The 1053915-nt window shown below is 43.2% G+C and overlaps 3 protein-coding genes across 20 annotated transcripts; 2 read left to right on the forward strand and 1 right to left on the reverse strand.

Annotated features, from left to right (window-relative positions):
• Positions 1-299149: 299149 nt before the first annotated feature.
• On the forward strand, positions 299150-930945 carry NCOA1 (nuclear receptor coactivator 1). Of its 17 annotated transcripts, none has more exons than XR_004538963.1 (23): positions 299150-299715; positions 334998-335082; positions 396559-396664; positions 419368-419534; positions 463112-463215; positions 483480-483657; positions 515228-515407; positions 537397-537492; positions 558844-558984; positions 583150-583297; positions 599662-601108; positions 655801-655984; positions 684741-684926; positions 688284-688410; positions 732269-732437; positions 745733-746047; positions 751019-751120; positions 766124-766523; positions 792021-792195; positions 798531-798714; positions 820405-820494; positions 842684-842830; positions 875529-875579. XR_004538963.1 is itself a non-coding variant. In XM_033939867.1 (23 exons), exons 4-23 carry the CDS (start codon positions 396576-396578, stop codon positions 929427-929429), a joined length of 4647 nt encoding a protein of 1548 aa, XP_033795758.1. In that variant the 5' UTR covers positions 299150-299715; positions 304028-304209; positions 334998-335082; positions 396559-396575. The 17 variants fall into 17 exon arrangements, 13 of the variants coding, with proteins under 13 accessions (XP_033795758.1, XP_033795755.1, XP_033795753.1 ...); XR_004538966.1 differs by having other exon boundaries at positions 842687-842830; XR_004538965.1 differs by lacking the exon at positions 875529-875579 and adding an exon at positions 873246-873264.
• A 38145-nt stretch (positions 930946-969090) lies between these two features.
• PTRHD1 (peptidyl-tRNA hydrolase domain containing 1) lies at positions 969091-974845 on the reverse strand. Its single transcript, XM_033939297.1, has 2 exons — positions 974552-974845; positions 969091-969703 (listed from the first exon to the last, which is right to left on the reverse strand). Exons 1-2 carry the CDS (start codon positions 974831-974833, stop codon positions 969533-969535), a joined length of 453 nt encoding a protein of 150 aa, XP_033795188.1. The 5' UTR covers positions 974834-974845; the 3' UTR covers positions 969091-969532.
• Positions 974846-974855: 10 nt separating this feature from the next.
• Positions 974856-1049298, forward strand: CENPO (centromere protein O). 2 transcript variants are annotated; one of them, XM_033939295.1, is made up of 8 exons: positions 974856-974990; positions 984175-984332; positions 985966-986030; positions 993827-993996; positions 1009005-1009134; positions 1018306-1018565; positions 1042007-1042178; positions 1048100-1049298. In XM_033939295.1, exons 3-8 carry the CDS (start codon positions 985991-985993, stop codon positions 1048252-1048254), a joined length of 927 nt encoding a protein of 308 aa, XP_033795186.1. In that variant the 5' UTR covers positions 974856-974990; positions 984175-984332; positions 985966-985990; the 3' UTR covers positions 1048255-1049298. The 2 variants fall into 2 exon arrangements, with proteins under 2 accessions (XP_033795186.1, XP_033795187.1); XM_033939296.1 differs by lacking the exon at positions 985966-986030.
• The last annotated feature ends 4617 nt before the right edge of the window (positions 1049299-1053915 follow it).

The raw sequence follows: 1053915 nt of genomic DNA on the forward strand, positions 1-1053915 counted from the left end.
AGTTAAGCTCTGGAAGACATTGCCAGAGAATGTGGTAAGAGCAGATACCGTAGCTGGTTTTAAGAAAGGTTTGGACAATTTCCTGGAGGAAAAGTCCATAGTGTGTTATTGAGAAAGACATAACCCAACATCCAACACTCTATAAACCCTTAGTACTCTCTAATTTTTCTAGTTACCAAACATTATCTAAAACCCATAATTCTCCCTTAAAATTTTATCTCATCGTTTAATTTATTACTTCAAAGTTGAAATGTAATTCTTGTTTTAGTTTGGATGTAATCCGCTTTGAACCGCAAGGTAATGGCGGAATAGAAATCACTAATGTAATGTAATGTAATAGGGGAAGACACTGCTTGCCCTGAATCGGTAGCATGGAATATTGCTATTATTTAGGTTTTTGCCAGGTACTTGTGACTTGAATTGGCCTCTGTGAAGATGGGAAATTGGGCTAGATGAACCATTGGTCTGACCCAGTAAGGCTATTCTTATTCCAGATTGCATCTCTTCATGTTCAAATACTGGCACGACAAACAAGGCAGTCAACTATTTTCCACAGTGCCAGGCACATAGAGATAGTTACATTTGATGTAATCTCAGAAGAGTAGTGTTATCATTTTGGCTGCAGTAAAGTCACATTCATTCTTAATATTTGATAAAAACCCAATATAACAATGTTGCGGAGAACATTTTACTCAGTAACATGAAGAGTGTATTCCTCTGGGATACACTCATAGCATATGATATGATGTGATATGTAATATGCATACGTGACCTATCTTGTCATTTTTAGGACATAAATCATAGAAGTCTGACTGGCACTAGCCTTATTTTCCAAATACTAAAGTCATCATGTAAGCACTGCTTAGTCTTGGTTTTTATCCCATTCTCTTGAACTTTTTGGGATTGGGGATAATTTATGCTTCCACTGCATTGAATCCATTTTGGACTCAGAATCTTTGTGATAGACCCAAGTCTCATCTCCAGTCACCAAATGATGAAAATAATTCATTTGGTCTTCATGGAGTATCTCCAGGTTCTCCTGACAGCACCGGCGCCTTGTGGCCTTCTCATTTAGCGTCAGCATTTTTGGAACCCATCTTGCTCTAACCTTAGATATGCCTAACTTTTAATGAATTATTTTCCAAACTGTACCTATCAAGCTATTCAGGAAACCTTAATTCATTTGTTTGACAAAATTAAATCCTTGATTTTCTTGCACATTTCTGTGGAAGTTGCTTTCACAGGCTGTCCACTGTGAGGGTCACCTTTAGTAGACTCTCTATCCCCTTACACTGCTTTCTCCAAAATTTAACTTTGTCTCACCATAAACTGCAGTCATGTTTTCATGGATCTCCTTTGGCTTTTTCCCTTCTTTTGTGAGAAATTTTATCATTGAAAAGTGCTCCAAACCTAGCAGTTTCTTACTTGATTTGCATGAGGACTCTCCTGACATCCTGTCTCTTGGAATGTTAAACTTGTACTGAGCCACAACTGTGAATGATTAACCTTGAGACATGTCACAACATGTACAGATTTATTTCAACACACTTGCTACTTTCTTTCACACTAAGGTAGATAAATTATTAAACACCCCTCATAGATGCCTATATTACAGCATTCTTAGAAAATGGCCACACAGACATTCATACAGAGCAAAGGACCAGCTTAGTGGTTAGTGCAGTAGATATATAAATTTTTTTAATGTGAGCTCTCCAAGATCAGAAAATTCACATAAGGTTACAAAACCTGCATGGGCATCCCATTATTTCATCCAGGGATTCCTTTCTAGAGGCATTGTCAATGTTTGTAGGGGCAGAAGGGGAAATTTGCAGCATTTAGAACATATTCTTTGAGTTTCACTGGTTTTCACTCTTTTTTTTAGGTAAAGTGATCTTTTCCCTGACATAGCATACAGTGAAACACTGGCCGGCCATCGTCGATTGGATTGAAAAGACACAAGCAACAGGAGTAGTGGCTAGTTAATAACACAAATGGCCGAAGTTTACATATAACTGAAGTTTATATACAACCTAACACAACAGATAAGCACTTTATTCACTATCCTATATAATAAAACCCTAGAGCGCTTGAAACTTCGTGATCCCTGCCGCTGTGATTCCTGATCCGTGGCCGCGTTCCATTTTAGAACGCGGAGGCAGGGATCACTCTAGCCACACCCCTCCTCCCGCCCTCACTCACCAATCGCTGGAGGAAGCGCAGGCAAGCTCTCTCCCTGCCCGCGTCCTCGCCGTCCCGATTGGTGCTGGCGGCGGCTGCCAGGAGGAGGGCTTTGTGGAGCGCCGCTGCACGCCAACACCTTCACAGTCTCCTGAGCGTCCTCGCCACCCTGATTACCGCTTCCGCGACGCAGGCGGGGATAGGAAAGGATAAGGGAGCTGAGTCAGCGGGGGTTGGGCTGGGAGGGAAGAGAAGCGGTCTGCCTCGGGTTTTTCAAGGCCTGGCTTCTTTGGGCAGCAGCAGCGTTTACAATTCGCTGCTGTTGCTGGCTTCAGGCCTTCCTCTCTGGCGGGTCCTGCCTACTTTCTGTTTCAGGAAGATGACCCGACAGAGAGGAAGACCTGAAGCCGGTAACAGCAATGAATTGTGAATGCTGCTGCTGCTGCCCGATGAAGTTCAAGGAGGAAAGGGAGCAGAGGGGGAGAGAATGGCTTGGAGGGAAGAAGAGATGGCAGGGCAAGGAGGGAAGGAGGAATGTATGCCAGACCAAGGGAAAAGGAAAGGGGATGCCATATGGAACAGAGAGAGAGAGGGCGGACACTGGATGGAAAGAGAAGAGAGGGCAGTGAATGGAAGGGGCAAGACAGAGGGTGAACAGTAGATAGAAGGGGTAGAGAGAGGGAGACAGACGCTGAATGGAAGTGTGGGGGAGAGGAGGGACAGCCACTGAATGGAAGTCTCAGGGACAGGGAGAGCAGACGTTGGAAGGAAGTGGGGAGGAGAAGAAAAAAGGGCACATGCAGGTTTGAGGGAAGAGGATAGAGTTAGAAATAAAGATAGACAGACAGGGGGCCAGGGAGAGACAGACAGAAAGAATGACAGACAGACAACATCCAAGGACAGAGAGACAAATAAAAAAAAACAGACAGACATGTACTCTAGCACCTGTTAATGTAACGGGCTTAAACACTAGTAAGAAATAATTTGCTTGAATGAATTTGAACTGTTTGAATTGTTTGAAATTTGGTAACACAAGTAGCGTTTGAGAGGATGGAGGAGATTTTTCAGCCAATGAAGTTCTTTCCCTTTCAAGTCTGGTCTGCATGAAGATGTTGGCAGCAGACAGGGATCTGAGGCTTTTCCTCCTTTAATAATATATACTTACCCTTTTGATATTTTTCTAGAGTTATATTTTGAACTGGATTTAATTCCCATTACAGCTCCTTGTGACTCTGGGTTAGTCAAATAACCCTCCAGTGCCCCGAGTACAATAACTTAGGCCTCCTTATATCAAACCACATTAGGGTTTTTTTTAAATTGCCAGCTGCTGCAGTAAAAGCTCTGGCGCTCATGAGCATCAGCGCTTTTACCGTAGCGGCCGGCGATAAAAATCCCTAATGTGACTTGATAAAAGGGACTGCTAATGAAAAATCAATGGAACAGACCTCAATGGTTATGAATCACAATGAAACAACAGGTCTTTCAAACACAATTATCTGCACATAATGCTTGATTCATAGAGAAGAAAAGATCTAGATGCCTGCGCTGATATATAAATCAGCCACTAGCAAGTCAAGATATCTTTCATTGACCTAAAATGCCCGTCAACACTACTATCACCTATTGTTTCATTGTGATTGATAAAAGGGGGCCTTAGATTGTAAGCCCATTGTATATTACAAATGTAAACCACTTTGTGCCTCAGCAAAGCAGTATATCAAACCCTGTCGGCCTCCTTGAAATTTTGAATTGATCCTTTGGCTCTTTTTTTTTCCACCCTGCTAATATACACCAAAATTATTTTTCGCTGATCCATTTTCTACTCAAAATTTTGCATTCCCTCCCCTCCCCCCCAGTTGGCAGCTTATATACATTCCATACTGCCTATTTAGATCTATGCAACAAAACCATCCAGTTTTACTATACAGAGATTTTCTAATTTGTTCCTGTAGAAAATTACCCAAACTGTTTAATAATGCATATCCATTCCACACCTTTCTTACTGGCGAGCACCGCTTCTGCCATTGACTGCATTGCCCTTATTTTTCACCACCCCAAGTTAAAATGGTTGTGTTTATTCACATTATCTGAATTTTCTTTCAGGCTGACAATGAGACCTGTAAATAATATTCAAACACAAATGAAGTACACAGATGCACTATGGATTGTTTAAGACTGCAAGAGTTAGGTAATAATTCAAGCATATAATTTATGAATACAAAGGGTAACAGACTGCAAGCCTAGGCAAGTGTTTGTGTGTATTTAACAATCTACAGAATGCCTTTTGCTCAGTGCATTCAGACTTCCTTTCTGTGTTATCAGAGTTCGCAGAAATGAACCCTTGAGCCCAGATCCTTAAGTGGGTTCTCAATCCCCCTTGAACAGGGGTAGCCAATTCCGGTTCTTGAGAGCCACAGGCAGGTCAGGTTTTCAGGATATCCACAATGAATATGTATAAGATGGATTTGCGTGCACTGCCTCCTTGAGATGCAAATCTATCTCATGCATGTTTATTGCACGGATATCTTGAAAACCTGACCTGCCTGTGGCTCTCGAGGACCGGAATTGCCTACCCCTGCCTTTGAAAATTGCATGAGAAAAGATATGCATGTCATGAACAGGACTTGTACTTGTAGTCATCCACATAAAAGGACAGAAGGAAGTCAGGGGAGGAAAGGTACACATGGGGCTTTAAAACAGATGCAAATATACACACACAAACAGGCACCCCATTCAGAAGACAGTCACATTTTCAAAGAGAAGCTACCCAGCAGCTACTCTGAAAATTGCTCCCTAAAACACATTTTGAATGATAAGGTCATTATGTAAGATTAGGATCTTCAGTGCAGAGACACGTTCCTCCCATAAGTGCCAGCTCTATGGGTGCTAGAGCTACGGTTACCGTATGTCCCGGAAAACCCAGATAGGTCCCCCATGTAGAGGACTGTCTGGGCACCTGGAGAGATTTCCAACACCCAGCAGTATGTCCAGGTTTTTCTAAATCCTGAGCGCGGAGGCCGTGTCTGGAAGCCTTTGCACATGCATGGCCTTCACCAAGATGATGTCATATGCACGCACGCACGCATGCATGTGATGTCATTGTATCGACATCCACACATGCACGAAGGCTTCCAAATGTGGCCTTCGAGCTCGGGGAGGCTCATGGAGGGGCAGGGCTGAGGGAAGAACAGGGCGGAGCTGGAGGCAGAATGGGGCGGGGCCAGGCATCCTCTTTTTTTCAAAGAGGAAATCTGGCAACCCTAGCTAGAGCACCCTCAATATTCTTTCCAGCACTATCCAGACATCAGAGCTACAGCGTCTGCTCCCCCTCTCCCTCACACTTCCATTCAGTGTCTGTCCCTCTCTCTACCCCTTCCATCTACTGTTCACTTTTTGTCTCACCCCTTCCAGTCACTGCCCTCTCTGCCTTTTCCATCCAATGTCTGCCTTCTCTCTCTTCCATACAACATCTTCCTTCCTTCTATGCTCCTTTCATAACTATCTATTCTGTGCCCCTTCTCTCCTTTGTACATGATTGATTTCAGCTCTGCCACCTCTCCATTTTTTTCTCTCTGTCACCAACCCATCCCCTATGCCAGGGGTAGGAAACTCCGGTCCTCGAGAGCCGTATTCCAGTCAGGTTTTCAGGATTTCCCCAATGAATATGCATTGAAAGCAGTGCATGCAAATAGATCTCATGCATATCCATTGGGGAAATCCTGAAAACCTGACTGGAATACGACTCTCGAGGACCGGAGTTCCCTACCCCTGCCCTATGCTCTGGCATCTCTCTCTTCTCCTTTCTTTCCTTCGCACCCCACAGTCTGGTATCTTCCGTTCCCTGATTCTCTGGCATCTCTCTCCTTTTCTTCCATCTTTCCCTCCCCCTCCATGCTCTGACATCTCCCTCTTCCTTTTCCCTTATTCTGGCATACCTTCCTCTTTCCCTCCAAGCCCTGGTATCTTCTTTCATTCCCTCCCTCATCTTCCTTCTCCCTCCAGCTGGGTACAGTTAAATTCTCCCCTGAAGCTCTGGACTTCCCCACACCTGCTCCCCGCAAATTGCCAATGCTTTGGTTACTCTTCTTTCTTCCTCCCTCCCCCCCCCCCACACAGAACCCTGCGGCATCATCAGCTCTTAGCCCCTCTAACGCTGGCCCTGCAGCTCCGGACTTCCCCACACCTGTTCTCCCCCCCCCGATCGCTATTATTTGAAATGTTATGGCAGCCGCAGCGCTGTATCCATCGGAGGAGACTTCTAACCTCGGCCTGCCCCGGAACTCTTCCTGCAGCCGCCGCCCGCCTAGGCAGGAACAGGAATCGCTGTTGCAGGAAGAGTTCCGGGCCAGGCCGAGTTTAGAAGTCTCCTCTGATGGATATAGCGCCGTGGCTGCCATAACATTTAAAATAATAGCGATCCAGGGGGGGGGGGGGGAGCATGTGTGGTGAAGTCCGGAGCTGCAGGGCTGGCATTAGAGGCAGTGAGAACAGGACAGCTAAGTGTGCCGGTCCAACGTCACCTTCAAAACCGGCTGGCTGTGCACCCCCCCAAGGTGCACCCGGGGCGGACCTCTCCCCCCCCACTTGGTACGCCACTGGAACAGTTCCAAGTGGGTGTTGAGACAAACTAGACTAATTTTTGTTTTATTTTTGTATGCACGGATGAAAAAGCAGGTGTTATCCAGGGACAGCAGGCAGATATTCTCACACATGGGTGACATCACAGACGGAGCCCCGGTACGGACCACTTTAAAAGTGCACTTTAAGACTTCAGAAAGTTTGTGATAGCCCGAACTGCGCATGCTCGTGTGCCTTCCCGCCTGACGTAGGGTGCGCGGTCCCTCAGTTAAAATAAGCCAGCTAAGAAGCCAACCCGGGGAGGTGGGTGGGTTGTGAGAATATCTGCCTGCTGTCCCTGGATAACACCTGTTATGGTAAGTAACTGTGCTTTATCCCAGGACAAGCAGGCAGCATATTCTCACACATGGGTGACCTCCAAGCTAACAGAAATGGGATAGTGAAAGTGTTGGCCTCTAGGAAAATAAATTTTGTAATACAGATTGGCCGAAGTGCCCATCCCATCTGGAGAATGACTCCAGGCAGTAGTAAGAAGTGAAGGTATAAAGTGAGGACCAGGTGGCAGCTTTACAGATTTCCTCAATGGGAGTAGATCTCAGGAAAGCCACAGAAGCTGCCATAGCTCAAATTTTGTGGGTTGTGACACGACTCTCCAGTGCAGTCTAGTCTGAGCATAACAGAACGAGATGCAGGCAGCCAGCCAGTTGGCAATCGTTCTCTTGGAAACAGGATGCTCCAATTTGTTTGGATCAAAAGAGATGAAAAGTTGGGGAGATGTTCGTTGTGGCTTTGTCCGGTCAATGTAATAGGCCAAAGCTCGTTTACTGTTCAAAGTATGTAGAGTGGTTTCTCCCGCATGAAAATGAGGCTTAGGAGAAAACACTGGCAGAACAATCAATTGATTGAGATGAAATTCAGTGACAACTTTTGGAAGAAACTTTGGATGTGTGTGTAGAACCACCTTGTCATGATGAAAAACTGTGAAGGGTGGATCTGCTACTAAGGCTTGTAACTCACTGACCCTCCTGGCAGAGGTGAGAGCAATAAGAAAGACCATTTTCTAGGTGAGAAACTTAAGATGAGCTGTGGCCATTGGTTCAAATGGTGGTTTCATCAAACTAGAAAGAACCACATTAAGGTCCCAGATGACAGGTGGAGGCTTGAGAGGTGGTTTAACATTGAAAAGTCCTTTCATGCATAGGAAATGTTCAGCTGTATTTAATTTTATTTCTGCTGATCCTTGTATCAAGTTACTAAGGCTGTATAAGGACAATCGAATTTTATTAGACACATGGTAGACATTAAAATTTATTAGTAATTTAACACCAATTCTGATTTATAAATCCACGTATCAGTCCCTTTGGCATTTTGGAATAGCCTCTTGCCAAACCAGTCCATGGTCTTGCCCTCTCTGCCAGGAGGGAGAGAGGCATACACACTAGCCCCCGAGGATTTCTTTAAGGTAGATTCAACCAGGAGAGACTCATGAGGAAGTTGGGCTTTATCAAAACCTGGAATAGGGTCTACCCTATACAAAGAGTCCAACTTATGAGGAACCACTGGAATGGTAAGTGGTGTTTCTAAATTTTTGTAAATGGTCTCCCGTAGAACATCATGAATAGGGAGCCTGAGGAGTTCCTTAGGTGGCTGATCATAATCTAAAGCAGCCAGAAACTCAGACCATTTGGAGTCAGCTTGAAGAGGAATAGACATGGTTTCAAACATTTATCTCAAAAATTTTGAAAACGAAGATTTCTCAGTTAAAACAGGGAACTCTTGAGAAGATTGGTGAAGAGAATCCTCCTCTGAAGAACCGTCATGGTCAGATAGAACAGGTTCTTGATCTGAATCTTCCAAAAATCTGAATCTTGTGTTGTCTGAAGTCGATGTCGAGTAACCGGTACCGAGGGTTCAAGATGTTTCAACTTATGCAATACTTTTCCAGACCTCACTGGCGTCGAGTCAGGTGATGTCTGAGTTGAAAAAGACAGTGATTGGGAGGTGTCAGTTTCTGGACAAGAAGTGGTGGCACCGATGGAGACTCCACGTCTGGCGCAACCGGTGTTGAAGGCTCAGACCGGGCTGACACCGGTGGAGTCAATGTCGACATGGGAAAAACTTGAGTCCGTAGCAGCATTTGTAGCTGCTCCCGTAACTCTTCCCTAAGCAACTCCTGAATCTGTTGCTTCAAAGTATGCACCGGTACCTCTGGCTTCTTTGCCAGTACCGTCGGTTCGGCTCAACACTCCGGCGATGAGAAGGCCAATGTCGAGGCACTCACTGAAATCGGGAGTGGAACATTTTCGGGGGTTTCCTTGAGGTCAGCAGGACTTGGCTCACTGCTGCTTTGACCAGAGGCCCAGAGGGGGTAGGGGAAAGCTTCTTAGCCGGCTTACCCATTGTGAGTTGTGACACTGGAGTCAACGTTAGGGGATCCACCCTCGGCGTCATCTTGGTCTGTGTGGTCTTGGTCAGCGCAGACGGTGTCGGAGATGAACTGGGCTCCGTGCCCATTGCGGCGCCGAACAATAGCCTGTGCTGAAGTAACCAGTTTTTTAGGGTGCGATTCTGAAGGGATGAGCAGCGGGAGCAAGAGTCGGCACGGTGCTCGGGTCCCAGACACTGCAAGCACCAGCGGTGAGGGTTGGTTATAAAAATGGCCCGAGCACAGCGACCGCACTTTTTGAAACCTGTTGATGGGTGGGACCTGGACGGAAAGACAGCCATTGATAAATCGAACTCTATGGCGAAAAGAGTCCATAAGGCCCTGGTGGGCCAAAGCCCACAGCAGGAAAATAAAATAAAATAGACTGTCTTTTTTTGTGGGGAGGAAAGAAAATACTACACTTCTCCCTCCATATTTGTTGTTTTGGCACTCGTGATTTTTTGCATGTTGACTCCGACCCCCCCCAAAAAAAAATTACATCATGAGTAACGTTCCTTTTCTTATACTGTACCAATAAAAAAGTTTAGCGCTTACCAACATTCACCCTGAAAATCGGTGCTTCCTAGCTTCCCAGTGTGCACAGAAAAAAATGCTGCTTCCCAGCATCCATAGAGAGAAACGCTGCTTCCCAGCATGCATGGAGAAAATCGCTATTACTGTACCCTGAAAATCGCTGGGGATCACTGGAAATCACTGTTTGCCTGCCATAAGCCCAAAAATCTTTGGGAATCGCTGCTTACCTGCCATAGGCCCAAAACTTATCTGGGAATCGCTGTTTTCCTGCTGTAAGGCTTAAAATCACTGGTGATTGCTGGGAATCGCTGTTTGCCTGCCCTAAACCCAAATGGGAATCACTGCTTGCCTGCCATAAGCCCTATAAGGCTTAAAATCGCTGGGAATCGCTGCTTGCCTTCCCTAAGCCCTAAAATAGCTGGGATATTTCCTCTCCTTCAGGAACAGGTCAGGTCTCCCACCATGGCTACAAAGCGCAAGAGTTCAAGTGCTACAGAAAGTGCTCCCAAAAGGGGGAAAAAAAAAAAGTGAAAACCTTACAAGAAAAGGTAGAATTATTGGATATGCTTCAGAAACTAAAATCATCCTCCACTGTTGCTCGACATTATAGCATTAATGAGTGAACCATTAGGGACATAAAAAAGAATGAAAAACAAATCTGTGAAGCTGTTGCGGCAGCTGCGCCAGCAGGTGCGAAGACATTACATGTTGTGCAAGATGCCAATCTCTCTTGTACGGAAGCTGCAACATTTCTCTGGGTGCAAGATTTCTACAAAAAGAAAATACCGATAGACTCTATGATGATAAGAGGAAAGGCAAAGTCTTTGTATGATAACTTGAAAAGCAGGGAAGGTGGAATGTCACAATCCACCGACTTTCTGGCCAGTAAAGGGTGGTTTGATAAATTCCATCACAGGTACGGCCTGCCTAATGTGAGAGTGACAGGAGAAGCAGCATCTGCCAACCAAGAGGCAGCTAGAGAGTTTCCTGCTACCTTTAAGGAAATTATTGAAGAGAAGGGATATGAACCTGAGCAGGCATTCAATGCTGATGAAACTGCTCTGTTTTGGAAGAAAATACCACAGAGGACTTTCATTAGCAAAGAGGATAAGCAAGCACCAGGTTTCAAGGCTGCAAGGGATAGATTAACCATGCTGCTTTGTGCAAATGCAGTAGGCCATATGATAAAGCCAACACTGATTTATAAAGCCGCAAACCCCCGAGCCTTGAAGAGAAAAGATAAGTTCCAGCTGCCTGTTTACTGGATGAGCAACAAGAAGGCTTGGACAACCAGAGCTCTGTTCCTAGAGTGGTTTCATCAGTGTTTTGTGCCAGAAGTAAGAAACTACCTGGCCAATAAAGGAATTGAATTTAAGGTTCTTTTGGTATTGGACAATGCACCTGGACACCCAGACACACATGAGTTCCACACTGAGGGTGTTGAGATCGTGTACATGCCCCCCAACACAACATCTCTCATCCAGCCTCTCGACCAGGTGGAAATAAGCACACTACACATGGTATTCATTGGAGAGGATTGTCCATGCTATGGATGAAGGCCCCAACATGGAGAACATCATGAAAAATTGGAAGGAATTCACTATTGCAGATGCCATCAATATTATTGAAAGAGCGGTGAAAGCTGTCAAGCCAGAGACAGTGAACTTGTGCTGGAAGAATCTTTGGCCTGAATGTGTAAAAAGGATAACACTGCCAATATCACAGAGCCAGGCCAAGAAATTATGGAAGACATCATTGACTTGGCAAAGCAGGTGGGTGGGGAAGGCTTTGAAAATATGGATATGGAGGATATTCAAGACTTAATAGACACCAGAGCAAATGAACTAACGGAAGATGTTAGACCTGAAAGCAGACCTGACTGCTCCTGAAGGAGAGGCAATACCAGATGAAGAGGAGGAAGGAGGAGTAGAAGAAGAAGTGCTAGAAGACAAGTTTACATTGGATAATATTGCAGAGGGCATACACAGGTTCAACTGTGCGATTGACTTTTTCTATGACATCGACCCATCCATGTTAAGTGCGTTAAAGATGAGGGAGTTAGCAGAAGCAGCGATTTCTACATACAAAAATATATATAAAGAAATGATGAAGCAGAAGAGCCAGACGGAAATCACAATGTATTTCCAAAAGATACCGAGAGTGACTGCTTCTCAATCCACTGCCTCACAATCCACCTCTTCCATCCATGATGAGGCATCCCCTTCGCCTCTTCGTCTTCCTCCTACTGAAAACCCACTTCCACTGCCTGAGGAGGCCACTGGTGCTCACTTATCCTCTTTGTCTCCTCCTCCTGCAGTACTTGTACAGGACGATGCCTGTGTACAGTATTGAACATTTCTTTTTTTCCTTGTTGAGAAAACAGTATTGAACTTTTTTTGTACCCTGAGAGTATTACTGTACTGTACGTACATTGTTTTGCAATAAATATTGTTATTCCCCCAAAATTGTAAATTTCAATAGTAATAATAGTGGCTGTTTCCCAAAACCATGAATAACTGTTGAAACGTTATTCGCGGTTTCAATACTAAAAACGCTTTTACAAAAAACCGCAAAAAACATATAAAAAGTTATTTGCAGTTTTCCCATATTCGCGGCAATGTTCCGCCCGCATCCACCACGAATATAGAGGAAGAAGTGTATAGAAAAAGAAAAAATTATGACAAAAAAAGTCACAATCTGCGAGAGCAGGAAGGCAAGCAAAGAAAAAGAAACTTCAACAGAAGCTGAAGCGCGTCTTACTAGCTCCGCGGAAACTAGAAAACTGAGGGACCGCGCGCCCTACGTTGGGCGGGAAGGCACTTGTGCATGCTCGGTTCGGGCTATCGCAAACTTTCTGAAGTCTTAAAGTGGCGATGCACTTTTAAAGGGGTCCATACTGGGGCTCCGTCGGTGATGTCACCCATGTGTGAGAATATGCTGCCTGCTTGTCCTGGGTTAAAATAAGTTACAAGCATTTGTGGATTACAAAATTGAACTCTTTTGGGGTCAAGTTCCTGATGGTGTTGAAGTGCATGCTGGAGCCAGATATCCTGCTGCTGTGATCCAGAGTATGGAGTCAATCAAGGAACCAGAAGGTATGGCTGAGGGCATGGAGAGGTTGCTGCTGGAGGGAGCGAGTCAGCAGGTCAACCGGAGATTGATGGTAGGGCCTTACTCACAAGCGGAGACTCACCAGTAATGCAGGCAAAGGGTATCCTGGGTTGCTGCTGAGAATAAGTGGTAAGGTGGGCTCCTTGCTTGGTTCGATAGTTCCGGCCAGCACGCATAAAAGGAATCACACTTGGGTTTTTCTTACAGATGGAGCCAGCCCAATTTACCACCTGGTGGGAGGTGGAAAAACAGAAGTCGGCATAAGTCACAAAGGAGGCGCTAGTTGCGCAAATGGAAATGTGGTGTTTGGATCAAAGGTGCAACAGGAGCGACGCAGTGAGTTGGTGCATCTACTTGAGGACCAAATCCAAGCTGTGATGAATTTGGTGCAAAGACCATGTACTACCATGGGGAACCCAGAGCAGTCATTGTTGGACACAATAGGCGCTCCCATTGTGGAGCCAATCAAATTGCATAAATTTAACTCTAGAGGATGACTTAGAAGACTTCCTCCTAGCATTTGAGCAGGTGGCAGTGGCTGTGCACTGACCGATAGAATAGTGGACTATGAAGTTAATAGCTTGCCTCTCTAGTAGGGTACTGGAAGCTTACAGTTTGAAACATTTACTAGGGAGAACCTCATAATCACCAAACCAGGTGATTTTTGTTTTATGCTTATTTAGTTTGAGAAAATAGTCTATATCCCAGGTATCTACTACTCCAATAGCCTTAGATAGAGATTCAAGTGTATTAGAGTATGAGTTTAGTGCTAGGCATAACAGGAAGATGTTGTTAGCATATGACAGTAGAGTTAGGCCTATGGAATCCTAATGATCTTAGGTAAATGTTGAATAGTACAGGAGAGAGGTGAGCCATTTAGAACTCCACATTCTGGTTGCCAAAGGTCAAAAATATACCTTTCTTCTGTACTCTGTATGATCGTTTGCATAGAAATTCAGCCAACCATGCCAGACAGTTCCTGAAATACCTAACTCATTTAGCTTGAAAATCATGATACAGTGATCTATAGTGTCAAAAGCAGCAGAAATATTAAATTGTACAAGGACTATATTCTGTCTTTTGATAAGGGAGGTTCTAATTTCTGCAATCAAAGTTAACAATAGTGTTTCCGTACTATGGAGAGTACAAAAGCCATACTGGCTAAGATGCAGGACATTATAATTTATTACATACTTAGATGTACATACTTACATAATTTATTACATATTGCATGTTGGCTAAGATGCAGAACATCATAATTTATTACATACTAAGATAGTTGTTCATAAACTTCAAGCTCCAATAGTTTAGCAAGCTAAGGAATACCAGCTATAGGCTGAAAATTGTCAACTTCTAGAACTGCAGATTTGGGAATGGGAGTAAGAGCAGTCTCAGAGATATCCTCAGGGTAGTACCCTGCATCTAGTGTCAAATTTATGAAAGAAGCTAAATAAGAAATGTCATTGGCTGAAATAGTTTTTAACAGGTATAAGAATTGCCACACTGGGACAGACCAAAGGTCCATGACCTTGGAAATGAAAAGCTCAAAATGTGATGATGGTGCTGCGACTGTCACATTTGCACCATCATGCATGCATGTGTCACGCATATGTTTATTAATATGGGGGAATGCAGGGAGTTTTAGGCAGCCTGAATTTTGGTTTATTTATAAATAAAATGTTTACTAATGGGTGTATAGCTTTAGGAAATGTGGTGTTAAGGTCCTGAGAGGTTGCTTATGTGGGCCATAGGGTTCAATTACGCCCAATTTTATATAAAGTCCTCAAAGGCTAAAAAGTCACATTTTGGAATTTGAGGGCCTATAACAGTGGGGCTTTCTGCTGAATTTAGATTAGCACCTGTTGGAGATCTGAACTGAGGTGTTTTAATTCATAAACAAAGGTTAACGATAAGAATAGCCTTACTGGGTCAGATCAATGGTCCTTCTAGCCCAGTATCCTGTCTTCGTGGAGGCCAATCCCAGTCACAAGTACCTGGCAAAACCCCAAATAGCAGCATTCCATGCTACCATCCCATGTCTGTCTCAACAGCAGACTATGGACTTTTCCTTCAGGATCTTGTTCAAACCTTTATTTAAAACCAGCTACATTAACTGCTCTTACCACATCTTCTAGCAACGTGTTCCAGAGCTTAACAATTCTCTGACTGAAAAAATATTTCCTCCTATTGGTTTTAAAAGCATTACTCTGTAACATCATCGAGTGTCTTCTAGTCTTTGTAAACCTTGATGCAGTAAAAAAATCGATCCACTTGTACCCGTTCTACACCATGCAGGATTTTGTAGACTTCAATCATATCTCCCCTTAGCTGTCTCTCAATCATGTTACCCCGCTATAAATACATGAGCTATAGAATCCCATGCATATTTTTAGCTGGGATGAGGGTGGGAAATTTTTTAGACTGCCCTTTTACAAGGATAAATTGCTTATGAAAATTCTCCTTCCAATGTACAGAATGCTAGTTTCCATATAAGGACCTTGAAATCAGTGCAGACATTGGGCCCGATATTCAGACTGCAGGAGGCAGCCTGGCTACCTTTTGCAGTCAGTGGCAAACCTGGAAATTCAATGTTGGGGCCTTATCTGTCCATCAGTGTTGAATTTCCAGGCTACGTTCAGCAGCACTTAACATAGATAGCTAAGCCAATATTCATCAGCCAGCTGACTAAATCATGGCAACCAAAGACAGACCTGCTGAATACTGATAATAACATAAGAACATAAGCAATGCCTCTGCTGGGTCAGACCTGAGGTCTATCGTGCCCAGCAGCCCGCTCACGCGGCAGCCCAACAGGTAATTTCATCAGTCTCTGTTTGCACTTTATTCTTCTGACTGTGCATCCAATATTGCTTCCCTTATTTCTGCCTCCTGTATGCTTCCTCTCCTCCAGACCTCATTTCCTCCCCCAATGTTTTCTTTGTTTCATCCTGCCCCTTTCTTTCTTTCTCTCTCTATGCCCCCTTTCTTTCTGTATGTCTGTCTTTCTCTCTCTCCGTGCCCCATTTCTTTCTTTCACCCTGCCCCCTTCTTTCTTTCTCTCTCCATCCCCCCTTTCTTTCTCTATGTCTGTCTTTCTCTCTCTCCGTGCCCCATTTCTTTCTTTCTTTCACCCTGCCCCCTTCTTTCTTTCTCTCTCTATGCCCCCTTTCTTTCTCTATGTCTGTCTTTCTCTCTCTCTCCGTGCCCCATTTCTTTCATCCTGGGAAAGGTTTAGTGACCATTGTTAAAGGCAGGGTGGGTTTTGAAAATCTTCCCCTAAGTGACTTGCCCAAGATCACAAAGAGCAGCAGTGGTGTTTGAGTCTCTACTCACTGCTACAACCATTTTAGGCTATCCCTCCCTCCTGAAATGAATAGACAATATCTCAAAACACAATTGTTCGTTAATGCTTTTTTATAGGTTCTGACTTTTCCTGATTGTAGATTAACTATGAATTAAAATTCTGATGTTTTGTCTCTTTTTTACTGCTTTCAAGTATTATGTATGTGGATATATTGTAAACCGCCTAGGACTTAGACGGTATAGAAATTTAATTAATAAATAAAACTAGCAGAATGCCTCTGGATCAGTCGATGGTGTAATCATATCTTAGAAACATGATGACAGATAAAAGCCAAATGGCCCATCTAATCTGCCCATCCGCAGTAACCATTATCGCTTTCTCTCTCTGAAAGATCCCACATGTCTATCCCAGGCCCTCTTGAATTCAGACACAGTTTCTGTCTCCACCACCTCTCCCGGGAGACTGTTCCACTCATCTACCACCCTTTCTGTAACAAAGTATTTCCTCAGATTACTCCGGAGCCTATCACCTCTTAATTTCATCTTGAACATTGTGTGAGGTTATGGCAGCCCCATCTCAATAGCAGAACTGGAAAAAGCCCAAAGAAGTGCAACAAAATTAAAAAGGACCTAGAGCACCTCCCTTATGTGGAATGCTTTAGCTTGGGGAAGAGAGAAGATAAAGAAGCTTATAAAATCATGAGTTAGGGTTGAGCAATTTTACATGGGAACTGTTATCTAATTTTTCAGATAGAAACAGAACAAGGGAACTCCCCATGAAACTAAGTGGTGGCAGATTTAAGGCAAATTTAAGAAAGTAGTTCTTTTAAGTCAATGCATGATTAATCAGTAAAATTTATTGCCAGAGGATATGGCTGATATCAGAGCTGGGTATACAAAAGGGTCAGACTAGAGGGGGATGGGATTTGATATACAGTACTCCCCCGATATTTGCGGGGGTTCCATTCCAGGAACTTCCGCGAATATTGAAAAACCGTGAATATGGTTTTTCGCCTGGGGAGGCAGGAGAGGGCAGCTGGAGCGCCGGTGAGTGAAGGAAATCATTCGCAGTATGCTCCAACCGCCTCTTCCTGCACTAAAGTCAGGCTTCACCAGTCAGGAGCTGCTTTGACATGCAGTTCCTGATTGGTGAAGCCCGACTTTAGCACAGGATGTCCCGGTCGGAGAATACCTCAAATGACCAGGGGAACACTGTATTACCTATCTGTGGTTACAAAGTAGTTTATATACAGTATAAGTACTGTAAAACCATGGTTTGCAAGCATAATTCGTTCCGAAACCATGCTTGTAATCCAAAACACTCATATATCAAAGCGAATTTCCCCATAATAATGGAAATTCAGACGATTCGTTCCACAACCCAAAAACTTTAATACAAAATGCTGTACGTACTTACCGCAAGACCAATTTTCAAAAAAGGATCGAGAGGAGAACCGGGCAATTATAGACCTGTGAGTCTTACGTCTGTCCCAGGCAAGATGATTGAATCACTGATCAAGGATAGCATAGTTCAGCACTTGGACACACACGACTTGATGAAACCCAGTCAACATGGATTCAGGAAAGGGAAATCGTGTTTGACGAATTTACTCCAATTCTTTGAGACCGTGAACGAGCAAATTGATAGTGGAAAGCCGGTGGACATAATATACTTGGACTTCCAGAAAGCGTTCGACAAAGTTCCACACGAAAGACTTCTCAGGAAACTACAAAGCCATGGCATAGAGGGAGATATACAAAGATGGATAGGCAAATGGCTGGATAACAGGAAGCAGAGAGTGGGCATTAATGGGAAGTTCTCCGACTGGGAGATAGTGACTAGTGGTGTACCCCAGGGCTCAGTACTTGGACCGATCCTTTTTAATATTTATATCAATGACTTGGAAAACGGAACATCCAGTGAGATCATCAAGTTTGCAGATGACACAAAACTCTGCCGGGCAATCAGATCGCAGGAGGATAGTGAGGAACTCCAGAGCGATTTGTGTCGGTTAGAAAAATGGGCGGAGAAATGGCAGATGAAGTTCAACGTGGAGAAATGCAAGGTAATGCATTTAGGCAGTAAGAATAAGGAATACGAGTACAGAATGTCAGGTGCAAGTCTGGGAAAAAGTGTACAAGAAAGGGATCTGGGTGTACTGATAGATAGGACCCTGAAGCCGTCAGCACAATGCGCGGCAGCGGCAAAGAAGGCAAATAGAATGTTGGGCATGATAAAGAAAGGAATCTCGAGTAGATCGGAGAAAGTTATAATGCCGCTTTATAGGGCAATGGTCAGACCCCACTTGGAATACTGCGTCCAACATTGGTCTCCCTACCTAAAGAAGGATATAAAACTGCTGGAGAGGGTGCAGAGACGAGCAACCAAACTAGTGAAGGGTATGGAGAAACTGGTATATGAGGATCGACTTAAAACACTGGGATTGTTCTCCCTTGAGAAAAGGAGACTGCGTGGGGATATGATCGAGACCTTCAAAATACTGAAAGGAATCGACAAAATAGAGCAGAGAAGATTATTTACATTGTCCAATTTGACACGGACAAGAGGACATGAAATGAAGCTAAGGGGGGACAAGTTCAGGACTAATGTCAGAAAGTTCTGCTTCACACAGAGAGTGGTTGGCATCTGGAATACTCTCCCAGGGGAGATTATTGCAGAATCGACAGTCCTAGGCTTCAAAAGCAAACTAGATGCATATCTCCTTGAGAGAGGCATATAAAGTATGGTTGGCTATAAAATAAACCAGGTGTATACCTGACAGGGCCTCTGCGTGTGCGGATCGCCGGACTTGATGGACCGAAGGTCTGATCCGGAGATGGCGCTTCTTATGTTCTTATGTTCTCTCTCGTTTAGAACAGTCACTACACTCCCGCAGCGTCAGAGAGAGAAGAACCATCGGCTCAGTTGTGATGTGTGTATACTGTATATACTTGTATTGCAAGACATTGCTTGTTTATCAAGTTAAAATTTAATAAAATGTTTTGCTTGTCTTGCAAAACACTTGCAAACCAAGTTACTTGCGATCCAAGGTTTTACTGTACTTATTTTGTATCTGGAGTAACAGGGGGCTAAATGACTTGCCCAGAGTCACAAGGAGCTGTACCGGGAATTGAACCTAGTTCCCCAGATTCTTAGAGTGCTACTCTGCCACTCCTTGGTTCTGGAGGATGGGTCCATTACTAAGCAGTATCCATGTTGATTTGAGTATTACCACTTCTTGGAATGAAGCTCCTTATTACTAACCCTCTTTTCCAGGTACTATAAAGAGAACCAGATTGGCCACTGCTAGATACAGACCAGTGGTGCATAGGTTACAGTCATTCAGGGCTTCAATTAGGTCAGTTTTTTTTTATTTTTTTTTTAGATATCTATCATGAATATCCATGCCAGAGACCTGAGACCTGCATGTATACTGCTGCCAGTGAGTGCAAATCGGTCTCATACACTCCTACAACAGACTATTTTTTTATTCTTATTCTTTATTGATTTTCTAGACTTAAAAAGTGCAATACACAAATAAGTTAATAAAAACACATTCAACTTACAAATATGCAAAACCAACCATTTTCTCCCCCGCCCAATGATTATTCAATAAAACACAGAAACATAAACTATCCCAATAACCTTACCCTCTTTAGATTAAAAATATCCTCCCACCCCAGGTGGACATACTCAAAAGTCAAATTAGGACAGAAATAGCCCCCCACCCATCCACCCTTTCCTACAACAGACTATATTAATCTAACCCAGCACTTCAAATCATGTTTTCATGATTTGGTAAATTTCCCCAACTTTCATAGGTACCATCAGGCTTATATAATGCGCTAGGGAATGTATTGGATCCTCCCCGAGCTCATGGAGCATCTCCCAGATTGGCTGTACCTAGAATGGAAAATTCATGATCTTAGGTTGAACATTCAGCTTATCTTTGAAGAATTGCATTCACTAGAAAATCACCTTTTTGGTATTAAGTGCACACCAATCTTCTACTGTTATTTTATATATGTAGGGAGCAGTATGGTACACTTGAGTGAAGAGCTAAAGTTATACAGCATACGCTGTACAGATAAAGTTCCACTGTTTCATCTGAATACTTTGGCACTGATCACATTTCTGAGGATCTGGAGCCATTTGGTACAATAATTTCATTTGGAAACAGTGGAAAATTATGACCGTCTAATGTCTGCTCGGTGACCTATATTAACCGAATTAGTAATCTCCTTCAACAGTGAGCACATAGTGAATGGACATGAAGACCAAAGTGTGTTCGTGTGTCCTCTGCAGTATTCCTTGGCAGAACAGCATTAAAGTAAGTTGGGGAAAGTTAGTGGTGGGGGGGGATATTTTTGAAGAAGTTTTCACCTCTGCAGCGCTTCGGTGATGGAAAGATCTTGTACTATACTTCCCCCTGCTTGTTCATCTGGCATCTTTACAAGTTCTACAGTTCACTTAGCCTACAAAAATGCACTTGGCAGTTTCAAAAGGGCAGGGCGTAGAAAAAAAAAGTAAAAATCTTGGCTTCATAATGGTATACATTATCTCTTACAGTAGATGGTAGCCAACTTGCTGTGATTTATGGCCACTGAAACAAAGCTTAATTATTTGGAAATGTTTAGTGGTTTTCCAGGCTGAAGTATTGTAGATATCATACAGGACATTTTTATACTGTGTTAGACTATTACTACTAATCGTCTCTATAGTGCTACTAGATGTATGCAGCACTGTACATCATGTATGCAGGTACTTTTGCTGTCCCTGGCAGGCTTACGATCTAAGGTTTGGTATTTTGTGTGTACCTAGGGCAGTGGAGGGTTAAATGATTTGCTCACAGAGAGCTGTGGAGAGAATTGAAGCCAGTTCCCTAAGATTGCAGTCTATTGCAATCTCTATTAGGTAACTCCTCCACCACCCCCAAAAAAAAAAACCAAGACCCCCCCAAAGAAACCCAAGACCTCCACATTAAAACGTTTTGTGGTATGTTGCGTGTTTGTGCACACTTTTTTTTCAAAGATAGCATGTTGATATTAGCATGGACTAACTGGTTAACGCAGAGTTAGTACAGGAACACTGGAGGTGGTAAGGGCTTCGTCATTAATTTTTTTTTTTTTTTTTTTTTGCAAGTCCAACATGCTAATTAATGGAATAGTAAGGGGGGGCATGTTGGTGGTGGTGCAAACAATCGTCAAATTCAAGGAAGTGCTGCAAGTGATCTGGGGCAGCCTGTCACAGGAACAAATTGACAAGGCTATTAGGAACTTCCCAAAGAGACTAAAGGCCTGAATCATTTGAATGAAGCTTTTTTACTGTGTTTTTGCTCTAGAACTTTGTTTCCTGTGAGAAAGACCATTTAGAACTTTTCTTTTTGGAAGTATAGAATTGTCACTGAAACCGTACTCAACTACACATCAGCCGATGCCGTAACAGATTCCCTCTTCTCATGACTTCGATGTCATCCTTTTAAATTGCTTGTAAATTTGCTCCTTTAATGTGCCACCAGCAGACCAACTGTACAGTACCTCCTCAGTACTAAATGGTCTTTCTCACAGGAAACAAAGTCCTAGAGGAAATTGAGGCCTTCTGACAGGTCTTAGTTGCTCAGTCCTCTTGCTATGGATAGGAAGGAGGGACAAAAATTTCCTTTCAAAACAAAATTGTAAGAGAAATGAGACACTAGCAACTGGCTATGAGCATGTTGCAAATCCCTCACCCAAAGCCACTCTCCTCTTCCTCCTCCCAGACCAGCAATATCTGATTTAAGTAATCCCAAGACCTTAATTGACTCTTAGTGCATCCTTGTGTCGTAATGTCTCCTCAGATCTCAGTAATGTAATGTCTTAAATATAATGCCCACAAAATTCCATTGCAACACCCTCCTTAGATTTCTGTAATGATCTAAACTGTTCTCCATTTCCCGCTGTAAATCGCCTTAAACCTTTGTAGGTATAATGCGACGCACAAATTACAGATTAGATTAGATTTAATTTTTTTTTTTTTTTCTTTCTTTCTCTTCTTTTTCCTCTCTCTTTCAATTTTTACTTTGTCCTATTTCACTTTCTATTGTCATACATCACCACAAACAAATCCAATACTCTGAGCTTTTCTTAATAATATGGGCCTTTATAAATAACTATATATTAATGCAAAATGTTATACTACTTTTATGCATTTGAATTGCTCCTTGTATTTTTTAAAATACTGAATAAAAATTTATTGAATTAAAAAAAAAAAAAAAAAGATTAGATTAGAATTCTAATGTCATGAGATTGTTCTGATGTTTCTGGAAACTTTCTGGTCACCAGTGTGTCACTTATCCTCAGAAGACCATCTCTCAAAAGAGGAGGAGAAAGAGTGCCAGGTGCCATATTAGGGCAAAGAAAAGAGAGAAGAGCTTACAACCTAAATCTTAACAGACAATTAAATTGGTGCCATTTTTGTACAAAAGAGGAGAATAGGAGTGAACTGGAAACATCAAGATCAAGGGGTGTTATCTCAGATACATTGGGGGAATATTTAACCGCATAGGGGAAATCTTGTCTACTCTTACAGGACATCAATTCATTACAACTGTGGGGACAGAACATATGTCCCTATCAATGTGAACAGGAATAACTAATCAGACTGAATAGATGAAAGTCTTTTTCTGTCATCATCTGCTACATTACTATGGAGCTCATTTTCAAAAAAGAAAAATGTCCAAAAAGTGGCATATTTTCAAAACCCATGTTCTAAATCAGAGGTAGGCAATTCCGGTCCTCGAGAGCCACAGGCAGGTCAGGTTTTCAGGATATCCACAATGAATATATATGAGATGGGTTTGCCTGCACTGCCTCCTTGAGATGCAAATTATCGCATACATATTTATTGTGGCTATCCTAAAAATCTGACCTGCCTGTGGCTCTCAAGGACCAGAATTGCCTACCCCTGGTCTAGATGGATATACAGAGGTACCTTGGTTTACGAGCATAATTCGTTCCAGAAGCATGTTCGTAAACCAAAATACTCGTATATTAAAGTGTTTCCCCATATGAACTAAGGAAAACTCACTTGATATGTTCCCACCCACCCCCCGAGGCCAGCGGCGCTGCTCTACCCCCCCCTGAGAACCGGCATTGCTCCCCCCCGAAGGCCCCCCCGCGTGATCCGCCACCCTCCCCCCCCCCCGCGATCCGGCACCCCCCACGATCCAGCATCCCACGCTTGCATCGCCACCCCCCCCCTCCATCGCGACTTGAAATCCCCCAGCACCCACCCGAACACACTGCTTACCCCCATCTGGCCACCGGCACCGGCACCAACGCACAGGATATGCCGGTGCCCGAAGATCTGCGTCCTCTTCTTTGCTGGGCCTTGAGCATCTGCGCATGCTCAAGGCCTGCGAGTTCACGCTCTCTCCAAGGACAGTTAGGTATCGAATGCATCTTGAAACAGGAATGTTTTTAGTTTTGTTTTAAAATGAAGCAGAGATAATTCCAAATCGATGGCACGGTTACTGCAAAGTTGTTTAATCTTATCGTGTTAATATACTGCAGGAAGGTTTTGTGTCATAGAACGAAGTGTTTTAGATGGACAATAGGGAATTAGTAAGCTATTGATAAATTCAGGTTGGTTACTTTGGCGTGTTTTGAATGTAAGTAATAGAATTTTATAACTAATCCTGTGTTCAACAGGCAACCAATGTGCTTTGCACAAGAGGGGGAAAACATGGTCATATTTTTTAGCGTTACATATAATTTATATTGTGGTGTTTTGCACAATTTGGAGGCATCTTAGTTCTTTTTATGTTATGCCTTTATAAAGGGCATTGCAATAATCAATACATGACATCACTAGGGAATGGATTAGTATGTTTATAGAGGAAGGTTTCAACAGTTTAGCAAGAGATCTGATCATTCGCAGTCTATGAAAACAACGCTGAACTACTGTACTATTGTGAAGATGATAGGTAAATTTAATATAGAAGGTGATCCCTAGTAATTTTAAGGAATTTACCATTTTAATGGTCGAGGAGTTGAGTTTAAGAGGGGCCTGGATCGTCAAACTTTCTTTGATGGGGACGATCATTCATTTGGACTTTTCCACGTTAAGAGCTAGCATGTTTTGAATCTAGTCATAGTTTGATTTTCTCCAGTTTCTGATTAATGAGTATTACTTCGTCTGGGTCATTAAGGTTAATTGGGTGAATCAATGGCACATTGTCCGCGTATGCAAATATTGTAAAACCAATGGATTGGCCGGGAGTTAAGAGTGGTGCCATAAAGATATTAAAGAGCAGAGGGGATAAGATGGACCCTTGTGGGAAAACCTCCCCCCTAGGGTGCCCCACTGCTCTGCTAGGATGTCTATGTGGCCAGTCTATTAAAAATATTGGCCCCTTCTACATCCCAAACAGTTTGTTTTGTGTGAGATTTTTTTGGGACAGTTTGTGTGTTTTGTGTTTTTTTTAATGGTTCAAAAAGGTAGACACATCGAGAACAGGCACATCTGAGAAATGGCCATTTTTGAAACAAAAAGATGTTTTTTCTGTTTTGAAAATGATCACGTTCGCTATTGGATGTTTGCGCGGGTTCCACAAAATGTCCAAACCTGGATTTGGATGCCATATCAGAAATGCCCCTCCATCGGAGCCATATTTGATTTGCAAGCTGATAGAGCATTTCTTACAGGACAGGTGTGTGTGTGGGGGGGTGGGGGGGGTGGGGGGGAGTGAGAGAGACATCAAATCAGGCTGTGATTATAGATTTTTTTTCAATGAGTAATACTATAACATGCAGACCAGCTTTTTTCTGGGTCACATATTTTTAACTCGTTCCATAATCATTACTTATGCAGTATTTTAGCTAATATGATCTCAGGCCTCTGAAACAAAGTCCACAGTTAAAGAAAAGAAAAGCTTACTTTGCAAAGAAAGAGCAAGAGCCCCTGCCCTGCTTCCTTGAGGTATACTGCTTATTGCTCACAGGCCTTCAGATTGTGCTGCTGGTCTTCCGGTTGCTTCTGTCATACCTCGGATGGTTTGTGGTTAACAGATCACTGTTTATATTGGCAATAGAATCTCAAAAGCCATCTGATTGAGTAACATACAAACTGGGCCCAACAGTGATGCAACCATGATTAAAACAAACAAACAAAAAAAACCCTAAAATCCCCTTGCTACTCTACTCCAGTGGCAATTGTCTTGCTTCAGGTCCTCACAGGTTCAAACAAAGTTATTTAACTTTAATTGTACATGAAACATTTCATTACTGGTTCAAACGATCAAGAGGAAACAAGAATACTATAAATGTTCTGCTCTTCAGAAAGCAAAGGTTATTTAGCAAAGTTTTGTTTACAAGAAAATAAGTCTACAAAATCCTAAGTGGAGTAGAAGGGGTAAAAGTGGATCTATTTTTCACTCCGTCAAAAATTACAAAGACTAGGGAGGATACTCGATTAAATTGCAGGGAAATACTTTTAAACCCAATAGGAGGAAATATTTTTTCACATAGAGAATAGTTAGCTCTGGAACACGTTGCCAGAGGTTGTGGTAAAAACAAATAGCGTAGCTAGTTTTAAGAATAGTTTGGACAAATTCCTGGAGGAAAAGTCCATAGTCTGTTATTAAGACATGGGGGAAGCCTCTGCTTGCCCTGGATCGGTAGTATGGAATGTTGCTACTCCTTGGGTTTTAGCCAGGTACTAGGGACCTGGATTGGCCACCATGAGAATGGGCTACTGAGCTTGATGGACCTTTGGTCTGACCCAGTAAGGCTATTCTTATGTTCTAAGTTAGATATGTGTAGATCTGGATTCCAGTCACACCACACCAAACAGAAATCTGTGATCTAGGACCAGACCCACCCCATGATTTGCAATTAGCAGGTCACTTCATAGGGGAGGTATTGGGAGCAAAACATTTGCAAGAGTGCTCTTTCAAGAAACTGAGTTAAGAAAACCTCTAGGTCACTCTCCGCACACATGCTGGCATCTGTCCACCATATGTTTTAGCCTTGAAGCTTGCAATCCTTGCCACATACAGGGCTCAGTTGCTTCAAATTTGTTTCTTTTTTTCTCCGAGGGTTAAATAAGTTTTTATGAAATAGTATGTAAAATATTAAAATGTTTTTATAACATGAACAAAGATATTTGTTTCAAACATTAGGAGAAATTATAGATACGAGCCTTGTCCTCTATCAACAAATGCCTGTACAATCTAGTATATATCGACCTTCAGACATGAATATATTTAATTCTATATCAAGCTGATGTTAATCTGGCTCTGGGAATCTCAATAGTCACTAGCTCTTATGGGATAATTTTAGATGGCTACACTCTCCTAACAGTAGCCCACATTGATAACTATACCCATAAATTCATTTCATTTAGGAGCAACATAAAAAAATAAAAAGTCTGTCTGTTTTGGGTCTAGGGCACTAGTCACCCAAAGTCCATTCTCGAAAAATGCATCCAAAATATATATTTTTTTCAAGAATCGTCTAATTCTACGTCCAGCCGTTTGATCGTCCACAGTCAAGTCGTCTATCTTTATACTGCATTTACGTCCAAAAAATCATCCAAGTCCAAAATGCCTAGAACAAGACATTTTGGATGTGGGAGGGGTCAGCAAAGTGATGGACTGGCCACCAAGACATGACAACAGAGTAGTGGGGCACCTTACAAGGCACTGCTGCGAACTCCACAAAAAGGGTGCCACATAAACATCTTACCGCAACTCCCTTGCAGGTCATGGTGAGCCCCCCCAAACACTCCCCAAACCTATTATACCCACCTATCTACCACCCTTATGCCTGTAGGTAGCACCTATATGGTAGTACAGTAGGGCTTTTTGGGGGGATTGGTGGGTTCACATTTTTCACCATGAATGTAGTGGTTAGAGTAGCTATGGTTCACTAGCCCCCCCCCCCACCCCCACCCCCACCCCCAGACTACTTAAGCCACCTCTGTGCAGCTTTAACAGGCTTTCCTATGCCAGGTGCTGATGTTCTGAAGGCAGGTATGTATGTTTTTATTCCAATTTTTATGATCACTGGGGAGAGTGTGTGGGGGTCTGTACTTTGTCCCTGCAGTGGTTATCTAGTCACTTTGGATACCTTCTGGGCACTTATACCTGTTTTTAGATTGCTAAGTCACAACGTATAAGTTCCATCTAGGCAGTCTCGTCAATCTTTTGATTATCATTGCAGGACGACTAAGTTTGGTTGGCACACATCCTGCCCACCTCCCGCCCTAACCACTCCTCGAAAAATGCCCCTTTTCACTCTGGACACACAGCGGCAGTAAAAAGGCCTAAGATGCCTCTAGATACGATATCGATACTTGAACGACTTGTCTTTTAGGTTGTCATGTGCCGATATAGGCAGGTCTTTAGATGTATTTTTATTTTGTTTATGTACCTCATAGTTATTAATGTGGGCTACCATTAAGATGTGCTATTTTAGCACATGTTCCGTTATATGCAAAGAAGCAAAAAAGTCCTTATATAAAATCATGATCTGAAATGGTTGTACCACAAGACTGCCACTGGCAACATTTTAGATCCCAGGGCTGGCACGGGCATGCCTACACTTGGGGAGGTGCTGGACTTCTGGGTAGGTGCACATTTTGGGGGGTGCCTTTTGGGTTGGGGGAATGGTTGAGGTACACTATTGTGAAGGGCATGCAACAAGTAATTAGCTCCTTTATAACCAGCTTGGTTAAAAGATAGAAAACAGAGAGTAGGGCTAAATGGGCAGTTTTCTAAGTAGAAGAAAGTGAATAGTGGGGTGCCACAGGGATCAATGTTCTTTAAACATACAGCATTTATAATAAGGAAATGGGAATGATGAGTGAGGTGATCATATTTACAGATGACAGAAAACTATGGTATTCAAAGATGTTAAATTGGATGTGGATTGTGAGAAACTGAAGGAGTTCCTTAGGAGATTGGAAGACTGTGGGGTGTATTTTACTAACGTGTGTTATGTTTTGCAGTTAGCGCGCCTTTACAGCAAAACTTAAGTGCGCTAAGTGCAAATACTATGTGGTAATTGTTGGGAGTGTGCCCAGCATGTCCACAGCAATTATCGAAACTGCACTAAGGTGCGTACACCTGGTGCAATTAGCGCAGCTGTACCTAGCGCCCCCTACTGATGAGGTAATATAATGAACTAAATGTAAAAGTAATGGTTAGCTCACAGTAAGTACAACATGCTGTGGTCTGCAGTCTACACCCATTCTCCACCCATGACTCACCAAGTTCCTCCAACTAATATGCAGTTGATGTGCAAATTAGTGTGTGCACAAACTGCCATGCCACCGCAGTAGCAGCTGGCGCACAAGTGCAGATGTTGTTAAGGTGTGCTAATTTGCACATTAGCTGCTTCTTGCACTATAGTAAAAGACTCTCTCTCTCTGCCCATCATCAGTGATGTCGTCAGTGACATGGCAGAGGGAAGGCCCTGGTGGGCTACAAGAAACCTGTTCACTGCCACCGCTGCTGCTGCTTTAGAAGGCAGGCCCAGAGGTATATGAGTTCTCTCTTTGTTGGCAGCCTTAACTCGCTGCTCCGCTGACATCAGGCCTTCCTCTCTGCCAGTTCTGCCTACTTCCTGCTTCCGCGAAGGCAGGACCCAGCAGAGAGGAAGGTCTGACATTGGCAGAGCAGCGAACCCTGGGAGACACCGACCCTGGGAGCACTCCCTCAAGGTCTGCACCCCGGGCGGACCACCCCACCCCCCTCCGCTTTCCTGGTATGCCACTGACAAAAGGATTATATTTCTGAAATATGATGACAACTTAATGCCAAGGGAGATTAAATATTGGTTAGCCACTTTTGTGCTTAGTGAATTTTGGGTTATTGGAAGGGTTTTCCCTTTTATGTCTAAGAAATTTTGTTTGAACTCCTACATATCTCAAAAGCTGAGGGAGGTGACTTCTTTATGCCATCAAATTTTAGATCATTAGCAAGCATTCTTTGGATGATTAGAATCCTTAAAGATGCTTTGATTCTCTTCCTATCATGAGTCATTTGATTGTTTAAACTCAGATTTCATATTAGGCTCCAGCTTGACTTTGGAACCGCAGTTAAATCACTTAGAGCTGCTTCTACTAAACTATGGTAAGCATTAGTGTGTGATTTTCACATCTTAAAAGGATTTACTGCAGGACATGAAATTGTGATTACAGAGCAGACTGGATGGTCCATTCAGGTCTTTATCTGCCATCATTTACTATGATACTATATTAAAATCATAGCTTTATATCAATCCTTTTATTTTTTATTGCATAGAGAATATTGGACACCCCTTAAACTCTCCAAAATAAATAGATCACAGGGTGATTTGTGTTGGTCCTGTAAACTCACAACTGGATCTTTAAAACACATGTTATATGATTGCCCTCTACTACGCGGGAGCAAATCTGGTCTTTTATAAAGTCAATTGTTAATATCTCTGTACCACTTTCCTACCAATTGCTCTTAATCAGTATAATTGACCCTCATTTATTTTTACTGACTGAATTGTTAAATTTGGTACAACTACCAATGTTAATAGCTAAGGGGCTCATAACCCCCCCCCCCAAAAAAAAGAAATCTAAAAAGTGGCCTAAATGGGTACTTGGACAATCAAAAAGCAGGGGGTCATGGAGTTGGCAGGTGGGGGGCTGATTGGGGGTTTGGGGGGCCCTTGTGGGAGGGGGGTGCACCGAAGGCAGGAGGGCCTGGGATCCTTCCTGGCCTGATCATTGTTAGGGTGGGGGTGTCGGCCTTCACCTGGCCAGGAGGGCTTGGGCTCCCTCCTGGCCCAATCGTTGCTGGGGTGAGGGGATTCTGTAACCAGTGTTGTTTTTGACAGACACCAGTTACAGAATCCAGCTTTTAGGCGAAGGACTGGCCCCTCCTTTGCCTAAAAGCCCTTGTTTTGGGCGTTTGGGACTTAAGCTTTTTTTAGGTTGATTATATGGTGTAAGTTTAGATGAAGTAGTGGTCTAGGCGTTTAAACAGCTGAATGTAGAGGCAGGCCATTATTTTAAAAAAACCTCCTTTTGGACGTTTTTTATAATAATGGACATTTTCCCTGCTTCTACTTCCAATGTTTCGGGTCTTAGGCCAAAAGGGGACTTAGACGTTTTTTTTAAATTATGCCGCTCCACACGTATAATACTGTCTAACTTCTCCAGTATTACCTATACTGAATGGTGGAACACGGTTTGCCTATATGCTGAACGGAAGAACTCACTCAGACGGTTTGAGAAAATGTGGACTCCCTTACTCACTAGATTATTTCCCTCTTAATTGTATTGTACTCTCAGTGATTGTAAAAAACTAATTTATACTGCCTTGTAATTGACCAATTACTATAGTATATTGTATGAGTGGTATTTGCTCATGTCACTTAATGCTCTGTAGGTGGAACTTATGTCAGATACTACCTGTCCTACTCCTTAACTTCTCTAGAAATCACCAATTGATCTTCCATTGTAACCCTCCGTTTATTACTCTTTTGTAATCCGCCTTGAACCGCAAGGTAATGGCGGAATAGAAATCTCTAATGTAATGTAATTATTAATTATACATCGTACTGCTTTATAATACTCACTTTTATCTTGGTTCATGGTTACTGATTTTCTTTTATACTGTTACTGGCCGTTGAATTTACATTTCTGTACTATGTTCACTTTTGGGCAGATGGCCAATGTATTATTATTACTATTAGTTTTGTTATTTTTGTAAGTTTTGAAGACAATAAAGATTATTGAACTAAAAAATAAAAATATAGCCATGCTATGTTGTGAACTGTTTAGTTCTTTAAACTGTATAGAAAACTTTTAAATAAATAAATAAATACTACAGCCTTAGCAAGAGCTCTGCTTTTGAAGTCTTCTCTGTTAAAGGCTTACCAATTACATACTGAGTGAGGCATCCTTGGATTTCACATTGTCTGACAGGAAAGGCCTTGCATGTGCCAGTAATCCTTTTTTACATAGCTCCGCTGATAGCAAGGCAGAGCCTGCAAAGAAGTTTGAAACCTTCTCTTTTTGCATGCATGCAAACCTTCCTTAACCTCTATAACATTCAGTTTTATTGTCCACATAATTTTCCTCCAAAAGTGAAATATTTCTGTTTGATTCCTATGGAGATGGACTTTTCACAGGCATAACAAACATGCAAGCTAATAAGGAATTTAGGCAATATTTAACCAGAGGCATCTGATAAGGACATATGTCCCATCATTTGCCAAGAGTAACAGCAATCTTTCAATCAGTCATGGAGCAAATTTTGCTAGGATGTTTTTTTTTCCCCTTGATGCGATTGAGAGGGAAGTTCTACAAGGAGTCACATAGATTTAGGCTCCTAGCCAGCATGTAAGAGGAATCTATTCTACAAAGGTAGTGTGACCATATGGCTTCAGAAAAAAGGAGACGGATTGAGACATCCGGGTTTTACTTCCATTGAAAGCAACCAAGATGTCTCAATCTGTTCTCCTTACTTCCATTGCTTTCAATGGAAGCAAAACCCGGATGTCTTAATCCGTCCCCTTTTTTCTGGAGCCATATGGTCACACTATGAGGAAACGAGGCACTTTCTTTCCTTTATAGAATACTAGCATGGTCAGTGTATGTGCGAATACAATTGGGCACGAGTACTGACCCCTGCTGTAGGGTTGGTGTCAATGAATGCATGTGCCTATTTGCTGGAGACACACATGTGAAGGGGCATTTTTGATAGGACATCTAAGTCTAGGGTTACCAGATATCCGGGAAAACAGAACATGTTCTTTTTATAGAGCACTGCCCAAGCGCCTGGATGGACTTTCCAAAACCCTGCAGTTTTTCTGGGTTTTGGACAGCCCCGACAAGCTCCGGCCGCATCTGAAAGGCCTCTGAGCATGTGCAGATGATGTCACACATATCCGCACATGCTCCAGGCCCTTAAGATGTGGCAGGATTTCATCGGGGAAGAAGAGAGGAGTTTTGTGGGGGCGGGGCCAGGGATATTGTTTATTGTTTATTCAGTTTTTTGATTAAACGCTTTTTCGATACTACAAAGTGTTGTACAAGGTTTAAAATAACATTTAAACAAAAATATAACAATTAAAACATACTTTTCTATGAAAACTACAAGACTGACAGCAATTACATACTAGGTAAATACGGACCAACAGGCCCATGGACACAAATAGAGAAAGGGGGGGAAATACAATTGATGTAGAAAATGTGAGGAACATTTAAGGTAAACACAAAAGGGACTGGGAAAGTAAATGTAAAAAAAAAACAAGTATAGGTTAATCTCTAAAATACAATAGATCAGTTAAAAGCATCTTTAAAAAGAAAGCACTTTAAATTGCTTTTAAAATTTTTAAAGTTTTTTTCCATTTTTAGGTATAAAGGAAGAGCATTCCAGATCATAGGGGCTGTCACAGAAAAAGTGGAGGTGTGACGTGTGCCAATAATTTTTAAAGAAGGAATGTTAAGATTGTATTGAGAAATAGATCTTAAAGATCTCGGAGGGTCATATGGAATCAAAAGTCTGTCTATGAATGCTGGTGTATTGGTCTGCAAAGTTTTGAATGTCAGAAGGGCGATTTTATAAGTTACCCTGTGTGGGACAGGCAACCAGTGGGCATTTTGAAGCAAAGGGGTAACATGATCAAATTTCTTTGCGCCCGAGATTATCTTAATGGCCGTGTTTTGAATAAGCTGCAAGCGTTTTAAGTCTTTATGATAGATCCCTTTTAATAATGAGTTACAATAGTCCATTTTTGATATTACAAGTGCATGGATCAGAACGTTCAGGGAACTAATATCAAGAAGAGGGGCCAATGATCGAATCATTCTTAATTTTTAACCAATGCACTAATTTGTGGTCGAAATGTTAGCTTATTGTCTATAAGGACACCTAAGATTTTAGTAGTTGTGATTGGTGGAAGTGGAATGTTTTCGATGATGACTGGAGAAATTAATTGTGCTCCCTCTTTCCCGGGGAAGAGGAGAGTATTAGTTTTTGAAATGTTTAGAGAAAGCTTATTAGTATTTAACCAGTCATGGACTTTACTTAATTTATGATTAATTGACTGAATCTCAGTTTGGCTATTTGGATCAATGGTGTGTAATAATTGAAGATCATCGGCATAGGTGTAAACAGTAAACCCTATTGATTGACAGAGGGTCAGAAGAGGGGCCAAATAGATATTAAATAAAAGAGGTGATAAAATGGAGCCTTGTGGAATACCAAAGTTAGAATGATAGGATTTTGAATCTGAGTTATTGAAATGTACTGTAGATGCTCTATCAGAAAAATAAGATCGAAACCATTCAAGGGCTTGATCGGCTACACCTATAGAAGAAAGGCGTTGCAATAAGAGATGATGATTGATGGTGTCGAATAGAATAGTGCGGGGCTGGGGCAGAATGGGGAAGGGCCAGAGGTGGAACAGGGAAGGGCCATGTGTCTGGGGTTTTGCGGCCCAAAATATGGTAACCCATATCTAAGTCCAACTTTAGATATTTTGAGAAAAACATCCAAAATCTGGTAGAATAAATGTCTATTTTCAAACCCATAAGACATCTATCTTTTTTTTTTTTTAAATGGCCCAGCTAGATATTTTGTCCAGCTAGATATCTTTTTTTTTTTTTTGCCTTTATAAAAACAAAGTCCAAAATTTAAAATATCCAAAACAAGCTATTTGCATATAGGAGGGGCCAGCATGTTTAATGGACTGGCCACACAGACATGTCAGCAGAGCAGTGGTCGCTCTTCTTTGAACCTATTCTAGTGCTGCTATATCTTTCTTGAGATAAGGAGACCAGAACTGAATGCAATACTCCAGGTGAGGTCACACCATGGAGCGTTACAGAGGCATTATAACATTCTTAGGGCTCCTTATACTAAGGTGCGTTAGGGCCTTAATGCGCGGAATAGTGTGCGTAAAATTGCTGCACGTGCTAGACCTTAATGCCAGCATTGAGCTGGTGTTATTCTAGAAGCGTACCATGCAGTGTAGCGCGCGGTAATTTTGTGCATGCGCTAAAAACGCTAGTGCACTTTCGGAAAAGGAGCCTTAGTCTTTTTAACTATTCCTTTTTTAATAATTCCTAGCATATTGTTTGCTTTTTTAGCCACCACCACACTTTGGGTGAAAGATTTCATCGCATTGTCTACAATGACACCCAGGGCAGGATTAACCAATAGGCCATGTAGGCACGTACCTAGGGCCCGAAATGGTCAGGGGGGCCCAATGAAGGAGGGCATCAACATTGTTTTTTCCATACGGCGATGGGCCCCTCCAGCATCGATCGGCAATGTGCCCCCCCCCCTCCGATCGGCAACACGGGTCCCACCCTGATCGGCAATGCACCCCCCATTGACGGAAAGTAAGACAAGCAACGCGGGTAAGAAAGGCAATGGGAACTGTAATTGTGCAAGCGGTTGTGGTTGCCCAAAGCTTCCCTCTGACACAGCTTCCTGTTTCTGCCTAGGCGCATGGTGGGATGGGGTGGGGCAGGGGACCCAGTGTACTTGTGTGCCTCTGGGCCCTCGCCAAATTAATCCTGCCCTGATGACACCCAGATCCTTTTCTTGGGCGCTAACCCCCATGGTGGACCCTCTTCTCAATGTACATCACTTTGCATTTGTCCACATTAAATTTCATCTGCCACTTGGACGCCCAGTTTTCCAATTTCCTGAGGTCTGCTTGCAATTTTTTTACAATCTGCATGCTTTATAACAACTTTGTCATCTGCAAATTTAATCACCTCACTCCTCAATCCAATTTCCAGATCATTTATAAACAAGTTAAATAGCACCATCCCCAGTACAGATCCCTGAGGCACTCCACTGTTTACTCTCCTCCATTTAGAGCACGAGATAGATGTGGTATTGAAGGGTTTTGGGCAGTCTTAAGGGCAGGCTAGGTATGGACGTTCTGTAGTGATAATCAAATATTTCACAAAACATCCTGGACTGAACTTATACGTTTGGAACTAGACCTGTTTTAGAAGGGTCTAAGTGCCAAACTGACCAGATGACCACTGCATACATCAAGGTAAGAGATCCCCACACTCCCCCAGTGCTCATGGATCCCTTCACACCCACATACCTGTCTCCACAACATCAACACCTGGTATAGGAAAGCCTAGTAGAGCTGCACACATGTGTCTTAAGTGGTGGGTGTGCTAGTGAACCATAGAGAGGAGTAGCAAGTCCCATAAGCCACTCTAACCACTACATTCATAGTGGAAAATGTGAGCCTCCCCCTCAAACCTCTCCCCCCAACCTTACTCTACTGCTAAATAGGTGCCACTTGCAGCCATAAGAGCTATTGGGATTGTAGACAAGTGAGTATAGTGGATTTTGGAGGGGTTTTTTTTTTTGGGGGGGAGCTCACCATAACCTATTTGGGAGTTATGTTGAGATGTTTATCTGGCACCCTTTATGTGAAGTTCACAGCAGTGCCCTCTAAGAAGCCCCACTGCTCTGTTGCCATGCCAGGGTGGCCAGTCCATTATAGGTCTGGCCCCTCTCACATCCAAATGTTCTTGTTCTGGGCATTTGGGACTTGGGACAAAATTTTGGCTGAAAATGTGGTATAAAGATAGATCTTTTGGTGGTCTGGGCATCCCAATAGCCTGGACGTCCAGATAGATGATTTAAAAATATATATTTCTAGATGTGTGGTGTTTTGCCTTTTGAAAATAGGCATTTTCTTATTGCTGACTTTGGATGTCTAACGCCATATGTCCAATGGTTATCTAACAGAGAGTGGGAGTTGAAAACAGCTTCAAAAAGTGGGCTTTTAGCGACCTGAACCCCAGTTCCTCAAATAATATCATATGGGCCATGAAATGGTCATCAGACGCTTGATTCTGAGTAAGTAGTTTAAGATTCTGTATCCCTTTGCCAAGCTATTTATTTATTTATTCAGTTTTCTATACCTTTCTCCCAGGGGAGCTCAGAACTGCTGAACTATTCAAATCTCTAAACTGAAAATATTTATTTAAAATATTTCACACAATTGGGTGGAGCTGATCAAAATGAGCAGAGTTTACATAAGCTGTTTAGCTGTCTGCAAATATATTTCTGGCTTTGAATTCCTTAGCTCTGGAGCAAATCCACAGGCTGGCCTTTGACTGATAAGATGGCGGTGAAAGCTGTCATTGCGACATACAACTTTATGAAAAGCCGTCCTATAGTGCAGATTGTGCAGGATATACTGACGTTTATCAAGTTCACCAAGAGCTACTACAACATATCAAAACTTGCAGCAAGCAATTACAGAGAAGGCACTTCTAGAATTATGGAACTCACAGTGGTAAAATGCAACTTTTTCGTTACCTGTTCCCTGTGGTCATATACAGTATCCCGTGTTTACTCTTCAATTTCCCTCTTATTGATCTATGTGACAATGGATTCCTAGGCTGAATATCCCCTCGCCCTTTGCCCTTCATGCTTGCCAAGACTCTGTCAGACAACTTCATGCAGCTGTATTTAAAAATTCTAGTTCCCATTTAAGGTTACCACTGCACAAAAAAGCATAGGAGGCTGCATTTGCACGTTCCTCTATCTGCAGTTGATGATTAACAGGCAAATGCCATTTTTTTCAATGCCATGTGGGACTGAATCAAGTACACAAGTAGGTGATATCGTCTGACGGCGCCGAGATGGAACTGCTTTCCCATAGCCCAGAACTTTGTGAAACGTTCTCCGCATGCACAGTCCTTTTTGCATATAGCAGTCTCCTCCATTTTGTTTCTTGCAGTCTGCTAGACAGATGTGTGACAAAGCTCTCTCCCCCAATTCTTTCCATATTAAATTACATTTTCAGTTTGACCATTAAAGTTCTTCAATGTTATTATTTTTGAAATAAGGTGACTAAGTTTTTCCATTCTAGAACATCTTCTTTTCGCCTGTTCCCAATTTATTTGGCTTGGTTTATTTATAATCCGCCTTATACAAGGCAAAGTACATCAACAGATTCATAAATACACATAAATAACATTTCAATTATTTTACAAAGATAAAAAATGACAAAGCCAAATTACATAATCAGATATAACATTAACATCATCAAACAACCCTAACTTACCTGCCATCCCAAAAGGATCAATTCAATGAGCAAACATGTATTAGTCATACTGCGTATTTCATACAACAGAACAAATGACGCTTTAACCATTTCTTTAAAGCCTGGAAACTTTCTTGCTGCTTAATGAAAGAAGGGAGCGTATTCCACTCATCTGGCCCACTACATGAAAACATCTTTTCTCTCACTGTCAACAGACTTAACTCCTTTCTAGATTTGGTAATCTCCTTTTTGAACAACTTGTATCTGTTCTGCCTAGGCTGGAGGAATTCCAGATATAACATCAATAACTGCGTGTTCTGCTTGGTAATATCTAAGGTTTGAAAAAAATAATAGAATTGAACATTTTTGTCATCATTGCGACCACCTCTGAGACTTTCTGTCTGTGGTGGTAATACACTAGAGACTATCCTCAGGTCAATATATCTATCTGGCACTCCACTTGGAGTCCCACTTCAGGCAATCAACTCCCACCTTCACAGAAGCATGGTAGGTCCAGATGCAGAGGAGCATTATATAGAGGCAAGTCATTCTTGCTCTTCTCAATTGGAGGTTGTGGATTCATTTGAAGTTCCCCTCAGTAGATGGTTTCTTCTGCATAATTCATTTCATCATGCCCTGCACATCAGTGGCACACTGATCTTGTACATGGACATAGCCGTCTTTATGCACTCATTGATGCCGCAATTACACAACATTTCCTTTTGTGCAGAATTCCAGGCATGCTTCTACTGTAGAGTTTTGGGAAGACCCTATTCCTTCCTCTACACAACACTAGAAGAATGCCCATTGTGTGGCGATGATGCTAGTGCAGGACATGGTGTTATTCTGTGAAAGTGGTTCCTTAAATGAGGAGCCTCCTTTCTACAGCAATATAAAATTGTATTTCTGGATTTAGGTAGATCTGTTCTTATATTTATTGGAGTTCTTTTCTATTTATATGATGTATTTTTTTTTTTTAAATTATAAACCGCTGTGAGCAGTTGTATGCTATGGTGGTACTGTATATCAAATTTTAATAAACATAAACATACCTGTAACGCTAGTCATTATGTAAATCTTAGATGTGGGTTCCATGACTTCTTTGTTCTCTAGTCCATATATATGTCTCTATTTTTGTCGGTCACTTTGCTGCACATAATATATTACACCTATCTCTAAATTCCTTATAAACAGTCATTGGCACGCTTTATTTGAATGTTTTTACCTGAGCTCTGTGAATTCATTTGATTGTGCCTCAGGGGAGTACAATTTAAAATTTCTCCTTCTGGTTAGTAAGAAGGTGATAACGATGGGTTTAGGGGGCTTCGTTGACTGACTGTTCTTTTAATTTTGGTATACCCTCCATTCCTCTTCTGTTTAGGAACTGGGATTATAGGCATGCTTTTAATCTAAGGCATATTGATACAGGAGTTCCACTACATCTTCATTATATTCTAATGTTTCTTGACCGGATTTGGGTTTGAGTAACAGAGTGATATAAATAATTTTGTTTTGTCTATTGGTAGCTTTAGTTTAACTTTGGAATAGTGTTCTTTGATAGTTAGAATATACCTCCCTTATTATTGTTGGGAACTGAGTAAACTGCAGACCAATTTTAGTGACTGAGATCTGTAGAAAATGAAGAGAACAGAACCTCTGAAGTAGGGATTTTAGCCAACATGCCTTGAGTCTCCTGAGAGTCTGAAGATTTCATACTTCCAGGCTACCCAGAAATAAGTTTTGTCTATAACTACTTGCCTACAGCCTACTTTTATTGTCTAGGATGTGACTCACCAGCAAGAAACAAATTTAGTGTTTTTTATTTTTTATTTTTGTGAATTAAATTAATAACATAAGAGCATAAGAATTGCCGCTGCTGGGTCAGACCAGTGGTCCATCGTGCCCAGCAGTCTGCTCACGCGATGGCCCTCTGGTCAAAGTCCAGCGCCCTAACTGAGACTTTCCCTACCTGTGTACATTCTGGTTCAGCAGGAACTTGTCTAACTTTGTCTTGAATCCCTGGAGGGTGTGTTCCCCCATGACAGACTCAAGAAGAGCGTTCCAGTTTTCTACCACTCTCTAGATGAAGAAGAACTTCATTATGTTTGTATGGAATCTATCCCCTTTTAACTTTAGAGAGTGCCCTCTCGTTCTCTCCACCTTGGAGAGGGTGAACAACCTGTCCTTATCAACTAAGTCTATTCCCTTCATTACGTTGAATGTTTCAATCATGTTCCCTCTCAATCTCCTCTGTTCGAGGGAGAAAAGGCCCAGTTTCTCTAATCTTTCACTGTATGGCAACTCCTCCAGCCCCTTAACCATCTTAGTCGCTCTTCTCTGGGCCCTTTCGAGTAGTACCGTGTCCTCCTTCATGTACAGCGAACTGCTGCCATTCCATGGAGGTTCCTGACAAGTCCTGTACAGTGAGCGAGTCACCTCTGTAGTCTAATACATCGAATTGAGTGTTTCCCAAGTCGGTCCCTGAAGCAACTCCTTACCAGTCAGGTTTTCAGAATATCCACAATAAATATGCATGAAAGAGATTTGCATACAATGGAGGCAAGAGAAGATAAATTTAATACCTTAAGAGTTCAATAATAGTTTATAAAAAAAAAAAAGTAAATTCTGTTAAGAATGATTTAATTTCCCTTCATCACATTTAACTGCAGTAAAATGATATTTGAACTCTTTTTTTCTTTTCAGCCACATATTATCATGTTCAGTTTGTCATGAACACGGAACACAATCTGTTAGGTGTGTCACAACAGAAGTGAGCGGCACCCAGGGGGGGTGGCGCCCCTTTTCCGCCCCCTGCTGCACGTGCGCGCTCCCTTTCCCGCACCTTTTTTATCTTAAGTGTGAGCAGCCACCAAGTGGCTCCTCGCATCAGCTTCAGTGCTCTCTCTGACGTTACTTCCTAGGCAAGGGTCCCAGGAGTGACATTAGAGAGACGGCCAAAGCTGACACGAGCAGCAACTTTGTGGCTGCTCAGTACACCATTAGTAGCGCACAGGACAATAGTGCCAGACAAATCCACTCTGAAAAAATGCACGCATCTACAACTACACGCATGACGGGAGCTGGTGGTGGGCACTGGAAGATTAAGTGACTTGCCCAGGGTCACAAGGAGCAGCACCAGGATTTGATCTCACAACCTCTAGGAGCAGAGGCAGTAGCTCTACCAATGAGCCACACTAGAAAAAGAACCTAGAAGATTAAAAACTAGAGTGACATAGAAGCAATATTAGAGGAAATAATTTACAGGCTCCATTAGTTCAACATTGCACACAGTTTAATCATTCATTTGAAGATTTGAAGTTCTTTGCTTTTTTTAAAATGCAAAAAGCCATGGAGAGGTGAAAATGTAAAGCAGATGCTAATATGTAGGTTCATAGACAACTCGGCGAAAGACAAAGGCGCGCGCCGACAACTGAGCGCAAGACGGAGGTGCGCGCCGAAGAAAATTACAGTTTTTAGGGGCTCCAACGGGGGGTTTTGTTGGGGAGCCCCCCCCAGTTTACTTAATAGAGATCGCGCCGGCGTTGTGGGGGGGTTTGGAGGGTTGTACCCTCCACATTTTACTATAAACTTAACTTTTTCCCTAAAAACAGGGAAAAAGTGAAGTTTTCAGTAAAATGTGGGGGGTTACAACCCCCCACACCCCCCACAACACCCCCACAACGCAGCGCGATCTCTATTAAGTAAAGTGGGGGGGTTGCCCCCCCAATGCGCCCCCCACGCGCCCCCCCCCCATCGGAGCCGTAAAAACAGTAATTTTCTGTGGTGTGCGCCTCCGCGCTGCGCTCAATTGTCTGTGCGCGCCTTTGTCCCGGCGCACTTTTGACCTGACACCAATATGTAAGGAGCAACATCTCATTTTCAATTGGGATACAGTACATCCAGTGTGTTTGAATAAAGAAATTGATTATACAGTATTTTTATAACATAGAGACGTGTGATACATTTTTATAAATATGTCATTTTTTTCTCATTACTGTTTATAATGAGTCAGATAATGTTTTCAATTTCATCTCAATAATGTTAAGTTTTAAGATTCAGTTATTAATTCAGTAACTCATTTATGTTGAAATCTCATTCATTTAGTCAGCTATCTCCAATGGAAATACTTTAGTCTCATCACGTTAATTAATTATGTTTTTGGTCACACAATACAATATCTGATAATATATGTTAGAGATTTAATTAGATTCAATTCATCTATGCATAAGCATTCATTAAAGATGTTGGGTCAATACGTTTACCTTTTCTGCATTACTATTTTTATATCTACATAAACGAAATGAAAGCACTAGAGCTAATTTATATTGAATGGGAGAGACCACTTTAAATGTTTACAGGATGATGTCATCTTTATGCTTCACCAGCCAAACAGATTGAAAAGGTGACGGTGAAAGCTATAAGGATGCTAGGGTGCTTAGGAGAAATGGCCAGTAGGAAAAAGGAAGTATTGATGCCCCTGTATAAAACTGAGCAGCACAGTGAGCGCTAAGAAGAAGCGCGGAGAGAGTGAGTCCCTTGCCCTGATGCAGCCATATGACGAAACACTAGCTATCTAAACATAGTAACATAGTAGATGACGGCAGATAAAGACCCGAATGGTCCATCCAGTCTGCCCAACCTGATTCAATTTAAATTTTTTTTTTTTTTTTCTTCTTAGCTATTTCTGGGCAAGAATCCAAAGCTTTACCCGGTACTGTGCTTGGGTTCCAACTGCCGAAATCTCTGTTAAGACTTACTCCAGCCCATCTACACCCTCCCAGCCATTGAAGCCCTCCCCTGCCCATCCTCCACCAAACGGCCAAACACAGACACAGACCGTGCAAGTCTGCCCAGTAACTGGCCTAGTTCAATATTTAATATTATTTTCTGATTCTAAATCTTCTGTGTTCATCCCACGCTTCTTTGAACTCAGTCACAGTCTATTGTCAGCAGTGGACCGGGGTACAGCAGAGACAGCACGCAGTGAATGGAGTGACTGCCACAGACAACTTGAGCAAGATAAGTTGGGTTTTTTTTTTTTGTTATTATTTAGTTATGCTACAGCCAACAGCGACAGCACACTGAGAATGAATTGAGAAAGTAATGAATAATTGGCACAGATAACTTCTTGTGCAAGATTAGTTAGCTATTGTGTGCTGCTGTTAAAGTGTTTTGAAAAGCCTATTTATACACCAACATTTGCTCACGTAGGAGGTTTTTTATCCAATGATGTGGTTTCCCTCTCTAGTATGCTTGCTCAGTTTTGTACTTGCAGCATACGGGGATCTGAGGCTTTTTCCTCCTTTAATAGCTTGACGTATCTGAAACAGTTTCAGTGAAGTAAAAAGGTTCTTCATATTTCTGAGCTGATTTATAGATTATAGTATTCTATAAGAGAGGTATAATTGGTGGATATTATTGTTTCTCTCTTATTCCTGCATACAAATTCCTGCATACAATATTTGGTGATATTTAAACCCCCTCCCGGGTGTGAAAGACTCTCTAATTTGCGGAGAAGCCTGGAGTGCTGTGTTCCCAACTAACCCAGCCTTCTGCCTAGTAAAATGGGTTTCTTTACCTATATTTTCTTTCTGTTTGCTGCTTTTAGGGTTGCCTGAAGCTTCTTGAGCTATTATCAGTTTGCCAGCAGCTTGATTAGAGAAAGATAAATAAGCATTAGTTTCACCCACTTCTTATTTTAGAGGCATTCCTGGGTTTGACAGAGCTATCTTTCTGGGTCTAGGTTTTGGCACTGGCTTATTATTGTCTTGTGATACTGGGGCAGGCTTTACTTCATTTGTATTTTTCAGTTCTATCAGTAATCTGAGATGCATACAGTACCATCCGTTCCAGGCCATTTGCTACTCTTCATTTTGTCAAATTGTCCCATTATATCTTCCAGTGTTGCAGAGATTTGTTAAAATTTTTCTGACTCATTAGCACTGATTATCATTTCTGGTACTGGGATCAATCCCACGTCTTCCTTGGTGAAGACCAAAGTAAAGAATTAAATTTAAATTCTCCGCTATGGATTTGTTATTCCACTAATGGCTATACATTAATGTTGGTTCTGTGTCCAACATTGGCCTCACAACCTAAAGAAGGATATAAAACTGCTGGAGAGGGTGCAGAGACGAGCAACAAAGCTAATAAAAGGTATGGAGAACTTGGAATACGAGGAACGACTTAAGAGACTGGGATTGTTCTCCCTTGAAAAAGGAGACTGCGAGGGGATATGATCGAGACTTTCAAAATACTGAAAGGAATCGACAAAATAGAGCAGGAAAAAATTTTTTTTTGCAATGTCCAATGTGACATGGACAAGAGGACATGGACTGAAGCTAAAGGGGGAACAAGTCCAGGACATATATCAGGAAGTTCTGTTTCACGCAACGAGTGGTGGACACCTGGAATGCTCTCCCAGAGGAGGTTATTGCGGAATCCACTGTTCTAGGATTTAAAAGCAAACTAGATGCACATCTCTTTACGAGAGGCATAGAGAGATATGGGTGACTAAAATTACGCCAGGTGTACACCTGGCTGGGCTTCCGCATGTGCGGATCACCAGACTTGATGGACCGAAGGTCTGATCCAGAATTGGCAGTTCTTATGTTCTCACCGTAGTTCCAATTGCTTGATTCAACACTGGAATCTTAATGTCTGTTCATAAACTTCTATTTCTAAATATATATGTTTACAGACTTAATGAAACCAAATTTTTTGTCTGGACCTTTGGAGTAAAATCGGAAACTACAGACTTACCATTGTCTATTTTTGTAGGCAATGAAGGTTCTTGCATTATATGTGTACTAATCAGGCCCAGATTCATGAACCGGTGCCATTATCGGTGGCCACCTTAAAAGCAGCTGATGATTGCATGTCAATCACTCATTGGTGCTGGTTTCGGAATCGCGCCTACACAAAAGATAGGCACCGGGGAAATGTAGGCCGAGGTTTTCCAGGCCTATATTTCCAGTGCTTCTTTTTATGAGAATGGTGCCCTTGAAGGCACTTTAGGCCTCCTAACGCGACTTCTGGCATTGGCCATGCCTACTTTGGCTTTTGGCAGCCTAAAGCGCCTACAGAGGTACAATTCTGGTGCTGATTTTCTAGATGCCGATACGCACCTCAAATTTCAGTTAAAAATGCTGTTTGGATTACATTTTTAATGGAGGTGTGGGTGCCTGATGCCTACAAATCGGCGCCAATTTGAGAATCCAGGCCTTGGTGCACTAACTGGTTAGTGCAGGAATGCCCACTCTGCCCCTGACACACACTCCTAAAAAATTCCAAAATATGACTCCTTAGTAGTAGTGCAAAACTACTAGTAGAGGTGCAGTTTTGACAGGCAGAGCTAGGTAGAAATGGCTGGGAATCACTCATGTCCTGGGACCAGTAGACCACCATCCCAGTCAGGTATGAGTATAGGGTGGAGCGGGAGGAATTATGGAGAGTGGGGGCTTTATTGGGGGGGGGCTTGATTTGGGGTCCAAAATCTGTACTATGTTCCCTTTAAGCTCCCAGCATGGTAAAATAACCACAGCTTCTGTCTGGGATCATTTTACTGTCATTTTCCCTGCCTATAACACGATTTGCGGTATATCATCGCAAGTCGTGTTATGGCATTTGCATACTAATGAGATGCAAAACAGCCCTAATGCAGCTTGTCTTAAACTGCTGTACCAATATTTAAGTTGCCATGGGTTACATTGTATGATGATGAAACATAGTTTAGACTTTACAGTTCTGAATGTTTTGCTATTGATCAGGTGTTTGAAGCTTGCTGTTGAGATGATAATGAGGGGCGACTGATACAATGTGAACAGCAGGAGATTGGATCTCTTTTTTTTATAAATTGATGGTGTGGTGAGTGTTGATTGGCTCTTGTTAAGATCAGTTTTGATTGTTTCTTTATATCAGTGAGACACCATTTTCCTGTCATGAAAAAGCAGATTGTATACTGAATTGGCATGCTTACTCTAGTGAGTACTAGTTCATCGTTACAGAAGATTGGGTAAAAACTCTTTGAGATATTTTTTTTACTGTGCTTTATGTTGGGTCTTTTTCAGCTTGTATTTTGCAGATACAGGCAAGCCATGAATTCCCTGATGAAGCCATAGTGAAAAAGATTCCTGTTAGAATCGCCTGTTCAAAGTTAAGTGCTACGCCTGTATTTCTACAAGTTTTATTTGCTATTTTTGAGCTGTCACTTAATTAAGTCACTATTAAAATTTTGGGAGGTTTTTGCGCTATGATGTATGTTCGCACTAATGAGCTTTGAATTTTTGAGCCTTTGAAGTTGGGAGAAAGAGCTCAGGCATCTGAGGTCTTTTCCTCCTCATTTTTCAGAACATTGAGTTTGCCTTTTACAATTCACCAGTTTTTTTGTATTTATAAAATGACCCCCCTTTATACACAATGATAGTGCCACAAATTGTCATATGCCAGTGTGCCTTCACTTTAAATAGGTGCCACCAACCAAATAGAAGTGTTCAAGAACCCCCCTCCCCCAAACTTAGCATGTTTGCACCATTAGGGCTTTCTTATTGTTTCTTTTAGTGTATCCTATTGGTATCCTAAAGGAATATCAGACTTTCTCTAGCAATTTTGGTTATTGGTGACCAGAAATGTCAAGTGATTGTCCGATTTCCCTTTATTTTTTCCTGCGGCCATTTGATCTCTTCATATTCTTCAAGTCACATTCTTTTTTTGTTCCCTCTTCTTTCTGCCATTTTTTTTTCACCTTCCCTTTCTCATTCCCCTTCTTTCTTCCATAATAATAATAATAATTTATTTCTTATATACCGCTATACCGTGAAGTTCGAAGCGGTTTACAATAAAGATACATTTGACAATGCATGGGATAGAAGTGGTTTAGTCAGATACGTTTAGTCAGTACATGGGATGCAAGTGGTTACAATACAAGTGGTTTACTATCAAGGTGCATTTTGTCAGTGTATGGGATACAGGTGGGTTACCATAAAGATACATTTAGTCAGTACATGGGTTACAATAAAGATACGTTTTGTCAGTACATGGGGTGCAGGTTAGGTACAATAAAGATACATTATATCAGTACATGAGATTCAAGGTGGAAAGTATAATTAGTTTCGGGCCTTGGAATTAGGGGGCGAGGTGGAAGGGTCATTGCGAGGAAGAGTTGGGTATGGGAATTTAGAATTTGTTAAACAGTTGAGTTTTCAGGGATTTTCTAAAGACTGCGTATGTAGTGGCCTCAAGTATGGGCTTTCCAAGCCATGTGTTCAGCCTAGCTGCCTGGAATGATAACATTCTATCTAGAAACTTTTTGTATTGGTAAGATTTCAAGGAGGGGTAATTAAATAGGTTTGTTCTGCGAGTGCTCTTGTTGGACTCGTTGGGGGAGAACTGGGAGATTAGGTAAGCTGGAAGAATCCCAAAGACAGCTTTGTAGCAAAAAACAAGCAAACTTGAACAGGACTCTGGATTCTGTGGGTAACCAGTGGAGTTTCTGATAATAAGAGGAAATGTGTTCCCATTTTTTTTAAACCGTGGATGCCTCAATATACATGTAGGGACTTATTTTCAAAGCACTTAGACACACAAAATACCATAGGCAGTCAGCCAATGCCAGCGCCTCTTTTCCTCACCTGCGCCTCTCCTTCTCTCGAACACACATCCCCTCCCCCCCCCCCCCACCGGCATTGTAATAGCAAGTTCAGGGCCTTGTCTGGAGGGCCTCCGCACAGGCGTGGAGATCAGCGTGATGGCATCACACATGCACATAACACCATCACCATGCCCTCCAGACGCATCCCCGAATTTAGTGTGCTGCAGCTTCAAAAAGTTTGCGAGATACTAGTCTAAGGCAGTGGTTCCCAACCCTGTCCTGGAGGACCACCAGGCTAGCCCTAATGAATATGTATGAGAGAGATTTGCATATAATGGAAGTGACAGGCTTGCAAATCTGCTCCATGCATATTCATTAGGGCTAGCCTGAAAACCCGATTGGCCTGATGGTCTAAGGGGATTCATTCATGCAGATGATATACAGCTTGCAGTTCCAGTTATGCCAAGTGCACTCCCTGGATTTATGTGCTGTAGTAACATCAATTGTTGATGTTTGCTTGGGAATAAATTGTTGCTTAACATAGATAAGACAGAAACTTTACTTGTATAAGAATTTTATGAGTTGCTTGCACAGTTGTAAAAGATATAGCTCTGTCTTTAGGGTTTAGAGATCTAATGGTTAGATTTGATTCAGACTTTACCTTGGAATCCCATGTTAATATGATAGTACGGAATGCGTTTTTGAAGATGTGTCTGATTAGACCAGTGGTTCCCAAACCCTGTCCTGGGGGACCTCCAACCACTCGGGTTTTCAAGATATCCTTTTTTTTTTTTTTTTTTTTTTTTAAATCTTTATTCATTTTATTTCTTTCAACAAGTGTACAATATTATTACAAATGATTCACATAACTCACTTGACATTCTTAAACAACGTTATTATACATATTTTAATTTCCCCCACCCACCTCCCATCCCTCCCCATATCCACAAAATAATCTATCCAAACATATACATACCTAGACATCTCTCTTCTATATTACAATTAATCTTACATTAACCTATCCCTCCCCCCACCCTTTCTTCCTCAAACTCTTTGTTCATTGTATTATATAAATTAAATGCACAACAAATATAACTCATCATATTACATATATCCCCTAAAATTCCATAGCAATATATTTCCAATATATTTACCCCCTTTCCTTTTCTGTTCATACATATATACCATATTTCTTAATGCATTAATCAGTTAAAATATACTGCTATTTAATTAGAATATCCTATCCCCCCCCACCCCACCCCCCATTTCTCCAAATTATCCCATAAGGAAAAAGAATAAACCTTAATCATTATAATATTCAATTAATGGCATCCACACCTCCTGAAATCTTTTAAAATGACCCTTCTGTACTGCATATGCATATGCATGAGAGAGATTTGCATACCTGTCACTTCCATTATATGCAAATCTCTCTCATGCATATTCATTAGGGATATCTTGAAAACCCGACTGGCTGGGGGTCCCCCAGGACAGGGTTTGGGAACGACTGGATTAGACAATTGCAGCCATACTTGGACTGGGCACTTTTTATATGATAGTCTAAGGCAGGGGTAGGGAACTCCGGTCCTCGAGAGCCGTATTCCAGTCGGGTTTTCAGGATTTCCCCAATGAAGATGCATTGAAAGCAGTGCATGCAAATAGATCTCCTGCATATTCATTGGGGAAATCCTGAAAACCCGACTGGAATACGGCTCTCGAGGACCGGAGTTCCCTACCCCTGGTCTAAGGGCTGCTTTTACCATGCTGCGATAGTGTTTTTAGTGCACGCAGGATTTTAGCGCGTGCTAAAATCCTGCGCTATGCAGCTAGAACTAACGCCAGCTCAATGCTGGCGTTAAGGTCTAGCGCGTGCGGCAATTCAGCGTGCGCTAAAACCGCTATCGCAGCTTAGTAAAAGGAGCCCTAAGCTTTCATTATTTTGAACAGTGGAGCACTCACCCGACGGAGGTGGTGGAGAAGACTGTATCTGAATTCAAAAGGGAGTGAGATAAGGATATGGGAACTTTGAGGGAGAGGAAGGGATAGCAGATGGTGTGGATGGACAGACTGGATAGGCCATGTGGTCCTTATCTGCCATCATTTTCTATGTTTTTATAACAAAACATAGAAAAGAAGAGGGGTTAAGGCTACAAACCACAAAGGAACACACCAAAAAAGCACAAAGGGCCTTCAAGTTCCGGATAATTCTGCTTTAATGATGGACCCAACATGGGCAGTGTTTTGGCATCTCCGCCTGCGTTAGGGCTCAGAAGGTCTTATAGTTTTGTATAAAAGATCAAAATACTGAAGTCACAATGAAAAAACTTTGCCCATACTGGTGGAAAAGAAGCACGCTCAGACTAACAGTTAAGCTACACGCACTGAAATGTGTTGGTTGCTGATGTTCGCCTGAATAAAATTTAAGGTCATTATGCTTCCATTCCATGTTTCTTGAGAACGTGGCCCAACTTACCTTTGCACAATAGCAGTGGTGTAGTGAGGGTGAGAAGTGCCTGGAGCAGTGGCGCCTCTTTCCTGCCCTTTTCTCCACCCTCCATGCTCCTTCCCCCTCCCCTTGCTGCACACACACACCCCTTCCCTACCCCGTCCCTCACAACTTCCCTGGCACAAGCAGCATCGCCAACTTGCTGCCTGCATTGGCTCTCTCTATGACATCACTTCCTAGGTGCAGGACCCAGAAGTGACATCAGAGGGAGAGCCGATGCTGATACGAGCAGCAGGTTGGAGTTGCTGCTAACACCAATGAAGAGATAGGGGTACGGTAGGGGGGAGGGAGTGAAGGTGGCTTCACATCATTCTCTTCTTGGTTGGGCTGAGAACTTTTCAGTGGCCCCCTCATATTAGAGAGAAGTGAGCTACATATTTTTCAAGAAGAAATTAAATTCTTGTATGTTTCTGGGTGAATGGATAGAAGATTGGCAATACAATTCAGAGTGAAGTGGAAAAAGTAGATGTGAATCGATTGTTTACTCTTTCTAGGACTAGGGGGCTTATGATGGAACTACTAAGTAGTAGATTTAGAACAAAAAAGAAAAAATATTTCTTTATTCAATATGTAGCTAAACTCTGGAATTCATTGCCAGAGAAAGTAGTGAAAGCAGTTAGCTTAGCAGGGTTTAAAAAAAATGTTTGGCTAATTTCCTAAAAGAGAAGTCCATTACAATGCTAATTCAATGTCTGTCTAATAATAAGCTTTGAAATGTAATTCCCTGGAAATGTCCAGATACCTCTCATTGTAATCCGCCAAGAATTGAAAAGTTAAGGCAGAATAGAAGTCAATAAATGTAATGTAATGTAATTATTGAGATGGCTTAGGGAAATCCACTGCTTATTCCTAGAATAAGCAGCATAAAATCTGTTTTTCTCCTTGGGATATTGCCAGGTACCTGTTACCTTGGTTGGCCGCTGTTGGAACAGGATACTAGGTCTGATGGACCTTCAGTCTGTCCCAGAATGGCAACTCTTATTTCCTATGTTTTTATATAACCGAAGATTACAGTTGATTCAGAGTACCACTCCAAAGCTGATTTTTGGAAAAAAACAAATTTGACCATTGCTGTTGAGCCTTCATTGGTTTATCTCAGGATTCAATTTAAATGTGCTTGCATTGCCTTCAAAATTTTACTTGGTATTTTTACTCCTCTTGTCCCTCTGCTAAGGAACATTTATAGATTTTCCTATGCTAGAGGTGCTCAACAATTCAAACTTTGTCTTCCATCTAGAAAAGAAATTAAAGGAATCAAGAGCTTCAGCCTTTCTTTGGCTTTTAAATTTTCTCAATTATGGAATGAACTCCTTTTAACTTTGAGAAGCCCTAGCCCTTTCCTATTCTTTCGTAAATATTTTAAAACTTTTTTATTCATTTAACACTTAGAAAATTAATCCTCTTTTAATTCTTGTTGTTTTCTTTTAGTGTATCTTTTTTTTAATTACTGTTAACCGAGTCGAGCTTCCTCTGGTTGATGACCCGGTATATAAAGCTAAGTTTTAGTTTTAGTTTAGTTTGCGCTATAAGAATAGGTGGGGATGGAGCCAACGACGAACGTGGTGCACAGCATCAGGCAAGAGGAGTAGAAGCAGCAAGGGAGAAAAGCAGTTTTAGAAGCAAAAACGAGCAGAGGAGGGAGACAGAGGAGAGCAGGAGGCTAGGGGCTGGGTGAGAGTTAGCTCCGCCCACCCCCACCGCGTCAGAAGAGTCAGCACCCGAACCCCCCCATAAAAGGGGGCGGAGCCAACGGCGCACAGCCGTTAGGCGCGCGGCGAAGGCGAGCGGTAAAGGCGCTCGCCTTAGCGAGAGCGCCTTTGCGAAGGGCCTTTGCGAAGGGCCAAGTCACTACACCCAAGAGCACAGGGAAGGACTGAAAGGTAAGGAAGCGGCAAGCAGCGCAGAAGAGACGAACACACAAGCAGCAGTAAGGTAAGGAAGAGAAAAGACAGCACACACAAGAAAGCAGCAAGGCAAGAAGCAGATACAGAAGGAACAACCACACACAAGCAAAAGTTAGGCAAGGTTGTGCAAAGGCACCAGGCACAGAAAGAACAATCACACAAACAAAAGTAAGGAAAGGTAGAGCGTAGGCAGTCCATACAAAGGCAGAAGGCAGTAAAGCAAGAAGCAGGTGCAGAAGGAAGCAGGCACCGAAGGAACACGTAAACTTATCTGTTTTCTTAAAGTAGTAACCCCAATGGAAGCAGAAGGTAACCAGAAGATGAGCTTTCCAGTGTTCTGCGCGGACTGTCATATGTATGACTACCTCCCCTCTGGGAGACAGTCATACGTATGCAGTCGGTGTCAGGAGCTGAAAAGCTTGAAGAAAGAAGTCAAGCGACTTGAGGACAAGATACAGGAGCTAGAAGGACTTTACACCACGGAGGACCCTACCAGGGCATTTGAAGACTTCAGGAGTGAGAAACACATCGAGAAGGAAGTCAGGGAACTCGAGGAATTCATTGAGGAAGCATACAGGAGGAGGGTGGAAGAGAACGAACTCCAGATGAGAGATGATGCAACACCAACATGGAAGGGGGAGCAAGAAGCAGATGACCTCAAAGAAGACACCCACAGAAGAATACCACACGAGGGGGAAGAATTGGCTAGTCGATGCCCAGAAGAAGAGAGAGCTAAGCACACCGAGGACATTGACCTGAGACCGATAAGAAAATTGAAGAAGGGAAAGTCAGCGATCCTGGTGGGAGACTCGATATTGAGGCATGTGGACAGCCACATAGCAGGAGGAAGAGAGGATCGACTGGTGACCTGCCTCCCAGGAGCGAGAACCAAGGACATCGTGGACAAAATTGGGAAGGTCCTGGAAGGAGCGGAGACGGAAGAGACCGCAGTAATGATCCACATCGGGACGAATGATGTCAGCAGGAGAGACTACAGAAGAGGCACGCTGATAGAACAGTTCAAGATTCTAGGAAGGAAACTGAAGATGAGGACCCAGAAGATAGCATTCTCAGAGATCCTACCGGTACCAAGGGCAGATGTGAAAAGGCAGGAAGAACTACAATCAATAAATGAGGAGGTGGTGTGAGGAAGAAGGGTTCCACTTCGTGAGGAACTGGACAACGTTCTGGGGCAAGAGCAAGCTCTACAGGAGAGATGGACTGCACCTGAGCGTGGCGGGAACAAGACTTCTAGCAAACAACGTCAAGAGAGGAATAGAACAGGCTTTAAACTAAGAGGAAGGGGAAAGCCGACAGTCGACCTAGCGTCGACGATTCGGAAGATGGTATCCCATGAAGATACTAAGGGGAAAAAAGGCTGGGAAGAAACAAGGGACAAATTACAGGAGTCGACTAACCCAGAAGTGGAGGTTAGAAAGATTGTAGCAAAAGAGAAGACACCAAAGACCGAAGCACAGGGAAAGGAAATGAGAAGGACGAAATGCCAGGATCTAAATTGCATATATGCTAATGCAAGGAGCCTAAGAAACAAAATGGAGGAACTAGAAGCCATGACCAATGCAGAGGACATAGACATCATTGGAATCTCTGAAACGTGGTGGAATGAGGAAAACAAATGGGATACTGCACTGCCGGGATACAAGCTCTATCGCCAGGACAGGTCAGGACAGAAAGGAGGAGGAATAGCCCTATACGTAAAAGAAAGCATACAATCGACAAGAATGGACACAGCGGAGACGACCAACAAACTGGAATCGCTATGGGTTAAAATACCGGGTAGGAAAGGGCATGAAATAAAGATGGGCTTATACTATCGTCCACCCGGGCAAACCAGAGATATTGATAAAGAAATGGATGCCGAGATGAAGCGAGAATGCAAAAGAGGTTACACGGTTGTTATGGGAGACTTCAACTACCCCGGGATAGACTGGAGTCTTGGAAGCTCAAGATGCGCCAGGGAGACAGAATTCCTGGAGGCTATACAAGATTGCTTCATGGAGCAGCTTGTTAGAGAACCGACGAGAGGAAATGCAACTTTGGATCTAATCCTAAATGGGCTAATGGGACCTGCAAAGGAAGTGGAAGTAGTGGGACCGTTGGGAAATAGCGATCATAATATGATCAAGTTCAAGGTTGAAGTAGGAATACCGAACGGAAAGAGAACCATAGCGACAACTTTCAACTTCAGGAAAGGAAACTATGAAGCAATGAGGGAAATGGTAAGGAAGAAAATTAGGAACACTTCCAAGAAATGGCAAACGGTAGAACATGCCTGGTCTTTTTTCAAGGACACGGTGAGCGAGGCACAAAATCTGTACATCCCCAGATTCAGAAAGGGGTGCAAAAAGAGTCGAACAAAAGACCCGGTATGGATGACTAAAATAGTGAAGGAAGCGATAGCCAATAAGAAAAATTCATTCAGGAAATGGAAGAAGGACAAAACTGAGGAGAACTGGAAAGAGCATAGGAAGTATCAAAAAGAATGTCACAGTGTGGTTCGAAAAGCCAAAAGAGAGTACGAAGAGAGGCTAGCCAGGGAGGCACAAAATTTCAAACCGTTCTTCAGATATGTTAAAGGGAAACAGCCAGCTAGGGAGGAGGTGGGACCGCTGGACGAAGGAGACAGGAAGGGAGCGGTGAAGGAGGAGAAAGAAGTCGCGGAAAGACTTAACATGTTCTTTTCGTCTGTATTTACAAACGAAGACACAACCAACATACCGGAACCTGAGCAAATCTTCAATGGAAATCAAGCAGAAAAATTAACATCCATGGAAGTGAGCCTTGATGATGTACACAAGCAGATAGAAAAACTTAAAACTGACAAATCCCCTGGTCCGGATGGAATCCATCCAAGGGTTTTGAAAGAATTAAAGGAGGAGATAGCTGAACTACTGCAGCAAATTTGCAACCTATCCTTGAAAACAGGCATGATCCCGGAGGATTGGAAGATAGCCAACGTCACGCCCATCTTTAAAAAGGGATCAAGAGGTGACCCGGGAAACTACAGACCGGTGAGTCTGACCTCGGTTCCGGGGAAAATGGCGGAAGCACTGATAAAAGAAAACATCGATGAACATTTGGATAGAAACGAACTTCTGAAAACAAGCCAACATGGTTTCTGCAGGGGGAGATCGTGCCTAACTAACTTATTGCACTTCTTCGAAGGAATTAACAAAAGGATGGACAGGGGAGACCCCATAGACATCATATACCTTGATTTCCAAAAAGCCTTTGACAAGGTGCCTCACGAACGTCTACTCCGGAAACTGAAGAATCATGGGGTGGATGGAGACGTACATAGATGGATCAGAAACTGGTTGGCAGGTAGGAAACAGAGGGTAGGAGTGAAGGGCCACTACTCGGACTGGATGAGGGTCACGAGTGGTGTTCCGCAGGGCTCGGTGCTCGGGCCGCTGCTATTTAATATATTCATAAATGATCTAGAAACAGGGACGAAATGTGAGATAATAAAATTTGCGGGCGATACAAAAATATTTAGTGGAGCTGGAACTAAAGAGGAATGTGAAGAATTGCAAAGGGACTTGAACAAACTGGGGGAATGGGCGGCGAGATGGCAGATGAAGTTCAACGTTGAGAAATGTAAAGTATTGCATGTGGGAAGCAGAAACCCAAGGTACAACTATACGATGGGAGGGATGTTATTGAATGAGAGTACCCAAGAAAGGGACTTGGGGGTAATGGTGGACATGACAATGAAGCCGACGGCACAGTGCGCAGCAGCCGCTAAGAAAGCAAATAGAATTCTAGGTATAATCAAGAAGGGTATTACAACCAGGACAAAAGAAGTTATTCTGCCGTTGTATCGGGCGATGGTGCGCCCACATCTGGAATACTGCGTCCAATATTGGTCGCCGTACCTTAAGAAGGATATGGCGTTACTCGAGAGGGTTCAGAGGAGAGCGACACGTCTGATAAAAGGGATGGAAAACCTTTCATACGCTGAGAGATTGGAGAAACTGGGTCTCTTTTCCCTGGAGAAGAGGAGACTTAGAGGGGATATGATAGAGACTTATAAGATCATGAAGGGCATAGAGAGAGTAGAGAGGGACAGATTCTTCAAACTTTCTAAAAATAAAAGAACAAGAGGGCACTCGGAAAAGTTGAAAGGGGACAGATTCAAAACGAATGCTAGGAAGTTCTTCTTTACCCAACGATTGGTGGACTACTGGAATGCGCTTCCAGAGGGCGTAATAGGGCAGAGTACAGTACTGGGGTTTAAGAAAGGATTGGACAATTTCCTGCTGGAAAAGGGGATAGAAGGGTATAAATAGAGGATTACTGCACAGGTCCTGGACCTGTTGTGCCGCCGCGTGAGCGGACTTCTGGGCATGATGGACCTCAGGTCTGACCCAGGAGAGGCATTGCTTATGTTCTTATGGAGGGGTGATTTTTTTTTTGGCTAGTGTTGAGGGTGGAGGTCTGAGGATGGTTGATGTGACTATGAAGCCCGATGTCTTCTTCTGTATATGTTGTATTCTGGTATTTCTGTGTTGGATTGCTTTTAGTCTGTGGTTTTAATGACATATACACCACTTTGGGCAGGTCCATTATTAGTTCCCAGGAAGGTGGCCTATAAATAACTATTAAAAGAAATGAAATGAATAATATTTGTGTTTTTAAGCCACTTGTCTATGGACATGTGCATACTGTATTGCATAATTTCACGAACAGTAGCAGTTTGCACTGTGTGGAACATCCTGTCTGTTTCTTTCAACATTGGTGTTAACTTATAAAGCTGTCAACACTCCTCTTTGGCAGTGTGGCTTTCAGCAGAGCAAGGTAAAACCTGACTCACTATTTTATAGGCTTGTGCAGCCAGGAAGTGATTTACCCGAGAGATTTGTTTAAGAAGTCCACACAAACATTCTGAAGACAGCGAGTGAAAGAAACAAGTGTTAGTGTAATACCGCATATGGAATGAATTACAATTGATCAAGATGAATGAAATGCTTGAACGAGTAGAACGTGTTCTAGTAACTAAAACACAATTATGATGACAGCAGGACAGAGTGAGCGCGGTGCATAGAAACATTTGATATTCTTCTAGCCTGGAGAGAGTCTGCCTATACTGTAAAGTCAAGTAGTTCTAGCATCAATGACAAAATTTTGAGATAAGTCATTTAAAACACTTAAGTAAAATTGGAGTCTTAGCAGGCATTGATGCCTTTGAGAGTTATTCCAAGGAGCAATATATCAGATTGTAATAAATTTGAAACTTTTCAAGAACCACAGATACATGCAATATTTCCCAGTCAAATCACATATAAATTAGTAAGGGGTTGAAAGACTTTAGTATACGAGTATATAGCCTCTTTGGCTGTGTCTCACAAACTTTTTTCACCATGGCACAATAAACTTGGGGTCTCATCTAGAGGGCCCCAGAGCATGTGTGGATGTCGACTGATGACATCACATGCATGTGGGTGATGTCATCATGTTGATGTCCGTGCATGCTCAGAGGCCTTCCAGATGCAGCCCTGCACTCAGGGGCTTCTAAAACCTAAGAAAACCTTTAATTATTAATTATCCAACTTTCAAAAACATAGAACTAATTATGTCTAATTAAATTTTCAAAATAATAAGACAAAAGTCATGTTGCCCCCTGAAGAAGGTAACTTTGTTTGCCGAAACCCGGATCCTAGTTGGGCTTTTCCTAGGATCCCATTCATCTGGGACTTTAACTGGTCTTTTTAAAGACCTATGACTTCTATTCCTTTTATATATTTATATTTGTATATTGGTTTAAGTAAATGGAACTTTCGGCTGGTTTAGACATTCTAGATTACAATAATATAAGTATAGAAGAAGAATGTAAACTGAGTCGAGCACCTTTTTGGTTTAAGACTCGGTATAAAATTAAGCTTTAGTTTAGTTTATCTCTCTTGCCTCTTTGTTGCTCTTTTGTCAAATTTAATTAGACATAATTAGTTCTATGTTTTTGAAAGTTGGATAATTAATAATTTGCAAGTTTTTACACACAAGTCATAAATAAGAAATTATATATAAAAAGAACAAAAAGTTAACAATTAAAGGATTTCTTAGGATCTATGATAGATACCATCATCCAAACATTACCATTTGACACTTATCTGCCATGTGGTGTGACATCTGAAATCCTTTGTTTCCTTTTCAAAAATACTTTGGGCATGCATTGTTCACTGAGTTACCGTAGTTTCTTTGGTAGGAACTTTGTATGACTGACTAGCTCACATTTTTGCTTATTGGTACATTCTTTAACACAGGAGAACAATGAAAAAAGCAAGATGTACCTGTCAGCACTGGAGCCGTTGCTTTCTGTGCCACAGCTACTGGGTTTTTTTAGCGTTTTGGTGTGCCTGTCAGTAGGCCATTACAATAGTCGAAGAAACGAATCGCTGCACTCTGCACTGCCCGCCTAAAAGTCAACAACAAATACCTACTAACTTTAAGAAGCCTTCTATTGCACTTAACATTTTTTATTACCACATAATAAATATATTTATATCGCACTGATTTAAATAACATAATACCAAACCACACTCTCTGTGAACAAATCACACTACACAACTGTTTTCTTTATAAAAATAGCTCAACGGGAATACCCCATTGGGCCAGAAAACCTGGACTGGAACAAAGCCTTTTCTGTTTCAGTTCCTTTCAAAACCACATTGTCCCGTTTTTGTTTTTTTTTGTTTTTAAATTATCACACGTTCTCTTGCAAATTGTTATCACAATCTCATGTTGCTCAACCACAATGATATCACCATTGGACTCTACAATCATGTTGCTCAGTTGGCCCAACACAGGGCTATGTTTCGCTGGATCAGCGTCTTCAGGAGCCGCGACTGCTTCAGGTTTTCACTGAGTTATTTCACCTCTTATCATAGTTCATTTTATCATATAACAACAGCAGCAGCATGAGGTTCAAAACCTCTGTAGCAACTCTCTCCTCCTCCAAACTAAAGCCCTGTTTGTACTAATTGGTGACCCACCGAAAACTGGGATAGGTCAGGGGATCTTTTAACTGTCTAACCAGTTTTCATTTTGCAAAAACAAGACTATTTTCTGAATTTGATACCTGTACTTCATTCTAAGTGCTGAGTCTGATATCGCCCCTAAATCTCAAATCTTTTTTTTTAAGTTCATGAAATGTTTATTGAATATCTAAATCATACAGAAAAAAGTATACACAAGATGCCCACATTAGGTATGACAGTGATAACAGCTGATTAATGACACCGGATGACAACATCAGCAATCATGAAATTCATCGGGATGTCAGGGGAAGGGTAGCCAAATAATAACAATCTGCATCTTATTCATGTCTAGCTTTAGGTGGTTTGCTCTCAACCACCGATTTATCATGCTTAAGCAAAGAAGTAAAAATCTGAATACCTCTTCTATTGGTTTATCAGTATTCAATAAAAATTAATGACATCTGCATAATTGAGGCAACCAAGTTTTCTACATAAAAGGAGCAAGAAAATATTAAACAACATGGTTAATGCACAGGATCCCTGCAGTTCTTCAGTCAATATATCAAATCAGAAGACTTTTCAGTTTTTGACTATACGGTATTTCCTCCCTCTTAAAAAAGATGAAAACCAATCAAGGTGGCGTAGTAAGGGGGAGCAGACCACCCTATGTGCTGACTCAGTGGGGGCGATGACACCTCTCTGCCCCCCCATGCCACACTTACACCTTCACTTACCTGCTACTCTCCCCCCCCCATACCTCTTTAAAATCTTCACCGGTACGAGCAACTACTCTAACCTGTTGCTCGCGCAGGCCTGGCTCCCTCTGAAATCACTTCCGGGTCGCGGGGCAAGGATGTGACATCGGAGGAAAATCCAGCATGAGCAGCAAGTGGAGAAGCTGCTCGTACTGGTGAAGATTTAGAGGTACGAAGGTGGGAAGGGATGGTACGAATGTGGTGTGGGGGCATGGAAGGACCAGGAGGGCAGAGAGGAGGGCACAAGGTTGCCACTGTCCCGGGCTAGGGGTCCGGATTTTCCGAAAGGCTTAGTAACTACTGGGGGAGCATATGGGGATCATGCCTTCATCCCTTCAGTTGTCACCTGGTCAGTTTGGCCACCATTTTGACACATATTTGTTGTTAAATGCTGATTATGCTGTTTGAAAGCAGCATTTGGTTATGTGAACATTTGACCATCACTTTGAGAAGCACTTTAAAATGTCAGCACTTTAAGCATTCAGCAATGAACTTTTGAATGTAATTTTGACTGCAGTAACAAATGCAGCTCTTTAAAATGGTGTCATCTCCTGACATTGTTGACCATGTCCATGACTTAGTTTTGGCAGATTGGCAAATATCAGCTAAACAATTGCTGAGACACTACAGATATCCAGGGAATGTGTTGGGTGTATAATCCATGAGCAGCTGGGTATGCAGAAGCTGTCAGCCAAGTGGGTGTCCAAATGTTTGAATGCTGATGAGAAACAACGTTGAGTGGACACTTCCAAGTTGGTTTTGCAGCATTTTCAGCGAGCTGGTGCCAACTTTTTGAAATGACTAGTTACTGGTTACAGCACTATGATCCTGAGACAAAACAACAGTCCATGTGATGCAACACTCAGGTTCTCCAAGGTCAAGAAAATTCAAGATCCAAAAGTCAACAGGAAAAATTATGGCCACAGTGTTTTGAGATTAGGAAGGTGTTGTAATGACTATCTTCCAAGAGGCCAAACAGTTAATTCAGAATACTACTGAAACTTGATGTGTCGATTAAAGGAGGCATTGAAATAAAAAAGGAGAGGGAAGTTGCGGAAAGGAGTTCTCTTTTTGCAAGACAATGCACCTGCTCACAAGGTTGGTAAAATGATGGATGTCTGTTTCCAAACCTTAAAAAAAGTATGAAAGGGCGCCAATTTTCAAGTGATTTGAAGGTGATTGAAGCTGCGGAGCACCATTTCAGTGACCAAACATTAGAATATTTTTTGGAAGGGTTACAGAAACTTCAGATACGATGTGCCAAGTGTGTTGAACATAGGGGTGAATATGTGGAATAACTTGTAAGTTTCATGGCGCCATGTCATTCCGTTCGTGGTTGGGCTGAGAATTTTTTAGCACACCCTCGTAATTCATCTGGCATACATACCAGAGCCCAACTTTGAGTGTGGAAATTGGCTATATGAGCTAGTCTATGAATGGCACTCAACTTGAAGCACTGTTTATAGAATAGCTTTCTGTGTCGATTTTCTTCTGTCCTGATTTTTCATAGTAACATAGTAAATGATGGCAGATAAGGACCTGAATGGTCCATCCAGTCTGCTCTATAATCACAATTTCATGATTAAATTAAAATGTCTTTTTTTCTTTGTTGTTTCTGGACCATAGACCTTAGAAGTCTACTTGGTATTGTCCTTAGTTTCCAACTACTGGAGTTGCCATTGAATCTCACTCCAGCCTATCCAAACCATCTCCTTTGCAGGATTCAGACCGTCACACAGTCTATTCATACTCTAATTAGCAATCCTCTGTGTTCATCCCACACCTTTTTGAATTCCTTCACAGTTTTCCTCTCCTGTCCTTGGGAGGGCATTCCTAAACCTACCACCTCTTAACCTCCATTTATGTCTTCTAGTTCTACCAATTTCCCTTCTCTCTCTGGAAAAGATTTGGCCCTATATTAATACCTGTCAAATATTTAAATTGTCTGTATCATATCACCCCTGTCTTTTCGCTCCTCCAGATTATACATGCTGAAGTCCTCTAGTCTCTTCTCGTACTTCTTTTGGTGCAAACCCCCTACCATTTTTGTTGTTTTCGTCTGGACTGTTTCAGTCTCTTTATATCCTTGGCCAGATATGGCCTCCAAAACTGAACACAATACTCCAGCACCATGTATAGTATTTACCCCTAATATGTGCAGGTTAGGATAAAAACCCTAGTATATGTCGAGTTAGGATAAAAACTTGTACTGTAATTATGGCAAATTGTAATCTGTATATTATGTATGTTGACCTGAAACTCGTCCTGGGCTCTTTGGGGAGGATGCGATAGAAAGTTAATTAAATAAATGTGTGGTTATCTGGCATTTATGCGTGCACATTTATGCCAACTCTATGGCTGGTGTAAGTTTGTGCACCTAAATTATAGGCACATATCTAACATGTTAAGCTAGTATCTATCTATATAGGAAATAAAACACTAACATTTATTTAAAGAACAGGTTCCTTTGGCGCACAATTATAGAATTCAGAAAATCTAATAGTTTATGTTTTATAATATATCCATACTAATATGCATAATAATCATAATATCAACACAAAACCAACAGTACCAACATACACAATATATGAACAAATAATTCCTTTTTATGGGGACATCCTAAAACCATTTGCAAATAGTTGCCTTTGTCAGGAGCCTGCACAGGACTAGAAGAACAGGTTACCTTTGCATAGAATTATAGCACTGTATACACTCCAACAGGGTTATTAAGAAGTAGTTATTTTGCAAAAGAGATACAGCCTTAAGGAGCTTTATTGCATATCAACATTCTGCATATAATTTCACATGGGAGCTGCATTTTCGGCCCTCGGCCCTGGGGCAGCTTCAAGTGTGAGAAGCAGATAATGTTATGCAATGCTATAAACACAAATATAATTTCTCACCAAATGAAGAGGCAAGAAGATAGGCATGCTAGAACTGTTGAGGTTATCTACCAAGTGCTGTGGTTGGGGTAGTCTGTGATCAGTACTGGAAATACAGAGCATCATGTATGGAGCATCACTAAATTAAACTAAACTAAACCTTAAGTTTGTATACCGCATCATCTCCATAAAGATAGAGCTCGGCACGGTTTACAGGTAATTCAATAAATGAGGGAAGGACATAATAAGAAATTAGAGGTTAAGAAGAGGATAGCTAGCTTTACATTTTAAATAGATAGCTTTGGATACCAGGAAGTTCTGGAGTCTGGAAGAAGTCCCTGCAATGACAAGGAGGAACAAGGCCAGGAGCTGACCACAGATGAACTGTTGTATCTGCATCACGTGCAACAACAAGAGGTTATAGAGGAGATCTCATCTGAGGAGGAGGAGAAAAAGACGGAGGAATATTTCACTTCAAATGAGATTAGGCAGATGTTTAAAATGTGGGAAAGAGTGCAAAATTTTGTAGAAAAGCACCACCCAAGTAAGGCTGTAGCGATGCGAGCGATGAATCTGTTTAACGACAATGCAATGTCACATTTCCGCGAAATCCTCAAAAGGAGGCAGAAGCAACTGTCATTCGATAGGTTCCTTGTTAAAGTCACACAGAAAGAAACAGATTTCCAGTGAGCCAAGAGATAACAATGATTCTGTTAGTTATAGTGAAAGTCATCCTACATAATAACCCTCATCCTTTCTTCTCTCTTGTCTCCCTCACACCAGCCATGATTCTTTTCAAAAGTAAAGTGCAGGTTATTTGTTTTACTTTATACAATACAGTACATGTATTTTGTATTAAAGTTTTTGGGTTGTGGAACGAACTGTCTGAGTTTCCATTATTTCCCATGGTGAAATTTGCTTTGATATACGAGTGCTTTGGATTACAAGCATGTTTCTGGAACAAATTATGCTCGCAAACCAAGGTTTTATTGTATATATAAATGATCTGGAAATTGGAACTACAAGTGAGGTAATTAAATTTGAAAATGTTCAAGGCTGTTAAAATACATGCGGATTATGAAAAACTGCAGGAACACCTTAGGAACTTGGAAGACTGGGCATCCAAAAGGCAGATGAAATTTAATGTGGACAAATGCAAAATGATGCACATTGGGGAGAATAATCCAAATCATAGTTACCAGACGCTAGGGTCCACCTTAGGGGTCAGTGCCCAAGAAAATGATCTGGGTGTCATTGTAGACAATACGCTGAAACTTTCTGCCCAATGTGCGGCATCAGCCAATAAAGCTAACAAGATGATAGGAATTATTAGAAAAGGGATGGTAAACAAGACTAAGAATGTTATAATGCCTCTGTATCACTCTATGGTGCAACCTCACCTCGAGTGTTGTGTTCAATTCTGTTCGCCTTATCTCATAAAAGATATAGCGGATAATGTTTACAATGTTGTGACAGGGGTTTTTGAATGTTTGGGAGAAACTTACTTGGAGCCAGTTCTTTTTTTCTGTTTTTTTGTAGTTTGATGACCTTTCTATGAATGTTATATCTGTTGTTCTTTGCTTTGAATTGTATGATATGATCTGTGTATTTGTATAGACATGCACGTATGTTTTATAGTATGACTCGCTTAGAATGGTAGAATGCAGAGAGTAATACATTTTTAAAATAAATAAATAAATTAGAAGTTGCTCAATAAAACGTGCTTTTTTTAAACCAGGTCTTTAACAGTCATTTTCAAGTTTCAAGTTTAATAGGTTTTTGATTAATCGCTTAATCATACTTCTAAGCGATGTACAGTTTAAAATTACATTTGTTGGGTGACAATACAATAAATAAAAGTACTTAAAAAAATACAAAATTACAATCAATTTAACATACTCATAACATTAGGTAAGGAGGAATGAAATACAAATCTTTAAAGCAAAGAGAAAACATTAAGGGAAAAATACAGAAGGTTAACAAAATAACAAAATATAATAAGATAAAATTTAATGGGGTTGTAGGATATTAAAATTAGTTTTCAAAGGCATCCTTGAAAAGAAATGTTTTAAAATTTTCCTTAATCCCATGTAGTATATTTCCACCTCCGAAATGAAACCATGTTAAAATTGTGGCTTTAGAGGCACTTAGATGCATCTACAATCCAAAGGGCAGCTACCTTTTTATAAAGTGTAAGGGGACAGATTTAAAGATCTCAATATATATACTTTGGAAGAAAAGTATGAGAGGAGAAATATGTTAGAGATGTTTAAATATAATCAGCAAAAAATTGTTATTAGCCTAGTGGTGGAGAAACCCCATGAAAGTACATTTATAATAGGTGGAGAAAAAGCCTCAACTTATCAACAATATATAGACGGCAACCCAATGAGTTCTTAAGCCAGTCCTGCTCTGTATCATAGGCAAAAAAACTCCACACGTTTCAAAATGTAACTTTTCAAAACGTGACATCCAGTTCCTTGTCTTTTGTCAGCGTAAGAAGTGCTATAGCAGGAAGATCTACTCGCTGCTGTTGTTGCAATCGTCAGAAGATAAGTGAACTGTTTTGTTCTTTTTCTGGCTCCCTGTGCACAGTGGTGGCTTTGGTCCCATTTTGAAAAGTTACATTTTGAAACGTGTGGAGTTTTTTGCCTATGATACAGAGCAGGACTGGCTTAAGAACTCATTGGATTGCCGTCTATATATTGTTGATAAGTTGAGGCTTTTTCTCCACCTATTATAAATGTACTTTCATGGGGTTTCTCCACCACTAGGCTAATAACAATTTTTTGCTGATTGTATTTATATTTTGTTATTGCGATTTGGATTCTTGAGAGATGTTGAAATACCTCTGCAGCATAAATACACAGGAGATGAGTCTCTTTCAATTGAGAGAAAGCTCTGTAACAGGGGTGTGGCAACAGGTGGGTCTGGGCCCACCCAGCAGTGGTGCACTTTGACAGTTTGATAATTGTAAATCATTTACTGTATTTTTCACTCCATAAGACGCACCTGACCATATGATGCACCCTAGATTTAGAGGATGAAAACAAGAAAAAAACCATTCTGAACCAAATTCTCCCTGTCAGGCTCTGCACCCAACTCCACACTCCTTGCCAGGTTCTGCACCCTGTCCCCCCTTCTTGCCAGGCTCTGCACCCTGTCCTCCTCCCTGTCAGGCTTTGTATCCTGTCCCCCCTTCTGGTGGTCTAGTGGTAGGCTGGGACAGGGCACAGGGTGGGCAGGGACAGGGCACAGAGCAGGCAGGCCTAGTGGCAGGCAGGCAGGCATGCCCCATCCCCCCATGTACCCCCCAGCACTGTAAATCATCCCCCATCCCCCCAGTACCTTACATCATCTCCCCACGTACCCCCAGTACCTTTTTAAATCATCCCCCATACCTTTAATCATACCCCCTTTTGTACCTTTTTAATCATGCCCCTTGTACCTTTAATCATAGCCCCCCTTGTATCTTTTTATTCATACCCCCTTGTACCTTTTTAATCATAGCCCCCCCCTTGTATCTTTTTAATCATATCTCCCCCTTTGTACCTTTTTTTTAAAACCCGTACCTTTATTAATTCTTCCCTCCCTCCCTCGACAGCTTCATACTATTTCTGGGCAACAGGCATACAAGTCAGGAGTGCGGAGGTCAGGCATAAGCTTTCCGCATTCCCGCCTAGCCCTGCGCCATTTTCTGAATGGCTGCCAGCAGTTCTCATGAGTCCTACGAGAACTGCCGCAAGCTATATAGAAAGCAGCAAGGGCCCAAGCAGGAGCGTGTATAGCTTGGGCCTGACTGCCGCGCTCCTGACTCGTGCACCTGCTGCCAGGAAATAATACATAACCGTCAAGTGAGGAATATATGCTGGACCACCAGGCTTGAAAAAGGTACGGCGGCAATGACAGCAGCGGCGGTGGGGGGGGGGTTGTTTTAAAAATGGGGTACGGCTGAAAGGTGGTGCGGCTATGGCGGGGGCGAAGTTTAAAAAGGTGGTGCAGCTGAAAGGTGGTACGGCCATGGGGAGAGGGTTGCAATTGTAGGGGGGGGGGAACAGCGGGTGGTGTTTAAAAAGCTGGTGCGCGGGAGGGGTGCAGCTGTGTGATGGATTCAAATTTTGCACCTTTGCTTCATAAGACGCACCGAGTTTTCCACCCATTTTTGAGTGGAAAAAAAGTGTGTCTTATGAAGCGAAAAATACGGTAGGTATGTTTTGATAAACGTTATATCAAAGATTAAATAAACTTGGAAACTTGGATGGAAAGAATGGGCTGAGCTCCCACAGTCATGTCATAAATGAGTCAGTAGCAGCAATTTCCACAAGCTGCTTGCTACTGACCAGGACCAATTGAAGCAAGAGGAGAGTTGTGGGTAGAGTGGGTAAAGGGAGGGAAGGTTTATGGTACTGCATCTTAGCTCTGATGCTGACTGAGCAGGTGGACCAAAACACAAAGGAACTGTCAGGCCCAATAAATAAAATATAAAGACATGAGTCCAAGTTCAACCTTCTTCAGGCTACCCCCTTCATCTTTACAATCATTCAGATGATTCAGAATGAGGCAAGAGATCCTACAGCCTTTCAGTCAACTGTCTTTTCCAAACTAAAAATTCCCTCATAACCCCAAATTAGGAAACTGTACAAAATCAATAGTGCAGTATCTACCAACTAAAACAGAGATTCTTAAACTCTGGTCCTTGAAGGTTGGTTTCCAGGTCAACCAAGTTTTATAGATCATCCCTGTTCTTAGTATGTATGAAAATGGAGAAGGCCAAAAAAATGTATACACACTTCAACATGAAAAATATCTGCATAAAAGCTTTATGACTCTTCTAATAACCACCATGGTGGCTTTAGCAATCATGCAACATTGCCACCATAATTCAATGTGGATTTTGAAAAAAGGCATAGATAACCACTATTGAAGTGTGCATACATTTTTGGGGCCTCTCTGTACATCTAGCAATAGCCAAACCCGCCCCGCCTACAACCTTCTCTGCAAACTCTAAATGAGCTCTTCATCTCATTTGATTGATGTACAAAACCTTTAAATATCTAGGAACTCATCCAACTTAATATAAACATGTTTACTGACACTACTGTTGACTTTATTGGTTTATTATATAAATGACCAATGGAAGAGGGCGAAGAGAGGGCGTGTAATTTTCCAAACATTTCAGTGGGTAAACAGTTTTCTACTCAGAGAAATGGGTCTTAATAAGTTTGCCAGAGAATACGTGGGCAAACCTATGTACAGGTTTGTATAGGTATAAGGTTACCAATAACAAACAGAGGTGTGGGTGAGTTCACAGAGAGATTCCATTTATGTAAATTAGTTTGAAAGTTCAACCATACATGAATCGAGAAAATGTATGGGTGCTAAAGAGCAGCTGCGTAATTACAAAATTACTCCAAAAGCCCTAATAATATCAGCATTTCAATGCAACTAACCACTAGTCAGCTATGGTAAATGCCTTTGGCCTCTCTTCCCTTTTGAGAGACTTTCTGTAACACTTAGGAGCCCTTTTACTAAAGCTTCGTATGCACTAACAGAATTATCATGCACTAAGGGGAGTGTGTGGCGCAGTGGTTAAAGCTACAGCCTCAGGACCCTGAGGTTGTTGATTCAAACCCACGCTGTTCCTTGTGACCCTGGGCAAGTCACTTAATCCCCCCATTGCCCCAGGTACATTAGGTAGATTGTGAGCCCGCCGGGACAGACAGGGAAATGTGCTTGAGTACCTGAATAAATTCATGTAAACTGTTCTGAACTCCCCTGGGAGAACGGTATAGAAAAGTGACTAAATAAAAAAATAAGGGCTCCTTTTACTAAGCTGCGATAGTGGTTTTAGCGCACTCTAGACCTTAACGCCAGCATTGAGCTGGCGTTAGTTCTAGCCGCGTAGCGCGGGTATAGCGTGCGCTAAAAACGCTATCGCAGCTTAGTAAAGGAGCCCTAAATGTTAAGAAGCTCATTTTAATCCTATGGACTTCACAGTTTTTAGCTCACACTAATTCTGTTAGTGTGCGGTAAACTTTAGTAAAAGGGCCCCTGTGTTCTTTATAATGTCCGTGATTTTGTTCTGAGTGTTATGAGGTCAGCTTGGGTTTTGGCTGTTGTTGGGTCCGTTGAGGAATGCAGCCTTAACAACACCTAACAATTTCTACTTTATACTACCTTGAACATTATAGAAAAACGCTCTTTTTTCAAAACATATACAGTGGTGCCTCACACAACGAACTTAATTCGTTCCAGGAGCAAGTTTGTTATGCGAAAAGTTCGTTATGTGAAACGCGTTTTCCCATAACAATACATGTTAAAAAAAATTATTCGTTCTGCAGCATAAAATATGCTAAGATGACATAAAAAAAGATAAATTTGTCAAAATGGTGAAAATGGTGGTCTTGCTGAGGCCAAACTCTTTGACGAGGTCACACTGTTTTACCCCACATTCACTCCTTCTAATTATTTCCCGTTTCATTTCAACAGAAATCACCTTCCTGCTTTTTTTAGAAGCCATGATATACAGTATATAAAAAATATTGAGTTTATCTTAAAAGGACGACTGTATACAGTGAGAGAGGGCAGAGTCTCAGCGGCAAAAACTGGGATTTAACTTTTCTTTTTTTTTTTTTTTCTAGCATCGGGGAAGCGGCGAGAGTAGCTCCGCCCCCCCCCAACGCATCAGCAGTAGGCGCCGGGCCCCTCCATAAAAGGAGGCGAGCTGACGGTCCGCCACTGCACAGGGAGCCAGGCGAAGGGCTGTGAGAGAGGGCAGTTAAGCGCAGTGACTAACGACTGCCTGCAGTGCCTGCGCGGAAGGATGCAATACATCGGCAGCTCGGGCGACTTCGTTGTGTGAAACGAAGTTCGTTGTATGAATCAAGACATGAAGTTCGTTGTGTGCAGCGTTCGCTGTGCGAGGCGTTCGTTGTGTGAGGCACCACTGTATTAAGGTCAACACTTGTTGAAATGTTGCTCTGAGTATGTTATCACTCAGTAGACTATTAGGGGCATTTTCAAAACTCTAAGATGGATCATCTGTTATATTGATACTTAATTTGATGCTTAATTTCTGGAAATCAATTTGGAGACAAATTAATCTTATTCTTGATTCAGTAATTCCCCTAACATATGAAGCCATAATTTGTGCTACGCTTTTACATGTCAAGCCTTCTTTGGACAAATATAAATGTCATCATTTTATGATAATGACGGAAATAGCTATTCAATTGATTATACACAATTGGAAAAGGTATGACAGACTAAATTATACGTTTTGGTGGACAAATGTTTGTACCACGTATAAATATGGGAAAATGAATGCAGAGTGTTTGGGGTTTATTATGATGTTATAAATATTGACTATATTTGTAACATCATAATAATTGTAATGTATTTATCTATTTTTTTGTGGTTGGTGGAATTCCTTACACATCCAGGGGAGGGTGGGGGGTGGGAAAGGTATTTTGATTATTAAAATTACTTGATGATAATATTATAACTACATAATTTGACTTATTGTATTAAATCTGGGAAGAGGGGGGAGAAAATGATTGTTATAAGTATAAATTGTTTGTTTAATAATGCATTTTATGAAATATTTATGTTCTGATAACTATATTGCATTGTTTAAGTTTTGAAAAATCAATAAAGATTAATAAAAATAAAAAAAAAAAACACAAAACTCTAAGATGTCCAAAAATGGCATAAATTGGCACTTGGATGTCCTAATCGCCAGGATGTCCAAGTGCCGATTTTCAAAACCATCTTTCTGGAAGTCTTGCAAGCCGTTCTATCCATTGTGCATCCAAGAGAAAAGGGGACATGTTGGAAACATGCTCTGGGTAGGCTTAGACTCTGATGTCTTGCGGCAATAATCGAACCTTTCCCAGAATGCCCTGGATGGAACATAGACATTCTGGGATAGACCCATTTTTAAGAGCGTCTAAGTGCCAAAAAGGTCTAAATCTGTATACTTTGGAGGAAAGGTGGGAGAGGGGAGATATGATAGAGACGTTTAAATACCTATGTGGCGTAAATGCTCATGAGTCGAGTCTCTTTCATTTACTACCCTATTGGCATTCTGAAGATCTCTTTAGACAGTGATGTTGCTGTAGTATTGCCTTTGTTCTGGGAAGATTGCTTGTTTGTGATTAATTGCAAAGCCATTACAACTAGTTAGGAGTGAAAGTCAGAATTAGACTTCCTATCGAAAATGGCCCTCTATGTACTGTACAAGAATAGTATGTTTTGGACATAAGTTCTCTCAATGAGTATATCTTCTCCTTTAACACTGCCTGATCAGCACCAAAGTAAATAACAAAGCATGAATGAAAAACACCCAAAATCAATTATGGGGTAGATTTTCATAAGAGTCTAGCCTGCTAATTTCAGGAGTTAGCCACTTACCCCCAAGCTTTAGAAAATGTACCCCTCTGATGGCTAAAAATAACTTCCTATGTTCAACACTTGAAATATGGGCATATACAGTATAGAGGCAGGGTCAAATGCGTGCATTTTTCCTGCTTATATCCATCTGCAGAATTAGCTAGTGTTAGTACCCACATAAGAATATCGTGACAGACCAAAGGTCTATCAAGCTCAGTATCCTGCTTCCAACAATGGCCAATCCAGCTCATAAATACCTGCCAAGATCCCAAAACAGTAAAACATATTTAATGTGGCTTATCCTAGAAATAAGCAGTGGATTTTCCCAAGTCTATCTTGATAATGGCTTATGGACTTTTAGGAAATTATCCAAACCTTTTTAAAAATCCTGCTATGCTAATCATTTTCATCCCAGTCTCTGGCAATGAATTCCAGAGTTTAGTTAAATGTATGAATAAATATTTTCTCTGGTTTGTTTTAAATCAACTACTTAGTAGCTTCATTGCATAGCCCTAGTTCTAGTATTTTCTATCCCTCTCCCTGATCCAGTTTCTTCTGCAGCTTCGCATTATTTATGGCAATTTTTCAAAGAGAAACTACCCAGGTAGTTTTTTTGCCAAATTTATATGAGTACAAAAGTACCCGTGTATCTCACTGTTAAGTGACTTACTATTTGTGCTATATTTTTTTAATTACATGTTCCATAATTACTTTTTTAATGTCTTCTACAGAATCTCTGTGGTTAATAATATGCATATCATATACACTATTTATCATATACATGTCAACCACTTTACCATTTGGAAAGCAAACAGAAAGAAACTTGGCTTGGTTTTAACAGTTCTGTTACTGACAGTCAAAGACTTCAAAGGCCACAGCTCATGTGTCAGTACTGCTTCCAAGAATTAACAGTGCAATCTTCCATGGCAAGTAGCAGCATGCAAGTTTCTTCCGACGTGCAAAGATCCGCATGTGTGTTTGTGTGTGTATATGTGATGTAAGATTCTCAGGCTGGCGTGTGGTATAGTCTGAGTCAAAATGAGTAGTAGTAGTAGTTACCGTGAGCAAGCAAGCAATTTACCCCATACGAAAGTTTATACATTAAAGAAAAAGATTCTATGTTGATTGTAACTCAGAAAAAAATTGTGGCCACTGCATTGTCCCAGATTCACAATGAACAATGAGGGGGAAAAAGCTCCAGACATGACTTATGCCAAGATGATGGGAAATTTTTTTTAGATTAAAAGCATTCCTTTCAGATCAGATCCTTCAGTAGGAAATAGATGGAATGGACAAGAGGGGGAACTATTTTAGATTTAGTCCTTAGAGGAACGCAGGGCATAGTACGAGAGGTAATGGTGTTGGGTTCGCTGGTAACAGTAATCATAACATGATCAAATTTGAGCTGATATCTGGAGTGACATCGCTAAAAAAAATCTACTGTAGCGGTATTCAATTTTCGAAAGGGCAACTATGATAAAATAAAAAAGTGGTTAAAAAGAAGCTAAAAGGATCAGATATTTTCAGTGTATTAACAAAGGTGGAAAGAAGAGCAAACTAGAATCAGCATGGTTAAAAGGTGAAGTGAAAGAGGTTATTAGAGCCAAAATAACATCCTTCAAAGAATGGAAAAAGGATCCAAATGAAGAAAATAAGAAGCAATATAGGCACTGGCAAGTTAGATGCATAGAATTGATAAAGAAGGCTAAAAGAGAATATGAAGAAAAACTTGCCAAAGAGGCAAAATCTCAATAACCTTTACAGGTATATCAAAAGTAGAATGCCTGTGAGATAATCTGTGAGACAGTTGGATTATCAAGGAGCAAAAGGGGCATTTAGAGAGAATGAAGCCATAGCAGAGAGACTAAATGAATTCTCTGCTTTGGTCTTTACGGAAATGGTTATCAAGGGTGACGATGTGGAGGAAATGAAAGAAATCTTGGTGAACCTGGAAGACTTACTGAGCCAAATCGACAGGTTAAAGAGTGATAAAGACAGGCAAAAATATCTGGAAAAGTTAAGAGAGGCTGGTCAAGTAGTCAGGAAAACAAAGATACAAATAGAAGAAAAAATAGCAGACATATTAGTGATAGGAAGAAGAGCAAAAGTGGCATTGTGAGACTGAAAGGTGAAGAGGAGAAATATGTCGAAGCTGATAACAATAAGGCTGAATTGCTTAACAAATATTTCTGTTCTGTGTTCACAGCTGAAGATCTGGGAGCAGGACTGCAAAAGATAAACGTAAATATGGATGGAGGTGTGGTAGACCCTGATTGATTTTCAGAGGACTATGTTCATGAGAGGCTAGCTAAACTAAAGGCTAGATGGACCATTGGTCTAAACTAAACTAAAACTAAACCATTAGGTTTGTATACCGCACCATCTCCGCATGCGCAGAGCTTGGTACGGTTTACAGAGGTTAAGAGGAAAGGAATTACAAAGAAGGGATATAGGAGAGGGACTGAGAGGATAGAAAGGGGCAGGGTACTAGAGAACGGGAGGAGAATTAGATTTTTGAGAAGAGCCAAGTTTTCAAGCGTTTACGGAAGGATTGGAAGGAGCTAGAATTTCTGAGCAGGGATGAGAGGTTGTTCCAGAGTTCAGTGGTTCTAAAGGGGAGGGATGTTCCAAGTTTTCCTGCGCGGGATATACCTTTTATAGATGGGAAAGATAGTTTCAGTTTTTGGGAGGGTCTAGAAGAGAGCGGGTTTGATGAATTCCAGAAGAGTGGGATAACGGGAGGAAGGACGCCATGTAGAATCTTGAAGGCTAAGCAGGCACATTTATAGAGGACTCTGGAGTATACTGGGAGCCAGTGAAGCTTGGAGAGGAGTGGGGAAACGTGATCAAACTTGCCTTTTGCGAAAATAAGCTTGGCAGCGGCGTTCTGAATTAGCTGAAGTCTATGGAGGTTTTTCTTAGTTAGGCTTATATAGATGGAGTTGCAGTAGTCTAGTCTAGAGAGGATGGTGGATTGGACGAGGATGGCGAAATGAGAATGATGAAAGCAAGATCTTACTTTTCTTAACATATGGAGGCTAAAGAAGCATTTTTTTACCAGGGAGTTGAGGTGATCGTTGAAGGAGAGAGAGGAGTCTAAGATGATGCCTAGGACTTTGCTTGAAAACTCAAGATGAAGAGTGGGGCCGGAAGGTAGAGGGATGGAGGTGGGTAAATGATCTGAAATTGGGCCGAGCCAAAGGAGTTTGGTTTTGGACTCATTCAGTTTCATTTGTACAGATTGGGCCCAGGATTGGAGGTTCGTAATACATGTGGAGATGTTCTCAGTGAGGTTCGAGAGGTTCGCGTTGGTTTCGAGGAGGATGAGGATGTCGTCAGCATAGGAGTAGAGTTTCTAGGGGGGATAGATGAAGGAGTTTCAGAGAGGACATGTAGATGTTGAAAAGAATAGGAGAGAGGGGTGAGCCTTGCGGGACTCCACATTTCGGCTTCCAGGTGGGGGATGAGGAACCGTTTGTGTTTACGGTGTAGGAGCGGAAGCGTAGGAATTTCGAGAACCAATCAAGGACTGTGGAGCTTATGCCTATTTCGGAGAGTTGGAAGATAAGGATGTCGTGGTGAACGACATCGAAGGCTGCGGAGAGGTCGAATTGAAGAAGAACAGCGAATTTGTTTCGAGAATGGAGTTGTTGCACCTTAGAGATTAGTGAGGCCAAGAGGGATTCGGTGCTGAAGTTGGGTCTGAAGCCGAATTGGTGGGGTAGGAGGATAGAGAAACGTTCTAGGTAGGATGAGAGTTGGGTGGATATGATGGATTCTAATAACTTGGTTAGGAGAGGGATATTTGCTATAGGACGGTAGTTAGATGGAATGGTGAGATCAAGGTCAGCCTTTTTCAGTAGAGGGGACAGTGAAATGTGTCCCATGTCGGGGAAGAAAAGGCCCGATGTTAGGGCAGAGTTTATGAGGTCAATGAGGGAAGCGATGGCCTGTGTAGGGATATTATCGAATAGATAGGAGGGGAAAGGATCCAAAATGCACTTGCAAGTTTTTAGTTTGTGGCAGAGTTTGGAGACTTGCGGTTCAGAGACAGGCTCGAAGGCGGTCCAGGATCTGTCGGCAGGAATGGGGGTGGATACAGGTGAGGTAGGATTGAGATCAATAGAGGTCAGGGAATTGTAGGAGACTGTGGGAGGGAAGGAGCATCTTAGAGTGGTAACCTTTTCATTAAAGAAATTTGCAAGGGCATCAGCTGATAGGGATGGTGGAAGTGAAGGTGGGTCTTTTTTTGTAGTTAGGGAGCGCCAGATGTTGAACAGCGCACTGATTTGGTTATTGGATCTAGAGATCTTATCTCCAAAGAAATTTTTCCTGGCTTTTTTTAGTGTTGAATTGTAAAATTTAATGTTAGCCCTCCAGGTCTGTCTATCAGAGGGGGATTTAGATTTTTTCCATTTGCGCTCCAAAGCGCGACATTTCTGTATCAATTCTCTGTGAAGAGGTAGGTACCAGGGGGCCTTTCGGTGGTAGGAGATGGTTTTGGTGGTTAATGGAGCAAGGGAGTGGTAGGTGGACTCGGAGAGGGTGGTCCAGTTGTGCCAATGTGATTCGGGGTCTATAGGTCTAGGGTTGGAGGAGAGTTTGTTGAGGAGTTTGTTGAGAGTTTGTTGAGGTCTGACCCAATAAGACTTTTCTTATGTTCTTATGTCATGGACCATTTTACAAGATATGCTCAGACTTATCCAGCTAAGGATCAGAAAGCTCACACAGTTGCAAAAGTGTTGTGGGAAAAGTTCTTTGTAAATTATGGTCTCCCGGCATGCATTCACAGTGATCAGGGAAGAGACTTTAAAAGCGGACTCATCTTCAGGAAGAAACTTAAGACCCACCTTTTCTCCTTGGACCTATAACGAAATCTCAGGAGCCTACCTCCTGTCCTACATTCAATGTTCATGTCCTCAGTTCGTAGTCTTGTTGTAAACCACGTTAAATTCTTGATGAAATTTGTGGTATAGAAGATAAATGTTTGGGATGGTATAAAGGAAATGCTTCAGGTGGCTGGGATAAGGAAATCACACCACTCCTTATCATCCTCAGAAAGATCCTCAACCTGAAAAATTTAACAGGATACTTCTAAACATGTTGAGTACACTACAGACCATGCAAAAGAGAGAGTAGAGTCAGTATGTGTGTTATTTTGTGCATACATGTAATGATGCTACTGGATATTCACCATACTTTCTGATGTTTGGGAGGGAAGCTAGGCTGCCTATTGATTTATGTTTTGGTGTTGCATCCGATGGTTCATTGCCTCAGACATTCAAAGGGTATGTGCAAATGCTAAAAGTGCAGCTGGGAGAGGCATACAGATTAGCTGCAGGGATTAAAAATGCTGACCTAGATAAAGGTGACAGAGTATTACTAGAGAACTGGGGAGTACTTGGTAAGCATAAACTTGCTAACAGATTGAAGTCTACTCCATATGTCCATATGTTATAGAAGAGAAGTTAAAAGATTTGCCTGTGTATCGCATAAGACCAGAATGAGGAGAAGATAGATTGTATTTTCACCAGAAAACACTCAGCGAAATTGGAGAACACGCAGACACAGACAGGAGTTAGATAGACCTGAAACACTGGTGTCAGAAGACGGTTCAGGGTCAGAAGAAATCCCAGAATGTCAGCAAGGTGTATCACAAGTAAACACTGACATTGAGGATTCAAAAAAGGAGTATATGGGAGAGCACAATGTATATGATTGGGATGATAGAGATGTGGAGCATGTCACACACACCAGAGCAGATGGGCAGACTGGATGGGCCATTTGGCCTTTATCTGCCATTATGTTTCTATGCACATAAGATCTCTTATAGAGAGGAAGAGATAATGGTTACTGTGGATGGGCAGACTGGATGAACCATTTTGGCCTGTATTTCTTTTACAGTACTATTTTTACTGACCCCAACCTACCTCTCTTCCCACTTCGAATTTTATAAGTCAAATAAGAACACATGTAGAGCTTATTGGTTTATGTTTCCATCTGCAAAAGCATGTCGTTACAAGAGATTTTTAGGAAAAACTTTTGTATTTCAGGCTACGCAATGAATTATTGCTGGAATATTCTTATTCCCCAAGCTCAGTCTTACCATTCATTTAGAAAATTTTTGAAAACTTACCTGTTTGACAAATATGTGACTTGACTGCCATTTTGTATTTTCCGAGAGATATTTGACATGTTTATGTATGTGATTCACTGATTGTACAGCTTTTTCTTGTTGTAAACCGCCTTGAACTAATGTTTTGGCGGTCTATAAGAATAAATTATTATTATTTATCTGTCATCATATTTCTATGTTTCTAAAGCACTGGCTCTCAGACATCCAGGAGATTATAACAGGCCTGGGAGACCGGCCATCACCTACCCCTGGAAACTCATGTAGAGGGAGAGACATTGGGGATTGGGTGAGGATGGATCTGATAGGAGAAGAGGGACTTAGACATATAGCCACACATTAGGGAGAATATTGCAGCTGCAAAAGTGACAGCCAGAAGTTAAAGGTTTAATATAAAAAAGGATCAGAAGAAGACTATTGAGGCTTAGAGGGTCAAAAGACTCTGAAATGATGGGACTAAATGTCTGGACTATAGACTAAGGGGCTCATAATCGAAAGAGAAAAACGTCCAAAAACCGGCTAAGGCGGCACTTGGATGATCATAAACGAAAGACGTCCAAGTGCCAATAATCAAACCGGGTTTTGGACGTATTTCTAAACGACCTAGGCCTTCATAGTGCCGCTGAACGACCATAGCTAAACAGGGCGTTACAGGAGGAGTGTCGAGGGCATGATTTGGGCGGGATGTGGGCAGGCTTAGACTTAGTCGTACAGCATGTATAACCAAAAGTTTTACAACAGAGCCTAGACGGAACTTGGACGTTGTGACTTAGACCATTTAAAACATGGTCTAAGTCACAAAAACCCACCTAAAGTCACCAGATAAGCACTGCAGACACATAATACAGACCCCCACAAACTACCCCAGTGATCACCGACCCCCCCAACCCCATAAAAATCATAATCACACCTTTAAAATTCAGCCTCCAGACCATCATCACCTGGCAGCCTGGCATAGGAAAGCCTAGTCGTCCAGCACAGAGGCTGCTTAAGCCGTCTTGGGGATGGGTTAGGGACTCATGGAGAGGAGGACCCATGCCCATAAGCCCCTGTAATCACTGCATTGATACTTAAACATGTGCACTACTCTATACCCCCAAAACCCTTTTTTAATAATAATAATAATAATAGTTTATATAACGCAGGACCGTAAAGTTCTATGCGGTTTACAAAAATTAAAAGATAGTACAAATTGATTGAACTTAACAGACTGGCATATAAGTGGCTCCTGCAGCCATAAGGGCTATTAGGGTGGTAGATAAGTGGGTCTAGGGGATTATGGAGGTGGTTTGGGGGCTCACCATGACCTATAAAGGAGATGTAGTGAGGAGAAGACATGGCACCCTTTTTGTGAAGTTCACAGCAGTGCTCTGTAAGGTACTCCACTATTTAGGTGCCATGTCTGGGTGTACAGTCCATCACTTTGCAGACCCCTCCCACATCCAACAGGGCTTATTCTAGGTGTTTTTGACTTGGACAAAAATTTGGACGAAAATGTGATATAAAGGTAGATGATTTAGCGGCTTGGACGATCAGATCAGCAGGACGTATAGTTAGACGATTTTCGAAACAAAAAATATTTTGGACATATTTTTCGAAAATTTGTCCTAGGCTATTTTTTTACTTTGGACGACTTCCGGCTTAGACGAAAACGGACTTAGACGTTCCTTTCGATTATGCCCCTCCACAGTTGCATGGGTTAATCACATAAGTATTGGTTCAAGGCAAGCACAAGAGAAGTTAAGCTGTTGAACGTGGTTTATAGTAAATGAGAAGGCCAATGTACATAATTCAAATAAACCTATTTAATTAGCCAATCTTGTTCACAGACCTTTTTGGGGTTTTCCTGGGGGAGAAGAGGGTGATCCTACCCACTAACACTTCTTTTACCCAGGTGGAGGCACCGAGCGCCAACCAAGTGAGGGACCAATGGAGACTGCCTTCAGGGGACTCCAGCCAGGTCAGGCCTCAGACCCACAGCCACCCTGAAGGGGGTGTGACAACATTAAGCTTGGTAATTCTTATGGTGCTTATAGCAAGATTCATAGGAGTCAACTTTTGAAAATGATTGGGGGTGCTGAACTCAAAACACACAACAAATTTCCCCTCACTCAGCAAATAAAACCAAAAGTGAATGACCAGCCTGACAGATTGGAAATGCTGGGGCTATTCTCCCTGGAAAAGCGGAGACTTAGAGGAGACATGATAGAAACTTTCAAAATCATGAAGGGCATAGAGAAGGTAGACAGGGACAAATTCTTCAGGCTGTGGGGAGCCACAAGTACAAGGGGGCACTCGGAGAAATTGAAAAAGGACAGGTTTAGAACAAATGCTAGGAAGTTCTTTTTCACTCAGAGGGTGGTGGACACATGGAACACGCTCCTGGAGGCTGTGATAGGCCAGAGCACGCTACAGGGGTTCAAGGAGGGTCTAGATAGGTTCCTAAAAGAAAAGGGGATTGAGGGTTACAGATAGAAGTATAGGTAGGTTATAGGAATAGTCAGGGACTACTTCACAGGTCATGGACCTGATGGGCCGCCGCGGGAGCGGACCGCTGGGCACGATGGACCTCTGGTCTGACCCATTGGAGGCAACTTCTTATGTTCTTATGTATCTAAATGTCAAGAGGAGGGCAGGTATTGTGGGTAAATCAAAAGCTAAGGTCCTGCCGCTCTCTCCTCGCTCTCACAGTCTGTCAGCATCATACTCTCTCTCTCACCATTCAGGCCATCTATAGCACTTTTCTCCAACCAGTCCCAGAGCCCATCATCACCACCACACTTCTTGTCCTCTTTCCCTCCCCTCCTACTCCCTCTACACTTTTTAATTTGTTCTCCTTTTGCACGGGCAGGGAGTTTAATAGCTCTCTTTTTGATCCACTTTCTAAATCTTTTTTACCCTGTTCTTCTCATTTCCCCTTGACCCAGACTTCTATTTCTCTACACTCCTTAGCAAACTCCAATGCACTTTTCCCTAACCAGTTGCTGTTCGATGCAGGTTTAGCGCACCCATTCCTACACTGATTTCCACGTCTCACTCTTCTCTACAGGTGAGACTTCCTTTCCTTGGTAGGTTTAACTCATCTTCAGTTTGTGACTCTCCATTGACCTTAGACATGGATCATTTCCCTGCTTGGCTCCAGGCACATTCCTGTGTAGTACCCTCTAGTGGTGATGTAATGCAATCACAATTTAATTACTACAATCAAATGTGGGGGTCTTTTACTAAGGCACACTAGCCAATATCAGCCAGTGTATTTTTAGATGCATAAGTGGTCCATAAATCTGCATAGCCATATATAGTACATATATGTACATATAGTTGAACAGAATATCTGTATTTATTGAAATGTGTGGCAGGCATTTAAATGGATACGGTGACCATCACCACTGAATGGCATCCCCTTTCTGTTTCTGTAAATGAATTAAAAATCCTCAAAACTATTTCAACTTCAAGTCTGCGTAAATATGTATAAAGACTTTTTGGGTTTAGCCTATTGCTAACTATAAGACCTTGGTTTAATTTTATATATATATACATATATGTTACATAATTATTTTGCAATAGTAGAAAGCACTCTGCCACTGTGCAGTTAGAAGCATGAAAACACTTCTTGGGTGGGTGAAGGCCTCGTGACTCACAACTTCTCCTGCAATTTGCAATAATGGTCTATCAATGCTGGAACGAAATGTGAGCAATGAAGAAAAATATTCATTTTGCTATAGAAGTCTGAAACTCTGTAGTAAGAAAAGGCAATGTTTTGCTCTATTGATCACAGCAGAAACGAGTGGGTGGCTACAGGGCCCAGCGAGGCAGAGATAATAAGCACTTAATAAAGTCAGCAAACAAAGGCTGAATCTTCTTTCACAAGGGGGTATTGAGTTGCATTTACTTTTCGGTTTGCAAAATTGCTTGGTTTACAACCATGGCACGATACATTATTACCATTACAGTATATTATGGCAGTTAATAAAAAAAATTACAGTATATTATGGCAGTTATTTTTTTTTTAAGTGCTTTGTAATACATCATTTCCACAGTGAATTAATCTGTGAAATCCATGATTAATCATAGGTGTTTTTTGGGATTTTTTTTTTTTTTTTTGCTTTAATGGGAAGAAATACAATTCCTAACAAAGCATATTCACAATAAGAACATAACATAAGAACATAAGCAGTGCCTCTGCTGGGTCAGACCAGAGGTCCATCACGCCCAGCAGTCCGTTCACACGGCGGCCCATCAGGTCCAGGACCTGTATAGTAATCCTCTATCTATCCCCTTTTCCTTCAGGAAATTATCTAATCCCTTTTTGAACACCAAAACAGTACTCTGTCCTATCACACCCTCTGGAAGCACATTCCAGGTTTCCACCACCCTTTGGTTGAAGAAGAACTTCCTAGCATTGGTTCTGAATTTGTCCCCTCTTAATTTTTCCAAATGCCCTCTCATTCTTGTAGTTTTCGAACATTTGAAGAATCTGTCCCTCTCCACTTTCTCCATGCCCTTCATGATCTTGTCTCTATCATGTCCCCTCTAAGTCTCCACTTCTCCAGGGAAAAGAGCCCCAGTTTCCCTAATCTTTCAGCATAGGTTTTCCATACCTTTTATCAATCATGTCGCTTTTTTCTGAAACCTCTCGAGTATCACCATATCCTTCTTAAGGTACGGTGACCAATATTGGATGCAGTACTCCAGATGCGGGCGCACCATTGACCGATACAACAGCAGGATAACTTCTTTTGTTCTGGTTGTAATACCTGTCTTGATAGTACCCAGCATTCTATTCACCTTCTTAGAGGCCGCTGCGCACTCTGCTGACGACTTCATTGTGTTGTCCACTATTACCCCCAAGTCCTTTTCTTGGGTACTTTCACCTATTACCAGCCCTCCCATCGTATAGCTGTACTTTGGGTTTCTGTTTCCTACATGCAAGACTTTACATTTCTCTACATTAAACTTCATCTGCCATCTCGTCGCCCACTCTTCTAGTTTGTTCAGGTCTCTTTGTAAATCCTCACAGTCCTCTTTAATCCCAACTCCACTAAATAGTTTGGTGTTGTCTGCAAATTTTATTACTTCGCACTTCGTCCGTTTCTAGATAATTTATAAATACATTGAACAGCAGCGGTCTGAGTACCGACCCCTGCGGAACACCATTTGTGACCCTCCAGTCCAAGTAGTGGCCCTTCACTCCTACCCTTTGCTTTCTACCCGCCAACCAATTTTTGATCCATCTATGTACGTCTCCTTCCACCCCAATGGTTCTTCAGTTTCCGTAGTAGGCGTTCATGGGGTACCTTGTCAAAGGCTTTTTGGAAATCTAAGTATATGATGTCTATGGGGTCCCCATTGTCCATCCGTTTGTTAATTCCTTCGAAGAAGTGCATTAAGTTCGTTAGGCACGATCTTCCCTTGCAGAAGCCATGTTGGCTTGTTTTCATCAGTTTATTCCTTTCTAGATGCTCGTCGATGCTGTCTTTTATCAGCGCTTCCGCCATCTTCCTCGGAACCGAAGTCAAACTTACCAGTCTGTAGTTCCCCGGGTCACCTCTCGATCCTTTTTTAAAGATGGGTGTAACATTAGCTATCTTCCAATCTTCTGGGATCACGCCTGTTTTCAGGGATAGATTACAAACCTGCTGTAGTAGTTCTGCTATTTCCTCCTTTAGTTCTTTCAATACCCTAGGGTGGATTCCGTCCGGACCCAGAGATTTGTCAGTTTTTAATCTATCTATCTGCTTGTGTATGTCTTCAAGGCTTACCTCCATGGATGTTAATTTTTCTGCTTGATCTCCTTTGAAGATATTTTCAGGTTCCGGCATATTGGATGTGTCCTCTTTTGTAAATATTGACGAAAAGAACATGTTTAGTCTATCCGCCACTTCTTTTTCCTCCTTCACCACTCCTTTCCTATCTCTGTCATCCAGCGGTCCCACCTCCTCCCTAGCCGGCTGCTTCCCTTTAACATATCTGAAGAACGGTTTGAAATTTCGTGCTTCCCTGGCTAGCCTCTCTTCATATTCTCTTTTTTGCTTTTCTAACCACGAGGTGACATTCTTTTTGATACTTCCTGTGTTCTTTCCAGTTCCCCTCAGTTTTATCCTTTTTCCATTTCCGGAATGAATTCTTCTTATCTCCTATCGCTTTCTTTACTTCCTTGGTTATCCATGCCGGGTCTTTTCTTCGGCTCTTTTTACATCCTTTTCTAAATCTGGGGATATACAGATTTTGCGCCTCGCTCACCGTGTCCTTGAATAAAGACCAGGCTTGCTCTACAGTAAATATGGAATGTTGCTACTCCTTGGGTTTTGGCCAGGTACTGGTGACCTGGATTGGCCACCTTGGGAACGGGCTACTGAGCTTGATGGACTATTGGTCTGACCCAGTAAGGATATTATTATTATTTATTTATTTTTTTTTTAATTCTTTATTCATTTTCAAATTTACTATAAGTGTAACAATATATTCAAACAAATTAACAATAATTATATCACTTAATAATCATCAATGGTACAAATGATATGTTCTTAACTCCCACCCTTTCTACCCTTTCTTATCATATAATCAATACCTTATACAATATGTAACATAAATTCCCTCCCCCCTCACAATCGAACTTGTAAATTTAAGGGGAAAAAAAAAAAAGTAAATAAAGAAATAAATAAAATGCCATCTAATCAGTACAATACTTTGTAAATGGCTCCCACACATCCTGAAATTTCCTGAAAAGTAAGGGTATTTTTATGTTCTTAGATTCAGAGAAAATGATAGCAGATAGACCCTATATTCTATCTACCCAGCCGTACCAATTAATAAGCTTTGTGCAGTGCTGTGTGCATCTGGTAGCGCTATAAAAATAATTAATAGTAGTACCAGTAGTAGTAGTAGTACTATCCCTTCTTCCCTCTCCCTTAGAAATCCACTTTGCCGGGCCCGTTCTTTCTTGACTTTAGTACAGTCCTTATCTCTATCACCTCCACTGGGTGGAGGTTGTTCCATGCACCCATTTCCCTTTTTACATATCATTGGACTTACATAAAATAGATTCTTTTATGTCATTTAGAAACCAGCCTAAAACATACCTGCTTGAGAAGGATTTTTCTACTTGATTTTGCTCATTTTTGGTACATGTGTGTAACTGCTCTAAGAAAATAAGAACATAAGCAGTGCCTCCGCCGGGTCAGACCATAGGTCCATCCTGCCCAGCAGTCCGCTCCCGCGGCGGCCCAACAGGTCATGACCTGTCTGAATCACCAGAAGAGGCCCCCTTGCCACCTTGATTTCCCATTGAGTCCTATCTTCCCATCGAAGTCCTAACCCTCCGGTCCTGCACATGCATGACCTGGTTGGGTTTCTCCCAGCACCTCTCTCAGTATCCCACGATCCCTTTATCCCTCAGGAATCCGTCCAATCCCTGTTTGAATCCTTGTACCGTACTCTGCCTGATCACTTCCTCCGGTAGCGCATTCCAAGTGTCCACGACCCTTTGTGTGAAAAAAAAACTTCCTTGATGATAACATTAAGAATTGGCTGTTGTTTTATGTCATTGTTTTATTGTACTGTTATTATGTGTATTTTGTTTGCAATTGTAATCCTCCATGTGCAATAAACATAACATATATATCTACTAAATAAATAAAAAGATGTATTTTTTTATTTGTATACTATTTACACTATATATCCCCAAGAGTGATCCTAAGTGGTTTCCATTAAATAGTCAGGTACTCTTAAGTACTTTCCCTATCTGTACCAGTAGGCTCACAATCTACCTAGGGTACCTGGGGCAATGGAGGGTTACGTAACTTGCCCAGAGTTGCAAGAGTAGCGCTAGGAGTGAACCTGCAACCTCAGGGTGCTAAGGCAGCAGCTCCATCCACTAGGTCACTCTTTCTTATCACTCTATCCTTTCACCTTTATCCAATGCTCCCTGGTTCTAGATTTTTCTTTCAGCTGAAAGCAGCCCCCTTCCTGTGCTTTTATGGCAAAGAGGTATTTAACTATTTTTTTTAATATTTCCCTTCTATTAAAGGTGTTGGACAGGATATTGAAATGTAATACAAAAGAGCAAAATATTTATAAGTTCTTTCTTTAACTTCAATAAAGTTATTTTTCTCCAAGGGCATGCACCTGAGCAGTTGGTTACCTGCCGATATGTATTGAAAAACCTGTCAAATTAAAATCTTCTAAATCCAACTTCATCTGTGTGCCTTTCTACCAATTTTAAGGCTTGATGATTGATATTTTCTAAAACAAAAGAATTTGTCTTACACACAGTTCCTAATGAAATACACAAACTGAATGGTATAAAATATGATCAGCCACTATCACAAGTCCATTCAAAACAAGCCCTGAAAAAAAATTGGCTATAAAAAAATTAACTCATAATAATTAATCACCTTTTAGTATTCTTAAACAATAATGCACCATTGCATTTGTGAATGTGAATGTAAATGTGAAAAGCTCAGACCCAACAACCAACCTCTAGTGATAAACATGGAGCAGGTTGTTAATGAGACCATCATAGCTGATCACCATATTAAACCACCGCATAGAGTAATAGATCTTAAACGCTGAAATAATCAGCCTGTACTTATCTTGAACGGTGGAGAAACTGTGACCAGTCACAACTGCTCTGTTCTTGTTGCTATGTGATACCAATTGCTATAGCTGTCTCATATATCCCTCGACCCCCCAACTCGAGTTTCTCTTAAGGAGGGGACACCGTTTGCGGGGGGCTCCCTCACCCGAACAAATCGACAGTACTGTGTGTGTTATTGTTTAAGAATACTAAAAGGTGATTATTTATTATGAGTTGATATATCATCACCTTATTGAATTTTTGTTTTTCCTTATATTTTTGAGTTATAAAAAAAATTAAGCCACCAAAAAATGCCAGTTATGGTTTTTTATTACATGACTTTTTGAATTAGCCTATAGGAAGTCACAATTGCAGACAGGGAGCCATTTTTGAATTTAGATTTTTGGCAGTAGTAAGTTTTTTGATTAAAATTTTTCTTTTAGATTTTAGTGAACCTCAGTTTGAATTCCCCCCTTTTTTCTTACAGTAAAAGCAATATCCCTTAGTCAGCTGAACGAAACAGAGGCTCTTGTTGGATCCAAAAGACTGTTTATAATGGCAGCAAAATACCGTGAACTCAAGGGAATTGACTGATTACAGCAGAAGCATGAAGATGCTGTAGATTTAAATCGCTGGAACATATCAACATATCAACAAAGTTACTGGTAGTTCAACTGCTGCTATTTTGGTGTGATGGTTATATAGATGGACAGCCTTGAGCATGCATTTACCAAATGATAAGTACTTTGTACTTTTTCATTATTATTTTTACACTTCTTGGTGTTTCCTAAAGCTGGAGTTGTAATCCAATATATAAAAATATGTTTGAGAGCATAAATTTGAGAGGGATGGGTAGAGTTTTCAACCTATGATGGCTTGTACCCTATTGGCAGCAGTTTGAAAAATCACCTGATAGAGTTGTATTATTATGGGCAACTGAGGTCATGTGTCCACCTTTAGTGATAACTGGCATGTTTTTTGTGGTTTAATTTTTCTGATACCTTTTTTTTTTTTGCAGAGTTTGTTTTGAATAGACTTGTGGTGATGGCCGGTATATAGTCCCAACAGCTAGAACTTACTGTTCTAAGTAGTTCACAGTACAGAAGTTAAAACCAATTAAAAACATTACAAAGCAATTTATAATCACGATCCCTTTTCTTCCAACTCAGCATCCTACCACCCCACTCTTTTTCAACTCACTACTGATGCTATTTAATATCTACGCTTCTAATTCAAATCAGAACAAATTCTTTAAAAAAAAAAAACTCCAGCAAATAATTCTATCATTGGCTGCATCCAACTTAATTGTAGTCGGAGATTTCAATGCTGTCATGGATCCATTATTGGATAAACAACCTAGTAAACAGATGAAATCACTAGGTCTAGACAATCTTGTGCAAGCCTGTGGATTGAAAGATATATGGTGGATTCTTCATTTTAATGCTCCTGAATTTTCTTTTTGCTCACATGTTCATAAATCGTTTTCAAGAATAGATTACATTTTTGATTCAGATCTTTTAATCCAACAGGTTATAAAAGCCAGCCTTTTGATAAATCATGCTGGAATTTGGATAGAGTTTCAATTTGCTGAAGAAGATTCTGTTAGACCTATTTGGAGATTCAATAATGCATTGCTTGCAGATTCAAACTTTCTTGAGGAAATTCAAATTAAAATGAATGAGTATTTTCCAGCTCAACACCTCAGAGGAAATCTCTTTGGAAATTTTATGGGATGCTTTTAAGGCTACAATGAGAGGGCAAATAATTTCATATTCGGCGCACATTAGGAAACAACTAAAATTTGAATTATTTTTAATTTGGAACAAAATATTTTGACTTTAGAGTCACAATTGGCCTTGAAATGGGAACAAAATACTTTGCAGGCCCTGTTGAAAGCTAAATATAAATATAATGAGATTTCCTCACAATTGGCTAGGAAAGATTTGTTTTCTCTGCAAGCTCTGTATTATGGAAACTCGAATAAAGTGGGAAGATTATTGGCTAATTATCTCAAAGCTAAAAAAAGAAAAGTAAAGATTGGAGCCCTTAAAGATGAGAAAGGTAAAATTCATACTCAGATTGGAAATGTTTTGAAACAATTTTTAGGCTATTACAAAACTTTATATTCTTCTGAGCTTTATTCAAATAAAGAAATTGAGGGATTAGAATTTTTAAAGTTAATTCAAGGGCCAAAAATTCCCGAGCATATAAAAGAAAATCTTGAAGAGCCTATATCGCTTCAGGAACTCCAGGCAGCGTTGAAGTCCCTCAGAGTTGGATCCACTTTCTTTCTTGACTTTAGTACAGTCCTAAAACACTCCGGGTAGTGATGGATTCACTGTGGAGTTTTTCAAATCATTTCAAATTACACTTTTACCTCATCTTCTAAATTTATATCAATCACAGCTAACTAAAGGTTGTATTTCAGGTACTATGGCAGAATCTTTAACCATTGTTTTGCCAAAGCCAAATATAGATCCCATGTTGGTTTCAAACTACAGGCTTATTTCTTTAATTAATGTGGATGGAAAACTCCTGGCTAAGTTATTGGCTCTAAGATTAGACAAGGCTCTCCCTTATATGATCAGTATGCACCAAACGGATTTTGTTGCTCAAAGACATTCTTCCAATAACATCAGACTGGCATTTCATATGCTAAGTTTATCAAAAACAATGAATGATCCGGCTTTCTCTGTCTCTTTGGATGCAGAGAAGGCCTTTGATCATGTGGAGTGGACTTTCATGTATCAAACAATGGATTGGTTTGGTATAGGATCCGGATGTATTCAAATGATTCAAACCTTGTATAGTTCCTCTTCTGCCAGGCTATATATTAATGATACATTTTCTGAGTGTTTTTGTCTGGGGAGAGGAGTTAGACAAGGATGTCCCTTATCTCCTTTGCTTTTTTTATATTGTTTTGGAACCCTTGTTGTTGGCTATACAGCAGGCAAAGGAGATACAGGGGATTCCTTATGCAGGTCGGGAATATAAGATCTCTGCTTATGCAGATGATATCTTGTTGCATTTGAAGAATCCTGAATCTACCATCCTGCATTTACTAGAATTGATAGATCAATTTGGATAATTTTCTGAATATAAAATAAATTGGAGCAAATCGGAGGTTCTTGCATTAAATGAGCATTGTGCGAAAGGATTATTTGATTCATTCCCTTTCCTTTGGAAGGAAGAGGGTATAAAATATTTGGGTACTATGGTTCAGAGAACATTGGAAGACACAATGACAGTAAATGAAAAATCTTTATTGCTGAAAGTCAAAGAAATGTGTGAGCATTGGAACCTATTACATCTTTCTTGGTGGGGGAGAGTCCAAACCATTAAAATGATGATTTTGCCTGTAGTTTGCTATCAAATGAGTATGCTGCCGGTTTATTTTCAAGGGTCCTTTTATAAAAAATGAAATGGTATTCTTACTAAATATATTTGGCTGGGTAAAACTGCTAGAATTGCTTTAGTATCTTTGCAAAAAACAATTGCGGCGGGTGGGGTTAATTTTCCAAATTTCTATAGATACCATCACGCTTTTATAATGCGGCAGGGTATATATTGTATCCTTCCTGAAGTCTTGGAGCATCTTCCAGATTGGTTAATATTAAAATGGCAACTCCTGTCCCCATTGCGATTGTGTCATATTTTAAGTATCAAGTTACCTCAGCTTTATAAGGACAATAGAATTTTATTTTCCACATGGCAAACTTTAAAATATATTAATAATTTAATACCTATTCCGATTCATCAATCCACATGTCAGTCCTTATGGTTGAACTCCAAGATTCAAATTGGCGAGTCTAAGGTCCTCTGGAAGCATTGGCTGCAGGCAGGCATATGTACACTAGATGATGTATTATCAAATGGGAAAATGCTTGATTTTTCACAACTGCAACAATCATTCAGTATTTCAAAGTCTCAAGCATATAAGTGGTTGCCATTGAAGCAGGCCATTCAGAAGGGGTTCCCTGAGTGGTGAAATTTTAAAAATCAGTATAGCATGCCGGGCCTTTGCTTCCAGACAGATTTGTTAGGGCATCAGGCAGCCAAGTGGTATAAATTAATATCTGAGCATCTGAATAAAAAAACCTAAAACTAGTCTAAAAGACATTTGGAGCATAAAAGACATTTGGAGCATTGAGATAAAGCATCATATTTCTGCTATTCAATGGCCACGGATTTGGTCTTGGAGAATGAAATGTACAGCGTCAGCATCTATGAGACAGACTTGTTTTTTTCTGTTATATATAATTTTCTGGACCCCTGTTCATTTGCAAAAGTTAAATAGTTCTAAGTCTAATAGATGCTGGCATTGTCATCTGGATATAGGGTCACTGGATCATCTACTGTTTTATTATCCCTTGATACTTAAATTTTAGAGATCCATATGGAGTCAAATCAATATGATATTGGGAGTCCCATGATCATTGTCATATGATGTAGTGTTGTTTGGAACATTATTAATCCCCAAGAGTCCAATCAATGCAAATCAGAATAGACTGCTTCTCATCATGATAGGTGCAGCTTATCACGAAAAACTGGAAAAATTGGGATAGGTTAAATTATAACTTTTGGTGGGAAACCTTATGTCACATTTATAAGTTTGAACATATGAATTCGATACAATTGGGACACTATAATAAATTCAAAGAAAGTTGGGATCCATTAACAAAATTTTGTACAACTTGATCATTAGTATTTCCTTTTGATTTCTGATCTAATGTTATACATATCCAGGAAGGGGGTGGGTGGTATGCACTTATTTTATTATTTGATTGTAACGAGTGCTGTTTATTGTAAAAACTCAATACTACTCCAACCCAATCAAACTTCAGGACAACACCCTCTCTTTCCCCACCCATCCATTTCAATACACTTTCCCCTCCCCATTCGTGGTTTCCGCACTTGCGATTTCACATAATCGTGATTTTTTGGGGGGAGGGGGAAAAAACCAAACCCATATTTTTGCCTTCCCCCCGGCATCCCGGCCTTACCTGGTGGTCTAGCGGGCTTTCGGGGAAGGAGCGATCTTCCTATGCTCCTGCCCCATGTAGATCGCCAATAGGAAATGGCTGTGGGGAGTTCTCGTCGTAGTCTCGAGAGACTACGGGAACTCACAGCAGCCATTTCCTATTGGCGATCTGCACGGGGCAGGAGCGTAGGAAGATCGCTCCTGCCCCGAAAGCCCGCTAGACCACCAGGTAAGGCTGGGATGCCGGGGGAAGGCGGGAGGGAGGCGAGGGTGGGTCAGAGCCAGATATTCGCGGTATTTCCCTATTCGCGGTCCAGCTCTGCCCCTATCCCCCGCGAATAACGAAGGAGATGTGTAACTCTTTCTATTGAATATCTTTTGGGAATCTATGCCAAAACTCTGAGCATATAATCAAAAATGCCTGTGTTCTACAAATTATGATTCATGTTATTATTTTTGTTGGCACATCCAGATGCGCTGCTTAATTTAATCTTAAACAGCACTGGGGTTGATACCATCCAAATTTATTCCATGGGTGGATATTCAGCTTGTATACTTTTTGATTCAAAATACTAACACCTTACATATCCCTTGCTCCCAAACTGTCAGGCCAGGTAAACTATGCAATAACGGTTTTACACTTTGTCTTCTTGTACACTCAAAAATTGCACATGCCGCCATATTCTAAAGGAGCTGTTTCACAGATTTTCTTGGCAACCTGACATATAGATTAGTTCCGTAATCCAGAATTTGCAAAATAGCCATCTGGACCATAATCTGGAATAAAGATGTATTCAAATATGGTCACAATCTTCTCACTTGTGGGAACTTAACAAAAAAAGCTTAATTCATCACTATGGAAATCTGGGCATTCAAATCATATTCCAATCCAGATTTCTTCCACTGCTCCCATTTTTACATTATTAACTTGGCATTAAAACAATTTGTCTCATTCTAGAAAACATAACAGTTCACTCTGCTTCATTTAGAACCAAATTGTTACCCTCAATTTAACGTTATCTCCCTCAGACTACCTTCAGATGATCTGTTGACTTAGAAATATTTCCCCACCAATTGGATGTCATCCACATACATATAACCCATTGGACTCAAGAAGTGATGTAAATTCTTGTGCCTAAAGTAGGTGTGGATCTGTCATATTCTATAACACTGTGGGCAAATTACAGGAATGCCCCTGTCCCAGTGGCTTGTGGTCAGGGCTTTCAGGGAATTCACCCAGACCCCTGAAGGCCCTGAGGGCACTGCTCTGAATTTGATTGGTTGAGCAGCTTCTGCCCACTGCCTGCTCGACCAATCAAATTCTGTCAAGGCCTTCAGGGGGTTGGGTGAATCCCTAGCCCTGGAGCCCTTTTTTTGTTTACTTTTTGCTTGATGCATTTTAACTGGTTGAGCAGGCTGCATGCTCAACAAATCAAACAGCATCAAGCAAAATGTAAATAACAACAAAAAAGCAGAGCTGTAAAGCTGGGAATTCACTGAATCACCTGAAAGTTCTGAGTGCACACCACTGCTATGCCCCCTTTTTGGATCCATGCTTAAAAATTTATGCGCTTATTTTATAGAATTCTGACTAGGAATATGCATATGTAAAAGCAATCTGTTGCCAATTAGTGTCAATAATTGATTGTTTTCAGCCAATTATTAGCGCAAACTAGCTTGTTTTTCAATTAAATTGTGCATGCAACTGGGGTGCATGTTCAAATTTGCAAGACACGATTTTGAGAGCCATTTATAAAATTGGAGGGAGAATATTAGGAGCTAGAAAAAGAATGAAGAACAAAATGGAGAATATTACAATGCTTGTGTGCAATTCCGGTCACCAAATCTAAAAAAAGATATAACGGAATTAGAAAAGGTAAAGAGAAGGGAGATGAAAGTTATAAAGGGTATGGGATGATTTCCGTATGAATAAAAGCTAAAGAGACTGCTGAGTGGAGATATGATAGAGGTCTGCAAAATACTGAGTAGAGTGGAATGGATAGACATGAATCACATGTTTACTCTTTCCAAAAATACAAAGGCTAGGGGCATGCAACAAAGCTAATAAGTATTCAAATTTAAAGCAAATCAGAGAAAATGTTTCTTCACTCAGTATGTAATTAAACTGGAATTCATTGCCAGAGAATATGGTAAAAGCAATTAGCTTAGCAAGGTTTAAAAATGATTTGGCCAATTTCTTTAAAAAAGTTCATAAGCTATTACTAGCTTATGAAGCTATGGCTTTGGAAAATCCATGCCAGAACACACCAGCATATGCACAACAAAGAAACACAGTGGCCTGAAGAAAGGGGACCAAAATATTCTTTATTGGATGACCCACCACAGCCCTTGTTTCAGCAAAACGCCTGTGTCAGGGTTCTTTAGAGTACCATATATACTCAAATATAAACCAATCCAAATATAAACCGAAGTAACTTTTTTCCCCAAAAAAAGGAGGAAAAAAAGTTGACTCAAATAGAAACCAAGGTTAGAAATTTGGGTATGGGAGTGTCATTTGGCATCCCCACCAGAACACCTAGCCTCAATCACACAATTTCTTGAATATTTGGAACATGTGACCCCAATATATCATTCCAGTCCACCATTTCCCAAACAACAATCTATTTTTTGGATTTAGAATTGACACTAAGGGCAGGGCAGTTTATCACCTCAATTTATTGAAAAGAGACGGACCAAAACACTGTCCTTCATTATAACAGCTATCACCCACAGAGGTTGAGAGACAGTGTTCTGGTTGGGCAGTTTTTGCAATTAAAAAGAACATAAGAACATAAGAATTTCTGCTGCTGGGTCAGACCAGTGGTCCATCATGCCCAGCAGTCCACTCACACGGCGGCCCTCTGGACTAAGACCAGCGCCCTAACTGAGACTAGCCCTATCAGCGTATGTCCTTGTTCAGCAGGAACTTGTCTAACTTTGTCTTGAATCCCTGGAGGGTGTTTTCCCTTATGACAGACCCCGGAAGATTGTTCCAGTCTTCTACCACTAAATGTTTTGATCATGTCCCCTCTCAATCTCCTCTGTTCAAGGGAAAAGAGGCCCAGTTTCTCCAATCTTTCACTGTACGGCAGTTCCTCCAACCCCTTAACCATCTTAGTTGCTCTTCTCTGGACCCTTTCGAGTAGTACCATGTCCTTTTTCATGTATGACGACCAGTGCTGGATGCAGTTCTCCAGGTGGCCCAGTACAGCGGCATGATAACCTTCTCCAATTTGTTTGTGATCCTCTTCTTTATCATTCCTAGCATTCTGTTTGCCCTTTTTGCTTCCGCCGCACATTACGTGGACGGCTTCATCGATTTGTCGATGAGAACTCCCAAGTCCCTTTCCTGGGAGGTCTCTCCAAGTACCGCCCCGGATGGAGTTTTGCTGATGGGCGGATGAAATGAGTGTAAGATTTTCTCAGCGGGGATATCCCCATAGAGTGATTCAGAGAGCCCGTAAGCGAGCTACGTATGCTGACAGGTGATGGTTATTGACGTGAAAGGACCAGACGCGATGTGCGCAGCCGGTCACGTGTGTGCTACCACACTCTTATCAGGCACAGGAACTAAGGAAAAGTATACAGAAATTATGGCCGCTTCTTCACTTTCATCCCCGACAAGTGGAAATGCCCAGGTTTGCCTACACTAGGGGTAGGAATTTGAAGGAATTATTTTCTAGTCCTGCAGTGACAGTGAGTGGGGCTGCAATACAACTGGGGCATTTTAAATGTACAGGGTGTGTAAATTGCCAGTTTGCCTTGGTAACTGACAGGATTGTGGTCCCTGGGAGTGCTCGTGAATTTTTCTTAAGAGCACACACGGACTGTGACACTAAGCCGGTTGTGTACGGTATAGTTTGCCCATATGATAAATGGTATCTGGGGCAAACGCGACGAAAGATCAAATTTAGAGTGGCTCAACATCTTAGTAATCTCAGATTGGGTAAGGAGGAAACCCCGCTTGTTTTGCATTGGCAAACAAATGCTCATAAGGTAGAGGATATGCGGTTTGTGGTTTTGATTCAAGTGTCTTTACCAAGTGGTGGTAATATTTCTGAGGTACTGCTTAGAAGGGAACAGAGATTAATTTATGAGTGGAATACGGTTGAGCCTTATGGACTTAACAAAGAAGTGGAATGGAATCTGTTGTAACAGGAATGGGGGCTGAATATGGTTGTATTCAACAAAGAGGTGGACTGGAAATTGTTATAACTGGAACAGGACTTGTTTGAACAGGGATATAAGGTTTATGGAGAAGAAGTGAAGTCATGCAGTTTGATTTCCTGGTAGAAGGTGTGTTTCCTGCTTGTCAGCTGATCCCAGCTTGTGCTGAACCCTGGGTCCCTGCTCGAGTCATACTTAGTTTACTAGTAGGTAAAAGATGTTTTAAAGATTTTGGTGAGGTTTTAGTATGAATGAAAGGGAATGTATGTGAATTATTTTGTAGTGTAGGTGAAGTTGTGGTGTTGGTGAGCCTTGCAAACACAGCTCATGAAGACGCCAGGTGGCGAAACACAATCTTGTGTAGAGCTGAATGCTTTTTGAATTGAAGAACAGGACCATCATGAGGACAGAGAGGCCTGCCGATTGTGTTTAAGAAACTGTGATTTTCTTGTGCTAGTCTGTTATGCAACTCTCAGTTTGAAGCCTCTATGACTAGATTAGATCAGGGGTGTCCAACCTTTTGGCTTTCCTGGGCCGCATTGGCAAAAAAAAAATGTTTCTGGGGCCGCGCAAACACTGCAGCAAGACAGAGGAGGGAGCCAGCAAGACGGTAAATACCCAGGGGCAGCAGAGGAAAACACTGCATCGTCCTCGACTGGGGCCGCACAAAATACTTCACGGGGCCGCATGCGGTCCTCGGGCCGCAGGTTGGACACCCCTGGACTAGATGATCATGGACTAATAAACTAACCAAGATTCAGTTTTGGATAAAAGTAATCACAATGACTGTAGTATGTATGTGAAAGTTGGGAAGTGAGTGTGAGTGATGGGGATTAGGTTCACTGACTAAATTATTCTGATATTTGTTAATAAATTAAGTATTGGTAAGTTGTAAAAATACTGTAATGAAATGAACTGTGGGAGATAAGATTAAAATTGAATTGATTCAGATAATACTTGTTTGTATTAAATATTTAATAGCTGGTTTTAAAAATTTGAGTTATTTAATATATGAAAGGTAGAAAAGTCTCACAAGAAATCCCAATTCTTGAAAATAAAGGCAAGTAAGTAACGATTGATATGCTCTACTCCTCTTGTTCAACACTTTCTATTATTCCTTTCTTTTTGTTATCTTCAGAAACTCCATTACATATTCTGAGAAAAGCACTATAAAATCTTTTGTGATCTTGCCTGGTACTTGGACCAGGCTTTGCTACTGTTGGAACCAGGATACTGGGCTTGATGGGATTTCGGTTTGTCCCAGTATAGCGATGCTTTGCTCCTATGTTCTTGTATTCTTAATGGGACTTTGGAGAAAAATGCAAATGGAAGATGAGATACCATGCCAAAGCTTCTTAATACAGAGGAATTAAACATGGCCAAGATCCCTGTTCTTCCCAAGTTGCTCCAAGATCCATGGATTGAACTCAAGAATGAATCTTGGAGACTGGCAGCTTCCCAAATGGAGTAGAGCTGAATGTGTCATCCAATGTTAGGTGTGATAAGCCTATGTCAGTCTTGCTATTATGAGCATGGTGGAACTGAAAAGAGATGCTTAAATGAGAGAGAGAAAAAATACAACAGAATGAAGTTGGATCGCACATACAATGGGGCTCATAATAATTTTTTTTAAATCCAAGTCGGCACTTGTACGATCAAAAAGACAGATTGTCCAAGAACCAACAAACCTAGTTTTAGACGTATCTAAAACTAGCGTAGGCCTTTACCCAAGTCCCCTGGTGGAAGCGGGTGTTGGCGAGCCTGGAAGGCGCTTTCTTTTAGTGGCCTTAGGAATCACAAAGAAACTAATTCTTCGCTACTGGATTGGCACCACGCAGCCAACAGTCCAACAGTGGCGGGCCAATATGTCTTTGATGGCTGGTTGGGAGCGACAGCACCGCCGGGGTGTTACGAGCTGGAAATCTAGGATCTATTTGGATTATTGGAGTTCCTTTTAGTGCTGGTTAGAGATCATGGGTGCTGGGGGTGGGGGGGGGGGTTGGAAGGGGTGGGTTTCACTTAAAATTGGATCTGCATGGGAGCTGATATGTTGTGGATTTGTCTATGTTTATTTCCTTTTTACATGTACCTTTGACTTTTGTACATGATGTCTTACTTTGATGGTTGCATCTTGTATTTTCTCGTATGCATTGATCCTTTAATAAACACATTTTCAAAAAAAACAAACAAAAACCTCCACAGACTCCAACGGATTCAGAATGCCGCGGCCAAGCTCATCTTCGCTAAAAGTAAATTTGACCATGTCTCCCCGCTCCTGGCCAAGCTCCACTGGCTTCCGATAATCGCCAGGGTCCACTATAAATGCGCCTGTTTAACTTTCAAAATCCTATATGGTATCCTCCCTCCCTTTATCCCTCTTTCTTTCAATTCTTCAAACCCTAATACCACCAGATCCTCCCACAAATTAAAACTATCCTTCCCCTCGCTAAAAGGCATTTCCCACACAGGAAAGCTAGGGACTTCCCTCCACTTCAAAATCACTGAGCTCTGGAACAACCTTACCTCCCCTCTTCGGAACTTGAGCTCTCTCCAAGTTTTCCACAAACATCTGAAAACCTGGCTTTTCTCAAAAAATGTAAGTCTCCCTCCAACTTAGGAATCAAGGAAACTCTTATATCTTGGCATCCCAAGTCCTCTAAATTTTCTTCACACTTCTACCTCTAACTCTCTGTTGTAGTTCCTTCCTATTTCTCCTACTGTAAACCGCGTCGAGCTCTACGAACGTGGAGATGATGCGGTATACAAACCTAAGGATTAGATTAGATTAGATTAGATTAGAGCAATAAGGGGCATTTTTTAAGGAGTGGATTGAGCGGGAGGTGGGCCGACATAGACTTAGTTGTCTGGTAGACATAACCAAAAAGGTTTGATAGGTTGCTAGACAGAACTTATACGTTTTGACTTAGACCAAGTCAAAGCAGGTATAAGTTCTGAATCGGGCCTCTGAGCTGATCGTGGTTGCTGTGATCAGCTTAGCAGCCGAGGTAACTCTTCCCCCCGCACTGGTAACGATCGCAACAGGAGAAATGCCTAATCTCTCTTACCATGATCCCCCTCCCCCCATGAACCTCCCCAGCAGGAGAGATGCCCAATCTCTCCTGCTGAACACCCTCCCACACACATACACTAATTATCGGCAGGAGAGACACCCAATCTCTCCTGCCAAACATCCCCCCCCCCCGCAACATTTAATAAATCACATACTAGTGGAACACCTTAGTCTGATCGCATTTTTCAGAATGGGAATGGAATGTCTTGTTTAGGATACCCTATGAAAATATCTGGCTATGAGTTTGGATATCCCATCATTTATGAAAGAATGGTGTGATTGAATCGTGAATTATACAGATTGGTGGCATACAGATTGCAGAGCATCAAAGACTGGTATTCCACCTCCACATGAGCAATAATATAGCGCCCCTCTGGATCAATTATACATGCTTTCCTTCCATAGCTAGGCTTTTATGAAATAACATAATTGACCCCCATCATGTTTTGCCAACACTAAAGCATCAAAATAATCCCTCACCCAGTGTGTGTTGGGGTTTTTTTTGTAGCTTTCTATGATCCTCTCCACCTAGATGTATCTCAAGCAGCATTGCTATGGAAACATGCTTTCTATTTAAAGCTTGCAATATTTTCTGACACTGAATAGGGGATTAGATCCCTCCCACACACCAAGAAATAACTCTCAGCTTCATTTAAGTAATCCTCCTACAGTATCAGGGCATAAAGAAAGAACTATCATAGGCCCCAAGAGGAAGTCATCCTGGCCTCTGACCTCCACCTTATCCCACAATATTGAACCAAAGCAAGAGAGAAGCCAACCTGTCATTTTCAATTAACAGTCCTTACCCCCTCCTGTACCACAAATATACCCTCCCAGCCACGAATGACCCTACCCATCCCACCTATCAACCCTTCTCCCAACCCCTCTGCTTGCCACATATATAAGAGCATAAGAATTGCCGCTGCTGGGTCAGACCGATGGTCCATCCTGCCCAGCAGTCCACTCACGCGGCAGCCCCAAGGTCAAGACCAGTGCTCCAAATGAGTCCAGTCTCACCAGTTTAGCATGAACTTGTCCAACTTTGTCTTGAAACCCTGGAGGGTGTTTTCCCCTATAACAGACTCCGGAAGAGCGTTCCAGTTTTCTATCACTCTCTGGGTGAAGAAGAATTTCCTTACATTTGTACGGAATCTATCCCCTTTCAACTTTAGAGAGTTCCCTGTCATTCTCCCTACCTTGGAGAGGGTGAACAGTCTATCTTTCTCTACTAAGTCTAGTCCCTTCAGTATTTTGAATGTTTCGATCATGTCCCCTCGCAGTCTCCTCTTTTCAAGGGAGAAGAGGCCCAGCTTTTCCAATCTCTCACTGTACGGCAACTCCTCCATCCCCTTAACCATTTTAGTCACTCTTCTGTGGGCCCTTACGAGTAGTACCGTGTCCTTCTTCATGTACGGCAACCAGTGCTGGACGCAGTACTCCAGGTGAGGGCACACCATGGCCCGGTACAGCGGCATGATAACCTTCTATGATCTGTTCGTGATCCCCCTTCTTGATCATTCCTAGCATTCTGTTCGCCCTTTTCGCTGCCACAGCACATTGTGCAGATGGCTTAATCGAGTTGTCGATCAGAACTCCCAAGTCCCTTTCCTGGGAGATTTCTCCAAATACCTCCCCAGGCATCTTGTATTCGTGCATGAGATTTTTGTTCCCAACATGCATCACTTTGCACTTATCCACATTGAACTTCATCTGCCATGTCGATGCCCATTTCTTGAGCTTGATTATGTCACTTTGCAGATCTTCGCAATCCCCCTGTGTCTTCACTACTCTGTATAACTTCCTATCTTCTGCAAATTTAATCACCTCACTCGTTGTACCAATGTCCAGATCATTTATAAAGATGTTGAAAAGCACAGGTCCAAGCACCGAGCCCTGCGGCACCCCGCTGGTGACGCTCTTCCAGTCTGAGAATTGTCCATTTATCCCCACTCTCTGTTTCCTATGCTCCAGCCAGTTTTTAATCCACGTGAGTATTTCACCCTTAATTCCATGGCATGCAATTTTCCAAAGTAGTCGTTCATGTGGAACTTTGTCGAATGTCTTCTGAAAATCCAGATATACAATGTCGACCGGGTCACCCTTGTCTATCCGCCTGTTTACTCCCTTGAAGAAGTGCAGCAAGTTCATCAGGCAAGATCTGCCTTTACTGAAACCATGCAGGCTGGTCCTCAGATCGTGTCCGTCAAGGTGATCAATGATGCAGTCCTTTATCAGCGCCTCTACCATCTTTCCCAGTACCGAGGTAAGACTCACTGGTCTGTAGTTTCCCAGATCTCCCCTCAAACCTTTTTGGAAGATCAGCGTAACATTCGCCACCTTCCAGTCTTCCGGAATCATTCCCGATTTGATCGACAGATTGGCTATTAGCTGAATCAGTTCAGCTATAGTCCCTTTCAGTTCCTTGATGACCCTCAGATGGATGCCATCCAGTCCTGGGGATTTTTTGCTCTTAAGCCTATCAATCTCCTTGCAATTGATACAATTGATATCCCAGCATTCACCCAGCCCAGGCCCCCTAATAATCTATACCAACCAATTCCAGATATTCACCAATTCCAGATATTCACCTGCCCTCTCCCTTCCCCCTTCCCTTAACAGGAACATACATTCTATCAACAAATTAAATGGTGTCTGTAAAGCTGGTTTTGAAAAAAAAAGGTCAGGCTTTAAAACCATTGTACTTGCACAGAGAGTACAGAACACTGGTGAGATTAGACTCCATGCTTGAACTGCAAAAGCAGGTAGGGGCACAGTAAAATTATCCCAGTAAATGAGTACTGCAGATGTTATCAAGCATTACCATCCTGTGTTCATCACTTCTGTATTGCCGAGCCTTGGCAAGGGTCCCCCCAGCTCCAGCTTGTGAATAACTAATGCTTCACTTAAAAGTGGAAAAAACATGTTACCTGAAGACTTTGATGGGCCACATGACAGAGTATCACATTTAGCCCCCTGCCATGAAACCATCTAACAACCATCAAAACCAGAAATCATCCAAGCAACTGTATAAATCCAATCAGGCTGCATAGATCGAGCTATATTGCCCAACACAAGCGTGTTGTCTCACAATTACAGGAACTTTTCAAGGAATGCATGCTGTTCCTCTGCAGTAGTAAGGGTTAGAGAATGACACCGGGACAAATTTGTCCCTGTAGGAACTCAATTTCCCTGTCCCATCCCTGCGCGTTTTGTCACTGTCCCTGTTCCCCATTCCTGTAATCTCTACCTTAACCGCACAAGCCTTGAACACTTATGATTTTAAAGTGTTTGAGGCTTGTGCAGATGAAAACAGAGCTTGCAGGAATGGGGCAGGGACAGGAAAAGAACTCATAGGGACAGGAAAATTAGTTCCTGCAGGGATGGGGAAAAATCTGTCCCCTAAATCATTCTCTAGTAAGGGTGAAGGAGAAATTGTCATGGGCCACTCTTACCTTGGCTAGATATTACAGCATGAATCACTGTTATTGTGCAGCCGAATACAATATCGTGCTAAGGTTCTTAGCTGAGCCAGTATCCTCACAGAGAAGTCTTGAAAGAGCAAAATTTTTGCACCTTTGCAAACCAGGTTTCCAAGCCGCATGTAGGAGTCCATGAGTTTGCTTTTCTTGAAATAACACCTGCCTAGATCTGCACTAAACTTCACGCAGAATGCCAATGTGGTGTACTTCTTCCACATGTAGGGTGCCATTCGCCGTCTGTAGCCTCCGCATTTTAGGGAGCCTTTGTTCTGCTATCTCCTTTTCCTTCACAGATTCCAGGACTCCAATAAGCTGGATATTATTGCACCGCTTTGATTTTCTTGATCCTCTCCTTACATTATCATTCGAAAGCTTGGATCCTCAATTCTGTCACCGCCACCCAATCTTCGTGGCTGTCTATGCATTCCTCCACCTGCTGCAGTCACATAGCTTGTCCTTCATGTCCTCAATACATGCATACAGCTTCACTAGTTTATCATCTACCATTTGGGATGTGTGCCTCATAAATACCTATGTGGCTTAAATGTGCATGAGTCAAGTCTCTTTCATCTGAAAGGAAGCTCTGGATTGAAAAGGCATAGGATGAAGTTAAGAGGTGATAAGCTCAGGAGTAATCTAAGGAAATACGTTTTTTGCAGAAAGGGTGGTAGATGCGTGGAACAGTCTCCCGGAAGAGGTGGTGGAGACAGAGACTGAACTCAAGAAAGCCTGGGATAGGCACGTGGGATCTCTTAAAGAGAGGAAGAGATAATGGGCAGACTGGATGGGCTATTTGACCTTTATCTGCTATCATGTTTCTATGTTTCTGTGTTTCTTGTGCAGCATTACTGCTAGAAGAGGTGAAGGGCTCACCACCGTTTCGCCAAGCATGTTTGCAGCTTTCCCTTTTCTCAATTTAGGAGGTTTTACCAGCATTCCAGCATGCGTAAAAACTTCAATTTCTGCAGTTCAGGTGATAAGCACTTCCAATGCTTCTCATGCACTATAATTTAAACTGCTTAGGATTCCTGTGGGACACATAAGCGGTATACTCGTATATGTAAATACCTTAAAAAAAAAAAATAATTATGATTCTGTTTAAAATAGCACTGTTATTTTTAAGTTGCATGGTTTTGTAAAGGAAAATAGAAGTGGAGCCAGATTTGAGTTATCCATTGAGACTGCATCTAACACATGATCCCCTAAGAAGTATATCAAGTTAATAAGTCAAATTTTTAAATAAATAAATTTACTCGCTATATCCTATAGTTCTGTGTGAGTTACACAATTACATTCACAGTTAAAATTTCTACACTAAAAACAAGACTTATAAAACAATGAATACATAGACATCAAATCAGTTTCGTACAGAGCACAGTGCAAAAGACAATCATTCTGAGAAATATCGCACAAACAAGTCAGTTTTTAACATTTTCCTAAAGCTTAATAATGTTACATGAGAATATAAGAATAGCCTTACTTGGTCAGACCAATGGTCCATCAAGCCCAGTAGCCCATTCTCATGGTGACCAATCCATGTCACTTGTACGTGGCCAAAACTCAAGGTGTAGCAATATTCCATGTTAACGCTTTCTTTGCTTCAACTAGTAAGGTATTCCACAAGACCGCACCTCAATGAGGGCAATTCCATGCAGTGTTGTTCCTTGGATTGCAACTTCCTAGTTGATTGATACATATTAAAGAGATGACTAACTACTTTTGGTTGTTGCATATGTACCAACTTATAGATCAAACAAAGCACTTTAAAATGTTTAATGTGTGTTAAAAATTTTAATGCATATTAATGCAAGCCCCCTTACCTCCTCGGCTCCACCCTGCTGCCACTGGTGCAGCCTGCCACAGTCTACTATATCCCCTCCCTCCTTCTCTCTAACTAACCTTTCACAGTCTGCCAGCAGTGCTAGCAATTAAAGCAGAGCACTGCCAGCAGGCTAGCTGGCTCCAGTCTCTTCAATCCCTGCTATAACAGAACAGGAAGCTGCATCAGCTGTTCCAATGTATCAGGGACTGAAGAGACCACAAGAGGCTGTGCAGCCGGCTAGCCTGCTGGCAGTGCTCTACTTTAACCACTAACACTGCCAGTAGGCTATGAAGGGTTAGAGGGAAGGAGGAGAGAGAGACCTGACCACATCGGGATGGAGGGAGGGAGGGAAAGTGAGAGACCTGACCAGACCACAGGGAAGGAGAGAGAGAGAGAGACCCAACCACAAAGGGAAGGAGGAAGGAAATAAGGAGGGAGAGAGTCTTGATCACGAGAGGAGGGAGGGAGGGCGGGAGGAAGGAAGGAAGGAAGGAGAGAGAGAGAGAGAGATACCCAATCATGGGGAGGAAGGGAGAGAGTGAAGAGAGACAGAGATACTCAACCATGGGAGGAAGGGAGGAGAGAGAGAAATACCCAACCATGGGGGAGTAGGAAGGGAGGAAGAGATACCCAACCATGGGAGAGAGAGGGAGGGGAAGGGAGGAAAGGGATAAAGATGCTCAATCACAGGGGAGGAAGGGAGGGCAGAGAGAGAGACCCGACTACAGAGGGAGAGAAGGAGGGAGAAAGGAAGGAAGGAATGAAAGAGAGAGAGAGAGATCCATCATAGGGGGAGGAATGAAGGGAGGAAGGAGAGAGAGAGAGAGAGAGAGTAATAACCATGAGGGAGGGAGGAAGGAAAGAGAGATACCCAAACATAGGGGGAGGGAGTATAAAAGGGAAGAAGGAGAAAGAGATACTCAACCATGGGAGAGGGAGGGAGGAGAGAGAGAGAGATAATCAAGCACAGGGGAAGGAGGGAGGAGAGAGAAAGAGATATCCAAGCTCTGTTCACATATATACATTCTTTCTAAAATGGGAGCCTTTATAAAATAGCAACTAAGTTGATGCCTAATTGGCCTCATAACCTAGGTGCTTTGTTATAAAATTACCCTCATACTGCTGCTGCAATTCACAGATAGAGGATGTATATTGTATGTTTATCAGCCATTTAATGGGCACTTATAAGAAAACATAGCACCTACTTTTTGATATATGCATAGGCATTCCTGAAGAATGAATAGCATGGTGGAATTGGCATTAATGTATCATTGTATAATATACATGCCTAAGTACATAATCGCACAAACTTACACCTAAATTAAAGCACCTATGAACCTTTTCTGCCTAGGTGCTCTGCTGAAAAATTACACTCTAGGTTCTTCAATCAAATTAAATTATTCAAATTCTTTAGGGCCGATATTCAGATGCAGGAGACATCTGGCTATCTCTCACGATTGGTGGTGAAACCGGAAATTCAATGCCAGTGCCACATCCAGTGACCAGCATTGAATTTCTGAAGTTTCTTTGGCTACCTGAGACATAATCAGCTAAGCTGATATTCATCGGCCAGCTTGCTGGCTAAGTCCTAGTGGCCAAAGGTAGACCTTTTTAGGCAGTATCTGTTATTTGGGTGTTTGGATTAATTACTAATTGTCATTAATCAGCAGATTTCCACCCTTGTCTGTTTTTCTGGTTCGGCATTCTCTTAGGAATTTGTGGGACTTTGATTCACTGCATATTGATATTTTTGTGTTTCTCATTTCTAAGTTGAACTATTGTAATCCTGTTTACGCGGGACTTCCCCTATCTCAGGTCAAATGGCTTCAAACCATACAGAACTGTGCTGCACATTTTCTCTTCAGGACTTCAAAATACAACATGTCTCTTCTGTCTTCACTGGCTACCTGTCCGTTATAGGGTTAAATTTAAGATTTTTCTGCTTGCACACAAGGCTTTTCACTCAGGTGGGATTGTGAAGATCTGCAACGTGACATAATCAGGCTCGAGGAATGGGCATCGACATGGCAGATGAAGTTCAACATGGATAAGTGTAAAGTGATGCATGTCGGTAACAAAAATCTCATGCACGAATACAGGATGTCTGGGGTAGTACTTGGAGAGACCTCCCAGGAAAGAGACTTGGGAGTTCTGATTGACAAGTCAATGAAGCCATCCACGCAATGTGCAGCAGTGGCGAAAAGGGCAAACAGAATGTTAGGAATGATAAAGAAGGGGATCACGAACAGATCAAAGAAGGTTATCATGCCGCTGTACCGGGCCATGGTACACCCTCACCTGGAGTACTGCATCCAGCACTGGTCATCGTACATGAAGAAGGACACAGTACTACTCAAAAGGGTCCAGAGAAGAGTGACTAAGATGGTTAAGGGGCTGGAGGAGTTGTCGTACAGTGAAAGATTAGAGAAACTGGGCCTTTTCTCCCTCGATCAGATGAGATTGAGAGGGGACATGATTGAAATATTCAAGGTACTGAAGGTAATAAACTTAGTAGATAAGGACAGGTTGTTCACCCTCTCCAAGGTAGGGAGAACAAGAGGGCACTCTCTAAAATTGAAAAGGGATAGATTCCGTACGAACGTAAGGAAGTTCTTCTTCACCCAGAGAGTGGTAGAAAACTGGAACGCTCTTCCGGAGTCTGTCATAGGGGAAAACAGCCTCAAGGGATTCAAGACAAAGTTAGACAAGCTCCTGCTGAACCGGAACGTACGCAGGTAGGGCTTAGTCTCAATTAGGGCGCTGGTCTTTGACCAGAGGGCCGCCATGTGAGCACTAGACACGATGGACCACTGGTCTGAACCAGCAGCGGCAATTCTTATGTTTTTATGTAGGTATCCCTCATATCTTTCTTCATCCACTGTACCCTATACACTGTCTCGTTCTTTACATTCACTTGTCTCAAATAGGATGGTTCTCCCTGGTCCAAGATAAGCACATATGGAATCTAAGAGAAACATAGCTCTCTACTTTTTGGCACCCTCCCTATAGAATTCTCTTCCTAATCACATTAGGTCGGAACAATCTTTCTGCTGCTTCAAGGTTCTTATGAAAACTTTTTTTTCTCTTGCTTTTCAACTGGGCTAGTAGACACTTGGGGGTGAGATGGTGTGGGGATGGCAGAAAGGTAGTGATTCACTAATAAGGAATATTTTGTGTGATGTGTGAGCACTTGGATATGAATTGTTTCATTCCTTTTGGCTAATGGAGTTCCTTTTTGATTTTCTTATCTTTGTTTTTAACTGCAAACCACTTAGATCCTTTGTTGGCACAGGCAGTATAACAAACCAATAAATAATAATACCTGTTAATTGGTAATTATCGGTGCTGATTAGTTTGTTAACCAATTAAGTGGCGTGCGGAAATCTGCAATGCGCATAGATTTGCACATACTACTTTGGGCGAAGTATATAGAATCAGGGGTAAGTCTAAATTTGGAAATTCAAATTTACAGAATTAGGGGAACAGAGGGCAAGTTCATGAAATCTTTTTGTGCATAAAGCACTGTTTTGCACATGTAAATAACATCTCATAAAATTAGGTCACACCTAAAAGTATGCACAGTGAAAGTCGGCCCCTGCTATCTGGAGAAATACCACTGATTGCGGCCAATCATTGATTTTCAGCAGAAAGGTTTTGCAGACCTTCCGTAACTATCTGATGGTCTGTAGTTGGAGTGAGGGTGGTCCTCAGAGCGATCTAAGCCATCTCATCTAACCAGAGCCATCTTTTATCTGGTTAGTTATCTGGATAGTGGGCTGCTATCCAGTTAGTGCCAGTGGCGTTCAACACTAGCCATTATCCAGATATGAGCATTGAATACCCAGATTTATGGTGGTTGATGTTTAAAAAAATAACAATGAGCATTTGCACTCTCAAAGTGGATTCCACAGCCCATGTTGCTGGATGCTCAGTTATGGTCTGTGGAAAAGTTTTGCCTGCCTAAATGCCTCATTACCAGAGCCAGTTAAAGAGTAGTGGGCTCCCTAACTGAACCTTTAACCTTATACAGTACCTCCCCACAATTAACTTTCAGGCCGCCAGCCTGTGCCCCTCCACCCCCACAAGATTTTGACAATTAAACCCAACTATCAAGATCATCACACAAACATCCTATAAAAATGCAGGTTAAAGAAAGTGGTGATGGTTCTTTGACTTTACATAGTTTTGACTGCAGCTGCTGTTTGCAGCTCCCAAGAATCTGCTGCCCTAGGGGACCACCTAGTCTTGCCTAACAACTGGGCCAGCCCTGCCTGTTACAAAATTGCTTTCCATGAGACTAATGTGCAGCCTGCTACACTAGAAAGGCTGCCAATAATAAAAGTTGGCTTTTGTCCATCAACCTCTGGACCAGTATGTGTCTCTTGCTCCACTCTGCTTTGCAATCAAAGGCAAAATAAGGAGTAATGAGGGCCTTTCATAATTTGTTTAATAAAAAGATAATATATTGCATAATGCCAAGTAGGGATCAATCTAAAAACTCATGAACTGTGTTTTATTCTGCCATGCAGAGATGATCTGAACAGTGATTATGTTTACTCTACCAAGGGGGATTTTTAGATTAGCACTTGCTCGTATTTGTTCAAAGGCCTATGGGAATAAAATGGGTCCTGTAGCAGATACCATGTGCTAATCTATAGAAAAAGACCCCCGCCCAGGTTGGTAAAAGAAATGTTGGCACCTATATTTTCCTAATCTCAAATTAGGGTGAGTCAAGCCCTACCGTTTCACTATATATGAAGCAACCATATAATGATGCGATTTATACAGAAGAAACATTAAAAGCCTCTCTTTAAGAGAACAACTTTTAATAAACCAGAGTGCGAGACAAAAGTGGCAGATAAAAAGCAGCTCTGTGGAGGAAACAAGTACTTTTTTTTTTTATCCTTTCCATTGACAGAGACTAGACAAAGAGCAGACAAAGGCCGCAAAGTCGTTAACCTCAAGTTCACCGGTGGTTAAAGTTTCTTTGCCGTTATCACTGTGTCATAACCTCATGGCACTTCTGATGTTGTAGCAATGCTATTGTGGTCCGGAAGAGTTTCCTTTTCTACAGCAGATTCATGTTCCCCCACAGGCACCAGTGGTGCCAGGCTCTTTAATTCAACAAAGCCAGAAAATTTGATTACTAAGGGCAACACAAGAAAGGCAACAATAACTATAGCTTAAAAAGCAAACAAACCACCAATTCTGACTGCAGTGCAAATCTGATAAACACTTTCCCTGTATATATCTTTTATATATTCTTATAGTTTGGCAGGCTATTAACACAGGGGCCCTTATACTAAGCTGCATTAGGTGCTAACACGCTCCTAAACACAGCAAAAAAAATGTGGGATGCACTATAGCTTCACTACATAGCATAACATAAAATCGGATTTCTAGACTGCATAACCTTGAAGTTCAATGGGGTTTACAAAAAATGAAGTAATAACAAAGGAAGAAAACCGTGAAGATCTAATCAACCAAATATTTTGAAAAAAAAAGATAAGTTTTCAATTGTTTTCTAAAATGTACATAAAATTTCAAGTTTATTAAAAGTTTGTTGTACACGCAATATCAAATACTTCAATGCATATAACAATTTAAAATTAGGAGACAAAAATAAAACAATTTATACAAATAAACATACAATGTATGTACACAAGTAATTAGCGATATAAAAGGGAAGAAGGGTGAACTACAATCTTTGAGGACAGTAAGAGTACATTTAAGGAAAAAAACAACATCAGGAGGGTGATGAAGAATGTTTATAAATATGGCTAAGCCTAAAAAGAGGATAGGGGAGGTTGTGACCTATACATAAGGTCTGGTTAAAATTAGGTATTTGAGCCTGGGATTAATGATAGATGAATTATCCTATCATTTACTCAAATGCGTCTTTGTACAGGTAGCATTTTAATGTGCTTTTAAATTTTTCTAATGATGTTTCTCCAGGTAGATAGATTGGTAAGTTGTTACCAAGCTGGGGTGCTATGACTGAAAAATTGTAGATCTTCTGGTACCTATTATTTTTAGAGAAGGGATAGTCAGCAAATGCTGTTCCGTTGATCTAAGTGTCCTGGCTGGAGAATATGGCATCAAAAAATGATCTAGAAATATTGGTGCATTGGTTTGTTGGATTTTGAAGGTTATCAGTGCAATTTTATAGATTATTCTGTGCGAAATTGGTAACCAGTGTGCTTTTTGTAGAAGAGGTGTGACATGATCATATTTCTTGGAGTTAGTAATAATTTTTATTGCTGTATTTTGTATAATTTGTAGCCTTCTTATTTCTTTCTAGGTTATGCCGTGATACAATATGCTGCAGTAATCTAGCCTAGAAATAACCAAAGAATGAATGAAAATGTTAAAAGCTTCTGATTTTAAAACTTCGGATAAAGATCTAATGATATGTAACTTATAGAAACAGTTTTTAACTACTGAACTAATATAGTCAATGGAGAGCCTTGATGATTGTACATGCCTCTTTGGAGAGGAGACAGGTTGGCGATCTGGACCATGGTCTGGGCCGCCGCTTCTGTCAGACTTGGGAATATTTTTGGATGGACCTTACTCCCCATGCTCGAAGTAGATTATTGAATTTGTGAAGATGACCACATGCTTCCTCAGATGTAACTGGACTCTATTGCTATACATGTGTGTGTGTGTGGGGGGGGGGGGGGGGGGTTGGGGGGGAATGGTTTGTGCACATGTGGGAGATTTTGATGAACATTTCTGTATATTTTCTTGCACTTTGTTGGAAATTTAATAAAAAATATTTAAACATAACTACTGAACTAATCTGATCATGAAAAAAATGTTCTTGGTCTAATAATACTCCTAATATTTTTGTTGTTACTTTTTGTAGTGGGAAATTATCTAAGTGTATTTGTGATGAAAATGTAAGATCCTTATTCCATGGAAAAAACATTATTGAAGATTTGGTTGCGTTCAGGGCCAACATGTTGACTTATTTGTTTTAACTTATTCTTTATATTTATTATCTCATTGGAATCAGCTATATTTAATGGATACAAAAGCTGAATGAGATGTAAACAATGAGTGTCGAAAATCCTTATCATAGAAAGCTGCCTAAAATGAGAGTATGATCATGATATTTCTTACTTTTCCAACCCGTGACAGAATGAAATACGAAAAGGGCATGGGATCTTCTATTGTTCCTTTGAATGTGCAGACTAATCGCACATTAAATGATTTGGGGAAATTTTCTTGAGGAGTGGAAAGTGGGCATTCCTGCACTAACCAAGTAGCACATCTACATTACCATGAGCTAACTGGTTAGTACGTCGATAATATAGCAGCCCTTATCACCTACAAAATAGGCGTAAGTAAGTGCTCCTACAGCTATTTAATAAAATGGCTTCGTGCTAGTGGCAACATTAGCACATGGCCATTAATGGAAATTTTTTTAAAAAAAAATCTGGGTTTTTATGGCCACTGTAAAATTGGCCTTAGTTCGTGAGAAAGATCAGAGTAAGGGCACACTAAGGCCTACTTTTACCGCAGCTTAGTAAAAGGACCCCCTGCGTAGAGGAGTGGCCTAGTGTTTAGAGCAGCTGCTTCAGCATTCTGAAGTTCTGAGTTCAGCTCCTTGTGACTCTGGGCAAATCATTTAACACTTCATTGCCCCAAATACAAAATAAGTACCTGTCTAAAATATGTAAACCAAACAGAAAAAGTAGTGTATCAAGTCCCATTCCCCTTTAGAACAGTGGTCCATCATGCCCAGCAATCCGCTCACGCGGCGGCTTCTAGGTCAAAGACCAGTGCTCTAAATGAGCTGAGCCTTACCTGCATACTTTCCAGTTGAGCAGGAACTTGTCCAACTTTGTCTTGAATCCCTGGAGGGTGTTTTCCCCTACGACAGACTCCAGGAGAGCGTTCCAGTTTTCTACCACTCTCTGGGTGAAGAAGAACTTTATTATGTTCATATGGAATCTATCCCCTTTCAATTTTAGAGAGTGGCCTCTCGTTCTCCCTATCTTGGAGAGGGTGAACAACCTGTCTTTATCTACTAAGTCTATTCCCTTCAGTATCTTGAATGTTTCGATCATGTCCCATCTCAATTTCCTCTGTTCAAGGGAGAAGAGGCCCAGTTTCTCTAATCTTTCACTGTACGGCAGTTCCTCCAACCCCTTAACCATCTTAGTCGCTCTTCTCTGGACCCTTTCGAGTCATGTACGGTGACCAGTGCTGGACGCAGTACTGCAGGTGAGGGCACACCATGGCCCGGTACAGCGGCATGATAACCTTCTTTGATCTGTTCATGATCCCCTTCTTTATCATTCCTAACATTCTGTTTGCCCTTTTCGCCACTGCTGCACATTGCCAAGAATGGTATATTGGCTATGGGCCTGTAGTTTGATTTGTCCTTTGAGCTGTTTTTATGATTAATGCTTTTAGCGTTCTATGCCTTGGAACCTGATTGGGACTAGACTTAGAAAGTATTCTTTTATCAGAAAAAAAAGATTTGTTTTGAGTCAAAAATTCTAGTTATTCCAGACATTTCTAGAAGTATCCAGCCTATGAGGAATTATTATTTTTTGTATGTGTGCCAGGAATAGGTGTGAAATTATATTTACATTTTCCCTGTCAATTTATATTGAGGTCTGCAAATGAAAGATTTATCTTGATAAATTCCAAACAGCCAAGAAGCTTTCTGAATAAGTCTGAAGACTAGCTCTTTTGGACAAGATAGATTGTTATGTCAGTCCAATGTAACAGGCAGAACAAAAATACATTTAAAGCACTTACAGGGGAGAGGCAAGAGGAAAATGCTGAAAGCTGCTCAGAGGCTGGGAGCTGCAGGGAGATCAAAAGGATAAGAAGCAGGAAGCTTGGGAGAAGCTGAACTTAATAGCAGCTGTCCATTAAGAACCCCAGGACCATTACTGTGAGCTATAGGAGAGCAGAGAGTTTAAGGTAAGACAAGGAATTGGTAAGGAAATGGTGTGTGGCTGCTGAGTGAAAATTTCTCTGTCAGCTTTGGAATTTGTATGGGTGCAGAAGGAGTGAATATTTTTGAAATAATATAAGAACATAAGAACTGCCACTGCTGGGTCATACCAGTGGTCCATCGTGCCCAGCAGTCCGCTCACGCGGTGGCCCTCTGGTCAAAGACCAGCGCCTTAACTAAGACTAGCCCTACCTGCATTCGTTCCGGTTCAGCAGGAACTTGTTTAACTTTGTCTTGAATCCCTGGAGGGTGTTCTCCCCTATGACAGACTCCGGAAGAGTGTTCCAGTTTTCTACCACTCTCTGGTTTGATTTCATTAGAAATGCTGCAAATGAAACCTGATTATGGGCTGTTGAGCTGAGGTGTGTAATGAGAAGGCTATGAAGGAGGATACAGCTGAGTTTGTTTGAGTTGTGGGTCAAGAATTTAACTGATGCCCGCTGGTCTCATGATTTATTGAGATTTCTAAATTAAGTTTAGAGTTATATTTCAAAGGAAAATTCATAAGTACTTTTAAAGTGTGTTTCAGAATTTTTTTTGACTTCTGTTGCTAAAAAGAAGTATTAAGTACTGGGAAATAAAGAAGTTTAATCCTTTCACCATAAGACCACAGATTCAACTCAGATTGTCTAATATTATTGGTGTTCACAGCAAATGTTTTGTATGTAATTTAGTATTCAGCTCTTTTTCTCGTTCCTGCACATGGCTCACGGCTGATCCAGAAGCCTTCCCTCACATCAGAGGGAAAGCTTCATGGTCAGCCGCGAGCCGCGTGCAGGAACCAGCGACTGTGGCTTTGCAAAAAGAAGTGTGACTGGGAGGAGAGAGATGGTCAGAGGAGGTAAACACCCACAGAAGGCACAAATTTGGAATGCAGAATGGAGGGAAAGATGAGGGACGCGTTGGGACACGCAAGGAAGGAGTCAAGGCAAACCCAAAATTACTCATGCATACAATTCATTGAAGAATGCCTACCCACCACCAGCTACATCAAACCCTCTACCAACATTATAATACCCTCCACACTCAACATGAACCCCACTACCAGCAACACAACCACACTCAGAGGAACATCTAGAAGCACAGTGACGGAGATGGAAAGCAGGGGGATAGAGAAGGGAAGAGGACAGATGAGATAGAAAACATTTTATTACAGTTTAAAAAAATAAGAAAGAGAAAGGGCAAAGGACAAAGAAGTATGAAGAGCAACACAAACTATCCGTTAATTCTCGAGAAAACCAGCCAGTTTTCCAATATTCTATGCACCAGTTTCCACAAGGTCCTGCTATATTGTTAGGTATTATATATATATAGCTTGTGTATATGTTTAACATAGGCACATACTTAAGTTTTAAAATATGTGAGTACATACCGAATTGTGCATCCCACTCAATATGTTCTCCTTCCCCATCCAGAGCATGCCTCTTTCATAGGCACAGACATTTCTATATGCAGCCCAATGCATATGCCTTATACCCCCTTAATAAAATGACACACATCCCATCCTCGGTGTTCCTGTGCAGTATATATGCCATTTCTATGCATATACTTGATATGTAGACTTTACAAAAGTAAATCCATAGCCCACTGTTTAGTGCATGGAAATGACTTTGAAAATTAACCCTTTAATATCTGTCTGCCTACTTAACAGTTGAGTAACTAGGTTTTAGAGATATGTCTTCTCATTCATTCTGTACCCAAATGCACACATAGTGTCAGGAAAACTAGAATAAACTACAGTATTTAGCAAACAAAGCAATGATTGAAAGGCATGTGACTGGAACAGTGTCTTTCTCATACCTACAGCTAAGAGCCATCCCATGATCCTCTTGAATCATATGACTGCGTACTGCAGTTGAGGAAAATGTTAATCTTGCCTCTTTTGGCTTTTTTTTTTTTTTTTTTTTTACCCCAGATGTGGTCTGTGTTCTTTATTTTCTAATTCTGAAATGAGGTGATCAAATAAGATTTTTTTTAATTATTATATTGTGGGCGACATTGAACACTTATACTGTATATTGAATGTATTTTGACACCAATAAGATACTTTTTTTAGTTTGCATTTGCATATGTTTTAAGTATTGTTTATTTCACTCATTAAGATATATGGAGGAGTGAAATGATATGAACAGTTAGTGACATTGAAATCGTTTTGGCTCCTAGTTGTCATTCTAATCAGTGATTCACTGACACCTCCTCTCTTTAAAAAAAATAATTATTAAATATCTTATAGGGTTATATTGAGTTGGTATCTTCTTGAGGTCAGAATATATTACAGCCTTGAGGAGTTATCATTTCTTCATCAAGGTAGCCACTGGATTTTAATCTCCCTATTGGCCTTTACTAGTCCAATCCTTCTGATCCACTGAAGCATCATTTCCAAAATTAAAAATAGGCTAAACACATGCCTTTTGATTCTATAATAAGTCATCTAAAGTTAGGTGCTAATTATTACATTACATTACATTAGTGATTTCTTTTCCGCCTTTACCTTGTGGTTCAAGGCGGATTACATAAGAATCTTAAGAAATACATATTAAGAAGTATTTGAGGAATAGTTTGAACATTTTCTAATTTGCTAAGGAGTAGATTGGTAATGCAGGAGGAATTTGGAACATTATTGGTTGTGTTATATTGGTTTTATGTATTTTTTGAAGAGTAGGGTTTTTGTTTCTTTTTTGAAAGTTTTGTAGTCTGTGGTTGAAGTCAGCAAATTGGTGAGTTGTCGGTCCAGTTTTGCTGCTCTGGTGGCCAGTAGGTTGTCATATATTGTTTTTTGTTTAACATTTTTGGTTGGTGAGTGTGTGAATATTGTGTGGGTTCTCCTGTGTCTGTTTGAGGTGGAATGAGTTAGTCGATTGTTCCAAAAGGTAGGGCTGTTTCCATTTATAGCTTTGAATAGTAGGTAATGGAATTTGAAGTGTATTCTGGCTTGTATTGGGAGCCAGTGTGAGTCGTGGTATGCCTCTGTGATGTGGTCGTATTTTTTCAATGAATAGATAAGTCTTAGGGCTGTGTTTTTTATTGTTTGAAATTGTTTCATCTTTGTTGCTGGGCAGGGGAGATATAGTATGTTGCAGTAGCCTATTAGGCCTAGGATTAGTGATTGAACCATGAGTTGGAATTGTTTTCTGTTGAAGAATTTTCGAACTTGTCTTAAGTTTCTCATAGTGGCAAATGATGTTTTTATAATTTTGTTGATTTGTGGTTGCATGGTACAACCTCTGTCTATCAGCACTCCAAGGAGTTTTAGCGTGGGTTGAATGGGGTATTCAAATAAGCTATAGAATAGTAGAACTTACATAAGGCTGCCAACTGGATCCAGATTCACAGGACACAGTTGATCCAGTTCTGGATTTAGTCCAGTGCATGCTGGGACTTTGCTTTTCTTAAGGAAATCAGAACTACAAGTCTTTGCATGCAATGAGGTAAACCCAGGACTAGATCAGTCCTGTCCTGCAAATCTGGATGCAGTTGGCAGACTTATATTTTACATGTTTGACTGTTACACTTGCATGCATACTGTAAGTGCTAACTGCATGCTCAGTGGCATTCTATAATATACATGCACAACACTTAGTGTGTAAATGCAAGGAAACATTCACAGAGGGAGAGGTGGGAGCAGGGTATAGGCATATCCAACATTTACACATGTAACTTACAGAATACTGTAAATCAGTGTCCTGCAATGCAAGATCAGGGGGCCAATGGCGGTCCTTAGAGATCTCTAGGATAGTACCCATCATCATTCTGGCTTTTTTTTCAGCTACTTTCTACCCCTCTACCCAAGTTCACAACAGAAAGGGGGATGTGAATGAGGGGAAGAGTGGTATACTTGAAAGACAAGGGCATAATTTGAGGTTGAAGGGTGGTAGACTCAAGAGTAATGTTAGGAAATTCTTCTTTACGGAGAGGGTGATTGATGCCTGGAATGCACTCCCAAGGGAGGTGGTGGAGAAGAAAATGGTAACAGAGTTCAAACAAGCGTGGGATGAACACAGAGGATCTCCAATCAGAAAATAATGGGTATATATATTGAAGGAACTAAAGCCAGTACTGGGCAGACTTGCACAATCTGTGTCCCGTATATGGACATTCAGTTGAGGACAGGCTGGGGAGGGCTTCGATGGCTAGGATGCTTTAGATGGGCTGGAGTGAGCTTGATAGACACTCCAGTAGATAGAACCTAAGCACATTACCGGGCAGAGCTCTGGGTTTCTGGACCAGAAATATCTAAGAAAAAGGACCATTTAAATTAAATGATAAATTTAAAGAGCGTGTATGGTTGGGCAGGCTTGGTGGACCATTTGGGTCTTTATCTGCCATCATTTACTATGTTAGATGAAGAAAATGCATTTGGAAATGCTCACCTCTTTGTTGATATACCCAATAAAATGTTTGCAGGCAGGCCGATGGGGTGGATGTCATTGACACACACTTTTAGCAGTCTTGTGGCCTTGCATGGGAAGATATTTGGTAGCTCTCCTTCGGCTCATTTGTATCCAAAGTGGCTCTGACTTAAAAATTAGTGAAGACTACTTCTGTAAGTAATACGCTAAAGTGCTGCATTTAGGTATGTGCATTTACTACTGCCATTTGCACGGCATAAGTTAGTTAGGTGCCATCCACTCGGGTTCGAGGCCTAGCGACTTGATGAATTACAGATGTAAAAAGAAATGTAGTGCATAGATGCTGACTGACCCTAATATTCTAGAAGAACACTTCCATGTGTAAGTGCTCTCACAGAAAAGGCTCACAGCTCATGTAATTTAGGCACCTAAATGATACGGTAGTACCTAGCTATAGAAAAGCCCTCCATGGTTCTTTTATTAAGCAAATGAGCTCTGAGTCTTAGCTGGGACATGTATCTTTATTCTTCCATATTCTAATACAGTATTTGTTTTTCCAGCTCTTACTTTAGCTTGATAGCATTGTAAACTGCTTTGGTGTAAAAGGCAGTGAAGCAAGTGCGGTAAAATAAAATAAGCATACAAATTCCTCTACTTAAAATAACCTCCAAGCTAACTCTGACATATTAGGTCCTTGTTCACAAACTAATATTTATATTCAAAGCATCAAAAGGTTTGTGCTACTATCTTCAAATGCTTTGATTACTTAAAATCTGCAAACATATGCACAAATATGGGCACGTTCGAGGTCTTCTAGGTCAGATAACTGTACCTCATCCGTGCCTCAACTACTCTGTCCATGTTTGTCAAGTGCCGATCTTATTGGCCCAGCTCAGTCGCATGAGAGTAACTGCATGACAGACACATCCAGAAATGCCTGCAGAAGTAATGCAACCTCAGAATAATGCATGGAAAATGCTAGTAATGAATGCACAATGTGGTTGTACAAAGATGAACCAAGTCGAGGAAATATAAAGTCAAATAATTTGTTGCAATTCGAGCTGGGTTGAAGCTGTCTCTGACTATCCTATCAAATCATGTTTTCAGACAGAAGCCAAGGTTTGAACCAGGTCGGAAAATGTTCACACATTTCTAGTTTCTTTGCCTGGCCATGAAGTAGACTTAAATTCAATATTCAGCCAACATGGTCAGAATATTTTTTAAACGCTAGTGCCCCTATCCAAATAATGGCCAGTGCTGAATATCCGGATCATTCGGTCAGTGCCAGAATTTATCTGAGCACTTATCTGGATAACTTAGGACAGCCTTTTTCTTCATTCATTCATCTTATATTGTCAACATATAAAATTTCATAACTTACATAATCAAAGAATATACAATTTAAAAAATTAGATTCTCCCTATCCATTACAACCGTAAACCGTCAGATTTTACACTTTCTCTGAAATCATGCTATATCAGTAAGCTTTCTGTAATTCCCCAAGCAATTTTTGAAAGAGTAAAAAGATCGATTCACTTTTACACATTCTATACCACTCTGGGTTTTGTAGATCTCAATCATATCCTTCCCCAACCATCTCTTTTCCAAGCTGAAGAGCCCTAACCTCTTTAGCCTTTCCTCACATGAGAGGAGCTCCATCCCTTTTAGCATTTTGGTCGCTCTTCGAAGCTTTTCCAATTCCGCTATATCTTTTTTGAGATACGGCTTCTAGAATTGAACTCAATACATCATGATGTATGGTAAAGACTGTGACACACTTTAAAAAGTATGATGCTATTATTTTACTAATTTAAAAAACTGGAAGTATTGGAAAACGCTGATGTGAAAGAACACCAGGAGAAAAAAAAGATTCTAAACATCTTCTTGTGAAGATTTCCTTTGAAAATTTTAGAGCCACCGTGGGTGCTTTATTGGAATGGGACATTTTTATTTTGTATCATTTCCTGGGAATATTTGTTTTGTTCATTTTCTTTTAGCCATTTTTTGTCATGGGAGCAAAGTCATTCAGGAAAGGAGAGACAGGGGAGATATGATTCAGACGTTCAAATACTTGAAGGGTATTAACGTAGAACAAAATCTTTTCCAGAGAAAGGAAAATGGTAAAACCAGAGGACATAATTTGAGGTTGAGAGGTGGTAGATTCAGGGGCAATGTTAGGAAATTCTACTTTACGGAGAGGGTAGTCGATGCCTGGAATGCGCTCCCGAAAGAGGTGATGGAGAGTAAAACTGTGACTGAGTTTAAAGAAGCGTGGGATGAACACAGAAGATTTAGAATCAGAAAATAATATTAAATATTGAACTAGGCCAGTTACTGGGCAGACTTGCACGGTCTGTGTCTGTGTATGGCCATTTGGTGGAGGATGGGCAGGGGAGGGCTTCCATGGCTGGGAGGGTGTAGATGGGCTGGAGTAAGTCTTAACAGAGATTTCGGCAGTTGGAACCCAAGCACAGTACCGGGTAAAGCTTTGGATTCTTGCCCAGAAATAGCTAAGAAGAAAAAATTTAAATTAAAAAAAAAAAAAAAAAAGTAAATTGAATCAGGTTGGGCAGACTGGATGGACCATTCGGGTCTTTATTTGCCGTCATCTACTATGTTACTATGTCACTCTTTTGAAAGAGGGAGCACATGCACAATAGTTTGTGCAGTCAAATGGGTGACCTCCTTGCAAATAACGCATACCCTCTCAAAAGAGTGCACACATTTATTGGCAAACAATACTTGTAAAATATTCATTTTCATATTTTTTTCTGCACATTTTCATTTGATAATGACATGCAACCACCTGGAATGTGTCGTTGACATTTCCCATATCATTTCAAATGAATGCCCATCCTAGTAATTTAACATAACATAAAATCGTACTTCTTTACTGCGTAACCATAAGTTCTACATGGTTTACAAAAGATTATGAACTAAGGACAATTTTAAAAAAAAAATTTTATTCAATTTTTAAACTAGAGAAGTGCACAATTATTAATACATTTACATATAATATTAAAATTAAAGCACATTAACTTACAAAAATGTATAAAAAGGAAAATTAATTCCCCCCACCCTTCCACCTATTAATCAATAAATAAATACCTTCAGGAACAATCAATACATACCCCTGAAACCAATTCCAAAACGTACCCTCCCACCCTGGATGTGTATGTTAAAGGGACAACTAAAGAAATCAATCCTTACGGTATTTAGTTAAAGATCCTACGTTGGTTTCAAATTACAGGACAATTTGAGGATGACAAAAGAAAAATTATTTGACCATGTATTTTGAGAAGAGATGAGTTTTCAATTGAGTTCTGAAATGTTTATAAGAACAGGCTCCAAGCAATAACAATCGAAATTCTCTATCATGTGAAGCCTCTTGGAATGCTAAAGTTTGGTCGAGAAATTTATTGCATTTCTTGATTTTGTAGATACACTAAGAACATAAGAATAGCCATACTGGGTCAGGCCAGTAGTCAACATAGCTCAATTTCCTGTTTCCAAAAGTACCTGGCAGAAACCCAAATAGTAGCACATTCCATGCTATCAATCCAGGGAAAGCAGTGTTTTCCCTCTCTTCTGTCTCAGTATGAGTAGCAAGCCATAGACTTTTCCTCCAGGAACATGCCCAAACCTTTCTTAAACCCAGCTTCGCTAACCACTGTAACTACCTCCTCTAACAACGAGTTCCAGAGCTTAAGTTTAAGTTTCAAGTTTATTTAAAATTTATTATACCGCCCACTCGAGCGGTGCACAAAAATGCCATAACAATATACCAATTAAAATATAATTTAATCTAAAACAAGCCAAGGGAAAAAACGATTTAAGGACACAGACGAAAAGGAACAGAAGGGACGAAGGGATTGGAACTACAATTGATAGAAAGAAAAGAAAACACTTAAGGGGAAGAACAAAAGGTTGGGGAACTGAAAGTAGAAATATTTCTTAAAACTAAGTTGTCCTCAAAAGGACAGTTTAGGTTACAAAGGCATTCTTTGAGTAAAAAAAATAATTTCCTCTTATTTGTTTTAAAAGTATTCACATGTACATGTAATTTCATCAGTGTCCCCTGGTTTTTGTACATTTAAAAAGGGTAATAAATGAATTCACTTTTACCCATTCTACACCACTCAGGATTTTGCAGGGATTTCAAAATGAAATCCTAGCACATTCCTTGCTGGCTCCACCCTTTTGTAGCATGGGTAAAAGTAGGGTTACCATATTTTACAAATGAAAACCCCAGACACATAACACCGCCCAGTTCTGCCTCCAGCCCCTCCCTGTTCTACCTCCAGCCCCACCCAGTTCTGCCTCCAGCCCCTCCCTGTTCCACCTCCAGCCCCTCCCCATTCTACCTCCATCCCCTCCCCGTTCCACCCCAGCCCTGGCCGATTCTGTCTCCAGTCCCACCCAGTTCTGCCTCCAGCCCCTCCCTGTTCTACCTCCAGCCCCACCCTGTTCCGCCCCAGCCCCAGCTGATTCTGTCTCCAGCCCCACCCAGTTCTGCCTCCAGCCTCTCCCCATTATACCTCCAGCCCCTCCCCATTCCACCTCCAGCCCCACCCTGTTCCGCCCCAGCCCCAGCTGATTCTGTCTCCAGCCCCACCCAGTTCTGCCTCCAGTCCCACCCTGTTCCGCCCCAGCCTTGCCCCCAGAAAGCCTCCTCTCTTCTGCGACGAGCTCCGGTTGTGTCAGGAGGGCCTGGACCATGGGCGGATGTGTGTGATATCATCCGCACATGCTCAGAGGCCCTCCATATGCGGCCGGAGTTCATATGGGCTTTCCAAAACCCGGACAAATGCCAGGATTTGAAAAGCCCGTCCGGGAGCCTAAACAGTCCTCTAAAAAGAGGACATATCTGGGTTTTCCAGGACGTCTGTTAACCCTAGGTAAAAGTAGCGTAGTGATTTTACCACAGTTTCCTGCACATGCCTTTCAGGATGTTCTTTCCATTTCAGTTCTTCATGCCCCCCCCCCCCCCCCCCTTATCACTTCACTCCAACCCCATTAAAAAAAAGTGACACAGGGCTGAACCACAGACAAAAACAAAAACGAGAGGTGAACAGAAGCAGCCAAGGCAAAAGAATAAATATTCCTTTCGTAAATAGTACTGGAAGGAAAGTGTGACTTGTTCCACAGTTGCTGTTAAAGCTACAGGAATAAAAATGCATAGCACAATATTGCAAAAATAGCAATTGACAGAGGAGTCATGAAATTAGCCCAAGGTAGAAACTCATGAGCAGTAGCACCTTTTTAATTAATTTAAATCCAGTTTTTCCAAATGTAGCGAGATGAATTACTCCTGATATTGCCTCTCTTCGCCTGCCTGTACAGTATGAACAGTGAAATCATGAGGAAAGAAGAAAGGGGTGTACTTTCATTCCATTTAGATATGTGAAGAAAGAAAGTAGATACATGTCAATGTATGTGCCAGGAGGCCATCTGTACTGCAAGAGGCTGCTGCCACCTACTGTATAGGAAAGTATTGAACTTATTTGGTATTAAATTAGATTATATGTACTGCAGACCAAAGTACCCTGGTTTTTAGAGGTGTTTGTTCTTTTCTGACTTCATATGGGTGGGGGAATTACTGTTTGTTGTGTAAGAGTGTAATTAAAATACCCACAGTGCGGCAAATGCCAACACACAACGCTGATCTATTGCCTCAGGCACAAACCTGTACCTTCGGGACCCCGGGGTAGAGCCTGGGAAGGCAAGAGAGGAGAAACTACCCAGGCTGAGAAGAGCAGAGTACTACATCTGGCGCCTGGTGTGGAACCTATGGAGGTTGTGGTACCCTTATGTGCCTTTACATGTGATGGTGGTTGTGGAGGCGCAGGCCTGGGTGAAGGAGATCTCTAACCACATGAGGCTTGATCCCAACTACAGGAGTTCTAGTCTGGATGCCAGCTACCAGGGAAAGGTGAAATCCCAGTGGAGAGACTGGCAGATTTGGAGGAGCATCCGGAAACACTTTGTAGAGGTGATGGACAGATAACACCAAAGAAAATTCTACAGTGTGAACTGTGCCCTTCTGGGTGGGGCGGTGGTAAGGAAGTTTTATTTTGCTGGTTTTAACTTTATTTTGTTTCTTTCATCTACTTTACTTATAGTTGTATGTTGTTCTGTTCATTTTACTTTTAATTTTTACCCTGGGCGAGTCAGAAAATCACTAACATCTTTGAATGTAGGAGTTTGACAGTTATAGAACCTAAAGGCCTTGAACTGTTAATCTTTAGCCAAGGCCTTTCCTACCTATGGCCTCAATACCAGTGATCAGGATTGGAGTTCTTTTGTGGAGTATCCATATTCGTTTATCTGGTGGGGTCGGAGAGTTGCCGAGGTGATGGAGGTCAGCTGTAGGAAGATCGATATTTGGCTAGCCAGGGTAAGAGTGGCGCACTGTGAGCGTTGTCGGAGGAGGCAGCATGCAAGGGCATCCTACGTGCTAGTATTCCTGTTAAAAGCTGTGGAGACAAACAATGATGGAGCCGGAGACAGGTATTACGGAAGCCCCTGCTGGTGCAGCATACAGCCGGCGAATCAGCCCTGTCAGAGGCGGCAGACTGAAGAGTCCTCCTTCTCTCCTCAACCTGCTGCCTTCGGCCATTGGGCCCCTCCTGCCTCTGTGAACTTCTTCAGTTATCCTGCCTTCAGCTGCTCCTGGACCTGGGCAGTGGCGCCTTCCCTTGCCGTCCTGATTGCAGAAGTTGTCTTGCTGTGGAGACCAAGCTGCGGTCAGGTTGATTTTTGAGTTGAATAAGTCCGATCACATAACTCCTTCCTACCGACTCCTGCACTGGTTGCCGATGGAGACATGTGCGAAGTTTAAGCTGGGATGTTTTTGCTTTATGGTACTATCCGGTTTAGCCCCTAAATATATAATTGACCTCTTCTCCTTCTCAACCAATAGACATAAGAGAAGCTCACACCTGAAGTTCGTCTCCCCACCGGTTAGAGGATGTAAATTTAAAAGAAACCATCAACATCTTCTCTCTTATCAAGCAGCATTATGGGACACACTGGTGAGGAGGAGAGTCATCCACGCCGGCTGCCTGCCTTCAGGACGTGCCTCTCATGGTGAGAGGCATGTCCTGTAGGAAGTCAACCGGTGTCTCTTCTCCTCTCCCCGCATCTCCTGGGTCCTTCCATCGGCGGGACGCAGCCAGATGGGCCTCCATGCACATGCAGCTGTCGACGCGATGACATCACGCATGCGCACTTCCGGGTGCCTTCCGGCTGGGGCACTGGATTTAGTGTGCCACCGGCCCGAAAGTTTGTGAGACACTGCTCTAGGGAGAGGAAGAGTCAGTAAAAATGTAATGTGACAGAATGGGAGTATGGTCCAAGTTTTCTTAAAGGGAAGGGAACCTGCGAGAAGTGAAATAAGAGAAGTGACAATGAAATCTGGTTAACGTCTGAGTATGACAAATAAAGATATTAATGAAAATGTATACTAAAAGAGAAAAAAACATGTAAAAACAACAATGTGGATGTGACATGTGTTATACCCCGGTTGTGTATAAAAGAAGGGGGTATAAGATGGTACCCTCTGAGAGCAGAGGTTCTTTAGAAGGGGGATGAGTGTGACCTCTGTGAAAAATGCCTCTACTATAAAAGCAGTGATGGAGGATTTTTCAGGTGTTGAGATGCTTAGGAAATATCTGTTGGAAACTCTAGGTGTACCTAAGGAAGCCTTTCCACCCCTTTCCAGAGCTGACTTCTTACCAACGAAAAAGCGACAACTATCGAGACAAGAGGAGCTATCTATGGATAGCCTGAATTTGACACAGTTCCTGGAGACATCAATGGAAGAAGAGTGTGAGAGATCCACTCTTTTAGTGACTTTTGTCTTTGAGTCCGATAAGGACTCAGTGTTAAGACAATATTTTCAAAATCAGAATAAGCTGTTTATAGGAGGGAAGGTATGGACTTTTCCTGATTTGTGCATTGAGACACAAGAAAAAAAGAAAACAGTTCTTATTGCTTTGCCCCCAGGTTTTATCTCTGGGGGCCCAGTTTTTTTTACATTTCCCATGTAAATGTTTAACTTCTTTTGAAACAAATAGATATCTTTTCTATGACCCGAAACAGATCAAGGCCTTTTTGGAAAATAAACGAATAGTAATGGTCTCAAGTGCGGACATGAGGGAATTGGGTGTAGACTAGTGCTGCCAGATCAGGAATAAAATTTCAATTCGATTAAGCCTATTGAATTGGTTTTTCAATTCGATTTTCCTGCCCAATTGGATGTTTGTTTGTTTTCTTTCAAACATCCTGGTGGGTTTATTTTATAGCCTCTTCACCCCCTTTGCCTTCTCCTAACCACACTGGTGTAAACAAAATAAACAAATAAAAAATACTTTTCCCCTCTCTGTTAAATCCTAGCTCACATTTGCGGTCTAACACCAATTCTGGCAGGATACACGTTTCAAATCTGACATATTGTAATCACAAACAGAAAATAAAATTAGTTTGACTACCTTTTGTTGTCTGGTCATTATTCAAATCTTGTTGGTCCCAGGCTCTGGTTGTCTTCTGATAACTTGCTTGCCAGGGTCTCCTTCTTTCTTCTTTCTCCATGCTAACCATCCATCTGCCATTTCTGTCCTCCCCTTCCGTTTCCCTTCCCTCCCCAGGCGGTCTGGCATCTTTCCTTTTTTCGTCTCCCTCCACAGATCCACCTTTTCTTAACTACCCTTTCATCCAGCATATCTCCCTCCTTTCCCACCACCCCAGGGTCCACCATCTCTCCCTTTCTTTTCCCAACGACCCTTCTATCCAGTATCTCTATCCCCCCTCCACACCATCCCTTGTGTCCAACTTCTCTCCCTTTCTGTTCCTTCCCTCCCTAAATCCCATTGTCTATCATATCTCTTCCTCTCCTCTATTTTTAGACCCATTATTTCTCCCCCCCAAAGTCCGGCATATGCACGTCTCTTTGAACACCCCCCCCTTCCACAACCAATTAGTGACGAACAAAACCTAGACAAATTTAAGAAAAACTTAAAAACTTTCTTATTTCGAGATGCATTCTCTTCCACTTAATATCTATCCTCTCAATTTCTTTTCTATCTAATTTTGCTCTTTTAAACATTCAATATATCTTATCCCCATCCAACATGTTTCTTCCTAATCCCTCTTTCTCCTTTTCTTACTTACAATGTAACTTTACCCATCCATTCCCTCTCTCCTCACTGTCAAGTCTGTCTTGTTATTGTCGTTAATGTTCACTATACATTATTTAATTTATTTAATATCTTTTGTTTTTTATTTTTTCTCAATTGTTTCTACTCTTATCTGTAAATTTTTTAAATCCAATGTAAACCGTCCAGATATTTGCTTGATGGTCGGTATATTAAAATCTAATAAACTTGAAACTTGAATAAACTTCCCTCCCTCCCTCCGTGTACTTCTACACCAGGGCCCCCTCTCCTGAAGGTATGTCCCCCCCAAAGGCCTGCACCTCCCCCTGAAGGCCTGCACCCCACCCCTAAAGGCCTGTCTGTTCCACCTGAAGGCCTGTGCCATCATCCCTGAAGACCTGTTTCCCCCTTGAAGGCCTGTCTCCCCCCTTAAAGGCCTGTCCCCCCTTAAAGGTCTGCATTCCACCCCTGAAGGCCTGTCTATCCACCATGAAGGCCTGTCTTCCCCCTTGAAGGCCTGCTTCCCCCCTTGAAGGCCTTCCTGCCTTTCGCCCCTGAAGGCCTGTCCCCCCCCCCCTTTAAGGCCTGTCTCCCCCCTTGAGAGCTTGTCTCCCCCTTAAAGGCCTGCATCCAACCCCTGAAGACCTGCCTGTCCCCCCCTTGAAGGCCTGTCCCCCCCATTGAAGGCCTGCATCCCCTTGAAGGCCTGCCTGCATGTCGACCTTGAAGGCCTGTCCCCCCCCCTTGAAGGCCTGTCTCCCCCCTTGAAAGCTTGTCCCCCCCTTAAAGGCCTGCCTCCCACCCCTGAAGGCCTGCCTGTTCCCCCTGAAGGCCTGTCCCCCTTTTGAAGGCCTGCATCCCCCTGAAGGCCTGCCTGCCTGTCGCCCCTGAAGACCTGTTCCCAAGGCCTGTCCCCCCCTTGAAGGCCTATCTCCCCCCTTGAAAACCTGTCCCCCACTTAAAGGCCTGCATCCCACCCCTGAAGGCCTGCCTGTCCCCCCTGAAGGCCTGTCCCCCCCTTGAAGGCCTGCCCCCCCTTTAAAGGCCTTCATCCCCCCTGAAGGCCTGCCTGCCTGTCCCCCCTGAAAGCCTGTCCCACCCCCACCCCGGAAGGCCTGTGTGTTCCCCCTGGCCTCCCACTGGTGTCCGGCTTCCCCCCTGGCCTCCCCACACCATTTATCTTATAGGAGCAGCCTGCAGAGAAGATCATGGTGCTAGCGATCTTTGCAAACTGCTTCGGAGCTGTTTCCTCTGCTGCGGTCCCGCCCCTCCTCTGACGTCAGAGGCAGGATTGCGGTGGAGGAAACAGCTCTGAAGCAGTTTGCAAAGATCTCTAGCACCGCGATCTTCTCTGCAGGCTGCTCCTATAAGGTAAAAGGTGCGGGGAGGCCAGGGGAGAAGCCGGACACCAGGGGGGGAAGCTGGACAGCAGCACTTTCCAATTGACCCTCCCCCCTTGCCCTCTAAAGCAGGTGCGGCAGCGGCCGGCCCGCAAGAGCAGCGCTGCCGCTCCTGCTTTAGGGGGCGAGGGGGGAGGGTCAGCCGAATCGGGAAGCTGATTTTTTTTTTTTTTTTTTAATATAATCGATTCAAATCGATTCACCCGAAGTGAATCAGTGAACTGATTCGAATCGTGAATCGGACAGCACTAGTGTAGACACTTAGATGTCTGTAAGTTTTAACAAGGGAAGATGATATATTTTGTTATTGTTATTCTATGTTCAATTGATGCCTATTTTCCTTAAATTTCCTCCCATTGTATAGTGGGCTTATAGGGAATTCTTTTGTTAACAATTTGATTCAGATTATATCTGAACAATTTTTTTTCCTTTCCTTTTGGGATAATTTAATTATTTGATGCAATTGAATTCTATTTCCTGATGCATGTATGTGCTGCTTAATTTGAAAATATGATAAATAAAGATTTTTTTAGAAATGTGATGTATTTTACTGTATTTTTCAACTAATTGGCACTTTTCTTTAGTTAGGTCGCGTATGGAGCAATGAGCACTTCACAGGAGAAGAAGTGCTCATTTTGCTCCAGACTAGAGAGCTGCACGGGAACGGGGATGACGGGAATCCCGCGGGTTCCCCCTTTGGGTCCCGGGGATCCTGTGGGGACTCCCCCTAGGGTCACGGGGATCCCGTGGGGACGCCCCCTAGGGTCGCGGGGTTCCCGTGGGGACGCCTCCGAGGGTCGCGGGGTTCCTGCGGGGTTGGATCGCAGTGCACTCGAGCCGCGAGGGTAGTCTCCTTCTCCTTACCTGCCCTGTCGCAGCACACAGCCGACCGGTAATCTTCCCGATGTCAGCGCTGACGTCGGAGGGAGGGCTTAAGCAAAGCCCTCCCTTCCTCCGACGTCAGCGCTGACATCAGGAAGACTTCCAGGCGGCAGGGCAGGTAGGAAGAAGGCAATGGCGTACGAAAGAGGGGGGAAGGGGCGGTCCGCCCCGGAGAATGTGCACAGCCGGTCAGGTCCCCCGATCGACCGACAACAGGCCCGGCCGACAAATCTCCCTGCCCTGTAGCCGCGAATCTAAATTACCTCTTACAGCAGCTTACTACTCCAGCTGCTGTAAGAAGGTAATTTAGATTCGCGGCTACAGGACAGGGAGATTTGTCCGACCGGGCCTGTTCTGTTGTCGGTTGGGTGCAAAAGCGCCACAAAGGTGGAGGCAATGAGGGAGGAAAGGTGGAGTGGAGAAGAAAAGACGCTTAAGGGGGGAGAAGGCCGCTGAAAGCACTGGGGAAGACAAAGGGGTGGAAAGAACGCTGAAAGGACATGGGGTAAACGGGAGGAGGGGGGGGAAGGACCCTGAAAGCACTGGGGAAGACAAAGGGGTGGAGAATGCCACTGAAAGGACATGGGGAAAACAGGGATGGAGAAGGCCGCTGAAAGGACATGGGGAAGACAGAGGGGGGAGAAGGACGCTGAAAGGACATGGGGAAGGCAGAGGGGGGAGAAGGATGCTGCCTGACAGGACATGGGGAAGATGGTGGGGGAGAAGGACACTGAAAGGAAATGGGGAAGAGGGAATGGGAAGAAGACGCTGGCAGGGAAGAAGACAGAGGTGCCAGACTATGGGGGGAGCGGAGGGAAAAAGATGGGTGCCAGACCAATTTGGGAGGGGGGAGAAAGGGAGAGGCACAGTAACAGAGCAAATGGAAGACACAGAGAGAAGAGAGGCAGTGGATGGAAGGAATTGAATGAGAACATGAAGAAAGCAGAAACCAGGCAATAAAGGTAGGAAAAACATTATTTTTTTTTTTTTTTTTTTTTGCTTAAGGATAAAGTAGTATATTAGTTGTGTTGATAAAAATTTGTAAACATTAGAGGCTCTGGTAGAAACCCGTTTACAAAGTATGTATTCTTCCCAATTAATATTTCCAAATTAATAAAGTCTTTTTGCTTATTTTTAAATGGGTTTCTACCAGAGCCTTTAATTCAGTAGCATAATTAAATGAAATAACTATTTCTGTAGTTTATAGGGACGGACGGGGACATAGGGGATTCCTCGCGGGGACGTAGGGGATTCCTCGCGGGGACGTAGGGGATTCCTCGCGGGGACAGGCGGGGACGGAGGGGATTCCTCGCGGGGACGGGTGGGGACGGAGGGATTCCTTGCAGGGACGGGTGTGGACGGGTGGGAGTCCTCACGGGGACGGGTGGGACTTTGGCGGGGACGGGTGGGATTTCTGTCCCCGTGCAACTCTCTACTCCAGACACGAGGCACTCGCGGCCGGCCTATGTAAATGCTGCACGGGTCAAAGCGGTGGAGGAGCCTCGTCGGCAGCTTCCCATCGAAAGTGCCTTGCAAGTTGGCAGCTGACAGTGGGGAGGCCCAGTCTTCCCCAGCCGCCCACGAAAGGATTTCCTCAGCCACCAACGGTGAGAGTAAAAAGGATCCCCTTACTGCCGAAGTGGCTGGGGATTCCCTCACAGCTTTTTCTCTCACAGCTAATGCTGGCTTGCCTGCTTTAGCTGCTGGGACAGTTCAGGCTTCCCAGCTGCTACAGGCCCAAGAAGGGTTATTTTCAGCTGCAACTTCACCATTTTTGGCGGGAAGACCTCCAGTTTCTCTGCAGCCTCAGGTGACCTTCCCCCTGTCTTTCAAAAACAGGGGCAGGTTTTAGATGGGTCCCCTTCTGTGGCAGGGAGTCCCATGGGGCTGCCAGGGAATTTTTCCCCAGATTTATTTTTTTTACTTTAAACAGAGCTTATTTTCAGGCAGCCAGGGATTCTGTGTTTGCCTCGGGGGTATCAGGGGGGAGGGTTCCTCCGCACCCCCTGCGGCTTTGCCCCCTCTACTTTACCACCCCCTCCACCTCCTCCCTCGTCCAAGCATCCGCGTGTTGCTTGGGACGAAGACTTGTAGTCTGAGGAATAGGTTAACTTCGGTGAAGACCTAGACCCTTGGGGAGACCTCCAGAATCCTCTTGAGGGGACGGCCGCTGGTACCGAGGATTCAGTTTTTCCATCTACCAGCGAGGAGGCGTCTGTCATGCTCCTTTTTCAGAGAGACGAGCTCCCAGTTCTAATTCAGCAGATCTCCGTGTTGCGATTTGAGGATGCGCCACCTGAGACCCCCGCATGTGGAGGATCCTCTTCTTAAGGGGATCCACTCTGCATCCCGTTCTTTTCCTAATCATCAGGATGTTAAGGATGTTATCCAGGCATAGTGGAATATGCCGGAGGCGCCGTTTCGGTTTACATGCTCCATGACTCATTTGTATCCCCTCCCGGAGGGGATAGGACTACCTTGAAGATGGCAGTGGTAGATGCAGTAGTCTCAGCTATTGCTAAGTGGCATACTGTGCCCGTGGAGGGTGGTTCTGCTTTACAGAACTCTGAGGAGCTTAAGTTGGAGACCATTCGTAAGCAGAAATTTAAGGTCTCTGCCTTGGGAGTCCAGGCAGCTATTTGGGGGGGGGGGGGGGGCTCGTAGCTCAGGCCATTTTTCGGTGGGCTGAGTGTGTCCTTGACCGTGAGTCTGATGACTGGTCCTTGGTGGATCAGAAGGTGGCAAAGATTGAGATGGCAGCCTCTTTCCTCTCAGAAGCCTCTATGACTTGGTGCGGACGTCCGCCAAGTCTATGGCTTTTGCGGTGACCGCTCATCGCACCTTGTGACTTTGCACTTGGTCGGTGGATGCAGCGTCCAAGACTAAATTTACTAAATTTCCCTTTATTGGGTCTTTTTTGTTTGGAGAGGATTTGGATAAGTTAGTTCAGATTCTCACGGACTCTAAAGTGCCCCACCTGCCTGAAGACCATGCTCGCCTGGCTGTTAGGGGTGGCTCTGCAGATATCAACCTGGGCGTGGGACTGCTCCCTTCTCCTCTTCTGGGTTTTCCAGGGGACATTTCTTTCAGCGCATGCAGACCTTTCAGGGGGGCCCATCGAGGAGCTGGGAATCCCTCTGCTGCTGCCCCCACGCCCTGTCCTGCTCAATGACCTCTTGCCAACACCCCCTCTGATTCTGGTGGGTGCCCAGCTGCACAATTTTTCTCCAAAATGGGCAGAAATCACATCCGATCAGTGGGTCTTGGAGGTGATTCAGGACGGTTATGCCCTGGAGTTTGCTCACTCCCTGCCAGATCTTTTTCTAGCTTCGCCTTGTCAAGTATCGTGGAAGAAACAGGCTTTTCGCCAGACCAAAGATTGTTAGATCTCAAAGCAGCAGTTCCAGTCCCTCCTCAGGAGTGTTTCTCCGTCAGGTACTCAATTTACTTTGTGGTGCCCAAAAAATAGGGGACTTATCAACCCATTGTAGATTTGAAAGGGGTCAACAGGGCTCTCAAGGTTCCTTCTTTTCGCATGAAGACACTGACGTCGGTGATTCTGGTGGTTCAGGCGGGGGAGTTTCTGACCTCTCTCGATTTGGCAGAGGCTTACTTGCATGTTCCAATCAGGGCCTCCCATCAGCGTTTCCTTCGCTTTGCGATCTTGGGTCAGCACTTTCAGTTCTGTGCGCTTCCTTTCATTCTGGCCACGGCTCCACAGACATTCACCAAGGTTATAGTGATAGTTGTGTCGACATCATGCAAAGAGGGCATTCTAGCTCATCCCTACCTGGACACTGGTTGATTCAAGTAAAGTTGTTGCAGGAGAGCACTCGGGTCACGGTTTGGGTGGTGGAGTTCCTGCAGTCGCTGGGTTGGGTTTTCAACCTTTCCAAAAGTCAGTTGACCCCCCCATCTCAGCGCCTTATATTAGTATTTATATTGAGCACTCATAAATGGAAATCCACTCGTATTTCCAAAAACACTGAATTTGATGTGTGGCATAATAAAAGGATAATGACACACTGTAACATGAAGGACTATAGCTCTGAAAAATGGGCAGACATTGATTGCTAGCAAGTATTAGGGGACACCCCTCTTGTATCTTTTTTAGAGTACTCATAACTAAAAATCGATTCTCTTAAAGTGCACTTTAGAAGACTGCAGTTTTTCCCCTAACTCTAAAAAACAAATAGTCATTAGTAAAGGGGGAGCAACTTGGAGTTCTGTTCGACATCTCCTTGGGCACCGTCGGATAGAGTGATGGAAGGATCTAAAATCTCCTGTGTGGACATGGCTACCACATTTAAATGATGGCCTTTCTTCATGTGTTTGTGTGGGTGAAGGGAGATTATAATTAAGCAAAGATAGAACGTTTTAAAATCTTTCGCATCTGGATTGTCCTCTTCGTCTAAATGTAGGTTTATGTCTCCTGCAATAATATTATATGAAGGAGTAATTGAATTGTGTAGAACAAATTCGCAGAAGTCCTCTCTAGCTTTTGTCCAACTTTTCGGTGGGAAATAAAATAGTATGCAAGCGAGGGATTCTTCAAGTTCCTTATTGCTAATTTTACAGGCTAGTATTTCTAACTTTAGCACATATGATCTTCGAATGCCCATATATTAATATTTTCTGGCAAAAGATATGGTCGGCTATCCAAAAATTTCTGAAGATCGATAATTCGATTTCACTATCCATCATCATCTTACGTTCAGCACATCCTTTTTACAATTAGATGATATACAACAATCTTTATTTGATATACCGTATTTTCGCGGATATAACGCGCGCGTTATACGTGATTTTACGTACCGCGCATACCCCTCGCGCGTTATATGCCTGAGCGCGGTATAGAAAAGTTTTTAAACATAGTTCCCACCCCGCCCGACGCCCGATTCACCCCCCCAGCAGGACCGCTCGCACCCCCCACCCCGAACGACCCGCTCGCACGCGCTCCCACCCGCACCCGCATCCACGATCGGAGCAAGAGGGAGCCCAAGCCCTCTTGCCCGGCCGCCCCCCCGACGTCCGATACATCCCCCCCCCCCCCGGCAGGACCACTCGCACCCCCACCCCGAAGGACCGCCGACTTCCCGACAATATCGGGCCAGGAGGGAGCCCAAACCCTCCTGGCCACGGCGACCCCCTACCCCCACCCCGCACTACATTACGGGCAGGAGGGATCCCAGGCCCTCCTGCCCTCGACGCAAACCCCCTCCCCCCAACGACCGCCCCCCCCCAAGAACCTCCGCCCGTCCCCCAGCCGACCCGCGACCCCCCTGGCCGACCCCCACGACACCCCCACCCGCCTTCCCCGTACCTTTGTGTAGTTGGGCCAGAAGGGAGCCCAAACCCTCCTGGCCACGACGACCCCCTAACCCCACCCCGCACTACATTACGGGCAGGAGGGATCCCAGGCCCTCCTGCCCTCGACGCAAACCCCCCTCCCTCCAACGACCGCCCGCCCCCAAGAACCTCCGACCGCCCCCCCAGCCGACCCGCGACCCCCCTGGCCGACCCCCACGACCCCCCCACCCCCCTTCCCCGTACCTTTGGAAGTTGGCCGGACAGACGGGAGCCAAACCCGCCTGTCCGGCAGGCAGCCAACGAAGAAATGAGGCCGGATTGGCCCATCCGTCCTAAAGCTCCGCCTACTGGTGGGGCCTAAGGCGCGTGGGCCAATCAGAATAGGCCCTGGAGCCTTAGGTCCCACCTGGGGGCGCGGCCTGAGACACATGGTCGGGTTTGGCCCATGTGCCTCAGGCCGCGCCCCCAGGTGGGACCTAAGGCTCCAGGGCCTATTCTGATTGGCCCACGCGCCTTAGGCCCCACCAGTAGGCGGAGCTTTAGGACGGATGGGCCAATCCGGCCTCATTTCTTCGTTGGCTGCCTGCCGGACAGGCGGGTTTGGCTCCCGTCTGTCCGGCCAACTTCCAAAGGTACGGGGAAGGGGGGGGGGGGGGGTCGTGGGGGTCGGCCAGGGGGGTCGCGGGTCGGCTGGGGGACGGGCGGAGGTTCTTGGGGGGGGGCGGTCGTTGGGGGGAGGGGGTTTGCGTCGAGGGCAGGAGGGCCTGGGATCCCTCCTGCCCGTAATGTAGTGCGGGGTGGGGTTAGGGGGTCGCCGTGGCCAGGAGGGTTTGGGCTCCCTCCTGGCCCGATATTGTTGGGGAGTCGGCGGTCCTTCGGGGTGAGGGTGCGAGTGGTCCTGCCGGGGGGGGGATGTATCGGACGTCGGGGGGGGGGCATCAGGCTTTCAGAATGGGGACAGACCTTCAAGGGGGACAGGACTTCAAGGGGGGACAGTGCACGGAAAGTCAGGGGGGGTGAACGGAGAGTCGGGACAGCGCACGGAAAGTCAGGGCGGGCGAAAGGAGCGTCGGGCATCATGCGCGTTATATGCCTGAGCGCGGTATAGAAAAGTTTTGGTACATATCATCGTGATTTCTGCGCGCTATACCCCTGTGCGCGTTTTACACAGGTGCGCGTTATATCCGCGAAAATACGGTATTAATAGCACTTGCAATCCAAATGATTCTTGGCTGTTGGAAGACTGCCACAAATCTGAATATCTTTTGGTGGCATACAATTTGTCTTATCTATAAATATGAACTTAAGGATGCAGAAAAAACCGATACCATAAAATTTGGAAACCTCTTGAAACTTATCTTTCAAAGATTTAATATACTATCTTATCAATGGGCATTATGATTGTGTTTCTATTAATTATAAACTGATAATAATTGTAGTATTTCTTCCCTTCTGACAATAACAATATCGCTATGGTTACTTTGTATGTTATATTTTATATAGTTCTCATTCTCATTTTGCCTTTTATAAAAATTTAATAAAATGTTTGAACTACAACAAAAAAAGGAATATTCTTCCATGTTACGAATCCTGATAAAACAACTTTCTATCAGACTTAAACCAGACTATATAATTTTAGAATTAGGTTCTCCTTTACAGATCTGTTTCCTGAAACCTACCTCTGTTTCCATACTCTCCTAGGCAGCTTAGAGCCAGCTTTAATTAAGGATATGCAACATCTGCATTCCACCCTATACCTATCTCCCAGGCAGATGATTGATTTTCTGGGGTTTCAACTGGCTTATTCAAGGGATTGGATTACATACTCCATCACAGAGAAATAAATGTTCTGTTCCAGACCAGGATGAAAGGAGCCCCCATTTCCTAAGTCACTAACAAACTGATGGTGTAGCTTAATGGCATCAATCCACAAATTGATAGGGATTCAGGATGTAGTTTTTCTGCATAATAGCAAAGAGAGATCTACTCTCCACAATGCAGCATTCTTGCCTGGCCCTTAAGCCCAGTGCTGCTTTATCAGTGCACACTTTGTATGCTGCACACATGGAATAATGCTGAGGCTGTGGTTTTGGTCCATGTTCAGAACTTGCTTTCAGAGCGAGTTAATGCAGCTCTGGTAATAATGTTCTGCAAAATTTCCTGTGGTTTTTCCAATTTCATTGTGCTGAAGGGTCATATTTTAAAAAAATCTGAACTATGGCCTAGAACTTTCTCCTAGTCCAAGTGAGAACACAACTCCTTGAGGTTCCTGTTAAGTTAATGAGCATTAAAAATCAGCATTATTCTGTGCTAATTCTACAGAGGAAACTGGATATTATCACAGGGTCCCTTTACCTGCTGACCTGTACATATGTCATTTGTTTCATGTTCTACTTGCCAGACACAGAGCATGAAGGAACAGATGGATCTATTCTAGGTTTAGAACGCTAACTTAAAGTTTTTCATTGTGAGAAGCTTCTAGAATGCTTTGAACAGGAGATGAGGCAAAGTTAATCAACCAAATTGCATTTGATACCTTTAGTTAGAGGCATTTTGTGATAAATTTTCAGGAACTGCATGTACACAGTGAGGTATTATACAAGTAGAAATGCAAAAGCAGATTAGTAGATTTTCAGTCACCTGAAAATATGCTGTACTTTCACAGTGTGGTAATGTTTAACCATATTAAAAGATAGAAGTTGTAGGGCTAAACCCTGTAGACTAGAAACCTGTTTGTACAAATTCATGCATTTGATAAAATCAACTTCTTTTTCAGTCCCACTGTTGCATCTGTAAGGAAGCACAGACAAATAACATGCAATATAAGCGAACAATAATATACATGGCTTTCATCCTTGAGCTCCTCAAAACCATATGATAGAACTTTGCCAGTATGGTAACAATTACTGCACTTATATACTAATGATGCACGCTAGTTTGCAAGTCAACTGCTTAATGCACTTTAGTAAAAGGAGCTTGTAATGTCTGTTTTCTCCTTCAAAGATAAAATATCAGATACCAGTAAGCAGCCTCAGGCTCCCGTCCTTTTAGCTTCCTGGATTCTATTCCCAGGAGTTTCTCTGACTCCTTACTCCATCTTGATTGTCATAAGAGCTCCAGGTTCCAGGTTCCCAAGTCCCCACTCAATCTTGTAGCCCTCTTCAGACCGAATCCTCCAAGCCCTTGCAGTTTCTCTCCCTCCAGTCCCTGAGTTCCTAATCTCAAGCCAAAATGGATTTGGTGTTAAAACCAAACTAAAATATTGCTTTCTAACTTCCTATGAAGTAACATCTAATATATATTTGCTTCCCTAGACTCATCTTTTATTTCTGTGATGAATGGTGTTACTTTAGTTCAGAACCATTTTTTCTATTTTAAAATAACCCCCGAATTATGTTTCTGTCAGAATAGCAGTTACTTGAAACTCTCCCATAGGATTTAATGATGCCTGGCTAACTCATTAAAATATCTTAAAATTCAGACTTTACTAAACTAAGCCAAACATAAGGTAAGGGTTCTTAAGGTCTCATTGCCTCTAGTAGGGACTTTCCAGAAAACAAAACATTTTAAGCCCATAAAATTATCACTGGGTTTTACTAAACCGTGAAAGAGCTTCTTACCACAGGCCAGCGAGGTAAGCGCTCCAGTGCTCATAGGAATAGAATGAGCTTTGGAGCATTTACCTCGCCGGCCCGTGGTAAAAAGCTCTTCCGCAGTTTAGTAAAAGGAGCCCTATATTGGAAGTCTGAAATGGATCATCAAAGTCTATGGGCTCCTCTAGAAATGAAAATACGTGAAGGGAATAAAATATTTTAAGATATTAAGAAGTTGAAAAGTTTACACTATAGGCATTGTACAAGCATTGTATTAGTAATTGAGGGACTAAAAGTTGTAGCAGAGGTGAATGATTGGATGGAGGGATTATTTATTTATATATTAGGCTTAATCACCTTTTTGAAGGAGTTCACGCAAGGAACTGTACAGCAAGAATAAGTCAAACATGAGCAATAGACAATTACAGCAGTAAAAAAAAAAAAAAAATCAGATTACAATACAAAGTATGACATAGTATGTTACATGACAATGTCAGTAATAGAAACAACAATGTAGTAGCTCACGGCAGCTGTGATCAAAAGTCCACTGCATACATGTTGCCAAACAGCTTGTTTGCATACAAGAGTTCAAAAAAGAGACCTCAGAAAAAGAATATGCTCCTACTTTTCAGTGCATCAAGTCCTGCAATGGAGCTAGCACAGTCATTGGTCTCTCAATAAACTCCACAAAAATAAACCAACTCTTTTCAATATCTTCAATAATGATAATAAATATGCAGTCATGCACTTATCTTCATAGTTGCCGAGGATGATCAGTCATGGCACAAAGTAAATTCTGTTGCTGATCTCCACTCCATAGACAGGCAGACCAAATATTCAGACAGACCCAACAGCGGCCCTGTTTCGCAAAAATGCTATATCAAGGGCTCTGTCCAATACTTCTTCCAAAAAACAGCAACAATAGCATGTCAAAAGAGTCTTCTATTCTCTACAGCCTGATTATTTGCATTCTTTTCTAATCCCCTATTCACCATCAAGAACCCTGAGATCTATTCAAGACAATACATTGAGAATACGTTCTGTTCATAGAGCTAGGTGGGAGTCTACATGAAATAAAGTGTTCTAAACTAAACTAAACCTTAAGTTTATATACCGCATCATTTCCACGGATGTTGTGGATCTCGGCACGGTTTACAAGAACTTAAAATATAGGAAGAGAAGGGAAAAAAAGGTTTAAATGAACTTATATATAGAAGAGAAGAGTAAGGGGGGATAGAATTACATTTTAGTGAAAAGCCAGGTTTTCAGTTGCTTGCGGAATAATTGGAGGGAGCCCAGGTTCCGCAGCGGGGCAGTAAGGTCTTTCCAAAGACCTGTGATTCTGAAGAGAAGGGATAGTTCTATTTTGCGGTTCCAAATTTATGGAAACATATGCCGCGAGAGTTAAGATTAGAGGCAAAATTTTAAATCTTTTTAAATTATGTTAAAAACTTTGCTGCTGTGCTGCTACTGGGTGGACCTGGAAAATCCGGACCCCTAGACCCTCCCTCATGCCTGCCCAGTTCCATCCACCCCTTCCCTGTCACGCCCTGATCCCACCCCCAATCCTGCCCTGGTCCTGTCCCAGCCCCGCCTCCAATCCCACCCCAGTCCTGCCCCCTGCTGCCTGATCTCTTTGGGCAGGACATCCACGCATGGACGGATGCGTCTCAATGATGTCACGCGCACGTAACATCATCGCGTCGTATCCACACGTGAGTGGATGCTCTACTACGCGAAGGAAAGCTTTTCAAAACCAGGGCAAAGTGCCAGGTTTTGAAAAGCCACCGGACCCCCGGACATGTCCTCAAAAGGAGGACATGTCCGGAAAAATCTGGACATCTGGTAACCCTACCTGAATCTAAAATGGGTGAGCCAATGCCTGCTCTTGGACTTTAGAGAATGACACGGTGACAAAATTCATCACCGTTCCCTTCCCTGCGGATAACCACGGGAAACCATCTTCATGTCATTCTTTAAGGAGAGAGGGAAGAATCAGAGTATGAATGGTCACAACCACTGACCCACAAGCTTTGCTTTGAAGAATGCTGGTGTAGAAGGATTGAAGTTGAGATAGACACTATCTGCTTCTATTCCTTTCTCTCCTCTCTTCTACCTTCCAAAGTATTTAGATCAATGCTGTCTTGTTAAAATGTTTATTTTATTTTTATTTTTCCTCTAACTCTACTTTTCACTTCTCTATTACCCTCCAGGTACTTTAGTTAGATTGTGAGCCTTCGGGACAGTAAGGGAATTTTTCAAGTACCTTTCTTATTTCTAATCTTAATGTATATTTTCTGTAAACCGCTTAGAACCTAACGGATGTAGCGGTATATAAGAAATAAATTACATTACATTACATTACACTACAGAATGACAGTCTCTGGTATCCAGAGCAGATATTGTGATGTCATAATGCCTCATTCCACCAGTGCCTAAGAGCCAATCACATCAGTCATGTCACAATGGCTTCATTATCCTTGGCTCACATAAGAATCAGAGTATGAATGGCCACAGCCACTGACCCACAAGCTTTGCTTTGAAGAATGCTGGTGTAGTAGGATTGAGATTGAAATAGACACTAGAAAATGACACGGGATTATTTCCCGCAGTTATCCACAGGGACAGGAACGGTGATGAATTTTGTCACCGTGTCATTCTCTACTCTTGGTTATGCCATTGCTACAAAGCTGCTTCAGTGGTCACATATGATAGTTAGAAGAGGGATCCAGCCTATCCCCACAGAGGAAATAATGAAAAAAAACAAGCCTGCAGAAACAAGAGGGGGGCTGAGGTGAGTTCCTAAAGATCTGCAAGGACAAAAATCCCCAGTTACTGGGTTCTTACTGTGGACAGGACCACATAACTAAGAGTTCTGCACTAAAAGGTTCAGTTTAAACTGAAAGAGAATAACATAATATATTCCCTCTGAAAGAGGGGCCCAGAGAGAGGAAAGCTGTGAAAGGATTTTTGCCAAGAGAGTTTCCATAAGGAAACCTGACAGAGACTGTATATAGTTGCTATTAAGCATTGTCACATGTTTTTGCCTGAAGAATCTAAGTATCAGTAAAACCTTTGATTCCAAACTCATGTAATTCTTGCCTAGACTGTCATAATGAGGGAAAGAAGAGTGCTGAGCAGATTACTGTGCCAGGTGGTTCTAGCCCTGATTTCCTTACAAACTATAAAAATTAACATATGGTAACCCACCTTCTTGCCATTACTTTACCAATGCTCACCTGGGCAAAATAAGGATTACATGGGTAAAACAGTCCGAAAACACTGCTGCTCTGCCTAGTTTCATTATCTTGTCCTAAACAAAATCTAAACTGTGGACATTAAGGCTGTCAATCAAGTCCTTGTTTTTCAAGCGCCATTTCATGTAACCTTTGTCTAGAGTGGGTCTAGATCAGGACCAGTTCAACTGAGAGTGGGGGGAACGCTATTGGCAAACTCATCCATACTCTCCACTCTTTAACAGCACTCAATAACTCCAGGCCAGGAATGGGGTTCAGAGCCAATCTTCAAGGAAAAAGGACAAACTTTAGAATATTAGCAATAGTAAAGGCAGAGGACAAAAAAATATCACACATTTACAGTTACTAAATTCTCCCAGGACTCTTCCATCTCCAAGAGACTCCTCTTTCTCTCTTATCTCTTGGATACCTCTCAGAGCTGGAGTTACCGTAACTCAGATGTGATCATAGGCAGTGGAACACTTTTTTGTTTGTTGGGTGGGGGGAGGGAGTCAAAAGCTCCACCTAGCTCCAGCAGAATCCTGTGGTAGGGCAACTCCCCTAACCACCTTCCCCAGTTGCTTTAATTCTAAATCTTTGGAGAGCTGCCACACAGCGTCAATGAGCAGGCCTGCCTCGGAAGTCTTGCATGCTGCATGGCGGCTGCCCGCAGATTTAAAATTACAGTGGCTTAGTTAGAAGAGCCCTCCCTTTGTTCTGGAGTCTAAGAGGATATATACAAGTCACTGACAACAATACTTTAGTAGAGCTACTAGGGAGCTGGAGGAGTTTGCTACCTGTCTTTGGAGCCAGAGGAGTACTGGAAGTGAGTCAGCTGCTCAGCATGGTTTGGTGGTTTGGCTTGTTCCTATATTTAAAAAAAAACAAAAACCAAGTAGGGCTAGATTCAATAAGCCCACCAATCAAGTCCTGACTACTTAGTGATCCAATTTCCCACCGACCTGATTTAGTAACCTCGTGGCTGATCATCCTCAAATCTGATCCACGCATGAACATCTCAGTATCAAGGACTTCAAACGAAGTTTCAGTTTTAGTAAGTACAGTTGATATTCTGGGAAAGAAATTGGATGGGACTAAAGTAGAATTTTCTCAAGAATTAAAAAAGGTCCCAGACAAGACTGAGAAACTTGAAGATTTAACATCCGGGATGCTAAAAGAAAGACTTGCTCTTAATAGGAAGATTGAACAAATAGAAAATTTTAATCGCAGATTGAATATAAGAATTCTCAATTTTCCTAAATCTCTGGTGATGATACCCATTGACTTATTGAAAAAATATATGACTGAAATACTGAGTTTTTACTCTGACAATATTCCACCAGTAAACCGTATTTACTGTTTGCCAAAGAAAATAGGAATGGGATCTGATCCAGCGAATTTACAATTAAGTCCAGCTAATGCTCCTTTAAATGTTACAAACTTATTGGAATCTACTATTACTGAGAATACTGAAAGAGCAACTTTATTGGTCTCTTTTGTGTTTGAACAGGTCATTAATGCTATCTTTAAAATGTTCTTTAGAAATTCTCAGGTACCATTTTGTGGTAAAAAAAAAACTCTGGATATTTCCAGATGTTACCAGACAAACTCAAGAACGAAAGAAATTATTCCTTGTCATGAGACCTAAAGTGGATTCCTTGGGTGCCTCATTTCTGCTCTCCTATCCTTGTAAACGCATGATAAAATATTTAGGGATAAAATATGTGGTTTTTTCCCCAGAACAACTAAGGGCATTTATTGATATGAAGAAATTGGTTACTGGGAATGCTTAGTGTTATTGAACAGTTTAATTTGAATTGTGGGACAACTGTTAAGCCATGCCTTAATAATTATTTTCTAAGATAGAAGAATCTCCTCTTTAATTTCACTTGGATTTCTTGACTCTTGCTCTGATTGGGGTCTAAGAAAGATTTATAGATTATGTAATTTTTTGTTCAATTTCCTGTTTGTACAATTCTTTCTGTATTTCTTAAACAAGTATGTTCTTGGATATAATTTTCAAATCCTTAAAAAAAAAAAAATCCGATCCGCGCATGCAAATGAGGGGAAATGGCATGTAAAGTAGGCAGGCAGCGATTCACTAACAGAAAACTGCAACACTGACTGGGCTGGCCAATCAACAAACAAGCGACTGCTGGGGACCGGTCGCTCAAGTTGTTTCCAACTGCATCTCCTGCTCTCTGCTCCAACTTTCCTGCTGTCTGCCCTGGCTTTCCTGCTCTCTGCCCTGAGCACCGCCCTGCTTCTGCCCCGACTCTCCTGCTCTCTCTGCCCCTGAATCTCCTGCTCTCTCTGCCCCAACTCAACAAAATCTTAAGAATGATAGCCTAGGAGATACATTCTGCTTTTCCCTAAAATTTGCAAGTATATTGCTAAGACAGAGAGAAGGAAGGAATATCTGGCATTGAATCTGGCTTGTGTTTGCACAGAGGTGTCCCGTGCCTGCTGCCTGCCTCCTGCCTCAGAGGTCAACTCATCTGCTTCTATCAGGGAGGGTGTAAACCTTCAGCATAGTCCAGCTCTCTGCCCCTGACTCTCCTGCTTTTTGCCCTGAGCGCTACCCTGCATCTGCCCTGGCCTTCCCCCGCAGTACGAGCCCGTGGTTTTAACCTATGGGTTTAAAGCGGGTTAAAACCACAGACTTGCTATAAAAAGGTTAAAAAAAAAAAGGTTGCTGCTCTTAAAGCATGCAGAGACCATCTAAAGATGGTCTGCGCATGTGTTGGGATTGCTATTCAGCAATCCAAGCTGTCGGTTGGGGGCGTGATTCCGATCGCCCTCATTTGCATGAGGGTGATTCATGAATTAGCCTCCCGACCACAGATCAGATTGGATCGCTCACAGATCAGATCCGATCCGTGGCATTAGTGAATCTAGCCCAAAGTAGCCACAGTGCCTAGCCCATGGTCGAATGCTTATAGTCACATGCCTAAAGACTTCATGCCCCTTCAGAGCCATTGGGAAGCATATTAAATGGTGACAGAGATTTTACTACTGGATGTTCTTCAGATCCTCTAGTTTTTGTTTTGTATTTTATTATGGGCAAACAGAAAGCTAAACTAGTGTCAACTAGATCTGTACAAGGTCCTATGGACTTTTTTGTAGTGCAAGCTAAAGATATGGACAAGATGGCAGCCTTAGCTCCTATTATTAGCTCTTCTGGAGATAATATTGAAGCTCCTTGATTGAACCTGGATCATCACTTGCCAGTCACCTTGTCCTCCAGCTGCTGTTTGGAGTGATCCTCCTAGTGTTTTAAACAGTGAGGATTTACAGGAGGCATCTGCTATGGTTGCAATAAAAAAATATCAAGGAACTGATTTATTTGACTACCGTTTCAACTCCTTGTAGTACCATTAATGACTATATCTGCATGATCTTTTAATCCTCAAACTTCTCCAATATTGAATAATGAATCAGTGTCTTTTTCAATTGCAAGTTCATCCTTGTAACCTGTGGACTTTTCTACTTCTGGTTTGGATTGTTCATTATCTATCCTTATTATCATAAGGAGGTTACCAATTTAAGAGCCCTTTTATTAAACCTTAACTTACACTATGGGCTGGATTATGTAACTGGCACCGATATCAGCCTCTGCTTTAAAAGCAGTCGCCGATCACATGTCAATCACACAACAGCACCTGTTTCAGAATCACACCTATAGGAAAGATAGATGCTGGAAATGTAGGCCAGAGTTTTCCAGGCCTTCATTTCTGGCGCCTGTTTTTCTATGAATCACATCTATGTAGGTGCTTTAGGCCTCCTAACACCATTTTTGGCATTGCCCATGTGTGGTGCAGTGGTTAGAGCTACAGCTTCAGCACCCTGAGGTTGTGAGTTCAAATTCTGTGATACTGGGAAAGTCACTTAATCCCCCATTGCCCTAGGTACATTAGACAGAGTGTTCTATGGTACAGCAAGAACTAGTCATGGACCATCTTTGTTACACTAAACTGGAAGATTGGTCTCATTCGAAGCTGGAGATGCATTGGTTAGAAATTAATCCTCTTAAATCATCTGAGTTATAGGAAGGACTCAAATGCTGACTTGCACCCTTGTTATTTTGGGCTACTGTGGCCCTGATTCTATAAATGGTGCCTAACTCATAAGTGCTGCTGAGTGTAATTATCAATCATCCACTAGGACCATTTATAGAATTGTGCCGAGTGGTGCCTAAGTGGTTATAGGTGCTGGTAGGCATTTAAACCTTAGGCACACTCCCAGTTAGGCCAGGGTTTTCTTAGCCTAAATAAGTGCGTCTAAGTCAAACCATGTCCAAAATCTGCCCAGAATCTGCCCCTAACCACACCTACTTTCTGGTAGGTGCCTTGGTGCAGACGCCTATCAGATAACGAATTTTTTTAAATTGTTTTTAATGACTTCAATGAAGCTAATTAAGAAAATTAATACTGTGTTTTACTAAACTGTGGAAGAACTTGTTCGGTGATGTAAATGCTCCAACGCTCACAGGATCTGAATGAGCGTTGGAGCATTTACCTAGCTGGCCCATGGTAAAAAAGTCTTCTGCAATTTAGTAAAAGGAGCCCTAAGTTAGGTGCCTAGATTGGCTGGGCAAACTGATCTAGGAAGTCTAACTTCAGACATCATTTATAGAATCTGGGCCTTAATGTCATTAGTTACATCAGTCAGAATTCTTGATTTCTCTTTGATAGTCATCTTTCCTTTCAGTAGGTCGTGTTTTCATATCCTTCAGTCCATTAAGGCTATTAGGCCTTTTCTTCAGAAGTCTGCATTGTTTACATTAGTTTTTACTCTATTAAAATTAGTAGGTTGAATTTGGGTTATGTTATGTTATGGAGTACATGATACCTCAGCCCAGCTCTGCTCACTCTTCTTGCAGCCCAATTATAAGAGTGAGAATGGTGCACCGTTGTTTTGTAAGAGTGACAAATGGCAATGTCCTCAGGAATATTTGCAAGCAGCCTAGGGACATGCCTAAGATATTAAATTATGAAGGTGCCCTAAATCAGAAACTTTCTGCTGCTACCACAGTACTACAAATCATTTCTATAGTGCTACTAGACATATGCAGTGCTGTACATCAAAACATAAAAGAGACAGCCCCTTCTCAAAAGAACGTACAGTCTAGTCAAGACAGACAGACTAGACAAGAAGGTGCATCAATACACAATGCTTAGGTGGGGGAATTACAGAGGGAATAATAAGACAGATATTGGTGCTTAGAAGGTAGGTTGGAGTTTGTAACTGAAAGCATGGTCCTGGAGCAAACCATTCCCTAGCCTCCCCCTTCCTCAGTGTATAAGGCCATAACCTTAAACCCTGCTGAATAAGTAATTTCAAAGTGCACAACTTGACAGACATACCTTGAGCTGCTCCAGTGTTCTTCAATGCAAGGCCCATGCACCTCTCTAGAGCTCCCCTCCCCCAGCAGGAACCAGTCCTTGCTTACCTAAGGTGACCATACATCCCGTTTTGAATGGGACTGTCCCATTTTTGGATACCATGTCCCGTTGTCCCCACACACAGCTTCGGGACGCTGAAATGTCCCGCTTTTAGGGACAGCATCCCGAAGCTGTGTGCGGGGACAACGGGACAGGCAACTGCTTCTCCTCCCTGCCGCGCCAAAGCTAGCCTCCCTCCAGCGCCCAACTCAACCCCCTCCCTGGTCTGCCACTGCTGCTGCTTACCAGCCTCCCTCCAGCGCCGATTCAAACCACCACCACCCCTCATGTCGGAGAGGAAGTTCCGGGCCAGCCAGGCAGTGATTGGCTGGCCCGGAACTTCCTCTTCAATGTCAGAATTGACTTTGGGGAGGGGAGGCCGACAAGAAAACTTGTAGGCCTGGTGCTTGTGCAGTGCAGTCGCTGCACGCGCCTTGATGTTTCTGGGTCAGGGAAGCAAGATGCATGGGGGCAGGGGAAGCAGGCTGGCTTGGCTTTTGAGGGGCAGGGGAAGCAGGCTGCATCAGGGAAACAGGGTGGCTTGGCTAGGGTGCGTTGGGGAAGCAGTCTGGCTTGGCAAGGGTGTGTCGGGGGCAGGGGAAGTAGGCTGCGTCGAGGAAGCAGGGTGGCTCGGCTTGGGGGCAGGGGAAGCAGGGTGGCTTGGCTTATGGGGGGCAGGGGAAGCAGGGTGCATCAGAGAAGCAGGGTGGCTTGGCTTGTCGGGGGGCAGGGGAAGCAGGCTGCGTTGGGGAAGCAGGGGGGCAGGGAGACAGAAAGAAAAAAAGAGAAAGAAAGAAAGAAATGAAAGAGAGGATGCACAATCAGAAAGAAGTGCAACCAGAGAGTCATAAAATCACCAGATAAAGGTAGGAAAAATGATTTTATTTTAAATTTAGTGATCAAAATGTGTCACTTTTGAGAATTTATATCTGCTGTCTATATTTTGCACTATATTTAATGGGATCCGAGGGGGGGGGGAGGGAGAATGGATCCGGGGGTCCTGTCCCATTTTGAAGAAAAAAATAATGGTCACGTTACGCTTACCCTTCTTATTCCCCAACAGTGCTGCACCCAGGGCTGCATGAGTTAAGCAAATATGCTGCCTTTTGGCAGCCTCAGAAGATTTCCTTCTATTACAGCTTCCTGCCTACATAGGGACAGCAAGCTATAGCAGAGGGAAAGTTTGTGGGGCTGCTGAAGGTAGAGTTTTTACTTCACTCACACTGCCAGCAGCCCAAAGAATGAAAATGCAGTTTTATTGGGAAAGAAGAAGGGTGAGCAAGGACCGTATCCCACTGGGGGGGAGGAGGAGTTCCGGACAGGTGCGTAAGCCACCCAAGAGGTCTCCGTGGGCTGCCATTGGCACGCAGGTCTTGCATTGAAGACCACTATCTTTGATGTTGTTAACTGAACATGATTAGTGATTCCCCAATCAGTGGTACCATCAGGTGTAGAAACATTCGGTATTTAAGTGTGCAGGTTTGTCTTTGATGTTGTACAGGTATTGGTCTGGGTTTTGTAACCCACTTTGTCTGCTGCAGTTTTTATGTTATTCATAATGTGATAATTTAAATTTACTCCAATGACATTTGGTTATATTAAATATATTCTAAATATATTTAAAGAGAATTGAACTAGATTTGACTCTGTTGTTATAGGAAGGATAAGTTTGTTCCTGAGAATCTCATGTGTGGTTCTCTACTCCTGAAGATGCTGTTTAGCGAAGCACAGACTGGTATTGAGAGATGATTTGAGAGAGACTTTCCATGTTCTTGATAGAACTCATTAATAGAAGAAAATGTTTTTTTGTGATCAGCATAACATCAGAGGATTACAAAGAATTTAAGACTATATCTTTTGAACAGGAATTCAAGGCTGTGATAAACCACTTGCATTTGGGATAAGGGGTATTCTCTGTTCATTGGGTATATGTATTTATGAGTAGCAGCAATGATTGTAATATGTTAATTATTATATAAATATACACATATTAAAGTATCACTATTTAAAATTTTGTGAGTTTATTGTAGATTGTTATTGATACTTAACAAACTCTTTTTCATGAACACCACTATTTAAAGAACATAATTACATAAGAACATAAGAATTGCCATCTCCGGATCAGACCCTGGGTCCAACAAGTCCGGTGATCCGCACACGTGGAGGCCCCACCAGGTGTACCCTGGCCTAATTTTAGTCCCCATATCACCGTATGCTTCTCAAGGGAGATGTGCATCTAGTTTACCCTTAAATCCTAGAACGGTGGATTCTGCAATTACTTCCTCTGGGAGAGCATTCCAGGTGTCCACCACTCGCTGCGTGAAACAGAACTTCCTGATATTCGTCCTGGACCTGTCCCCCCTCAGCTTCAGTTTATGTCCTCTTGTCCATGTCACATCGGACATTGTAAATAACTGCTTCCCCTGTTCTATTTTGTCGAATCCTTTCAGTATTTTGAAAGTCTCGATCAGATCTCCTCTTCTCAAGGGAGAACAACCCCAGTCTCCTAAGTCATTCCTCATAGTCCAGGTTCTCCATACCTTTCACTTCCAATTCCTTATTGTGTTAAGGTCAAGATTTTGGTGTTGGTACATTTGACCTTTTACAAAGGAATCCCTAGTTATCTATCTAATTTTTTGATACCATACTCCCCATTTAGGGCTCTGCAGTCACATACTCAAAACCTATTTGTAATGTTTTTTTTTCAGCAAAGACACTTGGATGGTGTCAGGTCAAAAGCGCGCCGGGACAAAGGCGCGCGCAAACAATTGAGCGCAGCGCGGAGGCGCACGCCACAGAAAATTAGTTTTTAGGGGCTCCGACGGGGGCTTTTGTTGGGGAGCCCCCCCAGTTTACTTAATAGAGATCATGCCGCGTTGTGGGGGCGGTGTAGGGGGTTGTAACCCCCCACATTTTACTGTAAAATGTGGAGGGTTACAACCCCCCCAAACCTCCCACAACGCCGGTGCGATCTCTATTAAGTAAACTGGGGGGGCTCACCAACAAAAGCCCCTAAAAACTGTAATTTTCTTCGGCGCGCGCCTCCATCTTGCGCTCAGTTGTCGGCGCGCGCCTTTGTCTTTCGCGGGGTTGTCTATGAACCCACTTGGATTGTACATGAGAGACAGCATTCTTGCATTTAGCAACAGAATGGTGGAATATGCTACCCCAATATCTTCAGATTAAAACCAGTTTTAAAACTGGGTTGAAGGCTTATTCTTTTTCTTTGGTCTTTAAAAGTTTGTGGGGGGCGCTGCTGAGCCCGCGACAAATGGCAGCTTGATCGCAGAGCTCCTGCCCCAGATTTTTGAATCGCAGTCACCGTGTGTTCCTCAGCGCTCAAATAATCTTAAACTAGATCGCAGTCAGCTCGCCGAAACTCCCTGAATAATTTCATCGGGCGATCGCGCTGCACTAACAGCATGGCTGATAAAAAAATTGGAAAGCGGCACAAACCCGACCCGCCCTCACCTTCGAAGGTCCCACTTCCTGCATCGGACGGAGACATCAGTGCGAAGGAAATCCTGGCTGAATTAAAGGTACTAAAAGAAATAGTTACTGATACCAAAACCACCACGGATGAAATTAATGATAAGATTATAACGTTATCTGCAGATTTCTCCGTGCTGCAAACACGTGTTACCACTCTTGAAGAAAAAATGGCCGCGACTTCTACATCAGTCAAGGAACTGCACAAACAAACGGTCAGAATCTCTACACTAGAGAAAGACCATGAAGATAGCGGGAACCGCTCATGGAGGTGCAACATACGCATCTTAGGTCTTAAAGAAGGGCCGCATGAACGTGACTTAGCCAAATATTTAGAAAACCTCATCCCCAAATTGCTAGACATCACGTTCACACGAGAATTTGAAATTGAAAGGGCCCACCGGGTCCCATCTTACCGCAATGCAAATGACCGCTTTCCCAGACCGGTAGTCTTTAAATCCCTCCGGTATCAACACGTTATAGAAATAATGCAACGTGCAAAAATACGCTCGCCTGTGAAGCATGAAGACACCACTCTATTGTTTGTTCCTGATCTGAATAAATCCACTGCACTTCGTCGTAAGCAACTGCTCTCATACAGGCCACAGCTTAAACAACTGTCAGCTAAATTCGGCATGATGTATCCTGCACGTATGAGAGTCACCCTGCACAACCAAACTAAAGATTTCACCTCACCTGAGGAACTGGCAGCTTACATCGAGCAACAATCTCCTACTCCAATACATCAAGTTTGACTGTGTATCCTCTGCTGCTGCACTTCTATGACTGCACTATACTGTTCCCACCAACATGGCTGGGATTGAATACTTCGGATGTCTTCAACTGTGAGCTGAGGACTGTTCACATATTAATGATTTGTTATGTTAGAATGGTGACTGTTTTCTGGTTTGGACTTTGTTCACACTTAGTCCTGTTTATTAAGGGGTCTCTGTTTTTCACTCCTGCTGTTTTAGCCTCTCTGCTGCACTCATAGGTTTTCATATGGCTTTCTTGCCTGATGCTTTTATGCCTGTTCATGAGTTATCAGCTATTTCTTTTATCATGAAGCTTTGTCATATATCATATATTTGTTTAATCCTGGAAATATATAGGAATGTACTTCTTTTCTTCTCAATAGGATGGTGTTTTACTCTCAGACAAACAATCAAGATAGCCACTCTCACTTATGTAAATGTCACTTAATATCATATCACTGAATGCAAAGGGTCTTAATAATCAGATTAAATTAAAAAAGATATTGACTCATCTTGACCAAAACAACCCAGATATCATTATGATACAAGAAACTCATCTAAACCAATCTGCCTCCAGCAAAATACGTTTGCCTTGGTCCCTACCTGCCTACTTCTCTGCTGCCATTGATAAAAAAGGGGGTGTACTTACTCTGATCAGAAACAAACCAGGTCTGAAGATTTTATCTTCCACCTCTGACCTTATGGGCAGATGGATAAAGGTAATATTGCAGTATGCAGGTCAAACTATCACCATACTCAACATATATGGGCCTAATTCTGATTGCCCTGACTTCTTCCGTTCACTGGCTGCCACTGTGCTTGCAGATCCTAACTCCCAAATCATACTGGGAGGGGACTTCAACATGATTCTAAACCCTACAGTTGATAGAAAATCAAGTTGTGCATACAAGAAATCCAGATCTTGGTTTGCGTTACAGGATCTCATTCGAGTTTTACATCTTTCTGACATATGGCGTTGTATGCATTCGGCTGAAGAAGCATTTACTTTTTTCTCCAATCCCCACCATACTTATTCTCGCATAGACTTTTTCTTATTGAGTGATTCCTTATGTTCCTTGGCCACTGACTCCATAATTTCTCCAATCACGGTCTCAGATCATGCCTCGATAACACTTAAACTTACTTTCCCACAACAGCCTGTTCGACAAAAACATTGGCGTTTCAACTCTGCTCTGCTGCAAGACTCCAAATTTAAAGACATCATTAGAGAAGCCATCAGAGAATACTTCAAAATTAACTCCCCGGAGCATACATCCTGGCCCAACTGCTGGGATGCGTTTAAGGCATCAATAAGGGGCACAATAATTTCGTACTCAGCTTACCAACACAAATTGCATAGAGAAAAAATACACAACTATGAATCCGAAATCAGTGCTATGGAGTCCAGACATCAACAAGATCCCTCTAATATTGATAATCTACTTCAACTAACCAAGCTCAGATTTCTTTATAACACAGTTCTCCGTAAACAAGCCTCCCAAGAAGTATTTAAACAATCTACCACCTACTTCTCAGAAAGTAATAAAGGAGGCCACCTCTTGGCTACTTATTTAAAGAAACGGGCTGACAAATCCAACATCACCAATATCATATCAAATGATGGAACCTCAATAACTGACACTGGTGAAATTTCTCAAGCTTTTAAGAACTTTTACGAAAAATTATATACATCAGAATTGCCTCCCGCTTGTTCTGGCTCTTCATCTAAGTTTATGGATACTCTTGATCGTCCCTGCCTGAAAGATGATGATAACTCATTGCTCGACTCGCCCATCTCATCCACTGAAATATCCAAGATCATCAATTCTATGTCACTACGGAAGGCTCCAGGACCTGACAGCCTGACCGTAGAATTCTACAAAGAATTCCAAGATGTTCTTATATCGCCATATCTTCAATTCATCGAACATCTCATCAACACGGGTAGAGCCACAGGCACATTCACTGAAGCTCACATTATCGTCCTCCCTAAACCGGATAAGGATCCCAGACATATATCTAATTATAGACCTTTATCAATGATAAACGTTGATGCGAAAATATATGCCAAACTCCTGGCTAATCGTCTACAATCGGTGATTACCAAACTTATAACTCCTGATCAATGTGGCTTTATTACAGGAAGATACTCTAATGATAATACCCGCACCTTCGTACATGTCATTAACCAAGCTCAACAATGCAAACAAGATCTCATAGCTGTGGGGCTAGATGCTGAGAAGGCTTTTGACCGTGTTGAATGGCCCTATATGTTTTCTGTTTTGAGATGGTTTGGAATCTCTCAGACCTTCATTGATAAAGTTCGAATCCTTTACTCCTCCCCCTCCACCAGGACACTCATAAATGGCTCACTATCATCATCCTTCCGACCGACTAGGGGAACCAGACAAGGCTCCCTTGCTCTTCAACTTGGCTCTCGAACCACTACTCATAGCCATTCGCTCGTCTCCTGAAATTGATGGGTTCAAAATTCATGATTTAGAAATCAAAACGTCAGCTTATGCAGATGATGTCTTACTATACATGACTCCTACCTCGCTACCCCCCCTCTTTCAATTAATCAGTGACTTCTCCCTGGAATCAGGATACAAACTTAACACTGGCAAGACGGAGGTACTGCCTCTCAACTGTCCTTCTGTGGAATCTGAAGTGAAATCTCTAGGTGTTACCTGGACAAGTACAAAAATGAAATACCTGGGAGTATTGTTTGGTCCCTCGCTGGAGGAGACTGCCCAACTCAACTCTGAATATCTTCTCAACATTGCTAAATCCACCACGAGCAAATGGTCACCTTTACAACTATCCTGGTGGGGCAGATTAGAGACCATCCGCATGATGATTACACCTAAAATCAATTACGTATTGAGCATGCTCCCTTTTCTTCTACCTTCTTCATTCTATAAAAATGTTGAATCCATCCTATCCAATTTTTTGTGGAAAAATAAACAACCATGAAAAGCACTGCTCAAATTAAAGGCAGACAGGTCTTGTGGGGGAGTCAACTTTCCTGATTTCTTCCACTATCACTGTGCATTTCTACTTCGCCAGTGGACTCATCACCAACTACCTTTACAATCACACGAAACTCCACACTGGCTTCTCCTGGAGAATCTCAAATATGGGGAGAATCGAATACAGTTGCTGATAGGATCTCAACTATCCCGAATGGACAAAACAGACCAAATTCTTACCTCTTACTTGTCTGCTCTACGTAAGGTTGACTCACAACTTGAGATTGGTTGGGACAAATCTCGACTCATTCCCATCTGGAACAACGCAAGATTTCAGATACAAGGCTCGCCAGTTTCTTGGCAACATTGGCAACAATGTGGTATCCATACAATCAAAGACCTAATTCAAGAAGACACTTGGATGTCTTTTCCTGATCTCTCTCATAAATGGAATCTTCCAAATAACCAACAATACCAATGGATCCAGCTCTTACACTGCATCAGGAAAGCGATACCGAATCCCCGTACTTTAATCTCACGTCCAAGTCTGGAATCTCTACTTTTCAAATTCTCAGCATTGCAATATAGAGCCTCGCTATGGTACAAATGGCTGCAAAAATCTTACTTCGGTATTCCTAAGTATTCAACACTTAAATGGAATGAGGATTTAAGCCTACCTTCAGACGCAATAGATTGGTCAGTCGTTTGGCTCCAATTGTTCAAATCCATCAAATCTGCCTCTTTGTTACAATCAATGTACTTTGTACTTCACAGAGCCCTATGGACCCCTATTCTGGCCAACAAGATAGACTCGACAAAACCCACTACCTGCTGGTCCTGCCTAACACATACTGGCTCCTTGAGGCATCTTCTATTTACATGTAAACACCTGTCGATATATTGGGAGAAGGTTTGGCATACAATATGTTCAGTGTTACACATACAAGAATCTCTCACATTTAACATTATTATTTTGAACTCAAGTGCTACCTCCTCTTATCTAGATTCATTTGAACGTAAATTGTTAACAATAATGCTGTCTCTAGCTATTCAAAATGTTCTTTGTTGCTGGAAAGATTTGTCACAGATTGATTATTATACTTGGTGGAATAATCTATGTCTAATTAGTAAGTATGAGAAAGCCTTAGCTGAAAGAACTGCTTCCCTTTGCAAATTCAATAATATTTGGTCTCCCTTAATAGCTTATTGCTCTGAGCCTAACACCGTACTCTAAATATTAGTGAATTACATCTTATTTACTATCTTTACAGATGTTCTATTCTCATTCCTTGGATTTCTGTATATCACCACTCCTTTCACTGTTATGCATATAACATATTCATGCCGTTTTACCTCATGAACAATCTGTCAACATTGTTATCTTTTGTCTTTACTGCTTATTTTTCACATAAACCTTAATAAAAATATTTGAACTAAAAAAAAAAGTTTGTGATTACAGCATGTTAAGTAAAAGTAAACTGGTGAGTGATAGTGAAGGACCTACATATTAATGGGAATATTTTCTTTTCTTTTTTTCTCCTCTCTTTTCTTGCTTTTCTTTATATTATTGTTCAGTTTATTTTGTATTATTGTAAACCACTCAGATTTTTCTTGAATTGTATAATAAGTATATCATAAGAACATAAGAATAGCCTTATTGGGTCAGACCAATGGTCCATCTAGCCCAGAAGCCTGTCCTTACGGTGGCCAATCCAAGTCATTAGTACCTGGCTAAAACCTAAATAGTAGCAACGTTCCATTGCTACTGATCCAGGGCAAGCAGTGGCTTCTCCCTTGTCTGTCTCATTAACAGACTATGGACTTTTTCTCCAGGAAATTGTCCAAACCTTTCTTAAAACCAGCTATGTTAACCGCTCTTACCACACCCTCTGGCAACGTGTTCCACAGCAGTGTATATTAATGAACATCAATATATAAGGAACAAAGGTGTGAGGGAGAAGTAAACGTCCGTATTGTATCAGAGAAGTTTGGAAACTATATGATTGCTTTTCTATAAAGATGGCAGGTGTTTAAAATAATGAATTCAGACTTTGCATTGCATTGGTCCTGTAGGTGGTGATTTTTCCTATGATGCAGTCATGTTAAAGTAGCATAACTCACCTCAGAAAATTCAAGGTAAGAGTGATTGTCAGCAACAAGATCGTTGATTTAAAATAGACATAGGGCTCCTTTTACTAAGCTGCGCTAGCGGTTTTAGCACGTGCACTAGACGCTAACGCCTCCATTGAGCTGGCATTAGTTTTTCTGCATAGCGCGGGGGTTAGCGCATGCTAAAAATGCTAGCGCAGCTTAGTAAAAGGAGCCCATAATTTCACAGCAGATAAAGACCCACTGATCTCCCCATTTTCATTCCTGGTGCAATGCCATAAACCCTCCAGTCCATCTCTGGCTTTCTCTTCATGCATTCCTAACTAGGAATCCTCTGTGCTTTCTGTACTTTTCCCATGATTTTTTAAATTATTTTTTCTCCATCCCTTCATTCTGAGGCCATGTCATACATATACTAACTACCCTTTTCATTAAAATATTTTCTGATTTTGCTCTTTGAGCTTTATACTGTGACCTCTTATTCTAGAATAATCTTCTTTCTGAAAAACATCTGTTTCTTGTACATTTAGATCTATGAGGTATTTTAATGTCTTCTTGTATTCCCCTTCCTCCTTCGCTCCTCTTTTCTAGGGTGCACAGTCTACTAACAACTACTTTTTATGCAATGTGAACTCTCTACTCTGTCTTGTCTATTGCTCAAGCAGTTTTGAGCCCCGTTGAATAGACTGAAATCTACCCCCAAGCAGCTCAAGTTTTAGCCTCTATTTGACGGTATACTGTATTACATCCAATATACTCAATGATCTAATCTCTTGGTCACTCAAGCAAAGAAATTTAATCAAATTTGTCTGGCATGATTTCCTCCTCCCCCCCCAAAAAAAAAAAAAAAAAAAAAAGAAAGCACATTTAACCTGAGATCAATTAAATTCACTGAAATCAACAAGCAAGAATGTTATTCTTCTAATGCAAGGTCGGAACATTAAATTGATCAGAATATGCATCTGATGTTGAATTCAAAAACAAAATACTTGTTATAGTTCCAGCATATAGTCTCAATTGCATCTCATTCAACATGTTCATAGGAAACATAACATTAGCCTTACTGTGTCAGACCAATGGTCCATCAAGCCCAGTAGCCTATTCTCCCGGTGACCAATCCAGTTCACTAGTACCTGGCCAAAACCCAAAGAGTATCAGTGGAAGCATGGGTGTCAGAATGGGGGAGGCCACAGGGGTCATGACCTCCCCAAAGATTGGTGGTCACTGGTAGGTTTCCACTCACCCATCCCGCTCCCTGGCGCTGTAGTCAGGGCCAGATTAAAGGATAGGCCCAGTAGGCATGGGCCTAGGGCCCGAAATGATCAGTGGGGCCCGCCGGTGCTGTGCTGTAAGGCCGTTTCGGCATCTCCCTCACCCTCGCTGGATTCATAGCAGAGTCATCATCCTGGGACCCCCCCCCCCCAGTGTCATCGCCTCGGGCCCTCCCCGCAGACCCTCCCACCGCAAGAAGACCGACAAACCTTCATCCTGCACTCGTCAGCAGCCACAGCACTCTAAACAGGCTGCTTCGCAGTTTGCGGCCTTCTGCTGGTGATTCCCGGTGCTGCGTCACTGATGATGTGATTAGTGAAACGGCAGAAGGAATCACCAGCAGAAGGCCGCGAACTATGAAGCAGCATGTTTAGAGTGCTGCGGCTGCCGACGAGTGCTGGAGAGAGTTTTGTTGGTCGTCTCGCGGTGGGAGGGTCAGCAGGGTTCGCTGACCTGTCAGAGGCCCTCTGAAAAGGAATATTTTGGATATGGGGGGGAGAAGTGGTCTGCCTTGGGTGCTCCAAGGGCAGCAACAGTGTTTACAATTAGCTGCTGTTGTCGGCTTCGGGCCTTCTGCTCTCCTGAGTCCTACCTACTTCCTGTTTCCATGAAGGCAGGACCCGACAGAGAAGAAGGCCCGAAGCCGGCAACAGCAGCAAATTGTGAATGCTGCTGCTGTCCGAATAAGTTCATGACGCCAGGCCTTGGAGCAGCCGCTTAGGGGCTGCACTGCCGACCGGGGACGTGGTGACAGAAGGAGGAAAGGGAGCAGAAGGGGAGGGAATTGCTGCACCCAACTGGAGGGAAAGGAAGGAATGAAAGGAGATGCCAGGGCTTGGAGGGAAGGGAGAGAGGAAGAGATGCCAGGGTATGGGGGGAAGAGAGGAAGGAATGCCAGACCAAGGGAAAAAGAAGGAGGAGATATCATAGCATGGAGGGGGATGGGGAGATGGAAGAAAAGGAAAGGAGAGAGATGCCAGGAAAGGAGACCGAGATGCCAGACCGTGGGGTGGGAAGGAAAGAAAGGCGAAGAGAGAGATGCCAGAGCATAGGAGAGGGGGTGATGACAGAGAGAGAAAAATGAAGAGGTGGCAGAGCTGAAATCAATCGTACAAAGAAGAGAGGGGGCACAGGATAGACAGTTTATGGAAGGAGCATAGAAAGAGAGAAGATGCCATATGGAATGGGGAAGGGTGGACAGTAGATGGTAGGGGCTGATGCTGCATGGAAGACAGAGAGAGGACAGTTGCTGGCTAGAAAAAAGAGAGTGAAGACAAGATGATTAAAGCAGAAATGCCATTGTAGTTGTATTGATAAAACTTTTATTATCAGAAAATAAGGTAATCTTTTTATTGGACTAATTTTAATACATTTTTTTACTAACTTTTGGCGACCAAAACCGCCTTTCTCAGGTCAGGACAGTATAATGTAACAGCAGTATACTAAATTGACCTGAAGAAGGAGGCTATGGCCTCTGAAAGTTAATTGAAAAATGGATTAGTCCAATGAAATGGTATATTCTTTTCAATTTTTGTTTTATTTCTATTTGTTAATTTATAAAGTGGCGATTGTTTGTCAATTTCTTCAAATTTACATCTGCTATATTTATATTTTGCAGAGTATTAGGGGGCTATGTATCATTGTTTCTGTGGTGTTTCACTGTATGCAGTTTGTCTTCTTGGTGGTTCAGTTTAACCTTTAGCTACATATTTCTATTTTTAGTTTGTGATTACTTATTCCATATTGGGTGAGGGTGTATCTGTGTTCTGTGTGTATGAAAGACCTGGTTTTCTGTTAGCGTTAACTAGCCTTGTTTGGCAAAATACATTGGGCATGGTTCTTGGGAGCACCTTGAATAAACCTGATTTGAATCTCCTTATTTTCTGCCGATCTTCTTTTGTTTCATATTGGATTCTTTTGTGGACTGCTTGCCTTGTTGTTTTGTTGCAAGTTAACATACATGGAGTGGAACGTACCAGAGGAGTTACAGATTTGGTTGTTTATACATACATGTGGGTTACAGTTGGTTGATATAGAGTGAGGCAGTTAGGCGTTGTAAACTTGGTTATTAATATAGACTTATATTTCGGATAGTATTACTGCTTTACAATATATTTGAACACTGTTATATATATATGGAAAGGGTTCAGAGTTAAAGTCCTGGGTAAGTAGGTGGGAAGGGAAGGAAGGGGGATTTGTTCAGAGATGTTTGGGGGTTGCATAGAAGAAAAACTATGCACTGGTATGCTAATCTTTGTTTTGAATAATAATAATAAAAAAATACAAGGGGAAATAAAGAATTAAATAAGAAAACAGATAAAGGAGGACATGGGTGGGGTGGGGCAGGGCAGGGCCAGGGAGGGCTCAACGTACTTGTGTGCCTAGGGGCCCTCGAAGAATTAATCCTGTCCTGGCTGTAGTTTTAAATCTTTGGGCAGCCACCATGTAGCATCAATGAGCAGGCTTGCCCCGGAACCTTTTATTCTACTTCCTGGGGCAGGCCTGCTCAAAGTTCTCAGCCCAACTGACCAACTTCCTAAATTCTGAGCGTTATTTTGCCACTGTAGCTGAAGAGTGTTATCTTTTTTTTGTTAAGTGCCAATTTGAACGCACCTTGATAGCTACTTCCTACATGTGTCTTTATATATCTGGCACACACCCTCTATTATATTCAGTGTGACTCAGTCTTTATATATCTGGCTCCATTTCATTAGTTTCTTTTATTCCGCCAATACCTTGCGGTTCTAGGTGGATTACAAAAGGAAGAGATTCTGGTCATTTCCAGAAGATTTGGTTGGAACATTTGGAGTCTGGTGATAGAGTGAGGATAATGGTTGTATCAGGAGTTTAGCTTGACATATTTCTTGAACAACCTGGTTTTTATTTCCCTCCTGAAGGTTCTGTAGTTTGGTGCTGAGATCAGTAAACTGGAGATGTGGCTGTCTAGTTTCACTGCTTGTGTGGCGAGTAGTCCGTCATGTATTTTTTTTAAGCTGAATGCCTTTGATTGGGGGTTGGTGAAGGGTGTTTCGGTTCTCCTTGGTCTGGAAGAGTTGTTCCGAGTTAGGCACGTGGTCAAGTAGGATGGTCCATTGCCATGTAAGGTTTTGAAGAGCATGCAGTAGAATTTAAAAAGTATTCTTGCTTGTACAGGTAGCCAGTGTGTGCCGAGTTATAAATTACCCTCTATGAGAACAACATTCAGGTGCTACTCCTAACCAGGAAGAAGTTCTCGTATATTAACTAACAATAAAGCGAATGCTTGTATATTTGAGTAGCACAAACCGGGCATGTGTTGGGACATGCAACATAAAGATTCTAACCCTCCCATTCTATAAAGGAGTAGTTCCCAAGCCTGTCCTTGGGGAACCCCCAGGCAGCCAGATTATCAGAATACCCACAATGAATATTCATGAGTTCGATTTGCGTGCAATGGAAGCACTGCATGCAAATCGAACTCATGAATGTTTACTGCAGATTTCCTGAAAACCTGACTGGCTGACCAGGACTGGTTTGGGAACCACAGGTATAAGGCTTATGTAAGGCCAGTTTTGGAGAATAGGGATCAGTGCTTTGGTATCCACTTTCAAGTGGATATAGAAAAAGTACAGAAATGGCTACTCAATTAAGTTAGGGTCTACAAAAGATTGTGTATGCTGAAAGTGTTTCTTTTTCATTAGAAAACATGAGGGGTTACAGAATGTTGTCTTCCTTTGTGAAATAGCTGTTTTCTAAAAATCTATTATTGCTGTCTGTTTTTTTCCTGAGAATACTGGTCATTTAAATGCTCAAGCTCAGTTTATAAGAATGTGTGCATGAAAAAATAATGCCTATTGAAATGTAGCTGAAACACAAGTTATGATGAATAAAAATACATATAATACCATGACTTTCCAAAGTGTTTTGCTTGCTTGTTTTGCAAACATGATGTATGTGTTTCCACGGCAACAATATTGCAGAAGGATGGCAGCCAGAAGGTAGACACTGGAAAGGAAAATGAGCTCACGCTGGTTACCATGGAATGAAACATTCATCCTTTATCTCAGTATCAATCCATTCAGATGAATTTAATCACACTCCACTACACCACAGGAAATAATAAAAAAACAAAACAAAATATGGGTACTGTGCTAACTTTTTCTCCCTGTATACCTTATCATAATCAGATAGTCACATATGTTCCACAAGTGCATACACACACTAGCAGTGGAAACCTTTTAAAGAGGTAGATTTGATTAGGGGCACAAGGAAATATTTAAGGATGAAGGCTGCTTTTATTGAAATGCTTTGGAGCGGGAGAAATTTGGGAAAGGATGCTGGAAAATTTACAACAGTCTTGTACAAGCCATTACTTTGCTTGACAATTACGTACCTGAATGTAATTTAATGTCCACTGGATATCAAAGAGCACATGAAGTCACAGTTTAGAAATAGGCAAAAAGTCTACCAGGTTAAGTCCTGGATAATAGTATCATCATCGTGATCTTTTACACGTACTAAAGGTATAAAACATTCTGCCAACCTTAAACAGATTATCTACTTTTATTGATGATCATAGTCATTTCATTGTATTAAAGGATTTGGGGTCCTCTTTTACAAAGGCGCGCTAAGCGTTTTAGCGCGGCTTTAGTGCACGGTAAATCAACATGTGTACAAACCGCTAATGTTTAGCGCATGTTTAGCACGCGCTAATATTTAGCGTGTGCTAAAAAGCTTAGCGCATCTTTGTAAAAGAGGGGGTTATTTATTATTTTGTATGATAGTGTGTCAAATCTATGTATTCTTTTATAATTAATCTGATGTATTTACCTTTTTTTATCTGTAAATCACTTAGCAAATTAAATTAAGCGATTCAATAAGTCAAAAATAAACTTGAAACTAGTTTATCAAACCAATCGGAAGAAAATATGCAACCTTGTGTTGCTTTCATGTATTCCCTAGGTATGTTGCAAACAGTAAATATTAAGGGTCAATCTTTTGAATTTTTTTTCTTCCAGAAAATGAGTTGGATAATTAGAATTAAAGCAGTCTTAATGTTATGCAACCACCATTTTCTGGAATAATAACAATAACCTCCAGATACTGCAGTAATACTCTGTGCACATCCAACAAGTTCTGCACTTTATCCCTCTTCCTCAATCCTGAGGGAGTGAAGGCAGGCAATTGTACTTCTTGACTGATATAGAAACTGGAAACCACTTTTAGTAAGAAAGATGGGACTGCGCACAAGACCACGCCTGAATCTGAAACTCTGAGGAAGGATATCTCTGCTTGACAATGCCTGCAATTCCGACACTCGTTAGGCTGAGGTAACTGCCACCAAAAACACTGTTTTGAATGTAAGATCCATCAGAGAATCTTGCTCTAGAGGTTTATAGGGTGCTCTTACTAGTGCCCATAGGACCAGATTAAGACTCCATGCTGGAAAAAGCTGTTGCACAGGAGGACAGAGGCACCAAGCACCCTTCAAAAACCTGGCCACATCTGGATGTATGGCTATAGTAACCTTATTAACCTTAGGCCCAAAACACAAAAGTCCCGCAATCTAAACAGTCAGCCAACTACTAGGCCTTTCCCCATCCTCCCTGCAGGAAGGTGAGCATCACTGAAATCTGTGCCAAGTTCAGGTCCTCATTCCTCTGAGTGCACCAAGCTTGGAAATATTTCCAGGCTTTGACATACATGTATAGTTGCTTTCTTTCTACATCTTAGAAGGGTAGACACCACTTCATCCAAATAGCCTTTGCACGCTAGTGCTGTGGGCCCTGCATGAGCAGTCGCAGATGACATGGAAGTTTGAGACCTTGGTCCCTTTCCAGACAGACCAGGTCTGCATACCATGATTGCCTCATCCAATCTGGTGCTACTAGAATCACCAGACCTTGGTGCATCATGTTCTTGAGCAGAAATCTGCCTATCATGGGCCACGGAGGGAAGACATAAAGAAGTGCTGTCCTTGGCCAAGGTTGCACCAGGGTATCCAGACCCTGGTTCGTATCTTCAACTTGAAGAACTGAGCTACCTTCTTGTTGGTCACTGATGCCATCAGATTAAATGTCAACTCACAATGCAGGTGAAGGCTTTCTGAAACAGTGACCACTCCACGAAATCTAGAGCAGTGGTCTCAAACTCAAGCCCTTTGCAGGGCCACATTTTGGATTTGTAGGAACTTGAAGGGCCTCAGAAAAAATAGTTAATGTCTTATTAAAGAAATGACAATTTTGCATGAGATAAAACTCTTTATAGTTTATAAATCTTTCCTTTTGGCTAAGTCTTAATAATAATATTGTAATTTATAGCTAAATAATAATAATAATAACTTTATTCTTCTATACCATCATAATCGTGTGACTTCTAGGCGGTTCACAACTGAAGAGAGCTGGTCAATCAGCGAGTTACAATATGCAGAGAGTCAGTGAAATTACAGTATACAGAATCTTAAAATTGCAGAAACATATGATCAAGAAACTGTTTTATTTTACTTTTGTGATTATGATAAACATACCGAGGGCCTCAAAATAGTACCTGGTGGGCCGCATGTAGCCACGAGTTTGAGGCCACTGATCTAGGATCTTCCGGCTGAGGAAAACCGCTTGTACATTTCCCACTCCTGCCACATGTGTCGCTGAGAGCACCAAGAGATGGGCCTCGACCCATCGAAAAATCACCTGGGCTTCCAAGCATAGAGTAGCACTCTTGGCGCACCCCGCTGGTGATTGACATAGGCTACTGCTGTTGCATTGTCTAAGAACTCATATTGCTTTGCTCTGCAGCGAACTCCCAAATGCCTGAAGCACCAAGTAGATGATTCAAAGTTCCAAATAGTTGAATGACCACTTCCTCTAAGAAAGGTACCAGCGTCCCTGCACCGGTCACCCTTCGCAATACGGACCTCAGCCGAATAGGTGCCTCTCCTCTTTGCACCAGATTTTATAGTTTCATCCAAATACTAGAAACCAGCTCCTACTACTGGTATAGTCAGGTGTAGCATAACTGCCATTACATCACTTACTACCACATACACATCTCTGGAGCAAGGACCCATAATGTAAGACACATTATGCATCCTTTTATATCATTAAAGATGTGATTTCCCCCCCCCTTCCCTTTTCTTGAGGGTAGGGATCTCTGGTACTTTCCTGTGGATTTCTTCTTCTACCCTCTCTCTCCTAGGACACAGCAAATATTAGTTTTCTTTATTGTACAAATATGGTCCGATGTTCACCTTCTATTTTCAAGTGTTCTAGAAATGATAAACATATAAGTGTTTGTCACAATAAATCAACTCACTAATTTCTTTCCATCCTTGCTCCTTTCCTTTTTTTTAACTAATGTATCTATCTATTGTTTAATAAGTGGGTGCGATTGTCAAAAATTCATTCAAAGTGTTTTTGGGATTTGAAAGCTGTAGTAGCTCAGAGCATAATTATCAGATTCACAGCATTCCCAACATAAACACTACAAAAAAGAAAATTATTTAAGAATTAAACAGCATTTTAGGCATCCTCATACATTTTTAAAGAATGTGTTCTTGTTCTGAAGGCATAATATCAAGAAGACAGGCTGTCTATAAAATATAAAACTGTAATTTGAATATACAGTCCATAGAACTCCACTTTCTCTTACATTGAACACACAAAGATAATTTGGATATATTCTTGAAAGAAGAAGTTATTGAGGGATATAGATAGGGAAGATATAGGATGAAGAAGGGTACAGTTAGAAGGATATAGATAAGGTAGAAAAAAAAAAAAAAAGATTGAAGGGATAGAGGGGTACATATAGAAGACTACTATGCAGGTCCTAGACCTGATGGGCCACCGCACGAGCGGACTGCTGGGCACGATGGACCTCTGGTCTGACCCAGCAGAGGCACTTCTTATGTTCTTATGTTCTAGGACTCTGGTTCTGTGTGAAAACTCATGTGAAGAATTTTGTTTTCTCTGCTTTTTGCACTTTATTACCAGCAATTCTGTGAATAAAGGCACTCTAGGAAAATGATATGCACATTTGGATTGAATATGTCTTTCCTTTCTCATCCTGTCAGTTACCTACAACCCAACCAAAACCTGAGAGTATAGTACAGGGCTGCCCAAGTCTGGTCCTCAAGATCTACTGGCAGGCCAGGTTTTTAGGCTATCTACCATGAATATGCACGAGAGAGAGATTTGCATACCAAGAAGGCAGTGCAGGAAAATCTCTCTCATGCATATTCATTGTGGATATCCTGAAAACCTGGCCTGACAGTAGATCTCGAGGACCGGACTTGGGCAGCCCTGGTATAGTAGATTTCAAGATGGAAAAAATGTAATTGTCTAATTGAGTAGAACAAGTTAATTAAGGGGCAGAAAAAAGCTCAGGGAAGGGCAAGTAAGAGAAAAAGAGAAAAGAAGATGTGAGAGAAAGACAAAGAAGAAAAGAAAGAGAGGGAGTAAGTAATAGAGACTTGGTGGTCAGAAAGATGTAGGGTAGAAAGAAGAAGAAACCCAGAGGAAAACAAGGAGACAGCTATAGTATATATGAAACACCTAGCACTTACCAAAGGGAGAGGTAAGTTTCTTGTACCACTTGAATATAGAGGTCATTAGCATCCTGTAAAAGAAGTTGAAAACCTGACATTTATCCTCAGCAAGGTCTCACACCATACCTAAGCCTTTCAATACAATATCTCACCTCTGTTTTCAAAACCCCATTGGTGCAATTTCTCCAGATGTGTCCACAAGGTATTGCTAACCATGCTTAGAAGATGTTTATTCAATATCCCAATCTGAGGCAACAATGGTTGAAGTTCTATAGGAGTTGCTAAAACATCACTACTGATCTGATATGTTGGGTACAATGAATTATATACATGTAGCATATATACCACCTCATGGAAAAAAAGGGATGTATCAGAACAAGAAAACATTTTATTTCCTGAATGTGCCTATGATGTGAGGTGTATATAAAAATATTGAATATAGTTGTCAGATATTCTGATCCTGCCATGACACCTATATCCTGCACTATTCTATCCAATTCTGGTAATTCAAAGAGCATAATTACAGAAGAAGATCACTTCTGGATAACTACCCAATTCTTAAAAAGGTTTCCAGGCAGATCAAGAGGTCAAGAAAGCAAAGAGAGAATATGAGGAAAGACTGGCAGGAGAAGAAAGAAACTTCAAACCCTTCTTCAGGTATGTGAAAGGGAAACAACCAGCCAGAGAGGAAGTGGGACCACTGGACGACGGAGACAGGAAAGGAGCGATAAAGGAGGAAAAAGAGATAGCTGACAGGTTAAACGATTTCTTCTCGTCAGTCTTCACCAGAGAGGACACATCCAATATCCCAGAACCCTAGGTGATTATAAACGGAGAACACGACGAAAGGCTGATACAACTAGAGGTAAGTAAAGAGGATGTCCTCAGACAGATAGACAGACTAAAGAGTGACAAATCACCGGGCCCGGACAGCATCCACCCAAGGGTACTAAAAGAACTGAGAAACAAAATAGCAGAGACACTTCGCCAAATACGTAACCTCTCCCTAAAAACTGGGGAGATCCCAGAGGACTGGAAAATAGCAAATGTCACGCCCATCTTCAAGAAGGGATCAAGGGGTGACCCGGGAAACTACAGGCCTGTGAGCTTGACCTCAGTTCCGGGAAAGATGATGGAAGCAATGGTAAAGGACGCAATCTGCGAACACATAGAAAACAATGGACAGCTGAAGGCGAGCCAGCATGGCTTCTGCAAGGGAAGGTCGTGCCTCACGAACTTGCTGTACTTCTTTGAGGGAATAAACAGCCAGATGGATAAGGGGGAATCCATAGCCATCATTTACCTTGACTTCCAAAAAGCCTTCGACAAGGTACCTCACGAACTGCTACTTAAAAAGCTGTGGAACCACGGGGTGCAAGGGGATATCTACCGATGGATCAAACACTGGTTGGCAGGCAGGAAACAGAGGGTTGGAGTAAAAGGCCAATACTCAGACTGGCAATGGGTCACGAGCGGAGTTCCACAGGGGTCGGTGCTGGGACCTCTACTGTTCAATATATTTATTAATGATCTAGAGACGGGGACAAAATGTGAGGTTATCAAATTTGCTGATGACACCAAACTCTGCAGCAGGGTTAGAAACACGGAAGACTGTGAAGACCTGCAAAGGGACCTAACGAGACTGGAAGACTGGGCAAAAAAGTGGCAAATGAGTTTTAACGTAGAGAAATGCAAGGTCATGCATGTAGGGAAAAAGAACCCGATGTTCAGCTACAAAATGGGGGGAACACTGCTAGGGGTGAGTAACCTGGAAAGGGACCTGGGGGTGATGGTCGACACATCACTGAAACCATCGGCGCAATGTGCGACAGCCTCAAAGAGAGCAAACAGAATGCTGGGCATCATCAAAAAGGGTATCACAACCCGGACGAAGGAAGTCATCATGCCGCTGTATCGTGCAATGGTGCGCCCACACCTGGAGTACTGTGTTCAATACTGGTCGCCGTACCTCAAGAAGGACATGGCGGTACTCGAGGGAGTGCAGAGGAAGGCGACTAAACTGATAAAAGGTATGGAAAATTTTTCATACGCCGACAGGTTAAAAATGCTGGGGCTGTTCTCCCTGGAGAAGAGGAGACTTAGAGGGGACATGATAGAAACCTTCAAAATCCTAAAGGGCATAGAGAAAGTGAATAAGGACAGATTCGCACCCTAAATGATACCTGCACCCAACATCCCCACTCCATTGACCAGGCAGCCTCCACATGGCACTCCAACATCCAATCCCTCTATAATAGCCTCGCCCAGACAAAAACAACCCAAATAATCACCAACAAAGCACCTGCTCCCTGGTACACCAGTGACCTCCGATCCATAAAACGATCGCTGAGGAAAGCAGAAAGGATCTGGGTCAAACACCCGAACTCGGAAACCAAAGCCCACTGGAATAACATATCCATCACCTACAAAGCTGCCATCCTAGAAGCAAAAAAGACCTACTACTCTCGCCTCCTACAACTAGCCCCTTCTAGATCCAAACAATTGTTCACCCTCACAAACCAACTCTTCACCAGCGCCCAAAGAAAAAGTCACAACAACCAAACAGAACTTGATAGCGAGACTCTCTCGGACTTCTTCCAGTCCAAAGTACAAACCATCCGAGATAATCTTGACACCAACACCAAACCCACTCCTATTCAACCCCAACCGATTCCAAATACCCCACCCTCCGCCGCTCTCTCCCAATTTCATATGGCCACTCATGCCGAGGTTCTCGAAACCCTGAGAGAACTCAAACCCTCCAACACCATCCTCGATCCCTGCCCATCCAGCCTCCTGCTGTCCACAGAAGACGCCATGGCAGAATCCATCCTCCCCATCATTAACACCTCTCTAACCACTGGGACTGTGCCCCTCAGCTGGAAGTCAGCTATTATCAAGCCCACTCTCAAAAAACCCACTCTTGATCCTAACGAACCCGGCAACTATCGCCCAGTCTCCAACCTCCCATTTGTCTCCAAACTCCTTGAACGAATTGTGCTCCACCGACTTCACCCCTTCATTGAAGAACAAGCTGCTCTATCCCCTGCCCAATCCGGCTTCCGAAAAGGCCACAGCACAGAGTCAGTACTCCTTGACATCATTGATGACAGCTGGGCAATACTCGACAAAGGCAGTGATGCCCTACTAGTCCTACTTGACCTCAGCGCTGCCTTTGACACAGTCGACCACCACCTCCTCACATCCAGACTCTATGACCTCGGAATCAAGGACACAGCCCTCCAATGGATCACCTCCTTCCTCCATCAAAGGACCCAGACTGTCCTACTAGGAACTCACAAATCTCGCCCCAAGCCTATAAAATATGGTGTTCCTCAAGGCGCCCTTCTATCCCCCCTCCTATTCAACCTCTACATCAGGCCTGTCATTGATATAGCGCAGAAATATAGCATTAAAATCCACTCTTATGCAGATGACATCCAGCTGCTCCTCCCACTAGGCGAGAACCGATCGTCCCAAATTACTAACCTCCAACATTGCCTCTCTGATATGAAAACTTGGATGTCAAACAACAAACTTCAACTAAACGCCACTAAAACAGAACTCTTATGGATCAGAAAAAAAAGCACCAAATTCACACGTCCTACCCTAGCATGGGACTCCACTCTACTAACGGCAACAGATCAGGTACGCAGCCTAGGAGTAACCTTAGATGGACACCTATCCCTATCTGCCCACATATCCCAAGTAATCTCCACCTCCTTCTACTACCTCCGCCAACTGAAAAAGATCAAACCCTACATCTCCACACCTGACCTCGCCCAACTCCTCTACGCATATGTCCTCTCCAGAATGGACTACTGTAACTCCCTATTCAATGGACTAACCAAAAATAATCTCAAACGCCTCCAACGTGTCCAAAATGCAGCTATCCGCCTCCTACACAACCTCAACTACCATGATCCCGTCTCCCCAGCACTCTGCGCTGAACACTGGCTCCCAATTAGCCAGCGCTGTGCTTTCAAGGCCCTAGCAGTAGCCCACAAGAGAATTTATGCCACCACCCCCTCCTACATAAAATCTAAGCTTCCCATCTACACCCCCACTCGCACCCTCCGCTCAAAATCGGAAATACGCCTATGCATTCCCCCTGGAAGGTCCCTCCTCTCAGAAACTGCCCGCAAACGATCCTACAGCCACTTCATCCCACATCTCTGGAATAAACTCCCCCCCCAACTCAGGCAACAGAACTCTTTATTGACATTCCGTAAAATGGTAAAGACCCTCCTCTTCAACTAAAGGTCTCCCTCAGTCTACACCCCCCCTTAAACCCCACCTCTCTCTTCTCTCCCCTATTTAACTTCTCCTAAATTTCAGTATAGTCCTCTCTTAGTCTGTACTCTGATAAATTGTCTGTACTCTGAAAAATTGTCTGTAACCCGATAAATACTGCACAATCTTGTATGTCCAAGCATCTAAACCTATTGCACATTTATTTGCCTAACTACTTCTACTGTGTATGTTTACTTGTAGACCGTTCTGAGCTACTGGGAGAACGGGATATAAATCTAAATAAATAAATAAATAAAATAAAATAAATAAACTGTGGGGAGCCACAAGCACTAGGGGTCACTCGAAGAAATTGAAAGGGGACAGGTTTAGAACAAATGCTAGGAAGTTCTTTTTTACCCAGAGGGTGGTGGACACATGAAACGCGCTTCCGGAGGATGTGATAGGCCAGAACTCTGTACAAGGGTTCAAGGAGGGTTTGGATAGGTTCCTGGAGGATAAGGGGATAGAGGGGTACAGATAGAACTTGAGGTAGGTTATAAAAGTGGTCAGAAACCACTTCACAGGTCGCGGACCTGATGGGCCGCCGCGGGAGCAGACCGCTGGGCGAGATGGACCTCTGGTCTGACCCAGTGGAGGCAACTTCTTATGTTCTTCTTATGTTCTTAGATCCGGGAAATTACAGACCAGTAAGCCTGACTTCGGTGCTGGGAAAAATGGTGGAAATAATTATAAAAAATAAAATTGTAGAATATGTAGACAAACATGATTTAATGAGACAGTCAGCATGGGTTCAGCCGAAGGAGATCGTGCCTCACCAATTTGCTTGACTTCTTTGAAGGTGTGAGTAAACATGTGGATAAAGATGGACCGGTTGATGTAGTGTATCTAGATTTTCAGAAAGCTTTTGATAAAGTTCCTCATGAGAGGCTCCTGAGAAAATTAAAGAGTCATGGGATAGGTGGCAAAGTTCAGTTGTGGATTAGGAACTGGTTATCGGATAGAAAACAGAGGGTAGGGTTAAATGGTCATTTTTCTCAATGGAGGAGAGTAAACAGTGGAGTGCTACAGGGATCTATACTGGCACCGATGCTATTTAACTTATTTATAAATGATCTGGAAATTGGAACAATGAGTGAGGTGATTAAATATGCAGATAACACTAAACTGTTCAAAGTTGTTAAAACTCATGCAGATTGTGAAAAATTGCAGGCAGACCTTAGGAAATTGGAAGACTGGGTGTCCGAGTGGCAGATGAAATTTAATGTGGACAAATGCAAAGTGATGCGCATTGGGAAGAATAACCCAAATCACAGTTACTGGATGCTGGGAATTATTTAAAAAGGGATGGTTAACAAGACTAAGAATGTTACAATGCCCCTGTTTCACTCCATGGTGTGACCTCATCTGGAGTACTGCATTCAATTGTGGTCTCCTTATCTCAAGAAAAATATAGCGTTGCTAGAAAAGGTTCAATGAAAAGTGACCAAAATGATAAAGAGGATGGAACTCCTCTTGTATGAGGAAAAACTAAAAAGGCTAGGGCTATTCAGCTTGGAAAAGAGACAGCTGAAGGGAGATATAATTGCATGGAGTAGAACGGGTACAAGTGAATCAATTTTTCACTCTGTCAAAAATTACAAAGACTGGGGGACACTTAATGAAGTTACAGGGAAATACTTTTAAAAACCAATAGGAGAAAGTATTTTTTCACTCAGAGAATAGTTAAGCTCTGGAACGCATTGCCAGAGGTTGTAGTAAGAATGGATAGTGTAGATGGTTTTAACAAAGGTTTGGACAATTTCCTGGAGGAAAAGTCCATAGTCTGTTATTGAGAAAGACATGGGGGACGCCACTGCTTGCCATGGATCAGTAGCATGGAATGTTGCTACTCCCTGAGTCTGACATGAAGTACAGCAATGGGTCCAAATGTCCATCAGCAATCATAGTCAGCAACTATGTACAGTAATTTACGCATTTAGTTTTGTTGGACTCTTTCAGATCCTGCACATATGTTATTCGATACGGTTTGAGATTCAGAGATTTCAGCACTCACCAACACGTTATTCGTGATACACCAACTTGCTGAGAGAGTCTTCAAGTTGATTTTCGGGGGCTAATTGCAATCCACTGCTGAATATCATGGACAACTTTGGGCATCCAGACTGATGGAGGCCTCAATTTCTTCATGTTTGCGACAGAGCCAATTTGACAACGTTTCTGAACCAGACTCTGAATACAATGTTTAGCTGGTAGTTTTGTTACTGGATACCTATTGGTGAAGGCCTCTTGCGTTTCCTTAATTCCTTGATTAATTGATCCGCTTCACACATAGTCTTCCACAATCACTATTTGCTGTTCCAGGGAGAATGCTATCTTTCTGGCACTGGTATTAGAGGCGGGCTACTTTTCCAGGGCCCACCCTGTATATTATAACTCTCACATGCATATCCCTTAATGTTAAGAGAATAATCCCAACAAAATGAAAAAAAGTTAGCTTATGCATCTACATTTCATCCAGATAAGAACATAATAGCCTTACTGGGTCAGACCAATTGTCCATGAAGACCAGTAGCCCGTTCTCATGGTGGCCAATCCAGGTACTAGTACCTTGCCAAAACCCAATATTCCATGCTACTGATCCAGAGCAAGCAGGGCTTCCCCCATGTCTTTCTCAATAACAGACTATGGACTTTTCCTCCAGGAACATTCAAAACCTTTCTTAAAACCAGCACTTAAGCTGAAGACAAAATTATCTATTTCTGCTATTTTCTCTCAGCAATCAATAAAAAATGGAGTAATCACATTAATTCATAATAGATCTGATATATGTATTTTATTCTAATGATTTCCTAGGAAGATGGGTTAAAACATCTATAAACATATATGGCCAACTACCAACCATTGTTAATTTATATGTTCCAAATTTTGTTGAACCTGAATTTTTCTGTGAAATAACTGACATTATTGTGGCAGAAGTCAAGAACCCTTGTAATTATAGAGGGTGACTTTAATTTGGTATTAGAGTCTTGTGTAGATAGGAAAACCAATGTTATTTTTATAGGGAGACCAAGGTGTGGTGTATGTTTCATGATATAATATTACAACTAAATCTAATAGATCCATGAAGGACATGGAGAGGATGAATATACATTATTTTCTGCTCCTCATCCCTCAACTTCATGTATAGATTTTTTTAGGCCCCCTTTTATCAAGCCGCATTAGGGGTTTTTTTTAAATCACCGACCGCTGTGGTAAAAGCTCCAAAACTCATAGGAATTCTATGAGCGTCAGAGCTTTTACTGCGACGGCTGGCGATTATAAGGTCTCTGCATATGCAGATGATATTTTGCTTCATTTGAGGAATCCTGAAACTACCATTCCACATTTACTAGATTTGATTTGATAGATTTGGGAAATTTTCTGTATATAAAATAAATTGGAGTAAATCAGAGGTTCTTCTACTAAATATACATTGTCCAAAAGGATTATTTGATTAATTCCCTTTTCTTTGGAAGGAAGAGGGTATAAAATTTTTAGGAATTTGGATTTATAAAACGCTGGAAGAAACGATGAAAGTAAATGAAAAATCTTTATTGCTAAAGGTCACAGAAATGTGTGAGCAATGGAACCCCTTCCATCTGTCTTGGTAAGAGAGAGTTCAAACGGTTAAGATGATGATTTTGCCTATGGTTTGCTACCAAATGGGTATGTTACCAGTGTTTTTTCAGGGGTCCTTTTACAAGAAATTAAATGGTATTCTTACTAAATTTGGGGTATTCTTACTAATGCTGGGGAAAGCAGCAAGAATTGCTTTAGTATCTTTACAAAAAACAATTGCGGGGGGGGGATACATTTTCCCAATTTTTATAGGTACCATCAAGCCTATATTATGCGTCAGGGTATGTATTGGATCCTCCCTGAGCTCACAGAAAATCTTCCAGACTGGTTATGGTTGGAATAGCAACTCCTGTCTCCATTGAGATTGGGTCACATTTTGAGTATCAAGTTACCTAGGTTGTATAAGGACAATAGAATTTTATTAGATACCTGGGAGACATTAAAATTTATTAATAATTTAACACCTATTCCAAGTCATAAATACGGCTGTCAGTCCCTTTGGCTGAATTCCAAGATTCAAATTGGCGGGTTTAAGATCATCTGGAAGCATTGGATGAAGGCAGACATACGTACTCTAGATGATGTAATATCTGATGGAAAGCTGCTTGACTTTTCACGACTGCAACAAACATTTGGTATTGCTAAGTCTCAAAGTTATAAGTGGTTGCTGTTGAAGCAAGCTATTCATAAGGGGTTCCCTGATTGGCAAAATCTTAAAAATCAGTATAGTTTGCTGGTCCTATGCTTCCAGGCGGATTTTCTGGGACACCAGGCTGCTCAGTGGTACAAATTAATATCTGAATTTTTGAATAAGAAACCAAAGACTGCATCTCAATGGCCACAAATCTGGACTTGGAGGATGAGATGTACGGTGTCTGCATCTATGAGACAAACATGATTTTTCTTGTTACATAGAGCATTTTGGACCCCTGTTTGATTACAGAAATTAGATAGTTCCAAGTCTAATAGATGCTGGTACTGTCATCTCTAAGTTGGGACATTGGATCATCTATTGTACTATTGTCCCTTGATACTTAAATTTTGGAGATCCATCTAGGATCAAGTGAGCAAAATATTGGAAAATCTAGTGGTATTGACATACGATACCATCCTATTTGATACATTAATGAGGGCTAAAAGCCAAATATCTGCTCGGAATAACAAACTTCTCTTTATAATGACAGGGGTTGCCATACAACTTATTTTGAGAAACTGGAAAAACTAGGATCGGTTAAATTATACTTTTTGGTGGGAATCTCTATGTCACACTTTTAAAATGGAAGGTATGATGGCCATAAAACAGGGACATTATAAGAAGTTTATGGATATTTGGGAGCCATTGAGAAAATTCTGTAAAGAGTGATTGTTGATTTTGCCCTTTGATAATACATGTCCAGGGTGGATGGGAATATATTTTTTAATTTTGAGTGCAATTTTTGGATATGTAGATGGGGGGGAGGTGATATATGTTTTTGTCATAGAATATAATTTTGATTGAATTTAAGTGTATAATGACTGTATAATATGTTGTGCTTATTTCTGGCTTTAAAATGAATAAAGATTTTTTTTTTAACCCTAACGCTGCTTGATAAATGGGGGGCCTTAGTTAGTAAATCATTACTTAAAATGTCATTCATACTGATATAAAAGAAATTGTGGTTTCTGACCATGCTCTTATTAGCATGAAATGGGACAACATTGGGAAGATCAGCAAAAGCTCCAACTGGCATTTTAATGCATCACTCATGGTTGAACATGGTTTTAGTGATCATATAACAAATACCATTAAAGATTTTCTATTTAAATAAAATAGAGGGCACAAGCTGGACTTGTACAGGGCATGCCCTTAAGCCATATATAAGAGGCATTAAATCTTTTTCAGTCAATATGCAAAACAAAAACTCAATATAGAAATTAATGCTTTAGATCAATGCATCAAAAATTTGAAACACAGTCATCAGACTGATAAGCATACATTTCATTGGCTAGAAAAAGTTAGACATACATTTCATTGGCTAGAAAAAGTTAGATTTGCATATAATAATTTTCTTAGCAAAAGTGCCACCAAATCGCTTTCCATGCAGTGTGCTACTTATGCTGAAAATAACAAAAGTGGTCATTTGCTTGCCAACTATTTGGGGAAAAAAATCTGAAAAAGCATATGTTACAGCAATCAAAAATGAACATGACATAAATGTGACTAAAGACAATGACATTTTAAATTGCTTTCATAGATTTTACAATAGTACACTTCAGAATATGACAACTCGTGTACTAATATTAACTTTCTAGAGAAAATACCACATTCAACTTTCTCATAAAGATAATAGCCACCTATCAAAGTGTATTATGGATTAAGAAATTGCTTTCCCTTTCAAACATATGGTTAAACACAAACCCCTGAATCCTATAAAAAGCACTAAAAATTGCATGTGGAAATTTGGGCACCCAATTTAATTGAATAACAAGCCAATTAGTGCAAATAATTGGAATTGTAATAAACTCAAGAAAAAGATCTGGGTATCATCGTGGAGAATACATTGAAATCTTCCATCTAATGTGCGACAGAGGCCAAGAAAGCATAAGAACATAAGTAATGCCTCTGCTGGGTCAGACCAAAAGTCTATCATGCCCAGAAGTCCGCTCACGCGGCGGCCCATCAGGTCCAGGACCTGTATAGTAATCCTCTATCTATACCCTTCTATCCCCTTTTCCTTCAGGAAATCATCCAATCTCTTCTTGAATCCCAAAACTGTACTCTGTCCTATCACGCCCTCTGGAAGCGCATTCCAGGTGTTCACCACCCTCTGGGTGAAGAAGAACTTCCTAGCAAACAAGACGGTAGGAATTATTAGAAAAGGGATGGTAAACAAGACTAAGAATGTTAAAATGCCCCTATATCGCTCCATGAGGTGACCTCATCTGGAGTATTGCGTTCAATTCTGTTCTCCTTATCTCAAGAAAGAAAGTGGTGCTAGAAAGATTCAAAGAAGAGTGACCAAGATGATAAAGGGGATGGAACTTCTCTCGTATGAGGAAGACTGAAAAGGTTAGGGCTCTTCAGCTTGGAAAAGAGACAGCTGAGGGGAGATAAAATCCTGAGTAGAGTAGAATGGGTACATTTGGATTGATTTTTCAGTTTGTCAAAAATTACAAAGACCAGGGGACACTCGCTGAAACTGCAGGGAAATACTTTTAAAACCAATTGGAGGAAATATTTTTTCACTCAGAGAATAGTTAAGCTCTGGAATGTGTTGCCAGAGGATATGGTAAGAGTGGTTAATGTAGCTGAACTGTATACCTTTTGTTAATATCTGCTTAATATATTGGTCATTGTTGCCTTCCTGCTTTGTATATGTTGAAAACTTTCAATAAAGATGATTGAACTAAAAAAAAAAACTAAAAAAAACCCCAACGGTTTGGACAAGTTCCTGGAAGAAAAGTCCATAAACTGCTGTTGACAGACAAGGGAGAAGCCACTGCTTGCCCTAGATCGGTGAAATGGAATGCTGCTACTATTTGGGTTTTTGCCAGGTATTTGTGACTTGGATTGGCCTCCGTGAAGATGGGATACTGGGCTAGATCGACCATTGGTCTGATCTAATAAGGCTATTCTTATGTTCTTAACTATTGTTGCTAATTTTTAATTTTAAAAATTCATGCATAAATTTAGATGCAGGATGTGCACCTAAATTTTAAGGGTGAGTCAAAAAGGGGGTGCAGAGAAATGGGAGGGGTATAGGCAGATAAGGGGCATTTCTTCAAGTTACGTGTGTAATTATAGAAAAAGGGAGATCCACACCTAAGGTTTTGCAGCAAGTTTTAGTTGGTGTAAACGGACATGCCCAAAGTTAAACATTCTATAAACCAGGCCTAACTTTAAGCACTGTTTATAGAATAGCATTCAGTGGGGGGAGGGAGGGGAGACACGGTAACTTGGTCCAGATGTCCTAACAGTAGAATTTTTCTGGCTTTTCAATCTTTATTGATTCCTAAGTTGAAATCCTTTTACACCTATCTTATTGAACCTGGTAGCATTACTGGCTCATTTACTGAAACCATGATAATTATTTTACCTTAAGTAGGAAAGGATTTCTTGTATGTGAATAATTACAGACAATTAATTAATGTTGATGCAAAAATTTATGCTGAGATTTGTTTATTTATTCAATTTTATATATCATTCTCCCAAGAGCGCTCGGAACAGTTTACATGAAATTATTCAGGTACTCAAGTATTTTTTCCTCTTCTCATCTTGACTGTAATTGGTCTTACCGTGTACTATATCCAGAGATCAAATAAGATTCATGCATGGTTATCTAGTGATAATACATTATTTATTAATGTTCTAATTCAAACATTTAATGCTGAAAAGTCCTTTGATTGTGTTGAATGTTCTTTTCTATTTCATACAGTGCAGTGGTTTGGTTTTCAGCTAGATAAATAATATACTACTGTGTTTTCCTAAAAATAAGACACTGTCATATTAATTTTGGGCACAAAAAAGGCACTAAGTCTTATTTTCGGGGAGGTCTTATTTTTTTTCATGTACAATAATTATCTCCCTTCCTTTCCTCCACCCCAATTCTTCCTATTTCTTTTCTCTCCCCCACATGTGCAGCATCTTTCCTCCCCTCTCACTCATCCCCTTGTGCAGTATCTTTCTATCCCTCCCCCTCTCTCCCATCCCCCTGTGCAGCAGAACCCTTGCAGCCTATATCCCTCCCTCCCCTTGTGTAGCAGAACCCTTGCAGCTTCTATCCCTCCCTCCATACCATCCCTTGTGCAGCAGAACCCTTGCAGCTTATATCCCTCCCTTCCTAACCATCCCCCCATGGAGCATTTTTTAATCCCTCCCATCCCCCCTCCACCGCCGCAGCACACACCCCCTCTCCCTGCTGACCCTTTCATCTCTCCCTTCCATCCGAACCCCGACCGCGAGACCGAAATACAGTCCCTTATAACAAACCTCATCCTCAGCAGCAGAGGCCCCATCATGGCTTTCTCATGCCCGGGTGTTCCTCTGCCGCGTTGCTGATGGAATATTCAACCACCTTGCATAGTTCTTAAAAGGCTGAATGGGCTTTTTCAGTGCTCCTTGAGATTATGCAACTGTGGTGGCGGTGTGGAACCAAGATCTTTCTCCTTCAGACCATGCTACTGGTGATGGACTTTGCCTTCTTATGAAACATCTTCCCCGCCTGACTTGATCCATTGTTTTGCAAGAATAGCAGTATAAATTTCTCCTTCGACTTTATGTTTCGCCCTACCGGGCGTATGTCTCAGGGTATGTTGCTCATGCTCGGTGTCCTAAGTGCCAATCCATCCCTGCTGGTTTACTTCATATGTTGTGGTCCTGTGTTGTTGGACTTTATTTGCAGACTGTTCTGCATAGGCGGATTCCTTTGAGGGCGGATGTTCTGCTCTTCTCGCAGGTCACCTCTTTGGGATTACCCATAGAGGGAAATCTGTTGCTGCAGAAAGCTTCTCTATGGGCTAGAAAATGTATTCTTTCCTTGTGGCGCCAGGAGCATGTGCCCAACATTACTATGTGGAGAAATGAAATGCTTATTTTGCTTAAATTTGAATATATGGATATCAAGAGGGCCGGGCCGGGTCAATGGCAGAAATTTAAGGCTACCTGGGCTCCTGTTTGGGAGGGCTTGTCCCACCAGGCTAGAAGTTCTTTACTGAACTTCTGACACTAGAGTGCAGGGAGGTTGGGATGGAGGGGGGGGAGGGTTGGGGGAGAATAGGTTTTTTTCTGACTTTGTATGGACCTTTTAGGGCTTCGTGAAGGACGAACACAGATGATCTTATTTTGTCATGTTTGGTTGTATTGTTGTGTTTTGTATGTTCTGCTGTTACTATAAAGAACTTTAAAATGAAAAAAAAGGCTGAAAAGTTGCAAAGAAAACAAAGGTATCAATATTTCAATAGTCCAATTTGGAATAATACCTAATTTATCCCTTCCCTCTCCTCCATTTTACAAAACCACGAAAGCTCTAGGAGCATCGGGAGCTGTGCAGAGCATTCAGCGCACCAGCCTGTGCTAAAAACCGCTTTCACGGTTTTGTAAAAGGGGGGTTAAAATACAAAATAAGACCATAAAATGGAATAATAGGCTAAAAGTTGGGATTTGGTACATGGGGTGATTGATAGATGTAGTATCCTGGATTATGGATTTCTTTATGTGATGAGTATAAATTACCACCAAAATACTATTATCAATGGATACAGCTTCATCACTGCCTATCCTCAACTATAAAAGACACATCTATTCTTTTTTTTTTTTTAGTTCAAAATTTATATTGGAGTTTTTAAGAATAATACAAACAACATTCAGAAATCCTAGAAAAGTACAGTCAATATATCCAGAACCTAGCTATATGACCTTATGGAAGTAGATTGTTGACCTTCCTATGTTAAAGTAAATTAGCACTAGGCTATTTTCTTCTCTATGTGGACAATTATCTTTCAACAATGCTTTTTCCCCAAAGGTCAGTTTTCATCTTAAAGTTAATGTTAGGAAGCTGTTCCTAGATCCAGGAAATCATCTTTCACAAACAATACTTCCCCACATATGACAAAGGAAAACAGGAGTGAATTTGGAATAATTAAATTAGTTTTTTTATAAGAATTAATTCAGTAAATTACAAAGGAAAAGAAAAAACTTAGTACAGATGGTTAATATATAACTGGAGACAAACAGATATATTTGCTAAGTCTGATCACCTCCTCTGAAAACCTCCTCTGAACCTACTAGCTCTTCAATCTTATTATTCTATGTCCTCCTAACTTAAAAAACACATTAGTTCCTCAGTGTTTATATCTGTAACTAATGACTATAAATTAAGTGAAAGAAAATATATTACCCAAGTGTCATTCTCTATATAGAAACGTGCTCCCAGAGGAAGGAAACAAAACCATGCCCCCGTAATCACCTCTGAATATTCTTTTATCCATAAAGTTTATACCATGTGACCACATGGAAAGTCCCAAAGTTTCATGCATACGTGTCCTAAGGCACAAGTCATCATTGCATAGGCCTTTGTTCTGTGCTTTACCTCCCTTCAGCATCTGATACGTTGTTGAATGTACATACCTCATTCCCCTTTCCCAGAATCTCTTTCAGGCATGGGTCAACATGCACCTCACATCTAGGCATGTCATGTCATTCAGATAATCATAGTAGTTTATTTAATCAAAGTAGTTTATTTAAGGTTACAAGAGATTTAGCATTGATTTAAGATAGAGGTATAAGAGTGCTGTAGTTATTAATTTGTTTTTCCCAAACATTTAAGATAAGATTCAGATAATCCTGTCTTCAGCCCCTTTTCTTCTAGCATGAATCAACTAGATTGGGTCCAATTTAAACAAGTGGTCATGCCAATTATCAGATAATAGGCCAAAGAGCATCTGCTAGTCTGAAAAACAGCTGAATTATGCCAAGCAAAAAGTCTGTCAGCCATCTTAGAGAGAAACCACTTCCCTTGTTATCCATTTTAAAATTAGCATCTGTCTCACTAATCCTGTTATCCCCAATTCATAATGATAAAATAATATAATTTTAAAATTTGTTCCTAACACTCCACCTCTAAATACATTTGTACTGAAGTAGCACTGACAGCAGCCATTCAGGGAGCGGTGCGGGACCAGGCAGGAGTGCGAAAAGCTCATGCCTGCCTTGTGTGCCACTCTGCCACAAGAGAAGGAGGCAGTCATCCAGTAAGGGAGGGGCAGGAGCGCGGAAAGCTCCTGCCGATACAGCGCTGGACCACCAGAATGTATAAAAGGTACCATGGGGGAGGGGCTACCTACCACTACACCTGCCCTGTCCCCTGTCCCGGCCTACCACTAGATCACCAGAGGGGGGACAGGGGACAGGGCAGGGCGTTGGGACAAGGTACATCATTTGGTTCAGAAATTTTTTCTCTTGGTTTTTCCTCCTCTACACATAAGTGCGTCTTATGGTCAGGTGCATCTTATAGAGCGAAAAATACAGTTACTATATAGAACTACTTCCATAATACTCTTGGATCATTGCACTAATAATATATCTAGCAAAACATAAGCCCTCTTTTACTAAGGTGCACTAACCGATTAGCGTGCGCTAATAGATTTAGCACACGCTAAACGCTAACGCTTGCATGTTAGTCTATGGATGCATTAGCATTTACTGTGTGCTAATTCGATTAGTGTGCACTAATCGGTTAGCGCACCTTAGTAAAAGAGGGGACTAGTGTCAACAAAGAATAATGCATACTTTGTTATAATGTGAATATATATGTGCATAAGTATGTATGTATTTTTAAGTGTTTCCTTACCATTCCTATGCATTCTAATAGATACCATTGAATATAAATTCTATTCATCTCTCATCACCTCTTATCATTATCCTAAACAAACTACTTGTTCTAATAACAATCTAAAGAGTATACTGTGTTAGAAACTTCTAACAAGGTTTTTTTCTCAATTTCCTTTCATATCTTCTGTGCTGAACCACTTTTCCACAACTTGAGTGTATCTATTTGTATTTGCATCCTATTGATCTGTTTATCCAATCTCACTGACAAACACTTTATCACAATCAGTAAGATGAGAATAATAATTAATACCACTACTTGCATAACACACATAAATATTACAGGACGTTTTAGTGTGTTTTAAGAAATTATGTGCTTTGGGAGAATATGCAAAATAGATTCCCACCATGAAAACTATTGCTTCCTTATTGTGATCTATCACTTCATGAACTGTATTTCCCATAATGTGCATTGAGAGGTTAAACTGTTCTTTGGAAAATTGCAGCCTTGTCAATGCATCCCTAATACTTGTAGTCAAATTTGAAGTAAATGTGCCCAGAATGGTATAAGAAAATTCAGCAACCAAAATGTACAAGATCTTCTGGTGCAGAGTCAGCCTGGGAACTGGATTTTGACTTTTCATTAACATCTGCACAATGGTTTTGATATCTGGACTATTATTACTAAAATCTTAAGATCTGCAACCATAGCTCAACATTATTTTTCCTCTTGCATAAGGCACTTTGGACCCCATATAAGTTTTCAAAAATATCTACTGTTAAACCTCAAAAATATTGGTCTTGTGATAAATACATAGGAACTTTGTCACAAACATTGTGAACATTTAAAGATTTGTTGGAAAAATCTTTGGAATATTATTGAGCATATACTTAATATTAAAGAATCATTAACATATTTTATTTTATTTTGATTTTTTGATCTATTGGGTTACAGCCTGGAATTAATACTGCTACGGTGAAATTACTGATAGTGTTATTTGTTCTAGCAATCAAGACCATTTTACAGTGCTGGAAATATTTGTCTAAAGTTGGAACACAGTTTGAATAACTGCTAAATAATGAACATCTGGTTGCTGAAAAAATATAATTCTATTAGATCATTTGAAAAAGTATGGAGGAGAGTGTGGTGCAGTGGTTAGAGCTACAACCTCAGCACCCTGAGATTGTGGGTTCAAACCCCACACTGCTTCTTGTGACCCTGGGTAAGTCACTTAATCCTCCACCGCCCCAAGTACATTAGATAAACTGTGAGCCTACCGGGACAGATAGGAAAAATGCTTGAAGTACCTGTATGTAAAACCTCTTTGAGTGTGGTTTTAAAACTATAAAAGGGTGGTATAAAAGTCCCCACATATATTGGAGAGTAAAGTAAGTACAAAATAATCAAAAATCCTTCCTTTATGAAAAAAGGAACAGAAGAAAATCACTCTCACAGGACACTAATCCTCTTATTGCACACACAAAAAAGAAGCTACAACCAAGCTCTAACAATCCCAACATTGGGAGAAAAAGGCCTCAGTTAAGCTTCATAAGGCCAAAAAAAAAACCCTCCCAAGTTATATTCAGGCAAGAGCATGGAACACACAGGTATAAAAAAAAAAAAACCTCCTGTGCATAATTTGAAAAGAAATCCTTCTGTTAAAAATTGGCAAGTAATGACAAAGCAAACCAAAGATACTTAGCTGATATTGTAGACTGAGCTGTTCTCCGTGCTCACTGCAACGGCGGCGTTTTTTTCATGCGCTCCGCCTACTATCAATTGATTAAAGAGATCTCTACAATTGATAATAGGCAGAGCAGGAGGTTTTTCTTGATAGTTGTGTATTCCAAGCTCTTGCATGAATTTAACTTGGGAGGGTTTTTTTTGGCCATATGAAGCTTAACTGAGGCCTTTTTTCATAAAGTAATGATTTTTGATTATTTTGGTATATAAGTCCTAATCCCTATTCTCCCACCCCTCCATCACCTATGGGACTTCTTTGCAGGTTACTGTCAATTACATTAGGGCTCCTTTTATCAAGCTATACTAAAGGTTTTTAGCGCGGGATGAAGAAATTCTATGAACATTGGAGTAGTTACCACACCACTAATGCAGCTTGAAAAAAGGGGAAATTAGTTTATCATTCATCTCCTGTGCAAAACTTTTATTTTATATCAATACGTCAACAACTAACTGTTCAAATGGCATCCTTATTTTGTACTTTAAAGGATTTTTGAACCTTTTGCAAACAGCCCAGTTGTTTTTATTATAGAATACAAAATACATTCAGTAGATATGTTTTATTTGTATATTATACTATGTGTTATACTTTTTATGTATAAAATTGGATTAAAAGTATTGAACAATAAGATCAGTAGCTAAAACACATCAAATCTCCCCAAACCTTTCACAATGAATTGTTGGATATGCGGGATATACATGTTTAAATAAATAAATAAAGTTAGGCAGCGGAAGGGGCCCTATCGCCACCTAACTTATGGCGCTGTTTATAGAATCAGGCCCTAAGTGGCTATATTGTGCGACATAGCCAGCTAGGAATGGATATTCAGCACTAAACCGGTTATACTTAGTGGCTAAAATAGGTCGCATAAATAGAAGGCCTATCTTTAACTGCGAAGCACTTAAATGGTTAGCGCTGAATATCAGCATAACTGGTTAAGTTGTCACGGCAAAAAATAAAAACAGATATTGAAGGTTGGCGGTGGACAGCAAAAGCACTGCCATCCACTGGCTGAATATCAGGTCCTCAGTGGTCCAAGCTCTCTGGGATGCCAGCTAAATGAGCCCACTTTGGCTTTCTCAGTCCTTTCTTGCTCAACCAGAAGGCCAGGAGATTAATTGGACCAAAAATCTAGATTCAACCTTATCAAGAAGAAAACACAAATTATCAAGTAAAGTCACTAATGCAGTCTTCATACTATAATTGGGGCAGAAGCCAGATATGACCAACAAATCATATTGGTCAGATATGACCAATCATATTGGTCAGATATGACCAATATGACCAACAAATCATATTGGTTAGTTTCCCTGAAGTCTAAGACCCTCGCTAAAATGTGATCAATCCTGGATTCTTCCAATAAACTTCAGTATGTCTTGAAAAAGGAAGGGGTTTGTGCAATGGCCTCCAGCCAACTCTATTTCTGAAACATGGCAACTCAGGATCTATGGCTTCCTCCAACTTCAGTGGTAGATAGTACACCAGAGCAAATTCCTGCTCAGGCACTGATTGAGGGAGTCTTTGACGCTCTTAAACCCATGAGACAATGTTATACAACTAACAGGTAGAAGATTTAAAATAAATTGGAGAAAGCATTTTTCACTTTACAAATAAACAAGCTGTGGGGACCTCACTCAGCACCTAAGTGCGAGTTTCCTCTGCCATACCACCCACAGCTGAAGGCTGGAGGAAACCATTGATCTTGATCATTAAGAGGTTAATGTTTAAGGACTAATTTGTTGTACCTTTAATTTGTTTGGAATGTCCAGGTCTAAAATGTAATAACTGTTGAAACTTGTCTGAGAGGATAAGCACTTTACTAAAGAGAGATTAGCACATAAGTTAAACATATTTTGTACAATGGAGGGAAAGCTTATGACAATGATTAGTCAAAACAGTTTTAAAGGAAAATTATTATGCTTTTTCAACTAGTTATATATGACTATTAAGCCCAGTCCTCTTATTGATACAGAGTAAACTTGTTCTGGCATACTCAAGAACAAATTCAGCAGGAATCCAAGACAGAACCTTATTTCACTTTATTTTACATACCCTTTTTTCGATCAGAAAGTGGTTTGCAATGGATTTAAGAATGTAGTTACAGTGCCTCTAATATGATCAAATTCATTTCCTATTAAGGTTTTAGATAAATTTAATTAAACAAAGTGTTGAGCAGGTGGGCAGTAAGTGAAAAATGATGAAGTAGAGGCAAAATTTATGATAATGTGTTGAACGGAAAATGAAGAACCCAGTGAAAATATCATTATTCATCCATGCAGTATTCATCCAATCTCTTAGACTTTCTTCTTTTTTTTAAGTTCAAGAAATAATAATATTCTGTTGCATATACTTGTACTTATTGTAATTAGACCATCTGCTGTGTATCTCTTTCTCTCTCTCTCATACACCCCCATGTCCAACAACTCTCTCCCTCCCTTGCGGCCTAGGTCCAACTTCTCTCTCTTCCTCCCTTGTACCCTTGGTCCAGCATTTCTCTTTGTCTTCCCCAATGCAGCATTCTCTCCCTTTCTCTGCCATGTCCATCATTTCTGCCTCTCCCCTCAATATCTACCATCTCTATCCCCCTCCCTTGTACCCTGGGTCAATCATCTCTCCCTTCCATAATAATAACACATGTCCAACTTGATTTTCAAGTTGATGAAATGCGATGGGCTGCCAGTATTATCTTCTTTGTTGCAGTTTTATCAACTGACATGAGCTTTACAGTCTACAGACAGGCTGTGTTTGGCCATGCCATCTTTGACCATGGTGAGGCTTTCTAGCCATCGTAATACTTTGCTGATGGTACGAGGGCCAATATGTTAGATTTCGTTGCCCTATGAAAAGACAAGTGGTGGGCTTGTTGCAGTTCAGGGAAATGGTGAAACTGTTTTATGTGAATGAACAATTTGTTCATAATCTGTTTTTAGTTTTGCTTTACATTTATTATTTGTTTTTGAGCATTTTAGCTATTAGTTTTAATGTGAACTTGCAGGGTTGTGCTAAGTTTTAGGTTTTTATTATTGTAAGGTTTTTTATGTTGTATGTTTAGAAAATTTGTATGTTTTTTTGTTACCCACTAGAATTGTGGGATAAGCGGAATATAAATTGTTTAAATAAATGTAGTAATGGGTAGTAGATTAAAGATGAAAAGGAACAGAGGGTTGAGGAAGGAGTGAGATGGGGAATGGGAGAGCTGGTGGGTGAAACAAGATGGAAATTTGAAAATGAGAATTAAAAGGAGAAGGGTGAGAAAGAGACATAAAACAGCTAAAATGAATGATCAATACCTCAGAGACAGGTGTTGTGAAGGAATAGACAGGAGAGAGGAGTCACTTGAAGAAGAATTAGCAGACAGATAGGACAACAGAAAAGAGAAACTGGAACCAGCATGATGGCAAAATAAAATGTACAGAAAACAAAGGTAGAAAAAAAAGCATTGTGAATGTTTTAAATGAACAAGTTCCAAAGGATGTGGTAACAGTAGTTAGCATAGCTGGTTTTAAACAAGGGTTGGACAAATTCCAGGAGGAAAAGTCCATAGTCTGCTATTGAGAAAGACATGGCAGAAGCTACTGCTTGCTATTGAGACAGACATGGGAGAACCCTTTTGTAGCATGAAATGTTGTTATTATTTGGGTTTTTGCCAGTACTTGTGACCTGGATTGACCACTGTGGAAACAGGATACTAGGCTAGATAGACCATTGGTCTGACTGAGTATGACTATTCTTATGTGGAATATGTTAGCTTTGGGAAATGTGCATAGCAAATGTCTTTGTACTGTGTTCAGTAAAAAATGAAATACTTTTCTGTTTTTATGTCTTCAGTTTTGCAGTGCATGCTAAGTTTAATTTCTTAGGATTCCCAGTTCCATTTTTGACTACATATTTTTATTTCTAATTTGTGATACCTTGTCCTATATTTGGTGAAGTTCTGTAATAGTAATGGCAGGTGGGGAAATTAGAGGGAAAGACAGGAAGCAGAGGGGATCAGGGAGGAGAGCCCTCCTTTATTTTCTGACCTGGGCTCTAGCAAGTCTAACACCAGTTTTGACCTTTGTTGGTAGAGATCCCCAGGCATCCCCAGCAGAGGACTTTTTCCAAAGATGGCCGGAACATTGCTATTTCCTGCCAAGCTTGGTGAAAGGGAGTACAGGCCTCCTTCAGAGAATGTCTTCAGCTGACAGAGCTTGGGGGATCCTCATTAGCTAAAGTATTTCTATTTTGAGATGGGTGGGGCAGAGAAAATTTTGTGCCTACCCACTTTGGGATCAGGCCTGCCCAAAATTGGCTGTCTGGGTATGCCACTGGTCTGAGTTCTCCTACTAATTACTTTCCTGTCAATGCTTGAGCTAGTATTTTAGAATAGAATTTGCTGACTTGAAGCCTGTTCTAAAATACAGGGAAAATAAATGCAATAAAAAATCAACTGGTTCAAAGCTAGCACATAACTGGTTATCTTTGTGATCTTTGAAAACATAACTGGTTATTCTGAAACTGTCACAGTAAGTGATTTATTTTGCTAGTTTGGCATGGGGGTGATGACAAAAACCACCGAGAGGTGAAGGAGAAACCCCCTAATCCCTCCAATGGATCAATAATACCTGTTTACCAAATCCTAAACATGCTTGGCAGTAGGTTTATGGTGTAACTCCTCACGTAGATCTTTTAGGTAGGGTTACTATATGGTTCCAGAAAAAGGAGCATTTGTAAATCCTAGTAATCAATCTTCACCAAAGGAAATCCGGCTTATATAACAATCATTCCCTATTATACCACATAATAAAGCTTCAACCTTCAAGGATCATCAGACCACTGAAAAGGATTCAGGTCCCAATTCCTGCCCCATACTTTCTCTGTCTCTGTCATTTGTAAGTCAGGTACCTGGGGACACATCTTAAAGACCAGAAATCGTCTTCCGAAACATGTCCAAAGTTTATTGTGAGTTTCACATCTTTTATACGAATCAGGTTTGCCAGCATGTGTCAGCATGTGACGTAAATACAAACCATATATGGAAGGTCACATGAAACTTTAAACACATCAGCATTTCTTCTATCTGGAGATTGAAGTCCACAGAGGGTCAGAAAAAGCCTTAACCAGCAGAGACCCTAATCTAAATCTGTCTGTAAATACGGCTTAACAAAACAATTGAATTCACTTCACAACATCTCTGTTTAAACATTCATGTCAAAGAAAGAAAGATAAACATAGATGTCCTTGTACCATCTTCAAAGAAGGGAAAGATAAACAGGGCCTACCTTTGCATCTTTAAACAACATATGCCTAAGGACACTTACTAAAGTTCTGATACGTGTCCGTTCAATTCCCCTCTTACGTCATGTAAATGACGTCACAAATACACAGCATGAGCTGGAAGGGAGTGATACTCTAGATATGTCTCTCAAGGAGGGGTTTTTTAGGAGCTGTAATACGAATAACACAGTACATGAGCAGTCAAGATAAGAGTGCAAATAATAAGAGATTATAACAATAAAAAGGTTTTTTTTTCCAACCCTTCATTCAACTAAAGTGCTGATCCCAAGAATTAGATAAATCAGAGTTACATTTGAACTCAGCAAAGAGGTCTGCTAATTTCTGAATGTCCATAGGAGGACCTATATTGTCAAAAAGAAAAGTACAACAGCATAAAATACTGAGGAGAATTTAACAGAATTCTCAGCTAGAATCATATCTGGGGCCATATGATTTTGAGAACCATCTGAGAAGTGGAGCCTAATTGATCAGTAATACCTTGCAAGGCGTCCCTAGAATAGTTCACAAAGCGTTGCTGATTATAATAATTTTAACTAATCCGATCAACATTCTTATTAATAGTAATAAAGGGAATAAGGGACTCAAACCCAGCCTTAACCTGAGCTCGGGCCTTAAAGTCATCTGGGACCCCTCTTGGGACCTCTATAGCATCTATGTATACATGCGATCAGATTTATATCAAGACAAATAAAAGGAAAAACCATGTGAATAGGAAGGATGCCTTTCAGAAAGATATGCAGAAGCATGGTAACCTTAACTAAAGTGCACTGGCCTATCCACTGGCTGGGTAGCTTAACAGGGAGCCAAAAGTCTCCATAAAGCCAGTAAATATCAAATCTGATGCAGCAAAAATGGGGCATACCTATGAGCCAAGACAGAACAATAACCTGGGGGTAAATTACCTACAAAACTACCCTGTGTCAGATTAGAAACATGACATGTGTAATTGCCCTTATAGATGGTAACGGCAATATCAAGCTTTTGCTGTCCTGGCAACAAAGGGTATTTAGAACACTGCAGTGCACAAAGGGGATAGGTAAAATTAGAGGAGATATTGGTAAATAACCCAAAAAAGCATGGTTGGATACCAGGAGGGAGGTCCAGAAGTACGGTTCCTAGATGGGGTCTAGCTTGAGCACATATGTAACAATTACTCTTATTATGTTGATCAGCAGTGAATTTCATCCATTCTAACCAAAGGTTAGGTTCTGAAAACCCTACCTCAACAGCCACAATATCTTCAAAAGTGGGATTGGCAATAGCCATCATGTCAGTAAGTTTATTGAATGTAGGGGCCAGTGGGTTAGTATTTTTTGGGGCCCCCACAAAATGGCGGGAGAGGATGAGTGGAGGTAGATAGATCCCATAAGAAAACTGATGGGTCGGATAGCTAGACCCACCCTTAAACCACATGTCCATAATGTACATACCTTCATCAGTAGGTCTAGGGTTGTCAATAGTAAGAGAAAGCTTAATAATTTGTGCAAGAACACTTTTCCTATAACAGTGTCCAACCTTATGAAGGGTCATACAAGTAAGCAGTGATTTACCATTTTGGTTCACTGTTTTTCAGAGTATTTTCTAGTTTATAAGCCCAGTCAGTATTAACATTCCACCCTACCACTCCCCAGAATGCACACTTAACCCCCCAACGTGAGTCAGTAACATATATATATATGTCTTTAGTTTTAGGAATTTCTGAGGACCAATGGCACAGCCTTGGGATATCAATTGATGAACAGTCCACAATGTCACAATACTCAAAGGAGAAGGTGGCAACTTGCACACTGCTGGAATTATACCATAAGGTAGCATACTAGCGGTCTTTTCTGGATTCCAATTGAAGGACAGCCTTTGCGAGGGAGTAGTCCAGCTTGACGTCGTGTTCGCAAAGAGGTGTCGGGGGTGTTGTTTACAGCAGGAGTGTCATTTACAGATGGGTATGGGCAGAAAGTGTCGTGGACCCAAAACACATCATCCCTGTAGACCCAGTTAGAAATGATCCATACAGGGAGAAAACCTAGCAGCAGCGGTGCCAGTAAGAGAATGATAAAGTTGGTAGAATGCTGCAATGAGATCATCATGTTGTTCCACTGGAGGAGGTGAAATCTGCGCAGGGAAGACTTGCTTCTGGGGTTTTAGGTTAACCCTCTTCAAGCGACTTGCGTGGATCCAAACAGGAAACTCCTCAGTGAGTGCAGCGGGCCTGGGCACAGCGATCACAGTAGTGGGAAGGCCAAAGGGGAAATCCGTCTGCTTCTGATCCTTGGAAAGCTGCTGGATAATCACCAGGCTGGAAAAAATGGGTAGGAATCTGTGGAGAGAAAGGAGAAGTGCAAGACACGTTTCTTTGAACAAGCCCTAATATTTCAATTAGCTTTTAGACGTATTCCTCCTGTATCAAGGGAAAATCTACCCATGGGGCGGGGAAAGGTCATCCCGTGAGAATCTCAAAGGGAGAGCAGCCAGATGTCTGTGCATACAGAAAGAGATACTTGAAAAGAGATGCTTGAAAAGCATTCCAAATATCATTCAGCAGCTGTACTCCAATGTGATCCAAATAAGAGATAGAAAACAAGAGAAACCATGTTGCCTGTACTGAATGTGGCAACATGTAACAATACCAATTCATTCACTTAGCATAGCCATGGCAAAAGAGAGACAATACTCACTTACTTAAGGTTCTTAATTGAACAATCCAAAAGGATATGTTTTTGTGTGCTGCATATAACTATTATGCACCTCAGAGAGACCATACTGATGTACTGAATGTATTCAGAAATGTATGGATCATATGTAGGGAACACCACGAAATAAACGCTGCATAAAGTAAAACTTTTTCTTATAACCCCTAACTAAACTATATTCAGAATATAAAAGCTAAAAGTAAAAGAACATTGCGCAGTTAGGCTAGTAAGAAGTGGAAAAAGAGCTCTAAAAATGGCCAATATTATGTATCCTGGGGTACCCACTAAACTAAAACAAGTAGACATGACACAGACAAAACATAAAGTTTTTAAGCGTGGAGCTATTACTCCATCTGTCAAGTGTGCAGGGCTGAATTTAACTCTGCAAATAAACACATTGATATAAAAAAACCAAAACTACAAATAATGTATATCATAACCATCTCATATTTGAAAAAAGGCATAAAGCTAATGTCTCTTTGGAGCGTCTCTATCTCTGCAGTGATAAAGAGGACCCATGGAAAACATTAGAAATATCTGTGCCAAAACGGATCTGGGATGGCTATGTATAAATCCGGAAAAAACATTTTAAATTAGCAACATCCTAATTTCAGCTAAAACAATAAAAAGGAATTGTATTTTCCAATTTATTTTCAATTCACAACCGTGCCAGCTGTAATTATTGAACTATATATATCTCTGTATCAAGGAGCAAAAGGTCAAGAATGAAAATATCACTAGCAAGAAGTTAAAATGTCGAGCGAGCACTACGATAACCAATACCATGATATTGGGCAATGAATAAGGGAGAGCTAGCAGCTGGTATCCAGGGTTTCCCCTCTTTGCACCAAAGTCCGTCTAAAAGGGCGGCTTTGGGCACCTGCCAAATGCCAGGCATCAAATTCAGAGGAAGCTGTGAAAAAAGAGAGGAAGAGAATCCTGTTCACCCGTGAGACCCAAAAGCCCATTTAAAAGAAGGGCTTGTACATCGTGAAAAGTATGAAGGGTAATGGGGTGACCTAGGGTCAGAGAAATAACCATCTCTACCACCATAGCACAAGCAGCCAGGGCTTTCTTGAACATGAGTGACTATAAAAAAAAGGCAACAGAGCGTAACTTACCGCCATGTTCTCCCTTCATGGTGTTACAATAGTCCCAAACAAAGAGATAAAACATGTGGGCATAAGCAGGAAAACCCAAACTTGAGCTAGAAACCAAAGCACATCTTAAATGTCCAACATTTCATAAGTCCATCTGATAAGAGCAGTCATTTCAGAAACCAGGGTCTGTCTCAAAATCTGGTCATAGAAGGAACAAGCAGAGATCCATTGGCAGCAGTGACCAATCATAGCAAGAAAAGTAAGCATGTCTTTCTTGGTAGCTGGGCGGGGCAGACCCAGAATAGCAGCAATGCAGAAAGTGCAGATTTTCCTCTGACCATGAGACAGGACAAAACCCAGGTATTTCACTTCAGATGTACACCAGTGCAGTTTATTTCATGACACCTTGTGACCACACACAGACAACCATTATAAAAGGTGAAAACTATCAATCGGACAGGTCTCCTGAATTATGGAACACAAAAAGTTGTACAAAATGAGAATAGGACCATGAAGGGCAGTGCATGACTTTGTAGAATAGCCTGAAGGGCAATTCTACACTAGGTATACTGTTGCTTAAAGGTGAAAGCAGCCTCACCAAAGGGACTAAAAATAAAACATTCTTTAGGAAAATGACAGAAAAAAAAATAATTGGCTGCCGGTGGAATGGTGGAAGAAACATAAGTGCAATGAGAATTACCAAAACACTAACAGCCCTAAATCTAGGACGAAACAGGGAATGCCATCAGCTTTGACAACAAGAGCGATGGGCGTATTATAAGAAGAGATGGTGGTTTTGATAATGCCGGAGAAAAGTCAAGAGACAAGCAGTGGAATCTCACCTTACTGCTTGATAAAACCAAGAATGAGTAACTTCAAAGAAGCACTATAGGGGGTCAGTGGAAGCCCAAACAGAGAAGTCTGGGGGAAGGGACAAAAACATTCATACACGGATCCTGATAATGAAAGCAAAGAACAGATTAGCTTTGCTCTGCACAAGAAAGAAAACCTCTAAAACGGAATTTTTTAAACGCACAAAATTAGTCAGGATTAAAAGGAAGACAAGAAATAGTGCTTGTGTACAAACTACAAGGGAAAGATCTTAGACTGATTCAACCAGCGCTTTCAATTCATTCCACATAACAGCATGTCCTACCTCAGTATTAAACATTGGTGACACAGAAAGATGGGAGCTGAAGCAAAAAATGTCATACACACACACAGCCGTACAAGTCTCATTTGTCTAGGAGTAAGTGCCTTTATGACTCATTACAAAGCCAATATAACAATGCAAAAATATTCGCTTATCTTACCTTATAAGCGAGGTACAGTAATAAGAGACAATAAAATCTTATACTCTATAAAAGTTTTAACCTTACAAATGACAGAGTGGGCAGGGGGGTTCTATAAATAATTTCATTCTTCCCGAAAGAATGGCAGCTGCTTATATATATGAGGGGCGCTTACCGAAAGTACCCCGAGATTTTTCCCAAAAAAAACTCCATAATAGAACCCAAAGCTTGAACTTAAAATAAAGGGTGGGTACAGGTCACCACTACCCAGTGAGTATTAAAGAACAGAAAAAATTCAGAAATACTCACAAAATACCGGTGATATCATCTGCCCATCCCGGACGAGCCCCCAACTGAAAAGGATTCAGGTCCCAATTCCTGCCCCATACTTTCTCTGTCTCTGTCATTTGTAAGTCAGGTACCTGGGGACACATCTTAAAGACCAGAAATCGTCTTCCGAAACATGTCCAAAGTTTATTGTGAGTTTCACATCTTTTATACGAATCAGGTTTGCCAGCATGTGTCAGCATGTGACGTAAATACAAACCATATATGGAAGGTCACATGAAACTTTAAACACATCAGCATTTCTTCTATCTGGAGATTGAAGTCCACAGAGGGTCAGAAAAAGCCTTAACCAGCAGAGACCCTAATCTAAATCTGTCTGTAAATACGGCTTAACAAAACAATTGAATTCACTTCACAACATCTCTGTTTAAACATTCATGTCAAAGAAAGAAAGATAAACATAGATGTCCTTGTACCATCTTCAAAGAAGGGAAAGATAAACAGGGCCTACCTTTGCATCTTTAAACAACATATGCCTAAGGACACTTACTAAAGTTCTGATACGTGTCCGTTCAACCACCACCAAGTAGCATAGCTTCAAGTGGGTTACATCCTCATTGATCCTGTTAAAGTTGGTTTAATCTTTTATTCATTTGTGTAGTGATTAACTTAACTTGTTTTTACCTTATTTTATCATAAGATATAGCAGTACTTAGCTTAGGTAAATCTCAATTCCCATTGCTGCCAAAGCATTTCGCTGAACTTTTTCAAGGCGGGGAGATGCTATAAAAAAGAGAAAACCTTATATTAAACCTTACAAAGCAAGGCTAAAAAACAATAAGCTACTCAATATATTAAGTCCCTCAATAGGTAGAAAATTCTTACCATAACAAAGTTACTTGCAAGGTATATTATAGCTATCGCAGCTGTGCCAAGATGGCCGCAGCGTTTTTCAAACTAAATAGGGTTCCCCCTGTGACGTCACTCCCTATGTGCAGCACACATAGAGCAATATAAGCCCTACCGAGCCCGCCCCTTTACAGCATACTTTTCCATCAGGGGGAGCTGGGACAAAAAAATTAAAGCAGAAAACATGAACAAATCTAGATAAAAATAAAGATAAAAAGAAGCATGAATTATTCAGCCAGAATTATCCAATCGGAAGTCAAATTAAGACCTTCAAGTTGCATCGAATTAAGCTCGAACATCCAACGGAGTTCTTTTGTGTTCAAAACACGTTCAATATTGCCACCCTCTCACCCAATATTTACTGATTCAAGCACCCTCCATTTTAAATCCTTAAGAGTGTGCTTAAATAGCATCCAATGCCTGACGAGGGGCGCATTCTCACTTTGGGTATTGACTCTTGACTTGTGTTCAGTCAATTAAAATAATGATTAAAAAAAAAAAAATTAAAGATCAGCAGGAGAGATGCTCACTCTCTCCTGCCAAATCACACAATCACTTGACACTGTTAAGCCCCCCATATGCAAATTAAAATAAAATAAGATAAAATGAAAAAAAAAAAACACAAATTGAAGTTCAGCAGGAGAAATGCCCACACTCTCCTGCCATGTCGCCAACACTAATAACATCCCCCCCCCCCCCCATAGCGGGAGATATGCCCATTGTCTCCTATCGCCAAGCAACACACACACCCAACACCCCTTCGGCAGCAGAGACTTATATGAAAAAATGAAGAATCTATCTGTAAAGTTATTCTCATCTCTTTGATATCTCTGACACATCCTTGAGCAACTCATTGGAGCTGCTGACAAGACTGATGAAAGTAACCTGAATTGTTCTGAGAGAGTTGTAAAGTTTAAGAAGTTGCAAGATAAGAATTTAGAAAAAGCTTCTATTACGAAGGGGCCTTTTTTTTGCACGTTGTGCCTTTTTTGTCCTGGTGAACTAATTTATATCTTTCAGGTGCTGGGAGGAACCAGTCAAGGGCATTAGTTATGATTAATGTTTTAAAAATTATGGACATTTGGACTTTTTTTAATTGGGTAAAGGGTCTGTGAAATAGATGCTCTAATTTAAAGGAGTAAAGCACAAAGGCCTAGATTCTATAAATGGCACGGGATCGGTAGCTGCCCACAAAACATCACTGATCGCATGTCAATCACAAGATGGCGTCATTTATAGAATCACAGCCATGTCACAGAGAGGTGCTGGATATGTAGGCCAGGATTTTCAGGGCCTACATTTCCAGCGCCTATCTGTGACAAGAATCGTGACTACAGAGTTGCCTACCAATGCCTAGGGTACTTCCAATAATAATAATAATAATAATAATAATTTATTCTTATATACTGCCAGACAACAAATAGTTCTAGGTGGTTTACAGCAGATAAAGTTGAACATCCAGCAAATATACAGTTCAAAAAGATACATCAATTTCTAGAATGTACACGCATTAGGAAGCTTGGGTTACAAATTTGTAAAATAGTTGTGTCTTTAATAGTTTTCTTTTTTTAAAAAAATTCTTTATTCATTTTATAACTTACATCAAGTATATCAGTATTGATATTAACATTGTAAAATAGATAATTCACTTGAGATTTTACAATTGATCTTTATCAAATTAAATTTATCCCCCTCCCTCCCTTCATTATATATTTCATAAAATCATTGTCTTCGATAATAAAATCCCCCCTCCCCTGCCCTATTTTTCATTTATTCTTAACAGGGAAGAAAAATATATACTTATTCTTTACAAAATTCTGATAATAGTTTTCTTAAAAAAAAAATAATAGGATGAGACTCCTGGCATGATTTTGCCAAACCAGGCATTCATTTTGGCTGCCTGGAAAGAGAGTTCTCTTGAGAAATCTCTTCAAACGACATGATTTGTAGGATATGTGAATAATTGGACTCTACGTGTGGGCTTATTGGAGTGATTTAAAGAGAAATGGGAAACGAGATAACCTGGAGACATACCGAAGATTGATTCGAAGCAAATACATGCGAATTTGAATAGAACTCGAGCCTCAATTGGTAGCCAGTGTAATTTTTGGTAATAAGGAGTAACATGCTCCCATTTTTTCAGACTGAAAATCAGTCGGACAGCAGTGTTTTGAACCACTCTTAGGGCTCCTTTCACAAAGGTGTGCTAGCGTTTTTAGTGCATGCACCGGATTAGAGCATGCTATAGCGTGTGCTAGCTGAAAAATTACCGCCTGCTTAAAAGGAGGCAGTAGCGGCTAGCATGCGCAGCATTTTAGCGCACACTAAGCGTGCACTAAAACCACTAGCGTACCTTTGTAAAAGGAGCCCTTAGTTTTTTGAAGATTTTTCCCTTAGGCGCTGGTAGGCACCTCTGTAGTTGCAGTTTGTGGAAGCATCTTATTTTTTTTTTTAAATAACAGTTTAATTGCTTTTAAATGATGCAATCTGGCCAAAGACTTCAAGGACAGTCCCGCAATGTGCATTTGGTTACACTTGCGTGCCATTTTGACATTAATTTTGCATTGAATCTGTTTTTAGAGAAACAGTTACAGCAAGATATTATTTTGCTTCAATGCAAATTTTGGGAATGTTGAAAAATATATCTAAAAAGTATAAAAACATAAAATTTATGGTTCCAAAACCATTCATTCTCTCTCTTTGTCCTCCAAATTCTTTACTCTATCCCCCAAATTCTATACATGGCGCATAAAGAAATTGGCATTGATCAGAACGGCACTTAGTATGATTCTGTTAAAGGTTCTCATTATATATAGAATTGTACTTGGGGGGGAAATCATCAAAGGGCACTAACCAATTTACCACGCACTAAATGATGACACCCACATAGGTGTTTTAGCATTTAGAGCACGCTAATTGTTAGTGTGCACTAACCCCCTAAATACATAGGTTGCAGAGGGAGTAAAATCTCTTCGAGAACTCATCTCTCATATTCTATTTTGAATAGATTCCTTCATTGCTGAGAGCGTGCAATGTCATGAAAGATTTCAATCGGAGGGGGTTCGGCTCCTGAAGAAGGCAGCGAAACAGAGCTCTGTCAGGCAAACCACAGACTTTCTTTTCAACACAGATAAGTTTAAATTCTTCATGTGTTGAATTTTCATGCATGTAGACTTTTTACCTATTTTTACATTGTGCTGTGATATTTTCATTGGATGTTACAGAATTTTGCGGACTTACTTGTGAGAGAGGGAGATGAATGCATCTAATTCACATATTTTTTCACTGTTTTCGTTTGGATTTTGATTTTTTGTTTCACACTATCACTTAAAGAGAGACATTGTGATATATCGGGTGAATTTGTTCGGGCTTTAAATAGTCCTTACCAGAGTTGTTGGCCCGGGAAAAAACTCGGCCCGGAGTTGTCGGCCCAGGGGACAAGGTCCTATAAATATATTACAGTTCCCTGATACTGAAATCTCTTTCACATTTATGGTAATTGAGTGAAATAGAGCCAGTATAAGTATTAGATTTTTTATTCATTCCCTCTCTCCCGAGTTTATGGTAAGAGGTGTCTTCCTCTTTCCATATTATTTGCTGATTTGTTTAGTTTTCATTTAAGTCTTCGGCAATTTTAGGTTTTTTTTGCTCTTATATTTTATATTGCCCATCATATAATGCTCTATCCTACCAAGTCGCCTCTGGTAGTATAATAAATAATATCCACTGTGCAATATCCCTCCATTCTATGTAGTATGTCTGGCATGCCATGTTTTGTCATACAATGTTTTAACACACCTTGCATTACTGTCACCTTTTTTCTGTATATTATACGTCATATCTTCCACACTATACTTGTCATACTGTGTCTACTATGCTACCAACAGATGACCGACCAGGGCTCCAGGCAAGGGAAGGAGCATGAGAAGCCGCCATCTTGCTCCCTCCTTCCCCCACCGATCATTATTCCAGTGCTGAGGATCGCTGAGGCCCCGCCCACCTGACTACAGCTGACCTGCAAGCCCTCTTAAGGGCTGACCTGCAGGCCCCCGCCGAGACCAACAGACAACCGACCAGGGCTCCAGGCAGGGGAAGGAGCAAGAGAAGCCTCCATCTTGCTCCCTCCTTCCCCGCTGATCATCACAGCTGACCTACAAGCCCTTTTAAGGGCTGACTTCCAGGCGGGCCCTGCCGAAAGGCTTGCATGGACCAAAGCCCAAACCGGCCCAAACCTGCCCCACCACTCACCCCAGCGAAACTACAAATTAGATATCCCCCTCACTCACAACAATCCTCAAATTACTGCCAATCCCCATACAATCTCTACCAATCCCCATACATTCACCATAATACACCAAAGAGGGCCGCCGCATAAGCGGACTGCTGGGCATGATAGACCGATGGTCTGACCCAGCAGCGGCAATTCTTATGTTCTTATGTTAACATCCACCCAGTCAGGCCCATATCCCCATTCCCAGCCAGCCCACCTTGGACAACTCCCACACAGTGGCATCCCCCAAATGACCACCTCCACACTCCAGTCAACCCAGCTCTATTCGCTACTATCTGCTTCATTATTCCAGTCATCATAGGCCATGACAAATACGGTGGCCTAAAACCCCAACAAAAAAATCACTGTACCAGAAATCCCCTAAATCTTATACCCATCCCACTCGCCACCCCTACCACAAAAGTTGACCCACCCACACTGGCCCTCATCAACGCTAGATCAGCCACCAACAAAACCATTATCTTCCATGACCTCCTACATGACAATAGATGGGACATTCTCATGATCACAGAGACCTGGCTCCACGACAATAGTGGGGTAGCGCTGGGTGAACTATGCCCCCAGACTACCAAGCCTTAGCCTGCTCCCGCACCTCTGGCAAGGGAGGCAGAGCAGCAGCCATCATCAAGACCATCACCTCCCCCAAACTAATAGACACCATGACCCTCCCCACACTAGAAGCCCTTGCCTTCATGATCAACCCCAAAAAAGAAATCACTCTCATCCTGCTGTACAGAGTACCCCACTCCCCTGCAGATGCTCTGGAAACCCTCTTCAGATTCATCACTAAACCTTTCCTCTCCCACAGCCGCCTAGTCATCCTAGGTGACTTCAATTTCCCAGACTACCCCAACACCACTGGCATGAGCAATGACTTCTGCTCTTCTCTGGCTGACCTAGGACTTATCCAGATTATATCCACCCCTACACATGCAGCAGACAATACCTTAGACTTAGTCTTTGTACACAAAGACCTCATCACTGATTCACAACATCCTAACTGCACCACCACTCCATCCCATGGTCAGACCACTACCTCATCACGTTCCAGCTCCCAAATGAAACCACCCCAGCCCCCTCACGAAGCCCGAATCCTACCACTCACACTCATATCACAGACTCAGTCAACCCACAAGACCTGGCTTCTGGCATCCAGAAGATCGGCAAAACCTGCAGCCTACACCTACACTCCATTGACTCAGCTACCTCCAGCTGGCACTAAAGGATCCAGTCCCTCTACAACAACCTTGCCAAGAAAAGAATCACAAGGGTTCCCACCAACAAATCCCCAGCCCCCTGGTTTATGAGTGACCTGCGCTCCCTGAAAATAACTCTGAGGAGATCCAAAAGAAAATGTGTTAAATACCCAAATGAAAAGTCAAAGGTATACTGGAAGTACCTACTAGCTTCCTGCAAGACCTCCATCTTGGAGGTGAAGAAAACCTACTACTCTCAACTCCTACAAAAAGTCCCCAATCAGTCCAGACACTTGTTTGCCCTGACAAACCACCTCTTCTCTGTGGCCCAAGGATGCAATCCCAACAACCCCACAGACCTAAACAGTGAGACCCTCTCTAGCTTCTTCCAAAACAAAATAGACACCATCCGCAACAAGCTGGCAACACCCCCAACAACGGTCCCCCCTCAATCCAGTCCTCATCAAGATCCAACTAGCCCAACATTCAGATCACTATCCCAACTCCCATCAGCTACACACAATGAATTCCTAGAAACTCTGAAGGAACTCAAACCTTCCAACACTATCCTTGACCCTTGCCCTTCCAGCCTCCTCCTATCCTGGACTACTGCAACATCGTCTATCTGGGTATCCCCCAAAAAAACAGTACAAAAATTAAGAATAGTGCAAAACAATGCAGTTCGCTTAATCTTCAGACTGAGGAAAAAAGACCATATTAGCCCCTACTACAAAAAATTGCACTGGTTGCCAATGGAGGCGCAAATACTATTCAAATTTGCATGTATCTGTTTCAAACAAGTCTGGGGACTAGCACCTTCCTACCTGCTACCACACTTCATGCTACACAATCCCACACGAACAACCAGAAACAGAAACATCTATACATACCCAAAGATCACAGGCTGCAAATACAAATCCTTCCTGGACAGAACCTTCATGTTCCAAGCAAGCAGACAGCAATCCTGGCTGGGAAACTACATAAACAGAGCCAGACAGACCTAAGGCGTACACCAAAAATTAATTAAAACCGTTCTATTTGACAAATTCATCGCCTAAACAAATGACCTTCTCTCACTATGATATTTCCCTTCACAAATCTTATGTAATTTCTCATGTAACTCCAATACCTCATGTAACACTTCTCATATAACCCCAATTTTTATGTAACATTTCTCCTCTTGCATTCTGTAATTCACTGATTATCCAGCCTTCTTTCAATGTGAACTATCTAGAAGTCTTTCGACTATGGCGGTATAGAAAAATAAAGTTATTATTATTATCCACCACTGACGCCTTAGCTGAATCCCTCCTTCCCATCATAAACACCTCCCTAACAACAGGTAAGATCCCACTCAGTTGGAAAATGGCTATTATCAAACCCACTCTCAAGAAACCCACCCTTCACCCAAACGACCCGAACAACTTCCGCCCAGTCTTCAACCTCCCATTTGTATCCAAAATCCTGGAAAGAACAGTACTCCACCGACTTCTCCCAATCCAGCTTCCGAGCAGGCCACAGCACTGAAGCAGTTCTTTTAGATATCATCGAAAACAGGTAGCACTTCCCTGCTAATTCTACAAGACCTATGCGCTTCCTTTGACACTATTGACCACCAACTCCTATTGCACAGGCTCACTGACCTAGGAATCAAAGACTCTGCACTTCACTGGTTCACTTCCTTCCTTCAACAGAGAACTCAATCAGTACTACTAGGCCCAAACAAATCAGAAACCAAACCCATTAAATATGGAGTCCCCCCAGGGTGCCCTGCTGGCCCCGCTCCTCTTCAATCTATACATCAGACCGGTGATCGACATTGCCCAAAAATACAAAATCAAAATCCACTCCTATGCAGACAATATTTAGCTTCTCCTTCCGCTAGGTCAAGACCGAGCAACCCAACTCACCAACCTTTAACACTGCCTCAGCGACATGAAGAATTGGATGACAGAAACAAACTAGCTAAATGCTTCCAAAACTGAACTACTATGGATCAGAAAGAAGAACACTATTTTCACCTGCCCAACGCTATCTTGGGACTCCACACTCTTGTCAGCAAAAGACCAAGTGCGTAGTCTTGGGGTGATACTAGATGGCCACCTGTCCCTTTCAGCCCATATCTTTCAAGTGGTCTCTGTCTCCTTCTACTACCTGCGCCAGCTAAAAAAGATCAAACTGTATATCATTAAACCTGACCTAGCCCAACTCCTCTAAGCTTATGTTCTCTCCAGAATGGACTATTGTAACTCCATCTTCAATGGAATCACCGCCAAATAACTCAAACGCCTCCAGCATGTCCAGAATTCTGTGATCCGCCTCCTACATGTCCTGGATTACCACGACTCCATCTCCCCAGCTCTCCATGCAGAGCACTGGCTACCAGTTAACAAATGCTATGTTTTCAAAGTCCTCATGATGGCCTATAAGAGATTCTACCTGCCTACATCACATCAAAATTACCTCAATACACTCCTGCCCGCCCACTCCGCTCTGAGGCTGAGAAACAACTATGCATCCCTGCAGGAAGATCCCTTCAAATGGAAACATCACGCAGATGCTCATACAGCCACTTCGTCCCCTGTCTTTGGAACCAATTGCTTGCTCAGATAAGATCACAAGATTCGCTGATGACCTTCTGGAAAACACTGAAGACTCACTTCTTCAAGTGAACAGCTCCCTCAGACTGCCTTCTCCTTGCTCCTAGCTCCCCTTCCTAACTCCCACCCCCCTGCTCTCCCCCTCTCCCTCCCTCTTTGCTCCCCTCCCCCTCCTTCCCTACATCTCCCCTCCTGTCTTTCTATGACCGCCTATAAACTTTGTCCTATAATTTTATTGTGAATGTCAATTATAACCCGATTTGAGCTCCCAGGAGAATGGGATAGAAATTTAAATAAATAAATATGATTTCTCATGCTATGTCTGCTACACCATGTTTGCCATTCCATGTCTACTGTGCTAGGGTCTATCACGCTACATGTCATACTAGGTTAGCCATGCTTGCAATACTATGGGCTCCTTTTACGAAGGTACGCTAAGCGTTTTAGCGCACGCACCGGATTAGCGTGCACTAGCTGAAAATCTACTGCCTGCTCAAAAGGAGGCGGTAGTGGCTAGCGCGCACTATTCCGCGCGTTAAGGCCTTAGTGCGGCTTTGTAAAAGGAGCCCTATGTTTTGCCATACTATGCTCACCATACCATGTTTGTCATATTATATTTTACCATGCTTTGTTAACTATGTTTTTTGCCATCTTTGTCAATGTCCTGCCATGCCATGTCTGCTATCACTTTGTATAAATATATTTTATTATGTATGTAAACTTGTAACCCATTCTGAACTCTTCTGGGAGGACAGGATATAAAACCAAATAAATAAAAAGTCTCCAACCTTATTTCTGTTCCTTTCCTCCCCTCTTCTTCTCTCCCTTTCTCATGCGCTCTGTTGAATGCCTGCTCAGTCCCCAACAAGCTTACATACATCCACAACTTCTTTATCTCTCGCTCTCTTCATCTGCTTGCACTAACTGAGACTTGAAGATTCTGCTTCAGTTGCTGCCCAATGTCATGGAGGTTACCTCTTCTCCCATACGCCTCACCCAGTTCATCACAGAGGTGGTGTTGGGCTGTTACTCTCACCTTCTAGTAGATTTCTACCTCTTCTCCCACCTCATAGCTTTTCTTCCTTCAAAATCCACTCCATCCATCTATCTGCTCCCCTACCTCTCCAAGTAGCGATCATTTATTGACCCCCCTGATAAGTCCCTTTCTTCCTTTCTCACTGACTTTGACTCCTGGCTTTCCTTCTTTCTGGAATATTCATCTCCTTCCCTCATTTTTGGAAATTTTAACATTCATACTAATAACTCCTTTGATTCTTATATCTCTAGGTTCCTTGCTTTAATATCCTTGTTCAGCCTTCAGCTATGCTCCACCTTCCCTACACACCAGAGTGGTCACTCCCTTGATCTTGTCTTCTCCAACTTCTCAATTTCTAATTTCTCCACCTCAGTTCTTCCCATCTCTGATCATCGTTTGATAACCTTCACTATTAATCACCTCCCCCCCCCCCACAGATCCACCAAATCTTCACCAATATATTTAGGGATCTTCAGGCTATTGACCCTTGCACTCTCTCATCATCCTTCCTCTCAAACACTATGCTATGCAAGTCTGTCAATAGGTCTGTCTCTTCCTATAATACTATTCTTTCCTCCGCTCTAGAGACCCTCACCCCTCCCATCGCATGTTCTGTGAGGCATACTAAACCTTGCCTTTGTAACTCCTGTTTTGAACGTAAATTACACTTTTTACTGATTCATGCGTATTACTATTATTATTTGAAATTCTTATAAGTTGATTGTGTTTGACTCTAGCTTTATGTGCAAACATATAGTATTGCCTTTTGCTTGTTAATCAAATATATCATATAAATAGAATCATGTAATACCACCCCTTCTCCTCCATCCACACATACATATATCTTTAAATATGCTCCAGCTGCCATATTCTTTTTCAGAAAGCAACTTAGTGAAGAAAAAGTGCATTCTTCAATGGGAGGTGTCAACTGATAGCCCTTTTTTTTGACAATGGAGGAACCAGTTACATTCCCTCATGATGTGAGAAGCTAAAGAAGCAAATCTTACTTTAAAGCGCAGACAACGCTTTTTGGCTATTTGGTCAGCATATATCCATTCATTGTCTTTGAGAGTATAGAGTTTAATCTTGAATCACAGTGACACGTTTAAATGAGAACTTTAATTTGCTTGGGGATGGGTTGCAGTAGAGGAGGGAGGGAAAGAGGAAGTAATTGTAATGATGGAGTTCAGATGATGGTTGGATGTAGGGTGGGAGGCTATAAGAAACAAGGCCACTGGCTCAAGTTTTGAATAAGCTACAAGCTGAGTGCTTAACGTGCTTAGCAATCTATATGTTAATGTTTTATCCAGCTTTTGTTATGTGATATGTACTTCAATAAAAATGATTTCAAGTAAATATGCTCCAGTTGATGTTCAGCTGGTGGCAATCAGCATTTTTATGCCTGCCATCTGCTATATTCTGGATATTCATTGCCGGGCCATGTTCAGGCACCAGCATTAAAAATCCGGTTGTATATCAGTCGCTAAAACTTATGCAGTTAACATAAGAACATAAGAATTGCCGTTGCTGGGTCAGACCAGTGGTCCATCGTGCCCAGCAGTCTGCTCATATGGCAGCCCTCTGGTCAAAGACCAGCGCCCTAACTGAAACTAGCCCTACCTGAGTACATTCTGGTTCAGCAGAATGTACTAACTTGACTAACTTTGTCTTGAATCCCTGGAGGGTGTTTTCCCCTATGACAGACTCCGGAAGAGTGTTCCGGTTTTCTACCACTCTCTGGGTGAAGAAGAACTTCCTTACGTTCGTACGGAATCTATCCCCTTTCAACTTTAGAGAGTGCCCTCTCATTCTCCCTACCTTGGAGAGGGTGAACAACCTGCCCTTATCTACTAAGTCTATTCCCTTCAGTACCTTGAATGTTTCGATCATGTCCCCTCTCAATCTCCTCTGTTCGAGGGAGAAGAGGTACAGTTTCTCTAATCTTTCGCTGTATGGCAGCTCCTCCAACCCCTTAACCATCTTAGTCGCTCTTCTCTGGACCCTTTCGAGTAGTACCGTGTCCTTCTTCATGTACGGCGACCAGTGCTAGACGCAGTACTCCAGGTGAGGGTGCACAATGGCCCGGTACAGAGGCATGATAAGCTTCTCCGATTGTTTGTGATCCTCTTCTTTATCATTCCTAGCATTCTGTTTGCCCTTTTCGCTGCTGCCGCAAATTACATGGATGGCTTCATCGACTTGTCGATCAGAACTCCCAAGTCCTTTTCCTGGGAGGTCTCTCCAAGTACCGCCCCGGACATCCTGTATTTATGCATGAGATTTTTTGTTACCGACATACAGTTGTGAAATATCCAGCCCTTAACTATATAAGATGAATCGCATGAGATAGGATTGCTTTTTATGAGGCCCAGTTTTTGTGGTTGACAGCTGATATTGGCACTTAATCACATAAGTGCCACTTCCACTCCTGAAACACCATTAAGTTAGCTGGTTTCAGCTCAAGCACTAAATGGTTAAGTGCCTCTGAATAGTCACAGTTAGCCAGGGACAAGTGATTTAAATGACCAGGAGCTCTCCAGGCAGTTTAAATCACCTTGAATATTGGGCGTGCTCTGACTTCTGGTCTTATACATATCTATTTTCCCTTTAACATATAGTATATTTCCTTCTCTCTGCTTGCTATTTTCAATTTTTATTGTTGATAATATTATTTAAAGTCAGATTTTCTCTGGCTCTTGGCTTCCCTCCTTTTAATCTGGTTTCTGTCCAAGTCCATGATCCATTGCACATTGCTGTTTGGATAATATTCAATGAATCCCTAGCCTTTTCCCTCACATGGAGCACATCTGTAAGGGGTGAGTGGTGACTAATGTATATATTGGTTAAATAAGTAAGAACGTGACTTGTGACTAAATAATTCTTTTTTCTTCCATTGCCAGTCTCTAATCCTGCTGAGCCAACATGTTTGTTTAATATTTTCTAAAAGGTGCTCGTTTTAATGGTAAACATAATGAGAGCAGTAAAATGATACAGTGGAATTCGGAGAAGGGGTAGGCAATGCAGGAAAAAAGGCCAGAGGCAAATATTTTCAGTGTACCCAGTTGGAACCGCTGCTGCCAACACAGAGTTAAGCTAGTTAAGGTAGACTGAACTCAATTAAAAGTCTAAAGCCCAGTTGTACTTAGGGAGTTTAGGTTGGAAATTGAATGTTCAAGTTAGGATGTTCACAATTTCCACTTTATTTTACCAAAAGGACCACAGAAAGCAGAGTCTTTTGTGAAAGACATACAGTATAAACCAGGGACAGTATATGTGTAGTTTCCTAAACTTGCAAAGCATTGTAAGAAAATACATACATACAAAGAACTGCATCACTTACTGCCTTACATGTGTAAATACTGAACTGATATGTTTAGGTAACACTTTTCAATAGTTACATGTACTGGAATTTATACATTTAGGAGGGAATTCTGTAAATGGTGATTAAAATTTGGTGATGGAAAAAAATCAGCAGTAAGCATGATTCTATAAGGTGGCTGAGCCCTTTATAGAATTGCACTTAATGCTGATTTCTGCACCTAACTTCAAATTGATTGATTTATTTGATTTGATTTCTATCTAGTCCTCCTGGGAGATCAGAACGGGTTACAAGCCAACATTCACAGAAGTTCCATTGGACAGTACATTTGGCGATACGATACAATACAATACTACAATATAGTCACAAATGTAGTACAGTAACTTGAGGACAATCATAGGGGAATCCTGGAGGGGCATTACAGAAGATTGGACCAGGGAGTCGCCAGCTGGTTGTTGGCGGGAGAGAGATCAGAAGGAACTGTTTGCGGTTGGACTTTAGTTGAAGAGAAAGGCCTTCACTGCTCTTCGGAAGGTCATTGAGTTCTGTGATCTGATTTGAGGGGAGAGTTGGTTCCAAAGCTGTGGGATGAAGTGGCTGTAGGAGCGTTTGCGGGCGATATCCATCAGAGATCTTCCTGGGAGGATGTACAGTCATCTCTCTGCTGTAGAGCGAAGGGGGCGGGTTGGGGGCATACAGATTTAGCTTGGAGTTTATATAGGCTGGGGTGGTGGTGAGGAACCTTTTATGCGCTATTGCAAGGGCCTTGAATATGCAGCGTTTGTTGACCAGTAGCCAGTGTTCTGTGCGGAGGCAGATCACTGTGTTTTGGATTCGCTGAAGGTGCTTGAGTTTCTTTTTGGCTACTCCATTAAATATAGAGTTGCAGTAATCCATCCTGGAGAGAACATAGGCATAGAAGAGTTGAGTCAGGTCCATTGCCTGCTAAAACCTGATGTAAATGCTGGTGCCTGAGTTAAGCACCTTGGCACTCCCATGACCATGCCCTTTTTTGAGTTAGGCATCACATCTTATAGAATAGTGAGCAGACAGTTGTGCTCACAAATTTCAATGAGTAGCCTAGTGCAGTGTTTTTCAACCTTTTTACACCTATGGACCGGCAGAAATAAAAGAATTATTCAGTGGACCGGCATCGGTCCGTGGACTGGCGGTTGAAGAACACTGGGCTAAGTCGTGGGCCAGACCCCGCCCATCTCTACCCAATCTCCACCCCAGACCCCGCCCCCATAATAGTACTAATTGCACCTTGCACGTTCCGTGCCTCATCTGAAAGACTTCCCTCTGATGTTGCAACGTCAGAGAGAAGGCTTCCGGTTCAGGCGCAGGATGCCCGTAGGAGCCACTGCCCGTGGCTTTGTGCACTGAATCAGTTAGGAAGAGGGAGCTGGCTCGAAGATAACGCCGCATTGATCGCACCGTGGAACGGCGGTTGAAGAACACTGTTTTGAGCCTGATGCACGTGCTGGCCCTGTGGACTGGCAGGAAATTTCTGTGGACCGGCACTGGTCCATGGACCGGTGGTTGAAGAACACTGGCCTAATGATTAGTGCAGCAGCCTGAGAACCTAGGAAACTAGGTTCCCACTGTGGCTCCTTGTGACTTTGGGTAAGTCACTTAATCCTCCATGGGCCCAGGTACAAAATAAGTACCTGTATATAATATTTAAACTGCTTTGATTGTAACCACAGAAAGGCAGTATATCAACTCCATTCCCTTTCCCTTTCAGTCATTAGTTGTTAGCATCCAATTACAGCCAGTCCCTGGATTAAGAACAAGTTATGATTTTAAAGCTGTCCTTAAGTTGGATTTGTATGTAACTCAGAACTTGTACATTTTAAGATTCTTGCTGCTTACCTCTGTTCCCAGCTGACAAAAGGGCCAACTGTCCCAGTGTTCCCTCTAAGGTACAGCACAGCCACACATAGTTCTTAATGTGGCTATACATCATTCCTGAATCTACTACAGAAGAAGTGTAAGAGTCTATGTCACTGGATATACTGCTCAGTGAAATCAAACGAAGCCGCAATTGCATTCTTAAGTTGTACTTAAGTTGGGCATCTGTAACTCGATATACTGTAAGCTGTTTGGATGAATTTGAAAGTCCGTTTTGCCCTGAGGAAGCGGTTATAAGACCGTGAAACATTGGCTTAAAGAAAAGGACTGTAAAAGATTTAGCAGCAAAAGACAGCTTTATGAGATAACAGCTTTATTGGGTGGAGAATCTGGGTTCCATTTAAGATATTTTTCATTAGTTTGGCAAATTGTCACTTTTGACAAAAGTTTTTTATGCCGATGATGTAGGCGGTAGTGGTTGAGCTTATGTATGCTTGCCAGTGACCTGAGGCTTTTTCTTTCATCTTAAGGTGACTCTTGGCAAATTAGTGGAGAATATGGTATTTAATTGGACATTTTTTGTATTACCTCCACTTCACTTAGTTTAAGAATTTTGTTTTGCATCTTGGGCACATGCACAAATTTAGGCATGCAGTCCTGGGTGCTTGTAGATGGTAAAATACCATAGAATTCTGTTACTGGCCTGTTGTGTTTATGAATTGAACATGATATATCAGAGCACTACAAATTAAGAACTTGCTGGCCGACGTTGAAGGTTTGTCAAAAGACTCTAAAGCTGAGCCAAGGGCTCATTTCTAATTTCAACAAAGGACCCCTGATGAAGGCATTCTCACATGCCAAAACATGGACCATTTAGAGTCCTACCTACAACTCAGCCTCATATCACTGCCACAGAGTACTTTTTCATTTGGCTTTCTGCACCCCAGGACCATTTTGGCAAATATAGGTACTTTCGCCTTATAAATCAACAATAGTTTGGGACTCTTCAGTGGCATCCCAAACATCAGCTTTGGCTATTTGCCTTATGGACCATCATTTATCAGAGACTTATTTGGTTTCTACATGATTTTTATTTGATATTATCTGTTGCATTTGTTTGTATTATTCATGCAGCTGCGTGTGAAAGAGATTTGTTGCTGAGGTTCTTCCATTTTTAAGTGGAGAATCGAGATTTCGCTTTTGTTGTGATATAAGATAAGTGACCATATTATTGTTATTTTTACTGTGCCTGTGCAAGATATTCTGAATGGTGGAGACTTTTCAATGTTCTATGCCAGGGGTAGGCAATTCTGGGCCTCGAGAGCCACAGGCAGGTCAGGTTTTCAGGATATCCACAATGAATGTGTATGAAATGGATTTGCATGCCTCCTTGAGATGCAAATCTATCTCGTGCAAATTTATTGTGGATATCCTGAAAACCTGACCTGCCTGTGGCTCTCGAGGACTGGAATTGCCTACCCCTGCTCTATGCTTTTGTTTTTCCCAATGGGGAGTAGCAACCAGTATTCTGGAGTCGATGTTGGAGGTGGAGTTTTTTTCTTTGACCTATGACTGTTATGGAACCACTACATGGGTATTGATAACTGTTTGTTAGCGACAGTGTTGGTTTCTTAGTCTTTTTTGGCTTGAACTGAGGCCTTTTTTTCTCTGTTTTTGTTCACTCTATTCTGAGTTTTGCAGTTTCTCCCTTGGGCATTGGAAGAGAGTAGATTTTGTGATTATAGTTTGTGATTTTAAACCCTGCCCTGTTGGAGATATACTATGGTTATCCCATACCAAACTGGATTAAGGTTTATTTAATCCCCCAGTGATGCAACACAAAATTCCATGTATAAGCAGTTGATTAAAGAAACAGGCTCCAAAAGGGATTATTTTTACGGTTTGAGGGCATTTTAAATACCAGTAGATTAGACACAATTTCCCCCTCAATCATGTTTCTAATTCCATGGCCAAAACACTTTGCTGACACTTGGTGAACCTCAGAGGTGATGCAAAAGTCGAATGGGATTAAAAAAAATCCCTATGAGTGTATGTACTCCAGTGCAAGAGAAGGAATACGTGTATATTGTTTGGACCACCCAAACCACACCAAAAACAGGTCCTCTTTTGAGTCTACAGGCGTAAATAATGACATTGTAAAATTGGCATGTACATGTACAGTATATGCTATTTAAATGTGTAAATGCCACTTTATACAGATACTGTAAATGCTGTGAAGTCATTCTAAAATGATCTCCCTGGCACTGGTGATTATGCTAATTTGTCAATGGCACCTCTTAAATGTAAAGAATTGGAAAATCAAGAGCTTTCACAGGAGCTACACTATGTCCCACAGTGAGCCCAAGCTACGGCCAGGAATTTGTCTTCGGCACAGCAGAGATCTGGAAAGAGCACAGCACAAATTGCTGCAAAATGTCACCAGTTCAAGAAATGAGCAATCAGTACAAAGTTTTCATTAAGCCAGCTTGTAATATTTATGAAATAAAAAGTTAAACCAGTTGGTCTCATTACAACCAGGACTAACATAAAACCTGTGCTTGCTGGGTGGTCAAATCCATACTTATTTATTGCTGGCTGCAAAAAAATAAAAAAAAAGAAATCAGAGCTGAAAAATTCATTAAGTCTTGCAGTTTAGAATGAATGGCTCTCAACTCTATTGTTTTCCCAGTTTAGTCTGGTACTGATTTACTGAATTCCACTTACACAAAGAAACTGAAGAAAATCTTGCAGATATATACTGTATTTTATCTATAGGAGCAAACTTACTCCCATATTCCAGGATTCATAGCATTGGTGCTGCAAATGCGATGCAACCTAAGAACATAAGAATTGCCATCTCCGGATCAGACCTTCGGTCCATCAAGTCCGGCGATCCGCACATGCAGAGGCCCAGCCAGGTGTACACCTGGTGTAATTTTAGTCACCCATATCCCTCTATGCCTCTCGTAAGGAGATGTGCATCTAGTTTGCTTTTAAATCCTAGAACGGTGGATTCCGCAATAACCTCCTCTGGGAGAGCATTCCAGGTGTCCACCACTCGTTGCGTGAACTTCCTGATATTTGTCCTGGACTTGCCCCCCTTAGTTTCAGTCCATGTCCTCTTGTCCGTGTCGAATTGGACATTGTAAATAATTTTTTTTTCCTGCTCTATTTTGTCGATTCCTTTCAGTATTTTGAAAGCCTCGATCATATCCCTTCGCAGTCTCCTTTTCTCAAGGGAGAACAATCCCTGTCTCTTAAGTCATTCCTCGTATTCCAAGTTCTCCTTACCTTTTATTAGCTTCGTTGCTCATCTCTGCACCCTCTCCAGCAGTTTTATATCCTTCTTTAGGTTGGGAGACCAATGTTGGACACAGTATTCCAAGTGTGGTCTGACCATTGCCCTATAAAGCATTATAACTTTCTCCGATCTACTCGTGATTCCTTTCTTTATCATGCCTAATATTCTATTTGCTTTCTTTGCCGCTGCCGCGCATTGTGCCGACGGTTTCAGGGTTCTATCTATCAGTACACCCAGGTCCTTTTCTTGTTCGCTCTTACCCAGAGTTGTACCTGACATTCTATACTCGTATTCCTTGTTCTTTCTGCCTAAATGCATTACTTTGCACTTTTCCACATTAAACTTCATCTGCCATTTCTCTGCCCATTTCTCTAACTGACACAAGTCACTCTGGAGTTCCTCGCAATACTTCTGCGATCTGATTGCCCAGCAAAGCTTTGTGTCATCTGCAAACTTGATGATCTCACTGGATGTTCCTTCTTTTAGGTCATTGATGAAAATATTAAATAAGATGGGCCCAAGTACCGAGCCCTGGGGCATACCGCTAGTCACTTTCTCCCAGTCTGAGAACTTCTCATTTATGCCCACTCTCTGCTTTCTGTTCTCCAGCCATTTGCCTATCCAACCTATAGGAATTGAATAGTCTGCATCGCATTTACCACATGGGAACCATTAACATGGCTTTGTAACAGGGACCCTTAATTTGACTTTAGCTCTTGCCTTTCCAGTAGTATTTCAAGACAAGTTACATCCAAATATACTATAGTAGGCAATTCCTTGTCCCCAAAGGAATTACCATCTAGGCTTGTGCTTGAGACAATAGAAAATTAAGTGACTTTCCTAAAATCATAGGGGACATTGGTTTGATTTCAGCCTGCCTTCCATGGTTCTCAGCCTGCTGCTGTAACCATTAGGCTGCTCTTCTGCTCCAAAGTCTCTTATCTAGAAGAAGAAAATTGAAGCTGATAACCAATGAGGAACATGTGGGAGGACTGTACTTTCCTATAAGAAGAAGTTTCATTCATGTGGTCGTCTGCCAGACCACGGATGTTTGTTTTTGACTGCTTTTACAATAAAAATTATATTAAAAAAAAAAAAAGAAAGGTTGACTATGAGAGTAGATATAAGGAATCATAATGCCTCAATATTCTGCCCAGTTTTGTTCCTTTTGCAGTGCCATAGACCTACTCAGTCTTTCAGTGTAACCACAGAGCCGGCCCTATCTTCCATGTGGCTGCTTACTTCTCAGAAGAGGTGCAAAATGGTTCAGAGATTCTAGAGTTTGAGCTCTAGATGATTCATAAGGGTTCTGGGAACTATGCCTTCTACAGTGTGGATGTCTGCTATTGGGAGATACAGTGGTTTCCTTATCCCAGTGGTAACACCCCCCTTTGCATTCCAGAATTCAACAAAGAACAGACAGTCCTCAACAGCAATCAGCTTTATTTGCATATACTTGTTAAATGGGCTCACTATAAAAAACACCCATCGACTACAAGTACAAAATGCTGCCATCCGACTACTACAGAATCTTCGCATACTAAACGCACTGCCCACTGGCTGTTGATTGACAAACGATGTATATTCAAAGACCTAGTAATGGCCTACATACTCTTCCATGACATGGTACCGGCCTATATGGCCATGAAACCTCTACCCTACACCCCAAATCAACCACTTCACTTGCAAAAAGAAAACCTATTACATACACCCTTGGGATGCGCCCTCCACCTTGAGACTGCCTAGAAAAGGTCTTACTCGCACTACCTACTGCAACAAACAACCTACCCATATAAGATCATTAGAAGGTCTACTAAACTTCAGGAAAGCAATACAAACCCACCTCTTCCCTTGACCCTCTACACCAGGGATGCTCAAAAGTTGATCATGATCGACCAGTAGATCGCGAAGGCAACGCGAGTCGATCGCGGAGCCAATCCCAGGCTCCGTGATAGACTCGCATTGCCTTCGCATTCTGCCTGCTTCCCGCCACCATAAACAGAAGCTGCCTGGATGACCCGGAACTTCCTCTCCGGCATCAGAATTGACACTGGCGGGAAGGCTGGTCAGCCTGGCGCTTCTGCATCGGGAAGCAGGGAGAGCTCAGAACTCAGCGACGGTAGCTTGGAGGTCTGTTCCCCGATGGCGGCGGCGGTGGCTTGAGACATTTTTTAGCGCAGGGAGCCTATGAGTATTGAGAGCAGCGTGGGGCATTCAGCGTAGCTCCCTGCGCTAAAAACCATTATTGCATAAAGTCATCTGCTTTGACCTCTTTGAAAAAACCCTGGAATATAAATGATACCATTTTCTCTGCATACAGTGTGCCCAAGTCCTCTTGCCCCACGATCCCCAACCCCCCCCCCCCTCCGCGATCCCCAACCCCACCCCCCGACAACATCGGGGCAAGAGGGAGCCCAAACCCTCTTGCCCCGCGATCCCCCCCCCTACTGAATACGATGGGGCCAGGAGGGAGCCCAAGCCCTCCTGGCCCGGCGATCTCCAACCCCTCTCCCCCCCACACGATCCAGTCAGGAAAGAGCCCAAGCCCTCCTGGCCCGGGTACACCCTCTAACCCCCCCTCACGACCGCCCCCAAACCCCCGATCGGCCCCCCGCTGACTTGTGACCCCCCCCCCGCTAATCCCACGACCCCCCCCACCCCCAATCCCACCCCCAATCCCACCCCCATAACTTGTTATCGTTGGCCGGACGGACTGGTGCCAAGCCCGCCGGTCCAGCAGGCCAGCCAACCCAGGAATGGGGCCTGATTGGCCCAGGTGGCTCAAACCCCACCCACAAGTGGGGCCTGAGACGCTTGGGCCAACCAAAATAGGATACTCAAAAGGTTAACCAACCAGGAGAATGGTTATTTAATCACATGAAGGAAAGAATCTCAGAATTGCCACTCCGTGGATCATAATGAAATTATCCAACTAAGGAATTGTGGCAGGAGTATCTTTCATAGATCCAAAACCTTCATATTACCAATGTGTATAATTAATACACTTCATTAAAATTTTTGATATAAATTACTACTGAAAATTTTTGTTTTTTATAAATCTTTGTTTTAAATTTTTCTTTAGTATTTTTTCTCTCTTTTTTATAGACAACAAGTATGAAAACTCAATTGTGCAAAAAGCTGTAAACACATTTCATCCTTATCTAGTTTTAGTGCAAAAACTTTGTGCATAACAATTTTAAGGTTTTAAGAAAAACAAAAGCATTTATCTTATTAGCTTATGTCCAAAAAGCTATAATATACCACATATACAGTATAGCAAAATTTCATGCAGTTTACAAAAATCGTAAAATAGAGGGAGGGGGGTCAATTAGCAAGCTTTAATAAAACATACGAGTATTTATTAAATAAATTGAACTTGAACCTCATATCTATGCTCCTGATACCCCTAGGAAATTGAATTATTTTGTTGTATAAAATAACAATCTACTGTTTTGCTCGTAGTCTAACAAATTAGGAAAAAAAGCATTTTAAAAGAAATACCATGACTGCTATTTCCCACTCAAGATTTAGGGGTCCTTTTACTAATGTGCGCTAGTGCATCTTAGCGCGCGCTAAATGCTAACATGAGGCAAAGTGTCCATAGGATATAATGAACGCATTAGCACGCATTAGCATTTAGTGCACGCTAATTTGTAGTGCGCGCTAAGATGCACTAGTGCCCCTTAGGGCTCCTTTTACAAAGACATGTTAGCAGTTTAACGTGCGTAATAGCACACGCTAAACCGCTGGACGCGCTAGCCACTACCGCCTCCTCTTGAGCAGGCGGTAGTTTTCGGCCAGCGCGGGGGTTAGCGCGTGATGAAAAGTCGCACGCGTTAACCCCGCTAGCGCGGCTTTGTAAAAGCAGCCCTTAGTAAAAGGACCCCTTAATTTTCAGGACCTGCACTTCCCTGTTGACCGCTGTCACTGTGCAGTAAAACACATAAGCAAGTAATAGAAGGTTATCCAAAGTTCATTCAATAAAATATCTAGAAATCTGCTTTTTAGTTTTAGAAAGCACAGACCAATCTGGTTTACCAGCTGCACAACCCACACGCCATCTGACCAGTTTCTTTATTCCTGAATATTAACTTTCTTTGGGAAAAGGTTTAAAGTTAGAGAAATTAAAATAGAGAAAATGTTAGCATTTGCTCTCTGCCTTACTTTTGAAAACAAAAGCGAAAAAAATGATAAACTAAGAAAATAAAACTTGACAAAAAATTGTGAATGCTCTCAATCACTGGTCTAAATGCAAGGGATTGAGAAAGTTATGGTGACAGCAGGAGTGAGCCTCACTGAAGCACATGAATAAGGGAAGAAGAATACCAGAGAGAAAGAAACAAGTAAATATGACTTGTGGACATTTTTCTATAAACAGGTCTATATTGAAAAGAATTTATGCAGCTAGCACTGAACAATAGCCACATATCCACTCTATAACTTCCCCATATCTGACTGCAAAATGGTGGAATACTCCCCTTCATACCAAAACTTTAGTAAAAGCAAATATTTCACTCAAAAAGGTACAAGTCACCTCTCACCCTTCTCAATAGATAATCAAGCTGTCTGCATACCTATCACTCTATAAACCTGGAAAGAGATACATTTGCCATGCATAAGCAGCCGAATGCTTTTTTGTTTGGGGGGCCCAAAAGCTCTGCCCCAGACCCTACTCAAGCTCTGCCCCTGAAGCTGCCCCCGTAATAATAGTACTAATTTCAGTGCCATTTTCTCCATTCATTTTTAATATTTAAACACAATATAATGCATAATGGTTAACCACAAAATTAAACTACACAGAGCACACTGTAAGCTTCTCAGTATTCATTCCTACCAAAACACCTGGCCTTGGTCACACATGCATATAACCCTTATGTAAATACAGGACCACAAACTAAAAGTACTAATATACACAAATGAAACCCTAAGATGCCAGACTCTATGAGCATTAGTAAACAGTATACTGCTTTCCAGACATTGCTCTGTGTAGAGGTATTCAGTGATTTACTTACCTGAGGGCTTATATTCACCTGGGGGCTTTGTCATTCTCAAATTGTCTTTAGTTTATAATCTTTTGCAAACCGCGTAGAACTTATGGTTATGCGGTCAAGAAATATGAGGTTACGTTATGTTATGTTTATGTTATCAGCCTGCTCCATCATTTCTAGCCTAAAGCCCTCTTCAGTAGATTAGCCAGCCTGCCGCCAAAGACACTTATTTCCTTCTTTGAAAGATGTATACCATCCCTGCTCAACTTTCTCATTAGACAAAGCAGCCTCAAAAATCTATAAGGCTTTTTGTATGAAAAGTAATGTTTCCATAATCACTCTTCAAAATTAATGATCTACAGAAACAAGCATGCAACTTACTAGTCACCAAAGGTCTGAATTTTTGTCCTTTACCAATAGACCACTTGCATCTGCAGCCATATTACAATCTTTGTATTTTTTAAGTCACAAAGTTACGAATGCATTGTGTGGATTTTAGCACCAGCAGCGCACCACCGCTGCCGGCGCTAAAGCCCACGCTATGTATTCATAAAAGAGGAGGAAAGCCATTTGAACATCTGTTAGACAAAATAGGGTAAATGTTTCCCTTTCCAATTGTTCCTGGTCTTGTCAAGAAGGCTTTTGTACTCTCCAACATTTAATTTCCTCTGGTGATAAGAAAAGGCTTTTGTGGTAGGAGGTCTGGATGCAAATATCACACATTTTGCCTATCAAATCCTCCATATGCTATGCAACTATAATTTTTCATTCTATTTGTCTTCCAGACTTACTTTCTACTGATCAAGCCAAATTACTAGGCATACTAATATCAATTGCAGTTTAAATGATCATTGCTGAATGGAAAACCAACAACAAAGTTATGGTGGAACTCTGTTTAAGTAAAAAAAAATCACATACAATGAATTTTATTTATTTAATTTTCTATACCGTTCTCCCAGGGGAGCTCAGAACGGTTTTTATTCAGGTACTCAAGCAGGTTTCCCTCTCTGTCTTGGTGGGCTCACAATCTATCTAATGTACCTGGGGCAATGGGGGGATTAAGTGACTTGCCCAGGGTCACAAGGAGCAGTGTAGGTTTGAACCCATAACCTCAGGGTGCTGAGGCTGTAGCTTTAACCATAAGTTTAAAAGAATATGGAATCCTTTATCACAATTACATTTTCCAAAGATTTTATTATTTATGAATACGATGAGGAATCTCATAAACTATCAATTTATTAGTACACATAAACTTATAAGAACATAAGAATTGCCATACTGTGACAGACCAAAGGTCCATCGAGCCCAATATGTTTATGCTTTATGTTTATTAGTATTTATAGATCGCTCTTCGATATATCATCAGAGCGGTTTACATAGTACTAAACAAAAAAGAAAAAAACTCCATCATCAATAGGAAAGTAAAAATATTCAACAGTGGCCAACCCAGGTCTCTAGCTAGATCCCAAGTAATAAAATCAGATTTTATGCTGCTTATCCTAGAAATAAGCAGTGAATTTCCCCAAGCTATCTCAATAATGGCCTATGGACTTCTCTTTTAGGAAATTAACCAAGCCCTTTTTAAACCCTGATAAGTTAATTGATTTCGCCACATTCTCCGACAACAAATTCCAGAGTTTAATTACACATTGTGTGAAGAAATATTTTCTCCAGTTTGTTTTAAATCTACTACTTAGTAGCTTCATTGCATGCCCCTTAGCTCTAGTATTTTTGGAAAGAGTGAACAAGCGATTCACATTAGAGAATGACACAGGGAAAAAATCTGTCCCCGTCACCGCCCCGTCCCCGGCCTACCATCCTCTGCACCGCCCCGTCACCGCCGCACCCTTCACCGCCCCGTCACCGTCACCCCCATCCCTTTCACCGCCCCGTCACCGCCACTGCCATCCCATTCACCGCCCTGTCACTGTCCCCGCAGCATCCATATAAGCCTTAGTACTGTAATATTTATTCCTTTCTTATTCCTTTCTTATAAATCAAAGTTCCTGCTGCTGAACTAGAGAAAGATGTTCAGCTGGCAGGGCTTTGTTTATAAATTTTTATCAACACAACTAATATACTACTTTATCCTAAAGCAAAAAATAAATAAATAAATATAATTTTTTTTTCTACCTTTGTTGTCTGGTTTCTGCTTTTCACATCTTCTCATTCAATTCCTTCTATCCACTGTGTGTCTTCTCTCTGTGTCTTCCATTTGCTGTTACTGTGCCTCTCCTTTCACCCCGCAATTGGTCTAGCACCCATCTTCTTCCCTCCGCTCCCCCATAGTCTGGCATCTGTCTTCTTCCCTTCCAGCATCTTCTCCCCACTCTGTTTTCCACATTTCTCTTCAAGGTCTGTTCCTCTCCACCCTCCTTCAATGTCTGTTCTATTCCTTTCCACCACCACCCTTCCCTCCCTCCTTTACCATCTGTTCCTTTCTACCACCCTTCAGCTCCTCTCGCGTGGCCTATCTATCTACCTTCCTCCCCTCTTATTTTCGTGGCACGTTACAATGTAATCTGTGCAAGCCACTGGAGCCTGCGAGCTCGGTCCCTGTCCCATCCCCAGAATCCTTTTCCTCCTTCCAGTTTGAGCCAGGAACACGCGCAATCATGCGGTCCCCGCAGCCCCCACCCGCCTGCCTGATCGATCCTAGTGTTTAGCCAGCTATCTCCCTTCTCCTCACCTTAGTTTGCAGGCTTTCTTTTTCGGCGACCTGCACGCTTTCCCAAAGAGCTGCACATACGTGGCTGCTCGGTGTTCAATCTTCTGCTCTGCTGCAACTTCCTGTTTCCGGTTGCATCAGAGCAGAAGATTGAACACTGAGCAGCCGTGCGTGCGGGTCACCGAAAAAGAAAGCCTGCAAACTAAGGTGGCTAAGATTGATCGGTCGGGCAGGGGCTGCGGGGACCGCGCGATCCTTGATGCCTCACTGCGGAGACAAGACCATTCACCGCTCCACGGGGCAGTGAATAGTCTTGTCCCCGTCCCCGCAGCGACTGCTATTTTTCTTTCCCCATTTCGGCGGGTTACCCGCAGCTAAACGCGGGTAACCGCCACCGTGTCATTCTCTAATTCACATCTACCCTTTCCACTCCACTCAGTATTTTATAGACCTCTGTCATATCACCCCTGAGCTGTCTCTTCTCCAAGCAGAAGAGCCCTAGCTGCTATAGCCTTTCCTCATAGGGAACATTTTATCATTTTCATCACCCTTCCCTATACCTTTTCTAATTCCACTATATCTTTTTTGAGCTATGGCGACCAAAACTGCACACAGTATTCAAATTGTGGCCGTACTATAGAGTGATACAAGGGCATTATAACATTTTCATCTTTGTTTTCCATTCCTTTCCTGATAATTCCTAACATTCTATTTGCTTTCTTAGCTGCCGCCGCACATTGAGCTCTAGGGTTTCAAAGTATTCTCAACAATGACACCTAAATCCTTTTTCTGGACAGTGACTCCTAACATAGAACCCAGCATCAAGTAACTATAGTTTGGGTTCCTCTTTCCCACATGCATCACTTTGCATATGCTCACATTAAACATCATCTGCTATTTTGACGCCCAGTCTTCCAGTCTCACAAGGTCCTCATGCAATTTTTCACAATCCTCTTGCGATTTAATAACTTTGAACATGAGAACATAAGAATAGTCTTACTGGGTCAGACCAATGGTCCATCTAGCCCAGTAGCCTGTCCTCAAGGTGGCCAGTCCAAGTCACTAGTACCTGGCTAAAACCCAAAGAGTAGCAACATTCCATGCTACCAATCCAGGGCAAGCAGTGGCTTCCCCCATGTCTGTCTCAATAACAAGACCATGGACTTTTCCTCCAGGAAATTGTCCAAACCTTTCTTAAAACTAGCTATTCTATCTGCTTTCACCATAACCTCTGGCAATGAATTCCATTGCTTAACTATTCTCTGAGTGAAAAAATATTTCCTCCTGTTGATTTTAAAAGCATTTCCCTGTAACTTCAAGTGTTAGCGTGTCCCCTAGTCTTTGTAGTTTTTGATAGAGTAAAAAATCGATCCACTTGTACCCGTTCTACTCCATTCAGGATTTTGTAGACTTCAATCATATCTCCACTCAGCTGTCTCTTTTCCAAGCTGAACATCTCTAACCTTTTTAGTATTTCCTCATACAAGAGGCGTTCCATCCCTTTTGTCATCTTGGTCGCTCTTCTTTGAACCTTTTCTAGTGCCGCTATTTCCTTCTTGAGATAAGGAGATCGGAATTGAAAGCAATGCTCCAGGTGAAGTCGCACCTTTGAGCAATACAAAGGCATTATAACATTCTTAGGGCTCCTTTTATGAAGCCGCGTTAGCAGCTTTATCGCATGCACATTTTTAGCGCACGCTAACCCCCGTGCTAGCCTAAAACTACCACCTGCTCAAGAGGAGGCGGTAGCGGCTAGCGTGGCCTGCAAATTAGCACGCACTATTACGCACGTTAAACCACTAACGCAGCTTTGTAAAAGGAGCCCTTAGTCTTGTTAACCTTCACTTTTTTAAGAATTCTTAGCATCTTGTTTGCGTTTTTGGGCAGAAGATTTCATCGTATTGTCTAAAGTGACACCCAGATCTTTTTCTTGGGTGCTAACCCCCTAGGGACCCTAGCATCTGATTTGGGTTATTCTTCCCAATGTACATCACTTTGCATTTGTTCACATTAAATTTCATCTGCCACTTGGATGCCCACTCTTTAATGTCATCTTTAAATTTAATCATCTCACTCTTTGTTCCAATTTCCAGATCATTTATAAATAAGTTAAATAGTACTGGTCCCAGTACAGATCCCTATGGCACTCCACTGTTACAACTTTGTGTCATCAGCAAATTTTATTGTCTTACTGGTTATTCCCATCACTAGATCATTGATAAATATGTTAAAATGCAGTGGTCCCAGCACAAACCCCCTGGGAACTCCATTCTTTACCCTTCTCCATTGAGAATATTGACCATTTAAACCTACTCTATGTTTTCTGTCTTTCAACCAGTTCTTAATCCATAAAAGGACATTATCTCCTATCCCATGATCTTCTAATTTCCTCAGAAGTCTTTCATGAGGAACTTTCTCAAATGCCTTTTTAAAATCCAAATACACAATATCAACCAGTTCACCTTTATTCTGTTGTGATATCCTGATATTCTATTAAATGAATGATTATTTTTGTAATGTTTACATAAACATTTTTAATAAAAAACTATTAGAACTAAAAAAACCAAATATAGTATTTTACATTTAAAGTTAGCAATATCCTGCTACAAATAGAGATAAAAATAATCAGTGAACAAATAAGAAAACTAATAACAGTAAAAATGAACATACAATAACATTTAGGGACGAGAAAAGTATAGTATAAGGATCTCAAAAACTGCTATGTCACACAATGTATTTGGCATTAGCCCCCTCCCCTTTTACAAAACCACAAAAGCATTTTTTAGCACCGGCTGGCACATTGAATGCTGTGCACTGCTCCGACACTCATAGAGCTCTTATGAGCATCACAGCAGTGCACAGCATTCAGCGTGACGGCCTATGCTATAAAACACTTTCGTAGTTATTCAGAAACTTATCTAAAAGAAGCCATAGGTTTTTTTATTTTCAAAGATAGATTATTTTTTTCTGAAATTATTAGTTCTTATTCATGAATGTGCAAAGAAGAATAAACAGTCCCTGCTCGAAAGAGCTTACAATCTAAACAGCCACCAAAATCTACTATTAAGATTTTTAGAGTTCTTCCAGGACCCCATTATTGTTTGAATAGCACTAGAAATGAGGATATCTAATACAAATTTGTGGGAATCAAGCAGATTAAGAAATGGAGAGGCAGATTTTATCAGAGATAGTGTCAGCGTATCAGACATATTCAATATCTTGTGTATAATAGATCATATACTATTCCAGAATTGTTTGATAATTGGACAGTCAAACAGCATGTCATAAAATGAGCCTTAATCAATATTACAATGCTAGTATGTATTAGATGATGTCAGACCTGCTCTCCATTTCTGCACTGGAGTCTAAATAGCCTTGTGTGTCATAAAATACAGAGGGAGACATTTTATCAGAAAAATTGGAGATCAATTTCAATTCTTTTAATGTTTAGTTCAGTTTCCCAAGGACTGGTTGCATCATGTAAAACAGGAAAAAGTGATTTTTGAATGTGTTTATACATTGTAGATATAATTCTACCTCAACTTAACATTTTAGTACACAATATTTGAAGAGAGGTTTGGTCTTGAAGTTCAGTTAGAGAGACTGTGCTTTTTTTAAAATAAACAAGGAGGTATGTATTTTCAGTTTTATATTATTCCAAATAGAAATGGGGCTCATTTTCAAAAAAGATAGATGTCCAAAAGATAGCATAAACTGGCACTTGGATGTCTTACTAAGTGGGCATTTTTCAAATGTAGATTTGCTATAGCTGTCCTTTATCTTTATCTTTATTTTCCTTTGGTTTTCACCACACATCCAGAGGGGGTGGGAGCGGGAGGGGGGTATATCTTTTGTTTTAGTATTATTCCTGATGGTTATGATGGATGGAGGAGGGAATATTTACTGATTGATTATAAGTGCTTAGTTGATTATCATTATTTGTATATAAATTGTATGCACTTTTTGTTGGCATTAAAAACTAAATAAAGTTTTTTAAAAAACCCTGACTTTCTAGAGGTCATTCTGGTTGGTTTTTTTCTGTGCATCTAAACCTTAAAGCAATTGGAGCATGGTCTGATAGTAGAATTGGTAGTACTAGTATTTGAGTATTTGAAACATGTGATATAAGAAAGTAGTCAATTCTTAAGTAAAACTCATCTGGAAATGAATAGAATGTATAGTCTCTGAAGGGTGTAAGAGGTGCCAAGGTCTGAAAGGATTGTATATCTAGATGTGGACTTGATAAATTATCGTATTATTTAGAAATATTTTCCACTGAATATATTTCCATTGTACTGTATTTCCATTTCTTATATTCTGTAATGGAATGTAAAATGTAAAATATGCAATTAAAAAAAAGAAAGGATAGTATATCAGTTATGTTAATGAGCTCTTTATATGATTTAGATATATATGTTTTTGTATTAGAGCTTCTATTGAGGATGGGATCATTCATTCACTTTTTTATATTGTTCTCACAGGGGAGCTCAGAATGGTTTACATGAATTTATTCAGGTACTCAAGCATTTTTCCCTGTCTGTCCTGGTGGGCTTACAATCTAATGTACCTGGGGCAATGGGGAGATTAAGGCACCTATTTTGGAGGCGCTCAACTAGATAGGTACCTATCTAAATTGATTAACAAGCACAATTAAGCTTTTTAATCAGCAATAATTGAAACTTAGGCATCTGTCAAGAAAGAACGATTCTGCAATAAGGTGCCTCTACAAATTTAGGCGGCCTCAAAAGTAGGCGCTATTCATGTTAGGTATGGGTTTGGCTACATGTTAGGTGCCTTGTTGCAGAATCGCTGCTCTTAAGCTGCTTAAGCGCTCATATTGGTTCCTAGAGCTGGCCTATTTATTGGGCGCTTCCAAAATAGGTGTCTCTCAATGTGATTAATTAAACAGCACCCAAGTTTACTTGAATTGTATCTAAACTTTTGGGTGCTTCTTATAGAATTTGCCCTTAAGTGACTTGCCTAAGGTCTCAAGGAGCAGTGTGGGTTTGAACCCACAACTAGAGAATGACACGGTGACAAAATTCATCACCGTCCCCGTCCCCGCGGATAACCGCGGGAAACCATCTTCATGTCATTCTTTAAGGAGAGAGGGAAGAATCAGAATATGAATGGCCACAACCACTGACCCTCAAGCTTTGCTTTGAACAATGCTGGTGTAGAAGGACTGAGGTTGAAATAGACACTAGAAAATGACATGGGATTATTTCCCGTGGTTATCCGCGGGGACGGGGACGGTGAAGAATTTTGTCACCGTGTCATTCTCTACCCACAACCTCAGGGTGCTGAAGCTGCAGTTTGAACCATTGTGCTACAGTCCCCAACAAGTATTTGGTAGCTATCTTGATGATTAATCAATTTTGAGGTAGATTTGAAGAATTCAGGATTGTCACAGTTGACAGCATTAATATTGAGAATGGTTATTTTCAGAGTATTTATATTTCTAGTGAGAAAAACCCTTCTTCCATTGACATCAGATTGAGAGGAAGAAATATGAAGAGAGGGGTGGTTGTGTTTGGGTTGTTTTTTTTAGTAAAATAGAGATCTCTGCTTTCTTTTGTACTGCTGCTGAATACACATGTGAAGAAATCCTGTTATATTTTAGTTTCAAACATGAACCTCAGGTAGGTGTATTTCTTGTAAAAGACATATGTCAGCCTTTTCTTTTTGAGATAAGCGAATATTTTTCCTTCCTAATGGGATGATTAATTCCATTCATATTGAAAGATAATATCGTAATAGAACCATAATAAATAATCAGAAAGGCGTCCTGTATAGTATAAGCAGAAATAATATTGAGATACAAAAAACTGTATATTCTTCCCTGAAGAACAATATAATAATTAACAAGCAGGAGTATAAAGTTTAACCCTACAACTAAAAATGGGCAATTTACAGGGTAAAGAAATATGACTCAGGTCAGGGGCAGCCTTATATAATGAGGCCAGCTGAGGCGGCGGCCTCAGGTGGCACTGTTGAGGGAGCGGCATCTTGCTGCCGACTCTCTCTGCCATTCCCCTTCCCAGCATCTAAGGCTTTCACCCTTCTTCCCACAATCAGCATTTTTCCTATTCTGCCTCTGCCACTGCCGCAGTATCTGACTTCAGTTTTCTGTAAAAGTTGCCGGGTGGTGGTAGTGACTTCCTGATGCTGGTCCCTGCATCTTCTCCCCACTGCGGCCTGCCCTCTCTGACAACTTCCTGTTTCCGCTGGGGTAGGTGCAGTGGAAAGAGGACGCTGGGACCAGTGGCAAGGAATTGTTACTGCCACCCAGTGACTTTTATAGAAAACTAAAGGTAGATCAGCAGCGGCAGGAGGAGGGGTAGAATGGGAAAAATGCAGATTGTGGGAAGAAGGGTGAAAGCTTTAGATGCCGGGAAGGAGAGTGGCAGAGAGGGCCAGCAGCAAGATGCCGCTCCCTCAACAGTGCCACCTGATTTTGGACTCGGGGGAGGGTGTGGGAGAAGGGAGAGATGTAGGACTCAAGTAAGGAAAGGAGATAGACTCAGGAATGGGGTATGGGAGGGAGAGATGTCAGATTTAGGAGATGGATGGGAAGGACAGAAGGGCTAGAAGGAGGACAGGGAGAGATGGCAGAGGGGGATAGAAGGGGGATAGGGAGAGATAGACTTCAGGGAGGGCAGAGAGTGCAGGAGAGGGAGATATGGCCTTGGGGAAGGACGGAGGGGGACAGGAAAAGAAGAGATGACATAAGGGGTGAAAGGGGGTCAGGGAGAGATGGTAGAAGGTGTAAAAGGGGGAAAAGGAGAAATGGAGAAATGTACTTGGTGGAAAGGGAAAATGGGAAGAGAGAGATGGACTTGGTGGAGGGGAAAAATGGGGGGAGAGAGAGATGGGACTAGGAGGCTGGAGAAGGGGCAAGATGGGAAATGGGAGAGCTAAGGGTGAGAGAAACAGATAAAGTTGATAGGTAGGTGAAAAGTAGAAAGGAGTAGGGTGAAATTTGAGTGGTCAGGGGCAAAAAACAAACAAACAAAGGAAGGAAGGAAAGAAGGAAAGAAAGAAAGAGCTAGAAAGGAAAAATCAGTATATTAGAGATAGGTGGTATATTGAGGGAACAAGGCAGGTGGAGAGAGGAGAACTGAAAACGAGACAGCCACAGGAAATAGAAGAAAGATAAGAAAGCAAATAAGTAACTGGAACCAGCATAATAGAACATGAAACTGTCCAGAAAACAAAGGTAGAATAAAGTGTTTTATTTGGAATGTATAATTTGAAATACAGTATGTTAGCTTTGGGAAATATTAATTGCAGATGTCTTTGTTCTATATTCAGTACAAAATATGGAGCCCCTTTTCAGGTTTTGTATTTCATAATGTGCCTGGTAGTGGAGAGCTTTGTGTTGCTATTGCTCAGATAACATGAAAATCAGGAATTTTTTGTATGGTGACTTCGATGGAGAACTGTCCTAGTTCTGATCTGCACGTTGTGGGGAGGTAGAATATCAGCTCCCATATAAATAATTTTATTATGGTATGCTAAACTGAGCTTTTTTTTTTTTTTGCTTTTTTCTCATTTTGCTTGTTGTTATTTGAGCATCATATATCTCCTTTGTGTTTTTGCAGAAAAGCAGGTTAAAAGTATGTGTGGCGAGAAACATAGGACTAGATTCACTAAGCAAACTGATCGTGTACCGATCGGTTTGCGACCCCTTTGCGACCTGATTTCCCTCCGACCCGATTCACTAACCTGTGTCCCGATCATCCTCCGATCCGTGCATGCAAATGAGGGGGAACGGCATTGAAATGATGGCAGGCAGCGATTCACAAAAACCCTGCAACACCAACTGGGCTGGCCGATCACAAACAAGGACTACTGGGGACCAGTCATTCACAGCTTTCCGACTGCCATCTCCTGCTCTGCCTGCTGACTTTCCAGCGCTCTGCCTCATCTCTCTGCCGCCCTGCTCTGCCCCGAATCTGCTCTCCTGCTCGACTCTTTGTCCCCGAATCTGCTCTCCTGCTCACGACTCTCTGCCCCCAAATCTGCTCTCCAGCCTGCCGCTAATCTTTCCTGCCCTTCCCCGCACTACGAGCCCATGGTTTTAACCTGCAGGTTTCAAGCGGGTTAAAACCACGGGCTCGCGACGAGTAAAACCAAAAAATTATAAAAGTGAAAAAAAGGTTGCTGCTCTTACACATGCGCAGACCATCTACATGCACATGCTTCGGGATTGCTCTCTAGCGATCCCGACAGTCGGATGGGGGCATGATTCCGATCGCCCTCGTTTGCATGAGGGCGATTCATGAATCAGCCCCCCCGGACATGGATCAGATCAGATCCCTCACCTATCGGATCCGATCTGTGCCCTTTGTGAATCTAGCCCTTAGTTCTTTAAGTTTGTCTGGTAGGATCTATTGTTTTGCTTTAAATATGGGTGACCTGGGCTTAAAAGGAGTGATGCGTGAGGCTCTGCTGTCATTTATTGTGTTACTGAAGCTACTATCCTCTAAGAAGCTGCTGCCATAGTCTTGCCTAATAGTTGGAGCAGCCCTTGCTCCACCCCCATTTTGGATGCTTGGTGGGGGGGGGGAGGGGGGCGCCAGCTCATCCCTTGCCTCAGGCAGCAGATGGCCTTGAGCCGTCCCGGACTCAGCTGGTACATAGAGGAGACATCTTCCAAAATTAGGCATCTATACTGGATAACATTAATGTAAAAAACAAACACCACCTCATACATGATATTAAATATCAAAATTATTAAAGAAAAGAGCAGTTATCAAATTCCAAAAATTATCTGTTATAAAATACAGTGACAAAGTAGATAAAAGAAAACATGAGTCTCCTAATAAAGGAGATATAACTAAAGGAGATCAAATACAAACACCATCTCCCTCTTTTACTAAGGTGCGCTAACCAATTAGCGCACGCTAAACGCTAACGCGTCCATAGACTAACAAGCACGTGTTAGCATTTAGCGCACGCTAAATCAATTAGCATGTGCTAATCAATTAGTGCACCTTAGTAAAAGAGGGTCTATGTTATAATAAAGAGATAACAAATAATAATAATAATTAATTAATAATAATAATTTTATTTCTTATATACCGCTATACCGTGAAGTTCTAAGCGGTTTACAGTAGAAACAGAAGGAATGCAATAAGTAAGATTAATTAAGATGAAGAGAGAGTACTTAGAGTTCCCTGACTGTCCCAAAGGCTCACATTCTTGCTAAAGTACTTGAGAAAAATAAATTAGTTAGGTTATAAACATAGAGTAGAAGAAGGTAGGAAAACAGTTCATAGGAAAATTAATTTTGAATACATTATACATTATATATTGTTCAAGGCGGAATACAAATTATAGGAGATTTGGACATTACCAAAAGAATTGCGTAATAAAGATTATCTAGATAAATTACATAACAGTGATTCATGTACATTACATGGTGTGGTAGAGGATTCAATTATGAAAATTACATATCAGGGAATCAAGTGATAAGAGAATATAGTGGAGAATATCAGTATATACTGTTTACAGATTGGAAGTTACCTAATAATGTCATAAGAAGTTTATTGGATAGTGTGGAAAATGTTTATATAGGATCAGAGTATGTATGATAGGAAAGGTTCTAAGAATTGATTAATGTGTTATTCTATAGAGGGAGAGCTTGTGCATAAAGGGAGGATATTAGTTGGTAATGACGTGTTTTCTGAATAGAAATGTTTTGATTTCTTTTCAAAACACTTTGATGTCTGTTGTATTGATCATTAGTTTGGTGATTGTGGGGTCAATTTTTGCTGCCTGTGTCGCTAGAAGGCTGTCGTATAGTTTCTTAAGACGGGTTCCATTATTAGGTGGGAAGGTGAATAGGTTTTGAGTTCTTCTTGATCTGGATGAGCGGTAATAGTTTAGGCGGTTGTTTAGGTAACAGGGGGCAGTTCCATGGGTTATCTTAAACAGCAAACAATAGAACTTTAATTGAGTTCTTGCTTTTATCGGAAGCCAGTGAGAGTCTATATAGGCGGGAGTGATGTGGTCAAATTTGCTGAGACAGTAGATGAGTCTGATGGCAGTGTTCTGAACTGTCTGTAGTTGTTTTATCATATTGTTAGGACATGTTAGGTAGAGGCTGTTGCAGTAATCCAAGTTACTAAGTGTGAGGGATTGTACAATGATCTTGTAGTGTTCTTTGGTAAAGAAATTTCTTATTTTTCTTAGGTTTCGCATGGTGAAGAATGCCTTCTGTATGACTTTGTGTATCTGTGTCTGCATAGTGCAGCGTCTATCTAATTGTATTCCTAGAATTTTTAGAGTGCTCTGTATGGGATATTTGATTGTATTTACTTCCAGTTCTGTTAAAGATTGCTTTTGTTCCTTCTCTAGTAGTAGGAATTTGGTTTTCTCTGCATTCAGTTTCAGTTTATGGTTCTTCATCCATTTTTCTACAGTTTCCAGTGTTGTTATCAGGCGTTCATGATGATAATATGCTGCCTCTTCTATATGTAATATAAATCTTCTGTGATAGCATATGTGCAGCTCATTGAAAAAAAAGACATACTTAAGAACAGTTAAATTAGTGTTAATAAAGCACACTACGGACTCGTACATATCCAAAGATTTTAAGTAAGGCAGGATGGAGAAAATCTAAATCTATATATCCACTGGTATGTCTCTCATTCTATTCAGTTACATAGAGCAAAAGAGATGCTTTTAAAACAAATCTGTTATATAATAGACATCATAAAGTTTGATATAAAAGTACAGTACATGCCAAATGAGTAATCATTATTATAGATGTCACAATGGTCCATTTTAAAGCCAATGCATCAGGATTTGAGGATACCGAGTTGTGTAAAGTATATTTGAGATGACTCATGCCTAGTGCTGGAGTCTCAGTAGGTTGAGGCATTCAAAGACAAATTAGTTCAACTGAAGTCAGCCCACTGATATCTGAAGTACTGTATTACATTTTGTATGCCACAGTGAATTCTTGTAGATGGAACTGTACAGGAAATAGATTGCTGACAATTATCACAGGGTTTTTGCAGGATCCCGCAAGCTGAGCGTGGCACCAAAAACATTGAGAACAGGCCTCAGCACAATAGAAGGCTGTTGTCTTGGTGAGATCAGTTAGGGTTGATATATCCAGCAAGACTTAAATGAAGCAAGCTCAAAATCATATATCCAACAGTATATTTTCATTTGGTTCATTTATAAAAGGCAAACAAGAGAGCTAAATCAACCATTTATTAGTCAGCAGATATCTTAAAGAAAAACCTTTTATTGAGGTGTATCATATATACACAAAGAATCAGTTTATAATACAATAGTCACCAGATTATGGAGAAATAAACCAAAATTTAGGTACAATGCTAGTTAACTATTTGCCCAACCCCAAAGCGCCCAATATGATACAGTTTTTTATGTCTCATAAGCTCCAACATCAGTTAGTCTGGAAAGCCAGTTTTGAAAAGGTATTGGAAGTCCAAAACTGAATTATGTTTTTTTTAACCACCAAGATGGTTATGTACCATATATACTAAAATATAAACGGAGATTTTGGGGCCACAAAATGGCCCAAAAAATGGGGACTGCTCCACTATACTCCCCTGATGATAGTTGGGCAGACTGTGGATGGGCAGACTGGATGGGCCATTTGGCCTTTATCTGCCATCATGTTTCAATGATCTTTACTGCCGATGGCATACCAAGAGGGGGATGGGGGGACAGTCTGACCTAGGTGCAGCCAATAAAGGGGTGCACTGACAACTCCGAGGCCCAGCACCAGCGTCAAGATCTTCTTCCCGGCAGCAGCATTCACAATTCACTGTACTTGTTGGCATTGGGCCTTCCTCTCTGCTGGGTCCCACATACTTCCTGTTTCCGTGAAGGCAGGACCCGGCAGAGAAGAAAGCCTGATGCCAGCAAAAGCAGTGAATTGTGAATGTTGCACTATCAACTGCAGGGTGACAAAGGGAGGAAGGGAAGGAAGGGGAGGGGGTATGAACATTGTACTGCTGACTGTAGGGTGTCAAACTAGGGAGGGGAGGGGATAGGAGAGGAGAGGGAGAGAAATGCTGCACCCAATTGGGGAGAAGAAAGTAGGGAGGGATAAGAAAGACCAGTGAAGGGAGAAGAGATTAAAGAGAGTTTCCAGACCATGGGGAAGGAAAAGAGGGAGAGAAAGAATGGAAGGAAAGGAGATGCCAGGGCATGGGGGAGGGAAAGGAAGGAGACAGAAATGCCAGACTAGGGAGAAAGGAGGGAAGGTAGGAAAGGAAAGAGAGGAGATATCAGAGCATGGAGGGGGAGGAAGAGATGGAAGAGAAGGAGAGGAAAAAGATGCCAGGGCATGGGGAGGGGAGGGAAGTGAAGGAGACTGAGATGCCAGACCATCAGGAAGAAAGGGAGGGAAAGGAAGGAAAGGAAATGTCAGAGCATGGAGGGAGAGGGAGAGATGGAAGGAGAAGAGAGGAGAGAGATCCCAGGGCATAGGCAGGTCAGATGTCTGACCATAAGGTGAGTTGGGGTGGGAAGAAGGGAAGGAAAGGAGAAGGGAGAGATGCCAGAACATGGGGGAGGGAGTAGAGACAGAAAGAGAAAAATTTAAGGGACAGAGAAAGGGCAGACGCTAGATGGAATGGATAGTGAAGAGAAAGCAGAAACCAGAGATGACAAATGGTAGAAAAAAAATATATATATTTTTTTGCTTCTTTAGAATAAAGTAGTATTGTAGCTTTATTGATAAACATTTATAAATAGAAAATGGAAGTAATCTTTTTATTGGACTAATTTTAATACACTTTTTACTAACTTTTGGAGACCTAAATCTCCTTTATTAGGCAGTAGCGTACTAAGGGGAGGGGGTGAGGGGAACGGGGTTGGGGGTTGGTCCACCCCGGGTACTGCTCCTAGGGGGTGTTCCTCTGATTCCGGAGAGGGTGGAAGCTGGTAGGCCTTGAGCCTTGATTTTATCAGTTTTTACTTCTCATGCATTCTCTGTCATTTGTTTCAAATATTTTTATTGGTATTATAAAATTTTATACATATATATAGTACTTTTTATTGCAAACCCCTGATGCAGGCATTTTACACTGAAACACGGCTCAAGTGGGTCAATAAAGACAAGTCCCTGTTCATTGAGGCCCTTTGTGCTTTTTTCACAGGATTGTACCGTTAAGCATGGAGTAACTTTCTCCACCTATTGCAAACAATTTGGAATAACATGTCCAAAAGGTTAAGCTGGCTCCTGAGCAGCACATTAAGGTAAAAAGTAAGAACATGGCCTGCCTCCAAGCAAGAGCATGTTAGCATGTTTGCTGGCTCCGCTTTATATATTTGTCATCCATATATCTGCCTGTACACGTCTCTAGCCAGCAGCTGATTGGTCCTTTATCTGCTGACACATTCAGAGCCTTGTTTGGAGCAGCTGAATGTATCTGTACTGGTCCTTGGTGGATTCCATAAAAACATGAAATAAAAAGTTATGCAACATTATTTATGTTGCCCAATCTACTTACATCTATGTAAAACTCAGAAAGATGTGGGTGGAAGATATGGTAAGCAGTTTCTTTTGCTTCATCCTGGCAGTTTCTTTCTTTTTTAAAATTTACATGAATTATATATAATTCTGTCCATCTTCTACATATGTATCTTCCTTTTTGACTACCATTAGAATCTCTGGGATGTCTTCCCCTGGGGCACAATTTGGTTTGGGTAGTTAAATTTCTCTCCTTAATCAGTCTGTGGTTTTGTTTTTCATTTCTTGTTGTATTTAGTATTTTCATGGCTCCTCTATGATATTGGTCCTCCTAATGTTGGGTACTTAAGCAATGTTCATATACGTCATGTGAAAAAATTAGGACACCCCATGAAATATTCAGTTCTTTCTTAAGAAATGTTCACATATCAATGCCAAATCTTTTTTCTTAATTTATCTCTGGAAATGAAAGTGATGTAATTGCAGGTAAACAATAAATATTTTCCTTGATTTACTCATGAAACAAAAGATATTCACAAAAATATTTTTCCTAATGATTCAACATAAATGTTAAACAATAGTGCTGAAAGGGCAGACCTCTGGGGTACTCCCTTGGTCAATGGCATCACAGAAGACAAATTAGTTCCATTTTTTACCACAAATTTGTGATAATTTAAAAATAAATGAAACCTTCAATTGGTTTTGTACCATTAGCTATTAGATTCATTTCATAAAAAGTATCAAAAGATCAAGCAGGGGCTATTGTCTGTCTGTCAATAGGTTGTGAACAGGAGTCTAACTGAAAAGAGATCTAATATATTTAGTAGATGAAACATAGAAATATAGAAAATTAAATTGGACTTTAATGTTTATATCACTTCATTCAAAATTTAACAAGCATTTATCAACGCTGTTTAAGGAGGTTTTTTTTAATAAGCCAGTGAGGTACTTACCCTTTCCAGTCATTCAGCAAGATTTCATCTGTCTGAAGATGGGGTTCTGAAGCTTTAAATTCAGTAGTTGCAGTATTTCATGAAATGAAAGCCACTGCTTGCCCTGGGATTAGTAGCTTGGAATGTTGCTACTATTTCGGTTTTTGCCAGGTACTTGTGACCTGGATTGACCACTGTGGACTAGGCTAGAGGGACCATTGGTCTGACCCGGTATGACTATTCTTATGTTCAGTAGAAAATCACTGGACTAAGTGTGTAGCCCTTGATGGAGACTGCCCCAACTTTGTTGGTTGGGCTGAGAACTTTTCAGTAGCTCCTTGTATGTGGCCAGCCCCATTCAAGGGAAAGGCTAAAATGATGTGGTGCTTGGGGAATGTGTGGTGTAGTGGTTAAAGCTACAGCCCTAGCACCCTGGGGTTGTGGGTTCAAATCCCATACTGCTCCTTGTGATCCTGGGCAAATCACTTAATCCCCCAGTGCCCCATGTACATTAGATAGAGCGTGAGCCTACAGGGACAGATAGGGAAAAATGTTTGAATACCTGAATAATTTGTAATCCACATAGAATTGTAGGATATGCAGAATATAAATAAATAAACCCTATGGGGCTCATAATTGAAACAGAAAGATATCTAAAAACCTGCCCAAATCAGCACTTGGACAATTGAAAAGACAGGTCATCCAAGTGTTGATAATCAAAACAGGTTTTTAGAGGTATCTAGAGACTTTTTAGACCGCTGAATCCCGCTGTGCACCCAGAGCTTAAAGGGGCATTTTTGAAGGAGTGATTAGGACGGGATGTGGGCTGACCTAGACTTATTTGTACTGAAGGGATAATCGAAAGTTTTACGAGTCTGACTGGACAGAACTTATATGTTGTGACTTAGGCGATCCAAAAACAGGTCTAAGTGCCCAGAATGTATCCAAAGTGACCAGTTAACTACTGCAGGTCAAAACAGACCCCTCCCCCTCCCCATACTCTCCAGTGATTACTGACCCCCCTCCCCCACTGCCATAAAAATCAGAATAAAAACTTGCATACCTGCCTTCAGAACATTGGCATCTGGCATAGAAATGCCTAGTAGAGCTGCAGAGAAGTGGCTTAAGTAGTCTGGGGGCTGGGCTAGTGAACCATAGAGAGGAAGAACCAGGCCCATAAACCACTCTAACCACTGCATTCATGGTGGAAAATGTGAGTCCACCAAAACAAACCCAAACCCTACTGTATTGCCATATAGGTGGCACCTGCAGCCATAAGGGCTATTGGGGTTGTAGACAGGTGGGTATAGTAGGTTTTGGGGTGCTCACCAAGACCTGCAAGGGACTGGGAGTTGTGGTGAGATGTTTATGTGGCATCCTTTTTATGAAGTTCACAGCAGTGCCCTGTAAGGTGCCCCACTACTCTGTTGCAATGTCTGGGTGGCCAGTCCATTACTTTGCTGGCCCCTCCCATGTCCAAAAGGTCTTGTTCTAGGCATTTAGGACTTGGACAATTTTTTGGATGAGAATGTAGTATAAAGATAGACGTACTAGCGGTCTGTATGATCAAACGGCTGGATGTAGAAGTAGATGATTTAAAAAAAAAAATTGGATATATTTTTCAAGAATGGACTTTGAACTTTGGGCGACTAGCGCCCTAGGCCCAAAACGTACTTAGATATTTGTTTTGATTATGCCCCTCTATGTGGTTTTTTTGTGTCTTGTGTAGGTTGACTTTTTTTTATTTCCAATTCATGTCCACCTAAATATTTTTAAACTGTGACATATTGCTTCCTCTTTGTCTACTACAGCTGAAATGGAAGCTGGTGGCCTTCAATTCCCTCAATTTCTTATTACCTTCTTAAGAAAGTCTTAGTGATTCTGCACATGAAAAGAATACTAGAGAATAAGGGTGGAAATAAATCGCTGTTTGGTGGAAGTGAATGGAAGAGACTGCAGATACTGGAAGAGTATAGAAGCATGTGTTACATTGTGAAGGTGCTTGTCCTGGATCGGTAGCATGAAATGTTGCTACTCCTTGGGTTTTGGCCAGGTACTAGTGACCTGGATTGGCCACCATGAGAACAGGCTTCTGGGCTTGATGGACCATTGGTCTGACCCAGGAAGGCTATTCTTATGTTCTAAAAGAATATTCTATTTCCTTTCCCTGTTTCTTATACTGTGATTAAAGCAGAGTGAAAGAAAAGATAGCAGTGTGAATACAGCTTATTCACAACCATCAACTTCAGAACTTCTGTGCATGGACTTCATATGACCTTTTCCAAAGATTTTCTTCCTCATTGCTTATTCTAAGCATGCTAAACTATTCTGTTTTTATTATCTGTCTCACTGCTCAGTTCTATACTTCTACAGCCAGAAATATTTATCTTACTGAGATAAAGGACAGTTAGGGGCTATTATCATTTTGAGACAAAGGACAATAGTTATTATCTCTCTGAGACATAGGGGAACTTTCATTGTTACTAATGAAATGCTCAAAATGGAAACTACCAGATACACCTCTGCCTTCAGCTTTAACATGGCCTCCAGTTCTCAAAGTATCAATTTGCAAGTCCTTTCTTACGCTCCTAGGAGCCAGTGCAGAAAGCAACTGTGAACTGAAGCAGACAATTACCACAAGATGTATGTGCATGCAGAAAGGGACTTAGCACAGAAGTGAACTTGTACAGTACAAATGGGTAATGAGGTCATTAGCCAGTCAATATTCAATCAGTGTCTTTTAAGATGCTGTCCCTTTCCACCCCTGGTTCCTGTTTAAATCTTTGCCGGCGCATGCAGCTTCTCCGGCCTGCTGCTCGCGCTAGCATTGGATTCCCCTCCGACATCACTTCCAGGCCGGCATGAGCAGTAGGCTAGAGTAGTTGCTCGCTCATGCGAAGATTTTAAAGAGATACGGGGGGGGGGGGGGAAGGCCACGAATGTGGCATGGGGGCAGAGAGGTACCGGCACCCCCACCAAGATGGCACCTGTGGCGGTCCACCCCCCTCCCCTGGCCCCCCCTTACTATGCCACTGGATAGATGTACAAATCAAGGAGGCAATGCATGCAAATCTATCACATACATATTTATTGTGGACATCCTGAAAACCTGATAGGACTAGATGGGCCTCAAGAATAGAGATGAGAAGTACTGATCTAGGGCATAAAATGTATAAGCAATCCCCATTCTTTCCTGCTCATCATGGCTCCAGATTTTAAATGGCTTCCATGACCTCTTATAGCATTTCTGCAGTACTTGATAGTATTAGTAGTACCACAAGGCTGGACCATCCCAGCTCTACCCAGATAGTGTGGAGGCTGCTGAATATCAACAGATAGCAAGGCAGGAACAATTAAACTGGGAGGAACCTCACCTAACCCCTAGATATTCCACCACAGCACACCAAAATAAACAGGGGATTTTAGCATGTGCACAGTGCAAGAAATTCACCAAGGGCCAGATTCAGTAACCTGTCCGATCGGGCCCGATCCGATGGCCTGATCGGGGCAGGTCCGACAAATTCAGTAAAGACAAATATGCAGATGGGGGTGATCGGAGGAACACCCCCATCTGCCTGCACGGATTGCTGTTGTACGATCCGTGTGCATTCACAGACCATCTGTAGATCCGGGCTGTTTCTTTTTTTTTAACTTTAACTTTTTTATTGTTTTTAGCCCGCGAGCCCATGGTTTTAACCCGCTTTAAACCCGCAGGTTAAAACCACGGGCTCGCAGGCCGAGGAAGGGCAGGAGAGATTCGGGGAAGATTGGGGCAGAGCAGGGCAGCATTCAGGGGTAAGATTGAGCAGGGTGGCATTCGGGGGGAGGGGAGATCGAGCAGGGCGACATTCAGGGGGAAGATCTGGGCAGAGCAGGGCGGCATTCAGGGGGAAGATCTGGGCAGTGCATGGTGGCTTTCAGGGAGAAGATCGGGACAGAACAGGGCGGCATGCGGTTGAGCAGGTAGGACAGATTGCAGGGCAGAAAGCAGGGCTTCCAGTCAGAAAGACGTTTTTGACTTGTCCCCAGCAGTCGCTTCTTCAGTTGATCGGCCAGCCCAGTCGGATCGGATTGATTGTGTTGTGAATCGTGTCCCTGCCTACTTTGCATGTGTTTCATCTCATTTGCATGCATGCATTCGAAGAGGATCGCAGGAGAGGTAAGTGAATCAGGCTGGAGGGAAATTTGCTCGTAAAGGGGTCACAGACCAATTGATTTAAGCAGCATAGAAGATTGGTCGAGAGGATTTTAGGCCATTTTGGGGGGATTTACTGCTTCTTCTTCTTTTTTTCTGTGACCTTAGCAAGTTACTGTACAAGGCAGAAATTACAGTTGCTTCATTGCATGTGTGTCCAAAGAAAACAAAAGTACCAGCCAAGCTAAGGAGTGTCTGGGTGCATGCACATTATTTTTTGTGTGAGTGACAAGTTGTAAAAACCAACAATTTTTGATCCCAGTATTAGCAATGCATTTCTGTATATAGCACAAAAAACATCATAATTGATTTAGTTTAATTTAATTAATTTTTTATAGTTTAATTTTGTTTAGATGTCAGGTTGGATCACTATTTTTGTGAGCAACTGTGTTACTCGTAAGACCATATAAAAAGTATGAGCGATTGCTCACACACATTGGTTAGAGCAGGGGTAGGCAATTCCGGTCCTTGAGAGCCAGAGCCGGAGCCAGGTCAGGTTTTCAGGATAGCCACAATAAATATGCATGAGATAGATTTGTATCTCAAGGAGGCAGTACATGCAAATCCATCTCATACATATTCATGGTGGAGATCCTGAAAACCTGACCTGGATCCGGCTCTCGAGGACCGGAATTGCCTACCCCTGGGTTAGAGGAAACATACGTGCCAGCATACTTCTGTGCATATTGTTCTGCACATATATATTTGCCTTATGAAAATTTTATATGCAAGAAATTTTTGTGAGGCTAATATTTATGTGCAAAATAACTTGCACCCTTGTGCTCATAGTTTCATTTTCTTCAGATAGGCGTAGAGTAGGGGTCTCAAAGTCCCTCCTTGAGGGCCGCAATCCAGTCGGGTTTTCAGGATTTGCCCAATGAATATGCATGAGATCTATGTGCATGCACTGCTTTCAATGCATATTCATTGGGGAAATCCTGAAAACCCGACTGGATTGCAGCCCTCAAGGAGGGACTTTGAGATCCCTGGCGTAGAGTGCAGGCACTCTTACCACAGTAACTTTGTATGCATGTGTACGATCGGCTTTTTATAAGTGTATAAGTTCTGTGTACTGTGAATTTGCATCTCATTAACTTACTGCATCACTCTAGAACAAGGATCTCAAAGTCCATCCTTGAGGGCCGCAATCCAGTCAGGTTTTCAGGATTTCCCCAATGAATATGCATTGAAAGCAGTGCATGCACATAGATCTCATGCATATTCATTGGGGAAATCCTGAAAACCCGACTGGATTGCAGCCCTCAAGGAGGGACTTTGAGAGCCCTGCTCTAGAATATTTTATTTCTAATATCATGGTAGAAGCTGCATGGTTCTTTCAGGTTTTGAGCATGTAGATTTTGAAACAGTTTATTTCATCTTGATTTTACACCTTATCAAGTCGCTAAGACAAGTTAAAACATAAAATCAAGATTAAAATACAGCCCTCTTCATACTCTAAACCAGTGATTCCCAACCCTGTCCTGGAGGAACACCAGGCCAATCGGGTTTTCAGGCTAGCCCTAATGAATATGCATGAGAGAGATTTGCATATGATGGAAGTGATAGGCATGCAAATTTGCTTCATGCATATTCATTAGGGCTAGCCTGAAAATCCAATTGGCCTGGTGTTCCTCCAGGACAGGGTTGGGAACCACTGCGTCTAAACACACAACAATCTACCGGTTGTAAGCTTGACTTTGTTTAAACTCAGAAATAACAAGTAAACAGGCTCTCTACACAAGGATTCAGGTTTGATGTGAAGTATCCTTGAATGACACTTATCATGTAATATATGAAAGGCAAAGCTAGAGACAAAATCCTACCTACAAACTGCAGACAGAATATAGAATTGTAATGATGTGAGGGAACAGTTAGGGGATGAGTGATTGGGAAAAAAGCATGGAGGTAGGTAAAGGAGTAAAGATAAGAGAGGGAGAGTAGGTAGGATATAAGAGTATATAAGTGGATTGGAGAGAAAGAACAAGTGGCGAATAGAAGGGAGGTGGCTGAAAGGGAAAGTGGAGAACTGAGGAAAGGCTGGGGAACAGAGATAAATTGTAGGGTTGGGAGGATTATGGTGATAAGAACAAGACCAGCCCAAGGGTATCAGATGCCCTAGGCAAACTGTCAGACATGCTTACCTACCCCAACCATAGTTCAGCATCTCCTCTTCTCTCTCCTAACCCCTTTCTTACTCTTCCCCCAGTAATCCAACATCTCCCTGTCCTAATTGTTCCTCAGGTGTCTGTCATCTCTCTCCATCCCTTTGATCTCCAAAGGGTCCAGCATTTCCCCCTCACTTGCTTTCCCACTGCCACCATTGCTGCTGCCTCCCATCTCCTTACATTTGCAGGAGCAATACAGGTTTTAGGAGGTAGCAGCACAACATCAGCCCAGCCTGCAAAGACAGTGATAGAACAGTCTTTTAAGCCACTGTCAGTGGTATGCCCAGGTGGATACCTAGCCTGCCTAGAGGTAGGGCCAGTCCTGAATGGGATGAGTGGAGAGGGTGCAGGAGAAAGTGAAATATTCCATATTGTTATTCCACAGATATACACATAGGGCTAGATTCACTAAGCAAACCAATCGTGTACTGATCGGTTTGCGACCCTTTTCCGAGCAAATTTCCCTCCGGCCTGATTCACTTACCTCTCCTGCGATCCGCTTCAAATCCGTGCATGCAAATGAGGGGAAATGCATGCAAAGTAGGCAGGGACACGATTCACCAAACAAATTTAGTACACCGATTGGACTGGCCGATCAGGAATAGAAGCGACTGCTGGGAACCAGTCGCACACATCTCTGCTGACTTTCCTGCTCCATTGCTGCCCTGCACTCTGCCCCGATTTTCAGTCTTGGGATTTTTTTTTTAAGCTACAAACTTTACTGTCATAAATACACCAAGCTACACAGAAAACTAACAGGGTCTTGTTTATTTTCCATCTCTATCAAGCGTGCCCTAAAATGCCAGAAGGAAGATAAGGGGTGGAGCAGCGGAATTTCAAAAGAACTTTTTTAAAGATGGCTTTTGTTGATCTAGCTAGCACCTCCTAAGCATTTCATCTCCCTTCAAATATTTGTGAAAGCCGCCAGTTCCTGCACTGAATCTTATCAGACTCACATCCCAATACACGGTGGCAATTGCAATCCTGCTGCTCGCACAAAATTGAATCAGGAAAGGCGGGGGATGGTGACAGAAAACCAGGACTGCCTTATTATGGGACTCCCTCCGGAAACGGGTCACTGGACAGTTGCGCAAAGGTGGTAGAAATGATTCAGGATCCCACATGTAATCTTTATTCCTCTTATGAGCCTGTTTCAGAATTAAAAAAAGAAGCCTGTACAGTCCCGATCTTCCAGCTCTACCGCCTTCCCTGCAGTGCGAGCCCATGGGTTTAAAGCGGGGCTGCACGCCACACTGCAGCCCCACTTTAAACCCGCAGGCTCACACTGCAGGGAAGGCAGCAGAGAGCAGGAGAGTCTGGGCGGCAAGCTGGAAGGGGAGAGCAGGAGAGTCAGCGCACGTGAAGTTAAAAAAAAGGGTGCGGCTGGATGGTTCTAGACGCATGCGCAGACCATCTATAGATGATTTGGAAAAAGATATCCCGAGAAGATACTGACAGGGAAAAATGCTGGGAAGACACAACGGGCAAAAAACAGGAGTTAACAGATCAAGAGGATGATAAGAAGAACGTAGCGCAGGAAATGAAAATGAAGACAAAGAAACACCAGAATTAGAAGTCATGGCCAAAAAACAGAACCTAGACATCATTGGGGTCTCTGAAATATTGTGGAATGAAGAAAAAAAATGGGGCATAGTACTGCCAGGGTACAAACTCTATCGCGAAGACAGGTCAGGTCAGAAAGGAGGAGGAATAGCCCTATACATAAAGGATAACATACACTCGACCAGAATAGACACAGCAGTGACGACCGACAAATTGTTATCACTATGGGTTAAAATACCAGGAAGAAATGGGCCCGAGATAAAGATGGGCCTGTACTATTGTCCACCTGGGCAATCCGAAGCAAACGATGAAGATATGAAAGCAGAGATGAGGCGAGAATGCAAAAGCTGTAACACAATTGTTATGGGAGACTTCAACTATCCCGGGATAGACTGGAGTCTTGGAAACTCAAAATGTGCTAGGGAGACCAGATTCCTGGAAGCTATACAGGACTGCTTCATGGAACAGCTTGTCAGAGAACCGATGAGAGGGAATGCCACTCTGGACCTAATCCCCAACGGGCTAAGAGGGCCTGCAAAGGAAGTGGGACCATTGGGAAACAGCGATCACAATATGATCAAGTTCAAGGATGAAGTAGGAATATCGAAGGGGAAGAGAACCACAGCGATGATTTTGAACTTCAAGAAAGGAAACTACGAAGCGATGAGAGTAATTGTAAGAAAGAAACTTAGGAACAGCTCAAGGAAATCACAGACTGTAGAGCAAGCCAGGTCATTATTCAAGGATATGGTGAGCGAAGCGCAAAATCTGTATATCCCCAGATTTAGAAAAGGATGCAAAAAGAACCGAACTAAAGACCCGGAGTGGATAACTAAAGAAGTGAAGAAAGCGATAGGAGACAAGAAATATTCATTCCGGAAATGGAAAAAGGACAAAATCGGGGAGAACTGGAAAGAGCACAGGAAGTATCAAAAGGAATGTCACCTCGTAGTCAGAAGAGCAAAAAGAGAATATGAAGAGAAGCTAGCCAGGAAAGTGTGAAATTGCAAACCGTTCTTCAGATATGTTAAAGGGAAGCAGCCGGCAAGGGAGGAAGTGGGACCGCTGGATGACGGAGACAGGAAAGGAGTGATGAAGAAGGAAAAAGAAGTGGCGGATAGACTAAACATGTTCTTTTCGTCAGTATTTACAAAAGAGGACATATCTAACGTGCCGGAACCTGCAAAAATCTTCACAGGAGATCAAGCAGAAAAATTAACATCAATGGAGGTAAGCCTCGAGGATGTACATAAGCAGATAGATAGATTAAAAAGTGACAAATCTCCGGGCCCGGACGGAATCCACCCTAGGGTTTTGAAGGAACTAAAGGAGGAAATAGCGGAACTACTACAGCAGGTTTGTAACCTATCCCTGAAAATAGGTGTGATCCTGCAGGATTGGAGGATAGCTAATGTTACGCCCATCTTTAAAAAAGGATCGAGAGGTGACCCAGGGAACTACAGACCGGTAAGTCTGACTTCGGTTCAGGGGAAGATGGCGGAAGTGCTGATAAAAGACATCATCGATGAGCATTTAGAAAAAAAACAAACTGATGAAAACAAGCCAGCACGGCTTCTGCAAGGGAAGATTGTGCCAAACAAACTTATTGCACTTCTTCGAAGGAATTAACATACAAATGGACAAAGGGGACCCCATAGATATCGTATACTTGGATTTCCAAAAAGCCTTTGACAAAGCACCCAATGAACGCCTACTACGGAAACTGAAGAACCATGGGGTGGAAGGAGACGTACATAGATGGATCAAAAATTAGTTGGTGAGTAGGAAGCAAAGAATAGGAGTGAAGGGCCACTACTCTGACTGGAGGAGGGTCATGAGCGGTGTTCCACAGGGGTCGGTACATGGGCCGCTGCTGTTCAATGTATTTATAAACGATCTAGAAACAGGGACGAAGTGCGAAGTAATAAAATTTGCAGACGACACCAAACTATTTAGTAGAGTCGGAACTCGGGACTAAAGAGGACTGTGAGGAATTATTACAAAGGGACCTGAACAAACTAGAAGAGTGGGCGATGAGATGGCAGATGAAGTTTAATGTAGAGAAATGTAAAGTCTTGCATGTAGGGAACAGAAACCCGAAGTACAGCTATACGATGGGAGGGCTGGTAATGGGTGAAAGTACCCAAGAAAAAGACTTGGGGGTAATAGTCGACAACACAATGAAGCCGTCGGCACAGTGCGCAGTGGCCTCTAAAAAAGCGAATAGAATGCTAGGTATTATCAAGAAAGGCATTACAACCAGATCGAAAGAGGTCATCCTGCCGTTGTATCAGACAATGGTGCACCCGCATCTTGAGTACTGTGTCCAATATTGGTCACCGTACCTTAAGAAGGATATGGCGATACTCGAGAGGGCTCAGAAAAGAGCGACACGATTGATAAAAGGTATGGAAAACCTTTCATATGCAGAGAGATTGGAGAAACTGGGGCTCTTTTCCCTGGAAAAGCAGAGACTTAGAGGGGACATGATAGAGACTTACAAGATCATGAGGGCATAGAGAAAGTGGAGAGGGATAGATTCTTCAAACTTTCAGAAACTACAAGAACGAGAATGATCTCTTTAGACTTTTTAATTATTCCCTTTTAGACATTTTTGTCATTTTCTCTGTCTATTAAACATTGCTTCATGATGTGTTTATTTATACTACACGCTTCATTACTCTGTGCTTTAATTTGTAAGTTGGTATATACATTTTTGGCCACTGTTGAAAACATGTTTCTGGGCTCGATGGACCTTCGATCTGTCCTAGTAAGGCAATTCTTATATTATTACGTTCTTATAATGCTGTATGTTCCTCTGTTTTTTTGACTAATCTCTGCTTTTTATTTTCATTTGCTATATTATTTTAAATATGTGTTTTTATGCTTAATGTTTGATAATTTTGTAGTGTCCCCTGAGGAAGGCACGTTGAAGTGCCGAAACTAGGATCTTAGTTGGGATTTTCACAAACTCTTTGTTTTAAGTGATTTATATTATTAAAGTTTATGTGGTTTGGATTTGACATCTTGCTTGTCTTTTCATCTGGTTCCAAGAAAGCTGGGATTACAATTCTAATTAGTAAAAGGACAGTTCTTTTGGTTCAGAGGGTAAAAAAAAAAAAAAGATGACCAAGGGTGTTGGTTTATTTCAGTTAAGAGTTGAGAGAGATAATTTCATATAATATATAGACCTTATCTAGGCCCATGCCCCTATTTGGGTGGATATAGGAGCCTGGAATTTTTGAGGGAGAGGTTTCTGACCTTTCTGGCTAGAGATGAGAAGTTTCAAATTTATCTTAGATCTAAGTGGAGGGAATTTGTAGCATCTAATCGGGAGCATATGGAGCAGGCAACCCTATTTTTGGAAACTGCTAGGGTAACATAGAAGGAAGATACTATTGCATATCTGAGTAAGAGGCATCAAGAGTTGGGCATCTTTTGTAGTTAGAAAAGCAGCTGCAGAAATGTCAGTGTAAATTCTGACAATAAAACAATCTCATTCAGCAATTCAGAAAAAGGCTTTCCATTCAATATTGATATTCAGACCATCTGGTTCTTGACTCTTTAATCTATAAATCTATCTCTGCTTTAAATTGCAATAATTTCTTTTCTCTATTTCCTCCTCTTTTACATTTCATTACTTGATTAATAGCAAACTTGTTAACTCAACAAATCTATATCCCAATTCAATGCAATAGCTAATCAGTGAAGCTTCTGTTTTTCAAACAACTTCCAACATATATCTTGTCACACAGACACATGACTTCGTATACAGTATCTCAGATTCAGGAGTACAAGTTATGAATTGTTTCAACATGTGGCTAGGTCCATAGGCAGTGGAACACTTTTTTGTTTGGAGGCCCCCGCAAGCTCTGCCCCAGACCCCGTCCCCATAATAGTACTAATTGTAATACCATTTTTCCCATTCATTTTTCATATATACACACAATGTAATCTTATTAATAATACATAATGGTTAACCACAAAATTAAACTAAGCAAAGCACATTCATTCCTACCAGAACACCTGGCCTTGGTCATACATGAAGATAAACCCTATGCAAATACAGTACTACAAACTAAAAGTACTAATATATACAAACAAAAGCCTAAGATGCAAGACTCTGCATGTAGTACAACCCCCAGAGAAATAGAAACAAATGTATTTCTTACTGAACAGTGGAAAATATAGACAACAGATGTAATTTCTAAAATCTGACACAATTCAATCACTAAATTGAAAATAAAATCATTTCCCTTGTTGCCTGGTGATTTTGGTTTTCAAACCATCTTTCCCAGTTACTCAAACAGGGAGACATAGATGTTTAGGTGCTTTTGCATCATCTACTGGATGACCATCTATACCCCTGAGGCAGGATTCTTCTTTGAAGCCGAAACACGGACCATGTCAGGTCTGGAAAGAACCACAAGATATCCAATAAAAAACTTCATTATATCCCAGGCTGATATGTACAGTTTCTATTCCTCTTTCCTTTTGTAGCCTACATTTCCCAAACATAAAAGTAGACGCCACAACCAGCTGAGCTGATAGTGGTATGGGAATCCACAATCAGCTGAGCTAGCAGAACTCCCCAAAACTGCAGCTTCAGAGAGTCCTGCTGGCTCAGCTGATTGGAAGGTAATTCCCCTGCCGCAATCAGCTCAGCCAGCTGCGGTGGGCAGAGGATCCCCCGAGATCAGCAGGAGGGATGCCTACTCCCTTCTGCCTTAATAACACCCTCCTGTGATCAGCAGGAGGGATGCCCTCTCCCTCTTTCCTGATACCCCCCAACAACCCCATTCAAAATGGGCAGGAGAGATGCCCACTAACTCCTGCCGCTGGGTCCCCAATGCCCCTGAACCCCAAACACCCAATACCCCCATACATGTTTAGGAAGACCAGCAAGAGGGATGCCCGTTCTCTCCTGCTGGTAAGCCTGCCTCTACAAAATGGCAGGCCTTCCCCTTCCCAGTGCATCCTAAGGCCCTGATTGCCTCAGAAACCTAAGGCCTTTCCCATAGGAAGAGCCTTAGGCCCCCTTCCTGGTGTATCCTGGCTTGCATTGGGAGGAGCCTAAGACTCTGATTGGCCCAGATACTAAAGGCCTTCAGGCATATCAATTCCAGCAAAAACTGCACTTTTTTCTCTCAAATTCAGCATCCAAGCCGAGACTAATTCACATATGTCACGAAGAATAATACAATCTCAACAAGGTCCTTGTTTCACGGACATCACCGCTGCTTCAGGAGAAGAGACCAGAAGTCATTTACTACAGAAACTGGTTTCAAGATGACATTGGAATTTCAAAAGGACACTCCCAAATTCATGAATCACAGCATTGGTTTCATTATGCAAAATTAAAATAACCGTAAATCACTTTAAAAAAGGCATCCTGGCCCAAACTAGAGGCTCCAAGACCCTATTCTCCATATTTGGCAATATGACAGAAGTTCTACCTTGAAATGGCTGCTAGGGTTCAGATGGTGCCATTTTATTACATATTGTAACAAGAGAGAAGCAAGTGGAGATTGTTCCTGCCCCCATTGCCCCCAGACCCCTTGAAGTGGATGGGCTGCAGGGGAGAAAGGGGGACCCAATCCTCATGTAAGAGCCTGAGTGGATTTGGTAGTTAAGCCTGTGCACTTCCTGTCAGACACACTTTAAAGGTACAACAAAACTATTTATTGGTTCACAACCTATGTCTTTAATTATTATCTGGTTCACCAAGTCCAAGTCTTGTGGCCAATGGTTGCTATGCTCTGAACATTGGTCGCAACAGTTTATTCAGTATGAAATGTTGGCATACCTTAGCCAAGTAAATAGCAACTGTCTCACAACTGCACTCTTTCCAAGGGCTTCTCCCCAGTCCATAGCTAGGGAAGGTTTCTCCCTTTAGAGCACTCCCCTCTTGGGACCTCTCTCAGGGAAGTCTCAGGGAAGCTGCTTCCTCCAGGACCTCCATGACTGACTCCACTGTAGAGCATATGAACTCCTCATTGCCTGAGTCCTGCCCCCCCTGATTTAGCAGGATTGTTCCACCTATACAGAACAGAACCTAGCTACATCATCTTCCGGAAGAAACTGAAAACCCATCTTTTTGATACATAATCACCTCACTCCTTTCTTCTCCCTCTTCTACTTCCCCCTCTTCTTCTCCCCCTCCTACATTCCCCCTCCCTATCCTCCTCCCCATCCCCTCCTCTACTAATCCTTCCTCTCTTGATGTTGCCTAGAGCCTGAATAGGTATGCAGGATGCACAAATAGAAGATTAGATTAGATTTAGATTAGACTATGGTGGTTTACTCTTCCACTCTGTGAGCTAGCACCCTCTGCTGTACAGTGGTGTAATTGCAGTATCAGTGAGGAAGTACTCCTCACTCCCTCACACCTCAGTTTAACTCTAGCAAGAAGCCAGGGCTTTGGAGGTTTAAAACATTTTAGCCCCATGTCACATCTGGGGAGAAAATCATAAAGCCCACTGGGCCATCGAAGAGGGGTGATGCCCTGGAGAGTGGATTCAAGGATGCATCCAATTGAACCCAAATACCCGTTAATCTTTTCATACTGTTACACAAAGGGAATTTTTCTGCTGACAATTCTTGAAAAATAACTACAGTTCTAGAGATTTATTTATTTCTGTAAAAATAGGTCTGCAAAGCCTTTTTTTCACATGCTTGTTTTCACATTTTCTATTAATGACCTGCTTGGTAATTTTGCATTGTGGCAGCTCATTAAAACAAAATTTACATAGCCGTTGCAAGAGGTTTTGTGTGAAAGTTTATTATCATGAAATGACTTCAGAATGGATCTGCCAGGTACTTGGGTCCCAGACTAGCCACTGTGGGAAAAAGGATGGAACGTGGCTGATTCAATAGGGTTTACCTTATATTTTTATATTCAATCCGTGGATTCTCGAGACACGTCCGCCTAGTTTGCTTTTCAGAATAAACATAATAAAATTGCGTAAGATGGATTTACATGCTCTACTTCTATTGCACATCTATTTTATTCATATTCATTGTGGGCAGCCTGAAAACCCAACTGGTTAGGTGAGTTCCAAAGATTAGATTGACAGCCACTGTGCTAAATATGTCAAGAAGAATAACACAATCTCGACAAGGTCCTTGTTTCACAGACATCACCGCTGCTTCGGCATGTAAACCATTCTGAGCTCCCTTGGGAGAAAAGTGTAGAAAAATGAATAAATAAATAAAATAAATCTTACTCTGCAACACTTCAAATTCATCCCATAGCTCTTAGAAGGGCTGCAGTCTTCCATCCTAGGGCCAGATTCTGAAAACAGAAACTGGTTTCAAGATGACGTTGGAATTTCAAAAGAACACTCCCAAAATTCATGAATCACAACGCATAATATATATATATATAATCACAATGTATAATATACTGTATATTCATGCTACTTTTCTTGCTGTAATCTGTTTTATTCTGCATTTCAAATACAATAAAATTAACACATGTATTCCTCCTAAATTAGAGGCTCTTATATTGAAACATGTTAAAATCTTAGCTTAACAAGTTTTAACGTGGGAGTTTCCCGCACACTAACTTTCCTCTTCTATAAAACCGCGCTAATTGATGCCACGCGGCAACAGCCCCAAAACCCTTTAAATCTCTACGGGCTTCGGGGCCGTTACCGCGTGGCAGCCGCTAGCGCGGCTTTGTAGAAGAGGGGGTAAACCCATATCTAAGGCAGCAGTATTTAGGAGTTTTTTTTTAAATATAGGTTTTTGCAAGTCCATGCTAAGTTTTCCATTAGTGTAAAGGACTTGCAAAAAATCAATGCAGGAGTTCTTAGCACTTCTTATTTAGGAGGCACTAGGGGCCAGATTCTATAAGAGGCGCCTAAAATTAGGGGTGATTAGGCGCCGATTTAGGTCTCTACCTTAATAACCCAAACCACCTTAATAGATTCAATTATAAGCTTTAACAAGCTCATAACTGAAAAAAACCCTTTTAATTGGCCCATGGGCACCTACCCAATTCTATAAAAGGTAGGTGCCAATTGCATTGTGCCTAGCAGCACCTAACACCTAGGTGGGCATGTTTGGAGGCAGAAACAGACACAGGTGCCACTAGGCACGATTTTCTAAAGAACCTAGTGTCTGCAATGTAGGTCAGTAAGCCCATGGCCTATGTTACCAGTGTCTATATTTTTGATAGGCACCATTAGGTGTGATTCTGTAAATGGTGCCTAAGCATAATTGACAAGTAGCTGATACCTTTTTTCCAGGCACCTGCCAATTTAAGCACGGTTTACAGAATCTGGCCCTAAGTGCTTCTGTCAAGTCTGCATTATCCATTTTGCACACACACTAATCATAACACGCTAGCTAGGTGATGCTTCAATGCCCGTTTTCCACCTATGCCATGCCTCCTTCCCAAAAATATTTAAAAAAATAAACAACGTGTGATTAGTGCACACAAACTGTCAAATTGCTGCTAAATGCTTTATTGACCTTTAGTAAGGGGCTCATGGATTTGTCAAACTGCTTTTCTGTGATACAACCATTTATTACATGCAGATACCTTCTCTGTCCATAGTGGACTCACAATTTACGTATTTGTATCTGGGACAATGGAGGATTAAGTGACTTCCCCAGATTCAGAAGGAGCTGCAGTATGAATCAGCCTACTGCACTAATCATTAGGCAGGGAGGCAGTGGCGTACCAAGGGGGGGCGGTAGGGGGCAGTCCACCCCGGGTGCAGGCTTAGGGGGGGTGCAGAGCCGGCCAGATCTGGAAAATTCAGCGGTGAATTTGAAACAGCAACCTTTCTCCCTCCCTGCCCCTTACCTTCGTGGCCGCAAGTCTAAATTACCTTCTTACAGCGGCTGGAGTTGCGTGTGGCTGCCGTAAAGGTCATCTCTGACGCAACCGGAAGTTGCATCAGAGACAACCTTTACGGCAGCCATACAGCAGCCGGCTGCTGTACGAAGGCAGTTTAGACGTCGCCAGCCACAGGGCAGGGACGTATGTCGGACCGGGCCTGTTGTCCGGGAGGGAGGGAGGAAGAAAGCACCACGAAGGTAAGGGGCAGGGAGGGAGAAAGGGAGGAAAGATGGGATGGAGAGGAAAAGACACTGAAGGGAAATGGGTAAAACAGAGGGGGGAGAAGGACGCTGAAAGCATATGGGGAAGACAGGGGGGGAGAAGGATGCTGAAAGCACATGGGGAAGACAGAGGGGGGGAGAAGGATGCTGAAAGCACATGGGGAAGACAGAGGGGGGAAGGATGCTGAAAGCATATGGGGAAGACAGAGGGGGAGAAGGACGCTGAAAGCATATGGGGAAGACAGAGGGGGAGAAGGACGCTGAAAGCATATGGGGAAGACAGAGAGGGGGAGAAGGACGCTGAAAGCACATGGGGAAGACAGAGTGGGGAGGACGCTGAAAGGACATGGGGAAGAGTGAGTGGGGAGAAGATGCTGGCAGGGAAGAAGACAGAGATGCCAGACTATGGGGGGAGCAGAGGGAAGAAGATGGATGCCAGACCAATTTGGAAGGGGGGAGAAAGGGACAGGCACAGTAACAGAGCAAATGGAAGATGCAGAGAGAAGAGAGACAGTGGATGGAAGGAATTGAATGAGAAGATGAGGAAAGCAGAAACCAGAGAAGTCAAAGGTAGAACAAAAATTTTCTATTTATTTATTGCTTTAGGAGACATGTGTTACTTATTTTTGAGGTGTTGCATTGTATGCAGAGTCAAGCTTCTTGCTGGTTCAATTTAACTTTTGTCTATGTATTTCTATTTTATCCCCCCTTTTATAAAACTGTGAAGCGTTTTTTAGCACCAGATGTGGTGGTAGCAGCTCTGATGCTCAGAATTCTATGAGCGTCAGAGCTGTTACCACCGTGGCTAAAATCCACACTACAGTTTTGTAAAAGGGGGAGGGGTTAGTTTGTGATGACATATTCCATATTAGGCGAAGGTGTTTTCTGTGTTCTGTGTGTTCGAAAGACATGGTTTTCTGTTAGGATTGATGGTATAGGATTGATCTGTACTAGTCTGGCTTGTTTAGTTTTACAATGGGTGTACTGATGTACTGCTCACTGCAGTATGTAAGATGCTGCCTTTTCCTAAGTACTCATGTGTGACGTGTGGCTTGTTACTATAAATCATGTTTTTCGTACAGATGGGGGGAGTGCCAAAAAATGATGGGCCCCAGGTGTCATATATGCTAGGTACGCCACTGCGGGGAGGACTGACCATGTGCGCAAATGGTCAGTACCCATGGTTCCAAGGATTCCTGCAATCCAGAGCAGTTGGGGGGGGGGGGGGCTCAGCACTTCCTGCCAGCTGTCGAGTTTGTGACCTGCATTTAGCTCATCCCATCCCTTTCCAATGTAACTTCCTACTTCAGCAAGTGAGGGGCACAGCAGAGAGCAGGCCACAAGCTTGGTAGCAGACAGCTGAAGGGAACCACTGCCACTGCCTTCTGCTACAGAGGAACAGATATGGGGGGGGGGGGGAGCAGGAGCCATATTGCCCCAGCGGGGGCTCCACAATCCTTATTGCCCGGTGGCCCAGATGCCTGTCAGTTCACCTCTGCCATTAAGCTACTTCCCATAATGCCTTTGGTGGCATTGCTCACCCAAACTGAATACTTACATATGATTACTATCTGGGTGGCAATTGTCATTCTTTTGCTTAAAAAAAAGACACAATGTCCTTGTAAAACAGTGCTTGCTAGTAAAGTAACTACAGTAGTTATAGTTACTAGTTATATGGGATAAAAATTAACTAGTTTCTGCTTTCAGTTACTCCTCACTAAATGTAAATAGTTACTTTACTAGTTACTAAAAAATACTAACTAGATAGTTAATAGTTATTTTGTTTATTAATTATAACTATATGAACATTACAACAACGAGTAGGTACTTTATTTTCAAATTAGTTTCTTATCAGTTCTGAGCATTAAAGGCATTTCAAAATGCTGGTCAATTAAATTGTTCCTGGATGGTGTAAGAATCTGTCTACTGATGCTGAAGAGTCTCTCCACTGGTTTGCTGGATGGAAGGCTCGTATTGTGCACACAGGGATGTGCATGCATGGAAGACATCGTTGGCAAAACAACTCCCATGAAACACTGGTCTTCAGCCATAGCAATTGGTTTCATCACCTTAATATATTCTGCCATGAAAGCAATTTCATTTGAGCAGAAAGCTGTTAGGATAGCTTCTCACAGATGTCATTGAGCACAGTTTCAGACTTCTCCACACTAGAATACACTGTGCCAACAGCATAATAAAATGAATTCCATCTAAGAACATAAGAACATAAGAAGTTGCCTCCGCTGGGGCAGACCAGAGGTCCATCCTGCCCAGCGGTCCGCTCTCGCGGCGGCCCATCAGGCCTAATTGCCTGAACAGTGTCCCTGACTAATTTTGTAGCTGCCTCTAATCCTCTCCCTAATACCTACCTCTACTCCTATCTGTACCCCTCAATCCCTTTGTCCTCCAGGTACCTGTCCAGACCCTCTTTGAAGCCCTGTAGCGTGCTCCTGCCTATCACATCCTCCGGTAGCGTGTTCCATGTATCCACCACCCTCTGAGTGAAAAAGAACTTCCTGGCGTTTGTTCTAAACCTTTCCCCTTTCAATTTCTCTGAGTGCCCCCTTGTACTTGTGGTTCCCCATAATTTGAAAAATCTGTCCCTGTCTACTCTTTCTATGCCCTTCATGATCTTGAAGGTTTCTATCATGTCTCCTCTAAATCTCTGCTTTTCCAGGGAGAAAAGCCCCAGCTTCTTCAGTCTGTCATTATATGAGAGGTCTTCCATACCCTTTATTAGCTTAGTTGCTCTTCTCTGGACTCTCTCAAGTACCGCCTTGTCCTTCTTGAGGTACGGCAACCAGTACTGGACACAGTACTCCAGGTGTGGGCGCACCATTGCACGATACAGTGGCAGGATTACTTCCTTCATCCTGGTCGTGATACCCTTCTTAATGATGCCCAACATTCTGTTTGCCTTCCTTGAGGCTGTGGTGCACTGCGCCGACGCCTTCAATGATGTGTCTACCATCACTCCCAGGTCTCTTTCAAGGTTACTCACCCCTAGTGGTGATCCCCCCATTTTGTAAGTGAACATTGGGTTCTTTTTCCCTACATGCATGACCTTGCATTTCCCTATGTTGAAGCTCATTTGCCACTTTTTGGCCCACTCTTCCAGCGCTGTCAGATGTTTTTGGAGATTTTTGCAGTCCTCCTTGCTTTCAACCCTGCTGTATAATTTGGTGTCATCCGCAAATTTAATAACCTCACATTTTGTTCCTGCTTCCAGGTCGTTAATAAATATATTGAACAGGAGCGGTCCCAGCACCGACCCCTGCGGAACTCCGCTCATGACCCATTGCCAGTCTGAGTAATGGCCCTTTATTCCAACCCTCTGTTTCCTGTCCGCCAGCCAGTTTTTGATCCATCGGTGGACCTCCCCTTGCACCCCGTGGTTCCATAGCTTCCTTAGGAGTCTTTCATGTGGTACCTTGTCGAAGGCTTTTTGGAAGTCAAGGTAAATGATGTCTATAGATTCCCCTTTATCCACCTGGCTGGCTGTTTACCCCCTCAAAGAAGTATAATAAGTTAGTGAGGCATGACCTGCCCTTGCAGAAGCCATGCTGGCTCGGCTTTAGCTGCCCAGTGCTTTCGATGTGTTCCTAGATGCAGTCTTTAATCAGCGCTTCCATCATCTTTCCCGGGACCGAGGTCAAGCTCACCGGCCTATAGTTTCCTGGGTCTCACCTTGAGCCTTTCTTGAAGATGGGCGTGACATTTGCTATTTTCCAGTCTTCCGGAATCTCTCCAGTTTTTAAGGATAGGTTGCATATTTGTCTAAGTGGCTCAGCTATTTCGTTCCTTAGTTCCTTGAGTACCCTTGGGTGAATGCCGTCCGGACCTGGCGATTTGTCGCTCTTTAGCCTGTCTATCTGCCTGAGGACATCCACTTTGCTTACCTCTAGTTGGACCAGATTTTCATCCTGATCTCCTTTTACGATCTCCTCGGGTTCCGGAATGTTGGTTGTGTTCTCGCTCGTGAAAACTGACGTGAAGAACTCATTTAGCCTGTCAGCTATCTCCTTCTCCTCTTTTACCACTCCCTTTCTGTCTCCATCATCCAAGGGTCCCACTTCCTCCCTTGCTGGTTGCTTCCCCTTGACGTACCTGAAGAAAGATTTGAAGTTTGTTGCTTCCCCCGCCAGTCTCTCTTCATATTCTCTTTTTGCTTTTCTAACCACTCGGTGACACTCCTTTTGGTGTATTTTATGCTCCTTTTGGTTGTCCTCTGATTTGTCCTTTTTCCATTTTTTGAATGATGCCTTCTTGTCCCTTATCGCCCTTTTCACTGCATTTGTTATCTACACTGGGTTTTTTGTTCTATTTTTTTTTTTTTTTTGCACCCTTTCCTGAACTTGGGGACGCACAGGTTTTGTGCTTCGTGCACTGTGCCCTTGAGTAAGGTCCAGGCTTTTTCCACGGACTCCATCTTCCTTGCGGTGTCGTTGAGTTTCTTTCCCACCATTTTCCTCATGGCATCATAATTCCCTTTTTTGAAGTTCAGTGCTGCCGTTGTAGTTCTTTTCACCTTTGATGATCCAATTTCTAGCCTGTACTGGATCGTGTTGTGATCGCTGTTTCCTAGTGGGGCTAGTACCACCACCTCTTTAGCGGGTCCCCCATGTCCGGTAAAGATTAGGTCAAGAGTCGCATCTCCCCGTGTTGGTTCCGTGACCAGTTGTTCCATGAAACAGTCCCTCGTGACCTCCAGGAATTTGGTCTCCCTCATGCAGTTTGAGTGCCCTATACTCCAGTCTATTCCCGGGTAGTTGAAGTCCCCCATCACCACCACACTTCCGCTTTTGCATACCTGCCCCAGTTCAGCCTCCAGATCCTGGTCGATTTCTTCCATTTGTCCCTGTGGGCAATAGTACAGACCCAATTTTATGTCTGCTCCAGTTCCTCCGGATAGCTTAACCCATAGTGATTCCAAGTCATTTAGTGTAGCAAGTGTGGTTTCTGAAGTTTCGCACACTGTGGACTTTTACTGCACTTGTTCCAGAAGGCACTGCATTTCGCCAAGGTTCTGTGGCATAACTTCTTGTAATTTGCATCTTCATTGGCTCCTTCTGAATCAGGCACAGCAATCAAGTTCATTGTGTGGGTATTACAAAGTTGGTGAGATGGAAATGTATACTCTGTTGCTTTTGCATCTGTTTGGTTTTCTAGGATGTGTGCAATGTTTGTGAAGGTCACCTCTCTGTTGTCCATTTGTGAGGGCACAATTTGTGTTGGTTCTACGACCATTGCTTCTGTCTCTGAGAACGCCTTGAATATCTTAACAAAGTTCATTCAATCCATTGTCTGTAACTGTGCAGAGAACTTTGTCAGTAATATGAAATTTGGAGTGGATCTTCTCGAGTGTGAATGCAATCAGGTTGAAAGTATGTCATCCTTGCAAATGTGAACATAAAAACAAAGAAATATAGAAATATGATGGCAGATAAAGACCAAATGGCCCATCTAGTCTGCCCATCTGCAGTAACTATTATCTCTTCCTGTCTCTAAGAGATCCCATGTTCCTATCCCAGTCCTTCTTGAATTCAGACAGTCTCTGTTTCCACCACTTTTTCCGGGAGACTGTTCCATGCACCTACCACCCTTTATGTAAAAAACACTACTAGCATCTCTTCTGGACACAGCCCAATAGCACCTAAGTAAAGGCAAGAGAGTCCTAGTCATGTTCCCGCTAAGCTGCGCTGGCGTGCGCTGGCGCACAAAATATTAGGTCGCAGCGCACAAGTTTCTCGTCACAGCGCAGGACCGGCAAGATTGACTCATTTGAACTTCTGCAAGATCAGCATCGGAAGCGTGCGCTGGGCCGGAGAGATCTTGGGGAGCCTCCGACAGTGGCTTTCTCCCCTCTCTGCAGCTCTCCTTTACTTCCCAGCGCAGCGATTCACGAAGGCAGCCTCGGGGCTTTTGCTGAGTCGCGGCTGCCTCTGATGATGCAACTTCCTCTTTCCTCAGAGGCGGCGCGACACAACAAAGGACCCGAGGCTGCCTTCGTGAATCGCTGCGCTGGGAAGTAAGAAGAGCTGCTGGGAGGGGAGAAAACCACTATCAGTCTGGGAAGCTGCTGGGCAGGGGAAAAAAGGGACAGCTGCTACTGGAAAGGGAGAAGGAGAGATGCTTCTGGGAGGGGAGGAGGGAAAGGAATCTGGGAAGCTGCTGGGCCAGGAAATAAAAGGGACAGCTGCTACTGGAGAGGGAGAAGGAGAAGGAGAGATGCATCTGGGAGGGGAGGAGGGAAAGGAATCTGGGAAGCTGCTGGGCCAGGAAAAAAAAGGACAGCTGCTACTGGAGAGGGAGAAGAAGGAGAGATGCTTCTGGGAGGGGAGGAGGGAAAGGAATCTGGGAAGCTGCTGGGCTAGGAAAAAAAGGGACAGCTGCTACTGGAGAGGGAGAAGGAGACGGAGAGATGCTTCTGGGAGGGGAGGAGGGAAAGGAATCTGGGAAGCTGCTGGGCCAGGAAAAAAAAGGACAGCTGCTACTGGAGAGGGAGAAGAAGGAGAGATGCTTCTGGGAGGGGAGGAGGGAAAGGAATCTGGGAAGCTGCTGGGCTAGGAAAAAAAGGGACAGCTGCTACTGGAGAGGGAGAAGGAGACGGAGAGATGCTTCTGGGAGGGGAGGAGGGAAAGGAATCTGGGAAGCTGCTGGGCCAGGAAAAAAAAGGACAGCTGCTACTGGAGAGGGAGAAGAAGGAGAGATGCTTCTGGGAGGGGAGGAAGGGAAGAGAGTTACTGCTGGACAGGAGGCTGGGAGAAAGAAAGAAAGGGGGCAGGCAGGGAAACAGAAGGAAAGAAGAGAAACAGAAAAAAAGAAAGAAAGGTCAGGGAGAGAGGAAGAAAAAGTTGGGGGAGGGAATGAGGTGTGGAGGAGAGAAAGCATACAGGCTGATAGAAGGGAAGAAAGATTGGATGCACAGTCAGAAGAAGAAAGTGCAACCAGAAATCACCAGACAAGGTAGGAAAAATGATTTTATTTTAAATTTAGCAAAGTGGAGGCAGTATTACCACAGTTTTCAAAGGAATTTGCCCAAATAACTTAATAGTTAACTGGGTAAATTCCCAGAGATGAAAACTTCCCTTCACTTACTATGCACAGTTCTGAATTTATATCTGCTGTCTATATTTTACAATATGGTCCCCTTTTACTAAACCGCAATAGTGGTTTTTAGCGCAGGGAGCCTATGAGCGTCAAGAGCAGTGCTGGGCATTCAGCGCAGCTCCCTGCGCTAAAAACTGCTATTGTGGTTTAATAAAAAGGATGGAGGGTATATTTGTCTATTTTTGTATGCTATAAAAACCAAATACAGAGAGAGACTGAGAGCTGTTGACGAAGAGCTACGTGTGTGTCTTTCTTCCATTCCAGCCAGAATATCAGCTTTGTGTTCAGCCAAACAGGCCCAGGTTTCGCACTGAATAAAGTATTTTATAATTTTTATAATTTTTATTTCATAATAAAGTAATTATAAAATACTTTCTTTGTGTTTATTTGATTCCTATTCAAGAGAATTACTTTATATATAGTCAATATAGGCAGAGAGTTAAATTTTTTAACATTTTCTAATGGTGGTGTGCCTCGTGATTTTTTTCATGAAACAAGTGTGCCTTTGCCCAAAAAAGGTTGAAAAACACTGGTCTAGAAATTGAAAGCATCAAACGTATTGTCTTCTGGACTGTTTTTAATTTACAGTTTACACATATGGATGTAACAGACATAACTACATTTGTTGTAAAACATTTATTAAGATATCATTTCATCCCTACAATTTCTGTGTTCTTAAAAATATTATTTAACGTTATTTAATTTAGCGTGTAGGCCTAAAATTCCTTTGAATACCTCGTCCTCATGTATCAGCAACTTTGACAACATATTTATTTGGCTCATAACTTGCTGGCGCCCGATATTTTTAGCTCACAGTGAAAAAAGTTTGCTCACAACACCCGCCCGCTTAGAGGGAACACTGCCATACAACTGGATCTCACCGCGGCTTTTGACCTGGTAGACCATTCCATTCTCATACAAATACTAGAAGCCACAGGAATCATGGGAAGGGTACTCACATGGTTCCAATCCAGATCCTATAGAGTCAAGACAAATAGGGAAAATTCTGAACCCTGGTCCCTGTGGCATACCTCAAGGATCACCACTACCTCCTAATTTGTTTAAACTTTATGTCAGCTCCCTCAGCACCAGCCTAGACCACTTAGGCATTACATCACTCAGCTATGCAGATGATATCACCATTCTCCTATCTTTCAACCAATGAACTCCCATCTCTATGGAGAAACTGCAAAAAACATTAGAAACAGTTGAAAAATGGATGACAGACCACAAACTAAAACTGAACACAGACAAAACAAAATTCCTACTAATTGAAAAAGATAAAACTATAACCACTACAGAAATAGAAATAAACACTGTCAAATACCCCATACAACCCACCCTAAAAATTCTTGGGATGATGATAGTCTGATATTGCACCAAGCAACTAAAAATAAACAAGACCATCCAAAAATCCTTTGTAGTATTGCACAACCTACGGCAAATTCACAAATTCTTTGACAATTCAAATTCCTAGTCCAGTCCCTAATCTTGGGTATTCTAGACTACTGCAATGTCCTCTACCTCGAACACCACACTGGCATGATAAAACAATTACAGACTATTCAGAACACAGCCCTCAGACTGATTTACTCACTAAGCAAATAGCATCACATCACCACTGCATACCTAGACTCACACTGGCTCCCAATGCAAGCACAAATAGTATTCAAATTTTACTGTCTACTATACAAAGCCCTAAATGGTGCTGCCTCCACATACCTGAATGAACTCCACACCTGGAACAACTCAACCAGACCAAGAAGAACTCAGAAACCTTTTACTCACCCCCCCCCCCATTCAAGGGCCTATCCTACTAGCAACACCTTTCAAACCTGTTAATAACAACACCAAACTACAAATCCTTCAAAAGGAAATATAAACTCTACTATCCAGAAAATTTGTCAGGACAACTTAATACAGAACTAAAATTTATCACTATGACTGTAATTAGCACAACTCAACACAGCTTTGCATTTTTCTCTGTTCCTGCAACTTGTACTTTTACTCTGTACCCCTTCTGGTAATGTCCAGTTTATATCTATATTTTAATCTGCCTAGAACTGCAAGGATAAAGTCGAATATAAATCACTAACGTAATGTAAAAGTATTTCTTTAGATTACTCCTGAGCCTATCACCTCTTAACTTCATCCTGTGCCCTCTCATTCCAGAGCTTCCTTTCAAATGCCAATGCTTTAGACTTTCGTTCCAATGTGCTGATCTCAATCCAGTGTACGGTAACTCCAAAAAGCTTCTGTTGTAGGAAGTCCATATGTCAGCTGTTGTGCAGACTTTAGTCACAAGTGACAGCTTGTTCTGAAGGTCGTCAGTCAGATGTCCTGGAAAACTAGGACTCTCTGGGCGACCCTTGAGGGAATGAATGCTGGCTACGGCCTAACCCTCAATAAGCCCACAATGGAGAAAAATAATAATCACAATGCAAGCTCATTTGAGTGTTCAGTCTTCACTGAATTTTTTACACCAGTAGGGTCAGACAGCAGAAATATCTGTGTACATTGCAAACTTTGTCCATCAGCTTCTAAGCATACCTACAGCTGTGCAATCAATACTACAGCAAATTTTAGAAGCACCTGCAAAACATCCACCCGGGTGCACATGATAAATTGCCTTTGTTGAAGAGATGTTCTTAGTCAGATGCATCAGAATCCCTGCCAAAGAAACAGCAAACTTTGACTGCTTCACGGAGCAGTAACGGGGACATCATTGTGTCACAGAAAAGGGTCAATGATCTCATCAAGAATTTTGTTATTGGGGACATGCAAGCCTTCTCAGTGGTCGAGTAACCAGAATTAATTCAGTTGGTCACTGGTCTTCAAACAGGCAAAACCGTATTGACTCTCAAGACTCTTACTGGACATGTTGAGGACCAGTAGCGTTAGATGTCCTCAACATGTCCAGTAAGAGTCTTGCGAGTCAATACACTTTTTTCTGGTTGAAGACCACTGAAAAGGCTTGCATGTCCCCAATAAAAAAATTCTTGAGATTATTGACCCTTTTCTGTGACACAATGATGCTCCCGTTACTGCTCCACGAAGAAGCCAAAGTTTGCTGTTTCTTTGGCAGGGATTCTGATGCATCTGACAAAGAACAGCTTGCTGATCTCTTCAATCAAAAGTAACTTGTAAATTTTATTAGTAGTTACTAAAATAAAGAGACTAGTTACTGCAAGGTACAGGCGGAATAGAAGTCACTAATGTAATGTAATGTAATTTAGTCAATCTTTACCTAACAATGTAACTAATTATAGCAACTAGTCTTATTGTAACAAGTTACTACCCAGCACTGGAAATATATAGCAACAATTCAAAAGAAAAGGACAACTTTGATTTGAGATTCTGTGGTCGTGATTATGGAATCTTAAATCTGTGGTCATGATTATGGAATCTTACACTCTTCACTTATTCCAGAATAGCCTATGGTTTTGTAACATAAGATTGATAAAGCATGCATAAATACATTTTGGAAGGTGGTTGTTTTAACTTTCTGTAAAGAATTCGTTTTTACAGGATAAAGTACTGGAGAGACAGTGTACTGTTTGCCAGGTTAATGACCTTACATAGTGATCAATTCTTTAATGGTTGCCAACAGTTAGGTGCCAAGGTACAGCTTTCCAAGTGCTAATTCAATAATTTTATTTGTATTTATTTCTAGAAATTTCCAGATCACAAGTGATTAAAAAAGGCAGCTATGCAGTTCACAATAGAAGTAAAATCAGGGTGGGGGAGGGGGTAGGGGGGGAAGAAAAAAAACAAAAACACCTCACAATGGAGATGAACCAAATTATTTTAGAAATAGGTGGATCTTGAGTAATGATTTAAATTTTGAATAGGAAGGCTCAGAGTAGATGTGGGGTGGTAAAGAATTCCAGAGGGAGACTGGTTCACGAGAAATGCTAGATCTGGTGTAGGAGAGATAAAAATGAGAGCAGTGAAGCTGGAATGAAGCATATAAAAAGGAGAGAGGGGGTGCAGGCTGGATGGAAAGGGGAGAGGGGCATAGAAAGAAGGGGGAGAGCACAGACAGTGGATGGAAGCAGCAGATGTTGGATTGAAGAGACAGAGAGGGCAGACGCTGGAAGGAAGAGAGTGAAAAGAAGATGAAAGCAGAAACCAGAGACAACAGTCTGCCCTTTTTGGGGGGGTTCTTTCTTTCTGCCTTAGCCCTTTCTTTTACCATCATCATTCATGCGGCGCATTAGACCTCCCCTCCAGTTGCCCACCCCCCACCCCCACCTCCTGGTCACCCTGCCCTTCTGACAACTTTAAGAACCCATTGTGGTCCACGAGTCAAAAAGTTTGCCCATCCCTGTCCTAGAAAGAACTTAAAAGTCTTCAACTAGACCTGTTTGAGAATCTTTTAAGTGCCAAAAGGGTACCCACATTGACCAGATGATCACTGGAGGGATTAAGTAATAAGCTTCACACACACTCCCCCAGTAGCACTGACCCCCCTCCCACCCACCCCAAATTTGAATGAAACAATACATACCTGGGTCTAGTACATCAGTACTTGATATGGTAAAGCCTAGTATAGCATCACACTAGTGTCTTAAGAAGTCAGGTAGGTGGGCTAGTGAACCATAGTGAGGAGGAGCCTGGCCCACAAGCCACTTTAACTACTACATTGGGGTGGTGGACAAGTGGGTATAGTAGGTTTAGGAAGAGTTTTGGAGAGCTCACCATACATTATAAGGGGGTTATGGAGAGCTGTTTTTCTGGCACTGTTTATATGACATTCACAGCAGTGTCTTTTAATGTGCCCCAATGCTCCGTTGACATGTCTGTTTGGTCAGTCCATTAGAAAACTGACCCCTCCCATGTCCATATGGGCTTCATTTGGATGTTTTCAACTTGGACGGTATTGTGGTAAAAAATGGGAAATAAAGTTAGACGTCCTGAGGTTGGACATCTGGTTGGACGTTCTAGTGGCCAAGATGTCCAACTAGATGATTTTTTTTAAAAAATTGAACTTCCAGCATTTTCAAAAACGGACCTTTTTGGAAGTCTGATTTTGGACGTTTTGTGGGAAACATCCAAAGTTGGACTTAGATATCCTATTGAAAATGCCCCTACATGTCAGGTGCATGCAAAAGTTGCAGAATAGCACTTAACACCCAACCAGCACTTACACACAATGGTATAGCGAGGAGAGGAGGCACCCAGCATCATAAGAATAGCCATACTAGGTGGTCCACCTAGTGGCCAATCCTACTATTGAGTATTCTATAACTTACACACTCAATTGTCGACTTACTTTAGATTACCTGTTTTAATAACAATGTTGAGACATGAACTTTTCCCCTCATTCTATATTTATAATCACAATTACATGTACGGTAATTGTTGCTAATTCAATTGTTAACTAATAATCATTAATAAGAAAAGGCTTTTGATTACCATTGATGTCTAACAACCAAGTAATGTACATCCAATGCCACATATGCCATAGATAATACTATAAACCTTTGCCAACAATTTTCCACTCAATAGAGAGGTGGGGGAGCTTTTAACAGCTCTCAAAATTAACTTGAAAGCAAAAATTTCAATATATACATGGTGACTACTGTTGTTCATTATGGAAACGTTTGAAATTCTGCCCAGAGCACAGCAAGTGTGTTTCCTTTTAAGTACAGCTGCATCTGTTTAAGTGTCAGCTTGTAACTAAAGAAGAGCTGTGAAGCTTTCTCACTGTTCAAATGTTAGCTGATAATTTCAGGGCTGAATCACAAGTATTGTATTTAACACACACACACACACACCCCTTGTTATTTACTGCAGGTCCCATTTTCATCAGTGGCACCTATATAGTACTAATGTGCATTTTCCTGCATTAAAATGGTAGCACATCTTTGTAAATTAGCCCCTTAGTGAGGTAAAATGGTAAAGAGATAGTTTATTTTTCAGAAAAGCAAAATGTATTTGAAAGCAATAGTTCAATTTATTTGATGAAAAAAGTCTGTCTTGAAAGAGCTGTGATACTATGAAGGATATTAATACAGTGCTCCACATTTATTTATTTCTACACCGCCTAAATACTGAGGCGGTTCACAAGCAACATACATAAGAAAATAAACATCAAAATAATCAGCCTAACTAAGCACAACAATCACAATGCATGTCACTGCAATACTCTCAAGTCCTGCTCCAGATCTTATAACATGCAAGCAGGCAAAACAAATGCCCTTGCAAAGAGTTGAATTGAAATACATAAACAAGACAAAACCTACATATTTTTCTGAAGCAGGCACCAGAAATATTTTCTTTCCTTATCAGAGGGCTGTCACTTTTTAAGCAATTCTCTAGCAGAACGTAAAGCAGGCCCAAGGCCAAAGCAAAAAGAAACCACAGGAAAATAACCTAAACCTTGGAGGTAATCATGTTTTCTTTTGTTTTGGTTTTTAATTAAGGGTTTTGTTTTTTCCTCTAAGCAATGTACTGCAAAGGCTGCTGAGTTTTTAAAGTAGACTACCATTACTATTGGTTGGCTATGTTGAAATGCTGTTTCAAATTAAGTGGAAAATATGTTGCTTTATGTTTCTGTAATGAATGTTTTGCTATACCAGGCAAGCATAAGTCACCAGCATTAACATAAATGATTAACACAAGAAATGTGTTATTTATTTATTTGGACTTTCAGTATATCCCATCCTCCCAGAAGAGCTCAGAACGGGTTACAAGTTTACATACAAAATAAGGCATAACAGGGTTTACATAATAAAGTAGAACAGGGTATAGTAATGAAGAGCATGACAGTACATTTTAGTTCATGACATGACAGGACAATGCATAGGGGAGCGTGATAGTAGTCAAAAAGCATGGCATTACTTAATAGGATATGACAGGACAAGACCTCATGCTGCATGGGGTGGTGATGTTATGAGTTTGGTATGCGGTTACTAATAGAGCTTGACAGTATATTATAGTGCCTGACAGTACAAAGAGTAATAAGGCAGTACATAACACAGCATGGCAGTGCATTAGGATGCATGACAAGTGCTATAGAAATAATAAATAGGAGGAGTACATGGTATGGCAGACAATACATACCTGTGAATGATAATATATGTTAGGTGTGGTATAGCATGGAATGTCTGGTAAAGTGTGGAAGTATCAGCAATGAGAGTGCATGACAGCACATGGCATGGCAAGATAGCACATAACAGCGCATGATAATATGTGTTAGGTATAACATCCATGGCAGGTCATGGTAGTATCAATGATGGTTGATCTTATTGCTTAAACAGTGGTATTTAGATTGGAGCTATTTTATAGAAGGTTAGAGGAAGAGGTAAGAACATAAGCAGTGCCTCTGCTGGGTCAGACCAGAGGTCCATCATGCCCAGCAGTCCGCTCACGCGGCGGCCCAGCAGGTCCAGGACCTGTATAGTAATCCTCTATCTATATCCTTCTATCTCCTTTTCCAATTCCTTCTTGAACCCTAATACCGTACTCTATCCTATCACACCCTCTGGAAGCGCATTCCAGGTGTCCACCACCCTTTGGGTGAAGAAGAACTTCCTAGCATTGGTTCTGAATCTGTCCCCTCTTAACTTTTCCGAATGCTCTCTCGTTCTTGTAGTTTTCAATAGTTTGAAGAATCTGTCCCTCTCCACTTTCTCTATGTCCTTCATGATCTTGTAAGTCTCTATCATGTCCCCTCTAAGTCTCTGCTTCTCCAGGGAAAAGAGCCCCAGTTTGTCCAATCTTACAGCATATGAAACGTTTTCCATACCTTTTATCAATCGTGTTGCTCTTTTCTGAACCTTCTCGAAGTGAGTTTTTATTGCCTTCCTGAAGTTCAGTAGTCCTTCTAGTTAGGGATACCAGACGTCCAGATTTTCCCGGACATGTCCTCCTTTTCGAGGACATGTCCAGGGGTTCGGATGGCTTTTCAAAACCCAGCACTTTATCCGTGCATGTGTTATCATCACGTTGCATCCACGCATGCATGGATGCCATTTGGGGGTGGAATGGGGTAGATCACTGGTGGAACGGGGCAGAACTAGGCAGGCCTAGGAGTGTGGCCATGGGCCTAGATTTTCTTTGAGAAAATCTGGTAACCTTACTTCTAGTGATCTGATGTGAGGTGGTAGTTGTATCTAGAGGTTTAGTAGGTAATGCCAGTAGGATCTTTTCCAAGTGTTCTCAAGGCATAGGGAAAGTACTGAAGATGTGTGTAGTCTTTTTACTTCTTGCAAGCGAAGTTGACGGTTTAGAGTTTAAGGTGGTAGTTTGGAGGCCATATAGGTTGGTTCCATGTTGTGGAAGACTTTGTAGGCCATCACCAGGCCCCTGAATACACATTATTTGTTGATAGATAGCCAGTGAGCTGTACACATTGCTGGGGTGATTGGGTCACATATATGAAGTTTTTTAGGAGACGGATGGCAGTGTTTTGTACTTGTTGCAGTCGATGGAAATTTTTTAAAGTAAGACCGTTTAGTGTGTTGCAGTAATTGTGTCCATGCAGGAGAGGATAAAGTCATAGAGTAGCTGCGAGAAATTTAGATCTTAAAAATATCTTCTGATTTTTTGGAGTTGCTGGAGGTAGTAGAATGAAGTGGATACCACTTGGGAGATATGATCAGAGAGTGGTAGATTAGAGTCGAGGGTCACTCCTAGACTGCATACCTTGTCTTTGGCAGTTAGGGTGGTGGATTCTCAGGAGATTAAAGGACGGACGAGTGTGGAGTTATCTTTCCATATCTAGAGGAGCTCAGTTTTTGTGGCATTTGATTGGAGCTTGCTTTGAGTCATCCAGCTCTTTATTTCCATAAAGTAGCTGTGTAGTTTGGATATTTGGGTGTCTCGGTTTGAACCTAGGAACAGGTATAGTTGTATAGTGGGCCTCTTCTCCCTTGAAAAGAGGAGATTCAGAGGGGACATGATCGAAACATTCAAGATAATGAAGGGAATAGACTTAGTAGATAAAGACAGGTTGTTCACCCTCTCCAAGGGAGAACGAGAGGGCACTCTCTAAAGTTAAAAGTGGATAGATTCCGTGCAAACGTAAGGAAGTTCTTCTTTACCCAGAGAGTGGTAGAAAACTGGAACGCTCTTCAAGAGGCTGTTATAGAGGAAAACACCCTCCAGGGATTCAAGACGAAGTTAGACAAGTTCCTGCTGAACCAGAACATAAGCAGGTAAGGCTAGTCTCAGTTAGGGCACTGGTCTTTGATCTAAGGGCTGCTGCATGAGCGGACTGCTGGTTACGATTGACCACTGGTCTGACCCAGCAGCGGCAATTCTTATGTTCTTATGATTTTCAAATCACAACATATACAAACAGTATCTCATCTGTGCTCTTTTGTTCTAGTGTTTTTCAGACACAGTCCTGATTTATTGCAGCTCCACCCAATTAGATAAAGTAGTTCCTATCAGAAGATAAGGCATAAGAACAAAAGAGAAGCTACAAGCAGCCGCTGAAAAGTTCTCAGCCCAACCAATAAAATTGGGGTAGTCTCAGTCGAGGGCTATACACTTTGTCCGGTGATTTTCCACTTTTTTTGTTATGTGTTTTCCTGACAGAATGCAAAAAGTGGAAAATCATTGGACTGAGGGGCAGATTCTGTAAAGGATATCTAACTTTAGGCGCCCACAATGCGAACATTCACCGACTTAGGTGTCCAAATAAAGTGGATAGTAAGCTCAGTTAAAGACTTTAACAAGCAATAATTGGAAGTTAGATGTCCAAAGGCTGAACGTGATTCACAAAATAGACATCCACAATTTCATGGACGCCCATCAGAAAAAGCTGTACCTAACGGGATAGGTGTGGGCGTGGCTTTGAAATAGATGTCCATTTACAGAATCACATGCTGTTCAGCATTCTAATGCATCTACCTAATGCCTAAAATGTAGGCATTACAAAAGCAAGTCAACTTGTGAGCTGGACACTAGGTAGGCGCAAGTTAGGTAGACATGATTCAGGCATCACTTAGGCATGCCGAAGATGTCCGTATATAGGTGAATAGGGCTTTATTTTTGGGGGTATAGAGGACTCCAGTTTGATATTAAGGTCAAAAATGTTTAATAATGCATTACTTAAGCAAAGCAATTGAAAATATATATACTGTATATATATTACATACTAAACCTTCTATTTTGGGGGGTAAAAAGGACTCCTGTTTGGTAATAATAGAAAAAGCTGTTTAATAATGCATTACTCAAGCAAAGCACATGAAATATATATAGCATACTAAACTTCATTCCCAAAAGGCTAAGAAAATAAGAAGAGAATCCCTACTCACAACGGCTGTGGTTCAGAGCAAGTGGACATGTCTGATGCTCAATCTTGACATTATTGTGACATCATCAATATGCACCTAGATGGCAAAATGTTACCAAATTTAAATACCACATAGGATATAAGTGGTATATAAATAGTTAAAAGATAAATAAACCAAATATAATAGTGGTGCCAGCATTTTACTTCATACAATTTTAATGTACAAAAACAGCATAAAATAGCCGTTCTGACATCATAACGCTAACACATGACAACGTGATAGACGTTATTAGGATGTCTATGCAATGCCTAAAAGGCGATTCTGCAAAGGACATCTAACAATATAGACGCACTTAGATTTGCTCAGCGCCGCTGAGCGCGATTCTCTATAGTGCATCTATGCATTATAGAATCGCACTCAGCATTCTGCTGCTGGACATCTAAATGACACCTAGCTTTTAGACATCCTTTACAGAATCTAAGTGTATAGCCCTCAATGGAGACTGCCTCATCTTTGTTGATTGAGCTGAGAACTTTTCAGTGGTCCCCTTGTACATATGCTGAGCCAGATTAATGTCCACTGAGTCCAGTATCCTGACTCTGACAGTAGCCAGTCAGGATCGCAATACCTGGCCTATACTAAAATGTAGATGTTTCTTAAAGCTCATTTCCAGAGATAAGCAATGGCTTTTTCAAATTGGCCTAGCTTTTCAAGAGCTTCCTTTAAGAACCAGTCTGAATCTCTTAAACCCCATTAGGTTAGTAACATGACTATATAATCCAGCAACAGATTTGCTGCCTCAGCGTAAAGCCTCTAATTTGTTTCTTGTGCATTTTGTTTATCTGTCTAGACATGATTGTAAGCTCCAAAAAAAAGGGAATGCCCATTATTTCCCAAATTCCATATATGGCGCCATAGGTTGTCTGTGCAAATCGGTGTGCACAGCCAATTTGCCCATGCAACTTAATTGTTTAACAAGCCAATTGGCACCGATAATTGCAATTAACTCCTAATAATTGATGCTAATTGGCACTAATTAGAAGTTACGTGCACAGTTTGGTAGATACATTTTTTAAAGTGGTGCGCATCACTTCTAGTGTGCAAATCTGAAAAGGGGGCATGGTCAGTAGAGGAGCATTGGCAGATTATTGATGCTCCTAAAAAATAGGTGCACTGTTATAGAATATGCCTGATCTGCACTCAACTTAGTCGCAGGTATTTAGGCTTGGTTCTCCTATACTTAAATGGGTGCAACTAAATGTTATGGCACATATGGCCGCTAAGCTCTATTCTATAAATAGCATGAGCCTTTTCGAACTGCGCTAAGCACCTTGCTGATTAGCACCAATTTTTTTTTTTGCACCATATATAAAATTTGGCCCTATGGGGAGTGTGAAGGAGTGAGTGGCATAGTAGCAGGCAACCCTAGGAACACTCCCTTACTAATGTGACATTTAAGCTACCTTCCAGCAGGTGGTGCCAGAATGTTAGGCTGTCTGGCCAGAGGGGTGGGGCACAACAGGAAGTAGGAAATAAAAACATACTGGCAGGTCAGAACAGAGAAGTTCTGAATGCAGAGGCTTCCAGGAAGGAAGTCCTGAGCAAAGAGGACTCCTATGGAAGGATAAGTCATAGTACCTGAAGAGACTGGACTAGGGAAGCAGGGAGAGACTGTTAAGTAGGAAATCTCTTATCATTTTGAAAACCCAGCCATTAGGACACAGATTGAGGGCAAGTCTGTGTGGGACTGTGTTTGGCTAGAGAAGAAAGACTGAACTGTGTTTGGAGTGTGGCCGGAGCCAGCCTAGCAGAACTGTTTTCTGCTTATTACACAGAAATATTGATTCTATATTGTCCTAGTGCAAGTTATGTTAATAATAAAGAAGGTCTTTTTATTACTCCTACCCAGTTTTAGACATGCTGGGGCCAGGGCAGAAATTAAGGAGCGAGCCTCTGAATCCCTCCTCTCTACATCCTACTACTACTACTATTAATTATTCCATTGCACTACCAGATCTACACAGCTCTATACAGAGTCATAAAGAAGACAGTCCCTGCTCGAAAGAGCTTACAATCTAAACAGACAAGACAGACCAGACAGGATGTCAAAGATACAGTTAAGGGAAACGGTAATCTGCTGGCTAGGTTGGTGGGATCCGCCCCTCCCCCACATCCCATTATTACTACACATAAAACAATTTTAAATTACTTTATTTTACACACAAAACACAGACTGATCTTTACAAAGTACAGAACAAGTTATCACAAATAGAAATTGAACTGGGAACCCCAATAAATTAAACTCAGCAAGTATTACAACACTGGAAAAATAAAAACAGACATTCACTTCTTTCTGTACTGAACACACAGGAATCCCAGGCCCAAGTTCACCAAAAATTAGCCACCTACCTTGTTGTGACTGGTGGGGATCCCAAAACCCTGCCAGTTTAAGACTCTCTCTTCCAGTCTGGCAACCAGAAATCTCCAAGCTCTGCAGCTAGCAGCAGTGTCTCTGAGCTTCAGATCTGGCCTCTGGACTCCCACTAGTGGTGTGCCTAGTATATGTAGAACCTGGGGCTGATCATTTTTAACACCCCCTCCTCTATATGAAAAACATGATTTTTAATAATAATTAGGGTTGCCAGATTTTTCCACAGAAATCTGGACACATAAAAATGCCCCGCCCCACCCCTAGTCCCATTCTGTTCTGCCTCCAGCCTTGTCCCCACAATGCCTCGTCTTTCTTTTCCGACATCCGGGCCACATCTGGAGGGCCTTCAAGCATGCGCGAATACATGTGACATCATCCATGCATGCTCAGAGGCCCTCCAGATGCAGCTAGGAGGTCAGGGCTTTCCAAAACTTGGACAAATTACCAGGTTCTGGAAAGTTCTCTGGGCACCAGACAGTCTTCTAAAAAGAGGACATGTCTGGGTTTTCCCGGATGTCTGGTAACCCTAGTAATAATCCACAAGTGGCACAACAAGAGTGTACCTAGGAAAAGGGCGCTGGTCTTTGACCAGAAGGCCGCCACGTGAGCGGACTGCTGGACACGATGGACCACGGGTCTGACCCAGCAGTGGCAATTCTTATGTTCTTACCCACTACAGCAAGCACTAGAATATCAGTAAACCCAATGTAAAACTAAACAAGTCAGATTAGTACAGATTGATCCCATACAGTTAATGCTAACAGAAACCCATGTCTTTCATATACACAGAACACAGAAACACTCTCGCCCAGAATGGAATAAGTAATCACAAACTAAAAATAGAAATATGTAGACAAAAGTTAAACTGAACCACGAAGAAGCTGGATTCTGCATACAATGCAACATCACAGAAACAGAAACAGTGATGTATGTTCCCTAATGTAATATAAAATATAAAGGTAGCAGATGTAAATTTGAAAAAAGAGAAATAAATTATCACTTAACAAATAAAAATTAAACAAAAAATGGAAAATAAGATAATACAATTTTATTGAACTAATACATTTTGCAATTAGCTTTCAGAGGCCAAAACCTCCTTCCTCAGGTCAATAAAGTATACTCTCCTGACCTAAGAAAGGGGTTTTTAGTCTCTGAAAGTTAGTCAAAAATGTACTAAAATTAGTCCAATAAAATGATCATCTTATTTCCATTTTATATTTATAAATGTTTCTCAACACAGCTGCAATACTACTTTATCCTAAAGCAAATAAAAAAATAAAAGCAATAGATTTTTTTCTACCTTTGTTGTCTGGTTTCTGCTTTCCTCATTCTCTTCCTTTCATCTACTGTCTGCCCTCTCTCTGTTTCTTCCATATGGCATCTGCTCTCTTTCCATGCCCCTTTCAGAAACTGTCTGTCTCCCCCTTCCATCTCTCCCTCCCCCTATCCCCCATTGGTCTGCATCTGTCTCTCCTCTTCTCTTTTTTCCTGGTCTTCCTTCTCAATTTATTTTTTGCCTCAGTCTAGATTAAATTATTTCTTACTATCCAGTTCTCAATTTCCCTCTTTTCACTGTGTCTACCTACAGTTTGCCACCTCTTTCCCTCACCCCTTTCAGTATCTCACTAATTCTATCCTCTTCGCCTATCCAGTATGTGGTTTTTCTTTATCCCTTCCCTCCATCCAGAATGCACCCTCTTTCTCCTCTCCATGTCCATTCAGTGTCTGCTTCCCTCTTTATCTCCTCCCCACTTCCTTTCAGTGTCTGCTCCCCTCTCTCTTCCCCCCTTCCAATCAGCATCTGCTCCCCTCTCTCACCCCTCCTCACTTCCATCCAGCATCCCCACTTCCCCCTCTTTCTCTCTCCACTTCCATCCAGCATCTGCTCTCTTTCTCTCCTCCCCACTGCTCTTTTCTCTCTCTCCTTTCACCCCACTTCCATCAGTATCTAAAAACCCCTATTTGATATGACCTTCAATCCATAATTCTACTCCCATCTGCCCACCAATCCAGCCATCAGATTAACCATTCCCCTTAACTATATTCATGACATCTTGTTTATCTGTCTTGTCTGTTTAGATTGTAAGCTCTTTCGAGCAGGGACTATCTTCTTTGTGACTCTGTACAGTGCTGCATATATCTGGTAGCACTATAGAAATAATTAATATTAGTATCTGACCCCTCTCTCTCCCTCCACCTCAATTCCATCGAGTGTCCTGCCCCCTTACCTTCCCACTGCTGCTGTTTTCATGTATCAGCAGTAGTGGCTGTAAACTTTAAATGCAGCCATCGCAGGACTTTCCTGCACTTCCGCGTGGCTCTGCCCCAGATCAAGGAAGTGACTTTGGAGGGGAGGTACATCTAGGAGGTGCATGAAGGTTGTGCAATGGCTGCATTTAAAGTTAATGCCGCTGCTACTTGTACAGGAAAGCAGCAGCAGCGTCGGGCAGGAGGTCTCTTTGCCAGCTGTGTACCCCCTTAGGGCCTGCATCCAGGGTAGACAGCCCTCTCCCCCATTCTACTGACTCCCACCAAAACATCATGTGACCTGATGTCCTCTTCCCCTTATTGGTTCATCTCCCTCCTGTCCCTTTCAAAATAAGTTTTCTTTTTCAGAGAGGCCATGGCACAGCACCCATTCTCAAAAGCTGCCAGTGGCTGCCTCAAAGCTTTCCCTCTGCTGTGAAATGGCCAGGTGGAAACAGGAAATTGTGACAGAGAGGCAGCCACAGGCAGCTTGTGAGAATGGTTGCCATGCTGGGGCCCCTCTGAAAAGGAAAACTTTGATTTTGAGAAGTAACCGCGAAGATGAGGGGAAGGGAGGGAAATGGGCCAATAAGGGGATGAGATGCCCAGATCACAAGGCCCCCTGGAGCTGTGGGGCCCAGGGCAATTGTCCTGTTTGCCCTCCCGCCTTTTCCCCCTCCATCTTAATTATCCTTCTATCTCCTCTCTTCTACTAATTTCTTTTTCTCTCTATCTGCATTATCCTTAGGATTAAATGACCTCATGTCCTTTCTGTAACAGTACACTGCTCAGACAACTTAATTAGTGATATATCAATGTTGTAATAAACTGGAAACTTGACTGTTATGATGGAAATTAGATGCCATGTTTTAATTTATTTATAAAATTTATACAGCAGTTTATCATTTCAAATTGGCAGAAAACATGCATGTGTAGAACAACCCTATTGTGATGAAATTTGAATAAAAGTGGATTATTCACCAGGGTCTAAAACTCACTGAATTTGTGAGGTGCAAGTGACTATCATGAAAAATATTACCTTGCCCAAGAATTCAGTGACTAATATGGAGCTTTCAACAGCTGGGTTGATACCATGTTGAATAACAAATTATTAATACAATAGAATGCTTAATGCGAAACCGCTATAAGCAAGTCCCATATTCATCTACCGAGTCTACATAAATAATGTTGTTCTTTATTCAGCTGCCACAACCAATTGCCTGCTACTCAATGCTCAAAAAATCTTGAGTTGAATTTCTCAACATGTGTCTTGCTGATGATGCACTTGATTCAGTTATTTCCATATGTCGTATGAAAGAAGGAGTCTCCCAAATTCTTCTGTCAAGTTTCTTCTTGAAGAAGTGGCATAATCAAAAATGAATTTTGCATGGGGGGTAAGGGGGCAAAGGTAAACATGGATGGACACTAGGCATCAAGCAAGCCATTTCCTTTGTCTTCCTTCAGCATCTGTCACATGTGTAGAGAGCACTCAGGTTCTGCCTGCAAGAAATACATCAACAGAGACCTCTAGTTACTCTACCAGGAATAGGTATGTGACCTTTTAACTTAGAATATTCTCACATCTTCTGTAACAACAGATTGACTTTCCTCCTAGGATTGACAGTTGTAGAACGAGATATCCTTTTGGGGGGAAACTGTTGGTATAAATATTAAGCCCAGTAGAAATAACCTTGTCTTTGACTTCAGCTCCCTGGACACTGTACTACTACTTCAAGGGAACTTGGTTGTGGAAGCCAGAGAGAGAGTTTGGGGGCAGGAAAATATTTCTCCATTGAATTTGGCCACTAGGGAATGGATGAATTTCATTGCCTCTGGGCTGATTGAGTCTTCTTCTGCAACTTCAAATCAGTAGCGACTAATTTCTTTTGCTTCATAGCTCCCAGAATATTTTACCCTGGCAACTATCTGGCAAGTGATTCTGGAATTAGGTCAAGCCTTAGTGCCAAAAATGAGTGCTACAAATACCAGGATTGAACATTGTCAGGGCAAGCCTAATACTTTGGAAAAGGATGCCTTGGAAATGAAACATTAAGGGCCTCTTCTATTAAACTGCGCTAACGGTTTTAGCGCTGGTAGCCGCATGAATGACCTGTGCTGCTTCCGACGCTCATAAGAACTCTATGAGCATCGGAAGCAGTGCGGGCCATCCAGCGTGGCTCCCCACGCTAAAACCATTAGCACGGTTTAGTAGAAGAGGGGATAAGTGGGTAAATATGAAATTAATATTTCTGCTATGGAGTCTATTTTCCATTCACTTTAGAGGCTGATCATCACATTTTGGTTTGAGTTTCAGTTATTGTACTGAAACTGGTCCAAAATCCTTTTTCTGCCTGATTTTGATCAAATGACTGTAGCCATGGTTTTGGTTTTAGCCAAAACAGAACATGTGTTTTTGGTGGAAGCTGAAAATTTGTGCTTTGTCCCTTCCCCTCCCTCTAAAGAGGAATTGCCTTTCCCTCCTGCCTACCTATAGGTGCCCCCCTGAGGCCTATCTTACAATTCTTGGCAGTCTAGGGGAGTAATCAAGTCTATCATTACCTTTATTTATTTATTTGTTTCGATTTATATCCCATCTTCCTCGAAGAGCTCAGAACGGGGTTACATGGTAACATACATAACAATTAACAGACAAGGCATAGAAGCCTAAGGCAGTACGGTTACAATGAAATGTGTCTGGTTCGATTGTTCTGGATTAGGAGACGCATGATGCATGAGTATGCATAGGAAGAGTCAGTTTAACATATATTAAGAATACAGTCTATGTACTAGCTTAGCCTGACGTTTTAATGAAGAAGTAGGTTTTTATTGATGTTAGGAGGTAGTTGATTCCAGTACTTTGGTAAGAAGTTAGAGTATGACCTTCGTCTGGCACTTTCTAATTGGAGGCTCCGACCAGAGAGTATTTGAAGTATTTCCTCCTGGGAGCGGAGGGGTCTGTTTGGGACATAAGGTGGGAGTTTGGCTGATATGTAAGTGGGCGCCATGCTGTGTAAGGACTTGAATGCAAATACTAAGCCTTTGAAGATGCAGCATTTGGCTATGGGTAGCCAGTGGGCTGATGCTAGTGCCTGGGATACTGAATCTTGGTTATGAAGGTTCTTCAATAGTCTAATTGCTACATTTTGTACTCATTGGAGAAGTTTACGATTCTTTGCTGTCAGACCATTGAACAATGCGTTGTAGTAGTCCAGCAGGAGAGGACGAAGGCATAGAGAAGTTGGGTAAAGTCCAGTTTAAAGAAATAGTTTCTTATTTTCCAGAATTATCGGAGAAAGTAGAATGAAGATGAGACCACCTCTAGTGATAATCTCACTAGACTGCCACAAGAGGTCACAGCAACCATTTTGAGACTAGAGCTGATATGGGCAAGAGCGACCTGGGACCACTCCTGCTCTGACTACACTACTAGACCATAAGGGTGGGAGTTACTCTTTGCATTCTATTTTTTGTATATGTGTGTAATGTGATTGCAAGTAATGCAGTTATAACCTTGCATAGAAGTTTATATGGTAAATAGAGTGCTCCAAATAAATGATTTTGACAAGGACGTTTAGCAGGAATTTAAGTCAGTAAATTTAGGATAAGTTTCTTAGGAATTAGCATCTCTGTGGAGATATGGCATCAGCTGCTATTCCAAATGAGGCACAAAGCCAGCCTTTGCATAAACACTATAGCTTTTCATTAGCTGAAGTCCATATGTGCAGAGGCTATTTTGCTTGGAGGTAAAATATGGTCTTTCATTATTTAAATTATTATGTATTCCTGGCTAGGATACTATTTGGAAATTCTAGATGAAATCCCCTCTGGGGGTGGGTTTCTGAAAGCTTGAAAATAAGTATTTATGAACAGTGGATTTAAACCTAGCAGTTACCTGTCTGTGTTACAACTGAAGAGTGAGAGGGATTTCTGTCTGCCACTTAGCTGGCTGAAAGAGAATTAAATCAAATTTGCAGTGGCATACAAAGGGGAGGCAGTCCACCCCGGGTGCACACTCTAAGGGGGTTAACAGTCGACACACCGGGTTCTGGGACCTCCTGCCCTACTCTGTCGCTATTGCTTTCCCAAATCAGCAGCAGTGTCAGTAAACTTTAAGTTCAGCCATCGAGGGACCTTCCTACACCTCCCTGTGGCTGTCAGCCCACCCCCTCCAATGCCACTTCCTTGTTCCAGAGCAGAGCTGGCAGCCACGGGGAGGTGTAAGAAGGACCCACGATGGCTGCATTTAAGTTTATAGCCACTGCTGCTGGTTCAAGAAGCATACAGTATCAGTGAGGAGGCAGGATACTGGTACTGGGGTGAAGGGAGAAGGATACTGGTATGGAAGTGGGAGAGAGAGAAGGCAGATTCTGATGGAATTAGGGTGCAGGGATTGAGAGAGAGAGACAGAAGGGAAAAGATATTGAATTGAATTGGTTTGGAGGGAGAGCGGCAGATGGAAGTGGAGTGGATGGAGAGAGGGTGCAGACATTGGATGTTAAGGGAGACGGAAAGCAGATGCTGGATTGAAGTGGAGATGGGAGAGAGGGGAGCAGACGCTGTATGGAAGTGGGGAGGAGAGAGAAAGAGGGGAGCAGATATAATGTAGGAAGGAAGTGGGGGAGGAGAGAAAAATGGGAGCAGACAATGAATGGAAGTGGAGAGAAGGGGCAGATGCTGGATTGAAGTGGAGAGGACAGAGAGAGGAAAAGATGCTGGATGAAAGGGGTAGAGAAAGAGGGCATATGATGCAAGGAGGGAATAAATAAAAAAGGGCACATGCTGATGGAGAGAAGAGGATAGAGTTAGTGAAATACTGAAGGGGTGAGTGAAAGAGGTGGCAAGCTGGAGGTAGACACAGTGAAAAGGGAAATTGAGGACTGGATAGTAAGGAAGAATTTAATCTAGACAAATTCAGAAAATAAATTGAGAAGGAAGATGAGGGAAGAAAAGGAAAGGGAGAGGAGAGGAGAAAGTGAAATGCCAAACCATGGGGGACCAATGGGGTTAGAGAGAGAGATGGAAATCCCACACTGAATCATATATAAAATAGCTATTCTCTCCTTCAAATCCCAAAATACTAAAGAACCGGCCTTCATACACAAGCTCCTTATTCCACATGATTCTTCAAGAATCCCAAGATCCTCCTCTCAACATATACCGTCCTTGAAAATCATTAGTATGTGTTGGGGCTCTTTATTTGCGATTACGGCCCCCACAGTATGGAACTCCTTACCACCTCATATTAGGGCTTAATAAAATTTAGATAAATTCTAGGTAAATCTAAAATGCTTCCTATTTCAAGATGCATATGATTACTGAATAGGTTTAGTGACCGCCTGGGTTGTTTAATAATCTGATCTCCCTAACCTCCCTACTACTTTAAAATTGTAGTCCTCCCCACTTTCCTTTTGTTTTTTATGTCTGTCAAATATTGTCTAATCCAGGGGTCTCAAAGTCCCTCCTTGAGGGCCGCAATCCAGTCGGGTTTTCAGGATTTCCCCAATGAATATATATGCATCTATAAAAAAGACAGCAGGATTTATAATATAACTTCAATAGCCCTCATAAATTAACATTTCTTACATAAATAGAAAGAGCTATACTTTAATATAAATAAATTACTATTGTCACTATCCCAAATAAAGTGTTCACAAATTTATTGCTTTCTATAAAATACCTAAACAACACCTTCTCCACATACAATTCATGCTTTATAAATATATTAAAACATTCACAATCTACCCAACCATCTTGCTAAAAGTCCAATTATAAAGTGCATCAAAGTCTGTATGATATACTACTATATCTTTAATCCTGTGTTAATTTTCTTTTTCCAATTATCTTCTTTCTGTTATAGTCCTTCTTCATATATCATACTCCAATCTTCAAAAATCTGAACAGACACACCCTACACAGGTCTGTGTTTCGCTGTTCGGCGTCATCAGGGGCTTTAGATTGTTCCCAACTTCATATTTAAAATATGTTCTTGTCATTCATTATATATTGTTTATAGGCCACACACTGTTCGGATAACTCCAAACCAGGACCTCTCTCTGCAATAGCAGCACAGGAACTAAAGCATGCTTGGGATCCCTCCTGCTGGCAATTACAGTTTTTTCGGGGGACGGGGGGGGGGGAGGTGCTGGCAGGAGGTCTTGGGATCTCTCCTGGCGGTCCGTGCCAGTTCGGGAGGAGGGGATCGTGATTGCGGGAGGCGAGATTAGGCATCTCTCCTGTCCCGATCATTGAGGTGGGGGGTGGGCAGGTTGCCGGGGTTGCTGAGCTGATTGAGGCAGCCGCGATCAGCTCAGCGGCCCGTATTCAGAACTTATTCCTGTTTTGACTTGATCTAAGTCAAAATGTATAATTTCCGACTTGTCAGTCTCGTTAAACTTTTGTTATACTTGCAAAACAAGTAAGTCTAGGTCGGCCCACCTCCCGCCCTTTTCCCTCTTTCAAAAACGCCTTTTCTCGCTCTAGGCGTTCAGAGGCAGGTTAAGGCCTAAGCTGGTCTAAAACCAGCTTTTATTATCAGTACTTGGACAATCTGTCTTTTTGATCATCCAAGTACCGATTTAGGCCACTTTTTGAACATTTTTAAAATTTTTATTATGAGCCCCTTAGAATTTATGATTAGCGTTTTATCAAAATGTTAATAAACTTGAAACTTAAAAGGGGAGGCAGACAGTTTTTGCAAGGGGCATAGAAGGAGAGTAGATGCCATATGGAAGGGGCAGAGAGAGGGCAGACAGTGGATGGAAAGAAGAGAATGACAAGAAGATGGTAGAAAACATTTTTCTATTTCTTTTTTATTCTATTGCTTTAGGATAAAGTAGTATTGTAACTATGTTGATAAACGTTTATAAATAGAAAATGGAAATAAGGTAATCTTTTTATTGGACTAATTTTAATACATTTTTGACTAATTCAGAGGTCAGTAATAGCAGTATACTTTAATGACCTGAGGAAAAAACTTTTGGCCTCTGAAAGCTAATTGAAAAATGTATTAGTTCAATAAAATGGTATTATCTTATTTTCTATTTTTTGTTTTATTTTTATTTGCTAATTTGTAAAGTAATGATTGTTATTTCTCAGTTTTTTGAAAGTTACATCTGCTATCTTTATATTTTGCACAATATTTAGAGCTGGTATGCTGTGCACCATCAGAGGTGTACCACTAGGGGCACTCTTGAAGAAATGGATTGGCAGCCCTTGGGAGCAGGAAGCTAAGGGCAGAAGACCAGCAGCCCTTGGGAGCTGGGCTCAAGGGAAGCAGCCTTTGGGAGTAGCTCAGGGCAGAAGAAAAAGGCCTGTGAAGGTACTATCAGTGCCTGAGGGCCGAGAAGAGCAGAGACAGCCCTCTAGAGGGAGCCCTGTTACTGGTGGTTGCTGAGCCCTGTTGAGAGCTGGTAACCAGGTCCATAACAGGAAGCTACCCCAGAGGCTCCTCTTGAATGGGAGGAAGGCTACTGGAGTGCAGATTGGCACTAGTAGCCCAATGGAGGCGCCAGACTACCAGAGTGCAATTGGCATCAGTGGCCCAACAAGGGATAAGGCTCCCTGGAGACTAGCAGTAGAGCGCTCTTGGGAGGGTAACCACCAGAAGGCTGCCATAGGGGCAGGCCCACCAACTGGGAAGGACAGAACCTACCTACTCCTAAGAGCTTCTATGGATTGTGCGTGAGATCTTGGGACTGGGTGAGGGTGGATTGGAAAGGAAAGGAGGGATCTATATACATAGCCACGCCTACATAGTGATTAAACTAAGAAAGTTGGGAGGAGCCTAGAACTACTTGGAAATTCTGAATTTTAACTAAGAGTTAAAGGTCCAAAAGTCTATAAACAAGCGGCCTGAATGTCCCTGCAGTGGTTATCTGGTCACTTTGGATACCTTTTGGGTACTTATACCTGTCTTTATATCATCTAACTCACAATGTATAAGTTCCGTCTAGGCAATCTCGTCAAATATTTGATTGTCACTGCAGGACAACTACTATATGTCTTGGTTGGCCCACATCCTGCCCTCCATTCCTCCAAAAACACCCTTTTCACAGCGCACAATGGAATTCAGAAGCCTAAAAAGTCCCTGGATACATCTAAAAAGCCGTTTCGATTATCGGCACTTGGACAACCTGTCTGTTAGATTATGAGCCCCATAGTGTAAATAAATCAATTTAATTTATTAGCTAACCTTGTTCACAGATTTTTGGGATTTTTCCCGGGGGTAGAAGAGGATGAACCCATCCGCTAACACTTCTTTTCTTCAGGTGGAGACACTGAGTGCTAATTGAGTGAGGGACCAATGCCTTCAGGGGACTCCAGCCAGGTTGGGCCCCAGACCCAGAGATGACCTGAAAGGAGTGCTACATAAAGAAGTTCCAGGCTCTGTTGGGTATGATAAAGATGTGACATTTTAATCAAACTTGTGGCATGTAGAAGCTAGATTCTATGAGAAAGGAACCTACAATGTTTGTTTTCAAACACAAATGCTGGTCAGCTTATGTTAGTAGGGAAATAATATTACAATGAAATGTAGTTAATATATATTAGAAAATAATTTCAGAAATGTATTTCACTTAATTACAATTTTTCAGAGTATATGGTCCTTGTGTTCAGTAACATCAATGGGCTTTTTTTTATTCTGGATTGTGCATCAGGCTGGTATAATGTCCGCAGTGTAGACCAGTATCTGGACTCCTTTACTCTAATTTAGTAAGAATATATATCATGCTTGTCCTTAATCAGTTTTATAACTAAATACAAAATGGAAAACATCTCAGTGTTATTTTCTCTTGCTACTTGTGCACAGTTCGGGTAAGCATAAAAAGATGGCAGTCATGAGTCATTCTCATAAAGTTCCTGTTTAAATCTTTATTGATTTTCAAACTTTGATAGTGCAATAAAATTTGTAAATCCTAAACACTGCATAGAACGCACTAATAACTATACAATTATTACATTAAACAATCATTTTCTCCCATCCTCATCTTAATTATTAATACAATAATACATATGATGTGATTTCAATATTATAATTAAATAATTTAACTCTTCAACATATATTTCCCTCTCCCCCCACCCACCCTCCCTGGATGTGTAAAGAATCTAATGAAAAGGGAAGAAACATGACCCTTACTGTAATGCAACAAAAGTAGTCAATGGACTCCATACATCATTAAAGGACTTACTAGTCTCCAAACGTTCCGCCATCATTCTTTCATACTTATATGTGGTACACACATTTACCCATCAAAAAGTATAATTAATCATAAAGTTCCTATAATCAGAGGATATTTAACTACATCAGCACTGACTTGTTGAAAAGTCCTTAAAATGGCTCTCCCAGTTGTCAGCCTCTTGTGTGCAGTCCCTGGGACTAGAGGGTAATAATCTCCTGTGGATTTAGCAAAGGGCTTCTGATTGCAAGCTCTGACAATCCCCAGTGGGCCTCACTGGCTCTCATTCAAACAAATAAACTTTACTTTTCAGTTTTGGCTGAAACCGGGCAATACGTTTTGGCTACAGTTTTGGTTTTGACCAAAACTGTTCCAGCAATTTTGGTGACAATTTCAGCTTCAGACAAAAACGGTTTTGGTTGGTCTCTAATTCACTAGAAAGCAAAGACTTTGGAGAATGATGATAGATCAACTACATACAGTATACTTTATACACTGTGAAGATTTGTTTTTGAATACTAGGTTCAGAATGTTTCCAGGTGGGAGTAAAGAAACAGATACCATAGGAAATTCCTATTATTACACCTTGAAATATTGCAGCTGGGGGCCCTTTCCTTTTTAAAACATCCCTGTAAATGTGTTATTAAGTATAGATCAGTCAAGTATATTTTGTTTTCATCCTTGATAATTGTTTTTTCTTGCAGCCAAACAAAGGTTCCCATCTAGTCTGACCCTGTCATAATGATAATTAGTACTGCAAGTGGAAATTACCCAAGAGAAAGTGGCTTTAGCTTTGTTTTTCTCTTTTTGTAACAGTGATTTTCTGCTAATAATCTATATTGAAGGTTTCTATGATATTGTGGACTGTTGTGATACAATGTCATGTTTGTTCCTTGTTAATTCTCTTTAATTGTTTTGTTTAATTCCTCACATTGTACACTTTTCTTTATAAGTGGTGCTTTGCTTGGATATATTATTGTTTAAACTTAAAAATAAAAGAAATGAGCAACATTGATTAAAAAAAAAAAAAAAAAAAAAAAGATGCAAGGCCAGAATTATGTATTTTGTGGACCAGTGTCAAAAGTTTATATGGGATTCTGTCTGAGACTGGTAATCCATGTTCAGCTTTAAGAAGTTGGGTTACATAATCCCGCTGTTTTGCTCTAGGAATTGGTTTCACTGCTGTGTTCTGAATAATTTGAAATCTTTTTAAGTCCACCAAATTAAAGACCCTTAAAAAGGTGTTGAAATAATCTAAATGGCCTATCACAAAAAAAACTAGCGTAGGGTACACAGAGCTGGTTGATCAAAAAAATGTTCTGAGCATATCATCTTTAGTTTAAAGAAACATTTTGAACTATAGGTGTAGTATAAAGAAAACCCCCTCAAAGGAAATAAGGTGAGGCCTTAACTCAATGCATTTTATGATGAGCTTTTGAAGGTAACCCTTCTTCTTCAGATCAAAAATAAGCAAATGTTGACAAATATCAGTATATATAAGGAACACATGAAAGCATTTCAGAGAGAGGGAGGGGTGAGTGGATAGGCAGAAAAGTGGCAGAGCAGTTTTAAATGCCTTTATAGTGGGAAAGAAAGCCAAGATCTCTGTTAAGTCCTGTTTGGTAGGTGTCAAAATACCTTATCATTTTGATTTCAAAGGTTTTATGTTCATGGATTGTCTTTTTTTTTTTTTTTTTTAATTTTTTTTTTTTTTAAATTTAATATTTATTGAGATTTTCAATATATTCAAGCATATTATAACTTGTACAGAAAGGAAATTTAGCAAGAAATTAATATAAATGAAAACATATATCAAAGAACATATAAGCATAAATTTCTACTCAAGTCCTCAAAAAGATCCAAGAAGGAAAATAGGCGACAAGAAAATTATTAAAACAAAGTAATAGCTAGTCGAATGAGATTAAGGCACCCTTTCTTAAACTAAGCACTTTCTTTCTCCAAAGATGCAGTTGTGAGAAAAGTTGTCAGTTGAGATGGCTCAAAGAAAACATATTTATGAGAATGGTAATTAACAACACATTTACATGGGTGTCGCAAGTAAAAAGTTGCCCCCAGAGATAAAACACCAGGTTTCCTTAACAGAAATTCTTTTCTCCTTCTCTGCGTCTCCTTGGCCAAATCTGGGAACATCTGAATTTTACAACCTAAAAACTCTTTTTGCTTATTTTTAAAGAAAAGTCTCAGCAACCAGTTTTTATCTGGTGCGAGAGCTACTGTCAATAATAAGGTTGCAGGGGTCACTAATTCTCTATCAGACATTTCCAATATATTGGATATATTCATTAAATCAGGTCCCGACTTCTGTTGTAATTGCTGTTGTTGTTGTTGGTCTTGAGGCTTACTTGGAAGATAATAAACCTGCGTAAATGGTGGTAATGATTCATCAGAGAGTTCCAATATTTCCGTCATATAACGTTTCAACATTTCCCTTGGGGTTATCACAGAGACCCTAGGGAAGTTTATCAATCTGAGATTATTGTTACGAGAAAAGTTTTCCATTGCTTCCATCTTCCTTCTTAAATTAGTATTATCTTTAATTAATACCTCAGTAATTTGTTGTGATACTTTAAGTTCTTGATGAATATTTTGTATTGAAATTTTTGAGTCCTCAAGTCCAGTCTTTAAATTTTTAATCTCAGTTCCATGATTTTCTAATTTCTTTTCTACTTCTTGCAATTGTGGATTAATAGATTTTGCCAAATTGGCTACCAGGTCCCACAGAGAGTCTAATGTAACCTCTCGGGGCTTCAAAATTTGCAATGGTTGTAATTTTAAGTTAATTAGCTCACCCTCTGGCAACATGTCTCCTCCTGCAATCTGTTGGATTTTCTTATCCCCCACTGCTTCTTCCACAGTCTCCTCGTTAAGACTCCTCTGCTCCAGCAGGGAGTCCCGTGGCACAGTCCCCGTGTTCTCCTCCTTAGCCTCCGAGAGGAAGTGAACTCCAACCTCAGGAAGTTCCTCCTCTCGCGGGGAACTGGTCGACTGAGGGCGTGGGGGTGGTGCTCTCACTTCGGGGCTCAACGATGTCTCCAGCCCCATGGTGAACGCCACTGAGGCGCCTCCGCCGTGTGTCTCCTGCGGGGAACTCCCCGAAGCTATCGGCGTGCCCTGCATTCTCCTCATCAAGTCCTCGATGTTCCCGAAGACGGCTGTTCTGGAGCGCTGCGAGGCTCCAGCAGCGCTACGTCCCCTCCTCTTCGGCATTGTGAAACAGGTAAAGGTTTAATTGGACAAATTATGTCAAGGAATAGACGGGAGCGTGAAACTCATGCGACTGCTCATGCGGCCATCTTGGATCACCCAGCATGCCCATGGATTGTCTTAAAGTTCCCTTTCACCATAAAATCATTGGTGCAGTGGTCAGTTTTTCCAAAGGGCCTCTTCTATCAAACTGCGCTAGCAGTTTGTAGCACGGTGAACTGCGCTAAATGGCCCGCGCTACTCCCGATGCCCATAGAGTTCCTATGAGCATCAGAAGCAGTGCGGCCATTCAGCGCGGCTCTCTGTACTAAAAACTGCTAGCGCAGTTTGAGACTAGAGGCCCAAAGTGTTCTCCAACAGAGATGACATCTTGATTGGTATTGCAATTCTTAATATGATATCTATGTAGGTTGATTCTGATCTTTAGCACTTGGCTTGAAATATGTAATTAATTGTTCTTTTACGATGACCCCCAAGATTTTCAATCAACTGAGAGTGCATTACGAGGGATGATGAAAAGTTCTCAGCCCAACCAAGAAGAGAATAATTTGAATATGGTTCAATCAATGATCTGAAATGTCAAAACAGAAAATTTTGTTTCTACAAAATGCCATGTAATAAAATAAGATAACATTATTTTCAGCTAAAGTAGCAAAATAACGGTCAGAATTTAGGAAGTGGGTTGGTTTGGCTGAGAACTTTTCAGCACCCCCTTAGTCTTATCAGAACTGAGTTTTAGTCTGTGTAAATTTAACAAGTTTCTCATTCAGTAGGGGAAGGGCTTGTGATGATGTTTTATGAAGAGTGCACAATAGCTAAATATCATCAGCATATATGAAGGATATTTTCTCCAATGACTGAAGAGTTGCTAGAGAGGTCAGAAAGTTATTGAATAGAGCTTGTGCTATAACTAATCCTTGTGGGATTACCCATGTAAATGAAGAATATGGAGATGAGAATTTTTCCAGAACAATGTATTAAATCTGTTAAGAAGGAGAAAAACCAAGTGAGAGCTATACCTGAGAAACACATATTTCATAATCTATCATGTAATAATTTTATGATTCATTAAGACAAAAGAGGATGAAAGATCCAATGAAATGAGGACTACTATTTTATCAGGCTATAAATGGTCTGAATAAAAATAGTAACACCTCTGAGATAAGTCTCAGTGCACAGATTTTTCCAAAGGCCTGTTTGACAAACAGTCTGTTTGGTAAAGAACTACTTTGATCAAGGAATTTTGATGGAAACATAAAGGCAGATAAAGACCATATCATATAGCCTATAGAGGAGAGTAAACAGTGGAGTGCCACAGGGGTCTGTACTGAGACCGATGATTTTTAACTTATTTATAAAAGATCTGGAAATTTGTAATGACAAGTGAGGTGATTAAATTTGCAGATGACACTAAACTCTTCAAAGTTGTTAAAATGCAAGCGGATTGTGAAAAATTGCAGGCAGACCTTAGGAAATTGGAAGACTGGGCATTCAAGTGACAGATGGAATTTAATGTGGACAAATGCAAAGTGATGCACATTGGGAAAAATAACCTGAATCACAGTTACCAGATGCTAGGGTCCACCTTGGGGGTTAGCTCCCAAGAAAAGGATCTGTGTCATCATAGACAATACGATGAAGCCTTTTGCCAAAAAAGCAAACAGGATGCTAGGAATTATTTAAAAAGTGATGGTTAACAAGACTAAAAATGTTATAATGCCCCTGTATCGCTTCATGGTGCGACCTCATCTGGAGTATTGTGTTCAAGTCTGGTCTCCTTATCTCAAGAAAGATATAGGCACTAGAAAAGGTTCAAAGAAGAGCGACCAATACGATAAAGGGGATGGAACACCTCTCATATGAGGAAAGACTAAAAAGGTTAGGGCTCTTCAGCTTGGAAAAGAGATGGCTGAGGGGAGATATGATTGAAATCTACAAAATCGTGAGTGGAGTAGAATGGGTACAAGTGGATCAATTTTTCACTGTCAAAAATTACAAACACTAGGGTGACATTCGATGAATTTACAGGGAAATACTTAAAAAAAAATTTTTTTAATTCATTTTTAAAACTCACAATAAGTGTAACAAAAAATACAATAATTTTATACTTTAACATCACTTAATATATCATCAAATTCTAACTCGCATCGGATATTTCCCCTCCCTTATACCCAACAATTATTCCTAAGCAAAAGAAATCATAACATATTCCCACCCCCCACCCCACCCTGTATGGATGTGTTGCCAGAGATTGTGATAAGAGCAGATAGCGTAGCTGGCTTTAAGAAAGGTTTGGACAATTTCCTGGGAGAAAAGTCCATAGTCTGTTATTGAGAAAGACATAGAAACCACTGCTTGCCCTGGATCGGTAGCACGGAATGTTGCTACTCCTTGGGTTTTGGCCAGGTACTAGGGACCTGGATTGGCCACCGTAAGAACGGGTTTGATGGAGCATTGGTCTGACCCAGTAAGGCTGTTCTTATGTACCCTCTCCTCTCTTAGAGATTTAATATACTTGTCCCAAGCTGTCTTGAATTCACTTTCATCTCCACCCAGAGGCCATTCCAAGCATTCACTACCCTTTCTGTGAAAAAGTATTTTCTGAGGTTATTTTTTAATTTATCTCCTTTCACCTTCATCCTATGCCCCGCTCATTCCAGAGCTTCCTATCAATTGACTCACCTCATGTGCATTTTTTCCACATAGGTATTTAAACATCTCTATCATATCTTTCCTCTTCTGCCTTCCCTCCAAAGTATACATATCAGTGTTGTACCAAGGGGGGGGGGGAGGGTGGGCGGTCCGCCCCGGGTGCATGCTCCAAGAGGGTGCACAGTCGGCCGGATCCGGAACCCTCTGTGCTGCTCCATAAGGCACCTAAGCGCGGCTGCCATACTTAGAGCAGTCGGCAGCCGTGCTGAATGAAGGTCCTGCGATAACTGCGCCGTCTACCGCCTCTGTTCCGGAAAAGGTGACGTCGGGGGGGGGGGGGGGGGGCGGGGGGTGGACTGGCAGCCACAGTCATTGCGGGACCTTGCCGCAACTAACTGCGTCTGCCGGTCCAGCCCCCTCCGACATCTTACCTCATCCATCCAGAGCAGAAGCAGTCATCACAGAACCTTTGGGATGGAGAAAGGAGCATAGTAGGGTGGTGAAAGGAGGTCAGGGTGGCATGGAAGGGTGTGGAGGGTGAGAAAGGGAGTCAGGATGGTATGGAATCATGCTGAAGGGTGACAAAGGGGGGGGTCAGGGTGGTATTGAATCATGGTGAAGGGTGACAAAGGGGGGTCTGGGTGGTATGGAATCATGGTGAAGGGTGACAAAGGGAGTCTGGGTGGTATGGAATCATGGTGAAGGGTGACAAAGGGGGTCAGGATGGTATGGAAGGGTGTGGAGGGTGACAAAGGGGGGTCAGGGTGGTATGGATTCATGGTGAAGGGTGGTATGGAATCATGGTGAAGGGTGAGAACGGGGTCAGGGTGGTATGGAAGTGTGGTGGAGGGAAAGGGGCAGATGCTGTTGGAATTGCAGGGAAAGAGACTTAAGGGGGAAGGATACTGCATGGAATTGGGTTGAAGGGAGAGAAAGGGGGCAGATGCTGATGGAAGTGGGAGGGATAGGAGAGAGTGAAATGCCAGACCATGTGGGTGTGGGAGAGGGAAGGGAAGAAGAGGGAAGGAAAGGAGAGATACCAGACCATTGGAGGAGGGAAGGGAGGAAGATGGATGCCAGACTAATGGGGGTGAAGGGAGAAATGGAAGGGGGATGCATAGTTTCTAGAACGGGAATAGAAAGAGAGAAGATGCCATATAGAAGGGGCAGAGAGAGGGTAGACAGTGGATGAAAGGAAGAGAGTGACAAAAAGATGAGGAAAGCAGAAACCAGAGAAAACAAGGTAGAAAAAAAAAATATTTATTTATTTTTTGCTTTAGGCGAGATGCATCGCTGTTTCTGTGATGTTGCATTGTATGCAGAGTCCAGCTTCTTGGTGCTTCAGTTTAATCTTTGTCTATGTATTTTTATTCTATCTCCCCATTTACAAAACTGTAGAGCATTTTTTAGCATTGGCATCTGAGCTGTTACCACCTTGGCTAAAAACCACACTACAGTTTTGTAAAAGGGGGAGGAGTTAGTTTGTGATTACATTCTAATCTAGGCAAAGGTGTTTTCTGTATTCTGTGAGTTCGAAAAGACATGGTTTTCTGTTAGGATTGATTGTGTAGGATTGATCTGTACTAGTCTGGCTTGTTTAGTTTTACAATGGGTTTATTGATGTACTGCTCACTGCAGTATGTAAGATGCTGCCTTTTCCTAGATATTTATGTGTGACGTGTGGATTGTTACTAAAAATCATGTTTTTCATACAGATGGGGGGGGGGGTGTCAAAAAAATGATGGGCCCCGGGTGTCACATATGCTAGGTACGCCACTGATACATATTAAGATTCTTTGGCATTAAGGTTTTAAGATTTCTGGTAGTTGAATCTGGGATACTTTTTCTTCATGGTTCCAGTAGTGAGAAGTTCATTCTGGTGATAGAATTCCAATGGAGCGTCCATGTAATCTACTCTCAAGATGCTCTTCAAAGCACATTCTTTAAACTGTATTACTGTGGTAAAATTATTATTTGCTTAAGGATCCTTTTACTGCTGAAATCTGGGCTTAACAGGTTCTAATGCGGGACTTTCCACACTAAGTCCAGGTTTAATGTGGCACTTTTTCTAGATTTAAAAAACATTTTTTAAACACAGGTTAATGTTCTCTTTTGCACGCAGTACCTGCCAAGAGGTACACTTGAGTACTTACCACCTCCTATTTAGGACATACTAAGTACTTCTGTTTAACTCTGTATTAACCAGTTAGCATGCAATAATCAAAATATACTAGTTGGTTAATACTTCCACATCATTCTCCGCACAAGACATGATCACTCTCAAAAATAACTTTAAAAATATGGCTCACTCTCAAAAATAACTTAAAAAATATGTAACATTCAAGTTTGTGCATGCAAATAGGCAAAATACCACAAAATGTTTTAACACATATTGGAGTAGCCTGTTTTCTTACGTTAACACCAGGATAAGGATTGACCACAGTTTAGTAAAAGGGCCCCTCGAAATTTTTTTAACCTGTTCTAAAAACAATGTTTTCTTGAAAATGTTAAGCTAGCCAGCAGATGGCAGCATAACAGAATGTGTTCTGCTGTAGTCACTGACTCTTTCAGCTAAAGGGGTTAAATCCTATGATTCTGAGACAGAGAGACAGCTGAATTCAATTATTACTGAGGGTTGGAGTGAACTTGAAAGAGAAGCTGCTTGAAAACATAATTGTGTTTCAGATGAGATAAAAGCATCTGGGAGTTGACAAAACTAAACCTGCCAGAATAAAACAGTGATCTGAGTCTCTTGGGCTCAGTAGGCAGACAACCCTGAAAAAGGGCCTGGAAGGTTGTCAAATCTCAAAATGATTCTCTCAGACATAGAGATTGATATTCTGTAGCACATATCTGAAAAGAAATGGCTCTTACCTAGATAAGTTCCACAGACCAAGTCAAACCTGGAATTTCAGCAGCATTTACCCAGATAATGCCTAGGCACTATTTGGACAGTACCACAGTAGTACAAAGACAGAGTCTGGCCAGAGCCAGGAGATACCCAGTTAATGGTAATATAAAAGAGACGGGACAACTAAATTGGTTAGGGCTCTACAGCTTGGAGAAGAAACAGCTCAGGGTGATATGATAGAAGTCTATAAAATACTCAGTGGAGTAGAAAGGGTAGATGTGAATTGCTTGTTTATTCTCCAAAAATACTAGGACTAGGGGGCATGCAATGAAGCTACTAAGTAGTATATTTAAAACAAATCAGAGAAAATATTTCTTCTCACAACATGTAATTAAACTCTGAAATTCATTGCCAGGGAATACAGTGAAATCAGTTAGCTAGGATAATTTTCTAAAAGAGAAGTCCATAAGCCATTATTGAGATGGCTTGGGAAAATCCACTGCTTGTTCCTAGGATAAGCAGCATAAAATTTGTTTTACTACTTGGGCTCTAGATAGGTGCTTGGAACCTGGGTTGGCCACTGTTGGAAACAGGAAACTGGGCTTGATGCACTTTAGTTCTGTCCTAGTGTGGCAATTTTTAATGGCAATATTCAGTCTGCTAACCAGGTAACTGCATGGATAAAGTTAGGATATCAAAAAGGCTGAATATCGCTGATGCCCAGATACTACTATTACTAATCATTTCTATAGTGCTACTAGACATAGAGTGCTGTACATCAAAACATAGAAGAGCCAATCCCTGCTCAAAACAGCTTACAATCTAGTCAAGACAGACAAAGTGGACAAGATACATAGTTTGATCCAAATTATACTCAGTCAGTGCCAGCTATATCTGGATACCAGCACTGTTGTTTTTAGGTGCCATCGACTCATGCTCGAGTCCTAGCGACTTGATGAAATCCAGATCTAAAAAGAAATCGGTTTTGTGCTAGTCCAGAAAGGTCCTCCAGAATCATCCCCATGGTTGTTTTCAACGTGTCCAGCCATCTGATTGCAGGTCGTCCTCTTCACCTGGTTCCTTCAATCTTCCCAAACATGATGTCCTTCTCCAGTGATCGCTCTCATCTGATGGTGTGACCAAAATAAGACATTTGTAACACTGACCACTGCAGACTGAATGCCTTGCATGTAGGTGCCTGTTTTGGACTTAGGCATCAGTACTTAGGTCTAGAAAACCCCAGCATAATTAGGGTGCACCTAAGGTTCAGATGCTTACTGGGGCCTAAGTCTACTTTAGGTGCTTCTAGGTGAGAATCTATAAATAGCACATAAGATTTACATACACTAAGCATTGCGTTCCTAGATGTCTATGGCTTAGGCACCATTTATAGAATCGGGAACTTACTGCACATTCTCAGGAGCCCACCTCTTCAAGAATGCATTTAACTCATAACCCCCTCACCCTAAGCCCCCCTGAGAAACTCCTTAAGCACCTATTTGTCCTATTCTCTGTTTAGATTGTAAGCTCTACTGAGAAGGGACCATCTCTTAAATGCTCATGTCTATCAGCGCTATAGAAATGTTAAATAGTAGTAGTATTGAATATTGACTCAATGGAATTTAACTCTGGAGTCAGGATAATGTGAAATATTAGTTTATTGTGGATTTCCCTTTAATCACTGTATTTAATTATAAACCTTTTAGTTATTAATTCTATGTCTGAGTTCTTGTACAATCCCTCAGTGACTGTTCCCTTGGGAGCTTGCTCATCCCAAGTTTGTCCGCTAGTGGGTCGAGTGTAGGCTGTGTGGTTCTGTGGAGGCACGCCTGGGATTGAAGCACAAATGCATTCCTCCGCCAAGTATTCTGCGTGGTGTGTCCGAAGGTAGTGGAGGCATCCAGCCATGGAGACTTGGGTTCTGGGAGATACTTGATATACTTCATCATTCCAAAGAAAGGCTCATATGATTTGAGACCGATTCTGGACCTCAAGGCAGTCAATGTGGCACTCAAAGTGCCTTGGTTCCGCATGGAGAAAGTGCGCTCATTGATATCATCAGTATTGCCAGGGGAGTTCCTAGACTCCCTGGATCTGACAGAGGAGTATTTCCACATCCCCTTTTTTCCAGACCACCAGAAGTATCTGAGGTTCCATGTCTTAGAGCAACATTTCCAACTTGCGGTGATGCCTTTTGGGTTGGCGATGGCACCAAGGTGATGTTGGTGGTGGCAGCCCTTTTTTGCAGTCGGTGTTCTTGTTCACCCATATCTGGATGACTGGTTGATCAGAGCTTCTTTGGAGTCCGAGGGTCATCAGGCTGTGCTGCAGGTGGTACAGTTGTTGCAGCGCCTGGGCTGGGTGATCAATTTCAGGAAGAGTCACCTCGAGCTGATACGGATTTGGAATACTTAGGAGTTTGTTTTCACATGGGATAGAACAAAGTGCCTGGTCCAGTCAGGCAAAGCTCCGTCAGGTTATCAGGGACCTTCTGTCCACTCTGGTCCCCATGGCATGGCAGTACCTGCAGGTTCTGGGGACCATGGTGGCAATGATCAATGTGATTCCATGGGCAAGAGCCTGACTGCATCCGCTGCAGCATGCTCTGCTTTTGCGCTGGAATCCCCAGTGGGACCCGTTACATGCACCCCTGCCCCAGACTGTGGCATGGAACACTTTTGCCTGGTGGTTGTGACCCCTCTTGTTATCCAGGGGCCTTCCCCTCCGGATCTCAGATTGGATGATTCTGTCTACGGATGCAAGTCTCAAAGGCTGGGGAGCAGTGTGTATGACCATCTTTATTCAGGGCCAGTGGGCTCCCTCAGAGCAAAAGTGGTCCATCAATTGCCTGAAGTTGCGGGCGATTCAGCTTGCTCTTCTCCTCTTTGAAGGTCATTACCGTCATCGAGCAGTCCATGTATTATCAGACAACACCACAGTGGTGGCTTATGTCAATTGGCAAGGGGGGGGGAACAAGGAGTCCCTTCCTGAGCATGGAGGCTGAGCTTCTCTTCTGGTAGGCAGAGCAACACCTAGTGGCATTGTCAACAGCGCACGTGGCAGAAGTTCAAGTTCAAGTGGATTTTCTCAGTCATAAGACTCTGGACCCAGGAGCGTGGTCTGCATAGTAGATCAGAGGGGGCATCCTATGTCGATCTCATGATGACTGCGGCCAACAAGAAAGCAGATCAGGTCTCCAATCACCGTTGCGAGGCCAGCAGCAAAGGCCTGGACGCTCTGGTTTAGCCCCGGCCACAGGAAGATCTCCTATATGTCTTCCCTCTGTGGCTTATGATAGGGCATCTGTTGAGATGGATAGCGGCCCACCGAGGTCCGGTGATCCTGGTCCGTGGTATGCCGACTTGGTTCGGTTCCAGGATTGGGTGCTCCGGCTACCTTGTTATTCTCACATCCTCACGCAGGGTCCAATTGTGATGCAAGATCCGGACCATTTTCACCTTGACTAGCCGGGGCTATTCTTCGGCTGTAATTGCCACGCTGCTTCACAGCAAAAGGAAGTCTGCAGTGGCAGCCTATGCGAAGGCTTGGAGTTGTTATCAGGCCTGGTGCTCCCTGCTACAGGTGGATCCATCTGTTTCATCGATTCCTTGTGTCCTGCAGTTTCTGTAGGATGGCCTGAAAAAGGGCCTAGCAATAGCTTCGCTTCAGGTGCAGATTGCTAGTCTTTTGTGTATGGGCCCTCCTTCTCTGAGGGGTTCATTGGCAGCTCATCCAGACATTTCTATGGGGCACTCTGCGATTTAGGCCTCTGTTGTGCCTTCCCTGTCTGACTTAGAATCTTAATCTGGTTCTCCGTTCTCTGGCTCATCCACCATATGAGCTTCTGGAGCAGGCATCCCTTATGGATCTCATGATCAAGATGATCTTTCTGGTGGCTATTACCTCAGCCTGTTGGGTTTCGGAGCTTCAGGCTCTCTCCTTCTGAGATCCTTTTATGTGTATTACAGATTCCGGTGTGATGCTGCGCATTGCTCCTTCTTTTCTTCCAAAAGTGGTTTCCACTTTCCATGTGAATAAGGAAGTCTGGCTTCCTGCTTTTGCTTGCTCTGATTCAAAGGAGCGGGACTGAGTGTTACAGTCCTTGGACGTGTGCAGGATTTTGTTGCGGTACCTGGAAGTCACCAAATTTTGTCTTCACTACTTGTTTGTTCTGGTGGATCCTGCTTACAAATATAGGCCAGCTTCTAAGGCCATCATTTCCAGGTGTTTCCATATGGCCATTTCCGCACCTTACATGGTGGCCGGAAAGAAGCCCCTCCTTGTGATGCAAGCTCATTCTACCCGGGCAGAATCATCCACTGTTTCTCTGGACAAGATTTGCAAAGCTGCTACCTAGTCCTCTTTGCATAGGTTCACCAAATTTTACAGGATCGATGTGGTGGCCAAGCAGGACTCTGCTTTTGGTGCCTCCGTTTTGGCAGCAGGCTCATCAGTCCCTTCCTGATTTTTCATGACTGCTCTGTCACATTCCACTGATCCCGGAATAAAGTGGGATTGTACAAGAATGAAAGATTAGGTTCTTACCTTTGCTAATCTTCTTTCTTGTAAATCCACACTTTATTCTGGGAACCCGCCCTATATTTTGCAGATTCGCTGATTGTCTGCCTTTCCAAGTACTGGTAAGCTAGATTTCTGTTTTCTGACCAGCCTTTATAAGTATGCCAATAGAATGGGTTTAACACTTACTTTAGGGGGGGGGGGGTCCCTAGTTCAGGTGTCCCCTTCTGACAATGCAGGCTGTGTCTCCTTATAACATTGTTTTGTCATTCAGGTTTCTAATGTTTCATGACTTGCTCTCTCATTTTTCATTGTTGTTGTTTTGCATTTGCTGATATGAGCAGAATTGACTTACTTGCCGATAAATTTCCCTGTTCCTCTCTCTATTATCCTCTACAGGTGTTCCTGGCTACTTTAAGACTAACTGATACTTACAGAGACAGTGATGAGGTAAGGGGGGAGGGGTTAAATCTCTGAAGTTTGAGGCTTCCTACAAAGAGCTAGATGCAAGAAAGTCAGATGGTAATACTGAGTGGATTGCTGTTGACCAATTGTGGAACAGCGATCGATGTGCTACCAAGTTTGCATGGAAATGATTTGCATGCAAACCTGACAGATCAATCGCTTAATGAGCGATTGACACATGTGCAGAGCCCTAACAGCAGTGACAGCGGAAGCAGCCACCTGTCACTGCTGTTATGGCTTCTTTTTTTTAATGTCACAGATGTTGTTGCATATGTACAAAATGCCCCATTAAAAAAAGAACCCCCCCCACGCTAATGGCCCTCCCCAATGACCCTACCATGACCCCCCTCCATGGCAGCAAAAATGGCAGGAGGGATGCCTACTCCCTCCTAACTGGCCGAATACCCCTGCACCATGCCCCCACCAAGTCCTGGACCCCCTTGCCACTGACCCCCCTCAACTATTCCCTTCCCTCCCTGCTTCTCCTGAACTCCCCCCCCCCACACAACTAGTAGTTTTTTTCCCCAATAGCAAAAACCCCTGTTTTGGGGGTTGTTTTCTTTGCATAGCCAAGTGATGTTACTATATCAAATCGCTTGGCTACTTTGTTTGGGGTTTTAGCTAATTTGCATGGCTGGTTCAGAAAATGGGTGATCAAGGGGAAAAACATGCAGTGAGCCATTTTGTGCATCGGGTTGGTAAAAGCGATCGTTGCTAAAGCCAAAGTCTTGGCGGGTAGACAGAAATAACCCACTAGACCTAGAATAAAGTGTGGATTTACAAGAAAGAAGATTAACAAAAGTAAGAACCTAATCATTTGATTAGAATTTCAGTGTTTAAAGTTAAGGATCTGTGGTTATTTCTCTTTCTGAGAATACTGGGCAAGTAGAATCCAGTGGGTGAATTGGGGGGGGGGGAAGGGCACATGCACAGATACAAAGACTGCACGGTGCTAACAGAAAGCAGGTGAAAGCCTGGCTCTTCTCCCAAGCTTTTAATACATAGGATGACTGCGTATGCACTAATTTTGCACCTAGACTAGCCTGCTGCACACACTGTAACTTAGATCAGTTCCTTATACTTCCACTCACCTCAACAGACGGCACCAACAAGCATCACTCTTTGATCGGGCAAGACCCTCCCTGTAGAACAGGGATCTCAAAGTCCCTCCTTGAGGGCCGCAATCCAGTCGGGTTTTCAGGATTTCCCCAATGAATATGCATTGAAAGTAGTGCATGCACATAGATCTCATGCATAGTTATTGGGGAAATCCTGAAAACCCGACTGGATTGCGGCCCTCAAGGAGGGACTTTGAGACCCCTGCTGTAGAAGAATCCTTCAAATTCCTAAGTTGCATCCTGGACTCCACACTTACCATGGAGCCACAAATCTCCAGTCTCTGAAAAAAATCCCTCCATACCTTGAGACAACTAAGACTAATCAGACCATACTTTGACCAACACTTCGCCTTAGTGTTGATGATACTACCACAACTGGACTACTGCAACTCCATCTACATGGAAATCAACACCACGCTGATTCACAAAATGCAACTCATTCAAAACACCGCTGTCAGACTAATCTTCAACCTGAGAAAATATGACTCGATTACAGCCTTCATCAGGCAACTGCATCCCATCATGAATAACCTTCAAAACTTCATGCATCATTCACCGTATACTTTACGGAAACTCAGCGGCTCCTCTCATCCAGCTCTTCTCCAAAGCATGGTCTACTTCCCGCAGAACCCTCAACAGAATACTTCTAAATCTCCTTTCCACAAAAAATCTGTAGTACAAACGTGTTTTCCACTCCATGCTCACCTTTCTAGGCGTAAAAACTTGGAATGACCTTACTGAAATGATCAGGATGGAACCTAACCACACCATATTCCGGAAGAAATTGAAAACTCATCTATTTGACACTTAATCACCTGTATCCTCCCCTCCCCCTCTCTTCTTTTCCCTCCCCCCTCCTCCCCCTTCTCCTTCCTCACCTCTCTTTAAGTCGTCTTAAGCCTACCTAGGTATGAGCGACGCAGAAATAGAAGATTAGATTTATCTGTACAAACAACTTGCCTTGAGTTTAGCCACCCATCTATTTATCCTGACAGACTCTGAACCACCCATCTTGTCCCCATCAATATATCTGTATTTGGCCTCTAAACTACAGTATATGATAAGCTGTATTGTATAAAAGTAATAACATTATATCAATGTTAGCTGAATGTTCTAATGTGTGCTTATCAGGTGTTCATAGATGTGCTGGCATTGTGTTATAAGTGTTCGTAGATATTATGCTGACATTGTGTTATACAGTACAGTATCTCAGTTATTTGAATGTCAGTGCTGTTAAATGTGTATATTTTTATACTGCTTCATGGTAGTCCTATTAGGTTTCAGTTTTCTGATTTCAAGTTTACCTATTGGATTGTATTTTTGTTAACATTTGGTAATTTTTCTATTGTTATGCTATTAACAAAATTGTTAAGTTTTATGGTACCTGCTGTACACAGCCTTGGGTGAATCACTTCATAAAGACAGTTAATAAATCCCAATAAATAAATAAATAAACTGAGACCCCCAAGCAGCCAAGGGTTTTTAACCCCTAGTGGACGTAAGGGAGTAATATAGGCATACTTTAAGAAGCTTACCATATAACATTTAGGATCCAATTCAAAAGTCTGACTGGTGGCTATATCCTGTATACAAGAAAGTTAATATACACCGGGCAAAAGTTGTATCAGCCAACAAAATCCCACTGTTCTCAATATGTAAATTCAGTTTAGGAGATAACATTCAGTTCATGAGACTTTGAACTGGATCACAGTATATTTGACACTGATGCACTGTTAATATTTTCTACTGGGGAATAAATGTTTCCAAACTTTGGTTCTTCTGGCTCAATTTTCTAGCTCAATCACCACAAAGAATGGAATAAAAACTTTTTAAAAAACTGGGGGAATCCATATATATACCAAAATTAACCCATAGTGGCATACTAAAACAGTGGCAAAAGTGGCCTTAGACTTTACCATTTTTCTAAGTCACATGCTAATCTTACCATTGGTGCACGGCCATTAAAGTGATCACATGAGCCCTTACCTATACCTATTTTATAGGCAGTAATGACCTGAGTGCTAACATCACACTAATTAGTTTTGGTTTTTTTAAAAGTTTTTACCTCATTCTTTGTGGTGATTGATTTCCACCTTTTCAGGGGTTATTTGTATCATGTCAGCATCTGGTTGGGAAGCAGGCAGGTGAATTACTTTCATTCGAATTTTTTACATCCAGTGAAGATAAGGCATTTCCATGGCTTGGGAACACTTGGGAGATTTACAGAAGCAAGAACATTTCTCAGTGTTGGTACAATCTACTGTATTTTCACAGCTAGATCGGTCCGTTGATGGGGGGGGGGGGGGGGGGGGCATCGCCGTTTTGAAAAAAAAAAAATACCCTCTTTCATCGGGCCCTCCTGGCACGTGCCTACTGGGCCTATTCATTAATCCTGCCCTGATGGGGACACTACCCATCTGTTTCTAGAATTTCTCACATATTGCATGGAAAATCCTGATGCAATAAAGTTACATATTGTAGTAACGGGGTGGGGGTGAGCGCATTTCTTATAGAAGCGCCCGCATGCAACTCTAGACATCAATAACATGGGACAAAAACATATATACAGAAATTGTCCCAACTGTATTAGGCACCATCATCAACCGTAGTAAAAATAATTTTCAAGCACACCTCCCTGGCCATAAAATATTTTCTACCCGCGTTACACTTTATCATCTTTAGCACATCTAAAAAATTCAAATAATCTCCATCATACTCTAGGAGTGAAGTGCATGTTGCCATATGCGCAAAACCTAACACCTTCGGTGACGTTACTTCGTGAGAAATGCTAAGGGTGCAAAAATTATTCGCACAGGAAATTGGAAGCGCTGCCTCTTCGCAGACCTAACGGCATGACTTTTGACATTGTCTCTTATACCATGAAGTAGAGAAACAAACGCTATGAAAAGCTTCCTTCGTTCTTCAAACCGGAAATAAAACAACCACAACAAGGGACGACACCCTTTCCAACAGCCTTTACCAAGATGGCGTCCAATAATACCAACACGCCACTGGTTCGGACATATTTTCAGTCTCCTCCCCTCAGTTAGCGCTCCCCTCAAAAAGGTCAGAGGAGGAGCGACGGCACCACGCCCACAACGCGTTATGACGTAAGGGGCGTGGAGCCGTGCGTAAACAAGCTGTTTGTTTGTGGGGGTGGAACATGGCGGAGAGAAGCTGAATCGACAGTTTTTCGCATGGTGCATTATCTGGCAACTAAGCAAGAGAAGGCGGCAGCGGGCAGCGGAACTAGTGTCTGCCAGAACTGTAGTAAATGTAAAAAGGACTTCTTAATTCATTCGCTAGCCTTCTCCCTGTATAGTCTGGGGTGTTTGCGGCAGCTGTCAACCCTACGCCTCCCCGCAGCTGGTGTTCCGGTCGCTGTCACTGTCCCAGCACGGGGCAGCCCGTGAGCCTGTCAGCTTCAGTGCCGCTCGCTCTTTTTTTTTTATTTCTTTTGCCTGGGAGAGACGCCACGCTCCACCCTCGCGGGGTCCAGGGAACTTTTGCTGACGACTTTTTTTTTTTAATTTTGTTTCTATTGGTTGTCTGGAGGAGCCTATAGAGAGTGCATTGGCAGAGACCAGTGGTGGCGACCAAAACCTGTGGCGGCTAGAGGAACCGGCAACGCCTGTCAGTCACCTCATAAGGTGAGTTCCCGCGGGAGGCGGCGGGATGTGTATATATCTATCTATATAAAATGTGTGTGTGTACGCGCGCGCTCTCAAGCTCGCTCCCTCGCACGCTTGTCTGTCCCCGACACCGGTCGGTCAGGCCGGCTTGCAACCCCTCTCAGTTTATCGGAGGGTGGCGACGGAGTTTTTGCTACCTATTCCCGTCAGTTGTTAAAGACTAAGAAGGTGGATTAGGAAAGGGTGTTCAGCGTGTCTAGTAGTGTTTTGTTGAAATATATAGAGGGCAGACTGGCTCTGTAAATCTTAAATCTGAACGCGCACAGTGAGGAAAAAATAGCGCGAGGCAACCCGAAAACTAAAGCCTTGTTCATAGAACTAAATCAAGCTGCCGCTCTTTGACTTTTTTTTTTTTGTGATCATAGTTTACCTGGAGAAGTCTTTTTGCGGTATAAAGGATTTGTGCTTGTAGTCTGAAGGACGACACAGAATCATCAAGAAAAGAACAGTAGTGTGCAAATACTTTTTCTTCTCGTTAAATGTCTTTTTTGATATTTGCTTTTCTGGAACTTTTATCTTTTGCGCCCCCCCCCCCCCCTTTTTGTGTGTAAACATGGCTGAAGGGACGAGCTGAGGGTTGGTCGGATTGCCTCGGTTCATCGTTTTATGTGACTCTTAGGAGTGAGTTGTTTTTATATGAGTTTAAAGCTGTGAAAATACTGTGCTGTCGAATGCATTAAATGTTATATAAGTTTGCGCCTAATCGGCATTTTTCTTCTGAAGATGGATGAGAAATAAGCTCCTGTGCAGAGAGCAAAGCAGAGATGGAAAGTTAAATCATACTCTTAACGCAGCTATAACTGGCGTTGTGCTAGAAGTTGCGGGATAGCAGCGATTACGAATTTGTGTTGCGAGGAGATGGTCTCAAATTTAGCGCCTGCTTGCTTTCTGCGCTGGACAGCTGCTGAAAGTTGTGGCCAAATTGGAGTTTCTGTGTTTATAATAGATGCTGCAAGCGAGGTTACTTATACTGTTGCAATAATATTTGATTTTGCTGGAGAAGAATTGTCCTCCTAACTTTCTGTCCAAAGTTGTTGAGAAAATAGGAAAAAATCTGCATGTTTCTAAAGGTGCTTTGTGACTTTTTTTTTTTTTTTTTTAAGCATTCGACAGACTATTGTTTCGGTTTTTGTTGTTTTTTTTTGCCATCGTGTTGTATGGATATTTTACATATTCATTTTTATCTTTTTGACATAACTTTTAAATGTAGTTAGAGGGTCATAAAGCTTGAACAAGTTGTTAAAGAGTTTCTGATCCACTATCATTTTTTGTGTGTCACATAAGGTAGCAAAACGGATCACTTGTCAGTTTTAGATCTGATAACAGCTGTATGCTTATTAAAAGAATTGCTTGAGCTTTTTACAGTACTGATTATTAAAATGCATCTAATGGTGCTGTAGACCAGGGGTGTCAAAGTCCCTCCTCGAGGGCCGGAATCCAGTCGGGTTTTCTGGATTTCCCCAATGAATATGCATTGAAAGCAGTGCATGCAAATAGATCTCATGCAGATTCATTGGGGAAATCCTGAAAACCCGACTGGATTCTGGCCCTCGAGGACCGACTTTGACACCTGTGCTGTAGACTATGAATTCTAATGTATCCAATATTACTTACTAATATTGATTCTGTACTTTTGGAGTTGTCTGATGAAAGTATGATCTCATTTCCCTATAGCTTTGCTAGGGTTTAGTGATGTAGCTAAAATATCAGGGCTAGTGGGAAAAATATTGAGGAGGCCCAATATAAGGAAATGAAATATTAAGACATCATGAAAAAAAGGTTGAATAAAATGTAGCTTTCTTTAAAATAAGTTTTTGTACAAAAATTACTTATTTAATTTTTTGTGTAAGAGAATGATATTGTAAATACATTTATTTCAGAAATATGAATAGGCCACCTAGAAACCTCACAGAAAAATACATGTTAACAGAATATTGCACCTTGATCATATACACAAAACAAGCTAGACCCTCAACAAATCTAAAACAACGGACCGCACATCAGTAATAGAGATATGAAAAGCAAGAAAAAAACAACTGGAAATCTCAAGAAGTCAGACTCTTCATGTTCAGCAATAGTAGAGAAATAAAAATGCAAGATATCAGAAAAGAACATTTGCCAAAGCTGACACATTCCATTTACTAAAGTCAGAATAAATTATTATTATTATTATTTTTACCATTTTGTTGCCTGAGTATTTTCTGTCTCCATTTGCTTTAGTCCAGTGTCTTTTCTGTTTTTCTCTAATTCTCTTGCAAGGTCTTCTGTCTGTTTGACATGTCTTCTCACTCCATGTCCACCACCCATCTTTCCTCTGCATCGTTTGTGTCCAATCCTCCATTTATTCTCATTCTCTATCTCTCTTTCTCTTCTCGTGCCATGTCTACCACCCATCTTTTCCTCTGCATCATTTGTGTCCTATCCTACATTCATTCTCATTCTCTATCTATCTTTTTCTTCTCACGCCATGTCCACCACCCATCTTTCCTCTGCATCCTTTGTGTCCTATCCTCCATTCATTCTCATTCTCTATCTCTTTTTTTTCTCTTTCTCTCTCTTCTTCACATGTTCCTCATCTGCCTTCTCAGTATCCCTACCTCTGTATCCCTGTCCCCAGGCTTTCTCCATTCCTAACATCTTGTCTATGTCCCATATTCCTCTCCTAAGGCCAGCATCTTTCACTGCCTACCCTTGCAATCCAGGATCTTTCTCTCCCTCCCTCCGTTGGTCCCTCATCTTTGCCCCTAGTACAGTCTCTCTTTTCTTCCCCCCCCCCACTTCCCCCACTGCGGTCTAGCATCTCTTCCCTTCTATAGTCTGCTCTTTCACTCTCTTCCCTCCAAGTCCAGCATCTCTCTCACTTTCTTTCCCCCCTCACCTCCTTGTTTGATATCTCTATGCCCCAAGAGGGTGGGTCTGGCATCTCTGTCTCTCCCCCATCCCATGGATCTGTCCTGGCCGTCTGGCCTGGCCTCACTTTATACTTTGTCTCCCCACCCATCAAGGGGGATAGCATCTCTTTCTGTCTCTTCCCCAATCCAGCAGATCTGGTGCAATCTCTCTCCTCCACCGTGTCTAGCATCTGCCACCCCTTCTTCCCTCCTGTGGGTCCGGCAACATTTTCTTCCTCTATTCCAGTGTTTTTCAACTTGGTCCTGGAGTACTCCCTTGCCAGTCAAGTTTTCAGGATATCCACAATGAATATGCATAAACTTGATCTGCATGCACTGCTTCCATTTTATGCAAAACTCTTTCATGAATATTTATTGTGGATATCCTGAAAACCTGACTGACAAGGAGGTACTCCAGGACCGAGTTGAAAAACATTGCTCTGTTCCCTCCCACCTCCAGCTCCAGAAGCATCTCTTCCTCCCGATCCTGGAAAACCAATGAGCCACACGGTACTTTTGGCTGCCCTGGTGCTTCTCTCTGCTTGGTCCTGTACACAGAAAGTTGCCTCAAAGCCAAACAGAGAAAAGCACCTGGGCAGTCAGAATATAATAGAGGTAACAGGCATGCAAATCTGCTTCATGCATATTCATTAGGGATAGCTTAAAAACCTGACTGGCTGGGTTCCCCCAAGACAGGTTTAAGAACCACTGCTTTACAGTAATACAATTTGTGTTATTTTTATGCAAAGGTGAAGGTCTGCTAATTTTATGTTGGCAGTATGACCTGTGCAAGATCCGTGAATAATGTCTTTCATGCTTGGAGTTTGGGTGGGTGGGAGGAGGTAGTCTTTCTCCTGTCCACCAAGTGCTGCGTTAATTATGGCTGCTACTATCATGTTAACAGTAGTGCCTTATACAATAGCATGTTGCACCCTCTTTAACAGATCTGGCATTGCAATTATGTACTACTTTATCTCAAATCTGTGTGTGGTGTTTTTTTTTAACAGAGTATAATTTATCCTCTACAATCAGGATTGTAGTATTCTTTTTGGATAAGACTATGTATAAAACTTCAAATATCTTTGATCAAGGAAAAATATTCATTAGTAAAACATTTATCACATTGGTAAATACTTTGATGGTGACAAATTTAGGGACCCTTTTACAAAACCGCAGTAAATGCACCTAAGCCCATTCAATTTCTATGGGCTTTGGTGCATTTACAATGACAGCATTGCTACTGTGGTTTTGTAAAAGGGCCCTTTAGGCCTCAGTGAGAAGGGTCTCAAAGCTTCAGGTGCTTTCTTGCAGAGATCCTTTTCTTAAATTCACTGAAACTGGAGTCTTGTTGTGCTCTATTCCTTCTTTCCTGCTTGAAGGTAGTTGTGACATTTCATATCAATCAGGAAGTCAGATTGCCAGCTTTCCAGTCCACATGTTCCAGGAAGTGGGACCGAATTCAGAAGAAATTGGATGCAAGAAGAGTGCATCTCGGATATCTTGATGTCGCCAAAGAGCTTTGACTCTCAGACCATCTTTCAGTGCTGATAACTCCAGCTAGGTGAGGTGCGCCAGCTTTCCAGGTCTCGATTTCCAGGTGAATCTGTAGAGCAATTTCGTCAGCATACATTGTTTGTGGGGCACAGTCCCCTGTTTCTGTGAAGGCATATTCGACTTAAGAGGTTTGGCTTCATTGTGGGCCGAAAGTAGGGCAGTCTCCCCTGAAGAGATTTGTAGAGCGGCAAATTGATCCACTCTATGTACATTTGTCAAGTTTTACAGCATAGTTGTGGCAGCAAGGGAGGATACTCTGCCTTTGGATCCTCTCTGTAACCAGCTGGCGCAGTCATCCTGCCCTAGATTTCTGGGACTGCTTTTGTATGTTCTGCTTGTTCAGAATGATACACCTATTGCACTAGAAAGAGATTAGGTTCTTAACTTGCTAATCTTTTCTAGTAGATAGTTGTGTCATTCTGGACTCCTGCCCTGTCATTTATTTCCTTCTGTCTTGCTCAGAATGATCTTATCCAAGCCTGTAAGTTGGATGCTAGTCAGACTGTAGGGGGAATATCATCACTGGTCAACAAAAAAAAGTTTTTCTTTGCTACTGAGAACTTAAGTGTTCTTAGTTAATTTAATGATGCTGATTTCAGATCTGTAATTTAAATTCAGCTAGCATGTCAGGTTTCTGAGATACATGTTACTGATTTTTTTAGACAGTTTGCCATATCGGCACAATATTGCGAGTATGAACTGTGTCCCCCCCAAACTTGTGTTAAGGAATTTACTCTGAAAACAAACATGAAGACAATAAGGAGACACGTTACAGCATATATTTACGTCTTTCTTAACTCATAAAAATGTGATGTCAGCATGTTTAGAAATGTTTGAGACACTTGCTTGTACATTTGTCTCTCTTTGCAAGAACCAACAATAGTCTCCCATCATACTGGGCTTGAACTTTCCCTGATATCTGCTTTCCATCACCTTAATGAAATCTTTCCCCATGCTCATTGCTGACGTCACCAAGATTGGGTGGGAAGAATTCAAGGTGAGAAGTGCATTTTAAGTGACATTCTGGCACCTATTAGCTGATTTGCTGTCGGCATGTTCTCCACAAGCTCAGCATAATTCTCTGATCTGTGATTACCAAGAAAATTCTGAACAACCTGCAAGAATGCTTCCCATGCTGCTGATTCAGCTGGGTTCAGCTTCTGTTTGAATGCCTCATCGAGGATCAGTTCACAAATTTCAAGTCCAACAAAAACACCTTCTTTGATTTTGGCTTCGCTTTTCTCGAAACCATAAGAACATAAGGAGTGCTTCTGCTGGGTCAGACCAGGGGGTCCATCATGCCCAGCAGTCCACTCACGTGGCGGCCCATCAGGTCCAAGACCTATATAGTAACCCTCTATCTATACCCTTCTATCCCCTTTTCTCTCAGGAAATTGTCCAATGCCTTCTTGAACTCCAATACCGTACCCTGTCTTATCACGCCATCTGGAAGTGCATTCCAGGCGTCCACCACCCGTTGGGTGAAGAAGAACTTCCTCGCATTGGTTCTGAATCTGTCCCCTTTTAATTTTTCTGAATGCCCTCTCGTTCTTGTAGTTGTCGAAAGTTTGAAGAATCTGTCCCTCTCCACTTTCTCTATGCCCTTCATGATTTTGTAAGTCTCTATCATATCCCCTCTAAGTCTCCACTTCTCCAGGAAAAAGAGCCCCAGTTTCTCCAGTCTTTCAGTATATGAAAGGTTTTCCATACATTTTATCAAACATGTCGCCCTCTTCTGAATCCTCTCGAGTATTGCCATATCCTTCTTTAAGTACGGCGACCAATATTGGATGCAGTACTCCAGATGCGGGCGCACCATCACCTGATACAATGGGAGGATAACTTCTTTCGTTCTGGTTGTAATACTCTTCTTGATTATACCTAGCATTCTATTCGCTTTCTTAGCGGCCGCTGCGCACTGTGCCGACGACTTCATGGTCTTGTCCACTATTACCTCCAAGTTCCTTTCTTGGGTACTCTCACTCAGTAACAGCCCTCCCATTGTGTAGCTGTACCTCGGGTTTCTGTTCCCTGCGTGCAAGACTTTACATTTCTCTACATTAGACTTCATCTGCCATCTCGACGCCCACTCCCCTAGCTTGTTCAGGCCCTTTGTAAATCCTCGCAGTCCTCTTTAGTCCTAGCCCCATTAAATAGTTTGGTGTCATCTGCGAATTTTATTACTTCGCACTTCATCTCAGTTTCTAGATCATTTATAAATACGTTGAACAGCAGCGGTCCAAGCACCGACCCCTGCGGAACTCCACTCGTGACCCTCCTCTAATCCGAGTAGTGGCCCTTCACTCCTACCCGCCAACCAATTTCCGATCCACCTGTGTACGTCTCCTTCCACCCCATGGTACTTCAGTTTCCGAAGTAGGCGTTCGTGAGGTACCTTATCAAAGGCTTTTTGGAAGTCTAAATATACGATATCTATGGGGTCCCCTTTGTCCATCCATTTGTTGATTTCTTCGAAGAAGTGCAATAAGTTCGTCAGGCACAATCTTCCCTTGCAGAAGCCATGTTGGCTTGTTATCATAAGTTTATTCCTTTCTAGATGCTCCTCGATGCTTTCTTTTATCAGCGCTTCCGCCATTTTCCCCGGAACTGAGGTCAGACTTACCGGTCTGTAGTTCCCTGGGTCACCTCTTGATCCCTTTTTATAGATGGGCGTAACTTTGGCTATCTTCCAATCTTCCGGGATCACACTTGTTTTTAGGGATAGATTACAGACTTGTTGTAGTAGTGCCGCTATCTCCTCCTTCAGTTTTTCAGTACTCTAGGGTGGATTCCGTCCGGGCCTGGTGATTTGTCAGGTTTTAATTTTTCTATCTGCCTGTGGACGTCTTTGAGGCTTACTTCCATGGATGTTAGTTTTTCTGCTTGGTCCCCTTTGAAGATGTGTTCAGGTTCCGGTACGTTGGATGTGTCCTCTTTTGTAAATACTGACGAAAAGAACATGTTTAGTCTCTCCGCCACTTCTTTCTTCTCTTTTCACCACTCCCTTCCTATCTCCGTCATCCAGCGGTCCCACCTCCTCCCTAGCCGGCTGCTTCCCTTTAACATATCTGAAGAATGGTTTGAAATTTCGTGCTTCCCTGGCTAGCCTCTCTTCATATTCTCTTTTTGCTTTTGTAACCACGAGGTGACATTCTTTTTGATACTTCCTGTGTTCTTTCCAGTTCTCCTCGGTTTTGCCCTTTTTCCATTTCTTGAAAGAATTCTTCTTATCACCTATCACTTTTTTCACTTCTTTAGTTATCCATGCCGGGTCCTTTGTTCGGTTCTTTTTGCACCCCTTTCTGAATCTGGGGATATACAGATTTTGCGCCTCGCTCACTGTGTCCTTGAATAAAGACCAGGCTTGCTCTACAGTCTGCCATTTCTTCGAGCTGCTCCTAAGTTTCTTCCTTACCATTACCCTCATCGCTTCGTAGTTTCCTTTCTTGAAGTTATAAGTTGTCGCGGTGGTTCTCTTTCCCTTCGGTATTCCTACTTCAACTGTTCCCCAATGGTCCCACTATTTCCACTTCCTTTGCAGGTCCTCTTAACCCATTTAGGATTAGATCCAGGGTGGCATTTCCTCTCGTCGGTTCTCTTACAAGCTGATCCATAAAGCAGTCCTGTATAGCCTCCAGGAATCCGGACTCCCTAGCGCATCTTGAGCTTCCAAGACTCCAGTCTATCCTGGGATAGTTGAAGTCTCCCATAATAATCGTGTTTCCGTTTTTGCAATCTCGTTTCATCTCGGCTTCCATTTCCTCATTGGTAGCTTCGGTTTGCCCAGGTGAACGATAGTACATGCCCATCTTTATCTCGGGCCCTTTCCTTCCTGGTATTTTAACCCATAGCGATTCTGATTTGTTGGTCATTGCTGCTGTGTCCACTCTAGTCGAGTGTATGCTTTCTTTTATGTATAGGGCTATTCCTCCTCCTTTCTGACCTGACCTGTCCTTGCGATAAGAATTTGTACCCTGGCAGTGCTATGTCCCATTTGTTTTCTTCATTCCACCATGTTTCGGAGATCCCAATGATGTCTAGGTTCTCAGTTTTGGCCATGACTTCTAATTCCCCCATTTTGTTCCTTAGGCTCCTTGCATTAGTATATATGCAATTTAGGTCCTGGTATTTTTTTGTCTTCGTTTCCTTTCCCTGTGCATCGATCTTTATTTTCTACTCCTGTTCAACAATCCTTCTCTTATCCTCCTCTTCTGGATCATTCAACTCCTGTGTTTTGCCCGATGTTTCTTCCCTGCATTTTTCCCACTTAGTATCTTCAAGGTATACCTTCTTCCGAATCGTCGACACTTGGTCGACTGCCGGCTTTCCCCTTCTTAGTTTAAAGCCTGTTCTATTCCTCTCCTGATGTTTGCTAGAAGTCTAGTTCCCGCTGCGCTCAGGTGCAGTCCATCTCTCCTGAAGAGCTTGCTCTTGCCCCAAAACGTTGTCATTTCCTCACAAAGTGGAACCCCTCTTCTTCACACCATCTCCTCATCCACGCATTTATTGATTGTAGTTCCGTCTGCCTCTTCACATCTGCCCTCAGTACTGGTAGGATCTCTGAAAACGCTATCTTCCGAGTCCTCATCTTCAACTTCCTTCCCAGAATCTTGAATTGTTCTACCAGTGCACTTCTACTGTAGTCCCTCCTGCTGACATCATTTGTCCCGATGTGGATCATTACTGTAGTCTCTTCCGTCTCTGCTCCTTCTAGGATCTTCCTAATTTTGTCCACGATGTCCTTTGTTCTCGCTCCTGGGAGGCAGGTCACCATTCGATCCTCTCTTCCACCTGCTATGTGGCTATCTACTTGCTTAAGGATTGAGTCTCCCACTAGGATCGCAGACTTTCTTTTTCAGTTTTCACTCCGGTCGCAGGTCTATGTCCTCAGAGTGCTTCACTACTACTTCATTTTCTATGTCCTCGGTGTGCCTTGCTGCTGCTTCTTCTTGGCATCGACTAGAACAGTGTTCTTCAACCTTTTTGCACCCGTGGACCGGCAGAAATAAAATAATTATTTTGTGGACCGGCAAACTACTAGGACTAAAATTTAAAAACCCCGTTTACGCCCCATCTCCGCGAGCTCGGTCCCCGCAAACCATCTGATCCCATCTGCATTTATGATTTTATATTGAATGTATTTTATTAAAGTATAAAAAGAAACAATATTCTGAACAATTGTGATTTTATAAATACAAATATACAGAGCACGGACCAACAAAACCCCTCTCTCCCCCTCCCCTTCACATATATCCCCTCTACTATCAAGAAAACTGAACAAGCCAAGTTATTATAGAATGCTACATAGAAATATCATGCTAACAGAATACTGCAGTCCCCAGTTATGTCTCTAGCAGGATATATAATTCAAATCTGATATATTCTAATGACAAAATAGAAATAAAATTATTTTTTTCTACCTTTTGTTGTCTCTGGTTCCTGCTTTCATCTTCTTTTCACTCTTTTCCTTCCACCATCTGCCCGTTCCATCCAATGTCTGCCCTCTCCCCCTTCCATATGTATCTGACTTCTTTCTATGCCCCTCTTCCTTGTCCATCCTCCTCTCTCCTTTTTACATCATTCATTCCAGCTTCACTGCCTTCTTCATTTTTATCTCTCCTACACCAGATCTAGCATCTTTATCCCTCTCTCATTTCTCTGCTGACCCCCTTTCCAGCATCAGTCTCTCTACTTTCTCATTCCTCTCTCTTCCCTTTCTCTCATCTGATCTCTCCATTCCACCCTGACCCCCTTCCTCTCCTGTAATCTCCCTGCCAGCTGTTTCCTTCCTTTTTTCTTTCTCCCTACCCTCCTTCCTTTTTTTCCTTCTCCCTTCCCTCCTCCCTCTATCCAACAGTAACTCTCTTCCCATCCCTTTCCCTCCTCCCCTCCCAGCAGCATCTCTCCTTCTTCTCCCTTCCCTCCTCCCTCTATCCAACATTAACTCTCTTCCCATCCCTTTCCCTCCTCCCCTCCCAGCAGCATATCTCCTTCTTCTCCCTTCCCTCCTCCCTCTATCCAACAGTAACTCTCTTCCCATCCCTTTCCCTCCTCCCCTCCCAGCAGCATCTCTCCTTCTAACTCCCTTCAAGTCCAGTAACAGCTCTCCCTTTTCCAGCACCTTTCCAGCCTCCTACAGTGGCTTCCTCCCCTTCCAGCAGCTCTCGGTACTTGCCTGCAGGAAGTTGCCGGAAAATCACTGCCCTGGCAAATAGGAGAGCTGTTGGGAGGGGAGACAGCCACTGTGAAGGCTCCCCAGGATCTTATTCGCACACGCTTACCTCAATCTGCAGCTCTCTCCGGTCTAATCGCAACTTCCCCGCGGCCCTCTTCAGCAACTCGGCAGGGGTGGTGATCAAGACACGCTGCCGACATCGGGACCTTCACTCTCTGAGTCCCGCCTATTTTGTTTCAACTTCCTGTTTCCGAACAGGCGAGACTCATAGAGGGAAGGCCCCGATGTTGGCAGCCTATCTTGATCGCCTGAGGCTGGGAGGAACATTAATCAGCAGGAACCGCAGTCAGGAGGAACCGCAGGCGGCAGGAAATTTAACTGCCGATTTGATCTCGCCGGCCCTGCGCGGACCGGCAGAAATTTTCTGCGGACCGACATCGGTCCGCGGACCGGCGGTTGAAGAACTGTGGACTAGACCATTTCTCCCCTTCTTGCAGGATTCCTCTGTGGGTTTCTTCCTTGGCATCGTCTTTCACTTGTTCTCCCTTCCATGTTGGTGTGTCTTCATCTTTCCTCTGATGTTCGTGTTCTTTCACCCTCCTCCTGTAGGCCTCCTCAATGAATTCCTCCGCTGTCTTGAGTGGGTCTTCTGTGGTGTAAAGTCCTTCCAGTTCATGTATCCTGTCCTTCAGTTGCCTGACTTCCCTCTTCAAGCTTGTCAGCTCCTGACACCGACCGCATACATATGACTGCCTCCCCTAGGGGAGGTAGTTGTACATATGACAAACGTACTTCTTCAGTGCTGAAACGCATCACCATTTCTGTCCATCGCCTTGACAAAATTTTTCAGCAGACCCAGTTTTATGTGAAGTGCTGGAAGATAGGTCATGCACTTCAGGTTATACACTCGTCCACAGCAGCAGAGACACATTCTTCATCTGAACTTTTGGCACATTGTGCTGCAGATGTGAAAGGAGGAATTGGAACTGGATTCTTCAAGTCATGAGGAACGGGTTTAATTGCTGACGGGCAATCAGGATACACAATTTTTAATTTATTCCTCTTTGTGAATCCAGCAATTTTTGTCATGCAAAAATAACAGTTTGAGTAGTGATGATAATAATAATAATAACTTTATTCTTTTATACGGCCATAACCAAAAGTTCTAGGTGGTTTACACTAAAAAGAGCTGGACTATCAGCGAAATACAATAATACAGTAAAAAATACAAATATTTGTAAAATAGAATTTCAATAATAAAACTCACTAAGTAATAAACTTATCGAACAAAGTGGTCTTAATTTATTTCCGAAAACTGCAATAGGATAACATAGCTTGCTGAATACATTTACCTAACCAAGATTGTTGCCTACCAGCTTGAATTGCTAGGGTCCTATCTAAGAAGGTCTTATATCTACACCCATTAATTTTTGGATAAGCAAATAAGTAGATGCCACACCATGGGTACAGGAAAAGGCATTTTCTTCTGTTTCGCATTCATCCATTGTATTAATCCGGAATTGCAGACAGTGCAACACACATGAGGTGCCCACGCTTTATCTTGCTTGCAAACTTTACAGTCAAAATAATGCTTGTATGCACTTTGAAGTCTGCTGGACAGATTCTTTCGCTGATCTTGTGCAGTATATTGTCTGCAGACCCTCTATTTCTGCTGGGGCGGGCAGTGGACAGAAGATGCCGGCGGTGGCAGTGCGGTGTTGAGATTTGTTTCCTCTGCCTGACATTTTCAGGAAATGTGGAGTACACACGTGTGAGGAAGGAAAAGATGGGGAGGGTTTGCTGCGGAGAGAGCCGACCAGCGAATGGGCTGGCTGGCAGGGAGATGCCATTTCCACCAGAGTGTTGCCTGGTGCTGCCAGATTTGGGGGAGGGGTAGAAGATTATGAGGAAGCAATATAGGACTTGGGGGAGGGAGACATGTTGGATTCAAATCAGGGAAGGTGGGAGAGATGTGACACTCAGGAATAGGGTAAGAAGAGGAGGGAAATATGTCAAATTTGTGAGGGACAGGGAGAGATGGTCAGAGAGAATAGAAGGATCACAGAGAGAGGTGGCAGAGGGGAGTAGGAGGGGTACAATGAGAGATAGATTTGAAGGACAGCAGAGGGAGCAAGAGAGGGAGAGAAGGACATGGGGAAGACAGAGGGGATCAGGGAGAGATGGATATGGAGGGGCAAAATGGAGAGAGAGATGGATTTGGTGGAGAGGGCAAAATGTGGAAAGGGAAGGAGAGTCAAGGGAGGAAAGATGGACTACTCAGGGAGAGCAGAGGATGGACAGGGAAAGGCAGAAGGGATATGGACTGGGGGTTGGGAGGAGAGAGTAGAAGGGCAGAGGGGAAGAGGAGGGGAAGAGAAAGAAAGAGAGGAAGGAAATGCGGGGTTACAAGGGTGGAGTAAACAACAAAGAGGGGAGATGCTAGACATGGTGGATCCATGTGGGATAGTTGTCAAGGAGATGAATGAGCAGAATGAATATATTTGAATAGAAATGTTTTAATGAGAAGCAGATAAAAAGGAATAGGAAGATGAGAAATGTGAAAGCTAGGGGGTGAGAGAATGAGAGAGAAATTTGATTAGATAAAAAGTGAACAATGTTCCCTCTAAGCTACGTGGCCGCATACCTTTTGGTATAGGCACATGCAGCCAGCATACCAGGACCTTAGGCCATACTCTGCTGCTGCTGTGGCTTTGTGAAGAAAGAAGTGAGGCTGGAAGGAAAGAGGAGGAGGAGGCCTACTTGGATGTCTTAGAGCCGGCCAGAACACAGGTGCACACCCTTGGGAGGGGGCATGAACTTGGGATGAGGGAGGGAGAGAGGTATGTTGGGTCACAAAAGGGAGGGATAGAGGGAGAGGGGTGCATTGGGACACAGAAGGGAGGGGAAGGGCACACTGAGACAAGGAAGAAAGTATGAACTTATGGAGAGAAGGGAACGTGTTGGGACACAGAAGGGAGAGAGGGGGCACAAACTTGGGACACAGGAGGGAGGGGGCATGACCCTGAGACATAGGATGGAGGAAGGGAAAGAGATGCTGAGGTGGGGGAGGGAATAGAAAGTGAGAATTGTTGAACATGGGTGTCAGAGGAAAAGAGAAAGTGTACATGGGGAAAGGAAGAAAGAGAAGAATTGATGGGAGGGAGAGAATTGTTGGACATGGTGGTGGGAGAGGAGTGAGGTTGAGAGAGAGAAATGTTGGTTGTGGTGGAGAGGGAACAGTGGACAGATGGAAAGGGATGCAAGAGGGAGGAATATTGAACATGGATGGTGGTGGAGGGAATGGAGGAAAAGATGCGGCATGGTGCTGGAGAGGAGTGATAGGAGAAATGTTGGGCAGGGGGTTGTTGGGCAGGGGCAAAAAATGTTGCACACAGTTTGGGGGATAAGAGAGGGAGAAATGTTGGATGTGACAGTAAAGGGATTTGGAGAAAGGCACCCTGGATCCCTCCCTCCCTCTCTCTCTCTCCCTTCTCCTTTTGCAGCAAGAGAGAGAATGAGAGAGAGAGATGGTGGATAGTGAAAGAAAGGGATATATGAGGATGGAGGAGAGAGGAAGAAATACTATGTAGGGGTGTGGAGGGGAAAATGACTGCACTTTGTGTAGTTTAATTTTATAGTTACCATTATGTATTGTTAATAAGATTATATTGTGTGTACAGTATATGAAAAATGAATGGAAGAAATGGCATTTACAAGTACTCTTATTATGGGGCGGAGTCTGGGGCAGGTCTGGGGTGGAGCTTTTGGCCCCTCCCCAAACAAAAAGCATTTTGTTGCCTATGCTCGGGGTACTTCTTGAGCTCCATTATGGCTTAGATTAGCATGTTGTTGCTCTGTTTAATTCTTAATGTTCATCTATTTGTTATATTTCAGAGCAGTACAGTCTTGTTAGTTGGGGAGTTTTCCCTTATCCCTACTTCACCTAGTTTTTCAAAAGGGCAGTTGCCTGCTTGGGAACTAACTGTAGGGGGCAGCAGAGCCCTCTGTGAAGTAGGAGGAACCAGAAAAAAAATCCAGAGTGGATTTCTTCTGTAAGGTATGCGTCTACAAGGAAATTACCCGTTTGTCCATAGTGATATACCTATCTACTAGAAAAGATATTAGCAAGGTAAGAACCTAATCTCTTTATATTGTTATTCCACTGTTGGCTTGTGGTTACATTTAATCACTTACTTTCAGCAGTTAAAACCATTAAAATGATAAACTGTTAATAATAGTATGCCAGTTTTTCAACCTGTTCATTGAGAATTAATCCATTAAACTGTTACTAACATTTCTATTACTGCAGTACTTAATAGAGCGAGTCTCAACAAACTTTCACTGAATCTAGGAGCCAGTAGCAGAAACCTCTTTCCTAGAGCAGTTAAGGGAATGCAGACACTTGCTAGGTGATATGGGTGAAGCCTTGTGTGCTAGATTACTCTTTATTCAGAAATTTGAAATTGACTTTTCTAAGCCCATGCGGGATTTCTCTTCTTGACAAAACCTTTAATTTCAATTTTTCTTCTGTGCGAGTTGTGGTTATTTTTTTTCTTCTCTCCCTTTACTTAAACATTGTCACTGCAGGTTGATTCGGATTTTCCTTTCACTTTGAGTTTATATGACGTGTGTTGTTCATGCCCCCTTGGCTTCTGCTTTTTTGCTATCTTCCCCCCACCCCGGGACAGCCATGAATAGGAGGAAATGGCATAAATAAAGCTGTGAAGCAAGTAACTTCTATGCTTACTTCAGCTCAGAACTGTTATCATGTAAGGCCTGCAGCACAAGGACTGTCGCCCCACCTCCCCCCATCTCCTTCAGTGATCACAAATTTGTAGTACTGTAAGTGAAACATAACCCCCCCAAATCCTACTCTTCCCATAAATCAGGTGGTAACCAATACTGAAAAATGAAAAGAACATAGTTCACCATTACTTTTAAGAAAAATAAATTTGCCCCTTCTCAGTCTGGGTCTCTTCCTCCTTATGGAAAACCACAAATCTCAATCAAAATGACATGCTGCTTCACAGTCCTGCAGTTCCCAGCTCTTTCCTACTGTTTGTGACTGCCAACTATTCCAGTTTCTCAGAATGTTTGTACAGGGTACCACTACCATATTACAAGCAATGGAAGCACAACACCACAGCTTAATGAACATAAAGGTACAAGACTTAACCGTGCTTCTCTTCTTTCATCTGGGCCCCCTAGCCTTCATCTTCAGACCAGAGCCTGCCCTTTCACTTCAGTCTTGCCTGTTTCCACCATTGGGACCTTATCTTGCTTGAAGCGACACATCAAATCCAAATCCTTCTCCTCTTCTAGATTTAGATGAAGTTCATCTAAAAGAGTTTGCTTATTTAAAATTTATATACAAAAATTTCTAAAATATTCTCTTTTTATCTGTGTCCAAGAAATTGGGCAGTATTGCCCCACATCCTGATACTAGAATTCCATTATAAAGTCTTTTCAACCTCGTGATGTGATCAGCATCAGTTGCCATTTCATAAAGTCTCCATATCTGTGGTTGGACCTCCTAGAAAGGATAGTAAGTTTGTAGATATTATGAGAAAGGAAGTCTATCGAAGCTCCATGCTGACCCTCAAGATTCTAGTACACCAATTTCAGGTGCTTCATTTCTAGCATTCGGTTTTGTAACAGCTTGATAATCTTTATGATTCTACAACTTCTCTGTAAAGTGAGGTGACCTGCTTTCATTTTAGTCTTGAAGAGTCTACATACCATCTAATTCATTCATTCAGCCTACAATGCTTACCATACTGAATCCAGATCAGCAGAGGCAGTAGCACACTGCACAGCCTGGTTTCTCTCGAGGGCAGTTTCTCCAAATAGATTTGTTTTGCGCATACAATGACATGCAAGAACTCCACTCCTAAGCCAGAGCATGTGAGGTAGGATCTCGGACTCTTAAATATACTGCTAACGCTTGCTATAAAACTTGCATTATACCAAAGAGAGCTTCTTCCCTTTGACATTTATAAGATATAACACAAATAGACAAACCTATCCAGGTCTTTTTGGAAATTTTTTGATCAAGCCTGTGACATCCAAAATGATGAGAGATATTTCTAAATCTTCTGCCACATGTTCCTGGTCTTGAATTGCATTTCTGGGTAATTGAAGATCTTCTGTCTCTCTTCACATGATTTACAGAGTAGAGACATTTGGGACCTTTTATGTTAATACTATTCTGGTATTTTTCTTTTTACTACTACACTGTACAGTATATCTTTTTATTGCATCAAGCTTTTTATCTGTCTGAATGGGGATGTCCCAGGTGATTATAACCTGTTTTCCACAAATCTCTTAGGATCATGATCCCAAGGACATGATAACAGACTTCATCACTGTCCCCGTCCCTGCGGATAACTGCAGGAAACATCCCCATGTCATTCTTTAAGGAGAGAGGGAAGCATCAGAGTATGAATGGGCACAGCTACTGACTCTCAGGCCTTGCATTAAAGAATGCTGGTGTAGAAGGACTGAGGTTGAGATAAACACTAAAGAATGACACAGGATGGTTCCCACGGGGGTGGGAACAATGATTAATTCTGTCACCGTGTCATTGTGCTTTTCTGGTACAGTGATGTAATGTAGAGTTTTTTTCCACGGAGCATTTCCAATGAATGATATATGCCACCTTGTGCCTTTCCATATAAAAGTTTTCTGCCATCAGCACTTTGCAGCCAGCGACAAGATTAGTAACCATTTCAAGTTCTTAACTTATGTAATCTACAAGTGCTGGTTGTACCAGTTTTTTCTGTGCTCATTGTGAATCATCTCATCTGTAGTCCACTGTCCTGAGCTACAATTACCAATCTCTCACTCTTTTTGGTTAAGAGGAGGAGAATTGAAACCTTTCACATGTTTGGACTTGATCCATATATGGTTTCTGGAGAAATACTTTATATTGTCTACTGTATTTGTGCATCTGCCACTTATTCTTTTCTTGCTTGCTGATCATCAAAGAGCATTTTCTCCTGCTTTGCATATTATCCCAGGACAAGCAGGCAGCCTATTCTCACATATGGGTGACGTCATCCACGGAGCCCCGATGCGGACAGCCTCGCAAGCATACTTGCTTGTAGAAAACTTTAGAAATTTCGAGTCAGCTGCATCGCGCTTGCGCGAGTGCCTTCCTGCCCAGCACAGGGCGAGTCTCCTCAGTTTTCTGCGGAGCCGAGAAGTCTGTACTTTGACGTTCTGCGCTAAACCTCGTTCACTTCTTGCCTTCCCTCATCGCGGTTTGTGTTCTTTTTAGTCGCGAATCGCTGTGTTACTTATTTTCTTTTAATTTAAAAAAGACTTTTATTTTTCTTCATTGACTGACTGGCGGGGCAGGACGCTCGGCTGCAACCTGCGGGCTTCGACTTCGCAGCAGCTAGATCTTCCCTCCTATGTCCCGGCCAGTAACGGGCTTCAAGAAGTGTAGCCAGTGTCAGCGTATGATTCTCTCATGGATCCACACCGCTGGTGCCTCAAGTGCCTTGGGCATGACCATAGTCCTAAGTCGTGCAAGTGCTGTGCTACTCTTCAATCTCGAGCCCTTAAACATCATCGTGTTTTAGTGGAAAACTCTTCAGGATGGACTCTTCAGTGACACCCTCGACCTCGAGTGCTGCCTCGGTCCCACCTTCCACTGAGGGTCCTCCTGCTTCCACAACTCCGATCTCGAGTCTCATCAGACTTTCCTCGTTTGGATCACCTTTAGCCTCATGTACACCTGCTTTATCTACTCCTGAGCTCCCCTCAGGTCAGATACCTAAACAGAAAATTCCGGCGGTGGTCCTCAAGCTCTCCAAGACCTCCAAGTCGAAGCATATCTCCCAGCCACCTTGGAGCCTTTAGCCTCAGCAAGTGTTCCGGTTTCAGACATGGATCCACATTTGCAGGCTTCTCTCCAGACCATGTTGGAGCAGCAATTTGTTCAATTACTGAGCAAATATGGTTCTGTCTCGACAATGCCTCCTGTAATCCAGCCTGGGCAATCAGCAGTCTCCCGTGAGGTTGAGTCCCTGTTTGTGCCTCGAGCTGAAGCTTCACACTCTATGCAAGGAGCAGAGTCTTTGCGAGTGTCTGGTCTGGCATCTACACACTCTATGCAAGGAGCAGAGTCTTTGCGAGTATCTCGACAGTGATCCTCACACTCCATACAAGGAGTAGAGTCTTTGCGAGTGTCTGGTCTGGCATCTACACACTCTATGCAAGGAGTAGATTCTTTGCGAGTGTCTCAACAGGAATCCTCACACTCCATACAAGGAGCAGAGTCTTTGGGAGTGCTTCGAGATTCCTCGATCCAAACCACTGAGTTTCGATCTACAGCTTCCAGCCCTATTCATTCACCAGCAATATTGCCTATTTCCATACATAGGGCGAAGTCTCCTCGATCCTACTCGAGACCTGCTTCCAGGCATCACTCTCGTCATCGATTGAGGCATTCATCGAGATGCAGGTCTCCTTCCAAAGAGCAGCCTTCCTCAGCTAGACCTCATTCCAGACCTTCCAGCTCTTCGAGCCCTCCAACTCCTCGATTGAGGTTATCACCTCAAGACCCAGAGGAGTCAGCTGCTTCCATTGCTTCCTCCAAGTCTCCATATTCTTTGGATTGCCACTTCTCCAGAGAGGCTTCGCCTTCATTCTCCACTCAAGGCACCTCGGGGTCATCGAGTTCCTCTCGAGGCAGGGCCCTGGTGGATCAGCTCTCCTTCTCTTCCTTCCTTTGTCAGATGGCTGATGACCTGGAAGTTCAATTAGATGCTGATTCTAAATACTCTAAGGGGTATCTCGAGGTCATGCATCTGCCTCAACCTCCTGCAGAGTCACTTAAGCTTCCTCTTAACAAGCTTTTGTCTCAAAGTTTCAAATGATGTCTGGAGACTCCTTATGCTATACCTACTGTTCCAGGCAAGTTGGACTTGAGGTATAGAACTCTACATTGCAAAGAGTTTGAGAATTCACAGTTATCTTACTAATCCCTCCTTGTGGAGTCCTCTTTGAAAAGAACCCATCCTTCCAGGGTCTATGCTACAGTTCCTCCTGGAAGAGAGGGTAATACCATGGACAATTTTGTATGTCGTCTTTATCAAAATGCTATGGTGTCCTCCAAAGTCCTCAACTAAAATTTTAGCTTAGTTACTTATCTCAAGTTCCTCATTGATATTCTTCCAGGCTTTCTCAAGAACCTGGATCAACATAGGCATTTCGAGTTCCAAGAAGTCACTGCTACTCTGTCACAACTCAGATTGCATCTTCTCCAGTCATCTTATGATGCCTTTGAACTGTCTGCTAGGGCCACTGCTTTCTCTGTAGCCATGCGCCGCTTGGCTTCGCACCATTGACATGGATCCTAATCTTCAGGACTGTCTGGCTAACATTCCTTGTGAGAGCAATGACCTCTTTTATGAATCCATAGAGGCTGCCACTAAGAAATTGTCTGAACATGAAAAATCTTTTGCTTCTATTGTTAGACCAAAGCCAGCTCCTGCAAAACCTTCATGCCCTACTCCAGTTTCCAGAGGCGTTATACTCCAAGGGCAGCTCCTTACACTCGAGCACCTCCCAAGAAACAACAGCAGCAGAAGCAACAGAAACCTCAGCCTTCTGCTGTGCCTGAGGCTGCGCAGCCTTTTTGACTGTTTAAAACAGAACATAACCTCCATCATTCTGCCTCTGTCCTCCCTTCCCCCCATAGGCGGTCTCCGTGCCATCGAGGAAGTTCCCTTGGAACAGCAGAGCAGGGGTTTTTACTCCCGTTACTTCCTAGTTCCAAAGAAGATGGGTGATCTGCGACCCATTCTGGATCTCAGTGCTCTCAACAAATTTTTAGTCAAAGAAAAATTCTGCATGTTGTCCCTGGCGTACCTTTACCTCCTTCTAGATCAGAAAGATTGGTTAAGTTCTCTAGACCTCAAGTAGGTTTATACTCGCATCCCCATTCATCCAACCTCCCCTCAGTACCTCTGATTTCGGGGAATCTGCATTACCAATACAGAGTGCTACCCTTTGGTCTGGCTTCATCTCCCAGAGTGTTCACCAAGTGCCTGGTGATGGTAGCAGCAGCTCTAAGGAACCATGGTCTTCAGGTGTTTCTCTACCTAGACGACTGGCTCATCAAAGATTCAACATCTCAGGGGGTTATTGTAGCGACAACTGACATCTTCACTGTTTGGATGCAACAATAGGATTGCAATACGGCTTATCCACCTCTGGCCTCAAGTCTACATTGATCCGAATCCATCTCGGTTCAATTGCTGCTTTCTACCAACCTATTAAAGGGAAACCCCTCTCTGCTCATCTGGTGGTTTCCAAATTTATGAAAGAACTTTTCAATGTTAAACCTTCTCTCAAACCACCTCCAGTGGTTTGGGATCTCGATGTTCTTGCTCAATTGATGAAGCCCCCATTTGAACCAATGTCTACGGCTCATCTGAAGTATCTCATTGCCCTCGCATCTGCTCGAAAAAGATCTACTGGTCAATCGTGATCGACCTATTGGGCACCCCTGCTGTAACCCATTAGATTCAAGGAAGTACATTATCCTTTCTTTCAGCAACACTTCCATTATTTTTCCAACAACTGAATTGAGGCTCACCGGTCTGTAGTTTCCTGCTTCATCCCTGTGACCACTTTTGTCATCTCTGCATCAGTTTGCAGGCAAGTGGTGGATAGCTACAAGGGCAGTTACCATCATCAGCAGGGACCTGACTGCTATTTAGCTGCATCCCTACCCACAAAATGTGCTTTGAAGGGGCCTAATGGATGGATTTTTGTGCCGTTGTTCAAGCAATGATTTTGTTGCGGCTGGACTACTGAATGTCCTGTACCTGGGAATAGCTAAGACCAGGTGCAGGGCATTGCAAGTGGTTCAGAATGCCATAGCTAGATTGATAATTGGAACATCAAGATATGAGCATATTACCCCATATCTCCGATAACTGCATTGGCTGTCAGTTGTATTTAGAATTCAATACAAAGCAATTATGTTATGTCACCAATTTCTATATATACTGTTTAAACTCGACAGTGATCTTAACCATCTGAGATAATAAACACCTGTTACCATACAGTTTTTTGGAACCTCAGGCCACCACTCAGAGCTCAAACTCGTTCATTGCTCTAAGCTTTATGTGGAAGCTCCTCATTGGATCCTTTTATATTTTCTAACCTCTTTTTGCTTTTGTGACCACAAGACCAAGCTAAGTAGTGCTTAATATTTTAAGCTTTGAGTCTATATAAAACTGTTTAAGAAAAAACAAAAAATTAATCACAAAAGCAAAAAGAGGTTAGAAAATATAAAAGGATCCAATGAGGAGCTTCCACATAAAGCTTAGAGCAATGAACGAGTTTGAGCTCTGAGTGGTGGCCTGAGGTTCCAAAAAACTGTATGGTAACAGGTGTTTATTATCTCAGATGGTTAAGATCACTGTCGAGTTTAAACAGTATATTATTGAAAAAATCACCTAAAAAAATATCACATAATAATTGTGCATTGTAAACCAATTTCTATATGGCACGATTCCTGAATTTTTTAGGAGCTTGATGTCTGGGTATTAACCATTAAAATCACTGCATTCTGAGAATTCAGCATTGCTGAGAACAAAAGCTAATCCTAAATATGCAGAAACGAATGCCATGACTTACATGTGCAGGAGTTAAGTTGTGGAATAGCCTTGTTGGCCAAAATCGAAAATGTAGAGACAGGAACTCATTCATGAAAATGTGAAAAACACAACTATTTGTAGATGCATTTCTTTTAGCAATTGATCCTATGTAAAGATTGAATCTGATGCTTTTGTTTTTACTTTGTTCCAACTTTTTAATATTTTATGTATGTAAATTTTTGTAAACCGTTTTGGACAAAAACAGTATAGAATTTTTAAAAATAAATAAATAACACAGGTGGGAATGACGGAATTGGGACATGCAAATACAGTTTTGTCTCCTGGTACCTCAGCCATGTCAAAAGTAAGAACTCTGTTCCATTAATCAGTACTAGTGATGACAAGAAATCATTTTGATGCTAGTGGGTTAAGTATTCTTGATGAGTTTCCTCTGGATACTTTTCCTGTTTTTCCTGAAAGTTCCAATTCTGGGGATAATTTGCCTTTTATCAAAGCCTGTTTCTAATATGATACAATCTTTTTTGCCTACTGATTCTGGATCTCATTCTGTGCCTAAAGATGTTATGGCTGTAGTGACTAAAAAGACTAAAATGGAAAAAGGTTTGGAGTTAACATTAACTGTTCTTCAGATTTGTGGAGGAGTCCTCTGGTTAGATGGCAGAATAGAAGAAGAGGCTAACTACAGCTCAGTTTTTACCTGCTGTGAATGAGATTATGACTGTTGCATTTTTTCCTTTCTTTCCTAATAGGTTGTCTGTATCTGCTCTTCCTGATCCTGTAATCATTGTCAACTGCCTGCACGTAAGCTTGTAGAACCTGGAAGTGCTCCCTATTTATTTAAGACCTCAGCGTTGTACTGTGCTGCGGGTACGTGCCAAAGGAGTAAGTCATGCTCCTTAGACCAGGGGTGCCCACACTTTATGGGCTTGCGAGCTACTTTTTAAATGATCAAGTCAAAATGATCTACCAACAATAAAATTTTAAAAAACACAAAGCACACTGTATGCAGAGAAAATGTTAATCATCATCTATATTCCACGGGTTTTCAAAGAGGTCAAGGCAGCTGACTTTATGCAATGTCACCTCAGTAACAACTAAAATAGACAAATAATAGATACAAAAAATAGACAAATATACTCCCTCCCTTTTTACTAAACCGCAATAGTGGTTTTTAGCGCAGGGAGCTGCGCTGAATGCCCTGCACTGCTCTCGATGCTCATAGGCTCCCTGCGCTAAAAAACGCTATTGCAGTTTAGTAAAAGGGGGCCATAGTGCAAAATATAGACAGCAGATAAAATTCTCAAAATGGACACATTTTGATCACTAAATTGAAAATAAAATCATTTTTCCTACCTTTGTTGTCTGGTGATTTCATGAGTCACTGGTTGCACTTTCTTCTTCTGACTGTGCATCCAATATTTCTTCCCTTCTTTCAGCCTCCTGTATGCTTCCTCTGCTCCAGACCTCATTCCCTCCCCCGACTTTTTCTTCCTCTCTTCCTGCTCTCCTCCGCTTTCTTTCTTTCTCTCTCTCTCTCCATCTTTCTTTCTGTCTCCCTGCCCCCCTTTTATTTCTGTATGTCTGTCTTTCTCTCTCCATGCCCCCTTTCTTTCTTTCTGTCTCCCTGTCTTTCTCTCTCCATTCCCCCTTTCTGTCTGTCTCCCTGCCCTCCCCCAAGCCAACGCCGCCGATATTGGGGAGCAGGCCATCGCTGCCATCAGGGAACAGGCTGCTGCCGTAAAGAGGACACTGAAGCGCTGGGCCGACCAACCTTCCCCACCCAACATCAATTCTAACGTCTGAGAGGAAGTTCCGGGCCAGCCAGGCAGTGATTAGCTAGCCCGGAACTTCCTCTCCGACGTCAGAATTGACGTCGAGTAAGGAATGTTAGTCGCCCCGGTGCTTGATTGCGATCGACCTTTTGGGCACCCCTGCCTTTGGCAAACTCCATGGGTGGACTTAAAGCTGGTCCTCTGGAGTTCCCAAGATTCCATATTCACTAGTTTTTGTTGGAATCTCACTTATAGCATTATTTTTACACCACCCCTCACATTCCATCACCCATCCCGATGCACTGAGGATGATGCCCTTGACGACCTGTAATGTTCCCCAGACAAAATTGTGTCCTTGTGAGCTGTAATATGGTAAGTCCTAAGGCAAATGCCCCAACAATCCCTATCAATTTCCCTAGCACTACTTAACTGTAGTTTTCTCTGCTCCAAATTGGCACTATTAAATAACCTATGTTCTTCTATACGGATTCTCTGTTTAGCAGAAACCTGGTTTCGACCAGGTGAGGCAATGTATTTATATCAGGGCCTACCACCAGGATTTCAAAGCTTTTATGTATCATGTCTATCAAAGAATGGAGGAGACTAGACGGTCCTCCCCAACTACTATTTAGTACAGGAAATTTCAAATTCCATGTTCAGTTACCCTGAACTACTATGATCGATATTCTGTCTGCATTCCAACTTCATGTATTGCTTATCTATTGTTCATCTTCAGCAAATGCCACCTTCTGGGACTCTTTTGCAGTCCCTCAGCGAAGCAGCACTCTGATATTCAAATCTCTTAATATTAGGTGATTTTAATGTCGATGGAACATACCTTCCAGTACTAAAGCAGTGTCTCTTCTTTCACATATGACTGCATTAGGTTTTCAGTAATTTGTTAGGATGCAACCTAAGCTGCAGGATACACCCTGGATTTTATTTTTATGAGATGCTTATCTCCTTTTTCATTAGATCCTATTACAATAACACTAGTATCATGGTCTGACCAGGTTTTAGTATCAGTCTTTCTCAGTATCAATGTTTGTCAATCGCGAGTTAATATGAATAGTGGTAGAGTAGTATCTATTGTGCCAAGAGTAGTATCTATTGTGCCCTGCCCTTTCAAATTCTTTTTCTCCCCCTCTTTTAATACTTTATCCTTAAAGGGTAAGGTACAGCACTGGACTGATTCAATTCAAACAGGTTTAGACAGTTCGCCCCAGTGCAGCAAATCTGAACTCAGGAAAAAAAAAAAAAAAAGCTCCTTGGTATACCCCTCAATTATGAAACCTTAGATGAAATTTGAGACACTATGAACATCAATGACACAAAAAATGCTCTGAGGAAGCCAAGGAATGCTGCAAGTTTGAGTTATGCAACTATAATTTTTCCCTTAGGAAAACAAAGGCCACCTATTTTTCTAAATTTATGAAATAATCCCAAAGCTAGCACAATGTCTATATCAGTATACCTCCTCAACTCTTACCAAGACAACACAAATTAGTACAAATCTAACCTCACCTAATGCAGAAGTTCTTGCAGAAGCTTTCTCAAAGAAGGTCTTGCAGTTGAGAAAAACTTAACTGAACAGACAGTTTCACACACACAGATTCAATTACACCCAAAATCAGAACTATTGAATCAGTCTTCCAATCAATCAGGTTCCTTCTGTTAGTCTTCATTTGATTATCCTAACATGACTTCACTTACAATGGCAATGAAATATCTGAATCCTACCTTTTGCTCACTGGATATTTTTCTGGTGCATTGGCTTCACAGTCTACTTCCTTACTTTCTTTTATTATGTCAATCTATGATAGTCTTATATTAGACTCTGTTCTGATAGAATGGAAAAAGCAACTATTTGTCCACTTCTGAAAAATCTATCATTAGATCCAGCATTAGTATCCAGCTATTGTCCAGTCTTTAATCTCAATTTTCTATTCAAGTTACTCGAAAAACTGGTCTTTCGACACATGTTGAGCAATCCCTGATTCTTCATCCACAGCAATCAAGTTTTCATCCATATCACCATACTGAGTCTACTGTTGTTGCATTGCTGAGTGATCTGCATGCTACTGTAGACTCAGGGTACATCTGTCTGGTAGTGTCATTAGATTTATCTTCCTCATTTGACTTAGTGGACCATAACTTACTATTATATAGATTATCAGAAATTGGCATTTCAAGGACAGTATGGAAGTAGTTTGCTGATCCTTTTTAGTAAACTATCAAGCAAATAGTTAAGCAGATTATGATCTTACATGTGCAGTGTTCTCCCCAGAAATTTTTTCCAGCCGGGTGGCATGAAAAAGTAGCTGAGTGGGGCGGGACGGGGAAATTTGGTGGTAGGGAAAATTAAGGGCTCCTTTTACTAAGCTGCTTAAGCGTTTTTTTAGCGCGTGCAGAATTGCCGTGCTACACGGCTAGAACTAATGCCAGCTCAATGCTGGTGTTAGCCTCTAGCGCGTGCGGCAATACTGCGCGAGCTAAGCGTGCGGTAAAACCGCTATCGCAGCTTAGTAAAAGGAGCCCTAAATGTGTACTATTTGTATTTGTTAATTATTATTAGTTATTTTCCAATGCTCAATATGACTGCCTTTCTTAAGGTTTGACACTTGTTCCATAATATTTTTATTAAATTTAAGAAGTATCCAATTCTAGAAGTGAATAATTTAGATATTTGCCCTCTTTCAAATGGTATAGAGCAGTGCCTCTCAAACTTTTAACTTCGGCACACTAAACGGAGCAAATGTGTTTTGTGGCACACTAAATGCAGCAAATGTTTTTCATGGCTGGAAAAATTTCTGTGGAGAACACTGTTGCCGTTAGTTTTCAAGGTCCAATCACGTCAAAGAATGATACTTATCTGGGCAGTTGTATAATAAAAAGAATGGATAAGATAACATGAGAAGTGAAATTGTCATGAATCGGAGGGATACATCCCCTGTAGGTGCTAAAAGCAGGCTTGTGGATTAGCTATAAACTATGAAGGCAGTGGCGTACCTAGCATATGTGACACCAGAGGCCCATCATTTTTTGACACCCCCCCATCTGTATGAAAAACATGATTTTTAGTAACAATCCACACATCACACAAGAGTGTTCCTAGGAAAAGGCAGCATCTTACATATTGCAGTGAGCAGTACATCAATACATCCATTGTAAAACTAAACAAGCCAGACTAGTACAGATCAATCCTACACAGTCAATCCTAACTGAAAACCATGTCTTTCGAACACACAGAACACAGAAAACAACTTTGCCTAGTATGGAATATGTAATCACAAACTAACCCCTCTCCCTTTTGCAAAACTGTAATGTGGTTTTTAGCCATGGTGGTAACAGCTCAGACTCTCATAGAATTCTGAGTAATTACCACCATGGCCGGTGCTAACAAAACGCCCTACAGTTTTGTAAAAGGGGGATAAAATAGAAAAACATAGACAAAGGTTAAATTGAACCACCAAGAAGCTGGACTCTGCATACAATGCAACACCACAGAAACAGCGATGCATCTCCCCTAAAGCAAAAAAATAAATAAATATAATTTTTTCTACATTGTTTTCTCTGGTTTCTGCTTTCCTCATAGTCTTGTCACTGTCTTCCTTTCATCCACTGTCTACCCTCTTTCTGCCCCTTCTATATGGCATGTTCTCTCCTTGTATTCCCCTTCCATCTCTCCCTTCACCCCTATTAGTATGGCATCCATCTTCTTCTCTTTCCTCCTCCAATGGTCTGGCAGAATCTCTCTCCTCTTCTTCCCTTCCCTCTCCCACACCCCTGTGGTCTGGCATTTCACTCTCTCCTCTCCCTTCTCCCCCACTTCCATCAGCATCTGCCCCCTTTCTTTCCCTCCAACCCAATTCCATCCAGTATCCTTCCCCCTTATGTCTCTCTCTCCTTTCCCTGCACACCAATTCCATCAGCATCTGCCTCCTTTCTCTCCCTCAAGCATCCTTCCATACCACCCTGACCCCCTTTTTTCTCCTTCCATCACCCTTCCATGCTCCTCTCTCCCTCCAAACCAGCAAGGTCCCATGATGACTGCTTCTGTTGCCTCTGCTTCTGGAAGATTTAAGTGACGTTGGGGGGTGGCAGATGCAGGGAGTTGTGGCAAGGTTCCGCAATGACTGCAGCTGTCGGCCGACGTCCCTTACATCTTCCGGAGGCAGAGGCGGCAAATGCAGTCATCGCGGCACCTTCCTGCACTTAAGTGCGGCTGCCGACTCTGCTTTGGAATAAGTACAGCCGCCGTGCTGAGGTGCAGGTGCCATTTAGAGCAGCTCGGAAGGTTCTGGATCCAGCCAGCTGTGTACCCCCCTAGGGCTGGCACCCGGGGCTGTCTTCCACTGTATGAGGGAACAAAAAATAATAAAAAGAATGGATAACTTGACCGATTTAGACATGTCATATAATTATAACCACAAAAATATGTCATAAAATGTAATTCTAAACTCAAAAGACTCCAGATGAAAAGCAGACTATAGAAAGGAAACCAGAAAAGACCAAACCCATAGTACTAAGATTCAAATGCTAAAATCGGACATGTCCATTATGAAGAGACATGTGGATCACTGCTAATTATAATGAGTGAGTCTTTAAAATATGAGACGGTAACAGATAGCTGGATCTGGTGGACGGAAGTGATAAATACTGGAGCCAAAACCAGAGCACCGTGATGAAACTTGAATTGAAATATGGATACCTATTTATACTTTTGAGTAAAATTGCGATGCGAACATGTCATAGAAAAGAATAAATAATGTGTAAACTAAAAACCAAGAACAACATATTGTAACACCGAACTCAGAATTAATGAAATAACATGCTAAAAGAACTTAACCCCCCCCTAAAATAGGGCATATACATACTTAAAATGATGGCTGGTTACAAACAGTATGCCTAGACTACATAGACCTAAACAGGGCAAAAGTAAACATATGGGAAATGAACAGCTGATAATACAGAGTGTATCTTGAAAACATAAGCCGATAGTAGCTCAAAGACAAGCCGACCGGGTAGATGAAAAGTGAAACCTGGGAAAGATCTAAATTATTGTTCAAATGAGCTTCTATTAAAACCACCCATTTTAGTGCGTTTCTTCATTCTTCTTTGCTTTCTAAATGGAAATCTGCACCCAGTGCGTTGTTGCATTGCCCTCTTCGTCGGGCCTGGCACTGGGTTTGTAGGTTTCATTCTCTTAATCCTACTGTTTCTCCCTTTTTACCATTACGTTATAATTCCTGTTTTCCTCCTGGGGTGGACAATGTTAGCTTTGTGCGATGGGAAGCAAAGGGGATTCGTTTTTTGTTTCATTTAGTTGATGATGAGGGTCTGATTAAATCCTTTGACCTGCTTTGTGAGGAATTTTCTTTACCTCGTACAGATGTCTATGCCTATCTTCAGATTCGCCACTATATCTCTTCATTGTCAAATACTCATCTTTTGGCCTCTTGTCGAGAATTATTGATGGAGGCCTTTACATTTGGTTCCCAACAACCTGTTCCGTTGAAATTTTATCATAGACATCTGAAAGACAAATCCCCTATGCTTGATTGTCTGAAATTACGGGATGCATGGGTGGGAGATTTGAATATGGAATTTTCTGATGAAGTAATTTTGAATGCTATTAAAAAACTGCCTTTGTATAGTAAATATACTATTTTTTGGGAACAACACTTCAAATTGACTCTTCGCTTATATATTTCTCCTCGGAGAGCTTTTTTGGCTGGGCTCTGCTCAACTGCGGACTGCCGGCATTGTGGTACTCCGGATGCTGGTCTTGGCCACATGTTTTGGTCTTGTTCATCTATACAGACCTTTTGGGACGCTGTTTTTCTTTTTGTGGATGACATCTGGAACATTACAGTTCAGAGATCAGCCCTGGTGTTATTTGGAGCCTCTTTGCATTTTCATCTTCGTAGACCTGGGGCCTCTGCATTTCTTCGTTGGATGGCTGCGGTTGCTATCAAATGCATCTTGCTTAAGTGGATGGAAGTGGAGGCTCCTGACTATTCCCTTTGGCGTAGTCACATGATTACAGTGGTGCCTCACACAACGAACTTAATTCGTTCCAGGAGCAAGTTTGTTATGCGAAAAGTTCGTTATGTGAAACGCGTTTTCCCATAACAATACATGTTAAAAAAAATAATTCGTTCTGCAGCATAAAATATGCTAAGATGACATAAAAAAAGATAAATTTGTGAAAATGGTGGTCTTGCTGAGGCCAAACTCTTTGACGAGGTCACACTGTTTTACCCCACATTCACTCCTTCTAATTATTTCCCGTTTCATTTCAACAGAAATCACCTTCCTGCTTTTTTTAGAAGCCATGATATATAAAAAATATTGAGTTTATCTTAAAAGGACGACTGTATACAGTGAGAGAGGGCAGTTAAGCGCAGTGACTAACGACTGCCTGCAGTGCCTGCGCGGAAGGATGCAATACATCGGCAGCTCGGGCGACTTCGTTGTGTGAAACGAAGTTCGTTGTGTGAAACGAAGTTCGTTGTGTGAAACGAAGTTCGTTGTGTGAAGTTCGTTGTGTGAAACGAAGTTCGTTGTGTGAATCAAGACATGAAGTTCGTTGTGTGCAGCGTTCGTTGTGTGAGGCGTTCGTTATGCGAGGCACCACTGTACTTTGCTTTCTTGGGAGCGGAGAGGTATTCAGGACATTTCTTCATTGCCTGGACGGGCCTTCCAACTAATTTGGGAGCCCTTTTGGTCTACACTATCTCCGATGGCTCGTAGCCGCCTTTTGAACTGTTAGGGTATTATTCTCTTATTTACCTCACTTTGTTTGGCATCAGTGAGAGGGGAGGGTGGGAGGTAGGGTGGGTTTGATGGTTTTTATATATAATTTTGAGCTACATTGTTGTTCTTTCTTTGTTCTTGATTTTGTATTTGCTCAATAAAATATATTTAATGATAAAACCAAAGAATAAAACAACAGCACTCGGGAAAGTAAAAAAGGGAGAGTAAAATGGACTTACCAAAAAGGTCTCTGATGAGATAAACTCGTACGCAGAATAAATGTGAACACACGACAGTGGGGCTATGATATTTGATCCGTTGAAAGAGGCGCTAAAAAAGTGTCGGCAGTGGATTGGATGCACACTGATAGGGGAGGGGCATCGGGCTGTTAAAAAGGCTGCTTTAATAAATAAATGAAAATACTGGTGAAAAACTAAATAAAAAACCAAAACCATGATAAAATGCCAAACTTGACTGCAAGTGGTAGTGAAAGTAGCATAAGGCACCCGTAGTACTTTTAGTGCCAGGGCTGCTTAGAATAAAGAACCGTGCTGTACATAAGGAGAAAAAAGAAAGAATGAGGTGATAAGATGTAAAGTGGTGGCCCCTCACTGCACCACTTGATAAAACTAAGGAGCGATGTTCTAGAGCAGGGGTGCCCACACTTTTTGGGCTTGTGAACTACTTTTAAAATGACCAAGTCAAAATGATCTACCAACAATAAAATTTAGAAAAAACACAAAGCACACTGTATGCATAGAAAATGTTAATTATCATTTTTTCAAAGAGGTCAAAGCAGATGACTCTATGCACTGTCACCTCAGTAACAACCATACAAAAATAGACAAATACCCCCCTCCCTTTTTACTAAACCACAATAGCAGTTTTTAGCGCAGGGAGCTGCACTGAATGCCCAGCGCTGCTCTCGACACTCATAGGCTTCCTGTGCTAAAAACCGCTATTGCGGTTTAGTAAAAGGGGACCATAGTGTAAAATATAGACAACAGATATAAATTCAGACACATTTTGATCACTAAATTGAAAATAAAATCATTTTTCCTACCTTGTTGTCTGGTGATTTCATGAGTCTCTGGTTGCACTTTCTTCTTCTGACTGTGCATCCAATCTTTCTTCCCTTCTTTCAGCCTGTATGCTTCCTCTCCTCCAGACCTCATTCCCTCCCCCAACTTTTTCTTCCTCTCTCTCCCTGCCCTTTCTTTCTCCCTGTCTCCCTTTCCTTTTTTCTCTCTTCATGCCCCCTTTCTTTTTTTCTGTTTCTCTTCTTTGCTTCTGTCTCCCTGCCTGCCCTCTTTCTTTCTCCCTGCCCTCACCCAAGTCACTGCCATCGGATAACATACCCCAAAGCCACCGCTGCCCCATGCTCTCCCTGCTTCCCTGCGTCGGGCCGACCAGCTTTCCTCTCCCCGACGTCAATTCTGCAGTCAGAGAGGAAGTTCTGGCCCAGCCAGGCAACGATTGGCTGGTCAGAACTTCCTCTCTGACGGCAGAATTGACATCAGGGAGAGGAAGGCTGATCGGCCCAAGATTGCGATCGACCTATTGGGCACCCCTGTTCTAGATAAATACTGCCGGGTCCTGCCTTCGCGGAAACAGAAAGTAGGCAGGACCCGGCAGCAAGAACAGCAAATTGTAAGCTTCACTGATCTGTCTCCCGCCTTAGCCCATAGCGAATGCATGCTCCGGGGCTCTAACATGTGCGTGCCGGCTTCCCTTCTCTTCTCTTCCCCCCCCCCCCCGACATAACTTCCTGTTTCAGAGGGAAGAGAAGAGAAGCCGGCATGCACACATTAGAGCTCCGGAGCATAAGTTCGCTATGGGCTAAGGCGTGAAATCTCCAAGCCAGTTTTTTTTTTTTTAATGTTGAGCAGTGGCGGCAGCAGCAGAATTCACGATCGGATGATAGCCGGGCCCGGCTAAAAGGCCCTAGGGAAAACATTGATGTGATATACCTCAGGGTTCCTTACTTTCACCACTCCTCTTCAATATTCTTATAAGCCCACTAGCCACTTTGATAAGGCTCATTTAATACTAAATTTCACATTTACACAGGTGACATTCTTCTTGTGTTCCCATGTTTTCCTTTTAAATAACATCTGGTCCCTCTTCATTCATTTCTTCTAGCTATTTCAGAATGGTTATAAAATCATTATCTCATGTTAAAACAAGAAAAACCAGTTGCTAACTGGATTACCAGTCCATTACCACATCCAGCTTTAACCCCAGTACTATTTAATAGACCCATCCAAACTGTTGTCAGTTCTAAATATCTGGGTGTCATACTTGATTCAAAGCTGTCGTTCCAAGAACGCGTACAATTAAATCCAGCTTTTTTGCTTTACGTCAACTCCTTTTGCTTTTGGTCATTTCTGGACTTATTAGTTTTCATACTTATTCATGCTCTGATAATGTCAGATTACTGTAATTCTGTATTTGCAGGGATCACAGACACACAGTTTAAGAAATTACAAATGGTTCAGAATACTGCAGTTTGTTTATTATGTCATGCCCACAAATTTGATTGTTTATCTCCACAGTTTCATAAGTGTCACTGGCTTCTGATAAGTTATCATATCACTTATAAAATCCTGACCCTTGCACATAAAACATATCATACAGATTTATCATTTTGTCTTTCATCTATGATCATTCCTTTTACACCTTCACATAACGCTCACTTGATGCCAGTTGTTTGGTTCTCCCAGGGCCAAAACAGAAACACTATGAATTGATAAGGAAATCCACGTTTTTCTTTGCTGCCTCTAAACTCTGGAATGATCTCCCACCACACATCAATTTAGAATTATCTTTTGTAAAATTCAAGACCTTGCAAAAAAAAAAAACTTACGGTACCTATTCAGACTTGCATTTGACCTCAGAAACACTTAACTTTATATTAGTTTGTCTACTTTTCTTCAACCTTGGAGTATATATGGAGGAAATAACCAAGTGACTTTCTCTCTTGTATGAATGACAGCTGTGATGAGTGTTCTTTCCTGTCAATTTTGATGGAGTTCCTTTCAAATATATATTATGTACACCACTTTGATCCATGTGTTGGAAATGGTGATTAATCAAGTGCTAATAAACATAAACATTGTTTATTGAAATCAGAGACTCAGTTCTCCAATCTAGAAGCATCCATTGCATATAAGTTTTTCTCCTTATATGATGTTTAAGATCCTCTCGGTGCATTAACAATTTTCAAGAGGTGGGCCCTGAGCTATGTTCCCTCTAAGCTGAGCACGTGAGTAATTGCTCATACATTTTAGGAGTACGTCTTGCAGATTTTACATTGTCACTCACAAAAATACTTGGAAATCTGGTTTTTAGAACTCGCATGAGGAAAACATGCATCTGGCCAATCTTTAGAGAGAATAGGCATCCCTACTCCTGCTGCTTCTATGAGAAAGGTACTGGGAGGGGTCCTGGCACGCACAGGAGGGATCTCGGTACACATGGGTGGGAAGAAAGGGAGGATTGTTAAACTGGGGTGTGGGGTCCAAGCCAGCCACTGGCCCACCAGATAATGTGTTGGAGGTTGGTGGGGGGAGGGTTGGGTGGTCTGCTGAATAACTAGGGTAAACCTCAGGAAGGGGTCCGCTGAAACCCTAAGATTTTTTTATTCAGGAGAAGATCTGCTGGATCCCTAGGATTTTTGGGAGCCAAGCTTGTGTAATTCCCTGCTTTTCCTATCAATTCTTTAGCCACTTAGATACTGATAGGAAAGTAAGGCTACCAGAGCTCAAACCTGTTGGAAAAATTTGCATGCGAAAAGCTTGCTGTTCCTTGCTGTCCATTACCTGGAGTGCTTGTTTTAATATTAATGAGCTCCTTGTAATGCAATTGTAAAGGATTCTTGGTGGCTGCTACTATGGTCAGTAAAAGTCCTGAGAACCCTTTTGTGCATCTGAGGCTAAGCTTACTTGCAAGTAAGACTGGCTACAGGCCGTTTTGCTTGTATGGTAAGCTTTTGAGCATCAGGGCCAGTGAGTTTGGATCATGATGGCACTGATCCTTTCCTGGAGGGACTGTGAGCATGTTAAGTTTTCAGGTTAGCAAAGCTGTGCATTATTTTTTTCTAAACTCAAATGTATGTAGGTTTCTTATGTATTTAATTTTGGAAATTTCAAAACTCAGATTTCTTCATAAGGATAAAGGGGTGGTCATGCATTTTATAGGCTACCTTTTTGTGGTACAACCAAAGTAGTCTACATGTATTCTGTGCAGGTACTTTTCTGCCCTAGTGGGCTTACAGTCTACATTTTGAAAGCTGGAGCCTGGAATGAGTGTACATTCACTATAAGATTAAATATGTATGGAAATAGTATAAACACGAAAGAGCAGCATGCTGTTCTCTTCTAAAGTCAAGTTGATACTGTGATCAGGTTGCCTAATTTTCATGAGAATAATTGTTAAATTTTCTTTTTAGAATCTGACATATGCTGTTTAGGCAAAGATGAATGACCATTTGAGAGGAGCCTATGTCCGTATTCTTGAAGGCATGTGATTATAAGGTAAGCTGGGAACCTGTTTAAATTAAATGTACTGTATAGAGTCTGTTATAATAGCTTTTAAATCATGACTGAATAGTTGCAATTTTAGAGAGGTGTATACACCAGGAAAACTTTCATGTCTCCATGGTGGCACTCTCGAACACTATGATCTTAATGAAATTCCTAATTCCTATGCTTCCGTTCATGATTCTGCAAGAGTTTATAGGAAACTGATCAGGCACCTGTGCACAACTCGAGAGTGATGGAGAAATTAAAACTATCTTCTTTTGAAGGGTGTTTTTAGTGCAAAAGAGATATGAATGTTGGATCGGTGGGTATAATTCATCTCAAATCACTGAGTAATATAGAAGGCGGTGTCTACCTTTTTTGGCTCTGCATCCTCTATCACTTCTTTGTGCTCCTGCTCCTCAGTTTCTCCTTCTACTTGTGAGTTGGTGTCTTTCTGATCGGCTCTGCTTTCAGTTTGTTGTTTTTGAACTTTTTGGTCAGCCTTTAGAGACTTATTAGTGCTACAGAAGTCCCCAGGTTGCCAGGGGTCACTCTGCCTGGGTGAAGACACAGACTCTGTGTCAGAGGTCTTTAGCTTGGTAGACAACCCTTTCAGCCTGCACTAACACTTTTGTGGCTCAGGGACCATGCACCTTGTAGCGAAATTCGCTCCTGGTCATTGCTGGAGCTTGAGCACAGACTGTGTGGCATCCGTGTTTGTCCCAATTGCTGGCTCCATTCTCACTCCTCCTGAAGATGCTTTAAGACCGCTGGGGTTCTGGGATCTCAGGCTCTAACATAATCTGACTGGCAGCCCAAAGAAACAAGCACCTGGAACCATTTTTATTTGCTTGTCTGAGGCAGTAATCTTCTCCACTGTTTCAACTGAAGCAGCAGAACTCGGAGTACTGCTGATTATAGTCTATGAGTGACATTGGAGTAATGGTGCTCTGTAATAGCCTTTTTTTTTGGGGGGGGGGGAGGTTACTTTGAATATTGGATTTTTTTTTTTAATTCAATTTTAAAAGCCTCTGTCTGTCTCAAAACACTTCGATTTTGATTAAAATTATTAGAGATGGACTCCTAAGGCTATTTTACCTCCGATTCATGCCAGATTTGTGCTGGATGGCCAGCTTGTTCCGTGTATCACAGGGCATGGGGGGGAAGCTTTGAGCTTAGCCTCTTCTGGTCCCTCTAGGGTGATTGAGTTGAAGGTGGCTCGATTTTTGGGGAAGAACTCCCCCCCCCCCCCCCCCTGAACCCTCGGACAGTGATTCTGCATCTTTGGTGAAGCACAGACATCTCCGAGCCCACAAGGAGTTTTGGGGAGTACTTTCAGGTATCCCCAGGGCATCCTATTCAGGGTTTTACTCCGGATTTGGTCAGACTTATGTTTGAAGCCTATATGGCCTATTGGGGGCCCATCTAGGGTCATGCTGGTTGCGCATGGGGGTTTTTCCCTTGCAAAGCGTGACTTCTCCTTGATAGTTTCTCTTCAGGAATTAGATGTTCTGTCAGAGAAGGACTGGGATGATGAGGTGGGGGAGGTGTCAGAATTGAGGCCTATACTCCCTCAAAATGAATCTTCAGTTTTGGAGGATTCAGGGTCTTGGGCAGGGGTCACCAGTCAGGAATCTGATGGCCCTATACCAGGGGGAAGACCCAATGGTGTGTTGCCTTTTTAAGCTGGCAGCTTTGCTGGAGGTCATAACAGAATCCTTATGGGTATTGAAGCTTGACCTCCGCTGCTCAGCGTTCTGTCATGAACAAGCTCAAAGCCTAAGACCACCTTTTTCCCTTTGCATTCAAACATGACAATGATGTTAATAGAGTTTATCCCAGGACAAGCAGGCAGGTATTCTCACTAGTGGGTGATGTCATCCGACAGAGCCCCGATACGGACATCTTGCAAGCATGTCTTGCTTGAAGAAACTCAGAAGTTTCGAGATGCCCGCACCGCGCATGCGCCAGTGCCTTCCCGCCCGATGTACCGGGCGTGTCTCCTCAGTTCTTTTCTTTCCGCGGAGCTGAGAAGTTTCACTTCATTCTGCGCTGACTGAATTTCAGTAAAATTTGCCTTCTTTGTACCGCGTGATTTGTTTATTAGTTTGTTTCTATTTAATTTAGTATTTCTTTTCAAAAAAAAAAAAAAAGTTAAAATTATTTCTTCCGGCGGTTCGGCCGGGCCGGCCTCGTGGCTTAGGCCCAGCGCCTTCGACCTTGCGGCGATGATTTTCCGGCCTATGTCCCGGCCAATCACCGGTTTTAAAAAGTGCAGCAAGTGCCAGCGTGCGATTTCGTTGACGGACCCGCATCGACGCTGTCTTCAGTGTCTTGGTCCAGAACACATACCGAAATCGTGCCGGCCTTGTTCCACGCTTACTGCGCGCTCGTTTAAACGGCGCTGCTTGCTCTGGGAGTCGATGTTTAAGATGGAGACTGCTAAGGAGCCGTCTGCTTCCACTTCTACTGATGTTTCGCCGGTCCGTGCGAAACCTGCATCGACGATCCCTGCATCTGGCCTTGTGAAGCCGGCATCGTTCACACCGACTTCAGCCTCGAGTTCGGCACCGGTGCCTGTCCCCGTCTCCTCGGCTCAGGTACCGCCTTCCACTGTCCCTCCGGTGGTCATCAAAGTGCCTAAAGCTAGCAAGCAGAAGCACTTGGCCGCAAAGGAGCGCGAAGACCGTGCTGGAGGACCCCCTTTCGGTGCGGATCCCTCCATATCGGCTTCGCTGCGATCCCTGCTGGAAGCTCAGTTCGTCGAGCTTATGCAGTCTATGGGACCCCGGCTTATCGCCTCCATTCAGGGTGACCTCCCGGTTCCGGTCCCGGGGGGCGGCCCGCCCCCTCCCCCTCCTCCTCGTCGTTCGATCTCACTGCTCGACGAGGAGGATCGGCGGAGGGCGGCGGGAGCCTCGAGGCGGGCTTCCTTTAGTGATATGCCGCCTTTGGAGCCCATCACGCCTCCTCGCCATCAGAGTACTATGCCAGCCCCTGATAATCGGAGTCCTGGGCATACCGCATCGCAGGAAGAGTTCTTCCGCACTCCATACCAGGCCTGGGTGGCATCGCGTGAGTCCGCATCCTTGCCACATCTACGATCCACTGCATCTAGTCCCATCCATTCAGTGGAAGCTTCGGGGGACCGTGCGATGCATAGGAGGTCTCGTTCTCCATCCCGACACCGGGAGGGGCATCGATCTCGACACTCGTCTCGACACTCCTCGCGTCATTCGGAGGTGTCTCCGCAAAAGAAGATGCAGCGTATGGGATACTCCTCGTCGGATATATCCCCGCCTGAGGGACCGGAGTATGAGGAACCATCTACCTCCTATTCTCCTTGCCGCTCCCAGCTCTCTCTGGACCCAGAGGCTTCCACTTCTTCTAGTCCGTCTCGCCGGCCGGCGCTGGCGGACCAACTGTCCTTTTCTTCCTTCCTCCGACAAATGGCGGATGACTTGGATGTAACTTTGGACACTGGTTCTCGATATTCCAAGGAGTATCTGGACACCATGCACTTGCCTCACCCTCCGGCGGAGTCGCTCCGGCTTCCTCTGCATAAACTGCTTGACCAGACTTTCATGCGCTGTTTTGAAACTCCATATTCCCTCCCTGCAGTTCCCAGCAAGTTGGATGCTCGATACCGCATCGTCCACCATAAGGGGTTTGAGGGGGCGCAACTCTCTCATCAGTCCCTCCTGGTCGAGTCCTCCCTCAAACGATCTCACCCCTCCCAGGTTTACGCCTCAGTACCACCGGGCCGAGAAGGGAGGACGATGGATAAGTTTGGTAGACGTATCTACCAGAACTCTATGATGGCGACTCGAGTACTCAATTACAATTTCTTCTTCTCTTCATACTTGGACTTCTTCTTGCCGGTACTCCGCAAGTTCATCCCTTTTATCGATGCTCAGGCTCGATTCGAGTTTGAAGAGGTGGTGGCGACCCTTTCCCAGTTACGCCTCCAGCTGATGCAATCCTCCTACGATGCCTTCGAGCTCTCGGCACGGGCTGCTGCCTGTTCGGTGGCCATGCGTCGTCTGGCATGGCTTCGTATGATTGATATGGATCCGAACCTCCAAGACAGGCTTGCCAATGTGCCTTGTGCGGGGGCGGATCTGTTTGATGAGTCTATCGAGACTGTTACTAAGAAGCTTTCGGATCATGAGAAGTCCTTCCAGTCTGTCCTACGACCTAAACCCAAGCCTCAACAGTCTCGTCCCACTAGGCCGCCTTTGATTTACCAGCGGCGTTATCAGCTGAGGCAAGCTCCTCCTGCGAGACAACCTGCGAAGAGACAGCCTCCTCAGAAGCCTCAGCAGAAGCCTCAGATGCCAGCTGCACCCAAGGCTACTCAGCCTTTTTGACTCTCTTCCAGGGAGCATAACCGACCTCGTTCTGTCTCCCCCCCGTTTTTCCCATTGGGGGTCGTCTCCATCATTTTTGTCATCGATGGGAGACCATCACCACGGACCTTTGGGTCCTTACCATCGTAAGAGAAGGATACTCTCTTCATTTCCAACGGGTCCCCCCGGACCACCCGCCAAGAGAGTATCCTTCAAACTTGACGCAGACCGCTCTTCTCCTTCAGGAGGCTCAGGCTCTGCTTCGGCTTCGGGCCGTCGAGCCGGTTCCATTAGATCAGCAAAACCAGGGGTTTTACTCCCGGTACTTCCTCGTTCCGAAGAAGACGGGCGATCTGCGTCCCATTTTGGACCTTCGAGTCCTCAACAAGTTTTTGGTCAAGGAGCGGTTCCGCATGCTGACCCTTGCTTCTCTCTACCCCCTCCTCGAGCAGAACGATTGGTTATGCTCTCTGGATCTCAAGGAGGCCTACACTCACATCCCTATTCATCCGGCCTCCCGCAAGTTCCTCAGATTTCGGGTGGGACATCTACATCTGCAGTATCGAGTGCTTCCATTCGGCCTCTCCTCGTCTCCCAGAGTCTTCACGAAGTGTCTGGTGGTGGTGGCCGCTGCACTCCGGAACATGGGTCTTCATGTGTTTCCATACCTCGACGACTGGCTCATCAAGGCCCCGTCAGCTCCAGAGATCATTTCGGCGACCTTGACTACCATTTGTTTCCTGCAAAGCTTGGGCTTCGAGATCAACTTTCCCAAGTCACATCTTCAGCCCACCCAGTCTCTCCCCTTTATCGGGGCGGTCCTGGATACCATTCAACTTCGAGTATTCCTTCCTCCTCAACGCATGAATGCTCTCCTTCTACTCTGCCAGTCGGTGTCTTCTCGCCAATCCATCTCAGCGAGACACATGATGGTCCTCTTAGGCCACATGGCATCTACAGTTCATGTGACGCCTTTTGCCAGACTACATCTCCGAATTCCTCAATGGACCCTGGCATCTCAGTGGACTCAGGTGTCCGACCCGTTGTCCCGTCACATTGTGGTCACTCCTGCTCTACGGCAGTCTCTTCTCTGGTGGATGACCTCTTCGAATCTATCCAGAGGTTTGCTGTTTCACTCTCCTCCCCACCAGAAAGTTCTCACGACCGATTCTTCGAACTATGCTTGGGGGGCTCATCAGGATGGTCTTCGCACTCAGGGGTTCTGGACCAGTGCGGAACGACTCCATCAAATCAATCTTCTGGAGCTCAGAGCCATCTTCAATGCTCTCCAAGCTTTTCCAACATCTGCTTCGCGACATGGTGATTCTTATTCGCACAGACAATCAGGTCGCCATGTATTATGTCAACAAACAAGGGGGCACGGGCTCGGCCCCTCTTTGCCAGGAAGCTCTTCGAGTCTGGGATTGGGCTGTTCGCCACAACGCCTTCCTCAAAGCTGTCTACATTCAGGGGAAGGACAATGTCTTGGCAGACAAATTGAGTCGTCTTCTCCAGCCTCACGAATGGACTCTCCATTCCGACCCCCTTCATCAGATCTTTGCACAGGGGGGAACGCCTCTGATAGACCTCTTTGCCGCCCCCCACAACTTCAAACTGCCTCAGTTTTGCTCCAGGATCTACACTCCTCATCGCCTCGAGGCAGATGCCTTTCTACTGGATTGGGGGAATCGCTTCCTGTATGCGTTTCCTCCGTTTCCTCTCATTCAAAAGACTCTAGTCAAGTTGAGATCAGACCATGCCACCATGATTCTGATTGCTCCTCGGTGGCCCAGACAACCTTGGTACTCCCTTCTACTTCAACTCAGCAGCAGGGAGCCAGTACTTCTTCCAGTGTTTCCTTCACTTCTTACTCAACAGCAAGGTTCACTACTTCATCCCAACCTGCAGTCCCTCCACCTGACAGCTTGGTTCCTTTCAACATAACTCCTCACCAGTTCTCTCAAGCAGTGAGGGAGGTCTTGGAGGCTTCCAGGAAGCCTGCTACTCGACAATGCTATTCCCAAAAATGGACTAGATTTTCTTCCTGGTGTATTTCCAATGCCATGGAGCCTCAACGAGCTTCCCTATCTGCTGTGTTGGACTATCTTCTACACCTGTCTCAGTCTGGTCTCAAGTCTACCTCAATACGAGTCCACCTGAGTGCTATTGCGGCTTTTCATCAGCCTCTACAGGGGAAACCTTTGTCTGCTCATCCTGTGGTTTCTAAGTTTATGAAAGGACTTTTTCATGTCAACCCTCCTATCAAACCTCCTCCTGTGGTTTGGGATCTCAATGTTGTCCTGTCTCATCTCATGAAGCCTCCGTTTGAACCTCTCAACAAGGCTCCACTTAAGTATATCACCTGGAAGGTGGTTTTTCTGGTGGCCCTCACGTCTGCTCGCAGGGTCAGTGAGCTTCAGGCTCTAGTGGCGGATCCACCATTCACAGTATTCCATCATGACAAGGTGGTTCTTCGTACTCATCCAAAATTCTTGCCTAAAGTGGTCTCTGAATTTCACCTCAACCAATCCATCGTGCTTCCAGTGTTCTTTCCAAAGCCTCATTCTCACCCTGGAGAATCTGCTTTACACACTCTGGATTGTAAACGTGCTTTAGCTTTCTACTTGGATCGTACAAAGCCACACAGAACTGCTCCTCAACTTTTCGTCTCCTTTGATCCAAACAAGTTGGGACGACCTGTATCGAAGCGCACCATCTCCAACTGGATGGCGGCTTGTATCTCTTCCTGCTATGCCCAGGCTGGATTATCCCTTCCCTGTAAGGTCACAGCCCATAAGGTCAGAGCAATGGCAGCCTCTGTAGCCTTCCTCAGATCGACACCGATTGAGGAGATTTGTAAGGCTGCCACTTGGTCCTCGGTTCATACATTCACCTCTCATTATTGTCTGGATACTTTCTCCAGACGGGATGGACAGTTTGGCCAAACAGTGTTACAAAATTTGTTCTCTTAAGTTGCCAACTCTCCCACCATCCCATTGGGGTTAGCTTGGAGGTCACCCACTAGTGAGAATACCTGCCTGCTTGTCCTGGGATAAAGCAATGTTACTTACCGTAACAGTTGTTATCCAGGGACAGCAGGCAGCTATTCTCACGTCCCACCCACCTCCCCTGGGTTGGCTTCTCAGGCTAGCTACCTGAACTGAGGAGACACGCCCGGTACATCGGGCGGGAAGGCACTGGCGCATGCGCGGTGCAGGCATCTCGAAACTTCTGAGTTTCTTCAAGCAAGACATGCTTGCAAGATGTCCGTATCGGGGCTCTGTCGGATGACATCACCCACTAGTGAGAATAGCTGCCTGCTGTCCCTGGATAACAACTGTTACGGTAAGTAACATTGCTATTGGGAGACTCCAGAAGGTCCCATGCAGGTTGACAGGCTATGGTAAAGTTGTATCCCCTGACTTCAGATTTTTCTGAGCTTTGTCCCGCCTAAAGTGGATTCATTGGTAACGCAGGTGAGAGGAGGGTTATATCCTGATGGTTCTCCTCTCACAGGTTACCAAATGTACTATTCTGCCTAGTGAAGGTGGAGAAATTCTAAAGGATGCCCAAGATCGGAGGGTGGATTTAGTCCTCAAAAGACAATTTGAGGCCTTGGCTCTGAGGCTGAAGGCGGCAGCTGTGGCTTCTTTTGTAACACGCATCTGTCATCTATCCTGCATCAGGCTCTGGCAGCTGAGGAGGACGCCTACCCCTATTTGTTAATTTCGGGGATGGGTTATGAAGCAGATGCTCACTATGACATATTAAGGGTAATGAGCAAAGTCTCTCTGCTTATTCTATCTCTGCCCATAGAATGCTCTGATTCGGGCAATGAGCGGGAGGTTCTGCTTCCAAGGCTACCTGATGATCTTATGACCATTGTGGCATATTGTCACTAAGTCTGCCAGATGGTAGACTACGTGCTCCTGGGAGGACAGGTTGTGATTCTTTTCCTGGTTCTCGATGGTTTGCCATATCTCATCAGGATCCTCTATTCAGAGATTGTTTCAGGGCTCTTGACAGAGGTTTAGAGGCTCCAAGTGAACTCAACCATCAGGTTTACTCCCTGCAGCAGCCTCCAAGAAGTCACAATGATGCCAGGCAAGTAGCTGAACTCCTGCGGCTAGGAGGGAGGTTGTCTGCTTAATGGGAGGTCTGGGCAAGAATTTGCACGGACCAATGGTTGATGGACATCATTCGAGAGAGCTACAACTTAGAATTCCATTGTTGTCGGTGGGACTTGTGGACTCCCTGGCTGGCTGGCCAGAAAAAGCAATCGGAGTCCGAGCAATGGTAAAATGGCAATGGATATTCCAACTTAGAAATCGGGCTTGGGCAGATATTCTATTGTGCCCAAGAAAGCTCAGATGACTGGAGGCCAATTCTGGATCTGAAATCAGTTAGTGCAGCGCTGAAAGTGGTGGTGCTGCTCCTCAAGCTGGTTATTTGTCTCCTCATTAGTGAGAGTATAGGTCTTCCATATGCAGAGACTCTGTGGTCATAGCCCTCTTGTGGTAGGCTCAGCAGTTGTCAGAATCCATGGATGTAGCATTCTTGGAGTTCAGAGCACCCTTTATCCCAGGACAAGCAGGCAGCATATTCTCACATGTGGGTGACGTCACGGAGCCCTGACGTGGACAGCTTTTCAAGCAAACTTGATTGAAGATTTCAAGTTTGCTGATGCTGCACCATGCATGTGTGTACCTTCCCACTCCACTAGAGGGCGCATCCCCTCCTCGTGGTCTTCAGTTTCTAGTTTTCCACGGAGCCAGAAAGTCCCGTTTCTTTTTTCTCCGTGTGATCGTGCCTTTCTAGCATCGCGGCTTCGTTGTTTTTTGGACCGGAGTCACTGGGCGCCTTGTTTCTTTGTCTACGTGCATTTTGTTGTTTTTTGTTCGGTTCAGTATTCGGGGGCTCCCAGTTTGCTGTGGCCGCCTGGCCTCGATCGGCTGCGGCCTGTTTTTTCTTTATGTCCCGGCCTTTGTCCGGTTTTAAAAAGTGCACCCAGTATGGTCGGCTCCTATCTATTACCGACCCTCATCGTTGGTGCATTTTGTGCCTGGGGGGCTGATCATCCGACCGACTCTTGCCCCCAGTGTGCCACTTTTCAGTCGTGCGCCCTGCGTCGTCGTCAGGCCCGCATGGCGGATCTTTTTGCCATGCGGAAGAGCTATCCCTTGTTTCGGCCCCAGTCTCGGCCTCGACGTTGGCCCCAGCCTCGAAGACCCCGGCGAAGACTTCGACCTCGAAGGGCACCATTTCGGCTGCGAAGCCTTCGGCTCCGGGTAAGTCCCCTCTTCCTTCTTCAGGGTCTGCGCCAGCGAAGAAGTCGACCTCGGAGGCTCCGGCCGTCTATGGCGGCGGGGCGCTGCCCCCAGCCTCATCGAGGCATTATAAGCCCTCCAAGCATGCTTCCACCTCAAGGGAATACTCATCCTCGAGGTCGCCCTCGGTGGAATGCACCACTGCCACTGACTTGCCTGCTATGGTGTCCGTGCCTGTTTTCCAGGATATGCTTCGGGCCATGATATCCTCGGAGCTCTCCTTTGCCTTGGCCCACCTGGCCCCGGCCTCAACCTCGTGAGCGGCAGACCAGCCTGAGCGTCACGTTGAAGCCCCTGGGGGCAAGGTGCGTCGGTCTTGGCACCTTTCTTCCTCAACTCCTCGCCTCGGAGTGTTCTTCGCCTTCGGGAAGACTTTTGCCAGACTTCACTTCAGAATTCCTCAGTGGACCCTGGCATCTCAGTGGGTGCAGGCTTGCGACCCACTCTCTCAACACATTAGTCACTCCTTCGTTGAGGCAGTCTCTTCACTGGTGGATGATCTCTTCCAATCTCTCCAGAGGTTTACTGTTTCAGACACCCCCTCATCAGAAGGTCCTCATGACAGATTCCTTGACCTACGCTTGGGGGGGCTCATCTCGACGGTCTCCGTACTCAAGGCCACTTGTCCAGCACGGATCATCAGTGACATATCAATCTGTTGGAACTCAGAGCGATATTCAATGCTCTCAAAGCTTTCTAGCATCTTCTTCATGAGCAGGTAGTCCTTATTCAGACAGACAGTCAGGTCGCCATGTACTACGTCAACAAGCAGGGAGGAATAGGATCTCTCCCTTTTGTCAAGAAGCTCAAAGGGTGTGGGACTGGGCGTTCCATCACAACACCTTCTTGAAAGCAATCTACATTCAAGGAGACAAAAACTGTCTGGCGGACAAATTGAGTCGTTTTCTGCAACCTCACGAATGGACACTCAATTCCGCGCCTCTTCATCACATTTTGTCTCAGTGGAGAACTCCTCAGATAGATCTCTTTGCATCTCCCCACAACTACAAACTGCCTCAGTTCTGCTCCAGGATATAGTCTCCTCATCGCCTTGAGGCAGATGCTTTTCTTCTGGAATGGACGAATTTGTTTCTGTATGCGTTCCCTCCATTCCCTCTGATTCTCAAGACTCTCTCATCAAGCTCAAGAACGATCATGCCACCAAGATTCTAATAGCTCCTCGGTGGCCCAGGCAATCCTGGTTCTCCCTTCTACTTCAGCTCAGCAGCAGGGAGCCATACCTTCTACCAGTGTTTCCATCTCTGCTTACACAAAGTCAAGGATCTCTTCTTCATCCCAACCTGCAGTCTCTACACCTGACAGCTTGGTATCTCTCAACATAACTCCTCTTCAGTTTTCTCAACCTGTTCGGGATGTTTTGGAGGCTTCCAGAAAGCCTGCTACTAGACAATGCTATCGCCCAAAATGGACTAGATTTTCTACGTGGTGAACCTCTCATAACAAGGAGCCTCGAGATACCTCCTTGTCTTCCGTCTTAGATTATCTTCTGATCTTATCTACCTCTGGCCTCAAGTCTACATCCATTCGAGTCCATCTTAGTGCAATTGCTGCTTTCCCATCAGCCTATCGAAGGAAAACCCCTTTCTACTCATCCTGTGGTTTCCAGATTTATGAAAGGTCTTTTCAATGTCAAACCTCCTCTCAAACCGCCTCCAGTGGTTTGGGATCTCAATGTTGTTCTTGCTCAATTGATGAAGCCTCCATTTGAACCGATGTCTACGGCTCATCTGAAATACCTCACTTGGAAAGTGGTGTTTCTCATTGCCCTCACATCTGCTCGAAGAGTCAGTGAGCTACAAGCTTTAGTTGCTTATCCACCTTTCATGGTTTTCCATCATGACAAGGTGGTCCTCTGTACTCATCGTAAATTCTTACCTAAAGTGGTTTCAGAATTTCATCTCATTCAATCCATTGTACTTCCAGTGTTTTTTCTAAGACCTCATTCTCATCCTGGAGAAGTAGCTCTTCATACTCTGGACTGTAAGCGTGCTTTGGCCTTCTACTTGGAATGCACCAAACCACACAGATCTGCTCCTCAACTTTTTGTCTCATTCAATCCAAACAAGTTGGGACATCCGATTTCTAAGCAAACCATCTCCAACTGGATGGCTGCTTGTATCTCTTTCTGCTATGCTCAGGCTGGACTGCATCTAAGGGTTGAGTCACAGCCCACAAAGTCAGAGCCATGGCGGCTTCAGTAGCTTTCCTCAGATCCACTTCTATTGAGGACATTTGCAAAGCTGCCACCTGATCCTCGTTTCATACTTTCACCTCTCATTGTCTGGATGTTTTCTCCATACAGGATGGTCATTTTGGCCAGAGAGTATTAGAAAATTTATTCTCCTAAGTTGCCAACACTCAACCATCCCATCTTGGTTAGCTTGTAGGCCACCCTTCATGTGAGAATAGGCTGCCTGCTTGTCCTGGGATAAAGCACAGTTACCGTAACAAGTATTATCCAGGGACAGCATGCAGCTATTCTCACAACCCACCCACATCCCCTGGTTGGCTTCTCTGCTAGCTATCTGAATTGAGGAGACGTGCCCTGTGCTGGGTGGGAAGGCACTCGCGCATGTGTGGTGTGGCATACTCGAAATTTCTGAAGTTTTATACAAGCAAATCTGCTTGCGAGGCTGTCCGCATCTGGGCTCCGTGGATGACGTCACCCACATGTGTGAATAGCTGCCTGCTGTCCCTGGATAACAACAATTACGGTAAGTAACTGTGCTTTATCCGGGCTTAGCAGGCAGATATTCTCACAACACACCCACCTCCCTGGATTGGCTTCTTAGATGGCTTATCTTAATTGAGGGACTGTGCGCCTATATCGGGCGGGAAGGCACTCGTGCATGCGCGTTGCGGGCTAATTACGAACTTTCTAAACTTAAAGTTGTGATTCACTTTTAAAGTGTCCGTACCGGGGCTCCGTCGGTGATGCCACCCATCAGTGAGCATATCTGCCTGCTGTTCCTGGATAACACCTATGTGAGGTAAGTAACTGTGCCCTTTGTGTGTTTTTTTTTAAAATTATTTTATGGTTACCATTATGAATTAATAAGATATTGTATGTACATGAAAAATGAATGGAAGAGATTGGGGGTGGGGCTAGGGCGGGATTGGGGACGGGACTGAAAATTAATAGATGTCCTGTTTTGATGAAAAAAATAAATGGTCACGTTAGGTATCTATTGAAGGAACTAAGGCCAGTAATAGGCAGGCTTGTACGGCCTGTGCTCCGTATTTGAACATTCAGTTGAGGATGGGCTGGGGAGAGTTTCGATGGCTGGGATGGTTAAGAAGGGCTGGAGTGAGCTTTGATGGAGACTCCAGTAGATGGAACCTAAGCGCACTACTGGGCAGGGCTCTGGGTTTCTGGCCCAGTAATATCTAAGAGAAAATACCATTTAAACTAAATTAATTTATAGAGCTTGTATGGTTAGACAGACTGGATGGACCACTTGCGTCTTTATCTGCCGTATTTACTATGTTACTAAGTGTAAGGAGATTTTTTGTCCTACTAAGGTAGATAAATTATTGAATTCTCTTTGTATATACATGTGTAATTGTTAGTCTGCTGGTATAGGAGTCAAATGACAGTGCTGGTTACAAATTCCTCTACTATCATGGCAGCTGCAGTGTGTGCTGAAGAGTAGTAACAAGCTGTGTGTATGCATTGCAGCAGCAATGTGAGGTTCATGAGAGGGAGCATAACTGCTTATCTTCTTGTTGCTTAAGCTTATCTACTAAGAGGTGAGAGGAAATTTTAGAAAATCTTTAGCGTTTTTCAGTTCTCCAAAATGTGCTTTTCTTAAAGACCTGTGACTTCAGAGTATAGGAACAAGCTGTGTGTGCACTGAGAACTTCCAATGTTTAGCAAATTCATTCATTGTGGCCTATGAGGGCTATGTATTACACCTTAATAATTGACGTTGGTGCCTGTTTGAGGGAACATATGTATCCAGTATGATTTATATAGTGAATAGTACTCTTCTGGAATGAGAGCTCAACATTTGTACTTGTATTCATTTAGCAAGTATAGTAACTTCTGTTTTTATAGGGAAGAATTCATAGAAACATGATGGCAGATAAAGGCCAAATGACCCATCTAGTCTGCCCATCCGCAGTAATCATTATCTCTTTGTCTCTCTGAGAGATCCCACGTGCCTATCCCAGGCCCTTTTGAATTCAGACACAGTCTCTGTCTCCATCACCTCTTCTGGGAGACTGTTCCACGCATCTACCACCCTTTCTGTAAAAAAGTATTTCCTTAGATTACTCCAGAGCCTATCACCTCTTAACTTCATCCTATGCCCTCTCATTGCAGAGTTTCCTTTCAAATTAAAGAGACTCAACTCATGCGCATTTACATTACATAGGTATTTAAACGTCTCTATCATATCTCCCCTCTCCTGCCTTTCCTCTAAAGAATACAGATTGAGATCTTTAAGTCTGTCCCCATACACCTTATGACAAAGACCATGCGCCATTTTAGTAGCCTTCCTCTGGACCAGCTCCATCCTTTTTATATCTTTTTGAAGGTGCGGCCTCCAGAATTGTATACAATATTCTAAATGAGGTCTCACTGAAGTCTTATACAGGGCATCAATACCTCCTTTTTCCTACTAGCTATACCTCTCCCTATGCAACCTATCATCCTTCTAGCTTTCGCTGTCGCCTTTTCAACCTGTTTGGCCACCCTAAGATCATCACATACAATCACACTCAAGTCCCGCTCTTCTGTCGTGCACATAAGCTCTTCACTCCCTAATCTGTACTGTTCCCTCGGGTTTTTGCAGCCCAAATGCATGACCTTTCATTTCCTAGCATAAAATTTTAGGTGCCAAATTTCAGACCATTTTCAAGCTTCGCTAGGTCTTTCTTCATGTTATTCACACCATCCGGCATGTCTACCCTATTGCAGAGTTTGGTATCATCTGCAAAGAGGCAAATTTTACCCGACAACTCTTCAGCAATATTGTTTATAAAAATGTTAAAAAAGAACAGGCCCGAGAACAGAACCTTGAGGCACACACTGGTAACATCCCTTTCCTCAGAGCGATCTCCATTGATTACTACCCTCTGTCACCTTCCACTCAACCCGTTCTTGACCCAACCCGTCACTTTGGGACCCATCCTGAGGCACTCAGTTTATTTATTAGACATCTGTGTGGAACACTAAAATCTAAATACACCACATCTAGTGCATATCCTCTATCCAATTCTCTGGTCACCCAGTCAAAAAAATTAATCAGATTTGTCTGACAAGACCTACCTCCAGTGAATCCATGTTGCCTCCGGTCCTGGAAGCCACAGGATTCCTGAAACTTGACCATTCTCTGTTTTAAAAGTGTTTCCATTAATTTGCTTACCACAGAAGTCAGACTTACTAGCCTGTAAGATACTTCTGAGAACATTTTCAGTTCTCATGTCTATGCTTTTTTTTTAATCTAGGGAAAATTTGCTAATTATTTAAATATTTATTGGGAATAACCTTTAGTGACTATGGGGTTGGGATATGTTGGTATAATTTTCTTTAATACACAATACTGTGATACAGCTATAGAATGACATGCTAAGTTGAAAATTACATATTTCAACAATGACCTTGAAAAATCCATGTGTAAATATTTAAACTAGACCAGGTAATGAGCCTTTTGAAGACATTAGTTTTAAAATAAGCTTCATGCTTAAAGAGAAATAAGTACAGGTTGCTTAACACTTGTTAATCATTAATGAGCAAAACTCAGAGCTGCAGATGAAGTTAATGATTTGTAGGAGTGTGTGTAATAAATAAGTTTGCATAGAATTCATTGAATTATTTTAAAGATGTTCTGCCTTGGTAGAAAGAGTTGTTTGAAGTGGGCCTTTTAGTATTGGCATAATATCCCATTGTGGCATGTTCTGGCAAAAAATAGTTTTTGGATAATTAAGCATAGCAGACAGATTGTCTCAAATTCACAATCAATATGGAGAGATTTTTATAGCTTTCCTTCCCCTTTGCATCCTTGAGTAGATGGTCTTTTTCTGTTACTATAAGCAGTCCTTATTCCTTATGTACTCTTGCAAAAGTGATGGGTTTTGCCAATCACTTCTGACAAACATTTGGAAAAATATAAAAATTGAATTTTTACAAGCTTTTACTTTTTATGAACTTTCATCGAACAAAGATACATAGCAAACTTATATAAATGGAAATTGTAATATGAAATAAGAAAAAAAGTATTTCTCATATTACCTGTACTCTGGACCACAAATATAGTGAGAAATCTGAGTTAAAAAAGGCAGTGTATAACCAGAAAAAAATGCAACACTACACTAGGACTGTTTGGGAACTTGCAGAACATGGCAAAGAAGATAGAAGCCACTGTTGAGAGAAAGAGCGCTGTCTATCCCCAAAGATGATGCTGAGGTACCTGGTAGAGAATGACACAGGGACTGATTTGTCCCCGTCCCTGCAGGAACTCAATTTCTCCATCCCGTCCCCATGAGTTTTGTCACTGTACCTGCTCCATTCCTGTAAGCTCTGCCTTAACTGCAAAAACCTCAAACACTTATGATATTAAAGTGTTTGAGGCTTGTGCAGATGAGGATGGAGCTTGCAAGAATGGGGCAGGGACAGGAAAAGAACTTGCGGAGATGGGATGGGAAAATGAGTCCCCGCGGGGACGGGAAAAAATTTGTCCCCCGTGTCATTCTCTAGTACCTGGCTCCATTGTCAGCTGTAGGGCTATCCCTAAGCTTGTGGGCTGGAAGTCTGCATGTTGCAAGTGAGTCCATCCAGCTACTGAAGGGGGGAGGGTGGCATTGGCCTGAATTTCTTTTCCTCTTTCCAGTAGAAAAGGAAATAGCATCACATAAGCAAAGGGGATACCTGCTATCATCTCTGACCTCCATGAAGCTTTTAGTTTTCGTAAGAAATGTTAAACTGTAATCAAATATCTGGTAACAATTCTGTGAGTGACATGTTTTCCTATCTGATTTTGGATTGTTTGTAATTCAAAACAGAGGTAGTGCAACACCTTATTGGTCAATAGGAGACTACAAGTTGTCCCTGTCCAACCGTGTTTGCTGAGCTGTGTGGAGGAAAAGGTTGCTTAGGTCATGGCCCCAGTCACCCATTCCATTTCGCTGTTTATAATTCAAAAGGCACATCAAAATAATTTTTAGAAAATGTTTGTTAGAACTCAAATCACCATTCAACACTTTTTTGATTTAGTCATTAAAAAATTTCTATCCCACCACCTTGACTTAAATCGCAGAAGGCAGTTTACAAAAAGAAATATTCTGCATGTAGTGCTTAGCATATTACTATGTACTGAATAAGGATAGTAAAAACAAACAAACAAACTAGGATGTCTTGATTTTTATTTTTTTAATGATCTTAATATTAAATGTGAATACAGGTAATCTCCGGGTTAAGAACGGGTTCTGTTTTAAACTGTTGTTAAGTTGAATTTGTGTGTAACTTGGATTCTGTACAGTACACAGTTTATAAAAACACTAAACACAGTTTCTGCTTATGCTAAAGGAAGGCCTTCCAACATTGGTGATCTCAGGACCAGGTTGGCCCTTCTTTAGCTCAGATCTTTGTAATTCTCCCTTTTCTTCAGGCTGGCCTGGATAAGGGCCTCACTGTGACCTCTCTTCAGGTTCAGGTAGCTGGGCTCTCTTGTTTTAGATCCTGGGATCGTCGGTCCTCGGCATCTCACCCTGATGTAGCTAGATTTTTGAAGGGAGCTGTTTGTGTCAGACTGCCGGTTAAGTAATCTTTCCCTTCCTGGGACCGTAACCTGGTGCCATGTAGCCTTACCTTCGAGAGGCTTCCCTCTTGGACTTGATGCTCAAGACCGTTTTTCTGGTTGCCATTACTTCGGCGCAACGTGTGTCGGAACTCCAGGCTCTTTCTTGCAAAAACTGTTTCTCCATATCTTGGAGACTGGGGTTTCCCTACAGACTGTTCCTTCCTTTCTGCCAAAGGTGGATTTGGCTTTCCATATTAACCAGGAAGTGTGTTTGCCTGCCTTTCATCCTACTAGTTTCAGGACACAAGATCACCTGTTCAAGAAACTGGATGTGCGCAGAGTGCTTCTGTGTTTTCTGGAGGTCACTAATGAGTTTCGTCTCTCTGACCATCTGTTTGTGTTGACTCATTTTGGTTAAGTGGGGTGTTTCCGCTTCCAAAGCCATGATTTCCAGATGGATCAGCCTACAGTCCCCTATTTCCATCAAGGCGCATTCTACCAAGAGTATGGCTTCTTCATGGGCCGAAGCTAGAGTTGCCTTTCCTGAGGAGATCGGCAGGATGGCAATGTGCACACACATGTGCCATGTCTTACAGAGTGGCTCTGGTGACAAGACAGGACTTCCTTTGGGTCCTTGGTCTTACGGGCCAGCGTAGCAAGCCTGCCCTAGCTTTTTGGGGACTGCTTTTGCATGTCCCATCTGTTTAGAATGTCTCACCTATTGCACTGGAAAAAAAGATTGTCCTTAACACTGGTAAGCTTTTTTCCAGTAGATAATTGACATTCTAGACTTCCGCCCTGTCCTTCCTGCGCTTGCCTACTGTTTCAGTCTGTATATGCTTTTCCAAGCCGATTCTTGGATGCCTGTCAGCCCTTGGGGCCTGGGAAAAATTCTGTATACAGTCAAACCTCTGTTTGCGAGTAATGCGGTTTGTGAGTGTTTTGCAAGATGAGCAAAACACTCCAGCAAACTTTGTCTTGCAAGACGAGCGCCGTCCAAATAAACGAGTCCTCCAAACCGCCATTTCAAGTGCTACCAGAACAACTTCTTTTTGTTCCGATTGGTGGAGAGCGAGAGCCGGCGTCTGTCCCCGGATGTTGGCTCTGCGGGTGCATGCCCAGTCAAGGCGTACCAGACAGCGGCACGGGTTGAAAGTGGCACTCAAAATTAAGCAGGAGAAATGAGGAGAAATCAGCTCAGCGATACGGGGAGAGGGCACTGGACTGACCTACCTTCGAGCTGGGAAGACTGACTGGGGCCGTCTTGTCGTTCCCTAGCCACTGGCAGCAAACGGATCCTGCGCTAAAGGAGATGGAACGCAAGCCTGAGATGGCACACGAGAGTTGCTAATAAAGAAAGTAAGCGCACGATGCAATCTGCGCTGCTCTCACAGGCTGAGGGGTGAAGTTGAGCATACTCAGGATGCGCCATTAAAGCAAGAGCGAGGAACAAAAGGGTTTACTTTGCGTTTTTGGGTTGTGGAATGAATAGTCTGAGTTTTCATTATCTCCTATTTTGAAAGTTGCTTTGATATACCAGCGCTTTGGATTATCCCAGGACAAGCAGACAGCATATTCTCACTGATGGGTGACGCCACCGATGGAGCCCCGGTACGGATACTTGCATTGCCACTTTAAGAACTTAGAAAGTTCTCGATAGTCTGCACTACGCATGGGCAAGTGCCTTCCTGTCCGACGTAGGTGCGCGATCCCTCAGTTTCTTAGTTAACGTGGAGCTAAGAAGTCGCATTTCAATGGTTGTTGAAAAATTATTTCGCTGCCTTCCTGCTCTCACGATTTTCTGACTTTTTAGTCAGTTTTATCTTTTCTTTCAATTTTAGTTTAAAAAAAAAAATGAAAACATTCTAGTTTCTTTATTTTTTCTTTTACCGTCGTCGGTTAGGCCTTATGGGTCGCCATACTGTTTCCTCCCCACCTTATGGCTGTTTTTCCATGCAGGTTTTTCCTACTCCATTTCCATCAGCATGGTTGCTTTGCTGGGGAAATTGTCTCCATAGATATCCTTCTGTGATTTTAGCAATGATGGGTCCTTGGCCTTGCCATTTTCTTCTTTCCCTGCTCTTGTCTTCACCAGCGCATTTTCATTCTTCAGAAGCAGTTTTCTGTCGGCGCCATCAGGAATCCGGCACCCGCTGGCGTCAGTAATCCGGTGTCCAGCCTACTTCTGGCACCGCTCTTCCAGCCCACACTGATATCTTCTTTAGGTAAGTTGACTTGCAACTTTCTTTTTTGATTTTCAGGTCATCTAATCCTGCCGCCTTTGGTCATTATAGCAGTGAGTCAAGTCCTGCTGACCTTGATCAGCCCTAGCCCTGACACCGATGGTACCGGTTCATAGACCAATGGTACCGGTGTTTTTTCTTTCTACCTCCGCTTCAATGTCAATGAGTGCCTTGGTACGGGCAGATTCATCTTGGCAGTGTGGAGTGACACCGATGGTACTGTTTTTTAAACCCATGGTACCAGTGTTTTTTTCTTTGGGGCTCCACTTCGATATCGATGAGTGCCTTGGTACGGGCTGATTCATCTTGAAAGTGGGGAGCGACACCGATGGTTCCGGTTCATATATGCATGGTACCAGTGGGAAATCATCATTTTCAATACAGAGTTTTCACCAAGTGCCTGGTGGTAGTAGCAGCAGCTATGCAGCCATGGTCTTCAGGCTTTCCTGTACCTGGACGACTGGCTCATCAAAGATTCAACATCTCAGGGGTTATTGTAGCGACCCAACGGACTATTTGGTTCCTCCAAAGTTTGGGGTTCGAAATAAACTTTCCAAAATCCCGGCTACAGCCCTCTCAAACTCTACAATTCATTGGAGCTGTACTAGACACTGCGCAACTCAGAGCCTTCCTTCCTCAACGTCAGGATACTTTCATACAACTTTGTCACAAAGTGTTGCCCCTCACTTCACTCTCAGTGAGACACATGATGGTTCTCTTGGGTCGCAAGGCTTCTACAGTTCACGTGACTCCTTTTACCAGATTTCACCTCAGAATTCCTTAGTGGACCCTGGCTTCTCAATGGGCGCAGGCTTCCGATCATCTCTCTCACCACATTACACTGACTCCTTCGTTCAAACAGTCTCCATTGGAGGATGCTTTCTTCCAATCTCTCCAGAGGTTTACTGTTTCAAACGCCCCCTCATCAGAAGGTCCTCACGACAGATTCCTCGACCTACCCTTGGGGGGGCTCATCTCGATGGTATCTGTATTCAAGGGCATTGGTCCATCACAGATCGTCGGTGTCACATAAATCTGTTGGAACTCAGAGCAATTCTCAATGCTCTCAAAACTTTTCAGCATCATCTTCATGATCAAGTAGTCCTCATTCGTACAGACAATCAAGTAGCCATGTACTATGTCAACAAGCAGGGAAGAACAGGATCCCTTCCCCTTTGCACGGAAGCTCAGAAGGTTTGGAATTGTGCAATTTTTCACATCTTTCTGAAAGCCGTCTACATTCAAGGAAAGAAAAACTTTCTGGTGGACAAATTTATATATACAAGCATTAGTGATATAGTACCAGCCAACAAGCCGCCATGCGTTTATGCGGTCTCCATAACTTAAAGTTTTTGTTGGATCTTGCGACAACCATACTTGCTAGTTTTTTCTTGGAATATTCTGATTGGCCTGTATATAAATCAGTTGGTCATGTAATGTGACACGTCATGTGCCTTTGTATGCTTTATATTTGGATCCTTTAGAGGGCTTTCTTCTTCTTCGTTTTTAGCAGCGAGACGCTTGTTACCTGATGTTATATTCGTTTTTTGAGAAGTTGTAAGTAACCTCTTTAAATGATTTCTGCTTTTATTTGGCAGGTTGGCCATCATTCAGTGTTTTGCCGTCTTTGTTCCTCCTCTTTTAAATTTTAAGCAGTCGATTTTTTAGTCAGAGTTCTGGTGCTCTTCAGGACTTTTTTTAAGTTATGGAGACCGCATGGCGGCTTGTTGGCTGGTGCTATTTTACTAATGCTTGTTTGTAAATGTTTAAATGTGTCGGTCATTGTTGGTGGAACTTTTTTCTGCAGTTTGGTTCCGCAGTAGCTCCAATGATTTATTTATTCATTTACATAACGCTGTGTTTTTAGTTTCTTCTTGGTGTTTAAGCTTTCTTCATTTTCTTCTCTTTATAGTTAGTTGACTTTCTTTTTTGTTCAAAGTCTGGTAAGACCTATCTGAGTGGGAACATATTCTAGATATTCACATTGGTGGCGCTCAAGGTATGTTTTGTATTATTATTATTTTCTCAGACTTTTGTGATTGTTTTGATTAAATCTATATCAATATCCTCCATGCATTCCATAATAGTCTTTTGGTGCTAATCATTTATGTATTATCTTTAGGTAGTTGATGAGGTTTTTTAATCTTTTCTATGGCAAATGAGGCTTTAATGCCTGATGCAGTTTTTAGTTATAGTTTTTATGTTGGCTCACATTCCCTTTTTAATGTTTGCTATTTATAAATTAAACTCTATGGGTTTCCATTTTGGTTTTTCTGTATTGATTTTATTGTATGTTTTTATGGTTATAGTAGTTGTTGATTACATATTTTATTACATTACATTTGGTGACAAATTTCACTACATTATATTTGTTGATAAATTTAATTATCAACATAGCTGCATTGTTCAATATTTAATCATTAACCTATATATTAATGACATACAGTGGTACCTTTGTTTACGAGCATAATCCGTTCCAGGATCATGCTCGTAATCCAAAACACTCGTTTATCAGAAGATTCGTTCCACAATCAAAGTTTGCAATGGTGGCCCAGGGGTGAGTACCTGCCTGTGGGTGCTGCAGCGCTTCCAAAGTGGTGGCTTCCTTCCCTCGGGATCCCCGTGCGACTGCCCTCCCGCTTCGGCCGATGCCTCCGCCGTCCATCAGCGCCTCCCAGCTCCCGATCCAAGCCAGCCGCCATCCTGAACGAGCATGTGCGCGGCCTCACCTCTCCTCAGTCAGCGCTGCCCCAACAACACGCTCACCACGTACAAGCACGTAGGACGTGGTGAGCGTGTTGTCGGGGCAGCGACTGACTGAGGAGAGGAAAGGTGAGGCCGCGCACATGCTCGTTCAGGATGGCGGCTGGCTTGGATCGGGAGCCGGGAGGCGCTGATGGACGGCGGAGGCATCGGCTGAAGCGGGAGGCCAGCCGCATGGGGATCCCGAGGGAAGGAAGCCACCACTTTGGAAGCACTTCAGCACCCTCAGGCAGGTACTCACCCCTGGGCCACCATTGCAAACAGAGCACGTTTATCGGGGCAGTGCTCGGTTTGCAAGACAAAAGTTTGCTTAGTGTTTGGCTCGTCTTGCAAAACACTCGCAAACCGGTGGATTCGTAAACCGAGGTACCACTGTATATGTATTTTTAAGTATTTTTACCTCATGTATATGAATCATTCTTCATTTTTACTTTATTCATAATTTTTTATGTATGTATTTCATATGATGCTTTCGATGTTTTTCATATGTCCGTATACTTATTTATAGACTCCTGAGGAAGACCTGTTGGCTGAAACATGTGCATATCGAGTCACTGAGTTGTTAAATGTATTTTTATGTCATTGGATGAATAAAGATTCCTATATTATCAGATGCATTAGAGGACACTTTCATTAGTGCACCTCATTCTGATCTGGACAATTCCACTCAGCCTTTGGTACATTTGTTTGTTTTCTCCTGTTTTTGCCTTTAGCTTGGAGGTCACCCATATGTTGAGAATATGCAGCCTGCTTGTCCTGGGATAAAGCACAGTTACTTACCATAACAAGTGTTATCCAGGGATAGCAGGTAGATATTCTCACAACCCCCTCACCCCCCCCTGGTTGGCTTGTTAGCAAGCTATCTGAACTGAAGAGGCGCGTGCCCTACATTGGGCAGGAAGGCACTCACGTATGCGCGGTGCGGCAGTTGCAAACTTTCCAAAAGTTCTTCAAGGAAGTTTGCTTGTGAAGCTGTCCGCATCGGGGCTCCGTGGTTGACGTCACCCATATGTTGAGAATATTTGCCTGCTGTCCCTGGATAACACCTGTTAACGGTAAGTAACTGTGATATATTGTGTTACAGAAACAGTAAAATATGGATGCTTCACGGTAGCGTTATTGATGAAAATGATATAAACACAAACTGACATAACTTAAAAACAGGATGTGATAGCTGAAAAGTATTTTCAGATTTAGAGTCGGCATGTGTTTCTTGTTAAGGTACAGATGACAGAGCTCCAGTATCAAAATGCTTCTTGACTTGTGTAATTGGACAAAACAGAAACATTCACACAAGATCAGCTCATACAGGGTTTGCTATAGACTCTAGGGGAAAGTAACATAGTAACATCAGTGTTCTCCCCAGGGCTTTTTAGCCGGGTGGTCCGCCCAGCTAATTTAGATGACCGCTCAGCTGTCATCTATCAGGAATCCTGCTGCTGCTGCTGCTCAACATTAAAAAAAAAATACCCCCCAAAAACCATCTCTCATCGGCTTGGAGATGCGAACTCATGCTTCGGGGCTCTAAGGTGTGCATGCCAGCTTCCCTTCTCTTCCCTCCGAAACTGGAAGTTACGTCCAGGGGGGGAGGAGAAGAGAAGGGAAGCCGGCACGCACACCTTAGAGCCCCGAAGCATGAGTTCGCTATGGGCTCAGGCAGGAGACTGGTTAACGACGGATGGAAGCTTACAACTTGCTTCGGGCCTTTTTCGCCTGGTTAATGATGGATGGAAGCTTACAACTTGCTTCGGGCCTCTTTCGCTGCCGGGTCCTGCCTACTTTCTGTTTTCGCGAAGGCAGGACCCGGCAATGAAGGCCCGAAGCAAGTTGTAAGCTTCCCTCCGTCGCTGACCTATGCCTAATGATGCAAAAAAAAGTCACGGCGCAAGGGAAGCCTCCCCTTCTCTCGCTCGGAAACTTCACCGCAGCCAGGATGCCTATGGTACAGGACACTGAACAAATCGGACCTTACACTCTCTACCACGCTGTCCTTGCAACCTTGCTGCTTAAAGCGTGGTCACCACCTGTTTCATCGCCGATTCCCCCTCTCCTATTCTCCGAATCATCATCATGTACAGGTTATCGCAGGATATACAATGGCTACCCGACGCAGATCTTCTACCGTAACGGGGACCTTTTCTTCGTTGGCAGGAAATTGGTGATCAATGGCAAGCATGTGCCCACTTTTGACGCCTTCCTGTCAGAGTTGACTAGGCACATGCCCGTGCCGCAGAGGTCGGTGCTGCGCAAGAGCCACCCCTTGAGCATCATGGACGACATCCTGCCAGGCCACACCTACGTCGTAGCGAACAAGGAATCTCCGGGAGCTCGAGTACCTGATGTCATTGTGCGAGGGGGGTTGCCGGTAGTAGAAGCCAGGTGGACTGGTCTGGCCTTGTACGTTATAGGGGTGTGAGTGACATATAACTCCATGATTGATATGACTGATTATTAATTGACAAAGGGCCAAAATTCATTTGTGGATATGTTTTGATATTATTTTATATTTAGCAATTTGTCACTGGAAAAAATGTGCAGATACAGTAGTACTGTGGTATTTTCCCCCCCCAGGATTTGAAGTTACTGCAAAGTTATTTAAAGTTTGTTTAGCTCTTGGTAGGATAGTAATTGTGAATAATTTCTAACCAAAATTTGTATGTCTACTCAGTAAACAGAGACATTCAAGATGTTGAGTGCACAAAAAAAAAAAAAAAAAGAGAGAGAGAAAACTTTAAAAATGGTGAACTTGTGTCATATGAATATAAAGGAGTGAAAAAGCTAATATAAGGGGCCTGTATGCAAAAACTTAAATAGCTATGTGTAGAAAATAGCTTGGTTTGCATCTTGGAGATAAGGATTTTTTAAATTGAAAATGCAAAATTATGCCAAAATTTCTGGGATGTGGTCATTCGTCCCCCTTCCTCCCAGCAGGTCTACCATCTCTTCTCCCACACTAGGTCCAACATCCATAGTCAGTGGAATGCTTTTTTGTTTGCGGGGCCCAAAAGCACTGCCCAGGCTCTACTCCAGACCCAGCCGCCATACTAATAATAGTACTAATTGTAAATGCCATTTCTTCCATTCATTTTTCACATACACACAATATAATCTTATTAATAATACATAATGGTAACCACAAAATTAAACTACACAAAGCACACTCTTTTACCCCTCCCTACCTTGCACAGCATTTCTTCCTCTCTCCTCCACCCCCATGTGCTACGTCCACCATCTCTCTCATTCCTTCCCTTGCTGTAAAGGGAGTGAGGAAAGAAAGATAGAGGGATCCAGGGTATATCGCTCCACTACTGCCACATCCAACATTTCTCCTTCTCTCATCCCCCCCGGACTGTGTGCAGCATCTTTTACCCATTCCCACCAGCCCCATGCTCAACATTTCTCCTTCTATTACCCCTCTCCAGAACCATGCGACATCTCTTCCTCCATTCCCTCCACCACCAGGTCCAACTTTCTTACCTCTTGCATCTGTCCCACTGTTCCCTCTCCAACACCACATCCAACATTTCTCCCTCTCATCTCTCTACCTTACTCCTCTCCCACCAACATGCCCAACAATTCTCTTCCTATGCCCAACATTCTCCTCTTTCTTCCTTTCCCCATGTACACCATCTCTTTCCCTCACACCCATGCTCAACAATTTTCCCTTTCTATTCCCTCCTCCACTTCAGCATCTCTTTCCTTCTATCCTTCCATCCTATGTCCCAAGTTCATGCACCTTCCCTCCCTTCCTTCTGCATCCCAGGTTTGTGCCCCCTCCCTCCTTCCTTACAGACTTTGGTCTTAAGTTTGTGTCCCCTCTCTTCCTTATATGTCCCTCTCTCCATTCTGTGTCCCAAGTTCATGCTCCCACCCTCCTTCCTTCCTTTGTCCCAAGTTCATGCCCCTTCCTTCTGTATCCCAAGTTTGTGCCCCCTCCCTCCTTCCTTACTGACATTTTCTCTGCGAACAGTATGATTTGTGTTTTTAAAAATTTTATTGTTGGTAGATCATTTTGACTTGGTCATTTTAAAAGTAGCTCGCAAGCCAAAAAAGTGTGGGAATCCCTGCTGTAGAGCCATTTCTTGTATGACTGGATGAGCTATATTTATCTTTTTTTTTTTTAGTTGTTTATATTCATGCAGAAATAAATGGCTAGATTGAACCTAATGACTTCATTAACGTCTTTCCCTTTTTAAAACCTCTATACCATTTGAAAGAGGGCAAATATCTAATTATTCCCTTCTAGAATTGGATACTTCTTAAATTTAGTAAAAATATTCTGGCACAAGTGTCAAACCTTAAAAAAGGAAGTCATATGGAGCATTGGAAAATAATAATAAACTAATATAAAATAGTACACATTTAGGGCTCCTTTTACTAAGTTGCGATAGTGGTTTTAGCGTGTGCTTAGCGCGCGGAATTACCATGTGCACTAGATGCTAATGCCAGCATTGAGCTGACTTTAGTTTTCCCGCTTAGCGCAGGGGTTTGCGTGCGCTAAAAATGCTAGCGCACCTTAGTAAAAGAGGGGGTTAATTTTCCCCATCCGGCTACTTTTTCATGCCACCCGGCTGGAAAAAATTTCTGGGGAGAACACTGAACATAGTAGATGACAGCAGAAAAAGACCCTAATGGTCCATCCAGTCTGCCCAACCTGATTCAATTTAAATTTTTAAATTTTTTTTCTTAGCTATTTCTGGGCAAGAATCCAAAGCTCTACCCGGTACTGTGCTTGGGTTCCAACTGTCGAAATCTCCGATAAAACCTACTCCAGCCCATCTATACCCATCAAGCCACTGAAGCCCTCCCCAGCCCATCCCCCACCAAACGGCCATACACAGACACAGACCATGCAAGTTTGCCCAGTACTGGGCTTAGTTCAATATTTAATATTATTTTCTGATTCTAGATCCTCTGTGTTCATCCCACGCTTCTTTGAACTCAGTCACAGTTTTATTCTCCACCACCTCTCTCGGGAGAGCATTCCAGGCATCCACCACCCTCTCCGTAAAGTAGAACTTCCTAACATTGCCTTTGAATCTACCACCCTTCAACCTCAAATTATGTCATCTGGTTTTACCATTTTCCTTTCTCTGGAAAAGATTTTGTTCTACGTTAATACCCTTCAAGTATTTGAACATCTGAATCATATCTCCCCTGTCCCTCCTTTCCTCTAGGGTATACATATTCAGGGCTTCCAGTCTTTCCTCATACGTCTTCTGGCGCAAGCCTCCTATCATTTTCGTCGCCCTCCTCTGGACCGCTTCAAGTCTTCTTATGTCCTTCGCCAGATACGGTCTCCAAAACTGAACACAATACTCCAAATGGGGCCTTACCAATGACCTGTACAGGGGCATCAACACCTTCTTCCTTCTACTGGCTACGCCTCTCTTTATACAGCCCAGCATCCTTCTGGCATCAGTCACTGCCTTGTCACACTGTTTTTTCGCCTTTAGATCTTCAGACACTATCACCCCAAGGTTCCTCTCCCCGTCCGTGCTTATCAGCTTCTCACCTCCCAGCATATACGGTTCCTTCCGATTATTAATCCCCAAATGCATTACTCTGCATTTCTTTGCATTGAATTTTAGTTGCCATTCCTCTAACTTTTGCAGATCCTTTTTCATATTTTCCACTCCCTCTTCGGTGTCTACTCTGTTACAAATCTTGGTATCATCTGCAAAAAGGCACACTTTATCCCAGGACAAGCAGGCAGCATATTCTTAACGTATGGGTGACGTCACCGACGGAGCCCCGGTACGGACCTTTTTAACTAGAAAGTTCTAGTTGGCCGCACCGCGCATGCGCGAGTGCCTTCCCGCCCGACGGAGGAGTGCGTGGTCTCCAGTTTCTTCGTTTCCGCGGAGCGAAGAAGACGCATGTGGTATTCAACGGCTGTTGAACACTCCTTTTTTGCCTTCCCGCTCGCGTTATTTTGATTTTTTCTGCTTTTTTCCTTCGGGTTTTTCCTTTCTGTCTAATTTACAAAAAAAAAAAAAAAAAAAAAACAACTTTATTTTTTCCTTTATTTTTCAACAGGCCCCGGCGGGGCCTGTTGCCATCATACAAGCCTCCGACTTTGATTTCGCTGAGGCCGTATTCCCCTTCATGCCCCCTCAGCCGGGTTTTAAGAAGTGCCAGCGGTGTGCACGCCCGATTTCCCTTTCGGACCCACACAACTGGTGCCTACAGTGCTTGGGTCCGGAACATCGGGCTGACACCTGCACCCGCTGCGCGACTCTTCAAAAACGCACACTTAAAAATAGACAAATTCAGCAGAATCTCCTCTTCGGCACCGGTTCTGCTATGGATCCGACCCCGACGTCGACGGCACCGCCGAAATCGGCACCGTCAACATCGACACCACCTGATCCTTCTGCGGGGTCGATGGCGCCAGGTAAGCCAGCTAAGAAGCCTTCCACTTCCCTTGAGCGCCCTCCAGCCACGGCGGTGACACCGGTCCTTCCGACGTCCCGCAAGTCCCGTAAGCGCTCCGCTCCGATAACGGTGAGTGCCTCTTCATCGGCCTCCTCATCACCGGAGCGTAGAGCGGCACCTATGGTACCGAAGAAAAGTAAAACGGTACCGGTGCCCCCATTGGAGGACCGTATCTCGGCCATCCTCCAAACTAAATTACAGGAGCAACTCGAGCACCAGCTTCAGGAACTGCTCCCAACCCTGCTGGCACCGCTCCTTCCGGTACCGGTCCGGCCCGAGCCTCGCACCACTACGCCAGTGGCCACCCCCTCGGTACCGATGAATACTTCGATGCCGGTCTTATCGGCACAGCCTACATTACAGACCTGCACGGCGGAGGACCCATCCCGAACCCAAGATCGACATCGATCGTCTCGGGACCGGGATCGACACCACTCCTCCCGGGACAGAGATCGGCACCGGTCTTCATCCCCCGGCACCGTATCCATGAGATCTGGCAAGTCCCTTTCTAAAACACGCCATGCTGAGCCGGCCATCAGGGACCCTGACTTATGGGAGCAATCCCCCCTCGGTACCGAGGAGGATGCCTCTTCCACTGATGAGGAACCCTCCATGGCTGAATCCACCTCCAAGCCCGAGCAGTCCTCATTTACAAAATTCCTTCGGGAGATGTCTGGGGCTCTTTCCATCCCACTCGAGTCCGACTCTAAGAAGTCCCAGGCCTTTTTAGAAGCCTTGGACTTCGACCAACCTCCCAAGGAATTTCTCAAACTCCCCGTCCATGATATTCTGCGGGAGACGTTTTATAAAAACTTGGAGAACCCCCTTACTGTTCCAGGTGCCCCTAAGAAACTGGACAGTTTATACAGGGTCATCCCTATCCCGGGATTTGATAAACCCCAGTTGCCACATGAGAGCCTCCTAGTAGAATCCACTCTCAAGAAATCTCATGGTTCCAGTGTCTATGCCTCCACCCCTCCTGGCAGAGAGGGTAAAACAATGGATAAATTTGGAAAGCGCCTATACCAGAATGCCATGCTGGCTAGCAGAGCCAACAATTATTCATTTCATTTTTCTTTTTATATGAAATATCTGGTACAACAACTTTCTGCTCTGCAAAAGTACATCCCTGAACGCAAGGTCCCTTTGTTTCAACAACAAATTTCCACCCTCCTTCAGCTCAGGAAGTTCATGGTACGCTCAATCTATGACTCCTTCGAGCTCTCCTCCCGTGCCTCTGCTCTGGCAATTGCTATGCGACGCCTTGCCTGGCTGAGAGTATCTGACCTGGATGTCAACCACCAAGACCGCCTTGCCAACGCGCCCTGTCTTGGTGATGAACTTTTTGGGGAGTCTCTAGATACCACCACACAAAAACTTTCGGCTCACGAGACCAGATGGGACACCCTCATTAAGCCTAAAAAGAAGACTCCGCCGACACGACCATACAGACCTCAGTCTTCTTACCAACGTCGCTTTTCTGCTAGGCCGCTGAATCCTCCTCAACAGCAATCTCGTCGGCCTCGCCAACAACAGCAACAACACTCTCAGGCTCGCTCGCAATCTCACCAGACAGCTAAGCCTCTCCCTCAAACTAAGCCTCCTCAGCCCTTTTGACTCTTTTCTCCAGGGCATAGCCAGTCTCCAACCCTCGCTGCCTCTGCCTCAACCTATCGGGGGCCGCCTCACCATCTTTCTACGACGCTGGGAGGCCATCACATCAGACCTGTGGGTTCTAAACATCATCCGTCACGGATACTCACTAAGATTTCAGACTCTTCCTCCAGACCATCCTCCCGTAGAGTCTGCTTCTCACTCCTCCCAAACTCCTCTCCTCCTCAGGGAGGTCCAATCCCTCCTCCTTCTCAATGCCATCGAAGAAGTTCCACCAGACCAAAGAGGTCAGGGATTTTACTCCCGCTACTTCTTGGTACCCAAGAAAACAGGAGATCTTCGTCCTATCCTCGACCTCAGGAACCTCAACAAGTGTTTGGTCAAGGAAAAGTTCAGAATGCTCTCACTTGCCACACTTTATCCTCTTCTGTCTCAACACGACTGGCTATGTTCCCTGGACCTCAAGGAGGCCTACACTCACATCCCAATCCATCAGGCTTCACGTCGCTACCTCCGATTCCAGATACTCAATCACCACTATCAGTACAAGGTGCTTCCCTTTGGTCTCGCATCTTCGCCCAGGGTGTTCACCAAGTGCCTGATTGTGGTAGCGGCCTGTCTCAGGTCCCACAACCTTCAAGTGTTCCCCTACTTGGACGATTGGTTGGTGAAAGCAACGACCGCTCCACTTGTGCTGCAATCCACTCACCACACCATCTCTTTCCTCCATCTCTTGGGGTTCGAGATCAATTATCCCAAGTCGCATCTGCTTCCCACGCAGCGCCTTCAGTTCATCGGAGCACTTCTCGATACCAACTCCATGAGAGCGTTCCTTCCTGCCGACCGGCACCGGACACTGCTTCACCTCTGTCGACAGGTGCTCATCCAACCATCCATCCCTGCTCGCCAAATGATGATTCTTCTGGGTCACATGGCCTCGACAGTCCATGTGGTTCCTCTGGCGCGACTCCATTTGAGGATACCGCAATGGACCCTCGCCAACCAATGGTCGCAGACCAGGGATCCTCTTTCTCATCCCATCTCTGTGACATCATCTCTTCAGCACTCTCTTCAATGGTGGTTGAACTCCTCAAATCTTTCCAGGGGCCTCCTTCTTCATCCGCCCCCTCATTCCATGATCATCACCACAGATGCCTCCCCCTATGCATGGGGAGCTCACATAGGGGATCTACGCACCCAGGGACTCTGGACCCCTCAGGAGCGTCAATATCACATCAATTTCCTGGAACTCAGAGCCATGTTTTATGCTCTCAAGGCCTTCCAGCACCTTCTCTATCCTCAGGTTCTTCTCCTGTGCACGGACAACCAAGTCGCCATGTACTACATCAACAAGCAAGGCGGCACCGGATCTCGTCTCCTTTGTCAGGAGGCCCTCCGAATTTGGACCTGGGCCACAGCCCACAATCTTTTTCTCAAAGCAGTCTATATCCAGGGCGAACAGAACTCCCTGGCCGACCAGCTCAGCCGCATCCTTCAACCTCACGAGTGGACCCTGGATCCTCCCACTCTCCACTCCATCTTTGCTCGATGGGGCACTCCACAGGTGGACCTCTTTGCAGCTCCTCACAACCATCAGCTGCCCCAGTTCTGCTCCAGACTCTACTCTCCTCATCGTCTGGCACCGGATGCATTCCTACTCGACTGGACGGATCGGTTCCTCTATGCCTTCCCTCCACTTCCTCTGATGTTGCGGACCCTGTTCAAGCTCCGCAAGGACAGGGCCACCATGATTCTCATCGCCCCTCGGTGGCCCAGACAACATTGGTTCTCCCTCCTGCTTCAGCTCAGTTCCAGGGATCCCATTCCTCTACCTGTGTTTCCTACTCTTCTTACACAGCAACATCAGTCTCTACTACATCCCAATCTGTCTTCGCTCCACCTGACAGCTTGGTTTCTCTCGGGCTGACCTCTCCAGAAAACCTGTCTCAGCCAGTCCGTCGCATTTTGGATGCCTCCAGGAAACCCTCCACACTCCAATGTTACCATCAGAAGTGGACCCGGTTCTCCGCTTGGTGTCTTCTTCATCATCACAATCCCACCTCTCTGGCGGTGGAAACTGTACTGGACTATTTGCTCTCTCTCTCCGACGCTGGCCTCAAGTCGACCTCAATCAGAGTCCACCTCAGTGCCATCACTGCGTTTCATGAGCCTATCCTTGGAAAACCCCTCACGGCTCATCCTCTGGTTTCCCGGTTCATGAGAGGCCTCTTCAATATCAAACCACCTCTTCAGCCTCCCCCAGTCGTCTGGGACCTCAATGTGGTTTTGTCAGCCCTCATGAAACCTCCTTTTGAGCCTCTGGCTACTACCTCGCTCAAACTTTTCCTCATTGCCATCACCTCTGCCAGGAGGGTTAGTGAGCTACATGCACTGGTCGCCGATCCACCGTTCACTGTTTTTCACCATGACAAGGTGGTTCTGCGTACCCATCCTAAATTCCTTCCTAAGGTGGTTTCAGCCTTTCACCTCAACCAGTCCATCGTGCTGCCTGTTTTCTTCCCTAAACCCCATTCTCATCCTGGGGAACAGGCTCTTCACACGCTGGATTGTAAGCGTGCCCTGGCGTACTACCTTGACCGTACCAGGGCTCACCGCTCCTCTCCTCAACTTTTTCTGACCTTCGATCCTAATCGTCTGGGTCACCCTGTATCTAAACGAACGCTGTCCAATTGGCTTGCTGCCTGTATTACGTTCTGTTATGCTCGGGCCGGCCTGTCACTGGAAGGACCTGTCACGGCCCACAGGGTCAGAGCTATGGCTGCTTCTGTGGCTTTCCTCCGTTCCACTCCTATTGAGGAAATCTGCAAGGCGGCCACTTGGTCTTCAGTTCACACATTCACTACTCACTACTGTCTGGATGCCTTCTCCAGACGGGATGGACACTTTGGTCAATCTGTGTTACAAAATTTATTTTCCTAATGGCCAACCATCCCTCCTCCCTCTCTGTTAGCTTAGAGGTCACCCATACGTTAAGAATATGCTGCCTGCTTGTCCTGGGATAAAGCACAGTTACTTACCGTAACAGGTGTTATCCAGGGACAGCAGGCAGATATTCTTACGACCCACCCACCTCCCCGGGTTGGCTTCTTAGCTGGCTTATCCTAACTGGAGACCACGCACTCCTCCGTCGGGCGGGAAGGCACTCGCGCATGCGCGGTGCGGCCAACTAGAACTTTCTAGTTAAAAAGGTCCGTACCGGGGCTCCGTCGGTGACGTCACCCATACGTTAAGAATATCTGCCTGCTGTCCCTGGATAACACCTGTTACGGTAAGTAACTGTGCTTTTCCTTCTAACCCTTCAGCAATGTCACTCACAAACATATTGAACAGGATCGGCCCCAGCACCGAACCCTGAGGGACTCCACTACTCACCTTTCCTTCCTCCGAGCGACTTCCATTAACTACCACCCTCTGGCATCTGTCTGACAGCCAGTTTTTAACCCAGTTCACCACTCTGGGTCCTAACTTCAGCCCTTCAAATTTGTTCAACAGTCTCCTATGAGGAACTGTATCAAAGGCTTTGCTGAAGTCTAAGTAAATTACATCTAGCATATGTTCTTGATCCAGCTCTCTGTTCACCCAATCAAAAAATTAAATCAGGTTCGTTTGGCACGATTTACCTTTTGTAAAGCCATGTTGCCTCGGATCCTGTAACCCATTAGATTCAAGGAAGTACATTATCCTTTCTTTCAGCAGCACTTCCATTATTTTTCCAACAACTGAAGTGAGGCTTACCGGCCTGTAGTTTCCTGCTTCATCCCTGTGACCATTTTTGTGAATAGGGACCACATCTGCTCTCCTCCAATCCCCAGGAACCACACCCGTCTCCAGAGATTTGTTGAACAAGTCTTTAATAGGACTCGCCAGAACCTCTCTGAGCTCCCATAGTATTCTGGGATGGATCCCGTCTGGTCCAATTGCTTTGTCCACCTTCAGTTTTTCAAGTTGCTCATAAACACTCTCCTCCGTGAACGGCGCAGAATCCACTCCATTTTCTCGTGTAACTTTGCCAGACAATCTCAGTCCTTCTCCAGGATTTTCTTCTGTGAACACAGAACAGAAGTATTTGTTTAGCACATTTGCTTTTTCCTCATCACATATCGGTTCCCAGCATCTTTTAGTTTAGCAATTCCATTTTTCATCTTCCTCCTTTCACTAATATATCTGAAAAAATTTTTGTCTCCCTTTTTTACATTTTTAGCCATTTGTTCTTCCGCCTGTGCTTTCGCCAGACGCATCTCTCTCTTGGCTTCTTTCAGTTTCACCCTGTAATCCTTTTTGCACTCCTCTTTTTGGGGTTTTTTATATTTCACGAACGCTAACTCTTTCGCCTTTATTTTCTCCGCCACTAGTTTGGAGAACCATATTGGCTTCCTTTTTCTCTTGTTTTTATTGATTTTCTTCACATAAAGGTTCCCTAGCCATTTTTATCGCTCCTTTCAGCTTAGACCACTGTCTTTCCACTTCTCTTATGTCCTTCCATCCTAACAGCTCTTTCTTCAGGTACTCTCCCATTGCATTAAAGTCTGTACGTTTGAAATCTAGGACTTTAAGTATCGTGCGGCCATGCTCCACTTTAGCCGTTATATCAAACCAAATCGTTGTTTGATCGCTACTTCCCAGGTGAGCACACACTCGAACATTAGAGATACTCTCTCCATTGGTGAGGACCAGATCCAATATCGCTTTTTCCCTCGTGGGTTCCGTCACCATTTGTCTGAGCAGAGCCTCTTGAAAGGCATCCACAATCTCCCTACTTCTTTCCGATTCCGCAGACGGAACATTCCAGTCCGCATCTGGCAGTTTGAAATCTCCCAACAACAGAACCTCCCCTTTCCTTCCAAACTTTTGGATATCCACAATCAGATCGTTATCAATTTGCTGCGATTGAGTCGGAGGTCTGTAGACTACACCCATGTAGATAGAAGTTCCATCTTCTCTTTTCAGAGCGATCCATATCGCTTCTTCCTCTCCCCCAGGTCCCTTGCATTTCGGTGGCTTGGATATTGATCTTTACATAGAGAGCTACTCCTCCACCTTTTTGACCAACTCTGTCCTTCCTAAAAAGATTATATTCCGGTATGTTTGCATCCCATCCATGTGATTCACTGAACCATGTCTCTGTGGTAGCGACAATATCTAGATCTGCCTCTACCATCAGGGCATGCAGATCATGAACTTTGTTACTTAGACTGCAAACATTTGTGGTCATCGCTTTCCAGCTATTTTTCAGTGGTAATCTCCTTTTTCTTATAGATTTTTGTTTCGTTTCACTTTCCGTTGCAATACTAAGAAATGAGTTGCTGATATTGTTTATGTTACAATCTTTACTACTATCACATCTTTTCTTTTGCCGGGGTGTTCTCTATAGTTGTCCTTCATACATACACCACCCCCACCTTTTAGTTTAAATGCTTTGAAACATGTCTAAATTTCTCTGCAAGGTTTCTTTTTCCTGCTGTAGTAATATGTAGCCCATCAGTGCAATATAGCTTCCTGTCCTTCCATGTTTTTCCCCATCCTCCTATGTACCTGAAGCCTTCTTGATGACACCAGGCTTTGAGCCATCTATTAAAATCCTCTGTGTTTTTCACTCTTTGCTCTCCCTTTCCATATGCAGGCAGTATTTCAGAAAAAGCTAAAGTCTTTACAAAAGGTTTCACGCCGTCACCAAGCTCCTGAAAATTTTTCTGTGCTGCAAGTGTGGAGTTGTTGGCCAGGTCATTTGTTCCCAGATGGATAACAACATCAGTGTTAAAATCCTTAGTTTCTTCCTTAATTATAGTCTCTATTTGCCTGGAACTCCTGATAGCTGAGGATCCTGGAAGACATTTCACTATTTTGGTCTCCTTGCCTTGTGTTCCAAGGTTAATGCCTCTGATGATGGAATCCTCCAACATTAATAGTTTTCTGTTTTTGGCTTTTTTATTTGTACTTAGGGTGCTCTTGTTCTCTTGAGTTACCTTCATTGGTTCCAGTCCCACCTTCCTTCTGTTTCCTTGAGTATCGCAGTGCACTAGTGGAGCGAATGAATTCTGTAGAGGTAATATTAGTGAAGGTGGATGTTTCTGTGTTACATGTCGCAGTCTTCCTGAGCCTACTGTGACCCATTTATTCCTGGGCTGTTTTATTCTTTGAGGTAGAGGTGGTAAGTTGGTATGATTTTGTGGAGCGATGGAAGCTGTTTTTAATTGTATTCAATTCATGTTTAAGTTTGCAGAGCTCCTCCTTAATACTAGCAAGTTGAAGACAGATGGGGCAAGCCTTAAGCCTCCAAATAGTGTGTCTTGGAATTAAAGCACCACAGTAATTGCATAGAATAAAGGTCATCTTGATTGGTTGTGAAGTGACCTGATTTGAGTAGTCCTGATTATTTGGGTCTCTATATATGAACAGTGGTCTCTGGGGTGGGTGAGACTATAAGTCTTACCCTTATTCCTATGAAGGGAAAGAGGAAATAAGATTTAACAAAGGAAAGAGAAGGGTTTTTTTTGTTTTTTTTTTAAAGTTAAGAAACAGGGAGGAGGAGAAGAGAAATTAAGCAGATATAATGCTGAAAACAATGAAAAGAGCAGAATATGAAATGCTGAGCAACTTAGCTTTTAGAAGTTCATAGGGCAGCCTTGTTCACAGCACTGTCCCAAAGATAAATCAGAACCCATCCCTTCTACACCTAATCAGCAGAAAACAATGGCTGAAAACTAGTAAGTCAGAAATACAGGCTCTATACCAGATCAGTAGCTACCCTAAAGCACAGGATTTTAAACAGAAATGCAGGCTCTATACCAAATCAGTGGCTACCCTAAAGCACAGGATTTTAAACAGAAATGCAGGCTCTATACCAAATCAGTGGCTACCCTAAAGCACAGGATTTTAAATAGAAATGCAGGCTCTATACCAAATCAGTGGCTACCCTAAAGCACAGGATTTTAAACAGAAATGCAGGCTCTATACCAAATCAGTGGCTACCCTAAAGCACAGGATTTTAAACAGAAATGCAGGCTCTATACCAAATCAGTGGCTACCCTAAAACACAGGATTTATAACAGGATTTTCCCTACTTTAGTCACCCTATGCCATAGGCACCAGGATTTAATTAGAGTTAATATAAGTCTTACCCTTATTACTATGAAAAGGAAGAGGAAATAAGATTTAACAAAGGAAAGAGAAGGGTTTATTTTTTGTGTTTTTTTTTTTTGTGTTTTTTTTAAGTAAGAAACAGGGAGGAGGAGAAGAGAAATTAAGCAGATATAATGCTGAAAAACAGTGAAAAGAGCAGAATATGAAATGCTGAGCAACTTAGCTTTTAGAAGTTCACAGGGCAGCCTTGTTCACAGGATGTCTCACTTAAGGTCTTCCCTTCCCTTCCCCACCCTCTGCCATCAAAACTTCTAACCACAGATGCTTCAATGTGAGGATGAGGTGCTCATCTGGACAGCTTTCATACTCAAAAAGTATAAACAACCCCGTATTGCATCTTAGTCATGGAGATTGCACCAGGAATTGAAGTGTGTCCACTTCTGTTGATAGCATTGCTGAGTAGATGGTTTTCTGGAAGCAGCTATAATGGCTTAAACTGAGCAGAAAGTTTAAAATCTGTTGAAGTCAGACCAAGAGGTACTAAGCTGTTAGGTGCAGAGATTGCAGATTGGGATGTAACAGATATCCTTGACTCTGAGTGAGCAGAGATGAGAAGAGTTGTAAAGGAATTAGATCCTTGGAACACAGCTGAAGCAGAAGGGAAAACCAAGGTTGTCTGGGCCACTGGGGAGCTATCAGGATCATGTTGGTTGATTCTCACTTCAGCTTGACTAAAATTTTGAGAATGAGAAGGATTGGCGGAATTGCATATAGGAACTTGTTTGACCAATCCAGAAGAAAGGCTTCTGCTTTGAGACAACGAGGAGAGTACTGTCTAGAGCAGAATTGAGGTAACATGTGATTGTGGGGAGACGCAAAGAGGTCTATCTGAGGAGTCCCCCATATGTAGAAAATGTGGCACAATACTTTGGAGTGAAGTGTCCACTCGTGTGGCCGAAGACATCTGAGTTTGTCGGTTAAATTATTCTGTTTCTCTTAAACATACATGGCTTTGAGGAATATGTTGTGAGGAATTGCCCAGTTCCAAATGTGCTCAGCTTCTTGACATGGAGAGAAAGAGCCCATTCCCCCTAGTTTGTTGGTGTAGTACATCGCTACTTGATTGTCCATGCAAGCAAGGAGGACTTGGTTGGAAAGACTCTCTTGAATGGTTTTGAGAGCATTTCAAATTGCCTACAGGTTTATGTGAAATGTCTTTTCTTGAGTGGACCATCCAGGTGAGTCCCCCAAGCATACATTGATGTATCTGTGGTGAGAAATTTCTGATATGGGGGAACTTGAAACGGCAGACCCTTGGAAAGATTTGTTGAATCCATTTACTACTGAAGAGATTGACAAAGAGATGAGGTGCCTGTGATCCGTTGAGATAAGGGGCCATTGAGATGCTAGAGTCCACTGAGATATTCTGAGTTGAAGCATTGTGAAAGGGGTAACGTGAACTTTGTATGACATGTGACCTATGAGTCACATCATCTGTCTCGCTGAGATGGATTGAAGAGTGGAGACCTGATTGCAGAGATGAAGTAAGGTGGAAGAAAAGCCCGGAGAAGTGAGGTGCCTAGGAGGTCTCCTATAAATTGCAACAGCTGAGAGGGGTGAAGCTGCGACTTTGGGAAGTTGATTTCTAATCCCAGAAGCTGGAGAAAGGTGATCGTCAACTGTGTTGCCGAGTGGACTACCTGAGGCGATGCAGCTTTTATTAGCCAGTTCTCCAGATAGGGAAATACCTGGAAGCCATGGGTAAAGAGAGTTGCTCAGACATGAAAGAGTGGATAAGTCCAAAAAAGACTGGTGAACTCTAAGTATTCCACAAGATCCTTTATTTCTTTAATACAACGTACATCAACTCAACATGCGCATGTTTGGCCCAAATGGCCTGCCTCAGGATTAGTGGCGTACCTAGCATATGTGATACCAGGGGCCCATCATTTTTTTTGACACCCCCCAATCTGTATGAAAAACATGATTTTTAGTAACAAGTCACACGTCACACATGAGTACCTAGGAAAAGGCAGCATCTTACATACTGCAGTGAGCAGTACAACATCAATACACCCATTGTAAAACTAAACAAGCCAGACTAGTACAGATCAATCCTACACCGTCAATCCTAACAGAAAACCATGTCTTTCGAACACACAGAACACAGAAAACACCTTTGCCTAGTATGGAATATGTCATCACAAACTAACCCCTCCCCCTTTTACAAAACTGTAGTGTGGATTTTAGCCACAGTGGTAACAGCTCTGACGCTCATAGAATTCTGAGCATCAGAGCTGCTACCACCACAGCTAGCGCTAAAAAACGCTCCACGGTTTTGTAAAAGGGGGATAAAATAGAAATACATAGACAAAGGTTAAATTGAACCAGCAAGAAGCTGGACTCTGCATACAGTGCAACACCACAGAAACAGTGACACATGTCTCCTAAAGCAATAAATAAATAGAAAATTTTTGTTCTACCTTTGTCTCCTCTGGTTTCTGCTTTCCTCATCTTCTTGTTACTCTCTTCCTTCCATCCACTGTCTGCCATCTCTCTGCCCCTATATGGCATCTTCTCTCCTTCTATGCCCCTTCCAGAAACTGTATGCCTCCCCCTTCCATCTCTCCTGTCACTCCCATTGGTCTGGCATCTCTCTCCTCTCCTTCCTTCTCCCACACCTCTCTTCTGCAATCCCTTTCTTCCCTCATTTTCCTTTTCAGTTTATTTTCTGCATCCATCTAGATTATGTTCTTACTACCCTCTCAATTTCCTTTTTTACTGTTTACCTACAGCTCGCCACCTCTTTCCCTCATCCCCCTCCAGTATTTCCCTAACTCAATCCTTTCCCCCCCATCATGTGCCCTCCTTTTATTTATCCCCTCCTTCCATCATGTGCCCTCTTTCTCTACCCCTTCCATCTAGCTAAAGAAGCACTGCCTCGGCTTTGCAGTCCCCAGTTATGTCTCTAGCAGGATACATATTTCAAATCTGATATATTCTAATGACAATAGAAATAAAATGATTTTTTTCTACCTTTTGTTGTCTCTGGTTTCTGCTTTTATCTTCTTTTCACTCTTTTCCTTCCAGCGTCTGCCCTTTCTCTTCAATCCAGCATCTGCCCATTCCATCCACTGTCTGCCCCTTCCAGAAACTGTCTGTCTCCCCCTGACATCTCTCCTCTAGACCCCCCCTTTGTTCTGGCATCCTTCATCTTCCCTCTGTTCTCTCATGGTCTGGCATCTTTCTCCTTTCATCTCTCTTTCCCTCCCCCCTGTGGTTTTTAGCATCTCTCTCTCTTCTCATTTCCTCCGCTCAGATCTGATATCTCTGTCTCCTTCCCTGTTCTCTGGCATCTCTCTCTCCTCTCTCTTCCCTTTCCTTCTCTGGTCTTCCTTCTTTATTTTCTGCCTCCGTCTAAATTAAACTCTCTCTTACTATGCAGTCCTCAGTTTCCCTCTTTTCACTGTGTCTACCCACAGCATGCCACCCCTTTCCTTCACCCCTCCACTATCTCACTAACTCTATCTTCTTCCCTCATCCAGCATATGTCCTTTTTCTTTATCCCTTCTTCCATCCAGTGTGTTCTCTTTCTCCACTTCCATTCAGCATTTGCTCTCTCTTCTCTCCACTTCCATCATCTGCCCTCTTTTCTCTCCCCACTTCCATCATCTGCCCTCTTTTCTCTCCCCACTTCCATCATCTGCCCTCTTTTCTCTCCCCACTTCCATCATCTGCCCTCTTCTCTCTCCCCACTTCCATCATCTGCCCTCTTCTCTCTCCCTTCCTCTCACCTTTCTGATTTTGGCAACAAGATCGGCAACGGGCCTCCTTCTATCCCCTGCATCAACAGAACTTCAGATCAGCAACGCGGTGCTCAGTCCAAAGCTTCCCTCTGACTCAGCTTCTTGTTTCCGCCCAGGCTGTTCAGTCAGAGGGAAGCTTTTGACTGAGCACCACGTTGCTGATCTGAAGTGCTGTTGATGCCGGGGGTAGAAGGAGGCCCGTTGCCGATCTTAAGTTTCATCGCGGGGGTGGGGGTGCATTGACGATCATGAATTGCGTCACGAAGGGAGGCTGCCGATGCTGCTAATCGCTGTTGCAGCCCAGACGCTGATGATGGCCCCAATGCGATCTTGCCAGCCCTGCGCGGACCAGCACCGGACGACCCGGACCTGGCCTGCTGTGCCCCCTAAGGCATGCACCCGGGGCGGACTGCCCCCCTGCCCCCCTTGGTATGCCACTGCTCAGGAGTCTCTCAAGTCTGTGTATAAATCAGAAAAAATCCAATGACCAGTTAAGCATCAATAGTACGCGATGCAAAAATGCCACCGCTTGCAAACTGCATACAGTGAAAAAGAGAGTTGCTGCCATGACTACTAGGAGAAGAAGTGAGGCCAAATGGCAGAACTTTGTACTGGAAGTGTCGTTGAGCTATTCGAAAACGTAGAAACTTTCTGTGATCAGGGTGAATAGATGTCTTTGAGGTCTAGAGAGCACAGCCAATCATTTCATTCTAGAAGTGGATATAGGGTCCCCAAGGATAGCATGCAAAACGTTGCTTTGACTAGATATTTGTTTAAGGCTCGGATGTCGAGAATTGCATGAAGACCTCCTGTCTTCTTTGGAATTAGGAAATGCCTGAAAAGGAGGAACTACTTCTATGGTGTTTAGTTGAAGTAGAGCTTCAATTTCCTGAAGAAGAAGGGATGTCTGTTGTGATGTTAAAGAGGACTCTTTTGGAGGGTGGTCTGGAGGAATGGTTATGAAATGGAGTGAGTAACATTCCTCTTACTTTGAGGACCCAGGAGTCCGAAGTGATGAGAGTCCGTCAATGATACAATTGAAGTCGACCTCTGATAAGTTGGGGAGGAGGTTGAGAAGGAAGAATTTTGGCCATGCTCTCTAAAAGCACATCAAAAAGACTGAGCTGGCTTTTGAGGAGCCAAAAACTGGACTTCTGAGGTCTCTGTTTCTACCTCTTTTGTGGTGGAGGTTTTGAAGAAGAGGATTGTGTAGGGTAGCATCTCTTATATGGGTAAGAAGTAGGCTTTGGAGCAGGCTTAGATGATTGAGTCTTAGACTTAGATCTATTCAAAGAGTTCCAGTGCTGCTCATTTTAAGTAAGCTTTCGAGTAGCAGCCTCTATCCTGTCACCAAAGAGTTCTTCATCAAGACAAGGGATATTGGCCAACCTATCCTGAAGGTTAATGTCCATATTGGAGACCCGCAGCCAAACAAGACGTCTCATAGCAACAGACATGGCAGATGCTCTGGATGACATTTTGAAAGCATCAAATGCCATTCTAGCCATATATTTCTGTGTCTGAAGAAGACTATAAGTCATATGCTGAAAATCAGATAAGCAGTCTGGTGGAATATACTGCTCAAAGTCAGTGAACTTCTTTATGAGCTGTTTTAGATAAAAATACATAAGCTTTAATCAAGGTCCTGGTTTACCAACATAGACGGCCTCTTTTATGATGTGTGGAGTTTTTCTGATCTAGGATTAGTGTGTGTCTTCTTGACTATAGTCCAGTTTTCCTCAATAAATACATCATTCCTTACTCCTTATTTCCGCTGACCAGAACCTGTTAACCATTCCTTCTATTATACCAGAAACACAAATTTCTCTTTCACAGCTCCCACACTCTAGAATGCCATGCCATGCCATCCTACCTCCGCCATGAAAATTCTCTCAATAAACTCAAAACCAATCTCAAAACCTTTTTGTTCCAGGATGCATTCCAAACTATAAGATAACATTGCTTTTCCAACCGCAGCGTCCTTCTTCCTTCCTCTCATGAGAACCGCTTCCATGAAGCGACCACCCATTCTCTGATGTTCCTTCCCATCCCCTCATTCCTCTTCTTATTTTTATTTTATAATGTAATTATTCTTCTTCCCTTCCCCTGTCTCCTTCTGTATCATTTATGTCAAATGTAATAGTCTTAATCTTGTTCTCACCACCCCTTTTTATTTTTAAAATTTTATGTTTTATATTATTTTAGCATTGTAAACTGACCAGATACACGTTGATGGTCGGTATAACAAAATATGAATAAATTTGGAAACGTGGCTTTGCCTCTTTGAGAGGTGTTGTTTGAGCAAATTCATTCCCAGGTCTCCTGAAGAGAGTAGTGTGTTTTATATATATATATATATTGAGTTAGTTCCTACTCTTGCCTTGTTGTGATTAGTCTTAAATCCCCCCATATCTTCGCAGAGTGGAGTTCTAGGTGAGTTACAAATAGCACCTCATTCTGTTTTCTTTTTGAAGAGTTCTTTTGACCCCCAGGTTAGACATTGCTTTCAGCTTTATTTTTTTGTTTACATCCAAAGCAGGGGGACTCAAAGTCCCTACTTGAGGGCCGCAATCCAGTCTGGTTTTCAAGATTTCCCCAATGAATATGCATGAGATCTATGTGCATGCACTGCTTTCAATGCATATTCATTGGGGAAATCCTGAAAACCCGACTGGATTGCGGCCCTCAAGGAGGGACTTTGAGATCCCTGATCCAAAGGTAACAAAATATAATGAAATCACTATTCTGGTTGTGTGTGCTCATAATTATTTTTTCCTGCCAACACCAAATTTTCAAGACATTGGGGGGTGGGGGGTGGGATCATGACTCTGACAGGAATATTTTTATACATTTCAGATCAACACACATTACACAGATGCATACATGCAGGTATTTCAAAAAGTAGTCTGCTTTAATTCTACCTGAAACAACTTGTTTTCATCTTTTTGATAACCAAAATCTTATTTCTTGAATGCCACAAAAGTAACTTGATATGAGGGAGAAGCAGTTAAATGCAGCATATCTGAAAAGGAGGAAACAGCTTCATTTTGTTAAGTAAAAGTAAACAATATATGAAGAGGAACTTGCATTGCCAGTTTTATTTTTCAGCTTAGCTTTATTTTTCAGCTTAGCATGGGTGAATGGGTGAAATGCAGTATAAGAAGGAAGCTAGAGACTGAGAAATAGGAGCAATAGACTTATGTAGAACACTAATTTTGATAATGTGCGCAAAATAAGGTTATTTTATTTTTATATTGTATTTTATCTAAAGGCGTGTTAGGTCTTCTTTTTTTTTTCTAGAAAGCTGCACTTAGTAGCAAGAGAATTTTCCCTGTAACCACATTTCTGTTGATAGTTCAGGGCTAGACCTGTAATGCTATACAGTATTTACAAAGTGTACTGATTGCACAACATCATATATTACAAGGAAATAACATAATTCCTATTATTAACTGATTAGTCTCCATAGGAACAATCCTTGAAATCTCCAGAAGTTGTTTTTTTGTTGTTGGTTTTTTTTGTTTTTTTACAAGAAAGGTGTGCGTTTTATTTGTTTAGGAAGGAGAGAAGGGAAGATAGAAAACATATCTGAGACAATTGGGTGATTGCAGCTCATCTGTATATTCCTCCGACCTACCTTAAATGTGGCATCTAAGGAGACAGCAGTCTTACCACTCTGGCCTTGCAGGACCTACAACCAAATGGTACATGACTCTGAGTCCATAGGATCATGCTATTTTGGCTTACCAAGAAGACATGGACACATTTGCCACCACTTCTTTCTGTGCTTTATATGAGTCCGTCATGCATCATCATCTGTTGCCATCCCTTCCTAATCTTATTCCTCACTGCAATTAGTTTCAAACATCAAATTCACTCCTCCCTCTTCTCTATATTCTCTACCTTTATGGCAAATCTTCTCTTGTCTTGAGCTGTGAAGTTCTCCAACTATCACCACCCTTCCTGAGAACATCTAGTCCAGTGTCTCGCAAACTGTGTGCTACGAAGAGATTCTGGGTGTGCTGTGAGAGATTCCAGAATTTATTTAAATTTAAAATTCCTTTCAAGTGCAATAGGTGAGACATTCTAGACCAGTGGTCTCAAACTCGCGGCCTGGGGACCACGTGTGGCCCGCCAGGTACTTTTTGAGGCCCTCGGTATGTTTTATCATAATCACAAAAGTAAAATAAAACAGTTTCTTGATCATATGTCTCTTTAGCTATATATTACAATATTCTTATTAAGACTTAGCCAAAAATAAAAATTTATAAACTATAAAGAGTTTTTTACCTCATGCAAAATTGTCATTTCTTTAATAAGACATTAACTATTTTTTTCTCAGGCCCTCCAAGTACCTACAAATCCATAATTTGGCCCTGCAAAGGGTTTGAGTTTGAGACCACTGTTCTAGATAGTAGGGTTATTTCCCCATAGACACATGCTGCTGCAGAAGGAATCCACTCTGTATTTTTCATTCTGCCTCGGTTGTACTTCACTGGGCTCTCTAGCTCCACTTTCAGTTCTTTTCCTTCTGCATGCTTGCCTACAGGAGTGTTTGTTCTGCTATCCCCAGTTTATTATTTTAATTTGATGTAATTTCATCCCCTTTTCAGGTAAGTCAGTGCTTGGAGCAATATTTGAAGCTCTGCTTGCTTGAAAAATCACAGAATTCAGTCTGTAGCTGACAAGCTGTTTCCACTGGGGTTCCTGTTAGCCAATCTGCAAAATTTTATTTGGAGCTCAGGGCTAACCCTGAAGTAGTCTCAGGGGTCAAGCACAGGCTGTTAGGTGCCCTTAGGAGGCTTGGCGGTGACTTGCAGGGTGTCAGCTCCATTGTTGCGCCTCCGCCCGTCCCTATGTGCATCTGTTGGTCCGCAAGGGTGGAGGTGTAGTCAGACATAGAAGTCTGACTGGCAGCCCAAAGATCAGCTGGTGGAAGCATTCCCAGCACTGAGGCAGTAAATTTCTCATTCATCTACTTTGAGAGAGCTGGAAGCAGCCTGCAGCACAGATCCTTTCAGGTTACAGTAAGTACACAGGCTTGACAGCCTATGAGAGACATTGGAGGAGGTTGGAAAAGTGGGGTTTTCAGTGTTTCTAGATGTTCCCCCTGTGTTCCTCCTCCTGAAAAATCCTAAAATTGCCATTTTTAGTGTTTGGGAAGTGTGAAAAATATCACAATTTTGGTGTAAATTTTTTATGGTGGCCATCTTGGATTTTTGTGACTTTTTTTTCTTAAAGTTCCTTGCTTCTTCAAAACTGCACATTTTGCTTAGAAACCTGCTGGGATGGAGTCCTTAGGCTCTCCTCATGTAAATTATTGCCAAGATTGTGCAAATTTAGCGTTTTTAGAGTATCCTTGTGCCACATGCCGGGTGGTGCAGCTGGGGAGGGAGGGGGCTACAGCGTCTGACTTAGCTTCTCCATGGCTGAAGCAGATGCGCAAATTCTCAGCTAGCCCGGCAGGGTGGTGATCGTTACTTTCGGGCTTGGCACTGCTGATACTTCCTTCAACCAGGCTGTGGACTCTCTGCAGCCTAAGAAGCGCAAATGGAAGTCATCTAAGGGTGACTTTCCGCCCCAGGAGCCAGACACTTTTTCTAAATTTATGAAATTTTTGTGGTCCAGGGTTTCAGAACAAATGTTCTCCCCCTGAGCAGTCTCAATCTGCCTCTGTGGCGTCTCTTAGTGGCGTGGTGTCTTTGGGCTCCAGGAAAACAGGAGATACCAACTTTCCAAAAGCTCGGAAAGTAGGAAACAAACAGCGAACTAAACTAAACCTTAAGTTTATATACCACATCATCTCCATGGAAGTAGAGCTCAGCACGGTTTACAAGAACTTAAAAATGAGAAAGGGTAGGAAAAGGTTTACATAAGTTTATAAGTTGAGTGGAAAAGTAAGGGAAAAAAGAAATTACATGTTAGAGAAGAGCCAGGTTTTTAGTTGCTTGCAGAATAAATGGAGGGAGCTCAGGTTCCGCAGCGGGATGGTAAGGTCATTCCAGAGACCTGTAAGCGAAGGAGACTGTAATGCCCAATCACTTTTATTGATAACAAGACTTGACACAATCGTGTTTCGGCCCAAAAGGGACTGCCTCAGGAGTCTAAATAAATATATACAGTGGAACCTTGGTTTATGAGCATAATTCATTCCAGAAGCATGCTCGTAAACCAAGTTACTGGTATATCAAAGCGAGTTTCCCCATAGAAAGTAAGGGAAACTCATTTGATTCGTTCCACCTCCCATCCCCCGGTGCTGCTCCACCCCACCCCCGAGACCACTGGTGTGCTTCCACATCTTCCCCCCACCACGAACCGGCATGGCCCCCCTTTCGCGTGAACTGAAAACTTAATCCCCAATTTGGCACCGGCACACAGCACCAACCCACAGGAGGTGCCGGTGCCCCTTCTCCGAAGGGGCCTTGAGCATCTGCGCATGCTCAAGCCCTTCTGGCTCCCGCTTCTCTGAGATTAGCGGCTAGCGCGTGCGACAATCTAGCACATGCTATTCTGCGCATTAAAGCCCTAGCGCAGCTTTGTAAAAGGAGCCCTTAGTACAAGAGGGGGTAAAACTTGCATTCCGAAAAAATAATTATAATCATCATGAAACTTTTGTATTAAAAAATATATAAAATGATGAAAGAAATGAATTATGATAAAAAGTGGACATTAAAAATAAACAAACATAAGCATTTTAAAAGATAATCATCATAAATCCAGTGGAACCTCAGTTTACGAGTAATGCGGTTTGCGAGTGTTTTGCAAGACGAGTAAAACACTCAGCAAACTTTTGTCTCGCAAACCCAGCACCGCCCCGATAAATGAGCACTCAGCAATGGTGGCCCGGGGGTGGATACCTTCTAGTGGGTGCTGCAGCACTTTCAGCGTGGTGGCTTCCTTCCCTCGGGGTCCCCTTGCGGCTGCCCTCCCGCTTCGCCGGATGCCTCTGCCGTCCACCAGTGCCTCCCGCTTCTTAATCAAGCCGGCCGCCATCCTGCAGAAGCATGCGCAGGACCTCTCAACTCCCGAGTCAAGCTGGCGCCACCCCAACAACAAGCTCACCAAGTACAAGCACGCAAGGATGAGCAGGTGAGAGAGGGTCTGTGTGCATCTTATTCCTCACAGTGTGCTGGAGTTTTCACGTCCCTTGGCGGATGTTGGGCTTGCTGGAAGGCCCAGGCAGTCCAGGAGACTCTTCAAAGGCGGTGGTCCAGGCTCCTCAAGGAGCAAGGCTTGGGATGCTATTCCATCTATTTTGTGGTACCCGAAAAGTAGTCCTTCTGCCTTATCCTGGACTTGAAAGGGATAAATCGAGCACTTCCACATGGAAGACAGTATGGTCCATTATCATGGCAGTTCAACCCTGGGGATTTTCTCACATCTCTGGATCCAACAGAGGCCTACCTTCACGTTCCTGTCCGTCTTGCTCATCAGAGATTCCTTCACTTTGCTGTTTTAGGACGGCATTATCAGTTTTATGCACTCCCTTTTGGACTTGCTAAGGTTACATTACATTACATTACATTACATTAGGGATTTCTATTCCGCCTGTGCCTTGCGGTTCTAGGCGGATTACAATATAGAAGATATCTGGGCATTTCCAGTAGAATTACATTACAGGATAAGAGTAAGTTACAGGAACCGTAAAGAATTATGATACTTCAATTTCACGGAAGATAATACATATCACAGAAGATAATACATATCACAGAAGATAATACATATCACAGAAGATAATATATATCACCGTAGATAATACATATCACAGAAGATAATACATATCAACTGAAACAAGTTAAGTCAGGTGAGGTGTAAAAGAGTTACAGTAATTCTAGATCACAGACAAAGAGATACTATAGGTGGGTGTTTCCAAAGGCGTTGATTGGGAACTCATTGGATGGTGGTTAGAGTGATGGGAGATATTTTTTGAACAGTAGTGTTTTTATTTCTTTACGGAACTCTTTTATGTCTGTTGTTTTGGTCAGTAGTTTTGAGATGTCAGAGTCAATTTTAGCTGCCTGTGTCCCCAGAAGGTTGTCGTAAAGTTTCTTACGACGAGTACCGTTGAGAGGTGGGTAGGTGAAAAGGTTCTGTGTTCTCCTTCTTCTGGGTGAGAGGTAGTAGTGAAAACGGTTGTTTAGGTAGCTGGGTGCCGTGCCGTGGGTTACTTTGAAAAGGAGACAGTAGAGTTTGAATTGTGTTCGTGCTTTTATTGGTAGCCAGTGAGATTCTAAGTATGCATTGGTAATGTGGTCGTGTTTGTTGAGTGAGTATATGAGTCTGAGGTTCCGTGCACCTTTTCCAAGGTGATGGTGGTTGTGGCGGCAGCTCTGAGGAAGGAAGGCATTTTAGTGCACCCTTATCTGGACAACTGACTACCCAGTCCAGCACCTTCTCCTGAATGAGCCAATCAAGTCAAAAGGCAGCTCCAGTCTTCTCAGACTCTAGAATATTTGGGAGTGCATTTGGGAGTTGAGAGGTCCTGCGCATGCTTCTGCAGGTTGGCGGCTGGCTTGAATAAAAAGTGGGAGGTGCTGGTGGATGGCAGAGGCATTGGCCGAAGCAGGAGGGCAACCGCACTGGGACCCCGAGGGAAGGAAGCCACCACGCTGAAAGCACTGCAGCACCCACAGATAGGTACCTATCCCTGGGCCACCATTGCAAACTTTGGTTGTGGAACGAATCTTCTGAGTTTGCATTACGGCCTATGGGGAACTTTGCTTTGATATACGAGTGCTTTGGCTTATGAGCATGCTTCTGGAACGAATTATGCTCGTAAACCAAGGTGCCACTGTAATTATATGCCAAATAAATCTGTATATATCCAAAAGCATATAATGGATGGTGTAAACTGACAATTATGTGTACTGTAAAACTTATTGAAAAACATACATTTTAAAAATTAAAAAATGTAAACTTTAAGAACTGCGAAACAACTATTCATACATTTACATGAACATGATAAACTTAAAAACCCACATTTGCAATCTCAAAACAATAAACATGTTGAATACCACAATAATTGAACGACAAAAATTAAAAAATATATAACAGGATGACCATGCATAAAATTTTTGTTTTCAAAATATGAATAAATAGAATGTTATGGACCAAACTGATATCGTTTGTTATAATGTACATCCATGTTATAATTATCAGTTGCATCCTCAAAAAACATGTAAACAATCAACCTAAAAAAGACACGTAAAAAAAGTTACCAAACACAAATTTTGTATTTATAAGAATGTCAAAATAAAAACTTTTTAATAAATAGTTTGTAATGACCATATACAGAAATAGAAATATATAAAAACAATATAAAAAATATAGGTGATCGTTTCAAGTGATCTATGATGAGTAACCTACCTGAATATCTGATTGAGGGTTTTTACACGATTCTTCTAAAGGTTAAAAATCAATGTATTAACACAGGTCATCCTGCTCCAGTCTTTACTCCTGCTTTTGTTAGACTCATGTTTGAAGTGTATATGGGTTTTCGAGGCCCATCCTTCCCCTTTGGGAGCCCACCGTATGTGTGTCGAGGGGGGGAGTGGGTTTCAGTTCTTTAGAGTGTGGCTCCCTCTGTGTGGCTCAGCTTAAAGAGTTGGAGGTCCAGTTGGAGAGTGATTGGGGGGGGGGGGGGGTCTGAATCAATACTCTTACTCCTCCAAGAGAAATCCTCATTTTTGGAAGATGAAGGGCCCCAGGCAGAGGCTATAGTTCAGGAGTCTCTGATGCCACTGGAACAGGGAGAGAACCCAGCAATATGCTGTCTCTTTAAGCTGGTGGGTTTGCTGGAGGTCATCACTGAGTCTTTACAGGTACTGAAGCTATAACCCCCTCAGATCTCCACGTCTTGGTGTACAGTTATGAATAGCACTAAGCCCTAGACTGATTTCTAGGATGTCCTAGAAGGACTCCTGTGGTTTGTAAGTACCACGGTAAAGTCATATCCTCTGGCTCTGGATTTTCAGGACCTCTTTGATAATCAATTCCTTAGTAGCATAGGTTACCAAACGCACCTTTCTGCCTTGTGAAGGCAGGATGCACAGGATCACAGGGTGAATTTGGTTCTCAAACAGTAGTTTGAAGCACTGGTTTTGGGTTGAAGATGGCGACGGCTTCCTTTTGTAGAAAGTGCCTGCCATACTATCCTATGTCAGTCTCTAACATCAGAGGAGGCCACCTAATCCCAGTTGCTGGTTTTGGGAGTGAATTATTTGGCAAATGCTCTCTACAATGTGTTTAGGAACTTGAGCAAAGTTTCAGACCTTTCCCATTTCTGCCCCTCAGATGATCTGGATTTGACAGTGGGGTGGAGATTCTGCATCTAAAGTGACTTTGAGAAGACTACCTTTTAAAGGTCACATGCTGTTATGGCCAGTGTGGTGGATTGTCTACCTAAGTCTTTATCAGACAGTAGACCACTGGCTGCTGGTGGGTGAGGGTATGGCTTTTTTCATGGTCTTGACATTTCTGTCAGAACTCCCTAAAGTCCTAGGAATAAGCAGTAGATTTCTCCAAGACCATCTTAATAATGGCTTATGAACTTTTGTTATAGTAAATTATCCAAACCCAAATTCTAGGCTCTCGGCCCACTGCACTATTCAACTGTTCTATGAGCAATCCTGACAGCTGTTACATAGAAACAGAGAAACATGATGGCAGATAAAGGCCAATTGTCCCATCCAGTCTGCCCATCTGCAGTAACCATTATCTCTTCCTCTCTCTAAGAGATCCCATGTGACTATCTCGGGCTTTCTTGAAATCAGACACAATCTCTGTTTCCACCACCTCTACTGGGAGACTGTTCCATGCATCTAACACCCTTCCTGTAAAAAAGCCTATCACCTCTTAACTTAGTCCTATGCCCTCTCATTCTAGAGCTTCCTTTCAAATGAAAGAGACTCTACTCATGCAAATTTATGCCACGTAGATATTTAAACATCTCTATCATAACTCCCCTCTCCCGTCTTTCCTCAAAAGTATACAGATTGAGATCTTTAACTCTGTCCCCATACACCTTATGATGAAGATCTTGCGCCATTTTAGTAGCCTTCCTCTGAACCGACTCCATCTTTTTATATCTTTTTGAAGGTGCAGCCTCTAGAATTGTACACAATATTCTAAATGAGGTTTCACCAGGGTCTTATACTGGGGCATCAATACCTCCTTTTTCCTACTGGCCATACCTCGCCCTATGCACCCTAGCATCCTTCTAGCTTTCCCTGTCACCTTTTCAACCTGTTTGGCCACCTTAAGATCATCACATACAATCATACCCAAGTCCTGCTCTTCTGTCGTGCACTTAAGTTCTTCACCCCCTAAACTGTACCATTCCCTTTGATTTTTGAAGCCCAAATTCATGACCTTGCATTTCTTAGCATTAAATTTTAGCTGCCAACACATTCTTCAAGCTTCGCCAGGTCTTTCTTCATGTTATTCACACCATCCTGGGTATCTACTCTACTGCAGATTTTGGTATCTTCTGCAAAGAGGCAAATCTTACCTGACAGCCCTGCAGCAATATTGTTTATAAAAATGTTAAAAACAGACCCAAGAACAGAGTGCTAGCTGTCATAACTAGCTATACCTCCACCCACCCCTATCGCATCAAGACCCGGGGCCCAGTCTTTGATTAGGCATCTTCTGAGGCCTTTAATACAAAGGCTCCTGTTTTAGCAGTTGACAATAGTGTTTGCCTGTGCTTTTGTCTACCATACTGGAAACGCTGTGTTATCCCAAGACAAGCAGGCATCATATTCTCACACATGGGTGACGTCATCCATGGAGCCCAGATGCGGACAGCCTCGCAAGCAGACTTACTTGTAGAAACTTAGAAGTTTTGAGTCAGTCGCACCGCGCATGCTCGAGTGCCTTCCCGCCCAGCGCAGGGCGAGTCTACTCTGTTCTTAGTTTTCCGCGGAGCCGAGAAGTTCGTCTTTGACTCTCTGCGTTTAACTTTGTTACTTCGTGCCTTCTCTCACCGTGATTTATGTTTATTTTCTTCGCAAAATGCTATGTTTCTTTCTTTTCTTCTTTTCAGTTTAAAAAAAAAAAAATCTTATTTTACCTTCTTCTGTTCGACTGGCGGGTTAGGCTGCTCCGCCACAGCCTACGGGCTTCGAATTTGCTATGGATATTTTTCCTCCTATGTCCTGACCAGCAATGGGCTTCAAGAAGTGTAGCCAGTGCCAGCGTGCGATTTCCCTCACGGACCCACACCGTTGGTGCCTTGGGCCAGACCATCATCCGAAGTCGTGCGAGCGCTGTGCTACTCTTCAACCTCATCAGATTTTAGTGGAGAAGCTTTTCGGGATGGACTCTTAAGTCACACCCTCGACTTCGAAAATGGCCTCGGTTCCACGTGCCTCCACGACTCCGACCTCAAGCCTCATCAGACCTTCCTCATTTGCGACAGCTCTTACCTCGAGTACACCTGCTGTATCTTCCCCTGTATCCTCAGGTCAGATAGCTCAGCAGAAAGTTCCAGCGGTGGTCCTCAAGCTTTCTAAGACTTCCAAGTTGAAACACATTTCCACTGCCACTTTGGAACCTATAGCCGAAGCAGGTGGTCCGGTTTCAGACACGGGTCCATCCTTGCCGGCTTCCTTCCAGACCATGTTAGATCAGCAATTTGTTCAGTTCCTAACTAAAATGGGACCGAAGCTGGCTACTCTAATCCAGCCTGGGCATTCTGCAGATTCCTGCGAGGTCGAGCCTCTTCCTATACCTTGGGCGGAAACTTCACACTCTATGCAGGGAGCAGAGTCTTTGCGAGTGTCTGGTCTGGCATCTATGCACTCAAAGCAAGGAGTAGATTCTTTGCAAGTGCCTCGACAGGAATCCTCACACTCCATACAAGGAGCAGAGTCTTTGAGAGTGCCTTGAGATTCCTCAATCAAGCCTCCTGAGCTTCGATCTACAGCTTCTAGCTCTATCCATTCCCTGGTAGCAACGCCTGTTTCCATCTCTGGGGCGAAGTCTCCTTGATCCTCGAGACCTGCTTCTAAGCATCACTCTCGTCATCGATCGAGGCCTTCCTCAAGGCATACCGCCAAGCATAGCTCTTCTTCCAAAGAGTGCCCTTCTTCAACTAAGGGGGATCTACACCTTCCAGCTCTTCCAGACCACCGACTCCTCGATCGAGGCCCCCGCTTCCAGACCTCGAGGACTCAGCGGCTTCCATTGCCTCGTGCAAGTCTCCTTATTCTTTTGAAGACTATTTCCCCGCTGAGGCTTCATCTTCGACCCAGGCTGCCTCGAGGTCATCGAGTCTCTCTTGAGGCAAGGCATTGGCGGATCAGCTATCTTTCTCTTCTTTTTATCACCAGATGGCTAATGACATGGAACTTCAATTGGATGCTGGTTCTAAATACTTTAAGGAGTATCTTGAAGTCATGCGTCTTCCTCAACTTCCTGCAGAGTCCCTTAAGCTTTCTCTTCACAAGCTTTTGTCTCAGACTTTCACACGATGCCTGGAGACTCCTTATGCAATTCCTGCTGTTCCAAGCAAATTGGACTCCAGGTATAGAACTCTCCATTGAAAAGGATTTGAGAATTCGCAATTGTCTCACCAATACCTGCTTGTGGAGTCCTCCTTAAAGAGATTCCATCCTTCCAGAGTTTATGCTACCGTTCCTCCTGGAAGGGAAGGGGAAAACTATGGACAAGTTTGGACGTCACCTTTACCAAAATGCCATAATGTCCTCCAAAGTCCTGAATTATAATTGTCATTTTGTAACTTATCTCAAGTTCCTCATTGATCTTCTTCCTAAATTTCTCAGCTATTTAGATACACAGAAGCACTTCAAATTCCAAGAAGTCATCGCTACTCTGTCTCAACTCAGATTACATCTTCTCAAGTCTTCTTATGATGCCTTTGAGTTGTCAGCCAGGGCGACTGCTTATTCCGTAGCAATACGCCGCTTGGCCTGGCTTCGCACCATTGACATGGACCTTAATCTTCAGGATCGCTTGGCTAACATTCCTTGTGCAGGCAATGACCTCTTCAATGAATCTTATCGAGGCAGTCACCAAGAAATTGTCTTAACATGAAAAATCTTTTGCTTCCATTGTCAGACCAAAGCCTAAGCAAGCTCCTGTCAAGCCTTCACGACCTCCTCCAATTTTCCAGAGACGTTATGCTCCGAGGGTGGCTCCTTACAATCGTCCGCCTCCCAAGAAACAGCAGAATCAGAAGCAACAGAAATCTCAACCTTCTGCTGCAACTAAGGCTGCGCAGCCTTTTTGACTGTTTAAAACAGAGCATAACCTTCACCGTTCTTTCTCTGTCCTCTCTTCCCCCTATAGGAGGTCGTCTCCATAATTTTTATCACCGATGGGAGACAATTGCATCTGACCTCTGGGTGCTGTCTATCATCAAGGAAGGATACTCTGTTCATTTCAATCAGGTTCCACCAGAGCTTCCTCCAAGAGAGTATCCTTCCAGTCCATCCCAGACCGCCCTTCTTCAGGAAGCTCAAGCTCTGCTTCATCTCCGTGCCATTGAGCCAGTTCCTTTGGAACAGCAGAACAGGGGGTTTTACTCCCGTTACTTCCTTGTTCCGAAGAAGACGGGCGATCTGAGACCCATTAGGGATCTCAGGGCTCTCAACAAATTTTTAGTCAAAGAAAAAATTTTTATGTTGTCCCTGGCGTCCCTATATCCCCTTCTAAATCAGAACAACTGGTTATGCTCTCTGGATCTCAAGGAGGCTTATACTCATATTCCCATTCATCCGGCCTCCCGTCAATATCTCAGATTTTGGGTGAGGAATCTGCATTATCAATACAGAGTGCTACCCTTTGGCCTGGCTTCATCTCCCAGAGTGTTCACCAAGTGCCTGGTGGTGGTAGCAGCAGCTTTAAGGAACCATGGTCTTCAGGTATTTCCCTACCTAGATGACTGGCTCAACAAGGATTCCACATCTCAGGGGGTTATTGTAGCGATCCAACAGACTACATGTTCCTACAAAGTATGGGATTTGAAATCAACTTTCCCAAATCCCAACTTCAGCCCTCTCAGAATCTACAATTCATCGGAGCTGTTCTGGACACTATCCAACTCGGAGCATTCCTTCCGCAACAACATCTGGAAGCTGTCCTTCAATTCTGTCATGCAGTGTCTTCCCGCTCTTCAATCTCAGCGAGACTCATGATCGTAATACTAGGTCACATGGCCACCACAGTACACGTGACTCCTTTTGCCAGACTTCACCTCAGAATTCCTCAGTGGACGCAGGCTTGTGATCCACTCTCTCGACACATTGCAGTCACTCCTTCCTTGAGACAGTTTCTCTGCTGGAGGATGCTCTTTTCCAATCTCTCCAGAGGCTTGCTGTTTCAAACGCCCCCCCCCCCATCAGAAGGTCCTCACAACAGAGTCCTTGACCTACGCTTGGGGTGCTCATCTCGATGGTCTCTTTACTCAAGGCCACTGGACCAGTACAGATTGTCAATCTCACATTAGTCTGTTGGAACTCAGAGTCATTTTCAACGCTCTGAAAGCTTTTCAACATCTTCATGACCAGGTAGTCCTCATTCGGACGGACAACCAAATCGCCATGTACTATGTCAACAAACAGGGGGGGGGGATCTCCTTCCCTTTGTCAAGAAGCTCTGAAGGTTTGGGACTGGACAATCCGCCACAACATCTTCCTCAAAGCTGTCTATATCCAAGGGGCGAAAAATTGCTTGGCGGACAACTTGAGTCGTCTTCTGCAACCTCACGAATGGACACTCAATTCCTTGCCTCTTCATCACCATTTTTTTTCCAGTGGGGAACGTCTCGGATAGATGTCTTTGCAGCTCCCCACAACCACAGACTGCACCAGTTCTGCTCCAGGATATATTCTACTCATCACCTCGAGGCAGATGCTTTCCTACTGGAATGGACGAATCTCTTCTTGTATGCATTCCCTCTCATTCTCAAGACTCTTGTCAAGTTGAAGAATTATCATACCACTGTGATTCTGTTTGTTCCTCGGTGGCTGAGACAACCTTGGTACTCCCTTCTACTTCAACTCAGCAGCAGGGAGCCATATCTTCTACTAGTTTTTCCATCTCTGCTTACATAGTCAGGGATCTCTGCTTCATTCCAATCTGCAGTCTCTACACCTGAAGGCTTTGTACCTCTCAACATAACTCCTCTTCAGTTTTCTCAACCTGTAAGAGACATTTTAGAAGCTTCTAGGAAGCCTGCCACTAGACAATGCTACCACCAAAAATGGACTAGATTTTCTACATGGTGCATTTCTTACAATAAGGAGCCTCAAGATTCCTCCTTATCTTCTGTTCTGGATTATCTTTTGCACTTATCCACCTCTGGCCTCAAGTCTACATCGATCCGAGTCCATCTTAGTGCAATTGTTGTTTTCCATCAGCCTATTGAAGGGAAACCCCTCTCTGCTTATCTGGTGGTTTCCAGATTCATGAAAGGACTTTTCAATGTCAAACCTCCTCTCAAACCACCTCCAGTGGTTTGGAATCTCAATGTTGTTCTTGCTCAATTGATGAAGCCTCCATTTGAACCAATGTCTATGGCTCATCTGAAGTATCTCCCTTGGAAAGTGGTGTTTCTCATTGCTCTCACATCTGCTTGAAGAATCAGTGAGCTGCAAGCTTTAGTTGCTGATCCACCTTTCACTGTGTTCCATCATGACAAGGTGGTCCTTCGTACTCATCCAAAATTTCTACCTAAAGTGGTTTCAGAATTTCATCTCAACCAATCTATTGTACTTTCAGTGTTTTTTCCAAGACCTCATTTTCATCCTGGAGAATCAGCTCTTCATTCTCTGGACTGTAAGCATGCTTTGGCCTTCTACTTGGAATGCACCAAACCACACAGATCTGCTCCTCAACATTTTGTCTCCTTTGATCCAAACAAGTTGGGACATCCAATCTATAAGAGTACCATCTCTAACTGGATGGCTGCTTGTATCTCTTTCTGCTATGCCCAGGCTGGATTACAACTACAGAGTCGAGTCACAACCCATAAAGTCAGAGCAATGGCAGCTTCAGTGGCTTTCCTCAGATCTACACCTGTTGAGGAAATTTGCAAAGCTGCTACATTACATTACATTAGAGATTTCTATTCCGCCTGTGCCTTGCGGTTCTAAGCGGATTACAAAATTGGGTGAAAACTGGACATTTCCGGGGAGTTAACATATCAGATATATAACATATACATAACAAGTTTACATAACAATAGCAATACATACAAATTAGGAAGATTATTACATAACGTTGAGGGACGGAATATTCTGGTTACAGATGGAGGTTGTTTACATAGTGATAAGGGAAGCAATATTCTGATCCCGGATGGAGGTTGTATTTTTAGGTTTCTGAGTATGATTTTGGGGAAGGTTTGAAGAATTTGGCTAGGGGATACTATAGGGGTGGTGTTTATGATGGGGTATGCGTGTGCGTGTAGGTTAGAATGATGGAAGGTGTTTTTTGAATAGAAGAGTTTTGATTTCTTTTCGGAAAAGTTTGATGTCTGTTGTTTTGGTCAGCAGTTTGGAGATGGTTGGGTTAATTTTCGCAGCCTGTGTCGCTAGAAGGTTGTCGTAAAGTTTCTTGCGTCGAGTTCCATTGAGAGGTGGGTGTCCTTGTTCTGTGTGTGAGGTTGCGGTATAGACGGTTGTTAAGGTAACTTGGTGCATCTCCATGGGTTACTTTGAATAGTAGACAGTAGAATTTGAATTGTGATCTTGCTTTTATCGGAAGCCAGTGCGAGTCTAAGTATGCATTAGTGATGTGGTCAAATTTATTAAGAGAGTAGATGAGTCTGAGGGCTGTGTTCTGAACGGCCTGAAGTTGTTTTATCATGCTGTTTGGGCATGATAAGTAGAGGCTGTTGCAGTAGTCTACAATGCTAAGCACCAGGGATTGGACAATGATTCTGTATTGATCTTTGTTGAAGAATTTTCTGATTTTTCTTAGGTTTCGCATGGTGAAGAAAGCTTTTTGGATGATTTTGTGGATTTGTGTCTGCATGGTGCAGCGTCTGTCTAGTTGTATTCCCAGAATTTTGAGGGTGCTCTGTACTGGATATTTGATTGCGTTAACTTCCAGTTCTGTAAAAGATGGTAATTTTTCCTTCTCTAATAGTAGGAATTTAGTTTTGTCCGCGTTTACCTTCAACTTATGGTTAGTCATCCAGTTTTCTACTGTTACCAGTGTTGTTGTCAGGCGTTCTGTGGAGCTGGGGTCTTGAATATCGAATGGGAGGAGGATGGTTATGTCGTCCGCGTAGCTGAATGAGGTTATATTTAGGGCATCTAGAGTTGTGCCTAAGGAAGCTATGAAGAGGTTGAAGAGTATGGGCGATAGTGGAGATCCTTGTGGTACTCCGCAGGGGTTACACCATGAGTCGGATATAAGATCTTTGGACTTAACTCTGTATGTTCTTGTTTTAAGGAAACCTTGAAACCAGTTAAGAACTCTACCTGAAATTCCTATGGCGTCTAGAATCTGGAGTAGTATGGGGTGGTCAACTAATTTGAAAGCTGCTGAAAGCTGCTGAGAGATCGAGTTGGATGATTAGCAGCTTGTTTCCTTTGCTGAGATGTTGTCGGGCAATATCTAGTAAGGATACCAATAGTGTTTCTGTGCTATTATTAGTTCTGAATCCTGATTGTGATGGGTGCAGAATGCGGTGGCCTCAAGGCAGTTGGAGAGAGATTGTGCAACAAGACCTTCTATTAGTTTGACGTATAGTGGGATGGAAGCGATTGGTCTATAATTTGTTGGGTTGTCTATTGGTCTTTTGAGGTCTTTCGGTATAGGAGTAATTATGATTTCGCCAAGTTCTGTTGGGAACTGACCTTCATTGAGAGTAGTTTGCAACCATAGCGTGAGATTAGCTTTGAATTTTGTGGATGCTGTAGCTAGTAGGTAGGGTGGGCAATTGTTCAGATCGCATGAAGATTTGCTGTATTTTTTGTAAAGTCGATCTAGGTCTGACCATTGTACTGTTGGGAAGTTGGTCCAGATCCTATCTGCTGAGATGGCATAGTCTAATGTGGAATTTATTAGTATCTCTTCTATGTTGTTTTGTGAGTTATTGAAAGTAGATCTGATTGTGATGATTTTGTGTTTGAAGTGATCCGCTAATTGGTGAGCTGTTGGAGACTGGTTTCCTTGGGTGGCTAGAAAAGGGTTGGTGTCAGTGAGATTTCATACGAGCTTGAAAAGTTTTTTTGTGTCTGGTTTTTCGGTGCCAATGAGTTTGGAATAGTATTCTTTCTGTTTTTCCTTCAGTTTGATTTTGTATTGCTACCAGGTCCTCGGTTCATACATTCACCTCTCACTATTGTCTGGATGTTTTCTCTAGATGGGACAGCCATCTTGGCCAGAGAGTATTACAAAATTTATTCTCCTAATTTGCCAACACTCCCACCATCCCTTCTGGTTAGCTTGGAGGTCACTCATGTGTGAGAATAGGCTGCCTGCTTGTCCTGGGATAAAGCACAGTTACTTACTCACAACCAACCCACCTCCTCTGGTTTCTTCTCTGCTAGCTATCTGAACTGAGGAGACTCGCCCTGCGCTGGGCGGGAAGGCACTCACGCATACACGGTACGGCTGACTTGAAACTTCTAAGTTTCTACAAGCAAGTTTGCTTGCAAGGCTGTCCGCATCGGGGCTCCCATTTGTGAGAATAGCTGCCTACTGTCCCTGGATAACAACTGTTACGGTAAGTAACTGTGCTTTATCTGCTTAATAGAAAGACTCAAATGTGAAATTACTAACAGAACATCTTCTCAAAAAAGTTCATTGAAAATTTGGGATTTTTTTTTTTTCTTTTAGTACTAAGTTGTGGGATTTAAAAAAAAAAAAAATTGCATTTAAAGTAGTGCCCATTATGAGGTTTTTTTTTCTAATTTTAATCACAGCAAGGTCTGTAAGTGAAGTTGAACATATCTGCTTACCTAATTGACTTCATAGATTTTCAAGTAAGTATATATATGTTCAGTTTTACTTGCAGACCTTGCTGTGGTTAAAAATGTCTGCTGGTCCCATGCAAAGTGATTAAGAGATTTTGCTTGCTTGTTTCCTGACTTTCTCTTCTCTTACAGGTGTAAAGTAACTCAATATGAGTGGTCTTGGTGACAGTTCGACAGAGCCTACTAACCATGATACCAGAAAGAGGAAGGGGTCCCCATGTGATGGATTGGTGCCTAGGTAAGCATACATTTTCGTCCTTGGTTCTTAGTTCCTCTCTTTATGAACGCTCATTCTACCTCACTATACTTGATCTCATGACATACCTATATGACACATGGCCCCTTGAAAGAAAAAGATTTTCCTATAACATAAGACTTGCCATACTGGGACAGACAGAAAGTCCATCAAGCCCAGTATCCTGTTTCCAACAGTGGCCAACCCAGGCCCCAAGTACCTAGCTAGAACCCAAATAGTAAAACAGATTTTATGCTGTTTATCTTAGGAATAAGCAGTGGATTTACCCAAGCAATCTCAATAATGGCCTATGGACTTCTCTTTAAAAAAAATTATCGAATCCTTTTTTAAACCCTGCCAAGCTAACTGATTTCATCACTTTCTCCAGCAACGAATTCCAGAGTTTAATTAATAATAATAATAATAATAACAGCTTATATACCGCAATACCGTGAAGTTCTATGCGGTTTACAAAGATTAAGCAAAGGTACAAATTGATTGACTTTAAGAGGGGAGGAAGAAAGAGGGTTAATAGGACAGGAAATCCATTTTTGAGGAGAGAGTGATCAATAGAACAAGTTAATCGCTATAGAGGGGAGAGAGAAGAGAGGATCAGTTGTCTAGATACTTTATAATAATAGATAATTAATAATAATAATAACTTTATTCTTTTATACCGCCATAACCAAAAGTTCTAGGCGGTTTACACTAAAAAGAGCTGGACAATCAGCAAAATACAATAATACAGTAAAAAAATACAAATATTTGTAAAATAGAATTTCAATAATAAAACTCACTAAGTAATAAACTTATTGAACAAAGTGGTCTTAATTAATTTCCGAAAACTGCAATAGCTTGCAGAATATATTTACCTAACCAAGATTGTTGCCTTCCAGCTTGAAATGCTAGGGTCCTATCTAAAAAGGTCTTATATCTACACCTATGTTCCCTCTAAGGATTGATGAGGTGTGTGCAAAAAAAAATATGCATGAGCGACAAGTTACATACTCCACAAATTTATGAGCAGGCGTGGAGGACGAGTGCCCGTGAGATTGTGGGAGGGTTAAATACTCAAAACTTAGAAGAATAATAATTTACTTAAAGTTTTTGCTTCGCCAGCTTTCTGGTATCTTTACATACAGAGGCGTACCTAGCATATGTAACACCCGGGGCCCATCATTTTTTGGCAACCCCCCCATCTGTACAAAAAACATGATTTTTAGTAGCCACACATCACACAAGAGTACCTAGGAAAAGGCAGCATCTTACATATTGCAGTGAGCAGTACATCAATACACCCATTGTAAAACTAAACAAGCCAGACCAGAACAGATCAATCCTAACAGAAAACCATGTCTTTCGAACACACATAACACAGAAAACACCTTTGCCTAGTATGGAATATGTCATCACAAACTAACCCCTCCCTCTTTTACAAAACTGTAGTGTGGATTTTAGCCACAGTGGTAACAGTTCTGATGCTCATAGAATTCTGAGCATCAGAGCTGCTACCACCACGGCTGGCGCTAAAAAACGCTCCACAGTTTTGTAAAAGGGGGGATAAAATAAAAAAACACAGCTTCAACGCTCTAGCTCAGGGGTGCCCAAACTTTTTGGGCTTGCGAGCTACTTTAAAATGACCAAGTCAAAATGATCTACCAACAATAAAATTAAAAAACACAAAGCACACTATACGCTGAGAAAATGTTAATTATCATTCCTATTCTGGGTTTTTTTCAAAGAGGTCAAGGCAGATGACTCTATGCATTGTCACCTCAGTAACAACCATACAAAATAGACAAATATACCCCTTTCCTTTTTATTAAACCACAATAGCAGTTTTAAGCACAGGGAACTGCGTTAAATGCCCAGTGCAGCTCTCGACGCTCATAGGCTCCCTGCGCTAAAAAACACTATTGCGGTTTAGTAAAAGGGGGCCATAGTGCAAAATATAGACAGCATATATAAATTCAGATACATTTTGATCACTAAATTTAAAAGAAAATCATTTTTCCTACCTTGTCTGGTGATTTCATGAGTCTCTGGTTGCACTTTCATCTTCTGACTGTGCATCCAATCTTTCTTTCCTTCTTTCAGCCTGAATGCTTCCTCTCCTCCAGACCTCATTCCCTCCCCTAACTTTTTCTTCCTCTCTCCCTGCCCTTTCTTTCTTTTTTCTCTCTTGATGCCCCCTTTCTTTTTTTTCTATTTCCCTTCTGTCTCCCTGCCTGCTCCCTTTCTTTCTTTCTCCCTACCCTCCACAAAGCCACTGCTGCCACCATCGGGGGAAACAGGCCCCAAAGCCACCGCCGCGGATGCCCCAAGTTCTCTCTGCTTCCCACTGTCGGGCCAAAAGCGTGCCGGGACAAAGGCGCGTGCAGACAATTGAGCGCAGCGTGGAGGTGCGCGCCTCAGAAAATTACTGTTTTTATGGCTCCGACGGGGGGTGTGTGTGGGGAACCCCCCACTTTACTTAATAGAGATCGTACCGCGTTGTGGGGGGTGTGGGGGGTTGTAACCCCCCACATTTTACTGAAAACTTCACTTTTTCCCTGTTTTTAGGGAAAAAGTTAAGTTTACAGTAAAATGTGGAGGGTTACAACCCCCCAAACCCCCCACAACGCGATCTCTATTAAGTTGACCCGAGATGCCCATAGCATACAACGTCTGAAACAAAAAGGGCCAAGATACCCTATCAAAAGCCTTCTCGGCATCAATTCCTAGAGTCAGAGCAAGAGCCTTCCACGCCTGGGCAGAATGAATAATATGGAACATCCGGCATTGGTTATTAAAGGTTTGCCAACCCTGAATAAAGCCCGCCTAATCGTCCTGTACCAGCTGTCTCAAATATCGTTGCAAACGACACACCAAGATCCCCGTAAAGATTTTATAATCTGTTCCAAGCAATGATATGGGGCGATGATAAGCTCTATCAGTTGGATCTTTTCCAGGTTTTAGCAACAAAGTGACCCCCGCCAACCTCCAAGACTGAAGCAATTCCCCCCCCCCCCATTCAAGCTATTAAAAAATTCTGTAAGGGGCTTAACCAAAAAGGAGCTAAAACATTTCTAAAATTTATTGGGAAATCCATCCAATCCTGGTGCTTTTCCTAAAGGAAGAGCCTTAATAGACAACAATGTTCCCTCTTCCTCAATAGGTCGGGAAAGCCAATTCACCTCCTCCAAAGATAACTTAGGAAGGGTCACCTGATCTAAATAAGCAACGACATCCCTTTCTGAAGTGGCGTCCTCCTCAGTATATAACTCAGTGCAATATTGGGTAAGAATATCTCCAATAGCACCGGATGGTCATCAATGCTGTCTTTTATCAAATCTTCCACCATTTTCCCTGGAACCAAGGTCAGACTCACCGGTCTGTAGTTCCCTGGGTCACCTCTCGATCCCTTTTTAAAGATGGGCGTAACATTGGCTATCTTCCAATCCTCTGGGATCACGCCTGTTTTCAGGGATAGATTGCAAACTTGCTGTAGTAGTTCCGCTATTTCCTCCTTTAGTTCTTTCAGAACCCTTGGGTGGATTCCGTCCGGGTTCGGCGATTTGTCAGTTTTTAATTTTTTTAACTGCCTGAGTAAGCCTTGAAGTTAGAAAAATTAAAGCCAGGCAGTTAGAAAAATTAAAAACTGACAAATCGCCGGGCCCGGATGGAATCCACCCAAGGGTTCTGAAAGAACTAAAGGAGGAAATAGCGGAACTACTACAGCAAGTTTGCAATCTATCCCTGAAAACAGGCGTGATCCCAGAGGATTGGAAGATAGTCAATGTTACACCCATCTTTAAAAAGGGATCGAGAGGTGACCCAGGGAACTACAGACCGGTGAGTCTGACCTCGGTTCCGGGGAAATGGCGGAAGCGTTGATAAAAGACAGCATCGTTGAGCAGTTTGAAAGAAATAAACTTCTAACCTCAAGCCAACATGGCTTCTGCAAGGGGAGATCATGCCTAACGAACTTACTGCTCTTCTTCGAAGGAATTAACAAATGGATGGACAAAGGGGACCCCATAGGCATCGTATATTTAGATTTCCAGAAAGCCTTTGACAAGGTACCCCATGAACGCCTACTTCGGAAACTGAAGAACCATAGGGTGGAAGGAGACGTACACAGATGGATCAGAAATTGGTTGGTGGGGAGGAAGCAGAGGGTCGGAGTGAAAGGCCACTACTCGGACTGGAGGAGGGTTACGAATGGTGTTCGCAGGGGTCAGTGCTCAGACCACTGCTATTCAATATATTTATAAATGATATAGAAACAGGGACGAAGTGCGAAATAATAAAATTTGCAGACAACACCAAACTATTTAGTGCTGCTCGGACCAAAGAGGACTGCAAAGAATTACAAAGGGACCTGAACAGGCTAAGGGGAATGGGCGACGAGATGGCAGATGAAGTTCAGTGTAGAGAAATGTAAAGTATTGCATGTGGGAAGCAGAAACTTGAGGTACAGCTATACGATGGGAGGGATGTCATTGACTGAGAGTACCTAAGAACGGGACTTGGGGGTAATAGTGGACGGGACAATGAAGCTGTCGGCATAGTGCGCAGCGGCCGCTAAGAGAGCAAATAGAATGCTGGGCATAATCAAGAAGGGTATTACAACCAGAACAAAATAAGTTATTCTGCCATTGTATCAGGCAATGGTGCCTCCGCATCTGGAGTACTGTGTCCAATACTGGTCACCTTACCTTAAAAAGGATATGGCGATGCTCGAGAGGGTTCAGAGGAGAGCGACACGTTTGATAAAGGGTATGGAAAACCTTTCATACACTGAGAGACTAGAGAAACTGGGGCTCTTTTCCCTGGAGAAGAGGAGAATTAGAGGGGATATGATAGAGACTTACAAGATCATGAAGGGCATAGAGAAAGTGGAGAGGGACAGATTCTTCCAACTTTCGAAAACTACAAGAACGAGAGGGCATTCGGAAAAGCTGAAAGGGGACAGATTCAAAACCAATGCTAGGAAGTTTTTCTTCACCAAGCGGGTGGTGGACACCTGGAATGAGCTTCCAGGGGGCGTGATAGGACAGAGAATGGTATTAGGGTTTAAGAAGGAATTGGATAATTTTCTGAAGGAAAAGGGGATAGAGGGGTATAGATAGAGGACTACTACACAGGTCCCGGACCTGTTGGGCTGCCGTGCGAGTGGACTGCTGGGCACGATGGATCTCTGTTGACCCAGCAGAGGCACTTCTTATGTTCTTAGGAGCGACAGAGCACTCCATCTGGACCCTGCAACTGAAGAATAAAATTTTGTGTACGCTGCTTATGAAGTTTATGCGCCAAAAGGCTCCCTGCCCTATTACCTGTCTCAAAATAAGTTTGCTTCAAAAGCTCAAGACGCTGCGAGATATCCTGCAACTCAAGCTCCTGAATAGCATCCTTCACTTTCTGAATCCGAGATAATACCTCTGAACGCCCACCCTCCCGCTTCTGCTGAGCCTCCAACCCCAGTAACTGGGCCCTGAGGCTCTCCACCTGTTGACTACGCTCTTTCCTACGAAAAGCCCCCAGAGATATAATCCTGCCTCTCATTACGCATTTCAAACCCTCCCAGAACATCACTGGAGATATCCCCTCAGTAAGATTAAACTGAATATATTCTTTAAGATTGTCCGTTAGCTGGGATATATTAGCCGGATATAACAAGAGCCCCTTATTCATTCGACAAAATGTCTGCCATGACGTTCCTCCCTACGATGTAAAGAGAACCAAACTAGAGAGTGGTCTGACCACACCCTAAATGCCATCTCCACCTCATCCACCCGTAATAAAACCTCCTTGGATACCCCACAAAAATCTATCCTAGAATAAGAATGGTGAACTTCTGAAAAAAAAAGAATAATCCCGGGCAACCGGATTGCTATGGTGCCAGGGATCTTTCAACCCCCAATGATCAAAAAGTTCCATAAGTTTTTTTCCTATCGTGATGACCACCCGCTGAGTTGTCCAAAGATGGCTCCCATGACAAATTAAAATCTCCCCCCAATACCACATGTCCCTCTACATGGTCCTGCATCATCATTCCCAACTCCTCAAAGAAGTGTCCCTGTTCTTTGTTAGGGGCATAGATATTAATGCACGTAAAAAGTTCTTGATCAATAGTAACTTTCACAAGCAAATAACGCCCCTGTTTATCCCTTTCAGCCTCATGCACTTCAGGAGACAAATCGTTCACTATAAAATACCCACCCCATTTTTCCTCCCTACAAGAAGCCAGATACAAATGCGGATAGTTTTTATGATGGAGATAATGTTCATGCTGTGGTCTTAAATGAGTCTCCTGTATAAAACCTATCCCCACCCGTAATAATTTTGCTTCCTTGAATAACAGCTGACGCTTCTTGGGGTCATTCAGACCCCGCACATTAAATGTCATCCAACGAAGCATACTAAAAGTCAAGAATATAGGCAAATACTATCCCACACATGAATGAACCATCCAATACTCCCCAAACCCATAACAACCAAAAGATCACACAGCCCGCATCCAGAACCCTAAAAACCCCTCCCCTCTCTTCTCCCCCCACAACCCTCCAACCAATAGAACTTCCAGCATATCCCCCCTACACCCCACAGAAATATCCAAGGACCTCACCACCAATGCCAGTAAATACATAATACCCACAACATCATACAACAGCCCCCATCAAGCACAACAACCCAACCTTCCCACCCTACCGTCACCACACACCCATAACCCAAACCAACACACATTCAAGATAAACATGGCTCCAGCCCACATAAGAGACCAATCCATATTGAGCTGAGTCTAAAACTCACCCCCTGTTCCACCATAAACCCACAAAAGTTTTGAATCCTTCGGGTAGGGTGTGCTGCGGCATCGGAATGATGCTGTAAGCGCTGACCACTTTTCTCCCCCCTACGCCAATGGGACTGACTCGATACCCCACTCCTTTGGGGTTGAGCTGAGTCCGGCCAAAGCTGGGCATGTTGCAAAAACAACCGGGCCTCCTCGGGCGTCGACACTTTATGCACTTGATTCTGCAGGGGAAACGAAAGTCAAAAAGGATAAGTCCACTTATAGCGTATCTGTTGAGCCATCAAGCATTTAGTGATGAACCGAAACTCCCGCCGCTTTCAAAGAGTGAGGGCAGACATATCCGCATACATCTCAACTTTCGCGCCTTACCACTCAATGTGACTCACTTGCCTCGCCACAGCCAACACCTGTTCTTTTATCGGGAAGCGATGAAATCAGGCAATAAGATCTCTCGGACGATTCAGTAGGGTCCCCCCAACTGCCCGATGAACTCTCTCGAACTTCAAGGTAGGGAGAACAGTTGAATCTGCCCCTGTACAAACTTCACACAAATAGCACGCAGGATCTCCAACGATTGAGAGCTTGCTTGTTCCAGTACACCATGCGCCTACAGATTGTTATGCCGGGCTCTATTTTCCAAATCCTCTGTCTTTAACAATAACTCATCATATTTATCCTCAACTCCCTTACAGCGCTGTTGCAAGCTTAAAATGTCTCCATCATGGTCAATGACCCCCTCCTCAAATTCACCCAATTTCTGGCCCATATCCTCCACTGTCTTATGCAATGCAGCGACGTCGGTATGCAATTCTTTCTGCATCGCCATCATAGTATTTTTTAGGTCAGTAAACCAACCTTGAAGCTCTGTACGCGTCACTGGCCCTTCCGCCGTAGTAACTCCCAAAGCCATCGGCAGGCGCTCCACACTCAATGCACTTGATGTATCGCCGATGTTCCGTGAAGTACAGGCCACATCCCCAGGTGCCATGGCTTGAAAACCAAAAGTACGCAAATCAGTCTTCGATTTTTTTTTTTGACGCTGCTGTCATACCAAGGGGCTGTTGCAGAGTAGGAATGCCAAAAGTCACGCAGAAAGGCCCTCCAAAATGCTATTTATAAGCAAAAATAAGTCAGGTGGAGAGGAGCTCACCTCTCACGCAGCCATCATTGGGATGACGTCACTGGAAGTCCGACTCCCAGAATTTCGATACTTTCTCTGGTTTGTTTTGTTTTAAATCTACTTAGTAGCTTCATCTCATGCCCCCTAGTCCTAGTATTTTTGGAAAGAGTGAACAAGCATTTCACATCTACCCTTTCAACTTCACTCAGTATTTTATAGACCTCTGTCATATCATCCCTGAGCATCGCTTCTCCAAGCTGAAGAGCCCTAGCCGCTTTAGCCTTTCCTCATAGGGAAGGCAGCCCCAGGGCCGCCATCAGGGCAGTACTACCAGTCCTGCATTCAGGGGCCTGGATGTGACAGGGGGCCCGGGCTCCCCCAGGGTCCTAGGCAGTGTTCCCTCTAAGGCAGCGGTCTCAAACATGCGGCCCGCGTGTGGCTCTCCAGGTTTTATTTGTGGCCCGCGGTCTGGAGGCGATCATTCTCTTCCTTTTGGAGCAGCAGCCGGCTCGTTCGTTCAAAGCCGCGGGTTGGCGGCTCTTTGCGCTATCCACTCCTGCATCGGAAGCCTCTCTGACATCACAACATCAGAGAGGCTTCAGACGCAGGCACGGATCTCGCGAGGAGCCGCCACCCGCGGCTTTGAACGAATGAGCCGGCCAGACACGCTGCTGCTCCAGTGGCGTACCAAGGGGGGGGGCGGTCAACTGTTCTCCTTAGCGTGCGGCTCGCGGCTCGTCTAGAGCAGTGGTGCCCAACCTGCTTCCCTTCCCTTCTCACTGCTGCCATTGGGGATCAGGCCGGCACCGTGTCTTTGATCTCCCTGCTGGACCGACCAACTCTCGCGGCGGCCCGACGTCAATTCTGACGTCGAGAGGACGTTCTGGCTAGCCAATCGCTGCCTGGCTGCCCGGAACGTCCTTTCCGACGTTAGAATTGACGTCGGGTGGGGAGAAGCAGGGACATTTCGGTCTGTTCCCGATTGCGGCAGCGGCAGCAGCCCATTCCGCGGCGGTGGTGGCATGGGGGAGGCAGGAAGGAAGAAAGAAAGAAGGTGTGGGGGGGACAGGGAGCCAGAAAAAAAAAGCAAAAAATGGGGCACGGAGGAAGGAAGGAAGAAAGAAAGAAGGGGGGGACAGGGAACCAGAAACAAAGCAAAAAATTGGGGCACAGAATCAGAGAAAGACAGACATAGAGAAAGAAAGAAAAAGTTGGGGGAGGGAATGAGGTCTGGAGGAGAGGAAGCATACAGGAGGCTGAAAGAAGGGAAGAAATATTGGATGCACAGTCAGAAGAATAAAGTGCAACCAGATGAAATTACCAAACAAAGGTAGGAAAATGATTTTATTTTCAATTTAGTTATCAAAATGTGTCTGAATTTATATATGCTGTCTATATTTTGCACTATGGCCCCCTTTTACTAAATCGCAATAGTGTTTTTTAGTGCAGGGAGCCTATGAGCGTCGAGAGCAGCGCTGGGCATTTAGCGCAGTTCCCTGCGCTAAAAACTGCTATTGTGGTTTAATAAAAAGGATGGGGGGTATATTTGTCTATTTTTGTATGGTTGTTTCTGAGGTGACAATGCATAGAGTCATCTGCCTTGACCTAAACTAAACTAAACTAAACCTTAGGTTTGTATACCGCGCCATTTCCACAAGCGTAGAGCTCAGCACGGTTTACAGGGTTAGGTTGAAAAGGAGCTACAATGAAGGGTTATAGGAAAGGATCTAGAAAGATAAAGAGGGACAGGGAACCAAAAAGCGGGAAGTGTTAGATTTTTGAAAAGAGCCAAGTTTTCTTTGAAAAAACCCAGACTAGGAATGATAATTAACATTTTCTCAGCGTATAGTGTGCTTTGTGTTTTTTTATTTTATTTTTGGTAGATCATTTTGACTTGGTCATTTTAAAGTAGCTCGCAAGCCCAAAAAGTTTGGGCATCTCTGAGCTAGAGCGTTGAAACTGTGTATTTCTATTTTATCCCCCCTTTTACAAAACTGTGGAGCGTTTTTTAGCGCCAGCCGTGGTGGTAGCAGCTCTGATGCTCAGAATTCTATGAGCGTCAGGGCTGTTACCATCGTGGCTAAAATCCACACTACAGTTTTGTAAAAGGGGGAGGGGTTCGTTTGTGATGACATATTCCATACTAGGCGAAGGTGTTTTCTGTGTTCTTTGTGTTTGAAAGACATGGTTTTCTGTTAGGATTGACGATGTAGGATTGATCTGTGCTGGTCTGGCTTGTTTAGTTTTACAATGGGTGTACTGCAATATGTAAGATGCTGCCTTTTCCTAGGTACTCATGTGTGACGTGTGGTTTGTTACTAAAAATCATGTTTTTCTTACAGATGGGGGGGAGGGGGGTGCCAAAAAATGATGGGCCCCGGGTGTTACATATGCTAGGTACGCCACTGTATGTAAAGATACCAGAAAGCTGGCGTAGCAAAAACTTTAAGTAAATTGTTATTCTTCTAAGTTTTGAGTATTTAACCATCCCACAATCTCACGGGCACTCGTTTCAAGTTTATTGAGATTTTGATTTAAACGCAATATCAAATATTTTCAATGCGTATAACAAAAATAAATTTGGGGAAATAAATAAAACCATTTGAACAATAAACATACAAACATATCCATAGATGATTAAAAATACATAAGGAGTACAAGGATAAACTACATTTGTTTAAAAATGTGTCCTCCGTGCCTGCTCATAAATTTGTGGAGTAAACTTGTCGCTCATGCATATTTTTTTTTGCACACACCTCATCAATCCTTAGAGGAAACATTGGTCCACCGGGAAAAATGGTAGAGTCACTGATAAAGGACAGCATCATTGATCACCTTGACGGACACGGGCTGATGAGAACCAGTCAGCACGGTTTTAGCAAAGGCAGATCGTGTTTGACGAACTTGCTGCACTTCTTTGAGAGAGTAAACAGACAGAAAGACAAGGGCGATCCAGTCGACATTGAATATCTGGATTTTCAGAAGGTGTTTGACAAGGTTCCAAGGTTCGACAAGGGTGAAATACTCACGTGGATTAAAAACTGGCTGGAGCATAGGAAACAGAGAGTGGGGGTAAATGGACAATACTCGGACTGGAAGAGCGTCACCAGTGGGGTGCTGCAGGGCTCAGTGCTTGGACCCGTGTTCTTTAACATCTTTATAAATGATCTGGACATAGGTACGACGAGCGAGGTGATTAAATTTGCAGATGATACAAAGTATTCAGAGTAGTAAAGACACAGGGGTATTGCGAAGATCTGCAACGTGACATAATCAAGCTTGAGGAATGGGCATCGACATGGCAGATGCGATTCAACATGGATAAGTGTAAAGCGATGCATGTCGGTAACAAAAATCGCATGCACGAATACAGGATGTCTGGGGCGGTACTTGGAGAGACCTCCCAGGAAAGGGACTTGGGAGTTTTGATCGACAAGTCGATGAAGATGTCCACACAATGTGCGGCAGCAGCAAAAAGGGCAAACAGAATGCTAGGAATGATAAAGAAGGGGATCATGAACAGATCAGAGAAGGTTATCATGCCGCTGTACCGGGCCATGGTACGCCCTCACCTGGAGTACTGCGTCCAGCACTGGTCGCCGTACATGAAGAAGGACACGGTACTACTCGAAAGGGTCCAGAGAAGAGCGAGGTTAAGGGGCTGGAGGAGCTGCCGTACAGCGAAAGATTAGAGAAACTGAGCCTCTTCTCTCTCGAACAGAGGAGATTGAGAGGGGACATGATCGAAACATTCAAGGTACTGAAGGGGATAGACTTAGTAGATAAGGACAGGTTGTTCACCCTCTCCAAGATAGGGAGAACAAGAGGGCACTCTCTAAAGTTGAAAGGGAATAGATTCCGTACAAACGTAAGGAAGTTCTTCTTCACCCAGAGAGTGGTAGAAAGCTGGAACGCTCTTCCAGAGGTTGTTATAGGGGAAAACACCCTCCAAGGATTCAAGACAAAGTTAGACTAGTTTCTGCTGAACAAGAACGTGCGCTGGTAGGGCTAGTCTCAGTTAGGGTGCTGGTCTTAGACCAGAGGGCCGCCGCGTGAGTGGACTGCTGGGCATGATGGACCACTGGTCTGACTCAGCAGTGGCAATTCTTATGTTCTTATGTTCTTATGCTTCTGCTGTGCACAACAATAAACAATAAACACTGCTGTCATACTTTTTTATGTCCCCTGCCAATTTCCTGATAGCACCCTCCCGGACAAAAGAGGGGGGAAGGGGTGCGTGGGGGGGGGGGGGGGGGGCCCAATAGGATTGCTCAGTAAGGGGCTCAGAAATTTCTGATGGCGGCCCTGGGCGGCCCAAACCTTTTATCATTTTTGTTGCTCTTCTCTGTACCTTTTTAATTCCGCTATATCTCTTTTGAGATACGGTGACCAGAACACACAGTTATTCAAGTTGTGGCCATACCATAGAGCGATACAAGGGCATTATAACATTTTCATCTTTGTTTTCCATTCCTTTCCTGATAATTCTAACATTCTATTTGCTTTCTTAACTGCTGTTGCACATTGAACTGAGGGTTTCAATGTATTTGAAGGTTATCCCAGGACAAGCATAAGAACATAAGAATTGCCGCTGCTGGGTCAGACCAGTGGTCTATCGTGCCCAACAGTCCGCTCATGCGGCAGCCCTTAGGTCAAAGACCAGTTCCTTGAGTCTAGCCTTACCTGCGTACGTTCTGGTTCAGCATATTCTCACATGTGGGAGACATCATCCACAGAGCTCTTGTATGAACAGCTTTAAAGTGTATCGCCACTTTAAGTTTTTAGAAACTTTGCGACTGCTGGCACCGCACATGCGTGCATTCCTTCCTGCCCAATGTAGGCTTGCGGTTCCCCAGTTCTTCATTTTCTGCGAACAAAGTAGTTTTTTGACTGAACTCTGTTCAGTTTGCTTTGCCTTCCCACTTCACATCTTTTTTTTCTCTGATATATTTTTTTTTTTGGTTTACTTTTCTAGTTTACAAATTTTATTTTCTTTGGTTAAAAAAAATAAAAATCTAAAGAGTGTGGAGGGGCTTAATCGAAAGGAACATCTAAGTCCGTTTTTGTCTAAGTTGCAAGTCGTCCAAAGTCAAAAAATCAACGTTGTTTTCGAAAATCATCTTGTCTATACGTTCAGCTTGCCTGATCATCCAGATGGCTAAATCGTCCATCTTTATACCACATTTTTGTCCAACTTTTCGTCCAAGTCCAAAACGCCTAGAAACAGACCTTTTGGATGTAGGAGGGGTCTGCAAAGTGATGGACAGGGCACCTAAACAGTGGGCTACCTTACAGGGCACTGCTGTGAACTTCACAAAAAGGGTGCCATGTAATCATCTAACTACAGCTCCCTTATAGGTGAGCCCCCAAACCACCTCCAGAATCTCCTAGACCCACCTATCTACCACCCCAATAACCCTTATGGCTGCAGGAGCCACTTATAGAGCAGTATAAAAGGGGTTTTGTTTTTGTTTTTTAGGGAGTGCACATGTTTCACCATCAATGCAGTCATTATACAGTGGCTTATGGGCAAGGGTCCTCCTCTCCCTGGGTCCTTAACCCACGCCCAAGACCACTTAAGACGCCTTTGTGCAGCGTGACTAGGATTTCCTATGGTAGGCTGCCAGGTGCTGATGTTCTGGAGGAAGAATTTAAAAGTTGTGATTATGATTTTTAGGGGGGGTTGGTGATCACTGGGGTAGTGTGTGGGGGTCTGTACTATGTGTTTGTAGTTCTTATCCGGTCACTTTAGGTTGGTTTTTGTGACCTAGACCATGTTTTAAATGGTCTAAGTCACAATGTCCAAGTGTTGTAAAACGTTTGGTTATACATGCAGTACGACTAAGTCTAAGCTGGCCCACGTCCCAACCAATTCCCGCCCTCAACACTCCTCCTGAAATGCCCCGTTTAGCTCTGGTTGTTCAGCGGCACTGTGAAGGCCTAGGTCGTTTATAAATATGTCCAAAACCCGGTTTTATTTTCGACACTTGGGCGTATTTTGACAATGTTCGTCCAAGTGCCAACTTAGGCCGTTTTTTGGCCGTGTTTCACTTTCGATTATAAGCCCCTTAACTTTCTTCTTTTCTCGTTGGCTCCAGTGCATCGATTCACTACTTCAAGACATCGACCTTCTTCTACTCGACATTTGAAGTTAAGGAAGCATCAATCTCCATCAAGTATTTCGAAGTGCAAAAGAGCTTTATCCTCCTCTTCCTTGGATCGATACCAAAGTCGTCAAAGTATTGATCCCCTCGACACATATCTTCTCTAAAGCTTCTCTACGATTCTGATTTACAGTCTGAATCTGAGGCTGACCACTCTGGTTCTGCAACTGAGGCTTATGATACCCGTCTCCTCAGAAAACTCTAAAGACAAGATCTTCAACAGAAAGACTGCCTCTTTTACTAAATACATTAGGCAGCTAGGAAAAAACCTACCTGTCAAACTGGAATCTGACTCTGGCTTCAGAGCTGAATACTTAGAAGCCTTGAACTATGATGAGCTTCCCAAAGATCTCCTCAAATTATCACTTCATGTTATTCTCAAAGAGACTCTTCACAAGAATTAGGAAACACCCCTAACTGTCACTGTAGCTCCAAGAAAATTTGATTCTATTTATAGAATCTTTTCTCCAGGATTTGATAAACCACAACTTCAACATCAGTCATTACTTGTGCAATCAACCTTGAAAAAGTATTTTGCTTTGAGGGTTTATGCCTCAGTGCCACCAGGGCGAGATGGACAAATTTGGACATTGCCTTTACAAAATTCTATGCTGACAAACAGAGTCCTTAATTATAATTTCTACATGTCCTGTTACCTTTAAATATCTGGTACGAAAATTACCTTCATTTGACAAATATATTCCTGCACATCTTGAGGAATTTCGCAACATTTTTCAAACTCACCTAAACCAGAAAGTCATTGGTGAGATCTGCTTATGATGCCTTTGAGTTGTCATCTAGAACATCTGCTATGTCAGTGACCATGAGACACCTGAGAGACTCGAAAATGGACATCAGCTTCCAAGATAGATTAGCTAATATTCCCTGTTTGGCAGAATAACTTTTTGGTGATTTCATTGAGGTGGCCACACAAAAGTTAACTCAACATGAAAAGAATTGGAATTCTTTAGTCAGAATAAAGTCTAAGCCTCTCTCAGTTTCACAGTCATCTAAACCTCTCTCTTCATATCAGAGGCAATTTTCTACCAAACCTTCTGTCTCCTGTCCACCTCAGCAAAAGAAGCAAAAGCAACAGCAGCCTCAAAATCTCAAGCTGCTCATTCTTTTTGACATGCTCATGGAAACCATAGCCGCTGTCCCTCTCAGCCTCTCCCTCAGCTAATTGGAGGTCAACTCCAACTATGCCATCCATGCTAGACGATGATAACAACCGACCTGTGGGTTCTCAAGGTCATTCAAGAGGATTACTCTCTTCATTTCATCACTACACCTCCAAATCATCCTCCAAGAGAGTCTTCTTTAAACCCTCAGCAGACGTCCATTCTTCTTCGGGAGATAGAATCTCTACTCCATCTGAATGCCATAGAGAGAGTACCTCCTGTTCAAAAGAATCAGTGCTTCTACTTCCGGTATTTTCTCCATCCCAAAGAAGATGGGAGGTCTGTGTCCAATTTTAGACCTCAGGGACTTGAACAAATGCTTGGTAAAAGAAAACTTTTGCATGTTGTCCTTGGTGACTCTTTGGGCTAGATTCACTAAGCCCACCGATCAAGTTCCGACCAGTTAGCGACCCATTTGCGGCCCGATTTCCATCTGACACGATTCTCTAATCTCTGTCTCGATCATCCTTCGATCCGCGCATGCAAATGAGGGGAACAGCATTCAAATGTAGGCAGGTAGTGATTACTAATCAAAATGAGGGACACAGATTGGCCTGTCTGATCCAAAAATAAGGAACTGCTGAGGACCAGTCGCTCAAGTCCTTTCTGACTGCCCTACCTTCTGCCGCCCTGCTTCTCTGCTCTCTGCCCCCGATCTCCTGTTCTCTGCTTTGACTCTCGTGCCCTTCCCCGCAGTGTAAGCCCGTGGTTTTAACCCTCAGATAGACCTGTTTGCGTCCCTCCACAATCAGAAGCTGCCTCAATTCTGTTCCAGACAATACTTTCCGCAATGTCTAGAGGCAGATGCTTTTTTCCTGGAGTGCACACACAAATTATTTTATGCATTCCCACCAATTCCTCTCATTCTCAAGTCACTAGTCAAGCTCAAGCAAGAATTGGCCACCATGATCCTGATAGCCCCTCGGTGGCCCAGACAGCCATGGTTCTCCCTTCTACTTCAGCTCAATGTCAAAGAACCAATACCACTGCAGAACTTTCCATCTCACACAGAGTTGAGGATCTCTCTTACATCTCAATCTACAGTCCTTGCACCTGACAGCTTGGTACCTTTAGGGATAACCTCAGCTGACACTAATCTTTCTGATCCTGTCCAGGTCATTTTGGATGCATCCAGAAAACCTTCTACACAGCAGTACTATCAACATAAGTGAACATGGTTTTCTACGTAGTGTACTGCTTCATCCTCCTCCATATCTTCAGTACTGGATTATCTTCTGCATTTATCCAACTCAGGTCTTAAAACCACTTCAGTTAGAGTTCATCTTAGTGCTATAAGTGCTTTTCATGGACCAGCTGTGCAGCTGGGCTGAAGGTGAATTAAATGTTATGCTGTGAAAACTTATTCCAGTGCAATAGATGTGTCATTCTGGAGAAGCGGATTATCTCCCCATGGCCATGAGTCTGTGCAGAAGAAATCCATTCTGGAGTTTTTCTGTAATCCTCCTACTTCACTGGTAGCTCTACTGCCATCTACAGTTTTTCCTTTTGCATGTGAGCTGTAAGGAGTGTTTCTGATCTGCTCTCCTCTTTTTTTACATTTTATTCAGTTATTTTTGTGGTTTTTCAAGTGTTTTTTTGCGCCAAAATCCTATCAGCAGCCATCTTGGATTTTAGCAATTTTATTTTTTTTCTAAAGTTTTTCCTGCAGCTCCAGAACTTGTTGGGATGGAGTCCTTGGGCTGTTTTATTACTAATCTATGCCAGGAATGCGCAAACACAGTACCTCAGGAGCATCCTTGTGCCATGTGCCGTGCCACACCTGAGGGAGAGGCGGGAGGGTCCAGCTTAGCCTCTCCTTTGTGCTTTAGGGCTGAAGAAAGGGAGGCTAGCCCAGTGGTTCAAGCATTTTTCTTTTCTGGACCTAGAAATGGTGATTGCCCTGTGCAACAGGGTGTGGAAGACGCAGAGTCCAAGAAATGTAAATTACAGCCATCCTCGGGTGACTACCTGGTATGGCTTTTTCTCCTGAATTTGTTAATTTAATGTGGAAAGCCTTTCAGGAAAGTCGTCTTTTCCAGGCAAAGACGGGCTGCGCTTTGGATGCTGCTTGTGAGTGCTCGGCCCATCTGGGTGTGTTTCCTTCACAGTCAAAATTGCCCAGTGCTTGAGAGATCACTTTGATGGGGACCAAAATGATGAGTCTCTCACTGTTCCCTTATTGTCTCAAGATGCGCTTCCCCTCTCAGGGAAGTTGGGCACTTTGGATCCTGGGGATGATCCCATATTCCTGCGTTTCTTTAAGCTCTCAGCACTGTTGGATCTCATTTCTGAGTCTTTGCATGAGCTGAATTTGGACTCAGCTAGTTCCATCTACTTCCTCCTCCTTTATGAGTGGAGTGAGGATTCAGTCTTCTGCATTTCCCTGGCATCTGGACATTAATGTTTTAGTCACTGAACAGTGGGATTATCCAGAGGGGTCCCTCAAGGTTATGAAAACCATGTCTCGGTTGTATCCTGTGGCATAGGATTGTCAACAACTTTTTGCCCAGCCTAAAGTGTATTCCTTGGTTGCGCAGGTCACTAAGTGCACCTCAATGAAGGAGATGTAGTGCTTAAGGACATGCAAGATCGCCATGTGAATGTGGTTCTCAAGTGGTTTTTCGAGGCATTGGCTTTGAGAAATAAAGCGGTCTCAGCAGCATACGTGCCTGTCTTTACAGACTATGTACTCTGAAGGGCGAGGAGCTTGTACCACAGCTCCTTTTGTCTGAAGTGGCAGATGCTCTCTGACATTATTCATGTCATAAGCCAAGGCTTATTAAATCTCTGCACGCAGAATGCTCTGGATTAGACAATGGATGGAGATTCCACCTCTAAAGCTACTCTCTGCAGACTCCCTTTTAAGGGTCAATTGTTATTTGGAAGGGATCTGTATGACCTTATGTCTTGTATAGTGTACTGTTGACCCAAGATTCTGCCTGTCAGCAGTCCCAAAATCTCTAGAGGTTCAGGTTGCACTAATTTTCATGGTTCCAGGCGGTCTCAACAGTATTCCTACTCCACTTCCCAGAGATTCTCCCAGAATTACAAGCAGAGGTTTGCCACACCCAGACAAAATCAGTATTCAGCACCCCGTGCTGTCACCTCCGCTAGGTAGTTGCAATGACACCAGTTCGGAGGCGGTCCCTCTCATGATAGGGGGCCAACTCTCAGACTTTCTACAGGCTTTGATTCAGATTTTGTCTGACTGCTGGGTTCAGGATATCATCCAGAGCGGCTATAAGCTGGAATTCATCCAGCCTATAACAGATTGGTTTGTGGACTTTCCTGTGGGGCACTAGGAAAAAGCGACTCAAGTGCAAGCCACTGTGAGTAGGCTGCTAGATATTCAGGCCATAGAGACTGTGCCACGTGAAGACTTGGGCTTGGGGAGATACTTCATATATTTTATTGTGCAAAAAAAAAAAAGCTCAGATGATTGGAGACTCATTCTAGACTTTAGGTGATCGCAATGCTCAGGATTCCGCATTTTTGCATGGGGACGGTTCGATCTATCATAGCATTGGAGTCTCCAGGGGAGTTCCTGGCCTCTCTGGATCTGACGAAGACCTACGCACATATTCCTATTTTCCCAGACCACAGAAAGCTCCTAAGGTTTCATGTCATGTAACAGCATTTCCAATTCTCTGCCTTACAAGTTTCAAGTTTATTTAAAAATTTTATATACTGCCCACTCGGCCTTCTAGGCGGTGAACATTATTTTAAAAACATATATGGAATAACAATACATCCTTAAACAATAATCATTATTAAAAACATTTAAAAACAATACAAAAACAAACAAACAAAAAAGGAAAGAAGGGTAGAACTACAATTTATCAAGTAAAAAAGAGAACATATAGGGAAAAAACAAAAGGGAGGGTATCTAAAAGTTGAATAAAACTCTGTAGCCCTAAAAAGGGCATTTAGGTCTTGAAAGTATCAAGAAAAAGAAATGTTTTTAAATTTGTTTTAAAATGGTGAAGAGTTGATTCTTCCCTTAAGTGGACTGGAATGTTATTCTAAAGAGATGGAGGGCTGACAGAGAAAATAGTAGACCTCATTGTGTTGATAAACTTCAGAGATGGAACAGATAAAAGATTTTTAGAAGAATATCTTAAAGTTTTAGAAGAACTATAGGGAATAAGGTTATTGATAAATTCTGTTGACTATTTTGTCTAGTTTTAAAGGTTAGTAAAATAATTTTGTATATGATGGTGGGTATGCAGGTACATCCCTATCTGGATGACTAGCTAATCCGTTCCCCCTCGTTGTCCGAGGCTCGGCACAAACTAGATCAGGTAATCTGAGTCCTGGAGGGTCTTGGATTGTGAATTACTGAAACAGCCATTTGTCTCCAACTCAATCCCTGGTGTAACTCGGTGTCGTATTCAACACTGCTGCAGACCGTGTCTATCAGCGTGGGACTATCTTCAAACCCTGGGATCAATGGTGGCCACAATAGATGTGGTTCCTTGGATGAGGAACATTGAAACATGATGGCAGATGAGGCTAAATGGCCCATCCAGTCTGCCTATCCGCAGCAACCATTATTTCTTCCTCTCTCTAAGAGATCCCATGTGCCTATCCCATGCTTTCTTGAATTCAGGCACAATCTCTGTCTCCACCACCACTTCTGGGAGACTGTTCCATGCATCTAATACCATTTCTGTAAAAAAATATTTCCTTAGATTACTCCTGAACCTGCCGCCTCTTAACTTCATGCTATGCCCACTCATTCCAGAGCTTCCTTTCAAGTGAAAGAGACTCAACTCATGCACATTTACACCACGTAGACATTTAAACATCTCTATCATATCTCATTTCTCCTGCCTTTCCTCCAAAGTATACATATTGAGTCAAAGAAATTGATCAGATTTGTCTGAGAAGACCTATCTCTAGTGAATCCATGTTGCCTCCAATCCTGTAATCCACTGGATTACAGGAAATTGATTATTCTCCATTTTAAAAGCGTTTCTATTAATTTGCTTACCACAGAAGTCAGACTTACTGGCCTATAATTCCCTACTTCTTCCCTATTTCCTCCTTTGTGTAGAAGGACCACATCTGCCCTTCTCCAATCCTCGAGTACTACTCCCGACTAGAGAAGCATTGAAAAGGTCAGTCAACGGAGCCACCAGTTCCTTCAACACCCTAGGATGTACACCATCCGGCTCCATCGCTTTGTCTACCTTTAATTTAGCTAGCTCCTCATGAACACAATCCTCTGAAAATTGATCAGGGTGTTCCACTTCTCCATCCCTATTCGCATTTGTCTTCTGCAGTTCCGCTCCTGGTGCTTCAGCCGTGAACACAGAACAGAAATATTTGTTAAGTAATTCATCCTTTTCTTTATCAGCTTCTACATATTTCTCCCCTTCACTTTGAGTCTCACGATGCCACTTTTGCACTTCTTCCTATCACTGATATATCTTTAAAAAGTCTTATCTCCCCATTTTATGGTGTCTGCTATTTTTTCTTCCATTTGTATCTTGGCTTCCTGACTATTCAACCAGCCGCTCTTAACTTTTCCAGATATTTTTGCCTGTCTTCCTCTTTCTGTGATCTTTTGTAGTTTATGAAAGCTAACCTCTTATTCCTTACCTTCTCAGCTACTACTTTTGAGAACCAAAGCAGCCTTCTTTTCCTCTTACTTTTACTTATTTGCCTCACAAAAAGGTCTGTTGCCCTTACAATATCTCCTTTCATTTTTGCCCACTGCATTTCTACTCTTTCTAGACAACAAATGCAGGAAACAAATGTTTTTTGGCACTCTGATCTTCTGTTTCTCATGTTCCTTGGCCCTCAAAAGGGCCAGTTAGCATCAAAGGTGTCTATTACATGCTATATTAAGGTGGATGTTGAGGCTGCCTATATTGTATTTGCAAGAATAAATGAGTGCATTCTGTTTTGAGAATACACTCACCTAAGCCAATGTCCTTAAACAGGAGTTCAAGTGGCTTTTCCCGAGGTTATCTGCAGGATGATAACTTGGTTGTTGCTCCATTCTTTTGTAAAGCATTACAGACTAGATGTGCAAGCAAGATCCTGGTCGGACTTTGGGAAAGCTGTTATTCAGAGGGTCTTGTCTTCCCCTGTCCAGTGAATTTCACTATCCCATTAGTCAGGATAGTGCAGCTAGGATGGTAAGGAAGGGGAAATTGTCATACCTGTTAACTTCCTTTCTTTAGTCTAACTGTATTATCCTGAAACCCTCCTTTGGAAGAGTTGAGTTTATGGGACTCATGGGGATCTCTGTTTTTCTCTCTAGTGGAATGTTAAATTGTATTCTCATCAGGTTTTTGGGGTTTTTTGGCTGTAGTGGTTTAATGGGGAATGGATGGTGAGGGTTCTTCCAATGCTTTGAGAGAGACTACAGTAGTTTTCCACAAATCGCCAGCCCTTATAATGGTGGTGATTAGTGCTGCCCGATTCAGAGAAAAATATTTCGATTCAATTCGATTCACCTTGTTGAATCGATTTTTCGATTCGATTCACTGTTAATGACAGCTTTTTAAGTTTAAACATTTTATTTAACGAAGGCAATATCATATCAAAAATTCCCAGCTTCCATCCCCAGCCCCCCAGACTCACCAGCCCCCCTGCCAATTCCCAGCTTCCATCCCCAGCCCCCCCAGACTCACCAGCCCCCCTTCCAATTCCCAGCTTCCTTCCCCAGCCCCCAAGACTCACCAGCCCCCCTGCCAATTTCAGCTTCTATCCCCAGGCCCCAAGACTCACCAGCCCCCCTGCTAATTTCAGCTTCCATCCCTAGGCCCCAAGACTCGCCAACCCCCATTCCGATTCATTTACTTACTGGACTGGATATTAAATCGTGGGGAAGAGAGAAGAAATGCGGGGAAAGAGCCAGCCAAAAATAGTATTTGCTGCTTCCGAGGTATGCTGCACGAGGTCCGCTTGCTCGCCGATTGACTCTCCCACTCCTTTCAATTCTTCCAATGTAACTTCTGGTTTTGGGTAGAGTCTGGTGGCGTGAAATATCCCAAACTCGTCTTGCAGCTGAATCGGTAAGTCCAGTTTTTAACAAAAACGAACCGATTCGAATCGATTCACCTGACCAGACTCAGGAATAAATTTACCAATGGGTTCTGGCCGTGTACATCTTGGGTACCCTAGGGTTATGTGTATGACATGTTGATAATCAACAGGTTAGATAACTGGCATGTAGTGTAACGTTCCATATTTCTTGTATCCATTCTTTGTAAGTAATGTAGTTTGCCAAAAGCATGCTTACAGTCAGAAATATATACTTAATAAGATTAAACTAATAAAAGTAGTAATCATCAATGTTGTAGTATACTACTTTTTTTTTCCAGCTGATGAAGGTATTGGCTGGGCTTTGCTGTTTTATTCTTACTGTAGTAAGAATACAGTAATGGTGAAATTGAATATTTTGAAAAAAATATTTGATCTTTATATTGCAGCACTGAGAAACGCCGCAGAGAACAGGAAAATAAGTATCTGGAAGAGCTGGCAGAGCTGCTCTCTGCAAACATCGGAGACATTGACAGCCTGAGTGTGAAGCCAGACAAATGCAAAATCTTGAGGAAGACTGTTGACCAGATTCAGCAGATGAAGAGAATGGAACAAGGTAAAACATTATTTTTGAAATATTTGGTCTTAAATTCAGTGCTTTAAGAACATATCAGTTTACTTTTGAAATAGGCATGCATAGAACTTTATCTATGTGGAGTGTCTACAGTATTCATATAATCATGAACAGGACAAAGATAACTTAGTAACATAGTAGATGAAGGCAAATAAAGACCTGAATAGTCCATCCAGTCTGCCCAACCTGATTCAATTTTAAATTTTTTAAGTTTTTTCTTCTTAGCTATTTCTGGGCAAGGATCTTAGCTCTACCCGGTACTGTGCTTGGGTTCCAACTGCCGAAATCTCCGTTAAAACCTACTCCAGCCCATCTGAAACCTCCCAGCCATTGAAGCCCTCTCCAGCCCATCCTCCCCCAACCGGCCATATACAGACACAGACCATACAAGTCTGCCCAGTACTGGCCTTAGTTCAATATTTAATATTATTTTTTGATTCTAGATCCTCTGTGTTCATCCCATGCTTCTTTGAACTCAGTCACCGTTTTCCTCTCCACCACCTCTCTCGGGAGCGCATTCCAAGCATCCACCACCCTCTCCATAAAGTAGAATTTCCTAACATTGCTGTTGAATCTATCACCCCTCAACCTCAAATTATGTCCTCTGGTTTTACCATTTTCCTTTCTCTGGAAAAGATTTTGTTCTACGTTAATATCCTTCAAGTATTTGAACGTCTGAATCATCTCTCCCCTGTCCCTCCTTTCCTCTAGGGTATACATATTCAGGGCTTCTAGTCTCTCCTCATACATCTTCTGGCTCAAGCCTCTTATCATTTTCGTTGCCCTCCTCTGGACCGCTTCAAGTCTTCTTACGTCCTTCGCCAGATACGGTCTCCAAAACTGAACACAATACTCCAAGTGGGGCCTTACCAATGACCTGTACAGGGGCATCAACACCTTCTTCCTTCTACTAGCTACGCCTCTCTTTATACAGCCCAGCATCCTTTTGGCAGCAGCCACCGCCTTGTCACACTGTTTTTTCGTCTTTAGATCTTCGGACACTATCACCCCAAGGTCCCTCTCCCCGTCCGTACATATCAGCTTCTCACCTCCCAGCATATACGGTTCCTTCCGATTATTAATCCCCAAATGCATTAATCTGCATTTTTTTTGCATTGAATTTTAGTTGCCAGGCATTAGACCATTCCTCTAACTTATGCAGATCCTTTTTCATATTTTCCACTCCCTCTTCGGTGTCTACTCTGTTACAAATCTTGGTATCATCTGCAAAAAGGCACACTTTTTCTTCTAACCCTTCAGCAATGTCACTCACAAACATATTGAACAGGATTGGCCCTAGCACCGAACCCTGAGAGACTCCATTACTCACCTTTCCTTCCTCTGAGCGACTTCCATTAACCACCACCCTCTGGTGTCTGTCCAACAGCCAGTTTCTAACCCAGTTCACCACTTTTGGTCCTAACTTCAGCCCTTCAAGTTTGTTCAACAGCCTCCTATGAGGAACCGTATCAAAGGCTTTGCTGAAATCTAAGTAAATTACATCTAGCATATGTCCTCGATCCAGCTCTCTGGTCACCCAATCAAAAAATTCAATCGAGTTCATTTGGCACGATTTACCTTTTGTAAAGCCATGTTGCCTCGGATCCTGTAACCCATTAGAATCTGTTGGGAGCCAAGATGGAGCCCTGTGGAACACCACATGGTACTAAGTATGGATCTCAGAAGGAGTTCTGAAAGTGGATTTTGTACCTCATGTAAGGAGAACTAACTGGATACAGAACCTATTGATGTAGTCTTTAACATAGTAACATAGTAGATGATGGCAGATAAAGACCTGAATCCAGATTCAATTTAAATTTTTTTTTTAAAATTTTTTTCTTCTTAGCTATTTCTGGGCAAGAATCCAGAGCTCTACCCGGTACTGTGCTTGGGCTCCAATTGTTGAAGTCTCCGTCAAAGTTCACTCCAGCCCATCCACACCCTCCCAGCCATTGAAGTCCTCCTCAGCCCATCCTCGACCAAACGGCCATATACAGACACATACCATGCAAGTCTGCCCAGTACTGGCCTTAGTTCTTCAATATTTACTATTATTTTCTGATTCTAGCAGAAGAGAATAATCAAGATCAAAGGCAGCTGATAAATCCAAAGAAGAAAAGCGTACCGGATCAGAAGTGGCAGCTCACTGTGTGCTTTTAACTTCTCCATACGGCTGCCATTAGCAATAGTTTAGCTGGCAATTCCATCAGGCAATCTCGGCCCTCCTCCGATGAAAGAGAAAGTTGTATCATTGGAGGCGGGCCAGCCTAGCAAAGGCCCTGATGCTGCCTGATGGAATCGCAGGCTCAGCAGTGCTTATCCTCTCCCTAGCGGCAGTTTACTGCATGCTTGTAACTTTGCCACACAGCTGCTGCTATTGTTAGTTTAGCCATGGTTTCATCAGGCAGCCTCAGGGCCTTTGCTAGGCTGGCTCGCCTCCAACAAAAGAGGAAGTTGCATCATCAGATGTGGGCCGGCCTAGCAAAGACCCTGAGGCTGCCTGATGGAACCATGGCTAAACTAACACTAGCAGCAGCTATGTGGGGAAGTCAAAAGCACGCATTGAGCTGCCGCTAGGGAGAGGAGAGGTACTCTGTAGACAGGGAGAAGAGCTACTGCTGGACATGGAGAAAGGCCGGGGGAAAGGGAGAAGGAGTAATGTTGGACATGGGGAGAGGTGCTGCTGGACAAGGAGGAGGTAAAGGGAAGGGCGAAGAGGTGCTGCTGAACCTTGCAGAAGGGGAAGGGGAAGGAAAAGGTGCTGCTGGACTTGAAGGAGAAGAGGAGGGAAAAGAAAGGTGTTGTACACTGGAGGGGAGGGTGAGATGATGCAAGGGGAGAGAGCATATTAGTTGTGAGTGAGGTTGTGGGGAGGGAAGGAAGGAAGGAAAATTGTTGCAGGATGAGTAAGAGTGATGAGAGAGGGAGAAATGGGGAAAGGGGAAATGACATGCTGTGTGTGGGGTTAGGGAGAGATGGACTGGGGGTGGGAAGGAAGGATATCACACTTGAGGGATGGGGCGAGGAGAAACAGAAAGTTTGCAGGAGGCAGAAAGTGTTGTGTTCAAAGAGAGAGAGGGAGAGATGGGTGGGGAGGGAAGTAAGTAAGGAGAAATGTCATACTTGGGAAGGCAGAGAGTAAAAAGTTGGACTCATGGAGGAAGAGAGAGAGAGATGTTGGTTGGGGAGGGAATAAGGACTGGAGGAGAGGAAACGTGCAGGAAGCAGAGAGAAAGAAATGTTGGGCTGGTGGAAAGAAGGGAGAAATGTTGGATGTGGCAGGTGCATCTCTCCCACTCCCTCTATCTATATATCTATATCTATCTATCGATCTATCTATATATCTCTCTCCAGTGCAATAAGTGAGACATTCTAGACCAGTGTTCTTCAACCTTTTTACACCTATGGACCAGCGGAAATAAAATAATTATTTCATGGACCGGCAAACTGCTAAGCCTGAAATTTTTTTTTAAAAACATCGCCGCCCCGTCCCCGCAAGCTCGGTCCCACAAACCATCTGATCCCATCCGCTCAAGCCTCAAATAGTTATGATTTTATATTGAACATATTTTATTAAAGTATTAAAAGAAAAATATTCTGTACAATTGTCATTTTATAAATGCAAATAATACAGGAGAAAGATCAACAAAACACCTGTCTCCCCTCCCCTTCACATATATCCCCTCTACTATCATGAAAGCTGAATAAGCCAAATTATTACATAACTAGTGTTTAAGCCTCCTTCCCTCACATGTCCCCTATTTTCAGCCCCAGCTCCAAACCCATTTTTACCCCCCCCAACGGTCCAACAGCACCTCTTCCCTGCTTCCCCGGTCAGCAGCACCTCTTCCCTGCTTCCCCGGTCAGCAGCACCTCTTCCCTGCTCCCCCGGTCCCTCTTCCTTCCTCTCCGGTCAGCAGCACCTCTTCCCTTCTCCCCCGGTCCCTCTTCCCTGCTCCCCCGGTCAGCAGCACCTCTTCCCTGCTCCCCCGGTCAGCAGCACCTCTTTCCTTCTCCCCCGGTTCTTCTTCCCTGCTTCCCCGGTCAGCAGTTCCTCTTCCCTGCTTCCCCAGTGAACAGCACCTCTTCCTTGCTCCCCCGGTTCCTCTTCCCTGCTTCCCCAGTAAGCAGCACCTCTTCCCTGCTGCCCCGGTTCCTCTTCTCAGGTCAGCAGCACCTCTTCCCTGCTCCCCCGGTCAGCAGCACCCTTTACCTGCTTCCCCGGTCCAGCATGTAGCCTTGTGAACATCACAGCTGGCTTTTGCGAACCTCGCAGGCCGCTCTGCACTTTGGTAGCACGTTCCCTCTGACGCGATCGCGTACGTCAGAGGAAACGTTCTACTGAGGTGCTGTGCGGCCTGCGAAGTTTGGTACAGCCGGCCGCGATCCTCAATGAAACAGCGCCCGACCCTCTACTGCGCTTTGGGGAGAGTCTTCAGCGGCTCGAAGTCCTCCTCCCGGCAGCCGCTGCCATTGCCGCTCCGCACCGCATCAAGCCACCGAATACGGCCATGGAGGGCAATCGGGGCGGCCAGGACACAGGCAGGGAGAGTTGGTGAGTGAGGGCGGGAGAAGGGGAGTGGCCAGAGTGTTCCCTGCTGCCGCGTTCTAAAATAGTATCTGGCCAGGGATCAGAAAACACGGCAGCAGGGAACACGAAACCCTGTGTGCATGTGCGCTTAGGGTTTTATTATATAGGATGCTACACAAATATCAGGTAACAGAATACCACAGTCACACATGGCAGGAATGGTGTTAGGGAAATGCAACTAGGGCAACTGCCCCCTGGTCAGAGAGAGCCCTAAGCTAGCTGGAAGCTAAAGAAGCACTGCCTGGGCTTTGCACTCCCCCAGTTATGTCTAGCATCAGCTCTAGCAGGATACATATTTCAAATCTGATATATTCTAATCATAAGATAGAAATAAAATTATTTTTTTCTACCTTCTTTTCACTGTGTCTACCCAGCTTGTCACCCCTTTTCTTCACCCCTCCATTATCTTACTAACTCTATCTTCTTCCCCCATCCAGCATATGCCCTTTATTTATCTCCTCCTTCCATCCAGTATGTGTTCTTTCCCCACTTCCATTCAGCATCTGTTCTCCCCTCTGAACTGACATCTATCTGCCTTCTGCTCTCTCTCCCTTCTCACTTCCAACATCTGCCCCATTCTCTCTCTATCCCCACTTTCATCATCTGCCCCCCTTCCCCTCACCTTTGCAGGTCACTTTCTTTTCCCTGAGGGTGGCTCATGTCAGAAGGGAAGCTTTGGCCGAGCAGCACCGCTTGCAAGGAACAATGGAACGTACTTGATGTCAATGCCTGGGCCCGTCACCGTTTGTTATGGTTATATATACACAATGCACTAAACCTGTAATATAAATATTAATTTTCTTGTCCCTATCTCTTTCATGTGGGCAGCCTTTCTTTTCCATCTCTCTCTCCCCAAGCCCCCTCACACACACTGAGCTTAATAACTAAGATTGTTTCTTGAAGTGGCCTCAGCACAGACTCCCACAATTTCAGTAACTTACTTGACGTTGATGCCGGGGCCCGTCGCCGTTTGAAGAGAAAAAAAAGTGGAAAAAAGGGACCTGCAAAGATGAGAGGAAGGGAGACCTCCAGGTCAGCTGCTCTTTGCCCTCCTTCAGCGGGCCCAAGAGTCTTTAGGCTAGCAGCAGCTCTGTGTGCTTGTCTCCGCACCTCCAGACCAGCAGCGGTAGCTCTGTGTGCTTTTAACTTAGGCACAGAGCTGCCCCTAAGCAGTAGTTTAGCCGCGGTTTCATGGGGCAGCCTCGGGGCCTTTGCTAGGCCGGCCCACATCCCATCATCGAAGCGGGCCGACCTAGCAAAGGCCCCGATGCTGTCTCATGAAACAGCGGCTAAACTACTGCTTAGGGGCAGCTCTGTGCCAAAGTTAAAAGCACACAGAGATGCTGCTGCTGGTTTGGAGGTGCGGAGACAAAGACAGGAAGCATACGCGGCAGGAGTCCTGACACAACGATGGCAACAGGAAGTTGCAAATCAGCTGACGCTGACACCTTTTGTTGCGGCGGGGACCCGAATGCTTCACGGACCGGCAAGATTTTTTTGCGAACCTGCTGTCACTACTGATCCGAGGAAGGGGGTTGAGGAGGCTGGGGAAAGAAGACAAGAAAGGCGGGAGAAACTCGACAGCAGAAGGAAGATGGGAGACATAAAGCACCGGCGCCACGCATCCTCTGGGGTATGCATACCGCATGTTGAGAAACACCGATTTAGATCATGGTAAACCAGTACGCTTCCCTTCTCTGGATTTATCAGCTGCCTTTGATCTTGATTATTATCTTCTGCTAGAATCAGAAAATAATAGTAAATATTGAAGAACTAAGGCCAGTACTGGGCAGACTTGCATGGTATGTGTCTGTATATGGCCGTTTGGTCGAGAATGGGCTGGGAGGGCTTCAATAGCTGGGAGGGTGTGGATGGGCTGGAGTGAACTTTGACTGAGACTTCAACAGTTGGAGCCCAAGCACAGTATCGGGTAGAGCTTTGGATTCTTGCCCAGAAATAGCTAAGAAGAAGAAGAAGAAGAAAAACACAACAAATTTTTAGATTGAATCGGGTTGGCAGATTAGATGGACCATTTGGGTCATTATCTGCCGTCATCTACAATGTTACTATTTTACTATGGCCTGCAGGACTGCCAGGCAGATGTGGTTCTCAGGAAAGTTTTCGAAACTGCTAATTTAGGCATCAAGGCTGCTGTGGCAATTTCCTTTGTGGCATGGGCATGTCTAGCTCGGCTATGTACGCTGGAGATGGATGTGGTGGAACCTCCTCCTCAGCTGCTGATAGCTGAGAGGGACTTCATGGCGGATGGCTTATATGACCTTTTGAAAGTGCTGGCAAAATTGTCAGCATATTCACTGTTGGCCCGCCAAATGCTCTGGGTTCAACAGTGGGCTGGTGATTCCACCTCCAAGGCAACTCTGGCTTGGCTGCCTTTTAATGGGCAGTTGTTGTTTGGAAAAGGTCTGGATAACCTCATGAATTTGGTGATAGACCATCACCTGAAGACCCTGCCAGACAATAGAGCAAGATCCAAGGGTTCTGGGCGTCTTACTTTTCGTGGCTCCCATCAAAATTTTAGTGACTGCAGACAGTATTCTCCTTCTCATTGCAGAGATTTTCTCAGAGTTCCCAGGGTCGTTATGCGGACTACAGGTGTTCCCAGCCTGTCTCCGTCCGTCCTGCCTGACTTGTCCGCAAGAATCAATGACGCTAGGGAGCCGAGGGCTCCTCTGTGTATAGGGGGTCGGCTCTTGGAGTTTCTGTTTGCCTGGATACGCATTATGGCAGACCAGTGGGTCTTGGAAATCATTCAGTCTGGCTACAAGCTGGATTTTGCCCAGCCCCTCTCAGACTGGTTCATGACTTCTCCGGCCGGGAGGCTAGATAAAGTGTGCAAAGTCCGGGCTATTGTTCAGCACTGGCTGGCTATTTGAGCAATAGAGTCGGTGCCAAGCAACCTTTCAGGCTCAGGCAGATACTCTGTCTCTGTGATCATCGTCCCCTTCAGGGCTGTTGGACTCTATTGCAGAAGAAGTGGTCGATCAACCATCTGGCGCTCCAGGCCATTTGTCTCACCTTAAAAGAATTGCAAAAGACTCTGGAGGGTCAGGCAGTCTGGATATTTTCCAACAATGTGACGGCAATGGTCTATGTCATAGAAACATAGAAATAGACGGCAGATAAGGGCCACGGCCCATCTAGTCTGCCCACCCCAATGACCCTCCCCTACCTTTCTCTGTGAATAGATCCCACGTGTCTATCCCATTTGGTCTTAAAATCAGGCACGCTGCTGGCCTCAACCTGAAGTGGAAGACTATTCCAGCGATCAACCACCCTTTCAGTGAAAAAGAATTTCCTGGTGTCCCGTGCAGGTTCCCGCCCCTGATTTTCCACGGATGCCCCCTTGTTGCCGCGGGACCCTTGAAAAAGAAGATATCTTCTTCCACCTCGATGCGGTCTGTGAGATACTTGAATGTCTCGATCATGTCACCCCTCTCTCTGCGTTCCTCGAGTGAGTACAACTGCAACCTATCCAGCCGTTCCTCGTATGGGAGATCCTTGAGTCCCGAGACCATCCGGGTGGCCATTCTCTGGACCGACTCCAGTCTCAGCACATCCTTACGGTAATGCGGCCTCCAGAATTGCACACAGTATTCCAGGTGGGGCCTCACCATGGATCTATACAATGGCATAATGACTTCAGGCTTACGGCTGACGAAACTCCTGCGTTTGCAACCTATGATTTGCCTTGCCTTGGATGAAGCTTGCTCCACTTGATTGGCAGTCTTCATGTTCTCACTGACGATCACCCCTAAGTCTCGTTCTGCTTCAGTTCTTGTTAAGATCTCGCCATTAAGGGTGTAAGTCTTGCATGGATTTTGGCTGCCCAGGTGCATGACTTTGCATTTTTTGGCATTGAAGCTAAGTTGCCAGGACCTAGACCAGCGCTCCAGTAGGAGTAGGTCGTGCATCATGTTGTCGGACATTGAATTTATGTCTTTTGTGCTTTTGCCCACTATATTGCTTAGTTTGGCGTCATCGGCGATCGTCAGGAAGGAACCAAGAGCTCTCCCTTGGCTGAGGAAGCCTGCCTTCTTTTCCTTTGGGCGGAATGTAATCTCTTGGCGCTGACGGCAGCACTTGTGGCCGGAGTGGAGAATGTTCAAGCAGACTTCCTCAGGCGTCTGACTCTGGGTCTGGGCAAGTGGACCCTTTCGCAGCAGGCGTTTTGGGTGATTGTGAGACGCTAGGGGTAGCCCCCCCTTGACCTCATGGCCACGGTGAGAAACAAGAAGGTACCACAATTCTTCAGTCACAAATCTGAGCCTGGAAGTGAGAGGCTCTATGCTCTCGTGCAACTATGGCCTCAGGATGTTCTTCTATTTGTCTTTCCGCCTTGGCCGAAGATTAGCTGTGTCCTCTGAGGATTGCATCTCATCCTGGCAGCATTGTTCTGGTGGCGCCCAACTGATACACATATCTGATGTGGCTGCATGTGGGATACAGTCTGTGGTTACGCGTCTATCCGGACCTGTTCACTCAGGGCTAGTAGCCATGTTTGTTTATTAAAAACTTTATATACCGCGTATATAGCTAAAAAGGATCCAGGTGGTTTACAATATATAATTCAAAACCGTTTTGAAAATAACTCCATTCAAAAATAGAAAAGAAAAGAAAAGAAGAAAAGGTGATTGTTATATAGAATTTTTTAAAAAAAATTATAGTATTATTAAAAAAAAAAAAAAAATCAAATATCAATAATAAAAGTTCGCTAATTAATACAAACTGAAAATTTTGTTAAATAAATAGCTACATAAACATAGATTGCAGTCCCAAACTCATTTCTTCAATTTAAAAAAGCTACTTGAAAAAATGTGCTTTTAGATGTCTTTTAAAATTTATATACGATTCTTCTTTTCTCAGTTCTATAGGCAAATTTTTCTATAGCCGTGGAACTAAATAAAAAAATGCACAATCCCTAGTTGAGGCAAGATGGGGCTTCGGGATATGGGGAAAGGTTACCCTATTATCATTCAAAGATCGTAATAAATTCCAATGGAATTTCAGATACAAAGGTATCACATGATCATGAATGTATGCATGTCCTAACAATCGAATCGCAGCATTTTGTACTGTTTGTAGGCGCTTCAGTTGTCTTGTTCCTATACCTGCATATACTAAATTACTTTAATCTAACTTAGATAGTACAAAAGCATGAATTAGCAGTGTATGTAATGATTTATCATCCAGAAAATCTCAAATGGCTCTAACCTGTCTTAATGCCCCAAAACCTTTGGCAACCACAGATGAGACCTGTTTCTCAAAATTCAAATGACAATCGATTATAATCCCCAAATAATTGAAACTATGTACTAGCTTTATACTATAGTAGCCATGCAAGATCCGGGTTGCTTTGCTCTTACAGCTTGGCTCTTGAGCACATGGCCTTAGAACATAAGGGCTATTCAGAGCTGGTGATAGATAAGCAGGATAAGCAGGCAGCATATTTTCACTTGTGGGTGACATCATCCATGGAGCCCCGGTACAGACAGCCACACAAGTATACTGGCACTTTAAGAACTTTAGAAAGTTTGCTATTGACCTCACCACGCATGCACAGGTGCCTTCCCACCCAATGTAGGCACGCGGCATCTCAGTTCTTAATTTTCCATGTAGCTAAGAAGTGTGTTTTTACCATTTGCCTTCTCGCTCCCGTGTATTTTATTTTAATTTTTTGTAGTCTATTATCTATTTTCTCTTGTTTTCTTTCTGTTTGTAAAAAAAAACACCCATAAAACCCAGTGAGGTTTTTTTTTTTTTTCCTTTTCTTCGCCTCACTTTTCCCTCACGGGCATTTGGTTTGCGGGGCTTCTGTGCTCACCTCAGCCTTGGATTTAATTTTGGCTGAAGCGATCTCCCTGTCGATGTCCTTCCCATTCACAAGATTTTTGATAAGTGTGGCAGGTGCCATGGGCACTTTTTCAATCAGTTGTCAACAAGACATTGACATCATCGACATCGGTGTCTGAGGAGTTACGACGGTGAAGCAGGTCATTATGACATCAAGTCCATTCATGCCAATGTTAACAGCGACCATTCTTGCAGCTCGCCTATCTTCCATCAAGGATCACATCTTATCAAGTCACCCTCTTCAAGGTGAGTCGCGGCACTAACTGTACTGACAGAGAAGCCTAAAGTACTGGTGTCTTTGTTCCGTGAGCCACCACCTTTTCAGCTGGTGTCGCAGGTCATTTTGACACCGAGTCCATTCATTCCTCTAGTGGCTCCTGCCTTCTCCATTTAAGAGTTGCATCAGTCATTCTTTTCAGAATGGGCTGCGGGCACTGAGAGTACCGGTAAAATAGTCAGAGGTACCGGTGATTTTTTTTTTCTCTTCAGGAATAGCTTGAGCTTTTTTATCCTGACACCGATTGCTTCGGTACTAGGCCGGCCTCAACATGACGCGACTATCCGATACCATTGATGCCTCATGGTCCCCAGTACTGGTTATCTTGACTTTCCATTTGTGCATTACAGCATCATTCCTCCTGACGCCTTTCCAATTCTTCGAAGCATTTTTCTTCTCCATGTCCTGAGAAGCGCAAGAACCCTGCAGAAGTTTCGCCTTTGTCATCAGGCCGACACCATTCCAAGTGGCATCATTCATCAATCTTTAGTGACTCTACTCTATGATTTGCTTCTGGTTCTCCTGAGTCACAATTTCCTCGGAATACTTCTAGAGATTCCTCCTAGAGAGACATCTCCACAGCTTTTCAGACTTTACCTAGCTGGTCTCCTTCAAGAACTTCTTCACCTGGGAGACCTTCCTTTTTCTCCTTCTGGACCTCATATTCTCCATACCAAGATCTATGCTCCAGTGCTGACGGAGGAGAGGGGCATACTATGGACAGATTTGACCACCGCCTCTATTGGTATCTACTATAGGCGAATAGGGTCATCGGTTCCCCCTCCCCCCAGTTTGACTCTGTTCCTTGTTGCTATCATGTCGTAAAAGCAGCACTATAACCAGTGGGACTGACCTTTACCAAAATTGCATATTGGCAGTTGGAGTACTGTCTTCCCAGTTATCTATTTTCTGCTGTGAAGTCTCTTGTCTGGACATTGCTGCTTCTTCTACTACAGTGGGGAATCTAACATGGGTGTAGAGTCTGTAAAGTTAGATTCCTCTACCTATTTTTACTGAACTAACTTACCTAGCAGACTTCTGACTACCTCTGTTTCTCAAAGGTCTACGGTGGGGAATCTATGGGTGTAGAGTCTGTAAGGTAGATTCCTCTATATCTTTTTCACTACAGATTTTCAGCACACTACTGACACAGTCCATATTTTGGTCTAGTTAAAATGCCTTTGAATTGACATCCAGAGCTTCTTCTATGTCTATGGCCATGAGATGACTAGCAACCCCCCACAAAAAAAACAAACCCAAAAACAACCTAATCCATTGATCCCATGATTGGTTTTTCTGGTGCCTTGGTCCAGATTCTCGAGTTGAGTCCTGGGAGCGCATGTTTCCTTCAACAGGACAACTTCTTCAGTGCACCTTTATCTTTCATCACTCACTGTGACGACTTCAGGATTCCACCATGGAGTATCAAGCCTGTAAGTTTCAAGTTTATTTATTCATTTGATGAATCGTCTATTAAAATTGCTAGGCGATGTACAAAATCCAAATAGAGAATAATACAAAGAAACTAACATTTTAACAATATAATTACATAACATACAGACATGAAGCGGGAGGGAAAAGATTAAAAGTTACAATCTTAAATTTGGTAGAAAAAGGAAAAAACAAAAGGTGCCATAGTAGATTTGCAATTATTACAGAGTAATTTCCCATGACAAGCCGCAGTAATTGCAAATTTTACCATAGGTTAGTAAAAAGGCTTTCTATGGACAACATTTCAATATTCTAACTGCACAGCGCCCTGAATATATGACTAGACAAGTGTACTGGTAAAGAGGAGCGATATTGCAATTGCACCGAAAGTGAAAAAAGAAGTACAAAAAAACGCAATCCACTTTATGATATTCATAGAAATTTCATCTTTTTTTTCTATCAATGCACAGTGAAGTCTGATGAAATGGCTGCTACTCATTTTCATTGACGTGCGCATTTTCAAGAAAGAACAAAAAATGTGATGCTGAAAAATTATGGGTTTATACTACAAATGACCTAGGCTCTTGGCAGCCTTGATCCTTTGTAAGTGAAATCTACTTTATTTTTTCCTGTTGCTTTGCTACCATTCTGTCACACTCTGGCAGGAACTAACAGGGGTGTAGACCCTCTTAAGTTAGTTTTACTGCCACTTCAGACCATTTCTCTGCCTTTTCTTCAATACAGAATCAATCGGGTGTTTTTTCTTCACATATGCCTTCCACTATACCATCAATGTTAGTACCTTTCAACAGGCATCCATTGCCCTCAAATTTTTTCTCCTACATCCATTCTCCTGATTTCTTCATGCCAGAGGTTTGGGAGTGATTGTAGGAGAGGAGGAAGCCACAACATCCTTTTAAGGATGTTTTTTCCTTATTTTTTTAATTGAACATCAGGAGCTCATCCCCCTTTTTTAGTCCACCAATAGCCTACGTGTTACCCTGCGTAACGTTTTCTTCCCTCTTTGATTGCAACACCTGCTGATGCTCTCTTGATCTCATCAAGGTTTACTCTTTGACTTCTGGTGCAACCTGCATATAGAACATTCCTAAGTTTCTATTCACGTGGTATCATCACCATTAAACACTTCTATTGCTTGGCTTTGCTTCCCTTTTCAGGGTATCAAGGGCCTGATTGAAATTCCTCAGATTTCAAGTGGCACACTCTACTATCAATGCAAAGTTCTACCTTTCGGCCTGGCATCCTTTCCCAGGGTTTTCACCAAGTGCCTGGTGGTAGTGGCAACGGCCCTGAGGTCTCGGGACCTTCAAGTCTTTCCCTATTTGGACGACTGGCTTATCAAGAATTCTTTGTCTCAAGGTGTGCTCTTAGCAACACATCAGACCATATTGTTTCTTCAGAATTTGGGGTTCGAGATCAATTTCCCCGAATCACAACTTCAATCATCTTAGAAGCTCCAGTTTACAGGAGCTCTGCTCGACACAATTGAACTCAGGGCGTTTCTGCCTCAACAGCATTAGGACACCCTTATCCAACTTTGTCGTCAGGTTGTTCAGCTTCAATCACTCTCAGCAAGGCACATGATGGTTCTTCTGGGACACATGGCCTTTACAGTCCACGTGTCTCCTTTTGCCAGGCTTCACCTCAATCCCTCAATGGTCTCTCGCTACTCAGTGGTTGCAGGCTCTTGACCCATTTTTGCAACACATTACAGTCACCTCCTCTCTTCGTCAATCACTTCAGTGGTGGATGCTCTCTTCCAGTCTTTCCACCCACCTCCTCATCAGCAAGTTCTCGCCACGGATTCGTCAACCTATGCTTGGGGAGCTCACCTTGGATGGCCTACGCACTCAAGACCTCTGTTCCACCAGAGATCGATGCCATCATATAAATCTGTTGGAACTCGGAGCAGTTTACAATGTGCTCAAGGCTTTTCAGCATCTTCTACAAGATAAAGTTTTTCTTGTCTGTACGGACAATCAGGTGGCCAGCCATGTATTATATAAACAAGCAAGGAGGAACAGGGTCTCTCTTTCTCTGTCAAGAGGATCAAAAGATTTGGAATTGGGCGATTCCTTGCAACATCTTCCTCAAAGTTGTTTACATTCAAGGAAACAGAATTCTTTAGTGGACAAACTAAGCTACATTCTTCAACCTCATGAATGGACACTGAACTCAGCAGCTCTCCATCCCATCTTCTCTCAATGGGGCACTCCTCAAGTAGACCTGTTTGCATCTCCCCACAACCACAAGCTGCCCTGCTTTTGCTCTAGGCTACATTCTCCTCATCGCTTAGAAGCAGACCCATATGTTTATCCCATCGTTTCTTGAAGCAGAGCACGTTGCTGGCCTCAACTACCTGATGTGGAAGGCCATTCCAACGATCAACCACCCTTTCAATGAAGAAGTACTTCCTGATGTCACCATAAAATCTCCCACCCTTGAGTTTGAGCGGATGTCCTCTTGTTGCCGTGGGACCCGTAAGAAAAAGGATATCTTCCTCCACCTCGATATGGCCTGTAAGACATTTGAACATCTCTATCATGTCTCCCCTCTCTCTGCGTTCTTCGAGAGAATATAGTTGCAGCCTGCTTAGTTGCTCTTCATATGGGAGATCCTTGAGTCCTACTTAAATAGCTACTGGTCCTAGATTCAAAGGACCGAAATAGTCTCTCTACAGAGCAACTTGTGGTGAATGCCTCATACAAAGAACCGCTATACCAGCTATAGTCAAAAATCAGCTTAAATCATAACCAGCAAAATCCGATGTAAAGTCACTTATCTTTAGATCCCAACGGTGGCCATGACTGTTTCACCAGTCAGCTTCCTCAGGGGATTCTTTGATGTTTGCTCGTTCACAATAAATGCTAGTGATTCCAAAGACTCAGAGCGACTTGTGGACAAAAAATTTCAAAACGTTGCTTGAAGAGAAAATGAAAAGCAAACAGGCACAAAAACTCTAACATATAAGCATGATTACCCATAGATAATATTTACTCCACCTATACAACGTACTGTAGAAACAGGTTTATTCTCAGTCTGTTTCAGTCAGCATACGCACTGAAAAAATCCTCATTTTAAATTGAAGGCGCACTGCTGAATGGATAATTAGTCAGCAACATCACCATGGTAGACGATCCCCCAAGCGCACAGCAACCACAAATCTGATGTCGGCTTTCACGTGTCAGTGTAATGTTCTTTATTGGCTCATGAACGCCGTTTACAAAATACAATATGTAATGAAATGCAAAGCAAACTGTCATGGATTCACTAGTACGATGCAAAAAATAAATGATGCATCAAACTGTGAAACATTCTTTCCGTTCTAGATTGCCTAATCCAATAGTCCATGTCCTTTTATGTAAAGACCTATGCAGTCAAAAAAAAAACCCCCAACTGTCCATACCTCATCAATTGATCCCAATGGTGTTTAGTGTATGAAATCGTAACATTGTAAAATGTGAAAAGTATACACACTGACTTATAATTGTTTTAATTTGTAGGTGGAAGGATGATCCACTACCAAATGTCATAGAAAAACTTTCCACTCAATTGCCTGATTTAACCCCATTGGTTCTAATGACCCTAACCTGAAAATCCACTGTTCCCTTTGTAGCAAGATCTTACTACCTCCATCCCAACCCCTTCTGGATGTACAAATTATATCAATCACCAAGCATTGGAGTTGCTCAAAGACATCCTTATCCTTGCAATGCTGTACCAATGGTGCCTCCAATTTCTGTCTCTTGATGTTCGACCGATGTTTGTTCAAACGTAACTTTAATGGTCTCACAGTCTTACTCATGTATAATGTGGCATGGACATTCAGTACACCACAAAGTCACTGTTGCAGTTACTGAATTATGTCAAAGAATAAGTTGACTGGTCTACAGGATTGACATAACATTTTGTCTCTTAACAGTTCTTACACACGTGTACCACATTTGTAATGCCCCTTAACATCTGAAGTGATTGATTTCTTACTTGGCTGTATGTCTGAAGTTCTCAAAAGTTCCTTCAAATTTTTGCCTCTTGAATGTGTGATCCTAATATGGGTATCCCTGAATAATGGATCAATGTTTCTTTACTGTTCTATTCAACACTAGTGTTTAAGCCCATTTCATTGACGAGTGCTAGTAAAACCTCCTTCCCTCACATGTCCCCTATTTTCAGCCCCAGCTCCAAATCCATTTTTATCCTCTCCCAGCTCCCTTCTCCTATCTTTTCCCTTTCAGCTTCCAGGCCCAGCCCCCTTTTCTCACATATCCCTTTTGCAGCTTCCTTCTCACACATATCCCCTTTTCTGTCCCCAGCCCCCTTCTCTTACACTTCCCCATTGTCAGCTCCCAGCTCCTTTCTCTAACATGTTCCCTTTTTACAATATCGACCCCAGCTCCAGCCCCCTTCTCCCACCTACCCCTTTTTTTTCAGCCCTAGTTCCCTTCTCCTATTTGACCCCTTTTGCCTCTGAAGTGTGGCTTGGACACTGGTCCATTCCCAAGAACCCCCCTTTAAAGCCTTCTTCCCTCACATGTCCTCTATTTTCAGCCCCAGCTCCAGCTCCAAACTCCTTTTTAGCCCCCCCCAGCCCCCTTCTCCCATCTTTTCCCTTTCAGTTTCCAGCCCCAGCCCCCTTTTCTCACATGTCCCTAGCGCCTATCCATCACTGAGAAGCCCTACCCTTCCCTTCCGCAAATGGAAGTGTCTCTTTCCCCCTCTGCGACAGTGGTTGTTTTTATTTTTGGTTTTGACCAGGGTTTCTCCCACTCTTCCTTCCCTTCCCCTTTTGCCCCCTCTCACTAGTTTGCTCTCCTGTTCTCACCCATTTTCTGCCCCGCTTTCCCTTTCTCTTCCAGTATCTGTCTTGCTGCCTTTTCCCAGTCCCCCTCTCCTGTATTCCCTCGCTGCCCTTCCTTAGTTAGCATTTCAGACCTGCCCTAGTTGTTCTGTGCTCCTGGTAAACAGCCTCGTTCTGACTCTGCAGCCTTCTCACTCCTGAAAAAAACAAAAGGAATTGACCCCAAAATATCCAAAAAGAAGAAAATCCAGAGAAAACCAAAAAAGCTCTGTGGAGTGACGATGTTCCTAAATGGACTTTATTAGAAAGTGTCAAAGTTCCAAAAGTACACTGAAATCATCCACATAAAATAATTCCATCCCCATAAAAATAACTCATCCACATAAGAGCCTTAAAGGACCTAGTCAGCTAGGGATACAGGACCCAACACGGTCTGCGTTTCAACAAAAAGTCTTCTTCAGAGGTCCCTGGGGGGGTCTATAAAGGTGAGTATGTGGGAAACAATTATTTCCCACGTACTCACCTTTATAGGACCCTCAGGTCTGTCCCGCCTCACCCCGCCACGCGCTGACTTTTCCAACTCTTCCTCCTCTTCAGTGCACACACTGTGCTCGCAGATGTTTCTGTTTGGGGGATTATCATGTTTAGCGCTACCCTGCCTCCTCCTCAGACAGATCAGCCTACTCCGCATGCGTGGCACGGACGCAGGGAGTTTGAAGTGCGCATGTGTGCTAAGGGTTTTATTATTATGGATTAGATTTGCATGGGTATACTGTGAGATAACAGCAATAAATGGCTCCTCACTTGATTGTAGTTTGGGCAACAGTAAATGCTGGCGATGATTATACTTGGCTCTGGCATAGTCCTTCCTAAGTGTCTTGTTTTAACCTCTGTCTTGAAGATCTTTATGTAACAACTTGGACTGACGCTTAAATTCCAACTCATCACTGCTTATGTGTTTAAAACGCAAAAACTTTGAATACAGTAATCCCTGTTTAAGGTGTGCAGGGTGACAGCTGGATGAGTGCAAAAAAGTGTTCCTATCAGTGCTCTTCCTGAAAACTTTGGTTGTAAACCCAGCCTCATCCTGTTATAAACTCCAGAGACTTACACCTAGATTGCAGACGCAGATCAAACGGATCACCAAGGAGAGACTTGATAGGGTTTTTTTTGACACTGAAAGAATATAGATTTCTGAATGTTCAGTATCTCACTACACTGATATTTTACACCCTTCCTATGGTGCATAAAGACCCAGTTTGTCCCCCAGGGCATCCTATTATCTTGGCCCGAGGGTCACTGTTGGAACCCTTATTCACTTATGTGGATTTATTTTTGAGAGACTTTAAGGTACAATCCACCTACATTCGTGACACCACACTTTTTTTGAACATCTTGGATGATATACGGCCCAAAGGCCTTTGCCTTATGGCAACGCTAGACATCAAGGCCCTTTATACATCAATTCCTCAAAATGAGGCTCTGGTTGTATTCAGGGAGGCACTAGATTCAAGGGTTAGACCTCACTCTGTTCCGACAGATTTTTTGGTTTCTCTTAGTAGGTTGACAATGAAAGAAAATTTATTTTATATTTTGGACCAAATGTATGTGCAAGTCTCTGGTGTAGCAATGGGGGCAACTCTTGCCCCCTCCGTTGCCTGTCTGTTTATGGGCAGGTTTGAAGATATTTGGATATTTTACTGACAAAATCATCTTATGGCATTGTTATATCGATGACATGCTTATGCTATGGCTGGGCTCAGTGACAGAGTTTGAGAGTTTTTATGGTTGGCTTAACACTTGTGACGAACATATTCAATTCACTTGTCATTGCTTTTTCCAAGAAATTGTTTTTTTGGATGTTATGGTATAGCAGGATGACAAAAAAAAAATTAAAAAAAAATCAGTGTGTATACTTTCAAAGGTTGACTTTTGACATTTTACAATGTTATGATTTCATACACTAAATACCATTGGGATCAATTGATGAGTTATGGACAGTTGTTTTTTTGACTGCATAGGTCTTTACATAAAGGACATGGACTATCGGATTAGGCAATCTAGAACGGAAAGAATGTTTCACGGTGTGCCCTTGAACTAAGCAATGAGCTTTGGGCACGGGGCATTTGAGGTCTTTTCCCCTATTCAGTAAACACATTTTTGACTTTATAGTTTTGTGTTTGTTTTTTGAGAACATTGTGCAGCAGAATTTTGAACAGATTGAATGGAAAAGAGATGGTTTAGTGGAAGACCTGTGAGAAACAAGTTGCAATGATCTAGGCCAGTGGTTCTTAACCCTGTGCTGGGAACCTCAAACTGGTTGCATGAGAAAAGTTTTCATAAAAAGGAGGAGACAAGTATGCAAATATGTCTCATGCATATTCATTAGCTATATCCTGAAAACTGAACTGAGCTAGAGGTCCCCCCGAACAGGGTTGAGAACCACTGATGAGTGTGGTTAAGGGTTTTGGTTGTGTGGTCAGACAGGAAAGGTTAGATTTTGACAATATAGAGAAAGAAACAACAGGCTTTAGCGGTCTTTTGGATTTATTACATTATATTACGGATTTCTATTCCGCTTGTACCTTGCGGTTCTAAGCGGATTACATTGGAAAATAACTGGGCATTTCCAGGAAGTTACATTACATTGGAAGATAGCTGGACATTTCCATGAAATTACATTACATTAGAAGGTAGTTGGTTTCAAGTTACATAGTGAGGTTTCAGGTTATTTTGTGACATAGAGAAGAAGATTCCAGCATGATGGGATTCATGTTAGGTTAAGTTAACCGAATATGTTTTTTGAATAATAGTGTTTTTATTTCTTTTCGGGATGCTTTATAGTCTGTTGTTGTAGTCAATAGGTTGGATATGGAGGGGTCAAGTTTAGCTGCTTTAGTAGCTAGGAGGCTGTCGTATAGTTTTTTGCGTTGGGTACCTTTGAGTGGTGGGTAGGAGAATGGTGTCTGGGTTCTCCTAATTCTGGATGAAAGGTTTCGATTTAGGTGATTGTTTAGGTAGATAGGCGCAGTTCCGTTTATTACTTTGTATAATAGAACAAATAATTTGAATTGGATTCTGGCTTGTATGGGCTAACAATAACAACAAACCCAAACTCCCCAAAAAAGTACTTCAAGACTCTCCAGAAAATCGAACCCAACACATTCTGGGACAAAGTAGACCCCGCACTCAATTCCATCAACCCTAAAGAATTTGTCAGCCATTGGAGAACCCTAAGCGAAACAACCTTAAATGAGTTAGCCCCAGCAAAATCAAAACACAGAATCTGCAGACCTTCCGACAAATGATTTGACACCGAACTTCTCCAACTAAAAAGGCACTGTAGACAACTCGAAAGAGTCTGGAAAAAACAGAACCAGGAATAAACCAAAACAGCATGGAGAAATCTAACCAAACAATATAAGATCAAACTTAAGGAAAAACGAAAAGCCTACTACTCCAAACTAATTGGCACTGACACACCAGACACTAAAACACTCTTCAACCTAGTAAGAAAACTAACTGACACCACACCATTCCTAGCCACTCAAGGAAACCACCCACCAACAGCCTCCCAACTTGCAGACCACTTCAAATACAAAATACGCACAATCAGGACCACTTTTAATAACTCACAGTCCAACCTCGACAAGATACTAATAAACCCCACAATGGAGGAAGCCATAACTGCTGATAGAACCTGGACCAACTTCCCAACAGTTCAATGGACTGACTTGGACCGACTCTACAAAAAATACAGCCAAGCCTCATGTGATCTGAATAACTGCCCCTCTTATCTACTAATGAATGCTACCCCTAATTTCAAAGCCATCCTCATGCAATGGATACAAATCACACTCAGAGAAGGCCAATTCCCACCAGAACTAGGCGAGATCATAATCACCCCTCTACTGAAAGATCGTAAAGGCCCAATTGACTCTCCCTCTAACTATAGACCCATCGCCTCAATCCCATTATACGTTAAAATAATAGAAGGTCTTGTTGCACAATATCTCACAAATTACCTGGAAAACCATAACTTACTCCATCCCTCACAATCAGGATTCAGAACAAACCATAGCACAGAGACATTACTAGCAACACTACTGGATACAGCCCGACAATACCTCAGTAAAGGAAGTAGGATACTAATTATCCAACTAGATCTTTCTGCTGCATTTGACCTAGTAGATCACATCATACTACTCCAGATAATAGATGCCATAGGGATCTCAGGTGGGGTATACAACTGGATCCAAGGATTCCTTAAAACCAGAACCTATAGAGTAAAGTCTAACGATCTCAAATTAGCCCCATGGTCTAACCTCTGTGGAGTCCCATAAGGGTCACCACTATCGCACATCCTCTTCAATCTATTCATATCCTCCCTTGGTACCACTCTAGATACCCTAAATGTAATATCATTCAGTTACGCAGATGACATAACCATTCTGCTCCCCTTCGATAACCAAGACCCCAACTCAACAGGACACCTGGAAACAACTCTGAAAGCAGTGAAAAAATGGATGACAAACCAAAAATTGAAGCTTAACTCGGATAAAACAAAATTCTTATTACTTGAAAAGGACAAAAACCCTTCCATAACAGAATTGGTAATAAATGTAACCAAATATCCAATACAGACATCTCTTAAAATCCTTGGAGTATTGATAGATAAATGCTGCACAATGCAGACTCAAATCAACAAAACAATGCATACTTCACCATGTGTAACCTACAAAAAATAAGAAAATTCTTCAACAAAGAACAATACAGGATCATAGTCCAATCCCTTGTACTAGGACTATTGGACTACTGCAACATCCTCTACCTACCTTGTCCAATAAACTTAATTAAACAACTACAGTCCGTTCAGAACACAGCTCTCAGGCTAATCTATTCACTTGGAAAATTTGACCACATCACCAATGCCTACCTAGACTCACACTGGCTATCTTTTCTATCTATTTGCTGTAGTAAAATCATACATTTTGCAGATATTCCAATGAATTATCTACTTGATCATGACATTATTGCAATATTTGCATACAGTAAGAGGAAGTTATTACTTTGTAAGAAACAAAAAACGATGTGGAAAAAAGTTGTTCCTGAGATGGACTTATTAATTTTAAAATAATATTAAAACTTGGCAAACCACATAAAATCCTTGAGGGTCCAAATCTTTTCAGCAGACTGTGTCCTAAAGGTTTTTATGTGGTTTGCCAAGTTTTAATAATAATTTAATATGAATAAAGTCCATCTCAGGAACATCATTCCTCCACATTGTTTTGTGTTTCCTCTTGGATTTGTCTGTGGAGATCATTGGGTCAGTTATTACTTTGTGACATTGATCATGGATGTATGGAGGGAAATTGAGTGCAATATAATGAAACTGTTAAGAGGTAATGATAGAACATTAGCAATAAAAGGGGATGATAAAAGTGGCAATGGAGAATGCAGAGGAAGGGTGTGAAAAGGGTGTCAGCTGTGCAAGGAAGAATTTGATGAGAAACTAGCAATGCAGTAGAATGAATGATGTTGTTTAAACAACAACGGGGTAAGGAAGGAAAGTGACTTAATGACAATATAAATAAATCCTAATAAATGAATGAATGTTCTAGCAAAGTGTGTGTTTGAACCATGAAAGAAGACTAATGATGCACCATGAGATCAAATGTTGAGAGTTGCTACTGCAGTGCTTCCCAAAAATATGTGATCCTTTGGAAGTGTAGAATAATGATGTAGCTGAGGAGAACCCACCTAGGTTGTGATCCATAAAGCAGGTTTTGTTATACCTATTTAGGGTCTTGACCCTCAGTTTGGGAAGTTCTAAGCTACATGGGCTTGATTGAAATTCTGTCCCTCATGAATAGGTTAAGAATAAGCCCTGGATGGGTAAGTATTTTAATTATTAGGCTTTATTTACTGCCTTTTTTAAAAATTTCACTCAGGGCAGTGTATACCAAGAGTAAGTTGAACATAGGCACCAAACAATTACAGCAGTAAAAATATTTAAACCATACATAATATGGCATAGTATACTACTTAAATTCCCAAAACAATAAAACATTTAGATAGGCAGCATAGAGTACAGTAGAATCTCAGTTATCCAGCACCCATGGGGATTGGTGGATACCAGATAAATGTTTTTCTAGTTAATTGAGAATGTGTTAGAAACATTGTCTAACTAACACACTCTCAATTTTCCTCCCACTCCGAAGCACCAGTGCAGTAGCAGTCCTGAGCAGCAAAGCCTTCCTCCCTCCCTCAAGCCCTGAATTGGCAGAAATAGGCGGCAGGCCTCAGCCTTGAACCCCTTCGCTCCCTCCCTCTCACTCTCTCTTCCTTACCCAAAATGCAGCAGTCAGCAGGAGACAGCCTCAAAACAGGCTGCTCTTGGCCAGCACTGGCAGGACCTTTCTTCTGATGCATTTTAAGTGGCGCATCAGAGGAAAAGCCCTGCCAGGGCTGGTTGTGAACAGCCTGTTTTGCTGCTGCCTCCTGCTGACCGCTGCACTTCGGGTAAGGCAGAGAGGGAGTGGGGGGTGAGGGGGTTCGCGGTTCAGGACCGCTGCCTGCTTCTGCCACATTGGGGCTTGAGGGATGGAGGAACTGCCGCCGTACTGGTGCTTTTGGATAGAAAGGAGAGGAGGGTTCATAGCTGTTTGGGGGCTTGAGGGAGGGAGGATTTGCAGCTCAGAATGCTGCTACTGGTGCTTCAGAGGACTTTTTTTTTTTTTTTTTTTTTGCTGGTTTTGTGAGAGACCTGGTTAACCAAGACTCTACTGTATATAAGCAAAGGTGGTATACATAGTCATGGTAAACGGGCTTGTGCCACTGGGGCTTGCACCTGTCTAAGAAGCTGAAAGCTATGCCGTCGGTAGTTTCACTAAAAGCAGGATCTCCCAAGGCAGACAGATTTCAGTGGAGATGCCAGTCTAATGATGTATTACCCATCTGGGCAGCAGCAGATGGGCATTGTTGGAGACAGAGGATTGCGTTTAATGTGACAGCGATGACAACATTAAATTTATACTGTGTAGAAGACAGGCCTGACAATCTACTTCTGTATTCTCCCAAGAAAACTTGATCATTTATTTAACAATTTTATATACAGCATAAAACTATGCGGTTTACACATTGCGTATACACATAATCTCCTGGTCGCCCTTAGTCACCAAACATATAATACAAACATAAATTTCCCATCCCTCCAGGGAAACATAATGCAGTATCAAAAACAAACATTAACACTCTCCGGTGAAACATAAAGAATCAATGTATAGTACTGAAAGATGGTTCCCTAGGTTGGCAGGCACTCACTGTTCTACTAGGGAAAAGCTGATTGTCACCTAGAGCAGTGGTTCCCAACCCTGTCCTGGAGGACCACCAGGCCAATCTGGTTTTCAGGCTAGCCCTAATGAATATGCATAAGAGAGATTTGCATATAATGGAAGTGATATGTATGCAAATCTGATCCATGCATATTCATTAGGGCGATCCTGAAAACCCAATTGGCCTGGTGGTCCTCCAGGACAGGGTTGGGAACCACTGACCTAGAGTATGCCCAGTGGTTTTGAAGCTGACAGATCAAAGCCAACAGGACGTTCTGATGCTGATGTTGCTGGACAGAAAAGGGAGATCTGAAGCTGTAAAGATATTCTTAACATAAGAACTTGAAACGTACGAAGCATGAATCGAGGAAAATTGGAAATTGTTAAAGATCAAATGGGAAAAAACAAAATTAATTTGCTAGGGATCAGTGAACTCAAATAGACAGGGCCACTTTCAGTCAAATGAGCATTGGATCTTTACTCTGGTCACAACACACAGGAAAAATGGTGTGGCTTTCATTCTCAACAATAAGCTTTCAAAGACAGTACTAAAGTACAATGTTTTTAGTGATAGTCATGTCAGTCAGGCTACAGGTAAAGCTAAATAGCAAAATAAAGACTGACTCACTCAGTAAAGCCAATATATGAGAAGGACAAACGCTACTGTCTCAAAGCTCAGAGACTTGTAACTCTGAAGAGGGGAAGAATATCCTCTCTTAGAAAAAGAGTTTTGCATCCAATCATAGCTAGAAATGCAGTAAGGGCAAGTCCAACTCAAAAAGGCAACTGTTTATAATGCTTTCAATAATAATGTATAAGTTGATTCATTTTTGAAAAAGGTAGTACAATAGGAGATTGCATTCAGGTTGTACAGAAAGTGAACTTATCTTGTAAGCATAAAGCTATACTCAGGGTCCCGACGCGGCCCCGTTTCGGCGTCTGCTTCAGGAGACCCTGCCACACACAAAATGCTTGCAAAAGAATCACGCTAATAAAGGTGTTCAAACTGTGGTCTGAAATACAAAAACCAAAACCAAAATAAAATAAAATGCAACAGATACAGACGCAGACACTCAAAATGCTACTGAACCTGTGCAAATTTCATAGAAGTAACAGCTGGAACGCATGAAAGGCACATCAAGCATACATACCGGTCAAACAATAGAAAAATTCTGTGCAACAAGGAACGCCACCGCCCGCTCCGAAATTTAAAAGCAGGAGGGGGAGGGGTGCCCCGTGCGCACAGGCGTGATGACGTCATTAATACACAGCTGATGCAAAAAAGAAACTGTCAAAGGCAGATATACAGCACGACCAGGTGTTGTCAAAGAAAAGCAGCCCATTCAATTTCGCCATTAAGGCCATGTGGATGCAGAGTGTTCAGATTGAAGATCCATTTCTGTTCTCTCCTCCACAAATTTCGAGCGATGTCGCCACCCCTGGGGCACTCTATACTGTCCAAAACTGTGAAAGTCAGATCTTCCAATGCATGGTGTGCTTGTTGCCAGTGTTGAACCAGGGGGGCCTCCTGCACCCCTGTTCGAATACGACTCATGTGCTCCCCAATCCGTAGTTTTAATTGACGTGTAGTACATCCAACATACACCAATTGACACGGACATGAAATCGCATACACTACATGATGTGAGTTACAGTTAGTGCTAAAATGAGTGTACTTCAGGTGAGGAGGAAGTGACATTTGTTGTATTGATACACTGAACAAACATAACCTACAATGTCCACATGGAGAATGATGTCCCAGAGGAGAAATCTGAGAGGATTGGCTCAAAAATTGAGAATGGGTCAGTCTCAGTTTAAGATTCGTGGCTTTAGAGAACGCGAACATAGGAATGTCATGAAAAGCTTCATGGTACTGCAAAATGGGCCAGTGATTTTTAATGATCTTCTTGATGTGGAACGCATGAATGGAATATGGTAAGACACACACCAAGGGATGTGATGTAGGAGCAGGATGTGACTGTAACAGTAAGGAGCGATTGGCATACAAGCCTCTTTTGTAGGCCTTCTTGAGAACTGTAGGCGGATAACCCTTCTGTAAAAATCTGGTCCTGACCTCTTCAGCCCTGTACACGTATTCCTCCACTGATGAACATAATCTCCTGAGACGCAAGAACTGTCCAGTGGGAATGTTGTCTCTTAAATGCTTAGGATGGAAACTGTCATACTGGAGAAGATTATTTCTGTCCGTGGGTTTACGATAGATGGATGTCTGAAAAGTACCCTGATGTAGAACAACGGTGATATCCAAAAAAGCAACCTGATAACAGTCTTTGGTCATGGTGAACTGAAGATTCGGATCACATTTGTTGAGCCAATCAAAAAATGATAGTAGTTCAAACTCTGTACCAATCCAGACTGCAAAAACATCGTCGATATATCTTTTCCAAAATAGGAAATGCTGCCAGTGCTCTGAGGGATACAAAAACCGTTGTTCGAATTGTGACACATACAGGCATGCTATAGATGGAGCCATTTTTGACCCCATGGCTGTGCCTTTAACCTGTTTGAAAAACTGCTGGTCGAATTGAAAATAATTGAGACTCAGTGCCACATGTGCCACATCAAGCAAAAATAAAGTCCTAGATGTTGACAAATCCAACTGCTGTAACTCAACACGGATAACTTCAATCGCTTCACGTTGTGGAATATTAGTATAAAGAGCAGCTATATCAAAGGTGAGTAGAACAACATCATGGGGTACATCCTGAAAAGCTGACAAAAACTGAATCATGCTAGTGGAGTCCAAAACATAAGAGGGAGCCAAAGGAACCCTATCTTTGAGGTAAAAATCTATGAATGCTGATAAAGGTTCAAGGAGAGACCCAATGCAAGAGACAATGGGTCTACCAGGAGGGTGAGACAAAGATTTATGAATTTTTGGGACGAAATAGATGACTGGTATCCTGGGGTGAGGACAGCTCAAGAATCTAAATTCCCTCTCCGTAATGACCCCAATCTCTAATGCTTGCAACAAAAGATGAGAAATAATATCCTGTATGGATTGTGTTGGGTCCTGCTGCAAAAGTTCATAATATGTAGGGTCACTAAGTTGGCGTTGTGCTTCAGCGACATAATCCTGAGTGTCTTGAATGACCACCCCTCCTCCCTTATCAGCTGGATGTATAACTATGCTTGCATCTGTGGCTAGCGCAGAGACTGCCTCATTTTGTTGCTTAGATAAGTTGAACCGGGTGAATGGAGGTGTCTGCTCTAACGTGCTAATGTCCCGCAAAATTAAATCTTCAAACGTTTGGATGTGTGGGTCAACTGTACCTGGAGGGCACCAAGAAGATTTTGTCTGTAAGGTATGTGAGCTGTCATAAGGTTGTGAGAGTGTGGCTTCATCTGTGTAAAAATATTTTTTAAGTTTACAAGAGCGAATGAACTTGAACAGAGCCACTCTGGTGTCAAACGGAACATATCGATTCGTAGGTACAAAAGATAAGCCTTTGTTTAATACAGAAGTCTCAACAGGAGACAACGTACGATGAGATAAATTGAAAATATTAGAGATTAAGGTGGTGCTTTTGTGGGTCTGGACCTGACCGGTCTTTTGCTGGTGGTTTTGGTGCCCCCTTGAAAATGGACATTATGAGATGGATTTGAGATAGAACCCTGCTGTGTTTTTTGATTATCCTCTGAAGAATCAGACGATGTATGAGTGTATGTGGGGCATTTCTGACGTTTGATGCTGCGAGCTTTGTCCATCCATATATAAACGAAACCTTTTGTGTAATCCGTCTCGTCCCTACGCAATTTCTTGATTTTGGTCTTCCTCAAATCTGCTTTAAATGCATCTATTTTAAGATTTAACTCCTGTAATGATTTAGTGTATTCATCATGATTAACACCCTGCTGTAAAGTGGTCTTTGCAGATTGATATTCCTCCTGATAGGAGTCTAGCTCTGTTTTAGTTGTTTCTATAATTAGGAGCATCAGGTCCAAGGAACATTTGTTAAGTATCGCGTTCCATTTATCTAGGAACGCTGAGTTATCCAAAAAAAGTCTAGGTTCTGTTCTCATACGGAGCCCCCGGGGGATCCTTTTTAATCTACAATATTCAGCCAATGTGGCAGCGTGCAGTTCAGCCCGCACGATGCGTTTGTGTAAGTTTTCTACATGCTCCCAATCTGTGGGTAAAGTCGTATGTTCATCTGCTGTGAATAAATGAAAAGTTGATAATAGATCTGATGCCTGTTCTTCATTATATGAATGTGCCTCCCAGCCTATGGCAGCCATAATATCACCCAGGGTCTGATATTCTTCATCTCTCTTCAACACCCCAACCCAAGGGTTCAGTAATCTCCATCTCACTCCAGTCCTCCTCCCACCCTAGGGTCTCAATGACCCTCCAGCACCCCATTGTCCTGCACATCTCCATGACCTTCCAGAGTCCTGCACATTTCAATCTCCCTGTCCTTCCTTCCTCCCTCCCTCCCAGAACAGCAGACGGGAATTATGTGGAAACAGATTCCGAAAAAGCCAAATTACTGAACGATTACTTCTGCTCAGTCTTTACCTGCGAGGCACCTGGACACGGGCCACAGCTGGAAGCAAAGCCAAGCAAGGAAGACCCATTTCAGAATTTTGGGTTCTCACCAGCTGATGTTTACAGCGAACTGTCAAGACTCAAGGTGAGCAAAGCCATGGGACCAGACGAATTGCACCCACGAGTGCTCAGGGAGCTGTGCGATGTCCTGGCGGAACCGTTAACCATGCTCTTCAATCTCTCCCTAAGTATGGGAAGAGTCCCCCTGGACTGGAAGACAGCTAACGTCGTTCCTCTGCACAAAAAGGGTTGCAGAGCGGAGGCTGCGAATTACAGACCAGTGAGTCTCACATCAATAGTGTGTAAACTCATGGAAACATTACTTAAATGCAAATTAGATACAATTTTGGATGAGGGGAATCTAAGGGATCCTAGTCAACATGGATTCACTAAGGGTAGGTCATGCCAATCCAATCTTATCAGCTTCTTTGATTGGGTAACAGGAAAGCTAGACTCGGGAGAGTCTCTAGACATAGTGTACTTGGATTTCAGTAAGGCTTTCGACAGCGTCCCACACCGTAGACTATTAAACAAGATGAAATCGATGGGGTTAGGTGAGACACTAATTGCATGGATCAATGATTGGCTAAGTGGAAGACGTCAGAGGGTGGTGGTCAACGGCACCCTCTCTGAGACATCGGAGGTGACCAGCGGAGTGCCACAGGGCTCGGTCCTGGGTCCACTCCTTTTTAACATATTCATAAGGGACTTGACCCAAGGGCTTCAGGGTAAAGTAACTCTATTCGCTGATGACGCCAAACTATGTAATATAGTAAGTGAAAGCAATCTGCAGGATAGTATGACGCAGGATCTGATTACGTTGGAAAACTGGTCCTCGACATGGCAGCTGGGCTTCAACGCTAAGAAATGTAAGGTTATGCATCTCGGTAGCAGAAATCCATGCAAACCTTACACCTTAAATGGAGAAACACTAGCTAGGACTTCAGAAGAAAGGGACTTGGGAGTAATCATCAGTGCAGACATGAAGGCCGCCAAACAAGTAGAGAAGGCCTCATCCAAAGCAAGGCAACTTATGGGATGTATCAACAGAAGCTTCGTTAGCCGCAAATCTGAAGTCATAATGCCACTGTACAGAACCATGGTGAGACCTCATCTGGAGTACTGTGTACAATTCTAGAGGCCACATTACCGTAAAGACGTGCTTAGAGTTGAGTCAGTTCAGCGAATGGCCACTAGGATGATCTCGGGGCTCAAGGGTCTCTCGTACGAAGAAAGACTAAACAAATTGCAGCTCTACACTCTAGAGGAGCGCAGGGAGAGGGGGGACATGATTGAGACATTTAAATACATCATGGGACGTGTCGAAGTGGAAGAAGACATCTTCTTTCTCAAGGGACCCTCGGTCACAAGGGGGCATCCGTTCAAACTCAGAGGAGGGAAATTCAATAGTGACATAAGGAAGTATTTCTTCACAGAAAGGGTTGTAGATCACTGGAACAAGCTTCCAGAGCAGGTGATCAAGGCCACCAGCGTTATTGACTTTAAGAATAAATGGGATGCCCTAGTAGGATCCTTACGAGAGTCGAGTTAAGGAACTAGGTCATTAGTATTCAGACTTAATGGGGTGGGTCAGTAGAGTGGGCAGACTTGATGGGCTATAGCCCTTTTCTGCCGTCATGTTTCTATCTGCCTGGGCCCAATCGGTTTCTTTCTCCCTCATCCTCCCACTCTTCTCCCGCCTAGAGTTCCAACCATGTTTTTGTCCCTCACTCATGTGCCCCCCCCCCTAAATTTGCCTGATTGCTGGCACAATTAAGACATGCTTCTCTGGCATGTCAGGGCCTTCTCTCTGCTGGGTCAACCTGTAAGGTAATTTCCTGCTTCCTCACAGGTGGGACTGACGGGGAATTCACATGGCCAGAGCAGCATGTCTTAATTGCTGCTAGTGATCAAGCAGGTTTAGAGGACTTTGGGGTGGGGGTGGGGGGAGGGCTGTGAGTGAGGGAGAAAACCTTTGCTGGGCTCCAGACAGGAACAGTGTAGGTGGTTGAGGGAAAGAGGTGCTGGTTCGATCTAGGCTGAGAAGAGAGAGAAGTGCGTACAGAGACAAACCCCAAGCACCAGGTCTGAGTTTTTAGTTTCCATAGCAACCCGGTCTCACTCAGAATTGATTGTGTTTCCTAAGTTCTGTCATTTTTGTGGACAAAAAGGCAGTGAACAAATGGACATAAAGCAAAACCTATTAATGTTCAAAAGCTGCAAAATAGCAAAAAAATATGCATTTTATCCTGTTGCTACTGTGAGGAATGGCAGGAACTTCTAGTTGCCATCTAAGAGCTCAATAAGCTTCAGAGGTAGCCGAATAGTTAAGTAATGCAGATAAAGAGGAGCTAATGGGTTAAGAAGAAAAGCAAAAGGCTGTAGTAATTTATTCCTTTCCTATCGCTAAGGTATTACAACAAATGCCTTTTAGGATGAAAAGTTAAAGAACTGCGTGTAATGAAATTTTGCATTTGAGTCCATTACGTTAAGTGCTTGGCTTTGATGCGCTGACATTTTGACTTGTTGAATTCAGTACTGTGGTAATGAGCCTACCCGGAAAATGTGAACAGAAGCCTTAATTGATACCTTTATTTTAACAGAGACACCTAAGACTTGCTAATGATTCTCCAGGAAGCAAGTGAAAAGAGATTCTTAACAAAAGGAACAAGAAAGGTGCCTTATTCTGTCAGCTTATGCTGTTGAACGATGAGTTTGAAATTACTGTTCTGACAATAGACAGGTCTTTGACTCAGTTGAATTATTCTATACTTGAAGTCACCATATTAGTTCTAGCGTGTTTTTCCTCCTCTGATTTCACTGGGGCTAGGTCAGCTAGCACATATCATCCAGCTCCCATTAAAGAATTATCAAGCATGATCCTGAATCTTTACCTGTTTTTCCCTTTGTAGCTTAGCAGTGATCCCCCACTCCTTCCTCCTCTTTATGTGGACAAATGCAAAGTGATGCACATTAGGAAGAATAACTCAAATCATAGTTACTGGATGCTAGGGTCCACCTTGGAGGTTAGCACCCAAGAAAAGGATCTGGGTGTCATCGTAGACAATACGATGAAACCTTCCGCCCAATGTGCGGTGGCGCCCAAAAAAGCAAACAAGATACTAGGAATTATTTTTAAAAAATGGAATGGTTAACAAGATTAAGAATGTTATAATGTCTCACCTAGTGGGGCTGTTGGAAAACAGCGATCACAATATGATCAAGTTCAAAGTTGAAGTAGGAATATCGAAGGAGAAGAGAACCACAGCGACAACTTTTAACTTCAAGAAAGGAAACTTCGAAGCGATGAGAGTAATGGTAAGGAAGAAACTTAGGAACAGCTCAAAGAAATCGCAGACTGTAGAGCAAGCCTGGCCTTTATTCAAGGACACGGTGAGGGAGGCGCAAAATCTGTATATCCCCAGATTTAGAAAAGGATGCAAAAAGAGCCGAACAAAAGACCAGGTGTGGATAACTAAAGAAGTAAAGAAAGCGATAGGAGACAAGAAGAATTCATTCTGGAAATGGAAAAAGAATAAAATCGAGGAAAACTGGAAAGAGTACAGGAAGCATCAAAAAGAATGTCACCTCGTGGTTAGAAGAGCAAAAAGAAAATATGAAGAGAGGCTAACCAGGGAAGCATGAAATTTCAAACCGTTCTTCAGATATGTTAAAGGGAAGCAGCCGGCTAGGGAGGAGGTGGGACCGCTGGATGATGGAGATAGGAAAGGAGTGGTGAAGGAGGAAAAAGAAGTGGCGGATAGACTAAACATGTTCTTTTCGTCAGTATTTACAAAAGAGGACACATCTAACGTGCCGGAACCTGAAAAAATCTTCAAAGGAGATCAAGCAGAAAAATTAACATCCATGGAGGTAAGCCTTGAAGACATACACAAGCAGATAGATAGATTAAAAACTGACAAATCTCCGGGCCCGGACAGAATCCACCCTAGGGTATTGAAAGAACTAAAGGAGGAAATAGCGGAACTACTACAGCAGGTTTGTAATCTATCCCTGAAAACAGGCGTGATCCCGGAGGATTGGAAGATAGCTAATGTTATGCTCATCTTTAAAAAAGGATCGAGAGGTTACCCGGGGAACTACAGACCAGTAAGTTTAACTTCGGTTCTGGGGAAGATGGCGGAAGCGCTGATAAAAGACAGCATCGACGAGCATCTTGAAAGGAATAAACTGATGAAAATAAGCCAACATGGCTTCTGCAAGGGAAGATCGTGCCTAACGAACTTAATACACTTCTTCGAAGGAATTAACAAACGGATAGATAAAGGGGACCCCATAGACATCCTATACTTAGATTTCCAAAAAGCCTTTGACAAGGTACCCCATGAACGCCTACTACAGAACTGAAGAACCATCGGGTGGAAGGAGACATACATAGATGGATCAAAAATTGGTTGGCGGGTAGAAAGCAAAGGGTGGGAGTGAAGGGCCACTACTCAGACTGGAGGAGGGTCACGAGTGGTGTTCCGCAGGGGTTGGTACTCGTACCGCAGCAGTTCAATGTATTTATAAACGATCTTGAAACAGGGCCGAAGTGCGAAGTAATAAAATTCACAGACAACACCAAACTATTTAGTGGAGTTGGGACTAAAGAGGACTGTGAAGATTTACAAAGGGACCTGAACAAACTAGAAGAGTGGGCGACGAGATGGCAGATGAAGTTTAATGTAGAAAAATGTACAGTCTTGCATGTAGGAAACAGAAACCCGAAGTATATGATGGGAGGGCTGGTAATGGATGAAAGTACCCAGAAAAGGACTTGGGGGTAATAAAATGAAGCCTTCCGCACAGTGCGCAGCAGCCTCTAAGAAGGCGAATAGAATGCTAGGTATTATCAAGAAAAGTATTACAACCAGAACGAAAGAAGTTATCCTGCCATTGTATCGGGCGATGGTGCGCCTGCATCTGGAGTACTGTGTCCAATATTGGTCGCCGTGCCTTAAGAATGATATGATGATACTCGAGAGGGTTCAGAAAAGAGCGATACGATTGATAAAAGGTATGGAAAACCTTTCATATGCTGAAAGATTAGAGAAAATGGGGCTCTTTACCCTGGAGAAGTGGAGACTTAGAGGGGACATGATAGAGACTTACAAGATCATGAAGGGCATGGAAAAAGTGGAGAGGGACAGATTCTTCAAACGTTCAAAAACTACAAGAAAGAGAGGGCATTCGGAAAAATTAAGAGGGGACAGATTCAGAACCAATGCTAGGAAGTTCTTCACCCAAAGGGTGGTGGACACCTGGAATGCGCTTCTAGAGGGTGTGATAGGACAGAGTACAGTTTTGTGGTTCAAGAAGGGATTAGATAATTTTCTAAAGGAAAAGGGGATAGAAGGGTATAGACAAAGGATTACTATACAGGTCCTGGACCTGATGGGCCGCCGCGTGAGCGGACTGCTGGGTGTGATGGACCTCTGGTCTGACCCAGCAGAGGCACTGCTTATGTTCTTATGGAGTATTGTGTTCATTTCTGGTCCCCTTATCTTAAAGATATAGTGGCACTAGAAAAGGCTCAAAGAAGAGCAACCAATATGATAAAGGAGATGGAACTCCTCTCGAATGAGGAAAGACGAAAAAGGTTAGGGCTCTTCAGCTTGGAAAAGAGATGGCCGAGGGGAGATATGACTGAAGTCTACTGAATCCTGAGTACAAGTACAATGGGTACAAGTGGATCAATTTTTCACTGCGTCAAAAATTACAAAGACTTGGGGATACTTGAAGTTACAGGGAAATACTTTTAAAACCAATAGGAGGAATTTTTTTTTCACTCAAAGAATAGCTAAGCTCTGGAATGCATTGCCAGAGGTTGTGGTAAGAATGGATAGCGAAGCTGGTTTTAAGAAAGGTTTGGACAATTTTCTGGAGAAAAAGTCCATAGTCTGCTATTGAGAAAGACATGGGGAAAGCTACTGCTTGCCCTGGATCAGTAGCATGGAATGTTGCTACTCTTTGGGTTTTGGCCAGGTACTAGTGACCTGGATTGGCCACAGTGAGAATCGGCTACTGGGCTTGATGGACCATTGGTCTGACCCAGTAAAGCTATTCTTATATTTTTATCTTCTTTAAAACTGCTTGTAGTGCTACACTTTTGGGAATTGGAAGGTTTCTCCAATTCTTGATTTGTCATTCTTTCAAGCTCTTGGATTTCATGTTTACCAACAATCCCAGCTAACCTGAGCTTTTAGTTCAGGAGCTGAGCCAAGATTTAACTTCACCATAGCATAACAGTATCACTTTGTGGCCAAAGAAAAGACCAACATGCACTAGTTCTGTAGAAAACTGTATCTCTGTTCATTCACAGTGGAACTGTTACAGCGTTTAGATTCCATAATATCACAGTCGCAATATGTTCTGATTGAGCTGGAAACCCAAGGGAACTAGAGTAAGTGTAGAGGAAAAAATGTAATTATTATGTCTCCAGAAAATAGCAGTGTTTGCTTCTTCAACACTTTCAGATGTATCTTACAGATTTTTGACTGCTGATCACAAAAATCACATTTAAAATTATGTATCAAGTACCGTTTTAATAAAAAATTACATTTTTACAACTTCTTGTTATAAATTTTGGCCTCTGCATCTGCACTAACTTTGAAGGGTTCTTCACAGCTTTGGGTTGTATGCATGACCCACAGGATTGGGGGGTTTGATTTATCAATGTTAAGCCTCAAGGCTGTTTTGTTACACAATGGCAATGTCTACTTGTCGATACCTATTGGTTATGCTGCACACATGAAAGAAACATATGAAAATATGGAACTGCTGTTAAAGCATATCCAGTACACAAAATACAACTGGAACATCTGCGGTGATATTAATGTAGTAGCTCTGCTACTTGGAATGCAGCTTGGATATAACAACTACTGTTTTGTTTGTGAAAGGGACAGCTGTGCTATGGAGTTGCATTATATTCAACAGAACTGGCCATTGCATAAGAATTTGGTTCCGGACAGAAAAATGTGGTACATGAACCACTTGTTGACCTGACAAAGATATTTTTGCCTACTCTTCACATAAAACTTGGACTGATGAAAAATTTCATAAAAGCAATGAACAAGGAAGGCAAAGATTTTCTTTATCTAAGACAGATGTGTCTAAGAATAACTGACGCCAAGATTAAGGAAGGCATTTTTGTTGGTCTACAGATAAGATGTGTCATCAGTGATGAGAGATTTGAAGATGTTAGTCGGGCCAGAGAAAATTGCCTGGAAAGCATTCAAGGATGTCATTGAGAATTTTCTTGGCAGTTATAGAGCACCAAACTATATTCAATTGGTTGACAAACTTCTTAGAGCATACAAAACCATAAAGTGCAACATGTCATTGAGATGCACTTTCTACTTTAACACTTGGACTTCTTCCCTGCAAATCCTGGTGCTGTCTGCGATGAACATGGCGAAATGTTTCACCAGGATATTGCCATGATGGAAAAAAGATATCAGGGCAATTGGAATCCATCAATGCTGGCTGACTATTGTTGGACACTGCAACGAGATGCACCGGACACTGAGTACAAATGAATATCAGCAGGAAAACACTTTTAACCATGGAGAACTATCAGAAACTTTGTCCATTAAAACATGTTAAAGTCAATTAAAGATACTATCATGTTTCTCAAAATTCCTATATGATACAGTCAGTAAGATATATTTGTTTATTTTGAAGGGGTCTATCATAAGGAAGCAAAACTTTTGGAAAAATGTGTTTTATCTAGTGAATTATCAACATAAGTATCAGGGATACTTGGGGCATGTTTTTATAAGAAGAATGCCTATGTTAAAAATTCCAAAAGATGCCAGTTTACATAGGCACCTTTCTAAAATAAACTTCCAGAATTAATTCCCAATAATATGCAAATACTGACACACACATTTACATAAGCAAATGATTTCTGAGTGATGATATAGAACCATTGTTGTTGCCAAATCTTAAACACAGTCACAAATCTTTTAAATTACTTACATAGCCAATAAATAAATAGCAGCCTTATAAACTCTACTACTTATATATAGAAACCTTATAAACATAATTTTAAAGCCTATTTATTGTTGAGATTTAGTAGGATACCTCTACCACTTTTTTGATAGTTTTAAACTTAAAGCAGACATGAACCCTGTAATCAGTGTGTATTAGGTAAGAACATAAGAATAGCCTTACTGGGTCAGACCAATGGTCCAGCAAGCCCAGTAGCCCGTTCTCATGGTGGCCAATCCAGGTCACTAGTACCTGGCCAAAACCCAAGGAGTAGCAATATTCCATCTACTAATACAGGGCAAGCAGTGGCTTCCCCCTTGTCTTTCTCAATAACAGACTTATGGACTTTTCCTCCAGGAATTTGTCCAAACATTTCTTAAAACCAGCTACACTATCTGCTCTTACCATAATCTCTGGTAATGTGTTCCAGAACTTAACTATTCTCTCAGTGAAAAAATATTTCCTCCTATTGGTTTTTCAATGTATTTCCCTGTAACTTCGTGTGTCCCCTAGTCTTTGAAATTTTTGACGCAGTGATAAATTGATCCACTTGTACCCGTTCTATTCCACTCAGGATTGTATGACTTCAGTCATATCTCCCCTCAGCCATCTCTTTTCCAAGCTGAAGAGCCCTAACCATTTTAGTATTTCTTCATATGAGAGGAGTTTATCATCATGGTCACTCTTCTTTGAACCTTTTCTAGTGGCTCTATATCTTTATTGAGATAAGGAGACCAGAATTGAGTGCAATATTCTAGATGAGGTTGCACCATGGAGCGATACAGGGGCATTATAACATTCTTAGTCTTGTTAACTATACCTTTTTAAAATAATTCCTAGTATCTTGTTTGCTTTTTTGGTTGCCGCCACACATTAGGTGGAAGGTTTCATCGTATTGTCTACGATGACATCTAGATCCTTTTTTTGGGCACTAACCCCCCAAGGTAGAACCTAGCATCTGGTAACTGTGATTTGGGTTATTCTTCCCAATGTGCATTACTTTGCATTTGTCCACATTAAATTTAATCTGTCACTTGGATGCCCAGTCTTCCAATTTCCTAAGGTCTGCTTGCAATTTTTCACAATCTGCATGCGTTTTAACAACTTTGAGCAGTTTAGTGTCATCTGTAAATTTAATCACCTCACTCGTCATCCCAATTTCTAGATTATTTATAAATAAATTAAATAGCGACGGTCCCATTCCAGACCCCTGTGACACTCCACTATTTACTCTCCTCTATTGAGAAAAATGATCATTTAATCCTACCCTCTTGTTTTCTATCCAATCACCAATTCCTAATCCACAACTGAACTTTGCCACCTATCCCATGGCTCTTTAATTTTCTCAAGAGATTCTCATGAGGAACTTTATCAAAAACTTTCTGAAAATCTAGATACACTGGCTCACCTTTATCCACATGTTTATTCACACATTCAAAGAAGTCAAGCAAATTGGCGAGGCAAGATCTCCCTCGGCTGAACCCATGCTAACTGAGTCTCATTAAATCATGTTTGTTTATGTGTTCCAAAATTTTATTTTTTATAATTGTTTCCACCATTTTGCCTTTCACTAAAGCCAGACTTACCAGTTTGTATTTTCCTGGATCTCCCTGGAACCTTTTTGAAAAATTGATGTAACATTGGCCACCCTCCAATCTTTAGGTCCTACAGAAGATTTTAGCGACAGCTTACAGATCACTAACAGCAGGTCAGCAATTTCATGTTTGAGATCTTTTGGTACCCTGGGATGTATACCATCTGGTTCAGGTGATCTATCACTTTTTAAATTGTTGATTTAGCTTAGTACATCTTCCTGATTCACTGAGATTTTTCAGTTCCTCCATATTATCACCCTTGAAAACCATTTACGGTTCAGGTAGATCTCTTACATCTTCTTCCATAAAGCAAAGAATTAATTCAGTCTGTCCACTATGGCCTTATCCTTCCTGAGCACCTCTTTTGCTCCTTGATCATCCAACGGTCCCACAGATTCCCTCACAGGTTTTCTGCTTGATGTACCTTAAAAAATTGTTATGAGTTTTTGCCACTTTGGCAAGTTTCTCTTCATATTCTTTCTTAGCTGTCTTTATCAATGCTTTGCACCTAACTTGCCAGTGCTTGTGTCTCTTCTTATTTTCTTCATTTGGATCCTCTTTCCATTTTTTAAAGGATTTTTTTTGGCTCTAATATCCTCTTTCACTTCACCTTTTAATTATGCCAGCTCTTGTTTCCTCTTCATTCCACTTTTGCTGATATGTGGAATACATCTGGTCTGGGTTTCCACAATGGTATTTTTAAATAACATCCACGCCAGGTTTACAGTCCTAACCTTTGCAACTGATCCTTTTAGCTTCTTTTTAACCATTTTCCTCATTTTATCATAGTCACATTTTCAAAAATTAAATGCATTTATAGTAGATTTCTTTTGTGATGTCACTCCCTGTATCAGTTCAAATTTGATCACGTTCTGATCACAGTTTCCCAGCGGACCCAACACAGTTTACTCCTGTACTATGCCTTGCATTCCACTAAGGACCAAATCTAAAATAGCACCCCCTCTTGTAATTTCCCGGACCAGTTGTTCCAAGAAGCAGTCATTTATGGTGTCTAGGAATTTTACCTTCCTAGCATTCTCTCCGATGTAATATTTAACCAGTCAATGTTGGGGTAATTGAAATCACCCATTATTATACAGCTTTCCTAATCTCTGAAAGCATTTCTTCATCTGTCTGCTCATTTTGTCCCAGAGGATGGCAGTTTAACCCTACCTTTATATTCCTTCCTTTCACACATTGAATTTCTATCCATATGGATTCCACACTGCTGTCTGTCATGCTGAATGTTTATTTTATTTGATTCAATTCCCTCTTTAAGATATAGCGCAATCCTCCCTCCAATTTGATCTACTCTTTCCTTGCGATATAATTTGTACCTAGGTAATAGTGTCCCATTGATTGTCCTCCATCCACCAGGTCTCTGAGATACCTATTATATCCACCTCATCGTGCTATATACACTCTCCTATTTTATTTTTTAGGCTTCTAGTATTTGTATAGACACACTTCAAATTGTGGTTTTTCTTTGTAACTACAGGCTGCTGATAAGACAGGGAAAATGTGAGTATATTACTCTGCCTTCCTCTTAAACCCTCCTGGCTTTCTTTCACCATTATTGGAACCTCTCTACTGGAACTCCCTGAATATCCTGTTTCAATAGTATCCTTCAAGGATACCTCACACCGAACCATCCACTCCTGTGTGACTGTCGGCTTTCCTCCACACCTCAGTTTAAAAGCTGCTCTATCTCCTTTTTTAAACGTTGCTGCCAGCATACTGGTTCCATCCCAGTTAAGGTGGAATCCATCCTTTCAGAACAAACTTCCTCTTTCCCAGAAGGTAACTCAGTTCCTAACAAATCTAAACCCCTCATCCCTGCACCATCGTCCCAACCACCCATTGAGACGTCGGAGCTCTGCTTGCCTCTTGGGTCCTGTGTGTGGAACTAGGAGCATTTCTGAAAATGCTACCCTGGAAGATCTGGATTTCAGCTTTCTACCTAAGAGCGTAAAGTTGGCTTCCAGAACCTCTCTCCCGCATTATATTATGTCATTGGTACCTAGGTGTACCAAGACAGCTGGCTCCTCCCCAACACTATAAAATCTTATCTATGTGACACATGAGGTCCACCACCTTCGCACCAGGCAGGTAAGTGACCAGTCGATCCTCACATCCACTAGCCACCCAGCTAATCTACATGCTTAATGATTGAATCACCAACCAAAACAACTATCCTAACCCTTCCCTCCTGGGCAGAAGCCTCTGGAGATACATCCTCGTTGTTAGAGGATATTGCATCCCCTGGTGGCCAGGTCCTGGCTACAGGATTTATTTCCTACTTTACCAGGGTGATGCTTTCCTTCTAGGAGACCGCTCTCCTCCAAGGCAGCAAAGGGGCTACCAGACTGGAGGTGGGATTTCTCTACATCATCTCTGTAGGTCTCTTCTGTGTACTTTTCCGTCTCCCTCAGGTCCTTCAAGTCTGCTACTCTTGTCTCAAGGGAATGTACTCGTTCTCTGAGAGCTTGGAGCTAAGAGCTTTTTACAGTGAGCACACACATATAACTTCTCGCTAACAAGGATAGCAACCCTATTGCTGCTGGACTACTGTCTGCATTTTGTTATTGAGCTGATTAATTAATTAATTAACCTTATTAAGCTACTAGGAATATATTAGACTAGTATAGAGAGTCTTAGGGTTTTATTATATGCTTTATTTAGCGTGTCTTTCATAGATAGTCTTAGGGTTATATTGTATGCTTATTTACTGTTTGATTCTTTTACAGGTAATGAAATAGAAAGAGTTCTCCTGTTGTCCTAATTAGAATAATTGACAATAATCTAAGACTATAAGCAAAAAAATGAGCAGTGGGTGGGAGGGAATGGAGACTAAGCCAGATCCTGCTCTGCCTGCCAGAAAGAAAAAACAAACAAACCACCGTTAGTGCCTGGGTATGAGTGGGCAGGCAAGGCAAAAGAGGCTGCCCACTCATATCCAGGCTTTAACGGCAATTTTTCTTTGTCTTGTTTGGTCCCCGATGAAGGGGCTTTTGTCCTAAAACCCAGCTTGGTTGGACCTTTGCTGAAACTTGACAGTGGAATGAGTAGATTTCATCTTTATCCTGGCATTGCATTTAATGATTCCAGCTAAGTATTTCATTGTTTTTTAAATTTGTCCACCAATGGGTTGTGGCTAAAATGGGGGCTCAGCCTTGCATATGGGCTATGAAATATTGTACATTTGATTCTAGCACATTGTATTTCACTTGTTTGATTTACTTCACTGCATTTGCACACAGCGGAAGTAACCCGATAATAATGTGTGGCTGGTCTATTATACCCTTTGGTTGCGTTATTGAGCAATAGAGCGATTCCTCTTGAGTTGCTCTTTTGATCTTACAACCTCACACTGAGGGTTCCTCCTACACATTTAACGATTTTAATTTTTAAAAAAATCATTTTTGGGGAACAATTAATAATACAATCATAACCCAGTGCAGGGAGTGACCTCAGGCAATCCACCTCCCATTTTAAGATATCTTAAGTATCATAGGAATGGACATTGGGGGGGGGTTTACATGTGAGTAGAGATAGAAGCAATAGGCCTTAGCAGTTTGTTGGATTTTTTTGTAGAAAATGAGAGGTTGGAATCGAAGACGGCTCCAAGGTTGTGAACAGAGGAGACTGGAACAATGATAGTATTATTTTCCCAGATGGAGAATGGAGGAGCAGAGGGTTTAGGAGAAAAGAGGAGCAGCTCAGTCTTGGACATGCTTGTTTCAGATGACTGTATAGAGAAAAGGGTAACAAGATGTTCAAAGTTGAACTTTTATGACGCAACTTTTAAAAATTCCTTTTAAGTGCTGAAACCAGCTACTGCATTTTAAGCAAATTTTTACACAACCATCAAAAGTCCTTTTTTATTTCAATTGCATGGAGTTTCCATCAAAAGATACCTTTTAAGATTGGAGGTGAGCATATTGTAACATACTAAATAATCAGATCATAGGACCTTCTATGATCTATATATCATTCCAGGTCCACATTCTGAATTGAGTATTATAATCATTTATGCTCAAAATACTCCTACCATCCCCTTAAATTGATTATCCACAAGTGCTGCAACTCATCACAAAAAAATTTTCACAGATTCAATGTGTGTAAGTTCTGCCCAGTGCACACGTTTGTATGCCTTTTTAACAATAGAGACAGTTTACCCTTGTTTGAGAAACTTTTTTTTCATGACAGCAGCCTGGGCTTCAAACTCTTCTAATGATGAGAAGATTCTATGCAACCGTAGGAATTGACCCATGGGAATATTATGTTGTAGGTGCGGAGGATGACAACTGGTTTAAATCGTGTAGGAAAACCCTTCTGTTGTGTGGGTCATCAATAGATCTAAAAAGCAGATTTGGGACTGATGGCAAGTGAAAGTAAATCTCAAATTATTATCGCAGTTATTAAGCCATGTAAAAAACTGTCAGCTGTGTCTCATCCCCTTTCCAAACCAAAAAGACATCTATGAATCTTTTACAGAGTACAATATTCATTCGCCAAGGAGAGTTATCCAAAAAACATGTCTCAAAGTTGCTGACATATAAATTAACTATGTCAGGAGCTACTGTAGCTCCCATGGCAGTCCCCTTGATCCAGGCAGCAATGTCAGCCAAACAGAAAGAGACTTTTTTTTGGACTTGTGAAATTTTGGGTGTAGAGAGGCAGATCTGGGAGTCGTCAGCACATAGGTGATACTGGAAGCCATGGGAGGAGATCAGGGCACCAAGGGAAGAGGTGTAGAGAGAGAATTACAATTAGGATTTATCTTTCTGCCGTATTTTCTTTATTGTAAATAGCTTAGAATTTTATGTAAAGCAATCAAACAAATTTTAATAAACTTGAAACTTGTCTCAGATTGCATCGTTTTGGCATTTGAAGATTTTTATTTTCTGTTTTCATATATAGTAAATAATGATCCTTGAGCTCATTAAGTGTTCAGGTAAGGGTTCAGACTTATACTGTGTTGTCCATTCAGCTCACTCAGATTCTGTTTGTCTTGATGTCTTTAATTTGATTATATTTCAAGTTGTTTAACACATACCATCTTATTTGTTGCAGAGAAAGCAGCTACAGCAGTTGATGATGATGTCCAAAAATCAGACATTTCTTCTAGCAGTCAGGGAGTGATTGAAAAGGAGTCTCTGGGGCCTCTTCTTTTGGAGGTAAGTGGCCTTAGATCTTTGATTTTTGGGTGAAGTGTTGCCTTTTTCCAGTTTTTTTCGGAATTGTACCAGATGTTAAACTTATAGCAGTGTTCTCCCCCAGAAATTTTTTCCAGCCGGGTGGTATGAAAAAGTAGCCGGGTGGGGCGGGACAAGGAAATTTGGTGGTGGGGAAAATTAAGAGCTCCTTTTACTAAGCTGCAATAGCGTTTTTAGTGCGTGCAGAATTGCCACGCTACACGGCTAGAACTAACTGTCTAGCATGTGCGGCAATTCTACGCGAGCTAAGCGCGCGGTAAAACCGCTATCGCAGCTTAGTAAAAGGAGCCCTAAATGTGTACTATTTGTATTAGTTAATTATTATTAGTTATTTTCCAATGCTCAATATGACTGCCTTTCTTAAGGTTTGACACTTGTTCCATAATATATATATTAAATTTAAGAAGTATCCAATTTTAGAATAATTAGATATTTGCCCTCTTTCAAATGGTATAGAGCAGCGTTTCTCGAACTTTTTTTTAACTCCGGCACATTAAATGCAGCAAATGTTTTTTCATGGCTGGAAAAAATTTCTGGGGAGAACACTGATGCCCTTATTTTCAAGGTCCAATCACATCAAAGAATGATGCTTATCTGGGCAGTTGTATAATAAAAAGAATGGATAAGATAACATGAGAAGTGAAATTGTCATGAATCAGAGGGATACATACCCTGTAGGTCCTAAAAGCAGGCTTGTGGATTAGATATAAACTATGAAGGCAGTGGCATAACTAGCATATGTGACACCCGAGGCCCATCATTTTATGACACCCCCCATCTGTATGAAAAACATGATTTTTAGTAACAATCCACACATCACACAAGAGTGTGCCTAGGAAAAGGCAGCATCTTACATATTGCAGTGAGCAGTACATCATTACACCCATTGTAAAACTAAACAAGCCAGACTAGTACAGATCAATCCTACACAGTCGATCCTAACTGAAAACCATGTCTTTCGAACACACCTTCGCCTAGTATGGAATATGTAATCACAAACTAACCCCTCTCCCTTTTACAAAACTGTAATGTGGTTTTTAGCTATGGTAGTAACAGTTCAGACTCTCATAGAATTCTGAGCAATTACCACCATGGCCAGTGCTAAAAAAACGCTCTACAGTTTTGTAAAAAGGGGGGATAAAATAGAAAAACGTAGACAAAGGTGAAATTGAACTACCAAGAAGCTGGACTCTGTATACAATGCAACACCACAGAAACAGCGATGCATCTCCCCTAAAGCAAAAAAATAAATAAATATTATTTTTTTCTACATTGTCTTCTCTGGTTTCTGCTTTCCTCATAGTCTTGACACTCTCTTCCTTTCATCCACTGTCTACCCTCTCTCTGCCCCTTCTATATGGCATCTTCTCTCCTTGTATTCCCCTTCCATCTCTCCCTACACCCCTATTATTCTGGCATCCATCTTCTTCCCTTCCCTCCTTCAATGGTCTGGCATCTCTCTCCTCTTCTTCCCTTCCCTCTCCCACACCCCCATGGTCTGGCATTTCACTCTCTCCTCTCCCTTCCCCCCACTTCCATCAACATCTGCCCCCTTTCTTTCCCTCCAACCCAATTCCATCCAGTATCCTTCCCCCTTATGTCTCTCTGCATACCAATTCCATCAGCATCTGCCCCCTTTCTCTCCCTCCACCACCATTACTTACCACCCTGACCTCCTTTTTCTCCCTCTACCACCCTTCTATACTCCTCTCTCCCTCCAAACCAGCAAGGTCCCATGATGACTGCTTCTGTTGCCTCTGCCTCTGGAAGATGTAAGTGACGTTGGAGGGGGTGGGCCGGCAGACACAGGGAATTGCAGCAAGGTTCCGCAATTCCGGAGGCAGAGGCGGCAAATGCAGTCATCGTGGGACTTTCCTGCATTTCAGTGCGGCTGCTGACTCTGCTTCAGAATAAGTACGGCAGCCGTGCTGAGGTGCAGGTGCCATTTAGAGCAGCTTGGAAGGTTCTGGATCCAGCCGGCTGTGTACCCCCCTAGGGCTGGCACCCGGGGCGGTCTGCCACTGTATGAGGGGACAAAAAATAATAGAAAGAATGGATAACTTGACCAATTTAGACATGTCATGCAATTATAACCACAAAAATACGTCATAAAATGTAATTCTAAACTCAAAAGACTCCAGACGAAAAGCATACTATAGAAAGGAAACCAGAAAAGATCAAACCCATAGTACTAAGATCCAAATGCTAAAATCGGACATGTCCATTACGAAGAGGCGTGTGAATCACCGCTAATTATAACGAGTGAGTCTTTAAAATATGAGACGGTAATGGATAGCCAGACCTGGTGAACGGAAGTGAGAAATACTGGAGCCAAAACCAGAGCACCGTGATGAAACTTGAATATGGATACCTTGCATTTCTTGGCGTTGTAGCCGAGCTGTCAGGTAGATGACCAACGTTCCAACAAAAACAGGTCCTGCGTCATACTATCGTGTAAATCGGAGCCGCTCACTATATTACATAGTTTGGCGTCGTCGGCGAATAGTGTTATTTTACCTTGAAGCCCCTGAGTCAGGTCCCCTATGAATAAGTTGAAAAGGAGCGGTACTCCACTTGTCACTTCTGACGTTTTAGAGAGGGTACCGTTAACCACCACCCTCTGAAGTCTACCATTGGCTATTTTTTGGGCTTGCGAGCTACTTTTAAAATGACCAAGTCAAAATGATCTACTAACAATAAAATTTTTTTTAAAAAACCACAAAGCACACTGTACGCAGAGAAAATGTTAATCATTCCTATTCCGGGGTTTTCTCAAAGAGGTCAAAGCAGATGACTCTATGCACTGTCACCTCACTAACAACCATACAAAAATAGACAAATATACCCCCTCCCTTTTTACTAAACCACGATAGCAGTTTGCTGCGCTGAATGCCCAGCGCTGCTCTTGACGCTCATAGGCTCCCTGCGCTAAAAAACGCTATTGCGGTTTAGTAAAAGGGGACCATAGTGTAAAATATAGACAGCAGATATAAATTCAGACACATTTTGATCAGTAAATTTAAAATAAACTCATTTTTCCTACCTTATTGTCTGGTGATTTCATGAGTCTCTGTTTGCACTTTCTTCTTCTGACTGTGCATCCAATCTTTCTTCCCTTCTTTCAGCCTGTATGCTTCCTCTCCTCCTGACCTCATTCCCCTCCCCCCAACTTTTTCTTCCTCTCTTCCTGCCCTTTCTTTCTTTCTCTCTTCATGCCCCCTTTCTTTTTTTCTGTTTCTCTTCCTGCCCTTTTACTTTCTTTCTCCGTGCCCTCCCCCAAGCCACTGCCAATGTCACTGCCATAAGGGAGCAGGCCCCAAAGCCACTGGCCGCTGCCCCCACCAACCTCTCCCTACTTCGGGCCGACCAGCATTCCTCTCCCCAATGTCAATTCTGCCGTCAGAGAAGAAGGCTGATCGGCCCAAGATCACAATCGATTGGTGCAAATACTGCCGGGTCCTGCCTTCGCGGAAACTGAAAGTATGCAGGACCCGGCAGCAAGAAGAGCAAATGGAAAACTTCACTGACCTGTCTCCCGCCTTAGCCCGTAGCAAATTTATGCTTCGGGGATCTAACATGTGCGTGCCGGCTTCCCTTCTCTTCCCTCCCCCCCCCCCCGAACATAACTTCCGGTTTCGGAGGGAAGAGAAGGGAAGCCGGCACACAAACGTTAAAGCCCTGGAGCATAAGTTCGCTACGGGCTAAGGTGAAATCTTTAAGCCGGCTTTTTTTTTTTATGTTGAGCAGCAGTGGAGGCAGCAGAATTTAGCTGGGCGGTTATCTAAATTACCCGGGCGGACCGCCCAGCTGAAAGGCCCTAGGGAGAACACTGTTATAGTGATCATTTTATATATAAATGGACCAAATGTAGTGAAGTATCATTTTATCATGAAAGGAGGAATCATATCTGAGCATGAGTCTTTTGTGTTCCATGATTGGATAATGCGCTGGATGTCCGCCATTGTAGGAATGGAAATGTGCGAGCATTTTGAAAATGGTAGGTTGGTGAATTCATGTGTGGAGGAAGTGGAGTTAGTGATAGAGTTTTGTAGTAGTTGTTTCCTTATGTTTTTTTTATTTTGTCTGAAAAGTATAATGCAAGTTCATTTGTTTTTTCTTTTTTCATTTATTTATTTATATCCCACCTTTCCAAGATGGGTCACAATAGAATACAAACATAATCAAAATCACATGCATTCCAACAATATCAAACATCATAACACATACAAATAATGTAAAATCCCATGAAAATCACAAAGAGGCCACCAGCGCCTCCCCTGAACACATACCAGTTTAGATCCCATATTTCATTCTACAGAAAATATGTTTTTTTTCAGCATTTTCTTAAAATTGCTCAAATTTGTTTGCTGTCATATGTACCCTGGAAGCTTATTCTTCTCCTGAAGGCCCATACATGAAAACATACTAATTCTAGACACAGACAATTGCAGTTGTTTTACTGTTGGAATAACTAGATCAGCATGAGTAGCTGAATGCAACTCACGCTCTGGTTCATATGGCAGAATGCTATCCAACAAATGCCTTGCCGCCTGATTATGAATACAAAGATACATCGTGACCAATAATTTATAAAGAATCCAATATTCTAATTTCAACCAATACATGATACATAGCATTCTGTCACGTGATCATGCTTACTTAGTCGAAACAAAGTTCAAACAATTACGTTCTGAGCTACCTGCAGCGAAAATAATGACAATGCAGGTATGCCCAGAAGCACCAAATTGCAGTAGTCAAAACATGATAACACAACACTCTGCAAGACGGTCCTAAATATAGTGCCTGCCAAATAAGATCGCAGATTGCTCAGCAACCGCAGCGTAAAATATATCTTTTATGCCATGCACCTACGTGCTCCCTAGATGTTAAATGTGAATCCACTAAGATCCCCAAATAGTTTACCTCCTTAGGCATCACAACAGTTGTATCCAATAGTTCAGTTTTATCGGAAAAGGCTTTATCTGATGAACGAACAAAGCACATAACTTTTTAGTTTTCTGAACATTTAATTTTAATCTATTACAATTCATTCAACCTATAATCTGTGTCATCACCCCTTTTAGCCGCTGAACTGCTTTTTCAAAATCTCCATCAATGGGGAGAATAAACTGCATAGAACCGATACGAGACCGCAGCAGCCTACATAGGGGGATGAGAAAAAGATTAAACAAAGCAGCTGACAGAGCAGAATCCTATGGCACACCTGTCCTGACTTTCTGCCTGCTGGACAATATGCCATCAATTAAAACCTCCTGCTGCCAATTACACAAAAAGGAGGAAAATCATTTTAAAACTACTTCACCAATACCACAACTTTCCAATCTATCAAGTAAAATGGCGTGGTCCAATGTGTCAAAGGCGGCCGACACATCAAGAAATACTGCCAAATATTCTTTCCCGTTATCGAGACTGCCTCATACTTCATCCAGCAGTGAGACCAACAAGGTCTCAGTGCTGTGATACTTCCAAAAAGCGTACTGGAAATCATCTAAGATGCCATGCTCCTGGAGTTCCTGGAGTGTTTGTTGTCAAGGATTTTACTATGAAGTATAGGACAGAGGTGTGTTTAGCATTTGAGATGCGTCTAGTGTAATAATATTTTTTCTTGATTTATCTTTTATGGTTATAGTAATTTGCTTGTTCTTCATAGTTATTTAGGGTGGTAAGAGTTTTGTGTGTCTCCATTTCCTTTCACGCGATCTTAATTGTTTTTAATGAGTGTTAGTTCCGTAGTGTTCCATGAATTTTTTGTATGGTAGGGTTCTATGGTGTGAGTAACTAGAGGCACTAATGTTTCTAGAAGCGCCAGTGATGCAGATTCTTGGTATGTAAATATTTCCTTTTGTAATTACCAAATTTATTCTTACAATAAACTAATTTAATTATTTAATCTTATTTCTGGTCTCAGCTGTTATGTTTGAGTGAGTTTCTGGCACTTTTACTTTACAAAAATTGACCTCTGGGGAAAACATAGCAAAAGAAATAAAGCACACACGGTTATTCTGAGATTTAGAGTGCCTGGACAAGTCATTCTAATATCCCAACATTTGGGTCTTTAACAGTGCCTTTACTCTGTTTCTAGAAGCTTTGTTTTGCTCTTCTAATGAGAGGTAGTGTTGGTTCTCAATTTCTAATTGGAAATTGGAAGAATCTCAATTTATAATTGGAAGAAATTGATGTATCATTTAATTTGGAGAAATCTCGATATGTGATTGTTTTGGGCTCATGATGTTTGAAGGTCGTGATTGAGTGGTGGGTAAATGTTATTAATGAATGGTCTGACCATGGTACGGGTTTGTTTTCCTGGGTAGTGGGAATTAGGATCATATCTTAAATATGCCCTGCTGTGTGAGTTGATTCTGTTAATAGGGGTGTCAGCTTAAGATTGTGCGTTAGTGTTAATATTTCAGCTGTATAACTGTTTTTTTGATCATCAAAGTGAATATTGAAGTCTCCTATTGGGTTAGTGGAAGTAGTACAGAAATCAAATATAATGGATTGTAACTGGGTCATGTTATCCTGACTTACTGGAGGGGAAGATATAGGAGTACAGTAGTAGGTCAAGGTGAGATTGTTTGGTTGTTTTAAGTTGGAGGTATTTGGGATTTTTCAGAGACTGTTTATTTGATTGATCGAATTGATCGAAAGATTATGGCCAGACCGCCTCCTTTTTTTCCCGTACAATGATTGTAGTGAAATGTATAGTCAGGGGGACAGGAATAAGTTAAGTATAGTTCGGTAATGCATAAAATGTCTAGTTTATTTTGTATGATGGTATCTTTCAGTAAGTGGTGTTTGTTTTTGAGTGCTCTAGCATTAATTAGGCTGATATTGAGAAGATAATAATAATAACTTTATTTTTGTATACCGCAATACCACAAGCAGTTCAGAGCGGTTTACAGAGGAAGAGATGGTATATAGTCAGCAATGTTACAAAAAAACTTTCAAATTACATTAGCATGTCAAGATTAATCAAAATTTATCTAGAAGCATTTCAAAGATACAACAAGACAGGAAAGGAGTTAGAGAAATTTATCAAAGAGAGAAGTTTTAATTGACATCCTGAAAGTTTGATAGGAAGGTGCATTTGAAATAAAGTTGGTTAAACATTTATTCCATTTGCCTGCTTGGAATGATAATGATCTATCAAAGAATCTCTTGTAGATATAGCCCTTCAAGGATAGAAAAGCAAACAGGTAGACACTACGTGTGCAAGTGGTGCCTGGAAATTCAAAATGGTGAGACAGGTAGATCGGGGATGAAACTATTATGGTTTTGAAACAGAGGCAAGCAAACTTGAAAATTACCCTTGCTTCCACCGGCAGCCAGTGTAATTTTTTGTACTACGGGCTTACATGATCCGATTTTTTGAGACCATAAATGAGACGGACGGCAGCATTCTGAATGATTCTCAGTCATTTGATGGCTTTCTTAAAGGATCCTAAGTATATAATATCAAGTTTCAAGTTTTATTAGGATTTTATATACCGCCTATCAAGGTTATCTAAGCAGTTTTTACAATCAGGTACTCAAGCATTTTCCCTATCTGTCCCAGTGGGCTCACAATCTATTTAACGTACCTGGGGCTATGGAGGATTAAGTGACTTTCCCAGGGTCACAAGGAGCAGCGCGGGGTTTGAACCCACAACCCCAGGGTGCTGAGGCAATAGATCCAACTACTGCGCCACACACTCCTCCTAATATTGCAGTAATCTAAGATGCTTAAGATCAGGAATTGAACTAGCAATCGAAAAGAGAGGAAGTCAAAATAGTGTTTAATGATACAAAGTTTCCATAAGGTGAAAATACATTAAAAAAAAAAATGTATATATTTATTCAATTTATAGATATACAATAACAATATCCATATAAAGGGAAAAAAAGAGAGCTTACATATAGTTAAACAGGAAAATAAAATAAAGTATATTCCCTAGGGGTAAGTCCACGATTTGGGAGAAGCAATACACATACCATCATGGGATCTGATAGTTCATCAAAGTAATATAAAAATTAACCATACAATAGTGCAGTGTACATCTTCTAAATTATTAAGGACTAAGCCTGCATGGAGGTACTGGGGGGGGGGGGGGTTACTCCTTTTCCCTGAAGGAAAAACCGTAACTGGGAAGGGTAAAAAAAAGTATAAGAATGTTGATCCAAAAGGATCAAACATTTACAAGGGTATCTAAGTTGAAATTTAGCACCCAAAGACAGTACAGATTGTCTCAATTGCAGGAACTCTTTCCTTCTAGTCTGGGTTATCTTTGAAACATCTGGAAACATATAAATCTTTGAATCCATAAAGGTTACCTCTTTAAGCCTAAAAAAAAGCCTAAGAAGTGCCTCTTTATCTTGTTGGAAAACAAAAGTCACCAGGAGTGTAGAATAAGAGATGGCTTCATCCACTGAGGTTTCCAATATTCTTGTTAAGTCCATTGCACTCGTCGAATCAGGTAATGCCTCTGGTTGTGAAGCCTTCTTAGATGTTGGAAGGAAATATATCTTATGTAGAGGTGGAAGTCAAGACTCAGGGTATTTAAACACTTCCTTTAAAAATTTATTAAATAGATCTCTTGGAGACATTGCAAGTACCTTAGGAAAGTTAAGAATTCTTAAATTGAGCATTTTAGTATAATTTTTCATATTTTCAACTTTCCTTACTAGCAATAGTCTGTCCTGCATTAAGGTAACTTGAGATTTTTATATCCCTTGAACCTGTTGGTCCAAGGAGTCCACTCTTACCCTTGTGTCTTCATTCCTTCCTGTAGTTCTTCAATTTTTTTTATATAATCCTTGACTAGGGGTAAAGTTCTTGTGCAGAGCTGATACAAGGAGTCTAAAGCCTTCCAGATAGACTCCAGCGTGAACTCTACTGGCCTTTCCAGTGAGGGAATAGGTGGAATCTGTCCTCCCTCTGGAATTGGCTTGTCTGCCCTCTCCTCGATCTCTTGAGCTGCCAGGGACACCAGTAAGCCCTCCAGCTCAAGAAGGGAAATAGTTTCCTGTCCCTTCTGAGCCGCCGTAGTTCCCTCTTCTCATGGCTGCTGAGGAGGGACAGGTCCTGCTGGGCTGAGCGATACCTCGCTTCCAAGTGCTGAGACCTCCCTCCGACTCGGCATAACCGGTTTGCCCTGGGGCGAAGACGTTAGGAAGCCGTCTATTGTCCTCCATTGTTGCAAGGAGAGTTCGGGTTGTCAGGCTGTGGCAGCCGCTCTCCCCCTCCTTTTCGGCATCGGAGAAATCCTCGTTCAGAGGTAAGAAAATTTTCAGCAGGAGGACAGAAAGTCATCGTCCTCACTGCACCGCGGCCATCTTGCTCCTCTCGAAAATACATTTTTATGTTTAAATGATTTTTATTATTCCAGCAGTAAGAAGCAAATACAAACAGTAGTACCATTCAGGAAATAACATTTTCAACAATATAATCAGTTCCCCTCCCATCCCCCCCTCCCCAAGAATCCATGGCCAGTCCAACAGCTGAGAGTGGGAATAAAATCTTAAAGATTCAAAAGTCTACTGCGAGCATGCGGTGTGAGGTCCTGCCAGAAGTGCTCCCACACCTGACAAAATTTGCGACCCGGGCCAAGAGTCAAGTCTCCCACCATGCGTCTCTCCAGTGTTGCATGCACTATCATTAGGGATCTCCATTGTGCATATGACGGGGGATCACGGGAGAGCCAGTTGGTGAGGATGGCTTTTTTTCCCATCAAAAGGGCTCTGGAGATAAATGCTGACATTCCCCTGGGTTTGGGCGAGGCTATATTATAAAATCCAAATAATGCCCTTGGTTGCGGAAGCCATCGCCGTTCCCAAAGCGATGTGGTATATAGGCCCAGATGTCTCCAAAACTGTTGGATTGCGGGGCAGGCCCAAAACATGTGACTCAAAGATGCGTGAGCCTGAATGCATTTCGGGCAAGAATGTGACGCAGCACGTTCCGGTGGAATGTAAAGTCTAAGAACAATTTTCAATTGCATTTCCCAGTGAGTAATATTGGGTGACACCTTCTGAATGTTCTTCAGGACCCATTGTAATTGTTGAGCAGTCAACTGGCAATGCAAGTCCTCAGCCCACGCTGTCGCTAATATATCCAGATTCGTACTAGGTTAGCAATCCTGGATCCCCACAATATGAAATCGTAGAGGAATCCTCTGTTGTGCTGAAAGGCTGAAGAGTTCCGAAAGCGCCTCCCTTCAGACTTCAGTAAGGGCAGCCACTGGGAGGGACTGAACATAGTGACGGATCTGGTAATAGGCGAAGAGATCATTAGCCTGTAGGTCAAAAGTCCGTCGCAGCTCGGCAAATGTGGCCAGGCTCCCCTCCTCTGAAAACAGGTGAAAAAATATTGTAGACCTTGTGCCTGCCACCTAAGAAAGGTGGCATTTTGCATGCCCGGCTGGAAAGCTCCATTGCCCTGTATAGGCAAATATAAAGACACCCTAGAAGACAATTTGGCTGTTTTACAGATCGAAAATACATTTAACTTGAGCATTAGTATGATCTTCAAAAGTCAAGCTTCGGTCCAGGATGACTCCAAGATGGAGATGGCGTGGTATACAAACCTTAGTGATTTAAAATTAAGAATAAATAAACTTGAAACTTGAAACCTAAGGCTTAGTTTAGTTTAGTTTAGGTATTCATGATCTTGTTATTAGTACTTGCCCAAAAAAAATCTTTTTTTTTTTTTTTCTGAGTTCAGTTTTAATTTAAATTGCGTAGTCCATTGTTCTACCTTAGTGAGGACAGATGAGGTGAGTTGTTCTGTCTTTTGCATCAGTGAGGTTATAGGAATGATAATTGAAATGTTATCTGCGTATGTATACGATTTCAATTTTAAGTCAGATAGCATATGTCCCATTGATGCCATGTAGACATTGAAAAGTGAAGGGGAGAGAGGGGAGCCCTGTGGAACTCCACAGGGATTAACACCAAGACTGAAAGAAGGTTTCTTCACTGTGAACCTGGTAATGCGTTTTTTTAAAGAAACCCATAAACGAGTTTAATACCTGTTCAGAAATGCCAATAGAATCGAGGCATCTAAGCAGAATGTCACGGTCAACAAGATCAAAGACACTGCTCAAGTTGAATTGAAGTACCAGTGCACTTTTTCCCAGGGAAAACAAATGAAAAAGGTAATCAGTCAACGAAGTTAAGACTGTTTCCGTAGTATAATTTGTACGAAAACTAGATTGGGAATCATTTAGAATGCTGAACTTCTCTAAATATTTTTTGTCCTTTTTTTTTTCATGAGATCAATGTTAATCAGTCCTTCCATTAGTTTAAGAAAAAATGGTATGTTGGCAATAGGTCTGTAGTTGGCTGCTGAAGAAACTGACTCCTTGGAGTTTTTAATAATAGAAGTCACAAGGATATGTCCAAGTTCCACCGGAAAATAGCCAGAACACATACATAAAGAAACCCAGTTAAAAAGTTCAGCTTTGAAGGGGAAGGGAGCTGATTTCATGATAGTCGGTGGACAGTTGTCTAATAGGCAATTGGATTTTGCATATTTTGAGTAAAGCTTGAGAAATTGGTTTCAATCTGTATTAGAACGTTTATAAACTAAACTAAACTAAACCTTAGGTTTATATACCGCACCATCTCCATGGTTGTGGAGCTCGGCACGGTTTACAGGAATTGTAATGAGAAAGGAACTCCAGGAAAGGGCTAGATGAAGATGGGAGGAGAGAAGGAAGTTAGAGAGCTAGGATGACAGATGAGGAGGGAGTGTTAGATTTTTGAGAAAAGCCAGGTTTTCAGATGTTTAAGGAAAGGTTGAAGAGCATTCAGGTTCCGAAGAGGGGAGGTAAGGTTGTTCCAGAGCTCGGTGAGTCTGAAGAGGAGGGAAGTCCCCAGTGTTCCTGGGAGGGAAATGCCTTTTAATGAGGGGAAGGATAATTTCGATTTTTGGGTGGGTCTGGTGGTATTAGGATTTGAGGAGTTCCAAGAAAGCGGAATTAATGGTGGAAGGATGCCGTGGAGGATCTTGAAAGTTAGGTAGATGCATTTGAAGTGGACTCTGGAAGTTATCGGAAGCCAGTGAAGCTTGAAAAGGAGCGGTGAGATGTGATCGAATTTACTTTTTGCAAAGATAAGCTTGGCCGCGGCATTTTGAATCCGTTGGAGTCTGTGAAGGTTTTTCTTCGTTAGGCTTATGAAGATAGAATTGCAATAGTCCAGTCTGGAGAGGATGATGGATTGGACGAGAACGGCAAAATGTTTTTGGTGGAAACAGGATCTTACTTTCCTCAGCATGTGAAGGCTGAAATAACATTTTTTTACCATGGAGTTGAGGTGGTCATTGAAGGACAATGTAGAATCGATGATGACGCCCAGGACCTTGCTAGAGAATTCGAGCTGCAGAGTGGAGCCAGAGGACAGTGGGATTGAGGTGGGTAGCTGAAGTAATTTTGGGCCGAGCCAAAGAAGTTTTGTCTTGGATTCATTCAATTTCATTTGGACGGTGTGGGCCCAAGATTGGAGGTTCGAGATACAAGAGGAAATGTTCTCTGAGAGATTAGTGAGGTTCGAGTCGGTCTCGAGAAGGACAAGGATGTCATCAGCATAGGTGTAAATTGTTTCAAGGGGGGATAGATGGAGGAGTTTTAGAGAGGACACATAAATGTTGAAAAGGATAGGAGATAAAGGTGAACCTTGCGGGACTCCGCAGATAGGTATCCAGGGGGAAGATGAGGTGCCATTCATGTTGACAATGTAGGATCGGGAACAAAGGAATTTTGAGAACCATTCAAGGACTGTAGAGGGGATGCCAATCTCAGAGAGTTGGTAAATTAGAATATCATGGTGAATGACGTCGAAGGCGGCGGAAAGATCGAATTTCAGGAGGACGGCGAACTTGTTGCAGGAGTGAAGTTGTTGAACCTTGGAGATTAGGGAGGTCAATAGGGATTTGGTGCTGAAATTGGGGCGAAAGCCATATTGGTAAGGTAGGAGAATGGATAATTTCTCTAGATAGGATGAGAGTTGGGTTGATATGATGGACTCGAGCATCTTGGTTAGGAGAGGGATATTTGCTATTGGGCGATAGCTGGATGGTGTGGAGGGGTCGAGGTCGGGTTTTTTCAATAGAGGGGTTAAGGCGATATGGCCCATTTCTGGGGAGAATAGGCCCGAATGTAGGGCGGAGTTTAAGAGTTTGGTAATGGAAGAGACGGCCTGAGTGGGTATTTCCTCGTAGGAGGGAAAAGGGTCTAAAGAACAATTGCAAGATCAATATCAAACAAAGAATTGACTATTCTGTAAAGTTGTTTGCTATTCAACATAGGAGAATTAATTGTTTGGGAGTAATGTTTACAGCGCTTTTCTTTAATCATTCTTTTATATTCTTTAACCTTTAGTCACCAAATAAGTCTGTCCTCATCTTTCCCTGATTTACACCATATTCTTTCCAATTTACGTACTTCTCGCTTTAAAACTATTAGATAAGTATCATACCAGCTGTCTGATAAATGCTGTCTTTTCCTACATTCTTTCAATGGTGCAATATCGTTTAGAACTTGATCGCTTAAATTTTTCCATCCTAGGATGAAATTTGGATCTCAGTCTGAGTTAGATATTAAGCTATAGTGCGTCCAAAATTCTACTGGGTTCAGTTGTCCTCTTGTCCAAATAGTTTTCTCTTTGAAATTGTTCCTTGGTTTCATTTTGGGTTGTTTTTTAATGCAGCATAATTCAAAATTACATAAAAGGTGGTCTGATCAAGGAGTATTAGTCCATGTTTCACCTTTAAAACTTACCCTGGGGTTAGTTGAAACAATGGAAAGAAATGTAATCAAATCTTAGTGGTGACCTTTCTGATGGGTTTTAGTTGGATATGGTTTGGAAAAGCCTAGAGATGTAAGGAAGGAAAGTAGATCAGTTACGTTGGAATTCTCTTCCTATTTGAGGTGTAAATTAACATCACTGGCTAAAAAATTGTAGGCACCAGCTACCGAGTTTGCAAGGAGGAATTCATAGAGTTCCTCCTTTGCTAGGTGCCATTTGTTAGGAGGCATATAAAATATTGTGACAATCAAATTATCTTTACAGTACAAGTGAGAATTTCCAGATCATTGGTTAGTTTAAAGTCTAGTACTTGAAACTCAAAATGATCTTGAAGCATTATTGCTAAACCACCTCCTCTTTTTGAGTTTCTTGATAGAGGAATAATTTTGTGATCTAAAGATAGTATATCACCTAGGATAATATCCTGATCAGAAATTAGCCATGTTTCAGTTAAAACTTCCGAAGCAAATTATTACGTTCAGCAGCAACTCTTTCATACCTAGCGTACAAACAAACAGTGTTCCACCACTCATTATATGAGACATTAGAAAAATCTTTCCAATTGGATAAAATGATACGAGTAGCGATTAGTAAAAGTAGTTGTAGTAAGTGGGACATCTCTGAGATAACTGATTCCCGCATGAGATGTATGGTGGAAATCAGGTACGAATATGTGAATGGAACATTGCTACCCAGCAAAGAGGTTATGTGATACCAAATCTTGTCCCAAAAGTCCTTCAACAAAGGGCACTCAAAAATCAGGTTATCTCATAGCTACGTGGTCACTGTCTGTTATATTCTGTAACAAAAATATTAATAAAAATTATTGAACTAAAAAAAATGTTTCAGTTAAAAGTAAAATATCCAGGTGGGTTTCTTCCAGCCTGTCTTTGACTACTTATGCTTTGTTCCTAACCGAACAAATGTTTAGATATGCTCCAGAAATATTTTAATGTTCTGAAGGAGCTGAGGGCTCTGAACATTGTAAGTATTTTAGGAAACGTTGTCTTTTGTGCATGGTTTTGAGGAATGGCGGGTGGCATTAACCAAGTTCTGGATGTGTATTTTTCTGAACATGAATGATTTGTGTGGGCCTTGAATGGATGTGATTAACTGGAATTTTATAGTTTGGGGCTGGACGATGGCCCCAAAATACTGGTATGTGTGAGATTTGGCTTGATATGAGGTGATAGATGAGCTAGATAGAATAAAATGAGAAGTGCAGTGATCGGGTATTTGGTAGTTTTGAATAATGTTTTTGTATTGTGTGTGCACTTAGTGTGAAGTAGCATTACCTGCTCCTGTTGGCATGCGTCGCAATAACCTTTGATTTAAAAGGTAGATACTGGAACAGAAGCGGCAGCGGATTAACAAGAGACTATGAAAATACATAGACACATAGAAACATGATGGCAGATAAAGACCAAATGGCCCATCTAGTCTGCCCATTCGCAGTAACCATTATCTCTTTCTCTCTCCGAGAGATCCCAAGTGCCTATCCCAGGCCCATTTAAATTCAGACACAGTCTCTTTCTCCACCATCTTTTCTGGGAGACTGTTCCATGCATCTACCACCCTTTCTATAGAAAAGTATTTCCTTAGATTACTCCGGAGCCTATCACCCCTAACTTCATCCTATGCCCTCTCATTACAGTTTCCTTTCAAATTAAAGAGACTCGACGTATGCGCATTTACATTACGTAGGTATTTAAACGTCTCTATCATATCTCCCCTCTCCTGCCTTTCCTCCAAAGTATACAGATTGAGATTTTTAAGTCTGTCCCTATACGCCATATGATGAAGATGACATACCATTTTAGTAGCCTTCCTCTGGACTGACTTCATCCTTTTTATATCTTTTTGGAGGTGCGGCCTCCAGAATTATACACAATATTCTAAATGAGGTCTCACCAAAGTCTTATACAGGGGCATCAATACCTCCTTTTTCCTACTCGCCATACCTCTCCCTATGCAACCTAGCATCCTTCTAGCTTTCACGGTCACATTTTCAACCTGTTTGGCAACCTTAAGATCATCACATACTATCACACCCAAGTCCCACTCTTCTGTCGTGCACATAAACTCTTCACTCCCTAATCTGTACTGTTCCCTCGGGTTTCTGCAGCCCAAATGCATGACCTTGCATTTCTTAGCATTAAATTTTAGCTGCCAAATTTCAGACCATTCTTCAAGTTTCACCAGGTCTTTCTTCATGTTATTCACACCATCCGACGTGCCTACTCTATTGCAGATTTTGGTATCATCTGCAAAGAGGCAAATCTTACCCAACAACCCTTCAGCGATATCGTTTATAAAAATGTTAAAAAGAACAGGCCCAAGAACAGACCCTTGAGGCACACCCCTTTCCTCAGAGCCATATCCATTGATCATTCCCCTCTGTCGCCTTCCACTCAACCAGTTCTTGACCCAGCCTGTCACTTTGGGACCCATCCTGAGGGCACTCAGTTTATTTATTAGATCTCTGTGTGGAATACTGTCAAAGGCTTTGCTAAAATCTAAATACACCACATCTAGCGAACTCCTTCTATCCAATTCTCTGGTCACTCAGACAAAGAAATTGATGAGATCTGTCTGACAAGATCTACCTCTAGTGAATCAATGTTGCCTCCAGTCCTGTAATCCACAGGATTCCAGAAGCTTGACCATTCTCTGTTTTAAAAGCATTTCCATTAATTTGCTTACCACAGAAGTCAGACTCACCAGCCTATAATTCCCTACTTCTTCCTTACTTCCACTTTTGGGGGGAGGGACCGCATCCACTCTTCTCTAGTCCTCCGGTACCAGTCCCGACTCTAGAGACTCATTGAAAAGGTCAGTCAGCGGAGCCACCAAAACTTCCTAATAGCAAATAAGCTCAAGGTTAACTCTCAAAAGACAGCAGTGTTGCTTTTCTGTTCAAAGAATTTACCGGAAAATACTTCACATTTCAATTCTCATCTAAAACCAAAATTCTGGGTGTAACAATAGATAATACTGTAAGCTTTCATTCACACATCTCTAAGTTGGTTTCCTCATCTTTCTTTGCTCTCTGCCAAATTTGATCCATTTGTTCATTTCTTCAACAAAGTTCACTCTGTATTCGAATACATTCACTTATTTTGAGCAAATTACTCCCAAAATACCAATTACATTGTCTACAATTAGTCCAGAATACTGCAATGAGATTACTTCATCACTGTTCTAAGTTCGATCACATCTCACTGCTTCTAAGATAAGAACACATGTTTCCGGTGTCGTATCGCATTCCCTTTAAAAATACTGTAATATCATTCCCAGCAGATTCTTTCCTGTGGTCTTCCCTAGTTTTTATGTAGTCTTCTGGTCCCATATTCGCCTCAAAGAACCTTACGCTCCTCACAACAGCAGTTATTAGTCATTCCCTCAATTAGACAACTTTTTCTGAATTTCCATAGGGAAGTCCCTTTTATCAAATATAAAACCAGAAGGCAAATCTAAGCAGTTTACAATAAAAAATTAAAAAGAAACAAACAAAAACAAAAAACAACAACCCAAAAACCCAAATTAAATAGGGTAAGAACAGAAATAAGATAAAATGTAAAGGAAAATGATTGAGAACATGAGGAAAGAGGGAATCAGGGATTACAATAAAAATAAAAAGCGGGTTTTCTAGATCCAAGATGGCCGTGGTAGCCAGTGCATGAGAAAGACGCCGTGAACTGTTCCTATTTTCTCACTAACCTCAGTTTAATAATGCCGAAGAGAAGGGGTAAAGGAGTCGGTGGAGCCTCCTGACGACCGGAGATCCCCTCAAGCGGCTCTGTCGATGAGATTTTGCGGCGCCTCGTTGGAGGAATGGATTTGTCTGGGAATCGCCTGCTGTCGACATCGGCGATGAGTGACGCCGTTCCGGATGACTTGGGGCTAGATGCTACTCTGAGCACAGACCATAGAGTTCCTCCTCCACGGCCACAACAAGCAAGCTCTCCACAGGAAGTAAGCACGTCCAAAGAGGCTGTGCTCCTACTGTGAGAGGCTGGTTTAACAGAGAGCTTGCCTCTGGAGTCAGCGGGGGAACTTGTGTCCCTGGAGCTACCTGTGGCCGGAAGATCAACTGAGGAGTCAGTACAAGGGATAAAAGTCATGAATCCGACAAAGGGTAAGACTGAATTAGCACTACAAGACTTTTCCTCATTAGTAAAACCTCCTGAAGCTACTTTGGAGAATATTTGGGACTTAGTTGTAAATCTGGGGAAAACTTTCTCCTCAAAGGTTGAAGAGATAGAAGGAAAATTAAAAGTACATCAAGAAGAAATTTTACAAATGAAACAAGAGATTAATCAAAGTAAAAGTGAGACTCAAAAAATGACTATAGAATTGAAAACAATAAAAAATTTCCAAAAGACACAAGTTAAAGATAGTAATAATATACGAAGAAAACTAGAAACTCTTTAAAATTATAATCGCTTTAACAATTTGAGGATATTAAATTTTCCTAAAGATCCTTTGATAAATCCTCAAAATATGTTAAAGAGATATTTTCTGGATGTTCTGAATGTTCCAGAACAATCATTACCTCCCTTTGTTAGGGTATATTACCTTCCGGAAAGGAAAATCCAGGAACAATCAGATCCAGAACAAAATGGTCAAGATAAATCTCATAATGTCTCTGAATTATTGGAAATCACATATCCAATATTTGGCAAATATCTTTCTCTATTTATATGAGGAACTAAACAATTCACCATCCATTTACTATATCCTCATTATATATAATCAAGGAATTTCTTTAACATCAACGATCTTCCAAAGTCTTCTGATATATTATGATTTACTTAAATGTTATATTGTTAATCCTTTCAAATGTCACTTTTCATTTCTCTTCTTCATACAGTCTTATATTCTGGTTAAGGGATATGACCTCATTGGCTACTTCTGTACAGGTGCCCGTGGTGATGGAGCCCCTCTCCAACCCTCTTCTCTGCCCCCCACCACACCCCTATCCGCTCCTTACATGCCCTCTCCTGCCATGCGCCCCTCCCCTTCCCCCATACCTCTTTAATATTCCTGGTGCGAGCAGCAACCCCAACCTGCTGCTCGAACCAGTGCTGGCGTGAGCAGCAGGTTGGGGTTGCTCGCACCAGGAATGTTAAAGAGGTATGGGGGAAGGGGAGGGGTGCATGGCAGGAGACGGCATTTAAGGAGCGGATGGGGGGGGGGGGGGGGCAGAGAAGAGGGTAGGAGAGGGGCTCCATCACCATGGGCACTACTGACCCTTGCTACGCCACTTCTACTATTACTTTTCAGTGCATGCCGATCCGAAATATGAGACAGTATACAAAGACTTAAGAAGACCTAAAATTGAGAGTAACCCAGTTGTATGCTTGATCAAGCTTGTTTTTCCATAGATGACAGGATTGATCAGGCACAGAATCTCTTCCACCTCCCCAAGAGCTGCATTTATTTTTGAGATTTGGAACTAACTGAGGAGACCAGTGTACATTGGAATAAGTTTTGAGAGCTGTTCTGTCCCCGCAGCATGCAGTGACATAACCCACTTATGTACCTGATCAATCCCCTTGTCTAAGGAAAACATTGGTTATAGGTGGTAAGCATGTATTTTACACATGCACATTTATACCTGATCCTAAGCAGATATAAATGACCATAGGTTCATTTTAGAAGTAATTTTTGCTGCTTTTTTGAGCCATTAAAGATACATAGGCACCTCTGTGTCTTTAATCTATAAAATAGGTGCCCATGTGCCTTCTCAATATATAAATAAATAAATCAAAGTGCAGCTTTATTCTGCCAATGATTAAATGTAAAAATTTTATTTATAACCTTTATAGCGATGTGGTTGAGATAGCATTCCCTCGCACTTTGCTTTAAAAGCTCATCTGCTCCCTGAAGAAAGGGCTGAAATGGATACTTCGTCGGAGAGGTGTTGCTGCTAAGCAAGTTAAGTACATAATAGTTAAATTAAAAGGACATTTTAAATAAATCGCCAGTGAGTAATGAGAACTAGAAGATGTTTGCAAAGAATAAGAAAAATAGAAAATGAATTAATAAAAAGCAAAAAGGATTAAAAGTTAGAACCAACAGGACTGATGAAGAGACCAGTCAGCTTGAATCTTGTGATTTAGCTGGCATACTGAAGACCCCGAGGTTATAAATAAAATTTTTACATTTAATCATTGACAGAATAAAGCTGCACTTTGATTTATTTATTTATATAGAATTGGTATATGAACTTTTCACAATATTCTCAATATATAGGCAGCCTATTGTAAAATTATTTACTTCGTGTTTCAGAAATATGCTGTAAAGTCATTTCATGCCTAACTATTGACATTTTATTGATCTGCTAATGTATTTTTATAAACACTAAATCAAATTTCTTTTTTTGTTTATGCATTTTGTTTTGTTTCTTGTTTTAGGCCCTGGATGGCTTTTTCTTTGTTGTGAATCGTGAAGGAAGAATTGTGTTTGTCTCTGAGAATGTAACAATATACCTGGGCTATAATCAGGAAGAGTTAATGAATACCAGTGTCTATAGCATTCTGCATGTGGGAGATCATGCAGAATTTGTCAAGAATCTACTACCAAAATCTCTAGGTAAACATATATTTAATATGCTTAATATATATTTCTAGGTAATTGGGATTTAATTTGTATGGTTTGAGTATATTTTGTTTGATTGTGTATGTTGCATTGTTATCCACCATGATTGTTAGATTTTGGAAGCACAAATATATTTAAATAAATGTTAAGTTTGCAACTTTTTTAAAAAATTTGTGCAGGACTCTACTAAAGAATAATTACTAAAAATACTTAAAACCACAAACTTATTGTTGGATAGAATATACTGTATAATACAATAAAGCATGGATAGTAGGGGTTGAAGGGAGGTTGGTAGAGTGGACAGCTGGAAGCAGAGTTTGGGGGTAGGTGCCCTGGTTGAGAACTCAAGAACATAAGAAGTTGCCTCCGCTGAGGTAGACCAGAGGTCCATCTCGCCCAAGGAAGACAGGAAACTCGGGGGACTGCTGTGGTACATCCAACTGGTTCAAGACTTGTATGCCTTTTGCACTAGAAGGGAAGATTAAGTTCTTACCTCAATAGCCTTCTTTCTAGTAGAAAACCTAGAGTCTTGAAGGCCCTGTCAGTTTTCAATTTAGCTTGCTTAACCATCTCAGACATGTATGTATTTTCTAGATGTTTGACTTTCTACTGTCAGGCAGGTCTGATGAATCCCTGGAAGGTCTCTACAGGGTCTAGAGAGATCATCTTTGAAAGAGGAGGTTTGTTGATGATGTCATCAGCGACGCTGCACCGGCAGGAGAAAGCCGCAAAGCAGGCGACGCTACTGGAGGGAGGTTTGCTGCTCTCGCTGGGAGGGTTGGAAAGGTTCACTTGGGGGGGATGAGAGATAGGAGGGTCAGCGGGGGTTCGGCTGGGAGGGGAGAGAAGCGGTCTGCCTTGGGTGCTCCAAGGCCTGGTGCCATTATCTTCTTCGGGCAGCAGCAGCGTTTACAATTTGCTGCTGTTGCCGGCTTCAGGCCTTCCTCTCTGCCGGGTCCTGCCTACTTCCTGTTTTCATGAAGACAAGACCGACAGAGAGGAAAGCCTGAAGCCGGCAACAGCAGTGAATTGTGAATGCTGCTGCTGCCCAAAGAAGTTCAGGACACCAGGCCTTGGGTGACAGAAGGAGGAAAGGGAGCAGAGGGGGAGAGAATCGGGGAGAGTGTTGCTCTACCCAACTGGAGGGAATGAAAGGAGATGCCAGGGCTTAAAGGTAAGAAGAGACGCCAGGGCATGGAGGGAAGGAGGAAGGTATGCCAGACCAAGGGAAAAGGAAGGAGGAGATGTCAGAGCATGGAGGGGGAGGGAGAGATGGAAGAAAAGGAAAAGGAGAGAGATGCCGGGAATCAGGGAAGGGATGATGCCAGACTGTGAGGTGGGAAGGAAAGAAAGGAGAAGAGAGAGATGCCAGAGCATAGGGGAGGGGGTGGTGACAGAGAGAGAAAAACGGAGAGGTGACAGAGTTGAAATCAGTCATGTACAAAGGAGAGAAGAGGCACGGGATAGATAGTTTAAGGAAGGAGCATAGAAAGAGGGAAGATGCCATATGGAAGAGAGAGAAAGAGAGAGAGAGAATGTGTACACTGGATAGAAAGAGCACAGAGGGCAGTGAATGGAAGGGGCGAGATAGAGGATGAACAGTAGTTGGAAGGGGTAGAGAGAGGGAAACAGATACTGAATGGAAGTGTGGGGGAGAGGAAGGACAGCTGCTGAATGGAAGTGTGAGGGAAAAGTTGGAAGGAGGAGGCATACAGTTTCTGGAAGGGGCATAGAAGGAGAGAAGATGCCATATAGGGGCAGAGAGATGGCAGACAGTGGATGGAAGGAAGAGAGTAACAAGAAGATGAGGAAAGCAGAAACCAGAGAAGACAAAGGTAGAACAAAAATTTTCTATTTATTTATTGCTTTAGGAGACATGTGTCACTGTTTCTGTGGTATTGCATTTTACGCAGAGTCCAGCTTCTTGCTGGTTCAATTTAACCTTTGTCTATGTATTTCTATTTTATCCCCCCTTTTACAAAACTGTGGAGCATTTTTTAGCGCCAGCCGTGGTGGTAGCAGCTCTGATGCTCAGAATTCTATGAGCGTCAGAGCTGTTACCACCATGGCTAAAATCCACACTACAGTTTTGTAAAAGGGGGAGGGGTAAGTTTGTGATTACTTATTCCATACTAGGCGAAGGTGTTTTCTGTGTTCTGTGTGTTCGAAAGACATGGTTTTCTGTTAGGATTGACGGTGTAGGATTGATCTGTATTAGTCTGGCTTGTTTAGTTTTACAATAGGTGTATTGCTGTTGTACTTCTCACTGCAGTATGTAAGATGCTGCCTTTTCCTAGGTACTCATATATGACATCTGGCTTGTTACTAAAAATCATGTTTTTCGTACAGATGGGGGGAGGGGGGTGCCAAAAAATGATGGGCCCTGGGTGTCACACATGCTAGGTACGCCACTGCTTTTGGTTGAGCTGGGCTGACTAACTTGCCTTTACAAAATGAGCAACTCTTGCATCTTTAATTATAACCAGGCCACTATTGTACAGTGAACAGACTATCTATAAATTGAGTAACCCAGAGCATGGGATTTGTCTACTTACGTACCTATCTCAATCCTGCTTTAAATGGGAAAAACATTATTTCTTACCTGAAACAGATGTTTTCTGTAAACAGCAGGATTATCAGGCACACAGTCCTCTCTCACTCCTAGAGTTCCATTTGTTCTTGAGCCGAGGAGCTAATGGAGGAGATGCTGGAAGGGCATACATGCTTAGAACTATATTTCCAGTGCAATAGATAAGACATTCTAGACAGATGGGTTATTTTCCCATAGCCATGTGCTGCAGAAGGGATCCACTCTGAATTTTTCACTCTACCTCTGAACACTGCGGCCAAGTTGATCTTCGCAAAACGCAAATTTGACCATGTTTCCCTACTTTTGTCCAAACTCCACTGGCTCCCAATATTTTCCAAAGTTCATTTTAAATGCACCTGCCTATCTTTTATAAGCCTTCACGGCATCCTCCCTCCCCTATTCCCACTATCTTGGAACTCCTCGAGTCCTGACAACACCAGACCCACCCAAAAACTTAAACTATCCTTCCCCTCACTAAAAGGTATCCTCTGTGTGGGAAAATTGGGAAAGTCTCTCTTCTTCAGAATCACAGGGCTTTGGAATAATCCCACTACCCCACTACGGAATCAGATCTCCTTCCAGCTATTCTGTAAGCACCTGAAAACTAGGCTTTTCACAAAATGCTTTCCGCCCCCCTATACTAAATCACCAAACCCAACGTGTTATACCTTCCTTTATTAAGCTCTTGTAAACTGTGCCAAGCTCTATAATCATGGAGAGGATGCGGTATATAAACTTAAGGTTTAGTTTAGTTTACTTCACTATGTTCTCTAGCTTCACCTACAGTTCTTTCCTTCTGCACGCATGCCTGCTGGAGTGCTTGTTCTGCTCTCCCCATTTTATTATTTTATTCAACATGGGACTATTTCCAGGTCCTGGGGTCCATGGCAGCCACAATAAATGTGGTTCCCTGGACAAGGGCACATATTCATCTTCTTCAGCACGTGTTGCTCTTGCGCTGGGTTCTGCAGATAGATGCTTTTCCTTGGACTCTGGAGGCCCGAGCCAGCATGAATTGGTGGCTCATTCCTCGGTCCCTTTCCAGGGGCATGCTGCTGTGGATTGTGATGACAGATGCAAGTCTCCGCAGCTGGGAAGCCCATTGCAATCATCGTCCCTTTCAGGGGCATTGGACGCCCTCTCAAATGAAATGGTCAATCAACCAATTGGAACTGTGGGCCATTTGCTTGGCTCTGGTGCAATTTCAGACGAATCTGAAGGATCAGGCAATCAGAGTCTTCTCTGACAATGTGACAGTGGTGGCATATGTCAAATGCCAGGGAGTAACCAAGAGTGCTTCTGAGAGACCCTCGAGGAGACCCCTGAGCAACAGGCCAACAACAGACCCTGCGATGTAGGGCTGAAGAACTGCCTATAAGGGAAAAGGCAGGCATAAGCAAGATGGATTCTGTGAAACTTCAGTCTGTCAGTTCTTTGCAAGGGCTGATGACTTTTCTGCAAGGGCTCAGGAGGTGCTGGGCATCAGATAAGGGCTGAGAGCAGCATGAAAAGCAGAACTACCTGGTATGCTAGGATCTATGAAGCGACAGTCACAAGGCGATGACTGAGAAAATGACTTATATCCTAATTAACTGATGTCCTATATACAAGATGCCCTGCACGTATTCACTGACCCATAGGCAGCAGAACGCTTTTTTGTTTGGGGGCCCCTGCAAGCTCCGCCCCAGACCCCGCCCTCATAATAGTACTAATTGTAATACCATTTTTCCATTCATTTTATATATATATATATATATATATATATATATATAATCTTATTAACAATACATAATGGTTAACCACAAAATTAAAAAAGCACACTGTATGTTTCTCAACATTCATTCCTACCAGAACACCTGGCCTTGGTCACACATGCAGAACACAGATAACCCCTATGCAAATACAGGACCATAAACTAAAAGTACTAATATATACAAACAAAACCCTAAGATGGAAGACTGCATACAGTACAACCCCCAGAGAAATAGAAACAAATGCAGTTCTTCCTGAGCAGTGCAAAATATAGAAAGCAGATGTAATTTCTCAAAACTGATACAATTCAGTCACTAAATTGAAAATAAAATAATTTCCCCTACCTTTGTTGCCTGGTGATTTTGGTTTTCAAACCATCTTTCCGTCTTTGGCTACACTTCCTTCTATCTGTGCTCTTTACTGTGTATCCAGGGCCACCAAATCCATTTGCTGTTTTTCTTCCTTTCCCCATATACATCATCTCTCTTTCCCTCTCACGCCCCACACCTATGTCCAACAATTTTCCCTCTTTCTTCCTTTCCCCATATACATCATCTCTCTTTCCCTCTCACGCCACACACCTATGTCCAACAATTCTCCGTTCCCTTTCCCTCCCCAACTGAAAGCATTTATTTCTCTCCCTTCCCACTACTCTACCTGCGCAGCATCTCTCTTTTCCTCCTTTCCTACTCTCCCAGCCCGTGCATTTGTCCTTACCAACCCTCTCCCATTACGTGCAATATCTGTCTTTTCCAGCCCCATGAGCAGCTGTCCTCCCTGCCTTCCCAACTTCCTACCCCCTGCACCCAGCCTCTCCCTGCCAGGCTCAACATCCAGCCCCCTCCTTCCCCTGCCAGACTCTGCACCCAGCCCCCTTTCTTTCTTCACTCCCTACCCTTCCAGGCTCTGCACCCAGCCCCTTCCCTCCCTCCCCTGCCAGACTCTGCACCCAGCCCCCTTTCTTTCTTCACTCCCTACCCCATCAGGCTCTGCACCCAGCCCCTCCCCCATCAGATTGCACCCAGCCACCCTCCTCTCCCCTGTCAGGCTCTGCACCAATTCCCCTTTTTCCCTCCCTTCCCTGTCACTCTGCTGCTAGCCACCTTCCCCTCCACCATCAGGATCTGCACCCCTTCTTTTCCTCCCTTCCCGCCAGGCTCTGCACCCAGCCCCCTTCCTTCCCTCCCTCGCCCATCAGGCTCTGCACCCAGCCCCCTTCCTCCCCATCAGACTCTGCATACAGCCCCTCCCCCATCAGACTCTGCACCCAGCCACCCTCCCCTGTCAGGCTACCCCCCCCCCCCCCGTCAGACTCCCGTCAGACTCTGCACCCTGCCCTGTTCTCCTACCTCCTCTGGCCTGGTGGTCCAGAAGTGCAGCGGGCAGGAGCGAGCTTTCCTTGGTTTTGCTTCTTTCCCCACTGCTAACCTGGTCGGTCACGGCTGGTTTTTTTTGCTGCTGAGTGGCAATCAGCAGGAGTGTGCTTTGGTGCTCCTGCTCGGTGCTCAGTAGCTTCTTTGACTGGCTCCCGCAAATTCTCACTATTCGCAAGAATTCGTGGGAAGCAAAGAAGCCGCTGAGTGCTGAGCAGGAGAGCCAAAGCGCATTCCTGCTGATTGCCGCTCAGTGGCAGAAGAAACCAGGTTACCAGTGGGGTAGGAGCAAGGAAAGTTCGCTCCTGCCCGCCGCACCCCTGGATCACCAGGGATAAAAGTAAGTGGCAATTTTGGGGTAGGCCACAGCCCATGTGGGCTCGCCATTCCAACATCTATGCACTGACCACAGCACCTAAGAGGATGAAGATAGAGGAAGGAGGAGAGGGTGGGTGCCACTGAGAAGGGTCGACTACATGTCCAAAGGGTCTTGTGGTCAGTCTCAGGGACAAAGCTGTCAGGGCATGATAAGGCAGCTGTTTTCCAGCAACACCCAGGTCTGGTAATAACCTATGCCAATATGTGACATGACCAATTAGAATGCAAACATGTAACCACAGCCAATCAATTAAAATGCCAATGTCTCTTGCCAATCAAATTAAGCTTAGTAAGTTTTCTCATGCAAAGCTGAAAAGAATAAAAGTAACTGTAAAATGAGGAAGTACCTTACAGTGGACTTGGAGCCCCAGACCGCTAGTACTCTGTGGTTCTCTCCAGTTCCACATTTGCTGTTTATTCATTGCACTAATGCTGAACCTGCAAGCTGCCTTTTCCTTTATTACTTATTAAACATATATATTTGAGATACAGCAACTGAAGTATCGGTCTGGTTATTTAAAAGCAATGAAAGGGCCAGCAGCCCCCCCTTTCACTTATTTAGCTCAGGAAGCCCGCCTGCTTTTTCTGTGAGGGACGTCACAGTATGGATGTACAAATGTTTTAACTGTATGTTTTGTTGTTTAATAGTATTCCAGAGATGCCTGGGGTGTAGAGAATGATGGATAATAACCACTCGGTCCGATCACATGATGACACCCATGATAGGTCCTGTCCTTCGCTGTATTGCGACTCATCAGGGAAGGGTCATTCCGGTGGCTCCAGATTTGTCTCGTAGGCTGTGGTATGCCAATTTGATGCTTCTTCACACAGTTGCGGCCTTCCAGTTGTTGGCTCTTCCTGACCTCCTCTCTGTCCTCATGGAGGATCCGTATTGATACTTTGCTCTTACGACATGGCTATTAAGCTCGCAACATTGGCACACTAAGGCTATTCAGAGGGTATCATTTCTACTCTTCTATAATCCAAGAAGTCAACTACTGTATCTGCCTACACCAAGGCGTGGAAGACTTTCCCACATGAGTGCAACCAGAAAAATGTGGAGCCATATTTCACTCCTACTTAAATATGCTAACTTTTCTGTAGGTGGGCCTTGATAAGGGCCTCACCATGGCTTCCCTTAAGGTCCAAGTTGTTGGGCTTTCTTGTTTCAGAGCTCGAGAACGTAGTCCTTTGCTTGCATCTCACCCTGACATGGCTATATTTCTGAAAGGTGCTCTTTGTATTAGACCACCAATCAAACCGCCATTCCTTTCTTGGGACCTTAACTTGGTTCTGTCTGGCCTCAACAAATCTCCATTTGAGCCTCTGAAAGAAGCTTTCCTCTTGGACCTCACACTAAAGGCTGCTTTTCTGGTCGCCATTACTTCAGTGAGATGTTTTGGAGCTACAGGCTCTGACTTGTAGAGGGCCTTTCTTGAAGATTTCAGACACTGTAATCTTTCTTCGCATGGTTCCTTTGTTTCTGCGGAAGGTGGTTGCCATTACTTCAGTGAGATGTTTTGGAGTTACAGGCTCTGACTTGTAGAGAGCCTTTCTTGAAGATTTCAGGCACTGGAATATTTCTTCGCATGGTTCCTTTGTTTCTGCGGAAGGTGGTGTCGGCATTAATCAGGAAGTGTGTTTGCCTGTTTTTCAGCCTACTGGTTCTAAGAAGCAGGATCACATTTTGAAGAAGTTGGATGTGTGCAGTTCTGCTTTATCTTGGGGTCACAAATGAGTTTCACCTCTCTGACCATCTGTTTGTGCTGACTCATTCTTATAAGCGGCGCTTCCGCTTCCAAGGCCTCTATTTCCAGATGGATTTCGTCAATTTCTTTGTGGTAAACAGTCTCCTGTTAAGGCTTATTTGACCAGGAGCATGGCCTCTTTGTGGGCTGAGGCTAGGGCGATCTCTCTCGAAGAGATTTGTAGAGTTGCTACTTGGTCCACTCCGAGTCCGCACATGTTTGCCAAAGTTTACAGAATGGATGTGGCTGCAAGACAGGACTCTGCCTTTGGGTCTTCGATCTTGAGGGTCGGTGCAGTCAGTCCATCTTAGGTTTTTGGTATTGCTTTTGTATGTCCTGCTTATTTAGAATGACTCACCTCTTTCACTAGAAAAAGAGATTGTCCTTACCTTGATAATATCTTTTCCAGTAGATAGGCGAGTCATAGACTCCTGTCCTGTCCTTCCTGTGCCTTCCTACTCTCTCATTCTTTTATGCTTCTCCAAGTTTGATTCTTGGAAGCCAGTCAGCCCTTTGGGACCTTGAAGAATTCTGTATATATGTTGAAAGTGCATGCAGGGTGATTAGCGCATGTGTGCTGCGCTCTGCGCCAAGCTCACTCTTAGGTACTTAGGAATAATGGCAAACACACATATATTACCAGTTCAATATTATTATTTATTAATGTTAATCTTACATGTCTCAGAAATCATATGTGTGATGGAGTCCCGTCAGGCGTGAAATTTGCACCTCTCCTGATGGTCTCTCTGAGTCAATACTGGTCCGTTCCTTTTATATTTTCACAAGGCAGTATGACATCACACTTGTCAGCCAATAAACCAACAGAGGCTGTCCTTAGATTTGAACAAAGCGCTTCCTTTTGACAAAGGAAAGTTTCACAGATTATATTTTTGTTTACATTACTTTCTGAATATGCCTAAAACATTATTACATATAACATACCCAATACCCTTTTTGTCATTCTCAAAACTTAAATCAGATAGTTAGTCTGTGTTAAAGCCAGCCTGCTGATAAGTTTGTGTCCATGTATTAAAAGTGAAGCAGGAAAAAACCTACTCCCCCCTCCCTCCTATGCTGGAGGTCAAACCAGCTGACCCTTCCTGTTCTGAGTCTCTCAAAGACTGGTACAGTGTTTCTGGCTGTAACTATTTCCAGATGTTGCCTCTTAGGATTTCTCCTTAAAGTTTCTTCAGGTTTAAAATATTTGAAATTAAGTTCAAATCATTCTCTCACTTATCATTCATACCATATATCACACACATAATCAGTGGCGTACCTAGCATGTGTGACACCCGGGGCCCATCATTTTTTGGCACCCCACCTCCCATCTGTACGAAAAACATGATTTTTAGTAACAAGCCAGACGTCACACATGAGTACCTAGGAAAAGGCAGCATCTTACATACTGCAGTGAGCAGTACAACAGCAATACACCAATGGTAAAACTAACAAGCCAGACTAGTACAGATCAATCCTACACCGTCAATCCTAACAGAAAACCATGTCTTTCGAACACACAGAACACAGAAAACACCTTCGCCTAGTATGGAATGTCATCACAAACTAACCCCTCCCCCTTTTTACAAAACTGTAGTGTGGATTTTAGCCACGGTGGTAATAGCTCTGACGCTCTTGGAATTCTGAGCATCAGAGCTGCTACCACCATGGCTGGCGCTAAACGCTCCAGTTTTGTAAAAGGGAGGATAAAATAGAAATACATAGACAAAGGTTAAATTGAACCAGCAAGAAGATGGACTCTGCATACAATGCAACACCACAGAAACAGTGACACATGTCTCCTAAAGCAATAAATAAATAGAAAATTTTTGTTCTACCTTTGTCTTCTCTGGTTTCTGCTTTCCTCATCTTCTTGTTAATCTCTTCCTTCCATCCACTGTCTGCCATCTCTCTGCCCCTATATAGCATGTTCTCTCCTTCTATGCCCCTTCCAGAAACTGTATGCCTCCCACTCCCATCTCTCCTTTCACCCCCATTGGTCTGGTATCTGTCTCCTCTCCTTCCCCCCTGCTCTGGCACCTCTCTCTGCTCCCTTCCTCCTGTTCTTCCCTGGTCTTCCTTCTCAGTTTATTTTCTGCCTCTGTCTAAATTCTTTTTTTACTATTCAGTCCTCAATTTCTCTCTTTCACTGTGTCTACCTATAGCTTGCCACCTCTTTCCCTCACCCCTTCCAGTAACTAACTCTATCCTCTTCCCTCAATCCTGCATGTGCCCTTTTTTCTTTTCTCCTCCCCACTTCCTTTCAGCATCTGCTACCCGTTTCCCTCACACTTCCATTCAGTGTCTGTTTCCTTCTCTCTACCCCTTCCATCTACTGTTCACCCTCTATGAGGAGAGACTGGAAGCCCTGAATATGTATACCCTAGAGGAAAGGAGAGGCGTTCAAATACTTGAAGGGTATTAACGTAGAACAAAATCTTTTCCAGAGAAAGGAAAATGGTAAAACCAGAGGACATAATTTGAGGTTGAGGGGTGGTAGATTCAGGGGCAATGTTAGGAAATTCTACTTTATGGAGAGGGTAGTGGATGCCTGGAATGCGCTCTCGAGAGAGGTGGTGGAAAGTAAAACTGTGACTGAGTTCAAAGAAGCGTGGGATGAACACAGAGGATTTAGAATCAGAAAATAATATTAAATATTGAACTAAGGCCAGTACTGGGCAGACTTGCACGGTCTGTGTCTGTATATGGCTGTTTGGTGGAGAATGGGCTGGGGAGGGCTTCAATGGCTGGGAGGGTGTAGATGGGCTGGAGTAAGTCTTAATAGAGATTTCGGCAGTTGGAACCCAAGCACAGTACCGGGTAAAGCTTTGGATTCTTGCCCAGAAATAGCTAAGAATAAAAAATTTAAAAATTTAAATTGAATCAGGTTGGGCAGACTAGATGGACCATTCGGGTCTTTATCTGCCGTCATATACTATGTTACTATCTCGCCCCTTCCATTCACTGTCCTCTGTGCTCTTTTCATCCAGTGTCCACCCTCTCTCTCTTTTCCATATGGCATCTTCCCTCTTTCTATGCTCCTTCCATAAACTATCTATCCCGTGCCCCTTCTCTCCTTTGTACATGATCGATGTCACCTCTCCGTTTTTCTCTCTCTGTCACCACCCCTATGCTCTGGCATCTCTCTCTTCTCCTTTCTTTCCTTCCCACCCCACGGTCTGGCATCATCCCTTCCCTGATTCCCGGCATATCTCGCATTTCCTTTTCTTCCATCTCTCCCTCCCCTTCCATGCTCTGATATCTCCTCCTTCCTTTTCCCTTGGTCTGGCATACCTTCCTCCTTCCCTCCATGCCCTGGCTTCTCTTCTTCCCTCCAAGCCCTGGCATCTCCTTTCATTCCCTCCAGTTGGGTACAGCAACACTCTCCCCAATTCTCTTCCCCTCTGCTCCCTTTTCGCCTTCTGTCACTCAAGGCCTGGTGTCCTGAACTTCATCGGGCAGCAGCAGCATTCACAATTTGTGAGGTCCTGTCTTCATGAAAACAGGAAGTAGGCAGGACCCGGCAGAGAGCAAGGCCTGAAGCCGGCAACAGCAGCAAATTGTAAACGCTGCTGTTGCCCGAAGAAGGTAATGGCGCCAGGCCTTGGAGCACCCGAAGTAGATCGCTTCTCCCCTCTCCCAGCCAAACCCCTGCTGACCCTCCTATCTCTCCCCCCCAAATGAACCCTTCTGACCCTCCCAGCGAGATGACCGAGGAGCAAACCTCCCTCCAGTAGCGTCGGCAGCCGCAGCATGCTAAACAGGCTGCTTCGTGCCTTTCTCCTGCTGGTGAAGCGTCACTGGTGACATCATCAGTGACACGGCAGAGGGACTCACCGGCAGGAGAAAGCCGCGAAGCAGCCTGTTTAGCATGCTGCGGCTGCTGACGCTACTGGAGGGAGGTTTGCTGCTCGGTCTTCTCGCTGGTCACCTTAAGTAAGGAAGGAGGGAGCGCGATAGGGACCGGATCGTTCCCCCCCCCCCTTGGTACGCCACTGCACTCATGGGATCCCACACACACACCCAACACAGTATATTGCATTCATACGATACATATAACTATATTCAAAAATATGAAACCCTATATCTTCCACAAGCCAGACTGAGAGGTCTGGTATTAATTAGAGCCAAGAGGCTCAAGGCGGGAAGACTCAGAGAGAACAAAGAAGACAGAAAGTCACTGACACAAAATGGAGTCGCTAATTCAAGATGGAGTTCTTAATACCTCTAGAAGTATGTTACGCATTACCTGATTTCCTCTATGATTCTGTCCCACCTAACACCTCACACAAATAGTGAAATCCCCTTTTCCTTTGCTATATATCGGTTTCCTGTTTATCATCCTGACTTTTTCAAAGTTTTAAATGTGTTTGCATGTATATAAGACCCTCTGATCAGGACTAGGAAGGTCTCTGTCATGCCCTGCTAACACTTCTGTGCCGTGTGCGCCAAATCAGGCCTCTTCAGCCCCCTCTTGGCTGTCGAGCCATTTATGGTGAAGGCGGACACACCTAGGCCTGGTTTGATGTCACTTGTCATTCTTTTTTCTGCAAGGGTGCTTTGGACAGGACCAATCCCCTATGGATCAGAGTAAAGTTGAGGTCTACTGCTGCAAACATATGTCTGAGGCCAATTAAACAGGACAGATTCAACAAAGAACCAGGAAAACTCAAGTCTCAGGCTTAACAGTAGCCTAGAGAGTGTCTTACCCATGGCATACTTGATTTCTCTAGTGAGAAAGCAAGCAAACCCCATCCACTGTCCTAGATAATACCCTGTTTCAAGTAATTCATGTAAGTTGCTGGCTAAGCAAAACCATACAGGAAACTTATCATTCAAGTGGGCAGGTATATAGGTAGTGTCTGTTCTAGTCTAGGCACAATAGCCCTAGAGCAGAACAGAGACTAAACTTGTGTTCATTCTTTTATTTATAGAGGTATCAATGAAACTCTAGTACTTTTAAAGTATAAAGATCAGAAAATGCAAAGAGAGTATAGATAAGAAAAAAATAGAACCTTAGATATATATTAAACACTAGTGTTTAAGCCTGTTACATTAACGGGTGCTAGAATATATGTCTGTCTGTCTGTCTTGTCTTTCTTTCTGTGTCTCTCCCTGCCCCGTCTCTCTCTTTCTTTCTTTCTCCTTCCCACTGTCTGTCCTTCTTTCTTTCTGTGTCTCTCCCTGCCCCTGTCTTTCTCTTCCTTTCTTTCTTTCTCCCTCCCTCTGTCTGTCCTTCTTTCTTTCTGGTTCTCTCTCTGGCACCCTGTCTGTCTTTCTTTCTTTCTGTCTCTCTCCCTGCCCACTGTCTTTCTGTGTGTCTGTCTTTCGTTCTAATGCACTACTTGCCTGTCTTTCTGTCTCTCCATGGCCCCCTTCTGTCTCCCTTCCCCCAAAGCAAACCAAGATTGCTCCCAGGCCCCCTTTCCCTCTCCGTCCCCTCCACTTCCTGTGCAGCAGCAGCAGCAGCAGCATTTCCCTCCCATCCTTCCCTGTGCAGCAGCAGCAGCATTTCCCACCCTTCCCTGTGCAGAAGCAGCATTCCCCCCCCACACACACTTCCCTGTGCAGCAGCAGCATTTCCCACCCTTCCCTGTGCAGAAGCAGCATTTCCCCCACACACAACACATTTCCCTGTGCAGCAGCAGCATTTTCCCACCCTTCCCTGTGCAGCAGCAGCATTTCCCACCTCTTCCCTGTGCAGCAGCAGCATTTCCCCCCCACACACACACTTCCCTGTGCAGCAGCAGCATTTCCCACCCTTCCCTGTGCAGCAGTACCATTTCTCGGCCTTCCCTGTGTAGAAGCAGCATTTCTCCACACACACACACACTTCCCTGTGCAGCAGCAGCATTTCTTACCCTTCCCTGTGCAGCAGCAGCATTTCCCACCCTTCCCTGTGGAGCAGCAGCATTTCCCACCCTTCCCTGTGCAGCAGCAGCATTTCCCACCCACACACACGTTTCCCTGTGCAGCAGCAGCATTTCCCACCCTTCCCTGTGCAGCAGCAGCATTTCCCACCCTTCCCTGTGCAGCAGCAGCATTTTCCCGGTCTTTCCTGTGCAGCAGCAGCATTTCCCGACCTTCCCTGTGCAGAAGCAGCATTTTCCCCCCCACACACACACACTTTCCTGTGTAGCAGCAACATTTCCCACACTTCCCTGTGCAGAAGCAGCATTTCCCCCACACACACACACATCCCTGTGCAGCAGCAGCATTTCCCACCCTTCCCTGTGCAGCAGCAGCATTTTCCACCCTTCCCTGTGCAGCAGCAGCATTTCCCACCCTTCCCTGTGCAGCAGCAGCATTACCCACCCTTCCCTGTGCAGCAGCAGCATTTCCCACCCTTCCCTGTACAGCAGCAGCATTTCCCGGCCTTCCCTGTGTAGAAGCAGCATTTCACCCCCCAGACACACACACTTCCCTGTGCAGCAGCAGCATTCCCCACCCTTCCCTGTGCAGAAGCAGCATTTCCCCCCACACACACACACACACTTCCCCCCCACAAATACTTCCCTGTGCAGCAGCAGCATTTCTCACCCCTACTTGTGCAGAAGCAGCATTTCCCACCCACACACACTTTTCCCTGTGCAGCAGCAGCATTTCTCACCCCTACTTGTGCAGAAGCAGCATTTCCCACCCACACACACGTTTCCCTGTGCAGCAGCAGCATTTTCCACCCTTCCCTGTGCAGCAGCAGCATTTCCCACCCTTCCCTGTGCAGCAGCAGCATTTCCCACCCTTCCCTGTGCAGCAGCAGCATTTCCCGGCCTTCCCTGTGCAGAAGCAGCATTTTCCCCCCCCCACACACACACTGTCCTGTGTAGCAGCAACATTTTCCCACACTTCCCTGTGCAGAAGCAGCATTTCCCCCACACACACACACATCCCTGTGCAGCAGCAGCATTTCCCACCCTTCCCTGTGCAGCAGCAGCATTTCCCACCCTTCCCTGTGCAGCAGCAGCATTTTCCACCCTTCCCTGTGCAGCAGCAGCATTTCCCGGCCTTTCCTGTGTAGCAGCAGCATTTCCCGGCCTTTCCTGTGTAGCAGCAGCATTTCCCGGCCTTCTCTGTGCAGAAGCAGCATTTCCCCCCACACACACATTTCCCTGTGCAGCATCAGCATTTCCCACGTGCAGCAGCAGCATTTCCCACCCTTCCCTGTGCAGCAGCAGCATTTCCCACCATTCCCTGTGCAGCAGCAGCATTTCCCACCCTTCCCTGTGTAGCAGCAGCATTTCTCACCCTTCCCTGTGCAGCAGCAGCATTTCCCACCCTTCCCTGTGCAGCATCAGCATTTCCCCCCCCACACACACACACTTCCCTGTGCAACAGCAGCATTTCCCACCCTTCCCTGTGCAGCAGCAGCATTTCCCATCCTTCCCTGTGTAGAAGCAGCATTTCCCCCACACACACACACTTACCTGTGCAGCAGCAGCATTTCCCACCCTTCCCTGTGCAGAAGCAGCATTCCCCCCCACACACACACTTCCCCCCACACACACTTCCCTGTGCAGCAGCAGCATTTCTCACCCCTCCTTGTGCAGAAGCAGCATTTCCCCACACACACACATTTCCCTGTGCAGCAGCAGCATTTCCCCCCCACACACCCTTCCCTGTGCAGCAGCAGCATTTCCCGGTCTTTCCTGTGCAGCAGCAGCATTTCCCGGCTTTCCCTGTGCAGAAGCAGCATTTTCCCCACACACACACAGACTTTCCTGTGTAGCAGCAACATTTCCCACCCTTCCCTGTGCAGCAGCAGCATTTCCCACCCTTCCCTGTGCAGCAGCAGCATTTCCCACCCTTCCCTGTGCAGCAGCAGCATTTCCCGGCCTTCCCTGTGCAGAAGCAGCATTTCCCACCCTTCCCTGTGCAGCAGCAGCATTTCCCACCCTTCCCTGTGTAGCAGCAGCATTTCTCACCCTTCCCTGTGCAGCAGCAGCATTTCCCACCCTTCCCTGTGCAGCATCAGCATTTCCCCCCACACACACACACACTTCCCTGTGCAACAGCAGCATTTCCCACCCTTCCCTGTGCAGCAGCAGCATTTCCCATCCTTCCCTGTGTAGAAGCAGCATTTCCCCCCCACACACACACTTACCTGTGCAGCAGCAGCATTTCCCACCCTTCCCTGTGCAGAAGCAGCATTCCCCCCACACACACACTTCCCCCCACACACACTTCCCTGTGCAGCAGCAGCATTTCTCACCCCTCCTTGTGCAGAAGCAGCATTTCCCCACACACACACATTTCCCTGTGCAGCAGCAGCATTTCCCCCCCACACACCCTTCCCTGTGCAGCAGCAGCATTTCCCGGTCTTTCCTGTGCAGCAGCAGCATTTCCCGGCTTTCCCTGTGCAGAAGCAGCATTTTTCCCCCCACACACACAGACTTTCCTGTGTAGCAGCAACATTTCCCACCCTTCCCTGTGCAGCAGCAGCATTTCCCACCCTTCCCTGTGCAGCAGCAGCATTTCCCACCCTTCCCTGTGCAGCAGCAGCATTTCCCGGCCTTCCCTGTGCAGAAGCAGCGTTTCCCCCCCCACACACACACTTTCCTGTGTAGCAGCAACATTTCCCACACTTCCCTGTGCAGAAGCAGCATTTTCCACCACACACACACACACACTTCCCCCACACACACACTTCCCTGTGCAGCAGCAGCATTTCTCACCCCTACTTGTGCAGAAGCAGCATTTCCCACCCACACACACGTTTCCCTGTGTAGCAGCAGCATTTCCCACCCTTCCCTGTGCAGCAGCAGCATTTCCCACCCTTCCCTGTGCAGCAGCAGCATTTCCCACCCTTCCCTGTGCAAAGCAGCATTTCCCGGCCTTTCCTGTGTAGCAGCAGCATTTCCCGGCCTTCCCTGTGCAGAAACAGCATTTCCCCGCCCCACACACACACTTCCCTGTGTAGCAGCAACATTTCCCACCCTTCCCTGTGCAGCAGCAGCATTTCCCACCCTTCCCTGTGCAGAAGCAGCATTCCCCCCCACACACACTTCCCTGTGCAGCAGCAGCATTTCCCACCCTTCCCTGTGCAGCAGCAGCATTTCCCACCCTTCCCTGTGCAGCAGCAGCATTTCCCACCCTTCCCTGTTCAGCAGCAGCATTTCCCGGCCTTTCCTGTGCAGCAGCAGGAAAGGCCTTTCCTGTGCAGCAGCATGCACAACAGCACATCCAGCGACTCCCCCCTCCCGCCCTCACTCACAGCCAAAACCTTCTCGCTGGCTCACTCACCACCAAAACCTTCCCGCAGCCTCCTTCCCAGCCGCCGCGTTTAAATTCACAGAAAAGCGCTGCACTACCGCTGTCTTCGGTGTCTTCTATCCACTGCGGCCAACCCTAGTGGAAACAGGAAGTAGTCAGAGAGGGCGGGCCGCAGTGGACAGAAGACGGCGAGGCCAGCGGTAGCTCAGGTAGCGCTTATCTATTAATTTAAACGCAGCGGCTGGGAAGGGGACTGCGGGAAGGTTTTGGCGTGAGTGAGCCGACGAGAAGGTTTTGGCTGTGAGTGAGGGCGGGAGGGGGGAGTTGCCGGCTGTGCTGTGGTGCATGCGCCTCAAGCCGCCGCACGGACGGACACAGCACATGTCAGGTCCCCACATCCTCCTAAGTGCGCATGCGCGCTTAGAGGATTATTATTATAGATATCTAAATCCCTAGATTTCCCCAAATTAAGAGAACCCCAATATTACCAAAGCTAGAATTGATCCCTATACTCAGAAGTGTCTGGCATAGTAACCTGGAATTAAATCAATAAGGTATAAAATAATGACGAGTGCTAAGAAACTAAAATATATGACTAATATGTAAATTTAGCGCATGTGCAAATGATGCACACAGTGAGTACATACAAGATATAATTTTCTCTTTTTCTGTGTGTGGTGCAAGAACTTATTTCTCAAATTTGAATTAAAATCATTAAAAGAACTGGTGATGTCAGCAATTAAACCAAATAGGAGACACTGTCACAATGTGTGACAGGGCTTATAACCTGTCACCATACATAGAATACAGCAATATAAAGTAAAACTTAAAATACAGGATAAACAAAAAGTATTTTCTGAGAACAATGCATAAAGACAATGATAAAGAAAATACAATAGCTAACAAGATGTCATAATGAGCCTATTGGATTATGCAAAAGCATAATTAAAGTTCAGAAGCTTAATTCAAGTGAAATGATTTAAAGTAAAGTAGTTTGAAGTAAAGTCTGTTTGTTTGTTTTTTTTCAAAATCTTATGAGTCCAGAATGTCTCTGCAAATATTATAGCAACATGTAAGGTCAGAACTCTAAAGCCAAACTGCATAATGGGTTTAGAGTTCATGCTGAAACATTTTGAAGGTAATCTTGTCTGTTATTCAAGCTTGTCTTCTCTGTAACTACGGAACTGCTACCACATGGGGGAAAGTGTATGGTTGCTTTCTTTCTTTGTCCAAGGAAGTGAAAAACATGCCATCTGTAGAGAGAACCTGTGTAATGCGAACGGCTACTGCTGAAAAATAAGCACATAATTAGTAGGGTCGAGAATGACACAGTGACAAAATTCATCACCGTTCCCGTCCCCGCGAATAACCGCGGGAAATAATCCCATGTCATTTTCTAGTGTCTGTTTCAACCTCAGTCCTTCTACACCAGCATTCTTCAAAGCAAAGCTTGCGGGTTAGTGGTTGTGGCCATTCATACTCTGATTCTTCCCTCTTTCCTTAAAGAATGACATGAAGATGGTTTCCTGCGGTTATCCGCTGGGACGGGAACGATGATGAATTTTGTCACCGTGTCATTCTCTAGGGAACAAAGGACTGAACTGAAATTCCCTCCAAAACTCAGGCTTGGATTCTCTGTGCCCTTCACAGCTCTAGTGGTGCAATGTGGTACTGCTCCTTTCTCTCACAAATAGTGAATTCCCCTTTTCCTTTGCTATATTTCGGTTTCCTGGTCTTTTGTTTATCATCCTGAGGAATAGAGCAGGCTTTAAACTAAGAAGAAGGGGAAAGCCGACAGTCGACCTGACGTCGACGGTTCGGACGAGAGTATCCAAAGAAGATACTGAGTGGGAAAAATGCTGGGAAGAAGCAAAAGACGAACTACAGGAGTCTAAGGATCAAGAGAAACTAGAGAACAAAAAGAAGAGTAAACAGCAGGAGCTAGAAGAACAGGTGAAAATGAGGAAAAAGGTTGAGGATGAAAAAGACGCGCCAAAGGAGGAGGAAGAAAGAAACAGAAATTAGGGGCTGGCAGCTCATGAGGGGGACGGCAAGAGGAGCAACTCACAAGGAAAAACAACAGGAAAAAGAAAAAAACAGGACTTAAATTGCTTGTATGCAAATGCAAGGAGCCTAAGGATCAAAATGAGAGAACTGGAAGTCAAGGCCAAAAAAGAGGACCTAGACCAGACTCGCACTCCCCCTCTATAGACACCTGGACCAACACAAGCACGCAGATTCTTAACAAGATGGCCCCCATCAAACTAAGAAGATCGAGAAACCAAAACCTAGATGGCTGGTTCGATGCCGAGCTAGGAGCAGTGAAACGAGAACTACGAAAACTGGAAAGACAATGGCTGAAATCTGGCGACATCATAGGAAGAACAAACTGGAGACTAAAACTGAAAGAATATAAAAAACTCATAACCACAAAACGCACAGACTTCTACGCAAAAAAAATAGACTATCCCAACACCAAGAATCTATTTAAACTAGTCAACAATCTATATGATATACAGGCCTTTTCACACCACTCCACAAACTCCCCTCCCTCAGCAGATGCTTTGGCTGATTTCTTTAACAACAAAATCAATGTCTTAAGATCCAACCTACCACCCTCTACATCCAACCATCTGAACTACCCTGTCGCCCAACACACAAACGATCCCAGAGTAGACATGTATTGGAACAACTTCTCAATCCCTACCTGGAATCGCTTCAGCAAACTCTTCTCAAAAAATACGTCGACTCATACTGCAGACTAGACAGATGCCCACCAAACGTCATGAAAGCCGCCCCAGTCCCCTTCAAAGCCTCGTTATACGATTGGCTCTCCTCCCTATTACTGTCGGGTACATTTCCCGAGGAGTTAGGTCACATACTGATCACACCTATTGTAAAAAACCCCAAGGAATCCATCAAGCTGATAGCAAACTACAGGCCCATCGCAAACATTCCCCTCTTTGTAAAGCTAATGGAAGGTCTGGTAAACCAGGATTTAGTATTTTACCTGGACAAATTCAACATTCTTCACGACAACCAATCAGGCTTTAGATCAGGGTTCAGCACGGAAACAGTTATTGCCTCACTGCTGGACACCCTCCTGAACCTATTCTGCCAAGGCTCCAGTGCACTAATCCTTCAACTAGACTTAAGCAGCACCTTTGACTTAGTCGATCACACCATTTTAATTGACTGCTTAGAGACAATTGGTTTCTCAGGCAAAGTACTAAAATGGTTCCGAGGCTTCTTGACTAAACGAACGTACCGAGTCTATAGCGACAATTCCCAATCCTCTAGCTGGGTTAACCCATGCGGTGTCCCACAGGGATCCCCTCTATCCCCCACTCTGTTCAACATCTACCTAGCCCCACTGGCAAATCTACTGCAAAAAGCAAAAATCAAATTCTACATCTACGCCGACGATATCATCATACTTCTGCCTCTAACAAGCCTGACCCCTGAGACGAAGACTCATCTAGCACTAACTCTAAAACAAATCGAAACATGGATGACAGAGTTCAAGCTGAAGCTCAACCCCGAAAAAACCAAATTCTTCCTGGCAAGCCCAAATGACAAAATCAAAGATACTACAATAACCCTGAATGGACAGAACTTCCCCATTGTCGATACCATAAAAATCCTAGGAGTGACACTGGACCGCTATCTCACCCTAGATACACATTCAGAGCTTTTAATCAGAAAGGGCTTCTCGACACTATGGAAACTTAGAACCATCAGAAAATACTTCGACTCAACATCATTCCGCCTACTGGTGCAATCCTCCATCCTAAACCTACTTGACTACTGCAATATCATTTATCTGGGGTCACTCAAGAAAACCGTTCAAAAACTCTGAATCATACAAAACTCAGCGGTGCGACTGATTTTCGGACTAAAGAAATGGGACCACATAACCCCCTATTACCAAAACTCCACTGGTTGCCCCTGGAGGCAAGAGTATTGTTCAAATTCGCATGTCTCTGTTTCAAATCCACTCTCGGTTTGGCCCCTCAGTACCTGGTCTCCCACTTCAAACTAGACTGCTCCACCAGGCCTACACGCAGAATACGCATGTTCAGCAATCCTATAATAAAAACCTGCCGATACAAAAGATTCCTTGACAGAATGCTTGCCTTCTAAGCAGCACCATCATACACTCCTCATCCTACCTCAACTTCAGAAAACTAATCAAAACCGACCTCTTCAACCGACTCGTGACCAGGAATGCCTAAAGTCTTCACTACTTCCCCTCAGTGTATGACCTACCCTTCTTCGTAAATCTCCTCGATGTACTTCCCATTGACCAAGTTCTCCCAAAACCTTCACTGCTTACCCCTCTGTACGACCTGCTCCCCTTTGACTTACTCTTATTGTAAACCCGTCCCTACAAGGTTACCTTACTCTATACAAACCCGTCCCTACAAGGTTACCTTACTCTATACCTTAGTCTATGCATGTACTCAAAGACTTCATTATTTCTTTTTTGCTGTATGTCCATCTCTTCTATACTGCACTGCATTGTATTGTACTCAAAGACTTCATTGTTTTTTTCGCTGTATGTCCAGCTCTTCTTTATTATAAACCGCCTCAATCTACCTTGGCTTTGGCGGTATATATACAATAAATTATTATTATTATTATTATTATTGGAATCACAGAAATATGGTGGAATGAGGAAAACAAATGGGACATAGTACTGCCAGGGTACAAACGCTATAGAAGAGATAGAACTCACAAGAAGGGTGGAGGAATAGCACTATATATAAAGGACACCATCCACTCAACCAGAGTGGATACGGCAGCAAAGGTGGAAGGATTGGAATCATTATGGGTTAAATTACCAGGAAGAAATGGATTTGACATAAAATTGGGACTGTACTATCATCCACCTGGACAAACAGAAGCAAACGATAAAGAACTGGAAGCAGAATTGAGGCAGGAATGCAAAAACGAAAGTGTGATGGTAATGGGGGATTTTAACTACCCCGGGATAGACTGGAGTATTGGAAACTCCAACTGCGCGAGGGAAACAGAATTCCTAGAAGCTGTGAAGGACTGCTTCATGGAACAGCTCATCAAGGAACCAACGCAAGGGGATGCCACTCTCGACCTAATCCTCAAAGGGATAGGGGGACCTGCAAAGGAAGTGGAAGTAGTAGGACCACTAGGAAACAGCGATCACAAATTAGAAGTAGGAACATCAAAAATGAAGAGAACCACAGCGACAACGCTCAACTTCAAGAAAGGGGACTATGATGCTATGAGAGCAATGGTGAGAAAGAAACTCAGAAACAGCTCAAGAAAAATGGAGACCGTAGAGAAAGCCTGGTCCCTATTCAGAGACACGATGCAAGAAGCACAAAATCTGTACATCCCCAGGTTTAGGAAAGGGTGCAAAAAAAAAAAAAAAAAATTGAACAAAAGACCCGGTATGGATAACTAATGAAGTGAAGAAAGCAATAGGAGACAAGAAAAATCGTTCTGAAAATGGAAAAAGGACCAAACTGGGGAAAACTGGAAGGAACACAGGAAACACCAAAAAGAATGTCACCGAGTGGTTAGGAGAGCAAAAAGAGAATATGAAGGGAGGCTGGCTGGGGAAGCAAAGAATTTCAAAACGTGCTTTAGATACGTTAAAAGGAAGCAACCGGCGAGGGAGGAAGTAGGACCGTTGGATGATGGAGACAGAAAGGGAGTGGTAAAGGAGGAAAAAGAGGTAGCTGACAGGTTAAACAAGTTCTTCTTGTCAGTCTTCACAAGCGAGGACACATCAAATGTACCTGAACCCGAAGAGATAAGTGGATACCAAGAGGAAAAACTGTTGCAAATAGAGGTAAGCCGTGAGGATGTCCTCCAACAGATAGATAGATTGATAAGCGACAAATCACCAGGCCCGGATGGAATCCACCCAAGGGTATTAAAAGAACTAAGAAACGAAATAGCGGAAACACTCCGACAAATTTGCAACCTATCCTTGAAAACTGGGGACTGGAAAATAGCAAATGTTACACCTATCTTTAAAAAGGGATTGAGGGGTGACCCGGGGAACTACAGGCCAGTAAGCTTGACTTCAGTTCCGGGCAAGATGGTAGAGGCACTGATAAAAGACAGCATCTGTGAGCACATTGAAAAAAATGGACAAATGAAAGCAAGTCAGCATGGCTTCTGCAAGGAAAGATCGTGCCAAACGAACTTACTGCACTTTTTTGAAGGGATTAACAGCCAGATGGACAAAGGGGAACCCATAGCCATCATTTATCTCGACTTCCAAAAAGCCTTTGACAGGTACCCCATGAGCTGTTACTTAGGAAGCTGTGGAACCATGGAGTGGAAGGGGATGTATGCAGATGGGTTAAACACTGGTTGGCAGGCAGAAAACAAAGGGTTGGAGTGAAGGATCATTACTCGGACTGGAGGAGGGTCACGAGCGGTGTTCTGCAGGGGTCAGTGCTCGGACCGCTGCTGTTCAATGTATTTATAAATGACCTAGAAACAGGGACGAAGTGTGAAGTTATAAAATTTACGGATGACACTAAACTCTGTAGCAGGGTTAAAACCGCGGAGGAATGTGAAGACCTACAAAGGGACCTAAACAAACTGGAGGAGTGGGCAAATAAATGGCAAATGAACTTCAATATAGAGAAATGTAAGGTTATGCATATAGGGAAAAAGAACCCGATGTTCAGCTACAAAATGGGGGGATTAGTACTAGGGGAAAGTAACCTTGAAAAAGACTTGGGTGTGCTGGTGGATACAACAATGAAGTCAACGGCACAATGTGCAGCAGCTTCGAAGAAAGCAAACAGAATGTTGGGTATTATTAAGAAGGGTATCACAACCAGAACGAAGGAAGTCATCATCCTGCTGTATCGTGCGATGGTGCTCCCGCATCTGAAGTACTGTGTCCAATATTGGTCACCCTGTACCTTAAGAAGGACATGGCGATACTTCAGAGGGTTCAGAGAAGAGCGACAAAAATGATAAAAGGTATGGAAAACCTTTCATACGCAGACAGGTTAGAAAGGCTGGGGCTCTTCTCCCTGGAGAAGCGGAGACTCAGAGGAGACATGATAGAGACTTTCAAGATCCTGAAAGGCATAGAGAAGGTAGATAGGGACAGATTCTTCAGCCTATTGGGAACCGCAAGAACAAGGGGGCACTCAGAGAAATTGAAAGGGGACAGGTTTAGAACCAATGCTAGGAAATTCTTTTTCACTCAGAGGGTGGTGGGCACCTGGAATGCGCTCCCGGAGGTTGTGATAGGACATAGTACACTACGGGGTTTCAAAGAAGGACTGGATAAATTCCTGAAGGATACGGGGATAGAGGGGTACAGATAGAGGTAGAGATAGGATTATGAAAGGGTATAGATAGAAGGATAAAGGGGATTAAAAGGTTTTAGACAAGGATCACCTTACAGGTCATGGACCTGATGGGCCACCGCGGGAGCGGACTGCTGGGCGAGATGGACCTCTGGTCTGACCCAGCCAGAGGCAACTTCTTATGTTCTTAAATGTGTTTGCATGTATATAACACTCTCTGATCAGGATTAGGAAGGTCTCTGTCATGCCCTGCTAACGCTTCTGTGCTGTGTGCGCCAAACCAGGCCTCTTCAAGGGGTACTTCCTGAGCTCCTTTGATGCTTTGTTTGCTGTTTGCTGTTTGTTGTTTTCACATTGCTTATTTGAGCAGAACAGTTGATCTTGGGAAATTTCCCGTTGATGCTTGGGTACTAACTACAGGTGTTGATAGTGGATTCCTTCTGCAGATGACTCGCAGCCATTGGGAGATAACCCGCTTGTCTAGAATGACTCAACTATCTACTAGAAAAGATATTAACTGCAGTATTTTTCTATACCGCCATAGTCAAATGACTTCTAGGCGGTTCACATTGAAAGAAGGCTGGACAATCGGTGAATTACAGAATGCAAGAAGAGAAATGTTACATAAGAAATAGGGGTTACATGAGAAATTACATCAGATTTTTCAAAGGGGAAATATCATAGTGAGTGAAGGTCATTTGTTTAGGCGATGAATTTGTCAAATAGAATGGTTTTAATTGATTTTCGGAATGCGCCGTAGGTCTGCCTGGCTCTATTTATGTAGTTTCCCAGCCAGGATTGCTGTCTGCTTGCTTGGAACATGAAGGTTCTGTCCAGAAAGGATTTCTATTTGCAGCCTGTGATCTTTGGGTATGTAAAGATGTTTCGGTTTCTGGTTGTTCGTGTAGGGTTGTGTAGCGTGAAGTGTGGTAGCAGGTAGGAAGGTGCTAGTCCCCAGACCTGTTTGAAACCTATACATGCAAATTAAGGTAAGTACATAATTTGTTTTTACTTTGAGCTCTGAAATAGCTAGTTTGATTTGTTCCCTAGGATGATGTAACCCACTTGGGTACCTAATCAATTCTGCTTTCCCTGGAATTCACTATACAAGTGATTAGAAAATGCTTTTGTATCTAGAGTATCTATAATAATAAAACGCTACGCGCATGCACACTCTCGCCACGTGTTCCCTGATCCCTGATCTGTCGGGATGTGGCGGCAAGAGTGCGCATGCACTAGATGGCGCGGAGTGAGGGGCCGGAACTTAGGGGAAGGAGAGCAGGCCCGGGATTCGGCTGTCCGCACCCAGGCCCAGGCGGTCCCCGCTGGCAGAGAAGGAAAGACAGCTCGGTGGCGGGTTGGCATGACAGCGGCATGGGCTGCGCCCGCCTAGCGCCGCAGAGCAGCCCAGACCAAGGCGTCCAATGATTGGCTGGGGCGACGGCGCTCAGAAGCCCTGGCTGGGAGCGTGAGACTGGTAGGTGGGCAGGCGCTGTGGCTGTCCAGGGGTGGGAGGCGAAGCCGTTAGAAGGCTCAACAGAAAGCAACACTTATGAAAGGGCTGCAGAAAAAAGAAGGAGCCAAAGGACCAAAGAAAGGGCCATTAGAAAACCTGTCAACAGGCAGGCTCCCACCCTAACCCCTCCTATGGCAAGCCCAGTCTTACCAGGATCATTGTGGCTGGCCGCCAAAACCTATAACGGTAATGTTGTGATGTTACCACTAGAGATCATACTTTCATATGAGGATGGTGCCGCATGGAAGGGATCTACAGGACAAGATAGCAGAAAGTATGCTCGTGGGGGCCACAGACTTTCAAAGGGGAGGGGTAAGGTAGAGAGTCCCTGGTCCTCTATCACTACTCTCTGTCTGTAGGTTGAGCTTATACAGTTCTTTATGCTCTTTGTAACTGTTTTATTTCAGAGGCAAATTAGTCTAATGTACATTGGATTCAGCAATCTTAATATATCAATGTCAGTGTTAAATGTTAATTTTTTAAAATATTTTGTTTTATGGAACATAAATAGTCTTGAGACATCCAGTTAAAAGGAAAAAGTTCTAATTCATTAAAATAAATAAATAAATAAACCTTTTGGGTTGGCGTGACAGCGGCATTGGCTGTGCCTGCCTAGTGCCGCGGAGCGGCCAAGACCAAGGCGGCCGACAATTGGCTGGGGTGACAGTACTCAGAAGCCCCGGCTGGGAGCGTGAGACTGGTAGGTGGGCGAGTGCTGTGGCTGTCCGGGGGAAGACAGACAGGGGGCCAGGGAGAGAGACAGAAAGAAAGACAGACAGACAGGGGGAGAGAGACAGAAAGAAAGAAAGACAGACAGGGGAAAGGGAGAGCGACAGAAAGAAAGATAGACAGAGGGCCAGGGAAAGAGACAGAAAGAAAGATAGACAGAAAGAAAGGGGGCAGGGAGAGAGACAGAAAGAAAGAAAGAAATGCCTAAGTCTATACATCTGTTCTAGCACCCGTTAATGTAACGGGCTAAAAAACTAGTATGCTATATATTGAAAGGATTATAGTTGATATAAATGTTTTAAGCCTGTTACATTAACGGGTGCTAGAACATATGTGTGTGTGTTTGTCTTTATTTCTTTCTCTCTCTCCTTAGCTGCTTTTTTTCTTTCTGCCTTTCTTTTTCCTTGGCTGTCCATCACCACCCCTTGCCTGCTCCCCCTGTCCATTTTCCCTTCCTTTTACCTCCCCTGTGTCCACCACCACCCCTTCACTGCTCTCCTTATGCAGCAGCAGCCCTTCTCCCTTTGTTTTACCTCCCCCCTGTCCAGCAGCACCTCTTTTCTTCTCCCCCTGTCCAACATTAGTCCTCCGTTCCTTTTCTTCAACCCCCTGTCCATCAGCATCTCTTTCGTTCTCCCCCTGTGCAACGGGTGCTAGAGTAGACAACTGTTTTTTTTTTCCTTTCTCTCTCTGTGCTTGGATGCTGTCTGTCTGTCTGTCATTCTTTCTGTCTGTGTCTCTGTCTTGCGCCCTGCCTGCCTGTATTTCTCCATTGCGCCATGCCTGCCTATCTCTCTGTGGCCCCCTTCTCTTCCCCGGCATGATTGGTGTATGCCCCTGCCCCCTTTTGTGCCATGCCTGCCTGCTCCGTGGCCACCTTCTGTTTCCCCCCTATGATTGCTGTCTGGCCCAGCAAACCCCTCACCCCAAAGCAGCTCCCTTTTCCTCTCCCCTTGTTGAGCCATGCCTGCCTGTTCTGTGATCCCCTACCCATGACTGCTGTGTGCCCCCAGCACACCCCTACCCCGAAATCAGCCCCTTTCCCTCTCCCCCTGCTTGCCTGCCATGCCTGCCTGCTCCCTGTGCATCAGCATCAGCATTTCCCTCCCCCTCACCTGTTCCTTCGTAGCAGCATGGAGATAAAACGGCTTCCTTAGTTATTTGCTGGATTTTTTTTTTTAAGTTTAAAGATGCCGACGCGGCTCCTCTCACAATCCGGCCTGCGTCAGAAGCCTTCTCTGACACAGGCCGGGATCGTGAGACGAGCCACGGCGGCAGTTTTAAACTTAAAAAAAAATGCAGCGAAGAACTAAGGGAGCCGTTTTCAAAGCTGCCGCCGCGGCTCCTCTCATGAGCTGCACTTATATTATGTCGGAAGATGAGAGAGGAGCCGCGGCGGCGGCAGATTTGAAATGAAAATAATTTATGCGGCCAGCCGGCTCCCTTGAAACCCTCCTCCCCCCCTCCCCCTTTCCCTTCCCGGTGTCCGTCTAGCTGCGTTTTTCTCTCCCTCATTCTCAAACCGTCCATGCCCTACCTTCAAACTTGCAGTTCAGGCCTTGAGGATCATGGCAGGGAGGAAGGCATTGTTTGACGGCCGCTGGAGTTGTGGGGAGTGATGAGCCAGCGGTGCATCTGGATTGTGAGCAGCCATGCCTTCGGTCCTGTCTCGGTCCCACTAAACCGGCTGGCAATAACGAAGGCAGACATCACGGGGGCTTTCCCTCTTGCTAAATCGCTATAGGCTCTGCCGGTCTCGATCCCGCCCCTCAGGATCGAGACCGGCAGAGCCTTTAGTAATTTGGCAAAAGGGAAGAACCCATGGCATCTGACTTTGTTATTGCCAGCCGGTTTAACAGGGACAAGACCGAAGGCAGGACTGCTCATAATCCGGATGTGCCACAGGACTCGGTGTTCACTCGCTCTGTGACGGTTCGTCTTCTGGCAGTGACGTACTAAGCGCGCATGCGCAGTCGTGCGACCACACCATTACAGAAAAGGGATCAGGGAACACGGTTCGCTACTGCGCATGCGCGGGCTAGCATTTTATTATTTAAGATAGATATGTAAAAATTAAACATGGTCACCTAGACAAGGCGATAAATATAATAATTATGTGTTCATTCAGAGGTGTCCGGAATCAGATAAGTAGATGACATTTGGATTGTTTATGTAGCAATCCAAAATAGGTTTGTCCAAAAGATTTCTGTAATGTTGTGACTATGGTCAATTCATACCTATTTTGAAGAATCTCAATTTGCATTACTAACCGAAGCTTCCTCCCTAGTCCAGAATCTTTCCACCTCTCTGCAGTCTCTTTCTCTCTATATACCCGCAAATTCAACAGCTGCCCCCCTATCTTCTGCCTCCCCTTTGTTTCAGGTTTCTCCCACGCTCTATCTTTCTTCTGCTAACATTTTGAGTCCTCCAACCTTTGATCCAGGCCTTTCTGTCTGTCTCACTCTCTTTGTCTTCCCCCTCCCCAGGGCCTGACATCTCTCTCTCCTTGGTTCAGAGTGTTTCCCCTCTAGTCCAACATCTGCCCTGTCTTCCCCCTCTCTTTTGGTTCAAATCTGCTTTCCCACCCCTCTTCAAGATCCTTTTCTGTCCCTGCCCCTGGTATCCTGATCAGCGTCTCTGGCAATCCCCATCCCGCTAGGGCCCTCGTGATGGGTGGGGCCTTTTCTCCGCTGCGTTCCACACCCAGCAAGATCATCTTCCTGACATCAGAGGAGGGGCAGGACCGCAGCAGAGGGACTGACGGCAGCCTGCCAGGTTCACTCTGCAGGCTGCCGTAATTAGCTTGTTGGTTGTCAATAAGTGGCGACGCTTTTAAAGGTGAGACTGGAGGGGAGGAGCAGGATCGTGGAGTGAGAGCGATATTGGGCTGGGCCGCAGTGAGAGCTGTTCTGGGCTCCATGCGGCCCTCGGGCCGTATGTTGTGCAGGGCTGCTCTATAGGATGTATTTCTTCTGGACATGATGTTCACAACGATTTTTCTGGTCACCGTTGTTTCAGCATGGTGTATTTTGGAGTTTCTGCTATTTCATGCATAGAACCTTTTTTTCCGTATGATAGACACGGGTGTTTTCCTCCATACTGCACCTGTCGACGGTGGTCTAGGCTTTCCGAGTCAATCAGGAGGTTAGATTGCCTGCATTTCATACAACTGGTTTGGAGTGCAAAGCTCGGATCTTCCACAAATTAGATGTCCAGAGGATCTTGCTCCATTTCATACAATTGGTTCGGAGTGCAAAGCTCGGATCTTCCACAAATTAAATGTCCAGAGGATCTGGCTCCTTTATTTGGAAAGGATAACTGAGTTCTGGGCTGTCTTGCTTTTTTGTTCTCACTGCGGTGCCTCATTGTGGTAGGCTGACATCCAAGTCCTCGATCGTTCAATGGATTCAAAGGGTCATTTTGCTTATAGCTCTCTTGACGGGAAGGGTGGCAGTGGCATGGGTGGTATTTCACGCAATTCATCCTGATGACATTTTCAGGTTGGTTCTTGGTCCTCTCTTCATACTTTTATCCGATTTTACTAAATTGATGTGGTGGCACGTTCTGCCATTTTTCGGGTCCTCGGTTTTGTGGGCAGACTCTTCTGTCCCTCCCTAGCTTCCGTGGCTTTGGTATGTCACCCAGCTTATAGAATCAGGAAGAGACGCAACAGAATGGAAGATTAGGTTTATATCTTCGATAATATTATTTCTGTTAATCCCTGAAGGATTCCATACGACTTGCCCTCTCTGTATTCACTCAGTTGTTTGGGGTAGCCTGCTCCTTTCTGCCTCTGTTACTCTCATTGCATGCTTGAAGATTTTCCAGTCAGTTGCCAGATCCTGTGGGGAATTTCTGCAAGTATACACATTACTGAAGACCTTTCTTGGGGTGCTCATTGTACACAGCAGGTTACAATGCCTTTGTGCCTGTTTATTACTTGTTAATATTTTGCAGAGCAAACCAATTCGTGAGTTACTTGTGTTGATGAGGATTTCCCCTGTACCACCTTTGTCCTGGATTTACAGGTATGTGCTTAGCTTTGGAACTGAACTGATTCTACCACTATGGAGAATACAGCATGTGTTCTGAAAAGATATGCATTCTGTAACACCTGAACTGCGAGTTGGGATTGAACAACTAGTGTATGGAATCCTCCAGGGACTAGCAAAGAAGATTATCAAAGTATAAACCTAATCTTCCATTAGGTGGTTTTCTTTTTAAAGTATTGAATGGTCAGGTTCCTGATTATTTTTTGTCTCACTTTGTATTTGCAGTTTCTATTTATGCTACTAGAAATGTTAACCCCTTTGCATACCCCTCTCTTAGGGGAAGAATATGAATAAAAATTACAGAGAGAAATAAGGGAAGAACAGATGGACCAATAAGTGGGGGTGGGGGTGGATGATAAGTGAGATGGGAAGGGAGACAAAACTATTTTCACAGTAACTCTCAAGCAACCAGAAACTATAGTTATCTGGCATCTACCAGTCTCCACGGGTGCCGGATAACTGAGAGTTTACTCTCTTTCTCTCTATATATAAGGGCTTTCGGTGTTCCCTGCTGGAGACATAATTCTTTGCTGTATAATGTATTTTGTACTTTCATGTGTGATTTTTTTTTTTTTTTGTTATAACCAACTTAGCCACATTGAACTATAAGACTTTTGTGGTATATAAATAAACTATTATGTTATGTTTTGATTTTACCAAAGAAAGGTGGTATATCAAATACATAACCTGTACTTTATAAACTGACAGAGAATTATTATCCAAAAAAATGTAATGATATATTTAATTTTATTCAAATGCTTCATTAAAGATTGGAAGCAATCTGTTTTATATCAATTAGGTATTTCCAATTAGTTGTTTTTTTGTATACACATTGCAAATATTAGTAGGCCAGAAAGTGATACCTACTTTTCTGATTGTATCCTTTCTATATAGTCAACGGGGTGCCTTGGCCCCAGGATGCCACCAGACGCAATAGCCATACTTTCAACTGCAGGATGCTAATTCGGCCTCCAGATGAGCCAGGGGTGGAGAATCAGGAAGCACGCCAACGCTATGAAGTGATGCAGTGCTTCACTGTGTCTCAACCCAAGTCTATCAAAGAGGAAGGTGAAGGTAGGGAAAGAACATCTTGTTTTGTTTTCTTAGTATATGAATCACTGTACCTTTTAGGGGTTAAAACTAATCATAAGAACCTAAGAAAATCTTTTCAAATCAGAGATTGGTTGATGACTCAAATTGTACTCGTCAAACATACGGTCAGGTTTCCATGTATGAAGAAGCCAGGAGAGTATGGGATGCTGCTCCTTGTGTCAGGAGGCCTTGTGTGGGCTGTGGCATTGAACTATTGGCCACAGCATGGTGTTTTGAGCCACATACCTGGCATGGAAAGACAACAGTCAACAAGCTGCCTCAACCCAGTCCTCGGGGCATAGCAGGTCCCATTAGATCTTCTGAATATCCACAATGAATATGTATGAGAGAAATTTGATTGCCATCTGCTTGTTGCAGGATACTGGGTCTTGTTGCGTCTTTGCCAGGTAGAAACCGACATTTCAGCCACCAATCTGTGGCTTTCTTCATGGTACACTGACCTGATTGGGAATAGGGCAGTCCACCAATTTTAATTGCCATCTGTCTCGTGCATGGTGGATATCTTGAAAACTCGATGGATTTTGGTGTGCCCCAAGAACTGGGTTTCAGCACGGGCGTTGCTTGCACGATTGTTGGTTATCCCCTTGGTGGATCTCTATGCCATTCATTTCAATAGAAGGTCTCCAAGTTTTGCTCCAGCTCAGATCACATGGTACAAAACTAATGTAGATGTCTTCTTCCATGATTAGGGGGAAGGGTCGTCTGTATGCATATCCTCCCATTCTTCTGATGGGAAAACTTTGCTGAAATTCAAGCAGAATTGAAGGACTACAATCCTCATTGTGCCTTACTGATCAAGACAGATATAGTTCCCTTTAGTTCTGGAGTTATCCTCTTGTCAGCCCTAGCATTGCTAGCAATAAGCAGTTTTGGTTGCCATAACCAATGTCAGCAAAGGCCTATGGGACATTATATCAATCTGACTCTGGAATGTTGATGCAAAATTCTGGGCTCCGGAACCCCTACAAACCTAATATTGTGGGGGCACGACAATCCTTACATCCTCTGAAGAACCGTGGAGGCTAGACTGCTTTCTGAATCTCTTCGTGCAAAATGATTAAGCTTTTTTGCACTCCAGCCTGCAGTCCCTGGCCTTGTGGCCTGGATGTTGAAAGCATAGAATTAGATTCCTTGCAATTGCCTGAGTGTTTTTAGGATCCTGCTGGCTTCTAGGAAAGATTCCACTAAGCGGTGTTATGCTTTTAAATGGAAGTCTGCAGTCTGGTGTGAGAGCAAGGCCCTAGAGCCCAACATGTGATACATGTACCCCTAGGGGTATGCAAGCTGCTTAGGGGGGGTACACGAAGCAAACCTCCTGCCCTCCTTCCTCCAGCAAGCATGCTCCCCTCTGTCGAAGAGCCTTCACATCCACGTGCTCGAGAAAGTCCTGTCGGCTCTACCTACTTTGACATGTTTGCGTCAGAGGGGTGGTACCAACAGGGCCTCACAAGTGGATAGACTCGAAGGCTCTGCATCAGTTAAGCTAGTGCCATTGCCGGGCCTTGTATAGACTCCGGATTCCCTGACAGACAGTGGGAGGGTGGCAGAAGATGGAAGGCTCTTCATCGCTGGAGTTAGCTTGGTGTTGTCTGGACTGTGGGGGGGGGGGGGGCCACCCTGGCTGATCCGGCTGGGGAAGAGAAAGACAAGAGGGATAAATGTTAGATATGGTCGTGGAGAGGGAACAGTGGGACAGATTGAAAGAGATGCAAAGGGGAGGAATGTTGAACATAGTGGTAGAGGGAATGGAGGGAGAGCTGTGGCATGTGCTGGAGAGGGGTGATAAAAAGAGAAATGTTGGGTAAGGGGCTAGTGGGCAGTGGTGAAAGATGCTGCGCATGATCCAGGGGATGAAAGAGGGAGAAATGTTGGATGTGGTAGTAGTGGGGGGAGGGGGAGATGAACCATGGATCTCTCTCTCTCTCTTTCTTTCCCTACTCCCTTTGCAGAAAGGGAGGGAATGAGAGAAAGACAGATGGACAGTGAGAAAGAGAGGGAGACATGTTACCAATGGGGGTGGAGGAGAGAGAAAGAAAAATTGAACTCATGGAGGGACAGAGATGTTGGGAAAGGGAATGATGTCCGGAGGAGAGGAAAGTGTGCAGGAGGCAGAAAGAAAGAAATGTTGGATGCACAGTCAGAAGGAAGTGCAACCAGTGACTAATAAAATCACCAAACAACAAAGGAAGGGAAAATTATTTTATTTTCAATTTAGTGATCGAAATGTGTCAGTTTAGCTGTTCCTGAGGTGACATTGCAAATTTTAAAGTCATCTGCCTTGACCTCTTTGAATAAAAAAGAATATAAATGATAATTAACATTTTCTCTGCGTACAGTGTGCCTTGTGTTTTTTAATTTTGTGGTTACCATTATGTATATGAAAAATGAATGGAAGAAATTGCATTACAATTAGTACTATTATTATGGGGGTGGGATCTGAGGCAGAGCTTGGGCAGGTCTGGGGTGGAGCTTGGGTGGGTCCAGGGCAGAGCTTGGGCAGGGGTACTCGGGTGATATTTGGTAGACTTAGGGGGTACTTGGCTTGAAGAAGTTGAGAAACACTGCTCTACACAAAACCTGCATGAATACCTCCTTCACCTCTGAGTCTGGTTTGAAAACCAAATATGTAAGGTTACACCTCAGTGTATTCAGTGCTTATCACTGTGTCAAGGGTAAGCTTATCTTTGCACAGCTTTTATTTGTTTGCTTCATGATAGGTTTGCTGTTGAGAAAGCTTCCTCCCCAATTAAACTTCCATAATTTATTTTAAAAATTTCTATTCCGTTTATAACTAAGTGGATTACAAAATTCACATACACAAATCTAAATTAAAATAACAATACATCAAACTTGCAACTCTTTTCAAATAATCAGTCAAGCTTAGCAAGAAAAGAGAAAAGACATCCCTTAATCTAATATTTTATTTATTTAAAAAAATTTCTATTCCGCTTATAACCTCAGTGGATTAAAATATCATCCTCACTGTGCTGATGAAAGCTCCTCCTAAGCCACTTAACTCCTGTCACATGAAGTATTTGACCTAGAAAGTTTTGGTTTTGGTGGTGATCACTTCAGTTCTCATAGTTAGTGAGCTGCAGGCCCTAGTAGCGGATCTGCTTTATGCAGGCTTTCATCATAAGAGTAGTTGACCTTACTAGGTTCCTTCTTAAAGTTGTGTCTGAGTTCCATTTTAACCAATCGGTCAACCTAACAAATTATTTTCCAAGCCTTGTGCCCATCCTGGTGAGAGTGCACTGCACATCTTGGACCACAAGCAAGGTTTAGCTTTTCACCCGAAGCAGACTAAAGCACATAGACAGTCCACTTAACTTTTTTGACCAAAACAGGATGGAGACATCGGTAAGCGCTCTGTATCTAATTAGCTAGCAAATTACTCCTTCACTTATGCCCAGGCTGGCTTGACCCTGGAATGGCATATAACTGCCCTTAATGTCAGGACCCTAGCCATGTCAGTGGCCCACTTGAGGTCAGACTCTATTGAGTCTATTTGTAAGGTTGTGCTTGCTGTTAACTTTTTTCTTTGAATATATGTATTTTTCTTCCATTCTGCAGCTTTTGTTGGCTCTTTTGTTTGCTCTATATACATTTCAAAGTAAATTTACCACTTTCATGTTGTTCTTGGCATTTCACTTTCCAGTCAACTGTGTTGGTTTACAACTAGAGAATGACACAGTGACATAATATATCACCGTTCTCGTCCCCATGGATAACTGCCTCCATGTCAATGTTTAAGGAGAGAGGGAGGAATCAGAATATGAATGGGCACAACCACTGACCCTCAGGCCTTGCATGGAAGAATGCTGGTGTAGAAGGACCGAGGTTGAGATAGACACTAAAGAATGACGGGATGGTTTTCGCGGTTATCCGTGGGGATGGGGATGGTGATGAATTTTGTCACCATGTCATTCTCTAGTTTACACCCCCGAGCTTGGAATTTTTCCATTGTTTTATTCTGGTCATATCTTATAGCTTTCTTTCTTTCTTTCTTCTTTTTTTGTTTTAATAGCGGCATGTTATAAGTTTGAATTTTACTACTCCAAGACACACCATTAAGTTTTGTCTTTAGTTATCATGGCATCATCTAAAACAGTGGTTTTTGGCAGCCTTTATAATATCAAATTTTGGCGTTACCTTTCAAAGGTTTATAACAGCAGTTCCATGGCGTTTTTTAGTAGCCTTTGTAATGTTCATTTTGATAAGTTCATAGGATCGTTGCCCCTCTGTGACTAAATATGTATTTTCATTTATGGCTTTTAAGTTATGAATATCAACAAAATATAGTAGAAGAAGGCAACTATGATCAAAAGACCACTGCATCACACAAAAGGTTAGATCACTAAAAATAGTGGAGAAAAAATATAAGTTTGCTCTATATTTCAGTACATCCAAGTCGTGTAGTAGAACTTAACAAAGTCATTGGTCTCTCAAAAGTACTCCACTCTTACTTTATATCAAATATTAATCACATACAGCCATAGTTGCCATAGCAATTAAGGATGGTCGGTCACTAACATGCGGAAACTCCTGTTAAGGCAAAAGCCCAAACAAACATGAGGAAAAAAGAAAAAAAGCTTCAGCCAAGCCCAATAGAGGCCCTGTTTCGCTCCAGGCTATCACAAGGGCCCTGGCCTTCTATTTCTAGCTTGATCAAAAAAAGACCTACCGTACTCTCTGTTCTTCAAACATCGACTAGTAGTCAAGTCCATACAAAATTCACCGGCACGTGGAAAAGGGAACATAATCATAATGAAAGCCTTTCTTTGTTCATTCATATTCATGCCATACAAAATTGCTCAAGGGTTAAGCTCATGTTTATTCAGTTTTAATCTAAATGTTTTTTAAGATTTGTTATCTTTTAAGGCTCTTTCTTTTAATTTACTGGCATTTTACAACATTTAATCTGCATTGGTCATCTTTTTTTTCTTAGGTGTTCATCCTATATGCTGACTGTTCTTTTATTGGGTGGCTATGTGGCATTCTCAAATTCGGTTGTATTTTATCTTTTTTTGCTTAGGATATTAAACGATTTTACAAGATATGTATGCCTTTTAAGTTTAGGAGGTATAAGTCTATACATTCAATTCCATTTCTTATTTCTATAGATTTTATATATATAATATACCCATAACGATGGTATAGTCATTTACACTTTTGCTCTTGATTTTATTAATTACAAAATCTTCTTGTTTGTCCTTTGCCATTTTTAAGGGATTTTTGCAGAAACCATTTGCTTTTTTAAGGGATTTTTGCAGAAACCATTTCATCTATATTTGTGTTCATAATCATCACACACCCAATGCTCGAGTATGTCCTCTTCAATCATCTCATCAAATCAACACACTATAATCATCTCATCAAATCAACACACTATAATTGCACTTTTTTGTACATGACATTTTCTTTTATTTCTTTACCTGTTGGCCCAATGGCCTTATATAGTTTGTTAACTCTTTTAATTTTATTTTTAATTTTATTTCATCTAGATAGGAAAAGTGATCTCAGACTGCACATGTTCAAGCTATCACATAATGTTCACACCATTTTCATTGTAATCATTTTTAGTCACTTTGTACCTCATCCACACTCATTAGGGTTCTCACTTCACTTCAAATTGAGCTGTATCATATGTGATTTAATACATTCAGATTTGTATTTCATACCTCTTAGGACTAAAACACGGACCATGTTGAGTCCACACTATTGTTGCTTCATATGGATGAACTGTATCTTACATAAATATTGTTGCTTCATGTGGATGAACTTGTCTCCTACATGTGTCATACATATATCATATATGACAGGAAGTTGTGTGAGAGGAAGACAAAATGTTTTGGAGAAGATGATGATTAAAAGAGATGTGCCGCAGGGAGCTGCTCTGTCAACACTATTGTTTAACATTTATATGTTATCTTTGGGACAGGTTTTCCAGAATTTAGGAGTGCAATATAGAATATATGCTGGTGACCTCCTATTTTTCCCCCTATTGATAGACAAAAGAAAGATCTTGAGGCGAGATAGAATTAGTATATGAGAGGTGAGCGGATGGATATCAAAGCATAGCTTAAAATTGAATGTTAACAAGACTGAATGATAGTGGGAGAATATGCCGAGGCTGAAGTGATTAAATGTATGGATGTATTGGGGGCTCAGATTGATGTGAAAAAGGAGATGATCATTTTGGGGATGTCTAGATTCAGCCTTGACTATGGGAAAACAGATCATGAATGTCATTCAGAGGGTTATGCTGAACTATGTACACTATATAGGCTAAAACCACTATTGACACCATATGACTTCAGAACAGTAGTCTAGTGTTTGATTTTATTGTAACACTCTATTTTTGAGATTAGCCAAAACAAAGTTGAAAGCCCTACACGTACTAATGAACTCGGCAGCTAGACTGGCGTTACAAGGACTGCATACATTACCCCCATTCTGAAACGACTTCACTGGCTACCTATTGAACAATGGATTCATTACAAACCCCCTCTTTTACTAAGGCACGCTAATCGAATTAGTGCGTGCTAAACGCTAACGCGTCCATAGACTAACATGTTAGCGTTTAGAGCTTGCTAATCTTGTTAGCGCACATTACTAGATTTTGTATCACTCAGCCCATTTTTTTCAGTTTCTTTGGGAAGTTTATAGACCAAACAAACCTCTGAGATCAGAAGGTGGCATGAGATTATTAGCTAAAACAGCAGAAGTTATGAGATATGGGGCCACAAAATAAAAAATGTTCTCAGTTGCTGGTGTTGTCTCTCTGGAATAAGTTGTTTGGACACCTAAGATTATGTACTGACCGTTATAGTTTTAAGAAACTGTTAAAAACCAAACTGTTTGTGGACGCTTATTTGTAGAGCCACTCCATCTTGGGTTAAGTTTGTTCCATATGGAAAATAGCTTCTGTATTGGTTTTTGGAGCCCACAAGCAAACAGTTTTGTTCATCTATGTTGTGGATAAACTGTAGGAACTTCTAGGTTGTGAATTGGTTGTTAGTTGAGAGTGAATGAAGTTATAATTTATTTTTAAATAAATATGCAATAAACGTTTTTTTAACATTGCTATTCTGTGTGGATGAGTGTGTATCTTACAAGAACTTAACTCGCAAGTCATCAAGAACATCTATTCTTTAGCACTCTCCAGACCAGTCTAGGATCTTATAAGCGGGTATATATCTCATCATGACCAGCAGGTGGAGACTGAGACAAAACTTTGGAACTGTACATATCATGTGATCCCTCCCTAATTACCTCAGTCTTCTCTCAGTCTCCAGCAGGTGTGGTGAGCTGTACCCATCTCCCTTGGTAGGGCTGTTGGAATTTGTTTAGGAATTTTTGTCCCTTTTTGTTGCCGGATTGAGCTTGGAAGGACCTTGTTTGGGGATCCGTCCAACTTTGGAGGTGTCAAACCCGGCGGCTCTTGAGTGGGGTCCCTCCTTAACATTTTTCTAGAGGTGCCTCAACAGTAAGCCTTACCCCCTGGTGGTAAGGCATATTGTTTAGAAAGCTAGTGGAGTCTTTTCAGTTAAAAAAAAAAATCCTGAGATAGTGCCGGTCTGAAGGGTTGCTTTCCCTTTATATTTGCTGTTTTTACTTTATTTTTCAACTAACTGGCACTTTTTCCTAGCTATGTCGCGTATGGAGCAATGAGCATTTCACAGGGGAAAAAGTGCTCATTTTGCTCCAGACGCGAGGCACTCGCGGCTTGCCTGTGCAAGTGGTGTACAGGCCGGTGCAGTGCAGGAGCTCTGTTGGCAGCAGCTGCAGGCATCCAGAGCTCCCCGCCGCTGGTGCCTCGTGAGTTGGCAGGGTGCAGTGGAGAAGCCCAGTCTTCCCCTACCACCCATGGAGGGTTTTCCTCAGCCATCGATGGTGAGGGTAAAAAGGATTCCCTTACTGCCGGTTCGGCTGGGGACTCCCTCTCAGCTGTTTCTAAATAAGCTGATGCCGGCTTGCCTGCTTTAGCAGCTGGGACTGTTCAGGCTTCCCAGCCGCTACAGGCCCTGGAGAGTTTATTTTTGGCGGGAACTTAGCCTTTTTGAAAATAAACCCTCCATTAGCTTTGCCACCTCAGGTGACCTTCCCCCTGTCTTGGAAAAACAGGGACGGGTTTCTGCTGGGACCCCTACTCGGGCAGGCGGTCCCATGGGGCTGCCGGGAATTTTTTCCCCTGATTTATTTTTTAAAATTAATGCAGAGCTTATTTTCAGGTGGCTGGGGGTTTTCCAGTTGGCCCAGGGGTTTTGGGGGAGGTTATGCCCCCTGCACCCCCTGTGGCTTTGCCCCCTTCTACTTCTTTCACGTCCCACCCTCCTCCTCCCTCGTCCAAGCGCCTGCAGCTGGCTTGGGACGAAGACTTGTGATCTGAGGAGCATGCAGATTTAGACCTCCAGGATCCTCTTGAGGGGATGGTCGCTGGAGCGGGGCCTCGTTTTTTTCCGACTACCGGCGAGGAGGTATCTATGGTGCACCTTTTTCACAGAGACAAGCACCCACTTTTGATTCAGCAGGTCTCCTCGGTTTTAAGTTTTGAGGAAATGCCACCTGAGACCCCGTGGGTGGGGGATTCCCTTCGGGGGATCTGCCCGGCGTCCCATTCTTTTCCTATGCATCGGGATATTCGGATATTCTGGCGCAGTGGAATACGCCGGAGGAGCAGTTTCGGTTTTTGCGCTCCATGGCTCGTTTGTATCCCATCCCGGAGATGGATAGAGCTACTTTGAAGTCGCCAGGGGTAGATGTGGTGGTCTCAGCTATTTGAAAGCGGTATACTGTGCCCATAGAGGGCGGTTCTGCTTTACGTGATTCTGAGGAGCTTAAATTAGAGGCTCTCCTTAAACAGAATTTTAATGTCTCTGCCTTAGGGGTCCTGGTGGCTATTTGTGGGGGGCTCACAGCTCGTGCTGTGTTTCGGTGGGCTGAGCGTATTCTTGACCGTGAGTATAATGATTGTTCCTTGGTGGATCAAGAGGTTGCAAAGATTGAAATGGCAGCCTCGTTTCTCTTTGATGCCCTCTATGACTTGGTGTGGTCCTCTGCCAAGTCTATGGCTTTTGGGGAGGCCACGCGCCGTACCTTGTGGCAGCGCACTTGGTTGGCGGATGCGGCATCCAAGACTAAACTCACAAAATTTCCCTTTCGGGGGTCTTTTTTGTTTGGATAGGATTTAGATAAGTTGGTTCAGACTTTGACTGACTTTAAGGTGCCCCACCTACCTGAGGCGGTTAGAGGCGGCACTGATAGGGGGCGTCTGTGGGATTTCTGCAGGTTTCGCACTGGCCTTGGGGCTGCTACCTTCCCGTCTTCTGTTTTTTTCCGGAGACGCTTCTTTCACCGCACACAGTCCTTTCAGGGAGCCTGTCGGGGGGCTGGAAATCCCCCTGCTGCTTCCCTTGCAGCCCGTCCTGCCCAATGGCTCCTTGCTGACGCCCCCTCTGGTTCCGTTGGGTGCAAGACTGCGTGAATTTTCTCACAAAAGGTCAGAGGTCACGGCCGATCAGTGAGTCTTGGAGGTGATTCGGGAGTTTGCCCATTCCTTGCCAGATCATCTTCTAGCTTCTTGTTGCACCGAGTGGAAGAAGCAGGCTTTTTGCCAGACCCTTCAAAGATTGCTAGATCTCAGAACTGTGGTTCCAGTGCCCCCTCAGGAGTTGGGCACGGCAGGTACTTGATTTACTTTGTGGTGCCCAAGAAAGAGGGGACTTTCCAGCCCATCTTAAATTTGAAGTGAGTCAACAGGGCTCTCAGAGTTCCACCTTTTTGCATGGAGACACTGCGATCGGTGATTCTGGCAGTTTAGGCAGGGGAGTATCTAACCTCTCTCGACCTGACAGAGGCCTACTTGCACATTCCAATCCGGACCTCCCATCAGCGCTTGCTTCATTTTACGATCTTGGGCCAGCACTTTCAGTTCTGTGCGCTCCCTTTTGGTCTGGCCACGGCTCCCCGGATGTTCACCAAGGTTATGGTGGTCGTTGCGGTGGCCTTGCGGACAGAGGGCATTCTGGTACATCTTTACCTGGACTACTGGTTCATTCACGCAAAATCCTTCCAGGAGAGCACCCGGGTCTCTGCTCGGGTGGTGGAGTTCCTGCAACCTTGCCAAGGGCTGATTGGCCCCCTCACAGCGCCTGGAGTATCTTAGGGTGGTGTTCGACACCTCATTGGGGAAGTTCTTCCTCCCAGATGCCCGGGTAAGCAAATTACACTCTCAAATTTTCCGCCTTATGGCATTCCGGTGTACTCTGACACAGGATTTTCTCCAAGTCTTGGGGTCAATGGCGGCTTCCCTCATGTGGTGAGGTGGGCTCGGGCACCCTTTTGTCCTTTTCAGTATGCCCTGCTTTGGAGATGGTTGCCCCAGACCCTCAGTCTAGATCACCCTGTTCCTCTGAGGGGCTTGGCTCGCTCCAATCTTCGTTGGTGGCTCCAGACCTCCCATCTTTTTCAGGGGACGAGTTTGGATCAGCCACAGTGGACAGTGCTTCTCACGGGTGCCAGTCTTCTCAGTTGGGGAGCTCAGTGTCTAGGTCACTCAGCTCAGGGCACCTGGTCCATGGAGGAGGCAACCTAGTCGATCAATGTTCTAGAGACCAGAGCCATCTGTCTAGTGCTATTATTCTTCCACTCCTTCTTGATGGGCAAATTGGTCCGGGTTCTGTCAGACAATGCCATGGCGGTAGCCTATGTCAATCGTTAGGAGGGCACCAAGAGCATTCAGGTGGGGCAGGAGGCGGCTCTGCTCATGCTCTGGGCAGAGTCGCATCTTCAGGACATCTCGGCCTTCCACATAGCTGGAGTGGAAAATGTTCAAGCGGACTTCCTCAGTCAATTATATTCCTTTTTTTTTTTTTTTTTTTTTTAGTTCAATATTTTTTATTGATTTTTTGGAAAAATATAGGAAACAGTTCAAGTACATGGTATCAAAATATAAAACAAAACATTTAGTATAACTAATATTCAGTTACATTGTGCAATGTAGAATTGAATCGTTTTAAAAGATCTAAAGTACTAGGACTGTTCATGAAAAATTAGTAAAAGGAAAGATAAGAGGAAAGAGAAATTGAAGGAAGAAAAAGAAGAGGAAGAGGAAGAAGAAGAAGAAGAGAGGAGTGTCTATGAAATAGATTTAACATATGAGTCCAGGAATTTCCAGGGTGATTTACATTGTATCAAATTTTTGGAAAGTCGAATTATATTTTTCTTTTCATAAGCATATGATTCAAATTTATGATACATGCTCAAAGAATTCCACCAGAAGGTATAGTTTAGTAATGAAGAGGACTTCCAATTTTTCAAGATGTGCATAAGGGCAGTCACAAACATTGCATCAATGAGTTTAGGAGGACAGTTAGACTGTGTAAAACAAGGGTGTTGAGATCGAAGAATTATAGTGTCAAAGGAAATTTCTTCTGAACAATTGGTAATAGACTTTATGGTGTCCCAAATGCACGTCCAAAAGGAACGAACTTGAGCACAATGGAAAAGCATGTGATCAAGAGTCCCAACTTCTTTCATACAGTTCCAACATATAGAGTCTTGTTTTAGGTTAGCTTTCCACATCCGCATTCCACATAATGAAGAACATTGATTGTGAGACTCTGGATGATAAAAGAGGTCGGTTTGTCGAGGACCAAAAGAGTTCCCAGTCAACATCAGAAAGTGAGGTTGTCAGCATAGGTTCCCAATGTTTCATGGAATGAGAGGAAAATGTAAAAGAGTGATCTCTTAGAATACTATAAAAGAGAGATATCGCTTTACCTTTTGATATAGCCAATGTGGACCAGTGATACAAAGTGTGAGTGGATGTCATATAATCAAAACGTATAGACATAGAAGATAACATCTCAGTAAGAGAAAGCCACTGTGAGTAAGCAGAAGGAGACAACGAGTAAGTAGAGCAAATTGTGTCAAAGGGAACAAACGAAGTGAGAGTGGTTATCTGATGGAGAGACCACAAACCAGCCCGCTGCCACCTCTTCCATGAAAGAGATTTACTATTGATTTGGATTTTGGGGTTGTTCCAAATGGACAAGAGTGGACTGTCTTTAATTGAAATCTCTGCGATTGTGTCTAGTATATGAAGGGCATGCTGCGTTGCACTCAATAAGGAGTATTTTCTCAAGAGTTTGGGTACTGGCACCGTCAACAAGCATGAAACATGTAGTGGTGCACATAAAAATCGTTCCAGGTCAAACCAGGTTGGTGAATCTTGGGTACTAGTGTTAGTAATCCAGTAGGCTCCATATTTGGCCAATGATGCGATATAATAAAAATGAAAATCAGGTACATTCAGACCCCCATTAATTTTAGAGGCTTTCAGTTTGTCGAGAGCAATACGAGGTTTTTTGTTATTCCACACAAAGTCAGATATTTTCTTATTCAACCAGTGAAAAAATTTCTTCTTGCATAAGGAGGGAAGCATTGAGAGGGTGTAGTTTATCTGAGTCAATTATATTCCTAACAAGATTAGTGAGATTCGAGTCTATCTCAAGGAGAACAAAGATGTCATCTGCATACGTAAATAGTGCTTCGCAGGGGGATAAACGGAAAAGCTTCAAAGTAGTCATGTAGATGTTGAAAAGAATAGGTGATAAAGGTGATTCCTGTGGGACTCCACATAGAGGCTTCCAAGAGGATGACATGGTGCCATTCATATTAACAGTATATGAGCGAGATATTAAGAATTTTGAAACCCAGTCTAAAACTGTGGAATCATATACCTATCTCAGGAAGTTGGTAATTCAAAATATCATGGCGAACGACATCGAAGGCTGCCGATAAATTGAATTGTAGCAAAATTACAAACTTATTGCACTCTTGCAATTGCTAAACCTTAGAGATTAATGAGATAGGTATGAATCCATGTTGGCAAGATAAAAGAATGGAAAATCTCTCTAAATATGATGAAAGCTGAGCAGATATAATGGACTCTTGCATTTTGATCAGTAGAGGAATATTCGCTATAGGTCGATAGCTAGTTGGTGAGGATGAATCTAAGTCAGCTTTCTTCAATAGTGGGGACAGAACAATGTGACCCATCTCTGCAGAAAAAAAACTGATGATAAGGCAGAATTAATAAGTTTGGTAAGAGATGAAATGGACTGAGTAGGAATTTTCTCTTATAGATATGAAGGGAATGGATCCAGAGCACATTTGCAGGATCTTAATTTATGACACAAGTTTGCGACCTGGGCCTCAGATACATACTTAAAGGCTGTCCAGATTCTATCCGCTGGAATTGCGATTGGATTAGTATCACCCGACACCAGAGAATTATAAGAAACTAATGATGGTAAAGTCTTATAACAGCAGCTATTCTTTCGATATATTAAGGGGAAACAACCCGCGAAGGAAGCGGTGGGGCCATTGGATGACCATGGAATAAAAGGAGTGCTAAAGGAGGACAAAGGCATCGCCGGCAAACTGAACACATTTTTTGCTTCTGTATTTAGTAGAGAGGATATACAGGCTGACAGGCTATATGCAGGAAACGAAGACGGGAAACTGACGGTCAGTCTAGAAGAGGTATGCAGGCAGATTGATAGGCTTAAAAATGATAAATCCCCAGGACCGGATGGCATCCATCCAAGGGTAATCAAGGAACTGAAAGGGGCTATAGCTGAACTGCTTCAACTAAGCCAATCTGTCGATCAGATCAGGAAGGATTCTGGAAAACTGGAAAGTGTCGAATGTTACGCTGATCTTCAAGAAAAGTTCGAGGGAAGATCCAAGAAACTACAGACCAGTGAGTCTGACCTTGGTACCGGGAAAGATGGTAGAGGCGCTGATAAAGGACCGCATCATTGATCACCTTGACGGACACAATCTGATGAGGATCAGCCAGCACAGCTTCAGCAAAGGAAGATCTTGCTTGATGAACTTGCTGCACTTCTTCAAGGGAGTAAACAGGCAGATAGACAAGAGTTACCCGGTCAACATCGTATATCTGGATTTTCAGAAGGCGTTCGACAAGGTTAGAAACATAGAAAATGACGGCAGAAAAGGGCCACGGCCCATCTAGTCTGCTCACTCTAATGACCCACCCCCTAAGTACCTCCATGAAGAGATCCATAAGCCAATCCCATCTTTTCTTAAAATCTGGCACGCTGCTGGCCTCAATTACCTGTTGTGGAAGATTATTCCAGCGATCAACCACCCTTTCAGTGAAGAAATATTTTCTGATGTCGCCATGAAATTTCCCACCCCTGATTTTCAACGGATGCCCTCTTGTTGACGTGGGTCCTTTAAGACAAAAGAGATCAGCCCATGACATATTTGAACGTCTCGTCGATCATGTCATCCCTCTCTCTGCGTTCCTCGAGTGAGTATAGCTGCAACTTACCCAACCGTTCCTCATACGGGAGATTCTTGAGTCCTGAAACCATCCTGGTAACTATTCGCTGAACCGACTCAACTCTCTGCACATCTTTTTGATAATGCGGCCTCCAGAATTGTACAAAGTATTCCAGATGGGGTCTCACCATGGATCTGTACAAAGGCATTATGACCTCGGGCTTACGGCTGACGAAACTTCTACGGATACAGCCCATGATTTGTCTAGCCCTGGATGAAGCTTATTCCACTTGATTGGCAGTCTTCATGTCTTCGCTAATGATCACTCCCAAGTCACGTTCTGCTACAGTCCTTGCTAGGATCTCACCATTTCGGGTGTAAGTCCTGCATGGATTTTTGCCGCCAAGGTATATGACCTTGCATTTTTTGGCATTGAAACTTAGTTGCCAAGTCTTTGACCAATGCTCCAGCAGGAGTAGGTCCTGCGTCATGCTGTCGGGCATTGAGCTTTTGTCAGGTACTGTGCTTTCATCTGGTGTGCTTTTGCCTACTATGTTGCATAGTTTGGTGTCATCGGCGAATAATGTAATTTTACCTCGAAGCCCCTCAGCTAAGTCTCTTATGAAGATGTTAAATAGTATCTGGCCCAAGACCGAGCCCTGCGGCACTCCGCTGATCACTTCCGTGATATCAGAGAGGGTACCGTTTACCACTACCCTCTGAAGTCTACCTCTAAGCCAGTCTCCAACCCATGCGATTAATGTTTCACCCAGTCCTATCGAACCCATTTTGCTCAATAACCTGCGGTGTGGGATGCATGAATGACTACTTTGAAAAATTGCGAGCCATGGAATCGAGGGTGAAATACTCAAGTGGATTAAAAACTGGTTGGCGGATAGGAAATAGAGAGTGGGGGTAAATGGACAATACTCGGACTGGAAAAGCGTCACAAGTAGAGTGCCGCAGAGTTCGGTGCTTGGACCTGTGCTCTTCAACATATTTATAAAAGACCTAGAAATAGTGAGTGAGGTGATTAAATTTGCAGACGATATGAAGTTATTCAGAGTAGTGAAGACACAGGAGGATTGCGAAGATCTGCAACGTGACATAAACACGCTCGAGAAATGGGCTGCAAAATGGCAAATGAGGTTTAACGTGGATAAGTGTAAGGTGATGCATGTCAGTAACAAAAATCTTATACACAAATACACGATGTCTGGAATAGTTCTTGGAGAGACTCCCCAGGAAAGAGACTTGGGAGTATCGGTTGACTAAGTCAATGAAGCCATCCGCGCAATGCGCGGCGGTGGCAAAAAGTGCGAACAGAGTGCTAGGAATGATTAAGAAGGGGATCATGAACAGATCGGAGAAGGTTATCATGCCGCTGTACTGGGCCATGGCACGCCCTCATCTGAAATACTGCATCCAGCACTGGTCGCTGTACATGAAGAAGGACACAGTACTACTTGAAAGGGTCCAGAGAAGAGTGACTAAAATGGTTAAGGGGCTGGAGGAATTGCCATACAGTGAGAGGTTAGAGAAACTGGGCCTCTTCTCCCTTGAAAAGAGGAGACTGAGAGGAGACATGATCGAAACATTCAAGATAATGAAGGGAATAGACTTGGATAAAGACAGGTTGTTCACCCTCTCCAAGGTTAAAAGGGGATAGATTCCGTACAAACGTAAGGAAGTTCTTCTTCACCCAGAGAGTGGTAGAAAACTGGAACGCTTTTTCGGAGGCTGTTATAGGGGAAAACACCCTCCAGGGATTCAAGACAAAGTTAGACAAGTTCCTGCTGAACCAGAATGTACGCAGGTGAGGCTAGTCTCAGTTATGGCACTGGTCTTTAATCCAAGGGCCGCTGCGTGAGCGGACTGATGGGCACAATGTACCACTGGTCTGACCCAGCAGTGGCAATTCTTATGTTCATTAAAAAATTTTGCTAAGTCATCCGCTACTAATCTAATCTAATCTAATCTAAACCTTAAGTTTATATACCGCATCATCTCCATGAGAATGGAGCTCGACACGGTTTACAAGAACTTAAAATAGTGGGTAGAGAAGAAGAAAAAGGATTACATGAACTTATGTGTAGAAGGGGGGAGAGAAAGGGGGGAAGGATAGAGCTACAATTTGCTGAAAAGCCAGGTTTTCAGTTGTTTGCGGAATAACTGAAGGGAGCTCAGGTTCCGCAGCGGGGTGGTGAGGTCGTTCCAAAGACCTGTGATTTTGAAGAGAAGGGATTTTCCCAGTTTGCCTGAGTAGTGGATGCCGCGTGGGAGGAAGGATGTATTGACGAGTCATTGTTAGTAGTTGACGAGCGCCAGATGTTAAACAAGGTGCTACTTTGATTGTTGGATCTGATAATTTTATTACCGTAGAAATTTATCCTAACATTTTTTTAATGTTGCAGTATAAGTACTAATACTATCTTTCCATGACTGTCTGTCAGCAGGAGATCTTCATTTCCATTTACGCTCCAGTGTTTGGCATTTCTGTTTCAGTTCTCTGTGATAAGGAAGGTACCAGGGAACCTTACGAGAGTAAGAAACAATTTTAGTGAATAGAGGAGTCAGTGAACAATAGGTGGACTCAGAAAGGTTTACCCAATTGTGCCAGTTGACTTCTGAGGTATCGGGCCTGAGGAAGAAAGCAAACTGTTTGAGAAATTGGGACCAAAATTGTTCACTCATGATTTTCTTCCAGAAGGTAATAAGTTTTGGAGTACAAGACTGAGCCCCTAGATGGGACATAAAAACACGAAGACATGAGGCACCCACAAAGTGATTAGACCATGGAACTTGTTCCCAACGAACATCCTCAACTAAAGTTTTATGATCGGTAAGATCAAGAAAGCTAATAATATTGAGAGAGTGCCCTTTTTCATGAGTTGGAGAGGACTTAAGAGGAGGAAAACCCAGAGAGGTGAGAAAACTGCTGAGTTCGATAACATCCTTATTAGCGTTATCATCTAATTGAAGATTAATGTCACCAATAATCAGTAGTCTCTGGAATTTTAGGAAAGCACTTGTTATGGTCTCGAATACTAATTCAGAAGATTTATTCCAAGGAATTGGGGGACGATATCAGGAGAGCTCATCGTTAACAGTAGCTAGCATATATTCTAGCGATGCATTGCTACCTTTTTCAAGAAGCTGTACATCAAAAAATGATTTATAGAGAATTGCCAAACCACCTCCTTTCCCGGCAGTTTCTGGAAGAGAAAAGACCTTGATAGTCATGGAAACAGAGCTCATTTTGAATAAATAAATCATCTTTTTCAATCCACGATTCAGTAATGCACAAGAAACCAGGATCAAGATCCCCTAGTAGGCCATTTAGTATCTGAACCTTGTTGCATTCCGATCTGGCATTGCAATATATTATCGGGACCGGAGTAAGACTAGGAAAGTTAGTAATTGGTACAGGCTTTAGAGAGGCATAATTGACATCTTGGAAAGGTTTTTTAGACAAATAATTTCTAGTACACACCAATATGGGAATTCTAAGGCCAGGGAAAATCACACTGTTACTGATGAAGCCAAATACCTTGGAGGAGAGAGAATTTGCACAATGAGTGGGATTAAAACAGAGAGAGAGAGAAGCCAGAGAGGTACTTCATGGAGAAAATTAACAGAAATCGCAAAGTCCAGTCTAACAGCTAATAGGTGGAGAGAATCGTGTCGAGCTCCGCTTCCGTGAAGATGATGCGGTATATAAACTTAAGGCTTAGTTTAGTTTAGTTTAGAATTATAGAACTAACTGAGCTAAAAAAGCTTGATGCTGCAACGCAAGAGATGGGCAGAGCAAGCTCCCACGCCAAAGTAAGATGAAATGTTAGCTAGTGTGGAGTCAGCTGGAAAGTTTGGCGACGAGTTTTTAAAAAAGCTGACTCTGCACCTAAGTGAAAGGGCGGCGCAAGCTCCCATGCCGAAGTAAGATGAAGTGCCAACTGCTGTGAGGACAGCTGGAAGGCTTAGCACTGAGCTTTTAGAAAAGCTTGATGCTGCACGTGAGAGACAGGGTGGAGCAATCTCCCACACTGAAGTAAGGTGAAATGTCAGCTGGTGTGGAGTGAGCTGGAACGCTTGGTACTGAGCTTTTGAAAAAGCTTGATGCTGCACTTAAGGGATAGGGCAGAGCAGGCTGTTCTCGGTGCAGTGAGGGGGCCAACTGGCCTCACTTCCCCTCACTATACTGGAGAGAAGATGGCTCCATGCTGGATCTGAGCCCTTTAAAGGGCTGGAAGGCAAAATGGCTGCTCGAGGAAGAAGGGGACAGGGTTTCCCACCGAAGAAAAATGGAGCAGGCTGTTCTTGGTGCAGTGAGGGGGATGACTGGCTTTCCTTCTCCTCACTGTGCTGGAGAGAAGATGGCCAGGTGCATCAGGAAATTGAAGCTCTACTTCAAATGAATTTCATAGAAGTAGCTACCCCTTCCCAGAAAAATCAGGGGTTCTACTCCAGGTATTTCCTAATTCCAAAGAAGACAGGAGGTCTTTGTCCTATTCTCGATCTCCAGGCTCTCAACAAATATCTAACAAAAGAAAAGTTTTGTATGTTATCTTTGGGAACTTTATACCCACTGCTCGAATGAAACGATTAGCTGTGCTCTCTAAACCTCACATTCCCATCCATCCAGACCACAGAAAGTTTCTTTCTTTTCGTCATCATAATCTTCAATACAAAGTCTGCCATTTGGCCTTGCTTCATCTCCAAGGGTACTCACAAAGTGTCTAGTAGTCATAGCAGCAACCCTACGTATCCATGGGTTTCAAGTGTTTTCACATCTAGACAATTAGTTGATAAAAGCTGTTGCCTCAAGCAGTGCAATCAGCTATACAAGCTTTTCTCCAGCTTCTAGAGTTCAAAGTCAGTTTTCCAAAGTCTCATCTTCAACCCTCTGAAGAGTTGGAGTTCTAAAAAGCCATGCTAGACACAACTCTTCTATGGGCTTTCCTACCACAACAAAAACAAAATACATTGCTTCAGCTTAGCAATCATATGTCCTCTCTACAAAACATCTCAGCAAGACAAGTGATGAGTCTCATAGGTCACATGACATCCAAAGTCCATGTAACTCCCTTTGCTCAACTTCATCTCAGATCAGCTCAGTGGAGCCTGGCAACTCAGTAGTCTCAGGCCATGGATTTCTTATCCCAATAGATCAAAGTCACCTCACCTCTTCATCAGTCTCTCCAGTGGTGGTTGACTCCAGAGGTTTTTTATTTCACATCAGAAAGTATTTATTTTTTATTAAATTCTCACCCGCTTAAACTAAGCGGTTTACAAAATACAATCATAAATATGACATGACAAATACATAATCAGACAGAACATTACTAAGGGCCTGTTTTACAAAGCTGCGCTAACGGCTGCTGCGCAATAATGGCCCCGAATCCCATAGAGATTTAAAGGGCTTCGGGGCTGTTGCCGTGCGGCAGCTGCTAGCGCAGCTTTGTAAAACAGGCCCTAAGGTTCTCTTCCACGTATGTATGGGGAGCTCACTAGCATGGCCTCTGGTCTCAAGGGCTATGGTCTGCTTGAGAAATGACATTTCATATTAATCTGTTAGAATTGTGGACAATTCACAATGCCCTGAAAACATTTCAGGATCATCTTTCCAACCAATTCCTTCTTGTTCGAACAATCAAGTGGCCATGTACTACTTCAACAAGCAGGTGGGAATGGGCTCTTCTATGCACATTTGGAACTGGGCAATTCCTCGAAACATATTATATGTGCAAGGCAAACAGAATGCCCTAGCCGACAATCTCAGCAGATTTCTTCAGCTGCATGAGAGGACTCTCAACTCCAAAGTCTTACACCACATCTTTTCCACTTTGGGGGATTCCTCAGATAGACCTGTTTGCATCTCTCTACAACCACAAGTTGCCTCAATTCTGCTCCAGACAGTACTTTCCTCATTGTCTGGAAGTGGATGTATTTCTTCTGGATTGGTCACATAAGTTTCTGTATGCATTTCTGGCAATCCCTCTGATCTGAAGATGTTAGTCAAGCTCCGACAAATCAGCCACCATGATCCTGATAGTTCCTTGGTGGCCAGTTCCTTGGTGGCCCAGACAACCTTGTTCTCCCTTCTAATTCAATTAGCTGTCAAGGATCCAATTCCATCTCTTCTCAATCAGTGTCAAGGATCTCTTTTACATCCCAGTCTGCAATCTACACCTAAAAGCTTGGTACCTCTCAACCTGACTTCAGCAGCAGATTTTAATCTTTTGGACTCAATACAAGCCATTATAGCTGCTTCCAGAAAACCCTCTACTCAGCAATGCTAATGACTCAAATGACGCTTCACTTTCTGGTATAATTTCCATCATTTGGATCCCTCTACTACATCTTCTATATCGGACTACCTTAGTTCATATAACTCTGGACTTAAGACAACTTCAGTTAGAGTTCAGTGTTATTAGTGCTTACTATTCTCCTTTCAACAATATACATCTAGCCACTCATCCGCCTGTTTCTCAATTTATGAAAGGACTCTTGAACTTGAAACCTCCACTAAAATCACCTCCAGTTATCTGGGATCTCAATGTAGTCCTCACCAGTCTGATGAAGCCACCATTTGAACCATTGGCATCTATTCATCTTAAGTTTTTCAATTGGAAAGTGGTCATCTTGATCCCTGTCACTTCTGCTCATTGAGTGAGTGAACTGCAGGCATTGGTTTGTGATTCACCAGTATTTCATCACAATAAAGTGGGTCTTAAAATTCATCCTAAATTCAGGTTGGTTGTACCTGTAACCAAATGAACTATTTCAATAGGGTTACCGACCTTCATTTCCTTTTGCTATGCTCAGGCTGTGCTGCAGCTCGAGGGTAGTGTTTCAAGGTCTGATTTATGGCAGCATCAGTGGCTCTTTTGTGCTCCACTCCCATTGAAGCTATTTGCAAAGCAGCTACTTGGTCCTCAATTCACACATTTACATCTTACTACTGTCTAGAATCCTATTCCAGACGAGATAGTCAATTCGGCCAAGCAGCTTTATAGAATTTATTTTCTCCCTAATGGCCAACTCTCCCACCAATACTGTTCAGTAAGCTAGTGAGTCCCACATGCGAGGATATGCTGCCTGCTTGTCCAAGGATAAAGCACAGTTAGTTATATTAACAGGTGTTATCTGGGGACCGCAGGCAGATATTCTCACATCCCTCCCATCTCCCCTGGTTGGCTTTTTAGCTTGCTTACGGAACTGAAGAACTGCGAGCCGACGGATGGGAAGGCACTCATGCATGCATGGTATGGGCAGACTCAAAGCTTCTTAAGAAGTTAAAGGGACAGTACACTTTTAGCACTGTCCATAGCGGGCTTTGTGGATGACATCACCCACATGTGAAAATATCTGCCTGTTGTCCCCAGATAATACCTGTTATGGTAACTGTGCTTTTCAGTATAGTTTACACAAAGCTGTTAATACATTTGGGCTAATATTCAGCCAAAAGATACCTATAGAAAGTTATCTGAGTATCTTTTGACTAAATATTGTTTCTAATATGTAAATATCCCAAATTGTTTTATACCATGAAATACAGCATAAGACGTTGAGATTGTTCTCTGCTGTAAAAAAAACCACTAACATTTGTGAATTCCTTTTTTGTTTGGCAGATTTGCAGTCATGTTTGATTTGTATTGCACGAAGAATACCTCGACCTGTAACCATCATGGGTTCAGAGTCTTTTATAACGAAACAAGATACTACAGGTACAAGTGGAGTAAATCTGTTAATATGCAATGCATAATCATTTTAAATAATACCATCATATTTTTTTTTTTTTAACTTTAGCTTTACTTTAGATGTGCTGTATGCATAAATATCTTAAAATAATGCTGTTTGTGATGTGGAGGGGCATTTTTGATGTCATCCAAATTTGAGGTGGGATGTTTTACCATAACATGCACAAAAATCCAATAGCGAACGTTACCATTTTTGAAATGGAAAAACATCTATTTTTTTTGTTTTGAAAATGACCATTTCTTAGATGTGCTTGTCCTTGGTGCCTCTACTTTTTGAACCATTTTTTGGGGAAAAAAAAAATCCTGGATAAAGATCAATGTTTTTTTTAAAATCTGATTTTTTTTTTTAAAATTATTCAAATTGGATTTTTTTTTTTTTTTTTTTAAATAGTGCTTTTTTGAAGAAAAATTTATCTAAAGATAGTTCTCTATTTAAGATCTAGGGGTCCTTTTACTAAGGTGCGCTAGCTAAATGCTAATGCGTCCATGATTCTATGGATACGTTAGCATTCAGTACGTGCTAAATCAGTAAAAATAGTGCTAAATAGTAAAAGAGTGCTAAATAGTAAAAGAGGGGGATAGTCCAAATGTTATTCATCATGAAATCAGGATTAGTTTTTAATTATGTAGCATGAGGCTGTATATTCATGCAATGTTAAAATGTTTTTGTTAATGAATTCCATTAATCCATTCATAATGTCACGGCCAATTTTTCTTTAGAGGATATTATCACAGATGCTTGGTTTTGCATGTCTCAAAACTGTGACTGTATCTGCAGAGATAACATTCTTTACAGCAAAAATGTTATAAATGTATAAAGTATACAGAATTGAGAAAAAGGCTTTAGCCCCATTGTTCCTTTGCAAATTGATTTACACTGAATCAACCCCTTACATCTTAAGTGCTGTCTATATATATGCACATGAATAAAGTGTGAAGAAGGAGGGGCAAATAGTAAAAATGAAAGTGAAACCTTTTGAGCAGAATACTCCACAAGTCTTGGGATCTTTTGTGTATAGCCTGAGATTTATCATGATTTATCATTGGAGGAGAAAACCTATAATGGCAGCATGCTGTAAAAGAGACCCTGTCTAGGAATATTTTAATGAAATCCCTCTACCTATGAGTAAGGCAGGAGACTGCGGTGATAATCCACGTCGGAACGAATGATGTGAGCCGGAGGAACTTCAGCATGGCCACACTGACTGACCAGTTCAGGGTCTTAGGACGAAAGCTGAAGCGGAGTACCCGGAGGATAGCATTCTCAGAGATCCTGCCTGTACCGAGAGCAGATGCAAAGAGGCAGGCAGACCTCCAGGCTGTGAATGCATGGTTGAGGAGATGGTGCCAGGAGGAGGGCTTCCACTTTGTGAGGAACTGGACATCCTTCTGGGGAAAGAGTAAGCTCTACCGGCGGGACGGCCTGCACCTGAGCACAGCGGGAACTAGACTACTGGCAGCCAATGTGAGGAAGGAGATCGAGAGGGCTTTAAACTGAGGAGAGGGGGAAAGCCGACAGCCGATCTGATGTTGACGCTTCGGACAACAGTATCCAGAACAGATGCTGAACGGGCTGACTGCAAGGAGGAAGTAGAGAGACCGGTGGATCTTATGATCAGACAGCGAGGGAAACACCAGGTAAGGGGAGATTGCTGGGAGGAGACTAAGGGGCATGGAGACACAAGGGGACTGGGTGGCACGAGGGCAAAAGCTGAGGGCAATATAGAGGTGCCACAAGGCGAGGGGGATCAAACAGAGGCTCAAGGGATGATAGCCCAGGAGGGGGCCGGTAGGGCTAGAAAACCCAGAGGAAAAGCGGGGAAGTGGGGTGGCGGGGATGTGGAGAAGCTGAAAGCTAAGAGGGTAAAGGCTGAGGGCAAAGCTGAAGCACAGGGAACGGAAAAAATGCCCGAAATCCAAGAGCAAGTGGCCCAGGTAAATGCAAAGGTGGAAGAAAAACGACGGAACCTGAGGTGCTTATACGCAAACGCAAGAAGCCTCATGGCCAAGATGGGTGAACTAGAAGTCATGGCCAAGGGGGAGGACCTGGATATAATTGGAATTGTAGAAACCTGGTGGACAGAGGAAAATCAATGGGATGTGGTGCTGCCGGGGTACAAGCTTTACAGGAGGGACAGGACCCACAAGAAGGGAGGAGGCATAGCACTATATATAAAGGACTCTATCCACTCGGTCGGGATGGATATGGCAACAAAGGCAGAGGGGCTGGAATCACTATGGATCAAATTACCCGGAAACAAGGGTGCGGGCATAAAACTGGGACTGTACTATCGACCACCTGGTGCGCCAGAAGGAGTCGGACACGACTTGGAAGCAGAATTGAGACAGGAATGCAGGACTGGAAGTGTAACAGTGATGGGGGACTTCAACTACCCGGGAATAGACTGGAGTACGGGTCACTCCAACTGCACTAGAGAGACAGGATTTGTAGAAACTGTAAAGGACTGCTTCATGGAGCAACTAGTCAAAGAACCGACGCGAGGGGGTACTACTCTTGACCTCATCCTAAACGGATTAGGGGGGCCTGCTAGAGGGATAGAAGTGGGAGGACCACTAGGCAGTAGTGATCACAACACGATCAGATTCACATTAGAAAGAGAGACACCCATAGTAAGGAGGACCGCAACAACTGCGCTGAATTTCAAAAAAGGGAACTATGTTGCTATGAGGGAAATGGTGGGGAGGAAGCTCAGAAACATCTTTAGGATGGAGACTGTGGGAAGCGCCTGGACCCTATTCAGGGACACCCTGCAGGAATCACAGAGAATGTATGTCCCCAGTTTCAGGAAAGGCTGCAAGAACAAGCGATCAAAGGACCCGGTTTGGATGTCAACAGAAGTAAAGAGGGCGATAAAGGACAAAAAGGTATCCTTCCGGAGATGGAAAAAGGACCCAACGGAGGAAAATCACCAGACGCACAGGAAATGCCAAAAGGAATGCCACCGGGAGGTTAGAAAAGCAAAGGGGGAATACGAAGAGGGGCTGGCCAGAGAGGCGAAAAACTTCAAGGCATTCTTCAGTTACGTTAAGGGAAAGCGACCAGCGAGAGAGGAGGTGGGGCCGTTGGACGATGGGGATAGGAAGGGAGTGATTAAGGAGGATAAAGAGGTAGCTGAGAGGTTGAACACGTTCTTCTCGTCGGTTTTCACGAGCGAAGACACATCTAATATACCGGACTCAGAGGAGCTCATGAGTGGGGAACAGGCTGAAAAATTGGATCACAAAGAGGTAAGTAAGGAGGATGTCCTCAAACAGATAGACAGGCTAAAATGCGGCAAATCACCGGGCCCGGATGGGATCCACCCAAGGGTTCTGAAGGAACTAAGACAAGAAATAGCGGGCACAATCCAGCATGTTTGCAACCTATCCTTGAAAACTGGTGAGGTACCAGAGGACTGGAAATTGGCGAATGTCACACCTATCTTCAAGAAGGGATCGATGGGTGACCCCGGGAACTACAGGCCTGTGAGCCTGACTTCAATTATAGGGAAGATGGTGGAAGCTATGATCAAGGACGGCATTTGCGAGCACATCGAGAAGAATGACCTATTGAGAACAAGCCAGCACGGATTCTGTAAGGGAAGGTCGTGCCTAACGAACCTTCTGTACTTCTTTGAGGGAATAAGCAGTCGGGTGGACAATGGGGAACCCATAGACATCATTTACCTCGATTTTCAAAAGGCTTTCGATAAGGTGCCACATGAAAGGCTGCTTAAGAAGCTGTGGAACCACGGGGTGGGAGGGGATGTGCACAGATGGATCAAGCACTGGTTGTCGGGCAGACTGCAGAGGGTCGGAGTAAAGGGTCAATATTCTGACTGGCGGGGAGTCACGAGCGGTGTACCACAGGGGTCGGTGCTGGGGCCGTTACTCTTTAACATATTTATCAATGACCTGGAAAAGGAGGCAAAGTGCGAGGTTATAAAATTTGCAGACGATACCAAACTGTGCGGCAGAGTTAGGACCAGGGAGGAGTGTGATGACCTACAAAGAGACCTGGACAAGCTAGAAGACTGGGCAAACAAATGGCAAATGCGCTTTAACGTGGACAAATGCAAGGTCATGCATATAGGGAAAAAGAACCCGTTGTTCAATTACAAATTGGGGGGGGGTATTGTTGGGAGACAGTAGACTTGAGAGAGACTTGGGTGTGCTGGTGGATGCATCACTGAAGCCATCTGCACAGTGCGCAGCAGCCTCGAAAAAAGCCAACAGGATGCTTGGCATCATAAAGAAGGGCATAACAACCAGAACACGGGAAGTCATCATGCCATTGTATCGAGCGATGGTGCGTCCACATCTGGAATACTGCGTTCAGTATTGGTCGCCGCACCTCAAGAAGGACATGGCGGTACTTGAGAGAGTCCAAAGGAGAGCAACGAAAATGGTAAAAGGGCTGGAACACTGCCCATACGCCGAGAGGTTGGATAGGCTGGGGCTCTTCTCTCTGGAAAAGAGGAGGCTCAGGGGAGATATGATAGAGACCTTCAAGATCATGAGGGGCATAGAGAGGGTGGATAGGGACAGATTCTTCAGACTGAAGGGGACAACAGGTACGAGGGGGCATTCGGAGAAACTGAAGGGAGATAGGTTCAAAACAAATGCAAGGAAGTTTTTTTTTCACCCAAAGGGTCGTGGACACTTGGAATGCGCTACCGGAGGAAGTGATCAGGCAGAGTACGGTACAGGGATTCAAACAGGGATTGGACGGATTCCTGAAGGATAAAGGGATCATGGGATACTGAGGGAGGAGCTGGGATGTAACACAAGTATAGAAAGCTAACCAGGTAATGAGTATAGAAACCAAACCAGGTCGTGCATGTGCAAGACCGGAGGGTTAGGACTTCGATAGGAAGACAGGACTTAAATGAGAAACCAAGGTGGCAAGGGAGCCCCTTCTGGTGATACAGACAGGTCGCGACCTGTTTGGGCCGCCGCGGGAGCGGACTGCTGGGCAGGATGGACCTGTGGTCTGACCCGGCAGAGGCACTGCTAAAAAAAAAAAAAAAAATATGTGCAAAATGCAAACATCGTAACGAAGAAATGCAAGGCCTTGTGGCTTGAATGAAATATCATGAGAAGTGTTTTAATGAAGATGCCTTGAGGAATTTTCATATTTGAACACAAATATATTTGTCGTTATTACTGCATGTTGCTATCATTTTGATACAGTTGAAACAAGCAAATATTCCCTTTTTGAGTAGTACTGAGTAGCAGTGAATACAATGAGTAATACTACATTCTTATACAATCCCACTTTATTCTGTGCCCAGTGGGTTGATTACCTCCTCCCGCCAGGGATCTGTAGGAAACCTCAAACATTTGAAGCTTTTACCCCCTCCCTCTCACACCTTACCACTGAGCATTCTCCTCTGGACTCGAGTCTTAATACTTACAGGCCAGGCTGTAGGAGCTTATCTTTTCTGCTCGTGTTTCATTTCATGGTTCTAAGTATTTTTCGTTTGCAGTTTTCGCCCTCGTGCTGTGGAGATTCCCTGCAAGACATCCTTGATTGTGGGAGATCAAAAACCATTTTAAAAAGTCTGCTTCTGGGGGTTCCTTGCTTTGCTTGGGCAGCCTGCACATCAGATCAGAGCTCAGGGACCGTTCCCTCCAGATCTTACTCACCCCAGGTTCATCTGCTAGTGGGTAGAGAGTGGGTAGAGCGCAGGCTGAGCAGTTCTGTGGAGGCACGACCAGGATTGGAGCCAGACTGCATTCCTCTGCTAGCCATCTGTGCGGTGTGTCCGAGAATGGCAGAGGTCTTTGCCTATGGTGGTTAAGCCAGGGGTGCAGTCAGAAGAGTTAGAATCCAGGCTTCCAGTTTTCTGATGTAACAGATCTCCCTGTCAGCAGTTTCTGCTGTGTCTGCAGCGTGTTTCCATTCAGTACAGATCAGTGAGTAAGGGCTAACAGCCTAAATCAGCGATTTGGAGGGGGGGGGGTTTCTTAAAAATGGTTTTTAGGAGGTTTCCCTCCATGCCCTACCCCTGCCCACCTTTAAAATCCCAAAATAGCCATTTTTAATGGATTCCTGTGATTTTCCCAGGCGACTTTGTTTATTTCCCTTACAAATCCTCCAAACAGGCTAAACCTGATGTGCAGTGCATGGCTTCCACTGCAGAGGATGTCTTTCCCCCGGAATTTTGTAGTTGTGCTTCTCAGGCGTGTTTAATTAAAGCTTTCTGCATGTTTCCCTTTCACCGGACATTGTACCAGACACGGGGATCCCTGCTCTGGTAGACCAGGGTTTCTTGCCTTCCTGCCGGGTGCTGGTGCGTAAGACCACTGTGTCCGCAGTTGTGCCAGACATGTTTCCCAGCCCTCTGCTGTCACAGGATAGCTTGGCAGCATTCACTGCTATGACGAATATGGCAGATCTTCGGGATCTGTATCTTTGCAAAGCTGGTGTTTAGGAGGACTCCGCTGTGTGTATAAGTTTCTACACCCGCACTCCTTGCTGGTTTTCTTTCTGAATTGCTGCAGGGATGGTAGCTGCAGTGGAACAGCCAGTCGCTGCTGGAGGTTGCCTCTTTTCTTGATCCTTCTGTCCTGGATTGGATTCTGTTAAATTCTGGCAGACCCCTATTAGTCCCTTCAAATATGCTCCAGCCCTGGAGTGGCTTCCTCCCAGGGCGAATGACCTGAACAAGCACTTTTCTCCCCTGAAGAGGGGATTCTTTGGTGGTGCAGGCCACCAAGCGCACATCCCTCTACAGGGTTGGAGGAGGAGTGGGGTGGGGGGTTGGTCCTGAAGGATGTCCAGGACTGATGCATAGGTTTTCATCCATAAGTGTCTGTTTGATTCGACTGTAGCTGTTATCAAAATGGTGACAGCTGCCTCCTTCGTAGCTCAGGTGTGTCATTCCAAGCTGCACTGTGTTCCTGACTAAGAATGACACAGGAAAAAAATCTGTCCCCGTCACCGCCCCGTCCCCGTCCCACCATTCTCTAAACACGGCCCGTCACCGCCGTTCCCTTCACCGCCCCGTCACCGTCACCGCCATCCCTTTCACCGCCCCGTCACCGCCACTGCCATCCCATTCACCACCCCGCAGCATCCATATAAGCCTTAGTACTGTAATATTTAGCTTATTCCTTTCTTATAAATCAAAGTTCCTGTTGCTGAACTAGAGAAAGAGATGTTCAGCTGGCAGGGCTGTTTATAAATTTTTATCAACACAACTAATATACTACTTTTTCCTAAAGCAAAAAATAAATGAATAAATATATATTTTTTTTCTACCTTTGTTGTCTGGTTTCTGCTTTCCACATCTTCTCATTCAATTCCTTCCATCCACTGTGTCTTCTCTCTGTGTCTTCCAGTTGCTGTTACGGTGCCTCTCCCTTCACCCCCCCCCAATTGGTCTAGCACCCATCTTCTTCCCTCCGCTCCCTCATAGTCTGGCATCTGTCTTCTTCCTTCCAGCATCTTCTCCCCACTCTGTTTTCCACATTTCCCTTCAGGGTCTGTTCCTCTCCACCCTCCTTCAATGTCTGTTCTATTCCTTTCCACCACCACCCTTCCCTCCCTCCTTTACCTTTGAAAATCCAAAAATGTGTATGTTAAATCCAAACCCCATCCCAACTCCACCCCCAAAAATGTCTCTGCTCATCATGAGTATTTTTATCCATATATCCATATATTTATAGGTGATTTTGAAAAAAGCCATTTCCATACACAAACCTGCAATTTATGTGCTTTTAAAATTACCCCCTTCCACCACCCCCAATATTTATCTTTGTTGCAAACCAAGCTAAGACTCACCAAAATGACTTCAACTTAGCTTTAAATCAGCATTTTTGCCCAAATTTCTGGAGGTGAAAGACTAAGGCCCCTGTACTCCCAAAAGCCCTCCATTCAGAACCATTACTACAGGGCAGAGAATTAACCTTTCAGCAAAGAAACCACATCAGATACACTAAAGAACCACTATTTTCCACTGTGGCATTTTTCCTTCCCAAGTGAACATGCACCCCTTTGCCTTAACATAACATTAAAAGGTGAATTATTTATAAGTAAGAAAATGAACACAAATTGCATAGATCACTACATGCACCACAGTTACGGGATTAGGATCAACTTCCAGAGAAAACAGAAAACAAAGACCTTTTAGAATGAAAAAAATCTCAAGTCATTTCAGATAACTGGAAGGACTCAACTGAGCCTCAAGCACTCCCCTGCCCTATATCTTAATGCTGCCTCACCTTAGTTTGCAGGCTTTCTTTTTCGGCGACCTGCACGCTTTCAAAGAGCCACGCACACGCGGCTGCTCAGTGTTCAATCTTCTGCTCTGCTGCAACTTCCTGTTTCCGGTTGCGTCAGAGCAGAAGATTGAACACTGAGCAGCCGTGCGTGCGGGTCGCCGAAAAAGAAAGCCTGCAAATAAGGTGAGGTGAAGGGAGGGAGCTGGCTAAGATCGATCGGGCAGGCAGGGGCTGCGGGGACCGCGCGATCCTTGATGCCTCACTGCGGAGACAAGACCATTCACCGACTGCTATTTTTCTTTCCCCGTTTCGGCGGGTTACCTGTGGCTAAACGCGGCTAGCCGCGGGTCACCGCCACCGTGTCATTCTCTATTCCTGACACTATGGTGCTGCATGCTTTGGATTTTTTCTTCTCTGAAGTGGATTACATGGCTGATGCCTTGTGTGACATTTTGAAAGTTTTTGCCAAGCTGAGTGCCTGTTCGGTCTCGGCTCACAGGATGCTGTGGATTGGCAGTGGTCTGATGATTCATCTTCTAGGGCCACATTGAGCAGGTTGCCATTTATGGGATCACTTCTGTTCGGCCAGGGTCTAGATGACCTTATGGCCGGTGTTCAGTATTGTTCCAAATGCATTGCTTGGGAGCCAGTCCTGCCCTCCTAGGAGTCAGGGCGTTCTAATTTTCATCCCTTTTGGCATTCCTGTCCGTACTTGGGTTCTTCCTCAAGACAGCGGTCCTCTTTGTCTGCTGTCTAACCGTCAGCAGTCAGTGACAAGATGGCTGGCGGTTTCCGCTAGGAAATAGTTCTGATGCCAGGCTGCCATCTCTGCACATCTGGAGGAGATTGTCGGCTTCTCCGGCAGAATGGGAGACCATCACCGCCGACCACTGGGTTCAGGAGGTCCTCCAGTATGGCCACAAATTAGAGTTTCTATGTCCTAATATTTTATGGTTTCCCCTGCAGGTGACCCTGAGAAGGTGGCTTGGGTGCAGGCCATGGTCTGCGGACTTTTGGATCTTGTGGCAATAAAACCCGTGCAAAAGCGAGTCTTGGGACTTGGGAGATAATCAATTTACTTAATCGTTCAAACGAAAAGATCGATCTCAAGGTGGTCAATGCAGTGCTGAAAGTATCCCACTTCTGCATGGAAACGGTGCGATCAGTAATAGCTTTAGTGGCACTGGGGGGAGTTTCTAGCCTCCCTAGATCTGATGGAGGCATACATTCTCATTTTTTTCCGGACCATTGGAAGTATCTGCTGTTCCATGTCTTGGGGTGTCATTTCAGTTTGCAAGGGGGAGGGTCAGTCGGGAAGTACTGGTGTCCAGCTTCCCCCCTGGCCTCCTGTGCATCCATTTACCTAATTTCAGCAGCCTGCAGAGAGGATTGCCGGTGCTAGCGATCTTTGCAAACTGCCATAGGCCTCAGCGCTGTTTCCTCTGCCGCGATTCTGCCTCTGACGTCAGGAGGGCCGGGACCGCGGCAGAGGGAAGACAGCTCCGAAGACCTATGACAGCTTGCAAAGTTCGCTAGCATCGGCGATCCTCTCTGCAGGCTGCTGAAATTAGGTAAATGGATGCATGCGAGGTCAGGGGGAACACGCAGGCCTTCCTGGGGGGGGTATGCAGTTCTTCAGGAGAGGGTACAGTCCTTCGGGGGTGCTGGTATTGGCCTTCAGAGGGGACAGGCCTCTAAGGGTGGTGGCACAGGTCTTCAGGGGGGACAGGCAGGCCTTCAGGGTGGGGTGCAAGTCTTCAGGCTAGGGGGGCCCTGGTGTAGAAGCACACTGAGGGAGGGAGGGAAGGGGGGTTCAAAGAGACGTGCACATGCTGGACTGGGGGGAAGAAATAATGGGTCTAAAAACAGAGGAGAGGGAGAAAGATGGTGGACAATGGGATTTAGGGAGGGAACGAACAGAAAGGGAGAGAAGTTTGACACAAGGGATGGTGTGGAGGGGGGATAGAGATACTGGATAGAAGGTAGTTGGGAAAAGAAAGGGAGAGATGGTGGACCCTGGAGTGGTGGGGAAGGAGGGAGAGATGCTGGATGAAAGGGTAGTTGAGAAAAGGTAGATCTGTGGATGGAGACGAAAAAAAAAGAAAGATGCCAGACCTCCGGGGGAGGGAAGGGGAGGACAGAGATAGATGGATGGTTAGCACAGAGAAAGAAGAAAGAAGGAGACCCTGGCAAGCAAGTTATCAGAAGACAACCAGAGCCTGGGACCAACAAGATTTGAATAATGACCAGACAACAAAAGGTCGAAAAAATAATTTTATTTTCTGTTTTGCGATTACAATATGTCAGATTTGAAACATATATCCTGCCAGAGCTAGGATTTAACAGAGAGAGGAAAAGTCTTTTTTGTTTGTTTATTTTGTTTACATTACAGCACCAGTGTGGGTAGGAGAGTGCAAAGGGGGCGAAGAGGCTGTAGAAGGAGTGAAGAGGTATAAAATAAACCCACCAGGATTTTTGAAAAAAAACACCCAATTGGGCAGAAAAATCGAATTGAAAAATCGATTCAATAGGCTGAATCGAAATTATTTTTCCTGAATCAGGCAGCACTAGTACCCACTGCTCTAATCTTGTGGGCCAAATCCTTTCACATAGCATCTATGCTATGCAGTCTCTGATCTTACCTGATAGGGCTCTGTCCCATGATTAACCAGGAGCACCCCTACATTTCCCCAATAATCAGGGTCAATAACCCCATCAGCTACCTTCTAAGTGCCAACCCAGATGGTGAAGCAATCCTTAAATACGATCCAGGTGGTGGGGATACCGGTTCACGGAAGTTTCGCCCCCCACATTTCGCCCCCAGCAATTCGCCCCCACACATTTCGCCCCCGCACATTTCGCCCCCCGGATGTTTCGCCCCCACACATTTCGCCCCCGCACATTTCGCCCCTGAGTGTCAGACTATTCCTCTCGCAGGCGATTTCTTTGCCGACACGACGGCAGGCTACAAATTCAAAGTGCACAGCTGGCTGTTCTCACTGCCTCTAATGTCGGCTCTGCAGCTCCGGACTTCCCCACACCTGCTCTCTCCCCCCCCCCCCCCCCCCCGATCACTATTATTTTAAATGTTATGGCAGCCACGGCGCTGTATCCATCGGAGGGGGGCGTTGGGGGGGGGGAGGGAGGAAGAAAGAAGATGGGGGTCATAATCCAACGCTACCTCGGCCTGCCCCGGAACTCTTCCTGCAGCCACCACCCGCCTAGGCAGGAACATGAAGTTGCTGTTGCAGGAAGAGTTCCGGGGCAGGCCGAGGTTAGAAGTCTCCTCCGATGGATACAGCGCCGCGGCTGCCATAACATTTAAAATAATAGTGATCGGGGGGGGGGGGGGGAAGAGCAGGTGTGGGGAAGTCCGGAGCTGCAGGGCCGGCGTTAGAGGGAGTAAGAGCTGATGGTGCCACAGGGTCCCGCGTTGGGGGGGGGAGGGAGGAAGAAAGAAGATGGGGGTCATAATCCAACGCTCAGGGGCGAAATGTGCGGGGGCGAAAATCACTATTATTTTAAATGTTATGGCAGCCACGGCGCTGTATCCATCGGAGGGGGGCGTTGGAGGGGGGGGGAGGGAGGAAGAAAGAAGATGGGGGTCATAATCCAACGCTACCTCGGCCTGCCCCGGAACTCTTCCTGCAGCCACCACCCGCCTAGGCAGGAACATGAAGTTGCTGTTGCAGGAAGAGTTCCGGGGCAGGCCGAGGTTAGAAGTCTCCTCCGATGGATACAGCGCCGCGGCTGCCATAACATTTAAAATAATAGTGATCGGGGGGGGGGGGGGGAAGAGCAGGTGTGGGGAAGTCCGGAGCTGCAGGGCCGGCGTTAGAGGGAGTAAGAGCTGATGGTGCCACAGGGTCCCGCGTTGGGGGGGGGAGGGAGGAAGAAAGAAGATGGGGGTCATAATCCAACGCTCAGGGGCGAAATGTGCGGGGGCGAAATGTGTGGGGGCAAAACATCCGGGGGGCGAAATGTGTGGGGGCGAAATGTGTGGGGGCGAAATGTGTCTGGGGGCGAAATGTGAGGGGCGAATTGCTGGGGGCGAAATGTGGGGGGCGAACCTTCCGGATCCCGGGGATACCTGTATATCAGTATCTACTATCACTCTCCCTTGGGTATACAATGTTCCTGGGTGGCATACAGGTCAAAGCCAGCCACATGATCATAGGCTTGAGTGGTAGCTTTGTTTTTGTCTGTCAAAGCCACCCATCTTTCTGTGGGCTGCCACTCTCTGCGCTGACCTCTCCGTTGCCACCTTCTTGTTCTCCCAGGATCCCTTGGATAACCTTGGTCTCTGGGACCATATTCCTAACACCTGCTTAACCTCTACCTGCCTAGCATCATTCCAGGACCCAGTCCCCTGAATTCCCTTATCCCATAATTTTAACAATCCTGACCCAGGATTATGGAATGAGGAAATTTAGGCACAATGGCTATCTTTAACTGAATCATCTTCCACTTCAGCCCTTGCCTCAACCTAATGGCAAGTGTATTTCTTTACATCACCATGCACACACCCCACTGAGACTCCACTACTTCTCAAATTCTTTGGCCTGTTACTTTGTATTTGTTGCCACAGTTCCTTGCTCATTACATGGAATTTTTTCACCATTATTATCTCTATCATTTAACTCTCTTCGGTTTCACACTATCGGGAATACACATACATTTAAATTGCTCTTCCCTTCTGTTAAAGGGATTAAAACCCTAGGTAAATTCTCACATTCATTGTCCTATTCCTTGGTAAAAGTTTGGAACGATCTTCCCTCGATTATCAGAAGGTCATTATCTCTGTCACTTTGTAGAAAAAATCTGAAAACTTATCTCTTTCAGAGATTCTTAGCTGAGGACTGATATAATTTATTGAAAATTTTTCTATTACCTTCATTATTGTTTTCTATTATATTCTTTTAAATCTTTGTTAACTGGCTTGAGCCCTTGGTGGAATGATCCGGTATATAAAATGGAAATTAGATTAGATTACACTTTGTTTTGCCCCTGTGTCAATTAGGGCAGACACTGGCCTATTGGCCAACCATATCTTCTGGCAAAATTTCTTTTCTAATTCTTTCTTCACCCCACAAGTTATGGTGAAGTTCCTTTCTCTCTGCCGGTGACCCCATTTCCTACATCTAAAACACTGGATATGGGTCTGTGTGAGGGTTTCATTTGATTCGTGTTTGGGGTTCTACTGTTGTTATCAGTGTTGTGTCTCATATCCCTAGATGTATGTACCTGTGTGAATGCTTTCTGAAAGGATTCCAGAGGAAACTAAGGCATTTGAGGATCTAAATAAGCTTCTACTACAGTAAGTGTCTGGTTGATGTCCTGGCAACCCTGTCTTCGGTCCCAGCCTTTTACATTCTGGGGCATGTACTCCACAAACTGCTCCCTTACTGTTTCCAAAATTAGAGATCTAGGGTCAGCTAGAAATGATTGCAGCCACCTTTCTGCTGTCTTTGTGAGGTGTTGCAAGAGTACCTTAGATCTCTCTCCCTCCTGCAACAGAGTACTCCTAAAGGTCTGCCTATAGTATTCTATAGTATATCCTAGAAAGTCTAGAATATGAGACTTAATGGTGGGGTAATTATTTGCTTGCTCTGGAGCTATAGTTTGAAAAGCTGCCAAAGATTTACCAGTTAAGCAAGGCAGTAATCTAACAGTCCACTGTTCCTGCGGCCAACTTGCTGCAGTGGCAATCCTTTCAAAGGATCCCCAAAAAAATCATCCGGGGCATCTTCTGCAATGATTTTACTCAAGTTCAATAGGTTAAGAGAGTTCTGTCCTACCATGGGTTGAGTAGCAATGTTACCCACTGCTGGCGATAAGGTCCTCCTACTACAGGTTGTAGCAGACATGCCATCAGCTTGGACTGTTCCTCCATGACTTTTACAAAGTCCCCATGATGCCATTCCGCCGCCTCCTGGCTCGCTTGCCAAAGACCCTGGCTAGTCTCTAGAGCTTTCCTTAGGTCCTTGTTCTGCCTCTGGCATTCTCCAGCCACGACTTTCAACACAGACAGCTCCATCCTGGACCTGTGAAAGAATCACAAACACTGGATCCAAGTGCGATACTATTACATTGGAACCCCAGTACCACCTTCACCAGACCTTTAGTCTAATGTGCTTACCATGGCACTGGTGTATCAACGCCTATGTGCTCCTTATAGGACGCACCGCCCTTCTGCTGGGATCTCCTGATCCCCATCTGGTTCCTTACGACCACCTGCAGAAGTCTGAATACTGGCTCCCTCTGGGCTTGTCCTCTGTATGCTATGCTGTAATTCCTCCTCCAGGACTGGAACAGCTGCACACATCTGGAAGCCACAGAATTGTACCAACTCCGCAGAGCTGAAACTATATGCTTCAGTAGCAAATGTAAATCCAACAGCCAATTGTATCCGGAAATGCAGAATAATGTTGGTTGGTTTATAGAAAAAGAAATTTTCCTCCTTTTTCACCTGAAGGGGGGGTACAAGATCCACACTTATGATACCAAACTTGTCACTGCCCTGGATTCGTCACAATCCCGACTGTTCCAAAGACACAAGAAACACATGTATTTGGTGTACTTCAGTTGCAGACCCAGAAGGAGTGACACAACTTAGAGGTCACCACAGAGGTTCCACTGGTGATCTTCATAGTATGTGAGTTTTAAAAGTGTCTACATTGACTTGTACGTTTCCTTCAACCCAACTGCATGAGCAACAGGAACAGATGGTTTCTGGTTTCCATTGTGTAAAAATATCGCTTTAAGGCTTGGTTTGCTTGAATCAATGAATAGTCTCCATTCGTCAGAAACATATTCATATCCCAGTTCATGCATGAGACCATTAATATTGCTACAGAAACAAATGTTTCCTTCCATTTGGTAAAAGGAAGCCAAGGTGGTGTGACGATCATGGAAAAAAGATATTTTGGTGTCCTGCCTTAAAAGATTCCATTGCTTCAGCCTTGAACCTAACAATTCTGCTTTCTCCTTTGACAGTGACAAGTATCTAACCAGATCATTAAGATCTTCTTGAGTTAGCAGGTGAGGTTGTTTTTCATCCACTTCAGGTTCATAAACTCCTCCACAGCAGCAGAGGCACATTCTTCATCTGAACTTTTGGCACATTGTGCTGCAGATGTGGAATTGGAACTGGATTCTCCGAGTCATGAGGAACGGGTTTAATTGCTGACGAGTAATCAGGATGCACAATTTTTGATGTATTCCTCTTTGTGAATCCCACAATTTTTGGCATGCAAAAATAAGTCTGACTGATGATTTGTTGGTTCACGCCATACCATGGGTACAGGGAAAGGCATCTTCTGTTTCCCATTCAACCACTGTTAATCCTGTGTGTGCAGCACACATGAGGTGCCCATGCTTTATCTTGGTTGCCAACTTTACAGCCAAAATAGTGCTTGTATGCATATTGAAGTCTGCTGTACAGATTCTTTCGCTGATTTTGTGCAGTAAATTGTCTACAGGCATAACAAAAATTATTAAGATGGTTAACACAACCTCGGCTGTTTGAACCAAAAGAAGTATGAGAAGAAACTGGAAGACCTAAATATGTATATTCTGGAGGAGAGGAGGGACAGGGGAGATATGATACAGCCATTTAAATACTTGTATGGTATTAATATAAAACCAAATCTTTTCCAGAGAAAAGAAAATGATAAAACTAGAGGGCATAATTTGAGGTTGCGGGGAGGAAGACTCAGGAGAAATGTTAGAAAGTTATTTTTCATGGAGAGGGTAGTAGATGCCTGGAATGCCCTCCTGAGGGAAGAGGTGGAGAGGAAAACGGTGATGTAATTCAAAAATGCGTAGGATAAACATAGAGGATCTCTAATTAGAAAATAAAAAATTAGAGAATGACACGGGTACAAATTTTTCCCCGTCCCCACGGGAACTCATTTTCCCATCCCGTCCTGCCAAGTTCTTTTCCTATCCTTGCCCCATTCCTACAAGCTCAATCCTCATCTGAACAAGCCTCAAACACTTTGAAATCATAAGTGTTCGAGGCTTATGCAGTTAAGGCAGAGCTTACAGGAATGGGGCAGGGAGAAGGACAGCGCCAAAACTTGTGGGGACGGGATGGGGAAATTGAGTTCCTGCAGGGACGGGACAAATTTGTCCCTGTGACATTAATGTAAATTAAGGTGCTAAGGCCGCTACTGGACAGACTTGCACGGTCTGTGTCCCTTATGTGATGATTTGGTGTAGGATGGGCTGGGGAGGGCATCAATGGGAACTCCACTAATTTGGAATATGAGGATGTTACTGGCCAGACTTTATGGTAGATATCCTGCAAACAGGATGGTTGAATAGGCTGGAGTGAGCTTGGACGGCAACTTCAGCATTTGAAACCTGGGACAATACCAGGTGGACTTTACAGTCTTATCACCCAGAAATATCAAAGAAGTTACAAGTTAATTTAATCATGTATTTTTAATGGGTATAACTAATGGGTCTTTATCTGCCGTCATTTACTATGTTACTATGTTAAAATATAAAAATTCGCAGGTAGAAAAAGCAGTACAATCACTTTTTAGTATAAACTTTCAAATTACTGGTATATGTGATCAATGAGCTGCTCTAAAGTGCAATATTGTATTACAGATACAGTAAAATACTGATGCTTCACGGTAGCGTTATTGACGAAAATTATATAAACACATACTGACGCATAACTTAAAAACAGGATGTGATAGACGAAAACTGTTTTCTGATTTAGAGTCAGCATGTGGCCCTTGTTAAGATACAGGTGACAGAACTCCAGTAGCAAAATGCTTGTTGACCAGTGTAATGATTGCAATATATGCTGATTCTTCTAATTTGTGCCTTATATTGGAAATGTACTTTCTATGCTTGATGATTCGTGTGTTGGAATCAAATCGAATCTTTGGTTTATATACTTGGTCATCTCCCAGTGGAGCTCGACTCGGTTCACATATAATTAAGACTAGAGTGCATAGCAGAAAACATAGGAGAAGAAAGAACTAATTAAAAACTAAAGTACATAAGAAAAGCATAAGAAAAATAACTATAATAATATCATTTCATTGAGGCTGTAGTTAAACCATTTAAAAATTGCGATAACAACAAAGTTTTCAGGAATTTATGAAATAATTGCAGCTGGCCTAAAAGCCTAACGGAGTCAGGAAGTTCATTCCAGATCTCTACAAACTTGAAAATAAAACATAGTAACATAGTAGATGACAGCAGATAAAGACCCGAATGGTCCATCCTGTCTGCCCAACCTGATTCAATTTAAAATTTATTTTTTTTTTTTCTTCTTAGCTATTTCTGGGCAAGAATCCAAAGCTTTACCCGGTACTGTGCTTGGGTTCTAACTGCCGAAATCTCTGTTAAGACTCCAGCTCATCTACACCCTCCCAGCCATTGAAGCCCTCCCCAGCCCATCCTCCACAGACACAGACCGTGCAAGTCTGCCCAGTACTGGCCTAGTTCAATATTTAATATTATTTTCTGATTCTAAATCTTCTGTGTTCATCCCACACTCCTTTGAACTCAGTCACAGTTTTACTCTCCACCACCTCTCTCGGGAGCGCATTCCAGGCATCCACTACCCTCTCCGTAAAGTAGAATTTCCTAACATTAGAAACATAGAAACATAGAAAATGACGGCAGAAAAGGGCTATAGCCCACCAAGTCTGCCCATTGCAATTTGCCTCCCCCCAGAGTTCATTCCCTTAGAGATCCCACATGAGTATCCCATTTCTTCTTAAAATCAGTCACGCTGCTGGCCTCAATCACCTGCAGTGGGAGTCCATTCCAACGCTCCACCACTATCTCGGTGAAAAAGTACTTCCTGGAGTCGCTATGAAATTTCCCTCCTCTGATTTTCAGCGGATGCCCTCTGGTTGTTGAGGGTCCCATGAGACAGAAGATATTATCTTCTGACTCGATACGTCCCGTGATGTATTTGTACGTTTCAATCATGTCTCCCCGTTCTCTTCTTTCTTCAACATTGCCCCTGAATCTACCACCCCTCAACCTCAAATTATATCCTCTGGTTTTACCATTTTCCTTTCTCTGGAAAAGATTTTGTTCTACGTTAATACCCTTCAAGTATTTGAACGTCTGAATCATATCTCCCCTGTCTCTCCTTTTCTCTAGGGTATACATATTCAGGGCTTCCAGTCTCTCCTCATAAGTCTTCTGGCACAAGCCTCCTATCATTTTCATCGCCCTCCTCTGGACCGCCTCAAGTCTTCTTATGTCTTTCGCCAGATACGGTCTCCAAAACTGAACACAATACTCCAAGTGGGGCCTTACCAATGACCTGTACAGGGGCATCAACACCTTCTTCCTTCTACTGACTATGCCTCTCTTTATACAGCCCAGCATCCTTCTAGCAGCAGCCACTGCCTTGTCACACTGTTTTTTCGCCTTTAGATCTTCGGACACTATAACCCCAAGGTTCTCTCCCCTTCCGTGCATATCAGCTTCTCTCCTCCCAGCATATACAGTTCCTTCCTATTATTAATCCCCAAATGCATTACTCTGCATTTCTTTGCATTGAATTTTAGTTGCCAGGCATTAGACCATTCCTCTAACTTTTTCAGATCCTTATTTAAGTTTTTTTAAGTTTATTAGGATTTTATATACCGCCTATCAAGGTTTTCTAAGCGGTTTTACAATCAGGTACTCAAGCATTTTCCCTATCTGTCCCGGCGGGCTCACAATCTATCTAACGTGCCTGGGGCTATGGAGGATTAAGTGACTTGCCCAGGGTCACAAGGAGCAGCGTGGGGTTTGAACCCACAACACCAGGGTACTGAGGCTGTAGCTTCAACCACCGCACCACACACTTCTCCTTATTCATATTTTCCACTCCCTCTTCGGTGTCTACTCTGTTACAAATCTTGGTATCATCTGCAAAAAGGCACACTTTTCCTTCTAACCCTTCAGCAATGTCGCTCACAAACATATTGAACAGGATTGGCCCCAGCACCGAACCCTGAGGGACTCCACTAGTCACCTTTCCTTCCTTCGAGCGACTTCCATTAACCACCACCCTCTGGCGTCTGTCCGACAGCCAGATTCTGACCTAGTTCACCACTTTGGGTCCTAACCAGCCCTTCAAGTTTGTTCAACAGCCTCCTATGAGGAACTGTATCAAAGACTTTGCTGAAATCCAAGTAAATTACATCTAGCATATGTCCTCGATCCAGCTCTCTGGTCACCCAATCAAAAAATTCAATCAGGTTCGTTTGGCACGATTTACCTTTTGTAAAGCCATGTTGCCTCGGATCCTGTAACCCATTAGATTCAAGGAAGTACACTATCCATTCTTTCAGCAACACTTCCATTATTTTTCCAACCCTGTAGTTTCCTGCTTCATCCCTGTGACCACTTTTATGAATAGGGACCACATCCGCTCTCCTCCAATCCCCAGGAATCACTCCCGTCTCCAGAGATTTGTTGAACGAGTCTTTAATAGGACTCGCCAGAACCTCTCTGAGCTCCCTTAGTATCCTGGGATGGATCCCGTCTGGTCCCATCGCTTTGTCCACCTTCAGTTTTTCAAGTTGCTCATAAACACCCTCCTCCGTGAACGGCGCAGAATCTACTCCATTTTCTCGTGTAATTTTGCCAGACAATCTCAGTCCTTCTCCAGGATTTTCTTCTGTGAACACAGAACAGAAGTATTTGTTTAGCACATTTGCTTTCTCCTCATCACTCTCCACATATTGGTTCCCAGCATCTTTTAGCCTAGCAATTCCATTTTTTATCTTCCTCCTTTCACTAATATATCTGAAAAATTCCCCTAGTTTGTTAAGTCCCTTTGCAATTCTTCACAGTCCTCTTTAGTCCCAACTCCACTAAATAGTTTGGTGTCGTCCACAAATTTTATTATCTCACACTTCGTCCCTGTTTCTAGATCATTTATGAATATATTAAATAGCAGCAGCCCAAGCATCGAACCCTGCGGGAGCCACTCATGACCCTCCTCCAGTCCGAGTAGTGGCCCTTCACTCCTACCCTCTGTTTCCTACCCACCAACCAGTTTCTGATCCATCTATGTACGTCTCCTTCCACCTCATGGTTCTTCAGTTTCCGGAATAGGCGCTCATGGGGCTCCTTGTCAAAGGCTTTTTGGAAATCTTGATATATGATGTCTATGGGATCTCTTTTGTCCATCCGTTTGTTAATTCCTTTGAAGAAGTGCAATAAGTTCGTTAGGCACGATCTCCCCTTGCAGGCTGGTTAGCAGAAGTTCGTTTCTTTCAAAATGTTCATCAAAGTTTTCTTTTATCAGTGCTTCTGCCATTTTCCCCGGGACCGAAGTCAAACTCACCGGTCTGTAGTTTCCCGGGTCACCTCTTGATCCCTTTTTAAAGATGGGCGTAACGTTGGCAATCTTCAATTCCTCCACCCTACTGGAAATAGGAAGTTGCAGCAGAGGGAGCGAAACGTAGCCACTGGAAAGCTTCAGAGCTGGTTTCTGTCAGTGTTAGTGGGAGAAACTGGCGGTGCTGGTGGCGCCAGCATGGCAGCTGAATCCCCACGCGCAAGAGAGTAGAGTGAGAGCGTATTGGGTGCAGGGCTGATTTAGACAAATTTGGTAGGCTGGATATGGCCCACGGGCTGTAGTTTTCCCATGTCTGATCTAACCTAATATCTTGTAACCCAATGTTTGCATTATAAGGAGTCTACAGTGTAGTTCTAAAATAATAGTTCAGTATCCTCACATACTACTTCCAGTCTGTAGATCAGTGGTGTACCTGGCAGGGGGAGGGGCTGAGCATTCCTTCCTCTAGGCAGTGGAAGGGCATGCGGATTGGTGGTGGGGCCACTTCTGCCTGCACACAGTTGTCTGCTCTGCTGGTCCCCTGCCTCAGAACAGGAAATTGACATGAGAGGGGGTGGAGGCCAGCAAAGCCGATGACTGCGCGCAGGCAGACCACAGTCCTATGAACATTCCAGCATCCCCAAATTCCATGCACCTGGGGCAGACCACACCTAATGCCTCACTCTTGGTACTCTACTGCCGAGGATGCATTGACATTTTTTCTTGTGTTTATCTATTTATAAATGGGTTTTTTTTCTTTTCTGTCATAGGTAAAATCATCTCCATTGACACCAGCTCTCTGCGAGCTTCAGGGAGCACTGGCTGGGAGGATTTAGTGAGGAAATGTATTTATGCTTTTTTTCAAGCTCAGGGCAGAGAGCCATCATATGCCAAACAACTGTTCCAAGAAGGTAAGGAACAATTTTTATTTTAATTGAATAATTTATAATATATTTTCATACATTTAGAAATAAGGCTAGGTACAAGGCAAACTAAACATAATAATAAACTTTCTCATGTTTCAAAATAACAAATCTACAAGCCCACATCAAGAGAGAGAGAACAACCTGATTTAAAGATAAAAAAAATACATAAGTAATAAGACAAAATGTCTAATTATGAGTGACTTAACTTCAAATTACTCCTAACACAGCTTAAGGCAAGTTCTAATGACCTCTAAGAAAAGCTTCCAGTTGTGAAAAATCCCCAAAAAGTAAATTCCTTCCCCTGAAAGGTGAGAAGACACATGAATATTTTAGGAAAAACAAGTTGCACCCACAGCCAAAATTGCCTTGCGTCTGAGTTGAGTGGATCTGAATACATCAGAAATTATATTAATTTTTCCACCACAAAAGCTAAGTTTTCATTACTAATGACTTATGACTTTCATGAACAAATATAACTAGAAGCCATAGATCTAGTGGTTATAGTATCCTGAGAATCTTCGAGAAAAGCTGTTAAGTCCACTTCAGAAGTTACTAATTGATATGTGCTGTGTTTATCTTGAAGCGTTTTTTAAAGTGAGAAATAGAAATTACTTAATTGAATTGTTTCAGAATTAACCAATCCCAATACTTCTCTGAGATTCTTTCTAAAAAATATCTCTGAGGACAACAAATAAATTGAGGGAAAAAGTTACATGCTCTGCGTGCATTTTCCTTCATTTCTATCTCTGGATGAAAAAATTGTGAATCCTTCATTACTGAGATAGAATTAGCCTGCAGAGTTGAAACCTGCACGCCTAACCCTGAAACATGTTTGTCCAATAATAAATTATAGCCCATATTTTCAAATTTCTCTGTCACCTGTTTGGAGAAAGCAGCTGTCTGAGAAATTACTGACCTATTTGCATCCCTTCCATTGACAAGTTTAACTTCCATATATCCTGCAACAAAACTTCCTTAGTAGTCTTTGAAATTAGTGGATCCCTTTGAGTTTCAGAAATAAAAGTTACTTCAGGATTTTTTTTTATAAGGGGCGCAATTTGAGGCTGAATTGCTAAACTCAACAGAGCCACCAAGAGACTGGGAAACCTCGTGGGATTTCCCTACCTCAGGAAGAGTTAATGAAAGGGGAGGAGTTCTTTTTGGAGGGTTCAATGAGACTTCAGAAGAAGAGAGTACCTGAGATCCAGATGCATTCCTTGATCCAGTTGGGGGCCATATATACCAGAGCTGAAAACGGCTCCACCTTTTCCTGGGCAATCACTGCTGGAAAGACTGCTATGCCTTATCATAGGTCAAGACCGATGTCAACTTCTTAAACTTGAGGAGGGAGGTAATAACCATCTCTGGGTACCTCTTATGTGCTAAAGTGTCACACTCAAGAGCCATATCATAAGAGCAAAGCGATCCACAACTTCTCGGCACACTGGTCCTTTGGAAAGATCTGGATGCAACTGTAATCTGAGCTGGCGTACCATGCTCTACCTGACCAGTCTGGAGCTATGCTCTGCGGCCACGGCTGGACCAGAGCGTCCAGAACCGCGTTTCCAAGCTCATATCTTCAACTGAAGCATCTGTCCATCTTTTTGTTCTTTGCCATAGCCATAAGGTCAAATTGTGGCTGATCCCAGTGGCGAACAATGGCTTCAAAAGCTGTCAACAACAGGGTCTACTCATCCAAATCCAAATCTGTCTGCTGAGAAAGTCAGATAGGACATTGTCCACTCCCACTATGTGTGGCCGAGAGCAACCGCAGATGACGTTCCACCCAGGTGAAGAGCAAGCAGGCCTCCAGATCCAGATGGGTACTCCTGGTGCCTTCCTGGCAATTGACATAGGCCACTGCTGTAATACTATCTTAGAAGTCTCAGACTGTCTGATCTTCCAGAGTCTTCTGTAGTTTCACCAGAACCAGCCAAATGGTTCAAAGTTCCAGATGGTTGGTCGATCACTTCCTCTGAGTGGGCAACCAATGCCCTTGAATCAGTCGATGGTTGCAATGAACTCCCCAGCCAAGCAGACTGGTATCTGTCATTACGTCCACCCAAGATTTAAAGCAGAAGCAGGCGAATTTAAACTTTACGCGTGCCTCCATTGGCAGCCAATGCAACTGCCGGTAGTAGGGTGTCATGTGGTCAAATTTCTTTAGCCCAAAGATCAGTCTGACTGCTGCATTTTGCATCAATTGTAAACGTCGCACATTCTTTTGGGAAATTGCCAAATAGGCGATGTTACAGTAGTCAAGTAGAAGTAGACTTAGTACGAGGGATTGGACCAGAGTTCTGAATGCCAATGTATCGAAATAAGCTTTAAAGGATCTGAGTTTCCAGAGAGTAAAGAATCCCTTTCTGATTAAGGAGTCCACCTGGTCTTTCATGGTTAGGCATTGATCCAGAGTTACACCTAGTATCTTTATGGTGGGCTGGATAGGGTAACTAAGTTTATTGATACATAGTGGTATTTTGGTGTCAAGCGGATGTGGTGAAGCAACGAAGAAAGTTGATTTTTCAGAATTAAGTTTGAGCCTAAAGTTTGTCATCCATTGCTCCATCACGTTTATGGCTTCTGAAGCTTTGGGAATAGTTTCAGAGACAGTACTATCTTATAAACCACTGAATATTTTTCTAAAGTGTGTAGAATCCTCAGAGGGCTCATATTCCTTTATTTAGAGTTCATAGAAGGATAATATGAGCCAATATCGTCAATGGATCCTTTTTTTGTATATTTTTAAAAAACTTTTTCTTATATATAAAGTGCGAATGCAGCAGTTTTTTGTGCAAACTTAGCAGTAATAAATATAAGATGCATAGGAATTTATCTTATTCTTAAAATGCGTTACGGGAGAGCCTCCACCAACATGCCTTGCTTCAAAATTTTCATCAGGGTCGAGGCTCCCAGCCCACTCTGAATGAAATTCACTGGAGCGCAACATGAGAACTGCCTTCTATAAGTGCTTTTTTCCTGGCTGATAGTTTGTCTTTCAAATACTTTTTTTACAAAATACTTTTTTTTATAAAGCTGTTTTCTATTAAGCTGTTTCTTATATAGTTGAATGAGTTTATATTACTCGTGCAACTAAGGGATTGTAGGGGTCAAGATCCTCTACACCTCTCCCACCTCTAGATTTAAGATCTATGATACTCTTTCAACAGATGTGGGTCTGTCTAGAGGCACCAGACAGTGCTGCCCCCTTTCCCCTCTACTTTTTAACATTGCTGTAGACCCTCTGTTAATTGCTATAAGGCACTCACCGATTATCAAAGGTATTCCTTGTAAAGACCTCCAATTCAAAACTCTTGCTTAGGCAGATGATCTGCTTATCTTTCTCACTGAGCCTAGCACGTCTGTTCTAGCTTTGCTTTGGATTTGTTTCTTGCTTTCCTAATTCTACGGTTACTGTATCAATTGGAATAAATCTGAAGCTATGCTATTGAATAATAATACCTTTCAATCTGATTTAGGCCCTGTTGCTTTCAAATGTGCAACCGAACAATTAAAATATTTGGGCATTTTATTTCATAGGCATAATGACTCTAATGACCTTAAATTTAAAAGCTCTTTACGCTAAAGTTTCCTTTTTAATCTCCAAATGATCTCCTTATAATTTATCATGGTGGGGTAGAATCGAAGCAGTGAAGATGACTATCTCTCCTATTATTAATTATGTTCTTGTCATGCTACCAAAACTAGCTAACCGCTCCTTTTATAAAGAAATTGAAGTTCTGATCTCCAAATTTATATTACGGAACAAGCCTCCCCGAATTGCCCTTTCCATCTTGAAATCTCCTAAAAAACTTGGGGGCCTAGTTTTTCCTGACTTTCATAAATATCACCTCGCTATGCTATTGAGATATGGTACTCTTTGGATGATTGACCCCTCTCAAGCCTCAATTCCAGCAGCTTGGCATACCATTGAAACATATTTTTCTTTTCCTATTCCTCTTAAATGCATTCTGTTCCAAACTAATCTTAAACCATTATTGCCATATGATACAATAGCAATAGGAAAGACCTCTCCTATTCAAAGTAAATCCTCTTTATCTGTTCCTATCTGGCACAATTCTAACATTCTTATTGATACTAAAACAATTTACTGGTCTTTCTGGATTCAGAGGGATTTATGGCATATTAGTTACGTAATTTCAAATAACCTTCTAATCCCTTTCACACAATTACAGAAACAATATAATCTTCCCTCTAAGGACTTCTATAAATGGTTACAATTGAAACATTGTTTAACTAGTCTAAAATGGCCCTTACAATCTGATAGGCCCCTCTCTTCCAAATTCATGGAACTTTGTCATCTCGGTTCCATTCTGGGACATACTACATCTCTGTTCTATCACATTTTTATTGACTTCTCCTCGTACTAAACAACTCTGGTCTTCTGAAACTAATTGGATGGGCTCTGATGACCAATGGTTGTATTATTTCAAATATACTTTACGCCCGACCATGTCCACGTGCCTCATGCAATCCTTATATTTTCTCTTTTATAAAGCCTACTGGACCCCTAGTAAATTTCACAAGGCTCATCTAACTGAATCAAATAAATGTTGGCACTGCAATAGCCATTTGGGTGATCTCAAACATATGATCTATGATTGTGTGATTTTTCAGTCATTCTGGCAGTCAATTTGGAAAATCATATGTACCATTCTACCCATTTCAACCCCTTTACCTTTTAATATCATCCTTTTTAGATCACTTGCCCTGTCTGGTGCCCTAGACAACTGGCAATCCATTTTGCTGGATACTCTCATTGCTATTTCCTTACAAATGATCTTATTGCACTGGAAATCTGCTCGGCTATTAAATACCACCTTTTGATAGGCCACTGTAGTGATAATACATAATTTTGAATGTAAAGCAAATTATCTCACAAACAAGAGATTCAAAACTAACAAAATATGGTCTCCCTTATCTAACATATCCTCTCATCCCTAATGTCTGATACGTTCCAACTTATTCTAAAATACCTAAATATTCTTAATTATTCAATATTTTTTAATAATCATATAACATTCCTGCTGGGTCTCCTCAGGAACTTACTCTAGTTTCTCCTTATGGCTTCATATAAATGTTCTATTATCTTTTTTATATATGGGTGCTTGTTGTCCATTGTTGCACCTATGAACTTACATGTAACATCTATGCGGTATAATTTATTTTCATGCATACTTATTGCTATTATAAAAATTTCAATAAAAAGTTTTAAAAATGGAAGAGGTATGGACAGTAGGAAAAAATATGTATTGATGCCCCTGTTTAAGGGAAAGGGACTGGGACTACCACCTTTTTGTAGTTATACAACCATACTCAAGCGGGTTACATTACAGGTACTTTAAGCATTTTCCCTGTCTGTCCCGGTGGGCTCACAATCTATCTAATATCTCTGAAAGTCTATATAAGACTCTGGTGAGACCTCATTTAGAATATTGTGTACAAATCTTCAAAAAGATACAAAAAGGATGGAGCCTATCCAGTGGAAGGCTATTAAAATGGTACATTTGGTCTTCGTCATAAGGCGTATGGGGACAGACTTAAAAAATCTCAATATGTGTACTTTGGAGGAAAGGTGGGAAAATGGAGATATGATAGAGACGTTTACATAAAAAAATTAGCAAAATGTTATTAGCCAAGTGGTGGAAGTACCTACTGAAAACCATTTACTTAAAGTGGAGAAAAAGCCTCAACCATAAATAATATACAGACGGCAACCCAATGAGTTTTTTTAACCATTCTAAGTCTGTATCATAGGCAAAAAAACTCCACAATTATCAAAAATGTAATTTTCAAAACCAGGAAACATCCCACCACTGTGCACAGGGAAAAGGAAAAAGAACAAGAGACCAAAAATAATAATAATAACTTTATTTTTCTGTACCGCCATAATCTTACGACTTCTAGGCGTTTCACAGTAAAGAGAGCTGTACAATCAGCAAATTACAATCTTAAAGATCAATGAATTACAATCTTAACAATCAGCGAACTACAATATAGTATTAACATGTTACAGTGAAGGGGCTGGATGGCCAACAAATTACAGAATACAAATGGAGAGGAAGACACTGAACAGACAGAGACTACAGAATACAATTAGTGAGGGAGCGTAGTATCAGCATGAAGAGTAATAGTTTTAGAAGGAGGGAGTACTTTGACTAGGAAATAAATCTATTGAACAGAGCAGTCTTAATTTCATTCCGAAAGGCGCCGTAAATCAATCTGACTATCAATGAAGTTGCCTAGCCAGGTTTGCTGTCTGCTAGCTTGAAACTTAAATGTTCTTTCCAGAAAGGTTCTGTACTTACCTTCACAGATGATACATTACTCAATCCAATACATCAATGTTCCTGCTATAGCATACACAGCATTGAAGCGAAGATAAGAAGATCTAATTTTTAACAAGGCTCTTGTTTTGCCAGCAAGTTGGCTGCATCAGGGAGCTGGAGAGAACGGGAGTTTGTCTTGGAATTTTCCCTGATACAGCCATTTGCTGGCGAAACAAGAGCCTTGTTGGAAATTAGATCAAGCTTTTTTCTATTTTGAATCTTTATAATATTATTATTTATAAAAATGAACTATAAAAAGATTTTTAAAAAGGTAAACAAATTATTACTATGCACAGTAGTGGGGTTTTCCCCTCTTTATATCGTTTACATTGTGCTGTGGGTGTGAGTTTTTTGCCAATAAGAATGTCAGCTGTAAATCATCAATGATTGCTCCGCGATAATAGTTTTTGAGGCTTTTCCTCCACCTGTTTTGATTACAATGTTAGATCTTAGAGAGGTAACCCACTGCTGTTGAGTGACATTTTTCTGTAATTATTATTTAACCATCTCTATCATATCTCCCTTCTCCCATCTTTCCTCCAAAGTACACATATTGAGATTTTTATCTACTGTAAAAATTCTATATCATTTGTTGAATAAGGTACTTTGAATACAATGCTGGTTCATTCTGCTGCCCCTCAATATCTCTTCTCACTTCTCTCTCCTTATACACCTCCCAGAGAACTTCGTTCCTCAGATAAGTCGCTATCAGAATTTCAGTGCTTTTGAATACAATGGCACAGTTGTTCACATGACTTCCTTTCTAAAAATGCCTTACGTCAGAATTGTTAAGTCCATTCTAGAGAGTTGCGCAGGGACAGAAATCCCACCCGTCCCCGCCAAAATCCCACCTGTCCCCGTGAGGAATCCCTCCGTCCCCACCCGTTCCCGCAAGGAATCCCCTCTGTCCCCACCCGTCCCCGCGAGGAATCCCCTCTGTCCCCACCCGTCCCCGCGAGGAATCCCCTCCGTCCCCACCCGTCCCCGCGAGGAATCCCCTCCGTCACCATCCTTCCCTATAAACTTCAGAAATAGTTATTTTATTTAATTATGCTACTGAATTAAAGGCTCTGGTAGAGACGCATTTACAAATAAGCAAAGAGACTTTATTAATTTGGAAATATTAATTGGGAAGAATACATACTTTGTAAATGGGTTTCTACCAGAACCTCTAATGTAAATATAAATACTCAGCTGATGAGAACCCACAAACTGTCAGCTGAGGACTTCCTTTGCAGTTGGCCGGGGGTCTCTTTTGCCAAGCTTGGCAGGCAGCATTAGCGTCCCTGAGTCACAGGTGCTGGCACCTCAGTGGCTCATGGATGCTGCCAGCGACTGCTGCGCTTGGTGGAGGGGAGTTCTGGCCATCTCTAGAGGAGGTCCTCTGCTGGCGGTGCTTGGGGATCCCCACCAGTCGCAGCAAGGGTCAACAAGTACTTCAACACTGTAGAAATAAAACCAGAAATGCATTTCCTTTTCTTTTGAACACAAAACAAAGACATCTGCCATATACATTTCCCAAAGCTAACATATTTTAGTCAATAAATTCCGTTTTTTACCTTTGTTGTCTGGAGACTTATTTTTCCATAAAGTTGGTCCCAGTTTCTTTTTTCCGCTTTCCCATCTTCTGTAAATTCTTCTGTTGCTGTCCATTGGTTCCCCCTACCATGGTCCAGCATTTATCTCTTTCTCATCTTTCGTGCCTGCCCACCAGCCCCATGCCCAACATTTCTCCTTCTATCACCCCTCTCCAACACTATGCCACATCTCTCCCTCCATTCCCTTCACCACTGTCCAATATTCCTCCCTCTTGCATCCCTTTCAATCTGTCCCATTGTTCCCTTGCCACATTTCTCACTCTCATCTTTTTCTTCCCTATCACATTCTGTACCTTCCTCCCTACGACCAAAAATTCTCCTCTTTCTTCCATTTGCCGTGTGTACACAACCATCTCTCTTTCCCGCTCATTGACACACCCACACCCAGTTCTCTCTTTCTATTCCCTCCCCCACCTCAGCATCTCTTTCCCTCCCTTCTTCTCTCCCCAGTTCATGACTTCTGTGTCCAAAAATGCACTCCCTTCCACCACTTCATTTGAGTCCAGATAACAGCAGGGGTTGGAGGCAGCCTGCAGCAAGCCATATGTAGCCGACCCAGAAGTCTTCCCCCGAAGTCAGAGCTGACATCGGAGGGAAGGCTTTGCATCAGTCTGGCGGTGGCTGAGGTGTCAGGTGGGAGGGGGTAGATACTGGATGTAGGAGGTGAGAGGAGACAGACTGTAGATAGAAATGGTGAGGGATCAGACACACTGGATGAAAGGGGAAAGATAAGACAAGCTGGAATGCCTGGGGAGAGAGAAAAAGACAGATGATGGATGTAAAGAAAAGAAGAGGGGAGGAAGACATTGAATGGAAAGGAGGAGAAGGGGAGGATACGGATGGAAGGGAGAAAAGAGAAAGATGGAGCAGACACTGAATAGAAGGGGGAGAAAGAGAAATGAAGCAGATGCTGGACTGAAAGGGGGGGAAAGATGGGCAGATGCTGGATGGAAGGGGGAGAAAGAAGGGTGGATGATGGATGGGATGACAGAGGGGGCAGAAAGGAGGAAGAGAGGAGACAGATCAGATGCTGGGCAGAAGCAGCAGACAGAGGGGCAGATGCTGGATGGAAAGAGGAGGAGGGGCAGATGCTGGATGGAAAGGGACCTCAGGTCAGCATCTGAATGGCCGTGCAAGTCTACATGGGTCCAAATGGTACCACACACTGCTAGACCCCCCCAGTCCATTGTGCTTTCTAGAAGCCAGTATTGTGGTGCAGCCTGGTCCCTGCTAGGTTTTCTCCCCCTAGATTGGGACAGACTGTGCTTTTGCCAGCAGAGGCAGAGTGGTGAGCCTGCACGATGGCGCAAACTAGCCCCCCTCCCCACCCCACCCCACAAGTGTCCTCCACCCAGAACAGGACCGAATCTGGGTTCCCAGTGGCTGAGCAGTGAGCCTACCAAGACATCCCCTACCGAGAATGGAACCAACTCTGCATTCCCGGCCTTTGTATGAGGGAGGTCTGGTGCCCCAGAGTAAGAAGACTTAGAGCAGGGGTGCCCACACTTTATGGGCTTGCGAGCTACTTTTATAATGACTAAGTCAAAATGATCTACCAACAATAAAATTTTAAAAAAACACAAAGCACAATGAAAGGCAGAGAAAATGTTAATTATTCATATTCCGGGTTTTTTCAAAGAGGTCACGGCAGATGACTCTATGCAATGTCACCTCGGTAACAAAATACAAAAATAGACAAATACACCCCCTCCCTTTTTACTAAACCACAATAGTAGGTTTTAGCACAGGGAGTTACGCTGAATGCCTCGCGCTGCTCTCAATGCTCATAGGCTCCCTGCGCTAAAAAACGATATTGCGGTTTAGTAAAAGAGAGCCATAGTGCAAAATATAGACAGCAGATATAAATTCTCAAAACAGACACATTTTGATCACTAAATTGAAAATAAAATCATTTTTCCTACCTTTGCTGTTTGGTGATTTCATGAGTCTCTGGTTGCACTTTCTTCTTCTGACTGTGCATCCAATCTTTCTTCCTTTCTTTCAGCCTCCTGTATGTTTCCTCTCCTCCAGACCTCATTCTCTCCCCCAACTTTTTCTTTCTGTCTCCCTGTTCCTCCTTCTTTCTGTCTCCCTGTCTGCCCCCTTTCTTTCTTTCTCCGTGCCCTCCCACAAGCCACTCGGTTTGCTGCCACCGCCATCGGGGAATAGCCCCCCAAGCCGCCGCTGTCCCAAGCTTTCCCTGCAGAAGCGTCGCGCTGACCAGCATTCCGCTCCCTGACGTCAATTCTGACGTAGGAGAGAAAGTTCCGGGCCAACAAGGCATTTCTCCTCATTCCATCCAGCCTGAGCCCCATCTCTCCTTGATCCAGCATTTCCCTTCTGTATTTGTCAGAATTACCATTCCACCTATTTTCCAGCATCACCCTTCTTTATGTCCATCTCACCTATATCCCTATCTCACCACTTTTTCAGAATCTTCATTTGTCTCTGTCCTTGTCTTTACCCCATGTTCACCATTTACCCTTTCAATGTCTTTATTTCCCCCCCCCCCACTTTTTCAGCATTACTTCTATGTCTCTATTTCACCTCCTCTTCATGTTCCCTCTGTATCTCTATCCTTATTCAGTAGGTCCTGCTTACCCTTTCTCTTCTTTGTGTCACTATCTCCATTTTCAGCTTTCCTCCCTTTTCCTTTGTTACTGCACCCGGTAGCCAGAATCTTTCCACCCTCCCTCCACTCCGGCCCAGCCCAGTATGAAATATTTCCTTTTGTTTCTCTCCCCTCTCTCTTTCTCTTCTCCTCCCTCATCCACGAGTCCTGCATCTGGCCCTCTCCCTTCTACATGCACCTGGCAACACCCCCCTGCTCCACGGCTCTCTTCAGCAACTCTTCAGCAGCGGTGATCAAGACAAGCTGCCGACATCGAGGCCTTCCCTCTATGAGTCCCGCCTTTGTGGAAAAAGGAAGTTGAAACAAGCGGGACTCGCAGAGGGTAGGCCCCGACGTCAGAAGCTTGTGTCGATCGCTGCTGCTGAGTTGCCAAAGAGAGCCGCGGAACAGGGGGTGTGGCCGGAGAGCAGGGAGAGGTAGATAGGAAGGCTGTAGAAGCTCCGGAGCATGACACCGACCCCGGCCAGGATGATTTCTTTTTCAGGCTGCTGCTGCCGCTGCCACTCCCCACCCGAAATGACAAAAACAGCCTAATGCCCGCGTCGGCGTCTTTGACGTCGGGGAGAGGAAGGCTGATAGGCCCGGTAGATCGGGACGGCAACACGAGTCTATCACGGAGCCCGGGATGGGCTCTGCGATCGACTCGCGTTGCCTTCCTGAACTACCAGTTGATCGCGATCGACGTGTTGGGCACCCCTGACTTAGAGCCATAGCGCACGAGACTCCCACGGGGATGAAAACAGCCTACCTAAATTCTGGCTGCATGCCTGCATCGCCAGAATTTAGGTAGGCTGTTTTCATCCCCGTGGGAGTCCCGTGGGTCAGGGGGGCATCCCCGTGGGAGTCCCGTGGGCCAGGGGGCGTCCCCGTGGGAGTCCCGTGGGCCAGGGGGGGAACCCACGGGATCCCCGCGATCCCCTTTCCCGTGCAGACCTCTAGTCCATTCTGTTAAGTTTTTAAACCCAGCAGGTGGCAGTGTCACTTTTTCTTTCTAAATCACTTTTGATCTCTGACCTTTTCAGACATCAATCATGTCAGTAAAAAGCCAGTAAAAAACATACATCTTGACTTCTACATCCTGGCATCTGTATGACCTCCCAATTAGCATTGTATGTTCTAATCTACAAAGAACAGATTCTCCCTGTAAAACACCCAAGTTTCCTGTTCCTCTGAGAACCTTATCTATAAACTCCATGGATGTATATGAAGTATGGTACATAAATTTGACTGTCTTAAAAGTCACAAAATCAACCTTCTGAACTTCTGTAGCATAGCTAGAATGTAGAAACAGCAATTTAGACAAGGAATGGCAATCTGTGAGCTTAATCTTTTAATTACAAGAACTCAAGGCTGAGTTTCCAAATTTTAATAGGCACCTTGTTTTATTTAATTCATTCACAACTCAATTTTCTGTGACACCTTATCGCACCTGTAAATTTCAGAAATTCCTCAACATTGTTCACAAAACTACCGACCAATATCTAACTTGTGTTTTCCAAGCAAGGTCATAGAACAACTAGTCTTAGAGCAACTTCTTACGTTCAGAGAAAAAGCAAATGTCTTACATCCTAGGCAAGCTGGATGCCGCACACGACACAGCACTGAAACTATAATGTGCTGTTTCCTTAGCAAGACTTTGGAATGTTTTGTTCTCTCTCAATCTATTGTAATGGGCATTTCAATGAACAATCTTAGACATCTACAAACATTACAAAATACAGCTCTAAAACTGTTAAGTTACAAAAAAAGTTTGTCAGGGTTACACCACTGTTTTTGAAATATCACTGGTTACCTATTTCTTACAGGGTTTGATTTCAATATAAGTGCTGATTCATAAAGCACTCATTTCTCAATTACCAAACTATTTACTTTCACTAACCATTTGTTGTTCATCAGCTAGAACTCTCAGGTCATTGCAAGATAACAGATTAGTAATATCATCCGCTACTTGTAAAAAGCAAAATTGGAATTTGCTAGGATCAAGGCCTTTGTGTACTTGGCCGCTATGCTTTGGAACCAGCTTCCAAATAATTTGTATTGAGGCAAATTAAGTCCTTCAAGACTATTAAAAACTTTTTTTTTCAACATGCCTTTGGACAAGATATTTTACAGGTTATAAACGTTTATTGATATTTTTTTAGAGCATTGCTAGTAGATTCCTGGAGAAAACTACACTTTTGTTGTGGATGTGAATCATATGCGATACTAGTTTGTCTTTGTATTTCACATAGTTTTACTTTGAATGTGAAGCAAGTAAATCGATAAGTTCTGTATTTTATGGAGTTTTTTTCCTACTGTATGTTTTTTTATAACTGTAACTGCTTAGATATGGGGGAGGTCCTGCCAATCCAACCTAATCAGCTTCTTTGACTGGGTGATGGGGAAGCTGGATGTTGGGGAGTCCCTGGACATCGTATACTTGGACTTCAGCAAAGTACCGTATTTTCACGTAGATAACGCGCATACATGTAAAATGCGCACACGGGTATAGCACGTGGGGAACACAAATTTATGTAATAAAATGTTAATATAGCGCGCACACGCATATACCGCGCATGCTAAAACCTCCTCCCGCCTACTCCAAACCGGCATCCTCCCCCCCCGCTCGCGTCACCCCCCCTCCCCCTCTGTCCCGAGATAATCTGATCCGGCATTCCCCCTGCGAACCGGCATCCTCCCCCCCTCCCCGCTCGCGTCACCCCCCCTCCCCCGCGATCCTACATCCCCCCCCAGCACCGCAAATACAACTCTTACCCGATTGGGCACCGGCACCAGCACCAATGCACAGCATGTGCCAGTGCCAGTGCCCGAAGATCCTCCCTCGTTGGTTTGGTTTGGGCTGGGCTGGGCGGTGCGAGAGAGAACCTCCTTCTTCCTCTGCTGGGCTGGACTAGGCTTTGAGCATTTGCGCATGCTCAAAGCCTTCTGGTCTCGCTCTCTCCGAGATTATCTCTACAGATGACCAACAAATATGCAGGGGTTTTAGATTTTACTATGCACAGCTGTATGATGCCCCTGGAGAGGTTGGTTTGGATTAGAGAATAACATGGGGAAAAAATTTGTCCCTTATTCACTCAAAACCAAGCCCCACACGGACAAACAATACACACACCCAGCAACACTACAAGGCCTTACTTACAACCCACAACATTCACACTCCCCAAAGAGAAAGGGAAAAAGGAAAAAGAAAAGAAGTGGAGAAAAAGGCCTTAGTTCAGCTTCATCTGGCCAAAAAAACTCCACTCCTACAAAAGCTTTTTATGTGTAAATGCTGAAAAATAGTCCAAGAAAACAAGGCAACTAAAGTAGCCTGCCAGGTGGTATCAAACAGCACGCCTAATACAGATGAAAGTCAGTGGGTGAATGTAACAAAAGGCAGTATAGTCCAGCTCATAACATCCATAGCAAAAGCAAGAAAAAATAACTTAGCTGCTAATGGCCTCCAAATCCAGGCCAGGCAGTCCTTACACCCAACGGGGAACCCTCCGTTTCGCATCAAATCGCTGCGTCATAGAAACATAAAAATAGACGGCAGATAAGGGCCAAGGCCCATCTAGTCTGCCCACCCTAATGTCCCTCCCCTACCTTCGCCCTGTGAATAGATCCCTCCCCTACCTTCACCCTGTGAATAGATCCCATGTGACGATCCCATTTGGCCTTAAAATCAGGCACGCTGCTGGCCTCGATCACATGCAGTGGAAGACTATTCCAGCGATCAACCACCCTTTCTGTGAAAAATAATTTCCTGGTGTCAGCTCGTAGTTTCCCTCCCCTAATTTTCCACGGATGCCCTCTTGTTGTCGTGGGACCCTTGAAAAGGAAGATATCTTCCTCCGTCTCTATGCGGCCCGAGAGATACTTGAACGTCTCGATCATGTCCCCCTTCTCTCTGCGCTCCTCGAGTGAGTATAGCTGCAATTTGTTTAGCCGTTCCTCGTATGGGAGATCCTTGAGTCCTGAGACCATCCGGGTGGCCATTCTCTGAACCGACTCCAGTCTCAGCACATCCTTGCGATAATGCGACCTCCAGAATTGCACACAGTATTCCAGATGGGGCCTCACCATGGATCTATACAATGGCATAATGACTTCCGGCTTTCAGCTGACGAAACCCCTGCGTATGCAACCTATGACTTGTCTTGCTTTGGATGAAGCTTGCTCCACTTGATTGGTAGCCTTCATGTCCTCACTGACGATCACCCCTAGGTCACGTTCTGCTTCAGTTCTTGTTAGGATCTCGCCATTTAGGGTGTAAGTCTTGCATGGATTTTGGCTGCCCAGGTGCATAACTTTGCATTTTTTGGCATTGAAGCTGAGTTGCCAGGACCTAGACCAGCGCTCCAGTAGGAGTAGGTCGTGCATCATGTTGTCGGGCATTGAAACATCATCTATTGTGCATTTGCCCACTACATTACTTAGTTTGGCGTCATCGGCGAATAATGTTATTTTACCCCAAAGCCCTTCTGCCAAGTCCCTTATAAAGATGTTGAATAGGATTGGGCCCAAGACCGAGCCCTGTGGCACTCCACTGATCACCTCTGTCATTTCAGAGGGTGTGCCGTTCACCACCACCCTTTGAAGCCTACCTCCAAGCCAGTTCCCAACCCATTTCGTCAATGTGTCACCTAATCCTATAGAACTCATCTTGCTCAGAAACCTGCGGTGTAGTAAGCTATCGAATGCTTTGCTAAAGTCCAGGTACACGATGTCCAGGGCTTCCCCATCACCCAGTCAAAGAAGCTGATCAGGTTGGATTGGCACAATCTCCCTTTTGTAAATCCATGTTGACGGGGATCCCGTAGATTCTCCTCATCCAGGATCTTATCCAATTGGTGTTTTATTAGAGTTTCCATTAGTTTGCTTACTATCGATGTTAGACTCACTGGTCTGTAGTTTGCTGTCTCCATCTTGGAGCCTTTCTTGTGGAGTGGAATGACGTTAGCCGTCCTCCAGTCCGACGGGACGCTGCCTTTCCTAAGGGAGAGGTTGAAGAGCTTGGACAGTGGCTCCGCCAGGACATCACACAGCTCCCTTAGCACCCTGGGGTGTAGGTTGTCAGGCCCCATTGCCTTGTTAACCTTGAGCCTTGATAGCTCACTGTAGACACTGCTGGGCGTAAATTCGAAGTTACTGAATGGGTCAACTGAGTCAACCCTTGTCTGTAGCTGAGGGTCAAGCCCCGGCGCTTCTCTGGTGAAGACTGAGTGAAGTATTCATTTAATAGTTGGGCTTTTTCCAAATCCTTTTCCACATAGTCTCCGTCTGGTTTCCTAAGACATACAATCCCGCCTGAGTTTTTACTTCTGTCACTGATATACCTAAAGAAGGATTTATCTCCCTTCTTGATGTTTTTTGCCAGAGACTCCTCCATGTGAAACTTAGCCTCCCTGACTGCCGTTTTGACGGCTTTTGATTTGGTCAAGTATTCTGCTCTAGAGACCTGTTTCCCTGATTCTTTGTAAGAGATGAATGCTTTTTTCTTCTCCTTGATAAGGGCCGAGATCTCCGCAGTGAACCACTTCGGCTTATTGTTCCTTCGCCGTTTACTTACTAATTTAACATAGCGGTTTGTCGCTTCCTATATGGTGGTTTTCAAAGTCGACCACATTTCTTCCACGCTATCGGTTTCTGCTTGTCCTTGTAGCGCCTGGTGAACGAAGTCTCCCATTTCTTTGAAGTTTGTGTCCTTGAATTTGAGGACCTTGGTCAGTGTGGTAGATTTAGTGAAACCTTTCCTAAGATTGAACCATACCATGTTGTGGTCACTGGAGGCCAATGTGTCGCCCACCGAGACCTCTGTGACGCTTTCTCCATTGGTAAGTAATAGGTCCAGTATTGCCTGATCCCTTGTTGGGTCCAACACCAGTTGTTTGAGACCAGCTCCCTTCATAGAGTTTAATAGCTTCCTGCTGCTGCCGGAAGCAGAGGTAAGTTTATCCCAATCCACATCAGGCATGTTGAAGTCACCTAACACTACTGTGTCCCCACGCAAGGTGATATTTTCTATATCACTGATTATTTCCATATCCAGGTCATCATGTTGTCTTGGGGATCTGTAAATTACGCCAAGATACAAGCATTTGTCCTTCCCTCTGGCCAAATTAACCCAAAGGGATTCCCCAGTGTACTGGACATCTGAGATTCTTGTGACCATAATGTCATCTTTAGTATATAATGCTACACCTCCCCCTATTCTGCCCTCCCTGTCCTGGCGAAGCAAGTTGTAACCCGGTAAGACCATGTCCCACCCGTGGGAGTCTGTGAGCCAAGTCTCAAATATTGCCCCCACATCCAGGTCGGCATTCCTTATTTCCGTTTCTAATTCCAGGATCTTGTTTCCCAAACTGTGTGCGTTGACGTACATAGCCCTCCATGTTGTATTTTTGTTACGTCTCAGTGGGGATGTTCCTGCTTGAGCTACTTGAACACCTTTAGCATTGTTTGTATTCTCCCTAGACTCATAACTACAATGTGTACTCCCCTTGGACCCAGAATTACAATGTGTGCTCCCTCTAGACTCAAAATTACAATGTGACCCATAATTGTCATATGAACATACCTCCGATTTGAAAGTTTTCATACTCGCCCCTGACCCAGAATTACGGTGACTACTTTCCTCAGCCCCAAAAAAGTATTGGCAGTTTAGTTCGCCAGGTATGTTGTATGTGCCTGTACCCTCCCCCGACTTACCTAGTTTAAAGCCCTGTGAAGTAGGCGGGCTAGACGGTGTCCAAGGACATTCTTTCCTCTTCCGGTCAGGTGTAGCCCGTCGTGTCCCTGTAGTCCTTGCAAAGCTTCTTCATGCTGCAGGAACCCGAAGTTCATCTCCTTGCACCATCCTCGCAGCCAGTCGTTCGCCTTCTGTATTCGATCCTCTCTGGCTCTGCCCTTGCCCCTCACTGGGAGAATCGAGGAGAAGACTACCAGCGCATCCATCCTCCTCAGCTTCTCCCCCAGGGCTTTGAAGTCTTCAGATATGCTGTCCGGGGTGCTCCTGGCATTGTCGTTGGTTCCAACGTGGATTAGAATCATGGGGAAGTGGTCTCGGGGCTTGATAAGTCTGTCAAGGCAAGCGGTTACATCCCGGATCCTGGCCCCTGGCAAACAGCAGACCTCTCTTGATTGTAGGTCTGATCTACAAATTGGTCCCTCGGTGCCCCTCAGCAGCGAATCTCCGATGACCACTACTCTGCGCTTCTTGAACAACTTCTCGTACTTCGTTCTCAGGACCTTCCTGTAGCAGCTGATATCTGTTCCTCAGGACGATTTGTGGTGTCGATGTAGAGCTGCCCTGTATGTGAGAAAAAGAGACAGAGTTAGGTCCTCTGCGTTTTCCTGTGGAGGAAGTCACCAGCTGCCAGGAGTCAGCGTCTCCAGTAACTTCCTGCATTCCGACGGTTTGTCTCAAGTTAACAGGTTTGGATGCTTTGGGTGTTCCCAGGGTGATCTTGTCAGGTTCCTGTTCTGTGATCTGTGACAGCTCCTGGATGACTCCATCGATGAAGGTCTCGTCGTCTCGGATGCTCCTTAAGCGCTGAACCTCCTCTCTCAGGCTCCTCAGCTCCATCAAAAGGCTTTCGTCCAGCTGATCAGGGGTGTTCATATCATTGCTTCACATCCAGATATTCCAGACCCACCATACCACTGAAGTGGTGAGGATGTTTGAGGAGTATGGTGGGTCTGGAATATCTGGAGGTGAAGCAATGATATGAACACCCCTGACGCAGCGATTTGATGCGAAACGGAGGGTGGTAGGCCTTCAGGGGGGAGACAGGCCTCCAGGGGGGATGCAGGCCTTCAAGGGGGGGACAAGCCTTCATGGGGAGAGACAGGTGGACATGTGAAGACGGGTGGACATGTCTTCAAGGGGGGAAGGCAGACCTTCAAGGGAGGGACAGGCCTTCAAGGGGGGGAACAGGCCTTTCGGGGTGTGGGGGAACAGGCTTTCGGGGGGACATGCCTTCAAGGGGGGCAGGCAGGCCTTTAAGGGGGGGCAGGCCTTCAAGGGGGGGAACAGGTTTTTTTTGGGGGGCAGGCCTTCAAGGGGGGGGAACAGGTTTTTGGGGGAAGGCAGGCCTTCAAGGGGGGACAGGCCTTCAGGGGAGGGGGGACCCTGGTGTAGAAGTACACGGAGGGAAGGGGGGATTCAAAGAGACGTGCATATGCCGGACTTTGGGGGGGAATAAATAATGGGTCTGAAAATAGAGGAGAGAGAGAGAGAGATGATGGACCATAGGATTTAAGGAGGGAAGGAACAGAAAGGGAGAGAAGTTGGACACAAGGGATGGTGTGGTGGGGGAGATAGAGATACTGGATAGGAGGGTAGTTGGGAAAAGAAAGGGAGAGATGCCGGATGAAAGGGTAGTTAAGAAAAGGTGGTTCTGTGGAGGGAGACAAAAAAAGGAAAGATGCCAGACCTCCTGGGGAGGGAAGGGAAACAGAAGGGGAGGACAGAGATGGCAGATGGATGGTTATCATGCAGAAAGAAGGAGTCCCTGGCAAGTAAGTTATCAGAAGACAACCGGAGCCTTGGACCAACAAGATTTTAAAAATAACCAGACAACAAAAGGTAGAAAACTAATTTTATTTTCTGTTTTGAGATTACAATATGTCAGATTTGAAATGTGTATCCTGCCAGAGCTGATGTTAGACTGCAAACGTGAGCTAGGATTTAACAGAGAATGGAAAAGTCCTTTTTGTTTCTTTATTTTATTTACACCACAGTGCCAGTGTGGTTAGGAGAAGCCAAAGGGGGTGAAAAAGCTATAAAATAAACCCACCAGGATGTTTGAAAAAAAACACCCAATTGGCCAGGAAAATCGAATTGAAAAACCAATTAAATAGGCTGAATTGAAATTTTTGTTCCTGAATCGGGTAGCACTAGTTTGCACTACTGTCTTAGACTTTAGGACCTAGGATTGGGGAGAGATGACATCCTCAGTACTTTATAATGCAAGTGAAATGAGGATTTGGTCAGACTTTTGAAGGGTCTGCAGAAGAAAAATATTGTTTAGGCCAGGGACATGAGATAGCAGGAAATGGGAACTTTTCTTCCTTCTATTTTAGTGAATGGCAAGGCTGAGGATGTGAGAGAGTTCAGTTAAAATATGTGCTTTATAAGAAAATATAATAATATGTTTTATAAAGTTTATAAGCATTGCTGGCCTACCCGGTGAGGTGTTCCTAGTGGTGGTGATGGTGGCAGCATGTCAATGTGTTGAGAGGAAGAGGTGGTCTGGGAAATTCTGCTGAGCAAACTCCGGGCCCATTTCCACCCCCCAGTTAGTCCACTCCACTCAACTGATTCACATACTGAGTGGGTCTTTGGGTGTTGTGCCTGGGTAGTTGTTTTGGGATCTTTTCCAGTGGTTTTTCAGTATCTCCTTGTGGTCCAAGGAAGGAAACTTTGTTAACCTTAGCATTTGACCTTCAGAATATGTTTGTAACAGCGCTGCTTGTGTGGCATTAGGCTATGTAGTGATCGAAAGAAAAAAACAGACTTTTGCACATTTTTGCACTATATGGTGGGTGTATGAGGAAGAAAAAGAACTGAGGAGACACGCCCGGACCATCGGGCGGGAAGGCACTGGCGCATGCGCGGTGCGGGCATCTCGAAACTTCTGAGTTTCTTCAAGTAAGACATGCTTGCAAGATGTCCGTATCGGGGCTCTGTCGGATGACATCACCCACTAGTGAGAATAGCTGCCTGCTGTCCCTGGATAACAACTGTTACGGTAAGTAACATTGCTTTGTCTCTCACTATTTGCAGGACAGACCATTCAGTCTATGTGACATTGGTCTCAACTCCCACTATGCCTGGCCAAAGTAACACCAACAGCCATGTTGCATTTCCATATTCTTTCTATTTAAGCATCCCCTGATCTATCCCACACATTTTGAATTTGTACACCATTTTGGACTCTACCACCTCTCTTGGAAGAGCGTTTCAAGCATCCACCACCTTTTTTGTGAAAATGTATTTTGTAACATTACGCCTGAGTCTATCTCCCTGCAATCTCCATACATGTCCTCTAGTTCTACAGTGCCTATGTCTCTGAAAGAGGTTTGTTTTAATATTAATACCTTTCAAATACTTAAAGGTCTGTAGGAGAGTAGTAAATTTCACAAAACATATAACTATTTTACAGTTTTGTATAATTCACTTTGTAATTCTAGTGTCCACAAAGGTATATTTTACTAGTAAAATACAGTCAAACCGTGGTTTGTGAGTGTTTTGCAAGATGAGCAAAACACTCTAACAAACTTTAACTCGCAAAACGAGCGTTGACTTGATCAACGAGCGCGTCCTTACCCCCCTCCCCCCAAACCCTTACCTCCAGCCGGCAAACAACATGCACCAACCCATGCCGGCACCACCGCTGCCTGGATGTCCCTGGGTGGGGAGAGAGTGTGCAAAGGTCCACCCTCTAGCCCTGATTGGTAGAGGGCGTGCAGGAAAGGCATCTCGGCTACTTTGTAGAGGCGGGGAGGAGCTTATGTAGGAACTGTAAACAAAAGGGGGTGAAGCTTGACTGAGGGAATGCTGTGTTCCGGCTTTGGAACGTGAACTCCCCCCGGCATCCAACCTCGCTTTCTTTACCCTGTCCCCCACCTTCAGTCATGTCCTCCGCCATCCCGCCTCGCTTTCTTTCCACCCTGATGCCCTGCTACTATCGCCTCTCGTCCTGTGCGGAGCAGAATGGGGCCATAAAGGGAGAGACTGTCAATAGCGGTAGCAGGAAACCGGAACCAGATGGGCCCGTGATCGTTCTGTGCAGAGCTGCCAACGCCTGGTGAAAGGTGATCAGAGCAGAACAGGGCCAATAGCGGTTGTGGGAAACCAGATGGGTCCATGAAGTGGGACTGGAACCTGGAGCACTAACGTGTACCGTGAGGTGATGCTGGCATTGTAACACTCTCAGAGCAGCTGGGGGCTAAGAGGGAGCCTGTATGGAGGAGCAAGGCCTTGAGTTGAGAGCGGGGCCTGGTTTTTTTTTTTTATGATATAATTATTTATTAATTTTCAAATGACATTACAAGTATTCATTTGTACAGAAAGTAAATTAGTTGAGGTATGACCTATAACAATATAAATCATAAACTATCGAAATAAAATTAAAACAGGAAAAATCTTCCAACCAACTCAAGTCCTCAAAAAGTGGATCCAAGATTTCTTAAAGCGAGCTAAAGAAATATTATTAGAAGATAAATTACAGACAAACTGAGAAAAGGCAGATATATTAATTATGGAGCTGATAGTTTCTTTTTATCCAATCTGGACATGGCCAGAAAAGCTGTTAACTGTTGTGGTTCAAAGAAAACATATTTAATTGATCGGTAGCAGATTACACACTTGCACGGATGTCGCAAGTAAAACGTTGCTCCCAGTGAAGTGACTCCAGGTTTCAACAACAAAAATTCTCTTTGCCGTCTTTGAGTTTCTTTAGAAAGATCAGGAAACATTTGTATTTTGCAACCGAGGAACTCTTTCTTTCTATTTTTAAAGAAAAGTCTCAACAACCATGTTTTATCCAAAGCGAAAGTTACGGTCAAAATCATTGTTGAAGGTACTACTGTTTCTATTTCTGAAGTTTCCAACAGTTCAGATACATTCAATGATGCTTGATTCAATACATTAACTTGCGTTTGCGCCCCTTCTTTATTTGGCAAGTAATACACTTGAACAAATGGTGGTAAAGTTTCTTCTGAAACCTGTAAAATTTATATCAGATATCTCCTAAGCATTTCCCTAGGAGTAACCGAAGTCAATCTAGGGAAATTAATTAATCTTAAATTATTATTCCTAGAATTATTTTCAAGTGTCTCTATTTTCTTCTGTAAATTGATATTATCTTTAATTAGGGACTGCTGAACTTGTTTGGTCATAGATATTTCTTGATCAAGCTTTTGAGTAGTGTTCTTTGAAATAGTCACTTCTGTTGACAAATCTTTGAGCTCTCTAGAATGTTGAATCAATTTCCTTTCAATATGTTGGAAATTGGGACTAATTGTCTTAGTGAAATTTACAATCAAATCCCACAATGAATCTAAAGTCACTTGTGCTGGTTTTTCTATAGTAGGAAAACTGTGCAAAATGCTAAAATGCTCACCGTCGAGAGAAGAAAAGTTCCCCTGGTTAGGTCCTGGCTGGAATCTTTCACCTCTGGTTACATGACCTCCCCCGGCTTCTTCTGCAGCTGCTCCCTGAACAGAGAGTACTGCCTCAGTCTCCCATGATGATCCTGGTGCCTCTTGGGGAAGTACTTCCCCCATCTCCAGGGTTTCCTCCACCCCTGGGGAACTGGCCAACCGAGGACACAGAGGTGGAGCTCTCGGGTCGGGGCTCAAGGTGGTCTCGAGCCCTGGAGAGACATCGCCGGTCTCGCCCCCATCCGGTGCTCTCAGCATGCTTGCTCCCAACTCTGGTAAGGCTGCCTCCTGCATCCGCCGCAACATTTCTTCAATCCTGCTGAAGGAGGGCACCTCGGAGCGCCGTGAGGCGCCAACAGCATTCCTGCCCCTTCTCTTCGGCATCCTAGGTAGGAAACGAGCCAATTCGCAAGAAAAAAGGGGAAATAAGAATGGAGCAGTCAGAAGCATCGCTCTCAGAGCGTCTGCACCGCGGCCATCTTGGATCCGTGTTACCCTGCTAAGGCCATTTTTACATGAGAGCAGGGCCTGTTAACAGTCCCACTAGGCGGGAAGACGAGAAAAGGGAAAGATGGTCTGCAGGGATGGAAAGAGAGAGGAGTATATATGCTGGGTTGGAGAAGGGAGGGGAAAAGAGGGAGAAGTGTTAGAACGAATCATCCTAGTTTCCATTAATTCCTATGGGGAAACTCGCTTTGATATATGAATACTTTGGATTGCGAGCATGCTTCTGGAACGAATTATGCTTGCAAACCAAGGTACCACTGTATATTGTAAAAGCAATAATGAAACATTTGCTAATCACTTCATTGTATAATCTTACGTGTTTAGAAGCGCAGATTTGGATCAGTCTGATAGCTCTTTGGCAATGCTAGATACTATCTTGTGTAAGAATCTGAACTCCATTCCCAGTTGAATCTGAGCTAGAGATGCTGTATAAGTTGCATTCCAAGCTTTTGGGAGGAGGAGTTGGTCATCGTATTATGGTAACACCCAGTGGCTGGATTTAGGGCCCATCAATGCAGAGGTGTGGAAGGAGCCATGGCATCACTTCTCTCTCCCGGCCAAGGACTGTTGCTGCAAGTGACTGCTAATGACAGTAGAACCTAGTCATTGTTTTGTTTTTTTAAAGATGATTTACAAGAGCATGGGTTCCTGTAAACTAACCCAATATTTTCCTTGTCACTGCCTAGAGCTGCCTGGAGGAGGGAAGTATCCGGCGTCATAGTGCAATGTATGGTGATAAACAACAAAAGCTGTGACACTGTACAAAATACAATTGATTTATATTGCCAGGATTCATGATAGAAAGATTGTTAGATTATGAAGTCGAGCAAATAATATCATCTGACTTTCTGCTTCAGTGTTGTAATATACATGCCAGAAATTTTGACTAGATGTCTTTCTTCTTTTCTCTCAGTGATGACTCGAGGCACAGCCATCAGCCCATCTTATAGATTTACATTGAATGACGGAACAGTGCTAAGTGCCCACACCAAGTGTAAACTCTACTGTCCTCAGAGCCCAGATATGCAGCCATTCATCATGGGAATTCATATCATAGATCGGTAAATTACTATACCATTATTTAGACTTGAAACATTAACTATTCTAGTTTATTATTAGAAGGTATGCAACATTTTATTCATGAAAATAAAGTGAAAAAGAAAATAATTCATAAAATTCTTTAGTGAATGATCTCTGTAGAAACTGAAGCTTCAAGATAGGTTAGAATTTGATTTTTTTGTATGTTTATCCTTATATAGTGTGTGCTGGAAATCATTTCATTTCTGTAATAGTTAATGTAGCATTTAGACACAAGCTATATTCGTCTGAGTGTCTCCTCAGCAATTGATGTCTTCAATTACTATAATTTACGAGTTATAAGTCGCTCCTTTGTATAGTTCACAGGGACCAAAAATGGTAAAATTTTCAGTTAAGTTGACATATAAGTAGCTCCTTAGTATAAGATGTGGTAAAACATAGGGTGCCGACAGTTCAAATCCCACTGAATAGCATCAGAATAGCAATTCTGTTACATCAACTCTGGCATTTGTACAGTAGGTTTTCTGCTCCTCTTACATAGCAGAGGAACACAGAGCCCCCTACAGTGGCTTTTCCCCGGAATTTGTCCAGCTCATGTGGAGACATATCTCATGGACCCAGCTCATGCCACGCAGCTGGCGAGTGTGCCACAAGCTTCCAAGTCAGTGCCTTCTTTGGCAGAGGGTCCTGCGGACCCAGATTGCCTTAGTTGACACACTGATAATATCCCTCTTTTGTCACCAGACACTGCTTCTACCCTGGATAACATTGATTCTATTTGTGGAACAGTTAAGCAGGAGGCCCCAGGGAGTCCTGATCCAGGTGATGACCCCTCCATACACTGGTTGTTTGTCAGTTTCAGTCCACCATTTCATTATGTACACCATGAAAGCATTGAAGTTAGAAGGTCAGCCCGCCACGTCTCAGTGTACAGTCATGAGCCGCTCTAATGCTCTGATATTCTTTTTTTCGTGCACATTCGAAACTCACTGCTCTGGTCACAGAACATTGGGAGACTCCAGAGAATTCTTCAAACTGACTAATGCTATGTCTAAGCTTTATCCTATATCACCAGAATTTCAACAGCTGTTTGAACAACCAAAGATGGATTCCACAATGGCTCAGGTCACCAAGTGCACAGCCCTCCCTAGTGAAGAAAGAATGATGCTTAAAGATTCCCAGGATCACAGGGTGGACATGGTCTAAAAGAAGCTTTTTCAAGTGGCTTCTTCGGGCATTAAGGCTGCAGCACCTGCCTCTGCAGCACCTACCTGTCACAAGAGATTGTGCTGGGTATCATCGGCAAAGGAGGACACTTGCTTCCAGCTGGTGCTGGAGGGCATGGACTATGCCCTTGTAAGGGTTCTAGGCAAGGTCTTGACCTCGTAAGGGTTCTAGGCAAGGTCTTGGCTTATTCAGTGTCAGCTTGCAGGATGCTTTGAATCCGTCATTCGGCTTCTAAGGTGACACTGAGCAGACTCCCCTTCAAAGAGCAAATGCTTTTCGGATGACCTCATAGCTAGTGTGGCAGACCGCCTGCCTAAGTCTCTCCCAGATGGCAAGACTCGCCATCCCCTTGGGGTGGGGGGGGAGTTACAGTAATTATCCCAGGACAAGCAGGCAGCCTATTCTCACATGTGGGTGATGTCATCTACAGAGCCTGGATGCAGACAGCCTCGCAAGGAGACTTCCTTGAAGAAACTCAGAAGTTTCGAGTCTGCTACATTTTCACAAGAAAGGTGGTGAATGCTTGAAACGCTCTTCCAAGCACAGGGCGTGTCTCAGTTCTCAGTTTTTCACAGAGCCGAGAAGTCCGTCTTTGATGCTCTGCGCTGAACTTAGTCCACTTCGTGCCTTCTCTCACCATGGCTCATGTTTTATTTCTTTATTACCATGTCGCTGTGCTTCTTTTACTTCATTTGTTAAAAAAAAAAGTTGAATTCTTTGTTTTTTCATCGAATGACGGCAGGCCTTGCCGCACCCCCTCAGCCTGCGGGCTTTGACTTTGCAATGGCTATTTTTCCTTCTATGTCCCAGTCAGTCATGGGCTTCAAGAAGTGTAGCCAGTGCCAGAATGCAATCTCTCTCTCTCTGACCCACACCGCTAGTGCCTTCAGTGTTTAGGGCCTGACCATTGCCCGGAGTCACTGTGCTACCCTTCAACCTCGAGCCCTTAAACGTCATCGAGTACAAGTGGAGAAGATTTTTAGTATGGAAACCCCCACTCCAACCTCGACCTCCGACTCAGTCAAGCCTGCCAAGGGGTATCCTCTTGCTTCCACGACCTCGACTCTCATCATACCTTCTTCGTTTGGAGCGTCCTCGACCTCAAGTAAATCTGCCAAGTCTTCTCCTGAGCTTCCCTCAGTTCAGATACCTCAGCAGAAACTTCCAGTGGTAGTTCTCAAACTGCCTAAGAAGCATGCCTCCAGGCCAAAGTATCCTTCCTCTTCACCCTCGGAGCCTTTAGCCTCAGCAAGTGGTCCAATTTCAGACTCGGATCTACAATTGCAAGCTACCATCCAGACCATTTTAGAAAGGGAGTTTAAGTTACTAACCAAATATAGTCCTGCTTAGACTCTGCTTCCTGCAGTCCAGCCTGGGCACTCAGCAGTCTCAAAAGTGGTCGAGTCCTTGCCTGTGCCTCGAGCTGAATCTACACACTCTATGCAAGGAGTCGAGTCTTTGCGAGTGTCTGGTCTGGTCTGGAATCTTCACACTCTATGCAAGGAGTCGAGTCTTTGCGAGTGTCTGGTCTGGTCTGGAATCTTCACACTCTATGCAAGGAGTCGAGTCTTTGCGAGTGTCTGGTCTGGTCTGGACTCTTCACACTCTATGCAAGGAGTCGAGTCTTTGCGAGTGTCTGGTCTGGTCTGGAATCTTCACACTCTATGCAAGGAGTCGAGTCTTTGCGAGTGTCTGGTCTGGTCTGGAATCTTCACACTCTATGCAAGGAGTCGAGTCTTTGCGAGTGTCTGGTCTGGAATCTTCACACTCTATGCAAGGAGTCGAGTCTTTGCGAGTGTCTGGTCTGGAATCTTCACACTCTATGCAAGGAGTCGAGTCTTTGCGAGTGTCTGGTCTGGAATCTTCACACTCTATGCAAGGAGTCGAGTCTTTGCGAGTGTCTGGTCTGGAATCTTCACACTCTATGCAAGGAGTCGAGTCTTTGCGAGTGTCTGGTCTGGAATCTTCACACTCTATGCAAGGAGTCGAGTCTTTGCGAGTGTCTGGTCTGGAATCTTCACACTCTATGCAAGGAGTCGAGTCTTTGCGAGTGTCTGGTCTGGAATCTTCACACTCTATGCAAGGAGTCGAGTCTTTGCGATTGTCTGGTCTGGAATCTTCACACTCTATGCAAGGAGTCGAGTCTTTGCGATTGTCTGGTCTGGAATCTTCACACTCTATGCAAGGAGTCGAGTCTTTGCGAGTGTCTGGTCTGGAATCTTCACACTCTATGCAAGGAGTCGAGTCTTTGCGAGTGTCTGGTCTGGAATCTTCACACTCTATGCAAGGAGTCGAGTCTTTGCGAGTGTCTGGTCTGGAATCTTCACACTCTATGCAAGGAGTCGAGTCTTTGCGAGTGTCTGGTCTGGAATCTTCACACTCTATGCAAGGAGTCGAGTCTTTGCGAGTGTCTGGTCTGGAATCTTCACACTCTATGCAAGGAGTCGAGTCTTTGCGAGTGTCTGGTCTGGAATCTTCACACTCTATGCAAGGAGTCGAGTCTTTGCGAGTGTCTGGTCTGGAATCTTCACACTCTATGCAAGGAGTCGAGTCTTTGCGAGTGTCTGGTCTGGAATCTTCACACTCTATGCAAGGAGTCGAGTCTTTGCGAGTGTCTGGTCTGGGATCTTCACACTCTATGCAAGGAGTCGAGTCTTTGCGAGTGTCTGGTCTGGGATCTTCACACTCTATGCAAGGAGTCGAGTCTTTGCGAGTGTCTGGTCTGGGATCTTCACACTCTATGCAAGGAGTCGAGTCTTTGCGAGTGTCTGGTCTGGAATCTTCACACTCTATGCAAGGAGTCGAGTCTTTGCGAGTGTCTGGTCTGGAATCTTCACACTCTATGCAAGGAGTCGAGTCTTTGCGAGTGTCTGGTCTGGAATCTTCACACTCTATGCAAGGAGTCGAGTCTTTGCGAGTGTCTGGTCTGGAATCTTCACACTCTATGCAAGGAGTCGAGTCTTTGCGAGTGTCTGGTCTGGAATCTTCACACTCTATGCAAGGAGTCGAGTCTTTGCGAGTGTCTGGTCTGGAATCTTCACACTCTATGCAAGGAGTCGAGTCTTTGCGATTGTCTGGTCTGGAATCTTCACACTCTATGCAAGGAGTCGAGTCTTTGCGATTGTCTGGTCTGGAATCTTCACACTCTATGCAAGGAGTCGAGTCTTTGGGAGTGCTTTGAGATACCTCGATCCAAACCACTGAGTCTATGGGGTCTCGTCTTCGATCTACAGCTTCCAGCCCTTTATCCTTACATCAGGCATTGCCCGTTTCAAGGCATAGGACGAAGTCTCCTCGACTTCGAACATGACCTGCTTCCAGACAGCACTCTCATCGCAGGTCGAGGCATTCATCGAGACACAGGTCTTCGTCAAAGGAGAAACCTTCCACATCCAGGCGTTCCAGCTCTTCAAGGCCTCCAACTCCTCGATCGAGGACACCAATAGCAGAACCTGAGGGCTCCACTTCTTCCAGTGCCTCTCCCAGTCTGCTTATTTGCTGGGATATCAATACTCCAGAGAGGCCTCGCCTTTATTCTCCACTCGAGGCGCATTGAGGTCATCCAGCCCCGCTCGAGGCCATGCACTTGCAGATCAATTGTCCTTTTTCCTCCTTCCTCCGTCAAATGGCTGAGGACCTGGATTTTAACTTGGACTCTGGTTCTAAGTACTCTAAGGAGTATTTAGAGGAAATGGGTTTGCCTCGACCTCCTGCGGTGTCTCTCAAACTTCCTCTTAACAGGCTTCTTTCTCAGACTTTCAAACGGAACCTGGAGACTCCTTATTCCATTCCTGCTGTTCCAGGCAAGTTGGAATTGAGGTATAGAACTGTTCATTGCAAGGGTTTTGAGAACTCACAACTATCTCATCAGTCCCTTCTTGTGGAATCTTCTTTAAAGAGGAGTCATCCTTCCAGGGTCTATGCTACCGTCCCTCCTGGTTGAGAGGGCAGGACCATGGACAAGTTTGGCTGTCGTCTTTATCAAAATTCGATGATGGCCTCCAGGGTTTTGAATTATAATTTCATCTTTACTGCTTATTTCAAGTATTTTATTGAAATACTCCCTGGTTTTACTAACGACCTTGCTCAACACAGGCTTTTAGAGTTCCAGCAAGTCATTGCTACATTGGCACAACTCAGGTTGCACCTTCTTCAGTCATCTTATGATGCCTTAGACCTTTCCTCGAGGGTCACTGCTTTCTCAGTAGGGATGCATCGCCTTGCCTGTCTTCGCATTATTGATATGGACCCCAACATTCAGGATCGTCTGGCCAATATTCCTTGTGACGGCAATGACCTCTTTGATGAATCTATAGAGGCCACCACCAAGAAGTTGTCAGCATGAGAATCTTTTGCTTCCATAGTCAGATCAAAGCATAAGCTGGCTCCTTCCAAACCTTCTCGACCTCTTCCATCCTATTAGAGGCGTTATCCTCCGAGAGCAGCTCCTTATAATCGAGCACCTCCTAAGAAACCTCTTCGTCGCCTCTTCATCACATCTACTCTCTGTGGGAGACCCCTCAGATAGACCTCTTTTCGTCTCCCCACAACAACAAATTGCTTCAATTCTGCTCAAGGATATACTCTCCTCACCGCATGGAGGCGGATGCTTTTCTTCTGGAATGGACGAACAAGTTTCTGTATGCGTTCCCTCCATTCCCTTTGATTCTCAAAACTCTTGTCAAGCTCAAGAACGATCATGCCACCATGATTCTAATAGCTCCTCGGTGGCCTAGGCAACCCTGGTTCCCCCTTCTTCTTCAACTCAGCAACAGGGAGCCATACCTTCTACCAGTTTTTCCATCTCTGCTTACAGAGTCAAGGATCTCTACTTCATCCCAACCTGCAGTCTCTACACTTGACAGCTTGGTACCTCTCAACATAACTCCTCTTCAGTTTTCTCAGCCTGTTCGGGACATTTTAGAGGCTTCCAGAAAACCTGCCACTAGACAATGCTACCACCAAAAATGGACTGGATTTTCAACGTGGTGCATCTCACACAACAAGGAGCCTCAAGCTACCTCCTTGTCTTCTGTCTTAGATTATCTTCTGCACTTATCTACCTCTGGCGTCAAGTCTACATCCATTCGAGTTCATCTTAGTGCAATTGCTGCTTTCCATCAGCCTATCAAAGGGAAACCCCTTTCTACTCATCCTGTGGTTTCCAGATTTATGAAAGGTCTTTTCGATGTCAAACCACCTTTCAAATCGTCTCCAGTGGTTTGGGATCTCAATGTTGTTCTTGCTCAATTGATGAAGCCTCCTTTTGAACCAATGACTACGGCTCATCTCAAATACCTCAATTGGAAAGTGGTGTTTCTCATTGCTCTCACATCTGCTTGAAGAGTCAGTGAGCTGCAAGATTTAGTTTCTGATCCACCTTTCACAGTTTTCCATCATGACAAGGTGGTCCTCTGTACTCATCGTAAATTCTTACCTAAAGTGGTTTCAGAATTTCATCTCAATCAATCCATTGTACTTCCAGTGTTTTTTCCAAGACCTCATTCTCATCCTGGAGAATCAGCTCTTCATACCCTGGACTGTAAACATGCTTTGGCCTTCTACTGAGAACGCACCAAACCACAGAGATCTGCTCCTCAACTTTTTGTCTCATTTGATCCAAACAAGTTGGAACATCTGATTTCTAAATGTACCATCTTCAACTGGATGGCTGCTTGTATCTCTTTCTACTATGCTCAGGCTGGACTGCATCTACAGAGTCGAGTCACAGCCCACAAAGTCAAAGCCATGATGGCTTCAGTAGCTTTCCTTAGATCCACTCCTATTGAGGAAATATGCAAAGCTGCCACCTGGTACTCGTTTCATACTTTCACCTCTCATTATTGTCTGGATATTTTCTCCAGACGGAATGGCCATTTTGGCCAGGCAGTATTACAAAATTTATTCTTCTAAATTGCCAACACTCCCACCATCCCATTCTGGTTAGCTTGGATGTCACCCACATGTGAAAATAGGCTGCCTGCTTGTCTTGGGATAAAGCACAGTTACTTACCATAACAGGTATTATCCAGGGACAGCAGGCAGCTATTCTCATAACCCACCCACCTCTCCTGGTTGGCTTCTCTGCTAGCTATCTGAACTGAGGAGATGCTCCCTGTGCTGGTCGGGAAGGCACTCGTACATGCCCGGTGCAGCAGACTCGAAACTTCTGAGTTTCTTCAAGCAAGTCTGCTTGCGAGGCTGTCCGCATCCGGGATTCGTGGATGACGTCACCCACATGTGAGAATAGCTGCCTGCTGTCCCTGGATAACACCTGTTATGGTAAGTAACTGTGCTTTTTCGGCCCTCATGCAGGTTCCGCCAGATTTTCATGGGTTCTTCTGCCCAGAGATCTTCCCAAGAGTACAGACCATGCTATACCAACTCCAGACGAAGGCAGGCTTCGGTTCTCGTACCAGTCCAATTTCCAAGAAGTCTCAGTGATGCCAGGATTCCAGCTGCACCTCCTCACATTGGAGGCCAGTTGTCTGCGATTTATCAGGAATGGGAACAGACCTCATCGGACCAATGGATACTGGACATCATTTGAGAGGGACACAAGATAGACTTCCTTTATATATCTCCCCCCCTTAGATTTATTTCTAGATTCTCTAACTGGAAGGTCAAAAAAAGCATCAAAGGTCCGAGGGAAACTGCAGTGGCTCAAAGACATTCAGGCCGTAGAGCCAGTCCCCGAAAGTGAATTGGGTTCCATTAGATACTCCTTTTAGTTCATCATGCCAAATAAATGCTCAGAGGACTGGAAACCCATTCAAGATCTCAAGGTAGTCAGTGCTTTTCTGATAATTCCATGCTTTTGAATGGAAACAGTACGATTGGTCATCACAACAATGACTTGGGGGGGGGGGGTGGAATTTTTAGTATCTCTGGATCTGACAAGCTTATCTTCATATTCCCATATTCTCGAGGTACCGGAAGTATTTGAGATTTCATAGTCTCCAGAAACATTTCCAGTTTTCAGCCCTTCCCTTTGGGCTAGTAACGGCCCCCTACACTTTCACTAAAGTGATAAAGGTCGTAGCTGGAGAATGCGGGTCCAAGTTCATTCCTATTTGGTCCAAATTCATTCCTATCTGATTCTATCTGGTCGAAGTTCATTCCTATTTGAACTGGCTATTTAGGACGCGGTCCCAGCTGGAGTGCAAGCAGGCAATGGAAACAGTGGTATCTGTGCTGCAGCACTTGGGCCAAATTGTCAGTTTCAAGAAGAGTCTGCTAATATCATCTCAAACATTGGAATATCTGGGAGTTCAGTTTGTCACGATCCAAGGTCGTGTTTTTCTTCTTGAGCCATGCAGACAAAAGCTCCAGAAACAGATCAGGGATCTCAGTATTCCTGAGCCCTACTGCCTGCCATTACCTTTAAGTATTGGGGTCCGTGTCAGACTCCCTGGAGGGTGTGCCCTGGGCCAGGGTGCACATACGACCTCTACAGGAGTCCCTCCTGTCTCAAGTGGTCCCCTCAGTGTCATCCTTTCAGATGCCACTCCCATGGACGGAACTATCACAGAGCAGTCTGTGCTGGTGGATTCAGGGAGAAGCCCTAGTGAAGCGCATGTCCCTTCGAATCACAGAGTGGATTACTCTCTTGACTGATGCCAGTCTTTCTGGCAGGGATTCTCATATCCAGGGTCGGTGGACTCCTCATCAAAAGGGTTAGTTGAACAACCATCTAGAGCTTTGAGCCATAAGGCTAGCATTGAGAGCTCTCAAAAACACCCTAGAAGGAAAAGTGGTAAGGGTGTTTTCCGACAACACCACTGCAGGTAGCATATGTGAATAAGCAGGGAGGGGGCACCAGAAGTGCTCACATGAATCAGGAGGCACAGATGCTGTTCTGGTGGGCAGAAGTGCACCTTTATGGCTCTCTCTGCAGCTCATGTGGTTGGAGTAGAAAATGTGCAACCAGACTTTCTTGGTTGCCAAGCCCTGGATCCGGGAGAGTTGTCTCTCTCACAAAGGATATTTCATCTCATGCGTCATTGGGGAAGACCAGCGATGGACTTGATGGCTTCAGCCAAGAACCCGAAAGTCAAGCGTTGAAGAACAGAACCAGATATCTTGATGACTTCCACCCACTTAATTTCTTCAAAAGATTTCCAATATAGGTCTCCCCATATTATATTTTGGGGTTTTTCTGTAGATTCCAAAACAGGTGAAAATTGAGCTTTAATATCTTGGACTTTTTTTTTACGAAGTAACACACTAATTCTAGAGCAGATGGGGTGTTTTTCTAAAGGAGCATTTGTTATATGTTTGGTGTTACTTATTCTCTTACTAATTTAAATAATTTTTTAGTGCCACCAACATTTGTTCCTATAAGTTTAGAATAGTAATCCTTTCTTGTTTCTGTCAATTTTCTTTTGTATACAGAGATTTTTTTTCCTCCATATCGGGGAAAATTTTATAACAAGTGCTTAAATTTAGGCGTCGATAGGTGCCCTGCCAACACCTAAGTAATTGAAAAATACAGTCAGAAACGGCAGTGTTGAAGCACATACCAACACCTAAATAAAAGGTGGCTGAAATGGCTGCTTGAATCGCAGCTAGGTAGCCACTTTAGGCTGTGGAATGCCAAAGTAGGCAGGGCCAACACCGGAAATGGCGTTAGGTGGGCTAAAACGGCTACCCAGCCACGATTCATGCCACGATAGTTTGTTGAAATTTAGGCCTGGGAAACCCTGGCCTGCATTTCAGCCACCTATTTTTGCCACTAGACTGCAGCAGCCAATCGTGGCAGAGGAATTCCCCCCTCCCCCATTAGCTGAGCAGCAGGAACTCCCCAAAGCCGTGATTCTGTAACCAGCACCCAAGTTGGATTGTCTGTCAGTCATTCGAGGGCACTGGTTTCAGAATTGCAGCTTTGGGGGGAGTTCCTGTTGCTCAGCTGATGGGGAGGGGGGAGAGTTCCCATGCCACGATCGGCTTAACGGCCATGGCAAGGAACCTCTGAACCCTACTGCAAGTCGTCTGGCAGAAAGGATGTCCAATCCCTCCTGCTGGCACCCTCTCCATACACCCCACCCCCCAAAACCCACTCAGACTCCCCCATGGTACCTTTTTCTGGAAGGCTGGCCAGAGGGATGCCCATGGGAGGGGCCTTAGGTGCCTGGACCAATCAGGGCCTTAGACCCTTCCCCAGTGCATCCCAGAAGGGGAAGGCCTGCCATTCTGAAGAGGCGGGCCTGCCAGCCAGAGGGAGTGGGCATCCCTCTGGCCGGCCTTCCAGAAAAAGGTACAGGGAGGGTCTGGGGTGTTTCGGGCGGTGGGATGTTTGGGGGGATGCCATCAGGAGGGTTCACAACTCTCCAATACTTTACCCAACCTCCAAAATATCCAGCGTTCCCCTCCGAGGAATTACAAATTGTTAAACATACTCTCATATATTTCAAATGTGACAAAATGTGGCCTCAAGTACTCCACCCTTAGTAGTGTTCAATATCAGTGGGAATACCGGTGTTTTCATTCCTCATTGGCTCACATTCTTTTTTTTGCGATTATTTAAGTAAACTTTTTTAAAACTTTTTTATCCACCGTGCTCTTTTTAGAAGTTTCCTTGAGATTATTCTATTTAAAAATGTTCAAATAAGTTATATACTTAGCTTATCATGCTACTGGGTTACATGATCCGACATGTTTTGCAACAATTTGCTTTATCAAGGATCCCCCTGTAAAATATTAAAAAGAGTTTTCAATGCTTTATATCATACTAAACAAACTCAACCCAAACTCCTAATACCTTCCACCTTATCACACTAACCCCCGTCAGTGCTTACCAGAGCCATTGTGTCCACCATCTTACTCAAAGTTTTTTGCAAGATGTGGGTGGCTCACTTAAGAGATCCTTTTATAGTACTTCCTCCAGTGACTAACGCTCCTCCCCCATAGAGGAACTAGATCAATGTGGCCCATTCGACCTCAGAATTTAGGCCGTTTGGAGCCACCGTACCCAATCGGTGAATCCAACCCTGCTCTTTAAAGTTTAAAACTTGTTCCATATTACCTTCCATCCCTTCCTCCACTGATTCAATCACACGCCATTTCATATCATCAACTGTGTTCTGCTTACGTGTCCAATGGTGTACCAATGGTGCTTGCTCATTCTGGATAACTATACGAGATTTATGCTCGTTCAATTTGGTTTTCACTGTCCTACTGGTGCGTCCTAAATATATCAATAAACAGGGGCAAACAATTGCATATATTACCCCTGTAGTATTGCAGTTGGTGTTACTTTTTGCCTTGATGGTATATCCCTTATTGGGAACTACCCAAGTGCTACCCTCTATAGTTTTATTGCACAATTGACATCGGCCACAGCCGGTGTGTAAGGTAAGTATCTTCCCCCCTATTACTACTCTTATTGAGATGTAGCCTTTGACCTATCGTCTTACCCCTGGTGTAAGCTACCATCGGAAATTGTTTCATTGGGGGGTATAGATCCAGGACATGCCAGTACTTCCTCATGATCTGAATAAATTGTCCTGCTGTTGGAGAATATGGGATAACACATACTAGACTATCCTGAGCATTCTCCTCCTCCTCCTCCTCCTCTTCTCTTTCATGTAATAAGAGTTCACACTGTGCAAAGCGTGCTCTCAAAAATACCAATCTAATGGACTTCTTAGGGTAACCCCGTTGTCGAAAACGCTTCTCCAGTGACCTGGCAAGGATTTTGTATTCGTCAAGGGTGGAACACAACCTGCATATTCTTAAAAATTGACTGACTGGCAGGTTGAACTTCAATTTATAGGGGTGAAAACTGTCAAAATGTAAAAAGGTGTTCCTCGTGACTAGTTTTCTATAAAGCGTGGTAGAAAAACCCCCATCACCCAAGTATATGGACAGATCCAAAAATTCAATACATTCATGGCTGGAGATCATAGTAAACTGGACTTGTCTATTTAATTTAATTTTAATTTAATTCTTATATACCGCTAATAACCGTGAGGTTTCTAAGCGGTTTACAAAAATGAATGCATTAAAAGATACAATAAATAAAAATAAATAAGATAGGTACTTGGAAATTCCCTAACTGTCCCAAAGGCTCACAATCTAACTAAAGTACCCGAAGAGACAATTTAAGAAAAATAAAGATAAAATATAAAGACAGAGATAGAGATAGAAATGAATATTCCACCAAGTAATGAATAAATAAATTTAAAGATATAATTAAAAATAAATAAGTAAAATAAATAAAAAATAGAGATAAAAAATAAGTATCAAGAGAAATAAAAAATATATATTTAAAGTATTCTCCCCTGCTGGATCGGGGGAGCGGTGTAACTGTGATCAGGTGCCCTAGCATTTATATATTCAACAAATTCCAACACCTCGTGATGGGTGCCTTGCCACAAAAAGAATGTCATCCAAAAATCTGGTCCATAATAATACCTTTTTAAAGTATTCTGTAGTATATATATGCTGTTCCTCATATTTAGCCATAAAGAGGGTGGCCACCGAAGGCGCCAAAGTTGCCTCCATGGCCACCCCCTGGACTTGTTTATAAAAGTCCCCTTGATATTGAAAATAATTTTCACAAATGATCAATTCGGCCAACTTCATGAGAAACTCAGTAGATATATGTTGGGGAATAGTTCTATTGTCAAGGGTGGAGAGAATGACCTCAAGAGCCCGGTCCTGTGGAATTTGAGTGTATAGGGATGTGACATCTAATGTCACCATCCATAATTCTTGGGCCAGAATCATCACTGATTGTAATGTACGCAAAAAATGCGAAGTGTCTTTCAAGTAAGATTTAACCTTAGCAGCTTCTTTGTTTAGAAAAACATCAATGAATTTAGATAGGGGTTCCAGTATTGTCTAATATTGACGATGGGCCTCCTGGGTGAATTATAGAGGGTTTTATGTACCTTCGGAACAAACCGAATAGTGGGGGTTCTTGGATATCTTTCAATAAGAAACACAAGTTCTTTTTTGTGATTATCCCTTGTTTATAGTGGTCATCTACCCATTGTGTGATGTTCTGTTATAACCTTTCTAAGGGGTTGCTCCCCAATGGTTCATAAGCCACTCTATCCTGTAACTGTCTTCTTGCCTCTTGATCATAATCTTTCATGTCCATAATAATCGTCCCTCCCCCCTTGTCTGCTTTAGTTATCATAATGTCCTTATTTACTAGGTCCAACATGCCTTGATATTGTGACCATGTGATATTGGCTTTATAGTCTTTAGAAACATAGAAAATGACGGCAGAAAAGGGCCAAAGCCCATCAAGTCTGCCCACACTAATGACCCACTCCCCTAACTTTACCCTCCTAGATATCCCATAGCCCATCAAGTCTGCCTGCTCTGATTGCCCTCCCCCAATTTACCCTCTTAGAGATCCCACATGTGCATCCCATTTTTTCTTAAAATCTGGCACGCTATTGGCCTCAATCACCTGCATTGGAAGTTCATTCCAATGATCAACCACTCTTTCGGTGAAGAAATACTTCCTGGTGTCACCATGAAATTTCCTGCCCCTGATTTTTAGTGGATGCCTTCTTGTTGCCGAGGGTCCTTTAAGAAAGAAAATATCATCTTCCTCCTTGATACGACCGGTGGTCTCACCCTTGATACGACCGGAGGTCTCACCCTCTTCAATCATTTGTACTTCTCTGAACACCAAATCCCTAAAGGTTTGAATAACCAGATTCATTGGTCCGGAGGGACACCATCTAGATGGAGCTTTGCAAATGGACCCCCCATCTTCTTCCATGTCCAGGATCTCGTCCTGGAGATTGTCAAGTTTCTCTTCCTCATGTTCCTCCTCAGACTCAACCATTGGCTGGTAAAAGAAAACTTTTAGTTGCAACTTCCTGATGAATGTATAGAAAGCAATCATTAATCTAAAGAAATCAGTGGGCGAAGATACCACAAAACCCAAACCCAATTCAAGTAGGGCTAGCTGGTCCGTCGAGACATAAGAAGAGAGGTTAATCACTGATAAGTCTGTTTCGATTGGGTCCTGGCATTCCCTTGGACCCCTGTTTGGCCTCTGCCCCTCTGTGGTTGGCAACCTCTCCCCCTCGTTCGCGTATTCCTGGATGTATCTTCCCCATCCCACGATGGTTTAGTGGACGAGGTGTCGCTGAACTCATCACTATATCCAACTGTGTCGGCAGATGAGCTATCAAATGCTACTTTTTTCCTTGATCCTCCCGGTGTAGGTCTTTTATTCCAAGAATAAACCTTATCGGTCTGATAATCTCTCTCATCTTTCCTCAACTTCCTAATTTTAGTTTGTTTAATGTCCTCCCGGAATTGTGTCAGGGTTTTCTGTAGTTCCTCCCGTTGTTTTTTATAATCATCCTGTTCCATGTGTTCTTTAAGTGTCAATTCCACCATTCCAACTTTCTTGCATAGTTCTTTTTCAATTGCCAACGTTGTTTCCACTAATAAAATCATCAAATCTCTTGAACAACGGTTAAGTATTGCAGTCCATTTATCTTGAAAAGATTTGTCTGTAGTAACCATCTTAGGTTCCTTCAAGATACGGAGCCCTCGGGGGATTCAGGCATCCCTCTTGCCAGGGATGTTAAGGAGTTGCTGGCGGAAGAGAGTGGGCATCCCTCCTATCGGGGATGTTGCGGGTAGTGACAGCAGGAGGGAGTGGGTATCCCTCCTGCTGCAGACAGTGGTGGTGGAGGGAAGGAGTGGGGTTTGGGGATTCCCTGCAGCAGCTGCTCAGCCAATCGCAGCAGGTGAATTCCCTCCTCCCCATCAGCTGAGCGGCAGGGACTCCCCAAAGCTGTGATTCTGTAACCGATGCCCTAGAATGATTGGCAGGCAATCTGACTTGGGCGCCGGGACTCACGAGATCTGGCGGCAGCCATTCAGGGAGTGGCTCAGTGCCTGCCTGGTACACCACTGGGCTGTGAGAACTCAGGCAGCCATTCAGGGAGGGAGGGGCTCAGCACAGGGCAGGAGCGCGGAAAGCTCGCTCCTGCCTGATACACCGCTGGACCACCAGAGATTCAAAAAGTCAAAAAATGTATGGGGGAGGGAGGAAAGAGGGAGGTAAAAAAAATTGTTAGTCGGCCAGGACAGAAGATAGGATTTTGAATGTTTCTGTATTGATACGCTGTCGAGTGCTATAAAACATGGCTGATATGAAGGACCTGTTGTTGTTTGTATATGTGCTTTATGTTTTTCTTATTTTATATGATTGTCTTTTGTAAATCTGCCTAGTTATAAGAAGTTAAGACATCTTTTAAATAAATAAATCCCTCCTGTCCCGGCCTACCACTGAACCACCAGGTCATATGGCAGGCTTGATGGAGGCCTGCAGGACATCGGGAGAGAGGTGGGACAGGGTGCAGAGTCTGGCAGGGAGGGATGGGGACAAGGTGGAAAGCCGGGTAAGGAGTGGGGACAGGATGGAGAGCCTGGGAGTAAGCTGGGTGCAGAACCTGGCAGAGCAGGTAGGGGGACAGGGTGCAGATCCTGGCAGGGAGTGAGGGGGGCTGAGTGTAGGTCCTTGCAGGGGATGGAGTGAGGGATGGGGGTGGCAGGGCGCATGAATATTAATCCCCCTCCATGTCTTATATTCGAGTCAACCTTTTTTCCTCCTTTTTTTTGCTACCTATCTCAACTTTGGAGTGATTATCCCCTAGTCAAAGGTATATGGAACTTAGAAAGGTCATTGTAGCATATGAATTAGAGATGTACGGACAGAGCGAGGCTTTTGGTTTTTGTTGTTTTAGAAAGCTCTAAAAGATTTTGTTTACCAAGGGCAAATACATGACCTGTGAGCTACTATTTTTGGAAAAGATCTGTTACAAATAGGCAATTTTACTATAGCGAAGAAATTTGTTTACATCTTGCTGATATAGCTTCCTCTATCAAACCATAACATAACACAGAGCTTGCCAAGTTACAGTGGTCTGCAGCAAGTCAGATTTCAGCATATTTACCAGTGAGCACTGTAGGCTTGTGTGTCCTTATCACAGAATGCATTTGATTTTTCTCTCTCAGTAATATTTATTCAATGTTCTTTGTGTGCATTGTGTTACTACTGCTTCTGAAGGATTGAATGAGCTTAATTTCATTGCTGCATAATTAAATGTTTTTTTGTGAAAGCTTAAAATTATCAATACAATTTTACTTCTGTTTTGTTTTGGGTTTTTTTCTCTAGGGACCAGAATCCACTTTCTCCTCAAGAAAATACTATTTCTGGAATGACACTATCCCGCCTAAATTCCTCTATAAATCCTAACAGTTCCCCAGCTCAAGCTATGACCTTTCCATCTACTACCTCCCTATCCAATAGCAACAGCCTGACAACTACAGTAAACCAGCAACCAGGCCCTGGCCTGCACAGCATCAGCAACTCTGTCAGCCAGACAAGCTATGGATGTTCACCTGGAAATCAGCTAGGAGCCAGTGTTGCCTTAAACCAGGGACAGACTGGTCCCCAGAATAGTAATCACCATGTAAACCTCAATTCCCCCATGAGTAGTCCAAGAATAAGCCCACCACAGTTCATGTCTCCAAGGTCTCGGGGCAGCCCAGGATTGTTAACAAGGCCTAGAGTATCAAGCAATCCCTTTTCTCCTCCTTTGTCTACCATGCACTCTCCAGTAGGCATGACTAGTAGTGGCTGTAACATGTCAGGAGGTGGCAGATCATTTTTAAATTCACCATTAAATTCCATGCAAGGGCTCAGTGATGGTCCCAGTGCCCCAAATGGATTCTCCACTACCACTTCTCCAGTAGGTTTGGCAAGCAGTGGATGCAGCAACAATAACAGATCTTTTTCAAATACCCCATTGAATTCTTTGCAAGGACTTAATGAAGGACCTGGTACATCTTTGGGGTTTTCATCATCTCCTGTTCTGCGACAGACAAGCTCACAGAACTCACCTGGAAGGCTAAGTATGCAGCCAATGAAAATGGAACAAAAAGACACCAAGGAAATTGCATCAATTTTAAGTGAAATGATTCAGTCTGACAATAGCTCTAGTGATGGTAAGTCACTGGATTCAGGCCTACTGCATAGCACTGACAGACTCTCTGAAGGGGATAGTAGAAACTCTCCAGCTACTCCCAGCCACAAATTGGTGCAGCTTTTGGCTACAACTGCAGAGCAACAGTTGCGGCATGCAGATGCAGACACTAGTTGTAGAGATGTATTATCTTGCACGGGTACCTCGCATTCAGGGTCTAGTAACCTTTCAAATAATTCATGCCCCTCCTCTCACAGCTCTCTGACCGAACGTCACAAAATCTTACATCGGCTTTTACAAGAAGGCAGTCCTTCTGATATCAGCACTTTGTCTTTGGAACAAGACAGAAAGGATAGTGGGACAGTGTCTGCCTCAGCCCCAAGTCAAACACCAATGAGCACCCCTGAGATAAAACCAGAGCCAGAGACAGCAAAGAAAAAGGAAACTAAGGACCATCAGCTCTTGCGCTACCTTTTAGACAAAGATGAGAAGGAGCTAGGAGCAACACCTAGTCTGTCTCTGGAGGATGTAAAAGTGAAAGTGGAAAAGACTGAACAAATGGACCCATGCCATCCAACACCAACCCCGCTGCCCAAGTCTGTTCAGGAAGAAGTAAAGTTAGAGTGTCAGAATCAGGTAGGTGTTCTAACTTTTTTTTTTTTTTTTTTTAGAAAAGGCAATGTATTGATGAAATTCTAAACAAAATAATTGAATTAAAGATAAAAGAGAAATAATTAATTCATTAAGATGAGAGTTTATTTATTGAATATAAATTAATATAAATTGAATATAAATTAAAATGGAATTGAGTCATATGTGCAGGGATATTTTAAGATTAATTGAATCTAATTACAAGTCATATTAACAATTAATAATTAAGATTATTTATTCACAATAAATATATAAAATGAATTTAAAATAGGTAGTTGAATAATATAAAGTCATATAATGGTGTCGGTCATGTTAAAAATTGGAATAGATTGTCAGAACAATTTAATTAAAATGGAGTATGATTTCTAAGTTATAATTTAAGAAGTCAAGGTGGTAATATAATTATATACATTTGGAAAAGATATTAGAGAAATAAATATATTCATAAGTGTTTTTTTTTCTTATCAATTGAACATAGGGATTGCAGAGATTATTTAACTAAGTGAGTTAAAGAAATAATAAGTTATAAATGTTTAGTCAATGTTTGTATGGATATTTTATTCTACCTGTTATAGATTATTGATATATTAATTTATAATCAATTATTCAATTTCAATATGATTTACAGGATTTGATTTATATGATTTGATTAAACTGGAATTTCTTTTAAGATAGTTTTTTTTGGGGGGAGCTTTGGGATTTTGCTTCTCATAAATACTTCCAAGCAGTCAATATTATTATGGTGGGGAGGGAGGGAAGGGAAAGGGAGTATATGGGCTAGGGAAAGATACATTCATTGTCTATTGGAGGGAAATGAAGGTGTATTTTGGGTTGGGGGAGGGGGTAAGGATAGGGAAAGGAGGGTTTGGGAAAGAAAAATTTAATTTTCAAAATTTCAAAATCTGGGTAATGATGTCTATTCATATTAATTTAAATAAATCTAAATATTTATATTGGATTACGTATATGGAAATAAAAATTTATAATTGAGATTAAACTTTATTCATTAAATGTTAATGACCTTAACCATCAAATAAAAAGAAAAAAAATGTTTGCCTTCTTGAAATAATAAAATGCTGATATATATTATATACAAGAGACGCACCTTTCAATGCTAGAGTCAAAAAAGCTGGAAGGGGGTTGGGTAAAACAGTGTTTTTTCGCCCCTGCAATTGGGAAAAAAGCTGGGGTTGCCATACTAGTAAATAAAAAATGTTCAGCTAATTTTCAATTGATTGATTCTGATCTCTTGGGTAGGTGGGTACATGTGAAAATGAGCATGGGAAATAATACCCTGGAATTGTTTAATGTGTATGCCCCAAATACGAATCAAAGTGAATTTTTTAAGAAGTTACAACAATTATTACTCCCACTGGCTGCTACTAATTTAGTGGTGGCTGGAGATTTCAATGCTGTGATGGATCCATTAATAGATAAAAAACTAAGTAAAATTATGAAATCCTTAGGGTTAGATAATCTGGTACAATCTTGTGATTTGAAAGATATATGGCAGATACTTCATTTTAATGAACGGGAATTTTCTTTTTGCTCGCAAGTTCACAAGTCTTTTTCAAGATTAGATTATATTTTTGTCTCAAATATAATAGTACAACAAGTGACAAAAGCCTCCATAGATCCTTTCATTTTGTCTGATCATAGTGGTGTATGGGTCAAATTTAAGTTAGATGAGCAAGATTATAGCAGGTCTGTATGGAGATTCGATAATACATTGATTGCGGTTTCAAATTTTCTTGAAAAATTTAAATTAAAAATGATTGAATTTTTTCAAATTAATACTTCAGAAGAAATTACCATAGAAACAATATGGGATGCATTTAAGGCTACCATGAGAGGAAATATTATTTCATACTCGGCATATATCAGAAAACAACTTAAAAAACAATTTTCTGATTTGGAGAAAGAAATTAAACATTTGGAAACTAAATTAGTTGATAAATGGGAGCAAAATACTTTACAGGTTTTATTAAAAGGAAAATATAATGAGATATCTTCAAAATTTATAAGGAAAGATTTGTTTTCCCAACAAACAATGTATTAAGGAATTTCAAATAACGCGGGAAGATTTTTTGGCAAACTATCTTAAAGCAAAGAAAAGAAGGACAAAAATTATTGCAATAAAGGATGAGAAAGGAGTTACACATACTCAAATTGGAAATATCTTAAGTCAATTTCTAAATTTTTATAAAGACCTATATTCTTCTGAGCCTAATGAAGATAGGAAAAAAGATGGTTTAGAATTTTTGAATCTAATTATTGGACCGAAGGTTCCTGAACATATAAAAAGAAGTTTGGAAGAGCTATATCACTAAAAGAATTAGAAACAGCGTTGAAATCTCTTAGAGCTGGATCTGCTCCAGGTGGTGATGGTTTCAAAGTAGAGTTTTATAAATAATTTCAAATTACCTTATTACCTCATTTATTAAATTTATATCAGTACCAACTAACTAAAGGTTGTATTACAGGTACTATGGCAGAATCATTAACAATCGTTTTGCCAAAGCCAAACAGAGATCCCACTTTGGTTTCAAACTACAGGCCTATCTCGTTAATCAATGTTGATGGTAAACTTCTAGCTAAGACATTGGCTTTACGCTTAGCTAAGGCTCTCCCTTTTATTATTGACATGCACCAAACGGGATTTGTTGCCAAGAGACATTCCTCTAATAATACCAGATTGGCTTTTCATATGTTAAATTTAACAAAAGCCATGAAAGATCCGGCTTTCTCTGTCTCTTTGGATGCAGAGAAAGCCTTTGATCGGGCTGAGTTGACTTTTATGTATCAAGCATTAGATTGGTTTGGTATAGGTTTGGGATTTATACAAATGATTCAGACGTCGTATAGCTCCCCTGCTGCAAGATTGTATATTAATAATAATTTATCAGAGCGTTTTAATTTGCAGAGGGGGGTTAGACAAGGCTGTCCATTATCTCCTTTGCTTTTTGATATTGTATTAGAACCCTTATTATTAGCCATTCAACAAGCAAAGGGGATACAGGGTATTCCCCGTACAGATTGGGAATATAAAGTTTCTGCATATGCAGATGATATACTGCTTTATTTGAGAAATCCAGAAATTACCATTCCATGCTTGCTAGAGTTGATAGAGAAATTTGGAAAATTCTCAGGATACAAGATAAATTGGAGTAAGTCAGAAATTCTTCCACTTAATGTGCATTGTACTAAAGGCTTATTTGATTCATTCTCATTTATATGGAAAGAAGATGGATTAAAATATTTAGGTATTAGAATAAAAAATACACTAGAGGACACAATGAAAGAGAATGAAAAATTTTTATTAAAAAAGTAACAGAAATGTGTGAACAATGGAATCTCTTACATCTTTCTTGGTGGGGGAGAGTCCAAACTATTAAAATGATAATTTTGTGGTTTGTTATCAAATGAGTTTTGTTATCAAATGTGGTTTGTTATCAAATGAGTATGATACCAGTTTTTTTTCAAGGGTCCTTTTATAAAAAGCTAAATGGTATTTTTACAAAATTTCTTTGGCTGGGTAAAATGCCTAGAATTGCTTTAGTATCTTTACAAAAACCAATTGCGGAGGGTGGGGTAAATTTTCCAAACTTTTATAGGTATCATCAAGCCTATATTTTACGCCAGGGTATGTATTGGAACTCCTTTCAGGACCTAGAATGGAACAACTTCATAAAACTCTACAATAAATATACGAAATCAAACTGCATCCTAGATCCCTGCCCACCCAACATAATGAAAGCAGCCCCTTTAGACTTTAAGATAACACTATGGACTCATATGTCCAACAACTTCAAAAACGGAAAATTCCTATCAAAAAATGGTCACATTATAATCACCCCAATCCCAAAAAATCATAAAATACCACTAACCTCAGCAATCAACTATAGACCAGTAGCATCCATCCCATTTTTTGTAAAAATAATGGAAGGCTTGGTACAAACCCAACTGATGGACTACCTAGATCGGTTCTCACTACTACATGAAACCCAGTCAGGTTTCAGACCTCTGTTCAGCACTGAGACGGTGATAGCAGCAATATTAGAATACTTACGTAACTTATTTAGTAAGGGCCACAAAGCCTTAGTGATGCAATTCGACATGAGCTCAGCCTTCGACTTGGTACATCACAAAAAACTACTACAATGCTTAGATTCAATCGGCATCGGAGGCAAAGTGCTGAACTGGTTCCGAGGTTTCCTTATGACCCGCACCTATCAAGTTCGCTTCAACTACAATCTCTCTAAAACATGGAGAAACCCATCAGGCGTTCCACAAGGGTCCCCACTATCCCCACTACTCTTCAACGTCTACATAGCTTCACTAGGCACAAAGCTAACCCAGCAAGGCATAAAAGTATTCAGCTACGCAGACGACTTCACAATCATAATCCCATTTACAGCATCCCCCTCCGAAATCACACCAACAGCAACTGAAGCGCTAAACACGATGGATCAATGGACCACAGATTTCAAACTGAAGCTCAATTCAGAAAAAACTAAATTCTTCATAGCCTCGCCACACGCACAGAACACGACAATATCATTACACATTAACAATCTAAACTACCCCATTCAACCAACGATGAAGATTCTAGGAGTAATACTAGACCAAGGACTAACCATGAAGGACCACATAAACTCCTTAATCAAAAGAGGGTTTTTCACTCTCTGGAAACTTAAGTCCATTAAGGCGTACTTCCACACTTCAGCTTTTAGAATTCTAGTACAATCCCTAATACTAAATCACCTGGACTACTGCAATATCACCCATCTGACAATCCCCCAGAAGCAAATGCAAAGACTACAACTGATACAAAATGCAGCAGTCAGGATGATCTTCGGGCTGAAGAAGTCCGATCACATAACCCCTTCCTACCGACTCCTACACTGGCTACCGATGGAGGCGCGCACGAAGTTCAAGCTAGGATGTCTCTGCTTCAAGGTACTAAATGGTCTAGCCCCAAAATACATTACAGACCTCTTCTCATTCCCAACCAACAGACATGAAAGAAAAACACACATGAAATTTATCTCCCCACCGGCTAGAGGGTGCAAATATAAGAGACACCATCAACAACTGCTATCATATCAAGCTGCCATATGGGGTAAAGACCTAGAAAAACTAATTGCGCACACAAACAACTATGAAGAATTCAGAAAACACCTAAAAACTTACCTATTCTTGAAATACCTAGGTAACGAACCGGAACATCAACCCCCCTCGTAACATCACCACACACCTGAACTTGCAACTGTTAACCCCAAACCCCTAATCACTAAACATGAACACTATACGAACTTACGGAATATTTCTACTTCTGTGTAAACAACTTGGCGCTTCCTGGCCTTGCAACACACAAACTGACGTTAACATTACTAATGTTATCAGATGTACAATGCTATACTCTTTAAGTAGTTGTACGAGATATACACTGCTATACTCTCTAATTCGCTGTATGAAAACTTCTCTTGATTGTATTTACAGTTTAGTTTATTGTAAACCGCTATACTCTCTAATTCGCTGTATGTAAAACTTCTCTTGATTGTATTTACAGTTTAGTTTATTGTAAACCGCCTAGAAGTCGCAAGATTACAGGCGGGATATAAGAATAAAGTTATTATTATTATTATTATTATTGGGTCCTCCCAGAGCTTATGGAAAATACCCCGGATTGGTTGTATTTGGAATGGCGACTCTTGTTTCCTCTAAATTTATCTCATGTTCTCAGTATTAAGATGCCTAGGAAATATAAAGAGAACAGAATATTGATGGATACATGGAAAACATTGCTATATGTTAGTAATTTAACACCTAACCCAATAAATAAATCAACAAATCAATCTATTTGGATAAACTCCAAGATTCAAATTGGCGGATTTAAAATCGTTTGGAAGCATTGGATTATTGCAGGTATATGGACTTTAAATGATGTTATTTCAAATGGTAAACTGCTTGATTTTTCACAGTTGCAACATAAATATGGTCTTAATAAATCACAAAGTTTTAGATGGTTGCAACTGAAGCAGGCTATTCAGGAGGGGTTCCCTGAATGGAAAAATCTCAATAATCAGTATAGTCTGGAGTTCTTATGCTTTCAGGCGGATTTCTTGGGACACCAATCCGCACAGTGGTATAAATTGATATCTGGATTTATGAATAAAAAACCAAGGACTGGACTTAAAGACATTTGGAGCATTGAGATTAAGCATCAAATTTCTGCGTCTCAATGGCCACAGATTTGGTCTTGGAGAATGAGATGCAGTGTCTGCATCTATGAGACAAACTTGGTTCTTTTTGTTACATAGAGCACTTTGGACCCCAGTTTGATTACAAAAGTTAGATAGCTCTAAGTCTAATAGATGCTGGCATTGTAATCTCGAAGCAGGGACCCTAGATTATTTGATATTTTATTGTCCCTGTATCATGGCCTTTTGGAAATCAATTTGGTTTCAAATAAATTCTTTATTAGAAAACCATGTAGTATTATCATATGATACAATTCTGTTTGGTATGTCAATGAGAACAAAATGTCAAATTTCATCAAGCAATAATAAACTTCTATTGATTATGACAGGAGTCACCATGCAACATATCACCAGTAACTGGAAAAATTAAAATAATCTTAGCTATACATTCTGGTGGAATTCGTTGTGCCACATTTACAAAATGAAAAGAACAATTGCTATACAGAAAGGGAATTATAATAATTTTAAAAAGATTTGGGGGCCATTGACAAATTATTGTAATGATTAGACATCATTTTCCACTGACAATATATTTATACATAGGGGGGAGGGGGAAGGGGAGGGGGAGAGGGGATGGTATAAAGTTCTATTGAAGGTTTAATCAATAGATAAGAATACAATATTTATATGATATTTTTGATTGAAATTTTTGTAGGAAGGGTGGGTGGGGAGGGAATAAATTTATGTACTTACGATGACAATAGAAAGAAATTCAAGTGATGTGTAAAAGTTTTAAATGATGTAATATTGTGTACTTGTTGTAAGATGAAAAATAAATAAAGAATTTGAGGGGAAAAAAATTATAATTGAATTGAAATTGGCTGAACTAAAGACAGTACAAAACTAGTCTCTTTGTAGATTAAAGTAATAATTCTGGTTAACTGAGTATTCTTAACTGGTGTTGCACTGTTTAAGCTTGGCAATGGAAGGGCTCTTTTACTGACAAAAGAGATTTAGCTTGGATAGTGCAGCAATACACATGTTCTTGCTTAAGTGCTATCATTGTGTCTGTCATCCTCCTGATGCAATGTCATTTATTATTTTTGATATTTCCAAATACAAAAATCAAATAAAATTCAACATATTAAATTGGTTAAAATAACTCCATTGGCTTCTTGTGGGTTGTAGGTTACATTTGAAAACCCTCTGCTTTGCTTGAAATTCTTTTGGCTCTGGAAGAATAGGTTTTAAAGCTTGATGATGATGATAATGGAGAGGCAGGGAGTGTTTGGGTCTTCCAAAAATAAAGTTCCTCTTGGTTTGGGAGGGCTATTTACACAAGTACTGAAAACACAGTTTATTCTGAATAAGAAATGGTGCAACTTTGTGATGGAGACTGGGGAGAAAGGATGGAAGAATAGCAAAATGATCACATGGACCTGGCATTCTAAGAAGGCTCGACTTGGTTTACAGCAATTAAATAAACAGGGAATTATTTACAAATGATAAATAGAAGATAATAGCAAAATTTCAAAGAATTAGTTTTCAAAATGATTGGCAAATAGAGTAGTTTTTAAAGATTTACGGAAAAAATCCTTTAGCATCATATCTCAGGACACAAATCATCCTGTCATCATTATCACTTGTCCTATTGCATCCCAAGAGTAAGTCCCGGTTACAATAAAGTGCTCTTTTTTTTTTTTTTTTTTGTTCAATTTGTTTATTGAGTAATGAGAAATAATAGAAAAAATGAACATCATGTAACTATAACAGTATACAGAAGCTTGGCACTATGTGCATATATGTTATACAAAATAAAAAATATCAGAAATGTATGTGTTACAAAAAACATCAAATAATTAAAGAGATTGTAGTATTTGTCAATGGGTGTCCATATATTATGGGTTGAAGTTCTGGAGGGAAATCGTCTCTTGTTCATAGCATGCTCTCGTATTGTTTGTATAAACAGATTGAGTACCACCAGAGAATTTAATAGGGAAGCTGATTTCCAGTTTTGTAGGATTTGCTGTACGCCAACTGACAGCAGAATATCTGTCAGTTGCAGTTCACAGGAAGTTAGTAAAGCATGGATGGAGAGAGCACATTATAATTATATCAAAAGATAAATCTGCAGTACAATTTGAAACAATTCTTATGAAGGCCCATATTTGTGTCCAAAAGGGTAGAATCTGGGGGCATTCATAAATCATGTGGGATAAAGTGCCTTTAACTTTTAAACAATGTTGGGGAGTTGGGGAGTCGGCGGGGCAAGAGGGCTTGGGCTCCCTTTTGCCCCGATCGTGTTGGGGGTGCCGCGGTTGGCTGGGGCAAGAGGGCTTGAGCTCCCTCTTGCCCCGATCGTGTCGGGGGTGCCGCGGTTGGCTGGGGCAAGAGGGCTTGAGCTCCCTCTTGCCCCGATCGTGTCGGGGAGTCGGCGGGGCAAGAGGGCTTGATGTCAGAGAAAGGGCGGGACGCCGGAAGAAGCAGCGGAAGGCGCAGAGCTCACAGAAGGGCCGGGACCGCCAAGAGGAAGCAGCAGGACACTGGTAGGAGTTCTACATGATGGGGGGGGGGGGGTCAGGAGGCTGTGGGGGTGCGAGCGGTCCTTCAGGTTGGGGGTGCGGGTGCGGATGGGAGTGCGTGCGAGCGGTCCTTCGGGGTGGGGGTGCGAGTGGTCCTGCGGGGGGGGGGGGGTGAATCGGACATCGGGGGGGGAACTATGTAAAAAAAATTTTGTACAACGCGCAAGGGTATGCGCGGTTTGTAAAAACCACGTATAACGCGAGCGTTATATGCGAGAAAATACGGTATGTGATCTCAAATAATTAGAAACTTTTCCTTTTGATACAATGATTGAGCCCATTGACATTAAAAGTTATTAAATGCAAACTGTTCATATAGTGCAACCATCATATCAGTATTTAGATTATAGAAGAAGAATATCTGGGTGAAGAAATATGCAATTATACAGTATAACAGGAATTTTAACATAGAATAGTACCAAAGCTTCTCAAACTGTAGGAAACAACAAAATGTCAAGACTTTAAAAGGCAAACTGTGCCAGAGAAATTACATTTTATAAACAAAGAGAAAAGATCGGGTGGGATTAAAGCCTCATTGGGTGGCCTCCGTGCACAATGGAGCCTCCCAGGCGGTGCGAGTTTGAGAAAAGATACTGTGGTAAGTATACACAGCTATGAAGAATATAGTGGGTTTAACAGCAGCACATATAATCTAAAATTATTGCATTTTAATAGTCTATATTTTGTTGTAATTCAGCTGGATCTAAATACGTTACAGTTTTGTTCTTGTGGGTGATCAGCATTTTAGCAGGATAGAGGAGGCCGAATCTGGCTCCAATGTCTTTTAAATCTTGCCATTGTAGAAAAAGCTTCCTCCGGACCGCCGTGGATTTTGTGAGATCTGGAATGAAGAGGATTTTCTTTTGCAGAGGTTAGAATACGCAAGGTATGCTGATATCTCAGCAGTTTAGCCACAATAGGCCTAGGCGACTTCTGATTTGGAGTGAGCCTAGTTGGAACACAATGCACTCGCTCTAGTTCCAATGGCGGATTGAAGATAAGGCCCAGTAGAGATGGAATCAGGTTTTTCAAGAAGGAAATAATGTCTGAGCCTTGCGAAGTTTCGGGGATGCTCAGAATTAGAATATTGCTTTGACGGCTTCTATTCACCAGATCTTCCAGATCAGATTTTAGTGCTGTGATATCCCGGGCATGTTGTAAGCTATAAGCTGTTTGCCTGAAATTTTCTGTCTTTGCATCACCCCGACCCTAATGAATAATGAAACGTGTCTGTGGGGAATGAGACAGTAATTGTTCAAAAATCAATCAAATTAATCAAAAAGCTAAGTTCATATATATATTTATTCATTGAAAGACAAATCTATTAGATATAAGCAAAGGCACTTTAAGAAATTTTGACACAAACAATTAATTACACCGATTTAAATAGTTCCGGTGAGGAGAACCACCACACAAGATTTGCCAAACATATAGTGCAAGTGTAGTAATCTGAGGGACTTCGGTGAATACAAAAGAGCATGTTAGAAGAATGAGCTCTTGAAGAATTACTATTGATATTTATGTATTAGACATAGGTGCCAGAATTGTTCTTAATAGTGGAATAAGAGAAACTTTAGTTGAGTGCTTCAGTTTGAAATCTTTGAGCGCGTCGAGTCTGTGTCTTGCATCTGTAAATTGTGCATTCAGAGCCTCTATTTCCGTTCTGATAAGTTGGGATTCTTCAACTTGTTTAGACATGAAACTCTTAAAAGCCTGCATTTCAGCAAGCAAGAGCTCAAACAATTCCATGGATTTTGGCAGCGATTTTTCTGGTGAGGCTACCTCGTGTTTAGGCCTCTTGACACTAGGGAGCACAGTGGCAGATTGCTCTCCTTTATTGGTCTTGTTTGAAGACATATTACTTGCAGGAATGACAAGTAAGTTATATCGGTAAAAGCTGGATTCCGATCGCTGTATATAGATTAGAATTATTCAGAATAGCGCACCGTCTTAGGAAGAGCTCAGTCGGCACGTCTGGCTGCCACGCTCCCTGATCATCAAGCCACGCCTCCATAAAGTGCTCTTTTATATGCTTTTCTCACAACACCCTGGGGATAGCCCCTATTAAGGAACTTTTCTTGCAACTTTTTCCCTTGCTTTTTGAAATTTTGAACTCTCTTTCAATTCCTTCTTATTCTAATGAATTGTGAAAAGGGGAGGCTGTTCTGTAGTGTCTTGGGATGGCAACTTTGATAATCCAACAAGGAATTTCTATCAGATTCAGTGAACAAAGCTGTAATGAACTGATTGTTCTCTTGAAGGATCCTCAATAAAGATAACTAATATCAGTGTTTGAATGAAGAATGGAAAATTTAAGATGGTGATCACAGGAGTTTAACCAATTCTCAAAGGCTCTAAGTTGTTCTATTGACCCTTTCCATGACATAAGAATGTCATCTATGTATGTATACCATTTATAGATACATGAAATGAAAGGAGAACAGTATAACCATGTCATCTCAAAATGTATTGTATACAGATTAGCAACCGATGGGGCAAACTTTGCCCCCATGCCTGAAATTTGATGATAAAAATCATTATTGAATGCAAAAAAAATTATATTTCATGGTTATCCTTGCCAGTTTCATAAGAAATTCTGTTGGTATTGTATGCGGTGCAAGCCTTTTCCTAATAATACTTAGTGCATCATCCTGAGGGATGGAAGTATACAAAGATGCTACATTCAAAGTAGCTAGAATGAAAGGAAAATCTTAAACTCTCGCTAACAGATGTCATAATGCCGACGTCTGTGCATGCACGAAGGCCATGCAGACAGATCCTGAGTTGCCAGGAGGGGTGCTCAACAGGAGAGATACAGAAAGGAGAGGAGGTGCCGGGGAGGAGGAGAGGCGCTGGCTGACTGTCTTCACACATTCTGTAGGCAGTCAGCCGGCACTGGCGACTCGCAGCGCACCTGCAATCTCACCATGGCACACAGTTTGCGATTTACTGCCTTGGTACCTTGCTGTTGCTCACCAGAGCTGTCTTTTGCCACTGATGCACAGGGGCACAAGTTCGAATCTCTTCAAGGGTGCATCCCTATATTTCTGAGCAAGGAAATTCATCTGTTTAATATTACTTGCACCTATTATCTTCAGTTTCTCCATTCCTCTTCTATTTTCTATCAGGAATGGCTTTTGCGTTATTTCCAGTTCAGACCTTTTTTCTATATGTCTGTCATATATCCTTCTGCTTCATGGCTCGTTAATATTAAGTATAGTCAGCACTTTTCAAAAAAAATTTTTAATATTCTTAAAAAAAAAAAAAACCTCATCCCAGAAGGATGGTGTGCCTTGCTGTTGGAGCTGCTGCCCCTATGTCCAAAGGTTGTACAGCTGGGTCCCTCTACTGCTCCTTGTGACTCTACACAGGTCTCAAATAATGTCATGCCCTTAATGGCATTTTTTCTCATTTATTCCCTTCAGGTCAGTTGAGTTTTTTCTTCATTGCATTTCCCCTGCAATGCATTCTCTTCTTTTCTTCCTTGCTGACCCCTTCATTATTTTTGTCTAGGGCGCTCCATTCTCTGGAACCTTCAGCTAATCCAGTAGTCTCAAACTCGCGGCCTACCAGGTACTATTTTGAGGCCTCGGTATGTTTATCATCACAAAAGTAAAATAAAACAGTTTCTTGATCATATGTCTCTTTAGCTATAAATCACAATATTATTATTAGCCAAAAGGAAAGATTTATAAACTATAAAAACATAAGAATTGCCGTTGCTGGGTCAGACCAGTGGTCCATCGTGCCCAGCAGTCTGCTCATGCAGCAGCCCCTAGGTCAGAGACCTGTGCCCTAACCGAGACCAGCCCTACCTGCGTTCGTTCTGGTTCAGCAGGAACTTGTCCAACCTTGTCTTGAATCCCTGGAGTGTGTTTTCCCTTATAACAGACTCTGGGAGAGCATTCCAGTTCTCCATCACTCTCTGGGTGAAGAAGAACTTCCTTACGCTCTGTGGCGAGGCCGGGGGTAAGCCTAGCGCTGGCAACCCGGCTCCCGCCCCAGGCGTAAGGACGGAGCGCTCCCAGGAGGACTCCCACTGAATAAGCAGTAGAATAATTAGTGGAGACTGCGTTCTTGGTAAAGTTCAGCTTTTATCTTTATCACCCCTAGTTCACCGCACTAGGGTTCCAGTAGTCCCTCTGGTCTGAGGAGACTTAAAACAAATCATATATTCACAAGGTTTCTTCCTTACAACACAGTCCAGCCTGCTATCCAGGCAGAAAAGCCAAAAAATAAACCAAAACGTTTTCTCCTTAATTTTGCTCCTTTTGTTTGGAAATACTTCAGGAAGCTCTGTGGCCTAACCCACCCGAAGTCCATTGCCCCCCACTACCCTATGCTCCTGGGTAGGGCTAGGGAACTTTATATAACCCAACCTTTTATGATTGGTGTAAGTCCCCTCCCGAAAGTTCCCTGCTTCAGGGTTACACAATGTCAGATCTCTGAGTTCCGTTACACTTCTCGGGGAAGTTAATTAAAGGTTCTCACCTCCTTCCCTTTATCTACATGGCCTCCCTCTCAGGCTCTAAGTGATTCATTCACACATGCTCACAGTTCTGCTACGGGAGAAAGAACGCTACACAAAGATACATTCACTTTCATTCCCCTCCCCCATTCATACCTTGTTAACTGTGATTCTCCAGGAGATCCCATACTGCGAGACTGCACTCCCTCTCACTGCTTTCAGATAGCTCTCCCTCTAATTCCATTAGGGAATCTCCGCTTTCTGAGGCAGGGTAAGAACTCCCTTCAGGGACAGCTAACGGCCAGCCCTGCCCTGGAAGTCTTTCTACTCCCCTGCACTTCTGCTTAGGAGTCAGAAGTCTGTTAGCTTGGGAGGGTTGTAAGACCAGCTGTGCTTTAGCTAGGGTCTGGGACAGAGACCTCCTAGCAGGCTTTTTTCTGCTTAGCACGGCATGTCTCTCCCCTGCATTCCTCCCTGCAGTCTTCTCCCCTATCTCCCCTGCAGTCTTCTTCCCAATCTCCCCTAGTGTTTCCACCTGTGCTCATTTTATGCTGTAAGCCTAATCCCACTCTCCCTCTGGGTTCGTCCTGCTTGCCAGCCACACCCCTCTCATTAACCATGCCTGTGCTGGTTTTCTTTACTAGAGGTTTTGTTGGAGATTTGCCCAAGGTATTATAAAAGGGATTATAGTGCTCTAAACCAGATGTTATGGTTTCTGCCCTTCCCTCTCTGCCTTGCCCTGCCTGTTGGCTCTTGGTGATAGGTACAGGATTATTAGGCAGCTTCCTGGGCTTAGGAATAGGGGCCAGCCTTTGCAAGGCAGGGTTTAAAGCTGGGTTTAAACTGCTGACAGGCTCTTCCCTGTCACAGTTCGTACAGAATCTATCCCCTTTTAACTTCAGAGAGTGCCCTCTCGTTCTTTCTACCTTGGAGAGGGTGAACAACCCGTCTTTATCCACTAAGTCTATTACCTTCATTATCTTGAATGTTTCGATCATGTCTCCTCTCAGTCTCCTCTTTTCAAGGGAGAACAGGCCCAGCTTCTCTAAACTCTCACTGTATGGCAACTCCCCCAACTCCTTAACCATGTTAGTCGCTCTTCTCTGGACCCTTTCGAGTAGTACCATGTCCTTCTTCATGTATGGCGACCAGTGCTGGACGCAGTATTCCAGGTGAGGGCTTACCATAGCCCGGTACAGTGGCATGATAACCCTCTCTGATCTGTTCGTGATCCCCTTCTCAATCATTCCTAGCATTCTGTTCGCTCTTTTCGCTGCCGCTGAGCATTGTGCAGACGGCTTCATTGACTTGTCGACCAGTACGCCCAGGTCTCTTTCCTGGGGGGGGGTCTCTCCTAGTACTGCCCTGGACATCTTGTATTCGTGTGTGGGATTTTTGATACCAACATCCATTACCTTACACTTATCCACATTGAACCTCATTTGCCATGTCGCTGCCCATTTCTTGAGCGTGGTTATGTCATGTTGCAGATCTTCACAATCCCCCTACGTCCTCACTACTCTGTATAACTTCGTATCATTTGCAAATTTAATCACCTCACTCATTGTACCCATTTCCAGATCGTTTATGAATATGTTTGAAGAGCACAGGTCCAAGTACCGAACCCTGTGGCACCCCACTGGTGACATTCTTCCAGTCCGAGTATTGTCCATTTACCCCCACTCTCTCTTTCCTATCTGCTAGCCAGTTTTTAATCCATGTGAGTATTTCATCCTCTATTCTATGGCTCTCAATTTTTCAAAGTAGTCGTTTGTGGGGAACCTTGTCAAACTCATTCTGAAAATCCAGATATACAATGTCGACCGGGTCTCCTTTGCCTATCTGCTTGTTTACCCCCTCGAAGAAGTGCAGCAAATTCATCAAGCAAGATCGTCCTTTGCTGAAGCCTTGCTGACTGGTCCTCATCAGTTTGTGTCCGTCAAGGTGATCAATGATGCAGTCTTTTATCAGCGCCTCTAACATCTTTCCCGGTACCGAAGTCAGACTCACCGGTCTGTAGTTTCCCGGATCTCCTCTCGAACCTTTTTTGAAGATCGGCGTAACATTCGCCACCTTCCAATCTTCCGGAATCCTTCCTGATCTAATCGACAGATTGGCTATTAGTTGAAGCAGTTCAGCTATAGTCCCTTTCAGTTCCTCAATGACCCTCAGATGGATGCCATCCGATCCTGGGGATTTGTCGCTCTTAAGCCTATCAATTTGCCTGCATACTTCTTCTAGACTAACTGTCAACCTTGTCAGTTTCCCATCTTCGCCTCCAGCGTATAGCCTGTCGGGTTCTGGTATGTTGTGTATGTCCTCTTTGGTAAATACAGGCGCAAAAAATGTGTTCAGTTTATCGGCGATGGCTTTGTCCTCCTTTAGCACTCCCTTTATTCCATTATCATCCACCGGGTCGTTTCCCCTTAATGTATCGAAAGAAAGGATTGAAGTTTTTCGCTTCCTTGGCTATTTTTTCCTCATAGTCTCTTTTGGCCCATTTTACTGCTTTATGGCACTTGCGTTGATGCTGTTTGTGCTTTTTCCAGTTTTCATCTGTTTTTGACCTTTTCCATTCCTTAAACGAAGTCTTCTTGTCTCTGATCGTTTCCTTCACCGTTACAGTGAGCCATGTCTTTGATCTTTTTCCTCTTGGCTCCCTTGTTGATACACGGTATATATAGATTTTGCGCTTTGGTGACTGTCCTTAAAAAGGGACAATGCCTGCTCTAGCGTTTTAGCAGTGTTTATCCTCTTCTTGATCTTTTTCCCCACCATGAGTCTCATCCCTTCATAATTTCCTTTTCGGAAGTTCAGTGCCATGGCTGTCGTTCTGGATCTATGTTTCACCCCTTATCTATGTCGAAGCGGATCATATTGTGATCACTGGTTCACAGCATCCCCTCTACTTCTACATCTTGCGCCTGTCCTCGTAGTCCATTTAAAATTAAGTCCAGAATTGTGTTTCCTCTTGTGTTTTCCTTGACAAGTTGTTCCAGGAAGCAATCACCTACAGCAATGTTCTTCAACCACCAGTTCATGGACTGGTGCCGGTCCACAGATATTTCCTGCCGGTCCACAGGGCCAGCATGTGAATCAGGCCCAAAACAGTGTTCTTCAACCGCTGGTCCACGGTGCGATCGATGCGGCGTTATCTTAGAGCCAGCTCCCTCTTCCTCACTGATTCAGTGCATAAAGCTACAGGCAGTGGCTCCTACACGTGTCCTGTGCCTGAACCAGAAGCCTTCTCTCTGACGTGTTGTTAATAAGATTATATTGTGTATCTTTGAAAAATGAATGAAAAAAATAGTGTTACAATTAGTACTCTTCTGGGCGGGGTCTGGGGTGGAGATTGGGTAGAGATAGGCGGGGTCAGGCCCACGACTTAGCCCAGTGTTCTTCAACCGCTGGTCCACGGACTGATACCTGTCCACAGAATAATTCTTTTATTTCTGCCGGTCCATAGGTGTAAAAAGGTTGAAAAACACTGGCCTACAGCATCCAGGAACTTGGGCTCCCTACCGCAGCCAGAGGTGCCTAGATTCCAGTCTATTCCCGGGTAGTTGAAATCACCCATGATAACTGTGTTGCCTCCCTTGCAGTTGTGTTTGATTTCATCTATCATTTTTTCATCCATTTCTTCGGGCAGCCCTGGGGTTCGATAGTAGATGCCGATTTTCATTTCCAATCCATTTGCTCCCGGAATTTTGACCCATAGAGACTCTAACTTATTCATACTTTCAGGCGTGTTCTCTCCAGTAGATTCGATTCCCTCTTTGACATATAGGGCAACGCCCCCACCTTTGTGACCCACTCTGTCTCTGTGGTATAGTTTGTATCCCGGTAGCACAGTGTCCCAGATGTTTTCTTCAGTCCACCATGTTTCCGTGATGCCGATAATGTCAAAGTTATCCTTTTGTGTCATAGCTTCTAATTCGCCCATCTTGTTCCTTAGGCTCCTTGTGTTCATGTACATACACTTGAGTATGTGGCCTGTTCCTTTCTTGCATTTCCTTCCCTCTTGTATCCCTTTAGATCTGTCTTGCCTGAGATCTGGTGAGTCTTCTCCGCTATCTTTCTGCACGGTATCCTCGCTCGGTGATCTGGTCTTCAGCTTCCTTCCTAGCATCCGGAACTGTTCCTTCAGTACTTTCCTGCTGTAATTCCTGTTGCTCATGTTGTTAGTTCCCACATGGATCCTCACCGCCGTATCTTCCTCTTTCACGCTGTCGATGATTCTGTCAATGCGGCTCACTATGTCTTCTTATTTTTTAAAAAATCATGTTTATTGCGGTAACAAAGGGTATGGCACAAAGGGTTGGCACCTGGCAACCCACCCTATGTTCGGACCACTATAAATACAACTTCACCATCAACTGGGAACATACCAAAAACAAACCCACCCCCCTCAAAACAAGCTTTAAGACTAGACAGAAAATCGAACCAAACACATTCTGGAGCGCAGTAGACCCAGCAATAGATTCCAGCAACCCTAGTGAATTCATAAACTACTGGCGGTCTCTCAGCGAATCGACCTTGAACAAACTAGCACCACTAAGAGAAAAAAACAAAATACATAGACAATCAGATAAATGGTTTGACACCGAACTCCTACAACTAAAAAGGAAATGTAGACAACTAGAAAGGGCATGGACAAAACAGAAACAAGTTATTACCAAAATAGAATGGAAAATCCAACTCAAGCAATACAAAATCAAATTGAAGGAAAAACGCAAAGACTACTACTCTAACCTCATAGGCACCGACAAACCAGACACAAAAAAACTGTTCAACCTAGTAAGAAACCTCACCGATACTAAACCATGTCTAGCCACCCAGGAAAACCTAACACCTACAGCCTCTCAATTAGCAGACCACTTCAAAAATAAAATCATCTCAATTAGAACAACATTCAACAACTCACAATACAACACAGACAAGATTCTAACAAAATCCACAACAGCCGAAGCAATATCAGCAGACAGGTTCTGGACCGACTTCCCTAAAACCCAATGGACCGAATTGGACAGGCTATACAAAAAATATTGCAAATCAGCATGTGATCTGAATAACTGCCCACCATACCTACTAGCAACAGCTTCCACCAACTTCAAAGCTTGCTACACATTATGGCTGCAAACCACACTCAGGGAAGGCCATTTCCCACCAGACCTCGGAGAAATTATAATCACGCCAATACTGAAAGATCCCAAAGGTCTAATAAACAGCCCATCAAACTACAGACCAATCGCTTCTATCCCAACATACGTCAAAATAATAGAAGGACTAGTCGCACAACAACTGTCCACGTACCTCGAATCCCACAACATCTTACACCCATCCCAATCCGGATTCAGAACCAACTACAGTACTGAAACTCTACTGGTATCTCTACTAGACATAGCTCGAAGTCACCTCAGCCAAGGAAACAAACTGCTAATCATCCAATTTGATTTATCAGCTGCATTCGATCTAGTGGACCACTACATACTCCTCCAAATACTAGACGCAATAGGAATTTCAGGTAAAGTTCATAACTGGTTCAAAGGCTTCCTCAAAAATAGAACATACAGAGTCAAATCTAAAGACAATCTATCTGAACCATGGTCCAATCCATGTGGAGTACCACAAGGCTCTCCCCTCTCTCCCACACTTTTCAACCTATTCATATCCTCCCTAGGCACCACCCTAGACGCCCAAAATATTACTTCTCTCAGCTACGCGGACGACATTACCATCCTCCTTCCATTCGACATACATAACCCAATCTCCACAGAACGCCTGAAAACTACATTGGAAACAGTGGATAAATGGATGATAGATCACAAGTTGAAGCTGAACTCTGACAAAACCAAATTCTTATTACTAGAGAAAGACAAAAAACCATCCCTAACAGAACTGGAAGTAAACTCAATCAAGTACCCTATACAGAACTCCCTCAAAATCCTTGGAATACACTTAGACAGATGCTGTACAATGCAAACACAAATCCAAAAAATCACCCAAAAAGCATTCTTCACAATGCGAAATTTAAGAAAAATCAGAAAATTCTTTAAAAAAGACCAATTCAGGATCATTGTCCAATCCCTGGTACTAAGTATCGTCGACTATTGCAACAGCCTCTACTTACCCTGCCCGACCAACACAATAAAAAAACTTCAGACCATCCAGAACACAGCCCTCAGACTCATATATTCACTCAGCAAATACGACCACATTACCAATGCATACCTAGAATCTCATTGGCTACCAATAAAAGCAAGAACACAATTCAAACTCTACTGTCTCATCTTCAAAGTAACCCATGGCACGGCACCCAGTTACCTAAATAACCGTTTTCACTACTACCACTCACCAAGAAAAAGGAGAACACAGAACCTCTTCACCTATCCACCACTCAACGGTACTTGTCGTAAGAAACTCTACGACAACCTCCTGGGGACACAGGCAGCCAAAATAGACTCTGACATCTCTAAATTACTGACCAAAACAACAGACATAAAAGAGTTCCGCAAAGAAATAAAAACACTACTGTTCAAAAAATATCTCCCATCACTCTAACCACCGCCCAATGAGTTCCCAATCAACGACTTCGGAATCACTCATCCATATTATCTCTTTGTCTGTGATCAAGAATATACTGTAACTCTTCTACACTACACCCGACTTAACTGATCGAGTTGACATGTATTACCTCTGTAAAATGCATTATCTTCTGCTATATGTATTATCTTCTGTAATAAGTAATATCTTCTGTGAAATTGTAATATCATAACTCTTCACTGTTCCTGTAACTTACTCCTATCCTGAAATGTAATTCTACTGGAATGTCCCAGATATTTTCTATATTGTAATCCGCCTAGAACCGCAAGGCACAGGCGGAATAGAAATCCCTAATGTAATGTAATGTATACAAGAAATACAAATGCATCCGGGAAATACAAATTCAAACAAATACAAGCGGCTGGGAAGAGTACAAAAACAATACAGAACAAGCAGCCACAGCAGCAGAGAACACAGTACTGGCAGAAAGGTTACATGGTGTACATTCGAAAAACAACAAAAATACCATAAGAAACAAAGACAAAAAACTATTAGAATAATCAAGAAACGGGTGGGGCTACAGAGCACAATCAGCTCCCCAGTCCAAGAGATAAGCAACATTGAGCGGCAGATATCTCCCATCCGCGCTCACAAAACACATCAACTACTAGAACAGCCCAGTTCCCCTACTTGACCTCAGAAATTTTTTGTCATAAAAACGTAGTACCTATCCCGAAGAAACCCCTACACAAGATACAGCACCCACACCAGCCACCACAAACCAATCACACAACCATGCGCACACATCCTCCCCAAACACCCTCCCTACCGCACCCTCCCCATGGCTAGAGACTAGAGGCAACTGCAGGAACACCCTCCATAAAGCCAGGTAGGCCCGGACCTCGGAGCCGGTGGATCGTGTATGATAGCATAACTCAAACCGTGCTAGCTCAGACATCTGAGTAAGCCAGCAGTCTAGAGAAATAGCCCCATCCTGGGTCCAGTATTTTAGAATCATCCGTTTAACCGTGAGGAGGGTCAGATATATAAAACGGCACTGAGGTACAGTGAGGCCTTGTGCTTCCATCAGGGTTTAATTGCCAAGAAGCAGCGTTTTGTAATCCCACTCCAGGTCACGCTGCAATACCAATTGAAGCTGCGTAAAGGAAAAATTCCACAGAGTAAAGTTCCGGACACTCCAAACAGGAATACAGAAACTTCCCAGGGGCCTGTTTGCATTTAGAGCACAGAACGGTGTCCCAGAGACCCATGCGAGCACCCCGTTCCCTAGTAATATATGCCCTATGAAGGATCTTGAATTGGGTCTCCTGCCAAGCCGCGGATTTCACAAAAGCATATAAAGTATGGAAGAACTCCATGAAGGTATCAGGGGTGTAAGACGCAGTAAGTTCCCAATTCCATAAGTCCCGAAGAGAATTTAAGGGCCCCAAAGAGACAGAGGAACGAATCACCCTATACCACACAGAAAGGGAACTTTGGGAAGCCGGCACACTAAGAAGAAGCTCATCAAGAGGGCCACACTGCCCCACTGTGCCATACTGTAATTGGATACTCTGAAAATAATGATGAGCTTGCAAGTAAGCAAAAAATTGATGGCGAGGGATGGTCCACTGATCTTGGAGTTGAGTAAAGGTAGAAAAAAAAACCCCATTTCCCGGTCAATCAGATGGAAAAGAAGAGAAGCCCCCCGGGAAGCCCAACCCACGAATGGAGAATGACCAAGGCCCGGTAGGAAATTGGGGTTGCCCTGCAGTTGTAAAAAAGGAGAAGCAGTGGGAGACCGGGTTTGCACTGCACGCCACCAGTGCCAGGCCATACGAAAAGGGTGTAGAAACCTCAATTTAGAGGACAAGACATCCCTCTGTGTACTCTGCGTATGAGGAGAGTGCAAAAGATTCAGAAATGTGAAAGGTGCACACCAACTGGACATCCACCCTGAAGGGAAAAACCTAGTGGACCCTGTCACCCCTTCATGAATAAAGCGCATAAGAGCTGCCACATTATAGGCGCTAACATCAGGAAGCCCCCCTCCCTCTTGGAAAGAATTAACTTCGCGTACGCAATGCACGCCGATCGATGTCGCCAAAGAAAGGTAGTAAAAAGAGAATGTAGCTTGTGGATGTCCCACTGTAACACCCAAAAAGGCACCGCCTATATAGGTTACAGTAATTTGGGCAGCAGTATCATCTTAACCAATGCCGCCTTCCCCAGCAAGGACAATGGGAGATCTCTCCATGCAGCACAAAGAGCTCCAGCGTTATCTATAGCCGCCAACACGTTATTGCGGTACATAACCCGAGGGTCCATATGCAGATATATTCCAAGATAACGCATCGGTTTACGCACTAGAGGGATTGGTAAGGCATCATGCCATGGCTCCCACTCCAGCCCCGACAAAGGTAGCAGTTCAGATTTCACACAATTCACTTTAAGACCGGAAATGGAGCCAAACTCAGTCACCAAGCGTAACGCCACCGGCAGATGACAGGGGGCTTGGTCAAGAAAGAGCAAGATATCATCCACAAATAAGGTAATATGAGACTCCGCGTTCCCTATCCGGATACCCCGAAGCTCAGGGCAGGAGCAAATTTTAATGGCTAAGGGTTCAATAGCCAAGATGAATAGCAGGGGCAAAAGGGGACATCCCTGGTGCGTTCCACGGCAAAGCTGAAGAGAAGACGAGAGGCCACCATTGATGATAAGACAGGCCTGTTGCTCAGTGTAAAGACCCTGAATCCAATGAAGGAAAGGCCCAGCTTTGATAAGATCCAGAAAAAATGTTGCCAAGAGATACTATCAAAGGCTTTTTCCATATCAAGGCCTGCTATCGCAGAAGTGCCACCGCCTCCCCAATGTTCATGCAGCGCCATCAACGCTTTAGATTCATGGAAGCATAACGCTTAGGGACGAACCCTACCTGATCATCCCCTATGAGGCGGGGTAAAAATTAATTCAGCCGAGCCGCCAGAATAGCTGCTAAAAGCTTGACATCTTGATTCAACAGTGAGAACGGGCGATAGGATCCAACCTGAGCAAGGTCCTTCTCTGGTTTGGGGAGCAGTGTAATATGAGCTAAATTGCATCAAGGACTCGAAGCCGTGGAAGTGAGGAAATTAAATAGTTCCCCAAAGGTTGAGCAAGATGATCAGTCAAGAGTTTGTAGTATTCCGGGCCAAACCCATTGGGTCCTGGCGACTTAACAAGCTTCAGCTTCTTAATTCCCCATTCGGATTTCCACCCCAGATATGAGAGCATTCAGCCGCGCTGCCTGTTCCTCGGAAAGCAGCGGAAGAGGGAGATTCCGGAAAAATTTATCCCATTCCTCCTCAGTAAAGTCCCTCTTCGCGTAAAGAGCACTATAGAATTCTACAAATTGCTCCCGAATTTGAGCCTCCTGAGTAAAACAATCTCCCCTGGGATTCTTTACCATTCTAATAATGTTTTTTCCGATAGGGCCTAACCAACGTCGCAAGAAGTTTGCCCACTTTGCCACCCCATCGGTAAAGACGAAATTTTTGATAGTAAATGTCTTTGCGCGCACGTTGGTCCAAAATCTCATTAATCTGGAAGCGAATAGATTTGATTTTCTGGCCCTCCGATCCAGCTAGACTCACCCAATGTCGCCTCCGTAATGCTTCCAGTTCTGCTGATAGAGCGAGAAGCCGTTCCCCCTGCTTTTCCCGTTTAGCGGATACATATTAAATGATATGACCTCTCAATACTGCCTTGGAAGCATCCCAGAACACCGCTGGATCCACATCCGAAGTGTTGTTGTGCCCTTATGAACATATGAAAATCCTTATTAGAATAGAGAGCCATGGGAAACCTTCAGGTCCTCTCCCCTGTCTGATCAGTGATCCGCAAAGTGAGAACCACTGCCGAATGGTCCGAAAGAGAGGTGTCATCAATAGTGACCTGATCCACCCGCGAAAAGATAGTGTGCGAAACCAGGACGTAATCTAAATGCGAATACATAGTATGAGTAAAAGGGACGAAGAGTTCTCCACATATCCACCACTGAAAGATGTTCACAGAGAAAATTCACCCCCCATTGATTGTGGTCCCGGGTGCGTAGCTTGGCAGGAGAGCAGTCCAGAGGAGGGTCAGCTGTAACATTAAAATCCACCCCCAACAATCAATTGATATGTAGAATATTGAGCTAGAGTACCTAAAAATCCAGAATAAAATTTATGGCTATATAAACATTCGGAGCATAAAGGTTACAAAATAGAAGCTGAAAGCCCCAGAGCTCCCCCAATACAAGGACATAACGACCCCCCTTTCCTAAATGGTCTTATGGATATGGAGAGGTAATTGTTTGTGAACTAGAATCGCCACTCCCCTCTGTCTGCTATTATAGGCAGAGTATATCACATCTCCCACTCAGTCTCTACTCAGCTTCTTATGCTCGGCAGCAGTCAAGTGGGTTTCTTGGAGGAACGCCACATCAACATGGCACTGCCGAAGCCAAGTGAGGATTTTCATACGCTTTATAGGAGAGTGTATACCATCAACATTAAGTGTAGCAGTAATCAAGTTAACCATAACTACTAAGCAAAAAGAGCCACCATGCACCCAAAGGGTAAAGAAAATCAAACAGGCCAAGGAGCGGACCCTCCAGCTAGGTCCTGCTCCAAAGGATGGCAATGGAAAAAAAGATAGCGCTCCCGCAGCTCCCCCAGTCTCCCTTCTGCTCGATCCCCCCCACCCTGCAGATCCCCTACACACTATCCAGTCAGCAACTGCAAACACACTACACACACACATCCATGCACTCCCCTCTCATCCTGAAAGTCCACCCCAGGACATCCATAACCCAAAAAGAAACCACCTGCACCCACCCCTCCAGCACCTCTCCCAGACCCAAAAGATGGATAAACAGAGAAATGAGGGCACTCCCCGGCTCTCCTTGGAAGCCCACAAGACCATATGAGGGCCCGCAGACCAGCCCCCAAAAAAACAAATGGGCGGAAGGAAACTATACCGTCCCCCCAATAGGAAAGGGAAATGGTAAAACCGCCCCCCCCCCCCCGCCAGCCTCCACGATTACTATGCAGCCGATATGAACCGCCTGCCTTCCCCTGAATCAGAGCCCGTACTTCCCTACCACATCCAGCCACCCCAGCACTGAGACCCCACTATCAAAACCCCCTCCCACCCACAGAACCAAAGGGCCTCTGGAGCCAAAAATCCCTCCCCCCTCTGTTTAATAGCAACCTGAGGGAAGAGAAAAGAAGTGAATATAACCGGTGGCCTCTTAGAAAGGCCATCAAATACAGATAGAAATGAGAAGCCCCGCTGCTCCAACATGGCGGCCAGACTGCCAGCATGTCACAGATAGTCTTACAAGACCAGTAGGGTGATGGAGTACTCGACAGTCCCAGATCCTCCAAGGAATAATAAAGAACCCTACTCATCCCGAAAAAGAGAAAACAAAACAAAGGCCTGAAAGAAGGGAGGGAGCAGAGAAGGTATGCGGCCCGACAGGCAGACCCCCACCCCAACCACAAGCAGGTGCCCAGAAGAAACTAGCACTCAGGCTTGGTGAGGAAAGAGAGATTGGGGGGAGTAATAAAAGAAGAAGGAGAAGCAAAGCCAAGAAAGCCCCCAATCTGAGGGAAAGAGAAGAGGAAGACAGAGGATAACAACCAATACAGAAAATCAGCTAAAGGAGATAACAGGAAAAGCTTGCAAAGTAGAGTAGTCCCTGATTCTGCAGGCAAGTACGTAGCTGGTCCTGAGCACACGAAGCAGGGCAGCAGTCAGGAGTCAGAAGCGTGCAGCTAGAATGTTAGCCCGGCAGGCCCTCCAGGAAAACGCGGACCTCCTCCGGTGTAGAAAAGTAGAGAGCCTTGTTGTCGTGGTGCACCCGAAGTTTCGCTGGGTACTGCAACGCAACTGCCATTGGTGAAGTTGAGTGCAGTAAGGCGCCATCGCTCTCCGCTGTTCTGAGACCCGGGGAGAATAGGCTTGAAAGATCAAAATCCGCTGGCCCTCATAGGAAAGGCTCCCCTTTGCCTTATAGCAGGTCATAAGCTGATGCTTGTTGGCAAAGTTGAGAACTCGGGCTATGACCGGCCATGGTCGCCGATCCCCTTCACGGTGCACTTCCAGTTGATGGACCCGCTCGATTAGCAAAGGGGTGTCTCCCAGCGCCATGCCGAGTTCTTTGGGCAGCCACGTGTACACCAAACTCCGCAAATCTATATCTGTGAGTGACTCCGGCAGACCAATAAGCCTAATGTTATTACAGCGGCTCCGGTTCTCCAGATCTTCAGCCCGGTCTTTCAGCCTGCGGATTTTCTCCTCCATAGTTTGGACTCCCGCCTCCAACACCCCCGTACGATCCTCCTGCGCAGACACCCTGTCCTCCACCTGCTGCAGGTACGCACCCTGCCGCTCCAGGGTGTCTGATCCCATCCACGGTGGTCTGCAGGCGAGTCAGCTTATCGGTTAGCAAAGTAGTGAGGTAGGATTTTAACTCCTCAGTCGCATCCGCTGGTAGAGAGATCGTTGGGCTGTGCAGGGCCCACGCAGGAGGTGTCGATGCTGCCATTTGTGCGGGGATAGAAGGGCCTCTCAGAAACCTGGCAGGCTTCGAGGCTCGGGTCGGCATACCATAGGAACTTGCCCAAAAAGAGGATAGGCAGGCAGCCTATAGAATGCCCCATAAGTAACAAAAGGCTAGGGACCCGCAGAGCAATAATAGAAGAAAATAACGCCGATTAACAATCGCAAGGGTCAGGAGAGGTGCTGAAACATGTCTTCTCAGGTTGAGTGCATCATGTGACCCCTTCACTATGTCTTCTATCTTGGCTTTTGGTAGGCAAGTCACCAGCCGATCCTGTCTTCCTCCTGCTATGTGGCTGTCAACTTGCCCCCATGATGATCGCTGTCCTCTCTGACTTCTCTTGCCTCTCTAGCCTCATGGTGTACGCCCATCTCTCCAGCCGTAGGTCCGTGTCCTCTGTGCACTTCCATCTTCCCTCAACCTGTTGATGTCTTGCATCTTCCTGTGGGTTCCCTTCGCTGTTTCCAGGTGTCGCTGATGTGTCACCCATTTCTTCCTTGTGTTTGTCCTCCAGGTGGTCCTCACTCACTGTGGGTGTGTCCCAGCAGTTCCACTGTTGCTGGTGATTCTCCACTGCCTCTCTGTACGCCTCCTCGATGAACTTCTCTAACTCTCGGACTTCTTCCTCAGTGGTGTCCTCTGTCTTGAAGTTGTCTGTGTCTCTGTCCTCCTCCTCCACTACTCTTCAAAGTGCCTCTAGTTCCAGTATTCTGCCTTCCAGGAGTCTAACTTGTTCCTTCATGTGCTCCAGTTCCCTGCATCTAGTGCATACATAAGACTGCCTCCCAGAGGGGAGGTAGTCATACATATGGCAAGCGGTGCAAAATTGTCATTTCTTTAATAAGACATTAACTATTTTTTTCTGAGGCCCCCCAAATACCTACAAATCCAAATTGTGGCTCTGCAAAGGGTTTGAGTTTGAGACCACTGAGTTAATCCAAAACTTAGTACAGTTTCTTTGACACTCTAGGACAGTGTTCTTAAACCTTTTTATACCTATGGACCGGCAGAAATAAAAGAATTATTTTGTGGACCAGCAAACTACTAAGGCTCTCTTTTACTAAGGTGTGCTAACTGATTAGCACGTGCTAAACGCTAATGCATGCATGTTAATCTATGGACATGTTAGCATTTAGTGTGCGCTAATTCAATTAGTGCATGCTAATCGGTTAGCCGTTAGCGCACCTTAGTAAAAGAGGGGGTAAGACTGAAATAAAAACCAATGTAGATAGTATTTTTATTTATTAATTAAAATAACAATGTAAATTTTAAGTCAAGGAAATTTTATTAGTATTTTACATACACACAGAAAAAAAACAAAGACATTAAGAAACAAACAATAACCCCTCCCCCTTTTCCTCACATAGCAAATAAAATAACCTTTAAGAAAAGTTGTGACATAAATTTTGTCATAAGAACTGCCATCTCTGGATAAGACCTTTGGTCCATCAAGTCCGGGGATCCGCACACGCGGAGACCCAGCCAGGTGTACACCTGACGTAATTTTAGTCACCCATATCCCTCTATGCCTCTCATAAGGAGATGTGCATCTAGTTTGCTTTTAAATCCTAGAATGGTGGATTCTGCAATAACTTCCTCTGGGAGAGCATTCCATGTATCCACCACTCTTGTTGCGTGAAGCATATATGAAGGTATTTTGTAAGAGAAGACCATTTTAAAACATACCATAAAGATAACTTTTTTTTCTTTGCTAAATACAACTCTGATCTATATGTGGAGCATAAAATGTTCCACCACTTTAAGTAAGTAATTAACTATAATTCTTTCCAAGAGCATAAAACAGCCCTAACTCCTATAAAGTATCAAATAAAATGATTTTTTTAAAGTGAATCTTGGCAAACACAAAGACTTTAAGATTAAACATTTAAAACTTATAGGAGTATGTAAATGAAAGATATTACAAATTGTGGTCCATATCTGTTGCCAAAAATTAGTGATACGAGGGCTATTCAAAAAGTATCAGACCCTAATTTTTCTTGCGTAAACAAATAAAGCTATGGAGGTGTGGTTTGGTGCATGTATATAGGTGACCCTAATGTGCATGCTTGAATTTTTTCCCACATATAGAAGCTGTCAGTTACCGGCACACTGTTGATGAGTGAGGAAGTGTATGTGAGCGCCGTTGGATTTTCGTTTTTGACAAAATGACAAAAAAAATTGAACAACGCTACTGCATTAAATTTTGTATAAAGCTTGGCGATTCCCAAGTGGAAACGATCCGCAAGATTCAACAGGCCTTCGGGGACAAAGCAATGGGCATCTCACAGATTAAGGAGTGGTACAACCACTTCAAGATGGCTGCAAATCAGTGGAGAGTGAAGCACATTCTGGTAGGCCCTCAACATCTAGAAATGAGATTGTCATCGACCAAGTGAGGACCCTGGTGATGCAGGATCATTGAATCATGATCAGAGAACTTGTAGATGAGGCGAGCATCAGCGTTGGATCCGTTCATTCCATTTTGACTGAGGATTTGAGCTTCAGGAGAATTTCAGCAAAGTTTGTGCCAAAGCTGCTAACGAACATGCCTATTCTTCATATTTGATACGGAGTTTCCTGGCCAAACACAACACACCTGTGATTCCTCAGGCTCCCTACTCTCCTGACATGGCTCTGTGTGACTTCTGGCTTTTCCCCAATGAAAATGCCTGTGAAAGGGACCAGATTTCAGTCAAGAGAAGACATCATGCAGAATGTGAGCAATCTCAAAAGAGGCATTCCAACACTACTTCTGACAGTGGCAGAACTGTTGGAAGAAGTGTGTGGCAGCCCAAGGGGACTACTTTGAAGGAGATTAGTATAAAATTGTATCTGAATATGAATATTTTTTATGAATAAAGGTCTGATACTTTTTGAACACCCCTCGTACATTTGCATTCAAATAAAATATGTTTAAGAGTACCAATTTGTTCATTACAAGACCAACAATTTTTAGAGATGAATTTATATGAGATTTTAATGGTGACCACAAAGAGCAATGTAAATTGACATTATTTGGTGTGACTGCTGTTGCTTCTGTGTTAGCAAATCAGATATATGTAGCTGCAGTTTTGTTTCTGATAGATGAAGTGCTGCATTAACATCCATTCGATTTCTCTGCTTGGTTTTTATTATTGACATGGCTGAAAAAGTCTTCTCGCACAAATAGGAAGTAGGAAAAACAATTAACAATTTTATTGCTTTATCACTCAATGTTGGATATTCTTTTTCTAGTGAGATCCAAAATTGAGACAATGGCATCATTTTATGTCTCGATACCAGAGTAATAAATAAAGAACCTCCCTCACCCCAAGAAGTCTACAAAGATTAGGGGAAAGAGATGAAGTCCAACTCCAGACTAAGGTGAATCCAAAAAGAAATCTATAATTTAAGAGTATTAAACGGACAAGCCCTCAGTCACACAGCAACCTCTGGAATCTCCAGGGAAAAGCTGTCGCGGGTTTACACCCAGAAAGGTGTTAACTGCGAAACATCCCCGGGCTTGCTCCGGATAATATTTCAAGTGCCTAAAAAGTGCAATGTGTGAAAAACTCAAATAGAAAAAACACCTCCACCACACACGGAGAAGCTAAGTTCTTTCAGACTGTGTATTTTTGAGTTTGGTTGGATTTGGACACTAACTTTCCTGCTTGGCCCCCAGCTTAGGGGGAAGAGATGAATTCCTTCTTTATTTTGATAGTGTGTGTTTTTTCTATTTGAGTTTTTCACACATTGCACTTTTTAGGCACTTGAAATATTATCCGGAGCAAGCCTGGGGATGTTTCGCAGTTAACACCTTTCTGGGTGTAAACCCGCGACAGCTTTTCCCTGGAGATTCCAGAGGTTGCTGTGTGACTGAGGGCTTGTCCGTTTAATACTCTTAAATTATAGATTTCTTTTTGGATTCACCTTAGTCTGGAGTTGGACTTCATCTCTTTCCCCTAATCTTTGTAGACTTCTTGGGGTGAGGGAGGTTCTTTATTTATTACCTTGTTTTTGTACCTCCTCGATTTAGGGTTCTACTTTTGTTCTGTTCGATACCAGAGTGACATCAGTAGATAATTTGATGATCTTTTCTTTATCACAAGAATCAAGTGCGCATGACTTTATATCTTCTAAATCTAAGAAGGGATTATTAATCCAAAGGTAACCCTTACGAGGATCCTCATTTTCAAGGAAATAGTTATTAAAGTTTTCAACTTAATGCCCTTAAATGTTCACTTATTATTTTGAATATGACTTTCTGGTTGATATGAGATAGATTTGCATCTCAAGGAGGCAGTGCATACAAATCCATCTCATACATATTCATTGTGGATATCCTGAAAACCTGACCTGACTCTGGCTCTCGAGGATTGGAATTGCCTACCCCTGGTCTATTCAATGGAAACCATCCTTTCTTTTCTTTTTCCATTTTTTTTTTTGGTTTTTTTCCTCATTTCCTGTCTTCTCAAAAGAAAGTGAATGGCCTTCTGGGATTTTTTTATCTGGCACTTCTATAGGAAGCGCGGTGAACAAGCTTCTTGCAGACTGCCCGCCAGGGTTTCTCTCTGCAGCATTATCAGTGATGCGGCAGAGGTAAGGCTCTGGCGGGACAGGCCAGGAGAAACCTGTTCACCGCACTGCGTCTGCCAAACCGGTCACAGCCACGCTGCTGCTACTTAAGTGGCCTGGAGGCATGCCTGGAGTCGGGACTCATTGAATTGGTGAGTCCCGTTTTTTAAAAAAGTGAATTGATTCGAATCGGCGAACTGGGCAGCACTTACTGCAAACCAACATCTGCTTAGAATTCTGTCCCATCATGAAATAGTCCATGAGCATATCAAATCTTCCACTTTTTCTGTGATTGGCCCCAAATTTGGAAGCCTTTCTATTCACCTTGTGACTTTAGACTTCAGTTGATAAATTCAAGACAAACTTAAAAACATTCCTATTTCAAGATGCATTTAATTATTAATATCTGCATACATTTCTTAAATTTTTCTTGTGGAGTACTGCTGTAGAAATGCAAAGTCTTCCTTATGTGTTGCCACCCCTTTCTAAAACTTGTAGTTCATCCCCCCTATCTCGCCTTAGCGTTGTCATTCAAAATGCTTTTATGTTAATTTTTACACCTTCACCCCCTCATCCCTCCATGCTTTTAGATTGTAAGCTGCCCAGAAGGTTATACCCTTGGTGCAGGATAATAAATTTGAATAAAACTTAAACTTGTATATCAAGATGACTTGAATTTGTATTTGAAAACTTATAAAAATAAAAGTTGGAGGGAGACCGCACAAGCGGAACTCTCTCTTTGAAGTGAACTATTAGAACGCCATTACCTACTTTCACGGTTCTCGAAATGGGGAAGCGTAAAGGGATGCTGCGGACTGGCCCTCCAGCAGCTGCAACACTGAAACATCTAGTACAAACCACTCTTCAAGGAATAATTTGCCGGTTTGCACAGAAGGTATGTCCGGCTTCAAGAGAGACGCTGGATCAAGTGGCGAATCTTGCCGTCGATCTGGCTTCATTGAGCCCTGATCAAAAGCAAGCCCCCTTTAGCCCAGAGATGTGTGTCCCACAGGAAAGGTGGTAAACATGCTTTTCCCAAGAGGAGGTGGCAGCACTTGGCCCTTGAGGAGCGGCTAGGGGACCCTGTTTGGAGTACTGCCCAGCTGAGGCCTTAATAATGGCACCCTGTTTGGAGATTAAAGAAGGAAGAGATCCCAATATCCCTAATATGGCAATATTAGAGATGAACTTAGCAAATTTTTGGGGAAAGTCTATGGAAGTAATTGTTGAAAGAACAACACTGATTGTGATTTTTGCTCTGAAGTATGATAGAGATTTAATTCTTAGAATCTATTTCAGACACAAATGATCAATTTTGGGGTTCACCAATACAGTTGTTTCCTGGTATTTCACAAGTATCAGAAGAAGGAAGGACCTTTTGGCTTAAAGGCCTAGAGGGGCATAATAAAAAAAATGTCTAAGTCCCTTTTTGGCCTAGGCCCTAAACGCTGAAAGTAGAAGCAGGAAAAATGTCAATTCTCAAAACAAACATCCAAAATTAGGTTTGTTTTAAGAATGGCCTAACTCTACGTTCAGTTGTTTAAACGGCCATACTACCACTATGTCTACACTAACAACACATTATCGACCCCAAAACAGCCTAAGTCCCAAATGCCCAAAACCAGACCGTTTAGGCGAAGGAGGGGGCCAGTCCTTCGCCTAAAAGCTGGATTCTGTAACCGGTGTCTGTAAAAAACACCGGTTACAGAATCCACCACCCCCCTAACGATCACGGCAGGAGAGATGGCTCATCTCCCCTGCCATGATGGCGATTGGCCCTCCTCCGAACTGCCTACATCTCTCCTGCTGCTATCCACCCCCCCACCCCCCGAACCAATCCGGGCAGGAGGGAGCCCAACCCCTCCTGCCCCGGCGACCCCCCTACTTCCCACTCCCATTAAGATACGGGCAGGAGGGATCCCAGGCCCTACTGCCCACGATGCACCCCTCCCACAACCACCCCACCCGAACCCCCCAACCACTGACCCTGCAATACTCCCCCTTACCTAAAAGAAGTTGGACGGACGGATAGGCTCAACTCAGCCCATGTTCTAAGGCCCCACCCATAGGAAGGACCTAAGGCAACTGGGCCAATTCCGATTGGCCCAGGCGCCTTGTTGGTATCGGGGAGAGGGAGGGTTCGCCGGGGCAGGAGGGATTGGGCTCTCTCCTGCCCAATCTAATCGGGGGTGGGGGGCTGCATCGGAGCAGGAGGGGTGGGCATCTCTCCTGCCGCAGTGGCATCTCCCACCCCCCCAAACCGCGGCATTTGGGGTGAGGATCGCAGCAGTTCGAGGCAGTGGGTGATCGCCATCGTGGTAGGGGAGATGAACCATCTCTCCTGCCGTGATCATTGCGGTGGGGGGTGGGCCACTTAACTGATTGCGGCAGCCACGATCAGCTCAGCGGCCCCTTTTTTGGCATTTATACCTGTTTTGACTTGGTCTAAGTCAAAACATATAAGTGCCAACTAGGCAATCTGTTTAAACTTTTGGTTATACCTGCTGTACGACTATGTCTAGTTCAGCCCACCTCCCGCCCTTTCCCCTCCTCTTTTCACACTATGCATTTAGAGGCAGGGGAAAGGTCTAAGCTGGTTTTAGATACGTCTAAAACCAGCTTTGATTATCGGTACTTGGACAATCTGGCTTTTTGATCGTCCAAGTATAGATTTAGGCTACTTTTTAGACGTTTTTTTGTTTTGATTATGAGCCCTCTAGAGTTCTAGCTTTAGGTGCCACCTTTATTTTGAAATTTCCAGAAAATGTTGTGTTACCTTTGGTGGTAAAAATTTTATTTTCTTTGAACCCAAACAATTGTTGGATTTTATTATGGCTAAAGAAGGTGGTGGAGTAATCATTTGGTCAATACTTCTCCAACCGATTAATGTAAACTGGCTGCCGGTATATGACCATCTAAGTTGTCCCCATTTAAGATGAACAGTTTCTTTGACTTTTTTAAAATCTTTTCTTTGGCCTCAAATAGTTTGTGGACTAATTAATTAGCATTTTGTTTTCTAGTGGTGGTGGTGGGGGTTTATTCTCCCACCATGTGTAATTTTCTTATTTCCTATGAATCTGTATTCTAGTATTGGTTTTATGCTTGGTTTTTTTTCAATATGAAAATTCACAAATAAATAAAATAAAAGTTTAAAAATAAATTCCTAAATCTCATGCCCATTCTGGCGAAAGCACACTTCAGACTACAAGAGAGCCTTGGCCTTCTATCAGAAGCAGACTAAAGCACATATACTGTCCACTCAACTTTTTGTTTCCTTTGAACCTAATAGGCTAGGGCAGGGGTCTGCAACCTTTAAGACATAAAGAGCCACTTGGACCCGTTTTCGAAAAGAAAAAAAAACTTGGAGCCGCAAAACCATTATAAAACAAATCTAACACTGCATATATTGTTTCTTATCTTAATGCTATAAACAGGATCACTAAATTGAAAATAAAATCATTTTTCCTACCTTTGCTATTTGGTGATTTCATGAGTCTCTGGTTGCACTTTCTTCTTCTGACTGTGCATCCAATCTTTCTTCCTTTCTTTCAGCCTCCTGTATGTTTCCTCTCCTCCAGACCTCATTCTCTCCCCCAACTTTTTCTTTCTGTCTCCCTGTTCCCCCTTCTTCCTGTCTCCCTGTCTGCCCCCTTTCTTTCTTTCTCCGTGCCCTCCCCCAAGCCACTCGGTTTGCTGCCACCGCCATCGGGGAATAGCCCCCAAGCCACCGCCGTCCCAAGCTTTCCCTGCAGAAGCGTCACGCTGACCAGCATTCCGCTCCCTGACGTCAATTCTGACGTAGGAGAGGAAGTTCCGGGCCAACAAGGCATTTCTCCTCATTCCATCCAGCCTGAGCCCCATCTCTCCTTGATCCAGCATTTCCCTTCAGTGTCTGTCAGAATTACCATTCCACCTATTTTCCAGCATCACCCTTCTTAGTGTCCATCTCACCTATATCCCTATCTCACCACTTTTTCAGAATCTTCATTTGTCTCTGTCCTTATCTTTACGCCATGTTCACCATTTGCCCTTTCAATGTCTTTATCTCCCCCCACACACTTTTTCAGCATTACTTCTATGTCTCTATTTCACCTCCTCTTCATGTCCCCTCTGTATCTCTATCCTTATTCAGTAGGTCCTGCTTACCCTTTCTCTTCTTTGTGTCACTATCTCCATTTTCAGCTTTCCCCCCTTTTCCTTTGTTACTGCACCCTGTAGCTAGAATCTTTCCACCCTCCCTCCACTCCGGCCCAGCCCAGTATGAAAGATTTCCTTTTGTTTCCCTCCCCTCTCTCTCTCTCTCTTCTGCTCCCTCACCCACGAGTCCTGCATCTGGCCCTCTCCCTTCTACCTGCACCTGGCAACACCCCCCTGCTCCGCGGCTCTCTTCAGCAACTCGTCAGCAGCAGTGATCAAGACAAGCTGCCGACATCGAGGCCTTCCCTCTACGAGTCCCGCCTTTGTGGAAAAAGGAAGTTGAAACAAGCGGGACTCGCAGAGGGTAGGCCCCGACGTCAGAAGCTTGTGTCGATCGCTGCTGCTGAGTTGCCGAAGAGAGCCGCGGAGCAGGGGATGTGGCCGGAAGCAGGTAGAAGGGAGAGGGAGATAGGAAGGCTGTAGATCTCCGGAGCATGACACCGACCCCGGCCAGGATGATTTCTTTTTCAGGCACCTTACAAGTCCAGCGTCGCGGGGGAAATAGCCATGCTGAGCAGTGAGCTCAGCACTACACAGATGAAAGCCTTGCTTGCTGATTGGTCCGGTGGGGCGGGGCCGCCGGACCAATCAGCAAGCAAGGCTTTCATCTGTGTAGTGCTGAGCTCACTGCTCAGCATGGCTATTTCCCGCCGCGACGCCGGACTTAAGCTGCATGCCTGCGTGACACACTACCGGAGCCGCAGCAAAGGTGGAAAAGAGCCGCATGCGGCTCTGGAGCCGCAGGTTGCCGACCCCCAGGCTAGGGACAGCCATCAGCAAAAACACTCTGGATAGCAGATTGCATTTCTTTTACTTACATACTTACACTGAAGCTGACCTACTTCTAGTCTAGAGGGTCTTGTCATGGCTCATAATGTCACTGCCATGGCTTCCTCAGTAGCCCACTTAAAGTGAGCCTCCAGTTAGGAGATTTGCAGAGCTGCAATTTGATCTTTGGATTACACATTCACATCTCACTGGTGCTTCGAACAAGATTCCTGAGGACACAGTTGGTTTGGTCAGTTAATCTAGGATTACTGTACGAGTATTTGTGAATATAAAAAAAAGAGGATGGATGACCCCACCCACAGCCCTACCCATACTCCACACATTTCCTTGGTCCCCCTTCCCAGTCTCTGTACTCTTTTTAAGTGTTTCTCACTCCCTTCCTCCAACCCTCCTCCCCACAGGTGCTTCTCTCTCTCTTCTTCCAACCCCCCTTTTCTGTGGGTGTTTTTCTCTCTCTCTCTTTCTCTCTCACTGACTCTCTCCTTCCAAACCCTAACCCCCTCCTGCAGGTGCCATTCTTTCTCTTCTTCCATCCTCCTCTCCTGCTGTTTGTCTCTCCCCTCTCATCCAGCACTACCCTATTCTGTGCTCTTTTCTGTTGCACTCACCTTTTCATGCTATTTCTCCTGTCTCCTCCTTCCCTCTTTCCCTCCATCCATGCCGTTTCTTCAGTCCCACTTCACCCCTCCCTCTCTTCCTTCCTTCCTTCATGGTTCTCCCTTCCCTTCCTCCGACGCTGCTCTCTAGCTCCTGACTCCCCCATGTACCTCTTCCTTAGGCCAGCTGCTGTAATTGAATCTTTGAGCAGTCTGCAGTAGCAGTGAGGTAAATCTGTTTCCACCACCTGCTTTTCTGCAAGGCTCGCTTAAGTAGGAACAAGAAATCGCTGCAGACAGGTGGCTTCCGGGGCAGGTTAGTGGCAGCAGGCTTACCTTGTTGCTGTTGCCAGCTGCCCGAAAATTCAATTACAAGTACCTGGGGAACAGGTAAGTTGGAGGGAGGGGACAGAAGAGCTGGCTAAACATGGACAGACTCCTCCATTTTTTTAAAAACTGTCTTGGCACCCAGATAGTCCTCAAAAAAAGAGGGCCTGTCAGGGTTACCAGACATCCAGGGAAACCTAAAGCCAGTCCTACAAAATTTATTCAGGGTCTAAAAGCCAACTCTACCTCCTTAGGCCCATTTTGTTTCTCTTCCAGGCTCTTCAAAAAAGTTAGGTAATTAAAAAAAAAAAAAAAAAAAAATATAAAGTTCTAAGCCTTAGCCTGTTTTGTTAGAAACAGCCTGGTAGCTAGGGATTCACATCCGTTTGAATACATTATATCCTGTTTGTCCTTTGGAGAAAGTTAAGTTATTTATCTGTAGTAGATGTTATCCCAAGACAAGCAGGCAGCTTATTCTCACGTATGGGCGACATCATCCACGGAGCCCCGATGCGGACAGCTACAAAAGCATCATTGTTTTAAGAACTTTAGAGAGTTTGCGACTGACCGCATCGCGCATGCATGAGTGCCTTCCCGCCCGACGTAGGCGAGCGTCTCCTCAGTTCTTTGTTTTATGCGGAGTTATGAAGTCATATTATAACGTTCTGCATGTCTTTTTGCCTTCATAGAAACATAGAACATGACAGCAGAAAAGGGCCACTGTCCATCTAGTCTGCCCACACTAATGGCCCACCCCCTAACTACCTCCATAAAGAGATCCCACATGCCAATCCCATCTTATCTTAAAATCTGGCACGCTGCTTGCCTCAATTACCTGTTGTGGAAGATTATTCTAGCAATCAGCCACCCTTTCGGTGAAGAAATATTTTCTGGTGTCACCATGAAATTTCCCACCCCTGATTTTCAACGGATGCCCTCTTGTTGCCGTGGGTCCTTTAAGGAAAAAGAGATCCTCTTCCACCTTGATACGGCCTGTGACATATTTGAACGTCTCGATCATGTCTCCCCTCTCTCTGCGTTCCTCGAGTGAGTACAGCTGCAACTTACCCAGTCGTTCCTCATACGGGAGATCCTTGAGTCCTTAGACCATCCTGGTGGCCATTCGCTGAACCGACTCAACTCTCCGCACATCTTTTTGATAATGCGGCCTCCAGAATTGTACATAGTATTCAGATGGGGTCTCACCATAGATCCGTACAACGACATTATGACCTCGGGCTTACTGCTGACGAAACTTCTACGGATACAGCCCATGATTTGTCTAGCCCTGGATGAAGCTTTCTCCACTTGATTGGCAGTCTTCATGTCTTCGCTAATGATCACCCCCAAGTCACGTTCTGCTACAGTCCTTGCTAGGATCTCTCGCAAAAGCTTCTTATTTTTTCTTTTCACCCCTTCGGGTTTTTTCTTTCCTTATATATATATTTTTAAAAAAATCTTTCTTTTCTCTTAGCAGTTTTTTCATGGCGGGGCCTTTGCCTTCGCCTCAGCCCTTCCATTTTGATTTGCCTGAGCTGTTTTCCTTCCCATGTCCCCTGCGTTAACTGGCTTTAAAAAAGTGTGGCAGGTGCCAGCACACAATTTCTCTTACTGATCCCCACAAGTGGTGTATCCAGTGCCTGAGCCCAGACCACCGCCTTGAGTCTTGTTCACGCTGCTCCACTCTTCAGAAACGTTCCATCAAAAATCATCTTCTTTAGCAGAAACTACTCTTCGGTACCATGGATGCATCACAGGTACCTTCGACACTGACCAAGCCCTTGACATCTAAGGCATCACCATCGTCGGAGGTACCTGCTTCCATTTGGTGTCGCAGTCTATAGTTCATCAGGTAAGCCAGCTAAGAAGTCTCCAGCTTCCCAGAAGGGGGCTCAGGCCACAAAGGTACAGAGTCAAGTCGTACCGGCCAAACAGAGACCATTGATGTGGCTTGCTTCAACCTCGAGGCGTGAATCTTCATCGATGTCATCCTCTCCGGAGCGAGCCACAGCACCATTGATACCGGCATCCAAGCCACAGGTATCGTTACAGGCCTTCAAAGAGAAGCTCGATGCTCTCTTTAGCTGGAGTTTGGGGATATGTTCCAGATGCTCACCCCCCATATCAGCTCCTCCGGTACTGGCCCAGCCTGAGCATCGTTCCATGCGAGATGCAGGTACCACCGATGCCTCATCGGCACCGATCATCATCGAGCCATGCTTCTCGACACCGGTCTTCGAAACATCGCACACCTTCACTGAAGCATCGCTCCTCAAAGCATCGCAGACCTTCACCGAAGCGTTGTTCCTCAAAGCATCGCACATCTTCACCGAAGCGTCGCTCCTCAAAGCATCGCACATCTTCACCGAAGCGTCGCTCCTCAAAGCATCGCACATCTTCACCGAAGCGTCGCTCCTCAAAGCATCGCACACCTTCACCGAAGCGTCGCTCCTCAAAGCATCGCACATCTTCACCGAAGCGTCGCTCCTCAAAGCATCGTTCTTCCAGGTACTGATCAATTTCTTCAGAGTGTATGCATAAGAAACACCATTCCTCTGGGCATAGATCCAGCCATTCAAGACATTCGTCTCCATTACTTCCATCCTCCAAGATGGAAAACATTCTACTAAATCCAAGCATCTTTCTCCTGCAAGCTCGGACAAATGTAAGCGATCTAAATCACCTGTTCTTCGACTCGGTGCCATCCAAAACAAAGGTACTGTTCCTCCATTCCTGAAGATTCAGATCTCCACCTTCAATGCATACATGAAGCGTCTCCATATTCTATGGAAGCTTATGGTTCTCAAGCGGCGCATTCTCTTCGCTCCACTTTGCATCGAGAACCTTCATCTTCTGAGCCAGTCTCATTTACCCACTTCATCAAGCAGATAGGTAAGGACCTGGAAGTAAAGTTGGAGACGGATTCCACATATTTAAAGGAGTATATGGAAACCTTAGACATCAAACATCCTCCTAAGGAATTGCTCAAACTTCCTCTGCATGGTATCCTAAAGGAGACTCTTCATAAGAATGGAGACTCTTCATAAGAATTGGGACTCCCCTCATTCTGTGCCAGCAACCCCTAGAAAGCTGGATTCTCACTATAGGATTATCCCTATCCCTGGCTTCGACAATAAATCTGCCCCTTCCAAGATCTATGCCACTGTACCTCCCAGGGTGTGAGAGTAGATCAGTGGACATGTTTGGGAGACATCTATATCAGAATGCCATGCTAGCCAATAGTCATCAACTACAACTTGTATTTCACTTGCTATTTGAAATACTGGATTAAGACCATGCCAACTTACTACAAATATCTGCCATCACATCGAAAGTCAGATTTCGCATTGTGAGCATTCCTCACAATGCGAAATCTAAGAAAAATCAGAAAATTCTTTAATAAAGACCAATTCAGGATCATTGTCCAATCCCTTGTACTAAGTATCGTAGACTATTGCAACAGCCTTTACCTACCTTGCCCAATCAACACAATAAAAAAACTACAGACCGTCCAGAACACAGCCCTCAGACTTATATACTCACTCAACAAATACGACCACATTACCAATGCATTCTTAGAATCTCACTGGCTACCAATAAAAGCAAGAACACAATTCAAACTCTACTGTCTCCTATTCAAAGTAACCCACGGCACGGCACCCAGTTACCTTAACAACCGTTTTCATTACTACCTCTCACCCAGAAGAAGGAGAACACAAAACTTTTTCACCTACCCACCTCTCAACGGTACTCGACGTAAGAAACTTTACGACAACCTTCTGGGGACACAGGCAGCTAAAATTGACTCTGACATCTCAAAACTACTGACCAAAACAACAGACATAAAAGAATTCCGAAAAGAAATAAAAACACTACTGTTCAAAAAATATCTCCCATCACTCTAACCACCTCTAATGAGTTCTCAATCAACTCCTGGGAACACCCTCATATAGAATCTCTTTGTCCAACCCAATCTAAACACTCTACAGTTCATTCATCAACATTAAGAAACCAACATCATACATTCATCAACATTAAGAAACCAACATCATACATTCATCAACATTACAAATACACCTCACCTACAGTTATATGATGCTACTTTCCACCTGAAGAAACTCGATTCAGTTCATCTAATACCTTCTGTGATCTAGAATGTATTGTAATTCTTTTATTCTTCACCCGATGTAACTTAATTCAGTTGATATGTAATATCTTCTGTGGTATTGAAGTATCATAATTCTTTACTGTTCCTGTAACTTACTCTTCTCCTGTATTGTTATTCTACTGGAAATGCCCAGATATCTTCTATTTTGTAATCTGCTTAGAACCGCAAGGCACAGGCGGAATAGAAATCCCTAATGTAATGTAATGTAATGTAATTTTAAGCATATGCTCCACTCTCTCACATGGCTCCACCAGCATCTGGTGCAATCCTCCTATGATGCTTTTGAGTTGTCGTCTAGAGTCTCGGCAATGAGAAGACTTGCATGGTTAAGAGCAGCAGATATGGATCCTAACCTTCAAGACTGGTTGGCCAATATCCCTTGCCTGGGGGATGAACTTTTTGGGGACACAATAGAAAATTGTCACACCCTGCGGGCTCCTGATCACCGCAGCGAACTGGGTTCACCGCGACTGTAACTGCTCCTAGCGTGTTCCCTTCAACTAGGGAATCTTTCAGGCTATATAGGCAACCGCCTGGGGTAAAACCCATAGGACAAATGACCTCAGTGAAAATAGGCAAGGAATATCACACACACTCTGGAAGGTCCAAAATAAGGATATAGTTTTATTTCTGACTCTAGGTCAAGCTGCTCTGGTGTTATCAGTAGGTTATAACATTTTCCAGTATCTTTGTTCAGAAACCAAAACATAAAATGCTGGGCCAACCTGGCCTCACTGGTTTCATATATGTCAGAATGGCTCTTAATTTCAAAGTCCAAAAGAAACAGCAACAAACAAACTTGACCAGACTGTCCCAGTTAGTTTCACTGGGAAGATCTGGAAAGAGTCCAAAAAGTAACATTAATATAAAGTAAATGCTTCACCAAAATCACAATGCTCTAGTCTGTAAATTCCAGCTTGTGTTTGTTGCTGAGCTGGCTTGCACACAAAGTGGTGCAGGCAGCCTCTTCCAGCTCTTCTTATCAGCACCTCCCCCACACTCAGGCAGTGAATTGGGGGTGCTCAAGGCTTTTAGCCACAGTTCTTAATTAGCAGGCAAAACAGGTAGTATATTCCTTAAGAGTGTTAAGATATCCTTAAGCAGCTTTAAACCCCATATAGATTGACTCATACAGAGAATGGTGGCAAACATTAGCAGCAAACAGGACAGCATACAGCTCCCAGCCTGCAGACCTCAATCTGCTACTGGTCTCCGTGACAACCACTCTAAGCAACACAGCTGAATGGAGCACAATAATCAGCACAGAAGGAAACATATCCTGCTACCAGCATGAAACAACTTCAAATACTTTTGCCTCTGTACATGCTTTTCCAAAATACTGTGCTTTCTTATGTCCCAAAACAAATCCTTTCTTAGTCAGCAGGTCAGTAGATCGAGAGAGGAACATAACTTACAGGCTCAATCAATCTGCATAACCTCTACAGCTTCAGGGAACTTAAATATGCCTTCTCCAATTACCATAGCTTCTGGCATTGAGTTAGATTCAGTAGCTGGATTAGGAGGCATTTCACCCACCTCCTGCATATCCCAGGCTGCTGGTTCCATTTTAGTAGGCAGCTTTTGCTGGTGCCTTGGTCTGCTGGTACTCTCTGCAGCTCTCGTCCCTGCTCCTCCCCTCTCGGTCTCAGCTGCCCTGTTTTAACAGGCCCTAATTTGCCCCTCCCTGCTCTGAAGAGGGGGAAGGGAGAAAGCTCCCTCTGCAGCTGTGTCTGCTTAGCCGACAGCTTCCTGCCAGTTCCCTGGCCTTCTGGGAGATGTAGTTCCCTGGCTCTTGGGTTTCTTTGAGCTCTAATAGCAGGCTTGGGAGAGTAACCTGCAACTGGACTGAACTCTCCTGGCAGTCACTGTCTGGCTCAACAATGTCAGTACAAGGGAAGTCAGCGCTATCACACTCGGCAGGGCCAACCTGGTCAGCTCTCCTGCATAGGGGTTTACTGCTCTTCCTAGATACTCCTGTAACAAAACTAGGAAGAGAGCTAGATTTGTCACAAAATGCAACTAAAAAGCTTTCTGAGTATGAAAAGTCTTTTAACTCATTGATCAGGCCTAAATCTAAATCTTCTGCCTCCAAAACTTACAAACCATCTTCCTCTTTCCAGAGGCATTATACCCCAAAGTCTGCTCCTCTGTCTAGATCACAGCAGAAAAAGCAACGTCCTCAGAAGTCTCGGACCCCTGCTGCTCCTAAATCAAATCAGCCTTTTTGACCATCTCCTGGAGAGCATAATTTCAATCAAAATATCTCTGTCTTTCCCTCTTCTCATCGGAGGTCATCTGCTTCACTACTATCATTGATGGCAACCGATCACCTCCAATCTCTGGATTCTCAATATCATTCGAAAAGGATATTCTCTTCATTTCCTTCACATTCCTCCAGATCATCCTCCAAGAGAGTTTCCTTCCAACCCTCCCTTCTTTTCCAGGAAGTTGAAGTTCTCAATGCTATCGAGAAGGTTCCTTTGGACCAGCAAAACACAGGGTTTTATTCCCGGTATTTCCTTGTCCTGAAGAAGACCGGGGGGGAAGGGGGGGGTCTTAGGCAGAATTGGACTAGGTTTTCTGCTTGGTGCGATCTTTATCACCAGGAACCTCGGTCTACCTCCTTGTTCCTTGTCTTCAGTTCTAGATTATCTATTTCATTTATCTCAAACTGGCCTCAAATCTACCTCTGTTAGACTCCATCTCATTGCAATTGCTGCTTTTCATCAACTATTAGATGGAAAACATCTATCTGCTCACCCTGTGGTTTCCAAATTTATGAAAGGACTATTCACTGTTAAACCACCTCCGGTGGTATGGGATCTTAATGTACTTGCTAAACTCATGAAGCCATCTTTTGAACCAATGTCTACGGCTCATCTTAAATACCTCACTTGGAAAGTAGTCTTCCTCATTTCTCTCATGTCTGCTCGCAGAGTCAGCGAAGTTCAAGCTTTGGTGGCAGACCCACCATTTACAGTATTCAATCATGACAAGGTGGTTCTCCGCGCCCTTCCAAAATTATTACCCAAAGTTGTTATGGAATTTCATCTCAATCAATCAGTTGTTCTCCCAGTGTTCTTTTCCAAGCCTCATTCTCATCCTGGGGAAACAGCTCTTCATACTCTGGACTGCAAGCGTGCTTTGTCCTACTATTTGCAAAGAACTAAATTGCATAGATCTTCTCAACTTTTTGTCTCTTTTGATCCAAACAAGTTGGAGCATCCTGTTTCCAAGAGGACAATTTCCAACTGGTTGGCTGCTTGCATCTCTTTTATTATGATCAGACTGGGCTGCAACTGGAAGGTTGAGTCACAGCACATAAAGTTCAAGCTATGGCAGCTTCAGTAGCTTTCCTTAGATCTATTCCTATTGATGAAATATGCAAAGCTGCTACTTGGTCCTTAGGTCACACATTCACCTCACATTACTGTCTGGAATCTTTTTCCGGATGGGATGGCCACTATGGCCAAGCAGTATTACAAAATTTATTTTTCTAAATGCCAACACTCCCACCATCTCATTCTGGTTAGCTTGGTTACGTGAGAATATGCTAAGAAGTTCTTCTTTACCCAACGTGTGGTGGACACCTGGAATGCGCTTCCAGAGGACGTAATAGGGCAGAGTTTAGTACTAGGGTTTAAGAAAGGATTGGACAATTTCCTGCTGGAAAAGGGGATAGAGGGGTATAGATAGAGGATTACTGCACAGGTCCTGGACCTGTTGGGCTGCCGCATGAGCGGACTGCTGGGCATAATGGACCTCAGGTCTGACCCAGCGGAGGCATTGCTTATGTTCTTACCATAACAGGTGTTCTTCAGGGACAGCAGGCAGATATTCTCGCAACCCACCCACCTCTACTGGTTGGCTTCTTAGCTGGCTATCTGAACTGAGGAGACACATGACTATATCGGGCGGGAATGTACTCGCGCATGCATGGTGCGGTCAGTAGCAAACTTTCTAAAGTTCTTAAAGCAACAGCGCTTTTTCAGCTGTCCACATCAAGGCTCCATGAATGACGTCACCCATACATGAGAATATCTGCCTGCTGTCCCTGGATAACACCTGTTACGGTAAGTAACTGTGCTTTCCATACAGGGCATACATTCATATTTATCCCAGGACAAGCAGGCAGCATATTCTCCAAGTGGGTGACATCTACCGAGCCCCGGTAAGGATAGTATTAAAAGTGTACTGTCACTTTAAGTTTTAATAAACTTTGCTAATGCCCACACCGCGCATGCGCAAGTGATTTCCCGCCCAACATAGGCTTGTGATACCTCAGTTCTTCATTTTCCGCGGAGTGAAGAAGTACTTTTTTGACTGAACTCTGTTCAGTCTGCGTTGTCTTCCCGCTCTCGTGTCTTTTTTCTATTTTTTTCTATATTCTTTCATAAAGAAATGGAAAATTAATTTTTAAAAGATTTTTTTCCCCTCCCTTTTTCTTCATTCGGGCTTTGGCCTACAATTTTTTTCTTCAGCAGGTCTCTCTTGCTGATGAAATTCTTTCCCTTTTTTGTTGGAACCATCAACAGTTTTTGAGAAGTGCTCTAAGTGCAGAGGCCTTTTTCTTTCACCGACTCTCGTAGTTGGTGTCTTCTGTGTTTAGGTCCTGAACACCAAGCTAGGTCTTTGGCTCTATGTTCCACCTTACAACAGCGCTCCCTCATGGCCCATCACATTCAACAGGACAAGTTCTTTGGCTCGACATGGATCACTAAATCTTCGAAGCCGTGAACATCGAATTACTTCTACATCGGAAGAACGAATAACATCGGGAAAGCCAGCTCAGAGTCCTTCACTTCCCTGCAAGCGTGGAAGGTCTTAACAGCATGGAGTCTTGATGCAGACCAAACATCGACACCAACGTTCTCCAGCTTTTCAGTTTGTCTCTTCTTCTTGGTGTGCATTCTCATCGAGGTAATTCACTTCAAGACAACCTGCTGCACTGATGGTACTGGCAATTGAGCCATTGATACGGGTGCCTTCTCAGCAAGCGTTGCAGGTCTCTACAGCATTGAGCCTCTTGATGCAGACCAAACATCAGAGCCACTGTTCCTAGCTCCACAGGTTGACTCTCTTTCATGGTGTGCATTCTTATCGAAGGTCACCCGCTTCAACACAACCTGCTGCACCAAGGGTACTGGCAGTTGAGCCATCGCTACTGGTGCACTTCGATGTACATCCGTATGGAGGTCATCCGATTCAAGGAAACCTGCTGCGTTGCAGGTACCGTTGCATAATTTCAGGAGGGAGATTGGTACAGCATGCTTACATCAATTCCCTCAGTACCAGCCCAGCCTAAGCATAGAAGCACAAGGCCTCAAGGTACTGTTGTCATCTCTCCATTCAAGTATTGGACTACTTCTCATGGATCTTCTGAGAGGCATTGCCAATCCCATTGAGATATTGAGATCTTTAGTTTATTGCATCGAAGAATTCCATCCAGTAATTGACGTTCTCTTTATTGCGTAATTGACGTTCTCTTTATTGCCAAGATCGCATCGCGTCAATCTCATGCTTCCAAGTGTATAAGGGATCCTCATAGATCCTCATCATTAGCTTCATTGGTTCGGTACCAGAGGTGTTCTAAACTCTTTATCTGGCTGAGTCTTCTGGCATACCTTCAGCCTTCCTGGAGAAGATCTTCTCTAGACGGTCCTGTATTTCCCAGATATGTTAGCCCTATTATCTCATTGGAAGCTGTCACTAGTCCCAATGTTCAATACTTGGACGTTTTGGACCTCCTAAACAGCTCCTCAAGTTACTCTTGCATGGCAATTTTAAAGACACACTTTCTTGTTAAAAGCCTTTATCATGGTGGCTCCAAGACAACTGGTCCTCACAAATGGAGAGAGTATCTCTTAATGTTCGAGTGGGTGCTCACCTGGGTAGTAGCGATCATCAAACGGTTTGGTTTGATATAACGGCTAAAGTGGAGAGCGGCCGCATGATACTTAAAGTCCTAGATTTCAAACGTACAGACTTTAATGCAATGGGAAAGTACCTGAAGAAAGAGCTGTTAGGATGGGAGGACATAAGAGAAGTGGAAAGACAGTGGTCTAAGCTGAAAGGAGCGATAAAAATGGCTACGGACCTTTATGTGAAGAAAATCAATAAAAACAAGAGAAAAAGGAAGCCGATATGGTTCTCCAACCTAGTGGCTGAGAAAATAAAGGCGAAAGAGTTGGCGTTCATGAAATATAAAAAAACCCAAGAAGAGGAGAGCAGAAAGGACTACAGGGTGAAACTGAAAGAAGCCAAGAGAGAGATACGTTTGGCGAAGGCACAGGCGGAAGAACAAATGGCTAAAAATGTAAAAAAGGGAGATAAAAATTTTTTCAGATATATTAGTGAAAGGAGGAAGATAAAAAATGGAATTGCTAGGCTAAAAGATGCTGGGAACAAATATGTGGAGAGTGATGAGGAGAAAGCAAATGTGCTAAACAAATACTTCTGTTCTGTGTTCACAGAAGAAAATCCTGGAGAAGGACCGAGATTGTCTGGCAAAGTTACCCGAGAAAATGGAGTAGATTCTGTGCCGTTCACGGAGGAGGGTGTTTATGAGCAACTTGAAAAACTGAAGGTGGACAAAGCGATGGGACCAGACGGGATCCATCCCAGGATACTAAGGGAGCTCAGAGAGGTTCTGGCGAGTCCTATTAAAGACTTGTTCAACAAATCTCTGGAGACGGGAGTGATTCCTGGGGATTGGAGGAGAGCGGATGTGGTCCCTATTCATAAAAGTGGTCACAGGGATGAAGCAGGAAACTACAGGCTGGTGAGCCTCACTTCAGTTGTTGGAAAAATAATGGAAGTGTTGCTGAAAGAAAGGATAGTGTATTTCCTTGAATCTAATGGGTTACAGGATCCGAGGCAACATGGCTTTACAAAAGGTAAATCGTGCCAAACGAACCTGATTGAATTTTTTGATTGGGTGACCAGAGAGCTGGATCGAGGACATATGCTAGATGTAATTTACTTGGATTTCAGCAAAGCCTTTGATACAGTTCCTCATAGGAGGCTGTTGAACAAACTTGAAGGGCTGAAGTTAGGACCCAAAGTGGTGAACTGGGTCAGAAACTGGCTGTCGGACAGACGCCAGAGGGTGGTGGTTAATGGAAGTCGCTCGAAGGAAGGAAAGGTGACTAGTGGAGTCCCTCAGGGTTCGGTGCTGGGGCCAATCCTGTTCAATATGTATGTGAGTGACATTGCTGAAGGGTTAGAAGGAAAAGTGTGCCTTTTTGCAGATGATACCAAGATTTGTAGCAGAGTAAACACCGAAGAGGGAGTGGAGAATATGAAAAAGGATCTGCAAAAGTTAGAGGAATGGTCTAATGCCTGGCAACTAAAATGCAATGCAAAGAAATGCAGAGTAATGCATTTGGGGATTAATAATAGGAAGGAACCGTATATGCTGGGAGGAGAGAAGCTGATATGCACGGACGGGGAGAGGGACCTTGGGGTGATAGTGTCCGAAGATCTAAAGGCGAAAAAACAGTGTGACAAGGCAGTGGCTGCTGCCAGAAGGATTCTGGGCTGTATAAAGAGAGGCGTAGTCAGTAGAAGGAAGAAGGTGTTGATGCCCCTGTACAGGTCATTGGTGAGGCCCCACTTGGAGTATTGTGTTCAGTTTTGGAGACCGTATCTGGCGAAAGACGTAAGAAGACTTGAGGCGGTCCAGAGGAGGGCGATGAAAATGATAGGAGGCTTGCGCCAGAAGACGTATGAGGAGAGACTGGAAGCCCTGAATATGTATACCCTAGAGGAAAGGAGAGACAGGGGAGATATGATTCAGACGTTCAAATACTTAAAGGGTATTAACGTAGAACAAAATCTTTTCCAGAGAAAGGAAAATGGTAAAACCAGAGGACATAATTTGAGGTTGAGGGGTGGTAGATTCAGGGGCAATGTTAGGAAATTCTACTTTACGGAGAGGGTGGTGGATGCCTGGAATGCGCTCCCGAGAGAGGTGGTGGAGAGTAAAACTGTGACTGAGTTCAAAGAAGCGTGGGATGAACACAGAAGATTTAGAATCAGAAAATAATATTAAAGATTGAACTAGGCCAGTTACTGGGCAGACTTGTACGGTCTGTGTCTGTGTATGGCCGTTTGGTGGAGGATGGGCAGGGGAGGGCTTCAATGGCTGGGAGGGTGTAGATGGGCTGGAGTAAGTCTTAACAGAGATTTCGGCAGTTGGAACCCAAGCACAGTACCGGGTAAAGCTTTGGATTCTTGCCCAGAAATAGCTAAGAAGAAAAAATTAAAAAAAAAAAAAAATTTAAATTGAATCAGGTTGGGCAGACTGGATGGACCATCCGGGTCTTTATCTGCAGTCATCTACTATGTTACTATGTAACTGTATTCCATTTACAGAATCTGTTCTTCTCCAGGATTTCATGAGATCACTATCAATCATTGCTAGGTGAAATCAGTCTTAACACATATTTCAGTGCAATTGTTTCTGCCTCACTGTTTACAGGGTGTGAGGGCTGTGCTACGGATCATTATGGGCTCTATGCTGGTGAGCAAGATACTTACTTACAGTTTTTACATATCTGTATCTTTCAAACAACTAGTGGCCAATTTGCCTGACTTGAGCAATATATTTTGTCTGAGCATCTTGCAGAATATCAACAAATGATCAAGCTCTTGTACAGACCAAGTTCATGTACAGACCAAGGGCAAACTAGGATGCTTTTGAGTTATCTGTAGCATCTCATATGTCAGAAGCTATGAGAAAGAGTCTCTGATATAGACATCAATCTCCAGAATTCATTAGCCCAAATCCCTTAAGGGAAGAGTTGGCGATTCTATGGAGAGGGGCCCTCAAAGAAGGACAATGGCCTTTGAATAGGCCAGGGTCTCCACCTCATACTCAAAGCATTCTGCTTCATATCAGCACCAATGTACTTCTGCATTGTTCTGCTTCTGGATTGCCACCGCACAAAAAGCAAAATAACAATAACAAAATAACACTCAAAAAGCTCAGGCCTCAATTCTTCTGCATATTAGGTCAAGCATAGCTGCTGTTATCTCCTTCTTAACCACTTCCTTGCCAATCAGAAGTCATGTTTATTTTTACTAACACCATTGGCATTGATAAGGTATAACCTTTCAATTCTCTCAGTCATAAAGGATGGTTACTGTTTTTTCATGTTGTTGTCATACCTCCAAACTATCCTGGGGAGTCCATTTTTAGCTCTCAGGACATCCTTTATTCTTTGGGACATAGAGGTTCTACTTCACCTATATGTCCAGAAGGTTCTACCCCTTTTTCAGAAAAATTAGGAGTTCTACTTCAGGTATTTCTTCTTCCAAAGATGACAGAATCTACGTAACATTTCTAGTTCAAGAAATGTTTGTTTTATCTCTGGGATCTTGTAGCTATTCTTAGATCAGAGCAATTGGCTATGCTGTCTGGATATCATAAAGGGTTATACCCACATACCACTTTTGTCTGCACCTTGACTGGTTCTGTGGTTTCGTATAGTCCATCAACATTTTTACTACAAAATTCTGCCTTTCGGCCTGGCATTTTCTCTTACACTGTTCACCAAGTGCCTTATATTTTTGGCACCAACTTTATGAATCCAATGCTATTTTATTCAGTACTGAGAGTTCAAAATCAGTTTTTCCAAAATCCTAACTTGAACCCTCTCTAGCTTTAAATTTCATAAGGATCGCACTCGACATGATTCACCTCGGAACGATCCTAACTCAGCAACGACAAGTTAATTTGCTTCCATTTTGCAATCAAGTCTTTTACCTTCCATCCATATAATCCAATAGAAGGGGGTTACTATTACCTCAATCAAGCCTTAAGACCAGTTTAGCGGTTACTGTAGTGGATTTTGAATCGAGGCAAGCCCCATTTTCAACATGGCGTCTGCAATCCATGCAGAACACCTCAGTGTTTCTTGCCTTCTCTTTAGTTTCCAACTCATCAGTTTTTAACTGGAAGCTATCCTCTTCGTACTTTTCCATGTTGCAAATGCCTTCACATCTAAATTCGCTCCCTGAACTCACCAAATTATATTTGTGAAGCTCAAATGACCAAATTTCCCTTACAAGATCACGACTCTACTCAGGAGCAGAAGTTCCACTTGCACCTTTGGAACTCAGAGCGATGTTTGATACTCTATAGATTCTTCCCTCAAAGTCCCCCTAGTATACACCAAGGACAAAGTACGAAGTCTCTGATTCCTTTTCGGGTGAACGAAAGGGTTTGAACTGATTAGTTGCTCCAAGCATATTTCCAAAAGCTCCCTATGTTCTAGGAATGCAGATTACTCTGGCGACATGCTCAGCAGATTTCTTCACCCATATCAGTGGATGCTTTATTTTCACAACCTTATGTCAGGTGTTATCTCTTCTGGGGAACTCCTTAGATAAACTTATTTGGGTTTCCCCAAAATTACATGCTGCCTTTCTTTGGTTTCAGATGATCTGCTCATCTTCCTTTAGAGTAGATGCTTTTCTTCTGATTTTCCCAATTTTCAGTCATGGTACTTGACAGCTTGGTACGTGCTGGGATAGCCTCAGCAATAATGAAAAGCATGACCACTTCTACTAGTAGTACTGCTATGAAGACAGTTCTCTGGATGTTTTCGACATGATTCTGATAGGATCCGAAGATCAACGTCTTCATAGCAGTACTACTAGCAGAAGTGGTCATGCTTTTAATTATGGTATACTCTTGCTCATAAGGATTCTTTATGCTCTTCCATATATTTAATGTTGAATTTTCTTCTCCTCTAATCCAATTCAGGTCTTAAAACTACTTCAGTCAAAGTTCATCTAAGTACTTTCGGTACTTTCCATATGCCAATCAACAAAAATTTTCTGACTGTTCTTTCTTGTCTTCACAAATTATGTGGGGATTTTCTATATCTTATCACCCCTAAAATCGTTTCCAGTGGCTTGGGGTCTTACTGTTGTTCTCATCAGACTGATTAAACCCTCCTTTCCAGACAATGTCTTCTACACATCTTGCCTATCTCACTTTGCTGATTATTTTAATCCTCATCAACCGTGCGCTTTCAGCATTGGTGTCATACCCATCTTTTAAGCTTTCCTCCAGAATACAGTAGTTTTCTGTTCTTATCCTGGATTCCTACTGAATGTAGTCACGGAATCTCATTTGAAGCAATCTTTTGTGCTTCCAGTTTTCTTCCCAAGCCTCGTTCTCTCCCTGGAGAAACAGCTCTTTATACTTTATTCTGTAAACAAGCAGTGGCTTTTCTCTTTCAACGGGCTAAATCACATACAACATCTTAACAGTTCCTCTTCTTTATCTACTTTTTTGGTTGGTCTGTAACCACTAAAACTTGTTCTACATGGTGGGCACCCAGTATTGCCTTCTACTGTGCTCAGGCTAGGCTGCAGCTTGGGGGTCAGGTAACAGCACAAGGTCCCAGCTGTGGCAACTTTAGTTGTTTCTAGTATCCTCTCCCATCGATGAAACCTGTAAAACAGCTACTTGGTCTTCAGGTCACATATTAACATCTTAATACTGCCTGGAATCCTTTCCAGATGGGATGGTTACTTTGGCCAAACAGTATTCCAAAATGTATTCTCTTAATGGCCAACTCTCCCTCCATCCCACTGTAGTAAGCTAGGGAGTCCCACATGTGAGAATATGCTGCCTGCTTGTCCTGGGATAAAGCACAGTTACTTACCGTAACGGGTGTTATCCAGGGACAGCAGGCAAATATTCTCACAACCCACCCACCTCCCCTGGTTGGCTTCATAGCTTGCTTACAGAACTGAGGAACTGCAAGCCTACATTGGCTGGGAACTCTTGTGCGGTACGGGCAGTCACAAAGTTTATTAAAGCTTAGTGACAGTACACTTTTAATACTGGCCGTACCGGTCTCCGTAGTTGACGTCACCCACAAGTGAGAATATCTGCCTGCTGTCCCTGGTTAACATCTGCTACAGATGAATAGCTACTTTTCCTTAGGGTTTACTTTCCTTAGGTATTCATTGAATCACACACATCTGTAGCAGATTTTCTTTTTGCACTCTGCTCACTAGCAGTATTCTCCGTTATAAAGCTCGTGGTTCAAGGGATGTGAGGTTTTTTAGTTGCAATTATTTTAAGTTGAATTATATTCCTATTAAATTACCATCTGTATTAATGCACCGAGTTTTATAGTAATAAATCATAAATCTTGGTGTTTAGTGTATTTTCATAATTGTATTTGATTTGATGTATTTTGAACTATCTATGATGTATCTCCCTATGTTGCAGAGATAAATAGTGTAAATTTAGATAATGTTTTGAAGGAGAGCTTGAAGAAAGAGTTAACTTTCTATAGCTGACCACATAAAGTTATAACTACATAAAGTTATAACATAGAAGTTAAACATGTGGGACTAGATAGATATGCATGGGATTGTTTTGTCATCCTAACCTTAGATAATACAATGCATTTCTCTAGATGGCAAGATGTAAGTTCATCTGAGTTTTCCTCAGTCTACCACCTCATTCCCCATTGTCACCTTTCCATTTCACAGCAATTCAAACGTGGATTGCTACATACAGTATATTAAATAAATGTTATTGTAATGAATGTTTGTCACTTATAGTGGGAGGCTATGATTTTGGAAAACCATGCAGTTTGACTGCTATTAATTGATTTTCAATACTTTCTGTTGTAGGGGTATAAGTTATTAGTACAGACATCGTCTATGGAGCAATGATGATGTCATTCCAGGAATTTTAGGTTTACAGTAACATTAGAAGCTAGGATCCTATTGTCACAATGCCCAAAAAAATTCTTAGAAAGGGACTTTAGAAAAAAGTTCTCAATTTCCAAGGAGCTCATTCAATGGAGTAAAAATGGTCTGAATGTGCCCCTCTGATCAACATTTAAAATATTTGTTTAGAATTAAAATCAATAATCAGCACATGCTACACATTCTTGCCTTTGGTTTGATTTTATTCTGAATAGTCAACAGGTGGAAGGATAACCTAGTGGTTAGGTCAGCAGTAGGCAGTAAACCAAGAAAATGAGGGTTCAAATCTGACTCCCACTAGTACTACTTGTGGTCTTGGATAATTTGTTTCACCTTTCATAGCCTCTGTCTGAGATTTAGATTGTATACTCTGTGAGCAGGATAAGATTTTTGAAAGCGCGATTATAACTCATCTTGTGTTCATATTTGGAAAGGTGATTACCGTAATTCAGGGGTAGAGAACTCCGGTCCTCGAGAGCCATATTCCAGTCGGGTATTCAGGATTTCCCCAATGAATATGCATGAGAACTATTTGCATGCACTGCTTTCAATGCATATTCATTGGGGAAATCCTGAAAACCCAACTGGAATACAGCTCTCGAGGACTGGAGTTCCCTACCCCTGCCGTAATTAAATCTAAAAATCCAAATCCAGTGATCTTGAGAATGGAACTGCTTTCTCTGTATTAACTGTATAAGCGTATAACTTCACAATGTTAAAATGGAGAGTTGGTGAATTTCTGGCTGCTGAATCATGGTTTTTTTCATTTATATAAAGATGCTGTACCAAACATTAATCTGTACCATTTCCATGCTATTACAGATAACATGAGTGCTTGTTCAGTTCATAAATGTCTTGTGAGCATTGTTTTCTAGAGTACAGTTAATAATTTAGTCTTCCTCTTCATTTTCCAGTTTTCATCTGAGCTTGACCAGCTTGATCAACTGTTACCATCACTTGAGAAAGCCACACAAATGTCTGTTTTATGTGGGTCAGAAAGAATGGATAGTAGTGCCCCTGTTATAACTGTCAAACCGGAGATCTTGCCAACATCTCTCCAGTCCAGCACCATGGCAAACACACCTACAACACTTAACAGTATGTGCTAGAGAAACATGCTTAGTCTAATGTTTATCTATAATGTTAACAAAATGAGAACATTCTCAGATATATGGGATTTTTGAATTCCCATTTATTAATTAAGTTTTAGTTACAAGTCTATTGGTATTATGCAATATTCATTCTTGTACAATCTCACTATTCTTGAACAAGTTGGTAGTCAATTCCATCTTGCAATATCTCTTGTAAGAAGCCTCATTTGCCTAGTTTTGATCCTTCCCTCTTACCTCAGAACTGCCCTGTAAACGGGGAGGGGTAGGGGGGATCCATCTTGGTGGGGACGCTGGCACCCGTCCTCCTCTCCTTCCCACTCCTCTCCACATGCAATCCTTCACTCCCCCCCCCCCACTGTACCTCTAGCTTTTCATTCATGCTATCAGCAACTCCAGCCTTCTGCTCACGCTAGCATTGGCTCTCTCTCTGATGTTACCTCTGGGTCTCGTGCCTAGGAAGTGAAGTCAGAGGGAGAGCTGACACTGATGCGAGCAGCAAGTTTGTGGTGCTGCTCGCATCGGAAAAATTAGCGGTACAAGGGAAGGGGTGCGCATGCACGGCAAGAGAGGTCAAGAAGGAGGTGGGGGAGGGATGCCACCGCCTCGGGCACCACTCATCCTCGCTATGCCACTGCCAGTAACTTTCAGTTGTCTTCCTACAAGCATGACAGTAAGAGCAAGGTTTTTTTTGCTCATGTTTATTTTCCTTAAATTCAGTACTTTTATTTTATTCGTAATCTGTGCTACAGAGGATTCTCTTGGAGGACGGCTCTGACTATGGGAGATCATAGACTCTTATGGATAGAGTCTTCTTCCAAGGGGTGGCTACTTTGCAGTGCACCCACTTGGACAGCCTGCATTATCAGTTTCGGGGCTCAGGGACAGTTCCCTGGGGAGCATAGTTCACCCCAGGTTCATCTACTAGTGGGTTGGAGTGCAGGCTGGGCAGCTCTGTGATGGTGTATCCAGGATCGAAGCCAACTGTGTTCCTCCCCCCCCCCCATATTGCACACGTAAGATTCAGTGGGGGTCAGGTCTCCGGCTGGTCATGGGCCAAGAGGTAGTCAGAAGAAACTAGCTGTTCTATATTCAAGATTTGTTGAGGCAGAGATCTCCCTGTAAGCTCTTTTAGCTTTTTTCTGCAATTCCACACACAGCATGGCACAATGATTAGCAGCCTGACAGCCTGAGAGATTGATTTGGGGGGGTCTGTAAATTTGATTTTTGAGAGTTTCTAGGGTTAGTACTGGATTCCCCTAACTCAGAAAGCCTAAAATCGCTAATTTTTATTTTCTGTATGGCGTCCCCGGGCTGTTCTTGTCGTTAAAAGCACTGTTGCAGTGGCCATCTTGGATTTCCTGATTTAAATTTAAAAGCTTTTATCTGCCTCAAAACACCTCACTTTAACAAGAGAAAGATGGGATAAACTTCCCAAAGCTATATTCTTCGGATTCATGCTCTATTTGAGGCAAATGGCAACTTCAGGATCAGCCGTATTCCACATGTTGTGTGGCGCATGATGAGGTGGCAACGACTCCCTTATCCCCACCCCCGCATCCCAGTCCAACAGAGGAGCATCTATGAAAGGCAAAATTGGAGCTAGGGAGCAGTACCAGCGCAGCACAGCGCGGCCGTGATTTGACGCAGAAACTGTGCAAATCCAGGACACATAGCCCTCAGGGCCTTCTATCTCTCAGGGACAAGGATGTCAGCCTGACTTTGTTAATATGCTGATTCTGACTTATTTCTTCAATAGTGGTCCCATGAATCCTTCAGGAGTTCCAGACTTGATAGCACCAGGGTCTACTCACCCCAAAAGCATAGGTCCTCATCATAAGAGCCATGCAAAAGTACAGGATGGTCCACCCACGGACGCCTCGGATGACCAGGACTCTGTCTATTTTTACTTTCTCTAACAGGTCCTTCTGTTGTGGGTGAGGATACTGCAGCTTCAGGGCTGCAGGACCCAGATCTGGGGGGGACACACAGGTTCTTAGAGAAGATTCCACTGTGCACAGGCTGTTTTCAGTGGTTGCACTCATAGGAATGATATCAGAGTCCCTGCTGGAGTTAAAATTAGACACTCCTTTGACCCTGGCTGCGCAGTGCTCCTTTGGGAATAGCACAAAATCACAATCTTTCTGTTTTACATTTCATCCAGGTGTCGCCCAGATATTTGTAGATCACTGGAACATGCCTAAAGGGCCCCCTACTGATGGCCAAGGCTATGGCTGATACTTTCAATCAGTGCTTTGTTCTGCCAAAGGTGAATTTGCTGGGGGCACAGGTTCCCAAGTGCGCATTTCAGTGACAGCAACGTGGTGTTCACCAACGCCCAGGACCATAGAATTGATTTTGTGCTCAATCAGCACCTTTTTGACTCTGTAGCATTGGGTCCGAAGGCGGCCACAGCGGCCTTCTTTGTCACCAGAGCCTGTCACTCCAGCCTGTGTCACAGTCCTAACACTATTGGAAATAAGGATCTCTCCTTTTTAATCATCAGAATACATTACGTAGCTGATGCCCTGCATGTCCTGTTCCAAGTTGTGAGCAAGTGCCTTACTCCATCTCCATGCTGTGAATGCTTTCAATTAGACAGTGGTTTGGGAATTCGGCCTCAAAAGCCATGCTTAGTTAGCTGCTGTTGAAGGAGCAATTACTTTTTTGTTAAGGCCTGGATGATCTTATGGCCAGTATACAGTACTGTAAGCCTAAGTCCCTGCTGGACAGCAGGCCTTGACCCTCTACTCATTGTGCGGTTCCTTTTGTTTCTCTGGATGCTCTTGGTGATAATTGGGAGATATGGCAGGCCAAAAGCTGTTTCAGTCCTTTAGACAGCACTTCATGGCTTGCCTCTGCCCTAGAAAAGCAATTATGACACCAGGCCGATAGCTGAGCCCCTGTCTTTAGTGCCCCCAGTGCCTCCTTCCCATGTCTTTAGTGCCCCCAGTGCCTCCTTCCCATATCCTTAGTGCCCCTTCCTGTCTTAAGTGCCCCCAGTGACTCCTTCCTATGTCCCTCTCACTGCCTTCCACACTTTGTCCCACCCCCACCCTCGAAGCCAGCCTGTCTGCCTGTCTACCTCTCTCCCTCCCTCCCTCCCTCCCTGGCCAAAGCCAACCTGAGCCTGCTTGCCTGACTACCTCCTTTCCTCCTTGCCAGCAAAAAAAAAAAAAAAGCCTTCCTCCTTGCTTTCCCCTGCTCTTACCGCCCTGCTGCTGCGGCTCCTAAACCCGACAGAAAATCTTCTTTCCGACGTCAATTCTGGGCCAGCCAGGCAGCGATTGGCTGGCCCAGAACGTCCTCTCCGACGTCAGAAAGAAGATTTCCTGTTGGGTTTAGCAGCAGCAATCTTGCTGGCCCTCCGCGGACTGGCAGAAATTTCCTGCGGACCGGCATTTGAAGAACAGTGGTCTAGAGGCTTCTGGACATAACAGCCATAGAGCCCATTCCTGAGTCCTACTCAGGCTCTGGCAGATATTTGATTATTCAAGTTTCAAGTTTATATAAGATATTTGATATAATTGCAATATCCAAATCCAATGCGATTTACAAAGATTAAAAATAGGAAAAATAAAAAATCCAGCAAACAGGACATTAAAAACAATTATGACATAAAATGCAATTGAGAAGGAGGGGGTTAAAAAAAATTTGATTAAATACAATTCCAAAATAAATGAAAAAGGATGGGTAAGGAGACAAAAGGTTAGGAAACGTTACCCACTTAATTTCTGCTTAACAGTGTTCCTTGTCCAGATAAATTCCAGAATGAGGTCATATGATTTTAAATGGGTCAGTTAAAGGCATCCTTATAAAGCCAACTTTTTAGTAGGCCTTTGAACTTATTAAGTAATTTTTCTTCTCTTATGTTGAAAGGAAGCAAGTTCTAAATTTGAGTATCTGTAACAGAAAAGATCATATCCCTCCTTGAATAAATGTTTTTTAATGAGGGAATTACTAACAGAGATTTTTCTTCTGATCTTAGAGATTTTACAGGGATGTATGGTATTAGAAATCTTTCTAAAAATGCTGGGGCTTTATTTACTAATATTTTATGTGTGAGTAAATCTGTTTTGTAAGTAATTCTATGGTTTACTGGTAACCAGTGATTTTCCTTTAACAGTGGAGTTACATGATCAAATTTTTTTCTTTTCATGATAATTTTTATTGCGGTGTTTTGGAGAATTTGATCTACTTTATCGTGGCAAAGAGAGGCTACGAGGATCAGAGATCAATAATGGATCTCCAGGCCATCAATGCAGATTTTAAACTCCCACGTTTCCAAGTGGAAGTAGTGAGGTCAGTGATTGCATCACGAGCTCCAGAGGAGTTTCTAGCGTTTCTGCACTTCACAGAGGCCTATCTACGTAGTCCCATATTTCTGGGGCACAGGAGGTATCAGATTTCCTGTCTAGCCAGCAACACTTTCAGTTTGTGGCCTGCTCTTGAGTGGGCCACAGCTTCTCTGACCTTCATGAAAGTGATGGTGATAGTCACAGCTTGCCTGTGCAGGTTAGGCATCCTTGCCCATCCATATCTCAACTATTGGCTTGTCAGAGCACAGTCCACATCTGAATGACACCAGGCAGTTCACTGGGTTGTCCAGTTGCTTCAGAGTTTCAGCTTGGTGGTTAACTTTCAGATGAGTTACCTCACTCTAAAGCAGAACTTGAAGTATCTGGGAGTCTGCTTCACCACAGACAGGACTGTACAGAAATTTTCTTCCAGAAACATGAAAGACGAAACTGATCTGGTTGATATGGGCCTTTCAAGACATGCCCGCTCTGACAGCCTGACAATACCTGCAGGTTCTAGAGTCAGGAATCTGTAGCAGCCCTGGACCTGGGAAATGACTCGACAGCCTCTTTAAGCCAGCAGCTTTATTGCAAATCATTACTGAGCCGCTACAGGAATTGCAGCTAGAACCACCACAGACCTCTGCTGCTCAATCCTCATTTATGAGCGGCTCACACCACATTCCTCACATCCAGACATTACAGTTATGCTCACAGAACAGTGGGAAAACCCGGAGGGTTCTTTGCAGATAGCCAAGACAATGGCAAAGCAGTACCCAATGGCTCTGGATTTTCAGCAACTATTAGTACCACCTAAGGTTACTAAGCACATGTCCCTGCCCAGTGAAGGGGGATTGATTTTAAAGGATCTGCAGAACTATATGATAAGATTTAGTCCTCAAAAAGCAGTTGGAGGCCTTCATGTTGAAACTAAAAAAAGCTGCAGTAGCAGCATCTTTTGTTGCTCGTGCATGCCATTGAACCCCGGTGGCAGTAAACAACACTTTCTTTCAATTGCAAACTATACTCAGGATTGCAAACTATGCTCAGAATACAGAAATTGTCATAAAGAGAGCTGATGAGGGAGGGGCTGTTGTAGATCGGGGGGATTATGAACAGGAGGCTATGAGTCAGCTATCTGACACTAAGGGCTAGATTCACTAACCTTCCGATCCATGTCCGATCCGTGGTCGATTGGAGGCAGGTCGACCAATTCACCAACCATCTTCATGCAAATTGGGGCGATCAGAGGCACGCCCCCATCCAACAACACGGACTGCTTGGTAGCGATCCCGACGCATGCTCAGACCATCTACTTTGCCTGTAAATGGTCTGCGCATGTGTGTGCTGTCTGTTTTTTTTTGTTTGTTTGTTTTCTTTTTTTTTTTCTCGCCCCGACCTGTCCCTTTCTTGCCTCCGGTGCTGTTCTACTATTTTACTTTTTTTTCACCTTCTTTTTTTCTTCGCAAGCCCATGGTTTTAACCTGCTTTAAACCCGCGGGTTAAAACCATGGGCTTGTACTGCGGGGAAGGGCAGGAGAGTTGGGGCAGAGAAAGCACGAAAGTTGGGGCTAAGAGTAGATAGGGGCAGAGAGCAGGGCGGCAGAAGGCAGGGCAATTGGAAAGGAACTGAGCGACTGGTTCTCAGCAGTCGCTTATTTTGGATCGGTCAGCCCAGTCGGTGTCCCTCATTTTTTTTTTAGTGAATCGCTGCCTGCCTACATTTGCATGCCATTCCCCCTCATTTGTATACATGAATCGGATCGGCACAGAGGTTAGTGAATCGGGTCGCATGAAAATCGGGTCACAAAGGGGTCACAAACCGATTGGTACACGATCGGTTTGCTTAGTGAATCTAGCCCTAAGGGCTAATCAATTTTTCAATTAACTTTCAGAGGCCATAGCCTCCTTCTTCAGGTCAATATAGTATTTTGCTGTTACATTATACTGTCCTGACCAGAGAAAGGGGGTTTTGGTCTCTAGAAGTTAGTAAAAAATGTATTAAAATAAGTCCAATAAAAAGATTACCTTATTTTCTGTTTATAAAAGTTTTATCAATACAACTGCAATACTATTTTATTCTAAAGCAACAAAAAAAAATTTTTTCTACCTTTTGTTGTTTCTGCTTTAATCATCTTGTCTTCACTCTCTTATTTCTAGTCAGCATATGACCTCTCTCTGTCTTCCATGCAGCATCAGCCCCTTCCATCCACTGTCCGCCCTCTTCTCGTACCATATGGCATCTTCCCTCTTTCTATGCTCCTTCCATAAACTGTCTACTCTGTGTCCCGTCTCTCCTTTGTACATGATTGATTTCAGCTCTGCCACCTCTCCATTTTTCTCTCTCTGTCACCACCCCTATGCTCTGGTATCTCTCTCTTCTCCTTTCTTTCTTTCCTTCCCACCCCATGGTCTGGCATCTCTATCTCCTTCCCCGATTCCCTGGCATCTCTCTCCTTTCCTTCCATCTTTCCCTCCCCCTCCATGCCCAGGCATTTCCTTTCATTCCTTCCTTTCCCACGCTCCCTCATCTTCCTTCTCCCTTTCTTTCTCCTTCCAGTTGCGTGCAGAAATTCTCTCCCCCCCTCTGCTCCCTTTCCTCCTTCTGTCACCCTGTCCCCGGTCATGAACTTCTTCGGTCAGCAGCAGCAGCATTCACAATTCGCTACTGTTGCCGGCTTTGGGCCTTCTTCTCTGTTGGGTCCTGCCTTCATGGAAACAGGAATTAGGCAGGACCCAGCAGAGAGGAAGGCCTAAAGCCAGCAACAGCAGCGAATTGTAAACATTGCTGCCCGAAGAAGTTAATGACGTTATGCCTTAGAGCACCCGGGGCAGCCCACTTCTCCCCCCACCCTCACCCCCCCTCCTATCGCTCCTTCCCATGTGAACCCCACCATGAGATGACCGACAAACCTCCCTCCAGCAGCCACAGCACTCTAAACGGTTATAGCTATAATACCAAGAAAATTGCTTCATTAATCAAAAATAATAGCAAATTTTAAGAAAAATGGAGCTTTGTAATCAGTGATGTTGAGGGACCCCAGGAAGGGCTTTCAAATTTAAAAAAAAATATTTTCTGATCAAGTACAATCAAATTCATGGGGAAAACTTCAATTCGCAGCTTTTCCAGCTTTAGATTTTTCTGGACAGCCTTTGAAAGCAGACATGGAAGATTGGCTCAGCCTTCTGGACAGGACATTGTGGTGGTGATACGTCTCTCACTCACCTTTTGTGGGAGGAAGGCCCAGTTTTGAAAAGGAGGAACAGGAAAGGGAGTAGGGGGGGCTCTGAAATTGACAAACTGAAGAAAAAGCAAATTCTGTAGTGACAGAAAAGGAGAGGTAAAAGACTGCTCAGTTTGGCTCTTCTGAGCTGCCAAAAAACCCCAGCTGAAATAACTACCAAGAAAACAGCACAGCCTTTCTTGCAAAACTCAAAGATATCTTGTACTAACAAGGGGACTTGCAAGAATTTCCATTAAGATGGCAATTCGTTAGTGCACTTTTTTAATGAATTATGTATTGCAGTACAGCCACTCTACTCACATGTTTATTTTGAAACTCAGTTGGTTATAAGTAATAAAAATCTGATATACACACCCCACAGCGCCCGACACCTTCTCACTCTGGCCACTTTCTATCCCCACTCTCGCGCTTCCCGTGCTCCTGCGTTGTAGAAGCGATTGAGCATGTCAGTCTCGCCAAAGTCCAGTTTGCTGAAGTGCAGCAGCTGCCACACTCTCTCATGCCTCCCGCAGGCATTGCAACGCTGCCACCTCGCACGCCTGCAGCCCCGCCAGGCTCGCCTCATTGATTACATAAGGCCACCATCTTCCTTCTGCTGCTACTGCCTGCGACACAGCCGCCTTCTCCCTTGGCCCACCCCCACCCCTATTCTCTGCTTGGCAGGGGATTCCGCTGCAGTCCTCATGCCAGAAACTGCCCGCCTTGGGGAGCTGCTGGCTGCCACTGCCTAATATTGAACCTCCGCTCCCCTCATCCGGGGTGATGCTCCTGCCGTCGAATCCAGTGAGGGAGATAGGCTAGTTAGGGGGAGAGATGCCCATACTACGATAACCCAAACGGCCCTAAAGCAACCTACCGGCGGGCCCCCCTGACCATTTCTGAGTCCCTCAGGAAGCTGGCTTTCCTGTCTCCATGCAAGCTAGCCTACCAAGAGAAAAAAAGGTAGATCTGCGGCTGTCATCTTGCAATGTAATTCAAGATGACAGCCAGGCGCTCACCTAAATTATCCGGGCGAAGTGCCTGGCTAAAAGAGGCTAGGGAAAACACTGAACTGTATCCCTTATTTCTGAAATTTTGGTGCATCAGAATTTATCTTATGATAAGATTAAGTTTCTAACATCTTTAGTGCAATTGGTACTATATAAAAATTTCTGGATAAATTTTACTTACATATATGGGTACAGCAATGAGATCCATGGTAGCACCATCTGTGGCTTGTTTATTTATATCTCAGTTTAGGGAAAATTTTATCTGTATACTTCCAAATAGTATAGATTCATAGATGGCTTATTCTTTATTTGGTTGGGAACAGAGAGGGAGTTGGAAGACTTAATACTTGTGATTCACGTTCACTTTATAGCAAATTGGCATATACACACTATACAATTTTTAGACATCCACATTAAATTTGACCAGGGGAAAATTTTTACATTTATTTATAGAAAACAAATACTTTATTATATTTCCAAAGTTTCCATTCATACTCATTGAAAACAAATATACCAGTGGGACAGTTTTTCTGATTAAGAATATTATGCTGTACCAAACAAGAATTTAAGACTCAAGCAAATGTTATAAGTCAACGGTTCCAAGAGACAGGGTACCCTAAACGAGTTATACAGAAAGCATATAAGAGAGCTTTTTGTGCACAGAGATAGTGTCTTTTAACATCTCAAGAGAAATAAAGAGGGTCTGAATTTGGTGTATATACTTCCTTTTTCACCACGGCAATAATGAAGCATTGGCAATTGTTGAGATACCATCAGGTTTTTCAAGAGATCCCAAAATGTGCATACAAGAGGGAGGAAAACATTGCTGATCATTTTGTGCATTCAGTTTTGAAGGAACCAGTATGGAAGGTCATTTTAAATGTCAACATTGCTCTTATTGTGGAGTCTGTTGGGAAACAAACCAAGTCCAGATTCCAAGGACCAATCGAGTGTATTATCACATGAAAGAACTGACTGATGGTGAACTCTCAGGTGGTTTACTGCATTAGATGCCCATGTAATCTGTATTATATTGGATGTACCAAAAGAAGTTTAAAGGTACGAATGGAAAAGTAAATAATATCCATTTGTAGAAGAGGAAAGCTCCTCTTGTGGGATATTGTTTGCAAAAGCAGCACTCTTTAAGTGACTTACAAGTGATGGCACTGATACAAATTCAAAGCCATAGGGGGGATATCACTACTCAGCTACTATGGTGGGAACAGCGTTACATTTTTCAATGACTTATCAAGGAACTTGAGTGGGCTAATTTGTAGTTCAAACAACTTTGGGGAGTATGAGTTAATGAGCAGCAGATGTCTGAATGCACTGAGTTAAAAATGACAGTGTGGGATAACCAATGAAATACAAGTATCTATCTTAAAGATGGAAGAACCAAGAAGTGTGATTGTGGTTGACGTTTTCTGGCAGTTACTGTGAAGCAAAGAGAAGTCTCACTAGTGAGTCATGGAAAACCCTGTTGAAGTCTTTTATTTAACTTGAAGATATCACAATGGATTATGGAAATTAAAATTACTCCTTGTGATCATTGTTGATGACTTAAAGAACTGAAATATGTGAAAAGTCACTGGAGTTGATTGCAGATTTGCTATAAAAGATAAGTACATTAATTTGCCAGTACTTTTTAGTTGAAAAGGAAAAAAAAATTTTTTTGAATGATTGCAATTATATGCATGAGCAATGACTGCAATGATTGAAAGGGGTGCCTTTCACGCTTGTTGGGAAAATGGGAATGGGCTGGTGATGAGGTAACCATTTTCTGAACAGTATAAAATGTATAAGAAAATTAAAACCAAAATTACACATTTTATGTTGTAATGATTTTTGAGTTAAGTATTATTCTCTCAGTATAGATGAATGAAGATGCTCTTTGTGGCATTTTCAGGGTCATGAGCAAAGTTTCAGCTTATTCTGTCTCCGCCCACAAAATGTTTTGGATAAAGCAGTGGGCGGGAGATTCAGCTTCTAAGACCATGTTGAGCAGGCTTCCCTTTAAATGCAGGCCTGCACAACTCAAAAATGATCCGGAGCTGAAACGAAGTTGGAAAATGTAGCGAGGGCCATAGGTAGTGGCCACAGCTCGAGGCATGGAAGTGTGTGGATGTTGCCATGATGACATCATGCACATACGTGACATCATCACATTGACATCCGTGCATGCGCAGAGACCTTCCAAATGGGTCTGAGATGCCAGTAGGCAGTGCCAGCAGGGAAGAGGGTGGGAGAGAAGGAGAGGTACTGGTGGTGGCTGATTACCTATAGCAGTGTTTCTCAACCACAGACCTCCAAAGCTCCAACCTAAACCCACTCAAGCTCTGCCCCAGATCCTATCCCCTTTACTAATTGTAATGCAATTTTTTCCTTTCATTTTTCTTATACACACAATACACACAGCAGATATAAATTCTCAAAACTGACACATTTCAATCACTAAATTGAAAAGAAAATAAATTTTCCTACCTTTGTTGCCTGGTGATTTAATTAGTTTCTGGTTGGACTTCCTTCTGACTGTGCATCCAACATTTCTTTCACAATCCAGTCCCATCCACTTTGGGTCCATGTTTCCATCTCTTTTCCCTCTGCTTACTCTCCCCAGATCCAATGTCAGTTTTCCTTTATACCTACCACCATCTTTCTTCCAGGTCTCTCTCTATCTCTCTCCCTCCTCTGTTATGATCTTGCATCTCTCTATTCTAACTCAGGGTTTCTCCCCGTCTGTCTGCACCTCCCATAGTCCAGCATCTGCCTTTTGTCTTTCCCCTTTGGTCCAGGCCTTTATCTCTCTCTCTCTCTCTCTCTCTCCTTGGTCCGTAATCTTTCCACCTCTCTGCAATCTTTCTCTCTCTTCCATCTCCGCATCCTACCTACGTCTCTGACTTTGCTTCTCCAATGTCCCACTCCCTCTGCAGCAACTTCTTTCAATGTGCCGCATCCCACCCTGCTGGAAACATGAAGTTGTTGCAGAGGGAGCAAAACGTAGCCGCTGGAAAGCACTCTTTTTGATGTCCCTCTGTTTTACTTGTGCACCCCACATGTGCTCCTGCTCGAAAGCCATTTACCTCCCCTTGTAGAACTGCTCAGTTCTCCACAGGCTGCTTCAACATTGACCACTGACCACTATGTAGTCAATATAGGTATAGGGTGAGAGAGAAACACAGTATTTTGTACTAAGCTAAACAGCATATAAATATGTGGAGAAAAAAAGCCTCTGTTAATGCTTCATGGGCTCAAAAAAAACTGCACAGCTGATGCTCACAGCACCATTTTTCCTGAAACCGGGTATGGATTAACCCAAGCTTGCTGCAGCATGTGTGAGCGTTATGCCATGACGCATCCCTGACCGGTGAAACGATGACTCCCTGTTGGGGTATTGGTGTGTGGAAGAAACAAGCAGCAGTGTTGTGCCTGAATGAAAATACAGATAAAGTTTTCCTGCTTAGTTTCAACAGTGCTTGGTGTTAGTACATTGTAGCGTTTGGTTTTTGATTTTGATGCTGACTGATCCTGTGAATAAAACACTATATGGACATTGTGATATAACTGCAGTAAACACTGCTGGGGAGTTCTTTTTTTTTTTTTTAGCCCATTAAGCATTAATTGAGGCTTTTTTCTCCACATATTTATATATGCTGTGTTTAGCTTAGTGCAAAATACTGCATTTCTCTCTCACCCTATATTGTACTACATAGTGGTCAGTGGAGTGATCATTACTGTGTCAAGCATAATTTTTGCTTTTTCTTTGGTATTTGAAATTACCCATTATTATAGTGTTGCCCATTTCTCTAGCTATCCTAATCTCTGAAAACATTTCTTCATCTGTCTGCTCATTTTGTCCAGGGGGACGGTAGTATAATCTAACCTTTATATTCCTTCCCTTCACACATGGAATTTCTATCCATAAGGATTCCACATTGCTGTCTATGCCATGCAGAATGTTTATTTGATTTGATTAAATTCCCTCTTTAACATATAGCACAACCCCCCCCCCCCTCCAATTTGATATACTCTATCCTTGCGATATAATTTGTACCCAGGTAACACAGTGTCCCATTGATTGTTCTCCTTCCACCAGGTCTCCGAGATGCCTATTACCGTATATGTATCTCATCATTCAGTGCTATATACTCTTAACTTTCCTATTTTATTTTTTAGGCTTCTAACATTTCCATACAGACACTTCAAATTGTGTTTTTTCCTTGCAACTACAGGCTGCTGAGAAGACAGAGAAAATTTGAGTCTTTTACTCTGCCTTCCTCTTAAACTCTCCTGGCTTTCTTTCACCTTTATTGGAATCTCTCTACTGGGACTCCCTAAATATCCTGTTTCAACAGTATCCTCCAAGGATACGTCACACTGGCATTCCCCCACATCTCAGTTTAAAAGCTGCTCTATCCAGCAGCCTGGTTCCATCCTGGTTAAGATGGAGTCCGTCCTTTCCAAGGTGTAGCAATATTCCATGCTACCAATACAGGGCAAGCAGTGGCTTCCTCCATGTCTTTCTCAATAACAAAGTATGGACTTTTCCTCCAGGAACTTGTCCAAACCTTTCTTAAAACCAGCTATGCTATCCGCTCTTACCATGTGACACTCAATGTAAAAGACTGGATAGCAACCCTCTTGCTGCTGGACTACTGTCTGGGTCTTGTTATTGAGATAATTAACCTTTTTAAGCTACTAGGAATATATTAGACTAGTATAGAGAGCCTTAGAATTTTATTAAAAGTTTGTTCTTTTAAGATCTAAACTGTCTTTAGAAGGGAACCTACAATTGAGCTTTTCTCCCCAAAGCTCTTTAGTAGGGAACCCACAATTGAGGTTTTCTTCTCAAACCTATCAAAGCTCAGAGCAAAATAATATATACTTACCCAAAGATATGTATGTGGTTGCCACATGTCTGTATTTTCCCTGTCAAGCAAGTCAAAGAGTGATGTGATTTTTCATGGCAAACTAAAAAAGAGGGAGAGTATGAGATCTACATAACAATTAGTGCAGGTTGCACTCAGGTAGGTGGCTAGTTCCACCTTATTTTATATCAAGTTTTTATTGGTATTAAAATGTTTTGTTTCACTGATCGTTACAGAGCAGAACAAAGTTCGTGTTATCGGGGAGGTTCCCTGTATCCCTCCTTCCTATTTCTTTTCCTAGTGATTGACAATTGCTTTGATACAGACTAAAAAGCTACAGCACAGCTGACTAGGGAAGGAAGCAGAGCCAAAAAAGATAGCTGATGCCTTCTGCAATCTCTCGATTAAAGGAGGACATAACCTAATTATCACAACTACTGTGCCCTTCTGCCAGAAAGATTATCGAGATAAGAAGTGAACCTAATCTTCCCAAAAAGATGGGCTATCCTCTCTTATAGGTTATCCCAGGATAAGCAGGCAGCATATTTTTAACAGGTGGGTGACGTCACCGATGGAGCCCCGCAGCGGACAGCCTCGCAAGCAGACTTGCTTGAAGATCTTTGTAAGAGCTTATGAGTGCTGCATGTGCGAATGCCTTCCCGCCCGAGTCAGGGCACGCGTCTGCTGTGAGGTACCTTAGTTCAACGTTTTCCGCGGAGCCGAGAAGTTCTATTCACTTCAGCTCTGCAGCCCTTTGTTGCCTTCTCTCACCGCGGCTTTCTTATTTTTGTTAGTCGCTGTACTTGCATTTTCATTGCTTTTATTTTTCGTTTAAAAAAACAAAACAAAAAACTTTTATTTTTTTTTTCTTCTGGCCGGCGGCCTTTTAGCCTAGGCCTGGCCGCTCAACCTCGTTCGTTCGTCGGCCTTATTTTCTTCTATGTCCCGGCCTCTTACCGGGTTCAAAAAGTGTAGCCAGTGCGGCAAGGCTATTTCAATCACCGATCCTCATCGTCGGTATATTGCTGCTTGGGTCCTGAACATTGCCCCGACGCCTGTTCGCACTGTGCTGCCCTTCAACCTCGAGCCCTTCGCAGACGACGTGCCAAGCTTCTTCAACTATTTGGCACTATGGGAGCAGCCTGCTGAAATGGTCTCAACCTCGGTTTCGGGGACGGCTTCACCCTGACAACCGCAACTGCCTCCATCAAGGCTTCGACCTCAACACCTTTGGTCTCGAAGGCCTTGCCTGCAGTTCCTCCGAAGTCTTCTTTGATGGGTAAGTCTCCTGTCTCTCCTTCAGGTACCATTCCTAAGAAGCCTCCAGTATCTCATGCATCCCAGGCCGTGTCTACGATCCTGCCAGCCTCTTCCAGACCTCCAGCTAAGTGTACCTCCAAGCATAGGGAATACTCATCTTTGAGGTTGCCCTCCTTGGAGCGCACTGCTGCACCTTCGAGACCTTATCCCTTTGTCTCGGTGTCTATGTTCGAGGACATGTTGAAAGCCATTCTGACCACTCAGATTTCCTCGGTCATGGCTCAGCTCCTCCCATCCTCGACTGCTTTCTACGAGCCAGCCTGAGCGGCAGTCTGAGACCCCGGTTGAAGCACCTCGAGGCAAGCCTCGGAAGTCTCGTCGCTTATTATCCAGTGACTCTTCGCCTACTCCTTGGACACAGTCTCCTGAACCTCGATCGAGGCATTGCTCGAGGCATTCAAGGCATCTTGCTTCCAAGCTCACTCGGGAGTCTTTTCTAAAGTGGAAGCCATCTCCTCCTCCGGATACTGAGTCTTCTATGCCTTGTTTATCGAAGGCTATCGAGGCTTCTACTAAATTTAAACATAAGTCTCGCAAGGCTATTACACAGGCCGCTTCTCCTCGAAGTCCATCGAGGTCGAAGACTCCTCCATCGAGACCGCATCCAAGGGAGTCTTCTCCTCCTGCCTAGACCCACTCTGTTCCTTGAACCCCGGGGACTTTTGAAGCGCAAACACTCTCTGACTCCTCCTGTCGCAGGTAGTGGAGCTTCTTCAATCACGGTGCGCCTGGATTCTGAGCCTCCTTCTCAGTATTCCAGAGAGGCTTCTCCTTCCTATTCGGTGGTTCCTAAGTCTCGCACTCCACCTGAGGGTTCCTCGACCTCAAAGTCTGCCTCTTTTGCCAGGTTTGTCTTTGACATGGGGAAAGCTCTTCAGCTGGATCTCCATTCTGACTCTAAATACACTCCTGAGTACTTGGCCGATATGGAGTTACTTCATCCACCTAAGGAGACCTTGAGGCTTCCTATGACTCCAGTGTTAAAGCAAACTTTCTTCAGGAATATGGAAACTCCTTATTCCATTACAGCCATTCCATCCAAGCTGGAATCCAGGTATCGCACCGTACCTTTCAAAGGCTTTGAGAAATCTCAATTGTCTCACCAGTCCTTCGTTGTGGATTCTTCTTTAAAGAAAGTTCAACCATCTAAGCTCTACACTGCGGTCCCTCCAGGCAGGGAGGTCCATACCATGGACAAATTTGGCCATAGGCTATATCAGAATTCCATGATGGCTAACAGAATTCTTAATTACAACTATACTTTCACTGCTTATTTTAATCACTTCCTCAAATTGATGCCTAAGTTCTACCCGGCTTTGGAGGAACAGTGTCTTCCGGAATTCAAACAGATTATCCGAACTCTGCCTCAACTTCGATTCTTCATGCTGCAAGCCACATACGATGCCTTTGAGCTTTCTTCCAGAGTTTCTGCCTTTGCAGTAGCCATGCATCGCCTCGCCTGGCTCTGCATTGTTGATATGGATCCCAATATGCAGGACATGCCAGGGAAATGAACTTTTTGATGATTCCATTGAAGCTGCTACTAAGCGTCTCTCTGAACATGAGCACATTTTTTCTTCCTTGATTCAGCCGAAGCCTAAGACTCCACAGTCATACAAGTAACCACCACGTCGTTATCCTCAAAATTTGATGACAGCTTTCTCCAGGCCTCCGCCTAGAAGGCCACCACAGCAACAACAACAACAGCAGAAAGCTCAGACTCCTGCTGCAGCTAAACCAGCTCAGTCTTTTTGACATTCCCAGGCTGAGCATACCAACCACCCTCCATCAGACTTCTCTTCTGCCCATAGGAGGTCGTCTTCACCATTTTTATCACCAGTGGGAGATGATCACCTCAGATCTCTGGGTCCTCACCATCCTTCGGGAGGGATACTCACTTCACTTTCTTCAGGTGCCTCCAGATCGCCCTCCAAGAGAGTGTCCTTCCAATTCTTTGTAACTTCCCCTTCTTCTTCAGGAAGCTCAAGCTCTTCTTTGCCTTCGAGCTGTCGAGGAGGTTCCCTGGAACCAACAGGACATGGGCTTTTATTCCCATTATTTTCTAGTCCCAAAGAAGACGGGGGATTTGCGACCCATTCTGGACCTTAGAGCCCTCAACAAATTTCTAGTCAAAGAGAAGTTTCGGATGCTTTCTTTACCAACTTTATATTCCCCGATGACTCAGGGAGATTGGCTATGCTCTCTGGATCTCAAAGAGGCTTACACTCATATCCCGATTCATCCAGCCTCTCGCAACTATCTACGATTCCAGGTGGGGAATCTTCATCTACAATACAGAGTTCTTCCTTTCGGACTCGCTTTATCCCCTAGAGTCTTCACGAAGTGTCTGGTGGTGGTGGCTGCAACCCTCCGTACCCAGGGTCTTCAAGTTTTTCCATACCTGGACGACTGGCTCATTAAAGCCCCCTCTCAACAAGGGGTTATTACAGCGACCCAACAGACTATTATGTTCCTCCAATGTCTGGGGTTCGAAATCAACTTTCCAAAATCCCAGTTGAACCCATCTCAGTCGCTTCAGTTCATTGGGGCCACTCTGGACATTGTCCAGCTCAGAGCGTTCCTGCCTCCACCACGTCAGGATGCCCTTATTCGCCTTTGCCATCAAGTGTCTCATCTCACATCAATTTCAGCAAGACAAATGATGATTCTGCTCGGTCACATGGCTTCTACAGTTCACGTGACACCTTTTGCCAGACTTCACCTTCACATACCTCAGTGGACCCTGGCATCTCGGTGGCAACAAGCTACCGACCCGCTCTCTCAACAGATTACAGTAACTCCTTTGTTGAAGCAGTCTCCCCACTGTTGGATGCTCTCTTCCAATCTTTCCAGAGGTTTGCTGTTCCACACTCTCCCTCATCAGAAGGTTCTCACAACAGACTCGTCAACCTACACATGGGGTGCCCATCTAGACAGTCTCCGTACACAAGGCCATTGGTCTCCCGCAGACCATCTTTGTTACATAAATCTGTTGGAACTCAGAGCGATTTTCAATGCTCTCAAAGCTTTTCAACACCTTCTTCACGACAAGGTAGTCCATGTCCGGACAGACAACCAAGTCGCCATGTATTATGTTAATAAACAGGGAGGTACAGGATCTCACTCCCTTTGTCAAGAAGCTCTGAAGCTGTGGGATTGGGCGATCCATCAAAACATCTTTCTCAGAGCTGTCTACAATCAAGGTCAGCACAACTGTCTGGCGGACAAATTGAATCGTCTTCTGCAACCTCACGAATGGACACTCAATTCCTCGCCTCTGCGTCAGGTGTTGCTCAATGGGGGACCCCTCAGATAGACCTCTTTGTGTCTTCCCTCAACTACAAGCTGCCTCAGTTCTGCTCCCGGATTTACTCTCCCCAGCGTCTCGAGGCAGATGCTTTCCTCCTGGACTGGACGGGTCAGTTTCTCTATGCCTTCCCTCCATTTCCTCTTATTCTCAAGACATAGTAACATAGTAACATAGTAACATAGTAGATGACGGCAGATAAAGACCCAAATGGTCCATCCAGTCTGCCCAACCTGATTCAATTAAAAATTTTTTTTAATTTTTTTTCTTCTTAGCTATTTCTGGGCGAGAATCCAAAGCTTTACCCGGTACTATGCTTGGGTTCCAACTGCCGAAATCTCTGTTAAGACTTACTCCAGCCCATCTACACCCTCCCAGCCATTGAAGCCCTCCCCAGCCCATCCTCCACCAAACGGCCATACACAGACACAGGCCGTACAAGTCTGCCCAGTAACTGGCCTAGTTCAATATTTAATATTATTTTCTGATTCTAAATCTTCTGTGTTCATCCCACGCTTCTTTGAACTCAGTCACAGTTTTACTCTCCACCACCTCTCTCGGGAGCGCATTCCAGGCATCCACCACCCTCTCCGTAAAGTAGAATTTCCTAACATTGCCCCTGAATCTACCACCCCTCAACCTCAAATTATGTCCTCTGGTTTTACCATTTTCCTTTCTCTGGAAAAGATTTTGTTCTACATTAATACCCTTTAAGTATTTGAACGTCTGAATCATATCTCCCCTGTCTCTCCTTTCCTCTAGGGTATACATATTCAGGGCTTCCAGTCTCTCCTCATACGTCTTCTGGCGCAAGCCTCCTATCATTTTCGTCGCCCTCCTCTGGATTGCCTCAAGTCTTCTTACGTCTTTCGCCAGATACGGTCTCCACTGACTAAGACTCTTGTCAAACTCAAGACAGAACATGCCACCATGATTCTGATAGCTCCTCTGTGGCCCAGACAACCGTGATACTCCCTTCTACTTCAACTCAGCACCAGGGAGCCTCTACTTCTACCAGTTTTTCCCTCTCTGCTTACGCAGAGTCAAGGATCCTTGCTTCATCCCAATCTGCAGTCTCTACACTTAACAGCTTGGTACCTTTCTACCTAACTGCCTCTCTGCAGTTTTCTCAATCTGTACAGGACATTTTGGTATCTTCCAGAAAGCCGTCCACTAGGCAGTGTTATGGCCAGAAATGGACTAGATTTTCTACTTGGTGCTCTACTCGCCAAATGGAGCCAATGTCCACATCCTTAGCTTTGGTTTTGGATTATTTACTTCACTTATCACAATCTGGACTCCAGTCTATATTTATCTGAGTCCATCTCAGTGCGATTGCTGCTTTTCATCAGCCTCTTGATGGGAAACCTCTGTCTGCACACCCTGTGGTTTCCCGCTTCATGAAAGGACTTTTTAATGTAAATCCACCGCTCAAACAACCTCCAGTGGTCTTGGATCTCAATGTTGTCCTGGCTCAATTGATGAAGCCTCCATTTGAACCAAATGATAAGGCTCATCTCAAGTATCTTACTTGGAAAGTAGTTTTCCTGATTGCCCTCACGTCTGCTTGAAGAGTCAGTGAGTTACAAGCTTTGGTTGTGGATCCACCTTTCACAGTTTTCCACCATGACAAGGTGGTCCTCCGTATTCATCCAAAATTCTTGCCTAAAGTTGTTTCAGAATTTCACATCAATCAATCTATTGTTCTTCCAGTATTTTTTCCAAAGCCTCATTCTCACCCTGGAGAAGTGGCGCTCCATACTTTGGACTGTAAGCGTGCCTTGGCTTTCTACTTGCAACTCACTCAACCTCACAGAACAGCCCCACAACTTTTCATCTCCTTCGATCCAAATAAGTTGGGGCATCCTGTCTCGAAGCGAACCATATCCAACTGGATGGCTGCTTGCATCTCTTTCTGCTATGCTCAGGCTGGTCTCCCTCTGCAGGGTCGAGTCACGGGCCACAGAATTCGAGCAATGGCGGCATATGGTAGCTTTCCTCAGATCAACTCCTATTGAGGAAATCTGCAAGGCTGCCACTTGGTCCTCGGTTCATACATTCACCTTTCATTACTGTCTGGATACTTTCTCAAGAAGGGATGGCCATTATCCCAGGACAAGCAGGCAGCATATTCCCACACATGGGTGACGTCACCGACGGAGCCCCGCAGCGGACAGCCTCGAAAGCAAACTTGCTTGAAGATCTCGAACTTTCGAGTGCTGCACCGCGCCTGCGCGCGTGCCTTCCCGCCCGAACTAGGGGGCGCATCTCCTGAGAGGATCCTCAGTTCGTTTATTTCCGCGGAGACAAGAAGACACGTTTTCTTTCTCTGCAGCATTGCCTTCTCATCACCGCGGCTGTTTCTTTAATTTTAAGTCGGTCGCTGTGTTCATTTATTCTTCTTATTTTCTTTTTACTTAAAAAAAAAAAAAAAAAAAGTTATTCTTTTTTCCTTTCAGTTCGGCCGTCGAGCTTTGGGCCTAGGCCTAGGCTCCTTCGTTCGACACGGACTTTATTTTTTCCATGTCCCGGCCTCTTACCGGGTTTAAACGCTGTCGACAGTGTAATCGGGTGATTTCGGTCACCGATCCCCACTGCCGTTGTTTACAGTGCCTGGGTTCCTCTCATTCCCCAGAAGATTGTCATCGCTGCTTTACCCTCACTCCACGAGCTTTTCGGCGGCGTTGTGCTCAATTTTTCCAACTTTTTGGTATGGAGCAATCTTCGGAGCCGGCCTCGACCGTGGCGGCTGCACCGGTCTCGAAGGCCTCGACTCCGACGACTTCGACGCCTGTGGTCTCGAAGGCCTCGACCCAGACTCCGGCTGGAGTTTCGGTCTCGAAGGCCTCGACCTCTTCTCCTTCGTTGACTTCGAAGACGACGTCTTCCACGAAGCCTTCTACGGGGGGTAAGTCTCCGAGTTCTCTTTCAGGTGCCGTATCCAAGAAGCCACCAGAGTCCTCGGCGCGACCACTTTCAAAGCGTACCTCCAAGATAAGGGAATACTCACCTTCGAGGTCGCCCTCTTCGGAGCGTACTGCTGCACATACGAGGTCAGAACCTTCTGTCTCGGTGCCGATGCTGGAGGACATGTTAAAATCTATCCTCACCACTCAAATTACTTCTTTAGTGGCTCAACTGGTCCCGTCCTCGACCTTGCCTCGAGTTGACCAGCCTGTGACTCAACCGGAGCTTCCAGTCTCTCGAAGCCGATCCCGGACACCGAAAAACATTTCTTCATCGGAGTCGTCTCCGAGCTCACCTCCTCCGAAGCATCGGTCGAACCATTCGAGACATGGGACCTCCAAGCTTCGGAGGGAATCTTCGACGTTGGATACCGAGGCTTCTTTGTCTCGTTCTTCGAAGACGAAGCAGGGTTCTCGACATCGAGCCTCCACTCGAAGCCCTTCTCGATCCAGAACCCCATCGAAGCCAGTCCGTCGGGACAGTTCTCCACATACCTCGACTCAGTCTGTGCCTCGTACACCGGGTACTTCTCCATCCAGGGGTCTGAAGAGGAAACATTCTCTTACTCCACTTCACAGTACAGCTTCTTCTCCCACTGTGCGTATGGAATCAGACATTTCCACATACTCTAGAGAGGATTCTCCATCCTACTCAGTACAACACAAATCTCGCAGTGGCTCTCCTGAAGAATCATCTGACCCAAAATCAGTTTCTTTTGCCAAATTTATCTTTGATATGGGCCAGGCCCTCAAGCTGGACCTTCATTCAGACTCTAAATATACTCCTGAGTACTTGGCGGACATGGAGCTTCCCCATCCTCCTAAAGAGTCACTCAGATTGCCTATGACTCCTGTTCTCCAGCAGACCTTCACTCGCAATATGGAGACTCCTTATTCTATCACTGCCATTCCATCTAAATTGGAATCTCGTTACAGGACGGTTCCATCTAAAGGTTATGAAAAGTCTCAACTCTCTCATCAATCTCTGGTAGTAGAGTCATCATTGAAGAAAGCACATCCCTCCAAAATTTATGCTTCAGTCCCTCCTGGTAGGGAAGGCCGTACCATGGATAAATTTGGGCGACGTTTATACCAAAATTCTATGATGGCAAACAGAGTTTTGAATTATAATTACATTTTTACGTCCTATTTCAATCACTTTTTAAAGATTTTGTCTTCCTTTTACCCAGACATCTCTACCAATCGTCTTTCAGAATTTAAAAATATCCTTAAGACTCTTTCTCAATTGAGACTTTTCATGCTACAAGCCTCCTATGATGCCTTTGAACTCTCGTCTAGAGTCTCAGCATTTGCAGTAGCCATGCGTAGATTAGCATGGTTGAGGATAGTGGACATGGATCCTAACCTTCAGGATAGATTGGCTAATCTTCCTTGTCAAGGGAATGAATTATTCGATGACTCTATTGAGGCAGCTACAAAGCGTCTTTCAGAACATGAGCGCTCTTTTGCTTCCCTCATCCGTCCAAAACCTAAAACTGTACCAACTAGAGGTTTCAAACAAACTCCACGTCGCTATCCACTGAAAACAACTCCTGCTTTTTCTAGACCTCCTGCTCGTCGTCCTCCTCCTCAACAACGACAACAAAAATCTCAGACTCCTGCTAACACTAAGCCTACTCAGTCTTTTTGACAATCTCAACTTGAGCATTCAAATTTCTCTATTTCCAAATTCTCCCCTCCCCATAGGGGGTCGCCTGTCCACATTTTATCACCAATGGGAGCTCATAACATCAGATCTCTGGGTCCTTACCATCATACGAGAGGGATACTCTCTTCGACTCCTTCAGGTGCCTCCAGATCGCCATCCAAGAGAGTGTCTTTCAAACCAGTCGCATCTTCCTCTTCTTCTCCAAGAAGCTCGAGCTCTTCTTTCTCTTCGAGCAGTAGAGGAAGTCCCTCTATCTCAAAGGAACTCGGGATTCTACTCCCGTTATTTTCTAGTTCCCAAAAAGACGGGGGATTTGCGACCGATTTTGGATCTCAGAGCTCTCATCAAATTTCTAGTCAAAGAGAAATTTCGAATGCTCACTCTGCCAACTCTGTATTCTTTGATGGATCAAGGGGATTGGATGTGCTCCCTCGATCTCAAAGAGGCCTATACTCATATCCCTATTCATCCAACATTTCGCAAGTACCTCAGATTCCAAGTGGGAAATCTTCATCTTCAATACAAAGTTCTCCCCTTCGGACTGGCTTCTTCCCCCAGGGTTTTCACAAAATGCCTTGTGGTTGTAGCTGCAGCTCTTCGCAACCAGGGTCTCCAAGTATTTCCATACCTAGATGACTGGCTCATCAAAGCTCCCTCTCTTACAGGGGTTATTGTAGCGACCCAACAGACTATTCTTTTTCTACAAAGTCTGGGATTTCACATCAATTTTCCCAAATCTCAGCTGACTCCTTCTCAGTCTCTCCAGTTCATAGGAGCAACTCTGGACACTATCAATCTGAGAGCATACCTTCCGCAACCACGTCAGGATGCACTCATTCAAATTTCTCAACAATTTTTCCAACTTCCCACTGTTCCAGCAAGAAAAATGATGATTCTGCTCGGTCACATGGCCTCTACAGTTCATGTAGTTCCTTTTGCCAGGCTTCATCTTCGCATTCCTCAATGGACACTGGCATCGCAATGGCAACAATCAGTGGATCCACCAACTCGACTGATTTCCATCACTCCTTCTTTAAAGAAGTCTCTCCGTTGGTGGATGCTCTCTTTGAATCTTTCAAAAGGTTTACTGTTTTACCCTCTTCCTCATCAAAAGGTCCTCACAACCGACTCGTCAATGTACGCATGGGGAGCCCATGTGGACGGTCTTTGCACTCAGGGGCTCTGGACCCAAGCAGACCGGAGGTGTTCTATAAATCTGTTGGAACTCAGAGCGATATTCTATGCTCTCAAAGCTTTTCAACATCTACTTCACGACATGGTGATTCTAGTACGTACGGACAATCAAGTAGCCATGTATTATGTAAACAAACAGGGAGGGACAGGATCTCATTCCCTTTGTCAAGAGGCTCTGAAATTGGGGCAGTGGGCGATTCCCCGCAACATCTTCCTCAGAGCAGTTTACATTCAAGGTCAACACAACTATTTGGCGGACAAATTGAGTCGTCTTCTACAACCTCACGAATGGACACTCAATTCTCCTACTCTTCGCCAAATCTTTGCCCGTTGGGGTACTCCGCAGATAGACCTGTTTGCGTCACCTCTCAACTTCAAACTGCCTCAATTTTGCTCCCGCATCTACACTCCTCAACGTCTCGAAGCGGATGCGTTTCTCCTGGACTGGAGGAATCAGTTCCTTTATGCTTTTCCTCCGTTTCCTCTAATTCTCAAGACTCTGGTCAAGTTGAAATCAGACCATGCCACCATGATTCTGATAGCTCCTCGGTGGCCCAGGCAACCTTGGTTCTCCCTTCTACTTCAACTCAGCACCAGGGAGCCTCTACTTCTACCAATTTTTCCTTCTCTTCTCACGCAGAATCAAGGAGCTTTGCTTCATCCCAATCTACAGTCTCTACATTTGACAGCTTGGTACCTTTCTCTTTAACAGACTTTTCTCAATTCTCTCCGTCTGTTCAAGAGATTTTACTTGCTTCCAGAAAACCATCCACTAGACAATGTTATGGTCAAAAGTGGACAAGATTCTCTGCTTGGTGTTCTACACATAATCTACCTCCCAGAGCTGCTTCATTGACATCAGTTCTGGACTATTTACTTCATTTATCACAATCTGGACTTCAGACTACATCTATCCGAGTCCACCTTAGTGCTATTGCTGCTTTTCATCAGCCTTTGGATGGAATATCCCTTTCTGCACATCCTATGATTTCTCGTTTTATGAAAGGCCTTCTCAATATCCATCCTCCTCGTAAACCACCTCCTGTGGTTTGGGATCTCAACGTTGTTTTAGCTCAACTTATGAAACCTCCTTTTGAACCACTTGACAAAGCTCATCTTAAGTATCTCACTTGGAAAGCTGTGTTCCTCATCGCTCTCACTTCTGCTCGTCGTGTCAGTGAGTTACAAGCGCTAGTAGCTGATCCACCTTTCACAGTTTTTCACCATGACAAGGTTGTTCTACGTACTCATCCTAAATTCTTGCCTAAAGTCGTTTCAGAATTTCACATCAATCAGTCTATTGTTCTACCTGTATTTTTTCCAAAGCCTCATTCTCACCCAGGAGAGGCGGCTCTTCATACCTTGGACTGTAAACGTGCTTTGGCTTTCTACCTGCAACGCACTCAGCTTCACAGAACATCTCCTCAACTTTTCATATCCTTTGATCCAAACAGGTTGGGTCGTCCTATATCGAAGCGTACCATCTCCAACTGGATGGCTGCGTGTATTTCTTTTTGTTATGCTCAGGCTGGTCTTCCTCTTCAAGGTCGAGTGACGGGCCATAAAGTTAGAGCTATGGCGGCATCTGTAGCTTTCCTCCGATCAACTCCTATTGAGGAAATCTGCAAGGCTGCCACTTGGTCCTCGGTTCATACTTTCACCTCTCATTATTGTCTGGATACTTTATCCAGGAGGGATGGCCAATTTGGCCAATCTGTTTTGCAAAATCTTTTTTCGTAAATTGCCAACTCCCTCCATCCCCTTTTACTTAGCTTGGAGGTCACCCATGTGTGGGAATATGCTGCCTGCTTGTCCTGGGATAAAGCACAGTTACTTACCGTAACAGTTGTTATCCAGGGACAGCAGGCAGATATTCCCACAACCCTCCCACCTCCCCTGGTTGGCTTCTTGGCTAGGTATCTGAACTGAGGATCCTCTCAGGAGATGCGCCCCCTAGTTCGGGCGGGAAGGCACGCGCGCAGGCGCGGTGCAGCACTCGAAAGTTCGAGATCTTCAAGCAAGTTTGCTTTCGAGGCTGTCCGCTGCGGGGCTCCGTCGGTGACGTCACCCATGTGTGGGAATATCTGCCTGCTGTCCCTGGATAACAACTGTTACGGTAAGTAACTGTGCTTTTTGGCCAGTCTGTTTTACAAAATCTCTTTTCTTAACTTGCCAACTCTCCCTCCATCCCATTATGTTTAGCTTGAAGGTCACCCATCTGTTGAGAATATGCTGCCTGCTTGTCCTGGGATAAAGCACAGTTACTTACCGTAACAGTTGTTATCCAGAAACAGCAGGCAGATATTCTCACAACCCACCCTCCTTCCCTGGTTAGCTTCTTAGATACTTATCTGAACTGAGGTACCTCACAGGAGACGCGCGCCCTGACTCGGGTGGGAAGGCACTCATGCATGCACAGTGCAGCACTTGTAAGCACTTACAAAGATCTTCAAGCAAGTCTGCTTGTGAGGCTGTCCGCTGCGGGGCTCTGTTGGTGATGTTACCCACCTGTTGATAATATTTGCCTGCTGTCCCTGGATAACAACTGTTACGGTAAGTAACTGTGCTATCTGGTACACACAAAGGGGACAGACAAAATCTGTCAAAAATGCAGATGCGCTCTCCATTTTTTTTCCGCTTTTAAAGAACAAAATGATGAAATTCAAGTGTGGAGAATTTCTGCTCAAAGCAAAAGTTGCATGACCTTAGCATTTTAAACAAAATTCATGGGTAGTAACATACATGGAGTTAGTTATAACCTGAACCGCATTACTGTATCCCTTCCCTAATGGATCTCAGCACTGAGCTGCTAAGCTCAGGGCATTCTGGGACAGGTAGTTTTCCCCAATTTGTCTTGATGCCCCTTGCTGTCTAATGGCATAACTTCATTCTTAGTGAGGGAAAACATATTAATACCTCATATGCCCTCCCCCTCAGCTCAACCGATGAGTGCTTGTGTTTGTTTTGGGAATCCCCCTAAAGGGTTGAGAGCGCTTCTCTCTAAGGGCTTCCAGGACCTTCTTAGCTACAGGAAATCCCCAAGATTGCCCCAAGAAAATCAAGTTCCCACCCTGCACACCCCATGCCTCAAGCACACTTTGTGAACAGGGGGCTTTCCAACAAATAAAGGGCACATAATAGTAACTCCAATAATTAAAAATCAAAATGAATCTATAACTCGAGTCTCAAATTATAGACCTATAGCACCCATTCCAATTTTTGTTAAATTAATGGAGGGATTAGTATTCTTACAACTACTGGATTATTTGGAGTAATTTTCAGTTTTGCCCGCTTCCCAGGGTCCGCTCTGCAGTACTGAGACTGTGATTGCTTCACTTTTAGATCATCTTCAAGCTTTGTTTAGTTAAGACATGATTAGTCTGTATAATAGTCTTATTTGTATTTGTCATCTCTGGCTTTTACAATTATGTAATACGCATTGAAATATTGGATATTGCGTAAAATCAAAATTTAATAAACTTGAACTTGAACTTCTCTAATATTACAATTTGACTTAAGCAGTGCTTTTGATCTTCTGGATCACAAAATATTGCTTTATTGTTTGGACGCTATAGGCAAACCTGGAAAAGTGTTTAGACGGTTTCAAGGTTTTCTTCAAACTCGTACTTAACAGGTTTGATTTGGAGAAGATTTTTATGGAATTTGGAGTAATCCATGCGGTGTTCTGCAAGGGTCCCTCCTCTCCAATTCTTTTTAACATTTTCTTGGCCTCTTTAGGGTCAAGGCTATCTGGATTAGGAATAACATTTTATAGTTATGCAGATGATATAACTATTGTGGTTCCAATTTCTTCTATGCCATCTCAGGCCACTCGGTTTATATCTACTGTAATTTCAGTTGTCGATCAGTGGATGAAGGAGTTAAGTTGAAGCTTAATCCAGATAAAATGAAATTATTTTTTGCAACCCCAACTAAATGCAATGAAGACAATTTAATATTGAATGAGATTATTTAACCCATTACGGTACTCTAACTGTTAAAATTCTAGGGATATATTTGGTTCAGAAAAGTTTCTTTATGCTCTGGCAATTGCAAGCAATTAGATCCTGTTTTGTCACTACACCATTTAGACTACTAGTTCATTCATTAGTTTTGAGTATTCTAGTTTAATATAGTCTATCTTGCAGGCTGTCAAAAAATCTTTATAGATTACGCATAATTAAAATATTGTTGCTTGTTTAATCTTTAACTTGAAGAAGACAGACCTTGGTGACACCTAATTATTGAAGGTTCCACTAGCTTCCTGATGAGGCTAGAGTATTTTTCAAATTTGGATGTTTATGCTACAAAATCTCTCATGGTCTTGTTAATCCTAAATGTATGTTAGGCACTTCTGCATTCTTTGTTTTTTTCAACTGTAAAAGGCTGTTTATACAGGAGATACCATCATTGTTATTCCAAGCTGCCAGCTGGGACTTTGATTTCCAACAATTATTGGCTAGCTCCACTTCGTATTTTCATTTTAGGAAATTATTGAAATCTTATTTGTAAAATTCCTGGAAGATTGATCTTGTATTTCACTGTAATTGTTTAGTTCTTTTAATTTGGTAACTGCATAGAAATGCAAGGTTTTGCAGTATATAAATAAATTGTTATGTTGCTCACAAGAAAGGCTCTGGAAGAAACTATGTTCCATGGTGAGTACAATTGTGTGACCAACTTAAATGATTAGCAAACTGCTCTTTCAGAGAGCATCTATTACCAGCTTTACTTTTCCCAAATCTCTCATATAGTAGTTTTCAGAAATTGACAGTTGTAAAAGTGCTGTCCTTAGATGTTTGAGGGTTTTCCCTCCCTTTGAATTTTGTTCACAGCTGAGTAGCAAAAGTAACAAATTTTTAACTTGAATTTATTATTTGATTAATTTTTAGCTTTTAGTGGAACACAAGGACTGCATACTAGTCAAACCCCATTTGATTTCTGCAATCCTCCGGAACCATTACAGCTTGGGCTGAATCCTTTTTCTGTGCAAAATGATGGTAGCACCCATTCTGGACTAATAGCAGAACAGGACAGGGGAGCTGTAACTGGACCAAACCCCTTTCAGCCAGATACTGGTATGTACACCAATCAATATCTGCAGTTAGAAAAGCTTTACTTGGATGAGTTTAGCTCTCTGACTTTTATAAGAGCACACTACACTAATTAAAGCATTCAGAGCCATTATCATATTACATTTTTTGAAAATACAAATTAATGTAGAACATACTGGTAAACAGATATATCAATCAGTAACTGAATTCAGGTTCCCTTTTTATGAAGCTACATTAGTTTTTTTTATCACCGGCCGCGGTGGTATTAGCTCCGATGCCCATAGGAATTCTCGAGTGTCGGAGCTTTTACCACCACAGCCAGTGATAAAAAAGCTTAATGCAGCTTCATAAAGGGGGGGTGGGGGTATCAGTGGACAACAGGATTGAAAATAATTTAAAAAATGAATATGGCATGTATTTGGACATCCTACCACTTGATTCATTACTTCAATTTTTAGAAGTTATTAAAAGGCCCAAAAGGTTAGTGGCTTATAAAGCTTTTGGTTGTCAGCTGAAAACAATCACATGGTAGTAAAAATACTCTTGATCCTATTAACTTCTACTACTATTAATTATTTATATAGCACTACCAAACACACGCAGTGCTGTACAGAGTCACAAAGAGTAAGAAAACAGTTCCTGCTCAAAAGATCTTATAATCGAACCTCTCAGGTTGCAACTGTTGTTTTGTCTAATTTCAATGAACATGGGTTTCTCTAAGTAGCTATCTGAGCATTTGAATATGAATATAATTCACCCTTACAAAGCAAGGGAAGATTGTGCAAAATCTCTAAATGCATCCAGCTACCAATTTCAGATGACAGAAACATTGCTAAGAAATTGAAGTAAGATGAAACTGTTGAAAAATGAGGCAATATGACCAAGAAAACTCTGATAGAACATCCCAAAAGTTGGTCATATTTGCAAAATAGAATCTACAAATCGGGGCTTTATGCCGAAATTGAAAAGTTAACATTTTCTGCAGTCTCAGTCAAGACCTATGTATTTTTTTAAAGTAATCTTCCAGTGCAGGAGGGCAGGAGTCCTGAGTTCTCTCCCTTTACTTACGAGGATTGCAGAAGACTTCATTTACGTTTTTCTCCAACTCCGCCTCCTTATGTCACTAGCGATAAATGAGTTTCGTCTTTCAGATCATCTTTTTGTGCTGACCAACATTAGCAAGCAGGGGCGAGCAAGTCTCGAAGACAATCATTTCCAGGTGGATTTGCAGGGCTATTTCCTCAGCATACATTGGCTATGGTAAGCAGCCGCCAATCTCTTTGAAAGTGCATTCTACCAGAGGCATGGTCTCATCATGGGCGACATCCCGAGCGATTCCACTTGAGGAGATTTGTAGGGCAGCTACATGGTCTACTCTCCATACCTTTACTAAGTTTTACAGAGTGGATGTTACGGCACAGCTGGAGGCCATGTTTGGGTCCTCAGTGCTCACAGCAGGTTCATCTGGAACTAGGTTCAAGGGACTTCTTTGGTATATTTCAATAATCAGGACTCCTGTACCTCCTGTACTGGAAGAGAAGATTAGGTTCTTACCTCTGTAATCGTCTTTCTTTTAGGGAGGGTCAGGAGTTCTGACACCCACTCTGTCAGATGTTGCATTGGCCTGCTTCCTGTCTCAGATAGGTTATGGGAGTTGCCAAATGCTTTTGTTTTCTGCCTCGGACATGTCTGGGTTTCTTCAGATGTTTGTCTGGGATGGCACAGGCAGTACTGAAGATGTTTAATGTGATTCTGGGAAACAAATAAGATGCTTATATGTTAGCCCTTTGTTGGCATAACTTTTAGTGCTGGTTGCACTCTGGTAGGTGGCTTGTTTGGTCCCACCTGGTAAGTTATGTGAATTTTTCTTTGAATTAAGTTTTTTTTTTTTCTCATTGCAGAGAAGAAAATATTTTAACATATTGGGGTGTTTCCCCATGCCCTCCTTGTTATTTCTACTTCCTAGAGGTTATCCATTGCTTTAGAATGTATTGAGGGACTGAAGCACTGCCCAATAACACAAGGAAAAAACACAAAAAGGCAACCTAGTCACATCAAGGTTTGTGACTAGGTTGCCTTTTTGTGTTTTTTCTACAGTAGGATTCTTGGCAAATTTGGAGTGTATTGTTGTTGTTGTCAATAACACAAGGAGGCAGAGTTGAAGAAAAATGTAAATTATTCCTTTTGCAATCCTCACAAGTAAAGAGAGAGAACCCAAAAGTCAGGACTCTTTGTCCCTCTCTACAGGAAAGAATATTATCTTATGCCTTATCTTGGCCTTCCTCATCAGTTTCCTTAACCCACAGTTAACAACTTTTGAGGCAGTTTTTGGGCTGTGTCAAATTGTTTCCACTTCACAATGGTGGATCTGACAGTGCACTGAAATTTTCTTATAGTCTTTCCATAATCTTACCTTTTGAAAGGATTCTTCGTAGAGTTTATTTTATCAGCTTTGTGTTCATCATGTTTAGACCTTTGCTTTACGCTTCATAGAACACAAGCAGATTGATTTGTCATACAGAAGTTTTAAAATCAGCTGTAAAGCTGTGATTGGACATAGGCGGGCTCTATTTAGGGCTCCTTTTACTAAGGTGCGTTAGCGGTTTTAGCATGCGCTTAGCACGCTACATGCTAATGCCTCCATAGAGCTTGCGTTAGCATTTTTCGTGTAGCGTGTGATTAGCGCGCGCTAAAAACACTAGCGCACCTTAGTAAAAGGAGCCGTTAATGTATATGGGCTCCATTAACAAATCTGCGGTAATTGCTCCAACACCCATAGGGATTTAATGGAGGACGCTTCTGTGGTTATGTTTAAAAAAAAGGGGGGGTATAGGCCTTAAGGCTGTTTTTAGAATAGAGCTAATTTGGGTTTACTATGTCAAAGTGTGTAAAGACTTACACAGTCAAGAATGGTTTCTTTGTCTTAATTTTTGAATATTTCTATAACCTCCCAAAATTTTTATATTTTTATATTCTTTCAGTAAAAAACTGTTAGGAGTGCACAGAGGTAAATTTTTCACCAATTTATCTTAATTGTTGAGCTGAAATTTTTTGCCTTTGTTCTGCAAAAAATTTCAGTTCAAACAAAAATTAAGATAAGTAGGTGAAAAAATTATCTCTCTGCACTACAACAATTTAATTGAAAGACTCTAAATTTTGGGAGTTTTTTCTTATTCATGGTGGTAGTGCTAAATAGACCCATGGTGAGTTGATGTATACAACCTTTGTTGGTGGCAGTTATTGAAATTTTTTCCTCCCATATTTTCTGATGATGATTTGTTATTCAACTTAACTCTATTTGATCGGTGTGTAATTTTCTCTTTAAAAAAAAAAAATTAGGCTTGTCTGAAATGATTTTCCCTTTGGGTTTTTTTCTGTTAGGCTTGCCTGAGATGGACATGGGGGTCACAGATCATCAATTTGGACAATCAGGAATGAGTGACCAATTACCATGGACTGACCACAGTATTACCTCTATTAACCAAGGACCCTTGAGTAAACAAGAAGAGTGAGTAATGTATCTTTATTAATCAGTTTTGCTTCCAAAAATGAAAATATATATTCCAGTGCAATAGGTGTATCATTCTGGACAAGAACCTGTGCATAAGGAATCCACTATGGTTTTTTTATGTAACCCTCCTACTTCACTGAGAGCTCTACTGCCACCTACAATTTTTCCCTTCTGCTTGCAAGCCTGAAGGAGTGTTTCTGTTCTACTCTGCTATTTATTTTATTTGAGTTCATTTCAGATTTTCTTTTTGGTGCTTGGAGCTTCCCCTTTTGTGGGTTCAGCTCTACCTGTGAGGAGAAGAAGCAGACGGTGGTCTGCAGCTGACAGGTCAATCCCTTGTGGTACCTGTTGGCCAGCCTGCAGAAGCATTTTTGGAGCTCAGGGCTGTTCCCAGTTAGCATTACTCACTTACTGCTTGTCAGGGGTTTGAGCGCAGGCTGTCAGGCATCCATAGGAGGCTAAGCAGGGTCTCACAGGGTGAGTTTTCACATACACACCCTTTTTTTTTTTAGCTTTGCACATCTGTCTATCCGCGGGGGGTGTGGGGTTCAGTCAGACATAGAGTCCAACTGGCAGCCCGAAGATTCAACATTGAAGATTCATTCTGGATGAGACAGTGATTTCTTCTCCTTTTATAGCTACATTAGAGAGCTGAGACAGGCTGCAGCACATTGCCAGCACAGATCACAGTGAGTAGGGCTGTTTCAGCCTGTGAGGTGAATCGGGAAGGGGGGGGTCAAAATTGCAAATGTGAACATTTCTGCATGTTTGTATATGTTCTCCCACCCCTAAAATCTCCAGGTTTTTTTATTTTACTGTTTTTTGACACCAAAAGTCTGACTGCAACCATTTTGAATTTTAGTAATCTTTTTTCAAAAGTCTCTTGTACCTTCACATCTTCTCGTTTTGCCTCAAAACCTATGGGGATGGAGTCCTCTGGCTCTTACCCCAGTAGATGACAGGATTGCGTAAATTGTATGTCGGATGAGCATCCTTGCACCATGTGTGATGCCACATAGGAGGGGAAGACAGGAGTGTCTGGCTCAGCTTCTCCTTTGTGGTCTCGGGCCGTAGAACAGGTGGCAAGCCCTTTGGTATCTGTTCATGCCATTTTTTTTTTATTGGCCATGAAACTGCAGCCATTCCACACAGAAAGATGTGGATGCGCCTGCATCCAAGAAACCTAAATTGGAGTCTTCTTCTGGAGTCTTAGCTTTTCCTGGTACAGCATTTTCCCCAGAATTAGTAAATTTGATGTGGAAAGCCTTTCAGGAGAGCCATTCTGTCACAGCACAGGCTGGAAGTTCTTCAGGCACTGCATGTGAGAGCAAGATCTCCCAAAATGTTCCTGCTCCATGGGCTACTGCTGACCAAGGCATGAGAGACATTACAGGTGCATCTACAGATAAGTCTCTCACTGTTCCCTTATTGTCTTAGGACGCACCCACCCTTTTGGGGATATTGATCCGGGGGATGGTTCTACACTTATTCAAACCTGTGGCTCTACTGGATCTCATTTCTGAATACCTTTGAGAGCTGAATTTGGACTCCCAGCCGGTTCCTTCTGCCTCCTCCACTCTAATGAGTGATGTGAGAATTCAGTCTTCTACATTTCACTGGCATCCTGTCTTAGTCTCAGAGCAGTGGGATGCTCCAGACAGGTCTCTCAAGGTAGCGAGAGCTATGACTCAGCTGTATCCAATGGAACAGGAGTGCCATTAGTTGTTTGTTCAACCCAAGGTGGATTTTTTACTTGTGCAGGTTACGAAACCTACCTCTCTCCCGAACTAGGGTGGTGTGGTGCTCAAGGATATGCTAAGCAGATGTGGTCCTCAAGAGACTTTTTAAGGTGTTATCTTTGGGAGTCAAGGTAGCTTTGGGGCATCCTTTGTGACCCATGCTTGCCTTTCTAGGCAGCGAACACTAGATCGCAAGGGCGATGAGCTTGTGCCCCAGCTCCTTTTATCAGGAGCTGATTATGTGGCAGATGCTCTCTATGATATAATTTGTGTCATAAGTAAAGTGTTGGCTTACTCAATTTCTGCCCAAAGGATGTTATGGGTTATGCAATAGGCTAGTGATTCCACCTTCAAAGCAACTCTTAGCAGGCTCCTTTTCAAAGAGCAGTTATTGTTTGGGAAAGGATTGGATGATCTCTTGACCTGTGTAATGGATTGTTGGCCCAAAACCTTGCCTGACAGCAGGCTCAGTGCATCTAGAGGCGATGGGCGCTGTAATTTTCGTGGCTTCAGGAGGTCTAAACAGTATTCTGAAGTTGCATCCCAAAGATTCTCCTAGAGTTACAGGCAACAGATTTTCAGGGCCCAGATTCAACCAGTCCTCAGCTCTCCAAGGTGCTTCCTCTTCCAGGAAGTTGCAATGATGCCAGGTCAGGGGCGACCTCTCTCAAAATTGCGGGCCAGTTCTCAGATTTTGCTAAGGTATGGGCTTGGATTTCATCTGACCACTCGGTTCTTGATATCATCCAGAGATGCTACAAGCTGGAATTTGCTCATCTTTTAACAGATTGGTTTGTGGACTGGCACCTAGAGAAAGTAACCCTATGAAATGGTTGTTAGACATTCAGACCATAGAGCCTGTGCCATCCAAAGACTCGAGCCCGGGCAGATACTCCATATACTTCATTGTACCAAAGAAAGGCTCCAATGATTGGAGACCCATTTTAGACTGTACTCAGGTGAATGCAGCGCTCAGGATTTTGCATTTTTGCATGATTATGGTTCGATCTGTCATAGCGGCAGTGACTCCAGGAGAATTCTTGGGGTCTTGTTCGACATGGCTACTGACCATGTCTATTTTCTAGAGGCATGCGGAAAGAAGTTTAGCACACAAATAACGAGTCTCCTCTCCAAGCCAGCTCCGTCAGCATGGGACTGTCTTCAAGTCCTAAGTTCTATGGCAGCCATGATAGATGTAGTTCCTTGGACGAGTGCCCACATGCGTCCTCTCCAGCATATGTTACTCACACATTGGTCTCCACAGACAGACTCTTTACAGAAGTTTATTGTTTATTGTTTTTTGATTAAACGCTTTTTCGAAACTACAAAGCGTTGTACAAGGTTTAAAATAACATTTAAACAAAAATATAACAATTAAAACATACTTTTCTATGAAAACTACAAGACTGACAGCAATTACATACTAGGTAAATACGGACCAACAGGCCCATGGACACAAATAGGGAAAGGGGGGGAAATACAATTGATATAGAAAATGTGAGGAACATTTAAGGTAAACACAAAAGGAACTGGTAAAGTAAATGTAAAAAAAAACAACAAAAAACAAGTATAGGTTAATCTCTAAAATACAATAGATCAGTTAAAAGCATCTTTAAAAAGAAAGCACTTTAAATTGCTTTTAAAATTTTTTAAGTTTTTTTCCATTTTTAGGTATAAAGGAAGAGCATTCCAGATCATAGGGGCTGTCACAGAAAAAGTGGAGGTGCGACGTGTGCCAATAATTTTTAAAGAAGGAATGTTAAGATTGTATTGAGAAATAGATCTTAAAGCTCTCGGAGGGTCATATGGAATCAAAAGTCTGTCTATGAATGCTGGTGTATTGGTCTGCAAAGTTTTGAATGTCAGAAGGGCGATTTTATAAGTTACCCTGTGTGGGACAGGCAACCAGTGGGCATTTTGAAGCAAAGGGGTAACGTGATCAAATTTCTTTGCGCCCGAGATTATCTTAATGGCCGTGTTTTGAATAAGCTACAAGCGTTTTAAGTCTTTATGATAGATCCCTTTTAATAATGAGTTACAATAGTCCATTTTTGATATTACAAGTGCATGGATCAGAACATTCAGGGAACTAATATCAAGAAGAGGGGCCAATGATCGAATCATTCTTAATTTATAAAAACAATTTTTAACCAATGCACTAAAGTTTCTGCCTTGGACACTGGAAGCCCAGGCCAGCATGGACTGATGGCTCCTTTCTCAGTCCCTCACCAAGGGCATGTCCTTCTGCATAGCAACCTGGGTAGTTGTCATGATGGATGGCAGTCTTCTCGACTGGGGAGCTCATTGCAATCGTTGGCCGATTCTTGGACAATGCGGGCCTCAGCCAAGTTCCATTTGAGCCGCTGAAGGAAGCGTTGCTGATGGATTTGATGCTCAAGATGATTTTTCTGGTGACCTCGGTGAGACGAATCTCAGAACTCCAGGTTCTTTCTTGTGGGAAGCCTTTCCTTAAGATCTCTTGACACTGGTCTCTTGACTCACTGGAGTCTTTTTATGTACTGTTCCTTCCTGCTGAATGTAGTTTTGGCGTTTCATGTCAGGAAATTCAATTGCCAGCGTTTCAGTCCACAGGTGGCAGTAAACAGGATAGAATTTTAAAGAAATTGGATGTGAGAAGAGTACTTCATCAATATCTGGAGGTCACCAATGAGTTTAGGCTCTCTAAATATCTTTTTTTACTATCTAATCCAGCTAAGCGAGGTGCTCCAGCTTCCAAAGCCACGATTTCCAAGTGGATTCGAAGGGCTATTTCATCAGCATACATTGTTTGTGGGAAACAGTCCCCTGTTTCTGTGAAGGTGCATTTGACCAAAAGTGTAGCTGCTTCATGGGCTGAAGTAGAGCCATCTCTCCAGCAGAGTTTTGTAGGATGGCAACTTGGTCCACTCTGCATACATTTACTAAGTTTTACAGAGTTGATGTGGCAGGAGAGGATTCTGCCTTAGGGTCCTAAGTGTTGCGTGCTGGCAAAGTCATCCCATCCTAGATTTCTAGGACTGCTTTTGTATGTCCCACTTGTCCAGAATGACACACCTATTGCACTGGAAAAAGAGATTAAATTCTTACTTTGCTAATATCTTTTCCAGTAGATAGGTGTATCATTCTGGACCCCCGCCCTGTCATTTATTTCCTGCGTCTGCCTATTATCTCTTTAAGAATGTTCTTCTCCAAGTCTGTCACTTGGAGGCCAGTCCTCCCTTTGCGCCATGAAGAGTAGTCTGTTGCTAGTATATTTTGGGGTACTATTTGAGCTCTTTTGATGCTTCTGCTTGCATATTTGTTACTCTATTTAATTGTTCTTATGTTATCTTGTTTGAGGAGAACAGACTTGTTATTTTGGGAAGTTTTCCTTTAACCCTACTTCATTTAATTTTGGAAGGGCTCTTGCTTGCTTGGGGACTAACAGTAGGTGACAGTAGAGCTCTCAGTGGGGTTACAAAAAAATCTGGAGTAGATAACTTCTGCAAAGGCTTGTGGCCATGGGGAGATTATCCATTTGACCAGAATGACACACTTATCTAATGGAAAAGATATTAACAAGGTAAGAACCTAATTTCTTTATATGTTGCATGAAAGAAAGTAGTATAAATTATTTGTTAGGGGTGGGGGTTGTTTGCTTTTTAAGGAACTACTTTTTATTTATAAAACCATACAAATCAAGGTGAGAATGCTCAATGCAACAAAGTCTCTACAAAGAAAATGTAAAGTATACGAATTGAAGAATTAAATTAGAGTGCCAGCTGAAACAAATCATCTACACTAACTGAACCATTTTAACATTTTCACCCCTTTTCTACTCCTTTAAACCCCTTCCATAACTTTTCCCAGCCACACCATGTCCTAGATAGATAACAGAAGAAAAAAAATATTCTTGCTCCAGGTTTACTCTTTGCCAGAGTGAAAGCAAAGCAAGAAATGGTATTCATGAAGTACCATCTCCCCTTTAAAAAAAACAAAAACACCCACACTCTCTTTACATAGCCTCCTGGGACTAACCTATGAACCAGTGCTGGGTAGTAAATAGTTGCTGTAATGGTAGTTACTGTGACTAGTTACATTTTTAGGTAACTATCAATGTAACTAGTTGCTTCATTTTTTTGATCTTATCATAAAGTAACTAGATACTTTATTTTAGTAACTACTAACAAAATTTACAAGTTACTTTTGCGTTACTGTTTACATAGCTTGAAGAAAGATTGACTATGGATTTCAATTCATGCTATTTTACTCATAAGACTCCAATTCAACTCGTTTCTCTTGCCTCATCACAGTGCATTATAGTAACTATCCATGTACCGACTATACGTGGTGACAGCCAGCCAGCCAGTCGGGCTTTAATGAACTGAAAGAATTGCTTCATAAAGGGCTAGACTGTTTTTGGATACTTAAAGGGACTAATTTTCAAACCTATTTGAATGTACTGTTAGTAATAAAAAGGGTCTCTGAAATGATTAAGAGACCCTAAACACTGGGGAGAGAACCCCAGAAGATCCACTCCAATTTTTATATCACTGACAAAGTTCTCTGCACAGTTACTGACAACAGATCAATCTTTGTTAAGGCGTTCAAGAGACAGAAACAATGGTCGTAGATCCAACACACGTTGTGCCCTCACAAATCGACAACAGAGAGGTGATCTTCACAAATATTGCAGACATCCTAGACAGCCAAACAGATGCAGAAGCAATAGAGTATGCACTTCCATCTCATCATCATTGTAGTACCTACACAAAGAACTTGATTGCTGTGTCTGATTCAGAAGGGCCAGAAGGGCCAAAATGACAAGCATTTTGAAATACTTTTAATGCTCAGGGCCAATAAGAAACTCATTTGAAAATAAAGTACTCACCATTGTAATGTTTATATAGTTATAATTAATAAACAAAGTAACTATGAACTATCTAGTTAATTTTTGTAGTAAGTAGTAAAGTAGCTATTTACATTTTGTGAAGAGTAACTAAAATCAGTAACTAGTTACTTTATATTCCATGCAACTAGTAACAGTAACTAGTTACTTTTTTACAGTACTGCACAGTACTGCAATAACCCTTCTTCTAGTGCAATGTATCTAGTACCGTATTTTCACGCACATAACGCGCATACGTGTATAGCGCGTGGGAACAAAGCATTGCTGTAAAAAAAAATCTATATAGCACGCACACGCGTATACCGCGCATGCTGCTATAACCTCTTCCCGCCACCCTCGCTTACTCCCTCTTCTGGCCTGCGAACCGGCATCCTCCCCCCCTGCTCGCATCACCCCCCCTCCCCCGCGATCCTACATCCCCCCAGCACCGCAAAGACATTGCTTACCCGATTGGGCACCGGCACCAGCACCAATGCACAGGACGTGCCAGTGCCAGTGCCCGAAGATCCTCCCTCGCCTGGGCTGGGCTGGGCTGAGCGGTGCGAGGGAGATCCTCCCTCTTCCCTGTGCTGGGCTGGTCTGGGCTTTGAGCATTTGCGCATGCTCAAGCCTTCTGGTCTCGCTCTCTCCGAGATTCTGAATCTGAGAATCTCGGAGAGAGCGAGACCAGAAGGTTTTGAGCATTTGTATGACGGAGATCTTCATCAAGGTTATATATAATTCTTAGATCCTCACATCCCTGCTTTGCAAATCCTAACTGTAAACCTTAACTGATAAGATATTTTACTTGTAGCTGGAATCCAACATATTTTAAAAAATTGGAAATTTGTTCTTAAATCACTCATTTTGGTGAAACTCAATTTGCCTTGATAAAAAATATGACCAATATGTTGCTGAAAAATGTAATTCTTTGACTATATCTTCTCAGTGTTCTAGTTGTTCTATTGATTTATATTTACAAGAAAACCACATTTAATTAGAATCAATCTCTATTATTGGATATTTTGACGTATCTTTAAATTTTGATTCATAACATTTCTCCATTTAGTCTACATTGTGGGGCAAATTCTGTACAAGACGTCTAATAGTTAGGCATTGTTTAGACGTCCAGCAACACAACACTAAGTGCAATTCTATTTAGCATAGACGCACAATAGAGAATCGCGCTCAGCCAATGTAAGAGTGTCTATATAGTTAGGCGTGCTTTATAGAATCGCCTTTTAGGTGTCACATAGAAGTCTTCACAACATCTATAATGTTATTGCGTTTTAGCATTATGACATCATTAGAATGACGATTTTATACTGTTTTTTACATTAAAATAGTATGCAGTAAAATGGCATGCAGAAAGCAGACCAATTTTTATATTCAGCTACTTTATCATATTTCCCTTCTGTCCTGTGGGCTCAAGGGGATTAAGTGACTTGCCCAGGGTCACAAGGAGCAGTGAAGGGTTTGAACCCACAACCTCAGGATATTGAGGCTGTAGCTCTAACCACTGCACCACACACACTCAAATAATAAACCACATGTCAATTCAAAAGCCAAGCTTATATCTTCTTGATTCATAAGCAGTCATTTATCTAGGATAAATATCAAACATGTACCTTCAACAGTTGTCCAGTTCCTCTTTTGGCCTCTGTGTTCCTCAATCAAAGCACATGAAATAAAATTTATGTACTGCATATTGCATACCAAATCTTCTATTTTTTGGGGTGTAAAGAGAACTCCTTTGAAAAACCAGATCTACTTTTGGGCGTTAGGTGGACGTGACTTAGTTGTGCCCGAGGTGTCCACATATAGACGAACGGGGCTTTTATTTTTGAGAGGTATAGAGGACTCCTCTTTAATAATAATGGAGAAAGATGTTTAATAATGTATTATTTGCTTGAGTAATGCATTATTAAACATTTTTTTCTATTATCAAAGAGGAGTCCTCTTTACCCCCAAATATATATATATATATTTTTATTTTATTATTTTTTTTTTCCTGTGCTTTGCTTAAGTAATGCATTATTAAACATCTTTTGATCTTAATATCAAACTGGAGTCCTCTTTACCCCCCAAAATAGAAACCCCATTCATCTATATGTGGATGCCTCCGGCATGTCTAAGTGATGCCTAAGTCATCTCCACCTAACTTGCCCCCAACTAACACTCAAAAGTAGACCTGCTTTTGTAATGCCTACATTTTAGGAGAGAATGTAGACGTGTTAGGATGCTGAGCAGCATACGATTCTGTAAATGGATATCTATATCAAAGCCACGCCCATGCCTATCCCATTAGGCCCAGCTTTTTCCGATGGGTATCCATGAAATTGTATAAAACAACAGAATAAGAAAATACCAATAGAAACACAACCATAACACATCTAAATAGTTAAATCAATAAAAAATTAATTATGTCATTAAAATAATGAAAAACTTATTGAATTATGCAATAAGAATACTCATATACATGAGACCGCCACATAGTAAAAATATGTGCTCATAGAGAATAAGAGTATGATCATAATCTTACCCCACACCTTATATGTTTTTATCCCTTTACTTTTTTCTAAACCCTAGATTTTATTTTAACCAACCCATATAGTCTTCCCTTCATGTTGTCTGGAGATGTTTGTACTGTACTTGTTGATTCATTTGTGTTTAATTCCCTCCCCTTTTTATATTTTGTAAACTGCTTAGATTTTAACTTCAGTTTTATATTTATGGTATATCAAAAAAATTGAACCTGAACTGAATAGTAAAAGATTAATTATATATGTGTGAAATATGCTATAACATACACAGGCAGGAATATGCTATGACATATATAGGCAGTTATCTTATTGATCTTTTATAAGCATCAATCTTTAGATGTGAACAACCTATAGTGTACACTGTGCTAGACAGCATTTAACAGAGAAAGTGGCATTGTAAAAAATCTTGTACAGTGATGTGACCAGTAGCGTACTAAGGGGAGGGGCGGGGGGGCGGTCCGCCCAGGGTGCAAGCCCTGAGGGGGTGCTCCCGGCCTTGCCGTTCAGTCCCCCCCACCCCCGAAGGACCGCTTGCCCCCCTGGCCTCCCTGCACCACCTATGAAGCAGCCCGCAGCGGGATTGCGATGTCATCGATCCCTGAGCTGCTTCGGCGCTGCTTTCTGCGCCGCGGTCCCGCCCCTCCTCTGATGTCAGAGGAGGGGTGGGACCGCGGTAGAGGAAGCAGCTCCAAAGCAGCTCAGGGATCGCTGACATCACGATCTCGCTGCGGGCTGCTTCATAGGTGGTGCAGAGAGGCCAGGGGGGCGAGCGGTCCTTCGGGGTGGGGCGGGCAGGCAGGCAGGCCTTCAAGGGGGAGGGAGGGGGTGACAGACAGGCAAGCAGACAGGCCTTTAAGGGGGGGGACAGGCAGGCCTTCAAAGGGGGGACAGGCCTTCAAGGGGGGGCAGGCAGGCTTTCAAGGGGGGGCAGGCAGGCTTTCAAGGGGGGGACAGGCCTTCAAGGGGGGGACAGGCCTTCAAAGGGGGGGGACAGGCTTTCAAGGGGGGATAGGCCTTCAAGGGGATCAAGCAAGCAGGCCTTCAAGGGGGGGGACAGGCAGGCAGGCCTTCAAGGGGGGGACAGGCAGGCAGGCAGGCCTTCAAGGGGGGGTGCAGGCCTTCAAGGGGGGTGCAGGCTTTCAAGGGGGGTGCAGGCCTTCGGGGGGGTGCAGGCCTTCGGGGGGGAGTGCAGGCCTTCGGGGGTGGGATGCAGACCTTTAAGGGGGGACAGACCTTCAGGGAGGGGGGCCCTGGTGTAGAAATACACGGAGGGAATGGGGGGGTTCAAAGAGACGCACATATGCTGGACTTTGGGTGGGAAGTAATAATGGGTCTGAAAATAGAGAAGAGGGAGAAAGATGATGAACCATGGTTTTTAGAGAGGGAAGGAACAGAAAGGGAGAGAAGTTGGACACAAGGGATGGAGTGGAGGGGGGGGATAGACATACTGGATAGGAGGGTAGTTGGGAAAAGAAAGGGAGAGATGGTGGACCCTGGAGTGGTGGGGAAGGAGGGAGAGATGCTGGATGAAAGAGTAGTTAAGAAAAGAAGGATCTGTGGAGGGAGACAAAAAAAGGATAGATGCCAGACCTCCTGGGGAGGGAAGGGAAATGGGGAGGACAGAGATGGCAGATGGATGGTTAGCATGCAGAAAGAAGGAGACCCTGGCAAGCAAGTTATCAGAAGAAAACCAGAGCCTTGGACCAACAAGATTTGAAAAATAACCAGACAACAAAAGGTAGAAAAACTAATTTTATTTTCTGGTTTGTGATTACAATATGTCAGATTTGAAATGTGTATCCTGCCAGAGCTGGTGTTAGACCGCAAACGTGAGCTAGGATTCAACAGAGAAGAAAAGTCCTTTTTGTTTCTTTATTTTATTTACACCACAGCGCCAGTGTGGTTAGGAGAAGCCAAAGGGGGGTGAAAAAGCTATAAAATAAACCCACCAGGATGTTTGAAAAATAACAAACACTCAATTGGGCAGGAAAGTTGAATCGAAAAACCAATTCAATAGGCTGAATCGAATCAAAAAATTTTTTTTTTCTTCTTGAATCGGGCAGTACTAGTTTGCGCTACTGTCTTAGACTTTAGGACCTGGGATTGGAGAGAGATGGCATCTTCAGTACTTTATAATGCAAGTGAAACGAGGATGTGGTCAGACTTTTGAAGGGTCTGCAGAAGAAAAATATTGTATAGGCCGGGGACATGAGACAGCAGGAAACGGGAACTTTTCTTCCTTCTATTTTTGTGAATGGCTAGGCTGAGGATGTCAGAGAGTTCAGTTAAAATATGTGCTTTATAAGAAAATATAATAATGTGTTTTATAAAGTTTATAAGCATTGCTGTCCTACCCGGTGAGGTGTTCCTAATGGTGGTGGTGGTGGCGGCAGCTTGTCAATGTGTTGAGAGGAAGAGGTGGTCTGGGAAATTCTGCTGAGCAAACTCCGGGCCCATTTCCACCCCCCAGTTAGTCCACTCCACTCAACTGGTTCACACACTGAGTGGGTCTTTGGGTGTTGTGCCTGGGTAGTTGTTTTGGGATCTCTTCCAGTGGTTTGTCAGTATCTCCTTGTGGTCCAAGGAAGGAAACTTTGTTAACCTTAGCATTGACCTTCAGAATATGTTTGTAATAGCGCTGCTTGTGTGGCATTAGGCTAAGTAGTGATCAAAAGAAAAAAACAGACCTTTGCACATTTTTGCACTATATGGTGGGTGTATGAGGAGATTCACATTTCCTGCACAGCTAAGTCCTTGTGAAGGTACCTTGTTCTTTCTGTATTTGATATCTAGCAAGGTCTCTGTTTGGAAAGAAAGATCTAAGCTTAAAAATGAAGTGGCCAGAAATTATGGTAAAAGCAGATAGCATTGCTGATTTTAAGAAAGGTTTGGACAAATTCCTGGAGGAAAAGTCCATATTCTGTTATTAAGACATGGGGGAAGTGTCTGCTTGCCCTGGATCGGTGGCATGTAATGTTGCTACTCTTTGGGTTTTGACCAGGTACTAGTGACCTGGATTGGTTACCATGAGAATGGGCTACTGGGCATGATGGACCATTGGTCTGACCCAGTTAGGCTATTCTTATGTTATGTTCTCATCTGTAGGGGCCTTTGTTTTCACTTCTTATTTTAATGTACAGTTGAACCTTGGTTTACGAGCATAATTCATTCCAGAAGCATGCTCGTAAACCAAATTGCTTTTATATCAAAGCAAGTTTCCCCATAGGAAGTAAGGGAAACTGCTTTGATTGGTTCCACCTCCTCCCCCCCCTCCCTCCACGAGGCTACCGGCGCTACTCCATTCTCCCCCCCTTGAGGAATCTGACGCTGTTCCAAACCCCTCCCCGTGATCCAGCTTCCCCCCTCTGCGAACCAGCATCCCCCCCGCTCGCATTGCCCCCCCTCCACCGCGATCCTACTTTCCCCCCTCCCGAGCAGTCAATGGCACCCTTTACCCGACTTGACACCAGTGCCGGTGCCCGAAGATCCTCCCTCTTCTGGCGCGGCTGGGCGGTGCGTCGGAGATCCTCCTTCTTCTGGGCTGGGCTGGGCTGGACTGGCTTTGAGTATTTGCGCATGCTCAAAGCCTTCTGGTCTCGCTCTCTCCAAGATTGAGAGCGAGACCAGAAGGCTTTGAGCATGCGCAAATGCTCAAAGCCAGTCCAGCCCAGCCCAGACCAGAAGAAGGAGGATCTCCAACGCACCGCCCAGCCCAGGCTCCACCAGAAGAGGGAGAATCTTCGAGCACTGGCACTGGTGCCAAGTCGGGTAAAGGGTGTCATTAACTGCTCGGGGGGGAGAAGTAGGATCGCGGTGGAGGGGGGCAATGCAAGCGGGGGGGGGATGCCGGATCGCTGGGGGGGATGCCAGATCGCCGGGGGGGGGCGCTCGTACAGCGAGGCAAGCTCGGTTTACGAGGCACCAAGTTTGCGAATGTTTTGCTCGTCTTGCAAAACACTAGCAAACTGGTGCACTCGTAAACCGAGGTACAACTGTATTTTTTTTCTGGGAACTTATCAGTGTTTTTTAGAATGGGAACAAAAATGGAAGAGAATTAATGTGTGTGGAATGGGGGGGGGGGATTTACTAATTTCTTCAGCTAAATAATTAAATCCACTTCAACCAGACATGGGAGAACTCACGCACCATTCACACACCCTCCAGCCAAAATCGTCAAAAGAAAAAAAACTGTTCGACAACCTCCTAACACTCGACCCCCAACTCTACAACCTATTGACCTCGACCACAAACTACAAAACCTTCAAAAAAGAAATAAAAACCCTTCTATTCAAAAAACACATAAAACCGAACTAACACAATCAGAACTGTCCCAAGCATCACCTGCAACTACTCCATATGTACTTCTGATGTCATGACAATTCAGACATAATTTATGTTATGTTTGGATTAATGGTTACATATATGAGGTTCAATAAAAGAAAATTTTCAGTGCCTGTTTCTATTATGACCATTTATTTTTCATGGTTATTACAAAAAATATTTTTTTACATGGGGGGGTGTCAAAAAATGATGTGCCCCTGGTGCCACATACCCTAGGTACGCCACTGGATGTGACTAAGTGTCCTCACAGATGGAAGAAATAGACAAAGATTTAATAGAAGACATTGAAAGTATAGCTGTAAAAGGTACTGAATATACTCGAATATAAACCTAGATTTTTGAGTCAAATAAATGGCCCAAAAATAGGGTCTTAGTTTATATTTGAGTCTTACTACTTGGCATTTCTATAGTGCTGCTAGACGAGTGCAGCAATGTACATTAAAAATATAAGAGATAATCCCTGCTCAATAGAGCTTACAATCTAATTAAGACAGACAAACAGGAAAAATAGGGGCTAGGGAATTTCTCACAGAGGGAATGATAAAACAGACATGGACACATCTCAGGCCTCTCTCCAGGCCTACCTTAAGCTCTGCTGCTGGTCCAGTGGTGAGCCAGTGCAAGAGCGATCCTCCTATTTTCCTGCCCTGTGCAGTCTCATTACTCAAAATGGCTGACGTGAGTTCCTACAGTAACCTTGTGAGACTGCCACAAGTTTGGTTTATATTTGAGTCAACCTTTTTTCCTCCTTTTTTTGGGGAAAAGCATTACCGCAGTTTATATTCAGATAGGTTTATATTCGAGTATAAACAGTACTACTATTAGGAGATTTTAATATGCCAGATGTTGATTTATGGGATCTGCTAGAAGTAGGGAGATCCTGGATTCTTTACAAGGAGAACTGTTTCAGCAATTGGTAATGGACCCCACGTGGGATGGGGCAATACTGGACTTAGTGCTTACAAACAGGGAAGATGTTTCTGATGTTAAAGTGGGTGATCATTTGGTATCCAGTGAGCACTGCATGGTATGGTTTAATATTAAGACAGGTGTAGAGAGGACTTATTTGAAAGTGAAGGTTCTAAACTTTAAAAAAAACTAATTTCGTTCAGATGGGGGATTATGTCAAGGAATTTGTTATCTTGAAGAGAACATCTGGTAGAAGCAGAAAAGCAGTGGCCAAAACTGAAAGGAGCTATTGTAAGAGCAACAAACTGTAAGAAAAGAGAAAAGAAGGCCACTTTGGTTCTCATAGTAGTAGCCGAGAAAGTAAGGAAAAAGAGATTAGTTTTCATAAACTACAAAAGATTGCAGAAAGAGGAAGACAGGCTAAAATATCTGGGAAAATAAAGAGAGGCTAGTCTTGTAGTCAGGAAAGCAAAGATGGAAATGGAAGAAAAAATAGACAGTGAAATGAGGGAAAAAACATTTTTTAGATGCATTAGTGATAGGAGGAAGCACAAAGTGGCATTGTGAGACTCAAAAGTGAAGGGGAGGAATATGTAGAAGCTGATAAATATAAGGCTGAATTATTTAACTAATATTTCTGTTCTGTGTTCACAGCTGTAGCGCCGGGAGTAGAACCACAGAAGATAAATAGGGCTTGGGATGTGGTAGACCCTGATTGATTTTCAGAGGAGCTCGCTAAACTAAAGATGGATAAAGCAATGGGGCCAAATGCTGTACATCCGAGGATACTGAGGGAAGTTAGGGAAGTTCTAGTGACTCTGCTGGCTGACCTTTTCAATGCTTCTCTAGAGTCAGGAATAGTGCCAGAGGATTGGAGGATAGACAAAAATAGAAATAAGGTAGCTACAGGCTGATAACTCTGACTTCTGTGCTAATTAAATTAATGGGAATGCTTTTAAAACAGAGAATAGTGCAGTTTCTGGAATCCAGTAGATTATAGGACCCAAGGCAATATTGATTCACTAGAGGCTAGTCTTGTCAGGCAATTCTGATTAATTTCTTTAATTGGGTGACCAGAGAATTGGAAAGAGGGAGAACGCTAGATATGGTGTATTTAGATTTTAGCAAAACCTTTTGACAGCGTTCCACACAGGCATCTAATAATTAAACTGAGTGCCCTTGGTATGGGCCCCAAAGTGACAAAATGGGTCAGGAACTGGTTAAGTGGAAGGCAATAAAGGGTATTAGTCAATGGAGATTGCTCTAAGGAAAGGGATGTTACTAGTGGTGTGCCTCAAGGTTCGGTTCTTGGGCCTGTTCTTTTTAACATTTTTGTAAGCATTATTGCTGAAGGGCTGTCAGGTAAGATTTGCCTCTTTGCAGATAATAACAAAAATCTGCATTACAGTTGACACCTGAGTGGTGTGGAAAATATGAGGAAGGACTTAGCAAAGTTTAAAAAATGGTTTGAAATGTGGCAGCTAAGATTTAATGTTAAGAAAATGCATTTGGGCTGCAGAAACCCAAGGGAACGATACAGTTTAGGGGGTGAAGAACTTTTGTGTGTGAAAGAGGAGCGGGACTTGGGTGTGATAGTATGTGATGGTGGCCAAACAGGTTAAAAAGGCAATGGTGAAAGCTAGAAGGATGTTTGGGTGCATAGGAAGAGGAATGGCCTGTAAGAAAAAGGAGGTGTTTGGGGTTTTTAAAAAAATCTTTATTGCATTTCCGAACTATCAACAGTGCATTTACAATTATAAGTACATATAATAAATCCAGATAAAACACTTTCAACTTTCAATGAACCATGAGCCATTTTTACCCCTCCCATCCTCCCACCCAAATACCTAAATATAGACTCCATCAATAGCCTTCCCAGGTACGTTAGATAGATTGTGAGCCCACCGGGACAGAGAGGGAAAATGCTTGAGTACCTGATTGTAAAAAACCGCTTAGATAACCTTGATAGGCGGTATATAAAATCCTAATAAACTTGAAAAAAACTTGAAAAATATAAGCATCTGCAAATGTTAAAGAAACCCTCCTCCCTTCTCCCCCTTGGATGTGTAAGTTATAGACTCTCAGTTATTATTGATAAAATTAGTCAACGGACTCCATATTAATTGAAATAACTTAAAATTTCCCCTTTAATCAGCAATCATTTTTTCCATCCTATAACAAAGACATAGTGAGTGCCACCAAAAATTAAAATTCAAATGATCAAAGTTCTTCCAATTTGTTGTGATCATTTGGATGGCTATCCTAGTCATGATTCCTAACAATCTGTTTTTATGTCTATCTATTGGTGGCTTAGGGAATAATAGTGTCCCACAGATTACTGTTTCATAAGATAATGGAATCACAGTCTTCATAATCAAATTAATATGCCCCCATATTGACTTACAAAGTTGAGTATCAAAGGACAAAAGAATAACAGATGATACAGTGTCCAAATTTCAAGATGACAATGCCAGCGTCTATTAGATTTTGAACTATTTAGCTTTTGCAATCTAACAGAGGTCCAAAAAGATCTATGTAACAAAAATAACCAAGTTTGTCTCATAGATGCTGATACTGTACATCTCATCCTCCAAGTCCAAATCCGTGGCCATTGAGATGCAGAAATCCACTGCCTTATCTCAATGCTCCAAATATCTCTCAAACTTGTTTTTGGTTTCTTATTCACATAACCAGATATTAATTTATACCACTGGTCGGCCTGATGTCCTAGGAAATCTGTTTGGAAGCACAGAATCCACAAACTATACTGGTTTTGTAGATTACGCCAACCCTTTCTGAATGGCCTGCTTCAACTGCAACCACCTATATACTTGAGACTGTTTGATACCAAATGTTTGTTGCAGTCGTGAAAAATCAAGCATTTTCCCGTTTGAAATAACATCATCTAATGTACATATACCTGCCTGCATCCAGTGCCTCCAGAAGATCTTAGACTCGCCAATTTGAACCTTAGAGTTTAACCAAAGGGATTTATGCATGGAATTCTCTGCTGGAATCTCTGTTAAGTTGTTAATAAATTTAAAGGTTTTCCAAGGGTCCAATATAATATTATTGTCCTTAACATAACTAGGTAACTTAATACTCAACACATGAAACAGCCGCAATGGAGACATAAGTTGCCACTCTAGATATAGTCACTCAGGCTCCGGAAAGATCCATTACATACCCTGACGCAGTATATAGGCCTGATGGTACCTATAAAAATTGGGAAAATTTACCCCACCCGCTGCAATTGGTTTTTGTAAAGATACTAAGGCAATTCTCGCAGTTTTAACCTGCCAAACAAATTTGGTAAGAATACAATTCAACTTCTTGTAAAAGGATCCCTGAAAATAAACTGGCAACATTCCCATTTGGTAGCAAACCACAGGCAAAATCATCATCTTAACTTTTTGAACTCTCCCCTACCATGACAGATGTAGCGGGTTCCATTGCTCACACAAATCTGAGACCTTTAGCAATAAAGATTTTTCATTTACTTTCATCGTCTCTTCTAACGTTTTCTGTATCCAAATACCTAAGTATTTTATACCCTCTTCCTTCCAAAGAAAAGGAAATGTGTCAGATAATCCTTTTGGACAATGTACATTTAAAGGAAGAACCTCCTGTTTATTCCAATTGTATGGGACGATGGTGTGCCCGCATCTGGAGTACTGTGTCCAATATTGGTCGCCATACCTTAAGAAGGATATAGCGATGCTCGAGAGGGATCAGAAAAGAGCGACACGATTGATAAAGGATATGGAAAACCTTTCATATGCTGAAATATTAGAGAAACTGGGGCTCTTTTCCCTAGAAAAGCGGGGACTTAGAAGTGGACATGATAGAGACTTACAAGATCATAGAGGGGCATAGAGAAAGTGGAGAGGGACAGATTCTTCAAATTTTCAAAAACTACAAAAACAAGAGGGCATTTGGAAAAGTTAAGAGGGGACAGATTCAGAACCAATGCTAGGAAGTTCTTCTTTACCCAGAGGGTGGTGGACACCTGGAATGCGCTTCCAGAGAGTGTGATAGGAGAGATTACGATATTGGGGTTTAAGAAGGGATTAGACAATTTCCTGAAGGAAAAGGGAATAGAAGGGTATAGATAGAGGGTTACTATTCAGGTCCTGGACCTGATGGGCCGCCACATGGGCAGACTGCTGGGCATGATAGACCTCTGACACAGCAGAGGCACTGCTTATGTTCTTATGTTATGTTCTTATATCCAGAAAATTTGCCAAATCTTTCAATCAACTCCAGTAAATGTGGAATGGTAGTTTCAGGATTCCTCAAATGAAGCAAAATATCATCTGCATAAGCAGAGACCTTATATTCCTGACCTGCATAAGGAATACCCTGAATCCCCTTTGCCTGTTGAATAGCCAATAGTAAGGGTTCCAGAACAATATCAAACAGTAAAGGAGATAATGGACACCCTTCTTTAACTCCCCTCTCCAGACAGAAACGTTCTGAAAAAGTATTATTAATATATAATCTGGCAGAAGGGGAACTATACAAGGTTTGAATCATTTGTATAAATCTGGAACCAAAACCAAACCAATCCATTGCTTGATACTTGAAGGTCCATTCCACACGATCAAAGGCCTTCTCTGCATCCAAAGAAACAGAGAAGGCCAGGTCTTCCATGGCTTTTGTTAAATTTAACATATGAAGAGCCAATCTAGTGTTATTTGAAGAATGTCTTTGAACAACGAAACCCGTTTGGTGCATACCAATGATAAAAGGGAAAGCCTTCGCTAAGCGTAAAGCCAATAGTTTAGCCAGAAGTTTTCCATCTACATTAATCAAAGAAAAAGGCCTGTAATTTGAAACCAACGTAGGATCTTTATTTGGCTTTGGCAAAACAATAGTTAAGGATTCTGCCATAGTACCTGTAATACATAGTTGAGCCTGATATAAATTTAAAAGATGAGGTAATAATGTATTTTGGAATAATTTATAAAACTCTACTGTAAAACCATCACAATCTGGAGCGGATCCAACTCTAAGGGACTTCAATGCTGTTTGCAGTTCTTTCAGAGATATAGGCACCTCAAGACTTCCTTTTATATGCTCGGGAATTTTTGGCCCCTCAATTATTTTTTTAAAACTCTAAACCATCATTTTCCTTGTTTGAATAAAGCTCAGAAGAATATAAAGCTTTATAACATTTCAGAAATTGAGATAAAATTTGCCCAATATAAGATTGAGTATTACCCTTATCATCCTTAATAGCCACAATCTTTACTTTACTTTTTTTTTTTTTTTTGCTTTGAGATAATTAGCCAATAATCCAGTGGCGTACCTAGCATATGTGACACCCGGGGCCCATCATTTTTGGCACCCCCCCATCTGTACGAAAAACATTATTTTTAGTAACAATCCACATGTCACACATGAGTACCTAGGAAAAGGCAGCATCTTACATATGCAGTGAGCAGTACAACATCAATACACCCATTGTACAACTAAACAAGCCAGACTAGTGAAGATCAATCCTACACCGTCAATCCTAATAGAAAACCATGTCTTTCGAACACACAGAACACAGAAAACACCTTTGCCTAGTATGGAATATGTAATCACAAACTAACCCCTCCCCCTTTTACAAAACTGTAGTGTGGATTTTAGCCACAGTGGTAATAGCTCTGACGCTCATAGAATTCTGGGCATCAGAGCTGCTACCACCATGGCTGGCGCTAAAAAACGCTCCACAGTTTTGTAAAAGGGGGGATAAAATAGAAATACATAGACAAAGGTTAAATTGAATCAGAAAGAAGCTGGACTCTGCATACAATGCAACACCACAGAAACAGTGACACATGTCTCCTAAAGCAATAAATAAATAGAAAATTTTTTTCTACCTTTGTCTTCTCTGGTTTCTGCATTCCTCATCTTCTTGTTACTCTCTTCCTTCCATCTACTGTCTGCCATCTCTCTAACTAAACTAAACTAAACCTTGGGTTTATATACCGCACCATCTCCACGAATGCGGAGCTCGGCACGGTTTACAGGAAGAAGGATGAGAGAGGAACTACAGTGGAGAGATTAAAGAGTTAGGTGTAAAGGGGAAGGTGAGAGGCCTAAGAGGGGGGAAGTGTTACAGTTTTGAGAATAGCCCCTATATGACATCTTCTCTCCTTCAATGCCCCTTCCAGAAACTGTATGCCTCCCCCTTCCATCTCTCCTTTCACTCCCATTGGTCTGGCATCTCTCTCCTCTCCTTCCCTTTCCCACACCTCTCTTCTGCAATCCCTTTCTTCCCTTATTTTCCTTTTCAGTTTATTTTCTGCATCCATCTAGATTACGTTCTTACTACCCTCTCATCAATTTCCTTTTTTACTGTCTATCTACAGCTCGCCACCTATTTCCTTCACCCCCTCCAGTATTTCCCTAACTCAATCATTTTCACCCATCATGTGCCCTCCTTTTATTTATCACCTCCTTCCATCATCTGCCCTCTTCTCTCTCCCCACTTCCATCATCTGCCCCTTCTCTCTCTTTCCCCCCACTTCTATCATCTGCCCTCTTCTCTCTCCTTCTCTCCAATTCCATCATCTGCCCCTTCTCTCTCTTCCCCCCTCCTTCCATCATCTGCCCTCTTTTCTCTCCCCAGTTCCATCATCTGCCCCTTCTCCCCACTTCCATCATCTGCCCCTTCTCTCTCTTTCCCCCCACTTCCATCAGCATCTGCCCCCTTTCGCTCCCTACAACCCAATTCCATGCAGCATCGTTCCCCCTTATGTCTCTTTCCCTGCAATTCCTTCAGCATCTGCCCCTTTCTCTCCCTCCACCACGCATCCATACCACCCTGACCCCCTTTGTCACCCTTCAGCATGTTTCCATAGCACCCTGACCCCCTTTTGTCACCCTTTACCATGTTTCCATAGCACCCTGACCCCCCTTTGTCACCCTTTACCATGTTTCCATAGCACCCTGACCCCCCCTTTGTCACACTCCACACCCTTTCAAGCCACCCTAACTTCCTTTCTTTCTCCGTCCCAAAGATCCCGATGACTGCTTCTGCTCTGATGGAAGAGGTAAGTGACGTCGGAGGGGGCTGGGCCGGCAGACGCAGTTAGTTGCAGCAAGATCCCGCGATGACTGCGGCTGCCGGTCGTCCCCCCCCTCCCCGATGTCACTTACCTCTTTCTAGTCATCGCGGGACCTTCTTCACTTCAGCGCGGCTGCCGACTCTGCTCTAAGTAGGGCAGCCGCACTGAAGTGCAGTTTGAAGCAGCACAGGAGGTTCCGGATCCAGACGGCTGTGCACCCCCTTGGAGCGTGCACCCGGGGCGGACCGCTCCCCTCGCCCCCCCCCCCCCCCTTGGTACGCCACTGCAATAATCTTCCCGCTTTATTTGAATTTCCATAATACAGAACTTGTTGAGAAAACAAATCTTTCCTGGCCATTTGTGAGGAAATCTCATTATATTTATATTTAGCTTTCAATAGAGCCTGTAAAGTAGTTGTTCCCATTTCGAGGCCAATTGTAATTCTAAATTCTTAATATTGTGTTCCAAGTTAGAAAATTCCTTTTTTAATTGTTTCCTAAGGTATGCCGAAAATGAAATAATTTGCCCTCTCATAGTAACTTTGAAAGCATCCCAGAGTGTTTCTAAAGAGGTTTCCTCTAATGCATTAAGTTGAAAATATTCATTCATTTGTAATTGAAATTCTTCAAGAAAGTTTGGATCAGCAAGCAATGTATTATTGAATCTCCAAACAGGTCTATTACCATCTTGTTAAACAAGTTTGAATTCAATCCATACTCCAGCATGATCTGACAAAACAATTGAGTCTATGCTAGCTTTAGTAACATGCTGAGTGAATTGATCTGAAACAAAAATATAATCTATTCGTGAAAATGATTTATGAGCATGAGAACAGAACGAAAATTCCTGAGTATCATAATGTAGGACCTGCCATATATCTTTCAAACCAGAGGACTGCACTAAATTATCTAATCCCAATGATTTTATCAACTTACTACATAGATTACATAGAGCAGTGTTCTTCAACCTTTTTACATCTATGGACCGGTGGAAATAAAATAATTATTTCGTGGACTGGCAAATTACTAAGACTGAAATTTTTTTTAAAAACCATAGCTGCCCCATCCCCGCGAGCTCGGTCCCATAAACCATCTGATCCCATCCGTACAAGCCTCAAATAGTTATGATTTTATATTGAACATATTTTATTAAAGTATAAAAAGAAACAATATTCTATACAATTGTCATTTTATAAATACAAATATACAGGGCAAAGATCAACAAAACCCCTGTCCCCCCCCCCTTCACATATATCCCCTCTACTATCAAGAAAACTGAATAAGCCAAATTATTACAGAACGCTACACAAATATCATGTAACAGAATACCACAGTCACACATGGCAGGAATGGTGTTAGGGGAGTGGAACTAGGGCAACTGACCCCTAGTCAGAGAGAGCCCTAAGCCAGCTGGAAGCTAAAGAAGCACTGCCTGGGCTTTGCACTCCCCAATTATGTCTAGCAAGATACATATTTCAAATCTGATATATTCTAATCACAAGATAGAAAGATAGTGAGTAGTCTCTGCACTACCTCTTGCTCAGTTCTTATTGCAGAATCTGCCTGCTAATGCCTCTCTAGGAAAGCTGAAGGGTTAATTATATGTCTGTTAGATCCTGCCTGTGCTGTCGCTGCTCTGTAGTGGGCCTTGAACTGCTGCTGTATGGGTGGGAAGCTTGCCCCGTTTTTAATTGTACTATTGTTTATTAAATTTTTGATGGCATGCCTTTTTTGTAACATGTAAATCAAGGCGATGTACAGTAAAAACAAAAACAAATTTACATTATCAGTTAAGTTATTTATATTCCTCTGTAGCCAATAGTTCATAATGAATAACATCACAGGAAAGATGAAATCAGTAAATCTAGGATATACATATGATAACCCAGTTTACAGCTACAACCTAGGTTGTCTCCTCTAAATTTCTCATTAATCGATTACAGTTGGCTTAAGATTAATATTTGGTTTATGGAAATTTGAGCATCTGCAACCCTATTACAGTAGACTTTGGAAGCTAGAATAAAATTCATGATAGGAGTTACAGTTTATAAGATCTTAATAGGTAATGTTCCTGATTATCCGACAAATCTAGTGTCCCTTATCTTATAAACCTCTTTCTAAGGGCTCATTTTACTAAGGTGTGCTAGCGTTTTTAGCGCATGCACAAAATTACCGCGCGGTAACGCTTCTAGAATAACGCCAGCTCAATGCTGGCATTAAGAACTAATGCACGTGGCAATTTAGTTAAGGCCTTAACGCACCTTTGTAAAAGAAGCCCTAAGTGTCAAATGAGAAATTGATTTCAATTGAAATTTCCTACGTTTAAGAACGTAAAGCCTATTCAACAATTTTCTTTGTCAATTCATGATCAATTGGTTCATTTTTGGAACCAACTTCCTTTGGGATTTACACATCTGTTGGGATTATCTTCAGTTCAGAAAACTTTTAAAATCTGTTTCCATCATGATTGATTTAAATTGGGCTTAATCATGCTATGCTAGGTTTTTTTAGTTTTTTTTATCTGGCCTAGTTCTTTTATTTCTTTTATTCGTCCTTGAACTATTTAGGTAAAGGCGGAATAGAAAAAAAAAAAAGTGTTAAATAAAATTATTTTTTCTACCTTTTGTCGTCTCTGGTTTCTGTTTTCATTGTCTTTTCACTCTCTTCCATCCAGCGTCTGCCCTCTCTCTGGAGGTCATGTGGTCAGCTTTGAAATCTACCCTACAGAAGCAACCAACCTTTTTATAAGGTCTGTGAGTAAACGGCGGAGAAATAACAAACCCCAATGGTTCTCTGCAGAGATCTCAGAACTCATAAAACAGAAGAAAAGAGCATTTGTATCCCACAAACTATCACATCGACCAGAAGATAAAGAAGCTTATCTAGAAAAATCTAGAACTGTCAAAACGGCGGTCAGATACGCCAAACTCAGGATGGAAGAAGATTTAGCTAGGAATATTAAAAAAGGGGATAAATCCTTCTTCAGGTATGTTAGTGATAGAAAGAGGAATACAGATGGGATAGTGCGCCTAAGGAAACCTGACGGCAACTTTGCAGAATCGGACCCCGATAAAGCCGACCTACTGAACAAATACTTCTGCTCAGTATTTACCTGTGAGGCACCAGGATCCGGCCCACAGCTGCAAACAAGAGAGAGCTCAGAAGACCCGTTCAGGAATTTTGAATTTTCCACCAGCAGCATCTACCAAGAATTGTCAAGGCTCAAAATGTATAAAGCCATGGGACCAGATAATTTGCACCCCAGAGTGCTTAGGGAATTGAGAGATGTCCTGGCAGAACCATTAGCCGCGCTCTTCAATCTTTCCCTGGGCACGGGAAAAGTTCCACTAGACTGGAAAACAGCTAACGTCATTCCGCTCCACAAAAAGGGATGCAGGTTAAACACTGCAAATTACAGACCGGTAAGTCTCACGTCAATAGTGTGCAAGCTTATGGAAACATTGATTAAACACAAATTAGACACGGTTATGGATGACGAGAGACTGAGGGATCCACACCAGCATGGATTTACTAAGGGGAGATCTTGCCAATCCAACTTGATCAGCTTCTTCGACGGGGTAACAAAAGAACTGGATAAAGGAGAGTCCCTGGATGTGTTGTATCTGGACTTCAGCAAGGCTTTTGACAGCGTCCCACACCGTAGACTTCTGAACAAGATGAGTTCGTTGGGGCTAGGAGGAATATTAACTGCATGGGTTAAAGACTGGCTCAGTGGTAGACATCAGAGGGTGGTGGTAAATGGTACCCCCTCTGAAAGGTCGGAAGTGCACAGTGGAGTACCGCAGGGCTCGGTCCTGGGCCCAATCCTATTTAATATCTTCATACAAGATCTGCCTCAGGGACTTCGGGGAAAATTTGCATTATTTGCTGATGATGCTAAATTGTGCAACATAGTGAGCGGAGATACCATGCCTGACGCTATGACACAGGACATACTTGTTCTGGAACACTGGTCTACTCTTTGGCAGCTGAATTTCAATGCCAAAAAGTGTAAGATAATGCACCTTGGTGGCAGAAACCCATGCAGAACCTACACTCTGAATGGTGAGATCTTGACCAGAACTGTGGCAGAACGAGACCTGGGAGTAATCATTAGTGATGATATGAAGGCAGCCAATCAGGTGGAGAAAGCCTCATCTAAGGCTAGACAGATGCTGGGTTGCATCCGGAGAAGCTTTGTCAGCCGAAGGCCCGAGGTGGTGATGCCGCTATACAGGTCCATGGTGAGACCACATCTGGAGTACTGTGTACAGTTTTGGAGGCCACACTATCGGAAGGATGTGCTAAGAATGGAATCGGTTCAACGATTGGCCACCAAGATGGTCTCAGGGCTCAAGGATGTCCCTTATGAAGAACAACTAGGTAAGTTGCACCTTTACTCTCTCGAGGAACGCAGAGAGAGGGGTGACATGATAGAGACGTTCAAATACGTTACTGGCCGCATTGAGGTGGAAGAAGATATCTTCTTCCTTACAGGCCCTACGGCGACAAGAGGGCATCCGCTGAAAATCAGAGGTGGGAGATTCCATGGTGACACTAGGAAGTACTTCTTCACCGAAAGAGTGGTCGACCGTTGGAATAATCTTCCACTTGAGGTGGTTGAGGCCAGTAACGTGACTGATTTTAAGATCAAATGGGATCAACACGTGGGCTCACTTCAAAGAGGAACTTAGAGGGGAGGGTTATTTGAGTGGGCAGACTTGTTGGGCCGTAGGCCCTTTTCTGCCGTCATATTCTGTTTCTGTTTCTCTCTTCAGTCCAGCATCTGCCCCTTCCATTCACTGTCTGTCTTTCCCTGCCATCTCTCTTCCTGCCCTCCCCTCAATTTGGTCTGGAATCCATCATCTTCCTTCTGTTCCCCTCATGGTTTGGCATCTCTCTCCTTCCCTCCCCCCTGTGGTTTTTAGCATCTCTATCTTCTCATTTCATCCACTCAGACCTGATATCGTTCTCTCCTCTCTTCCCTTTCCTTTTCTTCTCTGGCCTTCCTTCTCTATTTTCTGCCTCCATCTAAATTAAATTCTTTCTTACTATTTAGTCCTGTTTCCCTCTTTTCACTGTGTCTACCACAGCTTGTCACCCCTTTCCCTCACCCGTTCATTATCTTACTAACTATTTTCTTCCCCCTTTATTTATCTCCTCCTTCCATCCAGTATGTGTTCTTTCCCCACTTCCATTCAGCATCTGCTCTCCCCTCTCAACTGACATCCATCTGCCTTCTGCTCTCTCTCCCTTCTTCTCACTTCCATCATCTGTCCCTTTCTCTCTCTCCTCATCACTTCCATCATCTGCCCCTTCTCTCCCCCCCCCCCCCACATCCATCATCTGCCCCCCCTTCCCCTCACCTTTGCGGGTCACTTTCTTTCCCCTGAAGGTGGCTCATGTCAGAGGGGAAGCTTTGGCCGAGTGGAAAAAAGAGACCTGCAAAGGTAAGAGGAAGGGAGACCTCCAGGACAGCTGCTCTTTGCCCTCCTTCAGTGGCCCAAGAGTCTTTAGGCTAGCGGCAGCTCTATATGCTTTTAACTTTGGCACAGAGCTGCCCCTAAGCAGTAGTTTAGCTGCGGTTTCATGAGGCAGCCTCGGGGCCTTTGTTAGGCCGGCCCGCTTCGATGATGCAATGTGGACCGACCTAGCAAAGGCCCCGAGGCTGCCTCATGAAACCACGGCTAAACTACTGCTTAGGGGCAGCTCTGTGCTGAAGTTAAAAGCACACAGAGCTGCCGCTGCTGGTCTGGAGGTGCGGAGACAAGGCAGGAAGCATACGCAGCAGGAGTCCCGGCGAAGGCAGGAGTCCCGGCACAGCGACGGCAACAGGAAGTTGCAAGTCAGCTGACGCTTTCGTTGTGACGGGCATCCGAATCCTTCGCGGATCGGCAAGATTTTTTTGCAGACTGGCAGTTGAAGAACAGAGACATAGAGTATGACAGCAGAAAAGAGCCGAAGGCCCAACAAGTCTGCCCACTCAAAGAACCCTCCCCTTAAAAGAACCCTCATCCTAAGAATTTCCCCGGAGTGAACCCACATGTTTATCCCATTGTCTCTTGAAGTCGAGCACATTGCTGGCTTCGACTACCTGACGTGGAAGACCATTCCAACGATCAACCACCCTTTCGGTGAAGAAGTACTTCCTGATGTCGCCATGAAGTCTCCCACCCTTGAGTTTGAGTGGATGCTCTCTTGTTGCCATGGGACCTGTAAGGAAAAAGATATCTTCTTCCCCCTCAGCATGGCCTGTAAGATATTTGAACGTCTCTATCATGTCTCCCCTCTGTCTGCGTTTCTCGAGAGAATATAATTGCAGCCTGCTTAGACGTTCTTCATATGGGAGATCCTTAAGTCCTGAGACCATCTTAGTGGCCATTCGCTGAACCGATTCCATTCTCTTCACATCCTTTCGATAATGTGGCCTCCAAAACTGGACACAGTACTCCAGATGAGGTCTCACCATGGACCTGTACAACGGCATTATAACTTCAGGCTTTCGACTGACAAAACTTCTTCGGATACAACCCAGCATTTGTCTAGCCTTGGTTGAAGCTTGGTTTCTCCACTTGATTGGTAGTCTTCATATCATCGCTAATGATTACACCCAGGTCCCGTTCTGCGACAGTTCTTGTTAAGGTTTCACCATTCAGGGTGTATGTTCTGCAGGGGTTACCACTACCAAGGTGCATAACCTTACACTTTTTGGCATTAAAGCTCAGTTGCCAAGTATTTGACCATTTTTCCAGTAAAATAGGTCCTGTCTCATAGTGTCTGGCACGGTTGCGCTGTCCACTACATTGCATAGCTTTGCGTCATCGACAAACAAAGCAATTTTACCTCAAAGTCCTTGGGGCAGGTCTCGTACAAAGATATTAAATAGCATCGGACCCAAGACCAAGCCCTACGGCACTCCACTGGTCACTTCTGACGTTTCTGAGGGAGTATCATTTACCACCACCCTCTGAAGTCTACCACTTAGCCAATCTTTAACCCATGCAGACAATGTTTCTCCCTGTCCCATTGTATTCATTTTGTTCAATAACCTACGGTGTGGGACACTATCAAAGGCTTTACTGAAGTCCAAATACACTATATCCAGGGACTCTCCCCTATCTAGTTGTTTCGTTACCCAGTCAAAGAAGCTTATCAGATTGGATTGATAAGACCTTCCCTTCGTAAATCCATGCTGGTGGGGATCCCTCAGTCTCTTGTCATCCAGAATCCTATCCAATCTGTTTTTAATCAACGTCTTCATAAGTTTACACACTATTGATGTGAGACTCACAGGTCTGTAATTTTCAGCCTCTGACCTGCATCCCTTTTTGTGGAACGGAATGATGTTAGTAGTTTTCCAGTCCAAGGGGATTTTTCCCTTGTTTAGGGAAAGATTGAAAAGCACAGCTAACGGCTCTGCCAGGACATCTCTCAATTCCTGAAGTACCCTGAGGTATAGATTATCCAGTCCCAATGCTTTGTTCACTTTTAGCGTCGATAGCTCCTGGTAGACGCTGCTCGCGGTAAATTTTATATCCCGGAACGGGTCCTCCGAGCACTCCCTTGTCTGCAGCTGTGGTCCGGATCCCGGCGCCTCACAGGTAAAGACCGAGCAAAAGTAGCCATTGAGTAGTTCGGCTTTATCCGAGTCTGAATCTACTTAGTTACCGTCAGGTTTCTTGAGGTGCACAATCCCATCTGTGTTCTTTTTTTCTGTCGCTAATATACCTGAAAAATGATTTATTCACTTTTTTAATATGCCTAGCTATTTTTTCTTCAATCCTGAGTTTGGCATCCCTGACTGCTGTTTTAACAGTTCTAGATTTCACCAGATAGACTTCTTTAGTTTCCGGTCGTTGTGATTGTTTGTAGGATATAAATGCTCTTTTCTGCTTTACTAGTTCTGAGATCTCTGCGGAGAACCATTGGGTCTATTATTTCTCTGTCTTTTACTCACGGTTTGTATGTAGAGTTTGGTTGCTTCCTGCAGGGTATATTTCAGAGCCGACCACAGTACCTCCACATTGTCTGTCGTGTCCTGGTTTTGCAGCATCTCATAGACAAAATCCCTTAAATTTAAGGACCTTTGTCAATGTATTTGACCTAGTGACTCCCTTCCTGAGGTGAAACCACACTATGTTGTGGTCACTGGAGGCCAAAGCATCTCCTACCAAAACTTTTGTGACACTGTCTCCATTGGTGAGTAACAGGTCCAGAATCGCCTGATCCCTGGTGGGCTTCAATACCAACTATTTGAGGCATGCTTTCTGTATGGAGGCTAGTAACCTTCTGCTGCCTCTGGTCTTAGCGGTAAGTTTGTTCCAGTCTACATCAGGCATGTTGAAGTCCCCCAATAGCACAGTGTCTCCACGCAGAGTGATGGCCTCGATGTCTTCGATTAATTTTTTGTCTATGTTGTCTTGTTGTTTTGGAGGTCTGTACACAACACCAAGATATAGGCATTTGTCTATGCCCCTGGCAAGGTTCACCCAGAGGGATTCCCCCGTATACTTGACGTCTATTATCCTGATAACTTTGATATCCTCTCTGATGTATAGTGCTACCCCTCCTCCGGTTTTGCCTTCTCTGTCTCGGCGGAGCAAGTTATATCCTGGTATAGCCATATCCCATCCATGGGACTCCGAGAACCAAGTTTCTGTTATCGCCACCACATCTAGGTCAGCATTTCTCATTTCTGTTTCCAATTCCAGAATTTTTTTGCCCAAACTATGTGCGTTAACGTACATAGCCATCCATTCACTATGTTTGTCTGGTCTGTATAGAGATTTTCTCGTTTGAGTTAGCTTGTCCCTTCAGTATTGCCCAAACTACGTGTATTAACATACCTACGTGTATTAACATACTAGGTAGTTTGCCCAACAATGGATCCATAACAGAATTGCAGTCTCCTGCCAAAATTAAATTAGCAGAAGCCAGTGGCAAAATCATTTGTTGAAGAGTTTTAAATAATTCAGCCTGATTCAAATTAGGGGCATAGACATTAAAGAATGTCAGAATATTATTTCCAAGCTCATGTGCACATGTATCCATCTTCCCATGGGATCTGCTAACACTACCTTTCAGCTTCGGTCTTATTAAAAGGAACTGCTTGTGTATATTAGCAGTGGCCTTAGCAAAGTCTGGAACAAAAATGAGCTTAGAGGATTTGTACCTTAAATTTCTGTCTGCCTTTGCTAGTTTTAATATTTCAAGTGCCTGTTGAAACCTCAACACACGGAAAATCAACGGTCTTGGTCCCACTTGAATAATGGATCTTTTTATTGGAATTATGTGGGTAAGTTCAATTTCCAATGGAAATTTTGATGTTAATGGCAACAATTTCAGCAGGATCCCTTCTAAAAAACCCATAGCATCAGCCCCTTCCAAACCTTCCTCGAGGCCCAGAATCCATACATTATTTCTTCTAGCCCGGTTCTCATAATACTCCATTTGCTTAGCCAGACCGTATAACAGCTGATGATCTTTCTTGCACTGTAGCATTCCCCCTTCAGCTTTCTCCACTCGATTTTCCAACTATGTAACCCGGACATTTGCCACTTCCATTTGTTTAGCAATATTGACAACTTTCTCCTGTACTTCAGAAATTATCTGTTTAATGTTTCTCAGTTCAGCTATCAAATCAGCGCAAGCGAAGGAGTTATCAGTGGCATCTTTAGGAAGTGGTACCTTTGAGGGAGTCAGCGGGTCTGCCTTCTGCCTTTTCGCACTGCCTCCTGCTGTAAACACCGCTTCTATTTTTGATTGCCTAGTAGCAGCCACCTTCCCCTGCAAATTCTTGCTCAGTATAAGAGGAAAACTGCGAGTAACTGAGATGAAAATCCACAAAAACCACCGAGATGAGGAGCGTTACGATTATCCGTCCATTACTGTGCGCTGCCAAGGAGGTATTGATGCTCCTGTATAAGGTTCTGGTGAGACCTCATTTAGAATATTGTGTACAATTCTGGAGACCATACCTTCAAAAAGATATAAACAGGATGGAGTCAGTCCAGAGGAAGGCAACTAAAATGGCTGCTGGTCTGCGCCATAAAGCAGATAGACTTAAAAGTTCTGTTACATCCAGGTGTTCAATCCTTTCCCGCAATCTGGAAGTTACAGAAATCCAAACAATTTTCTGAGCATGTGCGCCCTCTACCTTAGAGAGAGAGTTAGAACCCTCTTAAGTTTTCAGTTTCTGCAAGCAGTTCATGCAGAAGTCTTTTGCTCTGCTCGACATCTTTTTCTTATTTTTTTCACTTTGTTTCTCAGTGGCTTCAATGCCGTGAGACCCCTTTGGCAGTGTCCTCTGCCAAAGAAAAGGACACAGTCCCAAAGAGCCAGACTGCTGCTTCACAGAAAAACTTTAGTGAACCTGTGGAGCCAGCCTGCTGTGTGCCACCCTTCTCAGACTCTGCATCCATTCCTCTGGAAGCTCACATACCCTCTGACCTTGTGTATGTATCATGAGTAAAAGTCCCTGTGGGTTTCAGAGTGCAGGCTGCGTTTCCTGTCTCTGGTAATATGGAGAGGTTTCTTGGGGGTGGAGGTTACAGTCGAAGTCCATCTGACTGGCAGTCTGAAGATATTCAAATTTGGTCATTTGGAGCAGTTTCTGAGACAGAAAATCCCTTTCCTCCATTCAGCTGGCACTGTAACAGAGCTGAGAGGCAGGCACTTCACAGACCTCCATTATTTCCTATGCGAGTTTCAGGGTTGGTCTGTGGAACTCTGTAAAACTCATTTTTCAGAGTTCCTGAGGGTAGGGTTCAGGTTTCGCACCTCCCCCCCCCACATACACTTCAGGTTTCGCACCTCCCCCCCCCCCCCACATACACACACCAATCACTAATTTTTTATTTTTGCTGTTTTTGGTGTGAATTCACTGATGATAGCCATCTTGGATTTTTATCTTTTTTTCAAAGCTTGATTTCTGCCTCAAAACCACTCGATTTTGTTGCAGATCGATTGGGATGGACTCCTTAGCCCCTTATATGTTGACTACATGTATGGATTGCGCTGGATTGGCGCCGGAACAGTGTCCATGTACTGTGTACCACAGCATGCTGGGGGAAGTAGCGGGAGCTTCGGGCTTCACCTTTTCTGGGTCCTCCAGGGCTAGAGAGTCACCCTGGGTCCATGATTTGGGTAAAAAGTCTCGCCCAGAGGCTGATCTGGAGTCTGGTGCCAAACACCTGCATTTCGGGTCGGGAGACTCTTTTGTCACAGTGCAGGTGCCTTCACTGGGTCCAACAGTGACCACGGGGTGTGAATTTTCCCCATATTTCATTTGGCATCTTTGGAGAGCTTATTCTTTGACCCGGCACTTTTGACAGAGCCGGCGGATGCATCGCCTTCTTCCAAGCTGAACACTCCATTTCCAGAGGTCCCTGTGCAGAAGCCCTTTCATCCAGCTAACGGATCTCGATTGCATTAGTTGTCACACAAATAATATGCCTATCCTATCTCCTGACATGATCTCTCTTTTGGATGATGCCAATACTCTTGCTGGGATATGTCAGTGTGATACCTCAGAGTGACCATATTTGGGTGAGAACCTCACCACCCACACACTTTTTAGGTGTTCTCTGTCCACCGTTTCATTTCTGATGTCCCGAAAGAGCTTAACTTGGACTCAAACTCTCTTTTCAAAGGAAGTCCAACTTAGATCTGCACAAATACCATCTTCTTGTGGCAAAAAAATTTAAGAATCTGAGTCTCCTTGTAAAAGACTGGAAGATTACAACATATGGGTCTTGGTATTAAAGTATTTAGCAAGTTCATCCGAAGAAGGAGAGGAAAGATGAGAGGATTGCGTATATTGAGTAGTATTAAAGAAATCAGAAATTAAATGAAGAAATTTTTTTATATTTGTACTTGATAAACCAATTTTAGAAATCCTTTACTATGGCTTCTTATGCCAAAACCTGGAAGGCTTCTCAACAGTGGTGTGCCAAGGACCATGTAGAGCCTGAACAAGCTCCCATTTCGGTGAGTCTGGCTTTTCTTCAAGCAGGCTTAAATAAGGATTTAGCTGTGGCCACCCTTAAGGTTCAGGTAGCAGACCTTTCATGCTTCCGAATTCATAGGGGTTCCAGTTTGCTTACTGCTCATCCCGATGTGACCAGGTTTCTGAGAGAGGTGCTTCACTTGGACCCTCTCTTGCATCATCCTTTCCTTGTGTGCAAACTTAACATTGTTCTGTTGGGCCTGGTGGAAGCTCCATTCAAGCCCCTGAAAGATGCTTCTCTTCTAGATCTAACGATCAAGACTGTCTTTAATGTCGCCATTGCCTCGGCACAGCGTATTTCGGAGCTTCAGGCTCTTTTATGCAAGGAACCTTTTCTACGGATCACAAAAGCGGGAGTGACTCTCTGTACTGTACCTTCTTTTCTGCCAAAGGTGGTTTCCAATTTCCATGTCAACCAGAAAGTTTGTTTGCCTGTGTTTTGCTTCATAGGATTGGAGCAAAAAGATCAGAACTTACACAAGTTGGATGTCAGGAGAGTTTTTCTCCACTATTTGGAGAAGTCAAATGAGTTTCAGTTGTCTGATCATCTTTTTGTCCTGATTATTTCATCTTGATGAGGTAGACAAACTTCTAAGACCTCAATCGTTCATTGGATTTGTAGGGCCATTTCCACGACTTACATCCAAGTTTATTTAAAAATTTGTTATACTGCTTATCGTAATTCTAAGCGGTGTACAAGTATCATAAAAAAGGAGTTATATATACAATTATAAATAAAGTATGTACCAGAGACTAACTGACATACAATACACAAGAGGGTTAGGGTAGAACTTTATTAAATCAATAGGAAAGTAAGACAGTAGGAAATGGGAATCCTGTCTGAAGAAGTTTAATTGAGGTGAATTTTAAGTTTCAAAGGCATCTTTAAAATAAAAGATTTCAATTTTGACTTGAAATGATCAAGTAGGAGTTCTTCTCTAATGTAGATTGGGGTAGAGTTCAAGAGTGAAGGGGCAGTTACAGAGAATATGGAAGAACGAGTAGAATCATAATTTAATTGGCATAATGATGGAATCACTAAAAGTGGCAAGCAACTGCTGGTTTTTCTTAAGGACCACTCAACTAGAAGTGTCGCTGCTTTGTGGGCAGAGCCTCAAGCGATTCATCCTAATGAAATTTGAAGGTGACTACTTGGTCCTCTCTTCATACCTTTACCAAGTTTTACTGGGTGGATGTGGTGGCTTGCTCTGATGCCACTTTTGGGACTTCAGTGTATAATCTGTTACAATAATCAAGTTTTGAAATGACGAGAGAATATATGAGAATGTTTACTGAGTTTGTATCTAGAAGCTTAACGAGAGCGTATCATGCGAAGTCTATAGAAACATTTCTGTACTATGGCACTAATCTGTTGATGGTATGTTAATATTTCATCAAGGATCACATCTAAGAGCTTGATAGATGTAACTATTTGTAACAGTGAGGAATTGAGGAATATTGGGTTTGTGTAGGTAACCAGTGGAGAGACTGGTAATGGTAACGGGAGCTGCCAGAAGAGGGTGACCAATGTTACGCCAATTTATAAAAAGGGCTCACGGGAGATCCAGGAAATTACAGACCAGTAAGCCTCACTTCAGTGTCTGGCAAAATGGTAGAAACAATTATAAAAATAAAATTATGGAACACGTAGACAAGCATGATTTAATGAGACTGAGTCAGCATGGGTTCAGCCAAGGGAGATCTTGCCTCACAAATTTGCTTGACTTTCTTTGAAAGTGTGAATAAACATGTGAATAAATGTGAGCCGATTGATATAGTGTATCTAGATGTTCCGAAAACTTTTGATAAAGTTCTTCATGAGAGGCTTCTGAGAAAATTAAAGTGCCACGGGATAGGTGGCAAAATTCAGGTATGGATTAGGAATTGGTTATCGGATAGAAAACAGAGGTTAAGGTTAAATGGTCATTTTTCTCAATGGAGTAGAGTAAACAGTGGAGTACCGCAGGGGTCTGTACTAGGACCGGTGCTATTTAACTTATTTATAAATGATCTGGAAATTGGAACGACGAGTGAGATGATTGAACAGTTTAGTGCCATCTGTAAATTTAAAGTTGTTAAAATGCATGCGGATTGTGAAAAATTGCAGGCGGACCTTAGGAAATTGGAAGACTGGGCGTCCAAATGGCAGATGAAATTTAATGCAAATGCAAAGTGATGCATATTGGGAAGAATAACCTGAATCACAGTTACCGAATGCTAGGGTCCACCTTGGAGATTAGCGCCCAAGAAAAGGATCTGGGTATCATCGTAGACAATATGATGAAACCTTCCGCCCAATGTGCGGTGGCGACCAAAAAAGCAAACAGGATGCTAGGAATTATTAAAAAAGGGATGGTTAATAAAACTAAGAATGTTATGATGCCCCTGTGTCACTCCATGGTGCAACCTCATCTGAAGTATTGCATTCAGTACTGATCTCCTTATCTCAAGAAAGATATAGTGCCACTAGAAAAGGTTCAAAAAAGAGCAACAAAGATAATAAAGGAGATGGAACTTCTCTCATGAGGAAAGACTAAAACGGTTAGGGCTCTTCAGCTTGGAAAAGAGATAGCTGAGGGGAGATATTATTGAAGTCTACAAAATCCTGCATGTAGTAGAACAGGTACAAGTGGATCAATTTTTCACTCTGTCAAAAATGACAAAGACTAGAGGACACTCGATGAAGTTACTGAGAAATACTTTTAATACCAATAGGAGGAAATTTTTTTCACTCGGCGAATAGTTGAGCTCTGGAACGCATTGTCAGAAGTTGTGGTAAGAGCACATAGCGTAGCTGTTATTTAGAAAGACATGGGGGAAGCCACTGCTTGCCCTGGATTGGTAGCATGGAATATTACTACTCCTTGGGTTTTGGCCAGATATTAGTGACCTGGATTGGCCACCATGAGAATGGGCCATTGGTCTGATCCAGTAAGGCTATTCTTATGTTAAGGCCCAGAAGGAAACAGCCTGTAGAACCAGAGAGCATTGGCCAAAGGTGACTGTCAAGTGACCGGCAGGGGGACCGGCGGGGCCAGTTGTGACCAGTGGAGAGACTGCTAATGGTACCGAAAATAGCTCGAGGACCAACGGGGGTTGGAGAAGGTCCCGGTGAAGAGCAAGAGACCCTGGACTACTGATGGTGACTGGCGAGTGACCGACAGAGGGACTTGCAGGGCCGGTGGTAACCAGTGGAGAGACTGTTAATGGTACCAGAAACTGCCCAAAAACCCAGAAGTCCAAAGGAGGGTTTGAAGAACCCGGTGACGACCAGGAAATAGCTCTAAGCCTGGTCAGGTTTTAGCAGTGTGTGTGAGTGAGAAGAAGACATGAAGGGCCTGGAGGTGATGAAGTGACAGGTGATGACCACCCAATCACAAAGTGATACCTAGAAATTTTTGTTGGGCTTCAACCTGGTAATCTGGAAAAACATCCTAGGAGTGTTGCACTATTCAACAATAGAACATAATGTCCCTGTGTTGGATTCTTCTTGCAGGCCCAAATCAAACTGTATTTATTTCCTTCTTCCCCTACACTCCAGTATTGTTGAGTTCTGGCTCACACTTTTCATTCAGGGTTTCTCCAATGGAAAGGATTTTTACCTTCAAGGTCCAAGGTGTAATTTCATGACAAACACATTACTTAAAATTAAAGGCTTTATTGTAAAAGTCTTCAGCAAAAATAATTTAATGCATAATACATTTCTTCTGTGTTGCTCCCCTGTTTTTACTACATAATCCCCCTCTACCCAACAGCAAGACTCCCTTGCCCTTGATATTTTCCTCCCCCAATATCAATCAGACACTAGTTCTGTGACCTCCCTCTCTCCCTCCCTCCTGATCAGCAAGACTTACACTTTTCTTTATCCCCATACCATGTCTCCCTCTTCCCTCATGAATTCACAGGCCCCCAGCCCTTTTGTAGAACAGATCCCTATCTCTGTCTTAATATGCTCCTCCAACTCTCTCTCCTCTTTCCCAGGGCATACATCATCAGCTTGCTGTCTGCTTCTTCCTTCACACAAAATCAGTTTGCATACTAAGAGGAGAAGGAGACCCAGATGTATGTTGGTCTTTGTCTTCTGCTGCCCAGAGTCAGCTGCTGATTTAAACTGCACAGCAGTACAATGTTTTTCACTCTGTATACAGTTTTTCACTCTGTATACAGTTCAAATCTGCTATCAGATCAACAGAAGAGAAGGATACTGTCTGAAAGACAGCATTCTCCTCCTCTTGTTCAGTGGTCGTTAAAGCAGGACAGAGAAAATTGATATTGTTTGTGGAGGGGGCACTGAACTATATGAGCAGCTGCTGCTGCAAATGCAAGGAAGAAATTTTACATTGTATATTTGTGTTAAATTCTCTTAGCATTAACTGATTCACATTATTATTGTTTAATGCACATTATCCCAGGACAAGAAGGCAGCATATTCTCACATGTGGGTGATGTCAACCACGGAGCCCCGGTAAGGACAGCTTTAAAAGTACATCGTCTGTTTAAGAACTTAAAGTTCACGAACTGCCCACACCGCGCATGTGCGAGTGCCTTCCTGCTCGATGCAGGTTTACGGTACTTCAGTTCTTAGTTTTCCGCAGAGCTAAGAAGTCATGTTTTTGAACGCTGTTCAAATTTTGTGTATTTGCCTTCCCGCTCATGCATTATTCTTCTTTCCTTTCCCTTTAATTTTGAAGTTTACTTAACTTTTAAAAAAGAAAAATAAAGCGGGGAAATTTTTTTCCTCTGTTTTCACCTCATAGGCCTTTTCTTTTCCTCAGCCATTGAGTTCAGTTTGGCTAAAGTGCTCTTTCCGTCAATGTTCTGGCTTTTAACGGATTTTAAGAAGTGCTACAGGTGCCAAAGGCAAATTTCCATCACTGACCCCCACAGTTGGTGCTTGTAGTGCTTTGGCCCGGAGCACCATGTAGAATCTTGTGCTCGGTGTTCTATCCTGCAGAAATTTTCCATCAAGAGCTGGAAACTTCAACAAGAAAAATTGTTTGGCACTGGCATGGACACAGAGAAGACGTTACAAACTTTAATGTCAAAGGCATCGACACCAGCATCGGAAAACATCGCTCTGTCTGGTAAGCCAGCTATAAAGCTACCAGGTCACCTTTGTATCGAGTCCCTTGATGCTGACCAAACTATGATCTCTCTTGCACCTTGCCTCCTACATTGAGGTGTGCATCCTTTTTGAGGTCATCCTCTCCAAGGCACTAATGGTACCAGCAGAAAGGCCAATGGTACTGGTGCTTTCATTCTGTGAAAAGCTCGATGCACTTTTCCAAGTGAGTGATATGTTTAAACTCCTTACCCCGACATTCACTCTTTTGGTACCCACCCAATGTGAGCATAAGACCACCAGGTCCTGCGGTACCGACACTGGCTCTCCAGAGTGGCATCGACATTCCACGCCCAAGCATAGGCCATCTTATAGCAGGTCCTGCTCTTCATCGAGGCACCACTACAGTTCATCGAGGCATTGTCACTTCCTCCTCATCTCGACACTTCAAGTCCAGTAAGCATCGTTCCTCTTCAGGAGCTTCAAAAAGAAAACATTGTTCTCCCTCACAGTCTTCGAAGTGTAAAACAGTGTCACCTCATGCATCATCCTCGTCATCGGATTGACACTGGGCTCAATGGCACCATCGATTTTCTCGATGCACTCCTTCACCAATACCCTTTAATGGCTTTGACTTACAATCCTATTCAGCTGAAGACTTACCTGAGTCTACAACAGAGGCTTATGATACTACCTCGGAAAAGTCTCCACCAAAGGCTAAATCTCCTACTGAGAGACTTTCTTTTACCAAATTTATTCGCCAGTTGGGCAAAGAGCTACCAGTCAAGCTAGAAGCTGATTCTGCCTACAGTGCTGAATACTTGGAGGCCTTAGATTATGATGAGCCTCCTAAAGAACTTCTCAGACTACCTATGCATGGTATACACAAAGAGACTCATTACAAGAACTGGGAACCACCCCTAACCATTACAGTGGCTCCCAGAAAATTGGACACTCTCTATATAAAATAATTTCTTCTCCGGGTTTAGCACCAGTCCCTAGTGGTAGAGTCGACTTTGAAAAAATCTACTACATTGAAAGTCTATGCCTCAGTGCCACCAGGGAGTGAAGGACACACTATGGACAAATTTGGGCGTCACCTGTACCAAAATTCCATGCTAGTGAATAGAGTTCTAAATTATAATTTCTATATTTCCTGCTATATAAAGCACATTGTTAAGAAATTGCCTTCTTTTGATAAATACATTCCTTCACAACTTTTGCAGGAATTTCATCATACCTCTCACACCCTTTCCCTAGCAAGAAGATATATGGCAAGATCTGCTTATGATGCGTTTGAATTATCTTCAGAGCATCAACTGTGTCAGTAGCCAATGAGATGTCTTGCATGGCTATGAGTCTCAGATATGGACATCGATCTTCAAAACAGATTTGCAAACATTCCCTGTTTGGGAGATGAGCTGTTTGGCACCTATATTGAAAATGCTACACAAAAGCTTACTGATCATGAGAAACATTGGGATGCTTTGGTTAAATCCAAGCCTAAGCCTTCAATTTCTAAATCTTTTAAGCTGCTTTCTTCATATCAAACCATCTGCTATTCTTAGACCGCAACAGAAAAAGCTAAAACAGCGCCCTCAGAAATCTCAATCAGCAGCTCCTCAAAAGCCTGCTCAATCTTTTTGATGGGCTTCTAAAGAGCATAGCCACTGTTCCTATTTCTCAGCCTCTTCCTCAGCCAGTTGGAGGTCGGCTCCTGCTGTATTAACCCTGTTGGATACTCTTCACTTCATCAATATGCCTTCAGATCATCTGCCAAGAGCATCTTCTTTTAACCCTCAGCAGATGTCCTTTCTTCTTTGGGAGATAGAATCCCTCCTTCTCAATGCTATAGAGGAGGTTCCACTTGCACAGAGAAACCATGGATTTTACTCCCGGTATTTTCTCATCCCAAAGAAGACAGGAGATCTGCGTCAAATCTTAGACCTCAGGGGCCTCAACAGGTGAAGGAAAAGTTTTGTATGTTGTCCCTGGCAACTTTATATCTCCTCTTAGATCTCAACGACTGGCTATATTCTCTGTATCTCAAAGAGGCTTATACTTACATTCCAGTGAATCTGACCTCCAGGAAATACCTCCGATTTCAGGTGGCACAGCACGATTATCAATACAAGGTTCTTCCCTTTGGCCTTGCATCCTCTCCCAGAGTATTCACCAAATGCCTGGTGGTAGTGGTAGGGGCATTGCGGACTCAGGGTCTCCAGGTGTTCCCCTATCTGGATGATTGGCAGATCAAAGATCCAACCTTGCAAGAGGTAATTGCATTGACTCGCTAAACAATTCCCTTCCTTCAGCAGTTGGGTTTCAAAATCAATTTTCCCAAATCCCAACTTCAGCCCTCTCAGAATCTGCAATTTATCGGAGCTCTGCTAGACACCATTTATCTCAGAGCATTTCTCCCTCAGCAAAGACTAGAAAATTTGATTCAGCTTTGCATTGAGACTTTTCACCTGCCATCACTCTTGGCCAAGAAAATGATGGTACTACTGGGTCACATGACTTCCACGGTGCATGTTTTGCTCCATTTGCGAGACTTCACCTCAGGACACCTCAACGGACTCTTCACATCTGAGTGGTTTCAAGCTCTCGACCCACTGTCTCAACTCATTACCATCACTACTTCACTTTGACAATCTCTACAGTGGTGGATGAACTCTTCCAATCGTTCCAGAAAGTTGTTGTTCCACACACCTCCACATCAGAAGGTTCTGACGATGGACTCATCCACCTTCACTTGAGGGGGCTCATCTGGATGGTCTTCGCACTCAAGGTCACTGGTCTGCCCAGGACAGCCTTTGCCATATCAATCTGTTGGAACTCTGAGCAAATTACAATGCTCTCAAAGCTTTTTAGCACATTGTTACCAACCACATCCTTCTTATCCACACAGACAATCAGATCGCAATGTATTACATAAACAAGCAAAGCGCCAAGGGCTCTCTCCATCTTTGTCAGGAGGTTCAAAAGATTTGGACCTAGGCGATTGCCCACAACATATTCCTGAAAGCAATATACATTCAAGGAGAAAAGAATTCTCTTGCACACAAACTCAGCAGGTTTCTTCAGCCACATGAGTGGGTGCTCAACTCTGCAGTTCTGCATCACATCTTCTCTCAGTGGAGGACTCCTCAGATAGACTTATTTACATCCACCCTCAACCACAAGCTGCCCCAGTTTTTCTCTAGGCAGTAGTCTTCCCAACAGCTAGAAGCAGATGCTTTTCTACTGGATTGGACGCACAAGTTTTTCTATGCATTTCCTCCAATCCCTCTCATCCTGAAGACACTTGTCCAGCTCAAACGGGAGGAAGTCACCATGATTCTCATAGCTCCAGCACAACCCTGGTTTTCCCTTCTACTTCAACTCAGTATCAAGGTACCAGTCCCTCTTCAGATTAGTCCATCTCTTTTCATGCAGAGTTGCGGATCTCTTCTGCATCCCAATCTTCAATCGTTGCACCTGACAACTTGGTACTGCTTGGGCTGACATCGATGGACCTTCATCTTTCCCAGCCTGTCAAACTAATTTTGGAAGCATCAAGAAAACTGTCTATGCAACAGTGTTATCAATACAAATGGAAGCGTTTTTCCACGTGGTGTAGTCTTCATCATCATCATGATGCTAAAGCCACCTCTATCTTCAGTTTTGGATTACCCAACATTTATCCAATTCAGGCCTCAAAACCATTTCGTGTTAGAGTTCATCTTAGTGCTATCAATACTTTTCATAGACCAGTTGATGGAAAACCTCTCACTGCTCATCCTGTTGTATCCAGATTTATGAAAGGACTTTTCATAGTCAAACCTCCTCTCAAACCACCTCCAATAGTTTGGGATCTTAATGTGGTTCTTGCTAGACTAATGAAGCCTCCTTTTGAGCCAATGTCCTCTGCTCATTTTAAATATCTCACTTGGAAAGTGGTTTTTCTCATCTCTTACATTTGCTCGAAGAGTAATTGAATTTCATGCACTGGTGGCAGATCCACCATTCACAGTGTTTCATCATGACAAAATGGTGCTTTGCACCCATTCAAAGTTCCTTCCAAAGGGTAGTCATTGAATTCTATCTCAATCAATCCATTGTGCTTCCAGTGTTTTTTTTCCTAAGCCTCATTCTCGCCCTGGAGAAATGGCTCTTCATACTTTGGACTGTAAACAAACTTTGGCCTACTACTTACAGCGTACTCAGCCAATAGGACATCTCCTCAACTCTTTGTCTCCTTTGATCCTAATAAGTTGGGGCGTCCTGTATCCAAAAGAACTATTTCTACCTGGTTGGCAGCTTGTATCGCCTTCTGTTATGCTCAGGCTGGGCTACAGCTGGGGAGTTGTGTCACAGCCCACAAAGTCTGAGCTATGACAGTTTAAGTTGTTTTTTTACTTTCCACTCCTATTGATGAAATCTGTAAAGCTGCTACTTGGTCCTCAGTTCATACATTCACAGCTCATTACTGTCTGGAATCCTATTCCAAACGGGATGGTTACTTTGGCCAAGCAGTTTTGCAAAATGTATTCTCTTAATGGCCAACTCTCTGTCCATCCCATTGTAGTAAGCTAGGGAGTCTCACATGTGAGAATATGCTGCCTGCTTGTCCTGGGATAAAACACAATTACTTACCGTAACAGGTGTTATCCAGGGAAAGTAGGCAGATATTCTCACAACCCACCCATCTCCCATGGTTGGATTCTTAGCTTGCTTACAGAACTGAGGTACCGTGAGCCTGCATCGGGCAGGAAGGCACTCGCATATGCGTAGTGCGGGCAGTTTGCAAACTTTCTTGAGTTCTTAAAGTGGCGATGCACTTTTAAAGCTGTCCGTACCAGAGCTCCATGGATGACTTCACCTACATGAGAGACTATCTGCCTGCTGTCCCTAAATAATACTGTTACAGTAAGTAATTGTGCTTTATAAATAGGCCTCATTGACAATAGTAAGACTTCTATTAAATAACAATAATGTATGTTAACACCATAATGATTTTCTGCAGTTAGAGAATGGAGGAGCCAGAAAGACTAGTGAAATATCTAAAGAACCAACATGGAGACATTGTATGAACCATTGAAATCCACTATAAACCTTCATACAAGAGGCTGACTTCCTCTTTCTCCAAGTTCCACTCTTCTCTCCCCAGAAGTTTTCAACTTTAATAGGCCTTTCTCATGTTATTCATAGGCATCTCAGATGTGTAACCTGTAATAAATAACTGGGGGAAGGTATGCAGAAGAGATTACCTTTATACATGAAAAGCTGAAATATCTTATTGAATGAAATATTCTAGTCAATTATTTATTCATATTTCTGTACAGCCAATGTCTTGGCTCTCCACTTGATGAGTTCCTGTGTCCTCCAACAACTATTGAAGGTCGCAATGATGAGAAAGCACTCCTTGAGCAACTTGTGTCTTTTTTGAGTGGCAAAGATGAGAGTGAACTTGCTGAGTTGGATCGAGCTCTTGGAATCGATAAACTTGTCCAGGTAATGAACCATAAAGGAAGATTGCTATTAAGACTGCCATTTTTTTTAAAATCCTTCTTGTTTTAGGAAAATGAGTTAACTAAGGACTAACATAGTCACTCAATTAATATATTGAGTGTACTAGGTTGAATCTGAGTATTGTAATTCCTAGGTGAACTGGCTTGGTCTCTTGTTTTGTAATCCGTCCTTGAACTAAATAGGTAAATGCGAAATAGATCTTATATTCCATAACATAACATGTGTTTTTGCAAACCCAATATTCAAAACTAGCTTCATGTTATGGATTCGATTTTATAAATGGCATTGATTAAAATTTTGCACTAAGTGCTATTCTATAAATAACGTTCAAGAGTTGGGAGTCATTTTATAGAATAGCATTAGATGCAAGGATTTATGCCAAGTAAAATCTGGTATGAATTTTCATGCCCAAATTACACACATAAAAACATAGAAATAGACGGCAGATAAGGGCCATGGCCCATCAAGTCTGCCCACCCTACTGTCCCTCCCCTACCTTTGCCCTGTGAATAGATCCCATGTGTCAATCCCACTTGGCCTTAAAATCAGGCACGCTACTGGCCTCAATCACCTGCAGTGGAAGACTATTCCAGCGATCAACCACCCTTTCAGTGAAAAAGAATTTCCTGGTGTCACCTCGTAGTTTCTCGCCTCTGATTTTCCACGGATGCCCTCTTGTTGTCGTGAGACCCCTGAAAAAGAAGATATCTTTCTCAGCCTCGATGCGGCCCGTGAGATACTTGAACGTCTCGATCATGTCCCCCCTCTCTCTGCGCTCCTCGAGCGAGTACAGCCGCAATTTGTCTAGCCGTTCCTCGTACGGGAGATCCTTGAGTCCCGAGACCATCCGGGTGGTCATTCTCTGAACCGACTCCAGTCTCAGCACATCCTTGCGATAATGCAGCCTCCAGAATTGCACACAGTATTCCAGGTGGGGTCTCACCATGGATCTATATTCAATGGCATAATGACTTACGGCTTACGGCTGACGAAACCCCTGTGTATGCAACCTATGATTTGTCTTGCCTTGGATGAAGCTTGCTCCACTTGATTGGCAGCTTCCTTATTTTATAAAACTGTCTGAATTCCAGGAATGCCCCTGATTTGCCTGTGCCCCTCCCATGGTAACATGCCCTTTTTGGATCTGTATATAAAATTTGTATGAATCCCAGTGCCTAAAAATTTGCACCTAAATTTTAATTGATTCCAATTAACACTGATAATTGATTAGTGTCTAATTATCAGTGCTAATTGGCTTGTTCAGTTAGATTTCACATGGAAATTGGACACACACTCCAAAGTCAAAAGAAGGCGTAGGCTGGTAGTTCCCAGCAGATGGAGAAAGATGCTTTTGAAAGCATGCACTTTGATCCCAGAAGGGGACATAGGACAGTATCCCAAACCATACAGAAAGCCTTGCGGGAGTTGTACTGGCCCACCATAATGAAGAATGTACAGGAATGGGCACGAGAGTGTGGACCCTGTATGGAAGCAAAGGCAAAGGAAGTAATAATAATAATAGCAGTTTATATACTGCAGGACCGTGAAGTTCTATGCGGTTTACAATGATTAAAAATGCTACAAATTGAGTAGAACTAACAGTTACAATGATTAGGAATGCTACAAATTGAGTAGTACGAACAAAGTTAGAAAATTAGTGATTAACGGTTCTAGAGATCAGTTGTTGTGGGAAAGATTGTGCAGATCAGCTACCTAAGTACAGTAAAACCTTGGATTGCAAGTAACTTGGTTTGCAAGTGTTTTGCAAGACAAGCAAAACATTTTATTAAATTTTAACTTGATATACAAGCAATGTCTTGCAATACAAGTACATACAGTATACACACATCACAACTAAGCCGATTGTTCTTCTCTCTCTGACACTACAAGAGTGTAGTGACTGTTCTAAACAAGCAAAGTCTTGCAATACGAGTACATACAGTATACACGTATCACATCATCACAACTGAGCCGATGGTTCGTCTCTCTCTGATGCTGCAGGAGTAAAGTGACTGTTCTAAATGAGCAAGGTCTTGAAATACAAGTATGTATAATATTTTGTATTAAAGTTTTTGGGTTGTAGAGCAAATTGTCTGAGTTTCCATTATTTCCAATGGGGAAATTCGCTTTGATATACGAGTGCTTTGGATTGCAAGCATGCTTCTGGAACAAATTATGCTCACAAACCAAGGTTTTATTGTACTTCATGAACAGATATGTTTTGAGGTGTCCTAAATTTCCCATAGTTATCAGCATGCATAAGCAATTGTTCTAGATTAAGGAACTAAAGGAGGAAATAGTGGAACTACTACAGCAAATTTACAATCTATCCCTGAAAACAGGCATGATCCCGGAGGAATGGAAGATTGCCAATGTTACGCCCATCTTTAAAAAGGAATCAAGAGGTGACCCGGGAAACTACAGACCGGTAAGTCTGACCTCGGTTCCGGGGAAAATGGCGGAAGCATTGATAAAAGAAAACATCGATGAACATTTTGAAAGAAACGAACTTCTGATAACCAGCCAACATGGTTTCTGCAAGGGGAGATCGTGCCTAACCAACTTATTGCACTTCTTCGAAGGAATTAACAAACGGATGGACAAAGGAGACCCCATAGACATCATATACCTAGATTTCCAAAAAGCCTTTGACAAGGTGCCTCATGAACTTCTACTCCGGAAACTGAAGAACCATGGGGTAGACGGAGACGTGCATAGATTGATCAGAAACTGGTTAGAGGGTAGGGGTGAAAGGCCACTACTCAGACTGGAGGAAGGTCACGAGTGATGTTCCGCAGGGCTCGGTGCTCGGGCCGATGCTATTTAATATATTCATAAATGATCTAGAAACAGGGACGAAGTGTGAGATAATAAAATTTGTGGACGACACCATACTATTTAGTGGACTAAAGAGGACTGCGAAGAATTGCAAAGGGACTTGTACAAACTAGGGGAATTGGCGACGAGATGGCAGATGAAGTTCAACGTTGAGAAATGTAAAGTACTACATGTGGGAAACAGAAACTCGAGGTACAACTACACAATGGGAGGGATGTTATTAAATGAGAGTACCCAAGAAAGGGACTTGGGGGTAATGGTGGACACGACAATGAAGCTGACGGCACAGTGCGCAGCGGCCGCTAAGAGAGCGAATAGAATGCTAGGTATAATCAAGAAGGGTATTACTACCAGAACGAAAGAAGTTATCCTGCCGTTGTATCGGGCGATGGTGCTTCCGCATCTGGAGTACTGCGTCCAATATTGGTCGCCGTACCTTAAGAAGGATATGGCGTTACTTGAGAGGGTTCAGAGGAGAGCGACACGTATACGCTGAGAGATTGGAGAAACTAGGACTCTTTTCCCTGGAGAAGAGGAGACTTAGAGGGGATATGATAGAGACTTACAAGATCATGAAGGGCATAGAGAGAGTAGAGAGGGACAGATTCATCAGACTTTCAACAAATAAAAGAAAAGAGGGCATTCGGAAAAGTTGAAATGGGACAGATTCAAAACAAATACTAGGAAGTTCTTCTTTATCCAACGTGTGGTGGACACCTGGAATGCGCTTCCAGAGGGCGTAATATGGCAAAGTACGGTACTGGGGTTCAAGAAAGGATTGGACAATTTCCTGCTGGAAAAGGGGATAGAGGGGTATAGATAGAGGATTACTGCACAGGTCCTGGACCTGTTGGGCCGCCGTGTGAGCGGACTGCTGGGCACGATGGACCTCAGGTCTGACCCAGCGGAGGCATTTCTTATGTTCTTAATCCCAGGGAAGCAGGCCCTATTCCCTCAGAGGTCAGAATGGTAGGGATAGGAGTCCAACATAAGAACATAAAGATGGAAAAAGAGCCAGTCTTAAGATGCTGGTGTCTTTCTAAAAATGCTAAGTTACCTTATAGAGCCACAGAGTTAGCAGCAGGTTGTGTCCTGTCTAGTGCTAAGGAGGTGGTCATTCTTATAGGGGAAAGGTGCCTGATCCCCACTGACCTGCAGGTGGTAATACCTAGAGGATACTACGACCATATTGCGCTCAGATCTCGCGACCAGGTATGGCCTACACATAGGGGCAGGGGTCATTGACTCAGACTACCGAGGAGCCCTAAAAATCCTCTTGTTCAATTTGGGACAGGCAGATTACAAGGTGAGGCAGGGGAACAGGATTGCCCAACTGATATGTGAGAAAATTTGTTTCCCCAGAATTAGTGAAGAATTAATATCTGAGCATACCGAGAGGGAGGAACAGGGTTTGGGATTTACTGATAAATTTGCAGAATATGAGTAAGGGTCCCTGAACCATGAAACCTATTCCCAGGTGGTGAGCAGGCTAAGCCTGTGTCAGCACCAAGGACAAGAATAAGTCGGGTTTTAAGGAGGGGAATATGTGACAGGGAGAGTCCGGTCATGCTGGAAGAAACCTTGTAGTGCTCTAAAACTATCCCTAAACCTACCCCTAGAAGCAGGAAGGTTACGGAAACTGCTCAGCAGAATTTATCCCCAATGAAAGGTAACCCAAAAGTGACCCGATTATACTTGCCTGGTTCTAATGTAGGGAGTGCTAAAAGCAAAGAACTACAAGGACCAGCATGCACCAGGCAGGTGATAGCAAAACCCACAAAGGGATTAGCTCCTGCAGTCAGCTCTGCTGGCAGCAGGGTTAATGAGCAGGGTAGCTATCCAGGCTCATTAGCAAAGCACCAGAGAACCACAGGTGTTTTGAGGGGCAATCAGCTCATGCTAGGGAAAAGGGTGTGTTCTCTAGGCCAGGGGAGGCAGAGGCAACCACAAGCTTACAGGATACCTGAATCCTTGGAGAGAAGCAGACCAGTGCCGGCCAGGATTCAGAGGACAGAAACCAGCATTCCTTACAGAAAGCAAGGAGTAAACCTCAGGACTGAAACTTCTAATTATTCTTCTTAAGGTAATAGTGAATTTGATACAGATATGCCAGAAGAAATGCTTACAAATGATGTTGAAATGGAACCTGAGGAGTCATGCTTGTTTGAGAGCATGATTACAGAGTAAAGTTTGGGGAAAGTAAAATGCTGTTTCTGATAAGGTGGTGTTGCTTCACAAAACTAAGAATACCAGAAGAGTTAAGAATTACTGCCTCTGATTGAATTAAGAATACCAGAAGGATCAGAAATGACTGCTTCTGATGTAATTAAGAATAACAGAAGAGTTAAGAATCACTGCTTCTGAATTTGCATAATCACAGGAGAACTGTGGGGAACCTATCTCAGTAGTGTAAGCAGGTTGCAGGTTCCAGGACTTGAAATGGAAAAGTTATTTTTTTGTGTTTTTCTTGAACTATAATAATGAATAAAACATGATGGGCTAACAGGCTGTTTAGCCACCAATGAGAGTTTTTGTTTGTATGTTTTGGAATTGTACTACAATATAAGACCAGAAAATAAAGTCATCTTAAAATTCACACTAAACACCTGTACTGGACCTTTTATTTTGCTGCAGACACCCCTCTATCTCTCCATGCCTCATTCAACTGCTCGGCTGAGGCTTGAATGACCTAGGTCAGGGCTCGGGCTACTCCAGTCTAGGTCTTACCCGGTCACAAGGGTCATAATCAAAAAAAGCATCTAAGTATGATTTGAATGTAGGGCGCTAGTCGCCCAAAGTCAACTGTGGAAAAATGTCCATTCTTGAAAAGTACGTCCAAAATATTTTTTATGAAAATTGTCTATCTCGATATAGGGATACTGGATCATCTGCTCTTCTTTTGTCCCTTGATACTTAAATTTTGGCGATCCATTTGGAGTCAGATCAATAAAATATTGGAAGTTCCATTGGCACTGACATATGTTTGGTACGTTTTTGATGGCCAATAGTCCCATAACTTCATATAATAATAGATTACTTTTCATCATGACAGGAGTTGCCATGCAGCTTATTTTGAAAAATTGGGACATGTTAAACTATAGTTTTGGGTGAGAATCCTTGTGCCAAACTTATAAAAATTTGAATGTATGAGTGCAAAACAATTTGGACATTATAAGAAATTTAAGGAGGTTTGGGACCCATTGACAAAATTGTAAAAATTGATTGTTAGTTTTCCCCGTTGATTGTACACATCCAGGAAAGGTGGGAGGGGAATATGTACTTAATTTATTTTTAAATTGTAATTTGTTTATCTTGGTCATTTGTATTACTTTTGATTGTTTTTATACTGTATGAATGGGTGGGTGGGGGGGAGGGATATGTACTTATATTAATTGATGTAATTAGGTGCTGTTTATTTTGTAAATTGTTTGATAAAATGTTGCACTTGAAGTTGGTTATTAAAATGAATAAAGATTTATAAAAAAAAAGAAAATCATCTATCTATATGTCCAGGCATTTGATCATCCAGACCGCAACTAATTCTATGTCTATACCACATTCTCGACCAAAAATTTGTCCAAGTCCCAAATGCCCAGAACAAGACCTTTTGGATGTGAGAGGGGCCAGCATTGTGATGGACTGGACAACCAGACATGGCAAAAGAGCAGTGGGATACCTTACAGGGCACTGCTGTGAACTTCACAAAAAGGGTGCCACATAAACATCTCACCAGAACTCCCGTATAGGTCATGGTGAGTCCCCCCCAATACCCCCAAAACCCACTATACCCACCTGTCTACAGCCCCAATAGCCCTTATGGCTGCAAGTGGCACCTAAATGGTAATACAGTAAGGTTTGGGGGGGTTTTGGTGGGCTCACATTTTCCACCATTAATGTAATAGTTAGAGTGGCTTATGGGCCTGGGTCCTCCTCTCTATGGTTCACTAGTCCAGTGTTTTTCAACCGCTGTTCCGCGGCACACTAGTGTGCCGCGAGATGTTGCCTGGTGTGCCGCAGGGCCGCCGGGCCCGGAGCTTACAGGGGGCCCGAGGCAGGGGCGCCAGTAGCTCGCCAAGGCAAAGTGAGTCGATCACCCAGGACTCACTTTGTCTTGGCGATCTAATCCACAGTTCTTCAACCGCCGGTCCGCAGGAAATTTTTGCCGGTCTGCGCAGGACCGGCAAGATTGACTCATTTGAACTTCCTGCCGGTCCGCGCAGGACCGGCAAGATCAGCATCGGAAGCGTGTGCTGGGCCGGAGAGATCTTGGGGAGCCTCCGACAGTGGCTTTCTCCCCTCTCTGCAGCTCTCCTTTACTTCCCAGCGCAGCGATTCACGAAGGCAGCCTCGGGGCTTTTGCTGAGTCGCGGCTGCCTCTGATGATGCAACTTCCTCTTTCCTCAGAGGCGGCGCGACCCAACAAAGGACCCGAGGCTGCCTTCGTGAATCGCTGCGCTGGGAAGTAAGAAGAGCTGCTGGGAGGGGCGAAAACCACTATCAGTCTGGGAAGCTGCTGGGCAGGGGAAAAAAGGGACAGCTGCTACTGGAGAGGGAGAAGGAGAAGGAGAGATGCATCTGGGAGGGGAGGAGGGAAAGGAATCTGGGAAGCTGCTGGGCCAGGAAAAAAAAGGACAGCTGCTACTGGAGAGGGAGAAGAAGGAGAGATGCTTCTGGGAGGGGAGGAGGGAAAGGAATCTGGGAAGCTGCTGGGCCAGGAAAAAAAAGGGACAGCTGCTACTGGAGAGGGAGAAGGAGAAGGAGAGATGCATCTGGGAGGGGAGGAGGGAAAGGAATCTGGGAAGCTGCTGGGCCAGGAAAAAAAAGGACAGCTGCTACTGGAGAGGGAGACGGAGAGATGCTGCTGGGAGGGGAGGAAGGGAAGAGAGTTACTGCTGGACAGGAGGCTGGGAGAAAGAAAGAAAGGGGGCAGGCAGGGAAACAGAAGGAAAGAAGAGAAACAGAAAAAAAGAAAGAAAGGTCAGGGAGAGAGGAAGAAAAAGTTGGGGGAGGGAATGAGGTGTGGAGGAGAGAAAGCATACAGGCTGATAGAAGGGAAGAAAGATTGGATGCACAGTCAGAAGAAGAAAGTGCAACCAGAAATCACCAGCCTGGCTGGGCGGAACTTCCTCTCCGATTGCAGAATTGACGTCAGGGAGAGCATGCGTCGGCTTTGGGGCCTGTTATCCATTGGTGGGTCCTGTTCCCCGATGGCAGCGGCAGTGGCAGTGGCTTGGGGAACGGCAGGGAGAAAGAAAGAAAGGGGGCAGGCAGGGAAACAGAAGGAAAGAAGAGAAACAGAAAAAAAGAAAGAAAGGTCAGGGAGAGAGGAAGAAAAAGTTGGGGGAGGGAATGAGGTGTGGAGGAGAGAAAGCATACAGGCTGATAGAAGGGAAGAAAGATTGGATGCACAGTCAGAAGAAGAAAGTGCAACCAGAAATCACCAGACAAGGTAGGAAAAATGATTTTATTTTAAATTTAGCAAAGTGAAGGCAGTATTACCACAGTTTTCAAAGGAATTTGCCCAAATAACTTAATAGTTAACTGGGTAAATTCCCAGAGATGAAAACTTCCCTTCACTTACTATGCACAGTTCTGAATTTATATCTGCTGTCTATATTTTACAATATGGTCACCTTTTACTAAACCGCAATAGTGGTTTTTAGCGCAGGGAGCCTATGAGCGTCAAGAGCAGTGCTGGGCATTCAGCGCAGCTCCCTGCGCTAAAAACTGCTATTGTGGTTTAATAAAAAGGATGGAGGGTATATTTGTCTATTTTTGTATGCTATAAAAACCAAATACAGAGAGAGATTGAGAGCTGTTGACGAAGAGGTACGTGTGTGTCTTTCTTCCATTCCAGCCAGAATATCAGCTTTGTGTTCAGCCAAACAGGCCCAGGTTTCGCACTGAATAAAGTATTTTATAATTTTTATAATTTTTATTTCATAATAAAGTAATTATAAAATACTTTCTTTGTGTTTATTTGATTCCTATTCAAGAGAATTACTTTATATATAGTCAATATAGGCAGAGAGTTAAATTTTTTAACATTTTCTAATGGTGGTGTGCCTCGTGATTTTTTTCATGAAACAAGTGTGCCTTTGCCCAAAAAAGGTTGAAAAACACTGCACTAGTCCACCCCCTAGACTACTTAAGCCACCTCTGTGCAGCTCTGCTAGGCTTTCCTATAGCAGTCTCATCAAAACTCCGATTATCCCTGCAGGACGACTAAGTCTAGGTCAGTCTACATCCAGCCTACATCCCGCCCTAACCACTCCTCCAAGAATGCCCCTTTCAGCTCTGGATGCACAACAGGATTCAGAGGCGTATAAAGTCCCTGGATACGTCTAAAAAGCCGTTTTGATTATCAGCACTTAGACGACCTGTCTTTTAGATCGTCCAAGTGCTGACTTGGGTGGGTTTTTAGACATATTTCAGTTTCGATTATGAACCCCACAGGCTCTAGATGTAGAAATACGGTATTGAGAACGGAAAATGGCTGACTGTGATAACAAATAGTTTGATACCTTCAAAGTAATGTCTTCAGATGGGTTAGTTCTATGTATTCCAGACCCTCGCCTCATACAAAATAGGAGAACAAAAACAAGCAGACAGAAACTGAAACAAAGATTCCATCCCCTCTGCCAAATAAAGTTAGACTATATAAGCAGTACAATTTTGGTAAAAGAAACAGACATGCATTTTCTTCTGTAATTTCTTTTCTGCCTATATCCACTGGGTTCATGACAGATCACAAATAAGTCCCCAGCATACTTGGGAAGACATACACCTAATTGAGAAATAATAAAACAGTAAAACAAAAACTTTCTGACTTACTGTTGAAGATCAATATGTATCTAAAAGATTTTACAGGACGTTAAATGGGAAGCAACTGATCTTCTAATAGTAAATTGTTTCATATTTTAATGCTCTGATATATAAAAAAAAGTTCCAAAACAAATTTAAAGCAAATTTTATAAACAATAGGATATATCCGTTTTAAAAGGTAGATGATCAAACCAAAAAATAGTTATTTGAGAGAAGCTGCATCCAGGAAAGAATCAGAGACCAAATAATGACATTTGGTTAAGCAAGCCACCTTAAAAGAAATGTTGAGCTTTATAAGGAACCAATTTAAACTTCTTAATAGGGAAGCTTTCTTGAATTTTTTTATGCCATAAATCATTCTTGCTGCTGTGTTTTTCAGTAACTGAAGCCTAGATATAAAGTTAACAGATAGTCTAATCTAATCCAATCAGGATTTCCTAATTGCACGTTTCCAGGACATGTTAAAGACGATTTACAAGATGAGGCCCATGCAGTATCATGGGGAAATATCTACAGCTCAATTGTAGAAGATTACACTAGTACAGAAAGGAAAAAGCTGCAACACATTAAAGTGGAGAGATAAATTGATGCAGAAGGGAAGTAGCCACACTATGGATGGCAACTGTAATGTCAGGGAGAGAACTGGGACATTTTGTTGAAAAAATTTGTCAAATATGATTGACAAAAGTATGCACAGAGACCAAATTGCTGCCCCTAAAAATATTCCACTTTATAACTCACCAATAGGGGAGTAAAATGGCTTCCACGGATTGCACTATAGTTTTGAAATTTTCTTGACACAGGGAAAATCTAATCTAATAGAAGGGGGGCCACAGAGAGACAGTCAGGGAGGAACTGGAGGCGGAGAGGGAAAGGAGGCTGCTTTGGGGGGAGGGGTGTGTTGGGAGGCAGACAGCTTTGCTTGGGGGAGGTGAGACAGAAGGGGGCCACAGAGAGACAATCAGGGAGGAACTGGAGGGGGAGAGGGAATGGGGGCTGCTTTCTAGCACCCGTTAATGTAACGAGCTTTAACACTATAATATATAATTGTCTTAAGCCTAAAGAAATTTTCTTTCTAAATTCCATCATCTGAGCTTCAAGTTCAGTTTAGAATTTAATAACATGTAAATTTCTCAAAACGGACACATTATAATCATTTAGAATTCTTTAAAATTTAATTCTTTTCACCTTGTTGACTGGTACTTTTCTAATTGGATTAGTCCCAATCTATTCCACCTTTTCTGTCATTCTTCTAAATTATATAAGAACAAGAAAATAACAATAACCATACTGGGTCAGGCAAATAGACCACTGCTGGAAACAGGATACTGGACTAGAAGGATATAAGAAAATAAGAACATCTATACTGGATCATACCAATGGTCCATCTAGTCCAGTATCCTGTTTTCAGCAGTGGTCTATTTGCCTGACCCAGTATGGTTATTGTTATATTCCTGTATCCTGTTTCCAGCAGTGTCCAATGCACAGTCACAAGTACCTGGTGGAAACCCAAATAGTAATAACATTAAAATGCTACCAATCCCAGGGCAAGCTGTGTTTTCCCACATGTCTATTTCAATAGCAGACTATGAACTTTTCCTCCAGGGACTTGTCCAAACCTTTTTAAACCCAGCAATACTAACCACTGTTACCACATTCACTGTCAGTGAGATTCAGAGCTTAACTATTTATTGAATAATAAATATGTCCTCCCATTGATTTTAATTATATTTCTAGTGCAAAAGGCATACGAGTCTTGAACCAGCAGGTTATTCTTCTCATGAGTTTGTTTAGAAGACGTCATCTACATCTTTTGGCTCCACCTCCCCTATCCCTGGACTGTGTTCTGCTCCTCAGTTTCTCCTTCTACACACAAATTGAAAGTGTATTTCTGATCTGCTCTTTTGTTTTGTTATTTTGGAGATTTCGGTCTCATTTTTAAAGGCTTCTTGGTGCTACAGAGGTCATAAGAACCTAAGAATTGCCGCTGCTGTTTCAGAACAGTGGTCTATCGTGCCCAGCAGTCCACTTACGCAGCGGCCCTTAGGTCAAAGACCAGTGCCCTAACTGAGACTAGCCTTACCTGCGTACGTTCGGGTTCAGCAGGAACTTGTCTAACTTTGTCTTGAATCCCTGGAGGGTGTTTTCCCCTATAACAGCCTCCGGAAGAGCGTTCCAGTTTTCTACCACTCTCTAGATGAAGAAGAACTTCATTATGTTTGTATGGAATCTTTCCCCTTTTAACTTTAGAGAGTGCCCTCTCGTTCTCTCCACCTTGGAGAGGGTGAACAACCTGCCTTTATCTACTAAGTCTATTCCCTTCATTATCTTGAACATTTAGATCATGTCCCCTCTCAGTCTCCTCTTTTCAAGGGAGAAGAGGCCCAGTTTCTCTAATCTCTCACTGTACGGCAACTCCTCCAGCCCCTTAACCATTTTGGTCGCTCTTCTCTGTACCCTTTTGAGCATTACTATATCCTTCTTCATACACGGTGACCAGGAGAGGGCATATCATGGCCCGGTAAAGCGGCATGATTACTCCCAAGTCTGTTTCCTGGGGGGTCTCTCCAAGTACCGCACCAGACATCCTGTATTTGTGTATAAGATTTTTGTTACCGACATGCATCACCTTACACTTATCCACATTAAACCTCATTTGCCATGTTGTGGCCCATTTCTCGAGAGTGTTTATGTCACTCCTCCCACGTCTTCACTACTCTGAATAACTTTGTATCATCTGCAAATTTAATCCCTAGGATAGCTCTGTCTGGGTGAAGACACAGACTTCCACAACCCTCTTTTCATTCAAGGTCCCTACCTAGCCAGCCTGCACTAATGCTTTTGGTGAGTTGGGGACTGTTCTCCTGGTAGCACAGCTCTCTCCTGGTCATACTGTAAAAAAATAAAAGATATAGTAGGCACTGCAGGGGTCAGTGGTCTCAGGCTTTAATTTTATCTGACTTGCAGCCCGAAGAAACAAGTACATCTTGGACCAACATATTTGAAATTTAGAATTCTCTTGAAGACATTTCTTTTTGAGAAAGCTTTCTGTTCAGTTAGATGATTCTGGTGTCGTGAGTGTTTACTAGTGAGGCAGTCTGAAGAATGGTTTATATTTGTTTTATATATTTATAATTTATTTTTTCTTTTTTTTTCCATACTGTGCTATCCCTTGTTTCTTTTTTGGATATGGAGATTTTTTCTTTTTTTAATTGTTATTTTCTAAACCACTGTCTTAATGCCTAAGGAAGGGCGGTATATTAAATAAACCATAAACCATTTTACATGCTTGTCTGAGGCAGTAATCTTCACCATCTTACAGCTGCTGATTCAGCTGAAGCAGGCACAGCACCAGCACAACTGTGAGTACTGCCCTATTGTAGTCTATAGGAGACATAATGGGGGGAGGGGGTTAATTGCCTTTTTGGGGGATTGTCTTGGACTGGTCTAGCAGGAATCAATTAAAGGAAATTAGCAGGAGTACCAAATTTCACCATAGTTCACATCACAGACATAAGGTTGTATGATCTACAATGCTACTGATTCAGTGTCCTTTCTTAGCAGTAATGTATTACCGCCTGAATAAATGTTTATTTTTTAATGTTTGTTAACAGGGAGGTGGACTGGAAGTATTAAGTGAGAGATTTCCCCCACAGCAGTCAGTACCTCCAGTGATGATGGATCAAAAGCCTGTCGTGTATCCTCAGTCTTATACTTCTACTTCTCCCAGCACTAATATCCCCAGCCCTTTTGTAGGGATGCTCAGGCAGAAGACTGCTTTTGGACCTATGCCAGTACAGGTACCACCACCTCGAGGGGCTTATCCTACCAGTATGAGTATGCAGCCAAGGCAAACACTAAGTAGACCTCCATCAGTGCCGAACCAGCTTCGACTGCAGTTGCAGCAGCGACTGCAGGGACAACAGCAGGTAAGGAATCATGGATTAATGCAGTGTTCTCCCCAGAAATTTTTTCCAGCCGGGTGGCATGAAAAAGTAGCCGGGTGGGGCGGGATGGGGAAATTTGGTGGTGGGGAAAATTTAACCCCCTCTTTTATTAAGGTGCGCTAGCATTTTTAGTGTGCGCAAACTCCTGCGCTACGTGGGAAAACTAACGCCAGCTCAATGCTGGCATTAACATCTAGTGCACGCTATTCCTCCGTGCACTAAGCGCACGCTAAAACCACTATCGTAACTTAGTAAAAGGAGCCCTAAATGTGTACTATTTTTATTAGTTAATTATTATTATTATTTTCCAATGCTCAATATGACTTCCTTTTTTAAGGTTTGACACATGTGCCAGAATATTTTTACTAAATTTAAGAAGTATTTGCCCTCTTTCAAATGGTATAGAGGTTAAAAAAAAGGAAATGCGTTAATGAAGTCATTAGGTTCAATCTAGCCATTTATTTCTGCATGAATTTAAACAACTAAAAAAAAAAGATAAATGTAGCTCATCCAGTCATAGAAGAAATGGCTCTACAGCAGGGGTGCCCACACTTTTTGGGCTTGCAAGCTACTTTTAAGTCAAAATGATCTACCAACAAAAAAATTTTTTAAAAAACACAAAGCACACTGTAGGCAGAGAAAATGTTAATTATCATTTATATTCTGTAGGTTTTCAAAGAGGTCAAGGCAGACGATTCTATGCAATGTCACCTCAGGAACAACTATACAAAAATAGACAAATATACCCCCTCCCTTTTTACTAAATCACAATAGCAGTTTTTGAGCAGGGAGATACGCTGAATGCCCTGTGCTGCTCTCGATGCTCATAGGCTCCCTGTGCTAAAAACCGCTATTGCAGTTTAGTAAAAGGGGGCCATAGTGGAAAATATAGACAGTAGATATAAATTCTCAAAACAAACACATTTTGATCACTAAACTGAAAATAAAATCATTTTTCCTACCTTTTTGTCTGGTGATTTCATGAGTCTGTTTGCACTTCTTTCTTCTGAAGGTAAATCCAATATTTTTTTCTTTCTGCCCCTCCCCTTTTCTTTCTGTCTCTCTTTCTCTCTCCCCCCCTGCCTGCCTGTCTTTCTCTCTCCCCCTGTCCCCCAAGCCATCGCGCCAATTTCTCCACTTTCCGATTCTTTCCCTACCCCCTAAGCCACCATGCCGATTTCTCCCTGCTTCCACGAGCCAGGCCAGGAATGTACAAGCGCCGGACTCACAAGACTTCACCTCTGATGTCAATTCTAACGTCGGAGAGGAAGTTCCAGGCCAGCCAGACAGTGATTGGCTGGCCCAGAACTTCCTCTCTGACGTCAGAATTGACGTCAGAGGTGAAGTCTTGTGAGTCCGGCGCTTGTACGTGCCTGGCCTGGCTCAGGGAGGCAGGAAGAAAAAGATTGCAAAGGCAACGTGATCAACTCGCATTGCCTTTGCGATCTAGTGGTCGATCGCGCTCGACCATTTGGGCACTCCTGCTGTTATGGTATCCTGTCCTGACCTGAGGAAAGGGGTTTAGTCCCCCCAAAACTGCCTTATTTCCATTTCCTATTTATAAATTTTAATCAATAGATACAATACTACTTGATTCTACGTAAAGCAACATTTTTTTTTCTACCTTTTGTCGTTTCTGCTTTAATCATCTTCTCTTCGCTCTCTTCTTTCTATTCAGCATTTGTCCTCGCTCCCTTCCATGCAAAATCTGTCCTCTCTTTGCCCCTTCCACCCAGCCTCTGCCCTCTCTCTCTCTACCCCTTCCATCTACTGTACACCTTCTGTGCCCCTTGCATCCACTGTCCACCCTCTCTGCCCTTTCCATCCAGTGTCCGCCTGCTCTCTGTTCCATATGGCATCTTCCCTCTTTCTATGTCCCTTCAATAAACTGTATATCCTGTGTCCTTTCTCTCCTTTGTACATGATTCATTTCAGCTTCACCCTCTACCCTATACTCTGGCATCTCTCTCTTCTCCTTTCCTTCCTTCCTTCCCACTCCACCCCATGGTCTGGCATCTCTATCTCCTTCCCTTGTCTCCCCCCATGCCCTGGGGTCTCCATCCTCCCCCTCCCCTCATATGCACTGACATATCTCCCCCCCCTCCATGGTCTGGTAGCTCCTTTCTTTTCCCTCCCATGGTCTTGGCATCTCTTACCTCTCCTCTCCCTGGTCTTCCTTCTCCCCTCTCTCTCCCCAATTGGGTGCTGCAGCAGCTTTTCTCTTCCCCCCCAATTGGGTGCACCAGCTTTTCTCATCCCCCTCTCCCTCCAAAATTGGGTGCAGCAGCAACATTTCTCTTCCCTTCCCCTTCCCCCCAAAAATGGGTGCAGCAGCAGAACATTTCTCTTCCCCCTCCCCTCTCCCATTCGGTGCAGCAGCATTTCTTTTCCCCCTCCCCTATTCGGTGTAGCAGCATTTCTCTTCCCTTCCTCCCCAAAATGGGTGCAGCAGCAGCAGATTTCTCTCTTTCCCCCTCCCCTCCCCCCATTCGATGCAGCAGCAGCATTTCTCTTCCCATCCCTCCCAGCTCACACACCCGTCGGCAGAGTCGCTAGGCAAGTGGTAAGCTTCCCTCAATCACTGACCTACCTTCCATAGGTCAGCGACAGAGGGAAGCTTACAACTTGCTGCTTTTACTTGCTTCGGGCCTTCCTCGTTGCCGGGTCCTGTCTACTTTCTGTTTCTGCAAAGGCAGGACCTGGCAGCGAGGAAGGCCCGAAGCAAGTAAAAGCAGCAAGTTGTAAGCTTCCCTCCAGGGCTCTATCGTGTTCGTGCTGGCTTCCCTTCTCTTCCCTCCAAAACTGGAAGTTGCGTCCCGTAGGGGGGAGGGAAGAGAAAGGACGCCAGCACGCACATGATAGAGCCCCGGAGGGAAGCTTACAACTTGCTGCTTTTACTTGCTTCGGGCCTTCCTCACTACCAGGTCCTGCCTTCGCGGAAACAGAAAGTAGGCAGGACTCAGCAACGAGGAAGGCCCAAAGCAAGTAAAAGCATGCTGGCAAAAAAAAAGGCAGGTGTCAAACAAAATTTTCGGTGGCGAGTCAGCCCAGGAAGGAGCATCGGCGGCAGCAGCAGGATTTGCTGGGCGATCATCTAAATTAGCTGGGCAGAGCGCCCGGCTAAAAGATCCTGGGGAGAACACTGCCTATGTATGTATAAACAACCAAATCTGTAACTCCTCTAGTACGTTCCACTCCATATATGTAATGGCCTAGGGTCGAAATGGTTAGGGGGGGCCCGCCAGTGCTGTGCTTTGTGGCCTCACCCTTGCTGGGGAGAGAGAGGGAAGGAGGGAGAAGGAAGACCAGGAAAAGGAAGAAAGAGCTGCAAATACCATGGGAGAGAGGGAAAGGAGATACCAGATCATAGAGTGGAAGAGAGAGATGTAAGGGCATATGGGGGAGGGGGAAGCAGGGCCGGATTAAAGGATAGGCCCAGTAGGCACAGGCCTAGGGTCGAAATAGTCAGGGGGGGCCCGCCAATGCTGTGCTTTGGGGCCTCACCCTTGCTGGTTTTGCCGGCAGCAACAGCAGCCTCATTATCCCGGGCGCCCCCCCAACCCGATTCGACCCTCCTATCTCTCCCTCCTTCCCTCATCAGTGACGTGCCAGAGGGAATCACGGCCCTGAAGCAGCCTGTTTAGAGTAGAGCAGTGCTGTTTAGAGTCTCGTGATGGGAGGGAGGGAGAGATAGGAGGGTCGTGGGGGGGAGAGTAGCAGTCTGCCCTGGGTGCCCGGCCTGGCGTCATGAACTTCTTCGGCTAACAACAGCATTTACAATTCATTGCTGTTGCCAGCTTCAGGCCTTCTTCTCTGTTGGGTCCTGCCTTCATGGAAACAGGAAGTAGGCAGGACCCGGCAGAGAGGAAGGCCTGAAGCCATCTTTCATAGTTCTCAACGTGTCAATTTTTTCTCTTGGATGCCTTTCCTGTTTTTTAATTCAGTTTTCATAGTCAATAGTTTTATTTCTTCCTGTTTATTTTATTTTATTTACTTTTTTCAATTTTTCACTTTTGGGCCTTCATGCCCCCCTTCCCCCCCCCCCCCAAAGCCTTAGTATCTAGCAACTTCAAATGGTACACTCAATGTAATAGGATCTTTCCAGGCACTGATCCACACAACTGGTGTGTCCCGTGTCTTGGTCCTAACTATTGAGACATTTTGTGCACCCTCTTCTTGCATACAGAAGAAGTCGCTGAAGGCCCAAAACTTCAGTTTGAAAAGCTTTTTGGTACCACTTCAGGGGCATTGAGCATGGCTGAGGATCACTTTGATGTTTATTTATATATATTGATTTTAAGATTTATTTTCCACTTAATCCTAGGCGAGTTTCAAAAAAATACATAAAATCATGTCCCATTTATATCACATAAACAACAATATCATCTAATTTCATAATCCAGACTCACATAATTTAACATGAAAAACCAATACAAATAGATGTTTGGAAGTTGCAAGAATGTGAAGACATAAGACTGCAAGTTTTACAATTGATTTATGCTGTGATTATAACAGTGAGCAGGCATTTTTTGATGGGATCACAGGAAGGGATCCATGACAGTGTCTTCTACATATGAGCACTATATTTAGTTATGTAAAATTTGTTTAATAGAGTGCAATAAGTCAATACCTTCTGAGAGTATTTTGAACACTGTTAATGTAACCTTTCCCTGGTGATTTATGTTTTGATATTTGCCCCAATTTTTTGTACTGGGCATATGTAGTTATAGCATAATTTTCAACTGAATTCTTTTTCATTTATAAAACAAAAGATATATAAGTTGTTTTAATGTCTAACATGTTAGATTGAGATTATCAATTTGCCAATTAGTATGGTTTTGTAGCAGTAAGGTAACTTTTTATCTGTCTGCCAGGGGATGGGTCAGTAGAGTGGGCAGACTTGATGGGCTATAGCCCTTATCTGCAGTCATTTTCTTTCTTTCTATTCTCTAGCTGCTGAACCAGAATCGACAGGCTGTGCTCAACCAGTTTAGTGGAAGTGGTTCTGGTGGCCTCTCTATGAGGCCTGGCATGCAGCAGCCAATTTCACCTCAGGTAATGACCAGAAGCAACTGTTAATTCTACTTGTCAACCCTTATAGACTTTAGCCCTCCTGTGATCTGAAATGTTAGTTATTAGAGAATGTTAATACTGTACATGTCTTCTGATATAAAATTGCAATTGTACTTTTTTGGATGGTTGAAGATATGTTTTATTTATTTATTTAAAAAATTTATATACCGTTTAAAACTAAACGGTTTACATAATTTACATGCATAGTATTTAAAATACACTAAATACAAAAATTCCCCAGTGGAAAAACCTTTACCAAATAATATAAACCAAATACTTTCCACTTAATCTAACATGTTGATGAAAGGTCAATTCTACTAACAAGAGATAGCCTCAGTAATGGAGCCTACGCGTAGCCAAAATCAATGACTGGGGTATTCAGCGTAGTTATATTTGCTCCTTATTCTCCAATCATTGGCCTCACTCTTGTGAAATTACTTTATTCAAGCGAATGAATCTACTATAAATTATTTATTTAAATAATCACTTTTTTTCTTCTTATCTTTTTTTCTATTTTATAACTTATTCTTATTAAAACTTTCTATTACACTCATACTACCCCTTTCATTATACTAACATTCTATTCCTTTCACTACACTATTATTTAACTCCTTTCATAACATTCTTTCTCTCATGAACCTGCTTGCTTTCTATTTTATCTATTGATAGTTATTTTAGACAAGGCATTCGTCCAAACTTATCTTGAGTCAGCACTTATATTTCAAGACAGCCTTTCTCTCATGAACCTGCTTGCTTTCCATTTTATCTATTAATAATTATTTTAGACAAGGCATTCATCCAAACTTATCTTGAGTCAGCACTTGTATTTCAAGACAGCCAACGTGGCCAGCGTTTCGTGGGCGTAAACTCGAACCCACTGCATCAGGGCCAGATAATTTAGGAAACAAGTCGCTGAAAAAGTACAAAAAAGTTCGTTTAGAAAAAAGTATTATACTCAGACTTATTATTCACGATAAGTTCACTTACTTGCTGCTCAGTGTTCATTTGAAAGCGGTCTCAGTTCAACAAAATGGCGACAGCCTCGATTTAAAGACCTGGTTGTGTACTGACGTCAGTCAGAGTATCAGATTTCAATAGTGCAGGGATTCATTGATAAATGACAGAAGCTCTGCTGCCGATTTCAAAGCAGGAAGCAGTCAAGCACCACACAGTGAACAGACATCACAGGATGAACAAACAACCTCTGCTTAGTAAAAATGTTGCCATTCTATTTGTTTGTTCAAACCATTAGGATACAAAGTATTTAATCTGTTAATCCAACGCTGTTCATGTTGGGCAAGTTTACGTCTGAAATTACCTCCCCTAATATCGGGTCTAACAATTTCTATAATTACAGCTTTTAGTGTCATAAATTCATGTTTCTTTGCAATACAATGTTTTGCTAATGGTGCTCCCATATTCATATTTTTAATATTGCTTTTATGTTCAGTCAACCTGACATTGAACTGCCTAGAAGTTTGACCTATATATATTAGGTTACAGGGACATCTCAAAGCATAAACTATCCCACGAGTTTTACAATTTGATGTATGATTCAGGATATATTCCCTGTTGTCTTTGGGATTCACAAATACTTTGGTGCATTCCATCAGAGCACACATCTGACATTTATTACAGATTTGGTGACCTTCCATAGAATTATCTAGGATAGTAAACATATCTTTTGGTTGAGAAGGGCATAATATCTCCTTAAGATTCCTATTACGACGATAGGCTATCCTAAGGGAAAAATCTTTAAAGGTTCCTGATATACTCAAAATCTCCCAGTGTTTTCTCAAAGCTTTAGCAATTTTATAGCTCTGATTAGAGTATGTTAATACACATGTCATAATTTTCTCACATGTTTGATCATTATTCCTAGTTTTAGGGGTTAGCAGATGTTCCCTATGATTGTAAAGGGCCCGTTTATATGCTCTATTGATAATCTTTTCTGGGTAACCTCTTTGTAAGAATTTATATTTCAAGTTTGTTGCTTGCCTTTTATAGTCGGCATCAGAAGTACAAATTCTTCTAATTCTTAGGAATTGGGAGAATGGAAGACTTTTTCTTAGAGAGCTAGGATGAGCACTTGAAAAGTGTAATACCGAATTACTATCGGTCGGTTTCGTATAAACTTGTGTTTTGAAGTTACCATCAACAATTTTAATCAAAACATCCAAGAAAGAGATTTCAACTGTACTGTGCGTGTGAGTAAATTTTACTTTTGGGTGACAAGTGTCCATATAATTCAGAAACTCATTCAGTTCATCAGAACTTCCATTCCAGATCAGGAAAACGTCATCGATGTAGCGGGTCCATAGTTTAACTTTCGTGAAGAATCGAGAAGGATATATCCATTTCTGCTCAAATTCATTCATAAATAAATTAGCCACAGCCGGGGCCATAGTAATACCCATTGCTATTCCCGATTTTTGCTGGAACAAGCAATCTTCAAACATGAAAAAACTGTTTTGAAGTACCATTTTGGCAAGTTCACACAGAAATGCTGTAGGTACTTTAGGGGTTGTTCTTAAATCCAAGGTTTTATTAATTATCTCTAGCGCTTCCTCCTGGGGGATGATGGTATAAAGGGAGCATACATCTATCGTCACTAGTATTGAATGATGGTCCGGTTGAGTTAACTCTATTTTCTTCAAAAATTCCGTAGTATCCTGTAAATAGGAAACAGTCTTTTTTACAAATATTTGAAGAAATTTATCAATATAAATTGATGCAGCTTCCAAAATTGCACCTTTATTAGAGACAATGGGTCTCCCTGGTGGAGCAGTTAGTGACTTGTGAATCTTAGGGAGCAGATTTTGAGTATATCAGGAACCTTTAAAGATTTTTCCCTTAGGATAGCCTATCGTCGTAATAGGAATCTTAAGGAGATATTATGCCCTTCTCAACCAAAAGATATGTTTACTATCCTAGATAATTCTATGGAAGGTCACCAAATCTGTAATAAATGTCAGATGTGTGCTCTGATGGAATGCACCAAAGTATTTGTGAATCCCAAAGACAACAGGGAATATATCCTGAATCATACATCAAATTGTAAAACTCGTGGGATAGTTTATGCTTTGAGATGTCCCTGTAACCTAATATATATAGGTCAAACTTCTAGGCAGTTCAATGTCAGGTTGACTGAACATAAAAGCAATATTAAAAATATGAATATGGGAGCACCATTAGCAAAACATTGTATTGCAAAGAAACATGAATTTATGACACTAAAAGCTGTAATTATAGAAATTGTTAGACCCGATATTAGGGGAGGTAATTTCAGACGTAAACTTGCCCAACATGAACAGCGTTGGATTAACAGATTAAATACTTTGTATCCTAATGGTTTGAACAAACAAATAGAATGGCAACATTTTTACTAAGCAGAGGTTGTTTGTTCATCCTGTGATGTCTGTTCACTGTGTGGTGCTTGACTGCTTCCTGCTTTGAAATCGGCAGCAGAGCTTCTGTCATTTATCAATGAATCCCTGCACTATTGAAATCTGATACTCTGACTGACGTCAGTACACAACCAGGTCTTTAAATCGAGGCTGTCGCCATTTTGTTGAACTGAGACCGCTTTCAAATGAACACTGAGCAGCAAGTAAGTGAACTTATCGTGAATAATAAGTCTGAGTATAATACTTTTTTCTAAACGAACTTTTTTGTACTTTTTCAGCGACTTGTTTCCTAAATTATCTGGCCCTGATGCAGTGGGTTCGAGTTTACGCCCACGAAACGCTGGCCACGTTGGCTGTCTTGAAATACAAGTGCTGACTCAAGATAAGTTTGGATGAATGCCTTGTCTAAAATAATTATTAATAGATAAAACGGAAAGCAAGCAGGTTCATGAGAGAAAGGCTGTCTTGAAATATAAGTGCTGACTCAAGATAAGTTTGGACGAATGCCTTGTCTAAAATAACTATCAATAGATAAAATAGAAAGCAAGCAGGTTCATGAGAGAAAGAATGTTATGAAAGGAGTTAAATAATAGTGTAGTGAAAGGAATAGAATGTTAGTATAATGAAAGGGGTAGTATGAGTGTAATAGAAAGTTTTAATAAGAATAAGTTATAAAATAGAAAAAAAGATAAGAAGAAAAAAAGTGATTATTTAAATAAATAATTTATAGTAGATTCATTCGCTTGAATAAAGTAATTTCACAAGAGTGAGGCCAATGATTGGAGAATAAGGAGCAAATATAACTACGCTGAATACCCCAGTCATTGATTTTGGCTACGCGTAGGCTCCATTACTGAGGCTATCTCTTGTTAGTAGAATTGACCTTTCATCAACATGTTAGATTAAGTGGAAAGTATTTGGTTTATATTATTTAGTATTTAAAATAGACAGATGATAAAACAAATGTATAATAAAATAGACATGTGATAAAATAAACATGCAAACAATCCTCCGAAAGATACCATAGTTTAGATCAGTGTTTTTCAACCTTTTTGTACCTATGGACCGGTAGAAATGGAGGAATTGTTTTGCGGACAGGCGGTTGAGGAGTGCTGGTGTGGACTCAGGTGCCGCTACTGGACTGCCAAGGGAGACAATGGGGGGAAGTGACTTTTCCTATTAGGAGGCTTCTCCTCAGCCTACCTGGGGGCTCGGGAGGTCGCGTCTCACGCTCTGTCTTGCTGCTCCGGTTCTGTGCCACGTGTTGCAGCAGTGAAACCTTCATTCCTTTTGGCTGGGTCTGAGAGCGGGAGGACCACCCGGGGAGGACCGAGAGGAGAGCGCAGGCCGGGGAGGCGGTGGCTTTCTGTGCATGCACAGCAGATGTTTTCGGGCAGCACGGTCAGTGGACTAGCCACTTGACGCCCACTTCGCGCACCTCATAGAAACATAGAAAATGACGGCAGAAAAGGGCCAAGGCCCATCTAGTCTGCCCACACTAATGACCCACCCCCTAGCTTCCTCCATGAAGAGATCCCACATGCCAATCCCATCTTTTCTTTTATTTTCTTTTTTTTTATTTATTTATTTATACAACTTTATAAAAAATTTTCCAAGCATAAACATCTTGTACAGAAAAGTACGATCAAGACATCTCTTTTTAAATTAATTTTCAATTCTGAAAAATAATTCACTCAAATTATAATAGGAAAAGAAAAGAACAGCTTCCCTTGATCGTACACAAGTCCTCTAAATTAAACTAGATCCAAGATTTAAAGAGTATCTTAATTAAATGCAAACTAATAATAAAGAGGCACTTTAACTACTACTAATACAGAGAACTAATTTCCAATAGGAGCTATTGTTACTTCATTCTCAAGGCATTTCATTGAGATAAATCTTATCAGATGAGAAGGATCTACAAATACATATTTCAATGAACCATATCTAATGACACATTTACATGGGTATCTTAAAAAGAAAAAAACCCCAATTTGAGTCACTCCAGGCTTCAAATTTAGGAATTCTCTTCTTCTTTTTTGAGTCTCTCTTGAGACATCTGGAAAAATTTGAATATGGAAACCCAGGAAATCCTTGGATATATTCTTGAAGTAAAGATTCAGGATCCAGTTCCCATCTTTTCTTAAAATCTGGCACTCTGCTGGCCTCAATTACCTGTAGTGAAATATTTTCTGATGTCGCCATGAAATTTCCCTCCCCTGATTTTCAGCGGATGCCCTCTTGTTGCCATGGATCCTTTAAGAAAAAAGAGGAGATCTTCCACATCGATACACATATTTGAACGTCTCGATCATGTCTCCCCTCTCTCTGCGTTCCTCGAGTGAGTATAGCTGCAACTTACCCAGCCGTTCCTCATACGGGAGATCCTTGAGTCCTGAGACCATTCTGGTGGCCATTCGCTGAACCGACTCAACTCTCAGCACGTCTTTTCGATAATGTGGCCTCCAGAATTGTACACAATATTCCAGATGGGGTTTCACCATGGATCTGTACAACGGTATTATGACCTCAGGCTTACGGCTGACGAAGCTTCTAAGGATACAACCCATGATTTCTCTGGCCTTGGATGAAGCTTTCTCCACTTGATTAGCAGTCTTCATGTCTTTGCTAATGATCACCTCCAAGTCACGTTTTGCTACAGTACTTTCTAGGATCTCACCATTTACGGTGTAAGTCCTGCATGGAATTTTGCCGCCAAGGTGCATGACCTTGCATTTTTTGGCATTGAAACTTAGTTGCCAAGTCTTTGACCAATGCTCCAGCAGGAATAGGTGCATCAAACTGTCGGGCATTGAGCTTTTGTCGGGGACTGTGCTTTTGTCTATTGTGCTTTTACCTACTATGTTGCATAGTTTGGCGTTATCGGCGAATAATGTAATTTTACCTCAAAGCCCTTTAGCCAAGTCTCTTACGAAGATGTTAAATATGATCGGGCCCAAGACCAAGCCTTGTGGTACTCTGCTGATCACCTCCATCGTATCGGAGAGGGTACCATTTACCACTACCCTCTGAAGTCTATCTCTAAGCCAGTCCTTAACCCATGCAGTTAATGTTTCACCTAATCCCATCGAACTCATCTTACTCAATAACCTACGATGTGGGATGCTATCAAATGCTTTGCTGAAGTCCAAGTACACGACGTCCAGGGACTCCCCTATATCCAGCTTTCTTGTTACCCAGTCGGAGAAGCTGATCAGATTTGATTGGCAGGACTTTCCCTTCATAAAACCATGTTGATGGGGATCTCGTAGATTCTCCTCGTTCAGGATTGCATCTAATTGGCATTTGATTAGTGTTTCCATTAGTTTACTCACTATCGATGTGAGACTCGCCGGTCTGTAATTCTCAGCCTCCGTCTTGCATCCCTTTTTGTGGAGTGGAATGATGTTAGCCGTTTTCCAGTCCAATGGGACTCTTCCTGTACTTAGGGAAAGATTGAAGAGCGCGGATAACGGTTCCGCCAGGACGTCACTCAACTCCCTGAGCACCCTGGGGTGTAGTTTGTCCGGTCCCATAGCTTTGTTCACCTTGAGTCTTGATAGCTCATAGTAGACACTGCTGGGCATAAACTTGAAATTTCGAAACGGGTCTTCCGAGCTTTCCCTTGTCTGCAGCTGAGGGCCGGATCCCGGCGCCTCGCAAGTGAAGACTGAGCAGAAGTATTCATTTAAAAGTTTGGCTTTATCGGAGTCCGATTCTACATAGTTCCCGTTTGGTTTCCTAAGGCGTACCATCCCATCTGTGTTTCTTTTTCTGTCACTAATATACCTGAAGAAGGATTTGCTAGATTCTCCTCCATTCGAAGTCTGGCCTCTCTGACTGCTTTAGACTTGTCCAGATAGTCTTCCTTAGATTCTTGCTTCCCTGATTGTTTGTAGAAGATAAACGCTCTTTGCTTCTTTTTATGAGGTCTGAGATCTCCGCAGAGAACCACTGTGGTCTATTGTTTATTCGCCGTTTACTTACTGATTTTATGTAGCGGTTGGTTGCTTCGTGTATGGTTGATTTCAGAGTTGACCACATTACCTCTACATTATTTGTTTCGGCTTGGTTTTGCAGTGCCTGATGGACGAAATCTCCCATGCTTTCGAAGTTTGTGCCCTTAAAGTTGAGGACCTTGGTTGACTTAGTGAACCCTTTCCTGAGGTTGAACCATATCATGTTGTGGTCACTGGAGGCCAACGTATCGCCTACCGAGACCTCTGTGACACTTTCTCCGTTGGTGAGTATCAGGTCCAGATTTTGCCTGGTCCCTAGTGGGTTCTAATACCATTTGTCTGAGTCTCGCTTCCTTTATAGAGGTTAATAGCTTCCTGCTGCCACTAGTCATAGCAGAAAGATTGTTCCAATCCACATCAGGCATATTGAAGTCTCCTAACAATACTGTGTCTCCACGCAAAGTGATATTCTCTATGTCTTTGACTAATTCTATATCCATGTCCTCCTGTTGTCTTGGAGGTCTGTATACTGCGCCAAGATACAGGCATTTGTCCTTTCCCCTAGCCAAATTCACCCAGGGGGATTCCCCGGTGTACTTGACATCTGCGATTTTGGTAACTTTGATGTCCTCTTTAGTGTATAGTGCTACCCCTCCTCCCATTTTGCCCTCTCTGTCTCGACGAAGTAAGTTGTATCCCTGTATAGCCATATCCCACCCATGAGAGTCTGTGAACCAAGTCTCGGATATTGCCACCACATCTAAGTTGGCATTCCTCATTTCCGTCTCTAATTCCAGAATCTTATTGCCCAAACTGTGGACATTAACGTACATAGCCCTCCATACCTTATGTTTGCTATGTCTCTATATAGATATTCCTGCTTGAGCTAATTGGACTCCTATAGTACTGTTTACAATGTGTGTACTTACCTCTGACTCGGAAATGCAGTGTGTACTTACTCGGACTCAGAAATGGATTGGCAACTTACCTCGCCAGGTTGGTTACTTGCGCCAGTACGTGAGTGAGTACCTCCCCCAACTTACCTAGTTTAAAGCCCTACGAAGTAGGTAGGCTAGGGCTTTGACCCAGAGTTGCCCATCAGCCACTGCACCAAAGTTTGTGCGAGCTCCACGTTGGCGGCCCCAGTGCTGCCTGGAGGTGTTGGAGGACGGCTGCACTGATGTTTTTGCCTGGGTGGTCTACGAGGCGTTTGCAGTGAGCCATTTTTAACTTGGTGCTTGTGGTGGACACTGCTCCTTCGCTGCCAGACACCGATCCACTGACCGGCATTTGAAAAACACTGGTTTAGATAATAAAAATCGTGGATAATTTATCAACTTTACCAGAAATAGCTAAGAAAAAAGGCATCTACAAATAACTGAGTCTTTAGTAGTTTTCTAAACCTGGAGTTCTTTTCTTGGTTTAATTTAAATTGTACATTCCAATGACCTCTTTTGTCAGTAAAAACAGTGTAGCAAGCGTTATCCTCACCTGTTTCATGTATACTTTTACCTGAGCTAAGTTCTGTGATTGTTGATTTCCATTAGTTGCAAATCTGAAGGAGCATGTCGCTCATCCCCTTCTGCAGTAGAAAACAGCTCCCTTCTCAGTTTTCCCTTTAGCAAGCAAACTCAGAAGGTGTCTTCTGATCTGCTCTTCTTTATTATTTTCAGGTGTTTTTTTTTACCAGTTTTTCGATTTTCTGTGTGGCTTTGGTTCACAGAGATCCCCTTCTAGGTCATATGTCACCCGGGAAATGGCGCGTCCCATATGGGCAGACTGCTCCAACTGCTCCACCACTAAATTCGCCAATACAAGCCTTTTTGTCAGACCATCATCTGCTAATTTTCAGAATTCATCACCCTCCCCCACACACAACTCCCTCAGTCCTGGCCAGTTGCCACCAATACATTTAGGAACTTTCAGGTTATTGACCTTGAAGCCCTCTCTGCCGCTGTCTCATCTCTCTCCTCAACTACTGTATCACACAAGACTGTCAACGAAGCTGTCCTCTCCTATAATACCATTCTCTCCTCTGCTCTAGATACCTTTGCTCTTCCAATTTCACATCCTGTGAGGTGCGCCAAACCCCAACCCTGGGTGACCCCCTGCATTCACTACCTGTTCTCATGTGTCCACTCCTCCGAATGCCTTTGGCTCAAATCCTGTATATAAGCTGTGTATCCCCTGAAGAGGCCTGAGTTGGCGCATACTACGCAGAAGCTTTAGCAGGGCGTGACAGAGACCTTCCTAGTCCTGATCAGAGGGTCTTATATACATGCAAACACATTTAAAACTTTGAAAAAGTCAGGATGATAAACAAAGGACCAGGAAATTGATAAAAAGCATAGGAAAAGGGGAATTCACTATTTGTGTAAGGTGTTAGGTGGGCAAGAATCATAGAGGAAATCAGGTAATGGGTAACATACTTCTAGAGGGATTAAGAACTCCATCTTGTATTAAGAACTCCATTTTGGGTTCTGTCTTTCTGTCTTTTTTGTTCTCTCTGCTTTTCTTTGTTCAGAGTTTTCCTGCTTCTAGCCTCGTGGTTCTAATTGATACCAGATGTGCCTTAGGCTGGGTAGATTACGTATCCCAAACTGAGATATAACAAGTATTAAATATGAATGAAATACATAGAATGAATGAAAATACATGGTCTGAATGGATGTGGGGCCCCAAGCAAGTGCTGAATGGATGGATGAAAGAATCTATATTTAAAATGAAATGGTTTATAAAAAGAACACTAAGAAAAAATCCTGAACACAACATCTGGAAATGGTTAAGTTAGAATCAGAGAGCTATAGCAGTCTCTAGCATAGAAAGGGGGAAAACAGCCCCTCCTTTTCCTCTAAGGCTGACCAGTTTTTTTTAGGTGTTACATGAAACTGTTAGTTGTTCAAAGCAGGCTGAGAATATCTCAGCACCCTTTTTAACAAATGCAGATTCTCTTAATATACATTTTGTAAAAAGGATAAAAGGAATATTGGATATGTTATAAAATGTTAATGTATATTCAGAAATGAATGTAAACAAACAAATATGATTTCTGAAACTTTTACACATGTAGAGGAATTTTCTTAGACCACTTCTGTTAGGTATATAATGGGGAGCTTCGAAGTATCGAGTTGAGTTCGTTATCAGAAGGCCAGCATTTTGGCAACTATAATGACCTCCCACTAACGCAACTATTCTTTCAACTATTCTTTTGAGTTTCATGATTGAAAAATAAAAACAATAAATAAATAATTATATTATTGGTAAATCTTGCGTTAGCATCATTTTCCATGTTTTTGTTATTTTTCACACCTTGAGTGAAAGCTAGCAGCGTAATTGGTAACTGCAGCTTTATGAGTGCACTGGCGTTCAATACCCATGCTCACCCCCTTCAATTTCTCCCCAGACTATGACAAAGTTCTACAATAAGATCCAGAAGATCACTGAAGAGGAAACCACACATCTTCTCTCATCCTCCAAACCCACTACTTGCTCCTCTGAACCGATTCCCACTTACCTACTCACTATCTCTCCCACTGTCAATACCTATTGCTCTCCAATGCAACTGTCCCTGATGCCTTCAAACATTCCGTTGTCACACCCTTTCTCAAAAAACCCTCACTAGACCCCATATACTCCTCTTAACTGTCACCCCATCTCTCTCCTCCCCTTCTTATCCTGAACTTCCTCTAATCCTAAGCTATTCTTGATCCATTTCAGTCAAGCTTTCGCCTGCTGCACTCCATGGAAACTGCCCTTACTAAAGTTTCCAATGACCGGTTCCTGGCCAGATCCAAGGCCTCTACTCTATCCTCATCCATCTCAATCTATCTGCCATTTTTGGTACTGTTGATCACCACCTGCTCCTTGATACGTTGTCCTTGCTGGGATTCCAGGGTTCTGCGCTCTCTTGGTTTTCTTCCTCTCTCTCCCATCTTACCTTCAGTGTATGCCACAGTGGTTCTTCTTCCATAGCCATCCCACTATCAATTGGAGTACCTTAAGGCTCTGTCCTGGGACCACTTCTTTTCTCAATCTACACCTGGCTCACTGGGAACACTGATCTCATAGAAACATGACAACAGATAAAGACCAAATGGTAGTGTTGCCCGATTCAGGAAAAAAAAATTTGATTTGATTCAGCCTATTGAATTGGGGTTTCCATTCGATTTTCCTGCCCAATTGGGTGGGGTTTTTTGGGGGGGTTTTTTTCAAACATCCTGGTGGGTTTATTTTATAGCCTCTTCACCCCCTTTGCCTTCTCCTAACCACACTGGCGCTGTGGTGTAAACAAAATAAACAAACAAAAAATACTTTTCCTCTCTCTGTTAAATCCTAGCTCACGTTTGCGGTCTAACACCAGCTCTGGCAGAATACACATTTCAAATCTGACATACTGTAATCACAAAACAGAAAATAAAATTCATTTTTCTACCTTTTGTTGTCTGGTCATTATTCAAATCTTGTTGGTTCCAGACTCTGGTTGTCTTCTGATAACTTGCTTGCCAGGGTCTCCTTCTTTCTTGTTTCTCCATGCTAACCATCCACCTGCCATCTCTGTCCTCCCTTTCTGTTTCCTTTCCCAACCCAGGAGGTCTGGCATCATGGTGAGATTTTGTTGGTACCCTGTGGGCTCTTTCCACCTCTAAAGGCCTGGTAAATGTAAGGGATAGCACCTTGGGTAGCCATTCTTCAAAGAATTTGCAGGCATCAGCGCCCTCGATTCCCTCATGTAGGCCACTGATACGCAGGTTCTGACGACGTCCCCGATTGCCCAGATCCTCAAGTTGTACTTCCAGGGCATGAATGGCTCTTCGATCCATTTTTTGATTAGTGGCCACTTCGTCAATGAGTAGAGATTTCCGTTCAAGTTTTAACATTTTGGCATCCATAGCTGATATTTTTTCAGTCAGATTCATAATCTCGTATTTGATGTCTTTTATGTCATCTTTACTTTCCGACATCATATTCGAAATCTGCTGCAATTGATCAGAGATAGTCAGCTCCGGATCGCCATGTGGTCTGCCCGACTCGCTCTTCGTGGGCGTCGGGGGATCCTGTTTTTGTCGTTTGGCACCCGAAGTGCCAGCAAAGGCAGCCTCGATCTTGCCTTGCTTAGGAAGAGGCATCATTACATCCGAAAAATCCGTTGAATTTCGTAGATTAAATCAGTGATATGTCCAATATAGCAGAGCTGGTGGCGGGAGCTCGCGACTCAAGCCTCCATCTTGCTCGGGCTCTCTAGCGCCCCCCCCTGCCGTTCACACAACATAAACAAATTCAAGATAAGAAGGGGGCAGTTCATTATAATGCTGGGAGAGCTGTGGGGGCTGAAACTACTGTCTTGTAGCATTTATGCTCCGAATGTTTACTGTCATAAATTTTTTTCCTCTGTTTTTACCCCTCTCTCTGGCTATCCAGATTATCAGCTGATTCGGGGGGGGGGGGTGCGATCTGAATATTACCGCAGATCTGGGTGTGGATTGAAAACCGCCCCGGACCCGCACTCGAGATCATGACATGCGAGGGGTGGGCTTCCTTTCCCAACAGCTGGACTTGGTGGATGTGTGGCTTGCTTTGCACCCCTTTGACTCAGATTTTACTTTCTATTCCCATGCCCATAAGGTGTGCACCAGGTTGGACTGTCTCCTTCTTGATAAGCGGTTGTTTGCTAAGGCTACCAAGTCGGAGATATCCAAAGCTACTGTTACTGACCATGCGCTCATAGTGCTCACTCTGACTGTGGCCCCCTACTCAAAAGGCTCCTTCTTGGAAACTGTCCCCTCATTTGTATGCTGACCCAGACTTTCGGGCTTTTCTGAGAGCCCACTGGGTGGACTATCAGACTACAAATGCCACTCCTGATGTGGGGCCTGTGAACTTCTGGTTTGCTTCTAAAGCAGTATTAAGAAGCCACATAATAGCGTACACTGCTGCAAGAAGGCGAGCGAAGGATCGGGAGCTCATTCAATTGACCCAACAGTTGCATTCCTATCGGAGGGTGCATATTAGTTCCTTGTCTGACTCAGTTCACTTGGAGTACAAAACTCTCCGTAGTAAAATAGAGGACTTGCTTAATCAGCGCACATAGAAATCACTTTATTATCAAAGGTATCAGCTTTATCGGTGGGAGTAGGAATCTTCTGGCTAACCTAGTCCGCCCCTTTAAAAAACATCAAATCATCACAGCTATTCAAGACACCAAGGGGACATGCTATGAAGGAGAACAGCAGATTGCAGAGCAGTTTGTTCGGTACTATAAAACTCTGTATAGTGGTAGATAGACCTTTAGATCGGGAAGCTCTGGATGTCTTTTTCCAGGGGCTAGGGGTGCCCCGTTTGGATGCAGATCAGACTGTCTTTTTGAGTGCTCTAATCACGGGGCCGGAGATGCTGACGACCATTAAATCTCTCACAGTAGCAAAAGCATCTGGCCCTGACAGTTTGGGCCCAGATTATTACCAGATCCTCCAGGATTTGGTGGCAGAGTTGCTTAGTACCCTGCCCAAGCTCCGCCCCAAACCTGCCCAAGCTCCACCCCTGACTCCACCCCCATAATACTAATTGTAATGCAATTTCTTCCATCCATTTTTCATATACACACAATATAATCTTATTAATACATAATGGTAACCAAAAAATTAAAAAAACACAAAGCACACAGTATGCAGAGAAAATGTTAATTATCATTTATATTTGGGGTTTTTTCAAAGAGGTCAAGGCAGATGACTTTAAAATATGCAATGTCACCTCAGTAACAACTATGGAAAAATAGACAAATATAGTGCAAAATAAAGACAGAGTCTCTGGTTGCACTTCCTTCTGACTGTGCATCCAATATTTATTTATTTACTTTATTATATTTTATTATTTATTTATTTATTATTTATTTATTTATTTTCTTTTTCTCTCTTTCTTCTACCTTTTTTCTCTCCTCCAGACCTCATTCCATTCCCTAACCAACATCTCTCTCTGTTCCTCCATGATTCCAACTTTTCTTCCTCTCTCATCAACCCAGATCATGTGCAGCATTTTTCACCACTGCTCATTTTTCCTTCTATCACCCCTCTCTAACAGCATGCCATACCTCTCACTCTTTTCTCTCTCTTTCTGCCCAATTTTCCTCTTCCTTTCCCCATGTGCAACATCTCTTTCCCTCCCAATCGCTGCTTTCCCTTCCCCTCTTTCTCAATTGCTGGCCCAGAATGTTGTCTGGCTTGTGGGCCAGCAGTGTGCTAAAGCTGCACGCGCTTGGACCTTCCTTGCCCAGAGTTGCAGCGGCAGTGGGGGATGATTGGATGTAGCATGGCAGCAGCGGCAGACTGGGGGTGTGTGGATGTAGCGTATCGGGTAGCAGGGAGGAATCTGTGGCTTCAGTGGGGGGCAGGCAGTGAGAGATCCCAGGCAGTGGGCAGCCTGCGTACCCCCCAACAGGTGTCCGGCATACTCCTTAGGATATACGTACCGCATGTTGAGAAACACTGCTTTATGATTTCTGCAGACTTGGCAAGATTGTGATGGTTGCCCCAAGCTGCTTGAAAAGTCAGTGGGCTTGTAGCCATATGACTGTCCACAGGTGTTAGAGTTAATCATAATTTTAACATCCATCTTTTCTTTTGTAGCCTCCTCTGAATGCACAAATGTTGGCACAGCGCCAGCGAGAACTATACAGCCAGCAGCACAGACAAAGGCAACTGATGCAGCAGCGAGCAATGTTAATAAGACAGCAAAACTTTGGAAACAACCTCCCTCCATCTCCTGGACTTCAAGTACAAATGGGAGCCTCTCGCCTTCCTCAGGGTCCACCACAACAGTTTCCCTATCCCTCCAACTATAATACAAATCCAGGAAACCCACCTACTTCTACAAGTCCTTTCTCACCACTAACACCAAATCCTGACGCATCACTAACCAGTCGTACCAGCATGGTAAACAGAGGGATGATTGGAAATGTTGGAGGACAGTTTGGTGCTGGGATGAGTCCTCAGATGCAGCAGACTGTCTTCCAGTATTCAGGATCAGGTATGAAGAAGAAATGTATGAGTAATTATGAAAACTATACAGGGGCACAGAATCAAAATGTGTGATATTTTGTAATGAATTCTAGTGAAAATGGCCACTCTGATGTAATATTAAAATAACTAATTATAGAGAAAATGAGCTTTACAATACAGATTATAGTGAATGGTAAGTATAGAATTTTGCTGATGGATTTTGATGAGAAAGATCACCAGGATATGCCCTAATGATCATGAAAGCTGCTGTGCAGAAAGATCTTTGTCAGCTCAGCAGTGGCATGGAAAGCCCAGTACCCTCCTACCCTGGATAGAAATGAAGGCAGAGCACAACAGTGTACATAATTTTACAGTGTTGCCATACCACTTTCCAACATATTTATTCAACTACATAACCCAACCATGCCTGGCAGCTGGAAAAATATTTCAGCACATTATCTTCTCCTCTCAGAACAGTTTTAGAAACATAGAAATTTGATGTCAGATAAAGGTCAAATGGCCTATCGAGTCTGCCCATCCGCAGCATCCACTATCTCCTCCTCTCCTTAAGAGATCTCACGTGTATATTCCACATTTTCTTGAATTCAGACACAATCTTTGTCTTCCCCCCCCCACCCCCGTACCGGGAGCCTATTCCATGAATGTACCATTCTTTCTCTAAAAAAGTATTTTCTTAGATTACTCCTGAGCCTTTCACTTTTTAACTTTATCCTATGCCCAATTATTCTGGAACTTCCTTTCAAATTCATCAAATCAAAATAAATAAAACAAAAATAAACTTGAAACGTAGATACTTAAACGTTTCTATCATATCTCTCCTCTCCTGCCTATCCTCCAAAGTGTACATATTGAGATCTCTAAGTCTGTCCACATACACTTTATGACGAAGACCACTGACCATTTTAGTAGCCTTCCGATTCTACATAGTTCCCGTCGGGTTTCCTAAGGCATACTATCCCATCTGTGTTTCTTTTTCTGTCACTAATATACCGGAAGAAGGATTTATCGCCCTTCTTGATGTTCTTCGCAAGGTTCTCCTCCATTCGGAGTTTGGCCTCCCTGACTGCCGTTGTGACCGCTTTTGACTTGGCCAGAAAGTTTTCCTTGGATTCTCGCTTCCCTGATTGTTTGTAGATGATGAACGCTCTTTTCTTCTTTTTTATGAGGTCTGAGATCTCCGCAGAGAACCATTGTGGTCTATTGTTTCTTCGCCGTTTACTTACTGATTTGACATAGCAGTTGGTTGCTTCGTGTAAGGTTGATTTCAGAGTTGACCACATTACCTCTACATTATCTGTTTCGGCATGGTTTTGCAGTGCTCGATGGATGAAATCTCCCATGCTTTCTAAGTTTGTGCCCTTAAAGTTGAGGACCTTCTCCCCCCTCTGTCTTCCCCATGTGCTTTCAGCGTCCTTCTCCCCCTCTGTCTTCCCCATTTCCCTTCAGCGCCCTTCTCCCCCCTCTGTTTTACCCATTTCCTTTCAGCGTCTTTTCCTCTCCACTCCACCTTTCCTCTCCACTCCACCTTTCCTCCCTTTTTCCCTCCCTGCCCCTTACCTTCGTGGTGCTTTCACACACCCCCCAACAGGTCTGGGCCGACAATCCTCCCTGCCCTGTGGCCTGCGGTCTAAACTTTCTTCTTACGGCAGCCGCAGTGTTGTAGTTGCATATGGCTGCAATAAAGGTCGTTTCTGATGCAACTTCCGGTTACGTCAGAGACGACCTTTAAGGCAGCCCATATGCAACTACAACACTGCGGCTGCCGTAAGAAGAAAGTTTAGACCGCAGGCCACAGGGCAGGGAGGTTTGTCGGACCGGACCGGGCCGGGCCTGGGGGGGGGGGGGGTGAAAGTGCCACAAAGGTAAGGGGGGTGTGAAAGCGCCACGAAGGAGGGCGGCAGTAAGGAGGGAGAGAGCGCGATAGGGACCGGGTTGGCTGTGCACCCCCCTAAGGCTGCACCCGGGGCGGACTTCCCCCCCCCTTGGTACGCCACTGTTTCTAAGCAATCCTAGATGCTTATAAAGGGTAATGTAAAAGAAAACAGCCCTAACAGAAAGGACCATCACCAACTCCCCATCTTCAACCCCTTCCTGACCCACCTGCATAAACCCCTTCTATCACAAGCTGCCATCTTTGAGGAAGTGCACACTATCTCTCCCCTCCACCAATAATTCACAAGCTTTAGCTCAGATTCTCCACAGCTACTCAAAACTCATGCTCTAACTCCTTTCTCTCTAAAACCATATACCCAGTACAGCATAAACCAAGATACAAGTTTTAAAGATAAAAAGTACCCACACTGTATGCAAAACAGAAGGAAAGGAGAGTCAACGCTGTCTTTCATGGGATATATTCCTGCCTATAAGAACATAAGAATTGCTGCTGCTGGGTCAGACCAGTGGTCCATCATGCCCAGCAGTCCGCTCACCCGGTAGCCTCCAGGTCAAAGACCAGTGCTCGAAATGAGTCCTGCCTCACCTTCGTACATTCAAGTTTAGCAGGAAGTTGTCCAACTTAGTCTTGAATCCCTGGAGGGTGTTTTTCCCTATAACAGACTCCGGAAGAGCGTTCCAGTTTTCTACCACTCTCTGGATGAAGAAGAACTTCCTTACGTTTGCATGGAATCTATCCCCTTTCAACTTTAGAGCGTGCCTTCTCGTTCTCCCTATCTTGGAGAGGGTGAACAATCTGTCTTTATCTACTAAGTCTATGCCCTTCAGTATTTTGAATGTTTCGATCATGTCCCCTCCAGGCTCCTCTTTTAAGGGAGAAGAAACCCAGTTTCTCCTATCTCTCTCTGTATGGCAGCTCCTCCAGCCCCTTAACCACCATTTTAATCGCTCTTCTCTGGACCATTTCGAGTAGTACCGTGTCCTCCTTCATGTATGGCGACCAGTGCTGGACACAGTACTCCAAGTAAGGGCGCACCATGGCCCGGTACAGCGGCATAATAACCTTCTCCGATTTGTTCATGATCCCCTTCTTAATCATTCCTAGCATTCTGTTCGCCCTTTCCGCCACCACCGCACATTGTGTGGACGGCTTCATTGACTTGTTGATCAGAACTCCCAAGTCTCTTTCCTGGAAGGTCTCTCCAAGTACCACCCCGGACATCCTGTATTCGTGCATGAGATTTTTGTTACCGACATGCATCATTTTACACTTATCCACGTTGAACCTCATTTGCCATGTCGATGCCCATTTCTCGAGCTTGATTATGTCACGTTGCAGATCATCGCAATCCCCTGCATCTTCACTATTCTGAATAACTTTGTATCATCCACAAATTTAATCACCTCACTCGTCGTACCAATGTCCAGATCGTTTTATAAAGATGTTGAAGGGGAGGGTCACGTGACGCTATGAGCGAGTGAAGACGCTCTCTCGCTTGCTCCGGGGCTGCCCTGTTTACTTTTACTGATTTGCGGGACGGTTTCTCCCTCTGATGCTTGTTCTGCTTCTTACCGGGCTTCTCAATATATGGACAAATACATCACGCGTTCCCAGGACTCCATGACCTCTAAAAATGCTCGAAAAGATCGCGAGCATGTGCGGCCTTCTGAGGGCAAGATGGCGGCGAGCCCCGCAGCGGCGGTCTCCCATCTTACTGAGACCGCGCTGGGTGACATTAAGGAGGCGATCGCACAAGTCCTGGGACCAAAAATGGAACATCTTTCCTCGCAAATTTCGAATATTGAAAATCTCCTTTCTGCTGCATCGGCCCGTACCACGGAATTGGAACAGCGGGTCTTGACCCTGGAAGACTCGTCAGAGACTCGGGCGACGGCATTGACCGTGCTCCAGGCCCAAGTGCTTTCACAGTCAGAGAAACTTGACAACCTGGAAAATCGCTCGTGCCGCTCCAACCTGCGTATTATGGGCATCCCGGAAACTATTGCTGACCGTCTTTTGTTAGATGTCCTGGAGCATTGGCTGCAAGAAGAACTGCCTCTCCCATCTTCTTTGGGCCCCTTACGCTTGGAACGGGCTCATCGTTTGGGCTCCCGAGCGGGCTTGGAAACACGCCCGCGGGTTGTGATCCTGAAATTGCTGAATTTCCGGCACAAGGTGGAACTTTTGCAACAATATCGGGCCAAACGGGATGTGCTCCAATATAATGGAACCCCTGTCCGCATCAGCCAGGATTTTTCGGTGGCTTTGCAAGAAAAGAGGAAGCCTTATTACCCTTTATGTGCTAAACTTGCTGAGCTTAAGAGGAGGTTTCAATTTAACTATCCAGCTTCACTCCGGGTTCACCATAATGGAGTCTGGAAATCTTTTCCATCCCCAGAGGCAGCTGCTGATTTTATAAAGCTCCTCGGTGGCCCGGACTCTGGGGCTGTTTGACTGCTTTCTATCACTGTATGGCCTTGTGAATGCACTGGTTTCAGTTTGTTCGCCTAGATTACTAATGCGGAGGGGTTTCTAGTCCCGTTGGCTCCTTGGGGGCTATTTTTCATTGATGGCCAGGGCAACCCTGGGTTAGGTGTCTCTCGTGACCTGTACATATCCCTCATGGTAGGGATATATGGGAATGTTTGTTGGGGTTGGGGGGGATTGTTTTTTGGGTAGTGGCAGCGGTATTGTTCTGGTACTCTGTTTTATTTTTTGTTTCACTTCAAGTGTTGACTTTTGTGGGGATGACTGAATGGATTGATTGGATTGTGTACTCTTGGTCTTGGGGTGAGGCTGGGCATCCCGGGACTGTTTTTTCTGGGTGGATGACATGTTCTGGGATCCATAGTGGGGGGTACTATGGGTGATCGAACACTTCGAATACTTTCCTGGAACGTGTCGGGTATTACGTCCCCTGCTAAGCGTACCAAGATCCTGTCCCAACTGAAACATCATCGTGCAGACATCGCCTGTCTCCAGGAGACTAAGCTTACTGACCTAGAACACAAAAAGCTTCAGAGGGGTTGGGTTGGGGATCTTCACTATGCCTCCTCACCGGGGAGGAGGGCTGGGGTTGCCATCCTCATACGGAGGAGCTTAGCGTGCACTGTTCAAGTACAGCGGCGTGATCCTCAGGGTCGTTACCTCTTAGTGAGGGTGGTGGGACCCGGTGGGCCCTTTCGTCTCTTGGTGGGATATGACCCTAATGTATATCAACATACCTATTTTCAAAATCTGGTTAATATTTGCCTACAGGATTCCGATTGCCCTCTAGTTCTGGTCGGTGATCTGAACCAAGTTCATGATTCAGCCCTGGACCGTTCAGGTGCTTCGGGAGTGTCCTCGTTGCGGCAGACTAAAGGGGTCCTTTATCTATGTAGAGCCCTGGGGTTGGTTGATCCCTGGCCGTTGCTCCATCCTACTGAGCGGGATTACACCCACCAGTCTAGAGCGCACGGGTCCTTTTCTAGGATTGATTATACCTTATTATCGAAATCCCTGTTTTCTCAGGTTACTGAGGCGACCATAGGCCCTTTGGAGGTGTCGGATCATAACATGATTTAGATTGATATTGCGGTGGGTGGACCAATGGGCCCAGGAACTGGATGTAGATTTCCCTCTTATTTACATAATGATGCCCATTTTCAAAAGTTTTTGTCTGCTAAGTGGGATGCTTATTGCTATTTTAATGCCCAACATGTGGAACAGCCTGTTTTATTTTGGGACGCGGCTAAGGCCGTATTACGCGGGGACCTTATAGCTTATGTAGCCACTCGCACTCAACGTATTACGAGTCGCATAGTGACGCTTGAACGAAAATTGGGGGCGCTCAAAAGAGAATTATTGCGTAGTCCCACAGCCGCAAATCGGGAGGCCTATCAGACAGTGTTGGTTGCCCTGAATTCCCTTATCCACAAGCGAACGAAGAAATTGTTATTTTTTCGTAAATTTCAATTTTATAAATATGGTAATAGGGCGGGGAAGCTGTTAGCGTCCATCACTAAAAGTTGGAAGGGATCTCGATACATTTCTATGATTCATGAGAGTTCGGGGAAGATTCTGACATCTTCAGCGGATATCTCTGCTTGCTTTCACCATTATTTTGAGGCTTTCTACGCGTCTCCAGGTCCTTACACGGGTCCGGATGTGTGTGATTACCTGGAAGACGCGGGTATGCCTAGACTGACAGCTGCTCAGATGTCCCTCTTAGATTGACCCTTACAATTGCAGGAAGTGCTCCAGGCGATTAAGAAACTGAGACCTTGTACGGCACCGGGGCCTGATGGCTATTCTCCTGAGTTTTTTAAGATCTTATCTCTTTCTATTGGGGGCCCTCTTTTAGACTATTATACGGCTATTCAGGCTCAGCGGACACTCCCCCGTTACTCCAATGAAGCTCTGATTTCTCTTATACCCAAACCCTCCAAGCCGCCCACTGATCTAGAATCATATCGGCCGATATCATTGCTGAATGTTGATATTAAAATATTTGCTCGTGTTTTGGCTGATCGGTTAGCCCCCTTGTTGCCTTCTCTCATTGTTCCTGAACAGGTGGGTTTTGTTAGGAATCGTCATTCTGTTCTTAATGTAAGGAGGGTTCTTCTGGCTTACTCTCGCACACAGCGGATGCAGATGTCTGGTTTGCTTGTAGGGCTTGATGCAGCAAAAGCTTTTGACAAGGTCAACTGGCATTACTTGTTCCAGGTCTTGCGGTATATGGGGGTTCCGGACAGTTATTTAGCTTCTATACAGGCTCTATATTCAGGGCCTACTGCCTCGGTGTTGGTTAATGGAGTGAAGACTCCATCGTTCCCCATTGGTAGAGGAACTCGGCAGGGATGTCCGTTGTCCCCTCTTCTTTTTCTTTTATATTTAGACCCTCTTTTACGCACGCTCCAGAAAGATGACGAGATTACGGGATTGCCTGTGGGTAATTCTCAGTTGCGGGTGTTGGCCTTTGCAGACGATCTTTTGCTCACTTTGGGCGACCCGCAACGCTCGTTATTTCGAGCGTTGGAACTCCTTGATGAGTTTAATATCTATTCGGGTTTGATCTTAAATAAGCAAAAGTCTCTGGCACTCCCTACTTTGTCAGAGGTGAGGCAGACCTGGAGTAGGGGGTTTCCCTTACAATGGGCTTCCTCTCATTTGGTTTACTTAGGGGTGGCTATCCCACAGAATCTAGCTAGGCTCTATAGCTCTAATGTTCTGCCCCTACTCCGTCGTACCGCTAACACGTTACATAACTGGCGAACATATCCTCTTTCTCTCTGGACGCATTGCTCTTTACAACATGATGATACTCCCACAATGGCTTTACTTACTGCAAACTCTTCCCTTAATGTTAACGGCACAGCATTTATCCCAACACCGGTCTCACCTTTCAGCATACTTGTGGCAGGGTAAACGGGCTCGGATATCATTATCCAAACTAATGCTTCCAACTAATCAAGAGGGGTTGGGCCTTTTGTGTATTTCTAGGTTTAACCTTGCTTGCCAATTACGTCACATTCATGATTGGTTTTGTAACTCTACCTGTTTTTCCTTGCCTGATATTGAGTGTTTTCATTTTCAGCCCTATCATTTTAGTTATCTCCTTCATGTTCCCCAATTGCCTGATTTACCACAGCTACAGTCTAACCCAGGGGTGTCAAAGTCCCTCCTCGAGGGCCGTAATCCAGTCGGGTTTTCAGGATTTCCCCAATGAATATGCATTGAAAGCAGTGCATGCACATAGATCTCATGCATATTCATTGGGGAAATCCTGAAAACCCGACTGGATTCCGGCCCTCGAGGACCGACTTTGACACCTGTGGTCTAACCCCTTCTTACCTGCTATGCGCAAGGCTTGGTGGATGCTGTGTCGGTTATTGAAGATCTCATCACGCAGAATGCCTTACCTTCCTATATTAGGAAATGGGGACTTTTTGCCTGGCTTGAATTCTACATTGTTCCAGCGTTGGTCCTGCGCTGGCCTCCAGTATGTGTCTCAAGCTGTGACACGTGCTGGTCTCCCTCTATCATTTGCAGAACTCCAGGCGACGTTCCACCTACTTCCTGCGGATTGGTTCGCCTAATGACAGCTTCAACATTACCTGAAGGCTCTGACCCCGGTCGTGTTGAAGGAGGACATTCAGGAACAGTTGCAGGAGGCGGTTTGCCTCACGGCTCAGGAGCCGATACCTTTAAAATTTTATCATAAGTTTTTACAAGAGCTCTCGGGTGACCTGGACTATGTTGCCCTGGCCCAGAAATGGACTGCTGATCTTCAGATTCCCATCTCCGATGAGATGATCCGTAAGGGTGTTCGCTTGGGCAACTCTTCTGCTTTGTCTTCTATTGAGAGGGAGCGCAATTATAAATTTATTTTACGTGCCTTTTATGCACCTAATAGAGCGCATAAGATGGGGACCAGCATGGGACATTGTTGTGGTAAATGCAATCACCCTTTGGCATCTCTTGGCCACATGTTTTGGACTTGCCCGCTCGTGTCTTCCTTCTGGGTCCAGCTGGTGTCCTCTGTGGCGCATCTTTGGAATTGCTCCTGGCGTCTACATCCGAGTTTTCTATTCACTTTGCAGATACGTTTTCATCCTCCACGACCGGGATGTTCAGCTTTTCTTCGGAAGACTGTGCTGCTGGGCCGGAAGTGTATACTGTTACAATGGCTCTCTTCCCAGCCTCCTACCATTTCCCAGTGGAGAGCATTGAAGTTACAACAAATGTTGCTGGAACGCAGAGACATTGTTGATATGACTTCTAAAGCGGGACGGTTGTTCCGCCAATGTTGGCAGTTCTTTAGTTTTACTTTTACTTCTTATGTTCAGCGTCAAATTTGGGTACCTAATGTTGCTCTTTTGTTCCTTACTTTGTCTCTAATACCTTTGCTTATGTAATTTGCTTTGGTTGCCGCTGCTGCTACCCGGGTTGGGTGGGGGATGGGGGGTTTGGGGGGGTTGGAGTTGGTTTATGATTAGAAAACCATTTATTGTTGTATAGTTTTCTGCTATTTGCTGAGTCTTGCTCTTAATAAAAATGATTTAAACATAAAGATGTTGAAGAGCACAGGTCCAAGCACCGAGCCCTGCGGCACCCCACTGATGAAGCTCTTCCAGTCTGAATATTGTCCATTTACCCCCACTCTCTGTTTCCTATGCTCCAGCCAGTTTTTAATCCACATGAGTATTTTACCCTCGATTCCATGGCTCGCAATTTTCTGAAGTAGTCGTTGATGTGGAATCTTGTCGAACGCCTTCTGAAAATCTAGATATGCGATGTCGACTGGGTCACCCTTGTCTATCTGCCCATTTAGTCCTTTGAAGAAGTGCAGTAAGTTTGTCAAGCAAAATCTTCCTTTGCTGAAGCCATGCTGGCTGGTCCTCATTAGACCGTGTCCGTCAAGGTGATCAATGATGTGGTCCTTTATCATCGCCTCTACCATCTTTCCCTGTACCAAGGTCAGACTCACCGGTCTGTAGTTTTCTGGATCACCCCTCAAACCTTTTTTGAAAATTGGATTCGCCACCTTCCAATTTTCTGGAATCTTTCCCGATTTGATCGACAGATTGGCTATTAGTTGAAGCAGTTCAGCTATAGTCCCTTTCAGTTCCTTGATGACCCTCAGATGGATGCCATCTGGACCCATGGACTTTTCTAGACTGACCGTCAACCCTGTTAGTTTCCCGTATTCGTTTCCAGCATATAGCCTGATGGGTTCTGGTATGCTGTATATATGCTCTTCGGTAAATACAGGCGCAAAAGATGTGTTCAATTTGTTGGCGAATGCTTTGTCCTCCTTTAGCACTCCCTTTATTCCATGGTCATCCAACGGTCCTCTTAATATATCGAAAGAACATCTTGAAGTTTTTCTCCTCCTTGGCTATTTTTTTCCTCGTAGTCTCTTTTGGCCCCTTTTACCGCCTTATGGCACCTGCATTGATGATGTTTGTGTTTATTCCAATTTTCATCCGTTCTTGACCTTTTCCATTCCTTAAACAAAGTTTTCTTGTCTCTGATCGCTTCCTTCACCTCTACAGTGAGCCACACCGGTTCCTTGTTCTTTTTCCACTTGGATCCCTTGTTGATATGCGGTATATATAGATTTTGCGCCTCGATGACTGTGTCCTTAAAAAGGGACCAATCTTGCTCTAGCGTTTTTACAGTGCTTATCCTCTAATCTTCTTCCCCACCATGGGTCTCATCCCTTCGTAATTCGCTTTTCGGAAGTTCAGTGCCACGGCCATCGTTCTGGACCAATGTTTCACCCCTGCATCCAGGTCAAAGCGGATCATGTTGTGATCGCTGTTTCCCAGCATCCCTTCTACTTCTACACCTTTGTGACGGTCCTCATAGTCCATTTAGAATTAAGTCCAGAATTGCATTTCCTCAACAAGTTGTTCCAGGAAGCAATCGCTTACAGCAACATGGTCTCCCTAGCGCAGTCGGAGGTGCCTAGGCTCCAGTCTATCCCCAGTTAGTTGAAGTCACCCATGATAACTGTGTTGCCTCCCTTGCAGTTGCGTTTAATCTCGTCTGTCATTTCTCCATCAGTTTCTTAGGACTGCCCTGGGGGTCGGTAATAGATGCCGATCTTCATTTCCAATCCATTTGTTCCTGGAATTTTGACCCATAGAGACTCTAACTGGAAGAAAAATATATCTGTAAAGAAATACCTTTTTTTAGTGTGACAGAGACAGGGAGATTTTCCAAGTTTGGCCCAACCCAAAGTAATTTAGTTTTGGCAGCGTTCAGTTTCATTTCAATGGAGAGTTCCCACATTTGAAGTTTAGAAATGCAACGGTCTATACTTGAGACTAAGTTGTTAAGATTGGGATCAATTTCCAGTAAAATGAGGATATCATCTGTGTATGTAAATATAGGAGTCCTTTTATCAAGCTTCGGTAGGGGTTTAATGCACATAATACCGTGCGTTAAACCGCCTGCTGCGCTAGTCGCTAATGCCTACATTAAGCAGGCGTTAGTTTCGTAGCCAGCCGCGGGGGTTAGCGCGTGCTGAAATGTCCGACGCACTAACTCCGTTAGCACAGCTTGATAAAAGGAGCCCATAATCTCTACAGATGTGAGACAAAAGTTGTTCAATGAGGTCATATAAATATTAAACAGTGTCGAAGACAAGGGGGAACCCAGTGGTACTCCATAGCTCGGTTTCCATGAAGAGGATGTCACACTCTCCAAATATACCTCATAAGATCATAATGATAAGAATTTACTAAACCAGTTCAGAACTACTTGATTTAAACCAATATCTGATAGCATACGGATCAAGATATCATGATGGACAATATCGAACTTGGCCGACAAGTCAAATTACAGGAGTACTGCATATTTATTTTGCATCTATAAATTTTGAATCTTTGAAAATAGTGACACTAAGGGTTCCTTTTACGAAGGTGCGCTAGGGTTTTTAGCGCACGCACAAAATTACTAAAAAGGAGGCGGTAGAGGCTAGCGTGCTCATGCGCATTAAGGCCCTAGTGCACCTTTGTAAAATAATAATAATAATAATAATTTATTTCTTATATACCGCTATACCGTGAAGTTCGAAGCGGTTTAGGAGCCCTAAAAGGGTTTCCATGCTAAAATTTGATCTGAACCCATGTTGGAATGGTAACAGAATAGAAAATTTCTCTAAATAGTTGGAAAGTTGGCTAGAGATAATAGATTCCATCATTTTTGTCAGTAAGGGTATATTTGCGATTGGATGGTAATGGGAGGGAACTGAAGGATCCAAATCATTACATTTCAGTAGAGGTGTTAGGATTATGTTCCCCATACCCAACGAGAAATGACCATTTTCAAGGAAATGATTTAATAGTAAGGTCAGAAGAAAAATGATCCAATTTACAACTACTGTATACTTTTTCAATTTTTTATACAATTCTTTTTTTTTATGAATCATTTTTATTTTTCAAAATAAATATACAAAGTATACAGATAATTATAATAAATATACAAAAGATAACTCAAACATGAAACAGACTAGTTGTACATATCACAGTTAATAAGCAGGGAGATAGTTTTTATTTTAAGCCAATACAACTAGTATCTCATATCCAGCAGGGCCAGTACATATAATTTCAGCTGAGAGTATACGTATGAAATATGAAAGAGAGTTCTGAATGAGCATCCCAAATGACTTAATTACCATATTTTTTGGACCATAAGATGCACCCTAGATTTAGCGGAGGAAAACAAGGAAAAAAAAACATTCTGAACCAAATTCTTCCTGCCAGGCTCAACACCAGGGGTGTCAAAGTCCCTCCTCGAGGGCCGCAATCCAGTCGGGTTTTCAGGATTTCCCCAATTAATATGCATGAGATCTATTAGCATACAATGAAAGCAATGCATGCAAATAGATCGCATCCATATTCACTGGGGAAATCCAAAAACCCGACTGGGGACTTTGACACCCCTGCCCTACACCCAGCCTCACACTCCTTGCCAGGCTCTGTACCCTGTCTCCCCTCCCTACTAGGCTCTGTACCCTATCCCCCCTCTGGTGGTCTAATGGCTGGGCAGGCAGGTAGGGACAGGGCAGGCAGGCCTAGTGGCTGGCAGGCAGGTAGGGACAGGGCAGGCAGAATCCAGCCTCACCCCCCCCCCCCCCACACCCGGTATCTATTTTTAATTCAGCAGGTCCTGCCCCCGCACCTAATTCCCCCCCCCCCCTCCCAGTGCCTATTTTTAATTCAGCAGGCCCTGGTTACCTTATCTCAATTCCACTGCCCTCTCTCGCTGGACGCTGTTGCCTCTCTGGCGACAGAGCGGCGCACAAGGCTGCCTGCCTGGTCAGCTGACACGGCCATCTCCTCCTCTCCAGCAGCAGAGCGGCTCACAAGGCCGCCTGCCCGGTCCCGCGCCACCTCCTGCGAGAGCTCAGTTCTCGCGGGAAGCAGTGCAGGACCAGGCAGTTAGCCCCGCGCACCACTCTGCCACTAGAGAAGATTGCTTAGAGACGTACCGGAATGGGTTGACAGTCAAACTTTATTGAAGAAACCGATACGCGCCATGTTTCGGTGTACCGCTAGCGTTAGGGGGTCTATTAAAAACAATAAGAATTTATATATTTCTATACAAACTATGATTTGCTCCCCATATTCGTCTTTAATGTGCTCAGGTTATGAACATTAGAACTTTCTAATGCACTTAGATCAGTTGAAAATATGTTGGTTTTTAGGTTTACATGCATTAACATTTTTAAGCTGTCTAAATGAACTGAATCTAATTAATTCACATCCCTACTCTTTTTTTCTGCGTCTGTAGAGGCCCCTATAGCTAATTTTTTTGGTCTTTTTCCATCTCTTCCCTTCTTTCTTTTCCTTATACCAGTCAGACAATTGCCTTTGGATCTTCCTCAGTTCCTGCCTTGGTCTCCCTCTCAGCATGTACCACTTACCTCTCCCCTTTCTGCTGTCTCCCTCCACATAGCTTCTGCATCGGCTCCCTATTTATTCTTGTCACATAATTAATCCTTAAGAAACAGATGGCCTGGTGGGATAAGACAGCAAGACAGGCTTGTTGCTCAGGCACCACCTGCATGGCTGTTTTGCTGCCTCAAGTATTAAAAAGTGCACTCGAAAGGATAAATACAAAGGTACAGACCCGTAGGGCACTGGGGGCTAGGGAGAAAGCAAAAGAGATGGCAAGGGCACAGCCGGAAACGGAAACACGGCACTACCATTTGAAGTTTATTTTTAAAGTTGCCGCGGCGGCTCTTCTCACGATCGCTGCCTGCATTGGAAGCCTTCTCTGACGCAGGTGCGGCTCATGAGAGGAGCCGCAGCGACTTTAAACTTTTAAAATAAACTTCAAATGGTAGTGCCATTTCTTGTTGATGGAGGTCTGCGCGAGCAGGGAGGCGGTGTGGGGCCATTTATTTTTAATTTTGAAGGTGGCGCGAGCTGGAGCAAGTCCGTCCTGGGTCCGCATCTGCCCTCCGCCGACAGCCGGCTCCCTCGAAGCCCTCCTCTTGCTGGCGGGGACTGCCGGGGCCTGCGTGCGGCGGGGAAGGGGGGTCTTGCCTGGCCGGAGCCGGCCAAATCCTGGGCCTGCTCTCCTTCTCCTAAGTCCCAGCCCCTCACTACGCTAGCTGCCATAGAGGAACTGGCGCTTTGGTGTGGCTGTGAGTTCGATGGCTACAGCGCTGGAGTGCTGGTGAGGCTCTTGAGAGGAGCTGCAGAGTTCGGCCGTGCAGCGTAAAAGAGTCGGCCCACAGCGCTCGAGTGTGGGACCGTTGTAAGCGCCCATGTGCTCTCCTGCCTGCCACGGAACACGCAGGCAGGAGTGCACATGCGCGCTTAGCATTTTATTTTTTATAAATATATATATATTACATTGAGGTAATTTATGTCAACGGTCCAAGTTACAATAAAGTTGAACAGGTCTCCATACTCTGAGAAAAGAACTAATAGAATGATGTTTTTCAACTATTACACTTTCGAAATTGTTGGTTTTTCATACCATGTTCCACCATACGATGTATTCTACCTTAGATAAGTCCTTCCAACAGTGCAAGATGTTTTTAATAGCCAAGGATAATTAGATGTTAAGTAAATGGGCATTGGGCTCGGATATAGAGTATGTGAGACCATGTGGTCCAAGAATAAAAATTTTAAGATGTATGGAAACATAGAAACATAGAAGATGATGGCAGATAAGGGCCATAGCCCATCAGGTCTGCCCACTCTACTGACCTACCCTCAAGTCTACTATCCTAGGGATCCCACTCCTGGTGACAGGTTCCCTTGGCTTAACCCTCTAAGGCAGGGGTCTGCAACCTTTAAGACATAAAGAGCCACTTGGACCCGTTTTCGAAAAGAAAAAAAAACTTGGAGCCGCAAAACCTGTTCCCCCTTCTTTCTGTCTCTGTCTGCCCCCTTTCTTTCTTTCTCCGTGCCCTCCCCCAAGCCACTCGGCTTGCTGCCACCGCCATCGGGGAATAGCCCCCAAGCCACCGCCGTCCCAAGCTTTCCCTGCAGAAGCGTCTCGCTGACCAGCATTCTGCTCCCTGACGTCAATTCTGACGTAGGAGAGGAAGTTCCGGGCCAACAAGGCATTTCTCCTCATTCCATCCAGCCTGAGCCCCATCTCTCCTTGATCCAGCATTTCCCTTCTGTGTTTGTCAGAATTACCATTCCACCTATTTTCCAGCATCACCCTTCTTTGTGTCCATCTCACTATATCTTCCTTTCTTTCAGCCTCCTGTATGTTTCCTCTCCTCCAGACCTCATTCTCTCCCCCAACTTTTTCTTTCTGTCTCCCTGTTCCCCCTGGCCCACGGGGATGCCCCCCTGACCCACGGGACTCCCACGGGGACGCCCCCTGGCCCACGGGACTCCCACGGGGATGAAAACAGCCTACCTAAATTCTGGCGATGCAGGCGTGCAGCTTACAAGTCCGGCGTCGTGGCGGGAAATAGCCATGTTGAGCAGTGAGCTCAGCACGTACACAGATGAAAGCCTTGCTTGCTAATTGGTCCGGCGGCACGGCGGGGCGGGGCCGCCGGACCAATCAGCAAGCAAGGCTTTCATCTGTGTACGTGCTGAGCTCACTGCTCAGCATGGCTATTTCCCGCCGCAACGCCGGACTTGTAAGCTGCATGCCTGCGTGACACACTACCGGAGCTGCGGCAAAAGTGGAAAAGAGCCGCATGCGGCTCTGGAGCCGCGGGTTGCTGACCCCCGCTCTAAGGGATCCCACATGGGCATCCCATTTGTTCTTAAATTCTTGCACGCTGTTTGCCTCGATCACCTGCACCGGGAGCTCGTTCCAAGGATCAACCACTCTCTCGGTGAAGAAATATTTCCTGGTGTCGCCATGAAATTTCCCGCCCCTGAGTTTGAGCGGATGCCCTCTTGTGGCTGAGGGTCCTTTGAGAAAGAGAATCTCTTCTTCCATCTCGAAACGGCCGGTAATATACTTAAACGTCTCGATCATGTCTCCTCTCTCCTCTCTCCCTACGTTCCTCATAGAATGGTGGATATGGTGTTCCAGACTTTATCCCAATACAGTTTAATATGTGAGCATTGGTGTAACATGTGCGGCAGTGTACCTTCAAATTTTCCACAGGACCAGCATAGATTGGAGCCTTCTTTGGAAAATTTAGCGAGTTTATGCGGAGTCCAGTGGGATGGATATAGTAGAAAGTATATTGATTGAAGGAGTGGAGCCGATCTAATAGACTTGAATACTCAGGTCCACACTTTCTGCCAAAGCTCATCAGCGGAAATGTCTAAATCCAAATGCCATGCACTCATCATTAGTGATATAGACACAGGTGAAATTTGTCTCAATAAAGCATACCATTTAGAGGCAACACCTTTAAATGGAGCTATAGTAATAACATTTTGAAGGAGATCAGGTATTGATTTCAATTTTAGAAGTTCTGGAATTGAAGCACACACACAGAGTTTTAATTGAAGCTAATTAATATATTGATGGGCTGGTAGATTAAATTTATCAAAAGCCAACTATCAATTATTACATAAAAGATCTTGAAGTGTCCAGATATCACATTTTTGCCAAATATGCCAATTCAAGACGATGTTATTGATTTTTAAGTGTTATTGTTCCATAATGAAATCAATGTGGTGTCCTTCCATTTGATTTTCATAATGCTATCAAATTGTAAGAGAACCTTATACGTTGAATGGAAAATACAATTTAGAGAGGAGGATATTGACAGGATGCAAGCAAGATTGTTGGTACCATATAAGATTTTTTCCAGAGACAGCCAAGGGGGGGTGGTCAGATGTAGTTTTATTATGAAGCCATGATGAGCCCTGACACAATATGAAGGCTTGATGATATTTTTAAAAGTCTGGAAAGTTGACTCCACCGTTCGATTTATCATTTTTGAGTTTGTGCAATGCTATCCATGATTGGCTATTTTTCCACAAGAATTCGTTTAACAATTTTTCGATAACACAGTATACATTCTTAATACATAGTTGATTTGGGGTTGAATCATCATTTTAATCGTGGCCAAGCACCCCCACCAGGTAATTTTTAATGGTGACCATTTATGTATTAAGTTCTTTATTATGAATAGCATGTAAGCCTCGTTTAGTTTTTCCGTATCCTCCAAAGTTGGACCTATGAAAAAAACCTAAATACTTCAATTTGTTTGCATTCCAAACAAAACCAAAGGAGTTGATATTTTGTTTATCTCCATTGCAGTTCAGAGGCATTAATTGATACTTAGTCATATTTAATTTATAGCCAGAGATCTGCACATAGGACTCAGTTACCTGATGGTGTGTTGGATAGAGTCTGGAATGCAAACAAATGTTATTTCGGCTCCAGCATTTACTTCCAAGTTTTTGTGTGGCATCATTTATTTAGCCATCTTTGATTTAGCAATCATGATGTTCCATTGTGGACCAATTTATTCATATCCACCTCGTGGCTTTTTAAGACTCCTGAGGCAGGCCGTTCTGGCCGAAACATGTACATGTTGAGTCATTGAGTTGTTGCTGGATGAAATAAAGGATATTTTTACCATACATTTGAATCCACCAGTCTATATAGGAAAACTCCACTTCTTGTCTTTCATTAGTGGATTTGATTTTCCTGTTTTATACACAGCACAGCATAACGTCATCTGTATACGCAGCAAGTTTGATTTCACAACCGCAGTATTTAAATCCTTGAATATCTGATTTTGCTCTTATAGCCACCAAAAGCATTTCCACTGATAAATTAAAGAGCACCGGGGACAACGGGCATCCTTGACGAGTGCCTCTAGAGGGTTTGAAGAAATCAGAGATGTGACTATTAATACCATTATCATGTTAATAAAATGATCAGGAATACCAAATTTGTGTTATGTAGCATAAATAAAAGGCCATTCCACTCTATCAAACGCCTTTTCAGCATCATGCCCGATAAGTGTAAATTTTTGAGTAGAAGATTGAGATGCTGCAATAACATTCAATAACATACAGGAGTTGTTAAAAGAGTGTCTGCCTTTGATAAATCCAGTTTGGTCTGTGGTAATCAAGAGTGGTATTACTTGTTGTAATCTAGTCGCAAGTATCGTGGCATAGATTTTAGCATCATGGAAAGTGTTCTGTAATTGGTTACAAACTGAGGATCCTTGTGATATCAAATTTGTAAAAAATTGTTGTATATACGGGGCAAGTATATGTTTAAAAGATGAATAAAATTCAGTAATAAACCCGTCAGGGCCTGGAGATTTATTCTAAAACTTGAGTTTCTGAAACAATCAAAATTATTCCAAAAACGATCCACTGGAATTATCATTTGCCCACTAGGGCTTAAAAGAAAATCGTCAGGGTCTATAGCAGGAAAAGTGTCTCTAATAAGTGTAATTTTATTGTTAAATTTTTTTGCTAAGTCCTCTGCAGTTGGTATACAGTTTTGCTTTGATCTTACACTCTCTGAGGTTAGTGAGCACCAGTGTTTAAAAAGGGCGTTACTTTGATTATCTGAACTGAATACCATAATAGTTTTTTCTTGCGGTCTTAATCTCTAGGTTATAATTCTTGATGTTAACTCTCCAGATCTGTTTGTCAGATTCTATGTTTTTTTCCATTTCGGTTCCAATTTTCTGCACCCCTGTTTTAGCTCATGGTGGTATGATGTATACCAGGGTGCCTTCCGAGCATAACACACTGATTTAGTTGTTAATGGGGATAAGACTTGAAAGATATTTTCAGATATTTCCTTCCATTCCTTCCATATATTTTCTGACGATTTGTCAGGAGAAATACATGGTAATACTTTTAACAAATTGGACCAGAAAAGGTTAGTACAGATCTTTTTCCTAATAGTTACCATTGGTTTCTGTTGTATATAATCATTAATAGGGGACATAAAGATGGGAAGACAGAATTCCCCAAGAAGGTGGTCTGACCAGGGAACCCTCCACCAATGAACCTCATCTAGCCCAGTTTGTTGGTACATAAAATCCATACAACTGATGAGATCTAACATGTGACCTTTTTAATATGTAATGGCTTTTGTAGGTAGTGATAAACTAAGAGAGTTCAGAAATGAGACAAAATCTAAGGTATCTTTGTTGGTAGTGTCATCTAAGTGTAAGTGAATATCTCCAATAATCAACAACCTTGGGTACTTCAACAGAGCTCCTGTTATAATGTTGGAGATCAATTCTATAGAATCCTTCCAAGGCACAGGGGGACGGTATAACAACAATATTCTTAAAGGATCCTGACATAACTCCTCTTTGAATGACACTATCATATATTCAAGTTCAGGGTGGCAGGCTTTGTCTATAAGAGAGACATTAAAGAATGACCTAAAAATCAGCCCTAATCCCCCACCCTGTTTATCCCTCCTAGAGGTAAAAATACTATGGACACCTTGTGGACAGAGCTCATTTTGAGTAAAAATAAAAAATCCCTTTGATCAATCCAAGTCTCGGTGATAAACATTAGACCAGGGTCAGTGTCTAAAAGTAAATCTTTAATAATCTGTTGCTTGTTGCACACCGATCTGGCATTGCAATAAAGTGCTGGTACTGGAGTAAGAGATTCAGTGTACAGATCTGACTTCCTATTAGATGGTGAGACAGACTTAGGTGCATTTTGATTCCTTCCAAAAACTAGTCTTCTACGGTAATTTTTTTCTATTTCCAACAATCACTGGAATTTTCTGACCTAAACGGTGTCTTTGCTCAAACAGTGTTCCAGCGGGTTGGAAAAAGAAACAGTAGTTGAGTGTATTAAATTGGAATTTGAAATAAACAATAAACATAATACCCATAACACTGACTCCATAATTCTAAAAATTATGAGTCTACCACAAATCGAGAGAAGACCTATTTAATCCAGTGAGCTTCAAAGCCAAATCTGAAAACTAATATTAAAATAAATTAAAATGAAGTACAAATCAGTACCTCATGAATGAAGTGATGATGGTGGTGGTGGTCCATCTTCACTCCCTGGGTGATCTGGTTCATCCGTACGAAGAGAGACTGAACAAATTGCAGCTCTACACTCTTGAGGAACGTAGGGAGAGGGGAGACATGATCGAAACATTTAAGTACCTCACGGGACGTGTCGAACTGGAAGATGATATTTTCTTTCTCAAGGGACCCTCGGCCACAAGAGGGCACCCGCTCAAACTCAGGGGCGGAAAATTTCATGGCGACACCAGAAAGTATTTCTTCACAGAGAGAGTGGTTGATCATTGGAACAAGCTTCCAGTGCAGGTGATCGCGGCAGACAGCATGCCAGACTTTAAAAATAAATGGGATACCCATGTGGGATCCCTACGAGGGTCAAGATAAGGAAATTGGGTCATTAGGGCATAGACAGGGGGTGGGTAAGCAGAGTGGGCAGACTTGATGGGCTGTAGCCCTTTTCTGCCGTCATCTTCTATGTTTCTATGACTGGTTGATCAGAGCTCCCTTGCTGTCTGAGGGGCGTCAGACTGTTCATCAGGTAGTACAGTTGCTGCAGTGCATGCATGGGCTGGGTGATCAACTTCAGGGTCACCTCGAGCCAACACAGGATTTGGAATACCTGGGAGTTTGATTTCACATGGGACAGAACAAAGTGTTCCTGCCTGTGTCCGGTCAGGAAAAGCTTCAACAGGTTGTCAGGGGCCTTCTGGCCACTCTGGTTCCGATGGCATGGCAGTACCTCCAGTTTCTGGGGACCATGATGACAATGATCAATGTGGTCCTTTGGGCCACAGCCCTTCTGCGCCCACTACAGGATGCTCTGCTTTCGTGCTGGAATCCTTTACATGTATCCCTGTCCTGGACGACAGTGGCGCAGAGCAGTCTTGCATGGTTGTTGCGACTCCTCTCGCTTTCCAGGGGCCTTCCCTTCCAGATTTCAGATTGGATAATTTTTTCTACAAATGTGAGTCTTAAAAGCTGGGGAGCGGTGTGTATGACCATCCCTGTTCAGCCCCAGTGGGCACCCTCAGAGTGTAAGTGGTTGATCAATCGCTTAGAGATTCAGGCGATTCAGCTGGCTCTTCTCCACTTCGAGGGTCGTCTCCGTCATCGGGCCATCTGTGTCTTCTCAGACTGTGACAAAGTCAGTCAGAAGGTGGGCACAAGGAGTCCCTCCCTGAGTGTGGAGGCGTTGATTCTTTTCTCTTGGGGGGAGAGATACCTCGTGGCACTATTCAAGCAGATTTTCTCAGTCATCAGACACTAGACCCCAGAGAGTGGCCCCTGTCTCAAAGAGCATTCGATTGCATAATAGATCAGTGAGGGTGTCCCACATTTGATCTCATGGCAACTGCAACCAACAGGAAAGAGGATCGATTCTTCAGTCGCTGTCGCGAGGCCATCAGCGCAGGCCTGGACACTATGGTTCAGGCCTGGCCACAGGAGATCTCCTCTGTCTTCCCTCCATGATAGGGCATCTGTTGAGGCAGATAGTAGCCCACAGAGGTCCTGTGATCCTGGTTACACCCGATTTGCCAAGGTAGCCATGGTATGCCAACTCGGTTCTTCTTTAGAAGGATTGGGGACTCCATCTACCTAGTCATTCTCGCCTCCTCACACAGAGTTCAATTACGATGCAGGATCTGGATTGTTTTGGTCTTACGGCATGACTTTTGAGTATGTGGCCTTAACTAGCTAGGGGTTATTCTTCAGCTGTGATTGCCACATTGCTTCACTGCAAAAGGAAGTCCATAGTGGCAGCCTATGCAAAGGCTTGGAGACAAGTGGACCTGTCTTTTACATCAATTCCTCGGGTCCTGGAGTTTCTGCAGGATGGCCTGAAGAAGGGCCTAGCGGTAGCTTTGCTCCATGTGCAGATTGCTGGTCTTTCATGTATGGGCCTTCCTCCTCTGAGGGACTCATTGGCAGCTCATCTGGATGTGGCTCATTTTCTATAGGGTGCTCTGCGACTTGCACCTTCCCTGTCCTCTGGTTTGAGGGAGCAGGACCAGGTGTTATTGTCTTTGAACGTGGCAGGATTTTGTTGTGATATCTGGGAGTCACCAACGAGTTTCACCTCTGACCATCTGTTTGTTCTGAGGTGTCCTGCCCACAAAGATAGGCTTGCTTCTAAGGCCACCATTTCCAGGTGAATTCTTATGGCCATTTTAACAGCTTATGTGGCGGTTGAAAAGAAGCCCACCTCGCAGTGTGGGCTCATTCTACCAGAGGTGTTTCGTCCTCTTGGGCAGAGTCGTCAGCTGTTTCTGTGGATGAGACTTGCATATGTTCACCAAGTTCTACAGGATCGATGTGGCGGTCAAGCAGGACGCTGCTTTTGGTGTCTCTGTTTTGGCAGCGGGCTCATCAGTCCCACCCTGATTTTTCAGGACTGCTCTGTTACATCCCACTGGTCCCGTAATAAAGTGGGATTGTACAAGAATGAAAGATTAGGTTCTTAACTTTGCTAATCTTCTTTCTTGTAAATCCACATTTTATTCAGGGAACCCTTTATAAGAGTGCCATCAGAATGGGTTTAGCACTTAGTTTGGTGGGAGGGGGTCCCTGGTTGAGGCACCCCTTTTGACAGTGAGGGCTGTATCTCCCTATAGCACTGTTTTGTCATTCAGGTTTCTAATATTTCGTAACCTGTTCTCTCATTTTTTATTATTGATGTTTTGCATTTGTTGATATGATCAGAATTGATTTATTTGCCGAGGAGTCTCCCCATTCCCCTCACGCTTGTTATCCTCTACAGATGTTCCTGGCTGCTTTAAGACTGAGGTTGCAGGGACAGTGATGAGGTAAGAGAGGGAGGGATTTAAGTCTCTGACGTTTGAGGCTTTCTACAAAGTCCTGGCAGGTAGACAGAAATAACCCACTGATCCAAGAATAAAGTGTGGATTTACAAGAATGAAGATTAGCAAAGGTAAGAACCTAATCTTTCGTTAAACTCTGGAACTTGTTGCCGGAGAATGTAGTGAAAGTCTGGAATTTGTTGCCGAGAATTGTCACAGCCGTGCTCTCTGTGGACACCCTGAGCCGTCGGGTAGTGACACGATGTTGGCTACTGGCGTGGTCCCTTTAGAATTAGGGTGTCCTTTCAAGTTGGCCGCCTCTAGGCAAATGCCTAACTAAGTTTACTCCCAAGGGCTTTGAAGAAAACACATTTGTCAGAATGGCGTGGGTGCAAAAACATAAGCTTTTATTTGGCAACTGGCCATAGAATCACTGTGCCACTCCAAGTTTCCCTGGTAGCAGGAACATAATACAAAACCAAAAAGAAAAAGTTCATTTCACTCACTATCACTCAGGAATCAGCTTTGAGCTTGCTTGGCCAATCATATACAGTCATTTAGTTCTTCATAAGGCTCAGAGGTGAAATAGTTGGCAAAAATAACTTTTCACTGTAGAGCCTACAGAGGATTCCCAATCAAATATACTGGGTCAATAGTATAGAAAGTAGTCTCCCAAAAGATAGAACCAAACAAATAAACAAAAATAAAGGAGAACTCCTTATGTATAGAAGAGAAGACTTTCAACCAGAGAGGTGCTCAGAACCTTGAACAAAGGTGATGAAAAACACTAACTGGGGAAGAACCCCCTAAAAGTGTTTCAATGCTCTATCATTGCATCTTCTCCATTGGAAGAAAGAAATCCGTGAAAAACTTGTGCAAAAACTTAACTGGTGTCAAAAATACCGGTATATATATAATATAAGCAAAGCGTATTTCTAATAATGTGCTGAAACTTAGCTTGCATGGGTGGTTAGGAAGCAGGCTCACTCCAGCAGGCTCTTATAGGGGTTCTTTCCCAGTTAGTGTTTTTCATCACCTTTGTTCAAGGTTCTGAGCACCTCTCTGGTTGAAAGTCTTCTCTTCTATACATAAGGAGTTCTCGTTTATTTGTTTGCGCCTACAGAGGACACATTCATATTCATGCCTAAGAGACATTCTGTGCTTTTCCTATAGTGCACTCACTCTCTCCAGCTGGGCTGGACTTTCCACATAGACACAAGCAGGCTTTACCCTGAGAGGATTAATCCCCTTTTCCTAAGAGGCAGGCAGGCTAATTTAATTACCTAGTTGCTATGGCAATCAATTCACAGCTGGGCTCTTGCATGGAGTCCTGAAATCAGGAACCTCTGGGTTTAACTTGGCTAGAATTTACAGCCTAGTGTTTGGTTTGGCTGGGCACATTTCCTGAAGAGGAGATTACTGTCTTTCACAAAGTCCAGCAAACTCACATGTGCAAACTGCAGTACAGGATTACGTTCCTTGATAACTCCCACAGTCATTAACTCAATGAGAAAACAGAAAAACACAGTCAGAAAGAAAACCCTTTTCACAGACCTTTTCACAGTGTGTTCAACTCTCCATTTCCTCTGGCCAGCTTTCCTCCACAGCACTACTCTCTTCCACCACCATTGGCTCTGGGGTAAGGAATTATGTGGCCAAATTACCAGTCTGCTCCTCAGTCATCTCCCAATCTGTGCTGATGAACTGCCCTGCAGGGTCTGAGGCCAGCTCAGCCCTGTCCTGCATTTCCTGTCTCTGCTCTTGTCCTGCTCTTTCTGCCAAGCCTCGTTCTGCTCCACCTCCCCCTTGCTCTCTGACGAGCCTGGCTTTAAGCTGAGGAAAAGAACTACTCCCCCTTGGCTTTGGATGGGGGAAGGGATTCCTTCCTCAGCCAGTGCCGTTTCTCTGAGGGGAAACTGCTTGTGAGCTTTCTTCCGTACAGGCACTGGACAATTGCAAGGCAGATTCTTCTTGCCTGGCTTTGGGACTGCTTCAGGTAAGTCTAAGCTTTCCTGTTCTATTTCCATTTCCTCATCCTTATTCACAGGGTAGTCAGCTAACTTATTGTCTTGAGCACTGACCTGGTCAGCCCTTCTGCACTGGGGTTTGTATACTTTCCTACATTTCCCTGTGGCAAACCTTGGGAAAGAAGTCAGTTTGTCATAGAATGTAGTGAAAGCAGTTAGCTTAGCAGGGTTTTTAAAAGGTTTGGATAATTTCCTAAAAGAGAAGTCCATAAGCCATTATTAAGATGTTTTGGGGAAATCCACTGCTTATTCTAAGGAAAAGCAGCATAAAATCTGTTTTTCTACTTTGGATCTTGCAAGGTATTTTTTGACCTGGGTTGGCCACTGTTGGAAACAGGATACTGGGCTTGATGGACCTTCAATCTGTCCCAGTATGGCAACTCGTATGCTCTTAAGATATAGTGCATGTTTTTAATGAATAATTGCTGGTGTTTCTATTGTGATCCACTCAGAATGGAGTATGTACAGTAATATAAATTATTTTTAAATAAATAAAAAATGTTCTGCATTATTGGCTATCAAAATACTGTGCTTGCACAGCAGAACTAGAAAAGAGTAGCTGCCTAATCCAGAAAATAAATGTATTATATTTGATTGCAACAGTCATAACAAACAAAAGTTTTGTAGGTATAAAATTTGTGATGTCAAACATATTTTAATCATCAACATAAACTGAGAATTTATTGCAGCTCTCTCTCATTTTCAAAATGCGGACATAAAATGGTGTAGGAAAATGGTTTTATAATTGTTTATTGCATTGATACATTGGTTCTGCTGGCAGATATGGAATAATATCAGGCTCATAATGTTATGATATAAAACCAGAGAAGATAAATTGAAATTGAACTAATCTGTGCATTTTGTTCTCCAGGTATAGGTCAGCAGGGTGACCCCACTTTTGCACCTTCTCTCAGCCCAAATAGTCCTCTAGTATCACCTCGAATTGCTTCATCACAGAGTTCTGTGCTCCCGCAAGCACCAACCACACCTGGTTACCAGTCACCAGATATAAAGGCATGGCAGCAGAATGCACTGGGCAGTAATAGGCAAGTATAATATGCTCATTGTTTTGTTTCAGAAGTACTGAAGGCAGCCCTTTAACACTTGAAACAATTGAGTAGTTCCATATCAGTGTTACTGAAATTCAGAAAGTAATTTTGCATGCAAAAATGTGTGTGTAAGAATATATGCTTATATATCTCACTGTCATTTGAATACTTTGACAATGAACATATTAACTATTACCCCTCAATGCAGAGAAGTGCACACAAGCCCCAAAGGCTTAACACTTTTTTTTTATACTGACAATTCCTGATCTGAGGTGCAGAAAAATTCTAATAGCACAAAAAGGTTCCACAAAGGAAATGAAGCAGCAAAACAACAAATGGATTGTGGAACAGAAGATCAGATGTACCAGTTTGTAGTTTAATAAGCGTCCAAATAACTTAAAAGCAATAATTAAAAAAATAATCCGCAAAGGATGTATATAGTCACAATTGACTCATAAGATAAAAAACAAATACTGTAATTTATAAAATACAAATGACCCAATATGGGCCATGCTTTGACAAAATGAAATGCCTTCCTCAGGATTCTTTTAGGGTCCTTGGATTTCTTGTAAATTTCATGTTTTTATATTTAAAACAGCCAAGGACCCTATAAGACCCCTGAGGACACATGACAACTGGGTAGGGAATCCATGGCAAGACTGCCATTTCCAGGTGGGCTTACCCAACTGGAGTTTTGAGGTTTATGATATTTGAGCTGTATGATATTGTCTTTGGTTCCCATGCATACATGATAATGTAACAGTCCACTCATAGTTTACTTGCAGTCAGGTAACCACTTCTCTCCAAATGAGGGCCTTGACATTGCTAGAGTTTTATCAGCACCTGATAAAGGTTCCTATTCAGTTCAATTTCCATTACAGTTCCTGCTTTTGGGTTGAGAGGCCTCCACAAAATTGCAAGAATGTGGAGTGAACACTTCAATGGCCTCTTCATCAAGCTTTTGGCAGTCACTTGGCAATGTGCCCTCTCTTTTCACATCTAAAACCAGTGATCCAACTGGATCAGTGGAGTATGCTGGGTTTGGGGGAATGAAGGTCTCTAGCATCTGACCCTGTTCTTGGAGATGCCAGGCTAGAAGGCAATTTCTGGTCCTTCATATTCTTGGACCCTGCCTTTGCTCTTTTCTTCTCAGGACTCTCAGCTCCCTTTCTCTCTTTGTAGGGTTCAGGTTCTGGTTACGCTTAGTAAAAGGCTTTAGCTACGTCCACAGCACTCTCCTGTGTCCCTCTCTGGATAGAGCTAATCTCTTTAACCCATTGATTCTAGACGGTAGTCCTAGAAGGCCCAGAGCCCCAGAGGCTAAAGATTTCAGCATCTTCTGACAGGGTATTCTCAAATCCTACCACTGCCATAATATGTACTGTGTGCGAGGGCAAGCTGCGGGCCCAAGTAAGACTAACCAAACACATTCATCAAGTTATGGTGAAATAAGTAATGTTTTTTTAAATATGCACAAGAAGACTCCTGTTCACTTCACATATGGAGAGAAAGCAATATAAGAACATAAGAAATGCCTCTGCTGGGTCAGACCAGAGGTCTCTCATGCCCAGCAGTCCGCTCACGTGGGGGGCCACCAGGTCCAGGACCTGTATAGTAACCCTCTATCTATACCCTTCTATCCCCTTTTTCTTCAGAAAATTGTCCAAACCCTTCTTGAACTCCAATACCGTACCTTGTCCTGTCATACCCTCTGGAAGCGCATTCCAGGTATCCACACGTTGGGTGAAGAAGAACTTCCTAGCATTGGTTCTGAATCTATCCCCTCTTAATTTTTCCGAATGGCCTCTCATTCTTGTAGTTTTCGAAAATTTGAAGAATCTGTCCCTTTCCACTTTCTCTTGTAAGTCTCTATCATGTCCCCTCTAAGTCTCTGCTTCTCCAGGGAAAAGAGCCCCAGTTTCTCCAATCTTTCGGCGTATGAAAGGTTTTCCATACTTTTATCAAACGTGTCGCTCTCTTCTGAACCCTATCGAATATCGCCATATCCTTCTTTAGGCATGGCGACCAATATTGGACGCAGTACTCCAGATGCGGGCGCACCATCGCCCGATACAACAGCAGAATAACTTCTTTTGTTCTGGTTGTAATACCCTTCTTGATTATACCTAGCATTCTATTCGCTTTCTTAGTGGCTGCTGCGCACTGCGCCGACGGCTTCATTGTCTTGTCGACTATTACCCCCAAGTCCCTTTCTTGGGTACTCTCACTCAATAACAACCCTCCCATCGTGTAGCTGTATCTCGGGTTTCTGTTTCCTACTTGCAAGACTTTACATTTCTCTACATTGAACTTCATCTGCCATCTCATCGCCCACTCCCCTAGTTTGTTCAGGTCCCTTTGTAAACCTTCGCAGTCCCCTATAGTCCTAGCCCCTCTAAATAGTTTGGTGTCTGCAAATTTTATTACTTCGCACTTAGTCCCTGTTTCTAGATCATTTATGAATACATTGAATAGCAGCGGTCCGAGCACTGACCCCTGTGGAACACCACTCGTAACCACTGTTCCCTCTAATCTGTGCACTTGTGCGCGCACACACAACTTGCCGAACCCGCACACACAAATTAAAATAGCGTACACAAAAAAAATAAATTTTTGCCTAAAATGATTTTCACTGCTAAAATGAAATGTTGCAGAAGACCAGCTGTTCAGATTTCCCATTCATCACATTTATTGAAGCGCTATAATATAAATTTTAAGTCATTCACGTGATTCCGATATCTTTGGCAGTTGAACTTAACACGTCACGTGCCCTATAGGGCCATAGCCTATGGCCCATAGGATATGAAACACTTCCGATTCTTTGACTTCCTGAAGTTCCGCCATATTGTTTATTTCGTGGAATCGTGTGCAGCGTGGTACTGTGGTTGTATAACTGTATTCGTTTATTAAATTGTAACCAGATATAACTCTTAAAATGTCTAAACCGCGAATGGTGAAAAGTGTAAAACGCAAGAGAGCTGCAACAGCTTTTAGGTCTGAATGGCTTGAAGAAATTGTTGAAACGGAGACACCGGAATCTCGAAATACAATGTGTGTTCGACCTTTTGAAATATTTTCCTATGACGAAGACAATGGAGTTGTGTGTTGTTATTGTCAAGATGCCAAAGCAACTGGAAAATTCTCTACTGGAAAAATATGGGATGATGTTTGGAAACTGGACTCTGAAACGCCATCTATCAAGTAAATCTCATACCGATAGTATTAGGAAACTCAGAAGTAAAAATCTGAATTTATGAGGGGGACATGTTGCTTGAAAGCCCAACCAAAAAAGAAAACAGGCAAATTAGTAATGAACGGAAGTGTTCCAGTCCTGATGAAATTAGGGTTCTTGTCGACAGTGTTGTGCTGGCCATTAAGATGAATATCTCAATGCTGTCTGTTCAAAATATCAATGAGCACATGGCAAAGTATGTTAGTTTACCTGATAGCTGGAGAAGCAAAAACTATACGTTTGAATTTCTTGGAATTATCAATGGCATCGTGCAAGATGATCGTATGGCAGACATTAAATTAGCAACGTATCATACGTTAACTGTTGATGAAAGCACAGACATTTCTGTCAACAAGTACTTAATACTCTACTTTAAGTATCAGCCAGTCAATTCAAATGAGTATAGGACATCTCCTTCCACCCCATGGTTCTACAGTTGGAAGTATGTGATGCTACATCAATAGTAACAGCAATTAGGGAATTCTATAGGAAACATGAACTTGACCTGAATAAAATGGTTATGTTCACCTCTGATGGTGCCTCTGTTATGTTGGGCAAAATAGATGGTGTTGCAGCACAGCTGAGAAAAGACATTCCACATTTAGTGCAGCAACATTGTGTTGCACATCAGGAAGATTTGGGACTTTCTGATTCATGGAAAGAAGTAAAATTGATGAAAGAAGTAGAAACAGTAATGAGAACTATGTACACGGTGTTCTGTTGGTCTTCTACTAAACGATGCAAATTTCAAGAAATAGCAGATGCATCTGAATGTGAATCAATTGCTTTCAGACGTCTGAATGAAGTGCGCTGGTTATCTAGACACTTTGCACTTAAAGCAGTTATTCAAAATTATGATCCCCTGTTAAAATATTTTGAAGAAGACAAAGATAATAATCCTATTGCAAAGTACTGCTATAAGAAGCTGAACAGTGAATAATTTCATATTACACTTGAAGTTTTGAATGATGTCTTATCAGAACTGGCTTCCTTAACCATGGCATTTCAAAAACGTGGTTTGACACCATTGGAAGCTTATCATCTTGCACAGGGAAAATTGAACAAACTTCGAATGCAATACTTAGGCGACAAGGTTAAGTGGAGTGATAAAGCCAACAGTCTTCTTGACAACAGGATGAGGTCTGGAGAAAAAGTTTCAGTGGATACTAATTCCATATTAACCTTCATCAACATCCTATGTTTGCATCTGGGTGAAAGATTTCCTGAAAATGAAGTTAAGTAATGGTCTGCTTTTGACTGTACAGCAATATCACAATGCGACTTTGACTTTGGAAATGGACATATCAGATCTCTTTGTTTAAAGTATAAACAATTTCTTCCGGAGGAAAGTGTTATTATTCAGCAATACAATGACTTTAAATCCTTGTTGCAGAAAAAATCAAAAGCAATTTGATAAACAGCTTTCCAGATATGACAAAATTTGCATTTCAGTATGATCAATTTGCAGATTTAGCAAAATTGATGGGCATTGGTGCCACATTCTTAGCATCTAGTTCAGATTGTGAGTGTGGTTTTAGTCTAATGAACAATTTGAAGACTAAACAAAGGAATCGTTTACATTTAGAGCATTTGGAAATGCTGATGCATGTTAAGAGTCACCTTCAAGATGGAGGCTCAACAGATCTTGACAGAATTTATTCGGACTGGATAAATATGAAAGATCGCAGGGAAAAACTGAAAACTAAATTGCTGTTATTTTCTAAATTTTAAGTATAAAGTACAATGATACCTTATTTATAGGTAGCGCTCAATGAAACATTTCAATGAAACATAATTTATGTTTATTGAAATGAGACTTTATGTTACATAAAGTGTAACTAAAATTACATTGTGTTTTCGATAATTCATACTAAACTCAAAGACCTACCCATAAGTGCCCATGACTGAACTCTGGGCCCTTTGGCAGTCATTTTTATAGCACACACAAATTTAGTTTTTCCTTAAAATGCGCACAGATGAAATTTTTTACGCACACAGCCTATGAAAAATTAGAGGGAACATTGCTCGTGACCCTCCTCCAGTCCGAGTAGTGGTCCTTCACTCCTACCCTCTGTTTCCTACCTGCCAACCAATTCCTGATCCATCTGTGTACGTCTCCTTCCACCCCATGGTTCTTCAGTTTCTGAAGTAGGCATTCATGGGGTACCTTGTCAAAGGCTTTTTGGAAGTCTAAGTATATGATGTCAATGGGGTCCCCTTTGTCCATCCATTTGTTAATTCCTTAGAAGAAGTGCAATAAGTTCGTTAGGCACGATCTTCCCTTGCAGAAACCATGTTGGCTTGTTTTCATAAGTTTATTCCTTTCTAGATGCTCCTCGATGGTATATTTTATCAGTGCTTCCGCCATTTTCCCCGGAACTGAAGTCTGTAGTTCTCCGGGTCACCTCTCGATCCCTTTTTAAAGATGGGCGTAACATTGGCTATCTTCCATTCCTCCGGGATCACGCCTGTTTTCAGGGATAGATTACAAACTTGCTGTAGTAGTTCCGCTATTTCCTCCTTAAGCTCTTTCAGCACCCAGGGCCACAGCATAGATGAGTCTCTTGGCTCAACAATTCTTACAGGTCCCTCGGTTGATCTGGTTATTGTAGGGTGTACTACTTGAAATTTTTTTTTCCTGCAATGTTTTTAGTTTAGTTTTGCTACGCATTGTGTTATGGTGTTACTTTCAGTATTTGCAGATGTTTGTATCCATTTCGTTTGTTTTATTCTGGTTTTTTCCTATATTTTGTATGTTACCACCTGTAACCCATTTTATATAGCTGAAAAAGACTGAATATAAATTTTTGTAAACCCCTTTAGCCCTCCGATAAATAAATATTTTAATTTAAAAAACAGAGTATTATTAGAACAATTGGAATACATTATTTTTTCCTCTTCTTTGACATAGAATGGTTGCCAATGAGATATTTTTATGGACAGAAAAGGGTAAATGTAAAAAAAAAGTTGAACAGTAAAGTTTAATCATAGATTGAACCTAATTTCAGATTAGTCTCAGTAGAATTCACCCCATTATTTCTGTATTGTCTTCTTTTGCTGGAAACCTGATATATAACCTATATTATTTCTGGGTTCTTAGTGTTTTCAGCCAAGCAGGGCAGAGTCAACCTACACCTGCCCAACAGGGAATGTATAACAACATGAGCATTACGGTGTCCATGGCAGGAGGAAATGCAAATGTCCAGAACATTAACCAGATGACCGGACAGATGCAAATGAACTCCATTCAAATGCCAACACTGAACTCCCTGTGCTCAGAACAGGTTAGTAGTCCTGCATTCATATTCATGACATACAGCTGTGGTTATCATATCATTTAGTTTACACTTTGCAAGTGCTTTTGTAGCTGCAGTGGTAACGTATCAAAAAAAGAATTGCTATCTGGTATTTGGGAACAGTTCACGTCTCCACTTCTCAATTAAAGGGGGAATAGGTGTTGAAAAGAATTCCCGGTAAATTAAAAATAGAAAAATAATCCTAACAGGAAGTTAGAAAAATAGAAAAGGTCTGATTTTACTAAATAATATTAGCTATGATTCTACAAAGAGCAGAGACCTTTCAGTGCATCAGTGCAAATGTACCTTAGCTTAACTAAATGGGGGTCTAGGATGCATGATTATGAAATTAAATTGAGAATTTTTATAATTAACTACTACTTGGGCTTAATTTGTAGACAAAAGGAAAATGAATTTTTGGAAGGGATAGGGCTAGGGCCAGAACGGTCTCGCTCACAAGCACACACAGTACTTAATTTGCTGATATACCGTATTTTCACGCATATAACGCGCGCGTTATACGCGTTTTTACCTACCGCGCATACCCCTCGCGCGTTATATGCGTGAGCGCGGTATACAAAAGTTTTAAAACATAGTTCCCACCCCCGCCCGACGCCCGATTCACCCCCCCAGCAGGACCGCTCGCACCCCCATCCCGAACGACCGCTCGCACGCGCTCCCACCCGCACCCGCATCCACGATCGGAGCAAGAGGGAGCCCAAGCCCTCTTGCCCGGCCGACTCCCCGACGTCCGATACATCCCCCCCCCCCCCCGGCAGGACCACTCGCACCCCCACCCCGAAGGACCGCCGACTTCCCGACAATATCGGGCCAGAAGGGAGCCCAAACCCTCCTGGCCACGGCGACCCCCTAACCCCACCCCGCACTACATTACGGGCAGGAGGGATCCCAGGCCCTCCTGCCCTCGACGCAAACCCCCCTCCCTCCAACGATCGCCCCCCCCCAAGAACCTCCGACCGCCCCCCCCAGCCGACCCGCGACCCCCCTGGCGACCCCCACGACCCCCCACCCCCCTTCCCCGTACCTTTGGTAGTTGGGCCAGAAGGGAGCCCAAACCCTCCTGGCCACGGCGACCCCCTAACCCCACCCCGCACTACATTACGGGCAGGAGGGATCCCAGGCCCTCCTGCCCTCGACGCAAACCCCCCTCCCCCCAACGACCGCCCCCCCCCCCAAGAACCTCCGACCGCCTCCCAGCCGACCCGCGATCCCCCTGGCGACCCCCACGACCCCCCCACCCCCCTTCCCCGTACCTTTGGTAGTTGGCCGGACAGACGGGAGCCAAACCCGCCTGTCCGGCAGGCAGCCAACGAAGGAATGAGGCCGGATTGGCCCATCCATCCTAAAGCTCCGCCTACTGGTGGGACCTAAGGCGCGTGGGCCAATCAGAATAGGCCCTGGAGCCTTAGGTCCCACCTGGGGGCGCGGCCTGAGGCACATGGGCCGACCATGTGCCTCAGGCCGCGCCCCCAGGTGGGACCTAAGGCTCCAGGGCCTATTCTGATTGGCCCACGCGCCTTAGGTCCCACCAGTAGGCGGAGCTTTAGGATGGATGGGCCAATCCGGCCTCATTCCTTCGTTGGCTGCCTGCCGGACAGGCGGGTTTGGCTCCCGTCTGTCCGGCCAACTACCAAAGGTACGGGGAAGGGGGGTGGGGGGGTCGTGGGGGTCGCCAGGGGGATCGCGGGTCGGCTGGGAGGCGGTCGGAGGTTCTTGGGGGGGGGCGGTCGTTGGGGGGAGGGGGGTTTGCGTCGAGGGCAGGAGGGCCTGGGATCCCTCCTGCCCGTAATGTAGTGCGGGGTGGGGTTAGGGGGTCGCCGTGGCCAGGAGGGTTTGGGCTCCCTTCTGGCCCAACTACCAAAGGTACGGGGAAGGGGGGTGGGGGGTCGTGGGGGTCGTCAGGGGGATCGCGGGTTGGCTGGGGGGCAGTCGGAGGTTCTTGGGGGGGGGCGGTCGTTGGGGGGAGGGGGGTTTGCGTCGAGGGCAGGAGGGCCTGGGATCCCTCCTGCCCGTAATGTAGTGCGGGGTGGGGTTAGGGGGTCGCCGTGGCCAGGAGGATTTGGGCTCCCTCCTGGCCCGATATTGTTGGGGAGTCGGCGGTCCTTCGGGGGGGAGGGATGTATCGGACGTCGGGGGGGGGGGGCATCAGGCTTTCAGGATGGGGACAGACCTTCAAGGGGGGACAGTGCACGGAAGTCAGGGGGGGTGAACGGAGAGTCGGGACAGCGCACGGAAAGTCAGGGCAGTGCACGGAAGTCAGGGGGGGGTGAACGGAGAGTCGGGACAGCGCACGGAAAGTCAGGGCAGTGCACGGAAGTCAGGGGGGGGTGAACGGAGAGTCGGGACAGCGCACGGAGAGGCGGGGCAGTGCACGGAAGTCAGGGGGGGTGAACGGAGAGTCGGGCAGCATGCGCGGTATAATCGTGAGCGCGTTATACCAAAGTTTTTGTGCTTATCATCGTGATTTCTGCGCGCTATACACGTGTGCGCGTTTTATACGGGTGCGTGTTATTTGCGTGAAAATACGGTAAGTAAGCTCAGAGAGGCTATAATGAAATATAAATCAAACTCACTATATTGTAGATGTCTCAAAGAAACTTGGGTGCCTACTTAATTATCTATTCAGATGCCAACTGTTGTATCTGTCAAGACCCCGGTCTCCCTTTTTCGGATTATTTAAACTTGCATTTAGGGAATTATTTGTTTATTAAAATTTGATATACTACCAAAGTTGCACAAGCAAATCATAGCAGTGTACAATAAAACAGATAAAATGTATATAGTTAAAAAAGAACTCAGCTTATTTATAGAAAAGTACAACTAATCCAAAACAGATCCAGCTCTGAGCCTAGAAAAGAGGTAGAAATTTTCCCAGTCATGCACAGGAGTTCCCGCCTCAGCCCTTTGCTGCTCTTCAAGTTATAGAGAACTGTCCCAGGGCAGAGGCATGTGTGCGTGGCTGATTTATAATGTTTGAGAACTTCCATTAGGCATCAGCAACTTCACTTTTTTTTCAGTCAACAAGCGGGAAGAATTGGTCACACAGATAGGGGTTCCCTGAGATGTGTGCTTCTGTCTTAGTTGGTTTTTAACATTCTTGAAGTTTATTGTGCGCCAGTTGTGATTAATAAAATAAGTTTTGCAATAAAGCTTGACCAAATAAAAAAAAAAAAAAGAAAAGTACAACTAAAAAAGTAGACATAAAAAAAAGGTATAGGGCCCAGTGAATGGTCCCCGGTGGCAGTTCACCTGCATGACTATCAGCGAGTCTAAATCATACTTAAGGTCAAGACAAATCAAAAGCAAGTTGGAATAAAAAAGGGTTTTAACTATGATCTACATTCTCGATAAGAGGTAATTGCATAAAGTAAACATGGGAGAGAATTCCTTAGTGAAAGTGCAAGACAGAAAAAAGCTGACCTACGAGTTGACTCCCATTAAACTTGAGCCAGTGGAGGCGTTGCTAAAAGATAATCATTTAATGATCTTTAGCAACGCCTGGAAGTATAAGGGATCATAGGAGAAGATAGTCCAGAATTCCATCCTTGAGTGTTTTGTATGTTAAAGTAAAAATTTTAAATTTAATCTTAGACTAGATAGGGAGCCAATGTAGTTGTTTCAAAAAGGGCATGATTAGATCATGTCATTTAGCATCATAGATCAGTTGGGCAGTAGTGTTTTGTAAGAGCTCTAGTCCAGTGTTTTTCAACCTTTTTACACCCGTGGACCAGCAGAAATAAAAGAATTATTTTGTGGACCGGCAAACTGCTAGGACTAAAATTTAAAAACTCCATTTCCGCCCCATCTCCGCGTGCTCGGTCCCCACAAATCATCTGATCCCATCCACACAAGCCTCAGTTATGATTTTATATTGAATGTATTTTATTAAAGTATAAAAAGAAACAATATTCTGTACAATTTGTCATTTTATAAATACAAATAATACAGAGCAAGGATCAACAAAATCCCTGTCTCCCCTCCCCTTCACATATATCCCCTCTACTATCAAGAAAACTGAACAAGCCAAATTATTACAGAATGCTACACAGAAATATCATGCTAACAGAATAATAATAATAACAGTTTATATACCACAGTACCGTGAAGTTCTATGCAGTTTACAAAAGATTAAAAGACGGTACAAATTGAACTTAAGAGAGGTGAAAGAGAGTGATTAATAGGTCAAGAAAACCGTTATTGAGGAGAAAGAGATGCACGGGTCAGTTGTCTAGATACTTCAGGAACAGGTATGTTTTAGGCGCTTCCTGAATTCCTCATAAGTAGTGGGCGAAAGCAATTGTTCTAGATCCTTACCCCATAATGCTGCTTGATGTGAGAGAAGGTGTTCATGGTGTTTTTTTCAGTTTACAACCTCTAACTAGGGGGGAAACGAAGTTCGAATGTGAGCTTCTCTTGTGTCTGTTGGCTGAGAAGGAGAAAAGGTCCGTTATGTATTTAGGGGCTAGTCCGTATAGTACTTTGAAGCAGAGGCAGGCGAACTTAAACTTTACGCGTGCTTCCATTGGTAGCCAGTGCAACTGCCAGTACTAAGGTGTCACTTGGTCAAATTTCTTTAGCCCGAAGATTAGTCTGACTGCTGCATTTTGCATTAGTTGTAGACGTCGCATATTAGAACATAAGAAGTTGCCTCCGCTGGGTCAGACCAGAGGTCCATCCCGCCCAGCGGTCCGCTCCCACGGCGGCCCATCAGGCCTATCACCTGTGCAGTGTTCCCTTGACTATTCCTATAACCTACCTCAACTCCTATCTGTACCCCTCAATCCCCTTAACCTCTAGGAACCTATCCAAACCTTCTTTGAAGCCCTGTAGCGTCCTCTGGCTTATCACGGCTTCCGGAAGCGCATTCAATGTGTCCATCACCCTCTGGGTAAAAAATAACTTCCTAGCATTTGTTCTAAACCTGTCCCCTTTTAATTTCTCCGAGTGCCCCCTTGTATTTGTGGTTCCCCACAGTATGAAGAATCTGTCCCTGTCTAACTTTTCAATGCCCTTCAGGATTTTGAAGGTTTCTATCATGTCTCCTCTAAGTCTCGGCTTTTCCAGGGAGAACAGCCCCAGCTTTTTCAACCTGTCAGCATATGAGAAGTTTTCCATACCCTTTATCAGTTTAATCGCTCTTCTCTGGACTCCCTCAAGTACTGCCATGTCCTTCTTGAGGTATGGCGACCAGTACTGGACACAGTACTCCAGATGCGGGCGCACCATTGCACGATACAGTGGCAGGCATGATGACTTCCTTTGTCCTGACCGTGATACCCTTTTTAATGATACCCAACATTTTATTTGCTTTCCTTGAGGCCGTCGCACATTGTGCCGATGCCTTCATTGCTTTGTCTACCATCACCCCCAGGTCTCTTTCAAGGTTAATTACCCCTAGCAGTGATCCCCCCCATTTTGTAGCTGAACATCGGATTCTTTTTCCCTATATTTCTCTATATTAAAGCTCATCTGCAACTTTTTTGCCCACTCCTCCAGTATCGTTAGGTCCCTTTGCAGGCCATCGCAGTCTTCCGCGGTTCCAACCCTGCTGCAGAGTTTGATGTCATCTGCAAATTTTATAACCTCACATTTTGTTCCCGCCTCCAGGTCGTTAATGAATATATTGAACGGGAGCGGTCCCAGCACCGATCCCTGCGGAACTCCGCTCGTGACCCATAGCCAGTCTGAGTAATGGCCCTTTACTCCAACCCTCTGTTTCCTGCCTGCCAGCCAGTTTTTGATCCATCGGTGGACCTCCCCTTGCACCCCGTGGTTCCACAGCTTCTTTTGCTAAATAGGCGATGTTACAGTAGTCAAGTTGACTTAGTATGAGGGATTGTACCAGGATTCTGAATGCTGACGTATCGAAATATGATTTAATGATCTAAGTTTCCAGAGAGTGAAAAAAACCCTTTCTGATTAAGGAGTCCAACTGGTCTTTCATGGTTAGGCATTGATCCAGAGTTACACCCAGTATCTTCATGGTAGACTTAATAGGATAACTAAGTTCATTGATACATAGTGGCATTTTGGTGTCAAACGGATGTGGCGAAGCAACGAAGAATTTTGTTTTTTCTGAATTAAGTTTGAGCTTGAAGCCTGTCATCCATTGCTCCATCACATTTATAGCTTCTGATGCCTTGGGAATAGTTTCTGAGATAGAGTTAGCAAATGGGATGATGATCGTAAAGTCATCTACGTAACTGAATAATTTTATCCCCAGCTGGGTTAATTGCAGTCACACATGACAGGAATAGTTTTAGGGGAGTGCAACTAGGGCAACTGCCCCCTGGTCAGAGAGCGCCCTAAGCCAGATGGAAGCTAAAGAAGCACTGCCTGGGCTTTGCAGTCCCTAGTTATGTCTAACCCCAGCTCTAGCAGGATATATATTTCAAATCTGATATATTCTAATCACAAAATAGAAATAAAATTATTTTTCTGCCTTTTCTCGTCTCTGGTTTCTGCTTTCATCTTCTTTTCACTCTCTTCCTTCCCATTTCTGCCCTTTCTGTCTCTTCAATCCAGCATCTGCCCCTTCCATCCACTGTCTGTCCTCTCCCCCTTCCATATGGATCTGTCTTCTTTCTATGCCCCTCCCCCCTTTGCATCCAGCCTGCGCCCCCTCTCTCCTTTTTACATGATTCATTCCAGCTTCACTGCTCTCTTCATTTTTTATCTCTCCTACACCAGATCTACCATCGTTGTCCCTCTCTGCTTATTTTTCTACTGACCTCTTCCTATCATAAATCTCTCTACTTTCTCATGCCTGTCTCTTCCCTTCCCCTCCTCTAATCTCCCTGCCAGCTGTTTCCTTTCTTTTTTCATTCTCCCTTCTCTCCTCCTCCTGTCCAGCAGTAACTCTCTTCCATTCCTCCCCTCCCAGCAGCATCTCTCCTCCCTCTCTAGTAGCAGCTGTCCCTTTTTTCCCTTGCCCAGCAGTTTCCCAGACTCCTTTCCCTCCTCCCTTCCCAGCAGCATCTCTCCTTCTCCTTCCCTCCAGGTCCAGTAGCAACTGTCCCTTTTTTTCCCTTGCCCAGGAACTTCCCAGACTCCTTTCCCTCCTCCCCTCCCAGCAGCATCTCTCCTTCTTCCTCTCCAGTAGCAGCTGTCCCCTTTTTTCCCTTGCCTAGCAGCTTCCCAGACTCCAATAGTGGCTTTCTCCCCTCCCAGCAGCTCTCCTTACTTCCCAGCGCAGCGATTCAGGAAGGCAGCCTCGGGTCCTTTGTTGGGTCGTGCCGCCTCTGAGGAAAGAGGAAGTTGCATCATCAGAGGCAACCGCGACTCAGCAAAAGCCCCAAGTCTGCCTTCGTGAATTGCTGCACTGGGAAGTAAAGGAGAGCTGCAGAGAGGGGAGAAAGCTCCCCAAGATCTCTCCGGCCCAGCGCAGACTTCAGCTGTTGATCTTGCCGGCCCTGCGCGGACCAGCAAAATTTCCTGCGGACCGGCGGTTGAAGAACAGTGCTCTAGTCTACTGAGACAATAACTGGGAAGACCAGCAGAGGATTGCATTACAACAGTGGTAGGCAAACCCATTAGTCAAAAGAGCCAAAATCAGCAGTACAACGATTAAGATTTTTTTTTAGAGCCATACCCCGTGCCCGCTTGCGCTACGACGGCTACGTTAACCCAATTGACACTCCGCTCACCCGCACGTAGTCAAAATCGATTCATGGCAGAGCCTAGAGAATAACACGGGGAAAAAATTTGTGTCTGTCCCCACTCGGTCCCCATCCCCGCAAACCATCTGATCCCATCTACACAAGCCTCGAATAGTTTTATACTGAACTTATTATATTAAAGTATAAAAAGAAACAATATTCTGTACAATTGTCAATTATAAATCAGTGTCTTCTCCCCACTCTCTCTTCCCTATTTCCCTTCAGCGTCCTCAGCCCATTCATTCTCCACTTCCCTTCAGCGCACGCACATAAAAACAAGCAAGTAATTTTATATCGTTTTCATTCTATTCATTCATAGAAATTAAAATCTAAATAATGCCAGTCACATAACAAAACATGATTTTACAAAAATAATTCCCTGCACAGTCAAGCCTGCAAGGATTACTAGATGTCTTTCAGCAGCTCCCCTCCCTCCATCCCCCTTACGTCTTTCAGCAGCTCCTCTCCCTCCATCCCCCTTACCTTCGTGTCCAAGTCAAAATGATCTACCAACAATAAAATTTAAAAAAAAACACAAAGCAAGTTCTTTCTGGTTCTCAGTGGCTCTGGGTTTTTGGAACAACAACCCAGAAAGCAATAAACTCAGCAGTGATACATTGCTCTCCCCAGCTAAAAATTAACCCCAAATTTGATATATGGTGCTGAAATAATAATAATAATAACTTTATTCTTCTATACCGCCACAATCTTGCGACTTCTAGGCGGTTTACAATCAAGAGTGCTGGACATTCAGCAAAATACAATAAGTAGATATTCAGAGGAAATACAGAGATCAGAGACCTCAGGAGGCAATAGTATAGAAATACAATTTGCTGAGCGAAAATGTAATATGTACATTTTAGTAGGTAATGTCCGACAGGACCTGTTGGGGATAAATAGCAACGTAAAGTTACGATAATATGAAGATAGCAGATTATATTTATAACAGTGCTGTAAGTTCAGGTGGAATAGGGAGGGGGGAGGGAGAGGGAGCGCGGGTCAATTGTTTAGGTATTTCTGGAACAGGTATGTTTTTAGGCGTTTCCTGAATTCCCCGTATAAAGTGGACGAAAGCAGTTGGTCTAGGTCTTTGCCCCTTAGGACTGCTTGGTGAGAGAGAAGGTGTTCGTGGTGTTTTATCATTTTGCAGCCTCTAACTGGAGGGGAAATGAGTTTTGGGTGTGTGTTTCTCTTGAGTTTGTTATTAGAAAATCCGAAAAGGTCCGTTATGTACTTGGGGGTCAGGCCGTAAAGTACTTTGAAGCAGAGGCAGGCAAATTTAAACCTTACTCGGGCTTCCGTTGGTAGCCAGTGCAGCTGTCAATAGTAGGGTGTCACGTGGTCGAATTTCTTCAGCCCGAAGATAAGTATGACCGCAGCATTTTGCATTATTTGGAGACGTCTCATATTCTTTTGTGAGATTGCTAGATAGGCGATGTTGCAGTAGTCAAGCTGACTCAGTATGAGGGATTGCACTAGGATTCTGAATGTTGACGTATCGAAGTATGATTTAATGGTTCTGAGTTTCCAGAGAGTAAGGAAACCTTTTCTGAATAGGGAATCCACTTGTTCCTTCATTGTTAGGCATTGGTCTAGAATAACACCTAGTATTTTCATGGTGGGCTGAATAGGGTAGTTGAGTTTATTGATGCATAGTGGGGTTTTATTGTCAAGCGGGTGAGGGGAGGCAACAAAGAATTTTGTTTTTTCTGGGTTTAGCTTGAGCTTGAAATCTGTCATTCATTGTTCCATCTCATTTATGGCATCGGATGCCTTGGAAATGGTTTCCGAGATGGAGTTGGCGAATGGGATGATGATCGTAAAGTCATCTGCGTAGCTGAATAGTTTTATTCCTAGTTGGGTTAGTTTCACACCTAATGAGGACATGTAGATATTGAAAAGCAGTGGGGAAAGCGGTCACCCTTGTGGCACTCCGGATGAGTTGCTCCAAGTGTCGGAGTGTTCGTTGTTAAAGCGTACCTGGTAAGAACGGGATGTGAGGAAGCCACAAAACCAGTTTAGTACCTCAGCTCTGATACCAATGGCGTCTAAGCATTGCATCATTTTCTCATGGTCTACCAAGTCGAATGCAGAGCTCATGTCGAATTGCATGATCAGGGCGTTGAGGCCTTTACTAAATAATAGGCGCAGATAGTCTAGGATGGCAGCGATTACTGTCTCCGTACTGAATAGGGTTCTAAAGCCGGATTGAGTTTCATGCAGGAGAGAGAATTGATTAAGGTAGTCCATTAGTTGGGTGTGTACTAGTCCTTCCATGATTTTTACAATGAATGGGATAGATGCTATTGGTCTGTAGTTTGTTATTAGCGCTGAGGATTCTTTTCTATTTTTTGGGATGGGGGTTATTATTATGTGACCGTTGTTAGTGAGGAAAGTCCCATTTTTTAGGTTGTGGGTTAGGTAGTGTAATAGTGATATTTTGAATTCTGGTTGTGCCGCTTTCATAATCTCCAGAGGGCACGTATCTAGGATGCAGTGAGATTTAGAGTATTTGTTGTAGAGTTTGGTGTAGGTATTCCATTCTGGATCTAGAAAGGAACTCCAGATCATGTCTGTAGGTATTTTATTGTCATGTGAGTTAGCTATTTGGTAGTTGCTGGGGATGATTGTTACATCGTTATTGCTTATACAGTTATTTTTTAGGTTTTTAATTTTGGAATCAAAATATAGAGCTAGGTCCTTTGCGGTGGGTAACTTCGTGTTGTGCTCAGGTGTGGTGTAGCGGGTGGTGTCAAATAGGTTTGTGACTATATTGAATAACTCTTTTGTATTGATTCCTTGTGAACCTTTGCATGATAAGTTAATTTTGGTGGAGTAGAACACTTTGCGTTTGTCTTTTATCAGTTGTTTGTAGGTTTTTATGTAGGCTCTCCAATTGTTGCGGTCAATCAGTTCTCCTGTTTTATTCCAAATTCTTTCTAGTCGCCTAGCTGTTTGTTTCGTTTTTAGTAGTTCGGCGTCGAACCATTTGTTGTGTTTGTTTGCATTGCTTTTGCTTTTATGTAAGGGGGCGATTTTATCTAGGATGGATGTGCTGTGTTCCAGTGTTCCCAGAAATCTATTCCTTCCTCTATTACTGTATGCGGTTCGTATTCTGACCAGTATTATTCTGGATTAATATAACCTCTTGTTTGATGTTCTTTTTTTATTATCGGACGTGTTTTAGATTTTCGGTGTGACCAGATCAGCTTAAAATAATAGGTGAAGTGGTTGGACCAGATGTCGTGATGCCAGGTGCCTTCAGTCAGAGAGATGATTGGGTCAAGGTTTTCCTTTGTGGACATGGCAACTAGGTCTAAATGAAGACCTTTTTCGTGAGTTTGTGTGGGTACGGGGATGTTGTAGTTGAGTAGAGTTAGGAAGTTTTTAAGCTCTATTTCATCTGTGTTGTTCTCTTAGTCTAGGTGTAAATTTATGTCCCCTGTGATGATGTTGTAGTTGGGGCTGATAGAATTGTGCAGGACGAATTTGCAGAAGTCTTCTTTGGCTTTGGGCACAGTGGAAATGTAGGCACAGTTCCAAGATATGCATTCAACTAAGTTGATTTAAATCGGGAGCCTCAACCCTGATGAAAGTAATCTGAAACATGGGCATGTTTAAATCCATTTAAGCTAAGTACTTTAAGAAAAAGATATACTACAAAATAAAAAACTATATTTATACTAATGAAATGGTAGATTTAAACAAAAGAATTAATCAAGATTTGATCCAATGAAGATTGGGTTCAATGATTTGTTTCACTTGAACCACAGGGGTAGTGTAACCCTCTGAGGATCTTTACCATCCCTAATCAATTTAAGGTTTGGTTAAAAATATTTTTGTTATAAACAGAGCTGGAAGTTTATGATTGTAGAAGTTATTGAATTGGATTCCAGTCATTGAATAGCCAGTTACGTTGAAGCTTGAACTCATATGAGTAGCATTTAATAATTTATCTACCTCAATAGGAAAGAAAAGAGTTTTCAAATAATTTTTGTTTTATTTTCCAATATAGTTCCCTGATAGGTCCATACACTTCATCCACGTTTCCTGCAATTACTTTTACCCCTTTGAAAAGAATTCTTCTCTTTAACCTTAAACCAGCACATCACAGCTTCCTTGAAGTCTTCATCAATTGAAAACTGCTGCCCACGGAGAGATTTCTTCATAACTCAGAACAAGAAATAATCCGAGAGAGCCAGGTCAGGATTGTAGAGTGGATGGTTCAGCTGCTGAAACCCATATCCATTGATGGCAGCATGTGATTTTTGTGACATGTGCACTGACGCAGTCATGAAAAATCATGCTGCCTGCTGTGAGTTCCTCATCATTTCTCCTAGATTGATTCCCACAAAACGGTCATTGTGTTGGCATAACTCTCCCCGGTTATGATTGTTTTTTGTGGCATGAACTCCAGAAGCAAGTGTCCTTCATCATCCCAGAAGACAGTTGTCATGACTTTGCTTGCAGAGTTTTCTGTCTTGAACAATTTTAGGGCGGGGGATGACTCGTTTCCACTGCATTGACTCCATTTTGGACTCAGGATCTTTGTAATAGATGCAAGTCTCATCTCCAGTCACCAAACAATGAAAAAAATTCACATGGACTTCACGGAGCATCTCCAAGTTCTCCTGACAGCACTTGGAGTCTCATGGCCTTCTGACACGGCATCAGCATTCTTGGAGCCCATTTTGCACTACTAATCTTGGACATGCCCAATTTTTTTCATGAATTATTTTCTAAACTGTACCTGCCAAGATGCCCATTTCTTTAGCTATTCAGGAAACCTTAATTCATCTGTCTGAGAATTAAATCCTCAAATTTCTTGTCATGCGTTCATAGATCTCGTTTGTCTTTTTTCCTTCTTTTGTGAGAAATTTTATCACTGAATGGTGCTCCAAATCTAGTAGTTTCTTACTTGATTCTCACGAGGATTCTCCTGGCATCCTGTCTCTTGAAATGTTAGACTCCCACTGAGCCACAACTGTGCATGAGTAACCTTGAGACATGTCATAACATGCACAGACATGTTTCAACATGCTTGCTACTTTCTTTCATGCTCAGATAAATTATTGAAAGCCCCTCATAACACAACAAATTTCCCCTCACCAGCAAAGAAAAACAAAAAAGGAAAAATAAAATACATCTGGTAGTGAATGACCAGCCTCTATCTAAATGTCAAGAGCAGGACAGATAGTGGACAAATCAAAAGATAAGGTCCTGCCACTCTCACCTCCTCCTTTCAGCGTATCAGTATCATATTCTCTATGTCTCTCCTCCCCCATTCAGATCATTCATAAAACTTTTCTCCGACCGGTTCCTCTCTTGCCTCAGGCCATGTCCACCACTCTCTTTTTTGCCCAATGTTTTCACTTCCCCTACTTTCTTCTTCCTCTCTCCTCCTTGTCCTCTTTCCCTTCTCCCTTTGCACTTTATAATTTTTCTCCTCTTGCAAAGGCATAATTTGATGTTTTATATTTGGGGAGAGAGAGTTTAATAGCTCTTTTTAGCTTGTTCTGCTTCTCATTTCCCTTTGACCCAGAACTTTATTTCCCTCTGCTCCATAGCAAGCTCCAATATACTTTTCCCTAGTCATCTGCTGTTCCATGCAGGTTTTGATCACCCATCTCTTCATTGCTTTCCACTTCTTCAGGTGAGACTTTCTTTCATAGGTAGGTTTAACTCATCTTCAATTTGTGACTCCCTATTTGACCACAGGCTTAGATCATTTCCCTGCTCTTTCCCTGGCTCCAGGCATATTCCTGTTTTCTGGGACTGCTTCCTCATCTCCTTTTGCACTACAGCACTTCCTCTGGTATTCACAGATTCCAGGCCAATAGCCATCCTCTGCATAGTCCACATTTTTTGCTACATGCTCTCGGCCGTGGAAGCCCAGCAAGGATCAAGTTTCAAGTTTATTATGGCTTGCTATACCGCTTTTCATTTCCAAAGCAGTTTACAACATTACAAATCTTCAAAAATTAAAAACAACAAAATTGTAGGAATTACAAATGCAAATATATAGGTAGACAAATCTCATGAACAACTACAATACAGACAAAAGTGAAAAGGGTAGGGTAAAATAAAAAGGTGGTAAGGACAGAAAAGACAAAAGAGTAAGCTGCAAAGTATAGGTTAAGTTCAAGGTCTAGGTCTCATATGCTTCTTTGTAAAGAAAGGTTTTAAGCATTGATTAGAATTTGGATTCACACCTAAGAGCAAGTGGCAGTGCATTCCACAACGTTAGGGCTACCACTGTAAAAATTGTTTTTCGAGTGGTGTCATAAAATAATTGCCTAATTGAGGGAACTGCAAAAAGAGATTGTTGGGTGGATTGAAGTGGTCTTGATGTTGTTTACGGAATTAGAAGTCTATCGATGAAAGTAGGGGAATGATTGGAAAGTACCTTAAAGATTAGGAAAAGTATTTTAAACATAATTTGATGGGAAATAGGTAGCCAGTGTGCCTTTTTCAAAAGTGGGGTAATGTGATCGAATTTATTAGCTTGAAAAATAATTTTTACAGCTGTATTTTGAATAATCTGGAGTCTTCTGATTTCTTTTTGTGTGATTCCCTGATATAAAGAATTGCAGTAATCTAGAGTAGAGATGACCAGTGAATGGATGAGAATGATGAGAGATTTAGCGTCCAGAAGCTGAGTGGAAAAACATGTTCCCCAGCAGCCCAGGACATAGGAGCATCTAAACCACTATGTTCTGGGCTGCCTGCAGTAACTGAGCAGAGGCAACCTTCCTTCCTGCTTTCTCCTGCAAATCTTGTAGATTTCAGTTCTGATACTTAGGCAATGCTGTAAAAAAATATTGGGGGTGCCCTAGTACCCACATAGCTGGTGCTTATAATGTGGATGATTTAACTAGGGAGATGTGAGTATGTTGGGAGTTTGTGTATGCCTGTGCTTGAGTTAAATGCAAGGGGTGGGTGTGTCAGTCAATGAGTGAGTTTGTGTATGGGGAGTGATATTTAAGTGGGTAGAGTATAGGCGGGGCTTTATTTGAGGGGGTACTCAGAGGTACCGAGTGGTGCTGGCCGATTCGCCAATTTGAATCAATTCATTTTCATCTTGGCCACACCCCTTGTGTCATTCTACAAGTAACTGTCTTAAGCAATTTTTTAAAAGTAGAGTATTCTGCACATAATCTTATTTGACCAGATAACTTGTTCCATAATGACATCCCAGTGATCGTAAAACAGATGTATTCCACGTATCAGCAAAGGTGGAACTCAGGGCTCTCAACAAATTTTTAGTCTAAGAAAAATTTTGCATGTTGTCTCTGGCGTCCCTTTACCCCGTTCTAGATCAGAACGATTGGTTATGTTCTCTAAATCTCAAGGAGGCTTATGCTCGCATCCCCATTCATCCGATCTCCCATCAGTACCTCAGATTTTGGGTGGGGAATCTGCATTACCTGGCTTCATCTCCCAGAGTGTTCACCAAGTGCCTGGTGGTGGTAGCAGCAGCTCTGAGGAACCATGGTCTTCAGGTGTTCCCCTACCTAGATGACTGGCTCATCAAAGATTCAACATCTCAGGGGGTTATTGTAGCGACCCAACGGACTACGTGGTTCCTACAAAGTTTGGGATTCGAGATCACAGTGGATCAGTGGGTCCTGGAGGTGATTCAGGACGGTTATGCTCTAGAGTTTTCCTGTGCATTGCCAGATCACTTTCTCTCTTCTCCTTGCCAGGCAGCATGGAAGAAATGGGTCATTCACCAGACACTTCAAAGGCTGCTCAATCTTAAAGCTGTAGTTCCAGTACCTTCTCATGAGTGTTGCATCGGTCGGTATTCCATTTACTTCATGGTGCCCAAGAAAGAGGGGACTTTTCAGCCCATCTGAAGGGGTCAACAGGACTTCCCGAGTTCCTTCTTTTCGCATGGAGACCCTGAGATCTTTCATTCTTGTGGTTTAGCTAGGGGGAATTCCTTACCTCTCTTGATCTGACGGAGGCTTCCTTGCATGTTCTGATTCGTACCTCCCATCAGCGGTTCCTTCCCTTTGCGATCTTGAGACAGCACTATCACTTTTGTTCACTTCCTTTTGGTCTGGCAACGGCTCTGCGTATGTTCACCAAGATTATGGTGGTCATGGCAGGGGCCTTGTGCAAAGAGGGCATTCTGGTTCACCCCTATCTGGGTGACTGGTTGATCTGAGCAAAATCCTTTTAGGAGAGCTCCCGAGTTAGGGCTTGGGTTGTGGAGTTCTTGCAGTTGCTAGGGTGGGTAGTCATCATGTCCAAGAGCCGGTTGGCTCCTTCTCAGTGCCTGGAGTACCTTGGGGTTCTCTTTGACACCATTTTGGGGAAGGTCTTCCTACCGGATGCCCAAGTGCTCAAGTTGCATTTGCAGATTCGTCTTCTGATGGCTTCCTGGTATCCTCGGGCACTGGATTTTCTCCAGGTCTTGGGGTCGATGGCGGCTTCCATAGACATGGTTCGGTGGGCCCGGGCTCATATGCACCCACTTCAGTATGCTCTGCTGCAGCGGTGGTTGCCCCAGTTGCACGATATGGACACTCCTGTTCCTCTGCGGAGGTTGGTTCATTGCAGTCTCCATTGGTGGCTCCTTTCTTCCAATCTGGTACAGGGAGTGAGTCTGGATCAGCCTCAGTGGATCGTGCTTCTCATGGATGCCAGTCTCCTTGGCTGGGGATTTCAGTGTCTCGGTCACTCGACTCAAGGCATCTGGTTGACAGAGGAAGCGTCCTGGTCGAACAATGTTCTGGAGACCAGAGCCATCCGACTCGCATTGTTAGCATTCCAGCCACTGTTGATGGGCAAGTCTATTCGGGTTCTCTTGGACAATACCACAGTGGTGGCCTAAGTCAATCATCAGGAGGAGGGGTGGGGAACCAGGAGTCGTTTGGTGGTGCATGAGGCTGCTCTGCTCATGGTTTGAGCAGAGACTCATCTTCTGGACATCTCGGCTTCCCACATAGCAGGAGTGGAGACTGTCCAGGCGCACTTCCTCAGTCGTCACATGCTAGATCCCAGTGAGCAGTGTCTTGGTTCCGCAGCCTTCGAGTTAATAGTGCAGACTTGGGGGTCACCCGGTCCTGGATCTGATGGCCATGAGTGTCAATGCCAAAGCGCCCCGGTTTTTCAGTCAGCGCAGGGATGTCTGGATCAGATCCGCCCCAGTTTTTCAGTCGGCATAGGGATGTCTGGACCATTTGAACAGTCTTCTGAGTAAGGATAGTAATGTATTGGTGCTTCATTTTGATTTAAGTAGCACTTTCGATCTAGTAGACCACGGTAAATTGCTCAAGTTTTTGGATTCTTTAAGAATCCAAGGTAAAGTACTCTCATGGTTTAAAGGATTCCTAGAATCAAGACTATCGGGTTAAATTCAAGGATGTACTCTCAGTAATTTGGAAAAATCCTTGTAGAGTCCCATAGATCTCCCCTCTTTCTCCTATATTCTTTTGTTGGGTCATTGGATGAGTAAAATGGGTTTGAGGTTGTTCAGCTATGCTGACGATATTACAATTGTTATCCCATGTTGTACCACATTATCCAACAGTACTCAATTTATTGAGTCTGTACTAAATACAGTGGAATCCTGGATGCAAGAATTCAAGCTGAAACTAAATCAGGAAAAAACTAAATTCTTTTTTGTATCCTCCCAAAAGATTAGCTTTGAACCAACAATTAAGATCAATTCAGTATCATTTAAAATAAGCCCTACAATTAAAATTTTGGGAGTTGTTTTTGATCAGTGTTTGACTATGAAAACTCAGATAGATGCAGTGGTTCAGAAGAGTTATTATACCTTGTGGAAACTCAGTACCATCAGATCTTTCTTTAATGCTACTGCTTTAACACTCTTAGTTCAGACACTACTTTTGAGAATTTTAGATTACTGCAATATTATATACTTGACAAGTACTAAAAAAATTTGACTAGACTGGTCTTGGTCCAAAATATAGCTGTAAGAATGAGTTATGTCCTGAGGAAGTACGATCATGTCACTCCTTATTATTGTGAGTTGCATTGGCTCCCAGTGAAGGCCCGGGTGATTTTCAAGTTGGGATGCATATATTACAAAGCAGTTTTTGGTGCTGCTTCTTCATATCTTGTTGATAGATTTGTTATTATGACACATGAGAAGAGTAGAAAATCTTACGCCCTATTTACGTTCTCTTCAGCAAAGGGTTGCAAAAGTAAGAGCATCATGGGCATTGTCTTTCTTATCAGGCTGCTTTTTATGGCAAAGATTTCCATCCATTGTTGATTAGATCTATATCTTATCAGCATTACAGAAAACTTTTGAAGACTATTCTTTTCTCCAAATTTTTGGCTAGCTGAATTTCTTCACATTATATTATTTCTGTATTTTCCCATAGCATAATCTTTTGTTAACCACATTGAACTAATGGTTATGTGGTCTAGAAATCTGCTATTATGTTATGTTATGTTTAGGCCGAGGGAGCTGATTGCTCTGGTACAGCCTTGGCCGGTGGAGGGCTCCTGTACATGTTTCCTCCGTGGCAGATGGTGGACAGATTTCTTCTTCGCTTTGCTCGGCACCCCAGCCACATGATCCTGGTGGCTCCGGCCTTGCCAGGCGTCTGTGGTACGTGGATCTGGTTCATCATCTCATGGCAGACCTCTCCTACTGCCCCCTCACCCGATCTTCTGACTCAGAGTCCCATTCCGTTGTTCGATCTCGGTCCCCTTTTGTCTTACGGCTTGGCTCTTGGAGGGGAGCACTTAGGGGAAAAAAAGGTTATTTGGATAAAGTGATCTCCTCTCTTTTGGGGTCCCGGAGGTTTTCCACTTCTCGGGCTTATGTGCATGTTTGGCGTATTTTTGAGAAGTTGTGTGCTGCGCGAGTGATTTCCTTTCGCGCCTCTTTGCCTCACATCTTGGAATTCTTGCAAGATGGCCTGGTTTCTCCAGGTTCAACTTGCGGAATTTGTCTGCATTTGTGGTTTGCTGCAGAGTAAGTGTTTAACTTCTTATCCAGATGTGGTTCGCTTTTTGAGGGTGGCCAAATTGCTTTGGCCTCCAGTGCGACCTTCGGTTCTGGCCTGGGATCTCAGTCTTGTTCTGTCCATGCTCGAGCACCCTCCCTTTGAGCCCCTGAGTTCCTGCTCATTAAATAATCTTACTCTCAAGATGGTTTTCCTGGTGGCCATTACTTTTGCAAGATGCTTTTCTGAGTTGCAGGCTTTCTTTGTAGGCCTCCCTTCCTGGAGTTTTCTAGGGAACGTGTTGTGCTGCAGCCTCTTACTTTCTTTCTGCTGAAGGTGGTCTCATCTTTTCTTGTCAATCAGTCTCTAGTCCTCCCTGTCTTGGGTAGTCCGGAGTGCTCTTCAAAGCAGAGGCAGTTGCGCAAGTTGGATGTCTGTCAGGGTCTTCACACTTATGTTCAGCGGACCCAGGAGTTCCAGAAATCGGATCATCTTTTTGCCCTCTTAGCGGGTCCTCGTAAGGGGGACGGTGCTTCCAACACTACCATTTGTGCTGGATCAAGGAGACTATCGCTTCCGCATACCTTCTTCAGAAGAAGCCTGTTCTGGAATTTCTCAAGGCTCATTCCACTCGGGGTCAAGCATCTTCTTAGACTGAGTCTGCGCTTGTACCTCCAGTGAATATCTGTAAAGCTGTGGTTTGGTCTTCTCTCCATTCCATTGTGAGACACTACTGTGTGGAAGTTCAGGTGCGTTGGGACATGGTGTTCTGGTGGCGGCTCTTGGGGATCCCACCCATTATGGGTACTGCTTTGGTATATCCCATCAGTGAACTGGGCCGGTCTGGAGAGTTGCTAAAGAAAGAGAAATTAGGTTCTTACCTGCTAATTTTATTTCTTTTAGACTCTCCAAACCGGCCCATTCCCCACCCTGTCTGTCTGTTGTTCTTTTGGGATGCGCGTGTAGAGTGTGGGGTTTTTCTGCGGGTTCTAGTATTTTTCTGGGGTCGGGGAAATTAAAAAGATCAGTGGCTTTGGCTTAGCTTAGCTTGAGATTTTTCTATGCAATTTCCAGCAGTTTTGTTCTGTGTTAGTTGTTACTCCTGTTAGGAGTGTTCTTACTGTTATACTTAGTCCTTCTTAGATTCTGCTTGGCTATTCAACAGACTGAATATATTAGGGGAGAAGCACAGCTACTTGTATTACAGCCAAAAGGTTTTGTTTCAGTCTCCACCTGTTGGTCATGGTGAGCTATTACCCATCAGTGAACTGGGCCGGTCTGGAGAATATAAAAGAGAGAAAATTAGCAGGTAAGAGCCTAATTTCTCCTTACTTTTGTGTTCATTTTTTCAGCTGATACTGCATGGGATTTCAAAAAGTGGGCCCCATAATGGGCCCACATCATTCTTAAATCTCATGAGGAATACACAGGAGTTTGCACACTATAAGCTGAAACTCTTTTAGAGTTTGCGTAGTGCTGGCTGAGGAATGGAAAGTGGGAGCAATTAGCTGCTGTTTTTTTTTGGGGGGGCAGCTATGGTGGCAGCAGTGGTGAGATGAGGAGAGAAATCTTATGTGAATCCTAAAAATACAGGACCCTGATGGTTGATGCCTAGAGATATCCAAGGCTACATTGCGCTGTTGCTATGACCCAGCATGGCAAATTGTATTCATCATATGCTATTAGAAATTAAATTTATTTGTATTCTACCTTTTTCAAATAGACCCAAAGTAGATTAGATCTGTAGCAAATGTAATATCAGTAAGGAATTTGGTTAATTCAGAACTAAACTAATGTCCTCTGAAAGTAAAGAGCAGAGAGATTCTTAATTTACTTGGTAGTACAGTACTGGGCAGAAGAAAACCACACTTTCTTTAGCAGCCCTCCAGACCGGCACAGATACGGATGGGTTTACGCTCCTCTACCATTGGGTTGCCAGATTTTCCTTTCAGAAAATCCAGACACCCCCCCCTAGCCCCGCCCCCAGGCCCGCCTAGTTACGCCTACCCCTGCCCTAATCCCACCCCCAAGTCCGCCAAAGCCCCGACCCTGCCGCCTGCTCTTGTCAGGCAGGGAGGAAGTCCGTGCATGTGTGGACTCTACGTGATGACATCACGCGTGGACTTCCTCTCTGCCCAACACAGCTTTTCAAAACCCGGACAAAGTGTCAGGTTTTGAAAAGCCGTCCAGACCCCTAGACATGTCCTCAAAAGGAGGACATGTCTGGGGAAATCTGGACGTCTGGTAACCCTACTCTGCCTGCAAGAGGAGACTGAGACATTGACTTTTGGCTATAGTACAAGTGGGCTGTGCAGTCCCTATTATAATCAGTCTTTTCTCAGTCTCCAGCAGGTAGAATGGTAAGTTTGTGCAGTCTGATTGAGGTTTGTTTGGGCCTGTTAGATCTGCTTAGGGAATTTTTTCTTGTCCTTTGTGCTGTCCGGACAGAGCTTGGGGGACCCTCTTGGGAGGTCCTACCGACCTCAGAGGTGCCACACTCAGAAGGGTTGAGTCCCTACCCCCATTTCCCCTACATCTCCAGATTTTCTAAATTTAGAACAGCCTCAGCTGTATGCCTGGCCATCTGTCCAGCACAGACTACAGTTTGGAATGCCTGTGGGGTCTGCTCTCTTGAGACAGCTGGTAAGTTGTGAGAAGTTTAAAAAAAAATACACAAGAAATAAAAGGCGCCTAAAGTGATCCTGAGGCCACCATTTTTGTACGGCGTTGTTGTGCATAGGGTTTTGGCGTATTCAGTATGAGTGCTTCAAAAAAACAGCACAAGTGTGTTTTATGTGGGCGCTGAGTGGTAGATGCAGCTTGTGGGTGCACAAAATGTTCCAGCCGCCTCAGGGGGACCCAGTTTCTTAATTTACTTGGTAGTACAGTACTGGTCAGAAGAAAACCACACTACAGTAATGAGGTTTTGAAGAGATGTTTTTGCCTCCTGGTTTGGAGTCAGTATGATTGAATAGAATTTGACATAAATATTAGGAGAAAGGGGAAATGGTTAATGCTTGTTTTTCATTTATATTCAGGGCAATATGTCTTTTTGCTTTTAACAGGGAAATGATGCTACACTGAGATCTCCAGGCCTCTACTGCAACCAGCTTTCCTCTTCTGATATTCTGAAAACAGAAGCAGAAGGAGCCCAGGTCAGTTACAAATATATAATCAGTTACAAAAAGTTAAAATGGAGGGAAATTGAACAACATGAGCCCTTCCTTTTCCCAAAGCTATTATTTTTCATGTATATAAAAAATGATATAGTTTTCTTATAGTAATTCTATTGAGATTGCCTAAAGTTAGATGGTAAAATGCTGGGTACTACCAGATTTTTCGCTCCATAAGATGCACCTGACCATAAGACACACCCACCTGTAGAGGAAGAAAAACCAAGAAAAAAATTCTGAACCAAATGATGTGCCCTATACCCTGTTCCCCCTCTGGTGGTCTAATGGTAGACTGGGACAGGGCACAGGGCACACTTAGTGGTGCGCACATCTAATGGTAGGCAGTCTAATGGCAGCCAGCTAGCCCCAAGCCAGCCAGCCAAACCCCCCCCCCTGGTCCGGTACCTTTTTAAATCCCTCTCTCCCTCCCTAGACAGCTGTCTCAGTATTTTTATCATCTCCCCCCAGGTACCTTTCTAAAACACCCCCCTCCCTCCGCAGGTACAGTTTTTTTAACCCCCGTACCATTTTAAAAATCCCCCCGCCGCAAGCCCCTTTTTAAAACATCCCCCCTCATGCCTGCTGCCACACCTTGTTAAAACATCCCCCCCGCAAACACCCACCACCGTCGTACCTTGTTAAAAACATCTTGGTGGTCTAGCATGATTCTTCCCTGGCTAACCGTCTCCTATTTCCCGGACAGGAGCAGCGGAGGGCAGGCGCAAGCTTTCTGTGCTCCTGCCTGGCCCTGCGCTGCTTTCTGATGCGCGAACTGCCGGAAACCAATTAGAAAGCAGCACAGGGCCAGGCAGGAGCACGGAAAGCTCGTGCCTGACCTCTGCTGCTCCTGTCTGGGAAATAGGAGATGGCTAGCGAGGGAAGAATCACGCTAGACCACCAGGATGTTTTTAACAAGGTATGATGGCGGCGGGTGTTTGCGGGGAACACTTTGCCTCAATATATAAGAGAGGAAAACGATCTTAGCCGTTTAAAAAATAATTTAAAAAGTTATCTTTTTAAAGATGCTTTTAATCTTTAAATTATACTCAAATCTTAAAGTAGTTACCCTCCAGGTTACCCTCCAGTTACCCTCCAGTTACTCCCTCCCTAATGTATTTTCCATCTATGGTTCTTTTTTCTACTTTAAAGCATTGAAATGTAACTTTATTCCTCCATCCCTTGTGTATCGATTAGTTTGTAAGTCTGTCTGTCTAACCTATCATTTTTAAACTTTAAATAGTATGTCTAAATGTATGTTTATTTTTCTTTTATTGTAATTCGCTTAGTAAATTTGAATAAGCGATTCATCAAATCAAAATAAAACTTGAAACTTGAGACTTTTAAAAAGGTGCAAAGGCGGGTGTATGTGGAGGGGGGTATATGTGAAAAAGGTGTGGCGGCGGGTGTTTGCTGGGGGGGATGTTTTAAAAAGGTACGGCAGGGGGGATGTTTTAAAAAGGGATGTGCAGCAGGGGGGACTTTTTTTAATGGTACGGGGGGGGTAAAAATTGTACCTTCGCTCCATAAGACGCACCGAGAATTCCACCCACTTTTGGGTGGAAAAAAAGTGCGTGTTATGGAGCAAAAAATATAGTAAGTATGAATTCTTTATGCGCATAATTGGCATGTGTCTGCATTTTAGTTGTGAGCACTTGCACCATGTCAAAGGCTGGTGTAAATGCTTGCACCTAACTGCTGTCAGTTACAAATGTAACTGACAATATTCTATAACCTTAGTGCATAAATGCTGGGCATCCCCCTGACCCACCCATGCCCATTCCATATCCACATCCCCCTAGCAGTTGTACGCTAAAGAAATTATGCGCTAAGGTTAAAAAATTACAACTAAGGACAAGTATGCATGTAGCTGCAAATTAGTACCTGTTAACTCCAATTATTAACATCAATTGGAACCTAAGTTAACAATTAAGTTATGTACATAAATGCTATCACTCTATAACTGCATGTACATTTTGTGTGCAAAATGAAAATGTACACACAAGATTATAGAATTAGAGGGAAAATGCAATCCTAAGTGTTTTTTTGGATTAGAAGACTTTTAAAGAAAAGGCATCTGATATGAAAATTCTTGTTAATATGCCATAGTTCCACTATCATTTACATGTCATATAGTTCAATAGTCTTTATTTTCAAAATGTTTTCTCCCATTATGTGTCTGTCATAGAACTTCTGAAAATAAGAGTCCACTGTGTGCACACATCAATAGTACATGACATATTATGAGTGTAGTGTGGTATTTCTTGTTCATTGCTAAAATACCTATTTTTGTTTTTACCAAAGTTTTAAGAAGGAGAGATTCATTTTAACTGCAGTAGTCATGTCTAGTTGAGTTCTACAAATATTTAATGGTGCATGTTCATCACCATACAGCAATGGTTCTCAACCCAGCCCTTGGAACACACTCAGCCAGTCAGATCTTTTAGATATCAACAATGAATATATGTACTCTATTGGGTGCTAATATATCATGAGTAAATGCATTGTGACTATTGGAAAACTTGACAGACTAGATGTGTTCCGAGGACTACTTTCAGAGCCCCTTGCCATACAAAGTTTGCACAGGATTGCACAAGTCTAATGGTCTCTCCCTTATACAATGTGTAGATCACTTGGGGTGGAGGCAGCAGAGAACAGATTTCTGCCTTATTTGGACAGTATTTTGTATTGTACTGCAGTGCTATTTTAGCAGAAAGAAAAGGAAAGAAAAACTTGGCTGTACCCCCATTTCTTCTCTGCCCCCTCCCCCTGTGGGCAAGAGGGAGCAAATGAAGGTTTCGTTATGAAATCTGATTAAGACTGGAACACTATAGCAAATAGTATCATCAGCAAAGCCAAGGAAATGCTTCACTGCAACACAACAGTGGGGAACAAGTAAAAGAGACACACATAGCAAGAAAAAAAATGGGGGGGGGGGGTAGAGAAAGAATAAAAGATGTAAAAATTGGCAGAGATGTGGGAGGTTTTTGCAAAGATGTAAGGATTAGGAGAAATTGGAGAAGTTGTAGGAGAAAAAGTGAAAATAAACTATGGAAATGGAGAAAAAGTATGTAAAGAGAAAAAGAAAGATGGCAGGGAGTAATGACTCCAACACTTAAACTGATCACAAGGCTTACAACCTCACAGGAATATTAATCCTGCAGAACTACAAGCCCATCTTCATAAAGGAACCTCACACTGGGTGTTCTTTCGAGATATTCTGGCCATAGGAATGGAACTCCTGTTTGTAGTATTCAAGTTGGACGCAAGCATATAAGAACATAAGAATAGCCTTACTGGGTAGACCAATTGTCTATCGAGCCCACTGTCCCCTCGTTGCATAGACCAATCCAAGTCACAAGTACTAGGCAAAAATCCAAATAGTAGCAGCATTCCATGCTACCATCCCATGTCTGTCTCAACAGCAGACTATGGATCTTTCCTCCAGGAACTTGTAAAAACCTTTTCTAAACCTAGCTACATTAACTGCTCTTACCACATCCTCTGGCAACGTGTTCCAGAGCTTAACTATTCTCTGAGTGAAAAAATATTTCCTCCTATTGGTTTTAAAAGTATTACTCTGTAACTTCATTGAGTGCCCCCTAGTTTTTGTAAATCTTGGTGCAGTAAAAAAATTGATCCACTTGTACCCATTCTACACCATTCAGGATTTTGTAGACTTCAGTCAGATCTTCCCTTAGCCGTCTCTTTTCCAAGCTGAAGAGCCCTAACCTCTTTAGTCTTTCCTCATATGAGAGGAGTTCCATCCCTTTTATCATCATGTATACTCTTCTTTGAACTTTTTCTAGTGGTGCTATATCTTTTTTGAGATAAGGAGACCAAAAATGAATGCAATATTCAAGGTGAGGTCGCACCATTGAGTGATACAGAGGCATTCTTAGTCTTGTTAACCATCCCTTTTCTAATAATTCCTAGCATCCTGTTTGCCTTCTTGGCCACCGCTGCACATTGGGCAGAAGGCTTCAGCGTATTGTCTACAATGACACCCAGATCCTTTTCTTGAGCGCTGACACCCAAAGTGGTCCCTAGCATCCGATAACTATGATTTGGATTATTGTTCCCAATGTGCATCACTTGCATTTGTCCACTTTAAATTTCATCTGCCACTTGGACACCCAGTCTTCCAATTTTCTAAGGTCTTCCTGCAGTTTTTCACAGTCCGCATGCATTTTAACATCTTTGAACAGTTTAGTGTCATCTGCAAATTTAATCACCTCACTTGTCGTCCCAATTTCCAGATCATTTATAAATAAGTTAAATAGCACCGATTCCTGCGGCATACCACTATTTACCCTCCTCCACTGAGAAAAATGGCCATTCAACCTACCCTCTGTTTTCTATCTGATAACCAGTTCTTAATCCTATCCCATGACTCTTTAATTTTCTCAGGAGCCTCTCATGAGGAACTTTGTCAAAAGCCTTCTGGAAATCTAGATATACAGTACTACATCAACGGGCTCACCTTTATTCACATGTTTATTCACACCTTCAAAGAAGTCAAGCAAATTGATGAAGCAAGACCTCCATCGGCTGAACCCATGCTGACTTTGTCTCATTAAATCATGTTGTCTACATGTTCCACAATTTTATTTTTTATAATTGTTTCCACTATTTTGCCGGACTCCGAGGTCAGGCTTACCAGTCTGTAATTTCCCGAATCTCCCCTGGAACCCTTTTTTAAAATCGGCTTAACATTGGCCACCCTCCAATCTTCAGGTACTACAGACTATTTTAATGACAGGTTACAGATCAGTAATTTCATTTTGAGTTCTTTCAGTACCCTGGGATGTATACCATTCAGTCCAAGTGATTTATCACTATTTAACTTGTCAATTTTGGCTTAGTACGTCTTCCAGGTTCACTGAGATTTCTTTAAATTACTCTGCCTCATCACCCTTGAAAACCATTTCCGGTTCAGATAGATTTCTTTTATCTTCTTCCGTAAAGACTGAAGCAAAGAATACATTCAATCTTAACTATGGCTTTTTCCTCCCTGAGCACACCTTTTAAACCTTGATCATCCAAAGGTCCCATGGATTCCCTCACAGGTTTTTTACTTTTGATTTACCTAAAAAAATTGTTACTATGAGTGTTTGCCTCTTTGTCAAGTTGTTTTTCATATTCTTGATTAACTTTCTTTATCAATGCTTTGCATTTGAAAAAGAAATCCTTGCAGTCTATTCATCTCCAAACTTTCCTCTGCCATAACCCTATCCTTTTAAACCAGTGATTAAAGATATAGTACTTCTTTTACAAACCCACTCTATTCCTATCCTGAACATTTGGATAGTCAATCCCATCTCGCAAGATCTTTTCCATATTTTTACTCCTCCTCTTTTACCTCCAGACTGCCCTCCAACTTCCAGTTGTCTTCCTACAAACGAGACAGTAGGAACTTGTCTTTTCTGCTCATGTTTTTCTTTATCCTCAGTATTTTCTTCTGCTTCTTCGTGTACTTTTCATTCTGCAAAGGATCCCTTTGTGGGATGGCTCTGGCTGCAGGAGATCACAGACTTTAAGAGACAAAGGACCAGATGCACTAAAGTCTACGATCGTCGCTAAACCTGTTTAAACAGCTTTATTGATGATCGCATTTGCCGACCCGATGCAGAAAACGGCTCACCGCGTGGTTTTCTGCACAATCGCTCATTAGCGATCCCAAAAAAAGCAACTGGCCAAGATAAGTTGCATACCTGTCTAACCTTTTTTTTTTTTTTTTTAACGGGCACAGATGCTATGCAAGTTTCACATGTAGAATATCTGCACCATTAGAAGAAAAAAGATGCTCCCCAAACCCCCCTCCCCCCATTCCTTTTCTGTTGGACTTAGGAGGGAAGCACGATCCCTCCACCTTCATGGCCCGCCGATCCAAAATGGTGGCCTTCCCTCCTTGGTGCACCATGTGATGCAAGGGGAAGTGCCCAAGGACCTGATTTGCTCAGATGTCTAAGACCCCCCCCCAGCTGAGCGGCAGGAAGCTGCTTTCAGGTCTTTCCCTACCGGCTCTGCGCATGTGTGAGAGTAGCTATCGGTCAGACAAGAGAGACAGGAATTATGACGAATCTCCATGTGAATCATTTGCATACAAACTTTTTACTGCATCAGTAGCTCTTTTTGAATTGGACAAAAAATTGGGTCAGAGAGATCTTTCTGATCCTCTAGTGCATCTAGGCCAAAGTTTGCTTCTAGGGGGATGGCTGCTTTACAGTGCACCTACCTGGACAGGCTGCATTCACAGTTTGGGGCTCAAGGACCATTCCCTTGGGAGCAATTCTCATCCTAGGTTCATCCACTAGTGGGTTTGAGCGCAGGCTGCATGGCTCCATGGCGGTCTATCCAGGATCTGGGCTGACTGCATTCCTTCACCTTTTGGTGTGCACGGGTTCCAGACAGGGTGGAAGTCTCCAGATTATACATTGGGCCTGAGAGGCAGTCAGAAGAAACAGGCAGTCCAGGTTCCAGGCTTCTTGAGGAACAGAATCTCCCTGTAAGCTTTTGTAGCTTCCAATCTGCAGCTCCAAGCACATATCATGGCACAGTTGACAGGTTGTGAGATCAATTCAGGGTTGGGGGAGGGGAGTCTTCAAAAATGCATTTTGAGAGGTTTGGGGAGGGTAGATTTTGGTCTCCCCCACCTGAAAAATCCAAAACTCGCTGGTTTTTGTGTTATTTCCCATCCCAGAGCTGTTTTTGGTGCTAAAAATGCTGCTATGGTGGCCATCTTGGATTTCCAAGTTTCAGTTAAAAGTTTTTGCCTCAAAACGCATCATTTTGGCTCAAAAACAGTTGGGATGGATTCCTCAAGGCAGGATTTCATGGATTCATGCCCTGTTGTGGCGGATGGCTTTGAGGTGAGCATCCATGTTCCGTGTGTGTGTGTGGTGGAGGAGGTAACTTCAGCTTCAGCTCTCCCCCCTCCCCACCCACACTTTTGGGGGGTTCTGGTGTGTAGTCCATCCGAGGACTGGCCAAAAAGTACAAAATTGGGCCAGGGGTGCAGCGCAAGTGCATCACCAGCAAAATGCAGCCATGATTTGGTGCCAAAATCCTAGAAAAGCTCCAAAGGCTCTAAACAGTGTACAGAGGGGGACCTCTGCCCCTCGGGGGCAAGGATTTCCCGCAGTTAATTAACATACCTGTTTCAAGCTTATTTGGTTAATGAGTTCAGTGAATCTGCCTACTGTGGTGGCCCTGTTAGCGCCAGGTGTCCCTTCCCATAAGAGAACAGGTCCCCAGCAACAGTCATGCACAGTTGGGGGGACAGTCCACCTGAGGATGACTCATATGATCGGGACGATGTTCTCATACCTTTATTTTATCTGACAGGCACTTCCACAGTGGGGGATGAGGCTGCAGTTACAGATCTGCAGGACTCAGATCAGGGAAATGCTCCATATCTTGAGGAAGACTCCACTATGTGGTGACTGTTTAAACCTTCAGCGCTGATAGGGATCATTTTGGAATCCCTTTAGGAGTTGGAATTGGAGACTCCTCAATTATCAACAGTGCAGTGCACCCTTTTGAGTTGCACAAAGTCACAGTCTTTCTGTTTTTCTGACCATCCAGACATCATGAGGATGCTCACGGATCACTGGGAGGTACCGTAAGGTCATCTGCTAGGGGCTAAGGCTATGACTAAGCTGTATCTGATGGTAGAAACTTTTAATCAGCTTTTTTGTTTCCTCAAAGGTGGACTCTTTGGTGACTTAGGTTACTAAGTGCACCTCTCTTCCCAGTGAGGGTGGTGTAGTGTTGAGACGCCCAAGACCATAGAATCGATTTTGTACTCAAAAGGCTTTTTGATTCTGTGGCCTTTTTTGTTGCCAGGGCCTGTCACTCTAAGCGGCGTCACAATCCTGGCACCATCTTGGATAGAAATCTCATTTTTTAAAATCTCTGGCATGAACTATGTGGCCAATGCTCTGTTTGACCTAAGTGGCATTCAAGCAGTCGGCTTACTCTATCTCCGCCCACCGGATGTTGTGGATCAAACAGTGATCTGGTGATTCTTTGTCCAAGGTTATTCGGTAAAGGTCTGGATGACCTTATGGCTAGTATGCAAGACCGCAAACCTAAGTTCTTGCCGAACAGCAGGCCTCAGTCTTCTAAGGGGCTGGGGCGTTCCACGTTTTGTACCTCCAGACTATATCGTTAATATGCTGGGGGGGTCCTCGGGTCAAAGATCTTATCAGAACACCAGACCAAGGTTTGCTGGAGGTAGGCACTCACAATAATCGGGAGCACGCTTCATTTCTGCCCCAAAGAAGCAGTTATGATGCCAGGCCTTCAGCCGCCCCTCCACGCATTGGAGGAAGGCTCCACGCATTGGAGGAAGACTCCTGGAGGAGTGGGCAGACATCATCACAGATCGCTGGGTGCTGGACATTCTACAAGATGGGTACAAACTCAAGTTTTATCGTCTCCTTCGAGTTTTTTGGACTCCCCAGTGGGGAAAGCAGAGAAAGAGGCGAAAGTCAGAGCCACTGTTCAAATATTACTGGATATAGCACCATAGAGCCCATTCCAGAGTCCATCATGGACTCTGACAGATACTTGATATACTTAATTGTGCCAAAGAGAGGTTCGGAAGACTGGAGATCAATTCTGGACTTCAAAGTGGTCTATGCAGCCCTTGGAAATGGTGAGGTCGTTGATTGCCTCTGTCATGCCGGAGGAATTTCTGACTTCTCTGGATTTAACAGAGGCCTACCTTCATATTTCCATTTTTCCAGAACAGAGAAGGTACTTGAGGTTCCACATATTGCAACAGCACTTCCAGTTCGTGGCCTTGCAATTCATGCTGGCAACAGCACCTTGAACCTTCAGCAAAGTGATAGTGGTTGTAGCAGCACACTTGTGCAGACTCGGAATCCGAGTCCATCCATATCTGGACGTTTGGCTCATCAGAGCTCAGTCAGAAGGCCACCAGGTAGTCCACCATCTGTTGCAAAAATCTAGGCTGTGTGGTCAACTTCCAGAAGAGTCACCTCATTCCGACGCAAGACCTGGAATACCTGGGAGTCCGGTTCACCACGGGAACGAACAGGGTGTTTTGTCTGAAATCACAGAGGAAGAAACTTCTCCAATTGGATTTGTTCCTTTCTGAACACTCATGCCCTGTCAGTCTTTCAAATGCTGGGGTTGATGGTTGCAACAATAGATGTCCCCTGGGTGACAGCCCACTTATAGCTGCTTCAGGAAGTGCTTATCTCCTGTTGGAGTTTGCAAAGGACAACGGAGGTTTGTCACAGTCTAGCCTGGTGGTTAAATCCTCTCTGTCCAGGGGAGTTCCCCTCTGGATCTCCACCTAAGTGATCTTGATGATTGATTCCAGCCTTTAAAGCTGGGGGGCTCTTCGCATTGACAGTCCAGTCCAGGAACGTTGGTCTCCTTCTGAGAGAAAGTGGACGATCAATTGCTTGGAGCTTCGGGTGATCCAGCTGGCTCTCCTGCACTTCAAGAGGGTGCTTCAGGACAAGGCGGTTCGAGTCTACTCAGACAATGCCACAGCCCGACAAGATTCCTCACTGAAGAGGCTGTCTGCCTAGCTGAAACACCGACGCTGATCTTACTGCTGGGCGTGCGAGCTTGCTCCGCCCCCCAATCCCTGCCGGGACATTTAAATTTGGCTGCTCGGGCAGAGAAACCATCTAGCAGCCGTTGCTGCTGCTCCTTTAAAACAGCCCTCGCGACCCCGAACCAGCCCGACAAGATTCCTCACTGAAGAGGCTGTCTGCCTAGCTGAAACACCGACGCTGATCTTACTGCTGGGCGTGCGAGCTTGCTCCGCCCCCCAATCCCTGCCGGGACATTTAAATTTGGCTGCTCGGGCAGAGAAACCATCTAGCAGCCGTTGCTGCTGCTCCTTTAAAACAGCCCTCGCGACCCCGAACCAGCCCGACAAGATTCCTCACTGAAGAGGCTGTCTGCCTAGCTGAAACACCGACGCTGATCTTACTGCTGGGCGTGCGAGCTTGCTCCGCCCCCCAATCCCTGCCGGGACATTTAAATTTGGCTGCTCGGGCAGAGAAACCATCTAGCAGCCGTTGCTGCTGCTCCTTTAAAACAGCCCTCGCGACCCCGAACCAGCCGTTCGGCGCGCCGGCTAAGGCGCACGGCAAAGGCGCTTGCGCCTTAGCTCGCGCCTTTGCGAAGAGACTGAGCGAAGCATAAACAATCCACCTATAATCTAACCACAAGACCTGATCCCTCAAAACTTCACAACAAATGAGAAAACCCCCTACAAACAACAAACTTAAACCAAATTTAAATCAACACCTCAATCAATCCAAACCAACATCACTTAGGGGCGTGGCCTGACCGCCACAGAGACCACACTCATGAAATAACTACTCCTCTTCACTCACACTCGAAGTTGATTAAAAAGTGCTTAACAAAAATAAATAAATAAATAATAATAATAATAATTTTTACAACTTCACCAAAATATAACTGCCTAAGTCCATATGTCACCTCCAAAATCGGCGAAAAATGAAAATGCTCCATCCGCGTCAATCGGAGGGAAAAAGCTGAAACCTGATCTGAATACGCCAGAGAAAATGGCACCGAAAAACGATGAGGCTTCACTAGACCTGCTCCTGAAAGAAATAAGATCAAATAGGGGAATAATTCAGGAGCAAGTTGAAGAAATCAAACTTTAAAGAGGTGAAATTGAGGCAATTAATTCCCAGTTTGTAGATGCCCGACACCGTTTAGACGCCCTGGAGGAAAAAACATCTGTCATATCATCACTACAAGAAACGGTAACTAAACATGATAAACTTATTATCAATTTACAAAGAAACTTTGAAGACCTTTCTAATCGCAGCAGAAGATCCAATTTAAGAATCATTGGACTACCTGAATCATCGGAGGGATCTGATATGATTTCCTTTCTTTCTACTCTTTTGCCTGCTACCCTGGGTCTTATCTTTTCACCTCCCCTGGAAATAGAGCGAGCTCACCGTGTACCGTCTCACCTTTCTTCATATGCCTCATCTCCCAGACCCATAGTGGCCAAACTGCTCAGATCTCAACAAACGCTCCAAATTCTAACAGCAGCTAAATCTAAACCTCAACTGCTACATCAAGGCAAGAAGTTCTTCATTGTTCCAGATCTAGCTAAAACTACAGCTTTAAAGAGAAAAGCATTTCTCTCACACCGACAGAAACTTAAAGATATCGGAGCCAAATACGGTCTTATGTACCCAGCCAGGATGAAAGTAACTTATAACAACCATACTACATCTTACACTGATCCTGAAGAGCTGGCCGTATTCCTAGATTCTTTGAAAATACACTGACACATTGAACTCTCAATATCTTGATTTGCCTTTATGTTCTCTTGCTATAATCTATATGACTATATAATTTATTATTTCATAAATAAGCACACCACTTTTAGGTTCCCTAAATTTTAACGAGTGTGAATTAAGTAAGTTGTTCCATACGAGCTATTTCTACGTGCTCATAGAAGCACTCTTATACTGTATTATTTTAAACATGATAGTAAGGTCACATCTCTTTCTGACCTTACATTATGTTGTTACTAATAGTATATTTGCTCTTATTTTTATGTTTTCTTTCACTTCCTTCTGGCAGAAAATGTATAGATGTGAGATTTGTTAGTTGTTCACCTATGTATACCTCCGTGCTCATAGGAGCACCCTTGAACTGTTATACTATAAACATAGCAATAAGGTCCCTTTTGACTACATTGCATGCTGATATTTCTTGCTTTTATTCTTTCTTCTCGTATCTCTCTCTGTTCTTCTTCTTTCTGCTTTCTGACAGGAGTGTCCTTTATATTTTGATATATTATGTTGATTCTCCGATTTCTCTGAAAATGGGCGGATTCTACTGCATTGTAGTAATACTTATTATGACTTATGACTGACTTACACATTTTTTCTTTTAATGTGAATGGTTTGAATCACCCTATTAAAAGGAAAAAGATAGCCAACTATATCAATAATAAACATCCTGATGTGGTTTTTCTACAGGAAACTCATCTCACGCCTGCTACCACTTTGAAATTCCAACTTAAGGGATATTCCACTCACCTATATTCTCCTGCAACTCTACGTAAAAAAAATGGGGTATCAATATTGCTTAATGATAAACTTTCTCCTGTTATTCATTCCTCTAAAACGGATACAGAAGGTAGATGGTGTTTGGTACATGCTGCGTTACACTCGGTGGATTTTGTTTTTCTTAATATTTACGCTCCAATTCTAGATCATCCAGAATTTTTTCATGAGCTTCAGACGGTATTGATGGAATATGGATCTTGTCCTCTAATATTAGGTGGCGACTTCAATCAAGTTCAGGATATATATATTGATAGATCATCATCCTGTAGATATTCGAAGTCCAAGTCCTTCGCAGCCTTACATGCCCTTAAAGATGCCTTTTCACTAGTCGATCCCTGGCGGTTATTTAATCCAAAGGGTAGGGAGTACTCTCACTTTTCACCACCACACAATACATACACCAGAATAGACTTCTTTCTTTTATCCTCTTCCCTAACTCATGACCTTACAAACACCATTATTCATCCGATCTCTCTTACGGATCATGCGGCTATTTCTCTGCATCTACTTCTCTCTGAGCCTCGTAAAGAATCTCCATCTTGGAGACTGAATAATACTTTACTCTTAGATACTGAAATAGCTGAAAAAATAAGATCCTTCACCACTGAATTCTTTGAATTTAATTCCAATGACCCTGCAGTTTGCCCTTCCATTGTTTGGGAGGCTTACAAAGCTACCATTAGAGGTGAATTAATTAAGCTCGCCTCCTGGAAAAATAAACAATCCATGCAAAAAGAGAAAGAATTAGAATCTTCTATCAAAATTTTAGAATTACAACACATGTCTGCTCATTTGTATGACCCGTCCATACATCAACGTATACAAAATCTTAAATACGAATATAATACTTTGGTTTCGTGCACAGCCAGGAGGGATATTTTTATTTCATCCTCGGGTCATTACATGGGTGACAACCTCATGGGCCGTCCTTTGGCTAGATACCTTAAAACTAAATCTAAACGTTTGCACATCGCGGCTGTTCAAGACCCGTCAGGACAGATGGTTAAGACTAGGTCCCTGATTTCTTCTCAATTTGAACAATTCTATACCTCCTTATATAAATCCGAACACTCAGCCTCTGACTTTGAGATAGACTCTTTTCTTGCTCCCTTGATTCACTCATCCTTATCTGACTCTGTAAAAATGGAACTTGATTCCCCTATCACTATATCTGAAATAGAAGCTGCAATTACATCCCTGCCCAATAGTAAAGCACCGGGTCCAGATGGCTTCACTAATGAGTTTTTCAAACAATTTCGAACTCTTTTGGCCCCTCATCTTCATACTTATTATGAATTTCTACATTCTACTCCAAATAAACAATTTAATTTTACTGAGGCTACTATTGTAGTTATTCCTAAACCTGACAGAGATCCCACCTTGGTTAAAAATTTCCGCCCCATTTCTCTTCTTAATCTAGATTATAAAATTATGGCAAAACTTCTTTCTCTGAGACTCAATAGAGTGATCCCCTCTCTAATTCACAAAGATCAAGTAGGATTTATTAAACACAGATACATAGGTGATAACTTACGCCTCTTCCATCATGTTAATGCCCATGCTAAAACTCTTTCAGATCCTGTAATCGGCCTGGCTGTTGATGCTGAAAAGGCCTTCGATCGCGTCGAATGGCTCTTTCTTTTCCGAATTCTGAAATGGTATAATTTTGGTTCGTTCTTTATAAAATGGGTTGAAACCCTGTACAAACAACCCACAGCTCGAATCTTAATCAACAATTCCCTTTCCAACAAATTTTCACTTCACAGAGGCACTCGCCAAGGCTGTCCACTCTCCCCCTTATTATTCAATCTAGCTCTAGAACCTCTCCTTTCGGCCATTCGTCAATGTCCCTCAATTAAAGGCATTTCCACTTCCTCTCGACAGATTAAATTAGCGGCATATGCTGATGATGTTCTTCTCTTTATCCGTGATCCTACTAATTCCCTTCCAGCTCTCGTTAACATCGTCTCTCGATACTCCTTGCTCTCTGGATACTCAGTTAATTGGGAAAAATCGGAGATTTTCCCCCTTAATGATCATATTTCTCCCTCAGACCTCACTCAATTTTCTTTCCCATGGTCGCGTGGGGCTGTGAAATACCTAGGTGTCTTGATACATAAAGATCCAATTCACGCTCAAGATCTTAACCTGTCTAAAATCAAAAGCGTAGTCCTGAACACTATATCTCGTTGGTCTCCACTATATTTATCTTGGTGGGGCAGGATTGCTTCCATCAAAATGACTCTTGCCCCCCAAATAAACTATATCCTCTCAATGCTCCCATCTTTATGTAAGAAAACACTTTTTCAGTGGCTGAATAAAAAAATTTCTGAATTTGTTTGGAATAAGAAAAAGCCTCGAATTGCTCTTACCAAATTGAAAGCCTCCAAAGTTCATGGCGGTTTAAATTTACCAGATTTCTACTTTTACTATATTGCATCATTGGCCAAATATGGAGCTTATTGGATCACGGATCCCTGTTCCCAGGACCCTCCAGCTTGGTTCGAGATGGAACGATTTATATGTACACCACTACATGTCTCTTGTATGGCAACAATTCCAATCCCTAGACATTTGAGAAGATACTCTCTGTTGAGTGCGACGCAGCATGCCCTTCATCTATTAGATGCGATAGCAGAAATTTCAATCAAAGATAGCCCATTTGTGTCTATTTGGAACAACCCCAAACTCCAACACAACGGAAAGTCACTTTCATGGAAAAGATGGCAGCAGGCTGGGCTATGGTTTCCTCATCAAATAACTACTCAGACCTCTATTGTTCCTTTCAACACACTCTGCTCTACATACTCATTACCTCCTTCCACATTTTCTCAATGGCTTTCCCTCACTGAAGCAATATCCTCTCAGTCCCTACGATTTGACTTTGAGTTATCCATTCACACTATACGCCATTGGTCTTTACTGGCTATATCGAAGGGCAAAGCAATCTCTTTATTTTACAGCATACTAAGGGACAACTCCTTTATCTTTTCTCCTCATTCCATGAAACACTGGGAATCCATACTAACAACCCCTCTTACTGATGTTGACTGGGATCTTTTTTGGTCCTCGACAAATCGTCCTCTCTTATCTTCCAGAGTTTCACAGTCAATGTTCTTCGTCATGTGGAATGCGGTATGGACTCCTTTTCGGATGTGGAAAGCCAACCTTAAACAAAACTCTATATGCTGGAATTGTATGAAGGAGGCCGGAACCCTTGATCATATGCTCTTCCACTGTACTCCAGTTCGCTCCTTCTGGTCTCGCATTTGGGACACTTTAAAGCATGTTACTAACTGTTCGGATGAACTTTCTTTGGATATTATAATTCTCAGATCTCAGCACCCCTGCTTTGTTCTTTCGAATTGTCCTCCTAAACTTATTGACACTATGTTTGTGACTGCCCTTATGCATATATTGAAGAATTGGAAATCCTCTTCATCATTGGATTATACTTTTTGGTGGAAATCTTTGTGCATGTATCATAAATTTGAATCATATGCTTATGAGAAGAAAAATATTGCTCGACTATCCATGAACATGACACTATGCAACTCACCTTGGAAATTCTTAGACTCCTATGTTAGATCTGTTTCATAGACACTCCTGTCCCTCTCTCTTTCTCTTTCTCTCCTTCTCTTTCTTTTATCTTTTTTCTCCTTCTTTCTTTCTTTCTGTTTTCTTATAAGCAGTCCAAGTACTTTGGATCTCTTAGAAGGTTTCAAACCCAATTACAATTGATTGTAGTTACTGCTGTGTTACACTAAATGTTATTAGTTTCGAGATCCCGGTGTCGTACATGTATCTGAATGCATTTTTGGACTGTATCTTTTCATAAAGCTTAATAAAAATATTGAACTGCAGACAATGCCACAGCAGTAGCATATGTCAATCGCCGTGGTGGGGGGGGGGCAGGGGGGGCACCAGAAGTGCACCTTTATGGCGGGACACTCAGATGCTTTTTTGCTGTGTGGAAAATATAGAAACAGAAACATGATGGCAGATAAAGGCCAAATGGCCCATCTTGTCTACCCATCCGAAGTAACCATTATCTCTTCCTCTCTCTTAAGAGATTTCATGTGCCTATCCCACGCCTTCTTGAATTCAGACACAGTCTCTTTCTCCATCACTTCTTCCGGGAAACTGTTCCACTCATCTACCACTCTTTCTGTAAAAAATTATTTCCTTAGGCTCAGGAGTAATCTAAGGAATCTATCACCTCTTAACTTCATCCTGTGTCCTCTCATTCCAGAGCTTCCTTTCAAATGAAAGAAACTTGACTCGTGCGTATTTATGCTACATAAGTATTTAAACATCTTTATCATAGTTCCCCTCTCCTGTCTTTCCTCTAAAGTAAACATATTGAGATCTTTAAGTCTGTCCCATTACATCTTATGACGATATCACACACCATTTTAGTAGCCTTCCTCTAGACCAAGTCCGTCCTTTTTGCAAGTGCAGTCTTCAGAATTGTACACAATATTCTAAATGATCTCACCAGAGTGTTTTACAGCAGCGCACATAGCAGGCGTAGACAGCATTCAAGCGGATTATCTCAGCTACCAAACTCTGGATCCAGGGAATTGGTCACTGTCCCAGAGAGCATTCCAACGTGTAGTGAAAAGATGGAGACGTCCGATGTTTGACCTGATGGTGTTGGCATCCATCAGGAAGGCAGCTTGGATCTTCAGCTGCTGTTGTGATCCATGAAGCAAAGGATTGGATGCCATGGTTCAGCTGAGGCCACAGGACAGCTTCCTCTGTCTTTTCTCCATAGGGTGTCTTCTGAGAAGAATCAAGGCACACTGAGGTCAGGTGATTCTCATGGTGCCCAATTGAGGCCTGATTCATCTGCAACTAGGTCGGGGTCTCTAACTTCCCTGTCACTCATGCCTCCATACACAGGGCCCAATAGCCCTGCAGGATCTGGATCGCTTTGATTTTATGGCATTGCACTTGAGCACGCAACTTTAGTGCGCAGAGGCTACTTGGCTGGAGTAGTTGCTACTATCTTGCACAGCAAGAAGAAGTTGTCCATTGCAGCATATGTTAAGGCCTGTCTGTGTTTTCAAGCCTTGTGCTCTCAGAAGGGCAAAGACCTGAGCTCGGAATCGATCCCAGTAGTATTCGCCTTCCTCCAGGAAGGCCTAGAAAAGGCCCTTGCAGTCGGATCTCTGAGAGTTAAGATAGCCAGGATTTTTTACTTTGGTTCTAAGCCCCAGAGGGGCTCTCTGGTGGCTCATCTGAATGTGGTCAGGTTTCTGAAGGGCATGTTACAACGCTATCCTCTACTGCATCAGCCATTTGTGATTTGGAATCTTAATCTGGTTCTCATGTCGCTTGCTCGTCCACCTTATGAGTCATTGGACCAAGCTGCTTTGATGGATCTTGCCATTAAGAAGGTATTCATGGTAATCATTACATTGGCCCACAGAGTGTCTGAACTTCAAGCTTTGTCTTGCAGAGATCCCTTTCTTCGGATTACGGAATCAAATGTGATCCCGTGCACTGTCCCCTTTTCTTCTGAAAGTGGTTTCCAGTTTTCACATCAATCAAGAGGTGCAGTTGTCAACCTTTATACCTTCAGATTTAAGCAAATACAACAGGGTGTTGAAATCACTGGATGTGTGCAGGCTTTTGCTGCAGTACTTAGAAGTCACAAATGAATTTTGTTGGTCAGATCACCTGTTTATGCTGGTTGGCGCAGCCTGAAGGAACAGACCAGTTTTGAAAGCCACCATTTCCAGATGGATCCGGATTGTGATTTCATCCGCCTATATTGCAGCAGGGAAGCAGCCTCCTGTTTCAATAAAGGCTCACTCCACACAAGGCGTTGCTTCCTCATGAGCGGAATCCTCAGCTGTTTTCCCAAAAAAGATTTGTAGAGCTGCCACATGGTCTTTACATACTTTTACAGGATAGATGTGGTGGCTAAACAAGATTCTGCATTTCGATCTTCAGTTCTGACAAACAGGTTCATCGGTTCCACCCTGAATTATGAGGGACTGCTCTGTTATGTCCCTAGTGTTCAGGAATATAGTGAGGTTGTACAAGAAGGAAAAATTAGGTTCTTACCTCGGTAATCTTCTTTCTTCTAACCCTCACTCTATTCCTGAAGCACACCCTAGGAGTTACTGATTCGCCAATTGTCTGCCTCAATAAGTACTGGTAAGTTGAACTTCTGATTCTTTGACCAGCCTTTCCAAGATTAGCAAATATCGTGCACTTTCCTCATGGGGGTTTTTCACTTATGTGCCCCCACACTATGTTTCCAGTGTTTTATTGTTTGTTATGTTTTCTAAACTGTTTGATTGTTATGATGTTTATTAATATGAGCAGATTAGACTTGTTTCCTCTCTCTATGTCCTCTACAGGAAGAACTCTGTGCTTTGTCACACATTGAAAGTTGGGGAGCAATCTAGAGGTAAGAGGGGAGGAGCAAAACTATGCAAATGAAGCTTCCTACAAGATAGGACTGACTACCTGAGTGTTCAGGAATAGAGTGAGGGTTTCCAAGAAAGAAAATTACCAAGGTAAGAACCTAACCTTTCCCTATGTCATAAACATTGCAGGTGCTCTCACCCTTGGAAGGGACAATTTTCATTGGACTTTATGTGGGAAAACTAATATTTACCTGAGTAAACAATTTTGAAAGTTGCCCTCTTGAATCCTGAATTTAACCATGAATACCATTCAAAATACTTTTTGGAAATAAACCCTGGACATATAAAGTCAGCTTCAGTAGAACTTGAAAGCCAGTATGAACTTAGCACTGATCTTTGGGTGAAAAAAAAGGGTTGAGTTATGAGAAGATTAAACTTTATTGGCAATTGGAGAGAGGTTTGTTAGTCTGTATGTAAATGAATATTTTTGTGATATTGTTCATTCAACTAGCATCTACTAGGATGAGATGAGACCCATTAATAATTGTAGATGTTAGGCAACCTTTCTTTCCTAACCTTAAAGCTGTGGGAAAAGGAAGAATTGCGAACTCTGTGCCATATTACATCCCTTTACTTTTGCACTAACAATTTACAGCTATTTTTTTAGCCTGACATATTGTAATTATTTAGTTTAAAAATAAAACGTACAAGACCCGGATTCTGTAAACAGTGCCATTATTGATGGCTGCCTTAAAAACTGCTGCCAACTGCGTGTCAGTCACACAACGGTGTCATTTATAGAATTGCAGCTATATGAAAGGTAGGCGCCAGATACGTAGGCCAGGGTTTTCAAGGCCTACCTTTCTGGCACCTACCTTTCATGAGAATTGTGTCCACGGAAGCACCTTATGACACCTAATGCCACTTCTGGCATTAACAATGCCTACGGTGGCATTAAGTGTCAAAAGGTGCTTCTGTAGGCGTGATAATGGTGCTCTTTTTGGAGGCACCCTTAGATGCCTCCAATTTTTTAAAATGGCATTTTAATTGGTTTTTAATCAATGCAGCCAATTAGTGCGCCTATTAAAACCAATTAAGTTAGGCAGTGGTAGGGCACCTACTTCTGTCTAACTTAGGGTACTGTTTTTAGAATAGGGCCCTAAGGGTCTCTTTTATGAAACCAAGCGGCAAATGAACTGAAGCCCTTTAAATCCCTATGGACTTCGGTGTATTTGCTGTGCTGGCCTATGCTAATTTGTTTGATATAAGGCCCTAAGGTAGCATGGAAACATTTTTTTCTGGTTTTAAGAGTAAAAAAATAGTTCATCTAAATAGGTTTGGTCCTTTTATGAACATGTTGAGAAAAAAAGTCAAATAAGAGTCTTTGGTAAAGATCTTCAAGTTAAATATTGAATGCAGCTTTGTCCTGACCTGAGGTGGTAGGGAGCAAGATTCCTACTCAGTGCAAGGTTTAGAAACCACAAGGAAATTAAAGTGGTGATGATGAGGGTTTCATACCAAAATCCATACATGTTCTTTACCACCCAGACCTGTCCCACCCCTTTTTTTTTTTTTGCTATGAATGAAAATATGAGCTGCGCTATGAATGAAAATATGAGCTGTCCAATAATGTGTATTGTTGCTAAACAAGGGAAAGGTCATTTTTAGTATGAGGTATTTACCAAGTAACTGCTTAGTTGCTTAGCAAATTCCTTTGAAAATTGCTTTTCTAATGAATACATCCCCTTTACTTAAATGCTATAAGTTGGTCAGTTTTGAAACCTTACTTTTTTCATGCTTAACATTACTAAAACCATGAAGACTCAGCAAATTTAAAAGTGTTGTGAGTTTCAGCAATTACGGTAAATATTATGCTGTACCAATGCATCAGCCAGTAAGAATTAAGATTCCCAGGTATCCAACATTAATAGATGGAAACTGGGTGCCAGAAGATTTGTGTTGTCAGGTTATGGATCGGCAGAGATCACATTAAGAATTCAATGATGTGTTCAGGTTAGTGCAACATGAAAATCAATGTGTTCCCTTTTACCTGAGCGGTTGGGTTATATGGAGGAGCTTGTTATTGCTCATTTGTAGTTAGTTGTTTCAAAGCACTTAACTCTTCTCTCATTCTGCACATCACTATAATTGCACTGCAGTGTTTTATCAACTTTGATTAGGGTCTGCAGCTGAGCCATCATTTTGTATGAAAAAACCAAGACAGGCTTTAGTTCAATTTTTTTTTTGATTTAATTGGAAATCTGAATTTTTGTAGTGCATTTCAGGCAGAAAGAATTCCACTACTGTTCGCAAGACTTATTTGTACCTGTTATAAATCACCTTGGGTGAATCCCTTCATAAAGGTGGATAATAAACCCTATAAATAAATCAAATACTGAAGGATAATAAATACAATCACCTCAAGATGAAATATCCTGGCAGACAGTTTTTGATATCTGAGCAACATAAAAGCTTCTAGAAATTGAGAGAGAACTCTATTCTTACTCTGTCATACCAAAGTAAACAGTAACTTAGGGGGAAAATCATGATTTATCTAGGCCACACAGACATTTGGGGTAGAACAACTTGATCCTTAAATCCCAGGAATTCACCTGACACAGATATCTGATCAAACTAATTGATCACCTATTTTTCTGCAGTATTTTGAGTTATAAAATTTATATTATATTCCTAATTATAGAATACCTGAATATCTGATGAAAATTCAGTTTTAAGAAATATAGATAATAAAAGAGGAAACTAAGGATGGGCAAAATTGACTCTGATATACTCTTTCTTTTCAGCTGTCATCCGTGGAGCAATGGTGACATCTTGTGACGACTGTGTATAGATTCCAGGTCTATATTGCCTATGGATTTAATATTTTTCCTTTGAATTTCCTTTTAAACGGACAATAAATCAGAGTCAATGTTTCCCATTCTTAAAACTGGAGAAATGTATAAAACTATTTTTGATTTGCACTGATTTTATTTTGTGATGAGGCTTGTAACTCTCTAGCAGATCCAGACTGGAAAACTTGTTCACCACTGCTATTTTCTGGTCCCTGGAATTGAGCTACAGTGAACAATTATGAGAAGAAAATAAACTTTCAGAGAGCAGTTAACTTTGTGGATTTTGCTAGTGCTTAGCTTTAAGAAATTTTGCTAATGTACAGATTTTAATAGCAGGCTCTCTAGGTCTAAAAGAAGATTAAAAGAAGTGAGAGATTCCTATTTTCTCTGAAACTGGCCTGAGTGTAAAATTAAATAAATAATTAATTTTTCTTTGGTTTTAAAAATTTCAACATTTGGATTTTTTAAATGAGATGTGTTCCACCACAAAGTTGTAAGTAAATAGTTTGAAGATCTCAACAACATTACATGTAATGGGTAATGCACCACCTTTCTTTGGTACAATATATAAAATGCAGGTTCTTTCTCTGTCCTTTGTGAGCTCATAATCTAGATCTTTTGTACCTGGGGCAATGAAGGGTTAAGTGACTTGCCCAGGGTCACAAGAAACTTGCAGGTATCAACATAATGAGAAAATTTACATGGAAAGAAGTCCTTTTTCTCCTTGAAATTTTTATATTAGTATTGAATTAGTAGCGGTGCCCCAAAAAGTATCTTCCTCATTCATTCCTGAGATCTGCCATCTCACCTCCAGCCTTGCCTTTAGCAGGTGATAAGTGGTACAGCAGCAACACCCTTTATGTTTTCTACTGACAAAACAAAGGAGGCAAGATGATGAATTCCTGAAGCTGATGAAGGTGATCATCTATAATCCAAATTTAAAGCTTTGCAGAATGGTCCATGGACTCGTCCTGTGAGTGCCCTCAAGTCAGTTCTGTCCCTTTTTTGTAGTATTAGCATTGGTTTCACTTTAAACTTATCTGCTAAATGTTTGTTTTGGTGATGTCAGGCCTCTTTTATTCATCACCCACTGCAAAATCTTAGCTTTGATGCACCCTAAATGTAAGTAAGGTATAATCCAGGGGTCTCAAAGTTCCTCCTTGAGGGCCACAATCTAGTCTGGTTTTCAGGATTTCCCCAATGAATATGCATCAGATCTATGTGCATGCACTGCTTTCAATGCATATTCATTGGGGAAATCCTGAAAATCCGACTGGATTGCAGCCCTGAAGGAGGGACTTTGAGATCCCTGGTATAATCCATTTGCACATTATACAATAAGAACTATTTAGTGATGGCAGTCCTCTGTGAGGTTTTTCTTAAATATTTCCTGAGATGCTTGGTTTTTCTTTGTTTCGTTATTTATTGTGCACATAATTTGGTTGAAGAAATACATGTCATTACTCCCAGGTATGGAGCAGCAAGCAAAATGGATATGTACTGAAAAGCCCAAAGCTTCATTCTGTTACATCCACTCAGGAGTCCATACATATGGTGCTCAATCCATTCCTGCAGACTGAACTTGCAAGACTTGCAGAAGTGTGAATACTTACAGCTTTGAGCACCTTCCTCATAGAGGTGGATCCCAGAATCCCCTTACAGTTTTTCTTCTGTAAGCAAACTGTACAGAGGTGTTCTGATCTGATCTGCTTAGTTTTGGTTTTCTTTTCAGCCTAAGTTTGTTTTTTTCTGAGGCTTTGGTGCCCTGAGACCCCATTCTTGGAACTTCTCTGCCTGGGAAAGAATGCAGGTTCCGCTGAGTTGTACTACAGCTCTGCAGGGAAAACCTTCAGTTGGACCTTGGGAGCCAGACTGCTGTGTATCATCAGGGCTCAGAGTCTTTTCCCCTGGAAACCAGCTGGCTTAAGTGCTGTCTCTGGGTGCCCTATGTAAGAACCCTTGGGGTATTGGGGTGCCAACTGCGTAGTTTGCTCATTCCCTTTGTGCTGAGAGGTTCTGTGGGGGTGGAGGTCTCGATCGGGGTTGGCCCAACTAGCAGCCTAAAAATTTCTTGGTTTGGAGTTAGATTTGTGGAAGCATTTGAGACAGAAAGTCCTTTCCTTCTCTTCAGCTGTACTGAAATAACTGACAGGCAGGCACCTGCATAGAACTGTGAGTACAGCCCTATTATTTCCTGTGGGAAAATTGGGGTGGGTCTGAAAATCTCAATTTTGAAGATTTCTGGGGTTAGGGTTTAGGTATCCCACCTCCAAAACCCCTTGTGTTTTTTAAATAAGTGATTTTACTGGCGGCAGCCATTTTGGATTTTAGTCAATCTTTTTTTCAAAAGCCTCTGACTGCCTCATAACCCCTCAATTTTGATTTTAATTGACTAGGATATACTCCTTAGTGTGTGAGGAACACCGTTACTTATGAAAATTGTTCCAGTTCATAGACAGAAGAGCATCCATGTACCGCATGCCTCAGCGCAAAGGAGGAGTGGGAGCTTTGTGCTTAGCCCCATCCATGTCTCCCAGGGTTGGTGAACCGCTATGGGTCTGAGAAATGGGTAAAAAGTCCCGTCTAGATCCCTTATCTCGCGGTTACGTGCATGAAGTTCACAGAACCCACGAGAGCCCAGCCAGAAGTTCTGCAGGCTTCATTGGTTTCCCTGTACAAGGTTTATCCCCAGAATTTGTAAATCTGATATGGAGAGCCTTTCTGATGAGACCAGATCAGTTGGTACAACCTGTAGGCATGCAGCTGTCAATCCAGGGAGCGTCCTCTGGTGTCTGCTTCTCAGTTGAATAGGCCATACCTGAGCTCCAATGTCCTTTTGGAGACAGACTGGTCAGATTGGAGGTCAGATTCCATGCCGTTTTTGTCTCAGGGCTCGGAATCAGTCTTGGATGACTCTGGCTCCCTGTTTAGGTCTGGTAATCAAGAGACCTCCCTGGCTCCTGATCAGGGGGATGACCCTCCGATCCACTGCCTCTTCAAGTCAGCCTCTGTCTACTACTTTATTGCTAATGCTAATAAAGAACTGAAGCTGGAAGCTCCAACCTCCACTTCTCAGTGCAGTCATGAGTGGCTCTAACGCTCAGACCTCTCTTTTCTTGTGCATTCAGATATTACTGCACTGATTATAGAACAGTGGGAGACCCCAGAGGGTCCCTGAGATTGCCAAGGCCATGTCCAGGCTTTATCCCATGGCACTGGAGTTCCATGAGCTATTTGACCATCTGAAGGTGGATTTGACGGTGACTCAGGTCACCAAACATTCAGCTCTTCCGAGTGAGGGTGGTGTTATGCTGAAAGATGCTCAGGCGGACATGATTTTTAAAAAGCAGTTTGAAGCCCTTATTCTGGGGATGAAGGCTGCTGCTGCTAACTCGTTTGCTGCTTGGGCCTGCCACACCAGCCTGCGACAGCAGCCCCCTGTGGAGGAGAATGCCTGCCCCCAGCTTGTACTGGAAGGAGAGGTTTACATGGCAGATGCATTGAACAACCTTATCAGGGACATGAGTAAGGTGTTGGTTTATGCTGTCTCAGCTTGCAGAATGCTCTGAATCAGGCAGTAGGCAGGCAACCTTGAGCAGGCTACCTTTTAAGGGGCTGAGGCTATTTGATAAGGGCCTTGTTGACCTTATAGTCAGTGTGGCAGATCACCGCCCTAAGTCTCTGCCAGAAAGTAGACTGGCCTCAAGGCAGGAGTAGGAACAATATTCATCCCTCCCATCATTCTCGACAGGATATCCAGGGGGGCCTCTGTCCAGAGGTCCTTCCAGGATTATAGACAACAATTCAATAGCTCCAGACACCAGCAGTCCGAAGGGGCTCGTGACAACCCTCCCTCTAAGAAGCCCCAATGATGCCGCCCACATATTGGGGAGTGGAAGTTAGCGTTTTGGGAGAGTGGGAGAAAATTTCCTGGGACCAATGGGTTTTGTATATCATCCAAGTGAGTCATCCTCCTCTGGATCTGTTCGTAGACTCTCCGGCCAGACAGAAGGAGGAGGCAAAGTAAGGGCCACGCTTCAGATTTCTGGACATTCTAGCGATAGAACCTTCCATGACGTCAACTCGGGCTCAGGCAGATACTCTAGATACTTATTGCCCAAGAAAGGCACAAGAGGACTGGAGGACCATTTTGGATCTCAAGGTGGTGAATGCCTTTTTTGAAGGTCACCCATTTCCACATGGAAATGGCCCAGTTGGTCATCTCAGCTTTGGCTCCTGGAGAATTTCTGGCCACCCTGCACCTCCTCATAGAGGCGTATCTGCATATTCCTATCTTTCCGGGCCACAGAAAATTTTATTTTTATTTATTTCGATTTCTATCCCATCCTCCTAATAGCTCAGAACGGGTTACAAGCCAACATTCATAATGGAAAACATTTGGACAGTACAAGACTATACAGCAACTTAAGTACAGGAGAGTGCAGAAAGGAGGGGGAATATAAGGGAGTCAAGGGGTAGTTTGCAGTTAGAATTTCAATTGAAGAGGAGAGTCTTTACTGCTTTCTGGAAGGTCATCAGAGAGCTCTGTAGTCTGATTTGTGGAGGGAGTTAGTTCCAGAGATGGGGGATGAAGTGGCTGTAGGAGCGTTTGCGGGCGGTTTCTGACAGGAGAGACCTTCCTGGGGGGATACATAGGAGTTTCTCTGTTTCAGAGCAGAGGAGGCAGGTGGGGGTGTACAGGGTTAGCTTGGATCCTATGTATACTGTGGTGGTGGCGTAGATTCTTTTATGTGCTATCACCAGGGCCTTGAAAGCACAGCATTGGTTGATCGAGAGCCAGTGCTCTGCGCGAAGGGCTGGAGAGATAGGGTCATGGTAGTTGAGGTTGTGTAGGAGGCGGATTGCTGCGTTTTGTACTCGCTGGAGGTGTTTGAGATCTTTTTGGCCATTCCATTAAATAGGGAGTTACAGTAATCCATCCTGGAGAGAACATAGGCGTAGAGGAGTTGGGCTAGGTCAGGTTTAGAGATGTAAGGTTTGGTTCTTCTCAGTTGGCAGAGGTAGTAGAAGGAGGTGGAGGTTATTTGAAATAAGTGGGTGGACAGGGACAGGTGGCCGTCTAATGTTAATCTGCTGCTGTTAGTGAGGTGGAGTCCCATGATAGAATTGGATGTGTGTATTTGGTATTTTTTTCTTAATCCATAACAGTTCAGTTTTGGAGGCTTTCAGCTGCAGTTTGTTGTTTGACATCCAGATTTTCATGTCAGAGAGGCAGAAGTTGGAGGTTATCAATTTGGGATGATTGTTTTTTGCCTAGTGGGAGGAGCAGCTGGATGTCATCGGTGTAAGAGTGAATTTTGATGTACTTCTGGGCTACATCTTGAACAGGTCTGATGTAGAAGTTAAAAAGGAGGGGGATAGAAGGGCGCCTTGGGGAACACCGTATTTGAGAGGTTTGGAGTCAGATTTGGTCGGCCCTAGTAGAACTGTTTGGGTTCTTTGATGAAGGAAGGAGGTGAACAACTGGAGGACTGAGTCCTTGATTCCGAGGTCATAGAGTCTGGATAAGAGGAGGTGATGGTCGACAATGTCAAAGGCAGCGCTCAGGTCAAGTAGGACCAGTAGGGCATCGCTGCCTTTGTCAAATATTGATCAACTGTCATCTATGATATCCAGGAGTACTGACTCTGTGCTGTGGCCTTTTCGGAAGCCAGATTGTGCAGGAGACAGGGCCGCTTGTTCTACTATGAAAGGATGTAAGCGGTGGAGCACTATTTGTTCTAGGAGTTTGGAGACAAATGAGAGGTTGGAGACTGGTCAGTAGTTGCCAGGTTCGTTGGGGTCGAGGGTAGGTTTCTTGAGTGTGGGTTTGATAATAGCCGACTTCCAGCTGAGTGGTACTGTCCCTGTGGAGAGAGAAGTTAATGATAGGGAGGATAGATTCTGCCATCTGTGGATAGATTCTGCTATCTTCTGTGGATAATAGGACACTGGATGGGCAGGGGTTGAGGATGGTGCCGGAGGGCTTGAGTTCTCTCAGGGTTTCGAGAACTTCAGCATGAGTGGCCATGGGAAATTGGGATGGGGTGGTAGAGGATGGAGTATTGGGGTTAGATTGGGGGTATGCTGGTGGGGGGGTTTGTGCTGGTGATGGTGTCAAGATTATTGTGGATGGTTTGTACCTTGGACTGGAAAAAATCCGAGAGAGCCTCACTATCAAGTTCAGTTGGATTGTTTTGTTTTTTTCCTTGGGCGTTGGTGAAGAGTTGGTTTGTAAGGGCGAACAGTTGTTTGGACCTAGCTGGGACTTTCTGTAGGATGTGAGAGTATTAGGCTTTCTTTGCTTCTAGGATGGCGGCTTTGTAGGTAGTGGCTGTGTTTTCCCAGTGAGTTTCGGATTCTAAATTTGGGTGTTTGATCCAGGTTCTTTCTGCTTTCCTCAGTGACCTCTTTATGGATCGGAGGTTGCTGGTGTACCAGGGGGCAGGTGTTTTGTTGGTGGTTATTCGTGTTTTTGTTTGAGCGAGGCTGTTACAGAGGGACTGGATGTTGGAGTGCCAAGTGGTGGCTGCTAGGTCGATGGAGTGTGGGTGTTGGGTGTAGGTTTTGTTTAGATTGCGAATGCCTGCGGCCATAACTGTAGGGTTGACTAAGCTGGGGATTTGATGTTGGGTGGTTGGGATAGGGCCTTTCAGTGGGGCTGGGGTAGTTTCAGTTGGGAGTTGGAACTCAATGAGATGGTGATCTGACCATGGGACAGGTGTAGTGGTGCAGATTGTTTGTTGAGACTCTGCAGTCAGGTCTCCATGGGTGAAGATTAAGTCTAAAGAGTTGCCTGCTGAGTGTGTGGGGGTGGTTAAATCTTGGTGGAATCCCAGGTCGGTGAGGGAGGAGAGGAAGCTGTCATTCATTTCTGAGATGTTGGGGTAGTCTGGGAAGTTGAAGTCTCCCAGGATGGTTACATGTTTGTGTGCGATGGATAGCTCGGTGATGAATTCGAGGAGGGATTCTAGGGCTTCTGCTGGTGAGTGTGGGGCTCTGTAGAGTAGAATGAAAGCAATTTTGTTTGTGGCCCATGGTGAAGGCAAGAGCCTCTAGGGTGGGATCATTGATAGTGTTTATCAGTTTTGGTGTGGCGGCAGTCTTAGTGATGGTGGCCACTCCGCCTCTTCTCCCTGTGGTGCGTAAGCAGGCTAGGGCCTGGTAGCCTGGAGGACACAGTTCATAGAAACATAGAAGATGACGGCAGAAAAGGGCTACAGCCCATCAAGTCTGCCTACTCTGCTTACCCACCCCCTGTCTATGCCCTAATGACCCAATTTTCTTATCTTGACCCTCGTAGGGATCCAACATGGGTATCCCATTTATTCTTAAAGTCTGGCACGCTGTCTTCCTCGATCACCTGCACTGGAAGCTTGTTCCAATGATCAACCACTCTCTCTGTGAAGAAATACTTTCTGGTGTCGCCATGAAATTTTCCGCCCCTGAGTTTGAGCGGGTGCCCTCTTGTGGCCGAGGGTCCCTTGAGAAAGAAAATATCATCTTCCACTTCGACACGTCCCGTGAGTTACTTAAATGTTTCGATCATGTCTCCCCTCTCCCTACGTTCCTCGAGAGTGTAGAGCTGCAATTTGTTCAGTCTCTCCATACGAGAGACCCTTGAGCCCCGAGATCATCCTGGTGGCCGTCCGCTGAACCGATTCAATTCTGCGCACATCTTTACTGTAATGTGACCTCCAGAATTGCACACAGTACTCCTGATGACTCACCATGGCCCAGTGCTATCACAACATTGTCTTGGAGACAGGTTTCAGTGACCATGAGGGCATCCCAAGTGTTGTCACAGATGAGGTCATGGAGGATGAAGGTTTTGTTATTAACTGATCTTGCACTGATGAATGCAAACTTGAGTGTTGCTGACGAGGGCTGGTGGGGAGGGTAGGATGGGGATGAGGTTGGCAGGGTTCCTGGTACGGCTGTTTTTGTATTGGGAGGCAAGGTCACCGTGTTTGCCTTGACCTGTGATGATGTGGATGGTGAAATATAGTGTTGGGAGGAGGGTTGGGTTGTGGTGGGAGGAGGGTGAGGAGGTGGGTGGTTTGGAGTGTCAGAGGCATGATATGTGTAGTAGTGGGGTGTGTGAGGATATAGATGGTTTGAAGGAGAGTCAATGCTGTTGTTGGCTGGGTGAAGCCTTGGGCAGTGATCAGCGGGGGAAGGAGGGAGCTAGATGGTGTTCTTTTTCCTTCCCCTGCCTGGAGTCTGGTTGCAGTCGGTGGTGTCGGCTGGTCTGCTTGCTGCTGCGGGAGCTGGGGCAGTCTTCCGTTGTTGCTGTGTGCTGGCCAGTGGAACCTCGGGCGATGATCAGTGGGGAAAAGAGGGAGCAAGATGGCGTTCTTTTCCTTTCCCTGCCTTGGGTCTGGTCGCGGTCTCGGCTGGTCAGTCCCCAATGACAAGAAGAACCAGGTGACAAGTGACAATGAGAGGCCTGCAGCATCCACTCGACCCATCACTATACCAACAGCTCTTCCTTCTCCAGTGAGGAAATCAGCAGTCAGTAAAGTTAGTAAAGCCTGTAAAGTACTGTTTCTTTTGCTGTTTACCAGATCTATCCTTTTTGATCAGCTTTTTGATAAACTCAATTCAAACCAATAGTTAGGCAATAATTATCAAGATTTAAGTCATAAAGAATTGAAGCTGATGTTAAGTTGCTAGATTTGTTATAGAAGATTATTTGCTGATAACAAGATTAATGGAATTGATTCTTCTAATCCTAACAGTTGCCATGTGAAATATAAGGTTTCATATACTTCAACAGCATTTCCAGTTTACAGCCTTTCCAGTCAGATTGACAATAGTCCCCTGCACTTTCACCAATGTTATGGTGGTGGTTGCAGCTCATCTCCAAAAGATGGGGATCCAGGTACATCCCTGTCTGGACGATTGGCTGATTAGAGTTCCATCCAGGAAGGATGACAGTGCAACAAGTGTTGGAATTGCTCCAACAATTAGGCTGGATTGTCAATTTCAAGAAGAGCCATTCGGAATCAACCCAGACTCTGGAGTGTCTGGGAATTCTTTTTGTCATGGCTCAGGGCCGCGTTTTTCTTCCAGAACTACACAAACAGAAGCTGCAACAACAGGTCCTGTCTCTCTTGCAATGCAGATTCTCACTGCATGGCATTATCTTCAGGTGTTGAACTCTATGGCAGCATCCCTGGAAGTATTCCCCGGGCCAGGGCACATATGCAACCTCTCCAGGACTCTCTTCTGTCTCAGTGGTCTCCACAGAGGCATTCACTTCCAATGCAACTCCCATTGACAGGGACAGCAAGGAACAGATTACACTAGTGGCTTCATGAAACCACCTTGTCGAAAAGTATGTCTCTTGGAATATTGGAGTGTGTGAATCTCACCACTGATGCCAGTCTTTTTGGCTGGGGAGCTCATTGTGGGGACCATTTGATTCAGGGCCAGTGGTCTCGCCATCAGAAGAGGTGATCCATAAATCAGATGAAGCTCTGGGCCATCCGGCTGGCCTTGAAGGCGCTGGAAAAGGTCAAGGAAAAAACTGTAAAGGTGTTCTCTAACAATTCCACAGCAGTGACGTATGGGAACAGACAGGGAGGCACCAGAAGCGCCGCCCCCGCCCCCCCCCCATGCCTAGAGACTCAGATGCTGTTTCATTGGGTAGAAGGCCACCTTCAGGCTCTTTCAGCAGCCCACGTGGCCAGAGTGGAAAATGTTCAGGCCAACTGCCTAAGTCATCAGTTCCTGGACCCAGAGGAATGGTTGCTCTCCCAAAGGACGTTCTATCTCATTGTATGCCACTGGGACAGGCCAGTGATGGATTTGATGGTTTCTGCCCAAAACTCGAAAATACTGTTTCAGTCAAGAGAGTAACCAGGAAGCTCAGGGTTGAATGTGTTGGTCCAGTCCTGACCACACAATGGTCTTCTTTATAGCTTTCCCCCTTGGCCCATAGTGGGCTGGGTCATTTGCAGGATCGCAACTCATCCGGGTCTCATGATCCTAGTGACCCCAGACTGGCCTTGCCGACAATGGTATGTGGATCTGGTACACTGCAGTGGGACAGGAGCCTCAAGCTGCCTCTTCATCACAGGCTTCTTAGTCAGGAGCCAATCCCTGTGGAGTGTGCGCTTTGATGTTATAGACATGGCTCTTGAGCATAAGGCTATAATCCACAATAGGTATTCAAATGTGGTTATTGCTACTCTCCTATGGGCTAAGAAGCTGTCTACTGTAGCAGCCTAGACTAAAGCTTGGAAGGCTTTTTAATAATGGTGTGAAAAGTACCAGGTGGAGCCGCTGCAAGCTCCCATTCATTCATCCTGGCTTTCCTTCAGTTTGGACTGGAGAAAGGCCTTGCAGTAGACTCCCTGAAAGTGCAGGTGATAGAGCTTTCCTGTTTCCTGGTGCAGAGCTGCAAGGTTTTGCTGACTGCTCATCCAGATGTGACACAAATCCTGAGAGGTGCACTTCGTCTCAGGCCCCCGTTGCGACATCCTTTACCTTCATGAAATCTTAACATTGTCCTAAAGAGCCTCACCAAGGCTCCATATGAGCCGCTTGGTGACACTTCTCTTTTGGATCTTATGGTTAAAACTGTGCTTTTGGTGGCTATTGTTCCTATCTTGGAGCTGCAGGCTCTCTCCTGTGGGGATCCCTTCCTTAGAATTACAGAAGTGGGTGTCACTCTCCATCCTGTTCCCTCCTTTCTTCCAAACATTGGTGATGATTTCCATGTCAACCAGAAGGTTCATCTGCCTGCTTTTCAGTCTATAGGCTCAGACAAGCAGGATAGGATTTTGAGAAAGCTTGATGTGCAGAGAGCCTTGCTCCAGTACTTGGAAAGAACCAATGTCTTTAGCTTTTCAGTTCATCTGTGCTTACCAGCCAGTCCCAGCATGGCAGGCTGGCATCCAAGGCTTCTAAAGCTAGATGGATTTGCATGCCATATCTTTGGCATACATTGCCTGTGGTAAACAGCCGCCAGTCTCTCTCAAGGCGCATTCCACCAGGGGTGTTGCCTCTTCATAGACGGAGTCTCGGGCAGTACCTCCTGCAGGGATTTGTAGAGCAGCTACGTGGTCTACTTTGCATACTTTTTCCAGATTTTACAAAGTGGACGTGGCAGCTCGAGAGGATGTCACTTTTGTGTCCTCACTCTTGCGGGCAAGCTCTTTTGTCCCTCCCTTGATGTCGCCATAAGTACAGACTCTTGAGTAGATGTAACAGAATGAAAGATTAGGTTCTTAACTAGATAATTTTCTTTCTGTTAATCCTCTCAGGAGTCCATAGGGCCCTCCCTTGGTGTAATCTGTTTTGCCTTCTTTTCTGCCTTGGATATTTCTAGATACCAGGCCCGGAGCTCTTCTGTCAGTCAGTTGGCTGTATGTGAAGAAATCTTGTATATGTAAGTGTATTCTTTAGCCTCTGGCTCCCTTATTGTTAGTTCTAGTTGCACTCAGCAGATTGGTTCTTTAAAGTGGTTTTATACAAATTCCTGTTCATTGTTCTAATTCTTGTTTCTAAGTTACAGAGCAGAACACATTCCCTGTTCCCCCTCCTTTGTATTCTGTTCCAGTGGAGCTCAATTGCTTTGGGATGTAACTGAAAGGGGACTCGAGGCTCTGCCTCCATGAGGGAAGTACTCAAAGCTGTAAGTATATTCACACTTCTGCAAGTCCAGTTCGTGGGAACAGATAGATCACCATATGTATAGAGTCCTGAAAGAAGATTATCCAGGTAAGAACCTAATCTTTTACTAGAACACAGATCCCACAATCTACTCCAGAAATACCGTGGGGCAGCAAAAGCCATGACAAGGCTGTTAAGGAAATTTATTCCCAAAACAGTTAAAAAACACATTGTTCCAAGAGATATGCAGAGCAGTTGGGGCTGCAGTCTATAATGCCTGTTCCTTTAATTCCCCTTTTTTTGATAATGAAAGGCTGTTTATGTTAAAAAAAAAAAAAAAAAAACAATTTGCACTTTGAATCTAGGATTTTCCTACGTTGGATTGAACCAGGTCACAAGTGTATTAAATATTTTTTTTTTCAAATTGAACTTTTTCTTGTTGGAACAAATTTGAATTGCCCCTGTAGAAAAAGGATTTTTAATCATCTCGAAATAGTGACATCTGATGGCTAGATTTATGGATCATGTTTGCAGGGTTCCAGAAGTAGCCTTGATGCATGGTCTTGAATCAAGGACTGATGCTTCAAAGACTGAGCTGAGTGAACTGTAGAGTTCTGAAAAAAGGCTTATGGCACTAGAGCCCAAATTCAATTGAACTGAAAGCCTAAAGAGACGAGAGGAAGCTACTAAGCCAAAATAAAAAGTAGAATACACACAAAGCAGAGGCATTCACAATCCAGTTAAACAACCAAAGTATTCTTTATAAAATTTTGATTTAGATTAGCATATAGTACAACATTTAACCACTTGACCAACAAAAGCTCTGATAGCTAAAATAATACAGAATAATAATAACATTTGAGTAGGATAAAAAGTACAATAATTAAACCCATGCCAACTCCCCCACTCCCCCATGCCAAAATCTCATATGTGAGCATGCACATTGTTTTTAAAAATTCGTTGAATAGCCAGGTTTTCAATTTTCAGCAGACTCTGAAATAAGAAAAATAAATATATGGCAACAGACATCATCCATATAAAATACTATGCATTATTTTGAAATTAATGAAAAGTTGTCTCATTATGTGGTATCCTTGAATAAATGATACCTTGATTAGCATTTGAGGAAGAAGAGTCTTACAGACTTCAGCTTACATTATTTGTGTACCTGCTAGTTATCCCCATTTAGCTCATCAGTCTTTCCATTCATTTTCAGCTTTTCAGGCATAATGTCCATTTCCAATCAGCTATTAAGCAAGCATAAGTTTATCTAAATTTTATATGATGTGTATGAAATTTTGACCGAAGCAGCAGATTGATTTGTGGCTAAGCCCTGAGTGAATCACAAGTTCCATGGTTACTTTTCTGGAGAGGAGGGTGTTTTTGATGCTGTAAATGGGCAGACTGGATGGGCCATTTGGTGTATATCTGCCATCTTATTTTTATGAATCTTGACAGTGATGTTGAGATTACAGTACTTCTCTTTGTAAAGCTTATAAAGTATGATCCATGGATGGGATAATTTTATTTATTTAAGGATAAGCAGGATATCATTTTCTTCACATATGGGTAATGTTCAATGGAGCCCAGGCTGAATAAATGTATACAAAGTTCTTAAGATATTTCCAAAGTATCTCACACCGTGCACATGTGTAATGTCACATGCATCATCATGCAGGACCACCTTAGTTTCAGCTTTTCTGCAGTCTATTAGATATGAATTTTTCATCTTGATAAATTTTTCTGCAAGTGTTTTCAAAGTTCTTGTGATTTATCACCTAAAGTTTGCATCTTTTTTAGAGAGCTATTAGTTATGAACGTTGTCATTTAAAAAAAAAAAATGTCCTTAATGTTTGACATGGCTCCATCGACATCAAGTAGAAAGGTAGAAGATTGTACTACCAAGCCATTTGATTATTTTTTCTAATGCATTACATCAGGACAAGATCAGTCATCAGCATCCATGACTTGTGCCTGACACATTTTGGGTCCAAACATGATATATTTAGCTGTATAAACTGTCTTTTTGGGTCATCTTCAGTTCACCTACATTTGATCAAAATGCATCAGCAGAAGGACCCCAAGAGCCCTGGAGCTGTACTGAATCCTGAGGTAAAGAAAGAGAGATGGAGATATGCTGGTATGGGGGTGATGGAGAGATGGGAAGGAAAGAAGAGAAAAGGATAAATTCTGACCCTGAAGGGAGGATATAGTGCAGGAAGAAGATAAGAAAGAGGGATGGGACATAGTAGAGATACTAGACATGGGGAAATAAAGACAAGGGTGATATTGAACATGTGAGGGGTTTAGGAACATAAAGGGGCACTGATAGATATGTAAGGAGGATAGTGATACAAAGGGACGATTCGGGACATTTGAGGTGGAGGGATATAGACGAAGAAGGAATAGATGCTCAACATAGCAGGATGGGGCAGAAACACAGAAGGAACCAAATGGATAGGACACATAAGGAAGATAGATCATGAACATGGAGAGGGAAGAAATGCCACATGGACCAGGAGATTGAGACCAACACAATAAGAAAAAAATGACCAGACAAAGGTAGAGATAGGAATTTTATTTTCTATTTACTGATTAGAATATGTCAGTTTTTGGAATGTACATGTGCTGCAAATAGTGTTAGACATGGCTGGAGGTCCATAAAACAAAAAACTATCACTGGTCTTCAGTCTCCAGCAATAGTAGTGATAAATTTCCAGCTTTGGAATATGCCACTCTTGGTTTCTCTAGCCTTGATGAGGTTCTCGCCCCTATTGTATTGTAAATAGACATCTAAGTGGCTGCTATTAATGTCAATGCCCTTCAGTGCCTCAGCATCATCATGTTCGCGAAGTTTGCTGCGGGATCTCGCAGCAGTCATTTTTTTCACTATGAAGAATGCTGGCCAGGAGCGTAAAGGGATCGCACTTGTCCCACTTCACCATTGGACCACCGGGATCCTAAGGTACACCTGAAGGGGGACTGGGAAGTAGAGGGGCGGTCTAGTTGCACAAAGTCACCAGGAGGGAGGGATTGAAGGCAGCTCCAGTTCCCCGCTACACTGGACCACCAGGGCAGTACTGGAAGTCCACAGTGGGTCCGGGATGGGGGGCAGACTGACTGTCTGCACCACTAGACCATCAGGGCTGTAATGCAGGCCCACAGTGGGTCTGGGAGGGGAGGCCATTCTGGGAAGGGGGCAGAGCTGGCAGACAGGACACTAGGGAATGAAGGAGAGGTCGCTTATGCCCTGTACCAGTACTTGAATATACACCACCGGTTTCTATTCAAGTCAACCTTTTTTCCTCCTTTTTGGGGGGAAAGAGCTTACCTCAGTTTATATTTGAGTATATATGGTACTTTACTGACCTGAGGAAGGAAGTTTTGGCCTCTGAAAGCTAATTGAAAAATGTATTAGTCCAATAAAATGGTATTATCTTATTTTCCTTTATTGTTTTGTTAATTTCTAAAGTGGTGATTGTTGTTTCTTAGTTTTTTTTCAAATTTACATCTGCTATCTTTATATTTTGCATAATATTAAGGCAACAAAACAACATATAATCAAATGGTAATCTATTGGCAAAATAAACAAATTTTAGAAACCATTTACACAAAATCAAAAATGATCAACGATTCTAAATTTACTCATTAAATCATAACACTTAATTAAATTAATTTAAATTTTACGGGGACAATCCTCAGACTTAGGAGTACATCTTCCCATACTGGGACTTCTTCAAGAGAAGATTGAATTGTTCTCTTGCCTCCTTATAACATCACTGGCTTATTCCCCACCTCTCTACCAACTTATTTAATTTATTAATTAATTGACTTTTTTAAAAAATAACTTTTTTAACCTGCATTAATCTTCTCCTATAAATACTTACAAATTTTATTTCTACTATTTAAATAATTTAATTTTTTAAAAATTATTTAGTTTAAAAAAAACTTCATTCATTATTTTAGTAATGTCAATATATAAAAAACTCTCACTTTTTTTGGTATGGGGTACACATCTACTCTAAAGAATCAGCATGCCATTTTTGAAACTCGAAACCAACCCGTACTTCATATTCGCAGTTCATCTAATTATTCTTCTTCAGAGTTATCTCATTCAAAATTATTCTGCCATTTCATTTCATTATTTGTCCTACACCTCCTTCAATTTCATCAACAGTTGAAAGTGCTTAGAATGCTTAAAGTGCGTAGTAAAAAGTGCTCATGTGCTATAAATACTATAAATACTTCAGCGTATCATTTCTTCAACTGAAGTGAACTTCAGTTCATATTAAGTTCATTTAAAAACGTTCAATGCATTTCAACTAGTACTTCATATGCTTTTTCGAGTACTTAGCTCAAATTGCTCATTGCAAAACCAGCACCGTTGCCTGTAACCGATATTGGCGCTGGTTTTGCAATGAACAATTTGAGCTAAGTACTCGAAAAAGCATATGAAGTACTAGTTGAAATGCAATGAAATGAGATGGAAGAATAATTTTGAATGAGATAACTCTGAAGGAGAATAATTAGATGAATTGCGACTATGAAGTACGGGTTGGTTTCAAGTTTCAAAAATGGCATGATGTTTACCCCATACCATAAAAAAGTGAGAGTTAGATCTATAGAGGAATGTAAAGAACTTCAAAGGGACCTGAACAAACTGAGCGAGTGGGCAAATAAATGGCAGATGAGCTTCAATGTAGAGAAATGCAAAGTTATGCACATAGGGAAAGGGAACCCGATGTACAGTTACACTATGGGGGGATAATATTGGGGGAAGGCAACCTAGAAAAGGACTTGGGGTTTTGGTGGATAAAACAATGAAACCGGCGGCACAATGCGCAGCGGCCTCAAAAAAGGCGAACAGAATGTTGGGCATTATCAAAAAAGGTATCACTACCAGAACCAAGGAAGTTATCCTCCCGCTGTATAGGGCGATGGTGCGACCGCATCTGCAGTACTGCTTTCAGTGCTGGTCGCTGTACCTTAAGAAGGATATGGCAATACTCGAGAGGGTCCAGAGAAGAGCAACAAAAATGATAAAGGGCATGGAAAACCTCTCATTTGCTGAGAGGCTGGAGAAGCTGGGACTTAGAGGGATATGATAGAAACTTAAAAGATCATGAAGGGTATAGCGAAGGTAGAGAGGGACAGATTTATCAGACTGGCGGGGGCAACAAAAACTAGAGGGCACTCTAAAAAATTGAAGGGAGATAGGTTCAGAACAAATGCTAGGAAGTTCTTCTTCACTCAGAAGGTGGTGGACACCTGGAATGCGCTTCCAGAGGAGGTGGTAGAGCAGAGTACGTCTTTGGGTTTCAAAAAGGGACTGGACGAGTTCCTGAAGGAAAAGGGGATCCAGGGGTACAATAGGGTTGCTTTACAGTACAAAATGCTTTAGAGCAATAGCTCACTACAGGTCATTGACCTGGGAGGCTGCTGCGGGAGCGGACTGCTGTGCATGATGGACCTATGGTCTGACTCAGCAGAGGCAATGCTTATGTGCTTATGCTTATGTGCTTAAGTTTTTTTTAATTAAATTTTTTTTAAATTAAATTGTTTAAATAGTGGAAATAAAATTTGTAATTATTTATAGGAAAAGATTAATGCAGGTTAAAAATTATTTTTTTAAAAAGTCAATTAATTAATCTATAATAATAAAATGCTAGCCGCGCATGCGCACTCTCGCCGCGTGTTCCCTGAGATTTGATCTGTCGGAGTGTGCTGGCGAGAGTGCGCATGCGCATACTACGTCACCAGCCGACGATCGCCTCCACAAGCCCGCTCCCAGCCAGCCGACAATCGCCTCCACAAGCCGGGACTGAGGCACAAAGAGCGCCTCCTGCCCCCCCTCTCCCGGACGAACCGAGAAATGGAGCCGGGCCGCCCTCCTTGACAGACCAGAGGAGTCCGAGTTCTTTGCCACCCTTCCCTTCCCTTCCCGCAGACCCGACTACGAACCTGGCGATTCAAGCAGCGTGTGCAGCAGTCTTCACACGCTGCTTCGGGCCCTTCTACTGCCCTGATTTGCTCTGCCGCGTCTCTGATGATGTCATCAGGGACGTGCCAGAGTAAATCAGGGCAGTAGAAGGACCTGAAGCAGCGTGTGAAGACTGCTGCACACGCTGCTGGAATCACCAGGTTCGTAGTTGGGCCCGCGGGAAGTAAAGGGGGGGCGGCAAGGACTCTCTATCCAAGTAAAGAACAAATGGCAAAGACCGGGCCTGTACTAACTCCTGTGGACAGGGGGAGCAGGAAGAGGTGCTGATGGACGGGGGGAAAAATTGAAGGGAGGCCTACTGCTGGACAGGGGGAGCAGGAAGAGGTGCTGATGAACAGGGGGGAGAAGGAAGGGAGGCCTACTGCTGGACAGGGGGAGCAGGAAGAGGTGCTGATGGACAGGGGGGGGAAAAAGGAAGGGAGGCCTACTGCTGGACAGGGGGGGAAAAGGAAGGGAGGCCTACTGCTGGACAGGGGGAGCAGGAAGAGGTGCTGATGAACAGGGGGAGGTAAAACAAAGGGAGAAGGGCTGCTGCTGGATAAGGGGAGCAATGAAGAGGTGGTGGTGGACACAGGGGAGGTAAAAAGAAGGGAGAATGGACAGGGGGAGCACGCAAGGGGTGGTGGTGGACAGCCAAAAGAAAGAAAGACAAAAATACAGAAAGCGGCTAAGGAGACAGAGAGAGAAAGAAATAAAGACAGACATACACATATATTCTAGCACCCGTTAATGTAACGGGCTATAAAGCTAGTAAATTAAATAAGTTGGTAGGGAGGTGGGGAATAAGCCGGTGATGATATAAGGAGGCAAGAGAACAATTCATTCTTCTCTTGAAGAAGTCCCAGTATGGGAAGATGTACTCCTAAGTATGAGGCTTGTCCCCGTAGAATTTAAATTAATTTAATTAAGTGTTATGATTTAATGAGTAAATTTAGAATCGGTGTTCATTTTCGATTTTGTGTAAATGGTTTCTAAAATGTGTTTATTTTGCACAGTATTAACCTTTTCCTATTGTGTGTCCCAGATGACGGGACATTCCAAAAATGACAGACAGTGGATAAACAGTCTGTATGGACTAATAAAGAGCCAGTAACACAAAATATTTGAATTTACTGACTTATGACTTATTTACATTATGTTTATAATAGCCGTAAATGATAATGGTGAATAATACAAAACTTTGCTAAAATAATTACGATTGGAACCAGTGTAACATAAAATTTATTACGATAGGAAAAGGTTAAGGGACATGTATCACTGTTTCTATGGTGTTGCTTTGTATACAGTGACTTCTTGGTGTTTCAGTTTAACTTTGTCTACATATTTCTGTTTTTAGTTTGTAATTACTTATTCCATACTGGGCAAGGATGTCACTGTGTTCTGTGTGTATGAAAGACATGGTTTTCTATTAGCACTGACTGTGCAGGATCGATCTGAACTAATCTGGCTTGTTTAGTTTTACAATGAGTGTATTGATGTTCTAGTGCTTACTGCAGTGTGTAAGACACTGCATTTTCTTAGGTACACTCTTGTGTGAGTTGTGGATTATTACTAAAAATCATGTTTTTCAAATAGAGGAGGGGGTGCTAAAAATGATTGACCCTGGGTGTCACATATGCTAGGTTCGCCACGGATCATCTGCAAAAAGGCAGACCTTATCTTTAAACCCTTTGGCAATGTTGCTTATAAACACATTGAAAAGAATTGGCCCCAGCACCAATTTCAGTACTCACTTTTCCTTCCTCTGAGCGAATTAACACCACCCTCTGGCCTCTGTCCATCAACCAGTTTTAATCCAGTTCACCACTTTGGGTCCTAACTTCAACCCATCAAGTTTATTCAAGAGCCTTCTATGAGGAACCATGTCAAAGGTTTTGCTGAAATCTAAATAAATTAAATCTATCGCATGTCCTCAATCCAGTTATCTGGTCGCCCAGTCAAAGAATTCAACCCAGATCATTTGACACAATTTATCTTTAGTAAAACCATGTTGCCTTGAATCTTGTAACATTTTAGATTCTAGGAAATTCACTGTCCTTTCCTTCAGCATAATTGAAATGAGACTTCTCAGCCTGTAGTTTCCCTGCTTCATCTCTGTGACTACTTTTGTGAAGAGGGATCACATCTGCTCTTCTCCAATCCCATGGAACTACTCCCATCTACAAAGATTTATTGAAAAATTTTTAAGAGGACTCGCCAGAATCTCTCTGAGCTCCTTCAATATCCTGGGATTGATCCCATCCAGTCCCATGGCTTTGTCCACCTTCAATTTTTCAACTTATTCATAGATACTTTCTTCCATAAACGGCATTGTTTTCATTCCATTCTCACGTATGTATGCCAACCAATAGTGGTCCTTCACCAGGATTTAAGCAGAACAGAAGTATTTGTTTAGCACGTTTGTTTTTCCCTCATCACGCTCCTTAGTGGTTCTTAACTTCTTTCACTATCACAATTCCATTTTTTTGTCTTCCTCCTTTCATTTTTTTTATTTTTTTTTTTACATTTCTAACCTTTTGTGCTATCGCCAGGTAAATCTCTTTCTTGGCTTCTTTCAGTCTCATCTGGTATTCCTTTCTGTACTCCACCTCTTGAGTTTTTTTTAATTTTAGGAACCCAAACTCTTCTGCCTTTATTTTCTCCGCCACTAGTTTGAAGAACTATATCGGTTTCCTTTTTATTTTATTTATTTTCCTCACATAAAGGTCAGTAGCCATTTTTATTGCTCCTTTCAGCTTGGACCCTATTTTTCCACTACTCTTATGTCCTCCCATCCTATCAGCTCTTTCTTCTTTACTAAAGTCTGTACATTTTGAAATATAGGACTTTGAATATTGTGTGGCTGCCATCCACTTTAGCTGTTATATCAAACCAAACCATTTAATGATCATTACTTCCCAGATGGGCACCCACTCGGATATTAGAGGCACACTACACATTTGTAAGCACCAGATCCAGTATCAGTTTTTCTGTTTGTTATTTGCATTCTTGCTGCATTTATGCCACTGCCGTTATTCCAGGTCTCTGGTAGATGTAACTGGAGGCACATAAATATTTAGGCGTACTGATGCTGGATTATGCTGGTATTCTATAATGGAATCCAGGTGTCCAAATGCTATTATAGAATAGGCTCTCACCCTGTGGCACTGAAGAGCCTAAAATGGGGTGCCAGTTATAACATTGCCTCCTAAATGCCTTTCCTCCAAAAAGGAGACTGACTTTGTTCCCTGGATCTGAAGGAAACTTACACCCATATAAAGTTATATTTAAGTCATAGGAAATATTGCATATCCCTAATAGGGAAACACCACTTAAGCATTATATACTGTCCTTCATTTTTACTTATTCATGAAATGCCAAGCTGCGATGCAAACTGGTGGTGCATGTTTTTTTTCTACCTGGACATTTGGCTAGTCAAGAGCACATTTTAGAAAGGTGAAATAGTCAGTGAGGACAAACATCCAAATATCAGAATCTCAAAGATATGTAGTACATTTATCCCAAATCTCACTACTACTACTACTACTACTATTCTCCATTCAGTTTTCCACGGCTTCTTTCAATTGCTTGATGTTCATTCCCATGTCATTCTTGATGGTATCCAGCCAATAGGTCTTTGGTCTCCCTGCAGTTGGTATGTCATGTGTTGCCACCCTCCCAGCACTTTGAGCCGGTTATGGGAAACGAGAGCAAATCCCACATAACTTAGGCCAAAGCTTTACTTGCATGTAAAAAGATCACCATAATGGAAGAATGGTGAGCATTAGCAGTGAATTTGAGAGATTGACATCATACTTCACATATCTTGACTTAGGAGTGAAATTCATTACTATAAGTGCATTTACAAATTTGGAAAGAATGCCCCAAAGAAATAAGCAGTCAGCAGATGTCAGCATGTGACATGTTGAGGAGTTGGGCCTTATTGCTTTAATAGTATACAGTATATTCCTCTCAATATATCTCAATATGTGAAAAGCCTTATGTACCCTATACAGTATCAGTTAGGGTTACCATATATGAAGCAAAAAAAATCCTGGACACATGGCCACACCCAGTTCTGCTCCATACCCCACCCAGTTCTGCCCCTAGCCCCGCCCCCACAAAGCCTTATCTCTTCATCCACGCCGGGTCTGGAGGGCCTCTGAGCATGTGTGGTGGGGCTTTCCAAACATGGACAAAACTGCAGGTTTTGGGAAGTCTGACATGAGACATGAGATTCCCTATCCTGGTGGTTAATCCAATTAAATATGGTAAAGGCATGCCTTTCCATATACTTCCAACTGATCTTGTCCTAACAATGGATAAGTCCCAACTGGAATGAGGATCTCACATATTATGATCCACTCCCAGGGCTTCTGGCCTGCTTAGAAAAAATTCCATTAGGTAAATTTACTAGAGTGACGTGTACTGTAATCTGAAATGCTCTAAAGGCTGTCGGAGATCAGTCCTCAACAAAATAACCTTAATCCAGGTGACAATCAAGTAGTAATAGATAGGCAGGATCAGCCCAGCCATTTAGCACGACTAGACAGTCACCTAGGGCAGAAGCTTGTGCCAGAGAATCTGAAGAACAATCAGCTGTCTGGAATAACAAAACAAACTCACTCATCGATATACTAGCCCCTATCCAGCAAAGAATACATCACTCATACCCCAAAAAGAAACCATGGTTTACAGAAAACCTGAAACTTCTACGCCTCCAACTCCGTTCCTCAGAACACAAATGGCAAAACATTCTACCCTTTCTCTCCACCAATATAAAGAATTAGCAACTCTTTACAAACACTCACTACAAACCGCAAAAAAAGAATATTACTCAAAATGCATAACAGTCCGCAATACCTCAGCATTATATTTGATCTCTTTCGCACTATCCAAAAACAAAAAAAAATCCCAACTACATCGAACCCACCCCCAGCAACAGATCTGGCCAATTACTTTGACCAAGAAATAAAAGATATTAGATCAAATTTCAACAACATCTCTCTTTTAAATCCCTCAGTTTCTTTGAACCAAGATCACCACTTTCCAATCTATGAACACTTCTAACAACCCATTAGAGAATATTCCACCTACAATATAAAAAAAAAAATTCCCATCATTTGGTCCATATCTGCTAGAAATGATCACCCAAAGTCTTTCAACCAACGTTGTTCCAAAATCTTGGAAATCGGCTCTAGTTTTCCCCAAATTAAAAAACACAAACCTGGATGAAACACAAACTGTCAACTACCGACCCATCGCCAACTTACCTTTCATCGCCAAACAAACCGAAAAATTGTTTTTCACCAGATCATCGAATTCTTTGAACAAACGAGTGTCCTTCACCCAAACCAAACTGGGTTTCGCTCAAACTACTCGATTGAATTGTCTCTCCTTGGTCTCACCACTACTATATACTACTATCATGATCATAGAAAATCAGTTCTCTTAATTTCCCTTGATCTATCGCTGTCTTTGACACGATTGACCACGACTTACTTCTCACTCGTCTGGAAAACAGTGGCATAACCGATTCAGCTCTTCTCTGGTTCTCCTCCTACTTCGCTGACCGGAACTTTCGAATTCACTCCAAAGGAACTTTCTCCTCACCAGTCTTCCAAAAATACAGTGTTCCTCAAGGTTCAATTCTTTCCCCGCTTCTATTCAATATCTTCCTAGCCCCTCTTCTGACTCTTGCTCAGTCCATTGGATTCACCCCTTTCGCCTACGCCGACAATATTCAACTCCTTCACCCTATCAACCCAGCTAATATTAATGACATTAAAGAAATTAATCTCAAATTAGACAAAATTAGCTTCTGGCTTCAAACCAATAGACTTTCATTGAATATAACAAAATCTCAAAGGATTCTATTTCTACTTAAAAATAATAGTTTACCCTTAAATCCTAGAACAGTGGATTCTGCAATTACTTCCTCTGGGAGAGCATTGCAGGTGTCCACCACTCGCTGCGTGAAACACATAGACTATTGCAACTCACTCTACCATGGAATAACCCAAAAGGAAACTCGTCAAATGCGGTCAAACTAATCTACAAAGCCAAAAAATATGATCACATTACCGTGCTTCTTTGAGAATCTCACTGGCTACCAGTCTCTCATAGAACAACTTATAAGATCCTCCATCTCGTCTTCAAAATCAGAACCTCCCACCCTAGGGCCCTTAGATCCACTAATCAGAACTTATTGACAGTCTCCTCAATCAAGGATTTATACTATACTAGAAACACCATTTTTTCTGCAGTTGCGCCTTCGCTTTGGAACATAATTCCACCACACCTCCACTCTGAAAATTCCCTAAACAAGTTCAAAACACACCTTAAAACATTTCTATTTAAAGACACCTACCAAAATTCCAATTGAGAACTTAAGGAAAAATGAAAAAAAAAACCCCAACAATAAATGGAGAAGCAACATCCCCCTTCCCTTCTTGTTTTATCCCTCCCCTCTCTCCTTCCTTTTATTTTTATTTTATACAATGTATTTAAAATCCTCCCATCCCTCTTTCTCCTTTTGTTCTCCCAACCATCCAAATTACATCCTTGTCTTGACCATATTCCCCCTATTCATATTTTAATTTTTATTCTTTTTAAGTAATTTTAATATTTTCTATTTTTTTTTCTTTATTATTCCTATTATTGTAAACCGACCAGATACCTGTGATGGCCGGTATATCAAGCTATGAATAAACAATATATATCAAGCTATGAATGAAACAATATGTCTTGACAGCCACACGAACTCAAAGAAGCAGCAGGGAGTATTTTTACCAAAAGGAAGAATGCTAGTTTTCAAATAGTCCATTTATCCAGGAGTGTGGTGGGTGATTTTGATTGTTGGGAAGAAGGGAGGGGCACAGAAACAACCTAAAATTTAATTGAGGGGAGAAGATGGCATAAGGTTTGCCTAGTGTACTCAATAATAGCTTTGTATCGGCCCTGTAAACAGGGAGAAACATAATTGTACCTCCTGTGTTGGGTGACTGTCAGGATGTAGAACTGGGCCATCTCTAAAAGGGATGACTCTCACAGGCACCTACCTAAACAGGAAAGGACAACATCCTAGTTGGCTGATAAACTGAATTCAGTCCTACAAAGGTCCCTGGAAAAAAAGGTAGCAAGTGAAATATTACATGACTGGTGAATCTACAGTATTTGTATCTCCTTTGAACAAGAAGATTTCTCAGTTCTATCTGAGGATAGGATCACAAGGCAAATTAGACTCAGATGCTGACGACCATCTTTATGTGTATTCTTCTATTCCTCTAGTGACAAAAGTTGTTCTAAAACAGAACGGATCATATTGGTAGAAACAGATCTGGTTTCCATACCTAGAAGAGTTGTCCCTAAAGGGGATCTTATCAGGTTGTGCTCTTTAACAACTTTAATCGTGCATAATCAGGGAATGCTTGTGTACTCCAGCTTCAGGGCCATAGACCTCATAACTTAAGGTAGTAACATAGAAACATGATGTCAGATAAAGGCCAAATGGCCCATCTAGTCTTCCCATCCGCAGTAACCATTATCTCTTTCTCTCTCCGAGAGATCCCAGTAACTTTTAATCTGTTAAATCTACTTAATAATGTATCTCATTCCTCTGGGAGAACCTATAATAGAAAGTTTATAGTTAAAAATAGGAGAGTTTTGCCATTTCCTTATCTAACATAAAAACTGCCATGACACTTTCTACCGCTATTGCAGTTAGGTGTGAAGCTTACTTAAGGCTTAATCTATTTATAGTTGGCACTACCATGCAGAAAATAAATCCATTCCTTTATAGCAGGACTACTGAAACAGCGGACTGCAGCAGACTACAGAGCCTTGCTATGTGGACTACCAGGGTTCAGTGCTTCAGCTGTCTCCCCTCATGCCCAGGTCAACGTTGCTGCAGCTCCCCTCTCCTCCCCCAAGAATCATTCACACTTTGCAGCAGGTCACAGCAGAAAGAGTGTACCTCTGGCCAGCGGAGCCTTTACTTTTGCCACACCTGCCCACAGGAAGTTGCATCAGAGAGGCGGGTATGGCAGAGAAAAGGCTCTTGTCAGTTAGAGAGAGACAGCTATTGGCATGCTTTCTGCAGTGGCCCATTGCAAAGTGTGGTGGATCCTTGGAGTTAGGTAGAATGGAGTTGCAGCGACATTGGAGGAGGAATTGGAGCGCTGCACCCCAGTTAGTGTTAGATATTCAGGGGGCAGGGCATAAGTTGGGGAGGGACCCCTAAAGCCTGAATGCAATATGAGGGGGGAGCAGGATGGGAGAGATTTTGGATCTAGGTTCACTGAACTGGCCTGGGGGTGGTCAGAGGGGGAGAGAGGGGTAAGATGCTGGACTTGGGGAGGGGTGTGCTAAAAAGATAGCAATTGGACCATGAGAGGGAGGGGTGTACAGATGCTAGAACCAAGTGCCATAAAGGGATAGTGTTAAACATTTTGGGGCCAGGACAGAAGTTGGGGAAGGGGCCGTAAAGCTTATCTTCAAGGGGGGGGCAGGAAAGGGAGAGAGAAATACTGAACTGGCTAGGGGTAGAAAGGGGTCTGATGCTGGACCTGGGGGAGAACAGAGAAAAGATAGACACCAGGACCATTTTGCATAAAATATTCATTCCCAGAACTAGGGTTACCAGATATCCGGATTTCCCCGGACATGTCCTCCTTTTGAGGACATGTCTGGAGTTCCGGACAGCTTTTCAAAACCCAGTACTTTATCCGGGTTTTGAAAATCTTGGAACAAATCAGATGGGCAGATGTGCTCCTGCCTGACAAGAGCAGATAGCGGGGGTCAGGGGCTAGGGCGGGACTGGGGCATAGTGGGGCAGGGATGAGTGGAATTGGGTGGGCTTGGGGCGGGTGTAGAGGGTCTAGATTTTCCAAACGGAAAATCTGGTAACCCTGCCCAGAACCCATATTTTTAATAAATGTATTTCCTTTGTAAGAAATCAAACTACGATCATCATTGTTAATAATACAAGAATATAAAATTTAGGCAGCACACCACTCCAGATTCCACTTATCTGAGCCTGACTTCTCATTCACCAGGAGTTAAAAGCCACCAGCCTTTAAAAAGAAAGACTGAGGTTATCTCCCATGATGTATTACTGTCCATGTGTTAATCTTGCTGACAAATCCCTTCATTTTTTAACTAGAAGGCCATTCTGTTTCATGGCTTAGCTCATATGGGGCCAATTCCATTCATAGATCAGTCTTTGTTCCTTATAGATGAGAACATGGGATATATTCCCCCCTGAATTGTTGTGTACTTTAAATAATACTGCAAATATCAATTGGTCCACCCAGTGGTTCAAAGCCTTCCAATGGGCCTGTAAGAGGTGCTTCCATTCTTCCAATTCTAATCGTACTCAAATGTTCCAAGATGCAGGTTCTAATCTGATGTTTTGTTTGTCCTATATAGTATAAACCACAAGGACAAATAATGCAGTAAACAACTCCTGAGATTTTACAGTCTATTTGGCTCCATAGTATAAAATTACATTCACTATGTGGAGTCTTCATTTGCTGTGTCTGAAATGCAAATGCACAAACTGCATTGGCCACACTTAAAATGTCCTGGATTTATGTCTTGCTCATGTTTTGGAGCCACTAACATTTTTCCCAAATTCCTGTTCCTAGTGTAAGCAAATTTTGGAAATGCCTGTAGTGCAGGGTGCACTCCTAAAACATGCCAATATTTTTAAATTATAGCTTGTATCATATGCTTGGGAGGTATAAGGCAGTACACAAACCAAAGGATTAGGGGTCTTTATTGGTCCCTTGTAGATTCACTTTGAAACCATTCTCTGTGTGTATATAAAGTCATCTTGTAGGCTTTCTTACTAGTCTTTTGAAAATAACCTCTCTGATGGAACCGGGATGCCAAGCCATTGGCTTGATGTTTGAAATCCTTCACGGAAGAACATATCCGTCTCACCCGCAAAAATTGTCCTGTAGGGATATTGTCTCACAGGATCTTAGGATAACTTGTGTTTTTTCTGTACAGACTAGTTTGAAATCCCTGTCCTGAAGAAAAATAAACTTGTATATCCAAAAATTTTGAACTTGCTCATGATGGGATTTGCTTTCAAATTTAATATTAGGGTCAACCAAATTTTTGTAAAGACCCCTGCCATGTCAAGATATCATCATCAATATATCGCTTCCATGATACAATATGCAGTGCATATATGCTTAGATAAATATAACGCTTTTCAAATAATGTCATATATAGACAGGCCACTGATGGCGCTACTGTCGCTCCCATAGCGACTCCTTTTACTTGTAAATAAACTGTTCCTCAAATTGAAAATAATTTCTTGTGATAACTAATGTGATCATAGCTTTCAACATATTTAATTTATCACCTGATATGGACAATTGTGATAAATAATATTCTGCTGTTTGTACAGCCTACAATTGAGGAATGTTTGTATATAAGACCATAAATCCAATCGGAGTATTAAATTATAATACTAAATTCTCTAAAAAATTATTTAAAATATTCTACAAAAAGAGAATTTATCATTTATAAATAACCTTAACTAAAAAAATAAATTAATAAATTATTAATAGTGCTCAGTGATAGCCAATAAGAACTCAAAAGCATGAGGATACAGTCTCTGCCAGTTCAGGCTTATGTACATCACTAGTGTTTAAGCCCGTTACATTAACGGGTGCTAGAATATATGTCTGTCTGTCTTTCTTTCTTTCCCTGCCCCTGTCTCTCTCTTCCTTTCTTTCTGTCTTTCTCCCTCCCGCTGTCTGTCCTTCTTTCTTTCTGGTTCTCTCTCTGGCACCCTGTCTGTCTTTCTTTCTTTCTGTCTCTCTCCCTGCCTGCTGTCTTTGTGTCTGTCTTTCGTTCTAATGCGCTGCCTGCCTGCCTGTCTTTCTGTCTCTCCATGGCCCCCTTCTGTCTCCCCTCCCCCAAAGCAAACCAAGATTGCTCCCAGGCCCCCTTTCCCTCTCTGTCCCCTCCACTTCCCTGTGCAGCAGCAGCATTTCCCTCCCACCCTTCCCTGTGCAGCAGAAGCATTTCCCGGCCTTCCCTGTGCAGAAGCAGCATTCCCACACACACACACACACACTTCCCTGTGCAGCAGCAGCATTTCCTACCCTTCCCTGTGCTGCAGCAGCATTTCCCCCCCTACACACACACACACACACTTCCCTGTGCAGCCAGCAGCATTTCCCGGCCTTTCCTGTGCAGCAGCAGCATTTCCCGGCCTTCCCTGTGCAGCAGCATTTCCCGCCACCCCCTTTCCAGCCGCCACGTTTAAATTCAGAGAAAAGTGCTGCACCGCGCTACCGCTGGCTTCGGCGTCTTCTATTCACTGCGGCCAACCCTAGCGGAAACAGGAAGTAGTCAGAGAGGGCGGGCCACAGTGGACAGAAGACGGCGAGGCTAGCGTTAGCGCGGTGCAGTGCTTTTCTCTGAATTTAAACATGGGTGAGCCGGCGAGAAGGAGGAGGCTTTGGCGGTGGTGGTTTTGGCGGTGCGGGAGGGGGGAGTCGCTGGCTGTGCTGTGTTTCTCCGCTTTCCGATTTGTCTGGCTGCCGCATACGCACTCCTGCTGGCCTCGGACCTACTGATCAGAGATCACGGAAGCACACAGGTAAGTGCGCATGCATGGCAAGGGTTTTATTATATAGGATAGCACTCCTCCCTTCCTGCCTCATGCTTTTGAGTTCTTATTGGCTATCACTGAGCACTATTAATAATTTATTAATTTTTTTTTAGATAAGGTTATTTATAAATGATTAATTCTCTTTTTGTAGAATATTTTGTATATAAGACCACCACATCCAAGGTGACCAACCATAACTGTGATTCAGGTGGAATAACTATAAACTGTAAGATCTGTATGTAATGTGAATCCCTCAAATATGATTCAACCTGTGGAACTAATCCCTTTAAATAATGATGTACGTATTGTGATAAATGTTATAAAATAGATCCACATCCAGAAACTATCGGATATCCTGGAGGGTTATTAAGAGATTTATGGATCTTAGGGACAAAATATATATAAGGTGTTGGATACTGTGTATTCAAAAATGTATATTCCCTAGTAACAGTCATTTTAGACAAGAGCCAGTATTTACAAGGTTCACATTGTTATCAAGAGTTGATAGGAGATCCCAGTTAAATATGACTAAAACAGAGTTGCTCATCTTCCCACCTAAACCCACCTCTCCGCTTCCCCTGTTCTCCGTCTCTGTGGACAACACGCTCAACCTTTCTGTTTTGTCTGCTCATAATCTTGGGGTCATCTTTGACTCCTGTCTCTCCTTCACCACCCAGATACAACATATCGCTAAAACCTACCACTTCTTCCTCTGTAACATTACCAAAATCTGACCCTTCTTCTCTGAGCACACTACCAAAACACTTATCTATGCCCTCATCACCTCGCGCTTAGACTACTGCAACTCACTATTCTTAGGCCTTCTGCTTAGCCATCTCGCTCCCCTCCAATCCATCCAGAATTCAGCTGCACGACTTATATTTCTGGGAGAGCCGCTATACTCATGTTACTTCTCCTAAAGTCACTTCATTGGCTTCCCATCTGTTTCCGAATACAATTCAAACTCCTCTTACTGACCTACAAGTGCATTCACTTGGCTACTCCTCACTGTCTTTCTTCATTTATCTCCCCTATGATCCACCCCCCCTGTGAGCTCCACTCAGCTGGTAGGTCTCTCCTATGTGCCCTCCTCTTCAACTGCCAACTTCAGACTCTTTCCCTTCTGCCTTGCTTCACCAAATGCTTGGAACAAGCTGCCCAAATCCCTATAGTGGGTTCCGTCTCTTGAAGTATTCAAGACCCAGTTAAAAGCCCACCTCTTCGACCTAACTCCTCTCACCTTGGTTTATGCATCCCCAACCCTATAAGTCATGTCTGTCCAAGTTAGATTGTAAGCTCTTCCGAGCAGGGACCATCTATAAATGTCAAAATGTACAATGTGATAAGTAGTACTAGTAATAGATCCCATCAATGGAATCAGTCAAGAGGTCCGTACATTACTAAATACCTCAGCTCAGCATGGAGTGATTACAGCTAAGGAATATCAATTTTTGAATATACAATATCCAAGAACACATATATCTCTTTGATGTTTATTGGTCAATTGTATCCCTTGTAGGGCCCAGTTTTATTATTTCTAGATAGCCTTTGTGTAAGAAAAATACTTTAAAGGCCTATTGCGTACAAAAACAAACAAAAAACATTGTTTCTCATTGTCATTCTCTTCTTTTCATTTTCCCCTTTTCTGTTAAGGCTGATCTTAGGGATTCTCACTTGTGAGGACAGTGATTTCTGCTTGTTCTCATAGAAGGCAAAGTTGCTTACTGTACATAACATATATCCTCTGAATACAGCAAATCTTTACTCTCAAAATATGCCCACCTGTCCTAGGAGCTGGGTTTTCCTAAAAATTATGGTGGTCTCTATTTTTATTGATTTGAATTTAGATCACACTTGTTCAGTTGTAGTTCAGGATGAGTTACATTCAGATAAGATATGATTTCCTTATCCCCTGGGGGCTTGCAATCTAAGTTTATATCTGAGGCAATGGAGGGTTAAGTATCCTACCAAAGGTCACAAGGAGCATCGTTGGAATTATGAACCCTGACTTCCATGGTTCTCAACCAGCTACTCTTCTACTTTATATGACATGGAGGTAGATCCTCATGGTGATGTATGTGTGAAAAGTCCCACACCATGTAAAGTACACTACTTTAGACAGTTCTGTAAATTTTGTTTACATTTCTTCAGCCTGGAATCCTTCGGATATCACCACCCATGTGTAAGGACTGATATCCTGCTGTCTTTAGAGAACACCTGTTACAGGTAAGAAATTTTGCTAACGGCGCATGAACACTTTTACTGGATTTTCATAGTGATTGTAGTCATCCATATTTCTAATAACCAACATTTGGAAATTCTGAGTAATATATACATGCTTTTAAGACATGTATGTATTACTGTATGCATGTATGTAGTACTATATCATAGACATGTACATTTTTTTACATTCTGGGATAAATTCAAGAAAGTGTGCCAAAAATTAAGCACAAACAATACATGTGCTAAGTGAAGTTTCAAGTTTATTATTATTTGATGAATCGCCTATACAAACGTTCTAAGCGATGAACAATTTTTTTAAAAAAACTTTTTAGAAGACAGACAGTTTTAAGACACAAGTAAAAAGTTAAAATACTTATAACACATTATAAATTTCTTCATACATGTAGCTTAAAGACAGACATATATAGAAGGAAAAGGGGGGTAAAGTTACAATTCTCTCAGGTAGAAAAACATAATTCTATAGCAGCAATTAGGTGCAAAATTGCCATTACAGAATAAAGTGTAAGTTGGCATGCCATGTCAAAGGCTGTTATAACTGGCTGTTCCTACAGATGGCAGTTGTATGCATAAGTGATAGTATTCTATAATTTCCACATGCAACTGCAAGACATACCCCAATGGTCCTGCCTTGATCCCCAATCTAAGCTAAGCTGCCCAAAGTTTAAATTCACACTCAGAAATATGATGCTTCTGCAAAGCTTTCAATAATAACTTCTTCTTTTTCTCTCTCCCTTATCCCCTGACTTACAAGCCACACAATCAGCTTGTAAATGTAGTCTACCAACCCATACAGAATTAGGTCTGTTCCCTAGCTTTCTCCCAACCCCATACCCTGTTTTAATTTAGGCTATAAAAAGATTGGCGGTGGGGGGGTTTATGTCCTCCTAATATGTGATTTAAGGAAGAATTGTAATAATTTGAATTATTTCCAGTGGCTATTTGGACAATTTTTGTAACATCAGAGCTGAGCTTTATTAATTATTTCAAATTCCTGAGGAAGTCCATTAATTGGGTCTGGTAGCTGGTTCTGCATGCTCCTTCAAATTGAGGACAGACAGAGCAGCAGCAGTGAGAGATGCTCCTTTCTGCAAATGATTTTAAAGTGCAAGGCAAGTAGGAGAAGAGGACTGACACTGGGATTGGATGAGAAAAGGGGTGCTAAGAAGGGGGCAAGTTGGACTTAGAAATGGGTCTAATGCAGGGGGTAGAGCTTGGGTGGAAGAAAGGGACTGGAAAAGGTGAGTGAGAGAGAAAGGTACTAGGGAAAATGGCCCTGATTGAAAGGTGAAAAGGTGGTTGGGGGTAACAAAAGAGGGGTGATGGCAGAAATGATCTGACATGGGGGGTATATGCCAGAGGAGGATGTTGCTGGGGAAAGAAGAACAGGGGCTCAGAACTATCAGAATGAGAATTGGGGTTTGAGAAGGAATCTAATGTTGGGCTTAATTGAGGGGGGGGTCTAATAAGGATGGAGGTTGGGGGTTGATAGAGAAGCTAGGAGAAAGAAGAAGACAATATACTTTGATACATCAATGATAGAATCTTCAGCCTTGAGACTAGAACGTGTTATAGGATTAGGCAGAAAATATACCTTATGAAGAGCTGAAATACTTTCTTCAGATTATTTAAACACGTCTTTCAAAAACCTATAAAATAAGTCCCGAGAAAAAGTAGTAAGAAGCTTAGGAAAATTTAAGAGTCTAAGATTCAATTATCGAGTAAATTTCTCAAAATTTTCATTGTAACATCATCTTATCCTGTGAGATAGTTTGAACTGTTTGGACCTTGTGAAAATTCGGTTCCAAGTCTTTTATTTTCTCCAGTTGAGTATTAATATCACTTTCATATTTCTGTATCATATGAAAATGGGTTTGCACATACCTTATAAAGAGAATCTAGTGCAGTCCATGTGGAATTGAGGGTTACCTCTACAGCAGGGGTGTCAAACTCAATCACATAAGGGGTTGAAATCTAAAACATAGGCTATATCACAGGCCAAATTTTTTATAAAGATACTTAGGGGTCCTTTTATTAAGGTACGCTAACCGATTTAGTCCACGCTAAATATGCACCATAATAAAAGGACCCCTTAGTCTTAATAGAAGTATAGGGTTACAACCTCTCCAACCCCATTCCGTCTCTGTGATGTAAACAAAATAAATAAAAAAATACTTTTCCTCTCTCTTTTAGGTCCTAATTCATGCCTGTTGTCTAACACCAGCTCTGGCAAGATACACATTTCAAATCTGACATATTGTAATCATAAAACAGAAAATAAAATTTATTTTTTTCTACCTTTTGTTGTCTGGTCATTATTCAAATCATGTTGTGGTCCCAGGCTCCGGTTGTCTTCTGATAATTCACTTGCCAGGGCCTCCTTCTCCTTCCCTTCCGTTTCCCTTCCCTCCCCCGGAGGTCTGGCATCTTTCCTTAGGGCCTGTTTTACAAAGCCGCGCTAGCGGCCCCAAATCCCATAGAGATTTTAAAGGCTTCGGAGCTGTTGCTGCGCGGCTTTGTGAAACAGGCTGTTAGTGATGCCATTTTGAAAGTTTGCCTATTCTGCCTTCCTGCAAACTTATACCTAACTATTTTGCTGTTGGTATCATTTCTAGGCTTCCTGGTCTCACATTAAAGCAGCCTGCAGAGGATCACTGGTCAGCTGTAGCGATCCTAGCAGGTTGTCATCAGCTTCCAAAGCATGTTCCTCTGCCGCGGTCCGTCCCTCCTCTGACGTACAGGACTGCGGCAGAAGGAACATGCTGCTGGGGCTTCGGCAGCCTGCTAGGATCGTTACAACCAACCAGCGATCCTCTGCAGGCTGCTTTAATGTGAGACCGGGAAGCCACATGAACCTACAGCTGATGCAGCACTTGTACCTGTCAGCCAGCAGGCCAGCTTCAATGAAATTTTTTAATTGGCTGGCAGGCCAAATTTTATTACACTGCAGGCCAGAGATTGACATGTCTGTTCTACAGGCTTAGACAGAGGTGGAATAACAGATATTCCTCCCACCTCCAACAACTTCCCTTTCACTTCTTCAGCAGATGTCAGAGCCGCCACTCTTTCATGAGTACTCAGCATGCCCTCAACTCCACAGGCAACACTACATTTGAATACTGCAAAGTTTCTGACGTCCCCATGTCTCGCAGCTGCTGGGGAGGTGCTGGCCTTGTGGGTATAAGGAAAATCGTGCTCCCGAAAGCCAATATCTCCTCTATATTCAAATGAGGTGGAATGCCTCAATCAGAAGACTAAACAAATGCCATAATTGCCAATTGCCGCAACGAGGAACTCTCTGGCTGCCAGCAAGCAACAGCCGTCCTCCCTCATCTCTTTTGCATAAGAACCAACAAATACCAGGTAATAAATGTAAATGGCATAAGGCAAAACCACAGTGTCTTCTATGCGACACCATCTTGTCTCTTTCGCATTACCATCCCTTTTCCAATAATTCCTAGCATCTTGTTTGCTTTTTGGCCACCACCGCACATGGGCAGAAGGTTTCAGTGCATTGTCTAAGATGAAACCCAAATCTTTTTCTTGAGTGCTGAACCCACATCTGGTAACTATGATTTGGATTATTCTTCCCATTGTGTATCACTTTGCATTTGTCTACATTAAATATTGTCTGTCATTTAGACACCCAGTCTTACAATTTCCTGAGATCTTCCTGCAGTTTTTCACAGTCCACATGTGTTTTAACAACTTTGAACAGTTTAGTGTCATATGCAAATTTAATCACCTCACTCATAGTTCCAATTTTCAGATCATTTATAAATAAGTCCCAGTACAAATTCCTGTGACACACCATTGTTTAACGTCCTCCACTGATAAAAATGGCCATTTAACCTTACCCTCTGTTTTCTGTCCAATAACCAATTCTTAATTCACAATTGAACATTGCCCCCTGTCCTATGACTCTCTAATTTTCTTAGGAGTATCTCATGAGGAACTTTGCCAAAAGCTTTCTGGAAATCTAGATATAACATAAGAACATAAGAACATAAGAAGCGCCATCTCCGGATCAGACCTTCGGTCCATCAAGTCCGGCGATCCGCACACGCGGAGGCCCTGCTAGGTATTCACCTGGCTTATTTTATAGCCAACCATATCTTTATATGCCTATCTCAAGGAGATATGCATCTAGTTTGCTTTTGAAACCTAGGACTGTCGATTCCGCAATAATCTCCCCTGGGAGAGTATTCCAGATGTCAACCACTCTCTGTGTGAAGCAGAACTTCCTGACATTAGTCCTGAACTTGCCCCCCCTTAGCTTCATTTCATGTCCTCTTGTCCGTGTCAAATTGGACATTGTAAATAATCTTCTCTGCTCTATTTTGTCAATTCCTTTCAGTATTTTGAAGGTCTCGATCATATCCCCACGCAGTCTCCTTTTCTCAAGGGAGAACAATCCCAGTGTTTTAAGTCGATCCTCATATTCCAGTTTCTCCATACCCTTCACTAGTTTAGTTGCTCGTCTCTGCACCCTCTCCAGCAGTTTTATATCCTTCTTTAGGTAGGGAGACCAATGTTGGACGCAGTATTCCAAGTGGGGTCTGACCATTGCCCTATAAAGCGGCATTATAACTTTCTCCGATCTACTCGAGATTCCTTTCTTTATCATGCCCAACATTCTATTTGCCTTATTTGCCGCTGCCACGCATTGTGCCGACGGCTTCAGGGTCCTATCTATCAGTACACCCAGATCTCTTTCTTGTTCACTTTTCCCCAGAGTTGCACCTGACATTCTGTACTCGTATTCCTTATTTTTACTGCCTAAATGCATTACCTTGCATTTCTCCACGTTGAACTTCATCTGCCATTTCTCCGCCCATTTTTGTAACCGACACAAATCGCTCTGGAGTTCCTCACTGTCCTCCTGCGATCTGATTGCCCGGCAGAGTTTTGTGTCGTCTGCAAACTTGATGATCTCACTGGATGTTCCGTTTTCCAGGTCATTGATATAAATATTAAAAAGGATCGGCCCAAGTACCGAGCCCTGGGGCACACCACTAGTCACTCTCTCCCAGTCGGAGAACTTCCCATTTATGCCCACTCTCTGCTTTCGGTTTTCCAGCCATTTGCCTATCCATCTTTGTATATCTCCCTCTATGCCATGGCTTTGTAGCTTCCTGAGAAGTCTTTCGTGTGGAACTTTGTCAAATGCTTTCTGGAAGTCCAAGTATATTATGTCCACCGGCTTTCCACTATCAATTTGCTCGTTCACGGTCTCAAAGAATTGGAGTAAATTCGTCAGACACGATTTCCCTTTCCTGAATCCATGTTGACTGGGTTTCATCAAGTCGTGTGTGTCCAAGTGCTGAACTATGCTATCCTTGATCAGTGATTCAATCATCTTGCCTGGGACAGACGTAAGACTCACAGGTCTATAGTTGCCCGGTTCTCCTCTCGATCCTTTTTTGAAAATTGGCGTGACGTTCGCTTTCCTCCAGTCGTCTGGTATCTGACCAGTTCTGATTGACAGGTTTGCAAGTTTTTGCAATAACTCTCCAATTTCAATCTTCAATTCCTTCAAGACTCTCGGGTGAATTTCATCCGGTCCAGGTGATTTGTCACTTTTAAGTTTGTCGATCTGATAGTATATCTGGGCTAAGTCCACTTCAACTGTGGTGAGGCTGTCTTCTATTTCTCCTGCAAACACTTTCTCCGCTTCAGGTATTGTTGAGGTGTCCTCCTTCGTAAAAACGGACGCAAAGAAGGAATTTAGTTTGTCTGCGATTTGTTTATCTTCCTTGATGTACCCTTTTCTTCCCTTGTCGTCCAGGGGTCCCACTGCCTCTTTTGCAGGTTTTTTCCCTTTCACGTATCTAAAGAAGGGCTTGAAGTTTTTGGCCTCCCGGGCTATTTTTTCCTCATAGTCCTGTTTTGCTTCCCTCACCGCCTTGTGACATTTCTTCTGTTCATCTTTATGTTTGTTCCAGGCTTCGGTTGTCTTCGTGCATTTCCATTTTTTGAAAGAGTCCTTCTTTACCTTTATGGCTTCCTTCACCTGTATGGTAAGCCATGCCGGTTCTCTTTTGCCTTTAGTTCTCCGATCTTTGGAAATCCTCGGAATGTAGAGATCTTGTGCTTCTGCAATAGTATTTTTCAATAGGCACCATGCCTGATCTACTGTTTCAAGTTTGTCCACCATCTTCTCGAGTCGTTTTGTTACCATGGCTCTCATGCAATCGTATTTACCCTTTTTAAAGTTTAAGGTGGTGGTTAAGGTTTTGACATGTTTCCCTTTCCCGATGTCAAGTTTAAAGTTGATTACATTGTGATCACTCGTTCCCAGTGGAACCATGACTTCTACTTCTGTTATCGGTCCAGTGAGACCATTTAGGACCAAGTCCAAGGTGGCGTCGCCTCTTGTCGGCTCTTTTACCATTTGCTCCAGGAAGCAATCCCCTAGCACCTCCAGGAACTTGGCCTCCTTGCCGCAGTTGGAGGCTCCTAGTTTCCAGTCTATTCCTGGGAAATTGAAGTCTCCCAATATAACTACATTGCCTGTCTTGCATACTTGTTTGATTTCCTCCATCATTTCTGAGTCAGTGACTTCCGCCTGTCCTGGGGGACGATAGTAAAGGCCAATTTTTATATCTGCGCCATTGCGACCAGGAATTTTGATCCAGAGGGACTCCAGCTTCTCTTTCCTGTCTGTTGTACTCATTCCAACAGAATCTATTTCTTCCTTAACATATAGGGCAATACCTCCACCTTTCTGCCCTTCTCGATCTCTTCTATATAGTTTGTATCCCTGTAGTACTGTGTCCCATTTGTTTTCTTCATTCCACCATGTTTCTGTTATGCCAATGATATCCATGTTCTCATGTCTTGCTATCGTCTCTAGTTCTCCCATTTTGTTTCCTAGACTTCTAGCATTTGTATACATACATCTAAGTTCCCTTCGTGTTACCTTTTTGGACCTTCTACTCTTGGCTGTCCTTACAGTTTCATTTACGGTATCCTTTACTGCTCCTGTGTTATCTCCCATGTTTGCTGTGTGGTCATCCCCTCCTGTGTCTGAGTTGTCCTTTCCTGCTTGTTCTCCTTTGTTGGCTGTGAGGTCGACCTCTCTTGTGTATGAGTAGTGGTCCTTTGTTCCTACGTCGGGGCATCCTGTTGTCCGTACTATATCTATCAACTCACCTTTATCTACGTTTATTCACACTTTCAAAGAAGTTGAGCAAATTACTGAGGCAAGACCTCCCTCGGCTGAACCCATGCTGACTCTCTCTGATTAAATCATGTTTTTCTTCATGCTCCACAATTTTATTATTGTTTCCATTATTTTGCCTGGCACTGAGGTCAGGCTTACTGGTCTGTAATTCCCCTGGAACCCTTTTAAAAAATCGGCGTAACATTGATCACCCTCAAATTTTCAGGTACTACAGATGATTTTAGCGATAGGTTACAGATCACTAATAACAGATCAGCAATTTCATGTTTAAATTCTTTCAGTACCCTGGGATGTATGCTATCTGGTCCAGGTGATTTACCACCCTTTAACTTGTCAATTTGGCTTAGTATGTCTTCCAGGTTCACCAAGATTTCTTTCAATTCCTCCACCTCATCACCCTTGAAAACCATGTCCTGCATTCCACTAAGGACCAAATCTAAAATAGCTCCCCTTCTTGTCAGTTTCTGGATCAGTTGTTCCAAGAAGCAGTCATGTACATCTAGGAATTTTAGCTTTCTAGCACTCCCTGATGTAACATTTATCCAGTCAATGCTGTGATAGTTGAAATCACTCATTATTATACTGTTACCAAATGTGCCAGCTTTCCTAATCTCTGAAAACTTTTCTTCATCTGTCTGCTCATTCTGTCCCAGGGGACAGTAGTATAACCCTACCCATATATTCCTTTTCTTCATTTTTGGACTTTCTATCCATATGGATTCCAAATTGCTATTTGTGTTGTGCAGAATGCTTATTTTGATTTATCCAATTCCCTTTTTAACATATAATGCAACACCTCACCCCCCTCCAATTTGATTTGCTCTATCATTATGATATAATTTTTACCCAGGTAACAAAGTGTCCCATTGATTGTCTTCCTTCCACTAGGTCTCTGAGATGCCTATTATATCTACCACCTCATTCAGTGCTATATACTCCAATTATCCTACTTTGTTTTTTGACTTCTAGCATTTGTATGCAGACACTTCAAATAATGTTTTTTCCTTGTATCTACAGGGTGATGAGAAGACGACAGGGATAACTTGACATCTTTGCTCTGCTTCTCTGTTAAGCACTCTTAGCTTTCTTTCACCATTATTGAAACCTCTCTACTGGGACTCCCTAAGTGTTCTGATTCAGCAGTATCCTTCAAGGATACTTCACACCGAAGCATCTGCTCTTGGGTGACTGTTGGCTTCCTTTTTAAACTAATCTCATCTAATCCAATCTTTAGTCTTATATACCGGGTCATTCCCCTAAGACATTAATCTAATATAATAAAATGGTAAGCCGCGCATGCGCACTTCCTAAGTGTGTGCCGGTTTTCCGTGAGCTGTAGCGACACATAGGAAGTGCACATGCGCGGCTTACGATTCTTTGAAAGACGCGGCGGTGGCTACTCTCACGATCCCCGCCTGCGTCGGACTTCCGACGCAGGCGGGGATCATGAGAGGCGCCACCGCCGCGTCTTTCAACTAAAAAAAAAAAAAAACAAGGCGGATGTCGGCTCAATGGCTGGAGTTCACCGCTGAGTCCAGTGAGGAGTGCTTCCCTCAACAGTAACCGTCGGGTCTAATTCAAATACTCCCGGCAGGTTGGGAGGGGGCGGAGTAGGCTCGCACGCCTGGCAGGGACCGGATAGGAACTAGACTCCCTGCAGGAGCCAGCCTGATGGCTGGAGATCACCGGACTGGACAGGGGGAGCAGGTAAGGGGGTGCTGCAGTACAGGAGGAGCAGGGAAGAGGTGATTCTGGACAGGGGGGGAGGTAACAGGAAGGGAGGCCTACTGCTGGATAGGGGAAGCAGGGAAGAGGTGCTGCTAGAGGGGGGGGGAGGTAAAAGGAAGGGAGAAGGGCTCCTGCAAAGGAGGAAAGCTACTGCTGGATATGGGGAGCTGGAAATGGGGTGATGCTGAATAGGGGGAGATAAAAGGAGAAGGCTACTGCTATATAGGGGGAGCAGGGAATGGGTGGGGGTGCTGCTGGACAGGGAGGAGGTAAAAGTAAGGGAAAAGGGCTGCTAGCACCCGTTAATGTAACGGGCTAAACAACTAGTAAACAATAATAAGAACATAAGAAGCGCCATCTCCGGAACAGACCCTAGGTCCATCAAGTCCGGCGATCCGCACACGCGGAGGTTCCCGCCAGGTGTACCCTGGCATAGTTTTGGTCCCCATATCGCTCCAAGCTTCTCGTAAAGAGAAGTGCATCTAGCCTACACCTACCCATGTCACTTCATGCCACTCATAAGGAGATGTACATCTAACTTACCCTTAAATCCTAGAATGGTGGATTCCGCAATTACCTCTTCTGGGAGAGCATTCCAGGTGTCCACCACTCGTTGTGTGAAGCAGAACTTCCTGATATTTGTCTTGAACTTGTCCCCCCTTAGCTTCAGCCCATGTCCTCTTGTCCGTGCCACATTGGACATTGTAAATAACGTTTTTTTTCTGCTCTATCTTGTCGATTCCTTTCAGTATTTTGAATGTCTCGATCATATCCCCTCGTAGTCTCCTTTTCTCAAGGGAGAACAACCCCAGTCTCTTAAGTCTTTCCTCGTAATCCAGGTTCTCCATACCTTTCACCAGCTTTGTTGCTCGTCTCTGCACCCTCTCTAGCAGTATGATATCCTTCTTTAGTTATGGAGACCAATGCTGGACGCAGTATTCCAAGTGTGGTCTGACCATCGCTCTATAAAGCGGCATTATGACTTTCTCCGATCTACTCGTGATTCCCTTTTTTATCATGCCTAGCATTCTATTCGCGTTCTTCGCTGCCGCCGCACATTGCACCAACAGCTTCAGACAGGAAAAAGTCAGTAAATATCAACATTCAGTCATCAACTAGAAAATTCTTAATAGATACATCATCTTTCAGTTATCAGTTAAAATTTCTTAAACAAATACGTGTTCAAGGTTTTTCTAAAGCAAGTCAGTGAAGAAAAAGTTCTAATATCTGAAGGGAGATTATTCCAAATTTTCACCATAGTAAATGCCAAAAAGTGTGAAAGCCTACCTAAAGTTTGAATCCCTCTAATAGAAGGGAATATTAATTTGAATTTATCTATATTCCTAGTAGACCGGAGACAATAAAGAGTTAAAAGAAAGAGGAAACAGTGGGGAAAAGAATCCCATATAAACTCTTAAAAACATTAGCACATTTAAACTGAACCCTCCAATACATCGGAAGCCAATGCCCTCAGCAATGGAGTAACATGATCATATTTGTTTTTACCAAAAATCAATTTGGCAGCCGTGTTCTGAATAAGCTATAATCTCTTCAAGTTAAACTTACTTAAACCGATGTAAAGGGAATTGGCATAGTCCAGATAAGCTAATATTATGGACTGGACCAATAAAGCAAAGTGATGTTGATGAAAGATCCATGAACCCTCCTTAGCATCCGTAAACTAAAAAAAACACTTTTTAGATATGTTATTAATTTGGTTAGTCAAAGAGAGAGTGAAATCCAAAACAAATCCAAGGATTCTAGATGAAAATTCAATCTTCAGGGAATCACCCGAACTTAATCTTATAGAAGAAGGTAAGTTGTGTGTAACAGGACCAAATTACATATATATATATATATATATATATAACGACACTGAAATATTTGAATATATGTGTGTGTGTGTGTGTGTGTATATATATATATATATATATATATATATATATATATATATATGTATATATATATATATATATATATATATATAATATGGGAGACAATGGAGAACCCTGAGGTACTTCGCAAACAAGAGAACAGGATGGGGAAAATTTATTCTCAGCGTGTACATTAGTGCCAGCAGCCTGACTCCCTCCTTTCCTTGAAAGTAGCTCAGTTCCCAACAAATATAAATCCCTCAACCCTGCCTGCACCATCTATCTCAACCACACATTGAGACTTTGGAGCTCTGGCTACCTCTTGGGTCCTACATCTGGAATAGGGAGCATTTCTGAAAATGCTACTCTGGAGGATCTGGGTTTCAGCTTTCTTCCTAAGAGCTTAAATTTGGCTTCCAAAACCTCCCTCAAAGTTGTTAAATTGCAAGAGGTTTGTGAAAGATTGCAATAGGACCTTGTGAGACTGGAAGTCTTGGCGTCAAAATGGCAGATGACGTTTAATGTGAGCAAGTGCATAGTGATGCATGTGGGAAAGAGGAACCTGAACTATAGTTATGTGATGCTGGGTTCTGTTAGGAGTCACTGCCCAGGAAAAGGATCTAGAATACGTTGAAACCTTCAGCTCAATAAGCAGCAGCTGCTAAGAAAGCATATATAATGTTAGGAATTATCAGTAAAGAAATGGAAAACAAAGATGAAAATGTTATAATGCCCTTGTATCACTCTATGGTACGGTTGCACATCAAATACTATGTGCAGTTCTGGTTACCGTATCTCAAAAAAGATATAGCGGAATTAGAAAATGTTCAAAGAAGGTGACCAAAATGATAAAAGGAATGGGTGACTTCCCTATGAGGAAAGGCTAAAGTGGCTAGGGCTCTTCAGCTTGGAGAAGAGATGACTTGGGTGATATGATAGAGGTTTATAAAATAATGAGTGGCATGGAAAGGGTAGATGTGAATTGCTTGTTCACTCTTTCCAAAAATACTAGGTCTATGAGACATGCGATGAAGCTACTAAATAGTAGATTTAAAACAAATCAGAGAAATATTTCTTGTAATTAAACTCTGGAATTCATTACCAGAGAATGTGGTGAAATCAGTTAGCTTAGTGGGGTTTATAAAATGTTTGGACAATTCCCTAAAAGAGAAGTCCTTAGGCCATTATTGAGATGACTTGGGGAAATTCACTTATTCCTAGAATAAGCAGCATAGAATCTGTTTTGCTACTTGGGATCTAGCTAGCTGCTTGGGACCTGGGTTGGCCACTGTTGGAAACAAGATACTGGGTTTGTTGGACCTTCAGTCTATCCAAGTAAGGCAATTCTTATGTTGTTATGTACATGTACCAAGACAGCCTGCTCCTCCCCAGCACTCTCTAATATCCTAAGTGATGCATGAGGCCCGCTTCCTTTGCACCAAGCAGGCAAGTGACCAGGCAATTCTCATGCCCACCAGCCACCTAGCTTTCCACATGCCTAATGATTGAATCTCCCACTACAACAGCCATCCTAACTCCTCCCTTCTGGGCAGTAGCCCCTGGAGATAGATCCTGAGTGTAATAGGATATTGCATCTTCTGGTGGGCAGGTCCTGACTACAGGATCATTTCTGCATCACCAGGGGTGATGTTCTCTTTTTAGGAGACCTCCCTCCTCCAAGGCAACAAAGAGGCTGCCAGACTGGAGGTGGGACTTCCCTACAATGTCCCTGTGGGTCTTTTCTATGTACCTCTCTGTCTCCCTTAGCTTCTCCAAGTATGCAACTCTAACCTCAAGGGAACAGACTTGTTCTTTGAGAGTGAGGAGCTTTGTGCAGCAAGCACACACATATGATTTCTCACTAACTGGGAGATAATCATACATGTGACACTCGTTGAAAAAGACTAGATAGCTCTCCTCCTTCTGCTGGACTACTGTCTTCATCTTATTATTGAACTGCATAATTAAATCCTATTAAGATACTGTGAATGTTAGACTGGTGTAGAGAGCCATAAGAGAATTTATATGCTTTATTTAGTGAGTGAGTCTTAGCGAGTAATTAAATATATTAAGAATATGTAATAACCAGTTTACCTGTTGTCCTAAGTAGGATAATTAACTATTTAAATTAAGACTATAAGTAAAGGAAATGATCTACGGGTGGGAGGGAATGCAGACTAAGCCAGACCCTGCCTCCCAAAGACTATCTCTAGCAGAAAATTCAAGTTTATAAACTATAACAGGCTTTTATTTTATGGAAAGTAGCTAAGTAAAGCTTGCTCTTTTAAGATCTAAAATGATTTTTATAACGGAACCTACAGTGTAGCTTTTATCCCCCAAATTAGCAAAGGACCTGTGATTCTGGTAGCACCAGATTGACCAAGGCCACTGTCTAGCTGCAAAGGAATCAAACTTTCGTGTTATTCCCAGCTGCTCATGGAGGGTCAAATTGCCCTGCAGGATCCATAATGCTTTGGTCGTACGGCATGGCTCTTGAGTGCACAGCACTGTCGTGTAAAGGCTATTTAGATGATATGGTTTCCATCCTTCTAAGATGCAGGAAGAAGGCGACTAAAGCAGCATATCTTCCTGCGGGAAAGTAGGGGAAAAGGCCTAATGGTTAGCTCCCTGAAAATTCAGATAGCAGGGCTTTTCTGTTTTGGACCTAGGATTAATAGGAGCATTATAACCGCACATCCAGATGTGACCAGCGTTTTGAATGGAGCATCATGTCTCTGCCCTCAGGTGCATCAGTGTTTTTCCAACATGGAATCTTAATCTGGTCCTCCAGGCGCTAGCGAGAGCACCCTATGAACCTCTGGGACATGCTTCCTTGAGGGACCTCACCATCAAAACAGTGTTTTTGGTGGCAATTACCTCCACACGAAGAGTGTCAAAACTTCAGGCTGCAGAGATCCATTTATCAGGATTTCAGATTCTAGCATGGTCTTGTGCAAAGTCCCATTTTTCTTACCGAACATGGTTTCCAGCTTCCACATCAGCCAGGAATTACGCTTGCCTGCCTTCACACCCTCTGGATCGAGAAAAGGTGATCAAGAGTTGAAATCATTGGACGTGCACAGACTCTGACTTGGTATCTGAAAGTCATGAGCAAATTTTGATTGTTGGATCATATGTTTGTATTTGCTGAGACTGCTGATAAAGGTCAACCAGCCTTGAAAGTGACTATTTTGAGATGGATCCATATGGCCATTCCTTTAGCTTATATCGGAAGTTTGAAAACGTCCACCTTTATCCGTAAAGGCGCACTCTACTGAAAGCATTGCTTCCTTATGGATGGAATCTTTGGCAGTGTCCTCAGAAGAAATCTGTAGAGCTGCCACTTGGTCTTCTTTACATACATTCACAAAGTTTTACAGAGTAGGCGTGGCAGCCAAACAGGACTACACATTCATATTTTCTGCCCTGTCCTGCCCTAAACTTGGGGGACTGCTTTGATATGTCCCACAGGTTCAGGAATAGAGTGTTTGTCGCATTAGAAGGAAAAATTAGGTTCTTACCTCACTAATCTTCTTTCTAGTAGACAGACACTCTATTCCTGAAGCCTGCCCTATCAGATGTTCATTTGCCTGATTCTTGCCTCGAATGTGCTGGGGCATCCAGACATTTGCTTCTTTTCTTTATCCAACTTTAACAAGGATAGAGAACACAACTGCCACATTGATGAATCTAGAGGTATCTGTAGAATCTCCCACACTCAGTGCAGGTTGTGCTCAGGTTGGTGACTTGTTCGTTTTCGCCTGGTTATATATTGTAAATGCTTAAATTTTGTTTTATATGTTACATGGTAATGATACGAGCAGAGCTGACATGTTTCTCGGAGAGTGTCTCTCTATTGTATCTCCTCTCCAGGGCTGACATTTTCTTTGATATGAACTGAGGAATTGAAGGACAGCCCAGAGGGATGGGAGGCAGAGCAAAAGAATGCTAGTGAAGCTCCCAACAAGAGTTCTTGCGAAAAGAGGTTGACTACCCACAAGTTCACGAATAGAGAGTCTTTCTACTAGAAAGAAGATTATTGAGGTAAGAACCTAATCTTTCCATATTGATCACTGCAATGCACTTTATTCAGGTATCTGACAAAAATATCCATCCTCTTAAAATCTGCACACTGGCTTCCAGTTAATTACAGAATAGCTTATAAAATACTCACACTCCAGACTTCTTAGATTGTCTCCTGATTCCATATACTCCCTCCAGAATTTTACAGTCTACTCAATATAATCTATTGGTTGTTCTATCCTCTAGACATATCTTTTATGACACTATTTTCAATAACAGCCCCTTCATTATGGAATGCTTTTCCTATTTATCTCAGGATGGAAAGCGCCATTGATAAGTTTAAAACTTCACTTAAAACTTTATTTTCTGATGTGTTCAACATATCACTCTCATATCTATGAGCATTCCCCAATCATAGAAGATTTATTATATTCCTTTAGATGGCACAGAAATATGATAGCAGATAAAGGCCAAATGACCTATCCAATCTGCCCATCCACAGCATCCACTTTCCTCTGCTCTCCCTAAGAGATTCCATGTCCTGTGCCGCACTATCTTGAATTCCCAAACAGTTTTTGTCTCCAGTACCTCTACCGGGAGCTATGCATCTACCACCATTTATATAAAAAAGTATTTTCTTAGGTTACTCCTGAGCCTGTCACCTTTTAACTTCATCCTATGCCCTTTCATTCTGGAGCTTCCTTTCAAATGAAAGAAACTCGCCTTATGCGCATTTATGCCATGTAGGTATTTAAATGTCTCTATCGTATCTCCCTTCTCCTGCCTTTCCTCCAAAATATACATATTGAAATCTTTAAGTCTGTCCCCATACACCTTATAATGAAGACCACTGACCATCCCTGTCCATTAATTTATGATGGTATAATTTTCTGTGAGTTTTATAAGTCATTCTATCCCCTCCAAACAAGATTTTCACTTTACAGTAATCCTCCGATATTCACGGGGGTTCCGTTCAAGGAACCGCCGTGAATCTTGAAAAACCGTGAATATGGTTTTTCATGGGGGAGACTGGAGAGGGCAGCGGGAGAGGCAGGAGAGAGCAGCTGGAGCACCGGTGAGTGAAGGAAATCGCTCGCTGTATGCTCCGACCGCCTCTTCCTGCATTAAGTCGGGCCTTACCAATCAGGAGCTGCGTGTCAAAGCTGCTCTCTCCAGCTGTCCTCTCCTTGTTGGCGGTTCGCGGTCGGAAAATAGTGCAAATGACCGGGACCGCAAACCGCCGACCACGAACGACTGGGGGAACACTGTACATACTTCAGCTTCTTATTCTGGCACTTAACAAGCTAGAATTCTATGGAGAACCATGGGGTTGCCTGTTAAATTTATTGCACCTTTCCTGTCAACAGGCCATTGATCAACCATGTGTTTTAACATATTTTCCCAATAATCAGCCTGGGACTCCAGAAGTCCCTCAAACACAGGAAAGTACCATCTCCTAACTTGATAAATATCAATTTGGCTTTAGGCTGAATACAAAAACACTTTTGATTTCAGCTCTAGATACAGTTAAACTTGACATTGACTTATTTCCTTCAGTTTCTTTGTAAATGTGTTAGTAAATTGATAGGTAAGAATTTTTTTTACTGTCCTGGAACATTTAAAGAATTTCCTAGAAGCCAAGACATCCCCAGTTCTGATAGTACTATTTTCTCCCATAGTAAATATGAATCCTACATAATAATGTCTCTTTGTATTTGTAATTAAGCTTCTGGAAGAAATAGCACAGTTACTTATCTGTAACTGGTGTTAACCAAGGACAGCAGGCAGATATTCTCACATCTGTATGACATCATCCACGGATCCCAGCATGGACTGTCCAAAGTGAGCTATCATTTTAAAACTAAAAGACTGCCCATACTGCTCATGCACGTGTGCCTTCCCACCTGCTGCCAGGACCATCTGTTCAGTAACAAAGTTAAGAAGCCAAAAAAGGGAGTTGGGCAGGTTGTGGAGGAGTGCTCTCTGTTGAAACTAGACTCTCTTGGAGGGTGGTTTGGTGGTCTATAAACATAGGGCATATTCCTGATTCACTACTTGGAGTATCCATTGATCTGATATTATTAGAGACCAGCATTGATGGTAATGAACGAGTCTGCCTCCTATTGGGAGTTTCTGAGGAGAGGACTGAGAAACACTGGTAAACTCTTTAGGAGGGAGTCAAATTGACTGCTGCTGCTTAGGTTGAGAAGACAGCAGTTTTCTGCATAGGTGTTTATGTAGATACTGAAGGCTGGCGGTATTTATTTTTGGAATAGCATGAAGAACACCTATAGGAGCTTGAAAAGTGCTTGTTGCGCCTTCGAGGAGAGAGTGGTCATACAGTCTATATGTCTTTTCATCTTTTGAGTGACCTCCTCTATATGATCACCAAACAAATCATCACCCATGTAGGGTATGTTGGAAAGACTATCTGGAACATTGGCATGTAGATCTGAGATTCTGAGCCAAGCTTTGTCTATGCCTTTTGTAGCAATGGATACCGCTATGAGCTATGTATTTCCTAGTTTCCAGGAAGTCATGCATGAGGTGTTGGTAAGCCTCTAAATGTTGGGGGGGGGGGGTTTCATATCATTTTTATTTAGAAATGTTTTTACAATACAAACCAACTTTACAACCAAGCAAGAGGATTCATAACACAAGTCATAACATACAACAATGCAATAGACAAAGAAAAGCCCACTGCATGTGTTCTTCATGGAAACTTAAAGGTCCAACCATTATCAAAACTGAAATCATCTCCCCCACCCAAGCACTCCAGTGTCAAAAATCCAAAAGAGCACTGTGAGCTTTATGTGTCAAACTGTCCCAAACAGAGGCCCAAATGACCCAAAATTTTCACCACTGACCAGGGCCACAGTGTTTTACATCCAAATATTCAAATTTTAACAAAGTAAAGAGTTCATTTCTCCACATAGTAACATTGGATACCTCTGCCTGCCTCCAAAGTAAAAGGATGCATTTCCTAGCCAAAAAAGAAGCTTTTTGCAATAACAAACACCCTCCCTTCCCCCCTCCCTCCTCCAATCAATCCCAAAGAAGAAATCTGAGAAAAGAGCAAAACATCCACCCTCAAAAGAATCCTTTTATGCAGGACTATCTGTAAGTAGAATCCAACAAGAGACCAAAAGGTTTGAAGTCTCTCACTTGACCAGAGCATATGAAATAATCCATCTGGAGTAGAATGGCACTTAGGATACTGGGCAAGGGAGGCAAACCCAGATACTTAAGCTCTGTAAAGAGAAATATAAAGACATAAAAGGAATTTGCAATGCTGTTCTTGCAAAACAATAGAGCAAGTCAGGGGCTTAAGGTGTTTCATAAGGAGACATAAGCCATCACCTGTGATCTGTTCTTGAGAGGAGAGATCCTACACGACCACCAAAGCGTCATAATCCCAAGAGGCATTAAAACTGCCAAAGCTGACCTGGTGGAACGATAAGCTGGTCCATGACTGCCGAGATAGCGTCAAAGTTTCTTTTACCATGTCTGACATATCTTCATTTAAGGTGTTATTGTCCAGAGACTGAAGGTAATGGGAAACTTGACAATAATAAAGCCAGTCCCTGGTCTGCAAACAGCCCGAGTTTGAAGGTTGTGAAAAGGAAGAGGAGTCTCCTGTTCAGACACCATGTCCTGCACATAGCATAAACCATGAGTGAGCCACCTCTGCAAATAAGTCTTAGTAGCATCAGAATCCAAATCACGATTACCCCATAAGGGCAATAAAATTGTTGAAGTATAAGTCAGATGCATACGTTTACACAACCAGTGCCAACAGTGTCACATAGATTTCAGTAAAGGATGACAAAGGGTAGGAAAAATCTGATGAGGTCTTCTAGAATGAAGGTAATATAGCAAATGTGTTAGTGCCAAAAACTGCTGTTCTAGAGAAACAGGGGTATAATATTGAGTATTCTTAATCCAGTCTAACAATGTCTAAGGAGACAGGCGATATATCTTCTCAGATCTGGTACAGCTAGGCCACCTCTCCCCACAAGCAAAGACAAATGTGTAAGAGTCAAGCAGGGTTTCTTGTTCCAAATAAATGTTCTCAAAAATATCTGATAGAGGCCTAAGTCCCTATTAGTAACATACATAGGAAAAGTTTGCATCACATATATCCATTTTGGAAACAATATCATTTTAAACAAAGCAATTTGGCCCCTCAAGGTCAGTGGGCAATGAGTCCAAAAAGCCAAAATATCCCTTGTTTTCCCCAACAATACAGTGAAATTCTTTGCATAAGCTTTCCTTAAATAACCCGTAATGAGTCTGTATGCCACTTTCTGTAAGGAGAAAGGAGTATTCCAATCTTCATAATTGTACCTACTTAGAAGCAAGGCCTCTGATTTCTCCAAGTTCAATTCAAAACCTGATACCTCCCCTTGTAAATCTACCAACTGCAAGACCCACTGAAATGACCGTTGTGGTTGAATCAAAAGCAATAAGACATCATCTGCAAATACCAAACAACGCACTTCATCCTGCTTCACAGGAAGACCTAGAATAGTCCTATCCTCTCTTATCCACTGCAATAAAGGTTCCAACGATAAGATAAACAATAAAGGGGACAACTCTGTCGGATATCCCGCTCCACTAAGAAATTAGCAGACACCGTTCCTTTAACCATGACTGCTGAGCTAGGGTTGGTATATAATATTCTGACCATATCCAAAAAAGGGCCTCCCAGACTATATTTGGCCAAAATTGAAAATAGATAATCCCAAGCCACACAATCAAAGGCTTTACAGGCATCTAAACTAATAAAAAGAGCAGGAAGGGAATTAGTAACACAATGTCCCAGAGCAGCCATTAATTTGCGCACATTCCACACTGCCTGCCTCCCCGAACGAAACCAACCTGGTCTGGATGGATCACCCCAAGCAACAGAGAAGTCAATTGAGAGGCCAAATTTTTTGCCATCAATTTAAGTTCATAATTTATTAAGAATATCGGCCTATAGGAGTCCACAAATGCCAGGTTCTTATCAGGCTTTGGGATCAACACTATATGCGCATGGTTAGTATGATCTGGAAAGGTACCATCAGACAGCACCTGAGCGAAATAAACCTTCAAAGGTTCAGCAAGAAAGACCATCGGGGCTCAGGACCTTAGACAGCCTCTAAATGTTTAGTGGGTATGAATGGATAAAAAGTTGACATCCTCTGGACCAGAGACTTCATGTAAAAGGACATATAAAAGGTGTAATTTAGGATTTTGCTCATGAGCATGGAGCCCTGCAACCAAACTTGTCTAGTGTACTGCCCTCTCTACTAGGGGGAACCCTAGCATAGGTTCTTTAGGCAGGATTCCACTACTAATGACTTGTGCGGTAGCTGTGGTTTATCAAACCCAGGTGCGGACTGAAGCTTATACAGGGAATCCAACCTCTTTGGAGCTACTGGAACACAGAGGGCATATTCCTAGTATTTCAGGAAAGTTTTTTTCATAAAGTTGTGTAGAGGTACCTTCAGGAAGTGTTTTTGCAATTCCTTATAGTCGAGTGCTTCTCTGTATTCTGCAGAGGGTTCTTTTTGACTCCATTTTACTTGAGAGATCATGCCCCATTTACCTCATGAACTGGCAGGGGGAAGAGTCTGATCAGGCATTGAAGCTGTATCTGAAAGATTGCCATCCAAAAATGTATCAGGAAGAGACAAGTCTAGTTGCACTGTGGTGTGTGTAGGAGTAGAGTTGCGACCTTGGAAGGAGTGTCAATGAGAATGCCTTGAAGGATGTTGAGGAGTGTCAAGAATCAGAAGATACATTCCAGCCCCTACTACTACTACTTATCACTTATATAGAGCTGAAAGGCATACGCAGTGTTGTACATTTCAACATTTAAAGACGGTCCTTGTTCAAAAGAGCTTACAATCTAACTTGGACAGACATACATGACAAAGTGGGTAGGGGATGCAGAACCCAAGGTGAGAGGAGTTAGGAGTCAGGCCCCCTCCCCCCCCCCCAAAGACAATGCGGAGATAGATGCAGGCAATAGGCATGTGTTATATTTGTCTTCATTAGGCTTGTGAGACACATGAGCAGGAGTCTGAGAGTGGCGGTCTGCAGTATCTCGCTTATCTTGTTTGGCTTCAGTTGAGGCAAGGGGCATATTAGCAGGAGGTAGCACAGATTGCAACTGCAGAAGACCGGCTAGCCCATTCCATTGCAGCATATTCAAATGATTCTGGAGAGCAGGGCCTGTATGTTAGTTGGTACATATGGTGTCTGTTGATGGAAGAAGAGTGCCTTTGCAGTTGGTGGCACAGAATTCGCTTGCAGCTGGGAAGATACTCCTTGTGCAGTAGACAGCACAAAATACACTTATTCCTGCACAGATATTGGGATTGTCGCTTGTGCGATAGTTGGCACAGAATGCACCTATGCAGAGTCCAGCCTTTGTTTCTTGGTTGTAGGAGATTTAAACTTTTGCTTCTTAGCTTTCTTACACAGTTCCCCTGAAGGCAACAGCATTGAAGTAGCTGAGGGAGAGCTGTATGTTGAAGTCAACAGCCTTGAAATAGGGCTACAAGTAGGAGCCTCTGTGCCAGAGTTGGGCATCCTCGACATAGCTTCAAAACCAACCCGAAAGAAAAAAATTACCGGGAGGAAAACGATCCTGAGAAAATACCGCTGACACAAGGCTCCTCAGAGAGGAGGAGTTTAGTAGGTCAAGGTCAAAAAGCATTCCTGTAGTTATACTGGCAAACAAAATAAATAGAAAATAAATGTATTTGGGAAGGCACCATACACTGTAAATAAGAACATAAGAAGAACATAAGCTGTGCCTCTGCTGGGTCAGACCTGAGGTCCATCATGCCCAGCAGTCTGCTCACGCGGCGGCCCATCAGGTCCAGGACCTGTATACCAGCCCTTTATCTATACCCTTCTATCCCCTTTTCCTTCAGAAAATTGTCCAATCCCTTCTTGAACTCCAATACCGTACCCTGTCCTATCACTCCCTCTGGAAGCGCGTTCCAAGTGTCCACCACCCATTGGGTGAAGAAGAACTTCCTAGCATTGGTTCTGAATCTGTCTCCTTTTAATTTTTCAGAATGACCTCTTGTTCTTGTAGTTGTCGAAAGTTTGAAGTATCTGGCCCTCTCTACTTTCTCTATGCCCTTCGTGATCTTATAAGTCTCTATCATATCCCCTCTAAGTCTCCGCTTCTCCAGCGAAAAAAGTCCCAGTCTCTCTAATCTTTCAGCCAATATTGGACGCAGTACTCCAGATGCGGGCGCACCATCTCCTGATACAACGGCAGGATAACTTCTTTCGTTCTGCTTGTAATATCCTTCTTGATTATTCCTAGCATTCTATTTGCTTTCTTAGCAGCCGCTGCGCATTGTGCCGATGGCTTCATTGTCATGTCCACTATTACCCCCAAGTCCCTTTCTTGGGAACTCTCGCTCAATAACAACCCTCCCATTGTGTAGCTGTACCTCGGGTTTCTGTTTCCTACATGTAAGACTTTGCATTTCTCTACATTGAACTTCATCTGCCATCTCATCGCCCACTCCCCTAGTTTGTTTAGGTCCCTTTGTAAATCTTTGCAGTCCTCCTTAGTCTTAGCCCCATTGAATAGCTTGGTGACATCTGCGAATTTTATTACTTCGCTCTTCGTCCCCATTTCAAGATCATTTATAAATACTTTGAATAGCAGCGGTCCAAGCACCGACCCCTGCGGAACACCACTCGTGACCTTCCTCCAGTCCGAGTAGTGGCCCTTCACTCCTACCCTCTGCTTTCTGCCCGCCAACCAATTCCTGATCCATCTGTGTACGTCTCCTTCCACTCCATGGTTCTTTAGTTTCCAAAGTAGGCGTTCATGGGATACCTTGTCAAAGGCTTTTTGGAAGTCTAAGTATACAATGTCTATGGGGTGCCCTTTGTCCATCCGTTTGTTAATTCCTTTGAAGAAGTGCAATAAGTTCATTAGGCACAATCTTCCCTTATAGAAGCCATGTTGGCTTGTTTTCATAAGTTTATGCCTCTCTAGATGCTCCTCGATGCTATCTTTTATCAGCGCTTCCTCCATTTTCCCCGGAACCGTGGTCAGACTTACCGGTCTGTAGTTCCCCAGGTCACCTCTCAATCTCTTTTTAAAGATGGGCGTAACATTGGCTATCTTCCAATCCTCCAGGAACATGCCTGTTTTCAGGGATAGATTACAAACCTGCTGTAGTAGTTCCGCTATTTCCTCCTTTAGTTCTTTCATTACTCTAGGGTGGATTCCATTTGGGCCCGGCGATTTGTCAGATTTTAATTTTTCTATCTACCTGTGTACATCCTCAAGGCTTACTTCCATGGATGTTAATTTCTCTGCTTGGTCTCCTTTGAAGATTTGTTCAGGTTCCGGTATGTTGTATGTATCTTCTTTTGTAAATACTGATGAAAAGAACATGTTTAGTCTTTCCGCCACTTCTTTCTCCTCCTTTACCACTCCCTTCCTATCTCCATCATCCAGCAGTCCCACCTCCTCCCTAGCCGGCTGCTTCCCTATAACATATCTGAAGAATGGTTTGAAATTTCTTGCTTCCCTGGCTAGCTTCTCTTCATATTCTCTTTTTGCACATACACATAGAAAATAAACGCAGTGCTCCCCCTAGAGGGGGAAGGGGGGAAGAAATGCTGGCACTGCGGGGGAGGGGGGAAGAACTGCTGCAGTGTGGCCAAGTGGAGGGGGGGAGAGAAATGCTGCTGCTGCACCCAATTGGGGGGAGAGAGGGAGGGAGGGATGGAGAAGGAAGACCAGGAAAGGGAGAGGAGAGGAAAGAGAGATTCCAAGACCATGGGAGGGAAAGGAAAGGAGATACCAGACCATAGAGGGGGAGGGAGAGATGTCAGGGTATATTAAGGGGGGGAAAGAGACAGATGCCAGACTAGGGGGAAGGATGGAAGGAGAGGAGAGAGATGTCAGGGCATGGAGGAAGGGAAGACAAACTAAGGGGACAAATGGGACCACAGGGAAAGGAAGGAAAGGAGGTACCAGAGCAAAGAGAGAGATGCCAGGGCATTGGGGGAGGGAAGGGAATGAGATAGAGATGCCAGAATATGGGGTGGAGTGGGAAGGAAGGAAAGGAGAAGAGATATGCCAGAGCTTAGGGGAGGGGGTGGAGACAGAAAAATGGAGATGGGGTGAAGCTGAAATGAATCATGTACAAAGGAGAAAGGGCACAGGATATACAGTTTATTGAAGAACATAAAAAGAGGGAATGTTTATGTTTATTATTAGGATTTTATATACCGCCTATCAAGGTTATCTAAGCGGTTTTACAATCAGGTACTCAAGTATTTTCCCTCTCTGTCCCGGTGGGCTCACAATCTAGCTAACGTACCTGGGGCTATGGAAAAGAAAAAGTTAAGAAAGCTGAAAGGAAAAAATCAATATGTTGGAGACAGGCATAAGAAGGAAATGGAACGAGAGAAGAGGAGACAATAATAGACAGCAGACACTGGAAAGAAAATTAGTTGAAGACAGACAAAAAGCAGAAAGAGAAACTGGGACCAAGATGATGGAAAACAAAATATCCAGACAAGGTAGAAAAAATTGTTTTAGTTTGAATTTATTAACTGGAATATGTTAGCTTTGGGATATGTGCATCACAATTATTTTTGTATTCAGTGGCATAGTCATAAAATGTACAGCTGATTTGGGGGAGGAACTGGAGCCCAAAATTAGTGGATGGGCACCAAAGTTTCTCCCCACCTGAGTGCAATTTACAAATACTAGAGCTATTGGGGATCCCCAAGCCCTGCCACCTGAAGACATCTTCCTCCAGTCTGACAACCCAAAATCTCCAAGCTTTGCAGCCAATGGCAATATCCTCAAGCTGCCACTGCTTTCAAAGCATGCATGAAAGCCAAGGTGGGAGGGGGCAGGGAGGAGGGAAGGCAGCAGCTCTGCAATATTGCTGCCAGCTGCAGAACTTGGTAAGTTGGAGGGGGAGAAGGTGGCCGTCAGTTGGTGAGGTTTGAGGATCCCTACTAGCTACAGCAGGGGAGATGTTAATTTTGAGGGAGCCTAAGCTCAAAGTGGGAGGCCCAAAAAAGCAGTAATATTTACCCTGCCTGAATGATCCTCCATGTGCATCGATGACAGCTGATGCAGCATCCCTGATCTGATGAGGCTCACCTCTGAAAAGGCTCGCCGTAGCTGTAATAGAAGTGAATGGGAAAACCAGGAGTGCGCATCCCTGCTCATCAGAGTGGGGATGCGGAAGCCTGTGGCTGCTTCCACTGTCAGCGGTGTACATGGAGGATCACTCAGGGTAAGTATTACTGCTTTTTTGGGTTCCTCTCCACAGTGTCCCTTTAATGAAGGTTTATTATTAGATACGTACATCTTCTATATTAGGGATTGCAAATTTGGGACCTGGTCAGCCTTTTTTTTTTTTTTTTTTTTTTGCTCATCAGCTAGGGTTAGTATTTGTGCGGCCCCAGAAAAAAAAAAAATTTTCGTCCAATGCGGCCCAGGGAAGCGAAAAGGTTGGACACCCCTGCCGTACTCCTTCACCGTGAGCAGGGAGGGGTAATTGGCATAGCACCAAATTTCCCAGGGGGAAGATAAAGTGGACAAAACCCAGGGGGAAGATAAAGTGGACAAATGTCAGAGTTGACACGGCAAGGAAAGGATGATAAGAAGGACGTAGCACAAGACAAGGAAATGAAGACAAGAAAATACCAGGACTTAAATGGAATGTATACAAATGCGAGGAGCCTAAGGAACAAAATGGGGGAATTGGAAGTCATGGCCATAAAAGAGAACCTGGACATCATTGGGGTCACTGAAACATGGTGAAATGAGGAAAACAAATGGGACACAGTACTGCCGGGGTACAAACTCTATCGCAAAGATAGGTCGGATCAGAAAGGAGGAGGAATAGCCCTATACATCAAGGATAGCATACACTCGACCAGAGTGGACACAGTGGCAGCGAACAACAAACTAGAATCGCTATGGGTTAAAATACCAGGAAGGAACAGGCCCGAGTTAAGGATGGACCTTTACTATCGTCCACCTGGGCAGACCAAAGATAACGACGAAGAAATGGAATCCGAAATGAGACAGGAATGCAAAAATGGTAACACCATTGTCATGGGAGACTTCAACTATCCTGGGATAGACTGGAGTCTTGTAAACTCCAGATGCGCTAGGGAAACCGGATTCCTGGAGGCAATCCAGGACTGCTTCATGGAGCAGCTGGTCAGATAGCCGATGAGAGGGAATGCAACTCTGGACCTGATCCTAAATGGGCTCAATGGACCTGCAAAGGAAGTGGAAGTAGTGGGACCGTTAGGAAACAGTGATCACAATATGATCCAATTCAAAGTCGATGCAGGGACATCGAAGGGGAAGAGAACCACAACGACAACTTTTAACTTCAAGAAAGGAAACTACGAAGCGATGAGGGCAATGGTAGGAAAGAAACTAAGGAACAGCTTAAAGAAGTCGCAGACTGTGGAGCAAGCCTGGTCTTTATTTAAAGACACGATAAAACACTGCGCAAATTCTGTATATCCCCTGATTCAGAAAGGGATGCAAAAAAGACCGAACAAACGAGCCGGCATGGATAACTAAGGAAGTGAAGAAAGCGATAGGAGATAAGAAAAAGTCATTTCGGAAGTGGAAATAGGACAAAACTGGGGGAAACTGGAAAGAGCACAGGAAGCATCAAAAAGAATGCCACCGCGAGGTTAGAAGAGCAAAAAGAGAATATGAAGAGAGGCTAGCCAAGGAGACACAAAATTTCAAACCGTTCTTCAGATATGTTAAAGGAAAGCAGCCAGCAAGAGAGGAGGTGGGACCGCTGGATGACGGAAATAGAAAGGAGTAGTGAAGGAGGAAAAAGAAATGGTGGATAGATTAAACATATTCTTTTCATCAGTTTTTACAAAAGAGGACACATCCAGCGTGCCAGAACCTGAAAGGATCTTTAAAGGTGATCAGGCAGAAAAGTTAAGATCCTTGGAGGTAAGCCTCGAGGACGTGCTCAAGCAGATAGACAGATTAAAAGCTGACAAATCTCCGGGCCCGGACAGAATCCACCCTAAGGTATTGAAAGAGCTAAAAGTGGAAATAGCGGAGTTACTGCAGTAGGTTTATAATCTATCCCTGAAAACAGGGGTGGTCCCAGAGGATTGGAAGATAGCAAATGTTACACCCATCTTTAAAAAAGGTTCGAGAGGCGATCCAGGGAACTACAGACCGGTAAGTCTGACATCGGTCCCGGGGAAGATGGTGGAAGCAGTGATAAAAGGCAGCATCGACGAGCATCTAGAAAGGAATAAACTGATGAACACAACCCAACATGACCTCAGCAAAGGAAGATAGTGCCTAACGAACTTATTACACTTCTTCAAAGGAGTAAACAAGCAAATGGACGAAGGAGCCCCCATAGACACTGTATACTTGGATTTCCAAAAAGCCTTCAACAAGGTACCACATGAACGCCTGCTAAGGAAACTAAGGAGCCATGGGATGGAAGGGGATGTACATAGATGGATCAAAAACTGGTTGGTAGGTAGGAAGCAAAGGGTAGGAGTGAAGGGCCACTACTCGGACTGGAGAGGGGTCACGAGTGGTGTCTAGCAGGGATCGGTACTCGGACCGCTGCTGTTCAATGTTTTCATAAATGACATAGAAACAGGGCTGAAGTGCAAAGTTATAAAATTTGCAGATGACACAAAACTTTTTAGTGGGGTTAGGAGCAAAGAGGACTGTGAAGATTTATAAAGGGACCTGAACAAATTGGGAGAGTGGGCGAATAAATGGCAGATGAAGTTTAATGTAGAGAAATGCAAAGTCTTGCATGTAGGACACAGAAACCCGATGTACAGCTATACGATGGGGGGGCTGGTAATGGATGAGAGTAGCCTTGAGAAAGACTTAGGGGTAATGGTAAACAGATCAATGAAGCTTGTTGGCACAGTGCGCAGCGGCCTCAAAAAAGCGAACAGAATGCTAGGTATAATCAAGAAGGGTATTACAACCAGAACGGCAGAAGTTATCCTGCCGCTATATTGGGCAATTGTGCGCCCGCATCTGGAGTACTGCGTCCAAATCTGGTCGCCGTACCTTAAGAAGGATACTCGACAGGGTTCAGAGGAGAGCGACACGACTGATAAAGGGTATGGAAAATCTTTCATATGCCGAAAGATTGGAGAAGCTGGGCCTCTTTTCCCTGGAGTAGCGGAGGCTTAGAGGGGACATAATAGAGACCTACAAGATCATGAAAGGTATGGAGAAAGTGGAGAGGGACAGATTTTTCAAAATTTCAAAAAATACAAGAACGAGGGGGCATTCGGAAAAGTTAAGAGGGGACAGATTCAGAACCAATACTAGGAAGTTCTTCTTCACCCAGAGGGTGTGGACACCTGGAATGCGCTTCCAGAGGGTGTGATACGACAGAGTACGCTACAGGATTTCAAGAAGGGTTTGGATGAATTCCTGAAGGATAAGGGGATTGAAGGATATAGATAGAGGAGTGGATGATTTCCTGCAGGAAAAATGGATTGAGGGTTACTGGTAGAGAATTACTATGCAGGTCCTTGACCTGAATGGACTGCCGCGTGAGCGGACAGCTGGGTGGGATGGAACTCTGGCACTGCTTATGTCCTTATGCACCACCAAATTTCCCCATCCTGCCCCACTTGGCTACTTTTTTGTGCCACCCAGCTGGAAAAAATTTCTGGGGAGAACACTGTAAATGTGTATAAAATCCATATGTTAAAAATGCATATGACATACACCGAACAGCGTGTGAAGAGAAAACCAAATATGGCTTTCTCCACTCGCAGAAAACAAAGAACTGATGGCATGTGTGGTACAGGCAGTCTTTTTAGTTTATAGAATTCCCGTTAGCATGCAACTAGGTAAAAGGACCCAAAGTTTGTTGCTTTGCTTTCAAAATTTTAAATGGTTTAGTCCTATCTTATATGAGTTCTGGATGATAGGGTCTTAAATTTAAAAAAAAAAAATTTTGAAATTCATGTTTGGATATTAAGCCACATTTCTGTGGAATTTGCCTGTTTCCCTAAGAACTTTGACCAATTATGTATCTCTTTTCAAAACATTAAAAACTTTTTTATTCAAAATAAAGCTTTTTTATAAACTGATGGCTAATAGACCTTCAGATAAATCTATATTCTATCATTAGGAATGCATAATTAAAAAAAAAAAAATTCCTTTTGTGATCCACCTTGGACTAATAATATAGGAATGAGTGAAATACAAGGGTAAATCAAAAGTAAAGGCAAAATACATTTAACAACTTTAATAGAAGTACCGTATTTTCGCGGATATAACGCGCACCGTTGTAAAACGCGCACAGGGGTATAGCGCGCAGAAATCACGATGATATGTACAAAAACTTTTCTATACCGCGCTCAGGCATATAACGCGCATGCTGCCCGACTCTCCTCTGGCCACCCCGACTCTCCTTTCGCTCTCCCCGACTCTCCTCTGGCCACCCCGACTCTCCTCTGGCCACCCCGACTCTCCTTTCGCCCTCCCCGACTCTCATCTGGTTGCCCCGACTCACCCTGACTTTCGGTGCACTGCCCCGACTCTCCTCTGGTTGCCCCGACTCACCCTGACTTTCGGTGCACTGCCCCGACTCTCCTCTGGTTGCCCCGACTCACCGTTCACCCGCCCTGACTTTCGGTGCAATGCCCCGCCTCTCCGTGCCTGTCCCCCTTGAAGGTCTGCCTGTCCCCCTTGAAGATCTGCCTGTCCCCCCTTGAAGTCCTGTCCCCATCCTGAAAGCCTGATGCCCCCCCTCGACGTCCGATTCTTCTCCCCCCTCGGCAGGACCACTCGCACCCCCACCCCGAAGGACCGCCGACTCCCCGACAATATTGGGCCAGGAGGGAGCCCAAATCCTCCTGGCCACGGCGACCCCCTAACCCCACCCCGCACTACATTACGGGCAGGAGGGATCCCAGGCCCTCCTGCCCTCGACGCAAACCCCCCTCCCTCCAACGACCGCCCCCCCCCAAGAACCTCCGCCCGACCCGCGACCCCCCTGGCCGACCCCCCCACCCCCCTTCCCCGTACCTTTGGAAGTTGGCCGGACAGACGGGAGCCAAACCCGCCTGTCCGGCAGGCAGCCAACGAAGGAATGAGGCCGGATTGGCCCATCCGTCCTAAAGCTCCGCCTACTGGTGGGGCCTAAGGCGCGTGGGCCAATCAGAATAGGCCCTGGAGCCTTAGGTCCCACCTGGGGGCGCGGCCTGAGACACATGGTCGGGTTTGGCCCATGTGCCTCAGGCCGCGCCCCCAGGTGGGACCTAAGGCTCCAGGGCCTATTCTGATTGGCCCACGCGCCTTAGGCCCCACCAGTAGGCGGAGCTTTAGGACGGATGGGCCAATCCGGCCTCATTCCTTCGTTGGCTGTCTGCCGGACAGGCGGGTTTGGTTCCCGTCTGTCCGGCCAACTTCCAAAGGTACGGGGAAGGGGGGTGGGGGGGTCGGCCATGGGGGTCGCGGGTCGGTCGGAGGTTCTTGGGGGGGGGCGGTCGTTGGAGGGAGGGGGGTTTGCGTCGAGGGCAGGAGGGCCTGGGATCCCTCCTGCCCGTAATGTAGTGCGGGGTGGGGTTAGGGGGTCGCCGTGGCCAGGAGGGTTTGGGCTCCCTTCTGGCCCAACTACACAAAGTACGGGGAAGGCGGGTGGGGGTGTCGTGGGGGTCGGCCAGGGGGGTCGCGGGTCGGCTGGGGGACGGGCGGAGGTTCTTGGGGGGGGGGCGGTCGTTGGGGGGAGGGGGTTTGCGTCGAGGGCAGGAGGGCCTGGGATCCCTCCTGCCCGTAATGTAGTGCGGGGTGGGGTTAGGGGGTCGCCGTGGCCAGGAGGGTTTGGGCTCCCTCCTGGCCCGATATTGTTGGGGAGTCGGCGGTCCTTCGGGGTGAGGGTGCGAGTGGTCCTGCCGGGGGGGGGGGGATGTATCGGACGTCGGGGAGTCGGCCGGGCAAGAGGGCTTGGGCTCGCTCTTGCTCCGATCGTGGATGCGGGTGCGGGTGGGAGCGCGTGCGAGCGGTCGTTCGGGGTGGGGGTGCGAGCGGTCCTGCTGGGGGGGTGAATCGGGCGTCGGGCGGGGTGGGAACTATGTTTAAAAACTTTTGTATACCGCGCTCAGGCATATAACGCGCGAGGGGTATGCGCGGTACGTAAAATCACGTATAACGCGCGCGTTATATCCGCGAAAATACGGTAACTCTGAACAATTGAACATATCACTTTTCCACATAGTCCCCATGCAAGACAATGCATTTATTGTATCGTTCAATTAGTTTTTTTGCATTCCTGCAAAGAAGAAGTTTTTTAATTGCTCCCGAAGCCAGGTGAACACCGCTTCCTTTTCTTCATCATGTGTTGTCTTTTGCTGTCTGGGTCACAGTGATGCATTCATGTCTCATCACTGTTGACAATTCTCTCCAGAATACTCAGATCTTCTTCATACCATCTCAGGAACTGGGTTATAACCACCACACCCTGTTGTTTGTGCCGATCAGTAAGTTGTTTTAGAACCCATCATGTGCAGACTTTCCTGTATCCCAAGTCAACATGCATTATGGCAAATGCAGATTCATAACTGATATCCAAATTTGCAGCCAATTGAGACACCGATATCTGTCAGTTTTCTCTAATCAAGGCATCTGCACTGTCAATGTGCTCTTGTGTGCGCAATGTTGATGGGTGACCAGAACAACCTGTTCTTTACACTTTAAACCTTTTCACCCACTCATAAACCTTTCATTGATTCATGGTGTTATGTCCATACTGAGTTAATATCTGACAGTGAATTTCCAGAGGTTTTACTCCCTCTGACTAAAGAAAGCGCACTACTGCACGTTGTTCTTCGATGGTGCAATCTTGCAATGGAACGTCCATATTTCTAACCTCGTGGCCTACCACACGACTAAAGGCCAAGTGCTGCACAATGTGTAGACATTTTATCCAACAGGGAATGTATGAGTACATATGTTGCATTTCACTAGCTCTGTTCTGGTTATTGTGAAATTTAACAGTTGCCTTTAATTTTTGATTTACCCTTATATAAACATATTTGTAATAGGGCATGACGACCTTTCCAAGGCATTGTAGTTCCAAACCCTATCTCCAAGAATAGCAGGTATAGCAGGTAAAAGTATACAAAAAAATGCACACTTACATACCTGTATCTTTATATAGAGCAGGCAATTTATAAAAGCCCATGATGTGCCGATGGAAATGGATTTTAAAATTGCTACTTCTGAGACAACTCGCAGAAAGGTATCACGTCATACAATTTCTTTTGAAGAGGATAAGCTATGTGTGCTCCTTGATAAGACCTTAGAGTCTCAAAGGTGTGTAGAAATATAACTCAAGAACATACTATATACTTTGGAGGAAAGGCAGGAAAGGAGAGATATGATAGTGACATTTAAATACCTACGTGATGTAAATGCACATGAGTCGAGTCTCTTTCATTTGGAAAGGAAGCTCTGGAATGAGAGGGCATAGGATAAAGTTATGAGGTGATAGGCTCAGGAGTAATCTAAGGAAATTCATTTTTACACAGTCTCCCGGTAGAGGTGGTGGAGACAGAGACTGTGTTTGATTTCAAGAAAGCCTGGGTAGTAGGCATGTGGGATCTTAGAGAGAGGAAGAAGTAATGGTTACTGTGGATGTGCAGACTGGATGGGCCATTTGGCCTTTATCTGCAATCATGTTTCTATGTTTCTTTAAGAATTGCCATACTGGGACAAATCGAAGGTCCATCAAGCCCAGTATCCTGTTTCCAACCGTGGCCAATTGAGGTCCCAAGTACCTAGCTAAACCTGGCCCATTTCATCTGAGGTCCTTGAAAGTAAAACATAGCTTTAAATTTATTTTAAAAAATTATATACCACCTAAAGTCTAAAGCAGTTTAAAAAACAACATAAAAAAATAACAATACAACATATATTCATAGATTTTCTTACATCCTCCACTACAAACATACTCATTTCATTCACATAAATGCACTGTCCTATAACTAAATCTTCATGAGTTTTTAAAAGTATCACAGAAATACTTACTGTATTTTTGTTCACATAAATACATTAACAAATAACTGTCTTCAAAAGTATCCGTAGGTTCACATAATCGTAACTGACCTGTCAATGAGTTATAAAATTTCACCCCTTATATTGAAAACTTTAGGGGCATTTAATTTTCGAAAGGGCGACTATGATAACATGAGGAAAATAGTTAAAAAGAAGCTAAAAGGATCAGTTGCAAAGGTTAGAACTGTAAACCAGGCGTGGATGCTATTTAATAATACCGTCGTGGAAGCCCAGACCAGATGTATTCCACGTATCAGCAAAGGTGGAAAAAAGAGGAAACCTGAGCCAGCATGGTTAAAAGGTGAAGTGAAAGAGGCTATTAGAGCCAAGAAAACATCCTTTAAAGCAGTGTTCGTCAACTGCCGGTCCGTAGAAAATTCCTGCCGGTCCTCACAGGGCTGGCGAGATCGACTCGCTAAAATTTCCTGCCGGTCCACGCAAGATCATGGGGAGCCTCCAACAGTGGCTTTCTCTCCTCCCAGCAGTTCTCGGTACTTGCCAGCGCAATGATTCACTTCGGCAGCCTTGGGGCTTTTGCTGAGTCATAGCCTGCCTCTGCTGATGCAACTTCCTCTTTCCTCAGAGGCGGTGCGACTCATCAAAGGACCCAAGGCTGCCAAAGTGAATCACTGCAGCAGGCAAGTACTAAAAGCTGCCAGGAGGGGAGCGGAGGGAAGGGGAGGAAGCCACTGTTGGAGGCTGGGAAGCTGCTGGACAACGGAAAATAAAGGGAGAGCTGCTACTGAATCTGGAGGGAGGGAGAAGGAGAGATGCTGCTGGGAGGAACGGAAGGGAAGAGAGATACTGCTGGACAGGGGAGGAGAAAAAAGGAAGGAGACAGCAGGGAGATTAGAGGAGGGGACGGAGTCAGGGTGGAATTGAGAAATCAGATGAGGGAAAGGGGAGAGATTGAGAAATGAGAAAGAGAGAGATTGGTGCTGGAAAGGGGGTTAGCAGAAAAATTAGAGAGGGACAAAGATGCTAGATCTGGTGTAGGAGATATAAAAATTAGAGCAGTGAAGCTGGAATGAATCATGTAAAAAGGAGAGAGGGGGCACAGGCTGGATGGAAAGGGGAGAGGAGCATAGAAAGAAGGCAGATACCATATGGAAGGTGGAGAGGGCAGACAGTGGATGGAAGGGGCAGATGCTGGATTGAAGAGACAGGGCAGACACTGAAAGGAAGAGAGTGAAAAGAAGATGAAAGCAGAAACCAGAGACAACAAAAGGTAGAAAAAAATAATTTTATTTCTATTTTGTGATTAGAATATATCAGATTTGAAGTATATATCCTGCTAGAGCTGGTGTGACTCAGAGCTTAGGCACTCAAAAATTTATACAAATCATTCAAGTAATCAATTATTTCACCATATCATGCCACCGTCTAATGAAAATTACTTTAAATACACGTGGGGAATTTCAGAACGCCACCTGTCTGAAACAGCACAGTGTGGTTGCACTATTCACTGGCTCACCCAATCATGCAATTAATAACTCTGTTTTTTTGTCTTTTATATCTTTTGTATTTTTTTTGTGTGCTACTATTATCTTATGTATTTTTTTCTTGTGCTACTTTTTGCAATAATTTTTCCTGCTGGTGATTTAATACTCTGCTGGTCATCCAATAAATTAATTAAATAGAATAAAATGTCTCTTCATAAATTATCTCTACTGTTTCAACATATTATCATTTCATTTCACTTCACTTTGCTTCTCTTTCATTTCATTTCATTAATTCATTCATTGTATAGTTCATATCTCTTTAAAAAATCAGCAACTTAGCTTATTAATGTCGCTGTTATGCTACACCCCACCAATGCTTTTCGGATCTTCTTCAGGACGGGGAAAGTGCCATAACTGCAAATCAAACAAATAATAGAAACACCCAACCAACAGCCAGAATATGGCCGCAGCATTACTTGCCTGCATGATATAATCCCCAATGACGTCATCCCTAGGATACCTGTAGGTAGATTTATGGGTTTAATAAAGTAGCACTACATAAATAAGTTACGTGTGTCTAGTTTTCTAGGGGAAACCATAAACTCCTTACCCAAGGTTCGTTATATTTGCCAGTTTATACTCAGACAAAGACCAGGGCTATATGAAATATTTATTATATAAATAGAAAAATATAATTCATAAGCCAGCAGCAAATAATAACTAATTATTGTTCACAATGTCTCTGTACATACATATCTCATTACATAATTATTACACAATAATCCCTAAGTAAATGAGTAGATATAACTATTATCCCAGGACAAGCAGGCAGCCTATTCTCACATATGGGTGACGTCACCAACGGAGCCTCGATGTGGAAGCCTCGCAAGCAGACTTGCTCGAAGAAACTAGAAGTTTCGAGTCAGCCGCACCGCGCATGCGCAAGTGCCTTCCCACCCAGCACAGGGCGCGTCTCCTCAGTTCTGTTTTCCGTGGAGCCGAGAAGTCCATCTTTGACTCTCTGCATTTAACTTATTTACTTCGTGCCTTCTCTCACCATGGTTTGTGTAATTTTTCTTCACGAATCGCTGTACTTACTTTAGCACGCCCTCCTCCTATTTACCAGAGGCGTTTTGCTCCGAGGACGGCTCCTTACACTCGCCCTCCTCCCAAGAAACAGCAGAATCAGAAGCAACAGAAATCTCAACCTTCTGCTGCACCTAAGGCTACGCAGCTTTTTTGACTGTTTAAAACAGAGCATAACCTCCACCGTTCTGTCTCTGAATTATCTTCCCCCTATTGGAAGTCATCTCTATCATTTTTACCACCGATGGGAGACAATAACATCTGATCTCTGGGTGCTATCAATCATCAGGGAAGGATACTCTCTTCATTTCACTCAGGTTCCACCAGAGCTCCCTCCAAGAGAGTATCCTTCCAGTCTATCCCAGATCGCCCTTCTTCTTCAGGAAGCTCAAGCTCTGCTTCGTCTCCATGCCATCGAACCAGTTCCTTTGGAACAGCAGAACAAGGGGATTACTCCTGTTATTTCCTTGTTCTGAAGAAGACGGGCGATCTGCAACCCATTCTAGATATCAGGGCTCTCAACAAATTTTTAGTCAAAGAAAAATTTTGCATGTTATCCCTGGCATTCCTTTATCCCCTCCTAGATCAGAACGACTGGTTATGCTCTCTGGATCTCAAGGAGGCTTATACTCATATTCCCATTCATCCGGCCTCCCGCCAATATCTCAGATTTCAGGTGGGGAATCTGCATTATCAATACAGAGTGCTGCCCTTTGGCCTGGCTTCATCTCCCAGAGTGTTCACCAAGTGCCTGGTAGTGGTAGCCGCAGCTCTCAGAAACCATAGTCTTCAGGTATTTCCCTACCTGGACGACTGGCTCATCAAAGATTCAACATCTCAAGGGGTTATTGTAGCGACCCAATGGACTACGTGGTTCCTACAAAGTTTGGGATTCGAAATCAACTTTCCCAAATCCCAACTTCAACCTTCTCAGAATCTACAATTCATCGGAGCTGTTCTGGACACTATCCAACTCAGAGCATTCCTTCCACAACAACGTCTGGAAGCTCTCCTTCAACTTTGTCATGCAGTGTCTTCCCACTCTTCAATCTAGCGAGACACATGGTGCTACTGGGTCACATGGTCTCCTTTTGCCAGATTTCACCTCAGAATTCCTCAGTGGACCCTGGCATCTCAGTGAATGCAGATTTGCGACCCACTTTCTCAACACATAAGTCACTCCTTCATTGAAGCAGTCTCTCCGTTGGTGGATACTCTCTTCCAATCTCTCCAGAGGCTTGCTTTTTAAACGCCCTCCCCCCCATCAGAAGGTCCTCACGACAGATTCTTCGACCTACGCTTGGGGTGCTCATCTCGATGGTCTCCGTACTCAAGGCCACTGGACCAGTACAGATCGTCAGTGTCACATCAATCTGTTGGAACTCAGAGCGATTTTCAAGGGTCTCAATGCTTTTCAACATCTTCTTCACGACCAGGTCGTCCTCATTCAGACGGACAACCAAGTCGCCATGTATTATGTCAACAAACAGGGAGAGACAGGATCTTCCTCCCTTTGTCAAGAAACTATGAAGGTTTGGGACTGTGCAATCTGCCACAAAACTTTCCTCAAAACTGTCTATATCCAAGGGGTGAAAAATTGCTTGGCAGACAACTTGAATCGTCTTCTGCAACCTCACGAATGGACACTCCATTCCTCACCTCTTCATCACATTTTTTCACAGTGGGGAACACCTCAGATAGATCTCTTTGCAGCTCCCCACAACCACAAACTGCCTCAGTTCTGCTCCAGGATATATTCTCCTCATCACCTCAAGGCAGATGCTTTTCTTCTGGAATGAACAAATCTCTTCCTGTATGCATTCCCTCTCGTTCTCAAGACTCTGGTCAAGTTGAAAAACGATCATGCCACCATGATTCTGATTGCTCCTCGGTGGCCAAGACAACCTTGGTACTCCCTTCTACTTCAACTCAGTAGTAGGGAGCCATACCTTCTACCAGTTTTTTCATCTCTGCTTACACAGAGTCAGGGATCTCTGCTTCATCCCAACCTGCAGTCTCTACACCTGTCAGCTTGGTACCTCTCAACATGACTTCTCTTCAGTTTTCTCAACCTGTCAGAGACATTTTAAATAATCTTTATTCATTTTAAAATAATTTCATTAAGTGAAGAACAATAAATAAAACATTTATACTATAGACATCACAGAGACATTTTAGAGGCTTCTAGGAAGCCTACCACTAGACAATGTTATCATCAAAAATGGACTGATTTTCTATGTGGTGTTTTTCTCATGATAAGGAGCCTCAACATTCCTCCTTATCTTCTGTTTTGGATTACCTTTTGGACTTATCCACTTCTGGTCTCAAATATACATCAATCCGAGTCCATCTCAGTACAATTGCTGCTTTCCATGGGAAACTCCTCTCTGCTCATCCGGTGGTTTCCAGATTCATAAAAGGACTTTTCAATGTCAAACCTCCTCTCAAACCGCCTCCTGTGGTTTGGGACCTCAATGTTGTTCTTGCTCAATTGATGAAGCCTCCATTTGAACCAATGTCTATGGCTCATCTGAAGTATTTCACTTGGAAATTGGTGTTTCTCATTGCCCTCATTTCTGCTCAAAGAGTCAGTGAGCTGCAAGCTTTAGTTGCTGATCCACCTTTCACTGTCTTCCATCATGACAAGGTGGTCCTCCGTACTCATCCCAAATTCCTCCCTAAGGTGGTATCAGAATTTCATCTCAACCAATCCATTACTCTTACAGTGTTTTTTCCAAAGCCTCATTCTCTTCCTGGAGAATCAGCTCTTCATACTCTGGACTGTAAACGTGCTTTGGCCTTTTATTTGGAATGCACCAAACCTCACAGAACTGCTCCTTAACTTTTTGTTTCCTTCGATCCAAACAAGTTGGGACATCCTATCTCTAAGCGTACCATCTCCAACTGGATGGCTGCTTGTATTTCCTTCTGCTATGCCCAGGCTGGATTACAACTACAGGGTAGAGTCACAGCCCATAAAGTCAGAGCAATGGCAGCTTCAGTAGCTTTCCTCAGATCTACACCTATTGAGGAAATTTGCAAGGCTACTACTTGGTCCTCGGTTCATACTTTAGCTTCTCACTGTTGTCTGGATGTGTTCTCCAGACGGGATGGCCATTTTGGCCAGAGAGTATTACAAAACTTATTCTCTTAAATTGCCAACACTCCCACCATCCCATTCTGGTTAGCTTGGAGATCACCCATATGTGAGAATAGGCTGCCTGCTTGTCCTGGGATAAAGCACAGTTTCTTACCGTAACAGATGTTATCCAGGGACAGCAGGCAGCTATTCTCACAACCCACCCACCTCCCCTGGTTGGCTTCTCTGCTAGCTATCTAAACTGAGGAGACGCGCCCTGTGCTGGGCAGGAATGCACTCGCGCATGCGCGGTGCAGCTGACTCGAAACTTCTAGTTTCTTCAAGCAAGTCTGCTTGCGAGGCTTCCGCATCGAGCTGCCTGCTGTCCCTGGATAACACCTGTTACGGTAAATAACTGTGCTTTTCTTGGGAATTTTTTCAAATTTACATCTACTGTCTTTATATTTTGTGCAGTATTAGGGGATGTGTCACTGTTTCTGTGTGTTAACTTTTGTCTACATATTTCTATTTTTAGTTTGTGATTATTCCATATTGGGCAAGGATGTATCTGTGTTCTGTGTGTATGAAAAGGACATGGTTTTCTGTTAGCATCGACTGTGCAGGATGTTTTACAATGCATGTGTTGGTGTTCTAGTGCTCACTGCACTGTTTAAGATGCTGCCTTTTCCTAGGTGCACCCTTGTTGTGTGACTCAAGGATTATTACTAAAAATAATTTTTTTATGTAGAGGAGGGGGTTGTTAAAACATGATCAGCACTGGCTGTCATATACTAGGTACGCCACTGGATTTAATGACCCTATTCTAACTTTACTGTTGATGTAAGTGTTGTCCCCCCACCCACCACCACACACACACTTACTATAAAGAATTAAAATAAAGTTGTATTAACATCAAGCAGCTTTACCTAAACTGTTTTGCCCTAGCTCTCACTTTGCACTACAGCAAAATAAAAAAGTAGCAGATAAAGATCAATCACGCAGGTCTCCTTCAAGGCTCAGTTACATCTCTCCATAAATTATGTGGAAGAGGTCTGGAAGTAGGGATAGAATCTATTTCATATCCTCAGTGAGACCTCAGGAAGGAACCTAGTGATCAAAACTTTATTAGAGGTGCTATAGAGCCATTTCTTGTATGACTGGATGAGCTATATTTATCTTTTTTTTTTGTTAGTTGTTTTAAGTTCATGCAGAAATAAATGGCTAGATTGAACCTAATAACTTCATTAACGCATTTCCCTTTTTTAAACCTCTGTGTCATTTGAAAGAGGGCAAATATCTAATTATTCCCTTCTAGAATTGGATATTTCTTAAATTTAGTAAAAATATTCTGGCACAAGTGTCAAACCTTAAAAAAGGAAGTCATATTGAGCATTGGAAAATAATAATAATTAACTAATAAAAATAGTACACATTTAGGGCTCCTTTTACTAAGCTGCAATAGCGGTTTTAGCGTGCGCTTGGTGTGCACAGAATTGCCGTGCGCGCTAGACACTAACACCAGCATTGAGCTGGCATTAGTCTTCCTGCATAGTGCGGGGGTTTGCACGTGCTAATATTCTGCACATGCAAAAAAAGCTAGTGTACCTTAGTAAAAGAGGGGGTTAATTTTCCCCACCACCAAATTTCCCCATCCCGCCCCACCCGGCTACTTTTTCATGCCACCCAGCTGGAAAAAATTTCTGGGGAGAACACTGAAGTGGATCAATTTTTCACTCCATCAAAAATTACAAAGACTAGGGGACACTCAATGAAGTTACAGGGAAATACTTTTAAATTTAATAGGAGGAAATTTTTTTTCACTTAGAGAATAGTTAAGCTCTGGAACGCATTGCCAGAGGATGTGGTAAGAGCAGATAGCGTAGCTGGTTTTAAGAAAGGTTTGGACAAGTTTCTGGAGGAAAAGTCCTTAGTCTGTTATTGAAAAAGACATGGGAGAAGCCACTGCTTGCCCTGTATCAGTAGTATAGAATATTGCTACGCCTTGGGTTTTGGCCAGATAATAGTGACCTGGATTGGCCACCATGAGAACAGACTACTGGGCTTGATGTAGCATTGGTCTGACCCAGTAAGGTTATTCTTATGTTCTTATAGAATTCCCAACCCTGGTATGTATCCATTTCTCTCTTTCATCAATGACAATTTCATATACTGTGTAGATCTTAATTCCCTTCTTGGGCAATACAACTCCAACAAATCCTGATGTACAGTTGAAAGCACTTTATATTGGACTCTGTTGTACAGGAAGCCAATGTAACTGCTTCAGAATTGGCGTAATATGGGCCATCCATAAAGCACCCACAATCAATCTTGCAGCAGAATTCATCAAAATTTGCAATGCCCTACTTTTCATTTTCACCACCCCCAAATAAAGTGCATTATAATAATCTAACCTTCCTAATATTAATGCTTGCACCATTGTACAAAACTCATAAGGCATTTACATTGGCTTCGACTTGTACAACATGTGCAACTGTGCACAGCCCAACTGTATAGTTCTCAATACCTGTTGCCCCATAGATAATGCTGAATACAACCAAATCCAACCAAATTCCAAACACCAACATCTAGTTCTCAGTACCTGTTGCCCCATAGATAATGCTGAATACAAACAAATCCAACCAAATCCCAAACACCAACATCTAGTTCTCAATACCTGTTGCCCCATAGATAATTCTGAATACAAACAAATCCAACCAAATCCCAAACACCAACATCTAGTTCTCAATACCTGTTGCCCCATAGATAATGCTGAATACAACCAAATCCAAACAAATTCCAAACACCAACATCTAGTTCTCAATACCTGTTGCCCCATAGATAATGCTGAATACAACCAAATCCCAAACACCAACATCTAGTTCTCAATACCTGTTGCCCCATAGATAATGCTGAATACAACCAAATCCCAAACACCAACATCTAGTTCTCAATACCTGTTGCCCCATAGATAATGCTGAATACAACCAAATCCCAAACACCAACATCTAGTTCTCAATACCTGTTGCCCTATAGATAATGCTGAATACAAACAAATCCAACTAAATCCCAAACACCAACATCTAGTTCTCAATACCTGTTGCCCCATAGATAATGCTGAATACAAACAAATCCAACCAAATCCCAAACACCAACATCTAGTTCTCAATACCTGTTGCCCCATAGATAATGCTGAATACAACCAAATCCAACCAAATTCCAAACACCAACATCTAGTTCTCAATACCTGTTGCCCCATAGATAATGCTGAATACAACCAAATCCCAAACACCAACATCTAGTTCTCAATACTTGTTGCCCCATAGATAATGCTGAATACAACCAAATCCCAAACACCAACATCTAGTTCTCAATACCTGTTGCCCCATAGATAATGCTGAATACAACCAAATCCCAAACACCAACATCTAGTTCTCAATACCTGTTGCCCCATAGATAATGCTGAATACAACCAAATCCCAAACACCAACATCTAGTTCTCAATACCTGTTGCCCCATAGATAATGCTGAATACAACCAAATCCCAAACACCAACATCTAGTTCTCAATACCTGTTGCCCCATAGATAATGCTGAATACAACCAAATCCAACCAAATTCCAAACACCAACATCTAGTTCTCAATACCTGTTGCCCCATAGATAATGCTGAATACAACCAAATCCCAAACACCAACATCTAGTTCTCAATACCTGTTGCCCCATAGATAATGCTGAATACAACCAAATCCCAAACACCAACATCTAGTTCTCAATACCTTTTGCCCCATAGATAATGCTGAATACAACCAAATCCCAAACACCAACATCTAGTTCTCAATACCTGTTGCCCTATAGATAATGCTGAATACAAACAAATCCAACTAAATCCCAAACACCAACATCTAGTTCTCAATACCTGTTGCCCCATAGATAATGCTGAATACAAACAAATCCAACCAAATTCCAAACACCAACATCTAGTTCTCAATACCTGTTGCCCCATAGATAATGCTGAATACAACCAAATCCAACCAAATTCCAAACACCAACATCTAGTTCTCAATACCTGTTGCCCCATAGATAATGCTGAATACAACCAAATCCCAAACACCAACATCTAGTTCTCAATACCTGTTGCCCCATAGATAATGCTGAATACAACCAAATCCCAAACACCAACATCTAGTTCTCAATACCTGTTACCCCATAGATAATGCTGAATACAACCAAATCCCAAACACCAACATCTAGTTCTCAATACCTGTTGCCCCATAGATAATGCTGAATACAAACAAATCCAACCAAATCCCAAACACCAACATCTAGTTCTCAATACCTGTTGTCCCATAGATAATGCTGAATACAAACAAATCCAACTAAATCCCAAACACCAACATCTAGTTCTCAATACCTGTTGTCCCATAGATAATGCTGAATACAAACAAATCCAACTAAATCCCAAACACCAACATCTAGTTCTCAATACCTGTTGCCCCATAAATAATGCTGAATACAACCAAATCCAACCAAATCCCAAACACCAACATCTAGTTCTCAATACCTGTTGCCCCATAGATAATGCTGAATACAAACAAATCCAACCAAATCCCAAACACCAACATCTAGTTCTCAATACCTGTTGCCCCATAGATAATGCTGAATACAAACAAATCCAACCAAATCCCAAACACCAACATCTAGTTCTCAATATCTGTTGCCCCATAGATAATGCTGAATACAAACAAATCCAAGCAAATCCCAAACACCAACATCTCTTTATTAAGTGATAGTGAAACCCAAAAAATGTTTACGCAATGCTGGTAGCCCTGTAGTTTTTGCAGGAAGGGTATGATGTGATTATGCCATTTGCATCCTTCTATCAGTCTTGCTGCAAGCATAGATATGCACATACACTCAACTATGAAGGAAAAAAACTCCTACAATTCCAACACTTTTGATATTGAAATACACCTCTTTTTCTGCTGCCATAAGCTCATACTTATGCATTAGGCAAACTGTATTCCATCACATATTCATATTTGAGAACTTTCCTTTCATTTATTTACAATAAGAAACCATTATTTAAGCATCATCTTGGGATAAGTGGGTTCAGAATTTCAAAGATTTCTGCTAATAATGCTGTATGTTAATTCTTTGTTAGGAAATGTTCAGCTGCCACCATCAAAGGTGTTTTTAAACAGCCATGGCAAGTAAATTAAATGTGAATATTCAGTAGGTGCAGTCTGAATATCCAAGTGCAGTGCAAGTACCACCACTATCTAGATAATGGTGATTTTGAAACTGCTGTTTACATAGTTATCAAGATAAAGTTTGGACAACAGTTTTCTGTCCTACCTGTATCAAGTTATCTGGAAAATGATTTCAGTATCACCACTATTCAGAAAATTACTACTTCAATAACTGTACTACTCCAACGTTATCCAAATAGTGCTAAAGCATTCTAGAAATATATTCAGGGGCATTGTCCATGTAATTCAATTGAATGTCCTTGGATAGTTCTGGTCAACACAAATGCCCTGATAAATATCTTGATAATAGCTGCTATGTTTGAATATTTGGCCCTCAGTTATTAGAGTAAAACATATCCAAAGACAAGCAGGCAGCATATTCTCTCATGTGGGTTATGTCATCCACTGAGCCAGGCACAGATAGTGCAAAAGTGCATTGTCAAATAAATCTTGAGACTGCTCAAACTGCGCATGCATCAGTGCCTTCCCTCTCAATGTTAGCTTGTGGGATCTTCTGTTCTCAGTTTTCCACAGAACTGAGAAAAGGTATTTCTTAGAGCTTTTTCCCAACTTTTTGTTTCAGGCCTTCGAACCCTTTCCACCTTATTTAGAGGCCAGGAGCATCAATCTGTTTTTGGCTTACCATCTATTCGACCTCCTTGGATCATTGAGTCCTTTGACTTTGCATCAGAAATTTTTCCTTCGATATCAGACTCCTAGCGGCTTCAAGATGTGCACTCATTGTCAAAGGACCATTTCAGTTACAGACCTGCATAATTGGTGTGTCCAGTATCTAGGTTCTGAACACCGAGACATTTCCTGCTCACTCTGCTTAAAACTGGTGAAGAAATTGCTTATGGATGTTGCAGTATGAAAAACTTTTCAGGTCAACTTCATCTACATCGAGAATGGTTGGAGACTCTAATTGATGAATGGAAAAATAGTTTGTTCAACTGATCATACAACATGCAATTGCTTGCAGTTGATTATTAATTAAATCTTTATTTCATTTTATAGTTTTGACATAATTATTAGCCAAATCAAAGAAATAATACAATACCAGTTCCAACATTGAAATAACAAAATAGTCTAAAAGGAAAAAAAAAATTTTACATAAAAGGAAACAAAACAAACTTCTTTTTCTCATCATAAAGGTAAAAAAAGAAAAAATTTAACTCCATTGTATATATACTGGATTGTAAAATTAGACCTCAATTAAAGGGGGAGAAAGCTATGCATTCGCTGAATTTTCTAATCAAACAGTACAAGGAAAATAAAAGATGGTTGCTGAGTGGGAACTAGAACCTTATTAAACTGAGCTAATTTGGAACAGAAATTCTCTCAAGAATGCTAAATTTGCTCTTTAGCAGAGATAAATTTTATCGACTGCTGAGGTTCAAAAAAAAAAAAAATCTATTCCCTTGATAGATCATCACACATTTACAGGGGTATCTGAGTACGAACGTCGCACCTAACTGTAAGACCCTTGGTCTCAAAATGAGAAATTGTTTTCTTCTCTTTTGTGTTATTCATGATACATCAGGATACATTCTCACTAATTTAGTCATAAATGGTATATCCTTAAACTTAAAGAATAACTTGAGCATCCATTCTCTGTCAGAGTCAATAGCAAATTGTACAAGCAGCTTAACAGTTGCTGGTATCTCATTATCAGACCTCTCAAGGAAATTTGTCAAATCCAAACTATCAGCAGACAAATTCTGCTGGTTTGGTTTCTGAACAGGTGATCTAGTTGGTAAATAGTATATTTTAGTGAGAGGTGGATAAGAGATTTCAGGAACTCCTTCATGTATTTCTTAAACATATCTTGCGCTGGAGTAAGTAGTAGTTTTGGAAAATTTGTAATCCGAAGATTACATCTTCTGATCATGTTTTCCAGCATTTCCACCTTGAAATTAAGATTTCCACTGTCCCTTACCCACACCGAGGCCTGGGACTCCACAGTTTTTATTCTGGTCTCGTGTCCTTACTGGGGTAATATATTCATCATCGGTCTTGTTAAATATTTAATGCAGATTATACTCTAATGCATCTAAGTGGTGCTATAAATAATTTAAGGAGGAGTACTTATCTTATAGCCCAACGGCTACCTAGCTGTTTCACTGGCATGTTTCTACAGGGGCCATTGCTCTTCTCCTCAGTGTTGTTTTTTTAACACAGTTAAATGAGCTCTCCCTGCACTACTGCTGAAGGTTACCCCTAAAGAGTCTGTCCTTTACAAAATTTGTATGACAAATGGGACAAGCACTCCCAATAAACATAGAGTCTGAGATAGAGCTATAACATACCAGGGATCCAATACCAATATCTGTAATATACAGTTTACAGGTTAAATTTGTTACAGTTACAGAAAATATTTTATAATACAAATTTTTGTCCTAACGCAACACATACCAATGATCTTGTATCAATATGTATTTCTTTGTAATCTATCAATTGTGGGAGTTAGGTGAATAGGTATGTTTTTATTACTTTCCTAAAGTTGAGAGGTCCTTCAAAGGATCTTATCTGTGGGGGCAGTTGATTCCAGTGGGTTGGTATGACGTGAGATAGGAACGTCATTTGGCAGTTTGCAATTGAGCAAGACTAGGAGGTGTTTTGAGGTGTATTTCATCCTGGCAGCGGAAGGATTTGTTCGATACATGTGGAGGAAGCTTGGCCGTCACGTAGCCCAGCCATCCATGACCTCTTTATCTCTGACTGTTCACCTGCTAGCACTTACTGAAACCTGGATATATCCTGAAGCCTGCTTCAGCTGCTGCCCTATGTCATGGAGACTACCTTTTTTCACATACACCTCACCCAGTTAGTTATGGAGGTGGTGTTAGGCTGTTAGCACTAACTGAAACCTGGATATATCCTGAAGCCTGCTTCAGCTGCTGCCCTATGTCATGGAGACTACCTTTTTTCACATACACCTCACCTAGTTAGTTATGGAGGTGGTGTTAGGCTGTTAACTGTCGCCATCATGTAGATATCAACTCCTTCTTCCGCCTCACTAAACTAAACTAAGTAAACTAAACCTTAAGTTTATATACCGCATCATCTCCACGGATGTTGTGGAGCTCAGCACGGTTTACAAGAACTTAAAATATAGGAAGAGAAGGAAAAAAAAAGATTTACATGAACTTATATATAGAAGAGAAGAGTAAGGGGGGATAGAATTACATTTTAGTGAAAAGCCAGGTTTTAAGTTGCTTGCGGAATAATTGGAGGGAGCCCAGGTTCCGCAGCGGGGTAGTAAGGTCATTCCAAAGACCTGTGATTCTGAAGAAAAGGGATTTTCCCAGTTTGCCTGCATAGCGAATACTGTGTATAGAGGGGAAGGATAATTTATACTCCTCTCCCTCTTTTGAATTCCACTCTATCCGCCTATTCGCTCTTCTACCCCTCCAAGTAGCAGTCATTTGCCGCCCCCCTAATAAGTCTCTCTGTTCTTTCCTCACAGACTTTGACTCCTGGCTCTCCTTTCTCGAACCCTCATTTCCCTCCCTCATCCATGCTGATGACCCCTCTAACTCCAGATTTCTCACCTTAATATCCTCACACAATCTCCAGCTGTACTCCACAACCCTAACACACCAGAATGGCCACTGCTTTGACTTTGTCTTCTCCTCCAACAGCTCTACCACCAAATTCTGCATCTCAACTCTTTTCCTCTCTGACCATCATCTGGTAACCTTTACAACTCATCACCCTCCCCCCAGACCCAACTAATCATTACCTATATGTTAGGAACTTTCAAGCTATTGACCCTGACACCCTGTCCACCACCTTCTTCCTTTCTACTACTATGTCACATAAGTCTGTCAATAAAGTCTTCTCCTATAACACCATTTTCTCCTCTGCTCTAGATACTCTCACTCCTCCCATTTCACGTCCAGTAAGGCACGCCAAACCCCAGCCCTGTCTGACCCCCAACATCCGTTACCTGCGGTCCTGTGAACGTCTTTGGTTTAAATCCTGCACATGTTTTGACTTCATGCACTTCAAAGTCTTGCTGATATCCCTCTAGTTCTGCTTTCTCACTTGCCAAACAAGAATACTACACCCGTTTAACTAAACTCTCTTAGCTCTAACCATCGGTGTCTCGTTGGTACACTCTCTGCTCAAAGTCCTCCCACCTCCAATTCCCCCTTCACTTCTCCCCAAACAATGACAGAATTCTTCTACGACAAGATTCACCTTGAGTTCTCAACTTGATCACCTCCCCCCACCTCTCCTCCTAGCTGTCCACTCTGCCAACCAACCTTCAACCCCTGCTACCTTTTCCTCATTTTCTTAAATCACTGAAGAGGAAACTGCACATCTTCTCTCCTCCTCCAAACCCACGACCTGCTCTTCTAACCCAATTCCTACCAACCTACTCAGTACTATTGCCTCTATTGTCATCCCTCCTGTTTTTCACATCTTCAACTTATCATTCTCCACTGCAACTGTTCCTGATGTCTTAAACATGCCGTGGTTTTGCCTCTCCTAAAAAATCAAACAAAACAAAAACTCACTTCACCCCACATCCCCTGCCATCTATCGCCCCATCTCTCTCCTCTCCTTATCCAAGCTACTTGAATGTGCTGTTCACTGCCATTGCCTGGACTTCCTTTCATCTCAAACGATTCTTCATCCACTTCAATCGGGCTTTCACCCACTCGATTCCATGGAAATTGCCCTTTCTAAAGTCTCTAATGACCTGTTCCTGGCCAGATCCAATGACCTGTACTCTATTCTCATCCTTCTCGATCTATCTGCTGCTTTCGATACTGTTGATCACCACCTACTCCTCGATATGCTGACCTTGGTGGGATTCCAGGGTTCTGTTCTATCCTGGATTTCTTACCATCTCTCCCAACACACTTGTGGTGTTTGCATAGGTGGATCCTCCTCCACTGTTATCCCATTCTCAATCGATGTACCTCAAGACTCTGTCTTGAGCCCTCTCTTTTTCTCCATATACAGTATACCCACTCCCTCGGTGCATTAATCACCTCCCATGGCTTTTAATATCATCTCTATGTTGATGACTTCCAGATCTACCTCTCCATACCAGACATTTCTACAAAAATCCAGGCCCAAATCTCAGCTTGCTTGTCCTGCATTGCCGCCTGGATGTCTCACCACCATCTAATTAATATGGCTAAGATCAAGCTCCTTATCTTTCCACCTAAACCCACCTCCCCACTCCCTCTGTTCTCTATTCCTGTGGACAACACTCTCCTCCTCCCTGTCCTGTCAGCTCGCAACCTCAGAATCATCTTTGATATCACTCTCTCCTTCTCTATTCAGATCCAACAATTCGCAAAAGCCTGCCTCTTTTTTCTGTATAATAATAACAAAATCCGATCTCTCCTTTCCAAACACACAACCAAAACCCTTATCCACACTCTTTATTACCTCTCGCTTAGACTACTGCAATTTGCTTTTCTCAGGTCTTCTGCTCAACAATCTCCCCCCCCCCACTTCAATCCATTCAAAGTTTTGCTGCATGCCTTATATTCTGGCAGAGCCGCTGTACTCACATTACCCCTCTCCTCAAGTCCCTCTCCCCATCTATTTCTTTATACAGTTCATCTTCTTAGTGACTTACAAGTGCATCTACTCTGCAGACCCCCATTATCTCTCCTCATTCATCTTCCCCTGTGAAATCCATTCATTGGGTATCTGAACACTTCTCTACCACTGCCAACTCCAGACTCCATCCCTTCTATCTTACTGTGCTACCGTATGCCTGGAACAGACTTCCTGAGTCAATGTGTCAAGCTCCATCTCTAGCAGTTTTCAAATCCAAGCTAAAATCCCATTTTTTCCAAGGCTGCTTTGAACTCCTAACTCCCACTCACTATAAGATACCTATATCCATCCTGTCATTCTCTCTGCAAGAAATTTCCCAACCCTATATGTCCTGTCTGTCTGTCCAAATTAGACTGTAAGCTCTTCTGAGCAGGCTTGTTAAATGTACAGTGCTGCATACACCTTTAAGCACTATAGAAATGATAAATAGTAGTAGAGTATTCACTGCTACTACTATACTACTACTATTCTTACAGTTTCTCTAGTGCTACTAGACATAAGTACATCACAAAGTGCTTAGTAGTGTCATTCTCTCTGCAAGAAATTTCCCAACCCTATATGTCCTGTCTGTCTGTCCAAATTAGATTGTAAGCTCTTCTGAGCAGGCTTGTTAAATGTACAGTGCTGCATACACCTTTAAGCACTATAGAAATGATAAATAGTAGTAGAGTATTCACTACTACTACTATACTACTACTATTCTTACAGTTTCTCTAGTGCTACTAGACATAAGTACATCACAAAGTGCTTAGTAGTAGTAGCTGTACCATGCAACCATAAATCAACAAAACAATACAGAAATCATTTGCGGTCATGCGAAACTTAAGGCAAATCTGAAACTTCTTTGACAGAAAACAATTCCAGCTCATGGTCCAATCCCTAGTCCTAGGACTTCTAGACTACTGCAACATCCTCTATCTCCCCTGCCCTGCAGTCATGATAAAACAGCTACAAACAGTACAAAACACAGCTCTGAGACTGATCTATTCACTGAAGAAATACGACCACATCACCGCCACGTACTTCGACTTACACTGGCTCCCAATACAAGCAAGAATACTATTCTAATTTTACTGTCTATTATTTAAAGCCATGAATAGAGACAGCCCAGCCTACCTGAACAACCGCCGTATCCAAACTATTACAACTAGGCAAAGGAGAACCCAGACACCATCCAAGCACCACCAAATCAGAGGCGTCAAATGCAAAAATAATGTACGATGGCCTACTGGCCATGCAGGCAGCGAAACTAGACCACCAACTATCCAATCTACTGATCATGACACCAGATTACAAAACTTTCAGAAAAGAAATAAATCCATTAAGACAAACGAACACCGCAGGAACCATTTCAATCCCCTGAAATAACCCGCTGAACTCTGTAACACTTCTGGAAATGTCCAGATAACCTCTTATGTAATCCGCCTTGAACCGCAAGGTAATGGCAGAATAAAAGGCACTAATGTAATGTAATGCACTCCTTTGCTCTTACAGTTTTCAGTTTCCCTTGGACAACTGGTTGATCAAGGCTTCCACACCTGAGCAAGCTCACCAGACAAATAAATGCAACAGTTTGTCTAATGCAGTGATTCCCAACCCTGTCCTGGAGGAACACCAGGCCAATCGGGTTTTCAGGCTAGCCCTAATGAATATGCATGAGAGAGATTTGCATATGATGGAAGTGATAGGCATGCAAATTTGCTTCATGCATATTCATTAGGGCTAGCCTGAAAACCCAATTGGCCTGGTGTTCCTCCAGGAAAGGGTTGGGAACCACTGGTCTAATGGACCTCCTGGAATTTGCAGTCAGCTACTAGAAATCCCATCTCAATGCTAGAGTTTATTGGGGCCCTCTTGGACATGACTCAATCTTGTGCATAAGAACATAAGAATTGCCGCTGCTGGGTCAGACCAGTGGTCCATCGTGCTCAGCAGTCCGCTTATGCGGCGGCCCTTAGGTCTAGCCTTACTTGCGTATGTTCTGTTCCAGTAGGAACTTATCCAACCTTGTCTTGAATCCCTCAACAGAGGCTCGATACTCTAATTCAGATTTGTCAAAAAGTCTCCTCTTCTTTCTGCATAACTGCATGCCAAATGCTACAACTCCTTGAACACTTGGCCTCTGCAATTCATGTAACTCCATTTGCCTGTCTACATCTTAGGGAATCTCAGTTGGCACTTTCGACCCAGTGGTCTCAAGCTACTAGACTGCTATTTCAACAGCTCAGAGTGATGTTACAACTCCAAACATCACTTCTGTGGTAGATATCACCATCCAATCTCTCCAAAGGCCTTCTATTCTAAACGCCATCCTATCAGAAGATATTGTCAACTGATGTTTCCATGCTCAGTTGGGGAGCTCACCATGACAGCCTTCACAACCGAGGCTCTTGGAGTCCTCCGGGAAAAAGTTCTACACATCAGTCTCATCAAGCTTTGTGCAATTCACACATTCCAGGATCTTCTCCTCAATCAAGTAGTACTCATCTGCACAGACAACCAGGTAACTATGTACTGCTTGAACAAGCAGAGAGGTACAGCGTTTCACTCACTATGCCAAGATGTAAAACAAGTCTGGTTCTGGATGATTCTTTGTAACATTTTCTTGAAAGCAGTCTACCTGGCAGGAAAAGAAAACATCTTAGCTGACAAGTTGAGCAGACTCCTACAACCACTTGAGTGGTCACTCAGCTCCAACACTTTACATCAGATTTTTGCACAGTGGGAACCCCAGAAGTAGATCTCTCTGCTTCCCCCCTACAATCACATGCTTCCTGTCTTCTGGTCCGGACTCTATACTCCCAATCATCTGGAGTCTGATGCCTTTCCCATCGATTGGAGGGACAGGTTCCCTTATGCTTTCCCTCCATTTCCTTTACTTATGAAGTCTCTACTCAAACCAACCATGGTTCCCCTCCTCCTACAACTCAGCAAAAGGGAACCCATCACACTTCAAATCTTTCCAACGATACTGATGCAGAATGAGAGCTCTCTCCTCCATCGTAATCTATGTTCATTAGCACTCACAGCATGGTCTCTCTCTCCCAACCAATACCTTTGCAATATCTGCACTTAAAGACCATAAAATCAGTCCACTTGATGTTTCCAATTATCGCCTAATCACAAATATTCCTTTTTTTGGCCAAACCCATGGAAAAAATTGTCTTTCGACAAATTTCAGATTTTATTGAACAAACAAAGATGTTACATCCAAATCAGACCGGATTTCGTCAACACCACTCCACCGAACTTTCACTTATCGGGTTGACCACCAAAATCCTTTATCATCTAGACCAGGGATCTCAAAGTCTCTCCTTGAGGGCCGCAATCCAGTCGGATTTTCAGGATTTCCCCAATGAATATGCATTGAAAGCAGCGCATGCACATAGATCTCATGCATATTCATTGGGGAAATCCTAAAAACCCGACTGGATTGCGGCCCTCAAGGAGGGACTTTGAGACCCCTGATCTAGACCATCACCAGTCGGTATTACTTATGTCATTGGATCTATCATCAGCTTTTGATACCATAGATCACAAACTCCTTCTTGCACGATTATATGATATTGGTATCTCAGATCAAGTTCTTGACTGCTTTTCTTCATTTTTTTCTGATCGGATTTCCAAGATTGTTTTTAATTCAACATCTTCTGACCCCATAACAGCTGTATATGGTATCCCGCAAGGCTCATTTCTATATCCCTTACTCTTCAACATCTTCTTACCCCTCTCCTAACCCTAGGCCAATCTATTGGTTTTACAACATTCGCTTATGCGGATGATGTACAACTAGTTCACCCAATAGACCTAAATAACCCTAACTAAATTATTCACATTAATCAAAAATTAGAAAAGATTAACTCTTGGCTTGACGCACACAAGCTCTCTTTGAATGTAAACAAGTCAAAATTAATGTTTTTTTTCCATTTAAAGATGGCCTCTCTCTTCATTTCTCTTTAATACTTAAAAAACTACCTATCAAAGTGGTACCCTCTCTAAAATTACTGGGAGTTACTTTTGATAGTAAATTCACCTATCACTTACATATTAGTACAATTGTTCAATGCTGCTTCCATCGATTACGTATGATTAAATCTTTAGCAAAACTGTTAGAGCCTTCTTCCTTGAACATTTTAATTCACTCTCTCGTTATCTCATGCATAGATTACTGTAATGCCCTCCTCAAAGGCATTACAAAAAAGGAAATAAGAAGACTTCAAATAGTACAAAACACTGCTGTAAAAATCATATTTAACGCAAAAAAGTACGACCATGTTACTCTCCTCCTACAGAAAGCTCACTGGCTTCCAATAGAACATAGGATCACCTACAAAATTAATTTACTAATTTTTAAAACCAGAGCAAATAACCAACCTGAATTTATTAACAATTTACTTATTCTGTATAATCAAACTAGGACATTAAGGTCCACAGCTCACAACCTTCTCACTATTCCCTCCCAGAAATATATTAGTACAATGAGGGCTACAATTTTTTCTGTTAGTGCCCCTTCTCTTTGGAATAGTATCCCAAATCACTTATGCGAAATAACAAGTCTTGCCAATTTTAAGGCGAAGTTAAAGACATTTTTATTCCTCGATGCCTTTGTAACTTAAACTGCCCTTTTAAGGGCGACTTAGATTCAGGAAAGATTTTTTTTCTTCTGTTTCCCTTCCCTTTGTTCTTTTCCTTGAATGGTCCTTTTCTTTCTATCACTTGTAGTTCTAATCCTTCTTCCCGTTCATTCCTGTTCGTCAATGTCTATTAAAAATTGTCATTTCTCCCGTTTTGTCTTTCTTTATATTTTAAATTAATTTGTCGCAGAGTTTTGACATTTTTTTCACTGCCTAGAAGGCTTGATTAGGCGGTATAAGAAATTTTAAATAAACTTGAAACGTAGTGTCAGTTATCATTGAAGCCTCTAGGAAACCTTCCAAATAATGCTGCTATCATTTCAAGTGGACTCATTTCACAATCTGGTGTAATGATAACTCACTGGATCCAATTATTCCATCAATCCTAGATTATCTTCTACATCTTTCTAACTCTGGATTAAAAACCTCTTCAGTCAGAGTTCATCTCAGTGCTATGAACTGCTGTGGTATTGTGGTATACAAAAATAAAGTTATTATTATTATTAGTGCTTTTCATACTCCACTTGATAAAAAGCCATTGTCTGTACATCCTTTGGCTGCTAGATTTATGAAAGGCGTTCTCCATACCAAACCTCCAATCAGTCCTCCTCCTGTAGCTTGGAACCTTAATGTTTTCCTTTCCACTCTGATGAAGTCTCCTTTTGAACCACTCTCATCTTCATCCCTTAAACATCTTACTTGGAAAGTAACTTTCTTTATTGCTATCACATCTGCATGTTGAGTCAGCAAACTTCAAGCTCTTGTATCAGATCCACCTTATACAACATGATAGAGTAGTTCTTCGCACTCATCCCAAGTTCCTCCTGAAGGTCATCTCGGAGTTTCATCTAAATCAGTCCATAGTTCTCCTAGTCTTTTTTCCAAGACCACATTCTCAGTGCTCTTGCTTATTACCTGGATTGTGCCAAACCTCAGAGAACATCTACTCAACTGTTCCTGGCTTTTGATCCAAACAGGCTTCAAACTCCTATTACCAAGAGAACCATTTCCACATGACTGGTAGACTGTATCTCCTTTTGTTATGCTCAGGCTGGGCTGAGGTTTGGAGGCCATGTCACGGCGCACAAAGTTTAAGCAATGGTAATTTCAGTAGCTAATCTATGTTCTACTCCCATTGAATACATCTGTAAAGCAGCCACCTGGTCCTCAATTCACACATTCACATCCCACTATTGTTTGGAGAATAATTCGAGACAGGATAGTCAGTTTGGCCAAGCAGTTCTACAAAATGTATTCTCTATTTAGAAGCCCCCCCAACTCATTTGGTTTCACCAGACTCATGGTAGTTGTCAATAACCCTCTTCTCAGAGGCATGATCCTGGTAGCTAGGGAGTCCTACATGTGAGAATATGCTGCCTGCTTGTCCTCAGAAAAGCACAGTTACTCACCTGTAGCAGGTGTTATCCGAGGGCAGCAGACAGATATTCTTATAACCCTTCCACCTCCCCTAGTTGGCTTCTTAGCTTTGTTACTGAACAGAAGGTCCTGGGAAGGCACCAACGCATGCGCAATACAGGCAGTCTTGAGACATTTAAAGTGACAGTACACTTTTGCACTGTCCGTGCTAAGCTCCGTGGATGACGTCACCCACATGTGAGAATATCTCTCTGCTGCCCTCGGATAACACCTGCTACATGTGAGTAACTGTGTTATAGATGAGTGTGTTCCATTATGTACACAAACAAGATTAACAATGATCCATTATTGTCCCTTTAACCTCATTAGTTTTAGAATAGGCCATTTCTGTGTGTAAAACACAATTTTATGTGCAGAAATGCCTTACATTTACCTTCAAAATATAACAGTGATCTCACCCTGATACACAGTACAAATCACATTGATTTTGGTTTGCTGGAAAACCTGTGCTGCACTGTTTTGACAGTGAATTGTTTCTAAACCTATCTTCTCTGTTAGCAGGTACAGCAGGTCCAGGTGTTTGCTGATGTGCAGTGTACAGTCAATCTTGTTGGTGGAGACTCCTACCTGAATCAGTCTGGTTCCATGGGATCACAGAAGAATGCTTCTGGTTCTCAGACTCCCCAGCAGAAAAGCCTTTTGCAGCAGCTGCTGACTGAATAACTGCTTTAAAAAAAGGAATGTGAAATAAGAAATTTAGAGAGATAAATATATTTTTCTGAGATTTTTGATATCTCAAACTTCAGCCATTCTTTGGGTCGATAGTTTGTGGGAGCAAAGAAGTATTTTGATTGATAGGGGAGGGGAGGGTTCTGTTTTTGTACAGGTGCTGGATAATGATGAAAGCCATGAATCTCAGACAGTCCATTCTTGAGCCAAACAAAGACAATTCTTATGTTACAAATCAGTTGCTGGCACTACTGATGTACAGAAGGCTTTGGGAGCCGGATGGAAGTCCCTGGGAATTGCACAAACTCAGTTTCAGCTGGATCTGTCACTGATAAAGAGCCCAATGGATGACAAGTACTCTCAATGAAGAAAGTTTAAAACAAAAAGGGTCTTTTCTAGCGGAATGCCATTTGCTTGCTCTGGTAATGATGCACAGACTCCTGCTTGTATGTGCACTCATCTATTTTCTAGCAGCTGTGAATTTAGCAATTTTAAAAAACCATGCTTTTCAACCTAACTTTTTCCTGTGTTCTGAGCTGTTTTACAAATCCAGTAAAGCCTCCAGAAGCAGAGGCCAAACCATGAATGTTAAATGAAGCTTTCAAAAAACAAATTAGAGAACATTTTTTAAAAGGGCAATAATTATTTTGGGGAGAGAAGAATGAGTACATATGTCAAGTTACTGTAGATAATTTTATGGTAACTTAAAAATAAGGCAAGCAGTCAGCCCTTTCTGTGTATTTTATCAATTTTACAGAGAGAATCTATGTAAAATTGTGAAAGTTCTGTGGTCCACAAAGCTTAGTTTTGTCTTACTGTAAATACAACTATTTTTTTCTTTCAATTCAAACACTTTTAGTGTCAAGGTTTATATTTAGAGGTTTTTGTTATATATGTGTGTGCTGTTTGTAGCTGGATTTTAGACTTATGCTGACCTGATTGGGAAAAACATATACCCTGTAGGTACTAATGGATAAGAAAACAAGTGCAGGGCAATTCTGTAAAGTAGTGCAAACAGTTATCACCAATTACATGCGTATGTCATTAGAATAATGACACATACATGCTGCATGCCAAAATTCCACTTCAACTATATGCTTATCTTGCATTGCACATATTTTACAGGTAAGCATACATGGGTTTGTGGGGCTCACACATGTAACTTTTAGAATACTTTTAAGTTATGCACATATTTCTGCAACTTGAGCACGCATACTTGTATCACTTCTTTGGCTGGTGCAAATGCTCATGCTTAAATAATAAGCATGCATGTTCACTGTTAACGCAAGTATTCTGTACAGGAAAGTGGTGCCTATGTTCATTGTAGAATAGGCTCTAACCAAACACTCAGTTATAGAATTGCCCTTTTAGTCGTAAGAGTTTTCTAAGGCTTATTTAGGACAGTTTTCTCAGAGACTAAAAAGGAAGTCTGTCTACCAAATGAAAAAGTTATTTCTCTTTGTTCAAAGCTGGATTGCATACTGTATATCATTCTTCTCAGACAAGTTTTATAAAAATACGTCTACAGTCCCCATGTAACTCATGTTTGTGATCAGCATACAGCTTCTACTCAGATAAAATGCTGGGGAGGTTCAACCTCTTCTAGTCTTACTGGTCTGTGACTTTACAGTCCTGTGAACTACAGGGTGGGCCAAAAGTATTAATTCATTATTTCTTTTTATTGTACAGGTGTCACAAATAACATTTGTATGAAGTTTTTCAGTTACATTGTTTCGCTTTTACTTATCATTCAGTAGTGTATTATACGTATTAAATACCTGTACAATGATAAGTAAAAGCGAAACAATGTAACTGATAGAAAAACTTCACACGCATGTTATTTGTGACACCTGTACAATAAAAATAAATAATAAATACTGTATACCTACTTTTTGGCCCATCCTGTATATAGGTGGAGTTATGCATGTCAGCCTATTTTTTTATTGGGTAAAATATCATAGATTTGATATACCGCCTTTCTGTAGTACAACCAAAGCAGTTTACATATTCTGTGTAGGTACTTTCTCTGTCCCTACCAGGCTCATAATCTGTTTTTGTACCTAGGGCAATGAAGGGTAAAGTGATTTGCCCAGGGTCACAAGGAAATGGGAGTTGAACCCTGTTCCCCAGGTTTTCTGTCCACTGCTACTTCTCTACTGGAATTACATCAAAATGTTTTAGTGCAAAACTAATATAAGTTGAATTTTAGGTATTAAATAGAAAATGGTTTAAAGAGAAGGGAAATATTAGGCAGCAGTGGCATACCTGGCTGGGCGGAGCAACCCATCGTCTGGTTAGAGCACCCCCCCCCCCCCTCTTCAGGCAACGGGAAGGTATGGGGATCAGTCGCAGGATTGTGGGCTGCCTGTGTGTGGCCATCAGATCTGCTGGTCCTCCAAGAAGTTGGCATCAATGGGGGAGGAGCCAGTGGCTGCGCACAGGTGGACTGCAGATCTGTGACTGCTCAGCACCCCATAGCTCCCTGCACTCTGGGCAGACTACCCTCCCACCCCACCTTGGTACGCCATTGTTAATCAGTCATAGAAACTGGGCACTTAAGCTAACTTTGCTTATTAGGGTAAAATCTGCATGTATTTATTTGTTTCATGTATCCCCAGAAATGATCAGTACAGAAAAAGCCCCCTGTGGGGTTTTTTGTTTGTTTTATTTTTTAATGTTGGGCTGGTGTGGATCCAGAAACCAGCTATATAAGTTTGATAAAGTTGCCACTAATACCACCTTCTCTGTGTTTTGCAAAGCACCTTTTTATTTCAGGGTGTGACTATGAAGCATCACCTTTCCTGAGATTTTAATGTGTAAACATGTTAACAGGGGCAGAAAGTTTCAAGTTGCTTCTGCATTGGCAAGGATTGCTGGACAGGTACAAAAGTTATGTATCTTAGTAAAATTTAGGTTTTAGTGTTGAAAATGTTTAATTTAGGGTTGTAGTTATCAATATGGATTACCATTAAAAAGTGTTATTTTACTACTAACCCATACTGTTTTAGCACAGGTCCCATTATATGCAGTGAGACTTCGATACTATTCTGTTACTCCTCTGGAATCCATACTTATGGTATTCAATCCAAACCCACAAACCGGGTCTTGCAGATATGTGATAAAGCTTTCAGCACCTCCCACATTGCCAGTGGATGTAGTGTCCCCTTCAGTGTTTTCCTTCAGAAAGCAAACCATACAGAGATGTTTCTGATCTGCTGTGTTTTTCTTTTTTTGTCAAAAGTTTGGGGTATTTTTGGTGACTTCTGTGCCCTAAGTCACCTTATGTAGGTGATCTCTGCCTGGGAGAGGATGCATATTCCACAGGGCCAGACTGCAGTTTCACAGGGCAAACCTTTGGGTTGACCTGTGGTGCCAGCCTGCTGTCTTATTCCCCTGGGAAGTCTCAAGTCTGGGTCTCAAGTCTGGGAAGTCTCAAGTCTGCCAGTCTGACTGGCAGCCTGAAGATTGAAGGATTGGAGTAATTTAGAGAAATTTATGAGGCTGCAGGGAAAAGCTGACAGGCAGGCATGCACAGAACTGAGTACAACCCATTATTTCCTATGGTAAAATTGGTGGGGAGGGTCCCCCACCTCTAAAAACCCTATTTTCAAGATTTTTGTTTTTTTATTAACTCTCCATTGGCATGATTTTTCTGGCGGTGGCCATCTTGGATTTTAATTTACCGTATTTTTCGGTCTATAAGATGCACCTGACCATAAGACACACCTAAGTGTAGAGGTGGAAAAACCAAGAAAAAAAAATTTGGTTTAGAATTTTTTTTTCTTGCTTTTTCCTCCTCTGTACGTAGGTGCGTCTGGTAGTAGGCAGCCCCCCCCCCCCTCCCCGTACCTTTTTTTAAATGCTGGTGGACCAGCACAGTCTTGCCAGGAGCTTTCTGCGATTCGTGAGAACTGATGGCAGCCATTCACGGAGCGGCGTGAGACCAGGCATAAAGCAAAAAGCTCACGCTCCTGCCTTAATCACCGCTCTGCAGCAACAAAGGAGGCAGCTGTCCAGCAGGAGCATGGAAAGCTCCTGGTGTTTAAAAAAATTGTATTCACTCCATAAGGCGCACCCACTTTTGGGGGCAGAAAAGTGCATCTTATGGAGTGAAAAATCCGATATCTTTTTCTAAAGTTTTTATCTGTCTCAAAACCCCTCAATTTTTATAAAAATAGATAGGAATGTAAGCTTGTGCTTACATGAATTCATGTGTGTCAGTTGCACTGGATTGCTGACGGAGGAGCATCCATGTACCATGTGCTGTGGCGTGCATAAGGAGGGGATAGGAGCTTTGGGCTTAGCCCCATTCGTGTCTTCCAGGGCTGGGGAACTATCTTGGGTGTGGGAGATGGGGAAAAATCCCACCTTGCAGCCGAAACTGGCAAGGGCACGAAATGTCAGCACGTGGAGTCTGTGGATCCCACAAAAGCCTCACTAGAGGTCTGTTAGGAGTCAGTTATTGCCCCTGTACAATGGTTTTCCCCGGAATTTGTCCATCTCATGTGGAGAGCATTTTTAACAGGCCCCAGGCTGTGCTCTGCAGACAGAGTATGTCGCAGTGTTTTCATGGAGTGTCTTCACTTCCAGGGCTAAGTGATCTGCCAACAACCACTCTGACCTAGAATGGCTGAGTTGGAGGTCAGATTCATTGCCTCTTGTCTAAAGGCACTGACTGAGTCCTGGATGGCTCCAATTCCATTTTTGGATCCATCAAGCAGGATGCTTCTATGGCCCTTGATCAGGGTGATGACCTCTCCATACAGCAGCAGTTTAAGTTGGTTTTGGTCCACCATTTTATTGGAGATGTGGTCAAAGAATTGAAGCTTGTACAGCCTTCCACTTCTCAGTGTACAGTCATGAGCCTCTCCAGTACTCCTTTTTTCCATCGCACCTGAATGCTCTGGTCACAGAGCAGTGGGAGACCCCTGAAGGCTCTTTAAGGGTGGTGGAAGCTATTTTCAGGCTTTGTGCCATTGCCCCAGAATCTCAGCAGCTGTATGAGAGGGCACAAGATAGAGTTCTTTTGTCCCCCCCCCCCAATCCAGATTTGTTTCTAGATTCTCCAGCCAAGAAGCCAGAAAAAGAGGCCAAGTCCTGAACCATGCTCCAGTGGCTCTTAGACATTTACGCCATAAAACTGCTCCCCAACGAAAAATTGGGCTCAGGCAGATACTCCTTATACTTCATTGTGCCCAAGAAAGGCACAGAGAACTAGAGGCTTATCCTGGATCTCAAGGCAATCCATGCATTTATGACGATTCCACGTTTCCATATGGAAATAACCCAATCGATCATTGCGGCAGTAGATCCAGGAGAATCCCTGGCACTTCTGGATTTAACAGAAGCCTATCTTCAAATTCCCATCTTCCCGTAAATATTTGAGATTTCATGTTCTCCAGGAGCATTTCCAATTTGCAACCCTTTCCTTCAGATTAATAACAGCTCCTTGCACTTTCATCATAGTAATTGTGGTGATGGCTGTTCATCTCTGTAAAATGGGTGTCCAAGTGCACCCTTATCTGGATAATTGATTCATCAGCACTCCGTCCAAGCCAGAGTGCAAGTAGGCAGTGCAGACAGTTGTGGCTCTGCTGCAAATTCTAGGCTGGATTGTCAACTTCAGGAAGAGACAGATAGAACCAATTCAGAGTTTGGAATATCTGGGTATTCAGTTCGACATGGCCCAGGGCCACTTTTTCTTCCTGAGCCATGCAAACAGAAGTTTAGAAACAAATCTTAGATCTCTTAGCACTTCTGACCCGCATGGCCTGGCACTACCTTCAGGTGTTGGGCTCTATGGCAGCCTCCCTAGAGGTTGTTCCCTGGGCCAGGGTACACATGCAGCCCCTACTGGAGACTCTCCTGTCCCGGTGGTCCCATCAGCATCATTCTCTTCAGATGCAGCTTTCATGAACAGGGACCGCAAGGAGCAGCTTACGCTGGTGGTTCCAAGGAGATTAGGAAAAAACAAAAAAAACTGTGAAGTTACGATGTTCCTGAAATGGACTTTATTGAAAATATCAAAGTTCCAAAGTGGGACAGAAGAGCCTGCCCACAATACTGAGATGGATTCCTATGGCCATCTCATCAACATACATCACCTGTGGAAAGCAGCCTCTGGTTTCTCTCAAGTTGCACTCACCTTCGTGTCTCACCTTCATGGGTTGTCTCAGTCAGTCCCTCCAGCTGAAATTTGTAGGGAGGCTACTTAGTTTTCTCTTCATACCTTTACAAGGTTTTACAGAGTGAATGTAGTAGCTTGAGAGGATGCCATTTTTGGGGTCTCAATATTGCGGTCTCAGTATTGTGGGCAGGCTCTTCTGTCCCACTCTAGATGTTGTTATTGCTCTGATACATAACCATATGTACGGACTCCAGAGGAGATATAACAGAATGGAAGATTAGGTTCTTACCTTTGTTAATCTTCTCTGGAGTCCATATGACCCGCCCTCTGTTTTCTCAGTACTGCCTGCTTTTCTGCCTCGGATATTTCTAATTTCCAGGCCTGAAATTCTTCTCCTGCCAGCCAGATGGCCATGTATAAGAGTGTCCTATAATATGTAAGTGCATTATTCAGCCTCTGGCTCCTTTGATGTTAGTGTCTGCACATAGCAGGTTGGTTTTTTACATGTTTTCATGTTTATTACTAACTGTCCTCTTGTAAGCTGCAGAGCAGAACAGAACTGTATAATGTCTACGGGGAAATTCCCTGTACCCTTTCTTCTTTGTGTTTTATTCCAGTAGTGATCGATTTCTTTGGGACAAAACCGAAGGGGACACTATACTCCACTGGCAATGTAGGAGATGCTGAAAGCTATGAGTATCACACTTCTGCAAAACTCAGTTTGCAGGTTTGGATTGAATACCAGAGAAGATTAACAGCAAGAAGATTAACAAAGGTAAGAATCTAATCTTCAAATAACTAGGGTTAACAGTAAAATAACACATCCTAATGCTAGCCCAAGTTGACAACTCCCCACCCTTTAATTCCATAAACTATAAGGGTGGATTATAGATATGTGATATGCAATGGGTGAACCCTTAGGTCATCTTTGATTTATTCACATTGTTACAAAATGAAGTCTGTATTGTCCATAATCTCTAAATTATTATTTACACTGCATTCTGATTCTGCAATCATAGAACAGGTGTTTTGTATATTACAGATTCTCAAGAAGTGCAAGTGAAAAAGTACAAAAGAAGTGCAAGGCAGTTCTTGTCATACCAGGTATCTTAGGAGGTAGTTATCAAGTTGTGTTAGGGCACTAACCCACTTACTTGCCCAGTGCACACTGCACATCATGGTATAGCCAGTAAAATAACTCCACCTCAAAGCTGCTCAGGAACTTTATGCCACTAGGCTGTGGCTTGATACTTCCAGGCCATCTCTTAAAAGAACTAGCAATGTTTAAAACAAAAAAAGGTTTGGCTTCACATTGCTCCCTCCTCCCAACAGAAAGGCCCTTTCCTCTAGGTCAGGGGTCTCAAAGTCCCTCCTCGAGGGCCGGTTTTTAGCATATAATGAAAGCAGTGCATGCAAATAGATCTCGTGCATATTCATTGGGGAAATCCTGAAAACCCGACTGGATTGCGGCCCTCGAGACCCCTACTCTAGGTGTATCTTAGATGTTCCCTGGTGTCTTGTGGATGAGGAAAAGCAATCCCCACTCACTGCTGTCTTTACTGGCCCCTATATTGAACTAATGACCCTTAGAGGTAGTACTACAAGACTGTTGCTTGGGTTCACCAGTGCCTTTTTGGATCCTGGTGCTAACGAGAACAGTAGTGACTGGAGATTGCTCCTGCCCATCCACCCCTAGTCACCAGGGAATATCTAAGATACACCTTGGGAGGGGGGTTTCAGAGAAAGGGTGGGGCTTATGGCTGGAATTCACACCTTAGAAAAGGGCCTTTTAAGTTGGGGGTCTGGTTGGAAGTCACTATTGGAGGATACCTGCAAGAGGACCTTTTTTATTGTGGGGGGCACTCTTGAGCCAACCATTTTTTTTTTTCACATCGCTGGCCCCTTTAAGAGAGGGCCCAGAAACAAGGCCACAGTTTGGCATCCCAGTGCTCCCAGACCAATAGAATAGCGCTGCTTGCATGGTGGCTCACAAGTAGCATTATTGGTTTTCCATGGGAATCAACAATCTGTGGTGCAAAGATGCTACAGGTTGGTAATTCCCATGGTAAATCAAGGTGTGAAAAAGCCAATCTTTTAGCACACCTTGATAACTTCCCCCTGAGTGATTCTAAACTCATTGACTGAATGGACATATAATAGTGACATTTCTGGGGCAAAGGACATAGGAGTCCTGACAGTAGATGATATTCCCATACTTATGAGTTGATTGCAGAAGGATGAAATTTACATTCTTCAGCTCTACCCTCCTCCTTCAGTGTTGTAGAGCAGTGTTTCTCAACTCAGTCCTGGAGTACCCCCTTGCCAGTCAGGTTTTCAGGATATCCACAATGAATATGCATAAACTTGATTTGCATTTGCTGCTTCCATTATATGCAAATTTATCTCATGCATATTCATTGTGGATATCCTGAAAACCTGACTGGCAAAGGGGTACTCCAGGACCGAATTGAGAAACACTGTTGTAGAGCCCCCTTAAGTTTTTTCCTTTTGCAGGTGAGTTGAGAAGGTATGATTCTGATCTGCTCTGAAAATCTTTTACTGTATTATTTTTTGGGTGCTTTCTCCGAGTTCAAGGCTTTCTGGTGTTGAGAGGCAGCTCTGCCTGCGAGACAGCTACTGGGACAGATGATTGCAGCTGGCACATCAACCATCATGGTTCCTGTATGACCGACCAGCATTGGAGCTCGGGATCTGTTCTCCTTGAAACTTGCATGCATCCTGATTTATTAGGTGCTTGGTGCCAGTTTTGGTCTAGCAGGACTTAATGGGTGCTGGTTGCGTAAATTACTTCCCCCACTTGGCATGTGGATCCTTGGGGGTTGAGGTCTTGGTCGGGCTTTATGTCTGACTGGCAGCCTGAAGATCCCAGCACATGGAACTGGTTTGCTGTGAGGCAGTGTCTTCTCTATTCCCAGCTTCTTTGATAGCTTCAGCAGGCTAACCTAGCACAGACAGATAGCGAGTACTGCCTATTGATGTCTATGGGGAAAATCAGGGGTGGGGGGGAGGTCTGAGTTTTCAGATTTCAAGGATTGCTGGGGCTGTTTCTAGGGTTACCCACCTCCAAAAAAACCCCCTTTCCTCAATTTGTTGATCTCTGGGTGGGTTTTCCTGGGCTGTTTTTGGTGCAACTATGCTGCTGCAACGGCCATCTTGGATTTTCCCAATTTTGAATAAAAGCCTCCATCTGCCTCAAAAACACCTCAATTTGAATTAAAAACCACTTTGGATGGACTCCTCTAGTGGAGATACTCCTGTATCATGCCAGATTTGCGATGGATGGCCAGCAGAATTGTGGCTATGTTCCACATGCCATGGGGCACATGAGGGAGGGACAGGAGCCTTGGGCTTAGCCCCATTTGGTTCCTTCAAGGTAATGGTGGGGAGGGGAGATCGCAGAGGACCCCTAGTCCAGGGAATAGAGCCTCTCCGGAGCCTTGGGATGGACTTCGGGCAAAGTGCAGGTGGACACTGCAGAACCCAAGAAACGGCAAAGTGAAAGCCAGAAAGGCATTCTGGGGGTCTCTAGTGAGGAATTTACCCTGGATTTTGTAAGATTGTTGTGGAAAATGAGTCTTCCATGTCTGTTGAGGGGGTGATGGTGTCTATGCAAGAGGATGAATGCTCCTCAGGGCACTTATTAGAACAGAAATTCTTGAGCAGGAGCCAGAGGACCATTCTGATAATGACTGGAGAGACTGGAAGTCAAATTCTATACCTTTACTGACTCTTTACTGACTGAATGAATTGTCCCTTCTGAGGAATTCAGGGTCTCAAACAGAGACGGAAGGCCAGGAGACTGTAGTCCCCCTGGAACAAGGGGAGGACTTGACAATAGGCTGCCTATTTTTTTGTTTTTGGAGAAATAATCTTTTTATTAGGCAAGAACAGGAGCAACATTCTGCAATATCAACAACTTCAAGAACAATTGATAGGCTGCCTATTTAAAGGGACAGCGTTAATTATTTCTTACAGAGCAGAACATAAATGTTTTAGCAGGGACACTCCCTGTTTCCCCCTCCTTCTTATTTCTCTGTTTCAGTGCTGGTCGATTGTTTTGGTTCAAACTAAACGGGGCTGTACAGCACTGAAGAAGAAGGCAGATCTGAAGAATAAATTTCATCCTACTGCAATCAACTTGTGAGTATAGGATTATCACCTATTGTCAGGACTCGTATGTCCTTCTTCCAAAAAGATTTTTGAGTTAAGTACCTAATTTTCTCTTCTTTCTGTACCATTGTAAAATGGCAATGTTCCTAACTCCTACAATGATTTGAAGTCAGTGATGTTTTGATTCTCTTAGCATTTTGCTTCAGTTTCTCAAGAAGACTGGTTCTATTGTTTAAAAGTGGGAACTACTTTCATCGTATTATGAAATGGCAAAATTGTTAGCTAAATCTGTTTAACTTTTTTAAGTCCTTAGTCATAGCAGATAAGTACCATGTAAGTATTATCTGTAAAAATTTGTTCCAGTCAGGCATGAGGATATTTTATCTTCTTTAATGTCAAGCTGGGCTGTTTCACTTGCACTAAATTCCTTTAAAATGAAATAATTCAGCGGTATGGATAAGATATGTTGAATGATCCCTGCAATGCTGCATTAGCAATTGGGAAACTTCTAGTCAAAATAAAGAAATCATTAGGTAGCTGTGATCTTAGGCAAATGACTGGTTAAACAGCACTTTTCTGGAATGATCTGTAATAACCTATTATGTTTGGCACCTTCAATCATTTTGAAATCTGGCACTATGACCTGATTGAATTTGCCAGTTTTTATGTGATTTGATATCAAAATGACAAGTTACTATGCTTGCTCTGTTGTGTAACAAATTGGTGCACATATAAAATTAGCATGCTGTGTGCATCATTTACAGGGATCAAGAAACGTGGCCACTAAAAAAGCATAAATTCCATGCATTGTGGACCAGAGAGTTGCATTAGAATGGAAGAAGTTGCCACGGGATTCTCATGGGGATTAAAAAAGTTGCCGTGGGATTCCCACCAGAGGATAGTCAAAATCTCTGGTGACAACAGGAGGCCTGGATTGCACTGATCAAGGCAATTGGTATGCCAGAATGAGACTTGAAATGCCCAGAAAGGCAGCTGGAACAGCAGACTGAGGCTTAGAACACTCTTTGGTTGAATAGAGAATAGTGCACAAAAAAACACAGGAGGCTGTTGGTGGTTGGGAAAAACTAGAGGGCTACAAATGAGTAATAGTGTTGATGCTTGCAAGTACAGGTGAGGTGCAGATTAATTGCAGGGCTAGGTGGGATTTAATAGAATGGATCTTAGCAGGTACAGGCGAGTATGAGTTAGATTCCATCCAATGGGGATGGGTGAAATTTCCATACAATGTGTACAGTCATGTGCTATTCACAAAATACCTAAGAGTACCTGATTACTAGTCAATGTATTGTAGACCGGTTTGGGTGAATCTCTTCATGAAAAGGTAATTAATCCCAATAAATAACATTTTTCCAGAGTGAAGCTATAGCTTCCATTTTAGTACATTCTTGGAATTCCAATTTAGTCAGTGTAGTAAGCAACTTACAACAGGCTAGTATAAGCCATATCGCATCATCTTTTAGAGTGTTTATCTTTCACTGAGCTAGATCCAGTGCCAGAGAATGAAGAGTCCATATGTAATATAGGGCCTATTTTCTTTTTTACAATAACATGTAATTTTTTTAAGGCAATATAATCAATATTTTAAAATACATTTAATTAATTTTTGTTCTCAAGTGTAATGCACACAAAACCCTTGAACAAACTGATGTCCCTTGTGTCTAATCTCAGTATCCAGAGTTCCAGATTTGGTTCCTTTCAACTCATTGCCCTGTATACCTGGAATAAACTACCTGAGTCTGTGCATCACACTCCTTCCCTTCCCTTATTCAAAAGTAGTCTGAAACCCACCTTTCTGAGAGAGCATTCAACTCGTAACCCTGCTCCCCAGTGCCCTTTGTGCTCATTTGAGCAGGGACTGTCTTCTTCGTGACTCTGTACAGTGCTGTATACATCTGGTAGTGCTCTAGAAAATAGTGTTTTTCTTTTTATCTTCCATTGTCCTGTTTATACAAATGGGGAATGTCCATGAAGAGAGGCAATGCCAGGAATGGCAGCAGTTGTCTCTTATCATTGCAGCTGAATGGCAGCTTAAATTTTAGGGAAAAAAAACATTGAAATAGGGAAAAAAAAAAAAAGCTGCATTGTCCTTTGGCTAGATTAGCACAGAGAATAAGCCTGCATTTCCAAGGTTTTCAGATATTATACCAAATGAAAGATAATGATGAAGAAACAATATTTTCAAATTTCAGGAGCTTAAAAATTGCTGTTCAGTTTTTTTTTGTGTATAAAATGATCAAAACAATCTTTTTTTTCTCTCTCTCTCTGTCCAGATGTTCGTAAAATTTCCCACATTATTCTTATCTGCATGCTCTCTTAAACCATGATTATGGAATTGGCACAACGTGTTTTATGCTGGTAGTAGCCATTCATGTTAGATTGTAGATTTTCCTTGCAAACACTATGGTGCTCATTTTTTGAAACTGACTTTCTAGATGCTTTTCTGGTTATTTCGTCTGCAGTGCCTCTAAATCTTAAGGGGGGGAGGTGTTAGAGACGTAATTTGGGTGGGATTAGAGTGGGCTTAGCACTTGGATTTTTCACAGTAATAAACATTTTACAAAACATTCAGGACACAAATTAAACATTTTGGGCTAGATCTGTTTTTAAAACAAATAAGGGTCAGAAAGGTACCGAAACTGACCTGTTTCCTACTGGAGGGATGAAAAGATGGCTCCCACACACTCCCCCAATGGTCACTGGCCACTCTCCAATCCCACAAATATCTACATGAAATAAACTTATCTGTCTCTATGACAACTGCAGATACTATGGCCAGTCCTAGTAGAGCTGCAAGCTGGCGTAGCCTGGTAGACAAGTGTGGTGGGCTGCAGAGAACGAGACCCAAGTCCATATTCCACCCTAACTAGTACACTTCTGGTAGAAAGTGTGAGCCCACCAAAAACCACTGTACTGCCATATAGGTGACATTTGCAGGTATAAGGGCTATTGGAGTAGTAGACAGGTGGGTATAATAGGTTTTGGAGAGTTCATCATATAATGTATGGGGGTTATGGTGAGATGTGTACCTAGAACCCTTAATGTGAAGGTCACAGCAGTGTCCCTAGGGTGTCCCACTGCTTTGCTGGCATGTCTGTTAAAAATACTGGCCCCTCCTACATGCAAATGACTTGTTTTGGACGTTTCTAATTCGGACTATTTTTTTAATTTTTATAATAGCAAAAATAGACATCTAGCTGGACCATTTAAAAAAAATGTCTTGCAGATTCAAAAATGTCTATTTCTTCCACCTGATATTTGGACATCTTGCAGAAAATGTCCAAAGTCAGACTTAAGACGTCCTTTTGAAAATGGCCCTGCACTGTCTCTAAAGCAGGGAAACCTGCAACACCATGGGAAGTATACACAGAAAATGTAATAGCCACTCTAGTAGTTTGTTGCCATCATTTTTTAGTTAAATTTTTACCTATTTATCACAGATGGTCTGTGGATCTCTGTTCACAATTCCAACAGTATATAATGTTATAGCCTACCAAGGATAGTACTAATATCCATGTGGCCTTCTGTGTATAAAAGTTAGAGGTTAGTTTTTCTAAACTGCACTTGTTAATTTGGAAAAGATGAAGCGGTCTCGTCTCATGTTTTTGAACCTTGTAATAATTATGATATGATTGTTGTGTAGATTGTCCCTGTGAAAACAAGTGCCAAAATACAGATAGGGCTTGCTATATATCTTGAAGATATGTAGCACTGCACTATGTTCACAGTTCATTCTGTTAACCGTCATCAGAAATGTATAGAAACATAGAAACATAGAAATAGACGGCAGATAAGGGCCACGGCCCATCCAGTCTGCCCACCGCAATGACCCTTCCCCACCTAACTCAGTGAATAGATCCCACGTATATATCCCATTTGGCCTTAAAATCAGGCACGCTGCTGGCCTCAGTGACCTGAAGTGGAAGATTATTCCAGCGGTCAACCACTCTCTCAGTGAAAAAGAATTTCCTGGTGTCACTGTGCAGTTTCCCTCCCCTGATTTTCCACGGGTGCCCCCTGGTTGCCGTGAGACCCTTGAGAAGGAAGATATCTTCTTCCACTTCGATGCGACCCGTGAGATACTTGAACGTCTCGATCATGTCTCCCCTCTCTCTGCGTTCCTCGAGTGAGTAGAGCTGTAACTTATCCAGCCTTTCCTCGTAAGGGAGATCCTTGAGACCCGCGATCATCCGGGTTGCCATTCTCTGCACCGACTCTAGTCTCAGCACATCTTTTCGGTAATGCGGCCTCCAAAATTGCACACAGTACTCCAGGTGTGATCTCACCATGGATCTATACAATGGCATAATGACTTCAGGCTTACGGCTGACGAAACTCCTGCGTATGCAACCTATGATTTGCCTTGCTTTGGAGGAAGCTTGCTCCACTTGATTGGCAGCCTTCATGTCCTCACTGACGATCACCCCTAGGTCACGCTCTGCTTCAGTTCTTGTTAGGATCTCGCCATTTAGGGTGTAAGTCTTGCATGGATTATGGCTGCCCAGGTGCATGACTTTGCATTTTTTGGCATTGAAGCTGAGTTGCCAGGACCTAGACCAGTGCTCCAGTAGTAGTAGGTCGTGCATCATGTTGTCGGGCATTGAGTTTTTGTCTGTTGTACTCTTGGCCACTACATTGCTTAGTTTGGCGTCATCAGCGAATAATGTTATTTTACCTCGTAGACCTTCTGCCAAGTCTCTTATGTAGATGTTGAACAGGATCGGGCCCAGGATGGAGCCCTGTGGCACTCCACTGATCACCTCCGTCGTTTCGGAGGGGGTGCCATTCACCATTACCCTCTGAAGCCTACCCTCAAGCCAGTTCCCAATCCATTTCGTCAGCGTGTCGCCCAATCCTATAGAACTCATTTTGCTCAGCAACCTGCGGTGTGGTACGCTATCGAATGCTTTGCTGAAGTCCAGGTATACGATGTCCAGGGACTCCCCAACATCCAGCTTTCTCGTCACCCAGTCAAAGAAGCCGATCAGGTTGGATTGGCAGGATCTCCCCTTAGTAAATCCATGTTGACGGGGATCACGTAGATTCTCCTCGTTCATGATCGTATCCAATTGGCGTTTGATTAGAGTTTCCATTAGTTTGCTCACTATTGATGTGAGACTCACCGGTCTGTAGTTTGCTGTTTCCATCTTGGAGCCTTTCTTATGAAGTGGAATGACGTTAGCCATTTTCCAGTCCAACGGGACGTCACCTGTACTAAGGGAGAGATTGAAGAGTGCGGATAGCGGTTCCGCCAAGACATCACACAACTCCCTGAGCACCCTGGGGTGTAGGTTGTCAGGCTTTATTGCCTTGTTAACCTTGAGTTTTGACAGCTCGCAGTAGACACTGCTGGGCATAAACTCGAAATTACTAAATGGATCAGCTAAGTCAACCCTTGTCTGCAGCTGAAGACCAAGTCCCGGCGCCTCGCGGGTGAAGACTGAGCAGAAGTATTCATTTAACAGTTGGGCTTTCTCCGAGTCCGTTTCTGCATAGTCTCCCCCTGGTTTCCTGAGGCGTACTATCCCACCTGAGTTCTTGTTCCTGTCACTGATATACCTGAAAAAGGATTTATCTCCTCTCTTTATGTTCCTTGCTAAAGACTCCTCCATTCGGAATTTGGCCTCCCTAACTGCTGTTTTGACTGTTTTTGACTTGGTCAGATAGATTTCCCTGGAGTCCTGTTTCCCTGATTGTTTGTAAGAGATGAATGCTTTTTTCTTCTCCTTGATGAGGTCCGAGATCTCCGTAGAGAACCATTGTGGCTTATTGTTCCTACTCCGTTTACTTACCAATTTAACATAGCGGTTTGTTGCTTCCTGTATGGTGGCTTTCATAGTTGACCACATTTCTTCCACGTTATCGGTTTCTGTTTGGCTTTGTAGCACCTGGTGAACGAAGTCTCCCATTTCTTTTAAGTTTGTGTCCTTGAATTTAAGGACCTTGGTCAGTGTTGTAGATTTAGTGAAACCTTTTCTGAGATTGAACCATACCATGTTGTGGTCGCTGGAGGCCAATGTGTCGCCCACCGAGACCTCTGTGACACTTTCTCCATTGGTAAGTATCAGGTCTAGGATTGCCTGATCCCTTGTTGGTTCCAACACTAGTTGCCTTAGTCTTGCTCCCTTCAAGGAATTAAATAGCCTCCTGCTGCTGCATGAAGCAGAGGAAAGCGTGACCCAATCCACATCAGGCATGTTGAAGTCACCTAACAATACTGTGTCCCCACGCAAGGTGATATTCTCTATATCTCCGATTAATTCCATATCTTGGTCATCCTGTTGTCTTGGGGGTCTGTATACTACGCCAAGATACAGGCATTTGTCCTTCCCTCTGGCCAAATTTACCCAAAGTGATTCCCCAGTGTACCGTACATCTGTGATTCTGGTGACTTTAATGTCATCTTTAGTATATAATGCTACACCTCCTCCCATTTTGCCCTCCCTGTCCCGGCGAAGCAAGTTGTAACCCGTTATGACCATGTCCCACCCGTGGGAGTCTGTGGGCCAGGTCTCAGATATCGCCACCACATCCAAGTCGGCATTTATCATTTCTGTTTCCAGTTCCAGGATCTTGTTTCCCAGACTGTGGGCGTTGACGTACATAGCCCTCCATGTTGTATGTTTGTTATGTCTCAGTGGGGACATTCCTGCTAGGCCACCTTTAGCATTATTTGCATGTCTCGTACTCTTCCTAGACCCAGAGCTGCAACGTGCACCTTTCCCGGACTCCCCATACCCAGAACTACAGTTTATGCCTGACCCAGATACAGAATTGTGTGTACCCTATGGGGGTATTCCCTCTTGAGCAACTTGACTTCCTATAATACAGTTTGCAGTGTGTATTCTGTCGCTAGACCCAGAATTACAATGTGTACTTCTCCTAGTCCCAGAATCACAGTGTGCACCCCTCCTAGATCCAGAATTACAATTTGAACTCCCCTTAGACCAAGATTTACAATGTATACTCCCCTTAGCCCCAGTATAACAATGTGACCCAGAATTATAATGTGACCCTGAATTATAGTGTTTACTTTCTTTAGTCTCCCTTACTTTAGTCTCAAGAAGAAATTGGTAGCTTAGCTCGTCAAGTAGGTTGTTTGTGCCAGTACCCTTCCCCAACTTACCTAGTTTAAAGCCTTGTGAAGTAGGCGGGCTAAGCGGTGTCCCAGGACGTTCTTCCCTCTTCTGGTCAGGTGTAACCCGTCTGGTCCCTGTAATCCTTGCAGTGCCTCTCCATGGTGCAGAAACCTAAAGTTCATCTCCTTGCACCATCCTCGCAGCCAGTCGTTCGCCCTCCGGATGCGATCCTCCCTGGCCCTGCCCTTGCCCCTCACTGGGAGGATCGAGGAGAAGACCACCTGCGCATCCACCCTCCTCAGCTTCTCACCCAGGGCTCTGAAGTCATCGGGTATGCTCTCCGCAGTGCTCCTGGCGGTGTCATTGGTTCCGACGTGGATGAGAATCATGGGGAAGTGGTCTCTGGGCTTGATGAGTCTGTCCAGGCAAGCAGTTACATCCCGGATCCTGGCCCCTGGCAAACAGCAGACCTCTCTTGATTGCAAGTGTGGTCTACAAATTGGTCCCTCGGTGCCCCTTAGTAGCGAATCCCCGATGACTACCACCCTGCGCTTCTTAGGGGTGGTTCGATCTGTTGACTTCGGAACTGGAACCGTCTGCTGAACAACCTCCTGTACCTCGTTGTCAGGATCTTCCTGAAGCAGCTGGTATCTGTTCTTAAGGGTGATTTGAGGTGTCGATGTGGAGTTGCCCTGCATGTGAGAGAAAGAAACAGAGTTAGGTTTACTGCATTTTCCTGTGGAGGAAGTCACAAGCTGCCAGGAATCAGCGTCCCCAGTAACTTCCTGAATACCGATGGTTTGTTTCAAGTTTGTAGGTTTTGAAGCTTTGGGTGTCTCTAGGATAGCCCTGTCAGGTTCTTGTTCAGCGATCTGGGACAGCTCCTGTATGACTCCATCGATGAAGGTTTCGTCGTCACGGATGCTTCTTAAGCGTTGAACCTCTTCTCTCAGGCTCCTCAGCTCTCGCAGAAGGCTTTCATCAGGCTGAACCATTGCTTCCGTCTGTGTGGAGAATGTAGACATCTTTGAGGGGATGGCCTCGGTCTGTACAGAGACCTCCGCTCTCTGTCCTGGCTTTCCTTCTGACTGTACGAAGACCGTAGCCATCCCCTGGGTACTACCGGCTAATGAAGTGCCTGTCTTGATTGAAGTCTTGCTGCTTCTAGTTCTGCCTGCCATTAAAAAATAAAGAAAATTTTTTATTTAATTTATTTTATGTTTGTTTGGTTTTTTTTTTAAGGGGTAGGGGCTGTTAGGTGTAGGTCAGAAGGTGTTGAGGTTGGAGGGATAGAAGTAGTTAGTTCTTAGTCAGAGGGATAGAGTAGTTAATTAATTGTTGGTTAGATTTGCCTGCTTGTTATTGAGTCTTCTGTCCCTGAAACTTGCCTAGATTTTTTTTTATTTGTTTTCTCTTGGAGGCAGTGGAGGGAATATGGATTTTTATGTTTTGTATTGAATGATTTTGTTCCAGGTACCAAATAATGCAGTTTAAAATATATGGTCGAGTCACATTATGACCACCGCCTACCTCTGACGTCAGGGACACACAGCTAGTGAACAAGTGTGCATATCGTGCACAGACTTTGTGGGTATATAAGGTGAGATGTCAGCAAGTTGCCAAAATAGCATCCATGGCTGTCATGGGGAAAAAGCACGATTTATCGGACATTGAAAAAGTCATGATCATTGGCTACCGGGCCAAGGGCGGCAGCATTTCAGAAATGGCGGAGTTTGTGAACTATTCATGGGCTGTTGTTATTAAAGTAGACCACGAGTGGATGTATGGAGCCTTTTCGATGACCCGGCATGGTAACTATGGGGCAGCACAAGCCATAGTGAGAGATGAATGGCTGTGCAGGTTGGTGCAGGTCGATCAGCACGCTAACATGGAGCAACACACCATCCAAACAAAACAGGGAGCTTCCAGACGTGTTCCAAGACGACTGTACAATGAACCCTGTTGTGAATGGGGCTCCAGAGCAGATGGTTGGTGTCTGCACCCATGATCAAGAGGATTCATTGCAGAAAACGGCTGCAATTTGCATAGGCATGCCAACATTGGACTTGCACCGACTGGCAGAGGGTTGCCTTCTCTGGTAAGACATGTTTTGAGCTCCATCAAATGGATGGACGTTGGCGTATCAGGTGTGAAACTGCCAAGAAAAAACACCCAGCAACCATTGTTGGATGTACACAAGCTGGTAGCAGCAGCGTTATGTTTTGGGGAATGTTTTCTTAGTATTGACTGGGTCTCTTGATACCTCTGGAAGGCACTCTCAGCTGATATGAGTATTTCTCTATCTTTATAAATCAAGTACACCCATACACATTAACGGTCTTCCCTATGGCCAATGAGAACTTTCCAACAGGACAATGTGATATGTCATACCACCAGAATTGTTTGCAAGTGGTTTGCCAAGCACAACCAAAACTTCCATCTACTTCCCTGGCCGCCGAATTCCCCAGACCTTAACCAATTGAGCACATTTATTTATTTTAAAAATTTCTATACCGTTTTTAAACCAAAACGGTTTACAAACTGTTACATAAAATTTAAAACAAATTAAGACAATTTTCAATTACAAATTAAAATAAATAAAAGCAGAAGGATTCGATTCTTTCAGGAAATCAGCATACAAAGAAAATCAAATACCTAAAGGACCGCATTTACAAACAATTGTGTTTTAAGTAACTTCCTAAATGCCCCCCTATCACTGCATTTCTGAATTTGCCCTACAAGGGAATTCCATAATTTTGCTCCTGCACATGAAAAGGTCATCACATTAGTTTCCACATATTTTGGGTTGACATTTGTCTTCAGCAGTGCAGAATTTTCAGTACGTAATGACCTTGCTGGTTGGAAACTAGACTTTTTGTTCTTGAAGAATTCAGGAATCATATCGTTTAAAAATTGATGACAAAACATAACTGCTTTATATAGAATTCTGAAAGCAACTGGCAACCAGTTCAGCTGTCGGAGATATGTTCCCATTATCAATCTTGCCACAACATTTTGTACCTCATGCAATGCCCTGAATCTGGTTTTGGTTATTCCAAGGTAAAGGACATTTCAGTAGTCAAGCTGCGACAGGACCATCGCCTGCACAACAGCATGGAAATTAAATGATGAAAGCATTGGTTTCACGTATCATCTTAGCCACTTGATAATTAATTGTAAGCCCAGAATCTAATCTTACTCCTAGAATTGTCATTGACTCTCTCACTTTCAATACTTCATCTATCACTTTTAGTTAACTTTGGCCATCTAGTGAGAACTTTGGCCATCCAGTGAGATCTCCCCACAAACATTACCTCTGTCTTCTCTACATTCAATCTCAGACTCTGCTTTTCCATCCATCCAATAATTTCACTCATATAATTATTCATCAATTTCTCTAAATTGTCTTCCCATACATTCACTGGGAAAAAGATAATATCATCAGCATAAATTCGATATTCAACCTCTAAAGATTGAAACAACTGACCAATTGTAGCCATATAGATGTTAAATAGTAGTGCCGAGAGCGCCAATCCTTGAGGAACTCCACTCCTCACTGGATATTTACTTGAGATCTTATTTCCATTCCTTACCTGAAATAAACGGTCTGTCAAGTACATAGTAAACCAATTAAAAATGGTACCACCCACTCCAAGATTCTTTAATCTCAACAATAATTTCTGAAGATCCACTGAGTCAAATGCTCCTGATAAATCTAATGAGGTTAGACAATAGGTAACATGTTGATCCAGCCCTAATCGTAAAGTGTCTAGCAATGAAGTCAATAATAGTTCTACACTATGGGCCTTGTGAAAACTGAATTGATTACAATCCAAACAGCCAATTCTCTGCACAAAATTATCTAACTGAGACGAGACAATTTTCTCTAAAATTTTATCTATAAAAGGTACAATCGAAATTGGTGTAAAATGTTTCATAACACTCATATCCAAACCTTTCCATTTCAAGGCCGGTTGTACAATCGATTGTTTACAGTCCTTTTGGAAAACACCTCGATCGACATGTATTTGTGCATGCTTAAATCTACCACAGCAGTTGATTTGCCTTATCAAAGAAAATGTGTTATGGAAGTTAAGCTATATTTATAATGCTCCTCTAGCAGCAGCACAATTCCACTTTTTTGATTAGATTCTCAGTGGTTTGGAATGCTGGAAACATACATTTTTGCAATTCCTGTTTTCCAGTAGTGCAAAAAATTGTATGCATCCAGATGTTTCCATTTGACTCAGGTACAAAGCAGTAGGGTCCTTTTATTAAGGTGCTCTAACTGATTTAGTGCACGCTAAATGCTAAGATGCCATTGGGAATATAATGGATGTCTTAGCACCTTACTAAAGGACCCCAGTATGTTCCAACAGGTAAACTGTTCTCAGTGTGTGAAAAATACTGTAGCAACACCATTCATAGGTGTGTACATATGAGCCTTCAACAATGAAATATATGTGTAAGATAGCTCTTATGTTGTTGGAATTATCTATTAATCACTGAATTTTCTTGATCATAGGTCCCAAAGCTCTGTATGCATTGTTTTGTCATTGTTTCACATGAAAAGGAGACTGTCCAGAACCATCTTTTTAAATGTACTTTAAATCTCTCTGCTCTTTCCCGTCATCATTTCTTGAAGATTTAGAGATTGTTTCCCATTTTCTTTTTTATCTGTCCATGTTTTCTGTGGTCATGGATTTCTGTGGAAAAAGATAACAGTTCTACCATAGAAAATGGAAAGATACTGAACGGAATGCCACACCGCTCTGTTATTTATTTTTTTTCCAAACAAAAAAAATAGTGTTGTATGTTGACTAATATTCAAGAGAAAATAAAATTATGTGACCTAATAGGATATTTAGTTTATTAAAACTATAGCATTCAGAAATGGATATAAGTAGCCAATGTTGACTGCTTTGAATCCACAAATAAAGAAAAAAATCATTTTTGATGATCAAATCATGAAACAGAAATTAATTGTTCACAATTACTGAGGAGTATGCTGCTGTCTTTAAAATCATAAATTCTGGAGAAAAATAATGGTCTGACTGTTAAGCTGCTGTGTATGTTGAGATGTTTGCTTCATGCTATGCACTGTAGAGAAGCTACGTTCAGGTTTTTTGTAGCTTGAAAATTCAGGTCAGCTGTTTGTTTTAAACTTGAAACTTAAGTAAAAGAAATACCAAATTTAATATGTTTTGTATTGGAAAAGCTTAAAAATCAACCTGACCCTTTAGAAATCTAGGCAAGATTTGACAAAATTAGCCAATATCAAATTAAAAAAATAGAATTTCCAACATCCAGAAAAAGAAAGGATAAATTTTTCAGTCATCATCAATTTGTGAAAGTATCTTAGTTCAGAAAATCAAGTAACGTAATAAACTTACCAAAGTTGCTTGTAAAGGATATGTATGGGCTTTGGTTAAAGTTACAAGCTTCATGGTATCTCTGGAAGTTCTTTATTCAGAAAATAATTGTATTGGAAGCCCGTGCCACCCTGGCTTCTACAAGGCCAGGTACTCTCTTGTCTGTGGGGCATGTAGTGGTTTTATTGAAGGTTGGATAAAATGTAATTAAAGATTTTGTATTCATTGAGTTAATCTAAAACTCTACATAGTGAGCCATGAGATAACTGAGGGATGATGGTAGATTTGGAAAAAAGTAAAAAAGCAATGCAAAACTATTTTTAAAAAAAGTATGAACATTTTTCTATAACTCAGGTCTCGAATTTGCAGTAAGCTATTCCTGGGCTATACTGTTTAGAAGTATCCTTTGTTTCCCGTGGTGCCTTTTTATTAAAAGGAGGTGACATTTTGCAATTGCATTGGTAGGAATATGTGTTAAATATCTTAACAAATTTCCTGAATTTGCCACTAACCAAAGAATGGAAATATATGTTCTATAATATGCCTTCATTTTCTATGATTCATAAATAGAAATTCCCTCCCACTTCTTAGTTGAACACATAAGTAAGGCTTGGATATGAACGTTTAGAGTAAAACTTGTAATGTTGTGAGTCACTTCAGCAAGTGGGTTGCAGGTACAGTACATCTCTGCATATTGGTACAAAATAATTGTGAACTAAGCAGGTTTGCTGTGAAAGTCATAGAAGAGGGTGACAACTAAAGGCTTGCGGTCTTCTTTCTTCCAATGTAACTTTAATTTTTATATACACAACTTTGGTTTTTTTAGGGAGGGCTATAGGCATGATATGTATATCTATTATAAATCCCTTTGACCATTTGCCAGTGATCTAGCAAAAGAAAACTGCCCCTGGAAACTAGTCTTCTCTCTATGCGGGTCCCAGATGAAACTGTTTTATTTTTCTCTAATATATATGGATTCTTTAAAGGGGGCAGGGTGTTGGGTCTGCACAGTTCTTAATACTGTACTGGTACTGTCACAGGGTTACTGCTAACATCAATATCATTTATACAATTAGATCCTAGATCCCTAAGATATGGCCACTGAGCCTTTGTTATTCAGAATGGAGATTGATAAAGCCCCTATAAGCACCCTAGTGTAATGGCATTTAGTATATACATTATGTTTATAGTCAGCTGGGAGGTGACAGACCTTCCAAATGAGTGGACTTATCCCCAAATAATTTTTACTCCAATAAAAATGTGGTCCTTAAGCCATGAAAATGAATTTTTATAATACTAATTAATGCATTGGCCACATGAGTTTCCAAATTGGCTACTGTCAACAGCAAACATTTTTGTATAGCTTAATTTATTTATTTATTTGTATTTTCTTCTTAGCTGGTACATGAATTTGGAATTTTCTGACTGGGATACTGCACTAGAAGCAGAGCCTGCAGGCTTTAAAAGATTAACAGTGAAGTAAATTTTAAACAATTGAACCGTTTTCCGAAGTTTTAAAAGGTGCTTCTAAGATGGTGATCACTGTATTGTCCCAGTTTACTGGGTGCATCTTTTGTGTATGTCTTGTATGCATATATGTACACTTACAGTATGTATGGCTCATAGATATAGAAACATTAGAGGTGGAATCTTGCTCTCAGCAACTGTTTAAAAAGCGAAGGAAAGATTTTTATTTTATATTTTTTCTAATTTCTATTTGCCTTTCTTTGGTAAATAGTATTTCCTGTGAAATGTGATTTGAAAATGCTCATGGATAGAAATATTTTTACTAGAATTTACAGAAAGAATGAAGTAAATGCTTTAGATCTGCTCTGATTTGAATGGCAACTCTTTCTAAAGTCTAGTTCTGAGGAGGTACTTTGTTTTTCTGTGTAGTCTGAGGCCTGAAATAAAAGGAGATATTTTCTATTATTTAAAAAAATCAATGTTCTTTAAGTCATAATGGGCCATGTTTGCTAAAGCTTAGTGTGCCTTAAGAGCTGCATCGTTCTTAGGAGTAAAATGGTTGCACAGCACTTAATATGATTTACTAAGCATGGCCCTATTTCACATACAAGGACTATTTGTGCAAAAGAACCCTACACAATTAACTATTTTGTCAGAGTTGAACATCAGAATAGTAAAATCAAACTTTTGACAGATTTTGCATTTTGTTTTTCTTTGAGGATTTTTGTAAAATCCTTCAATTCTAGGACAATTGAAAATGTATGCCTTGTTCTAGAACAGGGGTGTCAAAGTCCCTCCTTGAGGGCCGCAATCCAGTCAGGTTTTCAGGATTTCCGCAATGAATATGCATAAGATTTATTTGCATGCACTTTTTTCATTGTATGCTAATAGATCTCATGTATATTCATTGGGGAAATCCTGAAAACCCGACTGGATTGCGGCCCTCAAAGAGGGACTTTGTCACCCCTGTTCTAGAATGAGGAATGTTATACTTTGGTATATGATTCTTATCCCCCACCAAAATATTCTTTATCATGTTGAGATGACTCGAGCATTGCCTGATGTGACCTTGATAGTTCCGAAACTTGCTTTGTAAAATATTTTCTCTATCCAACTTAACTATGTTAGTGTTTTCTTCACATCACTGACTCATTTTGGAACCTTTCTGTTGGTTCATAGAGGAGAATGGTAGTGAAACTTTCATCCAGAAGACATCCATTTAAAATGTTAGAGGACTGGAGGCATTTATGTATGTGTGTTAAGATTCTTGGGGTGAATGTATATTGTGACTGTCTTTTGCACTCTAAAAGTTTAAAAAAAGAAACAAAAAAAAAAAAAAAAGAAACCAAAAGTGATAGCTAAAGAGCCTGTTTAAGTTAGCTACAAATAAGATGTACTTTCTTAATAATTTAAGCAGGGCTCTTTAACATTTCTTTTACTGAAAAAAGCAGAAGATATGAGGCATAGACGTGGATAGAAGGTATCTCAAGGGAAATTAATTCTGAAGTGCCCTAATGCAGTGCATCGCTTGATATAATATATTGGCCCATGATATGTCTAACAAAATCAAGGTAATGAATATTAGTGCATCCATTGTTGTACAAATGATTCTTTTGTTCTGAAACAGACTTCCTGAGAAGAAAAAAAAACCTGCTTTCTAATCAGTATCTTTCTCTTCAATCTGACTCGAGATTTCATGATGATGATTTTACTACAGAAGTCACTTAAAACCTTTTAATGTTAATATGTACTTTACGGTATCAGTTCTTGATTTCCTAATGAGTCTGCATTCCTTAAAATATTCAGTGTGAAGAGACACAGATTAGAGCAGGGGCAGGTTTCACTCATGCATATTCAATATAATCTTTTCCTAGGCCTTCAACTTCAAATGAAACTTTATTAATGACTAATCTCAACTGTTTGCAAAAATTACTCCTGTTCTTCCCAGTTTCTTGGAAAACAGACTATACATTATACATACTAGTAACATAGTGCTATTTATTAACCATGGAGAATAATGTGATAATGGATTACAAAACCACATTTACAGACAGTAGAAAAAGATAGTGAAATATCTACAAGGTACTGTTTAAACATTCTGGAATTTTATTTTCACTGCATATCTACAAGTGAGCATGTGTATGGGCATGTACCTATAACTAATTCTGCCTAAGTGAATACAGAAATAAATTTCATTTAAAAACATTGGAGAGTTCCTCCTGTACAGTAATACTGAGATGTGTGTACCTTAAAAAAAAATCTTGGCTATTGTAGCTCTCATTATCATTTTCCCTTCATCATCTTTACTATAAAATGGAAAAACAAATATATCTAAAACAGAAAAACAACTCAGGGTATTTACCTGGAGAGCAGTACATGCAGCAAGACTTTGTATTTTGATATCTTCGTAGAGCAGGTGCTTTTATTTGTTTTACTATTTTGGAGATGGGAGATAAAAGCCATTTACTTAAAATTCAGTTTTATTTTAAAGGATTTGAATGTCTCATTCCTTATTGTTTTTGTCACTGCTTGTTATCTTACAGCTGAGTGAGGACTGCCTTTCTATTGCCCTCTATTTCTCACTGCCCCCATGCAATGGTTACCAAATCAGAGCTAGTAAGGCTTCAAATTTAAGTAATGTTGTACTTCACTTGTAGAATGGTCCTGTGCCATGGCATTTTCACTTCTGAGCTAAAGGTGTTGCTTATTTCAGATACTTGCTTTTTCATCATGTAAGGATTTTCAGATGACAAAATGGTCATAAAAATACATTCTGGATCTCAGATTTTAAAAGGGCAATGCCTGTTTTAAGTAATAGCTTATGTAATTGAGAAATTGTCATGTATGCTACTGCTGCAAACTATTAACCTGCTGTATATACAGGGCTGCTTATACAGCCCAGAAATATGAAAATGTTGAGGCTACTCAATCATTTCTTCTGTTGCTTCTGGAAAATTTTTTTAGAAATCTGTAACCAGCATAACAGTTAAAAATCTAGCTCTTAAATGGCTCTGTTCACTAAGAACTCTCTTCTTATTTGGTGTCTTCTGGCGAAAAGAAAATCTTCGCTCATTGGGGACCCTCATTTAAAGAGAGTATTTGTGCTATCTACCAGAGTAAATGTACTCTCATTCTCACATTTTGGATTGAGATACACTTTAGCTAGTATTTTGCTAATGTAAAAAGAAATAAAATAAGTTTCAAATATTTTATATTGCAATTGTTTCTTAAAAAAGTGACAATGGGATTTTCGTAAAGATAACTGGGTTTTTTCACACCAGTAAACATGCTACAATGTTTTCTGCTATGTAAAAAAAAGTTCTTCTTTAAATGCAGTTTTATATTTTTATTTTAAATTTAGATTGATTATTGATTAAATTGAAAACAAGTAATTTATTGTAAAAAAAATTTTAAAAACCAAAAAAAGATCTTATTTTTATCAAGCCATGTAAGGTTTTCATATCGCAGGTTGCTGCAGTAAAAGCTTTGATGCTCATATGAATTCTATGAAAGTCAGAGCTTTAACCTCAACGGCCTGCAATTAAAAAAAAACCTTACATGGCTTGATAAAAAAAGAGGCCTATCCCCCCTCTTTTACAAATGCATAGCATGAGTTTTAGCGCTGGCAACGGTGGTAACTGCTCTGATACTCATGGAATTCCCGTAAGCGTCTGAGCAGTTACCGCCGCTGCCAGCGCTAAAACCTGCACTATAAGTTTGTAAAAGAGGGGGTAAGTTAGGCAGCAGTAGGCGTCTTACAGCCGCCTAACTTAATTGTCTTAATTGATGATAAATGGCTTGGCAACTGGCTGCATTGTTTACAACCAATTATAAAACAAATTTTAAAAATGGATTGCCATTCCCTCGTCTAGAGAGGCACTGTATGATGACTAACACCACTATAAGTGTGGCTAACACTGGAAGTGGCATTAGACGTCGTAAAGTGCCTGCATAGCCATGATTCTTGTGAAATGCACTGGAAATGTAGGCCTTTAAAACCCTGGCCTACATTTCTGGCACCTACCTTTTACAAAGCTGTGATTCTAGAAACAGCGCTATTGCATAATTGACATGCGATCCATTTTTTAGGCAGCCACCAACAATGGCGTCGTTTATAGAATCCAATCCTTAATGTATTTTCTCCAGTGGTTTTTTTCTGTTTAGGATAAAGGAGAAAATAAGAGAAAACTGTATCATTTTGTATTAAGAGGTATAATTTCCAATGGGATATTTAGAGTGCATTTTGTCTTGTTTTACTAAATAAAAATTACAAAATGTGACTTTGTTTTGAATTTATTCCTGTATTTAAAAATGAAACACAAATGAGTGAAATCTGAATTTAAATAGATTTATTCAGGATGTTAACTAATATTGCTTTTGCTGTTATATTACTGGCTTTATTCAATGTTTAATTATATTGGTTATTGTAAATAAAGTCATTAAAAGTCCCTGGCTTCTTGTAATGCACTTATTTATTTATTTTAAATATTTATATACTGCCTATCAAGGTTATCTAAGTGGTTTATAATCAGGGACTCAACCATTTTCCCTATCTGTCCCAGTGGATTCACTATCTGGAGCAATGGAGGATTGAGTGAGGGTCACAAGGAGTAGCACTTGTTTGCATTTCTGTATGCACACCTCTTGATTACATAAAAGCTCAGTTTTGTGACCCACTCTGCAGAGAATATGCAGGGAATATGTGACCATCTCTGGGAAAAGGTAACTAAAGTAGCAGATCCAAAATGTTGATAATGGTCAATTTTTCATGTCATGAGTCTATAAAAAGTTAAATGTTTGAACTTGTATAATTTTCTTATTTTTGCACATAAAAGGATGGGGTTTAGACTGTTATATTACAAATTGCTCTAATAAAATTAAAACCTTTTTTGTTTCTGGTGACTTTAGTCTTTTCCAATGATGATCACATACAGGCAGTTTAGAAGGGCCGTTATCAATGTGAGCTGCTATTATGCAGTGAGACCCTGTGCTAAACTGACTTGTGATAAAATAACCCAACAGTAGTCTACATTGATAACTCTCCCATCTTTATGAGGTTAGGCTCACCAAGTTTTACCACCTGGCATCAAAAGTAGGTACAAAACACTTTGGGACAGAATCTGCAAATGATGCCATTAATGGGCAGCACCTCCAAACACAGTGCCATTTACGTATAACCACACAATGGTGCTGTTTGTAGAATTGTGGCTACTTGAAATGTAGGTAGCAGAAATGTAGGCCAGGATTTTAAAGGCCTACATTTCCAGTGCCTGCCTTTCATGAGAATCACATCTAAGGAGGCACCTAATGGCGCCTTAGGCCACTTCTGGCATTAACCACACTCCTAGTAGCCTTTGGCACTGTATGGCGCCTCCTTAGATGGGAGACTGGCATCAGTTTTGGAGGCGCCCTTAGCTGCCTCCATTTTATTTTTAGTGGTGTTTTAATTGGTTTTTAATCAGCACTGTCAATTACTGTACCGATTGAGCCCATTAAAACAAGTTAGGCGGTATTAGGACACCTAGCACTGCCATTATTAGAATCTGGTCCTTCATGTTTCCAAGGGACCCTCCAGCTAAAGTGTCAGGTAGACCTCTAAAAATATACATTCCAAATCAGGGCAATTGTATCATTTTTTTCCATAAAGCACTGGATGGGTGCCCTTGTGCCACATGCCGCACAGCAAGTGAAGGGGGATGGGAGCGGTAGGTTTAGCCTCCCATTTGATCTCTAGGGCCGAAGAACAGATGGGAAGCCCATTGGTTGGAGTTATAGTCCTTTCAGAGCCCCGGAATAGCAGTAATCCTAGTCACAGAGGCCACGGATCCCAAGAAACGTAAACTGGAGTCCTCTACAGGAGACTCAGCGCTGCCTAGTATGGAACGTTCTTTGGAATTTGTTAATTTGATGTGGAGAGCCTTTCAGAGCAACCAACCTTCTAAGGGGGAGTCTGGCAGTGCTTCAGACTGCACACGAGAGGGCAAGGGCTCCCAGGGTGCGTCTACCTCTCTGGCTATGGCTGGCCAGGATCTAGGAGACCTTTCCAAGGGAGATTCAGAGGATGAAGGGTCTCTTACTATGTCCTTGCTGTCTCAGGATATGCTATATGCTCTCTCTGCCAGGGGATGCAGCATCACAAACAAGTATGTGTTAGACCCCATGGTGGCCCTTGATCAAGGCAATGATCCTGTCCTCCGTCTATTCAAAACCTCGGTTCTGTTGGATCTAATTTCTGATTCGCTATGGGAGTTAAACTTGGAGTCCCAGCAGATCCTTTCGGCTCTCTCCTCTATTATCAGTGGAGTGAGAGCTCAGTCTTCTACATTTCCCTGGCATCTTGATATCAATGTATTGATCATGGAGCATTGGAATGATCCTGAAGGATTCCTTAAAGTTTCCAGGACTAGGGCTCTACTGTATCCATTGGCAAAGGAGTATCACCAGCTTTTTGTTCAGTCCAAGATAGATTCCTTGGTGGTGCAGGTTACCAAGTGAGGGAGGTGTGGTGCTAAAGGATAGGCAGGATTACAGAGTGGATGTGATTCTCAAAATAAATTTTGAGGCTTTGACCTTAAGAATCAAAGAGATCACAGTGGTCTCCTTTGTATCCCATGCCTTTCATTCCAGGTTGCATCCACATTGAGTGGATGTGCAGGAAGCCTTTACAACAGCTCTTTTTAACAGGGGTGGATTACGTGGTGGATGCCTTGTATGACATTATTAGGGTCATAAGCAAAGTTTTGGCTTATTTGATTTCAGCCTGCAGAATGCTCTGGATCAGGCAATGGCCTAGTGACTCAACCCCCAAAGCTACTCTCAAACTTCCTTTCAAGAGACAAATGTTGTTTGGTAAGGGACTGGATGATCTCATAGCCAATACAGCAGATTGTCATCCAAAATATTTGCCTGACAGCAAACCCAGACCCTCTAGGGGCTCATAGTGCTCTAGTTTTCATGGCTCCAGACACTCTCAACAGTATTCAGGAGGATCTTGCCAAGAGGTTCTCGGGGCCCAAGCAAAGCCAAGTTTCCCATTATTCTTCAACCTCCATAAAGACACAATAATGCCAGTTCCAGAGCAGTTCCCATCAAGATTGGGCATCTCTCCTGCCGGTGAAGAACGCACCAGTTTGGGCATCTCTCCTGCTGCGATGTGTCAGGGGGGGTCATGGCGGGTGGCGACATGAAGGAAATTGATGGCAATAGAGAGAATGAGACTGGGTAAAGGTTAAGAATGGGAGGAGATCTTGCAAGGCTGGGGGACGAGAGAAAATCCTGGATGGCTGGAGAAGGGGGGAGCAGAAGTCCTGCATGCTGGGGGCAGAGGAAGAAGAGATGCTACATTGAAAGCAGGGAATGGAATATTAGGTTTTCACCTTTGATAATCTTCTTTCTGTTAGTCCCTGGAGGATTCAGTATGCTAGGTGTTCAATCCCTTCCTGCAATCCAGGAGTTGCAAAAATCCCAGCACTTTTCTGAGCACATACTCCTCCCAGCTTAGACAGAGTTAGAACCCCCTGCAGATTAATTCCAAAGCCAAGCAACATACCTGAACAAATCCATGACAAGATAAGAGGGGTACTGGGTACAGTTTCTGAACTAATCTGCTCTGTAAAACATGAAAATAAGTAATAAATTGGCACAAAGGAAAGACAGAAAAACATTGAGGAACAATGCAGAACTAACCTGTGTGCAATGAGCACCTACATGAAACAGCCTTCGGCAAAATGCATTCTCATAGAACAGCGAACTCCCCACAGGATCCATCTACTGGCTGGCAGATCCTCAAGCCTAAAAAGAGAATAACCACAGCAGTAAACAGGTGATTCAAGACAACTGAGCTTACATAGATAGGGTGGGCCGTATTGAATCCTCCAGGGACTAATAAAATTATTGAAGGTGAAACCCTAATCTTCCATTCTGTTACATCCCTTCCGGATTCAGTACACTAGGTGATGTACCAAAGCAATGGCAGCATCTAGGGAGGGACAGAAGAGCCTGCCCGCAACCCTGAGTCCCAAAAGTGGCATCAGAATGAACTGCCACATAAAACTGGGTAAAGGTATGAAGAGAGGACCAAGTAGCCACTCTGCAAATTTCACTAGATGAATCGCACGAAATTCTGCCCACAAAGCCTTAAGTAGGCCTTAAGGGAAACTGACAGCTGCTTGCCACGAGCAGAAATGGCCATACAAATCCAACAAGCGATTGAGGTCTTAGACACTGGGGCAGTCGGAACAAAGAGGTGATCAGACAAGACAAAAATCAATAGTCCTCTCCAAATAACAGAGCAAGATTCTCTTGACGTCCAATTTGCATAGAATCTGATCCTTTCCGAGCCTGTGAAATGAAACACAGGCAATGAACTTCCTGGTTGACATGGAAAGCGGAAACCTCCTTCAGCAGAAAGGAAGTTACGGTCCAGAGAACTACTCTTGCGTCCTAAATCGGTGAAAGGGTTCCCTGCACGAAAGAGCTTGAAGCTCCGAAATACACCGTGCCAAGACAATGGCAACCAGAAAGACAGTCTTGATCATTGGGTCCAAAAGAATAGCATCATTTAGTGGCTTGAATGGGGCCTCTGCAAGGCCCTCAAGAATGATAAAATTCCACAAAAGGATGATGCAAAGGAGGCCGTAAACAAAGCGTTCTCCTCAGAAACCAAGTAACATCTGGATGAGAAATATGTGAATTAGAACCCCTGCATGCCCAGAAACACAAAAAGGCCTGCTACCTGAACTTTATATAAATATAATGTCCACTTTGCGATCCTGAGTCCTTAAGCTCTTCTACCCCATCACTAGGGAGGACCAAGCGCCGAGTAACCTGTGCTATGGCAGAATTCACCTTAAGTTGCTGAAAATCAGGAGCCAGCGGACAATGCTCAGTCATAGCTTTAGAGAGTCAGAAAGAGCTTTCTGGGATATCCCATTGTTCTATAACCAGAACAAGAAACTGTGGCTGGTATGGAAAAAAGGAACACAGCACATTAAAACAGTTCATGACTGAACACGGAAACTTGGAAGGTGGCGATTCCAATTTGAGTTCTTTCAGAACATCAGCAATAAAATAGTGGATAGAGTTATGCTTAAAAGAGTCTGCAGACGGAGGGGTCTTCACCAGTGCTCCCTCTAAGCGGGCGGGTGTTGTGAGCAAACTTTTTTCGCTGTGAGCTAAAAATATCGGGCGCCAGCAAGTTATGAGCCAACTCGCCCGATTCTCCTCTCGCCGCCCTGCCATCTGCCGTACGCCGTGCGCTGTGACGAGAAACTTGTGCGCTGCGATGTAATATTTTGTGCGCCAGCGCACGCCAGCGCAGCTTAGCGGGAACACTGGTCTTCACCCAAATCCGGACTCTCAGGGTGACTGTGTTGACTAGTCCTGGAAAAGGTATCAGCTGGATCCAAAATAGAAACAGTGTCAGGAGACAGAAGAGGCATAATATCCATATGGCAACTAATGCAATTGAGCTCTGCCATAGCCAGATGAGAGGGATTCTGAACAGGGATCTCTGCCACTGGTACAACCGGCTTAGCAGAAACCACTGGCTGTATCAAATGAGTTGTGTCAGAAGAATATGCTTTCCAGAGGAGCCAAATACAGTCCTGTGAAGATTCACACCCCATGTCCACTGCAGGGCCCTGCACCATGCCAAAAGTCCCCAGACTTGGAATGCCTAATAAAGCATATTCACAAATTACAGGGAAAACACATACTCTGCAGCGGGAGCCAACCTCTGCGCATCAGTTTTGGACTGTTTGGAGGATTTGTGAGTTTTCTCGCCAGAGATGCGTTTGCGTTTCACTGAAACATAGTCAGTGCACTCCCCAGAGTCCCCTGATGCCATTTTTGAGGGGGGTCGGTGCAGGTGTTAGAAGACCCTCCTTGGAGGTCAAAGGCACCGAATCTGGGTAAGCCTCATACCCCTCACAGGCTGCAGCGCACATGGAATACGGCTGCACATCCGACAGCCATCCCCCACAAATGAGGCATGAATCCATCTCATCCAGTTCTGGGAGGCCATCTATAAAGTTTTCTTGCAAAAACAAAGTTTGGAAGTATGAAAAATATGTTTAAATTCAAATCAGGAAAAATCCAAGATGGCTACCGCTGGTGCTGATTTTATTATTATTATTATTTATTCAATTTCTATACCGTTCTCCCAAGGGAGCTCAGAACGGTTTACATGAATTTATTCAGGTACTCAAACATTTTTCCTTGTCTGTCCCGGTGGGCTCACAATCTATCTAATGTACCTGGAGCAATGGGGGATTAAGTGACTTGCCCAGGGTCACAAGGAGCAGCGTGGGTTTGAACTCACAACCCCAGGGTGCTGAGGCTGTAGCTTTAAATAGCCCAGGAAAATTAAAGGAACTCTCAAAAAAAGCGATTTTGGTATTTTAGAGGTGGAGAGGGGTAGGGCATGCAGGGAAACCACCCAAACCACCCTTTTTAAGACCCCCCAAATCTCTGATTCACACTGTCAGCCTGTACTCACTGTGATGTGATGAATGAGAGACAATGCAGACAGACAACTCACAGGGAGATCCTTTGCCTCAGTGAACTGGATTTCAAGTCATTGATTGCCCCACCGGCCTGACCACCATGGCCGGAGACTTCTGCCACCCTTGGACACTCTGCCAAGTGCCTGACAGAGGAACACAGTCTGACTCTGATGCCGGTCTCACCTCCACAGAACCGCTCAGCCTGTGCTTTATCCACTAGCGAACGAACCTGAGGTGAGCTAGTTCCCAAGGGAATGGTCCCTGATCCCTGCTCTAATGTGCAGGCTGTCTAGGGGGCTTACTGAAAAGCAGACCCATTCCAAAGGTCTGAGATCTCCTGCAGCCAAGGATGTCCCTGCTGGGAACCTCCATAGCACAAGGGCAAAACCTGCAAATGCAAAATACTGAAATCATGCGAAATAAAACATGAGCAGAAAAGATTAGCTCCTACAGCCTGGCTTGTAGGAAGGAAGACTGATGAGCTGGGACACTGGCAGAGTGATGAGGGGGAGGGGTTTAAATCTCTGAAATTCTGAGGCTTCCTACAACGTCCTGATGGGTAGAGGGACTAAAGTGGGATTGTACAAGAATGTAAATTTTGTATTAGTGAACTAATGCAATGCAAAATCTTGCATAGCAAGCCCATTAATACACAAAAATGTAAAAATAAGTATGCCAAGATCCTGGGCCTTGCAATGGAAGTCTACTGGGCTCTCTGCTTTGAGAGATCTTTTATCTTTGGTGGCTCAGTAGGCCAAATACCCCTATCTCTCATACCTAATGAAAGGTTACAATATTTTAAATAAAACAGAGATTTAACCTGTCTGCCACCCTCCCCTTTGCAGTCCCACACGTTCCTGCCCCAGCAGTTGCCTAAACTAAAATAGTGCTGTTTTCTTTGGTCATCTGACCTCTAGCTACTAAACACAACTAGAGGTCAGATGGCACCATTTTGGTAGAGGCAGCTGCTGTAAGGTCATGCACCTCGGAAGCGGAAATCCATGCAGGACGTACTTCTTGAACGGAGAAATTTTAACTAGGACTTCAGCAGAACGAGATTTAGGAGTAATCATCATTGCAGACATGAAAACTGCCAATCAAGTGGAGAAGGCTTCATCTAAGGCAAGGCAGATATTGGGTTGTATCAATAGAAGTTTCGTCAGCCGAAAGCCTGAAGTCATAATGCCGTTGTACAGGGCCATGGTGAGACCTCATCTGGAGTACTGTGTGCAATTCTGGAGGCCACATTACAGTAAAGATGTGCGCAGAATTGAATCGGTTCAGCGGACGGCCACCAGGATGATCTCGGGGCTCAAGGGTGTCTCATATGAAGAGAGACTGAACAAATTGCAGCTCTTCACTCTCGAGGAACGTAGGGAGAGGGGAGACATGATCAAAACATTTAAGTACCTCACGGGACGTGTCGAAGTGGAAGATGATATTTTCTTTCTCAAGGGACCCTCGGCCACAAGAGGGCACCCGCTCAAACTCGGGGGCGAAAAAATTCCATGGCAACACCAGAAACTATTTCTTCACAGAGAGAGTGGTTGATCATTGGAACAAGCTTCCAGTGCAGGTGATCGAGGCAGACAGCGTGCCAGACTTTAAGAATAAATGGGATACCCTACGAGGGTCAAGATAAGAAAATTGGGTCATTAGGGCATAGACAGGGGGTGGGTAAGCAGAGTGGGCAGACTTGATGGGCTATAGTCCTTTTCTGCCGTCATCTTCTATGTTTCTATGTTTAGGTAGGAGCAGATGGAGCTCATTTAAACCACCTGAGGTGAAGACAGGTGATAAGTAGGGGTAGGAGGATGCAAGCTGAGACTCAATTTTAGGGGACTTCAAGAACAATTGTTGAAAACATTTCAGCTTCACTTTGGGCCACCAGCGAGCAGAGATCCCCCACCTTGATGTGGGAGGCCTTTAATTGTATGGGGTCACTGTAGGAAACTGTTCCTGTTCAGCGAGTAGTGGTTGGGTTCTCTCTCACCTGCTCCTCTGTGCGCTGCCACAGGGCAGTGGGCTTCAGGTGGTAACTATGTTCCCTTTAAACTGAGCACACATACATTCTAGGAGCTTCGTTCATAGATTTTATATGGTTGCTCACAAAAATACTTGCAAATCTGGAACATTATTGGGGGGGGGTGTTAGAACTTGTTGCTCACAAAAATATATTTTTTTTAGAAGTTGTCAGTCACATGGGAAAAAATGTGCACACACTCGGAGGCACTGGGTGGTAGCACTATGGTCACTGTGGGTTGTGTTTTGTGCCATGAGACTTCTATTTCTCAGGAACTGACTCTCACATCACAGCTCTACAGGGTTCAATTTCCCTGCCACTACTGCAAGAATTTCCTGCACCTGCTCTAGTGTTTAGATCTAAGCAAGGATTTGTTTTGTACATATGCAAACAAGCCCATGTCGGGCTGGAGCCCTCTGTTATCACTTTAGTGAAAAAACAAAAACAAAAAACTAGCAGCTATGCAGTTAAAAGTAGAAATTAACTGCATAAGAGCTTTTGAGTAGTAAGATGACTAATGATTTTTACAGCAACATTCTAAAGGCTTTGTTAGGCCTAGAAAAAAATTTCAGGTTCTGAAATAGTGCATTGGTTCAACCATATCTGACTAATTATGCTGCGTTATAAGCAGATATAACATCTAACAAACACTAGTTTGTGACTTTAATATGCTGTGCCTCTGTGTACCCTACAAGATTTACGAAAGTACACAAGAAAGGAGTGCATCATCAGCTCTGACTGTTCCTTGCCAATGACAGCACTTCCTCAGCCCTGTGCAGATAAACCAGAGCTAAAGCTGGATGCTTGCAATTCTGATGCGTAATTGAGTTGATTTCAGCCATACTGCTGAAATGCTTTAAGAAGAGCAATGCTATAGGATATCAGAGTTGAACATAAGCAGTGCCTCCGCCAGGTCAGACCATAGGTCCATCCTGCCCAGCAGTCCGCTCCCGCGGCGGCCCAAACAGGTCCGACCTGTCTGAATCACCAGAAGGGGCCCCCTTGCCACCTTGGTTTCCTATTACCGTATTTTCACGCTTATAACGCGTGCGTTATCAGTGTTTTTACAAACCGTGCATACCCTTGCGTGAGCGCGTTGTACAAAATTTTGTTTACATAGTTCCCCCCCCCCCCGATTCACCCCCCCGCAGGACCACTCGCACGCACCCGCACCCCGAAGGACCGCCGACTCCCCGACACGATCGGGGCAAAAAGGAGCCCAAGCCCTCTTGCCCCGCCGATTTCCCAACTCCCCGACAATATCGGGCCAGGAGGGAGCCCAAGTCCTCCTGGCCCTGGCGACCCACCCCCCCTCTAGTTTTTCGGGCCAGGAGGGAGCCCAAACCCTCCTGGCCACGGCGACCCCCTAACCCCACCCCACACTACATTACGGGCAGGAGGGATCCCAGGCCCTCCTGCCCTCGACGCAAACCCCCCTCCCCCCAATGACCGCCCCCCCCAAGAACCTCCGACTGCCCCCCCCAGCCGACCCGCGACCCCCCTGGCCGACCCCCACAACACCCCCACCCCCCTTCCCTGTACCTTTCTGTAGTTGGCCGGACAGACGGGAGCCAAACCCGCCTGTCCGGCAGGCAGCCAACGACGGAATGAGGCCGGATTGGCCCATCCGTCCCAAAGCTCCGCCTACTGGTGGGGCCTAAGGTGCCTGGGCCAATCAGAATAGGCCCAGGAGCCTTAGGTCCCACCTGGGGGCGGGGCCTGAGGCACATGGGCCCAACCCGACCATGTGCCCAAGGCCCCGCCCCCAGGAGGGACCTAAGGCTCCCGGGCCTATTCTGATTGGACCAGGCACCTTAGGCCCCACCAGTAGTCGGAGCTTTGGGACGGATGGGCCAATCCGGCCTCATTCCGTCGTTGGCTGCCTGCCGGACAGGCGGGTTTGGCTCCCGTCTGTCCGGCCAACTACAGAAAGGTACGGGGAAGGGGGGTGGGGGTGTCGTGGGTGTCGGCCAGGGGGGTCGCGGGTCGGCTGGGGGGGCGGTCGGAGGTTCTTGGGGGGGGCGGTCGTTGGGGGGAGGGGGGTTTGCGTCGAGGGCAGGAGGGCCTGGGATCCCTCATGCCCGTAATGTAGTGCGGGGTGGGGGTAGGGGGTCGCCGTGGCCAGGAGGATTTGGGCTCCCTCCTGGCCCGAACAACTAGGGGGGGGGGTCGCCAGGGCCAGGAGGACTTGAGCTCCCTCCTGGTCCGATATTGTCGGGGAGTTGGCGGGGCAAGAGGGCTTGGGCTCCCTTTTGCCCCGATCGTGTCGGGGAGTCGGGGGGGACAAGAGGGCTTGAGCTCCCTCTTGCCCCGATCGTGTCGGGGGTGCCGCGGTTGGCTGGGGCAAGAGGGTTTGAGCTCCCTCTTGCCCCGATCGTGTCGGGGAGTCGGCGGGGCAAGAGGGGAAGCAGCAGGACACCGGTAGGAGCTTCTACATGATGGGAGGGGTTGGGAGGCTGTGGGGGTGCGAGCGGTCCTTCGGGGTGGGGGTGCGAGCGGTCCTGCGGGGGGGGGGGATGAATCGGACGTCGGGGGGGGGGGGCATCAGGCTTTCAGGGGGAGGACAGGACTTCAAGGGGGAGAGGAGAGTCGGGGCGGGCGAAAGAAGAGTCGGGGTGGCCAGAGGAGAGTCAGGGCGGGCGACTGGAGAGTCGGGCAGCATGCGCGGTATACGGGTGTGCGCAGTATACAAAAATTTCTGTACATAAATTTGTGTTTTCCGCGCGCTATACCCGTGTGCGTGTTTTACACGGGTGCGCGTTATCTACGTGAAAATACGGTAATTCCTATCTTCCCATCGAAGTCCTAACCCTCCGGTCTTGCACATGCATGACCTGGTTGGGTTTCTATACTTATTACCTGGTTAGCTTTCTCAGTATCCCACGATCCAAGGAGATAACTTATTTTAACAAAAGAAAAATTGTAGAAAGAAATAACATTTTCTTACATTAATTTATTTTAAAAAGTTTGTATAGCGGAGACTTTTGATGTCATAATCTGCCTTCATATATCCAAGCCTAAGGTGAGTTATAATTTAGGTAGGGTGGGTATTTCCCACAATTAAATTGGTTTCTGAGTCAAGGGAAGGTGACTTGCCCAAGGACATAAGCAATAATCTCAGCCATGTGATTGAAAATTCTTCTAGTTTTTCACACTGCTAATTATCAGCACTGAAAGAATTACGCTTGAATCAGTAGAGCAGCCCAAACCATTAATTTCTTTCTGCATGTCTCTTGTGAACAGCACCACATAACAGTATGCTCATCCTAGGATTGTATAAGGCACCCTGTATTGGCAGCACTGAGCCACATTTGTTCTCTGCATGTTGGAATGCAGCAGTCTTAAGGCTCACCCCCCCCCCTCCTCCTTTTCAAGTCATTTAAGCAGTTTGAACTTTTTTAGATGTTGATGTACTTCTTCCTTGGAGTAGGGGCGGAGGGCAAGACAGGTGGCAATGTTCTCAGGTTGCTCAATCCAGAGTTTGTGATCCACACACTTTTGTTTCAGGCTCTCTGCCAGTGCCAATAACGATGCTTCATCTGGGGCCTGAAAAGACAGGACAACATTTATTATTAAAATAAATCAAAGTTGTGTACTATAATCTTCCCCAAAAGTTGAATTTTGTGCTTTAGTAAGTCTTAAAGGAGAGAAGAGAAGTACAGGCTACACAAACTTCAACCTGGAATTAGACATTATTTGCAAGTTCCAGAGTGAACGGGACTGACTTACACTTCTCCCTCCGTATTCGCTGTGATAGGGGATTAACAAAACCGCAAATACAGAAAAACCGTGAATAACTTTTTCATATGTTATTCGCTGTTTTCTATTAAAAACCATTGTGAATATGGTGAAACTGCAAATAACAGTTCCTGAAGGAGAGGCAAAACACGGTGAAGAAAGTGCTGGGAATCAGCGATTTTCTCTGTAAACGCTTGGAATCAGCAATTTCTCTTTGCAAGCTGATGTAATTTGGTGGGAGGAGCCAGCAAGCTAAAAAGCGTGAATACTACGAATGCTGAAACCACAAATATGGAGGGAGAAGTGTATTTCTATAATGTGCAGTAGGGCTGGCTGCTCTTGGGCAGATATACTATCCAGGTCTCAAGGAGCATATTATTTTGCACAACTGATCAATCACCTTCAACTTCCATGGACTGAACAATATGTTGGAGTTATATCTACAGCAAGTGCTGTGTTAACACATCTTGCAGCAAAATAAAACAAAACCAGCTTTGTGATATTACTCTCCTACCCTTTTTTCCCATTTCTCACCAGGCAAGAGATATACAGTATGTTAAAACAAGGCATATATAACATGAACCAGTTTCAGTGAAGAGTATTCAGTCTTGCCAACCACTAAGCTGTAGCACAATAATGAACCCCTCTTGAAGCAAATGCATCCCCTCAACCCCAATACCTCTTTATCCTTTATTTAATCAACTATATGTTGCTGCAGTGTGGAAAAAATATGCAAAAAATAAAATACACTGCTAATTACAAACAAATAGCCCTGCTTTATTATCTATGGGCATTATTAGATGTGGGCAACTTCCTCACTTATGTAAGCTGTCCTGAAGGCTTTTGCTCTAGGGTGGTATATCAGACCTTTAATAAAGCTTAAAAGGTGGGCTAACAGCAGCAGAGAAAACTTACAGAACTGGGAACCCAACCCAGCATGCCCAGATAACTTAGAAGTATTTGCCCTTGCAACAACCAGTGATGCATCTTCCAGGGAAATAATGGCATCAAGACTATGGTTTATGACTTTATATTCTGCCTATACAGTACTTAAGTAGAGTATGTATTTGATCTCATCATGGTGTTGACTCTCATTGCAGCAATCATTATAAGCACACCAAACTAAGGGCTAGATTCACTTACCTGACTCTCCGTGCAGGCCCGACCAATTCACCAAACAAAAAAATTAAAATGAGGGCGATTGGAGGAATGGCTCCCTCCGACTATACGGATCGCTAGTGTGCGATCCTGACTAGAGAATGACACGGTGAAAAAATTGGTCCCCGTCACCGCCCCGTCCCCGTCTCACCATCCCCGTCACCGCCCCGTCCCCGTCTCACCATCCTCTTCACCGCCCCGTCACCGCCACTGCCACCCCATTCACCGCCCCGTCACCGCCACTGCAATCCCATTCACTTTTCTTTATTTACGTATAAAGGAAACATTCTTTAAAACTTTAAAACTTAGTTAAATATTAGTTAATAACTATACAAAAACAAAACACGCAGAGAAAAAATTAATTAATATAAATTCCCTGACTTCCCTGCACTGTCCCCCCTTGAAGGTCTGTCCCCATCCTGAAAGCCTGATGCCCCCCCCCCCCGACGTCCGATACATCCCTCCCCCCGAAGGACCGCCGACTCCCCAACAATATCGGGCCAGGAGGGAGCCCAAATCCTCCTGGCCACGGCGACCCCCTAACCCCACCCCGCACTACATTACGGGCAGGAGGGATCCCAGGCCCTCCTGCCCTCGACGCAAACCCCCCTCCCCCCAACGACCGCCCCCCCCAGCTTCAAAATGATGCCTGAAGTTACCTTGGGGGTTCTGAGCACTATTAATTTTAATTTATTACAGCACTCCAGAAATATTTTTCTAATTGTTTTAACTTGGAAAAGCGAACCAGGATTGTCTTAATGAAAGGCTTATGTTCTGCACTGCAGCCCTCCTGCCCTCGACGCAAACCCCCCTCCCCCCAACGACCGCCCCCCCCAGCCGACCCGCGACCCCCCTGGCGACCCCCACGACCCCCCCACCCCCTTCCCCGTACCTTTGGTAGTTGGCCGGACAGACGGGAGCCAAAACCGCCTGTCCGGCAGGCAGCCAACGAAGGAATGAGGCCGGATTGGCCCATCCATCCTAAAGCTCCGCCTACTGGTGGGGCCTAAGGCGCGTGGGCCAATCAGAATAGGCCCTGGAGCCTTAGGTCCCACCTGGGGGCGCGGCCTAAGGCACATGGTCGGGTTGGGCCCATGTGCCTCAGGCCGCGCCCCCAGGTGGGACCTAAGGCTCCAGGGCCTATTCTGATTGGCCCACGCGCCTTAGGCCCCACCAGTAGGCGGAGCTTTAGGATGGATGGGCCAATCCGGCCTCATTCCTTCGTTGGCTGCCTGCCGGACAGGCGGGTTTGGCTCCCGTCTGTCCGGCCAACTACCAAAGGTACGGGGAGGGGGGGTGGGGGGGTCGTGGGGGTCGCCAGGGGGGTCGCGGGTCGGCTGGGGTGGCGGTCGGAGGTTCTTGGGGGGGGGGCGGTCGTTGGGGGGGAGGGGGGTTTGCGTCGAGGGCAGGAGGGCCTGGGATCCCTCCTGCCCGTAATGTAGTGCGGGGTGGGGTTAGGGGGTTGCCGTGGCCAGGAGGGTTTGGGCTCCCTTCTGGCCCGATATTGTCGGGAAGTCGGCGGTCCTTCGGGGTGGGGGTGCGAGTGGTCCTGCCGGGGGGGGGATGTATCGGACGTCGGGGAGTCGGCCGGGCAAGAGGGCTTGGGCTCCCTCTTGCTCCGATCGCGGGTGCGGGTGGGAGCGCGTGCGAGCGGTCGTTCGGGGTGGGGGTGCGAGCGGTCCTGCTGGGGGGGTGAATCGGGCGTCGGGCGGTAAATAGCGGTTCCTAGAAGGGGGTACATTGGCCCGCGGGGACAAACCTGTTCACCGTTTCCGCGGTCGGTGAATGGCCTTGTCCCCGTCACCGCAGCGACTGCTAGTTTTCTTCCCCGTTTTCGGCGGTGACCCGCGGCTTAAATGCGGTGGCCGCGGGTAAACCGTCACCGTGTCATTCTCTAATCCTGACGCATGCGCAGACCATCTGCTTTCCCTGTAGATGGTCTGCGCATGGTTGTTTGTGTTTTTTACCGACTCTCTGGAAGGGTGATCCCTGGAGGCAGCAGCCTCTTTAAAAGCAGGCAATTATTGACTCTCCTGCTCTCTGCCACCCTTCCCCGCAGTGCAGGCCCGCTTTAAAACCACGGGCTCGCCCTGCAGGGAAGGGCGGCAGAGAGCAGAAGAGTCGGGGCAGCTTATGTAGTGGTCTCCTATCTTGCTTTTAGCAACAGATGTCTTCAAAATGTTTCCACTTGCGCTGCTTTAGACTAGCCAAGCACAAGGAGGTTTACAGGACTAGACAGTATATGCTTCCGTTTGACCCAACAAAAACTTTCAGGTCATATAAAGGACATCTGCCCAAATTGAAGACCACTGTTCTTCTTTTTTTAGCAATGTTATCTGCTGTTTTTTTGCAAGTTCCATGGAAGGGGCAGAGAGCAGAGATGGGCTGCAGGGCTGGGATTTCAGGCTGAGGACAGTTGGAAAAGACATTTGCGACTGGTCCCCAGCAATCGCTTCTTGTGTTGATCAGCCAGCCCAGTTGGTTTCAAAGATTTCTTTAGTGAATCGTATCCCTGCCTACTTTGCATGCACGGATCGGAATCGGATCAGCACAGAGGTAAGTGAATCGGGCCAGGGTAAAATCGTGTGGCAAATGGATTGGTACATGATCGGTTTGCTTAGTGAATCTAGCCCTAAATGTCTGAGGTTTAAGGGCTAGATTCATCAACCTGCCCAATTGGGCCCAATCCGGGCAGGTCTGATGAATTCTGGAAGCTAAAATATGCAGATGAGGGTGATCGGAGGAATGCCCCCATCTGCGCATGCCCGTCAGAGCCGCAATCTTTTTTTTTTTAACTTTAAACTTTTTTTAAATTCATTTTTCTCCCTGTGAGCCCGTGGTTTTCACCCGCTTTAAACCCACGGGCTCGCAGGACGGGGAAGGGCAGGAGAGATTCGGAGAAGTCAGAGCAGGAGAACCGGGGCGGCAATGTGATGATCAGGCAGGATATTTTCAGGGAAGTCAAGGCAGGAGAACCGGGGCGGCGATGCAGCGAGCAGGGCTTCCTTCCAGAGTTGGAAAGACATTTTCAACTGGTCCCCAGCAGTCGCTTCTTCAATTGATTGGCCAGCCCAGTCAGATTGAGAATTTTGTGTTGTGAATCGCATCCCTGCCTACTTTGCATTCGTTTCTCCTCACTTGCATGCACTGATTCGAAGCAGATCGCAGGAGAAGCTAGTGAATGGGGCCCGAGCGAAATCTGGTCGCAAACCGATCGGTTTGCTTTGTGAATCTAGCTAGTAGGGCAAACCTTCTTCAAAATACTGAGTAACGATGTTCTAATCATGTGCACCAGATGTAATACTGATGGAAACTGTTCTGTTGTATTGTAAGTCTATTGTACTGTTGTTTCCATTATTTCATAAATCATTTATTTTTCCCTTCTCTGCTAACAGTATTACTTTGGCGACACTTGCACTATCATCATGCTGATAAAGCTATCTGAAGCGAATTGGTCCTTAACAAAATCAATAAAGGAGCAGTCAGGTCCGCACTTACCTCCAGCACCACCTTGTGCATACTGTCCAATTCCTGCAAGTACTGCTGCGTGTCACCGTGGCTGTAATGCAGGTGAACAGCCGCCATCGACGCGTGACATGCTTGTGCCACCAGTGCCCCGAGGGGCCAGGCGAGACCACGCTGCAGATCCCCGCGGACTACCACATATTGGACAAGCCGTGGGGGAGCCGCCATTTTACCGGAAGTCCACTGGGATCGCGCAAGCGCATAATAGTTCATCTTTTTCCTTCGCGAGACAGAAAACGCTTTTGCTTGTGTCATCGCGTTCTGCGGTCTGCACGGTCTGCACACTTCTGTTTATTGGTCGCTTTCGGACGCCTGGAACTTGCGTGACGTCTTGATGTTTATATCTGCGTACACGACGTTAGAGGACTTACGCGCTCTCTTTGAAATGTCAAGGATAGTAGTCGGTGTGGTGGTGAGATCAGGGATTTTTTTAGGGGGGGTTGTTTAATGCTGATGATGCATGAAAGTATGTTTTAACGTGTCAAGTGACTAAAAACCTGTGCGAGTTAAATAATGCTTATGTCCATCCTGAAATTCTGTCAGAAATTACGCAACCCTATATGTCCTATCTGTTCAAATTAGATTGTAAGCTCTTCTGAGTAGGGATCGTCTATTGCATGTTAAATGTACAGTGATGCATACGCCTTTTAGCGCTATAGCAATGATTAAATAGTACAGGCAGTCCCCAGGGTAAGAACGAGCTGTTCTTAAGTCGGATTTGTATGTAACTCAGAACTTGTAGGTTTTAAGATTCTTGCTGCTTACCTCTGCTCCCAGCTGACAAAAGGGCCAGCTATCCCTACCAGTATTTCCTCTAAGGCAGTGTCTCGCAAACTTTTCTGGCCGGTGGCACACTAAAACCAGTGCCCCAGCACTGTGAGAGGCACATCCTGTAGGCAGGCAGCCAGCGTGGATGACTCTCCTCATCATCAGTGTGTCGCAGCACACCAGAAATCTCAGGAGGCACACTGATGTGCTGCGGCACACAGTTTGCGATACACTACTCTAAGGTAACATGCACAGCCACGCTCTGTTCTTAATGTGGCCATGCATCATTCCTCAATTTGCTACAGTAGAAGTGTAGGAGTCTATGCCAATGGAAATACTGCTCTGTTAAATCAAATACGCCACGATTGTGTTCTTAGGTACAAGTCATACTTAAGTCAGGTGTCTGTAACTCGGGGACTGCCTGTAATACTGTAGTATAAGTGCCTGTGTTGTGGTAGAGTTTATAGGGGCGAGGAAGAGATAGTTTTGTGTCTATTCGCTTCCTGTTTCCCTTTTGGGAGATGTCATTCTCTTGGGTTGAACAGAGGTTGTCGGTAGTTCACATGGCATGTCTTTAGCTGCTTTTTTCTCTCTATTGTATGGATTGTTAGTCTAAGTTAAATGACCAAGATGGCTTACCATAGCCTAAAAAGTGTTACTGCGGGACGCACTGAGGTATCCCATGGAAAACTTTAACAATTTTCACACAGTAAAAAACCCAACTATTTTCTGAGGAGGGGGCATGACAGAATAAATCAGTTAGGGTGTATGATATTGCTGCGCACATGAGCTATACTTTCTGAAAGGGTGCTAGGATTTGGAGTCTAAGGTGCCTTTTCAGCCATTTGACTAGCAGACATCTCGGTTAAATATACAGTACAAGTTAAAAAATCTGAACAGGGATTGGGTGGTCTGGATTTTCTGTATTCTCAGGCAGTCCCTTTAATATTCAGCATCTCTCCCTTATCCAACACTTCTGACCCATTTATTATTTCTGCAGCTAAATTCAACATCTCTCCCTCGTTCAATACCTCTGACCCATTTAGCTACTTCTGCAGCAGGAAGGTGGGCATGGAATCCTTGGTGGTGGCCATTAAGGAGGAAGAGGGGGCAGGAGATCTGTGCAGTGTCACATACCCTCAACAAGTGGATCCTCTTCTGTAGCTACTAAAATTCATTCTATTACACTAGGTGTATCATTCTGGATAGTAAGGTATTCTCCCCATGCTCGCGAGCCATGCAGAAGGAATCCACTCCAAATTTTCAACTTCTCCTCCAGAGAGCTCTGCTGCCCCTTCAGTTTTTCCTTCCGCACAAGAGCCAGAAGCTGTCTTTCTGATCTGCTCAGTATTTTTCACAGTTTTTGCGGCTATGGGTATACTCAGCTCCAGAGTGTGGGTGAAAGATCTGCCTGTGTAGAGAAGAATTATTTTATGGTTTTTATCTCCATTTTTGCATTTGTGGGGTTCTGTCTCCTGGGATAAAATCCTGGAGCCCTGGAACAGTGACGTACTTAAGCTTAAGAGCATAGAAGCTGCGGAGCCCAAGAGACATAAGATGAACTTGGTGCTGCCTAATAAAGTCTTCTCCTGAATTTGTTAATTTGATGTGGAGAGCTTATTTGGATAGCCGGGATCGGGTCTGTCTGTGGGTTGCGCAAGGGAACTTGGACAGGGTGCATCAGGGTCTTTCTGACAGGGATTTGGAAGGTGAGGGATCAGTTTGTATTCCCTTGCTGTCACAGAGCGAGTCTTTACTTAATCCTCCACTGCCCCAGGTATATTAGATAGATTATGACTCTATGAGCCCATCTGGACAGATAGGGAAAATGCTTGAAGTAGACAAACCACTTTGAGTGTGGTTGTATAACTATAAAAAGCGGTATACAAGTCCCAGTCCCCTTCCCTTCCCTGCTAGACGATATATGGTCGCAAACAGGAGCTAGTATGCAGGATGCAGTGGTGGCCCTTGACCAAGGGGGCTGTTCAAGCCTTCAGTGCAATTAGAGCTCATTACTGACTTCCTGCGGGAGTTAGACTCCCAGCAGGCCCCTTCCACTCAGTGTTCTATGCTGAATGGAGTGAGAGCGCAGCCCACATCTTTTCCCCAGTAGCCTAATATGAGTGTTTAAGTCATGGAGCACTGGGATGACTAGGCTGTATCCTATGGCACAGGAGTGTCAACAGATATTTGCTCAGTCTAAGGTAGATTCTTTGATTGCTCAGGTAACCAAGCGCATGTCCTTACCAAGTGAGGGAGGCATAGTATTTAAAGGATATGCAGGATCGCAGAATGGATGTGGTCCTAAAAAGGCAGAGTTTTGACCTTAGGGATCAAAGCAGCATGGGCTCACTGTGGAAGAGGATGAGCCTTTTCCCCAGCTAGCAGGTTTAGGTTATGTGGCATTTGGCTCTCTACGACATCATCAGAGTCATGAGCAAAGTCTTGGCTAATTTGATTTTAGACTACAAATGCTCTGGATCAGGCAATGAGTGGAAGATTCCACCTCCAAGGCTGATCTCAGTGTACTCCCTTTCAAAGGACAGATGTGCAGAAAGGGTCTGGATAATCTGATGGCCAGCATGGCAGATCGCTGGCCAAAATCTCTTCCTGACAGCAAGCCGTGAACTAATACAGTACTTAGGAAGAGCCTCATCTCAGAGATCCTATCAGGGATCAAGACAGAGACTCAATAAGACCTAGGCGAATCCAAGCCTCCAGTTCTCGTCCCATGTCATCCTCCAATGATGCCAAGGCCGAAGTCTTCCCCCTGAGGATAGGAGGAAGGCTCTTGGTGTATGCGGAGGTCTGGGAGCAGATCTCATCAGACCATTGGGTGCTGGTGATCATTCAAGGAGGGTTCAAGCTCAAGTTTGCCTATCCCCTAAGTTTGTTGACTCCCCGGTGGGGCTCCAAAGAAAAGTCATGTAGAGTCTTAACAACAGTATAGAGACTTGTAGAATTCAGGCCAAAGAGCCAGTGCCGCCAGAAGAATCAGACTCAGGCAGATACTCCATATACTTCATAGTGCCCAAGAAAGGCTCAGAAGATTGGAGACCCATTCTGGATCTCACACACATCAACGAGGCCATGAAGATTCCACGCTTTCACATGGAAAGCATGTGGTCCATCATTGCAGCAGTAGCTCCTGGGGAATTTCTAGCTTCCCTAGACTTGATTGAAGCCTGCCTGCACATTCCCATATATCCGGAACACAGGAGATCCTGAGATTCCATGTGCTGGAGAGATATTATTAGTTCTTGGCGCTCCCCTTTGGATTGGCAACAGCACCCTGCATATTTACCAAGGTGATGGTGGCAGGATTGCAAATGCATCCATATCTGGACAACTGGCTGATCAAAGTTCTGTTGTTATCAGAAGGAGAACAAGCAGTGGCTTAAGTGATCCAGGTATTGCAGAGCCTAGAATGGATAGTGAATTTTTGAAAGAGCCATCTAGTTCCATCCAAATCCCTGGAACACCTGGGAGTACTATTCAACACGGCAGAAGGTGCCATGGCAGAAGGTGCCCACACTTTTTTGGTTTGTGAGCTACTTTTAAAATGACCAAGTCAAAATGATCTACCAACTAGAGAATAACAGGGGGGGAAATTCTGTCACTGCCCCATCCCAGGACCACCATTTCCTTCACTGCCCCATCCCCGCAGCATCCATACAAGCCTCAGTACTGCAATATTTAGCTTATTCCTTCCTTATAAATCAAAGTTCTGGCTGCTGAACTAGAGAAAGGGATGTTCAGCTGGCAGAACTTTGTTTATAAATTTTTATCAAAACAACTAATATACTACTTTATCCTAAAGCAAAAAAAAAAAAGGAAATAAATAGAAATTTTTTTCTACCTTTGTTGTCTGGTTTCTGCTTTCCTCATCTTCTCATTCAATTCCTTCCATCCACTGTCTGTCTTCTCTCAGTGTCTTCCATTTGCTCTGTTACTGTGCCTCTCCCTTCACCCCCCCCCCTTGGTCTGGCACCCATCTTCTTCCCTCCGTTCCCCCCATAGTCTGGCATCTCTGCCTTCTTCCCTTCCAGCGTCTTCTCCCCACTCTCTCTTCCCCTTTCCCTTCAGCGTCTTCTCCCCACTCTGTCATCCCTATTTCCCTTTAGCGTCTTCTCCCCACTCTGTCATCCCCATTTCCCTTCAGCGTCTTCTCCCCACTCTGTCATCCCCATTTCCCTTCAGCGTCTTCTCCCCACTCTGTCATCCCCATTTCCCTTCAGCGTCTTCTCCCCACTCTGTCATCCCCATTTCCCTTCAGCGTCTTCTCCCCACTCTCTGTTCCCCATTTCCCTTCAGCGTCTTCTCCCTACTCTCTCTTCCCCAGTTCCCTTCATGCTGCTTCAGTATCTTCTCTCCATCCCCCCACCCCCAGCACCCTTCGCACGGTCCAGCAGCTCCCTCCCGCCGGTCAGCTGTGCATATCCCTCCCTCTCTTCCCCTTACCTTCTCTTTGTGGCGATTTCTATTAGACTATGCGTTGTATTGCAGCTGGAGCATTGAAGTTGTGTCGCGTTGGTTGCTGGAAAAGTCTCCTCCGATGCAACCGGAAACAGGAAGTTTTGTCAGAGGAGACTTTTCCAGCAGCCACACGTGACGTGACTTCAAGGGTGTCAGGTCAAAAGCGCACCGGGACAAAGGTGCGTGCAGACGCGCGCTGCAGAAAATTACAGTTTTTACGGCTCCGACGGGGGGTGTGTGGGGGGAACCCCCCACTTTAATTAATAGAGATCGCGCCGCGTTGTGGGGGGTGTGGAGGGTTATAACCCCCCACATTTTACTGAAAACTTCACTTTTTCCCTGTTTTTAGGGAAAAAGTTAAGTTTACAGTAAAATGTGGAGGGTTACAACCCCCCCACAACGCTGGCGCGATCTCTATTAAATAAACTGGGGGGACTCCCCAACAAAACCCTCCGTCGGAGCCCCTAAAAACTGCAATTTTCTTCGGCGCGCGCCTCCGTCTTGCGCTCAGTTGTCGCCGCGCACCTTTGTCTTTCACCGAGTTGTCTATGAACTGACTTCAAGACTCCGGCTGCAATACAATGGATAGCCTTATAGAAATCACCACAAAGAGAAGGTAAGGGAAAGGGAGGGAGGGAGATGCACGGCCAGATGGCCGGCGGGAGAGAGGGGGCTGCTGAATTGCATGCTTGTTCACCGCATGTGCTCACTCCTTTAACTGGAGACAAGACCATTCACTGCTCCATGGGGCAGTGAATGGCCTTGTCCCGGTACTTGCGGTGACCTTTTTTTTGTCACCATTTCATCAGGTTACCCGTGCCTAGCCGCGGGTAACAACCACCGTGTCATTCTCTACTACCAACAATAAAAAACACAAAGCACACTGTATGCAGAGAAAATGTTAATTATCATTTATATTTGGGGTTTTTTTTCAAAGAGGTCAAGCCAGATGACTTTAAAATATGCAATGTTACCTCAGTAACAACTATACTAAACTGTGATAGCAGTTTTTAGCGCAGGGAGCTGCGCTGAATGCCTCGTGCTGCTTTCGACGTTCATAGGCTCGCTGCGCTAAAATCTGCTACTGCAGTTTAGTAAAAGGAGGCCATAGTGCAAAATATAGACAGCAGATATAAATTCTGAAAATGGACACATTTTGATCACTAAATTTAAAATAAAATAATTTTTCCTACCTTTGTTGTCTGGTGATTTCATGAGTCTCTGGTTGCACTTTCTTCTTCTGATTGTGCATGCAATATTTCTTCCCTCCTTTCTGCCTCCTGCATGCTTTGTCTCCTCCAGACCTCATTCCATTCCCCAACTAACATCTCTGTCCTTCCATGAGTCCAACTTTTTCTTCCTCTCTCCCTGCCTGCCACCTGCCACACTCCATTCCCTCCCCCTTTTCCTTCCTCTCTCTCTCTGCCCCCTCCTCTTTCTTTCATTTTGTCTCCTTCCCCCCTTTCTTTCTTTTTCTCTCAGTCTTTCTTTCTGTCTCCCTGCCCCCTTTCTTACTTACTTTCTCTCTGCTGTCTTTCTTTCTGTCTCCATGCCCCCCTTTCTTTCTTTCCATCTCCATGCCCCCCTTTCTTTCTTTTTGTCTCCTTTTTCCTCTTGGATCCCTAGTTGATACGTGGTATATATAGATTTTCCGCCTGTGTCCTTAAAAAGGGACCAAGCTTGCTCTAGCATTTTTACAGTGCTTATCATCTTCTTAATCTTCGTCCCTACCATGAGTCTCATCCCTTTGTAATTCCCTTTTTGGAAGTTCAGTGCCGTGGCTGTTGTTTTGGACCGATGTTTCTCCCCTGCGTCCAGATTGAAGCGGATCATATTGTGATCGTTGTTTTCCAGTGTTCCTTCTACTTCTACATCTTGTGCCGGTCCTCGCAATCCATTTAGAATTAAACCCAGAATTGCATTTCTGCTAATATTTTCCTTGACAAGTTGTTTCAGGAAGCAATCGCCTATAGCATCCAAGAACTTGGTCTCCCTAACGCAGCCAGAGGTGCCTAGGTTCCAGTCTATTTCCGGATAGTTGAAGTCACCCATGATAACTGTGTTGCCTCCCTTGCAGTTGCGTTTAATCTTGTCTGTCATTTCTCCATCAATTTCTTCGAACTGCCCTGGGGGGTCGGTAGTAGATGCCAATCTTCATTTTCAGTCCATTTGTTCCCGGAATTTTGACCCATAGAGACTCTAACTTATCCGTCAGTTGTGGCATGTTCTCTTCAATAGATTCAATTCCCTCTTTGACGTATATGCAATGCCCCCACCTTTTTGAGCCATTCTGTCTCTGCGGTATAGTTTGTATCCCGGTAGCACAGTGTCCTAGACGTTTTCCTCAGTCCACCATGTTTCCGTGATGCCTATGATGTCAACGTTATCTTTTTGTGCCATTGCTTCTAATTCACCCATCTTATTCCTAAGGCTCCTTGTGTTCGTGTACATACACTTTGAGTTTGCAGCCTGTTCCTTTCTTGCATTTCCTTCCCTCTGTGTCCTTTTCGATCTGTCTTGCCTGTGATCCGGTGAGTCTTTCCCTCTATCTTCTTGCACGGTATCCTTTGGGTATAATGGTTCCCAAACCATCGACTCTCTCTCTTGTTTGACTATCGGCTTTCCCCTTCTTCCTAGTTTAAAAACTTCTCAACTTCTCTCTTGATGTTGCTTTCAAGTAGCTTTGTTCCGTCTCTGCCGAGGTAGAGTCCATCCTTCCTGTATAGCTTGCTCTTCCCCCAGAACGTCGTCCAGTTGTGCACGAAATAGAATCCTTCTTCCTCACACCAGCGCCGCATCCACGTATTGACTGCTTGCAGCTCCATCTGCCTCTTCTCATCAGCCTTGGGTACCAGCAGGATCTCCAAGAATGCTATCCTTTGCGTTCTGGTCTTCAACTTCCTTCCTAGCATCCTGAACTGGTCCTTCAGTACTTCCCTGTTGTAGTTCCTGTTGCTCACGTTGTTCGTCCCCACATGGATCACCACCGCCGTATCTTCTTCTTCCACACTGTCGATGCGGCTCACTATGTCTTCTACCTTGGCTCCCGGTGGGCAGGTCACCAGCCGATCCAGTCTTCCTCCCGCTATGTGGCTGTCGACTCGTCTGATGATGGAGTCCCCCATGACGATTGCTGTCCTCTCTATCTTCTCTTGATTCTCCAGCCACAGGTCCGTATCCCTGGTATATGTCCATCTCTCCAGCCACAGGTCTGTGTCCTTTGTTCTTGCTGCTATGTCACCCATTTCTTTGTGGTGGTTGTCCGTCGGGTGGTCCACACTCTCTGTAGGTGTATTTCGGCAGTTCCACTGTTGCTGGTGATTTTCCATGGCCTCCCTGTATGCCTCCTCTATGAACTTCTCCAGCTCTCAGACTTCTTCCTTGATGGTGTCCTCTGTCTTGTTCTCTGCTTCCTCTGTCTTGATATTCTGTGTATCTCTGTCTCCCTCCTCCACTGCTTAAAGTGCCTCCAGTTCCAGTATTCTACCCTCCAGGAGTCTGACTTGTTTCTTCAGGCTCTCCAGTTCTCCGCATCGAGCGCATACGTAAGACTGCCTCCCAGAGGGGAGGTAGTCATACATATGGCAGACGGTGCAGAAAACTGGGTAGCTCGGTCGGTATGACCTCAAGGGTATGGAGAATAATCTATAACACATTGGGGGAATGTTTGAGCTCCATATATGTTTCTGATTGGTATGATTATTTTGATGTTTTGATTGTTCAATTAAAAAGTTAATCATGTTTGTTATTCTTTCAGAGCAGAACAGATTTGTAGTTTAGGGAATTTCCCCATACCCCTCCTTATGTGTTTCTATATACTGTCTGGCTACTGCCTGCTTTGGTACAAACTGAAGGGGGCAGAAGAGTCCTCTAGAGAAGGAGGAGGAGTTGAAAACCTGGAGTGGCTCGTGAGCATGGGGAGAATACCCTACTTTCCAGAATGACACATCTATCTACTAGATCAGTGGTTCCCAAACCTGTCCTGGGGGACCCCCAGCCAGTCAGGTTTTCAAGATATCCCTAATGAATATGCATGAGAGAGATTTGCATATAATGGAAGTGACAGGTATGCAAATCTCTCTCATGCATATTCATTAGGGATATCTTGAAAACCTGACTGGCTGGGGGTCCCCCTGGACAGGTTTGGGAACCACTGTACTAGATATTAGCAAAGTAAGAACCTAATATCTTTTTAATGTAATTTGTGTTGTTTTTGCTGATTCCCAGGCAAGACTTTTGAAACCTAATATGGTGATAAAAACCTAAGTCACCATCAAAGCTATCTGATGAGTCTGAATTACCATTTATATATGGCTTTATTTCGTCTTAAAAATATGCCTTTTATTTTGCAGTATATGCCTGTTAGAGGAGAAAAACCTTCTTAACTTTCCAGCACCGTTATTTTGGTAACCTACTATACTGTGGAAAATCTGCCATTGACTTACGAGTTAAAATATTGTCTGCAACTGAACAGTGGAAATGGAAGAAGCAGCTGCTTACTTGAGAGAGGGTATGTGTAGATATGAGACCCTAATAAACGTTGCTAAATAACCTATTAGGGTGGTCCAAAAACTCAGGTACATGGGACATGACCTCCAGAAGTCTATTTTTGTTCTCTCTGTCCACTGTGTTTTGTGCCAAATTATAAGCCTTTTGGTGAAGTTGCTCAATGATTTGAATATAAATGTATATTTTAATACTTAAGTAAAAGTATAAAGAAGTATGCATTAAAAAAGATTACTATAGTGAAAGTATTTGGCTATTAAAATTTGAGTAAAAGTACCAAAAGTGCAATGAATGCAAATACTGTGAACATTTTTATCCCAAAAACTTTATTGGTCTACAGCTCAATCTACTAAGAACATAAGAATGGCCTTACTGGGTCAGACCTAATGACCATCAAGCCCAGTAGCCCGATCTCACAGTGACCAATCCAGGTCACTAGTACCTGGCCAAAATCCAAGGAGTAGCAATATTCCATGCTACCGATACAGGGCAAGCAGTGGCTTCCCCCATGTCTTTCTCAATAATAGACTGGACTTTTCCTCCAGGAACTTGTCCAAACCTTTCTTAAAAGCAGCTACGCTATCTGCTCTTACCACATCCTCCGGCAACGCGTTCCAGAGCTTAACTATTATCTGAGTGAAAAAAAAATTCCTCCTATTGGTTTTAAAAGTATTTCCCTGTAATTTTATCGAGTGTCCTCTAGTCTTTTGTAATTTTTGACAGAGTGAAAAATCGATCCGCTTGTACTCGTTCTACTTCACTAAGGATTTTGTAAATAAAATTTTGAAAATGACTTATCAGTTATGGGGTACATGGGGTGGGGGAGCAGAGGTCAGAGTGAAAGAGGCTAGATCCACACTGGGGGAGGGGGGATTTCAAGTCGAGAGCAGAAGGCCTTGGCTCGGCAGAAATGTGGGAGATAACCTGGGCTTTGGGAAACTTGGAAGGTCTGTGCTGAATTCTTCACAGTTGCACAGAATTCCCGCCAAAAATAAATACAGAAAGTACTTAATTTCTTCTTCCTCTTCTGTGTGGTGCTGGCTGGCAGAGCCTGCTAAGGACAGACAACGTGGCAGCAGTGATTTTAGAGGTGCACGACTATGCTTTCCTCTGCTCCCTTCCCCACTAAAATCTTACCTCCCTCTGCATCCCTACAGCTTTACAAAGTTTTTAGAAATCTCCAAAAATTGAGAGACAATTACATCCAAATGTACATACAGCACATTTTAACAGGCTGGCTTCTTAGCCCTATTGAATCCAACACAAAAGAATAACATTCATAGAACTACTACTAATCATCTCTATAGTGCTGCTAGACATACACAGTGCTGGGATGAAAGGTCTCTGAAGAACAAGCTCTTCTAATACAGGTACAAAAAATACAATCCACAGATTTGACAAGGGTAGATCCATTATGCAGTAATAAATCATAAGTATGGGCAAACTCAACTGGAAGTTTATGTATAGCAATTTTAAACTAAAAAGAGTTGTCCTTTTTGTTATGTTTTAATTCATATTGTGTGCATATCATAGACTTTCAATGATTTTATTATTGCTGCGTGCATTGTCAGATCTGATCGCACTTTGTCCATCATGTGTTGCTTTCCCCATGACTGATCACTGCCATCCTGCTTCAGGTAGTTTGCTTTCTGAAGCAAGAGAATGATGGCTGGAAGTTCTTGTGTTCTGTGCCTCATACCTCGTAAGTAGCAGAATGTTCTGCTTGCACATGTGAATTGTATATCAAAATATAATCCAAAGCAGTAATTGCTTAGCAACATGAATCGGAAAGGAGGCATTTTTTTTTTTTTTTTTGCTAGAGGATAATTGCTGAGATATCTATTGCATTAAACTCGATCTTTTTTAAAGTCCATTAACAAGAAATTCAGAAATATATTCCTCTGAAAGTGTAATCCGAAACATGGCTGCATCAAGCTTTCTTGAATAAGTGACTATTAGCATACTGCTTTGGAATTTTTGTGTTAATTTTTAAGTCTTGCTTCAAGGGTAACTAACTCAGTGGAGGAAATACTGAGCTAGTTACAGCTTTAAATGACTTCAGATTTTTGAGACATTTCCCACCCTTGAAGCATTACTTGGAGTATAAGTTTTTTGGTTCCCTGATACAGGATTGAAATGGGCCACGTCAGAACCTGACATTTAAGATAAATTCTGTTTTTCTGAAGAATCTTTGAACGATTATTACATGCTAAAGTTTTAACCTGTGGGCACACAGCTAAATGAAGACCTTCAAAATATCAACTAACAATATTTTGAAGATGCGATGATTGGGTGGTTCGCCCCTTGTTTTCACCTCCATGTCTCTGAGCACATTTTCATTATAAGTTGATATTATTTTCATGAACTATTTCTTATGATTTTGAAGTGATTCTGTATTTGGTATATCTCAGGAAAATTGTCATCTATTTCCATAGCATAGTCCTCTTCAGTGAGCCCTTCCCCTTCATCTGAGAAAGCGTTCAAAGGATCCCCTGGGACAGCATCTAACTGAGCCAACTCCCAATGCCCTTTTCTCCTAGCTATGCCCTGCTTTGAGATTAGGCTTCTCTCAGCTTTGCTACCTTTCTGTAGATAGCTTCCCCTCTGTGCAGGCACTTGAGCTTGGCATCTCCTCTGGAAGTCTGTGCTTTTCATGAACTTCAAAGTTCCTGGCTGCTTCTGCCTGCTCCCAGTTGTGTTCCCTCACACTGTCTTCCTAAGCAACCAAAGGCTTTGCTCTCTGTGTCTCAGCCTCACCCCCCTCCTTTAACCCTTTCTGTGCCAGCTTGCTTTACATGCTGACCAGGCTGAGTGCTAGTACCTTATTTATAAAAGGAATCATAGGGGCAAATGTGCTAAGCAGAATGTGAAGCCTTTTAAGGTTTCACGCAAAATAGTTAAGCTCTGGAACGCATTGGAAACCATTATAAAAAATAAAATTGTGGAACACATAGACAAACATGATTTAATAAGCCATAGTCATTATGGATTCAGCCAAAGAAGATCTTGCCTCACCAATTTGCTTGACTTCTAGGTGAGCCGGTTGATGTAGTATATCTTGATTTTCAGAAAGCTTTTGACAAAGTTCCTCATGAGAGGCTCCTGGGAAAATTAAAGAGTCATGGGATAGGTGGCAAAGTTCAGTTGTGAATTAGGAGTTGGTTATTGGATAGAAAATAGAGAGGGTTAAATGGTCATTTTTATCTATGGAAGAGAGTAAACAGTGGAGGGCCGCAGGGATCTGTACTGGGACCAGTACCGCTATTTAACTTATTTATAAATGATCTGGAAATTGGAATGATGAGTGAGGTGATTCAACAGTTTAGTGCCATCTGCAAATTTAAAGTTGTTAAAAATTGCAGGCAGACCTTAGGAAATTGGAAGTGGCAGATGAAATTTAATGTGGACAAATGCAAAGTGATGCACATTGGGAAGAATAACCCAAATCACAGTTAGTGGATGCTGGGGTCCACCTTGGGGGTTAGCGCCCAAGAAAAGGATCTGGATGTCATTGTAGACAATACAATGAAACCTTCCACCCAGTGAGTAGCGGCAGCCAAAAAAGCAAGCATGATGCTAGGAATTATTTAAAAAAGGGATGGTTAACAAGACTTAAGAATGTTATAATGCCTCTGTATCGCTCCATGGTGTGACCTCACCTGGAGTATTGTGTTCATTTCTAGTCTCCTTATCTCAAGAAAGATATAGCAGCACTAGAAAAGGTTCAAAGAAGAACGACCAAGATGATAAAGGAGATGGAACTCCTCTCATATGAGGAAAGACTAAAAAGATTAGGGCTCTTCAGCTTGGAAAAGAGACGGCTGAGGGGAGATATGATTGAAATCTATAGAATCCTAAGTGGAGTAGAACGGGTGCAAGTGGATCTATCATTTTAACTCAATTGAAAAGTACAAAGATTAGGGGACACTATGAATTTACAGGAAAATATTTTTTAAACCAATAGGAGGAAATTTTTTTTTTCACTCAGAATAGTTAAGCTCTGGAACGCATTGTCAGAGGTTGTGGTAAGAGCAGATAGCGTAGCTGGTTTTAAGAAAGGTTTGGCAATTTCCTGGAGGAAATGTCCATAGTCTGTTGTTGAGAAAGACATGGGGGAAGCAAAACCATCTTCATAAGGGCGATTCTAGTAGACAGAGAGAGGGGCAATTCACCCCATCGGGTACAGTAATCCTACAAAGTGGTCAGCTGATCAGAGATGTTACGGCGATAAACAATAGGCCAGTCTGCACTAAGGAAAATCCCCAAATATTATAGCTCCCCACTAGCCCAACGAAATGGGAAAGCGGGATCAGAGCGCGAGACACAGGGGGAGGAGATTTACTAAAATTGATACATAATCTCTGATTTACTAAAATTGATACATAATCCCGAGAATGCACCGAATGTCCCAATAAGTGTAGTCAGGCAGGGGATCCAGTCCCGGGCCCTGCTCATGAACAGCAGCATATCATCTGCGAAGAGAGTAATTTTGCATTCCTCGTCACCCACCCGAATGCCCAAAATGTCTGGCCAGGTCCGGATTTTAAGAGCGAGAGGCTCCAAAGAGAGAATGAATAAAAGTGGGGATAAAGGGCAACCCTGTCTCGTGCCCCTATACAACGAGAAAGAAGCAGTTTGACACTTGTTGATAAGTAGCTGGGCTGTGGGGGACGTATAAAGATGAGTGATCCACTGATGGAAGGTCCCTGAGATACCAAATTGTTGAACTACCCAAAAGAGATAAGGCCAAGTCACCTTGTCAAAGGCCTTTTCTGCATCCAGGCTAGCTAGAAGATCATCACTTACTCGGCCCCCTGCCCTCCTTCAGGGTCACCAATGCCCGTAGGATATTAGATGATGCAAAACGACCTGGTTAAAAGCCTACCTGATCTGCATGGACCAGGGAAGGAATCACCCGGGCCAGCCTGCTCCCTAGAATCGCTGTAAGAAGCTTCATGTCTTGGTTCAGTAAAGAAATAGGACGGTAGGAGCCCACCAACTCTGGATCCTTTCCCGGCTTTGGTAAGACCAACACGTGAGCGTCATTCTGTGCAGGGAGGACGCGACCGGAGCACTGCATGTCCGCGTACAGGGCTACCAGAGCGGGGCCTATCTGAGGTTTCAGAATTTTATAAAACTTAGGCCCCATCCCATCCGGTCTGGGGGCCTTCACCAGCTTCAGCTTCCCCACTACAGTATGAATCTCGTCACATGAGATGGGTGCATTTAGCATACATAACTGAGGGGCCGATACCTGAGGTAAGGCAAGGTCATGAAAGAAGGAGTCACAGGCTTCCAGATCATATGGGCCCAGTCCATAAAGGTCCTGGTAGAAACGAACAAATTGGTCTTGTATCTCTGTCTCGTCCGTGTGGACAGTGTGATCACTCGCCTGGATACGAGAAATGCGAGTGGCCTTACGAAACGGCCTCACGAAATTAGCCACTAATTTGCCCGCCTTATTGCCCCACTGATACAACCTAAACTTGTAGACATCAATATGAGACATAGCAAGCTCAGTGAAAATAACATCTATTTGTTTACGCAGGCTCAGGTATTGTGCATGAGTAACCTCCGAGGGCTACGCATGTAGGGCAGTCCTACACAGATGCAACTGCCGAGTGAGAGACACCAAGGCCGCGTCACGTTGTCGGCGCTGCTTTACTGTATAAGCAATGATCTGCCCCCGTAGAAAGGCTTTAGCAGCTTCCCAAAAAATGGTATCCGAGACCTCCCCTCCTGCATTGGTCTGGTAATAAAAATCCCATTCCGCCGTGAGGTATTCATGAAAAGTTTTATCCAAGTAGAGTGTGGGATTAAGACGCCAGATTCGATCATGAACAGGCCCCCCTGACAGTGCATAGTGAGGGAAACGGCAGTGTGGTCAATGAAGGGGACATCAAGGATATGTGTGCGCACCACCCGTCTAATGGACTGTGACGGCAGCAGAATGTAATCTGATCTAGAATGAGTATGATGCATCCCAGAAAAGAATGTAAAATCTACTTCCCCTGGATGATAAGCCCTCCAAACATCAATCAGGTCAAACTTGCTCATCAGAAAGTTCACGCCAATTTGTTCGTTATCTCCCCCCCCCACCCCCCGCACCACCCTGGGAGGTTTACAGTCTATCATAGGGTCACTAGTAATGTTAAAATCCCCTGCCAGAATGGGTTCATAATTGGGCAGAGCCAACAGATGTGCCAACACTGTGGAAAAGAATGAATGAGCGTATACATTTGGGCCATATATATTGCACAAGATCACCAGTCGATCCTGGAGGGTGCTAGCCCAGAGGACGAAACGGCCCTGAGGGTCCACAATAGTTTTGTGTTGGACCGCCACTACTGCCTTGTGGATAAAAATAGCCACACCCCTCTGCCTAGAATTGTAGGAAGAGTAAACAGCCTCCCCCACCCAATCCCTCACCAATTTGGAGTGTTCGCTAGAAGTAAGGTGCATCTCCTGCAAAAAAGCTACTGATACCTTCTCTCTTCAGAAGAGACAGCACCTTTTTACGTTTGATGGGAGAGTGAAGACCATCCACATTAAGAGTGATATAAGTCAGGTCAGCTGTATCCATGAGAACTGCAAAGCTGAAATAAGAAAGTAAACAGTGTATAAACTTCCCAAGAGGCCTCCCAGCTAAGCCCCCAGAGAAAGAAAGAAGAGAAGAAAAAAGACTACCTATCCCCTCTCCCCCCACCCCCCTCAAAAATCATCTCATTCACCAAACCCTCCACTCAGAACCCACCACACAGACAGACAGACAGCCCAACCCCCGACCAAACCAGGTCCCTCCCCTCCTCCCACATCTCCCAGCACACCACTTTCCCGCAACCAGAAAGGAGATACCCCCCACCCAGCATCCTACCCACTCCAAAAGCCACCCGATAAAAAACATCTCCAATGAGCCTGACTCCCCTCCCCCCTTGATAAAAGATAAAGAAATAGGATAGGAACCCCTGCAGCCAGCAAAAACAAGAAACAGTAACATAAGCCTGCAGGAGAATAGAAGAGAACACAAGCCCCCAAAGATGCCAAAATCCCAACAAGGCCCTATGCATGCATACCCCTATGCCCATCAACTCCCAACAAGCCCAGAACAGTCATACTCTGCCCCACACAGGGAGCATAAAGAAAGTCCAGCAAAGTATTCCCGGCCCTGCGCCATCCAGCTGATCAGTCCCAGTCAAAGATGTGAGGCAGGGGCCCAGGATAATCGGACATCCGCTCCCACAAGCTGAAATAGGTCCCCAGAAAGCAGGCAATTGGGCACCCTCAAGGGCAGCTCAGAACAAAAACAAGGGTATCTCCCTCATGTCCCACATCAGGGCCCCTCCACCACTGCTGGGATCACCACTGGAGACAGTAGAGCAAGGTGAAGAGTAGTTTGAAGGGCACCAGAGCTCGGGGTAAATCAACAGGCAGACCAACTCCGACCGATTCAGCAGTGTCCCCGTTGCCCCCCACGGATCTGGAACTAAGCAGCCCCCTCTCATCTCAGGCTTTCCGTGTAGGAGCGAAGGTCCGCCAGGGTGTCACAGAAGCGCGAGCCAGAGGAGGCCTGGATACGGACCCGTGCAGGAAACAGCACCGTAAATTGGATACCCCGGTTCTTTAGCTCTGCGCAGTAGGGTGCCAAAGTGCAGCGGCCGGCGCCCACCGCCGGGGAGTAGTCGTTAAATAGCAGTAGCAGAATACCTTTATATGCCAGCTCTCCGGTAGGCAACTAGGATCCGATCTTTGATCGCTGCATTGAGATAGCGAGCGATCACTGGGCGAGGGCAGGCGTCCCCTTGCCGCGGACTCCCGATCCGATGGACCCGCTCCACCACCGCTCTAGCTCCGGCCATATCCAGGCCCATCTGCATTGGCAGCCACTGTTCCACAAAGCCCCACAGGTCAGTGTCTTTCAAATGCTCCGGCAGCCCGAGGACCCGCAAATTGTTTCGCCGACCGTGATTCTCCTGGTTCTCTACACGGGCCCGGAGCGCGGAGCATTGTGTTTCCAATTCACGCAGACGCTCACCATTCTGACCGTCCTGATCCTCCTGGGCTGAGACTCTGCCCTCCAGCTCTGTAATCCGGGACCTGGGACGCTCCATGCAGTCCTTGAGTTCCTCCACAGTAGTTTGGAATTTGGTGAGCTTGTCATCTGTTAGTGCGGAGAGATGTTTCGTAAGTTCCCGCAAAGTTTCTTCCTGCAGGGCGACTGTGGTACGCGGCAGAGTCTCCCCTGACGCCATTTTGGGAGACAGCGTGGTTTGCTTTAGTTTGATCGGCCACAGGGCCTTAGCGGGCATAACACCGTGCAAACTCAGTCCACCTGCTTGTACTCACTCCCGCCAGCACTGTTGAGTAAGCGGCACAGAATGCGCTGCAAAAGAGGCAGAAATTAGCGCTGCATCAAGGGTAGAAGTGCATTAAAGAACAGGGGAAGGTCGGAGCTCAGGCAGAGAGCCACCGCTCAGCAGCGCGTCATCACGTGACCCTCCCATTAATCTTCTTTCTATTAGAAAGGCATACGAGTCTTGAAGGTCCGCCCTGTCGAATTTCAGTTTAGTCTGCTTACTGTCTCAGACATGTATATATTTCAAGATGCTTGTCTTGCTCCTGTCAAGAATGTCCGAAGAGTGTTGAGATACCTCTCTATTGCAAAAATGTACATGAGACTATGAGAACTGCATTATTTATTTATTTCAATTTTCAATACCGTTCTCTCAAGGGAGCTCAAAATGGTTTACATTAATTTATTCATGTACTCAAGCACTTTTCCCTGTCTGTCCCAGTGGGCTCACAATCTATTTAATGTATCTAGTGCTGGCTGCACTCAGCTTGGTGGCTTGTTTGGTTCCACTTTGTTTAATGTTATGTTTCTATTGGTATTGGTTTAATTGTAATCGTTTCAGAGCACAGAAGACTAGGCTTTGTTGGGGAGTTCCTCATGTCCCTCCTCTTTATTTCTCCTCTTATAGTGGTTATCAACTGCTTTGGTATAAACTGAGGAGGAACAGCACAGCCCAGTAATGCAGGAGGTGAAGCTGAAAAATGTAGATGACGCCTTCTACACAAACTCATGAGTAGCAGTGAATAGCCCACTTTCAGAACTCTTTTGCCTTTCTGTTAGAAAGAAGATTATTGAGGTAAGAGCCTAATCTTCAGGCTTCTGAAAATTCTGTGCAAAATCAGATAAATCCTGCATAGATTTAATTGTGCAGGATTGCATGAAAAGAGGCAGTTAAATCGCAGATTAGGTCTTGCCATAAGAACATAAGTTGACAAATTGTTTGTGCAGTATTTTAGTGGATGGAGCAACTTTAAATCAGCAGCAGGATTTGCTCAAGTGGAAATTTTCTTCTTTAGACAATTACAACTTAAAAACAAATGCTGGTAAGTGGTGGTTTTCCCTGGTGCTGTCTAGAGAATCTAAAAGTACTTGAAAATGCAACTGAATTGAGAACTGTTTTGATTTTGTTTGTTTTTGCTCTAAATTAGGGGTGCTAGGGCATTTGGAAAAGCTGGAGGCATATTCCCATAAACTTACACTGAAACAAGAGGAGATAAAAAAGAAGCAGGAGAAACTGGCGAAGATGACAGCCATGATTCAGAGACTGAAGGATAAGAGGGATAGACTGAAGACCAAAATGGCATTACAGGGTGGCATGGTAAGAACATATATATGATCCCGTGAGGCAGAAGAAATATGTGGCTCCATTTACTTATTAATATAGTAGTTTTCTTCAGCAGTCAGAACTAGTCTCTTGGTCTATGGCACCATAAGCTTTCATTTGCTACATTGGTGCTGTTTCCCTTATTTCATGTCCCTTTCCACCTCACAGCCCAATTCCTCACAGCTCATTTATTTCAGTGACAGCCAGGAACCAGGCACCAGTGCTGCTTTAAGAATCCTGTATTCATGAGCCCTAATTTTGGTCACTAGGTTCCCTTTCCCCAGAGGTTATGAACATTACTGCCATAGCATCCTCAGGCAGTCGAGGAATAACAGTAATAGTTATTCACCAAACACCAACAGCTCTATACATTTTACAATTTAAAAATACAAATAAAGTGAATAAATAAGTATTATTCACCTATATTTACCAAAGATTAACATGGTTTGGCTTTTCTCCAAGCGAGCCTTGACAAGGGCCTCATCGTGACTTCACTTCAGTCGCTGGGCTCTCTTGTTTCAGAGCTTGAGAACGTAGACCTACGCTAGCACCTCATCCAGACATTGCCAGATTTCTGAAAGGTGCTCTCTGCTTTAGACCACAAATCAAGCCTCTGTTCCCTTCATGGGTCCTTAACATGGTTCTCAAAGGCCTCAGCAAAGCTTTTGGATTTGTTTGCTAAAGGCGGTTTTTCTGGTAGCAGTTCACATGTTATAGTGCATTTTGGTAACAGTGACTTCAGTGTGGTGAGTCTCGGAGCTCCAGGCTGTTTCTTGATGAAAGCCTTCCTTTGAATTTCCAAGACTAGAATTTCCCTACACACTGTTCCTTCTTTTCTGCCGAAGGTGGTTTCGGCATTTCATATTAATTGGGAGGTCTGTTCGCCTGTATTTCAACTTACAGGCTCTAGGAAACAGGACCACATTTTGAAGAAGTTAGACGTGGGAAGAGTTCGTCTTCGCTATCAGAAGGTCACCAATGAGTTTAGGCGCTCTGGCCATCTATTTATGTTGACTCATTCATCTTAGCGTGGTGCGCCTACTTCCAAGGCCACAAGCTCCAGATGGCTCCATAAGGCTATTTTGTCAGTCTGTGTTATCTGTAGGAAACAGTCCCCTGTTTCTGTTAAGGTGCATTCGACTAGAAGTGTAGCTACATTGTGGGCTGAAGCTAGGGCAGTCTCTCCAGAGGAAATTTGTAGAGCGGCAACTTGGTCCACTCTACACACATTTGCAAAGTTTTACAGGGTAGACGTTGCAGCAAGAGAGGACTCTGCTTTTGGTTCCTCCATGTTCTGGGCCAGCACGGTCAGCTTGCCCTAGATTCCTGGGACTGCTTTTGTAAGTTCCGCTTGTCTAGAATGACACACCTATTGCACTGGAAATAGAGATTATGTCTAGAGAATGACACGGGGACAGGAGGAACTCAATTTCCCCTTCCCATCCCCACAAGTTTTGTCGCTGTTCTTGCCCCTGCCCCATTCCTGTAAGCATTATAGAAATAATTAATAGTAGTACACTCCTCCCTCCGAATCCGCGGTTTCAGTATCTGCGGATTCAGTTATTTGCAATTTTTTTTTTTTTTTAAAGTGATTTTAATATTTTGGGGCTATTTTTAAGCCCTCTGATACTTCCTGAAACCTTACCTGAAACCTCTGCCTTATCCGCTCAAGCCTTGAACACTTATGATTTTAAAGTGTTTGAGGCTTATGCAGATGAGGACAGAGCTTGTAGGAATGGGAGAGGAAAAGAACTCGCCGGGATGGGACGGGAAAATAAGTTCCTGTGGGTATGGGGAAAAATTTGTCCCCGTGTCATTCTCTAATTATACTACTACACTTCTCCCTCAATATTCGCGGGGATTAGGGGCAGAGCCAGCCCACCAATATTAAAAAACCACAAATAATATTCGGGCCGGTTCTGACCCACCCCCTGCCTTTCCCTGGAATCCCGGACCTTACCTTAAGCCTTCTGAGACTCACCAGCACCATACTCATAGGAAATGGCTGCCATGAGCTCCTGTAGTCTCTCGAGACTACGACGGGAGCTCACGGCAGCCATTTCCTATGAGTGATCTGCACGGGGCAGGAGCATAGGAAGATCGCTCCTGCCCTGAAAGCCTGCTAGACCACCAGGTAAGGTTTCAGGAAGTATCAGAGGGCTTAAAAATAGCCCCAAAATATTAAAATCACTTTAAAAAAAAAAAAATTGCAAATAACTAAATCCGCGGATACTGAAACCGCGGATTCGGAGGGAGGAGTGTACTACTATTAATTATTTCTATAGTGCTTCCAGACGCATGCAGCACTGCACAGAGTCACAAAGAAGAAGAAAACAGTCCCTGCTCGAAAGAGCTTACAATCTAAACAGCCAAGACAGACAGACAGGATGTCATGGATACAGTTAAGGGGAACAGTTTAATCAGCTGGCTAGGTTGGTGGACAGTGGGGAGTAAGGTCATGGATTGAAAGCTAATTATTGATTGATATCTCACTATACATTTGCATGGGTACACTATACATTGATATCTCACTATACATTTGCATGGGTATCTCAAATAAAAAGTTTCACCAATGAGAGTAACTCCTGGTTTCAAAAAAATCCTGACGTCTTTGCTTCTGTGCATCCCGGGAAACATCTGGGAATATCTGGATCTTAAAACCCCAAAATTCTTTTTGTCTGTTTTTAAAGAACATTTTCAAAATCCACATTTTATCTGGCAAAAGTGCCACCGAAGCCACTAATGTTGAAGATTTAGCCGCCTCTCTGAGGTTTCCAAAATAGTTGAAATGTTCGGAAGTACTAAATCTTGATTTTGTTGTTCTTGTGATTCCTTAATTGATAGATAATAAACTTCAGAAAAAGGAAGAATTGATTCATCAGGAACTAAAAGTATATCCAAAAAATATCTTTTCAATATCTCTCTAGGTGTAACTGAAAACGCCTTAGGGAAATGCAGGAAGTGTAAATTATTATTTTGGGAATAATTTTCTAATAATTCTGTCTTTCTCCTCAAATTAATATTATCTTTTATCAAGGTTTCCTGCATTTGATGTAACTCGCTAAAGTCTTTATTCAATTTATCAAACTGAGATTTCAAAGATCCTGTTTCAACTTTTATTACTTTCAATTCTTCTTGCTTTTTTGTTCTTTCTTCCAGACAGTGAATTTGGGGACACAAATACTTCCCCAGATTTACTACTAAATCCCATATTAAATCTAGGATTACTTCATGGAGCTTAATCAAGGAAAATTTAGGCATTTGTGTAGTTACAATCTGCTCACCACACTGAGATTCCTCCTGATTACCTCCAAAGGCATCCAACTCCCTCTCAGATACTTGCAAACTCGCAGATTCTACAGATGAAATCTCCTCCAAATAGGAAAAATCCAAACCCGCAGATGGTTTAACTTGGGCCTCCAGGTCAGGAGCAAAGACCAACTTCGTTGTGCTCTGCTCTTGCTCCAGTAAACTCGCACTCTCCAGCTGAGGGGAAAGAGCTCTCTGGTTGGGGCTCAAGGTAGTATCCAGCCCAGGGAGATCAACCAAGCCTCCACTCCATACCAGCGTGCCATGTACTTTGAAGTCTGCTGGACAGATTTTTTTGCTGATTTTATGTAGTAAATTGTCCACAGACATAACAGAAATTATCAGGATGATTAATACAACCTCATCTGTTCATAACAATTATAATATCTTAGAGAAAAACAAACAAAATATAAAAATTCACAGGTAGAAAAAGCAGCACAATCACTTTTTAGTATAAACTTTCAAATTACTGGTATAAGTGATCGATGAACTGTCCTAAAATGCAATATTGTGTTAACAGAATCAGTAACATACCGACACTTCACGGTAGTGTTATTGACAAAAATGATATAAACACAAACTGATGCATAACTTAAAAACAGGATGTAATAGACGAAATCTGTTTTCAGATTTAGAGTCAGTATGTGGCCCTTGTTAAGGTACAGGTGGCAGAACTCCAGTGGCAAAATGCTTTTTGACCAGTGGAATCAGCCCGAGGATATTGTAAAATGTTTTTTAGGTACATTTTTAATATCTCTAAAGGAGCCAGATATTGAGTCAGTGTAGGAAGATAAGTATCCTAAGATTCTTAATCTGTAGCTTTATTTTCCATTTTGAGTAACTGTCTTTAACTGCCAAAACAGCTATAGATTGCAAGGTTGTTATAGATTGTTCAGTCTTTTGCAAAAAAGTTAACACCTCAAATATCCTCTGTTGTGAAAATGTACGTAACAAGAATAGTTCCTTGGACCAGATGCTCAAGTCATATTACAATCTGCCAAATATTCTGCAATGAAACCACTTTACTTGGACTGCTGTTGGCAAAGGAGACTTAAGCTCATCATGCCATGGGGTCCAGATGTTCCTTCTTTTAAAGAAGCAAGATTATTAGCAAGACTTGTCTCGGGCAAGCTGTCTCCACTAAGAAAGGTCATACCTGGTTGAGGAGGCAGCGGTATGCTCAATGGACCTCGTTAAGAAAAAGAAAAAAGCATTTGTTTCCTACAAACAATCAGAAAGAGGAGAGGTAAAAGAAGACTATCTGGCCAGATCCAGAGCTGTCAAAATGGCAGTCAGAGAGGCCAAGCTTCGAATAGAAGAGAATCTAGCAAAGGACATTAAGAAAGGGGATAAATCTTTCTTCAAGTACATCAGTGATAGGAAAAGAAACAGAGATGGGATAGTACGCCTTAGGAAAGCAGATGGGACTTATGCAGAATCAGATTCCGATAAAGCCGAACTACTAAACGAATACTTCTGCTCAGTCTTTACCTGCGAGGCACCGGGGTCCGGTCCACAATTGCAAGCAAGGCAAATATCAGAAGACCCGTTCTGGAATTTCGAGTTTACTCCCAGCAGCGTCTACTGTGAACTATCAAGACTCAAAGTGAACAAAGCCATGAGACCGGACAATCTACACCCCAGGGTGCTTAGAGAGCTGTGTTATGTCCTGGCAGAGCCGTTATCCGTGCTCTTCAATCTTTCCTTGAGTACGGGAAGAGTCCCCTTGGACTGGAAAACAGCCAATGTTTTTTTTTTTTTTCAAGTTTTTATTAGGATTTTATATACCGCCTATCAAGGTTATCTAAGCGTTTTTTTACAATCAGGTACTCAAGCATTTTCCCTCTCTGTCCCGGTGGGCTCACAATCTATCTAACGTACCTGGGGCTATGGAGGATTAAGTGACTTGCCCAGGGTCACAAGGAGCAGCGCGGGGTTTGAACCCACAATCCCAGGGTGCTGAGGCTGTAGATCCAACCTCTGCGCCACACACTTCTCCACAAAAAGGGCTGCAGGACAGAGGCTAAGAATTACAGACCGGTGAGTCTCGCATCCATAGTGAGTAAACTCATGGAAACACTAATTAAGCATAAATTAGATACGATCCTGGACGAGAAGAATCTGCGGGATCCCCGCCAACATGGATTTACCAAGGGCAGGTCCTGCCAATCCAATCTAATTAGTTTCTTTGACTGGATAACAAGGAACCTGGATGTGGGGGAGTCCCTAGACGTCGTGTACTTGGATTTTAGTAAAGCTTTTGATAGCGTCCCACACCGCAGACTATTGAGCAAGATGAAATCAATGGGACCGGGAGAAACATTAACTGCATGGGTCAGTGATTGGCTAAACGGTAGACTTCAGAGAATGGTGGTGAACGGTGCCCCTTCAAAAACGTCAGAGGTGATCAGTGATGTGCTGCAGGGCTCGGTCTTGGGCCCGATCCTCTTCAACATATTTGTGGGAGATCTGACTCGGGGGCTTCAGGGTAAAATCACATTATTCGCCGACAAATCCAAACTATGCAATATAGTAAGTGAGAACACTTTGCCAGACAGTATGACGCAGGACCTACTTCTATTGGAACACTGGTCCTTGACTTGGCAGCTAAGCTTCAATGCTAGAAAATGCAAGGTCATGCACCTTGGCAGCAGGAATCCGTGCAGAACTTACACACTAAATGGTGAGACCTTAGCTAGGACCAAGGCGGAACGTGATTTGGGAGTGATCATTAGCGAAGACATGAAGACTGCCAATCAAGTGGAGAAGGCTTCATCAAAGACAAGACAAATGATGGGTTGTATCTGTAGAAGTTTTATCAGCCGGAAGCCCGAAGTTATAATGCCGTTGTACAGATCCATGGTGAGGCCTCATCTGGAATATTGTGTACAATTCTGGAGGCCACATTACAAAAAGGATGTGCTGAGAGTTGAGTCGGTTCAATGAATGGCCACCAGGATGGTCTCGGGACTCAAAGATCTCCCGTATGAGGAAAGGCTGAATAAATTGCAGCTATACTCACTTGAGGAACGTAGAGAGAGAGGAGACATGATAGAGACGTTTAAATATATTGCGGGCCATATTGAGGTGGAGGATGATATTTTCTTTCTTAAAGGTCCCTCGGCCACAAGAGGGCATCCGCTGAAAATCAGGGGTGGGAAATTTCATGGCGACACCAGGAAGTTCTTCTTCACCAAAAGGGTGGTCGATCATTGGAATGAACTTCCACTTCAGATGATTGAGGCTAGCAGCGTGCCAGATTTTAAAAGGAAATGGGATACACATGTGGGATCTCTAGGTGGGTAAAAAGGAAATGGGATACACATGGTATCTCTAGGAGGGGTAAAATCAAGGGGGTGGGTCATTAGAGTGGGCAGACTTGATGGGCTATGACCTTTTGCTGCCGTCATCTTCTATGTTTCAATAAGGGAGGTGCCAATAAGGAGTGTTTTCATGGAGCTGTAGACTGATTAAACTTTCACGCCCACCTCTAGAGCTTTGTGCCTTCCTCTCTTTCCCTGTGACAGGGAAAATACTCCCCTGTTCCTGAATTTTATGCAGTGGCTCTAAATTTGAGAGCTTGCTCCACTATAGTAGAGAGGGGGATTAAGTTTGAAAGAATTTAGGGCCAGATTCTCTAATAAAATCCAACAGGTCACTGTAGCGGCTGTAAATCTAATGATTCAAAAAAGACGAGCCATTCTCAAAGTACTGCGCATGCATATGAGGATTGCAGAGGGTTGATAAATTTCCATGAGATCAGAATAGTCCACAGAAAGAGGCATGGGTGGATAGGAGGGGTGGAGAACTACCAGCAAATACTATGTTATTGTGTCAATCATAGGTGTGCCAGCACTATTGGATGGAGGGGAGGGGTGGGGAGGTGCAATCATCGGCTTTCAACAAGCTCATACAAGATACGCCCTTTAATACACGTGCTTTTGAGATTTTTTTTCCATCACTATATTACTATAATTTAGGGAATAGTGCATTTGTTTAAATTTTTATCATGAGCCACAGTCAGAAATGTGCCTGGCACTCCCGGAGCAGCTGGTAAATTTTGGTCATTATAAGCTGATACTTCGTTTGGAGAATCACCCGTCAATGATAGAGAATCACCTGGAACGCTTGTTTAAATATTAATGAGCCCATTTTACTACCATTTTAATAGTAATGATTATTTGCATGGCAGAGTTGGAAGCTGCTAGAAAGCGCGGAAAAGATCACAGTGGAGCTGTTCTGATAATCAGGTGATAAAATACTGGCACGCTAAACCGGCTGGAACTGGTTTAGCAACAATAATGAAAGGCATGGTAAGTTTTCTGAATCTGGCCCAAAGACTCTGAGAGACAAGGCAAAGTTGTTCTTTGTCCTGCATACTTTTTACCTTAGCAATAGAACCTTCAGCAATGCATATTCCACCGTAATAAGAAAATATAGTCAAACCTTGGTTTACGAGTGCATCGGTTTGCAAGTGTTTTGCAAGATGAGCAAAACATTCTCGCAAATCGTGACTCGCAAACTAAGCATTAACTCAATTTGTGAGTCCCCCCCGCCCACTAACCGGCATCGCCCCCCCTCGCGAACGCCTGCCCCCCAACCGCGCAAACTGGCATCCCCCGCTCAGACTGAAAGCTTACCCTCCAATGTGGCACCGGCACGCAGCACCAACCAACAGGAGGTGCTGGTGCCCGAAGATCATGCCTCTCCTCCGACTGGGCCTTGAGCATCTGCACATGCTCAAGGCCTTCTGGCTCTCGTTCTCTCCGAGAATCTCGGAGAGAGGCGGGAGCCAGAAGGCCTTGATAGGTATCTAATAAAAATTTAATATATTGCCTTTGTGGTTACAATCAAAACAGTTTATATATTATATATAGGTACTTATTTTGTACCTGCGACAATGGAGGCTTAAAAGTGCTTTGCCCAGAGTCGCATGGAACTGCAGTGGGAATGGAATGAGGGGAACAGAGTTCACAGGCAACTGCGCTAATCTTTAGGCTACTTCTCCACTCCATATATGGAACTGGCAACCCAATATTCAAAAGGCTTTATATGTTTAGCAGTGGCCACTTAAGGCTTTGATTCTATAAAGTTTGCCTAATTTAATTGATCAGTATTTATTTATTTAATTAATTTATTTTTATTTCTTATATATCGCTATACCGTGAAGTTCGAAGCGGTTTACAATAAAGATACATTTTGACAGTACATGGGATGCAAACAGTTTACAATAAAGATACGTTTAGTCCGTACATGGGGTGTAAGTGGTTTACAGTAAATATACATTTTGTCAGTACATGGGATACAAGTGGGTTACAGTAAAGATATATTTTGTCAGTGCATGGGATATAAGTGGGTTAAGTGGTTTACTATAAAGGTGCTGATATTGGCACTCAACACCTCAGAATCAGCTTTAATTGGACTTAATTGAAAGTTAGATGCCTAACTCAAGAAACTTGATTCTATAAAAAGTAGGCGCCTATCCCAAAGTGCCTACATTAAAAGTGGGCATAACTGTTTAAGCTCTTTTATAGAGACCAAGATGGCTGCTGACTAGCTTAGCTGAACGCCATGTTCTAGAGCACCGTAGTATACGTTTTTTTCTTCTTTACTTACTTTGAAGCTGAAATGCCCAAGCGGAGAGGAAGGAGTTCTGCTGCGACCTCGCGGAACTCTGGAACTGCCGTTTTGGGCAATATCGGCGGATGTAGGGAAGCTCACAGCAAGTAGGGACTTCCCCGCTGGAGACGCTCTGTGGAAACAGCACGGAGGCAAGCACCTTGGGCCTTGAGACCACCCTTAGTCCCGATGTTAGGGCGCCACCTCCTGTTCCCCGGACTACCAGCTCCCCGCGGGCTGAGGAGCTACTGGAAGCAGGAGCTCATCTTGTATCGGAGGTCAGGAAGATCATAGAGAGGAGCTTGGAACTAGACTCCCTGCATTTGGAGGAGAATCTAAGTGTGGGCGCCGAGGAAGAGACAACAGCAGGAGATGGCAGAATTCAGGAGGACAAACGAGAAACTGTACCAGTTGGTGAGGAAAGTTTTGAACTTTGTATTTCCCAGTTACAGAAACCCCAAGAGGTTACTTTAGACGCAATTTGGGACCTAGTTGCTAATCTTCCTAAATTGATAAACCCTCATTTCCAGCAGATTGAAGAGAAAATAAAAATTCAGACAACTGAAATTGAGAAACTAAAAACTGAAGTGACTGGTTCTAAATTGGTTATGGATGATATTAAAGACAGGATGTTAAAATTTCTAAACAAGTTCAAGAAACTATTATCAAAGATAACATAAATCTTAGAATAAAAGTTGAATTTTTAGAGAATGTTTCAAGAAATAACAACCTGAGACTGGTCAATTTCCCTAGGGTAACAACGGTAAACCCTAGGGAAATGATAAAGAGATATGTAATGGAAATTTTGGACGTTACAGAGGAGGTTATACCTCCATTTGCTCAAGTCTATTAATTGCCTAACAATCCTCAAAATCAACAAGGAAATAAACAAGAGGCAATGAATGTATCAGCAATGTTAGAGATGTCTGAGAAGGAACTGGCAGTACCAGCAACATTGCTTTTAACGGTAGCTTTGGCACCGGATAAAAACTTTCTGCTAAGACTATTCTTTAAAAATAGACAAAAAGATTTTTGGGTTTGAAAGTACAAATATACCCTGATTTATCTAGGGATACCCAAAAGCGTCGTAGAGAATTTCTGTTGTTAAAACCTGGAGTATTAGCCCTTGGAGCGACTTTCTATTTGCGTCACCCATGTAAATGTGTTGTCCATTATTCTTCACAAAAGTTTCTTTTGAACCTTTCCGATTGTCTACATTTCTCTCTTTGTCACGTATGGAAAAAGAAAAGGATAAGACCTAAAGCCCTAATATGAAAATATGAAGTGATTTTTTTTTACCTCTGTTCAGCTAATTTAGCCTAAGTTCTAGTTAAATTTTCTTTGTAACCGTTAAATATATCTTAGATCTAACCAAATGTGGACTTGAGCTGGGGACTAAGCTAAATAATTTCATTTTCTTAAATATATTGTATAGATTGTTCTTTTCTATGTTTTAGATCCTGCTTTCTGTACAAGTTAATACTTGATATGTTTAATCTAAAACTGATAAATAAATAATAATAAAAAAAAGTAGGCATAGTTAGGAACAGATCATGGGCATGTTTTTGAATTAGGTGCCTCTTTGTGAAATAGGAGCTGTTCGACTCTGATATTGGTGCCTAATTTTAGGCAAAGAAAACCCTGGAATAAATTGAGGCTGCCTAAATGTTAGGACACTGAGCACCGCCTAAGAAGGCTTAGGTGAAGCCAAGTGCGATTCTATAATGGGCGCCTGTGACAGGGTGAAGTTCCTGTCACAGGCCAGCAGAGGGTGGTAAATAGTGCTGAGTGGTGGAGTGTATGGCTTATTTGCAAAGAGATCTTGCAAAGGTTGCTGGGGGCTGTCCACTCATTCTAAATGAAGTAAGATGCTGAAAAGGACAGTTCCAGAGCAAAGAGCTGAGAAGAACAAGAGCTCCTTCGGGACCCTTGAGGGGAGGAATGCTAACTTTGGCCTAAACCTTGGTAAGTCTGATAGACTGGCGTGTTCGATAGAGCTTGGTGTCCAGAGGGGGCTCAAGTTGATGACCGGCAGAGGGCCTGGTGGAGCAGCAGAGGGACCAGAAAGAGTCCTCAGGGTGTGCGTGGAGTGGAACTGGAAGGAGTAACTAGAGGGCCCAGTAGCGCTTGGAATGAATGGTGAGGCCTCAAGTTAGACAACTGGTGGTGGGACCAATGAAGTATCTAGGACCCTTGGGGATCCAAGAGGCTGGGGAGCAGAGGGACCAGTGGTGGCCTCACAAGATGCAGCAGTTAGAGTCCAAGGGACTGGTGAATGACCGGCAGAGGAACTGGTGGCGACCGGTGGAGAGACTGATAAGAACATAAGAATTGCTGTTGCTGGGTTAGACCAATGGTCCATCGTGCCTTGCAGTCCGCTCGCGCGGCAGCCCTTAGGTCAAAGACCAGTGCCCCATTTGAGTCTAGCCTTACCTGCGTAAGTTCTGGTTCAGCAAGAACTTAGCTAACCTTTTCTTGAATCCCTGGAGGGTGCTTTCCTCTATAACAGCCTCTGGAAGAGCGTTCCAGATTTCTACCACTCTCTGGGTGAAGAACTTTCTTACGTTTATACAGAATCTATCCCCTTTTAACTTTAATAATAATAACTTTATTTTTCTATACCGCAAACACCCCAAAGGTTCTAGGCAGTTCACAGAATAAAGAGGACTGGACATTCCAATGATGATACAAAGTACACAGAAAAGCAGTACAATATTTCAATCATGATAAATACAATAAGAAACTATACCAAGTAACGAATTTTTTGAACAAGTAGGTCTTAACCAATTTTCTAAAGGTGCATTAAGATGTAGATTGTTGAATCAGGTCGTCTTATCATACTTGAACTTTATCTGCTTGATAAGCCAAGGATCTATCAAAATATTTTTTATAACGGCAATTTTTGGGATTAGGAAAAGTAAATAAACCAGTATGCCGAGTAGGCCTAGTCGAACATTACCATTCAAAATGAGAGAGGAGATATAGCAGAGCTTATCCAAATAACATCTTATAGTAAATACAAGCAAATTTGAAAAGTACGGTTGCTTCCATTTAGAGAGTGCCCTCTCGTTCTTTCCACCTTGGAGAGGGTAAACAATCTCTCTTTCTCTACGAGGTCAATTCCCTTCAATATCTTGAATGTTTCGATCATGTCCCCTCTTAGTCTGCTCTTTTCAAGGGAGAAGAGGCCCAGTTTCTCTAGCCTTTCATTGTACGGCAACTCCTCCAGTCCCTTAACCATTTTTGTCGCTTTTCTCTGGACCCTTTCGAGTAGTATTATGCCCTTTTTCATGTACGACAACCAGTGTTGGACACAGTATTCCAGGTGGGGGTGCACCATGGCCCGGTACAGCGGCATGATAATCTTCTCAAATCTGTTTGTGATCCCCTTCTTTATCATTCCTAGCATTCTGTTCGCCCTTTTCACCACTGCCACGCATTGCGTGGACGGCTTAATTGACTTGTCTACAAGTACTCCCAAGTCCCTTTCCTGGGGGCTCTCTCCGAGTACAGCACCAGACATCCTATATTCGTGCATATGATTTTTGTAACTGACATGCATCACCTTGCATTTATCCATGTTGAACCTCATTTGCCTTTTCACGGCCCATTTCTCGAGTGTGTTTGTTTCATTGTAGGTCTTCGTAATCCTTCTGTGTCCTCACTACTCTGAATAACTTTGTATCGTCCGCAAATTTAATCACCTCACTCATCGTACCAATTTCCAGGCCATTTATAAATATGTTGAAGAGCACGGACCTGAGCACCGAATCCTGTGGCACTCCACTCGTGACACTTCTTCTGTCCGAGTATTGTCCATTTACCCCCACTCTCTGTTTCCTATCCGCCAACCAGTTTTTAATCCACATGAGTATATCTCCCTCAATTCCATGGCTCACAATTTTTCAAAGTAGACATTCATGTGGGACTTTGTCAAACGCCTTCTGAAAATCTAGATATACAGTGTCGACCGGGTCACCCTTGTCTGTCTGCCTGTTTACTCCCTCGAAGAAGTGCAGTAAATTTGTCAAGCAAGATCTTCCTTTGCTGAAGCCTTGCTGGCTGGTCCTTATCAGATTGTGTCCGTCAAGGTGATCAATGATACAGTCCTTTATCAGCGCCTCTACCATCTTTCCCGGTACCGAAGTCAGACCCACTTGTCTGTAGTTTCCCAGATCTCCCCTTGAACCTTTCTTGAAGATTGGTGTAATATTCGCCACTTTCCAGTATTCCAGAATCCTTCCTGATTTGATTGACAGTTGAAGCAGTTCAGCTATAACCCCTTTCAGTTCTTTGATTACCCTTGGGTGGATGCTGTCCGGTCCCGGAGATTTATCATTTTTAAGCCTATCAATCTGCCTGCATACCTCTTCTAGACTGACCGCCGACCCTGTCAGTTTCCCGTCTTCATTTCTTGTGTATAGCCTGTTGGCTTCTGGTATATTAGATATATTCTCTTTGGTAAATACAGACGCAAAAAATGTTTTCAGTTTGTTGGCGATGGCTTTGTCCTCCTTTAGTACTCCCTTTATTCCATGGTCATCTAACGGCCCCACCGCTTCCTTCGCGGGTCATTTCTCCTTAATATATCAAAAGAACGGCTTAAAATTTTTTGCCTCCTTGGCTATTTTCTCCTCATAGTCTCTTTTGGCCCCTCTTACCGCCTTGTGGCACTTGCTTTGATGTTTGTGCTTTTTCCAGTTTTTGTCCATTTTCATTCTTTTCCATTCCTTAAACGAAGTCTTGTCTCTGATCGCTCCTTCACCACTATACTGAGCCACGCCAGTTCCTTGTTCTTTTTCCTCTTGGAACCCTTGTTGATACTGTGTATATATAGATTTTGCGCCTCGGTGATTGTGTCCTTAAAAAGGGATCATGCTTGCTCTAGCGTGTTTACAGTGTTTATCTTCTTCTTCACCATGACTCTCATCCCTTTGTAGTTCCCTTTTCAGAAGTTCAATGCCGTGGCAGTCGTTCGGGATCGATTTTTTGTTCCCGTGTCCAGGTTGAAGCAGATCATATTGTGATCACTGTTTCCCAGCATCCCTTCTAATTCTATGCCTTGTGTCGGAAGCTGCCAGAAGACCCAGAGGGCCCATGAGGATCAGAGAGGACCCGGTGGCAACCAGGAAGGGCAGGAGGGACCTGGTTGGATACATTAACAGAATGTGTTGTAACAGACTGAGTAGTGGTGGTGTTTTATCAGAGCCCAGTAGGGGAAAGAAGTCCAGAAGTACGTGGGGACAGATGGTGTGATGGGTAATGACCACTCGGCTCGATCACAATGCCTAAGTTTTATAGAATCAGGACAAATGTATATAAACCCTCTATCCATGAATTTTCAACAGCACTATCCAGATAATGCTACAGCAGTTTGTCAGAATTTTCAGCAGACTTATCTGGCTAGTATCAGGGCAGAGTATGAGAGTCCTACCTGTGTCTACATATAGCCACTGATATTCAACTGCTTGTATAGCTATATAAGCTAGCAAAAAGGCTATACTGTACTAAATTTATCCATATAGTGGCAGCACTTGCTGCTGTACACAAACATGTCGCTGCTGCTGCTGCTTCTACAGATAGTGGTGAAGAATATATGTAAAACACTTAAATGCTTTGGATGGCATTAAAAAAAAAATGCTAACTTCGATGTTTGAGCAATGACCCATTGGATTCCACACTTTGGAGCTCTAGCCAGAGTCTGCTGTAAGGGAGGTAGCAAACAAATGAAATCCTAAATAGCACTATGATTTCCAATATGCTAAATGAAGATTTGGACAGGAATTAAACAGTTTATAACTTCTCAAAATTATTGCTTAATGTGTGTACTGTTCAAACCCAGAAGTGTATCATGATATCTTAATATCACAGGACAGGCAAATGTGGCCTATTTGATCATAAGATAAAACCCAACTGTTCAAAATTTCATTGTACATTGTTTGTCTTTCTTTTCAGGTCATAATACTGTTTGCTGAATATTGTACATTTGTTTTGTGTATCTGTTTCTTTCTAGTATCTGTAATGGGTTCGTACAGTTAATTCTCAAATGGATTCCTTCTTTCTGTTCATTGTAGCCTGTTAAACAACTGCTGCAGAAAGAGGCAAGTTCCAGGACCAGCCTCTCGCTTGGTAAAACACAGGAAGCCATTTTGGAGATGAAGCTGAAAAATGTTAAGGCCATGCTACAGGCCTATTATCTTACAGGTACAAACATGAAAATGCAGATCCCAGGGCAAGTGACATAAGTTCTTAGAGAATGACACAGGGATAAAGTTTGTCCCCATGAGTGCTGATCCCATCTTCACAAGCCTCAAATAGGTATGATTTTATATTGAAATCATTTTATTAAAGTATGAAAAGAAATAATAATCTTTACAATGTCATTTTATAAATCACAAATACAGGAAAAAGGATCAACAAAACCTGTTTCCCCTCCCCTCACAAATATCCCCTCCACTATCGAGAAAACTGAACAAGCCAAATTACTATAGAATGCTATGAGTACATAGAAAAATCATGCTAACAGAATATCTCGGTCACACACACAACACAATTGCCAAATCCATAATGGCTGACCAAAAATGATTAAACATATAGTGCTCCTTTTATCAAGCCGCGCTAGCAGGATTAGCGCGCGTGACTTTAAATCACGCGCTAACCCCTGCGCTAGCCAAAAAACTGCTGCCTGCTCAAGCCAGGCGTTAGCGGCTAGCGCGGCCAGCGGTTTAACGTGCTCTATTACGCACGTTAAACCACTAGCGTGGCTTGATAAAAGGAGCCCATAGTAAATTAAACCAAAATCCCAAGAAGCCATACCGTGCATGTAGTAAACACCAAAGAAGAGCCCTTTTCTCTGTTGACTACATTCTTTCCTTTAATCCCACATCCTTGCTTCTAGTCTGGTAAGAAGAGTGGTACTACAGCTACATATCTGACCAAAGTTAGCTTATCCATACCATGCTTGTTTGTACCATAAAATGACCTTGAATGATTTCATGCAGTTGAGGTTGGTGCTTACCATTATAGTTTTTTCAAGTTTATCAAGTTTTATTAGGATTTTATATACCGCCTATCAAGATTATCTAAGCGGTTTTACAATCAGGTACTCAAGCATTTTCCCTATCTGTCCCGGTGGGCTCACAATCTATCTAATGTACCTGGGGCTATGGAGGATTAAGTGACTTGCCCAGGATCACAAGGAGCAGCGTGGGGTTTGAACCCACAACCCCAGGGTGCTGAGGCTGTAGCTACAACCACTACGCCACACACTCCTCCTGTCTCAAATAGCAATTGGAACTACGAGGGGGAAAGGTTCTGCCTGAAAAGGAAGAGACCTACCTTCTTAGTTGAGAGATCTGCATGTAAGGTAGAGAAACAGCAGCTTCTGGTACCATGCTGAGTAATTCTCTGATCTTATTTTTAGAGATTTTTTTTTCCTCCTACATGACATTGCTGCCTGGATGTCCTGCCGTCATCTAAAACTAAACATGTCCAAGACTTAGCTTCTCTTCTTTCCTCCTAAACCCTCCGCACCTCTCCCTCCATTCTCTGTCTCTGTAAATAATACTGTCATCGTTCCAGTCTCCTCTGCTCGCATCCTTGGAGTCATCTTTGATTCCGACCTCTCATTTTCTACACACATCTAACAAACTGCTAAGGCCTGTAGCTTCTACCTCTACAACAACACCAAAATTCACCCCTTCCTCTCTGAGCACACTACCCGGACCCTTGTCCACACTCGTAACCTCAAGCTTAGATTACTGCAATCTATTTCTAACTGGTCTCCCCTTGTGCTGCCTCTCCCCCTAACAATCTGTGCAAAACTCTGCTGCATGACTCATATTCTACCAACCTCGCTACACTCATGTTACCCCTCTTCTTAAATCACTTCATGGGCTCCCTAGCCACCTTTGTATATATTTCGAACTCCCATTCTGTAGCGCCTGGTAGACCGGTATAGTCCTTACGAATGGGTTGTATATCTCACTGTTACCAGCAGGTGGAGACTGAGAACAAACTTGTATATTAGGATATACAATCCCCCTAGCAATCCAGTCTATCTCAGTCTCCACCAGCAGGTGGTAAGACTAATTTGGCTCTCCTCTTAGTACTGTTGGAATTTGTTTTGGACTCCTGCGTTCCCCTTTTGTGCCGGATGGAGCTTGGACTGGTCCTGTGTGGAGATCCGTCCGGTGGATCTCGTGCTGGGTTCCTCCCCCCACCTTCCTCCACCTCCCCAAATTTTTATAGAGGTGCCTCAGCTGGCAGCCTGGCCCCCATGGTTGGTCAGCCTTCCAGCTTTGAGAGCCGTGGAATCTGTTCTGAGTAAAAAAAATCCTGAGGCTGTGCCAGTCTAAACGACTCATTTCCCTTTAAAACTGCCTTTTTTACTGTATTTTCTCATCTAACCGGCACTTTTTTGCAGCTAGGGCGATTCTTAGCACAATGAGCACTTTTAAAGGGAAAAAATGCTCATTGTACTACAGATGCGAGGTACTCGCGGCTGGCCTATGCAAGCGTTGTGCGGGCTGTAGCGTTGGGGGAGCCTCGTCGGCAGCAGATGCCGGCAGCCAGGGCACCCAGCCGCATGTACCTCGCTGGTCAGCTTCGGATCGTGGGGAAGCCCGGGCTTCCCCCGATGCCCATGCAGGGGGTTCCCCAGCCGCTGGTCAGGGTGCAAAGGATTCCCTTACCGCCAGAGCGGCTGGGGATTCCCTTTTCGCGTTGGTCGGTTCTTCAGCCTTAGGGTCAGGAAAGTTGCCAAGCTTTTCAGACATGGCAGGCCACTGGAGCTCTGATTTTGGCGGTTTTCAGTCCAATTTCGGCAGGAACCTCCTCCTTCATTTCTGTGTCCTCAGATGACCTCCCCCCTGTTCTGGAATTGCAGGGGCAAGATATTTCTGGGTCCCCTGCTGTGGCAAGGAGTCCCTTGGGGCCACCAGGGGTTTTTCCCGCTGAGTTTATGTTGGCACTCTATAAAGTTTATGTGCCGGAAGTTGGAGGTTCCGTGTCCACTCTGGGGGTCTCGGGAGGTGGGAGTTGCCCTTGACTTCTTCCCTGGTTCAGCCCCATACTGCAGCGGTTTTGCCCCCCTCTACTCCTCTCTCGTCCAAGCGGCCGAGGGTCTCTTGGGAAGAGGATTTTTGCCCAGAGGAGCAGGATGTTATTGATGAGGACCTGGACCTTTGGGGAGATTTCCAGGATCTTCTTGGGGGGCCATATACCGCTTGCGGGGGGTTTGAGTACCCCTGTGCTGGCGAAGATGCATCTGTAGTGCACATTTTTCAGTGGGACTAGCTTCATGAGCTAATTATTCAGGTCTCCTCGGTCTTTACACTTTGAGGACACCGTGTCGGAGCCCCTTGCTTAAGGGGATTCGCTCTGCTTCCCGCTCTTTTCCTATGCATCAGGAAATTCAGGATATTATGCTCGCACAGTGGCAGGTGCTGGAAGCGCCTTTTCGTTTTGTGTGCTCCATGGCCCACCTGTACCCCATTCCTGAAGGGGATAGGGACAATCTGAAGTCACCGATGGTGGACGCGGAGGTCTCGGCCTTCTCTAAATGGCATACCGTGCCTGTTGAAGGTGGTGCAGCCTTGATTGAACCTGAGGAGCGTAAGTTGGAGTCCATCCTTAAACAGAATTTTTATGTGACAGCTCTGGCGGTCCAGGCGGTGTTGTGTGGTGGGCTGGTGACTCGGACGTGTTTTCGCTGGGCCGAGCATGTGCTTGACAGTAAATCTGAGGATTGAGAATTGGTAAAGCAGGAAGTGGCAAAACTGAATTGGGTGCTTCTTATCTTTCAGATGCCATGTATGACCTCTTGCGAACTTCTGCCAAGTCGTTGACTTTTGGAGTGGCAGAACGCCATACCTTGTGGCTTCGCGCTTGGTCGGCGGATACAACGTCCAAAGCTAAGTTGACAAAGTTTCCCTTTAAGGGGTCTTTCTTGTTTGGTGAGGACTTGGGACGTAGGTTCAGACTTTAATTGATTCTAAAGTGCCTCGTGTGCTTGAGGATAGGCCTAGGCCGCTGGCTCGGGGTGGTGCTGCTCGTGGGCGTGTTTTCAGCCACTTCTGCCCTGGTCAGGGGGCTGCTTATTTTCAGTCTCCTGGGGTCTCTAGAGGCAGGTTCTTCCAGTGCATGCAGTCCTTTCATGGGGCTCGCAGGGGTGCGGGTAGCACCCCCACTGGGTCCCCTGCTGCCCGTCCTGCCCTGTGACTCCTTGCCGGCATCTGTCTTGGTTCCGGTGGGCACCCGGCTGTGAGATTTTTATCCAAGGTGGGCAGAGATCACATCCGATCAGTGGGTTCTAAAGGTGATTTGGGACGGCTATGCTCTGGAGTTCACCCGTTCCTTGCCAGATCATTTTCTTACTTCTCCCTCGCAGGTGGAGTGTAAGCAGCAGGCCTTTCGTCAGACCCTTCAAAGATTGTTGGATCTCCACACGATGGTTCCGGTTCCCCTTCAGGAGTTGGGCACAGGTTGGTACTCGATTTACTTTGTGGTGCCAAAGAAAGAAGGGACTTTTCGTCCCATCCTAGATTTGAAAGGGGTCAACAGGGCTCTTCACGTTCCATCTTTCTGCATGGAAACTCTGCGGTCTGTAATTCTGGCAGTTCATCAGGGAGATTTTCAGACCTCTCTAGATCTGACGGAGGCCTACTTGTGCATTCCTATTCCGGCCTCCCATCATCGCTTCCTGCGCTTTGCGATCTTGGGGCAACACTATCAGTTCTGTGTGCTTCCCTTTGATCTGGCCATGGCTCTGCAGACGTTTACCAAGGTGATGGTGGTCATTGTGGTGGTGTTGTGAAAAAAGGGCATTCTGGTTCATCCCTATCTGGATGACTGGTTGATTCGGGCAAAGTCGTTCCAGGAGAGCACCCGGGTCACGGCTCTGGTGGTGGAGTTTCTGCAGTTGCTGGGATGGGTCGTCAACCTTTCCAAGAGCCGGTTGTCTCCATCTCAGTACCTGGAGTATCTAGGAGTTCTGTTCGACACCTCCTTGGGGAAGGTCTTCCTTCCAGAGGCCTAAGTAAACAAATTGCAGTCTCAGATTCGCCTGCCTATGGCATCCTGGTGTCCTCGGGCACAGGATTTCCTCCAAGTCTTGGGGTCTATGGCGGCTTCCCTTGACGTGGTGGGGTGGGCTCGGGCGCACATGCGTCCTCTTCAGTATGCTCTTCTTCGGAGGTGGTCGCCTCAGAGGCACTGTCTGGATTATCCTGTTCTGCTTCAGGGCTTGGTTTGTTGCAGTCTTCGTTGGTGGCTCCAGACCTCCCATCTTGTACAAGGGGTGAGTCTGGACCAGCCACAGTGGACGGTACTGCTCACGGATGCCAGTCTTCTCGGTTGGGGAGCTCAGTGTCTAGGTCACTCAGCTCAGGGCACCTGGTCCACAGAGGAGGCTTCCTGGTCGATAAATGTCTTAAAGACCAGAGCCATCCATCTGGCGTTGTTAGCCTTCCAGTCCTTTCTGTTGGGCAAGTCAGTCAGGATTCTTTCGGACAATGCCACGGCGGTGGCCTATGTCAATCATCAGGGGGGCACCAAGAGCACTTTGGTGGCACAGGAGGTGGCTCATGCTCTGGGCAGAGTCTCATCTTCAGGACATCTTGGCCTACCACATAGCTGGAGTGGAGACTGTTGAAGCGAATTTCCTCACTCATCACGTGCTAGATCCAGGAGAGTGGTGTCTAAGTCACGTGGCCTTTCAGTTGATAGTGCAGTCTTGGGATCAGCCCCTCATGGACCTGATGGCCACGAGTGTCAACGCCAAAACACCCCGCTTTTTCAGTCATTACAGAGACGGTCATACCGAGGGCCTGAATACTGTGGTTCAACTATGGCCAACGAAGTGGCTGTTGCATGTGTCCCCTCCGTGGCCATTAGTGGGCAGAGTTCTTCTCCGCATAGTTCGACATCCAGGCCTTGTGGTTCTGGTGGCTCCAAATTGGTCCAGGCGACCATGGTACGCAGATCTGGTGGTGGATCCCCTTCCTCTCGGCCGACCTTCTGACTCAGGGTCCCATTCCAATGTTTGATCCGGGTCCCTTCTGTCTTACGGCTTGGCTCTTGAAAGGAATCACCTAGGTAAGAAGGGGGTATTCAAATAAAGTGATCTCAACTCTCTTGGGATCCCAGAAGCTTTCTACCTTTCGGGCTTATGTGAGGGTTTGGCGTGGAGTGATCTATTTTCAGGCTTCCCTGCCTACCATCTTGGAGTTCTTGTAGGTGGCCTGGGGAGGGGACTGGCTTGATCTTCTCTCCGGGTTCAGCTTGCGGCCTTGTCAGCCTTTCGTGAGTTGTTGAAAGGTCAGCATTTGACTGCCATTCCTGATGTGATTTGCTTCTTGCGGGCAGCCAAATTGCTCAAGCTTCCCATGCGACCCTCTGTTCCATCTTGGGATCTGAATCTGGTTCTGTCGTTTCTGGTGTGCCCACCTTTTGGACTGTTGGGTGACTGCTCTTTGAAGGACCTTATTCTTAAAGCGGTATTCTTGGTGGCCATTACTTTTGCTAGACGTGTTTCTGAGCTGCAGGCTTTCTCTTGTAGGGCTCCCTTCCTGAAGTTTTCTAGGGAGCGGGTTGTCTTGTGGCTGTTCCTTCTTTTCTGTCAAAGGTAGTTTCTCCTTTTCATGTCAATCAGGCAGTGGTCCTCCCGGTGTTGGGTAGCCGGGAGGGCTCTTCAGAGCAGAGACAGTTGCGCAAGTTGGATGTCAGTCGGGTCCTTCGCTCTTATGTGCAGAGGACCCAAGAGATTAGGAAGAGAGATCTTCTTTGTCCTTCTAGCGGAGCCTCGTAAGGGGAATGGCGCTTCCAAGGCTAATATTGCTCACTGGATCAAGGAGACTATTGCTTCTGTTTATCTTCTGAAGAAAAAGCCTGTTCCAGAATTTCCCAAGGCTTATTCCACTTGGGGTCAGGCAGCTTCTTGGGCTGAGTCTTCTCTTGTGCCTCCAGTGGATATTTGCAAGTCTGCAGTTTGGTCTTCTCTGCATTCCTTTATTAGACATTATCGTGTGGATGTTCAGGCGTGTCAGGGTGGTATTCGGTGAGCGTGTTCTGATGTCGGCCCTTCAGGGGTCCCACCCTTGATGGGTACTGCTTTGGTACGTCCCATTTGTAAGGACTATACCAGTCTACCAAGCGCTACAGAAGGAGAAATTAGGTTCTTACCTGCTAATTTTCTTTCTGTTAGCCTGTAGACTGGTATAGTTCCCCACCCTATCTATCTATGTGCGGTGATTGTGGATTTTTTGTTTTGTTTGTGTGCAGATTTTGTTTTTTCTGCAGGTTCTAGTATTTTTCTAAGGCCAGGGAGAATTAAGAACAGGGGCTGTGGCTCAGCTGGCTTAGCTGGTGAGCTGTGGGGATATTTTCTATACAAGGGTTTAGTTTTACACATGTTCCAACAGTTGTTTACTAGTGTTTGTTGTTTTTACACTCCTGTTCGGAGTATGTTTTACTGTTTTTCAGTTGAAGTCTTTCCTAGATTCTGCTTGGCTATTCGGCAGACTGGATTGCTAGGGGGGGAGTCTAGCCTAATATACAAGTTTGTTTAAGTCTCCACCTGCTGGTAGCAGTAAGGTATATAACCCATTCGTAAGGACTATACTGGGCTACAGGCTAACAGAAAGAAAATTAGCAGGTAAGAATCTAATTTCTCCTTGCTAATCTACAGTATACTCATTCTGCTGCCCTTCAATATCTCTTCTCTCTCTTTATACACCTCCCAGAGAACTCCTTTCCTCAGATCAGTTGCTCTTACTTGTACCCTTCTCCTCCATTGCCAATTTCATTCTGCGTTTCTTTTATCTAGCTGCCCCATATACCTGGTTTCCAAATAAACATACATGAGTTTGTCCGACACACCCCTTGTTTAAAAGCAGGCTGAAACCCCACCTTTTTGATATAGCCTTCAATCCATAGCCCTACTCCCCACTGCCTACCACCCAAGCCAGTAGATTAACCATTCCCCCTAACTGTATTCATGGCATCCTGTTTATCTGTCTTGTCTGTTTAGATAGTCCCTGCTCAAAGGAGCTTACAATCTCCTTCATGACACTGTACAGTACTGCGTACATCTGGTACCACTATAGAAATAATTAATAGTAGTACATGCATGATTGAATGAGTACCAGTCTCATTCAATCATATTCACAGGTCTATAGGGGAATTGCTGAGATGTAGCACAAATGCTTCTAAACATAGAGGCAAATCTTCAGGGATGAAGGAGCAATCAGAGGATAAGCTTTTCTGAAACAAAATAATTTTATTGTAAGGAGTTACCATATATACTCGAAGGATGAGATTTTTGAGCCAAAAAAATTACCCCAAAATGGGGGTCTCGTCCTATATTCAGATTATCACCCAACCTCCTCCCGGACTTTATGCAGGCCGGGACAGGAGGGATCCCCTCTTGTCTCCTGTCCCGGCCACCTAACAATTTTTTAACTCCCCCCCCCCACCTGTCTGCCCACCCGCATGTACCTTTTTTGCATGTTTTAATCCCTGGTGGTCCAGCGGTGTATTGGGCAGGAGCGATCTTTCCACGTTCCTGCCCCATGCTGAGCCGCTGCCTCCGATCTTGCGGCGCACCCCACAGGACTGAGCTATTCCTGCTCCCTTCTCGGCCCCGCCATTCAGAAAGCAGCATGGGGACAAGCAGGGAGCACGAATAGCTCGGTCCTGTGGGGTGCACAGCAAGATCAGAGGCAGCGGCTCGGCACGGGGCAGGAATGCGGAAAGATCGCTCCTGCTCCATACCCCGCTGGACCACCAGGGATTAAAACCTGCAAAAAAGGTACGCGCGGATGGGCAGACAGGCGGGGGGAGTTAAAAAAATTGTTAGGTGGCCGGAACGGGAGACGAGAGGGATCCCTCCTGTCCCGGCCTATCACGACACCAGAGGGAGTACAGGGTAGGGAGGTGGAACAGGGAGTGAGGGGGGCTGGGTACACAGCCTGGCAGGGAGTGAGGGCGGCTGGGTACACAGCCTGGCAGGGAGTGAGGGGGGCTGGCTGCATAGCCTGGTAGGGCAGGGAAGGAAGGGAGTTAGGTGCAGAGCCTGTTGTGGAAGGGGGCTGGGTGCAGAACCTGACAGGGAGGGGGGGTTCTGATTGTAGACCCTGGCAGGGAAGGGCATGAGGGAGGGGACACTGAGTGCAGTTCCTGGCAGGACAATGCACTTGAATATTAAGCCCCCGTCTTATATTCGAGTCAACCATTTTTTTATTTTTTTTATTTTATTTTATTTTCCTCTTTTTGGGGGGATAAATGGGTGTCTCGACTTATATTCGGATCAACTTATATTCAAGCATATTCAAGCAGAAAAATTTTGATGTTGAAGGCAACCTTTTTCTATTTAAGGGATCAGTGCAAAAAGAATCAACCAGGGGATGTGTGTCTGCATCAGCACTGCCTATGAAGGGAACTATTTGGATTCCTATTACCTGGACTTGTTTGTGCAGAAACCTATCCAGATCAGACAACACTCAGTTCCTCCTTTCATTCCTCTGGAGCAAATCGCCAAGCAGTATTTGCAGTTGGACATAAAATGCTTCTTGTCTGTCCTCTCCAATCACTTGAATGCTTATGCTGGGAGAAAATATCAGGCTGATTGGTTTCAGGTAAACTTTTTTTTTTCTTGACCACAAGTTGCATAAATATATTGTGCTAATTGTTAAACAGAAAAATGCCTCCTGCCCAGGATTTTGTTCTTGCCCCATGCTCTTCTTCCCCCCCTTCACCACAGACTTCTACCTCCAGTTTTTATTTTTAATACATCCTCTGTTTTCTGTGATGAGGCAAAATGGTGCCGTTGTGCAGGGCCATGGTGGGACCTCATCTGGAGTGCTGTGTGCAATTCTGGAGGCCGCGTTGCAGTGGAGATGTGCGCGGAGTTGGGTCGGTTCAGCGGACGGCCACCGGGATGGTCTCGGGGCTCAGGGGTCTCTCATACGAAGAGAGACTGAACAAATTGCAGCTCTACACTCTCGAGGAACTTAGGGAGAGGGGAGACATGATCGAAACATTACCTGAAACACGTACCTCACGGGACGTGTCGAAGTGGAAGATGATATTTTCTTTCTCAAGGGACCCTCGGCCACAAGAGGGCACCCGCTCAAACTCAGGGGCTGAAAATTTCATGGCGACACCAGAAAGTATTTCTTCACAGAGAGAGTGGTTGATCATTGGAACAAGCTTCCAGTGCAGGTGATCGAGGCAGACAGCGTGCCAGACTTTAAGAATAAATGGGATACCCATGTGGGATCCCTACGAGGGTCAAGATAAGGAAATTGGGTCATTAGGGCATAGACAGGGGGTGGGTAAGCAGAGTGGGCAGACTTGATGGGCTGTAGCCCTTTTCTGCCGTCATCTTCTATGTTTCTATGTTTCTAATTGTCAGCTCATTAAACTGGCATTTCAATGGCCCAGAGGAGATCTGAGATTTTTCCCAGAACAAATTTCTACTCTGTTAGCTGACCAAACTTTGAAATCTGTATGCACACAAAACAGAATGGCATGTACTCTTGTTGTCAATGTGCTGATCTATTCCTTTCAACACAGTTATGAAATGTGACTTGAAGCAAAACACCCACATTGCTGCTTTTCCTTAATATGATCTTGGACATCTAATCTCCTTATACAGAAATAATAACCTCTGTAGTTGCCACTTCAGTATCAGGCATCAAAACTGGTGTGTGTTATAGACAGAAACTGGAAAAATCGATATGAAATGCTTTGCTCTGTAGTACTGAGTTTTTCCTTCTCCAAAATAACTTTTGGACTTCAATTTTATTTGGAATACTAGTCTTATAGCCCGTTACATTAACGGGTGCTAGAATATGTGTGTGTGTGTGTCTTTCTCTCTCTCGCTCCTTAGCCGCTTTCTGTATTTCTGTCTTTCTTTTTCTTCGGCTATCCACCCATTCTCCCTTCCTTTTACCTTCCCTGTGTCCACCACCACCCCTTCACTGCTCCCCTTATCCAGCAGCAGCCCTTCTCCCTTTTTTTAATCTCCCTCTTGTCCAGCAGCTCCTCTTTCCTGTCCCCCTGTTCAGCAGTAAGCCTCCCTTCCTTTTTCTCTCCCCTCCGTCTCTTCCCCTGTCATCAGCACCTCTTTCCTGCTCCCACGTCCAGCAGTAGGCCTCCCTTCCATAAAAAAGCCTCCCCTGACAAAGCGCTCCCTTCCTTCCCCCCTCCCTGAACCCCAAAATATGGCAGAAGGAATACCGACTCCCTCCTACCATCAGCGCTCCCCCCATAGCGCTCTAAAATATGGCAGGAGGTATGCCGACTTCCTCCTGCCATCAGGCCAACTCCTTTCCTCCCCCACAAAAAAAAACCAACACAGGAGGGATGCCCACTCCCTCCTGCCACTGGACGCGGACCCCCACTTCCCCTCCCCTCCCCCTCCCCTTACCTCTAAAAGTTGGGAGCAGGAGGGGTGCTCAGTCCCTCTTGCTCCTCTGACGAACTGCGGGCCTTAGGCCCCGCCCCAGTTCATCATGTGCTTTCTGCCCTCCGCCAACAGCCGCCGCACCCTGCAGCCACCAACAGCTGTCGCGGCCTGCAGCCGCCACAGCCTGCAGCCGCCACGGCCTGCAGCCGCCGACAGCCACCGCGGCTTGCAGACGCCGATAGCCGCCACGGCCGACAGCCTCCGCGCCACCTGAAACCAATAAAACCCTAAGCTGTGCATGCGCACTCCTACCTGCGAGGACCTACAGTGCACGAAAAACGGGAGCACGCAGTTAAGAGTGCGCATGCGCAGCTTAGGCTTTTATTATATTAGATACTGACAATTGCTGCCACATAAGCAATAAAATATTGCCCCATAGATTAGTTTAGACTGAAATCAGACTGCATTCTGAGCTGTTGGTCACAGTTGCAGTGCAGGGGATGGTTTGGCTATATCATATGAAGGTTCTTTAAAAAGTTTCCGAACTTTCATATTTTCACAGGAAATGGTTGGGGCGAGAGAAACTAGCAGACTTCTTTCTCAACAAAATCAAAAATGTTCAGTCTGAGGTAACCAAAGCTCTCACCATTGAGACACACACTCTTGACACATCACAACTCCTCACTGAAACCACCAAAGCTGATCAAATCTGGGCTTCATTCTCCAACCTGTCCATCCCTGACACAAAAAAACTACTATCCAAATTGTCCGTGCGCTGCAGCCCTCTAGACAACTGTCCCTCTTATCTCCTCACTACCATTCCTGAACAGATCACCATCTGGATCACCAACCTCCTAAATAACTCCCTAAACCAAGGCCACTTGCCAGAAACAATGGGTAAAATAGCACTTACCCCTATACCCAAATCACCAAAGGCAGATCTCTCCTCAGTCTCAAACTATAGACCCATCGCAGGCATACCCATCCTGACAAAAATCATCGAGATCCACGTGTGCAAACTGCTTACAACCTACATTGAACAACACTCATGCCTCCACCCATCCCAATTTGGATACCGTCAACAACACAGCACAGAGCTTCTTCTCCACACCTTGATCACAAAAACCAAACAACTACTCAATACAGGATGTCTAGCAATACTTCTCCAATTTGACATATCAGCAGCCTTTGATTCAGTAGACCACCACCTGCTTCTAACAAAACTATCAGAAATTGGCATAACAGACACAGTGCTAAGATGGTTCTCAGAACGGAGAGATCTCCAATCCCTGGAGGGCCTTCTGTAGCGTGCCACAGGTCTCCCCACTCTCCCCCATCCTATTCAACCTCTTCATGAGCTATCTTGGAAACATCAAATTTGAAGACGAAAGCATATTGTCCTATGCAGATGACATCTTTCTCCTTATTCCTATAACCAACAACCACTCGGACATCACCAACAAAGTCTCACATAATATTGAAAGAATCCATATCTGGGCAACTACCAACAAACTAAAATTAAACACAACTAAAACCAAAGTTCTATACTTCCACACACCCCAACAGATGGCACCAACAAGCATCACTCTGATCGGGCAAAACCCTCTCTGTAGAAGAATCCTCCAAAATCCTAGGTTGCATACTGGACTCCACACTTACCATGGAACCACAAATCTCCAGTCTCCGAAATAAATCCGTCTACACCTTGAGATAACTAAGATTAATCAGACCATACTTTCACCCACACCACTTTGCCTTAATTGTACAACTGATGATACTACTACAACTGGATTACTGCAACTCCATCTACATGGGAATCAACACCACTCTAATCCACAAAATGCAACTCATCCGAAATACCGCTATTAGACTAATCTTCAACCTGAGAAAATATGACTCGATTACAGCCTTCACCAGGCAACTGCACTGGCTACCCATCCCATCACAAATAACCTTCAAAACTTCATGCATCATTCACCATATACTTTACGGAAACCCCGTGGCTCCTCTCATTCAGCTCTTCTCCAAAGCATGGTCTACTTCCCGCAGAACTCTCAACAGAATACTTCTAAATCTCCCTTCCACAAAAAATCTTCAATACAAATGTGTTTTGCACTCCATGCTCACCTTCCTAATTATAAAAACTTGGAATGACCTTACTTAAATGACCAGAACAGAACCTAACCACACCATATTCCAGAAGAAACTGAAAACTCATCTATTTGACACTTAATCACCTGTATCCTCTCCTTCCCACCTCTTCTCTTCTCCCTCCCCTCCCCCTTCTCCTTCCTCGCCCATCTCTATAAGTCGCCTTGAGTCTACCTAGGTATGAGCGACGCAGAAATAGAAGATTAGATTAGATTAAATATATCGCAAAACAGGGTGATTATATGGAAAAGTGATGAAATTTGCTTTTGAAATATTTAATGAATAATGTTTTTTTAAAAAAAATAAGTGTGGGGGCGTGGCTTGGAGCACGCAAAATGGTCGCATAGCAACAGAGCTCCCTGAACTCAGACAACTAAAGGAAAGGAAACAGCTGCTAAGAATCGCTCACCAGCGTTATAAAAACAAAAAATAACTTCTGAAATGGCTACCACAAGGCAAGGCAAATCGGAGAAGCCGTGCACTTCCGGTGTATCGGCAAAAAGATCTAAAGTGACTCCGGTGTCACCGTCGAGTGTCCCGATCCCGTTGGAAACAGAGGAATTCTCAGATAAAGCAGATATAATGGCAGAGCTATTTAAAATTAAATTAATGCTGACAGACAATGCTGCCAAAATTTCGGAGGTAAAGGAGGAGGTGCTGGGTCTGAGACAGGAGATCCAGACTGACAGGCAGAGGATGTCTGTGATTGAGGAAAGAATTGAACTGCTGGAAACTGTCGCACAAAAGTGTGACAGTGAAAGACAAAATGTAGAAAGCTTGAAAAATCAGCTGATAGATTTGGAGAATCGGGGGAAAAGGAAGAACATCAGAGTGCTTGGACTGGCTGAAAATCTTGAAGGGGGAGACACTGTACAGTTTTTAGAGAACTTACTACCTAAACTGTTAAAGTTAAACTCCAAGTGGCCGTTGGAAATAGAACGGGCACATAGAATCCCTTCAAAAAAACCAGTGAATCAGAATGGCCCCAGACCCTTGATTTTTAAAGTTTTGAGATACCAGCAAGCTTTAGAAATCCTGAAAGTAGCAAAAGCGAACAGAAATTTAAATTATAAAGGGTCTAAATTGTTATTGGTTCCAGACTTTGCAAAACATACTGCAAACATCAGAAAGCAGTTTCTTATGTTGAGGCAGCAGTTGAAAGAAAAAGGTTACATGTATGGCTTGTACTATCCATCTACAATGCTAATATCTACTGGAAATAAGTCCTGGTATTTTCAAGACCCTGCAAAACTTAAAGAATTTCTATCACAAGAAGAACCGATGTCTACATAAAGGAAAATTGATTAAAGGAAAAAGAGAAAATGGAGAAGACTCATTTTGAAGAGAAGAAAAGAGGGGGGAAAAAAAAGGAAGACAGAAGGAAAAAAAAAAAAAAGAAGTGGATTGATACTGGTCCAAGTTATTTTTACTGCATTTTATTGCAGATGAAGAGCTTTTGACTAATTTTTCAATATTGTGAATTTACTGATACATTTTTAATTTAACAAGAAATTAATTATCTATGAGAGATATTATAAATATAATATATATATTTACCTAACTACTAATTACTAACCATCCTGAATAACAATAATTGATTAATATGAGGAAATATATATAGGATATTACATATTTCAAAAGGGATTATTAATAAAATAGGAAATAATTGTAGACTTTTATTAATAAATATGAAAATATATATTTTATTCAAATATTTATTTATATTGAATATATTATGATTGATTTTTAAATGAGAATGTTATAAATAAATTGGTTAGATGCTAATATTAGTAATATATTAACGCTATGAATGAATATATTTAAATTAACAATGAATATTTAATATATGTGGAATTATAGTTAAAATTGAAAATGTTAACAAAATATTAAGATAGGATATATATTACTTTGAAAGGAAGATATATTTATAATTTATATGAATTAATTAAGTATGATTCTTAATATAATGATATATTTTACCTAGATACTAATTGATATGAAATACAAAAATTATTAAATAAAGGGTTAAGTCTGGGAATTGGGTTTTTTAAAGAAGAGATAATTACTAAGGAAATAAAGATTTTTAAGATACTATTATTTATATGAATAACTTATATGAATGAAAATTTATTTGAATAGTTTATTTGAATTCATTATAGATAATTTTATGTTATTTGCTACAATGAAATATTACTATTAATGATAATAATTATTAATTGAATGATTGAATATGTATGGATAGAAATAATGAAATATTAAATATGTGGGGGAAAAAAGAATAGTTATAAGAACATAAGAACATAAGTAGTGCCTCTGCCGGGTCAGACCAGAGGTCCATCCCGCCCAGCAGTCCGCCCCCGCGGCGGCCCCACAGGTCATGACCTGCCTTAATCACCAGAAGGGGCCCCCTTGCCCCCTAGGTTTCTCATCGAAGTCCTATCTTCCCATCAATGTCCTAACCCTCCGGCCTTGCACCTGCACGACCTGGTGAGCTGTCTATACTTATGCAACACCCCAGCACCTCCCTCAGTACCCCACGATCCCCTTTTCCCTCAGGAATCTGTCCAATCCCTGTTTGAATCCCTGTACTGTACTCTGCCGGATCACTTCCTCCGGGAGCGCATTCCATTTGTCCACGACCCTTTGGGTGAAGAAAAACTTCCTTGCATTTGATTTGAACCTATCTCCCTTCAGTTTTTCTGAGTGCCCCCTTGTACCTGTCGTCCCTTTTAGTCTGAAGAACCTGTCCCTGTCCACCCTCTCTATGCCCCTAAGTATTTTGAAGGTCTCTATCATATCCCCCCTGAGCCTCCTTTTTTCCAGAGAGAAGAGCCCCAGTTTATCCAGCCTCTCAGCATATGGGAAGTTTTCCAGCCCTCTTACCAGTTTCGTTGCCCTCCTTTGGACTCTCTCAAGAACTGCCATGTCCTTCTTGAGGTGCGGCGACCAATATTGAACGCAGTATTCCAGATGTGGGCGCACCATCGCTCGATACAGCGGCATGATGACTTCCCGCGTCCTGGTTGATATGCCCCTCTTGATGATGCCCAGCATCCTGTTGGCTTTCTTCGAGGCTGCTGCACACTGTGCGGATGGTTTCATGGATGGATCCACTAGCACACCCAAGTCTCTCTCAAGTCCGGTGTCTTCCAGCAATCTCCCCCCCATTTTATACTCGAACAACGGGTTCTTTTTCCCTATGTGCATGACCTTGCATTTATCTACGTTAAAGCGCATTTGCCATTTGTTTGCCCAGTCCTCCAGCTTATCGAGGTCCCTTTGCAGTTCCTCACACTCCTCCCTGGAGTTTTTGAGAGATATTAATTCAATATGGAGGGATATTAGTTGTCTGGGGGAGGGGGTTTAGGGTCTGCTATACCAATGTGTGTTCCAGATCAGACAATGATTATGGGGGGGAGGGGAGGGAGCATAGAGAGAGGGAGGGGGGGGGGGTTCACAGTAATAATATATTGATGAGGATTGAAAATGGGATAAATGTAAAATTTGAATTTTTCTTTTATAATCTTATTTTAGGGGGGGGAAAGGGATGGGGGAATTGGATGAATGAATTATATTTACTTAATGTGCTGAGGTCTGGTCATCTTTTTTATTTTAGAAATATTTGCCAAAATTTAATTATAAAATAGATGGATATAAAAATTTATTCTATTAACGTCAATGGTTTAAATCATCCTATTAAGAGAAAGAAAGTACTAACGTTCCTTAAAAAGCAAAATGCGGACATATATTTTATTCAAGAGTCGCACCTTTCTGATATTGAATCTAAAAAGTTATCTGGGGGTTGGATTTCTAAATGCTTCTTTGCACCTGCAATGGGGAAAAAAGCTGGGGTTGCTGTCCTGATAAATAGGAAGTGCAATGCTGATTTCAAATTAATAAACTATGGTCCTTTAGGAAGATGGGTGCATATCAAAATGGTTCTGGGAAATACAACCCTGGATTTATTAAATTTATATGCTCCTAATTCGAATCAAATGGAGTTTTTCAAACAAGTTCAACAATTACTGTTACCACTGGCTACTTCTAATTTAATCGTAGCAGGGGATTTCAATGCTGTAATGGATCCAATTTTGGATAAGAGACCAAGTAGAATTATGAAATTGTTAGGTTTAGATAATTTGGTTCAATCTTGTAATTTAGTTGATATATGGCGTATTCTTCATTTTAATGATCAGGAATTCTCTTTTTGTTCTCAGGTCCACAAATCTTTCTCACAAATTGATTATATATTCGTGTCTAATAATATAGCGCAGCGAGTGATGAATGCAGTTATTGATCCCATTATAATTTCAGACCATGCTGGTGTGTGGATTGACTTTAAGAATAATGATATAGTACATTTCGATCCAATTTGGAGATTTGATAATGCTTTACTTGCGGACTCGAACTTTCTGGAAGATTTTAAATTAAAGATGAATGAATTTTTTCAAATAAATAATTCTGACAATATTAATGCTGAGATTTTGTGGGGCGCATTTAAAGCAACAATAAGAGGAAATATTATTTCATATTCAGCATTTATCAAAAAACAACTTAAAAAACAATATGTTGATCTGGAAAACCAAATTAAAGTATTAGAAAATAAATTAATTAAGAACTGGGAACATAATACATTACAAAATTTATTAAAAATAAAAGCAAAATATAATGAGATTTCTTCTCAATTTGTGAGGAAAGATATCTTCTATAAGCAAGTTCAGTTCTATGGTAATTCAAACAAAGATGGAAGATTATTAGCTAATTTTCTTAAAGCAAAAAAAAGAAAATATAAGATTATTGCAATTAAAGATACACAAGGCAACACACACACTAACACCAAATATATTTTAAGACAATTTCTTGATTTTTATAAAGATTTATATTCTTCTGAATCTTATGAAAATAAAGAACAAGAGGGATTAAATTTCTTAAACTCATTTATTGGACCAAATGTTCCGGATCATATAAAACGAAGTTTAGAAGATCCTATATCTTTAAAAGAAATAGAATCAGCATTGAAGTCTCTTAGAGTTGGATCCGCTCCGGGTGGTGATGGATATACTGTTGAATTCTATAAAACATTTCAAAATATCATCTTACCATATTTATTAAATTTGTATCAATATCAAATAAATAATGGGAATATATCAGGTACTATGGCTGATTCGGTAATTATTGTCTTACCAAAACCAAACAAGGATCCTACCTTGGTTTCAAACTACAGGCCTATCTCTTTATTAAATGTAGATGGTAAGTTGATTGCTAAAGTATTAGCAATAAGATTGGCAAAAGCTCTTCCTTTTATTATTGATGTACACCAAACAGGATTTATTGCTAAAAGACACTCATCAAACAATACTAGATTAGCATTCCACTCTTTAAATTTAGTGAAAAATATGAATGATCCAGCTTTTATGCTATCTTTAGATGCAGAAAAAGCATTTGATAGAGTGGAATGGAGTTATATGTATCAAGCTCTGGAATGGTTTGGAATAGGCCTCGGTTTTATTAAAATGATTCAGACATTGTATAGCTCTCCTGGTGCAAGATTATATATTAATAACAATTTATCAGATAGATTTAACTTGCGTAGGGGAGTTAGACAAGGATGTCCTTTGTCCCCCTTACTTTTTTATATTGTTTTAGAACCCTTATTAATTGCAATTAATCAAACTAAGGAGATAAAGGGAATCCCATTTTCTTACTGGGAATTTAAACTTTCTGCATATGCAGATGATATATTATTATATTTAAGAGAACTGGGGAATACTGTTCCAAGTTTACTTAATCTTCTAGAGAAATTTGGGAAATTTTCTGGATATAAAATTAATTGGAGTAAATCGGAAATTCTTCCAATTAATGTTCACTGTACCAAAGGATTATTTGATTCATATTCATTTATTTGGAAAGAAGAAGGATTAAAATATTTAGGTATTATTATCAAAAATACAATTGAAGATACAGTAAAAGAAAATGAAAAACTTTTATTAAAAAAAATAACAGAAATGTGTGAGCAATGGAATCCTTTACATCTTTCTTGGTGGGGAAGAGTCCAAACAATTAAAATGATGATATTGCCTGTGGTTTGTTATCAAATGAGTATGATACCAATATTTTTTCAGGGGTCATTTTATAAAAAGTTAAACAATATTCTTACAAAATTTGTTTGGTTTGGGAAAAGACCCAGAATTGCTTTAGTATCTTTACAAAGACCAATTGTGGAGGGAGGGGTAAATTTTCCAAATTTTTATAGGTACCATCAAGCCTATATTCTAAGACAGGGTATGTATTGGATCCTCCCAGATCTCATGGAGAATGTACCAGATTGGCTATATCTAGAATGGCGGCTCCTGTTCCCACTACATCCAGAACATCTAATTAGTATAAACATGCCAAGAAGATATAAGGATAACAGAATTTTATTGGATACTTGAAAGACGTTAAGATATGTTAGTAATCTATCACCAGAACCAATTGCTAAATCATTAAATCAATCAATTTGGGTAAACTCCAGGATCAAGATTGGCGGATTCAAAATCGTCTGGAAACAATGGATAATTGCAGGTATACGAACATTGAATGATGTTATTTCAGAAGGAGCAATGCTTAGTTTTTCACAATTGCAACATAAATTTGGATTAAATAAAACACAATATTTTAAATAGTTGCAATTGAAGCAAGCTATTCAGGCAGGGTTCCCGGAATGGAAAGCTCTTAATACTCAATATAGTCTGCAGGTTCTATGTTTCCAGGCGGATTTTTTGGGTCACCAAGCCGCAAAATGGTATAAATTGTTGTTTTTGTTTTTTTTCATTTTTTATTTATCATTTTATATAAGCACATAAGCATGGCCTCTGCCGAGTCAGACCATAGGTCCATCATGCCCAGCAGTCCGCTCCCGCGGCGGCCCCCCAGGTCAATGACCTGTAGTGATCTATTACTCAAGAGCATTTTGTCTTGTATAGTAACCCTCTAATTGTACCCCTGGATTCCCTTACTCCTCAGGAATTCGTCCAATCCCTTTTTGAAACCCAAAACCGTACTCTGCTCAACCACCCCCTCTGGAAGCGCATTCCAGGTGTCCACCACCCTCTGGGTAAAGAAGAACTTCCTAGCATTTGTTCTAAAACTATCTCCCTTCAATTTTTTTTGAGTGTCCTCTAGTTCTTGTTGCCCCCGCCAGTCTGAAAAATCTGTCTCTCTCTACCTTCACTATACCCTTCATGATCTTATAAGTTTCTATCATATCCCCTCTAAGTCTCCTCTTTTCTAGGGAAAAGAGCCCCAACTTCTCCAGCCTCTCAGCATACGAGAGGTTTTCCATGCCCTTTATCATTTTTGTCGCTCTTCTCTGGACCCTCTCGAGTATCGCCATATCTTTCTTTAGGTACGGCGACCAGTACTGGACGCAGTACTCCAGATGCGGTCGCACCATTGCCCTGTACAGCGGGAGGATAACTTCCTTGGTTCTGGTAGTGATACCTTTTTTGATAATGCCCAACATTCTGTTCGCCTTTTTTGAGGCCGCTGCGCATTGTGCTGCCGGTTTCATTGTTTTATCCACCAAAACCCCCAAGTCCTTTTCTAGGTTGCCTTTTCCCAATGTCATCCCCCCCATCATGTAGTTGTACATCAGGTTCCCTTTCCCTATGTGCATAACTTTACATTTCTCCACATTAAAACTCATCTGCCATTTATCTGCCCACTCACTCAGTTTGTCCAGATCCCTTTGGAGTTTTTTACATTCCTCTACAGATCTAACCTTACCGGAGAGTTTTGTGTCATCCGCAAATTTTATAACTTCACACTTTGTCCCTGTTTCCAAGTCATTAATAAATATATTGAATAGCAGCGGTCCCAGCACTGACCCTTGTGGGACGCCACTTGTGACCCCTTTCCAGTCAGAATAGTGTCCCTTTACTCCTACCCTCTGTTTCCTGTTTGCCAACCAGTTTTTGATCCATCTGTGTATGTCCCCTTCCACCCCGTGGTTCCACAGTTTCCTTAGAAGGCGCTCATGAGGTACCTTGTCGAAGGCTTTCTGGAAGTCTAGGTATACTATATCTATGGGGTCACCTTTGTCCAAATGTCCGCTTATCCCCTCGAAGAAGTGCAGTAGGTTTGTTTGGCAGGATCTTCCAGTACAGAAACCATGCTGGCTTGTTCTCATCAGCTTATTTTTTTCTATGTGCTCACTGATACTGTTCTTGATCAATGATTCGGCCATCTTCCCCGGAACTGAGGTCAAGCTGACCGGTCTATAATTCCCCGGGTCGCCTCTGGTTCCTTTCTTGAAGATAGGTGTAACATTTGCTATCCTCCAGTCTTACATTGCTTGTATAAGAAAATAAAGAGAGAACTTCCACATATTTTTTAAAGGAAAAATATATCTGGATACTATCCATTTCATAATTAAACAAAATTTCGCTCTTAAGTTAGTCCACATTCTGGGTTCTGGAGGAGAAACAATTCACATTTGTGAGAGATATATAATGAATTAATTCAATAAACCATATTTGTAGAGTACATCTTCTTCTTACATTACTATGGGATTGATCCTACATTCCCTTCAGAGATATTTGAAGTTGTTATTCCCTTTCCTTCAAGAAAAAATTGTAATTGTGAGGGTTCAAAGAATATGTATGAATGTTGATCCAAAAGGATCTTACATTTACAAGGATATCTCAATTGGTATTTAGCCCCCAACTGTATTACAAACTGTCTCAGTTCAAGGAACCTCTTCCGTCTGGTCTGAGTTGCTTTTGAGATGTCTGGAAACATACTGATCTTACTGTCCAAAAAGGTCACTTCTTTCAACCTGAAAAACAGTCTAAGAAGTGCCTCTTTGTCTTGTTGAAAAACAAACGCCACCACAAGTGTAGTACGACAAATTACTTCATCCACTGAAGTTTCAAGGACTTCTGTTAAATTCAAAGGTTTAGGAAGTTCAAAAGAAACTTCTGGACCTTGTTAAATGGATTTTTAAACAAAAAAAAGAAAACTGGACTTAGGGATATTTGGAGTATTGAGATTGGTCAGACAATTTCTGAATCTCAATGGCCACGATTTTGGTCCTGGAGATTAAGATCTACAAAGTCAGCATCTATGAGTCAAACTTGGTTGTTTTTGTTACATAGAACTTTATGGACCCCTACATGTTTACAAAAAATAGATAGTACTAGATCTAATAGATGCTGGCATTGCAGAGTAGAAGTCGGAACATTAGATCACTTCATTTTTTTTGTCCCTGTATAAATGCATTTTGGAAACTAATTTGGCCCCAAATTAATGAACTACTAGAAAATCATGTAGGACTCTCATATGATACTATACTATTTGGTACAGCAATGAGAACTCAGAGTCCGATTTCAGCAAACAATAACACACTATTATTAATATTGACAGGGGTCGCCATGCAACAAATAACTCAAAATTGGAAGGACTACACCAAATTAAATTTTACATTTTGGTGGAATTCAGTCTGTCATATATACAAAATGGAAAAAACAATAGCATTACAACAGGGAAATATTCATAATTTTAAGAAAATTTGGGAACCATTGACTCGATATTCCAATGATCAGGTTTCATAGCACATTAGTAATGGATATATTAGATTGGGGAAGGGTGGGAATGTATATTATATGGATTTAAGAAATGAAGAAAGGGGAGGGTTATATTTTATGTGATAAGATGAATTACTTGTAATCACAATTTTTCATGTATTAATTGAAGTTTATGTAAAATTAAATTATTGTAAGAATGAAAAATTTATAAATAAAATATTTAAAAAAATAAATAAATAAATAAGTGTGGAAACTTTATGAAGACCCCCCTTGTATTATGGTGAGAATAACCTGTACATTTTTAATGTGCTTGGATGATTCTGCTCCTCCATCAATCCTCTGCTGATAGGTTGTCAGTAAAGCCTTAAGCAGGAGAGTAACCAAAATACAAATTATTTTATATCTTAACTGTCCTTGGGGGGCCTTCTTCATGTGATAGCTAGGCCCAATGCCAGACCTGGAGGAACTAGGCTAAAAACTTAGGAGCCAGCAGTGATTCCCCCCCCCCACTTTACCCTTTTGCCTCCACTAAAGGTGAAGAGCATTCTGGGGTAGGGAGGGGAGGGATTCCCTCCAAGGTATACCACTGCTGCTCTAGGGCTCAATTTATTAAGGCTAATTTCTAGAACAAGAGAAGCGAGTCTTGACAAGTGTGTTTTTTCCATACACCGGTGAAGATTGTAGAAGGCTTCTACATTTTTCAACTCTACCTCCTTGTGTCACTAGGCAGGGTCTCGGCTCCTCAGTTTTTCCTTTTGCAGGCAAGTTGAGAAGGTATCTTTTCATCTGTTCTGCATCTGATTTATTATTTTTGGGTTTTTATATGACTTTTTAGGCTTCCTAGTCCTATAGAGGTTCTCAGGACAGCTCTGCCTGGGAGAAGATAGTCTCTGGATCAGAGGGCTGTAGCTGGTGGGGAGCACAACCCTTTTGCAGGGTATTTACCTAACTGGCCTACACTAATTCTTAGGATAGCTTGGGGTGTGTTCCCCTTGGAATTTGGTTTGCCCTTGATTTTTCAGGTTCTTGAGCACAAGCCAGGTGGCCCTGTGTTGGTCCAAAGGACTGTAGTGGGTGCTGACTGCATTCCCCCCGAAGACACAAGAGGAGCAAGTGGAGTCAAGGGTTTAAGGCTCTCAGAGTGGCTGAAGAATCCTGTATGCTTGTCTGAGGCACAAATCTCCGTTGTCCAGCTGCAGTGTGAGCTGATACAGGCAAAGCACCAAGCAATTCTGAATACAGTTCTATTACTGTCTATGGGAGATTTGGGGTGGTTCAAGAACTAGACTTTTGAGGGTCTTGGGAGCTTCCTAAAGGGTCCCCCTCCTCCCAAAAAACCTTTTCTGAATTTTTGAATTTCTGAATTTTTTTTAATATATAGCTCTCAAGGCAATTTTTCTGGCACTAAAATGCTGCTATGGCGGCCACCTTGGATTTTCCAGTAACACCTCGTTTTTTATAATAAACGATTTTCTATGGAATCCCTAGGCATTTCTACCTTGTATCATGCAAGTTTTGGGCTGGATGGCCGGATGAGGAGCATCCATGTGCCACAGGGCAAGTGAGGGGGGGGTGTGAGTGCTGGGCTTAGCCTCCTGTCGTCCCTCCAGGGTCTTAGTCACAGGAAGCTCATGTGATGGGGAATAAAACCCCTTAGAACCCTCAAAGGGCAACTCAGCGACAACAATCCAATCCCTAGAGTACCTGGGGATTCTTTTCAACACAGCAGAAGGCCGTGTGTTCCTTTCAGAAGCATGCAAACTGAAGCCAAGATGCCAGATTTTGGAGATCCTGACAATATCAGCTCCTATGGCTTGGCGCAACCTGATGTTGCTGCAGTCCATGATAGTAACCATAGACGTAGTACTTTTTATGAAAGCTCATCTATGTCTTCAGAGTGCAGTACTATCCCACTGGTTTCCGCAAATGGATCCACTCCAGATGCAGTTGCCCTGGATGGTAGAAGCGCATCAGTCTGCGGTGGTGATTCTGGACGAAGATGCTGTCCAAGGTAATCTATCCGCATTTCCTCTTGGGTGATACTGGTGTGTGATGCCATTCCACACCATCCAGCTATCTCCCAATAGCAAATATCCCTCTCTTAACCAAGATGCTAGAGTCTATCATATCTACCCAACTCTCATCATATTTAAATAGATTCTCTATCCTTCTTCCCTACCAATATGGCTTTCGTCCCAACTTCAGCACTGAATCCCTATTGACCTCCTTGATCTCAAAGGTTCAACAACTTCATTCTCGAAATAAGTTTGCCGTCCTCTTACAATTTGACCTCTCCGCCGCTGTCGACGTTGTCCATCATGATATTCTCGTTTACCAACTCTCTGAGATAGGCATTAACTCCACAGTCCTAGATTGGTTTTCAAAATTCCTACGTTCTCGTTCCTACTCTGTCAACATGAATGGCAACTCATCCTCCCCCTGGAAACCGATATGTGAAGTCCCGCAAGGCTCACCCCTATCCCCCATCCTTTTCAACATTTATATGACCTCCCTAAAACTCCTCCACCTATCCCCCCTTGAAACAATTTACACTTATGCTGACAACATCCTCGTCCTCCTCGAGACTGATTCGAACCTCTTCAACCTTTCAGAGAACATAACCTCCTGTATAATGAACCTTCAATCCTGGGCCCACATTGTTCAAATGAAACTAAACGAGTCCAAAACAAGATTCCTTTGGCTTGGTCCAAAACTAGACCAACTACTCTCCTCCATCTCTCTGCCCTCTGGCCCCTCTCTGCAGCTTGAGTTCTCAAGCAAAGTTCTGGGCGTCATTATTGATTCTACACTGTCCTTCAACAACCACCTCAATTCCCTGGTAAAAAAAATGCTTTTTCAGCCTTCACATGCTGAGGAAAGTTAGATCATGTTTCCATCAAAATCATTTTACCGTCCTTGTCCAATCCATCATCCTTTCCAGATTGGACTATTGCAACTCTATCTACTTAAGCCTAACTAAGAAAAACCTTCATAGACTCCAGCGGATCCAGAATATCGCGGCCAAGCTGATTTTCGCAAAAAGTAAATTTGGCCATGTCTCTCCACTTCTGTCCAAGCTTCACTGGCTACCGATAATTGCCAGGGTCCACTTTAAATGCACCTGTCTAGCTTTCAAAATCCTACATGGGATCCTCCCACCATGTATCCCTCTTTCTTGGAACTCCTCAAACCCTAATACCACCAGATCCACCAACAAATTAAAACTATCCTTCCCCTCATTAAGAGGCATTTCTCATAAAGGAAAACTAGGGACTTCCCTTCCCTTCAGAATCACCGAGCTCTGGAACAACCTTTTCTCCCCTCTTCGGAACCTGAGCTCTCTCCAACTTTTCCGCAAACATCTGAAGACCTGGCTATTCTCTAAAATCTGATACTTACTCAATCTCTGGCATTCTAAGTCCTCTAAAAACTCTTCATACTTGGACCTCTAACCCCTCATTGTAGTTCCTTTCTATCCCATCTCCTGCAAACCTCTACCTTCATTGTAGTTCCTTTCCATCCCATCTCCTGTAAACCGTGCCGAGCTCTACGAATGTGGAGATGATGCGGTATACAAACCTAAGATTTAGTTTAGTTTAGTTTATGGTGGAAAGATCATTGAACATTCCTACCTATTTATTTATCTCCGTCTTTATAAAATCTTGCTTAACCTTTATGCAATCTATACAATTTTCAATCCTCTCTCCATTGCTGTAGCTCACTGATTCTCCTCAGCCATTTTTCCTGAAACTGCCTCGAACCAAAAGGCTTTGCAGTATATAAATAAAGATTTATGTTATGGTATGTTATTGAGAGGGTCATCTAGTTCAGGGCCACTGGTTACCCTCTCAGAGAAACTGGTCCATTAACAGATTGGAACTCAGAGGCATTCAGCTAGCACTGTGAACCTTTGAAAAGTTTCTGGAAGACAAAGCAGTCAGTAATTTCTTGGACAATGCCACAGCGGTGGCATACATCAACAGACAAGGAAACACTAAGTGTGCTTTGTTAAAACTGGAGGCCCAGTTATTCTGTTGGGCGATAGCCCATCTAGAAGCCATTTTGCCGATGTATGTAGCAGGAGTGAACGATGTGCAATCCGACTTTCTCAGTCGCCAGCCCCTAGATCCAGGGGCGTGATCTTTGTCCTAGAGTACTTTCATCAAAATTATAAAGTGCTGGGGAAGGCTAACGATTGACGGACAAGAAAGTCTTTTCATACTTCAGCCAGCGATTCGAGTCGAGAATTGCTGGTATGGATGTCTTAGTTCAACCTTGGGCCAACAAGAGAGCTGTTGTACATGTTTCCCCCATGACCAGTGGTAGGCTGGGTCATTCAAAGAATAGCTACTCATCACAGGTTGGTGATTCGGGTGGCACTGGATCGGCCGTGTTGTCTGTGGTATGCAGATCTAGTACCTCAGGCTTCCAACACTTCTGTCACAGGGACCAATTGCCCTGGAGGATCTGGAATACTTTGGTCTTAAGGCTTGGCTCTTGAGTGTGCAGCCTTAGCACAAAAAGGATATTCGGTAGTAGTCATAACTCTGCTACGATCCAAGAAGCCAGTTGGAGTCTATGGTAAGTACTGGAAGACTTTTCAGTGCTAGTGTGCTGATCAGAAGGTAGAGCCATATGTGGTTTCAATATCCGTAATCCTATCATTCCTTCAGGATGGTCTTGAAACGGACCTGGTGGTTGGTTCACTCTTGGTATAGGTGGCGGGCCTCTCATGCTTTAGAACTCAAGTGGAGAAAGGGTCTTTAGCTTCCCATCCTGACATAACCAGATTCCTGAAAGGAGCATTGCAGTTGCATCTTCCTGTGAGACATCTATTCCCTACGTGGAATCTTAATATTGTTCTACAGGCCCTCTATAAGGCTCCTTATGAACCCTTATAGAATGCATCACTGATGGATCTTACAGTCGAGACTGTTTTCCTAGTGGCTGTCGCCTTAGTGAGAAGCATTTCGGAGCTTCAGGCTCTATCATATAGAGAGTCTTTTCTCAGATTTACAGAGGCGGGTATGTCTTTGTGCACTGTGTCTTCCTTTCTACTAAAAATGATCTCAGCCTTCCATGTAAATCAGGAAGTTCAGCTTCTGGCATTCCATGCCACAGGCATAAAGAAAAGGGACAAAGTTTTGATGTTACTGGATGTGAGGTGAGTTCTCCATTATCTTGAGGTAACAAATGAATTTTGTCTTTCAGATCATCTTTTTGTATTAAACAACCTTAGCAGATGGGGAAAGCCTGCCTCGAAGGCGTCCATTTCCAGATGGATTTACATGGCTATTTGGAGTGATAAACAGCTGCTGATTTCTTTGAAAGCACATTCCACCAGTGGCCTCTTCATGGGCAGAGTGCCGGGCAGTTCTGCCCAAGGTGATTTATAAGGCAGCTGCATTGTCCACCCTTCATACTTTTACAAAGTTTTACAGAGTGGATGTGGCAGAACAACTGGGTACCACTTTTGGGTCCTCAGTGCTCGCAGCAGGCTCATCTGCCCCGCCCTATACTCAGTGGATTGCATTGGTCGTACTTGTCAAGACTCGTATCTCTTTTGCACAGGAAGGAGAGATTAGGTTCTTACCATGATAATCTTCTTTCCATTCTAAAGCAGCATTAGTCTTGACGGCCCACTCTGTCAGATTGTTACTTAGCCTACTTTAAGTCTCAGATATATATGTGTGTTTCCAGATGCTGGTCTGTGAGCTATCAAGACATACTGTTCTTCGATTCAACGAGTTCAGAGAAGGGAGGTCAAGGGAGGTCTGCTGTCTCCCTGGAGCCAGGATTCGTGACATCACCACCTGTCTCGATAAACTACTAAAACCTAATGACCATTTCCCTATGCTTCTTATCCATATAGGTACAAACGACACTGCAAGGAACACCTCAGAGAACATACCCGATGACTTCAGAGCCCTGGGTAGGAAGCTGAAGCAAACAGGTGCACAGGTGGTCTTCTCATCCATCCTCCCAGTTAGAGACAGAGGAAGAGCCAGGGAAGAACGCATCCAACGTACCAACGAGTGGCTTTGCAACTGGTGCATAGAGATGAACTTTGGATTCCTGGACCATGGAAAGGCACTCCAGGGACTGCAGGGACCGGACGGACTTCACCTGACCAGAAGAGGTAAAAACGTACTTGGACACCGTCTAGCCCGCCTACTTCGCAGGGCTTTAAACTAGGTAAGTTGGGGGAGGGTATCCACTCACATTCCAGAGCAGTAAGGAATCATCCTGTGGAGGCGAGACACAACCGCCCTTCTGAGCCCAAGGTAAGCACCCATAATACGCATGACAGCCCTAGCAAACACAAGGGAAGGAGGGCCATGTATGTCAATGCACACAGTTTGGGCAATAAAATTCTGCAATTGGAGACCGAGATAGTGAATGCCGACCTAGATGTGGTGGCGATATCCGAGACCTGGTTCAAGGACTCTCATGGGTGGGATATGGCTATACCGGGTTACAGTTTACTTCGTCGAGACAGAGAGGGCAGGTTAGGCGGAGGGGTAGCGCTATACATTAAAGAAGGCATCAAAACCACCAGAATCACGGACGTTAAGTACACCGGGGAATCCCTCTGGGTGAACCTGGCCAGAGGGAGAGAAAAATGCCTGTATCTTGGTGTGGTATATAGACCTCCAAGACAACCGGAAGACAAGGACACAGAACTAATCGAAGACATAGAAAATATCGCTCTACGGGGGGACGTTGTACTAATGGGAGACTTCAATATGCCGGATGTAGACTGGAGCACACCTTCAGCAACAACCAGCGGCAGCAAGAGGCTATTAGCCTCCATAAGAGGAACACGCCTCAATCAAATGGTAATGGAGCCCACTAGGGCCCAAACGATCCTTGACCTAGTACTCACCAATGGGGAAAGCGTCTCAGAAGTCTTCGTAGGAGATAAGCTAGCCTCCAGCGATCATAACATGGTATGGTTCCACCTGAGGAAAGGTTTCCATAGATCAAACACTAAAACAAAGGTACTCAACTTCCGAGGAACAGACTTTGCACGCATGGGAGTTTTCATCCATCAGGCGCTCCAGGTCCAAACTGAGACAGGGAATGTGGAGGATATGTGGTCATCCCTGAAATCTGTCATACACGAGGCAACCCGGCCGTTACATAAAACCATCACATAAACGGCGAAGAAAAGACAAACCCCAGTGGTTCACCGCAGAGATCTCACGTCTCGTTAAGGAGAAGAAAAACGCATTTGCTTCCTTCAAACGCACGGGGAAAAGTGAAGATCAACTGCTACACAGGATCAAGTCCACAGAGGTCAAAACGGCAGTCAGGGAGGCCAAACTTCGAGTGGAAGAAACTCTAGCAAACAACATTAAGAAAGGGGACAAATCCTTCTTCCGGTATATCAGTGACAGGAAAAAAAACACAGACGGGATAGTACGCCTGAAAAAAACGGACGGGAATTACGCAGAATCGGATCCCGAAAAGGCTGAACTACTAAATGAATACTTCTGCTTGGTCTTCACTTGCGAGGCGCCAGGGTCCGGCCCTCAATTGAAGCCACAGTCAAACACAAAAGACCCGTTTCGGAATTTTAAATTCACACCCAGCGAGGTTTACTTTGAGCTAACAAACTCAAGGTGGACAAAGCCATGGGACCGGACAATCTGCACCCCAGAGTGCTCAGGGAGTTAGGTGATGTCCTGGCAGAACCGTTAGCCGTGCTCTTCAATCTCTCACTGAGTACAGGGACAGTCCCCTTGGACTGGAAAACAGCTAACGTCGTTCCTCTACACAAAAAGGGTTGCAGGACAGAGGCTGCAAATTACAGACCGGTGAGTCTGACATCGATAGTATGCAAACTCATAGAAACATTGATCAAACGCCAATTGGACATGGTCTTGGACGAAGGGAATCTACGGGACCCCAATCAACATGGATTCACCAAGGGTATGTCCTGCCAATCAAACCTCATCAGCTTCTTTGACTGGGTAACAAAAAGACTGGACGAAGGAGATTCACTGGACATAGTGTACCTAGACTTCAGTAAAGCTTTTGACAGCGTCCCACACCGCAGACTGTTAAACAAGATGAAATCGATGGGGTTAGGAGAGACTCTGACGGCATGGGTCAATGATTGGCTGAGTGGCAGACTTCAGAGGGTGATGGTTAACGGTACTTTCTCTGAGACATCGGGGACCAGCGGGGTGCCGCAGGGCTCGGTCTTGGGTCCGCTCCTCTTCAACATATTCATAGGAGATCTGACTCAAGGGCTTCAAGGTAAAGTAACATTATTCGCCGACGACACCAAACTATGTAATATGGTAAGCGAGGGCAGTCTACAAGATATTATGGCGCAGGACCTGCGTACATTGGAATGCTGGTCCTCAACCTGGCAGCTGGGCTTCAATGCTGGAAAGTGTAAGGTCATGCACCTGGGTAGCAGAAACCCGTGCAGAACTTATACCTTGAACGGGGAGACCTTGACCAGGACTTCAGCAGAACGAGATTTAGGAGTAATCATTAGTGCAGACATGAAATCTGCCAATCAGGTGGAGAAGGCTTCCTCAAGGGCAAGGCAGATGCTGGGTTGCATCCGTAAAAGTTTCGTCAGCAGAAAGCCTGCTGTCATAATGCCATTATACAGGACCATGGTGAGACCTCATCTGGAATACTGCGAGCAATTCTGGAAGCCACATTATCGCAAAGATATGCAGAGGGTCGAGTCGGTCCAAAGGATGGCCACCAGAATGGTCTCAGGGCTTAAAGGTCTCTCGTACGAAGCAAGACTAAACAATTTGCAGCTCTACACTCTCGTGGAACGCAGGGAGAGGGGAGACATGATTGAGACGTTTAAATACGTCATCGAACGTATAGAAGTGGAAGATAACATTTTCCTTCTCAGAGGCCCCTCAACCACAAGGGGGCACCCGCTCAAACTCAAGGGCGGAAAATTTCACGGCAACACCAGGAAGTATTTCTTCACGGAGCGAGTGATTGATCAATGGAACAAGCTTCCAGTACAGGTAATCGAGGCCAGCAGCGTGCCAGATTTTAAGAATAAATGGGACGCCCATGTGGGATCCCTACGTGGGTCAGGGTAAAACATTGGCTAATCTTAAGGGGAGGGTCTATAGAGTGGGCAGACTAGATGTGCCTTGGCCCTTTTCTGCCGTCATCTTTCTATGTTTCTATGTTTCTAACTATAGGCAAACCTTTAGGGGGTCTCTGGGAATTGCATAAATGCTAGTGACACAAGGAGGTGGAGTTGAAAAATGTAGATGATGCCTTCTGCAATCTTCATAGGTGAAGGGAAGGGAAGAAACCCATTTGTCAAGACTTGTGTCTCTCTTTATACTGAAGAGAATATTATACTGAATAGAATATTTCCTTCCATTCTGTGCATAAGGAAAATAAAGATTGGAGATGGTTTCAAGCCTAGCGCTTCTCCTTGTGACCTTAGGCAAGTCACTTAACCCTCCATTGCCCCGGATAGGTTAGAAGGATTGTGAGCCCACTGGGACAGATAAAATGTTTGAGTACCTGAATGTAAAAACTGCTTAGATAATCTCCATTGATAGGTGGTATTTAAGTAACAAAGAAACTTGGAAACTTGGTACAGAGGGAAGTTAAATATAAACAAAATTGTAGCAAGAGATTTTAGCTTTTTTTGTTCATCCCTAGGCACCTGGAGTTCTGTAATGACTGCTGCAGCTTGGATTAGCTTTCAGAGTTCTTGGGTAAAATAATTCCATGGTCCCTTTAGCTTAGTGGAGATCTGCTTGTTGCAGTTCAGAGATACTATGTTTAGCTTTCTCCTCTAATAAGGCAAGAAAAAAAAAAGAAAATAACATTGAGGTTCATCGTGGGTTTCTGTTATACTAAATTCTCACTATTGATGGTCATCTTTCCAAAATAGATCTCTTTGTATAATGTCTGCCCTTTTGTGTTTTGGTTTTGATAGGACAGTTCTGACACTCTGCTTTCTGGGACCTTACACAGAAATTCCTTGTGTAATTTGCTATCTTTTGCTTACAATGTGGAATGGGAAAACCGCACAGTCTGTTTCAAGGTAAAACTGGTTTATGGTGACATCGCACGTTCTCTTCCAACAGAAGCTATTATCAGTTGTGAAGGTAAGAGTGTAATGTAACTTCATTGCATGATGATTCTAGATACAGTAGCTTGCAAATATTGGGTAGGAAGCATATGCCAGGTCAAAGTTTAAGTCCAACTGCCAGTTCTTGCCAGTAGTAGAAACTAGTTTACTCCTAAGACAAGCAGGTATAATATCACATGTGGGTGACTTCATCCACAAAACCCGGTACGGACACTACCAAGTATACTGTCCCTTTTTAAATTTTAAGGCAGTGCCCGTACTACGCGCGTGCTGGTGCCTTCCTGCTTATTGGCTCATGGGACCATCAATTCTTCATTTTCTGTGGAGCTGAGAAGCTGTCTCTTCAGTTTTCTCTTCAGTGCATCAAACTCTTCAACATTTTGTGCCTTCTAATCCTTATTTTTCTTAGGGTTTGTCATAATTCTTTGTTTTTTATCGTGTTCCTGTATTTCTCCTGACTTTGTTTTAATTTTGTCAATGTTGGGCCATCTCTAGCCTCTTTTCTTACCTGGGAGCATCAGTTGTTTTCTGGATCTTTTTTAGAGAGCTGCATGGGAACGGGGAAGATGGAAATCCCGCTGGAATCCTGTGGGGACACCCCCTTGGTTCACAAGGATCCTGTGGGGTTGGAAGCATGTGGACACGAGGGGCTCAAATATCTTGGTGCAACTGCGCAGTGCTCCCAGCACACCACCTGTAGCCGACCCGGAAGTCTTTCCCCGACATCAGAGCTGACGTCTGAGGGAAGGCTTTGTGTCAACCACATGTGTGTGCAGGGCCTATGGCTGAAAGGAAGGAAGGAGGATATTTCTAGTACCGTCTTGCAGGAGGGGGGAAGAAAAGGAGGGAGCAAGCGAGCTAGTTCACGCACATTGGACCGAGGAGGGAACATGTTGGGACATGGGAGGAGCCCAAATGTGGGACATAGAAGGGAGGGAGGGAGCGCATTTTTGGACACAGAAGGAGGAAGGAGGAACGAACCTGGGATATAGGATGGAGGAAGGGAGGGAAAGAGATGCTGAGGTAACGTGGAGATGATGCGGTATACAAATCTAAGGATTAGATTAGATTAGATTGGAAAAGGAGAATTGTTGGGCGTGTGTGTGTCAGTGAGAGGGAAAGAGAATGGAAGAAAGAGGAAAACTTTTGGTCATAGGGAGGGAGTGAGGTACAGATTCACAGGGAAAAGAAAGATGAGAGGGAGAAATGTGGTGGTGGAAAGGGAACAGTGGGACAGATTGAAAGGGATGCAAGAGGGAGGAATGTTGGACATAGTGGTGGAAGGAATGGAGGGAGAGATGTGACATGGTGCTGGAGAGGGGTGATAGAAGGAGAAATTTTGGGCATGGGGTTGGTGGCCAGGGAAGAAAAATGCTGCACAAGGTCAAGGGGATGAGAGAAAGATAAATGCTGGACCATGTTAGGAGGAACCAATGGACAGCAACAGAAGAAGAGAAAGCGGAAAAAAGAGAAACTGGGACCAACTTAATAGAAAAATAAGTCTCCAGACAACAAAGGTAAAAAATTAATTTATTGACTGAAATATGTTAGCTTTGGGAAATGTATATAGCAGATGTCTTTGTATTGTGTTCAAAAGAAAAGGAAATGTATTTCTGATTTTATTTCTACAGTACCTGCTGACCTTTGCGTTGGTTGGTGGGGGATCCCCAAGCACCACCAGCTAAGGACCTCCTCCAAAGACAGCCAGAACTCCCCTCCACCAAGCGCAGCAGTTGATGGCAGCATCCCTGAGCCACTGAGGTGCCAGCATCTGTGACTCAGGGATGCTACTGCTGCATGCCAAGCTTGGCAAAAGGGATCCCCCGGCCATCTGCTGACATAGCTTGGGGGTCATCATCAGCTGAGTACTTATATTTTATATTTACATTAGAGGCTGTGGTAGAGACCCATTTACAAAGTATGTATTCTTCCTAATTAATATTTCCCAAATTAATAAAGTGTTTTTGCTTATTTGTAAATGGGTCTCTACCAGAGCCTTTAATTCAGTGGCGTAATTAAATGAAATAACTACTTCTGAAGTTTATAGAGACTGATTTGATTCCAGCGGTGACAGGTGGGACAGGTTTGATGCCAGCGGGAACGAGCAGGGACAGGTTTGAGTCTATCGGGCATGGGCTTGATTTCTGTCCCCACACAACTCTCTAATCCTTTTCACTTGAGTTCTCTGGGCCACTGAGGCCAGGAGTCTCAAAAATCCACATTAAAAAGCGACAGTCTGCTAACACAGCCATTTTCATAGCGAATCTAAAAAAACGAGACATTCTCAAAAAAACGAGAATGTAAATGAGATTGGCAGACAGCAGCAAAGATTCGCTAAATTTGCTTATGCCCATCGCTGATGATAGCGATTGGTACATGCGCAGAAAAAAACGCTGTCAAGGAACCCCCCACACACATATACACAACAACAGCAGGAGAGATGCCCACACTCACGCTGTCCTAAAATCCCCACTGAACCAGCCGTTGCAGCAGGAGAAATGCCCACTCTCTCCTGCTGCACTAACCGCCGCAACCCGACCACCCCCCTGCAGCAGGAGAGATGTCCACTCTCTCCTGCTGCACCAACCACTGCGACCCAAGCATTAAAATACCCCACTTGACCACCAATGCAAGGTTCTACCTTTCTCCCAGGGTTTTCAACAAGTGTATGATGGTGGTGACAGCAGCCTTGCGGGATCATGGCTTTCAAGTATATCCCTATCTAGACGATTGGCTCATCAAGGATCCTTTGTCTTAAGGTGTTATTATAGCGACATAACAGACTATATTGTTCCTGCAACACTTGGAATTCAAAATCAACTTCCCCAGATCTCAGCTGCAGCCTTCTCAGACTCTTCAGTTCATAGATTCAACTCAGGGCGTTTCTTCCTCAGAAACGTCCAAGATGCTTTGATACAACTCACTCTCAACGAGGTGCATGATGGTTCTTCTAGGTCACATGGCATCTACAGTTTACGTCACTCCTTTTACCAGACTACACCTATGGATCCCTCAGTGGTCGCAGGCTTCTCAGTGGTCGCAGGCTCTTGACCCGCTTTCCCAGCACATTACAGTAATATCTTCTCTACGACAATCTCTTCAGTAGTGGATGCTGTCTTCCAATCTTTCCAGAGGTTTGCTGTTTCAAACACCTCCTCATCAGAAGGTTTTCATGACAGTTTCATCAACCTATGCTTTGGGAGCTCAGCTAGATGGTTCCCGAACTCAAGGTCTGTGGTCTGTCTCAGATCGTCGCCATCACATAAATCTATTGGTAACTCAGAGCGTTTTTTTTTTCAATTCTCTCAAGGCTTTCCAGCATCTTCTTCCAAATCAGGTAGCCATGTACTACGTGAACAAGCAGGGAGGAACAGGATCTCTTCTCTGCCAAGAAGCTCAAAAGATTTGGAATTGGACAATTCTTCAACCTCACAAATGGCCCCTGAACCCAGCAGCTCTCCATCCAATATTTTCTCAGTGGGGAACACTTCAGATAGACCTTTTTGCATCTCCCCACAACAACAAGCTGCCCCAGTTCTGTTCCAGATTGTACTCTCCTCATCGCCTGGAGGTATGCTTTTCTCCTGGACTAGACAAACAAGTTCCTCCATTTCCATTAATTCTCAAAACGCTTGTCAAATTCAAACAGGAATCTGCCACCATGATTCTAATAGCTCCTCAGTGGCTCAGACAACCTTGGTTCTCCCTTCTGCTTCAACTCAGCATCAGGGAGCCACTTCTACTACCAATTTTTCCATCTCTTCTTACACAGAGTCATGGTTCTATTCTTCACCCCAACCTACAGTCTTTGCATCTGACAGCTTGGTATCTCTTGGGCTGACATACCTGACCTTCAGTTTTTGCAATTTGGCAGAGACATCTTGGATGCTTCCAGAAACCAGCCACAAGACAATGTTATACTCAAAAATGGACTTGGTTTTCTGCTTGGTGCAATCTTCATCATCAGGAGCCACAATCCACCTCCTTATCTTTGGTCCTGGATTATCTTCTCCATTTATTTCAGTCTGGCCTCAAATCTACTTCCATTAGTGTCCATCGTAGTACAATTGCTGCTTTTCTTCAACCATTGGATGGAAAACCTCTCACTGCTCATCCTGTGGTTTCCAAGTATATGAAAAGCTATTCAATGTCAAACTACCTCTCAAACCACCTCCAGTGGTTTGGGATCTTAATGTACTTGCTAAGCTGATGAAACTTCCATTTGATCCAATGTCTTCAGCTCATCTTAAATATCTTACTTGGAAAGTAGTTTTTCTCATTTCTCTGACTTCTGCTCATAAAGTCAGTGAACTTCAAGCTTTGGTAGCGGATCCACCATTCACTGTATTTCATCATAATAAGGTGGTACTTTGTACTCATCCAAAATTCTTGCCGAAAGTGGTCACGGAGTTCCATCTCAATCCATTGTGCTTCCAGTGTTTTCCCCAAGCCTCATTCCCATTCTGGATAAACAGCTCTTCACACTTTGGACTGCAAACGAGCCTTGGCCTACAATTTGCAGAGAACTAAACCACATAGATCGTCTCCTCAACTTTTTATCTCCTTTGATCCTATTTCTAAAAAGACAATTTCCAACTGCTTGCATTTTGTTTTGCTTGCATCTTGTTTTGCTATGCTCAGGCTGGGCTGTAACTGGAGGGTTGTGTCACAGCCCATAAGGTTCGAGCTATGGCGGTTTCAGTGGCTTTTCTCTGTTCTATACCTATTGATGAGATTTCCAAAGCTGCTACTTGGTCCTCGGTTCATACTTTCACCTCTCATTACTGTCTGGAATCCTATTCCAGATGGGATGGACATTTCAGCCAAGCAGTATTACAGAATTTATTTTCCCAACATCCAGCTCCTCCACCATCCCATTTCTGGTTAGCTTGGAAGTCCCCAACATGTGAGAATATGCTTCCTGCTGTCCTGGGATAAAGCACAGTTACAGATAACAGATGTTATCCAGGGACAGCAGGCAGATATTCTCACAACCCACCCACCTCCCCTGGGTTGGCTTCTTAGCTGGCTATCTGAACTGAGGAGCCATGTGCCTACATTAGGTAGGAAGGTACTCGCACATGCGCGGTGCGGTCAGTTGTGAACTTTCTGAAGTTCTTAAAGTGCAAGAGCGCTTTAGCAGCTGTCTGTACCGGTGCTCCGTGGATGACGTCACCCACATGTAAGAATATCTGCCTGCTGTCCCTGGATAACACCTGTTACAGTAAGTAACTGTGCTTTATGGGGGTGGGGTCTGTCCTGCGACTTAGCCTGTGTTTTAGATTTCGGCCCCTTAATGTGATTGAGTTTGACACCCCTGCCCTAAACGGTACAATTCTCTTGGGTTTTTGCAGCCCAGGCCTGGATCTGTGAATTCCCCTCTGGACAGTTTAGAAATTAAACTTTTTGGGATGTGTATGTAACATATGTCACTGTGTACATTGTTTCATATTATCTATAAGTTATGGTGACACATCAAAACTGCGTGGGACTTTGCCGCGCCAACAATCCCGCGCAGGACTTCAGCACGCTGCGTTAAGTGTTCCTGTTAGCGCTCAGAAGGGGGAAACCTCCCCAGTAAACTAACAAGTGTTCACGCTCACCTTGCGGAGGTGTGGGGGGGACTACCCCCCACTACACTGAAAACTGCCGATTACCCGAAAACCGAAGGAAAAATGCAGTTTATACCCACACCCCTACGGGAGCGCAAACACTTGTCAGTTTACTGGGAGAGTTTCCCCCGACCCCCACTCACAGCGATAACAGAAACACTTTGAACATGGCGCCCTGAAGTCCAGCGCACGATCGTCGGTGCACCAATGTCTCGCACGCTTTCGTTATGGAACCGTAAGTTAGCCATTCTACTCAACTGTATCTCTGGGCTTGTATTCCCGTCTAAACTCTGTTTCTGTATTGTGTTTTATTTTTCTGCTGCAGAGACCATTTCCCCCTCTCTGGAAAACTTGATCTCATCTCATTCTGCTCTGTTCCGCCAAAAAGCTCTTCATAATGTGTTTGGGTTCTTCCAAGCTGAAAGAGAGAGTCTGTCACAAATGGGAACTTCTTTAACAAGCCATGTCTCTCTGCTTTGAAAAGGAGCTGCTCAGTGAATATGGTTTACGCTGTTGTTGGGCTGTCATAAAGAGCTAAGAAAAAAAGCTGTATTGTTCTAGACCACAGGACTGCCTTTCATTATGGGTCCATTCATATTTTAAATTTGAAGTTGTCGAATCCTGATCTTACATACCCAGGGTGGTATTTTCTTCTAAGTGCTATTTATAAGGGATTTTTATTTTTGTTGTGAATGGATATCCACTTGACTTTCTTGGTACAGTAATTCACAATGCAGAGATGATGTCCTGAGTTGGTAAAGTATTGAACTGAGTCAGGTTATAGACTTAAAATTGATTTTCTTATTAAACACATTTTTAAAAGCTTTAAATTTGTATAAGATGATCAGACCCATAAATTATATTCATAACACTCCAGTAATTTTACTGACAAATTTATGACCACTACCCAATACCTCTCCCTCTATAAGAAAACTTTTCCTTTATGCTTCACCGGTCTCCTACCTTATGTAGTCCTCTTTCTGCCCCTTGGCTCCCTTTATATCCTCTTTCTTGCCCTGCCTTCTGTGTAGGACCTCTTACGTTGTGCTTGGGCATATGTGCATAGGCACCAGCTCTGCCATTATTTTTCCTTGTAAGTCTGTAGATCTGAGGAAGCAAACTCTATGCTGCAGAGTTACAGGAAAATACAGGGAAGAAGTGTTACTGTATCTTAGTTACTGCTCTCACCTTCACTATAGCCTGCCCAATAGGATAGAGGGGAGGAGGGATTTGCTGTAGCCTAGCAGCTGCCAATGAGAAAGGCAAGTGCAGCATACTGACATTGTCAAAAGGAACAGACCGTTTCAGATAAAATTATTGGCGTGACGATTTGACCTACAGTATGTTGCCAAAGTAATAACTATAGCAGTTAAGGTAAAAAAAAAAAAAGACATACTGGTAGTAGAGCTGCACAATTCTCGATTCACTTCAGCTGAATCAATTCAAATTGATTCATATAAATTAAAAAAAAAAAAATCGGCCTCACAGATTCAGTAGTCAGATCTCAGCTCCTTTTCTCTTGCAGCAGCAACAAGACCGTGCTCGGAGTGACGAGACAGATGTAAGAGTAGAGCTTCCTACTGCTATAGAGCCATGGGAGCCACATTGAGCGGCTGATCGTCAGCTCCTGCAGCTGATCTCCCACCAGTCTGAGGCGGGCAGCTATGAGCTGCACCCCAGAGCATGACTCGGCCAGGTAGAGCTGCAGGGGGGGCTGACAGCTGCAGGCATAGGTGTTGGAATGAGGAGGGGGAAGAGATTGGACTGCTGGGGAGAAAAAGATTGAGAGGAACTACAAAGTTTAGAGCTTCTGTTATGGATGTTAGAGACCTGGGAAAATGGCCTGAGATCTTAGCTTTTCTACTTCTGCTTATCCTATTGCAGCTAGCATGGTTGTGCATAGCATAGCTGACCCGACTTTTTTTTTTCCTTAGAATAGTGGCTAGCATAAGTGTGGGACTATTATTTGTTAAATAAAGACTTCACCACTGATTGAAAAGACACCACCCTTGCGTTTTTGTTTGACTAATCTAAACATTGCAGAAATTAGTTCTGACTGGATTATAATTCCAAACTAAACTAAACCTTAGGCTTATATACCGCATCTTCTCTATAAACAATAGAGCTTGGCACGGTTTACAAAAATTAGCAAAGAGAACAACTACAGTATAAAGGCCACGCAGTTAATCTGGGTGGCCACTAACAGTGGGCGACATCGAAGCCTGCAATGTAAATTAGCAAAGGGGGTTTGTACTTTGGGGTGGGGGGAAAGGTATAGGAGTCAAGGGGATAGTAACAAGGGAACGATTTGATTGGAGGGTGAGAGGAGTGAGGGGATTGGGGAAAGAAAGAAAGAAAAAGGGGTGGAATTTCAATAGGAGAGGAGAGAAAGAAATTGGTGGGCAAAGTTAATAGTCAACAGAGCAAGGGGAGAGTATAGGGATTTGAGTTTGCTTAATTAAGTACATTTATCAGTCTTTGGGTGGGTTGGAGACATTTATTTACTTGGGGGTTTTTCCTTCGGTTTTGGGCCTTACTTGTTAGGGAGTTGCGGTTGGCAGCGGCAGTCTTGGTGCGGATATTTCAATTTGCTCTTCGTTGTCGGTTGGGCCCAGTCAGATAAGTTGTCGTTCTTTTGGTCCCATTTCACTGAGCCCGCAGCTCGGGTCTATTACAGCGAATGGCTTAAGATAATTATCGGGCCGCTAGTACCACGAGTGAGCTGTGAGGGTGGAACGTCGGCTTCCTTGTTGGCGTCGACGGAGCTAGACATTTGAGAAGGCGGGAGTTTACAATAATTCTTCAGACGGACAACTTAAGTATGTAGTCTGGGGTGCTGACTGTTAGACAACATTGTGGAGCCAAGCGCAGTCTGGTGGCTTTAGTGTCTGGGACTGCGGAAGAGTTAGATTGTGGACAATTTAGGCAAGTTGTATCTGTGTTAAAAAAAAACACAAGCCCTATAACAAACGGGCTTGGTTGTGGGGCTTGTGTTTGGTGAGAGGGTTGGGGGGTTTGTTTCATCGGGTACTGTGGTGTGGCAGGCCGTACGGTATGGCTGGTGGTTTCCTGAGGGTGGAGGCAGATCCTTGGTAGCAGTGATAGTGGGGTTTGCAGCAGCGGGGTGAGAGGTGTGTGTTGGGGATATTGTGAATTTGTTTGGGAATTGAGAGGCAATTTTTGTTTGAACGGCAGTGTGGGTGTGGGATAGTTTTCAGTGGGGGGGTGTGGTGGTTTAGGGGATATTGAGATACCTAGTTCTGTGGGGGGGGGGAGGTATGGGTGGGGCATGGAACACTGGTACTAAGGGTGACCAGAGTGTGAAAGGGGAAAAGAAGGATAAGACGGGCTGGTCGCAGGTTCCCTTGAGTGCCGGTAAGCAGCAGACTCCTAGGAAACAGCAGGCTCCTAGGAAGCAACAGGCTGCAGGAAGCAAGGCTGGTGGTAAAGGCACAGGACCAGCCAGGCAACCGGTCCAGATGGATCTTATGGCGGCAGTGGCTACCGCGGGGCAGGTGGCTGAAACTCCGGTGTGTGATGTGGCTCCAGTTCCAGGTCCCTCCAATGTCTGTTTGGAGACTTCAGAAGTTGCAGTGGCTGGTACCAGTGTTGCAGCGATACCGCGGACATCTGATGAGTTGGTGCATTCATTACTTACTGCTTTAGGGGAGGTTCGGGCAGGTGAGGAGGGGGGACTCGTCAAGAGAGGGACAATCTTTGGGTTTCCGGCATTCCGGGAAAAAGTCGCTGCGTAAAAGTTTATGGGATAAAAAATTTTTGAAACGCTTGAGACATGTAGTTAAACGCATGGATTCTGAGAAGTGTCAGCGGCGTTTGGTTGGGACGGATCCATTGTCGGTATGGGAGTCTACTGACTCTTTGGGGGTCCTCAGAGTCTTCTTCCTCTTCTTCGGAGGAGGAAGTGTTGATTAGTTCTGTACAGCCAAGTGTTGGTGGATCTCGTCCGAGTGAGGGTGGTGCGTCGGGATTATCTAGGAAGGGTCATACATTGTGCGCTATTGCCCCCTTAGATTGTCATATTTCTCCAAAGTGGAAGCGCAAGATTTTACAGGGCAAGTTTATTGATTTCTTTACCCTTTTAGCACACGAGAATACGGGGGTGCAGAATAAAGATGGCAGTAAAGCAGACGAAAAAAGAAAAGGGGGACGGGTAGCAAAGAATATCTTTAATTGGTTACTTGGATTTAATGTTTTATCTAGTGTTTTAGGTGAGGCTCGTCCGGAATTGTATTCAGGGTTATTGCGTTATGCGGATCTCATATTGAGGGCTTATAGGACATATGGGGGATGGTTTTGGCTTAATTATGATGAGCAGTTTCAGAAAAGTATGGTGCAGGATAAAGCGGATTGTTGGAGTGCGTGATGTTGATCTGTGGTTGGCGGAGATGACCCCTTCCCGGGGTGCATCCTTTCGGGCACAGGGCTCTGTGGGGGAACAGTTTGGGGGTGGAAACATTCACGGAGGGATGGGAGCTGGAGGTCCTCGTTGGGCTCCGCCAGCAGCGGGTGTCGGGGCAGAGGTGGGAGCTGGGAGAGGTGTTAGTGGAAAAGGGGGAAATTTGCCACCAGCATGTTTTCAGTTTAATGTGGGGCGATGTACCCGTACCACCTGTCGTTTCCGACACTGTTGTAGTCAGGGCGCGGGAGGTCACCCAGCCTTTCGTTGCTCAGGAGGCATGCAAATCAGTCGCAGGCAGTTTTCAGGAACTCCCGGATCTTTTGCTGCAAGGAGTGGTGGGCAAAGCTCCTTCCCCCATCAATAACTTGGTTTTACAGTTATGGTTGAATGTGTATCCCAATAGGGGGGATGCTTATCTTTTGGGGATGGGATTTTCGGAGGGTTTTCCAATACCATTTGATGGACTGCCCTTGCAGCATCGCTCCCGGAATGCTCCATCTGTCGCTTTGCATTCGGATGTGGTTTGTGCTAAGCTACAGAGGGAACTGAGTTTGGGTAGGATTGCGGGGCCTTTTAGGGCTCCTCCGTTCCATGAGTTTGTAGTATCCCCGTTAGGTATTATCCCAAAAAAGGAACCCGGTAGTTTTCGGCTAATACACAATCTGTCCTACCCAGCGGGTTCTAGTGTTAATGATTTTATTGATCCACTTCTCTGTAGAGTACAGTATGCCTCTTTTGATGAGGCGGTTGCGTTGATGCGGACATTTGGTCAGGGGTCTTGATGGCTAAGGCAGACATCGAATCAGCATTCCGTTTGTTGCCAGTACATCCTACTGCATTTCACTTATTAAGATTTCAATTTGAGGGTGCATATTATTTCGACAAATGTATGCCAATGGGATGTTCTATTTCATGTAATTACTTTGAGGCATTTTCCACCTTTGTACATTGGGTGGTCAGACAAGTGAGTGGGATGAGTTCTATTGTCCATTATTTGGATGATTTTTTATTTGTTGGAGCTCCGGCTTCCAAGGAATGTGCTGTTTTGATGTCTGCCTTTCAAGCTGTAACAGAAGCATTAGGGATTCCGTTGGCTCATGATAAGTGTGAAGGGCTTGTGACAGCTTTAATATTTTTGGGGATTGAATTGGATTCAATTCGGATGGAATCCCGTCTTCCTAGGGGAAAAGTGGAAGCTTTGGTTGAAGTTATTGGCTCAGCCTGTGTACGGAAGAAATTGAGTTTATGAGACATTCAAACATTGGTAGGCCATTTCAATTTTGCTGCTAGAGTCATTCCGAAGGGGAGAGTATTTTCGCGGCGATTGGCATTACTGTCGGTGGGTTTGAACAAGTCGCACCATAAAGTTCGTTTGACACGGGCGGTACGTGATGATTTGAGACTTTGGCATTCATTTTTGTTGTCATTTAATGGGGTGTCTATTTGGCAAGCTTCTGCTGTGTCTAGTTCGGATCTGCAATTGTTTACAGATGCCTCAGGAGAGATGGGATTTGGTGTGTTTTTCAGCGGGGCTTGGTGTGCTCATCCATGGCCCCATTGGTGGCAATCATTTGGATTATGTGTCAATATCGCGTTACTTGAATTGTTTCCGGTCTGGGTAGTGTTGGATACTTGGGATGTGAGGTTGGCCAACAAAAAAGTGGTCATCTAATCCGACAATATGGCGGTGGTTTCAGCTCTTAATCGCCAGTCGGCTAAAT

This window comes from Geotrypetes seraphini, chromosome 3 (assembly GCF_902459505.1).
Source record: "Geotrypetes seraphini chromosome 3, aGeoSer1.1, whole genome shotgun sequence".
Taxonomy (NCBI): domain Eukaryota; kingdom Metazoa; phylum Chordata; class Amphibia; order Gymnophiona; family Dermophiidae; genus Geotrypetes; species Geotrypetes seraphini.

What these genes read in the sequence shown, in the direction of transcription:
- NCOA1 (XM_033939863.1), top strand. Translation starts at nt 396,576, where the DNA reads ATGAGTGGTCTTGGTGACAGTTCGACAGAGCCTACTAACCATGATACC. An exon ending in TGGGGCCTCTTCTTTTGGAG is followed by an intron (nt 463,216 to 483,479) that starts GTAAGTGGCCTT and finishes TTCTTGTTTTAG; the next exon opens with GCCCTGGATGGCTTTTTCTT. An exon ending in CAAACAACTGTTCCAAGAAG is followed by an intron (nt 558,985 to 583,149) that starts GTAAGGAACAAT and finishes CTTTTCTCTCAG; the next exon opens with TGATGACTCGAGGCACAGCC.
- PTRHD1 (XM_033939297.1), bottom strand. Translation starts at nt 974,833, where the DNA reads ATGACACAAGCAAAAGCGTTTTCTGTCTCGCGAAGGAAAAAGATGAAC. An exon ending in TGCACAAGGTGGTGCTGGAG is followed by an intron (nt 969,704 to 974,551) that starts GTAAGTGCGGAC and finishes CTGTCTTTTCAG; the next exon opens with GCCCCAGATGAAGCATCGTT.
- CENPO (XM_033939295.1), top strand. Translation starts at nt 985,991, where the DNA reads ATGATGGCTGGAAGTTCTTGTGTTCTGTGCCTCATACCTC. An exon ending in TGTTCTGTGCCTCATACCTC is followed by an intron (nt 986,031 to 993,826) that starts GTAAGTAGCAGA and finishes GCTCTAAATTAG; the next exon opens with GGGTGCTAGGGCATTTGGAA. An exon ending in ACAGGCCTATTATCTTACAG is followed by an intron (nt 1,009,135 to 1,018,305) that starts GTACAAACATGA and finishes TTTCTATTTAAG; the next exon opens with GGATCAGTGCAAAAAGAATC.